This window comes from Maniola jurtina, chromosome 15 (genome assembly GCF_905333055.1).
Source record: "Maniola jurtina chromosome 15, ilManJurt1.1, whole genome shotgun sequence".
Taxonomy (NCBI): Eukaryota; Metazoa; Arthropoda; class Insecta; order Lepidoptera; family Nymphalidae; genus Maniola; species Maniola jurtina.
This window is the reverse complement of record NC_060043.1, coordinates 4,598,487-5,708,344: the sequence shown is the minus strand read 5'-3', so window position 1 is coordinate 5,708,344 and position 1,109,858 is coordinate 4,598,487. Positions and strand designations below refer to the sequence as shown.

Here is a 1,109,858-nt window from a genome sequence, read left to right as displayed (position 1 = left end):
TGCAGAGCATTTCATTTATGAAGTTTTACTTCTTTCGGTTGTCCTACAACAGATGGTTTTTTTCTCTCACTAAATATAAATGCGATATAACTTATAACTTTATTAAACTTGAAAAATGTAGCACACAAAAGTAAGATGACACACTGAAGCCACATTCTACACGCATGCAACATTTGCAATGTAAGTAGGTACCTACTACTAGCGTGATGCAAATGAATATGTTATACCTAAATTACATGGCTATAATTTTGACAATACAACTTATGTACCTACCAAAGAATTTAAACCTGGGATAAAAGCAAAAAGATATTTTATTTAATGCGTCCCAGAAAAATTAAATGAATCATAATATATCACCTACATAGTATTAGTACCACGTATCTACCTTTTTTCCAAAATTAAAAAAAAATACTCATTTTATGTTCATTTCTTGCCTAGTCTATTCATCAAGGAGCCGTGCGCGGCGCATGCGCGCCGTGACGTCAGCGCGTCGCTCACAAAGACCGGGCACGCTCCACGTCGCCCGCTGCCGCCGATCGCTGCACTCGCACCATTAATAAGACAAAAATGAAAGAACCTACCCACTACTCATACTAAGGAAAATTATCACAATCTCGATTTTCACCCCACAGCACAATATTAATTTTATTAGTATAAAATGCGGCATACTTTTGCTTAAACCTTATTAAATAAAACCTATTACTAAGTAATATTACAGGGTTATTAAAAATGAGCCGTTTATTACGCCGCGCCTTTTATCTACGCATCTAATGTAGACGCTCATGTTTTTCTAACGCAGATCATTGTTACCTGCTGTAAGTATGCATTTATTTTTAACCCCCAATCCAAAAAGAGCGGTACTATAAGTTTGACGTGTGTATCTGTGTATCTGTCTGTGGCATCGTAGCTCCTAAACTAATGTACCGATTTTAATTTTGTTTTTGTTTGAAAGGTAAGCCACCTTTCAAACAAAAAAAACTAAATTAAAATGATCGAGAGTGTTCTTAGCTATAATCCAAGAAAATCGGTTCAGCGGTTTGAAAGTTATCAGCTCTTTTCTAGTTACTGAATAAAAATTTATAACACCCGCGACAAGTGAAGGTTATTCACTTGTCGAGGGTGTTATAAATTTTTAATTTACACTTGTATACCTGTTCAACTGGTATTATAAAAGCAAAAGTGTGTATCATACAAAGGTTTGAGGGATTTAAGTTATAGAAAATAATATGTCAAATTCAATAAATTTTAACTTATATACCTAATAGAGATTTCAATAACTGAATATTGTCTTACATCATATTTCTCAACAGTAGCTGAAAATAATCTTAGACTACAACAATTTCTTGCTTAACTCTTCATATTCCTTACACTACAAGAAAATATTGTCGAGGAAATTCCTTCTAAAGGAGGCTATTACATAATACTTACAAGCCAGCTGCTAACCTGAAAATAACTAAGCGGGTTAATCTTTCATTAGCAACGTAAAAACGAGCGGAGTTTACCCGGGAACATAAAAGGTTACAAAAGGTTTCATAAAATCTTGTCCTAAAAATGTCTTGAAGTCATCTAAGAGTAGTACTAATCCCTTTAAGGTGCATCAACTCATAAGAGTCATTAATCAAATTCTCAAAGGTGGTCTTAATTTAATCATAGAGCAGAGAAAAATTATAATCATCGTTATTCCTTAGTTCCGAAAAAATGTTTACATTTGCCATTTATACTCAAAAAACCATAAATGTAGATACGTTCTTTATAGATACATTATAATATACGATTGATGAATAAAACTCTCGGCTCAGCTTTGAGTTGCTCACAAGATAGGTTATAGTAAGTTGTACAATGTACTTGGCTTTTTTTTGATTCTAAAAGAGTAACTGCTTCGTGTCTGCCGGTCCTAAAAATCAAAAAAACATTTATCAGTATTTATTTCATGTAAAATAATAGTTTTTCGTATGCTACGTCAGACTCTACCACCTTTTTTTTTGTCAATTTTTTTTTTTTCATCTGGGTTTCATTTTACGAATAGGAGAGTCTATTAGGTATAATTTTTCGGTTAAGTAACAGCATTTTAGGACAAGAACTGTTCTAATTACTTATTATTACAAATTACTTATTAATTACTAATTACTTACAAAAAAAGACCCTAAAAATGAGCACAGTTGAATTTTTCGCAAGTTGTTACGATAATTTATAGAGGATCGAATATAAACGGTATTTTGACACGAACGGGGAAAGATCAGATCAGTGCCGGTGACTAATCTGAGGTGCCGGTATAATCGATCGTTATGCCTGCCAAAACTGGGCACCTGTTTGGGTGGGTTGTAATGAATAATGGCTGTTTCAAAATAGAGACAACTATATTGTGTATTGTAGGTACCTACTTATGGTTTGCTATAAACTAATGTAAAAATTCATATTAATATTATAAATGTGTAGGTTTGTCTGTTTGCAAGCTGTTCAAGGCCCATTAGTTTAACCGATTTTGACGAAAGATACAGGGATAGCTTGTATTCCGGGGATGAACATAAGCTACTTTTTTTTTACGGGAAATTAAATAGTTCCCTCAGGATTTACAAAACCCTAAATCTATGTGAACGAAATCGTGGATATATTATTGTATATTTGGTACAGCTTGGATCTCGGGCATGGAAATAAGCTACTTTTTATTTTGAAAATCTAAGGCTACTATTCAAAGAGAACCTAAATCCACACGGATGAAGTCGTAGGCGTCATCTAGTTGGAAATAAATGCCTACGCTCTCTTGAGAATATGTCCATACCGAGTCATGCACATCGTCTGAGTACCAAGAAACTATTTTCATCGCACCAATAGATATTATTAGAGCCAAAATAAGTTGTAAGGGATTCGTAACAAAGGTCGGCCCGTGCAAAGTTTTCTCTTGGATCCCTTTTATTTGGGGTTGTCGGCACCCCAACACTGCCCTGCAAGGGGACAGCCAATATGGCACAAGTAACAAACGAAAAAAAATATAAATTGCAAAATTACGCGCTACAACCCTCATTTCGAAATATATAAAAATATCTAGCTGTAATTATATTTTAACTAAATAAGTAGTGTAATAAAATATTACGGAATTCTATGACACATAATAATATGAATAAGCAGACTATCCACATAAAAAGAAAACCAAGTAAGTAGATAGGTACCTGTAGAAATGGTGCAACAAGCGGTCTGCTACAGAGACAAAGGTTTGCTCTCTATTCTAACCAAAGACATATGCAAGTAGGTACAACATTTAAATCGCCGACTTTAATATTCCCCTTCCTCGCTTTTTTATGAGAGGTGGATGAAGTTTAGTTTACCAAAACCCCTAAACTCTATCTAAGTAGGTACTTATCATGACCAAGACTTCATCCACGTGGATTTAGGTTTTTGACTAATCCTGTTAGAATTTCTCAAAATCCTTTCATAGTCGGGGACTTTATATAGGTACGTTAAAAAGTGTAACCCTACATCCAAAACCTAAAGTGTCTAAGTTCAGTGGTTGAAACAGTTGGTACGACTACGTTGATAACTATATGTCAGTCAGTCAGTATCTCCTTTTACATACTAAAGTTAACCTAATATCGCGATGATTTTTTTTATAAGTACAACTACAAACCTGCGTATGAAAACTGGTTTAGGAACCAATAAAAATGCCAAGCACATAATACTTAACCCTCGATCGAGGACCCTCCAAAAGGGTTACGCATTGTCTACATTTCAACAGGTCATAAACAGTATGAAACATAATCGTTTAAAGCGATTTTACTTGTACCTACCCTATAGTCCCTCAGTAAAAGGAGAGCTGTTAATAATACGCGCTCTATACTAGAAAGTGAATATAGATAGTGATCTTTAGACCCCAACCTTACCTTCGTCCATCCAACGATCACAACCCATACTATAATATTATAAATGCGAAAGTGTATCTGTCTGTCCGTCTGCTAAATTTTCACGGCCCATCCGTTTGACCGATTTTGACAGGCATAGAGATAACTTGCATCCCATCGATGTACATCCTGGGGATGGACATAGGCTACTTTCTGTCTCTGAAAATCAAAGAGTTCTCACGGGACTTTTAAAAAACCTAATTTTACGTGGATGAAGTCTCAGGTATTATCTATTTGCTACAGAGATAGATTCCATCCCGTAGGTGTACGGATATAGGCTACATTTTATCCTGGAAAATGAAAGAATTCCCTCAGCGATTCTCTCTTGATGGTCAAGACACATGCGCAGTTTGCGTAGGGTTTATTAAAATTACTAATGTATAATGGACGATAACTCGCCCTGGATCACACTCGCACACTCATACCACCTCATACTCATAGCCCAGCGACAAAACTATCCCAACACACTCGCTTCACTTTGCTCGCCAACTCGTTTTTCGCTTATCGTCGGCGGTCAGACAACCGCTTTAGGAAAATAAAACAAATAGGTAGCCATAAAGTTTCATTGATCCACGCACAAATCCAACAACACACGCCGACGTCTCATTTCCTTTGTACCCGGAGAGAATGAGCGCTATTAACGAAATGCACAGGCGATGGCGAGATAGTGACCCCCGTAATCTTCCGCCTCATTGGACAGTCAGCGCTCACAATGAATCCCTGCTTTCACTCATTATTTACAGTTCTCTTGAAATTAACACGGAACGCTATAGCATAAACATGTCAGCAAGATGTCATCAGTTTTACTGAGAGATTCTGCCTACTTTGGAGGGGAGTTTTGTCCTCTTGTTCTTATCAACTCCACCAGTTTGCTTGGTAGGTACCTAACATCTTTAGGATACCGTACCCGAAAGGCGCCAACGGGACCCTATTACTAAGCCTCCGCTGTCCGTCCGTCCGTCCTTCAGTCTGTCTTTCAGGGCTGTATCTTGTAAACCGTAATAGATAGAAAGAGTTTAAATTTTCACAGAATGTGTATTTCTATTGCCTCTATAACAACAAATAATATAAATTTCAAAATGGCCGCCATGAAAATTTAAAGTGCCAATCAGTAATACAAACCTTTTATTTTTGAATATACGTATATATCTAGTATTAAACTCCCTCGCTGCGCTGATTTCGTGTTAGTTTGGGCTTTTTATGTTTTTCATACGATTTCCTCCGATAGCAAGTGGGTTTATCTAAAGACATATTTTTTTAAGAAATACCTATAATTTATGAACACTTTAAGAATATAAACTACTAGGTACCGGTATGAATTATGATGATAATAATTGTGTCGGAAAAGTCTCATCTGAAAGCTCCCAGGCCTGTGCATTTAGCAAAATACCTAGTAAAATTTATACGAAAACAATGTACCTGCACTCAGTGGTCACAGTACTAGCTGTGGTAGTAGTTATAGGTATTTTAATATTATATAGGTTTTAATATACCTATAAGTATAGGTACATAAATTTGTTTAGGTACTTATATAGTTCTACAACGAATGTATTACATGCATATTATATTTATTCGCAAACAAATATATTCTCAATCCACATACGTAGCAAAACTAGTAACTTTGTGAATCGGTTCAAAGGGGATAACGCTACGATGAATAGTCAATCCCTCTATTCTGTAGTATTCCAACCACAAAACACCAAATAACATTTCACATAAAGGCTCAGAAGTTCTGATACAATTTACGAAGTTTAGCAATACCGTGGAATATCTATTATATCAAGATTAACCATCAACTTAAAAACCAACTATAAATTAAAACAAGTGAAAATTAAAAATTTATAACACCCCCCACAAGTGAAGGTTACAGTAACTAGAAAAGAGCTGATAACTTTCAAACGGCTGAAGCGATATTCTTGGATTATAGCTACGAGTAAGAACACTCTCGATCAAGCCACCTTTCAAACAAAAAAAAAACTAAATTAAAATCGGTTCATTAGTTTAGGAGCTACGACGCCACAGAGAGATACACGGATACACATGATACGCACGTCAAACTTATAACACCCCTCTTTTTGGGTCGGGGGTTAAAAATTGGCAGTTTGTGGGGACTGTCGATAGAAGTGGAAACTGAATAAAACAGTGTTTTTTATGGACTTTCAAACTTACAGGAGGTATAAAAAATATTTTATTTTTTTAAATTAAATCCATGTTAGTTTCGTTATCACTCTTTCGGCACTCTGACTAGTTTTTTTCATCCCAAAATCGCTCAACGCTCCTAAACAAGTTTTCCCTTCAAAAACATTAGCTGATGTCCACAAATACCTCTGCGTGGACAGTGGATTATGGTTTTTAAAAATACTGTGAGAACTTTTTCAGGGATAAAAAAGCCTATGTCATTCACCAGGTCAAATAAATAAGTTAAAATTATGCAAAACATATTAGATGCAAGTAAGTACTTCAGTAGCAAATTCGAATTCCTATTTGCTGAAAGTAATTAAAGGTTCGGAAACTTAGCACAACTTCTGCTAAAACAGCAAACTCACATATTCTGTAATCGCTTAGCCAGAACTCTAGAATTCCAAATGGAGGAAGGGTGGAGGTACCAAATTGTATGCAACACCTGCAAAGTATACCTAGTCAGTCGCCAGAGATACTTAAGTTTGGAGAGTTTTGCGTTTTAAATGCAATACAAAATTATTGCATTATGGTATTTTTATAATCTGTAATAGAATTTTTATTTAATGAGTGTTTATGTCGCTTCCCGCTTCCCGCTGTAGAAAAAATATTTTGAAAAATAGATGAATTGATATTTTTTGAGTTTTAATTCACCTATATTTGGAATAAAGAATCTCACACACATATTGTATACATCATCATCATCATCATTATCAACTGATAGACGTCCACTGCTGGACACAGGTCAGGTCTCGTGCAGTGTCGCTGTAGAAAATGGGTGGAATGAGGTCAAACCGCTCTTCAAAGCACTCCCCATTATAAAGGCGATAGAACACGCAAGGAGAGCTTACATTTCTGCAATGCTCCAGGCTTTCCAGCGAGCCAGTTAATTTGGGATCGTCCACAAGTCGAAAAATTACATTGTGAATAACAATTTCGGTGCTGGCAGCTACGGCCAAGCATGAAACAAATCGTTTCAGTAAGGATGACCGATTATAACGAGTTGAAGACCCGCTGCACGGATTTAGTTCATTACCCATTCATAAATCTTCATCTTTAAGCTAATGCGCTGTAGGAGTTGAGAAGCGGTATGCACTAGATTGTTTCAAACAGTTTTCGTTCGCCCACGGTCCTGCCGAATGCTTGGCGAAAAACTGCACCAAAAAATAATTGAGGAACTGACGAACAACATTTCTTATCTAAGTATATACTTTTTTTTTATAATCCAAACGTTTTCCAAGTATTATTCAAACAAAACGGCCTAAAACTGAAATCGATGTAATTAATCCCCGAAAAGTCAGAGGTGCGTGCCTGGGATCGAACCCCGGTCCTTCCGACTGCAAGGCCGACATCTTAACCACTAGGCTATCGCTGCTTTTTACTATAATAGACTATGCAAAATGAGGGAATTCTCCGTTGGACGTGAATCGAAGTATTATTTTTTGGTTACCGCGCAGACAGATCATTGGGAAGAATAACCAAACAACAAGCAAAATGGAGTGTATTGTAACGGTGCGGCGTGGCAGCTGCTTAAGGTCATAGGGTCATTTTAATTCTCAACACAAAGGATTGAAAGAGTGTATACGTGCGAGATTTTCACCTAGACATTCTATTCTTATAATACTTTGGATCACAACACTATTATGTATAAAGGATTTAACTTTTTAGGGTTCCGTACCACAAAAGGAAAAAGGGAACCCTTATAGGATCACTTCGTTGTCCATCTGTCTGTCTGTCCATCTTCACTACTATAGCTACTGGTATTCATATGGATATGATATGGGTTAAAATATGACGGATTTACATTCGGATCGTTGGTTAGATCTAAGTCAGTTTCAGAACCATACGATATTGGCTATTATGTTTGTTCGTTTTACATGCCATTCAATCAAAAAGCCACCATAAACCATCCCCAAAAGAGCCGATCTTGCCTAAAGCGCTGTTATTCGATTACAATTTGTTTCGGCAAGTGATTTATGGAGCGGGGTCGGTTACTTAACCACTACAGGCGGTAAGAGTGCCATAGGAAATATATTTTCCTGAATCCATCAATATATCCTCGTTTATAGGTATGAACTTTACGAGGAAAAATGACATTCTGCAAATTTTCCTTTCAGATTAGCGGTCTTATTATATCTTAAACTGATCGTATTTTTCAAGATAATCAACACACATGAAACAGTTTTCTTCCGTACCTACTTATATAATATCTAAAAAATCCCCCTCATATTTGTAGTTCAAGAGTCAAGACCACGGAACTCCAAATATACTTACATATTGGCACAAAACATTAGTAGAATAGTTACAAACTTGAACTCATTTTCGAACAAAACGGCCTAAAACTATACAAAAATTGAGTCCAAATTTGCTGGTTTCAATAAAAAAAGTTATTTTAGTGTAGGTTATAGGACAGCTTTCATTCAGCTTTTTGCTCCTCCTGTAAATTAATTTTTATTTCGTCCAATTAAATACACCGTTTTATTCCTCTATATATATAATAAGTGAGTGAAGTCGCGGGCAATAGCTACTTATAATAATAGTTGTCGTAACCATTCCACGAATTATATCTGTTAAATACCCGTAAATGCTTTGTATATATATATTGCTTGTTAGTAAATTATTCACAAAGCGAAGCAAAGTTACAATACCAACAACGCAATATAAACTATAACTAACTGAAACATGCTGTATCATTCGAAAACTGCTCTCGGCATGTATAAAGTTTTGGAGTTTTCAGCTAAATAATATGTGGAAACGAATATTATTAAATTTGTTCATGGAAATACAGACGTAGATGCATTTTATGTTTTCAAAATATTTAAAGAGACTAATAAATAATAATAAAGGTTGATTAATTAACTTTTTCTAAGAGAAAACTCGTGGGTGAAAACTTAATAAATTTTGTATGTAGCAAATAGTCACTTCTCCGATATGAAACAATTTTACCTATGTCTCTCGCAAACGCCCGATTCTCGGTCCGACAAAAGTTTGCGATACTACATAATATCCATAGGACATGAGTAAATATACTTAGTTTTCACAATTTTATCGTAGTAGGTACCTATAATTTTTTTTTATAATTTCGAAAATTATATTTACCAATCGCTTAGTACAGAATATAAATACATAATAATCTAAAATTTGAGCAAGTGGGCGGTAAGTGAACCGTGGCTTAGTGGTCAAAGGCGCTCCGAATGCGATATCTTACTTTTACACAGAATACCTATCTTTCTAAGTTGCATTATATTACTTATCTCACAAAAAAATGCGTAAAATCGGATATCGCATCTCACTTCTCACCATCTAAAGCCAGCTTATTCTTATACAAGATAAAGTTGAAAACTAAAATCCGACTGCGATCGTCATAATAAACGCTGAAATATTATAATAAAATTGTTTTTCTGTGTAATATTTTAATGTTGTAGTACATTTATATTCATAAACTCAGAATTTTCTCCTCTTTCATATGACACCCCACTCGATACAATAGCAAAAAAAAAAATTTGGAGTCCCCCATTTTTTTTCATGTAACATCCGTTAGGTCAATTTTTTCGTATAAAATGTAGCCTATGTCACCCAGACCTTTATGACGAATCGTTTGACACCTCATTCATCAAAATCGGCCCAGTAGTTTAGGCGCTACAGTGGAACACACAGAATCTGGATACATAGATACATAGACTGCTAAAATCATAACCCTTCCTTTTGGCTTTGCCACAGTCGGGTAAAAATAAAATGTTCGAATAAAAATCAATGTTCAACCAAAATCGATTGTTTCCATCGCTCTATGACACTGTAAGATTTTTTTTAATTCTGGAGAAAGTTTCTCATTTCGCCTCCAACTTAACGCAGGCTCTTAATTGTTATAAGACATTCAAGACGTAATTTCGGGATTGATGGCCGTCCTTCCTACCTTCATTTTAAATGAAGATGGGTGATTTTCTACGACCGTTTCGCGTAATTGTTTGCTAAATGATTCTTTGGGTTCTCAATTTTGTTTTCAACATTATGAAGCTTTAATTAAAACACGAGTGAATGAGTCCAGTTTCTATTTTCGAAAATAGCTGTTGATTAAAAAAAAATATCAATAAGTATAATAATGACTTAAGAGGGGTCTCTCCGTCACTCGCTTCATACAAACGTAGTTCCAATTTCATTTGAATATTAAGTAACCAAAATCCATGAAATTCTGCAGACATATTCTAGAAACTAATATCTATGTGTGTGGTTTTCCAGATTTCTGTTAAAATATTCAATTTCAAAGTTACACAGTCTTAAAATTTATATACAAATCTTTGAGCCCCTATAATTTTAAAACTACATATTTTTAGAAAAATCTAAAACACCACAGACACAGATATTAGTTTCTAGAATATGTCTGCAAAATTTCATGGACTTTGGTTGCTTAATATTCAAATGAAATTGGAACTACGATTGTATGAAGCGAGTGACGGAGAGAGCCCTTTTAAGTTCTATCCGTACCTATTGGATCTGAGTGCTCCTGTTTGTTATTCTTTTACGCCTCAATCACTCAACCGGGATGCAAGCTATCTTTGTGCGGCATTTTTTTTCGCAATGATCATGGAATATTATATTCTGGATTAACAAAGGATTCCTCCTATAAGATTTTTGTAAATATAAATCCACACAGACGAAGTTGGGAGTAAAAAAAGATAGAACTATTATTATTACTCAATGATGGTTTAAAGATAAATTTCTAGTGATGTATCGCACTGAGGACTTTTGTGCTCATTGTAGAATATATCCATCTTTGTTGTTCATACTCTTCTTCCTTTACAATCTCTTTCACTGCCAAGGGTCACGGGTAGAGATATCTCTTCCTCGCTCTCTGTCCACTTTACTATTCTTATTTTTTTCTATCTTTCTAAGTTGCATATTAACTGGCTTCTAAACGTATATAACTCCGAAAATTTAGAGATATAGGCCTGGTACGAGTATGTAACTGTTGATTCACGAATGGCTGCCTGAAGTCTTACTACTAGGTGACTAGACTATCACCGCATTATAGAAGAATTTATTTTACGTCATATTGTATTAAATTATAGTCTACAGAATCATAACCACATTAATATTGTTCATCCCAGCCGTCTGTCTGCTTTAACTCTACAAGTTACAACTAAAATCATTAGTTTTCTAAAGACGGGAGATAATCCGATTGTAGTTGGCTCTAAGCGTTCGCGACAGGGTCGATCCATCTATAGATTTATCTCGGTCTTAACTCCTAAATCAGTTTAAGCTTTCACTTAGTTGCCATACGATTGGCGATGAAAGTGATCGTTAGGTATAACCTTTTCTCATTCTTTCATTGAATTGTAACTTTTCGTCTAAACAACAAACACAAGTGTAAATTAAAAATTTATAACATCCCCGACAAGTGAAGGTTACAGTAACTAGAAAAGAGCTGATAACTTTCAAACGGCTGAACCGATTTTCTTGAATTATAGCTAAAAACACTCTCGATCAAGCCACCTTTCAAACAAAAAAACTAAATTAAATCGGTTCATTAGTTTAGGAGCTACGATGCCACAGACAGATACACAGATACACACGTCAAACTTATAATGCCCCTCCTTTTGGGTCGGGGGTTAAAAAGTGTGTTTGTCAGTCTGTTACTTTGTCACGGCCCGATCATGATGAATTTTGCTATTTACAGAGATAGATTTACATACCGAAAACAGACATAAGCTACTTTTTATCCCGGAAAACCGCAGGATTTAATGAAAACCTAAATTAATGCGGATATTAGTAGAGAAAACCCACTGAGGTTTTCAGCCCTTTTCGGCAAAAGCGACATATAAATGTTATTCTGTCTTTCAAGCTACAACCACAGACACAGATATTAGTTTCTAGAATATGTCTGCAAAATTTCATGGATTTTGGTTGCTTAATATTCAAATGAAATCGGAACTACGATTGTATGAAGCGAGTGACGGAGAGAGCCCTGTTAAGATGGCTTGTAAAAAGGAATATGAATAAAATCTGAAATATAGAATAATTCCCTTAACCAAAACTTTAGTTAAGACTAGTTGGGAAGCTATTAGTAAATAACTCAGAGTTCGGCGGCTCTTGTCTGAAGCCCTCTGGCTGAGCCTTTGTATTGTCAACAACTTTGGCGAAGTTTGGACGTTTGGTAAACTTCAACATGCTCAAGATTAAATCTAGGTGTAAGATATTATGTACCAATGGCTGTAAGATAGAGGTGTATGGAATAGGTGCAGGTGGTAAATTTAGGCATCGACGTCTTTTGTACAAACTAATTAAGGAGATCATAAAGAAACCCCTGTACAATATTTCATCTTTCTGGGTCCAAGGGTTTGGGCTGGGCGCTGATGAGTCAATCAGTGGCTTCCAGAGCTTGTTCCCTAAACGCCTCATCAATGGCACTTTATCACACCAAGGAAAAAGAATAAAGATGCTAATCTTATCCCAAAAAATTATTGAATTGCCTCATGATTTTTAAACCCAAGCGAAGTGCGAAAGAAGTCGCGGGCATCATCTAGTAAAGTAATAAATAAATCTAGTATCAATATTAGGCAAGGTTATAAAAACAACAAGTGACATTTTTATCGCATTGTTTATGTTTTTGAAAACGGTAAATAATCACACTCACCTTTCGTTAAACAGAATCTAGCTTTAAAATCCGATTTAAGATCCGATTTTCTTTGTAAGGGCAGGATCAGCGCCATCTACACTTTTAAGAAACGCCCTGGGAATTTCCTCACTGAAATACATAGTAAAAGTGTAGTACATTGGCGAATTGCTACACAGGATACAGATAGGTAGGTTATTTGAGTATTAGAACAATAGTAAATAAATTAGAGGGTCAATGTGTAACACCCGCAACCCGGTTCCTTTTATTGAAATAACTAGAGAATGTTAATGCAATCCTATTGTTTTACACGTATAAAAGCAAATTGACAGGTAAAATCTTGTATTTGTATCTGAATCCCAAGTAAGTTAGTCTCTTATCTTTATTAAATTAAAATATTTATTTATTTTTTAGATTTATGTACTTATTGCACTCTATATATCAGATTTTATCTCTTTAATCTCTCGCATAGGTGTTAGGTAAAAAGAATTTTGTAAGCAATATTGTTTAAAGCTGGTCACACATCACAACACACGCCGCACCAAGTGAAGCCACATAATCGTGTGGCGTTGACGGTGCGGAGCAACGCCGCTTGCTGTGGATTTCAGTTATACTGGATGCCACACGGGCACTGCGTTGCCGCTCCGGCAGAAAGTATGGCGTTGCACCACACCGCTCCTCCTCACCTCGTCTGTCAAATCCCAAATCCGGCCGTACTTGCTCCGCACGGCGGATTACCGTTTCATGTTGCATGGTATAACGATTTCTATGTAGGATTACGCAGCGGCACTGCTTAGGTGCTGCACCACACAGTCAATGCATCATGTAGCTTCACTTTCAAGAAATTTTTATTGTGTGTTGATGCCTCCACCCGCATTTATTTGGGGAAATTTCAACAACGAAGGTTGTCGAAAATTCGCTGAAATACTAAAAAAAATGTGTCTTGCGGCACATCCTGGATGTGCGATCAACATTCTAGAATAATCTATTATTCTCTTCTCGACCGTAAAATCCGCAGTCCAGTGTTTATACATTACTTTACAAAGTAATAATAAAAAAAATTTCAGAAAATGCCTCCACTAGTGGATCCAACGCCAAGTGGAGTGCTCTTTGAATCAGATACCCAAACCGCCGACTTGGGCTTAGCAAAAGATGTCTCAGTGCTAAAGAATGCAACGCCAAGGAAATATGAATATGTCTGGTTTAACATATTCTGGTTTCTCTTTCTACACATTGCCTCTCTATATGGCATTTACTTAGCTTTGACATCGGCGAAATGGCAGACCAATGTATTCGGTAAGTTCTCGAAACACGTTTTGTTTAAATTCACTATAGGGCCAAGCTTCAGACCAAGTGCACACCAACCACATCAACCCATCATCAGGTCACTACTGAGTGTGGGTCTCCTCTCAGAATAAGAAGGCTTTAGGCCATAATCTGCCACACTGGCCCAGGGTGGATTTGCGACTGGTCAACATCAATGATTGCTAGCAGTTTGGGTCAACTTACTTTGACAGACTGTCCTTTTTATTTCTAGCATTCGCTCTCCATCTGATGTGTGCTATTGGGATAGGAGCTGGATCACATAGATTATGGACACATCGAAGTTATAAAGCAAAAACGCCTCTTCGTACACTTCTAATGCTTTGGCAAACTATGGGTTTCCAGGTAGATATGTTATTCATTAATTTGTATAATTATATAGGTTACCTTACCTGGCTGTCGTACCAGAACGATGCCTATCGTATTTCTACCTATAGATTTTCCAATCTATTGAGTGTAGCTTATGGCGAGGAAGAAGTATGCAAGATCATAACAGCTTGACCATACCTAGAAACAAACTTTTCTTGAATGGAAACCTCTTGTTTATGAGCCAAGTATTCACAACACTAGATACACCTAAGGTGCTGTCTATACAGCGGTGGCGAGTGACGGAGATATAGCGTTACGTGAACACGTCATGTCTTCTGCTTAGGAGTTGAAAGGCGTGCCAGTACCCACGCTATCTCACTACCGCATGTTTTCGTTAAAGCATATTGCACCACTTCTTTGGCACTCGCTCCATTTCTATATGGAACGTACCACTCTTTGTCTGTTTACGTCACTATGAATCTGTGTGCCTGTGACATCGTAGCTCTTAAACGAATGGTATAATAATTTTTCTTAAAGGATAGTATTTTCGAGTGGGCTCGCGACCACAGAACACACCACAAATACGCAGACACAGATGCCGATCCCCACAATGCTGAGCGGGGCCTGTTCTACTCCCATATGGGCTGGTTGTGCGTCAAGAAGTTACCTGAAGTCATTGAAGGAGGCCGTCGTCTCGACCTTACTGACCTATATGAAGATCCAGTCGTCATGTTCCAGAAAAAGTGAGTTGATTCCGTTGTTTCAAAACAGTGCTTTTTCAAAAAACGTATTGAGGATGGCCATGGTCCAATTGCAATACTTGGGCCATGAAACACAATAAGTTTGTAAAACTGGCACTTTACCAGAGAGATACACAAGCACAGTGTTATACAGTACTGCAGCCCAAGCATAATCAGTACGACAAGGCTTTCTCATCGACAAATCTTGGCAAAATCTGCGAAAGAGATTTGTCGCCACACGCCTTCTCTGACTAATTAAAGTTTCATAATCCGTATGAAATAGTTCCTGCGTGCGGCTCACTCGGCTGTACCTGATGTACGACCAGCATTATGTTCGCAATGAAATTTCAAGCCAAGTTTTAATGTTAAGTATTTAAACAAGCAAATAATAAATTTTCCATGTTTTGATTTTGTGCGAAATTTCAATGCAATAGAAGATAAGAAAAACCATTTAACTACTCGTACATCTTGCTACTAACATCCTCAAAAAGCTATCTCTTCAATAATAATATCCTACATCTACAAGCTACATCAAGTAGGTCAGCGCCTATTAACAAGATTCCATACAACAGAACTGAAATTCTTATCTCTACAATTTTATACGCCCCGAAGCTACAGAAACAATATTAAGTAGGTACTAGAGGATGCCCGCGACTTCGTCCGCGTGGATTTAAGTTTTTAAAAATCCCGTGGGAACTCTTTAATTTTCCGGGATAAAAAGTTGCCTAAGTCAATTAGAAGGGACGCAAGCTACCTCGGTACCTTTCATACAAGTCGGTTAAGCGGATGGGTCTTAGGAATCCCGTGGGAACTCTTAGATTTCCGCGATAAAACGTTGCCTAAGTCAACTACAGGGACGTAAGCTACCTCAGTACCAAGTTTCTTACAAATCGGTTAGGAGGATGGGTTTTTAGGACTCCCGTGAGAACACTTTGATTTTCCGGGATAAAAAGTAGCCTATGTCCGCCCCGAGATATAAGCTAATTCTGTACAAAATTTCGTCAGAATCGGTTAAACTGAGGTAGCAGATAAAGTAATTAGTAAGTCTATTTCTCCACAGGCATTACATGAAGATGATGCCGGTACTGTGCTTCCTGTTACCGACGGTTATCCCTGTCTATTACTGGAATGAAACGTGGCTCAATGCATTCTTGATACCCACTATTCTACGATATACCATTGGCATCAACGTTGTTTGGAGCGTTAACAGCTTTGCTCATGTCTTCGGATACAGACCTTATGACAAGTAAGACTTTGAAAATAGAACTATTAATTTAGCAACTTTATAAACCGAGACCTCTATGGGTACCTATACGTATTAAAGAGATCGTATCAGATTTCCATCTGATAATCCAGAATTAGAGAGTGGAAACACACTAAACTTGTGCAGTAAGTATGGTATCTCTCGCGCATACTAATCTTTGTGGATATTGACGCAAGTAGCCGAAATTCGGTCGGTAGGACCTTGTTGATTAGTAAAATGTGACCTGCTCCCAATTATACATATTTATGCGAGTTTCTTGGTGGTTCTTCCCGGTAAGAATAGCATTCCGAATCATTGGTAAATTCAGTAATGATTCAAAAGCACTTGTTAAAGTTTGTTTGAATAAAAAATCTTTCATTTCTACTTCTTTAACCAAGAACTCGGTATTTCACTGGTCTTTCATTATTCTTGTTCACGATCCACGACAATATCAAAGGTATGAAGTAGGTAGGTACGTCCGCGTGTCCATGTACAAATTATTGTATTGTACTAGTGAGTTGTACGTGAAACATTACCGACATAACGATATTCGACTGCAGTTTGTGTCATAAAAAAGTAAAACATGGGCTGTTTTTACTCACTACTAAATTTCGGAATAGTGCAACTACCCGGAGGTCCACCGGGTATTTGGCACTTGTTTTTGATGTATTGCGCTATACAAACTTTCATAGCGAGACACTAGATTTTTTCCAAGGAGTCATTCTATTTTTACTCTATTAAAAGAAAGAAGTTAGTATAGCCACTCTCTCTTTTACGTGATCAAATGATATGATTAATATAAATGATAGTCGGCCCGCATGGATATAGATCTTTCAAAATCCCTCTGGAAACTCTTTGATTTTCCGTGATAAAAAGTAGTATATATGTAATTCTCCAGGTCTTTTACTATTATATCTTTACAAAATATCACGTCGATCCGTTGCTTCGTTGGGACGTGATTGAAGGCTAAGCAAACACTTTCGCATTTATAATATGGGTAGTGATGAATGTATAATATGATAACAACGTTCACAGGTCACTGAACCCCCGGGAGAACATCGCGGTGTGGATGATTTGCGTGGAAGGCTTCCACAACTACCACCACACCTTCCCGTGGGACTACCGCGCCACTGAACACCCTCTGCTCAACATGCTTACGCCCACTATCGTGTTCATTGATGCTATGGCTAAGGTAAAACTAATTATTTTATGGAAATAACAGATTTTTGTTTAGCTTATAGCACAAGTACAGGAATAAATCTGAAAACCGCGAATTTAGGGTCACATCATTTAAAAAAAAATTAAAATATGTTTCAATTTTCAAAGTAAGAAGACCAAGTGGGGTGTCATAATATGAAAGGGCTTTACCTGTAGAGTCTAAAACAGATTTTTATTTATTTTTATGCATAATATTTTTTGATTTATCGTGCAAAATGTTGGAAAAAATACCCAAGTACGGAACCCTCAGTGCGCGAGTCTGACTCGCACTTGGCCCGTTTTTTACCCATCCAATCGCTAAACGCGTCTAAAGAATTTTTCACTTCAATGATTCTCTGGGTTTCAGATCGGGCAAGCCTATGATTTGAAGATGGTTACCCCTGATATTATAAAGCAGAGGTCACAGCGGACTGGCGACGGAACACATTATCTTTGGGGCTGGGACGACCCCGAGTTTACGGAAAAATTAAAGGCTCGTCTCAGCACTATCAATCATCCTGAAAGGAAAGACGACTAACCAATGTTGACACATCCCATAAAAAATTATGGTGTTTACATACCCATTTATACACTACCTAGTAATTAATATTGGAAGTACTGGGGGACTCTACTTACTATTGCAGTAAGTAGAGTCCCTATTTTACTATTGTAGTAAGTTAGCAATAAGCCTAAGGTTTTATTTATGTAAATAAAAATCTTGAAATTAATACTTTTTTCTTCTTGTTTATTTAATGAGTTTAGCAGTGACAGTGGCTATAAAGTATTACCACTTCGCAAACATGGGTAGGTACCTGTGGTGTGGTGTATGTTTGATCCACTTATCACTCGTTTTTAATCTGATCATATTAATTACAAAAATACGTAGGTAAGTCAACGACAAAATTGTAAGTAGCAATATTTTTCTCTAGGACTCACTACTTGAAATAAAATGTATCTAAAGCGCTAGACACACTGAAGCAGGTTATAGCTGCTGTCGACAATTAGGTAGGTATAATGTGTAAAACAGTGTAATACTTAATAAGGTATAGGTACGCTTGCCAAGTTAAAACTATAAGGGGTGGAAAAGTTGATTTTTGTTATGGTATGTTCCCACCTACCTAATTTACAATACAATTCGGTGCAAAAGGTCATAGAAGTAAATTAAAATAATGTATAATTGAATGAAACCGATTGCGTTATAATACGTTCTAACTGGGTTAACTACTTCGTACAGAATGTTATATTCTCAGTACTAGCCCGATTTCAAAAAAAGGATGTATTTCTTTTAATGTTATAGCTACGCGATCACCTCGCCAATATTTAATTGAAAACTTTAAAATGCTACAAACGACTACCCCATGTTATGCCGTTTTTTAAAACGAAGTTAAAATGGGACAAGGTTCAAATCTTTTCGATGTCGCAGCTGGCATCGTAATAAACGATAAGCGAAAATCAATACCGTCCTCTTCCATTAGCGGGGTATAATTAATGCAATGCAATCATGTACTTACTGGTACTTTGCGCTTAATATTCGTACATGAAATCGTAATGGGGCCGTGGACGGAAACATTTCCATTCGAAGGTTTTTTATTTCAGCCACGTTTTCATCACTGCCCACTTTTTAGGGTTCCGTTCCCAAAAGAAAACACGGAACCCTTATAGGATCACTTTGTTGTCTTTCTGCCTGACTGTCCATCTGTCCGTCTGCCCGTCTGTCGTGTCTGTCAAGTAAACCTATACGATAAAAAGTAGCCTATGTATTGTGTTGATTCAGGGTATACCTAAATTATCTCCATTGCAAATGTCAGCAAAATCTGAATTTGAGTCATTGTGACGTGAAGGAGGAACCATCCAAACTTTCACGTTTAATAATATTATTTAGGTGTTCGAGCCTACGCTTGAACCACATGTGAGATTACCCTTCCAATATCCGTCGTCAACACCTTCTATCTCTTTCGCACACTAGGTAAATCCGTGATGTCTTGACTATACCTGTCCTTGTCTGTTATGAATGAATGGAATGCCTAGCCAGGCAGCGCGCGGTGGCCATCTTCTTCAGTACGCTTTCGATATTCGTGAAGTCAACACGTCACTCAAGTAATTATTATTACGCGCACTATCCGATCGGCGCTTTCAAGCCCATTGTTGATAATATTTTACCGCTCGGCGCCATAAGGCCCAGCGACGAACGAGTCACATATTACTCGTAAATACCTTAAAATGGCACGACGGCCGACGCCTCGTTCGAGACGGCGGGTGTCGCCTAGAATGAGGCGGCCGTCGTCGCATCGGTGGTACGACGGTACGTCCCAATTCAGGCGACGCGTCACACGTGTCGCATCAAATGGGACGGCGGCGTCGTCTCAACTGAAAAGACGGCTGTCGTATCGACTGCGATGTCATTCCGTTTAGTGTGACGACCATTGTCTCACAAAATGCAGCACTGATAAACTAAATGTATTCTATGAAATGACGAGATCACTGAATTGCGCATCTAACTCCAGAACCATGAGCGCACTAACGTCAATGGGATTCCTTGCTGCAGTACCTACATTGCGTAGAAGATAAAAACACCAAGCACGTACACGTGACACGTGCGTAGTGACGCGCGTCAATCCGTAGGCATAATTGCACGCATTACGTCTACGCGAACGATTCACGCCACGCAAGTGGTATGCCATGTCTCATACAATTCCTATACATTGGTATGCGCTGCGTCTACGCTTACGCGACGCATATGGTTTGGGGGCAACCAAGGCCCGGCAGTAATGGAGGCAAAGCTAAAGTTTGCCATTCCTACAGTAGATCTAGCACGAGTTTTCAACCCATCTACAAGTAATGTCAAATGGCCTCTGGAAAGAGCTCTTCTCTATGCACCACACAACTTAATGGGGAAAATACTTTCCTCTTACTACGATGCCTTTATGAGCACTGTAAGGGAGCTAAAGCTGAAACTCACAAAAAAAGCGGGAAGCTTCTTCAGAGTTGGAGCATTTCAGTCTACAAACGGAAATAAGATGCCCCTCTACGGCTACGAAACGATCGTTGGTGATTCCTGCCGAAGTGCATCATAGCGCAGCAAAGCGTAGAGCTTGCACAAACGTCTTGAGCTCATCTGCTCGTTCACAGTCCTATGACACACTAACGCAAGGTAGTGGCGAACATTTCGCTTCCGTGCTGAGTCGGTAAATGTCATTGTTTAACAAAGTACTTAGCTCGCAGACAGAGCAAAACAAATATATCATAACTATTACACAAAACCAGCAGCAGAGCGTTGCGTCGGACAGTACACAATCAGAAGAGGAGGAAAACGACCAGGTCCAGGGAAGCGAAGCTTCTCCCCATTGGTCTAACAACCGCGAAACTGAAGAAGATAATCTTCGAAGAAGGGTTGCTGAATCGCAGAGGAACTAGCGAGTTTGACCGAAGACAAGAACATTAATCTTACCGTTTTTGATTTTGCGCCAACCACCGTAGAACAAGAACCTAAGGTTGCGCAAGCAGATCCTCCGGCTGTAAAGCATGGTTTGAATTGCCATAGACTAGGTAAGACTAGTTGCTGTAACGTGAGATATGCGGACGTCCAAAAGTAGTTCCAAGCGACAACAGTATTTACTTCTTTAAAACCTAACAATCTCCGGGCAGTTGGCACCAATAACTCCAGTTGGGAATCAGTTGAGATTCTAGAAAAATGTGGTGGGCCGCGATTTTGTTGCAGCAAATTCCGAATTCAGGGAAAACTCGAATGCCCTTCTGTGATACGTATGTGGTCATTGAGCAGAAATAATAAAACAGAGAGAGACCCATAAACCTATTAGTTCAGGGGTAACCTGCACAATATCCCCCCTCCCCCCATCAGGAACTCATCTGTTCAAAGAAGAATCCCCAACAGAGGTCGTAAAAGAGTTGGAAGGTATGCATAAACTCTTTCCTAATAAGGAAAAGCCATACACGAACAAAACAGCGAAACCGAAAACCTCTCAACCGGCTCACTATAGATTTCTAATTCACGAAACACCACTAAAAGAGATCCGCCGTATAACATAGGGGGTGTCATTAAAGACCCTTTCCTTACGCAACATAGCAGGGGAAAGGAGGGAAATGACTTCCTCACCGCAGGATGCCTAGCCAATTTCGTGAATCTGTGGGAAAAGGCGCCAGTGAATCTTTTAAAAATATTAAATGGCTACAGAATTCCGTTCAAGAATACTTTCTCCTTAGCGAAATTTTCTCGAATAAACGCTCAGAGTTAGCAGACACAGGCATCTGCAGAAACGTCTGTAGAAATACGGGAATGTTAAAATCCCGGACCTTACATCAGTCAGGTTTCTTGTTAGCAATGTTCCTGAGGAAAAAGACAGATGGAGGTCATGGGCCGATACTCAACTTGAGAAGGCTCAACGATTATATATTAGCTCTGAAATTTCGCCTGATAACGCAGCAATAGTTAGATTCATTTGGGTAAAGGAGATTTCATGATGAACCGACCTTTCGAAGGCATATTTTCATGTGCCCACCAATCAAAATCATCGTCGATACTTGTCACTCTTGTAACAGGAGAAAATATATGAGATGACTTGTCTACCTTTCGGATTAGCGAGTGCCCCTTCAGCGTTTGTCAATATTACGAACTGGGTGGGCCAGCAGATTCGTCAAAAAGTCATCCGGGTAATAGGTAGTATATCTCGACGATTTTCTGTTTATTGACTAAGATCCGATAATCCTGGAACAACAAGTTACAATTGCTACGGAATATTTAAATAGCCTGGGATGGCAGATCAATCAAACGAAACCTTCGATAAAGGCTTCGTTCAGCATAGAATATCCGGGGGGTATTACCTGGAACACTCATCGAAACTCAACCATTGATGGTTCAAAAGTACTTGTAAAAGTCTAATTGAATAAAAATATTTTGAATTTGAATGTGAAAGGGTGTTTCGACACCGAAAATGCAAGAGTTTCAGAAGTGTTGAAGTCAGGATCTTCAAGAAAAAGCTCGATGGAGTCGGCACAATGCCAAAATAAATATCAAAGTTTCTATAGTAATTTTGTAATGCACTTGTTGCTTAATGCATTTTTTATTTATCAATACTTTTTTAAGATTGATTAATTAACTAGGTATTTTTCAATGTTATACTTTGCAGCACCCTGACGGGGCTTCATGTTGTAATATTATAATATATGTATGTTTTATGATGTAAGACATGAATGCAAATAAATAAATAAAGAATAAATCTGGGCAAACTAAATTTCGCATCAATCACAGTCCCTCTGGGTCGACTTCATTGCCACCTAATTCAGAAATCATCTCGCTTACTAAAACAACTCGGCCGCATCAGAGGCATCCGATTCCAGATGCTGTGCAAGAACATCTGGAAAGGTGGCTAAAACATATGCACAAAACATTACCGATCCATTATCAAGATCCATCAATCTTTGTTACTACAGATGCTACTACTGATACTAGAAGTTGCAGCAGAGAAAGACTGGGGTGCCATAGCAAACAGTCGTCACCTGTGGCGGAAGTAGGCCCCCTATCAAAGGAAATGGCACAGCAACCTAAAGGAATTATGGGGTGTATACGAAGCCCTTCGAACACTAGGGCCCAAAATTTCCCACAAAACGCTAATGTTGCAATCGGACAATTATCAGCGTGGTTTATATAAACAAACATGGTGGCACCAAATGGACAAAGTTATTGAATGCTGCGATACAAATTCTAGAATTATGCGATGTAATGAATTGTCACATCATATTTCGTTATATACCGGGGTCTGTACAACGGAATAGCGGACAGGTTGTCAAGAGAGAGAGAGAGTTTTACCAGAATGACACCTCAATATAAGAGGTCTCTCGGGGATATCCCAGGAATATGAAATACCAGAGATCTCTCTGCCTCGAGAAGGTCAGCAGTTGTTCTGAAGCAAGTCAGCGAAGATTCGACCGATACAGAGAGCCAATTTTGCGAAGCATTCAGTGGCAGTGAAACTATAACTTGGGGTGGATATTTCCGCCACCAGCGTTAATTCCACGAATAGTTCGCCACTTAAGTCAGAAGTACAGTGGAACAGAGTATTCGGGAAACCAGAACTAGACCAAAGGAAAGAAAAGCCACCCCTGCGCTAAAATCTAATAGATTTCCGCACAAATTGTGCTCTTCAAGGACTGGAACACTTGGAGTTGGCGGCTTGGTTGGTGCGTCCAAACAGATAGTATATTGGTCAGAGGAGGCAGTTAAGCTGTGGGAATTATCTGGAGGTTATCGTTTCTGAAAACCTATAGACCAATCTGGTTAAGATGCTGCAGGTACAATCGAGGGACATCCTCGCAGATGACCCTAGTCCACAAGTTTTGGCTAGGTACTGGTGTTACCTTTATGAAGTTATAAAGCTGGCGCCCAGGACCATAGCAGTTCACAAGTTGGTTGTGGCAAACTCCGGAAACCTTGTAAGTTCCTCCGAGCTCAGTTCTCATCCCCTGGTTAGGCAAATACTGAAAGGTATCTTTGCCAAAAAAATCTGCTTCATGCTAAGCAGAAGACTTGCTAACATTTTTACATTCATACCAATTTGATTACAAGAGCCTGTTTGCAGTATCAATACACACTTCGGTGCTCCTTCTGTTCTTTCTGCGAAAAGAAGAGTCCACCATTTAACACTTCTATCTGAAAGGATGACTTCGAAGACAAGGGGTATAAAATAATATTCTGGCCTAAGTTTGGCTCTAAACCTGATTCGGCATCATACAGACAGTCAAGTTGGTTACTGAAAAAGATAGAAACCAATTCAGATAATCGATTAGATCTAGTCTTTTTGGTTCAAGAAAACCATTTCTATTTCAAAGATAGTTACACCGTAACACAGCGTGCTTGGATAGCCTGTTCATTATTACGTGGGGAAGAGTCAAGAATGCCTCCGAACTGTGATCGCAGGATGGATCAAAACATTATTTAAAGAAGTTGGCATATCTCCAATAGTAGGCAGCTTTAGGGCAGTAGTTGCGACTTACAACTGGGTTGGTACTTGGTATGCATTGTGATATTGACGGAATTCCGGAAAGGGAAAATTGGCGATCCAGAAACACTTTACTTCTCCATTATTTCAAAGAGATAAAACCAAACTGTAGCTGCAATCCAAATATTATAAGTATAAACTTTACGCCGATTGCGTAGCTAATAAATAATAATGGTATGAATCGCTATCGAATGTTTCAATTACGCATATGTTACTTAACTTATCAATCAAAGCAATTACGTTAACTTTGGGAAAGTCTGTTCTGTTGATGATATTTTATATTATTATGTACTGTCGTGATCTAAATTAATTTTGGTAAACAGTTATGTTATTTTGTAATAAACGTTCATAGTTATCGTAAATAATAATGAATTACTGTTATATTTTTCTGTATCAGATATCGTTTCATAAATTAAGAATCACAGTACGCTTAGCACTAGTCTTGATATATCGAGTGTCATGCACTACGACTAGTCAGGCAGCGCCGGCAGATAATAAACACGTCTCACATGTGGTTCAAGCGTAGGCTCGAACACCTAAATAGAACCGTTTTTCCCCCGAAGGGTAAAAAACGGATATTTAGGTTTCAGCCGTAGCTTGAACCACACCTAAGGGCCTTGCCGGCTCATTGCTCAAGGTACTGAAGAAGATGGCCACCGCGCGCTGCCTGGCTAGGCATTCCATTCATTCATAACAGACAAGGACAGGTATAGTCAAGACATCACGGATTTACCTAGTGTGCGAAAGAGATAGAAGGTGTTGACGACGGATATTGGAAGGGTAATCTCACATGTGGTTCAAGCTACGGCTGAAACCTAAATATCCGTTTTTTACCCTTCGGGGGAAAAACGGTTCTAATAAGATTATGGTAAATATAAGTATTAACTATTCGTTCTATATACTTACCTAATCTTTAAATAAAAAATCTACATACGAGTATAACACGTTACGAAGGTAACAAGTACGTATATAACAAGTTGCGAAGGTAAGGAGATTTGGCTCGAGATGGCGTCTAGCCGATTTTGCAGAATTTACACGCAACTCGCTCTAGTGATCCCTTTCGAAGTCTGGGCTCTGCACTTGCCTACCCTCACATTACATATAACCACCGCATCCAACCTCCCTAGCGCTGTGCTATTTTTTTTTGAATTCAGATACAAGTTAGCCCTAGACTGCAATCTCACCTGATGGTAAGTGACGATGCAGTCTATGATGGAAGCGGGTTAGCTTGGAAGAGGTAGAGCAGTTTCATTAAACCCTTCATACTCCTAATCGGTTTCTACACGGCATCGTACCGGAACGCTAAATCGCTTGTGGTTTTATAAATGGTAGAATCCTTGCTCGTTTTCTGCGCAGGGTCAATATGTGAAATACCTAATTTCTAAATTGCAAGGAATTTTTTTTGAAGAAAACCTGGTTTGCATGCCTAAGAGTTCTCCATAATGTTCTCAAAGGTGTGTGAAGTCTGCCAATCCGCTCATGGCCGAAGTATATGGCAAAGCCCTTCTCATTCTGCGAGGAGACCCGAGTTCAGTACTGTTGTAGTTGACCATGACCGTTGGGACGCTTGCTTACTTACTGTTAAAACTAGGCTGTGTGTTACATTCTAAGCGGGTAAGACACCTACTTTCTTACTACGTTTCAAAGAGTTCAACAGCTTATAACAGAATGCAAAAATAACATCAAAGAAAATCTCCCAGGTTCTACCTATCGTCCTCTACCAGATTTATGTCGTGGAAGTAAACATATGTGAAGGGAATGAATGGCAAATCTTCCGGTCGGGTTACTGGAGCGAGGAACGGAGATTTTATTTAAAAGAGCTTCACATGGACTGCTTTGATTTTTCCAGTTCGTTGGTTGTTCTCATTTCTTTTCACATTTATACTTACAAACTGAAACAGTTACATAGATAACATATAATTTAATATTGTAGAGGTGGTTAGGTGCTGTATTGATGAGCACCTCTGTAGTACATAAGTGTGATTACCTAGATCCAAGCCTAGAATAGAGGTCCGAATTTCTATTCTCGATTGACTTATGTAACTGATAGTGAAATTAGTAAAAAATATAAAAAATTTAAGGGATACAATTTTAATCAATTTAAATTATTAAAAAAAATTGGTACCTACACCATTTCGAGGGGCCTCGTTGAAGTTTATTTATTACTAGCTGATGCCCGCAGCTTCGCCCGCGTGGATTGGTCAGATCCCCTGCAGCATCAGGATTGAGGAGTTGGACTCCAAATTTTTTATGAAACAATGTCGCAAAGTTCCTCTATCGATTAAAAAAAGAAATGACCCAAATCGGTTCAGAAATCTCGGAGATTTCGGTGTACATAGGTAGAAAAACACAACTCCCTTTTTGAAAGTCGGTTAAAAAAGTAGCCTATGTTACTCCCTGGTCAATTCTCTACTTGTCTGTGAAAATCCCGTCAAAATCGGTTCAGCCGTTCCCAAGATTAGCCTTTTCAAACAGACAGACAGACAGACAGACAAAAATTTTAAAAACGTGTGATTCAGTTATAGTATCGTTCAAATAACCATATGACCTTAATATGCGGTAGTTATTTCGAAATTACAGACAGACACTCCAATTTTATTTATTAGTTTAGAAGAATCTTTTAAGTCATGGGCATAAAAGCTAGTTAGATATACCTAATACTATGTATGTTATGTTAGAAATAACCAACTCTGTACACCGCAACGATTCAGCCCGGCTCTAACAATTTCAATTGAAATTGCCCGTCGACCGCTCTATGCACTTACGCCGCTGGAAAACTCGAATGGAAGTTTCTTTTCGATTTTCGCCTACCCACGACCAGGGGCACGGGGAAGGGTAGCGGGAATCAAAATATTGTGTGGCTATGTATCTATATAGGTACTTACTTATCTCATTATAATTAGTACCTACTGAAAGCCTCTAAGCGGAGCTAGTTACCTATCCCAAAACAACGACTGGTATGGTATTTAAATGCATGCATACACGTAGGTGTTGGTTTACCCAAACGTGCAAAAAATCACCTCGTTAACTACGTAAGTTTAGCCTTACACATACGAACTGTCGTTACACATACAAGCATACAGTCTTCATTTTTATAAATACGAATGTTTGAGCTTTGCCTCAAATATATCTAAATATCTTTGCCCCGAAAATGCAACAAAAAACATTAAATGCAAATAAAAGATAACTTCCACTTTCCGCGATTGCAACGAAGTCCAAAATGGCGGAAGAGTGAATCCGATTACAGCAATAGCGGTTTAAATTGCTCTCGGTCATGAAAAACGATTCTAGGACAACTCTTTATTGGAAGCGGATTAAATCTTTTGTGTGGAATATTTTTAATCAAATGAATCGCTATCATTCATTTGGAACATAATTCCTAAGGGTCATGTCCCAGAGATAGGTAAGTACCTACCTACCTAGGCGTACCTAAAAATGAAATGAAAATCCAATCGTAGAAGTATCTACCATATTAGTCATATGAGGAGTAGGTAACTGCGTACCTAAATTTGAATGAAGAACACCGGTCAAAAAGGTCAAAATAAAATAAATGCATACTGTTAGAAGTCAGAAGTCAGAACACGCATGAGGTAAAGTCAAAAGTTTCGTTAAAAACTTTGGCGTTCATAAGTTCGCTCAGTTTTATTAACTACGATAGAAATATTATTAGAAGACAGTAGCAGCCCCAGAACGTTCAGTGCGGGTAAGCTTTTTCACGGCTTTTAGAATTGAATTTTGAATGAATGAATTGAATATTTGATGTCTAAACACGCTGCCGCTTTGCGTTGTGTTTATCCAGGGCCCATTGCATTTGCAAGGAATGCGTATTGCCACTGGATAACGTACTTATAGGTACTTGCCTGGATAGATAGATATATAATTTATATAGGTAGCTACGTTTTGGTGCAAATACAAATAGAGGGCAGACTCCAAACCGGATCAGAGTGGAGCGGGCGGCACGTAATTTCCGCCAAATCGGGTAGACGGCATCATGAACTAAGCCCCGATCCCACCTCAATTTGTTACATGTGACGAGGCAGATTTACTGGATTTATATTAATAACCTGTCTAGACATTTTCACTACAATTTATTTAAAATAAACATTTTGAAATTGCAAAGTCTATAAAATTTTAAACCACATGCCTAATACTTAAACGTAGTTACAGTACTAATATAAATGTGTAGGTGTGATGTATAAGTTAAGTAGGTATATGAAAACCCGAACGCACAAGCCTCCGAACCCCCTAATTAGGAGGCCGGCGTAATAGGCAATTTTTTCTCAAAGTGTGAAATCTGCTATTCCGCAGTTCCATTTATTACCTTAAGTTGTGTATGTTAGTAGTTATGGAGATTTCGAATGGCGAACTTTTTTAACGTATTTCCACTGTTCGAAAAACATTTTCTAATTTTTGTTCAGAGTTCTTAATGGAAATTAAGACAAGAAATATGGGACTTAGGATTGAGACATGCGAAACGTCTAAAGTAGATACCTACTTAAAGTAAAGTAGGTAACTAACTATTTAGATTAATAAATTTTCTGTCCATGTTCATCAGGTTAAATCAAGATCGCAATTTTAATTTTAGAGTAAACCAGACAGCCACTTAGCATCAGACATTGTCATTGGAAGAGTTAAATCAGCAGAAACTAGAATTAGATCAAAGTTATTTTATGTAATGATTTCGAATAAATATACTCTAAAATGCTAGTACCCAGAGCCGTATAAAGCTAAAAAGTTTTACTAATTTGACGTTAAAAGTTTAATGACAGCTGTCAATTCTGACAAATGCAAAGTGAGTGTTGCAATCATAGACATACAATTTTCGCTTGTTGCAATCAATTCGTGGTCTGTCTCTGTGGTTGCAATTGCTTGCAAAAGGTACCTACCTATCTACCGTAGCAAAGTGCAAAATAAACAAAAACAACTGAAAATAATAATTGTATTATTTGATATTTCTGAAGATTCATGCATAATATTGTCCAGCAATCTAAAGTCACGCAAAAGATATTTTGCAAACATCTTTTGCAGTGTAAAAACGCAAACAAAAATTAAAGAACACTTTATTGTTTGTCTAAAATGCTGTCAGCCCTGATAAAGGAACATCAAACTAAACAAGCTGCCAAAAGAGTTGTACAAGGTAAATAACACTTTACTATTCATGTTAATTTTACAGTTCCTGAGTAGGCACTTGTTGTACCTATACCCATAGGGGAATTATTACTTCCTAATTCCTAATCCGTGCCCATCTCAAAGAGTATGTCATCAATACCCACCCCATATCCTATCCTGTCCTGTGAAGTTGTCAAACATCCCAATTTGTGCATTGATAGCAGAACAAGAAGTCTAACCCGGAGTTGCAACAGCAATTTGCATACTGTATTACACAAGCTTAGTCGAAATCTGTTCCTGACAATACACAGTAATATGCCTCATGTTTACATAGGGGCTGATAATCGTTTTGCACACATTGTAACAGATTTAGGGGTTTTGGTCGCTATAATGATTAAATATCTCCGTAGAAGCTTAAGTACCCTTTGCACACTCTGATATAATCAAGTAATGATACATACTACACTTGTACCTTAAATACTGATACTTGTTTTGCAGAACAAAAACGCAAAGAATGTATTGTAGCTGCAAATGATTTGACTCAAGCACTAGTAGATCATTTAAATGTTGGGTAAGCTTGTATAATATTATAAACATTACACCACTAAAGTTCTGAGAAGTTTTCTGATTATTTTTTACTAGAAGATGCCCATGACTTAGTCTTTGTGGTTTAGGTTTTCGAAAATCCTGTGGAAACTCCTTGAATTTCCTAGATAAAAACTAACCAAGGTATGTCTCCAAAATGAAAGCTATAACTGTACTAAGTGGATAATGCTCAACTCGGTCCATGTGAATTTTGGTTTTTAATAACCCCATGGAAACTTCTATTTTCTGAGACCAAAAGTAGCCTTTGCCCTTCCCTGTGATGCAAACTATCTTTATACCAAATTTTGTCTGGTTTTAAAACAGCTAATGGGCCGTGAAAATGGGCAACCAGACACACTTTTGCAAATTTTATAGTATTAACTTGCCATGGATTTTTTTCTTGAAATATACAATTAATGAGATTTTCTTGTGGGAACAAATAATTGATGGGATGATTCTTTCATTATTACAGAGTGGCTCAGGCTTATTTGAACCAAAAAAAATTGGATGCTGAAGCAAAATTACTTCACCAAGGAGCTATAAACTTTTCCAAGCAAACACAACAATGGTTGGCACTAGTGGAAAATTTCAGCAGTGCATTAAAAGAAATAGGTGATGTTGAGAACTGGGCCAGGAGTATTGAGAATGATATGAAAATTATCACAGACACTTTAGAAAGAGCATATGAAACTACACAAGAAAGCCCAGCTAGTACTAGTCAATAAGGTAATTGGTAATAGGTGTAATTTAATTAATCATCTGTTTCTATAAGCTATCAGTTATCAAATAAATCCGTATAAATTAATATCATTTCAATTATTTCAAGTCCTGAAACTCTACTAGAAAATAGAAACATACAATAAGTACAAGAATTTCATAATTACTAACATTCTCTAAGCGCGCCCCATCTTAGGCTGCATCATCACTTGCTAGCAGATCTGATTGCAGCCAAACGCTAGTCTATTATATAAATAAATAAACATTATTTTTTACATATACAATCAAATGAGAACTCTGAACTTGTTCTATGGTGATTTATATATATTTATACGTGCATTTGTTCGTCAATTAACCTTTTGCTTCGTGCACTGCACTCTAGAGCTGTAGCGAACCGTATGTATTCGTTACTGAGTAACGGGTGCGCCATCTAGTACCGAGTACCGAAACGTTACTCACAAATGCATCGTTACTCGCATTTTGCGTCGTATGGCCGTTCCTATACCGTTTCGGTTCACGCAAGTACCGTAGATGCGTGCATTGAAATGTTTGTTGACCGTATGTTTTACGCGCAGGCGCGCTCTTTCGGTGAATTTAAAAACGTACGTTACAAAGACCGATGTTTGTTTAGTTTATTGTTGAAATTTTAAAAACGAGTGATTCTGTTAAGATATCGTTCAAATAATCATATGAGCTTAATATGAGGTAGTTATTTCGAAATTACAGACAGACACTCCAATTTTATTTATTAGTATAGATATTTAACATAAGCTCAAGCTCAAGGTAATTTTTTAAATATTTTAGTAGATTCCGTCAACAGTTCACTTGTAGTTCTACACTTATTAAATCATACTAAATTGAGAATAACATGAACACACGTCTGGTTCAAAATACGGAAAAGTGAGAAATTGCACCTTACCAGCTTTGTATGTAATGTAGACATAAGTATGTTTTCTACAAATTACGAATGTTGCGACGCGGACGCCGCGACATCATACTGTCGTACGCAATACGACTCGATTCGTTCATCTTACGTGGTATCAAAAGTAACGAGTAACGATACGATACGATAGTAACGAGTACCAATTGTTATAGTAACGAATGCATACGGGTACGCTCGTTTTCGTTACTTTTACACCTCTACTGCACTCCCTATAAAAAATGGTCAAGTGCGAGTTGGACTCGCACAGAAAGGCGTACCATCGTACAAGAAATAATATAATTAAGTATAGTAGTAGAGTCCCGTTGGCACCCTTTGGGTACGGAACCCTAAAAAATCACCACCTCTAGGTGCTGGTTTTAGGGTTCCCCCTACTTTCCTGCCATTGGTCTCGAATGAAACGGGTAACATTGTTACAGTAGCGAGTAACATCGATATAGTAGGTACCTATAAGAGAAAGCTTAAAATTATTTACTGTATATTATGTACTAGTTTTTGCAGGTGTAATTTTATGTATCATAAATTGATATGATGTTTTTATGCCATTATTTCGTTTGTGGCATCACCAGCGTCTCGATTTACAATGTTTAACATATTAACAATGTTACCCGTGGCAACTACATATTATTTTGTTCTAAATCAAGTCTCTATTACAAACAATAGACAAAATAATATGATCGTCACTGTCACTGTCACATTCACATTTCAAGATTATTCGCAATTATTAGTCTGTGGTGTGGTCAAGTTTGCGGCAGTTTGCGGGTAGAGGAGTGTGGTGCTAATTTTGAAAATTACAAATTATTTATTTAATTAAATTGTAGTTTATCATAATAATTACATCAAGTACTGTACTCATATTTTACCAAGAGCACTAAGCTTAAATAGCCGGTAAGTTCTTAACTTACGTACTTATTAGGTTATAATAATATTATCTATGTAAGACCTACTCATATAATATGAGATGATAGCCTAGTCACTAGTGGTTAAGACTTGGGAGCTTAGGGTTCGATCCCGGTCACGCACCTCTATCTGCGTAATTTAAGAATATCATTAATTGATTTAACAGTGAAAGAAAACATTGCAAGGAAACTTGCATGCCTAAAAGTTTTCCTTATTGTTCTCAAAGGTGTACAGATGTATGAAGTCCACCAATCTGTACTTAACCAGCTTGCTGGACTGTGGCCTATATCCTTCTCACTCTGAGGGTACCTACCTATGCTTAGTAGAGGTTGAATGATAATGATGATGATTCATTTTGAAATAATTAAGTACTTAAATATGTGTAATTTCACCAGGTAAAAAATGTCTACAGACTCCACGCCCAAAGTTCTTTCCATTCAAAGCCATGTCGTCCATGGATATGTAGGCAACAAGAGCGCTGTTTTTCCTCTTCAAGTAAGTACTTTTATTAATAAAATATATAAACATTTGCTAAGAGCTAAAACACCCACCTTTTCTTGAGAAAACCCCAAAAAGTGCCAACTGGGACCTATTACTAAGCCTCCCAGTACTTCTGTCTGTCTGTCAGTAGACTGTATGTCATGAACTTTCATGAAATTTCACAGAGTGTATTTCTATTGTCACTATAACAACAAAAAACTAAGATGGTGAACTAAAAAAAATATATTGAATAAGTATTATAAAGTATGATGGTATTTTTAGCATTAGAAATTTTACAGTGGTTATAACAAATATCAGCTTTTGGGACCTAATAATTGTGGTCCCTTAAATATTGTTATAACACATTTTTACAGCTACTACTTAAATACAAATTGCAGGTTTTAGGTTTTGAAGTGGATGCCATCAACACTGTACAGTTTTCAACACACACAGCTTATAAGCATATCAAAGGACCACTTCTCAGAAATGAAGACCTTGAGGAACTCATCGAAGGGTTGAGATTAAATGAAGTTGACTATTATACCCATTTTTTGACTGGATATTCAAGATCTCCTGATTCTTTGAAACAAATTGCTCAAATTATCACAAAATTGAGACAGAAAAACCCCAATCTGATTTATGGTAAGCCCCTAAATTACTATTTTTAATGATTTGACCTCTGTGTAGTACTACATAAATAGTGGTGGTAGAAGTTAGTATGTCAGTTCAAAACTTCGAACTGATAACTTTACAAAGTTATGCATGTTTTATTTAAATTATTAATAGTGAAAGCAAACATCGTGAGAAATCTGCAAGCCTGAGAGTTGTCTATAAAGATCTCAAAGGTGTGTGTAGTCTACCAATACACACTTAGATTGAAATCTATAGAGTGCACTTTGATTTTGCTTAAACTTAAGTTTAGTTCAAATGAGACAGATTTATGTCAGCAGTAAACACTGTCTCTTTTTAACTGTGTCTTAACCTGAGCATAGTCAAAGTGCGCTCTATAGATCTACATATTATATAAAAGGAAAAGCTGGCTGACTGACTGATCTGTCTCAATATAGCTCAAGATAGCTTGAACTACTGGACGGATTGGGCTGAAATAGTCCATGCAGACGAAGTCGTGGGCATAAGCTAGTTAATCAATAAGCAATTCCATCCTAAGCCCTTGCAACACTTACTTTTCATATTCATTGCAAGTGTATATGATATTTTATAGGGAAGTAAAAACAATTTTAAAATGACAGCAATGGTTTATTACTTTAGCTAAGCATATTTATTATTTCCTTGTTAGCTCTTGCTTATTCAAGTATATCTTGTGATAAAATTACCTTGCCACCACAAATACACAAATAAACAAGGTCAATTAACTAAGCATTATTGTATCAGCCTTGACAGCAACTTACAAACTAATCATGTTTTGTTGTCAGTTTCTAATTAGATATTTCATTGTAATTCTAAAACTGTGTAAGTACTTATAATATAAGAAACTCAACCCTAGTTAAGTATTAAATAACAATTTGTAAAAAATAACCTATGTCACTCGCCATGTCTTCAAATATTTCCATGCAAAAAAACCGGCCAAGTGCGAGTCAGACTCGCGCGCTGAGTGTTCCGTTTTCGGGTATTTTTTTAAATATTTTGCATCATAACTCAAAAACTATTGTGCTTAAAAATAAATAAAAATCAGTTTTAGAATGTATAGGTAAAGCCCTTTCATATGATACCCCACTTGGTATAGTTATCTTACTTTGAAAATTGAAACACATTTTAATTATTTTTTTGTGATGTAACCACAAATTCTCGGTTTTCGGATTTATTCCTTTACTTGTGCTATAAGACCTACCTACCTACCTGCCAAATTTCATAATTAGTATAACGAAGTGATCCTATAAGGGTTCCGTTTTTCCTTTGAGGTACGGAACCCTAAAAATAACGCTGATAAATTGCTCCGTTGCAGCGTGATTGAAGGAAAAACCAACAAACACACACACTTTCGCATAATAATATGGGTATTGATATAATATGAGACATCTAATTACACAGGAAATAAGTAAAATGTACTGCAAGTTTTAGGTATCAGCTAGATTTACTTCTAAATAATAAATAATAATTAATGTGCAATCAATAGCATATCAAGGTAAAAGAAGTTTTAACTACTACCTATAGCCATACATATTCTAGAATTTTGTACCTATTCTGCGAAAGAGCAGCTGGCAGTTAATGAATAGAATCAATTTTATGTGAAACTCTATGTAACTGACACAATCTTATCTTAATTCTTAACGCCAAGATAGTATTGTTTGGACCATAAACTATTCAAACAGCATAAAGTTAATGAAATTGTATTATTATTCCTTTTTAAGGTTCTTATTTGTATTTCATCTATACATATTACATATAATTACCTAATAGCTACATAATTTCTCATTATTATTATTTATAAGTTGTTGATAAATATACTCAAGGTCCAGTGTGATAAAACTTAGCTGTACAATTTATTGTATCTTGTCTGAATATTCATAAATATCATTCACAACTTTTAACAGGCATTATAGTTTTGACCTTAATATTGAGTAGTTGAGACCCTAATATCTACTCAGGTGCCTATAATGTTGATAACATGAAAATATTTCGTCATTTACCTACTTCGATCAAAATTCAAATAATATTAAAAAATCTTTTTCAAACAAGTGATATGGTCGTCTCATCGCCAGCCCACTTATATAAAACCACTTGAAAGAGTAACTTGTAAAACCACTTGTAAAAGTTTGTTTGAATAAAAACTAATTAATCCATACTAAAATCCTAAAATCTGTCTATCTGCTAGCTTCACTGCTCATCTGTTCAACCGATTTTAATGGGTACAAAGATAGCTTGCATCCCAAGGACAAACATAGGCGGAAAATCAAAGAGTTCCCACACCCAGTTGATTTTTAAGGAACATAAATCCACCTGGACCAAGTCGCAGGCATCATTTATATGCTACAGAGATAGCTTGCATCCTGGAGACGTAGTAGGCTCCTTTTTATCCCCGAAACCCAAAGAATTCTCACAGAGTTTGAAAAACTTAAGTCCACGCGGGCATTATCGGGTACAAATATGCTATTATAACGTAGGTAATGTTTAATTAAAAGATTTTTATTTATAAAGAATTAAATGAAAATTTATTTATTGTTAATTTATAAAAACATTAAAAAACTTATGTCCTTACTTATGTTACTTGGATATAAAATCAAATTTTTTTAATAAATAAATTATCTTATTTCCCTATTACAGTGTGTGATCCAGTTATGGGTGATAACGGTAAAATGTATGTACCAGAGGATATCTTACCGGTATACAGAGATATAGTAGTACCCCTCGCAGACATATTAACACCCAACCAGTTTGAAGCTGAACTGATGACCGGGCTTAAGATGAAGGATTTGGATGGGGCTCTTAAAGTCATAGATGCATTGCACGATAAAGGAGTCAAGATAGTGGTCCTGAGCAGTACAGATTTGGGAGATGGGGAGAATATTATTGGCATCGCCAGTAATAAAGGTACAGTAATAATGCTATTCGGTCTGCTTAGTTTATTATTGACTTGCAAATACGAATTTGAAGGTTTACACGAGTGTGATGTTTTGTCGACGCACTTTGTGCGTGTCTTTTATTAAAAATCGGCCAAGTGCGCGTCGGACTCACGTACGAAGGGTTCCGTATCATTATATGTTCACATTTTTGAGAATATCTCTAAAGAAATTAGTTGATGATTAATTTTAGATTTTTAACCAATAGGTACTTAAAATAAAATTTTTGGTGATAAGTATTAAAATGATTAACATATAAAAATGTATTTTCAGAATCCTGTTACAAGATTGAAATGACGAAACTGAATGCAAATTTCACGGGCACTGGAGATCTTTTTGCGGCCCTCTTTCTGGCGTGGTTCCACAAAACTAATAACAATTTGAAATTAACCCTTGAAAAAACAATAGCAACTCTGCAACACATTGTTAAAGACACTTATGAAAAAGCTAGAGGTTTGTTACTTTTTTTTTTCTCTCATAGATTAGATATTCTCTAACAGTATAATTAAATAGATATTAAAAGTAGAAGGGAAAACTGATGCCGGAAGGACGTTCCATTTTCTAGCGGTTCGGATTAGAAACGAGGAAGCAAATCGCTTCGTACGTGTCCGAGGAATTAATCGCGTAGATAAAGTTTAAAAACAGTTTTGAAATCGCAAGTCCAGCGTACTTATACTAGTACTGATAGATCAGTGGTAAACAACATCTAAAAGAAATACGTTTGTAATTTCAGCCATTCACACTACTGGAAAAATCCCGCCAGCCCTTATCGAACTAAGACTAATCCAGAACAAATCCACTATAGAGGACCCTAAAATCACTGTCGAGTCTATAAAAATAAAGGGATAAATAGATAAAGTAGGTAAGTTAAATGTTTTAAGACAATAAAATATATGAATTTTGTTATTTCGTTATTATCTACAAATTTTATTCGATATAAGTAATATATTATTATGTAGATATTATGGACTAGGGATACTTACATTAAATTATTCAACCTCGTTATCTCATCGCGTTCTCAGATGTCAATACAGACGATTAATAAGGGATAAGATTGCACACCTATGAACTTTAGGCAATTTTATTATGACAAGATACAGAAATATGAAAATGGATGTAAATAAATATTATATAAGTAGGTAGGAGATTACAAAAAGACAATTTTGTTATTCATATACAAAAATATTGACGAATTTATACTTTTTAAAATTCTACTACAAGTTAGCTCTTGACTGCTATCTCACCTGATGGTAAGTGATGATGCAGTCTAAGATGAAAGCGGACTAACTTGGGAGGGGTATGGCAGTTTCATTAAATTCACAACCCTGAATATTTTAACTAGTAGACCAAAGAAAAATAACTGACGCAACACAGTAAGTAAACCTGCAGATGGGCAGCACAGAGATTTATCAAATGTTTTTATTCCAAAACACCACAAATACCAAGTTGTGCAATATTGTCCCCTATTCCGTTCATCAATGCGACAAGATAACAGACTACATAATATTATTATTATTTTATACTCTGTTTTATATTGACCGCACACCTCAGGTATATTTTGAAAAAGAAAATGAAATTCAAATGCCAAATAATATTAGGTCAGGGTCAAATCTATCGGAAAATCACTAAAAGGTTTCGTCTAATACTTAAATGATGATGCCCGCAACTTCGATCGCGCGATTTAGGTTTCTAAAATTGGAACTGTTTAATTTTCTGTTATAACAATAGCCTTTGGCCAATCAATCAATCAATTTATTGGTTTGGTTTATATACATTGGTCTTAATCTAAGGTACAGCCAAATCTCCGAGATGCAAGGTATCTCTGTTCAAAAATCTATTAAAATTGGTTTAGTGGTAAAAAGGTAACAGACAGACACACTTTCGCGTTTATGAGTACGAATTGTAGCGGAATTATGCGCATGATTTTTTGCTGGATTTATGCCTGGTTCTATGCAAATGAAGGTAGATAAGGTTTCGGTTACTGAACTACTATTATTTTTTTATATCAGCCCGTTAGATGAGCAATCAGCTTATTTATAAAAGTTCTATTTACGAGTAAGATACTCCTCAATAATATTATAATTTCATTTTTCAACGCATTTGATGTGAACGCAAGCTATTTCTTAAATGACTATTGTATGGTATAATGGATGAATAATAACAATACTAATCTTGGCCTTAGATGGACAATATTTGGGTGTTGTGTTGGGTGTCTGTATTGAAGCATTTAAAAATACCAAACCCAGACTTTCGTAGTGTAAGCAAGATGTTCTTAAATATTAAGACTTCTAATGGTCACTTAAATTTTGAGGAATTGTACCATAAAACTTTAAGAGTTCAGTAATATAGTTTAGTTTACATACTTGGTTAAGTTTTGTTGTTTTTTTAAATTTAATCAGAGCGATTTGGCATTTCGGCATAGTACGGCATTCTGCGTACCGGTTTCGTCTTTTGGTATTTTAGGCTTTTGTCGTTGTGCGTCTTAACGTAATGAAAACATAACAAAAGTGCTTAGATACTAGATACTTAGATACAGTTACTGAATAGTTAATTAGGCCAATTTTTATAACAGTTGAATCGATACAAGCTAAGTATTGTGTATAGTATACTTAGTTGTTATAGGTACTTAATGGAGTCCTTATTGTATTTTATCATGAAAAGAGACTGTCTTATTACAAGAACTTAGGCACAGTTAAAACAGACACTAAACCTGTCAATGCCAATTTGTTGATCCGAAAATAAAAATAAATAAATAAATGCCCTATAACTCACGAGTTTAACGTTAGTTTAAACCGCGCCTAAAGTTTTTGTAGTTCGACCCTTATTTTTAACCTTCTTTATAGCCATAGAGCCCGTGGTAAATTTTTAGATGTGTAAAAGCTGAAAACTAGTACATTAGTTTAACAACTTGGTAGTTAACAGACAAAGGAACGTACACACAAACATTTTTTTTATGAAAATCATGGCGCCGGTGTCATCGGTTCAGTTGATGATGATTGTGCAAATAACATGGCAGGCAATTGTGGCTAATTCTATTGTACACAGTCCATAAGCTAGATCTATCAATTTAGTTAGTTTAAAGACTGTATACAACAGAATGAGCCAGATAAATTGAATGTAATTTGAAGTGTAAATTGAAGTACCCGTATGATATTTGAAAAGAAATTGCTTCATTTATAATGCCTCTTACATCATGCTACGTCGAGGATGCCATGCCGTGACCAGGATTGGCAATGGTTTAAACAAATGTTTAAAAAAAGTGTTTTAAACACTTTTTAATAATTAAAAAAAAACAGTTATAAGCATGTTTTTATACTGTTTTAAACAGAATGTTTTGTTTAAGAAACGTTCTTTTCTATTCTATTCATAACACGGTGGCAGCGTACACGCAGTGGCTATGTATCCTTGCCTTATAGCAAAACTTTACAAACTTTCAGCATTTATTAAGCACCTAATCAAAATTTACTACGGACTCTGGGTATTATGTAGTTTAAGTTATATTATCTTAGTTATATGCAACAGACCAACAAATGTCTTCCAATAAATAACAGAATAATGATAGTCTGTGATATTTAAATATTGTTATATTTGAATTGTTATAATTTAATGTGATTTATTTTTAATTTGGACACCAAATTATTTTATATAGTTAGATTAGTTTTAAGCTTCACTGCAATAAACATATTTTATTCAATGTGCAATGTTTCTTTTATTTTTTAGGAAAACTAATTATCCTTTATCATCACACAATATCAATCGTTTCAGTCCGTTTTAGGTCGCATTCCGTCGATCTATGCACAAGATAATATTATTACTAATGTACTATGTATGTTTAGTAGTATGTGTGGCTCTATGGTCAAATTATCTTTTATACCAACATCAAATAAAGAAAACACTCAGTTTAGAAGAAAAGTAGTGTAGGTAACCATAATATCAGACCTGAGGCACAGTTTACGATAGTCAAGGAATTTACGTCGAGGCTTCGATGTCACTGACAGGCGTCAAAATAGTGACCAAATGATACTATAGTATGCGACAGGTTGAGATGGCAATCGGGGTATGACGTAGGGGGACGCCCCGCACACCCGTAGCGGGTTTGCGAGTGAAGGTGTGCGCCCCGCACACATATTGTGTATGTTCATTTCAGTGGGAAGATATTATGTCCGTACTACATCGCTGCCACTCGCTTCTTCTGAATCAACCGCACCGTAGGTAGGCATTCAATAAAACAAATAAAGATAACACAAAAAATTTATTCATGCCACAAAAATTTGAAGAAAATAAATAATATTAACTTTCTAATTTTGTATTTGAACTCTAGATTTGTAAAGGTAAATAGAAGAAAGCATCAAAATGAACAGAATTATATGGAACACCCAGAATATCGAATTGTAGTACCTCAACACGACAGACGTGTTCTTAATCACGAAACAGGGGGTCAGGTATAGAAGACAGAACAGCCGCATTATTGAAAACCCTATGTCCCATGGCAGCTTCATCTGAAAAAAAAAGCATGGAAATTAATCTTTGCTAAAACCTAACCAATGGCGCCTCTGGCCTTCTTAGCACGACTGCCAAGAAATATTTCTTACTAAAACTAAACATTGAATAATAAGAAATATAAAAAAAAAAAACAAAATTTAAAATACCCCCAACACAAAAACCTCTATAAGTAAACTAGAAAAGAGCTGATAATTTTCAAACGGCTGAACCGGTTTTCTTTTGATTATAGCTAAGAACGCTCTCAATTAAGCCATCTTTCAAACAAAAAAAAAACTAAATTAAAATCGGTTCATTAATTTAGGAGCTACGATGCCACAGAGGGATACACAGATACACACGTCAAACTTATAACACCTCTCTTTTTGGGTCGGGGGTTATAAAAAAAGTCGTGTTATCGACATGGTAGTTGTATTAGCTTTTAAAATTTGTTTTTTAACGCAACCTATTAAGGTTCAATTTTTAATGGAAGTGTTAAGTAAGATTAAGTTTTCTCTTCTGCCCACCGTTCCAGTTCCCACCAACTGCCAACTTTTTAAAAATTATTTTGAACTTATACTTACTGAACCAGACGTATCATACAGAGCGGCGTATTCGGCCTCGAGATGCACGTAGACCCACAGCGTGCAACCAATAATAAAACGAGGCAACGTAGGACCCACCCATATCGTCCACGCCAGCAGAGAAAATGCACTTCTGGGAATTAGAGAAAATTATTTTTTTATATAAAAAATAGCGAGCAAACGAGCAGGCGGCTCACCTCGTGTCAAGTGATTACCGCAGCCCATGAACATTTGCAACACCAAAGGTATACCGCCGATGCGTTGCCGGCCTTTCAGGAATTTGTTAGGCGGCCGCCCCTTGAATAAACCCCATGTTGTAATCTACTTAGGTTGTCACCAAGCCTTTGTATTGTGGTTAAAAGCAAATTCACAAGCGTATCATCTAACATCAAGTGATTTCACCACCAGAGGAATCGCCATTACGTTCCGATAATATTACCCGCTCTTTAATTTACAAACCAGCCTACCCATACTTACCTCACTTCCTTATTAGACTTCAAAGAGGCTTTCTGCGCATACGCCCAGAACCAGTAGCGAGTTGGCATGTCCCAGCCGCGCATGGTGTCTCTCATTTTGGGCCCCATCACCACCGCTTCATTGTCAAAACATTTTATCATGGAGAAATTGTATTCCTCCTCTAACGCCACATCCGTTGAACCGGATCTGTATTACAAAACTGAAAGTTATACTTGGCGTACAAAAAAGCTCTGACTTTAAACCTGTGCAGTGGGTGATTTATCAATTTGATGGTCCGAACTGCCAATTGAAGCGCAACGATGAGGGTGTCTACGCTGCCACGCGATTGGCTCGACATTCTTTTCGTTTTTCACACGATATGCAAGAACCTATACGCAATATCGCCTCCGCTCTCAAAGCTCTTTGACTTGATTTATTTACCAAGGTAAACGCGCTATACTACAAGAGAAATGGTTTTTCCAAATGGACTCGTACATATCAAAATTTGCGGAAGCGAGAGAACTTAAACCTCCATCTTTTTGGCTATGTGTGTACCTAATCATCAATTCGACCACGTTCCAATTTCCTATCGATGCCAAATTCTCTGATAAGTAGATTGTTTTAAAATGATTTTTCTTGGATGATTTTTTTTATTTTTTTCATAATTTCAACAAAAAGTATGGCGTCTCTCCCACTTTTACTACCTATATATTGGTATCCCAGTCTAATCGACTGTTCTGTATTCTTCAGACTTCAAGTGTACGAGGCAGCACCTCGTAAGCCTGGAGAAGCCTATGCCTACGTGTATAAGTTGCTAACGCTATACCTGGTCAATGGAAGATACATTTTGTTGACGCACCAAGATCCATGTAGGCATGGAACTTGGTGCGTCAGAAAGGAGGGATGAAGTCAAGTAAACTTACGCCACCGCGAGCAAACTCAGTCTAGTAGAAGGTCCGAAACCCGGAATAGGATGACATTTCGCCGGGTACACCCCAAAGCCTGTCTCCGTGAACACACTGGTGCACAGCATCATGACTGCCTGGTGGTGGAGGAAGTACATCGTGAGGTGTGGCACGTTGTACAAGTAACGTACTTCCCCACTGTATACCTTGTAGAAAACGTCGTTAAAGTACAACTGCAAATGAATCATTATCATTTAAATTATACAGCCCGGCTAGCACGGGCAGCAGATAAAAATTATATCCCCCGTTTATATCCACTGATGTCATAGAAATAAGTGGATATAATCGGGGATATAATTTTTATCTACTGCCCATGCTAGCCGGGCAGGTAAGCACGTACGATGCACTTCAATTTGATGGGAGATTTATGCGCAACGCACACCTGCAGAGAGGAATGGAGCAGACACTGCGTCTTTTATTTATAGGTAAGTACTTATCCTACGTCCCGCCCGCACTGGCTTCACTCCATTCCATGGGTCGGATTATATACTACTTTTTTGACAACGAAACCATTATTTTCTACAGGGGCCATTTTGTTGACTGTTGACAGTTTTATCAACTGTAAATTATTGTCTTGGATTTTCTAAGCCCTGTTTCCGCAGCTTATAATAGGATCTATAATTATTGGGTAGGTCTTATAGTTGCTCGCACCTATCATCCTAAAAATCATTAGACCTATGAGAGAGTATAGATAGGTACGGAAGAAAAAAAAGAGACCTACGTCTTGCGAATATTTCACAGTTAAAATCCAACATCCGAGTGCACATATTAATGCCTTTTTTAATTTCTGTTCGGTGATAATTTGGCAATCACCCAGTTCACCAAAGGGTGCGTTGAAATGGTCGTCAAATATTTTCCATCTGTAATATGGACCTAAAAATAGTTTTCATAAACACTTTAAGGTAGGTACACCAAACAGGTTCAAAACCTAACCTGCCAATTAGTGGTAACTATCATCATCATCATTCGATCGCCGCCGGCCCACTACTGAGTACGGGTCTCCTCTTAGAATTAGATGTCCACCACGTTGGAAAAATGCGGATTGCAGGCAAGCAGGTTTCTTCGCGGTGTTTTCCTTTACTATTTTAATGCTTAAAACGTATGGTATAATTCCGAAAAGTTAAAGGTCGAACCAGGATCGAACTGACCACCAGTAAAGATTCTACGTCTTCACCACTAAGCTATTAATTTCTTAGTAACTATATCTACTGGCGTATAATAATTAGATAAATAACATCATGCAGGCCAGGTACCTATCATGCACCTGGTATGCAGACATCAGTAGTTACTAGTTAGGTATGTCATAATTTACCTCTATGAAGGCCAATGAAGAAATAAGCGTACGACATAATATCCATAGCAGTTGGTTCCGGCGTAATGGAGTCAGTATTTTTGGAAACGCCGACAGCCTTTCCGTCGCTCGTTACTTGAACCGCGCACATTTCGAACGCCAGTCCAACCAGTTTCAAAGCTAGGGTTTGGTGCAACCATATCACGTAAATGTTCGTTACGTTTAAATGCATATACCACAGATACATCCATGTAAATACCAAGCTGATTTGGTTCATGTAGCTGAAAGGTTAATATAGAGGTATTTTCATACCCACTTACCTACTGCTGTCTTAGCATTTTTTCGGCGCAACCGATGCAGCTGAGCTAATATGCGCATTTTAAGTACCTACCTCTACATACATATTATATGTGCACCTTTTGCTATGGAAACCACCGCCATTTTTATAGAAATGAATTTTAAGAGCTTACAAGTAGGTACTGAGTCAAGTTCATATATACTGAGTTCTATGTAAATATATGGTTCTATGTAAAAAATCTTATAGGCTTAGTCCAACTACAGGTCACCTTGAGGTCCAGGGTAATAGGTAGGTACTATAACTAACCGTCTATCACAGCATTTAATGATGATGATGTTTCCCCAAACCATCATAATCGAGTGGAACACATGAGTTCCACATATAAGACAAACCAATAACAATCCAAGGCCGGTTCCATAGTTGCGTTTCATCTCAATGTCTGTTATCTTCTTGTAAAAACTACCAAGCGATATGCACACGAGCAACGAGGCGTAATATAAAATACCAGAAACAGGCATTATTGGGATTTTCTTAGACCACAATTATGAAAATATCAGTTGTATTTATATGTAAACCATAATTTATATGTTGTAACTTGTAAAACATGCTTTTTGCCGTAACAATTTATTTTGAGTTTATTCAGGGAAAATTATAAAAATAAGAAAATCATGGAAGAAAATATAAAGCATTTTTAAGCCTACCGGTTTGTTTAATTTGTGACCCGTCTATCAATTAACTGTCAATTTCAAAATAGGATCCCTCTCCATGCTCGCCGTTATAGTCCGGTCAACATTTAAAATAACAAAAATTCCCACAGAGCCAAATATTGGTATCATGTATAACGTGACTCTTAGAATCGCGATATCTCAGGAATGGTAACTCTTAGGGGAAAAAATTATGAAAACCATTTTTGTAGAGAGTTTTAAGATCTCCAACTTTGGTCTGAATTTTTTTTTTATAAAACTTACAAATTTTGACCTTTGACCCCGAATAACTTTTGTAGCACACAGGACCGATGGGGATTTTTAACGCTTTACATTATTTGTAATGGTAAGCCCCAGCTCTCCACCAATATTTGGCTCTGTGAGTGTGTTATTTGACCACTAGTTTTATGTCTAAACTGTGACTATTATGTGACCCTAGGATTTGCTAAATAAAAGTCATCATGATTAAATAAACAATTTACTACACATAATGTAGGTTCACAATAAAAATATTTTCTAAAAAGAGGTATGTACGATAACACATTGTCTGATACAGATCTAGCTGTTGCTATTGTTCTATAACCGGCTACCTAGTAACAAAATAATTTTAGCAAAATATCATTAGACGCAATGCAGACGCTAGCGCAAAGGAAAGTTACGGAAAAAATATAAACTTAAATGCATTTTTACACCATTTAATACTAATTTGGCATATCGGAATGTTTCCAACTCCCCTATTCGCCCATTATAATTGAATAAAGGCGCAAACACATTACCGACTGAGTCGTGAATGTGCCGAGTTCCTAACACGACAATATGTTTGACACTAGGTAAGTAGTCTTTTGTGGTTGTAGCGCTCTGGTACGCTGACGTAAGTCTTCGATAGCGCGTGCGCTCCGATTGGTCAATTGTCGTGCTAGATTGCGTGCCGACACATCACAACACAGTCGGCAATTTCATTTTTAATCTGTTTTCAATTTTTTTATCTACGTTTTGCAAACGGGGTGGTACCTATTGCAGCTAGACCCCTATGCTAATTACTATTGTGAGCGATAAGTTAGAGACTTCACTTTTTTTTAACTAGCTGACTTAGCTACAGGCTCCAGCCATTTGAGCTGATAGCTCATTTTGCCATTATTGTTCTTAAACAATCCAAAACAAAAATTATGAAAAAAAAAACAGTAGGTACTCAGAAGAGAAGCAAAAAAAAACTATTTTAATTTCCTAATGTGTCTCTAAAAGCCTCATAAATGTGTATTTATGCATTTTTAAATCAATTTTCATTTTATCACATATGACAATGATTTCATCAATCAACCTAACCTACATAATACTGTTCAAGCTGAAATATCTATTATAATTTTTTTATAACAGGTTTATTCAATCATCCAGTTGTGTAAATTCAATTGACTAGCATCTAATTCATATTATATTAAGATTAAAATATAGTATTTAATATTTTATTTATTACGAAAATGACAAGCTATAAATTAATAATAAATACAAAAAATTACATAAAAAATAAATCTTATTTAGAATAAGTATTTTACGTATTTTATGGCATAGTTGTAGTTTTTTTATACATAGCAAGAAAACATTAAAACTTATAGCAAGAGTTAAAATAAATACGATTAATATAACCATATTCAAATGTATGAGTAAACAGGCATGATTTGAGATCTTCTAACTTCACTCACTAAATGTAATATTGTTGTAACATAAAGATGTGTCCACTAGCAATAAAACGGAGTTAACTAGCTGTTATTTTCATGGCAATATCTATTTCTGCAAGTTTTAATTATTAACACAGTGCAAGTGACTTGTCAGAGCCAGCAAGTTTTATTACTAGTGAACACTTGGCCTAACAAAGGTGCGAGGGAAGCAGCAGATGTCAAAGTAGGCCTGTTAACATTTAAATAGGAAATAATGACGTTATAATGTAAAACAATTATGACCCTTGTATGTAACGTAACTTAAAAACTATAGTCTCTTGTAAAAATGTACAGCTTCTTTATACCTACTTTCTGTCACATTTGACGTGTATAAGGTAAGTAATGTGTGTATAAGCAATGTACAAATTTTTATTAGTGAGAGTCTGGTGTAGAGTTGTGAAGCAATTCAGTTGAATGTGTTTTGTTAGACTGACCATGATCGGAAAATATCTCCTATATGCCAGTTTGGATTGATATTTATATTGTTAGAAAATATAAAATACATAAATAAAGTAGATTTAAAAAAAAAATTGTCCAGTAACATATTTTTTGTGATGCTGCAATATATTTACATTAGAACTAAAACTAAATCTACAGCTTTCGATAAGGATAAAATTATTTGTTCGAAACAATTCTTTTTTAATAAACATCTAACAGAGATAAAAATTTATATACTATATAAACAGAATCTCCAATGAAACATACAAGTAATTATTAATTTATCGTTATCAGTTATTTAATATAGGCAGAACGAAATATCTGTTGGCATTACAATATGTACCTACTTTATTAGCTAATAGGATGTTTACATTTCCTTATGTTACATCTTCTATTAATATATTATGTACAAGTAAAATTTTATTGCATCAATTTATTCTACAATATTAACTAAGGCCGCGATTACACCTGTAAGTTTTACTCACGTAATAAGCTTACTAAGATAAATGACACTTATGAGTGTTTACATTATTAAATTCGTCGTAAGTTAATCATGTAAAATACTTACGTGAGTGAAACTTACGGGTGCAATTGCGGCCTAATAACTATTATTTTAAAAGAATCCTATCCACATACTTTCACTTACATATTAGTTCATTGTTGAATGTTTAACTGATGGTACAATAACGGTATCTGAAACATATTTGCAATAATAGCTTGTTCACACTGCATGGTGTCGATTTAAAATTGGTGTTTCTCCAAAATATCTTCTTTTCGAAAATGTTACAAAATAAACTGAACTTTACCTCCACTATTTATTGTACAAATTGTTTCACATAATGCAAATGCACGTGTCAATACAGGCAAAGTTTTTTTGACGTGACGTCTTATAATTCGATAGAGCCGGCTGCACGCACGAAAAAACATGACTCATGCGGCGTTACCTCGCTCTGAGGCGTTCAATGTAAGGTTTGAAGTGCAAGCAAGTGCGCGGAACGAGCGACAAAGAAGCACAATCGGCCTTTGTTGTCACGTTCAACTATCGTCAGTAAACAGACTTTACAGAGAACCAATTTTTTTATTGAATTTGTTCCTCACAAATATGTAGGCACATTACGCAACGCAGAGAAAGTTCAGCCTCCTTGCAACATTTTAGAAATTACGCGTCTCGCCGCTTCAACTCTGCCGCAATGTGTCTTGAGCCTTATGCATTTAAAGCTGCCCGAGCACAGCATCGATATCTTTTTTAAATTATGTGAAAATGGCAATTATCTGTGTAACATCAATCAGCATTACAATCAATGAAATTATGGCAACATCAATGTCATTTCATAAGGGAATCATACTCTTTACTGCCTGTATCATCATACTTGGTACCGTCCTTCATGGCACGCGGGATCATAAACTGCAGTCATTAGGGTTGCGTATATTCCTTCAAATGAGTCATCGATAAATATAATGAATGTGTATACATATTGCAGTACCATCATTTGTGTTTGTACTTACTTTTAGCATGGATGCGTTCTTAATAAATAATATTATAAGCATTGGTTGGTAATGTGCCAACTGTCAACCTTTTCGTATAAAATTAAAGATGATCCCGGGGATCCCTAGAAATTGCAAGACATGATTCACAAACAGAGAAAAATATTAAAATTTAAGTTAGTTAGTTTAATTTTTTGCGTACAAAAGGATCGATAAGAAAGTTGCGCATAACTACGCCCGCCATACGACCCGTAAGTGCAGGGAACTGCACTACTTCGTTCCCAAGTTTTATGACTCCGCGTGCGATACGACAGGGCTTTGTATAGAACATCCCTACTTCTGACTCGTATAATAAATAATAATTTAAGTAATTTTACTTGGCTAATTTATTGTATAAATAAACAATAAAATCTATACCTATGAGACTGATATAATTGAATCCCGCTTCACCGAAAGCGATCCAAAACGAAGACCTTACAGTAAAGAATAAATAACTAAATCTGCATCAGACATTTACATATTTTCAAATAAAATTGCATTGTTACAAAACATACAAATCTGTCTGTATATAAGTCAATGTCAACATTGTGTGAGAACAAAATTACAATAAAATTCATAAACACTATATATTATTTAATTACCGTTATAATAATTTCATTCACAACTATTGTTATTATACCACACCTAAGGTAGTTAGAAAAGTATTGCCTCTATGTATCATATTATGAAAGGAGATTTTTCAATAATCCTACTTACATTTTTCTATATGAATAAATAACAAACTTATTGCATATTATGCAACAGTAGATATGAAAACAAATTAAACTTTAAGTACCTTGTAATAAATAACGTAATTGCAATATCGAATTAACTACAGAATATGCAAGAGAAACTCATTAAACTGCAGAGAGCTAGCAGAGATAACACAAAATGTAACATTATTATACATATTGTGCAATAGATTGAGACATAACTGAAGTGCTTGAAACCTCTAGTTACAATACTTTAAATAGATTAATTTGTTCAAGCATCTAAAATTACACGAGTTATTTCAATTTTTGAATTATTCAAGACTCTCTAATGTTTACCATTAATCAATGACGAGTAGTCAAAATGCGATTTTAGTACTTTTATCTATTGCACAAACACAGACATAAATAGATAATCTCTATAACTACTAGATTTATATGTCATTAATTATTTTTACATAGTTTAAATACAACATCCAGAATGTTACATTAATAATTACAAAATTTAATCGGTGCAAACGATTACAAAAGTTATCCACAATAAAGTCACTGTAAAGGATTTTTTTTTTTATTTATACATTGTTTACCTCATTAAATTTATCCACCTCATTAATTCGTACAACAATAAAAATGCGAACAATATTTATTTAGTAATAATTGGCAGTCCTAATAGTCGCTATAGTCCATACTAACGAGCGACGGCGTCGAGAACACGGATCGTAGACCGCGTTTCACTACGTCAGAACAGAATAGTTCCGCTCGAGGCCATCCGCTCGTTCCTCTAAGAGCATACATCTATTAAAAGGGAATACCTGAACGACTAATCCTCCAGCGATTACTTGAAACTACACTACCGGTCACTCGTGATTCGCGACACATTATATCGTCATTCAGGTCGAACGGGCCGCTCTGAGACCTTTATATACCTATGAGAAACACGTGAACTTATTGCCCTTTCAAATGTTTACAAACTTTGTTACCTCCTGCTAACTTCATTTATTCTCTTTACTAACATTTGTTTACAATGTACCCTAAATTGAGTGTATTTAGGTTTACTCATTCAACGATACCGCACAGCACGAAACATGTTTTGCAGATAACTTTTTAGCAATGTTGTTGATGTCGCTATGTTGTTACAAGTATTTTACAATACAGTGGTTGTAGGAAACAAGTATGAACTTGCTGACGACTCACGACACCGATACCACAATAACAACAAGCCGCAACTACCGTGTGGCTGCAGAATCGTAACTTGTGGAAAAACGTACGAATGTCACGCCATGTGCAGTATGTCGTAACCGTTAATCTTGTGCGATGGATCTTGCAAAAACGGCCTATGTGGGAGGTATCAAACACCAAGTGACGTGCGTCACATGCTGTGATCTACAGCGTAAGTTAAGTTAGCGGGAGGTATCATACGAGTGAGCCCAGTTGGGTTCTGAGCATCACTGGTCACTTCACTTGATGAGCTGTAATCTACGGCCTAAATGAAGTTAGCGGAAGGTATCAAGCCGATTGAGCACAGTAATTTTCAGAGTACGCACGCTGTGCTCGTCACTTCACTTGATGGACTGTGACCTATGGCGTAAGTCAATTTAACGGGAGGTATCAAGCCAAGTGAGCAGTTAGGTTCGAAGCACACGCGCTGTGCATGCCACTCGTCACTCACTCGATGAGCTGTGATCTACGGCCTAAGTCAAGCCGAGTGAGCACGGACACTGCACGTCACTTCACTTGATGATTTACGCGACGTACGCAGAACAGGAGAATGTCTTGGTATCAAGCACTGTAACAAGGTAACGTCGACAGTCAGGTTCCGAGCACGCGTGTTACACGTCACTGGTCACTTCACTTAATGAGCTTGATCTACGGCCTAAATCAAGTCAGCGGCAGGTATCAAGCCTAGTGAGCACAGTTGGGTGCGGAGCACGCGTCACTTCACTTGATGAGTTGCGCGGCGCTCTTGGAGCGGCGGAACATCTTCGCGCCCTTGTTGGGCGCGGGAAGCTCGTGCTAGTTGCTTCCGTTGGGCGCGCGCGCCAGCGCCGGCGAGGCGGCGGGCGGCGGGCGCGCGGGCCCCAGCGCCTCCTTGGAGCCGTCCGTGCCGTAGATCTTGCCCGCCTTCTTCGCCATGGACGCGAGAAGTTCCTGGGAGCATTTGTGGGCCGATCGCAATGATAGCGCCCACTCTTTCAGTCCGATCTCATCCTGGAAATTATTATACTATTATGCATACTTATAATAATATTATAAATGCGAGTGTGTTTGTCTGTCTGTTAGCTTTCACGGTCCACCTAGTTGACCAATTTTGACGAAATTTGGTACAAGGATACTTGCATCCTGGGGATGGGTATATGCTACTTTTACTACCCGGAAAATCAAAGAGTTTCCATGGGATTCTTAAAACAAGCCAAAACCTAAATATACATGGACCAAGTTGAGGGGAAATTGGTACAGAGATAGCTTGCATCCTGGGATAGGTTGCAAGTTCGCACGGTATTTAAAGAAAAACATACCACGCGAACGTAGTCGCGGGCATCATCTAGTTATTAATAAATGCATGACATTTCATCAATTTTCTTTCATTTCATTAAACACTTCCTGTGATTTGCAGTTACTTTATTTTTTGGTAGTTAAATTAGTCATGTACAAAAGTAAATACATACAGTATTCGTAAGCACGATTTTCGTATCGTTCCTAGTCCGCAGCACAATACACTGCTCGCTCTTGATCTGCACCAGGTCGGAGGACACCTCTTCCACACTATCTAGCAGGATCATCTCTGGCTTGGCACTGTTCTCTAGATGCAGTTCCAGGCGGTTAGGATACAGCTTGGCATAACGCGTCTGCCAGGCGCTGGCAAACGGCCCGCCAAGTTTCTTTATGTAACCATGCAGTATACAGTCTGACTCTGGAAATATGAAATAATAAGTAATAACTGTATGTAATTAATAATAGGCAGGCATCGATTCTGAAATTTAAAGAAACTGCCCTTTTTTGTTGATATTGCTGAAAAGGGATGGAAAATGAAGTTAAAATTAAAGACTCTAAATTTTAGTGCTACTCTACAAAAAAAACACTATGCTCACAACTGGCAGCTAAGGCATGAGGCGACAGTTTTAAATTTAATTAAGTTTGTCTGTCCTTTTCTTATGACATTGGTAAGAAAAAGATGCGAATACTCTTAAATTTATTGCGATCCCAATCAGTACCAACTAGCAATATCATCTCCATGTCATACACAACTTATCGAAATGGAATCTTCTCTCTGGGCTGGTTTCCGCACTTAAACGTTTCCGTCTGTTGTGCGTGATCGAAATGGAATATCTTTATTATTAGATTGAAATATCTCAAAGGTTACTATTAAACTAACAGGCATTATAAACAAACTAGACACTCAAATCCTGCAGTAGTGAATCTCGGGAGAACCTAATCCTAGAGAATTAAAAAAATTGTGAAACCTTTGTTTATTCGTAGCTAGTAATTGTTTATTCTACGGAACTTACCTTTTTCATCAGCGTCAAACTTTTGCTTCTGCTTGGATTTTTTCTTGTGTTCCATTTTATCAGCTTCTTGGTTGATAGTTTCGAACACTGTTTCGGCCACTTCACCCTGCCAGCGCTCCGAGATCACGAGCGGGAAATCCTTGTACTGGGCTTGATCCGCCTCTGTGAGCTGAGGAGAAAAAAATGTTATAAAATTAAAGTAGCGATTATTTTGCACAATTATAATTTATTATGTCGAAGGCATAGGCAGCGTTGACTTCGCCCCATGGAGGGATCAAGGGTTGCGTGTACTTTTGATGCTGTATTTGCTGCCAGTCGGATGTATCCTTTTACTTCGTCGACACGAGCAAACTTACCTTAATTCCCTTGGTGTCCTCTTCATCGAAGCTGCCGATATCGAAGGCATCAGCAGCGTTGACTTCCCCCCGTGGCGGTATCAGGGGTGGCGTGTACTTCTGATGATACACTTGCTGCCAGTCGATGCCCGCGAAGAAGACGTGCTCTTTCACTTCGTCAGCACTAGAAAAATGAGACTTGTTACTTTAGATAACATGCGAGCATTCAAAAGTATCAGTCGCCCTAGTGTTACTTTACAAGATGTAACGTCAAAATAACAGTTATCTGCGAAAATCTGCTATTCAGTATAGAAAACATTTCCATCCATGCTAAACCTACTATAAAATATAAATACTTACCAGTCTGAGCACTTTAGTAATGGAGTTAGACAGGGTGAAGCCATGTCGCCTCAACTGTTCAACGTTTATATGCATGGATTGAGTCAAAAACGAACGAAAACGAATGTCGGTTTTTTTATCAATAACGCTTGCCTAAACCATATCGCCTATACCGATGAAATGATATTGCTTGCACCTAGTATCAGTGCCTACTGCGAGAATGTGAAGAATATGCAGCAGAACAGAACATAGTTTACAATAATCGCAAAACGCAACTGCTTATCTCTTTCTCTGTATGGGAAAGCTCTTATCAGTCTTACAACAGCACGGTCTAGTAACGTAAAATCTGAGAGCAACTGTTAAAAGGCATACAAATAATATGAAATCGCAATTCTGCCATACCCGCGTCCTTTACAGCCCAGGCGTTTGTTGATGTCCCTTTGTAATAGACCTTCCAATAAACTCTTCAAACTAGGACTGAATGATTCTGGTAGTTCCACATTCTGGAAATTATCATATACTTATAGGTAGATATATTTTCTAGAAAATGTCATGCACATCATCAATGGGGCTGAATATTTGCTTGAAAAGATTTTTTAGACTTTCCATTACACTGTAAAAACACACTTATTAAGTCAAGGCCATTATACAATTGGTTTTTTTCTTAATGACTAAACCCACTGAGCTTTCAGTTTCCCACAAGATGGTGTAGTATGTTATTGCATAATTATGGTATATTTTAATGATTTGAAAAGAGCAACTGTCGGTTTTACGGTCGTAGCACGTATAATTAAAGTTGTTCTGCTGACTTCTGCCAGTGTGTAAAATGTAGAGTCCGACCGAAACTTCGGTCAAAATGCGCCAAAAGTTTTAAGTGAAGCCAAAGGTTTAGCAAGCGTCGAAATTGAAAAAACTGTTACGAATGCGCGACAGCACAATGAAATAGCGTTGCCGCATGACACACCCATTTAGTTCAACAAGACAATAATCAACATAAACTTAAAAAAAAAAACATTATTTTATTCACTTTAAGCCAATCTTGAACCGAATTTCTTAGGGTTATTAAATCTTCAGCTTTGGTTGGGGCTATATGCGATTAATCAGCTTCAGCTCTGATTAGAAATCGACCTTCGGTCGGATTAGTATCCGACCGAATTCCTCCCCGTCTCGACCCTTCGACCCTGCATTATTTTGTATATTCGTATTGCTCTGTTGAGACATCTTTGTCGACCGACTGTATGAAGTATTTCTTTAAGTTGTGCTTATACTATATAGTTCTTAAACTAAATTAAAGTAAGAATAAAAGAGATAAACATTCATTACAGTTTCGTTTACCATGGTAAGCGTCATCCGGTCGATCTCGTGTTTGTCCTTGGTCTTGTGCTGGCGGAAGGGCGAGTGGCCCTTCAGCAGTTTGTAGAGCATGCAGCCGAAGCTGAACCAGTCCGCCGACGAGTCGTAACCCGTGCCCTTCGATAGCACTTCGGGGGCCATGTAACCGTGGGTCCCCCTAAAAAAATAAAATTAGGGTTACAATAAGATTTTACAGGCTCTCCAGCAGCAACACTCTGCGAAGTCCTCGCCGACCAGGGTGGCCTGCTTGGATTTTGGAGTGTGCTCGGCTGGCTGGAGTGATCCAGCGGGGAGCCACGGACTCACGTATAACGGATAGCTACGTTAGACGAGGAAAAGAAACTCAGGAAAAATAAGAAGAAGAATAAGATTATACTATCTCACATGTATAAAATTCGAGTGTCGAAACACTTTAGCATTTAAGTAAAATAAATCAAAGCTTACTTATATAATTTTACTATATCCATTGTTTTAGGGCACAGATAATAAAAAGATAATTCGATATCTTGCTTAGTTTTAGATCTAGAACAGCACATAATAGAATAATAGGCGTAATACATTTGTAAGGAGAAGTGCGTAAGAAGTGTAACCTTAACATTACATCGTCATCCTCAACTGAGATCGCAGTCTAGCAGTAACTTGTAATCGAATTAAAAAGAAGTGTAACCTTAACACTGCATCGTCATTCGTCACTCAACTGAGGTCGCGTTAACGCGCGGCTAGCAGTAACTTGAAATCGAATAAAAAAGAGGCTCAAAAGGGTAAGAAAAGAGCCGTAAAGCCATTTAAAAAAAAGGAATAAAAAAACTTACACGCTAGCATGTGGTTTCTTTTTGGAGAAGTCGCAGGCAAGCCCCAAGTCGGATATTCGGACGTGGCCGTGTTCATCGAGCAGGATATTCGCAGGTTTCAAATCTCTGTATACTATGTGACGTTTGTGCATGTGCTCCAAACCTGCAAGAAATTAATAAATGTGATATTATTCTGTAATACCTCAGAGGAACTCAGGGAGGACTCTTCTCAGACTTGGGCGCGTTAGAAACCCTCGTAGCTTTAGTTTTAAGTTACGTAATTAATTATCACCACTATATTAAACAAAAACAATTTCAACCATCAAAAGGAGTACAATTGTACCTACTTTGAATAAATGATTTTGACTTTGACTTTGATGCAATGTATTTTACCATTTTGTTGTTCTTGTTACTACTACTACAAGTAGTTCTTTCATAACAGCATTCTTCATCAATCTCCAATCTCCGAACCAGTGGTAAATTATTTTGACGATTCAAAAGCACTTGTAAAAGTCTACTTGAATAAACATGTATTCTATTCTAAATAGATGTTTCATCCAGAGTCCTACAATGTGCGGTATAGTGCATATATTTTGAGAAAGCCTCGCCATATTTGCTCCATGTATCAAATGTCATGTTAAAAGTACTATGTTTAATGTAAGGGGTAAACCATACTTTTAACATGTTAGTTGACATATATACGTAGAGCAAATATGGTGAGTACTTTCTTTTGAGAAATGCATTAACTAATAATGTATGCATTATAAATTTGCATAAAGATTTAAGACTTATTAAAACTACTTTGCTTATTCCTTTTTACTACACAGTTGAGCATTGACGTTTGTAGGACAAAATATTTACCCACATGCGTAAAGGTAAAAAAGGATGTTTCTATGTCTGTTATCATTTTCTCCGAAACTTGTTTTTTTTTTCATTTACATTCATAATAATTTATGTAGGTCTTGTATCACAATATAGTTAAGAATATAGGTGTTATAAATTAAAAATTTATAACACCCTCGACAAATGAAGGTTACAGTAACTAGAAAAGAGCTGATAACTTTCAAACGGCTGAACCGATTTTCTTGGATTATAGCTAAGAACACTCTCAATCAAGCCACCTTTCAAACAAAAAAAAAACTAAATTAAAATCGGTTCATTAGTTTAGGAGCTACGATACCACACACGTCAAATTTATAACATCCCTCTTTTTGGGTCGGGGGTTAATAAAATAGGTCCTCTGTTGACTATTAATAATATTAGATCGACACAAAGGTTATTAAGATTTTATTATCATTTTTAGTACAATAGGTTCTGGCGGTCATTTATCATTATTTTAATAGCCATAACTAAGTGCATTAACAACTGTAATAAAGAGGTAAATAATAAAATAATTAACATTTTCCCACACCTTTGTACTAATCATTATAATGTATTGGCGTTGTCGCACACGCCCGATATAAGTAGTCAGACACTCACAAAAGTATGTTAATTAGGTTAAAGGGCAAAAAATAACACAGGTTATTTACTACTTTACCACAAACATTCCACATAAAAACGGTCCTACAGAAATCGAAAAAGTATGATCGACGATGCGACTTTTAGCAGACAGAAGTATTTGTTGGTTTATGGGTATGTCCTTCAATCGCGCCGCAAACGAGCAGGAACGATGTGATTTTTGGCATGGTTCTAGTTAATGACTTGGAGGGTGACATAGGCTACTTTTATCCCGAAAAAATTAGAGAGTTCCTACAGGATTAAAAAAACTAAATCCCGCAAATGACATCGCGGGCATTAGCTAGTAGTGTACGAGAGAACGCGTGCTAAGGTGCTGTCTTAAATTGGGAATCGCTTGCACGACTATTGTATCACAGAGTTCGTTTTAACTAACGATTTATCATATTTTGAGTGATCTAATTTTATTGAAGTTCACACGATCGGTTTAATTTTGTACGAGCATTTCATTTTAATCGCATGATCAATTCGTATGTTCTCGCTTACGAGCGGTTGCCATTTTTGCGCCTAATTAGAGCACACAGTTGTCAAAGCACCGGTGTTCGGTCTGAATTTGTCCCAAACAAAAATCGGTCGTTTGCGCTACCACTTAGGCAACAATGAGCGTATGACCAGAACAATTATTATATTAACGAGATACTATTCCTGGTAATTACGTAGGTTTTAATTGAAACTCAGCACGATTAGATTTTGCATCCAAGTACAAGCTTAATGAAAGGCTCTTTTCTTATCAATAAGAATTGATTATTGATTATGAATGTACTGCCACTAATACTAGCAAACGCACATGACTATTCCCGCGCTGAGGAATATACTCGATTTTAATAGAATTATATTCTATCAATTGATAATGATATATTTCATTCAGTGATACTTATTAGTTGGGTAACCACATCCAGCGGTAAAAAAGTATTGAGTTAGAACAAGGCATCTGAAAACTAGACTATTTAGTCATTTATTAGGAACTAATAAATAAAATTATACTGGATTACGATATGTAGGATGACATTTTACAGTTGTTTTTAAATAATAGGTACAATGTAACAGATAGCAGACCCTACGATCATTAAAACCACATTTATTATTATCTGTGATATTCTGTTGAACGATTGAACTTAATACTTATAAAGAGAGAGAGAGCCAGCACGTGCCAGACCTTCGTAGTTTATAATAGCTGGAAGTTTCTCTGCGTCTGTCCCGAACACAGGGAGGAACGATCAGCAAATATGAAGTTTGGATCATGTTGGCTTTGGGAGATAACAGGTACTCAATAAAAGTGTAAAAAATCTAACGTCAAAGTATAAAGTCTAATTTTTTTCATTTTCTTCGGAATATTATTAGAAATCACATCATGCATTGCCAGGCACTTCGTGTCGTGGCAACCCCCTGCCAGACAACTTAAGTTAAGTTTAGGGATGCCTGGCAGTTACTTTACGTTTAGATACATGAAAGCAAAACGATTACATTACAGGTTACCGGTAAACTTAATCCTTGCTGTTTATTGGTGGTCTAAGTTTGACGCTAAAACTTAACCACTTTAACGTAACTTTAACCAACTATCATGCTATTTGAGATTATAGGTATTCTAACAAACAGAGCTGCAAAAATTCGATATCAGAATAACCTTCTAATCTAGAACAAAGGCTCAAGTTTCGCGAGTGACATAATTATTATAAACATTATGGGAGCAAGGTTAAATACAATGTACATCTATTCGTGTTAAACATGTCAGGTAGAGAACACGTACAACAGTCGAAAGTTCATAATTCATATAAAATCACCTTTATTATAATAGCTGTAAGGGCGCATGTATAGAGGATGTAAATAATATTCACAGGATGCCTTTTGATTACGTTTAATTAAAAACTCTATATTGTACGATTAGTGAGTGGTGAACTCACTGCAATTGTAACAATTTGAATGCAAACAGGGTTGACACTACTTTAAATGGTATTTTTATAAAAATTGAAAACAGTGAATATAAAAATCGATAAGATGCGAGTCCGACTCGCACACAAAGGGTTCCGTACCATCACTTTTTAATACACTTTTTATTTATTATTTACTATTGCGGCAATATAAATACCTACATATTCTGTGAAAATTTATACTCTCTACCTATAACGGTTCACGAGATGAAACCCGCTGATAGACAGACGGAGGGACGTAAAAATGCTTACCAAATTATTTATAAACAGAACATCAACATTAAAATCGATCGCTTTACATATTCGAAGGGATTTTACGAGCAACATGATCTTGACATTTGTTAAGTAAATTCTTACTACTTTGTATGACTTCACTATATTATTGTGTAAGTGGTTCGATAAATATAAATTTTATAATGTCCGGTAATACAATACTAAACCTCGTATAATTTTAAGCACTTGCATTGTAAAAAGAATACTCAATAGTACCTTCCAGATGCAGAAGGCTCAACCGCAGATGCAGACATTTCAAATTTAAATTAATAGAATAGGATTTGTTTTACTTGTACACAAATTGTTTTTAACCCCCGACTAAAAAGAGGGGTGTTATACGTTTGACATTATTATCTGTGTATCTGTCTGTGGCATCGTAGCTCCTAAACTAATGAACCGATTTTAATTTGGTTATTTTTGTTTGAAACGTGGCTTGATTGAGTGTTCTTAGCTATAATCTAAGAAAATCGGTTCAGCCGTTTGAAAGTTATCAGCTCTTTTCTAGTTACTGTAACCTTCACTTGTCGGGGTTTTCTAAATTTACACTTGTAATTAAACACAATATAAAGACATTTACAGAAGTTAGATAGCTCTACTCTTGGTACGACGTAATTAAGTGCGATTCAGTTTGCGCGGCAGCCTAAAATTTAACACAAGCCTCTCTTCACGTAAACTCTTCTCTTATAAGCAAATTAGCCAGCTGAAGTGGCAGTGGGCACGCCACGTCTGCCACAGAACCGATGGCCGCTGGAACGGACGGGTTCTGGAGTGAAGACCGCGTATCAGCAAGCGCAGTGTGGGATGACCTCCAACCCGCTGGACTGACGACATTAAGGAGGTTAAGGAGGTAGCGGGAAGTGGGTGGATGAGGAAGGCGGAGGATCATGTGTGGTGACGCGCTCTTGGGAAAGCCTATGTCCAGCGGTGGACGCAAACAGGCTGATTGATTGACGGATTGAACGCGATTAAGTAAGCCCGGCCTGATAAATTATAAAACTAGATTTTCGAAAATAAAATTCGTTTGATAAAATCTATTCTTACAGCCCTGAGTGCACGCCACTTCGGCCGCCTCGTTAAAGTCAATGGCTGTCCACATCGATTGGATACTTGCTACAAATTAGAACCGTAGCTGTTGTGTAGAAAAGCGATTGCCCGTACATGTCCGTTTACAATTCGGCAATACTCTGACAAATTATGTTAACGTTTTGCTGTTAATTATTATTATTACTAGTTATATGTTACAAGGTATGATGGCTTGAAGAAGGCAGTGCGAAGCGGGGTACTAGTCCTATTGGTACTTGACCGTCTTTGTAAAATGAGAATAACTCCTTACTTAGTAATTCGACAATGTGACACAACAACAAAAGAAACTAGACAATAATTTTTTTATTGGTACTATATCACAAACATAATCATCATAATCACAAACAGTTGAAATTAATAAGCATGAAAATTACCCCCATACAAATGAAAAATAAGGTTGATATTTAAAAACCTAATAAGTAGTACTGCGAATTTGCAAAGTAGAAACTTGAACGCAGCAGTGTTTATTAAAATCTTAGCGCTGCTGTTAAACTTTTAAAACTAGCGAAGATTGCGAAAATTTGTATAAGTTGCTATTTTAAAAGAACCAGCACATTAAGTTAAGGAATTCTATATCAAATTATTGTTATTTATTGTTGAAAATAATTTTTTTAATTATTCAATTTCAACTTTAGACAAATCAAAGAATTTAATGTAGGTATGAAGTATTATTTTTAAATCCCATGGCTATAGATCATAAATACAAGGACATTTAACCATAGAATCAAAGAACCTCCTTTAAGGCTTATCTAAAGAACATTACAGAGCGTTGTTCTCTGCGCCACGGTTCTTCGAGGTTTACACCTTCGTCTTTGTTTACGCTCCCGCTAAATGATATTCAATGCATAAAACTGCAAAGTTAACCTGTGCGTTTTGAGGAAAATATTGACAGACATACGAACTACAACAATCTCAAAATTCCCCAAACGCATCTTTGGTCTATCGTGGGGTAAAAACGACTTATTTCCAATAACTTCAGCATGCCACCATTCATAAGGTCCAGGATAAAGCATCACCCTGGACGTTATGAACGACTGTAGATAGGTCATTGCAAATGTGTGAAGAATCTTCGTCCATAACTGGTGGTGGACACTAGTTGTCGCAACCGGTGGCCCAGTCAGAATTTGAAGTTTACGATCGATAATAATATAGCACGAAAAATCCTTCCACCTGCTTACTTGATATAACTTCGACCGCGTAGCACTTCATATCTAACTCATTGAAAACGCCATAGGTGGTAGTGGAGGTCCCCACCGTTCATAAGGTCCAGGATGAAGCAGCATCCTGGATGACGAATTTACCATCCCCTATTCTTCTGCTTTGTTAGCCTTTATTTATCCATTGTTGGCCATAATGTGCACGCCACTCTTCCCGGTACTGGGCGAGCCTCTTCCAAGTTATTCCCCTAAAATTAGTGATGTCATCGGGCCAACGAAATGGTTGTCTTCCAACGTGTTTCTTACTCTACTCCTTACCTAATATAACTTCAGCCGCGTAGAACTTCATCTCTGCCTCATTGAAGACGCCATGCTGGGAGAGGTGGTAGTGGAGGTCGCCACCGTTCATGAGGTCCAGGATGAAGCAGAGCTTGTCCGGCGTGTGGAACGCGTACGTCATGCACACGATGAACGGGCAATCCACCTGCAACGTTTTGTAAGTACTCATAATTATGCGGAATTACCATATTACAATGGACGTATTTTCTGAAAACATTCCATTAACAAGTTAAAATTGAGATATTATGCGCAGGACAGGATAATAATTGAAACATACGAGTATATAAAAAACTAGATGTCACTACCAGTCACTTAGATTGTTAAAAAATACAATATCGAAGAGTACGCCATCGGGAGTGAAGGGATACTGAATTAATCGGATTGATGGTACTCCAAGGTTGTCGTAGCCAGAGTGATGCAGGTTTAATCACTGCCGGTTGCGCAGTTTTTGATATGTGTCAAAAATTTCGAATGGAATTTCCTTCAAGCGTAGGTAAACACTTTAATAAAAAAATACAAAACTCCTATTAGCTGGGCAATTCCGGTTGGTTGGTTAGTAATATCCTGAATATTTCTTTTGCACTGCGACATTTTTATTTTGGGATTAAAAATCTACACGGACAATACCGCGGGCATTACCTAGGTAAATCTATTTCGGATTTTACTTAAATCGTTTCAATAAGGACTTCTATGTAAAACATAAAATGGGTTATCTCTAGGTACCTACTGCGATGGCCTATAATTAACAGATCAATGCTACGATGCCAGGTCGAGGTCTGTTTACATTTCCAATTAAAATAAAATGTTACTGAGAAAGTATATACGATGAATGTTCAATCCACCTGCAACATTTTGTATGTAGTTAGTTACTCATATTTACGCGGAATTAATACATGATACAATACGTCACTGAGTTCACCTTAGGTTTTCACGATGATTCAGAATAATTATAAAATCGTATTTCCTACCTGCGTTTAAAATTTAAATACGTAACATACATTGAAAGTAGCATTTATATATCATACCTTACTTTAGAAATAAGGCCGCCTTTGCACTCTAGCACGATTGTTTTCCTTCTTAACTATAACAAAATTGACAGCTATGTCACTGCTATGTAGGTAATGTTCCTACTTATTTGCGTGAATCAACTCCCTCCATGGATTTTGCTTCACAATTAATATATGTTGTACATTACGTAGTGAAGAAAAACTTCTCTTTTCTTAGGAAATTACAAAAGATTTAAGAATCGTTCGCATCGACTCTATAACTAAGCCACTGTAGATTGAGAGCCTCAAAGGCTCAAACATTCAAGACCAAACAGAAATAATCCAGATATTTAATACCATCACATATCCTAAAATCGGAAATCATATTCCGGTTGTGCTATTTCGGAACACCGAACATTGAATAATTCCGTTGAATTCAGTTGATATGAAATACCCGGCGGCGCGCGGCGGCGAGGTATGAAAACAAATAAAGCTTGACGCATTGGCTAGACGAAAGGCAAAATAGCGTATAAACAATAAACTCGTGGAACGTTATGAGGACGTATTACGAGATGCGGAAATATTAACCGAGTATTGTGATGAATGCGTCCCTTTGTTTACCGACAGCCGCGTGACAGGCGCAGTCGAGTGAATCACACACTACTTATGCGATATCCTTACTAATATTATAAATGCGAAAGTGTGTCTGTCTGTCTGTCTGCTACGTAATTTCACGGCCCAACCACTGAACCGATTTTAACGAAATTTGGTGCCGACTTGGGATACATCCCGGGAAAAGACATAGGCTACTTTTTATCCCGGAAAATTTAAGAGTTCCTACGGAATTAAAACCGAAATCCACGCGGGCGAAGCCGCAGGCATCCTCTAGTCTTATATTATTAGCAGAGGGAGTAATAGCAGATTCAGCGCTAACTTACTGAATGACAAAAGTACGATGTGGCCAACAATCGATACCATTTACTAGACATGTACTGTACTTTCTACAGTACAGGCAAGAGTGCAAGACACACCGACTAAGTGGAGCAGTAGCGCGCTACTCTTTCAGTTATCAATTAAAACTTAGCTTTTTTACTTTGCGATATGGTTGAAATCGTTATAATGAAAATGCTCAAAGTGGAACAGGACGCTGCGTGCAGGTTACAGAAGCGCGGATCGCAGGTTACAGAGGCGTCGTGCGAGGAGCAAGGCGACTCCACTTATCGCGCTAAGTCTGCGCTGGCCCTAATCTATGACATATCGCTGATAATCCAGCAGATAAGTGCAGCAGTATGCTGAGAGTTACTAATTCATCCATATTTTTCTGATAATATGAAAAGCTTGCGTTGCGTTTAGACCAAATTATTTATTATTCTTTTAGCAAAACTTAGATTTAGTGTTCTGTGATAAAACGAGCCAGCTATCCAAAAACTAAAAACACCGTATCAATTCGATACAAAAAGAACTGGTGGCGTACAAAAATTTTATCCAACAAGCGTCAAGCCCACTTCACGAACATGTGGTAATCGAATTATAGGTATATTTGCGATTACTTTAGATATTATCTATGCGGCTGCCCGGTTGATTGATGTAATGACTGATGATCTACGATAAATAACGGTAAAGTGTACCTACTAAATATAATATTGGAACATAAAATTAATAACAACTAAAGATGTGTTATCTTAAAAATAAATAGATCGCTTCTATGTAAACTATCTCATCTGATGTCTTTAATATTGAATTGCACATATAAAATTTTAAAAACCAGTCAAGTGCTAGTCAAACTCACACACGAAGTGTTCCGTGGCATCGTACAAGATAGTACAATATAACACTATGTAGCTACTTTTAAATTAACTTGCATGGCGGCCATTTTGAAATTCATTACTTTGGTTTTTTACTACCTATTTGATGTTATAGAGGCATATAGATATACTCTATTAAAATTTTAACTCTATCGATTACGGTTCATGAGATACAGTCCGCTGGCAGACAGACAGACAGACAGACAGCGAAGGCTTAGTATTTAGAGTCCCATTGGCACCCTTCGGGTACGAAACACTAAAAATGGACGATTTTTAGACACTTAAAATCGTAATGTTCTCACGAAACTAAAGAAATATCAGATACGACGATATACGTGGGAGCCATGAGCTTTCGAAGTAACAAAGATAATATCAGCAAACGAATCTTTTAAAGCATACCTTACTTTAAAAGATTCGTTTGCTGATATTGTCTTTGTTTGTAAAACATGTTATCAGAAGTTTAGGAGATAGTAGCACAGTTCAATTTTAACTCGCCAGACGGACATAACACAAAAGTGCTTCATTAATCTAATACGAGAAGAAAGAAACTCGGGGACAATAAGCTAAATGCGATCGATTCTTTAATCATGTTGTCATTGTATTGAAGACCAACTTGGATACTCGAGACACCGAGAGGCGGCGTGTCGGCAAGTTGAGATAGCGCAGCTTTCTTGTTAAGGCCTGGGCATACACAAAGCGTGACGGCAGCAGCACATAGCGACGTCTTAGATCGCGGGTACGATTTGTAATACAAGGAACTTTGTCTTTATCATGTTGTCATTGTATTGAAGACCAACTTGGATACTCGAGAGGCGGCGCGGCGTGTCGGTAAGTTGAGATAGCGCAGCTTTCTTGTTAAGGCCTGGGCATACACAAAGCGTGACGGCAGCAGCATATAGCGGCGACAGAGATCGCGGGTACGATTTGTAATACAAGGAACTTTGTCTTTATCATGTTGTCATTGTATTGAAGACCAACTTGGATACTCGAGAGGCGGTGTGTCGGTAAGTTGAGATAGCGCAGCTTTCTTGTTAAGGCCTGGGCATACACAAAGCGTGACGGCAGCAGCATATAGCGGCGACAGAGATCGCGGGTACGATTTGTAATACAAGGAACTTTGTCTTTATCATGTTGTCATTGTATTGAAGACCAACTTGGATACTCGAGAGGCGGTGTGTCGGTAAGTTGAGATAGCGCAGCTTTCTTGTTAAGGCCTGGGCATACACAAAGCGTGACGGCAGCAGCATATAGCGGCGACAGAGATCGCGGGTACGATTTGTAATACAAGGAACTTTGTCTTTATCATGTTGTCATTGTATTGAAGACCAACTTGGATACTCGAGAGGCGGTGTGTCGGTAAGTTGAGATAGCGCAGCTTTCTTGTTAAGGCCTGGGCATACACAAAGCGTGACGGCAGCAGCATATAGCGGCGACTTAGATCGCGGGTATGATTTGTAATACAAGGAACTTTGTCTTTATGTATTCCATTGCATCATTTTATGAGTATTGTAATTTGCGTTGCTCAGGTGACGTGAAGGTGATTTTGTTCATAGCACTCTGCCAATGCTTTTAGTTAGTTTTAACACTAACTACAGCACTACACCACTACAGCGTCACCCGGTGGGGTGGGGTACGTGAAGTTCTGCCTGAGGGTGAGAGGGCTCGGCCTATGGACGTCTTCTACGAGGGTCGGCTCACGGAAATGGCGTGACGTGAGTATGTATAACAACGCTTTTCGCATCTCAATAAATCAGCTGCGTTAGTGCAGTGTAAAAGGCAAATCCCTCTTCTTCGCCATCCTCATGAGTTATTCTACTTATCTTATGTGCTTAATGCTTAGCTATAGTTGACTGTTGAGGAAGTTTCTGCAGTAGAAATAAGTTATCGTGCACCTGATTTTCGTTATATATGTTTTAGTGTACATAAACAAATAAACTGTATCCATGAAGTATCCATGATGCATGTCGCACTACAGACTGCAGAGCGCAAATCGCTCTTTCTGTGTGTATAAGCCTTAACTGTTTTGTTCGACTGCGGCAGACAAGAAGGCGCCCTGACACCAGACGAATGCTCAATAAAGATAAGCTTAGTCGTCCAACAGAATGTACCGAGATGCATTAAGACTTCAAGTTCAATGCTAATGATACAACTGTTTGCGTGAATGATCTGAACAGCTGTACGTTATTTTTCAATACAGTTGCTCGTAAAATGCACTTTCAATGCTAGTAAACATGGCCTGTAAGTAAAATTTTCATGAGTGGGATTTTTTAGGGTTCCGTACCTCAAAAGAAAAAACGGAACCCTTAGAGGATCACTTTGTTGTCTGTATGTCCGTCCGTCCGTCGTGTCTGTCAAGAAAACCTATAGGGCACTTCCCGTTGACCTAGAATCATGGAATTTGGCAAGTAGGTAGGTCTTATAGCACCAGTAAAGGAATAAAACCGAAAACCGTTTTGTGATTAGATCATTAAAAATAAATTAAAATATGTTTCAATTTTCAAAGTAATATAACTATATCAAGTGGGATATCATATGAAAGGGCTTTACTTGTACATTCTGAAACAGATTTTTATTTATTTTTATACATAATAGTTTTTGATTTATCGCGCAAAATGTCGGAAAAATACCCGAGTACGGAACCCTCGGTGCGCGAGTCTAACTCGTACTTGGCCGTTTTTTTGCAATGGTGTGGTGATAAGTGATGATGCAGCTTTGGATGGAAGCGGACTAATTTAGAAAGGATATGGCATTATGTATTAAATTATTTAATACATAATGCCATATATTAAATCACTTGACAGCACGGCTTTGTCGGTAGGATGGTAACTAGCCACGGCCGTAGCCTCCCACTAGAAAAACTTACCTAATTTAAATGGATTAACTATAATCATTTTAATGCATAGCTAACGCATTTTATAGGTAGAATAACGGAGATTTATTATTTATGACGAGATAGCTATAGCATTTTGATAATGACTATTTGACGATCGTTTAGATAATAAATAGCCTTTTTGGTAATCTGGAGTCGTAAAATCTGTATTCTACGGGCACGTCTTTTGAAGTTGAAGACTTCATAGTGAAAATGGTGACTAGGGTTACATAATGAGGCCTTTAGACTTCTGGATGATAAGAAATGACGAAGTGCTGCAACGCGCTTAGAAAGTAGAGAGCTATGATCATCACACGAAGATTTTGGTCTGGTGGAAGGCATCGGCCTTGGCTAGTTACCATCCTACCGGCAAAGCCGTGCCTCAAAGCGATTTAATATGTATTTATTCAAAGGTAGGTAATCATCTCATAAGTAGTAAGTAAGCCAAAAACGCGAACCTTAAACAGTGTGATCATACGTACCTAATACCTATACTACTTCAGCGGGATAAGTATAGTATTTCTAGGTACATTAAAATGCAAGCAAAGGCACAGTTTAAAAGTAGAAAATAACGAGGTTTAGTAAAATATGGTCCAAAGCAACTACAGATACGTATCTACGTACGAGGCAGGGTGAACTCGCACCTCAACTAAGCTCGTACTATAAAAGGCATATTGGATACTGATCCAACGTCTATAAAACCTCTGCTAGCAAATAATAAATGTCTTGCTATTTTACGTAGTACAAAGTCTGAATTACAGCGTCGCAAAATCCAGATCCTAAAACAAGGCCACAGCTACAGGAACTCACGTTATAACTTAAACTTTCATGAGTTAAATAGACCTGGAGGACCAAACTTCATACATCAGACGTTGAAAGCGGCCCACCTCAATAATAATTACAAGTAGTTAGCCAGCAACAATAACTTTTTAGGGCTCCGTACCTCAAAAGGAAAAACGGAACCCTTACAGGATCACTTTGTTGTCTGTCTGTCTGTCTGTCGTGTCTGGCAAGAAAACCTGTAGTATACCTACTTCCCGTGGACCTAGAATTAGAAAACATAGTTTGGTTTGTGATTGGTTGGTGACTCAAAATGTTTAGCGCCCACTAAATTTTTTGTCTCTGTCATTTACAAAGGATTACGTAACAGAGAGAGCACTATAATAACTTCTTTCCGCGGATAGAGTATAGTAATAATACGGCATCTCTCCGCCTACATGTAAATGTAATAAGTTATGACTCCGAAGTCGAGGCGGTCCCCGTTTTATAAACTTTGGATACCTACCGTCGTCGTCGGCCTTGTTGAACTACGGTAAGGCTTTTAGGTCACGAATAAAATAGTCGAGAGCTAAGCGGAATGACGGGCCGTTTTCTTATACTTAAAATTTTATTTTCTGCTAGAATATTCCTGAGAGATTATCTGAAAAGTAGTGTAGATAAAGTGGATAAAGTTTCATGATTGCTCAATCAATCAGCCAATTTGTGTCGACTGCTGGACATACGCCTTCCCTAGAGCGCGCCACCACACACGGTTCTACGCCTTCCTCATCCATCCACTTCTTGTTGCAGTCCAGCGGGTTAGAGGTCGTCCCACACTATGCTTGTTGGTACGCGGTCTCCACTCCAGAACCCAGCGGCGATCAGTTCTGCGAGAGACATGGCCTGCCCACTGCCACTTCAGATTGCTAATTTGTTGAGTCATGTCGATTACATTGAACCTCTTACGGATTTCTTCGTTACGGATTTTGACTGAGAACTTTGAGTTTGTAGACAAAGCTAATAAATATTGTCAGAATCCACGTTTCAGCGACATGCGTCATCACAGGTAAAGCCCACTCATTTAAGACTTTCATATTTAGAGCTAAGCGGAAATCATGGTATGACTGAGTAATTTGACGATATCAATAATGCTTATTAGTAGGTACATAGTTACTGAAATAAGAAGCTGTGAGACGGATGGAAGATCGATTTAATCGCACCATAAGAGTTCCTTTTTCACCATTTTAGTAGGGAACCCTAAATATGAGTTTGATTAATAAAACAAAATGCAGCGGAAGCTGATTGAAGTATAGCAACAAATTGAGGGCGAGCCAATTCGTTTCAGTCCAATTGGCTGGGTATCGTTTATATGCCCCGATGTAGGGTCGCCTTTCGATGTATCTACCTACTACATCATTTGAAAAGGCAACAAAGAAAAATAATATGGCAAAACGAAATAAGCATTGCGTGTGAATTCGTTCATTTGAGTGGATTGGATTGATATCACTCCTCGCACTGTACAAAGAAAAGAAGGAGATACCTAGATCATAGTTCTACTTCATTGTGATTGAATTCTCATAATGTTGAATTTGCAAAATATTGAATTTCGGAGTTGTGTTGAATATCCACAAAAAAATTGATAAATGCAAGAACTATGCAAAATAATTTGTCTTTGCCTGGGTTTTGAGGGGGGGGGGGGGGGGGGGTAGGCACTCCAAGCTCGCCCCCTCCTGGATATTCAGCTCTCGTTTAGTTTTTGAGGTATCACTTACATTTGTTATTGGAGTAGGTCCAAAATTGAAAATTTGATCAAAATCTGCTTCTTTTGAATTAAATATGCAGTTACAATGTAAGAACAATAACGGAAAAAGGTAAAATGATATGCACCGGAAATTGATTGGATCAATATAGCAAGTGCGAGCCAATTTATGTGAATGTCAATCCCAATCCGATATTCGTTTTCCTGCATTGATATATTGTACTTTACGAACATTTCCTGTTCCCGGTGGAGGATAAATACTTTGATACGACATTTCATCAGAATATCACGTGTCACGCAAATTATATTTTAGATCATAAAGTAGGTACTGATAGTATTACCAGGGTGAACTAGCAGGGTGAACTAGAGTTAGTGAGCTCTCGGTTTGATCCTGAATCGACACCTGTCAAATATTAGGTATGTACTATTAGATACTATTTGAGCGCTAGGGGTGACGTGTACAACTGACAAATGAAGTACTGACGCGTAAAAGATAATAAAAAGCTACGAGCCATACCAATAGACCGTCTTCGAAAAAGAAGGAGACAGAAAAAGCAGTTAAACTTCTGCCATGTCAACATAAAAATGCAACCAAAGTGGTTCAGTGTCGAATGCACATTGACATGGAAAGTGTCAAGATAATAAAAATGCAGACTTTAAATTCATTGCCACAAAATGCAACAGAATTGGATTGGAGTACGACAAATCGCTGGCGAGCCAATTCGTTTCAGTCCAATTGACTGGATATCGTTTATGTTACTGATGTAGGGTGACCAATTCATCGTAACACATCAATCGAAAGCAATATCTAAACAACTTGTGATGTATGAGACAAATCATCATTTATATTATAAATGCGAAAGTGTGTTTGTTTGTTGGTTTATTGGTTTGTACTTCAATCACGTCACAAGCGGATCGACGTGATGTTTTGTATGGGTATAGTTAAAGACCTGGAGAGTGACATAGAGCACGATTTCTATCCCGAAAAATCAAAAAAAAATCCTACGAGATTTTTAAAAACCTAAATCTAAATCTAAACTTGGATGAAGAAGCAGGTAACAGCTAGTTCGTAAATTTACAAAAACTTCAGTATAGTGATGCTATATTAACGCCGCTTTATCTATGTTTTACGTATTTTTTCATCTGCTTAGTACAAATTGGATAGTCACTATTCACGACAGTTAGGGAACTTCTAACAAAACGTCGAGGCTTTGACGTCACGGGCAGGCGTCAAATGTAAATACATTTGACGCAGGTAGCCAGAAGCCCTACTTTTCTTTAATTTTACGTCAACATAGACTAATATTTGACATATCGTCAAACCGAGAACCGAATTCGTTCAGAATCAAACCGAGAGTTTCCTCACTCTAATTCACTCTGATAGGGTGCAAACTGCAAAGTGCAGACTTACAGTGACAGACAGTACGACAGTGAAATTGAGATCAAAAATTTAAAGACCGAAAATGATACACTCGGTCTGATAAGAGATATTTATTGGATGGAGTGCAGACTCTTAGTGAATAGTGAAATGTACCTTCTTGCCTACATAACAAAGAAATATTTTATTGCGTACTTTATCTGTAACTAAGCGCGAAACTTGTGATATGAAAATATTTTACTATTGAGATTAAAATTTTAGAGATCGAAAGATATAAATATTTTTTAAACACTCCAGGACATCTGAAATAGTGTATTTATCTTGGTGACCCTACTTAGACGCCATATCGTTTATAGCCCATATTGGTATTGTGAAGATTGTAATGAACCAAAGCAAGCCATCGATAAAGACTCAGATACGAGTAGCTTCTGGCTGATATAAACATGCATACCTACATAAGACCGGGTAGTAAAACTTTTATGAAATATAGCCACTTGCTGATAAAATACTAAGATCTCACGGAGCTCACAAGTTAGGAGCCGTAATACGAAGTCCAGTCATGTAAGTAGGTAGGTACCTATCGAATTGTAATCACTACCCATCACTAAACATCCATACTATAATATCATAAATGCGAGTGTGTCGGTATGTCTGTCTGCTAGCTTTTCGCGGCCCAACAGTTTAACCGAATTCAATGATATTTGGTACAGGGTAAGCTTTAATCCCGGGGAAGGACATAGGCTACTTTTATCCCGGAAAATCAAAGAGTTCCCACAAGATTAAAAAAAAAATCCACGCGGACGACGTCGCGGGCATCATCTGGTATATTATAAATGCGAAAGTATGTTTGTTTTGTTGACATGATCCTATTACTAAGCCTCCGCTGTCCGCCCGTCCGTCCGTCAGCGGGCTAATGTCGTGAAACGTAATAGGCAGAGAGCTGAAATTTTCTCGGTAGGTATGTGTATTTCTATTGCCGCTATACAACAAATAATAAAAAATTCAAAATGGCTGCAATGAAGCTTAAAAAAATTAAAAAATGTTACTTCTTGGACGATGGTACAGATCCTTTTGTGTGCGAGTCCAACTCACACTTGACCGATTTTCGGATTGCAAGAGAGGCAAGCGCAATGACGATAAAGCAACGATGACGTCTAGGTTGCAGCGCGCTTGCCTAGATGCCTATTTCATTTTGCTTTGAAGATAATTAATGTTATACCTAAATAATAGAAAACACGGATGCCAGAAGGGCATCACATCACACTAATCACACTAATATTATAAAGGAGAAAGTTTGTATGTGTGTGTGTGTGTGTGTGTGTGTGTGTGTGTGTGTGTGTGTGTGTGTGTGTGTGTGTGTGTGTGTGTGTGTGTGTGTGTGTATGTTTGTTACTCCTTCACGCAAAAACTACTAGACGGATTGGGCTGAAATTTAGAATGGAGATAGATTATACCCTCGATTAGCACATAGGCTACTTTTTATCCCGGAAATCAAAGAGTTCCCACGGGAATTTTAAAAAACCTACATCCGCGCGAACGAAGTCGCGGGCATCATCTAGTCATTTAATAATAATTTACGTTAAGAGTAATTTACTTTAATTTGGAGTCGGTCTTTATGCATCTTTTTTCTACTGTCCTGGATTTTTTTCATTTATTTTATTTATTGCATATTAATTATCCATTCTACAAGATTCCTGTGTTACTCAAGCAAAAGGCTCTCTACAAATTTTACAACGTAACAACGCGGAAACTCGCCCGTAAAGCCCCACATAGCGAGGAAAACATTCAGTTGACTTATCGCCAACAAAGATACGCGTCATAAACATACAATGCATGGTCTTATAAGTTTTCCCTCCTCTTATAATTCTATGCCTTTAATACGGCATAACGACCTACAATCAGTCAGCTTAGGGTTCCGTACTCCAACGGTGCCCTAATATTGAGCCAGAAGCCTGCGCTGTCCATCCGTCTGACTGTCTGTCTGTCAGTGGGTTGTATCTTATGAACCGTGATAGGTAGAGAGTTGAAATTTTCGCAAATTGTATATTTCTACTAGCTGATGATCGCGACTTCGTTCGCGTGGATAAAGGTATTTAAAATCCCGTGGGAACTCTTTGATTTTCCGGGATAAAAGTAGCCAGTGTGTTAATCCAGGGTATAATCCTAATTTGAGCCAGTACTTTTTGCGTGAAATGCCGCCATGTAAATTTTATTTACATGGCAGCATTTTAAGATTTTTAAATAAGAATATGGCTGAAACAAGTCAATGGTTTCACAGGTCACAGAGTTGGTATCTATTACATATAGATAACGTAATGCTAAGGTATGAACACTTAAAGTTCTACCATATTTTAAACAAAGACCTGAAATCTCCCCTCAAATTTAAACAATAGCTTTTGATTGTGGATTCGCCCGCATGCTATCAATGGCCCTATGTGGTGTAGGGAATATATGTGTAACAATAGTTAGAGATCTATTTATGTCCAGACAAACAGTGTAGCTAATTTTGTTTCATATAATCTCTAAACTAGAATGGCAAATCTAAATGTATTGATATCCCTTTCATAATGCTCCCTATGAAAAAGGATAGCCTGAATTCTGAGTTCAGACCTGTCAATATGTGCAAAGACTAGCCATGTTTTCCGAAGAAAGAAGGAGCATTACCATTAGATTCAAATGAAAGCTGGTAACTTTGAAAGTTAGAGTTGCAAACAGAATAGATTTTACTTTAGATTAGTTTAGCGCAGGGAGTTAGTTTGTATTATCTGCACATTCAATTTCATACGCATAGTAGTAAGTACTACGCCGTTTGCCTAGATAGTTAGTTGTTGCCAGATAGATAGTTACCGCTGTTACTGTTACTGGAACCGCTCTAAGGCACAATTTAAGCTTAAGAACTCTTTTGGAAATCGAGTACTCTTGACCATTAATTGATATCTCTATTTTCCATTCACAAAGTCTAAATACAAGCAAAAAAATAAGCGAAATGTTAAATCAAGACGTAGCTACAAAACTGAACTTGCTTGTATTGGAGGTTCCTATAGAGTTTATCTAATAAAGTAAACTATCATTATTGTAAGTTATCCAGGAGATACACGGTTATAAAATAATGTAATGGATATAAGTAAAACAGGCAGTCTTATCGGTAAAATATCGAACTCTTCCAGGCAGGTAGAAAATTCTTTAAAAGGAAAACTTCTCGAAGCTCCACTTACCCCGGTACTGACTAGAGAGAGCATGATTCGCTCGTTGAGGGCGAGTGTTTCGCCCTGTTTCATCTTGATACGCTTCTTGTCCAGGCATTTCATCGCGTACATTTTCCCCGTGTCTGCTTTCCGACATCCGTACACCTTAACGAAAGAAATATAAAAATATAAACATCTCAATGCTTTGGTGAGCTTACTATCGAAAAAGACCGATAATTCTTTGAACCAGCAAAGCCAGATAAAAATCGGGCTCAGGTAAAAAAAATCTGCGCTAGACCTGTGTAAGTGCGTCTGTAGTGCATACAGCATACTTCGGTAGGTTTGCTCTATGCACTAAGACTTATTGTATTCTTTAAAATTAGATATAAGGACATATTTACATATATGTGTTATTCGTGAGCCGTAGTAGTTTTACCATTAACCTTGTATACTAGCTAGGTATAGTCACAGTATCTTATGTAGGTATAAAAGTTCAACAAATTAAAGATATGCCTTTTTTGTTTGGCACAGTAAAAATCACACAGAACGTTTTACATTATAATATAACGGCATCGGCTAACTGTTAAATGCGGTTTGCTTTAAAATTGGTATGCGCGAGAATTGATTTCCTTATTTTTATGCAGAGTAAAAAGGTGAACATGTTTCGGAATGGTGCGGCTGGAATTTTGTTTCGTGAGAGCGCGAAACAACTTGAACTAACGTTTTATCTGCAATTAATAGCAATTTAACGTAAATAAAGTCGTTGAATAGTAAAAACGAAAAGCTTCCAAGTGTTTACGTAAATCGGATTTTATTGTTTACAGTAGAGTCGAGACTCAAGAGCGTGTATTTATTTTATATCAATACGCCCGGCAGTTTTAGTTTTAGCAGGAGCAAGACAATCTCGCTTAGTTACTGACAAGAGTAAACATTATTTAGTAGCGTTGATGTTTGTTCACGGGGACCAAGGAGGATTCTACATGTAAAGGCCTGGACATGAGGTGTGATGGCAGCAGTACGGCAGAACGTTATTCAGTACAATATGTAATTCAATAGGAACTGTATGAAGTACGTAACACTGAAACACCGACGCACATGCTGTTAGAGTGCAGGGTAATGGTAGATCAACGCGAACGCGACTGGAGATCCAGAGCCTCGCTCCAGGAAGCACTCGACAATCTGGGCGGGTCTACTTGGCTTCTGGAGCCAAGCTTGGATGGCTAGAAGACTTGAGACATGTGGCTCCACGCCACCGTGTCATTTCCTGTTCCATGTCTGGTGGAATCACCTGTTTTGACGGGGGCGTTTCCTGTTGAAACGTCTGAGGAATATTTGAATGTGGCAACAATATTGTCTGCCTCTGGGAATTATCAAATTGGCAAAAATTGTCCCAGCAAGAATTGCAAGTCGCGAAAAGTGATGCAAATTTTCAGCAATGATTCTCTCAAGGCCTCGTTGATAATGTTAACCTTCTTAATGGGAAAGGACATAGAATTTTTTATAGTCTGTCAATGAATACCCAGGTATTCTAGACCTTGTTTGGGTGTTAAAATCGATTTTTGTATAATTGATTTGCCAGCCCAGATGTTCAAAGTGCCTACGGCTTTCGCAGCCTGTTGATATAACGTAGATTAGTCTTGTTTGACCAGAATTGCCAACCCAAATGCCACCGTGCGTTCTGTCTTTCCAAGCCTTAAATTTAAGCTATTTAGAGAACGGTCTTGTGTTTCTTTAGCACTTTAACACTGGTACGTATTTTGCTGTAAATAGTTTTATAACAGACATTTAAAATACGTCGTTACCTACTAGCTACTACTAAGTTACTTTAGCAATGTTGAGATTCTTACTTGCTTTTTGTTTCTTATACTCTTTCACTAAAATTTCGCTCCAAAATTACTTTTCTTGGAAATCTGTTTTGGAGTTCCACTATTTGAAAAACGTTTTGCATTTGAGCAGTCAAGAAAATTATTTTTTCTTACTCTCAAAGATTAAGAAGCATAAAGAGGTTAACCCACTTTAGCTACCTTATGTATCTAAAATAAAATGTTTAGTCGTTATATTTTCACATTTTCCGCACAAGTTTTACCTAACTCTAATCTTAGACCCATTACTAATAAAAACTGAAATGTTATCATATTATACCGAGTATTGCATACTTCTTTATTACAATTTATACAATATTATAGAACTGAAAGTGTGTCTGCCTGTCTGCTACTTTATAACGAATCACGCATTTAACCGATTTTGACGAAAATTGACAAAAGACAGAAAGACTCATCCTGGAGACAGACATAGGATTTATTCTGAAAAATTAAACATATTCCACTGGATTTTAAACTATATCCACGCGGACAAAGTCACGGCCATCGTTAGTTGACAATATACAAACTAGCTTTTGCCTGCCAATTTGGCAGCGGGGATTTAAATTATTAGTCAAGCATTTGCTTTCCCGGGGTATTAAGTATCATTTCCGTTTCCAGGATACAACCTATAACAACCCAATTTCACGATTATCGGTTCAGCAATTGAGCCATGAACTGATAACAAACAAACAGTGTGTACTAAGTGAAATTAATCCTAAGTTTGCATAAATTAAGCATCACAATTAAATATTCTAATCGAATCGTTGCGGCGTCTATCAGCCACAATAATAATGATATCCTGCGTGATAACTGGAAACTGATATACCAGACACGCGTGACTAATACTTGTATTAGCTACATTTAGTTGGCAAATCATTGTTTACAGTTATTTTGTACGTCCACATAATATGTCTCAGACAACTGGCAAGCCACATATCCCTAAAATGTATGTGGACGGATGTTCGTTACTCAATCAAGCTAAAAAGTCAGAGCGTCGCGTCGCTTCATAGCAAGACGTCGATTGATAGTTTCCGAAGATGACTCATATTTTACCAGACTTAGAAAACTATACGTGGAATCACGGATCATACGAAAGTTGAATAGAATGTTGAGTGTGCAACCTACTCATCTAATCACACTGATATTATAAAGGCAAAAGTTTGTGTGGATGTGTGTGTGTGTGTGTATGTTTGTTACTCCTTCACGCAAAAACTACCGGACGGATTGGGCTGAAATTTAGAATGGAGATAGATTATACCCTGGATTAGCACATAGGCTACTTTTTATCCCGGAAAATCAAAAAGTTCCCCCGGGATTTTCAAAAAACCTACATCCACGCGAACGAAGTCGCGGGCATCAGCTAGTAATATCTAATAATAATTATTATTAATAACTAATTCATCAAACTTCTACATATACCTTGTTAACTGATTCGAGCCAACATAGGGCGCTCTTTCTTGTACAATACAAAATTGTATGGAGGTGAAAAATACGCACTTTGATTGTGGTTGGTTAGTGTAACCATTCCCTAAAACAAAATGACGACCTCCCTGGCGCAGTGGTCTTATTAGTTAGGCAATTTGGAATTTTGTAATTTCTAAATTTTCTCTGATCTGGTTTGGTGGGAGGCTTCGCCCGTGGCTAATTAACAAATGATGTGTAAATGTCAGAGGGATTTGGGTTTTATAAAAACCGCCATACCACTTCCAAGTTAGCCCGCTTCCATCTTAGACAGCATCATCACTTGCTACCAGGTGAGGCTGCAGTGAAGGGCTAACTTGTATGTGAATTTTATAAAACCTGCCCTAGGTCCGTTATCGCCTACCAATAACGTGCGCTATCCTACTTCCCTATTAGCTCGTCTCCCTGAAGAGGTTATCGAGATTTTTACTTTCAAGGTTTTAGTACGTTAACCAGAAGTTGTCCAAAAGCGCAATCCTAGAATAATCTTGTACGAATTCCGTAGTGTAAAACTTCAAGGTTTTAAGTCTGTACAGCTCATTTTAATGTAATTTTTTTTTAAACTATACAATTACGGAAAATCTCACGCCTTCAGTTATTAATATACCTAACGTATGTAACTCAAAATATTAAGCAACAGAAACTACCATTCCGATTTTATACTTAACTTAGATTAACCAATTTTTTGTTCTACGTAACTTAAGTCTATAAATTAAGTGGTCGGGAAAAAATGGAGAACAACTTACTTCTCCAAAGCCCCCTCTACCAATGATTCGATGTACACTAAAGTCATTCATAGTCAACTGTATATTGAGTTCTAAGTTCTTCCACTGGCAAAATCTCGTGTACTTATCGCTGAAAACAAAATATGATAATTGAAAAAACTTGAAAAAACCGTTAAAAGTATACATACGAGTTGAACTCGCGAGGGTTCCATAAGATGGAAATGTAAGTTTGTAGGCACGATATTGAGATAGTCACCTTATTTTAAGACCATATTATAGAACTTTTTACGAGGTTTTCCTGTAATCTATAAGTAAGGAACTATTTTCTGTATTTTTATTACTAAAAATTGGCTCAGTAGTTTAGGAGATGGTTGCATATTAATAAATGCACCTCGTAAAGCGTTCTTTTTTTAAACTTACTTTTATAAAGATATCAACGTTCTTAGACTTAGTACACTTACCTTTCTAAGAAATTTTTAAACGGCTCTCCTCTTAAATGTTGGAATATTTCTTCTATGTACGGCTAGAACACAAACTTCAGTTGAATAACTTACTCGTAAATTAGAAAAGTATGCAAAAATACCAGAGAGTGATTTTACCTCAAAAAGATTTGGTGGTACTTCGTGTTTCATTAAATATTTCTGTACATGTGCTACACATTCTTTTGAATAGTCCTGAAACAAAACAAAAATAAAATAAAAATTATAAATAAATATTAGTACGTAGTACTTAGATCGTAGAGTAAGTGATAAGTTAGGATATATAGTGGATACCTTAAATCCCTATAGCAAAACAACTGAAAAATAAATTGATACGAGCTATCTTTAAAGGATGGCTATAAGAAATACATATAAAGATAATATTCGTCCTTGATGAGCAAAACACGCAGACACAATGTTAAAACCTCAAAAACCGGCCAAGACCAAGTCGGGCCTCGCTCTTTTAAGGTTCCGTACATAATTGTATTTTGGTCACAGCTTACAAACTACTTACTTTATAAATCGTTGTTTTCAGAATTTGTTGTTTAAATAAAGTATAAAATATGGTATGGTACCGTGAGTTATTATAGCGGCAATAGAAATACATATTCTGGGAAAAATCCAACTCTCTTCTTGTTACAGTTCATGAGATACAGCCCGCTAATAAACAGACAGATAGACGGACAAACGGACTTAGTAATAGAGTCCCGTTGACACCCTTCGAGTACGGAACCCTAAAAAGATGTATCTAAATGTATAAAAAAATCAGCTTTCGTAAGGCATAATTCCTACAGAGCCTTAAAAGTTATCTTGTCTTTGCAAGGGTATGCCCTTGATAAACCCACGCTCACGGAAAGGAGGAAAGAGACTATGAGTATTTTACTGCAAATTATTGCGAACCGGTGAGTACTAAGCGAAATATTTTCGCTTTATAAATATTTCTTCAAATAAACCCAATGATCTCAGAAAACTTAGTTTTTGGGGTTCCATACCTCAAAAGGAAAAACGGAACCCTTATATGATCACTGTGTTGTCGTGTCTGTCAAGAAAACCCATAGGGTACTTCCCGTTGACCTAGAATCATTTTTGGCAGGTAGGTAGGTCTTATAGCACAAGTAAAGGAAAAAATCCGAAAACCGTGAATTTTTGGTTAAGTACAAAAAATAAATTTAAATGTGTTTCAGTTTTTAAAGTATACTATACCAAGTAGGGGTATCATATGAAAAGGCTTTATCTGTACATTCTAAAACAGATTTTTATTTATTTTTATGCACAATAGTTGATTTATCGTGCAAAATGTCGGACAAAATACCCGAGTACGAAGCCCTCGGTGCGCGATCTGACTCGAACTTGGCCGGTTTTGGAACTAACGTTAGTACATATGTACTAATATTTTGAACAGGAAATTGTTTTAAATTCTCGCTGAGCCGTTTCAAGGTCCGTTCCGTACGGAGGTTACGGGATGACAATATTCTTAAGAGGTTTGAAATTGACTGCGATTTTAACCGAAAATCTAATTGAAAAGGGATGAAAGATATGGAAAACATTTATATGTGTAAAAGTAGTGTGCTTTTCTGTGAGAGGGATCACTCTTTTATACCTGCCAACAAAGATCGTGTACAACTGAATTGGCACTAATGTCATAAAACAACAAATCAATATGAAACAGGTTCAGCTATAGAGCATTTAAGTAGTACACTGAAGATAATAATTTATACTTTTCTCATCCCCCGAGAACGTCACCCGAGATAAGTGAACGCCGAGCGCTTGGAAAAAGGAAACAATTCTCTTCTATTGAAAAAGTCGCTTGGAATCTTCAATTTACTTACTGACTAAAGAGGTCCTTAACTTTTAAAGAGATCTCTCTTGCATTGAAATCAGCTATAGCTACAGGAGCTTTGGTTGGTATATTATTTTCAATGCTTCGTAATAGATAATATAACTCGTAACGATGCGACGGTTGTGTATTTATATTCATACATAAAATTTTATATGCCAAAGTGTACCTGATCTGTAGCTCAATTCCGTATAAACCGCATCAATAATTATTACAACTGCAATTATTGTTATTGTTATGCTATTCTTGTTGCAGCAAAGCATTGTAGCCAATAGTGAGCGAGCGTCAACCAATCAGAGGTGATTGCGATCGAGCTAATGTTTGCAGCTAGCTTTTCACGTCCCATCCGTCAAACTGGTTTTAACATTTGGTGCAGAGATAGCTTGCATCCCGAGGACGATATCTAATTTTATCCCGAAAAATCAAGCACGGGATTTTTAAAAACCTAAATCCACGTGGGCGAAGTCGCGTTCATCATCTAGTAAAACTTAAGCTGCTTTCATATCTTAAATTAGTACGTAACTTAATTCGAAGCCTGGCGAGCTTTTATTGTATTAATTCATCCCCAATACTTTATGGTTGATAAGACGAAACGGAATCTGGCAATAAAAAAGCGTGATAAATACCAAATTTATTAGGCTCGTATTAGGTACGATTCAGTCGTTATAGCGATTGAAGGCTTGCGAAGTGCCACACGACTGGCGTGGTGCCAACAACATCTACTTAACACAGCCTTTACGCAAACAGACTATAGCCACGCTAATGTCAATTTGAGATTCTTGAACATGCTTCTTTACTTATTATTCCAACGACCTCCCTGACAGTGGCGAGCTATCATCTAATACTTGGGAATAAGTAAATAATAAGTATAACCTATTGTGTACAAAATCCATAGGTACTAATATAATATTATGATGGCAAAGCGTGTTTTTCTGCTAATAAATAAAGAAATATTACTAAGTAATATGGTTGTTTAACTTATAAACTGTAACTCATCTTCTTGAAGAACATTTTTCGTCGACTTAATAGTTACCATAATTATATAATGAACTTACATGTGAATGTGCTAATAATTCCTTCATTATAAAATTATCATAAATATCCCTCGCGATTCTCCGCCTCTCTTCGATACATTCTTGTTTTTCATATAATTTAATCTGTTGAAAAAAAAAAGTGTTAGTTATCAAACGAAAATTTTGAGAGGTTCATGGAAAGAATGAAGTCAAGGGACTTGAAATAGCAAGCTACCAGAGCGCACACTATAAGCTTGAGTTCAATATAACTTTAACACTCCAGGTAACATATTTCAGCAGGCGCCTTCCAGCGGACACCTGCTATGACGTACATAGAGAGCACAATATTGTATAAAGAGAGTATGTACATTTTGCCTCAAGTGTCCGAAAAATGCGACCAAGTCGCTCACCTCAACCGCTTGCTATATCAAGTCCCATACGTTCTTTACCTCTTCATAAAACTTTAAATGTGGCACTGGCTCTTCTGACGTTTGTTCGCAGAATTCCTTAAATAATAAATAACCTGAAACAAAACAAACATTTTAATACGAACTAAGTTAACAAGTGTAAATTAAAAATTTATAACACCCCCGACAAGTGAAGGTTACAGTAACTAGAAAAGAGCTGATAACTTTCAAACGGCTGAACCGATTTTCTTGGATTATAGCGTGTTATAGCTAAGAACACTCTCGATCAAGCCATCTTTCAAACAAAAAAAAAAACTAAATTAAAATCGGATCATTAGTTTAGGAGCTACGATGCCACAGACAGATACACAGATACCTACACACGTCAAACTTATAACACCCCTCTTTTTGGGTCGGGGGTTAAAAATTAGGATTTGGATAGCTCGTTTATTGGAATAGTTAGGTATGTTTTATCCGATTAACGTTAGTACAGTGGACCCCCGGTAATCCGGCCCCTGTCTAATCCGGCACCCCTTGTAATCCGACATGTCTATTACATTGCAACATGTGTTATTATTAAATATTTTTGACAATCTTCTTATTTTAATGTGTACATTTGTTTGTACATAATTATTTCCTAGTGTAAAGTTATTATTTTTTGTAAGTTCTATAGCATTAATGACGTTAATATTGTTTAATTTACTAAATTTGAGATACATAATGAAGTATGATTTGTACTTCAGAGTAAATATATACATTTAACATATAGAATCTTATCATTGGATCTGTAATTTGTCGGATTACAAGGTACTCTTTTGTAAACATTTCCGGACTATAGGGGGTCTTAGGCAGTACTCTTTAATCCGACAAATTCGATAGTCCGACACTGCCCTGCAAAATGTTTGTCAGATTACCGGGGGTCTACTGTAATTATATTGACTTTTTGCACCGAATTCACAAAATCGTATGGTGAGTTCCCCTCATAAGTCTACAATTGTTAGGGCGCCACGTGCTGCGCGCAGGTAGCGCGGCTGCAGCGCTGCAGTCGCGCGATTTATTAACATGGATTTATACAGCAGCATCACCATGAAACGCACTTTCTGTAGGTATAACTTTGATAATTGTAAATATACTTTTTCATAAAATCGAATCGGTGGCCCGGTTTATTTGCTGTCCAGTGTACTTAAGTACTAAGATTTAGCAAGGTGCGGCGTTATAAACTTATTTCTTGTGGCATCGTATTCCCCGCAAGATTTTTAGACGGTAATAAGATAAGATCATCAGCTATACCTACCTATTCTAGGTATCTCAGTATTTTTCAATATATTTATACTTACATTTATGTTGAATTGTTGAGATCATTTAAAATATTAATTTTATTAATAATAGTATAATAAGTAACAACATAAGGGCATTCCTAGACTACTACATAGGATACCTTTCCAACTCACTTAAGAGTTTCCAACTGAGTTTGCATTTCAGTATAAGCAAGTTTTCCGAGTGACTTTCACAGTTTACCTATATGATGAAATCCAATATATGCATTGAAAGTTAACTATAGTTAGCTAGGTACTGTAGAAACTTATCATTGATTGTCTTGTTAAATATAAATGAAAGAACGGAATGAGGTATTTTAACAGGATTTGCGGACTTAGTTCAAGGCATTTAGGAAATCGACTTTTTCGAATTTTCTAATATGCGAGATCTGCCGTAGGTGCCTACTAGGTATTTGAGTCATCTTGATGAAACATTTACCAGTTAGTTGTTAATAAGAATACTGATCATTCAATCTCCATATTATTACTTATTATTATTAGTTATTACACCTATGATTACAAGTCATACAATTTCATAAAACTTCCAACTCATTTGAATATTTTATTAAATAAAGACGAGTAAACAATCATCACACATTCTTCGTTCTTGACGTAAACCGCATGCGTAATTATAAATGATACGGGAGAATTACGTAAAATCTTATATTATCAAAGAAAATATTAATGGTAGTTTTATCGTTTGATGTTCCAATATAATCTAGAACCTTTTAGAAATATGTTACAGTATTATACTTCATGTATAACTTGTATGTACGTAGCACAGGAAATTATCTTTACAACGTTCTCTTTAATTAATTATTATGCGTAGTAGTAGATATCGCTGTGTGTAAGAAACTAAGAAAGGCCAATTACAATTTACAATAATTATCATCACAGTAAATATAAATACTGGGCGTAATATTGATAATGAGGAACGGTCCCTGTGCTGTAATTTCAATAAACTTGCTATTAACTATCACTGCATTTGTTAATCCAATAATGTTTTGCATCTCTTCTTTTGTCTAGCTTCTTTCATCTTTGTCTGTACCTACCTAGCCCTGTGTTTTACTTCTCTTTGTGCATTGCCCCCTACCTTTCTCTTGCTACTGGTCTATTCATAGACTTCTCTAACTCCCCTGTCTTGCAAACAGTTATTATTTATTAATTTATAATGGATTCATCATTTTAATCAGTTTGCCCTCATTTATAGCTATGAAATGTGGACATGAGAAGTTGGGTGGGACCTTAGGAGTTTCTCTGAAGGATGAAATTTGAAATAAAAGATCCGTGGGAGGACCAAGGCACAGGTCACGACAGGTAAGGAACTTCTAACAACACGTCGAGGCTTCTACATCACTGGCAGGCGTCAAATGTTAGTACATTTGACGCTGGTAGCCCAAAAGTAGCCCTATTTTTCTTTGATTTTATGTCACCATAGCCTATCACCATAACATATCGTCGATTCCTGAATCGATTCCTTGATCCTGATTAAACCGAGAGCTCCCTCACTCTAGTTCACTCTGACCAAGGCTTCTGACATAGCCCAAACCATCAGCAAGTTGAAGAAAAGAGAGAAGCTATGCTTGCAGTGAGAGCGATGGCTGCTGACGATATAAAAAGGAAATGGTTGGATGAGGAGGCCGGGTGTGATGACGCTCTTTAGTAAAGACGTTTGTTCAGCATTGGAAGTCCAGAGGCTGAAATGATGATGATGAATGGCATTTGACCTCTTCTATTTTCTAATTATGAATCTTGAGCTGGGACTCCAAAATGTAATAAGCAGTGTAATTTTCGCGAGCTTCAAGCCTACGATACAATTTTACCTAAATATCTGAAGGAGTAGATTTTCTGACAGTACTCAAATTGCATCTGTTGACCACTGAATGCAATATCGAGCTATTTCAAATAGTATTCACTTTATATTGCTAGATACTATTTGATAACGTCCAGCTTATTGCCTGTTCTGAATCTTCTGTATTTGAACAAAATGGCACTGAACAAGACAATTTTAGTATACGTTTTAAATAGTGTTATTAAAAACTCAAAGGTGTATGAAGTTTACCAGTCCGCACTTGGCCAGCGTGGTAGACTACGGGTAAACCCCATCTCACTCTGAGAGGCGACCCGTGCTCTGTAGTGAGCCGGCGATGGGTTGATCATGATGATGATATACCAAGTACCTATTTATAATAATTTTAACTTGCTTAGTTAGGACTTAGGTGTCAGTAGAATAGATATGAAAAATCTCTGCAACAGGTGCAACAGTTAAAATTTTCTCAGCAATTAATTTTTAGGGTTCCGTATCTCCAGAGGAAAAAGGAACCCTTATAGGATCACTTTATTGTCTGTCTTTCTGAGTGATTGTCAAGACCCGTCAAGGGAATTGTTATTTCTTGTACGACGGTACGGAACCCTTCGTGTGCGAGTCCGACTCGTAAGTATATTACCGTATTTTTAAAATTTCTATTACACGGAATGCCCTCGTTCTCCTGTAAATTGCATTTGTTAACCGCCCTGAGTGGATGCTCGAATGCAATATCGAGCTAACCATGTAATTATGCCTAATGCATCACTTCTATTTGCAAGGTAGAAGTTTTATATCTTTTTTTTATTCAGACACATGTTAGCCCTTGACTGCAATCTCATCTGATGCTAAGTGGATACCTTTTACTCCCTTTTACCCGATTACTGGCAAAACAGTATCTACTGTTATAAACATATGAATATAACTTAGAAAATAGTTAAATGTGGAATAATAAAACAATGCGAATCAATAATTTGTTAGTGTATAATAGGTATGTAAAGGGTGATTAGTACAATATGTAAAGGTCAATGCGATCTAAGCGGGCTAACCTGGAAGGGGTATAGCAGTTTTTATTAAACCCACACCTCTGTTTTCTACACGGCATCGTACTGAAACGCTAAATCACTTGGCAGCACGGCTTTGCCGGTAAAGCGGTAACCAGCCACGGCCGAAACCTCCCATCAAACCAGACCAGAGGTTTAGAAATTATAAAATTCCAATCTCCTGCCAGGAATCGAACCCGGAATCCTCCACTAAAGAGACCACAGGGCAATCTGCAGGGTTTCGAGGTAGATGAATTTGAGGAATATTAATATTGTAGGTACTTAATAGGTTACGGACTTTTTACCGACGAAAATTATGATTGCTTGGATCGTTAAAAACCCATATATCAAGTATTCCACGTGACTCGTACCGAACGTTTAGTTTTATTGGCAAAGCACTCAAGATACGACACGCGGGTGAAGCGGGTTCGTGACCCGAGACGTCGTGATTTTCGGAAAATATTCCACTTTCCGAAATTGAAAAAATGCCAACAGTTTTGGTGTAACTACTGTAAAAAACGGATGACACAAAATTTTGATTCGAGGCACCATTATAGCCCATTCCCACTTGTCGGTTGTCGGGCCCGGATTTTGATCGGTTGCTCCAGTGGCAGCCATTTTGACACAAATAGTTTTGGTCTTGGAAATTACTTACGGTACCCTACTACTTATGTACCAAGATATACGTACTTTGTGTCAGAACTTGACACAAAATTACAAAAGAAATGGCCATTGATAACCTACGTAATTAAAGCATATTCAAGCACGTAGCAGCTGAGGGGAGCTTTTTTTGGCAAGAGCCAGCGTACATAATATACATAAAATAGAGTCGAGTCTTTTGATAGACATTGATAAATAAAACTGTAACTGGACGATTCCTGTACATTACTTAAATATTTTTTTGAAAAAATTATAAGAGGAAGTTTAACTATTGATATAGAGCCCCAAACACTTATACTTTTTATTCTTGTCCGTCTTTCTTGTCTTGTTTATTCTAATATAATACATTCATTTGTGGAAATGGTAGGCCCCCGTGTGAAGCCAGGCTGGGTCAACTAATACCGTTGATTGAAATTGGTAGCTAAACCAAATTGGATAGAAGAAGAAACAGAGTCACCAACTCGGCGCGACTGAGCAAGCCCTTAGTAGAGTAAACTAGTATGAGAGAACTCTCGGTTTCATCCTCAATCGACGATATGTCAAATATTAGACTATAGTGACGTGGAATCACAGAAAAATAGGGCTACATTAGGGCTACCTACGTCAAATGTACCTACTAACATTTGGCACCTGCCAGTGATGTCGAAGTCTCGACGTTTGGTTAGAAATTCCCAAACTAGTCGTGAATTGTGCCATTAGTTTGAGTTGTTATCAAGAAAGACACCGCGCCTTGGCTCCATTCGACTTTACTGGTGCATTGTATCTTACTTCAAGTACCTACTCGGCACGGATTCTCACTAAACATCTCTCTTTCTCTATTCGTATTCTTCATTACTGAGGGTCGTGACCCCTTTCCATTAATCCTATAATGGTAGGAGTTCCCTTGGGATAATAATGCATGAGTTCCCAGATCGTTCCGCATACGACTCAAACAAAAAGACTTTTCACGAATAACAACATTGCTAAGTAACTTATCGACAGGTTACAGATAGATTGATTTTAATTTTCGGAGCCGACGACGTCTTAACGTGGTTTTTGAGGCACGGAGGAAACGAAATGGCCAAATTCGGACCTCTGAAGTCGGTCACCCATCCATTCACCGACTTGGATCAACGTTGCTTAACAATCACAATAGATTGATATGCGTTGTCACAACTAGGCCACACGTCCCTCATACGATACTAAAGATAAAATAAGAAAATTTTTAAAAAAATTGTCATGTGATAGACAAATTGTGATACTGATTTCATAGAGCGAGCGTAAAAAAATCGCGCAGTGATTACCTATTTCGTTTCAAAGATATTAATCTAAGTACCTTCATCCTAATCTCGTTATTAACTAAATCACTAAAATATTCGATTTAAAGACTAAGTAGTTACGCTTTTAATCTGCTTACAAAGCAATTTTCTGCGTTCATTGGGGAACGGTAACTAACTACAGAGTTCATCGATCGGCCTCATAAGATTTCCTACGTAACAATATAATATCAATTGTAATACGCTTATCTAATGATACCAGAGCTTCTAAATGACCTGAGAGGCTTAGCCTATTGGATTTAAGGCTGCAAATATATATAAAATCCTTAATCCATGAAAATAAATTATTGGCTGAATGTAAAAACGATGGAATAAACTCGAATGGATGAATGGAAATGTTACAAAAAATCTCATGAACTCTTGTTGTAGAACATTGTTTCTAATAAGCTGAACACTGGCCAAGTGCGAGTCAGACTCGCGCACCGAGGGTTCCGTACTCGGGTATTTTTTCGACATTTTGCACGATAAATCAAGAACTATTCAAGCATAAAAATAACTAAAAAATTGTTTTAGAATGTACAGGTAAAGGCCCTTTATACGATAGGTACCTCACTTAGTTCAGTTATCTTACTTTGAAAATTGAAAATAATAATTATTTGTTCATGAACACATTTTACTTTTTTTTTGTGATATGACCATAAATTCGCAGTTTGCGGATTTTTTCCTTTACTAGCACTATAATACCAACCTGCCAAGGTACCAAATTTCATGATTCTAGGCCAACGGGAGGCACCTTGTAGGTTTTCTTGGCAGACACAACAGATGGACAGATGAACAGATTCAAATCTCTAGGGCCTTACTCCTTAGGATTAGGCGGTGAGTTGTCAGTCAGTCAGTCAGCCACGGTACTGTGTTATACATTAGACTTTATATGATGCATACTTAATACTGCCTTACTGCCTTTTGCCCGCGACTTCGCCCACGTGATATACCTAATGTAGCTATCTTGGAGATAACGTACCTACCAATACCTACCTTTGAAAGAATTTTTGAAATTAGACGAGGAAATCACCTCCTACATCCAAACTTAAAAACTTTACCTCTTTATAATATTAGTTTAGATGTATAGGAAAAAAACTTGCAATACACTTATACTATAAGTAACTAATTATTAAATATATAAGTTCATCTTTGTAGGTATCAGGTACGGGTTTACGTTGAAATAACTAGATAATATATACATATATAGCAGAAAATTACGTTATTTCATCATAGACAAAGGATAATGGACGTAAGAGAACCATAAAAATCGTCACAAACATTATCTGCATATTAAGTATCTACCTATCGATATTTCCAATACTAGATCAGTGGGCAATTTTACTGATTATAAGGCTGAGCATAAATTATTTATTATTACATTTTAAATATACTTATTATTATAGATGATACGCGCGATATCGTCCACATGCATATATAGGTATTTAATCATATAAACTCTATGATTTTCCGGGATAAAAAGTACCCTGACTATTACCCTATAGGTTTCTTAACAGACACGACGGACAGACAGACGGACAGACAGACAACAAAGTGATCCTATAAGGGTTCCGCTTTTCCTTTTGAGGTATGGAACCCTAAAAATTGTTCCAATTCTTAGATTACTAATAACTGCTATAAAAATATTGAATTTCCATAGGTAACCCCTAAAAAGCGTAAACCAATTAACTAGAGTTAAGATTAACTAGTTAATCTCAAATTCTCAAATCACTAACAAAATCCACTCAAGTGCGAAAAATTGTTCCCAATATCAGATTACTAATAACAGCTATAAAAATGTTGAGATGCTTTGAGTCGAGAAAATAGGTTCTTTGCTGAAATACTTATATCATCATTCATAAGTCCTCACCATCACCATCATCATCTGATCACCATTATCATTACTATCATCACCTCATATAAGGATGGGAACTGTTCCGACGTCTTGCGGTACAGTGGTAAAAAGGTGAAGGGCGGGACAAAATCGAAAATCTCTTAGGTATATCCTATAAAACACCGCTCAGCCGGCGGCCGGCTCAACCTAAATATGGCGAGGTGATATACACTGAAGTTTCGCCGGTAAAAGAGAATCTTCGCCTATGAGTCTCCTAGCTCGACGATGAACGGCATCTAGAGGCACTAGTTGGTATTTAGCGGAGCTATCATATTAGTAAATACTATGCGGACTACAGTATTTCATACACAACCTGATTTGAGCTTGATACAAAGGAATCAGTTGGTGCCCGTGCGGCGAGAAGTAGGTACTGCTTGACCTTGTTACGGAGGCATTGTTTTTTACATTCTGATGTTTTCATTCTTATTTTTATTGTCTCCCAACTGTGTCCCAAACTATTGTGTGTCCAAGGGCCCTTGCATGGTTTAATTTCATTTACGACGGCCCTATATTATAATTTCAAGAATAGAAAGAAGAATGCTGTATGTAGCCTCTTGACATTGCAGTCGTCACAATCATCATGACGTCACCCGGTTCAGGGTCCTGGCTAAAAATCAGCGTAATGCTGAGCTGGAACCTCTTTTGTCAGTTGTTAGTCTGTCAAAATCTTAGAAAGAGGAAGCCTTTCGTTTTCTCGCGAAATTTTTACTTACGACATTGTTAAGCTGATACAGTCAATGTTATGCGATCCGCGAAGGCATAGCGAGCATGAGTTATTTTTATACTTTGTTTAGTATCCATAAAGTGCTTTATTTAATGGGCGTTTAATTATTTGCGTCACCCATGTGCAAACGGGGGAAGACCCATCTTAAAACATCAGCATTGTTTAAGACTGAAACATCAGACGAGATGAAAAGAGTTCAAAGGGTTCCTACTTTCTTCACTTAAACTGCTTTGACTCGCACGGCCAGACATCATCATTACACACATTACAAATTATCATCTATTAGTCTTACTCTAGAATAATAACTTAATAAGCATAACTAATTGCGTAGGAAGAATATTAAGTAATGATTTAAGCCTTATTACAGACCGCGCAAAGCGTAGGAGTAGGTACCAGCTAAGACTTAAGAATTTAAGTAATTTTTCGACCGAGTTTGCCATTTTTATTTTAACAACAGTAGTTAGTTTTCCAAATGTATAGTTACTTCAGTGCCTACTTAATTTTTTAAAAGAATACATACCTAAGACTTGATTAAAAATTTTGTCAAAATTTACTTCATTCTTCTTCTCCATATATTTATGCATGACACTCCGTACACTGCAACAAATAAAATTATACATTTTACTTAATACATAAAAGTAGGTCATTAGTTTTTATGTAACAAGTTTAAATTAAGAATTTATAACAACCCTGACAAGTGAAGGTTACAGTAATTAAAAAAGAGCTGATAACTTTCAAACGACTGAACCGATTTTCTTAGATTATAGCTAGGAACACTCTCGATCAAGCCACCTATCAAACAAAAAAAACTAAATTAAAATCGGTTCTTTAGTTTCGATACCACAAACGGATACACAGATACACACGTGAAACTTATTTACTTACTTAACACCCCTCTTTTTGGGTCAGGGGTTAAAAATGCACGTATTCGTACCTAATACCGAAACGTAAGAGGTGCGTGGCCGAGATCAAACCCATGAACCACTGGAGTTCAGTGACTAGACTATCGCGGCACTAATACTATATACATAAATTATGTTATTGTACACATATAGATGACCAAAGTTCTACTTTCAGTAAATAATAATAAATAGTCACAGAATGTTTTATAGTCTTGTTTACTATGTGACATCGACGAGAGATTTTATGTGGCACATTCTTACTTTTCTTAGTTTATTTTATGACCAGGAGTCAGTGCCTTGTTTGTCAGTTGAATAACTTAGCCAGAAAATTTATAATAAAGGGAACGCACACTTATCTTATTGCTTAATTTTAGAATTGTATGATATAAAATCTCATGAAACCTCGCACACTTCCCCGCGTGAAATCATCCGAATCGGAAGTAGATTCGGATGGAAAATTCTAAAATTCGTTTCGTTCGGCTCCGATAAGTGTGCGTTCACCTTTATTGAAACACTTTAAATTATTATGTATTACATACTTAAATTTTTTATGTACAAATTACCTAACTTACATCTAAATAAAAAAATCTCTGTGGATGTAAATATTTACATACTACTCAGGTATTCATCAAAATCAGCTCAGTAGTTGAGACGCTACGTTGGAACACACAAATACAAACCTACATACATAGACTGCTAAAATCTAACCCTTTGCATTGCCTAGTCCAGTAAAAAAATTCAAGAATAAAGAATGTAAGTTTTTATCAATATTTTTTCCTATAACAGCTCGTTCACACAGGCTACGTAAGCGTTGCGTAAGCGTAGACGTAGCGCGTACCATTGCGTTGTAATGTATGGAACTGTATGAGCATGGCATACCGCTTGCGTGGCGTGTACGCGCTTGGTGTGAATCGGCCTTTAGTTGTTAGAATTACTTAGGTAAGTCATAATTTTCAGATTTCTAGATACTGGTATCTAGAAATACTGATCTCACTAGGTGGGCAGACAACATCAATCTAGTCACAGGGAGCCGCTAGATTTAGGTGGAGCAAGACTGTGGCGTTTGGGTGTCTCTCGGTTGGCAACGATGATGATAAACATACCGATACACATGCACACAAACATTCACACATACTGCTAAAAACACAATCCTCCCATTATCTAGTAAAGAGAATACCTATTTAATATTGATTTTATTATTATTGATCTGACTGCTTCAATAGATATTCCAAAATGCCAATCCTGAATCTGCACTAGGCCAGACTATGGCCTACACCCTTTTCATTGTAAGAGAAGACCTACAACTCAGTAATGGGCCTGCGATGGGTTAATCATGATGACAATAGAAGAAAAAAACGGCCAAGTGCGAGTCAGACTCGTGAGCCGAGTGATTGGTAGTCAGGTATTTTTGCATGATAAATCAAAAATTATTATGCATAAAAATAAATGATTTTTATTTATTTCTATGCATAATAATGTTTTAGAATATACAGGTAAAACCCTTTCATGTGGTATAGTTATCAGTTATAGACAGACAGATAGACAGAACGAGAGACAACAAAGTGATCCTATAGGAGCAAAAATTTAAATGTGTATGTATTAACATTTTGTATTACTATTAAGTACTTATTTATACAAAACCAGGCCCAGAACTATTTTTAAAGTATTATACCTCAATTGAGGATTTGGGGGGCCATGTCTAAAAAATATTGATATTTTTTAGACATGTTTTGCCTGGAGGTCTATCTCAAAATTGGCTTCACATCAAAAACTCACATAATATTTGTATAATTGCAGTAATATCCTGCATTTAGTAAAGCAGCTAATACTAAAATTAGGCAATTATCACATATATGTATAAACAAGGCTAGTCTTTACCCAAAACCTTGAGAATTACTATGTTAATCATGATAGCGCTAACACCAACAATTTTAAAATGAAAGTCTCTCCCCTACCTTAATTCCTGTGGTAAGGAGGCAAAATCCTATATTTTTAGGTTAAGTAGCTGACATGCAAAGTAACTCTAAGATAAAAGGTAGTTTCAGACAGAGGAGCCCAATTTATACCTAATCCAAGACAGAATCCCAAGTTCCTGCAGTTGTTTAGAATAGAATAGAATAGAATAGAATAGATTTTTATTCAAATAAACTTTTACAAGTGCTTTTGAATCGTCAAATAATTTACCACTGGTTCGGAATGCCGTTCCTACCGAGAAGAACCAGCAAGAAACTCGGCGGTTGCTCTTTTCAATTGTGCAATTTACAATAATATTCTATACTATACAAGCAATTGCAGACCCGCGCATTGCTGGAGCGAGTCAAATCCATGCTTTTTTATCATTTACATAATCTTCGATTGTGTAATATGCTTTTGCCAGGAGCATACTTTTAATGGATTTTTTAAACTTTGGTAAAGGCAAGTCTAATATTGACTGTGGAATTTTATTATAAAATATTACACTCATTCCCACAAATGACTTTCCCACTTTTCTGAGGCGGAGCGTAGGAGTTGCGAGCTTATTACGATTTCTAGTTGGCCTGTCATGGAAATCACCGATTTTTTTGTAGCTGAGGATGTTTTGTCGTACAAAAATTATATTATTGTAAATGTATTGAGAAGCTACTGTAAGAATACCTATTTCCTTAAATTTCTCTCGTAGGGAATCGCGCGGTTTTAAATTATAAATTGCGCGTATTGCCCTTTTTTGTAAAACGAAAATTTTTCCAATATCTGCCGCTTTACCCCATAGCAAGATTCCGTAAGACATAATACTGTGAAAATAGGCAAAATATACAATTTTTGCGGTTTCCACGTCAGTTATCTGTCGAATCTTTCTAACAGCGTAAGCAGCAGAGCTGAGTTTGCCAGCAAGTGTTGATATATGGGCGTTCCATTGAAGCTTTGCATCTAAAGTTATCCCCAGGAACACGGTGGTCTCCTCTACTTTCAACATATCATTATTTATCATTAATTTTATGTTATTTGTCGTCTTGGTATTGGGCAGTGCGAATTCGACACACTTGGTTTTCTTTGCATTTAAAAGCAAATTGTTAACAGTAAACCAGTGAGTGACCTGCGATATGGCTCTATTTACATCGTCATAATTATTCTCATTTCTATCTAATTTAAAAATCAAAGACGTATCATCAGCAAATAGTACAATATCGCAAGTATTTTGGACAAAATATGGTAGATCGTTTATATATACCAAGAACATGAAGGGACCTAGGATAGAGCCTTGAGGAACACCCATTAATGAGGCTGATCCGGATGACTTCACATCATTTACACATACTGTTTGTATAAATTTGTTTAATAAATGTAACCCGCTAAGGCAACCAAATTTTCTACTTAATTAAAACAGGGGTATTTTGTGACCCACTAATGATGCTCAATAAGTGATTCATCATAAGATTTTCCCATAGCTTGCCTTTCAAGTCATTTTGTCCATGTAAATTTTGCGAAAGAGACTTAAACTGTAGATAAAGTTCTTTTATTTATTTTGTAAACAATGCTCATGATTATGTTTTCCAGCAATAAACAATCGACCCTATCTCATGAAGGGCGAACGTATACTTTGAGAATTTACCTTGGATCAGGTAAGACTATTTTTTTGCTAGCTCTGGCTGCTGGAGTGCATTTGGACTTCTCCATTGCCATTAGGTAGCTGACGTCGGCCAGCACAGCTTCGAGGTCCGCCATCTTGAGACTGGATAATCACCTTCACCACAAAAACTAACCACTTCTACACAACACAAACACAAGTTTCACACCTAATTTCCAGTTAAATTCCCTGCTTATAGTCATAACCTTCTTCACATGACTATCCTTCACTAATATTAAACACCATATTTTGTTGATGCTGATTGACACATTTCTTTTCCCATAATAATTTATGATTAGCATAGGGGCACGCAGTATATCAATTGTTTAATACTCCTATAGGTATTTGATTAATGTTTCTTTGTCTATTCATACACGAAAACTTGCAAATTAAAACAATAATCATTTAATAAATAACCCGAATCCACCATCACTCGCTTTGCGGCCCACCGTCATTTCAACATTTTTAATCAGTGACCAGTGTTGCAAGTATCCTTAACTGCCTCTCTTCTACAATCGAGGGATTTAATCTCTATGGATTCACATTTTGTTTACATTTTGCAACAAAAGGTAACTACAAAATATTTTTATTTACAGGGTTTCGTTCTTTTAGGGGGTTTACATTCTATGAAGAACAGGATATTCCAAATGTAATTTTAAGGTTCCGTAGTGAAACAAGAATTATCTCGATTATCTCATTATTCTTAAAATTTCCAAAAATTGTCTTAAAAATAGCCAGGCAATAGCATTCATTTGAAATAGAGTCAAAAGTTACGAAAAATGTAACAAACGTACCATATGGCAGCACTGTTTTCAATTCCCTTCAGTGCTGAAACAGTTTCCCAAGAAACCGCATATAATGGCAACGGGTAACTTTAGAAATATGTCAAAAGTACATGTTGGCAGTTCTAATGGTTATAATGGCATTTCCATTGTGCTGGTTGAGTGGTGGCACTAATTTTTAAAATTAGTTGGTAGAAAATATTATATTTTGTAGTCTCCCTGCAGCTCGCTTGATGTCATCTATCCATTTACTAAGGATTTTCCAAAACTGTGCTTTTCGGTAGAAAGTCACGATTTCAGCACCTTGGAACCCGCAACGTCTTTGAGTTTTCAATTATTAATGTACCCTCCCCATTGCCACTTTAACTTCGCATCCATTGAACTATGTCGGGATTTCCTCATTTATGATTTGATAAGAGGAGCAAAAAACCCAATGAAAAATGTTGAAACTTTACTGTAACTTGTACCTTTCTTTTAGAAGCCACTAACTTTGGACTCAATTTTAGTACAGTTTTTGCGCGTTTTGCTTGGTAATTAATTCAGATTTGTATTCATTGAATCCAAAACGTCTGGATTCAAGAAAGAAAGTTGTTTGATGTTCGCGAGCTCCTCAATTATTATTATTTATGCCAATAATCAATTGTCCTTTTTATTACTAATTAAGATAAAAAATTTAATTGAAAGTTATTTCTGGCAGGTTATTTTTTTAAATAATTTTTACACCACTTTAAATGGATTCCATGGTCGTTCGTCAGGTCACAATATTTGACATGTTTCTAAAGTTACCCATCGCCATTCAATCAAGATTTAATGTATTGTGGCAATTTTGTGGTGAGAATGGGCAGCACTGCATGTGCACAAATGTCAATGTCATCCATGAAGGAAAATGTCATTCGCACTAGTCACACTACAGATAAAAAATACAAATTAGTAATTACATTATCTTGCACATTTTTATGTTATTACTATTGTTCATCATTTTCTTATTGTAATTTTCGCGAAGAAGTAATTGTGTAATGTGCTTGATTAACGAATTATCAAAAACCATACATTAAGAAAACTTAAACTTCCGGCTGGTTACAAAAGCTGGCGAATTAGGTATTATTAATTTTAAAATCATAAATTTTAGTACCTACTTACTAATTATTGCGCTTTGCATTTTGGCAAAACGCATCAAGTGAATATTAATAAATTATATTTATTCACTTTACAGTAGTTTTAATTATTGCTACATCTTACAGTTATGTGTAGATTTAGTTTACAAATTATTTCATTTTCATTAAGCATGGTTACGGCCGGCGTTTTTGTTCTTCACTATTGACATTATACAACCTGTTTTCAAGCTGCTCAAATGGAATACTGTCCACCGAACGTAACTTTGGGGGAGATATGGATAGACCACGGGATATCACAATGTTTTATGGAGACAGCTTCAGCCGCTATAATTGGTGGATTTTTGATAGTTTGTGGACTTATGCAGATTGTTATGTATAAAAGGTGAGTTAGAATTGAAGTTATCATTGAATTATAGAGTAAGATGGTAACATAGTTTACTCTTACATTAAATGCATGCCTTTAATTTGTGCTTGTTAACTTTACTTAATATTATAAATGTGAGAAAGTGTCTACCTGCCTGTCTGTTACCATGTCACAGCCCACCTGCCTTATCAATTTTGATGAATTCTTGGTACAGAGATAGTTTGCATCCCGAAGAGTGACATAGGAATCTTTTTATCCCAGATATCCACACGGATGAAGTTGTGAGCATCTAGACAAATATTATAGTGCAGGCAAATTCATGAATTTATTTAATGAGTTTTATGAACTCTTAATATGATACTGAACCATTTTAAAATGGATTAATTCTTAATCAAGAATAAGTGATGACATTAAAAGCCAAGCTTCCTATTGTTATTGTAATTTGTCCTGCAGAGAAGAATGGCTTGATGTTTATGCTCCATGCTCAGTGGTTAATATTTGACCTTTACCACATCTCACAATTTGTACATTAATAATTCTATCTGTACTTATAAAAAGACATGATTGACTGATCTATCAATTGTGCAGCCTAAACCACTGGGGCTAGAAATTTAAAATTTTGACCATAGATTCCTTTTATAATGAAACCATTCAATAAAAAATGTTTTTTGGGAAAATCCACCCCCATGGAGGTTAAATAGGGGGTAAAAGTTTGTAGGAAAGTCAGTCATTTTTCAAGTTAATTTATATCCCTGAAAATTCGGCTTACATGGTTAAAAATGAAGAAATACGCATTTAACAGTTTTTAGAAATGATCCCCCCTACAGAGTTTACTGGTGGTTGAAAGTTATGTAAAAGTCTCATTTTTCAAGTTAGGACTTGTCCATGAAAATTGGTATTTGAACTTTTCTAGAGACAGACTACTTTTATTATGGGATGATATTATCCAAGTTTGAAATTACTTAGTTGAAAAGACTTAGACATTATCCAGTCTAACTTTTAGCTTGCATCTTAGCTTTTACGATAGCACATATAATAATAAATTATGAATGTGAGTATTGAGTATTGACACATTATTCTGATAAGATGTTGTAATTCATACTTGATCTCGTATGTTATCATTGTGCAAACAATAGGTAAATAATATGATAGGTGATTATAAAGATAGCAATAATGAATATTGGTATTAAAAATACACAAGACAGGCTTTTCCTGAATGATTCAAATTTAATGAAAGCGTATATCTGTCTGTTACATTTTCACTGCTCAACTATTGAACTGTTCTTGACAAAATTAGATACTTATAGAAGTTAGATAAAATAGATCATTCCTAACTAGAATGTTTTTTATCCTGGAAATCCAAAGAGATTCCAATGGCATTTTTAAAAACCTAAATACATTGAAATGAAGTCACAGGCATCAGCTAGTCCTACATCTATATTTATAATGGTCCTATTAATATCATAAATGTGAAAGTTTACTTATTGGTTTGTCCTTTAATCACGCCTCAACAGAGGGACAGATTAATGTGTTTTATGGATATAAATAAAGACCTGAAGAGTGAGATAGACTACTTTGACTCGGAAAATTAAGGAGTCCTACAGGATATTTGTATACCTAAATCCACACAGCAAAGCATAATCCAGTGAGATACAATGTGCCTTGGTATTTTATATATATAGACATATACTATATACAGCTATTTCAAAAAATTAAATTTATAGAAAAATCCTATTACAATGTAAAACAATATTTAAATGATAAGAAAGCTTGGGAATGAGTTGCTTAACAGAGTTAATAGTTCTAATGAGTAAGTGATTTTGTGAAGGGGTAAGAACTAAGAAGAATACCCTTTTTCAATGCCTACTTTAAATGATTTGACTTTGACTTTATAGCTTAGTTTTGTTACAGATATGCAATATGCCTACTTTGAATAAATGTTTTTACTTAGACTTTATGGCTTAATTTTGTTACAGATATGCAACAGAAGTGGTAGATGTTAGGTCATCAAATCTATTCATGGTGCAGTTGTTTTTTACACTGTTTGTACCTGTATTGGCTGTTGTAAGGTTCCTATTGCAGGCCTTTGTATTTAAAGGAGGACACATCTATGGGTATATGGTGAGATTATATTTCTTTTGAAATTATACACAGAATAAAACTAAATAATCAAGCAAAACAGTTGGATGTACATGTAAAGGGTCCAACCCAGATAAAATTAGCTTTAGATATTTTTAAATTCTTTAAGTTCAGCAAAGTTAAATATCTTAAAGTAACTTAGGCGAGATCTATAGGGCACACTTTGACTTTGCTCAGACTTAAGACACTGTTAAAACGAAACAGCGTTATACCGCTGCCATAAGTCTGTCTCGTTTTTACTGAAACTTAAGTCTAAGCAAAGTCAAAGTGTGCTCTATAGATTTCATCAACGTTAGTGTGGGTCCGATCCTTTTCGCGAAACAAGGTCCAAAAACACTTTCGAGCCGAGCATCTGTGGCATTAGTGACGACGCGAAAGAGCTTCAGATCAATGTCTATGCAAATGTAGGGAACGTAATTTCGAGCGCAGTGACAATGGTGCACAATGACGCCCAGCGCCACAGAGCCTCGACTAGAAATTCCACCTTAAGGCCTCATTTACACGAGAACTTTTTTAGCGCCCGTTAAAAACGTTGACGGATATTTTTTTTTCTAACCAAAAAGCTCCATTATATCATGACAGCTTTATTGCTACTACCATCTAGCGGCTAGCCTATGGGCTAATAAGTAATTCTAGCTTAAACTTCTACTTATGAATAGTCCTTAGTTTATTCTAATATGCTTACAGTTCACTATGTTATTGTGACCTAGATAACTTGTGTTGACGGATGGATGTTAAAAAAAGCTCTCATGTAAATGAGGCCTAACACAGCATCATTTTTCAGATATTAGCCTTAGTGGTGAACATTATTGTGTTTCCGCTGTCAGCTTATTTGGCTGTGATCGAAAGGAGGTTTTTGTTACCGTCGGTACCTCCGAGAGGACATGGCTTTGTGCTACTAGTGTTCTGGGCGTTGATCTTCATTTCCGAGAACTTATCATTCTTAAATCTCAATAAGGAAGGATGGTGGTGGCATTTGAAGAAGTAAGAAATTTTTATAACTAGGTATATAAACACATACATGCTGGTTCTTTCACTATGGTAGTTGTCTTGTTTATACTTTAGTCCAATGAAACATATGAAATAATGCAATCACTAGACATTCTTATTCTATATTATTTTACACAGCACAGCAGCGTTGTATAATACAATACACACAACACATGCACTTAGTTTAATAAGTATACATAAATAAAATTAATGTACCTAGTTATTATAATTTTTTTCAAAAGTGATTGTTGAGGACTGCTGCTGTAACGCAGTTTTTACTTGCTCAGGAGCCAGGGTATCTCATTAGTTTGTTAGCCAGTTTTGATAAAATTAATAAATATTATTTAATTATTTGAAACCTCGATTGTAGTGAAACCGAAAGATCGTAGGTTTAAAGTCTTCAATAAATAATGCACAAGCACAAGCTATTACCCTAGTTGGTGGCAAAAAGGGATTACCTATTTTTGGTCATGTTCACTGTAGGTAATTTTTTTTTTTTAAGTTTTGATTCCAAAGTTACCTAACGTATAAAAATTTTTTTAGTCTTCAAGATCGACTGGAAATGTCTCTATTCGTGGGACGATACGTTTCCTGCATGATAATGTTTATACTGGGCATGAAGGCACCTGGTATTGTACACCAGTTCGAATACCTTCTGCCTGATGACGGAAATCGCAGGAACGTTCCACCGAGGGTAAGATAAACCTTTCATCATACCTCATCAATCATCATCGTCATCATAAAGCGATATTAATTCACTGCTGGATATGGGTCTCGCATAGGGACTTCCACACGCCACAGTCTTGTGCCGCCTGAATCCAACTTCTCCCTGCGATTCGCCTGATTTCGTCCGCTCATCTAGTGTGGGGGCTCTTTCAACACTGTGCTTTCCGGTGCGAGGTCGCCATTCCAGCACCTTGGGACCCCAAAGTCTATTGGTTTTTCGGGTTCTGTACCTCAAAAGGAAAAACGGAACCCTTATAGGATCACTTTGTTGTCAGTGTCTAAAACAACAAAACAAGGCTTTTCAAAAGATGATCTTTATTATCATCTGTATCTACATAATAGTAGATATAATAGTTATACTACCACCTACTATTTTCAGGACAACCTGTATAGTATTAATCTTTTAGGGAAAAGAGTTTTAACCTATCCATAAAACTTCTTTAAGAGTAAATATGTACTAAAAATGACAAATATGACAACTCTATTATCTTTTGTATAAGTTTATAGGTTAAGATGTCTTGTCCATATCAAAATCATTTAATTGTAGTATCAGACGACGATAAAGTTAAATTTAAGGTATAATTTCTTATCAAATAGGCAAGAAATGTGGAAATGAAATAACATTATTCAAAAACTAGTAAGAATTCTTCACTACCCCAGTTCTGCAAAATGCATAATATTCCTAAATGGGTTCCCAAAGACGTAATTTTTGTTCAATATTCCTACGCTGATGTCGGTCGCACGGTCGCAGGCTTTATGCTTGTGAAAATATTGTTCAATAGTATATAAAACTCATTATTATATATGTCAATGAAAACCAGTGTGACTTGGTTTACTGACTTCATAATTTGCAATGCAAAATCGACAACTTTTGAATATGCCTAATCTATAAATATAATTTGATTATCCATTACTACATAACTATTAGTCGGCTTTTTAAAAATATTTTCTTGACCTATTGAAATAAAATTGATGCACCTGTACTGTGATTGCAAATTTGCGAACCGTTTGAGTCAAGTTTAAGCTCAAACGGTTATTTGTTATCAAAAGTTAAAACCATTTATAATTTCGAAGAAGGGCAAGTCGAATTTCTATTATCTACAGTCAATCGTTTATCATTATAGCTATGCTTCTCAATAGACAACATAAGTTAAAGTAAATCTCCTCAGGTTACGCTACGCACCACGATATTATTTTAGTCTGATCAATGATCTGGTCTAGATTGATAGGAGAGTGGTGTGATTACCTACCTCAAAAGGAAAAACGGAACCCTTATAAGATCACTTTGTCTGTCTGTCTGTCTGCAAAATGTTGGAAAAAATACCCGAGTACGGAACCCTCAGTGTGCGAGTCAGACTCGCACTTGGCCGGTTTTTTGTTACAGTAAAACTGTTTGATTAACAAAAATACTTATTTAATTATGAATTGTTATTTTATAGGATGAAAACAGATCAACGTTCCGGAATGTATTCGTCAAGCTTCGTACCCTCTTGCCGTTCCTCTGGCCGAAGAAGAGTCTTTGTCTGCAAATTTACGTATTCATTTGCATCCTAGCACTGATCGTTGGACGTGCCATTAATTTATACGTGCCTATTTATAACAAGAAGATTGGTAAGGCCTATTTTTGAATTAAAAAAAAATATAAGTATGTTAAACTAATTTTAAGTTGCTTCTACACTAGCAGGGACCGAGCAACCGGTATTTTTTCATAACGTTACCAAAGTAACGTTAAAAAGTAATGGTAAAAATAATGATATCCATACATCCATTAACGTTATCTAGATACCAGTATTAATACCGGCAAAAGTCACGATCCTTATACCTATACCGGTAATTATACACCAATATTAACAATGTCGGGTTAACAAAGTAGCATCTGCGCTCGACGCACATTTACGTTAAGTAAAGATAAAAATATAACGTTAAATTGGTAGGTTACTCTTAACTTTACCTTTTTCAAGTAACAGAATGCAATGTTTTGGTAGTTTTATCGTTAGTAAAAAGTAACGTTCCCACCAATAATAATTTAATACGTTTTGACTTCTCGTTGAGTCGGCTTTGGCAATTATTGACACAAAAAGAATCGTAGATTTTTTACTAGTGTGAACGCGGCTTTAGCTTTATTTATTTGAAATACATTTAAATTCAAAACCTGTTATGTACCTGTTAGGTCATTGAAATTTTGAGTGTGTAGGTATATTGAGGTATAATAATATACATGGTTGAAATTAAGTGTGCCGAACGAAATCCAATATCGTTGTTATGCTAAAAAGCGTAAGTTCGAATGTTATCATACGGGTTATCACAATGAATGGCATTTGTTTGGGAAAGCAACGTAAAACTTTACTATAATCAATTTTTAGCCTAAAACATCCAGGAATCGTAATATTCGTCTACTGTTAGCGTAAATATAATATTTTATCAAAAAACGTGATATAAATTAACCTAAAATGTCACGAGCTTTATTAAAGACAAGGTCGGCGACTCTTATCTATCTAATATATTTCATACTTATTAGTTTGTCTTGAGTTTTTTTTTTTTTAATTTTAACAATAAACGCAGCAAATATTGTGGCCAGGGCCGAATTTTATTTCGTTCGATCATGCACGCTCAATGCAATTGCTCAGACCTTCACACGGTCAATACTTCAGACACAGTTAATACAAGACAGATTTATGTCTCTCACATAAACCTGTCTCCTTTTTTTTAACTCTAAATAAAGTCCGAGCAAGTAAAAGTACCTACTCTCTAAAAAACTGAGCCTAAAACAAAGTCAACGACATCTTTATAAGTATATTGGGAACCATGCGGGAACTGATATACGAGCAAAGAAACAAAATACTACTAAAACTTGTATGCTTGGTAATTTTGTATAGACAAATCATCGATGTATATGGATGGGCCCTTCGAAGATAAAAAACGCGCTCAAAAAGTCAAGAGAATTTGCAAAAGTCTCTTGACTTTGTCAATGACGATGACGTAAGATTCAAGCGTATTTTTGCGGACGAAATTGTATGGGAAAGGCTAATCCATATACATCGATGAGACAAATGGTTACCCAGAAATCATAAGAATAACTGATTAAAATTTTAAGGGCCATTTTATGGTTTAACCTAAATCCAATCTGAATTTAAAAAAACGGTTAGAATGGCCAAAATACTAAATAACAGTATTTTACCGTTATTTGGTATTTTGTCATCTGAATACGATTACAGTACGAAAGAAAATCTCGAACCTTTACTGGTTTCGGATCGGAGTAAGCCATAACCGAGTTGAGTGTGGTGAGAGATCACGTCAACGCTATACTCCGGCAATACTGTTCACGTTGCCCTCCATAAAACCGGATAGCTTTGCGATGTTTCTCCAAGATCTGAAGAAACATCGTGAAAGAAGGTGATCTAAGCCAAGAATCGCACACAAAGAGCAAGGAAGAGGAAGGACCTTCAGCATTGAGGAAGAAAAGAGGCCTAATCAAACTTTGTTTCATTACAGTTGACAGTTTGTCAATACCGCCATTACTCTTCCGATGGGACCTAGTCGTAATCTACGTATTCCTCAAATTCTTGCAAGGCGGCGGGACGGGCGGAATGGGACTGTTGAACAATCTACGCTCATTCCTATGGATCAGAGTACAACAATATACTACGAGAGAGTTACAGGTATGTCAAAGCTATAGATTTTGTATAACGATATTTTCACGGTGCGAAAGCGAAAAGACTTAACACTATTCACACGCACACACACACGCGCACACGCACGCACGCACACACACTCACACTCACACAGAGACATACATACACATAAACTTGGATCAAAATCGGTCCCCTAAGAATGAGGAAAAATCTTCTACAAATCAATCAAATCTTTATTACATTTCACGCGGGTGCAGTCCAACGTTATAAAAATGCTAAACGGATTGCATTATTTCAATTATAACATCAGGTTTATAAAACTTTAAAATCATAGTATCGATTTTGCTGAAAAAATTAAAAATTAAAGCCACATGTCGACCGCCACATGTAATCGGAGATCAAACAAGTCAAGGCAAAGTGTTGTATTATCGTATTACTATCAGCTATTCGTTACGCAGAAGCGGCTGATTCATGAACCGACTACCAAAAAGGTTTTTAGCTCGTATGTTTTTTCTATCTATTATGTAGTATGTACCTACCTACATCGATTTCTCCGAGATTTCTTGACCGATTAGATAAGATTTTTACTGAATAGAAAAAATTGTGTGAATGCGAGATTTTTTTGAAAAAATTGCGGATAGTTTAATCCATTAAAAATTCTGAACAAACTCTTTAATCCTGTTGCTGGAAGAATTATTGCCGGCCTAACTTATGGAGATTCAGGAACTGTTGATACTGTAGGAACCAAGCAAATACTTCACGATTGAACTCTAAAGAACAAATTCCTAAATTCTGGTGCTGTAAACTATGGAGGTTCAGATTGTTGAACTGAATTTATTTATATGTACTGCTGTCCTCAACCTTAAATTCAGTTGAAAAGTTTCATTAAATTCACACTAACCGTTTGGGTATAATTGGGTAAAAAATTGATTTTTTTTAGGATTTCTGTTTATTATTTATAGGCCTACATTTAAATGTTAAAAAAATAAAGCAATATTAATATATTCATTCCTGTCTGGTACTAGTTGCTCAGACTAGTTGCTGACCTTCGTATACTGTCTCAACAGTACAAGTACAAACAGTGACCCCGTTCACACGGCAAATTAACATCTCACGTTATTTTGCAGTCTAAATCTTCCCGAATACTCTGAGTTTGGTACCGTTCACAGGGTTATCACTGCATATATTTTTTTAGAGTAGATGGTGCATATCACATGCTGCACGTTGTGCTGTACAGATTTGTTTATTTTCACGCGTATCTTTGTGTTCATAGACTTCCGCAAAGTCGACACCTCCCACGTAAGTTGTTGTAAGCCACAAAATTGCCATTTTGCGTTTTTTACATAACAATGTCTATTTTTATCTATTTTATATGTTCAATTAAAAAAAATCCTAAAAATGTTGTTTTTTAAAGTACTTATGAGGCGTATAATGTTGTATTTTTCAAACGAGGACGACGTAAAATATCATATCGACCTTTACAACGTTTTATGTGGGGTGAAGTCGCACGTTTGCGCCTCGTATGTAACAGATACAACAGATCACGCCGGAATTCAAATGAAATGTTTGTAACTCAAAACACTGATATGTCACGGTTGTGTTTGCATTTTTTTATTTCATTATCGTATTTTAGTAATTTAATAGTGATGCCAAGCTAAACTATTGTATAGATTACATACAACAATTTACGTCGTTGAGGACACCCAAAAACAGTATTGTATGATGACATACAACTGTTTACGTTGCAGAATTATAATAAATTTTGTGTTAAGTGATACATACAACATTTTACTTCGGTATTTATTTCTCAAAATTTTGTTGTATGATTACATGCTATATTTTACGTTGCTATGACATTGTTTTTTTCTTACATACGACATTGTATACAATAAAACTATGTTAAAATTTAGTTTGATGGCGACGTAAACCTATGATAGTCAATGAAATAACTAATCGGCTCATCATACCACTAGGTTACCATATAATTAACAAAAAAATCACTACTACAATATATTATTTCAGAGCCTACCTTTCCAATAAATAGGTTGGTAGAACCTGCCAGGTGGTGGAGTCCAATTTCTTTACGACCTATCGTCCAAAAATAACAAATATTTTTTATGATTTTAAAGCTCATGGCCAGAAAAAGGCCAGAAATGATACTGTAGTCTTCAGCAGATGCACCTACCTACTGGCAGATCTCTATTGTACAAACACGTGACTTATGGATCTTTAATTTCGTTTTAAAGATACCATAGAGCGGAACAGGAACTCAAAAGTATTCACGAAAGATCTGTCTACTAAACAGGGCCTGCTGATACGACAAAAAACTGACAACACCTCATTTCAGCTAAACTTGAGCTCTTGAAATAAATTGAGAAGTTCTATGGACAGTTATACACCACAATACAAAGACTTGTTGAAGATTTGGCTAAAGATCCCAGAACTAAATTGACGGGACACTATACCCAAGATATCCCAGATGCCAGTTTATGCAAGATAAGTATGGCTCTCAAACAACTCAAGGATAAAAATTCGCTCGGTGATATCAGAATCACAGTAGAATTCCTGAAAGCGGGTGGCAAACCAGTACTTAAGGTCTTTCAGCGATTTTCCAATAATAAATAATAAGTAATGGTTTATTTGTTGCAATGTAGGCACAAAAGGTTAGTGAATCTTATATTCAAATTAATCTAGTTCATTGCATAACGAAATTACAAAGTTACAAACATTACTCAAGAAGAGTCATAGACTCATCTCGCTGCTAAGCCATGTCTATAAGCTGTTGTTATCGTAAGTCATTATGAATCGTCACAATAATAAGTTCGATGACTTTCAGCATCCCTAACGAGCTTGATTCTGAAAAAGCTTAAGCACTATAGGTCACATTCATAAGCTGAGACATGTTATGCATAATATAACTGAAGGCTATTATAATAATCTGCCTCTTTGCTAAGTGTTTATTAACTATGAGAAAGTTTTTGATTTGGTGGAAACTGGGGCTGTATTAAGGTCGCTATTGAGATGCTGAAACAACTGCCTGTTCATACAGATGCTGAACTAGAATCCTGTACGAAAACACCATGTCAGTCGACATATAGGACCAGACTAGGCCAGTCCAATTGCAGTGACAGAGTGCACATTGAGACGTAATTCTCTGAAACTCTTTACCGCTGCTTTGGAAGACGTCCTTATCTTTAAGCTTGGATTGGAATGAACTTGACATTAACATCAAAAGAAATTCACCTTCGATTTGTCGATGACATAGTCACTATCGCAGAAACTCTGGGAAACCTCATTAGGTTTCCCAGAGTTTCTACATTTACAGCTCAATGACCTTTGCAAAGTTTCACAACAGATGGGCCTAAAAATGAACATAAGTAAGACGAAAATTATGTCTAATTCTTATGTCTCGGCCCACCCAGTAATCGTTGAGGGTTCTGCACTCGAAATTATAGAAAAGTGTGAGCCTGGAACAGGTACCTGGACCAGGTAGGTAAGTGCAATTTCAAGAAACAGGTCAGCCAACGAATCCGACTCGGCGGCAGCGTACGGAAACTAAATTAGTCTTCGAACAGTGCGTGTTACCAGTGATGACATATTATGGATCCGAGATAATATGGTCCCATATTATAATGGAATTCATAAGAAAGTTCAGAGTCACTAAGCGGGCAATTAGAGAGCTATATTTGAAGTTTCTCTACGTAATCGAATCTGGAACGTGGAAATCGGTAGGAAAATCAGAGTAACCGGCATAAATGGGTTGCGAAGCTGAAGTGTAAATGGCCGGGGCACATAATTCGAAGGACCCATAGACGTTGAGGTCCCAAGGTGCTGGAACCTCGCACTGTAAGGCGCAGCGTTGACAGAATCCCACTAGGTGCACAGACGACATCAAACGAGTCACAAGGAGCCACGGGATTCAGGTGGTGCAAGACCGTGGCATATAGAAGTCCCTACAAGAGACCTATGTCCAATAGTGGACATCCATTGGTTGAAAATGATGAATCGGACTATACATACGACATTTTTTTTAAATTTTAAACGACGTACACTGTTGTATTTAACACATACGATGACACTCAACCCGTTTTTTCCAGCGTAATTTGTTGTAAGTATCTTATACAACATTTTACAAAGATGAAACACGCCGTAAAATGTTGTATGAACAAAATCTCAGAAATGTGAAGTATTTCTATAAATTATCTTTCAGAATATGTTAAAGTACTGTAAACTATAACTAAATACCGAATTTCACAAAAATATATTGAAAAATGGAGCTTTAATTTCAATTTATATCTTCAAAACGCTCTACTGAAAAGTTGTAGTTTTGGGGATACAACAACTTACGTGGGAGGTGTCGAAGTAACGCCTACTTCTATCCAAAATTGAGTAAAATGTAAACTTTTGTTCCAGCTAGAGCTATTCCGGCATTTGCACGACTTGCCTCTCAAATGGCATCTATCGCGGAAGACGGGAGAAGTTCTACGCGTTATGGATCGCGGCACGGATTCCATAGACAATTTGCTGTCATACATACTGTTCTCTATTACACCAACGATTATAGACATACTAGTCGCGGTGGTATACTTTGTTACCGCATTCAATGTTTGGTTCGGGCTCATCGTATTCTCAACAATGATTCTTTATATAAGTAAGTATTTATCAATCGAACTTGATCATTATTTTGGTATGAACCTCGTTTGCCTCCTGTTTACACAACCTTTAAACTAAATAAAATTGATAAATCTAAATTTAGCGCTATCTTTTTTCGCCAAGGACCTTTGTGAAAAGGATAGCAATAAATAATAATAATAAATAAATTAGCAATTAATTTTCCTGTGCTATTAATAGTTTAGTAAGTTAATGTACTAGATCGAAGTCATACCGGCATCCGGCATACACTTTGCATACTCAAAAAGTCTGTTAAAAGTTTGAACAGACTTTTATTTCAAATGAAAGATTTTTAATACATATTTTGTTCTCTTTTCATTCTAGTCGCCACAATAGCAGTGACGGAATGGCGTACCAAATTCCAGCGTAGAATGAATCTTGCCGACAACGAGCAGAAAGCGCGCTCGGTAGATTCGCTCCTCAACTATGAAACTGTTAAATACTACGGTGCTGAGAACTACGAAGTTGTTGCGTACAAAGGCGCCATTTTGAATTATCAGGTGCGTATGCGTTACATGAAAAAAAAACATTTATTTGAAAGATAGTTGGAAGTATACAGTACTAGCTGATGCCCGCGACTATATCCGCGCGGATTTAGGTTTTTAAAAATCTCGTGAGAACTCTGATTTTCCGGGATAAATACCATACATACAAATCATATTAGTAGGCTATTTTTGTCTGTACCGACATTATTTTTTGACTTTCCAGACACTGTTTAAGTTAAGTTGTGTTCAATATGTTTTGGCTCAACAATTACAACATATTGTTTTCTCTATTTAGTAAATAGCGCTTTTCAGAATTCTGGGGTTTGAGTCGTAAATCACTATTTTTGTTGCAGAAAGAAGAATTTAAGTCGCTCATAACTCTGAACATGCTTAATACAATGCAGAATATTATCATTTGTGGCGGTAAGTAAATACCTGTCTTTAGGGTTTCGTACTAATATGGTAAAGTCCATCACAGCTACTAATCAAATTTATTTTTCAGGGCTCTTGGCGGGATCTATTCTGGCGATTTCTATGGTCGTCCGAACATACGAGTTAACTGTTGGAGATTACGTTCTGTTTGCATCCTACATCGTACAGCTGTATGTGCCACTGAACTGGTTTGGCACGTATTATAGGTGAGATTTTCAAAAACACCATCGGATTTACATAACTAACCATACCATGGTCAGAATTGTTAGATTTGTAAGATGATATAGTGGTGATAATTAATTACGTGAACTTAAAACTAAAAAGAAGAGCCCTGGAAAGTGACATAGGCTTACATGGAGTTCCCATTGGATATTTTTTAAGCAAGTCCACGCGGACGAAGTCGGCATCAGTTAGTGAATTATAATTGTTATAGAATAATAATTGTTTCTTAAAGTGTTAACTGTTATCACTCAGGGCTATACAAAAGAATTTCGTAGACATGGAGAATATGTTCGACTTAATGCGGGTGGACTCTGACGTATGTGACGCGGCGGGCGCGCCTGATCTGTTGGTGCGTCGCGGCGGCATCGAATTCAAACATGTATCGTTCGGCTACGGACCTGAGAGACTCGTACTTAACAACGTCAGCTTCAGGGTCGCTCCAGGCTCCACTGTGGCCTTGGTAAGTACGGGTTTTTATTTTATTTTTATTTTTATTAATATGGTTCGCTAGCGATTTTTACAAAAATGATCTTAAATTAAATAAAGTTAAATTACATGACGTTGTATGTAAAATCATTTTAAAGCAAACACTACATGCACATTCACACAATATACAGAAGGGTTATACAGAAGTACTTTATAATCATGGAAAACATGTTCGACCTGCGGATGGACTCTGACGTATTCGACGCGGCGGGCGCGCCAGGTCTGTTGTTGCGTTGCGGCGGAATCAAATCAGGAATCGGGAAATTACTCAAGGAACTTTGTGCTCAAAAATTTTTCTTAAAGAGCCTAAAATATGTCTTAGTGAAAAAATGTAAAAATTAGTCAATTTTAAAAGAACGCCAAAATCCTCCCAAATCCATTTTAGATACTAACGATACTTTTCGGCACATGAAGTGGAGGATAATAGCTAGTTTATATTGTTTTTTTGTTAAATATTACTTTATTTAAACTGTGTTAGGAAACCTGCACGCCTGAAAGTTTTCCATAATGTTTTCAAAATGTGTGAAGTTTTTCAATCTGCATTTGGTCAGCTTGGTGGATAAGGCGTATAATATACTCTTCTCATTTTGAGAGGAGGCCCAATAGTAAGCCGGCGATGAGTTTTAGTTCATGATGGTATTTTTTATCAGGTTGGTCCCAGCGGTGCAGGCAAATCCACTGTGATGAGACTGTTGTTCCGATTCTACGATGTGAACGAGGGTGCTGTTTTGGTGGATGGGCAGGATGTGCGTACCGTAACGCAAGCATCGCTGCGCGCCAATATCGGTGTCGTACCGCAGGATACCGTGTTGTTTAATAACACTGTCAGGTATGGAGTTTTGTTTTACTATACTAAAGCCAGAGTTCTAGAGTACACAAGTTCTCCGTTTCACTGTCAAACTTACTTATGTGATTTGTAATTGATTGCTCAGTTTTAGTCACTGATCCTACTAATTTTATAAACGTGAAAGTTTGTATGTACGGATGGATGTGTGTTACTCTTTACGCAAAAACTACTGCACGCATTTGGCTGAAATTTGGAATGAAGATTATACCCTGGATTAAGACAGGCTACTTTTCATCCCGGAAAATCAATGAGTACCCACGGGATTTTTAAAAACCTATATCCACGGGAACGAAGTCGCGGGCATCAGCTAGTATGTTATACTACTATTTACATAGTACTCTGGATCTGCGATTGACGACATGTTTTTGAAGCAACTTGATTATCGCCATTTTGGCGCTGATAGTTGTCACGTGAACGTACTCGGAACTAAATGTTAGTGATGAGATATGTCTATGGTTTTATGAAAAACCAGTCTATTTTGTACCGTTTGAAAATATAAAACATAATTTTTATTTACTTTTACCCACATGAACTTCTACTAAGGCCATCAAAGAATTTTAAAAATAAGTTCGTTTATTTCAGATATAACATACAATATGGTAGACAGAATGCCACTTCAGCAGACATCATCGCAGCGGCTAAGAACGCGGACATCCACGACCGAATATTAACATTCCCAGATGCGTATGATACTCAGGTATCTTATTCTTCTTTATCTTTTTCTTTGGGGCTATGCAGGTTCTTGTATACCTTGTTCATATTTCCTCTATTATTAATCTAAAAGTATTGCTGTCCTTTTCAAAGTGTTTCCTGCAGAAAAGGATGACTTTACTGTCGATTGTGTATACCTGCCCTTATTAGGCAATACTTAAAAGTCAGCCAAGTGCGAGTCAGACTCGCACACGAAGAGTCCTATAAGAGTTCCTTACCATCGTACAAGAAATTACACTATTTAATTTTCATGGCAGACATTTTGAAATTTTTATTATTTGTTGAATAGTGGTAATTGGAATACACATTCTGTGAAAATTTCAACTCTCTACCTATTAAGGTTCATGAGATACAGCCTGCTGACAGTTAGACAGATGGACGGATAGCAAAGTCTAAGTAATAGGGTCCTGTTGGCACCCTTTGGGGACAGAACCATAAAAAAAAGAACTAGTTAGAACAAAAAGTTTATTATACAGTTTTATTAATTGAAGGTCGGCGAAAGAGGTCTCCGTTTGAGTGGCGGCGAAAAGCAGAGGATAGCGATAGCGCGAACCTTACTCAAAGATCCCGCCATAGTTCTGCTGGACGAAGCCACGTCTGCACTCGATACTAACACTGAAAGAAATATACAGGTGAGATGTAATTATAAAATAGATAGACTTCCACTACTGAAAAAAAAAGATTCCGACGAATCGAGAACCTCCTCCTTTTTTTGAAGTCGGTTAAAAATAGGTGAATTTTAAGGACTTCGAAACGTCACGTTTTGCGCCGCTTTGATTCAGCGGTTCCCTTTGACTTGTTTTATGTCGCCTGTTCAGCTAAAAACGCGTTTGCCAACGCTGCGTTTTGCGGTGCAAGGTCGCCATTCTAGCATCTTGATACCCCGACGTCTATCGGTCTTTCGGACTATATGCCCCGCCCATATGGTAGCTAACTCAACGTGAAGACTCGATTACGGTAAAATGACAGCTAGTGTGACGATCGCAATCACCTCAAATTGGCCGATTTTATTGGCTATAATGCATTGTTGCAACAAGAATGCCATAAATTCAGCCAATTACAACAATTTCGATTGTAATAATGATGCAAATTTTCCGGAATTGACCTGCTGAGCCATTATTGGCAATGGTTGGAAATTCTTTACGTAATCCAGTCAGAAATAAGTAATACGAGAACCAGAGTAACCTTAAACCGACATAGCTCAACGGATTGCGAAGCTGAAGTGGTAATTAGTTATGAAAGAATATGGCAATTTAATTAAACTCATACCCCAAACACTCGCCAGTTCTGTTGAATCCAAAAATATTGTTATTTTCAGGCGGCATTAGCGCGTGTGTGTGCAAATAGGACTACCTTGATAATAGCGCATAGATTGTCGACAATCATACACGCTGATGAAATCCTAGTGCTCAAGGACGGGGAAATCATCGAGAGAGGAAAGTAAGTATATTTTAATTAATTTTATTTTAAATTCCATCATTTTATTTTTAACACCATCGTTGGTAAAAGGCCTTTCTATTGTAAGGCCTTTTACCAACGATGGTGGCGTTATCTGGAAATAACTGTGCCACGAATAAAATTAACCATAACTACAATTATTTTGGTACATGAAATATAAAAATAAAAAATATTAGTTATTTTTTATTTTACACCGTTGTCGTATGTTTTATAAATTTCATTGGACATTAATTAGTTTTCTAAAACTTCTTATCTCACTTTGCGAGCGCCGGCCATTATTTGGCCGGCGCATGGCCGGTGCTGTAGGCGAATTACTAGAATCGGGAGACTTGTGACAAAATTTTTGCAACAAAATGTAATACAAATAATTCGCATCAAACTAACACTAGAGCTTAAAAACCGGCCAAGTGCGAGTCAGACTCGCGCACCGAAGGTTCTGTACTCCGGTATTTTTACGACATTTTGCATGATAAACCAAAAAATAAAAATAAATAAAGATCTGTTTTAGAATGTACAGGTAAAGCTCATTTAATATGATACTACCTACTATCTACCTGCGAAATTTCATAATTCTAGGTCAAAAGGAAGTGCCCTATAGGTTTTCTTGACAGATACGACAAACGTACAGACAGACAACAAAGTGATCCTATAAGGGTTCCGTTTTTCCTACGTACGGAGCCCTAAAAATTACTATCTAAACGGCAAATCTAAAACGAAAATGTGTACATTTCAGCCACGAAGACTTACTAGCGCAAGACGGATTCTACGCATCAATGTGGAAACAACAGTTAGAGAATAGAAATAGTACAAACAACGAAACTAACGCCGAAGGCAACAACAATAACAACAACGCCAGCAGAGCGCCGAGCCAACAGAACGGTATTAGTGGATATGGGCACGGCCACGGTCATGGCCATGGCCACTAATTTAGTCCTAATATAAATAATAGTTTATGGTACAACAAAACACACAGTATAGTTGATTCAATACAGTCGTGCGAACTGGGTCATAAATCATTTTTATCGCACTTTCATGATGTTCATGATGATCTAGTGTTGGAACATGATGTTTTGGTGTTGTGTGTAACAGTAAAAAAGGGATTTGTCGATAGTCGATAATAGGTTATAAACATTACAAAATGAACTAGCAGCTATTGCGTCCGAACGGCATCCCTTTATAAATAACGACTACTGCGGAATTCTCACAACCCTATGATCGTAATGATTGATCGTAATGATTTATCACTCAGTTCGCACGTTCATAATGGCTCAACTATAGGTGAGTATCAATCAACAGAATGGTTTCAGTTTACATGGACAATGGCATGTGGCCATACTCAATAATTTAGTTTTAATACGAATAATTTGTGGTACAACGAAAGCTATAATGTGGACCCAACAGAATGGCATTGGTGGTTATGGACGTTAACAAATTAGTTATTATACAAATAATTTGTGGTGCGACGAAACCAATCTTCAAAACATTAACAACAGAGACAGACACCCCTCTACTACAGAATGGCTTGAATACATATGAAACATGTCCATTAGTTTAACTATTGTAACCCAAATTAATAAAGTGTTGCTACACCAAATGAAATGTCAAACAAAAAAAAACCGCTGAAATAACCAAATGCTCCTAAAAATACTCTATGTCTGCAGATATTTTGCCTTCGTTCGTGCTGTAATAGAAACCCTTATATTACTTTAATGTTCAAATTACTATAGTACTACTCAGTACTAGTGCAGTACCCGGCAGGAAAGATTACACATCAAACTTTAGAAAGAGATTTCGGCTTTGTAGAGCGTTGTCTCTGTTACTCAGACCTATGTATATGACGTTTTATCGGTTTCAACGACAGAGACAACGCTCTACGAAATCGTTATCTCTTTCTAAAGTTCGATGTAATAATATTACTTAGTATCTAAATTAAAACCCTTAAGTTCAATGCTCATCGCACATCATAATCACCTTCCGCGACGCGCAAAGCAACGCGTTTTTCAACACTAAAATTTCGGATCAGCGATGTAATGTGTGATCAGGTTAAGGGCATAATGCAAACTTACGAAGAAGAAACCAAAGAAAAATTTCGACCTTATGAATTAATTCAGTGAATTAATATGACTCTCTAGTTCTTCAGATTTGGCGAACTTATGACGTACCAGATAAAAAATCGATATTATGAGTTATGACTTGCTGCAATATATTATGACCCTTTAGAACTTGAAATCTATAGAGCGCACTTTGACTTTGCTTAGACTTAAGTTTCAGTTAAAACGAGACAGATTTATGCCAGCGGTATAATGCTGTCTCGTATTAACAGTGTCTTAAGTCTGAGCAAAGTCAAAGTGTGCTCTAAGATCTAAGTCTTAGATATGGTGAGAATGTGCCTAATTTTGCTTTACACAATCTCTAAACTAAAATGACAGATCTAAATATATTGTTATACGTTTCATAATACTCACTGCGAAAAACGATAGCATGCCATTAAAACAATGCCACATCAACATGTTTTATAACAAGTGTAAATTAAAAATTTATAACACTCCCGACAAGTGAAGGTTACAATAACTAGATAAGAGCTGATAACTTTCAAACGGCTGAACCGATTTTCTTGGATTATAGCTAAGAACACTCTCGATCAAGCCACCTTTCAAACAAAAAAAAAAAACTAAATTAAAATCGGTTCATTAGTTTGGGCGCTACGGTGCCACAGACAGATACACAGATAAACACGTCAAACTTATAACACCCCTCTTTTTGGGTCGGGGGTTAAAAATATGAGATCCATTAGAGGCGATTCGCTATTGTACCTAACACATATTGTATAGATTTGTAAATTGTAGGTACTTATATATATATATATATTTTAGGGTGCTAAAAATGGAATCTGGTTGGATCAAAAATCAATACCTATCTTATTTTATTTCGTCGTGTGAATTTAGAAAATGTTTTAATTATTAAGGATATTATAAAGTTTTTAGATTTGCGTTTCGAACGGTACTTCGCTTACGTCCGCACATGATCTTTGCAATTTTAGCAGTAAAAAAAATGAATTCGATACAAATAATACATAAATGTCCACTTGCAAAACATGTAAATAATATTCTGACAGTGATTTTGTTAATAGAATTGTTTTTGTTACGCAATGCAATAAGGTTTTAAAGGTGATCGCAGACCTAGCTGCATTCAACGCAGTATTGTTGCTGTAGTGAAATGAAATATGAACTCAACGAATTCTTCAACTTATTGCATTGTGATTGTTACCGTATTGTACCTTGTAGTATTAAAATAATATATTGTAAAGGAAAATCTTGTGTACGTAATTTCAGTGATTATTAAATGTTTTTTTTTTATTCATTTGTTTTTAATTTTAGTGTATACCTCCTTATACTAAATACTAATACAAAAAATTGAAACTAATTTAAAATGCTAATTCGTCAAAAAATGTATTATGTAAAACCAATAACATTATTTATATCATAAACGTGTTTGATTCATCTAAGTACATGGCGTAAAAAATTCATGCTTGGTGATGAGTAGGATAGAAGATATAAAATGCATGAGAGTAGAAGATAACACTCTACAAAAGTGACTCAATTTTCGTAGTTTTTAGTCTTCACTTTAGATACGTATTACGTATGGCCAGTTCTTTTGGGTTTCCTAGATCTGAAAAACAAGTTTTATGTCCTTTGTCTTTAATTATGTAGGTAAACCAAAGGTAAATAAAAGATTTGAAGTCGATTATTCATTCGCTAAATAATGATTATTTATTTGACTTCTGAGGAATTTTGACAGTTTTCAGTATAAAGAATGTCAATAAGGTGGAATGTGCGATCAGCATTCAGCACTGAGGAATACTTACATCTGTCATTGAGTACAGAGGTGTATCTCCTGGTAGGCGTAACCCGTCAATATCTGAAACAGCGTATAATTTCGACTAAACTGGCAACATGTACTATCACAAATAATTTTATTGCTAATTTCACTGTATGCTATTTCGTACTCCACAATGTCACAGTTAGGTTTAAAGAGTTTATTTCTCAGAAGAACAATGTTCACTTATATGAGAATAATAAATATAAATATAGATAAAACATAAATTTTTAAAGGTACGGTGACTTTATACAATAATAATATTTTAAAACATGCTACATTCGAAGTTAACAAACTATAATATATATCTATCTATCTATCTATTATGTCTGACAATACTTTTTTAACTCAGCTTTAAATTTTGGAAAAGATTTTTCCTCCAATATGTGTTTTGGCAAGTCATTATATAGTAGCGCTCCCTCAAACTGTATAGTTTTGGTACCATAATTAGTCCTAGCTTTAGTTAATTGTAGCTTGTGCTTGTTACGTGTACCATATTTATGAGATTTTGTTTTAAAAGTGATTTGTGTATGTACGGAGTCCAAAAGTATTTTTCTAACTAGTAAACATATTTTGTATTTGTATAATTGACTTATAGATAGTTCATCAGTTTTCTTATATAATTCTTTAGTCGGGAAGCGATAGTCTAGATGAAACAGAACTTTTAACAATTTGTTTTGAGATATTTGAAGATCCTTTAAATTAGTTTTATATGCACATCCCCAAATCTCTATTAAGTATTCCAGTAAAGGCTTGGCTAATGAGTTATAAATGATTCCTCGGACTTTATGCGGTATACAGCGTGCAGATTTACGCAACGCTCCAGTCAATGATGTGATTTTTGTCTGCAGGTAATCTAAATGAGCTCGCCATGTTAATTTAGAATCCAGTACAAGACCAAGATATTTTTCTGCTTCTGACTGTTTCAGTTCTTGGTTATTTATAGTTAAGGGATCGAAATCAGGAACTTTTTTGTTTTTCGCAGTAAAAAGCATGTAAGAGGTTTTAGCAACATTTATAGTAAGCAAATTGTACTGTAACCATTCATTTAGTGTATCTAGATCTGCTTGTGCGTTAGACATAATTTCATGGATTGATTCTCCAAAATAAAATAAGCATGTATCATCAGCGTATAAGGATACCTCTCCGATCAATCCCAGATTTCCAATATCATTTATGTAAATCTGTTCAAGATAATTATCTAGTTTGGAACGCTTGGAACACAAAAATTCTAAAAGCAAGTATACTAGCGAGGTTTTTACCTATACTAGCGGACGCACGTGTATATTATATAATCACTATTTAGTTCCTACCGAGAAAAACCAGCAAGAAACTCGGCGGTTGTTCTTTTCAACTGTTTAATTAACACTTAGTATAATAGTGGAACAACAACTTTTTGCTACAAATTGATGTCCAGTGTAGGTATAGTTCGTGACAGATCGACATGGCAATCGGAGGGGGGGGGGGGGGGGGGGGACGCTAACAAAGTGCGGATGTCGTGGGTGTGTGCGGGGCGTCCCCCAGCCTCATTCCCGATTGCCATGTCGACTTGTCGCAAACTATAGGTACACAAAGCAAAACAAATCGGTAAGCAGGCAACACAACGAAGCATTATGTGTGTGCATAACTCGTTTACTTATTATTTTACACCTATCTCTCTTTAATGAATTGTCGGTCTCTTTTCACCATACCTACGTGCAATAATTACAAATTACATATTTCGCTGATTTCCCCACAGCAGGCACTAGGTAGTATTGCCGCTTACCCACGCTGATAGAATCCGATCGTCGAAGCACAATTATGTCAGAGTAAAATGGCCTTAAACCACCTTGAGATAACGTCTAAAATTCACGACTTTAATTAGCAGTTTTCACTTGCAGTGCTGGCTGTAGATATGTGGACGAATTTAAGCTTTAAAACAAGTCAGTTAAGGTCTATTCATCACTGAAATGTTTCGAACCCACAAAACGATAAATTATGCGGTGTAGGTATACCTATAGATTACAGAATGGCAATATCAAGTTGATGTCCCATTTTTTAAATCTACCCTACCTATTTTATAAATTATTGTCAAATAGAACTTGAGCACGCGGATTAATAGATCCTTGTAGTGAATTCATTTATGGTGTATTGTGTTATTTTTCACACTGAATAACTACTGAACTTCTCACCACCATGGAACATTTATTTATCTTTGTTTAAAAAGCAGAGATTGTTATTTGAGCGGAATATTTCGATAACCGAAATCGATGATATCGGTAAGTAAACAAATATAACCTACTCGTATTGAAATTATGTTTATGGTTTTACTTATGTGCATTTAGTATTTTCTAAATGTTAGCGTAATGTTTTTAGTCCATTTAATACTTTTAATCAGATGCATTATAATATAACAATGTAACCAATATACTAAATACTAGTTGATGCCCGCGACTTCATTCCCGTGTATATAGGTTATTAAAAATCCCGTGGAACTCATTAATTTTCCAGGATAAAAAGTAACCTATGTATTAATCCAGGATATAATCATTTACAGATGAATACCGTGCGCTTGTGGGTCTGTCACTACGGAGAAACGGGGCATGTAGACAATTGTTGACCTGGGCCCAAACCATCAGCTTATAAGATGGAGTCACATCACCACCAAGAAATCGTTGCAATGCATAGCGTGGATTCCTTTTTAAAAATTTGGTTGACAGCGACCAAGCACAATGTAGTTCTACAAACTGTGCGGAAGCATTTGCGTGCGGCCGGAATACATTACGAAGAAAATATTACGAATGGTTTGCACCAGGACCATAGACTTTCATTTTGCAATGAAATATATAAACTTTGACTGATGTAATTACGTTGTTATTTTTAATAATGAAAAATCTTTTGAGTCGGACAAGGATGGACGTAAAATACTATAATAATAGAACAACAGGTAAACGATATATTATACTTTGAATAAAGTGGTAACTTCAACCTGGGAGTCTCTGCGGGGCAGCATAGACTTGCTGGAATATGGTTACTAACATGACGAGTCGATTACAAAAAGTAATAGCTTACGAGGGTGGCCTACCTTTATACATTATTAAATAAAGTATAGGTAATTAATTTAATTCTATTTGTGAGTGATGTTATTGTTATTGCAGTTAGAAGTTATAATTGATTTTGATTTCTAACTAAGTAATTAACATGTTGATTCATCTCACAAACCTAAAAGTAACCCAAAACGTAAATAAAACATTACGTTCATACTTGACCGACTTTTAGCATACTTCACATCGATATTGGTTTTAAATTACTATAGGAGTAATAGGAGTAGATAAAGTATGTCAATTTTTTTTCCTCTTTTGTATACCTTCTGTTAACTTGATGTGTTAATTTTTTGACAAGCGTCTTATTTATTTCTTGCTTATTATAATAATTTATGAACTGCACAAAAGACAAATAAATAACTTCTAAAATAGAAAAGTGTTATTATTTTTGTTTTTTCTTGCTTATAATTATATTGTTTGAAAGTATGATAATTTTGACTGTATAAAGAAGACAAAATAAATAATTGCAAAAATAAAAAAGCAATCCCCCACTAGGATTAGAACTCACGCCATATTTAAGAACTTCAACACTATTACCACTCGGCCATCAGAACTATGTTGACGAATGTGAAATTTGCAACCCTATACGACTGGTAAGGTTATCTAGAAGTGTGAGTGAGTGTAGTAAGTGTGAGTGTATCTATTATCGGATAGCATCGGGTCGTATCTTTGTGTGTTATACATACGCGCGCATTAGTATGCTCTGCCAAGCGAATTATTTTTCCGAGTGTACCTATGTCGTACTAATTTTGACAACTTCATAGAACAAGATGTTTGTTTGATATAACCGGTCTATGGTGCTAATTTAGTTCAATGTAGGCTGTCTGATTAGGACTTGGAGAAGAAAATATGATTGTATGTACGCAAACCCGCGGGGCCGGCGAACTGACGAAATATCAACCAGGTACGCGTAGTATCCATGCTCGCAACTCTCTACACAAAATCTTGTTATTTACCATGATTTGCTTTTTTCATCGACTCTTGATGTTTTAGATTCTTCAGTTGGTATTCTGAAACTGTCATCGAGGGACGCGTTTTCGCAAACTCCACACTCCGGATTGAGCTTTCAAGTCTATGTTCAATTTGATCGATCGTTTTGACGTAATCGGAGGAAATTTTGCGAGCGAATTTTCTGCTATGCTGTACGTTAAGTACTTGTTCGATAGAGCTGCCTTCGATTGTGACTGAGTGGAGCGGGCGTAAGTGATTATCTTGAGAAAAATTACCACTATCCCTAGAGAAATGTTTTATGCCACGCATTGGACTTTGTGTTAAAATGAAATTCTTTTGCTTAATTGAAGGTGATCTGAAAAGAAAGGCTTGGTTGGAATTTGATAATTCCACACAAACCTACCTACACTTTCCTATATTTATAGCGTCAATAGCTCAACAGTTAAAGGAGCGGACTGCAATCCGAAAGGTCGGCGGTTCAAACCCCACACGGTCACTACTATCGTACCTACTCCTAGCACAGCTTTACGCTTAGTTGGAAGGGAAAGAGAGTATTAAGTCGAGAATAAGATGGCTAATATTCTATTAATAATCTAAGTAGGTACCTACTATTAGCAAAATAATTTAGAATTTGAATGTAACGGATTATCTACAATAGATTTTCGAAGTGGCTAGAAAACATTTCTCCAGAACAATACAGCGAATATTGTGTCTTGCTTCTTGCGTAGATATAAGAATCTAGCTGATGCCCGCGACTTAGTTCGCGTGGGTTTAGGTTTTTAAAAATCCCGCGGGAACTCATTGATTTTCTTTTCCGGGATAAAAGGTAACCCACGTCTTTTCTCTCTGCCCTTTCAAGTATTTCTATAAAAATCAAGTGGATTGGTAGTTAAGTTAGGGCGTGAAGGAAGGATAAACAAACAAACACACTTTCGCATTTTTTTAAATATTAATAAAGATTAGTCCAGGTATAATCCTTACTTATAGCCTCTCAGAGTTGGTCCTTCCTCGTCGTTATCATATTCAGTCATATTATCGTACAATCGCGACAAAGCTGATTGTCTTCGGACTTGTATATCGGAGTCTGAGAGATGGGAAGGTTGGACGCTTCCTGTTACTCTGCGTTGGATCTGTTTCTGGCTGGTACGTATTTGGGAAGGGGTTTTTGCCGACTCTGCTATACGAACTTTGCTAGAAATTAAATAGTAAGTATAATTAACTACTTGGATTTCTTTTTTAAACTCATTTTTAGGGCGGTTACACACTCATCCGATCCGAGTCCGTAAAATTTGTATGGTAGCTTACGCACTAGATCCGACTTTCGCTATCCGATTTCTGTCTGACATGCGTGAGAATAATATGTCCGATGTGGCTTATGCCTTGGATTCATATCAGACATAATATGATGTAGATATGTCAAAGATATTCACTGAATAGCTTGGATTTGGATCAGAGATCGGATTAGTAAGCAATCAAACAAACAATCATGCTAAAGTAGATGTAGGCATTAGGTAGATAGGTACTTAGTTAGACGAATACGAAAGTAGGTTAATTTTTTTGACTTGACAGATGCTCGACAGTTGACGAGTAATTTTTTGCAGGTGCTTACCGAGATTCTGTCACCGAAGTCGTGGATTCTTCGTCTTCTGTATCGGTTTTAGAATTCCATTTTTGGCGTATTAAATAGATTTTTTCCAAGTCTTCGGGTCGGACAAAACCTGTTTGTCGCCTCTTTATTTTGGATGGTTCCTTTAGTTGAGGCGTAGCCGAACTTATTGATACTTTCCTTATAAAAAAAATAAATAAAAAAGAAAGGCAGAATAAAAATAAAAATAGGACAAGTGCTAGTTAAACTTGGGTGGAGACTGGAGAGGGTTCCGTACAATGTGGACAGACGGACGATAAGTAGGTAAGTCATATTGTGTGATCCTATAGGGTTCAGTTTTTCATTCGAGCGTAGGTAGGTACGTAACCCTAATAAAAAAATATGATCGGAATCTTACTTATTCTCCCGGCATTGGTGATTCTTTGAAGCTATTCTGTGAATTAAACATATTAAAAGTTAAATCATTTCAAAAATTCTTAGGTAGGTATAATATGTGGCGTGGCGCCAAACCGAGTAACCAAGCGCCAAATTAACGTTGAAGTTATGTCAGAAACCTTCCCGCAAGCGCCGACAACAACTGTACAAAGTTTCACACTGTCATACCCACAAACATAATTTTAAAATATGTAATAATATTATGCAAGTATGGATTAACTGAGTAGGTAATAATCGTCTGAAATAATTGCTATAGTTACCTAAATCTTCTTAGCTCTTCATCGGTGATTAATTCACATCTGTAAAAAGAATCTTTTTAGATGATAACCAAAAATAGTAATTATTAGCTAGGTACGTAATCAAACCAAACAAAATGTAGCTATAATAGTTTTCTTTAAAAAGAATTGTACCTACTGGTCTAATCGTTTATCACACTAATCACACTAATATTATAAAGGCGAAAGTTTGTATGTGTGTGTGTGTGTGTGTGTGTATGTTTGTTACTCCTTCACGCTAAAACTCCTGGACGGATTTGGCTGAAATTCGGAATGAAGATAGATAATATCCTGGATTAGCACATAGGCGCTACTTTTTATCCGGGAGAACCAAAGAGTTCCCACGGGATTTCGAAAAACCTAAATCCACGCGGAAGAAATCGCGGGCGTCAGCTAGTTTTTAATATGTCTGTGTTGCACAGACTGACGAACTGGACGAAACTATAAGGGTTCCTTGTTTTACTACCTACTACAAATACCTAAAAAACTACTTTTCAAATTTCCCGCCATAGATCGCATCCGCCTTAAGCTTGGTCCACACGAAGGAACAAGTCCGGTTTCATTCCGGTTCCAATGCCGAAACGAACGGATTCGATGTGAAAGACTAATCGAGTGAGGGAATGGTTTAATGAAGAATGAACCAAAGCAACACCGTCCGTCAAAGCAAGTCCGAAACATTTATTGAAACGTAAACAATAGCCGTCAGGAAATATTGTAAATTAACCTTTAGAAAGAGATTTCGGCTTCGTAGAGCGTTGTCCCTGCCACTCACACCTTTGTGACATTTTGTCGGTCTCAACGACAGAGACAACGCTCTACGAAACTGCTATCTCATTCTAAAGGTCGACATACCCTGTCGGGTACTGTACATTTTAGGTGTGGTACGTACTTTCGTTTTGCCATGTTCCTCGCAATGTTTCTTACAACGCTGCCAGCAAAGCTCACACGGTCAATATTTAGCCTGAACAGTTATATTAGGAATTAATTTTAAACTGCAGATATCTCGGTAGGTACTTATGTAACTAACTAAGTTAACAGTTTATAATTTTACTTTAAATATCTCCGGATCTCTTGTTCATCATCTGATGATAGTGATTCCACTGCAAAAACATTAACACAATTAAATACCTACTAGTTAGACCCCTCAGATATTTAATGACCTAAAAATCAATTATCGTTTCCTACTTACGTGATATATTGTCTGATTCATCATCCAGTTTGTAGATATCGGTGAAAGATAAGTTTTTTCTAATTTCTTTTTTGTGTTTGGTGCTTACCAAATCACTTTCTAGACAATAATCTCCGCGCAAAAATCTAAAAAAAATAGATGGTTTAAATTAATAAATTTTTCATAAAGTTCGCTCTTTCAAGGGTCTACCTAGTAATTTACTAGGCAAATGTGTTTTACTCGTTACTACATAAGAAGTACTTCAACTAACTTTTTTAGATCATATGTAGAATCCTTTTCACCAGGGTAAGTCACATCTGTTAGGGGTATATAAAACGGTTTTTCTGGTTTTACAACCACGCTTACAGTTCTTGTTAATGATACTTGTTGATACGAATATTCTTCTGGTTCATATTCATCCACATCAAAATCATTATTAACTTGCTGTTCTTGGCTCACAGCAGAGGACGCTCTACTCGTATAGGTTTGACTCTTTTGAAGTTTTTCCAAATCTTCTTTCTTTCGAATGAATCTAAGAAGTAACCAAAATAGGTAAGTATTAACAGAAAATTTTGGGATTACCTACCACGGTACATATGTTGTTAATTCATCGAAACTGTTTTTATTGGATAGAAACCTTTTCGTTGCGTGAATTCTACTTTCTTCCCCTATCACTGACTCGCTTTGCTCCGCTTCACCTTTTTCCATTTCTAGTTGCATCACATGCTTCAATTCTATCTCTAGAAACACTTTTTCCATGAGTTCCTGGTAAATGATTTGTCATTTATATAAAGATTCATTATATTATGACGTGATGCTGGTTAATATACAATACATACCTCCCCAAGAAGATCACCCAAAGCAATAAGGTCTTCAATATGCCCTTGAATATATTCATTTGTAGTTTTACTGACTCGTATACCGTGACATTCTAAATTCAGTACACCTGCTTTTTCAATTTGAACAGAAATTGTAGGAGATTCATAAAAGGTTTGTACTGATTCAATCGCTTTTAATGTGGAATCCCCGTCGATTAACTGTCCAAAGGCGACGTATTTGTGAGCCATCCAGGGCGCTGATTGAAGTAGAACAAAAAACTGCGTCGAACAATCTACGTGTCTGCAAAGAACCATAACAATTAGTATTTTATTAGATAATGCCCGTGATTTTATTCCCGTAGTTTTACCTAGTTTTCTTTTGAAATCCTGATTTTTTTTGCAACTTGTCATTTGTGTTTTTCGGTGCTATTACATACATCGTGAGAAAACCCACATGCCTGAGAGCTCTCCATAATGTGTCAAAGGTGTGTGAAGTCTGCCAAGCAGCACTTGGCCAGCGTGGTAGACTATGGCCAAATCTTTCTCGTTTCAGAAACCGTGCTCTGTAGTGAGCCGGTGATGGGTTTGTATGGGTAATGATGATGAAGGACTTGACTGCTTAAGTTTAAAAACTGTAAATGTACCTTCCATTATTAGCCATACAAAGTACACCACGTCTATCGTGAGGAACAATAAAGTTTTCACAATCCAAATCAGTGCTCTTAAGGCCGAATCCCCCGCACTGGATCCAGCCATCTTTTACAATACGGTGGACTGGAGTGCCAGAGTAACCACCTCTTTTAGTTTCACAGAGGCGAAGAAAGTTTTCACACGTGTATGGTACTAAATCTGCATAAAGCTGAAAAGTTACGATTATGACAAAATCTGATAAATTACAGTGAAACAAAAATGCAAATGTCGACGGGGATTAACTTTTTGTTATACCTACTGTACTTACCATAAAAATCAAAGTCCCCACATGTTCGGAGTGTATTGAAATGTGCATGTACGCACATGGTCTCTGAAAAATAGAACTTCATTTAGTTAAATAAAAATAATCTAGGTATGTTTATAACAATGAATGCGAGGGTACACTGCTAAAACTCTGTAAGTCTTCATTGGATTGGTTGGGAGTTGGGACTCTTTGAGCTTTAGACGTATGACCTCGTTAGTATGTTTGTTTTTGTTGTGATTTGTTTGTTTGTCCCTTAATCATTGACATTGGTAATAGATTCTATCAGATTGCAATAAAATTTTGACACACTAGTTATTGGGAATTGCAGTTTTTTTTATGTAGTACCATCAACGTACAATAAATAGGTGGCACCTGAGTCGTTTATATGAAGAGGCATTGCAACGTATTATACCTAGCTATATGTTGTTAACGGTGATTATAACTTTTTCATTGATGAACTTCACGATAAGGTTGTGAACTTACCCCAGAAGATCTAACAAAATTTACAAAGTTCCCAACTCCTTCTTTGTAATAATCTAAACTAAGATGATAATCAAATCGTGATGCCAATAGTTCTCTCAATTCCTTATTGCCTCCAAGGAATTTATCGTTTATCAATACAGCCAATGGACTCTGCAAACCAAATGCGATGCCTCCATGTTGCAGTTTTAGTTCATTCCAAACTTTCGGCCATTCTACTGTGGTCACACCTGTACGTGAAAGAGAATGTTCCAAACTGAGCTAAATATTTATTCAAGCTTTCTTAAGTAAGTAGACTGCGTATATTAGTACGCAATCGATTTGAAGAAAAGAAGAAGAAATTAGCTCTAGTATCGACAATAACTCACAAATTAGTCGTTACTAGAGCTAATTTCTTAAACTGGACCCTTTCAAATAAAGATTTTTATATAAACCTGTGAGAATGATACTGCCATTGGCGCAATTGAAATGCCTTATGCCTACGTTGTCGTATTAACTAGTTTACAAATTGCAAAAAACCAAAATAAATTTGAATTTCGCGGGCAGACCCGTCTCATGCCCCTTAGCGTGCGGGGAATATTGAACGTAAAAGTAGGAGAGTGAAACTTATCGTACCTCTTATAATTGGTGCATCAAATATTTTCCAGCGATACTTATGCAAGTCTTTCACTAAATAAACAGAGTGGATAAATTCCTTATTAAATCTATCGCCAATTATTGTGAACTTTATAAGATTTCTTTTGTTGGGTATTTTCTGTTTTTTCTTTGGATACTGAGGATTATTCACGGTGTTATGAGCTGTTTTAAAGTTGTTGCTGTGAACATCCTTAATATATTTTTGCCACGGATGGTGTATTTCTTTTGTATGGGTTGGGCCTCCTTTAAATAATGTTGACATAATGAAGACGATTATTATTATAGTATTTTCTAAAAATACATAGGAAAAAATGCTTTATAATAAACCAATAACTAGGCACTTAAAAAATTAAAATAATTAGATTTATGTTTTTTGAATGTTTGAATTAACGTTTTATAACTGTCAATTTTATACATTTTGCTCGGAACATCGGAACATTGATCGGAACATGATCGGAACGAGTAGTTAATACATTTTGCCTCGGGATAAATTATCGGTAACTGAATATAATCTTTTTTAATTTGTTTAAATCATTGATTTGTACAATATATGGATTGCAATTTGCAACTGATTGCAAAGCTAGTTTCACCTGGTTTCGCATCTGTTTAGGCATTCTTATTAGAGATTTTTAGGTTGAATTTCATACTCCAACATGGCTCAATCCTCCATAAAAAATGCAAGTGCTTTATTTGTATTATATATACTTTCTATTGTATGGATTGGTACCTCCACTAGAAATTAGCATGAAATTAGCCACAGGCAGCGATGAGAAACAGGCTTTTCAAATGCGGTGAAACCGGCACCGGATCATTGAGTTAGAAAAACTTCGCGGTCAATCCTTTATGAAACATGCTTAATTTCTGAACGAAACGAGTAAAACGGCAATGACGTTGACATTTGACGACATGACAGTGACATATGTCAACAATAATGTTTTTTTTTTTTGGGAAAATCAAAACAAATGTTTTTATTTTAGGAAAATGCTTAAAATGAATTTACTATAGCATTAATTTACTATCATCTTTCATCTGATATCTTTATAAGACGAACCTTTACATATAAAATTAGTGAGCGTTTGCATTTTAATTGATTTTTCAGTGCTGAAATTAAAATGAGTGTGTCTCAGCAATTCGCTTTACATTCCGGTGAACTATGCAGCCACTTATATGTAAAAGATTATAATAAGGAGACCATAAACTCTTTGATCAATGAGCTAAATGCTAAGCCATATAAAGCTGAGCTGTTTGTCGGGAAACAGGCAAGTTAGGAACCATAATAATTTTGCCTAAACATCTTGTAACATTTTGGTACTGTTGTTAGAACGTTGCTCTTTAGTATCGCAGCTGCGGGAAAGTTGGTGAAGCCCCTTGCAAGCAAAACTCGCTGTTTCCTAATAGTTTTCTAGATATTATACGAAATTTTGAGGTTAGAATTACCAAAATTTCATCTGACCTCAGTAACCACCAGTAAGGATTTCTGAGTCCAAAGTATTTGTAGGTCGTTATATAAAAAAAAACTATAACGAATGTGTTGGGAACGCAGTAGCCTCTCAACAGTATCAGTAATTCTGGGTGGTTATAGAAAAATAAAACATCAAAGGCTGGGAATCAATCAACCCCAATGCTTGTATTACAGTTTTTAGGAACTTATTACTCATAATACCACTGTATATACTGTATTAGCACTATATAACCAGCATACAATTGCCTTGTCTACATTTTCAGGATGCAGCTGCTCTTATAACTTCGCTGTGTGTAAATATCAAACCAATAGATGAAGTTTTGGCTGCAAAGACTTCCCATTTAATGAATAGTATTGTCACAAAGCAGAATATTCAATTTGATAGTGATTACTTAACGAAAGTGATAGCATGGCATATTGATTGTATCAAGAAATGTTCTGATATAATTTTACCAGATATTCTGCATAACATGCAAAGCATATTGCAAAGCAATCCACATAGCGGGCAAAAGGTTTGTTAATTTGAGTATTACTAAAGCCAAAATCAAAGTCAATTCAGTTAAAACATTAGGAAGTTCTTTGATTTAGTTTATTTAATCACAAGATGATATCTATGACTTTCCGTGGGAAGTGGGAAATCATTAATTTTCAGGAATAACCTAGCTTATGTCCATCCCTTGGATATAAACTATCTTTGTTTCAAATCACATCAAAATAGGTTAAAGCTAAAAAGGATGGGCTTTTGAAAATCCTATGAGAATTCTTTTATTTTCCAGGATAAAAATTAAAAAGTAACCTACATCCATCTCCAGGATTAATCTATCTCTATACCAAATTTCACTTAAATCAGTTAAGCGGATAGGTCATGAATAGGTAACATACAGACACACTTTCACATTGATTAATTATATTATAATATAGTAGGGATACCTATGTAATCTAACTGATTCAGTTAATCATTTAATACTAGGTGTATTAAGGTTACTAAGGTGCTACACTAAAATATATTTTACATAACAACTTGTTCAATTTATGTCCAGGTCTTCAATTTTCATACTTCTATTCATTCAGATATACTTCAGCTAAATAATGTTCGATAATTTAATTTCAGTTTATCAATGATTTGATTGGAAAACAAGGGTTTCTCACAAAAATCATTAGTGGTGATAAAAGTAACACCTTATCGACTCAGGACCCCCTGCAAATATGTTTGATGGCTATCAAATGTGTTATAAGTCTACTAACAATGGATGAGAACAAATCTAGTATCCAAACTGATGTTAGCATTGAAGTAAAAGAAGAAATATCTGAAATTATTGTCAACTATTTGATGAAAGGGTGCCCTAAGTCTCATGATGAATCAATTTACTGTAAAGTAAGTTTCTAAAATTAAAAATAATGTAACTAGAAATCTATTCTATACATATATAAAAAAAAGATTCCAACGAATTGAGAACTTCCTCCTTTTTTCGAAGTTGGTTAAAAAGAAAAAATTACTGCTCTTATAGTTTATTTTAAAAATGACTATTACTTGCAGACAGACAAACAGATGGACTGGACAAAACTATAAGGATTTCTTGCTTTACTTAAAAACGATAACTATCTAGTATTAAGTAACAACTAACATTTCTATTTTTTTTTTGTAGATTGTCATATCAGCACTAAGAGTACTGTCACACCTTTATTTCAATGAACAAAAGGTTGATATACCAATGCCGGAAGTAATGGGGATTTGTCGGTATTTTATTTTATATGGACTTGTAAGTCAAGGTAATAAACCTGAGCGGATAATGCCATCTCAGCAAACCGTTGCAGCTGCACCTGTTAAGCCAAATCCCAAAGGTGGAAAGGTAGGTCGGATGATGCAAAACTTACAGGAGGTACACCAATTTAGTATTTGTGTTATTTTTTCTGTGTTTTGTTTCATGTACTGTATTTGTGCTATGGCCCTCCCAAGTAAAATACTATTTCTTTGTTCATATTATAGTCCAAAGACGAAATGCCAACACATTGCGATTGGCTTAGGCAATCTTCCGAGTGCATAGCCCAAAGCCAATACTTTAGACTGCCTAATGAGTTTTCAGGTCAATTTAGAATAATTAGTCTAAATTCCTGGTTGCAGAAAAATACCATCAGCCAATCACTACAATTGAGATTGTAATAATGATTGATACAGCTTCAATGTGGCGATCGCAATCACTTCTGATTAACACTCATGATTATCAATGACAATATTTGAATTTTTTTAGAAACAAAAAATCAGGAAGCAAAGGAACAATGCTATAGAGAGCCTAAAAAAAGAGATACCCGTTTCTGATCGTAGTTTAATGAAGGATGTAGATAATTTTGAAAACAATTCTGCATATAAGCCGGCCAGTAAGAATTATTTGGACCCCCAGAAGACTAAAACATGTTGGAATCTTACAAGCGACTCTGATATGTCAGATGTTGAGAATGGGAGGGAAACGAAGCTTATCGCGTTAAGGTCGAGAGTGCGACAGAGTGCTGCAAATTTGTTCTTAGTAGTTTTTAAGGTAAGCAAGAATAAATGGCTTCTTTCTTCCTCTGGAATAAAAAGTAGCTTAAATCTTGAAATGTGAGATACTTGAGACAGAGTGATAAATTGTAAATAAAAAAAAAATCTTAACTGACTCACTCACCAATTCTCAGCTTAAACCTTTCCAGTCTTTTCCAACCTTTCTTAAGCTAAAACTTTCCATAGAAACTCCCTTTATAATTTAGACAAAAATAAGGTCGTATTTTTCGAAATTCCTACGGGATAGGGAATAAAGAGGATTTACGTTTTCTCTCAGCGAAGTCGCGAGCCGCTCATTAGCAATCACCATTAACAATACAGACGACATTAAACGAGTCGTAAGCGCCGCTGGATTCAGGCGGCGCAGTACAAGACCGTAGCGTGTGGAAGTCCCTACAAGAGACCTATGCCCAACCGTGGCCTCATTGATTGGCAATGATGATGCTCTCAGATTTTTACTCACCACTTAGGGTTTTATTGTAAAACCGTTAATGAATTCATATAATTTTTTTGATAGGTGAAAGAAAAGAAAGACATATTCGGCTACTGGTGGGCACTTTTACCAGATTCTCCTGATGAAAACAATTGGTTGTTAGAAGATAAATCGAAGAAAACCCTTGCATATGCCGGCGTCACAGATCCTATAGCCAGAAGCAGGGCCAGTGCGCTCAGTGTGGTCCTGGCTTTATTATCTGGGCCCAGAGTGTATTTGTCACAGGCAGAAAGTAGGTAAGACTGTTAAACATCATATCACGAATAAAACCACCATGAGAGTCGTAATGATGAATGAAACATCTAATCGACGGCAAACTACTGAGCACAAGTCTCCTCTCAGAATCTCTTCCCTGGCCAAGTGCAGATTAGCAGACTTCGCACAACTAAGAACATAACCATCCTTAAGCATGCAGATTTCCTCGTGATGTTTTCCTTCACTATTAAAGCAAGTGATAATATTCAATTGTTTAAAACGTACATAACTGCAAAAAGTTAAATGTGCGTGCTCAGGATAGAAGTTCAAACCTCAGACATGACCAGAGGCTGGTGTCTTTTCTTAACCACTAGGTAATTACTGCAAAATAGAGTGGTGTGAGTTGTGACCTAATTATTGCAACTGGTCAAGCAACTCTCACTCAATTCTGTATTTTTTTCTGTTTTTTTAAATAATGTTAGCCATTTCAATCATGTCTAACCTGTTTCCCCTTCAACTAAGCCTAAAGCTTGTGCTAGGAGTGGGTACGACAATAGTGCAACGGGTAGGGTTTGAACGTCCGACCTTAACCGTTGAGCTATTAAGGGTCTAAATTGGGGATGGATAAAATGACTTTGAAAGTCTTTTGAGCTTCACAGAGACAGTTTTATTTTCTAGGTATTATATTTTAATCTTTTATCACCAACAGCAAGAAAAGCCACACTTCATTCATTCCGTTCTCGGTTTCTCTCGGCTACATAATAACTTGCATGCATAAGATTCTAGTGGGCATACTGGACAGCGAGAGAAGCCATGCAGTTATCTTAGTGGCGCTCAAATGCTGTGCCGCATTGGTACAGGCCACTCCTTATCATAAGATGCAAGAAGGTTTGATTAGCGAGCTTGTGAGATCCACCAGAAAGTTTTTAGTACATAGAGGTACGTAAAATAGTTTTAAAGATGTTTTTACTATATGGTTGAACTTTGTTATTACTGTACAAGGCCTTATTGAATTAAAAGATATCCCTTTATAAAAATATTTGTCCTTTATTTTAGATATAACATTACAAGTTGGTGCCTTAATAACAGTAGGATGCGTCCTGTCAATAGATCCTAAAGTGGACGAAACTTTAAAAGCAATGGAGAAAGATACAGTGAGATATAAAAATCCAAATGAACAAATAAACAAGGAAAATATGCCTCTAAACGACGAGTGTGATGACTTTGAAGAGGGATATTCTGACGACGAAATGTTTACTGCTGTAGACTCAGAAATCTGTGACGTAAAAGTTGAAAATAGTAAAGAGACATACTTTAAGTACTGGATATTAGATATTTGCTTTAAGAATATGGGATGGTTGTTTAAGGATAACCAAATAACTGTAAGTGTAATAAGTACTCGTAATAACGTATACATGGTTGATTTTATTGGTTAGGTTCCTTAGAGCGGGGGCACACGAGGCGTTGCGGTGGCGGTGCGGCGCCGGAGCGGTGTCGCTGCGTCGTTTTACATAGAAATATCTCTATGGCATGTGGCCACAGATCATGATCAACCCATTTCCGCCCCTCTACTGAGTACGGGTCTCCTCTCAGAATGAGAAGGGTTTAGGCCATATTCTGCCATGCTGACCCAATGCGGATGGGCAGACTTTACACACCTTTGAGTTCATGGAGAACTCTCAGGCATGCAGGTTTCCTCACGATGTTCTCTTTCACCGTTAAAGCAAGTGATATTTAATTGCTTAAAAACGCACTGCAATGCAGAAATTGCAGTAAATCATCGCTACAATGCATTTGTTACTCTTTCCAGAGGTGCAAACCATCAGCGATTCCAATAATCCTGGAGTCCCTCCAAGTATTATCAGCGATTGCGTTTCATCATCTCCCAGAACTACTACAGTCGCACATCACACTTCTGGCTGACGTGCTCAGTGAAATGTTACAGCACGAACATCAGGACGTGGTGTTACAGTCCGCAAGAACTATAAGCATTATCGGAGATGCCATACAGAAACTGGGTAATTAATTTAATAAGAATACATCGTTCAAATCTGCAGAACCAGGGAAACTTTTTGAAGTGAAAACTTCTCTAGCCGCGTTGAGCTATAGTAGGGGAAGTAGAGTAAGGGAAAAACTTATGTGACGTGTTACACAAGACTGGCGACGGACAGCGGGCTGTTTTCTAATACTACCAAATTTTTTTTAGTTACGAGGTAGGCTTGCGCTTGACTATAATCATGTTTGATAAAAAACAATGATGAGGTCTAAGTTTGAGCACTCTTGCCTATTCACTCTTTCCTTAAACATATTAAGGTGGCAGAAAACACGGCCGTCGGAAGGGCATTTCACATCTTAACAGTTAGTATCAGAAACGTTGAGCAAAAACGCTTATATGTCTTTTCTGTTTTCAATAAATCCATACCAATATTATAAAATGCAAAAGTGTAACAACCTGTCTGCTACCTTTTCACGGCCATCCGTTTAACGCACAGGGATTTTGACGTACACAAATAGCTTGCAACATAGGCTACTTTTTGTCCCGGGAAATCAAATTCCCACAGGATTTTCAAAACTCTAAAACCACGCAGTCGAAGGGCATCGTCTATTAAAAGTAAAACAAAGTTGTTTTTAAATTACATTTATTTTTCCAGAGCAACAAGAAAAATCAATACCCCTAAACCAGTGCGTGTATATGTGGGAAAAGTTGTTAACGCATCTGTCTACGATATTACAAAATCAAGAGAATGTACCCGCTAAGGCCGTTGTTTGTGACTGCATCGCTAATATCGGTGAAAAGTCTTTCAAGGAATTACCGGTAAGAATCAACCTCATGCTCACTCGTCATTGCTTTTCAGTTATGTTACCTTAACACAATCCAATACCAATTACCATTTGCCTTATCTTGTAGTTTTAGTGATTTAATATTTTTCAAACCCACATTGCATAGCGTGGTGTAGCGTGCAAAACTCGGGTCAATGCCCCACTTACGACGCGGCATTGACTTCGAGTGACCTATTTACGGAACGTCCGTTGACCTCTAGCGTCAGTCATGTTTTTAGTACAGGATTTTTTAATTTTTTTTTGTGTGGTATCTTATCTTATCAATAATCATCAGTACTATCACCCGTCTTCGTTTTTGCTAACGTACTGATTAAACTCTGAATAATTAATTTTTCGTGCTGACAGGGTCGCATGCAGATGTTGTGCTGTACACTACTAATAGGGTTGTGCAGTGACGAGGAGCCGGCAGTGCGCGCGGCCGCGGTCAGAGCACTAGCTATGGCGGTTATGTACCGCTCACTGAGAGAGGTAAGACAAGTCTTTCTTTTTACTTTTCCCGCCCAGAATGTATGTTTATACTGTATCAGGAACTGTTTAGTTATTTTTTGCCGTGTTTTCTGGGGCGAAGGGATGAAGAAACCACATTCCGAAGTAGGCTAGGCTATTTGCAGCTCATTCGTTTTTATATAAGCATAGAATAGTGAGCAAACGAGCAGGTGGGTCACCTGATGTTATGTGAATTACCGCCGCACATGAACATTTGCAGCATTAGAAAAACTGCTAATGCAGCTAAACTGCGGCTTTTTAGGAATTTGTTGATCCGCTCCTTGAATAACTCCATGGAAACACCGCTGAAGAGAATTGGTTCCACAATTTGCAGAAAAAGAGGTCTGGAGCAACGGGTGATTGAATGCAATGCACCAGGCACACAGGTGATGAGGGTGAATTTGAACAGAAAACGCTGAACTTTCGTGGCACGAAATTTTCATTTCATCGTCAGTTCTTTAGGGATAATTTACAGGTCAACGGTTTTTGTCAAAAGCCGAATTTGGCACAGAGGTTCCCTTTATAATGTAAGATGGATTTTTTTGCAATTCCCTCGGGATAGGGAATGAAGCGGGTTTTCGCCGAGCCAAAAATCCACGGGCCGTTGCTAGTTTTCAAAATATTCCTCAGATATATTTCACAAGGGCCTTTAAAATTTTCACAATGTAATCAAAACTCTGCCACAGTTTCTGATATTCTTACATTTTCAGTGAAATACTCTACAGTATTTCACAGAAAAGGTAAGAATATCAGAAACTGCAGAAATTCAATAGTTATGTACTTACTTAAAAATATAATTTTAATTGATATACTCGTATGTACAGGACATTGGTTTCGTAAGCGACTGTGGGGAGAATATACTTCGCGCGTTGGCTGAACCAACACTAGTAGTGCGTACTAAAGCCGCGTGGGCTCTAGGCACCCTTAGCGATGCACTGGTTTTGAACATGTAAGTTTATTTATTTTATTAAAAAAACTTAAAATTATACTATCCTAGGCCATCGCCTCTATGACAGGCATGGCCTGCCGACTGCCACTTCAGCTTGCTAATAGTTTGGGCTATGTCAGTGACCTTAGTTCTCCTGCCTTGATTGTTCTTGAGTGGAGACCGCGTATAAGCAAGCGTAGTGTGGGACGCCCTCCAACACGATGGACCGACTTGATAAAGCGGCTGGCGGAGAGTGGCTTGATGAGGAAGGCTGAGGACCAGGAGTGGTGGCGCTCTTTAGGGAAGGCCTATGTCCAACAGTGGACGTCCACTGGCTAATGATGATGATGAAAATTATACTTACAGGCTAGCTAATTCGATAGCTAAGTTAAATTATTTATACCCACTTAATATTACTTTTTACCAAACATTATAAAACTACAACTCATACACAAAGATAAAACTCAGATTTTAAGAAGTGAAGACATATTGTTACATTGTTACGCTTGTGTCTGTGACATGCATGTGTGTAGTGCAATAGACTATAATATAACGTACCAGCTACCAGCGCGGTGTTTGATTAGATTCGGACTCATGCCTTAGAATTAATTTTCCGATATGCTTTCTGAAAATCGTTAATTTTTAGTAATTGTTGGTAAACGTGCGTAACGTAAATCGTAAACCAAGATAAAATCAATTTAATCTATCTATTTTTGTGTGAAAACATTAGAACCAAACATGCCTTCCTTCTTCACATCAGTTAGAAATAAATTGTGACCTACAATTCTGTAAAACTTTCCTTTTAATTTCTCTGATTCTCTTAATTCTTTACCTCAGAGATATTAACTTACGGTGTCACTTACATTGATTAATATTGCGCGGGTGTGTACCAACGTCACTCCTTAATGAATTGATAATGCGAATAAGTGGTTTCATATCTGGACTTTGGTCTTTTCCATTTATAGTTGGGAGGCAATTGCTTGACGCTTTATGCAACCACAATAAGAGCTAAATGAAAATGTTTTGAACAGATCAATAATTCTTAAATTGATCGCGTTCCTATTGACGTTGTTGATATTTTTAGATTAATAAGCAAAGGGCGTAGTACGCGACTCGTATGTCCCTTCCCTTCATTCAGCTTCTCTTACTCGACCTTCATTTCGCTACGGATGGACTAACTTCTAAAACCGAATTTTGCAGGAAGGAACCGGAGATTGAGGACATAGATGATGACCTCTTGCTTCGACTACTAGAGGTCAGCATCCAATGCGCCAACGACAATGATAAGGTAAATAAAGAACGATTAGCATAGTCTAGATGTGGCATCTCGTAACAAACTGTGTGAAAACTAAAATGTGTAGGTATCGTTATTCGGTTGTCAACGCTAACACGTCCCAAAGACATGCTATTTTACGTCAATATTATCCAAAACTAACAGGAATTTCAGATAATTTCTGGGGAAAAAACCAGTTGTAAACAGAAAAGTTAAAAATGGGATTATAATAAAAAGAACAATAGTTTTACATTTTATCAAACGGAAGAATTATATTTAATAGGTCAAAAGGTAAAATGTTATCGCCGTCAAATTAATTGGTCCCAAAGACTAAAATAAACTTTCCACACAAGATTTAAAATGCGACCTTTATTATCGCCGCTCTAGATGTAACACCTCGTAACAGCAATAATTATAATTGTTTTGATGCAAAAACGTCCGCAGCGTCATTTTCCATCTTATAGTTAGTTAGTAAGTTAGATAGTTTTTTTCCTTGTTTGAGAACCTCCTCTTTTTTGAAGTCGGTTAGTTAGTAACTAACGTTGCCAACCGAATAACGATACTTAGACATTTTAGTTTTGAGTCAGCCTGTAAACTGTTTTATGTGAATTTCAATGTTTTAGGTTAAAATGAGTGCAACCCGGGGTCTCGGAAACCTTTTGCGGCTCATCAAGAATGACAATCTACAACGCCACCCGCAATTAAAGACCTTATGCGAGATGGCAATAGGGAAGCTTTTGGATTGCGCGTGTAAGGTCTCCAACATGAAGGTCAGATGGAACGCTTGCTACGCTCTCGGCAATGCGATGAAGAATGAAGACTTATTTACGTGTTTTAGCGGATGGCAGGTAAAGTACGCAAAGAAATATAATATTTTATACATTCATCGATTTTTACTGTCCTATTTTTATTTTTTAAATGCATCTTAAAGTCGTTCTACAAATACATGTATGTATGATTTATTTTTGACGACAAAGACATCTAAAAGATAAATGATGCATTCAAATCTACCGATGCTGGCTTGATGGATAGCTGAAAATCACTACCAATAATAGTATAATTTGTCAAGTTGTGTTGAAAGTTTGTTTTTTGTTCTTTGATCACGTTCCAACGGAGCAATGGATCGACGTAATTTTTTGCATGGGTATATTTAAAAACCTGGAGAGTGACGTAGGCTACTTTTTATAACGAAAATCGAAGAATTCCCACGGGATTTTTAAAAACCTAAATCCACGCAGAATTAGTTGTAGGAATCAGTTAGTTATTACTTATAACATATTGCCCTTTTACTGGCTAATGATTTCTGATTACTTTACTGTAATTTTGTAAATAAATAACCAACATTCTTTATAATATTTCAGAGCAAAGTTTTATCCAGTCTCTGTACACTGGCTCAAGAGTGTAAGAATCTCAAAGTGCGTATAAACGCAGCGGTTGCGTTGCGCGCGCCCGAAAACAGGGGCCAATATGGCGACCAATACGTACCACTATGGCGGGGTATTATGGCTGCGATGGAAAATGCTGCCAATGTCGCCGATTTTAACGAGTACAAACATAAGGATAACCTTATTGAACAGGTTAGTCGTCGAGGGTAAATCTTAAAGCCGATTCACACCAATTGCGTACACGTGACCCGTGCGTAGTGACGCGCGGAAACCCCTAACACACCGGGCTACGCATCGTCCACGCTTTACGCAAGCGGTGTGCCATGTTTTATACAGTTCCATAAATTACAACACAATGGTACGCGCTACGTCTACGCTTACGCAGCCTGTGTGAACGAGCTATTATAGGTACAGAAAGCTGTCTTCTCAAAGACGTTGAAATAAATACGATGCAATAAAGTGCAATTCAGCTCGCACAGCGCTGTGGTCTAAAATTGAAAAAGCTCTTCTTTCTCTTCCGTAAACTCTTATCTCTTATATCTCTCGCTAATTAGATAAGACTTAACCGAGAGCCGTCGAAGAGGAGCGTTGCCGTAGGTATATATATATCTCGGGTCACGTGACCAAGTGAAATTACCCTAGCCTATCAGAAAGGCTGAATTAACATCTCTTGCTAATTTCACTTACCTATTAAAAGTAATTTTTGGAAACATCATTCCAGAAGCAGGTATTATTACAGACTCATGGAGCAAATTAATCTTAGTTGTCTAAAAATCGCTTAAATGAAGTCAACCAAAGCTTAAAAGATGTCAACCAAATCCTATTACTAACCCGGCCCTCTGCTGCAGTCCGTCTGTCCATCTGTCCGTCCGTCTGTCTGTCTGTATCTCATAAATTATAAATAGGTAGAGGTCGCAAAATGGCCACCATGTAAATTACAAAGTACATAATTTTGTACGATCACATAGAATCCTTCGTCTGCGAGTCCGACTCTAAGGATGAAATATATAGAGCGAACTTTGACTTCCCTTAGACTTAAGACACTGTTAAAACGAGACAGCGTTATAAATCTATCTCGTTTTAACAGTGTCTTAAGTACGAGCAAAATCAAAGTGCGCTTTATAGATTTCCGTCTTACAGTTTTTCATCTGTTCATAATATAAAGAAAAAAACTGTCTACATTTCACTATTTTTTTCAGCTATGCGTAACACTGGCTCATCTATGCTGCCTACTGAAGCCTTCAGATTTACCGGACATATTGGATCCTCTAATCTTCCACTTCGACTGCGCCAAGTCCCTATACACCCAGTCGTATCACAAACTAGCCCCCGAAAACGCTTCCTGTATGAAAATATTGCAAGCGGCGAAATATATTACAGTTGATTTGACGCCTGAGAATGAAACGCAGTCGCAATCTTTAGGAATGCTTCAAGAAATTTTCATATGGGACGTGTGATGTTAACGGTAAAGGGTAAACAGATATATTTTTTATGCCAACGTAAATTCAGCTTTATGAACTTTTGCATACGGTCAAAATTTGTATAATTCCTGGGTTTCTTTTCCGAACTTGGATGTAGCCATTCGTTGTACGCTACGTGAATTTATATAATGAAAGCAAAACACTGAGGAGATTGACACTGCCGCTATGCCAAAGTAAATAAGGCTTAATTTGAGTTGTTATAAAAAAAAGACGCTTTGGCTCCGCTTCCTCTACAGGTGTGTGTAAAATTCTGCTTTGTTGTAGTATGTCGTCACGCGATAGAAGGTGATCAGAGTTTCACATTTAATATGAAGACTTGGCTCACTAGGAATTTTGTCGTAATGCTTTGACGCGGTACCGATATCGGTCAAGACGTGTTCTGATTGGTTGATTGACGCATCAGATTGGTTGATAGTCGCACCGGATTGGTTAATTGTCGCGTCAGATCGCGTAGCAATACACTACAACGCAATAATGTGTCTGCAAATTTAATGCCTGTTTCACAAGCTCCAGATAAAATTTATCTAACGAATAAATTTTACGTTATGACAGTTTTTGTTTTGGGAATCTGCCAAAATGCTTTCTGCAATTATTCGTTAGATAAAGTTTATCTGGTGGTCGTGAAACAGGCTCTTAGTGATAAAAATGTTTTTATTGTTCGTCTAATATTATAAGAATGCAATTTTATATCTTAGTTTAGATTTAAATCAACTTTGTGGATACTAAAGAAGAATGAAATGCACATGTGAAACTACTTTATATTATGTTCTTAAATAAGATTAAGTATTATGTTACTTATAATTTATACACCATAAAATGTAGGTATTTATTTTATTTTATTTACTTCAATAAAGTAATGATTATTCTCTACTATTAAATTGTTTATATATTATTTCTACCGCCTACGTACGAAGAAGAAAAGGAACATAGGATACTCTTATCCTTGGATTAAGTAACCTAGCTACTCAGTAAGACGAATCCTAATGGCCTGTTAATACAGGCTGGAGCTGCGATAGCCGACCTGTTTTTGAAGCAACTTGATTTTCGCCATTTTGGGGCTGATAGCACCAGTGAGCGTCATGTGAGCGTACTCGAAACTAAATATTAGTGATGAGACATCAGTTAAGACCTTTTAGACTAAGGAAGTAGGTATGCCAAGATAAAGACCTTGACACAGTGTCAATTTTAAATCTCGGTAAATAGTGCCCGGCAAACATCATGGACCTAAAGCAGCGTAAGTTGGCGAATCCGGGTAGCGAAAGTCGACGTATCAACCAATCGCGTACACCCACGCCGACTGATCAACCAATCGCGTGCACCCGTCATTCACCAGCCAATGACGTCAATGTTCAAGTTGTTTGCCGGGCATTTTACGCTCGGTGCGGCGCTTCAAATCGGCACTAAAAATATTCTGTCGTTTTGTATGGCCTTGTTTAAACCATTTTTATAAGCTTTCATTGGAGATAACAATTTCTTATTTTTCCTTCAGTAAATTTGATAGATGACGCAACGCGACACGTTCAGTAAACAGTAAATCGTGAAGTCTGCTAAAATGTAATAAACCACGATAACGAAGATACACGAACATGAATTGGTCTTACTACTCAAATGTAAATAAAGATAACGTGAGAACGTGTTCGGTGTATGTCCGGTTGAATCTAGATAAAGGTAAACTTGAACGAGACAGCACAATTGGGCTATCTCACCGAGATAAGTGCTAATTGTTAGGGGTCTCTAAGTGCATTGACGCAAATCTATAATGTACTAGACCTAGATCTCCGTAAGGTCATTATTATATTATTAAGTATTTATTTTAATTGGAGAAAGTACCTATGATCTAGGATGTTTACATAACTTTGGTATTATCAAGGGGCACATTGGGTAACCACTTGATTCTTATATCAATATGCTTAGTACAATACATTATATAATAGGTTCATAAACACATATAGGTAGTATTGCGTATTACTCTGTGACATTGCTTAGATAGGGCGCACTTAGTGGAAATTATCATCTCAATTCATCGTCGGTCCACTAGTCACTACTGAGCGTGGTTTTCCTGTCAGGATGAGAAGGTTTTGGATTAAGCTATAGTCCACCACGCTGGACAAATAGGCATTGGAAGAAATTATGAACTTTTCTCGGACAAGTTTGTTCACGAAGTTTTCCTTTACCGTTAAAGCCAGAGATATTAAAATGCTTTAAACGCACAATACTCTGAAAAGTTAGAGGTGCATGCTGGGAATCGAACCCTGGAACCCCCGAAAGATTAAAATAAAAAAAGTTGTGAACGAGTGAGTAGTCAGTGACCTATTATAACTAAGGGCCTGCGCAGACGTGGGACTTTTGTCTGTGGAGGAAGCGTACCTAGATAAAATGTAGTTACGCCGAGAACTCTACGAACACGGTGTGCGATCATATTTTGGTCACTGTAATGGAACAAACTCAAATGCTCAACTGTGTGTGTTGAGCGTTGACGCGCCTTGAGACGTTATATTCTATTTTTTCGAGGACTTCCCGGCACTTTTATGCTGTCCGGTCTATGTTCTCGGCTCTAATTCAGGGGACTTTTTGTACGAGGTATTTTTAGTCCCTTGAGTGCGTTATTCGATGTAGTTGTAAGCGATCTATTTTAACGGACCAAAAAAGTACCCGTCGCGACTGTCCCTTTTCTGTACAGATCGTGATACACTAGATGATGCCCGCGACTTCGTACGCGTGGATTTACGGTTTTAAAAATCCCGTGGGAACTCTTCGATTTTCCAGGATAAAAGTAGCCTATGTCCTTCCCCGGGATGTAAGCTAACTCTGTACCAAATTTCATCAAAATCGGTTAAACTGTTAGGCCATGAAAATGTAGCAGACAGACAGACAGACAGAAACACTTTCGCATTTATAATATTAAGTATGGATTTATGAGCATTCTGTAGGATACGTTCATGCAAACGGAAGTGTGCCTTTTGATTAAACTAGTTTTTTTATAGAAAACTAGCTTCCTGGTTTAAATAATATCCTACTTAAATTATAAGCGGAACAAAAAGAATAATACCTATAGAATACCTAATATACATAATATTAGCACCATTTTCCTTTTTAGGTTGATTGATCTGATTTATGTCTTACCTATATTTACTACCTATTCTATGATTGCATTTAGGTATTGTCTGACTATTATTTTACTTACATATGTTTTAGTTGCACGTGCCAATTACTTGGGTAGGTATTTACATAAAACATAATATAATGAGTAGGTACGAACGTGAATAATAAATAATTTAAGTATAGTTTTCATGAAAGCACGAAACTGTGCTGTGCTGGTAACTAGGTAGGTACAGACCTATACTTACTGAGGCGCATCACACTATATAATATTATAAAGGCGAAGGTGTGTGTGTGTGTGTGTGTGTGTGTGTGTGTGTGTGTGTGTGTGTGTGTGTGTGTGTGTGTGTGTGTGTGTGTGTGTGTGTGTCTGTGTGTCTGTGTGTCTGTGTGTCTGTGTGTCTGTGTGTCTGTGTGTCTGTGTGTCTGTGTGTCTGTGTGTCTGTGTGTCTGTGTGTCTGTGTGTCTGTGTGTCTGTGTGTCTGTGTGTCTGTGTGTCTGTGTGTGTGTGTGTCTGTGTGTCTGTGTGTGTGTGTGTGTGTGTGTGTGTGTGTGTGTGTGTGTGTGTGTGTGTGTGTGTGTGTGTGTGTGTGTGTGTGTGTGTGTGTGTGTGTGTGTGTGTGTGTGTGTGTGTGTGTGTGTGTGACATCAATTCCACGATACTTACCATCGATGCTAATGCAATCAATATCACATCACACTAATATTATAAAGGCGAAAGTTTGTGTGTGTGTGTGTGTGTGTGTGTGTGTGTGTGTGTGTGTGTGTGTGTGTGTGTGTGTGTGTATGTTTCTTACTCTTTCACGCAAAAACTACTGGACGGATTTGGCTGAAATTCGGAATGGAGATAGATAATATCCTGGATTAGCACATAGGCTACTTTTTATCCCGGAAAACCAAAGAGTTCCCACGGGATCTCGAAAAACCTAAAACCACGCGGACGAAGTCGCGGGCGTCAGCTAGTTGTGATATACTTACTAGCCTTGCACTTCGCAAGCTGCTTCTGTTTGAGTGAAAAGAGCGCAGAATCGGTATAGAAACATAGATTATTCGAGATATCGCTCGATTCATGAATGCATTACTCTGCATTAGGTAGGTAGTTAAGTAGGTAAGTATATAAAGTGTGAAATTAAATGGACCGTGCGTCAAGAGTCAGATTCTAGAACGATTGCGAACAAATCTGTATTTTTATCGTAAAAGTAGGTAGGTACGCCTTAACCAATAAATTACGATTAGGTAGTTTCTAACTATTCTTTAGGTAAGCACCCTAGGTAGGCACCTAATTAATATAAGTAGTAGTGTTGAATTGGGGATTCTGTATCAAAATTGGTGGGGATTTTGGATCACTCTCGCTACGCTCGCTTGCTTCGCTCGCCGTGATCCAAAATCGCCACCAATTTTGATACAGAATTCCCCAATTCTAAACTACTGTCCTCAACAACACATTAAATAAATGGAGTGTAGCTAAATCCAAGCAAAAATTAATCAACTATCCGTATTTTGAACAAACTATTCACATGGTTTAAGAACGAAATATTCATTCTATTTGCACGAGCAAATATGGTGATAAAACTAGATAGGTACTAAGAAACCTTGAATTTTAAAATTACTCTTCAAATGTAATATTTTTACAACATGAAAAACAACTATTTGGCTATAACAACCTACACCAAATATTGTGTTTTCAATACGAGTATAATCAGTAAATTAAATAAAAGAAGCAGGTATATGGAAGTTAAACAAGCATATTTAATCATCTAAAACTTTATTATTCATACACCACTTTTTTAAACAAGTTACATTTTTCAGCGCACAGATGGTCGGATGATAAACACAACTATATATGTCAGAATGTGAATTATACAACTCATACAATGTTAATAAACGAGGACATCCTTTATCTTCTAAATTATGTACGTTAGGATTACTTAATATATCTTTTAACCATAACTGCTTTTCAAGGCCTTTACAATAAATATCATTATTTTTTAAAATATCTATTAGATGGTATTTATAGGTCTCGTAAGGCACGATTCCCTCGCTCCATAATATTTTTCTATTCTTTTCAATCCATTTAACTTGTTTCTTTTCTGTGTCTGTTAGCCATTCATAGGGATATGGCGGTTTTATTAACAAAACTTGAACTCGATCACTATACACTATAGCAATCTCTTTAGGCAGAAAGTAATTTTGATCATTTTTAAAACCTTGAACGTCCACAATAATTTTCATGATAGTTTTCGAACAATGTTACTCAGCGGCCTATACTCCACAAGACGATCGTTTATGATTAAACAGTAAGCGCTGGTATTGCTTGGAATTTCCTGAGACGTTTCTATTTCCAGACGAACATCAACTGGACCAGTTTTTAAATTTTCATTTTGTCTGGAACAATCTATGACAAATAAAGGCGCTATTTCTTTAAATGTATGAAGATCAAGCAGTGGATCAATAGGAAGGTTGTAAAACGACTGACGAAACTTGGTGTACATGTCGTATAATATACTGTATTTATTTTCCTCAAACTTGAGATTTAAAGCATCATACGGATAATAGTGGGAATTCAGGAATAATGTGACATTGGTTAATGTACAATGATCGAATATTGTGCTGTCTCTGTTTTTAACGTTTTTTCTATTAGTTTGCAAACCAAATATAACATATCGAGGTTTTTCTAATTGAGAAGCAGTCTTTAACGCCCATGAATGTTTGGTAGTTTTTGGCAATAATGGATATTCATACAAATCCCAATTTCTAAATGCTATTTGTACGGGATTATCTTTTTCTAATTTCCTTAAAAGTATTAATCTTTGCTGATCTGATACTTTAATATGTGGTACTCGCCATTGGATTCTCTGTATATCAATGTCTACAATATCATCGCTACCCATGACAACACTATTTATGTTAGTACTACCTCTGTTAAGTATGAGTTCATGTTTACAGTTTATTATTATTTTATTGTAGTCTTCAGCAAAACCTAAAATCTTATTTAAGGGTATCAAAGCATTAAAATTTCCATTTTGATTTTTAAATCCGTCTATATTCCAACCCCAAGCAGCAGCCGCTTTACTGTCACCGCTATTCATTGAAATGAAAGATTTTATGGTTGTAGTTATTCCAGCATTTCTAATACGATCGATTTCAACACCATTCATTTCGTATCGGATATCTTGAAAAAGAAATGCAATTGCATTATTACTGAAGTCAACACTTTTCTTTTGAACTTTGCCAGCTTGATCTTTATGAGTCACCGAAACTTTTCCTTCAATGTAAATGGAACTGGCTGATGGTAACACGTAAATATCTTGCTGGTGAATAGGTATCCGAATTTCATCATTTTCATTGAAACTGTTATTGTATGGATTATATGTATGAACCTCATAACTCTCGATAGAGTTATCGAATTCAGGTAATTCGTTGATCTGAAGGAGGCTCATACTTTGAAGCCGAGGGCTTTAAGAAATTGTTTATTACTCTGATGAATTTTTTTATATACTCTAACACGTCTTCTTTGTTTTACACTTTCCTTGGTAATAACTTTCTTAATAGTTGGGTTATACTCTTTATAATAATTACTTTTGTTAAATACGATCATTTTGACTTTTTCAAATGAAGACACAAAACAATAGTTTCGCCCTTAAAATTTATATTATTGCCTTCCAAATCCAAAATTTTTATTGTTATTGATGAAATTATCTTTCTTTTGACCGGAAAATATATCACATTACTTGGAGATTCTATAAATCTATGACCTGGAGGAATGTTTGGCACAAACTCATAAATAATATGTGAAGGAGAACCGTTAGTGTACGAACTCTGTACAAGATCACATTCGATCCTTATGACAGACAGTGGTAGAATGTTAACGGATTCTGTAGATTCATGCCATTTATTTGCTTTTAGTTTTTCGTTAGAAAAACCTAGCATAGGTCCAATACTATTTTCTGAATTAAAGTTTATAGTTTCAGTACAGTACAAAGAGCATGTCATTGTATTGATGTTAGATTTTATTTGTAATTCACAATTTTCAACTCTTTCTTTTAGGTATTCATACAAATCTTGTAAATCGTAAGCACCTGGTTGAATAAGAATTCTTTTTTTCTCTTCTCCATATTCAAACACATTATTATTATAGTCTACATTTGGAATTGAATTAAATGCAGAAAAATATACTAAGCCACACTCATATTCGTCTTCCAAAATAAGAGGAGGGGCGTAAAATGATTCTAGAATAGATTTTTCACCCACGATCGTGAGTGTAATAGACATGATGGTTAAATGAGCTTACATATTTTTGTATCATCTATTTATTTTCAATTTTTATTCCAAAAATTAATAAGAAATTTGATACATAGATGGCCACAGTTATAAGAATTAGATCCTTGATAATTGTCATAATTATAATTAATATTCGCTCCCACATATTTTACAAATTCTTTAGGCGGTTTCAAATTACCATAACTATCAAAGTATTCAATGTAATTATTTATTTTTGCATAGGCTACCCAATGAGTTCCAGGATTTTCAGAGCTATCTAAGTTGATGATACCACACTCTTTTTTAAAAGGATATTTTGGAAGTTCATTTCTCATAAATACACCTCTGAAATAAGGAATATTTTTTGAAATTTTTAGAATATCCAAGTTACTTAGAGCACGATTAGGTAGCCGCCGAATCAGTTTTTTTCCTTTGCTGTGTATATTCCCAAACCATTACCATAGGGCTTTATAAATAATCCTTTTCCGATACACAATGTTTCCATCTTCTCGTTATGTCTCTTTAGTTCTTGAAATTTTTTTTTCATTAAATTAATAGCATTGACTGCTTTCACTATACTAGCAGTACCACCCGCTAAGCTGCCCGCGGCAGACAATCCTGCAAATATGGGGACTAGTGGCAAAACCCCACCTGTCTTTGGTATGGGTATTATACGCGGTACATTAACTGAAGATGTCGCTGCTAATTCCTTAGCAGCAGCAAGAGCTAATTCGATTGCAGCTTTTTTGCATTTAGGTTTCAATTTATGGATATGTTTTTTCGCGCGAGATACAATATCCTTAAAGCTTTTCTTAAAACCAGCACCAGAATTACTTGTTTTCAAATTGTTAGATTTTCTTCTCAAAGTCATTTTACGCTTGGATGGTTGTTTCTCCATTTTTAATAAAAGAGAACTCTGCTCAGTATCGTAGATAATAAGAGACTGAAAGTTGTTAACATAAAATGTGTTTATAAAAGATTTAGTTTATCTATCCAACTGTTTTCACTAGGCGGCAGACCTAACCATTTGACATATAATTTATTTCCTTTTGTTTTTAAAACCTTTTCAATAAGATATATATCAGGATGTTTTGTTTTTTGTAATTCTTCAGTATAGAATGATCCTAAAATAGGTCGCTGTCTTGCATCTTTTAGAAGGTAAGTAATTGGATGAGTGTTTTGAACTTGAGCTATATTAAAAATTTCAGTTGACCAGTTGGGAGTATATCCTTTGTCAAAAGTTCCTTTGTATTTGCTTATTCTTACATAATCTCCAATTTTGAATTTTGAACGTTTCTGCGATGGTGCTGATAATTGTAGTAGTCTGTATCTTTTTAGTATATTTTGTTTATTCTTTTCATTAACTTTATCTGGAGCTGTACCAATTGTTCTGTGAAATGTGGAGTTATATTTTTTCATGATGTGCTCGAGGGTTCCATCATTCCATTTGTAATTCCCTTGCAAGCTAAATTGCTTGTACATTTTAGTTTTCAACGTTCTTATAAATCTTTCTACTATTGACGCCTTTTTAGTGGAATAAGTGGAATAATGATTTATACCGTATTTTTGTAATAATTTTTTGAAACAACTATTATAAAATTCTGTTCCTAAATCAGTTTGTAGATTTTTGGGAACACGACCTTTTTCTAGTAACTTACTAAATGCTTCAGTCACAGTTTCTTTATTTTTAAGTTTAAGCGGATATGCCCATGCATACTTTGAAAAAGCATCGATGACTGTTAAAATATATTTATATTGTGAATTATCTTTTGAGAATGATTGCATATCAACTAAATCGGCCTGCCATACATCATCAATGTCTTTAAGTATAACATGTCTTCGAGGAAAATTTTTCCTAACATTTTTATGTATTTCATTTACTACACTATCTTTGCTCATTTTTTGAATTTACGACTTACACCTTCTATATTCCTTTTTAGACTATTTATTTCTGATTTTAACTGCAACAATGTTTCCTCTACTGTTTTTAATCGTATATAGAGCCCATCTAAGAATTTGTCAACATATAGTTTAGTAGCACAGTCGTTTGGGTCAATGGGTGTACCAACATGTTTGATGATTTTATGTTGAGCATCAAAGATATTTTCTAAGGCAGAGCTATCCATTTTCAGTTTCTTGTGTACATGATGACCAAACTTGTTGACATTCATGTTCAACAGTGTTTATAGAACTAAGCAAAAATGTAACCAGGTTTTATTTTTATATACTTATTTTATTATACCAGCTTCTTTAAGTTCTTCAATTATTGATATAATCTCATTGTCATGACTAGTGTTGCCAGCATCTTTTGAAGCAATTAAAATTTTCAATCTATCTACTAACTCATTCGGATCATCCCAGTATATGAAATCTGTATTTTTTTTCAAAGTTTTAAGAGTTGGCATAAAACCACCTTGTTTTTTTTCTTTTAATTCACTATCAGTAAAGAGAGGTTTCACAATTTTAGTATATTTTGTCCCTTTATCGCCTTTAATCTGATTCGTAGGGTTATAATCTCTCCTATGTGCACTAGTATTGCATAAAATATCTTTATATACTAATTTATCTTGATCAGATACAATCTTTACATCTGGTTTACTCTGAAATAATAATTCTGCCAAACCTGGGGTTACTTCATAGGATCTATTTCCTATTTTAGCCATCATATTTTTGCTATGAGCATCACCATCTGAAAATGTTACTTTTGTATTTCCAATCATTAAATTACTATTTTCATTACGTACACCAAAAGGTACATTCAAATTATAGATTTCATTGCTTTTTTCAGGCGTTGGAGATGGAGTATAGAATTCTTCGATTTCTTCAAAATTTTGGGTAGAAGTTATTGGTTTTGGTGTTACATAATTTTTATCATCATTTTCTATGTTTTTAATTTTATCAGAAGTTGAAGGTGAACATGTATCTGGTAAATCATGGTGACTATTGTTTTTATTTTCTTTTTTTTGCAATACTATGGATTCTAATGGATCCGTTATGGATTTAAAAAGTTTGCGCCTTTTTAGTTCTAAATCATCTTCTTCTTCACGCATTTGTTTTGCTTTCTTTTTGATGGTTTCAATTGATTTAATTAATTGTTTCTTTACAACGGCTTCCATTTTTAAATTAAATATGGGTAGGTATTCTTACCAGTGCTCTCATTTGACTGACTAAATTTGTGTCTCGTATGTGGTATATAATTGTAAAATTGTTAGTCGAATTTCACGAATATGTCAAATGTTTTTCTGTACCGACCGTTATTTAGTTCGCAATCTTTGTTGATTGATAAAAACATAAACGGATCTTTCCAAATACTTGCACACAATTGTTTAAAGACATGCCAGCTCATATCAGAATTAACATGTTCCTTATATATATGTTTTAAGTTTATATCATCTTGCTTGAAAATAATTAAAAAGTTAACATTGTCACGTATTAATTGCTTAGGAATTTTTGAATATGTTTGGGTCAAGTAAAAGCAATCAATTTGTTTGTGTCTGCCCATCGAAAAATAATTTCGAATATTAACTTGATTTTCACAAGTCACGTCGTCAAAAATGAAAATAGAATTTCTTAAGGCTTCAGTTGGCGAAATAACTTCTTCACTATTTTTGAACATAATAAATTTAACATCTGGAGTATTTTGAAAAACTTTTTGTAGGAAACAATATTTAGATTGAAAAGTGGACTTTGAGTAAATATAAACATTTTGGAATTTAAGTCCATTTTCGTGCAATAATAAGTTTATCATAATATTTGTTTTCCCACAGTTGGAGGGTCCGCAAATTATGCATCGAATTGTGTTTGGTAGAAGTTTACTATGTCGGCTAAAGCATGGTGGTGGTGTTTCAACATCTATATAATTTATTTTTAATGATTCAGCCTGTTTTATCAACTTCATATTACTGATTGATGATAATTTTAAAAATGCAACTTATTAAATAACTTCATATTATTGCTAGTTGATTTAAATTTTAAGGTATTGCTTGTAGGTATCACATTCGTGTTTCACTTCGCACTTGTCTAGCGCACTATTATTTGTCGATGATTATATTAAAATGTAGGTATACATTTTAATTTAAACCTTGTGATAATAGTATGAAATTGAAATTCGTAAGAACTTAATATTAAACAGGTTCTAACATGTCGCTAGAGATTGCATAATGCGGACGAATGTCATACAAGTATATACAATTGTTTTGAAAACTTGACTCCATAGATTTGTTACTAAACAATTTTCATTCCCAGATCTTCTCACGCAAGGAACTCACTCGCTTCTGGTTAGTGAAAAAAATTACTTATATAATATTTTGACTGTATTCTTTTCTATTTTAGAATTTGTTTATTGATATTTTTATAAATGTTGTTTTATTGTTATATTTATAAAATTTTGTATTTTGTTACAGCATCATGTCGGACTTTTATTTCACGGATGACGAAAGAAACACAAGTATGAATAATCCATTTTATGGAGCTCAAGACTTGGATGCTATTTTAGAAAGAGAAGAAGAGAATAGATTGAAAGCTTTACGTGAGCAAAAAAATAATGAAACACTTGAAAATAACACCAGTTTGAAAACCATAAAAAAGAAAAATAAATTGTCTTTAAAAAAGAAGCTTCCAAAAATAGATCATGTGATTTCACCAGCTCCAGATTCATCTTTTGTTATACGGAAAAATAAAGCAAAGGGAAGCCACATTATAAAAATTGAAATACTTGAAATTGATAGTAAAGAACAGGAGAACAGTGCAAAGACTAATTTGAGTGTACAGTACATAGTGAGTGATAATTATGACAATATGATGGATGCTACAGAAGATTTAATTAATAGGATTATACAAAAGCTAAGTGTGCCTGAATAGTTAAATTTAATATTATTTTATTGTTATTTTGCGATTGTAAAAATAAAAAGCATAAATGAGTTCTAATTAAAGTATAAAGTATATTTTATATTTTCATATCATGCAAGTAAGTTGTAGTCCGAATATTTTCCATTAAGTAGTAAGTTTTTATAATACGTTAATCTTATGTTAAGTACTAAGTTTATGAAGTAATGTAAATAATTGGTTGAATTAATAAAGGGAATATAAAATATGTTGTGATTTTATTTGAAATAAAACACTGTGGTAAACTTAATCAAATTTATTAAATGCTAAATTACCATTAAAACTAATATTAAAATTAGACACATAAAAATTTGTAAAATACATAGGTACTTAGCATAATATTTTTACTAAAGAATCGTGCTGTAATGCCCCCAAGGCAAAGTTTTAAAATCATTTTCCATTATTTGCCTTTTATTATCATCACTATTTAATACTAATTTATTAATTTTCTGAGTAAAAACCTGATGATTTTTTGATCGTATGACAAACATATCATCTCTTATATTTTCATTGCAAAATAAGGCTTTCTTATATTTCTCAAAGTTTAATTTTTTTGTCACAGGCTTCGTGATACCCTTTGCTTTACTGATAGTTTTTTTCTCAGAAAGTAAACAATATAATTTTGCGCGTAAACCAACAAATTTAGAAATGATTTCTCCTCCCATTTCGTCTTTAAAATATCCAGGTATTTTCATATTAGCTTTCGGCATATTAAAAATATTATCATCTTCAAAATTGCTAGTATCAAAATAATGAATGTTATCTTTCATATCTTCATAAAAATCATCAGTTTTTACAAGATATAGTAAACTATCAGTATCCGTATAACATAACTGAACATTATTTCCATAGATTCTTTTTATGACCGAATAATGAAAATGATACAAATGCGTTTTCGACAGTTCAAGAATCGTGAATCCAATATATATTGGTCGATCTAAGACAATTTTTGTTTTTTTCAATTGAATAGCTACTAAGTTTTCAGAAAAAATTGATAAACTGTGAAAATGTGGTGCACTAATATATTTTTCCGCTCCATTCAATTTATTAGTATTATTTGTAGTATCTCTCCAAACGTTTACTAGTTTTACGTCAACCTGCTTCCTTTTGTTTTCTATCGTTTTTCCAAAAATAGAATTATTCTGCTTTTTAAAAAAGTCTTTCTCAAAATCAGACTTGGCATTTTGTCTGAGACTTGTGTTTAAAAAAATATAAGGCTCTAAAAAGTTGTCCTGATAAAAAGATAGCACTCTGTATATTTTTAAAAGCAATAAACCATTCTTTAAGCATTCTTGCAAGTGCATATAATGAATAACAAAACGATGTTTATTATATAAATTTGCCACCAATTTTTTGCTTTGATTTTGAGCAGGAGAATATTTTTCCGCAGCAAATGGTAGGTCTGAATGAGCATCATGAATATTATCCGGATAACATAAATCTACCTCGAGAATATATCCACACTGACTTTTTTTAGAAATGTTCCTTACATCAAAATTTTTAATTTCATTTTCATTTAAAAATTTAAAGTCACGCATTGGCATTTTTTGCATCATAGCAAAACCGTAAAGGTTGACACAGTCTAAATAAATTAAGTACGTACTTGACTCATTTTTATTGTAGGATGGTAAATATTTATTGTTTGCTTCAGCATATCTCAATGAACACTGGGCTAAACCACCTCGAATACCTTTTTCTAACATCTGATACATATCCACATCAGAAATCAAATCAAGCTCAACTTTAGTATATAACAACATTGCGTCCCAACTTAAAGATGGAGATGATACATAATAGCAGGGGTCTAAATTATAATAGTCTAAACTCATATTTCTGAACTTTTCAAAAACGTCGCATAGTAATAAGACATCGCATTGTAAGTATAAATCTGTATACTCTCCTAAGTTTTTTATACCAAAAGTTTTCCATATTTTTAAAGCGTGTTCGTAATCCTCAATGGAAATATTTTCACCTGTGAGTTTATTAAAAAAAATCGAATGTTTTGGTAACTTTGTTTCATTATATTTCTCCCATGCATCCATATAATCATAACAATAGACACCCTTTTTACAGGCCAAATTTAATAAGTGTTCATCCTTAATAAATACACGCATATGCTGAAAATCATTCGGATGAAGACTCTTTGCCAGTTTATCCAAACCCGAACTCAAAAAATTAAATGAATCGATAAACTTCAGTTGAGCAGCATTTGTTTTATCAATAGGTAAAAATTTTGTGAATGATATATATTTTTCTTTAGATTTTGGTATCAAGCTCGTTTTTCCGGTAATTTCTGATAATTCTTTAATAAATAAGTGGCAATCATAACCACTCAAGTTATGAAAAATGATCGGTATAAACGTACATTTTTTTGCATTTATGTTACAAGTGTTGTGAGCAGGGCCTCGGTATTTACCTGTAAAATGGTCATGATCCTTTACTATTATATCATATTTTTTAAACATTGTTTTACAGATGCAGCAAATTTTTGCTTCATTATATGAAGTCAACTCTTCGGTAGTAAGAGGAAACATTGGATTATTTGTATTTAAAATACCGTGCAATCTTTTTACATCTCGCGTAATGCTTTCAACAAATTTTTTACCACAGTTTGGTCCGCGATAGCTTACAAAGTCATTAAGCTCAGGTTTAGAATGGCAACATATGTAATAAGCGAAACAAGATGGTTCATGTGTTTGTATATCTTCAGTATAAAGAGATTTATTTTCGTTTGAATATTTACAAAGCAAGCTCTCAAAATCGCCATATATCACGATAGGAATTCTTTGAGTTCTCTCATAGTTTGAAAAATGCAACTTACTACCATCTTCTGGAAGTACAGTTTGTCTTTTAGCACAATCGTGATTGTGTAGTTTTTGTTCATTTGCGAAATATAAAAAACATTCATCACATAAAAATATTTTAGACTTGTGTTTTGTTAATTGCCTTCGCACAAGTCGGCCAAAGTCTTTAATCAAACAGTAATGGGCTTTGTCATTTTTAGTAATATATAATAAATTAACATGGGTAAGTTTTCGAGCTAAAGTCACATACAAAGGACCTGTAACTGTATTATTGGCTTCTAACCCATAAACATTTACACTAATAGTTGGATTGTTCTTCTCAAAGGTTTTAATATCTTCAATTCCCGGAGGAAATGTCATATTTCTTATGTCAAAAAGCAATGAATAATGAGGATATGATGAAACTCTATTGGAATTAAGTTTTGTAGGATACATTTTAGCAGCAATGCACCATAAAAAGCAACAATCATCGAAATTATGAATATTTAGACATGATTTTGTATTTCTTATATGTGATGGTAATGCCAAATATGATCCACCTTTCAGAGGATTATATTTATTAATATTTATCTCCAAATGACTGATAGAATCAATTGTCCAACCAGATTCTGACTGTTCGAATTCTGCGCATTTGCAAGTTAACTTTTGAGCACATTGTAATAAAAAATTATCAATATCAGTACTTTGGACTATAATACCATATTTAGTACTGAAAGATTTAATAGACTTTTCAAAATTTTTTGGTAAAATATACGAAACAAATAACTCAAAATTTACTTTAATGGCAGTGTGTTTCTTTAGAGATATATTTATGATCTCGCGTGTGGTTTTAAATATTTGTGAAAAAAAACTCTCTGGAACTAAAGTTGTAGAGGTCGGATTTACTTTGTAACTGACTATTCTGTTTCTAAAAGCCGTTTTTATAATTTGCACATTCTCATATCTAGATTGAAATAAACTATTAGATTTATGAGTATTTGTTCTGTTATGTGACGATATAGATGTTTTAACATAAAGGTTACACTCTTTGCAGAAAAACATTTTCAATTTCATAGAATTGCTTATCTTGTTTATCTATTTAGTATCTAGTTTCTCAGTTCTGGTTTTAATATTCTGCGTATAAAAAATCGGTAAGGAAATACAGCTAAATAATAAATCAAGCTATTGGCTAATAAACAGTAAACAGTTATTAATAGAATGGAAGTAATGCGATGTTTCGATATCAACATTCAAACATGTCAAGTATCTAGTTTGTATGGTTCTAGTTTCTCAGTTCTAGATTTTAAATTTTGGATAGTTATGAGATGACTGTATTAAAATAAAGTAATCTAGTTATTTTCAGACAATGTGCAGACTTAGTAAGAGTATAAGGGCTGTAAGTATCACGTTATTAATATCCCAACTTCAAATCTTTCGATATGAACATTTAGACATTTTTATTTAATTTTATATGGTTCTAGTTTCATATGGTTCTAGTTTTTATGTTTCTAGTTTCATATGGTCTAGGCTTTGTATGGTCTAGGTTTTGTATGGTCTAGGCTTTGTATGATCTAGGCTTTGTATGGTCTAGGCTTTGTATGGTTTAGGCTTTGTAATTTCTGTAAAAAAAACACGTTAATTTAATTTTATATGGTTCTAGTTTCATATGGTTCTAGTTTTTATATTTCTAGTTTCATATGGTCTAGGCTTTGTATGGTCTAGGTTTTGTATGGTCTAGGCTTTGTATGATCTAGGCTTTGTATGGTCTAGGCTTTGTATGGTTTAGGCTTTGTAATTTCTGTAAAAAAAACACGTTAAAAAATATTTACAGGCACAAACATAAAGATAGTAATTTAATTGTCATACTTATTATATACAATATGTTGCAGATGAAATATTTTTTGAATTTATTTATGAAAATAATTTCTAAGATTTACAAAATTTAATTTACAAAATTTATCTTAGAAATTATTTTCATTTGCAGGGTATAAAATGGGCTGAATATTTTTTAGTTCAGCCTTACTATCATCAATTAATTTGGTGAGGGACTTCCATACCACCGAATTTAAATCAGTTGCAAGTTTTAGTGTGCAGATGGCATGCTTCCAACGCTCATTGTTCGCGAGTTTCTCCACTTCTTCAGAGTTGTAGACGCGCAGCTCGAAGTAGTAGCTGCCTTTCTTCGATGGGTCTGATTGGGATGTATACCCCGACGCAACGCGCCGACTGAGAAAACTTCTCAATTTCGCAGCGCGCACTGGCTTGCTAGTAGATTCATCCTGAAATTGAAAAATATTCAATTTAGTATCATCTGCGATAATTTCAACTCTCTACCTATTATGGTTCATGAGATAAAGCCCGCTGACAGACAGACGTCCGGGCGGACAGCGGTAGCTTAGTAATAGGATCCCACTGGTACCCTTCGGATATGATCCCTAACAAAATAATAACTTTAACAAACTATATTCATAAATTTATATACAGACCAATTGCCTAACAACATTCTTATTGGGAAGTCTTTTAAAAGCTTTAATCCAATAAAATATAAATAAGACAACTCACCTCAGATTCGGTAATAAACCTCCTCCGCTTAACAGATGGACTCGTAGGTGTATTTGGAGACGTTTCGGGTTCAGATTCCGATCCGCTCGATTCGAACGGATTCTTCGGAGCAGAAGAAGTCACCTCCTTTTTCTTGATCGTCTTCTTCCGCTTCACCTCACGTTTCTTCTTAAGAGACTTCGATGTTGATGGGGGCTGCACCAAAGCGATGGGGTCTTCGTCTTCGTCAAATGGATTGATGAAAGATGAAGAGGCCCTGAAAAACAATTTAAGTAACTATCAACATGAAAACTCCAAATAAAAATTCAATAGGTACCTAGTTGCTTAATTCAAAAATAAACATATAAAATAAAAATACTTACATACTTTATTTCGACTGTTGTTGTCGTCGTATCCAAAACTCGGAAAGAAAGGAATGGTGACGCTTAGGATCGACCTATTTATACGCTCGAATTCTAAAACCTCTTTCATAATAAACGAAATGGATTGAAATAAATTAGATTTAAACATTTGCGCATGTAACTTTAAACACTAAATCATCACAACATAAAACTTATATTTGCGAAAGTAATCAGACTAGATTTATACATTCGTATGAACACTGTCTTACGTATAAATTATTGCCGCATCAGCTATAGGTGTTCGATTTTGAAGCATGGAAGACGCTGTTGTTTATAGTTACGCAGTGAATTGAGATCTAACCGTAAAAGGAATGGTATGCGTCGGACTCGCGATAGTTAAAATGTTAAAAGGTTATACATTTTACTACTTTCCATAGGTAGGTATAAAATTTGTGAAAGGTCTAATAATATTTGCTCCTATTTGATGCTTCAATCTTCTTCCTTGCGAATTTGATTTAAAACTTGAGTGGAAATCCTTTAATTTTCGACGTCAAAAAATATCCTGGATCCGTCTCCAAGATGTGAATTGTCTGTGTATCAAATTTCGGCAAGATTCAGCCGTTAGTCTTTAGTTTAGACAGACGCCTTTTTGCATCACTAATCATACTTATTATAAATGCTAAAGTGTGTCTGTTTGTTTGTTTATTGGTTCGTCCTTCAATCACGTCGCAACGGAGCAACGAATCGACATGATTTTTCGTGGGTATAGTAAAAGAACTGGAGAGATATAGACAACTTTTTATCTCGGAAAATCATAGAGTTCCCGCAGGATTTAAAAACCTAAATCCATGCAGATGAAGTCGTGGGGGCATCAGTGAATTTATTATATTAGTACGCATTGTACGTATTTTTTTCGTCCATTAATCTCTATTTATCAAAGTATTTATAACAATCGAAATATATTTAAATAGCGGGAAATGTGTCTAAATTCATCATTAAAGAATTAATTTTCGATAAATAATAATGTATGATAAGCTTGCACACCTTACTAGAAATCTGCTATAATATATTTTTACTAATAAATCTTTATCCAAAATTCATTGTTTGTAGATCAGAATGGAGTTAATATATCCTAAATATCCTCGCTATGCAACTCAAATCGCAAGATTGCGAAGTTTTGATACCTGGCCTCAAGATTTAAATCAAAAACCTCAAGAAATGGCTGATGCTGGTTTTTTTTATACAGGAGATAGTGATCGCGTGATTTGTTACTTTTGTGATGGCAGGCTCAAAGACTGGGGCATCGAAGATCATCCATGGTCGGAGCACGCACGCTGGTTTCCGTCCTGTCCCTATGTTTTACTTGTGAAGGGTGAAACATACCTACAAAGTGATAGCAAAGATGTTTGTGGTGCATCAAAAGTATCTGAACAATTTGTAAATAACAATATAATAAGTTCTTTTGCAGACAGAAACATATTATGTGTTGAAAATATTAAAGAAACACTTTGCTGCAAAATTTGTCTTGTAGAAGAAGTAGCTGCGTGTTATATACCATGTGGTCATGCTATAACGTGTACTAAATGTGCTTTATCGTTGGATAAAATGTTATGTCCGATATGTGGAAAAGCAATCGTTAATGTAATACGAATATATTTCTGATGAGCTATAAACATTTAAAGAGTCTACCTTTATCCAACCTATTATAAGTATGCGCAAGCCTCGAATCAATCGATCGAAATTCATACTAATGAATACAGCAATGCCGGATCAAGCAGAAACACGATCAATATACAAAAATAATTTGAGCGCAACAAATCAAATGGTTAACTATGCGAGAGCAAACTTTTAGACGTAAAATTATCATGCATATGGGCTCGTTCGCATTTCTTATGAATGCCGCAGTCTCGTCGAACTCATCGTATTATATCATCCACTGTGCGGTGCGGGCGTATGATATAGGATCCGCAATAACTAGTCATTGAGGATTTTGTCTCACTGTTGATAGTGATTAATTGTTGCTTGGATTTAGGAATACTCCATTTATTTAATGTGTTGTTGTGGACAGTAGCCTACATTGGGGATCCTGTATCAAAATTCATGGGGATTTTGTATCACGGTGAGCGTAGCGAACGAGCGTTAGCGAGAGTGATCCAAAATCCCCATGGATTTTGATACAGGATCCCCAATTCAACACTACTAATATATGTACCTATTAGCTATAGATTTACGTGATGATTGAGAAAATATTAACCGACCCCACACGTTGATCTTTTAACACTGTTCGTCCAAGTGGATCGGGAAATAGCATTGGCCCAATCGCGCCAACGTTGGGAGTTGACCGTTGTGTCGGTTTTTTCAAAGGAATCCATCCAATTTTCATCCATTAACTGGAAAAGTTAGCCCCGTTGGCCGTTAGGTACTTGAAGGTACATAGGTAATCGAAGAAACCCTATTAAACTACCTACTACGTAATTTTATTGATATTAGGTAAATGCTTGGAAGTTGAACATACAAAGCGCGACAGCAGCGCGGCGCAACGATGTGTCCAACCCAGTTTCTAGAAGATGTATTCGAGCCTCGTGGAACTGTATCATGCATGTAAGCGTTCACAGTTCACACTAAACGTTCGTGGCTGTAGTGCGCCTTTGCCATCGCACAGTATGAAGTACTTTATTTAAATATACACAATCCCTTGTACTTATTACAAATCATACTTACACCAGTACGCGCGCATTCTGTGTGACGTCTTACAATGCAGTTCCCATCGCTCACAAACTAACTGCATGGCAGGACGACTTTAATGCGTAGATACAAATCGTTTGCTTCCTCGTTTTGTAATACGCAGCTTTATGATGAATGCTCTTCCGGTATATATCCGTCTTTCCCGCCACCATACTTGTCGAGTACCTAGGTACCTACCTTTAAAGCAAGGGTGATTTAGAAGTTTCTAGATAACTGAGTCTTTGTGTACCTACTAACTAATATAGCGAGTCAGAAGAAAAAAGGTCGTCAGATTTAACTACTGCAAAAAATACCTTTTATTTCATATCCAAATATGGTTAGGTTTGTAGTTCAGTAACATGTAATACTTAAGTACCTACTTATAAAATAAAGAAACAGGTATGCTTTTTAATAACTGAAATATAATTTAAGTAAGTACCTGCCATACTACATATAGATTTGATAATTATTATTTTTCTAGTAGGTCTTTTGTAGGTATTATTTTTACATAAACATTATAATTTAAATTCCTCACCTACTTATTACCTTATTTTTAATCTTTCTTTGATTTTCATAACTAAACAAAAATTAAATGATAAACAATTTGTTATTAGATAAGTAGGTAAATAATATCTATATTATTAAGCATTGCTAGATTAGGCTAGAGAAAAAAAATGCCTCCATTGTGTTAATTTATTCCTGCCTAGCCTCAAAAGTATGACAAAACAGGCATTACATCTAAGTAGATAGGTACTTAGTACTTACCTACTAGGTATGTAAGTAGCTACTGTACTATTATGTGTTCTGAGCATATTCACAGAAAGTAATAAAATCTTGTTTAAAAAATTCGTTACCATTAAAGGTAGAGACAAGTCTAGTTATTTTAAAATTTTAAGGTCATGTAATTTTATTGATCATACTTATTCGATGCAGGTTTCAACCACAACCACAAACCTGTCTTTAAAATCATTCGAAATTATAAACACAAGTAATTTCTTGAAGGAGTATCGGAAAAATGGTGCGTTTTCCATTTTCACGCAAAAAGAAGGTTGGGTATATGTTTGAAGACTGTCTATGTTTGTGTTCATCTGTTGTATCCTGGTTGCATCTCTTTCTATCTACGTCGAATTCCTCATTCTGCCGTCCTAAAAAGCCATTAACTGCAAAAAAATATTTTATGAGTTATGTACCGTACCTATCGATAAAAAAAACGTAGGAATTTTCAAAAACTAATTTTTATAAAAAAACGCTCTGCGAAACCGAGATTGTTAGTTTGGTCCTATGTAGTATGTAGCATTCTAAAAAGTTTGGTTTTGAAAATTCCAATGTTTTCATACAAATGTACTTTGGTTCTTGTTTAAATAAATATAGTAGGTATATTATATGTTATGTATGTATGCCAGATATGGTTATATATATGGTTTGCCAGATTTCCGCAAAAATAACTCGCAAAAGTTTCACGGGTTTAAAGATTTGTATCTATACCTATGTGAATTCGCGAGACTGTAACTTTGATAAGAAAATGGTTTGAAGAAACTGAATATTTTAACGGAAATCTGGAAAACCACCGTCTGTGGTTTCATTGAGTTTGATTGGTTAATATTCCAATGAGAGTCAAACTTGTTCCGAGGTTTGGAGCGTATAACGAATAACCGTTATTATAGGACGGCAGCACTGCAAAGTGTTTAACCCACCTATTTCAGTTTCATCCAGATTGTTCGCGAACAAAGTCGAATGCACCAGATATGATACGACACGTTCATGGATACGACGCTATTAGTAAATTTTGTGCGTGTTTATTTAGGTCACTATTGGATTAAAATTAACTGCAGCGACTAGCGTAATAATTTTATTTATAACTTTTATAGTTTTTTACGGTTCCGTACCTCAAAAGACCAAAAGGAACCTTTATAGGATCACTTTGTTGATTGTCTGTCCGTCTGTTCGTCGTGTCTGTCAAAAAACCTATAGGGTACGTCTTCTCGTTGACCTAGAATCATGAAACTTGGTAGGTATGTACTAACCAGGTCTTATTAGCACAGCACAAGTAAAGGGAAAAATCCAAGAACCGTGAAAATCAAATGAAAATATGAAATAATTGATTTCCATCATAACTACTGAAGCTTATTATATGATGCCTGCGAGTTCGTTTTAGTCTCTTTGACTTCCAATACAAGAAGCTTCGTAGGTAGTTTAGGTACCTAGGGATGCAAACTCAAGCTACATATATAGGTACCAAGTGGTATAGTTAACTATAGTGCGTTTTATCGAATAGTACCTATGGCGTCATGTTGGCTCCCCTGTCTGTTGGGTGGTCATTGGCACCATATTGGCATGAGAAGACGCAGATTTTGTTTATTTTCATTTGATTTTCATTTCATTCATTCAGAAAAATCAAATGAAAATAAACAAAATCTGCGTCTTCTTATGCAAATATGGTGCCAATGACTTGGATAAACAGGGGAGCCAACATAACGCCATAGGTACTATTCGATGAAACGCACTAAAGCAAGGTGGCCAAGTGTGGATTGGCAGACTTCACACACCCTTGAGAACATTATGGAGCTAACTCTCAGCCATGCAGGTTTCCTCACGATGTTTTTCTTCACCGTTAAAGCAAGTGATCGTACATAATTGCTTAAAACGCACATAACTCCGAAAAGATGCGTGCCCGGGAATGAACCTAGGACCTCCGACAAGAAGACCGACGTATTAACCATTGGGCTATCACCGTTTTATATCAATTATATCCCTAGAGGTATTCTAGTTAAATCTAAACTCAGCTAGCTTATTCAAGAGTGCTATTGTAATGCGTATGTATCTTGTTACGACACACCTACCTAGTTATCATGTAGATAAAGCTTCCGTGAATTATTCTTATAAACAAACAATAAAATTTTTGTGTGTGTGTTACCTACTTAGGTAGGTATGGGGTTAGTCTCATTGTGGTCTCATGTACAGAAACTTAAGTGAGCAGTTTGTTTACAAAACATGGACTGCTTGGAATGTTTAGCTTAGGTACATACCTACTGTATAAAGACATCATAACACAGAAAGGCGATCCGTTTTCTTTTAATTGATGACTCCGAAATTGTTTCTTTGAAACATCAGTTTTACCTACCTACCTAGAGTAGGTCCACTTAAATGTAAGGTGCAACATTATAACTATCACAAAATTAATGATGGCTATAATATTACAAGTGTAAATTAAAAAAAATTATAACACCCCCGACAAGTGAAGGTTACAGTAACTACAAAAGAGCTTGATACCTTTCAAACGGCTGAAACGATTTTCTTGGATGATAGCTAAGAACACTCTCGATCAAGCCATCTTTCAAACAAAAAAAACTAAATTAAAATCGGTTCATTAGTTTAGGAGCTACGATGCCACAGACAGATACACAGATACACACCTCTTTTTGGGTCGGGGGTTAATAAGGTAGATACTACCTACCTTAATTAGGTATTATTTAGGTAACTAGACGCTGCTTTTTATCTGTTATTCTCTATTCTAGTCTATCTTAGAATACTTGATAGGTTAACAGTATAAACCACCTTACAATGCCTAATTGCAATCAGGCATTGTAAGGTCTACATCTCCTGAGGATGCTCCGGTGTCGGGGCGAAACATACGTCGAGTGGTTTTGGGATCTGTGTGGTTCTGATCTGTCTGGTTTGGCGGATTATATATAGCAAATTAAGCTTTTGGTTCCTTGTATATCATGGACTTGCGCAAAGCAACGCCTTTTTCTATACAACAATATTATTATAGTTTCTGAGTACCTAACCCTAAAAATCAAGTCCAATTGAATAAATTGATTGAAACACATGATAGGATTGCATACTGTTTTAATCAAACCAATCTTGCCATGTGGGTTTTCTCTTCCACTTACTTAGCCCGTCTCTGGGATACATCGGAAATCGGAATCATTTCATGATAACTTTCTTCGTCTCCCCATTGTTTAAAATATTATCTAATGCGGTTCACAAATAAATCGAAAAAAAATATCTGTTTAGGTACTGGATTTCGACTCTAGGATTTATTATTAGGTACAAGTCGGGATTTTATCGTTAATTACCCAGATCGACCACGGGCTCTCCAAGGCACATAAAAACGAAAAGGCCAAATTCGGACTTTCTTCGGCCAACACCCCTTCACACCGGAACAGCTTCTAACCCTATACCTACCAACATCGATATAATATGTAGATTGTAGTTTTTCATCGAAGTACCTATACCAAGCTCACTTTCGTTCGTGCATGGAGTACTGCTGCCATTTATGAGTTGGGATGGCTCTGCCTGTACCTGCACGCACCAGCTTAATTCATTTAATTCGGTGGACAGTGGCAGCAAAAGCACTGGAAAATTCTAAGATGCAAAGCTTAGAACATCGGCACATAGTTGCCTGTTTGTCGATATTCCACAGGATGTACCTACTTCGTAGAATGTGCTAAGGAACTATTTGATCGGGTTTTACCCCTCGTCATTTTACTATCGGACTGCGAGGCATCGTAAAGGTCTGCAGTATGCACCCCTGCATAGTCGAAATTTCACGGACTCGTACGCAGCGATTCGTTTCCTCATTCATTGTGCTAGAATATGGAAAACCGGCTTCTGTTTTCTCCGCCAATTACAATATTGGGGCTTCCAAAAAGAATAATAAGTAGGCAGGAAAGCTCAGGTAAGAAAATATACTTAGGTAGGCAAAATCTAGGCAAGCGTGCTAGGCTGCATCGTCACCTACTTTGGTTCGATAGCAGACAAACCCAGAATCATAGACAAACCCAAAACCATATGTATCCGAGTTGGGTCAAGTTGCTTACCCAGCATAATGAGAATGACTGATAGCGCTCATATTTAAGTCATACACGCCTCCCGGATGAGAAAACTGGATTTTAATTTTCAGAGACGTACCTAGATAATAATTTTTTACGCAATAATAATTTTACATTAAGATATTAGATAGATATTTACTTAAGTATTAAAAGATAAGAGTCGTCTCTGTCTAGTCGTACCTAAATGTTATCTTTGTTTTATTGCCATCAAGGGATAATATTTTTATTTGATTAGAGTCACTGTTAGTTATTAACAATGGCTTTGGCGAATGTGTTTGAACAGTGCTTTTAAAGGTACCTACTAGCTGATGCCCGCGGCTTCGTCTACCTGGATTTATGTTTTTAAAACCCCCGTGGGAATCGGGAACTGTGTATCCATCAATCTAACTATCTATCACTCTCCGGAACTTGATGCGTTGCTCTTTTGCGACGTGATTGAAGGCCAAAACAAGAAACAAATAGGTACACTTTCGCATTATGATGAAACCTACCTACTCAAAATACAGAACAACCTACCTATAATATGTGTGGTAATGCTTTACACTGATTTTTACACACGTTTTTATTGTAACTAGGTAAAGGGCCGTTGCCCTATGACTATTGCGTGTACCTATGCCAAAGTGAAAACATTCTCTGGCAAAGATATTTGATGATATCACATCACATCACACTTAATATTATAAAGGAGAAAGTTTGTATGTGTGTGTGTGTGTGTGTGTGTGTGTGTGTATGTTTGTTACTCCTTCACGCAAAAACTACTGGACGGATTGGGCTGAAATTTAGAATGGAGATAGATTATACCCTGGATTAGCACATAGGCTACTTTTTATCCCGGAAAATCAAAGAGTTCCCACGGGAATCTTAAAAAACCTACATCCACGCGAACGAAGTCGCGGGTGTCAGCTAGTTGATACATGAATGTAAATAGGTACATTATAATAGTTATGTGACATTGTTGTAATTGCCCGCCAATTACAAATCATATCAATTTATTAAGAGTTGGTAAGTGTTATTCAAAATAATGCTACAAAATATGCAGCAAATGCATAAAACAAAAATTTATTATTATTACTTAGTAATTAAATTAATTAGTATTAATTAGTAATTAATTATTACTTAGTTAAATTTAAATTAAATTAGTACTTATTATATTATAAAAAGACCAATATATTATTTTAGTTACTTACGTTACTGATTATATACCTATCTATTATTAATTTATCGATAGTTACGAAAACAAACAGCTAATACTTTTAGAATATAGAAGTTAAACTTTAAAAGCCTGCTTTTAAAGTTTTCTAGGAGGGTAGCATGAGGATAGTTGCAGGATTATTTATTTAACTTTTTCTATGGAAGAGAGAGAGCAGTATCAAATAAAATTCATTAACATCTACGTAGTTACTTCCCTATAGGCACGTCTAGAAATTGAAACACGTGAAGAGTATTTTAATCTTTAAGGTTTTATAGCTGACTTCTCTTATCTCGAAGAATATGTAGGGCAAACATCCGCGGACTTAAAATAAATCGCTCTGTATCAACATAAGTTTAAATCGGGGATTGTTAAAATTTCTCAAGGATTGTATGAACTGGTTTCAGTACCTAAGTAATTAAAGTCTGGTTTGATTCAATGCATTTTATACCCACTTAATTTTTCTAGATTTATGTTTGGAAAAGCTAATCTCAAAAAGCTCTGATCGAATTATATTCAAAAATTCCAGGAGGGTTGCCAGCAAACATACATTAAAAAAAAGAAAAAAAAGCAGTCTACCATTTTGTAAAAGAACAACTAAGGACTTTTAGTTCTTCAAAATCTCTTGAGCGTCTTTACCGCTAGGTACTATAGTATCTACTTCAAGGTTTTAAGCTATCAAGATCCGATCATTCGAGATTCAGGGAAAATGCTAAAAGTGAAAACCACATTTAATAACATAAGTAGGTATTGTGAATAAATAATACTTCGCTACGTACCTATTCGTACCTATCACAGGTCGACAATTTTCCTCGAGAAGCGGAAAATCAATGTAAAGCCCCAAGAACCGCGGTCGTCTAAAAAGTAAGAAAGTAGTGATAAGAACAGGATCAATCGTTACCAAGCCATCGTTGTCGTACCAAGTTTCGATCTTTTTATTAAACCCATATCCCTTTGATGGTTGCTACACGGCATCGTACCGGAACGCATCGCCTGGCAGCACAGCTTTGCCGGTATGGTGGTAATCAGCCACGACTGAATTTTACCATGTGTGTGTGTGTGTGCATGTTTGTTACTCCTTCACGCAAAAACCACTGGACGGATTTAGCTGAAATTTGAAATGGAGATAGATAATATCCTGGATTAGCACATAGGCTACTTTTTATCCAGGAAAACCAAAGAGTTCCCTCGGGATTTCAAAAAACCTAAATCCACGCGGACGAAGTCGTGGGCGTCAGCTAGTGGAATATAAATTCGTGTCGTAGGTTTTTATTAATTTTTGAACATTTTAGAATAAGTACCCGTGAGATAACTATGAATTTCAATCTATTAGTTAATTATGACAAATCCCTAAGTCCGTAAGGAATTATTCAATGAGGAGTACCTACTTATTTACTATTGTTATGGTTGATAACAATTCCGTAATCGTTTCCTTCTATTCTTAAATCTATTGACAAATTAGATTATGATGCATTTTTGTAGTGTACCTACCTACTTGTATATTAAATAGATGACTAAAAATTATATCAGTTAAAAGTAGTTTTATGTAAATCTGAGTCCCCTTCCGCTCCACGCTCTTTATTCACTTTATCCCTTTGTAAATGGATTACACCAGAAAACTCGCAATAATTATGTCACCCCTTCATTCAGCTTCACTTACTCGACATTCGTTTCGCTACCGAGTTCCCTGGCCCGCCTGGCTCACCATTTCCTCCTTCGCTCCATTCGGCCTCGTAGACTCGCTTCAGGACTTTCGCCAGCTTCTGGCTTCCCACTTACAAAAACATTCTATAGGTACCTACCTAGGAGTTGAACAAACAAGACTGCGGGAGTCGGGGTGCTCCAATTTCGTTCTGGGCTACATTTCACTCACCTACCCATCACCTACCTAATATTTTGATAGCTATACTTATGCAAAAGTTTTGACCGGAATTCCAGTCAAAATTACCTTTGCCCAAAGCTGTTCGTCAAAAGTTGTTTTGACTGTTTTTTTTTTCAGTTAAAAGTTGTTTCAAATAGACAAGAGTTTTGTATGTAACATATCATTGCTAGGACTACTTTTTATTCATTGGCTCCTTTATTGATTATTCAATTATTCATAAAATCTGTAACCAGCTAGTCATGGAATATTACTTCGTGTGATCACGGAGGAAATTTTTGTTATCACTTATCAGTGTCCTGCAAATTAGCAAATATCACACAAACCGGTCTATGCCTTGGACGTACCTTGGACTGAAGAACCCTCTGATGAACTTCGCACTGAAAGGAGGCCAGTGACGTCTCTTCACGTTTGGAGACGGTATCAATAGCTGGAAACGCATGCGTAACACCCTGTCTCTGTGTGTGTGAGTGTCTAGCGGAGCACGCGGACCCTGCGTGCTCATACCTCTGTCTCTATCTTCCATGTAGCACCATCCTCTTCATACGCAGGCAGTGACTGGGGAGGACCGATTACTCAAGTTTAAAATACCTCATTCGTTACGTTTAACCCTCAGTCGTGTTCGAGTTGCGCTTTTAAACGTTTGCATTGATTCACCGTGTGAAACGTCCGCAGTTGTGACCTAAAATTTGTATTGCAGATTAAATTTGATTTCAAGATATTCTCCTCTCCCACGACCGAGAGAAATTTATCTGAATCTTAATTTCGTCGAGGTAAGAATTTGGAATGAATTTATGAAATTATAATTATAATTACAAGACAGTATGTAAGTGCAATGCGTTTTAAAGAAAAGCTGAAAGAAAAGTAAATGTTCCAGAATTTACAATTAGAGGTAATTTTAAAATAGAATGTTCTGGAAACAAAATGGCAGGCGGTGCAAATGGCTGGCATGGATGCAACGGCCAACGCTTTCTCTGTGCCGCGTTCACCGAACTAGAAGTTAGAACTTGATCGAAAGTATTTGCACCTACTTTCTCATGCGTATCAGCTGTAAATATTTCATTGAATTCACGTGTTATTTTAACGGTATTTACATGTGGATATTTATCAAAATAATGCACACTTGCAGAATTTTAGCGTCACCGTTTTTAGCTATTTTTGGATTAGATGTAGGTTGGCTAGTAAAATATAACTCGAATAATCTAGAATAGCTTATTATATTTTGATGTTCATTCCTTTTCTTGAACCTTAAATTTTAAAAAAACAAGGTAGGTATTATTATTATATAATATTATTATTTGAATTTCTTATTTATAATTATTTTCACAGAATATTCTACAACATTTCACAGTTTTAATATTCCTGTTATAAACTTTTTTCTTACTTATACCTGTTTCCAAGCCCAATGCGTTCAATGACGTCCAAGGGCAGCTTTTTGTATTGGATACCCTTTTCAAACCAGTCTTCCTTTTTCTTTTCATATGTTTTTGTCAACGGGAACCTACCTGTATCACATCCTTTAGTATCGGTGATACCTTAGTATCTATCACTGGTAGAATTTTAATATCTAATGTCTTTAAATCTAGTTGTTTGAACCATATTGACTCACTAACTAACTGTATGTTAGTTAAATAAGATATCTACTGAAGGAACTGTTGATTAAAAAGTATTTGTAAATATTGAACGTGTTTTGTCCTATTTATTTTTAATTTGAATCGTTACGTTATCTAGGCGGTAAGCCTATTTCCTCATCGTTTTTATTCTAACCATAATAATGTCCTACATATTAAATGTATAATTAATGTTGAATTTTGAATAAAAATACATAGTTTAAAGTTAATTGCTCTGTATTATTTATGAAAGTTTTTAAATTTTTAACGTCGTCATCTCTTTTATTAGGTACGAGAGATTTTATTGATTGACATAATAAATATATTGCATGCCGATAACCTTCTCCTTCCTGTTGTTTGTAGGTAAATTAAATATTTGCGGTTTAACGGTTTCTCTATTTAATCTACTTTTAATTATTGACAGCGACTTTTTACCCCGTTGTAGTAGTAATATTGTATTTATATAATTTACGAATGAGCGCGATCTCTGTATTTTCTACTGCGGAAAAACCAGCAATTTCTTTGTTGGGGAAAATTTCATCTGAATATTATGTTGTAATACTGTACGGATAACCTATTTTTGAAAAGTTTTAGAGGATAAAAACGACAGACTTTAGTTTACTTGCTGACTAGTGAGTGAAGTGACCAAAGCAATTTATTTATTTCTTATACTATCATGAAATAACCCTTAAAGTCACTTAAAAACTTCGTCTTAATAGTGCTTTCTTTATCAGGTAAACAAGAAGTAAGGCCATCAAGATGATGTCAAGCCAAGGAATGGAACTGCAAGTGGAAGAAACTCCCTTGGCTCTGCGCCGTCTTTGGAATCTCACCCGTGCTCGTCTTGCTGGCACTTCCACTGCTCTCGACGTTGAACCAGCTCTGGTCGAAACTTTACCTTCAGCTCAGGTAATGACCTGATTTAGATATAAGACAAATACATTTTGATCGACTTGTATTAGGATTCTTCGCGCGACCTCTCGAAAGTTCTCGTTAAATCCTGCTCTACGGTATTTTAAACTTCATGCCTACTTAATTTATTAACGTTTAAAATCACTGCTATGAGAAAGGAAATTTTATTAACTCTGTGGCCAAAAATGCTTTCATTTTGCTGTAAGCTTTTGTAATGTGTGGTTTGGTTGAAACACGATACATTACAAATCCGTAATACAGACAAATAACTAGAATATCTAAATATTTTTCTCTGGGGATAACTAATAGATACTTTTAGGGGAAGCATGTCATAATATGACGAAATTCATTACTTTTTAGTTTTTAAGTAAATAGTTCTACGATATCATTAATATTGTGATTTGTGGTAGCTAATGGTTATAAACTACACCTAAAGCGATTAGTAATGTAAACGCTCATTATCCTATACAAATATTGATAATATCTATAATATAATATCATTGTTTTATTGATTAAACTAATTACCGACTTCATGATCTCATTACCTAATTGTTAATTCAGTATTCTATTGGATTTCTTTGCTAGGTAGGTAATAGGTATACAGTTCAAAAGTTTTTTTATTGAGTTCTGCAAAAGGACACCTGTACCGCAGCTTCTTTGCAATATAGACGGCTGTACCTGCCTAAAAAGTTCGAAATATTTGGGAGTGACCCATGAGACAATATTTTGATTAACCTTGAAATATATATTTATGAACAAAATCTGGTATGAATTCTGAAAGTAATAACTGCTAATTTGTTCGCACAGTTTATTATATCAAGCGTACTAAATACACTAAGGTCATATCTACTGACCTCACCCAATACTATGCCCTTTAAACATGCTTCACTATTAAATTCAGTAACAGATTCAATTCCAGCAGCACATTCTTTAAAAATTTATCATTATAACATTAATCCCATTTAAAGATTTAAATGTAAACACAATTAGATATATCCCAGAGCAGATTTTGTAAATTATAATATGCACTTCAATGTTATGCTGATATTGCCACAAGTAGGTACGAAGTACTGAGTTAGATTTTGATCCATCATTGCATACTTATTATATATCGATGATCAGCAATCAGTTTACTAAACTGCATTTTCAGAATAATTAATATTGAGGATATTTTGAAGTCAAGGGCTTTTAAAAGTTTATCTTAGTTTAGCTTGTCCTCCTTTTGCTATCGTAAATAGCGGTTATCTCCGTTACAAACGAGACTGACTTGGATTCACCGCGTGACATCTTTACTACCTAAAGTCCTTGACTTGATAAGATCCTTACGACTCATTAGAAGGTCATTTATTACAATCAAAGTCTTTAAATAATAACCAAAAATCTATTTTAATAAGTTGAAGAGACATCAAAATTCTTCGATAGGAAATTCTATGAAGCATTGAGTATAAACAACTATCAACCATCACGAAATCATCCATATATCATAGTTTACCACATTATATCATATTCATCAATCCATTACGGAAATGATCGTTTGGTTTTCTTCCGGATTATGAGAATGCTAATATTATTCTTTTTATCTGATGATGTCGATGATTTCATTTCTAAAATAATTTATGTTGGTTTTTAGACAAATAACACAGAATTTATATTATGTTGGTTTGCAGGAGCCTGAGATTGCACCGAAAAGTTGTATTCCTACTCCTAGCGATTATGAGAGTGATGGTGAAGAGGCTTTCCCTGATGTGGATGTACGTGTAAGTATAACACAACTTTTTTTTTCTACATTAAACATAGTGAAAACAGTCCTACAAAAAAATTCTGCCGATGAAACCCTACAAGCTGAAACTATTTCTGTTCAATGCTACGCCCAATGCACTGTATATATAGAATAGATGATTGCCTTTTGATGCGCAATTTCTCGATATCTGGTTCGGGCCAGATTTATCAAGAATCTTATTTTGTACGAAAGGGTTGAGGGATGATTTCCGAAACTTATAGCTTTTGTCATTGTTATTTTAAAACATTAAACATGTTAGTTAGTATTAATACTAATAGTTTAAGATTTGCTGATTTTAATATTTTAGGATTATTCATAACATGCTGATTTATAGAGATTATTTTATCTTTTGTCACAACCAGACCCAATTTGTCTAGACATAGATTACACAATGAAACATAACATGAACCAGTAAACACAGCCACAATTAAAGTACCTATCAATCTTTAACTAGACGGTCTTTTAGTCTCGCCTTTGATTAAATTGAAAATTTGTTGCGCTTCAGTGCTTTAGGTATTATTTGGAAGGTCATCAACATTGCCCAATACATTACTAAGGTTTCATACAACTATCGTAACCAGAAAAGGATAACCATAATATCCCAAATTTTCACTGTGCTCATTCTATGGTGGGAGTGGGACCATAAGATTACCAGCCCTATTGACAATTTTTGTTTTCCGGGCGATCTCAAATAGCCTCCAGGTGAAATTTTGACTGAATGCGTAGTATATTTTCTACTTGCGGAATTGTGTAGGTGTATAATTGTAAACAGTGTACAGAAAAAAGATGTGGGCAAGCTTAAAAATAGATCTAGCATTCTTTCGTATGGACTTTGGTCTCTAGATAAATCGCTGCAATTGAGTACATTTTAACTAATTGCTAAAGATACTACCTACCTACCTACTCAAGTTAGATGTATTCTTTGTATTGATTTATTGACTATTTTGTGTGTCGTCCTTGAGATATAATTGACTGTCACGTTTCTTTTCATCTGTACTAATGCCAACGTCGGTGTAGGTATCTACTATCTACTTATACTTTTAAAGTCATCTGCTTTACTTTTAGATATACATATTCACTATATGTATAAGTATAAAATCAAACAAAGCCTTAGTTTGAATTATTAGTCATTTTTCTTTTGATTGATGTTCCTAAGGGATTTCGCAAAATATATAATTAAATGTAAATATATAATATATAATCAAATTGAATGTAAAGTGTTCTATTACGTAAATTATACGAAGTTGTACGTAGTGTTACGTATTAAAACTGTCATAACAGTGTTTCATACAAATCAAATTTTCTTGGCATGATTTTAAAAATGTTGTTTAGTGAGATATACTTTGCCAAGCTATGTTTACACATGTTTTAATTGTAGATATATTTAACTTGCATTATTCCTCTTGAGTGCGGCTTGCAGTCTGGTCACTTTTTGGCTTTGTTGATAAATTAAAAAATATATGAAAATGATGAAAACACTAATGTGTGAAAAATGTGACTGCAGCTGTTATGAGTGCTTGTGTGTTAGAATTAAAGAGGTCGGAGAAATTAGATTCCCTTACACGATGAAGTAAAAGTTAAACGAAAAATTGGGAGAAATATCAATTAGTGACTTTTTCAGGAACAACTTGAAATTCCATCAAAATCTTTTTGGACTGGAAGTGCATATGAGAAGGAGGTTTTACTAGATGCTAGCACCCTTGGAGATGTGCCTGCCGTATACCGTGTTCCGGCCCCGGCACCTCATCAAATGCCCGTCATTGGAGTGTACATTGATCCCCGAGTCAGAACTGGTTTCAGATATAAAATCAGACCAATGCAGGTGAGATGAGAAATTCATTTGAAATATTTGAAAATATTCATCACAATTTGTGGCACGTTAAAGAAATCGTCGCATTTTGTATTTGATGTAAGAAGTGTTGATGATTGCTTAGATAGGCAATCTTCCACATTTCGATTAATAGTAAATAGGTCTTTGGTCCAATTTTGACCAGCGACGATACTTTAACTAAATTTGTTCAATGTGGCTTGATCATCGACTCGTGGATAGGTTAAATCGATCAGCTTTTGTACCATCAATGTGATGCTTTTCGACTTTCAATACAAAAGAAAAACTATGAAGATCCATATTAGTTTTGGGGCAAAATTTTTCACTGAACAGAGAAAGAAATTGGCTTTGTGTATATTATTTATTAATGCGCCTATTGAGTTGAGTTCTGGATTTGAATTAAACGGTAATCTTATAACATGATACTGTGTGCAATAAGTTATCGATCCCACGGCGTTAATAATATATTATGAACATTTTGCGTCTCATATATTTCTTTATTTAGTTCTGTTAATGTTCTACAAATCCTCTAAAGTTATTTGGTTTGTGAGCATGAAGAAGATTTTTGCAAGATTTATCTTTTCAGAATTCCGGAGGATGGTGAGTTTATTTTCCGAAGTAATCTTGCGAAAATGTTCGTAAGCTATGCGAAAAATTCTTAAGGGTTAATCTGTTGTTCTTGTTTAAAAATTACGACTGAACATATAATTGATTATTTGAAATATTTACCCTAAGAGTCTTCGCAAAGTTTTATTACATATGGTTACAACCCTATTAATAATTAAGTTTACTCAAGTTTTGCGTTAAGTTGCACGATAAAAGTAAGGTTGTCATCTAATACTAAGGAATTGTTATTGTTATTGATTTCTAATTCACATATATACTTAATTAATTATTTTTACCGTCTTATCTTGAGCAGTTAAATCCATGAGAGAAGTTAATTTCATTTACCATGTTATATTAATTTATATTGATTGTCAACTTTTCAATATGACAAATTGTAATGGCAACCTTATGCTTAAATGTTAAAAGATGCTGTAATTTTTAATTTGAATCATTTCTTATTTTTGAATGATTTAATCAAGATAGTCCGAATTCAACTCTAAAGGATCACAAGCCAAGTTCAGCAGTTCGAGTATTGAATTGGGTACCATTAGGTTAGAGGGTGATAGACAGTGAGTAGCGGTGTCCGTTGCTGAAATTTACAGAATGGAAATATCATCAACGACAAACACTGTTGACTTGCGTGTATTTGCCACTGGTTGTGTGCCGTTGTAGGCGATGGTATGTGGATCGTCCAGTTTTTCAGACCTACGCCCAGAGAGGCGCTCACAAAACAAACTGCAAGAACGCTCGCAGAGACCCGACAGGTCGATCTGACATTCTGGCCAGCAGCATGTTATAGGTAAACCATAAGTATCATTCATAAGGGCTTCATGCCATTTTATCATATTTTCCCCATTAGACAATTTTCACGTATAACTAAAAATACATACTTATTGTACTTTCTTACATACTTTAACTTTTCATAATCATAATATGGGAATTTGCTTACATGGGATTACAAAATATATAAAAAGTATAACATAAATATTTACATAAGCTTGTATTAAAGTACCTTCGAGTTTTTTAATATTCACTTTTCTTTTTATTGCTATTAAAGAAAGTAAATTAAATTATCCTCGAAATAAATTGAAGAGGGCAAAAATCTCAATTTTGTTACCTAATAATCAATTATAAATCCAATTTTAGTTAACCCCGCATGGGCACCGTATAAATCATATTTTGAACATTTCAGGCTTTGGATGCCCCGCCACTATCAGTGAAGCCCAGATATTTGTTCGGTGGTAAGGCACTCACCCTGGAGTCAATTGGGCGTGGATTCGCAAGACGACTCACCTTTGAGCCCGTTGATTCAACTCTAAACGAAAATACCAATTACTTTTGGTCTGACTCCCGTCCAGAAGGATTTGTATTTGAAATTGAAGCAGTATCCGTTGGAGACAAGTTCACTATCTATGACGCAAATCATGAGCCTCAAGGAACACTGGAGGTTGTCCAGCAGCAGGTAAGAAATGGTTTTGAAAGTTCACTACTTCATCAGTAAAGTTCACTATTATTATTAAGTAGCTAAATTAAATTATTTTCTCACTACAGAAAAACCAAATTGAGCTCGAACAGAAAATTTCTGACGATGGTACTATTGAGAAAAGAGTAAAAATAAACACCTTGTGTAAAGTGGAATGGTATGAGAATGATGACGTTACTAAATTAGTGCCCGTAACTGGAGTGGCTATACTTAAGAAAGGACGAGGAAATGCAGCCGTCACTAGAGTTGTCAACGTTGCCATTGGTATTAAACAACTGAAGAAGGGATATGAACTCAAACCTGGCATCAAATCGTCCTCAAGGAAAATCACTGTCAACGGAAGTGACATCAAAGATATCCCTTGCCAGTACTCCGTTGTAGGTCTAGAGAGATATGAACTTCCTGTTATCGGTGAGTTTCTCAAAAGTAAAACTTTTTGTAGAGTAACTTCATAATATGCGTAAAATAACTCATCTATACTTTTTAACTTTTAGGAACGTATATTGACCCTCGCATTGTACCTGGATTTTACTACCGCGTGCGACCAGCCAACAGCCGTCACCATTTGTTTGAAGGCCGTAGCCTGTTATTACAATCCATTGGAATGGGTTACGGAAAGCGTATCACTTTTAAGCCAGATACGCTTAATGCACCTGAAAACTATTTCTGGTCAGACTCCCACCCTGAAGGTGTCGGTATGGAGCCACGTGCTGTACACCCTGATATGAAATTCACAATAACAGGAAACGGGGTGAGTATCATAGTAAAATAATTTATATATTCTCATTTTTGGATTTGTGCCAATATATTAATAGAACTTCGTGATATATAAACGCGCAGTATGTCAGACTATTTGTTTTCTTTATAAAATGGCTTATATAGGTACTTATTTCTTTGGCATAAGGACAGTTATTTCTAATTTCGCCATTGGATTAGAGCCAACGCCTACGGATCAAATTTCAAATAATCGGTTTCTTTTATAAGTTTGTTGGTATAATTTTCTCATAAAATTTTATTTATTCCAGGGACTCCTTGGAGAAGCGGTGGTGTTCCGTGCTGACTTGCCACAAATCGAGGAGAAAACTGAATATGTTGACATCCCAGGCAAACGAGGAAAGGCTGTTCAGAAATACATCCGAGTAGACGTAACGTGCCACGTGAAATTGGCTACTACAGGAGGTGGCTCAGTGGATTCCGAAGTGCATCTGATGAAAGTTTCAGGAACAGCACTGGTACGCAAAGAACCCAACCAAGCAACTGCTAAATTGGTGAAAGTCTTCAACGTCGGTTTGGACTCACAACTGAACCTCTTGTTTGCGCACTCACAGACTGAACTAACCTTCCATCCTCTGCCTTAAATATTGCACAAGCAGCGAATGGTATTGCAATACAAGTAAAGGGTATCGTTCTCAATAATATGTATTGTAAAACCAAACTCTACCTGGCGCGACAAAGGTTCCATCAAATGTCAATCGATCTAATCACGAGTTTGCAACCAATCGAGGTCAATTTCTAGTGCTGCTTGCAATTTGGTTGCAGAATCGTTTTGGCTGTATGGCTGAATGGTTTAAAGAGATTGTTGATTCTTGGTACGATGATTAGGAAAATCTTCACCTGCAACATATCACTCAGTTTAAATCTGTTTCTAACTTTCTCCCATCAGAAAGTTGACAGGATATTTGATCAGTATTTTTATTTAACCGGATAACTATTAGATACTTTTGAAATAAATCGGAGAGAGTAGTAAAAGACTATAGCATTCTGTTTTATAATTTATACCAAACCAATGACTTAAAATACTTTTGAAATTGTGTTAATTAAATCTGATAAAATTGTTATGTTATCAATGTTTCTTATTTAATTACTATGTATGTCGAATATTATTTTAATAAATCATTTTGTGTAACTTTGTTGTTTCCTTTATACCAGATACCTACTATGTTAAGGCCTTATTATTATGATCAAAAGTTTTGCAAAAGCTAATACACAAACATGAAGTCTTAAAAATTATAAAAGGCAATTAATTGCCTGCAAGTAGACCAAGTTACATAAATGAAAATTTATGTCTTCGTCGATATCATTATATACTTAGTATCGATTTGCTAAAATCATGGAACTGAATCAGCTTAGCTTATTACTGCTAGAATTATGGGTTACTGGGCATACAATGTGCGCAAATGAGGTATGTTAATCTTATTTTAAATGAGCTGGTAAAGGTTTGGATGGGATTCCACCAGTTTTGTTAGACTGGACAATGGAGATCAGATTGTGCACGCAATCATGCGATGATTTTTATGTAGAATGAGAGACGAAGGTCCCTACCAATGCGGGGCATGTTGCCCCGCATTGGTAGGGACCTTCGTAGTTGTTCTCAGGCATTCCTTGACAATTTATTTGCAAAAACTAGCTATACTAAATAAGGATTCTTTGGAATTTCTCGACATTCTTTTAGTGCTGATCTTGACTTTACAGAAGTTTTTTGATCCCCACAGTCAGTCATGGTACCCACTCACTATTAGCTAGCTAATTATTATTAGCTGTATGTTATATTATTAACATTGAAAAAATAGATAAATATTTAGATGATATGGTTGATAAGAAAATGATCTAAGTTACAGAAGGGTGTAACTTACGTAAGTAATGTATTATTGGTTCGGGAATCGAAAATCGCAGAACTGGGCAAAAAAACAAATTATAGCACAAAATAGGCAGATTGGCAACGTGATAGCAAAAGTGGCAAAACTAAACATTCGAGGATGGTTTAAAAAGAACGTATATTTTAATGATACTAGATAATAAGTAGTAGAGAGTACTAGATTAGACATCTATTAGCGAGGATATGAACTTCATAAGTAGAAAGAAGATGAGTCAATATTCCACGAAGAACCAATTCATAAGAAACGATGCCTATAGATGGCAGCATAGTTGGAATAATATCACCAATATTCTCTCGTGCTGTACTAGATGGCGTTAAACAAAATCAGTTCTCTATTTTATGAGTTCAGTCGCCTTTAGCGGGCGTTCAGCCGCTCGTACTGCGCGTAGTATAGAGGCTTGTTGTGTCTACGTAGAGGCAACAGAAATTCGAGTAAAGTTGAGCGGGAATAATCGGCCGGCGAACGGCAAGCGCGCTGGGGGTCTTTTGCCCATCCGTTTAACACTTTTTATACGAAAACCGCGATGTGCCAACTAATAACTGGTAAACAGTGAATTGGTGCGAAAACACGATTTTAAACTCGATAAAACAACGAACACAACGATGGCTGCGAAAATCGGTTTCAGGAGTGTTATATTTTTGTGCATACTATACTGTGTCACCAGTTTCAACTTGGAACCGCGGATTCCTGTGATAAAGTTCGGCGAGCCTGGCTCTTATTTTGGATTTTCCGTGGCTGAACATCTCACTATTGGTAGTAACGGCGAAAATATTAGCTGGTAAGTAGTTCAGTAGGTATTAGTTAATCTTATGAATAATAAGTTATGATGTCATGTGTGAAGGTCGCCTCCTTACATGTGTTTGATATTGCTCGTTGATCGGTTTCTGTGAGTATTTAATACAATAAGAATTATATGTAGACACGTTTGATATCGGGCTATCAGAAGTGCGTTGCCCTTATCAGGAATGTAGAGCTATTGATAATTCGAAGGAAAGTTTTATAGGTGGGTGTAAATACATAAGCGGATATTTCGTAAATCTTTATTTTTATTATCTTTTGTTCCGATCACTAAAATGTACCTTTAGCAGTGGCTAATGGATTCACCATGTTTCTTTGATATAACAGATAAAAATTTGGATAATGTGTTGCTCCTTGTGTTGCTCCTTGTTAGCACCCGAAATATGCCTGTAATTTTTATATTCAAAAGAATGCAAATGGTTTGTGCTTTTGTTTTTGTCATACTTTAATGTTTTACACTATTTTTCTAAACGTGTTTCATTTTTTGGGGAAACAAAGATTGCTTTCGGCATCTTAGTAAGCTTAGCGGAAGCACAATGTCTGAAAGCACTGGATGGTGGTGATAGGGGCTTAACCATGACGAAAGCAACTTACCTATACTACAGTTATGGGTTGCATTTCATATTATCTACCTACGCATTTCTACGACTATGTACCGTAGTATTTGCCTACTACATGATGCCTGCGACTTTGTTCGCGTAAGTTTTGGTTTTTAGGGTCCCGTACCCAATGGTTATACCCTTTGACAGACAGCAGAGGCGAATAGGTACGGAGCTCTTCTCCGCTGCTGTCGGTCTGTCTGCCTGCGTATCACCGGCGCGGTCTCTATATACGAATACGAAATGAGTTACAAACCTGAAATTTTGGTATTTGGTGTAAAACGTTGACCCAAAACTGAATATTGAATTAGTAATTCAATTAAATTAGGTTTCTCATACATGAAAAAGGAGTCGGAGATTTTTTCTTACTCTAATGTGGTATCTAAAAGCTCATTGAGTAGAGTACGAAAGTTTTTGGGGAATTTTTTGGTTAAAAAGTATCCTTCACCAAATATGCAATCTATTTCTGTACCGGTCAAAATCCGTTAAAGAGATGGGTCATGAAAGCTAACAGACAGACAGGAAAACATACATAGTTTTACATTTATAATATTACATTTACAGTGTCCCTGTTCTTTGACAAGATCTATATTTTTTTTCAAACTCTACGTTGCCTTATTAAACTAAGACCAAGAAAAGACCTAGTTGCGTCGCTATGTACTAAATTAACTGAGTTCAATAGTTGTTGTACTAAGGTTACCACTTATCAACTTAGGCTATCTTATCTTCCAAGATTGCATAAGGCACGTTTGCGTTAGTGAAAGTTATAGGAAGGTTTACCTACCTAAAGGTAAGTATAAGTTACATTTACCTACTTATGTACATAGAAAAAGTATTATGTAAATAGATACATACCAAGTTGCCTTCTTTCTGCATCGCTGCTTCAATTTTGAGGATCGTGGATCCAATTTGCATTGTACTGCATAGCATTGGTGTGATTTTTGCTACGATGTTCTTCCATTGCTCTATATTTCCTATCGCGTGGATTGCAACTTGCTTGGCAGATAGGTGTGTCGGCCTTTTCTTTTATTTGGTCTGACCTAAATATTTTGAAATCGTTTTCGAGATCCAGCCCTGAATATCAAACAAAGTCCGTTGTTCATAGTCCTTCGAACCGGAGCATATTTTATTCTGTCTGTTTTTAGGGCTCAACTGAAAAGCTTTTATCCTAGGACAAAAAGCTTTTGATCTCAAAACTAATAATGAAAATATTACTGTTAGATCAAAAGATACACAACAATGTTTATGAAAATAAATGATTTTAATTTATTTGCTTAGTTCCAACAGAATTCTTACAAAACCTTTCCTATGGTTACGCGTTTCCACGCGGACAAAGTCGTAGGCTAAAGCTATTAACAGGAACCTGTATTCGAAAAGCTTTGAGGCAGTAAATTATTATATTATTTTGTAGGTTTTTGGGACCGAATACATGTTTCCTATTACGACCTACTTATTCATATTTTGAGTGCAATAAAAATAGATGTTTAAACTTAACAACGTATATACGTAAGTATAGTACCTACTATTATAAACATGTCATGATATGAATAATGAATGTAAGTTGGCGCCGGGAGGCTGTGACCTCAATAAAGATCCAGGAAGAGAATATGGAACTTGGCATCTTGTTCGACTAGAAAGTGCATTTTTCAGTAATGTTTTTCGGGTCTGGGCTGAATTTCAGCGTCCTGATTTGAGCTTATACCTAAGTACTACAAAAAATGATACGAAGTCTTTTAATATGCTAGGCTGTACAGGTAATATTAAGTATTCTGTGGCTGTACTGTAGGTACGAGCCTATTATACCTACTCTGGAATGTATAAACACCACAACGATTTTGTTTCAGAATTGTTTTATATTATCTTTTTATGAGAGTGTTATAAATGTTAGGTATAAATATAATACAGGAAGTAGGAACATAAATTTTCTAGATAGATTTTCTTTACAATTCTGGCACGTTAAACTTTCTAGATGATGCTGAAAATCCTGAAAACCTTATTGTAGTCTACTAACAATTTGATAAGTTATAATCGGATATATAGATACGCACAGATTGCGATTTTTTTAATATGATTTATAGAGACATAATAAGAGAAGAGATTATCACTGAATATCAAAAAAGTAATTTGAATTGAAGTAATTTGATTTTCTTAGATTCGAATTATTTGGATTTCGGGAATAATAAATGCTACCAAAAATAGTTGGTTAAAAAAAAAAAACTGCATGAATGATTGTAGTGCCTTACCTGGAAACTTACTAATAACAATGACTCAAAGCGGGCAGCAGTTTTGTTGCTAAGATTAGGCGTAGGTATATTGCAAATATAGATAACTGTGTACATTGTACATCCGTAACATATTCCAAGTTAAGTAACTTGTACCTACACTAGAAATAACTTTGGCCTACCTTTTCCTAGATAAGTACTAATTTTACACGGAAAACACGGAAAAAGAAAATTCAAAAGTATCAAATTACCATAGCAGTGGTAGTGCTTCTTTGTTTTCACGTGTAGAGCAGAAAAATCTTTGTACCTAAGATTTTGATGGCAAATTCAACGACGCCTAAAGATGGGCTAAAGGATTTACGTTTGAAGAAAAAGCCCGGGCGGGTCGCTAGTTTTTCCTAAAAATGCACTTCCTAGCTAAAGTACAAGTATCTTGTGAGTCTTGCGTGCAGCCAAGGTATTTTAGGCTCTATAATAAGTATAGGAACGCATTTGAACGAATCCGACGCTATATTACTGAATACTATAAAATGTTCTGCATCGCCTTGTTTGCTCAGTGAGTCACAGCTAGTGCTAGACAAGTACGTTCAATTTCAAGAGATAAATGTACTAACGGCGTATTGGAAGGAATCCAATAGACTTCCGACTGGGTGGCGCGTAGTTACGACAATTATTTTTGATTTAATGCAAAAATATATATTTTAATACCTACTGCAAGTATTACAAACATTTTTTTAAATCTATTTTTTAATTATTCAGCTTTTGAACTACGCTGTATAATATTATATCACACTTCACACAATAATATTATAAAAGCGAAAGTTTGTATGTGTGTGTGTATGTTTGTTACTCCTTCACGAAAAACCACTGGACGGACTTGACTGGGAATGAAGATAGATAGTATCCTGGATTAACACATAGGCTACTTTTTATCCGGGAAAATCAAAGAGTTCCCACGGGATTTCGAAAAACCTAAATCCACGCGGACGAAGTCGCGAGCTTCAGCTAGTGTTTATATAAATAAGGAATCTATTTTTTGTTTGAAAAGCTTTCGAGTGTTAGTGGTACGGTCTACGTATGCAGAAGGAAATTGCCATTCAGTCTGTCCCAACGATAGATCTAATAACATATCACTGGTCCCGAAGTCCCACCTCCCTAATGCCCAATCTTATTTACTTTTAAAAAACAAACTTTGATACAGATATTATCAATATACCTAACTTTGATAAGGGGATGTTGATTGTAAATATGTCAATGGACTATTAACATAAGTTTTTAGAACATAGTACCTACCTAAGTAGGTAGTAGGTACATATTTTAAGAAGTAAGTATTAAGTATCACTATTAGTAGCGTACTACATACATAATATGATGAATGTATATATATCCCTATGTATGTATATAACCCTTCAGGAGCCAACTTATAATATGATGAATATTATAAGTTGGCTCCTGAAGGGTTATACCTAATTGAACAGAGTACCTAATAGCTTCCTTATTTAGAAAAAAAAAAAACACTAAATAGGTATAAATTAATTTGCATTCCTTTTATCTATATATCTGTTAAACTAAGCACAATGAAACCTAATTAGCTATGTAGACTGTTGTAGAAGTCGTTTTTTGATTCTAAGAAGAACCGGGGCATATGGACTAAAATACCGATCTATTATTATGCGACATACTTTATATTGTACACATGCTCTTGACACGCACGTGGGAGTGCACAGCTCGAAGTTTGCTCACAAATAAAGATATTCTCATTTTGACAAACCCGTAAAAATTGTTTAGATAACGTGTTTGTTTAGGTCCCGTTATAGACTGATATAAATTTTTACTACTCTCCCAAACTCCCGCCCACATGCAAGCTCACAGATAATAAAAAAATAACGAAATACTAATAATGGTATGAAGTGTAAACCCTAATAATTGTGATTTCGTACGTATGTGCGTGTCATTAAAAATAAATAATTATGTTACCGGATGCCCGCGACTTCGTCCACGTGAATTTAGGTTTTTAAAAATCTCGTAGGTTTCTCCGTTGTGATGCTATTAAATGACGAACCAACAAACACACACACTTTCGAATTTATAATATGGACAGTGATGGAAAATGGTAATATTCAGATGGAAAAGGATCATAGCAATTAGTAGAAGACAATATAGGGAACTCGAAGAAGCGTCCCACCAAAAAAACTGTTGAAGTTATTATCAAATGGTTGTCTCGATTGGAATACGAAGATAAAATCGGTTGCCTACGTAAACATCACGTCTCATTTCTTTCAATGAAGCTATTTCTGGCTAAGCAGGGTTGTCCCCCAATGACCGATTCACTCTAATTAAAACGTTCACACGTCATGCTCAGCGGGGCTCTCATCTGTGAACGAATAGGACCCTCTAATTTGTGCGACGAATTCAATGAGCGAGTCATAACGACTCATTGGGAACGTAAACCTACGTGAGGCCAGTAGACTGAGGTTGAAATCTGTAGAGCGCACTTTGCTTAGACTTAAGTTTCAGTTAAAACGAGACAGATTTAAGCCAACTGTATAACGCTGTCTCGTTTTAACAGTGTCTTTAAGTCTGAGCAAAGTCAAAGTGAGCTCTATAGATCTAAGCCTTAGTGGAAGGTACGGTACATATCTGTTGTATAAATAGGTTTACCTATTGTAAGCTACATATTTGAAATGGTTCATTGATTACGTTGAAGAATGTAATGCATACTTACCTACTAATACATGCGAAAGTGTGTCCGTCTGACAATCTGCTACCTTTTCCACGGCCCATCGGTACTTACAGAGATAGATACTTATAGATATATACTTATATCCCGGGGATGGACATAGGATACTTTTTATCCCGGAAAATTAAAAAGTTTTCACAGATTTTTAAACACCCACACGTTTAATCGATGTTCAATTTTTTTACAGGGTTAGTTTGCATATACATCTATCATGTGAAATCGAAGAGTTCCTAAGGGATTTTTAAATACGTAAATCCACGCGGGCGAAGCCGCAAGCATCATCTTAGACCAAAATAGTTTTTAGGTAATGAAATAGTCAATTACAGAAAGAATATAAAAAAAATGGTGCGGCAGAAAATATTATTAACTCCACTTTATATTGATAAGTGTTCTCAGAATTAAAACAAAGTTGATCATAAATAAAGTCAAACTCTTTTATTTTCGCAGCAATATCAGGTTTTAGGGGTCTTGTTAAAGAAGACTAATCTGTTGCATATCTTCAATGTAAATCGAGAAGGCTTACGGCTAAAGTAACTAACCGCACGAATAAATTAAACTCCAGTTTTTGTTTTATACCCATTTAAAATCACAACACTTTAAAAGCCTGATAAAGATATTTTTTTAAATTACCATAAATTGAGGAAGATTTTGATAAGATCACTTGTTTTGAAATGCGTCAATAAATTCGCTTATTAACTAAGCGAGTACCTACATTGATATTCAAACTAATTTTGGAGTTTTCTCTTGTAAGGGACTTTTATTTTATTGCACCCGATGCGACCGAATGTTGAGCTGCTAACGGGACACCCATTTTCAGAATAATTAGTATTAGAAGTATTGAAAAATGCTTTGAGTGCGATTCTTTCGTCTCTTGCGACTATTTAGGCTCTTATGTTTCTTCCGGATCGTATAGTCTCTAGTACATAGTTGGTATGCGATCATTAGCTACATTTTAAAACCTATAGGTAGGTACTTAGTTCTTATGTATACGGGATAACCTGATCCGCCCACACCTTCGTCAACACTGCTCTCAGGTCTACTCTTACATACTACACAGTAATATATTCTGGTTTGACGACATCGCATACTTGTAAAGACTTCATCGAAACATCATTTATCATCGTTATCCCAAGAAATATGAATAAAATGTCTTTTCCACGCAAGTCCATAAACTGCTGCGATTTAGTTTAGTTAGTAGTGTAGTTTAGTTTAGTTTAGTGTAGTAGTTTATCTAGGCCTATAGGCCTAGGCAGGCCTGAAATGAATCCTCATCTTTTATTTTTCATAATTGTCATCTTTCATAATTGTTTTTGGGTTAGTAAACATATCCTTCCATGACTTATTCAAAGTCGGTACTTCCTTCTTGATATGACCAAAAGTAGTACGATGCAGTAAGGATAATGAAAATTCTGTAGGTCTGCCGTATTTATTCCAGGTTAGTGCGTTTTATAACTAGGTATCATCACGCAACTATGACAGGAACTCTTTTTGAGTTCCTCAACGAGAAACTATTCCAGTATAAATAAGTATTCATTAAAAAATACGTCATTAGGTACTTCAACTAAAACAAACCAAACATGTTGTTTTTAGGCTACATTTATCCAACACAAGTATGCCCACAGATTTGTGAATAACGCAGTGGTTAGCCTTGTAAGGTCAGCATTTTTGTATTTTAAATAGATGTTATAATATTATTATGAATTTTTCTTTATTATTGACCTATTGACTCAGTGTGTTTTATATGCAGCGGGCGCTCAATTCATTGAGCGACGCCTATTCAGTAAATCAATAGCAAAATAATGATTATATCATTTGAATAAAATATAGTTGCACATGTGACAGTTAAAATATAAAATGATTTCTGTCCCTTTAGCGTAACTATACGGAAGACACTATACTCGTATAAACCATATATCAACAGCTATTAAATATTCGGTAAGTAAATAATAATTAATTATTAATTTGTACTACCACTGGGTACCTACCTAATACCTACCTATATATTATTTCAAATATTTCAAATGTTATAATAATAACTGAATGACTAATGACTCTTTATTATCCATGCTCAGGTTATTATGATTCATCATGATCAACCCATTGCCGGCCCACTACTGAGGACAGGTCTCTTCTCAGAGTGAGAAGGGTTCAGGCCATAGTCTATCACGCTGGCCCAATGCGGATTGGCTAACTTCACACATCTTTGAGTACATGGAGAACTCTCAGGCATGCAGGTTTCCTCACGATGTACCTATTCCTTCACCATTAAAGCAAGTGATATTTAATTGCTTAAAAACGCACATAACTGAAAAATTAGAGGTGCGTGCCCGGGATCGAACCCTCGACTTCCGCTTAAGAGCCGGACGTTCTAACCACTAAGCTATAACAGCTTTATGATTAGTTACTTGTAAGTAATTTATCTAAGACTCTACAGCTTTTGAGTCTTGCAGCTCGATTTACAGTTCTAATTACGCGCAATTCGTATTTGCTACTTTGTAATTGCCTTCTATTGTTTTGTTTATTTAGGCAAGTAATTAGCTGATAAAGATTCAAATATTATGATGAAACGCGCAACTGAATTAACGACTGGTAGTTACGACACCTTAAATCGCCTCAGGCACCTCACCGCAACAATTCGACGATTAAGCTGGCTGGATCACGACCAAACGGTTGCAAATTGGATACCCGCCTTGTTGTTTAATAGGTTTATTGTTGTGTCGATTACGTCACAGAGTTATTTGACTAGTTCAATCAGTAGTTCTATTATTTTAGGCGCTAAGCCAGCCCTAAATAAACTTCGGGATAATTCTGGCAAGGATAGTTTGGTTTACTTTGAAAATCTGAATCGCAGCAAAATTGCAGACATCGTAGAATATTGCACTATCGATAAAAGGTTTTTAAAAATAATGAGAGACGATCTTCATAGTAACTACGGTTATCGCTGCTTGTGCTCGGGTTGCAAGTTTGTAAATACTTTTGAAAGGAATCCCGTGCTGTTCAGTCCAACAGTTGTTGATAAAAAAAGCTTTCAGTATTGTTTGGAGAGAGCGATAGCCTTTCATTGAAGTAATTAGACGGACTTGGGCGCGTTTGGAACCCTCGTAGCTTTAGTTTTAAGTTACGTAATTAATTATCACCACTATATCGTACAAAAACAATTTCGATCATCAAAAGGAGTACAATTGTACCTACTTTGATTAAGTGATTTTAACTGTGACTTTGACTTTGAATTACACCCTGAAATATTGTTACAAAACAATTCACCGCTTCATGAAACTATAAATGGCTTTACGCTTTACCCATGGGATACAGTGCCAACTACTAACTAGCACACCAATGTTAACGATATCATATCAGTGTAACCCAATTCGTTCCACATCTGCCTGTACTCTACATAAGTAGATAGAGTCGTAATCTCCGCTATTTTGCTATCTGCTTCACTAAAATAAATCGTGTGATGCTATGAAAAATAGATTCATTTTATGCTATTTTGTTGTGAGTATAGATTATTCCAGCTATACTGACGTATTTAGTCGACGTAAGTAGGATTAATTTCGAACTCATCCGGAGCGCTTTTCCACAGGAACTCAGCTCTTTACGCCTAGTCGGGATTACGTCGACTAAGTAGGTACGTGAGTAGGTATAGCTGGAGTAACCATAATGGAATCCAATCATATAATGGATCACTGACGATAGTTTAAACGCTAAAACTGTACCAATTCGTCATTCACGAATTGATCATAAATACTTCAGCTATACCTACCTACCTACTAGTTTCGACCCGCCCACAAAACTGTAAAGCACTTATTTTATTTACTGATTAATGATTACTCATAGTGTAATTCAAATCAAATGAAAACGTAAAATTAATTATGTAAGTGTTACATTTTTTTTTGCGTATTTTTGAAAATAATGTTTAAAAAGGGACTAAACCAATTTTTATCTTTCGAATATTACCAAATAAATTTTATCTAAACCTTTAAAAATTACTTGCGTATAAAAATGTTGGTGAGTATTGTTCGCTGTCCGGAAAGCACGACTAAAAGATAACATAAAAAGAGGTAAAATTTTCGGTCCGTCGCACTCGCGCCGAACATCGCCCGCCGTTTTATTAGTTTATTTTTTGTATCAGGTCGTTGCAGTGTAGTTTTATTTTGTTTTGGCCCAGCCTTATACGGTGGGCAGCCTTCGTTAGCGCAAGGTCACGTTTAGCTCACTGACGGATCTGTCTTGAGCTTTTTGATGGTACAAAAGTACAAAAAGCGCTGGTTGTAATCGATTTTTACTCTCGTAATGGTGTCTTTGGTGTGTATTTAGACGCTCAATATGGGCATCGCTGCTTATACGTACATAATAATATTATATCAATGAATTATATCTATACTAATAAATAAAATTGGAGTGTCTGTCTGTAATTTCGAAATAACTACCTCATATTAAGCTCATATGGTTATTTGAACGATACCATAACTGAATCACACGTTTTTAAAATTTTTGTCTGTCTGTCTGTCTGTCTGTCTGTCTGTCTGTTTGAAAAGGCTAATCTTTGGAACGGCTGAACCGATTTTGACGGGACTTTCACAGGCAAGTAGAGGATTGACCAGGGCGTAAAATAGGCTACTTTTTTAACCGACTTTCAAAAAGGGAGTTGTGTTTTTCTACCTATGTACACCGAAATCTCCGAGATTTCTGAACCGATTTGCGTCATTTCTTTTTTAATCGATAGAGGAACTTTGCGACATTGTTTCATAAAAAATTTGGAGTCCAACTCCTCAATCCTGATGCTGCAGGGGATCTGACCAATCCACGCGGGCGAAGCTGCGGGCATCAGCTAGTATTAAAATAAACTTTTGAGGGTTAAAATATAATGCTCTCGTACGAAGTTTTTGTTGTACCTGCGTGAAAGCAAACCTAGAGAAAAAATTATTAATCGAACGACACACTTGATTTTTCAAAATAACCTGTAAATTGTTGTGGCGAAGGTTATTTGTTAAAGATCAATAAGAATTGGAGCAGAAGGTGAAAAATCCTAGAGTGGAGACCGCATAGGTACGGCTACAAATAACACGATGGACCGACGATATATAAAAAGGGTGGCGGGAAGTGGCTGAATTAGGAAGGCCGTGGACCGGGTTCAGTGGGGCTCATTAGAGAAGGATGTCCAACAGTGAATGCCGACAGGCTGACAATGAATAAAAAGCCTAAGGCGCTCATTTGAAAAAATGAAAATGAAAACCAGCAACAGAACAAAAATAAGTTTTCTAACGCATCAGCATGCAAAGATTCGTAATAAGTTATAAAGTATTTAATTATAGCCATACAAGTTATTACACTAGCATCATATTGAATCAGCGTAGTCACGCAAAGTCCTTAGCAAGTAGGTATAGTGAACGCGATAAACTCATGAGACATGGCGCCCGTATTTAATATATCCTGCTATCTCGCCAGATAAATAGTGATAATCCCGGTGATATCATTTTTGGCGACGCTGCTGTTTGCTTACAGCTCAAGGAAACGTGTACGATAAAAATTTATATACTTATATAATAATAGTATTCCGTTACTGATATAAAAAAAATGAATGATATACCTTCGGTGGTGTATTTTCCGGTTATTATCTATCTATATCTAACTGGATAGTTGTAATAATAATAATCGTTCATCATGATAGTTAAGAATCGAAATTATACTTTTAGCTGAATTGTATGCGAGAGGATCCAAGTACCTACTTGTCTTAATTATATAATAATTATATAAGTGTCTTAATTATTATTATCCTAAGAAAATCTCTTACCAGTATCGATTAAAGGATAAGGGTACCTTCAGCAGTGAGGATACGGCATACCGCATAGAGAACGAAAGAGAGTAGATTCAACAAGTCGTAATAAAAAAAAACTAAAAAACACACCTTGTCCAAACAAAATAGTAAAATTTTTAATTTGAAAATGGTGTTCCGTGCCGTGCAGCCACCATATTTTGACAATTTATAGCCAGTGTCATTCGAAATGATGTTAGATTTCCAACGATTTACGATACCCTATAGATCCAAATCTGTTCAGGCATTTAGAAGTTATGGTGTAATAAAGAAATGTACATACATGCACCCTGACAACATTACTCTCTTTTTTTGGATAGTTGTGTAAAACTACAGAAACACTCAAAGAATTTTTCTCTAAATACACAATTAGCGCCACATTTTTTTTTCGCAATCGTCTTGCGTAGTCAGGATGTAAACCAACCATCAAGAGTAATTGCCAAAACACGCGATCCAGCGATTAAAAGTAGCATATGTGCTTAAATTGCACTTAACGACACTTGGAATTCCCATGAAAGACTTACTTCTCAAAACTCTATGAATCATGAATTCATAATCTCACCCGCGTCATCGTTAATCTGGCATTGTACCTTTTAGAGCTTTGGAAAATCCTTATACTCGAACCTCGAGGCGTTCTGAGACAGTAGGTAAGAAAGAGATAGTTATATAATTAGAGTGGTAATAAAATAATTTTTATTTTCTCTCATTGATTTCACATTATAACTGATTACTAACTTATTTACTTTATTTAAACTTATGATACACAGCAGCAAATGGGAACGATGATCCAGCAAAAGAATGCAGGATCATCGTTCAGAATGTATTGCAGTGATCATCGCCTCACAAATATGTTGGTATACCTATCTTTTGTCTTCAACCTTCAAGGTTTTCATTTTAAACTGTGCTGTCTGTCGGTCAGCCAGTAACAAAACTTTTATAGGTTCAGAAGATTGTCACTGATCTTTTTATGACACGCTGCAAAACCATTTAAAAGCGATTTAGCGAGACCGCAAAGACGTGATGTTTTCTCCTCAAATGAGCTGAGTTCCCAGGCCATTGTCGACTCGCCTTTTATGGAGTAGCGTGCACAGGCGGATATGAAAAGAGGCTTTCTTTTATCTTTAAAATACATATTTATAAGGAATGTGAAGGAATGATGAAGTTACGTCTTCATATCAGAGGTTATTAATTTTTAAGGCATAAGTACAATATTAAGCTCTTTTCGACTTTTTTCAGTTTTATTAAAATACTTAAAAAAAAAAAACTAAATTTTAATTATTTCATGTAGATAATAAGTAATTTATATATTGTCTTTGAACTCTACTTAAATAATTAAATTTCTTGTTTAGGAAAATCGAAATTATGGTTTGAGTAATAGGTATAATAATAATGTTGCAATTTATTTAATAATAATAGGTAGGTATTCATACAAAGAGAAAACTTTTGAAAAGGAAAAGATTTTTCGTAATAACGATTTCTGTCACTGATGTGATAAAGTTATAAAAAATCGCAGTTAAGTAAGGTACCTACTTAATATGAAGGATTAAAAAAAATATCCTTAAGTATAAGAAGATGCTTTTAATGAAAAACATTCTTTACATTACACCCTGTATAGTGTCCAAGCAGCAGGGCACATTCCCTCTAATTGGATGTCTGCCCAGCTTAGCCCAGTATGGTACCGGAGCTCTGTCTAACTCTGACCACTTTCGCTGCATCTCGTTAAGGCCTCATTTGCACGAGAGCTTTTTTAGCGTACGTCAAAAAAGCGTTCAAATAGAAAAATGCATTCCCAAGTATCTGTTCACACGTCAACGCTTTTTTAACGCACACTTTGTATTGTCAGCTTTTTTAACGCTCATGCGAATTAGGGCTAAGGGCTCAAAATTTGCATCTAAGATAGGTACCTAATTATAAAGAATTTAAAAAATATCCATAAGTATAAGTAGCTATATGCTTTTAATTAAAGATATTTTTTAAATTGCATTTGATAGGCATTACACCCTGTATAGTGTCCAAGCAGCAGGGACACATTCCCTCTAATTGGATGTCTGCCCAGCTTAGCCCAGTATGGTACCGGAGCTCTGTCTAACTCTGACCACTTTCGCTGTAGCTCGTTACGGGCTCTGTCGCGAAATTTAATGCATTTTATTGAACCAGATTTGGAATAAGATTGCCATTTCAGTATAATGGCGTAAATAAAAACCTTAATTTATAAATCATTAAAACTCAAAAGTACCTAATAAAAGTTAAGTAGACAGTGTGCTTTGTGAGGGTATCCAATTGCATGTTATGGTCTAGATGTAGAAAACCTAGAGTGGGTACCTATTATCAGAATAATAGTTAGGTACACGTTAGAAACTAATATATCTATTACCTAGGTACAGAGCCGAAGAGTAGTATCTACTTGTGGTAGTATAATTGTTCATTTACATTTTATATACTTAAATACCATTGAGTATAACATAATTATATTACTGAACAAGTGTAAATTAAAAATTTATAACACCCCCTACAATTGAAGTTTACAGTAACTCGAAAAGAGCTGATAACTTTCAAACGGCTGAACCGATTTTCTTGGATAATAGGAGCACTCTAGGTCAAGCCACCTTTCAAACAAAAAACAACTAAATTAAAATCCGTTCATTAGTTAGTAGGAGCTACGCTGCCATAGACAGATACACAGATACAAACGTGAAACTTATAACACCCCTCTTTTTGGGTCGGGGGTTAAAAATGATTTCTGTAGGTGTTGTACCTGTATTTGAGATGCCCTCATTGGGTAGATATTAAGGAATGAATGAATTATTTAGAGCTTCAGATTATTATGTAATTAGATTAATATTTTTATTTACCCTAAAAACACGCGACTTGAACGAAAGTTTTCTAGAACCTTTAGAAGTATTCGGTCACGTTCACCAATTTTATGAGTACCCATTGACACTCATTTATTTAGAAACCAAACTGTACCTATATACGTAAATAAATGAAGACTTTGTACCTACGAGCATGTTATTTACGTGATTCGATGGTAAATTGCTGATTTAAATACTTTTGTGTGTTGAACGACAGTTAAAAAGATTTCTCTTTAAATTAATCTCTAAATAGTAAAGTTTCACTGAATTACAAATAATTCAATTTCTAGAATTGAAAGTTCTGGACATACTTACACGTAGAATTATTCAAAACAAATGAACGTACCTAGGTAGTTAAGTCACTTAACGAAATGTAAAGTCAACAAAGTGCAGAGTAGAGGTTCGTTTTACACCTAGTTAGTACATATCCATGCTAGTTAGGCATTCCTACGGCGCGCCCATTGTGGAGACTCCTTGTTATGGTAAATCACTGGTAAATACATGCCTTTGGGCGGGATTGCATCTCATGAGCATTCTAAAGTCAGTCGCTGTATACAAATTGTTATGTATTAGACTTGTTAGGCTATGATATTATTATAAGAGTAGGAGACGATTAAAAAAACCAGCCAAGTGCGAGTTGGAAGTGCTTCTGCAGCTATGAGATCTACCTTCTTGCCTTTCATCATTCTAGATCTACCAAGAAGGATCATCTTCTTCTTCTCTCTGGGCTGGTTTCCGCACTTAAACGTTTCCGTCTGTTGTGCGTGCGTTGCCCCTCCCCGCCGAAGAAGAAGGATCATATTACATATATAGGTTATGGATCTTTTTATAAGTATTAAAATATGCGGCGTAAATGGCCGGATTTTTTGATCACGTTTAGTTGACCTGAGAGACGGTTGGATTTTTTACAGTTCCAAGGTACCGTAGACTTATACCTAAGTAGGTATGTATATGATATTCTTTAATTGAACTTGGTACGTCTACGTATTGTTAAGAAAAAGGTTCTTGACAGACAGACGGGCAGACAGTCAGGATCTATGAGGGTTTATTTTTTATTTTTGAGGTACGGAGCTCTCAAAATACACAGGTACTCGTAGGTACGTACAACACATTTATCAAAACTTACTGGTAATGCATGTGACAACAAAATTAAAGTTCGGCTATAATATATCAGACACACTGGAGAAACGCTGATTAAAACAGTAGAGTTGTGTCCTCTACGCATTATTATGTCGCATCCGATGCTGCTGATGCCATACTTATTTAAAACTAGCTGATGCCCGCGACTTCGTTCGCGTGGATGTAGTTTTTTAAAAATCCCGTGGGAACTCTTTGATTTTCCGGGATAAAATACTTTTTATGCCTATGTGCTTTTTATGCCTTTTTATAGCCTATGTGCTAATCCAGCGTATAATCTATCTCCATTCTAAACAGCCCAATCCGTCCAGTAGTTTTAGCGTGAAGGAGTAACAAACATACACACACACACACACACACACACACACACACACACACACACACACACACACACACACAAACTTTCCCCTTTATAATATTAGTGTGATGTGATTTTACAAGCAACGTTGGTCAAAGTTGATATCCTGATGGGTCACCGTTTCGTACTTTACCTATACCGATTTATTTCACTCGTTTCAATGAGAGCACGTTTACCCACAAGTCCCGTTCTCGCAGTAAAATATACCCACAATAACCAACCTAACGATGATCGCTTAAACAGATAAATACATACCTACCTATTCTAAAACTGTGCTATGGATAACCGGTTGCGAAGGTCAAGAGACAATCGTACCGCCTAATAACTGGTAGCCTATCGAAATTGGGTTAACATAAAGAGATCCTGTAAAATAATGGAAATATTTCAAAGGTACTTGAACTTTCTATTGAAGAAGCCAAAACAACATTCTGAAAGCTTATAATTACAATCCGGGTATCTTTTAAAACAAGAGTGAATAGGCACCTTCTAGGTAAACGCGTCCCATCTTAGACCACATCATCACTTTCCATCAGGTGTGATTGTGGTCAAGCGCTTACCTATAGTGAATAAAAAAAAATGAACTGAAAGTATTATAAAGCTAGGTGAGAGCAAGGATGCAGCTGAAATAGTAATACATATTAGGGAATTACATTCCTACAACTAATAAGCAAAGTTAAGATATGTATATGGGTCACCAGCAAATACAATACAAATTAATGAAGAGGTATTACTATTATAATATTATACTGTACAGCCCAGTCAGCACGTATTGCAGCTAAAGTCCAGAAATAAAATAAAACTTAAGTTTAAATAGCTTTATTTGTAAAGCGTGCGAGTAGATTTTCAAACAGCAGGCATTACATGATATTAGTCTGGCTATTGTAGAATGAAAATGAAATGAACTTAAAAGAAACAGGTTCGAGCTTCGAGATGTAGCTATAGAAGAGCAAACCACAAACCACATTAAAACAGGTTAAGTGCGTGTCAAAACTTCTGACAAGCCCTAAAACCACCTCGGAACATGGATACGGTTCTGACTTAGAAATCAGAGAATACGGATAAAAACTTTTCGGTCATTAATATTAAATCTTGAACGGTCGTTTTTTTTGAGACTTTATTAAGTGGGACTAAAACAAAAAATTTCGACACCACTTTTCATGCTCAGGAAATACCTACCTAAAAATTTTTTTTTTTTAAATTTTCATATGCCTCTGTATATTGGTCAAAGGTGTAGGTACCAATAAAAGCCATGCTAAACAATTTTACAGTTCTTATAGTTTATTTCAAATATATCTATGAAACACAGACGGACGGACTGGGCGAAACTTGTTTTACTACGAAACCCTAAAAACGTGGTCTTAGCTACTGATTACAAAGATGTAAAATAGCAATTAACAGACATTCTGAAGTAATACTTAATAGGTTTATAGACCTATCTGTTTCTTAACATCAGCGTTAAAGTTGCAACGTTTGATAGAGATTTCGATATTATTGAAGGACGGATTTTAGCCGGTCCAGCGCCCTTGCTGAATTACAAAAACACGACTCTTAACCCCAGTCAGGTCGAGGACATTTTGCGGGATATTGGGCGCTCTAGTAAATACTAACAACATCTCTGTAGGTTCAAGTATTAAAGGAGATGCGTCCGCGGGCCGCACTAAGTACAATATTACCGTGGTACAGCTTTGTGTTGATATTCAAAGCTTTTGATGTAAAGGTGTTGGATTCTCGGAACCGTGTCCGAGTTAACAAGTCGCTTCGATACAATAGGACGCAGGTAACTAACGAGGATGCCCGAGGGTTGGTCCATTATAACTTTAGTATTATTAGTGGTAATGTTCAAACAAACCATTTTAAAAACCTTGGGTGTTGTACCACTAAAACTATTAAGTATTTATTTATTTATTTATTACTAGCTGTCCCCCGCAACTTCGTCCGCGTCCTGCGGGAACTATCAAACCCGTGAATTTTCCAAAAAAAAAATCGTTTATAATATAAACCTTGTCCTAACAGGGGTGGGCCTGGGTCTGTTTTCAACTACTTAGGTATTATTTTCTGTATAAGTTACTTGCTGTTACTTCGTGTACCTATTTAAAAACTAGGTTGATATATTTTAAATAATGGATCTGGAAAAAACGCAGCCGACGTATTTGAGCCGACTGTTTTTTGAAATAGGTAAGTGCATAATATTATGTGAGTTACATCAGATGATAATTCCATTGGCCCTATCAAATTCAGTTTTGATGTCAGTGCCACATATTATCAGATACCGGTACGATTAAACTGCAATTGCAGTTGTGTAGAGTGGGTGTGTTAGATAATATCGTAACGAATGCAATATTATTTTGCAACTAGCTGGCAAATTACCTACTTCGTCCGCGTGGATTTTCTGATATTACCATAGGATATGGAACCCTTTACTTTCTTGGGATAAAAAGTAGCTCAGATCACATAGCAATTCAAAACTAGATGGTGTGTGCGACTATCGCAGGAACTCTTATTTACAGCATCATCAAGAGATAGCTTATACCCTGATTCAGAGTATAAGCTATCAGGGTACATATTATCTCCATTCCAAACGACCAAATCGGTTTAGTCATTGAGGTGTGAAGGAGTAACAAATATCCAAACTTTCACAATTATACCTGATATAATTATATTTATACCGGATTCTATGACCGGATTCTTGTAAAAGTCCCTGAAAATGAGTAATCTTGATGATTAGCCCTGATAGACAGACAGACAAAATTAATAAAATACACAGTATTAATTTTCAGCTTCCTCTGATAATAATAGACGTTGACTAAATTGTTATTGTTTTTGAGAAAATCTTATAGCTGGTTAGTCATCGTCATCATCACCAATCCTTGGAATTATTGACTCATAACTATTTGCTTACTTGGTTCTATTTCAAATAAGCTTTTAATTCCACTAGTAAATAGCTATACATTGTTGTTATTCATTTAAGCAAGATAAAATAATGCAGTTTTAATATTTAGTATAGGTACTTCTAAAAACTACTGTTTTATATATAATTGTTTAAAAAAATTAGTTATAAGTAAGTAACCTAAAATGTAATAAAGGAATTTTAATATTAAGTAAATACATGACTCGATATGACGCCAATTTTAAACAAAGTTAGTTCAAATACCCAAAGTACAATGTTGTGAATTCAACTAGGTAAACTTGCAAAAGATTTCGCAGATAAGTGTAATGCCAATCGTGTCAGCTCTAAGGGCCTGTGCTGTCAGTTCGATACATTTGAGGTGAAGTGAATAGCTGATGCCAGTCCAACTGATTTACAGGAGTTATAGCATATTGTGTTTTGCATTTAAACTTTAAAAAAATGCACCTATGTGCCTGTTACATAGTTTCGTAACCAAAAATTAATTAATGTTGTACAATGTCATCTCTTTGATAATGGTTCAATATTCAACCATCTTACAATTTAGATTAACTCTCTTATTTATAAAAATATCTATGTATTGAAAGTTGAAACCATAATCAAATGAGCTGGACTTATAGTAGAGCATACGTAGCTTTAGTTTTAAGTTTAAAGTGAAAGAAGCTACTTTTCTCTCTAAAAACCAAACAGTTCCTGCAGGATAGCATGCTATCGTTCAGGCATTCGTCATTCAATAATGCCGCAACAGAGCTACGGATTGACGCTTTTTTTTTTGCAAAGACATAGCTGAAAACCTAATAAGTAATAAATGCAACTTTTTCACCTGAAAAAAAATATATTATAGCATACTATTTTTCAGGCATTTGTCATTCAGTAACGCCACAACAGAGCTATGAATTGACGTCATTTTTTGCATAGTCGAGGAAAAAAGTAATATAGACTACTTTTCCTTTAAAAACAAATAATTAGTTCCCGCAGGATAGCATGCTATAACACAAGATAAAATAACTTAGACATTGCACCAAAAAATATTGTAACAAACCTCAATTGTTATTAAAACCTTGAGTCACGCGGGCGAAGCCGCGGGTAATAGCTAGTTATATATATATATAATTATTAATTAATTATCACCACTATATTATCATCTTTCAAATCTAACAAATCGGACAAACAAAAGGTGTACAATAGTACCTATTTTGAATACCTAAATGATTTTGATTTGATAATCATCAACATCTGACATCCGTTCAAAGTAATGCATCGGGCCTCCATCTAGCCTATTATATATACGATTTTGCAGTTGAAAACTACCCCTAAATTGTAAAATTTGTATTTGTATTTGTATTTATTTATTCTTCGTTTCAGACTTATAAAAGCACTTACGAAAGTCACAATACACTGAAAAAATAAGTCTACCAAATATGTAGGATCTAAATAATATCAAAATAACAATAGTAAACTAATATTACGGGTACACAAGTAGGTACATAATTTTTAGCTTAGCTTGTTGAATAGCTTGTGCAGGGCTACATTTTCCATGCGTTTTTATCATCTATATAATCATTAATCTTATAATAACTTTTTTTAATTAAAATTTCTTTTATTTTACTTTTGAATTGCCTGTCAGAAAGATCGGTTATATCCTTTGGAATCATGTTGTAGAAGCGTATCGAACTGCCCATAAATGATTTAGTCGTTTTAGATAACCTGTATTTGTGTCCACTTAACTTATGTTTATTTCGTGTATTATAGTGATGAGAGTCAGAGTTCTTCTTATACGATGGTAGATGTTTTCTAATGTACATAATGTTCTCAAATATATAAAGTGAAGGCATGGTCAGAATGCCGATATCTTTAAACAAATGTCTTAGAGAATCTCTGGGCTTCATCTTATAAATGGCGCGAATAGCTCTTTTTTGGAGTATAAAAATTGTTTTCCAATCCGCAGCAGAACCCCACAACAGAATTCCGTAAGACATCAAGCTTTGAAAATATGCAAAGTACACTATTTTAGCAGTTTGAACATCTGTTAACTGCCTTATTTTACGAATTGCAAATACTGCTGAACTGAGTCTACTTGACAGAATATTAATATGCGGTCCCCATTGTAAACTAGAATCAATAGTTAGTCCAAGGAAAAGAGCTTCGTCGACAATTTCTAATTTTTCATTGTTGAGAAATATCTCAACATTTCTTTCACCACGAAAGTTCGATGAGGCAAAATATACACACTTTGTTTTTTTACTATTTAATGCTAAGTTATTGACCGAAAACCATTGCGAAAGCTTGGTGAGTGCTTTATTAAGGTTGCCCAAATCACAGGTTTTTCTGTTAACTTTAAATACGAGAGAAGTGTCATCAGCAAATAATACGATATCTGCTAGTTCTTTTACTATATTAGGAAGATCGTTAATATAGACTAGGAACAAAAATGGACCGAGAATTGATCCTTGTGGCACTCCTAATTTGACCTTAGTTCCTACAGATGTTCCTTTATTGACATATACTCTCATTTCTCGGTCAGTTAAGTATGATGAAATAAGTTTTAGGGCCTCATCAGTAACTCCATAGTACTTCAGCTTTCGGACTAGAATTTCGTGGTTTTTCATGGAATTCACACTTATAATTTTAATTTGACCAATTTGTAGGTATGTTGTTCTACTCGAAACCTCGAATAAATATCATAACCCTTCCTTTTGGCTTTGCCGTAGTCGGGTAAAAATAAGGTCCTTGCCATAGAAATCTTGTTGGTACATTCTTAGTTTGCACGTTTTTCATTAGGTAGTCATATGATGCAAGTTATAGCCTTTGTAAAAAAAAAGATACAAGATTAGTATTTGGTATTGACAGATAAGACAATGTTCTGCGAAATCTTATCTAAACTATTTGTGAAAACAGAGACGACATTTTGTTGGGTCAAATATTCGCTGATATTATGGTCACATTTCATAGCTCACTGTAGGTAAAGGTTGACTCAATTAAGAAGCGATCTCTTTGTTTATGAGGCGAGCATTCCCAGGGTTGTCAAAAGCATCTGAATCATTAACGATATCTCTTTTCATCAGCAACTGGATATCATATTTCGTCCGCAGTCGGCATGCGAGATGACCGCTACGCAGCATTAACCTTGCCACTACGAGATTCATTTCATTGGTCCTAATAAGATTACAGTTAGGTATTTTGCGGTGTTTATCCGCTCACATAAAATGTCATCTATTTCTAGGTTGCTACGCGTGGATTTAGGTTTCAAAAACCCCGTGGGAGCTCTTTGATTTTCCAGGATAAAAACCCTACGACCCATGTCTCTCTTCAACTTTTTGACTATAGTATAGGTATTAGGTACCGATACAAAATATTACTTCGATCCGTTGCACTGTTGCACAGTGATTGAAAGACAAACTAACAAGCTATGAATCAACAAACATTTGAATTTAGAATATGGGTAGTGATTTATCTTTAGTAGTTTAGTTAAATACCATGAGGCATGAATCATCAATCAAGGTTTGTTTACTTATTACCTACTTAATTGTAAACAGGGCAATATATTGCAATATAGGTTGTATTTATTACTTCAATATCAACGCAATTACGAGTGTAGGGTACGCCATATATGGAAACAAGTAAGTGGCAGTAGACTAGTAGTGGACTAGTGGTAAAAAGGAGCGGTTACCTAGTAGCGGCAGAGGTTGTGACTTGATGGTGGTACAGTTAGGTGGCGCTAACGGTACGATTGACATCGGTCTTGAGATAAACTTGATAGGCGATTAGATCGCCCTTAATTGCACATAGGTATTTGCCCGTGTAGCTATATAACTGGTGTGTTCTAATATTATGTATTTTCAAGACGCCTTAGTCTGCCTATACTTATGAATGAGTTTTAAGAATCCCATGAGTTCCTTTGTTTTCTGGAAAAGTAATTCTATACCTGTCTTCAGCATAGTTGTTTAACAGTTAAAAGATGACTTGAAAATGTGGAATATTTTTCGTATTTATATGGAAATTGTATGTAAGTTGAGTAGATATGTTAATTCAATATAGGAGGCTTTTAAATACCTAGGTCATATTTTAGTTTTATTTACAATCTGAAGTTATTTAGACGTGGTAAAAATCTCACAACGTAAGCATATATTTTTATAGGGGTGGCTCTTTCAAAATCAATGATATTTTATTATAATATATTCCGACCTTTTCTAAGTACCTACAGCATAGAAACGCTACAGACTTTCCTATTCGTATTAGAAATTCGTATTTTTGAAATAAAGTGCCTATGGCGTCATGTGCAGCCAGATTTAGTCGTGTCTGCTTTTTCTGATCCATTGACTATGTCTTGAGTCCGTTAGAATGTCAGCGTCATAGGATCTGCCAGGTTTTGGTGTTCCGTAATGAAATATCTGTAAACGGAACATAAAAAATGTACCTACCATGTATTTTCATATAAAGCGAGCGTGTTGAGATTTCTCATTTAATTATTCCCTCCACAACGTGCTTGGTATCAAGTTTCTCAAGCAAATCACAAATTGCCTTAATTGGTTAATGTTTTAATACCCGACGACGCAAGAATAGGGGTGATAATAAAGTCGTGTGCATATAATTAAGAATGACTACTTACTTTAGATATACGTACTTCATGGCCAATCTAGAATATCTTTGTTGTAATAAAATTGTGTTGCACAAAATCAAATGAGATGTCATAAAATTTTAATTTTCAGTAATTGAAATTAATTAATTTGTTAAAAATAAAGCTTTAATCTCTTTAAGAACCATAAAATCAATTATCATTCGTCATTTTTCGTACAAAAATCCTGTTGAGTTGGACTAAAATGTCCTAAAAATAGCGTGTATAAACCAGCAGGTCAAATAGAAGTTCATTAGTACACAAATATTCGACCTTAGCGAAAGCTGTAATCGTTGTAAGAACCATAAAATCACATTATTGGTCATTTTTCATACAAAAATCTTGTTGTGTACTAAAATGCTCTAAAACTAGCGTATATTAAACAGCAGGTCAAATAAAAATTCACCACCAATATTCTTTTTTAACCCCCGACCCAAAAAGAGGGGTGTTATAAGTTTGACGTGTGTATCTGTGTATCTGTGTGTCTGTGTATCTGTGTATCTGTGTATCTGTGTATCTGTGTATCTGTCTGTGGCACCGTAGCGCCTAAACTAATGAACCGATTTTAATTTAGTTTTTTTGTTTGAAAGGTGGCTTGATCGAGAGTGTTCTTAGCTATAGTCCAAGAAAATCGGTTCAGCCGTTTGAAAGTTATCAGCTCTTTTCTAGTTACTGTAACCTTCACTTGTCGGGGGTGTAATAAATTTTTAATTTACACTTTTTGTTATTTTAGTACGAATAAAACAAAAAAAATTGCTTGTTACTAAGGCTGAACACTCGTTTACCTTTAGCTGAGATTTTACACCTATTATGTGTAGTAACGTTTGCAGACCTAATTAAGGCCTCCAAAGTTCTAACTCAATAACCAACAAAATCCGTGCAGAATTCTCTCAACTGCACTCTAATCACACTTCACCGCTTTAACAGGCTAACCCGTCGCATCTGCGGAACGTTATCCATTTTACGTAACTGTGCCTCTAATGGCTGTCCGTTTTTCTACGCTTCTATTGAGAGCGAACACCTATAATTACGGATTTAATAAAGTAATGTCAACCAGTTTTACCGTAACGTTGCGGTTCGATGGTTATGTTTGCTTCAGATTGACCTCTTTTACGTCTCGTGTGGGAAGGCAGACATAAGTTCAATAACATGGATAGATCCATTATCATAGAATATTGATTGCATTAACATTGATGGTAAGTGTCGTGGAATTGATGTCACAATATTTACTCGTATCCTCATATTAATTAGGCTATGCCACGCAAAAGTTATTAGAAGCTTTACATTTAAAAAAAAAGCAATAAAGTAATTACATAATAATAAAATACATTTTCTTTTCCATAAACTCTACTCTTATAGCTGGGTTAGATTTTCTGCAGTGATTTGTGCTATTATGTATTCTGAGGCAATGAATAGATATAGGTGCCTACGTTATACGATACGATTTATACAATATAGTAAACAAAATATAATATACATCGTGCATCTTACATATTAGGTTTACAAATAGCTTTCATAATAATTTGCATTGCTAGAGCCGCGTTAGGTAAAGTCTTGCATTTCACAAATACATTATGCATTACAAAAGATTGTGCGTGGTACGTACGTCGAGTACTACGGCCGATTTGTATGACAATATGGGGCAACGACACGGTTGATGCCATCAGATGTCATCTAAGATAGAGATTGTAAGAATATTGATAAACTGTTTAAGAGGGCTCTCTCCGGCACTCGTTTCATACAATCGTAGTTCCAATTTCATTTGAATATTAAGCAACCAAAGTCCATGAAATGCAGATTATTCTAGAAACTAATATCTATGTCTGTGGTTTTCCAGATTTCTGTTAAAATATTCGGTTTCAAAGTTACGCGGTCTTAAAAATTTACATACAAATTGAGCCCCTGTAATTTTAAAACTACATATTTTTAGAAAAATCTAAAACACCACAGGCACAGATATTAGTTTCTAAAATATGTGTGCAAAATTTCATGGACTTACGTTGCTTAATATTCAAATGAAATTGGAACTACGTTTGTATGAAGCGAGTGACGGAGAGAGCCCTGTTAAAGGTTCAGGCTACATAACTTGATGCAAGTTTTTGTTAGCCAGAATTTTAGGTACCTAGTAGGTACTACCTACACTTAGAACTTTATACGCATGAGTTTACAGCATAACATTCAGCGGTGCAAAGCAAAATAAAATATCCGGTACGTATTTGTCGATTTGCATTCCATTCATTACATTATATTGTTATATACGGTAGGTATTAGAGATATTCATTACCTATAGTAAAGTCTCAAAAAACCCGACCCCTATTGAAGTCGTTTTTAAGATCCCACAAACACTAAAAATTAAAAAAAAAATGTCAGGTATTAAGTATTTTATGCAAGTACATTTTTTTGAATTCATTAGGCACGCGCTTGACCACAATCACATCTGATGGAAAGTGATGATGTGCCTACGATGGGATGCGTTTACCTAGAAGATGCCTATTCACTCTTTTTAATGTAGCTAAATTAGAAATAATGTAATAATATTTTTTGGAGCCGATGGAGCAAATGAAAGTTTAAAAAATTACAATGTTCTATCAGAAATGTGGCTCAAAAAAGGATCGTGCGATCTTGGGGACTCACACCTATGACGAAGACTGTAAAAATCTGGTAAAAATGTGAATGTATCACAAAACGATATTATTATTGTGAAATCTTTCGGGAATTGGTAGAAAATCTAACACGTAAATTAATGCAAGTTGTGTCCAGCGAAAATTACGAACTTGTCATTTTTGGTAATGAGGAAAAGGATATTAAATTATCTATTTGAACCAGTAGGTAATGAGCTCATTTTGGAAGTTAACTAACATTGCATGATGAAATAGTGAGTCATCTGCTAAATCCATCTTGCTGGGTTCAGGAGAGTGACGAATCATTTTATGAAGCATTTAAAATTACTTTACTAAGAATATTGATTCCTTATTTCCGTTATAACAGCTCTCAAAACATTGTATTTAATTCTATGAACAATAGATATCTCATGCATTTCGTAACTTGAATGTGCAAAAGAAAATAATAGTTTTGAAATATTTAACTAAACGTATAACAAAATTTTATGCAAGACACTTTTCCCAGGTCAGTAAGTTATACTGCAACATCTTAATGACCAAATATCTGACTACAAATTGTAAATAGCACCCCTCTTTTTGTGTCGGGGGTTAATGAAATACTTACATAAAGAGGATAAAAGGTAAATGTGGCGTACTGAACATTTTGCATCGAAACGTTTTAAAGCGAACCCTTCCGGTCTATATTTAGGTATCAGCTCCACTCCTAATCTTGAATTTTGTGGGTGAATCAGTTCCGAGTACGTTAACCTCACCACACCACAAGCGAGATTATTTGCGAAGCTTTTTGAATTTTGCATTATACATTTCAATTAAGTTGCATGTCAAGTTTGTGAACCTTATTCAAATATCGACCTCACGACAAGATCACCCGAAGAAATTATACTTGCTAATAAAAATTTACATATTTAAAGTCCCACTTTATGTTAGAAAATAGAGCAAAATGATTATAAATGTCTTCATTATTTCCAAGTCCATTCCGGTGCACGTTGAACGGGTCGCGGAAACGAAAAAGCTCTGCATATGTAGATACCTACCTAGTTAGTACCTACTTCATTTTTTTTGTTTATGGTCAAGAATTTGTTATTATCTGTTGAAAATATCAGTTTTTTCTGGATTCATAAAATCCTAGGCACATTTTAATTTATTTTAAAATCGTAAAATGATTTTTTAGTCTACATAGTTCATGTAATAATCTCAACCTAATTTATGTAGGTGTATATGTATATTTATCGTGTTCAATTTTTGATTGAAATTATTTTCAGTCTGTGCCAAAGTTCTAAGATTGCAACTATGCGAAATTGTTGTCTTGTTTCATGGTAAAAAGGTGAAAGAGAATTCGTGACGTGATGTCCCTGAGCAAACTGACCAAAATACATTCCGTTGAAAGCACGCTCTGAATAACGAATAGGAAAATTGCTAATTTGATTGTCACTGAATGCAGTTATTGGGGCAGGTACTGTGTCTGTGGTAATAGGCGCATCTTGGCATGGAAACGTCTCGCGTGGAATTTGCGTGGGTGACAGAAACCCGGTTTCACACGTGTTTTTTTGTCACCATCCAGCCCTGATGCAACGCTATCATTAATGCTGTCGGCTTTTATCGCAGCCATTACTAATTCGTCTTGTTTAAAACCTCAATAGCTCAACGGTTATTGGAGCGGACTGAAATCCGAAAGGTCGGCGGTTCAAACCCCACCCGTTGCACTATTGTCGTACCCACTCCTAGCACAAGCTTAAGGCTTAGTTGGAGGGGAAAGGGGAATGTTAGTCATGATCAAAAATGGCTAATATTCTTCTTTTTTTTAAAGGATTAACTTGAAGCTCATTTTAGGCCACTTCATCACTTCCCTTCAGGCCTACTAACATTTTAAATATTGCGTATACCTACAAGATATATTTTATTTCTTACGATCTGGATATCTTTGAAACAAGCGTGAATATTATCTATAATAATATAATTAGTAGGTACTTTGAACATACGCGTCCCATCTTAGGCCACCTTATCACTTTCCTTGAGGTCAAGCCATTGCCTTTCATGATATATTACATACATTCACATAGTATACATGATATATATACATAATATATTATGATTGTTTATATTTAAGTTCTTTTCGATTTATACACGTCTTGTATTTTCTAAATTCTTTTGTCTAAGGCACTCTAAGGAGATAAAGAATTATATATTATATAAGGAGAAAAAGTAGCTATATTAAACTACTTATATTAAAAACCCACGCTTTGATTATACCTTGCAATGATTTCAACACACAGTTTATACATATACTGTTTATACATTGATAGTTATAAAATAAATCTTCATAATCACGTCGGCGAAAACCTGATGGCTAATCAATAACTTGAATAATTTTGTTCCTATCCGTAGTTTAACTACTGATGGAATTGTAATTTGACACTGTTTAATTTTATACATTCAAATGCTTCTTACTACTGTCGATAAAATAGGCGATAACACTATTGATATTCATTTATAAAATTAGACGCGTGCCTTAACTGACAACTCCCGAAATATGCTAATATAGGTTCAACCACTGACCTCAACTAACACAAGTACGCTGGACTTGCTATTACTGACTTGTTTTTGAAGTAATTTGACTATCTCTATTTTGGCGCTGATAGCAGCAGCAAACTTCAGGTGAGCGTACTCGGAACTAAATTTTAGTAATGAGGTATATATCAACATAATATCAACAGTAAGACCATTTCAGCAGCGGGGTCTTCTCAGTTTGACCTAGGTCAAGACGGGGGTACGGGCCTCGATGCATGGCCTCATTGCCCGGGCGTTGCGCGGGGAAGAATGCTGCCCCGGTAACGTTCTTTAGGCCCTTGTTGACTAAGGCCTGCCTTCTTGGCTTAGGGCCTCGAGGTCTCGGTTGTGTGTTGGATCCAGGGCCTCCGTACTGTGGGCGATGGGCTCGCCATCGCGCTCGGAGGATTGTCAAGTCGAGTAATGCTTACGTCGTCCTCGTTGTGGTCATCTTCACCACCAAGCAACAAATACCTCTCTCTTAACTACTAGACTTTAATTCTCTTTTTTTCTTTTCTTTTTGTCTTTAATTCTCGGTACGCTCGATGGTGCGCTTTGAATCAGCACAAAAAATAACTGTCATTTTATATGGCACATCTACTTGTGTAATAATTATGTCCTTATCTGTGAGTTCAACGGTCAACCTTGTGCATGAAAAAATTAAAGAAAGTTCGTTTACATAATACTGATTACCATCTCTTTTTGGTTAAAAAGCTCACCCACTTTCCAATAATTTGTACCTTCACCAGAGTATAATACAAAAGAAAAGTAGCGCATACTTTTATAGTCAGAAGCGTCGTTAAGATCATTAATTATAATAATCCTCTCTTGAATTGATGTTATGGATGCGTTTCTTGAAGGCTATCATTACATTTGGCCGCCTGCAAGCAGCAAATATTTACGAAGCATGAATGCTATGTAAAGCTTTAAATAATATATTGTGCGTTTGCGTCCTTCAGGCACCCAAATCTATAGTAGAATAAGTAGAATTAAAGATTGGACTTACGCTACACTCCGACAGCGCAGCGGACGGTTCGTATTTTGGACAAAATTCCCTAGTTTTTAGTTTCCATCTATTTGATGACGAACACTAAGTACTTTTTACATACGATAACGAACGTTTAATAACGAATTGCTGGGTCCTGGTTTCCAAAATTTTATGTTGTGCTGCCAACAGTCAATGGATGTTGTTTTCTTTACGTATAATGCTTTCCCCAGAACACTCAGCCTTTTTATCTATAGTTTTTTTTGCGCAATGGTAATTTCATGAACCTCCTCAATGGAAAATAGTAAATCACTCGCATTCAATAGTTATTATTAATTCATTAAACTGTAAATAAGTAATATAATTCATTTTAAACTGCCATAACGTTGGCCATAAAATTGGCAGTTGATCCAGGAACATTATTATTATCTCGTAATTAATCGATTCCATATATGGCAGTGGAGATGAAATTGCAAATCCAAAACAAGCTGCCGACAACCTATACGGCCATACCATTGAAAGATATATTACCTTTTATGCCACACTTTTGCATAAATTGCCGAGAGCTGTTCTTGTGATTTATTCACTTTCTTTTCACATATCAATTATAATTTAAAATTACAAACCACTTATTATGTAAATTATAAATAACTAGCTGATACCCGCGACTTCGTTCGCGTGGATGTAGGTTTTTTAAAATTCCCGTGGGAACTCTTTGATTTTCCGGGATAAAAAGTAGCCTATGTGCTAATCCAGGATATAATCTATCTCCATTCTAAATTTCAGCCCAATCCGTCCAGTAGTTTTTGCGTGAAGGAGTAACAAACATACACACACACACACACACACACACACACACACACACACATACAAACTTTCGCCTTTATAATATTAGTGTGATAAGGGAAAGTGATCTAATCTAACATTACGGCTGCCCAATAACAAAACATTGGATAGCTGTGGCCACCAGGCAACTAGAGTTTACTCTACTTCACTTATTTACTTCGTACTAACATTACTAACATAATTTATAAAGAATTATTGGTACTAATACACTAGCTTTCTATATGAACTATTTTGTATACTTATTATAAGATGGTCTGAATCAAAAGATTATTTATTTATTTATTACGATATAGTATTACTGTATAGTATTATTTCTCCGTTGTTGATTCTTCTCGGTGGAAAGGGCATTTCGAATCAATCCGTGGTAAATTGCATTTAACGTCTCAAAAGCAAGTCAAAATTTATTTGAATAAAAAGTTTTCTATGAGAATTGCATTCAATATAACATTATTAATCGGAAATTCCATGTTGATCACCATTCAAAATTATGTTCCACATAATTTTAGTATCTTCAGTTTCCTCTTTCCGTTATTACGTGCAGCCCAAGAACTGTTCAACTAACTTGAGAACTATTATAGGTACGTAACGAAAAATTGGCAAAAATACAAAATATTTAGAGTTTTAATAGGAGAAGTCGCCCAAATCAAGAAAACAGGCCAAGTTTATGATGGTAATAAAATAATGTCGCCTGATATAATCTGTAGTTATTTTTATTCAATCAATGTCAAACATCATGCAAACACCACATTAGAGAACACAAACACAGGAAATGTACACATTAATTGAAGTGCATATTTGAACAAGTGTGCTTTTTTGTGAACAGTAACGAGAACTCGTTTTTAAGGTTCCGTATCCTAAGGGTGCCAACGGGACCCTTCCCCTGTCCGTTGTTCGTCCGTCCATCTATCAGCGGGCTGTATCTCGTGAACCATAATAGTTAGAGAGTTGGAATTTTCACAGAACGTGTATTTCTATTGGCACTATAACAACAAATAATAAAACTTTCAAACTGGCCGACATGAACATGTAATATTTATGTTACATATTTCTTGTAGGGAACCCTTCGTGTGCGAGTCTAACTCGCACTTAACCGATTTTTAAACTTAACAGGGCTCTCTCCGTCACTCGTTTCATACAATCGTAGTTCCAATTTCATTTGAATGTTAAGCAACTAAAGTCCATGAAATTTTGCAGACATATTCTAGAAACTAATATCTGTGTCTGTGGTGTTTTAGATTTTTCTAAAAATATGTAGTTTTAAAATTACAGGGGCTCAAAGATTTGTATGTAAATTTTTAAGACCGCGTAACTTTGAAACCGAATATTTTAACAGAAATGTGGAAAACCACAGACATAGATATTAGTTTCTAGAATATGTCTGCAAAATTTCATGGACTTTGGTTGCTTAATATTCAAATGAAATTGGAACTACGATTGTATGAAACGAGTGACGGAGAGAGCCCTCTTAATTATAATTTTGTGACTTGTTTATTGAATCACAAATCAAAAACTGGTCGTTTAATTTATTACTGCAGCTGATGATTGATCGGGTGGTGACTGCTGTGTAAGATGGTAGAGATTAAACCGGTAGGTTCAAATAATTTTCAATTTATGACGATGTAGGTATCAGTTATAATAACCAAATTAATATAAGTCCCGCGTATTTGCAGCGTAAACAATTAACAGCGTCTAAAACTACGTAAGTCAAAATTGGCACCTTTACGTGAGAGCGAAAAATCTTGCTGTTTTCAGAGATTTGGGTGGTTATGGATTTGGGTAGTTGCTTTTTTTTTATTTCAAGAGTTTCTGTTGAACGTTTTCTTATTTCTGACTGGTTGGAACGACGTGTTTCTTGATTCTCTAGCGAATGGCTTCGAAATGTTAAAACCGCCAAATTATAACGAGTGGTTTTAAAAATTAAACTACGTTTTGCGACCTAATAATCGCGGCCCCTTAAATGTTTAAGTAACAGATTTTGACTGTATTTTGTTTGTTGCTGGGATTTCTCATGTCTCGATTTAATTTGATTGAGATCAACTTACTAAAAAGGTTATATGGGTGCTATTAACCAGTAGTTAAGTTTTATCTTTCTTTGTATCTGATGTTTGGTTTACCAGCAGCCTCCTTAAATTGGAACACAATTTAGAGTTGAGCGTTGCTTGTTAAAAATAAAAGTCAATTAACTGTCTCTAATGTGTTCCTAAATTTATCTTTAGATGATCAAATAGGTACTTCATGTCTTGATTTGGATGTTGATCCTGTAAAACAAATACAAGATTCACAGAAAGAGTAAAAGTTAAATACTTATCCATTTATCTTCACCACCATATATTATGGGCAGAGATATTATCATATTTTTAGTGCCTATTTTAAAATCTTTCCGGTGGCGAAAGGCCATTTTCTGCATTTATGAATCAGTCTCATTAGTCTTAAAATCGAGGCACACATATAAAAAATATTGTTATTTCAAATATTATTATTGATTAATGATCCCATACACTTTTACACTTTATTAGCACGATAAACCTAAGAATTGATTCAAGTAGTATTAGAAAATTACATACATACCTAATGAATTTATATTTTTATTAATACACACCCATAACAATAGTTGCAAACTTCTGCTAGTATTAGCATATTTTATATGGAGAAAGGATATGTTCCCGACTGTCACCCCTATCGACTGTGGTAACCCACGTGTGGTTGCAGTTCGCCTAGAGCTCGCGCGTCGCAGTATCATAGTGGTGTCGGTGTACATGCCCACAGAGGCCGCGGATAACCTACCGGTGTTTACGGAATGCCTAGGAGTCATTAGTGCAGTGATCGCGTCACATGACGATGTAGAAAGTGTCATCTGTCTAGGTGATTTTAATGGTGATGTGTCACGTAAACATAGCCTATTTGGCCGCGAATTAGTTGCCTATTGCGAGGAGGAAGAATGGACTTGTGCGGATGTATGTACTCTAGGCGTTACATCAGGTACATACACGTACCTGAGCGACGCGCACGGCACGACCAGCTGGATCGACCATGTCGTAGTCACGAGCGCTGCCCTGCGCGCGCTCAGGAGTGTGCGTGTACTCAACAACGTCTATTGGTCGGATCACTTTCCTTTAGCTGTTGACTTTGATTTTGATGTAATTGTGCCAAGAAGTAATTTGATAAATAGAATACATGTGAATAAAATTCAGTGGGGATATAGAACCTCGGACCAGCAGTGTGAATATACCGAATTATGTAGCCAATACCTAGATAAGTATAAATATGATAACCTGCCGTGTTATGGTACTTCTTGTAACATGCATGGTCATCACCAGTATATAGATTCATTATATGCCAGCATGATTGAATGTTTGTCTAGGGCTGCCATTGACACCTACACAGGAGGAGCTAGGATCAGAAAAAAGACAGTGGTGGGCTGGAATCGACATGTGAGGGACTCCCATGCCAGGGCCAGACATTCATTTCTGATGTGGAATTGGCATGGGCGTCCTTCTCATGGCGATATTTACGAGGAAATGACTAATTCAAGAAAAACTTTTAAACAAAAATTAAAATGGTGCCAATCTAATCAGGACAAAATTAAAATGGACATAATCGCAACCTATAGACGAAATAATGACTTTGGAAAATTTTGGAAGGAAACGAACAAACTACAGCCTAAATGCAGTACTCCTGTGTCGGTGGGTGGTTTACACAACCATAAAGATATAGCAAACTTATTTGTAAATAAATTCCGCGTAGACTGCCCGATAGTCGGCGCGTGCCCTAGCGCTGAGTCACTCTCCGGTGGTGGCGCGAGCGCGGGAGACTCGCGCGCGCTGCATGTGTCGGCCGACGAGCTGGCGCGGTGCGTGCGCGACATGCAGCGCGGCAAGTCCCCGGGCCACGACCACCTCAGCGTGGAGCATGTGCTATATGGGGGCCCTAGGCTCTTCCAAATAATGGCTACATTATACAATACATGTATCGATCATAGCTATCTTCCTGTAAATATGACGAAAACAAATGTAATCGTAATGTACCGATCGTTAAAAACAGAGCTGGTGACGTCTCCGACCCAAAAAACTACCGCCCTATTTCTCTTGCAACAATATTCTCAAAAATTTTTGAGAGATTGTTAATATCTCACTTAAATTGCAATATCGAATTACACTGCGGTCAATTTGGCTTTCGTAGCGGTTTATCAACAGACTTAGCTATTTTTGCCTTAAAAAGTACTGTAAACTATTATCTCGCCCGGGAAACATCCGTATATGGATGTTTCCTGGATCTGAGCAAAGCATTCGACACCATTAATTACAATATTTTGTGGAATAAGCTACGAGCTACAAAAGTACCTAGTAAGATAGTGGATTTGCTACAGTTTTGGTATACAAACCAAATTAACCAAGTAAAATGGCAAAATGACTTTTCCGATACCTACCGGCTGAACTGCGGTGTTAGGCAGGGTGGTCTGACGTCACCAATTCTGTTCAACCTCTATGTAAACGAACTGATCGAGGAACTGAGCAGTGCTAGGGTAGGCTGCCAGATTGGAGGCGTCAGCGTAAACAATCTTAGCTACGCCGACGACATGGCCCTGCTCAGTCCCTCGGTCTGCGGCCTGCGTAGCCTAATTAACATCTGTGAAAAATATGCAGAAAATCACGGTTTATTATATAATGTGGCAAAAACTGAAGTGATGATATTTAAATACAAGAAAGGCCCAGAAAATGTACTGCCAATAAAACTATGCGGCTCCGAACTGCGATATGTTACTAAATTTAAATATCTAGGACATGTATTAAGTGACACGATGAAAGACAATGAGGATCTAGAGAGACAAAGACGGTCTCTGGCGGCAAAAAGCAATATGCTGGCTAGACGTTTCACCCGCTGTTCCCGACAGGTAAAAGTCACCCTGTTCAAAGCCTACTGCCAGGCGCTCTACACCTCCCAGCTCTGGTACACTTACTCCAAAGCAACTTTTGACGCACTTCGAGTGCAATACAATAATGCATTCCGAGCTCTGCTGGGGCTGCCATGGAGGTGTAGCGCGTCAGGTATGTTTGCGATGCACAGGGTTGACGATTTCTACGCGTAATGCGTAAGGCCAGGGCAAGGTTCTTATCCCGACTGAATTACAGTCAAAACATAATATTAGGAACTCTGAAGTATTATCATCATAATGAACCAAAATTTTTCCACGTCTGATGTTTTTATTTTATTTTATTAATTTTATTTTGTTTCATTTTATTTTATTTTTTTTGGCACAATACACAATATACAAAACTTTGACTATAATATTATTATTTTAATTACTTCAATTATTTTAATTTTACATTATTTTATTTTATTTTAATTTTAATTTACGTAATTTAATTTAATTTCTATAAAATTATGGACAATTTATACTGTCTGAAATAAAATATTTTTATTTATTTTATTTTTTATTTATTTAGTATAATATTCTAGTTTTATTATATTTAATTAATTTTGTTAAAACCTTTTTGATAATAACACGATAATAATGATCATTTAGTTCGTTAATTAACTCCCGTATATCTTAGCAAAGAGATACTTAGGTGTTTATTTTTTAAAACTGGTCCGTATTGCCAAGTGAATGCCATTAAGGCAGGTTATAAAATGCCTTAATACTGAAGTCAATTAAAAAATAATTTCGCATCTCAATGAGGGAAAAAAGAAATCGAAGTCCTTTTATGGGGAATATAACGAGATGAAATCCCGTTCGAAGGAACGTGTTGTATTGTTTTTTCCCGCCTGTCTTTGTATAGCATCACCACGTATTTAGGAAACAATGCACAGGGAATTATAGAATTAAATTTAAAGCAGTAAGGTATGTTTTAGCTTGCGTATTTAAATTGTGGGTCCCTTTATTTAATAGTTTATTGTGCGTTATTTCTGATCACGCGGCTGTGTTTAACATGATTTCGTTGTTCTAGGACTCGGATTCGTCTAATTTACGGCGGTTATGTACCTACAAGGGTCAATACTTATATATTTCTGGCTTTCGTTAATTAATATAGAGGTAATAGGTAGTTGCATTGGAGTGGTAATTGGGTATATGTATAGTATCAAGATTTAGTAGGTAAAGTAGCGTAATTTTTGTTTGATATATAGGTACAGGCATAGGCACCTAATGAATGAATGTTACAAGTAAGTAGGTTGGTAGGTAAGTTGGTAGGTTGGTTGGTACGTAAGTTGGTAGGTTGGTTGGTAGGTAATTGGTAAGTCTGATTGTGGTTCTAGTGTTTAAATAATATTAATGTTATCTCAAGTTCACTTCATATTGGGATCTGAAATGAAAACTGAAAAGAATGTATTTGGATATGTGAATGGTTGTTAAAATGACACATTATAACAGCTGAACAGATATTATGAATGGGAAAAATGGTAGATCATATTATTTTGACGAATTAAAACATAGTTAATAAAGTTTTTTTTATTCAAATTAATTTTTAGAAATGCTTTTGAAACGTCATTATTTCATAGGTCTCTTTTAGCCCATGAAAACAAAGAGCGCCTATAATTACTAAATGCCTACAGAATTTCAACAACCTATAGTAAATCTACGTGGACGAATCCACAAGTAAATGAAATGAATAATAGCTATACTTAATCTAACAGAGAATTTTACAGTAGTCCCAGAAATATTTATGTTTCTTGCCCTAGAAATATTTATCTTAATTTAGGTGTGCAATATGTTTATCCTAATAAGACTATAGTTCAAGCTTTACGTATTATACATACCTTCTTACTTATTTTTTTTATTAGGTAAGTAGGTACATTAAAAAATCTCCAAACACAAGTTTTTCTAAAACTAAGTAAACACCTATGTAGTAGGTATATAAAAGTAGAGGTAGGTACCTACTATTGGAACAATAATATTAATCAAAAGTTAGTAACTTAATTTAAGACTAATGCCCGCAGAACGCAGTCAAACAAAGAATTCATTAAAATCGAAACACACAATGACTCCGTACATTAGACTCCCCCAGCAACGTCCGTCAAGTGACTGGCGTGAAGTGAAACACAATAGCGGCTCAGGGTGGTCACATCACATAAATTGACTTCGACGTCCAAAGCGTTCAGTATAGAAATACATTTAATTACTCACTTTCATTTCACCCTCCCTTATCCGACAAATAAGTCACGAATGGACAATGTTTGTTCCAACAATACGTTTCCGTACCAATTTGAAAGCGTCGATAAATATTTTCGTTGTAAAGCTTTAATCTTTATTCCTCCTTTGTTACAGGTAAGCGCCAAGGCCGAGTTCGAGGGTTGTTTCCACAGAACTCTAAATAAGGCGATAGAAATGGTATATGCAGACATAGGTATCGGTATAGTGTCGTCGATTAAACAATTCCCTTATACAAAAATAATTCAGAAGAATATATCTCTTGCATCCAAAGTAAAGTAAATTAAATATATATTATTAATTATATATACTTACTTTGGATATATTCTTCTGAATTATTTTTGTATAAGGGAATTGTTTAATCGACGACACTATACCGATACCTATAAATATAAAATATTATTATTAATTTATATATTTTATATATCCTATAAATATAAAATACTCCATCAGTTTTAACTGACACTCCAAAAACTGTCCGTTTTCACGCTACGAAATTTCAGTTTTCACAGTCAGTTTTAAATGTTCAGTCAAAAATGTTTGTGAAATTGTCAGTGAAAATTAATTATCATAGGTAGGCATTAACGCCCGCTGATCACTGCACAGCTGTGCGGCGATAATCTCAACCTTCTTTAACGCTTCTATACTTATTCTGAGTTCTGTGGTTTTATCCTTGAGTTCAAAATCCACGTGGTAATATTAATATTCATGGGTTTTGAATCGAACACCTACATACATAGAATTTACTTGCGTTTAAAAATGAACTCTGCAACTTTCGAGTTAATATTTAAAATCAAAGTTAAATGCGTTTGTTATTCGAAAGCAGGAATTCTTAGTTAGTAAAATAAGTATAAATAGGTGTATCTTGAGATCCATAACGTGGTGTTTATGCAGCGAGAACAGGCAGAACTTTGTTTGTTTCCGGCCAATTTGTGGAACAGTGTGGCTCGTTCTGATTTGCATGAGCGGGGGCATTTGCGTAATAAAAAAAAACCGGCTAAGTGCGAGTCAGACTCGTGCACTGAGGGTTCCGTACTCGGGCATTTTTTCCAACATTTTGCATGATAAATCAAAAACTGTTATGCATAAAAATAAATAAAAATCTGTTTTAGGATGTACAGCTGTTAAAGCCCTATCATATTAATACCCAACTTGGTATAGTTAGTTTACTTATTTTGAAAATTGAAACACATTTTAATTTTTTTTAATGATGTAATCACAAATTTGCGGTTTTCAGATTTATTCCTGTACTTGTGTTATAAGACCTACCTACCTACCAAATTCCATGATTCTAGGTCCACTGGAAGTACCCTATAGGTTTCTTGACAGACAGACAGCAAAGTGATCCTATAAGGGTTCCGTGTTTCCTTTTGAGGTACGGAACCCTGAAAATATAAATGCACTTGTAAGATTTTATTTTTGTCTTAAGCCCAACCCTTATACCTACAATACTATCGGTTTTAGTATACTTAGGTGTAAGTTATGATGATTATTATCATAGACAAACATGCTTAGTAACTACTTCAGACATCGAATTTTTAAACTTTAAACATAACTTCATAAAGCTTATAAACATAAAGAAAAGCTTTCTCTATACACGCGCTATAAATATATTAGCGAAAGGTGTTCCTAAAACTTTAGTAGGTACTAATAGCAAAAACTCAAAGGTGTTTCCATAAAATGGCCCTCAAAATCTATTGTTCCTTTGTTATTTTAACGATAATCCAGTATTCGGCAGTTAGCGGACCATTGAATTGAAGAGCTCAACCTATTGAATTTAGACGGCGCGCGTCGTTAGTGGCGATTGCAGTGAATATTTAAGTCCAGTTGTGTTAAAATTATTAAAAATAGTAAATCAACTAAAATACAGTGAACTTTCAGTTTTGAGTGCTAATAGTGATTACATATAGTGGAATAAGAAAACCATCCATGAAAATATATTGCTATTGAGGATATTTAACTAACATTTTCTCAAAACACCCTCAAATGTTTAAATTATAAAAAAGTTTTACATTTTTCCGTATTGAAAATAGAAAAAAGAAGATGTGATAATAAGAAAAAGTATAAGTGAAAATATGTATAAGATTGCTAATATAAGCATCCATATAATATATTACAAACATTTTTTCAAAACACCTTCAAGATGTTAATTAATGATAAAAATTACATTGCGTTGCTTTAATTACAAGTATCTAAGACAATAAAACAATAATAAACTGAAGCTGATTGAAGTAGTCAAGACTTCCTTAATTCATTAACTCGATCTGCGTATTTCTGCAATTTACACGAAACAAGTGACTGCCGGCGTCTTTGCTTGGCAAACCTGAGACGCCCGTCTATTCCCATACTTATACCTACCTAGAAGAATCCCTGCTGTGTACTAGAGACATTAAGATATTCTTTTAATTAATTATCAGATAATTTATGATATTAATATTATGATATTTTAAAATAAAAATGTCGTAATTTGACCAAAAAATTAGTTTAACTTGTGACATAAGTATCGTGGTAGGTACTTCGATTTATCTTTTGTGACAACTTTGCAGGCAAGTTGACAGTAGGTAGCTCTTTACACTACCTAATTATTACACAAACATAATAGGTAACTATTTTAGCGCCTAAATACGGCATTTGACATTTATTGTTATACTTAGTGTGGCACAATTAATTGTATATTTGCTTTGTAATAAGTTCAGGGATTGACTAAGAGGTAAATTAAACGTTGTGAAAATGGTTAAACCATTATTAACCACTAGCGCAAATGGCACTGGGAAAACAAAATCGACGCTGAGCGGACCATCCACGTCACAGACAAGTAAATCGAAAGAATCAGAACCCATTAAAAAAGGCTCCTCTAAAATGGGACAAAAACCAGAAGACCCAACTCAAGAAAAATCAGTTACGGAAAGAACAGGAGATATAGATTCTCTAGCTAATGAAGCGAATAATTTATATCAGGAGGCAAAATTACAATTAGAACAATCTGCGAAATTAAAAACAACAATCAAGGACACCGTAATGGAAAACTTAGGCAAATTGTACAGCATAGTCTTAACATTAGATGACTCAAGAAAAAAGCTGCAAACTGAAAAAGACAAAACAGGAATGGATAACAATTCAACTAATAGTGAAGAGCTAAATAAAGACATTAAGGAAATTTTGACTTGTATCAAAGCACAGAAAGAAACAGTTGAACAAACAAAAAAGGATGTTAACACTATAAGAGATAGGATGGAAAAACTAAATGGAGAGCAACGAAACCAAAATCGAACAGATGGCGTCACTTATGCAGAAATAGCAGCTAAAACAAAGACAAGAAATACAGAAGCCATGCACTCTATTGTAGTGTCATCAGCAGACTCTAAAGATAAAGGAGAAGAAGTGGTAAATAAAATCAGGACAGCGGTAAATGCAAAAGAAACAGGTATAAGAGTGGATAGTTTACGTAAAGCAAAAGATCAAAAAGTTGTCATAGGGTGCCGGTCAAAGGAAGAACTGGGTAAAATTGCAGAAAAAATAAAAGCATCGAAATCAGAGTTAGTGGTAGAGGAGAGGAGTAATAAGGATCCACTGGTAATCCTTAGAGATGTTCTGAAGATAAACAGTGACGAAGACGTAATTAAAGCGTTGAAAACTCAAAATAGACATTTAATTAACGATATACAGGATGCCGACTACAGAGCAACAGTAAAATATAGGAGAAACACCAGAAACCCACACACAAATCATATAGTGCTACAAGTATCACCAAAAATCTGGCAAAAACTTACGACTGAAGGTAAAGTACATGTAGATCTCCAGAGAATAATAGTAAAAGACCAAACTCCTTTAGTTCAATGCTCGCGGTGTCTGGAGTATGGCCACGGGCGAAAACTTTGTAAAGAAGCAACAGAACTGTGTAGCCACTGTATGGGACCTCACATGCGGGCAAATTGCCCTACATGGTTGTCGGGAGACGCACCGACATGCAGAAATTGCATGTTAGCTAAAAATGAAAGGTTCGACCATAATTGTTTTGATGAATGTTGCCCAGTAAGAAGGAAATGGGATTCCATTGCCAGATCAAGTGTGGCATATTGCTAAAGGCGACACCAGTAAAAACAGTACAATAGAAGAAACCAATACTACATACTCAATAATACAAGTAAATTTACAAAGGAAGAAACTTGCTACGGAAGAGTTACTAATCGAGGCCCAAAAAAAGAAAACAAGCTTTGCTTTAGTCCAGGAGCCCTATATAGGAGCTACTGGAGAGATAAAACAATACACGGGAACCAGAATCATACAATGTACACGGAATAGAACAAAACCAATAAAGTCAGCTATAATTGTTTTTAATGATGCGATTAGTATAACCGAAAATCCCCAATTAACAACAGAAAACGTAGCAGTAGCAACCCTAAAGACAGACTCATGGATGATTGTTGTTATTTCTGTATATTTTGAGGACAGTCAACCAATAGAACCTTACCTGGAACAGATTAAAAACATTAAAAGTAAAATAAAATGCAATAATATCCTACTCGGAGGAGATGTAAATGCGTGGAGCCCATGGTGGGGAAGTGTCAAGGAAAATCACAGAGGGGAAGTGTTAGTAGGTGTACTTAATGAAATAGAAATGCACATACTAAATGAAGGTTCAACCCCTACATTTTATACAATAAGAAATAACGTTATTTTTAAGAGCAATGTAGATATTACTGTTTGTTCACAAGAGATGATAGAAATGGTACACGATTGGAAAGTAGATGAAGGTATGATAAATTCAGATCATAACACAATTACATTCTCTTTGAAATTAAAGAAACATTGTGAAACTAGGAAAACTAATACAACAAGAAAATATAATACAAAAAAAGCAAATTGGATAAAGTTTAAGGAAGAAATTATGATATCAATACAGGAAAAAAATATAAAGAATAGTGAAATTGAAAAAGTTAATACTATAGAAGAATTACAAGAGTTAATAAATAATTACATAAATATAATAGATAATGCTTGCAAAAAATCGATACCAGAATATAAGCCTAAAACTAAAATAAATCTACCGTGGTGGACAAATGAACTAGAAGAAATGAGACAGGAATTGAAAACTAAAAAGAGGAGAATACCATGTGCAGCGGCTAGACGAAGGCAACACGTAGTGGATGAATATTTGCAAGCAAAAGAGAGATATGAAACTGAAGCAAGGATAAGACAAACAGAAAGTTGGAAGCAATTTTGTACAAAACAAGATCGTGAAAGCATGTGGGACAGTATTTATAGAGTAATTCGTAGAACTAATAAACGTCGAGAAGATATACCACTAATAAAAGATGGAATAACACTCGATCCCAAAGAATCAGCAGAGCTCCTAGCAAAAACATTCTTCCCAGAGGATGATGAACAAAGTGATATGCCAGAACATAAAATAAAAAGAAAAAGAGCGGAAGAATTTTGTAGGGAAATAAATGACGATACACAGGATCCCCCATTTACAATCGTAGAACTAATAAGTGCAGTGAATAGTTTTAATCCCAGTAAAGCACCAGGCCTGGATGGATTCACGGCAGATATTTGTACAGCAGCGATTAATGTGGATAAAGAAATTTTTCTGTGTATCCTTAACAAATGTTTAGAACTGTCTTATTTTCCACAACAGTGGAAAGAGGCAGCAATTCTCGTTATAAGAAAACCGGGTAAAAGCGATTATAATGAGCCAAAATCATACAGACCTATAGGTTTATTATCTGTTCTAGGTAAGATTCTTGAAAAGATGTTTATTAGAAGAATAAGATGGCATATGTTGCCTAAAGCCAACACGAGGCAATATGGGTTCGTACCACAGCGAAGTACGGAGGACTCCCTCTATGACCTAGTACAACACATTAGAGAAAATATTACGAAGAAACTAATCAGCGTGATTGTATCACTGGACATAGAGGGAGCCTTCGACAATGCTTGGTGGCCGGCTATTAAAATACAACTAGCTGAAAAACGATGTCCTCAAAATCTGAGAAAACTAACACAGAGTTATTTGGAAAATAGAAAGGTTATTGTACGATACTCCGATACCGAATATAAGAAGGACGCAACAAAAGGTTGTGTTCAAGGTTCCATAAGTGGCCCAACGCTATGGAATATCTTACTAGACCCATTAATAGACAGCTTTGACGAAACAATAGTTCATTGCCAAGCCTTTGCCGATGATATCGTTCTGGTAATTTCCGGAGATTCAATACGTGAAATAGAAGAAAAAGCCGAAAGAGTTCTTCAACGTGCTTATGAGTGGGGATGCGCTAATAAATTACGATTTGCACCTCATAAAACTAATGCTATGATGGTTACGAGGAAACGTAAAGTCGACAACCCACGTATAAGCATGGGAGGAACTCCAATACAGATCATCAATGAAATAAAAATACTTGGACTTACGATTGATCACAAATTAACGTTTAATAGTCATGTTCAAAACATATGTAAGAAAGCCATAAATATCTATACGCCATTAGCTCGAACAGCAAAAATACAGTGGGGACTGAATCCGGAAATTATCAGAACGATATACAAAGCGGTAATTGAACCGATAATAATGTACTCATCCAGCACATGGGCGCCGGCCGTAGAAAAAATCACAACACAAAAGAAATTACGTGCTGTGCAAAGAGTATTCGCACAAAAGATATGTAAATCCTATCGCACAGTGTCCTATAACGCAGCAGTGGTTCTTGCCGGACTCATTCCATTGGATGCAAGAATCAGAGAAGCTGCGCAGCTTTACGATGCGAAAAGAGGTAGACCGCCGTTGATATTAACTGATAAGGAAATCGAAAATAGAGTCTGCTTCCTTTTTGCTCCTCACCCCGCCAAGGAGCCGAATATAGAATTTTCTTGTTTAGAAGATATGGAAGAACCGACATTAGTTGCGCACGGAATAACAGGACTGAATATATTCACTGATGGAAGCAAGACAGAAGATGGAGTGGGTGCAGCTCTGACCTGTTGGGAAGATAGGGAAGAAACGCACAATAAAAAGTTTCGTCTCGAGGCTTATTGTACAGTTTTTCAGGCAGAGCTGTACGCGCTCTATCAGGCCACAGAATATGCCTTTAAAACGACTACAAATCAGGTGAATATATTCAGTGATTCGAGATCCTCTCTAGAATTACTAAAAAACATACAAGTTTTTCATCCATTAGGCTTCGCTATAAAAAATAATTTAATAAAATTAGAAGAAATAGGTAAACTCGTAAAATTATTCTGGATACGAGCCCACGTAGGGGTGCCGGGCAACGAGAGGGCAGACATGCTAGCAAAGGAGGCAGCAAACGAATTAAGAACACAAGCAGACTATGACAAATGCCCAGTATCCTATATAAAGAAAATCATAAGGAAGGAGACTATAAATCAGTGGAACCAAAAATATATAGAAGGCGAAACTGCAAGCACAACTAAAGTATATTTCCCCACAGTGGAACTGGCGTACAAATTTGTAAGGGAAATAAACCTAACACCAATTTTGGTTCAGGCAATGACTGGACATGGAGGTTTTGCCGCCTATCTTTACAAATTTAAATGTAAGGATAGCCCGTCATGTGTCTGTGACCCGGAACAAGACGAGACTGCTTTGCATGCCATTATAGAATGCCCTAGATACGAAAGAGCACGGGAAAACCTACAGCAAATAATAAAAGTAAATTTAACCCTGCAGTCGATCCCTGAAATTATTATGAACAGTAAAGTAAGAAAAAGGTTTTTAAAATTTTGTACATGTGTAGTAAATAAAACATTAGATAGAAATAAGACAAGAGAGTAGCTAATTAATATTAGAGCCCATAATTATTGTAAAAGTAAAATAAGATAAATAGATAAATAAGTAGAATATGTAAGAAATTATGTATATAATATATTAATGGAATAATATGTTACATATGCATATAAACAACAGCTTAATAGAATAAAGTAAAAAACTAAGGCTTTAGCATAGAAATCATGATCACAGTACAAAAAAAAAACCTGTTTCATGACAATCAGAACAGAACAAGGTTAAAAAAAAAATGCCGTGTTAAGCTATACAAAGTCTCCGATAACCATGTCGGAGGGTTGCCAGCAAAACATACATTAAAAAAAAAAAAAAAAAAAAAAAAAAACCTATTGAATTTTTTTAGTTAGCGATTACCAAAACCAAGCTTCTTTGTACTCGGTACTTGAAAATTTTATTTTTCTTACGACTACTGGGTAAAATAACTCGTAATTCGTTCGAATGGAACGGATAAATAAATTCGTGCGTTATAAATTTACATCTCGAGAAAGTAGCTGTAAGAAAAAAAAATTTTTGTGTCGTTTCAATGTCGTCTTTGAGTCTATTGGGATTGTCGGGTAATAAATTGTGGTTTAGAATCGAGCAAATAGAAATATTAACCTTGCTCTACATTTTGCTCTAATATCAACTCTACTATCTACACAGCGATAAAATATGATAAAACGAATTAGTCATCATATCACTTATCATGATCATCATTATCAACTATACGTACGATAGACGTCCATAGCTGGACATAGGTCTCTTGTAGCGACTGCCAGGTCTTCATCATCATCATCATCAGCCTGTGGACTGGACATAGGCCTTCCCTATAGAGCGCCACCACACCCGGTCCTCAGCCTTCCTTATCCATCCACTTCCTGCCAGCCTCTTTATATCGTCGGTCCATCGTGCTGGAGGGCGTCCCACACTACGCTTGCTTAAACGCGGTCTCCACTCAAGGACTTTCACCGCCTGAATTCAACTAGATTCAACAAATTCACCAGTCTATTGATTTATTTTAGGACTACCTACATAATATGTGTCCTGCTCATTACTCCCGGTTACCATGGATCTCCTTCGGATCTCTTCATTTAGATTTGATCACGTAGAGAAAATGCAAGCATAGCTCTCTTTATCACCGGCTGAATCATTCTGAGCTTCCTTTTTTTTTTCTTTAAATCTGGCTTTACTCTGATTAGCCAATGTCAAGTTTGTGATATTTTCAAGTTATTGAATTTATACAAGTATGGACTCCGTCTGCGCCGGCGCCCGCCGACATACGCGCGGCGCCCCTTTAGAGCGCTTCCCAGTCAGTTTCACCACCAAAAAACACCAACTAACACAAAAACCAGCCACTCTTAACAAAAAAAAAACACTCCATACAAGCACAGCACGCGCGCCAGCAAACGCCATCGCAGACGAAGTGCTGAGCTTCCTTATGAGGTTATTTTCTAATCACATTACTCAAACCCACTCTAAAAAATCTAATAGGTAAATATTTTATGTAGATATAGGTGCGTGTATCTATATTTTTTATTTCATTTTTATCGCCTTAGCCATCAGCATACATAACTTTCTCTGACCCCATTAATCAATTAATAGACAGTTTTATTTGTCTAGAGATTATGTTCATGCGTCGATAGTCAAAACCCATTGGATGTTGTCAGGATTGACGAATTGGCCCACTTTCTGCTACGTTAATCTTGTATGATCCACGCGTATTTTTGTTGGGACGCGTGCGCATAATTGATATCTATTGATTTACTTGGAACATTAATCAATGTCACATTCATCAATAAAGCTCAAAGCGTTATTATCATCCAGCCTTAGCCGTGTCTTATTGGGTTTTACATAACATAGGTAATTTATAAATTTTTGCCTAAATCCCGTAGGAATCTTTTAGTTCCCGGGCACAAAAAAATATCAGTGTCCATCTATACCTACCTATTGACTAAAGCAATAATAAGTGGGTAATTGAGTGATCCATTAATTATATTTATATGCAGTGACTATGTGGCTACGTTTATGTTTATTATGATTAGGTAGGTATGTAGGTAGCATTTTTTAGTTAGTGCCGTTTAGATTAGATTAGATCAGCATAAAAAACTAACAAGACGTTACTCGTCTTCATAATATAGGTAAGAAAAGTTGATTTGCTAATTGTGAGGCACAAAGGTAAATGAACTCGCTGACTCTACATAATTTCGTTTGAATTGCCATTGTGTGTGTTACCTACTAGTCACACTAGTTGAAATATGTTTCATCATCAACCCATCGCCGGCTCACTACTGAGGACGGGTCTGCTCTCAGAATGCTGGTTACTTGACCAATCCGCTCTTGCGCATTGGCTGACTTCACACACCTTTGTGATCTTTATGGAGAACTCTCAGGCATGCAGGTTTCCTCACGATGTTTACCTACCACCGTTGTCATACAAGTGAAACTTATCTGCTAAAAATGTACATAGCTCCGAAAGGTTAGAAGTGCGTGCCCGGGAGAAAACCCCGACTAGGATTCCGGCAAAAGTTTTAACCACTAGGCTATCATCCCATTTTTAGTAGGTGTCATGGGTAATTTATTTACTTTTTCCTGTTGTTGTCGTGTCTGTAATTTGTATAATCACAAATAGTAATACTTTCCTCCACGCTCCAATTCTCGTTCCCGAAAACACCAAAGCATTAGATTTTCTTGTCACTGATAAAAAAGGCCCTAATGACAAGGGAGCCAAATATATTATGTAGGATAAAATCGGGCACAATCATTTCAAATTACCTACTACGATTGTAAGTATCTACTGTATGTAAAGAAATTGGATTGTTTATTTAGCTTATATTTTAGGTACTTAACTAAGTATCTAAGCTGTTGTTGGATCATGGTTTCTAATCAACTAGAGAACCTATTTTATATCATCTGTTTTTATATTTTACTAGCTTACGCCCACGACTTCGTTCGCGTGGACTATGTAAGGGCGACCTAATAATTTATATATCAACATGGACTATCTAAGCCACTACTCACAATGCCAATGGCCTAATTTACTGGATCTCGGCTGCAATAGATATTATTATAATATCACATCTGCAATATAAGATTATGCTCGTGACATGTATCTAGCTACAGTAAAATTCTAATCTAATCATATCTAATTTAAGTAGATACACAAATCATAAATAATATTTGAGAGTAAACCAAAACAATGGCCCCTTTATTTTTTTAAAACAACCCATAAATTATTACCTACTACACAATTATTATTCTAAAATTTTAATTCACAAAGAGTTTATTTACATAGCCCAAATTAATTTTATGAATCATCTAAACGAAACACAAGCAATTTCTAGCGTAGCTAATTTTAACCAGCTGACCTACTCCATAGTTTGTTTGTATCTACAGCACGTAGCTAATATCAATTCTAAATTGACACATGGCGTACTTCATTATACAGTTGGCGTCAGGAGACGTGATCCTGAATCAGTTATAGTACGCCGTGCAAATGTTACTTAGTCCATAGTAGGTTATCATCTGTGACTAGGTCTGACAAGGTAGATACAGCATGTCTGTGCTCAAATCCTTCTCACTTTCCTATAGTGCGTTTCATCGAATAGTACCTATGGCGTTATGTTGGCTCCCCTGTCTGTCCAAGTCATTGGCACCGTATTTGCATAAGAAGACGCAGATTTTGTTTATTTTCATTTGATTTTCCTGAATGAATGAAATGAAAATCAAATGAAAATAAACAAAATCTGCGTCTTCTCATGCCAATATGGTGCCAATGACCACCCAACAGACAGGGGAGCCAACATAACGCCATAGGTACTATTCGATGAAACGCACTATACCTACCTAACTACTACGCACTATAACAATTTTTGCGTGCTGCAAGTTGCAACTCGCAAACGCTTACAACTTTCTGAGCAATCATACTAATTTAACAGCAGGCTTAAAAGGGCTAGAACCCAGAGCCGTAAAACCATTTAATTAAAAAAATAACAGCTTTATAGACGACTTTTGATCGGAATAACCGTTTAATACATATTTTAATTCAATAATAACTTATAAATTACTTAATAAGTAAAGAAAATTAAAGCCATAAGTATTATTTTTCATTTGATACAAAATCACATGACGTGAAAAATTGATTTTCAATAATAATAATTCTATACTAGGTACCGTTCCTTTTTTGAATTTCGCTCAGAACTTACATCCGCAAACAAAAGATTATTAATTTTAATATGCAAATTAAAAAATTAAATTTAGGAATGTGACAACAAAACAAAGTTAGTAAAACAAAGGAGGTTAGAAAAACTAAGTCCGTAATAGGTAGGTAATATCACAGCGTGTTCGAAATTTGAATACAAGCGTTTGGGGCATTGAATGCGGTCTAATTGTGTGCGCTTCAATGTGGAATGTTGATTATGTTTTCGTTATTCAGAGTGATCCTGTATTCCCCTACTCAACTTTAATAATAACTTGGTTTATATTGGTTTGTAAGGAATAGCAACATACTCAAGAAATAATTTTCAAAATGACAGAAAGATTTCAAATTATATAGCAAGTTACCTATCTCTATTATAAATGTAGAGAACAGTCGTTTTTTTCGCTGGTGAAAATGCAATTGCATGCGTGCATCTCGTAGAAAAGCCGCTATGTGAGAATTACTAGGTCTACCAGGATATCCACTAAATATTAGTTACCCAAAGTTAGCACAGTCCACGTCATGAATGAGGCATTTCAGGGGTCTTAATGTTGAATAGATATTTCGGCTCAGATTTGCACCTATTTTCTATAGCGGACGAAGGTGAGCATAGCGTCGTTTAATGTCGCTGATATAAATGGACTACCTCGTAATATGTACGTACCAAGGCACAGAGTAAAGATTATTTCTTCTTTACACTGTGACCAAGGTATCCTTAAGTGTTACTTCGTCCTATGCTCAAGAGTCTTGAGGTAACTCATAACTGACTAGGTCTTGAGTCAAGAGCTAGTAAGTTACCGTCTTAGTTACCCAAAGTTAGAACAGGCGGCTTTAGACCGAGAAGCTCTTCGGATGATGATCGCCAAACTTCGTTCCGAAGAAGGCACGGGATTAAGTATGATGATAAAGTTACCGTTCTGAGTTCTGACTATGATTAGCTTATTATTTTATGCGCATTATTTATCGGGCTAAAGTTTAAAAATAATAAAATATATCGCTCCATACTAGGATGTTACAGCATAGTGCATGCGGAAGCAGACCCCGATGGCATTTTACGACGGTCTGCTGGAACACACTACCGGTCGATATTTAGGAGCGGCCGTAAAACAAATAACAATACACTAGCCGGAACTATTCGTATTCACTGTTTCAAGAACCATAGCGTACACTGATTAATTACGTAGTACGTAGTAGGTACGTTGAACAGTTGATCTATTAAAAACTGGTCAAATGCGTGTCGAAAGTGACGGAATACGCACGAAGTAGGGTTCCGTAGTCACCCTTTTTCCTAAAAATTTTGGCGGTCATTGTTTCATAATAAATGTAGTTTTTCCAAAAAATATAATAATTTAAGAATACTTTTTAATAAGGTATCAACACTAGGGGTTATGTCCGTAGACTTATACAAATTCTTTATTCAACTTAAGTACGATTTTCATGTTCGGGACATAGAAGTGATTTTTTTCAAAATTCATAAATATGCTTCTGTTGTAGAGGCAGATAACTAAGGCAGGTAACTAAAAATAATCCTCACCTCTTCTTGTTTTTAAATAGCTGTTACGAACAAACAGACGGATAGACGAACTGGACGTGGACTGGACGAACCTATTAGGGTTCCTTGTTTTATTACAGAATCTTAAAAATGAGCTTTACGAGTATGTAGAGCTTAATAGGCCCCACGGGAGGCACCCATAGATCGATGTTCTCTTTTTGTGTTCATAAATCTAATAGAATTCATCTAAAGAACTGGTGTCACCACTGAGCGAATACAAGATAAAGTTAAACAGCACTAAACCTGACTACTACCCGCGAACTATACCTAATAATGAATCGATTGACACCTCGTTTAAGCGCTACGGTGGAACACACATAAATACCAACCTACATATGCACCTATGTACATACAAACATAGACTGCTAAAATCATAACCCTTTCTTTTGGCTTTGCCGTAGTCGGGTAAAAACAAACAAATAGTGAAAAGCTATATTGTTCCTACTATAGAAATAAAACGTCCAAATCCACACCAAGATTTCAATAAAGCGGTGTATTTTGAACAACATTTTGTGCTTTGTAGGTAACATTGGTTGTCTAGTCACGCCCGCGTAAAATATTGGCAAAGATTATCAGGAATATCAATCAGGCAACTTCGTCAGTCGGATGTCGGCCTCTCGCATTCAAATCGATCCCAACTGATTTGTTGGTAATATAATAAAACGGATTTCCATTCATCGGGGCCTTTTTGTCATGATTGTGGTCGCAACCTTGCTATCAACAAGTGTAAATTAAAAATTTATAACACCCCCGACGATCCAAAGTATTTGAGTTTTCCAAAACATCATTTTCAAATAAATAATTATGTATTTAGGCAACGTCCATCTTGACAGTTTGACATTTGTCAATTGACATAATATTATGAACCTAACGGTTATCTAACCTTCTTTTCTACAAGAAGACTAGAAAAGAGCTAATAACTCTTAAACGGCTGAACCAATTTTTTTAGATTATGGCTAAGAACACTCTCGATCAAGCCACCTTTCAAACAAAAAAAACTAAATTAAAATCGGTTCATTCGTTTAGGCGCTACGATGCCACAGACAGATACACAGATACACAGATACACAGATACACAGACACACAGATACACAGATACACACGTCAAACTTATAACACCCCTCTTTTTGAGGTCGGGGGTTAAAAAATATAAAGGGTGTAAATGAAGAAGCGGGTCCCTAATATATTGACATTTTAGCCTTATTGATAATGAAACAGTTTATCCAGTTGCATGGACACGATGGGTTACCTATCGGAAGCTCAGTTGTAAGTAGGTACGAGTACATAGAAATCGTTGATAAGCACGCAAAAAATAGCAGTTTCCTATGTACTACCATAAAATTTTTATACTTATCTATTTTTCTTAAGTTAGTTCTTATATCCGTTGAAGAAATAAAAAAAGTATCCGGATTCAAGAAAAAGATCAGTTAGATACCTACCAACTTAGAGTACTTACCGTCTTTAAAAGTTTACTCTTCATCCTTTGTTAACTTTATTGTGGGATGTCAAGAAAAATTGTAAAACGAATTTCTGAAATTTTACAATTAATGAATCTATTAATTTACTAATGAGATCACTGATTAATTTATTGATAAGATGATGATTTCATAAAATTAACCCTATGTAAACAACGAAACCTTGACCTGTGGTAGCAAATTTCACCCTTGTTCACACAGCCCGGAGGTCGGCTACAATTTGGTCAGTTAAACCGTAGCAGTTCGAGATATCAATTAATGTAGCATTTAGGTCAAACAGTAATTATCCACTACTCTAATACCGCTGAGGCCATATTTATATTCCACGAATACGACACGACAATTCATCCTACACCGATGTCAGGCGCGCAGCCCGCAAGGGTCGTGCGAATTAGCACGTATCCACCACGTACTCCAAAAGCTTAGCTGCACAATTTGACACATCAAAGTTTACACAATACAAGTAAATGATGAGAAATATAGTCCATACTTATATATAAAAGCGAAAGTGTGTCTGTAGGACTGCTAACTATCTATTCACGGCCTATCCCTATCAATTTAACCAATTTCGATTAAAGGTACAGAAATAACTTGTATTCCGAGGTAGGATGTAGGCTACTTTTGGTCGTGGAAAATCAATATCCAATGGAATTTTTAAAATCCCGAAATCTACGTGGACGAAGTTTACCTATTTGGTAGGTACACAGATAGCTTGTATCCTGGAAACGGACAAAGAATAGACCACTTTTATCCCGGAAATTCAAAGAGCTTCCACGGGATTCTTAAAAATCGAAATTCACGCGCATGAAGTCGTGGGCATCATCAAGTGAGAAATATACCTATCAGAGAATAGAGTCAATCAAGACTCAATCTAGACTTGAGTTATCGTATATTGTAAAAGGTCGCTCTAACGGATATCGAGTGCCACTCTCAACGGGTTTACGCCATGTACCTATCACAGATAAAGCAAATCCGCAATAAAGTGCCCCAGTTCTTATCAGAACATCGATAGTAAAATCTGTCTCTGGATCGATGTAAAAATGTATAGAAGCCTGTACTTGCCATCTAATCACTACCCATATTAAAAATACGAAAGTGTGTTTGTTTATTAATTTGTTGGTTTTTCCTTCAATCACGCCACAACGGAGCAACGGATCGGTGTGATTGTTTGCATGAATATAGTCGACAACGTGGAAAGTGACATAGGCTACTTTTTATCCCGGGAAATCGAAGAGTTCCCACGGAATTTTTTAACGTCACGATCATCATTTCAGTTCGAAGATTTAGAGGTTTTACAACTCTCACGTTAAGAGGGGTCTCTCCGTCACTCGTTTCATACAAACGTAGTTCCAATTTTATTTGAATACTAAGCAACCAAAGTCCATGAAATTTTGCAGACATATTCTAGAAATTAATATCTATGTCTGTGGTTTCCAGATTTCTGTTAAAATATTCGGTTTTAAAGTTACGCGGTCTTAAAAATTTACATACAAATCTTTGAGCCCCTGTAATTTTAAAAGTACATATTTTTAGAAAAATCTAAAACACCACAGACATAGATATTAGTTTCTAGAATATGTCTGCAAAATATCATGGACTTTGGTTGCTTAACAGGGCTCTCTCCGTCACTCGTTTCATACAATCGTAGTTCCAATTTCATTTGAATATTAAGCAACCAAAGTCCATGAATTTTGCAGACATATTCTAGAAACTAATATCTGTGTCTGTGGTGTTTTAGATTTTTCTAAAAATATGTAGTTTTAAAATTACAGGGGCTCAAAGATTTGTATGAAAACTTTTAAGACCGCGTAACTTTGAAACCGAATATTTTAACAGAAATCTGGAAAACCACAGACATAGATATTAGTTTGTAGAATATGTCTGCAAAATTTCATGGACTTTGGTTGCTTAATATTCAAATGAAATTGGAACTACGATTGTATGAAACGAGTGACGGAGAGAGCCCTCTTAATATTCAAATTAAATTGGAACTACGATTGTATGAAGCGAGTGACGGAGAGAGCCCTGTTAAAATTCATTGCAATAAAAATTAATAACATTATTAATGCAAATAAAATTTCCGAGTACATTATAGCGCTTCCGAGTACAGCGTAATTCGGATCATAAATCAAAAGCGTTTCAAGATGGCGTGCAGAGCCAAGCCTTCGTCGCGCCCACTGCAACAAACCACATTATTGTAAACACCAAGGGTTGTTGGTAACGCGAAATTGTTTTTTGATCTCTACACGCGATTTTATAAGAGCTTAATGCTTTGCGATTTTATTTTTTCAAGCGAAAATCAGTTTATCTTCAATTTCAAGCAGAGGACTGATGCATGATAACATCCATATTCCATACTTAACTCACAGCTAACATATAATTATTATGACTTATATTATTAATGCTAAATTTTGTCTGTTTGTGTCTAATCCCATTGTTTTCTGGGGTTTTAAAACCTTATCTTTAATCTTCACGTACGAAGTGGGGGAACTGATTTTTCAATAAATTATTTATACATATAAAGTTTCGCTCTATCTACCAATTACTTAGCTCGCTGCATTGCATTTTCTTTATGTACTATCATAGCGTTTCAATCAGCTTCTTTAAACAGTTTTTTCTAAAATTTTACACATAGGTAACATAGTCAATCCTACCTTTAGCTGGTTTTCGGTCACTTGTTAAGGAAAAACCTTTTTGGAGTAGTTTGTAAACCAAAGAATTTGAGCAGAATTTCTTTATAAGTAATTATGTTGGTACAATGTACATCCTGCGGCCGGTATTATAATTGCAACAGGATACAGTCGTCAAAGTCTCGAGAGACATGTTGCTGATGAAATAAACATTACTTTGCGGTCTGTACCTACTGTTAAGACCCGATGGATCCGACAGTCGAAACTAGAAACATAAACTTATATTTCCACAAACACCAATACAAATTATTGTAATTCACAACAATAAACTTTCTACGTCCTCACCTCACACGTCAAATTAAATGTAGCACCTTAAATTCAAATGTATGGTTAAAGATTTTATTATAGACTAGCTGATGCCCGCAGCTTCGCCCGCGTGGATTGGTCAGATCCCCTGCAGCATCAGGATTGAAGAGTTCGACTCCAAATTTTTTATGAAACAATGTCGCAAAGTTCTTCTATCGATTAAAAAAGAAATGACGCAAATCGGTTCAGAAATCTCGGAGATTTCGGTGTGCATAGGTAGAAAAACACAACTCCCTTTTTGAAAGTCGCTTAAAAAAATAGCCTGTTACTCCCTGGTCAATTCTCTACTTGTCTGTGAAAATCCCCTCAAAATCGGTTCAGCCGTTCCCAAGATTAGCCTTTTTGAAACAGACAGACAGACAGACAGACAGACAGACAGACAGACAGACAAAAATTTTAAAAACGTGTGATTCGGTTATAGTATCGTTCAAATAACCATATAACCTTAATATGCGGTAGTTATTTCGAAATTACAGACAGACACTCCAATTTTATTTATTAGTATAGATAGCTCCCCATATTATTACTTTTTCGATGCAAACGATGAGGATGAATCTTAATGTTGATGTCACACATAATTTCTGGTATTAAAAAATGCATGCATGCATCATAATATGCCTCTGTTTTGGCGGGACATCTTTTGAAAATATGCAATAACCTGAACTTTAATTTTAGTAGGTACCGACGCATTTGATTGGGGCTAAGGCCTTCATAGCATCTGGTTTATTATGGGTTTATTTAACTGAATAGGTATAGGTAGGTAATGTACCAAAGATAGACTTAGCTGGTTACTTTACCGTAGGTCATTCATACCGTGATGTTCTGTTTACCGTTTACGTCAATACACAATGTCCGCACAGGTGTTGCTCGTAGGACAAACTTGTAAACTGCACTTTACACACTATTGTCTTGGATCGAACAATAGCTTGTAATTAAATTAACTTTAACTCCTATAGGTTCATGGACTTTCCCACATATGACCACATATTAGGGATGTTCTTGGACTATTTTATTACTTAATTTGAAACAATCGCCTTATCTTGGAATAAATCAAGATAGTTTCGAATAGTGTAGCAACTAGGTAATTAATTATGCTACGTGATTATGATAAGTATGAGAACTCTCTCTATCTCATTAATCTTTATTGATACATGTAGATCATCATTTGAAAATCAGTTTGCATATAAAAAGAGCTTGGGAAAAGAGCAATCGCCGAGTTTCTTGCTGGTTCTTCTCAGTAGGAAGGATATTCAGAACCAGTGGTAGATTCACTTGAAGATTCAAAAGCATTTTCATTATGAATGCGTTGGTTCTATGAGTCGTCAACGGGGTTTTCTTCTAACACCACAGTTCGCACACAAATCTCAATTTTTTGTTCAAAATCAATGAATGACTCCTCTATATAAATAGGTAGATAGAGGTACCTATATTATTATTCTTTTTCGGGATGGTAAAAAAACCCTTGACCATCCATAACCTTCGCTTCATTATACAGTATTCATGTAGGTAGGTATATAAGCACGCCCACAAACCACAAACTTGTAGTTGAATAGGTAATATTTTATTTGTAACATATCCACTTACATCAGATACAAAAATAAATATGTATCTAATACTTTATTATTGCATGTAATTTAAATTAAGTAGGTGATAATTGTTCAATTGAAACATGACCCGCTAGTGACATTATTTTTGATTATTCGTTTATTTCGTGTTAATTTATAATTACCGCGCAACTTATACGTAGGTACGAATTACCTAATTAGGAATTTTAAGTCATTGTAATTTGAGAATGATTATCTATGAATAACTTATTTAGAAGACGTATTAAAAATAATGTCTCTATCATAATATAATTATGTGGGTATAAAATATGTGGACCTTTTGATTGTATATACTAGCTGATGCCTGACGTGCTGCGACTTTGTTCGCGTGGATTTAGGTTTTAAAAATCCCATGGGAACTTTTTGATTTACCGGTATAAAAAGTAACCTAGTCCTTCAACTATATCCATGCAAAAAATCTCATCGATCCGTTCCTCTGTTGTGATTTAAGAACAAACCAACAAACAAACATACTTTCGCATTTATAAATGGATAGTGAATAATGTGAATTGTAATTTACATAGTAACGGTTTTGCGTACCAGTGACCAAATAAAGCTTTCCGATTGAGTAGCTTTTAAAATGACAAGCGTTTCTCAAATCGTTTTCGTTCGACACAATGGCGAATTGGTCTCTCTATGTCAACAGGTTATCGAATATAAGGTTCATTGCGTATGAAATGGATCCATAAACATGTAATTACAGGGAGCGGTGGTCCGTGAAATGGTTTGAACTGGAGCGCTGCGCGGGCGCTGCCATTTCGTCACGAATTAAAGGCCTGGGCAAACACATCTTACGGCGGCCGGCAGTTACTCGCGACCACATTATATCTAACGTGACTTCTGTTATATGTCACATTATCTATAAAACGAGGAACTGTGTAACAAGTATTGTGTGTAAAAGAAAGAAATAGTTCGGGCGTCAAAACACTTCAGTGTTAAATTAAAATAATTTAAAAATCAATTAGTTCATCCATACATCTACACTTACAACCATCACTCTAAGAGCAACCGTTGTTGGAAAAAATCGGTGGGACTAATTTTAGATTTATTTTACTCTGATGTTACTATGTTTCGGTGCTAGAATTGAGATGATGCCTATAAGAAGAAACTTTCGAAGTTCATCCGCGTTAGTTATAAGTTTGCAATCCCTTTTAAACTATCGATTTATCTAAAAAGTACGTCAAATTACGTCAAACGTTTATGACGTCACAGCCATCCTACTCTATGGTCACAGCTAAGTATTTCATACAAGCTCCCTTACTAAGCGGGCGTTTCGACGTTTGATAAAAAGTCACTGAATTGACAAGTAGTCAGCATCCGTATTCTTCTATAATATATTTCTATCAACGTTGGTGAGATGTAAAATCTCATACGAATCACTGAGTGTGGCGTCTTGCTATAGTCTTGCCGTGCGTTTTCTCTTTGCGGTCGCGCATTGTGTGGTCAGGCTTTAAAAGTAGGTACGATAATGATACGCATGGCTGGAGACTGGAGGGTATTGTCCAAAGCGCAAAAAAGTAAATAGAAAATCCTAATAGCCGTACTATTAGGGTTTTTCGATTAAAATTTCTCAATAAGCACAATATGAATCAATATTACAGAAATAGGTTATTACAATGTACTACGGAAGTACCAAAGTTATAACTCAAAATTTAAAAAACCTCCGGCACAAAAACCTCTATAAGAAAACTAGAAAAGAGCTGATAACTTTCAAACGGCTGAACCGATTTTCTTCGATTATAGCTAAGATTACTCTCGATCAAGCCACCTCTCAAACAAAAAAAAATTGGTTGTCTGTAAAGTCGGTTTACTGACGATAGTTGAACGTGACAACAAAGGTCGATTGTGCTTCTTTGTCGCTCGTTCCGCGCTCTCGCTTGCACTTCAAGCCTTACATGGAACGCCTCAGAGCGAGGTAACGCCGCATGAGTTTTTTTCGTGCGTGCAGCCGGCTCTATCGAATTATAAGACGTTGTCACGTCAAAAACTGAATTAAAATCGGTTCATTTATTTAGGAGCTACGATGCCACAGACAGATACACAGATACACACGTCAAACTTATAATACCCCTCTTTTTGGGTCGGGGGTTAAAAATGAAACCTTATGTATTGATTAGGTAGGTAGGGTAGGTACAGTCAGCAACAAGGCTAAGTGCAATATACAATTATGTGATGTAAATTATCAATTTCGCATCATTGATTTGTATAGTAATTAGATACTAGCTTTATCTATTGTTCAGATTTTTCTAATATTGTCGATAAAAAGAATGTAATTATGTATTATAATTCAACTCATCAAGACATCTGGCAAATGATATTAGTTAACCTTATAAATAAATATCTAGAATAAAAACAAGATTAAATTACTTTTATCGGCAATAATGTCCTAAATGAAATTAATGGTTAATATCTTCGTCCATATTTTAATAAATTGGACATGTTCTTTAATTACGTTCAATAACATAAACTGCTGTTTGTTTCTGGGTAGGCGTAACTACATTATAGGCAAAAGGTCCCGAGGCAAAGCGTGTAGACACGTCCAAAGAAAATAATGTCTACATGTGTGGGCTAAGCTTACGAGTGCAATCTAAAGACCTACGGGCTACGGGTCGATTGTGTTACACTGTAATTAACTTGCTCGATTTTATTTCCATACATAGATATAACAAAGAATTTTAAGAAGGAAAAATATTTGCTGTGTTTCATCCATACAATACCCCATCCCATACCTATACGTACTTGTATGATGCAACTGCGTGGATTTATGTTTTTGAAAATACCGTGGAATTCTCTGATTTTCCGGCATAAAATACATTTTGTCCTATGTCCTTACCCAGGATGCAAGCTCTGTACTAAATTTTAAAATAAGTTAAACGGTTGAGCTGAGAAAAGGTAACACACAGACATACAGACAGATTTATTTTCATAACATTTATTTATTTAATTATTTTATTTGTACCAGACAGTGTGTAACCATTAAGAGAAAAAGAAAGAAAAAGTGGACAGGGAAGCACTTATCTCTATAAGAGATCTCTGCCAATATTAGTAGTTGGTGTGGATAAAAATATGTAACAATAGTATTCGTCGGAGGTCTGAGTAAAAAACCTCTATAGTCTATCCGAAAATTAACACGGACGATATCGATCTCACGTGGAACGTGTGTTGAAGCATATTGAATACATATCAATATAATATTATTGTGATCTGTATGGGAGTAACGATTTTATTACATTTAATCTGATTAGGTCAAACATGGAAGATTGACTTTTAGCTGGGATATTACGATGAAGTAACCAGTAGACCAGACTTAAGAGAAGTACGATGTCGTGTAAAAACCAAAGGGGTATGGGTTTAATAAAAAAACCGGCCAAGTGCGAGTCAGACTCGCGCACTGAGGGTTCCGTATTCGGGTATTTTTTCCAACATTTTGCACGATATATCAAAAACTATTATGCATAAAAATAAATAAAAATCTGTTCTAGAATGTACAAGTAAAGCCCTTTCATATGATACCCCACTTGGGGATATCTTACTTTGAAAATTAAAGCACATTTTAAATTTTTTTTAATGATGATTGATGATGATTCGGAGTTTTCAGATTTATTCCTGTACTTGTGCTATAAGACCTACCTACCTGACTTTCATGATTCTAGGACAACGGGAAGTACCATATAGGTTTCTTGACAGACAGACGGACAGACAACAAAGTGATCCTATAAGGGTTCCGTTTTTCCTTTTGAGGTACGGAACCCTAAAAAACTGTCATATCCCTTTCAAGTTAGTCCGTTTCCACCTTAGACTGCATCAGGGAATAAAGAGGGACTTATTCGCCGAATGAAGCCGTGTTAAGATTCTTACCGACAATTTCAAACTAGTTCTGCCTTTTTTACCAGTGATTTAAATAATGGAATTAACGAATTTTTTAATTTTGCTTGGGTGTAATTATGCGTTTAATTTGATGAAGATAATGACTAGATGGTCTATGTCCTACGAAACGCTTTAATTCTAATTTCTATAACTCTTAGCAGAACCGAGTAATTCGTAACAGATGCTTTATTCAATGATGTTATTGAATTTATGATAATGTATACCACATGTTAAGCCACTGTTTACTATGTCTATACTACGTTTTATAATTCTCAGCTATGGGACCGAATTTTCGGACCGTGGTAGTTGACCCACAGTTCGTCTGCACGTACCTATGCAACGGACATGCGCAACCATTTTTTTATTTATATTGTATTCATAAAAGTATTCTTATCAAGTATTGTATTATCTAAGAGATAATAGCGCCTTTTCAATCATTGCAGCAGTGCAGTGCTATCAAAGTAGGCGTCTGAGATAGAGCCATAGAAACACATAGTAACTAAACGAGTCAAGTGTGGGCGATAGAACCGCGAAGATGAATAGTATCATTACTATATACAATCTTAGAATCATGTCCAGCTGTTGCCTGGTAAGTGTTATCCAAGTAAGGATGCTATTCAATTTGAAACCAAAGGCGTTTCCTTGATACACAAACTTATAGAAACGAACTAGGTACCATCTGTAATCTAAATTGCCAGGAGATAAAAAATAAGAGCATAGTCTCAGCCTTGTCATAAACCTGAGGGCTGGGCGTCGTAATCCTTTCTATTCGTCAGATAATGATAGGCGATTTTCCCCGATAAAAGTACCCTATGTCTGTCTCCAAGTTAGCTCAGTACAAACGTCAAAATCGGTTATGCGGATAAGCTCTGAAGCGCAGTCGGTCTGTTTCTTGACAGACAGACACACTTGCGCATTTATAATATTAGTAGGTATTTATTATGGTAATAAAAATAAAGGAAAACATACAACTTGTACATACCAATACCATACACGCACAAAAATATTGAGTCTAGACTAGATAGTGTATAGGTAAGTATAGATAGATTTTAAAATCTATTCAAAGAACTTCTAAAGTGGTCCTAAATTGAAGTAACAGGAAAAGGAGAGGTTTTGGCAAAAACCATGCCTTGCTTAATTTTCTTTTAAAAACAAACCTTCACTCGTTGGATATGGGGTTTCTTTTTCCTTGAACGTAGTTTATTTTGTAGCTACTATTTATTTTGTCTGCGAATCCGAGCGACGATGGTTAGTTTTATGAGCTAAGGAAAGTTCGTTGTCCTAGTGACGTCATCATAAACTATCGGATAGTATTCATAATATCAAAGTATCCTTTTTGTTAAGTGATTACAATATTATTATATTCTATTTAGTAAATAGCCAAAGAATCAGTAATGGTGAGTAACTGTGAACTTTTTCTTCTCCTTCACTCAGTTCTTGAAGACCAAAGTCTTCGAACAGTGCGTAATGCGTATTGCCAGTGTTGAGTAATGACATAATAAGTAGCTAACAAGTGTCAATTAAAAATTTATAACACCCCCGACAAAGTATCTGAGTTTTCCAAAACATCATTTTCAAATAAATAATTATGTATTTAGGCAACGTCCATCTTGACAGCATTTGTCAATTGACGTAATATTATGAACCTAACGGTTATCTAACCTTCTTTTCTACAAGAAAACTAGAAAAGAGCTGATAACTCTTAAACGGCTGAACCAATTTTTTTGGATTATAGCTAAGAACACTCTCGATCAAGCCACCTTTCAAACAAAAAAAAGTACATTAAAATCGGTTCATTCGTTTAGGCGCTACGATGCCACAGACAGATACACAGATACACAGATACACAGACACACAGATACACACGTCAAACTTATAACACCCCTCTTTTTGGGTCGGGGGTTAAAAATGGGCTTCATAAGAACACTCATTTTGGGATGAAACCATAAATAAATGAGCCTTCGTTTTCCAGTTTCCTTGCTCTTTGCCAAGCCATACCTAAATCACAGAAATCGAATCGTTAGGTTTGCACGTTGGTTGCTGGTTGAACGTTTCACTTGACACCCATGTCTTAAATATTTGGGGCCAATATTTATAATAGCGTTAATACAAACAAATAGATGTTTCCCCCTAATACGTTAGCTGATGGTTTGAAACTCTACACCGGGTGCCCTATAAACGATGTCTTTCATCCCGCCAGGCCTATTACGATATTATAGTACAGAAAAAAAAAAAACAAAAGTGTATCCAAAAGCGGATGTATAGCGATTCAGGGACATTAATAAGCTACCGTAATTTGATCTCGCACGTTAATGTTCAGTGGAACTGACCTCTACTAATACAAGTAGGTACGCTGGACCTACGATTGCTGACCTGTTTTTGAAGCAAAATGCTTTTCGCCATTTTGGCGCTGATAGCAGCAGCGAGCGTCGTTTGTGAGGGAACTAAATGTTGATGACTAATGAGAAATCTGTTAAACTAGTGTCAACATGAAGATCATTTGACAAATTATCAATTTTAATTTCCGGTACGCTTCGAAACAGCAAAAAAATAACTATAATTTTCGCAACTCTTCCAGCGTATACGTATATGTCCATTTCAGTGTTCAGTGGCATTCCTGATCAAACCTCCTTCATCCTTGTGTTATATGGACTCTTTGTTGTCTGTCGGTGTTGTACATGTATAGTATAATTTGTATAGGTATGGGAGTTTTTGTGTGCGGTAGCGTAACGAGATAGTTTTGGTTCAAAGGTGTCGGGTTATTTTTCTATAGATTTACGCAAGCTGTGGTCTGGGAATTGTAATTTTTTTGGATGATAAGGGCATCAGTTTGATTAATTTAACAGTTTTTTTTTTATTCACTATAGGTAAGCGCTTGACCACAATCACACCTGATGGAAAGTGATGATGTGGTTTAAGATGGGACGCGTGTGTTTATGTGCTGTTATAGTTAAGAGAGTTCATGTTACTTCTATGGGCCTTTTAAGAAAACTCAGAGTCACTGAGTGGGTGCTTAAGACAGCTATGCTTGGAGTTTCTCCAGAAATAAGGAGATCCGTAGAAGAACCCGAGTAATAGCTTAACGGGTGCGAGGCTGAAGTGGCAGTGGGCAGCGTTTACAGTTCCAAAAAACGATACTTAGGTGTTGTAGGTGGTAGAATAGTGACCTCGCACTGGACTGTGCAGTGTCGGAAGACCCGCCCTCTAGGCAAACATGACAGATGACATCAAACGAGTCACAAGCCGCTGGATTCAGATAGCGTAAAGGTGCCCACGCACTTGAACTGAACTGCAACTGAACTGTGCGTCGCGTCAGCGCCCTGCACGATATTCTCTCGTGGCGGCTGGAGAGAATATCGTGCGAGGCGCTGCCGCGACGCGCAGTTCAGCTGCAGTTCAGTTCGAGTGCGTGGGCACCTGACCGTGGCTTGTGCAAGCGCCCATGTCAAGAGACAGCTACATAGTTATTGTCCAGCAGCGGACGTCTGTTGGTTGTTAATAATGAAGATAATGATGATAGTTACGAGAATAACATCTACGATTTAGGTCGTCTCTCTACTATTTGTGTTTTGTGGTGCAATAAAGTAGGTATATACCTACATACATACTATAAAATACGCTACTGTAGATATTACCTATTACATGTACCTACCTACTATAAATCTATAAATATGATGAGCCATCATCAAATACGACTAGGTATGTACCACCAGTACCTACCAGTGAGATCACGACTAATGCACTAATTTGAATTAAGAACAAAGTAGCTTTTAACTATGTTTACAATATTATATCAAGTTATTGTATTTGGACAAATAGAGTATCAACGGCACTACAAAAGCATAACATATCAAGATTCCGACAACAAAAGCACCCGAGATGTAGACCAAAGCGTATCAGATCAACTCTACGGTCACGACATCAGCATAAAGAACGGAAAAAAAACTAATTCATATTTTCTAAGCACGTAGCAATTACACTGTTTACACACGATAGGTACTAGCCCCATCATTATTATTTAAATCAATTACTATAACATTATATTTTCGGAACACGCCTATAGATGTTGCGTCTATAAATATAATTAATGGCTTGATAAGTAAAACACTTTAGATTAAAGTAAAAGCCGTTTACCAATAGACGCTACTCTTTTTATGAAAGCGTTCGTCAATCAAAGTCTGTTAGGAAACGTTTCATAAACTCACCCACGTAATTTCTTTTGGGAAAGGGCTTTTTGGATTGCTTCGAACCTCTCGCTGCTTGTCTGCATTAACAGCTCATTTATTAGCGGGATACGTTTATTTGATGTAGGTAATGAATAATGTGTGAGAGCTTCCACACATTTTGAGATTTCTGAAGCACTTTCAATAGTTTTAACGGTACGAGTTGATAATAATTATTATTATTGGAGTGTGTACCTACTATCTGGAATACCTATAGTAATCCGATGCATGCTGCTGGCTCTGATACGTGTTTGCTATTTCACTGTATGAAAAAGCTCAGTTATTTAAAGCTTTGCTCAGGGTTTCTTTACGAGAATAAATTGAAAATCAGGAGTCCATAGAAAGGAACCAGAGAAGCTGACATAGCTCAACGAGTTGAGAAATTAAGTAGCAATGGGTGGGGAGAACTTGAAAGATTGATAAACGTTAAAACGAGATCTGCTGGGCTGCTGGCGCCTGGAATAGTGACTGAAAGTGCAATGTTGGTAAACTACTAGATGGATAGACGATATCAAACAAGACGCCGCGCGCCGGAAAGCCGACGGAACAAAATTTAAGGGCAGCTGGCAGGGGGTTGCCACGACACTAAGTGTCTGGCAATGCATGTCGTGATTTCTAGTATCATTCCGAAGAAAAAAAAAATAGACTTTATACTTTGACATAAGATTTTTTACACCTGTTATCTCCCAAAGTCACCATGATCCAAACTTCATAGTCACTGATCGTTCCTTACTATGTTGGGACTTGGGAACGTACGCATAGAAACTTTCTTATAGCTTAGCTTCGCTTTTATAAAATAATGAAGGTCTGGCCCTCGTGGGCTCTCCCTTTAAATTTAATGCAAGCAATGGATGTCTACTGGTTGACAGTTTGAGACGATGATGACGACGACAAATGCGGTGCAATCATTGAAGTAAATAATGAACGTGTGCTAGCATTAGCAGTTACTGTTTCTCTACAGAATTGAATAGAATAGAATAGATTTTTATTCAAGTAGACTTTTACAAGTGCTTTTGAATCGTCAAAATAATAATTTACCACTGGTTCGGAATACCGTCCCTACTGAGAAGAACCAGCAAGAAACTCGGCAAGTATTTATATGACTTAACAAGTAGATACGTAGTTACCTAGGTATGCTTATGGTCTCACAGCACATACAAACTATTCAGGCGCTAATAACCCAGTAACACATTTCGCCAATAAAAGGTCGAACTGTTTAGAAGGTGCTAAACAAGTGTACCGATTAGTTAGCTATCGTGAGTAAGAATCGCATTAATTAGGACTATTAGGAAGCATTTTTTACAAACCGGAATAAGGAGCACCATAATTTGGTAAGAAATAGAAATTAAACGTTGTTTTTATCTATTCTGTGCAAAAAAAGATCAAAACTGCATAACTAGTTTTATGTTGATACATAAAGAAGGTTTCCCTTTCAAATTGTTTATTATACTTATCTACAAATATCTAGTTTCTTGCTAGTTCTACATGGAAGCAAAGCATTCCAAACCATCGGTAGGTAAGTAGGTAAGTGCCAATAGTAAGTATATAATTTCATTTGGCGATTGTTTTAGGTGTAAAAAAGTAGAAGTAAGCAAACGGTCGGATAGACAGACAGACACACTTTCAACTCGCATTTATGATGGTAAATTCCGAATCATAATATTGTTCATAACATTAAGAGATAGATTTACAATCGTCCTACTGAAAATTATTACTGTCGACGACAACCCAAGCTTCTTATTCATAACAAGATGCTTTAAAAGTTCCGTCTAGTTTGTAACTTTTTTCTACAGGACATGCGTAGGAGCAGACCACATGCTGTGGTATATTGTTCGGATCCATTTAAGCATATTAAAATTAACTCTATCATAAATTTATCTATTATACTTTATGTAATTTGGTAAATATTTTATGGGCTTTCATTGAAAAGTTTATGATTTTAGATTATGAGAAACAATAAACAATTTCTGACTTTAGTTATAGTAGGCCAAAGTGCCCACTGCCCAGCCAATGGACAAATAATATCAAATGAGTCGCAGGCCGCAGCCATTGGATCAAGGCGCTGCAGCTGGACCCCAGCATGTGGAGGTCCTTACGAACAAGACACCTATGTTTAGCTGGGGACATATTATATCAGTTGACTTGAAGACGACAACGTCTCTTTATTACATGCTTCATGCTTGTCTTCCTGGACATTATTATCTTATTATATTTTTTTTACCCGACTGCGGCAAAGCCAAAAGGATGTTTTGATCCTTTTGGCTTTTAGCAGTCTATGTATGTATATGTATGTTTAAGTATGTATGTATGTTTGTATCCAGATTCTGATGAATAGGTGTCAATTGATTCGTTGTAAAGGTCCGGGTGACAGGCTATATTTTATATGAAAAAAATTGACCTAACGGGTGTTACATCAAAAAAAGTGGAGGTCTCGAAATTATTTTTGCTATTGTATCCAGTGGGATGTCAAATGAAGGAGGAGAAAATTCTGAGCTCATGTACATATATAAATGTACAACAACATTATAAAATATACCAAGCGACAAAAAAACAATTTTACACTTTAATTTTTATGACGATCGCAGTCGGGTTTCAGTTTTCAACATACGTCACACTTTTTTCAAGCTCTTTACTTAACCCCCGACCCAAAAAGAGGGGTGTTATAAGTTTGACGTGTGTATCTGTGTATCTGCCTGTGGCATCGTAGCTCATAAACTAATGAACTGATTCTATTTTTTTATTTTTATTTGAAAGGTAGCTTGATCGAGAGTGTTCTTAGCTATAATCCAAGAAAATCGGTTGAGCCGTTTGAAAGTTATCAGCTCTTTTCTAGTTACTATAACCTTGTCAGGGGTGTTATAAATTTTTAATTTATACTTGTAATTTTAATCTGCTGACTGTATTTGTAGGACAAGTGATACAAGCTAAAGCCGCTGATAAAGGCTAGTATATTTCATTATAAATGTATACGCAGTGTCAATAAAGCTCGTTTTGCAAGTGTGTTTATGTTATTATAATTTAGCGAGAGCCAACTCGCGTGAGAAAGGCTCCGTTTACGTCCATAGTTCTTTACTACTTCTTGTTATTCCATGTACCAATGAGATATCGACTAGTTTCTCTTTAGTTTGCGTGGCTTATTTGGTTCAGCTTATATTTCTTTTATCTGTGCCTAGCGGAAACAGTCTAATCCAGTACCAGTACGCTGCGAATATATCCCGTTATGTATGAATATGCCGTTATTATTTTATCTTTATGCCTATATTATTTAGTTTTAGCACGGTTTGTAGTTAAGGAATGTAGTTTGAAATCGCATTGTGTGTTGCCGTGGCGTTCCTCATCACTGAGAATCGCGACCTCTTTACATTAATCAAAAATCAAATGGTAGGAGTTCTTTGGGTACCACTACCCAGTACCTATATCATAAATGCAAAAGTGTGTTTTTGCTGACTTGTCCTTCAATCGTGCGTCAACGGAGCAACGGATCGGCCTGATTTTTGCATAAATATAGTTAAAGACCTGAAGAGTGACATAGATAGGCTACTTTTAATCCCGGAAAATTGAAGATATCCCACGAGATTTTAAAAACCTAAATCCACACGGACGAATCTGCGGGCATCAGCCCACCACAACCTAAAAAATACTAAATCTTCAATAGTTATTTTTAGTTGTACTCTTTGAACAATTGAAGGGCAGGCCGGCAACCTAATCAAAAAGGTTCGACTGCTCTACGAAAGTTTTATTCTTTAATAAATCTCACTTGATGTTTATTTCACCCGCAAGGAACAATTAAGTGGGAAGCTAAGTGGTGAGATCAAGTATTTCAAATGAAATAGATAAATCTATTTAAGGTGTTGTAGTAATCTCGAGTGGTTACTTTGGTGTGCGCATGCGCAGTGCGCCACCAACCCACGAAACACTCGTAACACTTGAGCGCTTCCGTTTGAGGTGAAAAACGAGTCGAGTTTTTAGATAATGTACTTTATTTAGACAAATTGGTTTTTTAATCGTTGTATTTTAAGCTTGTGATTTCGTGACATACTATGGGCCTAATAAGAAAGCTCAGAGTTGCTCAGCGGGGATGCAGAAAGCTACTTGAAGTTTTTCTACGTGATTAAGCCAGAAATGAGGAGATCCGTAGAAAAACCAGAGTAATCGACATAGCTCGACGGGTTGGCATTTGCAAACCTGAAGTGGTAGGTAAAGGGCACATACTTAGTTCGAAAAACCCGATAGACGTTTGGGGTCCCAAGGTACTAGAAGTGCTAGAATGGCCAAACTGGTACCGGATAGAGCAACGTTGGAGGACTAGGACCCCACTAGGTGTTATAGACGACGAGAGGTGTACAAGCGGCGCAAGGAACCACTGGATTTAAGCGGGCAAGACCGTGGCGTGTCCAGACGTGAACGTCTATCGGTTATGATCATGTCACTATAAATCAGCTAAGCTTATTACTAAGTAGGTAGATAATGTTTGTAAAGATTTTAAGTTTTAGATAAAGTATCTATTTGTGTTCAATGTATGTTCTGACTTTCGACTCTTTTCTTCTTTATGCTAAAGAAGTCATGGCTCATACATTTCATTAGCGATTAAAACAACATAGCAGCTGATTGAATTAAGTATCACTCAGAGTGTAAGGAATTTCTAAACATAACACGGCTTAGGATGATCTCTAGTAAGACCACCCACTGTATCTGGATACAGTTTCCACGTACAATTAGTGAAATAAACAAATCCATTGTGTACTGTTGTGATTAGTCCCGTATGTCTGTCGGCTGGTCATATCCGTTCCTCCATTCATTACACTTTGAAATTGGAAATAAATTATAGAGAAAGCACTTGCATCTTATACCTACCTATTGAAAGGTAGATATCATAAAGTTATAGCCAACTGCCAAATGATTTACCGACTCAAAACAGGGAACGATATTTAAAAAAATATTATTGTTGGTACTTATCCGAATATAAAAATATTCGGATATAGGTATAATCTACCTGCTTTTGGTTCATATAAGGGCTAATAAAGCTAACTTGACGTGTGCTTAGCATTATCAAGGCTCCATTACGGGTTCGGAAAACAGATTCTACTGATGTTTTAGTAGCCCACCAGATGTAGCTGTTATTATTTGTCTAAATACATATATTATTATTGTTTTATGAATAGGTATTAGGTACCTACCATATTAAGACTAGAAATCGATGTTCGATAGGAGACCGATTCTTCACCAAGCATTCCGATTGAATTCCGCAATCCACAGTTGTAACTGAATGAAACGCTTGTCAGCCAATAAAAGGTTTCATTATAGAGATGTCAGCATAGGTTCTCCATGTCACAGTACCTCAGTTCACCTCTGATCTACGCACGAATATCAATGCATCTTCAAAGCTGCCGAACGAATAACGACGTATGCATCTGCCTTACAGATTGTAAAATATCATAGTAAAATCGATGTTCGATACGACACCGATTCTTCACGGAACATTCCGATGTAAAACCATAGTTATGACTGAATAAAATACCTGTCAGTCAATAAAACATTTAATTGAGATGTCAGCATAGGTTTTCCGTCACAGTACCTCAAGTCACCTCTGACCTACATACAAGTATCATTGCATCTTCAAAGCTGCCGAACGACGAAGTATCATCTGCCTTACAGATGTAAATCGCGGCCCTTCTCTTTTATAGGCACATCAAGCCAACCGACTTCGGCTTTGTTTTGATATGGCATAAATAGCTCATATTAACTGGCCGTTAGCCCAATTTTTACGAACAGTGAAACGTGTCAGTTCCGCATATACAAAATGGATATGTACGATTCTGTTTCAAGACGCTCCCATTTCCTGTGTTGTAACTTGTAAGCCGAAAAACTGTTTAATTCGGGCATGATTAGATCTTTAGCTCCATACTTACCGAAATCTTCAACGGAGCACGTCATCATCATCGTCAATCGATAGGCGTCCACTGCTGGACTTTTGTAGGGACTTTCAGACGCCACGGCCTGCCGCTGCCTGAAATCAGCGGCTTCCTGCAACTTGTTTTATGTCGTCTTGTCTGTCACATAGTGAGGTGTCTTCCAATACTGCGCTATCCGATGTGAGCTTACCATTACAACATCCTGGGACTCCTACGTCTATCAGTTTCTCAAACTATGTTCCCTATCCATTGCCTCTTCTGCCTCGCCACCCGCTGAACTATGTCGGTTACCTACTCTGGTTCTCCTACGAATCTCCTTATTTCTGATTTGTTTATGTATCCAGAAAAACTCCAAGCATAGCTTTTCATCTCTGCCCATCTTTCCATCGTAATTGGTTCAATTAATACAGAGAGAAATCATTTCGATTCACACATGAATTAAAGAGAGCACAACAAATAAACTTAAGTGCCGCTCGTTTCGTTAATAATGAATCACTATGTGAGAAAAGGGGCAATTACTCTCATTATTACCCCGATCATGAGTCACAGGAGGAAGCGGTATGTCGTGCAGGGTAGCACATGCGTGATACATTCCTGTTTGATATTCTCAAGAAGTCTCGTGACGTAAGCGCCAGTGATAGAATAAATAGGGAGCGATCGCCTTACTCAGCCAGTAACTATAATGTAGCGCGGTTATTTTAAAGACCGGATGTTATTGGATTAGTTGGATAAGACTTATCTGATAAATTCCTCATCAATCCTTCTCCCCCCTTTCAGGGCTTAGAGTGGCTTAGGCCGGATATAAATGTTGCTTTTCACAACAACTTTATTAGAGCTTAAAAGCAGCAGTCTAATTAACAATTTGTCGTTGTAAAGAAGAAAAAGTTGTAATACTATTTATTACAACTTTTACGACAAAGAGATTTATTTTCTCCATCAACGAGTAGGTAAGTAAGTACATGGCAGGTAGCATGGATGGTCACCATAATTTCTTAGCACGTTTTGATCAAAAGTTTTTGACTGTTTTTACATTTAATTGGACCAATGCACCCAATAACCGTATGTACTTACCTAACTCTTACCTTTTCCTTGCTGGCGCCAGGTCCTAGAGATTTAATAGCTCGTAAAGGTTACAGTGCACTTTATAAGGGAACGAGTGGCGTCACCATGATTGATGTTTTCCACTAACCCCACGGGCTACATCAAATTTCATACATACAAAGCGTTGTGATTGTATGCAAATCCGTGATGTGCTTGTGATAATTTTTTATCGCTATTATAAAAGCGTATTTAAATGATACTATGGTGCGGATTGTCTTTTAATGGAAGTCATTTTTGAATGAGTCTATGTGTTTTGAATTTTTAATCGCCAACTAAAGCTGATCGCCTATTACAAGAGACGGAAAAGGTGGAAGAGGTATAACTGAAGCGTAGGAGTCGCAAATGCGCTAATTTTTCATTGTCGGCTGACAATACAAATAATTTCAGCAACGCGATTAGCCGCATCCGACGTGTTATCATACTACTGACTTCACTGAGGTTTTTGGCCTGGTGCAGGTGATGGGTGGCAGGCTTCGGCCGTGGCTAGTTACCACCCTATCAGCAAAGCCGTGCCGCCAAGTGATTTAGCGGTATGGGTTCAATAAAAACTGCTATACCCTTTCTCGGTTAGCCCGCTTCCATCTTAGATGCATCATCACTTACCACCAGGTGAGATGGCTGTCAAGGGCTAACTTGTATAAGAGTAAAAAAAATATAAACCCTTCTGTTCATTTTGTAAGAAACCTAAAAAGACAAAAAAAAAACGAAAAGCGCTGTGGGTTCCGACAGAAGTGAGGCTTTGTAAACGAAATGCTGTTGCATTTTTCTCTTGTTCTCCCTGTGTCAGTAGGTACTGCGCTGCTTAGCCATCACCGCGTTCGTGACGGAACCTTGTGAATTAGGCGATCTAGGCCCCCATCTCAAACCTGCGGTAAGAAGTTTCACTTTAAAAATATAATTCAATTGAATAAATTATTCAAATGTTAGAGGTAACGCCTTTTGTATTTCTTATAGTGTGCAAACCCACATTATAGGTTCATAATATCTAATAGATAACCAGTCGTAACCTAGCAAACAATTGAAACTTTAAGCGCCGGCCACACAGGCCGCGTATGCGTTGCGTAAGCGTAGACGTAGCGCGTACCATTGCATTGTAACGTATGGAACTGTATGAGACATGGCATACCGGCTTGCGTGGCGTGAACGTTCGCGTAGACGTAATGCGTGCAGTTATGTCCACGGATTCACGCGCGTCACTACGCGCGTGTCACGTGTACGTGCTTGGTGTGAATCGGCTTTTCAACAGCCGAAATTGTGTCAGAACCCTTCCAGTGTCGCTTATTTAATTTCGAAACATGTTCGCCCACGGCCAAACTTCAAATCGAAAAATAGAAAGTATCATGTTGAAGGGCCCGCTTTCCTGCTGTTTATCTAGGTTAACGTAATCTACTGATTACTTTCCTACTTGTTTATGAGGTTAGAGGGATCATCACTCCCTACTACTGTTCCGATTTGAATACTATTTATTCCTTGCAAGTTATTTACGAATTAGACCAATTGCTTGCGAGTGAATCATATAGTTCTCTTTTTTACCCGACTGCGGCAAAGCCAAAAGGAAGGGTTATGATTTTAGCAGTCTATGTATGTATGTATGTATGTATATATGTGTGTATGTATGTTTTTAAAACATGTACTTAAGCTTTGCCTGGTATTTTCTTATTATTTATTTCTTCTTTCTTTTATTGTTTCATGGATTTTCGAAGGGCCAAACTAGCATAAGCATTTAGTCAGTGTCAAGTAGCTTCTTATTTCTCTATTATTTTCTGCTATTAGCTATTGTGAAATGTGATTACTGCCAAGCACAAGTTTTAAGAAAATGCTTCAATTCTTAAAGATTTTACTTTTTTTTGCAGAGATATTTCGAAATAGCGCACGATAGGTAGGTACATCTTTTGCAAAACAAATATTATGAAATAATAGCACTTTATGAATTTCCATAGTTAAGCTATATTTTTCCATTTCCGTAGGTGTATGAATTGCAAAATAACTTCGCCTGCTAAACCAACGATTTCGGTATTTTTTCCACATTATCTAGTTCCACGTAAGTTCTTGTTTGTTTACGTCGGTCGGTGTGTAAACAAAACTAATGAGACGTGTGGGCTAGGTGAAAATTTGTTTGATGTTGATGACGTAATATCTGTGGAAATGACACTGACCTCTACTATCTACCTAATACAAATACGCTAGACCTGCGATTGCCGACTTGTTTTTGAAGCAAACTATATTTCAACATTTTGGCACTGATAACAGCAGTGAGCGTGATGTGAATTATGAGCGTGCTTACTCGAAACTTAATTTAAATGTCTTCGTCAACATAGTGTCAACACAACAACAATTTGTCAATTTTTATTTCCAGTACGCTCGGTGAGAACAAGAAATAATGTCATTTTGAATGGCACACCTCTTCCAGCGTCCTTATATTTTTATGTCCATTTCAGTGGGAAATCACTGTTTACGAAAAGTTACGCCCCTGTTACTTTCGTAATGTGAGGTTGCGTATTATTTTAACATTGTGATGCTATCGTTCAAAAGCCAGACGACCTGAGCAAATTTCCATTGAACGAGTCAATTTTACTAACGATCTTCTATAAATTAGTGCGAATTCTGATTGGGAAGCATCCGACAGAGTATTTTAAACAAAGTCGACAAGTGAAACAACGTTCAATGCGACTGACATAATTACTTTTATTTCTTTTACTCCTCTTGGCGCCATGAAACTGCAGAAAATCAATCGTAGGAAGCAAAAACGCGTTAATTAAGCAATTAACGTTTCTGCAATTCAATTTCTTATTAATGTAAATTGTTCAACCAGATAATATTATATTATAGTGACTGTGTTGCAACAACCAGTTGTCAGTTGTAACACGAACCCGATTAAGAATTCTCGTGTTGAGCCTACTTGCAATTCCACGATGATGATAATGATTGAAGAGATCGTAAACAATGCGTAGCGGTGCTCGGTGCTATAAATCCTACCCAATTAGCGAGTGGCAGCCGCTCCTGCGACAAAGGGAAGGCAACTCGAGCCCCTGTTAACATAAATAACTTTGCTACCTTACAAGCTCGTATGAAAGCTCGGACGTGTATCATGAATAAAACACCGATAAAAATGACAACTTTATATGACAAATAGCACTTCCTAGACGTTTTAAATGAGCTTTGCTTTAAATTAATACGAAGTCATGTCTAGTATTATGGTGCAAATAGGTACCTAGTATCTACTTGCTTTGCAAGAAAAACTTAATTAGTAGTTAGTACTGAGTTTTCGATGTAGGAATTTGTAGACATGACATTGACAACCTACTGAAATGCAAATCTATTTACTACTGAAACTAGGGGTGGATTGTGCAACCCTGCATAGGGACCCAGGATTCCATTCTTAGACAGATTCTAGACTAGAACTCACAAGGAAAATGAAAAAATGGAAGGCCAAACAAATCTGGCAAAGCAAGATTATAGTGGAAATGGAAATGTAGAAGATTAGATGAAGATTTGCTGGAAGAGGTAACGTACATGGCTGCTGACAGGTCGTAATGCCATTTGCGCTAAAGGGGTTCTTGGAAATCAAGAAGAAGAAGACATGACAGACAATAGCGTGAAGCACGCTCTTCTATCAGAAATTGAACTTTTCACATTGCTTTATCTCACACATAGCTTGAATAATAATTGTAAGACAAGAAGAACAATGAACCTTTCACTTAAAACCCTAATGGTGTGATAAATGTATGCGATCCAGTTTTCCTTTGGCGTTGACTGTATTTGGTCGAAATTAATTTTTTATTGCCCCAACAACAATAGCAGCAGACCGAGGGATGGCATTTACGATTACAGAGTCTACCTCGACAAAGGTTAAACAATGGGGAACACGATATTCGACCCATCTACTTAATTTCGAGTAGACACCTTTGTTACATGTTTTTGTACGCGGTCATTTCCATAAATTATTATAGAGGATGGCGTTGGTTGTCTGTCTGTCTTGTACAAATTGTACCTGCCATTGTTATGGAAAGCAGGGGACGTGACGGGCGCGCCTCACGGGGGATTTGGTGTCTGAAAGTGCCTCTTTTGAAGCCAAGAGGATTATTGAATACCTTCATAATAGCCGCAGGGGGACTAATCCACCTGTATTTAGGGTTCCTTGGTAGTTGCAAACGTTTTGTTCCATTTACTGAGACCACGGGTTGTAGTACGAGTATTTTTACGAGAAATTTTACCAGGCTGCCTCATATTTCAGGTCAAGAGAATTTTATTAAGAAAAATATAAATATTTAATCAAGTTATTTTCATAGTAAGTAGGTATTACAACAAGGCCTAGATAAAGACTTAGATAAGCTCTATTAAAGTTGTTAGACCACTAACCACGCATGGTCCATACCGAGATCGTATCGTTTTGTCGGTCAGGCCCAAGTTAGGTCCCAATTAGCGGCGAACACCGCCTAAAGGCTAATTTCATCCCATTTCCTGATATCCCATTGTTCCTTGACGTCCAATAAGCTTGAATTTTCCCCATATAGAGATACTTTATAAGGCTTTATGTTGCATTGTAAAGCCAGATTGTAAAGCCAGATCAATACAACTGCTAATTGACAGGCTGTCATGTTGCCTATGTCTTCGTTAGATATCGGGCCGTTTCTAGATAGATATTCTGAAATAGAGGGAATACTAACGAGAGAGTCATTTGATTTGATCAAATCAGTTACTTAAGCATGAATGATTATTATTTTAACAAGCCGATAAGCATGTGGTATTTTCATCACCACAAATCAACGCTGAACTAGAAGAGAAGATATTCTGGGGTTAAAATATCATCATCATAATCTTGTCTCTTCTCAGAATGAGAAGGGTTTAGGCATCGATGTATATGGATGGGCCCTTCGAAGATAAAAAACGCGCTCAAAAAGTCAAGAGAAATTGCGAAAGTCTCTTGACCTTGTCAATGACGATGACGTAAGATTCAAGCGTATTTTTGCGGACGGAATTGTATGGGAAAGGCTAATCCATATACATCGATGGGTTTAGGGTATTCACCACACTATTCAAGTGCGTTTTGAAAATATATGTACCTACCTACCAATTTGAAATCTTATGATCTTGTAACATGTCGGATTAAAAAGATAGAATATTGTTTCATACTCACTGGCATCCAAGATTCTCATTTATCATATCCGTCAATTCCATGAATGATGATCTGATATAGAACAGATTCACAGATCTATTTATTTGCCATGTAAAAATCAGTCGTCACATTAGATGATAGATTATAATATTACAACAGTGAAATAGGCAAAACTTTTACCAAAACCTTTTTATACATAATTAAGTATATAACAATGTCTCACATACAGTACACATCCATACTATATATAATATTATAAATGCGAAAGTGTGTCTGTCTGTCTGCTACGTTTTCACGGCCCAACCGCTGAACCGATTTTCATGAAATTTGGTACAGACATGGGCTACATCCCGGGGAAGGACATAGGCTACTTTTTATCCCGGAAAATCAAAGAGTTCCTGCGGGATTTAAAAAACCGAAATCCAGGCGGGCGAAGCCGCGGGCATCCTCTAGTTTAAGATATTTTGTCAAACAAAATATAACATAAGTACTTCATAAACGATACGAGTATTACTTATAAAGTAACTACCCCAACATGACTCAGCGGAAGATAAAGTTAGATTAGGAGCATTACCAACAGATTTTATCAATTGAAGAGCTTGCAAATCCTATTTGAATGAATCACGAAGTATGAGAGATATTCTCTAACCTTAAAAGGATGATATTATTATATCTTCCTTCTAAGGTTGTTGACTTGGTCCAATGACCCAATTCACACGTGATCTCCTAGGCCAATGAACTGTCTACAATCGTACGCCGACTCATTCGCTCAATTGACTCTTCCTGCCGGCGACACTGTTGCTAGCTCAAGGTCAAAGGTTTCACCATTTTAGTAAACTTGTAGCCATGGAATTAAAAATAACTTATATCGTCCACGTGACATATGCTAGATAAATCTAATTGAATAAAAAAAATTGAATTTTGTATTATGATGCGTTGCGCAGGTATGGTTAGATATTCGTGGAAACAGAATATGATGGCAAACAATAACTAAGTTTAATTTTAGCATCTGATGGAAAAAAGGTTCATTTGACGACTTCCAAAGAGGAGGTGGTTCTTTGCGCAAAGATTCAGCCAGACTGTTCAGCGAATGTTTATTAAATCGCAAATCCTGTTCCGATAGAGACAATCTTAGTTTAAATTGCTAAAAATTCTATAAAGGCTTATAATTTATTTAAAAATAAATAAAGCGAACAAGATTAATCTTAGATAGCGAGTGCGATGCTTACAGTATAGGTCTAGTGTTCAAACCTCACTTTGAAGAAAAAGAGACTACAGAACACGTAGATGTTTAACTAAAACTTTTCTATTTTATCTGAATAAAACTATATTATCTCCATAATTTATTACGTAACGTATTGTAACATCTAACACACTCGTGTTTACTAAATAATGATGTTTAATATCAATTAAATTTTATTTATCAATGGTGCTCGTAATATATTACCATCATTCATAACTGATAAGGCAACGCCCGGCAAGTTTATATTGACCTGGATATTGCATTCCCTCAAGACTGCAGTTCTAAAATTAAACTTGACGCATAGGGATGACGTTAGGGAGTACCTAATTATAGTTATTTCAGTTATCGCCTCAGCGAACTAGTAGTTATTTTTATTTAGTGTTCAGATAGATAGATAAATAGATAGATAGATAGAACACTTTATTGCACACAAAAACACAGAAAGAAGAAAACAGAAGAAACAATTGTGTACAAAGGCGGCCTTATTGCTTGGAGCAATCTCTACCAGGCAACCTTTCAGATGAGGGTTCAAAAGAAAATTCTGCGAAAATTCAGTTAGTTTTGGTAATAAATAACTTCAACAGTCATCATTGGAAATGATCATCAATGTAATAAATTATTATGTGCAATATTGTTGGGATTCATATATGCGTATGTATCTGCCTATTTAAGTATGTTCTTTGTAATAAAACCCCGTGTCTCTCGTAAGTAGTATTCATACGAATAATATTATAATTTATAGTGGAGATAACTCTAGCATCTGTAGAACTTTACTGTATGATGTACGAGTAACTGCAATTACCAAGGACTTATACTGGCATAATGTTTTTTTTTTCTCTTTGTCATTATTACATCCATGGACGTATATGAATTACATCGGTTAAATTTTAGAGATAATTTTATTCGTTATGTTTGAGTATACATGTACTTAGAAGTCTAGACTTTTTTACCTTTTTACCCGACTACGGCAAAGCCGAAAGGAAGTATGTATGTATTTATCATCAGATTTCAAAATGACATCAACATAAAACAAGTGTAAATTAAAAATTTATAACACCCCCGACAAGTGAAGGCATCTTGACAGCTTGACATAAATTTGTCAATTGACATAATATTAAGAACCTAACGGTTATCTAACCTTCTTTTCTACAAGAAAACTAGAAAAGAGCTGATAACTCTTAAACGGCTGAACCAATTTTTTTGGATTATAGCTAAGAACACTCTCGATCGAGCCACCTTTCAAACAAAAAAAAGTAAATTAAAATCGGTTCATTCGTTTAGGCGCTACGATGCCACAGACAGATACACAGATACACAGATACACAGATACACAGATACACACGTCAAACTTATAACACCCCTCTTTTTGGGTCGGGGGTTAACAACATTGGATGAAATGTAATAACGATGTGTCATATTCCAATTGATCATACTCGTATGAATTGGCAAACTAATATAGGCACTAATAAGATTATACTTATTGCGATAGTAATTTTGCATTAGGATATAATAAGGGAGGCAGTAAATCAAAGAACGCAGTTGCTATGCAGATAATAATCGCCGACCGGTTGTGAGAGCGGGCAAATAAAGGCCTGGACAGACATAACGCGTGTCGACAAAGACACTAGCATAGAAATAATGCATACGAACTGGGTTGCGGACCGGAGCTGAAACCTCTTGACGCGACGGATGAAAATGTATATGGCGCCGTCGCGTCGCGCCGCCTCCGAGTTCCACATAGACGCGTGCTGCCAATACCGAGTGCTTCGTATTGTTTGTTGTGTCAGTCGCGGCGCGTCATTACTACATTTACTACGTTTACTACATTGGCCATCACGCTGTCGCAGTCGGACTTAGCACTCCTCACACTTTCTTGTAATTAAGTTGTATTACAAATCATGATTATATTATGTGCGTTCAGTGCGGCGGCGCTCTGTTGTGCTGCACCCATCGTGCGTCGTGTGTAGTACGTAGAGTTCGAGTGTTCTGTATGACCAAGCCTTTATGGTATACTTCAGGCAGATATCGAGCCTGTGTGGGCAGGCGGGTTTGAAGAGCTAGTCGAAGGTTGGTGGGGTGGATGACAGAATTTACATTGCTTACAAGTTACTGCGTAGGGTTGGCAAACTTGCAGATTTTTATATGCAATAACCATAATCAAAACCATATAGTAAATTGGCAAAATAATACACCAACACACAAAAAAAGAAAAGAAAAATACCCAATAATAAAATACTTACATAATATATATGTATAATATTCTTGGTTTCAGCGGTCGCAACCCTTCGGACAGTGGATTATTATAATTTTTTATTATATGTACTTATTATAAATTAATAATAAATAATATTATTAAAAGGTTTTAAAGCAGCGAAAAACAAACTTCGACGAACAGATTTTTTTTTTGATCAAAATAGCTGTCAGAAATAAACGTAGATATCTAAGTTATCTATTCAAATTAACCTAGGTAGACGTAAAATTATTTTAGATGCCAGCCTCTAATGCTTGTAGGTACAAATCTTATTGTTCAAGGTTCTACAATTTCCAACGTCGTTTCTACTGACCAGGTATAAAGCATTAACTTACAATAAGAGAGACAGTAAATCAAAGAAAGGTTGGTGTGCAGCATGCAGATTATCGCAGACCGGTTGCGAGAGTCCGGTAAATAATAATAGCACCTACAGTTCAAGCTGATATTGAGCTTGTGTGGGCAGCGGGGCTTGAGGAGCCCCTTGACTTGAGGACAGCATTTGCTTGCCTATAGTTTATTTTATTTTATTAAACCCCGACCCAAAAAGAGGGGTGTTATAAGTTTGACGTGTGTATCTGTGTGTCTGTATATCTGTGTATCTGTCTGTGGCATCGTAGCTCCTAAACTAATGAACCGATTTTAATTTAGTTTTTTTTGTTTGAAAGGTGGCGTGATCTAGAGTGTTCTTAGCTATAATCCAAGAAAATCGGTTCAGCCGTTTGAAAGTTATCAGTTCTTTTCTAGTTACTGTAACCTTCGCTTGTAGGGGGTGTTATAAATTTTTAATTTACACTTGTTCAATAATATAATTATGTTATTGTCAATGGTATTATTAATGGTTATTACAAGTGAAGGTTACTTCACTTGTCGGGGGTGTTATAAATTTTTAATTTACACTTGTTCAAATACAAGTTAGCCCTTGACTGCAATCTCACCTGGTCGTAAATGATGAGGCAGTCTATGATAGAAGCGGGCTAAGCTGGAAGGAGTATGGCAGTTTTTATTAAACCCATACACCTTTGGTTTCTACACGGCATCGTACCGGAACGCTGAATCGCTTGGTGGTACGGCTTTGCCGGTAGGGTGGTAACTAACCACGACCGAAGCCTCCCACCTGACCAGATCAGAATTAGTAATAAGATTAGTATATTTTCAGCGAGTTTAATATTAGCAGCGAGGTAGGTATTCGATAAGGGTAACGATACCACGGTAATATTATGTATCAGTATTCCAACTTCATACAAATGGCCGAAACGCGAGCTATACCTACGCACCTCGATGTCGGCAGGCGCTCGACATGCAGACAGTCGCGACTGTGCCGCAGTGACGAACGGGCAGTGTTTTGTTTTTCTAACAATAACCGCGCGATTTGTTCGTTGTATGTGAAACCCGATCAAAGAAGCCACAATTTCAGCTCCGAATGTCGGTATTTAAGTTACCGGGACTGCAATAAGATTAATTCGCAAAAATTTTTTTGATTGTACCCAGCGATGATTTTGTGGAATATATAGAAAAAATGGAGAAAATATTCCGAACTTCTTAAAACCAAATATATAAATTGTAAAGTAGCTGCAGGTATCTATCTATAACCAAGTAAAAGATATTCCTTTTTCTCCATCTTGTCCATGTTTCCCAAAACAATTTTTAATTAAAAGCTGTATAGTAGAATGTGGATTTTTTAAACTTTTAAATTTAATAATTCGTAACGTTCGTTTAATTTCCTACGTCTCAGTCAACGCGCAAATATTTTTCGGTCTCAAATGTCTAAATCAAAAAACAACACGCATTTTTATTGGATATTTCCTATGCCATTCACAAAGTATTTTATTTGTTTATATAAAAAAGTATATTTACAATCACAAAACTAGATGGAAACACAAAGTAGGCAAAAATTAAAATGCTGGCGGCAGGCAGCCCTATCGCATGTTTACGTAACGCGCAGCTGTAGGTATTTATTTCAAAGATACGGCCGAGTTAGAATACTGTACAGATAATATTACCGTGACGATACGATAGGGGTTCAATATTAGGGGCGATAAGACAGAGCCTTAGTAGGTACCTACGTTTCTTTGTTCTACTTTTCCTTGTACGTACTTCAAATTTTTAAGCCCTTCTTACATTATGTACCCCGTACCATCGATGCCTGGTTCTAAAGGTCCTTTTCCCTCTTTGTCTTTTGTCTGAAAAGATAGAAAATAATTTCGTTTTTTATAAAAGGCACGACGCTGTTGTATGTTTTGTAGGCGGGCCTTAATTATGTCTATAATTAATATACTCGTAGGTACTCGTATAAACGAGGAGAAATTCTGTGTGCCGTTTCTTCAACATACTGGAAACAACGTTAATGAGATAAAATCACCAATATGGGAAGGTATAATTAAAGTCATTTGCGTCGCCTCGCCGCGCCACTGTAGAGTCCTGTTGAGATTCAGTATAAAACCAAGTAGGTAGTTACTTAGCTGCCGTAGTTGTATTACATCCCTTTCGTGTTCTTTTATATCCTTAAAATATACCTACTTCTGTCTGCCAATCCGCACTCGGTCAGCGTGGCAGACTATGGGCCTTCTCACTCTGAGAGGAGACCCGTGCTTTGTAGTGAACCGGCGATGGGTTGATCATGTCATTACAGGCGTAGTACAGGCATAGTTGAACAGTGAAGCTATGTATTCTAAATAGTTCCTTATAAACCTACCCGGCACCAGCTTTATTTACTAGTAGGTAGACTGATAAGTCAGCCACAAAACTTCACATACGGTATGAGTGACAGAGTGGAAGCTTCACGAAGCCGAAGCTATGTTCGATGGGTAATCTTTTCTGGCGAATCATTTACGTCTGCTTTTTAAAGCAAAAGGGTGTACGTAGCATAGCCGGTTTCAAAACTCTGACCTAGTTTATAGAGTAGGTGATGCCCGCGACTTCGTCCGCGTGGATTTACGTTTTTCAAAATCCCGCGGAAACTCTTTGATTTTCCGGGATAAAAAGTAGCCTATATGTTAATCCAGGATATAATCTATCTCTATTCCCAGCCAAATCCGTTCAGCCGTTTTTGCGTGATTGAGTTACAAACATCGACACTTTCACATTTATAATATTAGTATGGATAAGATTAATTTAATTTCTTGGCAGAAAAATGCATCCGGTTCGACCCGGGACTCGAAAATAATCAATTGTAGACTTACCCAGTCGCGTGTAACAACTAATATAATACAATGCAACAGTATTAATTACACTTCTCACTGTGGAGCAGCCAGGTATGCCGCTCCGTCAATATTTGCCCAAGACGCACCTTTCTCACGCAAAGGGCAACATATCTACTCTGTGCAGCCGATCAGTGAGTGTCAATATAGCCACAGTCTAAAGAATACTTCATACAGTCGGTAGATAGATACGTTTAGAGTTCCCGACAGAGCAATCTTGCGGGATCACAGTGGTGAGGCGGATGAGAAATTATCTGACCAGCAGAAATCAGCAGAACAAACTTTAATCAAGCTGTTATCCACCACCGATGATTAGCGAGAAACGAGTTGAGCTAAGAACTAGAAACGCGTTGGTGAGCAATGAGAAGTGTGTGTACACACTCGCTTCTCGTTGCACATTCGGGGATTGGGATAGTTCTGTCGCTGTGCTATAAGCGTGTATGCGAGCAATCGTGTCGTGCATTAATTATATGAATGCCTGTGCAATCTGCGCGAATGTTTTGACTTTTGACCGCCAAGAGAGCGCCGATGAGCGAGATTTTTCATTGATAGCTCTTGTCGTTGCGATAAACTAATGGAGAAAGATTTCTTGACTTTAATTAATATATTTATCTTTTTTGTTGACACGGAATTATACATCGATTAAGCGAGAAAATAGTCGATAGCTAGTTGCTTCCTCATCGGCGGCGGTGGGACATCTGCCTTGTGCTTAGTAATGGATCAATCGTTTGGGTTTATATGTGCTACGACCGAAGTCGGTTCGTCCGCGATCATTAGGGGCTTCGTCTGACTGTATGTTGTTATGCTGTGATAATAGCTATGTTTATAGTAGCAATTTCACTTAAGTAACCGATCACTGTTGTGCCAATAGAGGGCATAGATGCTTCCCACTGACTGAAACGATAATGAGTAAACACCAAAATTGAGTAACATTTTTCAAATAAGGCAGTTAGTTGTAGGAGTATTTTAGAATTTAAACTTTATTTATAATATCAAATAAAAATTGCTAGTCGCGGAACTGTCCTTGATTATTGTAGTATATGTACTTGGCCTTGAATACAGCCCTCGCTTATTAAGAATTAGATTAATTATCTTCGTTAGGCTAACCTACCTTAGACACCTACTAGTACCTAAGGACAAGTAGAACGGAAGAAATGCCTTTTCTAAGTTCTACGCATAGTACGCATAGTAAGCCAAGTAGTACATACTTACTACAAAGATTATTTATAACTTACAATATATAAACAAAAGGCCACTGACCTATCAATATGTCAATAACACTTACCGATGTTTATTTATAATAACTATTTTATGCAAGTGCCTGATGACCGATGCCAAGATTATCTCATCTTATTCATCTACAAAGTAACACAAAGTTTTATGAAAATCTATTTAAAAAAAATTACTCCCAAAGCTAAAAAAAAATCAAAAATGTTAAAATTCAGAGGTTTTGTTTACATTGTTAGTCGTTACTTTTTCTTAATATAGACACTATCGCTTGCTGGTAAGTGAGAGTGAAAGGAAGAAACACAAAAAACAAGCTTATTTTGCTATACCAAGAATATAATAAACCCTCAAGAACGGCACAGCTAAGTATAAGCAAAAATTTCCATAATATTATTTCGTGCCTATACTATGTAGTTCAACCCGGTTACTAAAAGATTGGACCTGGCGTCAAGACGTCACTGCGACGCAAGGGTACGGTGTGCAAAAAAGCATCATTAAGAATATTTAGGTATGAAACTTAAATGTTTGTGAAAAACTCTAGGTATGCTATGTTAGTATTGTCTTAGTTTGGCGTTTATCATACATTGAAATTGAAAAAAGCGAGGTCCATTCTTTTAAACGGGTTGTAGGTATTTTGTTTTTACTTCGAATGAAGAAGTAAAAGTAAAAACGAGATACCAGTAGAAACTTACGCATGTAACTTGTACAAGCGAAAGTATTGATTACTCAATTGAGATGAACATGACGATCGTACAAATATGGAAAGGGACACGATCAGACAAATGGCCGTCGTCGGACCACTTGACATGTCACTTTAATGCATCGAGACGGCGCGATCGTAAATCGCAATGTTTTGATACTAAAGATATTTTTACACCTTGTTTGCTTTAAACCCTTTTTGGGTTCAAAAAAGAAACAAATCGATTTGGACACAGTGTAAGCTCGCTATGACGAATTTCAGGGAACAGACCATTTTAGAATTTTCGTTTTAGTTTATATGTTAAAGGTTTACCCATTAAACTCATATAATATTAATAATGTTAAAGGGGGCTGCGATCCGCGCTTTGGGACCTACCTGGTCCAAAGATTTTCTTTCCCTATTCAACGTGGCAATGCTGTTAATTTGATGGACACCTTTGGCTCAGGGCAAGCAAGTGTGGACTTTTTTTACCCGACTGCGGCAAAGCCAAAAGGAAGGGTAATGATTTTAGCAATCTATATGTATTTGATTAACGACGTTCTTACGGAAAAAAAAAAATATTGTTATTTGTATTCATTGGCATTTTTGTCGAAACGACTAATTTATGTATTGCGACCATAACAATAGAAATCCACACCAAGGTAATATTATATTACCGTGTCCACACCTTTTTATCAAAAAGAGATGTTCGTAGTTCGCCCATAACTAAACGCATTATTGGTGTCAAATTGATGTAAAAGACGAGCGACGACCTGCCAAACTAGAAAAATTAGGAAAAAACACATCTTCAAATTTTACCGATAACATATCATTCGTAAGTCGCGAACATCTAAAAATATTAAGTTAATCTACAAAAAAATTTGTTGCTCCACGATTTATCTTTACATATTACTTTCACTACATGTTTTACTACTGTTCCAGTTTATATTTTAATTTTATGATGCTACGATTATTTTGGTGAAATTATGTACCTACATGTATTTTTGTACTACGCTTTGGTGTACCTATAGGCTTTATAATATGGATACCTATACCGCGTTCATTATCAACGGCTTCCTTCAACGCGCTCTTGGACAATAATTGTCAATGAGATCCACTCAATGACTCGTTGGTTCGGGAGTTACTGAGGTACCTACTCGGAGAGTATTGAATGAACAGGGTCACTCAGTGCTCCAGCATACATTCAAAATCCTTTATTGCATCATTTTTTTTTAAAGAATATTAGCCACGCTAATCATCACCACTTAGTCACCATCATAATTGACCAGAAAAAAAAAAACATGACTGTTACTCCCCTTTCCCCTGCAATTAAGCGTAAAGCTTGTGCCACTAGTGGGTACGACAACGGCAACGGGTGGGGTTTGAACCGCCGACCTTTCGGAATTCAGTCCACTCCTCAACCGTTGAGCTATCGAGGCTCTAGAATTCTTCTCTCTTTTCTTTTTTCTTTCTCTTTTATGTTTGTATAATTTATCATTAATCATCTAATTAGTGTACGTGGCACTGCCGTTCCAATTAGATGATAAATAAAATTAAATAGTGATGAATAAAAAAGTAAAATAAATAAATAATATAACCGTAAAGTGCAAGAGTATTATCGGTTGCAGCGATTTCTCATTAGCGGTGTGCGGAGATAGGGACGCTCGTGAGCCGCTTGTTCCCCCGTTGTTACCCGCTAAGATGGCGGCAAACGGAGTCTTGTTTACATTGCTCAATTTGTAAATGTCAAATATTAAACACGGAGAAAGTTAGTTTTCTCAGTAATTTAAAATTCTAAACAACTCGGCTGAAAATGGAAGAAGGAAAAGTTTTATTCAAATCTAGATGATGCCCGCAATTCGCCCGCGTGGATTGGTCAGATCCCCTGCAGCATCAGGATTGAGGAGTTGGAATCTACATTTTTTATGAACCAATGTCACAAAGTTCCTTTTTCGATTAAAATAAAATTACACAAATCGGTTCAGAAATCTCGGAGATATCAGTGTGCATAGGTAGAAAAACACAAAAAAGTAGGTACTATAGATATAGTAGAGGATGCCCGCAACTTCTTCCGCGTGGATTTAGTATTTTTAAATAACCTTTAGGCACTCTTTGCTTTTCGGCATAAAAAGTCCTACTACGAGCAGTTACCTACCTACTAGCCTTATCATCTCATTTTCATATATCTAGTAACTAGCTGAAGTGTCCAGGCTTCGCTCGGTGGAATTCTTTAGTTGGGGTCTACTGAGAAAACTGCTAGGTATGACAAATCGCAAGTTTCTAGACCTAGCAGTTTAAGCTATAGGTCGATATGTCAGTCAATCAGTTTGTAGGCTCAAAAGGACTAGAACCCAGAGCCGTAAAAACCTTTAAAACCGTCAGTTTGTCCATTTATGTGTATGCTAATTAATATGGGGGTAAGTATAACAATAGGAATGTCATCGAAGTACAGAACTCTAGCTCAGTGTAATAAATGTCAAGTCCCATAAATATCGCTTCACGTCGTGACGTAGGCTTCACCGCTAAGTTAACAGGGCTCTCTCCGTCACTCGTTTCATACAATCGTAGTTCCAATTTCATTTGAATATTAAGCAACCAAAGTCCATGAAATTTTGCACACATATTTTAGAAACAAATATCTATGTCTGTGGTTTTCCAGATTTATGTTAAAATATTCGGTTTCAAAGTTACGCGGTCTTAAAAATTTTCATACAAATCTCTGAGCCCCTGTAATTTTAAAACTACATATTTTTAGAAAAATCTAAAACACCACAGACACAGATATTAGTTTCTAGAATATGTCTGCAACATTTCATGGACTTTGGTTGCTTAATATTCAAATGAAATTGGAACTACGATTGTATGAAACGAGTGACGGAGAGAGTCCTGTTAAAACGACAAAGTTCTACAGTATTCGGTGACAAAATTACCCGTCAGTCACGATTTGACTCGTGTGGCTGTAATTATGGTCACAGTTAATTGAGATGTTTCATGGTCGAAGGGTCGTCAAAGTGGGGAAAGCGATGTTTATGATTAGAAAGGCTTAACGCGACATCGATTTCAACCTACTTAATATCTACCGGACCATAGTTTCTATTCATAATGTGTGCTTAAGCGACATAAATGTCAAATATTAAATTAAGTATAAGTTTTTACTTAACTCCTACATGATGATTTCAAAATACACAGCCAAAATTTTAATAATATTTAATATATCTGTAATGTTAATACATATAACTATTTATAATCTGAATAGTAAACAATGGAAATATAAATAATAAGTACATAATATATAAGACCAATTAACCAAGAAATATGGCAAAGCCAAAGCATGAAAAGAATTTTCCACATTTTTTGATTATATATTCTGTTCCAGTTTTATAAATATTAAGGTTTGTACGAAAAATTAAAAGCCATAAGCGACATACTTAACCAAACGTAATTAATTATCAACATTACATCTTACAAATTAAACAATTGACACTTAAAAGTGTATAATGGTGCCCAATTTGATTAAATGCTATGACTTGAAACCTAACTAATCTCCTTACTCTTTCAGTTCACTTCATTAATCATTATCATTACTCGTAGATCTACATATTGAGACATTATTTTGTAATACCGTCTACGATGCTGTTGCTAGTTTTTGGAAACTAAACAACATTATTAGGTACTAGAGGATGCCCGCGAATTCGTCCGCGGGGATTTAGGTTTTTAAAGATCCCGTGGGAACTGTTTAATTTTCCGGAATAAAAAGTTTTCTATGTCAATAACAGGGACGCAAGCTACCTCGGTACCAAATTTCATACAAATCGGTGAAGCGGATAGGTTTTTGGGAATCCCGTGGGACCTCTTTGATTTTCGGAGATAAAAAGTAGCCTATGTCCGTCCCCGGGATATAAGCTAATCCTGTACCAAATTTCGTCGGAATCGGTTAAACTGTTGGGCCGTGAAAACTGAAAAAGTAGCAGACAAACAGACAGACACACTTTCACATTTATAATATTAGTATGGATAGTATGGATGGATATATTTTATGACAATTATGGCATAAATTGTATCTGCATACGCGGATATTTCCATACAATTAGAGCCACACACGGCGCGTGCCTTTCCGGGAGCTGCTTTTAGTAAATTGAGATTCCTTTGCGAGCTGAGTTAAATATTTTAAATTTTTCCTCGGTTTCCTTAATGACTCTATCTATACCTACACTATAAATTCTATACCTTCTAACAATCCATAACCATAGTAATCTTTACTAATACTAATTAATAGTATTATTATAAATGCAAAAGTGTGTCTATCTGTCTGCTAGCTTTTCATGGTCCAACCGTCTGACTGATTTTGATGGGAGACAGCTAACATCCTAGGGACGGACATAAATAATACTTTTTGCCCCGGAAAATCAAAGAGTTTCCACGGGCAACATCTATTTGCTACAGAGATAGCTTGCATCTCAGAGTCCATGAATACTTTTTATCCCAGAAAAAAAAATAGTTCAAAAAAGATTTTTAAACCCTAAAACCAATCGGGCGAAGTCGCAGGTATAGGCTAGTTGATAAAATTTTTATTAATAGGTATTATAAATCCAAAAGTATACCTACCTGTTTGTTTGTTAGATCTTGTTTGTTACAAAAGTTCTACATAATTGAACACAGATGATGTCAAAGGTTGTAGTTCATAACAATTACGATATATCTTCTTACAAAGCCATTAGTAATGTTAATAGTAATTGAGTTTCTGACTCTTGAGCTTGAGTTTAAAATTTAAATTCGCTCGCGGCTACATATTAAGTGTTACCTATATGTGCTTGGAGCATCCCATGTGTGGGTACGAGATAATAAAATTTCGGAAATTGCTCAGAAGTATTCATGATATTGGACCACCGACGTTGTCACTGAACCGAACCGACCTGAACTTTCAATGTAATGACAATACCTGTTTATTTTTCGGATTATGTATACTGCCTAGTCCCAGATACCCGCTACAGCATCACCAGACTGTTGGGCGAGTGCAAAAGCTGTGACGCCTGGGCTGTTTGGACCTGTGCATTGAGCATAGTCCATCATGTGAAAGGTCGTGTTTTAAATGAAAAAATATGATGGTGGAAACCTATTGTAACTAAGATATTAAACGGGTAAGTACACAGACGTTACTAGGCACTTACTACAATTGTTTTAAGTGATTTGGAGAAGATGGTCATGAAACTCTAAGCAAAAGTCAGGCTGCCTTCAAACTTCGTCCATGCAACTTCAAGCATGTCGTACGAGCTTCATTTTGCATTAACTTGATGCGCATCATAGCGCGCAGTTTGCAGCCTAAGTTGGATACAAACCGCTTAACATTTTGTGATGGCATTTCCAAACCTAATTCGCTCGAGGCATACCGATGCAACCATCGGGGATTTCCAAATGTGGGCGCAGGGTAATAAAGCCTGGTTAATGAACGAAAAGTGTTTGCGGTGGACCACCGACGACGTCCCTACCACTCAACTACCTAACACAACATTGAAATATACGTAGTACGTAGCTATGTGTAAATATTGTTTCAGTAAACTCAAGTACAAGGTACCTAGTGCTATTGGAGCAAAAATAACAATTACATGACAGTTTTAAATAGCAGATGTTTATAGCCTTAGAAGTAAGATATGGTAGATACATCTACTCGTAAAAATATTTGAAATAATAGGTAATCCCCAAGCGGCAAATATTACTGGAAGCGCAAGATCTGCTACAGCCATATTTTTCATTTTCCAAGCATAGGTACTTACTGAAAATTTGGGTGATGTCAGGTATGTACGCGGGACGGTATCAAAATGCTTCGATGCGCTTGATGCCCCCGAATCTAGTAGATAATGTCATACCTACGCATTTTCAGGGTATCTCTTCGTGGTATTGGTACGATCATTTTAAATGTAGTCCCTTTAAAGTAAAGCTCTGGTTTCATATGATTATACACCAAAACGCAGTAAATAATTTAGCAATTTTTAATTTGTTTATGAAATCACGCTATCGTGCTTCAACTTACAATAGACAAAATTTCAGTAACATAACATTAACATTCGACTCGACGCTATACATACGAGTATAAGTCGTCGACCGGTAAAGCCACCGCGGTATTACTACGTTTTATCAGAGAACACTTTATTGCCTTGAATTGAATATAATAAAGAAGCCCAAATCCTATTCATACAAAGCTACTTTGTGGGCGCTGTCGGCACGTAGAGCGTACGCACGTCGACGCCCGGGCGTGCAGGCATCCTCGCAATCACAATCTTATTCTATTCATTCGGACCGCCATGACCGCTTTGATCTCTTCAATTGCCCTAATCTAATAGTCTTTCCAATAGATTACTTTTTTATTGGCTACCATTTCTACTTTATGAAGTCGTCGTGAAGCGTTGATTTAGATAAGTTTAAGAGGACGTTAATTGAATGCTTCAAATCTGAAGCATTCGATTAAGCAATGACTGTCAGTCACTGAGCTCTACTAATACATTATACTGCACTTGGTATTGCCAACCTGTTTTTGAAGCAATGATTATCGCCATTTTGGCGCTGATGAACAGCAGTGAGCGTCGTGTGAGCGTACTCGGAACCAAATGTTAGTGATGAGACATCTGTCAACATGAAGACTATTTGACACAAAGTGTCAATTTTATGATGTACTCGGTGGGGCGCATTAAATCAGCACAAAAAAACTTTAATTTTCTATTTTTGTATCGCACACCTTATCTAGTGTACTTGTATAATGTCCATATCTGTGCTGTCAGTCATTTTAACGGAAAACATAGATTTGAATGAAATTTATTACTTATAGATATGGGCACGGATTTTTCTACTATAGCGGAACCTATATCACGATGAAACATTACGTGTTAATCTATACTAATAAATAAAATTGGAGTGTCTGTCTGTAATTTCGAAATAACTACCTCATATTAAGCTCATATGGTTATTTGAACGATACCATAACTGAATCACACGTTTTTAAAATTTTTGTCTGTCTGTCTGTCTGTCTGTCTGTCTGTCTGTTTGAAAAGGCTAATCTTTGGAACGGCTGAACCGATTTTGACGGGACTTTCACAGGCAAGTAGAGGATTGACCAGGGCGTAAAATAGGCTACTTTTTTAACCGACTTTTAAAAAGGGAGTTGTGTTTTTCTACCTATGTACACCGAAATCTCCGAGATTTCTGAACCGATTTGCGTCATTTCTTTTTTAATCGATAGAGGAACTTTGCGACATTGTTTCATAAAAAATTTGGAGTCCAACTCCTCAATCCTGATGCTGCAGGGGATCTGACCAATCCACGCGGGCGAAGCTGCGGGCATCAGCTAGTTAAGGTAATAAATACGTATAAAATTTCTTTTAGATTTAGATAAATTGGTTTTAAGTTTAAGTTAACTTAGATGGTATAAGAGTCTTTTGCTTTTGTAAATTGTTATTTGTTACATCTATTTCGTTATCTTCTTTCACAAGCTTACGCGGTTGAACTAGTTCCTTACATTGACTCAACGGTTGGTCCAAGCTGATATATCACCACCCACAATTGGAATGCGTTTTTATTGTAAAACTTATCTAAACGGCAGTGCAATATGGCACTGCTATCAACCAATGTCAGGGATTGATGGCGCGGTGATGGAAATTTATCGCTTGTGTAGGGTGAGGCTCTTCCAAGGATAACAGTACAAATAGGAGCGGCCGGTAGATGTTTGCTTGATTCTACTGTTTAATGGTCTGATCAAGTTTCTATCAACTTTGTAAACAATACTTTTGTACCTATCTGTGTCTTTATTGTTGTTGACTTCGTCTGCATGGATTTAGATTTAAAAATTCTTTAACTTTCCAGAATAAAAAGTTAGCTTCCATGTCTTAAGCCTATTCATGCTAAAAATCACGTCGATTCTTTGCTCTGATTCTTCGTGATTGACGGACAAACCTACAAACTTGCAAATAGATTCGTAGTGAAGAACTAAGTTGTAATCGAAAAAAACCTTAACTTTAAAAGTAGGTATGTACGGCATCATCTTAGGCTGAAATTTATAGAGCGCACTTGGACTTCGCTCAGACTTAAGACACTGTTAAAATGAGACAGCGTTATGCCGCTGGCATTTTGTCTCATTTTAACTGAACTGCACTTTGACTTTGATTAGACTACTTAAGTCAAAGTGCACTCTATAGATTTCAACCTAAGTGCGGAAAAGAAATCCAAGACGAAAGAAATAGATAAACATTGAAACTTTCAAAGTTAAGTTATTAATGTTTCGTCAGTATTCATTGATTTTCTTAACTGCCGATTCACTCTATTTCTCCACAGCTAATAAATTCATATATTTTCTTATTAGTATATTAACACCAAGTGTTGGCATATTAACGCTACATTAATTTAATGAAATCTATGAGTTTTCGTGCGCCGTTAAATGTTTGAGCGTAGGCGCACTTCGTGAACCCAATGAGGGCAAGATCGATTCACATCATGTGGGCGCTGCGTTTCTCTATAACAAACCCTTTGTAAAATAAATTAGTTGAGAGAGAATGAACGGTTGCCTTTTGCAGTTTTAATTTAAAATATATAAACGCCCACCAGAGAAACTCTGCTTAGGTATAGTTTCAAAAACGCATTTGATAAGTGCAAGCGAAATATAATAAATTATTAGATTTCTAGACGATGCCTGCGAGTTCGTCCGTGTGGACTTAGGTTTTTGAAAAGCTTGTAGGAACTCTTTGATTTTCCGGGATAAAAAGTTGCCTATGTCAATTTCCGGGAAGTAAGCTAATATGTACCTCATCAAAATCGGTTAAGCTGTTGGACCGTGAAAAGCTAGCAGACAGACAGACAGGCACACTATCTACGTATTCGGACAGCCTGGTGACTGGTGGTTAAGACGTCGGCCTCCTAGTTGGGGGTCCGGGGTTCGATCCCGGGTACGCAACTCTAACTTTTCGGAGCTATAAGCTGTAGTATACCTTTTTTTTCCGCTGGTAAAAATGCAATTACGCATTTTTACCAGCGAAAAAAAAAAGAGCTGGAGTATACCTACGTTTTAAGCAGTTAAGTATCAATTGTTTTTAACCCCCGATCCAAAAAGAGGGATGTTCTAAGTTTGATGTGTGTAGGTATCTGTGTATCTGTCTCTTTTCTAGTTACTGTAACCTTCACTTTTCAGGGGTGTTATAAATTAATTTACCCTTGTAATAATAACCTGCATGCTTGAGAGGTGTCCATTTCTTCTCATGAGAATTCTCAAAGGTGTGTGAAGTCTGTCCATCCGCACTTGCCCAGCGTGATAGACTATGGCCAAACCCTTCTCATTATGAGAGGAGATCATGCTCAGTAGTGAGCCGGTGATGATGATGATGATATTCATAACATGTAAAATATGTGAAATAAATTGATTGAGACTTTTCAATCTGAGAGAAACTGACTAAAAGTTAAATATACGAATACATGTTTATATGCGCAGAGTTAGAATAGTCTTTTATGAGTCTATTTTTGTTTATATATCGCACTCAATTTTGTTATCCTTTTTTTTTCAATTTCACTGCCCGATGCTGCGAAATACAGAAAGCTGCGATCAATTCAGAGATCTTGCCTTGTTATTCTTGTGTAGTCATTTGGTTTAGTTGCGTGTGCCTGTCTCTTAATATATCAGTCACGCAATGCATGAGACTTGCTTTTTAAACACCACCTACAGTAAAAGTCTTTTTAATAATGCAATCACTAATCAGACAATTTGTTTAACATTTTAGGCCGCTCGGTTTTTTGAAAAGCTTTTAACAGAAAATGTTTAGATAAGACAAATGTCGCAACTCGCAAGTAACTAAGCAGAACAATGAAGGTTTAATTGTATCTCCATGTTTTTCGTATCCCTTCAATGAAAGTTCGATGACCTTCACATGTGGGTGTCTAACACAGTACTGAGTCGTACAGAACTCAGAGATCACAAACAATGGCTGCATGATAATGATAAATCAGAAAAACACAATAAAAGATGTGCGCTCTCTGAATTGGAACACAGTCGTGTCTGGGATATGAAATGAGGAGTTAATGTCTATTAGAATTGAATTACTTTTCGATCAAATTGACATTATTAATTTTTTAGAAAGATCAAAAGGAATTTTACACTAAACGATTTTGTTGTCAGTACGACATGTTAACAAACATGACGTGATTTGTGAGATTTCGTAATCCTCTTATAATCTCACAACAAAATCGGTGTCTAACCATAAGAAAAATGTTTAATCTTTTTAAATAGTAAGTATAATAAAATAAAAACATTTTTTATTCAATTAGTCACTTAAATTGTATTAAGATCGTAGCAATCAAATGTTTCTTCGAAGTAGAACGTAGCAAGGTATCTTCTACTTCGAGTGCAGTAGCGTAGGTTGGCAATCAGGTTCGTGAAGCTTGTTCTTCGCGATGCAAAGTAAAATATATCCTACTATACCTACCTATGCGTATATATTATTCGTTCTAGCTATAGTATTTCGTATGCGTCGTATTCCCAATTGCTGATAGTCGTGACCCTTTCCACTTGTGGTAGAGGTTTCTTGGAATAATGAAGTGATCCTTTCGCATATAACATTCTTCCGAACTAAAGGATAGCAGTTGTGTTACGATAGGCAAAACAGCAAAGACACCTACTTATCTAATGTAAGATAGTATTTTATGTCGTATCGTTACCATTAAGCAGACATTAAGTAAAACGATGTCGTAGTGAGTGAATTATGTTAATTTAATTTAAATGCATAGAGTATGCGGTAGAGTAGAGTCATACAATCATAGGGTCCGCTCTCCGTTACTAATATTAAATGGAATACGGGATGGTAGCTTGATATCGAATAATCGAACGCGTGCCGCTTAATCGATTCGCCATTAAATGATCGATTGTTCAGCTAGACTTTTATTAAATGATAAAACTATGGTTTCCGAAATGAAACTATGGTTTATAACTTATATAGGTAAGTATCTTGTAGTACGCGCCGCCAGCGGTTTTGCTCGGTGAAAATATAAACCACTTTGTTCCTCATGCCGTGAGAACTTTGAAAAACTATGTCCTATTTCTTGTCTGCATTATAAAAAGAACCTTTGTGCAAAATTTTAGCTTTTTGGGTAAGGCTTGAGCTGAGCGTTGATAAGCGGTGTTTACCTAAGGACTTTTATTTTTATGTTTATTTATTTATTTATTTATTGTCAACCAAAACAGATTACAATAATTACTTAACTTAATTCTTAAATTGATACATTTTGACCTTATTGTAATCCTATATGGTCGCACAACATGACTATGGTTTTTTAGGCACGCTTAGTTATTATTTAATATTAATAAATTTAATATTAATAAGTTATTTATGTATTCAGACTAGCGACCCGCCCCGGCTTCGCACAGGTGCTTGATAATAAAGTATAGCCGATGTCACTTAGAAAGAATTTATGTAGCTTTCTATTGATGAAAGAATATTCAAATCAGTTTAGTAATCCCAGAGATTACTTCCTACAAACAAACTAACGAACTTTAGCTCTTTATAATATTAGTGTAGATAACAACAGATAGTTAGATCAAATACTAAAAGCATTGTGAGTTGCCCCAAATTAGTTTCATCGCCTAACGTCGTATAGTAAATTTTGTTCGTTTCATCTTTGAGCAGAGAACGGAAATTCAGAAATGGATTCTTTAATAAAACATTGTGAATAAAAGGCTGTCTTTGTACCAGCAATAATTTATTTTATACAGGATTTAATTCTAAATACAGATGGGCAGATAGACATTTTTTTTAATCGAGAAGTGCTGACAGTAGTACTTACCTACTTTACTAACATTACACTGTAAGCTCTTTGTAAGCTATCATCATCATCATCGCGTGCCTTCTTCGAAACGAAGTTTGGCGATCATCATCCGAAAAGCTTCTCTATTAAAAGCCGCCTCTTTCAACTTCGGGTAACTAAGCCCTGTCCACCCCCTTATATCGTCCAACCATTTACGTCTTTGGCGACCTTGAGCTCTTTTGCCTGCAATTCTCCCTTCCAAAACTAATCTTGGGAATGAGAATTGTCCTCCTCTCTGTAAGTGCCCAAAGAAAGCGAGTTTCCTTCTTTTGTAAGCTATGAGTGAAGCTAAAGTAATATTATATTAACCTAAACTTATAAACGTACTTATGCATAAGAAAATGACTTATCTTACCATATTGACTTATCTTAGAAAATTATAACGGTTCCTTGCGAAACTAGGACGTCTTGAAAAGGGAGAAAACAAGACGAGGAAATATTTTTCCTACCTACATAATTCATACTAATCCAGACCTGGATACTCAATATTATAAATGCGAGTGTCTGTCTGTCTATCTGCTAGCATTTCATGGTCCATCCATTTAACAGATTTCGACGAAATTTGGTACAAAGATAGCCTGTATCCCGAGGAAGGACATTGGCTTTTTCACGAAAAATCAAAGTGTTCCCACGGGATTTTTAAAATATCTAAATCCACACGGATGAAGCTATTGGCATCATTCACTTGGTACAGAGTTGGTAAGTTTGTGTCCTGGATATAGGCTTACCTACTTTTTATCTCGGAAAATCTATAAGCACCCTCTGGATTTTTATAAATCGAAATCCATATCCTCGCGGGCAAAATCGCAGGCATCATTTAGTAATTTATAAAAAGAAAATACCTATTTGTTTAAATAAATATGAAACTAAACAGCAATATTAGGTAACTGGCTTCTAAACTTAGAAGGGCCCGTATAGTAGGTAATTAAAAGATAATTTCAATTATGGAACAAAATGTGCCTCAAGGTAGGTACTATTATGGGTATCTACTATCTATGATGGTTATCTACGATCTGTTTGTAAATAATTAGGGGCTACATTATAATTTTCTACAGACCGGGGGCCCGTATCCCGGCGTGTACCACGGCTTTATGACCACAATAATCACATAATGATGCACCCGTGAGCGTAACAAAGTAATCATACTCGTTACTTTGCTAGAACGAAATAACCATAATTATTACCTTACAATTGATGTTTGGAAGGAAAAACAAAAAAAATTGACGAAAATTCTTGTAAACATAGCTATCAACTATGGGAAACTTCACAAAATTCCTTCCTGTTTTTTTACCCCGCCCCGGTGCAAACAGAGGGGTGTCATAAGTATTTTAACGCGTGTATCTGTTTGTAGCATCGTAGCTCTCAAACGCAAGGACGATTTCAATGCGGTTTCTTTTACTCAAAAACCTGTTTAAGTGAAATGGTGCTTAGCTAATGTTTCATCAAAATCTGTTCAACCGTTTGAGGATTAAGTATCCACTGTTTTCTCAGTTGGTGTAAGGGGATAACCACTGTGCCCCCGGCTGGTGATATCCATGACGGATTGTCCTCACGAAAAATAAGGGGGACCTTAGTTATCTAAAATTGATATTTACATAACTTGCACTCATCTTATGGGCTCGATCCCGACCACAACGCAATATTATGATAATCTTGACCTGTCGGATGATATAATTTTTTTTATGTAAAGCACAATGTGTCTTTCTTTGCAGGCTTCTTGTGGGGGCTCCTCTTGGTCAAAACTTACAACCAAATACGACGAAGTCCGGGGCACTATGGAAATGTCGAGTCAGCCCGTCCCCAGAAGACTGCGAGCAAATCGTCACAGATGGAAAAAGAAGTAAGAAAACTACTATCTATAGGTCCTTCATAAGTAGGTTCCTAGTAGGGACACATTGAATGACTATTTCATTGGATTTCGTATACTAAACAAAATCAGTCAAGCGCGAGTCGGACTCGCAAACGAAGGGTTCCGTACCATCATACAAAAAATAACACTTTTAACTTTAGCCGTAATAGCACATAATCTGTGAAATTTTCTACTCTGCACCGTTCACGAGATCCCGTGACAGATGGACGGACAGATGGACGGACGGACGCACGGACAGACGGACGGATGGATAGCGGAAGCTTAGTAATAGGTCCATTTGGCACCCTTCAGATACGGAACCCTAAAAACTGGTCATCATGGGAGTTTACTTGTATTCAGAGTTATCGTAAATATTATTCATTAAGTAATTCAAAATCCATTATGTAAAATAGTTGCAGGAAAATAAAAAAAACATTAATTATTATCTCTACGAAGTTAGAACTAGCGTTTTATTACAAAAAGTAGGTTCGATATAATATGTGTTAACTGTAATTTTTATCAAAAAAAATCTTTTAACTTCTTTATTCATACCTATTATAATAAAGATAAAAACGCGCGCTGCGTTGTATATTTTACTAATCATTTAATTCACATGTAGGTGTAAGTTAATGATATATATCTCTAGACGTTAGATGAAGTAGTAATCAAAGACACTTTTAGAACACTAATTAATACATAATATGTATGTTTTAGAGTGGCCATACCCGAGCATCTTGAGCAGTTGATTGTTCTGCCGCCTTAAATCTAATAAAAACCCGTTAACTGCAAAAAAAATAGTTGAGTTATCGCCAAAAAACGTGGGAATCTACAAAAACTAACGTTTCTTAAAACGAATACTAAGTAGGATCGATGTGTTTCGATGTGTTTTTTGTTTTTAGTTTAGTCCTACTACGTATTAAACTTTTTGATTCCCAATTTTTTTAACGATAACTCTTTAATTTTATTTTTTGCAGTTAAAAAGGTATTTAAGATATAGATCGGCAGAGTTGGGCAACGTACACGCTCTCTCAAGCAGTTTTGTGAACTTATGAACTGCTCAAGCAGTCAAATATACCAACATGAGAATGAAAGAGGCTTGTAGTTTGGTATGCAGTCGATGGTCAGTGAAGCTCTGTGTATGGCCGCTCTTAGAGCTTATTGTAGGTTACACGATATGTATATTTAGTAGTTGAAAACACAAAACAAAACACCAGTAGTATTAAGTGTAGCAACTTAGCAAGGAAATGCTGGAACGATTTTGATGTCATTATAAGTTTTAATGATATGTTGTCTTTTGTCGGTGGTGCCCCAAACAGCGAAGTACGGCAAGATAAACACGAGTAAGTGAGCTGTGGTCTCAACCTCCTTTTACATTTAATCATTCGCTCCTTGACTAATAATAATCACTAATCGCTGTATTTTACTTTGATACTAATTGTCGACTCTACTAAGTTCCAGCTATGCCCTGAAGAAATATGTAGCATGTTCTAACTGAATGAATCGGACATAATTTATACAAACCATAATTTCTGACTTGGAATTCATTTTCCTTGTGTACAAATCAAGCTAATATTTCAAATATGACAAAAATAATGTTGTACATTAATGAAAATGAATTCCAAATCTAATTACATGAATCAGCACTAACTGCTTGCAAAAGCACCCACTCACAGCTTGCCAGCACTTTATATGATAGAATTTATAATAATCATTATATTTATTGTTCACGAAACTGCGAAAATTGTCCATAAATTTGCTTTATGATTAGTGATTACGTAATTTTGATTGTACTACTATAATTTAGTTAATTCAACTATTATTTTAGCTTTGTGCATAGAAGAGATTTTGTTCTTGCCATTGTAAAACTTTGTAAATTCACATATCATTAGGTTGCTTTCGACAATTTTCAGGGACCTTATACAATAGGTATGTTATAGTTCAAGAACTTAACCCACGGGTAATAAGGTGACTGGTTAAAATGATTAATCTCTTAACTATATATTTTGTATTGTAATAGTAGAGAAACTATTTGAAAACCGAATACCACTGTATGTCTGGTTTTTCAACATCAAATCCTCTAACATTATTGTAACAAGTACTTAGTAAATAATACTTAGTAAATCATAACGCTGGGCCGAATAACATCAGTACGTAAAATAACAGTTAGTCATCTTTCAAATTAAACATATTAATTGGTGTCTTCTGGTGAATTAACTGATCGGCCATTGATTAATTTTATCAGCTCAAAATTAACAAAGTAGTATTCGATTAAGACCATTAACCTGAGACCACACAAATCAATGATAATATAACGACACGCCGTACCCTCCTTCATTACAGATCACAGAAGAAAAACGTCACATTATAAAATAACTTTAGCTTTCTAGTACTACTTTTAATATAATATTAGTCAGTAATTTCTTGTAAATAAAGCGAATACCCGTTTGCAACTTTATGTAAGGCACTTAAAAGGAGGGATATTATTTTTGTTAGTTCGTGAACATCTATAAAGTTGCAAGTAGTATTCACTCTTATTACAAAACTCCGGCGATTAAGCATGTTTCACTTTTGATCGACGATGAGAGCTATTATAATAAGACTTTCACATGATGTGTATGCGTCTTGAAACACGATTTCTGTTTTATTTATTGCAAGGTTTTCTGTAATTTGCCTCACGGTAATACGATATTCTTATCTTGCATCATACACGCCTGGTTGCAATGCTTTGCATTTGCCAACGATCCACAATTTGGTTTGATCTTGGGTTTCTTATCATTCCTATTTACATTTATAAAACGAAAGCAACACTTTTGATTGGGTACATCAAATTGCTTGTTGCTTTTGTTTTGCATTAATTTGAGTTAAGAAAGCATAAAAATGTGTTTAAACTCCTGAAATATACTTGTAAAATATCAATGTTTTGGGTTTTTTAACTTGATGACTTACATTTTAATCGATTTTTTATTTGTGTCTAATTTAGTTGTTTTGTGCTTATGAAAATTGTTTGCCAAGAAGTATGTTACTCCTGAAAATACTACTAATACATTAAAAGGATATTTTGCTGAATGAACTGGCTCCAGCGAATTTAGCTGACATATGTTTTGCAGCTTGTTTATTTGCGTACGATTATTTTAATCATGATAATTATAATGAAGAGAACTGATTGTGTTTAGGTCTTGATTCTTCCCATCTGACTGGGCCCCATTCTGACGAGATCAAGGACGGTCAGTGGCTAGGAGTTTCTGTTCGAAGCCAGGGCGCTGGGAAGAAAGCTGTTGTATGTGCTCACAGGTACTAATATATTTTTTAAAGCATATTAAATGTATGTCATGATGATCATCATCATCAATCCGTTCTCGGCCCACTACTGAACATAGATCTCTCAGAATATGTAGGGTTTTGGCAAGTAAATTTTAATTGCTTCCAATGCACTCATCTTTGAAAAGTTAGTTTCGAACCCTGGTTCGAACCCTGGACCTCTCTCCGCTTTGTCAAGAGTGTAACCATGAAAAAGACAAAGAGAAAGTTATAATGAAATTTAACTTTACAGATATATCCGCAAATCTGGGGAGTCGCAATTTGGCCAAGGACTTTGCTACACGCTAGGTAACGACCTCCAGTTGATCGACGTGTGGGAGCCATGCCGAGGTCGTTCCGTGCAAAGGTATTAATTTAATGTCCCATTGCCCTTTTAATACTAACCGTCTTTAAGTTACTAGATTCCACGTCCATAAATTCCTAATCAAGTTACATAACATTCGATTTTTTTTAAATTAATATTTACCTTATGATTTCATGGATTTTTTCATATTAATTATTTGTTTTTCTTGTTTAAATATAGGAATTTTCTTTTGGAAAAATTACAATGTGATTTGTTAATTTTGTATATTAATTTATAATGCCTTATGTAAATTTTATAATGTATATTGTATATTCCGAACTAGTTACTTCGTACTTGCATGTTTATACTTATAAATTGAAATTGATTTATTTGTCTCTGTCAATTTCACAAAATTACCTTAGATATCTATGACCGTTTTTATGTATTCTGATTTGCTAGTAGATATGGGTTACATGCATAATTGCATATACTCCAATATTTTTCTCTGTACATTGGAATTATTCTTACTTTAATTTTTTGTGGTTTTTAGAAATTTGGAAAAAAATTCATTTTCAAACCAATAAAATAAAATATGAACATTGAACATGTACATATTGTGTTTTCAGAGAACACGAAGAATTTGGATTCTGTCAAGTTGGTACGAGTAGTTCACTCCTCGAAGATGATACGCTAGTCCTTGGAAGCCCTGGACCGTACACTTGGAGAGGAACTATTTTTACCCAGGACACGAAAGATGATCTTTTAGAACGAGACCACGTTGTTTATATGGCCCCAGTGGAAGACGGCGCTAGTCCGGTTGAAAAATATAGCTACCTAGGTAAGATGATTATTTCTTTACTTTAATTTGCATTTTTAGAGTTGTATACCCAAAGGGTGCCCTATTACTAAGCCTCCGCTGTCTGTCCATCTGTCTGTCAGCAAACCGTACTTATCTCATGAACCGTAATAGGTGTGAGAGTTGAAATTTTCACAGAGTATTTCTATTGCCGCGATAAAATATCAATAGTAAAAAACCAAGACGGCGAATTTCAAAATGGCCACCATGCAAATTGTAAAAAAGTTATAAAAGTAGGTACATAGTGTTAAATCTTGTACGATTCGTGTACGGAACCCTTCGTGCGCGAGTTCGACTCGCACTTGATTTATTTCTACTTCAGGTCCTTATTTGAAAGACTAACCAGCAAAATGGGGTTTATCTTCTTTCCTTTTCTACATCGATGTACCTGCTAGCTCGTTTAACCTTTCTTTTGTTATTTCAATTTTCTTCATACTCAATTAGGTAATTGTATTTTCCAGGTATGTCAGTATCGGGAGCAAGTTTCTTTGGACCCAAACCCTCGTACGCTGCGGGAGCACCACGAGCTCATGGAACGGGACAAGTGGTGTTATTCAGCAAACGCGTTATCGACGACTGGACCCGAACTGACGTCGACATCCTTAACTTCACCCTTGTGCTCGGCGGTGAACAGTTCGGCTCTAGTTTTGGATACGAAGTTGCTGCAGCTGACGTCAATGGCGATGGGTACGAGCAACAATTTTTTTTTCGTTATAATGAGCCAAAGAACCACTTAAGTGATTACCGCTGCCCATGAACTAGATTTCCAATGCGTTGCCGGCTTTTAAGACTTTATGGCATTGAATAGCCCCATATTGCTGTTTTAAGGGAAGCTTTTATATACAACACGGAGCAGGTGATGCTCTATCTTTGGTAGTCCTTACAATATCCCATGCTTATTACGAGTATACAACATCAGTTTGTTCATTAAAAATTTTCTTCTTAGGTTACCAGATCTTTTAGTTGGTGCACCATTTTACTTCTCCAAAGATATCGGGGGCGCTGTTTATTTATATCTTAACAAAAACCACAATTTACCTCAAGCTTACAGTATAAGATTGACTGGCAAGTCAGAATCACAATTTGGTATCGCAATTGCAAATACGGGCGATTTAAACAAAGATGGTTGCGAAGATGTGGCAATCGGAAGTCCTTACGAAGACAATGGTGTAGTATATATCCATATGGGCGATAGGAAGAATGGTCTTAAAACAAAACCAGATCAAATTATAAAAGCAGAGTCTTTGCCAAGAGTTATTAAGACATTTGGCTATTCTCTTTCCGGTGGAATGGATCTCGATGCTAATGGATACCCAGATTTACTAGTCGGTGCTTATGAAAATGTAAGTATTTGGACCAAACATCACTGTAAAGTTATTTAGTATTCTCAGATTGAAGGCTATTTATCTATATGAAATAATTTATAACTTTCTTTTTTTACAGAGTAGCGTCGCACTTATTCGAACGAAACCTATAATCGACATTAAAACATCGATTCGTCTAACTGAGGGCACTATTAACATAGACCCAACGAAACAAGGATGTCAGACCGATCCTTCTTCGACTTACACTTGCTTCCATTTCCAAGCATGCTGTATTATCGAATCTGTTGTCGCATCCACCCAAACCAACAGTCATGAAATCAACTACGTTATAGAAGCCGAAACATTTCCCGGTGGAAGAAAATACTCCAGAGTTTTCTTTGATTCAGAAAAATCTAATATTGTTAATAAGAGAATTCATATTCGCAAAAATGTTGAAGATTGTAGAGAACACACTGTTTATTTGAAGAATAATACCAGAGACATACAGACGCCTATAAAGGTAAGTGTATGAAATAACTGAGCAGAGCCTCGATAGCTCAAAGGTTGAGGAGCGGATTGAATTCCAAAAGGTAGGCGGTTCAAAGCCCATCCGTTGCACTATTGTCGTACCCAATCCTGGCACAAGCTTTACGCTTAATTGGAGGAGAAAGGGGAGTATTAGTCATGATAAGAATGACTAATATTCTTTTTTTATTTATATCGATTGTGAACAAGTAGATGTATTATTATAAATTATAGAAAGGGTACACAGGGAAAGGACACAAATAGATGATAGTTAAAAGATGTCGTTTGTTCCAATTTGGTGCGAGAAATTGCACAAGAGCAATTAATTAATTAATTAAATTAATAAAAATTTAATTTAATTAAATTTAATTAATAAAAATTAAATTAATTAATATAATAGAGCCACAGAATGATACGGTCGTTAGTAAAGTATAAAATAACATGTAAGTGAACCAATTTATTTAGGATTAATCCTTTACAGTTCCAAGTGACCTACAAAATAGTGCAAGTTCAGCCACAGTACTCCACGACAGGCGACCTGCCCAGGATAGACGACTACCCAGTACTGAATGCCACTGCTCGGACAGCGTTCAGCGCTAACTTCTTGAACGATTGCGGTCTCGACGGTGTCTGTGTCAGCGATTTGATTGTTCATCCAGTATTGCAGCTAGAAAAAAGTTACTATTTTTTTTTTTAATTTCTATCAGCTTTAATTATAATTTTATTATAATTATACTAAATGATACCCGCGACTTCGTCCGCATGGATTTGGTTTTATAAAAATGCCGTGTTTTATAAAACTCTTTGATATTCCGGTATAAAAAGTTGCCTATGTCAATTTCCGGGATTCAAGCTACCTCTGTGCCAAATTTCATATTAATCCGTACCTTTGTACCGATGTTCCTTTTAGAATCCCGAGGGAACTCTTTGATTTTCCGGGATGTAAAGTAGCCTTTGTCCCCGGGATGTAAGCTAACTCTGTACGAAATTTCATCAAATTCGGTTCAACAGTTGTGCCGTGGATTAGTCGATGGCCACGTGGATTTAGGTGTTTAAAAATTCTGCAAGAACTCTTTGATTTTCTGGGAGAAAACCGTCCAGGTATTTAATCCATATCCATGCAAAAACTCACGTCTATCATACAAATTAACAATATTTTTATTGGTAGCGTCGCGTCGCGTTGATCCGATTTTAAAAACAACAACACACAGACAAGTGCCAATTTTTTTCAAAAGCCGAGAAAAGTTAACAAACAGATAGAGACTAGTAGTGTAGTAAGTACCACTCTACCACTACTAGATAGAGACTGTCTATATTTTGTTTAAAAAGCTCTCAACAGGTGGCGCTGTTTTCAGTTTCATCGCGGCATCTTTTAGGTTTTTAGGGAACCTATAATCGCTAGACATCGTCTAAACAGGTGCTTTACCGAGGACGGTAAAGATATCCCACTTCTGATGTTAAAATTTTTGGATTTCACACATTTTGTGTGAAAAATAGAAACTAGATACCTAGATCCGTACCTCATAGATCAACAAGTTATTCAAAGAATTTCAGAAGTAAAAGGACAGATATACATAGGAGTAGCCCACAAAGGGTGACCATATTGCAAAGTAAAATAGCGATCGAGTTACAAGATCAATATATTGTCCAGCTTGTTTTAAAGAAATTCCCTAATAAACTTTTCACATTATTGTGAAAGGGGATAAATAACAAATTATTAAAATATCTGTCCTGACTAACTAATTGATTTATCAACGCACAGCCTAAATTATTGGGGTTAGAAACATGAAAGTTTGACAGTATGTTCTTTTTATGACTTATGACGAGGCACACACTTAGGAAAGATTTTTAAAAATTCCACCACTAAGGGGGGGATGAAAGTTTGTATGAAAGTCCGTAATTTTTTTAAGTTATCTCTATTAAATTGGTATTCACTATTAAAGTATTAAGGCTTTTGGTTAAAAATGAAAAATTTGTATTTTAAGATAATTATTTAGAAATTTTGCCTCCAAGAGGGTTAAATAGGGGATTTAAGTTTATATGAAAAACTGTAATTTTTCAAGTTATATCTATGAAAATTGATATCAAGCATGTAGTTAAAAATAGAAGTATGTACGAGTATGTTGCAGTATTTTTGGTTATTCTACCCCTAAGGAAGTAGGGTATTTAAATTGTGGCGTGATAGGGGTACGAACCAAAACAAACACTTTTACCTTTATAATATGGGTAGTAACGTATTTCTGTTGATAGATTTGATAGTAAGATTTTATTTCATTATATCTACAAGTACAATCTAGCTTTCTGGGGCTTGGGATCACACTTCGCACTTAATATTATAAAGGCGAAAATTTGTATGTGTGTGTGTATGTTTGTTACTCTTTCACGCAAAAATTGGACGGATTTGGCTGAAATTTGTAATGGAGACAGATCATATCCTGGATTAAGACATATGCTTTTATCCCGGAAAATCAAAGAGTTCCTTCGGGAGTTTTAATAAAGCTATATCAGTATCAGCTAGTTTGATATAAATTATAAAATATTCACTAAATATAACCAATAATACTTTCAGCCAAAGATGGTAAAGCATACGCACTGACCTTGGGTCAAGAAGAAGAAATAAAACTCGCCATATCAGTGGACAACTACGGAGAGTCTGCGTATGAAGCTCAACTTTTTGTACAACACCACGCTAGTCTACATTACATTGCTGCAAATATTACAGTAAGTTATCATGCATATTTTAAAAAGCTTCAAGTTATTTTGAAGTTACAAGTCACGCTTATGGTTTGTTAACACAAACAAAATTATACTTAAGTACTTCAAACCAATCGCAATACAAGTGTAAATTAAAAATTTATAACACCCCCGACAAGTGAAGTATACAGTAACTAGATAAGAGCTGATAACTTTCAAACGGCTGAACCGATTTTCTTGGATTATAGCTACGAACACTCTCGATCAAGCCACCTTTCAAACAAAAAAAAACTAAATTAAAATCGGTTCATTAGTTTAGGTGCTACGGTGCCACAGACAGATACACAGATACATAGATACACACGTCAAACTTATAACACCCCTCTTTTTGGGTCGGGGGTTAAAAATCAATCAACTTTCATCGTCTCTTATATTGGCTTATTTTAACTTGAAAACTTACACCATAAAACACAAAATTTTATATAGGAGTTTTACCTGTACATTTTGGCAAACAGAAGTAACATAAAATACCTATTGTTCGAGGTTGCGCCTATTTCCTAATTTATTGAATGTTACAAAAAACCAAACTACCTAAACTTATCTAGCTAATTACTGTTCAAATCACAGAAATCCAAATAATACTATACTTACTATAGTCTTTTATATCTATGGTTCAAATCATGCCAAGAATAATGGCGGCAGTTCCGCGTTAAACAACCATGCTGATTCTTTGCGCAAAAAATGAGCCAGCATTTCTGTCACCAGATGAGGCAACCGCAGTGAAAACTTTCGTAAAAATTTTAGTTTAGTAAGTTTTATTTTCAAATAAAAAGATTAACATAATAAAAAATAAAGAATTTAACAAAATGATTCCAGGGTAAGCAGATGATATGCACAAGTGTGAACAAAACAACAGTATCCTGTCAACTTGAGAATCCTTTCAAACGACAGCCAGCCGGCAGTCCGCCAGTCACGCTGCGATTTGACGCCAGAGCATTGGAAGACAATGAACCATCAGTCATTTTCACTGTCTGGGCGAACTCCACGTCTAAAGAAAAACGTCCGGGAAAGAAACCTGAACAAGTAGAAGCACTCGTGATAAAGAATGCCGAATTATTGATCAAAGGGTAAGGTCAAATTAAACTCATAAAATCTGACTCAAAATATTTTTGCTTCTTCTTGGTGTATCACAATTCATCCTAGTCATAGTCATCAATAGCATTTCAACTCTAATCATCACTTTCTACCGTATCACTCTCGCAACGACACAATATTGATAAACGACTTAGTTTTAAAAATAAATTTACAAATTTTTACACCTAGAAAAGTTTATTTTACAACTTCAGTCATAAGAACTTGACGACTGTATAGTATGTGTATCTAAAAATCATTTTGAAAAATCGAAGAATTATTATCCTAAAAGCTCTATGCATACAACCCTAACTTGAAAAACTACTTGAGAGCAAAATAGGGTTTATTTGCATCATAAATGACTTGGAATCTAAATTACAGTAGACTAGACGATAATCAGGTTTTGCTAACAAGAAAGATGAACTCAGCGATTTCTAAAACATAATTACAGTGCGGCGCGACCCGAGCAAGTGTTCTACGGAGGCGAGGTGAAGGGAGAATCTGCCATGACTTACTTCGATGATATCGGCACTCGAGTAATCCACACGTATCAGGTACCTATTAATTTTTTCAATGCTTGTAAATTGCAAAAGCAGTTAATTGTTTAATATTAATCGCGTAACACATTAGCTGAGGCGAGATGTGCAATGTACAATATTCTCAAAGGCTGAAAAAGCCAATCTCACACTACATATTTTTCAGTAGATAGAAAACAGTTAACAGAACGAATAGGATAAATACATTAGCCGTATTGAAGTATAAATGACATCAACAGCAGCCACATTTTACATCGGGAAAACTCCCGGGCACCAGCGGACGACTTTTGTTGCGGATGTCATTCGTAGTTTCAATACTAAAAATGCGAAACATGCAATTCTATTGGACGATTTACGTTTTAGTTTATCAAGAAAAATCAAACACAATGTGTACCTACATTTGAAAATCATAATATGTTGAAAAGTTGTTATAGATATTTAAACCATTACTCGAACTGATTTCAATTGTGTCTGATTTCAACAGGTGTTTAACGAGGGGCCTTGGCGAGTGTCTTCTGTTCAAGTGGTGATATCCTGGCCTCACCAGGTGGCATCCGAAAATGCTCAAGGGAAATGGTTACTTTATCCAGAAGACGTGCCAACAGTCGATGGGGAAGCAGGTAATTATCAATAAATAACAAAATAAAAGTAATTACTTAAGAAGAGACATCTTCATTTTAGGAAATTGTGTTGCCTAGCTTAGGGGAGATATAAAATCAGTCGATTGTGTATAGCTGATAGGTAGACTCAATAAGTATGGTCAAGATTAATTTGGAAACCTGTAAGTAACACATGTATGGAAAGTCAAGCTGACCGTAAATGGACCTCGCAATAACAGTCGATCACGGCTATTATCACATACAACTGATAGTGGAAATAAATTATTATAGCCTAGCTACTCCTAGCTACTCTCTTATCCTGAATCAGTTAAACTTGTAGCAAGCAGAATCTAAAAGTAGATTTTAAAAAATCGTTAACATGATAGAAACAAGAAAATGTGCACGATACCACATACGAGTCAAAATTATTGTGGATGATGTATCTAAACCCACTTTACTTATTTCTTCTTTTACAGATCAAAGAAATGGAGAGTGTTTTATTTCTGAGAGCGAAATTAATCCACTAAAATTAACAACGCGGTCAGGCTCTCCAGAGCCTTACCTTGAAAATCTTGAAATGGATCCATTCTTAAGTACTGGAAAACTCAGCGTTAGCTCAAGTGAAAAGGAACATAACTCTTCAAGAATAACGAATCATATAGTTGGATATAGCAGTAGTGTCGAGAACAAAGTTAGGCGTAAGAGAGAAGACGATATTATAAAAGCTGAAGCCTATACCGATAAGGATGGACATCGAAAACATGTCGTCAATATGGTGAGTTTTGAAATAAAAATCTCTTCTCTCTCAAAATGAAAGGAAGCAGATAATAGAAATATCAAACAAGATAAAGTTGAAAACTAAAACCTGACTGCGAAACCCCGGCGTTGGCGGGTATTAACGTTGTACGCGTTAAAAAAGTGTTGTCGTGTGAACAGACATTTGTTCTATTTGAACGATTTTTTAACGGACGTTAAAAAGCTCTCGTATGAATGAGGCCTTACGGGGGGAAAAACGTTACCGCTTTTTGGATGAAAATTTACACCAATCCTCTTAATATTTCTAATTGTTTGTTCTCAGAACTGTCAAAAGAAAACTGCCAAGTGCATTCAGTTTCAATGCGTGATCTACCGGCTGGGCCGCATGCAGGCCACCACGATCACGGTGAAGGCGCGTCTCTGGAACTCCACATTGGTCGAGGACTACCCGCGTGTCAGCCACGTCAACATCGCCTCCACAGCCTTTATACACATACCTGAACATTACAATATACACCAGAAGGACCATGAGGATGATTCTTTTACGGTAACTACAATATTTTTGTTTAAAGAATATTAGTCATTTTAATCATGACTAACATTCCCCTTTCCCCTCCAACTAAGCGTTAAGCTTGTGCTAGGAGTGGATACGACAATAGTGCAACGGGTGGGGTTTGAACCGCCGACCTTTCGGATTTCAGACCGCTCCTATAACCGTGGAGCTATTGTGGCTTAAAAATATGGGAGTAAGTATGCTACTAATTTTAAGAGAACATCTGCAGCATCAGAGAAACTGCCAATGCATAAAGAGATTGATATCTCTGTGAGCCTGCTCTATGAATAACTCCGAATTATCATAGATTTTAGGAAACACCGCAAACAAAAACTGGTCGTTCCAGAATTAGTATGTCTGAGTTAAAAATGACCTTACATATTTTTAAATCGAACGTTTTTGTTGTTTTAGGTGGAGACAGTTGCGTATCCAGATTTGAAAATCAGTGAACCTTCAGAAGTGCCATTATGGGTGATAATAGTTTCTATAATAGTAGGACTAATAGTTCTTATTTTGCTCATAATCGCTTTATGGAAGTTAGGCTTCTTCAAGAGAAGTCGACCTGATCCGACTCTGTCGGGCAATTTAGAAAAGAATAACCACGAGTCCAGTCCGTTCATCGGGAGAGAGAGAAACAGTATTCGATAGCTGAGGGCCTGCATTTCCATTTTACATGGAACTTACGGAAATGACGTTGAAACTCCAAAATTGTTGGAACTTTGTACATAGAAACGAACTGTTGTAGAATGATTTGGTACATAGGAGATGGTATTGAATAAGTATAATTTAAAATATCATTTGACTGTGATGTCTTCGTAGAGGAAATATTGTATCTAAGTACGTTAAAGTAGCCGTGGTGCATACAAACGACTGTGCAGTGGCATGTATAACTTGTAATTAATTGTGTAACTCCGATCACCTTTCGATGATTACGATCGAAAAATAATCGGAGTTATACAATTTACATGAAGACGGGTTAGCTGGTGACTGCGCTCTTTCGATCATCACATCAGTGTGTTGCAACTTACGACACACCACGACACAGTAGTCTGTATGCACCTTTATGTTTTGTTGATGTTATGTACGAGTCCCTAATGTGAATGGTTATTGTAATAATTGTTTTTATTTGCATTTCTGTAGTGAGTATTATGAATAAAGTTTTATGATTGTTTTATATATTCGATGAATATGTGCTATACTGTAAATATGTACTTGCCTTTATTATTTATGAAGTTTTAGTATAAGAATTGTTATATTATCTTATTTACATTGAGGCTTTTAAATAATCGTCTATGATGAAAATACAAAAATATTTAATGTTGACGTAATCATATCGTTTAATGGTGATATTTAAAAGCCTTGTTGTAATTAAGATATATAATGACTAGATTTTTTACTAGTCAGTAAATAATATGACCTATGTTAGAGGTCCGTAGATTTGGATAGCGTCTACTTAAATTCTTATTATTAAGCATAAAAAACACTTAGAACTGACCTACTTAAAATTAAAAGGTAAACTTTTCTGTACTTAAAAGTGCTTGAATTCTAATTATTATTAAACTTTCAATGGGTAATTTAAATAGTGATAATCCCATTTGATAAATGGAATAAATAAATAATTATTATGATCCATGTAACAAATATTTTTAAATTGTAACTAGGTTTGTTATTTGTTAAGAAGTGTACATAAAGTAGTATTTATATTAGATTTTTTACTAAAATTTATATAAAAACTCGAGCATCGAAACATAATACATGTTTTATACTTACCTACCTTATAAAACATAGGTAATTATAGGTAAGTACCTACTTATTCATAAAAAAATTAGTAAAATATTAATAGCGTCAACGCTAATTCTGTTGAAAATATTACTATTCTTTTCACGATAATATATTCTAAAGTTTACCTAACGTGATTTAACTTTTTAACTTTTAGTTTATCTCAGAATTGATTCTTATGATTTTTTTGTTAAATCTATTCTGTCAAATTGTACTTCATGTAAGTAATGTAATTAAATTATCCACCTTACCTATTATAATTTTCCTGGTTGTGATTATTTCCGATAGTTTTTCATAAAACACCTTCCTAACAATACTTAGTTTACAATGGAAATTATGAATTAATAAATGGTGCCATTTTGATACGTTTTCGTTAATTTATTTACAACCCCTTTTTCCTAGCATGCATTATTATTACTCATAGCTAACCATGCTACTACCGAGTTTCCGAATACCCATTTCGAGTGATAATAATTTAGGAATGCACGTTTTCCAAAATTATTCTCGTTTCGTAAATTATTGTAGATAAGAGCCGAGTGAAATTTAGCTTGGTAAGGCAAGGCACGAGACGAAAATGAAATTGCAGTTTAAGTCATTACAGTTTAAAAAATTTAAATAATTAGGATTTTTAAATAATTAAGATTAAACTAAGGACCTAAAAGAAAACAATTTTACATATGATTTATAAATATAATTTTTATAAATATAATTGTTAAAAAAATCAGCTTCAAAATAAATGTGCCACTTAAAATTAATATTAATAATATTATACTTTAATATATTTAGGTACCTATATGTAATATGAGGTTTCATTTAATATTTTTATTTAAAAAAAAACATGGATATTTAATGACTAGTCTAAATCTTAATGAAATAATATACCTACTCTATAATATAATCTTAAAAGGATCCTTGAAATTCTTTGTTCATGAGGGTCGTAGATTTCTGTAATAAAAAAAATTGTTAAGTTAACTGAAAGTAAGTTGTCGTGAAATCTGAGGTCGAAAAATCTGAAATTCACTCTCTGTGACAATCACAAAATTAAATATCTACTCACATCTTTTTTAATCGTAGACCAGCAAAAGGTACATAAAGAGGTATTTTTGTATTCGATATCGCTTTTCTGAATGCATGGCTGTTCCATGTTCCCTGTAAAATTTAATGTCAATTTAATTCAAAACATATTTAATTTTACCTACCCATTATTTACACTACAACACAAAGCAAAAAATATATAAACAAAATATAAGAGAAATCAAGACAGAAGTAACTTAGCTATATCTGCCTAGAAAAGGAGCCTTATCTAGGTTTGTCGGCCTAAAATTGATACACAGGTCATAGACTAGACCTGCGTAGTGATTCACTAACTTAGTGTCTAACACTGTCTGATAGCCACTGATCTCATTTTTTAATACATTGAAGGTTTTCTACGAAAAAATATTTTGATGTCGCCCAGTGAAGCAGCAATTTAGAACCAACCAACCTCTGTGGCTATCATTCAGTGTTAGACACTGAGTTAGCGAATCACCTAGCTGGCGCGCACTAGGCGGCTGTGGCACCTACGGCATGATTATCCCAATAAAACTCCTACCATTATGTGATTAATGGAAAAGGGGTCACAACCCTCAGCAATAAAAATTTAGAGCCTCGATAGCTCAACAGTTGAGGAGCGGACTGAATTCCGAAAGGTCGGCGGTTCAAATCCCACCCGTTGCACTATTGTCGTACCCACTCCTGGCACAGGCTTTACGCTTAATTGGAGGAGAAAGGGGAGTATTAGTCATGATAAGCATGGCTAATATTCTTTAAAAAAAAACTACGATGCAGAGAACGAGTAATAAACAAAATAGGAAAAATCCACCTACAAAAGTTCAAGCTTCCAAATCCAGTGGATTGAGCCGTAGGTATTTTGATAAGTAGGATTGGATAAAGATTTGAAGAAAGATTTGAATAAGGATTTGCTAAGATTGCTTGCGTATTTTCTGCTTCACAGCTTAGTATGCAGGTGATAGGTAGACGGGAAATCGTGTAACGCTTAGTTATGACATCAGTGGCTGACTAATGGGAGAATACCGTTAAGTTGCCTTGTGGACAAAACAATAGATACGTAGGTATGTCTTTTACTTCAGTTTAAGAGCGGCTATGGTCGGAAAGCTTGAAGTAATCAGTATTAAGATGCTTCACTTTCCGGATATAGCTGCATAGCGAATAAACCTTACGGAAAAACTGGTAGGTATCTACATATAAATGGAAAAAGATGTTGCGGGAATCTATATTTTCATGTAGGTATATTTTTTTTTAAAGAATATTTGTCATTTTAATCATGACTAACATTCCCCTTTCCTCTCCAACTAAGCGTTAAGCTTGTGCTAGGAGTGGGTACGACAATAGTGCAACGGGTGGGGTTTGAACCGCCGACCTATCGGATTTCAGTCCGCTCCTATAACCGTTGAGCTATTGAGGCTTAAATTATAAGGCTTATACCTAGTTAAAAGCCGAAATACGGACACGTCGCGATTGGTCGTCGCGTGGCAATCCTCAAAAATGCCCAGAACGTACAGTCTGATTTATTTTAAAACTCGTTAGACTGAAACCTTAGGCTTTGGACTATAACTTATGCCTCGAACCGGAACGCTAAAATGCTTGGCAGCATGGCTTTGCCGGTAGGATGGTCACTAGCCACGGCCGAAGCCACCACCAAGGCCCACCAGACCAGACAAGAAAAGAAATTATAAAATTGCAAACCCCTGCCGGGAATCGAACCCAGGACTTCCCAATAATAAAAATAAAAAATCCACAGCACTTTTAACCCTGCGCCAGGGAGGTCGTCGGAAAGAGGTCAAAGTCTTAATAAAATAAGTATCTACTAGATTGTCGCTGTTTTAAATAAATAGGGCCCTAAATTTCTTATGAAGTCTTATCATACCAGTATATAATTGGTTGTCCAGATGCGTGATGTAACTGCCAGCTAAGCGCAGAATCTCGATCTTGCTGAGTTTGCGGTCCGGCGGCTCCGTGGGAATCAAGAGACGGAGCGCGTTGAATGCCATGTTCACGCTGCTTAGAAATTAAAATGGTATTTTGATAACAATTCTATTGGACACACAAACATAAATAATATAAACTTTTATATATTTATTTATTTTTCTTAAAAAAATTAAAGTTGCATTTTTGTTCTGTGGAGACCCTGGGGTCATTGAGTCTTAGGGTGAGATCTATAAACCGCACTCAGACTTTGCTTAGACTTAAGCCAGAGTTAAAACGAGACAGATGTATATCTCTCACATAAATCTGTCTCGTTTTAACTCAATCTTAAGTCTGAGCAAAGTCAAAGTGCGCTTTATAAATCTCACCCTTAGTGCAGTAAAATATTACGAGACATTCCACCGCGGTTAATTTATATATAGAAGTCAGTGCGATTAATAGCTTCATTTTCTGCGCAAAGGTCAACCTGGCTGTCCAACGCGGAAATGCAGCCTGTATTTTAGGTACCATTCATTCATCAATCATTGGATTTGCACAGTAATTAGATAAGGCTAGCTTTAAGTTCTCAAACTTCTTGTTTATGTAGCTGCGAAGTTAATTAACTTTTCAGTTACAATATCAGAATTAGAAATCTTAGCTTCTGCCGAAGAAGCTCTCCTATTTCTTTGGTATTTTCTCCTTGATCATCTTAATCCTTCGCCAGATTACTACTGCGAACAGGTTTCTTCTCTAAATGAGATTAAGGATTTATGCTAGGGCCTAAATCCTTAAGATAGATATTTAGATATTAAGACAGATATTAAGTCTATGTAATTAAGCTATTATTTAATGCAATGGTAAATACTAAGCAGCCTTGAAGAACATATCCGTTTGCCACTGCGCCAAAAAAAATATATTTAGAAACTATAAATATACCTTTCAATCTTATACATTTTCAGATTCCAAAAGTTAAAGAAAAAACAAAATTTATCGACTTAAAAACAAAATTTATGTAACTACAGATATATAATTACAATAATTTACAGTGAATATACTTACTTAGTAAGTAAGTAGATAACTATCAGATGATAATTATCAGACCGTAAAAGCAACAAGTTAGTTTCGAAGTTTTCCTCACTTTAAACGGTCGTGATTTTCTTTGACACTCAGTCAAAACTTTTCATTGCAAAATCGGAAAAAAGGTAATCGGAGGTATTTATGATTAAATACTAACTTTTGCGTCCTATCACGTTCCCGAGCGTTAGCCTGACATCGTTGTTTGGAAGTTGGCACTGTTTCGAGATTGTTTTGAAACGTCACTGAGCACAGGTGTTCCCAGGTGTCTTCGTTGAGCTGATAGTTTGTAAACGTATCCATTACAAGTATCACTCTAATTATCTCGCTAAATAGTTGATCACTGATTTATATAATACTATAATATCACGGTTTGATATACTAGTACATTTGGTTGCAGGATGTGTGCTTCTAATCGGAGTGTTTGGTAGTAACTAGTAAGTGTCCCGCTTCCCGATGGATGTAATTTTGAAGGAGTCATTTAGGAAGAACAGCGCGCGCCTCTGACTCGCCTCTTAACCGATAATTGTATAAACAGATGCCTCCTGATGAACCAGGGCCGTATTCAAAACACTAATTAAACTTAATAGGGTTTATAATTTTTAACACGTCTTTATTTGTATTTTTAAACTGCCACGAAAAGTAGAATTTTAAAACCAATTACAAAACTCTTATGCTAGCTTTCTATTGAATCTTCATTCCGTTTCTAATTCACCTTCTAATATTTTTTTTCATTTATAGTAGATTAAGTACCTACTTTAAAATGTCGTGAAAATATATATCATTTACGATTACCACAAGACCTTACTTCATATTTTGATGCTTGAGGTCTGTCTCGACTCACCTTATTCCTTTTTGTTTGAGCTTACCCTTAACCCTTAATAATGACTTTGTACAAATTTTGCATGCCTGATTATGTAAGGTGAAACATTTCTACTGGACAATATGTACTTAATAACATCTCACTGTAAAAAATGTTTCTGCAAATAAAAAATCTTGAATCTTGAATCTTGAATCCTTAAAACCCTTAGAAATTCCATTAGAATAGTAGGGAAATAATCCTTAGGGACGTGTCATATAATTTACTCGGAATAATAATGCAGTAAGTTCCCAGATCGTTCCGTGGTCCAGATGAATGAAGTATTGACCTTTAAGGAATTATAGGAGGCACATAATTATTCAATGGTATTGAAATTAATAGTAGCGTTTTACCTGAAAATAAAACGCATATTAAAATACTTACCTCACTGGAAGCTTTATATTGAGAGTAGCATTTCCGTTTCCGTCGATTTCATGCCAGTTTTCGTACTTTTATTGATGTCATATCCGGTTTTGTGGCGCCACCTGGCGGGGTCGCGCTCAAAGTTTTCGTAAATTGCTCAGCGCGGCCATGGCTTCATTGGCTCAATATCACCAGGCAGGAATTACTGAAAGCTTCCAGTGAGGTAAGTATTTTAATATGCGTTTTATTTTCAGGTAAAACGCTACTATTAAATAACTTGACCGTAACTGGAAGCTTTATATTGAGACCCTGTTTGTTTTCGCCTGGTGACGCCACATAATAGATATTAGAATTCTACGCCAATGTGATAACACTTGTACCATAATGAGTACTTATATGATATTATGTTCTTTTTCATAAACCAAATTTTGTTTATTTGAATACAAAATCAATAAAGAAAAGAATTTTAACTATCAGTCATAGAACTGAAGAATAGTTAGTTGAGCGATACCACCTGGACTAAGTACATTGCCTTCAATCACTTTACATTTAGAAAAATTTTGAATTGTATTAGCTGATTGCTAATTTTCATGGGCCATCTCATCATAAGAATGATTTTCCCTGAGTTGAGTGTATGCTACTAGAAGTAGCAGATATGCTTGCTTCTTTCAAAAAGGTTTTTACCCAGTCTGCTATACCTACTGTACGAGAGGCACGTTTAATCCGTTAACCATTATAAAATATAGAGCATTATATTTTGTAGCATATCATAATCTGTCGTTCAATAATTAATTACCAATTACACATATAAATCCAAAAAGAGGGTAAAGATACCCGTTATGACTATTCCCATTACAAGCAATTTCTGATTGGTTGTCTATTTCAGATTTTGAGCCGAATTTAGGGCAAATGTCAGATTTTAATTTTGTAATCATCAAATTTTATTAAATACACATCATTCGTTCTAAGGTACGATTTTGATGCAATATGAAGTTATCTGAATAGTAAGCAGTAATAAAAACGCAGATATTACAAATGATTAGTTAAGTAATAAGTTATTATTAGCACCCCAAACGGGTGGATTTTAAATCTTTCTGAAGAAATCGATTTTAAAACATGCTTGGACATGAATACATAATTGAGTGAATTTGCTTTTATTCATTAATATAGCACATATAAAACACGCGTATTAACAAACATTACTTGACTTTTATTTCATACATCCAATAACAGATCCAATTACAGATTCGTGTAATAGGAATGAAAATTCTAAATTATGTCATTTATATTATGTGCCAAAACTGGTGCTAATTGTGATACTTTAGGTTCGTATCAATCAACGTTTTCAAGCTTATTCAATAGTTTCAAGATAGATTTCCGCTTGAAATTAAGCAGTGATTTACTGCTTAGGTTTTATGTGTCTAGGTAAAGTATAGGACCACTCATTATTTCTAGACTTCTTAAGACAATGACAGACCCATTGCGAGTCAATGAGGCTGTGTTTTATATAAACGGTCGAGGCCCGCCAAACTCTTTCGATCGGAGTAAATTATATAAACTAAATCAACTATTCAAAAAATATTCCTTTTGACCAATTGAGATGGGTCAAGAGTCAAGACGAAGAATTGAAAATAATGGCGTAAACCAACTATGCCAATGGAAACTTTCATGAGATACAGCATCGTGAAACAGGACTTGATGGTCCATCAAATCTAAGAGTGCATAGTTGTGTACTTCGAATGCTTTCTCCGAGGTGAATAGATCGACCTCCAGGATTACCCACTTTGCAAATATTATTTCCACACAAGCTCGTATTGCCACTCTGGGATGTTGGCTATGACATTAGATACAAATTATTTACATGATTACTATACATACCGGATATAATATTGTATGCTATGGTGTATTTGTCAAGCCATAATTCCAGTATCTGGAATGTTTTATTCAATAAGGATAACAATATCCTTAAACCTTGCAAATATGCTTTATTAACAAATGAATGAATGAAAGAATGAACATCATTCCTCTTTTTCTTAGTAAATGAGAGAGTAACGTCTCGTCGTTACTTTGAATGAGACTTGAACTAAGGCGTAAGAAGTGAGCCTTCTTGAAGCTTCTGAAGGGTAAATTAGACTATCATTTCGATAAGAGTAAAGCATTTGTTCCTTTCCTGTCAAAGAGCATGATAGATGAAGCATCCGTTACTAGAACATGAACTAGTGGAGGTAGCTAATATTTCTCCTTTAGCCCTTATAATTTATTTATCGCATCTGCCAGCTTGGAGTGCAGCGTGGAGATCGCCACTTGATGGATAGACGACATTTAACGAGTCGCAGGGATCCGCTGGATTCATGCAGTGTAATCACGTGGCATGTGGTAGTCTCTTTATGAGACCTATGTCCAACTGTGGACGTCTAACGAATGATAGTAGTGATCTACCAGTATTGGATAGATCTTGGATTATCCAGCGGTCATTGGTTTGTTAACTAGCGTTTCTAACTGTTCTTACATCCAACAGCCCTCTTTGGAGGCATTTTTTAGGGTCTCCATAGTATTTCTAAATAGTTAGACTCACTCTTTCGTGGTCAAAGAACCAATTCTCAAATTTTATATACCAAAAACAGTAAGTTCGACTGTAGTAGATATTAACTTAATGCATGTAAAAAATGTACATGTATTAAGTCTCTTGTACATTTAGCATGTACTTGCCTTAACTTGCTATGACAAGTCGATTAAGTAAAATAGGACTCATATTTCACCATTCTCTTAATATCACCCATAGACACCGTGGTTAGTCCGAACGGCTGGTAGGTTATCATCTAATCTATCTAACTTTCCTCAATAAGAAGCAATGACACAAGACTGTTTCACTACATGAAAACAGACTTTGCATGTTTATCAAAATGAAATGTTCTGCCATAACATACATAGTTGTTTCGTACTCTAAGACGTGATCTTGGTCGGGATGACACTTCGGAGTTCGGTACCAGAAACAAGGTGAAAAGGAAGCTTGGCGTGCGGTGCAAGCTTCATGATTCATTTTACGCACTATTGCATACAGTTCCTTGGGAAAAACAATAGGTGGCTTTTTAAATATTGGTATGCGATACCATTGAAATAACCTTTGTATAACCTCTGGTGCCTCTATTTTCTTTCATTGCGAAAGACAGTGCACTAAATAACCTGCTTGGAACGAGGTCGGTTTAGTTTCTCTGATTTGTCTTGGAGAATTCGGGTGCAAATAATCATGCTGTGGCTTACCTACCTTTTTGGACCTACAGTCCTGATTGAGGAACGATAAGAACTTTTTGGATGACCTTTGTAGATATTACCGGTATGTTCGTTTCCACCCCGCGAGGGTGTATGATATAGATCATGTTGGCATCCACCCCGCGAGGGTGGATGATATTGATCATACTGGTATTCACACCGTGAGGGTGTATGAGATTGCTCAAACTAGCATCCACCCCGCGAGGGTGGATGATATTGAGCATACTGGTATCCACCCCGCGAGGGTGTTATAATATTGCTCATGTTAGGATCAACCCTGCGAAGGTTGAATGATATTGATCATACTGGTATCCAACCCACGAGAGTGGATAATATTGATCATTGAATAGGCTCAATGCACGGCAAAGGTAGTCATGGCAGCTCTATGTATTGAAATGGTAACATTTGAAATGCATGGCCCCTACGAGGGGCGGGTGACCATTTTTCAGAAAAGCAATGTGCATGTCGAGTAGTTCCACGCGATGGAACGGCAACAATTATAATTTTCTGTGCTTGTGAAGCGGCGAACGCGTTCAATGTGTTTTCTATTTATTGCTGGGTCAAATAAATTTATCTTATCTTTATTCAAATACACTTTTGCAATTGCTTTTGAATCGTCAAAATAATTTACCATAGTGTATGCATTTAATATTATTATTTAAGTTAATATTGATTTTCAGTTAATTTATATACGAATAAAAATAAAGTCAAGAAAGCACAATTTTTAGGAAAACCTAGGCATATTTTTGTTTACGCAGTATGTGATAGCTGCATAAGCTTTATCTGCTAGAAATTGCAAGGTATCATACTTTTTTACCTCTTTGTTTGTTTCTAGGTCTATGAACCTTGAGTTTTATCAAAGACTTTTTAATGCACTGTGTAGGTACACTTAAAAACCAAGATGCGCTAGCTAAACCTGAAAAACCTGGAACCTGGTTAATTAATGGTTAGAACCTGTTGAAAGTAAAATCTAAACACGAACTTTGTTATTCGATTTCATCCTGATGATCGTCAGGTGTGATATTTTTATTTTTATAAAGGTTACCTGTAATTTCATTACTATTCGATGTAACAATTTGAATTAACAATAACTAGAAAAGACATATCATAATCTTAAAAGAATTTCTCGTATAAATCCGAGAGGATTCATTTCAAAATGCAATCGGGGTCATAACTATCGTCATGTACCCTCTCAATAAAATGAGCATATTGTAACAGACTTAAAAGGTAAATTTTAGCTATAATATTAATTTCAAATATTTGAAATTCATTCCTAATAATCGGTTTCTAATTGTTACATCGTCTCAAGTACGAAAAGTTTTTAATAACTACCTTCTGGCAAATAAATATAAAGTACTGTGATCCGAACGGACAAACCGTTAAAAATATTGATCACGTACATATTATTATATTTTACATTTTACATAATGTAATATAAATTAAAAATAAGTACTTACTGCGAATTATTCACCAAATTCACTTTATAAAGTACCACACAATAAAATAAAATAAAATATCTTGCAACGTTTCGCGTTGACTGATTGCAAGTTGCTTCGACGGCAAACAAAACGCCAATGAAGCCATGGCCGCGCTGAGCAATTTACGAAAACTTTGAGCGCGACCCCGCCAGGTGGCGCCACAAAACCGGATATGACATCAATAAAAGTACGAAAACTGGCATGAAATCGACGGAAACGGAAATGCTACTCTCAATATAAAGCTTCCAGTTACGGTCAAGTTATTTAATAACAGTGAGTTTATATACTACCTTTTACCTTACCTGTAGCACTCGGGCATAATGTAGTTATCTATTCCTGAAAGAATTTTGAAATTTGATGAGTGGTTATCTCCTATATCCAAACTTACAAATTTTACTTCTTTATAATATTAGTTTAGATCCGAGTCCGTGCCTGTTATGGCGAATGGCCGGGTTGTCATCGAGGATGTAAAGCGCCAATGCTTCCCCTTGTCCTATTTGTTTAAGCTAACTACAGCAATAAATATTTTTAATGTCTTTGATGATTTGCCTGCCTATAAAGTTACGCACATTTTACGACGAAAAGAAATTGTTGTTTATTTAAATATAGTCCAGAAAAGTTAGTTATATATACATATGTAGTAGTATTATAATAGATTTTTTCGAAGCATACTTACCATGTAATTTTGTAGATTTACTTGACTACTCAAAAGCACATCGTAAAAGTTTTTCCTTTTGCATTAAACGGCTTTTCTTCTTTAAGTTTCTAAGATAATACTTCAAACTTACATCGCTTTTTTATACACCTTTACCCCAATACGCTAAAAAGGCTTATCGTACTAAATTCGTTATTTCAAACGACATACTGTGTCTAGTAGATATTTTGTCAAATTCATATTGGTACTCCCTTGAGGGAATTAGAATGTTGTTCCGTGGGAAAGGTCTAATTGGTTAAATTATATGGCCGCGTCCAAGAGTCATTTATATTCATTTACAGTGTTAACGATGTTACTACTGAAATGACAAGGGATAACGTCTGTTACTTCATGTAGGTAGGTATTGATTAATTTAATAGAAGCGCTAAAAACATTTAAGTCTTGGCAATTATAAAGACAACGATGAAGGGTTTATTTCTTTAACTAGTAGTCTCCAATCTGTTAACTCCTTCTAAAGATGTACAAAAAATCTTCTTCGTATTTTTTGGTTCAGAACCTTACAAGTCTATTGATTGGTGGTTGCAAACCTATTTTATATGTACAGGATATATCCTGGATATTTCTTTTGCGATGCGACATGTAATTTTACCGTAATCACCCAACTGTAATTTTAGTTTGTTCATGATAGGTATCTCAATTTTGCTTTGATCGTGGGTTAGAACGTTTTTCAGAAAATACGTCTTATTAAAGTAATTGGACATAATTCATTCCAGTTACTTATTAATCTATATTATACTAATTACTAATCTAAACATATTATAATATATAATAAATAAAATTGAAGTGTCGTGTCTGTTTGAACGGGATAATCTTCGAAACGGCTAAACCTATTTTGACGGGACTTTCACAGACAAGTGGAGGATTAACCAATGAGTAACATAGGCTACTTTTTTAAACGACTTTGAAAAATGGAGTTGCGTTTTTCTACCTATGTATACTGATATCTCCGAGATTTCTTAGCCGATTTGCGTAATTTTTTTTAATCGTTAAGGGAACATTGTGATATTGTTCCATAAAAAATTTGGCTTCAACTCCTCAATCCTGATGCTGCAGGGTATCTGACCAATCCACGCGGGCGAAGCTACGGGCATCATCTAGTAAATGATAAAACACTCCGATCACGAGTTGAGTTGAGAGAAAATATAGTGCTGCGCCATTGTACTCAATCATTATTGTTAGAACTGCCAATTCGTCAGCCATATATTTCAGACTACCAGACAGTAGTCACGGAGGAATTACAAAGAGGATGTTCAGGTGTCTGTTGATTTTGCGGCTACGTCACGTCCCCTCCATTGCATCCGCCAACCGACGCGGGCGCACCACGGCCGAGACTTTCTCCTCGCGACACCGTCGTCGGTGAAACCACCCGGAGTCGAACATCAGCCGCGAGTCAGTCGACCGCCTTCCACGACGTCGCGACCTAACTTAACCTAAACCTAAACACCGCTAGTTACTTCCGTGTTCGCTTTCGCTTCGTAAACATTTCGTGCACACGTTCTGTGTTTCAAAAACGTTTACCTGATTAATTTCACTGGAAATTTGGAGATGATCAGCCGAATTTAAAAGGTGAGTTCTGCCTTTCTCCTAGCCGTGGTCGGTGGGCCTATCTTAGATGATGACATTCGATGATAAGGTGGGCGAAGCGCCTCGTGGTGAACGCAAGGACGCGGACCACCTCTTGAGCTCACCAGACGAAAACGTTTTTGCTATTTACCCACTTATAGCTATCGGATTACTAGTTGCATCCTCTGCATCGGTAAATTGCGTAAGCATACCCATTTATGTACATTAAAATGAATTATTAACAAGGATATTTACATTTTAAGATTGTTTCTAAGGTCTTGTTTCTATCAGCGATTTATAGGTAAGCCCTCATGGTGCGCAATTTTTCAAAAACTAACCGTCTTTTTAATAAACGTATCTACTACCTACTTACACATGGCTTAGCACATTAATTCTTTCATAGATTTGAGTAAACAGTGAGTATTTTTTTTAAACCAAGGAACTAAGCTTCAGTTTTATTTATTTCATACTTCTTATCATCATATCTACATTAGGTAGGTAGGTCCTGTAAAAAACTGAGATTTATATACACTTTAGTACTTGCACAAAAGCATGCATTATAATATAATTCAAATTTTTCATTTATTTTAAACTGTACCTATTAGGTATCTTCATAATTTTTCTATTTACAATTTCATCTAATTTAACTTATTTCATTTTATTACGATGACTACTATTATAGTGAATCAGTTATAGGTAATGCACAATATTTTCCGGAACATATAATTTGAACTTATTCTTTAATTGCGTAATATTTTCTATTAGGCTTTGACTGTATCAGATTTTTATCATACAAGAGTTGTTTGTTGAGGAGTTCCGTTTTCAATCTCTAAAAATTCACCAACATAAGGGGCTATCCTAAAGACAAAAGCTATACATTATTAAAAAAAGAAATATTTAAATTGGTACACGCAGTAAACATAATCGCAGTAAGCGGTACATGTAGATAGACAATACATAGTTGCTTAGCATATTATTGTAACCAGAATACTGTTCAATGAACTGTGTCTGACATTTGAGAATCAGCTGACTAGAGATCAGGTTGGAAATTTTGCAAAAAGACAATCTAGTATAATTTATCTTTTTAATGTATAGTCTTATAAACAATAAACAGGTCAAAAGATAAAAATCGGCCTTCTTTTTAATGTAACGACTATGTTTTACAGTTTATGAGTAATCAATTATTTTAATTTATACGTTAATTAAATTTTGAAATATTTAGGCACTTTCAGTACCCATAGCAACACACACGCAAGCATGCACACACGCACACACGCACGCACGTATGCACGCATGCACGCACGATCGCACGAAATTATTATTTTCCCTGCGTTATTTATTATTAGTGCAAGGGAAAATATTTTGTGCTAGTTATATTAGATGTCCTGAATTTTTTTCTGGAATGTTATTAGGTACCTATGTAAATGTCTTTGTAAATAATCTTTGGCCTATAAAGTTGTAACTCCTTAGTTGATTGATTGCTATTAAACAATTTATCTATTACAAGTTGTATATAATTGTGATAAGGTAATGATAGTCAATTCTGTTGTCAATCTGTCAAACTGGAGTAAAAAGTCTCAGATTGGTAATGGGTATCAACTATCAGGTCTGTACGTGTTGTTAGTACTGCTTACACGCCTATGCGTTCAAATTATCCCACTTACCAGGTGTCTTATGTAAATGGTACAATTTTCTTAATTTAACTCAAGCTTTTAAGTGGTCCATTACAAGCCCTATTTTCTTGCAATCGACGTCTATATTGGTATCGCTGATAGTTTTATAAAAGAATTAGCTGTTGCTTATTATGACATTTTTTTAATTTAATTATGATTAATACAACGATTTCGAAATATCGATATTTCGAACATCATGGACAAAATCATGGAAAGTAGGTAGGGTAGACCTACCTACAGTTTCTTAACTTTATACTTTAATCTCGTCAAAACACGAAATAGGCCTCAAATCCCGTCAAATTGTTTTTAAATCCCGCGGGATTAAAAAGATTTTCCGGACAAAAAGTATTTAATATTTCAGTCTGGCCTCAAGATGCAAGCTATTTTCATACCTACTAAATGTTAAAATAGGCAAACATACACACCAGTTATACTATTAATAGGAATTTAAATCTTTTCTATGGTACCTTTATAGCAAAATTACGATTTACATATTTCATCGGAAAAACATAATGACTCACTCAGGATCTGCTAGCATCCTGCCAATGACCTATTACTATAATATCTTATAGGCCAATCAAGCCGTTACAACAATCATCACAGTTATAGAGCGTCATACAAATGTTAGACACGAATGTTTTTCTATAAACGTCATCTTGGCAATCGTCCTTAAATAAATATTTGGTACGACATTATATCGTATTTAACCTTCGAATCGCGTCAAATTATATTTTTGTAGTACCTTCTCAGCCATTATCTGTAGCTTTGTCTACCTATTAAGTAAATCTAAGTATTTTAAGTAGCTTACTTAGTAAGCTCTTTTGAAACATTCTTCTCTTCTGGACCCTTTCAAGTAAAGATTTTTATATGAACAGGTGGAGATGATACTGCCATTGTCGCAACTAGAATGCCATAAGCCTACTTCGTCGTATTAGTTTACAAATTGCGAAAACCCGAATAAAATTTGGAATTCGCGGGCGGGACCCGTCGCATCCACCTTAAAGAGCAAAACCAATTTAAATGAATACGATAATTCGAAACTAAATAAAACATATCAATGCAAGTGATTGATTAAAGAAATAATCATGGATCATACACATAATTGGCCAACATCAAGTTTCCAAAACAGTTGGTTTATCAAACGATCCTTGTAAAGACATTGCCGTTTGAGAACACACTCGTAGTTGTGTTCAGTTATACGCCGATTAAAATTCCTCATTTGGAATGCGCATATGGTGCAGTTAGATGTATAGAATCAATAGTTAAATCAATACGAATAACGAAATAAATCTTTAATCAAAGACTGAGGATGCCGGCCAAAAGCAAAATACGTAATTTACTTTCGCAAAAGTAGAGTGTGCTTGATGAGAAAGTTTTGGTCATTTTTACCATTGGCATCATCAAAAACTGCTTTAAAAATGCGAAAATGTGTCTGACTGTCTGCCAGCTGGCTTTTCACGGCCCATCCATTTAACCGATTTTGATGAATGGTACAGAGATCGTTTGTATCCCGTTGAAACGTACATAAGCTACTTTTTATCACGGAAAAAAGAGTTTCCACGGCATCTTTAAAAACGAAATCCACGCGGACAAAGTCGCGGGTATCATCTAGTATTTAAATAATACTAGCTGATTCACATCGACTTCGCATGGATAGAATTTTCAAAATCATTTCGTAGTGAGGAAATAGTTACAGATAAAACCTACATGAAAAGTGCTTTAAGTTGCTAAACCTAACAGTTTAAACTGTACCTTTATGCCACTGTACCTACTGTATGCGTGTCAGTCAGTCACTTTTTCTTTTAATTATATCAACAGATAAATAAATCAACTGTAATGAGATACCGTAGTTAAGATTAAACTTTTCAAAGAATTAGAAAAAAAACACAAGGTGAATGCCGTATCAAGTAACAAAAATAAATAAGTACGCTCACGTCTAAGTAAAGACAGTATGGTCATACATACAAAAGGCTCGATAAGGATTTTCTTCATAAACATAGACAACGAAATTGGTTATTTGCCAGCGTTTCGACATATACAGTGGTTTAAAGTGGCTCAGAATAATGTAAAAGTGGAGTCACTTTTAAAGATCAATTGAAAGGGATTTAATTTACAATATCGATCTATTTATACTTAATGTTTCAAATAAGAACTCGTAATTTATTAAAATTTTGAACATGATTCAAATAATAAAAGATGTAGATCGAGAAAGAAACATAAACAAGATAAAATTTCAAAATCAAAACTAAAATTCCTATTGAAATCATCACATATTCACATTGAAGTAACCTTTCTTTGCCTTATACACCAACATCGGCCAATTTACTGACTCTAAGTAGCCTTAAAATATTAATCAAAATCCCGTCTTTTAAACCACAATATAGTTTAACTGAGGAATGATTAATTGTATCACATAATGGTTTGATTTATATGCTTATCAAGTAAAGCACTACTTCGTGTCTCTAAGACAATGAAAGCACTATATTTTCTTTATAAAATCTTATGGCATCTATGTTCTTTGGATTAAACACAAGGTTTCACTTCCGTTGCAGAAGTCTGGGTCATCGGACAAGCTGTTTGGTAAGCCGGCCTTGTACGCATTAATGGGTCAAATTCGAACGCTTGCCTAAGCGCAATTATACATGACCATTATTTTATATAATAACACCAGCACTTATCGGTATGTCATGAGAAATCATCTTGTGAATTCGAATTGACTCGTTGCAAGCCCGTTTCTGTGGGTTTAATTTAGTTTTAACTTAATAGTGCACTTTTATTTGTTCAATTTTACGAGGTTTTTTTATAGGTTGGTTTTTATGACACTTAATTGGTTTTTAATTTTTGGTTATGTATGTTGTGAGTAATTTTTATGTAGACTATGAACTTTAAAGCTAACTTTACATTCTTGATGTTTTAGGTCAAAACTTTCGTAAATTTCCAGGTTCTAGTACATGTGTATGATTGAACTGTTATGTCGTCAATTTATTCATTGGTTAGTTGATAGTTTTTCTTGAATAGTCTTAACTGGTAGAAATATTCATTGCATTAGTTTGGTGTTAAGTAGGTACGCCTTAATTCTACGAGCATTATTTTGCAAGTTGTATAGTACTTTAGAACAAATAGTTTTATCTCCGTGGAATCTAACGTTATCAAAAAAACCTTACGGCCAATTGTCCGAGTGAATCTGGTATTGCACAATTTGTTATGTGGGTCAAATGGCAACGCATCTTGGTCTGCCCTTGGACCTTGCCTTGTCTTATGAAACTTTTAATTGTAGTTCTTCGGATCAAATTGTACATTTTTGTTTGAACTTGAAAACTGTTTGATGAATGATTACTAAAATCGAATACCTACCACCATAATCGTCAAAAACTTCAATAGGTAGGTAGGTATGTCTATTAGAAATAAATGTTAAATCAAATGAACGAAACACTATTGCATTGTTTAAAAACATTGTCCGATTTCATTAAAAACCTTTGGACTTTTTAAGAAATGATAGTGTTTTTTTTTTTTTTTTGTTTACGCTGGGGAATGCATTTACGCATCCCCCCCGGAGGGAGGGTATGTGGGACTCGCCGGCCGAGAGGCGACCGGAATACCCACTAAACCCCAGCGGCGCAACTGCGCGTCGCCTGGCGACTGGGTCACGGGAACGGCCGAAGCAAACACCGCAACCCAGCCAGCGACGTCTGCCGAGGCAGACCCTCCACTGGGGACCTGCTCGGTCTCCACCACCTCCGGGACGCACCAACGAAGTGCGTCCCCCGACCCTGGGACGCGCACGTCGCCCGTGTCCCGTCCTACGCTTCGTCCACTGTGCCCTCTGCTAGTCAGAGGGACACGCGGAGAAACCTCCCCCCCTGCCAGGTCATTAGCCATAGCCAACAATATCTCCGAAGAGAAATTATTAGCCATGTTACCGGGGCGCACCGGCCCGAACACTGCTCTTCCCCTCGGACGCATCCAAAAGGGACCAGCAGCATCCAGGCACACTGGGAGGTTACCTGGCTGGCGCCCCTAAATAAGAATTACCATTCAAAGTGTTTTAATCCGGCCATCCCTGACCCACTCTTTAAAACCATTGTTAGAATTCCATTTTTTTTGTTATGTGTAAAAAGCTAAATTCGGACAGTTTTAAATGAAATGTACAAAAATATCTTCGCATCTTATCCGACAAATGGAATTTAAATTAGGTTGTAGATACTAATTAATGATTGCAGCAGATTCTACGTAAGTCTTAACTTTTTAAATGTAAAGTTCAATGTCCGTTCGACTAAGTTTTGCCTTTTTAGGTAGTACCATGGTAGTACCTATCCTTTCTGTCACACAGTCATGTGGTTGCGTTTGCTCATTTGTTAAGAGGGGTCTCTCTGTCACTCGCTTCATACAAACGTAGTTCCAATAAACGTAGTTCCAATTTCATTTGAATATTAAGCAACCAAAGTCCATGAAATTTTGCAGATATATTCTAGAAACTAATGATATCTATGTTTGTGGTTTTCCAGATTTCTGTTAAAATATTCAATTTCAAAGTTACGCGGTCTTAAAAATTTACATACAAATCTTTAAGCCCCTGTAATTTTAAAACTACATATTTTTAGAAAAATCTAAAACACCACAGACACAGATATAAGTTTCTAGAATATGTCTGCAAAATTTCATGGACTTTGGTTGCTTAATATTCAAATGAAATTGGAACTACGATTGTATGAAGCGAGTGACGGGGAGAGTCCTGTTAAGAGTGAACGTCTTAACATAGCAACAAGTAACTTGCAAAACGTCGTATATCTATAAAACAAATTGCTACATACAATGCTCCGGATGTACAAAAAGTTGAAGCTAAACAAAACCAACATTGACTTTTAAGAGGCATTGTATAAGCAGCAAACGTAAATAGCCTCAAGCTATCAAGTAGCACAATACAGTCGTGTGTGAAGGTCTACGGATTAACAAGTTGACATAATTTGCGTAAGTCTTGGCAACTTCGAATATGGTCAAGATCTGTTTTGGAGAAACCTTGCTAGACCGGCTATCAGTGAGACTAACATTACGGATAACTATTTACGAGATAGATATTATTATCTTATGTATATTTAAAATTCTATACTTTGTAAAAAGTGTAGAATTTTGTAGAAATAACTCCATTTTCCATTAGATTTCAAAAAGTTATTCAAGTGGCGTATCAACAAATTCCTGAAAATCTAGCAATTCAGCGATATCTCTATAGATAATACTGCTTTCATGGGCGGTGGTAATGATAAATTACGTAACATTAGTTCACCTACTTTTTTGTTCGCAATTTACATTTTTTTCAATGTAAAGAACAACAGTCACACTGATTTTCTTTGTAAAGCCTAAACGGGCAGTTAAGTAGGTAAGGTTCATTGACCTCAAAAATGATTTATCATAAAATGATTTAGCACAATGCAAACATTAACTGTAACTGTGCGAACATTTTTTCCTCGTACATACCTAACGGTAGCATTTCTTTACAACGCTACAATAAACAACAATAACAACAAACAACGTTGCAAAATTATGATTTGAAATAATATACCTACCTACTTACCTAGGTAAAATAATGTACGTTTGTTGCTGCTCCTCTTTTCTTGTTTGATTTAATAGCTTAATATGTATAGTAAAGCATCCAAGTTGCAACTTGTTACTAAAACAAATTGGAAGATAGTACAAAGTCCAGTATCCAGTTAAGGAGGGATAGGCAAGAAGATTAGATTAAGTATATCCGAAACACAAAACCATGCTTGAAATTTTAAAAATCTGCAGCTTTGAGTGAAAGGTGAGGGACGTGTGAACTGTGGCCTTGGTGAAGCCTAATTAATTATTATTATTTATTGGGACAGCGCATATCAGTCGATTGCTGGTTGAACCAAGTCTGTACTTAACTAGATGAGTAACCGACTTTGGCCTTTTTGTTTCCACTGTGCCTTGGAAAGCATGTTAATCATGATAATCATAATCACAATCATAATTTATTTATTGCAAATACACGTTTTACAATAGGTGGTCCCATTTTATCACTATCATTTGTATAAACGTCGAAATCGCACTCTCATATTTGAGTTGTATGCGGAAGGATATACTGTGTATGAGCCCACCGTATTATCAATTTATTAACCCACGAAAACCTCTACCATTTGTAATTCATGGATAAAGATCACGACCCTTAACAATGAAGTATACGACGCAGAAAAAAGGTTTGTGATTGCCTATGTCGCCATAACTCTTTCTTTTTTGCCTTTCACACTTACACTACCATTAAAGTCTGATTTTCAGTTTACATAAATCGATTTATTTTATTTTATGTTCTCCAGTAAGTAGCTATTAACAAGACGATTTTTTAAAACTTTTTATTACTTGACATTGGTTTTAATATTTCAAAAGGACGATAAAAATAAAATAAATATAACTACATATGTTGGTACATTTTTGCAAACCTTTTAAAACTGACATAAAAACTCAAAAACATTAAAAACAATATTCCAGTTTAGCCTTGTATTTAAATATTTTTTCAAACCACTCAACCTGAACAGTAACTGTGAAATACCGAATTAATCTTAATCTATACTAGTCTATACTAATATTATAAAGAGGAAACCTTTGTATTTTTTTATGTTTGTATTGAATAGGCTCAAAAACTACTGGACCGATTTCAAAATTTCTTTTACCATTACTTAGAGGAATTCTTCCGAATCCGTATAGGCTATATTTTATCCCGGAAAATAGAAAAAATAAATGTCTACCCGTGCGAAGCCGGGGCGGGTCGCTAGTTTTGTATAAAGTAAGCTTTTTTATCGTAGGTACCTTTGTCTTGTTTTCTACTGTTAACTCTCAGTTTAAACTAAATAAAAATTCTCATCATCACAACCCATTTTTTTCAACCCATCCCCAGCTCAGTACAGCCCATCCCCAGCACAGGTCTCTTCTCAGAATGAGTAGGGCTTAATTAAAAGCGTAGAAGAGATGGGCAGACTTAACACACCTTTGAACATCATGGAGATCTCCTATGCATGCGGGTTTTCTTACGATTTTCTTCATCATCTTAAAAGTTAGAGTTGAGTGCCGGGGATCGAACCTCGGCCTCTTCGAATAGGAGGCCGAGATCTTAACCGAAAGCAAAGTTATTGCTTATTGTGTAAAAATTCACATAGGTAGGTATATAAAAATCTACCTAGGAATAATCTTCAAAAGTACTCATATTATTTAATGTCTACCTACCTAATTGTTCTATGCGTTGCCCATGCCGTCATATTTTGTTTTTGCAACTAAAGTGGAATAGTATATAAAATAAAAAGTAACCACAAGAGGGATTTGAACTGTCTGTAGATCTACTGCCCACGCCTTCATCAAAGTTAAACCTTTGTGTTCTTTGTATTTGGCGATAAGTACATTGTATGTTTTTGTATTGTTTTCAGAGATCGTACACGATGGCCGCACGGAATGATCGGCCCAACATAGGGCTCATATTCTGTATGCTGGCTTGTATCTCAACCTGCTTCAGTGACCCAGGTATTTATCAAATTGTAGCCTTATTCAGGCCCTCCTAGCTTGTGTACTTCTACTTGTACTACTGTACTTGTGTAAATTATATCATCATCATCATCTCAAGTCTCAACCCATCGCCGATACACTACTGAGCAAGTGTTTTTATCAGATACAAGTTAGCTCTTGACTGATTGAATTTCACCGAGTGGTATGTAAGTTTTTATTAAATCCATACCCCTTTGGTTTCTTTCAGAATCCTCTTCAGAATGGCTCTGACAATGCTTTAGGCCTTAGTTTTTGGTTTTAGGTTTGGCCACGCTGGCCAAATGCGGAGGGGATTACTTCACACGCTTTTGAGAATATTATGGAGTAGTTATAATTATCTGCATAACGGTCTTTCGATGGCTGTATAAATCTCTGCCGAGCCCGAGATCCGAATTCCGAACCCCCAAATAAAAGTGTTTAAACTATTTTATACCTAATCAGCAATGTGTAAATCTGTTTCTCAACATTGAAATGTAAGAAAAAATATAGAACTCTCAACAATATTTTGTATTGGTGTTTAGTTTTTATTAAGGACACTTAAAAAATTACGTAAACATGACTTGAAAAGCTGACGTCAAGTGCTTCAGGCACTGTAAATACCTATGAAGCAATGATTACCTATGAAGCATTTAGTATCTGCCGTATACAAAATAACCCACTTAAGTATAAAGTACTTACTATCAAGAGCAATCAAAAGCTTCGTGACCGATCAATGTGTGGTGACAATAAGTAGCATCAAACAAGTAGGTACTATGGAGATCACATCCTTGTTCGTACAAACCACAGAATTCATAGTAAGCTTGGAAGTGGTAGGTACCTAAATGAGCCGCGCAGAGGTTCTTGTATTACTTTTCAAGTCAACGTTAACTGTGCGTACCTAATAAGCCTCATTCGGATAAACGTCATGTTTTCACAGAATTACGTTAGTCCGATTTCACGTTTTTACAAGAAAACTTTCAGAGCGTTCTGTAGCAAAAAGAGGTGTTTTAGTTAATTTACATTATTTTGATTGCTTTCGAATGATTTTTTGTATGAGATGAATAATTATGAAGAAAAAACGTTGTCCAAATCGTACTGATTTGCTTACTCAGTGTCTAACACTGAATGGTATCAACGACCTGATTTGATATTTGTTTAAATAAATCGTTCATACTTTGAAAAAACAACTTTTAAAGCATTGAAGGTTTTCTACGAAAAAATATTTTAATATGTCTCAATGAAGCAGCAATGTAGAACCAACCAATGTCAAATAAGATTGGCAGCTATTATTCAGTGTTAGACACTGAGTTAGCGAATTGCCCCGCAGGTATGAAATGCAGCAGATGCCATTTCTGTGACCACATTTAAATTCTGTGGTACAAACCTACATACATCCGCCTCGAGATTGATCACAGGCTTTTCATAACAGGCATAAAACCCACGTAGGGCTGTACGGGTATCAAACACATCAAACGTGTAATAATTTAACATCTATGTACAGGAAATATATAATGGGACACTTGCTTTAACGATTAAAACGTATTATGTTCTTTGTATAACTAAATCGACGTCCTTATCGATGTTCTCCATAATAACAATTCAAAAGATTATTTAAAAAGCTCAATAGAATAAAAGATGTGTGCTGTTTTGTTAGAAAAAATTTAACAGGGACTGTAGTAATAAAACCATCTGATGTTTTGTAAAGCGGTAGTTTATGGGGCTAGGGAAATAACGAAAAATCTATTCATAGTCTCAATAGCTCAACGGTTAAGGAGCGGACTGAATTCCGAAAGGTCGCCGGTTCAAACCCCACCGGTTGCACTATTGTCGTACCTACTCCTAGCACAAGCTTTACGCTTATATGGAGGGGAAAGGGGAACATTAGTCATGAATAGCATGACTAATATTCTTAAAAAAAAAACATTTTTATTATCTTCAATTTAAAGAACCCGTTGAAGTAGTAGGTGGTTCTATTACTTACTACAAATTGAAGTCGTTGACTTACTTTAAGATCTTGACATTTGGTGTGCAAGCGCAACACGAGTCACGAAACCAGCTGAGGAACATTTCCCGCGGCCTTGATGTAATTTCCGGATCCAGTAGGTCAAGGACGTACCTAATTTGAATTGCATTTCTTCATAATATTAGGTACCTAGGTACTACTGCCAGCTCACTAATCATAAATATTCTTAAGTTCCCTAAATTATGGTATTGTGGGGTATATATATATGACTCCGCTGGTGTTAAATGATACACCCAAAGTTATGTACACTGGTTTATTGTTACCCACATTATATAATACACAATAAGAAAATTTACACTAAAGTTGTATTTACAATGCTAACTAATTATTTACATGGAACAGAATGCGTTCTATTCATTATCGCGAGTCGTCCACGAAGGGGACGCAACGAGTGTCAAAGTAGACTGATGCAACGCACTGAACACTGGGAATCTGGGGAAAGCCTTTTTATAGTCTTTCCCCGTCCACCGTACTTGTTTACGCAAAAGCCAGTAAATACCGGTTCTTACCGGCTGCGCGCAGGTGTGTTTAGCAGGTGCGCTCGCAGCTGCAATATGCAGGTGGCATTCTTGGAATTTGCCCGCCGCGATTTACCGTCGTCACACAACAAACAGTTGCGCGACGACCAAAACGCGGTCTAACCAACCTACAGTGGTCGGTCGCCACATCAGCCCCCCCGGAGACCTTTAGGGTCGATAAAAATCCGGGAACCTAACTCGGCGACCAGAGCGAGAGGTAGTTTGACCTGCAGGTGGTCGCTCTGAAGGAGGGACCGCGATAGAATCCCTCGCAGGTAGAACAGCAGCTGTTGGAGTAACGCTACCTGGTTTATCCGTTAGGATATAGGCTGGCTTCAACCTGTCTATCGAAACGGTAACTATTTTGCCTGCTACGTCGATCTTAAAAAACTTATCATTCCGTTCCACCACCCTAAATGGGCCGGCGTATGGAGGTTGCAACGATCTTCTGACAAAATCCTGTCGTAAAAAGACATGCGAAACCGTTGACAAGTCTTTAAAAACGAATACTTTGCTCGAACCATGGCGAGCAATGGGAGTAGGTTGTAACTTCTTCATATGAAGACGGAACCTGTCAAGAAAATCGGTGTAGTCAGTCTGTTTGTCAGCAGATGGCTCGAATAGATCGCCGGGTAGCCTGAGTGGCTCTCCATAAACAAGCTCGGCACTGGACGCTGAAAGATCGTCCTTCCATGCACTGCGAATTCCTAATAGAACGAGTGGAAGTTGTTCGGTCCAACTATCATTCGCGTGACACATTAATGCTGCTTTAAATTGTCGATGGAAACGTTCCACAAGACCATTGGCAGCCGGATGGTACGCAGTCGTTTTAAGATGTTGAGAACCGATCATTGCTGACAATTTGCTGAAGAGGTGCGACTCAAACTGCTTTCCCCTATCCGTTGTCACCTTTAGTGGACAACCGTAACGGGATATCCATGAGGAAATAAAAGCTTTAGCAACACTCTCCGCTGTTATATCATGAAGTGGTACTGCTTCAGGCCATCGCGTGAATCTATCGACCGCGGTGAAACAGTACCTGTACCCGTCAGAAACAGGGAGAGGACCTACTAAGTCTATGTGGACGTGAGAAAAACGGCTAGACGGAAGTTTGAAATCGCTAACCGGGGCATGTACGTGACGCGAAACTTTAGATTTTTGACAGGCGATACAGGAGCGTGCCCAGTTGCGGCAATCTTTCCTAATACCTGGCCACACGTATCGCTCAGTCACCAATTTAATAGTGGTCCTGGCGCTAGGGTGGCTTAACCTATGAAGGTTATCAAAAACTATCTTTCTAAACTCTGGTGTTATATAAGGGCGTTGCTTAGTACCAGAAACGTCACAAAATAATTTTACAGATCCGTAATGTACTTTTTCTAATTTTAGAGACGAACCGTTTCGTAATAATTCCCTTAATTCGGAATCTGTAGCCTGTGAATTAGCTAACGCGTTTAATAGTCCATCTACCGGTGTAATAGCCTCCGTCCTTGATAGCGCGTCCGCAACTACGTTGTCTTCTCCGGCGATATACCGAACATCCGTAGAAAACTGCGATATGAAATCAAGATATCGAAATTGCCGCGGAGAACACGAATCCAAGGGTTTTCTAAATGCAGAGACTATCGGTTTATGATCGGTAAGTATGTAAAAAGGTTTTAATTCGACCATATAACGAAAGTATTTAACCGACTCGTAAATCGCCAACAGCTCACGATCGTACGCGCTGTACTTACTCTGAGCTGGCGTTAATTTCCGCGAGAAGAAACCGAGCGGCTGCCAATGCCCTTGAACTTGTTGCTGGAGAACCGATCCGATAGCGGAATCAGACGCATCCGTAACGATAGTAAGAGGGGCAGATGAATCTGGATGAGCCAGAAGGGCAGCATCAGCAATACTCTCTTTGCACTTGTTAAAAGCTTCTTCTAAAGCGGGAGTCCAGTTAATTTCGGTACTACTTTTAACTGCTGGACCACTAAGCAGACCGTGAAGAGGAACCTGTAACTTAGCAGCACCAGTAATAAAACGTCTATAAAAATTTAACGCACCTAGGAAACGCCTAAGGTCCCGAATAGTCTTTGGCCGCGAAAAATTTCGTATGGCCTGGATTCTATCTCCGATAGGTTTAGTTCCGTCAGGAGAAACCAGGTAGCCTAGGAACTCTATTTCCTGAACGCCGAACACGCATTTGCTAGCATTAAGCAAAATGCCATGTTCGTTGAAACGCTGAAAGATTATGCGTAGGTGCTCGACATGCTGTGCCTCATCGACCGAAGCGATGAGTACGTCGTCGATAAATGGAAAACAGAAATCAAGACCCCTTAGGACTTCGTCCATAAAACGCTGAAACGTTTGGGCAGCGTTGCGCAAACCGAAGCTCATGTATGGAAATTCGAAAAGTCCGAAAGGTGTCGTGATTGCCGTTTTTTGTACATCATCAGGCGCTACAGGAATCTGATTATAAGCACGCACTAGGTCTAGTTTACTAAAAATTTTACAACCGTGAAGATTATGAGAGAAATCGGCGATATGCCGTACCGGGTATCTATCCGGTACGGTACGAGCGTTAAGCGCCCGGTAGTCACCGCAAGGTCTCCAACCCGTGTCCTTTTTAGGCACCAAATGTAAAGGCGATGACCAAGGACTCTCAGATCGGCGCGCGACACCCGTGCGAACCATATCTTCAAACTCCTGCTTCGCTATTTTTAACCGATCAGGCGCCAACCGCCTCGGTCGAGAGCAGGCAGGCGGCCCAGGTGTAGTTTTTATAAAATGTTGCGTTTGATGTTTACATTCCCGCTCTAGAGGAGATCCGGTCGGCCTCACAATGTCAGGGAACTCCATCAGCAATTGGTGGTATTTAGAATCACCAGTAACCGTGACTTTGACCTTAGGGTAAGCGCACGCGGATGCAACCAGGGCAGCTGATGTAAGCGACGTAGTCTTATCAACTAAACGAGCGCCTCGAACATCAACAAGTAAATTATAAAAACATAAAAAGTCAACGCCAATAATAGGTTTGCTGACATCGGCAATTATAAAACGCCAGTTAAAAGAGCGGCGCAGACCTAAATCTAAGGTAATGCTTAGCCAACCATAAGTAGCTATGACGGTGTTATTGGCAGCAAAGAGTTCAAAGTTCGTCTTTGGACGTTGCCGTTTACCTAAATAACTAATCGGGAAAACGCATAAGTCCGATCCCGTATCAACTAAAAACTGCACTTTAGTCTTTGCGTCGGTTACGAACAATCGACCGCACACCGAATCACACTTATGGTAGGGGACCGAATTACACTCTTGGTAGGGGACAACATTACACTTGTAGTAGGGGTCATCCTTACACTCGTAGTAGGGGTCATCCTTACACTCGTAGTAGGGGTCATCCTTACACTCGTAGTAGGGGACAAAATTACACTCTTGGTACGGGGGAGAATCAGACTCGTGGTAGGGGATCGCGGCCGACGTAGACGGCCGCGTTACTTTAAAAAATGGCACGGTGATTTGCACTTAGCTGCCTTTGCGCCGAACTTCTCGTGATACCAACACAGAACCTGGCCGTCGGCGCGGGAGCGGCTGCGCGACTTGTGTGCGCCGCAGCCGCGTCCGCGCGGTCTCGAAGGGTGCCGCCCGGTGGTGCGGTGACCACTCACCGCCTCCAGAGCTTCGAATCTCGCCGCCAAATCATCTAATTTCCTATTCACTTGGGTTAACGCGAAAGAAGAAGACGCGGCGGCGACCTGCGTATTATGCGCGGGCGAAGCCTCATGGACCTTGTCGGCCAAGAGGGCCACCTGGTCTAACGGTAAGCTTTCCTGCATTGCAATGATACTTTGCAGCAGGTTAGGCAACCGGCTCGACCACAAGGTGCGTAGGAATTCGTCGGGATATCCGGCGCCCGCCAAACTCCGTATGTGCCGCAAAAACTGACTAGGTTTGCTGTCACCCAGCTCCTCACTCATTAACAGCTGTTTGAGCCGTTCACCGCGCGACGCGGATAATCGTTCGATGAGCTGAGTTTTTAAAACTTCGTATTTATTTTCCGAGGGAGGACTCACAATAACATCCTCAACCTCGGCCGCGTATTTGTGTTCGAGCACTGAGATCACGTGATAAAACTTGGTATTGTCCGCGGTGATGTTAGCTAAAGAAAATTGTCCTTCAAGCTGCGCGAACCAAAGTTTTGGTTTCTCAGGCCAAAACGGTGGAGTTTTAACACCGATCCGGAAAAGTTTAGAGTCAGTCGCGTTTTCACCCGCGCACTGTGTGTCCGGCATTATTTAAAATTTTACGTAAAAATAATAAAAATTAAAAATAATTTACGTAATTATTTAAACACAAATATTAAAAATGTTAATTTGAAATTGTCGGAAAGTCACCAATATGTGGTGACTAATCGCGGCGGGGTCACCAATATGTGGGGTATATATATATGACTCCGCTGGTGTTAAATGATACACCCAAAGTTATGTACACTGGTTTATTGTTACCCACATTATATAATACACAATAAGAAAATTTACACTAAAGTTGTATTTACAATGCTAACTAATTATTTACATGGAACAGAATGCGTTCTATTCATTATCGCGAGTCGTCCACGAAGGGGACGCAACGAGTGTCAAAGTAGACTGATGAAACGCACTGAACACTGGGAATCTGGGGAAAGCCTTTTTATAGTCTTTCCCCGTCCACCGTACTTGTTTACGCAAAAGCCAGTAAATACCGGTTCTTACCGGCTGCGCGCAGGTGTGTTTAACAGGTGCGCTCGCAGCTGCAATATGCAGGTGGCATTCTTGGAATTTGCCCGCCGCGATTTACCGTCGTCACACAACAAACAGTTGCGCGACGACCAAAACGCGGTCTAACCAACCTACAGTGGTCGGTCGCCACAGTATCAAAAAACTTGTATTTAATTTTTTTTGTATGGAATTAAATAAAACTTTATTATTATTATTACTACTGCCAAAATTGACAAAACAATTGGAACTGGACTTATAAATTTTTATAAATAAACAGACGTGTGGCCTAGTTGAGTCAATTTTTATCATCGAATATTCGTTATTCAGTTACTCCAGCAGTAACGTGTCGAATCTGGAATGGTTTTAGTAAAATCAATTGAGCGAATTTGATGATTCTTTAAAAAAAATTAGACCAAAATGTTTTTTTTTTAAGTATTTACTTAATATATTTTAAAGTAAATTACATAGTAACAAAAAAATTAAGTAAATGTTTTTCTGTCATAAACGTTAATTACGAACGTAAATATATACTTTAAACGAATGTACCTAACCATATTTGACACTAATTTACATAGTCTCTACCTCCGAGACTCGGAGAGCACATTGCCGTTGGTCCCAGTTATTATAATACCTAACTGTAAATAATTGTACTATGACCTACGTATTCTGAACGAAGAGAGAGAAAATTTCGTTCTCTTAGTCGGATGTATGCGGAAGGATTTGGGAACCCACCTCTTTATTATCACAAGAGAGCTCCTACCATTTTGGGATTAATGGAAACGGGCACGATTTTCAGCAATGAGGAATACGACTATAAAAAGAAGAATAAACAAATATTCAAGTCTAATTTACACTAATACTTTAATTGCGATATTGACATTTTAAGTTGCAAAATTCATTGCATAAGTATATCAAAAAGCATTTATGCACCTAAATATTATAAACTTAATGTTATTTTAATAAAGTTTATAGTTGGTATCAGACATTTTGAAATCGAACGCATTCCTAAGAGACCGGTTTAAGCCAAACGCATGGAAGGAGCATGGATATTCGTAATATTTAGAAGGTAATGACAACGCAATTCGAAAGCAATAAATATAGACTTGAAGATACTACTTCACCGAAGTATGGATACAGTTTTAAAACATTGATTTTAAAATAACCTCTAGTGTAAATAAAACCTAGTAATTAAGGTGATTACCAAGAGCAGCGTAGGTACCTAAACTGAACATTGTAGGATTCCAATTTTCAGAATACTACAGCGTTCGTTTTTTCCAGCATACTGAAAATTGGAATAGCATTATTATTTAAGCAGATACTCTATCATGAAATATCCTATAAACCTGGTATCTAGCAAAGGAGGGGAGATGTTTCGTAAATAATAATCAATAGGGCATTGTTCTTCCTGACCTCTTTTCTCCGCTTAGCTTCCGTGGAAACAGATTTTTCTCCTCTCCGCCCATTTCCGCTTTTGATACCGGGCCGAACGTTACATTCTAAGCCCATCATGTCCTGAAAAATATGGCAGAATTAACTAAGATGTTTACGGACTATAATTCCAGGATTGGCAGCGGAGTGCTATAAAATTTGGGGGCATGCGACTTTTTCAGTAAATTCCGAAAAGCTTGATCTATCCTCAGCGGAGACCATATGAACACATAGGACTCCCTATTCAATATTTCTTCGATGCGCCCGATGTGGCCGAGTCTTGTCAATTTTACGTACGCCTCTTGGGGCGCATCTCATGGTATTTTAAATCACCTCATGTTGCCAGACAAAATTACGCACAACACAGGTTTCAGATATGTGTAGATATATTTCGCATCAGTGAAAGTGAATGAAGGCCATTCGTGTACACAGCTTTTTATCTCACCTTTAAAAAGATATTTTTGTATTTCGATCTCATTTCTCATTTTTTTATCACTTGTAGGGTCTCAGCCTGAGGTGTTGGGGTAATGAATCAAGTTAAGAGGGCTCTCTCCGTCACTCGTTTCATACAATCGTAGTTCCAATTTCATTTGAATATTAAGCAACCAAAGTCCGTGAAATTTTACAGACATCTTCTAGAAACTAATATCTATGTCTGTGGTTTTCCAGATTTCTGTTAAAATATTCCGTTTCACAGGTACGCGGTCTTAAAAATTTTCATACAAATCTTTGAGCCCCTGTAATTTTAAAACTAAATATTTTTAGAAAAATCTAAAACACCACAGACAGATATTAGTTTCTAGAATATGTCTACAAAATTTCATGGACTTTGGTTGCATTAATAAAATTAGAGCTAACAATATAATTCACCGATGATTCTAAGTATGAAAAATTACATAATATTTTGTTTCTTGCATTATATTATATATTGTTATACGTACCATCCTTCCTAGTTAGTGTAAACTATTCGATATCAATGAAAACACCATCATAAAATTATGAAAATAAGGATAAGTATTTTAGTTACACTTTTTCAAAAACTTTTCAATGCATCAAAATAAGGTCAACTTTAATGGTAGTTAATAAGAAACTTTAGAATAAAAACTTTCAATGGCTTCCAAAAATGTATTTATGTTATTTTCAGATTGAATTAGATTTGCTTATAAAAAGTCAATGCTTAAAAATTATAAAAGTCCAATAAGTAGGTACCATCTGGCATGCATACGCGCGCAATTTTTTCAGTTGGTACATTTTGAACATAGTGTTAAATAATTTCAACACTTTTCCATGAATATGTAAAACATATTATTATGGATATTAGGTAAATATGTATAATTTCACTGAGATGATAACCGAAAATGTATTTTTTTTTAAAGTTTTGGATAGATTTTGAGTTTTTTATAGTAGGTGTTGTGGTATCTGGGACTGTCCTTCGAAACAAGTCGGTTGGTGATCCATACGCATGCTAATATTAACATGTTAAGTGCCGGGTAATCATTTCCTTATTGAATCGATTAAAAACCAAGTAGTTAGGTAATATCAAATAGATTCATCTTAATGGTTTATGTGTTTATCAATGGGATAACTTAATATACCTAATAGGAAATATTGCGAATAGTAACGGAGGCTTATATCTTATAGGTAATAGTAGATGATTCCAGCGATTTCGTTCGCGTTTACTAAGGATTTTTTAAACCCGTAAGAACGTTTTAATTTTTCGGGATAGTAGCCTATGTCCATCTCCGAGATGCAACTTATTTCTGTCCATTAGCTATGTTAATACCTCGATCGGTTAAGTGGATGGGCCGTAAAAAAGTACAAACTGGCACGCACTTTCACACTGATATACTGTGGATGATTTCTATAACTAAAAAGTCGGGGTTAAATATTTTGTTGGTTTTTTTTTTGTTGACCTAAATGGGCTAACTCCCGCTAGAGTGAATAACCTACCTTATTCTGATCCGGGTTCATTACAACATTGTCGGCACAAAATCATATCATTATTATGATCTCACTTCTTTGTAAAAAGTTTCATTAGTATGTACAATAAAAACGTGTTGGTATTAAAATAATTGATAGGTCCTGATTATACCGGATTCAGTTTTTACAGTTGGTATATATTTCCCAATTATTATCAGCAGAAAATATAGTATCCGTATCCATAGATATATGATAATACTATTTACATAGTACGCTAGATATGCGATTGACGATGTGTTTTTGAAGCAACTTGATTATAGCCATTGGTGTTGATAGCAGCAGTGAGCGTACTTGGAACTAAATGTTAGTGATGACTGATGAGACATCTGTCAATACGAAGGCCATTGACACAAAGTATCAACTTTATTAGAGCCTCGATAGCTCAACCGTTGAGGAGCGGTCTGAATTCCGAAAGGTCGGTGGTTCAAGCCCCACCCGTTGCACTATTTGTCGTACCCACTCCTGGCACAAGCTTTACGCTTAATTGGAGGGGAAATTGGTATTAGTCATGATTAGCATGGCTAATATTCTTTAAAAAAAAAAGAACAAAAATAAAATCAATACCCGGTAAGCTCGGTGGAGTGGAGAGCTTCGAATCAGCACAAAAAATAACTGTCATTTTGCATGGTACACGTCTGCTAGCGTAGGTACATGTAAGTACATTTTAGTGCTTTGCAGCACATTTCAGTGCTATGCAGTCATAATAAAAACCTAATAGTTTCTACTCACGACTTTAAAAGTTTAAATATTGCAATAAAAGTTTTGTATCTGTAACCACACATAAGTATATGTTATATTGTGTATCTATATCTATACTAATAAATAAAATTGGAGTGTCTGTCTGTAATTTCGAAATAACTACCTCATATTAAGCTCATATGGTTATTTGAACGATACCATAACTGAATCACACGTTTTTAAAATTTTTGTCTCTCTGTCTGTCTGTCTGTCTGTTTGAAAAGGCTAATCTTTGGAACGGCTGAACCGATTTTGACGGGACTTTCACAGGCAAGTAGAGGATTGACCAGGGCGTAAAATAGGCTACTTTTTTAACCGACTTTCAAAAAGGGAGTTGTGTTTTTCTACCTATGTACACCGAAATCTCCGAGATTTCTGAACCGATTTGCGTCATTTCTTTTTTAATCGATAGAGGAACTTTGCGACATTGTTTCATAAAAAATTTGGAGTCCAACTCCTCAATCCTGATGCTGCAGGGGATCTGACCAATCCACGCGGGCGAAGCTGCGGGCATCAGCTAGTTCATAATATGAATGTACACACAACCTTTACACGGTTTATTTTTTGTTGATAAATTGTTCATCCAACTAATTGCAACGAGTTTTTGTAGTAATTAGTTTGTGAATACGTAATCGATTTTAACAAAACACGTGGTTTTATGTATGGTTTTATTACGCGAATTCATTAACTCTTCATTTTATATAAAACATTCATCGCATGGTTTTTCTAAAGCCTGGTTCTTTTCGGTACCTAAACAAACTTTGAATAGGTATATATTATATACTTTTCCTTACATAGGTATACATTAAATAGGTAGGTAAATACTTTAATAGGTGTATATTTAGTCTAACGCTTAACTATGTTCATGCAAAAAAACCGAAATCTCATACCAGCCCGGCTAGCATGGGCAGTAGATAAAAATTATATCCCCCGATTATATCCACTGATGTCATAGAAATCAGTGGATATAATCGGGGATATAATTTTTATCTACTGCCCATGCTAGCCGGGCAGGGAGTGAAATAAGATCGGAAAATTTGTATGACAGTTCGATGTTTTTGAAACGAGAAAATTATTATTTTAATTCCACGGGAAATAGAAATTTATTAAGTATGAATGAAATCCCAAGCAACCACTTTATAAGAGACTAGCGACCCGCCCCGGCTTCGCACGGGTGGACACTACCACGAAAAATCCTATCTATTTTCCAGGATAAAATATAGCCTATACGGATTCGGAAGAATCCCTCTAAGTAATGGTAAAAAAAATTCTGAAATCGGTCCAGTAGTTTTTGAGCCTATTCAATACAAACATACAAAAATACAAAAATACAAAGGTTTCCTCTTTATAATATTAGTATAGACTACTCGGCTTCACACGGACAAAATTTGATACCTACCATCATCATTATCATTATCAACCGATAGACACACCACGGTTGTACGCCGCCTGAATTCAGCGGCACAAAAACTTTGTGTTATAAAGTACAGAAGTTATAGGTACAAGGGATATAAACTGTTTTGTTTATCTGCGCATTAAGTTATTGTGGTAAGGGTTAAGACTAATAAGAGTGGTTTTCATGCCATTTTTCTTATTTATAAATAATTATAAATATAATATCACCCTGTACGTGTTTAACCTACTTTCAAGCTGTCACTCTGGCGACCGCGACACTGACTCACGACTTGATACACATCGAAAATAATAATTTATTGTCCCGACTTGCCATCTGACATTTTAAGAACGATTCTATTTTATTTTAAGGTTAAACCTATTTTATTGATAATAGACCGTACATTGCATACATGAATGAAATATTGCATTTTAATTGGAGACCATTAATAAAGGCAGAGATAGCCAAACCACGTCCTGTTTACCGATTGGATTGCGTACAGAAAGACGCACATTCGGAAAGCATCAATTAAGTACTTATGAGTTTTCTATGAAAGTTGTGTCTAATTTATCACGTCTATAATGTTTAAGTATAACAAACTATTCATTACTATACTTACTATAAAAATAACTAGGTATCCACTATCCAGATTGTGAAGTGAAGCGATTTTGTTGAATATTAAAAGGCCAATTCTCAAACAGATGCGATCTGTACGCGATCGAGTACTAGGATGCTTAAGAACCTACACAGGGTAATTTTTAGTTTTAGATTATTTTATAGGTTATTACTTATTAGTCGTACATCTTCGTATATAGGTTTCTAATAATCCCGTTGGAATTCTGATTTTCCGGGATAAAAAGTAGTCTAGATATATTTTTTCCTTTTCCGGGATGCAAGCTATCTTTGTACGTCAGAAAGGCTAAAAGATATGCAGTGAAAAGGTAACAGACAGATAAACAGATATATTATATACTTACATTATACTTGCATTTATAATATTAGTATGAAAAAAATATGGATATAGGTAATTCAAGGATAATTCGTTCTTATAATTTTATTATTTTGGACAACACGATAACTTTATACCTACCTAGGTATGCATAAAAATTGCTCATTTAATAGCAGAGTGGGTTTAATAGTACTAGTGATATTAAGATAAATAATAATAGGCAATTGTCATAATATATCATGTCGTAACCATAACTTTTGGACCTAATGTTACGCCCACTGCACAAGAGGTCGTGCTGACAGCCGTTAATATACTTATCTGCCTTTCTATTGAATATCTAGCAGTTTATATCTTGATCTAGTCACATTGTATCATGTACTCGTATGTTATTGATCGTTAGCTGTTGACACAATTCGGATTTGTACATAGAATTATTTAAATATCATATCATATTGTAAGTAAGATATAGTGTTATAGATAACAAGCAAAAGCATGCTAATAAAATAAGGTAAAATATTACAGACTAAGGTAACTAAACCAATATTTTACTTACTTTAAATTTTGCCCGCGACTTCATTAGCGTAGATTTAGGATTTTTGTAAATCTTTTGTTTTCTCGGAATGACAAAGATATCTTCATATTGGAAGCTATAATATTTGCCTTTTCTTAAATTCAGTTGACTAGAATTGAAGCGTAAAGAATTATAAGATCTCAGAATAACCACCCGTATAAGATGTTTTGTAATAGAAATATTAGATCAAATTATTTATCCAATTCAATCCATCAGCCTATATACATACGTCCACTGCTAGGCCTTAGACATAGGCCTTTTAAAGAGCGCGCCACCAAACACGGTCCTCCGCCTTCCTCTAACATAACCTGCCCATTGCCACTCCTGCTTGCTAATCCTTTGAAATGGATATTATGATTACTTATTTTTTAAACAAAATACACGAAACAACCGATAGTAGATTATGATTATAGCAACATGGCTATAGCCGCACGCGCCGTACGTAACGCATTCTTTCAGGAACTGCTGAAAACACCCTCATTTTCTTGGCGTGACTAATGCAGTTAATATGGCTAGCAATTGTATGTAATTGAATGAATGTTTAGCGCTAACGACTTTGGCGCAAGCGTAAAGGACACCGCGACGCGATGGTGTGGACCTCGCACCTCACTCCACTCGCTGCACTCCGTCTGCGCTGGCCCTTAAGGATCTACTCCAATGTGTGATTAACTTTAGCCTTCGATTATAATGTGTTGTGCAAAACACAAAGATTAATTATTATTTATTGTTCAATTGCTACAAAAAATCTATGTCACATAAAAACTATCATCAACATTTTTCATACCGATTGCGTGCCGCAAATATTTTATTATAATTCCGAGCTCATGTAATTTTAATTACGTACACATTATTGTAAGTGCTGCATTTATTGTGCAGGTGTTACAGTTGGCTTCATATCCGTTTCGAATCATGTGCACCCTCAATAATTGTAAAGCCTTGCACACACAGAACGCGCGGATTGTAGCACAAGCGTGGCGGCGGAAGCTGGAAATTTTAAGGCTCTTAGAACTTTTAATGTAAGGAACTGTAATATGAAGGCATGCACAATACGGAGGGAGCGTAGTGGCTGCTCTGCTGCAGTGGCGTATCGTTGCCGTCACCTTGTCCATTGTGGCGCACTTACACAGTTTCTTTTAATACAAATAATGCCGAAAAATATTATATGTTGGAACTGATTAACAAAGTGCCTATCTTTTTTGTATCCTTATTCGAGCAAACAAGATCGCTTGCCGCGATGTAGCATGTATTATTATGTATATGCAAACAGTATCCATGCAGCATCCTCTCCAGTGTCGTCTAAACTTTTTTTTACCTGACGCAAACTGCTAGTCTTACTTGTATAAATACAAGCAGTCGCCATAATGCATCGCTGGCACGTATTTTGTGTGTCCAAGCCTTTAATACGTTACGTCGTGACTTTGACTTACATTGAAGTTACAAAGTTAAGTTTTTATCGTATGTGTTTATCTTTTAAGAAATAAAGGTATTCAACGAAACGTAAAGTCTTAAGCTATATTCTTAGAAATTAAGCACAAAAATAGAGCCAAGGGTAACGAAATACGTTAATTGAGCGTTTTATTTCTAATCAGTAAGAGATAGGTACATAATACATCAGTGTACTTATATCCTTATGATTCAATTATAAATATACACTTTATAAGAAATCAGAGTACCTAACGATAATTTTTAAGGTTCTTATCGTTTGGTCAAGATGCATTCTCCAATGTGAGATGTACTACCTCTCAAACAGGTCAAAACCAGTCAAGTCCTAGTCGGATTTGCACACGTAGGGTTCCGTTGGCACTATGGTACAAGAGATAACACTTTTTGTTTTTTTTTGTGATGTAACTGAAAATTCACGGTTATCGGATTTTTTCTCTTACTTGTGCAGTAAGATATTGGTATCATGCCTTTTATGATTCTAACAGAGATAGTATTGTATATATTTTGCTCCCTTTAACAGGTCTTGACGGATACAACATCGACAGACAGACAGACAGTCAACGAAGTGATCCTACCATACACCCTACCGAATAAGTAATTCCTTTTTTTCTTTTGATGTACGAAATCCTAAAAATAACGAATGATTTCTTTTGTTTCAGAGGTTTACTACGAGAAGCAGCGCTACGATGGCTGGTTCAACAACAGAGCTTATCCTGACTGGGGCTCCGTGGGTTAGTTACTTTCTTTAATATTTTGAATGGCACTTATCAGTTCCACCCCCGACCCAAAAAGAGGGGTGTTATAATATGTTTGAACTGTGTATCTGTGTATCTGTCTGTGGCATCGTAGCTCCTAAACTAATGAACCGATTTTTATTTAGTTTTTTGTTTGAAAGGTGGCTTGATCGAGAGTGTTCTTAGCTATAGGTATTCCAAGATAATCGAGAGAAAGGAGCTGATAACTTTCAAACGGCTGAACCGATTTTCTTCGATTTTAGTTAAGAACACTCTCTATCAAGCCACCTTTCAAAGAAAAAACTAAATTAAAATCGGTCCATTCGTTTAGGAGCTACGATGCCATAAACAGATACACAGATACACACGTCAAACTTATAACACCCCTCTTTTTGGGTCGGGGGTCAAAAAGATACCTAGGTACCTAGTTGATGTAAGATAACGTATTCGAAGCAAGGCTGAACATTGGAATATAATATCGAATTACATATTTGGAGCGACATATTATAAATTTATAGTGTTTTGTAGGGTTGCCATACCTGTCGACACATAACATTTTTTGCTAAAACTATAAGTAGGTACCTATACTCATTGTGCTTATCTAGGTCCATTGTTTAGCAAAACTATCTAAGTTCTTCTTATCTACAATTTTAATTTACACCGTCAATATTTAGGTAATTTAAGTCTACCTACTAAGGTAAGGAGGTCCGCATTATTCAAGCACTAGATGGTGCCCTGGAATATATAAGCGTAAGTTTCGGTTTTTTTGGAAATCCCACGGGATCTCTTTGATTTACCGGGGTAAGAAATGACCTATAGGTATCCGTCTGCGTAAAACAAGCTCTCTGTTCCAAATAGATGCCTGAGACTTCTTCGGTGTTGATTTATATTTTTGAAATCCCGAAGGAAATCTTTGATTTTCCAGGAATGTCCTTCCACGGGATTTAGGCTATCTCTGAGCCTTTCATCAAAATTGTGGATGGTCGTGAAAAGCTAGCTAGACAGACAGGCAGACACACTTTGGCATTTATATTATTAATGTGGAGTTATGGTAGCCCTATAAAACTACCTGACTGAACCTTTGTTTGATTTGTATTATGATTTAAACTGACCGTCAGTTCAAATCATGTCATGTTTCTTTATACTACTGACTTGATATATCGATTCTGCCTTGAAATCGTAATCATGTAGGTACGTAGGTACGAACTATTGAATGTGGGTCAATAAATGACGAGAAGGTACTCGTACCTATGCAATTTTTAATTTAAACGTTGTTTTTAAGACTTTATTTTGACTGAAAAAACCAGTTTAACAATCAAGACTTCTCACAGATGCAACTGATTCGAGTGACAACTCTAGGTTGTTTAAAAAATCATGTAAAAATATAGTTTACAAAGAAACTAATATATATTAGCCCAACCTAGCCAATGCACTCGGCGAAAATGTAAGGAATACTTGGCATAGGTACTAGAGACCTACGAGGTTACGTGGCCAGCGCTGTCAAGCTTGTTGATTTTTTGCATACAAATATCGTTTACATATTACCCGGTACTCGGCATTGGAGCTCATGTGTAGTGAAGCCTTAAAATTATTTCTCTGTGGAAAAGAATACACGAAATAAAGAAGTCAAAAACGTTTTTTGGCAAAATTTTAATGCAAACCTTTCTTTACAATAGAAAACCAACGTGCATTATTTATGTTTGTTACTAAGTAAGTTGATGCTTCTCATTAAGCTATGCCATAGATAAAATCAAAACCTTTTAAGTTCATCGCATGAACTTTATAACTGGTAATATCTTACTTGTATAGGTGACATTAAGAGTAATTTGCAGTAATTTTCAGTATCAAGTAATAAAATATGTGTGGAATTTATATAATTTAAGCGGTATCATTAATTTTCCCTCAAATAGGCAATGCGCAGCTCAGTTCAAAGCGCTTACCTACCTTTATAATAAGTTAATATTTAGTTTTCCTATCATCCTGTTTCATATCAACGGACTTCAAACCGCCATACAAAAAACATCAACGCGTTACTAATCAATAAATTAATTTATACTTCCCAACGATTCGTTCATAGATATCATACTATCTTTGTAGTCTTTTTCATAATATGTAGAAAACATTATTTTTGTAGGAATAATTATTATTAGTAGGTTTCAATATAATAGTTTTAGGATTTTTCTTCTAATACCTTCACAAGATACGTCTGCCTACATTACGTGATATGAATAAAGTGAAATAAATCGCATTCAGAGACCTGCAGGATGCGAAAATATCATCAGAGTCACTTTTTGTGACTCTGATGATATTTTCACTGTTACAGTTTTAACAAGTGTAAATTAAAAATTTATAACACCACAGACAAGTGAAGGTTACAGTAAGTAGAAAAGAGATGATAACTTTCAAACTGCTGAACCGATTTTCTTGGATTATAGCTAAGAACACTCTCGATCTAGCCACCTTTCAAACAAAAAAAAACTAAATAAAAATGGGTTTATTAGTTTAGGAGCTACGATGCCACAGACAGATACACAGATACACATGTCAAACTTATAACACCCCTCTTTTTTGGGCCGGGGGTTAAAAATGGGAAAGAAATCATCAGCAACGGGCGTACCTTAAAATTCGTGGTACATAAGTGACAACCGAGGTCCGGTAATCTCACGAGGATTTCTTCGATTCGCACGATGAGACCGACAATTGCTGCTTTACATACATTTTGCGATGAGTACATAAATTTTCATTATTCAGTCATCAAAATGCACTTTTCGTAAATAAATCGGACCTTCAAGGTATGCGATCAACTTTAAATCCAACTGTGAGCACGTATGTACGAGAATGTATAACATTCACATACTTAAATGAGGCTGTGAAAGTGATGTGATTCTGTGATATATTACGTCAGTCTGGTATACAGCCTCAGATGTCAGAAAAGATACATGCTTTATGAGTTTCTAATTAGTGATTAATTATTATTTATTCACAGGAAACAGTTGCACACGATTTTGAATTATATATTATTCATTTTCTTACTTACCGAATTAGGTAGAGTAATAATTTACAATTCTGTAAAATAAACTAACTTAAATCTAAATTTAAAAAAAAAATTAAAAACTACTTTGAATTATAATTAACTAAGTATAAATAAAATATTACCTTAATACTTCTGACATTGCTTTTGGCAGTGGAATTCTCAATTATTAAGGTACGCCAGTATATTCTACAGTATTGTACGGTACTCCATTAAGCTATCGAAACATAGCCACACCCTATTCCTTTTATAATTTATATAAGTAAAAACTGACGAATATCGATAACACAGGTATATCAACTTATCAAAAGCAGCTCAATTTCGGTTGCACAATCAAACGTCCGAGTGAAGCAAGTAGGGTTGACAACCATAAAGTTATTAATGCGAAAGTTCAGGAGAACCTACTTAATATTATTGTATAACACATAAAAAATCAGTTTCGTGTTACTTGATAACAAATCCAAAGATAACAAGGCAGAGTTAATACCTTTAATTGTAATATTTTATAATATACACCATTTAATACAACTGCTCCTATACAAAATTTAATAGACTTTTATTACTTTATTCGTCCAAGGCTTTTAGGTATAAAAAATCGTCAACCCTAACCTTTGTATGAATATGATGATATGACAAGGCTTCGAAATCGATATCAACTCCTGATAACTTACGCCACTCAGACTACAGTTTAGATGACATGAGATAAATATTTTATTAATTTATCATCCGACTATTGCGATATCGTATTAAATTAGCTAACCCACTGTATAGTGATATTTTACGATATCACTAAATTTGTTTAGTGAAATGGTCTAATTGAATTGTCGTTTTAACATCTGCCGGGGTTTCACTATGTCCCTGAGGGATATGGCCAAATCCCGATTTATGCGATTTCGCTGCGACATATCGCTTTAGAGTAGTTTAGAGGATGACGAACTACATACTTTTTGTTCAGTATATCAAACTGCTCGTTACTGGACCAGTTTTTGTAGGTTATGAACTTCTTGATTGGCACCCCTATAATTAAGTATTTATTATAAAAATGGACAAACTGTTTATCAAGACCTTTAGCTTTCAACATACAATCACGTTCATAAATAAATCATCTAATTGTATTTGCTTTTTACTACGCCTTGTGTTAACTCCAAATTACCATTAGTAGTGATATCATCTCTTCTATTAGATAATAGATAATTAATCAGATCATAATCAAAGGCCCTAGTGTTATTTTATTTGAGGTTAATAAACGTGATCACACCAAAATTATAGGTACGTTAATCTTCCTAACATGTAAGGCAAATTAACGTATAATCAGAATACTTATCGTGTAATTTCTTTAGTGTCGTTGTCATTTAAAAAAACTGATCTATCTCTATCTTATCAGTTTATTTTTACATTTAGTTCAATCCACTAGCTAACATAGAACACTCTAAAACTATGTATTTCACAAATCACATTAAAAATCTTAATATATTATATAAAGATAATTCGGGACTCCGAGCCGCGAATCCTACGCAAATCCAATGCTCCGCCTCAGGAAAGTGAGAAAGTCATTTGTGGGAATGAGTGTAATATTTTAAAATAAAAGTCCATAGTCAATTTTAGACTTGCCTTTACACAAGTTTAAAAAATCTATTAAAAGTATGCTCCTGAAAAAAGCTTATTATACAATCGAAGATTATGGAAATGACAAAAAAGCTTGGATTTGACTCGCTCCAGCAATACACGGGGCTGCAATTGCTTGTATAGTACAGTATGGCATATTATTGTAAACTGAATACTTGAAAAGAGCAACCGCCAAGTTTCTTTGTTGGTTCTTCTCGGTAGGAACGGCATTCCGAACCAGTGGTATTTTGACGATTCAAAAGCACTTGTAAAAGTTTAATTGAATAAAAATATTTTAAATTTGAATTTGAATTCGAGCAGTCGCTTGTAATATCATAATTTTGATGCAAACTAGGTACCTAGGTGCGTCCTATGATGTCTTTTTGAAATAATAATTCAGCAATATTATACTAAGCAATAGTAAATAATAGAGTAGGTAAATAATTTTACGCAACCAAGTACCTATAATCGAGCTACGTTTATCACAAGTTAGTTACAAAAGAACTGTTCGAAGATCTCCTCGCTCTTAATTCGAAGTTCATGTCGATTGAACCAATGTGCATTACGCCACTAACAATAAAGCAGAGCTAGGGTTACCATTTGCCACAAGATATCATTTTTAACCGCAAACTAAACAAAGCTCAAAATGTCCAATTAGTTTAAAGGTTAGGTACCTAATGGTACTGTCGCAAGGGTGATCAGATTTTCAGAAGCTGAAGTGACTGATTTTTAGGAGCTAAGGCTTCATTTGAACATTTCATACTTGCCGTATAGAAATATTTAGCGTCTTTCTTAGCAATTCTTCTTTCAAATCCACGGATACATTTTCTTTTCTGTATTTTTCATGTACATTGATAAAACAATAAAAAACGATTATGTTTTTTATTGATTAGCAGAAATAATTAATTCTATTCTATATTCCCTATAGCCCATTCCCCCTAAGCTATTCTATTTTTTGATTTCTAACACCCTTACAAAATCTTAAACATGATGGATTCCCATACAAAAACTTAATCGACAATTTAAGCATCAATTAAACTTGTTCCATTTTTACCCGACTGCGGCAAAGCCAAAAGGAAGGGTAATGATTTTAGCAGTCTAAATGTATATGTATGTATATAATATGTATGTATGTATGTTTGTATCCAGATTCTGTGTGTTCCACCGTAGCGCCTAAACTACTGGGCCGATTTTGATGAATGAGGTATCAATTGATTCGTCGTAAAGGCTCGGGTGACATTTAGGTTATATATAATACGAAAAAAAATTGACCTAGCGGATGTTACATCAAAAAAAGTGGGGTCACCAGAAATATTTTTTTGCTAATGTGTCGAGTGGTAAGTATGTCAAAATATATGAAAGAGGAGAGAATTCTGAATTCATGGGTATAAATTTTCAACAACAATCAACATTTTTACAAAAAACCATCAACATTTCTTTATGTTCGGTGAAAAAAAAAAACTATTGATGACCCTACTTAGGATTATCGCCTAGACTACCTCGATACCCATCCGAGGCTATCAATCACGAAACATCCAACATTAATCGAAGGTTTCGCTTTTGACTTTGGACATTTAACGTTTTCGAAGCTTGAACCATAAAAGATAAGTATTTGGAGTTGTTAAAGTATTGCAAATATCAATCATTTCTTTTACAAATTAGAGTGTTTGGTTTATATTTATAGTAGCATCGAATTCGTGATTAAATTAAAGACTTAATTTCTTAATTTATTCCGTTCGCCAGTCTCAAGTTTGTCTGGGACGGCTGGTCAAAGATCAGGTTGTTTCAAGTTTGTGACAGTAATGTTGCACAATTTCAGAAGGTATTTATATATTATATGTTATTTAAATAAATATGTTGGCCTACAATAGAATGAAGTGTCTTTACTAAATTAATTTTTGAACTATTGTTTCGAACAAGTCAGCGTACGAGAAGTCAGACGGAACTATAGAAAGTATCCATCCCAATCCAATTCAATGTTACATTTGTACCTGGTACATTGTGTACCTATTCAGAATTTAAAAACTTAAATTGAATTGAATTGGGAGAGTATAATACATTTATCAGCTGATTATTTATTTATTCATCTTCAGAAGCCATACCTAAAAAAACTCTAAACATCTTAGACGATTTAATTGCGAGTTTCACTATCACTTTTATCATTTTACAAGGAAGGTTTAAATATGTAAAATATATTTAGGTACATTTTATAGAAAAAGAAATGAATTGAGAACCTCCTCCTATTTAGAAGTCGGCTAAAAAATAAGCTAGGTACAGTTTGAAGCATCATTTACCAATTGGTACAGAAATGGATTGCATTCCGGAGACGAACATAGACATTTTATCCCGGAAAATTAAAGAGTTCTCAAGAGAGGGTTTTTAAAAACAAATCCACGCGGATGAAGTTAAAGGCAACGTCAGCTATCAATTTAATATTAAGATCACTTGAAAATAATTATTTATTGGTAAATCAAAGTACAGATCGAAGCATAACGGGATACATTAAGCAAGGTTAAATAACTTGATCAATGATGTCAATAATTATGTATCAGCTGTTACTATACCTTATAAGGTGTAATCGCATCTTATACCTAATTACTCTTTCCTTTGGTACGTTCGATCTGATTCTCTACATTCCGTAATTACGTTTTACGTTATGTAAGCTTTTGTATACAAGCGGGAAAGATGTAGAAGATAATTTCAGTAACTTTAGTTAGGTAAGTAGTACTTTTGCGTCGACAAGGTGACTATGTAGGTAACATTACAAACAAAAATGCGTGCTGCGTCAGATGAGTATTTAATAATGATAGCTTAAATAAGTACGAGTTATAATAAAAACGTAAATAGATACTTATTTGCATGGCGTTATAGTTTAAGTAGTTTGCGTAATTTTTGATGCTACAGGTATTTCTTGCTGTACCATGTACAAAAAATGAATGAGCAACTCAAAATACGCAGTCCCAGAATAAAAGAATAACGGATACCATTTCCATCAAATTATTATTTAAAAACCTGTTATTTTATAGTTCTTACTTAGTTTAGAGATCTAGCGCTTGCATTACACAATATTATTAAAACTAATGAAACATTGTTGAGTCCTGACATATCAAAATGCCTGCAATCACCAGCTGAGATTTTAGAGCGGCTTCAGATTAGCATTTTTTTGCTTATAATCTCGTTTATACGTGCGGCTTTTGTCGCACGCGCATCTTGTTCGAGCTTATGTCATAAGCTCATATTATACGCGATAGCCGTTTCTTCTTTGGAATCCATCTTGCTATTAGCACTATAGAAAACTGTGACAATAGCGCTCGCGCCAAAACGAGCGTATCACACTAATATTATAAAGGTGAGAGTTTGTATGTGTGTGTGTGTGTTTGTTACTCCTTCGCGCAAATCTACTGGACGGATTTGGCTGAAATTCGGAATGGAGATAGATAATATCCTGGATTAGCACATAGGCTACTTTTTATCCCGCAAAACCAAAGAGTTCCCACGGGATTTCGAAAAACCTAAATCCACGCGGACGAAGTCGCGGGCGTCAGCTAGTTAGTAAATAGTATCGATACACACTGAAAAAATGCAAATCTGAAACAACCCTAATCCATTTAAATTAATAAGTATGTAATATATAAAACTTTAAGCTATCATTTATTTACTTCAACAACACTGTTTGCATCATTAAATAAATTGAACGTGTCAGATTGGACACAACTTTATTTTAATAATATTTTAAGGTTAAATAGTTTAAATCCGTTATGCAAGTTAAATTGTAGATAACATAAAAATGTCTTCTTAGAGGACTACTATTATTACATAATTATATCGGCTATACACAAACAGTTAATTATATTATTCGCCTGCCAGATAATTTTTCTGATTTGTAAAGTCCTAAAATGATTTTCTGTGAAAAATGAGCAACTAGAAATTGAAAAGCGTTGTGTCACTTTAAAAAAAAAGTATATTTGGTACTTAGTAGTATTTATTGCTTTGGTACTTAAACTTGTAACTTGTTGTTAAGTGAAGGAGGTGGACTACAGATTTTTTTCTCTGTACTTATTGCAACAAATTAGTAAGCAATTCTTCTTTATTTCTCAGGAAGTCGGCTCACACGAAAGACTCCGGCTTCATATGCAGATGGAGTATACATGATGGCGGGTGTAGACCGACCTGGAGCCAGGACTCTATCGAAGCTTTTCATGAGGGGACAGGATGGCCTTCCTTCGCTGGCTAACAGGACTGCCTTACTCGCTTTCTTTGGTAAATATATAAGTGACTGCTATTGAAATATGTACTACTAATTAATATTCACTCACTATGTACATAGGTAACTCAAATAATAGTTAGGTACATCCACTCGAACCGCGAAACTGTTAATAGAAAAATAAGTTCTTGCGCATAGCGATAGAACCTACACGCACTTTACCACCTTACTACGCAAGGTATTACGATTGGTTGACGTTTCTTTCGAGTTTTGTTTTTCTCGATTGTAAATTGGCCATTTTTGGTTCTATGAAATAAAATATTTTTATATATCATTTGTAATGCCATTACAAAATCATTTCGCTTCTGGAAAACAACCATTAAAATTTCAGCGTTTATACTTTTTGTTTTCGAAATAAAATAAGGAAGATAGAAAGGTGCTTTATGATTATCAAAAATACGTTGCATTTCAGGCCAAGTAGTGACCGGTGAAATAGTGATGGCATCAGAGTCAGGGTGTCCCATCGAACAGCACCGCATCCCGGTAGACCAATGCGACCACATGTACGACCCCGAGTGCCACGGGGCGATGTATATGCCGTTTCATAGAGCTGCTTACGACAGATCAACTGGACAGAGCCCCAACAGTCCAAGAGAACAGGTAACACTTTCATAATCTTCCTGATGAAGACTAAAGCTTTCGACAGAAGCTATGATGTCAGCAACATAGCAGAACATACCTATTATAAACGCGTGAACGATTTTCTAGGGTCGATTCACACTGACTCAGAGTCGAAGCAAATCGAAGCGATAATCTAAAACGTAGGTACACAGTTGACGTCTATTTCTTCAACGTAATGCACTGATTTCTTTATTTCCTAACAAAAAGACATGCCATTGCATGCGCGCAAGTGCATCTCTTTTGCATTACATTGTGGAGATATAAAAAATGCTATAAATTTAATAAATATAACTAAAAAATAAAAATAAATATGAGTAAAGTACACTGCAGTGTGAATTTCTTCCTTGTATTAGGCAGATACTAATCAAAGACACGTACATGCGCTAAGTGCAACGTCCTGTCTTAAAGTTTCGCTCGCGCGTCGCTTCTATCGCACTATGTGTTACTTAAATGCATCTCAAACATGTGTGATACAAACATTAGACATACACAAATATGTTTGATATTCCAATAGGTCTGTCGATCTGGATATCGAAGGTCGAATTCTAGGCAATAAAATCTAACGCACCTTTTAACCTAGATCGCATCTGAATACGCTAGCATTGATTAACATCAAATAAGTACCGATATAAATGTACCATTTTATCTATCGCAATGTATAGATTAAGTTGAAACATTCTTCACTGCTATATAATGTTAATTGAAAATCACTTAAATTAATTGGACGCAACTATTTATTAATAATAAATAATGTAAATATTTGTTCACCTTATGATTAAGGCCAACATCCCATTGCCATGACGATAACTGCATATTTCAAACATATAAGTATTTGTATCAGAATTGAATAATTAAATAACTTAAAAATCTCTCAATATAATATGCTATTATAAAAATAGCATAATACTCGTAGAGTAGATAATAAAAATAGCACTCCAGTGTATAGACTAGACTCTATGGTATATGAACTTAAAATGTAATGTTAAAATTTCAAAGATTTTATAGCAGAGAAAGTTCTAGCTTATTCCTAGGATTTTGTCTGCGCGGATTTACCTTTCTTGATTCCTATTTAAATTTCTCAAAATGTACGGATCGGCCTCAGAATTTGAGTAGCAATTTCGCGAAACTATTCCATGAAAAATCTGTCGCACTTATGACCTTTTTCTGTGAGTTGTCTGTGAGTTACGGTACTGTTACCAAATAGAAGTAGATAAGCCGCAGTTACCAAAAATGAGATACGAAAAAGTTGTTTCTTTTTCAGATAAACCAGATAACATCATGGATCGACGGCAGCTTCGTGTACAGCACGAGCGAGGCCTGGGTGAATGCAATGAGGTCATTTCAGGTGCCACCAGCAGCCACGCCTGCCTCTTTATGTACATTAATATGCCTAAAGTATTCGTACTCGTATGCATATGTTATAGTCAAAAGCCGAATCCTTGCCGCTCCTATTTTGCCTAGTAAATCAATTTCGGTGCCTTTGATTAACGAATTTCTGTTTAACCAAGGATGTTATAGTCAAAAGCCGTATCCTTAACGCTCTATTATCAGGGCTCTCTCCGTCACTCGTTTCCACTCGTTTCATACAATCGTAGTTCCAATTTCATTTGAATATTAAGCATCCAAAGTCCATGAAATTTTGCAGACATATTCTAGAAACTAATATCTGTGTCTGTGGTGTTTTAGATTTTTCTAAAAATATGTAGTTCTAAAATTACAGGGGCTCCAAGATTTGTATGAAAATTTTTAAGACCGCGTAACTTTGAAACCGAATATTTTAACAGAAATCTGGAAAACCACAGACATAGATATTGGTTTCTAGAATATGTCTGCAAAATTTCATGGACTTAGGTTACTTGATATTCAAATGAAATTCAAGATTGATATTCAAATGAAACTCTTATCTATACTAATAAATAAAATTGGAGTGTCTGTCTGTAATTTCGAAATAACTACCTCATATTAAGCTCATATGGTTATTTGAACGATACCATAACTGAATCACACGTTTTTAAAATTTTTGTCTGTCTGTCTGTCTGTCTGTCTGTCTGTCTGTTTGAAAAGGCTAATCTTTGGAACGGCTGAACCGATTTTGACGGGACTTTCACAGGCAAGTAAAGGATTGACCAGGGCGTAAAATAGGCTACTTTTTTAACCGACTTTTAAAAAGGGAGTTGTGTTTTTCTACCTATGTACACCGAAATCTCCGAGATTTCTGAACCGATTTGCGTCATTTCTTTTTTAATCGATAGAGGAACTTTGCGACATTGTTTCATAAAAAATTTGGAGTCCAACTCCTCAATCCTGATGCTGCAGGGGATCTGACCAATCCACGCGGGCGAAGCTGCGGGCATCAGCTAGTGTCTAATAAATCAGTTACGGCACCCTTGGTTGACAGATTTCTGGTTACCTCTAAGGAAGCGCGGAACTCGCGCGGAAATCTGCTACAATAAAAAATAAAATAAAATTTGTTACAATGAGACATATAAAATCTTAAAAGGGAAATCTGTATAAAGGAGTTGTCGAAGAAAAAAATCACGCGCGCGGTTTTCCCATCGCTGAATTTTGCTAGTTCATGCCTGAACTAAATCGGCCAGTTAAAAGGTCAAAGTTAATTTACAGTTTCAGGTAACGAACGGGAGCTTGAAGAAGTAATGTTGTAACCTCAACATTTAAAAAAAAACAACTTGCTTTCTTTAAAAAATACAGCATTCGTAGAAAAACCACTAGGCCAAAATGGGTTATTTTAATTATGAGATTTGACAATACTATGCAACACATTAATAGGATTGAACGAAAATTGTTTTTTTTTATGGCTGTTGCTAACAACCCTAAGGATAGGTAAGTCAAAACTAGGATCGGTGGTGCTTCGGATATTGACTACAACAAATACATTATCCTACATTAAGAAGTGACAGTTTATTCACTTAACGCATATTTAATCTAGAATCGATTGCTCAATTATTTTAATTATTTATCAGTTGTGCCTAATTGACAAGTTGACACTTAAAATGCGAGCAAGTAGCGCAGCAAGCGAAGAGTCAAAGGAAAAGTAGAATTTATTTATTGAGGTTACCTGTGTTTTGCCTCAAAATTTTAATTAAACGGCTCATTAATTTATTTAATAAATACTTGAGATGTAATCTGTAGATTAATAAAAATGGATTTCTTTCGGCTAAATGCTTAAAAACTTTTCTGTTTTGTGATTACCACCTTACTTAATGAGAAGTTAGCGGTAATAGTGTGGATGGGGACGATTAACAAATGAATATAAAATTCGATTGAACAGCACTTGTAAAGTTTATTTGGTTAAAAGACATTTCTATTTCTATTTTATCAAACACATGCCGATTAGTTTTTGCGCGGCATTAAATACCGTTTTACGGTACGCTCTGTACGATACAGTACGATTGGGGGTACGATAAGCTCAAAGTATTAAGAGACCTATTGGTGGTCATTTTCTACGGACTCATTTTATTTTGTTATCGTATACGGCTACTTTCCATATTAACGATTTTTTAAATTACAGAATGGAAGTCTCGCGAGTGAAGGAGGGCTGCCCATGCGCAACACAAAGCGCGTTCCGCTGTTCAATAACCCTGTTCCACATTATATGAGGATGCTCAGTCCTGAACGACTTTTCCGTAAGAAAACTTTTATTAAAAAATTTATTAATTATCTTCACTTAGAGCGTCATCAATTTTATCGCAATGGACAATAAGAACGTTATAGACTTTTAAATTCTAACCTAGCTATAGGTTTTGCTTTTATAATGTTTATAGTCTCTTCATCCTTGACGTAAATCTGTGCCTCGCTTTTATTCCCGCTTTCTAATATTTCAAACCACAATTTACAAAAAAAAATAACTTCAACGTGATTATGTAGTTCTAAATGTTTCCTCCTCCATAGATCTTCATTAAACCTTCAGTATATTTAAACATGATCAATAATTTAGTTAAGGATTAAGCAAAATACCCATGGAGTAATATCGCGAAAAATATAATCAACGAATTTATAAACGCCTTCTTTTTTGTTATTTTTATCTTATTTCTTCTTAAACAATTTGTTTGCTTCCTCATCAGTGTTGGGAGATCCACGTACCAATCAGAACCCAGCGATGGTAACCTTCGGTATACTACTGATGCGTTGGCACAATGTGGTGGCCGCGCGGATTCATCGACAGCACCCGGACTGGAGTGATGAGCAGTTGTTCCAGAGAGCGCGCCGAATTGTGATCGCTAGTTTACAGGTAGAGTAAATAAGACAATAATGATACTTCGAAAACGTCTAAAATCCAAAATGTATTTTGATTTTTTAAAATTTGCAAGCACTGACTTTAAAAACAAGCAATTTAAAAGTGAAAATCAATAGGCCTAATACAAATTAAAAAGTACGAACCGAGCAAGCGTATTTTGTTTCATCAAATATTCCGAAAGAAACATTTACTTACACCTCCTTCTCGGCACTTGTGATCCTTTGGCCACCTCAGTTAATTTACTACTAATACGCTCTTCTTCTATTTGTAGAATTTGTGACTTCTATAAAAATTCTACTAGTAATATACTGTGAAGTTGTGTCTACGACAGGTTTTTAATGATTGAATATATTTTTCCAGAACATCATCCTTTACGAATACGTGCCCGCGTTTCTCGGGGTCCCCATTCCACCGTATGGAGGATACCGTGCAGAATTAGCTCCCGGTGTTACACATGCCTTTGCCACAGCCGCGTTTCGCTTTGGGCATACCCTGGTACCGCCTGCTATGCTACTCAGAGACAGGAACTGCAGATATGGCAGAGCACCCGGTGGACACGACGCTATAAGATTATGTCAGACATGGTGGGATGGCAACGTAAGTAAAAAATACTCCTTTTGCCTAAGTACTCTCCTAAGGCATAATAATATTAGGAAAAGGAAATATTTAGTAAACTATGTAGTTGATGCGCGGGACTTCGTCCATGAAAACACCGTGGGCACGCTTTGTTTTTCGCGGATAAAATGAAGCCTTCTTCTTAAAATTCTTAAAATGTCCTTCCCCGGGCTGCAACATAATATGTGCCGAATTTCGTAAAAATTGTTTAAGCAGATGAGAAGTGAAAAGCTAGCAGACAGACATACAAACATATTTTCGCGTTTATAATATCAGTATGGATATGGACGAAGTCATAGATATTTAATACTTTTATTTTGCGCTTTTGGTAAGCAGTACTAGCACAACAGTTGGCAAATATTTTCGATCAATAATAAATAATTTATGTACATGTTAGTAAAAAGCAAGGTCATCAAGCATCTCAGATAAAAATGAAAGGCACTTCTTTCGGATAATTGATGTCATTGTCACTTGTCCAAACGCTTGTGTGCTTTTTACGCAAAGCGAAAGTCTCTGAATCAATTTTGAAAAAAAATATTTTCTCACCAGACCTAACTAGCCAATTAAAAAAAAATTTGTAAGTAGGTAACGTAGGTAATATTCAAACGATTTCAGGATGTAATGTCGCAAGTGCCTATAGAAGAAGTTCTTATGGGAATGGCATCACAACTATCGGAGAGGGAGGACGCACTCCTTTGCTCAGATGTTAGAGATAATCTCTTCGGGCCTATGGAGTTTTCAAGGCGTGATCTTGGTGCCTTAAACATTATGCGTGGAAGAGATAACGGCTTGCCCGACTACAACACCGCAAGGTAATTTATAATGTGGTATTCCCCTAATTAATTGCCCTGGAACTGTACGGTTTGTCCTAAAAATGGTTTTTATCCTTTCAGAGAATATTTTGGTCTAAAGAAAATAAAAACATTCAACGAAATCAATCCACAACTGTTTGAAAACAATCCCGATTTGCTGCAAAATCTTATTCAAATTTATGAAGGCAGACTTGACAATATCGATGTTTATATTGGTAAGCACATTTGTAAACATTTAGTTCTATTTAAAAAAGTGCGCGGCTGAAGTGACAATGGGCAGGGCACATAATTCGAAAAACCTATAGACGTTGGAAACCCAAGGTGCTAGAATGGTGGCCTTGCGCCGGAAAGCGCAGCATTGAAAGACCACCCCGCTAGATGGGCAGGCGACATCAAGAGGCTCAAAGATTTGTATGTAAATTTTTAAGACCGCGAACTTTGAAGCCGAATATTTTAACAGAAATCTGGAAAACTACAGACATAGATATTAGTTTCTAGAATATGTCTGCAAAATTTCATGGACTTCGGTTGCTTAATATTCAAATGAAATTGGAACTACGTTTGTATGAAGCGAGTGACGGAGAGACCCCTCTTAATTGAGACGGTACAAGACCGTGGAGCGTGGAAGTTTCTACAAGAGACTATGGACGTCTAATAACGGTTGATAATGATGATACCTAATGATGAAAAAATATATATATAAAGGTAACAAAAAATAATGCTTTCAGGTGGAATGCTCGAGTCAACTGGTCATCCTGGAGAATTGTTTAGAGCGATCATTATAGACCAATTTGTTAGAATACGGGATGCAGATAGATTTTGGTTCGAAAATGAGGGAAACGGGTATGACGATTATTCATAGTAATAATTATGTATAAAAACATTAAAGATGTAAGGACAATAATAAATAAATAAATGCCAATTAATTGCAGAATTTTCACTCGTGAGGAAATCGAAGAACTTCGGAAAATTAGATTGTGGGACATAATCGTTAACAGCACAGCAGTGGGGCCCAATGACATACAACGAGACGTGTTCCACTGGAGTGAAGGAGATCCGTGTAGACAACCTTACCAGTTGAACGCTTCTAAGCTTCCGCCCTGCAAATATTTAAAAGGATATGACTATTTTGAGGTAAATCCACCTTAAGTGTTGAAAGTTTTACCACATTATCTACAGTCAATTGTATGATCGCTTTTGGTGCGGGATCCTTTAATTTAACATCTCTTTTTAGGGTAACGAGTTCGCTTACATCTATACTTGTTTGATCCTTGCATTTGTACCAATACTGTGCGCAGGCGCCGGTTATGGAGTGGTAAAATTGCAGAACAGTCGCCGACGCAAGCTTAAGATACAACAGGAACATTTGAAAAATGCTGAACAAAAAGGTACCCTAACAATTAACATACCTATTATAAGAAATTAAAATTGGTTTACTTAACAATATAGTTAAATTTTATGACAATTGCCTATTTGCATAATATTGTAATTTGTCTTATTCAGGTTCGGTGGATAAAATGGTGTGTCGTGAATGGGTGCACGCTTCCTATAAAAGACTAGTGAAGCTGAGACTTGGTCCAGAATCTGCACTTCACGTAACCGATCGTAAGGGGGATAAATTACGTACAGTACCTTTAGAGCATACCGATCAACTCACAGTATTAGAGAGTCAGGTAAAACTAGATTTTTTCACTTATAATAAAATTCAATTCATTTCATATTTCATGGAGCTGTCTCTACTTATCTATTTAAAGTTAGCATATCTCTAACAAAAAGGTACAAAGTTTTGTTAAGGTTACGCTATTTTATTACAGGAAACTCGGAATAACAAACGGCCCCTGGTTTTGATAAGAGTGCAGCGTGAACACGATCTTGTCTTAGAAATGGACTCGGTCGCATCGCGACGCAAATTTCTCGTCAAATTGGACACATTTCTTGCACAACATAAAAAGGCTTTGAATTTGACCCAGGTATTTATATACCAAAAAAGTTTTTTAACCTTACATACCTCTACTTAAACTAACGCGGTATTTTTAAGAGTGCAAATATCTGTTTTAGGGGCATCGAGACCAAATATTAGCATCAGCAGAAACAAGGGAACGACGACAGCGGAAATTAGAACATTTCTTTCGAGAAGCCTATGCTATTACTTTTGGTCTTGCACCCGGTGAAAAACGAAGGAGAAACGAAGATTCTGATCCAGAGGTAAATTTTGCTAGATATTTTAATTCTTACTTGTTTCTGTTTTTTACGAGTATATTAATAACTAATGCGTGATTTTCCAGTCTATTGTGATGAGGACATCGTTATCAAAAAGTGAGTTTGCAAGCGCTCTTGGAATGAAAGCAGATGCAGTTTTTGTCAAGAAAATGTTCAATATTGTCGATAAAGACAGCGATGGAAGAATATCGTTTCAGGTACAACAAATGACAAATTTTAATAATGTCTTGAAGTCCCAAAATCCATATATACTTTGTAAAATTATGTTTTTGTTCTAGGAATTTCTAGATACAGTAGTATTATTTTCTCGTGGAGCAACTGATGACAAACTTCGGATTATATTTGACATGTGCGATAACGATAGGAATGGTGTTATTGACAAGGGAGAACTGAGTGAGATGCTGCGCTCCTTGGTCGAGATTGCGAGAACAACATCTTTAAGAGATGAACATGTAACTGAACTAATTGATGGAATGTTTTCTGTAAGTTAACTATTTTATTTATTTGAGCTAGATCAAAGATCAAAAGTTTTCATTGTTAGTTTATTTGTTACTGATTTACGAGTTTCATTTTAGAATGCTGGTCTTCAACATAAAGATCACCTCACTTATTCAGACTTCAAAGTGATGATGAAAGAATATAAAGGGGAATTTGTTGCTATTGGTCTCGATTGCAAAGGTGCCAAACAGAACTTTTTAGACACATCGACCAACGTCGCAAGAATGACTAGTTTTCATATTGAACCATCGATGGAACAATCCAGGTAACTTATCTCATCAAGAATCTCTGTCGATAATTTATTTAATCTTGGGTTGTTTAACTAAGTTTTTTGTCTTTACAGACATTGGTTCCTACTGAAGTGGGATTACTTAACAACTTTCTTAGAAGAGAACCGACAAAATATATTCTACCTATTCATCTTCTACGTGGTTACTATTGGTCTGTTTGTTGAAAGATTCGCACATTACTCTTTTATGTCTGAACATCTGGATTTAAGGCATATCATGGGTGTTGGTATAGCCATAACGAGAGGATCTGCAGCCTCGTTATCTTTCTGCTACTGTCTCTTATTACTTACAATGTCAAGAAATTTGTTAACTAAGTTAAAGGTCAGTTGGATTTAAATTACCTCATTTAAATACAATTTCATCTCCTTATTCTATATTTATATGTTTATTTAATTTTATCAGGAGTTCAGCATTCAGCAATACATCCCGCTAGATTCAAGTATCCAATTCCATAAGATAGTCGCCTGCACAGCTCTGTTCTTCTCGCTGCTTCACACAGCAGGTCATATGGTGAACTTCTACCACGTTTCCACTCAGCCGGTTGAGAATCTACGTTGTTTAACCAAGGAAGTCCATTTCACTTCAGACTTCAGGCCGGGGATAACGTATTGGGTGTTCCAGACAGTTACAGGTAATAACTTGTCTTTACCGAAATCTTTATATCCAATCCAATGTTTACTTGGAGGTAGTAATGCCTCAAAAATAATTTCTTGAAATGTATTTTTAGATTGGCTTAATCTGGACAAATACTAACTGTTTATGAATTTAATTAAGTTACGATATCAATCAATAAATCATTCATATTTCATTAAGTCCATATCAATTTTTTTAAGGTGTTACTGGCGTCTTATTGTTTATCATAATGTGCATAATATTCATATTCGCACACCCAACTATACGCAAACGTGCATATCCATGGTTCTGGCGAGCACATTCCTTGCACGTGGCTTTATATGCACTGTGCCTTGTTCACGGACTTGCGAGGCTCACCGGTGCACCGAGGTTCTGGATATTCTTCCTTGGACCGGCAATCATTTACACTCTTGATAAGGTCAGTTATTTTGTTTTAACCTTTAATTTCCCAAGTTAAATAAACCAGGCTTGTAAATTCTAGACCATTATGAAATTCTACTTATTTGTGATTCTTTTAAATATTTTTGTTATTTGAACATTTTTGGTGACTCCATAATTTTATTTTTTTCACCAGGTCGTGTCATTACGAACAAAATATTTGGCTTTGGATGTACTGGAAACTGAGATGCTGCCATCTGATGTCATAAAAATTAAATTCTATAGACCACCCAATCTTAAATATTTGTCAGGTATGTGTAAATGCAGGGCCAACATAAAAGCTTACTTAACACGAACTGAAATCTGCAAATCTAAACACTCCACTAAACTTGTACTTGTAAAATTGATTATTATTTATTTCATTGCTCCATAGGGCAATGGGTTCGGCTAGCTTGTACGGCGTTTAAAAAAGAAGAGTTCCATTCTTTCACACTAACATCGGCGCCTCACGAGAACTTTCTTTCGTGTCATATCAAAGCACAGGGGCCTTGGACTTGGAAGCTCAGGAATTATTTTGATCCTTGCAACTATAACCCGGAGACTCAGCCTAAAATTCGGTAAGGCCCATTACATTTGTTTAATATGTTACACTACTGTAATTATTGTAGCTGACGTAAATGATTCTTGTAAAATATTGTTGGGATTCTTTATTTTACTGGGATAAACGGTATCCCATGTCCTTCTCCAAAGTGTTAAATTTCATTTAAATCGGTCAAGCGTCAAGAAATAACAAACACACTGTTTAGTTAAATAATGTTCGTAAGGATTGTAAAGACATGTATATTGCAGTAATTGATGGTTGCTCACTTGTTGCAGAATTCAAGGTCCATTCGGCGGTGGTAATCAAGATTGGTACAAATTCGAAGTGGCAGTGATGGTCGGTGGTGGCATTGGAGTCACTCCGTATGCTTCTATACTGAATGATCTAGTCTTTGGAACGTCTACTAATCGATATTCAGGAGTTGCTTGCAAGAAGGTAGGAATTAAATAATTTTCTTGTTGCATCATTAAACCTAATGCCTTAAAAATTCGAATGTGCGATTTTTAAATCGCACATTTAAAAAACTTCACGCAATTTCACTAAATATCGATTTTTCAAAATGCCCATTTAAAGCTAACCGAGCTTCATACGATACCTAGTACCTACATTAGTATAAAGTGACACGTGACACTCCTAATAGAAATTCAAATAATAGCCCTCCAAAATCGATGGTGACTCTAGTATCCTTATAGGTCATAAAAGTTTTCAAGACAAGGATTTTTACATGATTTACTTGATTGAAACATTGATTGATTGATGAGGATTTTATATGATTGAAACACGGGCGTGTTTTTTCTCTCAGAATTTCAGCTGTGTAGTTGTAACTCAGAGCAAGCAATAGTGCCATTTTGCACTATTGCTTTGAATGTATGAAACGTACTCACTTGGTAGGTGGCACCTAATATTTTTAAACCGTAATTTATATAATCCATTCTAGGTATATTTCCTCTGGATTTGTCCATCGCACAAGCACTTCGAATGGTTTATTGACGTCTTACGCGATGTGGAGCGAAAGGATGTCACGAATGTTCTCGAAATACACATATTTATCACACAATTCTTTCACAAGTTCGACCTTAGGACTACAATGTTGGTAAGTGAAACTGTAATGTCTAGGATACACAATGAATACATTTTTACAATTTATCTTATATCTAGTGCAAAAATTAAATACCTATCGTCAAAGCGATTTTGTCTTGCACGCATTTGGGATCTAATTTTTCGTCTGCAGCATCACTTAAGAGTGTATTAAGACACAATCAGGATCATAAGCCTCCAAAAGCAAAATCCAATCTTAATCTCAATTTCGGTGGAGCCTACTGCGTCTCCATCATCATTTTTAGGTCAGAATACAGATAAGTATTCACTCCGTGTAAAAACCTGTCAAAACGGTTCAGAATAAAATATATAAGAAGGGGTCTTCTTACCCCTGGGGGGTAGATACCAAGAGCTAATCCTGGTATCAGGGTTGATACCAGGATTAGCTCTTGGTATCTAACCCTAAGCTTCCAGTTAGTATCTGAGAATAAGTGTATAAAGTTTGAAGACAATTCACGACGCGACCTTTGTATTTAATGATTGACGTTACTCCCAAGAAAGGCGTGTTTGTTGTGATGTTTTTAAAAGTGTAAGGTTGAAGATAATATATTTTTTTCAGTATATCTGCGAGAATCACTTCCAGAGGCTATCTCGGACGTCCATGTTCACAGGGCTAAAGGCCGTAAATCATTTCGGGAGGCCTGATATGTCGTCTTTTCTCAAGTTCGTTCAAAAGAAACATAGTTACGTGAGTATACACAAACACTTTATATTATTTTGACGAAAATAAGTGACTTAGCCAATCCTTTTACATTGAGTTAATCGATGTTGCAACCGATTCAGTTATAAACCTAATCGATACCAATCTCAGTTTAGGATACATTTAGGTAACTAAAGTCCATGAAAATCCATAAATTGTTCTCGCAATGTATTTCGCACTTATAAACTAATTTGCTCGTATAAGCCCATTCGATTTACCTTTCCATTCGGGTGCAATCGAGAGTAATCGTGACTTATACTGATCCCCTATTACTTGCAACACAAGGACACAAATTAGATCCATTTAAGCAATTGATAAATTGCTTTTTGGAATTGTAAGATTTTAACTTTTAGATACTGTATTCCCTTGAAAGAAAATATATTTAGATCAACGGTATGGCTTCTACTTCCAGTACTTTATCTTTGCCATAATGAAGTTTGATCATTATAATATCGTCATGTGACATGGCAATCCCCTGTTCAATGACAAACGGTATCTAACAAAAGTTATAACTAGTTAATTCCTGAATGTTTCTGAACCATAACTTTAATTAATAAAAATAAAATAACGACTTTCTTCTACCACGCACTTCTTGCCCTCAATTTGCTACAGCAATTTTTTTTTTCATAGGTATCAAAAATTGGTGTGTTCTCCTGTGGTCCGCGACCGCTTACAAAATCTATCATGTCGGCGTGCGAACAAGTTAACCGAACTAGACGTTTACCGTACTTCATACATCACTTCGAAAACTTCGGATAAAGTCATCTAAACTGTGGTCTCAATAAACTAATTAATTTAATTATTTAAACAATTGTAATTAACGGAGAAATTTTGTTACTATTATGCTAATAAGGGATTATTGAATATTTATTTTTTACAGCTTAAAACTCTTTGCTCGAGAATGATGTAGTTACCAATTTTGCTAATATTGATTTTGAATTTATTATTAAATATATACCAATAGCATAATAGTTGCAAATATTCTTGTCTAGAACTTAGCAAAATACTGCCTATCCTACTGTAATAATGCTGGTTAAAATTGTCGATTTTACAGTTTATTCAGCCATATTCGACTTTATGTTTCCTTGTATCGTGGTATTAGCATTTTGTTGATAATTATATTGAAAATTGTAATTGTAATAACAAAATGACTTATATTTGAAGACTATCGATATTATAATTTTATCATTGTAATTTGTATACGTATTATGACGTGCTATTTCACAATTATTATTATTTATTTTTCTTAGATTAAAATACGAAAACTTCTACACTGCCTTCCCTTTTTTACTACTATATAATAAAAAAATGTACTTCTTATGATAATTGTACTTATTAAATTCTAACGAGTGAATATCATTTAGTCTAAGGTTGTAAATGATTATTACCTATTTATTTAAATTTCCTTGTTCGTTAGTGTTAATTTTTCTAAATTCCAGTACAAAAGACGACCTTATAGCATTTTATTGTACAAAAATATTAAAAAGATAATAAATATGTAGTTTTGTAAAATACTCATTCTAATCGCTTTTAAAAAATTGTATTTAATTGATTGTTAAATTAAAATTCCGAAGAGATGCTTTTAATTGTAAATAAGGTAGAATTGTAGATAATATAATTTAATCGGCTAGATAATGTAAGAGTTACCGACTTTTAAATTTTACTTTGTAAATAGGTTTGCAATAAATTTTGTTTCCTATAAAGAATGACTATTATTTTTTGAACAATGGTATATAGCCAGCTATTAAACAATTAAATCTACGTTCTAATTGTTATCTGGCATAAATCTACCGGGAGCGTGCTTTGTATCATAATGAGTGTTCCCAAACCTTCAAGACTATGCTTGAGTTATTTACGAGCGGTAATTGGAGGCTGATTCAAAGTAAAAGGCAGTAATTAGCCTTGTGATATGCTTCTACGGCTCTATACACTGTCCAATACCTCAACTAATTCGGTTATTCATATCCATACTAATATTATAAATGCGAAATGAAATTTCGTACAGAGATGCACCCCGGGGATGGACATGAGCTTACGTCACGGAAATCAATGGGTTCTCTCAGGATTTCTAAAAACCTTAATCCACTCGAATAACTTCACCGGCTCATGCCTTAGCACACAAAAATAACTTTGGCTAAAGATTTCACTATGGATAACAGTTTTTTAACAAGACCAAATCATCAGGGGCGCTACGATAGACGATAGCTTCTGAGACAAACAGTATGAAGTTATATTTACCTACCTATTCATGTCAAGGTCAATGGAAATAGAACCTGAATTTTTTATTGCCTTAATTAAGATAAAACACAAGCTTTCGTAAAAATATAGTGCGTTTTTTAAACACTTTAAAAGTTTCGTAGCGCCTAATTAACCTATGATTGCATTCGCTCTTATTCTCATTTTAACAAATTTTTTTACAATCTTAATTATACTGAGTTTGGTATTCTGTAGCAACCCTTAAAAGATTGATCTAGCACCACGTGCGATGGCATCGTTGCATGAAGACAACTTCAGACGTGCCACTGAGCGCGCGCGTACGAGTGGACGCTTTGTAAGTACTAAGAACTATACTTTAGTTTTCCAGTTTGCTTAAAAGGAAACAGGTTTGCAGAAACCTTCTAGGAGAAACGCGTGAGCCGGCGTTTTAGACCTTCTACAGTTAGGTCTTTCACTTTATCATGCTTTCATTGTCAAAATGTCATCAGGTCGCGATGCCAGTTGTATTGGCTGCTAATTGTTTACTTTTTAAATAAACTAAGGAAAACTAAAGTATGTAAGCGTAGTGTGACGCCTGCAGCATGATGCACTGAGTCTGGACGATATAAAGAGGGCGGCGACTGGCGGGAAGCGGCTGGATAAGAAAGGCTGAGAACAGGATGTGGTGGCGCTCGCTAGGGAAGGCCTATGTTCAACAGTTTAGACGTCTGACATGATGATCATGATACGAAACAACGTCACAGCACTGCACGTCGTCTTCTATATCGTATTAATTTATGAAGACTGAACTGTAAAGACGCTGAGTAGAATGAGTGATGACATGAGAGTTTGTATTCTTTGTCTTGGAGCTGATGATGATTATGATTAGTTCCTGTATTCTTTAATGCGAAATTATTATAAGCAGGTAAGTATGTGTAGCTCCCTAATAATCCATATATTAAGCCTCAAATTTTTATAGGTTTATGTTTTAAACGATATAAAGTGCGTGCTCGAGTAGATCTATGTTCACTGTTGCGACATTATAAACAACATACTTAAGCGTTTCTTGCCTCGTTATATTATGTAATATAATTATTATTATGAAGACGCTTTACTTATAGGTCTACTTACATACCTTCGTAGAGAAAGCCTAACTATATAACTAACAGAGGCTTAGAGTAGAGACTAAAAGTTGATATACCTACTCGTATGGAGGACTGTAACTTATGTGTTTTTTAACCCCCGACCCAAAAAGAGGGGTGTTATAAGTTTGACATGTGTATCTGTGTATCTGTCTGTGGTATCGCAGCTCCTAAACTAATGAACCGATTTTAATTTAGTTTTTTTTTGTTTGAAAGGTGGCTTGATCGAGACTGTTCTTAGCTTTATAGCTAAGAACACTCACTTTACTTTACTGAACTTTATTTATTTAAGAACTTTATTGGATTATTCCAAGAAAATCGGTGCAGCCGTTCGAAAGTTATCAGCTCTTTTCTAGTTACTGTAACCTTTACTTGTCGGGGGTGTTATAAATTTTTAATTTACACTTGTTATGCAATTAAATATCTCTCGAATAAAAAAAGTTTATAAAATTCTCAAAAGTGTATGAAGACTACCAATCCGCACTTTGCCAGCGTAATGGACTATGGTCCAAACTCAACCCTTCTCAATTTGAGAGGAAATCCGTACTCAGTGGTGGACCGGGCGATGGGTTCTCAGTGATGGATGATGAATATTTCTAATATGAATTGCAACTGGGTTAACGATTAAAGAGACTTGAGAACGTTCGACGTTCACTGCATCGTTCCTTGTAATGCACGTTCTTATGTTTTATAGGAACGTTAAATGATATGGCTCACGAACCGCAATGATCATTAAGTACAATAGGTAAATACAGTTCTAAGCTAGAGGCTCTCAACTTTCCATCGAGACAACGTCTCATTTAAATTTACTTATTTTTATAATGTACTTTGTCGATATAAGGTGGGCTCGTGATGCGGTGCAATAATGTCCAATGAAAAACAATAATGCGATTAAAAGAAATGTATTTTTGATATATTATTTGAATTATTTATTAATTTCTCTTGAGTTTTACAATTTAAACTTATTTTTATCTACTACTGCAATACAGCAGCCACCAACTATGAAATCATGTGTGTGTGTGTGGGTGTGTGTGTGTGTGAGTGTGTGTGTATGTGTGTGATTAAGAATTTCTCTTCATAATATTATAATGAAAGTAATTGAAGCCATTTGGATTGCATCCAATATACCTACATAATATGATAAGTATATTATTAGAAAAAAAATGGAACCTACTTAGAAATGATGATGAAATGATAATATTTGGCATAGCGACACACAGTATTGATAAAATATAATATTTCACAGTAGGTTGGTATTGCTATTGTATTGCAACATTCTATTAAAGTTCATAGCACATTAAACGATGTAATATAATAGATATAATATACAGATATGGTTATATAGTTAGAGTAGGTACATAAACGATACTCTGAGAATTATGAACAGATTAAACTAGCTAGTTAACGAACCGTAGTTTGTCTAGAAATTATACGCTTTGTCAGTGTATTATACAACACCATCATTTTTCTGTTAGACAAGACGTCTTTTAACAGGGCTCTCTCCGTCACTCGTTTCCACTCGTTTCATACAATCGTAGTTCCAATTTCATTTGAATATTAAGCAACCTAAGTCCATGAAATTTTGCAGACATATTCTAGAAACTAATATCTGTGTCTGTGGTGTTTTAGATTTTTCTAAAAATATGCAGTTTTAAAATTACAGGGGCTCAAAGATTTGTATGTAAATTTTAAAGACCGCGTAACTTTGAAACCGAATATTTTAACAGAAATCTGGAAAACCACAGACATAGATATTAGTTTCTAGAATATGTCTGCAAAATTTCATGAACTTTGGTTGCTTAATATTCAAATGAAATTGGAACTACGATTGTATGAAACGAGTGACGGATAGAGCCCTCTTAACGAAAGGCATTTTCATAATGTGGACGATGACAGCATAAAATATATTTTGTTCTTCATGTGCCTATAAATTTCGTTGTAGTGATTTCTTTGTCTCCAAGGTTCTATTATTTTCGCAGATGTATATATTCAAAATATAAAATACGTTGGGGTCCCAAGGTGCTGGAATGCCGACCTCGCACTGGCAAGCACAGCGCTGGAAGACCTCACCACTAGGTAGACGGTCGACATCAGGCGATTTTCTTCTAAGAATTTTCGAAAATTCCACCTGAATTAGTCTAGCAGGCAACTAATCCATACTAATATTATAAATGCGAAAGTTTGTCTGTCCTCTGTCTGTCTGCTAGCTTTTCACGACCTAGCAGTTCAACCGATTTTGATGAAATTTGGTACAGCGGTAGCTTATATCCTAGGAAAGGACATATGCTATTTTTTATCCCGGAAAATCAAAGAGTCACGGGATTTATAAAAGCCAATCCGTTTAACCGATTTATATGAAATTCGGTACAGAGACAGGTAGCTTGCATCCCGGAAATTGACATAGGCAACTTTTTATCCCGGAAAATCAAAGAGTTCTCACGGGATTCTTTAAAAACCTAAATCCACTCGAACGAAGTCACGGTTATCATTTAGTGCAGTATAAGTAGCGAGGTAAAATTGCGGAAATTGATACTTATGCCCGTGAACATGCTAAACTGCCGACAAAGCGGATCGTGTTCCACTCAGGTGCATCGTATTACAAGCATTTCTTCGTTACGTATGCCTATTGATCATTAGCCGTTACATTTATGTATAATTATTGATGCAAATTATTTGGTATCCAATACATAATACTTCACACGTTCGATTTTTAATACTTTCCGCTGGTGTGTTACGAGGCCGCACTGACCCCCTTCTATTTTTTTTCTGTCTAAGTGATCAAGTACGCGGGTACTTTGCCCGTGAAGGAAATGTTTTTGTGAAATTAATTTCACTTTTCAGGGTTCCGTACCTCAAAAGAAAAAATGGGACCCTTTTAGGATCACTTTGTTGTCTGTATGTCTGTCTGTCTGTATGTATGTATGTCTGTCTGTCTGTCCATCCGTCCGTTCGTCGTGTCTGTCAAGAAAACCTATAGAGTACTTCCCGTTGACCTAGAATCATGAAATTTGGTAAGCAGGTAGTTCTTATAGCACAAATAAAGGAATAAATCCGAAAACCGTGAATTTGTGATTACATTATTAAAAAAACTAAAAAAATTCAAATTAAGATGACTACATTATTAAAAAAAAAATTAAATTTAAAATTAAGATGACTTTACCAAGTGGGGTATCATATTATGAAAGGGCTTTACCTGTACACTCTAAAACAGATTTTCATTTATTTTTACGCATAATAGTTTTTGATTTATCGTGCAAAATGACGAAAAAAATACCCGAGTACAGAACCCTCGTTGCGCGAGTTCTACTCGCACTTGGCCGGTTTTTTCAATATTTTAGAAAGAAATTTTCATCTAGATGAAATCATTCTGCTGAAAAGAAGTGTACTATATACAAAACAATATACCAGCCCACTTCTTCTAGAAGTTATATTTAGAATAAAATGTAACTTTGCTCTACGATGACTGCATCGTAGAGCAAAGCAACATTTTCGTTGTAGTACGTACCTACCTACTTATATTTTGGAAATTACGTAGCCAGGGGGCCGTGATAGGTACATAGCTACCTATCGGAGAAGTAAATCATTATGGTAGAGTTGCGTTCTGCCTGTGGTACTGCCTATATCCTAGAAGCTATTACGTTAAGTTTTGTTCTGCGAGTTTCCTCATTTCACGCAGACTGATAATATATATAAACAATACAAACAACTATAATTGGTAGAAATATTTATGAATGAAATAAAGAATTACACTTCTTTGCAATTATTTAATTATCATAAATACCTGTTTGTTATTATTTCTTTGATAAAGTAAATTTATTAGTTAATTGTTTATTAAAGTATCCCATATAGTTAATCCCATTAAAAATATTAATAGGTAAAAAAAAATCTCCTCGTATCGCACCTCTACACCATTTTGAGATCATAAAATATATAGAACCAAGTCTGTGATTTTCTTATCATTGAATTGTCAATTTAACAATTTTGTTATAAACTAGCCTTTGGCGGCGACTTCGTCCGCATTCACTATACCAAACACGTACGTACCCCTTAGGGGTTCAATTTTTAAAAAACCTTTGCCTTTTAGGCCGATCTATCACAACCACTGTGGTGCACAATATAGTGTATAAAAAATATTTTTTGTATTAATTTAATCACCTTAGAAATCACTACGCATGTTATAAATGCGAAAGTGTTTGTTTATTGTGTTGGTTTGTTGGTTTTGTCCTTTATTCATGTGGCAACGGGGCAACGGATCGACGTGATTTTTGCAAGGGTCCTGGTGATTGACATTGGATATTTTTTATCCCTGAAAATCAAAGAGTTGCCACGGGATTTTTGAATTCCTAAGTCCACGCGGATGAAGACGCGGGCATGTGTTAGTATCCTATAAAACTGTCTTCTAATTGAGAGGGCAAGTGTTCTAACTTCTAACACCCTAATAAGTACACATTTTTCTCGAATTTTTTGCTGTCAAAGAATGGTAGTCTAATCCAGATTCCGGTAAGAAAACGCATCGAGTCTGCGTTAAGAAAGCCGTTTTCGCCACATGAGTGAAAGGAAGAAATGATCGGTCGTCCCTTTCACGCTTGCTTTCGTTCACGGTTCAGAGGTACGCGGCGCAAGAGTGAACAGAGGTTAGTTTTCAGTGATCGTGCGCCGACGGCACTCAACCCGTGACCTCCGGTACAATTTCCTAGTGACTAGTGTTGTGTGAACTTTGTCCCGTATGAGTAAAGGGACGGCAAGGATCACGTTAGCCGATATCGGCTGGTCGCAGGTACAGTACATTATTCCATTTGCAGTGCTCGAAGTACGCGCACGAGTCTGGACATCCTTGTCCTCAATTAAAACAATTTACTGCACTTCTCATTTGAATTATCGGTAGGTATACCTACTCCACGTTGCGAATTATTATCGCAAATCAAGTATTAAAATATTATTATGACTTAAAACTTGAATAACCTCACGATTAGGAGCTACAATCAAATATCTGTTAACGGATGCAATGTTCGTTACGTGAATCGAAAGTTTTTTTTATTACATCTCCCATTACATTTTTATCTCCTTCATACTTAATTTTAGCTCATTTCAAATTTTGAATACATTCTCGTTTATAATGACGCGATTTTTTTTCTCTATCTCAATTACCTCTATCATATCTACATAACGCGTAGCCAGTTAGCGACACAGACTAGGTACATAGATACTGGCACGGGGTTTTCATCTTTTGACTCCTACGAACGTGCTTCAAAAACAATGCGTCAATTTCCATATTGGGACCTTCAAAAGAAGAGTTAATAGGCACCTTCTAATCACCTATCATCTAAGGCTGCATCATCATCTACTATTTGGTATGATTGCAGTCAAGCGCATGTCAAAAAAAATGGTGACCCTTTACCAGGGTTGCAGGAAATATTTCAGCCTTAGGTTTTGTTTTAAGAATATGGAAGAAAGATGCAACTATATTACACCTCATTGGCACAGTCGTCCTGCGCCAGATTAACAGATGAAGATGACTGGAGGTATATCACCATTCTCCATCGCGAAATCGCAATTGCAATACCTAATATCATATCTATTTATTACACCATTTTCAACCTTTGAACTTTTCATCTATAAATAAGTACGTACGTGACATCCGTTTGCTCTAACGTAAAAGGCAACTATTACGAAGATACAGATTTTACTGATAGCGCTATTTCAAACCTATTCCAACTTCACGCCTTTAAGCAAACATTGTTTCAAAATACAGCCTTATCTATCACGGCTTGGCTTTAAACAAATTGAACTGTGAGACCAATGGATGTCGAAACAGTAAATCGTAAAGTTAGCGTAGCAATCGATCATTACAACAATAAATCACTTGAAGTGCTTTCAATTAAAATTATTCATCTGTCTGTATAGTGGTATTAATTAGTACTAATAAAGCCTATTGAAAACAACTAAAACATAACAAATAGGCATTCTTGAATACTCATCAATCCACAGAACACCTCCATCAAACGAAATAAATTGATGAGTAGGAACTTACCTGCAATGTGCCAATACCTGTGCGAATACTGTGGGTATACCTATTAATGTACGTTAAATAATAATAGGTATGATTATACGTGCAAAGGTTTATCAGGAAATACCATCCTCTTCAATCTTTTACCATCTACCAACTACATAAATTCCATTTGTGCCATTAGTCATGTACTTAGTAATGGTAAAGCCAAATTTTTATTTTTAGAGACATGAGTAGGGAGGAATCTGTATTAAATCTGTAAATAAAAATTAAATTAAAAATTTAAAAAACCCCCGACACATAAACCTCTAAAAAGTAAAAAAATAATAGGTAAGTATGTATGGGCCCTTTAAGAATAGTATAAATAGTAAAGTTTTTATCCAAGCGCTCGTTGCGCCAGGGGACCGCTACCTATCGTAAACTATGAAAGTCATCTGTTGTAGAAAGAATAGTCTTTAGCGGTCCCCCGACGCAACGAACGCTTGGATAAAAACTTTACTATTTATACTATTCTTAAAGGGCCCATACATACTTACCTATTATTTTTTTACTTTTTAGAGGTTTATGTGTCGGGGGTTTTTTAAATTTTTAATTTAATTTTTATTTCACGCTTTTTAAACTTTTATTCATAAATTACCGTTTATTTGTGCCATTCTAAAACCCAATTTCTATAATAATATAAATCCAATAAGGCAGCTAATATCTCTTCAAAAGTAACATCAATGTTATGTTAATTATACGTTCCATGAAATATTTTTGACCGAACTTCACTAAATCAAGAATTATCTGAATGACTCACATAGTTTAACACGACCAAAACGAAATATCTGTTTCTAACATGTCGTTGCTTTAAAAATGTACCCATTTTACGTAGTCGTATAATAGTTCGCTTTTCAAGATATACCTACGATTAAATTGAAATCGACTTTCATCCGATGAAATAAAGAATAAAGTGGCTTGTATTTCATTTTGTTTGTTATTGCATGTCAAATTTTTATTTGACATAACTTTCAAAAACCGGTCAAGTGCGAGTCTGCCTCACACATGAAGAGTTCCGTACAAGTTTTTTTTTATGTAATGACAATTCAGTTGTCGGATTTCACTTTACTTGGGCCACAGGAGTAGAGTGCTTGGGCTATAAGATATTGCTACCTGCCTTTCATGATTCTACGTAAACGGGAAGTACCCAATTTATAAGTTTTGATTCTCTTGAAAGATGACACACAGACAGACAATGAAGTGGTGAAGGAAAACACCGTCAGGAAACCTGCATGCTTAAGAGTTGGCCATAATGCTCCCTCAAAGGTGCGCGAGGTGTGCTAATACGTGCTTGGCCAGTGTGGTAGCTTCTCATTCTGAGAGGAGACTTGTGCTCAGTAGTGAGCCGGCGATGGGTTGATCCTGATGATGATGAATTTTAAACGTATTTTGTCAAAGTAAATAAGCTGAGTTCAAGCAGATAAAATAAAAAGAAGGTGCGCCTAATGCATCATCCAAACCTGCGCGACAAAGCGACTACGATGCGGGAACCTCAGCCGCGCGGAGGGTCATCGCCTCCTACGATATTTAATGGTGCCGCCATACACACCGACGCGACTACAACAGTCGAGGCTACATTTTTTTTTTCTTCAGATACCTACTGAACCCTAAAAATTGTTTGACTATGGTTTGGGTTTGGGTTGATTGTTCGTGGCCTTTGGTTGACTGTTGGATATTATAATTGAATTGATGTTTTCTCGCTTTAACTGTGATTATAATATTTTATAAATTAGAAACTCCGCGCCTACGATCCAAAGTATCGGAGTTTTCCAAAACATTATTTTCAAATAAATAATTATGTATCTAGGCAACGTCCATCTTGACGGCTTGACATTTGCCAATTGACATAATATTATGAACCTCTGTTACAATAGTGAAAGATCCCAGGGCCACCAGCCGTCACGTATTTTCTGACGAACGAAATGTGGACGATTGAGTAGTGTTAGTATGTACAAAGAACGCATGCCTACGGACCTGCTAGCTTAGACGGCCAATTTTCAGGTATCAGGTAATCTAGGTACATAAAAACATTACTTACCTCACGTAAATTCTCCATTTTTTTTAATTTTTAGCTGATTTTTTTTAATATTAATAATTAATTGACATAAGTAAACTATAAGAGAGTGAGAGAGAAGTCAATATATATCCTAACTAGCCGATGCCCGCGACTTCGCCCGCGCGGATTTAGGTTTTTCGAAATCCCGTAGGAACTCTTTGATTTTCCGGGATAAAAAGTAGCCTATGTGCTAATCTAGGATATTATCTATCTCCATTTCAAATTTCAGCCAAATCCGTCTAGTAGTTTTTGCGTGAAGGAGTAACAAACATACACACACACACACACACACACACACATACACATACAAACTTTCGCCTTTATAATATTAGTGTGAAGTGTGATATATGTCTTACTCAGTCTCATGCGCGTAGATAATGATGCCCTCGCGCTCAAACCCACAGAGGCATTAAAATTGAATTTAGGGGATGATTGGCCCTCTGGATCGGTCTGTCTTCTTGTAAAAGGTTTTAAAATAGTTGTCTGGTGGACATATATAAAAATGGAGCATCAGAATTTACGTGCAGTTAAGTAATTACTTATGTTGGGAGCTTTAAAGCGTCTGCAAAGCAATACGGCCGACGCGGGAAGTGTCTGGGAGTATTGGCGACATATTTTTAAGGATGTTGCCTAAAATATACGTAAAAAACAGTTTGGAGAATTTACGTGAGGTAAGTAATGGTTTTATGTACCTTGATTATCAGATAACTGAAAATTGGCCGTCTAAGCAAGCTAGCACGTAGGCTAGGCATGCTTTCTTAGTACTTACTAACACTACTCAATCGTACATATTTCCTGTGTCAGAAAATACGTAACCTCTGGTGGTCCTGGGATAAAAGTAATAAGAAAACCAGAAAAGAGCTGATAACTTCCAAACGGCTGAACCGATTTTCTTGGATTATAGCTAAGAACACTCTCGATCAAGCCACCTTTCAAACAAAAAAAACTAAATTAAAATCGGTTCATTCGTTTAGGCGCTACGAGGCCACAGACAGATACACAGATACACAGATACACAGATACACAGATACACAGATACACAGATACACAGATACACAGATACACAGATACACAGATACACACGTCAAACTTATAACACCCCTCTTTTTGGGTCGGGGGTTAAAAAATATTTTAGGTATTAAATATTAAACTAGTTTTCCATCTACCATGAAAGCTTTATGAGAGTCCTGATATTATATTATTGAAATAACTCTTAAAAGTAATCTACCGGTTTATTAATTATAGGACCCGTAATTCTATGTTGCAAAACAGTCAAACCAAGACTTAAATTTCTCGTAAAATAAATATTTTTTTAATTATTTACTCTCACACTTTGCCAATGTCAATCTGGCTACGTTATTGATTTCAAAATTAATTGTTTCAGTTAATTGCAATTAAATTCACAAAAATCTCGTTTTACTACAATTAAATTCACTTGTAAAGCCGTGTATGCATCTAAAACCGGTAAGCACAACAAGTCCTTTTATTGCAACACGGTTACACGACAGCCTACGATCTTGACATTTGGCTGAAACGTCTACTGTCTCTGTCTTATGCCTCAAGTGTTTCATATATCCTTCTTCTTCTAAAGCTTACACACAGAAGTATGTAATTCGCTAGAATTAAAATTGATTTATAATACCTACCCATTATAATACAATTAAATTGAAACTGGTCGAACAAAGTTAGTTAATATAAATACTTAACTAAAAAATAGAATCATAATGTAGAATTTCAGTAGCGACAGTAGCGTTTGTTTTGATTATACTCGTATTAATGAGAACATAAAATTATCTGAGTTAAATTTTACAAAACTAATAAGTACCCAAGTACCTACCTGTTATACGACGACGACGTCTCAAGAGTAGAGTCTACTTGGGTTTTGAACTGGCCCATTGGTCTATTAACCCTTCAATTAAAAAATCGGTAATAATAATAATCGAAGTAATCACTTTGGTTCCCATGGTATAAACTTGGAACTTTTTAAATTCTTTAATACAGGCCTCTAAAATAACCATAATATTATTATGTTGAATAACTTTTACTTATGTTGAAATCATTCATTTTAGGGGGCAAAGTTTTTCTTATAATTAAATTTTTATCTATGATATTATGATGATCAGTACATAGACAAAGATAATAGTAGTCCCACAGAATGTACCCACCAAATTAATTTGGTTCTATGCACAATGCGTTACGGTTTCTCACGAACCCCATTGTCGGTAGCATCTATGGCTACTGAATTTTACAATATGACGTAAACGCCATTGTTTCTGCTCAACCATGTATCACCGTTGCATTTGTGGTGACGTCCCATTCGACTAGCATTATGTAAATTTATTTTGACAAAACAATAGAATGATAAAACAAGGATGTGTTTGAAATAAAATGCCGAACAAAGTATCTTTCGTACAATATGTGTCTACGTAATAAAATCTCGAAGTTCTAGACAGTATAAACTTAAAAATTAAGTAAAGCTCAAAACATAATGTAAACCATATCAGTGCAGAGTCGAAACGGAGCGATGCGACGCAACTTTTCTTATGTATTTCAAAATAAACTGAACTTTAACACCACCAGCGAATTCCCTGGGCAACGGGTTTTCATTTTGTCATGAGGCATAGCATAGCACTGTAGATTACCACTCTGGCGTTGCGTAATAAGTAATGAGAGATGAAATTAAAGTTGGACACATTTTGGAAAAGATACGTAGCTTTGACTCTGTAAACTTTAATTGCATTAGATCGTCTTATTATAATTCTCCGGAATTCAATTAGGGTTTCTTTATTTAGTTGAACTTATTAGTAATGCGAATTGCAAATGAAGAAGCCACATAAACTTCGCGAAGAATTTCGGGCAAGGCCGTATATGATCGATGTTTGACCATCTCTTGCGTAAATTACGCTTAGGATCGATCCATGCTGACAACAAATCCAAGCCAAATTCTAAAATCTTAATACGAGTATAATGATGCACACATTCGTGCATCCTTTTTTTTTTTAGAAAAAATGTGCATTACGTAACGAAAGTAGGTCAAATATAGATAAAATTAGAGATGGACCATTATACCTACAAACAGCAGTAAATTGACGTGGAAAGCATTTTCCTTATATTATAACACTTGCTATCTTACTGTGAATATTCACGAAGTAAAACCTCACGAAGGTTGAAGTTATTAGATCAGCTAGTCCCGCTTCGAGCTAAAACGCGCGTAAGCGAGAACACACGCATTTCTTCGTGTAAGAAAGGAAAAACATCTAGTTCAATTAATGTAGCAAACAATCGTTTGCTACGTTTCACCAAAAGCGCATTTTCGCATTTGTACGTGCAAAAACGTTGTACGTTTAAGTGCGAAAATTCACTTTCCGTAAAGCCAACCAACAACGTATCACCGCTAATGATCTTGATCATAATCATAATTAAATAATTAACCTACCAAAACGATTGAGAGAGCAAAAATTTAAAAATCACTTTCCGTTAAAAACCACCTGTGGAATCTCTGTGAAATATATAATTTCACCTACAAATAAAAACGCTTCGATTCGCCTTCAATGTGAATCGACCCTTTTACACAACTGATCGAGATGTGGTCGCCTTGTTTACTAGTTGTTTTCCTTATATTTACTTTTTAAATGTGTTAATACGCTCGTCCTTCTGACGTGTGTGTAAGATTTAAACCTGCAGTAATCCATCTCAGAAGGTCAGTGTGTTACTGTTTTAAAATATATAATGACTTGTGTCTACATTCAGAGTTGAAATGCGTTTTTACACACATATTAGTGCTTAATTGCAATTACATTTGATGGTAAGTTACTAATAAATATGGCCTAGGCCTATGATAGAACAACCAGAGTAACTGACATAGCTTAGCGGGTTGCTAAGCTGAAGTGGTAATGGGCAGGGCATATAAGTCCGAAAATCGTAGACGTTAGGGACCCAAAGTGCTGGAATGATCCTCTACTAAGTGAACAGATGACATCAAACGAGTTGCAGGGAACTATTGGGTTCAGGCAATGCGGAAACCGTCCCACAAGAGACCGATAGAGCACAGCTAGACATATCCAGCTGTAGACGTCTATCGCTTGACGATGCTGATAATGACGATGATAAAGTCTGTGATAATGGTGCGTACTTTGAGAAACTTTGGGTCATCTGCGGAATGACCCAAAATTCATCTAGGGTGAACTTGAGAGAAGAACTCTAGAGTTCTTTGTCACACCGATAATTTTAATATAACTATATCTTTACGAAATTGATAAGAGATATATTCGCTCGAACATACTCGCGGTTGCTATCCGCTACATAAAATTTTCTCCTTTTTTTCTTGGTTGTGAGAAAATTCCTGCATATTCAATATTTTTAACAAGGTGAAGGATATTTTAATTTTATTAATCGTGGGAAAATTGCTTGAGCATGCAATCGTAGTGCCGCTCGAACTACGCTGTCAGTATAATTGTTGTAACACCCGTATAAAATCTGGATGAACAAATACATAATAACATATCATATACTGTCGTTTGCTACCTGACAAATTACGAAACGTAAATAATTCTAGGTACCTTACATCAATTCCAATGAATGAATCAAATATGAAATCAAGTTGTACCGAAGTATTATTATAAAGTCGTGACAAAGCTTATAATGAAACAGAAATCGAAGATCCATTAAACTAATGAGTAATTATAGGTGGCTGTACTGGCGATTGCTCGCAAATGGTGCATGTACTGCCGCGGGTCCTGGCACTAAATATGAAGGTCGTCTTGCGCAATTCAATAGACACAAAGTCTTTGGCGCCAAAACATATTCTGCTTACAATTTAATTGGTCTTAAAACGCACACTTACAGTATGATTACGTGAGCAATAAATAACTTGTCAAGAGTGCGTGTCAGAACGCACATAAGGCAAGTAAGTAGGGTTCCGTAGTTATACTTATATTATGAAACCATAAAAGGAATAATAAAAATTAAAGTTACTTTCAACAAAGTGTTTTTTTTCTTGGTACAGAAATAGAGATGAGATGATGACATTTTTTATCCCGCAAAATCAAAGAGTTCCTGTGGTATTTTTAAAAGACCTAAATCCACGTGCATTGGTGATTTTACTACCGATCCCTAAAAAGGTTCATTATTAAGTGAATGAAATGTTAATGATAAGAGACTAACGAAGGTCAATTAATTAATTATTTAAATATTGATAGAGGTCCCATAATAGTACAAACTTGTTAATTGCTGTAAAATAGAAATACCAACCTTTTAATTTACTGAATATAGTATTTATTTACCTACGTAAATCAACTCGAGGACAATCTATCACGTAGTTTTTTGGAAATTGACTGATACATTACAAGAAAAACTCGGCCTTTTTCTGGTTCCTTTTTAATGTGCCTGTTATGTATATAAGAGTTAATGTAGTCCTTTAATAATATTTTTGGAGTCGGTGTCAATGTAGAGTCCCAAAACAATAAAAATAATATATTTTTTGGAGCCGGTGCCAATGGTATATACCATTGGCACCGGCTCCAAAAAATATTATTAATGTATACACAATGTCCCTGTTCGGTAATAAATTGAATTATTTTTTAATTTTTAGTGTTTGTGGTTATTGAAGTCGGTTTTTATATATTTTTAGCGGAAGAAGTCGCGTGCAAAAGATAGTATCATTATAAAACAAATACAAGCGGATGTTTTATTTATTATTTGCCTGAGTGACGAGCGTAATCAATGGAAACTTTCACAGTGTAGAGTGTAACAATGTCGGTATTGGGAAATTCGCAGTGAGACTGCATTCATAAGGCATCCATGTCGAATTAAAATGAACTGCGACCAGTCCGGTCGAGTTGGTAATTTCAAATTGCACAAACTACTCTGTGGGTGTCAGTGGTAGTTTAAATTCAAAATGGTGAGGAACGACAAATCTGCGACCCTACCTTTGCGTTAGCCGCCAATTTGAATTTAAGGGGCATTGTTTTTGTTCATCAACGCGATTATTTTCAACTTCTCTACAAAAACTTTTCCACTTTTTGGTAGGATTTCAGAGTTGTTGTTTTGATTATCTACAACAGTTTAGTACTTAGATACAATTTTCCACCTCACCGTCGCGTCGGATTAATAATTTCAAATTAAAAATCTTTAGAGGACCGTTCCATTGCCATTTTGAGTTTAGACTACAAGTCTAGTTCAGTCTCAACTCAAAATAGCGACGGAACGAGCTAAAACAAAAACAGGCAGACTCGAAAAAATATTTTTAAAAAAACTATATACCTAAATGTACATAATTATTAACCTAGAAGAGATAGGAAGTTAGGTATTACTTAAGTTTTTATGAATGAATGAAAATTTCCGTAATAAATCGTTTACAAAATAGCATTCATACAAATAGGTACGATCCTAGCTAGTAACTTTATTCACTAAATAATGTGTATTTCCATTTACGGAGTTCGTGTCCTGTTGGCAACAAACCAGTATTCTCACGATTTGCAGAGCAGCTAACTGGAGAATACACAGCACGTCGTGATACCAATACCGGTTCATAGATCCGAAAGATAAATTTTGCCACGGGCAATATTTATGACTCGAATATAAATTGGTGTTATTTTTGTAACCCACCAATTTGCACGTAGCTTCCGAAACTTCAATTGCATCGTCAATTTTCTATCGATCATTGCGTAGCCGTACTTACCTACCTACCTAAGTTATGAGGAACGTGTGTCAGATTTTATAAATTTTCAGACACATACCTACTCGTACTATTATGGAAGTGACATTTTATTTTTAGGGTTCCGTACCTCAAAAGGAAAAACGGAACCCTTATAGGATCACTTTGTTGTTTGTCTGTCTGTCCGTCCGTCCTTCGTGTCTGTCAAGAAAACTTATAGGGTACTTCCCGTTGACCTAGAATCATGAAATTGCCAGTATCAACGGGAAGTACCCTATAGGTTTTCTAGACAGACACGACGGACGGACGGACAGACAGACAACAAAGTGATCTTATAAGGGTTCCGTTTTTCCTTTTGAGGTACGGAACCCAAATAAAATGTTAATTTCATGTCAGTAAAATTAAAAACTGCACTTAATTGATACTCAAATTGACAGGTCTATATTGCAAGTAGGCTGGCCGAGTGGCGCGTCATTCTAGATCTAGGTCTAGTTGGTTGCTTTTGTCCAGACTACATGAATCTGTTGCAATAGTTTTTCGTAACTAAAAGCTGAGTCAAACACGGTAGGTACTCAACTGTGCAGCTGCACTATCGACTCACATGGCAATTATTTATTTGCATTTGAAAGTCTAAAGAAGCAAATAAATAATTATGAGCTTAACAAACCACATTATTCTTATTTCTTTCAGTCAGATTCTACAGGCTTTATAGAGTTCCATTTTCGTAAATTGTAACTACTTAGGGGTATGTTAGGATTTTTTTTTATTCAGATACAAGTTAGCCCTTGATTGCAATCTCACCTGGTGGTAAGTGATGATGCAGTCTGAGATAGAAGCGGGCTAGCCTGGCAGGGATATGGCAGTTTTTATTAAACCCATATCCCTTCGGTTTCTACACGGAATCGTACCGGAACGCTAAATCGCTTGGCGGTACGGCTTTGCCGGTAGGATGGTAACTAGCCACGACCGAAGCCTCCCACCGGACCAGACAAAGGACAGACGTCTTAACCAGTAGGTTATCACCTCTTTTGCGATGTTTCCTCGGTATTGAACAACCTTAATTAAAATAATAATCAGACACTAGTTTTAAACTTTTTTCCGTTTTGTACTCCGTCTGTACATGTACGATTGTTCTATAACAAACACTTTTATTCGCAGGTCGAACGTCAACACCCATGTCATGTGACTAGCTACTGGCTGCTGTGAATTTAGCCAAGTGATAATAATGCAATGATTGTACAATGTACCCACCTACATGCACGGTGGTATTCGTGTTGTGCAATGGACAGTGAAGCATTGTGACTTTGGTGAGCACGTGGAAATGAAAAGAGAAAAGTACAAGGAGACGCTCTTTGGATTCCGGTAAGACTTCATTTCTTTCAAATACTTTAACATATATTTTTACATAATTTCGTATTTTCCGTCGTGGTAGATACTTCGGACGTCACTCACATTATAGTCCTAAAGGAAAATTCGCGGGCACTCTATCTATCCGCAAGAGGATTGAACCTTCTGTGGGTCTTGCAGCCGTGTGCAATCACCTAATAATAGATACACGCTTTAAATTCAAATATTTATTCAATTAGACTTTTGCAAGTACTTTTGAATCGTCAAGAGTCATCTACCACTGGTTCGGAATGCCTTTACTACTTTACATAAAAGATATTCTCTCTAAATAAGCGGATATTTTTGCCAGAGGTCTGAGGTACGGAATACTATAATCCTGTTCCGTAATAGATATCAGTTTGAAACTACGACCACGTTTTTAGGCACATCAAAACAAAAATAGGTACTAATAATAGGTATTAATAAGATTCCGTTCTCCTAGACAGTAGTCCTATAGTTTTGAGTCAGATTTTGATTAACATACTATATTATTTATTTATTATTATTAGACCAGTATATCTAGAGAGAGCTATTCATGGAGTTTCAGTAGGTACGTGATCAAATCAAAAATGCGGAGATCCGTAAGAGAACGGAAGCGGAAGTGGCTACGCGGGGCGCAAAGTTCGAGAAACTGACAGACGGTTGGGGTCGTGATGTGCTAGAATGACGACCTCGCAACGGAAAGCACAACGTTGAAAGACCCCCCTAGGGCCTAGGTGGACAAACGAAATCAAACATGTCGCAGGCGCGGCGCAAGACCGTGAAAGCCCCCACAACAGACCTATTTTCTGACGATGTAGGTACGAGTATGTACTTATAATATGTAAGGAGTGCAGAGCTTTTCATATTGCGACAAGCAAATATCTAGGTGTGTGGATGTGACCATCAATGGTATGCGTAACCCAACCATTTTTCTTTATATATTAAAATAATGTACCTATACAAAAGAAACCTTGTAATATCTTGTGGCTTGCGGTAATTCATAAATAGAAAAGCTTTGTCAAAAATATTACACACGACAAACAAAGCTGTGCAAGAATAGGCGTGAAGGTAGGTTAGGTCACGAGTTTCATAATAAAATAAGTTACACTCATATTTAAACATAGCATTTAAGTAGTCACAGCACAGGTTATTAGTTACCTAACACCCAAATGTACCTTCTGCTAAACTATGCCCATAACTAATATTGTTGACGCCCTGTACCTATTCAGTATGTAAAAACAAGAGGACAAAAGAAAATTTTCAAAAAATATAATAATAATATTGTATGTCACAACCCAAAATACTACTAAGTAGGTACAAGACCTAGATTCTAGACTAATGCAATGAATCTAAATTCACCATGATCTAAGATATCCTAATTTCTAGAATATTTACTAACTGCCTAGTACAAAAAGTTTAGTACTATAAGTACTATCATTTTACTACTATATTTTAATAGAAGTTTGTATAGAGTAAACTTTGTGGGTTAGGTATAGTCCAGTAAATCACTTCAATTAGCTGTAAACGTACCTGTTTCGTTAAGTTAATTTTTTAAAGAATTCTTTCACAACAGTTAGTTATATTAATTTGGTACACTTTATTCAATCATCAACATTGCGCTATAACGTTAAACCACTATTCATAGACGTTCCCACAACATTAGGAAAATGAAAAGGCCACAAAAAGTACTTACAGCCGACGATAATGCTCACAGCTCAGTAAATCCATAAAAAAATTACAAGCAATACAATCAACAGCTGATTTCATGGTGACATAATATGGCGGGTGACGTAAATTCGCAAGTCGGCGGTGAAAGCGGTAATGACTGACTTTGAACTGAAATTACGTTGAGCCGACTTTCCTCGTTAGCTAAACAATCAGGAATCTTAAACCCGCTAAAGTAAAGTACAGTTTGTACGAGTTCGCACATCTCGAAAACGTTGATGGTTTTGGTTTTCCTCGGATCTGCAGTGCGATTGTGTAAGGTTTAGACCATCATGATTATTCAAAACGATTGGTCATATGATCGCTAACGTCAATTCGAATTGTGTAAAAATGGCCATCAAATGAAGACCGAAAAGTGACCGGTGGCTTAAAAACGTATCATAGAATTGCGTTTCTGATCAGAAATCAATAAGACATAATTCACATATTGCAAACAAAACTAACCCTGTTCAAAATCTGGAAAGGGGCGGACTAACAAATTCCTGAAAGACAATGCATTGGTGGTCCCTCTGGTACTGCAAATTAATCATTTAAACTATTGACTTAGAATTATGAAATTTGTGGTTAAATTACAGAAAAAAAATTAAAATGTGTTCCAATTTTCAAAGTAAGATAACTATACCAAGTGGGGTATCATATGAAAGAGTTTTACCTGTACATTCTAAAACAGATTTTTATTTATTTTTATGCATAATAGTTTTTGATTTATCGTGCAAAATGTCGGAAAAAATACCCGGTAAGGAACCCTCGCTGCGCGAGTCTGACTCGCACTTGGCCGGTTTTTTATCTCGCAGAATTACAGCTGATGTAGATGTAACTCAGAACCTCTAAATTCTGAGTTCTGCTTTAGTTCGAAATCAGTTAAGGAGTACCTTAAATATGTACACTAGTAAAAACCTGCTTTTGTTTAAAATGACAAACTGCTTTTAAAAAATGTTGTCACATTACGAGCCTACAGCTAAGGAAATAAAAAGTAATGATTGCGTAGAAACCCAGTGAGCCAGTGCACCATTGACCACGAGTTCTCAGTTACATAGCGTCACGGTAAAGTGATTCCTGGCAATGCTCATTGCTCGGTTAACTCAGTGAAAGTGTCAACAGTTAAACATTTATGGTTGTCACAATGCAACGGAAGTTTCAATTTTAAACATGATTTCTTTCTTGTTTACTTTGTATTTGAAAGCGTTTTGAAAAAGTTTCGTTTAGGTCAGCCGCATAATATTAGCGAGAATTGTCTGGCAGTAAAAATTCTGTCGTGTACCAGAAAACACTCTGCTGCATTTTATACTGACTCCGCAGAACGCTTTTACCGAATCGGACGTCAGCTTTTGATGTTTGCAAAGTGAGTGCGACAGAAAATTTTCTAACAGGCAATTTCTGATAAGGTAGTACCTACAAAGTTAGTTGATTCAACTAAGGATTCCACTTGGCCAAAACAGTAAAATCGGTAGGTAACAGATAATGAAGAAGGGCCATTTTTAACTAAATCAAGATTTTCATCGAAACCGAAAATTATATCTGTGTCATACGTCATGAGAGCATGGCCGATTGCTGAATGCCCAAGCCACCCCTTGAGAGTCTCGATGAACTAGTTAATAATCAAATAATAATCATATAGTTAAGTAGTCAGCGGTTGGAAGGAAGCGATCGCTCCGACAACAGTAGCCAATGGGCGTCCAAAAGCCCTTAAAATTTTCAGCTATCACAAAAATAACAAATATACGAGTAAGTACGCATGATGGTTACTTCATATTATGATAGTCAAATATTACGCATCCTCTGATGATGGTTCAACTAACAATATTAACCGATTGCATCAACCAGTCTCTCTTTGATGGCATGACAGACGACGTTTACCACATCCTTATGAGATGTGCCACGCCAAGAATAAGTACTTATTCAACAAAGATGTAACAATAGCTAGACACACCTTTACTCGATAATTTTATTTTCTTCTGAATATTTAACATGTTGTAAAAGTATTTGGCTTTACTTCTATCTATACAACAATAGCTAATATTAAAAGAAAGCCAGCTTTCTATTGAGCATTACTCAATTCTCTGCAAGGTTGTCATCGTTGATACTTTGTTTCATTTTCGCGACCCAACGGTCATGGTCGTCAATGTTAAAGACTTGGACGGACAACGCGCGTTGTGTTTATTTAAGTGTTATTTTGGTTTCACAGCTACAGTGTGACGTTCGCAATCATTTCTCATTGGCTGACAGTCACACTTGATTTTCCATCAGATTTAAAGATCGTGGATCCCTCGAGGTATATAGCTTCTTTCGCTGTGTTGCGCCATTTCTTCCTATTAAAAAGGTCGTGGGAAAGGCATTGCAGAAGAGTGTATCAACTGCTATATCTTGTCGGACCAATTTCTCGAGCTTTGCACAGTTGACTAAAATGCACAGGTGCAGCAAGAATATCATTTTATATTCAACCAATCACAACAATGGCGATTGTACCTAGCAATGTGAAATCATAACATTCATTCTAAGAGATTACTCTGCAAAGACGTTTAAATAAATAGGTTTTTTTACGATGTCATAAAGCGCTTACATGCACAGCCCTGCGACTTTAAATTTGAATTTAATAAAGCCTCTCTTTATATCGTATAAACTCTTATCTCTCTCTCTCTCTCTCTGTCTCTCTCTCTCTCATAAGAGATATAGTTAAACAAAATCCGCACAATTTATACAAAGCTCTGTAATAAGAAGGACTCTACATCGATGGAAACCCAGCCTACGCCTTAAGTTACGCCTTCCTCGTGTTACCTATAACTTCTAGGAGCCGCAATGGCATCGCGTATCGCCACGGTCACGTGTTATGTTTACCCAAGCCTTACATGTTAATGATACTAGACATCAAGGTATTATATTGAAATATGATCAATGCAATGTGGTTATTAAATTGTAATGTGTCCTTAATGTCTTCTTAATAACTTAAGTAAATATTGTACAAGAGTTTATGCAAATATTTTTTTTCTAGCAGATGTCCGTAACTTCAACATCTAAAATATTTTTTAACGATAATTATTACAGGTACCTAATTGGCAGTCAAGTAGAAATCAATTAGTAAACAGAGGCCAGTGTAACTATTAATGAGTTAGTTAGTTTTAGGTTAAATCTATCTTTTAAAGTTTGGGACTTGAATATTAAAGTAAAATGGCTACACTTGAGTTTGACTTTCGATGGTATGAGACAGTTTACTAAATTACGGACACATACCTAAATACTGAAATAATTACGCGCTAACATGGAACTTTTTTTCATGAACTTACGTACAGAACACTGTTTCTTTACAATCACTGAAGTAGAAGTAGTATGTAGTTACTAACTACATACTAGTTAGTAGTTACAATATCCAAATATTATAACTAGATACATAAACTCAATGTACCTACTTGGATCTTCCCACTTCCCACTTACCGCAATCTATGTTATCTTCACCTACCATCAAGTGTGATCACGATAGAGCACAAAGCTGTTCATTGATACTGCTTATTCCTTTTAAATTACTTTGATAAATCTATGTAAGGATCAGTTATTGTTTGTATCAGTTCTTTTATTAGAAAGAGATATTTGATGTCCTTGTTAGATTTATTTTTCGCAAAATCATTATTAATTATAACTTCTCTTAGTAAATTATTATAAATGGTTTAAATAAATTGTTTATTGGGTATATTTTGTAAAAAGCTTAGCTATTGAAATATTGTATGATTGTGTAAAATTATGTTTAAATCACATTTAGATACTGACTTGATCATGTCCGTTTAAGCAACAGATCGAAAAACTGAACAAAGAATAACATTATAACTGCAAGGTTTTGAAGCTAGATGATAATGATCTTCTAATTTTAAAGTTATTGCAATAAATTAATGTATCAATATTATTTTGTACTAGACTAAATGATGCTTGAGACGTCGACCGTGTGGATTTAGGTTTTAAAAAATCGGTAGAAACTTTGATTTTTCGGGATAAAAGTTGGCTTCAGTATGCATCTACGAGTACTTATCTATCTCTGTGCTAAGGAAATAGCTGGTGCCCACAACTTCGTCTATATACACTTACTTTTTTTTTTAATTGCGTGGGACCTCTGATTTTTCGGGACCAAAAGTAGCCTATGTTCTTCCTCAGGATGCAGTCTACCCTTTTACCTTTCGTCAAAATCGTTTTAATGGATGAGCCGTGAAAAGCTTGCAGATAGAGAAGCAGACACATTTCGGTTTTATAATATTAGTAGGAATATTATTTCTTGATAGGTAAATACCTACGTTCATTTTCTCGATAACTACCTTTTCCATTAACACAACGACATGACACTCGCATAACGACACGAAATGTTTATGTAATTTGAGTCATCCTTCTCATAACTGAAATAAAATATTGCCTCGTTAAAGCCAATAATTAATTGATTAAATATTACATAGGACCTTACCTTAAAGGAGGTCACAGATTCCATCACATGCGTCGCCTCGAGCCACCTTGAGCACTCACCTCAATAATCAGTGTACCGACATCACTGATCAGTGTCCGGTAGGAAGTGTCATGCATAATAATATCCTATACAATTTCTGAGCACGCAAACATAAATCATCATTAGATCATTACGCTCAAAACTCTAAGGTTACATGTAAATTATCATCAAATAAACGTTTATAAAGATAATTTTACACGTATTTTAAGTTTTTAATAGTCTTATAAACTTCAAATTAACACATATTTATGAGTAGGTAATAAAGGATTCCCGGAAAAATCAAAGTCAAACGGAACAAAATTAGCTGAACTTCCACTGGCCTCCTCCCATTAACATACACAATGTAAGGGTTACATAATGAAGGGTTACAAAATGTAACCCTTCGCAGTCTTTAGTAGCAGCCCCGCGCCCCCAAAATACTGGAGTTACTTCCCACACTTTAATTGAGAGTGCCGAGCCCGCCGTGGTCGGAATATCTGACAGTGAACATCAGTCGAATTTAGGAAATAACACCACCGCAAGCGAGTGGAGTACAGTGGCTCGTAGCAGGAAAAGCGTACGACCACTTTCACTTCGGGGTACAGCTGGTCCGTCAGTAACATCTCTAAAAGCCGTTGAGCCACGAAAATACCTCCACCTATGGAATATGGAATCCGACGCGAATGATGTTCTCAAGTACCTTCAACAACTTTGTCCGAGTGGAGCGTGCGCTGTGGAGGAGCTTAAGCCTAAAGGTAACTACAAATCTTACAAAATCACGGTGCCTGAAGCTGACTATGAGACCTGCTACACGCAAACCGTATGGCCCGTCAATGCTAAAATAAAGCCATGGATACAACTTCGGAAACCCTCCAACTCCCTACGTGACACAGCAGCGCAGTCCCAGCAGACATTTCGTGACCCCCGCCGACCAAACAATTCCCGGCAATAGAACCACTCTTAGCCTGTTCTATCAAAACGTGCGTGGCATCAAGACCAAACTTAATGTCTGGAGAAACAACCTATTGCAAACACCAGTAGATATTGTGGCAACCACGGAGACGTTCCTCGACCAATCGGTCGGGGACTCGGAGGTGGCATGTGGTGGTTGGAGTGTCATGCGCCGAGATCGCTGCACGCCATGTGGAGGCGTAATGATCCTGGCGCGCCATGGCATTCTGATGCGCCGCCGACGAGACCTCGAGACTGATGCCGGTGAGGACCTCTGGGTGGTCTTTACGCTACGCAATCGTTCTGTTTATGTTTGTGTCGTTTATATCAAGCCAAGTGCGAGTGACTCTGACTATTTTGATTGGTTTTGCAAAGTAGAATCATTTATTAATAACTTGAATGGATTTATTATTATTTTAGGCGATTTAAATCTTAATAGTGCCTCTCAAAATGTTAAAAACTTTTTTTGTTATTTTGTGTCGTACTGTAATCTTTTCGAAAAAAACCACATTGTAAACACACATGGTTCGATGTTAGACGTCATATTAGTTCGGGTCCTTGCAAAAAATGTCACAGTGTCGGTTAACTCCTCGGAGGGCATGGTCAACCCAGATGCATATCATCCACCCCTAGATATCTCATTCAGTTTTGAAACCCAACGTCCCAGAGATCGCATGGAACCTAGTAATATTGGTAGGGCTAGGGATTGGAATTTTAAAAAATGCAATCATGAGGCATTATCACAGTTACTTTGTGAAACCTCCTGGAGTAATGTTATCGACTCAACTAATGTAGATACTGCAGTTCACTACTTTTATCAAACCGTCTATAACTTATTTGACAGTTGTATCCCCAAGAAGGTAAGATCTAGGGTAGTTCGGCGTTATCCGGTTTGGTTCACAAAAGACATAATCAGAGATTGTGAACGTAAATTGAAATTACATAGGATATGGAAAAAGTCCCAGTTGAACTCAGACTACAAAAGATTCACCGATATGAGGTCCAGCCTTAATGATCGAATTAACATTGCTTATAAAATTTACATCAAAGATGTCGAGCATAACATCAGGAAGCATCCTCAAAAGTTTTGGGCTCACGTCTCGGGTCTGCGATCTAAAGGTGGTTTCGAACCAGCAGTGGATTCCAATGGTGAGCGCCTGGTGGGAACCAAAGCAGCCGAAGCTTTTGCAAACTTTTTCTCAAGCGTATTTCTCCCCGAAGTTCCAGCATTGAATGCTTCGGAGGCGAATAGCTCTGATAACAACCGCAACAGTAATATGATATGTGTACAGAATTTTTCTCCACAGCAAGTAAAGCGTGGTATTACTAAGTTGAAGCCTAATAGCTCTGTAGGCCCGGACGAAATTCCACCATCTATACTCAAGAAGTCCAATTATTTTGTACTCCCCCTCTTCCATATATTTAACCTATCTCTGAAATCTGGTACTTACCCATCACAATGGAAGCTGTCAAGAGTTACGCCTATTCCTAAAACTGGTAATACCGTAGCTGTTGAGGATTTCCGCCCTATAGCTATCCTGTCTACACCGGCTAAAGTTTTTGAGAGCATACTACATGAAATAATTTATAAGCAGGTCAATGTGTTTCTCTCTGACGAACAGCACGGCTTTAGGAGTAAGCGATCGGTTAATAGTAACCTATTGACATTGGTCGACTACATTTCCGAATGCTTAGATCGTGGCGGACAAGTGGATGTCCTTTACTTTGACTTTCGTAAAGCGTTCGACAGGGTCAACAATGATATATTATTATCCAAGTTGAGTAAGATTGGCTTCGCTCCCAACCTCTTACAACTTATGGCAAATTATCTTCAAGACCGAAAACAATTTGTGCGGCTTGGCTTGTATGAATCCAAATCCTACCACACTCGTTCAGGCGTCAGTCAAGGCTCGATTCTTGGCCCTCTCCTTTTCCTGATAATGATCAACGACCTACCATCAGTGCTTGAAAGGGCCAAGTGTTTGCTATACGCTGATGACCTGAAATTGTTTATGGAAATAAAATCTGAGGCTGAATGTGTTGAACTTCAGAATGATATTGATGCTGTCATCAAATGGAGTGACGAAAACAGAATGGAGTTCAACACCAATAAATGTTCTGTTATGACTTTTGGACGCAAGAGGTGTCCAGTTTACTTCCCGTATAATATGAACGGGGTTCAGTTGCCCAGACAAGCTAATATAAAGGACCTAGGAATAATATTTGACCATAAACTTACATTCCATGACCATATTTCTACACTCGCCTCCGAATCATTCAAACGGTTGGGATTTGTTTTGCGAAATACTCGAGATTTTCAAAATTGTCACACGATAAAACTAGTATTTGATGCTTTGGTTCGTGCCAAGCTAGAAACCAGCGCCTGTATTTGGAATCCATACGAAAGCACTTACATCTTGCTTCTTGAAAAGGTCCAAAAAGCCTTTTTAAGGTATCTATATAAGAGATTGTACGGGTATTACCCATTTATGTACCCCACAAAATTTCTCCAAGGGCACTTGGGTTTTAACTCGCTTAAAACCCGACGAGAGTGCGACCAAATTGGTACAATTTGCAAGATTCTTAGGGGTGTGATTGACTGCTCTGAGCTGCACAACAAGCTCTGCTCCGTTTATGCACCCACTGATTACAGCTACCTCCGCCGCCGCCGCAAGTTTTTCGTGAGTCCGTTTAGTCGCACGGTAGCGCGCGCCAGGTCTCCCATACCGCGCACTTTGGCAGCGCTGAACGCGCTGCTGAAGGAGTCCCCTCGCTGTGACATATTTGCTGACAAATGGGCTGACCTCATAGGTCAGATCCTGCACTTTTGTGAAAATTTTTAGTTGACATATTTGATTATTTGATTATTGACTTAACAAATTTAATTTTATTGTGTAATTTAATTTAATTAGTGTAATTGGACTTAAAAGGTCCGTTCTAATTAAATAATTAATTAAATAAATAAAAAATAAATAAATAAAAAAATAAACATCATTTAATTCATTCATGATCGCACCAAATTCTACTGACTGATTTTCGGGCATGGCATTGAATCTCAACGAACTCTAGCCCACTACGTAGGTGATAATAGTCCAATTGAACAAGTGTGTGTGTTTTTCCTTCACTGTTTGTTAGTAGTAGGTAATCCGTAAGGATTGGAGTCGGTTTTTCAATAATGAAAAATCGTCTCTTGCGGCTCTGGCGACTCTTGCGCATGCGAGTCTTGTAAAGTTGCAATCATGTGCGATCTTCTAAGTCTTATTTAAGCACGACACGTCCCCGGCCAATAATTGCCATGCGTCATTCAACATTACTCCACAATAACGCAAAGGTCATGTCGCATGTCTATAAGCAACTTTTTCATAAAATAAAATTATTTGAAAGTATAATATGTCGTGTAATAAAATATTATCTAGGGTGTTTATTGTCTGCCCTCGTATTATCTAGATCAAAGTGATCGCGTACCTTGAAACCGCTTACCTACATATTCAGTCTTTGAGACAGAAATCTAGACTTAGACATATCTTAAAAATATCTATAGGTATAGCTAACAAAAAATACAGATTGTAGGCGTATCAGTGTATCGTACGTCTAACGATAAATCATGAATATTCATGAATCATGACTGGACCACGTTATCTTGTCATTGACATTTTAGTAGGAAAGGTAGGGGACAAGACAGCTTAGATGCACACCTTGGAATCATGTGATGTTTTGGAATAAAAACCACTGAATGGCTGAAGTGTGTCTATCTGTCTGCTTTTCACCGTTCACCCATTTAACCATTTTAATGAAATTTAGTACAGATACAAATATTGTCTTTTTACATTTTCTTCCATTGCCCGCAACGCAATCCTTTTTTGTTTTACTGATGCCTGCAATTTCGTCTGCGTGGATTTAGATTTTTCAAAATCCCCTGGGAATTCTTTGATTTTCCGGGATTTTAGTCCTTATTTTAAAGGTGAGCCGTACTTTTGACATGACAATTGACCCATGAGTTATGGTGCGTGAGGTAATATATATGTCAATGAAAGTGTTCAAACTAAAGCTACCCAAGGTTTCTTTAAAGAGATATTAGAATCTTTTGTATATACGCAATTACGCATATCTGATACAAATAAAATATAATAGTTTATTCTCTCATGCACGCAGTCTTAGCTAATACATCCTTTGTTTTCGTAATAAGCAGATGTAAATCTAACAATAATAGTACAATTACATGGAAATATAATTATTAACTTAATTAAGCTGAAGGTGGCTGAAGCACACTATTACTAATTACGAAAGTTGCTTTTGTATGTCTTTATTGCCTGTATTTCATTTTCTATTCGGTAGTAACAAAAAATAACAGTGCAGTTTTTGTTTATTAGTATTTTTATAGATCGAGAACCTTTCAATCGAGAACCATTAAAATCGGTCTATGTATTTTGTCTCTTACAACTTTTGTGTAAGCATGCGGTCATAATCTACATTCTACACTATCTATGTAAAGAGGTAAAAAGTCAGTTTAGATGTAGGGCAGGTAATCTACGGAACCAATAATCCGATTCAAAAAAAATTCTACTGATAGATACTATCCCCCAATTTTTTGGGCTCTAAATTATTTATTAATTAATGTAACCTGTATTTTAACCGAGCTATTACGGTTATCTAGCAAGTTGGAAAAAAAGTGCTTAGAACTGTATTTTTTGCGTGAGTATGCTATCGTTGTACCTACATAAGTAAAAACCGTGTATGGCAAACATGTAGGGTTATAGTAGTACCAGACAAGTAGATCCCACCAAAAACATTTCATGTAAAAAGATAGCCAAGACTCACAAGTTCATAATGTTTTTACTGTTAAAAAGTTATGAGATCTCTAATAGAGCCAAGCCCCTAGCTGAGCTTAGATTTGTGCTGGCCATGGGACCTATCCGAAGTCCAAATTAATATAGCTCTTAAATGTTCTTGACTGTATCACATTTATAACAATAAATAACAAATCACTCTACTTACAAGCTCTGATTCTACGAACCCTACATCTTGGTAAAAAAAGGACGGCTTGGCCGTTTAATGTTCGTAAAACTATTACATGACATAACATATTTTAAGGCCATAAGGAATAGTTTGTTCGACAATTACTAATTTGTATTGTACTTCGTGATGGTCGCAGAAGCTATTCCGGGCTTAAATGTCATTTCAGATAAAAAAATCCACGAACTGAATCTAGGGCACCTGTGCCCTAGATTTTTTTGGATCTATTTTTTGTAGGTACATCATTTTCATGGCCCACTCTCTATCGTTACCTCTTTTTTTAAAAGCTTTTATTCAACTTGCAATGTACTCGTATGTAAATATGTTTGTTCGGGTGGAATCTTGCAACTCAATTTTGAAGCAGATATACCAAATTTCAGTCTTTTAGGACTTCAGGAAACACAGATACTTGGTACGTTTGATAAATCTGCCACGGACATCTTATCCTGAAAACTTTAGAATTCGAGCAACAGATTTTACAGATATGCATCTCAATATACGAGAAGATGAACGGGGCCCGATTTCTTAATTTATCTGTTGTTCATAATTCTTGAAATTCCTACTTAATGCCAAATTTCAGTCTTCTAGGACTTCAGAAAGTACCCTAGAATTTGTGACTAGAGGTTTTGAATGTCGATAAATCTGAAAGCTAGACAATTGATACTCAATGCGTATAATGAATCTGCCAAGGACATCTTATCCTGAAAATATCAGCATTCTAGCGATAGAATTTACAGATTTGCTTCCCCCATACAGAGGCGTAGAGGGGTGAAATTTCCAATTTCTTAATTTTCCTGTAGTTTGTATGCAATTTCTAGTCTACATACCAAATTTCAGTCTTCTAGGACTTCGGGAAGTACCCTAGAATTACAGACTAGAAGTTTTGACTGTCAATTAATCTGAAACTATAAAAGCTAGACAATTGATATTCAGTGCGTTTAATAAATCTGCCAAGGACATCTTATCCTGAAAATATCAGCATTCTAGCGATAGAATTTACAGATTTGCTTCCCCCATACAGAGGCGTAGAGGGGTGAAATTTCCAATTTCTTAATTTTCCTGTAGTTTGTATGCAATTTCTAGTCTACATACCAAATTTCAGTCTTCTAGGACTTCGGGAAGTACCCTAGAATTACAGACTAGAAGTTTTGACTGTCAATTAATCTGAAACTATAAAAGCTAGACAATCGATACTCAATACGTTTAATAAATTTGCCAAGGACATCTTATCCTGAAAATATCAGCATTCTAGCAACAGAATTTACAGATTTGCTTTTCTCATAAGAGGCGTAGAGGGGGGGAAATTCCAATTTCTTAATTTTCCTGTAGTTTGTATGCAATTTCTAGTCTACATACCAAATTTCAGTCTTCTAGGACTTCGGGAAGTACCCTAGAATTACAGACTAGAAGTTTTGACTGTCAATTAATCTGAAACTATAAAAGCTAGACAATTGATACTCAATGCGTTTAATCAATCTGCCAAGGACATCTTATCCTGAAAATATCAGCATTCTAGCAACAGAATTTACAGATTTGCTTTTCTCATAAGAGGCGTAGAGGGGGGGAAATTCCAATTTCTTAATTTTCCTGTAGATTGTATGCAATTTCTAGTCTACATACCAAATTTCAGCCTTCTAGGACTTCTGGAAGTACCCTATAATTACAGACTATGAATTGTGATGATCATCAGTGAGGGACGAAAACGGCGTATTTTAGGTATCAATAAATCTGTAACCATAATAGCTAGATATTTGATACTTAGTATATTTGGTAAATTTGCTGAGGACACCTTATACTGAAAATTTCAGCTTTCTAGCGTCATCCAGACCGAAGTTATGACGGGTCGAAAATACGGCGAAACACTTCGAGAAAAAGGTACGTAGCGCCCCGGCCGCCGTTTGGCTCGTCTTGGCGGGGGCACTGCCGTGCCCCCTGATATTGTGGTAGTAGGTACTGTAGGTCACGCGGACGAAGTGACAGACAAAAGCTAATAGATACCTTATAAATAGAATGATGTACATAATTACCACTTTATTGCATGCATCGCACAGTCTGATGAAAAATGACGTATTATAGACCGGTAAGGAAAACTTGATTTTCTCTGTTCTCTACATTTCATACACGACTTAGATGATAACTTTTACCTTCAGTTTACAATACGTTCATTTCTCGATTATACTTACCAGTTCCACTACATTTTCCTAGCAGCGGAAAAAGTTATATTTCTCATAATAATATGTACACGACATTTACGAACGCACGCTGACGCAAATGATTGCGCTGCCTCTATTGCCTTTATCTTTAGGTTGCATAAATATTACCTTTCGATATAACGAAACGTTTTAACGTACGGATGCATCAAATCAGAACATACTAAGTGATTTTGTCTAAAATAATTCTGTGGCAAAAAATATTCTCTAAAGTGTTCAACAGCATGTAATGTATTTTATGACATAATGCCCGCGTCTCCGTCAGTAGTAGGGGATTCGCCGGTTCTGCCCCAGGCCCTGGCCCCCTCCCATGCCTCGCTGCCTCAGCCCCCTCCGTGCCTCGGTCAAGATCGAAACCTAAAAAAAAAAAAAAAAAAAAAAAAAAAAAAAAAAAAAAAAAAAAAAAAAAAAGGTTTTGGGGTACGCTGAATCGATTGCGCTCACTCCCGACGTCGTATCTCTAACGGTTGCAAAGTTAGCTTTTCGAAAAACTAATCCCTACTTCGTTATCTAATTGCTTAATCACCTACTAATGACGCTCTATTGTTCGCTGGCTCGTTGCTTCATTCTATGGGTTTTAAAGGAAACGCATGAATCATAACTACTCTTTATTAGCTTTCAAATATTGATTTAAATAACTCACATAAAAATATATCATTCTCTACTGTATTTCCATTGAATAAATCAAAAAAATCTGAACTTGTATAGTAACCCGTAAACATGAAATACAAATACATTATACAATATTCTCCACAAACTGATGTGTAATCATTCTGTACCCGCCTTGTATTATAATGCCATATTCTTGTGTTTCTTTCCAAGAACTGCTTATGATATTTTGGTGGTGCTCGTCCAAATGAATCAAAATATTGTCCAACACCATTTGTATCTATATATATGGCTATCCAATGCGATCCTGGTTTATAATCGGGGTCTAGATTGCTTATTAAATAGGCGGGTGTTTCAACATAAATCGGTAACCGGTTTGCGGCATACACATTGTCTTGCAGACTTGGGTGGATTCTTCTTAAATATGTCTTTATCCCTATTGTATTCATATTACTTCAATACTACTGATCTTATCGCTGCCGAGGATCATACATGAATGGGACGTAAGACCATGTTATTTCAGATATATTATAAATCATCATCATCATCATGATCAACCCATCGCCGGCTCACTACAGAGCACGGGTCTCCTCGTGAGAAGGGTTTTCTGGCCATAGTCTACCACGCTGGCTGAGTGTGGATTGGCAGACTTCGCACACCTTTAAGAACACTATGGAGAACTCTCAAGCATGCAGGTTCCCTCATGATGTTTTCCTTCACCATTAAAACAGTGTTATTTAATTAAGTACTTGAAACGCACAAGACTTCGAAAAGTTAGAGGTGCGTGCCTGGAATTGAACCCCGACCTCCGATTAGAAGGTGGACGTCTTAACCACTAGGCTATCACAGCATAGTCTTATTAAAAATAATGGTCCATAACTTAAATAAAAACAAAAAATATTTCTTGTATCAGTGTTTTATTACAAACCTTAATAATAATGTAGGTACAAATTATAACTTAATCTATTTACAGAAATTAGGTTTCTTAGCTGCTATAGTCCACGCTTACATTACGATTTTTATCAATTTCAATAACATTGTCAAACTCTGCATATACGATGCAGTTTATCGTTTCAGGAATAGCTGAATCAAAGCGAACTTCTAGCCTCACACTACCGTGCTTTATAAGATTCCAATGACTAGAGTGAGCTGATAAATCAGGAGTTAAATCGAATGCTAAGAGACAATAGCCTTTTGCATATTGTTCCCTAGATATTCCGTTCCCTTCATTTAAAAAATGGATTCCCGTGCCTGAGAATAACGTATGATAGGCTGAACTGAAAGTATTATCATCGAATGATGGTTGCAAAGCTTTTGAAGGTATTTGTTGGCCATCAATATATAAACTAAATGTATTCATATGATAATTTTCAAAGTTGAATGGATTTTTCGTAAGAGTTCCATTAAATGCTGCGTTGTTAACAAATCCGACAATACATCTTTTAGGAACTTGACCAAGAAAAATATTATCGAGTGTTTTACCCTGAACCCCTGAAGGAATTGTTAAAACTTTAACTTCCGCTCGAGTTATTGGATATTTTGCAGTAGTAGATGCTAAAACTTTTTGATGTGCAAGTAATACAGTCGGATTGATCCGCGCGCGTCGAACTATAAGGGTTGCATCCGTGATACACACTTTAAGTTTTAAATCATTTGAAGAAGCCATAAGACTGAAAGTTTCCCTTGAGCGAATTAATTTAACACACATCTCAACACCATTAATCAAAAATTTTTCCTGGTTGAATATATCACCATGTAAGTGTCCAATCATTTCTATTTCTTTACTTTCGGCTGCAAGACTCTGTCTTTTAGTAAAACCTGTATTTTTTTCATCTACTGAATCCATATTCCCCGCAGTATCTTCATACCAAAGACCGCAAGTCAGGTGAGATTCTTTTGCTGCTGGCGCATAGTTTAATAATGTCTCAATGTAAGCACGGTAAGCGTATGTATTGTTTGGAGGTGAAATGAGTTTTTGATTCAAGTATACATCCAGCTGACTGAAGACTGAATGTAACCAATTGTTAATTGGAGCTACAACTGCAGATGAACTAAGTTTTGATAAGTCTTGATTCACTATCTTAGCTTTTAAATGGATCAACGTATGAGATAAATCTATGTAGTCTTCGCTCGTTCCAGGTATTTGAAATTCTATCGGTCCATCATCAGCAAGGGATGAAATGGGTTTGTAATGAATCCATAATCCATTTTCTATACTTGTTTGCGTTGATGGCAAAGCAAACAAATCTAACTCTGATTTAATACACTCACATGAATGATTATGTAAAAAAGACATAATTAATTAGAAAATATATCTTTTATTTTATTTTGACTGAGCCTTGATTTTTTAATAGCTTTCACTTTAGCTGTCAGCGGTTGAATGAATGAAGATTGTCGTTTTCTTTTAGTTATATATCCTGAGCCAGACATATTAATTCTGTCTATCTTGTCATGAACTTTCCTTTTTAAGTTTGAACTAGCTTCCTTAAGACGAGTTTTGATAGAATCTTCCAAAGGTCGTGCGCTAACCATATCCGATAGAAGACCAACACCTGCATTTAATGCTTCTTTTCCTACAGCTCGAGCACCACTAGAGAGTAGTGGTAAAATAGACCTAAACAATCCTCCAAGAAAACTCCCAATACCATGACCACGTTGATATGGTACACCTTTATAAATTACTCCAATACCTGACCCAGCCTGATGTGAATAATATTGCTCGTAAGGACAAGTTATCTTTTGATAAGGATCCATTATAATTTTCTAAAGTGAAGTTTAATACACACAGTTCCAAACTGGAATGGGATTTTATTGCCTGTGCTTGACCTTATATCTATTTCAATAGTATCAAACTCCCGCCGCATAACAGGTAAATAGTGAGGTGGTGAGAAAATATGCATTTTATTTGCTCCATATACATATGTTGCCGTATCTAAAGGTACAATTCTGAGAAGAGGAGCCATTACATCCCCCACAATTTGCGGTTCTATTATATCACAATAAACAAACAATTGAGATGGCAACCCTAATTTTAAATTAGAAGGATAGCTCCCAATTTTATTTACTGCAAGATTTTTGTTTGGTTCAAATCCAAGTTGTAAACATAATTTGGTTGACAACTTAAGTGTGTCAATTGAGTTATCCAAAATTGATACTGATACGTGTTTGGTTATTTCATCATAATGAAATACTATTTCTTCAAAAGTATATCTATTTAAAGTTTCTATAACATGTTGAATGCTGTCATAGTTCATGGCCGGAATCCGTCCTTTATAGTGCACTAATGAATGTGTGTCATCATCAGGCATCAAAACCCATTTAGATGTGTTAATAACATTTTCATGTTCTTGAACAGTAAATACCGTACAAGGATATTGAATTTCTACAACTCCAACAAACCATTCACCTTCTAATATAAGGGATTTTGGTAACTTCGTTGAAAACATAGTTGTTTTGTTTTCCGGGAAGTATTCCATTGAACTATTACTAAGTAAAGTCAAATAAAAGTTTTCCTTTATCATATTTGATTTAAATTAGACTCTAAAACCCAACTGTTAAATTTATCAGGATAACCTTTCCACTTCACTAACACTTCTTTTCTGTTGCCGGAGTATCGAGAACTAATGATTTTATCTATTTTATAATTTGAGGAGGGGTCATAAAATACTTTTTGTAATTCTTTTTCATAAAAAGTTCCAACTATAGGTTCGTTTTGTAAATCTTTCAATGTGTAAACTACATGTGGGGATCTATCTATTATTGAAGATATAACAAATATTTCATCACTCCAGTTAGATTCATAACCTTTTTGAAAAATGTGTTTATATTTTGAAATTCTAACATTATCACCAACATGAAATGTAGGTAGTGAATTTTGTGATGATGGTTTGTTAGTTGCTTTCCTATCATATAAATTTCTCCAAACAGTCATTATATTGTTAGAACTAACATCACAAGGACACATCTTAATACTAGAATGAAAACTATGGTTATACGAATATACCAAGTCTTGTAAAATATCTATGTATTTATATGTATTTTTGTATGTAAAATAGCGCCACATTTTAGATTTCAGAGTTCTTTGAAACCTTTCTACAATACTTGCTTTTATATCAGGATTATTTGTAGTGTAATAATTTATATTTTTGCTTTTAAAATACTTTTTAACATCTTTAGAAACAAACTCAGTTCCTTTATCCGATTGTATGTGTGTAGGAGTCGCATTAGATTCATTAAATATACTTTCAAAACATTCGATTATTGTTTTAGAGTTTTTCTTTTTCATCGACCTAGCATAAGCATATTTACTAAAGACATCAATAACACACAATATATAGTTAAAACCATCATTATATTTCGAATAAGTTCTCATATCACTAAGATCAGCCTGCCATAATTCATTGAGATTTGATAATATGTATTTGTTTCGAGAAAACTTTCTGTGAACAGGTTTATGAAGAGTATAGGTTTCTTGTGATTGTAACCATTTCTTTACATCCGTTTTACTCATTTTACCTTTCATGGTCTTTGATAATTTATCAATGCTACTAAACCCAGCTGGGTGTTTTGGATTATAATATATATTATTAATTTCTAATAAGGGGTCCATTTTTCCCAATCAATTTTCTTCCTAATTTTTTTAATATATTTATCACCACTACCTTGTGGAGTATTTAAAGTTCTTTCATCAGATGTAGAGTTCCCTTCGAGTGATTTCATCTGAAGTTGATGAATAAAATCCGACCTCTTAGAATTTCCGATGTAAGTCAATGGTACTTTGATTGCATGTAATGCCTTGGCAAACTTTTCCCAACCTATTGGATCACTTTTTTTTAGTGGTCTCAACGAATCATTAATTAGATCAACAATATTACTTCCAGGGACTTTTTCATTATTAATTATCACTGTACCATCATCATCATCCCAATAAATTGTATTTTTACTCAAAGAAATCAAGTTTAATAACAGCTCACCTTTTTTCAAATATGATTTTGGTATAAGACTTAGTATTTGAGTTGTTGAGTAACGTGGTTGACTATGTTCATTCGAATTTTTATTTTCCTTCACTTCAGCTGTTGGTGACTCGAACGATACTAAGTCTTTATTTTCCATGTTGTTATTTTTATAACTCTTAGTTTCATTTATATTGTCAGTAATGATTGGCAACTCGATAGGTTGTCGTTCTCCTTCGGTAAAATGTAGGTATCTTTGTAGAATTTGTAGATATAAAATACATTTTTTCCGATCTTCGATATTACTATTTAAAATCTTTTGCATTTCTGCATCTAATCGGGACATAGGATTTTCAGTATTGGTATGCTGCTTTAGTTTTTCTATAAAACTAGGCTCAACAAGCAACATTTTTTTAGCATTTTCCATTTTAAACTATAGATGATACTAATCCACTCAAAATAGAACCCAAAATTAAAGGTAAAAATGCTCCTCCTTTTTGAATCAATATCTTTTTTCTTAGTTTATTTTTTCCCTTGCGAACCAAAGTGCGAAGTATACTTTTAAATTTTTTTAACTTTTTCTTTCGTCTATCTTCTAGTGGAACTTTACCTTGTAATACGTTGTGAATGCACTCACAAATGCAATTTATCTCTTCTTCTTCACAGGATTTTAATAATGCTTTTTGATATTTAGGTTTAAGTGTATGCAACGCTTGTAGCAGCTCTTTATGTGTCTTTAGGCTTCGATGCATTATTTGTAAATGATAGGAATTTGATGATTCTTTAAATATTTATAATCTTTTGGTGGGATATATACGACGCAACATTCATCAGAGGGAAATATTTTTGACTTAATTCGACACATGTCATTTGTATCTTGTTTCAGATCAATCATCAAATATCCATGTGCTTCTTTTGTCGCATCCTTATAGGCATCCTCAATGAATTTTGAATTTTCTGGTGACACTTGTCTTGATAGGTATCGTATTTGTGTTTTATCACGAGGATTTTTAAAATAAATAATGTAACTTGAATTCAAAGATATATCTCTTTGTCCTTTTCCCTGATGAAATAAATTTTGAGTAATATAAAAAACACTTAAGTTTCTGTGATGACTACCTTTAGTGAAAATATCTACAATACGACCATCAGATTCTCTCATAAGATCATCAATTATAACAAGGTGAGCATCTTTGCCATCAAACATTGTAAGATCAGGAATTCCTTGATGATAGTTAACATTTGATAAATTATATAGTGGTTGCATTTCATCATAACACCAAGTAATTTCAGCAAAGTCTCTACTGCAAATTTCTTTCACATATTTTATGAAATTTGTAACAAAATTTGATTTTCCACAACCACTTGGACCAGCTACGATTGCAGTAAATGGATGAATAAAACACAACATTGTAACGTGTGTTACTTGAAAGGTTTAAAAAAAGACTGAGACATTTCAGTGACAGTATAACATTTTATTTTACTTAATATACATTATATACAATGGAATAAAAGTTCTATGAAACAAAATAAAAATCAAAAAGAAATAAATCACATTAAACATTATTTTTTTTTAAATCTATTTACAAAAATGAACTAGAGGAAAGTTGTAATAAAATACATATAAAGACGAAAGTTAAAATCAATTTCTTAAAACTATATAGTATTTACAAGTAAAAAAATAAAATAAAAGACACATCAAATTACATTAAAAATTCCTTACACTACATTTCTTAAAATACCTCATTATTACTAATTTTATAATGACCCCAAGCTAATGTGTCAATATCATTTTGTAAAATATACCGCTTGGTGTCATTATACGACAGACAAGTTTTATTAATGTTTTGTGTGAAAATCGCATGTTTGATGGATCGAAATCTTAGCATATTACAATACTGAATTTTTTTATCAAGTAGACACGATCTGTAATTTTCCATGGTCATATTTTTTGTGACACTTTTATTTACTCCTTTTGCTTTTGCAAAAGTTTTATGGTCCACATCCAGTGCATACATTTTTGATCTTAATCCTACGAATTCTCTTAAAATTTTCCCATTATTTTCATCTTTAAAGAATCCTAACTTTTTTTTATTTATTTTTGGATAGCCGTAAATATTATCTTGTGGATAATCGGATGTATCGAAATAATTAATTAGATCACATTTTATATCTTCATAAAAATTGTCTGTAAAAATTTGATAAATTAAACTATCTGTATCTGTATACAATAACTTAATATTCTTGTTAAATTTTTTTATCATATAATTATAATGGAATTCATACATTAAAGTTTTAGAAATGTCTAAAATACAAAAACCCAAATAAATTGGTTTGTTATAAGTTAATTTGGTTCTGCGCAACTGTATTGCTACCAAGTTATCGTTGAAAACGGCTAAGCTATGGAATTCAGGTTTAGCAATTAAGTCTTGTGCCCCTAAGACTTTACCACGATTTTCCCAATGCGTTAACATTTTAACATTGACTCTCTTTTCGATATTTTCCATAGTCTTGCCGAAAACGGAATTGTTCATTAATTTGTAAAAATCTTTCTCAAAATCTGAAGTAGCCAAAGTTCGCATATTCGTATTTAAATCTATATATGTTTGTAACCAAGGACTTTGGTTAAATTTTAATATTCTATGAATTTTAGTTAACTTTATACCCATACTAAGACATTGTTTTAGATTTCTATAATGAATTTTATATTTCGTTTTATTATTAAGATTGGGTACTAACTTGATATCTTTAGAATTCCCGATACGAAGATTTTCAGGGCATAAAGGTAAGTCGGAATGCAAATCATGAAGTTCATTAGGATACTCCAAATCGACTTCAAGAATAAAGCCAATATCCGATGTGTCTGATACTTTAAAGTTTGTTTCAGTGTTTACCCATTCAAACCCACCTGTTGGAAGATACTGGGACATGGCCCAACCATAAAGATTATTAGCGTCTAAATATGTTAGATACGATTTGGGTTTTTCCTTATCATAATCTTCCATAAACTGATTATTTGCTTTTGCATAACGATTGCTACATTGAGATATGCCTCCTCTGATCCCAGTTTTAATAAAAGCTATTTTATCATAGTCGGTCAATAACTCTAGCTCAATTTGAGTATATTTAAGCATGGCATCCCAACTTAAACCTGGAGCTGTGTAATAATGAGCTGGATCTAATCCGTATGTTTTGATGCAAATATCACGAAAATTTTCATATATATCCGTTAATAACAAAACATCCGTTTGCAAATACAGATTCGAATAATCTAACATGTTTTGACAAGAAAAATGACTCCAAATATCTTTTGCATGATTATAGTCATCATCGGAAACATGGGAATTAGACAGCGAATTGTAAAATTGAGGTTGAGATGGGAGTGATGATGATTTTAAACATTCAATGGAAGTCATGTATTCATACGGATAAATACCTTTTCTTCTTAAACGACTAAAGTCATCATTATGAGGAAAGTTTCTTTTTAACGATCTAAATTGATCGTCATTGAGATTTTTTGCTAATTGATCAAGACTGCACGGCAAAAATTTGAAAGAATCTATGAATCTCAAACTTATCTGTTGGTTATTAACATTTAATATTTTTGAAAACGAAATATATCTTTCTTTATTTTGAGGTATTACTTCGATTTCACCTTCCGTAAAATTTAATGAATGAACAATGAAATGTGCGTCATAATTACTAAGATTATGTAAAATTACAGGAATATGACGGGGAGCGCGATATTTTTCCACACATGATTCATGTGCTACACCTCTTAGATTTCCAGTATGCCAGTCAAAGTCCAGAATGGATTCTCCATTCAGTCTTGATTCGCATATGTGACAGTTATGAGAATTTGCAATAGTTATTTCATCATCTTTTGTTAGTGGGTTTGGGTGTTTTTGAAAACTATTTTTTTTGCATATTAGTTTTATGTCCTCATAGAGTCGTTCCATGAATACTTTAGTGCAATCTGGACCGCTGTATGTTTCATATTTTGAAAGGCTATCATCGTATGAACATTTAATATAATATCCAAAACTATACACTTCGTGTTTCTGAATATTCTCAGTAAAAGGTTTAGAGGGATCGTTTGAACATGAATTTATTGGTTTTAAAAACGCTTCGAAATCAGCATATATTACAAATGGTATTCTTAACTTTTTATTAAACTTATCAAACTTTATTTTATTGTTTGATGATGGTTGTCCAAACCAATTTTTTTTAGATAGTTCACTGTTTGGTAATTCTGTAATGATATGAACGCAATCATTTTGTTGGTGGGTTTCTAATCTCTCCTGTGTAGGAAAATGTAAAAGACACCCATCACATAAATAAATGGCATGTTCTTGGTTTGAAATTTGCTTGCTAACTAGTCGTGACATGTTTTTAATATAGCAATAATGCGAGTTTGTTTGATTTGAGATTAATAATAAATTAACATGAGTACTATTTCGAGATTTTGTAAAATAGAGGGGACCTACAATACTATGATTTTTCTTTTCTTTATTATATTCTAAGCCAAAAACATTCACACTTATATTGTTTTGCTTTTCAACTTTAGCTATATCTGTTAATTTGACTGGAAATGATATACCATCAAATTTAAGTTTATCTGAATGCATGCTGTATGACGAGACTCTATCGGTTTTGTTATTAGCAGGAGGATATAAAGCAGAAAGTAATGCCCATTTGAAACACATATAATCAGCATTTTTAACATTTATCACCGCTTTTTTTGCTCTAATATCTTGAGGTAAATCAATATAAGATGTACCACGAAGCGGGTTAAATTTATTTACATTCATATGTAAGCATTTTATGTTTGTTAAACTCCAGCCACTGTCTTTTCTTTCAAAAGAACTAATTTTATTTTTAAAAGTGTCACATAATGATGACAGGAAAATATTTAGATCGTCTCCACGGAAAACTATATAGTTTGATGTTTGAAAGTCAAATGAATTTGTCAATTGTTTGGTTTGTTGTATAAAGTCTGCGTGTAAAATGAAGTTTACCTTAAAAACTGTATGTTCTTTGATCGACTCTTGAACTAGGAATAAAATATCATTTTTTATTGAATTCAAAAATGATTCAGGGGTCTTAAAAATCGATAAATCATCATTTTTACTATTTATCATGTACGTTATTATTCTTTGTCCAAAAGCTGAATCAATTACAGAAACATTCGATAATGATGGGTGCGACTTTAAATGATTATTTTTATGTAAATTACTTTTTAAATGATTCGAAAAATACCTTTTGGTTATAAAAATATTGCAAATATCACACTTCACTTTATTACCTTCTGAATATGCAGATGGTGTAGTGGAGTTATTTTCTGAGTATTGAACAGATGAAGTTGAGGCTCCCTCATTATATTTCACTCTTTTCGCAGAGTTGTTCACTGTGGAATCATTGGACCGCTTTAAAGCTCCACCAATTTGAAGTTTCTGTTTAGTTGGGCTAGAAATAAAAAATAGAAGCATATAAAAACAATAAATAATACACATCATATAATTTTAAAAAGAATAATGCTTAAATACTTACATGATTGAATCAATTGCTTCACACATATTATACAATTCATTATCATATGCTGGATCCAGTAAATCACAATAATCCAAAGCCTCAATGAGTTCCTCATCATTAATTGAAGTGTTGAAAAATGAGCTAACACAGCTCTCAATTGTATCTTCCATTGCTAACAGTTTATAAGACCACAGAAGGAGACTTATACATTAACAGCACCAGGTGGCTTACTGACATTACTATAGGATTTACAATGTGTTTTTATACTGCTTGTATAAGTGTTACGTCGAATTAATCTCACAAATTAAATTATGGTAAGTATTTATGTGAGGTAGTTTACTAATGACAGATTAAGTTATTAATTATTAAATGAGTATTTTTTACAACCCTCTGTTTCTGCGATTTCTTTTGTAATATTATAAATTATCTCATTCGTGTTCGCAAAATTTCCATTAGCCTTTTCTGTATAATATTTGATTTTTACATTAGCATGTTTCCAGTGTTGAGACTGAGGTATTTTGGCTAGTTTTTTTAGGTCATACACCTCTAATTTAATGAGATGTGTGGCTGTCGCACCATCGTTGGAGTTCGTAGATATATATGATATACTGCCATCTTTGTTAGCTCGAGCTACTGTTGAACTAGTTTTGTTTTTATTTTTTGGGGATGACTCGAAAAAAATGTCTATATTTTCAGATTTCCTTTTCATTTTCTTTGATGGCATTTCATGATCTATGAGCAAATTTTGTGTTTCTTCTTCTACCAAATTCGCAGGAAAGTAATATTGCTTATATGTATTGTTTTCTTGACTGTTGCAAGGGGAGTACGATATATTCTGTAACAATAAAAATAAACTATCATACTGATATCATAAATATTTACATTAATTTAAAGGGAACTAAAAGAAAATAAATTACACACTCACCTCCATTGTTTATCACACGACACTTCTTAATCACACACTGCTAATAAACACTTGTATGAACACAATATAGATTTAAAGTCAAACTGTACTCTCTCAGTACTCTTCAGTAGAAACGAGGTAGTAAATATGGCAGAAATTATTTATTTTGAGCTTATATAGTAAAACCAATGCCATTATCATTAGTGAAGAATGTATTTGCACCGATAACAATTAGTTAAACAGCATATTATCGAAAAAGGTTTTGCAATCAATATTTCAAAAATGTGGTAAATGATTGTAACAATTATTGAACAAAGCCAAAAGTAACGTGATAAGCTAACTACCTAGATAAAGATGTATTGTTGGAATTTTCTAATGACGCACCTACAGAATTTCAAATACCTGGAATGAATAATGACTAATCGACGCGCGCGGATCAATCCGACTGTATTACTTGCACATCAAAAAGTTTTAGCATCTACTACTGCAAAATATCCAATAACTCGAGCGGAAGTTAAAGTTTTAACAATTCCTTCAGGGGTTCAGGGTAAAACACTCGATAATATTTTTCTTGGTCAAGTTCCTAAAAGATGTATTGTCGGATTTGTTAACAACGCAGCATTTAATGGAACTCTTACGAAAAATCCATTCAACTTTGAAAATTATCATATGAATACATTTAGTTTATATATTGATGGCCAACAAATACCTTCAAAAGCTTTGCAACCATCATTCGATGATAATACTTTCAGTTCAGCCTATCATACGTTATTCTCAGGCACGGGAATCCATTTTTTAAATGAAGGGAACGGAATATCTAGGGAACAATATGCAAAAGGCTATTGTCTCTTAGCATTCGATTTAACTCCTGATTTATCAGCTCACTCTAGTCATTGGAATCTTATAAAGCACGGTAGTGTGAGGCTAGAAGTTCGCTTTGATTCAGCTATTCCTGAAACGATAAACTGCATCGTATATGCAGAGTTTGACAATGTTATTGAAATTGATAAAAATCGTAATGTAAGCGTGGACTATAGCAGCTAAGAAACCTAATTTCTGTAAATAGATTAAGTTATAATTTGTACCTACATTATTATTAAGGTTTGTAATAAAACACTGATACAAGAAATATTTTTTGTTTTTATTTAAGTTATGGACCATTATTTTTAATAAGACTATGCTGTGATAGCCTAGTGGTTAAGACGTCCACCTTCTAATCGGAGGTCGGGGTTCAATTCCAGGCACGCACCTCTAACTTTTCGAAGTCTTGTGCGTTTCAAGTACTTAATTAAATAACACTGTTTTAATGGTGAAGGAAAACATCATGAGGGAACCTGCATGCTTGAGAGTTCTCCATAGTGTTCTTAAAGGTGTGCGAAGTCTGCCAATCCACACTCAGCCAGCGTGGTAGACTATGGCCAGAAAACCCTTCTCACGAGGAGACCCGTGCTCTGTAGTGAGCCGGCGATGGGTTGATCATGATGATGATGATGATTTATAATATATCTGAAATAACATGGTCTTACGTCCCATTCATGTATGATCCTCGGCAGCGATAAGATCAGTAGTATTGAAGTAATATGAATACAATAGGGATAAAGACATATTTAAGAAGAATCCACCCAAGTCTGCAAGACAATGTGTATGCCGCAAACCGGTTACCGATTTATGTTGAAACACCCGCCTATTTAATAAGCAATCTAGACCCCGATTATAAACCAGGATCGCATTGGATAGCCATATATATAGATACAAATGGTGTTGGACAATATTTTGATTCATTTGGACGAGCACCACCAAAATATCATAAGCAGTTCTTGGAAAGAAACACAAGAATATGGCATTATAATACAAGGCGGGTACAGAATGATTACACATCAGTTTGTGGAGAATATTGTATAATGTATTTGTATTTCATGTTTACGGGTTACTATACAAGTTCAGATTTTTTTGATTTATTCAATGGAAATACAGTAGAGAATGATATATTTTTATGTGAGTTATTTAAATCAATATTTGAAAGCTAATAAAGAGTAGTTATGATTCATGCGTTTCCTTTAAAACCCATAGAATGAAGCAACGAGCCAGCGAACAATAGAGCGTCATTAGTAGGTGATTAAGCAATTAGATAACGAAGTAGGGATTAGTTTTTCGAAAAGCTAACTTTGCAACCGTTAGAGATACGACGTCGGGAGTGAGCGCAATCGATTCAGCGTACCCCAAAACCTTTTTTTTTTTTTTTTTTTTTTTTTTTTTTTTTTTTTTTTTTTTTTTTTTTTTTTTTTTTTTTTAGGTTTCGATCTTGACCGAGGCACGGAGGGGGCTGAGGCAGCGAGGCATGGGAGGGGGCCAGGGCCTGGGGCAGAACCGGCGAATCCCCTACTACTTCCGTCCGCGTGGATTTGGGCCTTTTTTAAATCCCGTGGGAACTTATTGATTTTTCGGAATAAAAACACCTTCATTCATCTCCGGGAACTCTCTCAGATGAAATGCAAACTTGTAAAATAGAGCGGAGGAAAGGAAGTTTTTAGTCCGTAAGTCGTTGGATGACATCTCCAATGGAGTTAGGCATGCCTGCGGCATCCATGAGAACTTTCCTCTTCACCAAATGAAGAAAAAGATAAAGCTATGCTTGGGTACACGGAGTTGGCCAAGATTCAAAAGTCATCAAATTGAAAAACTGAAGGAATTTACAAGGTAGAAACAGTTAAAGAAATTACCCGGAGTATTTTCAGGCCCACCACAAAAGGCTGTAGCGATGATGATGATGATATAATCTAACTTAATGAGTCATTAGTTAGTAAAAACAATGAAAACGACTGTAACATCAAACGTTTTCCATAATCGTCAATGTTGTAGGTGCCATAATGGCCTTACGCAATGGGGATATTTGGCGAAGAAAGCGCCGTTAAATACGTCAGTCATGCGGGTACGTATCTACGTGTACGCCATCACCGCTACTTATAGCTTGGAGCTAGGGATATTTGATAAAGGTCGATACTTTTAAAATATACTTACGAATTGTATAGTTATCATATAAAACATGATGCCCGCGACATAATCCGCGTGGAGTTAGGTTTTTGGGATCTCTTTTTTTTTTTGGGATACTTAAAATATCATATAACATAGTAACCTATGTCCGCTATGCAAGCTATTTCTGTACCTTTCTTCAAAATCGATTAAACTGTAACAAACAGAAGGATAGACAGAAATCGAATTTTGTGGAGATATTTTTTTCTTCGTCCAAGTCCTATTTACCATATAAATAAACGCGTTTATTACCCAATACCAATGTATATAGCAGGTATATATTGTATACTAACTCCCTTTTCGACGTTTGAATTTGAACTTTCGTGAAATCTATACTAATAAATAAAATTGGAGTGTCTGTCTGTAATTTCGAAATAACTACCGCATATTAAGGTCATATGGTTATTTGAACGATACTATAACTGAATCACACGTTTTTAAAATTTTTGTCTGTCTGTCTGTCTGTCTGTCTGTCTGTCTGTTTGAAAAGGCTAATCTTGGGAACGGCTGAACCGATTTTGACGGGATTTTCACAGACAAGTAGAGAATTGACCAGGGAGTAACATAGGCTACTTTTTTAACCGACTTTTAAAAAGGGAGTTGTGTTTTTCTACCTATGTACACCGAAATCTCCAAGATTTCTGAACCGATTTGCGTCATTTCTTTTTTTGGAACTTTGCGACATTGTTTTATAAAAAATTTGGAGTCCAACTCCTCAATCCTGATGCTGCAGGGGATCTGACCAATCCACGCGGGCGAAGCTGCGGGCATCAGCTAGTATTTTATATGATTGATTGATGAATTAAATTATAATTTTATTTCTATTGGAAAGAGGCTATTACCGTGATGTAATGGTACCTACTACCTAGCTATATTATAACTTGCAAAATGTACCTACCAAATTAATAGGTAATCATGACGTGTTGCAATCCAGTGAAACCACCTTATCCGTATCCGGTAGAAAGAGCCTTTAAAGTCAAATTCAACATTGACATTACCTCGGTAATCACGGAACGTAAATATTGACACAGATACCTTTTTAAGTGTAAAGGTCAGAAGCGGAAGTAATAATATAACTGCAACTGTCTTATTACGACCTCGAGGAAAAACATTAATTTGAAACGCTATCATTCTACAACAATCTGATACTAGTCAAATGCCGTCACTGGAACCTTGTCTATCTTACATCAATTATATTTAACTAGATGGATGGACTACTAGGTAGCTGGTTCTCCATGGGCATTGTAATATACAGAAACGCTGTACCTGCGATTGCTGACGTATTTTTTAAAAGTAAATAGGTGCCTATTCGCAGTTATAACACACTTTCCATAACCATGGATTCTACAGTTGGGTGATAAACCAGATAATCAAAGTATCTAAAAAAAAGAAGAAACTGGCTAGCTTCGGAGCTCAGTGCAAGAAATAATTAATATTCAGTAGATACAAAGTAGATTTGAAACGTATTTTTCTTGGTTTTACCAAACATCATTTCTATGAGTCTACGATGAAAATAATATTTTTGTGACCTTTCAAAAATGATTATTCTAGTTAATCGAAAAAATATGTCTGTTACATTATTCTTTAGATTTGTAATAGGGAATTACTTGCAAAACCACAAAGAGGTTTCAAATACATAACGGTGAACGTGGGTAAACGAACATCACACATGATGTAACTCTACTTCAAGCACATAATATTTTGATTCCTTGACTTGATTTTTAGTTAAATATAATTATTACACTACAAACAATTCTTAGTTACCGAACAGACCTTGTAAAATAATTTTATTATTCACACTTCGGTGTAATAAGTAAACTGATTAGATGTTTATTAATATAGTGACCTTAGCATACCTACCTACTGACGATGATTATTATAATAATAATAAAATATGAGTTACGAGTATAGTCAACCAGGATTCAGCGCCTAAGCCCTAAACAAACAAGACATTAAAAATATAGAGATACTTATTTTATAGAATGACTAACCGGTCCGCTCCGGCTTCCCTCGGTGAAATGAAATGAAATACTTGAAAACTTCTGAAAATCCTATCTTAGTGGAGATTTACATTATAAAGAAAACCTATATGCAAAATCATATGTTCCTAGAGCGAACTGTTTGAGGTGATATTAAGTAAAGTAAGTATATCAAAGTTAAAGCCTCAAAATAGGTGCGTGCGTATGCCAGTATATTTGATTGTCTATTGTTGAACATGTTAGATAATTGATGTAATGGTGATAATTAATTACGTAAACTTAAAATTAAAGCTACGAGGGTTCCAAACGCGTCCGTCTAAGAAGAAGAAGTATAAACTCAACCATAGCATTTGCAACTATTATTTCAGTTTGCCGACTTCTCTTTTTATATGTATAGCACCATAATTAAACGAATATTAAATCACACACCACACACAGTATCCGTAAAATAATGTAGGTATGCAATAAAATACCATATCGGATGGCACCTTTAGCTGATGTCATTTCACGTGACTGGTTCTTTCAATCTCCACAATCATAACAGCTCCAATTATGAGCTAATAGCACCGATCATCTATCTAATCGGTCACGAATAAATTGTTGTCACAATACAAATCCGTCTTTCAATCGTCTAGGAGAATTAAAACTATTGTATAGGAGAAATAATAATTACTGGATCTATCTAACTTTTCATTTTTTTAATCAAGATACTTAACCTACTAAGTTTTGTAGGGAAGGTTTTATAAAATGAATCGTTGGTGTTTTATTATGAAAACTATAGTGAATGACTGAAAAACTACGCACAACTGCTACTGAACAAATTCGCACTAAGAATCTTGCAAAAACGTTATATTATATAACTTTTCTATTCTATCAATTATTCTATAGATGACTTCTAAAGACGCTCTCATAATCTTTATTCTTAACTGACTGAGAAAATTAATTATGCAATTAAGAATTTTTTATTGTCTGCGTTTATATCCGCATCAATCAATAATACTAGGTACTAATATTTCACATAAAGAATAAACACATTGAATATAATATGTGGTTATATTATAACGTTTCTAATTTAGATTTTTGAGAAATATTCTTATTTACTTTTAAAGCCGACAAAAAGCTTTGTGTCAGACATACAGATGGACACGGGAGTAATCTTCTAAGGATTCCAATTCGAAAAAGCGTAAGTAAAATTACTCATATACCTACAAATTGTTTCAATATCAGCTACGATATTAAAATCGGTTCATTAGATTAGGAGCTACGATGCCACAGACAGATAGACAGATACACACGTCAAACTTATAACTTATAACTTTTTGGGTCGGGGGTTAAAAAAGAATTGTACGAATACCGATCCATTGCACGTCATACCTACTTATTTCCATATAGGTTCTAGCAAGTGTTTATTATAATTTTATACTTAATTGTGTATTAATAGCTCGTTTATTGCTTACTATAAATGCAGCACTTATTATAAAAGCATTCCATTATTAATGATTGTTTTTCAAATTAACACTAGTAATTCTATGCATTTAATTTGCAATACATAGTATTTAGTAACGCAGAAGGACCACCTTATAAACTTAAAGTTCTTAAATCATTTTCTACATCATTATTTAATTTAATAGCCTTAATGGTTTTTGTGGATAGAATTACAAAAAATATTCACGGTTTACGAAAAATATTTTTTCATCCTATGAAATATGTAGGATTCTAGCAGGACGAATACTTAGTCCTTCATCAAGCACCTCTTCGAAATTTCAATTATTATAGGCTCTCAGGCTGTGGTCTCACTTTAAACTATGACTTTGCTCAGTACTTTACTTAGAGTTACGAGTGTAAATTAAAAATTTATAACACCCCCGACAAGTGAAGGTTACAGTAACTAGAAAAGAACTGATGACTTTTAAACGGCTGAAATCACTCACCAACCTTTCAAACAAAAAAAAATTAAAATCGGTTGATTAGTTTAGGAGCTACGATGCCATAGACAGATACATAGATACACACGTCAAACTTATAACACCCTTCTTTTTGGGTCGGGGGTTAAAAATGAGTCAGATTTATGCCAAATACATTATCCTGACTCCTGTAGCAAAGTCAAAAGACGCTCTATAGATCTCAGAGCCTCAATGTAACTTGAGAGTTAATAATTAATAAATTAATAGTTCGGAATTCGATTTCAAGTAGTAAACCTCAATTACCTACACCGACAATCCGTATTTAACCCGGCACGCATATACAAAGCATAAAACCACTTAAGTCCTACTGTTGCCTTGAATCGACCTCTCCGCGACCTCCTCTCAGACAGGAAAACCGGATGCTTCCGCGCACCTGCGACGCTAATGATATTATACACTGCATGCATTATTTATCTAATCACTAGAGGATGCCCGCGACTTCGTCCGCGTGGATTTAGGTTTTTATAGATCCCGTGGGAACTGTTTGATTTTCCGGGATAAAAAGTTGCCTACTTCGATTACAGGGACGCAAGCTACTTCGGTACCTTTCATACAAATCGGTTAAGTGGATGGGTCTTTAGGAATCCCCCGGGAAATCTTTGATTTTCCGGGATAAAAAGTAGCCTATGTCCGTCCCCGGGGTATAAGCTAACCCTGTACCAAACGTCAGAATCGGTTACACTTTTGGGCCGTGAAAAGGTAGCAGACAGACAGACAGACACACTTTCGCATTTATAGTGTATACGTACCTATCTCTATAAAGTTATTAAACTTTAAAGCTTATCAGCAAATATCAATATGTGGATCACTGTCCATTCAGATGATGAAAAATTCAATAATGACTTCGGTTTTTAATAATTAATCAATCTATCTCTAATCGTCGATAACCAAAATAATCAATCCTATCTGTAATCTGTCGATAAGTTACTTACCAACATTATTATTTTGTTAAAAATTATAACCTATGGTCTTTTTGACAAACTAATATGATCTCGCCACTAACTGCGCGATATAGTAAGACGAGAACGGAGGCAAATGTGTAAACAAATAGCTCGCATCCCAGCCTCCCACACGTCGTATACTCCGCATACGAATGTGTAAATGCAGCTTTACTGCAGCTTTAGTGCAACTTTTATGCAGCTGTACCAAAACTTCGACATACCTACGAGAATGTAATTCAATTATAACTATAAAATGTATACAAAAGGTCTATGAACGACGCATGACAACATAAGGAAAAAAAGATGTACTTACCTGACTTTGTTGAAATTTATTTTTATGACCACAAAAAATATTGTACATAATCAAGCAAGCGTTAACATCGTGATCATTTGGTTTTTGCCGAGGTCGTTCAACCATCTTGTTTCTAAAAATAATGAATAACGTTAATTTAAAAACCATTATGTACATACTTACTGCTCTTATAATAAATTACGCAATTTAATAAATAACAGTAATTTTTTTGTGTCATACGTAGTGAATCTATTACTATGATAGACAGTTTTTAAGAGGGGTCTCTCCGTCACTCGCTTCATACAAACGTAGTTCCAATTTCATTTGAATATTAAGCAACCAAAGTCCATGAAATTTTGCAGACATATTCTAGAAGTTAATACCTATCTATGTCTGTGGTTTTCCAGATTTCTGTTGAAATATTCGGTTTCAAAGTTACGCGGTCTAAAAAATTTACATACTTACAAAATATAATCTTTGAGCCCATGTAATTTTAAAACTACATATTTTTAGACAAATCTAAAACACCACCGACACAGATTAGTTTCTAGAATATGTCTGCAAAATTTCATGGACTTTGGTTGCTTAATATTCAAATGAAATTGGAACTACGATTGTATGAAACGAGTGACGGAGAGAGCCCTCTTAATACTAGGTAGGTAATAAAACTGCTTGTCACATATAAAAGCTAATATTGCGTATTGTTTTACATAAGTATTAGGTATAATTATATTACAAGTACATTCATCTAAAAACCTAGAGCGAAAAAGAATTCTGTAAAGAAGAACAATTAAATAAATGAATATTTAAAGGGGTACATTACTATAGGGGACGTACATAATTCGAAGATTCTATAGTCATTGGGGTTCCAAGGTGCTGGAATTGCGACCTCGCACTGGACAGCGTAAAGTTGGCAGGCCTCCAACTAGAATCTAGATAATATACTTAGATACATGGAAACTTTATTGCACACAAAACATGAAATAATCAAGACAAAACCTTTGTTTTGTCTTTAGTTTTTAACCCCCGACCCGAGAAGAGGGGTGTTATAAGTTTGACGGGTGTATCTGTCTGTTGCATCGTAGCTCCTAAACGAATGAACCGATTTTAATTTAGTTTTTTTTAAATTGAAAGGTGGCTTGATCGAGAGTGTTCTTAGCTATAATCGAAGAAAATCGGTTCAGCCGATTGAAAGTTATCAGCTCTTTTATAGTTTTCTTATAGAGGTTTTTGTGTCGGGGATTTTTTAAATTTTGAGTTATTTTTATATGTTTTGAATTGGTTTTTAGTTTTTAATTTCTATTAACTAAAAACTGAAAACAATTGTATGCAAAGGCGGCCTTATTGCTATTTGTCCTCCATTTAGATAGGCAGATGACATCAAACACTGTAGCAGTTGAGTCGCAGATAGCAAAAGACCGCGACGTGTGGAAGTCCCTGTGAGACTTGACTGAAAAATATTGAGCGCACTTTGACACTGTTTAAACGGGACAGCGTTAGCTGGCATAAATCTGTCTCGTTTTAATCGAAACTTAAGTCTGAGCAAAGTCCAAATATATCTCTATGAAATATGCTCTATAGATTTCAGCCTTAGGTTAGGCACGTAATGGACGTCTATCAGTTGACGACGACGACGAAATATAGGCATGGCTGATTTAATAAATAGATCAATCGTATATCAATTGGCAATTCGCAATGCTTATCCGCTATAAAACATCAAAATATTTATATTTCATAGCGTTTTAATTTTTAATTTATGCTTATTAAATTTTCATTAGCATTTGTTTACCTCATCTTCCTTATTTGGTATGAATTCGAATAAAAAATAAAGCGTACTTATTTTATAAAAGTACCTTACTATAAGGAACGTAAAACGTTTTGAACGTTCTTTTAATAGCTTTTTCAATAAGTTTTCCTGGTAAAACAGAATCGTTTTTGTAGTAGTACTTAATTTTATATTGATTAAAATATAAAATATCACTACTATGTGGAACCTTAAAACAACTATTTACATACCTATTAGTGAATTTAAATATGCTAAAATATGAATCATTATAATTTTTTTATTCTTGATCACCAAAAAAGGGCCCAAAGTTTAGAGCATCTTTATTTTCCAACTATATTACCTCTACGATTATAGTTTTTGAGGGTCATTGAAATAGCCTAAAATTGTGCTTAAATTGATTCCAAAGTTTGTGATTTCAAACGATAAACTTAAACGGTAAAGTTTCAACAGCTTTCATTTATTAATTTTTTCTCCTCCTGTAAAATTTTATTTCATTCAGTCTCTCATTTTATATACATAGCCTAAAATATGATAAGTTTAAAATTACAAAAAAGGAACGCTTATTTAAATAACCAATCGTTAACTTCACGAGCGGTTACAATGGCCAAAACTTACTTTGTGTGTTAATTGTTAGTTTTAGGTACGTTGTTAATTAACTTTATCTTTTCGTATCTCGAAATATTGAAATGAATATCCATCCTATAATATTATATTGTTAACCCAGATAACGGATAGTTAATAGCCAGACAGTAAGTAGCCAGTACAGACTAGAAATTAGTCTCACAGCCCACTCCCAAAGGACTGGGTGTAGCAATAGAACCGTGGAACAGTGCATTGACAGATCGAAACGAGCTCACGTCCATTATTCAATTATAGGATGCCTGCCTAGTGCCTACTTTGTAAATTATAAGATAAGCTCTTCAAGTATAAAGTAGATATACCCACTTCACAATCAGTTGTGGTACTTTTGAAGTGAACGCACGGGGGCGTGAGAACTACAAGAGCCACAAGAGGCATATTTTTTGGAAGTAGATTGTTTTATTCTAATAACTTACAAGGTAGGTACTTTTTAAAGTTATTTTAAGTTTGGAATACTCTTCCTACCGAGAAAAACGAACACAAGAATTTTGTATGACTTTGCCAACTTCTGATGTGGAAATCAACATATTTTTCGATGAGCCTATGTGGCTGAATCTTGTTCCTGAAGTCATATGCATTTTCAGTATCTGGTCTAAATTATATAAAAGGCAAAGTTAACTGATTTACTGATCTATCAACACACAGCTCAAACTACTGGATGGACCGGGCTGGGCATACAGATAGCTATTATTATGACGTAGACATCCGCTAAAAATATATTTTGAAAATTTAACCCCTAAGGGGGTAAAATAGGGGTTTGAAAATAATGTAATTTACGCGGACGAAGAAGCGCTAGTTGAAAATAATAAGACCTAGTTTCTAGTTTTCACCACTGTCAAAACTCTTGTAGGTCTACTCGTGGTATACGATCATCTTAAGTAGGTTACTTACAAGGCGTGTAATAACCAAAGCGACACCGCCCTCTGATGCAACCGTGACAACAAATCGGATTAGAGACGCTGTACCAACTCAGCCAGCATTTGTGTCACAGATATCAATATTCTCTTGACGTTGCCACGCCTTATTCTGTTTTATTTTGGGCTTAACCACCATTACACCATGTGAAATGTAAGACTCATAATTCACACTGTTAATTGGCTAAAAACGGAACGCTAAATTGCTTATCAATACATGGGATTAACACCGAACTGCCAATAGTTTTTTAACTGATGGTAGCCTCTTCACTACATAACTACATATCCACGCTGAGTTCGTGTTTGTTCGGACTAATCTCAGAAACTACTGTACGAATATTTATACGGTTTTTGCAAATAGAAAGAGGGATTCACCAATAGAAATAGAGGTTATAGAAAATCTACAGGTTCTGTCTAGCTATCCATTATTCCATTGTGTTCCTTCACAATAAAACTAACGCAAAACAAATTGTGATGCTCAATTCAAATCGGAGCTTTCCAAACTTGCTTCCATTGATGTCACCGCGTTGAAATGGACGTATTACAAGTACGATGGAAGAGGTGTGCAAAATTATTTTTACACACAGTTATTTTTTGTGCTGGTTCGAAGCGCCCCACCGAGCATACTGGGTTTTTTTTTTTTTTTTTAAAAAGAATATTACCCATGTTAAATGACTAATATTCCCCTTTCCTCTCCAACTAAGCGTCAGGCTTGTGCTAGGAGTAGGTACGACAATAGTGCAACGGGCGGGGTTTGAACCGTCGACCTTTCGGTTTTCAGTCCACTCCTTTACCGGTTGAGCTATTGAGGCTCTAATTAAAATAATATTCTGTATCAAATAATATTCGTGTTAACACTATTGATGTCTTATTACTAACATTTAGTTCGGATTCGCTCACATGACGTTAACTGCTGCTATCAGCGCCAAAAAAGCGAAAATCAATTTGCTTCAAAAACAGGTCATTGTACTTTTTACAGACTACAATGCCTTGGCGATATTATTATAATTTGGTGCCACGACTAGATGATAGATCATAATTTGTGCAACTATTCATTGGACGCACTAGGATTTGGTACTTATTTGAAATTATTTTCATAGACTTTATCGGATCTTATGCACAACTCATTATTATGTTTTAACAGTGGATATTATTAATGATATATAGACTTGAAACAGGACATTGAATTACCTTGGAATCTGCTATTAAATCTATACTTAGCTACTATAAATAAGAAATCTGTTTATTGCCTATTCACGACCCATCCGTTTATCTAATTTTATTTGATACAGAGATACCTTGCATCCCAAAGACGGACAATGGGCTACTTTTTATCCCAAAAAATCCAAAAAAAATCTTGTTTTTGCTTGTCATATCCTGTATCATGGCGAATCAGATTATATTGAAGCCATGACAAATAATATGATTGGTCTGCTGAGCATACCTTTCTCTACTCTGCTCCGCTTCAGTACGCAGACCCCCTAAGGGTGAAATCTATTGAGCTTTTTTTGACTTTTCTCAAGGTTAAAACGAGCAGATTCATATCAGAATCCAGAGAAATAAATCGTAATTCGTATTTTGGTAACTATGGGGGAACCAATGAACTGATAATCATGGAGACACTGTGGAGTAAAACTGTTGCACTCTTGTAACTTGTAACTCTCCCAAAGTAGGGTAAAAAAGTGAAGATGGTTAATTCTGATGAATCGACGGGGAATTTTCATGACGTGATTTAACGCTCAATGCCTGAACAACGTCCGCCTTTGAGGGGTTTTTGAACAGATAAATTAATGTCATTTAATCTTCGTTTAATTTTGTTATCTACTTATTTAATCCAGTAATAATAAACTCATTGTGTAAGGTACAGATGTACATTATTCAAAATAAATTAATCTCTGGAAATACCTATTTTTTTCATTTCCCCGTAATGTAAGAATACTTATAAGTACTATTTTGTTCTGTGATAATAAAATATTCATTCTTCATAAAAATAAATAAGTTTTAACAATAACAAGTATTTGATTTCGGTTCTTATTCAGCAAAAACGTACCACAAAGCATTCCGTAAAAATATTTTCATCAACACAAATTGGGTACTTAGGTATGTATTTTTCTCCTCCTCGACGTATTTTATTTAAGTTTTAGGTGGTTTGCATAGATATTATGCAAAATAGATAACTGGCTCATTTCGTGTCGAGTTGCAGTCTGCATCTAAATGTATTTTGACCAGTTAAAGCCATGAACTTTTCTCAACACGTAATTTCGATTGAACAAACAAGAGTAACCTTATATTATCCGAGTAGTCTCTTATATTCAAACAATCTCTTACAGATTAGTATGTATAGGAGCATCCGTATATTAAAAACTGGCCTTGCGTTCATACAATAAAAGGAAGTGTTTATTTTAATTTATATCTTATGCCACCCGTCTGTAGCAAACGTACCTACCTAATAATAGAAAGGTCATCAGAAAAAAAAACTTGATTTTACTTCCGGCTATAGACTTTTTGTATCATTAACTATTTGTTAAATATTAATACTTAAGTAATTTTCCGTTAATCGAACTTGAGCTATAAATATATAAACAGATTGAAGTAGGTTGGTATTATAGTAGGTACTGTACAATATTAGGTAGGTACAGTAGGAAGTATCCGAACCAATATATTGGGCGGTCCTCCATTGCTGAGATCACCCGGACGTGGTGTCATTCAGCGACCTTCGGGATTGACCAAACTTACCTATAATACCTACGTTTATACAACGTCGTCTATCGTTCTTCCGATCTCATCGAAATAAAACATATACACCTACTTATTACATTTTACTCCCGGCTTTGCTCGTTTTGCTCGTTTCTGCGTGATGTGATGAGTAAACGTACAAAAAAAATTAACAGCCTAATAACTATATTATTTTAAGAAAACTTTGCTCTCGGCCTAGGGTGATTTTAAGGGTACAGATTATACGTAATAACTTTGATTACTTTTAATAAGATAATCTTGTAAGATTGAACTGATGCTATGATTTTTAAGATGAAGTAACTTGTTGTATTTTTATTGAAAGTATATACTTATACATAAATCCTGAGTGAATGCAAATATACCTACTTTAACGAAGTCCAATGGTGAAGGAAAACATCTTTAGGAAACCTGCATGTCATGCAGTTCTCCATAATGTTCTCAAAGGCGTGTGAAGTCTACCAATCGGCACTGTACCAGCGTATCAGACTATGGCCTAAACCCTTCTCATTCTAAGAGGAGACCCGGTGCTCAATCGGCCGGCAATGGATTGATCATGATTGTATGACATACAAATGGAACGTTTTGCTATGTGTGCCATTTATCGATAAATTCCTTATATTTTTTGCTATGTGCTGTACAGAGTCACATTGACCTAAAATAATACCTTTACGACCTACACATGAAGGTTTTATAAAGTTCTATATTTAAAAAAAAGTGTAATCGATTTGCTATCTGTGTCAGTGGAACAGTGGAGCGTATAATATAATCTGTGGCCCATATCCTCTGTCTTTGAAAACTGCTGAATCATTGCAATCTCTTCTCTGACTCAGAGCTAAACATGCCATTGTAATTACTCGTGTGATAAATTTAATATAACCACTCATATTAAAAAAGGTTGTGGCATAGTTACACAGATATTGACAGACCGACAGATAAGGAGAGACAGATAAACGGATGTAACGAAACTATGAGTAGGTATTGACAAAAACCTGAAAAAGTTTTGTCTTACTTTTGACTTAATATGTATGTAGGTATCTAAATCTACATTGTAATTCGAAACAGATTCAATATACTTAAAGTAATTTACAAGCAATAGTTTGTTACTTTTTAAAGTTCCAAAAGGTGCCAACGGGAACCTATTACTAAGCCTCCGCTGTCCATCTGTCCGTCCGTCCGCCTATCCGTCTGTTTGTCAGAAGACTGTATCTCGTGAACTATAATAGGTAGGATGTCGAAATTTTTACAGAATACCTAGTATTTTTATTGCCGCTATAACAACAAAGAACAAAAATAAATAAAATGGCCGTCACAAAAATTTTATAAAAATTAAAAGTCATATTTCTTGTACGATACGGTACGGTACGGAATCCTATCATGGGAGTCTGACTCGCGCTTGTCCGATTTTTAATGGACATGTGAAGACGTGTTTTCAAACATGCACCGCGCTGGTCGCCGCGTGGCGTGGGGTGGTGTAGCCGTGCACGGCTTCACGTACGGTTGACGCGTGACGCACGCTGTATGTGATGAAATTCGCAAATAATATGCGTGTACTTGTATTCTCTTACTTTACGATCGAGCGACGCGACGCACGGCCTGATTTAGAGAAGACCTTCCCCGAAATGCGTTAGTTACGTAAAGTCACAGATCAACTTAAATACTTTGTATTGGTAAACCATTTTACTTATTAAAACGACATTCGTATTCGAAGCTAAAACCCCACACCTGCATACTCAGTGAGCTAGACATTGTTATTCGAAACAGATTCAATGTAATTAACAAGTGATAGCTTGTCACTTTTCAATGGACATATTGAGGACGTGTTTTCAAACATACACCACGCTGGTCGCCGCGTGGCGTGGGGTGGTGTGGCGTGCACGGCTTCACGTACGGCTGACGCGTGACGCACCCGTATGTGATGAAATTTGCAAACAATATACGTGTACTTGTATGCTCTTACTTTACGACCGATGTCCTGATTTAAAAAAGACCTTTCCCGAAATGGGTTAGTTACGTAAAGTCACCGATCATGGGCGATACATCATATTGTGCGTTAACAGATTTCTCGTTATTACGATTGGAAAATAAAATTACTAATTGGTACTGCGTCGGAGCACTAACCAGATTTAAAATCAGGTAGTCCAACTTGTGTACAATCCCAAACTTACCAGTTTGTTGAATAGCCTAGAGCACCGAGACGGCTCTCTTTGCGTGTTCTATCGCCTTTGTAACGGGGAGTGTTAGTTATTCGAATTCGAAAATGGGCACTATTGCAATACAGGAGTTAAGAAAGTGTACACGAAACGTGTTCCATACAAACGAAGTTTAATTCCCATTTAATGTTATAAAAGTTAATCAAACTAGTGGTCATGTTCTAGAAACAGTTTGAAAAATGAAACAAAAAATTGCAATCGAAGATTTAAGTACCTACGTACGTAACCTACATACAAATTTGTAACTCGTGTAACTTTAAAACTAATTATATATTTTTACGGAAATCTTGCAAACTACAAACACTGCTAGTTTCAAAAACATTTCTTCAATATTTAATCTAAATTATATTCTGGTCAATATTCAAATGAGTCAAACCAGGTTTGTATGCGACTTGGTAGCGCTCGAGGTGAACTCCTCTTGAATACCATTGGAACCTGAGTTTTCTCGAATAAACGAATATTGACCAAATAGGCTAACTAGCGGCACTAGTAATTTTAGTCTGAGTAATTTATCAGCAATCTAGTCTTCCTATCTACTAATAAGGTCACAGTGCATTCCTCAGGATGGCACTCATCTCACGCTTTATCTATGTACTTAGTATAAGATTTTCTTTATCAATAACGTTTGTTCGAATTCGATAGTAGAAACACAATAACGTCAGAATAAAATGGGCCTAAAAATCCCTAATTAAAGTCAAAAATTTAGTACTTCCAATTTACGTTTCGACTGGCTGTATAATGTATGTGTAGAAGAACTTAGGCTTTACAATAAGGTTGTTTATTTTAATAATGAAGTATTTCAATGCGCGAATCATAACGACGTTAATGTAAGATGTAAAATCTTATACTAAGCACACAGTATGTACTTAATTGTAAAGTTTATAACGCCTATGGTGATTGCCCAGAGGTAATATTTATCAAACAATACATTGTTCACATTACAAGAAGATAAAGTCACGGTAATCTCATCTCTGTACCTATTCGTAACTTAAATGACATTTACGAAATCCACCTGACCTGATAGATCCATCCATCATGTCTTAGCGACGTGTCTTGACAATCTTGTCAATCTGTACTATACACGTAATGAGATGAAAACCTGTACTTAGTAAGAGATTTTACATCTCACCACATTGATAGAATACGCGCGTCGAAAAACTTCAGCGTTAAATTAATAAGGATCTTGACAGTCTTGTTTTAAATCTCAAGTTCGTCCATACATAAATATACAGCTAGAAGCGGAAACCTTGAGAAGATGTGATACTGAATTTTATTGGTCGGTGTAATTGTAATCAAGGATAATTTTACTTTGACGATATTGTTTCGAAAATCGAATTTTATCGATAGCAACGTTGGTCAGATATAAAATCTCATACTAAGCTCAGAAGAAAAAAACTTTGCCGTGAGCGACAAAGGCACTCGCAGATAAGCCTCGCGTACAGCCCGCGGCCGCCAGAGCCTTGAATACTCCTTCCCTCGATATAATAATAAACCGCTCAGTCCGGTCCGAGCCTCTATCGACACAACACGATTTTACAACTATACATTAATATAAGCATATATCGAACAATGCACTCCGATCGACCGCCTCCCCAGTGAAGTTCAGTGTAATACGACAAACAACAAAGTGACGACGACAACAGTGCCCAGTGTGATGTTTTGTGCCAGTATTGCTAGTGCCATATTAGGAGCTACTTAATTTTTTTTATAACTGCAAAGGTGGGTTCTTTTTTTAAATTATTTAGAAATTATTATCGCATTTCATTTAAATTAAGTAGTTAATTACTTTGGGCGCGATAAATGTTTAAAAACTGTATCATAATATTTCTTTCACTTCCTATCAAGACTGGCAAAGCAAATTACAATGTCACGACCTAATTATGCCTATAACTGTACAATAAATAACAAAAATTATATTTTGAATATCGGATACCTTTAGCGATGCAAAACTAAATCTTTGAAATTTTAGAGCTTCGATGGCCTTGTGGTCGGAGCACGTGGATCTTTGTCAAGGACTTGCGCTTACTTATCACGATAGGAATGTTATATCAAAAGTTGCATGATTAATTTATATCACCTACGACCTGCCTGGCTGTATGGTCTACAACTTTTGCTTTTTTTGAATGGAATCAATTGGACAACTATTAAAAACAAAAACTGAGATTGATGTCGAAATTTTCCGAAGATTCGGAACACTACAGGTTCGAAAATTGTCACCATAGCTGATTTTCTTCCTACCTACTTCTTTCACAAAATCTATCCAAAAGAGACTACAAGTTGCAACTGTCTAATCTTCTTACCTACCTACATTTAATTATTTATTAATTTCATTTCGAAATTCATATCCATTAGATTAGACGATAAGTTTTGCTGTCAGTTTTGCTGCAGTCATCGATATTTAAAGCCGTGATAGCCTAATGGGTTAAGATTTCCGAGTTCCGTCCCCTATACGGGAGGTCGTGGATTCGATACCCAACCATTTATCTCCAACTTTTTGGACGTTTTAAACAATTAAATATCACTTGCTTTAACGGTGAAGGAAAACATAGTGAGGAAACCTGTATGCCTCAGAGTTCTCCATAATGTTCTCAAAGGTGTGTTAAGTTTGCCAATCCGCACTTGGCCAGCGTGGTAAACTATGGCCTAAACCCTTCTCATTCTGAGACGAGACCCATGCTCAGTAGTGTGCCAGCAACGGGTTGATCATGATGATAATGATCGATACAGAATCTAGTACGTAGGCTACAGTCAATGGTGTACTTAATCCTATTGTAACTGACGATTAACCTAACATCTGAATGGCGCTGATCAATTTTCTCATGACAGATATCTGGATAATTGTCTGCTATCTGACTTTTATCATGTTTGATTGGCGGAATTGACTAAGGCAGAGCATCTAATGGACGCTTTAGAAACTGCTGAATTTCAGAGTTCACAAAATAATTTAACATTGCTACATGAAGCCTAATTTGACGGGCGTCCGTGCCTCTTATCCAATACTGACGAAAAAACTAGATAACTGCAAGAATAGGTAGTCTATTTCAGCAATTCCTTTTAAAATGAAATTTCCGTTTAGCGATTTCGTAATTCAATTCGCTTTTGACAAAACTACGTAGGTAATTACGTTACATGGACAATTTGATACGTATTTCCGATTCTATACCTATACTATACCTATACTTTGCGACATGTCGAGATGGCAATCTGGATATGAGGCGGGGGGACGCTTGACACACCCGCACAGCCCCTGCGCTAACCCGCTGCGGGATAGTGCCGCGGGTGACGTGCGGGTGTGAGAAGCGTCCCCCCGCCTCATATCCAGATTGCCATCTCGACCTGTCGTGTACCTTCTTACTTGCGAGTGAAATCCTCTACCAAAAATATTTAAAACAAACACGGACGATTGGTTCCACCTATCGTAAGTAAGCAAAGCGTAGAACGCGAAATAAATTGCGAGAATGTTTCACACATTTCACATTTTTTGTGTAACCTTCGTTTCGTGACGCTTAGCGCTTTATGACAAGGTGTTAGTATTGAATGAGTTCCTATTATTGAGATAAGTTCATAAAATTTGTATTCTAATAAGAAATTGACTATCGATTTTACGATGATTTAGTGGATTTAGGATGCCTCATAAGCTTATGATACAACCTCAACTTTTTCAAACTCCAGCACAGCTAGGTAGGTAGATATATATTTGATATGACTCATCGATATTTATGCAATTAAACATCACACGTTTTAACGGTGAGGAAACCTGCGTGCCTGAGAATTCTCCATAATATTCTCAAAGATGTGTGAAGTCTGTCAATCCACACTCCACGCATAAAATAATACACTCGCTATTCATCATACGCATCAATGACCCAATACGATTCTAACTAACATACCCGAACGATAGCCATGTTATGATAACAATGCAAATAATTAACACACGCCCGCAACATTCAGAACGACAATAGCTCATAGCTGTAGGCATGCAACAATACCATCTGATTGTCGCTCATTTATTCCTTTGGAATGGGATTGGAATAGTTTTGTATTTTAGTTTGATTGTTTAGTATTCAAATGGAAACCAAGCCACGCTACGTTTGTATGGGACTCGATACTAATAAACTGCTCTCAAACGCAAAGCAGACAAAAACCTTTACGTTTTTGGAATTTCCATCGGTTTGTCAATCTGCTTGTTTATCTGAGCATCACATAAAAACTACTGAGTCGATTTCATTAGGGCTTTCATTGTTTGAATTTTCAAGGTTACATCATGGAGTTAAGGTGGTACATACTTATAATATTTTGATGACCTCTCTACATAACAGGAAGGTCAACTTGGATCAAAACTGGACTTGTAAAAGATTTCTGCCGCTACTAGGCATCATCCTGGCAATGACGTACCGCCAAAAAATTTATCGTTCTGGTAATTGGTATTATGCCATGTAAATAATGTATAGGTTATACCACTTTCATCTAATAGACTGCATCGTCACTTACCACCAGGAGATATTGCGATCAAGGGTGAACAAATCAATGAGAAATAAAAAATAAGGGAGAATTATTCAATATTAGGCTGACTTTTGAATATCAAGTAGTTAATTTGTCGCAATCGCTGCTATGCGACAAAAAGTATGTAATACGAAACTTCTTGAATAATATTATTTTTAAGGGTCAAACGAGATCATAAGATCCTAATCGGTTAAATGAATTTTGACTTTGGACTTCGGTTGGTGTTGATGCATATTAAACTGTGGTGGCTACTGACATATCATGTTAATTACACTCTATAAGGCACGGTATCCACCTAAGCTAAGCGGAGAGGAGAGGAGATGTGTTTAATTGACCAATCAGATTCATAATAGATGACGGTGACGTTAAAGAGCCCTGAAAGCCTGACAGGTTAGCTGTTAGACCATCCGCCTCTTATTCGGAAGGTCGGGGGTTCGATCCCGGACACGAAACTCTAACTTTTCGGAGTTATGTGCGTTTTACGAAATTAAAGTATTTCTCGCTTTAACGGTGAAGGAAATCAATGTGAGGAATTAGGAAACCTGTAGCCTAAGTTCTACATAATGTTCTCAAAGGCGTGTGAAGGCTGCCAATCCGCAATTGGCCAGCGTATTAGACTATGGCCTAAACCCTTCTCATACTTCAGGAGACCCACGCCCTGTATTGAGCCGGGCGATACCATGACGCAGTTATTCACACGCACCTGCTAAATGTACCTATGAACTTTAATTCCACTATGCAATGAAGTCTTATTATGGAGTTGATTGACGGCAATATCCACGTCAACAACTTCATTATAACATGTTGAACATCGATGCGCCAGTAATTCTAAGCTTCTAATTCCCACCTATTGTTTAGCGTTGCGTCACTACTTAACAGGGCTTTCTCCGTCACTCGCTTCATACAATCGTAGTTCCAATTTCATTTGAATATTAAGCAACCAAAGTCCATGAAATTTTGCAGACATATTCTAGAAAATAATATCTGTAGGTATCTGTGGTGTTTTAGATTTTTCTAAAAATATGTAATTTTAAAATTACAGGGACTCAAAGATTTGTATGTAAATTTTAAAGACCGCGTAACTTTGAAACCGAATATTTTGACAGAAATCTGGAAAACGACAGACATAGATATTAGTTTCTAGAATATGTCTGCAAAATTTCATGGACTTTGGTTGCTTAATATTCAAATGAAATTGGAACTACGTTTGTATAAAGCGAGTGACGGAGAGACCCCTCTTAACCGCTTTTCATGGCATTAATCCGTCATTCTATAACTTTATTTATATAATAATATTGGATATTATGCTTCAATAAAAAGTACTTTATAGGTTCTTGATGTCTGCGACTTCGTCCGCATGGGTTTCCGTTTTCCGAAAACTGTTTGATTTTCCAGGTTAAAAAGTAGCCTTAATTTATCTTCGGAATGCAAGCTTTATTTTCACCAAATAGATGATGACCACTATTTCGTTGGCGTGGATTTTTTCTAAAAAACCTTTGATTTTTCCGGAATAAAAATTTATTTCCTGGGATCTACCTTTATATTTTTTGTAAAAATTGGTTAAACGTGAAAAGGTAGCAGACAATCCGACAGACACGCTTCCGCATTTATGATAATAATATAGATATAAACATACTATTATAGATTCGGTCACCAACCATAGTATTATTTTTAAATTATTTTCTATTTTAACTATTTATTTCTTATTTACGACAAAGCTGAAATAAAATTACCTAATAATTAACTTAACTAGTAACTGTCTTGTAAGTAACCCAGAAACCATTCAAGTCGATATTTAGATTCATATCCTGACCATGATTATCGCTTAACTTCCTTCTATGCTATGGACTTGATGATTGCAAGGTTGGTGCCAATTAACACAAGATATTATATTTATAGAGGAGCCCTTCACTCGTTGATGTCTAAATAACCGAACAACGTACTAAGTTTAAAAATCTTTGTCTATTGAACATAAAATTCTGTAAACTCTATAAATTTGAAAATATACAGTTCTTAAAAATATGAATATTTATCATATTCGAATTTAGGATATTTTTTTGTATGCAGCCTTTAAACATTTCGTAAAATCCAACGAACAAATGTGCGAATTGTTTAAATAACTACTAGTATTTAGCTGTTGTTCGACACTTTACGGTTCTAACGAAATTCAATTATCGTACAATACATGAATACTTAATTAAATACATTATGTTTACATAAAAAATGATAAACTGACTAATAGACGTTCTTACCTTCGTTCGCTAAACGTTAAGCGCTCACGCTGTCTAGAAACTTACGAGATTTTGAAAATAGATTTTTCTATAACGCAGACTTCCACCAAGAAAAGATTTGAAAAAAGAAGCCAGGTCTTTAATTAGGTCTAAAAAGAATTGGATTGGTTTGCCAAACACTATCGCAACATTTAACTAGCTATTCCTAGAGAAAATTAGGTCTTCTTCACTGATTCTATAATAATGCTGCAGCGTAATGCCGCAGTAGTCAAATACTGCAGCATTATCCAATTAGAGATAGTTGGATATAAAACAAAACTATCCACTTTTTCTTTTTTCTTTTTTATTATAAACTGGTACAAATAAATAAAGTTAAAAAAAAAAACTTATGTACATGATAAGTGTCCGAAAGTCCCTAATGTTTAGCTTTTTGCAAACTAAAATGCATAATAGTTTGGATAATTGTTCGTTTGAAAATAGCGTAGTACCTAGTATGCACTAGCAACTAGCAAGCCGAAGTAGTAAGTAGTTTAAGTAGACAAATTAAAATACTAATGCAAAGCACCTTTGTCCGTAGTGTGCGTCAGCGTGGCCTTACAGTGGCCTCGGTGTAGGTACCATCTAACACACGAACTCGCTTACTTGCGGAAATTCAAAAGGAAGAATATAATAAGAGGGTAATGATGGCATTCTAGTTGTTTAGGAGCACCTGTACTTATAGATGATATCACCGCTGTAGTTTTAATTTAAAGATAGATTTTATATTTAAGTCACGTTTTTCGGATTCCGTACCTTAAAAGGAAAATGGAACCCTTATAGGATCATTTTGTTGTGTGTCTGTCTTTCCGTCTGTCCATCTGTCGTATCGTATCAAAAAAACCTATAGGATACTTCCCGTTGACCTAAAATCATGAAAGGCAGATAAGTAGGTCTTATAGCGCAAGTAAAAAGGAAAAAATTGTTAAGGGAAAAGTTCACGAACAATATTTTCAATTTTCAAAGTAAGATAACTATACCAAGTGGGGTACCATATGAAAGAGTTTTACCTGTACATTTTAAAACAGATTGTTGTTTATTTTAGTTTTGATTTATCATGCAAAATGTCGGGAAAAATACCCGAGTACGGAAGCCTCGGTGCTTGGCTGATTTTTTTTCTTGCACGTTAGCCTCATCGTTCCCTGAACCGTACCCCTCATTAATTAGTTTACTATAATATTAATTTTCCATAGTTATGGTAACCTAGTGATTAAGACATCCGCCTGCTATTCGTGAGATCGGATCTTTCTATCTAGAGATATAATATTATAATCTATGTGCAGTTTAAGTAACAAAATTTTAAATTGCTTTAGCAGTGAAGGAAAACATCACGAGGAAACCTGCATGCCTGAGAGCTCTCCAATATGTTCTCAAAGGTGTATAAAGTCTACCTATCCGCACAGGGCCAGCGTGGCAGACCTAGGGTGTCTCATTCTGAGAGAATATCTGTGCTCATTAGTGGGCCAGTGATGATGATGGGAATGAATTTTACACAGTAGTATTATTATCAACACATGACTTAGATACTTATTAGGTAGAAAATATATGAGTAGGTAAATCTATTAAAAATGCCGAATGCATTTTGACTACATCTAATCCACAAAAGCCTACATTTAAATATACCTACTAAAATAGTTAATTTTGCTGAGGAATGTAAAGATTTTTGATAAAGAGTTGTTATTTACTTTATATTTAGCGGGTTAAAAAATTACTTAATTAATTAACCTTATGAGTCCAAGGTCAGCATTATTAAAATAAATTATTCTTATCATCATAATATTTTAAATGTGAGATAATATTATTACGTCGGTATGTCTGTTCTTTTCCACTAGTTTCTTTACATTTTCCGCCTTTATTTCATGTTAGTATAATATGCTATTAAAGTAATAGTGCGTTTAGCCATCATTTCGGCATATAAGTATAATGTAAATGCGGTGCATTCTAAGCGATTCGTAACGTTTATGTTCCGGTTGTGTAAGTGCGGTGCAAGGTTGCCCACTTACATAGCAGGTTAGATTTTATGCAGTTATGCATCTGTTTATGAATATTTTGCGTTCATTAGGAACTGGGAGACAGGGTTTTGCAATCGAAAATCAAATAACTATGAAACCCACCTTAAATACCCAAGTAATAGAAATCTGAAGTGGCAATGGGCAGGATACATAGTTTGAGAAATTGATAGACGTTGGCATTCTAGGATGCTAGAATAGTGACCTCGCGGTGGATAGACCCCTCACAAGGTCGACAGACGAGATCAACGAGTCGCAGGAAGCCGTTGGCGCAAGATGGGGGGGTGTGGCTGTCCCTATAAGAGACGTAATATATACCTAATTATAATTGCCATTGGGCGTCTATCAGTTGACGATGATGATGATGATGATGATGATGATTATGGTGACATATCTGAATACCGAATAGGCGTACAATTGAAGATATAAATCACATTTCAAAATGTATGATACTTCCGTCTCCATTGCTTAAAATAATTTTTATTTAGCGTTTTTACTGTGTGTATTATCTTAAAGCGGGTTTGAACCGCCGACCCTTCGGAATCCAGTCCGCTCCTTAACCGTTGAGCAATTGAGGCTCTTTCGGCATTCCGTGCGCTCCTAGCTCCCTGATACTAGATCTTACACAAAGCCGAACCCACGGCTCGCACATAATCGTTGCCCATAACAAGCCGATTCACAAAATTAATTACACGACGGGAGACGTTATCTGCCCGGTACGGGCTGAAATTCTCTTAATTCTCTTTGTGCAGCTATCTAACTTAAATATCTCATTACAGGGCCTTGGCTCGAATACCGAATGTCCGTTGTTATGCTCGGCTGTCATTTGAGAAGGTTGTACCAAAGCGCTACTCAATGCAAACTTGTTGCTGTGGAATTGTAGTACTCTAATGTCAGCACCACTCACTTGAAAAAATACCGGCCAACTGCGAGTTGGACTCGCGCACTGAGGATTCCGTACCTTTAATTATTTTGCTGCAATTATATGTTTATAATCGCAAATTTTGATGCAATACAGTTGTATTGCATCAAATAAAATAATAAGAATAATAAAAAGAAATAATATCTTATAACACAAATCCGAAAACCATAAATTTCTAGTTAGAAATTTATGGTTTTCGGATTTTCCCTTTATTTGTGTTATAAGATATTATTTCTTGCCAAATTTCATAATTTCAGGTCAATGGAAAGTAGAATATAGGCTATAAGTATTGATTCCCGTACGAATGTAAAAAAATATTCTGCACAAACTGCCGTATCTTTTAAATGGTTGCATTAGAAGTTTGATTTTTCACAGCTTCAAAAGATTGTAGAACCAGAGTATTCCATATTAATTTCTACTTGATATCTCACGCGCTCCTGAGAAAAAGGTGAGACGGACAGACAAACAGGCAGACAGAAAACGAAGTGATCCTATTAGGTTTTCGTTTTGCCTTTTGAGGTACAGAACCCTGAAAATTACCGGTCTCATTTGAGGACTGTGATCCATTTATTTGTCTACATGATTTATGACCACCGTGCTCAATGAGCGATGGATGGCTTGACAATTAGCAATCGCTCTGAGTTCATTTTGCGAAACTGATTCGTGTATTGTATGAAGTCAACGACACGAGTGGCATTTAATTGAACTGAGCAATTGCAGAAAATCATTTGACTGGAAAACCTTGCTAAAAGACTAATCTTCAGTCTGACATTCTAAATGAAGGCAGCTGGTAATAGCAGGCAATAAAACTGTTATAATCATTATGCACCTAGACAGTAGGTACCTGCCTATAATCTTTTAGACCGACCGCACTTTGGATGCGTTTTCGTACGAATTTGACTCGTACTAACACGTACAAATACACACGAACAATCCCGACCTTCCAATAGTTAGATATACCTAGATTATGGGAGGGTGCAACTAGATGTCAGCTAGTCTTCTTATGCGTGTGTAGTTTTAGTATGACGTCCGAAAATAATCCTAGCTTGTTGGGATTTTTCGTGGGTTGAACACGTTGTTATGCGGTTTATGGGACAAATGATTGTGAGATCATTTGTTCAAAATTCAAAGAAAAGAGTTATCGTAAAGTAGGTACAGATTATTTATCATACCAAAGAGGATATGACGAAAGCGATATCACCAGGACCTGCTTATTCAACGAAGGAAAACGTAGCTGTTTTCAGTGTGCAATTCGTACGACCAGGTACGATACAAAGTCGCATCCAAAGTGCGCTTTACCTAAAAGAGTTTAAACTATATTTGAACGGACAATCTTTGTTTCGAAAGACAAACTTACTTAGAGACGTAACCTTGCAAACGTAATAATATATCCAGTATAATCCAAAAGTATAATAAGTATTATGTTTGAGAAACGGATGGCGCTCGCAAACTGATAGCAAGGTCAAGTTCTGATTCGATCGGAACTCACACTTTCGGTTATGTAAGCTTGGCTCGCGCAACTAAAGGTGTAAAAAAACTGAATAAAATTATTTTCACTACGTAGCCAACATGAAGTAATTAAGTTCCATTGCAAAGTAATTATGCACTTAATTTAACTTTAATTTGAATGAATACTGTTGGGCGGCTTGTGTTGTCTTTTTTATATAAGTATCAATAATGTTCTGTTGAATATAAAATGTTTCTTATAAAACTTATTATTAGACTTTAAGACAGATTAATTTAAATAAGAAAGTGTCCTATCCTAATATCTATAAATCAGCACTTAGTTACCTCAAAATTCAAATTGAAATCCTACACTTAATTAAATGATAACAATGGAATTAACAATGGGTTTAAGATAAAAATGAAACACCGGAATTATGTTAATAATCTTTGCCTCATCTTTCTTTAATCTTTTAATACAAAATGAAGGATTTACGCTTACGCTCCTGTCACGCTAGTAAACTTGTGTCTTGTAAATCGGTCAATCACCTTAACTTAACGTTGCTCCATATAACTATTATACGAGTAGGTCTATAGCTCATCTAACTAGTTTCCGTATTTGAACGTTATTACGCAGGGTGACTTTCACCCATACCATATAAGTGAGCCAAGCAAGACGACACTGACATGGCAACCCAATACCTACTAATGTCTTGATAAGTTTTAGATAGACAGGTCCCATTAAAATTTATTGCTTACTCTTAATTAGTACCTTATTTCGATAGATATCATGCTTCATATTTACTTAATTTAAATATGAGCCAAGCCTTTGTTTAGACACTGATTTGTTCACAGAAATACCTATTGTTTAGTACTCAATAAAAATTAAAAAAATAATTTGATTTTAAAAAAGCTTACGTATTATTTAATAGGTACAGAGATAGCTTGCACCCGGTAAACTGCAAAGGCAAAGGCTACTTTTATCTTGAAAAATCAAATAATTTCCACGGGACTCATAAAAACCGAAATCACGGCCATCATCTAGGATCATTCTGATATATTTATGTATCAAAAGTTTAGTAATTAGCACTACTAGTATACATTACAAAAAAATTGTGTTACACACATTACTATGTGTGTAATACAAATATTTCTGTAAAGTATGCGTGCCTATATTTTAAATTAATATTTATGATGTTATTGGGTCGTCGAGGCAGAAGTTTACTATGGGAAGCAGAGTTCACGAATTAATAACGCAGAGTTCAAAGGTTCTATGTAAATATCAAAACATTTTGACCGACAAATGTCAAGGTCAATGTATTAATTTAAATTTTATGAGTTTAAAATTATCATAATTTACCTTTCTAGTAATGTGTTTATTCCCGAAGCAAATTACGAAATCCTCTATATAATATATGATTATTACCTAGGTACATTTTCTGTTGAAGTTTAGCCCTTGAAATATGATTTGAGCATCTTAAAAATAAATAAGTAAAATAAACATACATGACATAATATCATGTAAGTATTTTGTTTATTTTAAATATCATTGATAGGTCTTCTAAGTCAAGTGAAGAGTGAATGGACATCTTCTAGGCAAGCTCGCTTCATCTTAGCCTGCATCTCCACTTGCCAACTGAAGTCTAATTCCAGCCAATCGCTGGCCTGTAAATTTAATTTAAAATGTCGAGTTGAGATCACTCTCCTTTTTGTAAGTTGGTTAAAACTTAAAAGTAAGTAGAAATTATCATGAAGATTTTTTAATTCAGATACAAGCTAGCCCTTGACTGCAATCTCACCCGGTGGTAAGTGATGATGCAGTGTAAGATGGATGCGGGCTAACTTGGAAGAGGTGTGGCAGTTTTTATTGAGGCCATACCCTTTTAGTTTCTACACAGCATATTACCAGAACATTAAATCGCCCGGCAGCGACACACAGACAGACAGACGGATGGAGGTAGTATATGGTCCCGTTGGCACACTTCGGGTACGGAACCCTAAAAAAAGAATACCTGCCATTAAATTGATCTGTGATAAGCAGAAGTCTCGGTTTGCCCTCGCAACAGTTAAAGGCCACTTGTAACATAAAATAACATTAACCGCAGTTTGTTGTTGTTGGTTCATAGTTTTTTTGCAAGGACAAGAGCACAACGGCGAACGCTACTTCATTTCGTGGTTGCCCTTTAAATGACTGTTATTAATGGTTTAGAGAACTTTTTTCGCTAGACGATTTAACTGTAGGTAGGTACCTACGCTGTTTATTTTTTATTCGTACGTCACTAATATGTAGGTACTCCATCTATAGGTAGACGCTATTATAAGCGATGATTGGTCGACTTTATCCAACATTAATTTATACTATAGCAACCAGCAGAAGGACGTGAAACTCGTTATCGATTGATATCGTAGATCAACTTCGAAAAGGAAAAGATGACTTACTGACTCATTTGATAGATGAGTCAGTCGCAGTCACTTTTTCCTTTTCGAAGTACAACTCAAACCACTGGACAAATCGAACTGAGAGGCTAAAGATAAGTAGCTATTGGGACGTAGGCTAAGAAAGATGGTTTGAAAATTCAACCCCTAAGGTAAAATAGAGTTATGTATTTGTAATTTGTATGAATGTCTGTCAGTTTTGTTGTAGCCAACCAAGCTCATAAAATAAAGATTTGAAAAACACCCAATATTTACAAATCATCATTAACTCTCTACAATGACTGAAGGAAAGTATCGTGGGGAACCCAGGGTATCTCTCAAAAACATCTAAGTTGTAGACTGACACTAGATACCTTCGTGATTTTAGGCAGGCTTTTCACTAGAAGTTTATAGACTACAGGCCCATGTTTAAAAATGGGTGGGTCATATGAACCACCAGGTGACGTATACAGGACGATATAAGAGCATAAAATAATAAGTTTCAGCACTATGCCGTCACTTGTAAGCTGTCCAACAGAGTGCTGGTGAGAATTGAAAAGTGCAGGTAGAGTGAGTACATTTTGGTCATATATTTTTGTACGGCATTTTTACCATCGATAGATCCATGAAAAATAATAAGAAAGCGCGCAGTGCCGTAAAAAAATGGTGCGCCACAAAGTCAGTAAATGTTTTGATTTTCTGACAATTTCCGGGGTAAATTTGGTCATTTAATTCTGTACGGCACTAGTTTCATACTGTTTCAATACAGCCTCTAATCCATTATTCCGCAACGCCGTACAAAAATCATGCGACAAGGGGAAAAAATTGAGGGTAGCAACCCCCTCTCTTTCCGTGGTCCGGGGGGTGAACGGTGAACGAAATCTAAATTCAACCCAATTCAACCGGAATGCTGCCTCATGACATCACTCCAAACTCCAAAGACTTTTTAATCTTAAATTCTTAAGTCTGACACGAATAACTTTTATTTCGCGATGCAAATCTGGTTTCCCCATATCTCCTATTATAGGCAACTGTCTTTGCATCTCCAATTTGAGATACGTTTTGTATTGTCGTCCTCAGAGTGTAACGCTTTAGGTTACCTATTTATTAGCAGATCATGATAAAAATCAGCCAAGTGCGAGTCGGACTCGCGCACCGAGGGTTCCGTACTACAGAAGAAGTAAAACGGCAAGAATCACGTTTGTTAACGAACCGTAAAACTAACTTTGTTCATAAATATCAAAAGAGCTATGATAGTTAGAGCGTTATTTTTTCTGTAAATATACATAAACTCCTATTTACCCTAATTATTCCAGATTTCTCTGGTGGATTTCTGTGGTGTTGCGTGGTGGTACTTGGGGCTTGCTTAGTAATGGCTGGCTTTTCCTGCAAGCTTAGCAGTGGAAGAGCGGGCTGTGCATATCTGCTGCATGTTGTACCATACTGATTTGCTTTTTTTAAGTGATTATAGCAAATTAAACTTTTGATTTCTTGATTTATTCTTATACAAAGCCTCAGTAGAAAGCGTCACAACCGCATCTATTAAGAACATAAATAAATTAAAAGGCAACTAAAATTAATATACTATGTGATATGCCTTAGAGAAACAAAGTGGTGATAGGGTCATATCCCGAAAACACCTTATATCTTATTTATCTTCTTCATAGTCTAAGCACATAATGAACATCACAGAACATAATATGGAGCTACCAAATCGACAGTGCGAGGTTGACGCACCTTTGGATCAACCTCCCAACATCCTATTGACTTGTCCTTACGTTTAACCGGCCCTCTCTGAGAAGGTATGTTCCCATATAGTACTTTCACTTGCAAAAAAATCTTTGCACATTTTAAAAAGGTGGGTTTTACCCAGTGTACCTACCTATATCATAACTAACATTCAACGCGAACAAAATCACGGCCCACTGTCAGTAATGTTTCATGTGTCTTATCCCGAAAATACCTAGTACCTATCTTCCTTACCTTCTTCATAGTCGAAGCACATAATTGACGCCACATAACATTTAGAGCTATAAACTCGCCGATGTAAAGGTTGACGTACCTTTGGATCAACCACCCAACATCCTTATTGACTTGTCTTGCCCTTGCGTTTGACCGGCCCTCACTGAGTAGGTACGTTCCCATATAATTTCATAAACAAAAAATCTGATGCATGTTTTAACAAGGTAGGGTTTTTTTACCTAATGTACCTACATTCATTGCGAACAGAATCGATGTCCACTGTTAGTCATATTTTTCTTAACGTGTCTTATCCCGAAAATACCTTGTACCTATCTTCCTTACCTTCTTCATAGTCAAACTCGAAGCTCATAATGGACGTCACATAACATATAGAGATATAACTACCTTCTTTACCTTTTTCGTAGTCGAAGCACGTAATTGACATCACATATACCTACCTAACATATTATGGAGATATAGATTCGACAGTTTGCAAGGTTGACGCCCCTTTGGACCAACCACCCAATATCCTTTTGAGTTATCTTGTCCTTGCATTTGACCGACCCTCACTGAGTACGTTCCCATATAATTTCACAAACAAAAAACTCATACCTACCTGCTTGATGTTTTACGATGATTCTTTTCTTTCGTCACCGGATGTCTGATTAACTTTTTGTCTCTGAGATAGCGAGCACTGACCATTAAATTGTTTTTGGCTGCAGAAACATCTAAGTATCTAATTGCTTGAGGAGGTGGGTAACCTCCTCAATCAATTAGACACCTATGTATGTAGATTTTTCTGTGACGACGCTAAGTTTTTTAGGTCTTTACTTTTTGTAGGTCTATTAGGTCGGCGACCTCCGTAGCACAGGTGTGTGTATTCATATAAAGGAATTCCCCAGGTTCATTTGCCTCTGGGCCGGTGAATGGTTTCGGTCGTGGCTAATTATTATCACCCTACCGGCTAGGACGTGCCGCAAAGTGATTTATCGTCCTGGCACGATGCCGCGTAGAAACCGATGAGAGGTATGAGTTTAACAATGTACCTAACTGCCATACCCCTTCTAACTTCTATCTGACTATCTCTACATTTGAAGGACCTACCTTCGAATACTAAAAAATGTTTACCTATACATATATTGCATCAAGTTCATAATTATTCATCGCAATCAATACCACTCACACGCAATAGTTATTGAAAAGCATAATTTCTTCCCTTTAATTACGAATTTGACCATGACTGTGTATCGCCCTTGCTATCACATATGAAGGCCGGTTATCCGTTGGACTCGACCTTATACGCTCGTAGCTATACGCAATGACCACGGTTTCCGGGTTTAGGGCAACGCCTTAGTTCATTCCAGACTTATTTTTTAATATTGCTCGTGCGTTTTAAAAAAAAGCTATTTATTACTAATTAGTTGATATTTATACTAATTGGCTGATATTTACTTTCGCCATTACGCTTAATTTGACGCATAATTATTATTATTTAAGTACCAACATCCAAGTTTTAGTAGGTACCTAAGAACCGCTTGAACCACTTGATTAGCTTAGCGAGTTGGCGCTTGTAATAACTAATCCTATGTTATTCTAAGCTAAATGCAATCGCACCTAATGGTAACTTAGTGATGATGCAGCTGTGATTCAAGAAAAATTTAATTGGTATAGATATGTATTAAAACGGTTAAATAATAAATTCCCTCTTCGGCTTCAATAAACGCAAAACTAGAAGTAAAGCTAGAAGTATGTAGTGTAGGTACTCGACAACAATACAATGGGAACCTACGATCTTCCCGATTTCAATCCGTCCTGTAGTGGCAATATTGAAATCCTAAAATTTATTACATAAGTACTTATAAGTTTTTTACTTATCTGTAATAAATAATTCATAGTACGTATTTTATTTAGAAAATAACCTCGAATTCAACTCACCAAGCTTCCGAGTTCCGGTAACTCTGAAATAGTAAGCAACAAAATAATTTCCGGCATGCCAACTCAGATTTATGATTATTGTTTATGTCAAGAACTTACGACTTGTGGTCATATTATTAACAAGCATAGTTTTCATAACATTGAAGTCAAATATTAGGTCCTCACATATGAAATTGGCGTTTTGTAAGGGAGGAAAATAAAGTCCATTTTTTTTAATATAATATATTTATTTAATCAAAGTATGTACCATTGCTATCATTGATCCCTGTACTAAAAAACCATTATATATTTATAGGTGACCGAACCTTTAGTTACTTAGTAGTTAGTAATTTCAATTAGGTCAGAAATGCTGCAGACTTCATACAATAACTTTTGGTATAAATAAAAGTAAGTAATAAATCCTTAATAAAATAAGAAATAAATTAAGCTATAAAAATTCTTGACAAACAAGATCATAACATTCATGACTATAAAGCTAATAAATAACATTTACCGAAGGTTACCTTTCAATACGTAATACAAACCTAGCTTATATTAAAACATGTTTTATAGTAAAATAACCTTGGTTCCAACTTCCAATAAATTCTTCCGGTTTAAGAACAAAATAAAACGTTACTAGGTACCTACCTATTGTATATAAAAGCGTTTCCAGTATTCACCACGTAAAGTTAAGTGAATCAAAATTATTACGAAATTATTAAACCAATTTGATTTTGCGTTGGAAAAGAGCTGATAACTTTCAAACGGCTGAACCGATTTTCTTGGATTATAGCTAAGAACACTCTCGATCAAGCCACCTTTCAAACAAAAAACAAACTAAATTAAAATCGGTTCATTAGTTTAAGAGTTACGATGCCACAGACATATACACAGATACACAGACACACAGATACACACGTCAAACTTATAACACCCCTCTATTGGGTCGGGGGTTAAAAAGATTCTGGATACTGGCAGAGTGAACTTTGAAATAAAACTTTCATTGCTGTAGGTATTGCTTTAACTTACAATAAAAACAGAACACAAAAACAAAAGACAACATCGATCGATTAAACGTCGATGTCTCGAGATAGAGCTTGATTCCAGTTCCACGTGGCTGAAGCTGAGGCCAAAAGCTTGTACAGAATGTTGTCATTCACCTCACAGTTTAGGTAGATTAAGGGCCACGTCCGCGTCCCCACTCTCAAGCTGCAAGCCGGCCTTGGTTCCTTGATTAACTCCATAGATTTTATCTACAGAACGTATTAAATTAATCTAGCTCTTGTCCGCGACTTCGTCCGCTTAATATAATTGACTTATAATAGCACTCGGGGATAATGAAGCTACCAATCAAACATGACAATAACAATTTACAGAGTCGGATCCTTATTTCCGGAGATTACCTCCTACATACTGTTGTATAAATTCACAAATTAAATTTTACCTCTTTATTATATCAGTATACTCGTAGAAGTAAAGATCATATACCTACTTGTTATTTGCAATGCAAGATACAGAAGAGGAGGCATTAAAGAGCAGGCATGGTGTAATTATTGAGATAATCACATGTTCCTCATAATTCATTCATGGATTTCGTTGTTTAGTTGCTCCATCCTTTAAAGGTTACGCATCGCGATCAAATTAGCATTTTCGTACTAGAATAGTCTCTCGGTGCTAAAGCAACACTAAACGCGCGTACATACAAATACACCTATTACATAAACCTTTCAAAAAGGCTATAAAGTGGACCTCAGATATTTACTTCTTCAGATATAAATAATATAATAATAACCATAATATCCATAATATTATGTCATAGGAAAAGGTTCCCGTAAATAGGTACATACATAGTACAACGAAAGCACCGGTGAATATCATTTCTTCACATCGATCAATAATGTTTCTTCATATAAATACACCTACCTAGAAATACAAGACTACAGTCAAAAAACTTTAGGCATCATAGTATCGGTCTCGTAACTTTAGGTACCAATCGAACCTTCGAAGTTCGAACCTCTTCTAACCCAAAGATATCAATAATTTTGATTTCAGAGTTCTGAGATCCACATTCATAGATAACATAGATGCTACAGCTAATAACTTAGCAATGGAACTGTCAGTAAAAAAAATAGGTGCCGAGGTATATGGTGCCGACGAATAAATACAAAAGGGCTATATGCGGCCCGCGATTTCGTCCGCGATGGATTTAGGTTTTTAGCCTATATTTGTGTCCAGGATACAAGTATGTCTGTCTGTCTGTAAGTCCTATGTCTGTACAAAATAGATGATGACTGCCACTGCGACCAAGTTGATTTAAATTGTCGATTTTCCCGGACAAAAACCAGCTAATGTCCGACCCCGAAATGTCCTGTCCCTGTACCAACCGTCAAAATTGGTTAAACGGATGGTTCATGAAAAGCTAGCATACAGAGAGACACTTTTGCATTCATTAGTGTAGGCTACGGTCTTATTAATTTATCCAGCAGCCGGATAACAACATCCGCTTCCCGAGGGCAATGCATTTCGCAAGAAGCCTGCGCATTCCTCCCAAGTCACGAATCGTAGACCTTCAATACGTATCTACAAACTTTCAACATGCCACCATAAGCTAAATGGCAATTTTAATAATAAAAGCTGAAGTTGACGAAAATAGGTACCTACCTTTGTTTTTCAATGTATGGAACAATGGACACTTTTTGAAAGACAAGTATTACAAACTGAATTAATGTAGCCACTAGCCAGTTTTCTCGGCATCAATCCACGTAAGCATAATTTGTACAGTAATTAGGTAAATCTAACTTACAGTTTTAATGTAACACTAGCTGATGACAAAAAAATACTTTTGTATTTGGGGAGTGATTAAAAAAAACAATTATAAAAATAATTCAAAAAAAAATTAATGAAACTTTTTATTTATTTTTCAGGCGTGGTGAGCGATGAAGGGGTGGTTCGACGCTTTCCGCGAGGAAGGCGGGCCGACCCTGTACGCTTACCACAACCGCACCGCAGTCGCCGCCGACGTGCCTGCGCTGGCGCTGCTCGTCGCCGCGCTCACCCTCTACATCGCGTTCCTTGCTGTGTTCCCCGGAATCCGAAAAGAGGTAACCATTAATAAAGCTGCTTACAGATTTGATCGATTTTTGACGATCGACACTCGTAATCAAACAAAATCGAGTAATTATGAATCAGTTCAGCCTATTACGAAGTTCTGTGTAAGCTACAGACGATTGATATCAATGACACCATATCATAGACGTGTTACATTCATATAATACTAGAGGATACCCGCGACTTCGCCCGCGTGGATTTCAGTTTTTTTAAATCCTATAGGAACTCTTTGATTTTCCGGGATAAAAAGTAGCCTATGTCCTTCCCCGAGATGTACCCCAAGTCTGTACCAAATTTCATTAAAATCGGTTCTGTGGTTGGGCCGTGAAAACGTAGCAGACAGACAGACAGACAGACACACTTTCGCATTTATAATATTAGTATGGATTATATGGCGTATAACGTGCTCTGTAGTAGCACAGAGGATACAAATCGCACGAGAGTATAGAACACTACAAATCTGTTAAGTCTTCAGTTTAGGAATGTATAACGTATATAATATACTTCCATTTTTACATTATACCTTATAACATCATTGATTGACATCGTATCGATCATCACTGTGGATCGTTTTTGTCGATCGATAAATCATCAAGAGAAATGATTTTAACTTTGATGTTTATCGATCGTTAACATGCATTTACAATATAGAGCAAATCTGTAAGAAATTGACAGATCACAGCATATCGAGCGACAATAACAATCGGCGAAATTCTAGCAAATCTGTAGGCATTTTTAGTCATCATTCATTATAATCGCACTTCTCCGCTACAGCAAATTGCATTTTTTTTTATTCGAAGACAAGTTAGCATGCTTGTGCGCTGCTTGTGTGTGTGTGATTACTATGGGCGATGACCTTTAGTCCCAGATGCAAAACTCGGATTGCATCGGGAATTTGATGCACCCTTTTTGATTGTAAATACTTAGTAGAAACCGTCTTACTGATCTTGGATAGCAATTAGCATCGTATGCTCTAGAATCGTAGATCTCAAACATGGACTGATTCAATGAAGTCTCTAACTTCTATTTGGAAGCTTGCTTAACCTATACTATCTTCACTTACCTTACCTACCGGTACACAACTTTCGCCTTTTTTCTTCGGTTAATATAAAACATTTTTTTCATTGCAGAGGTTTACCACATTCACGATAGTCACCCTTAGTCTCTTCGTGGGCACTGTGATTTTAGGTGAGCTCATTAAGGTATTATTTTAATGTATAGTGTATATAATAAGTTAAGTATATAGAGAACCTACGTGAAGAATTTCAAGTTTCTAAACCCAGTGGTTTGAGCTTAGATACGTTGGATATTATGTCAGTCAGGCTCAGTTTTAATTATATTATGTGTTTTAATCAAAACTTAAGTCTGGCAAAGTAAGTTACAATATTATAATATCAATAATACGCTTGATCTGATTGACGAGTTACTTTACCCGACGAAATTTACGTAGGTATACAATCACGACCTTAAACGGATTTACCAGTTGCGTAAGCCCGCATGTAAGTACTTGATATAACAATTACAATAGGAATTACCTCGTTGGATTGTTAAAAAAATCTTACAAAGACTTCGATAGTTGAATCAAACAAGAATACAATTAGGCGATATGACGGGATTATTTTGACTTCCGTCACACCATGACGCGACTTAAAATATTTCCTAAAGAACCTATTATGACCTATCATGGTTATAACCACGGTAGACTACGTTCCGTAAGAAATTTTTTTTACTCAATGGGGTTATACCTACCTATTGTAATAAGATTTGTTTTATACACTTTGTTAAATGAGACCTATTGCCATTTTTGTATGAAACAGCTAAGTTATTTTTACGATGTAAAACTGCGGTCTTGACAACAGCGGTGGCGGGAGCGGCAGCGTGGTGGGAGTGGAGCGATGAAAATATAATACGCATTCATTTTTTATATGATGTCGCCCTGTCCCAGGACGGCACCCTATTTTTTGTTTATTATTGTATTATTATATTTAAAAACAACCAAACACTAGGTAGCACGCACTGAAACAAACCACAAAGGTTTCACCTTGAATGCGTACGTCTACGCCTTACTTAGACCTAATATACTTACTTAAATCATATAATAGGTACAAAAAGAAAAGTATAATTAAATGTGTATTGTATCATCGCCACCGCGCCCCTGCCGTCCCGCCCAAAGCTGTCGTCAAGCTGAAGCTTAAGAGTTGATACTTTAGCGATACCATTTCAGAACTCCCTTTCCGAGCGATGTTCTACTTTCTCGCCATTCACGTTTTAGTTACAAAAATGTTTCTTTTCAGTATGTAAGCACGGATCATCGTGGCACGTGTCAGGGGCGCGCGTGTCGCGTGCCGCATACCGCGCCTTCTCCTCAGAACGCCTCGACTGCTGGCTCGCCATTCATGTCGGCTTGGGCCACGTCAATGTTTCACTCACTGGTATTATAATTGTACTAATCTTTCAACCCAAAGATCTAACATATGAATCGAAATTTCGTTCTCTTAGTGAGTTGTATGCGGAAGGATCTGGGAACTAACCGCATTTTTATCCCAAGAGAACTCCTGCCATTATGTGATTAATGGAAAGGAGTCACGACCCTCAGCAATGAAGGAATACGACTATAAAAAAGAAAGAAAAATCTTTCAATATTTCCAATCTTGACACACAAGGAAAAACAAGTTAATTGCTGAGGAGCAACGTGCAGCACACACTATGCACCGCCCGCCCTTCTGCTACTAAACGTCAAGCAGGAAAGCAAGCAACGGAGCTCTACAATGCACAATTGCTATTGAAAATTTCAGCATAGGTATTCTATCTATATCAACTTTAACTAAAGAACCAACACTTTCATCTTTCTTGCTTAACTGCAATTTAAGTCGGGTGCACTTAATGAGTGCTTGAAACAAGCACTCATTAAGTGCACCCGACATAAATTGCAGTTCTAATAACGAGAACGATTGCATACTGTGTAAACAACAAACAGCACCCAAACTACAATTTTGTAGTCCAAAAAACCATCATATTTAAAAGGTCCTTAAAAAGTACCTTAGGGTTAAGTTCTATATCACGGTCCGTTATTTACTTAAATACTCAATGAACAAAACATTTTTTCTGTTTTCAGCATTGTCATGGGGAAACTTGTCAAAAGGAGACCCTGGCGTGGACTACAATGAACAGTTCCAATGGGAGGAGGCCGGCGCTATCCAAGAGTGGTATCGCGCCGGCCTTTTACGAGGTCTACCATACCCCGTACTGTCTGTCGCTGAACATTTCGCGGCAGAGCATGAGGGTTTCGAGTGGGGTGCTAAGTACAGAGCGGCTGGGTATACAACCACCATGCTGCTTTGGTATGAAAGTGCAGATATTAGACGTGGCGTTGCCTAGTATCTTTGTATCTCAAATGGTGCAAATGGACATATGTATTAGCAGACAACTGCTATTTATGGAATTATGCTGAGGGCTCCCAGCATCTTTTCATAATATACAACTCGAGTAAGGGTTTTTACGGAATCATTATCAGATGTTAGTAATAATAAGTGGGACCGACGACTTCACGTACCTACTTTCCGAAGCACGTGGGAAACTTGGGACAGACTTGGGTTAACGTTGCTTAATCAAACTCACTAGTTGGTCTAGCTAGAGCGTATCGTAATTTGCTATCTTAACGCTATTGTGACTTCGCAACGCCACGTAGGTACTAAGTAGTTTATTAAAGAACACGATTCAGATAATAAGAACTTGATCAGTTATTGTCACATTCCAGGACGGCGTTGGCGCTATGGCTGCTCATGAACCTCCTCCTGGTAGTGGTGCCTCGGTACGGCGCGTACGCCATGGCGTCCTTAGGCGTGACCCTGTGCACAGCCGCAGGCGGTTATTGGGCGTCCTTACCTCATGTTCCTTTGATAGTCAGACTTGATGGAGCTATGCTGTTCTTCTCGTTGGGCTGGTGCTTCTGGCTGGTTCTTATTGCCGGTAGGTGTTGCTAATGACCAGTTTTCCTGTACTCAAACTTTCCATGGCATGACACACATTGATAGGAGTTCCAAAAAAACGCACTATACGTCGCGATAATCGATAAATCACGTAACAATATTATGTTGTCGGGTATTGATTACTAAGATTTAAGACCACATTTAAATTAAATTATCTATGTGACCATTGTGTTTCTGGCATACAAAAAAAAAAACCTTTCCTTATTTCCTGCAGTAGTACACACAAAACTGATGGTTGGTTTTGAGTCTTTTAAAGGACTTGGTATTTTGAGTACCTGTTTCTGTTTGTAGAATTGCTACTAATTCTATCAAATTATAATGAACTAGGGGATGCCCGCGGCTTCGCCCGCGTGGATTTCGATTTTTGTAAATCCCGTAGGAACTCTTGGATTTTCCGGCATAAAAAGTAGCCTATGCCCTTCCCCGGGATGTATCCCAAGTCTGTATCAAATTTCATTAAAATCGGCTCAGCGGGTGGGCCGTGAAAACGTAGCAGACAGACAGACAGACAGACACACTTTCACATTTATAATATTAGTATGGATAGTATGGATGAATTAAATGGTGTTTGTTCTATTGGTTGCAGGTGGTATATGCCTAGTGGTGGGATTGTTAATAGCTGCATTAGATTTGGTTTGGCCACACAAGTTCTCGACGGTTCTAGAGGTAGACTACGATACGCCGTACGATAGACACGTCCTTATAGTTGATAGTAGGCAACGGGCACGACCGCAAACGCAAAGCTCCCTACCTTCTAGAATACTCAGGTCAGTAATGTAAACATACATAACTAACCGCAATGTGATTTAATTGGATTGCACAAGGTTCTTTCAAACTTTCCTTACTCGCTTACCCGTATCACTTACAGCATCATGGAGATTTTAAGGTACTACCAAACATCGTAGCAATGTTTTTTTTATTTTACGTAGGTATATTTATTTTGGCAACCAGTAAGATTTTAACATGGTGTTATAAGGGGCGGATCAACAAATTCCTAAAAGGCCGACAACGCATTGGCGGTTTCTCGCTGCAAAATAATATGTTCATGGGCGGCGGTAATTACTAAACATTCCGCCTTCTCGTTTTCTCGCTATTTATATATTTGAAAGAATCTGTTATAAGTATTAAAAAGTTAGCTATAACGTAAAGAGTTGCAACCTATCTCTGTACCAAATAGATGGCGCCAGCGATTTCGTCCACGTGGGATTAAAAATCCTTTAAGAACTTTTTGATTTTCCGGACAAAAAGTAACCAATGTCTTGCATTTGTAATATTAGTATGGATTAGTAGGTATGCATAATATTTTGATTTTGCTCCAGACCTACATAATGTTTCACTCTGCCTATGTATCCTGTTAAAGTTTTAACTTTGAATAAATTTCACTATAGATTATCACGTCCGTTAAGACGCACAACGCCAAAAACGCAAAATGCCAAAAGACGTAAGACGGTACGCCGTACGCAGAATGCTAAATTTGCATAATACCCAGATACGCAAAGTGCCAAATCTCGAACGCCAAAGCGCATAATCCGTGAAATGCCAAATCGCTATGATAGTAAAATCAAGATTTGTTAAAATTTAGGCACCTCTTAAACTCCTTATATTTTAAGAACGCTTTGCTTAAACTACAAAATTTTGAGTTTGGCATTTTCAAACATTTCAATGTTGGCATTTTGAGTTTTGGCACTATGCTTACTTATTTGGTAACAAATTTTTCATTATTTGCAAAAGTCACAATTTTCTTTTTGGCATTTTGCGTTTTTGGCGTTGTGCGTCTAATCGATCACGTTTTTTCTGATAGGAGGCTGTCATCGAAAACCCGAGACTCGCAGCGGCATGTGTCAATGAACATAGTCAACGAGAGTAGGGGGCGGGACAACCCAGCCTTCGCTCCCGAGCAACGTAAACCAAATTCACCTTGGAGGTATCCTCTGTTTAGACGGCAAATTGACCGGTAATCATTTTATTACTTAAAGAGAATGCTTAACCAGAACTCACTCGAGTTTGAAGATGACTCTTTTCTACTATCATACCGCAAGGCATCGCAAGGGTCTGCACCCGTACGTAGTCGAAATCCCACGGAACGATTTGCCTCCTCGTTTCTAATTCGAACCGCAAGAATATACACGTCAGATTTCCGATAAATTTTTTCCAATCGTTTTCAATATGGGTACCTTTAAGTCGAGAGTAAATAAGCATCTTTTAGGCAAGCGCGCTCCATCTTAGGCTGGATCATCACTAGCCAGCAGGTCTGATTGCAGCCAAGCGCTAGTCTGTGAATATGAAAAAATTAAAAAAAATCATTTTGTTTAAAAGTCGTCACTGAAGGAAGATAAGACAAACTGGTAAAGCAAAATTAACGGCGCTCTCAGCGTATATTTAGGAATTTTGGTTTATCGTCATATTGATCTTGTCAGATTCGTCAACGCGAGTAACGAGTTTCGTCTACCAAAAACCACTTTATGTTTACCCTCCTATAACTCATCTATGAAGCCTTTTAAAAAGGTGGCAGAGCACACTGAGCAAGAAAATGCTAGCATAGCTAGCTTTGAAGAGAGAGAACTATCACTTGCACGCTATTTTAAAATCTATAAAAGCTTTTAATTATGTATGCCTAAGCCAATGTGATAATGTTGGTATACAATAAAATATTTTTATTCATATTCCAGCGCGGACTCGGCATCGAGTTTTGGGTCGAGTATAAACGGTAACAGTTCCGGTATCAAGATGTCACCACTGGCAAGCCCTTCTTCTGGCTCAGTCACTATGTCGCCACAGAGGTAAAAAATTATATCTATCTTCCTAAATGTACCTATTAGGCATAATAACTAATTTCATTTGAATTTTTTTCTGTTATTTCTATACCTAGTTAATATTAAAAGTATTTTTATTTGCAAAATATCTTTTTTCTAGGTATCGGCCTCAAATACCAGCGGCGGAACGAGTGAAAGATATGTGGTGAAAACAAAAAAATAGGACATTTGAAAAGTGTAGACTTATAAAAAAAAATCTTCTAGACAAAATTGCCGATCTCTTTAAATTGTGAAGGCGACTACGGTCAGCAGAAAACCTAAGTAAAAAAAGTATTATTTTATTCAAATGTAAACCTGAGGTGTAGTGATAGAATAAGTGTGTAGGGACTCTTAGATACGAGTATTATAAAGTGAAGTGTAAATATGTACCTATTAACTTTATTATTAGTACCTAAGTAAATTAAATAAATAAATTATCAGTTCCGTCCAGTGTCATAAGTAAAATAGTGAATATAAATTTTTGTACCTCGTAAAATCACGTAACTTTGATGTAGATGTAAGTAAAGTATACGAACATTTAGACACAAGTGAATACTTTGTGCCATTTGTAATATATTATCGAAAGACTCTATCACATGGTGAATATGTACCTATATCCATTCGCCTTGATCCCTATCGGCTTGCGTGTGGATCGAGTGCATTTTAAGAGTCCATAATATACACCACTACTTTTTAATTACTAACCATAAAAAATTTAAAAGTAAATACAAAAAATATATATTATTTTGGATACGTAATTACATTTTTTTTATTGAAAGTTTGCTTGTTTCTAAAATAAATATAAATATAATAAAATATGTGTGAACGCTATGAATAACGAAACATCATGTCAACGAAAGAATGAATGACTGCGTATCACATGTACGCTTCACAATGTTTTGACCAATTTTTATGAATATTTTAGAATAGGTACTTGATATACTGAATAGGCAGATTTTCTATGGTGATTAAAAATTGGTGGTGTTTAATTAATTATAATATTATCAAATAACCTTAATATGTATAAAATCATACCCAAACTCTTAAACAAAATTCCCAAAATTTGAGAGAGTCGATAGATGCAACTTTTCAGATTTAATAATATTATTGAAATGAAATTGTAACTTCCAAGTATTTAATTAAATATACAAACTTGAAATTTGTCATCCACGCTGCAATTTACCTACCTAATTAAAAAAGCGTATGTTTATATTGTTTTAAAGGTTTAAACTGTGGGTGGAAAGAAGTCATTTAGTAATTACATTTATTTTTAAGTTATTTATTGTAATAGTTGCCAAACACGTAGTTAATAAAATTATCATGTAAAACGCATTAAGCTGCGTGCCGTGTTTCTCTCTACACATAATATTGTTATCATCAATACAAATTCATTGCGACATTTTAATCATCTGCATCACATAGAATTTTACAAGAATAATTATTTTCAATGTTGTGAAAATGTGTTTCCAATAGTGATTATGTATTAGACCATCTCTTCATTAGTTGTAAAAAGTGAGAAAAAGAAAAGTTATATTTATTGTGATCAAAATATACCAATTGAGAACTTATATCTATATCTTTTATTTATTCCTGGCTGATTTTTTTTAAATCCCATGCGAACTCTGATTTTCAGCGCCATAGGTACCTACCTAGTCTCCAGAACGCCTGCTATGTTATAATTTTCGTCATCGATTGAGGCATGAAGAGCCAACACACAGACACACTGTTACATTTACATATGTATACAGGTAGTATTATATATACTTACTGATTTCACTCATAGGTACATTTCCAAGGCATGAAAAATCAATTTTTCTTAGATAAATAAGTCTAGGTTTGTCAGTTAAAACCCCTGTAGATGAAAATGCAAAGAAAACTGCAAAAATTTATTTCGATAAACTTCCCTAAAAACTCAATATCAAAATAGTTTATAAATTACTTATCAGTCAGTTAAACTAAATGCTAAAAAATTAGGAAAACAAGTGATGTTAAATGGGTTTTAAGTTATACCTTAATATAATTTTAAATTATATTTTGAGTCATAAGTAGGATAATTATGAAGTAAGGAAGTTATCCGATTTCCTTTATTGGGTTTGTTCTTTAACGAGGTGGTCGAGGTTCAGTTGGCACAAAAATGCTTCCCAATTGACGTAACCGTCATCTATTTCTGTATCCGCATCTGCCCAGAGTTTACACTGTGAAAAAATACATAATGTAATTAGAATGCTTACAACAACTTAGCACTATTAACTACCTAAACACGATCCAATACCAATAACCATTTGCCTCATACTTGTAGTTTTAGTCATTTAGTATTTTTCAAACTCGCAATGTATAACGTGCAACTCGTGGTCAATGTCTCATTGTTTACCGCAGCACCTAGCTACGCCACGTTCGTCAATTATAAAGATGTTTTATTTGTTTACATTGCAAACTTTAAAAAAAAACAGACTTTTAATTTTTTTCGCATTTTTTTTTGTGCTGTGTTAACAGAGCTCTCTCCGTCACTTACTCCATACAATCGTAGTTCCCATTTCATTTGAATATTAAGCAACCAAAGTTCATGAAATTTTGCAGACATAGTCTAGAAACTAATATCTGTGTCTGTGGTGTTTTAGATTTTTCTAAAAATATGTAGTTTTAAAATTACAGGGGCTCAAAGATTTGTATTTTTCTTTAAAAAAAGGCCCAACTTTGTGCTCGTTTTTCTAGACAACGAAGCAATTTAATGAAATTTGGAAAAACCACAGACCTAGAAAATTTAATGAATATTATGTAGTAAAAAAATTATCGTTATATATTTTATATTGTTATAATTATGTGGGAACTACGAAAACCAGAAATTACACCCAGAAATCTTGAAAATTTCGTGCTGTCTCGATTTGTGCAAGCGGGGTGGTGAAGTGCGGGGGACGACACGTGAAACTGACAGAAACGGACAGTCTAAACACACGGGCCACATTTAGACTGCACCCGACTCCAAACTTGTCGATAGGTCTAACTAAATACATTTCAACTTGCGTTAGACGTATGCGTTACCTACTCAGACGTTGCCTGTAGATAAAAATATGTCTCATGTTTGCTGGCAATAGCGTATGCATCAAACCCTGCAAGTTGCAACTCTCTTGCAACCTATTCCTCACGCAATACGCACAGCTTTAATATTATAATTTTTGACAATGTATACTATATGTAATGCCATATCACAGGTCACTCTCTGATTTATTGCTAACAATTTACTTCCAAATGCAAAGAAATCTAAGTGTGTTGAATTCACACTGCCCAATACCAGGACCTTAAATGACATAAATTCATTGATAAATAATCATATGTTGAAAATAAAGGAGAACCCCGTGTTTCTCGGTATAATGTTAGATGCAAAGCTTCTATGGAACACCCACATATCAACACTTGATGGTAAACTCAGCTCTGCTGCTTACACTGTTAGAAAAATTCGACAGGTACTGACGTGGAAACTGCAAAAATTGTATATTTTGACTATTTTCACTGTATTATGTCTTACAGACTCTTGCTATGAGATAAAGCGGTAGATATTGAGAAAAAAATGTATTACAGAAAAGGACAGGACGTGCAATTTATAATTTAAAACCGCGCGCTGCCATACATTAAAAATATAAGGAAATAAGTACCTTATCTATTATCTTATAGTAGCTTCTAAACATATTTACAACTAGCTAATGCCCGCAGCTTCGCTCGCGTGGATTTAGGTTTTTAAAAATCCCGATCCTTTCATTTCCCAGAACAAAAGTTGCCTCTCCGTAATAGCCCGTCCCCGGGATGCAACTTGTTTCTGTATCACGTAAGAATATTTAAACGGATTATCCTTTTCAAATCCCGAGGGATCACCAGGATTTAGGAATGCAATTTCTTACAGCATCAGGGTTGAGGTCAACGACAAAGTATTTACTTGGTATAGATACCTTCAATATCAATTAATAATCGACACTTTTTAAATCCCATTAGCTTTAGTAGTCAGGTCCCCTGCAACATCAGGATTGAGGAGTTGGAATCCAAATTTTTTATTGAACAATGTCGCAAACTTTCTTTATCGATTAAAAAAACTACCCAAAATTACGCAGTTAGGTTACCTGCCAAATTTCATGGTTTTGAGTCAACGGGAAGTACCCTAGAGGTTTTCTTGACACACACGACAGACAGAGAGATAGACAACAAAGTGATCCTATAAGAGTTCCGTTTTTCATTTTGAGGTACGAAACCCTAGAAAACGTAGGAACGGCATTCCGAACCAGTGGTAAATTTTTCTGACCATCCAAAAACACTTTGAAGTTTACCTAAAAGTTTACAGGAATAAAAATTTATCATTGTATTCCATTCCATTTCATTCTATTCCATTCTGTTCAAAGATAAATAGATAATAAAAATATTTGTCACCGAAACAATAATTTACGATACATCGACCAATATCAATTTTACTGATGACAATCTGACTATTACCAAAGTGAACGACTACTATAATATCTATTATATACGACTAACATAATATGTATTATAAATTGTGTGCCGTTTGCATTCTCACTAGGTTCTCATTAAGTTTGTTTTATTTGGTTAAACTTTCTGGCATTTATATTGTTATGACGTTTAATTGGCAAACAGTCTGTTTATTGGCTGAAACTCAAAAATTCAGCCAATCACAACAAAGAAAATATTGTAATAATGATTGATGCAGCTTTCTGTAATTGAAAACAAAATATTTGACATTAACTTGAATGTGACAGTGTTTTCCGAATAGGGTTGCCAGAGGCCCCGTATTTTACTGGTTACCCCGTATGTCAGGATAGAGAAACCGGTAATTATGAAAATAAAATACGGGGCAAATAAAACTAAATATTTTTAGGGTTCCGTAACTCAAAAGCAAAAAAAACTCTTATAGGATCACTTCGTTGTCTATCAGTCTGTCTGTCTTTCCGTCTGTCCGTCTGTCCATCTGTCCTTCTATCCGTCTGTCATGTGTTCATGAACAAATATTAGTATTTTCAATTTTCAAAGTAAGATAACTACATATATCAAGTGGGTTATCATATGAAAGGGCTTTACCTGTTCATTCTAAAACAGATTTTTATTTATTTTTATGCATATTTTTTTTAATGCATAACAGTTTTTGATTTCTCGTGTAAAATGTCGAAAAAAATACCCGAATCGGAACCCTCGGTGCGTGAGTCTGACTCGCACTTGGCTGGCGAAACCGAACACTGACGTTATGTCCAGTAGAAAGAATATTTTTCTTTTGCGGCAATGCGTAGCCGAAACCCACTCGATATTGATCATGGTCGTAGCCAAGGCGGCGGGGCTTGGTTTGAGGATGTTAGCCTTTTTTTATACAAGTTAGCCCGTGACTTTAATCTTTTCTAGTGGTAAGTGATGATGCAGTCTAATTTCTTGGCCGTTAGGGCCATACTAACCATATAACTAGCCATGACCGAAGCCTCCCACCAGACCAGAAATTTAGAAATGGCGACTGCGCCTGGGAAGCCGTCAAAAACCTAAGCCTAAAATAATACTTACACTATTTCTTGCATTTGCTTACCAATTTTTTTTTGGAAATATATCAAACATTTCGCGCTCACTTCACTCGCGCTTTGAATTTGTATTACTTGGTGTAAGCCCCGCAATTTCGTTTGCATGAATTTAGAGTTTTAAAAATTCCGTGGGGGATTTTCCGGGCTAAAAAGTTTATGTCTGGGATGCAAGTTACCTCTGAATAGTAAGTACCAAAATTTTGGTAAAGAAGATGGGCCGTAAAAGGGTAACAAATAGATAGGCAAATAGATATACTGTCGTATTTGTAATATTAGTATGGATAGGGAGCTTTAAAAATAAAATCTTGCTATGGCTAAACTCGTTTCCCTTTCACTTTAATTCTTTCTGTAATTGAACCAAAAACACTTACGCTCACTGCGCTCGCGCTTTTTTATTGTTGTATTTTATCTCACTGTCAAATTGAAAGGCGAAATTCCACTAACCAGGTAATTAGCCCATAAAGTTGAGCGAATGTTTTTTTCCTCATGACAGGATTCAGTTCCGGCCCTGATAAAACCTCTCCCGAAATCGATTCCTGGCTACGGCCATAGTATTGATACTGTGAAGGTGGAATTACAAGTTAAATGTAAATTTAAGTTAAAATGCAAAGATTGTATGCATGAAATGTATAACATTTTGCTTTACAAAACTAGAGTTTTTAAAAGCTATTTAAATAAATAAATCTTTTATTTAAAATCACATTGCAAACACAGTTCACCAATCAAGACACGGCAACATACAGAGAAAAAATACAAAACTTACAAATAAACTGAAATATCTAAATAGGCTTTCCATGCATTTCAGAGAGAACCACCGCCTATTTCTTCAAATACTTCAAATTTTTAAATTTCTTCAAATCTAAACCCCGTATTTTTGATGGTGGTAGCCTGTAAATCAAAAAGAGGCAGGTGGCAACCCTACTTGCAACATGACATTACAGAATGAAAAATTGTTTTCATTACTCGGTAAGCCTACTGCCATAGTTTCACAGAAAGTGTGACGGTAGTTGTGACCTCTGATTGGTCGACTCTCTTTCACTATTTGCTAAAATTGATGATTGCAACAACAATTTTTTCTTTTTTGTAATCAAAAACAGAACACGGACGTCATACAGGTTGACTAATTGCAATCATTTCTGACCGGCTAACATTGTTCCGCTAGTGGCTCAAACTCACTGTCGCAGCAAGAACATGGTAAATTCAGCCAATCACAGCAATTAGAATTGGTTATCACAAATGCACCGATCTAGGAACCGAGAATACACGAACCAGGGCAGATAGAGATGAGAACAATAATATCATACGTAGGAAATCGACGGAGGATCGTTGACAATGATCCTCTTAACAGTCATCAGTACGAGTACGGTAGTAGATTGATCACAAAACTAACAGCAAACAAAACATGTTAAGTCGTACTTATGAAAACATTATGGGGAACCCTGTATGCCTGAGTTTTCCAAAGGTGCCAATCCGCACTTAGCCAGCAGCGTGGTAAACTATGGCCAAACCCTTCTTATTTTAAAAGGTTATCAGTTGTGAGCCCGGGTTGATGATGATGATGATCATGATGATTGTCACTGACCACACACTGACCTATCAACAAAACGCAACTGAGTACTGTGCATACCTCTGTATCCTTTATCGGCGGTGCGTGACGCACAATCTTTATGTAGTCATCTTCAGTGAGATTGAAGACGGGTCTAGTTTGGAAGTCCAGGAATGACATCAGATCTTCGTATCGTATGTTACAGTTTTCATCCTTTTCAAGCCTATAAAAAGAAAAAGAGATGCCTATAATTTATAACCGAATTATATTTCGATGGAACACAATATTAAAATCACTTTATATGTTTTGAACTCCAAAAAAAGAAAGAAGGTAGGTACAGGAAAAACGCGCAACGTTCTGAGTTTCCCTGAACGAGCCTTTAATTTGGGCGTGCAAGAACGTTCTGATGCAAGTTAGCCCTCGACTGCGATCTCACTTGATGGTAAGTGACGATGCAGTTTAAAATGGAAACAGGCTAACTTGGAAGGGGTAGGTATGCCGTATGACAGTTTCATTAACCCTGGTCGGTTCCGGCAGCATCGTACCGGAACTTGGCGGCACGGCTTCGCTGGTAGGGTAGGTGGACGTGGCTCCACCTACCTTACCAGCAAAGCCATGCCGCCAAGTCTTCCACCAGATCAGACCAGAGACAATATTTTAGAATATAGAAAGAAAAACTTTTATTTTTGAAGCAATGTCTAACCTGCCTAACCTACGGGTTAGGTTATACCGGTCTAATACTTAAGCATTATTGTCAAAAAACCTCAAGCAGAAGAAGCGCCGGCATTAACTGTAAATATAAATTCCCAAACTACCCTTGCCAGCAATCGAACCCGGGCCCTCCCACTTACAAGACCACAGCACTTACCACTGCGCCAGGCACGTCATCAGCAGGTAAATATAGTTATCTCAAGTATACACTGTACCAGCTATACTCACGTATTTATTCGATGTAAGCCCGACTAGTTTCGAACCCATCCAGGGTCCTTTTTCATAGGGACTACGATATCTATACGTGAGTATAGCTGGAACAGTGTATACTTAAAATGGAAAATATAACTCACGATAGTTTAAGCAATAAAACACTTGATCTTGTTACAAACTTACACTTGCAACATACAGTCCATTAAGTCTCGGTTGATTGGCAGTCTGTGCGCGCGTAATATTTGTCGCAGCTGTTCCGCCGGCAACACTCCCGACCGGTTGACATCTGCGTGCATAAGACCTTCCCACAAACGCACTCGATCGTCCCACAAACCGCGTGTTAGCTCCGAAAAAACTAACGATCTAATAAAATTGTTACGAATTACGAAAAGTATTATAAATTACGAATATTTCATTGATATTTATTTCTTAACAAATCCATAGTAAATAATCAATTACTATTTTCTACATAATAAATCCACTACATAGCCGAAAAAATTAAGTATAAAAAATGGAGAGCAACGTGCAAATGCAGTCAAATTAACTATCTTCCAAAATTGAATTATAAATTCCTAGCTGTAACAAACGCTATGCAACAAATCCTTGAAGCGTTTGATACGATTATTATAATGTTAGGTAGGTACTCTTTACAAATATCTATTTATTAAATAATTATCTACCTGATCATCTCTCGACGAGGACTCTTCTCTTTTCCGGGATCACCTCGAAAGTATCGTATTAGAGTCAAAAATTCATGTTCAGTCATTTTTTCACACATGATTTCTTTTAACGCTTGCCTAAAAAAAGAATTTAACAATAAATAACGGATAAATGGTAGTTTTCACTAAAATAATATCAAAAATTTATATTATAATTATTATGAAATGGAATATTTACTTGAAGCATCTAACAGACATCAGCTCCTTCTTGTTAGGTAAGACGGCTTCCATGTATTTTGCTACAAAATTTTTGTAACCGTTCTCCTTAGAAGCCAGCGTCCTGCGAATCTTGTCCATTATCAAAGGAACATTTGCCATAGGATACTGAAAGAACACCATTCTTATAATAAAAGCCCAATGTAATAAATTATATTACAATTTTACATTACTTATAAAGATAAACGGCAAACGTAGACCTGGCCGTAGACGAACATCCTAGCTTAAGAACCTTCGCCAGAAGATAGAATAAATACTAAGTATGTAATATACCTATCAGAGGGATATAATATTATGTCCTAGAACTTGTGACAACATATATCAATCGATTGCGATGGTTACGCACCGCTGACTCAGGTCAAAAATATAATTATTATAATTATACCTATCAAAAATAAAAATTCGTCGGAAAAGCTTTTAGCGATTTCCAAGTATTGATTTGATAAATGTGTGAGGAAATAAATCCAAATGGCACAGTCACTCCTTAGCCCCTATAACGCATACCTACTATTTTAGTTGCTCTATTTCCAATTACTATGTAGCTAGTTATCAAACTAAGGGTGAGATTTATAGACCGCACTCAGACTTTGCTTAGACTTAAGATTGAGTTAAAACGAGATGGATTTACGTGAGAGACAATTGCATCTGTCTCGTTTTAAGTTGTCTGTCTTAAGTCTAAGCAAAGTCTGAGTGCTGTCTATAGATCTCAGCCTAAGACTTCAACAAAATGAATAGGAACTACCTCATTAGAATGAAGCTCCATGTATCTTAAAGCATATTCATCGGCCGCAATGAGTCGGAAGCGGTGCTTGTTGATGACCAGCTCATTGCCCACCCACATGTCCTTGTCCGTGTACGCTGGGGGTTCTTTTGGCACGAAAAATTCCACGTCTGGTAAGTACATTTTTTCACGCCTGAAAAATCTTCCGCCCTGCCAAGAGCAATTTTAACATTTTAAATTAATAAAATGAACCGATGACCTGAAGGTGGCGGGGAGCGGGTGGATAAGGAAGGCGGAGGACCGTGTTTGGTGGCGCACTCTTGGAAAGGGTTATGTCCAGCAGTGAAAGCTTACAGGCTGATGGAATGGAAAAATTAATGAAAAAAGTACCTAATAAAGAAAATAATTAATGAATTTCATGATAAAATTAGTAGGTACCTACGCAATTAGGTACTATGTACCTACCTATATTATAATTTTTGATTTATTTGTGTGTCAGTTTCTTGATTTAATGTCCTATAATCATACTGCAATGGAGCAACGGATTGACCTGATTTTTTTTACAAGGATATAAATTGAAGAGTACATAAAGACGAAATTGCGGGCATCAGCTAATTTATAGATTTTAAACGTCACAAAAATAATGTGTTGTGACCTGTTTCACAGTAATTTATCTATTTTATCTATCAAAACTTTATCTAACGAAAAATTTGACATTTTGACAGTTTTTTATTAGAAATCTGTCAAAATGTCATGCTTAAGTACATAGTGGTTTTTTTGGACGATTAATTTTTACGAACCTTAAAACCAGAGTTACGCTCGCCAAGTTCAAAAATTCCAATGGTGTCATCACACAAAAAATATTTGATTATAAAGTAGCGTTGTGCATCCACAGGGTTGTCATTAATTAACCTCGCGGCAAAACGGAGTATGTGGGAGTCAAATCCAACCCTGCAGTTCAAAAGCAATCTTTAAAAAAGTACAGTTGTGGTTAAAGAATTTTATTCTCAAAAGAAATTATACAAATTTCACTTAATGAGAAATTACAGTAATAAACTTAATATGTATAAGCAAATATCTTTCGGCACAGCGGTAAGAAACAACACAATCGTAAAATAGTAGCGGGTAAGGTAGTCTAATATCTAAATATCTATAATGTACCCGACAATGCTCTTACACATTGCACGAGCCGATTCAGATATTTTTAATCACAAAATCTTTAAGTTTCTTTTTGAAAATGTTTATCTTAGTAATATTTTTTATTTCTGTAGGTAATTTATTAAACATTTAGTTTAGTTTCAGACAGTTAACAAACAATTAGTTTCAGGTAATGAGAGCTCTGAATATGACTGGAGGGGTTTTCCCTTTGCCTAAGTACCTACTGTTCTCTCATACTTCGCGGTAAGCAAAAGATTGATTGACGACCTTATCGCGTACTTAGCTATATATTACATACACAACCCCTCCCTTGCTCAACTTCGTTTCATAACGTCAACTGTACTGAAATAGCTGTTAGTAAGATTGGTGCTAATGCTCAAAATTAAACTAAAATTACTCAATGGCCCAATGCTCGCTGCAGAAAAGGGAATCACCAAATTTAGACCTGTCAGAGTTTGTGTACAACAGAATTAGCAATGTCATTTAGATATCAGAATTCAGAATTTAATTCGATGGTTAGCTATAAGATAATTGGTGCAGTGACGTCATTTGCGCCGTAACTCGGCGAGTCCAATCATTCAGGTAGAATACCGTTGAAGCCTCTAAGTCTATATACTTACTAAATTATTATTATATTACCTGTCTTTATTAAGAAATTTCATAAAATCCCTATGTGGTGCTTTTGGTTCAACAGTTCGACAATTTTCAGCCGAATCGTCATAAGAACCATAACCGTTCCACGGCGGCAGCTGCCGTTCCGCCACATTTGTTGATATACACTCTGTGCCTTCATCTTTTGGCAAGGGCAAAGGAGTAAAGGCATCTGCAACAATTTATGAAACAAATCTAGACCGTCCAATCAATTTGTCGCGCTGGTAACTACAGAAGTTGAGGGATATTTTACAAAATCGAACGATCAACAATGCAATCCACCCCAGTCCCGGGTACTATTTGTCTAGTGATAAATATAATGTAGTCAAAACCCTAGATCACAATCATTATTATTCCAAAGCCATTATTATCCGGTAAGTTCATTTCATCGCTGAAGAGAGCGATGGAAGCATCTAGGCACGCTATTACAGTGTTCTACTGGATTGATCTGCTAACTGTGCCCACTAGAATCAAAACACTAGTCACATTATTCCAGTTACACTGCAACGCTGCTGCAGTAAAAGGATGTAAGTAAGTATCAACAGTCTTTTGTAAAGTATCTACAGTAAATGATTACTTAACACCTATCTAAATAACACACCTCGTTGGCCTCGTCCACAAACTAAAAGTCGCTCAGCGCGCTATGGAGCGAGCTATGTTGGGTATTACTCTCAGGGATAAAATCCGGAACGAGGAAATTCCCAGGAGAACAAAAGCGACCGACATAGCTCAAAGGATTAGCAAGCTGAAGTGGCAATGGACAGGCCATGTCTGTCGCAGAACTGACGGCCGTTGGGGCAGACGTGTTCTGGAGTGGAGACCGCGTACCGGTAAGCGCAGTGTGGGACGACCTCCAGCCCGCTGGACCGATGACCTGAAGAAGGTGGCAGGGAGCGGGTGGATGAGGAAGGCGGAGGACCGTGTTTGGTGGCGCGCTCTTGGAAAGGCCTATGTCCAGCAGTGGACGCTTACAGGCTGATGTATGGTATGGTATGGTATCTAAATAATATGTTTTTACCAAATCCATATGTAACACGGTAATACTCCTTGGTGAATGGATCGCAGTCAGTGAGAACGACCTTCCTTCCGTAAACGTTGATAACAGCTCCTATACTCAAATCTGCGGGGGTATATGACGCAAACTGTGGCCCTCCGGTCATCTCAATATGCGATGGAATTTTCTAGAAGAATAATTGTAACTTATTAGTTAGTAGAACACCTAATTAAAGTCACATGGTACAATTTGATAGACAATTTGTTCGACTTGCCAATCAAAATTCCAACTGCCAATCAAATGTAAAGCAGTTGGCGATAAATCTTCCGAGTAATATCATGTGTAAGTAACACAATAAAAATTGATGGCCAATCAAATTGTTCCATGTGGAATAGGCATTTAAGAGTCGCATTTATAATTAACTAGCTGACGCATTCGACTTCGTCCATGTGGATTTAGGTTTTTTAAAATCCCGTGAAACTATGATTTTCTGGGATAAAAACTAGCTTATGTTACTCTCCAGATCTTTAACAATTATACTATGCAAAAAATCACGTCGATCCGTCGCTCCGTTGCGACATTGAAGGGCAAAACAAAAAAAAACAATAACCAACAAATAAACACACTTTTGCATTTATAATAAGGGTAGTGATGTGTTTCTAATATTATACTTACTCTTGGTACCCTCATTCTTTTTAAAAACATAGGTCCAGCCTCCATTCCTGAATTTGGCGGAAGCACTTCCTTAATTTCTATAGTATCATCAGCCAAAAAGTAATGTATCTCTAAAAGATGTATGGTACCGAATTCAGAATCTCGATCATCCCAATATCCATGAAATCTGTTAATTAGGTGAAATAAAAACTTCGTGAAAAGATAAAGATAGAGCGGGATTATAGATATGTTTTCAAAGGTTCCTTTATTTTGACTTGTCACTTACCTTAAAACTTGTCTATCAAAATCCAGGAACTGTCGAAATGGCCGATGCTTGGGTGGCTTCGATGTATCTGGTGTTCTCTTAAAAATAAAATAATCGGTAAGTACTAATATTTTAACATAAGCTCCAATAATATAATTATTGTGACTTTTGCATTCGATAATAAATTGAATTCGCATGTCACTATCTGATTAAATTTATACCTCTATAGAATCTGGCCAATTTATTGGATCAGGAACGTTGATTCCAAGGCGATTCAGAAACACCCTTGTGAAGTTGTCACAATTAACGATCTACGAAAAAAGTTTAGTATTTATATCATAATATACTTATAAAAATATTGGATTGAAGTAATATTATGGTTAACGAGTAGCATGCACATGATATTCCCAAGGTAGGTATCGTCTAAGCGTACAAAGTGGAAAAATGCTTCTCCAATGTTAAAATGTTCAGATTAGGCAGTGCCTTTGGGCATCTATGAATTGCATCCATTATTGATTACTACGTGTACTAATGCAGCTATATAAACTGGCTACAAGAAACATTTATCTATGTTATTGGTGAAAACATATCTAAATTGATACCCACTAAGTACCCTTAAAATTCCCTGATCTGCAGTGCTGTAAATGATTTTCTTACCTTGAATACTTTTCCAAAGAAAGTAACTTCTCGCCCAATATTGAGATCAAGGACATCATAATATAAATCATAGCTAAATGGAAGGCGAATTCTTTGCCGACTTATAAGTGTACCTAAAATCATCGTAAAGTATGTATTTACTTTAGTAAAACCACAGATATATACCACTATAGGTATATGTATCCGTCTATCGGTTGTTTGAACTACGAACTAGTATGTGCCTTGCCCATTGCCACTTCAGCTTCGCAACCCATTGAGCTATGAAGGTCCCAACGTGTTAGAATATGGTGACCTCGCACCGGAAAGCGTAGCGCTGGAAGACCCTCCACCAGATGTCCACAGACATCAAACGAATCGCAGGGAGCCGCTACATTCAGGCGGCATGAGACCGTAGCGTGTGGAAGTCCCTACTAGATACTTATGTCCAGCAGTGATGTCTATCGGTCAATAATGACGTGATGTACCTTCTAGGTTTAAAGTACAGGTAAAACGTTACTCTCGATGCCTGATTGCCTGCCTCAGTTACTTAACTATGTCATGGCCGCGACTTTATACGCGTGGATTAAGGTTTTTCAAATTCCGGTGAGAACTTTTTTGAGTGGCAATGAGTTTTGTAGTCTCCTACCTATTTAAGCTTTTTTATAATGATCAATGCGAGACAATCAAATTGACTATCAGGAAACGCTTTCAGATCTGATTTGAATTATTATTCTGCAAATGAAGAGGGGATGGTCAGGAGTTATCGTGAAAATGAGCGCAAAGAGGATGTACGAATAAAACATCTAAATGTCTTTAATGAACTTTACGCCCATTTTCACGATACCTACCATTAAGAATACCTAGATACCAAGATACCTACCCTACATTACGAAATTAGTGGCTCGAAATTAGTTTCACGACATTATTTTCATTATCAAAGGCACCTCTAAAAGTTGCATTTCCAAATTAGACATTTACAAGTAACTACAATAAATAGAGAAATTAATATCGTGAAACTAATTTCGTAATGTAACTAGCGCTTAGTTCTCAAGTGCATACTATCTTACCTTGTGACAACCCACTGTTTTCAGTTCTAGGCTCTATCACCTTTATAGTGCCATCTTCAAGAAAGAATAGAATAACGACTTTGCGCAAAATATTATTGGATGCACGACTTTCTAGTAAAGTTTGTTGGAAAAATGCTTGAAATCGCAGAATCTAAAAAATATATTTATTGCAATATTTATTATAGGTATAGGTAGGTACATTGAAAAATAGCCAATACCCTTTCCTCTCTATTTATACGAAAAGCGTGTTCTAGGAGAAGACATCTACGAATATAAAGCTACTGATTCTGGGCGCAACTGAAAGCGCTAGAAATAGTCGGTAGGGTGGTACTAGCCACGGCCGTAGCCTCCCACCAGACCAGACTAGCGAAAATGATTTCAAAAGGACTTAAGGTTTTTAAAAATCCCGTGGTGATCTCTGATTTTCCGGGAAAAACTATGTAGATAGTCTATCCTATTCCAGAATACCAAGTAAATGATGTCTACAACCTCGTCCATGTGGAAAGTGAATGAAATTCAGAGGAAATCACTCGTAACTACGTAGATACGTACATTCTTATCAAACATAACCCAAGTGGGCAGATCCGGCGCCTGTTTTCTACAATACAGCGAAGGCACGCGATTCACCCCCTCCGGCTTGTCCACCAACATGTTTACTTTATCGATAGTCGTGAATATTGGTCGGACGCCGAAATTTGTCTTGCCGATCTGAAATTAAACGGCATTTTTTGGTGTTAGGCGTTACTTTGCGGAATGCATGATACCTATACAAAGAATCCGCCAAAGCAGACAAGTCTGTCTGGTATTGTACGGCAAGGATGTTAGGTGTGACGGAAGGATGATGCTCTAGTGTAGGAGTGAAAGTAGGTATGCTTTAGATTTGCTTGGTGTTGTGTGCTGGTGGTTCGTATTGCTTGCTTTTCCATCTTCTCTAGTAGTGGAAGGGCGACGGTGGATATCACGTGCTGCACATTCTAGTTTCTACCATACCGATCTGTCTGTTTTGACGGATTGTAGCAAAAGATAAAACTTTCGTTTCCACGAAATTTTCACTTACCATAGGATTAGTGCCATATCCAGGCAGTAATGGTAAACGCGGATTTCGTATAGCCATGATTAGTAGCTATGGTAGTGACTTCTGAGATGCTTCTCACTGCGAAAAACTCGATACAATACTAAAGTAAATGTTTTCAAAACATATTTAAAATCATGTTCAAAATTCGCCCAACATTTTAATATGATTGGGGATTGAAATATTTATCTGGTTTCTATGGAAACAGTGCAAAATTATGCACATTTCGTGTTATTTAGTTACCTACCCACCAGCACCAGTTATAGTGTAAAACCAAAAACGTAAATAGAAACACTGGCTTCTAAATGTCATTGTTAATCAAAAATGAAGCGACAGCGAATGTCTTTATGACATTGTGAAAAGTCAAAATCATAGGTCAAAACTGTCAATCAAAACTCAAAACAAACATCAAACAAAACATCTATATAAAATTAGAAACCATTTAGAAGTTAGAAATAAAAATCTTAAAAAACATTATGTGTACTAAAGTTATTTACTAGCAGGAACCATTTCAACTGTCATGATTTAATTTAATTGCGAAGTGCTAATAAAGGATTCCATAATGATTGATGTGAAAAGCAAAGTTAATTCTTTTTTCATTTTTAACTCTACTTTTGGACCAAGGGAGGGTGAAGTAAGTAATGTTTTTGTAAATTCTTCTTTTATATTTTGCATTATATTAGGTACATTAAAGTTTTTATGACTTCTGTTCGTTTCAGGAACTAAAAAGAATTATATTTTTTCATCCCAATCAAGTGACACCTCATGCTCAAAAAATACAAGTTGGACTATGTGAAGCAGTTGTTCAATTTATGACGTGAGTTTTAATAGTTATAATATGTATTACATACAGTACCCAATGATGTATATTATCATGCACCATACCTTCGTAACATAATCTCCACTATAGTAGGTATTTTTTAACCCCCAACCCAAAAAGAGGGGTGTTATAAGTTTGACGTGTGTATCTGTGTGTCTGTGTATCTGTGTATCTGTCTGTGGCACCGTAGCGCCTAAACTAACCGATTTTAATTTAGTTTTTTTGTTTGAAAGGTGGCTTGATCAAGAGTGTTCTTAGCTATAATCCAAGAAAATCGGTTCAACCATTTGAAAGTTATCAGCTCTTTTCTAGTTACTGTAACCTTCACTTGTCGGGGGTGTTATAAATTTTTAATTTACACTTGTTCCTACTAATCCTTAGGTACTTATGATATTATGGATTCTAAAATGTCTTATCTACTAAACAGATGTTCACAAAACTTTACTTATTCACATGCATCCTGAAAGGACAAGGTGTAACTTGTGCAATTGACTAGTGGGTTATAGTGGATTTTGTTGTGAATGAAAGTAACCACTGTTATTGTTTTAGGACATTTTCAACCGAACCATGTGAGGCACTACAGACACAAACCAAGAGGTATATCTTCTACCAACCAGAGAAAGACTATTGGATGGTGCTGGTAATATTTAAAAAAAAAAATTGTTTTATGACTAGCTTTTACTCGCGACTTCTGCCATGTAATATATAGAACTCAGAAATAATGTAACTATCTGAATCAGGTCTATAATTCCTCTTTATAATATTAATTAACTAACAGTAGAAACATTTTCATAGGTGGTAAGAATACCCTATGCAACCAAAGCTGCAACAGGAGCAGGCAATGAAAAGAAAGACATAGTAAGTAGATAAAAGTTATACTTTTCCAAAAATATATTGGGGGAGACAGTAAGACACTAGATATATTCTGCAACTGCAGCAGTTCTGTTCATCGTCTAGCAGCCCAGGCCCAAGACATTAATTTACTGTCTTTTTCTAAAAAGCAGCTAACCTCCAAAACCCTTAAAAATATAGTCCGCTAAAGGTTGAGATGGCAACAGGGATGATGACTACTAATCGAATCAGTGACTTTTTAATAAACGTCAAAACACTTGCACTATGCTTACTGTTATGGTGTCATCACTCTAGAATGTGTTCAGTTTTTTTATTTTGAATGTATCTTTTACAGTCTTCTTTTTCCAGATAGAGCCTTCTGTGATGCAAGATTTTCTTGTGTCAGCATATAAAATGTTCAGAATGTTTATAGGACCAATGAAAGACATTCCACCTGAAGATATTTATGCCAAATGTGAACAATTCTTCACACCTGTAAGATTTACTATTCTTCATATTATAAATTTTAGATGCAGCATTGTGTAAGCTGAATAGTAGTGATATGATAGTGATAATTTAAATTTGTCTTTTTTCAGTACATAATGTCAAGAAATATTCCTAATGATATAACTAATGTGATACAAGGAATAAACTACTTGCCTCTAGAGAAGAACTCATTTTTCAAAGTAGTATGCTTCATAGATCTACTAGAAATCAATTATCCTGACTTCAAATGTGTTTCTTTTGTCTACAATGATAAACTCATTTGGTAAGAACATTTTAATGTTTGACCACACATCCATTTATTGACTTGAGATGAGCCAATGTTGCTTATCAAATCATTAACCAAAGAGCAGACCTGATAAGGAGATGAGATTTGTTTAGCTAACCAATCCGATTTTGACGAAATTTGGTACCTGAAACGGCAGTAGACTAAGTACTTTTTATTCTGAAAAACTTCAAGAGTGCCCACAGGATTTTTGAAACAGTTAAATCCACATGAATGAAGTATAATGATAAACTTATAAACCAAATTCACTGACATCATCTAGTTCATAATTTATTGAAATTACAGGAATGGCCTAGCAACAAGTGATATGCTAACCTTATACCAGTATCTAGTCCAAACATTGCTTCCGAAGCAAGTTGAGAAGGAGATCCAAGGTGGCGCAGTGACGGCAGCGCAACGGCACGGCCGATACATAAGCCCTCCAGATGGCATTCGGAATGCTGACGACTTACTGAAGCTTCACAAAGTATACCTTATGCGCGAGGATGATTCTGAAACTAAGCTGTACTACCTTGTTATCTATAGAACACTTAGTGCAACTGTTTGTTTCACTGTTGATGGTAAGACCCATTTTTTGTTAACCGAGGGAAATCTTAAATTTTTTAACCCCCCACCCAAAAAGAGGGGTGTTATAAATTTGACGTGTGTATCTGTGTATCTGTCTGTGGCATCGTAGCTCCTAAACTAATGAACCAATTTTAATTTAGTTGTTTTTGTTTGAAAGGTGGCTTTAGAGTGTTCCTAGCTATAATCCAAGAAAATCGGTCCAGCCGTTTAAAGTTATCAGCTCTTTTCTAGTTACTGTATAACCTTTACTTCTCAGACTCAGTTACTGTAAACTTCACTTGTCGGACTTAAAACTGGAAATGCAAAGCCCTGTTTTTTTTACAGTTAACACAACCCTCAGCATAGATACATTCAGGGCTCTAGATGCTTTCATCGGACCACAACTGTCCACGATAGCGTCCTCCATAAGCGAGCAATGCGCGCTCCATGCGTTGCAAAGTGCACAGCTCTCGAATACGGACCACAGCTTTATATATTTCAACAGACTCAACTTGGCTTACAAAACTTCCGTAAATTTCTTTTTTTTATTGAAAATCTATACTAATAAATAAAATTGGAGTGTCTGTCTGTAATTTCGAAATAACTACCTCATATTAAGCTCATATGGTTATTTGAATGATACCAACACCGAATCACACGTTTTTAAAATTTTTGTCTGTCTGTCTGTCTGTCTGTCTGTCTGTCTGTCTGTCTGTTTGAAAAGGCTAATCTTGGGAACGGCTGAACCGATTTTGACGGGATTTTCACAGACAAGTAGAGAATTTATCAGGGAGTAACATAGGCTACTTTTTTAACCGACTTTCAAAAAGGGAGTTGTGTTTTTCTACCTATGTACACCGAAATCTCCGAGATTTCTGAACCGATTTGCGTCATTTCTTTTTTAATCGATAGAGGAACTTTGCGACATTGTTTCATAAAAAATTTGGAGTCCAACTCCTCAATCCTGATGCTGCAGGGGATCTGACCAATCCACGCGGGCGAAGCTGCGGGCATCAGCTAGTATTACAATAAAACTTAAAGCTAGCCTTATCTAATTACTATACAAATCATGCCCGCGTGGAATGGTGCCAAGAATACTGGCTGCATTTCCACGCTGGACAGCCAGGCTGATCCATTGCGCAAAATATGAGCCAGCCCTTCTGTCACCGGATGAGGCTATTACACGCGGTGAAATGTCTCGTAAAAATTTTTTTAGCACTTCCGTAAGTAGCAAAATTAACGATTACAGCGCTTCTTGGTGGCCTATAAAAGTTTGTTTTCTAAAAAGAATATAAGTGATATTGTCATGACTAATATTCCCCTTTTCCTCCAACTAAGCGTAAATCTTGTGCTAAGAGTAGGCACGACAATAGTGCAACGGGTGGGGTTTGAACCGCCGACCTTTCAGATTTCAGTCCGCTCCTTTAACCATTGAGCTACTGAGACTTTTAAAATGAGATTTTAAGTAAAACATAGCTAAAACCCTTTTGAGATGATAGATGTGTAAAACTAAAAAAGCTCATCAAAATCGGTTCAGTTGTTTTCTGGAAAATGGCAAGACAACAATAAATGGTGCAGTCTTGTTAATTTTTTTAATAAAAAAATTTTTTTTTGTTTAATCTTGTTAATTGCGAGTCTGTCTGTTATCTTTTCACGGCCCATCCGTTTAACCAATTTTGACGTTTGGTACATCCTGTAGTGCATCCTGGAGATGGATATAAGCTACATTTTATCCTGGACTACCCATGGGATTTTTATAAAAGCTTAATCCGCGCAGGTGTCGACGCGGGCATCATCTAGTCCTAATAATGTTTAAAAAATATTGACCTATTGTTTTTCCTTAGTCACCAGGCAATTCGTTAACACCATCAACAGCAATAAAACCAGAAGTTTTAAGTATAATTGCCGGTATACACTCTGAAAGAAAAAGGTAACTATACAAACTACAAAAATATTACTACCTATCCTCTCGACTTCGTTCGCGACTATGTGCCGCCTATTGGATCCTAGGATCCTACCATAGCTGTAAATCTTGACAAAACAAATATATTATTGTGGGAGTATGACCCTAATCAATCTGATCGTTTTATTGATGATTGATCGATGACTAGATCAACTATTGAGTAGCATTTATAGTTACCAATGATTTATGCCGTATATTAGTATAGATCATGGCTCAACAATCTGAACCAATCTTGATAATCTGAAGTTTGGGACTGAGATGGCTTGCATCCTGGAGACAAGGATATACTTACTTATCTAAAAACTTTTTATGCTCAAAAATAAAAAGGTTCAATTCCCACGGGAAAAAACCTGAAATCCACGCGTACACAGTCAGCTCTGTCAACTAGTATAATAAAATTTTTTATTTTATTTTACCTACTTTTAAAATATTATTCCTACTTGAGTTATTTTTTTTTAGCCTAGGAAATTATGGTGAAATTATTATCAAAACACCAGACGAATATTGGATCTCTGGAAAATCTTCGAATGACAGAGAGTTTTATGTTATCATTCAAGAGAAAAATGCAAATCTAAAGGATATAGCAGGTAATATTATTACCTAGTTCATCCATACTAATATAATGAATGCAAAAATATCTGTCTGCCAGTTTTTCACAGCCCAACAGTTCCGATTTTTATGGGTCTAGATTTAGCTTAGGTATATCCCGGGGACAGATATAGGCTACTTTTTATCCCGGAAAATCAGACTTCTCAAGGGAGTCTCAAAGGCCCATCCATTTAACCAATTTGTATGAAATATGGTACAGAGGTAGCTTGCGTCCCGGAAATTGACATAGGCAACTTTTATCCCGGGAAAGCAGAGTTCCCACGCGGTAGTTTTAAAAACCTAGATCCACGCGAACGAAATCGCGGGCATCATCTAGTCTAGTATGAAATAATTAGGAATTGTATTAATCCTTTTATTTTGTGGTATGATCATGAAAATACTAAAAAGTAATTTCATAAAATATAATTATTACAGATGAGGTAAGGAGAATATGTGAAGATCAAATGAAAGGCATTTTCTTTTATCCCATGTGAAAATTGTGATTATTATTGTATTGTAATCAACAAAAATCAATGAAATTAAAATGATTTTACTATCTATTGTTAAAGCTGATAATATGTTGTGTATATTTAAAATGAAATGAAACATTATATTTTATGGTTAGATAAAATAAAACTGCTTTTTGTAAAGGCAACAAGTGTTATACTTCTTTATTAATAATTACAAATAATACAGATATATCTTATTTACATTTATTAATATAATTAATTATATAAGCCTGATAATAAACGAATGCTAATCTGTTGACACTTTCTCTTCTTTACTCCCTACAAACTTTCTGTATGTTTTAATCACAAGATCCTTATTCTCATACCCCCATGATAATAAGACGAAGGCCAAGCATACTGCTCCGATAGCTACATGTGTTAAAATGGAATTACGAGAAAACCTATTCTCTGATATTTTACAAATGCAACCAGCAATAAACAAAGTGAATAAGAATATTTTGCCTACATTGAGACCATCTAGAGGTCTGTAATCAGTGTCCTTACATTTATTATTTATGAAATGTATACTATGCAAGATTCTAGCAAACATATTTATGCAGTTGGAAATGATAAATCCTACAGGTCCTAAAACATAAGTTAATCCATAGGATAACAATAAGAAGCTTATGGAAAAGAAAACCATCAGATAATTGTAACTATTCAACTGAGCACTGGTCATGGTGGCAAAGGTATAGCATTCAGTTATGCCATTGATTGCCATCAGTACTATAGCTAAGCAATGGCTTCGAAGCAGCTGAACTGGTAAACCGCTTGCCACAAATGCCTCCCCGCCATACAAAATCAAAAGTGTATGAGAATAACTCAAACCAAATACGAGAACTATTAAACCAATAGAAGTTACAGTCTTGCAAACTTGTGATAAGACTGTGCAAGATTCTTGGATCTTGTTCTGGTCTTGCTTATACAGAGGCAAATCTCTGCTCACCATCTGGGTGAAATAAAAATAGCTGCTATCTTCTATAGGGCGAAATACAAATCTAGCAGCTAAACTTCCTAAATTGTTTACAACATCGTAGGTTGCTTGTTCAGCAAAACTCATCACTGGACTGGCAGACATCACATACTTTTCACCCTCAGTCAGCAGCTGTTTGACAACACCCTGCTTCGCAAAACTTAGTGTGAGAGTATTTAATTTTTTGTTAAAAGTAGAATTAACAGTGCCTAAATATTTAGGCAAAAAATCTCTAAGAGATGTAAAACTGAAGTCATCCATATTACTGTACATTTTTTCTAACATACTATTGGGAAGATATCTACTTTTCAATGCACCCTTGGCATATAGTGGTTTACATTTGATGTACCAATAGAAGAAGCAGTAATATGCCAGTACAATGGCTCCAATGCTCCCCACTTGTGCCACTGAAAACGCTATAAGAGCTAACGACCTATCATATATTATGATAGACAGAAATAGTGTGGTTCTTACAAAAATATGCAAGGTATCGAGAATAACTTTAAGTTTAACAAAACAGAATAATTGTGCTACAAGAGCCATATTTGCTGAACAAAGTTCCAAAATACATGATAATGCAACACTCCAACAGCCAAACTCATATTGAAATGCATGCTCTGGATGACCTAATGGTAATATATTTAGCCAGACGTAAACAAAGACCAGAGACAAGATACAACTTATGGGAACCGATAGCCAGATTTGATTTATAATTTGATTCCAGCTAAACTCATCTCTTTGACCTATACAGGCACGATGAAATGGTTCTCTACTCAGGAAAAGTATTGTGCTTTCAAGTAGCAGCAATCTAACATTCATTATTCCTATGACTTCATGTCCCACATTTCTAATAACCCATGCATTTATAATAAAAGTTATACATCGAAACAAAATTTGTAGTAGTATATTGAAAGATGCATTTTCAAGGCTGCTCATTAATAAATTTCGGCCCATTTTGATTTAAGTTTTAAGTTCACACATTCACGGCAATACTCTCAGATGAAGATGTGAGTATGCTTCTTTTTACGACATATATTTTCTTATTGGATATGCATATTATATACCAGTGGTCATCATAAGTTATAGTTATTTTTTTGAACTTTTCATCAGGACCGAAAGCCACAGGATCAATGCTGTAAAAAAATAGATGAGTTACAGTCTTAACTACAGAGATATGGCTAATATTCAAAGGTAGGTAGAAACTCAAAACATTGTAATTTGTGACTAATTATTCTGTACACAATCTCTAAGCTAAATAGACACGATGTAAATGGAGTGCTATGTTTTTTCTCAGGGAGCGATTAGGGAGCATTAAGAAAGGTATAGCAATACAATTAAACATGTCATTTAACACTTTAGTTTACAACCAAATTAGCCACAATTACAGTACAAACGTCAATGACGTGGTTAAATATGTTTGGAAGATAAAAGTAGGATAAAGAATACGGTCACTACGTGTATGTACCTATTGGATATGCTGATAAGATCCGTTATGATGGTTGCAACACGTTCGTCGTTCTCCAGCTCACCACCTGACTCCAGGACTGCTCCGTCTTCAGTTAATATTAAGTACCCAAGTTGGTCTGGAATTTTTTCCATTATAGCTGAAATCGTGACATACTGAACTATAAAATAATATCATTAAATATCAACTTTTGCATAACATGTATTGTATTAAATCTTTAATACATAGGTACCTTCGATAAAATAGCGTTTTTATTTTTGCTCACAATCAAAATATGATGACCACAGACTAATAACAAATTTCAAACAATAAATACTGACAAAGTGATTTTTTATGTTGGTAACTGGCTTTGCGGCTCTAGGATCCAGTCTTTTAAGCATAGAGATAGTTTCATCCAAGCTTTTAAGCCTAAAATGGACAAGTTTCATTCTCTCGTCTGAATTGACAAGTTTGACTGTGAAGCAACTGTGAAGAATTTGCCATAGAATAATAGTCCACATTGATGATCTGTGGCGCAACTGTAATTCGCAGTTTAATCAGCTCTTAGATGATATTGTTCCGTATAATAGCCCTAATAATAGTATTATAGCTCGGTAGTTCACGAAATAGGCTGGCTTAAGAAAAAGTTTGAATCCAAAGCTGTAAAGCCAGTTAAAAAATCGTGGGTCGGAATCATAGTCTAGGATGGTCTAGGATATCGGAATCGTTTTGTGGTCGTATGGTCGTAGCATAGTCACCAGACAAAGAATCAAGATGGACTTGTCAGACACGTGTACCCGAAAGGGACTATATGATATAATACGTCCATGAAAGGAACAAAACAACAGAACAAAATATCGTACTTATAAAATATGAAAGGTTATGTTTCATAATTTGAGCTTGCTGCAACTGTTACAGTTAATACACAGCAATAGCTTAATAAATGGCTTTCTACACACCTTCATCGTTAAATTTTAAACTGAAAACTAAATAAAAACTCACGATATTTGCAATAAATTACCATCATAGATTTCATAGTTTAGCTTTTTAACAAAAGCTAGACTAGCTAGAACAAAGACAAAAAAAATGTATTTTCGCAATCTTCAGAGCTTTTCCATACATAGCTTTTCTAACAAGGTATTATGGTATTATTATTTTGATGACTAGTCCACCTTGATGCTTTGTCTGGGGTCATCTTTTTATTGATAAACAGTGACGTAGACCGTAGTCTTTGTTCTGTGTTCTTGTCATTTGTATTTGTAATTGTCATCACAGATTGTCAAATAGAAATTATTTGGAAATCCATTGAAAATCGAATCGAATCCTAAATCTATTTCGCAGTTTTCCTTTTCGCTTAATTTTAGAGCATACATATTATGTACTATCTTTTCATTTACGTTTAGTTACCTACTTTTATTCGTGCATATAATAGGTAAGCAATTTTTTTTTCTACGAAATATGATCTCCTTGAACTCTGGGAACTCTGTTCAAAGATAAATGTATTGCGTGTTGTTACACCGCAGTCCGTAACTAAGTATCTAGTTTTTGATTAGAAATTTAATACTACATACGACCGCATTGCAAGACTACACGTCATTAATATAAACCTTTCCCAAACAATATATTGAAATCATATTATTTGCTATATGCATATACCTACTTACCGACCTAACAATTGAACGCTCCCAACATATGGAAAATATGAGGTACCCAACTACTCACCACCTTCCTGCTCCAATATCTAACGTTACCTGCTGTACCTAATGTCTACCAACTATTTGTTGAGTATAAACGTGGTACACCTACATTTAATAGAGCTGATGTCCTAAAGCCACCTCATTTGCGCTTCTGTCAGGATTTTTATTTCGAGTCTTATGTTGAGTTACATTAAATAATGTCATTATAAAGGACTCTATAAGGAAAATAGCAATTTTCCTTATATAATATATAGTAAATAGCAGAAAATAACATACTTATCTACCCAGGCCGGGTTTCAAATCATTCATAATAGAAAAATAATAGAAAACCATAGCTTCCATACTATTTAAATTGCTATGTTTATATTTAATTAGATATTAAAAAAAAACAGAATGTAGCTATAAGTAATATAATTGTAAACTATAGTTTTACAGTGGAGCCTCTTTAACTGGAACTTCAAGGGAAAGGTTACAAATTTCGTGTTAACAAATCTGTGACTTATGAATTACTTAAAGATAAGGAGTTTTAAATTATTCAATTTAGACTTATAGAGGCATATTATATTCCATGTATAATACTTATAGAGACATGAGAAAATAAAAATTCAACTATTGCAGTTTATTTGCATGAAAAGGCATGAACATAATGTTGGTTAACCAACATTCTATTTAGACAGTAAAGAGTTAACAGGGTTTGAGTTAAAGAGGTCTTTTGAATTTTACTTTATTTGAATGATGCATCAACATTTTTAGTAACATAAAGTAAAGTTCAACAAATCTAAATGCATAAATCCTTAAAAACCTTAAATTTATTTCTGTTGAAATTATTACAGGTGAAAATGTTGAGACTAGGTCCCAAGTTGGGAACTGAACGTAATTCAGAATGGAGTTGCTGCTTTTGTTTCCACGTCCGCACCGGCACAGTCCTGCTTGGCATATGGCATCTGGTAAGTATACAAGTTAACCCTATCAACTAATGCCCACAACTTTTTATGAAATTAGACTTTGAAAATCCCATGGGAACTTATTAATTTTCTGGGATAAATATTTGCCTATAATATATTTGCTATATAATATAATAGCCTATTTAGCTATGCAAGCTTCTTCTCTCTGGGCTGGTTTCCGCACTTAAACGTTTCCGTCTGTTGTGCGTAGCTATGCAAGCTATCTCTGTATTCAATTTCGTAAACTTGATTAAACTTAAGGGTTTTGAATAGGTAATAGATATGAGCGCCGATGGCCAATTCCACGGCGGCGGCGTGTTCTGAAAATTTTCACGGCGGCGGCGGCGTCGCGGCGGCGTGGTCGTGGGCCTTAAAGTTTTTATCAGGGATCGATTTTTTTAAATATAATATTAAATAAAACCATATTGTAGGTTTAAAAAAAAGCGTTATAATCTTCTTATATAGGAACGTGGTACATAAACAATGTAGGTAATCGTTAATTCTTACTACACTTTCTTAACAACAACAAATCAAAATCAAATCAAGTTTTCTTTTCGTAAATAGTTGAAATTCTTTACCTGCATTAAATTATTAACTACTTCTATAAGCAGTTACAATAATTCTCCATCATAACATAACGTTAATTTAAATCGGAGCGCTTAGCTTGAATCTGTCTTAAATTTAAAAATGTACTTATAAAAACAAAATAAAGTTGAAAAACACAGTATAACCGAGCAACATTCTCTATCATAACATAAATCTTAATCGAAGCACTTAGTTTGAATCTGTCAATGTTAAAAAATATGTAAATTACTAAAATATATCAAAAACAAAAAAATATGCATTATAATCACAAACACAAAGAACAACTAGTTTTTTCTTCGATAACGTTGAAAAACATATAAGTTAAACTAATAAGTAAGTACTTTAATTTTGTTAATGGCGAGTTCAGAGTCTTTTAATAAAAAGAAATAAAGTTTACCGATTTCTAGACTAAAAAGTCTATTTTATAGATTCTTTGCAAAATCTATAATTGTCATGCACAAATATAATCCTATTTAGTCTTAAAGGATTAAGTCGTGAACGTTTTGCAGTTATCACGAGTCCAGCTGTGGAAAATACTCTCTCGCTCGGCGTACTGGTTGCTGGTATATTTAAAATCGAGCGTGCAAGAGTATATAACGATGGCATAGAAGTTTTCCGGTCTTTCCAGTATTGTAAAACGTCTCCACCGTAAGGTTCTAAATCTTCAGGACATGCTGTACTGAAATATTTCCAGCATTCGTTTTCTATTGCACTCTCAGAATCACGTTGAGTGGTGCTGTGTCTTCGCGCTAAATCTAGTAAAAAGTTTGAAGTACTATCAAAAGAACTCTGTCCAGCTTTAGAGGAATCAATAACTGGAATTTGTTGAATGTCTTCTGTTGCCAGCCGATGCTTGATCATTGATGATAAAAATGAAACTTTAGTGACTTCTTTGGTTTGCATATATTCATTAATCTCATTAATAGAATGAAATCGACAATCAAGTAAAGTTGCCGCAACAACCACATCGGTTACTGGAAAACGGGATTCCAGACCCTCTAACATATTATTTTTGAGTCTCGATATTACGAGAGGCTCATCGTCGCTTGCTTCTTCAAGTAATCTCTTTACCTCTGAACGAAAGACTAAAACTAGATTCAAAGTTGGTCGAGTTTCTGAACATAAAACCTCAACGATTTTTTTAAAATTTTCAAGAAACTTGATCAGAGCCTCAATGGTTTCATGTTCAGCATCTTGTAATACGAGACCACTTCGTCCTATTTCAGTGAGAATTATGTTTATAGGCTGGCGATTTGCATAATTAGAAATACTTTTAAGCATCATCAAAATGCTATGCCATCTTGTGCTTGTGCTCGTTTTAATGGTAGGAGGAGGCAGCACATACTGTCTGGAACTTGAAGCCCTTTCAGGAGTTTCAGGTATCTCAGTGGATTCTGATTCTGAGTCATTTGAATCATCATCTTCCAGATGTTCAGTGAATTCTTGAAATTCTTCAATAGAAGAAAGCAGTTCTTGCTGTACTGCAGACGCAGCCGCCTCAACACGTGGTGCCCTGTATCGAACATGCTTAACAATCTTTTTGCATTTTTTCAAAATTTTGGCTATTTCTCTGGTGTTTTCGATACCATTTACGTTGACTAGATTATGTAAAGCGTGACCAAGACAGAGGTGATTATCAAATCCTAATAAGTTTGCAGCTCGTTTCATATTACTGCCAGCATCTGTGACTAAATAAATCTCTTTTTTTTCTATTTTAAAACTACGCAACACCTCCAAAATTTCATCACGGATTGTTTCGCCAGTATTTTTCATGATAATTTCTTTTGTAGCTAATGTAAATTTGATGAGAGTCATGTCTTCAGAAATGAAATGATACGTACAAGTGATATAATTACGCCGTCTGTATTTATCCGTCCACATATCAGCAGTCAAAGCCCCGAAACGAGAATTTTGCTTTGATATGAAAACATTTATGTAATTCAACATACTGTTGTATACGTCTTCCAGTCCTTCTCGTGCAATATTGTGTCTCGATGGCAAGTCTGCCTCGGACACAATAATATTATATTTTTTAAAAAAATCAATCATCGCATCGTTGTCTACTGTGTCAAATGGAATCAACGATCGAGCAAACCAAAGTGCTAAGTCTTGGGAAAGTGACTTCTTATCGCATTTTTTGCTACTTCCCCCGTATTTGTCTCTGGTTTTTGGAGTTCTCGGCGAAAAAAATTCTGTGATGTTCGAAATTTGAGATTTTTGTGTATCTTCTAAACCATGTGCATCTTTTAAATGTCTGAGGAGATTACTTGTGGCTATACTTTTGCTGTAAACCTTTACTTGGACCCTAAAAAGTAAATAAAAGATAAAATTAGTAAACGCTTACATCATCATCGACCGATGGCCCACAACTGACCACAGGTGAGAATGAGATGGGTTTATCCATAGTCAACCACGCTGGCCAGTGCGGATTGGCAGACTTCACACATCTTTAAGAACATTATGGAAAAATCTCAGATTTGCAGGTTTCTTTACGATGTTTTCCTTCGCCGTTACAGCAAGTGATATTTAATTGCTTAAAACGCACACAACTCCGAAAAGTTAGTGGCACATGCCAACTTACCCTAGCACTTACCCTACTTAGCCTAGCTTACGTTACATTCATATTTATTTTAATAACTGTAGTGTCTTTCTTTGTATAGTGGCAAGTGCAAATTCATATACCTACATATTACCTAATGTTAAATATTAAGCAAAAATAACTTACTTTGAAAACAAAACATCCTCGTCTTCAGTTTTTGCATTCCGTAGGCAAACTGCACAAAATACTTGTTCACCTAGAACATTTCTTCGTTTGCCGTTTAGTTCTACAGCTAGTTGGCCAAATTCTGTCCAGCAAAAACTATGTGTGTGTTTTGTAGAAAGATTTTTCATTGGTGTTATATAAATATCTTTTATTTTTGTCTTGTAAACATCAAAAGTAGTTGAAGTGACTGCCATTGTTACCGCCACTCAATAATTATACCAACACGCGTACACTTCGTGAAATGCTTGACGCGACTGAGCGAACGAAATGAACGCCACGCGCGCAGGGTGCGTGCGAGCGGGAAAACAAGTTGCAACTTGCCACGACGGCGCGCCGCATGTTTCAATCGGCGGCGGCGCGCTGATATGAACTCACGGCGACGACGGCGCGCCGGCGCGGCGCTCATATCTAATAGGTAATAGGCCAACACACTTGTAATTTTGCAAATGTATGAATATTTGTGTAACCCCTTAAAATGAAGTTTACGTGATACTATCTGTGAATGATGTTATTGATAATATACAACATAATTATGATTATTGTTTTGAATATGTAAACTGTAAAGTAATGTAATAAAGAAACAAATGACTGAATATAAATTATGAAAAATGGACAAACTTGTTTGGCACAGCCTAATACTAATGTAACAACATATTTTTGAAATTATCTTATTCCTAATGTTTGGCATTCTGGATAAACCGGAATCAATATACCTACATAACAAAGGCCATAATATAAGCTTACATCATAAATAATTCCCAATAATTACAAGAACCCACCCAGTAGGGGTTATCCTTGTCCATATACAGGCATTCATCATCAGTAACACTCCTAATAATATTTCTTTGTTCATCCCACTTTGTCCCATATATTGTTCTTATACTTTCATCCAATTGAGTTGAAACTTGGTATACTTGTTGTTGGCACTTGTGGGAACTTTTCTCACATTAGCACAAAGAGACTTGCAGCTAGTACATTGTTTTTGGGATATTTTTAGGCAAGTAAATAAAAAATCCATGAGGTGTATAGTCATAGAGTTGAGGTACTTCTCTTTACAGATGCTGCATTTAATAGCGCTAGGGTTTCTGGCTGCAATAGTACGCGACCCCAGTCTCCTTGAAGAGTTGGAGCGTGACTCTGCTCCAATTGGCAGTATGGAGACTCGGCCGACGCCCTTCCCGCAACATGGCACCCATACACGTGATCACAGCTTGATATATCGTAAGATTAAAAACTTATCCTAATCTGTAATGACAGAACAACAATTTGACACCTATTAGGGGTATGGGTTCCATAAAACTGCCAGATCTTTGTGCATTTAGCTTAATTCTATCTTAGAATACATAATAGCTTACCACCAAGTCAGATTTCAGACCCTAACTTGTCATAAAATGAAAATAAAGAGTTGGGTTAGTATATTTAAGTATTAGTGGGGTTATAGTTTTGAACATATATTGTTTGCAGATGATGTGGATGTAGGTGCGTTGGTGACAGTGTGTACCCTGGCTATCACTCTCATGTTGATATACGGAGCGTCGCGCGGCAAGCCCGCACATTTGCTGCCCTTCTTCTGTCTGCAGATATTTGATTTTGCTATTACTGTGTAAGTCTATGAAAAAATAAATAATCATTACTATTTGCATCTTTAAGGGGCAAGCTCTAGTATCGACTAAATTGTGAGTTATAGTCAATACTAGAGCTTAGGTATTTCTTAAACTGAATTCTTTAAAGCCTATGAGGATGATACTGCCATTGGCGCAATTAAAGTGCCATAAGCCTGCTTAGTCGTATTAGTTTACAAATTGCAAAAAAAAACAAATAAAATTTGAATTTCGCGGGCAGACCCGTTTGATCATTGATGGTATGATCATCTGTAATACCAATCACATCATTTGTATTATTTTAGGCTGACGGCAACAGGCTACCTCTGCTATCTTCGGTCTATTCACCGCTTGGTGGCGGAGGCGCGTCGCGTGCCGTGGCGTGAGCAGCTGCTGTCGTTGCCGGCCCCTGCACTGGCGCTGGTCGTACTCGGAGCCTTCCTCCTCGCAGTGTTGCTCAAGGTATTGTACCTCCATTATCATTTGTATAATTGCCGCTGAAGGTAACAGGATACCTCTGCCTGCCTCAGCAATTCTCTACCTGCTTGGTGGCGGAGGCGCACCTCATGCTGTGTTGTGAGCAGCTTATCTATGATCATGTGTATAATTGAGACTGACTGCAACAGGCAACTGCTTGGTGGTGAAAAATCTACCGGCCTATACAGTTATTTTATTGTAGATATAATTTTACATACTAATCATATAAATATGAGTCACACACATAGTTTCAGTCTGAAGTTTTCCTTTTTCCGCCCCTGTTATCTATATGACCCACTTGATTTACCCGCTTTGTTTATCAACTACTTTGTCCAACAGGCCTACTTCATCAGCGTAGTATGGCGGTGCTACAAGTACCTCACGATGCGCACCCACGCGCTACACAGCCTCACTCCGTTCGTGATCTCGAGCGAGGGGGTTGTGACCCCCGCCGCGCCCCCGTACTCTGGCCCACCCGCCGCGCCCGACTACTCCAGCCTGCTGCCGGACTACGAGGAGGCTGTGAAGCAAACCCCCCCGCCGTCTTACCGCGCCGCTACTCTCATGACAACTGATCCAGAAAACGCTGCTGTGAGTTTTTTATAAGGCGCACCTAATCACTAAAAAAAAACTTAAATCTACGCGGATGAAATCGCAGGAATCACACTATCAAACTTATTATAAAGGCGAAAGTCTGTCTGTGTGTGTGTGTTTGTTACTCTTTCACGCAAAAAGTACTGGACGGATTTGTCTCTGTTCGGCACTGTGACGATCTGATTCGACTTCGTCACTGTTCGGCAACGGTCGTATTCGGTACACATGATATTGACTCCTATTTGTTTATAACAAGATTCAAAGATCAAGATGCAAGTGCATTGTTTAGGGCTCTTACGATTCAATGATTCGGGTGTTTCTGGGAATACGACAATTAGCGAAGATCTGCATGCGCATTATTAATTTGGTTGTACTGTACTTATAAGTAACCTGAGTTTAAGTTATGAAATTAATACAAATAAATAAACACAGGTGGGACTAGGGGCAGCAGAGCCGGGCCAGCCGCCGGCCGCCAACACCGTGGTGATGCTGCCGCAGCACGGGGCGCAGGCGCGCGTCTAATCTCTCTCTTGTTCTGTTGCGTCGCCGAGCTGACCGGCCAATGCAGGGGTGATTCATTGCTCCGATGTGGACATAAGTTTACTTATCGCATAGCGCTAATTCGGTACTACACAATCGCTAAACCATTAAACTAAAGATACAACCATTACATTAAAATAAATTTGCTTGGTATAAAAATAAATAAAGAAAGAAAGGACAAAAATGTTTGAACCACGGTCTAATCCCCAAATTTAAATTATTTATTTGGTGATAGGTACATAGTTAAATTAGTTGTTGATTACAATTTTCTGCCTTAAGCCACAATCTGCCATACCATGGTGTGCAAATTTAAATTTAAAATATATAGAACACTCGCATCTCTGCATGTTAGAAGGGGGAAACATCTAGTTCAATTAATGTATGGTCGGCTATGTTTCGCGTAGAGCGAATTTTCGCATTTTGCAATCATTTGTGCGAAAAAAATTGTTGGAAAGGTTTATTTTGAATTTAACAGCCTAATTTCTTCGTTGGCGCTCGTTTGTTCGGTGTGTAACATTTCAAGCTTTAAGGCCATATCCTGACTGACGGTGGATTGTTTAAGACCTAAAATTAGTAAAAATGTATTAACATTTCATTGTAAGAAGTTATCCAATAAAATTACAATACATTCATTGGCTCTTTTATTTAAACTATTGCAATGTTTTACCTGACTGCGCGATAGTAAAGACAGGATTATTCTAGATTATAAACATTCATTTCTACAGAAAACTGACGTTTAATTTTTTTAAATAATTTTACACTATGAGTTTGTCTTTTTATATGCTAAATTAATAATTTCAGTCGCAAGACATTGGTTGCTAAAAGTCGTCTGTCAGTCTGGAAATGACCTAAGTTATCTCCACAGTTGATGTTTTGATTGGAAGTCAGTAGTGGCAGTATAGATAGCGCTTCTATATTACTATATATTTTTCTTTAAATATAAGCTTGAATAAAAGATTTCATAAAGTGCCACATTAGATTGGTGTCTTTGGTGTGGATGTAACTCTACTATTTTTGCCTATTTTAATAAGTGTGTGTCATTAACATTTTTGGGGATCAACTGTTATGGGGTTCAGTTAATTAAAATAAATCAAAGATTGCATATTAATGTTTATTATATAACTTTGTGTTCACAGTTTTATTAACATAGGGTAAGGGTGTGCGCATATACAACTTTTTCTACACAACAGTTTTTGTCTGAAAACTATTCATGGCTCCGAAATGACTCCGACTGCGGTACGAACATAGAAATAAACTGTTAGAAGGACCAAACCTTATCTGTCCTCGCGTGCCTTGCCCCTAATAAAGGACAGTCCACATTACTAATGGGTATCTATCTATCTGTCTCTTATATACTTATGCGTACGCTATGGTTCATCAGATTGAGTTGAAACTTTGTACAGTCGTGACTGGCAATTGTAATTCATCATCATCAATAACCCATCGCTGGCTCACTACTGAACACGGGTCCCTTCTCAGAATGAGAACTGGCAAATGCTGATTGGCAGACTTAACACATAGCAGGCAGGTTTCCATACGAAGTTTCCCTTCACTGTTAATATAATTTAATTGCTTAAAAGGCCAAACATTGCTCCGAAAAATTAGAGGTGCGTGCCCAGAATCGAACCCCGGACACTCGAATAGGAGGCCAACGTCTTAACCACTAGGCTTAGTGTCCTACTAAAATGGGAATGGTTATTCGAACATATTGATGACAATTCTGTTGGTCGCGATCTCTAAACTAAATTGATAGCTCAAAACCTATCGCTACCTTCGCAGGAAGCATTGTGAAAGCCCTAGAGTAGAAATATATTTAGACCTATCATTTAAGTTCAGTATAGAGATGGTGTACAACAGAATTAGCCACATTCTTCTTCTCTCTGGGCTGGTTTCCGCACTGTTGTGCGTGAATTAGCGACATTGTACCTAGTGTAGAGCGTAGACTTGCCAAAAGCAACCATCCAATTAAAGGCATGTTCCATTATCACGGAGTGATATAAAATCTACAAGAACTTCTCGTAGTATTGGAAAAACCTATGTTATGCTAATCGCAGAATCCAGGCACATAGATATGTAATAATATTATTACATAGTACGCTAGATAAGGCGTGCCATACTAAATGATGTGCCGATTACTGCCCTTTTAGAAGGATGGATTTTCGAAATAATTCATTTTTTTTATTTGTGACCTGTATATTTTATATCGATGTCTGCATGAAATAAAATATAATAATCCATTTCACTTCCTTTGATCTCTTTTCTCATCTTTCATACAAAGCGGAGTGCCATTACGTTATGTTTAATAATTTTATATTTTTATTTGAATCTGTTGAAATATTTTCGATATTTTTTGCTCTAGGTACTAGTCCAATACCAAGCTAAGGATAAAACAATTATTTTAAACTAATACATTCCAAATATTTTTAATAATTCTATCAGACAATTCATTTTTGTTATAAAATAATACTATACCTAGGTGATAGTTATGGATTGCGTACGATTGACGATATTGTACAGAATCTTTTACATTGAAAAAGTGCTTTGCGTTAATGCCCTTTAAAATGAAATTACGATACGTGTCGTATTGTAGGTACTAACAGTGTAGTAACTTAGAAATATGGATATTTTTTGAAGAATTTTCGCTTTTGCCGGTGCAATAGATTTTATCAATTCTTAAGATTCTATTATGCCGTCCAAATCAGGTTGAACTCTGAAAGGCGAATATTGTTGAAATCTTGTATCAATACGAAGACTGACATTTAAATTCCGGGAATTTCGTAATAGATTAGAATAAATTAAAAATTGTCAAAACCAACCTTAGACACCTTCGCAGTAGTCCCCTCCTAATTCTATGCACCGGCGCCAACGGCGCTCCCACGCCGATATTAGTTTCTAGAATATGTCTGCAAAATTTCATGGACTTTGGTTGCTTAATATTCAAATGAAATTGGAACTACGATTGTATGAAACGAGTGACGGAGGGAGCCCTGTTAGCTTTCGAATGCGACCGAAGCGAACGCGCCAGTGTTACCCGGGGGGACTGCAGAGCGAAATTCCCGGAACTTAATTGTCAGTCCTCATATTAAGATTAAAAGATATTTAATATCAATAAAAACGTTCTATAATAACGATAGAGTTGAAATAGGTTAATTATTTTGAAAAAGTAAGGCTTTTAAAGAGCTTATCTATTAGAAATACGTGTTTTTTTAAAATCAATTTAACTAGCAAGCAACATTTTTAAACGTATGTAGAATTGCCTTGCAGAAGAGGAAGGAACGCCTGAAATTAGATTTACATATTATGGGAAAATAGCTACCTCCCTCTCAGTGATTCGTTACAAAAATTGAATTTGTAGCGAAAAGTTTAAAAATACATGTGCCTACCTATAAAAGAAATATATTTTTATTTAAATAATAATCGATTCGAATCAAGGAACGTACCTAAATCATGTTAGTAAAAATTTAGACTAAGTTATACTTATTTAGTTATATTTAAAAAAAATTGTTTTCGGTGTGTAATTATATTATTATTGACAAACATGTATTTTAATCTGAAATTAAACATAGATGATACTTAATACGTTTTTTATTTGTCTGTTTTTAGATGCCTTTTTAATTGTAGTTTTTATAGTCACGCAGTGTTGTGGCTAATTCTGTTGTACACAATCTCTCTTCTCTAAACTAAACTAAAATGAGAAGTCTAAATCGATGTCCCTTTCATAATGCTCCTTGCTGAAAAGGATATCACTAGATTTAGACCTGACAATTTAGAGATTGCAGTGTATACTTTACTCTATGAGAGATTGTGATTACCCTGATTGTCTGACAGATTAGAATTTACAGAGGCTGACCAGTAGGACAGGAAAACCCATTTAGTGTTAACAGCTACTACAGCTAGGTATCTACCTATCCGAATAATCAGGTAGCGAACTTGAAGAATTCTTTGCAATGAGTTTTAGTAGAGACATTGCCATAGTCATAGTCTTCATAGATAGACTGTTACAATGTAGGTAGGTAGGTAATTATTACCCATATCCGTTTATGAGTCACGATTTTGTTTTATCTCAGACTGGAGTCGCGTAGTTTCTGTGAGGTGTTGTGTTTATCGTCGCCGTGCAAGATTGAAAGGTCAAAGTGATGAACGCAATTTACAAACAATGCATCGGACATGCGCGGCGGCCGGCGGCCGGCGGACGAGGGACTAGCAATGCGCGCCGTCGCCGTATCACGCGTTCTCTATTTATATCGACGACTTCACTCCCCGCGGTGTATCTGCACTCACGCAAGCGCATTGCGCGCCTGAAACGCCGAAAGTGAAAATTGCACATCATGGTTTCGCTCGGTGTAAGGCGCCGTGTTACAGGACTCGCCGCTCGCTAATTAGCAGCGCGAGGACGAGGCAGCCGCCGCAGTGTCCGCTGCGTTACGAGAATGGCCGATGCCTGCATGGCACCGCTGCCCTCCGACACTGCGGTACTCGTACGTCACATGTCAGCTGAGTCGCCGGTAAGAGGCTCGCACTCGTGACGTCGCTCGTGGTCAGTGAATCTCAGGACGCTGGAGGCAACCATGGCGTCCACCATGCAACTCGAGTTTACGCAGGCGATGACCGACTTCAAAACAATGTTCCCGGACATGGACGATGACGTTATCGAAGCGGTGCTTCGCGCTAATCAGGGCGCAGTGGACGCGACCATCGACCAGCTGCTAGCGATGAGCACCGACAATCAGAACGAGAGGCTTCGGCTGGAGATGGAGCGCGTGGAGAGCAGTTCTCCGTCTCGGCGCAAGGAGCGACGTATTATCTCTCGAGCCGCTGAAAACGGCGAAGACAATGATACTACGGCGCTTGTGTAAGTTTTTGGATTCTATTTTTGGAGAGCAAGTAGGTACAGATAATATCATTAAACTTACTTAATTTCTAGATTTTTATTTATGCACTAACATAATATTAATATAGTATAGTATAGTAGTATTATATATTTATATAGTATATACATACAAGAGTAGCACGAGTATTAAGTACCTATACATTTGTTTAATTCAACTCACCTAGTGGTAAGTTATAAAGTAGGTATACCTAATGCAATTTAAGATGTAAGCGGGCTAACTTGGAAGGGATATAGCAGTTTCATTATACCCTTCGGTTTCTACGCGGCATGGTACCGGAACGCTAAACCGCTTGGCGCCACAGCTTTGCCGGTAGCCACGGCCGAATCCTTCCACCAGACCTTCGTCGTCGATAGAAAAAAAAATTGTTACTTAGTTACTTTATCTACTATTTACTATGTGTGTGTGTTATTACCCCAGGGGTACATGGCGATTTACCTACTGTAAACCCGCCAGTGGGAAAAGCGGTGGGGCCACGTACCCGGCACGTATTTATCAGTATATTTACAATTTACACAACGACACTTGCGTATTTCATAATTCATCGTTAATCTTTAGTAAGTAATTAGCGAACTTAGGTAGGTACCAGTGTACCAGTGTATCAGTGCTACAGGTAAGGGCCTGTGCAGACGAGGGAATAATATATTCGTGGATAAAAGTTTCTCATCTTTTACTATGATTTCGCTGTAAGTAAGTAGGCACTATTGGTCCGAGGTATGCGTTATGCGATGAAGTTCTGTTTGTCCTCCACGGACAATAGTCCGTTGTCTCCGTTGGCCCTATCATCAAACCTATACCTACAGGTACCTACCCAACTGCCATTCATTGATGGTACCCTAACTAAAAGGTGCAATAACAAATAGGTAATAGGTACTTATTGAACGAAATACACAAGGTAAGTAGTCCACTAGGCGACGTTCGCGGGCAATTGCCTACTCTACTGGGTACTGCAATGCCGGTAGGCGTTGTTGATAATAGAATAGAATAGATTTTTATTCAAATAAACTTTTACAGGTGCTTTTGAATCGTCAAATAATTTACCACTGGTTCGGAATGCTGTTCCTACCGAGAAGAACCAGCAAGAAACTCGGCGGTTGCTCTTTTCAATTGTTCAATTTACAATAATATTCTATACATAATAAACATACAACCCTATTACCTGCTTACAAAATATGAATTAGGATTAAGATTTTTTTTTAATTCGAGTTGCCTTGTCAGGTTAAGTACCCGAAGGGTGCCTGCAATGGCACCCTGTTACTAAGCCTCCGCTGTCCATCCGTCCGTCTGTCTGTCAGCGGACTGTATCTCATGAACCGTAATAGGAGAGTAGAAATATTCGCAGTGTATTTTCTATAACCCTAGATAATAAAAAATCCCATACATTTGGGTTTATGCTTACTTTTAATAAATTAGTCAGAATATATTATGCGGTCGTCGGCGAATCTTGGTCAGCAATCAAGAGCTAACTTGCCATCGAAAAAAGATACCTACATTACATATAAGTACCTACTACCCACTCGTAAACATACCTAAGTGAAAAATCTATGAGCCAATTTCCGCTTTAGTTTCGAGTGGCGCTATAAAACTGAAAACTGGCACTGAGCCAATGCACTTCAAGACAATAGGTACTCATTTGCTTTCTGAATTTCATTCATAGGTGAACGTAATCATGCCTAATTAGCTTTATAAAAATTGGTGAACATTTTATTTAAATATGTCCCATCCAATGTGACTATTTCGTCATGAAGCCACATCCAATGTGACGTTCGGACGTTTCGTTAATTAGGAACGATTAGTACGCACTCAACCGATCCAAGTCCGTGAAAATACGATATAAAAAAACTCGGATATTGCTTACACACTAATCCGATCTCTGCTCCAAATCCAAGCTATTCAGTGGACATCTTTGACTTATGTAGGGTCATATCCGAGGCACATCCGAGATATTGTCACGGATGATGGAGAGATACTTATTTTCACGGACTCGGATCGGATGAGTGCGCAATCGCTCTTAGGTAGATAGATAGATAGATAGAAGTATTTATGCACACAAAACCACATAGGTGTGTAAAGGAACACAACACAGAAAGAAGAAAACAGAAAAAACAATTGTGTGCAAAGGCGGCCTTATTGCTTAGAGCAATCTCTACCAGGCAACCTTTGCTGAAAGGAGAAGCTAGTGTTGGATAGTAGATGAGCCGTAGGTAGATAGATAGGTATCTATCTGCAATCTACCTAACATTATAACGTAGTACTTATTAGGTACGTGATTGACAATATTTCTTGGCAATCGTGTAAAGATACTGAAAAGCATTAGGTAAAGGTACCGAGACCGTATATGTATATCTTGAGACAGGTATTATTTGCAGAAACACCGATGACGACTCTGTCCCGCTGTCTGTTAGAAGAAAATGGGTTCCAAGGATGCTGGGGCCTCTACCACCGATGTTCCTACGTATACCTCCCGGCACAGACGCAAGAATCGATCTAAGTTTAGAAATGGATGACGATCGTATTGCAACTTTTCTGCAGAACGAGGAATTCATGGCAGAGCTGCGGTGGAATCAAGAGTTCATTGCCGCATTAGATAGCGAGCAAGGAAATAAAACCAAATGCCACGATGACGAAGCGGCATTTAAGGAGAGGCTAAAAAATATGGGTAAAAGTAAGTTTCGAAGCATTTCAATCATATAACATTATTTAGTAGGTAGTTGACCCGCCCCGGCTTCGCACAGGAGGTCTTACGTATTCCATAAATTAATAAGTACTAGCTGATACCCGCGACTTCGTTCGCGTGGATGTAGGTTTTTTAAAATTCCCGTGGGAACTCTTTGATTTTCCGGGATAAAAAGTAGCCTATGTGCTAATCCAGGGTATAATCTATCTCCATTCTAAATTTCAGCCCAATCCGTCCTGTAGTTTGCGTGAAGGAGTAACAAACATACACACACACACACACACACACACACACACACACACACACACACACACACACACACACACACACACACACACACACACACACACACACACACACACACACACACACACACACACACACACACACACACACACACACACACACACACACACACACACACACACACACACACACACACACACACACACACACACACACACACACACATACAAACTTTCTCCTTTATAATATTAGTGTGATGAATGTTATACCTACTATTATTATAATAGGTGCCTTCCTCGTAAATTGTTTTCTATAACTATACCAATAAAAAAATAAAAAATATCACATGAAATTGTGAATTTCAGGTGAAATTAAATCCACTGCACGCAATTCTGTAGCGCATCGAATTAAGTTTCGCTTAGGTCGTTAACTTTAATAAAATTAGTCTTAGAAATATTTTTTTATTAGCTATTTACAATTACGCCGAGTCGTTCGTGTTTTAATAGGTTTTAAAATTCCGTGAAAACTCTTTGATTTTCCGGGTTTTAAAAAGAATAATTTTATTTCCGTCTCCATGCATATGCTAATAATATTTCTTATCTGTATGCCAATTTCTTCTTGACTGGTTCAGCTGATCAGCGGACAGATAGAGACACTTTTGCATTTACAATAGTAATTACTTATCCATAAATATTATCCATACTGAAGGATTAAATGGGAAAATGTGTCTGTTTGTCTGTTACGTTTTCAAGGCATTTAACGTTGGCATAAACATATTCTGCATCCCACAGATGGACATCGATTTCTATTTATCCCGGAAAATAGTTAGAAGAGTTCCCGCGGAATTTTTAAACATAAATCTACGCAAGTGAATCGCGAGCATCATCTAGTTTTTTTTACCCGACTGCGGTAAAGCCAAAAGAAGGGTTTTATAACCCTTCTTTTATTTCTTCTATTTTATTCTATTTTAGCAGTCTAATGTATGTTTGTATTCAAGTTCTGTCTGTTCCACCGTAGTGCCTAAACTACTGGGCCGATTTTGATGAATGAGGTGGCAATTGATTCGTCGTAAAGGTCTGGGTGACATAGGCTATGTTTTATATGAAAAAAATATCTAACGGATGTTACATAATAAAAAAGTAGAGGTCTCCAAAAAATTTTTTTCGTTATTGTATCGTTATATTTTCGTTACAGTGTCTCGCAAGAAATTCGCTCAACTATCCCGGATGTTCTCACGGGGCGGGTCGCGGCGTAGTGGCAACGCCCGCGCGCCCTCCCGAGGACCTCCCGATAGCCTGCTATTACAAGAGGAACACAGCGATGACGACGACCGACCACACACACAGAATATTAAAATATAACCTACGTATCCGCAAACACTGTGGATACTTTACCATCCAACCACGACTTTGACAGCGCGTGAACGAGTATGAGCGAGTACGGTGCCGCCCACGATATAAAGTGGCGTTTCCAGTGCTGACATTATGGTTTGTACTGCGATATAAGCTACGCTGATAGCGAAAAAGTTGTGGGCAGGCCGTCATATCTGAACAACTACGAGTATTTTGTCACTGTGCGCAGAACTAGTGGAGATCTTAAACTGTCGTAGCTAAAGCCTGTTTGTTGTTGTAGCCTGTGCAGTTGTGGGATCGCTGTACAGATGATTGCTAAAGAAGTGTGGACTGCGCAGTACCTACCTGCTGTGCAATTAAGCTATGTACTTTGATAATATCCTTGATAATATAGAGATATTATCAAAATGCTATGTTTTCTACATCGCCACGCTTAAGTAAAAAAGACTTTTATCGAAAGGCCTTATAGGAGTTGCACAAGGTTTCGCATAAGACTGGGATTGTTTAGATAAGGTTGCATTAGTTTGTTGTTGTTGGACGCTTTTACGGAAAAAAACTTAGATAAATACCTAACGTTTTTTTAACTATAATTTATTGTTTTGTAAATGTAAAGCCGTCTTCAAAATAGATATGGCTAAGTTAAATATGCGAAAAGAAAGTCTTATTACATTAGGTTAATTTTCGTAAATTATACAGATAAAACATGAAAACCAAATGCAATTTAACATGGAACTGCATTTGTTTTCCAAGTTTTACCTCAACTACACCCTTAATTAAGTACATTAGACTATACTATACTAATATTCCGCTATACAGTTTAGCATAATATAGTGTCTTATACTATTTAACCCCCTTAGGGGATGAATTTTCAATAACTCTTTTTTAAGTACTCAGCTACGACCACTACGACATATAAGGAACTCCTGCTTTCAGACCCACTTTTTAGAATGTGCATGTTTTCTACAGGGAGCATGAACAGAGCAGGTTACCTATACAGCTCTAACACTGGGTCCTGAAATGTTGCCGATGGGAAATCTTATCAAGTGCACGGTTAATGAAGTATAACTACTTCATTAACCGTGCGCTTTTTACCGTAGATCAATATGGAAGGCGGGCGAGTTGTACAATATAACTGCACGAGTATATTTTACTCGTGTGATATAGCCCTGAGAATCGCTCAAGTTTATAGCGTAGTATAGTACGCCAATACTATATAGTTTAGTGTGAACATGTCCATTAAAACGAATTCTGAGCTAAGTACCTACATATATACAAAATATTTTGGTATAATATGCTATACAGTATGGCTATATTATAGTCTAAATTGTGCTTTAATAACAAACATTCACATGTTTAAGGTTTACAGTAAAGATATCTGATAATCCGTTTTTTTTTAAATTCGCTATCAGATTTCCGTTGATTATTCAAAAAGGAAACCATACCTCTAACAAATCTATACAACATAAAAAAATTAATAAAATCAAAAAGTGATTTGATAAATTCCTGCCTTTCTTTTTGAAGTCGGCTGCCATTAAAAATATTATTATAGTGCGTACCTACCTAGTCTGATATTACAATGATATCTAATATCCAAAATTGTAAATAGTAATTATTGTTGTACCTACCAACTAATTCCTTTAGGTAGTTTGCTTTGTTTGTCGATTTTAGATTCTTACGCTATACCTATTTATTGTTGTCGATACTACGGTACTACGGTACCTACCCACTACCTATCTAATAGGTATTTTATGAAATCGTTAATTTCAGAAAAATTTATACTGTCAGTAGATTATAATTGTTAATTTCGTAGTAAATCAAACGTCATGACCCATTACGAAAATAAATTAAATTAATTTTATTTTAATGTGAATTAAATTAATTTCCCATAGCTATTATACTGTCTAAAGGTGCCCACGCACTCGAACTGAACTGCAGCTGCGATATTCTCTCCAGCCGCGACGCGCGTACCGCGTAGCGCGTCACTACCGGCTGGAGAGAATATCGTGCGGGACGCTGCCGCGACGCGCAGTTCAGCTGCAGTTCAGTTCGAGTGCGTGGGCACCATAAAGCTGGAGACACATTGCTGTGTTCTGGTGTCGCAACGAAGTCTGGCAAGACAATCGATCGTCAGCATGTCAGTGCGCCACGACAAACGCGCACGTTCATAATAATATTATATGCCGTGCTAACGAAAAAGGCGGTTTTTTGACATTTTGCTAAAACTACGTTAAAGACTAATCCTGCATCCTGGAAAAGGAGCTCTGTCTACGTATGTTACACCTTTTTTTGTGTTTCCATTTTCGCGATCGTAAGGATCGGCGCAAATCGGCAGGCGGGACGGCAAAGGATTTTAAATCTATCAATGCATATTTTTATACCTATTAAATCGTAATTTAATATTTCAATGCTCGGAGACCCCAGTGAAAAATCCGCTGAGATACTCCAAGGTCTTTGTCAAGGTCAAGGGCATTGAAAAATTAATTATTTCGATTGGATAAGTATGAAATATGAGCTTATATTAGGAAATCCTGTGCCGTCCCGCCCACCAATTTGCGCTGGCCCTAACGATCTTTCTGCTTTTTTCATTAGCACGGCAGATATTATGTCTTCATACAAGTAAGACTCCGATGGCTTGTCGCGTCAAGACACGCAAGAGCACAGTAAGTAATCTGTTACCGCCTTTTATTCAAAACAACTGTTTACTTCTAAGCACTATTTCATATCCTTGTAAAATTATCCACGCCTATCACAACTCACTCGGCCATACACTGTTCTTTAATCAAATTAAATAGTTGTTAACGTATGATAGACATACAATATTTTATTTCAACCCAAATCCATATTTTATGACTATAAAAAGGTTTAAAAATATGAACTCCAATATCATCAACTTGTCGCCGACTCACTAGTAAGCACGGTCGCCTCTCAGAATGAGAAGGATTTTGCCTGCTGGGCCAAGTGTGCATTGACAGACTTCACACACCTTTGAAAACATTATGGAGAACTCTCGGGCAGGTTTCCTCACGAAGTTTTCCTACGCCGATGCAAGTGATATTTTTTAAACACTCCAAAAGGTTAGAGGTCCGTGCCCGGGATCGAACTCCGGAGTCCGGACCCCGAGCCTGACTCCGACGTCTTAAGCGCCGCTACCATACATAAGGGTCTTAACTCTAGAGACTTTCCAGATCCCCGCTCCTAGTGAGCATCCACCAAGGTGTCGTCTGCTCACTGAACGACCACCAAGAAAAGGGTGGGTAATGTGAAAAAACCGACCAAGTGCTAGTTAGACTCGCACAGCGAGGGTTCCGTACTCGGAACCCTAAATAAATCAAAATTTGTTTGAGAACGTACAGGTAAAGCCTTTTCATATGATACCCCACTCGGTATAGTTATCTTGCTTTGGAAATCGTAACACATTTTTTTGTGAGGTAACTACAAATTTACGCTTTTCGGATTTTTTCCTTAACTCGTGCTATAAGACTTACCTACCTGCCAAACATGATTCTAGGTCAATAGGAAGTACCTTACAGGTTTTCTTGACAGACAAACAGACAGGCGATAGACAGACAGACAACAAAGTGATCTTATAAGGGTTTCGTTTTTCCATTATCTACAACTTTGCTAATGAAGGTACAGCCATCTCGCATTAATGCACTAGCAAAGACAAAAATTAATTCAGTATATTGTGAACATAACGTGTCTCATATTATTGACGATTAGTAAGCGATGCGAGTCGTTGCAACCGGAGAGAAAAATTGCTTTCCGATGCGCTTATTTGCATGCATAACTACGTCCGACCAGTCTACCACTACCAAGTACCAACCTATGCACACAATCGCCAGGAACTATCCATGTCACTCGTTATGAAAATATATTGTGAACTACCTTTGACCCGCGACTTTATCGTCGATTTTAAGGTACGGTACCCGAAAGGTGCCAACGGGACCCTAAAACCATAGATTTACTATCGTAAAACTGTGCTATTACTAAGCCTCCGCTGTCCGTCCGTACGTCTATCTATCTGTCAGCAGGCTGTATCTCGTGAACCGTAATAGGTAGAGTTGGAAGACGGACGGACAGCGGAGGCTTAGTAATAGGGCCCCGTTGGCACCCTTTAGGACGGAACCCTAAAAAGGAGTTGCAATAAAACAAGTTACAGGTCAGCGCTTTTAAGAGAGTCACTTTTTGATGGAAAAGTTTCAGATTTTCCAACGCTTGACTTAGTAAACATAAGGTCGAAAACAACTTGTATGTTTCAAATTTCAATATCAGGTTTTAACCTTAATTAATTACTCTATATTCGTCTCATCTCTCGAAGTTTAGTTTTAAGAAGGTTTCACTTCTAATGCATGTGTACTGCACACTTTTTTTTAACTCCCGTAAGGATGAAGCTTAATTAGATGAAACGAGTGTAAGATACGTCATACGAGATTAATGGTGCGTGATGTAGCTGAAACTCTTCAATGATAGAGGCGCGACGACGCGGAACGCGAAAGTAGCGAGCTTGTTCTAAGAAAAGACTTCAACGCGCGTATTGCACCTCTGTAAAATATTTATCTCGTTATATTTTTTTCAAAATACTCGCGCGCCATCTTTAAATTGCACATGGATAGATGTAAGAGATATTCAAGCAAGTGCCGGCAACAACTGTACTAAATTTTAACTAAATTTGATTAATGATGCACGATGAAGGTAACGAACAGACATACAAATAAAAATAAATTTTCATATAATTAATTGTGATGATCCTAATTGTAATCTAGATTTTGTTTATTTTAATATATGGGTAGTTACCTACTAAATAAAGTTAAATAAATCTGTGCAAATTAAATTCGATTTCGTGTATAATGTGGAAACTTTTCTTAGTCGTTAACTTTTTGTAGTTAAGTACTTACGTTTTTAGTTATATTGCGATTCAAATAAAAAGGTAATATTTTAGCAAACAGTTTAAATACATATGGATTAAATTGCATTTAATACATAAAATTATAATTTAAATACCTAATAAACGAATTCCACAAAATAATATCTTTAACGAATCGCCCTCTTGAAAAATTACCATGATTTAGATTTTAGACCATAATAGAAATAGAAAATTTTAGAAATACTTTCGTCTCTTTGATACGACAATTTAATCAGTATAACTATTTATTACTCGCGTCTCACGCTTACCTTTTCGGTAGACGGATAAAGAAGACCCGTTTTAAAGATTGCCTGTGTTTAATAAATATTTGTTTTTATTTATGTAAGTACCTTTGTCGATAAAAACGAACCTTACAACTTACAAGTATACGATGCGATAACTGGTCAAGTCAACATTAAAACAAGTTATGCAGTTGGTACACTGTTTAATCAAGAAATGAGCAGCTTAATGAGATAAGTAAATGTTTTTTCTTATGATTCGAAAAAAGCAAGTAAGGTCCGACACGACACGCTCATAGGTGTCTTAGACTATTTCCCACATAACTGTTCAACTTTTTGTTTAACGTTGAAATAAAAAAGCCTTTGTTCTAATATAGATTGGTGTTTACGTTATAGTCAAAGCCGAAACAACAACGTAACTAGGTTAGTCTAGGCAATCTTGTGATAGGCTTACTTGAGACCAGTTACCAGAGAAATAAGGAGATCCGTGGAAGAACTAGAGTAACCAATACCTCACAATGGGTTGTTAACCTGAAGTGGCAATGAGCGAGGTACATGTTTGAGAAACTGCTAGGCGTTGACTTCCCAAACCTCGAGTGCGAGGTTGCTATTTCGGCACTTTGGGAAGCGCAGCTTTTTGGTAGACCTCCCCATTAGATGACCAGACAACATCAAACGAGTCGCAGGAAGCCGCTGGACTCAGGCAGCGCAAGACCGAAGAAATCCCTATACATGAAATCTAAGTCGAGCACTGGACGTTCATCTGTTGACGACTCTAACGACGACGTATATTGTGGTGATTATTATATAAAGTAGAATTTAGATGAGAATATTATCAGCACTTATAAAACTGCTAGAATAAAGGTTTGCGTCGAGCCTAGGTAAAAATAGCTGCGCCGGAGTTTCGACATTTGACTATAGCTTTGATCTAGGTATAACAGCTATTGATAGCTTGTACATGTATTAAGTAAGTAAGAAGACTTAATGGCTTAATGTAAGCATAATTTAACTCAACTTTTTATGAATTATGAAATTTTTTAGACCTACTCTTGTAAAGCTAGCTAATAGCTAATAGCTTTGAATCTCTGATAGTATTTTTAAGATCGATGAAAGCAGAATCGAACCTGTTACAAAGATATGACGTAACCTAATGGGCTATTATCAAAATGTAAGTAAGTAAAACGCGAAACTCACATCAAGAATCAAGACGCCGCGACCGTGCTCATTGGCCACGAATCTTCAAAGCTACAGACCTAACGCACACTGGTGACTTTTATGCGCAGCCGGAACCCGACCTAAAGGAAATTTTATGAACAAAATGACCACTTGAAAAATTCAGCCATGCTTTGTTGTTGCTTAATTTGATAATAGTCACACTATCACATCCATACTAATATTATAAATGCAAAAGTGTGTATGTCTGTCTGTCTGTCTGCTACGTTTTCACGGCCCAACCTCTGAACCGATTTTAATGAAATTTGGTACAGACTTGGGATACATCCCGGGGAAGGAGACAGACTTTTTATCCCGGAAAATCAAAGAGTTCCTACAGGATTTAAAAAAATCGAAATCCACGCGGGCGAAGCCGCGGGCATACCCTAGTAAAGTTATAAAGGCGAAAGTTTGTGTGTTTATGTGTGTATGTTTGTTACTCCTTCACGCAAAAATTACTGGACGGATTTAGCTGTAGAATGGAAATACATTATATCCTGGAATTAACGCATAGGCTACTTTTATCCCGGAAAATTAATGAATTCCCACGGGATTTTTAAGAACCTAAAACCACGCGGATAAAGTTGTGAGCGTCAGCTAGTTAAGTATATTAGGGAAGTGAATATTCCCGTTCCCATGGAAACTGTGAGATAAAATGCGTATAGAAACACTGTTATATATAATAGATGTGCGTGCATATAGAAATGTTGTGTAAAAATTTCGAGTCTCGAATTTATGTACTTCTCGCATTTTGCGGACATAAATTTATAATACAAATTTTTGTTTAGGAACATATTGAATTTTTTTGGAATGTGACCACAAATACACGGTTTCGGATTTTCCCCTTCTTGTGCTATAAGACCTACCTACCTGCCAAATTTTGTGATTCTAGGTCAACGGGAAGTACTCTATAGGTTTTCTTGACAGACATGACATACGGACAGATGGACAGAAAGACAGACAGACAACAAAGTGATCCTATAAAGGTTCGGAATCCTAAAAAAGGTGAAACACTGGTCGCAACTGAAGCCGGAAAGTCATCAGTGCGCACCAAAACCTACAGATATGCTCGCGCATGGTGCACGTGCATCCGTCACGCATCGCGAGCTCTTGGAAATTCGTTTAGTTTATCCCCGGAGCTGGTGCCACGCGAACGCCAAGGCACGATACGCGCTGTGACTATGAAAACATGAAAAAACCGTGATGCATCCAATCTCTAAATATTAAAGTGTTTACGAACGAGTATCCGCTATCCTAAAAAATATTGTGTAAGTATTATTATGTTATTTTTAAGACTTTAGTTTAATTTAGTAAGTAGTTAATTAAATCAAATCCTTTTTTGAGGATCGCGTTGTACAGTTTAAACTGAAAAGCACGTGCCACAAGTCTGAAACTTTGACAAGAGTTTGAGAGACAAGTTGTAAATGTTTTTTGTGAATACATAATACGTAAAATAAATACTTTACAAATACTTATAGGATCTTAAAATAAAAGTCAAGCATGAGTATGAGCATGAATATTGATAAAAATAATACACATTCATGAACTTAATTGTAATCTATAGTCTCTACCATGTAGGTACCTACAACAGGTATACTAAATGGCCGTTATTTTAATTTCACTTACTTATATAGCAAGACTCTAAAAAGCGTAATTATTCAGTGCCTATCGTTTTAATGTAAGCTTTAAGTATGAAGCACCTACTTATTTATTTAAATCATTCTTGATAAATTATAAAAGAAGATACATATCTACCAAAAGAAGAGCTCACTAATCCCAAGTTCAAACCTGAACGGAGCCTTAAAAACGAAGTTTGGATTTTCATATTGTAGTAGTATGATCAAAATTACCTGGCACAGATTAAAATTGGGTAAAAATATCATTTCACGGGTCATCACAAATACTTGAGTTATCTGAAAAAAGTTATATAAGTACCCAAACTAGGGGAGGCACCTATTTACTGACTGTCATGATGAAAAATGAGTATTGAGCTATTTCAACTTGGTTAAGCAGTGCTTTTATGCCTCTATGACCAATACGCCGCTGTGTATAAATAGATAGCTCAACGGCAAAAGGGCGGGTCAAGATTCGAAACGTCCAGGCTCCTTAGTGGGCTCCACGCACAATATTTATCATGATACCTACTTGGATCGCGATTATAATTTAAGATCTTTGTTCAAGTGATTTATGTATATTGAGCACTTAGTTCAGTCTAGAACAAATTAAATCGTTCAAAAGTTCAGTCGATCCCAACTTCATATTATTGGGTTGGTATGTTAGGCTCATGGAACATTATTCAAGTAGTATGTATCGGGATTAAAATTGCCCGTGTAAGATGTCCCATTATCTAAATACCTGCCTACCAAAATAATATTTTTAAACTATAAAATACTTCTCATTAAATTGTGCTGGTATTATAAATGTGAAACTCTATCTGTCTGCCTGATAGCTTTTCAAGATCCATCTGTTCAACCGATTTTGAACTTTGGTGCATCCCAGGGAAAAACACACTTAAGTACTTCTTATCCCGAAAAATTAAAAAGTTCCCAAGGGGTTTCAAAAAACATAAATACACGCAAAAAAAGTCAGATATTTTGCATGCCGGACACGAATGTTGGTGTTACTTTTTATGCCGAAAAATCTTATGAAAGATTTTCACAATACCAAAACTTACGCCGATGAAGTCACGGGTATCATCTAACTTAATATGCCAAACATAATATGAGTCGTAGTGTAAACGTTCTTTAATTAGTTATTTTCTTCACAAATAAGATCTCGAGGCGGATGGACGCGGCGGCTAAGTCGTTAAACAACCTTACTTTCGTTTACATAATGCCTCCTTATCACATAGTCGTATTTCATTGCTAAATTGCTCATCTTTATTTATAGAAAAACATGAAATTATTGTTTAAAATTCAAAAATCTGCGATGGCGTTGTAAATTTTGCATATAAGTAAGCGATTTGTAGAAAAGATATCGTATATCAAGCTTTTTCCTGACTAGTTTCTCCTAAATCTATTATTTTGTTTTAAAATAAATATTCATACCTATTTAAATAATATACTTAAGTATATGTAATAGACAGACCAGACCCCAATAAATTGAAGAAATTAATCAAAATTCTGAGTTAGTTTATTATTTTATATTTTAACCTATTTCTAAAAAGGATGAGATTTTCTCAATTCGACAAGTAGGGTCTGTTTACCTACTTGTTTTTTTAATATTATTAAGAATATAATTAAAAATTTAAAAGTCACTTCAAAAAGTTAAACTGATCACGGTACCCGTCAAAATGGTTTAAAAGATGGGCCGTGAAAAGATAACAGACAGTCAGACACATTTTCGCAAATAAATGTACTTCCTACAGCGCTATGGTACAGATACTGCTATAGGAAGTATTGTGTGATTGTACCAATCACACCTAATAGTAAACTGTATTGATGCAGTCTAGTATGAATCGCGTTCGTCTAGAAGAGGATAATTTTTCTTGATTCGAAGATTGGTTGAGCAATATTGCCAATTTTATAAGCAAGTAATTAGGTTTTTGTAAGTACTTTGGGTATTTGAAAATCTGCAAGAATAAATTTAGAAATTAAGTAGGTATTAAGTAAACAAACTTTGATGTTTTCTACCAAGGTACGCGTAACTAGGTACCTACTTAAAATCGTAACAGACTGATGTCTTTAGCGTAGAAAGCGTTATGAATAAACGTTTGTGACAGTAACTGATGACTTGCTGTTAGGGAGGCAGAACCGCTAGCAGAGACCGTAATCTAATAGAATTTCAAAATAGACATATAGATATACAAACAAATTATCGTGCCTCAATAGCTCATTGGTGTCAGACTCAAATTAGACTCATATAAATGTTCTAATCAGCAGTGACGGATTAACCCTTACATCACGTCTAAGGGGGCACCAGAAGAAGCACAAAAAAAATCCGTCCTTAGGGCATCACGTCTCATACTCTCACGTCACCAAAAACCACACTAAAAAAAAATTCTAGTTGGACCTTCAAGGCGCATTTCAATGAATAAATAAATTATTATGCTTGGGTTTTTATTGTTGTAGCACCTACTCCACTTCTAAAGTATGTTACATCTCATCATCTTATTTTACAAAAAACTAATGTTTTTAGACGGTAAAGGTTTAAAGACCGATTCTAGTTGACATACGGATAGGGGGGCCCACAAGCATGGATTGCTTCGGGCATCAAGTAGTCTTAATCCGTCACTGCTAATCAGGCTTGGCATTGTTTTATCGTGTTTTTAACCCCCGACCCAAAAAGAGGGGTGTTATAAGTTTGACGTGTGTATCTGTGTATCTGTGTATCTGTGTATCTGTGTATCTGTGTATCGGTGTATCTGTGTATCTGTCTGTGGCCTCGTAGCGCCTAAACGAATGAACCGATTTTAATTTAGTTTTTTTTGTTTGAAAGGTGGCTTGATCGAGAGTGTTCTTAGCTATAATCCAAAAAAATTGGTTCAGCCGTTTGGAAGTTATCAGCTCTTTTCTGGTTTTCTTATTACTTTTATCCCAGGACCACCAGAGGTTACGTATTTTCTGACACAGGAAATATGTACGATTGAGTAGAGTTAGTAAGTACTAAGAAAGCATGCCTAGCCTACGTGCTAGCTTGCTTAGACGGCCAATTTTCAGGTATCTGATAATCAAGGTACATAAAACCATTACTTACCTCACGTAAATTCTCCAAACTGATTTTTACGTATATTTTAGGCAATATCCTTAAAAATATGTCGCCAATACTTCCAGACACTTCCCGCGTCGGCCGTATTGCTTTGCAGACGCTTTAAAGCTCCCAAAATAAGTAATTACTTAACTGCACGTAAATTCTGATGCTCCTTTTTTATATATGTCCACCAGACAACTATTTTAAAACCTTTTACAAGAAGACAGACCGATCCAGATCCAATTATCCCCTAAATTCAATTTTAATGCCTCTGTGGGTTTGAGCGCGAGGGCATCATTATATACGCGCATGAGACTGAGTAAGACATGTATTAGGATATATTGACTTCTCTCTCACTCTCTTATAGTTTACTTATGTCAATTAATTATTAATATAAAAAAAAAATCAGCTAAAAATTAAAAAAATTGGAGAATTTACATGAGATAAGTAATGTTTTTATGTACCTTGATTACCTGATACCTGAAAATTGGCCGTCTAAGCAAGCTAGCAGGTCTGTAGGCATGCGTTCTTAGTACATACTAACACTACTCAATCGTCCACATTTCGTTCGTCAGAAAATACGTGACGGCTGGTGGCCCTGGGATCTTTCACTATTGTAACAGAGGTTCATAATATTATGTCAATTGGCAAATGTCAAGCTGTCAAGATGGACGTTGCTTAGATACATAATTATTTATTTGAAAATAATGTTTTGGAAAACTCCGATACTTTGGATCGTAGGCGCGGAGTTTCTAATTTATAAAATATTATAATCACAGTTAACAAGAAAACATCAATTCAATTATAATATCCAACAGTCAACCAAAGGCCACGAACAATCAACCCAAACCCAAACCATAGTCAAACTATTTTTAGGGTTCAGTAGGTATCTGTAGAAAAAAAAAAGATGTAGTCGCGTAGGTGTGCATGGCACCATTAAATATCGTAGGAGGCGATGACCCTCCGCGCGGCTGAGGTTCCCGCATCGTAGTCGCTTTGTCGCGCAGGTTTGGATGATGCATTAGGCGCACCTTCTTTATATTTTATCTGCTTGAACTCAGCTTATTTACTTTGACAAAATACGTTTAAAATTCATCATCATCAGGATCAACCCATCGCCGGCTCACTACTGAGCACAAGTCTCCTCTCAGAATGAGAAGCTACCACACTGGCCAAGCACGTATTGGCAGACCTCACGCACCTTTGAGGGAGCATTATGGCCAACTCTTAAGCTTGTAGGTTTCCTGACGATGTTTTCCTTCACCACTTCGTTGTCTGTCTGTGTGTCATCTTTCAAGAGAATCAAAACTTATAAATTGGGTACTTCCCGTTTACGTAGAATCATGAAAGGCAGGTAGCAATATCTTATAGCCCAAGCACTCTACTCCTGTGGCCCAAGTAAACAGAAAAATCCGACAACTGAATTGTCATTACATAAAAAAAAACTTGTACGGAACTCTTCATGTGTGAGGCAGACTCGCACTTGACCGGTTTTTGAAAGTTATGTCAAATAAAAATTTGGCAATAACAAACAAAATGACATACAAGCCACTTTATTCCTTTTATCGGATGAAAGTCGATTTCAATTTAATCGTATATCTTAAAAAAAGCGAACTATTATACGACTACGTAAAATGGGTACATTTTTAAAGCAACGACATGTTAGAAACAGATATTTCGTTTTGGTCGTGTTAAACTATGTGAGTCATTCAGATAATTCTTGATTTAGTGATGTTCGGTCAAAAATATTTCATGGAACGTATAATTAACATAACATTGATGTTACTTTTGAAGAGATATTAGCTGCCTTATTGGATTTATATTATTATAGAAATTGGGTTTTAGAATGGCACAAATAAACGGTAATTTATGAATAAAAGTTTAAAAAGCGTGAAATAAAAATTAAATTAAAAATTTAAAAAACCCCCGACACATAAACCTCTAAAAAGTAAAAAAATAATAGGTAAGTATGTATGGGCCCTTTAAGAATAGTATAAATAGTAAAGTTTTTATCCAAGCGTTCGTTGCGTCGGGGGACCGCTAAAGACTATTCTTTCTACAACAGATGACTTTCATAGTTTATCATAGGTAGCGGTCCCCTGGCGCAACGAGCGCTTGGATAAAAACTTTACTATTTATACTATTCTTAAAGGGCCCATACATACTTACCTATTATTTTTTTACTTTTTAGAGGTTTATGTGTCGGGGGTTTTTTAAATTTTTAATTTAATTTTTTTAATAAACAAACAGTTTTCAATATGTTTTCAATAAAAATGTTTTATTTTTTAAACTGGATTTTTCCAATTCTGGTTCTAATCTCATCAGTTTGACTATTGTCGTATACCCACTCGTATCTACAAGCCTCAGCCTTAGGATGGAAAGTGGGAATATTAGTCACGTGATCATGTCTAATAATTATGTCTTATATTTTATTTTATCCACAAAATAAAACTGAGAATTGAAAGATTTGTAGACTTTCTTCTGTGTAATTTTTTGTCTGATGTAGATACTCGTAAAATATCTATAGGTATGCAAAGAACCGAATTGTCGTCAGGGTCAATAGTCACAAAGTTGACGCGAGTAAGGCTGAGATGAGAGAGACGTTGCTCAGACAAGAATTATTGAAACGAGATAGATTTATGTCTGTGATACAAACCTATCCCGCTTTAACTCTGTAATGTCTGACCAAAGTCAAAGTCACTCTACAGATCTCAACCTAGATGGGTTGCACCATACGGCACATGTTACGCACCTATCTACTAACTGTGGTTGACTTCAAATAAAATGAACGACATTCGCACAAGTTAAATTTGGTGTTCACTGAATACAATATATCCTTTAACGCTGTTAGAACACAAACCCCAAACGAACTACTCGCTGGACTACCTCTACATTAAAATCACATGATCACAATTATTATAATAGGCAATTCCAGCTGTGGTTGACTTCAAATAAAATGAACGACATTCGCACAAGTTTTTGGTGTTCACTTATACAATATATCTGAAACGCTGTTAGAACACAAATTCCAAACGAAGCACTCGCTAGACTACCCATTAAAATCACATGCCAATTATAATAATAATAAAAGGCAATTCCAGAGCCACAAAATCTAACGAGCCCTGGCTGTCTTGTTCAGCTGCTAGTCATATACTCTAACTAAAGATAGGTATATTGTCTTCTAAAGTCAGGATGGGAATCCAGCTCCCAAAAAAACTTAATTGGTTCTAAATTTGAAATAGTGTTGAACCAGCCAGCAACGCGTGATATAGTCGACATAAGTCTGGTGAAAGTAGGTATCTAAAAAAGTCCTAGACACTAGTTACTAAAATAGAGACTAGATAGAGACAGGTCCAAAGCTAGGTGAAACGACGGTGTAGTGAGTGACCTGAAGACCTGAAGGGTGAGAAAGTTGAAAGAGGTCCGACTGCGTTCTATGGAGAAATATTCTATAAGTACCAGGCCAAGGCTTACAAAAGTCTTTAACGCTAAAAAGTAGTAAATATGGATAGAAGTCTTCAAAGAGATTATTAACTTATCAGATTTATAGCAACTGAACCATTTCGCAAATAATAATTCACATAGGTATGCCAACACAATCGAACAGCAAACACTTCCTTATTGCAAGTCTATCATCATAAATTGTGAACGACGGTCAAGGTAATGAACCTTAAAATAGGTGTCAAGCCGCAAAACATAAATGCAACGATAGATCAGAGGGTTTACGACATTCGCTTTATTCGCGTCTAGTAGATAGGTACTTACTTAGGTATTAAATTAAAATTAAATTAAATTTATTTATTAACCGTACAACAAAAATCCATATAGTGTTAGCAACAAAAAACTTAAAAACTATGTTAGTACTTAAACACTAAGTAGTTAGTAACAATACAAACTTAAAAAACTTATTAAACTTAGATAGTCCACATTAAATCAAATTTTATCTTAAACTTAAAAAACTTATTAAACTTAGATAGTCCACATTAAATCAAATTTTATCTTAAACTTAAAAAACTTATTAAACTTAAATAGTCCACATTAAATCAAATTTTATCTTTAGCATATTATACTACTGTGTTTATTAGACTTTATTTTACCTAAAGAAATATACAAAAATACCATGAAAAGGACTGGTTAGACTCAATAGAGTCGATTTGATGGGTACTACTTGATAAATAGATACCTACACAACGCGAATTTCACATTTTCTATCTGAAAATTTAAAACGTAGATACTAAATATCGTACCTACCTACTTAACAAAATAGTGGTTCGCCCAGATATAAATTCGCGTCTAGTCCTTTTAATTGTTCATAGCTATAGGTAAAGTAAAGAGAAAACTTGGAAGGAAAAATCGGAAAAATGTACACAATTTATCAATTAAGTTATTTTCAACGATGCCGAACAAGCCTGTGTAAAGCTTAAAAGTATTTTTGCCCCCCACTTGTGTGTATGAGAATCCTCTCAAATAATGTTTTTAACCCCCGATTCAAAAGAGGGGTGTTATAAGTTTGACGTGTGTATCTGTGTATCTGCCTATGGCATCGTAGGTCCTAAACTAATAAACCGATTTTAATTTAGTTTTTTTTTTTGTTTGATAGGTGGCTTGATCGAGTGTATTCTTAGCTATAATCCAAGAAAATCGGTTCTGCCGTTTGAAAGTTCTCAGCTCTTTTCTAGTTACTGTAACCTTCACTTGTCGGGGGTGTTATAAATTTTTAATTTACACTTGTTATAACTTATACTTCGGCTTTTGGCTATTGATATTCATATTAGTTGTAAAAGCATTTAAGTATGTTCATTAATTCAGTAGTTGTGCTCTGGTAGATGGACGGACAAGCACAAGTTCACCCAAGTACACTCAGAAACCTCGCTTCGCTTCTTCGCTTGGTCGAAAACACTACCTTCAAATTGCCTACTTTTTTTTGCAATCGGTCTATTATTTTATATACATTTATGAGGAAAACTAACAGCTTTATGTACTAGGTACGTAAGCACTTAGATATAACTTGTAGCTGCTAACAAACATCAAACCCATAAGTACCTAATTAATATTTGATATACCGTAACCAATTCAATTCGACCGTAGTAGTCTGAAATACTGCAAAGCCATGTCATTAAAGAACAGACCTGCAGTCAATAAAAGTTTAACGCGCCTTGTTATTTACAACGCCTTCGCAATTTTACCTACTCGCAAGAGCGCACATTGAATATTTTCTAGACCGGGGATATTTTTATGTTTACTCTTAATTTTTTATTACTCTGAACTGAAAAGAATATCAGAAACTAATGTTTTTACTTGGATAGAATGCAAATTGAATTATATTTAATATGGTGTAGCATTAACTTTGAGTTAATTAGTATAAAATATGTAATCGTTTGAATTATTTTTTTCTTAATTTTAATTATAAATTTATATTTAACTAGAACCAACAAAGTGGAAAAAATATCATAAGTGTACAAAAAACGCGAGCGCAGCTAGAGATTTTTCGTTATTTATTCAGAATATATACTACTTTATAAATTATGTCTAGAAAGTAGAAATCTAAGTTCCTACTCGCAAATTGATAAAGCGCAAGTAAAGCGAGCGTGCCATTTTTTGATATTTATGGAGAATAGAAGAAAAATAGTACTTACTATGAACTTATAATTAAAGCGAGCTAAGTATGAACTTGCCTACAATTATTGTAAATGAAAAATCACGAGCGACGCAAGGACAAATTTTATAATACTGCCCAACAGGGACGGATTGTTTAGTTTTTTTTTTTTAATTATTAATTGGGTAGGATCTTTAAATTTAAAGTGAACGAATGCTTGTAAATTAGTAGATTATTCACCAAGGGACTAAAACGAGCCATGTTATAAAATCATTGATATATAATATGATAAAGTAGCTAAAAACCTTAATCATATCGCTGTATAAAATCTAGACTCTAGGATCAAGTCTGAATGAGTTTTAGTCTTCTACTTTACTCTTCGACTGCAAGAAAAAATAAACAGTGCTATGCGACCGCGACCTGTGGGTGAGCTTACTTTCATACATCTATAAATCACCTACTGCGCAGGTACATGGTCAGATGCCTTTTAACAAGACGCCAAATATGTAGACCAATATACCAATCACCCACTGCGCAAGTTCAAAGCTAGCCTCTAGTCCAAAGTTGGCCTACTCGAAATGACGTCTGGGTAAGAGTTTCTAGTCATAGTTTCATTAGCAAGTAAGTGTTAATGATTTATACCCATTTACTGTCCCTTTTGTATTGGAGTGAACTGATTGGAGCGTGATAAAAGTAATGTTGGAGTGTGAAAAGAATACCGTCATAAAAGTTGAATAACATGGTTTTTTTTCAGTTTTATAGAATAAAAGCAGCAACTTGCCAGATTTTGGATGAATTTTTGACGTAAATATTTTAGTAAACACTTTTGTTTTATGAAAAAACATGTTATTGTCATGAAAAATTAACTTGATTGAAAAAATTCTTATTGCAGCCTGTTTAAACGTGCGCTAGCTTAATAAATATGCTGCATTTAATCAAATAGATACGAGCACTACTTAGCTTATTTCGTCATGAAGTTAATGCTTGGTAGGTAGGTATGTGGAAAATATGCACATATTATGATACAAAATAGTTTATGGTGATATGGATAATAAAATTAACGAGGCATATAGAATTACCCAAAACCTTTTCCTTTTCATGTCGAAACTCGAAATCTATGTTACCTCAATTGCTAACAAGGAAATGAGTCGATTCAATTACAACATACGTGAAATTATAGAATATTCGGTTAGAAATGATATGTCCGAAAACGAATGTATAAACGTAGAATCCATCTAAGAAAACTCATCGTACACCTGTCAGGAAGTGCTAAAGTGCTGGCAGCCACAAGTAAAATTGACAAAGGTCACAATGGATCAAAGATGATCGATTTGGTACAGGAATCAAGGACCTGAACAGCCTCAAGAGAAGAATTTAGAAGAAAGATCAATTTTACGTCTACGAGACTGTTAGTCTTCCACGTTAAAACTGGCTCAAAGAACAATATTTCTGTTAGTCTTTATTGAAAGGTACTTAAGTAGCATAGGTACCTACCTATTTAGTGGAAGTGATTTCACATTTCGTTTTTCAATATGGAATCCACACATCACGCTATTTATCATGTTCTACAGTTTAAAGTAGTCGGATAATAATGGTCATAATAAATAACATATTATCAACGTTTTACATTACATAATGAAATAATTATGGAAGTTTCTCTTTTTATTAATGATCTGTCTTTTGAATACCGCATTGCTAATTGCAAAATTATAACGATGTTATAGAAATAGATAGAATATAGATAGGCATACAACATACAGCCTTCAAGAATGTGATTTATTGGTTGGAGCTCAAAGCTTATGGAGAATCCTGATTTCGTAAGCCCATTTTCGAGTATGTTCCCGAATGAATTTACCAAAAGTCAGGCACTCGACGTATTCTTTACATGGCATTCACGACTATCGGCGGTGTTCCCACTAGAATACAACATGGGGTTATTCAAGTGACGGACCATCAAATTCCTGAAAGGCCGGCAACGCATCGGCGGTACTCCTGGTGCTGCAAATGTTCATGGGCGGCGGTCACCAGGTGACCCACTTGCTCGTTTGCTCGCTATTGTATATTAAAAAAACCCTACGCTATTGAAAATCCGCGTTTGACCTAGAAATTGTCCGGTGATGGGTGCTTAAAATATGTATTTGAATTGTTCGAAAATGATAAAAGATTATTAATTTCTTTATTGGACGTAATTAAATTAAATTCATGTTTGACTCATTCGATGAACTATTACCATCTTCAACGAATTTTTAAATACTAAGATACGTTAATTACTCACATTGATAACGTTCTTTACATTGTTGGTATTTTGAAGTTTTGGTGGTCTTGTCCTGAGACTCGATAACTACAGTGTTCCGCTCTTTGTGTTTGAGATTTTGTGGTTCCAATAGCAATCGTGCCCTAATCAAATGAATATTGCAATTAGGTTTTTAAAGATTAAAATATTTCTCGATAAGCATTCATGCGTCGCGACCTGTGTCCCGCGCAAGCTTAACTAGAGAGGATGTTATATTTAATCCATAAAATATAATAGTTAAGTCCTGCTTCGGGAAAAATTCGCAATCATACTCATAATCTAAGCTGTATCAGCACCTACAATCTAAAAGTGGCTCACACAAGTCAATTTTCATTCAACTGTAACAGAATTGAAATGAGCGTCATGCCACGCTAGGTCGAAGACTCTCTGATCGTACCATCTTTCCTGTTCTGGCGCAGAAAAAAACGGAAAATTATAATGTCTGCCTTTTTATCGATGCGTATGTTTGTAAAAACTTATGCTGAGTAATGTACAACTTGAGCACCTTGTTAAGTAAAAAAGTTAAGTAAGAAATAATCATAACAGTAATACAAGAAATATATAGAATTATTTTAACGCTTTCTGTATAATTATGCTATCAGAGATCATAATAAAGTAAGTACTTACCTAGTCTTTTTATTTTCGTTTCCTTTTTTACTAGGTAGCTGATGCTCGGCATGCGGTGTAATGCGATTCGCACACCAGCTAATTTTCTAGGTTGAAGGCACTCTATCAGAAACCTTCACGTTCAGATCATCTAATAAAACTGTACAGAGTTTCAACTCAATCAGGTGAACGCGCGTAAGTAATGAACAGACAAACATATTGTACTAGAATCTAGATGATGCCCGCGACTTCGTCCACGTGAATTTAAGTTCTTTAAAAATCCCGAGGGGACTCTACGATTTTACAGGATAAAAAGTAACCTATGTCCGTCTCCGGAATCCTAGCTACCTCAGTAGTCTCTGTCGGTATATGGTGATTATAATGTAACTATGTCACATCTGTCATGGCCTATAATTAATTATATGATATTATGTTATTACAAATAGTTTCATTAATATAATATTTCATCTAATTACGTTTTGCATCGATAAATGCAATGAATTAAGAAATAGATAAAATGATCCGATTAACGCAACTAATCGCTTACGAAAACATCGATCGATGATCATTAACTTTCGCCGATACATTTTTACACAGTAGTAAATAGTAATACATATACCTACTTGTTTTATATTAAGTCGATATCTGCACGTTTATTGTAAAGTATCTCAATTGTTTTCTGATAAGTTATAAATATTTATTTGCGATACATAATCTTCTTCAACATTCCTCCGATATATTAAAAAACATTGTAAAGCGGTATGTGCTATTTAAATTAAATTAAAATAATGTACTTAGATTTATCTACTTAGGAAATAAATAGATATACTGCATATTTGCACAGAATATACCTAACTATGATCTTCGATGTTTCAGGGAAATATGTTATTACTTACTCAGCCGCGATCACTCGCAGCTTTGCTTGGCGAAAATATAAATCATCTTAATTTCCTATCCAGAGGGAATTTTTAAAAATCCGGCTTTGTGCCTCGTCTACATTTGGAACCTCTGTGCCAAATTTCAGCTTTCTAGGTTCAAGAGTTTGAGCTGGACGTTGACGAGTGAAAACTTTTCGTTTTATATATTTAGATGAAATATATACTTAGAGATACCTATTTAAAAATGTTATGAATGAAATACCAACCACATCCTCACTTACACACTCACTGTGATAATTCTTAGCTGAGCGTTGTCGAGGTAAAGAAAGTGGAAATTTTGTTGTACAGCCCTTCCGTTTTGTAAGAGCAGAAATCGCCACTAAAGGAAGGTTTTCTAAGCAACTAGTAGGTCTACGTGAGAAAATAATATCATTTTTATCATACGCAGACTTTTAATATCACAATGCCTTAGAGCCTCAGAGCTAGTTCTCACGTTAGTAATAAACTTTTCTTTTGTATCGAATAATGTTAACTGGTAATTAATGTTTCGTTAATCGGATGAGTTCGGTCAAGCTATCCAATATTGCCTAACTCACTCCTTGATTGAGGAATATATTTGGCATTATATTGGGAAGTTATTACCTAGATCTTCTGATTACAAGTTATAGGCAATGCTAAACCAAACAAACATTGGATGATGCAAGTGAAATATCGAGTTAAATAATTTAGTAAGTGCGGAATGTGACATAGCAGTTGCAATCAGTTCAGCCGAGTTTCACCCAGAGTATTTGCGCTGTTACTTTTACAACGCGCGGCCGCACATGACAACGCTCTGTTTCCTTGGGACTCATTGTCATGTGATACGCGCTTTGATGGAAAACTTTGACTTTCCACTGAGACTCGGCTCGACTTGTATACGTAGGTAATCAAACTCAAACTCAAAATCATTTATTCAAAGTAGGTATACTATTGTACACCTTTTGATGGTCAGAATTGTTAGACTTGAACGACATGTAGTGATTACAGAATTTTTCCTTTACTTGTGCTATAAGACCTACCAACCTGCCAAATCAAAATGCAAAATGATGATAAGATCAATGGGAAGTACTATGGGTTTTCTTGACAGACACGACAGACGGATACACAGACAGACAACAAAGTGATCCTTTAGGGATTCTTTTCCTTTTGAGGTAAGGAACTCTAAAAAGATCCTTTTTAGAGTTCACAAGGACAGTTTACAAGGAACCTTTTTGCCGATTGCCGAACACATAGATTGGGTACCTTATCGTAAAAACACAACAACCCACCTCAAACATTTCTAGAAGTCTACTTTTGAGTAGTACTAAGTTTTTTTGTAAGTATGTTTATAAATAATTAAAAATTTAATTAATGTAATTAGGCTATAATATTATGTCCGTTCTAATTAAATAATATTTTTTTTTTAAAATCTACTCCACAGCTGAACACTATGTCTAGTCGACGTATGTTTATTTGCTCTTAGCGTTTGTCGCCAGAATTTATCATGACAAGCGAAAAGCTGAAACGAATCCAACCACATCTGGGTTAACAAAATCTATAAGTAAATACTTTATGAAATATAAACCGATGATCTGATTAACATACTTACATAAGACATCTAGATTAAGCCCTCCCCTATAGGGTATTAGGGTAAAAAATATCCTTGAAATTGATTGCAATCTAAAAATAAGCATGTCTAATATAGATGCAATCTGTCTAGGTACAAGAAATAGGTAGATACAACACTTCCGCCTACACCTCAACAATAGATGAACAATAATCTTAGCATTCTAATGCAATGAAACGCATCTTTTGTTTGTGCCATTAGGTAGGTACTGAATAGAAACGTGCTTAGACATATTTTACACATTATATCGCTTCCTATATTTGCTGTAGGTCTAACCTGTCTATTTTATTACCGTTGTTTCATAAAGATGGCAAGGAGTTGTAAAATCTTAATAGGATTTTCTTTCACTAAAAGAATCTCGAGAGCCAAGCGTAGTCTAATGTTCAAATATATTACGTTTTATCAACATATTGTTATAAGGTTCAATAAAGCGAGTTTGAAAAAAACACAAAACAAACAGGCTAAGGTGAGAGTCAGTTTCGCCTGGCCACTGAGGGTGCTGTATTTTGGAAAGAAACAAAAATATTTGGTAAAATTAATCCTGCGGTCTCAAAAACAAATCCATTTTAATTTGGAGCCACAAAACTAAGTTTGGCGGACCTTTTTCATCATGAATTAAAACTAAATAAAAAAATTGATAGAATGTACAAATAAATCCCTGTTGCAAAAGGTTGGTTTTCAAGTCGTATCACTGAAATAAACAGATCCCTTTTTAATCCATTTTACTATGGAACCCTAATAAACAGTAGATATACTCGTAGGTAACGAATTTGTAATTGATCAAACTTTGATAAAAATTTATTTAACGAGATTATAAAGCATACCTAGCATATATATGGATAACCAAAAGCTGCTAAAATAAAAAAATAGAGAATAGAATTAATTTTTATTCAAATGAACTTTTACAAGTTCTTTTGAATCGTCAGAATAATTTACCACTGGTCCGGAATGCTGCTCAGGGTCCTACCAAGAAGAACCAGCAAGAAACTCGGCGGTTGCTCTTATTAAATGTTCAGAGTAGATAGGTAGGTAGTAAGGTCGGCAAATAGAATAGAAAACTTTGATTGAGACTTATCATAATTCACAAATCGTATTATCATAATCATAATAAATTAATAAGGTATCTGTTGAACGACAAAAGGTCTGAATTTGAAATATCCACATATCTAGGTACTAGGTACCTAGGTACAATACAAGGCTTGTTAGAAGTTAGAACAATAGCAACTTAACATAAAATTACACAGGTGCCTCATTGTAACCGAAGATTTGGCTATGATTTATTATGTAGATAACACGAGTCGATACCGTTGCGGCGATCATTCCCGCAGATCGAGTGCCCCGAGCCGAGAGCTCAGGGGTCCAGCGCCAGTCCACACCGTTACTTTAGCGCCAAATCTGTCTACAATACGCCAGTGTACGTACTTTGATTCGGATAAGAAGTCTAAAGTCACGATCCGGTGCGCGGAGCTGTCTGCGTAATCTCGCGCCTGAAATAGAGACTTCCTTGTAAGGCACCGATGCATATTTTAGGTTTATCACAATTTGCGGCGTACGCTGATCTTTAACTAATCGGGATACCGCTGAATTGTGAGAACGCTAAGTTCCTTCCTTTACATTACATGGAATAAATTAAAAGCCTTTGTTTAAAATTAAAACTAAGTAGGTACCTAGGTAGCTACCTACCATCTAGCTATGTAGATGCTAACAAGAAAGCTTTACTTGGGGCAATATACCGAAAAATTCCCATTGGGGCAATATAACCGGTAGGTATGTATATCATATCACCTTTTGAATATTGAAATGACATTGTATTGCATTAAAGTTGATTTTATAGCATAAAAATACAGACAAGTGCGAGTCGAACTCGCACACGAAGGATTCCGTACTAGAAAAATCCCTTTTTATTAAAATAAAATTAATATACTTGGCGGCCATTTTTAAATTTTTTATCATTTGTTGTTATAGTTAGCGGCAATAAAAATATACATCCTGTGAAAATTTCAAGTCCCTACCTTTTACGGTTCACGAGATACAGCTCGTTGACAGACAGACGGATTGACGGACAGCGGATGCTTAGTAATATAATTTTTAGGGGCCGGGATAGGGTACGGACCCCTAAAAATGAGATCTAATTAATTCATACCTATTAGAAATAAAAAGTATGTACCAATAAGAAATAAAACAGGCAAGCACTTCATCAACGGTAGTAATTATTATTGTAAGAATCGCAGGGCCTACACAACGTAATATCTGTAACCGTTTCCTCCATGACATTTCATTCTGGTTTCCAGAAAGTCGTTACTACTTATAAGTATACCAGTTATTTATTTTTATTTCGCGCGTTCTGACGGATAACCGCTCGAGGAGGAAAAAATAAGTTTCCAGTAAACTGGAAAGTTGTTGCCAGGCGTAGGTAAGTCACTGGCACCGCCTGTGTCCCTTGGGGATGAGAATTAATACGTTCGTTGCCCCTGTCCGACCAACCGACGTCCTGTGACTCGGATACGTGCAACCACTATTTTTCTTCATGTCTACCTAGTACTTATGCCTACCTATAATATGCTAACTCTACTCCAATGTAAATAGACTCGTATTCGCAGGTCAATGGTATGTTTATTATTCGCAACATTATTCGCATACCTACTTGGACAACATTTTTACGACTCGAGACAGATTTTAATTTTTTTTTCTATTAGGTAGTTGTGGTATAATAACTACCTACTGGGATAATACATTAAGTTATTGCCGTATAGTATTCACGATGAATGAAGTAATTGTTTCCAATGATTACAAAAAATCTCTAAAATAGTTATAAGGTTACAAAGCGACAAAATTAAACCAGAGAGACCTTAGATTTTGGTTAGGTAGGTAGGTACCTATTCCCATAAAAGGAAAATGGAATGAGCACTATTATTCTGGCCTTGTAACAAAAATAAAACAAAGATACCAAATCGGCAAAGTTAGGGTGCCTGGAGGTGCAAGGCGATCAGTAAACCGGTTCAGCCGGGAGATTCTTTGTTTGGTTATCGCAAAGTCGGGACGTCGCGTCTCGCAGCGGACACCTTGTCGCCTGACTGACGACACGTTTATCATTTCCAGAGATACGGCGACGAGCGCGGATGTGTCTGCGCCGAAGACCCGGCAGCTGAGGCCGGCCCGGCCCCATGGCGGCCGCGGCGGTGCGCGCGCTGCTCGTGACGGCCGCGCTGGCCGCCCTCGGCGACGCCGGCGCGGCGCGCTTCGGCGACCGCCTGGCGCCGCGGGTGCCCGCCCCGTACTCGCCGCGCCACGCGCCTTCCGCGCGCCACTACATCGAGAGCGAAGATGAGGACCCCTACGAACAAGATTATGACGATCAACTCCACCACGACGATGAACAGCAGAAGGAGATCTTACCACAGCCGCGGCGACCGACGCGCACTGAAGCTCATCGTCTCGAAATGAGCACAGAATTCTTCGTGATACCAGAGCGGCCGTCGTCTGCGCCGACGCCTTCGTCGACATCTCGCGCGGTTACCGCAGCGACATCTCGACCGACGAATGCGACCCGTCCTCAAATAATTACGCCAATGTTAAGGATACTAAGACCAGAATCTTGGGCAGTGCCGATATTAGCTTTAGCTTGCGTGAGCATGATAGTTATAGGAGGTTTCGAAGGCTTCATCGTTTGGGGAGCGAGTCGCAAGGCGCCGAGTCAACGACATCTTCTTCTCGGGCAGTGTTTATTATTCGGACTGTTCACGTGCGCGGCAACAGCGGCTTTATTTACGGCTGCGCCGACTTCGTTTACATGTGGCGCTGTGCGCTTCGGGACGGGAGTTGCCTATGTGATTGTGTTCGCATCACTACTAGTGAAATGTGTTTTCCTGTTAAGTTTGAACGGTGGTGTGTACTTGCCGGCAGCGTACCAAGGACTGCTGTTGTTTTTCGCAGTGATGATCCAAGTGGCCATCGGGGCGCAATGGTTAGGCGGCTCGCCGCCGCGGGTGGCGGTCGGTGCCGCGCGATGCGACTCACCTCTTTCGGACTTGCTGCTATCATTATGCTACGCAGCGTTTTTAATCGCAGTGGTCTGCGGTGTGGCGTTGCGGTCGCGTGGCATACGCGACAACTACAGAGAAGCCACGCACATTGCGGGAGCAGGCGGCGCGACTGCCGCCGTGTGGATCTGTTGGGTGTCGGCGGCCCTCGGTGCACCCGAGCAACATCGCGAAGCATGTGTAGCCGCGGGGTTGTTGGGCACATGCGCCGTGGTATTTGCGCTGATGTTCGCGCCTAAAGGCCGACGCCTGGCTGCGTTAGGTCGCGAGGGTCGCTGGGATGCGGACCGAGAGGAAGGACTCAGCTCGATAGGCGTGGGCGGTTCCGGCTACTCGCCTTCTTTCTTCCACTTCAAACCAGTCAAGTACGGGATGGTGACGGCCGCAGCGCCCGGGCCGGCGCCGCCGACGGCGCTCGACCGCAAGGAGCCCCCCGCTCAGCCAGCCGGTTAGTTAAGTATCTAAAACGCGCTATTAAGTGAGAACTAGCGCTTTAAACGCACTGGGATTTAACCGCCGTCCACGATGTTACTTTTGCAGATCTGTATGGAGGCATGTTCGCCGGCTCCCACCTGTACTCACGCTCTCTGTGTCCGCCGCACTACCCCCTGCACCCCTTAACGCAATACCACTACAACTATCCGCCCTATCACTATCTTCTACCGCCAGGTAACACTGCACCTTCCAAAATAATCTTTATGTAATATTGTAATCATGTATGTAGATAATATAAAACTGTAGTTTGTAAATATTAAGTTTATTTTTAGTAGGTTTCTAAAATTGTAAATAGACCGTGAACCAGTTGGCAAGCTCAGTTGCTCGTAACTACTCAGGTAACGCAGATCAACCAAATAAATAAACACCTCCCTCAAATTTACCAACGAGTTTTCAGGCTGCTCTCCAAGCAAATAAAATACAGCCAGAGCTAATTCGGTTTTAAAGTCTCTATAAGTTAACAGATTAACATGTCAAACACATAAATAACCCTCCTTTGGGCTTCGCCGCAGTCGGGTAAAAAGTAAGGGAAGGTCATTCCGCAAGGAACATTATTAAAAAGATAGCACAATTTTTAAAGAACGACCTAATTTAACGACCATTGCAATGTAAAAGGTTCTGACTTACCTGAGCTTAGTAAAGACTGACAGGCATTTCGTTCACAGGCGTGATGATGCGTCCAGAGGAGGGCAACGTGTACACGAGCGTGGAGCCCACCTTCAGCAGCAACCCCAACGTCTACTTCCAGCGCACAGAGCCGTTGCACGTCGGCATGATGTACTGAGCCCCTGGCAAACCAGCGTTCCAGCAAGAACAGTGAGATTTGACAGTGCAACCGCTAGTCACCACAAACATTTGGTTATATCTATAACATAGGGCCTAAACTTAGAACCGTGATGGGAATTCGCAAGGCATAGGACACGCGTTGTGTGATTTCGAACTGCTAGCAATCCAGCATTGCTGTCCAAATAACGTGAATCACGTCGCAAGATTTTGCAGTCCATTTTTTGCCGATGATGCGAACGCCGCGACGCGGTTTTGAGTTTGGTTTCTGTCTAACCCTGAGATCTATAGGACATACTTACTTTGACTTTGCTCAAACTTGAGTGTCAGTCAAACAGAGACAGATTTATACCAGCGATATAACGCTGTCTCGTTTTAACAGTGTCTTAAGTCAGAGCTTCGTCAAAATGCGCCCTATAGATCTCAGCCTAAGGGTTATTTCTTTGGGATCAAGACACACCTATAGCACTGTATATGTACGCCCCGAAACCGTAGAAGTTTCCCTGTATCTTGAGTTGTATGAATTGCAAAACTGCCCTGTTCTAAAATAGGACTATAAGTTCATCTCTTTTCCACGCGATTAAGCAGAACAAGTAGCCGTTTCGGAGTTATTTTGCGGCGGAGATGTAAGTACTAGCTGTGGTACTAGGGTTCTGCGTGTCTACTTCGCCAAGATCGTGTGGGAAAGAGATTGCTAGGAGTCCGTGATTTCTCTTAGTCAAATAGAACGGTTAATTACGTTACTATTTACGGGATTGGGAATTCATACAATACAAGTCGAAATGATGCGTCTTTTTACACAACTAGAAACATTTCGATGTTGGTTATTTTATCGCTTTGGAGGATGTGTCTAACAGTTTTTTTAAATTCAAAATTCAGATACAAGTTAGCCCTTGCCTGCAATCTCACCTATAGTGGTAAGCGATGATGCAGTCTTTATTAAACCCGTTCCATTTTAGTTTCTACACGGCCTCATACCGGAACGCTAAATCGCTTGGCGACACGGTTTTGCCGGTAGGGTGGTAACTAGCCACGGCCGAAGACTCCCACCAGACCAGACCAGTGATTTAGAAATTATACCCGGGACCTCCCACTAATAAGACCACAGCGCAGCAGCGATTTGTATATATTCACGTGTTTTCCATACCGTTCCTCAGTTCACATGTTTTGATAAATGAAATGGCGTTTTTCTTCATAGAGATTGTTCGTCTTACTATTCCGCATGTCTTAACAAATCTAATATGGCGGAAATACCTACATAGAATATATATAACTACTGAGAAGTAAAAAGACAAGTCATTTCGACTCAATATGCTTAGATTTGACCCTTAGAATATTAATTACTATTAATAAATCTGTACTATCAAATTTCTCACAAAGCCTTTGGTCAACTTCAGTCTATTACAAAAGAAACTAACCTAATCTTAACTATGTAAATTCTAAATTATCAAAGTAGTAAAAAAGAAATTGTTCATGAAATCGAAAAAATGTCCTTACCTTAATTATAATATTGATGGCATGAAAAAGCTTACAATACGAATGTCTTGAAAAAAATACATAGGAAGCTAGATTTGCAGTACATATGAGATTTTATGTTAATCAAAAACAAAAGTGGCTAGATGTAATAATATCTAGGAATCTAAAATGAACTAATAAATAATATACATAAATAAAATGAATCTATCTTTGTTTGTTTGTCCTTTATGTCCCATGTTACATACCTTTCACCCGATCGTGTTGAAACTTTGTACAGTTGTTGTTGGAATTTGCAAGCACTGACGCGCAAGTCGCATTGGAGCGCATGCCAGGCATTAGCTAGTATGTTATTTTTTTACTTCATTCTATTTATTTTATTTTATACTGAATTGCATTGTATATATTACATTAATTAATATTTTAATATTGTCTGCAGATTAAAATGAATTGCAGTTACAATAAAATTAAAGAATCTACATGATATTATTTTATTTTAATTTACCTACTATCGCAAAAAATTGTTTGTTTAAAAAATCAGTATACCATAATCTAAAATATTTTGTCAATTATTTAACATTTTGATACTAAATTATGTGATTTAATTATATGAGACCCACCCCAAGTAATATGACAACACTTATTTTTAAGAAATAATTTAGTATCTAACTTTAGATGTAAGGTTACTTAAGTTTATATTTCTGAAAGAATGTAAATAAAAATGAAGACTGTCTAAGCTTATTATTTTATTTCTTACCCTTATTTTATTTTTAAAAACAGAAATCGCAAACAAAATAATTTAAAATCTGAGTACATAACACACTCTTGTCATCATTGATATAAAATACCTTCTCCCAAAACATGTTAATCTTGAAAAGTCCTGTAAGGCTATTTACGAAAATACCAAAAAAAAAATAGTTTCTCTTAGAATATGTCTAATGCTGAGAAACAAGAAACCTATGGAGTCTTGTGATTAAATTAGTTTAATGATTAATCTTCACTGAAAGGACGACCACCACTTTCTAGTTAGTAATAAAATAAAACTAAAGTGAGTTGTAGAACAACAGAATTTGGCCTATTGGGATTTAATTTTTCTTATTTTTTTGTATTGTTTCTTTTCCCAGGCACATGGAGTTCTAGGAATATATTATTTTAAAGAAACCATGAAAATTGATAAATTGTGATATTAGAAAGAGTTATACACTCTAGTGGAGTTGTTTATTAACCCTTTTTAGTTTAAAGTAAAACAAAGCAAGTATTGTGCGATACTATTTTGATTGTGGTATGTACTTTTGAATCTCTTTTAAACAACTCAGCATAAGTGTGTTATATGCCTTATTTTATAAATATGGGAATCTTGTTTCTATTTTACATCAATGAGCCTAGTATAAAAATTTCACATTCACTTCACAATCACAACAAGTCTTTTCACTTGGAACCTGTAGACAGCAGAGCCAGCAGACCCGACGCAGCAGAGAGGGATACTATGTAGTTACTGTTTATATGCAGTTCAGGATAATACCATTTTATAAAAAAAATTGCTGATCTATCCAGCTTCACTCAGGTGAAATTTGATATATAAATATGAATAAAGTAGCTTTCTAATGGTGGTGATTCTAAACAAATTATTAAAATTGGTTCAGTAGATACTTAGGCTGATATCTATAGAGCACACTTTGTCCTTGCTCAGACTTAAGACACTGTTAAAATGAGACAGCGTTATACTGCTGCCATAAATCTGTCTCGTTTTAACAGAAACTTAATTCTAAGCAAAGTCAAAGTGCACTCAACCTTCAACAATTCAACCTTAGACAACCAAAATAAATTCAGTCAAAATTATTTATAGATGATGCACACGATTTTGTCTATGTAAATATTAGTATTCTAAAAATTCTGTGGGGACTCTTTGCTTTCTACAATAAAAAGTAGCTCATATCCATCTCCAGGTTACAAATCACCTCTGCACCAAATGGATATTTTCTAATGAGGAGATGACTCAGATTTAGGTTTTTAAAAATCCTGTGGGAACTTTGATTTTCCAGGATAAAAAGTTGGTAGCCTATAAGATAAGATTGATTATTAATTTCAAACCACTAACCAATACATGCAGGTTGTTATTTTCATAATGCTATATAGTAAAAGGATACACAGTAGGTGTGAAGGAGCGCAGTAAGTAGAAGCTGCTCAGGATCACAATTGTTAGGAACAGAGCGTTGTTGTAGAAAATTGAGAATGTGGTGGCTTCATAATCAGCGACTTCATTTTTCTTCCATAGAATCCTGAAATGATAATAGGATATTAAAGCTTTTTAATCAAGTAACAAATGCTATCAAGATGTTTTTACAATTAAAATAATTAAGTAATTTATTAATGTAATTACAAACTAATATCTATGCAAAAAGTTTTTCATAATGAAATACTATTATTTTGTTTATATCATATTATAATTATGTAGTATTGAAGCTTAAAGAGTTGAGATTAATAAAGAGCATATTAGTTTGTTGATATAATAACAAGCTTATGTATTTTGTAAAGAACTAGGTACCTCTCATCCTTCTCTTTTCTGCTCATTTTCTTCTCATCGGCTAGTTTCCTAGCCATTTCACGGGCGACAGCATCTTCCCGACGCACGGCGACGCGGTGCTTCAGCTGGAACTTTGTATTGCGATATGCCAAAGCCAGAAGCCATGTACTAGCTGTCGTTACTAATGCAAACCAAGCCAATGACGTGCTTACTTCTAAAGCATGGACCCTCCAAAATAACCCTGAAAAATCATAGGATATTAAGTATATTATTAATACAGTACAGTTCTAGAAACTAGATACTTTGCATGTAGGTTTTCATAATAACGTAGAGCGAATCCAGGCAGGTCAGATAGTTAATACTTTCACATTGGAATAACAGCTGTATTTAGCAGATACGTATTGTGGTGTATGAAACTTATTATAGAATTGAGTATAGATCTTAGAAACATTAATAGAAACTTACATATAGGAATAGCGGACACGATAAAGGCATTTCCATAAAACAAAGCTGAAGATTTAGTTGAAACATTTCTGCTGAAGTCCTGAAGAAGCAACTCCTCTTCTTTGGTGAATGCTTTGTTTCCTTTCCCGGACATTATGTTATCTTGATATTGGCTGGTGTTTTAATCAAATGTAGTGCAATTCACCACTGAAGAAAGTAAATAATTCAAACTGGCATGTGAAACGTGTACAAACTTAAGCGTAAAGGGGAAGAGAAAATTCAAAACTCTCAGACGTCGATGACATTTGGCTTACATGTCACTTGACGTTTAAACTTACGTGTCAAATACGACAGACTAAATAAATTAAAAAAAGAGATACTTTTATAATTTAAATTCTATTTTTGATTCTTTTCATGATGAAAATAAAGACTGTTTTGATTGACGAGCCAAGATTAGGTAAATCACGAAAAATTCAGGAAAATCTTCGGGAAAATTGGACAAATTATTTTATTCTGTGGTGTCTATAGACCATAGATAAAGAAATAATCTTTGAAGTAAATACTGTCAGTTGGTTGTCAGTCCACTGTTTCACTCAAATTGATTTGAATTTTCAAAACACCAACTGTCGCCCTGCCGCGCGCTAATCCTACAATTTTGTAAACATAAAATTTTTGCAAAATTAGATGGCAAGAAAATAAGAAATAAAATGAGCCACTTTGAGTTTTGTATTCCTGTGCAAAAAGACGAGCTACTCGAAGCTCATGCTGGTAAATATCACGTTGAAGATGTCGTTCAGCCACGATTGTTATTGTCGAAGTTACAAGGTTTGTATTCATGTTTATACAGTTTATTTTTTGTATAAATAGACAAATCTCCGCTTCAGTTAAGGTCTCTTATAAATATTCTAGCTAAAGGCTAGAAATAAGAGCCTTATTATTAATGTGCAAGTCTAAGATGATTGCTAATATCATTAAACGATTAGATCATGTCTTAGAGCTATAGAATAATTTTTATCCCAGGAAAACAAAAAGATTCCTGTTGGATTAAAAAATAATCTAATTCAAAAAGATAGCAGGATAAATACGTAATCACTACTCATATTGTAAATGTGAAAATGTGTTGGTTTGTCCTTCAATCACGCCGCAAGGAAGATGGATCGCTGGAGAGCTTTATAGGCTACTTTTTATCCCGATAAATCAAAGAGTTCCCACAGGATTTAAAAAGTATACATCCTCAAAAAAAAAATACATAATAAGTTAAATATTTTTTTTAGATGCAGCCCGAGCTTACAATTCTGAGGGTGTTGAATACATACTTGAACATTTTGAGACATATTTTTCAATTATTGTTCATGGATCTAAACTTGAATGGAATATGATAAATAAAGGTACTTATTTGTGAATAGTTAATTTTCCTAAAAAAAGTGTTTTGAGAGTGGTATGGCCTACTTCTAACGCTGCAACTCAAATTATTGTGCTAGTTAAGCTTTGTTGACCCAAATTGCTAACTGGATGTGTATTTGTGTAACCATCCCTCCATACCTTGGAGAGTATGTTAAGGCAAAAGTCTCTGTGATCCTTGCTAACATCTGAAAAGAGTTACATATTAGTTGTTTGGTACTCTTACTTGAGTTGTTTGGTTGGGGCATGTGGGAAGTAATGCATTATTATCCCTCCAAAAAAGAGACTTACGAGACTACTTTAAGGAAAGACTAACAACTTTTTAATTATACTGCCAAGTTATTGTTAAATTCCAGATAAGAAATCTCATACATTTGTATTAAAAAGTAAAGTTAAATATAAATGTTTGTGTGTGTGTGACATGCATGCATATAGTAGCACATTACATAGATACGGGCACATTGTTTACACATCTTTGGATAAAACAACACTTAGTTTGAATGCTTGAAAACATGGCAGCCAGTCTATAGAAGTTGTAATTAAACAGTATGTAATTCTCTACAGGATTTGATCACATGGCGAGAACAGTTAAAAGCCTTTGTGTATATCTGGAGCCCATACTTCAAGAACAGACTATAGAACAGGATCTGCGTGTTAAGAATTTAAACATAGTCAAGATGATTATGTATCTATTTACAGAAATAATGAAAATTAAAGATGTGAAGCTAGCTGCTGATGTAAGTCTGTCTGTGTATATCTTTTTACATTTTAGTTTGAGGTCATCATCACATGAATTCATCGCCAGTCCACTAATGAGTATGAGTCTCTTCTCAGAATGACAGGGGCTTAGGCTTATGGACCATTCTGGTCAGGTATGGATTGGCAGACTACACTGACCTCTTGAGAACATTATGGAGAACTTTCAGGCATGCAGGTTTCCTTAGATGTTAAGATGTTCCTTAGATGTTATTCACAGGTAAAACAAGTGACATAATTGCTTAAAATGCACCTAACTCAGAAAAAAAAGTGATGCATGCTGAGATTGATCCCCAGATCCTCAGATAAGAAGCTGAGGTTTTAACCACTAAGCTACCACTGCTCATGAACCACTAAGTTATCACTATTAGACTAGTATGGACTTGCAACTGCCTGAGAGTCCATCTTGGTGGTTGTTATCAAATTATGGACTTGCACTGCTGACATAGGTCTCTTGTATTGTTCTCACACTCCATGGTCTAGGGCTTTTTGTATCTAGGCTCCCAGAGAGAATGTTGCATACATTTAATGTCGCTTGTCCACCTAGTAACATGTCTGTCAACCTGCACCTGTAGTACCTAAACTGCATTTATAAGGCAATAGGATTTTTGGACGAGAAAACATCTCAAAGCTTACTTCACCCAGTAGAATTGGATTCAGCAGTTGACCCCCATTTTTATTCAGTTTTTTATAAAACTATTCGTATTAAAAATGTATGCAAAAAGTATTCGTAGACAATTCATTTGGATATGCAAAAGTGCTTTGTAAAAGGTAAATTAAAATATTTTCAGAGATTAAAAAAGTTAACATTAGGTAAGAAAGGAAAGAAAGCAACAACAGATGAGGATGAGTTGTGCGGCTGGACCGAGGCAGATAAGCAAGCTGCTTTAATATCATTACATCTTCTACTCCAACAACCACTTTCCCACCTCTGGGATCCACCATTGGCTGAGCATAATTTTGTGGCGTAAGTACTCTACATTATGTAAAGAAAACTGTAAATATTTGTTGTTTTATTGATTAACACGCACTTGCTAAAATGCAATTCGCACAAGAAAAGGCATTAAACCTAGTTGGCATACCTACAAGTCTGCCACTGAAAAAAATCTCGTTTCAGCGACTAATTATGAAATATGTGTTAATTAATAAACTACGTGATTACAATCAAAAAGTGTTCAGTAATGAAATGTGATACTGATAAGTGATATACGTTCTGAGATATTTAAGTTCAAAATTATTAATGCTTTATTTCTATGTTTTAGTTGTATATGTATGTTGTTTATGTATGTTATGTAAGTATATCACACTAATATTATAAAGGCGAAAGTTTGTATGTGTGTGTGTGTATGTTTGTTACTCCTTCACGCAAAAACTACTGGACGGATTTGGCTGAAATTCGGAATGGACATAGATAATATCCTGGATTAGCACATCGGCTACTTTTTATCCCGGAAAACCAAAGAGTTCCCACGGGATTTCGAAAAACCTAAATCCACGCGGACGAAGTCGCGGGCGTCAGCTAGTCATTTATAATATCCTACCATAAATGAAACTAATTTTAATTTTATTTTCCACTGTTACAGAATGGTAGCCGAGCCTTGCTACAAAGCATTAGAAGAACAGATAGTAAAAAATAAAACTGTTAGAGAAATAGTGTTTCAAATATTAGGTGTACTCATAAAGAAGTATAACCATGGAACATCTTGTCTTATTAAATTAGTTCAGGTAAATAAGCAAACCAAAGCTGTAATAGGGATGATGCCTATTACCCAGTCAAGTCAGTAACTTGTTATCGTCTACTTGTAACGTCAAAACGTTCGCTTAGTATTGGAGCTTGGATGAAATACATAGATGTGACGTCATTAACATTCGACGTAATTTGAAGTACTTTTTAGTTAAATCGATAATTTGGAATGGTTAGCAAACTTATAACTAGCAACAAATGCAGATTTTACGATTTTTGGAAGGCCCTGTACTTAATAAAATTACTTATAAATATTTTATGAATCATCCCCATTATAAAAAAAAAAAACAAAATTGTTTTTTATCTTTAATTAATTCTCTTCTAAATCTTATACAATTAAACCACTTTATATTATATTGACATGGTTTTTTTAATTTTGTTTTAGATTTTACAAATTGCAGAGCACTCTGTTTCACCAATATGCGCTGGAGTAGTGCAATTAACAAAAGATTTCGGTCTTGGAACTTTTGGACCACAAATGGTATTAAAAAATCCTTTTACCTCATTGACTCATTAAATGTATTTCATATATCACAATTTTCAACAATATCTGTATTCAATTTATATTGGCAACAATTAGACTGACATAACATTCAGAAACTTATGAGGCTCATGTCTATGAGACTCACTAATAGAATATGGTACCTACTCACACTTATAAACTCACTAAAACACTCATGAAACTCATGAACTCATGGAATCATTTACAGACTCACTCACAGCTCAAGACTTACATACATACAATATATGGACAGACATATTTTGTACTAGATGATCCCTTGACCTTGTCCGTGTGGATTAAGTTCCTTTTTAAAAATACAGTGGGAACTCTGCTTACGGGGATAAAAATTTGCCTATGTCAATAACGGGACGCAAGCTACCTCTGTACCAAAATTAATATAAATCGGTTAAACGGATGAGTCATTGAGAATTTTATGGGAACTCTTCAATTTTCCGAGATAAAAAGGAGCCTAAGTCCGTCCCTGGGGTGTAAGTTAAATCTGCATCAAATTTCATAAAAATTGGTTAAACTGTTGGGCCGTGAAAAGCTAGCAGACAGACAGACAGACACATTTTTGCATTTATAATATTAGTATGGATGGATATAGCTTTATTATTATAATATTAAGTATGGATTAGGTTCGTGAAATAGCAGAAGCGCTGGCGTCCACTGAAGAGGACAACGGAGGCATCGGCACAGAGCAGGGGGCCGCCAAGAACTGTGGGGCGTTCCTACTGGAGCTCACCAAGGAGCTGCCCAAGGAAATGGCCAATGCTATTGCCACTATACAACCTTATTTAGAAAGTGATGAGGTAGGAATTAAACTTCACAAATGTTTCTTATTTTCATTTTGAGTTTTATAAATCTGCAACACTTATTTATTTTGATGATTATGAACACCATATGCTTGGTATGACATAAGGATTCTTAGTTTAGGGAATTTTTATTTTTTAATCAAAAATGTATTTTTTAATCAAAAACATATTTTTTATCAAAAATTTATATTTTTAATCAAAAATATATTTTTTAATCAAAAATTTATATTTTCAGTCATATACAATCCGAATCAGTGTACTCGGCATGATGTGCGAAATATTGAGCGTGGAGCTCCGTGGCGAGGGTCTGAGCGACGAGCAACGCATCCGACGCGACGACTTCCTCGACGATCTGTACGAGCACATGCACGATCTCTCCGCGTACGTGCGACACAAGGCAAGACTGCATCCGTACCTAATCACATGTTTCAATAAACTTAGTAATCTTTATTGGTAATGTCCAGATGTATCAGTAAACTTCATTATAACAGAAAATTTATCTCATTTTCTGTTAGAATGCATCTTTCGTGCCTTGTAAATTCTTTTTTTTTAGCAGCACACCTAGATAATAACGAGACAAATCGGTATAATGCTTAGTTTTGGGCATACTACATCAGCACTTATTAGCCTTCTACGTTTTTATGGAAAAAGCACCGGCTTGCGTGCTCTTAAGCATAATCATTGTGAAAATAAGTGTATCTTGTAAAATAAAAATTGTTCTATCAGGTTCTCCAGTTCTGGTGTCGGTTGATGCGTGAGTTGTGCATCCCGGTGACGCGGCAGCGTGGCGTGCTCGAGCGTGCTATAGGCCGGCTGAGGGACAAGGCCGCGCTCGTTAGGAAAGCTGCTATACAACTGCTCAAAGTAAGGACCATTATTTAGCATCCAACTACTATAATATACAATACTAGCTTATGCCCGCTACTTCGTCCGCAAGGACTACATAAATGTCAAACCCCTATTTTACCCCTTTAGGGGTCAATTTGTCAAAAATCCTTTAGCGGATGTCTACGTCATAATAGCTATCTGAATGCTATGAAAAAAGGAAAGCTGAAAGATTGGATTGGACATTTGAATGGGACATTTATAAACCTAAATGCATGCGAAGTCGCGGAAATAAACTGGTTTCAAATATATTTCAGGTGTTTTTAGAATGTAACCCATTCTCTGCCCAATTAAAACTCGACATATTAGAGAAACAGTTGGAGGATGAACAAAAAATATTAGACAATCTTCAAAAAAAACTTAACCCTAGCCCTGATCCGGAATTTGTCAAAAAATGGGAGAAAATCGAAAAGGATGTCGTTAAAACTATCAAAGAGAAAATGGATATCTTAACCCAAGATGAACCAGAACTGTCCCAAGCTACTTTGGAGAATTTGTATAAAACAATTCGCGCGAGTATAAGAGAAAAAAATTACTTTAAAGCCTACCTCATTGTAAAGCACACGGAAAGACAGTATCCTGAAGCGAAGTTGTTAAGATGCGATATGGAAAAAAGTGATCAGGTATTTTGTTTATTATGTAAATAAAACTTTATGTTTATCTGTGTGTTTGTTAGGAATACGTTGGCGTATCGTTCATTGGATTGAGTTGAAATTCAAACCTTAGACAGTTGCTGTTGGAACTTTGCGAAGGTTTAGCAACTATCACTACTGTTTTTGACCAAAAAATCTTGAAACTCAAGCAAAATTCATCCAACTGGCCTCTTTCGTGGTGAGGTGCAGTTAGAGGTAAAGGATGATACCGAATGATTGTTTCCGTCATCTGTGGAAACAGCACTGTTTTAGGTTCCACATGCCAACGAGTTATTGCTCGATGAAGCGGACTCTTAACTACATTGTCTCTCGTGGCTTTTTATTTTTAACCCCCGACCCAAAAAGAGGGGTGTTATAAGTTTGACGTGTTTATCTGTCTGTGGCACCGTAGCTCCTAAACTAATGAACCAATTTTCATTTGGTTTTTTTTTTTGTTTGAAAGGTGGCTTGATCGAGAGTGTTCTTAGTTATAATCCAAGAAAATCGGTTCAGCCGTTTGAAAGTTATCAGCTCTTTTCTAGTTACTGTAACCTTCACTTTTCGGGTTACACAATTTTTAATTTACACTTGTTCATTTATTTTATTTTCATGTTAACATATTTTGTATTGACTTGAATTTGTGTCTCATCTAGCTGGAGTACTTTGTAGCACTTCTTCGTAACATATTCGTGATACCGGAAAGACGGCAATCCCTAACAGAGCAATGCGAGAATGAACTCGCACTATCCAAGAGATTAGAAGAAAAAGAAAGCATTGTGGCGTTCCTTCAAGAGTCTGTTCACTTCAGCCGAATGATCTCTGAAGCGATCCCTCTAATTAATTCGTTGTTGATGTCCAAACAAGCGGGTGACGTGAACGAGGCGATAGATTTCTTTACTACAGCACACCAGTTTAATATCGAGTCAGCTAAAGTGGGTGTGGCTAACATGTTGCAACTCGTGTGGTCGCCTGATCAGGTGGGTACTTTTTATGTCACTTTTGACTGCATGAAACATACATCATGACATTCGTCTGGTGGGAGGCTTTGGCCGTGGCTAGTTACCGTCCTACTGGCAAAGCCGTGCCGCCAAGCGATTCAGCGTTTCAGTATGATGCCGTGTAGAAACGAAAGAGGTATGGATTTAATAAAAACTGCCATACCCCTTTCAGGTTAGCCCGCTGTCATCTTAGACTGCATCACCACTTACCACCAGGTGAGATTGCAGTCAAGGGCTAACTTGTATTTTAAAAAAACCATTAAAAACGCAATTCAAAGGATCTCCTTAAAATTGATGCTAATTATTATCGGTTCCACTGCTGGACATAGGTCTCTTGTACGCTAGCGACTTTCTGCGACTCGTTTGATGTCGTCTGCCCAGTGGTGAGACGTGAGTGGTGTGGGGTCTTTACTCTTCCATCACCGCGCTTTTCGATGCGAGGTCGATGCCATAGCCATTTCACATTCACTCCATTCCATATTCATGCGTCGATCCTTAAGAAGCAGGCTTATTTGAAAGGGATATGGGTAGGATCTCTCTAACAATGGGATTGATACCTTGCGCTATTTATTCAAGTGTCACTTTATTAGCAAAGATTTTGTTATGAGACTCCAGACTCAAGGCAAAACTCATACATTCGCATTTTAAAAAGTGAAGACAAATTCATACGCTTGTGGGTGTGACGCGAATGCGCTATGTAGTATGTACCGCTTCACTGTACGTATTATATTCAATATACTAGTTTTACCATAGATTTAAAAGACTTAGTACCTATTTGGAGTTCTGTGAGTTTTACACATCTTTACGCATCTTTGGGTAAAATGACGCGGGCGTGCTTCAAAATATGGCGGTTCATTGTTGTTTATAGCAGTTGTTGTTTATTAGGATAAACGCGAGGCAGTTGAACGCGCGTATCGCGAAATGTATCTCGAGTGCGACAGTAAAGCTGAGCGCGCACGGGCCTTCACCATAGCCAGTAAACTCGTGTCGCTCGTGAGCCACGTGGACCGTGGCAGCGCGCTCGCGTTGGAGCACCTCATCGACAAGTGGCTGGCTAAGGGTGACATCACGCCAGGCATCATTCAGGTAAGTATCATTATCATCATCATGATCAACACATCGCCAGCTCACTACATAGCACGGGATTCAGTTAAAACGAGACAGATTTATCCATCGCTGTCTCGTTTTAACAATGTTTTCTTAAGTCTGAGAAAATTCAAAGTACGCTCTATACATCTCAGCCTCAGAGTGAGAAGGGTTTTGGCCATAGGCTACCACGCTGGTCAAGTGTGGATTGGCAGATTGAAGTTGTGGTAGCTTAGTGGTTAGGGTGTCCGCCTCCTAATCAGAGGTTGGGGGTTCGATCCCGGGCACGCACCTCTAATTTTTCGGAGTTATGTGCGTTTTAAGTACTTAATCAAATATCAGTATAACGGTGAAGGAAAATATCGTGAGGAAATCTGCATGCCTGAGAGTTCTCCATATAGTTTTGAAATGTGTGAAGTCTGTCAATCCGCATTTGGTCAGCGTGCTGGACTATGGCCAAACCTTTCCTACTCATAGAGGAGACCTGTGCTGGTTAATGACATCAGAAGATATGGCTTATACAAAACTGGAGAGTGGCATCACGCATTGCCTGTGTATGATTTCATACTGGTTTAAGATGGAGATTTGTGTCTGCGTTCTGTGTCGAGAAAATACGATTTGAAAAATCAGAATAACATACTATCCTTACTCTGTGGTCGTAGTGTTTTCTCGAATTTGCCCTATTAATCGAAACAGCAATGTTCATACCAATATCCAATATCCAGCTTTCTGGGGTTTTTTCCGAATGGCATCTGAAATCAGTACCTACAACATTTTCTCAATCTGTATTTTCCTGGATCTGGATTCCTTAATGTGTTAACTGTGATGAAAAAATCTGATAAAACATTTTTTATTTTAGGTCTTCTGGGAAATGTTTCTTAAAAAGATCGACGGTACAACAGACATGGATAGTTACGCGGCGCTATCACTACTCGTTATGATCTCCAAAGCCAAGCCATCTGTAGCACTCGCCAATATGGAAGTCATACAAACGCACGGTTTGACTGGCGACTATAACTCTAGGAGCTTGAGTGCTCAATTACTTACATGTTTAGCCAAAAAAGGCCAGAGATATCCAGCGGACCACGCAATATTCACTTCTCTGTACGAAAGTCTTATGGAAACATTTTCTAAATTCGACAAGTTCGCCTCCTTTGCCGCTAATTCTATAGACTTCATTTACGCGGTTTGCGACACCCCTGATGTTGTATGCACGAAAATTTTAGCAGAAATGTATAAGCACTTAGAAGAAAACATGGAGAAACAAGACGAAGAAGAAGCTAGCATACCAAGTGAATTGTTGATTAGATTCATATTTGTACTGGGACATGTTGCGTTGCAACAACTTATTTACTTGGATATCAGTGTATACAGCGAACTCAGGAGGAGAAATCAGGTAGTGTAAATGCATGATTTTAAGGTATGTATAGTTGTATATATATAGAACAACAACGCATGCCTTGAAATTATAAATTCCTGGTTCACACATAGAATAGAATACAACAGTACCTAGTGTATTCAAATAAACATTTATGAAATGCTTTTGAATCATCAAGTGAAAGTCAGTCTTGCGCAATGTAGAAACCAGCCAAATCTCACTGTTAATGTTTAAGTACATTCACTCAAACTATTTTCATTGACTTAACCTTTGAATTTTTTACTGACTTGAGGATGTATATTTTAGGTGCGCGAAGAACGCAAGGCGAAGGAAAAACGCAAGAACAAAGTGGGTACGTTCGCAACACCGCTCCGCCGCGGTCGCGTGGACGACTTGCGGCGACAGACGCTCATGAACGTGAGCAATGCGAGCGCCTCGTCGCGCGGGCAACGATCCGCAAGCGTGGTGTCCAACAAAATGTCATCGGTAACTACTGCTTTGTTATTTTAATTTCTGTGTAATTTGGGCTTATAAAAGACATCACTACCCATTCGCATTTAGAGCAAAATTGTGTTTGTTAGTTGGTTTGTCCTTCAATCACGTCGCAACAGAGCAACGGATTGACGTGATTTTTTCCATGGTTATGGTTAAAGATCTTGAGAGTGACATAAGCGTAATTCCCACGGGATATTTAAAAACCTGTGTCCGCGAAACTATAAACAAACTTTTCCGTAAAAAAACTTCGTTTCCAAAAATATCCCATTATGTCTGTTTTTCAGACAAACACAACAATGACGGAAGACGAGGCCGGTCTCGAAGGCGCCGTCGCCGACGACGCGGACGCAGAATACGTCCGCAGCGTGTGCGAGCGAGACATCATCGGTGCGGGAACTACATTGGGTAGATACCTGCCGCTGCTTACGTGGTTACTCTCGCATCCCGCGCGCTGCACTTCAGCGCTGCAAGCGGCTGCTGCACTCACGCTGACACGGTAAATATTACCTTCTTACCACTAAATTAAGGCTGAGTTCGCCTGGCAAGCTCTACTTTTGTAGAACATCATTTTTTAATCAAAATTTAATAAGATAGCACTTTTTAAATTTTCTATTTTCAGTTGTTTTATCTGGTACAATTGTATGGAACCATTCTTGTGCAAGTCCGACTCACAGTTGACCGGTTTTTACTATATTTTCCATAGGTACATGTTGGTATCGAGCTTAGTGTGCGAGGACAGCCTCGTGCTGATGGTGACGGTGCTCAAGAAATCCAAAAACGTGTCGCTGAGAACTAATCTCACCATCGCGTTTGCAGACCTAACGTTGCGATTCCCGAATCTCACTCAACCTTGGACACATCATATTTACCAAATGTAAGCGTTAATAACAGTAGTTTTTTTCAAAATCGCTACATATTTATACTGGCATAGAAAAGTAAGCAAGACATGCATGCCTGTCCTAAATAACATACCGACGATAACTTCAGTTAGGAGACGTTTGGAAAATTACTAATTAGCAAAGTAATTCTCTGTCTTTTTATTATAGATGCTAGATTTCTTTACAGCATTTAAATGTCTTACAATCGATTACTATATAGATTATAGAGCGTTTAGGGTGCCTTATGTAAGCCGCATCTTGTCAAAGGAACTGCCGCGGCATCTAACGTCACCGCGTGCGCACCGTTCCTATTTATCGATAATAATAATTTGTGGTCTAGTTTTACCGCCTGTCAGGTTGCACAGCGCACTTTATCAAAGGACACATTATATTTACTATTTCTTTAGAAAAAGTACGGCTTTTTTCCTGACCTGTATATAAGTGTTTTTATTGCTGCTTTGATTTTTTTTTATTATCGCTTATATTATTTTATTTTCGTCTCCCTGACCACTCTCCAAATTACCTTCTGGGTATTTTTTACGGCCTTGGATGCAAGTCCTTTAAGGCCTACGCATGTGTTTACAGCCTTAGCGACGAAGAGCTGGAGATCCGTCAGTGTGCAGTTAAGATGCTGTCTTTCCTTGTACTCCACGAGATGGTCCGCGTAAAGGGGCAAATCGCCGACATGGCGCTCTGTTGTGCTGATAAGGACCCCCGCGTGGCCGCCATGACGAAGGTGTTCTTCAAACAACTGTCGCAAAAAGGCAACGCCCTCTACAACGTCATGCCGGATATCATATCCAGGCTGAGCGACCCAGAGCTGAATGTACCCGAGGACCAGTATAGGGTCATCATGAAGTGAGTAGACGCCATTTTAAGTCAATATTGTTTTTATTCAAACAGCTGCTAACAAGACATTCTTCCATCTATCGTTGATAACTCAATAGACATCCATTCAAATATTTTAAGCAGATCCTGATTGAATTTTGAAACATGTTAGAATGAAGAAGTTATTTAACGCAATTTGTGAGATGTTAGTTTGTGAGATTTTTCGTGAATTAATATTATGTTATAACTTTAATAAAGTGTAAAATAAAGGTGCACTCCGCACTTAACCAGCATAATAGACTATGGCCAAACCCCTTATTGTGAAAGTAGACCTGTGCTCATTAGTGAGCCAGTGATGGGTTGGTCATGATAATAATGTACAGTAATAAATAATCCTCTTATGGTGCTTTTATGTTTGTATTTCCAGGTACATAACATCGCTAATCCAAAAAGACAGACAAATGGAAGCGCTAGTTGAGAAGCTGTGTCAACGTTTCAAGCTGTCGACAGAGGAGCGACAGTGGCGCGACCTGGCGTACTGCCTCACACTGTTCTCATACAACGAGCGCTCCTTGCGCAAACTCATCGAGAACCTCGACTGCTATAAGGACAAACTACACAGTCCTGGTGTCATGGAGTCGTTTACTACTATCATGAATAACACGTCGAAAATGGCCAAAAATGAAATAAAGGTATATGGTTAAAGAAACTTTATTCTCATTACGAATTAAGATTTCACTTACATGAGAAACAATATGTAAACAATAGGTATCTTATACTTAAACTATTGCGATTTTATATAAAAACAAAGTGGGTAGAAATGAAATTATTACAAAGTAAATGAGTCGTATAGTTTAGTTAACCATGAATTTAAATAGATTACAGATTTATACTGTGCATTAATAAGCTTCACTTTTTTAAACAAATAACTTTTTACAACGTTCACTGCGAAAAAGGATAGCACTATTTAATTAAACTCCTGTCCATTTAGTTTATGATTTGTGTACAATCGACTTAGCACAAATGTAACATTTTCAGAATCTAGTCACAGAGCTAGGCGACAAAATAGAAGAATGCTTCTCAGTGAGAGAGAGAGAAGGGGAGGGTGACACGAGCGGCGTGGGGGAAAGAGAGACGAATAGAGTCGAGCAGCGAGCGACGCCGCGTCGTAAGCCCGCGCCGCGTCGCAATCGACGCCGGTCCAGCTCCAGTCCTGATGAGGTCAGTATTAATTGAGAGAAATGCTTAAAGTTGCCCTTCTTACGCGCTCCATACAAACGTATTACGCCTATTATTCTATTACTTGTTGTTCTAGATCAAAAACTAAGCCAGATATACATTTATCTCTCCATTATCTATGGCCATCATGTAGTTTAGTTTAAAATAAAAATGTTGTCGTGGCCATATTTACGTGTCTATGACTATGTATGTTTGTTCATCAGCTAGAATAGCTATCAGCTATCTTTCTTTTCCTTTCAAGTTTAAAATGTACATAAAGTGGATTATTAAGGGTACTGATAGTTTCGTCAACTTTCAGAATGAACCACCAGAGAACTTAGAGCCCGCAACGCCACAGTCAGTAAGAAAATCGGCTAGAAAAGTGACACGGAAAAACAAAGCCACTTATGAATTTGATTCAGATGAATCAGGTTTGTCAAGTTTATATCAATTTTTCGATCGAGAATAACTATGGGTTCTTTTCTAATAATGTTTTCTTTAATTTCAGATGAAGATTTTCAGAAAAAAGATGACGATGTTTTCAAAAAACCCACTACTACTAGGAAAGTTGTTCGTAGGCGAATTTAATTTAGATGTTTTATGTACCTACCTAAGTATTAAGTAAATATAAATTTTCGATAAATGAATCGTATTTTTACTACCTGAATTTATATTGGTGTTTCAATAAAGCGATAATAAGCGAGGGTAAGAACGTCTATTATTATAAAATTATATTGAAAAAAGTATACATGAACGAGAATCGTCAAGATTTATTCGATAATTTTACCTCGTGGAAAATCTGGGCGATTTGTTGTAATAAGTATCTAGTAAATGAGAAATACCAAGATACTTAAAAGATCCTTGGAACAATAATAGCTGATGCTCATCAGTCATCATCACCGACCAGAAAAAGAAGTTCATCATCATCATCAGAGCAATTTTGTTTATGGTAAGGTATAAGATAGGTTAATAGTCTGAGTTTGGTACTTTGAATTTGACAGTACGTCATGTTGACAATGACAAAGGTCTAGGAACTCTTTACCTTTTTTTAAACAAACAAAAACAAGTCAAAACTATTCTGGCTAAATTAGTAATTTTTGAAACTTTAATGAGGTTTAATTTAATTAAACCGTTATTTAATGTTAGGACAGGAGTATCTAAGTGTTCTGTGGCTAAGACATTCTTGTATTTACAGATTGTATCATTTATGATCCGGCCTGTTCTATCCGCAATGGGCATTCACTATAAATGTCGTTCCCCAATATATCCTCGGTCAAATGTTGAAAGATTTCCTGTACCTGATGAAAAAGTGCCATGGTCTTCTGAATTTAAGGAATATAAACCATCTAATTATACTTCACCTACTATTGAAGGCAAACCGTGGGCAGATAGGGAAATAGGTAGGGGGAGATAAATTCAACCTAACCCATATAGGTACCATGACCATGTTTGAAATTATCTGTAAAAAAGCTCAAGCTCCACCGTGCAAACCTTCACAATCGAAATATTTTATGTTGATTATATTGGAAAAAAATTACAGGTAACCCTGCCTTCACACCAAAATGGAATGATATAGATGGAAATGTCAATAGAAAAAGTTATATGGGTATATATCAGATTAAGGACAGCTTTCCACTAAATCCAGTAGGCAGGACTGGTATCTGTGGTAGAGGAGTGCTTGGCCGTTGGGGACCTAACCATGCCGCTGATCCTGTCGTCACTCGGTGGAAAAAATTAGATAACAAAGAGTAGGTAAAACAATTATTACTTATGTATTTTTGGTAGTTAAAGCAATTACCTTTGTATGTTAAGTCAAGGCCAGCTAAAATAAGACAATTCTCTTTCAACTGATAATAAATCATTGATTTTAATTATTTTTTTTAAATTTTAAATTCAAAAAACATGCAAGATATTTAAATCATATTTTGATTGCTTTTTTTAATTTTTTTACACTTCATATTTTAATTCTTGATTTATTTTGAGTTCCAATAATAAAAAAATAAAAAATATATATGAATTCTTAGAATTGCTTTATAAATATTTCAGGTCTGTTCTACAATTTATAGCAATCAAAAGAAGAGACACAGGAGAGTGGGCACTTCCGGGAGGAATGGTGGACCCTGGGGAGAAAGTTGCAGCCACTGCCATCAGGGAATTCCAAGAAGAAGCCATGAATTCATTTGAGGCAACTGAAGGTTTCTATTTAATTACTTTTATACTCCAGATTAATATGTATATTTTCTATAAAACCTTTGCAAGAAAAACAATTAAAATAGGGGTAAAAATGAAGTATGTATTCATTATAATCATTAAAATGGCAGAAATACTTGTAACACTCAACCCTAAGCCGAGCAAGTTGATGCATTTGACTCAAATCAAATATTTTGTATGCTCACTCATTTGGTACTTGTCCCACTGCCAACGAGAAAGCAATTAGCTATCAAATATTCTCTCCCACAAAAAAGATACAATTGATATCATTATGAGAATATTCATAATAATATCATGAGAGAAACTGTAGCAATAAGAGATAAATATAATATTAATTGTTGATTGCTGACTACGGACGCTGCTAGTGAGAACTCTCTCTCCACTAGTTAATCACAGCAACAAGAGCTATCAAAGAAAAACGCGCTCAGCGACGCTCTCTTAGCTGTCAAAAATGTTAGTGTAAAATGCGCCGTTTGCGTAGATTAATATATGACGGGTGATTACTCGCCTGTTGCACTCGCAAACTCGCTCATGCCCCAAGGACAAAACTACTCAACTACTAGGACTCTTCTTGTTGCTCGCCAACTCTCGTTTTCAGTTGAACTCGTTCCTTACTCATAGCTATTATTTTGTCATATGTTATTTTACTATAGTCTGGGATTAGACAAATGCCTAGCTACAACCAACTCCAGACAATATTCCACATTGTTTTGGGTTTTGCGAGTACGTCATATCCATGAGTGCATTTGAGACCTCACATATCAAGTAATATCTAACCTTTACGAACGTATTCTAACAATAGTTCTTTGCCTTCAGATGAAAAAGACCAATGGAAAGAGAAATTCCACAATTTCTTCAGTGATGGCATTGAAATTTACAGTGGATATGTAGATGATCCTCGAAACACTGACAATGCTTGGATGGAAACAGTGGCCTATAACTTCCATGATGAAACAGGTTTAATAGTAGGAGCATTCAATCTTAAAGCTGGCGATGACGCTGTCGGTGTACGATGGGTGGACATTACAGCTGATTTAAACCTCTATGCAAGCCATAAAGACATAGTCAATGCAGTACTTAAAAAACATACAGAAAAATAAGTGAATTGTAATATAGAGTGTGACTTGATATTGTGAAATGCTTTATGAAAATAAAAAACGTATTTATGATATCAATTCATTTATTTACATATCCTTTTTAAATAATATAAGCTTCTAAGAAGAGAAAAATAAACACATTTTTTTGTTTTGCATTAACACCAAGTGTCAACCTATGAATTATACAAACTTGAGGAAAGATAGAGGCTCCATTATACTAAACAAGCTAAAAAATCTATCTAAATAAATAAGAAAAACTGATTATCCTACCTGGATGCTGAGATATTTGCGAAGAGGACTCTATCTTTTCACAAGTCTGTGTCAAGCAATATTAGTAGATTTAGCATAAAACTTGGTCCCATGCTAATTAATCTTATTTAACAGACTATGTGGTCGTAAAATGACCAGTTTTATTTACATGAAGTAACGCCCTTTTACAGATAAATTGCACATTCTATTATTATTTTGTATATTACATACATTGTACATTTTTTTTATATTAGGAATGTTTTTCGACATAACTAATATATTGCCTATTCTTTCAAGATCCTTTCTCAGCCACAGGGATGTGTAGGAGGAATTCAATTAACACTTCAAACAGAGCTAAGTTAAGGGTAAGTACCTATGGAAATCTTCATCCTATTGGTGGGCTTCACACATTCCTGAAAGAAAGGCTACCTTATACCACAGATAAAATAGGCGAGATGGCGAGATTCAAATGTCTTCCCATGTAGATTTTAACCTGTACACCATTGAGCTATTCAAGATTACAATAATTTGACTCAATAAATTCAATGCAAGTACTTAATTAAAGTTTGAACTAAATTTTTGTGCACCCCTAGAATGACTTTTTACAGTTTCAGTTTCAAAAAGAAATCTGAGTTTTGTTGATTTTAGGTTCCAAACAAACTGTAATGTCTTCTGGCAGGACGATGGACAAATGAGATCACGCCAGGGCGTACAATGCCTAGAATTTATTGAAAAGTTTGACGTCTTCAATCGTTTTCTGTAGCAGCAGAACATGTTGTATTTGCATCTTAGCTCTGGGGTCACTTACAAAAACCATCAAAAGTTTGTGAGTTGTCCAAACTCGTTCTAGGGGAACTGGTGACTTGAACTCAGCACCGAAATTCATAGGGCGTGGATTTACTAGGACCCCATCGTGTTGCACGCAAGGGACTGATATGTGCGGTAACAGTTCACGTCGTTCATAAGCCGTTGAATATTTTGCGTAAACGTTGGTAGATCCTGGAAACAAGACGCAAAAGTACAATCTATTCTTTAATAAATGCTAATATTTTTAGTATGTGGATGCTGCTTTATAGAAAAAGTATTTGTGACACTACAACAGCAAAGGTTCTTGCATAATATTGTGCGCATCTGACTCCTAACATTTTAAAGCTATATTTGACAGATCTATGTTTACTCACGGTTTGAGAAAAATAAAACCAAAAAAAATTATAGTCACGCTCAATCCTCAACCAGCATGATGAAAAGTGAAATATGGCTATGAACTTTGTAAAGCAGTAACGCTCGAGCGCACTCCGTATACACAATCTTCAACCTTACTACCATTAGATAGGGTGTGTTTTGCAATGGCAACGTACCGTGTCTGGCGGGAAGTCGGCGAGCAAGCGCACATGATGCGGCTCTAAACCAGGCAGTGTCTGAAGAAAATGTGGCAGGAAGGCGCGTCGGAAGGCCACGAAGTCCACGGCAGCCATGGCGTGCACGGCCGCGAGAGCTTCGTCGAGCAATAAGGCTCGAGCGCCGCCTTCCACCAGCCCCGATAATAGCACCGTTAGCACCGAGCCCATGAATTCGCTACGGAATATTGCCTGTAAAAAATGTGCGTCGATAAGCTACGTAACAATGTTGTTAGGTTACGTTGAATTGAATGGCTGTTTTAGACAAATAAGTCAAATAATACGTAACAATGTTGTTAAGTTAGGCTGAATTGAATGGTCTTTTTAGCCAAATAACATTGCCAAACCCAAAGTCAAACCATTTATTCAAATTGGGTACACTTTTTGATGATGATTGAATTAATTATGAAAACTTAAAACTAAAACTACGAGGGTTCCAAGCGCGGCCAGCACTACGAAAAGCCAACAACAAATTCACCCCGGACCCGTAAACCGGACTTAGTGTCCGGTATAAGCAAATAATTTTCAGAAAAGCTTGACACTATAGCTATTTAATATTGACATCCATACAGCCTCAGTTCCATACAGTATGTATATTATTCCAGAACTAGTTTTTATCCATCATGATTAAATCGACTTGTGCGTCTTTTATTGTCTTGATAATAATTGCATTTTAGCGGACTACTTTTATCGCAGTTTATTTAAACTTATTTTACCGTAAAATGATTTGAACTATACTGATGCATTTAGTGCAGATGAAAAATTAAAAAAAAAATCCCATCGCTTCACTCGCAATCATAGTTACTTTGTGATATAGTTTCCACTTGGTGTTGAGTGTGTCGAGCGTGTTGAGGTTGATGCGCAACAGTTCGATGTCCGGCTGCAGCAGCGCCCGACCCAGCGCCGTCAGCGCGCCGCGCAGCTCCGCCGTGCGCCGCAACGCTTCCTCGCCTTCACACTTGTGCGGGAAGAAGTATCGCCATCGGTGTACTAAAACGCTGCGAAATTAAACAAAAAAACATTTAAATAATTGCAAGTAGGGCCGTGGCGACGACCTGCTCTCGAGTGGGCGGGCAGCCCGGCGGGTGCGTCCTGCGGAGCGGGCAGCGGCCGCGATGTTTATACATTCCATGCCGCTAGGCAACCTCTCTCGATTAGGATTCGTCCGCACGTCTTTCTTCCAATTTTTTGTAAGTATTAAATGTTCTTACGCGCTCAAATAAGCTTGCCGTTTCCTGCCCTCCACGCTCAAACACTCCAAACTACCCTTCCAAACCGCAACATTTTTTTTAACTTGCTTTACGTCTCTGTGTTCTAGCCTTTTTGGGCCTAAACCTCAACACGATTGCCTTTCCTTACCTTGCCAGCAGTCTGTGCGCTGCGCGTGCTAGTGTGGGCGAGGCGGGATCTGCTCGAGGTAACACGTGCGAGTGTAACAGGTCCAGCACTGCATGGACGCGCACGCCGCCTCCGCCCGCTTCCACACCCAAACGCACGCACTCCACTAAACGTTCCAAACTACCCTCGCCGTCGCCCGAGCCCCTGATGAAAGAAAACAAACGTTTCGAGTCCTGCAGATACCGCTAGGGATGAGATACGACTCCATTTATAAATAACTAGTAGATCACCCCGAACTAAGGCCTTGCATCTAATAATAAGCAAGCGATATTTTTCATAATCAGCACCTTGAAACCCCCCCATATTACACCCATATTATGCATTTAAAAAACACGTCGGCTATCTTGAACTTAAAAATGGATATCATTTCCGCAATCAGCACCCATCTTTCTTCTTTCTCTCTGGGCTGGTTTCCGCACTTAAACGTTTCCGTCTGTTGTGCGTCAATCAGCACCCATATAGGTTTCTTTAAAAATAAGTCTGTCAAATAAAAAATGGCCAAAAATTTTGCAATTGAAAATAGACATCACACGTAAAACTTGACCAGTCTTCTTCTTTCGTACCTTTGTGCTACCTCAAGGAAGACATCAATAGCAGTGTACGCGAAGTTCCCGAGCTGTGGCAGCAGTGCTGTGAAGAGAGCCAGGAAGAAGTCCGTGATCTCGGCGTCCGCGCCGCACGCCGGCTCGCACAGCATGCGCAGAGCGCTCTCCGCTGCGCTGCATATGCCCTCAGCTATTATCTTAAAGCCAACCAAATAAACCTTTAAATATATATCTGCATATGTGTCACAGTTATTGACTTATTATAAGAGTACGCTAGATAAGGTGCGGGAAGGGAAGAGAGGTAAACAGCTAAAGAAAATCGAGAGAACATAATATTGTGTGTTGAAGTTTTCTAAAGCGAGGCCTTTTACAGGGATACACGGGGCGTTGCGCAATGCTTTGTGCGGCGCGGCCAGATGAAACTTAAATTAATTATTATGAGTGTTCATGATACAACAGCGTTGTCGGGTGCCTTTGATTTGCTCGCGGCAAACATCGATGCGTGCGACGCAGCTTCACTACTCGCGTTCTCCGCAGCGCGGTGCGTAGGGTAGTTGTGCTACAGGGTTGCTCGTGTACCGCTGCGGGGGTCGCCACCCGTTTCTTCATGAATGGAATAACCATTAGCCGCCATGTAAAACGTGCAGCGCAACGCCACAAGTGTCCCTAAACGAGACATTACCTTCTTGGCGGCGGTGGGTGCGTCGGCGAAGGCGTGCAGCAGCGCGGTGAGCGGCGGCAGCGCGTGCGCCGGGCCCGCCGTAGCCAGCGCGCCGGCCCACGCGCCCAGCAGCGCGCGCGCCGCGTCCTGCGCGCCACCCGCGCCGCTCACTCCACGCGCCAGCACCAGCGACACCAGCGCCTCGCGCACCACGCCAGCCGTCTGCATCATCGTCACAATTCATTAAACAAACTACTACTATTACTAGATGATGCCCTCGATTGTCTACGTGGATTTAGGTTTTTAAAAATCCCAAAGGACCTCTTCAATTTTCTGTGATAAAAAATAGCCTATATCCATATATTACGGGAGCACGCTATATGATGTATGTCTCTGTCCGAACAAATGATTCCTGTGACTTAGTCTACGTGGAATTAGGTTTTTGAATCTCCCAAGGAAATTTTTCGATCTTCCGTGATAAAAGTAGCCTATATCCGTATGCGAGATGTAAGCTACTCCTTTGTAACAAACAGATGATGCCCACGACTGCCTCCACGTGGAATTAGGTTTTTAAAAGTTTAAATAAAAACAAAATATATAGATTTAGAGTCTGGAAAATCCACGGACGCTGTAAAAGGGAATGTAGTGTTGTGTAGATCATATCAAAATTTATAAGTTAATGATGGTGTACTTAATACTTTATTTAGATTAAACTTGCCTTTGGTTCTAAATAATGTAGAGAGCGTTGAGCGTGATTGTATAGATCGCCCAGCATGACCATCAGATCGGTGGTGTACTTGACGTTCTTCGACAAACTGAGCAGCAAGTGTGCTGCCGCGTGACACAGAAGTGGTGGCTCCTGAAACATTTTTAGTATATTTTAACTATGGCAGTGCATCGCAAGCGGTACAGATGTTCTATTTCACGAAGACCGTTTTCAGGGTGCCGTACCTCAAAAGGAAAAAAGGAACCGTTAAGACCTACCCACCTATCAAATTTCATGGTTTTATTTCAACGGGAAGTTCCCGATAGGTATTTTTGACAAACAGACAGACAACGAAGTGATCCTATAAGGGTATTTTTTCTTTTGAGGTACGGAACCCTAAAAAAGAGAAAAGATATGTAAATAGATTACCGGCACATCGTGCGGCACGAGGAAGGGCAGCGCAGAGCTGAACAGGCTCTCCATAGTGTGTAGCGGCACGCCGCACTCGCTCGCGTAGCAGCACCAAGCGCCCATACACGCGAACATTTCCGCATGCCTGTACATGTACAGTCAAAGGCCGTAAGTCGTTTAGCACCTTAATGATCATATTCGCGTGGCACAGTTATGCACATGTGTTAGATGTGTGTGGCGTGTTTATTGACAAAGGTCATAAGAGCGACAGGTTTTTGATGCAATAGTTTCGCGGAATTTCTACTCGAATTCTGAGACCGACCGTACATCCATTTTAATATGTGTATTATTATAAGACTTGAACTCACAGTATAACATGAGCGCGGGCCAGCGCAGGGGACGGATGCGAGCGATGCGGTCGCGTCAGCGCGGCGCCCGCCAGCGCACTCGCGCAACGCTCGACCAGCGCCGCGCCAGCCGCACAGCCGCGCCCGGCGCCGCCCACGCTCGGCGCAGCTCCGGTACCTGTACTGCCATGCTCCGGCTCTGGTGGGAAACACGCATTTGAAAATTACACAGGGAAAACAAGTTAAAATCATAAATAGTGTACTTGTCTATTTCATGAAACGGTTGACTACTTTATGATATGATTAAATCTACAATCGTGCCACTACATATCCAATCCATCCATCACTATGTATTCGGTAAGATTTAGTGTGCAAAGAACGTGCGGTGCAAATTCCGTGCGTACAGGGTCTAAAAAAGCTTACCCGCAAGTAACGATGGCGCGAGGCGGCCCAGTACCCGCGTCAACGTGGCCAGGTCCAGCAGCGCGGCCAGCAGACGATCCGCCTCCCCCGCGGCGCCGCCGCGTCCAGACGCGCGCGCGTGCACGCCCGCCAAGCATTGCCACCGTTCCATCTACATTTTATACATCTTAATTTCCACCATAATTCATTATAATTAAAAAGCCGTGATAGCCTAGTGGTTAGGATGTCGGCCTCATGTACAGAGGGTCGGAGGTTCGATCCTGGGCGATCTCTAACTTTATGCCTATGTCACTTTCCTGGACTTCAACTATATCCATGTAAAAAAATCTGGTCAATCCGTTGCTCTGTTGCGGCGTCATTGAGGGACAAACCAATAAATCAACAAACAATGTTTTGCTTTTATAATATGGGTAGTGCTTATATTTGTGAAACATACCACAGCAGTAAAAACGTCCAGAGGCGCCAAATCCGCCACTCGCGCAATACATTCTATACAGTGTTTTAGGAACTTCTGCCACTCGGTTTCTCCCTGCAATAAAATATATATTTTTCATTTACTATTCACATTTTTAAGGACCTAGTAATTTACATAATATAAAATTTTCGTAATAATTTTTTTAAACTAAAACTTGAAACAATTTTTTTTAAGTTACTATTAAGTATTTTTCGACTATATATGTAAGGGTACCGGTCCACTAAAAATTTGTGGAGCGGAGCTGTGTAATTCAGCAGATCAATCAGACTAGTCATAAACAAAATCATCTTCCAACAATCCAATTTGTCGATGCACACGCATTAATTGACAGACACCCTTAAAATAACGTGTATGATGCGTATATTTCGAGAAAGTACTCATTATATTAATTGCTCTATGTGTCAACTGTCATGTCACAAGGTGAGTCCTGTCTCAAAATGTATGCACTATATGCTACTTACATCATCATCGCACACGTCGTTGTCAAGGTGTTGCAATTGAGCTTTGTTGTGCTGAAACTGTATCTTGTTCAACACGCCATTCACCAGCGCCTGAAGGGCTTCCCAATACCTACCAAATTATATAAGCTTACAGAAAAACTTTATACAATGCTTATTATTGGTGAAAAATATTTATACAAATGTTACGCAGGTGAAGCCAGCGGCTGATACATAGTGAGCCAGCGCAACATGCATTCCCATTCCCACGTACGAATACGACCCGTATAGCTGACGCGGCGTAATACCAGAACCCGCGCGATGTGGGAATCGTAATATTAAGTTAGAATATTCTCATCCTTAGAGATAAGCACTAGTTTTAGTCTTTTCATTTAAATGTAACTTTGAATATAATTATTATAAGGATATTATCGCCGACTAGTTTTCTTCCATCCACCTCCTGCGAGCCTAAACATTACTCAAAGTCTCTCAAAATTATAGTTATATTTTATTTTCAACTACTTGATGCCCGCGACTTCGTCCGCGGAGATTTAGGATTTTGAAAATCCCATGGGATCTCTGATTTTCCGGGATACAAAGTAGCTTAGGTCACTCTCAAAGTCTTACTATACCTATGCAAAAAAACAGGTCGATCAAAAAACAAACAAGCTAATAAATCAATGAACAAACACAATTTCGCATTTAAAATATGGGTAGTGATATTTCATGCTAGCAATCTACAACTTCTACAGAAGGACTTCGTCTGTGTTGGCGTTAGCTGGCGGGCTTGCTCTGCCTTTTTGGTGTGTTTTTTTTTTGTTAAAACTGACTGGAAAGCGCTCTAAGGGGGTGCCATGCGTATGTCGGCGAGCGCCGGCACAGACTGGGTCCATACTTGTATAGTTTAAACAAACTTGACATTGGATAATCTTTGTAAAGCCAGACGAGAGAGAAAAAAAAAAACTTCTACAGAATTGTAACGGGTTGCCATATTTTGAAACATGCGCGTACGTGTCGTTTTTTTTTTTTTTTTTTTCTTTAAATCTGGCTTTACTCTGATTAGCCAATGTCAAGTTTGTGATATTTTCAAGTTATTGAATTTATACAAGTATGGACTCCGCCTGCGCCGGCGCCCGCCGACATACGCGCGGCGCCTCTTTAGAGCGCCTCCCAGTCAGTTCCACCACCAAAAAACACCAACCAACACAAAAACCAGCCACTCTTAACAAAAAAAAAACACTCCAAACAAGCACAGCACGCGCGCCAGCAAACGCCAACGCAGACGAAGTCTGTATGTGTCGTTTTACACAAAGGTTAGTAAACACCGCGCGATTATCTATGTAATCTGTGCCACTACGCACCTGCATATCACACACGCAAGCGTGCCAATTTGTGTCCACTTTTTAAAATACGAATTCACTATGAACTTTGATATTTGCTAACAATAGTTAAAAAATCAGAAACAAGAAATCTCGACTTACTTAGGAGTGTCTTCCGGTTTTAATACGTCAATGAACTGTATCCATATATCTAAGCAACTTACAAATGTAGAACATGTTGGCACCTGAAAAATAATAAAATAATATAACAATTATTTTTAATAATTTTATTAGGAGTACATAAAGTATTTTGAGTAAATATACCAATTAAAAATGTTGCAAGATCAAGAACTGACTATCTTAGCTAGATATTTAGATCTTTGTTATGGATAACTAGCCCTCTCCCTTGGTTTTCTAAGTATTAAATAAAGCATTATTAGTTACTTCAGAAAGTTGTTTTGTTCTTAAACGTTAGTATATCTATACATATTGCTTTGTATCCTTATTATATGTATTTTTGAATATTTACCTGGAATGTGTACTGGAATAAGTATGACAAGAAGTCTATAGCATCAAACTCGGGCTCTGCTTCTAACCTCTTGAAATGCAGGGATACAAACAACTTTAGGAACTCGGCCAGCTTATTTAGATAACTGAAAATAAATATTATTTATTTATATAATTATCTTCATTAATGAGAAGTGTCAGATTCGATTCTCGGCTGAGTTGATTTGGGAAATTATGATTTTTAAATTGGCTCAGTTCTACACACTCTAATTTTTTTTAATTATTAAATAAGGCTTGCAATGCAATATTAGGTATGAGGAAATCAGTGTGTCTAGTCCAAATGCTTGAGCGAAGCGAGCCTGAAGCACTCACTCTTGGTGCGCGCGCTGCATGTGCTGCGGGTGCTGCGTGAGATGGCGCAGCAGGCGCAGCGCACAGTGCTGCAGGCGCAGCGCCGTGGCGGCCGACGAGGGCGGCGCGTACCGCCGGTACAGCAGCTCGCACACGCCGCCCAGCCCGGCCAGCGCTGCCTCCGCGCTCTGTGAACAGGGTGCCTAGCATCACTGCACAAACATGTGGTGGAGATGGATCATTGCACAGGTAGCATTCATTTTTTCCAATTTTGTAACAAGTAACTACTGCAATTTTTCTAATAAATATTTTTATTAATAAGGGGCACCAATGCATAGTTGGGTTTGTGTTAGCTCAAGTAGCAAGTGAGGAGTTGGTGCTACGGGTGTGTAACTGCTATCCACCAACTTGAATGAGTTTTTCATAATTGTAATGCTGTCCCATTTAACTGTCAACTCACAAGGTTTAAAAGGTTTGTAAAGATACTCCTCACCCCTGCTCTCACTTTAAACTTTAATTAAAAAAGATACCAGATCAATGCAATGCTCACCTGTGATTGTGTGGCAACACTGCCCCAATAAAAAACTGTGGTAACAAGTGATGGCGGGACGTGTGATGAGAGCGGCAACCAGAGAAACAAGTGCTGCAGTGTAGTAAGGCACTTCACTACTATTTCCATATTTAGTGCTCTAAAAATAAAGTGCATTGTTAAAAATACAATTGCGAAAAAATATCATTTCATTAATGTCCGAAATCCGAACATGAGTAAAATAATTCCCATAAGAAAACTTATGTCCAGCAGTGACTATTGGTTGATGATGATGATGATAATATTAGGTATATAAAACCGGCCCCCGATTGTGTAAGGAAAACGTATTCTTCGTAATCGGCAGCAAAATCTGCCCTGTGATTGGTTGAATTTGCTGTTCACATTTTTTTCAAAGCCAATCTAGGGGGGCACAATTTGCCACTGATTATGAAGGATACATTTTTCTTACATAATCACAGGGGATGCTGTGCAATAGCTGTCAGCTTTTTCAATTTTCGTGGCGTAAAATGTACTTACTTGTCTGCTGAATGTACATCATGCGCATTGGCCAGTAGATCAGGCAAAGCCGATGTTTGCGGCAACCCTCTGGTAGGGGACGGAGGAGGGTTGGACTGGCCTTCCTTTTGAGCATTCTTCTCCAGTATGGCTGCAATATTATATCACAAGCTATTGTAATTACATTAATATATGATTTCCTATATTTAAAGGGTTGTGAAATCCATGCCTAAGAGTTCTCCACAATGGTCTCAAAAGTATGTGAAGTCTGCTAAATCTATGGCCAGTATGATTAACAATAGTCTGAGCCCTTCTCATTCTGAGAGAAAAACCGTTCTCAGTGGCCAGTGAGTGGTTGAGATGATGATGATGCAAGTCCATCACAAAAGCCTTTTCTTAATGGAAAAACTAGAAAAACTTAAACGTGAAATAGAACACCAAATAAAGAATAAGGCTGTAAAATATCAGCTAGATGCATAGCAGTGACACGTCAGCATTAAACACACAAGAGCCAAAGCGAGAGTGGACTAGGAATATTTGTATAGTTTGCTTTTGTATAGAATAATGTGTAGTGTTATTCTTCATAAAAAATACTATTGCAGCCGCTGGATTAAGCCTGTGAAAGCCATTTTTACGTAAACAAGTACTTATTTCTGCTGCATATAAATAAAAACACAAAATTTGTATTTCTTTCGATTTTTGTGACACAAAACACTGTCAAATGTAAAATTATCTAAAAGCACAAATTGTTTTTATAAGCTTACCACTAAGGGCTGCTAGCATTTGAGGCATCCCTTTAAGCATAAGACGTTCAAGTTGGCTCCTCCTAGAGGATAGCAGTAATACGCCTGTATCACGAGCTGCACCCAACTCTTCACTGGCTGCTTGAGCTAACACCAACCCAACTATGCATTGGTGACCCTCACATTTCAGTAGCTGAGGAAAAACGTGGGTAGAACACATACCGTCAAATAGTTAAAAAAAAACAAAAAAAAAATTCAATACCTAACCCCAATCACTACAAATTAAAAATAATTTAATTTACTACTGAATATTATATCATGTACACAAGAGTTAATGGTAGTTCTATATTTTAGAACCATTATTGTAGCACCTATTTTATAAATACCAAAAAAAAATTTGCTGCACTCTCATAGCACAGTAATAATATTATGATATTTTTCTACTTAGTTGGTTTCATTTTGATTTCTACTATTCTAGATCCTCAGAAAAAATTGCTAAGGATATCTTTTCTGTATAAATAATAAAAAATACCATTTTTTCTTTGCTTTGAAATTGCTAAATGCAAAATCTCAAGTTTCTATCTCCAGAGATATAATATTATGTCCCTTAAGTTTATTCCTTATCGTATACTTACAGATAAATGCCTTTCATACTCACTTCTACAATATTGCTGAAAAAGTCAGGATACAGATGTGGCCAATCATAGCGAGCAATGGAGACTAGCAGTGCTGCTAGCTTGTTCCTAATGAAATACAACATTGTTTCATGTTTTGTCATCAATTCATTCATCAAATTCAAACGGATTTCTGTTTTTTCATTGTCTGATAGACTAACCCATTGCTTATTTATTATTTTCTGGAAAAAAAAAGTTGCCAGATTTATGGTATTGTTTGGCAATAGAATAAATTCCAAGCATTCATTGAGCAGTTTCAAAATCAAATATGAATAAAAATAGAATTTACAATACACTGGTACACTGGTTTTAGTGTTCAAAATTAAATGTGTAAAGGAGCCAAGAGTTAATCTCTCTTAACAGTGCAACACTTTAAAACTTATCTGTCAGACACACAAGCAGCCCAACTTTATTCTGTAGCTACATTGATAATGATAAACAGGATGTTTAACCATTAAAATATGCTTAATTAACTTTACTAGTTGAACTTTCAACTTACCTCTAATGTAGTAAGTATAAACATTAAAACATATTGATTGTCTGATTTTTGGAGAAATAACAAACAATGCTTCCAAGAATCGCGATTATTGGAAAAATTCTCTAGCATATTTTCAATTTCTCTTTTTCTGAAATTATTTGTTGTGGGTGCAAAGAACTCCGACATTAGCATCTCTAATGAGGCCAACGCCTCACTTATTTCGAAATCAGACTGTAAACAAACACGACCATTACATACGAAAGAAATGCATAAACAATTAAAAATAAAATCTGCAATTATTAAACTTCTTTAAAAAAGAGCTAACTTCTTATTACAAAAAAAATTCAGAGAAGATATCACTTACCATGATTATAACTATAGTGAAAATTTACATATTGAAAGAAAACCGTGTGTTATTGTAATAGTGTTTGACACGTAAATTAAATTAAATACAAGTATGGTTTATTTAATAATATTATAATTGGATGAAATATTTTTATTTTTTTTGGTTAGATTTTTTTAGTCAATTTTTCTTCATTTTGTTTGTCACTGTCATATTGACACTTGACAGTTGACGACATCAACTTTGAAAAGCGATACTGCCAACATTATACATATTTCTAAATGTTGTTCAACATGGATGAATGATTACTAATGTTGTTGGCTGCCTAAATAGGTAGGTACTTGTTGGATTCTAATCCTGTCGAACCATGGTCTGACTCATCCTTAAACAAAGAACTTACTTGAATCATAGTGGACTTGTCAAAAGCGTTTATATCCCATAAATAAATAATTTTAGGCAATATAAGTCACAAGACAACCCTTAACGAAAAAAAAAAGAAAAAACACAAAATACTAAACACACAGTATGATCCAGCTACAGTAAAAACTAATCTAAATAAAACTGTTGTTGTCGCACCGATGCAGGTTGGACCAATGTTGGGTCAAAATCAAACTTACTGGTCTGTGGTCATTGAATGTCAGAAACAGTTAGTACCCAGGGCCGTAAAATAAATAAACAAAAAAAGAAAGTCAGAAATCACAGACCAATAACATTGGATATCAGAAATTCAGAAATTCCCTATGAAATTCTAAAAAAAAAGCAAATCAAATCAATGAAAAAAATATTCTACTTTTTTGATAAAAGTATCGCGTATTTCTAGTTAAAATCCAAGGAAGCTCTGCATCCAAATCTACTTTGGGACTTGAATGAAGATATCATGGAAATAGAAACTGCTCAACCTAATGAAGTGCAAACACTCCCAAATGAAGAACCTGCAAAGTCTACGAATGCAGACCAAGAAACTAATGCAGCAGCACCGGCCTCTTCTGTAAACGGAAACGAAGCTGATGCCGGCAATCAGCTTTTAAATCCAAAGGATGTTCAAAAACCTTCTCCAAAAAAGCCCAAGAAACGAAAACCCAAAACACCGCGTGATGTAACTGCTCCACGCCAACCACTCACCGGTATATTATTATTTTTAAACATTTTTAACTTTACTATGATTTTCTACCAATCGATTTACAACCTTATTATAATTTCTCAATAGGTTACGTACGATTTCTCAATGAAAGACGTGATCAGTTACGTGCTGAACAGCCAGAACTTGGGTTTGCAGAGTTGACAAGGCAGTTGGCCAGTGAATGGAGTAAACTTCCAGGTGAAGAAAAACAGCAATATTTAAATGCAGCTGACCAGGATAAGGAAAGGTAAAATAATTTTTAACATGTTATAATAGATTTTTGGCTTGAATATTAGGTTAATATGATAGTCCATGTTCTTCTGTGACACTGTTATGGACTGTACAGCAATAATTAATTAAATTTATCTTTTTGGTCACAGATTAATTAATACCCACCCATAGATAAGCAACTTTAGTTCCTCTTGCTCAAGCAGGGACTTGTAAAATATCATTTCTTCTACTTTATGTTCACTCCAGCAATTGTAGCCTAGTATACCGCAACCCACCATTGCACAATAACCTCAGAGAAGTTTGATTCAATTTTCAAAACAAATCAATTATTTCTTTAAAAACTTGAGTCACTACTCACTATAGGTTCATCTCACAATCTCACATACAAAATGCATTTTGCCAAACAAAAAACTAACCACAGTGACAAGGTATCATTCGTCACATTCTGATAAGGGCTTAAATGAAAGCTATCGCATTTTAACAATAAGTCACAATAAGGCATCTTTTACAGATTATTGTTCTGATTTTTTGGTTAACAAAGCATAAAATATTAGTGACTTTCCTACTACTATTACATTCATTTCCAACTATTATCTGCTTGGAGCGGGTTCTAACTGACTTTACCTTTTTTTAGTGTAAAATCCTTTTTTACCATTAAGCATAATATTAAATACTTTTTCTCTTTAAAGGTACATAAAAGAATGGGCTGAATATAAAAAAACTGATGCCTACAAAGAATTCAGGAAACAACAAATGGAACAAAAGGACATGAGCAACTCTTCCAAAAAAATAAAGCAGAATACAAATATCAACAATGCTGTGGTAGACACAGGTAATTATTATATCTACCTTTATGATTATAAAAATAAATTTGCTACCCAATTACCACTTCAACGTAACTCATTGGCTATGTTGGCCACTTTGGTTCTTCCATAGATCACCTTATTTCTGATTTGGTCATGTCGAGAAACTTAACATAGCTCTTTCCATTGCCTGCTGAGTGACTGAGCTTTTTTATGACACCCATTTGTTAGCAACCATGTCTCATACAATATAGTGTGTATTTTGTAGTAAATCTCTAGAGAGCCTCGATAGCTCAATGGTTGAGGAGCAGACTGAATTCTGAAAGGTCGGCGGTTCAAACCCCACCCATTGCATTATTGTCGTATCCACTCCTGGCACAAGCTTTACGCTTGATTGGAGGGGAAAAGAGGATTATTAGTCATGATTAGCATGGCTAATATTCTTTATTTAAAAAAGATACAAAAAAACTGATGAATATTTTTTGTTCCTGCAGCAGCTACACAAATAGCAGAACAGAATGTGATCAATGCAAATGTAGCAGCTTCAGCCGCAGTCAATAATGCTGCCAGACAACCTACCCCACCTCGACCAAGACCTTGTATCACACCTTCTGTAAGTATATAAGTTTGAACGATAAGAATAATATGTGATTACTTGCAGTATTTGGCGTCAGGTAAAAAGAGCTCTGGATTAGTGTACACTGTAGGGAATGCGCAGCAGAATGGAGACCCCTGTTTAATTTTGCCTTTATAGCTACACTTATAAATATGTAAAGTTTGGATGTTGGTTGTTTCTTCATTAACAGTATCCATACTTAATATTATAATTGCGAAAGTGTGTCTGTCTGTCTGTCTGCTACCTTTTCACGCCCTACAGTTTAACCGATTTTGACTAAAGATACTGAGTTAGCTTATATCCCGGGGATGGACATAGGCCCAAAAATCAAAGTGTTCCCACAGGATTCCTAAATACCCATCCGCTTAACCGATTTGCATGAAATTTGGAATTGCATCCCTGCAATTGACATAGGCAACTTTTTATCCCCAAAAAGTTCCCATGGGATCTTTAAAAACCAAAATCCACGAGGACGAAATCGCGGGCATCCTCTAGTTTAAAATAAATGGGGCAGACTTTTACATATTAGTATTAAAAAATTGCTATTAACAATGCACTTCATTCAATGTAAAATTTTCAGGGTGAAGAAATGGCTGGTGATACTGATATCCCCATATTTACAGACCAGTTCCTTCAGCATAATAAGCTTAGAGAATCTGAATTACGGCAGTTACGCAAAGCTAATTCTGATTACGAACAGCAGGTAATTTATTTATATAATGCAGCTTTTTCAATTACCTAAAGAATAATATTTCCCATTCTCCTTTCCCCGCAGTATGCTTAAAAGCTGGCCAAGTGCGAGTCAGACTTGCGCACCAAGGGTTCCGTGCTGGGCTATTTTTTCCGAAATTTTGCACGATAAATCAAAAACTATTATGCATATAAAAAAAGATGTTTTAGAATGTACAAGTAAAGCCCTTTCATGTGATAGGTACCCCACTTGATATAGTTATCTCACTTTGAAAATATGGATTTTTTTACATTTTTATAATATGCAGATGAAGTTGCGAGCATCATCTATAAATGCAAAGGTGTATCTGTCTGTTACCTTTCACTGCTCATCTATTTAAACAATTTAACGGTACAGAGATGCTGGCATCCTGGAAAAAATCAGACTTACCACAGGATATAAAGAAACTTAAATCCATGCAGATGAAGACGCTGGCATCACAATATCCTGTTATAAATAAATGGAAGGAACAACATAACAAGGACTTCCTTCATCACAGGCTTAGATATTGTTTTTTTTTTTAATTTTTAATATGTAAATAGCGAGAAAATAAATTATTTGTGAAACAGAATGCCATACTTCAACGCCACGCCGAGGAAGTGAGCGCAGCCACGTCGCGCCTCCGCGCGGAGACCGCGGCGGCTGCTGAGCGCACGGCGGCGCTCGTGGCGCATCGCCGCGCACTCGTCAGCTCGCTAGTGCAGGCCTTACAGTCAGTGGCATTACCGTTGCAAGGTGAAACATTGGCTGAGATCTTTGACTTTGCTCAGCTTTAAGATTGAGTTAAAACGAGACAGATTTATGTGAAAGATATACCTGTCTCTTTTTAACTCTGTCTTAAGTCTGAGCAAAGTCAGAGTGCGCTTTATAGATCTTACCCTCAACGTTTATTCATAGTGCGCTCCATAAAAAGCAGTTTGATTCTCTGAAATTTTGTAGACCCATTTGTAGATACAAATATTTGCCAGATTTACATAAAAATCTGTTGTTTCCAAGTAGTTAATTGGGCTGCATGCAAATCTCTCAACAAGTGCTATCTGCAGTGTTTCCTACCAAAAAAAACAGGTCAAGTGTGAAAGGGAACCACCATACAGTCGTACAAAATACAACACTATTTTTTGTGATGAAACCAAAAATACATGATTTTCGGGTATTTCTTGAGCTATAAGACATTGCTACCTGCCTTTCATGATTGTAGGTAAATGGGAATCACCCTATAGATTTTGATTCTCTTGATGGGTCTTGACAGACAACAGACAATGAAGTGATTCTATGAGAGTTCCATTTTTCTCATGAGATATGGAACCCAAAAACTAGCATTACTTAGATCTGTCAAGCTTAGTTTCTGTACAATTGAATTCAGGATTAGGATTTTGAGTTTTGAGAAAATTAATTTGAGATTATTACCAATATTTTGAATTATGACTTCCAGGTGGATCTGTTGGGGCATCTGACAGCAATATAGAAGAGTATATGGAAAAACTGCAAAGTTTTGCATTAGAAACTAAGAACAATCCATTGGTCAAACAGGCAAAGGATATTTTAAACAAAGTAGAACTACCATCGATTTAAAATGATTAAATAAAAAAATTAATATTATTATCATTGTTTTTTTATTTATATTGTTTAAAATGTAGTCATTAGTGAAACACCAAGTAATATAAAAATTGTCAGTAGGTACAACTTGATAAGTTATCACTATCTCACTAGCACACTGGTGATGGCCAGACCAGACATGCTGCCAACAAATGGTATACAGCTCTATGGTTATATAATATATACATTTCATATCAGTTGCGCAGTCAATATGGTGTCAGCAACCGGGATCACCCACTGGTGGCACAACCAATAATATGTACAGAAGTATTTTCAAAGTCTCAAAGATTCACTCAACCACTAGTTGCGCTGCCAGGGATGTTATTAAAAAAATAAAATAATATGAAAAGTTCAAAATGTCGGCGGTTTGGCAATATCTTGGGCTGCAAATGCGCCCGAACATTACATAAAATTGCTGATTGACAAACACTGATTATATACTTTTTTTTTATTAAGTAAATTAAGTTGTATGATATAATAATATAGATAGTGTAATACTTTATAATAAAATTCCACAGTCAATCTTGCCTTAACAAAAGTTCAAAAAATCCATTAAAAGTACCTATGCTCCTGGCATATTATAAGTACAATCAAAGATTATGTAAATGATAAAAAAGCATGGATTTGACTTGCTCCAGCAATGCGCGGGGCTGCAATTGCTTGTATAGTATGGAATACTATTTTAAATTGAAGAATTGAAAAGAGCAACGGCCGAGTTTCTTGCTGTTTCTTCTCGGTAGGGCGGCATTCCGAACCAGAGGTAAATTATTTTGATGTTTCAAAAGCACTAGTAAAAGTCTACTTGAATAAAAATCTATTCTATTCTATTAGATGCTCGCACAATAATGTGTATTTTTTTAAGGTTTGTTGTACCTTTTGAATTTGCTTTGAACATTCAATTAAGGCTCAGATTAAACTGTGAACTGCTAAATCATAAATGTTTGAGAATAAGGAACCAGCTCAAGAACCATACTATAAATCATCGTAAATCCTTTCACATCTCTGTGGTCTTATAAGCAAGAGGTCCCGGGTTCGATTACTGGTAGGAGCACTTTCGGAATTTATGATTTCCAGAATTGTCACTGGTGCTATGGCTAGTTACCACCCTATCGCAAGCAACTTAGCGTTTTGGTACAATGCTGTGTAGAAACTGATATGGTTAAGGGTTTGATAAAACTACCATACACCCCTTCCGAGTTAGCCCAGGTGAGATAGCAGCCAAGGGTGTTGAATAAAAATAAAGTCTTTTCAAAAACCCAATACCTCACTATTTTTGGCCCACCCCAGGACCTCATCATTGGCAGTCAAACATGCTAACCTTGAGCCTAACGAGACAGTTGTAAACATAAATTATTCCTACTGTGAATACACATTGTATTGACTGAAGCAATATGTTTTAACATAACATTCAAAAGATAAAGTAGGTACAATTCCAGAAGGATTAACAAACATGAATAATTTATTATTATACATATAATAATGAAGTCCAATAGAAAATAAAATTAATAAGTGTGACTTTAATGGTTTTTAGTCAACTTGGAAGAATCTAGTTTTCAAGTTCTGAGAGATTACCAGTTTCATCTTCAAAGTCAATATTCTCACCATCAAATTCATGTAGTTTTTTCCTCCATATTTTTATTAACATATCCCAAGATCTTCTACTGTATTTTGCATACTTATCAGGAGTTTTCGGATCTTCTTTTGTACGTTTATCCCTAAAAAATCATAAAACATCATTTAAGTGACTAGAGCAGTTATTACAACTGATATGTTAAATATTATAACAAGGTAAAGTAACTTTGTTTGTAGGGAGTAATCTCTAAAACTACAGAACTGATTTTGAAAATTCTTTCACCAATAGAAAGCTACATTATTCCTGAGTGACACTCTTTTTTTATTTTCAAAAAATTAGAGATCCCTAAGAAAATTGTAATAAGCTACCTTAGAGAAGCAGGGCCCGTTCGCTAGTTGTAAATAAAACTCTGATTCTGTTCTAGGATTAGAACAGAGGACTTCTAACTGAGTCAATTAGAAACAAAAACTGGGTTAGGCCATGCAGTAGTTGCCTGTCACAATATAGTAGCTATTTTACACAACTAACAACGTTATAAATAACAAAAGCAGCAAAGATTTTTCATACACGACAAACTCTTGATTTCCCATAGCATTAGATAGACGAGAGAAAAAATCAACCCCACTTATAATTATTAAAGACCGAATTCTTCAGCAAATTACTTACATTGGCACTTGATGTGTATAATTCTGATAGCCAACTGTGTTTTTACCATAGTCTATCTGCTTCTGACGCCTTTGCAATACATCTTGGTCTGTTTCCAGCTCAATAGGCTTTTTTGCAGGTTTGCTGTAAATAAGAAAAGAATTTGAATAAATTAATTTAATTTGATTGTGTTCTAATATGATAAATAGAACATTAAGGATTTAAAGAAGAGATAATCTACCTACAACTAAAGGTCTAATATAACTAGCGACGCGCCCTGGCTTTGCATAGCTGCTTGAAAATAAAATATAGCCTACTTCACTCAGGAATTTTGAAAATCAGTACAGTAGTTCCAAAGAATACTTCCTACAAACAAACTTATAAACTTTACTTCTTACTTTTGGTAAGGGGCTGTTTCAAAACCAACAGATAAACTTTATCTGGATAAATTTGACATTTAAACAATTCCCAATACAAAAACTGTTCATGTAAATTAACTATTGAAATGAATTTACCTGGATTTCTCAGAATCATTTTTACCATTAGGCTTTGATTTTTTTCGACTGCTGGAGCTTTCTCTGCTATCAGATTTCATTTTTTCTTTTGTGGCTCGACGAACTAAACGTAAAAGGCGATTTAATATTACACTTTTAGACTATCATAATAAATATAGGTAACCGTTGGTGCACAAGCCTTACTTGGTTTGTTAGGTGGTGGTTGAGTTTCTTGTTCTTGTTCATTTTCGCAGAGTTCATTCCAACTTTGTTTTATATAATCATTTATACTCATTGCTACCTTAGTTTACTAGTTTACTATAATATTCGAAACTGTTAAATGTTAATCGTGCTACTCAGCTTTAATGTTTATTAACTTTTTGAAAATTGGGTACCTCACAGAAAACTAACAGGATTTAAAACATAGCAAAATTCACTGGCACCGAGAACTTATTACCACACACTTTTTCGACATTATAAGCAGCAATGAAGAATATATTATAATAAACTCCAAATATATGTAAATTCAGAGCTATTTACTATTTTCTTATTTTGTCATAAAATAAAAGCGGGAAAAAATACACACTTTTCGCTTTTGTTTTAGAGTTGCCTATCCTTCTGTGCCTATCCTATCGATAGTTAAGGCAAAACCGATAGTATCGATAGCGCAAAGCAAGCAATACTATTGATGAAGGCAATACTATCGACTATAATATATTATAATAGTAACTATATAGTATAGAATGCCTTGTGGAAGACTGGATTTACTTCTTTGCACAAGATGTTTTTAACAAACTTATGCAAGCCAAACATAGGTATTCAGTATTCACTGAAAAAGTCAAAAATAAAATCCTGTCCTGCCAACATGCCTTGGAAAGAAGCATATTAAAGCTGAGAAGAATACAAAAAACAAGAAACATAGACATCCGCAAGAAAACTCAGTTAATATATGCTCTTCAGTATGCCCTGGAACAAAAGTGGAAATGGGCAGGACATATTAAGGTATAAACACAAAAGGTGGACTTATTTAACAACAAAATGGCAGGGCCCTACAGGCAAAAGGAGTGTAGGAAGGCCGAGAAAAAAGTGGGAGGACGCGATATCATTGATTTGGCAGGAAAAAGTGGATGGAAAATGCAATTGACAGAGAGGCCTGGAAAAGGATGGAGGAGGCTTATACCCGCAGAGGGCCGCGTTTAAAATACTGTAAAAAAAATTGTAATAATAATTTTGTGTAAGGAAAAGTAAAGCTTTAATAATAATGTAAAACTATCGGTAGTACCGATAGTTTTACACTACCGATAGTCGGCGAATTGCAATAGTGACTATCGACGACGGTGTAAAACTATCGATAGTATTGAAATTAGAAGAAGCCTTCATTTAAAGCTTATTGCTTGTTTTGCGCTGTCGACATCCTAAATAGTTTTTGAGGTCAACTATCGATAGTCAAACTATCGATAGTACAACACTTCTTTGTAAAATTATATCACAGATCACTAACTAGTGGTATTCATTTTTTTTTTAACTGGTTTTATAGCTCTGGCATCTAGACTTTTTGATGTGATAATTCACAAATTAATTGACCAAACCATAGACTAGGTATTAGTCACAGACTAGCAAAGTAACGAGATCGCGCTCCTATGGGTAGCCCCATCCCACTTAGACGCCTTAGACGCTTGCGGCCATCACAGATAACTATTATAATATACCTAATGAATAAACTTGATAATCCAAGCTTGCTGCACAAAAAACATACCTGCATTATTTTTTGTATAGCAGCAAAGAATTTACCGCTCGTTCCTACTCATGGACCTACGCCTACGTTCCCACTAGCTAAGCGGTAAGCTTCAGGTGGCTCTAAAGTCGATGCAAGTGTCGATACTCAGTACAAATGGGTAACATTAGTATATGTAATAGTGATGGTTTCTAGGCCATACAAAGCTTTCGCGGGGGGGAAAAATCACACTAATATTATAAAGGAGAAAGTTTGTATGTGTGTGTGTGTGTATGTGTATGTTTGTTACTCCTTCACGCAAAAACTACAGGACGGATTGGGCTGAAATGGAGATAGATTATACCCTGGATTAGCACATAGGCTACGTTTTATCCTAGAAAACCAAAGAGTTCCCACGGGAATTTCAAAAAACCTACATCCACGCGAACGAAGTCGCGGGTATCAGCTAGTTAATGATATATCCGAGGTTTTTTCTTCATCAAACTCTTGCCATGACGCCCAAATTACGCCACAATTTGGGATAATGGGAATTGTTACTTCGTACATATCCATGCGGGATGCGGTACCGAATTCGTGAATGGAACATTTTGTCATTTTCACCCATCGCGCACGCAGCGTGGCCACATAGGTACGATAGGAAACGAAATTCGTACGTTTTGGGTCATGTTCATATTTTCAGAGTTACATATTTTCGTACCTATCTTTTTTTACACTACATATGCAATTCAACAAATATCTAATTTGTTGATGTTTTTTACATTGTTTTTTACAAATTCAGGCGGAGCAGCAATGTCGTATCCGTATCCTTTCGTACTATTTCAGAGTCTCGTTTGTAGGATTTGCCGCACATCTGGAAATGCTGTCATCATCATTATCAAACGATAAGACGTTTGTACCAAAGAGTAGGTAGGTACCTATGAAATTTGTACTTTCTTGGAGATAAGTCTCTTGTACGGACTTCCACACAAGATTCCTGGTCTGTGCACACACCACGGTCTTGCGTCTCCTGAATCTAGCGGTTCCTTCCAACTCGTTTGTCCATCTAATAGTGCGGGGTCTTCCGTTGGACCTAGTATAGGTTGGTAATAATAGTAAAGATTTTGGTGTAATCCTGTGAGATAATACTACCATTGTCGGGATTAGAATGCCATATGCCTACTTTGTCGTATTAGTTTATAAATTGCGAAAAACCAAATTAATTTTGAATTTCGCGGGCAGACCCATCTCATGCACCTTAACATAAACTGATAGAGTTCAATTTTGAATGGAACCTATAACAGCTATTGCAATTTTAAAATCAAACAATCATTTTGTGGGCTGTAAGCTGCGGCTGTAATAGCTAATGTAATAGGCTTCATAAAATATGATGTTCCTTTATTTATGAATCTTCTTAATATTACATAACATTTCAGAATAATAATAGTCTGCATAATGTAAAGTATATGGAACTCTACGGGAGTCCATTAGTTTTACTTCCTGTCTGTGGTAGGTATACCTTAAAGAATTAAAGATGTGGACTGAGATGTACCATTGAAAATACTAAATAGTAAGCATAAGGGATGACTTGGGTACCTACTGCAGAACTACCTACAGTGTGTCTTTTTCTTATATTAATTTTTAAAGATTCATCTGTTTTTTTTTCTGAAAAGTAAATCACAATACTTCCAATATTTTTCGCCTAACGATAGAGATAATTTGATAACCTTTGACCTCTTTACAACACCTTACTGGGATCGTTACGTTTTACAAGTCGCCTGACCCTGATCTAAGTCCTTTTATTTTTAGTATGGAAAATGAAAACAAGATATCATTTCCAATTATTTTTAATGTACTGAACGATTTGATGTAATCCTTCTTTACCAGCACTGCCATTCAAAAATTCCATTTCAATATTTAAAAGCTTATCTCTATTAGCTATTTTCATTAATGCATGGACTACTGCTTCTGTTTCATTCTCTGGTGAATCCTTAAGAGATCTATTATTACTTGTACTTTCTTCTGCAGGTTCAATACTTTTATTTGCCATTGTATCATTTGATTCATTAGTACTGTTCTGTAATGATACATTGGATGTATTTTTTAAATCTACTTTTGCTCTTTTAACTTGGTCCTCTGACAAACGTTTATGAATCCTCCTTTTACGGCGTTGATTTGACCATGTATTGGAAAATGCAACAACATCAAGAATCATTTCGTTTTTCCGTTTTGTTATTACCTTATTTATGATTTGTAGATCTTGGAGTATTCCCTTTAACTTCTCTACATAATCGCAACATTCATTTAATTCTGGTAAAACAAATGAAATTGGAACACTTTTCTTTCGAGACTTGTCTCTTGGTGAAACTAAAAAAAAAGGATTAATAAACAATGACCATAACAAGTGTATATTAAAAATTTTCAACACCCCCGACAAGTGAAGGTTAGAGTAACTAGAAAAGAGCTGATGACTTTCAAACGGCTGAACAGATTTTCTTGGACTATTCCGCACCTATGATCCAAAGTATCTGAGTTTTCCAAAACATCATTTTCAAATAAATAATTATGTATATCTAGGCAACGTCCACCTTGACAGCTTGACATTTGTCAATTGACACTTGAATATTATGAACCTAAGGGTATATGTGAATATTATGTGAATATTATGAATCTAATCTTCTTTTCTACAAGAAAACTAGAAAAGAGCTGATAACTTTTAAACGGCTGAACCAATTTTTTTAGATTATAGCTAAGAACACTCTCGATCAAGCCACCTTTCAAACAAAAAAAGTAAATTAAAATCGGTTCATTCGTTTAGGCGCTACGATGCCACAGACAGATACACAGATACACACGTCAAACTTATAACACCCCTCTTTTTGGGTCGGGGGTTAAAAATAAACCTTGAGATTCCTCCATCAAAACAATAGTAAATACCAAAAAACATAAAATTTACAAAACAATAAAAGTAAAAATTTCAACAGTCCTGGCTGTTTTAGTGAAGCCTGTAACCTAAAATTGTATCGGCAGACTCAATTTAGTAGGTATATTATGTCCACCAATTAAATTAAATTTTATTAGACTAGACAGTCAGCTACACAAAAAGTCCAATCGTAATAATTAAAAAAATATTCTTACACATTTTTGAAAAATCGTATTTTTGATATGTCCAAGCTAGTCCCCATCTTGTGACTCGACCTTGGCAGAATTCTGTTGTAGTGTATGTAATACCATCTGCCTTTAAATCAGTGACTAATTCCTTTAAATTAAACTTATGGCCCACCATAGTTGTAAATATGCTGTAAACAGAAAATCAAATATGCTTTAACACCAGCCTAAGACGAGGTTTATATAAATAATTGTGACTAATTCTGTCATAATCTTTAAAGCCTAAATTAAATTGATACATCTAAATCTAGTGCTATCCTAGAATTAGCCAATCCTATGAATAATAAATAAATTAATTGGTCCTCCTGGTACTGAACAAAACGCAACCATAATATTATGAATCACTGGCTATTCGTTTATTATTATAGTTCATTTTTCCTTAGTTTGCTTGATAAACAAATCGCAGAAACCTTCTCGGAGAAACACGTAAGCGACGCGATCTGGCCAGCACTTTAGACCTTCTGGAGTTATGTTTCTCACTTGTATCGTACCGGGTGGTACGGAACCCTAAAAACAGACTATCCTAGTCTCTTTATTCCAACTATATTTTTTTTGTGGAAATAGAATAGAATGGTCTGAGTTGGTGACAATTAAACACAGTATCTGGCACAGGCACCGCCTCTATATAACTAACACATACTCGGTCTAATGAAAAGACATTAAAGTTATATCACCTCATCTGTTTTTTTACATATGTAGAATTAAACAAATACAACTTACAGGACTTTGTCTTTTTGCAGCTTGCTTTCTTCTATAATTTGTCTACAAAACTGCAGCTCACCTCCTTCGGTTATGAGTTCATGTGGTGAACCAGTGAAACCATTTTTAGGTTCAGGTCTGTAATGGAAATTATAGTATTATAAACTAGTATTTGATTGATAGATTGATCGATATTATGAATGTGAAAGTGTGTTTCAACAGAGCAACCGATTGTCGTGATTTTTTTGCATGGATACTTATATAGTTAAAGACCAGGATTTTAAAACCTAAATATGTACAAGCAGACGAAGTTTCAGACATCAGCTAGGAGTAGTAATAAGTTAATAAATAAATTTACCTGGCTGGGCTACGAGATTCCCACAATTCCTGAATATTTGTGTAAAATGGTGGGTTGCACATGCAAAAGTCAAATGTTTGACTACTTTCATCCAAAAACATATGTTCAATTACCGACTTGGTAGTATTTTCTCTCACTGCAATCATTATTCTCATGTACATTGTCTGACACTGAAAATAGTACTTGATACAGATAGTAACTCTGCCCTCCAAATCATAACAACTATAAGTGCCATATGACATAATCAGTCTATACCAAATCATTGTATGTTACACACTTAGCGCTTAACTGAGTAGGTTCCTGCGGTGGTGGAGCGGTGCGGGAGAAGTGTGATGTTGTGATACGTCAACTTGGGCCAACAGTCGCAATTCCCGCACCGCACCGCAGGAACCCACTAAGTTATGCGCCATACCTGTTTTTGGACTGGTAATAGAATAGCAGTTAAGTTGTTATGATTTGAACAGCAAAACTGATATAAGTAGCTGTTGTTTATTTATTTATTAGTGGCTTGTTATTGATTATTGAGGGTGAACCACGAGCAACATTTATGTCATTAGAATCATCTCTAATAAGTCTACTGTTTAGTATAAAGGTATACAAATATTGTAATGTGTTGAATGCTTTCCCAGGAGACTATCTATACATATAATAAAATTGTAGAAAAGTGGTGTCTGTACAATGGAAATATATAAAGAAAAAGTAGCAGGGGTTGTTATTATATCGATGCCGAACCCGAAATTGTAATTAATTTTTTTTTGTCTGTTTGTCTGTGTGTTTGTGCACGCTAATATCAGAAACGGCTTATTCGATTTAGATACGGTTTTCACTAATATATTGTAGTAAGCTTCACTTAACATTTAGTGTTTATTTCATGTCAATCGGTTCATAAATAAAAAAGTTATGTCAATTTAAAGAATCACGCTGCCCGAAAAGTCACTATTCCACGCGAACGAAGTCGCGGGCACAGCTAGTTTTTAATAATTTGAAACTTATAATATATATCTTTATAACTTTCTTTTTTTTAGGTCTGATATTTCAATCCTTCGATAACCTAACTGTATAGATTTAGGAGATTTTCAAAAATCAAACTTATCTCTAAGTTAAAGATTTATTTGATGATTGAAAATCAGCCATTACAGAGATAAACAAAACCAACTAATTGATTTCATTAAAACAAAATTAAAGATAAAGTACCTTCGATAAGGTGTTGTAAATTATTGTTGTTTACATTGTCTTGGGCTTGCTGCAAACTCTGAACATCTGTCTCTGTTCCCACCATACGCCACTTGTTTTTAACTGCAGCCAATAAGGGATATATCGCACATGCTCCAGTTCCTAGAAATATGAACAGAAATAGGAATATTTTGTTTCTCCAAATTTCAAAATGTATTTTTGAAAATTACCCGTAAGGGGGTAAAATAGGAGTTTGAAATTTATGTAACCCATGCAGATAAAATTGTGGGCATAAGCTAGTATATATAAATAAAGAAGACATTTGTTATTGTTACTATAGGTGCCTGCGACTTCATTTTAGACAATCACAAAAACTAGTTAAAATGATTCGAGTTTATTTTTTTTCAAACATTTTGAATCTCGCTAATCTGGTACTATTAATAAACCAGGGAGTGCTTTAGCACTCCCTGGTTCCATTCCATTCCAATAATTTATTATTGGAATGTTCAGATTGCTGGATTGTATAAAAAATCTCTAAATAGTTTATAACAAAGTTGCTTCCCACTCTCTGTGTTTACATTCAGATCTTTTAATCCACTCAACAGATTTTGAAGTGGTTTTGAGCAATAGATAATAACAAAAAGATTGTGATAATCTACATGGCACCTGTGCGAAGCCGGGGCAGGTCACTAATTAAAGATAAATAAAATAAAGCATTTCATGTATTACCTCAATAAAATAATATGTGTTTGTGTGTCACAAATTTCATTAAGTACTTTTCTCCACCTGAGGTGGGTGTAGGTAGTGGTGGGGAGAGGCACGGTCGGAGAGTGCCAGACTACTGGACTTGCTGAATTAGTGAGACGCCACTTTATAACTTACCAATATCAAAGCCATAAATTGAATCACTTCTATTAATTGTATTCATTAAATCTTCGATCCATAGTATATAATTAAGCCTGAGAGGAAGGGTTGGAACCAGGCGGTCTTCAGGAATGACAACATCCAGATTGAAGTCTGATTTCAACAAACATTTTGTTAAAATTCTTAATGCATGTGGATCCTTAAAATCAATACTCACTTTGCCACTGACATCCTAAAAAAAGTGAACAGACAAAGCATTAAACCAATTAATAACAAAAATTTTGTTGTAGGTATGTAGTTTTTGAAGTTGGGACCTGTTGGCACCTAATAAAACAGGCAAGAAGAAACACTGCAAGTTAAAATCAATGGTTTCTAATCTCTGTCTACATTTCATCTCAAATTTTCAATATGAGAGACAAAATAACGGGGTCTATGTGTCCCATCCAGCACATCTAGCAAAAACTGTCAGTTTAACATACACAAAAATTATTAAACCTTCAAGTTTCTTATAATAAATAATGATAATTGAAGATTCTTTGCAATGTAATGGAAAATGTTTTTATTAAGTTGAAGTAAAATTTTATTTACCACTTTGGCTATATCTGAAAATTCTTCATATGTTTTTGCAAGCTTCGCAAAGTCGGGAGGGGTTTTATAAATATTGCGGGGATGCATAAACTTGTTTAATGCCATTTTGTTAAAATATATCGAATACAAGTTGTTGCTCAACACACCAGTGTTGCCAGTGGCAGATAGTCAATTGTAACACGAGACATCTCAAAATGTAACATTTTCACGAGAAAAGTAACATTTCCTTATTTTTCGTGGAAAATAAAAGTAATAAGGTGCACAGGTTAATATGGCACTTTATTACACAAAAATTTAAACAGTTTTCTTGTCCCATTAGTTAAGCTTAAAAAGAATCGTAATAATAATTGTTGATTGCATAAATTGACTGCTGATCCTGAAAAAGAAAAACAAATCAATATGTAAAATAATAATATAACAACGGATTTAGAAATGTCTTTGAATAGCTATAACTTATTTTGCTATTCAATTTATAATACAAGTGTAAATTAAAAATTTATATCACCCTAACAAGTGAAGGTTACATTAACTAGAAAAGAGCTGATAACTTTCAAACGGCTGAACCGATTTTCTTTGATTATAGCTAAGAACACTCTCCATCAAGCCACCTTTCAAACAAAAAAACTAAATTAAAATCGGTTCATTAGTTTGAGAGCTACGATGCCATACACAGATACACACGTCAAACTTATAACACCCCTCTTTTTGGATCGGGGGTTAAAAAGATTAAAATCGTCTTATATCGGGCGATCTGGCAACACAGGACTGTTTGAGAGGCTACGCACTAGGTAGACTTTGTCTGTGTAGCGTTAGATGGCGCGCGTGTGGTGCCTTTTTGGAGCGTTTTTTTTTTTTTTGTTAAAAGTGGCTGGTTTTTGTGTTTCACTGGCGTTTTTGGTGCTAGAACCATGCTGGAACTAACTGGGAAGCGCTCTAAAGGGGCGCCGTGCGTATGTCGGCGAGCGCCAGCACAGACGAAGTCCTTACTTATATAGTTTCCCTAACTTGAAAATATCTACAAACTTGACATTGGCTAATCTTTGTAAAGCCAGACGAGAGAATAAAAAAAAACGCACTAGGTAGGTAGGTACGCAGTGAAGAAAATTACGCGGGAATTTCAAATTCGTTTTGTTAACTGAACAATACTAGGTAGGTACCTAACTACCTACTTACCTTGGTCTCAGCAAAGAGATCGATAGATTCGATAGCAAAACTCAAATTTTAGGTTACGCCGGCCGGTATCTACTCAGCTCGCTCTCATTCCTGTAAAGAAAACCGAAGTTACCTACAACAATAACTAAGTAGTAAATAGCTAAATGAACTTCTGGAAACTAATGTGACTTAATAATAAGATGACAGTCAATACAAAAACAAACTGCTTTCAGTTGCAAATAGGTACTATGACTTTGTTTTTGCATTACTGATTCCCTAATTAGTTAACTACTTACTTAGTTACTTAAAACTACATTGTATACAACATTTACTTACCAAGCAAGTAGTGTTAGCAACACATATACACAGTCGACAAGGATAACGAACAAACCAATCACTTTCGAATTTTGACGAAATAAAGATATAATTTTTTTTTTGTACTTAGATACCTAACTACAATATCACTACCCCGCAACGAATAACTTTTTTTTTTCTCTCGTCTGGCTTTACACTGATTAGCCAATGTCAAGTTTGTAGTTATTTACAAGTTAGGAAAACTATATGTATAAGAATGGACTTCGTCTGTACCGGCGCCCGCCGACATACACGCGGCGCCCCTTTAGAGTGCTTCCCAGTCAGTTCCTTGGTCAGTTCCACCACCAATAAACACTAGCAGAACACAAAAACCGGCCACTTCTAACAAAAAAAACACTCCAAAAAGTCACAACACGCGCGATAGCAAACGCCACCACAGACGAAGTCCACGAATAACTATTAGCCAAAACCAAAGACCTTACACTTAAGGTCTTTGGCCAAAACAAAGTTGAGTCACAGAGAAAAACAAACAAAACACTTTTTTAATCACAGAGTAATTACAAAACAAAGTGAACTTAGACCAATAACTTAGAGAAAGTGAAATTTAAACTAACAAATGGGCCAATTACGACAAACGAAAACTGTTTTGGATGCGTTCCGTTTCACGATTATTTTTGGTTTGCTGGGAAAAATTTGAATATTTTTATGAAGTCCTAAAAGTAACGTAAAGTAACATTTTGAGTCGTGTAACATGGAGGAAACATGAGGGGGTCAAAAGTAACGTAAAATGTTACAAAAGTAACATTCTGGCAACGCTGCAACACACCAAATTCAAAACCACAAACACCGACCGATAGCTAACTACAAAGAGTATGTAATCACTACGTTATACGAAACCCAAAAATAAATTGATTTCAGAAATATAAAAAAAAAAAAAACAATGTATTATTTTCTTATCGTTTGCAAATCTCAATTCTATGCAAATAACACAGACCAATAACATATAGGATGGCAAATAACCCAATGAAATAACCAAACCAGCCAGACGAGAAGAAAAAAAAAAAAAAAAAAAATAACCAAACCAAGCCCTACAAATTTTACAATGAAATGAAAGTACGCAACAAAGAGTATGTAATCACTACGCAATTAACCTCTAAAAACACAAGCACAGGGCTCACAACAACAAATTGGGTGGTCTGTTGGATCCAAAGCTGGACCGGCCATCCCTTGTTGTCTATGTCATGGACAATTCATGATTCATCATTGTCTATGACAACTGATTTCTTTTCGCAAGTTTTCGTGCACGGGTCGCGTTAGGTTTTATATTGTCGATAAATAATATTTTAAAAATAAAAAGTTCTTGTTCATTACGAATATAATTTCAATTCTTATAAGGTAAAATAATGGTTGACAAAATCGATATGGCTTTAGACGACATAATAAAAGCAAACAGGAAAGGAAGAACTGGAAGCGGAGGAGCTGGAAGAAAATTTGATGTAAAAAAGCCTGGACGCGGAGGTGGCGGTGGTGGCGGATTTCGTAACGGCCGTACTGGTGGTGTGCTTCTACGGGGTCGAAATCGAGGCGGGGTATCTAAACCTGCTAATTACACAAGGGTAATTTCGAATAGTTGATTATACAATTTCAAAATGGCGGACCAACGTGCTGAAAATGACGCGTCAAGTGCGTCGCTCGCGCCTGGTACAACTCATGTGTAGCGTTATCTACAGGGAAATAGTTTGTTCAAAGTATTTTGTAGAAATTCCGTACTCCTATTCTTAGCTCTGAGCTGCCTGATTTTACATGTATTGTTTGGCTGGATTCAATCCATTTTATGGCATTTGGATTGTAATTTCATTGCTAAGTATATATACCCACCAACAACAGCCTCGAGATAATTACATGAAGGTGTATTTTGAGGATGGGGACAAGCTGGTGTCACTAACCAGCCAGCAGTTCTGTTAAATAGAAGTCTGCCTGTTTGTCACAGGCCACCTGGCGATTGTAGAGTTGTCTGGGAAATTCGGAATTCATCTTCAACTTGGGGTGCACATATTCTGTCGCCTGTTGTGCAGATGTGGATTTTCATTAAAAGACAATTTTTGTGTAACAAGTTGAAAAAGTGCAGTGTCAGTGGTGTAAACATGGACTGTAATAAAATTTATTGTCTACTAATCATCATACTTGTTCCAAAATTGTAATTTGCTTATCATCCAATGTATAACTATTTAAAAATATTGTATAACTAATGTAAAACAGCTTTGTGTACGGCAATAGAACATGTACAACTAAAGTTTGCTTAGTATTTTGAGTGTAAGCTCAAAGAAGCTGGCAGGAGCAGTTGGCATGATCTATGAAGGACAACCTATTTCAGGGTGATGTGAACAGTACATGGAAACATGATATGTTCAGTGAATTCAATGATAGGAAGATACAGAGGAGTGCACCCATCACTACTGGGCCCACTAAGCTCCTTGTCTCCAATTTGGACTTTGGAGTTTCAGACTCTGATATTCAGGAGCTATTTTCAGAGTTTGGCATGTTAAAGAGCGCTGCTCTTCACTATGACAGATCTGGAAGATCATTAGGTTGGTATACAATCTCTTATATCCATTGTTTAATTGCTAACACACCCTTGCTTCTGAAATGACTACGAAAATATGTGTAAAATCTTAAATCTATAGACCAAGCATAACTTAAGCTGTATGTCAATATTTCAAGTATACAGTTAATTAGTATACCACCCTTGTACATAATATATTATTTTATTTCAAAGTTATTAGTCTTTTCAACTATTAAGTCAATATAGATACAGATAATGACAATGATTGTTGTTAAAACAATGATAATATGTTTCATAAATAACTGGGTGGTTTATTTACATAGTTGGAAAATTTAAATGGTAAAGTAAACTCACAGACTGCTTTTACAATTATACATACTTACATATAATGTTATAATGCAAAAATAATTGTATCTGTTTGTTATCTTCTCACAACCCTTCTGTTGAACACAATTTAAAAAAAAAATGGTAAAGAGAGGTCAAGAGTGCCCCAGAGATAGATGTAAACTACTTTTTAAATCAAAAAAATTCCATTGAGAAAACCTATATCAACAGGGATGAGGTTGTGAACAGCATCTAGTCTTGAGCTGTATAAATTAAGAATTACAATAATTTTGATAGTAAAATTAAATATTGTAATTGATTTTGTTTATTTATTAAACAGGCACAGCAGATGTTCTTTTTGAAAGAAGAGCAGATGCTTTGAAAGCAATGAAACAATACAATGGAGTACCACTTGATGGGCGTGCAATGAACATTCAGCTAGCCACATCAGAAATAAGCACCTTCAGGAATGAAGATAGGAGTAGTAGACCTTTTGGAGGGCGTCCAGTCAGAAGAAATTCAAGTAGAGGTAAATAGTTTTTTTTTTAAAAAACCTTAGAACTGCAATGTTATCACCAGAAACTGTTGTTTGGTACAGTCTGCAACAAAGCTAGTTTTGCACCCATCAGTACAAGCTACTGTGGATGGGTGCAAATCTAGTTTTGTTGCTGACTATATAAACATCCTAAAGAATGAATTGGATACAATTAACCCTTGACATCTGATTAGGAGCCAGACGGTCTAACCACTATGCTATCACAGCACTAAGCACCTAATCAATATTAAACTTAGTTCTGTTCATAGGTTTGCCCAAACTAACCACCCATACTCACTAATCTACTTACTGAGCAATACAGAAATCATCATCATCATTTTACAAAATCTCTTGATTTTTGGGTGTTTCACATTGTTGTGCAAATAACACCCATCTCAAACCCTCATCTAAAAAAATTCAATCCTCATAATTTAGGTTTCTGTTGATGAACTATAATGATTTTTATTAAATCTACAGGTGGAGGTGGGAACAGGCCCCAAGCGGCAGCAGGAGGTGGCCGAGGGGGAGGTGCGCGGCGTGGGGGACGGGGTGGAGCTCCGCGCGGTCGCCGACCCGTTCCAACGGCTGAACAATTAGATGCAGAACTTGACGCATATGTTAAAGAAATTAAGTGATGGGAAGCTTTACTAAACCAATTTTAGACTAAGATATAATATTAATCTTGCTGTGAGGATATTATTTTGGTTCTTGTAACCTAGTATTGCCAATACATTGACAACATCTGAAGAATGGCCGAATTGTTCAAAGAAAATATTTTTAAATAAAATAATGAAGTCTTATGCTTGGTTTTATTTAACTACTTATCTAAGTACTTTATTATGCACATATCAATGCCACTTCCTACTGCGAAAGTTTGTACTCTTTCACGCAAAAACTACTGGACTGGTTTGGCTGTTTGGAATGGAGATAGATTATACCCTGGATTAACACATAGTCTACTTCTTATCCCGGAAAATCAATGAGTTCCCACGGGAAATTTTATACACCTATATCCACGGGAACGAAGTCACGGGCATCAACTAGTACCTAAAAATAATTAAAGCAGCGATAGGTAGAGTACCTATGTATCTAGCGTTCCACACAGTTCAAGTTTTATCAGTACTTATAATAAAACTGTACCTAAGTGGTTCTGTAAATTAAGTAATTTTTTTTTTGTCTGTCTGTCTGCCCGCATCACGCGAAATCCAGAACAGATTGACTTAAATGAGGTATAGTGGTAGCTGATACTCTGGGTTAACATATAGGGTAGTTTTTATCCCAAAAAAAATAGCTATTCTTCGGGATATACCAAGGATCAAATTTTTTATTGATTTCACTCCATAACTCCATCAAATATGAACCGATTTTCATAAATTCCTTTTTCTTTATAAAGCCTGACATGTAAGTTAAGATTTAATGAAGTTCTGGAAATAGAAGCTGTGGAACTCCTCAATGGGTAACAGTACCTATTCATCGATTTTATTCCATAACTCCGTTGAACCGATTTTCACAATTCCAGCCTTTATTTTTACAAAGGTATACCAGACATCCTTAAACACTTTTGGGGTGTCTGGCATATTTTTTTGGGTTCCGTACCTAAAAAGGAAAAACGGAACCCATAAAGGATCACTTTGTTGGCTGTCTATATGTCTGTCCATATGTCAAAAAATATCAAGAAGACCGTTGACCTAGAATCATGAAATTTGGCAGATAGAGGCAGGTCTTTAGTTAGCACAAGTACTAGAAGGAAAAAATCCAAAAACTGAATTTGTGGTTACATCCATGGACGTATTATATACTAAAGGTTACATCACAAAAAAAAAGTGTTCATGGACAAATAATAATTAGTATGTTCCATTTCAAAGTAAGATAACTATACCAAGTGGAGTATCATATGAAAGGACTTATTTATTTTAAGCATAATTAATAGTTTTTGATTTATTGTGCGAAATGTTGGGAAAATTACCCAAGTACGGAACCCGCGGTGCATGAGTCTGACTCGCACTTGGCCGGTTTTTTTAAGTATGTACTTTAATTTTTTTTTTTCTTTAAATCTGGCTTTACTCTGATTAGGCAATGTCAAGTTTGTGATATTTTCAAGTTATTGAATTTATACAAGTATGGACTCCGTCTGCGCCGGCGCCCGCCGACATACGCGCGGCGCCCCTTTAGAGCGCTTCCCAGTCAGTTCCACCACCAAAAAACACCAACTAACACAAAAACCAGCCACTCTTAACAAAAAAAAAACACTCCCAACAAGCACAGCACGCGCGCCAGCAAACGCCATCACAGACGAAGTCCTTTAATTATTTTGTACCTACATGTTTAGATGTTTAGTCCCGTCTATAGACGTTTGTTGATTTTCAAAGATTTATGATTTATGGGTTTATTTTATCTGTGATTTTATAAAAGTTTTTGTGTGCAGTGTTGTCATAATAATAAAAAAATCCCAATTTCAAGGGATTTTCACAATATTTATAATGATAGGTGTTAATAAATTATTTTAATTGAAATGTGTGTACGTTTGTTACTACTGCATTTTCATTTAATGCACAAATGTACCCAGTGTACAAAAGAACACGCTTGATACAACTGAAACAAACATAGTTAACTACAACAATACAAAGCAGGTTAGTAAAGTAATTTTCAAATAACTTTCATCAGAGGACTGACGTTTTGACAGATTTCCTATAGAAAAACTGCCAATACCTCTCCACTGATATAAGTTATTTGACGATTGAAAAATCGACTCATAATAATTGAATAGTTTTATTGTATTTTTAAGGCTTAGTGCGTTTTTTAAAAAGCTAATAAGGCAACACTGTTTTTTTGTCAAATTTGACAATTTTTTTCTGATATAAAAAAAAAATTACTGAAGCCAATCGAATTACAATTTTTGTGTATTTTTAATATTATTTAGATAATTTAAAGTCTTATTTGAATCAATTTAGTATTAAAATATTTGTACGTAAGTTTGAGTAATCTAACGTCTGTAAAGTTCAATTCGTCGACCGTGGTATTTTTATATTTTTAATTACTCATCTTACATAGTGTGCGGTGCGCTAACGTTGTTGATTTTGTGCTCTCAATAACATCCTGTCATAAAGTACTTACAACTAAGTGCTAGAATTGTTTTAGGTGTTACAACGTGAAGCAGGCAGTCATGAATCTTTCAGGTACATTATTGTCTGCTTATTGGGTTAATATGAGCCCTTCTCTTCTCCCTGGACCCCGACAATTTACCAGGGTCTGCTTACGTTTATATTAAAGCCGATTTCTACAATTTATATGTAAACGGTATGATATCTGACCTCTGGAACTTGTTAAATGAGGACAAAAAGGGGGACTTAAATACCCCTATGCTCAAGCAGGGCATAAGCGAAAGATTGAACTTCAATACTTTGGCCACCCATCCAATCAATGTTTCACGAAGCACAATTCACTGATAATAAGCTGTTGTTATTATTACCTGTTTATTAATTAACTACATTGTTGGTCTAGTGGTTATAATGTGTGCCTGAGATGACGAAGTCCTGGATTTGATTTAAAGAAATTCTCATTACAAGCCCTGAGTTAGATAGTTTGTGGTGCCCCATGCCTCAGAGAGCATGTAAAGTCCTGAGCCTGATCATTCTCTAGTTGTATCATTTCTGTCCCATCGGTGATGATCTAGATCTAGATTCTAGATAATAGAGAGTGCACCTGTGTTTGAGCACATACTTGTACACTATAATATCTTCCATGCAGACTGCTAATATGTCGTGAGATTATTTACAGTGATTGAAGTTTGGTCAGAAGGACATTATTGTTATTATTTAATTAGTTGACCAGTGCTTCATAATAGTGTATTTGATTAAGCTTTTTTTTAGTGTATGTGTTAATAGTGTACTTATGTTTGTATTATTAGATCCCTCAGATGATGATTCAAGCAGTGATGAAAGTCCCATTCCAGCCAAACGTCCACGTGCAGATACATATGGTGCTTCATCAACAACTTCCCATGGATCTGGTTAGTTTATTATGTTTTGGGTTCCGTACCCAGAGTGCAAATAGGAATCCTTATGGGATCACTTTGTTGTCTGTCGTGCCTGTCAAGAAACCTATAGGGCACTTCCCATTGACCTAGGATCATGAAATTTGGCAGGTAGGTAGGTCTTATAGCAAAAGTAAAAAAAAATATCCGAAAACAGAATTTATGGTTACCTCGCAAAAAAAATATTAAAATGTTTTCACAAGAAAATTGATTTACTAAATCACATAGATGGTGCTGTTGTCATTAACTTGTTGTGTTGCACATAAAAATATTGAAATATCTTGTATGATGGTATGGAACCCTTGGTATGCTAGTCTGACTCGCACTTGACCTTTATTTGATGATAACTATTGTTACAAAACAAATGAAAATTTGTTTGTTTTGGAATTTCCTTTAAAGCTTTCTGATTTATCAACAGTTTGAAAGATCTATCTTGTTTTAGTACTTCAAGAATCAGACGATGACTCTCCAGGGCCACAGTATTCAGAAAAATATCCCACTGAGGCTAAACAACCAAGTAAAATTAGGCTTAGCTATACAGATCAGAGTCCAGGGAGAGCAAACAGATTTAGTAGGAGTAGTGAAAATTGTTCCTCGCCTAATGAACCTGAGGATTATCGACCAGGCTTTAATGATAAGGAGGGAGAGGACAGCTCTAGACGTCCAAGCTTTCCAGGATCGGGTGACAGCGCATTTTATAGTAAAACATCTGACAGTCAAAGGGAATATGAAGCATACTCAAGTGAGTCTGAAAAAAAAAATACAATTTGGGTTATTTATTGAAAATAATATACATATTCTCATGGGTATATAATTAACAATGCCTGGTGGACCATGGCAAACATAATTGTCTAAACTATAAATTCATAAATGGTTAAAAGTTGGCAATGATTTTATATCACAAAGTAAATATTGTTTATTATACATTTGCCATGAAGAGTCATTCTTCATCCACATGCAGCTGTATCTGAATTATTTGAAATAGGTACTCTAATTCCATTTGAATTATTAGGAAATGGAGATCATTTATAATGTTCCAATAAAACCCCATGGGAATATGAAACTAGCTGATGCCCATGACTTCGTCCGTGTAGATTTAGGTTTTAGGTACATTATTTAAAAATTTCGTGGAAATTCTCTGATTTTCCAGGATAAAATGTAGCCTGTATCTCTCTCCAGGTTTTATATATATTCATGCAAAATATTGCATCAATCTGTTGTTCTATTGCGTTCTGGTTGATGTACAAAATAACAAACACACTTTCACCTTTATAATATGGGTAGTGACTTTAAGTAACATAGTGATTTTTTTCTGTATGTCATTTCCATTTATACTTTTAGGGCCACAATATGCAGAGACAGAAGCTAAACGGCCGAGTAAAATTAGACTTAGCTATACTGAACAAAGTCCAGAGAGGTCTAACAGATTAAGTAGAAGTAGCCTGAGTGAGCCCTGTTCATCACCCAACGAACAATATGATAGGCCAGGCTTCAAAGATGATGTGGAGGAAACCATGGGAAGAGCAAGCTTCCAAACATCAAATGATAATGCATTTTATAACAAATCTGAAAACGAAAGAGACACAGAAAAATACATAAGTGGTTATTCTGAGATATCTAAAAGAATGATGAGCAATATGGGTCACAAACCAGGCAAAGGTTTGGGTAAGTTTGAAACTGGTAGAGTGGAGCCAGTTCAAGCGTCCAATCAGAAGGGGAGGAGAGGTTTAGGCTTGAAGGCGTCAGTTGTTGGAGAGGTTCCAAAAGACTTTAAATGGACTCCTGACGAAGCAGTCCCTGAGGCCAAAGAGGAAGTGGTAAACACATTTTACTTTCCCAATATTCTTTTTTTAAAAGTGTAATTTAGTTAGTGTTCGCGACTTCATCTGCGTGGTTTTAACTTTTTTTAATCCCATGGGAACTCTTTAATTTTCTGGGCTAAAAAGTACCCAAAGCTTGTCTTCCAGATTATCAATTAGATCATGCTCGCGACTTTGTGATTTAGGTTTTTAATAGCCCATAGAAATTCTTTGATTTTCCTGGACAAAAAGTATTAGCCTATGCCCTTCCCTGGAATGTAAGCCAAAATACCAAATTTCTTCAAAAACGGTTACGGATGGGTTTTGAAAAGCTAGCAGACAGACACATTTAGCATATAATGTTTAGTATGGATTACATATCTTTATCAAATATTCACAGTTGTGGATGCCAACACCACCAGAAGAGACCTTGTCAGGAGATATTTTAGAAAAATGGCTGAAAAAAGGGCCCAAAAAATTAACTATCGATGATGAGATTGAGTTTGTGGACAGTCAAATACTAAAAGGGATTTTAAATTCAAAGGTAAAATTAATAAATATTAATAATTTATTATATTATAGGAGCGATTTCAGATTGTGCGTATTTCCGGCGAGTTTTGTCTGAACGCGCTTATGCATGCATGTTCACGCAGCCAACATTTTAGTTGATCATACGCAGATTACACTTTACGAGCTTGTATGTGTATCTGCGCTCGTATGGAATTTGGTTGAGGCACATTTGCGGTCAAATAAAAGGTTATGCGCGCCGGCAATGCGCTCTATCTTAAACTATTAGCTTACACTCTTTACCTAAGATAAACCTGAGACATAAGCACTTTGACAATATTATATTACAGACAATCTTTGATGACTTGGATGGAGAAGATATGAGGAGCGCCAGATTTCGCAGCAATCCATACGAGACGATAGGTTCTGTAATATTCTTGAACCGAGCCGCTGTCAAAATGGCTAATATGGATGCAGTATTTGACTTCATGTTCACAAAGCCAAAAAAACAAAATGGCGAGAAAGCAGTTGAGGAAAAAGATTTATTATACTTTGCAGATGTGTGTGCAGGGCCCGGTGGGTTCTCAGAGTATGTCTTGTATAGGAGAGGATGGAAAGCAAAAGGTATGTAAAATTAACTTTTTTTAATTAACTAAACTTGATTTGATAATACATGTACTTTGTTGGATTTCATACATTATCCTGAAAGTACAGTTCTACATCGTCTTCAGTTTACGACAGTTAGTGAACTTCTAACAAAACGTCGAGCAATTGACGTCCCTGGCAGGCGTCAAATGTTAGTACATTTGACTCGGGTAGGCCAAAAGTAGCCCTATTTTTCTTTGTTTGTATGTCACCGTATATTTGACGTATCTTCGATTCAGGATCAAACCGAGAGTTTCCTCCTCTAGTTCACTCTGCCCGTACTTTAGGATCAACAAATGCACCACCTAATAATTCTGATATTTTATCCTTTATAATTCTAGGTTTCGGGTTTACATTGAAAGGTTCAAATGATTTTAAACTATCCGATTTTTATGCGGGTCCACCAGAAACGTTTAATCCTTACTATGGTGTAAAAGAAGATGGCAATATTTTTGATCCAGCGAATTTATCATCACTGAAGGATTTTGTCTTAAAGCAAACGGATGATATTGGTGTTCACTTTCTTATGGCTGATGGAGTAAGTTTTTAGCATTTGTGGCCAAGTTTGTTGTGGGTTCAGACCAGCCTGGCGATTCAGAACCCTCGTAGCTTTAGTTTTAAGTTTATGTTATTAATTAATTAATTTTAATTAATTATTTATTATTTGTCACCATTACATCATTATCTTACAAAAACAATTGATAACCAAAAAGTTCAAAATGCGAATAAATGACTTTGACTTTAGGGATTTTCAGTGGAAGGCCAAGAGAATATTCAGGAGATATTGTCGAAGCAGCTGTACCTGTGCCAGTGCCTGGCGGCGCTCATGCTGGTGCGTACGGGCGGACATTTCGTTGTCAAACTGTTCGACGTGTTCACCGCGTTTAGCGTCGGCCTCATCTACATTATGTACCGCTGTTTTGGTAAAGGTGAGCAGTGAATAATAATAAGGGGAATAATGAATATAGGCTGCTATTATTATTTTTATTTTATTTTGTAATATAGGTACTATTCTTTTTAATTGATCATTAGACCTCGTAAGTGGTCTACTCTGTGACTTCACTTTTTAAGCTGAAAACCGGTTATTGAAGTCGTTTTTTTTTTAAATTTTTTGACATGACAGTTGACATAAACTATAGAGCTAACTATAGAGTGAGATCTCAAAATCTATGTAAGTAATGTTTTGTTTTAGTTTCCATACACAAACCGGTGACATCTCGTCCAGCGAATTCGGAAAGGTACTTAATATGCAAGTGGAAGAAATCCGGTACGGATGCGGTGGAGAAGCACTTATTCTCTGTCAACTCGATACTGTGGAACAATCGCACGAAGAACGACGACGTTTCCGAGCTTGTGCCCCTGTCGGTCTTACAAGAGGACGAAGCCTTCTATGAATACATTTATAAGAGTAATTGCTTGTAAGTATACTAATACCTAAATAATAATGCTCATTAAGTTTGATCACAGACTCGACGCTGTCTCCACTTCACATAATATCTATTTTTCACAGAATTGGAGAGAAGCAAATAAAAAATCTGTTAAAAATAGCTGCATTTAGTAAAGATAAAACTTTAAAGGAAGAAAGTCAAGTTGAAATGAGGGAGCAATGCCTAAAATTATGGGAGGTAACAATTGCAGTCATTTTATTTAATTAATTTTCAGTACCTACATAAATATGTTATCTTCTTGAAATTTTACAACAATATAATTATTATTTTTGGTCTAAATCTCAGGTTAAATTCTATAAACCTAGTTTACAATTTATATTGATTTACTTGTTACTCTAGTTTTAAAAGGTACTAGATGAGGCCCGCGACTTCATGTGTGTGGATTTAAGTTTTGAAAATCCCAAGGAAGTTCGTTGTTTTTTGGGATAAAAAGTAGGAAAGAGAAGGTCATAATAGCCTTTCCCGTGATGCATGCTATCTCTGTATGAAGTTTTGTAAAAATTGGTTAAGCGGACGGACTGTGAAAAGCTATCAGACAGACACTTTCGCGTTTTTATAAACGCGAAAGTGTGTCTGTCTGAAAGTAAGAAAGAAAGTATATACATACATAATATTATTATTATGTATGTATATAATTTATTGCACTACGAAACAAATGACTGGTTACAAAAAGAAAACTTAAAATGTAGGTACAAAAAGGCGGATATTAGTATGGATAAAAGAAATCTATTAAAACCATATTTTACCCTCATTGTTATAGCTACCAGACAAAGTTCGCACCAAACCAGAAAGGCGTAATCCTGAGGAAATGTTATCAGATATCTTAAATATGTCTGAAAATTCGCGCTCCTACGCGCAGAATACACTTTCTTTCAAAAAAGACGTGCTAAACAAGCCGCCGCGCTATTTGGAGAAGCCGGCGGATCTAAAGCCACTCTTCAGCAACGTGTACGACTGGCACTTCACTTTTTTGAGCAGTGAGAAGAACAATCCGGATTTGAAAATATTTATATGTAATAACTTATATTGACTAGATGATGCCTACGACTTCGTCCGCGTGGATTTAGTTTTGTTTTTTTTAAATCCCGTGGGAACTCTTTGATTAAAATTCTAGGATAAAAAGCCTCTATACCGAATATAGTTAAAATCGGTTAAAAAGATGGACCTTTAAAAATCCTGTGTTGACTATTTCATTTTCTGGGAAAAAAGTAGTCAGTGACCGTCCCCGGAATGTAAGCTAATTCTGTTTCATTTTCATCTAAATCAGTTAAATTTAACAGGATGACCCGTGAAAAAACACATATACTCTTTCGCATTTATAATAGCATGGATTATAACTTAGCCAACACAAATGGGGGGGTCATAATAATAAGATTATGAGTAGATTTTTTATCACCTTGATGCTCAATCTATCTACATCTCACAAATGGGAAGATTTTATATTCAAATACACTTTTTTGTAAAAGTGTGCTAAAAACAGTGCTTGTGTGCTGTTGAACGTCAAATGAATCTACCAGTGGACCGGAATGCTTTTCCTACCGAGAAGAACCTGTAGGAAACTCGGCGGTTGCTCTTTTCAAATATTGAATTTACACCATGTAAAAGGTATTAAAGTCCTGTATAGTGCTGTAATGGGCTTCTACTCAAATTACGCTTTTCATAATCTTCGATTGTATTGTATAATAATATTAAGCTTTTTTGGGAGCTTGCCTTGTTGTGAAGATTCTTGTGTGGCTGAGATAGATTAACTTATTAGCTTATTACATACATTAATATAAAATTAGGCATATTCTGTTTTAGCTTGTGGAGGAAAACAAGTTTACCAACTGAAAGATACAATTTGGCGAAATTTAGCTAGTTCACAAATCATTTTGCCCGCGAAAACTTTATTGTATGGAGAGGTATGTATACATTTTATTTAAATTTGACTCTTCTACTTATTTCATCTTTTTTTACTTTTAAAATGAAAAACTTAATTAAATTATCTTAACTTTGATCTTAGCATTTGATATTAATTTCAACTGCCCGTAAGTGGAGTTGCATAAGAGCCCTAGACTTTAAGGAACAACATGTATTTAATCTAAATGTGTAACTCTGTGGGCGGTACTATAGTAAATAAATAAACTTTTCGCTGGGAACAATTTTTTTGTCAAGCTAAATAAACTCTTCCTTGCTGTCAAAACCTCGGCCAGCTGATTTTTGTCCTCTCATTTCGCGATCAAGCTCAAGTTTAATGATGGTGACCCAATAGTTGTTTGTTTTTACGTAGATAGTACGCGAGTACACCGGGCAGGGCAGCAAGCAGATGCACAGCAAAGCGCTGCACGTCATCGACGCCATGATGCTGGGCGGCGTTGACGTGTCCGCCTGCTCGCTCACCGACCGGTGTGTTACTATTACTGGTTCTATAATCGTGGATCCACACATGCCGCCTTGTTTTGGCATGTGTGGATGCATGGGTTTGGCCGCCAACCGACCCGGTGATGTGTGGATGGACCATAAAGTTCACAACACACTATGCAGCTATGCTGGCGACACTCCCGCGACATTGAGTCGTGAGTATGGCCGTTGGATTTGCCTGCCTAGATGAACTGAAATGATGCTCCGCGGTTCGATGCCAGTTTACGCTGCTTGTGCCGGCAGTCTATTAATGCCGGCCGCAAAAGAAAGGCCAGCGGCCATATCGGCGGCATCGTGTGTTGTTGCCATAGTAGTGTATCTACACTTGCATCCATACATGTTTAGATCCATTCACACATGTCCAAACCAACCAAAAAATGAAACATCAAAATCGGTTCATAATTGATGAAGTAATCGCGTAACAAACATGCAAAAAAATAAAAAACTACATTCACATTGAAAACTTCTTTTCTTTTGAAGTCGGTTCAAAATACATTTATTATAAACAAAGTATTTCGAAAATGTATCTTACAAGTTAGTTTCGCGAGTTCTACTCAAATACTAGCGTTTTAATTTTATTGAAGAGAAAAAACGAAATTGATATTCAACAGTCTGTTCAAATACACAATAGTACAATACTTGTTTGGAACTATTACAGTGTTAATCAATGTAACTTGTTCTGCAACGCTCTGGAGAAGGCGGGCAACAGTGAAGTGATACCGATACGATGCAAGAGGTTCTTCACACTCGAGACCTTCCCGACGGCGGTGGCCAACCTCGAGTACCGCGCCATGAAGCGGATCAAGCAGGCGCTCACTGTCGACATCCCCAGGCGCGGCGACAGGCAGCACATGTTCACCACCGTCGGCTCGCTGCTCTTTATAAAGGAAATCAAAGGTATACGGGCAGGATTATTTTATTTTAAACGAGCTGCCATGCCCCAGCTTTGCTCGAGTGGAATTTCTTCCGAAAAATATGAGCGGGAAGTTTAAAAATAATTTCTTCTTCACTTAGGTAATTTCTAACCGAAATTCCAAATACCAATTTTTATGATCAGAACTTAAAGAATGACTGACTTGTATACAAACTTTCGTCCCCTATTTAACACCCTTGGGGGTGGAATTTCCAAAAATCATTTTGAGTGTCTAGGTTATAAAAAGCAATTACTGTCATTTCAGCTTCCTAACCCCAGCAATTTAGGCGGAGCGTTGATTGATCTGTCAGTCAGTCAGGATAAGTCTTTATACAATGTTTAGATTGCTGCTAAGCGCGTGACTTTACTGCCTCCTTTTGTCTTAACCTGTGACTACTGAACAGTCTTTCTATTGGGCAAGAATTCAAATATACTTATAAAAGGACAAGGTGACTAATTGACTGACTGATCTATCAACGTGCAGCTTAAAATAATTGATTTTTTGAAAATTCAACCGCTATAGGGGTAAATAGGGGACTAACACATCCATGTGGAGTGTGGACTACAGTCCACATAAAAACACACGCGACTTGACACATGTGGAGTGTGGACTACAGTCCACACTCCACATGTGTCAAGTCGCGTGCATAAGCTAATATCATGTCTTGCTTACTCACGTATCTTTAGTTTTAAGTTTACCAAATTAATTATATTATCTTATTTTTTTATTTTTTATTATTTTTTTATTATTATTGACATTAAAAAATATACAGAGAGTTTTTGTTACATTCAGCGCCACAAAAACCACAGTTGGTTTTACCGGGCACTGAGTTTACAAATCAAACAATTCTGACCATCAAAAGGAGTACAATAGCACCTACTTTGAATAAATGATTTTGAATTTTGAGTTTTTACTCAATAAACATTCCTTTCTATTAGAACCGTGGGTGGCACAAATTTCAAAGAAGAGTGGATACAGATATTACTTCCGTATGGGGCCAGACAGAAAACCAATCAGCGAATACATATTCCCCAAAGCAGCGCGCTTAGACATGATCAGTGCGTACAGCAATAGAATAATGTGGAACTGGGAAGCGGCGGCCGCAATCTTCGACAGTCAATTGAAGGACGGCGTGACCAGGGTACATATGGAACAACACGTAAGAAGTCAATTGTAAATCTTCAGGTTGCTATCAACAATTGACTGTAAAAAGACTTGTTTTATTCTTATATTTATGTTAAGTAGACATTTTAAATTTTATACAAAGAGATCGGTGTATTATTGCGTATTTACTATTTTTCCTAATACATGTAGTACTTATGTTGAAATCTATAGAGCATTAAACTGTTAAAACGAGAAAGCGTTATATCGCTGGCATAAATCTGTCTCGTTTTAACTGAAACCTAAGTCTAAGCAAAGTCAAAGTGTGCTCTGTAGATGTCAAGTTCAACCTTAAAGTCTGGGCACACTTGTATACCGAAGTAGCGCTGAATCTGTTGATCTAAAAACAAAGTAAACTTTGTAATCAACGTGGCTAATTCTGTTGTACACAATCTCTAAATTAAATTAAAATGATAGGCCTATTCCTATCTGTTTCATAATGCTCCCTGCAGAAAAGGATAGTATCAGATAGTACCTATACCTAGGGGATACAACAAAATTGGCCATAATATGTGGTTTGCCATGATATTGGAAAATGTCTATAGCTTGCTGCAAAAAACTTCAGATTTGTAGGACTTTGTACCTACGTTGATGATAATATTGATAAGCCAGCAGGGCTAATTTTTATCTTTTTTGACAATCTCCATTCAACGAAACCATGATTTGACATCTGTGATTGTATTTTAGTCGCTGTTTTGTATGGCGACAAGAGATCATGACCGAATTGTTAAATGTCAGAAAGAATCTTTGGCTGACTCAATGGTGGATGGGTCTGACTCCTGTCCTCTAGACAAAGCCTCATGGAAGGTATTTTCAACTGTTATTCTTGTTAGATAGAGATATTTTATATAATTTCCGTTGGTTGGCTGACCGCTAATCAAGTTTCTGGACGTCACACGAATCCCGTCTATTTAGCACAACGTGCGTTTTAGGTGATTCTGTATAATGTAGATGTAATTTTAATAGATACCTATTCATGCTATAAGTGCGGAATGATCTCGGCGCTATAATACCCTCGCCTTTGGCTTGGTTATTAAAATTGGCGCCTCGACTGTAACTTTCAATGCGCACTTGTTCAATGTTTTACGATACATTTGTAAGTTAAAATTGGAACTTAATAATATTGAGTTAAATCCATAACTACTATATATTTGATCAGATGACCTTGGCAATTTAGATTTAAAATAACTTACTTTGAATTCTCTATAGTCATGTAACTACGTGATAATCTAAAACATCTCGATAAAGATGGCGGCTCGGAAATAGCTGTTTCGTGTGGCGGCCATTATGTTCCCGCACTAGTGTGAATATGAATATTCCCGCTCCGCTTTGTAGGCTAATAACAGCTGTGCGGGAATATTTTTAGTGCCCAAGGGTGATAAAACTCTATGTTTTATACTTTTTTTAAAAGCGGTGAAGTAAGAGCCACTTTACGAGCAAAGTATTGTGAAATTCAAGAGTGTCATAAAATATAAGTTTTGACAAATTGTTCTGGGTGCCTCCACTGAAGCGGAGACGAGCGGAGCGGCGCAGGGACTGGTCCGATCAATCAGGTTATTATTTTTTATTATTAAGAAATGACATGATAAAATTATCATGTCATCTAACATCAACCTCATTGGTCTATTGACCACATCTCCGCTCCTCTCACGTCTCTTAACGTAGGTAACTAAGTAAATATTTGTTATTATATTTGTCCACAAGATCCACACAATTATCTCTATCTAGGACTTTATTTATCAAGGATTTTATATTTTGACTACTGTTTTCTGGATTTCTTTTACACACAGCAATTTGTCTAGTGTTTTATATGTGTAAGAACCAGTAGGTACTTACTAAAAATAAAATGCTTACTCAATGCAACTTTTGTTGTCTAAGTCTTATTTTTAAAATAGGAATAACATTATGAAACAAAAATAATTTTTTTTGTAGGTAGTTAGGTATACCGGACTATAGAATGTTATACTTATCATCGTGTACCTAATTGTCTTTCTTATTCCTAAATCCTGACTAAAGATGTGGTACCTTCGTAAGTCAAAATGTTACTTTTCTGATGAATTATATTGAAACCAATAAAATAAATACTGATGAAATAACTCCTAAGTGGTTTTATTTTATAGTAATACTAGATGATGCCCGCGACTATCGAAGGTTTTTAAAAAACCAAGTGAACTCTTCGAATTTTCGGGGCAAAAGTTAACAGTCTATGTCCATCCCCGGGATGCAAGTTGTCACTGTTCAAATTTCGTTAAAATTGGTTAAACGAATGGATCGTGAAAAGCTAGCAAACGGACACGTCTTTCGCATTAATTTTTAGTAACTACCTACTTAAGTACCCATGGATGATGAATTTAACGATTTTCCCTTTAAATAAATAACTATACCCACCTAATTTGTAGTCCTAGTGATGCACTCTAAAGTGAAAAGTCTGGAGAGAAATTGAAGAAGATCGTGAGATGAATTTGCGTTTCCAATAGTAGACCATAGACAGCATGTAGTCAGCTCAAAAGAGTAGAATCCAGAGCTGGAAAGCCAATTAAAAATTTTTTTTTGTTTTTTTTCTCTCTCGTCTGGCTTTTACAATGATTAGCCAATGTCAAGTTTGTAGTTATTTGTAACAAGTTAGCTAAACTATGTACAAGTATGGACCCCGTCTGTGCCGGCGCTCGCCGACATACGCGCGGCAACCCCTTAGAGCGCTTTCCAGTCAGTTTTAACAAAAAAAAACACTCCAAAAAGTCACAACACGCGCGCCAGCAAACGCCACCACAGACGAAGTCTTTTCATTAAAAAGTTTTCTGCCATTTGTCGTCAAATGTCACTGTCAAAATAAATGATCGAAATTTTGGCGCATTTTGTGAATTAAAATTTATCTTGTGTAATTAGGTAAATATTAGTAATTTAAACGAGTATGACTGTTGGGGAAGTTAGTAAAAATTTGCCATGGTTAGTACTTAATTCTTAAACAATAAATTCATCTAATGCATAAGTACCTTGTTCAAATATAAAAATAATAAAGACACCTCTTCATAATAAAAATATATTTCTTTTAGGGTGGAGAAATATCGCCCGTCTAAATTAGAAGACTTAGTTTCCCACGATGATATCATTCAAACAAGTAAGTTTTTAGAACATTTTCAACTACCTATCTTATTCATTTTATAATATAAACATAAACAGATAATACTAGAACTAGACTTTGTTTACTGTTGGGGTATCCTATAGAGAATAGGGTAAGTACTTGATATTAGCTGAAAGTTTGTGATAACAACCTACTTATTGAATCTGACCTAGGTACCTAAACTGAAAACATAGGCTGAGATCTAGGGTGTACTTTGACTTAGCTCAGACTTAGGACACTGTTAAAACGAGACAGCGTTATACCGCTGGCATAAATCTGTCTCGTTTTAAGTGAAACTTAAGTTTAAGCAAAGTCAAAGTGCGCTCTATAGATTTCAACCCTAGACCTGCCAGCTTATTTTCAATATTTCATGTCAAAATAATGTTTGTACAAAATGCTTTTATGTTTATATTTTTAGTTAGTCAATTTATGAAAGAAAACCAGCTGCCTCATTTACTGTTCTATGGGCCGCCTGGTACTGGCAAAACATCCACTATCCTCGCATGTGCCAGACAAATGTACACACCACAGCAGTTTAATTCTATGGTAAGAAGTTATCTGACAGGACACATAACACACATTATTGGCACATATTTTTTCCAAAATTGTTATGAAACCTCCCTGTTTAGTTATTTAACAATAATAAATATATAGTTACAAGTATTTGCGCCCTAACTGCTACAATGAATTGAAAGTAGAAATTTACTGGTATTTATTCATATTTAAATGTAAACCTTATTTAAATATACTTAGTACTTACTAAGTTTTACTATTATTTAATATCAAATATTTTGGAGCACGACTCGAATCATTATCTCTAGCTCCAAATTTTTACTTATCGGAGGTTTATAGATATTGAAATAAGAAAAACTATAATTAAAGCTTTGACTTTTTGTAAATTGCAGGTACTAGAACTAAATGCATCAGATGACAGAGGCATAGGGATTGTGCGAGGGCAGATCTTGAGTTTTGCTTCGACAAGAACAATATTTAAAGCGGGAACAAAACTTATTATTCTGGATGAAGCTGATGCCATGACCAATGATGCACAAAATGCATTAAGGCGAAGTAAGTTATAATCATTCAAATTATTAAAAAAAATCTAACACCGGTGTTCATTTGTTCACACTGAAATCTTAACTAAAGTTGCAGGTCTCAAAATGTGCTATAATTTTCCAGAGTGAACTTTGACTTAATTGAAAAAATGTATTGCAGACATGACAATTTTTACTCTTTCAAGCATAAACTTATTTACATCAATGCTTTCAAGGAGGTGTGATCAAGTTGATTAGGTTAAGATGATGGAACCTAAGACTTTAGGACTTGCAATATTTGTCAATTTGGCAATCTACTATTTCACCACTGACTGAGCTAAAGTGCTAAAGAATTAAATGAGTGAGTAGGTAGGTAATAAAATTTCTGAAACTTATTTTGAGGGGAGAATTTTAGGGGGAGGAATGATAATTAAGTTTCACTGTTACTCCTAAAATAACTTGCAATAACCATGGTAACCAAAGAATACAAACAAAGTTTAGCACATTTATCACACCCATATTTTGACTGTAATATACAAAACTTTACGAAACACTGTTGTTTCAAACTTTTGTGATATTTTGAAAATCACAATTTATTGTTAACACATTTTAATTTTTTTAATTTGGCAATGATAAAATGTCTGACACTGAAGAAGAAGAAAACTCTGGAAAAGTTACTAAAATTACTCTAGTTGGGGAACCATTGACTGGAAAGGTAAGTAACAATGCCAATGTTATTTTTTGGTTTCAACTTTTTTAATTTAAAAATAGCAAAAACCTGATAATATATCATTTCTTCTTCTATTATTGTATCTTTTCTTCTTCTACATACCTACCTACCATTTTTGCACATAGAAATGGCGCCAAATTCTTCTTGTAGATCATAGAAGAGTTTAGATACTTAGTAGTCTTTATTGCCCCACAAAGAAATCAAACTTACCACCATCTAGTTGTTCAACATTACCTATTTTAGTTCAAGTTTATACTAACTACTCAGTCATACTTTAAAGATGATAATAATTGGGCGGATTTACGCAAAAATGATCCAACCCACACAGTTAGTTTTTAATCTGATATTCAACTTTGAATTTGTATGTGAAGAGAAACGGTAAAAATACGGGAGGCAGACAGGGCCCGTCTGAGGAAACTCAGCGCGCATTGCGCAACGTGAATTACTCATATCGCAAAAAAAAATTGGGCCGTCCAAGTCATAGGTGATCTACCGCGTACTCTAGTGCCTTCGACTTTCCCTTGCACCACTAGTCATTCTATGGACAAACCTTGCTAATATTTGTGTGGTATAGAGTAGTATTTGCAACCGGTACGTGGGCGGCAGCGGTGTGTCGTGGGGCGGCACGCAGGGCGCGGAGGTGAGCGCGGCGCAGTGGGCGGGCGCGACGCCGCCTGCCGCGCTGCAGCTGTGCGACGTGGCGGGCGCGGCGCTGGCAACAGCCATGCTGCCTAACTACTTGTACGCTTCGGATGTGAGCTATAACAATTACCTACCATATCTGCCTTATTTTCTCACTCGGCTTTGACTAGGCTATGATTCTATGTCGGTAGAAGTGGAGATAGCCTAATGGTTAAGACGTCTGTTTCTTAGTCGGGGGGATTCGGGGTTGATCACGGGCAGGCACCTCGAACTTTTCGCAGTTATTTTAAGGCGACGTGGATTGGCAGACTTCACACACTTTTAAAAACATTATAGGTAACTTTGGGGCATTCAGGTTTCTTCACGATGTTTTATTTTCACTGATAAGCAATTGATATTTAATTGCTTAAAATCTCCGAAAAGTTAGAGGTGCATCGAACCCCCGACGCTCCGAATTAAGGCCGCTGTTTTAACCACTAGGCCATTCTCAAGGCTCTTCCTTCTCGTACCCAATGTTTAACTCCCGCACTATAATCACACACCACCCACAAACACACACTTTTACTGTGCAAGTGTGTGTGTGTGTGAGTATGTGTGCGTGTGTGTGTGTGAGTATGTGTGCGTGTGTGTGTGTGAGTATGTGTGCGTGTGTGTGTGTGCAAGTCACGCGGCGCGCCAAATCCAATATGAACGACATGACCTACAAAAAGATTGTAGATTGTTTGAATTGCTGTTTCGCAATTTGTTATGTTTCATTTATTGCCGATATTAATTAAATATATTTTTAGATTGTAATATTCGTGTACGATTTGACGAACTTGCAAAGTTTTGAAAAATTGGATATGTGGATGAAATCAATAAAAGATATCTTTGAATCTGAACCAAAGAAACCGTTGATGGCTTTGTTTGGCAACAAATCGGATTTAGAACACCAGAGAGCCGTCAGACTGTCTTGTGTTCAAAAATTCTCATCAGAACATCTGTTGGAAAACTTTAAAGGATCAGCGAAGACTGGGGAAATGGTATTTAGCTTTATATTTGTAACTATTATTTTGTTTATTAGAGAAAGGCTTATGTTAAACCCTTCAGCTATAGCGTAGATCTTTTTTCCTTTAGACCTAATTCAAGTTCGCAAAGCTGATTGAAACTTATCAATTTTATTGTGCCTAGTTATAAATCAACGAGACAAATTAGCTGCTTCGTTTATAACTTTTTGCATCAGTTAGTGATGGCAAATACTAAAGAGCGTAGTAAAGAGCGTAGCGCGACCTGAGATTATTATGGGTTTGGGGGTTGGGATATTAATTTTCAAGTCGACCTTTGATTTTTACTGATTAAATTTGACCTACCCTTGCTTATTGTTAAGTTACGCAGTTAGCGTTCGGCGAGTTATGCCTAAGCTATTACCACCCATGTTTTAACTAACCGAAGTCACGCAACTGTACTATACTTAATTATATGATTTTAGGTTAACACGGCCTTTTCAAAATTAATCGCCCGAGTGTTGGGCGTCAAAATGCCAGTCGAAGTTGCCGCTCACAGGAAATCCACTGACACTCAAATATCAGAAACGAATGGACAGCCGCATTTACCATCAAATGACGCCACAAATACGTTGATTATGAACAGGAAAATGTTAAGGAAAATTCAGAGAAAAGCTTCCTCATCCGTTTGTTGCATCCAATAAATGTTTAAGAATATTAATTTTCCTGCATTTTATTTCTTTTATTCGTTTGAAATTTAAATACTGTGATATAGGTAATTGGATAAATATAAATACCTACATTAACGGTATTAGGAAAACATCGTGAGAAAACGTCTATAAGGTTCTCAAGGGCGCGTGAAGTCTGCCAATCTGCACTTGGCTAACATGGTAACCTAAACCTTATTTTGAGAGGAGACCTGTGCTTAGTTAGCTTAGAAAACCGGCGATGAGTTGATGATGATTTAGCGTTCCGGCACGATTTATAGAAACCGATCATAAGTATGGGTTGAATGCACTGCCGTACCTCTTCCAAGTTTGCCCGGTCCCATCTTAGACATCATCACTTGTTTTTTTATTCAGATAAAAGTTAGTCCTTGACTGCAATCTCACCTGGTGGTAAGTGATGATGCAGTCCAAAATGGAAGCGGGCTAACCTGCAAGGGGTATGGCAGTTTTCATTCCATACTTTGGTTTCTACATGGCATCGCACCGAAACGCTAAATCGCTTGGCAGCATGGATTTGCCAGCAGGGTGGTAACTAGCCACGGCTGAAGCCTCCTACCAGACAAAGCCTTCCATCATGCATCATTACATACCATCAGTTGAGATCGCAGTCAGGGCTAACTTTTATCAGAATAAAAAAAATATTTGTTGTTTTTAGTAATAGAAAAGTACACGGAGAACGTGCGTTTCTGCATCATATGCAACTACCTGGGGAAGATAATCCCGGCGCTGCAGTCGCGCTGCACTCGCTTCCGGTTTGCGCCGCTGCAGCACACACAGATTGTTCCGCGCTTGAAGGAGATCGTTGAAAAGGAGAAGTGAGTTACTTTCGAGGACGATCGATCTCGCAAATACAAGTAACATTGCTCGTTTTCTCGGTAGGAAAGCCATTCTGAACCAGTGCAAGATGCATTTGACGATTCAAAATCTTATTGTATATCGAATCTTTGAAAAGAGCAACCGCCGAGTTTCTTGCTGGTTCTTCTCAGTAGGGAAGCCATCCTGAACCAGTGGTAGATGCATTAGACAGTTCAAAAGTACTTGTATTGGGTTATTTTATTAAAAAATCTTTTTTACCTGACTACAGCAAAGCCAAAAGGAAGGGTTATGATTTTAGCAGTCTGTGTATATGTATGTATGTTTGTATCCAGATACTGTGTGTTCCACCGTAGCGCCTTAACTACTTTTTGATGAATGAGGTGTCAATAGATTCGTTGTAAAGGTCCGGGTGACGCAGGCTATATTTTATTTGAAAAAAAAATTGACCAAAAAAGTTGGGGTCTCCAAAAATTTGTTTAGCTATTGTATCGAGTGGGATTTCAAATGAAAGAGGAGAAAATTCTGAGTTTATACTACAACATTAAAATATACTAGGCGACAGAAAAACAATTTTACTAAAATATTTCAGCGTTTGTTAAGACAACCTAGTCGGGTTTTAGTTTTCAACATTTGTATTTCAGCGTGAAAATCACGGAGGATGGCATGAAAGCTCTTCTCACGCTGTCTGGCGGCGACATGCGCAAGGTCCTCAACACGCTGCAGAGCACGTGGCTGGCGTACCGTGACGTCACCGAGGACAACGTCTACACTTGCGTGGGCCACCCGCTGCGATCCGATATCAACTTTATATTGAACTGCCTTCTCAACGAGAATGACTTCGCTGCGTGCTTTAAAAGTATCCTTTGAATAACTCTTTATACTATATCTTTATAATTTTTATGATAGTGTTTTTACCGATACTTCAAGGAAAATTCTAAATAATACATACATATCGCAAATTTTCAATACCGTGGCTTAGCGGTCAGAGCGCGCGTCGGGCGCGAACCCAGAAGATGCAGGTTCGCATCCTGCCGGTTTAGCAATTTTTGATATGTATTTAAAAATTACTTAGAAACTCTTTATACTGACTACGTCTAAGTGCGGAAAAGAAAGAATAAATACGAAGATACCCATAGACTAAATAAAAACGCAATTCTTTGTGAGCAAATCCAGACTTTAATATTATAAATGGGAAACGTGTCTGACTGCTTCGCGGTCCAAACTTAACCAATTTTAACAAAAGGTATGAAGATAGCTTGCGTTCCGGAAACGGACATAAGCTACTTTTATCCCGGAAAATCAGAGTTTCTACGGGGTTTCTACTTCTTTAGCAATTTTGAAAAAGCAAATCAGATGTTATATTATACGAACTTACACTTTACGATACGGACACACAACATAATATTGTATTTTTTAAATTATTTCTTTAATTTACACGTAACAGAAATTCAAGACCTGAAGATCGCAAAAGGCTTAGCGCTCGGCGACATTTTGACTGAGATCCACACTATAATACAAAGAGGCAAGTTATCAATTCAGTATTTTAAAGACTAAGCAATAAGCCGCGAAGAGCACGTGGTCCCGGTTATTATCACTAACATCTGATTCTGTAAAAAAGTGTTAGTGTTAGTTTTATAGAGCGCACTTTGACTTAAGATTGAGTTAAAACGAGACAGATTTATGTGGGAGATATATATCTGTCTCGTTTTAACTCTGTCTAAAGTCTAAGCAAAGTCAGATGCTCTTTGATTTTCCGGAGTAAAAAGTAGCCTGTTTCAAACCAGGGTATATCTATTCTAAATGTCAGCCAAATCCATCCAGTAATTTTTGCGTGAAAGAGTAACAATCATACACACATACATACACACAAACTTTCGTCTTTATAATAATAGTGTGAAGTGTGATTTGATTTCAGTGAAATTCCCGCCGGCAGTGCTGATAGAGCTGGTAATAAAGATGGCGGATTCAGAGGTCCGGCTCGCGAGCGGCTGCAGCGAGCGCATCGAGCTGGCCGCGCTGCTCGCCGCCTTCCAGCTGTGCAAGGACCAGATTGACGTGGAAGCTTTATCCTCGCAGTAGTAGGTGTTAAACATTTTGATAAGCTAAGTCATTTTTAAATAAAGTATTTTCGAAAAAAGCCATTGTTCATCTCAGAAACCTGACACCACACCTAATTTGTGCAGATCTTCTAGATACTCTCTTGGTCCTAGAACTAAGGCTAGAATTCAGGATAACTTCGTGTATTTGGACACTGCACTAAATTGCAGTTGTGCTGCTGTCGGCATTGGCACTTTCGATACTAAAAATGTCGCTCGTCTCGCCTCTAGTATGGTAACAAAGAAAATAAAAGAAATGGTCATCAATTTATATTTCTTTTAATTAAAAATAAATTAGGTAAGCTATTATTATTATACTTATCTAAAATAGAGATATTTACAAGTTTTCATCATCTACATAATACTTTTCATTTAATAAATAACACGCCAAAGTTTATAGGGCTACTTAAAATAATATATCATTAAAAAACACCAATCGTTTTACCTTCAGTCAAACAATGTAAGTAAATGCAGGGAAGTTAGGACTTACATCTAATCGGTAGGTGGTATTTTGTAGTTTTCACAAAAGCTTTATTATGGTAAAATCTTAACGGACGGGCAACTACGTAATTTGATTTAGATTTTTCGTCATTTTATTACTTAAATAAAAAGAAACGGATACTGTAAGGGCTATTTAAACGTGAATTCGTTTTCGGATATCCCATTCATCATCGGCATTATACTGGTACCTACTACAAGTACAGATGCTCATGTACTGGTCCAATGAGCGCTAATTTCACTATGCACGATTAAAGTCAGAAATACGCGTACTTTATATTATTCCTTGATGAGTGCAAACAAAGCCTCTTCGTGACGCGCTGGACCAGTCCATGTTTACGTACCAAAAATACATAAAAATATCGATAAAACGTAAAACCCTATTTCAGTAGCTATTACATTGTCTTTGAAATAATATCGGTAACAGACATAATGTATGTTCTTACATATAGCAGGTTATTTTAAACCCACTGCGTAAATAACGTATTGCGTAGCCTTAGTATAAACGCTGTTTAGTGTACGTTATAGCTATGCATGTTCATCATACGCACCAAGGATTCTCTACTTTAAAAAGAACCATAGTGGCCTAGGGCCTTGGATGATTGAGGAAGAGCGTCACCATATTCTCTAACGACTAAAAAGTGGCATATGCAGTTGGGGCGGTCACTTCCACGTCTTGCCACTTTGCCCAATTTTTTTGTACAGACGTCTGTGTTATTAGACTAAGCGGAAGACAAGGCGCATAATTTCGTCTTATGGAAGTGTTAAAAATGCTGCAGATATATTTCACGCGTGGTATTCTGCTCGCGATTTTCTAGCAGATTTGTCTTTGGCCATACGCCAGGTTTCCACCAATAAACAAGTTGTGATATGATGATGATTTGACAAAAAACTTGTCAAATGATAAACATACTTAGTTCATCTCGTGTTAAACCTGTTAGTAGAGCCAAGTAAATTTTTTTACAAGTGCCTATTTCATAACTACTGTTACAACTTGTTTATTGATGAAAACAAAAATAATGGCAACAATGCGTTCTACATGTAGAATACATGTTTTAGACGTCTGTGTGGATGCGATATTAGACTGTGGCAAGTCTACCCGAATATGTTAGAGACAAAGCTGTTGATAGAGTTGGTAATGGTGGAGAAGATGCCGGCGGGCGCGGGCGGCGGGCGCGGCGGCGGCGGCAGCGGCCGGTAGTACGGGCCGCCGGCGTCGATTCGCTGTTACATTCACATAATAAATAACTCAATATATATATGCTGCGTTAGTAGGGTGAAATTTTTAATGAAAGTGTTAGCGAATTCGTTTGATAAAAAGAAATATCCTGCCACGATCAATGAGTAAAGAAATAATAATATTCTACCGCAAGTATTAACTGAGTAAGGCCTTATTCATACGAGAGCGTTTTAACGTCCGTTAAAAAAGCGTTCAAATAGAACAAATGCATTCCTAAATATCTGTTCACACCACAACGCTTTTTTAACGCGTACAACGTTAATACCCGCCAACGCCGTATTTTAACGCAACGCTTAAAACGCTCGTTTTGCTACATTACATACTTGAAACATTCGCGCATTGGAGCCACCAGTGCGCGAATGTTTCGAGTTTGGCGAGTTTGATCAAAGTTCGGAAAACGGCAAAATCTTCTAGCCAATTGCCAGTGTACCTATCGCTTGAATCAGCAGGGATCTGTTATTTAAAGAACTTAATTTTGATGATACATGATAGTAGAATAGATTACATCAAGGTGTCTTGGCGAAATTTTGCCCAATTTAGTAGCAGGATAATTTTTGTTATCAAACAACCATTTGTGGCCATTTAATTGCCTGCACATATAATGCCCTAACGCATAATCTTGTAAAAAAATTATATCACATACAGTGCCCGTCAAACAACTTGAACATTGACGTGATTGGCTGGCGAATGGCGGATGTACGCGATTGGTTGATCAGTCGGCGCGGGTGTACGCAACTAGTTGATGCGTCGACTTTCGCTTCCCGGATTCGCCAACTTTTTCTCACTACACCTCTCAGGTCCAAGTTGCTTGCCGGGCACTATCTCACGTTATTAAAAGTTACGATGGCCAGTATCTTTAGTTTTAAATAATAGTGTATTGAAGCTTCAAACATAGAAAAAGTACATACCTTTTTTCACCCGTGACTGAAGCAAAATTTTTAACATGTGCACTACCTACGTATTTACATCATATTAATAACTAGTGATAGTGTAGCAAAAGTCAGGGTTAGTACAAAAGAAAACCGTAACTAGGTGCTTTAAAAATAAACAATTTACATTATATCATTCCATACCAAGAGGAAAGAGATTAAAACAATCTCTACTTACATGTTACTCCTTACAAGAAAATCACCACACTTTAAAAATCTTCAGAAACCTTGACCAATATTATATTTCGGGAAATAAAATAAAAACATGCCTTTAGCGGTTGAGCCGTAATAAGGTAATAGACAGACAGGTCACTCGTATTTATTATATTAGTATGGATTTACAACATAGGTACCGCTCGAGCGGTAGGTATAATATACGTATTTTTGTCTAATATTGAGAAACAAGAAAATATGAATATTTTTGAACTATGTTTCATTCACGGTATCTACAACGTAAATTAAATAGGTGCATTATAAAATATTCTAAATTAAGGTTAATATTTTTTCTAAGTATTATATATACAATCTAAATAATTGTTATCATGCATCAGGCAACTAAAGATCACACTAAATAATAGTTACATTTTGAGTACAAATTAGTATTTGCCTGTATTGACTTTTGTAGATTATTAGGTATGATTAAGTATACTTATATGTATTTTGAAAAAAAATATGAGTAAGTACCTAATGCTTTCAATTTTTTTTAATCTCTTGATGGTTTAAATAGACTAATTTAAAATTTATACTAATTACTTAAGTAATACTTAATTAAAAAGGTTTAAATAATTTTGTAAAGTTAGAATTCAGATTTGTTACAGATTTGCTATAATTTAGATAGGATAATATACTATAGAAGTAAGATAATATATTTATATTTATTACCTTAATAAAACATAGTAAGTATGGAACATTAGTTTGAATATAGCATTTACTGCTTAATTTTTGAGTATTCAAGAATACTAGATTTATAATAAAAAGACGGATAGAGCTATCTCTAGAAATGCTATACTTAACTACAATTTAAAAACAAATACCAATACTTATTTAAGTATAATAATTATCTTATACTTAAATAAGTAGGTATTGGTAACAACAGACTAAATTATTTTAAATCGTAGTTTATGTTGTAGACGAGTAAAAAGTCATCTTTTTTTAATCTTCAGGAAATGTAACGGTCATGTTTAGGTCCTGTGTTGATGCGGTCGTGGTGGTCACTTTGGTTCGCTTTTGCCCTTCGCCTCGGGTTTGCACGTGCCCCTAGAGTGCAACTAAATATACTAAACTAGTTATATGAAAGGTACATTGTGTTAAGAAAACTCTAGGCTCTATCATTAATAAAATATTCTCACATTTAAGTTGATAGCTCGCGACCCCATCCGTATGCAGAGGTGTTTGCGTGATGCCATTACACATACAAATAAAGCTCTATAAATTATTGCTCTGGCATTATTATGTCACAGGGAACTAAGTACCTAATGCGTACCATAATAATATGTGTACAATACCAAACTCGCATTTATTGCCAAATAACTGTAGTTTTGAATTAAATACACTGTTAGGAAAACTTTTGACAGTAAAATATGCATTCTACTCTGTACACCTTCACCACAATTATCCATACTAATCCAAAGAATCAATATTTACAAAATAAAAATATTTGGTACAGCACGTAGACCCCAAAATGTAATGAACTCACCTTAGCTGAATGCAGAGTAACATTTAGTAAAGTAGGGTGGCTGTCTATGACGAAGAACTCAACTTCTTGAGGCAAATACCCTTCTCCCGAAACCTGTAAGCAGTTGGAAGTTCAGCAACATAAATTCCTTAACGTATCAGAGGATATTTATTATTATTTTGTAAGTGCAGAAACTTACTGTATTTTATCAAAACCAGAAAGTGGACAAGAAAATAGGAAAACGTTATTTTAAATATGAATATAGCTAAGTAGGTACCTCAAGTCTGTATGTCCCAGGAAGCAAAATGCGCCAAAATTCGCCATATTTTGTAGTATGGTAAGTAACGTCCCGGCCCTTGACGCGCACGGATGCCCGCTCTACTGGGTTGCCGTTCTCGTCCATAACAAATCCATGGGCCCCTCGATGCGCTTCTGCTAAATACTTTATCAGCGACTGCAACAAGATATCAAAACAGTAAGATTTTGTGTAGTTTCGGAATCGGGAAATGTGTCTAAATTAAAAAGTCTTCTTGATCATTGGCGTAAGCTTCCGCGGCTTATCGGTGTTTTCTATTATTTTTAACCGACTTTGGAAAAAGGAGGAGGTTCTCAATTCGTCGATTTTTTTTTCGGAGGGGGTACTCAGGAGCCTTTCAATCTTGCCCCTATTCACCTTTTTACCACCGTACCGCAAGACACCAGATGAGTTTCCATCCTTATCTATAGGTATCCTGATGTCGTCCATCCATCCGTCCATCCATCGGTGTTATTCCATCTTCGCGCATGAATCGCTTTGCGTTATTACACCTAATACGTGCAGGGCTAGGGTTTGTTAAACTCTTCCGCGATCTTTGTTTCTTACCAATCAATTACAATCCGAATATCTTTAAAACAAGAATGAATATAGGAATCTTCTAATGGGCAAAACGCGTCCCATCTTGCGCCACGTCATCACTTCCCCTAGAGAATAAACAGAAGGTTACAGCTTTTTAGTTTACGATGGAACTATACGTGGCCTCCGCCCTCCTTATTTGATTTTTCAGATTGCTGCCATGCAAATAAGTGATTCCCTGGTTAAGATTCGTGGTCCGAACTTGGAAAATAGCTTTTTCTAATTTAAATTTTCTATAGCACTAGGCTTTGCTGACTCTTCCAGCTTCCTGGCTGAGCCATTACGCTGACGCGGGAAGCAGTTTACTAAGCACCTTATCTGCAAAGGTCTATCTATTAGGAATACCTACTAAAATCGAGGCATAACTATTTTCAATTTTATCACATCATAAAGCTCGCTATGGAGACCTCTTATATCTCGTCATTTGGATGGAGGTGACCGTACTAACCGATTATATTTTACCTATCTAGGTATCCTTTCCTGTGATTGAAGTATAATTAATTATCGGTAAGTATATCTAAATTTTTTTGTATCGTCCAGATAAAAATTTATCTAATCTGGTGGTAAGTATAAATATTTTACCTCGGTCTTTCTTCTTTATTATTTTCGGATATTCTAAGTTATTAACAAAGGCCACATAATGGTATTTTTTCACTTAGTCGCAATATTGCTCTCCAACGCGGTATTGATTCAAAGTCAAAGTGCAATAACAAATCCAAGAGTGGCAATAGCGCATCTTAACTCAAAAACGGTCAACGGAACCATAGCTTTTTTAGAGATAGAAAATGGAACTATACACGTTCAGGGACTGTTGATTGGACCGGGCTTAAAACCGGGACTGTACGGTTTTCACATTCACGAGTTTGGTAACACGATCACATGTGACTCGACGGGAGCACACTTCGATCCTCATAGGAGATCTCATGGTGGTAGACTTCACGACGTGCGTCATGTTGGTGATTTCGGAAATGTAAGGTTTGAAGACGCTGGAGCCGGCATTGCCGTTGCCCACGTTGATTTCCTAGACGAAATCATTACATTCAGCGGTCAGAACAATATACTGGGTCGTGGCTTAGTGCTACACGAACAAGAAGACGACCTCGGAGAAGGCGGGCACGAATTATCTTCGACTACGGGTAATGCAGGAGCTAGGATAGCTTGTGGTGTGATTGGGATCCAGTCCGGTAATTGGAACTCTGGAATTTCTACATATTCATCTTCCTCGCTAGTAATATTTGGTATTTTATTTTTGTTTCTTAAATGAGATCCATACATACAAGGCAATTCTTACCTGTTTGTTGTCTTGCCAGTATTTGGGAAGTTCATGCGCCGGTGGATATTTGCAACAAGATATCTCCAAAGTGATTTCCATACATCCATGCCATAGATAGTTGTAGTCTTGCATTCCGCCTGTAAATTGCAGTTAGGCAGAATGATAATATCAATTTCATGCCTTAATAATAATTGGCGATTAATCATTATTTTAAGTTATTTATTTATTTGGTGTTCCTTGTTATGTTTAAATATAATTGATTCCTTATCTAATCATTATCTTAATAAATAAAAACCGTCATATAATTGTGCAGGTAAGTAAGTCATTGGGTAAAACCAATATTGACGTCATTCGCAATTCGCACTGGTACTTTAATATGAAAGTTGTTATCTTTATTTTTCCAATAAAAGTTGTAAGTGATTTACCGGTTTGTTTTATTATTTTAATCGGTATCGTAAGTAAAATTCTATGAAATCTTTTTATTTAACGGATTAGGGGCTAAGGGTATCGGTTCTACGACTGACAAATTCTGCCCACTCCTCGCTTCAGCTGCAGCTTTTTCGGTTAATTATTATTGGATTTTCTCGTTGCGTATTTTATACTTCAGAGGGACACTAATTATTGCCCTCCATAAGCCCTCTGATCTCTTCTGAATTTTTCCGGATCAGAACAATCTTGAGGACAAGTAAATAGTTACCTGTGAGCGGGTACCACGCGGCTCCGTTAGTGATGCCGTTGTCGAAGCGCTGCGAGCCGGACTTGCAGGACACGCCGCGGGACATCTTGGCGTGGTTGTTGGAGTACACGAGCGCGAGGTGCCGGAACACGTCGTCGTCCGGCGCGATGGACGGCGTGTGCGCGTAGCTTTGGAATACTGCGTTTAGGGGATATGTGGGGAAAAGATCTTGTTAATATTCAGCCCGAAAGCAAAAAAGTTCTGTTTATCACATTGCCTCCTGATCCATACTAATATTATAAAAGCGAAAGTGTGTCTGTATGTCTGTCTATCTACCTGTCTGTCTGTCTGTCTGCTACCTTTTCGCAGCGCAACAGCTTATATCCCGGGGCGGACATAGACTTCTTTTTATCCCGGAAAATCAAAGAGTTCCCGCGGGATTCCTAAAGACCCATCCACTTAACCGATTTGTATGGGTACCGGTAGCTTGCGTCTCTGTAATCGAAATAGACAACTTTTTATCCCGGAAAATCAAACAGTTCCTACGGGATCTATAAAAATCTAAATCCACGCGGACGAAGTCGCGGGCATTCTCTGGTTCTTTATAAAGTCGAAGATATCCTACCTACTTAGGAAATAGACTCATATAAACAGCGCAATATATATTTTGCCAATTTCTTTTAGAGCCGCTGTAAGCTTGTTCGGAATCAACATGGTGTCATAATGGCTTGTGGCACAAAAATAATTCGTCGATATTAAAAACTTTTACGAGTAAGTAGGTATATTCGAATTCGATTCGGGTCTAAAAGTTTGATATTTTACCGTGGATAATTAGGTACATATACCTTATATAGAATCTGAATGGATTTTAAATGTACAAATTGATTGAATTTAGACGACCTCCCTGGCCCAGTGATTAGCTCTGTGTTTTTATAAATGGAAGGTGACGGGTTCGATTCCCGGCAGGGGCAGTTTGAGACTATATATTCTACATGGTCTGGTGGGAGGCTACGGCCGTGGCTAGGTATCACCATAACGCCAAAACCGTGTCGCACAACGATTTAGCGTTCGGGTTCGATGCCGCGTACAAATCGACCAGGGGTATGGGCTTTAATGAAACTGCCATACGCCTTCCACGTTAGCCCGCTACCAATTACCATCTTAGACTTGATCTTCACTTACCTCCACGAGATTGCAGTCAAGGACTAACTTGTATAGGAATTTAAAAAATATATGTATATAAATACTTCACCCGAACACAATACAGATGACTGGCATATTCCTGATAGCGTGAAATAATAAAACATCACGGAATACATAATAAATAATGATCTATTAGGTAAGTAGGTATTATTTACACATGCATAGTGAGTATAAGTACCTATAATGAAGAAAATGCTATTCATTAAAAAAAAATCGTGCCCGATACCATGGGCTCAGATGAGTTTTTTTACATAAACAGGTAGGCGCATAAGTCACGGACATGAAAATGCGGAATGTGGATGATCAATGTTAAACGTTGCGACTTGAGACCGACAATGCAGTGATCACATCTGTGATAGGCTCACGTCCGTGACATCGGTGATTAACTGATAAGTTACAAGATCTTCCTCTTAGATCGTATACGGTAATTTAGCACGGAAACCACAAAGTTACGACGCTAACACATATCTCAACATCGCCATCCTTGGAGCTAAATCTCTAAACCGTTCTAGAAAGCGCTGGCTGGATATCGTGAGCGTACACTTGAGAGCCAATAGACTCAAAAAGTTGGATGCTCCAGACGCAAAAGGGCAGCAAAATACATTTAGAATATCGGTGGGACAAGGCATTAGCCTGTTAGCTGTTGCATTAGCAACAGCAACAAGTAGGAATTTAAAAAGTTTCCAAAAAAAAGCACCCGACCGCGGTTTACACTGCTTCTTCTTCAGCCCGAAAATTAAAGCGCATAAAATCCGCTATTTTAATTTTTTCTGAATTTTATGTACCCAGCGACAATCGCGCCATCAAGACTTTAATGACGTATCATTTATCAAAATCGGTTGAGCCGTTGAGTAATTACCTACGAGCGGACATAAGAACGAACATATCTACATACACACACACTACAGGTCAAAAACATAACTCTCCTTTTAGGCTCCGCCGCAGTCAGGTAAAAAGAAAGATAAATATATTTACTAGCACTAGGTGTGTTGTCGAACGGGTAAGACGCAACGAGGGCGCCGCCGTGCAGCGACCCCGACAGCACGAACTGTATCTTGCTGATCCACTCCTTGACGGCGTCCGTCTCCGGCTGCGGCTGCTTCGTGTTCGCCTTGAAGAAGTCCGGGAAGTTGCGGTTCAGGTCGTATCGCCGGGCGTTGTGTCTGTCACAAGTAAAATTACTGTTAGCTATATTCAGACTCTAACGTTGTTTATTGTGTTTATTAAATCTATTGTAATTATTATTAATAACGTCATTTGACATTGAACCCATTAGCATTTTGAATGTGTAAGTACTAACTTATGATCTTTTGGAACATTTTATCTTATTAGTTAACTTTTGTGGCGATTAGCCCTTAGCCGGCCGGTTTGATTATACCTACCTACCAACTCGTACCTTTCTGTTTATGTAAGGCTGCTTTTCCACTAGAGATGTGCTATGCTAGGCTGTGAGGCGGTCAAAGCTAAGCTACGAAACTAAGTGACCGTTTCCACATGCGAATAAGAAGGGTTTGACCATAGTCCACAATGCTGGACAAATGCGGATTGGCGGACTCCAAACACCTTTGAGAACATTATGGAGAACTCTCAAGTATGCAGGTTTCCTCATGATGTTTTTCCTCACCGTTAAGACAGCTGAAAGCCGTTACTAACTTATTATAATGATTTTGTATATTTTAGTTACGGAACCAATGTCCCTATCTAATTTCAGTTATTGTTGTCCACATTAAATCTGTGTCACCTGTCGCTATTTGTTCCGGTACCGACTACTATTATAACATCACAATAAACATTAAACGTATTTCGCAACTTTGTACCGACGTATTTCATAATAACGGAACCAATTTAGTTTTACTATAGGTAGAACGGATTTTGTTCTTTTGGAAAGAGTCTGATAGAGCTCATTGCCTGCCGCAAGTTTTCAAACCACGTTTTAATCTGCCATATACGAGTATGTTAGTTAACTAACGGCTGAAATTAATAATAATCAATCTGGTGATAATAAAAATAATATCCAGCTGAGTTTGTTGGGAGCTCTTCTCAGAACTGGGCGCGTTTGGAACCGATAGATATAAGTTAGATAGTCATATCTCAATCTTCAATCAATAAGTATGAATATAAGAACATACCGGCCATGAATTGTGTCACACTGTCCTTCGCGGGAGATGAGGAATCCATCCGGGTTCATGGATGGCATCAAGTGGATCCTCGTGTTGTCTAACAACCATTTTATATAAGAATCCGTGTCGTATGAAGTCACCAAGTACTGAAATAGAACGAGATCACAACTTTAAACGGTTAAACGACAATTCTTTTCATAACTCTACATACCTACCTACTAAACAACTCACAAGGATTGAGATTTTTTTCTTATTTTTTATCAATTTATTGACTGCGGCATCACCTGATAGCAAACTGCAGTCTAACCACTGCACTAACGCTACAGACTGATGAGTCTGAGATGGAAACGCTCTAACTTTAGAGACAGCAAACGGTTCAATCAAAATCAAATTCAATCCTATCAACCCTCTAAAGTCTTAACGGTTTCTACACCGCACATTGCGGTTCATCGTACAGGGACTAGGGAGGATTATAACTAGTCATAGCTTTAGCTCCTCATGTAGGTACATCGACTCACTGCTGAGGACGATCTCCTTTCAGAATGAGAAGGATTTGACCTTCAATTAGGGTTTAACAATGTCTACCACGCTGGCCAAGTACGGATTGGCAGCTTCAAACAACTTTTTGAATACATTGGAGAACTCTTAGGCAAGATGGTTTGCTCAAGATGTTTTCCATCACCATAGCTCCGGAAAGTTGAGATGCGTGTGTTTTGGTCTATATATGTCTATAAGTTATACAGTATGGTATAGTTACCCGTATCAGATGCAACAACAGCTCGCGACCGACCGCCTCGTTGCCATGTATGTTGGCCACGTACTTGACGTCTGGCTTGCCGATCATATGCTCGTATGGCGATGCTGACACCACCATCACCCATAAGTCGCGACCTGTCATACATTTAAACGGAGTTATTTCCTACTTACCTAACCTACCTATGTACCTATTTGTATGTAATGTAACTCCAAACTCGTTCTAAGTTCTGAGATCGAGGTAGGTACCTACTCAATACTTAGCATAATATAGATAAACTGTTAGGTAATTGCCTACTGGTTTTTCCTTTAATAGGTTGTGGAAAGAAGGTAGGTACTGTATAAAAGTTATATAAAAGTGGTTTTAAATAGTTATAGCTAGATACATAGAAAACGCCTTTAAATACACGTGTAGGTATTGGATTTTACTGTATAATTTATTGTTACTTGCTGCTCCTATATGCAGTTCGCTATAAATTCTTAGTAACTTAGTTAGTACCTTGTACGGATTTGCCAATGGAATATAGGGCGGTAAGAGCCGGGTACCGAGCGGAGACCGCGCGAAGGTACCTCGTCATCTCATCATGATCATGGTATTTGAATTCTAGCACTGGATCATTTTCACGCGGCTCCACTTCGCCTGTGACTGTCGATACGTCTTCTGGAAAAACAAGATGAAAAGCTTATTTGAAAGCTTCTAGGCATGACCCAACTGTGTACCTACGTATATACACGTACCTATACATAACGTAGTAGGTATACATGTATTACGTACCTTTTATAACATATTATTTAGTTTAGATACGAACATATTATAAGTACTTGATTAGTTATTTTTTTTTGTATTAGGTGATGGCAGCGACTTCGTCCGCGTGGATTTAAGATTTTTAAGTCCCATGGGAACTCTCATTTTCCTGGATAAAAAGTAGCTTTTGACCGTCTCCGGAATGAAAGCTATCTTTGAAAGTTCGGATAAACTGCTAAACATTTTGTGGAACATACTTAAATTGATTATTTTTAAAGCGGGAAAATAGGTATATTAAAAACTAGGGGATGCCCGCAGCTTCGCCCGCGTGGATTTCGATTTTTTTAGATCCCATGGGAACTCTTTGATTTTCCGGGATAAAAAGTAGCCTATGTCCTCCCCGGAATGTATTCCAAGTCTGTACCAAATTTCATTAAAATCGGTTCAGCGGTTGGGCCGTGAAAACGTAGCAGACAGACAGACAGACAGACACACGTCTTTCGCATTTATAATATTAGTATGGATTTAAATCAAGACACACGTAAGTGTCTCGAAGCCAAGTTCTACTAAGAAAATGTTTCTAACAAGAACGGCGACGAACCATTTCAGGCTACTTTCGACCCCCCTTAACTCAGAAACTATTAGACTAACAGTTTACACACTTACAATTTTGCACATATCTATTATTAGAATTACACTCACCAGGGTAACTGGCACCAGTTGCCAACTGTCCATATGCTCCAAGAATAGCCACAAAAACAAAAGCTTTGCGGATATTAAAACTTTCATACCGGTCCATCTAGAAAATTAAAAAGTAATTTAAGATGAAAAATATTTAGGTAGGCTATAGCTGACTATATACGATTTTTAACATTTTACCTCTACACCTGTGTTTGGAAGCTTACGGTTTTTGAAAGTTTTAATAAATCCCAAGATATTAAAATATTTTACTAGTAAATCTGTTAGTTGGTTTGCTTAAACGTCCTATGTTATTTACTTGTTACATTTAACTGCAAAGAAAGTTTGTTTGAACATGATTATTATCTCTGTTTCACTTTTCAACGGCTGATTTACATTATTTAATATAGGTGGTATTATATATGACTCTTTTTTATACGGAACCTACCTAGGTATTTGTTACATTTCCTTCTTCCTATAGCTAATAGAATTATTTCTTGGTTCTATGACTTTATAGGTAGTAACTAGTAGGAGTAGGTGTTCACTTTCAAATTGGTGATGTTTTGTGTTTCAACTCTCACTTTTCCTGTTGGGGATTTTTTACCTACTGAGCTGCACTCTTGCTTTACCTACAAGTTACAACTAAGACAAAATATCTAATGATACCTACCTACCTCAATTAAATTTATAACCCGTTTAGGATCCGGCTGCGCAATCTCTATCACTACCTACATTATGTACCTAGGTATATTCGCAGACATGGACGTTACCTGTATATATCGCTGCATAATAAAAAAAATCTGTAACTGGACGAATTCTATACATTCAATAGGTATTATTTTAAAAATTTGATCGGAATAAAGCTTCTATATAGGAGTAAGCCTTAGTAAGCTTATTTAGCATTTTTAGGGTTCCGTATCCAAGGCTGCCGACGGGACCCTATTACTGCTATCACTAAGCCTCCGCTGCCTGTCCATCCGTCTGTCTATCAGCGGGCTGTATAAATAATAGGTAGAGAGTTGAAATTTTCACAGAATGTGTATTTCTAGTGCCGCTAAAACAACAAAATAAAAATTTCAAAATCTGCTGCCATGCAAATTAAAAACATGAAAAAATGTTTTTCTTGTACGATGGTACGGAACCCTGTGGGAGTCCGACTCGCACTTGATCGGTTTTTCCTTTTGTGGTACGGAACCCTAAAAATGTTAATTTCAAGATTTTATGTCCAACGATCATCACAGATTTGGGACTTTCTTTTTAATGGCATAATGGTTCGGTCAGTGAAGCCACAGGGATAACCGGTCCCATATTGAAGGTCAGTGGGTTAGCGTACCAGCTCTGGGCAGTGGACATGGCAGTGCATCGGCCTTTTCGTCGAAACTCGAAATCATACGGTTCACTGTCACTGCCATACTTGTTATGGTTTTAAAGACGCTTTGTTTACAAGCAAAGACACTTTTGGTTCCTTTCCTACTAACACAGGTTGCCATCATTTTCCGACTTAGGAAATAGGCATCTGCCAATGGGACCCTATCTATACGTCTGTTTGTCTTTCAGCAGGCTCATATCTCATGAACTGTAATAGGTAGGTAGAGAAAGAATTTTCAGTGTGTTCTGTTGCCGCTAATACAACAGTAAAAATTTCAAAATGACTGCCATGTAAATTTAAAATATTAAAAAGTTATATAATCGTTTACGATGGTGTATGGAATCCTTCGTGTCCGGGCAAGAGTTTCTTATGGAATCCAAGAAAATATTTTGCCTATTTTGCCTGCTTTTGTATGGCCGATGAGCAAAAAGTACAGGTACTTACTTACTTATCTTTATTCTTTATACTGAATTTAAAAATAGTTAGTCAGACTTTAATTCTCTTCTACACCCTACCTAATCTCAGTCTAACCTACAGAATATCTACATAACATAGCGTAGGTAGGTACATATATCATTGAGTGCATTTTCGCTCTTGAATCCATTATGGCGGGTTGTCGCAGCTTTAACTTTCTTTCCGCTGTTTGGCATTGACACATTAACCTTATTGTGACGAAACTCAATGAACTTTCGTTTTCGAAAATTCAAACTAGAGCTCCGTTGAACTTTTGATGATCTCACTAGCGCCGTGGTGAGCGTTGTGGTCTTATAAGTGGGAAGTCCTAAATTTGATTCCCGGTAGGGGCAATTTAGGAATCCAATTTAAAATTCTAATATGTCTCTGCTCTGATCTGAGAGGGCTTCGGTCATGTTTAGTTACGTCACCACCCTATCAAACGATTTAGTTTTGATGCGATCCCGCGTAGAATACATAAGCTGCTATGTAATAGTAAAAGAGATTTTTACTCAAATGACTTTTATAAGTAAGTAAATACTTTCGAATGAATCTAACACTAGGTCGGAATGTCCTTCCTATGGAACCAACTAGAAACTCGGAGGTTGCTCTTTCCAGCTTAGACTGTACCTATACCGTAATCTATAACCTATTTCTGGTAAAGTCACAAAAAGCAAAGTTGGAACTACAATAAATTTTCTAAATTGAAACCGGGACGTGGGACCTTTTCGGTTCGTTCGAATGAGGCACCGCGGCTACGTTTTTTTTTTTATTTATTTCATTTGTATGTCCCCTGTGCCCTCTTCTTATTTATTTTGTCCTCCGACATGATGATCGGAGACTTTTGATTTTCTACCTTGCATTTTTTTCTTTCTTTCATTGCCAAGCTCTGTTGGACGAACGTTGACATTTGGCACCGACCGAGTTAGTTTTCGCGAAAAATCTAAGTTAAGTAGATCTTAACTCTTAACTCTTACCTACCAAACTTATTTTCATAATTGAATTAGAGTTCCTAGGAAATAGCAATTACCCAACGATAGAATAATTAATGGAAGCCAGTGCGTGTTCATAATTAATGTTATGTCTAGACAATTAAGTTCCGATAGGTACCTACTAGATAGTAGATACCTTAGTATTTATTTAAATATACTACTTAGTTGATGTCCGCGACTTTGTCCGCGTGGATTTAGTTTTCAAAATCCCGTGGGAAGTCTTTGATTTTCCGACATAAAAATTATTCCATGTCTGTCTCCAGGATGTAACCTATCTTTGTAGGTACCTACCAAATTGATGATACCCGTGGGAACTCTTTAAGTTTTCGGGACAAAAAATAGTCTATCTCTATGTCCATCCTCGGGATGCAATTAGTTACCCCTGTGCCAAATTTTGACAAAGTCGGTTCAACAGATGGGCCGTGAAAAGAAAGATGAAGGAGGAAGCAGGTCAAAAGCTCTAGGGCACAATCTCCTAAATATATCGGATACCACCGATAGACCCGCAACTTTGCGCCGATGTTCTAAACTTTGAAGTTTAGAATTGACCTGTGCTTCGTCACCAGTCTTCTAGTGTGACAGTCCACCGATTCCGATGCATCAAGCTGGTACTTAGCAGAGCCATGCCATAAATGGTTACAGTAGTCCATACGTGATCGAACTTGAGCTAGGTACCAAGGTAAGAAGCTGTTCCTTTCTTGAGGATGCCAAGTTTCTTGCCAGTAGTTTTTGCGTTGGATTCGACGCACTGCCCAAAGTTGAGATAGGATGCTACAAGTACCTACTCGTATGTTGATTTGATTCCGATTTCAGCACTAATATCGGAACGGATATATTTTGGAATGTATCTCAAAGTCACCTAAGTAAGACACATTTATTAAATTAGGTAGGAATCAGAAAAAATTTAGTCCCTAAAATTATGAAAATAAGACTATAGGTACTCAATCTAATGGAACTTCTAACTTGCATGGCGAACGGAACTCCCTAAAAAATTCCGATGATTGATATTCAAAAGAGAGTAATGTCTGCAAAAATGCGTTTCATATTCTCTCTCGTGACGATCAGTACAGTTACTTTACGTTCAGTGAAAGTTTTGATTTTTAAATTAATACCAAGCATGATACCTATTCTGTTATGATAACAACAAAGGCAAAATTATTGGCTTTTGGGTTTTTCCAGCTTTAGCTACGGTCTCTACCTTACTTTAATGAATAGTTAATCATATTTTGTAATTTTTCCTTAAGATGCAGTTATTTTTAGAACGTTCTACATTAGAGAACCTAGAAGCTCGCTTAAATCTGTAGATTATTTACTAGCCAGTCTTTCCACGACTTCATCCGCGTGGATTTAAGTTTTTAAAAATCCCGTGAGGACTTAATTTTCCGGGATAAAAGTAGTCTGCGTCCGTCTTCAGGATGCAAGGTATCTTTGCACAAATAAGATGATGCCCGCAACTTTGTCCACGTAGTTTTTGGGTTTTTTAAAAATCCCGTGGGAACCATTTGATTTTTCGTGACCAAAAGTAGCCTATAATATCCTTTCCGGGAATGTAAGCTATCTCTGTCCTTTCGTCAAAATCAGTGAAACGGATAGGCCGTGAAAAGCTAGCAGATTGACAAACAGACACACTTTCGCATTTATATTAATAATATTAGTAGATTTGTAGAGATAGTGTAAGGGCGCACAATTCTAACCAAGAGTTCATATTTAGTTTGTGAAAAAATAGTTTTTAAGCTGAAAAATAGTTTAATAGAACCTTAGAAGCTTAATAAGGTGAAAAAGGATGTACAACTTACTCAAACATCTTGTTTTGTTTCCTATTACTCAAAACCGTTACGTTTCAAATGAAGTCACACGTTATAATATAGCGCGATAGCAATAGATTTTATAAATATTGAGTAATTTACATAACGCAATTATTTTATATAGAATAAAAAGAAGAATTAAACTTGATACCAGAGATAAATAAACTAGCTTACCTTAAACTTAAACGGCACTGTCCGATGCGAATCAAATAATTTTTGTAGACATTTAAAATTGATTTATTTATACTTATTACCTAAGTAATTTAGTTACATGAGAAAGGAATACAATCGCGTAAGTTTCGTAAGTTATTTCAACAGGAAAACGAAGACCACGAAAGGTCCTTGTTGGCGAACGAACGAGACTCGACTGTCAGCAGAGCCGAGTAGTCGTACTGGCTGCTGCTAACCATGAGCATGACAACATCTGCGTCATCAAACCCGCCACACGACCGTAAAGTGCTTTCTCTCAAAACAATACATCTAAAACTGCTTCTAATTCCAAGGAATAAGGTTTATTCGTTAACAGAGAGACACGGAGAATTTTCAAATACCGCATTTTCTCCTCTACAGCTCTCAATATAGATGTGACTTTGCAAAACTTGCGTGTGGACCCTTGAGATGACGTAGCATTCCCGCTTTTCGTCTCATCTGGCACTTTTCCCGCGGATTGAGTTTCTTGCACGACTGTACGATATTTAATATGAGAAAATTCTAAGTGAAACTCAATAAGTTAAAAGGTTTTACCTACTGTTTGGGTTATTGTCCTCAGTGCTTGGAAATAGTTTTCATGTTACTTACCTATTTTTTTGTAATCCTTACCTACATACCCAAGGGGTGCCAAAACGGGCTTTATCACGCTTCCGCTTTTTTGTCTGTCTGTCCGTATCCGCATGTTACAGGTGTCTACAGCTTCAGCTGCATTAGAAAGCGAATTGAATTATTTACAGAATGCGTGCTACTATGGCGACTATTAGAGCAAATAATAAAATTAATTTAAAAAACTAAAAACCCGACTGCGTGAAACAAACTCGGATGGACAGACAGACAACAAGGTGATCCTATAAGGGTTCCGTTTTTCCTTTTGAGTTACGGAACCCTAAAAATTGAATATTGAATTAGTTAAGTCTAGCTAACCTAATTAAATTTTGCTAAAGTACCTAAATATAATAATTACAGTCCAAGAGCCTATTCATAGTGAATAAGGTCTTGGAATGACTGAACTAGATATAATGCTGCTAAAAATATTTCCCGCAAAAATTACTTTATTTATGTTAAAAAATTAAAAAATATTTGTCGTTTATCGCGTTGTCACGTCATTGATCACCTTCACTTAGCGTTACAACGTTAATAATTATTAAAAATTAGGTATGTTAAAAAAAAAGAAAAATCATGATTTTTAGGGTTCCGTACCTCAAAAGGAAAAACAGAACCCTTATAGGATCACTTTCTTGTCTGTCTGTCTGTCCGTCTGTCCGTTTGTCCGTCCGTCCGTCCGTCTGTCCGTCTATCGTGTCTATCAAGAAGACCTATAGGGTACTTCCCGTTGACCTAGAATCATGAAAATTGGCAGGTAGGTAGGTCCTATAACACAAGTAAAGGAAAAAAACCGAAAACCGTGAATTTGTGTTTACATCACAAAAAAAATTAAAATTGTGTTCATGGACAAATAATTATTACTATTTATTTACCTACCAAACATGATTCACCAAATATGAGTACCAAAAATGAGTCAACGGGAAGTATCTTATAGGTTTCTTGACAGACACGACAGATACAGACGGACGGCCAGACAGACAGACAACAAAGTGATCCTATAAGGGTTCCGTTTTTCCTTTTGAGGTACGGAACCTTAAAAACAATTTTTATTTCTACACGTGTATAATATAAGAAGTCATATATAAGCATAATAAATGAAACTAGAAAATATCAAAGCGTGAAGCTCGCCTGACTTCATATATAGGTACATACATAAACGTGTAGAAACAAAAATTTTTTTTACTTCGTAGTGGTTTTGGAAGTCGTTTTTCCTTATGTTCTTTTTATTCAATAATTTGATAGTGAACCATCTCATTCATCATGATCCACCACTGTCTGTAAAGGTTCGGGATTCGGGTAGAAAAGAGCTGGAAAGCTTCCCAGAACCGCTAACTGCAACAGTTAGCGGTTCTGGGAAGCTTTCCAGCTCTTACACAGACACAGATATTAGTTTCTAGAATATGTCTGCAAAATTTCATGGACTTTGGTTGCTTAATATTCAAATGAAATTGGAACTACGATTGTATGAAGCGAGTGACGGAGAGAGCCCTGTTAAATGGATATTCTGGTCGTTAGAACTAATAAGGATTTATGGTAGTTTTCCACAAATAGATTCGTAATTTTCTCTCTCAGGGCCTCGTCTACTCTTACACTGGCTTCGAGGCTTCGCAACCCACATATAGGTCAGGGTAAAAGAGTTCTATTTGCGTCGAATCCTACTGCTAATTAACATAATAAAGGTGGTAAGTATATTACGAACTAAGCAGGTTTAATTTTTTAAGTTGCCTATTAAAAAGTTCTATGTACTAATATGGGTATTTTTAGGTTAGGTATTTGGTGAATGTACCTAACTATTTATTGTGGACCTACTTCACTCATCATCACTGATCAATATAATAAGCTCTACTAAGGAAAGGTTATGATTTTAACAGTTCATGTTTGCCTGGCTGTTTGTTTGCATACATCTACCTGCGTTTATCTCCGCCCTCATAACTCTTAGGTTGAAATCTATAGAGCGCACTTTGAGTTTTCTTCGACTTAAATTTCAGTTAAAACGAGATACATTGATAAGTAAAGTCAAAGTGCGCTCTTATTCGTTCTGCGCATCAGGCTAAATAAAAATCTTGTTTGGAAATATCCACAATGCTTTCGAGTTCCGCTTCTCACGTCTAGTTACTAAAGTAGATATGTCTTCAAAGCTCTTCAAGTTCTTCAGCACTGCCGCAGACACGTGCAGGTCAAGGTGAAAAAACTCTATCTCCAAAGAATCCTCTTACCAATTAAATGTGTACACTCGACAGCTTTAACAGCTAGGTTTAGGTTACCTTTCCACCAGAAATGCACTCAGCTACGAAGGTATGTATTCCTACCAAAGCTATGCGATGTCGTGTAGCGGGGCGGGTAACATGCTATACAGGGTGGTCAAAAAGTCGTGGATCAAACGCAATAGGGAGATAGAGGAGGTCATTTCCAGCAAAAAAAAATTCTACAGCATAGCCATATTTAAATTGCCCTAAGAGTTATGAATATTTTTGGGTTTTTAAAAAAAATACCAGATTCTCTTACAATTAGACTAATTTAAAAAAAATGAGATAAAAAACAATAAAACAAACGATGCTCTATCATTACTAGATAATGTATCAGTACTACAAACCTTCTATTGAGGCTCTGGCTACCAAATTACAGGAGCAATTAATTTTTTTCCAAAACTTTTAAAGCGTTACAAAAAATTAAATGTTACTTTAAAAGCGCACTGTGAAAAAAAAATGTACTACGGAAAAGTGACCCTGTATTAGAAAAATTTGTTGATTTAATGCCAATTCAAATGAGGTATAACACATTACTCTTTGTTTCGTAATTCTGGTATTATAATCGTTTTTTCATATCAAGGTGCAAATTTCAGTAGATTAGTTTACTTCAAAATAATTTTGAAGATTATCATGCTGCTAATTAAACTGCTAGTTTTTTGTACGTTGGAATGCTAGAAACATCACTGTGCTTGTCACACTTAAAATTTGTGAAAAGAACAGAAACTCTTCACTACCACCACTTGCCAGAACTACCCAGAACGCCCTCTTTTCTAGGAAAAAAGGATAAAAAACTATGCCTCTCTTTCACATCCTTCTTTATTCCAACAATGCAAATAGAAAGGATGATTAGTGTGAACGAGAGGCATAGTTTTTTTATCCTTTTGTTTCCTAGAAAAGATGAACTACTTGCAAGACGGGCGTTCTGGGTAGTTCTGGCACGTGGTGGTAGTGAAGAGTTTCTGTTCTTTTCACAAATTTTAAGTGTGACAAGCACAGTGATGTTTCTAGCATTCGAACGTACAAAAAACTAACAGTTTAACTAGCAGCATGATAATCTTCAAAATTATTTTGAAGTAAACTAATCTACTGAAATTTGCACCTTGATATGAAAAAACGATTATAATACCAGAATTACGAAACAAAGAGTAATGTGTTATACCTCATTTGAATTGGCATTCAATCAGCAAATTTTTCTAATACAGGGTCACTTTTCCGTAGTACATTTTTTTTTCACAGTGCGCTTTTAAAGTGACATTTAATTTTTTGTAACGCTTTAAAAGTTTTGGAAAAAAATTAATTGCTCCTGTAATTTGGTTAGCCAGAGCCTCAATAGAAGGTTTGTAGTACTGATACATTATCTAGTAATGACACAGCATCGTTTGTTTTATTGTTTTTTATCTCATTTTTTTTAAATTAGTCTAATTGTAAGAGAATCTGGTATTTTTTTTAAAAACCCAAAAATATTCATAACTCTTAGGGCAATTTAAATAAGGCCATGCTGTAGAATTTTTTTTTGCTGGAAATGACCTCTTCTATCTCTCTATTGCGTTTGATCCATGACTTTTTGACCACCCGTAAAGATGCACTTTGCGCAAGGTAGCTATGCTTAGAACATGCACGCAGCACGACGCGAGCTAATGTATCTACGTAGGTACCTACTACTACGCTAAGTCATTGGTTGTGTTGCTCCATACATTTCAAAGTTACACAATCGCGCAACCGTAGCTCGCAACCTCAAAAGGCTCTTTTCTGGAGACGCTTCACCGTTCACGTGTTGTGTCGCGTCGCGCTGCTAACTCTAATATATTATAAAGAGAGCCAGCGTGTGCCAGACCTACGTTATTTAATAAAAGCTGAAAGTTTCTCTGCATATTGTCCCCAAAACAGGGGGAACGATCAGCGACTATGAATTTAGGATCATGGGAGCTTTGGGAGATAGCAGGTAATAAAGGTGTAAAAATCTTACGTCTAAGTATAAGGTCTATTTTTTTCTTCGGAATAGTTTTAGAAATCACGTCATGCATGCACAATACGCAGATAATTTTTTAGCTTTTATAAATTAACGTAGGTCTGGCACCGCTGGCTCTTATCCATAATTTGGTCAAGTATGAGAGCGTTTTGCAGAAGCGTTCGCTCTATCGACACGCGACGCGCAACGCGCCGCGTCTCCAGAAACGAGTCCTTAGTTGCATTTTTCGCTTCAACTAGTGTGTAAAAAAACTTAGCTTCGTTGAACCCCTTTCCACACCAGAGCTAAGCTAAGCTATGAAAATCAATCGATCCTAATAATTGGTAGGTTTTACACACATCTCTAGCTAAGCAACGTAGCACATCTCTGGTGGAAAGGCAGCGTTACAATCAGCTTAGTAAGAAAATGAAGAGAAGAAAATGCCTACCCCCAACATAGATCTATTTAGTTACTAGTTTCGTTATTGTTTGGTGTTTCTGTTATTTTATTGTTTGTTGTTTCTGTTATTTCATTTATAGTTATATCTGTTGTTTTATTTTCGTAAACATTTTTTTTTAAATATGGTAATAATGCAACGGTAAATAAATGGGGAAACTTCTCACACCGACCTATCTAGATGGTTTATCATGTAAATATTTGATATCGTGTCAATAGTGCCTTTGAATCGTCAAAATAATTTACCTATTACTTAATTTAAATGCCAAAACAATTAAATATTCAAATTCGAGCGAAGGAGACGGAGTACTTATGTGTAGATATTCAAACCATCCGCATCGAAGATTTATAACAGTCCAAGGACAAATCTGACTGAATACAGCGCGCGAAAATTCCATGAAAATCCATGTAGGTAAGTAGGTAAGTACGTAGGTACCAAATTCCCGTTACAATGTGAAGCTACTAAAATTTTAGGAGCCACTGAAATAAAGGTACGAAAAAATCGTTATTAGTAGCGCCATATCTACGCCATATGTCGAAAAATATTTCCGCAAAAATTTGTCCCGCTCGCAGAATTCCACTAGGTAGATGATTGCCCGTCTGATGCGAAACGCAGAAGACTGAATAATTCAGTAATTGTAGACCGTTTGATGGGGGATTCTAACAAAACAACAACAGAGAAAGCTCTACTTACATTTTTAAATTTCAATTTGTTACTGGAACTTTGTCGGCCACAGACACGCCAGTTGTCCTTGTAAGTAGCCTAAATTATAATAATTTAAATTATCTACTAAATGTAATGTAACATAATATGAGATGCAATAAATCATAAATTCATTTTCCATCATAAAATAGATAAGTATACCTATTTATTGTGGAATACTTATTATGTATTTGTGGAAAATTGAAATGTTGTGGATCGCGCAATCTGAATTGTACAAATCTCTACATTCTCTACCCTAGCAAACAGGCTACACTTTAAAAATAAATAAGAACTATCTCTTCGTAAATTAAGTACACAGTCTAATGACTTTTCTTGAGCTAACGCAAGTAGATATAGATGCATCAAATACGTAGGCAGCGACCTTGAATTTATTGGGACGCGCTTTATGCATCTGGGGCAGCGGCGAAGTTCAGAAAAATCACAGTCGTTACGCGCGGGGCTGCTCGGAATCGCGCAGTCGCCTCTGGGCTTGCAGTATTGATCAGCTTCCACCCCTGTGGCAGAGTTCCTCCTGCGCAGGACCGCGCATGCGCCGGGCGAGGGCCGAGGCGTAGGGCGCGAGCTCTCCCGGGCCCTCACATTACGTAACGCACACGCACAGGACGGCGCACAAACAATGTGATTTTATTTTACTCCGATTTTTTTCTACTCTTTTAGATTTTACAATTTATTAGGATTAGTGTCGTGATAATTTATCTAGTAGTCGCGCGATTTTTTTTTCTCTCCTTTTGGTGTTTAGATTAGAAATATCGACATACTTAACTGTACAGTTAACAATTTTGACGAGACATTAAATACTTTCAAGTGACTTTCGCCTGGCATTTTAAATGATTACCATGAATACATTAAGAAGATGAGATCTCAGTTAAAAAGGAAACTTTTCGGCGGCCGGAAAACCGATGGCAGATGTCTTGAAGAAAATTGTGAAAATCGATCGATAGTTTTAGATAAGTAATAAGTAGTAGTTAAGAGGTCCTAAAAATGTTCACAACGAGAAGAATGAAGAATGATAACTTTGAATTAAAAAGGAAATCATCGTGAAAATTAATGAAAATTTTCACTCTATTTGTTCTAAGCATATAGCGATACTTCTGTATAAAAATGAATGGTAAGTCTGAATATTATATTAGTTTTCACAATAACTAATACATATTGTGTGATTGTGTTGGTAATAATATGAATCTTGAAACTTATAGGTATCACCTACCTACCTACTCGTTTGTGCTAAATACCTAAACAAAGAATTGTTCCAAAATACTTAATTAAAAATCTAAAATTGGCAGAGAAACTATTGAACGGTACTTCTGTTTCATAAATATTTAAATGTTAACGGTTGTTATATTCATAAAGTGGTATAATATAATTTATAAATTGTTGTTGCATCGTAGACCGCTCTAAATTCTTTCTTGTAGCTCGAACCACCTCTAAGATCAATAAATTTTATCATTTTATTAGAACTTTCATAATGTATCTAATTTACATTGTACACGTATCTTTGGCAAAGGTTGCCGATTACCTACTTTTAACGAAGGTTGTGTAGGTGGTAAGTAGGTACAACATACTACGCAACAACCATGTGAAGATTTCATAATCCCCCTTGAAATTAATTCAATTCAAGTGTAGTTAATGAATGACGTAACTTGACGCCTATTCAAATCTTCTAGTGACAATATACGCTTATGTTGTTGCTTCACATAATTTAATCTACCGACGAGCACAGTTTTACCGCGAGCGCTCTACCGGTAGCGCGCGAGTGCCGGCGCGTGCGCCGATCAAACTTACATTTCCGCGATAGCCAAATACGCATTAAACAATATACGCACTAAACAATAAAGTGCATTCATCAAATAATTATTCAGTTCTTCGATCGGCTGTTGCGATTTCATCGACAGCAATCCGTGATATGACAGAACAAGTAGTCGGAAAATTGTACAACTGATTCGTCGAAAAATATTCCAACACACCCTACAATGGAGGAGAGCGAATCATACGCAATCTTAGACATTAATATTTGTGATAAGGATTCAGAGAACTCAGACAGTAACGATGCCAAAAAGAATTCACTTATGACAACTGTTATAAAAATACGTAAGTTAAAAAATCGAGATTAAAACCTTGAAAAACGTCGCTTTAGTTAACTTAACTTCGCTTTTCCTTTATCTTCCTACTTACGTCTTTCCTTTTACTGAATAAGGTAATGTGGTTATCATTTGTTAAATATTTAGGCAGGCAGGTAGGTACTTACCTACTAACCATAAACACTGAATATTGATTAACGTTAAAAATTTGTTAGTTATAGTTATCCAATTTAATAAGTAGGTAAACACTTATGTTATGGGAAGTTTATTTAGGCACTGTCTAGTGGGCACTGGCCACGTAGCTCCTTATCAAATGGCAAAGTTAGTCGGTAGGTACCTACCTAGGTTGAGAAATTTCCCAAAGAGCTGTTTTCATGGCTTATGGCCAGCTATGTAGGTAAATTTTGTTTCATTTGTCGTAATCTCATCTCTGTTAAATTACAAGTAGGTGAGGATAATTATCTCTTGTTTATAATGTGGTACCTATAAGAGTAGATATATCTATACTTATTACTTAAGATAGTATAGGCTTGAAACTACATACAAGACAGATAGGTATATCCCACCATCCGCGCAGATTGTTTGCAAAATATATCTTCCATTGAATCACAACATAAATTTTCTCCAGTCATTATAAACAACAATAGTGTTTACTTTTTGTATGCGTAATCTGTAAGTAATTTTTGCAATAAAACAGCGAAGCTAGGGATTTACTTTACTTACCTTTCTATTGTTTACTATACCTACAATGGGAATGAGAACCATATAATATATACAACTACCACTTACACGTATTTTTAAAATAATAATCTATTTTCTTGTCACTCATTCGTGCTCTAAGTAAATTAGGGTGTCTACCAAAGTGTGAAATCCCATAGAACGGAAGGAAAAGCATTCCCTCAGTAGGAAAGGCATTCCCAATAAGAATAAAAAATCTTTCCTTTTCTATTGCATCACAAAAGCTGCCATCGTTATATCTTTTTGTTTTACTTAGGCATGGGACCACACTTCTAAAGAAACTTTGTTTGGTTTACTTTAATTTTTAACAATGCTAGTCGGCAGGATTTTCTACATCTTCTGCATAAATGATAAAAAACATTCGGAAATCTTGCAATATGAAACAATTTGAACTTTTCCCGAAGACATTTAATACCTAGGTAGGTACTGTTACTTTTCCAACTCGTGATTTTAACGCGGCGGTCTCCGTTTTCGTCGATACTAAAGTTTACTAAAATGGAATTAAGTTAGGAACGCATGGATCGAAAAATTTGAAATTAATATATAATATTTTTCATTATATCCCCTTGGATTTAGTCCGATTAAAACATGATTGGACAAACTTTCCTCGATAGAAAAAAAATCAGAAGTTTGGTCTAAAACCTTAGACTTTTGGGTTTTTCTCTTTAATGACAAAGCTCTTAAAGACGTAACTTTCACCATAGGTGTAAAACAATCAAATAAATAATTCGGTCCGATCATTTCACAGTAAGTGCTATATTTCAAATTATATTCTAAATTATTTGATTTCACGCTTCCTCGCTTATTCTCTTCAAATCGCGTACAGAGCGAGTACAAAGAATTTTCGACCCTATTGTTGAGTCTTATGGGCCGTAATTACGTTATCTTGTCAGTCATACCCGTCGCCTCAGCGCGGCAGGACCTGTTTCGGGTTTCATAAGCATTTTGTCATACTGTAATTGTACAGAATGCCATAGAGTAGTAAATTCAGTACTATGTTATAAAGTATTTTTATTTAGGATTTTTCTAGATTTTAAGATAAGTTTATATTGTGCATTTATTACATTAAAAAAGTAATTATTTTAAAAAGAATGCAGTAAACAGTACATTGCAGTGTAGTGAAGCTAATATTAGGTCATTATAGACCAGGACTTATAATTTGAAAATAAAAATTAATTAATCTGAGTGCTCTATCCCGGTAGCTCAAAGATCAAAAACCAAACTTGTAAAATGCATAAGTATTAGAAGATAAGATGGAAAAAAAACTTTATTGATATCAATTTAAAGGTTTTTAGGGGAAAGTACTAATTATTATGAAAATAGGATGAGAGGAGACCGCGTATAAGCAAGCGTAGTGTAGGACGTCCTCCAGCACGATGGACTGATGATATAAAGCGGCTGGCGCTCTTTAGGGAAGGCCCATGTCCAACAGTGGACATCCACGGGCTCATAATGATGATGATGATGATCATGATTATTATGAAAATGACATCCACTTTCAAGTCCGAGATGTTTATCCAAGGTGTTATAATTTTTAGTTTCTTCACTTGCTATGCAATGATATCATTTATTAGGGTTCCGTACCTCAAAAAGAAAAGCGGAACGCTTATAGGATCAATTTGCTGTCTGTTTGTCTGTCTATCTAACTGTATGTCTGTCTATCTGTCCGCCTGTCAGTCTGTTTTGTCCGTGTGTGTTGTGTCTGTCAGGAAAACCTATAGGGTACTTCCCGTTGACCTAGAATCATGAAATTTGGCAAAAACCATGAATTTATGGGTTCATTAAAAAACAATGTGTTTCAATTTTCAAAGTAAGATAACTATACCAAGTGGGGTATCATATAAAAGGGTTTTACCTGAACATTTTAAAACTGATTTTAATTTATTTTTAAGCATAATAGTTTTTGATTTATTTTGCAAAATGTCGGAAAAATACCTGAGTACGGATACGGAAACTTGGTGCGCGAGTCTGACTCGCACTTGGCTGGTTTTTTTATGTATATACGTCACTAAGTAGTCAATAATAAGTTTGACTAAAAATTGCAGTGTCATAAATGTTTTATAGATCAAAAAAATAATCATACTATTAAATATTCCTTCAACTTAGACCTTATTGTCACAGCTTAAAAGTTGAAAATGTGCAAAACAAAATTTCATACGTACTTAATACTTTTTCTCATAAAACTAGTTCAATTTACAAGAAATGAAAGATCCTATTGTGTTTGCCTTTGTCAATACAAAGGATCTTTGTGGCTTTTGTGTTCTCACTCACGTATACTAACATTAAAATATCGATGTTAAAATATTCGTTGTAAAACTTACCTTATGCAGTTATTCTTAAAGTATACATTAAATTGTTATTAGGACGAGAGTTGCTTCGTTTTGGAATGCCAAATCAGTGTATCAATTTTTCTTGTTTTGAATCGAAAGGTAAGAACAGTAATAAAATGTAACTACTGAAATCGTTTGTTCGTAGCTTTTATAGGTTCGTGAGAAGTAGTATTGTTGTATGATAATTTGGTCAATTTACAGATCAAATTTCTCAAAATCCTGTCTTAGTGCGGGTCTACGTTATATAGAGAACCAACTGCACCTTTTCAAACTTCAAAATCCCATCAGGACCAATCCTGGCACAATTGTTAGTTAGTGGTAGTACCTTTTCACCCCCACTTTTTTCATATTACATCCGTTAGGTCAATTTTTTTCGTATAAAATGTAGCCTATGTTACCCGGATTTACACCTCATTCATCAAAATCAGCCCAGTAGTTTCGGCGCTACGGTGGAACACACAGAATCTGGATACAAACACACACACATACATATACAGACTGCTAAAATCATAACTCTTCCTTTAGGCTTTGCCGCAATGGGGTAAAAAAACAGGCTGAATTGAGAACCACCTTCTTTTTGGAAGTTGGTTAAAAATTAAAAAAGGAGCAAGCAACAGACCATTTAGACTATTTACTTTTCCAGACGTTTTAGATACTATCTCATTCAGCGTTTATGTCATCCAACTATGTAATTTGACGTCTGGCTAATGAGGTGTTCTAATCATACAGACTATTCACAATTCCAGACGTTTTGCTACTTGTGCATTCTGTTTTTATGGCGTACAGCTAAGTTGACTCTCTGCTGACTGGGTAATCTGCTTTGATGTCATCTAGCTGAATTGTCTATTGGCTTACTAGGCACTTTTCTTTCATGTCAGTCAACGTAAAATTGTCTTTTAGCGAAAAGGTAATGACCTCTTTTTCTGGATGCCTAATGATAGGCATCCAGAAAAAGAGCTCAGCTTCTGAATTAGAGAAAATAATTACTACAAATTTAAAATTTGAATCAATGGCCCGAATCTGAATATAACAAAAAAGCTATAAAATATTTTAATCTCTGTCTTGACTTTGTTCAGTATCATATAAAAACATTTCTCCAGCGCTTTGACTTTGAACCTTAACGTAAACAGTTAAGTTAGCGTATTGAATGTGTACATACCTACTTATGCTCTTTTGGAATATTTCACCTAATTAGTTAACTTTTATGGCTATTAGCTCCGAGCCGGCCGGTTTGACTGTAACCATATTGAATAAACAAAAACAAGGATTATAAACAAAACAGCTTTTTATACAACACGAAATATATTATAATGTTATCCTGTTATGGCTGTAGGTGCATATAATCTCTTTCAGGTGTTTTTGCACGCCTAGCGCGTGTGATATTTTTTTACTGTAAACGTTTTGATAATATGAAAAAATAGGATTTTACGATCTCGGTAATTAGTGAAATGCAATAAATAGTTACTTGTGTAATGTCCGTGCTAACTATATTTTTATTGAATTTCAGTTGAGTGTAATTTCTATAATCTCAGCATCTATAATAGCAATAAGATATAGAAAATATAAGATTTACCTATAAATGTAAGTAATTAGGAATGACAGTATTATCATTATCAATAAGTGAAAATTTCAGAAACTTGGACTTGTCCATGCTATAATCTTTTATCCATGTGAAGTATCTTCTTTCAAGGCCAAATGTAATGGTCACCACAGTAATGACCAAAACTGGCAGATAGGGGTTTATAATGAGAACGTTAACGTAAAATAGACCTTAACCGCCTTGTTTTATAGCTCAAATTAATCCATTCATGTATAGCCAGTCAGACAGAACCAGAAATTAAAATCGGTGTAATTGAATTTAGGACCTTAAGTCAAGGTTATTTAGGCCCATTTTAATTTAATGTTACTGTGTGTGTGTGATCTCATTCTATGAAAGTTGGTGAAATGTTAAATCTCCTACTATAATAAGCATACAGGTTGAAAAAGACACCTATTAGCATGATTGTAAATAGATCTCATTCATTATTTCTCGTTGTTGACAAAACAATAAAAGTACATTATAATATTGTTGTTTTTTTTATCAGTGACTGTTTACTAACTAATGATAGTAACTTGGCAACAGTGTGCATTAAAATCCATACTAATATTATAAATGCGAAAGTGTGTCTGTCTGTCTGCTACGTTTTCACGGCCCAACCACTGAACCGATTTTAATGAAATTTGGTACAGACTTGGGATACATCCCGGAGAAGGACATAGGCTACTTTTTATCCCGGAAAAATGAAGAGTTCCTACGGGATTCAAAAAAACCAAAATCAACGCAGGCGAAGCCGCAGGGATCCTCTAGTAGTAATAGAAATAAAACAATATTTAACTTGTACACATATTTTTTATAGATACGCAATGTTATATATTACAATAAAGTAACCCAGCGAAGTCGAATGTAATCGATTCTGATGATACCTACAGATTAATTTTTTTAAATAAATTTTTAATTATTTCATAATAAATATTTTTTATCACTATAACTTTGAATTTTAAACTTATACATAACTTGACTTTTTACTCCATCGTAAACACTGAAGTGGGGTGACGTAATGATTAAATGCAGGAGCGATGTGAAAATAATAATCTACACTGTGGCGATGCGCAACCGGTTCAGGGGCGTCTAAGAGAGATGCCGATACAATGTGTATCGCCATCTCTAGATTTGAAATTATACCTGGAATATACCGTCCCCTTAAGTATCCCAAAACTTAACCGACTCTACCCACCACAGGGTCATCAAATCGATGTCCTATGTACCTACGTATTGAAATAGTACACCGTAATATTAAAAATACTCCAGCCGAAACGACTGCAGTTCGCACCATACAAAACAGTTTTCCTAATTATAGCGACAGCATAAAACAGTTGATGAGCACGTTCGACGTTTCCGCTCAGTGTCCTCAATGTTAGGTACACCCATACACCGTCCAGGGACACGAAAACTAGATATACTGGGAACTCGAACTGTTCCACTTCGTTACGCTCGTTGCAGTCGGCGGACTCCGTGCTCCGTACCCTGTACCTGCATCTGCACAAAGAACCTAATTTGCATGGCCAATTTACCCGCCTCGCTTTCACGTCTTGTACATTCAAGAGAAGCGGTCCAATGCTGGACGATTATGTACAGGATGTCGCCGAGTCGCACTTCCGCATTAGTTCAGTGATCAAATAGAAATGTACCTACCTCATATTATGTACTAGCATATACGATGTATAAACAAAGTTTCTTGATGTATTTTAATGTTTGAACACCTCTACTATACACTACCATATTTAGATGAGAAGTAGAGGATATGAGACAGCCTTTGATCAATGATCAAAGTTTAGAGCAAATCTTTTTCATTACGCATTGAGAATTTATGAATGTTCATATAAGGTTTAAAATGACATATTGTTGTTACCAGAAAGAGATCGTGGTGAACGTGATTACATAGGATTCGCGACTCTACCGGAACAGGTACATCGCAAATCAGTTAAAAGAGGGTTCGACTTCACACTGATGGTTGTTGGAGAGTCGGGCCTTGGGAAATCAACACTAATCAACAGCCTATTTCTAGGAGACCTTTACAAAAACAGAAAAATTTCCGATGTCCAAGGTGAGGGTAGACCAATTTTTTTCTACATCTATGTTAACGGGTAAATAACATTGCACAATAAACATATAACTAATCTCTTTAGCGTGAAGTTAGAACTTAATGACTGCTGTAACCTTGCAATAAGTTATCAACTTTAGTTTTATACTATAAACGAGCCGAAATTATTATCTACGTTCTACTAATCATTAGGTCAACTCTAGAGAACCGTTGTTACAATATTATTATCATATTATATTACGCTTCCTAAACTTACAATTATTTCCAAACATTTAATTTTAACTCAAATTCAATTACACTCAAATTAACTTAATTAATCAAACAGATAGAATAGAAAAAACAACAACAATCGAAAAGAAGACCATGGAGATCGAAGAACGTGGTGTGAAGCTGCGACTGACAATAGTAGATACTCCAGGGTTCGGGGATGCTATAAATTGCGAGGATTCTTGGAGAGTCTGCTCAGCGTACGTGGACGAGCAGTTCCGGCAGTACTTCACGGACGAGAGTGGTTTGAACCGACGGCATATGCAGGACAATAGAGTTCATTGCTGCTTGTATTTTGTACCACCTTGGGCTCATAGGTACGTACCTACTTACCCTATGTCTCTAACTGATTAGGTGTTTGGTGTATTCCTTTTACAAGCAAATATACGTACCAAAGCCTTAGTTCATAATTCGTTTCACGGGAGATCTAGTAGAACAGTTCTGTATTTTTCGGCACTTACACATTCTTCCTATGTAGCTACCTATCAATAACAAAGTACTCTTAGTCAATATACAGGTTTATATTTTGGTTAACACTTTCGTTTCTGTAGACCCTTAATTTTCATTTAAAATTCATATTATTAAATAAAATCAAAACTATTTTATAATAGAAATGAATGAAATGATATCTTTGAATTAACGTCTTCACATCAGTACTGTCAATATTAGGTTGGTTAATCTAGAATCTAGAACATTTGAAAAATCGGTGCATGATTTAGGTATCTGCCTACAATAAAGTTCATTATGCTTTGGAAAACAATAGCCGTATTTATTTCCATGTAAGTAGTAAATTGCGACACATGTCAATAAAACCTCGTTGTAGTAATGTTACTGATAACGATCTACAGCACTTCGATTGATTCATAGTTCCAAAGATAATAACGATCATTCAATCAATGAGTTGGTTATTAAATGCACGATTGCGATATCGCTCTATTCATTCTAAATGAGTCTATTCGTTGAGGCTATATTAAAGCACTTAGTAAGATGCTGCAACTTTTTATTACTTCTTCAGTGGCCCTAATAAATAGTATCAATAGATGCCTGTGTGATTAAAAATCTTAGATCAATAATGTACATTATAGGCAGATATTGATTGCTCTCCCTGTTACGTAATCCATACAAATGACAAAAAGAAAAAGTTAGAACGCGGTAACTATTTTGAGTGACCAAACCCGACAACAAAACGGAAACTGACAGACCACGGATACGGATTTTTTTTTATAAAAAATAGCGAGCAAACGAGCAGGCGGGTCACCTGGTGTTAAGTGATTAGTGGTGGTTTTTTCTTCTAGAACGCTTAACAAAATCTTATTGAGTTTGTTCAAACGAGAATCAAAAGTACGCTTGTATGGAACGTGCTATGGTTACTTCTCTTAACATTTTATCATTGTGAACAGCTTGCGTCAAGTCGACTTGGAGATGATGAGACGACTGCACCGGAAGGTGAACATCGTGGTGGTGATAGCGAAGGCGGACTCGCTCACCACGGCGGAGGTGAAGAGACTCAAGACGCGCATACTGAACGACTTGGACGAGCATCAAATACAGGTACCGAACTATCTTGATTTACTTTTGTTTTAACATGATAGACTCTTGGTTCAAAAATGATGTTTTCCTTGCAAACGGTCCATCTGTCCGTCCGTCTATCTGTCAGCGGGCTGGATCTAGTGAACCGTAATAGGTAGTGTCACGGAACGGAATGTGTACTTATTAATTCCCCCATGAAAAAAAAAATGAAAATGGTAGGTATTTCTTGTGCGATAGTAGGAATGTATGAATTTAGTTTTAATGATACACACGGCGTAATAACGCTTAACTGTTCATTATAAATTTCCTCATTATGTGTCAAATATGAGGTCATGACTTGGTATGTGTGGAAGTTATTTCAAAAATTTCCTTCGCGAGGTAGAAAAGCTGTTTGAGGTCGTCTTAAAAGTATTTCAGTTTTTTAATACATTTCGTCTAGTCACATTTTTCATAATCACCCCCGGACCGTGTTGCGAATGTTAGTAAAACACAGTGGATTCACGTTTGGAACACGTTTCGAATACGAACCGCTATTAGGGTATAGAAAGCCCTTCCGCCATCGGTTTTCTTTTATACTTTTAATATGGGTACCTTCAAGTCAAGAGTAAATAGGCAACTTCTAAACAAGCGCGCTCCATCTTAGGCTGCATCGGCATTCCGAACCAGTGGTAAATTTATTTGACGATTCAAAAGCACTTGTAAAAGTTTATTTGAATAAAAATCTATACTATTCTATTCATCATCGCTTGCTAGCAGATCTCATTGCAGCCAAGCGCTAGTCTGTAAATTAAAAAAAAAATCTTTAAAGTTTCACATAAATATTTTCCCTCAAGGTGTACCAATTCCCGGAATGCGACAGCGATGAGGACGAGGAGTTCAAACAACAAGACCGGGAGTTGAAAGCGGCGGCACCGTTCGCTGTGGTGGCTTCCGACACCGTTCTGGAGGTCGGCGGCAAACGCGTGCGCGGCCGGCAGTACCCCTGGGGAATCGTCGATGGTAATCCATTGCTTTCACTTGGTCCGTCCACCAAGTACTTCAAGACTAATGTCGGTATAATACCTTTATATACGAGGCTGAAAGTGGTGGAAACGATAAGTATGCGCAGAGGATAATTCTCAATATAAGCATATAAGTATGTAAGGTACTACCCGTACTACTTCAATAATAATAATTACTGCAATTAAGTATAACATTATACAGGGTGGAAGCGATATCTAGTCGATAAGTAAGCGCAGAAGTTTATTTCTTCTCCAGTCACATTAGCTTTCTGTTGTTTCTGTTATTTTATTTTTGTTGTTTCTGTAATTTTACTTTTTGTTATTTCTGTTATTTTATTGTTTGTTGTTTCTACTATTTTATTCTTGTTATTTTATATTTGTAAACATATTTTGTTTAAAATATGGTATTAGATAAAGAAATATTGTTTTGATTTAAAATTAATCTGAAAAACAATTCTGTCAATGCTTCCTTTTTTGTTGTACACAGTTTATGCTGGACTAAAACTTAAAACACTTGTTCAATCCCATAAATAAGCAGAACAATGCGAAAATTGTTCATATTTAATTCAGAGAAAAAACTTTGATGACCAGTGGAGAACCCGCGGCACTCGGATTTCACAAAGCTGCGCACGATGCTGATATCGACGCATATGCAAGACCTGAAGGACGTGACGCAGGACGTGCATTACGAAAACTTCCGTGCTCAGTGCATTTCGCAAATATCGCAGCATGCCATGCGGGAGCGAGGGTGAGCAATAAAATTATCGCACACTACGGTTCAAATCTATAGAATGCACTTTGACTTTGCTTAGACTTAAGTTTCATTTAAGTGAGACAAACGTGACAGATTTATGCCAGCTGTATAAAGCTGTCAAGTCAAAGTGCGTTCTATAGATCTCAGCCTACGCGCAAGGGCTGAACGCAAAAGCGCAAACTCTACTGACGTCATTGACATTTTCAGTGTTAAAAATTCGCATTTTAGGTATGGCTCTAGTGGCCCTTGCGTAAATCAATATTTTTAATTGACTTATCTGGTTCCTTTTCTGTCTGTGACTTTCATTTAAAAATTGAGAACTGATAGGTAGGCTTACCTTACATTATATTATGTCTATACCTATTTATGTCTGTCTGTCTATCTGTCTATTATCTCTTCACAGTCCATACGCATACCTAACCTATATTGAAGGGTAGGAACTGGGAGACAGTTTGCATCCCGAAGGCTGACACCAAAGAGTTCCCACAGGATTTTTAAAAACCTAAGGCCATGCGAATGAAGTTGCGGACATCAGCTAACTTAGGATACAGTAAAATTAGTGTTACTTATATATTAGATAGGTATGTTCCTTTCTAGGAAACTGAAAAGAGACTCTATGGGTAACAACACCGAAGTAGTTTTCACCGACACGGATCGCCTGTTGCTACAAAAGGATGAGGAGGTAATAATATTTCAATATTATACATTAGTTATTAAAATATACTACTTATTAATTGTATTAGGTAGGTATATTATTGATATTAATGTATGTAAATAAATTACAATTATTGTAAGTCTTTAACAGATTTTAACAAGATTTTTTATAAATCAACAATAAAGTGTTTTCACATTAGCGCTATCGTGGACTTCGTACGTAAGATCGAATTGAACAAAATACCTATTACGAATAAAATGCATGGTTTTCAGAATACGCATATTTTAAAATGGTTTTGAGCATTTTTCTTTAACAGAATAACATAAACATACTGATACAACTCATCAACATTTGTACGTGACATTTCGCCGCGATTACCTAATAGCCTTCATCGGGTGACAGAAGGGCTGGCTCATTTTTTGCGCAACGGATCAGCCTGGCTGTCCAGCGCGGAAACGCAGCCAGTATTCTTGGCAACGGCACCACTCCATCCGGGCATGATTTGTATAGTAATTAGGGCTAGCTTTAAGTTTTATTGTAATATTTTCATAATTAAAATTAAAAAAAACTCATCTAGGTAGATTTCATTCATGTGACCTGACATAATATAAAGTAGGACAAATATCCATTTGGGATGTTACCGCATGGTTACAGTTCATTAAGGTCAGATGCCGAGTCATGAAGTCACAAAGTTTAATAATATTAACGACACACTCATCTTAAATAGGTTAGGTATTTCTTTTGTCTGCAGTCTGATGCATGTACTTAATCTACATAGATAGTCCACGTAACAAGTTTGTACCAATAACATCTAAATACCTATTCATCTTAGAAAAATAGGTACCATTCATATGATAAATCTCGCAGAATTATACTAACATTTTGCTAATAGAAAATATATGATAGTCACTTAACTATATAATATAGGTGCATGTGTCTTATAGGTATATGTTAGCAACGTGTTTGTCAGTCAATTTCTAAATTAAATCGAGATTAAGCTCTGCTCTAGCAGTCAGTTGTCCAATCAGATTTTTCAGGCATCCCAATCCTCGAACTATTTCAAACTGCTACGACAACTAGCTTCGTTCATTGGCTATACTTACCAAAATACTAATGTTTACTGACAAATAGGTAGTTACAAAAGATTGCAGTGTATACCTAGTAGGTACTTACTTACCTAGTTACAAGTGTATCAAATAAAAACATAAGAGTTTGGGCTTATGTGTATTAATTACTAATGTATTATTTTACTTTCAGATTCGACGTATGCAAGACATGTTAACACAAATGCAAGAAAAACTCAAAGCTACCGATAAGAAACACGACAGCATTATCGATGTATAGAGAATAGACTGCAAGATTAGTGTTTTAAATAAGTTTTTAATGTTTGTCTCCTTTTCAATCCCGGTTGAAAAAATCTAAATAAAGTACCTACATAAATAACGTCATCGTCATACCCCTTCCAAGTTAGCTCGCTTCTATCTTAGTCTGCATCATCAGTCATCACTTACCACCAGGTGAGACTGCAGTCAAGCGCTAACTTGTATTTGAATAAAAATAAAAAATATAATAAGTAGTTACCTAGCCAAGTTTTGTTAGGTTACTGAATAACAACACATTTTAAAATTCAAGTTGGACGTTTTATCGCTTTCAGCCAAGATTGAAATGGAGGCCTAATAAGATCCAAAAATTATGATTAAGGTAATAATATGTAGGTATTGTAGTTTGTTATTAAACTAGGAATTAGAACTTAAACGCAGGTGTAGTATAGAACCACAAAATGTAAGCGTTATAAAATTTTACAGATTTTTAAGAATTGAAATCTACAGTGATGTTTTAAAAATAAACTTACAAAGGTGGCTAAATTTGAAATTACACCAACAAACGTGCGTAAGTAGGTAGTGCGTATATTATTATACCCAATCTTTGCCACTTAGGTTCATATAATCGTATGTTGAAAATTAAATTTTAAAAAATCCTTTAAAATTATTGTGAAAAATAAAAATGCGTGAACCAAGCACTATTATTAGTTCAATGGAACCAAGGATATTTAAGTACCTACCTACCTTAGAGCTTTAATCCTTGTAATGATGAAAAGTTCGAGCAAAAAATTATTACACTAAGAATTATTTATCGAAAGGTCGAGAATAATTTTCCCAATATTTCCTAATAGTTTTAAAATTTCTCTCACAGTGAGTAAATCCTCCTCTGCGCACACTCCCCAGCTTTATTAATTGATATAAATTAGTTGATCAGGCATTATTTTGCTCTGATCAGTAATAATTTTCATTGAGCCCTTTGATTTACTAACTTGATTAAATAATTTTAAATGCGCAGTACACCTCCTTATTTCTAGCACGTATTTAGGTAGAGGTACTTGAAACGTTAGTCAAATTTTCGAATAGAAAAATATTGTATGGATTAAAGTCTCACCATAAGTAATTTATAAAATTGTTATGTAGGTATACCTGTGTAACGAGTTAAGCTCATAGATAGAACTTACTTTTTAGGGTGGGATAGGTAGGTATAGTCTTTTTAGAGGAAATATAATATAGATGCCATCACTGTTTTAGAATTTTAAAAATTCTTAGAAATTACCTACTGCTGTGTTGCTGCCGATCGATGGTTTCCGGCATAAACCAATACCATCTACTTTTTAAATACCTACTTTTTGAGTCACATTCGTACCTACCTAATATGCATAATATAAAATACATCAACGTGAAACTATAATTATTTGGTATCTGTTTACGTAGGTACCTATACTAGTTACTACCTATATAAAATTTTAGATTTATAGAAAAATTTCCATGTAAGCTCATAAAACAAGATTCACTTTTATTTCCTTGAGCCTCTTATGATTGTTGTGGCTAATTGATTGAATGATTTTCTGCAGGGAGTATTATTAAAAAAGATAGAGATAGCGTACAACTAAATTAGCCACAATTACCTACGTAAAGTGAATAAATCCTTTTTAAAATCCATATCCATACTAAGTAATATAGAAAATGCTAAATTGTGTCTGTCTATCTAAGCAGGTAGGTGTGTGTTTGTCTATTTAACTATGTGTGTTATCTTTTTACGACTCGTGCTCTTTACCTACTGATTTTTGCACAAAATTCAGTAGTTAAGTAACTACAGAGAGGTTGCATGAAAATAAAAAAAAACCAAAATCATTTATTCAAAATAGGTATTATTTTACACCTTTTGTTAGTCAGATTTTTTAGATTTGAAAGACGATATAAAGTGGTGACAATCAATTAAGTACGTAAACTTAAAAATCATAACCCTTCCTTTCGGCTTTGCCGTAGTCGGGTAAAAATTAAAGCTACGAGGGTTCCAAATGCGCCCAAGTCAAGGACGGACATGAGACGGACATACTAGGCTCCTTATTCCATAAATGAAAGATTAGGTACCCCCGGGAATCGGGATATAAAAAACTTTTCACGTGCATCGCGAGCATTAAGCATCTGGTTTTTTATATACTAAAACCTGCCTAATAAAATTATCTTTTTCTAGTATGTAGGCATAGTAATAGTAGGGTTTTGAACTGTAGTAATAAAATGATGTGATGTTTTGTATAGCAATAGTTTATGGGGCTCCGAGTTAAAAAAAAATGAAGATTAGATGTTTCGGTATTTTTAACATAGGTACCTGGTCTACTATTATTTGCACTGCAGAAAACGACAGACTTTACAATTTTTTAACGTAAAAAAATATTTTCCCACAGAAATTACTCTATTTTTATGTTAAATAATTTAAAAATATTTGGGCTCTCTCCGTCACTTACTCCATACAATCGTAGTTCCAATTTCATTTGAATATTAAGCAACCAAATTCCATGAAATTTGCACACATATTTTAGAAACTAATATCTGTGCCTGTGGTGTTTTAGATTTTTTCTAAAAATATGTAGTTTTAAAATTACAGGGGCTCAAAGATTTGTAAGTATCTGAATTTTTAAGACCGCGTAACTTTGACACCCAATATTTTTACAGAAATCTGGAAAACCACAGGCATAGATATTAGTTTCTAGAATATGTATGCAAAATTTCATGGATTTTGGTTGCTTAATATTCAAATGAAATTGGAATGTAAGTATGGAATTGGAAAGTTTGTATGGAGCGAGTGACGGAGAGACCCCTCTCAAAAATAAATAAAAATCATGATTTTTATTTAGCTATTCTGTTTACAATGAATCCTAGCCCCATAACCTACCACAACACAAAACATCACATCATTTTAGGACTACTAAAAAGAGTATTTGTATTACTGCCACTGATTTGTACAGAAAATACTTGAAACATTTTATTATTTTATATTAATTATTGATCTGATCTTGTAAATATTTTTTTAAGATTTACTAGGTACAATTTATTACAATTTTAAGTTTTTTATGAATTACGCATTTATCTACAAATAATTATAATATATTGGTATATTTAATACCAATGTTTGTATAATGTGAATTTTGTATTAATATTAATGCAATAAATTGATACGTAAAGTATGCAATCATTTTATGTTTCATTTTATAAGTCATGTTATATTTCCTATTCCTACTTTCTTACTAAAAATTTACTTTTTGTACCTAAAGTAAGGTAAGTAAAAGTAAGTAGGAAGTCAAAGGTTTAGGGTCAGGTTGAGAGTACAGCTGATGTTTTCTTTTCGGAATGCATATATAAGGGTTCCATTTTTCCTTTTGAGGTACGGAACCCTAAAAATACGTGCCTTTGTCCTGATTTTCTGTAAAAAAATTGATTCTTAAATGCCTCAGTGCAATTCACTACGGATTTCATTATTATTCAGAACATTTTAAGAGAAAGGTTTATTTTTATACTTAGTACGGTTCATTCATGATAATCTAAAGATGCGCTTACATGGGCAACTTCTTAAACAATTATTGCTCGGCAACATGTAGATAGTTACCTATGGATCAATCAGAAGCAATTTCAAAAAAAAAGGCGGCAATTGTATTGGCAACATTTTTTCTAATTGCTCCATAATAATAATATATTCCATATTGTTCAATGTGGCCGAGACGAATTGCCAAATAATATACAGTACAATAATTGCCGAATATCATCACACTATACCTAAAGATGGTTTTAGTTTTTAAAATTCTTGCACCCAAATCCGACTAAAATAATTCCTCTCCCTTACCCCTTTTAAAACTCATGGCAGCTAAAGCACTTTAGTACTTACAAGCCACTACCAGTAAACCCCTCGTCCTTTTGCCAGCGACTCTATTGAACTGAATTGCTATTGTAGCCTAGTTGTTCTATATTTATCCATATCATGTTACTCCATGTCCTTCAATAAAAGTGGAGCTAACTATGTAGCTAACTAGCAAATATTGCTGTTTTCAGGTAGTTAGTGATCTTAAATGCGGTATTAGAAATACCTACCCTCATCTGAACTATTTAATGATGATAGAGAATATATTTTATGCTAGATAATAGCTGCCTTTACACTACATGCTCCTAGACTTAGTTATCTGTGACACGCTCTTTCGCTCGCGATCGGAGTTTGCAGGATAGAACTGTACAGGGGATTACGTAACAGAGAGAGTCCTATCTATACTAACTTCTATCCGTGGAAAGAGTAGTTAGTTATTTACTTAAAGCACTAAATTGTTTTATAGAATTACCAATGTAGTTAGCTAGCTTAATTTATTATTAAGGAACTAGGTACTTTGTACCATGTACATACAATTTTGGTAAGTACATAAATAATAATAGAAATAAAACAAATAAAATAAGTTGGCAACATTGACTGTGTTGGAGTTTGACATTTGACGTTATCATAGATTATTTTTTGTCAAATCTGTCGGATTTTGGTTAACTGGTTGACATTGGCAAACGACGGTGGTCATCTCTTTTTGTTATACCTAGATAATTGAAAAATAATTTTTCGTTTTCATAAAAATTGTAGTGTAAAAGTACCTATTATAAATTGCATACTATGCAATAGGCTGCTCAAAATTTCAAATCTTACAACCTATAATGGCGGACAGAGACCTGTCGTTAGGACCTCGAGAAGGAGTAACGTACCCGGTAAAGGTTCAGTACTGTGGAAATTGTTCTATGCCGATAGAATATTGTGAATATTATCCTGAATACGATAAGTGTAAACAATGGTTAGAGAAAAATTTGCCAACAGAGTTTGAGAAAGTCAAGATAGGTGAGTCGGTGGTTCCATTCAAAAATGTGAGGTTATCTCAATAAAACTTCCGGCTAATTGTTGATAACTTCTTCAGATGAAGAAGATAATGCTGGTGGTGAGGAAGAAAAGAAACGCCAAAAGCGAGGCGGAAAGGGTATGCTAAAGTCTAAGAAAAAGGAAGATGTTCCTAAGTTAGTGCAAGTCTCCCGAGCTCCTCGGGGCAAAAAGAAATCAGTCACGGTAGTGTCTGGTTTAAGTACCTTCGGTAAGGCGTTTTTTATGTAGCTGCTAATTTTAGCATAGGATTAAATACAATCTGATTATCTAACAATTACCTACATAGGCTGGGGATAGTTATATTACTCTCAGTAGGACAAGTACTATTGCATTAGTGGGATTTAGAATTAATTAATCTAATCCAGTGTTGACCTGTGAACATTCAAGCTTTTCTTTAATATCTAGAAAGAATTTTAACTAATGACCAGCACACCACCTGATACATAATTACATAGATGATATTATGTCAGACACCTTCCACAACCAAGTTTCATTTAACTGTAAAAATTCAATCAGATCAACAATTATTATGTGACTGCTAACAGACAGTCATTCATTTCTACATAAGTTTGAGTTATGTACTGATTGAATAAACAAAACCAAATATCAAGTCATCCTTAAGAATTAAAGAATTTAATTCTGTGAAGGATTATCTATTATCTAATATCTTTTAGTTCTGTCATCAATATTTTTGTAGACTAATTTTGGAATTTTAAGATTTGAACTTTGGAGAAAAACAAACTTGAGTGACTAATGTATACTAATGAATAAACATACCAATATTTGCTTACTTTTTAGGGTTCCACATCTCAAAATGAAAAAGACCCCTATAGGATCACTTTGTCTGTCTTTCAAGAAAACCTATAGGGTACATCCCGTTGACCTAGAATCATGTTTGGTAGGTTTGTAAGGAACAAGTAAAAGAAAAAAATTGAAAACTGAATTTATGGTTACATACTTTTTGTAGGTACACAAAAAAAAACTAAAATGTGTTCACAAAAATAATTAGTTTACTAAATCACATAACTATAAGTGTTAGGTATATCTTGTACAATGGTCCTGAAGTAACTGAACCCTTTGTGTACGAGTCAGACTCGCACTTGACTAATTTTTTAAATAGGTCTCTAATTATTCTGAAGGTGTAATTTTCATGTCAACATGCAAAATTAAAGTGTTTATGGATTGTAAAAAATATTGACCATACATTTTTAATGTTACAGATATAGACTTGAAAGTAGCAGCTAAGTTCTTTGGCACAAAATTTGCATGTGGATCATCAGTTACTGGTGATGACGAGATAGTAATCCAAGGGGATGTAAAGGACGATCTGTTTGATGTTATTCCTGAAAAATGGCCAGAGGTAACCAGTGTTGCTATTATACATAACATAGCCTTTTCTTTCTTTTCTTCCTGGGTTTCTTTTCTACACTTAAATGGCTAAGTGAAGAGAAGAAAGAAAGAAACTTATTAGCTCATTAACAGTATTATGCTTATGACCAGTTATTGAAAGATCAATCAAGGCCAATCTAAAAAATCAATTAAGATACTTTTTTGATCTTATCTTAACCAACTTCCATAAGGAATGTAGATGTCTCAATTTTCTGCTTTTTTTAAATGAATTAGCGAGCAAACAAGCAGGCGGGTCACCTGATGTTAAGTGGTCCGCCTCTTGAATAACCCCATGTATTTTTGTAATGATGAATTGCCAAATACAATATGTAGTATGTAAAACATGAGATTTCCTAAACTTTTCAAATGTCTCAGTATTCATGTATTAGTTATTTTTATTTTATATATAAAAGATCACCAACAAGATTATTATAAAATACAGTTTGACACAATTGTGAAAAAATATTGAAGTAAATCCCTTTGAAACCAACAGATAAAAATATGTTAAAAATGTGCCAATCTGGACTTATGCGATAATTTAAAATATGTTGTATTTGCACTGATAATATGAATATTGAATAAATACATTTTATGTTTGTTTTATTTTCAGATTGATGAAGATAGTATTGACGATTTGGGAGACCAAAAGAGATAGTTCCATTACCCAGTAAGCTATTGTTCACGGATTCTGTTTCCCAATGTGAATGCTACACTGTATGTTTTTTATTCATGCGAAATAGAATGAAATTTTGTCAATTTATTTATTTTACCAGCTTTTGTCATAAATAAACAAAACACTTTTAAAAGTATAGGTCTAATTGCATTTTTATTTTATTTAAAAGAAGTAACCCTAGCACTTTCTAAAGTTACACTAAAGAGACGTTAGAGAGTACTTACAGAAACATCTTTACAGAAAGACTAGCTGATGCCCGCAGCTTCGCCCGCGTGGATTTAGGTTTCTAAAAATCCCGTGGGAACTTTTGATTTCTCAGGACAATGTCGCAAAGTTTTTTCTATCGATTAAAAAAAATTACGCAAATTGGTTCAGAAATCTCGGAGATTTCGGTGTACGTAGGTAGAAAAACACAACTCCCTTTTTGAAAGTCGGTTAAAAAAGTAGCCTATGTTACTCCCTGGTCAATCCTCTATTTGTTTGTGAAAATCCCGCCAAAATCGGTTCAGCCGTTCCGAAGCCTTTTCAAACAGACAGACAGACAAAAATTTAAAAACCGGGTGATTCAGTTATGGTATCGTTCAAATAACCATATGAGCTTAATATGAGGTAGTTATTTCGAAATTACAGACAGACACTTCAATTTTATTTATTAGTAGTATAGATGTGCGTGCAACTAACAGAAATCTGGAAAACCCATGGATGTACTAAATAATAATTCGTAAAACCACAGTACCTTTTAGCGACATCCGTAATGTAGAGTACTATTATACTAGGTACACTTAGTGATTGCATACTCTTTGTAGGTACAGTTACATAACTTAGATAATATTATAGATGTTGCTAAAGGTACCTTCAGAAAGAATAAAATGGAAAAGTAATTATTGTCCTAAGTAAAATATACCTACTAAGAGATGGCGTTACATTCGTTTTATATTAAAAAATACGTAGGTATATACATAATTAATGTAAAATAAGATATCCGACACACTAAAGAAGTTTTAAAAAATAATCATAATAGGTATGCTTATTGCTTAGGCAGTAGTCAGGACTCAGCAGTCATATATCCACATAAATCTTTTTTAGTCTAATCCTAATCCTTAGTCTATGCTAATATAGCAACCATAGAGCAATTAGCAACCATCAACCATTGCAGTGTTGTCAGAAGGTTACATTTACTTTATTTTGGTATTTTTTATTTGATCCTCTTGCGTAATACGGAAGTCAATTTTGTTTAGGACACCCGAGCGAGACGGTCAAATTCAAATTAATAATTTTGAGTTGGACCGTCTCGGGTTTTGAACCTGTATAATAATATAATATCTCAATTTGCTCAATATCTTTCTATATAATATCTCATTATTCTCAATGATTAAGATAATATTTTATGAATCAATTTTTTGAATTTACATCGTTATTGAGTAGGTAACTATGATAACTACTTTTTTTTTTGACAATTTTTAGTGACCCAACTGTATTAAAATATGCTATGCCCGGTTAAAAACCTACTGTTTACTAAGCTATTATATACACTGATCGCGAGCAATTTAGGTACTCTTCATTGAGAAGTTTCGTTCTCCATCTCTGATGATATTCATCAAATCTTCACTAAACTAAAATGGAATCCCCTGTAATGTGTTTGATCAACCAAACCAAAAATAATTATCAAAATCGGTTCATATTTGGCTGAGTAATCGCGTAACAAAAATCTCCTCCTTTTTTTGAAGTCAGTTAAAAATATAACTTATGCAGCCAACAAATAACTTTTTATTTAACTTTATTAAGTTTTAATGAAACGAAACTAACTTCCCGACAGTTTACTCTATTTCCATAGACTATTAGTAGCTATTCCACTGAAGGGCCCTGGCAACACTGCTTCGCAAAATCAAACACAACACCATCAAACCATAACACAAGTCACAAAATAAAATCACTTTTAAACGTCTTGCGTTCATTGTATGTTGTGTTTTAGAACTGGAACAATGAAAGTTTAATGCTGGTGTTAGTGTAAAGTAACTTGGACGTGGAGATAAAAAGGAAGTGATTAGGAGCTCAAAATCAGAATGTAGCGCTTAGTCAAGTTCCATAAACGAGTTTTCTAAATTTGTGATATCGATCTTTGTCTTACAGTGTAATTTTATAAAGACTCAAAATGTCAGTGGTTAAAGCAAAAGCCCTAGTGAAAATGGAAGTTATTCAAGTGGGTGAATACGAATTCACCAAGCAAGATATAATAGGACATGGAGCCTTCGCCATGGTATACAAAGGAAGGAAAAGAAAGGTAACTATGTAATTTACTTTCCACTTTATGATCGCTTTTATACTCGTAACATTCTATATTAATAAGAAGTATCGTTTTAATACCTACCTAATATTTTAATAGTAGGGTGAAATGAATAAATTGTCTGTTTAGGGCGATATCGATTTGTTGCTTCTGTGGGTGTTGTAAACGTCATTCCTATAGATGCGAGAAGCAAGACGTAGGTAACGATCAAAACATCCCAATACAATAATATTTACTTGCAATAATAAATACAAGAAAACCTTGCTTTAGATAAGTAGTATTAGATTACCTAGAGAGATAGCCTTGTGAATACTATTTCTGTGGTATAATTTAAGTAATGGGCATATATTTTTGTTTATAGACCAATATTCCATTTTATTGGTCAATATTTAAATGTCTATTTTTAAAAATACAAGTTTTACCACAACCTTTAGGTAATCTGTATCAATTAATTTACTGCCTTAGGTAAATCATAATGGGTTAGACTTTAGCTGGGCAGTAGGCAGTTCATTTTTTTTATTTAAGAGTGGTTTTTCTAAGATAACATAGTGTATGTTATCCTAGAAAAACCACTCTTAAATAAAAACTCTGACTTTTTTGAGTTGTCACAAAAGTGTTTCGTTTTTTGTTTTGCAGCTAGAATTCCTTATTGGGGGTTAGATTGTGGTGACAGCTAGGTGGAGTGCTCTACTATTTTAGGGTTCCGTACCTTAAAAAGAAAAACGAACCCTTATAGGATCACTTTGTTGTCTGTCTGTCAGTCTGTCCATCTGTCTGTCGTGTCTGTCAAGAAAACCTATAGGGTATTTTCCATTGACTTAGAATTGTACAATTTTGCAGGGAGGTAGCTCTTATAGCACAAATAAAGGAGAAAATCTGAAAACCATGCATTTGTGTGTTCATGAAAAAATTATTTACTATTCGTATTTTCAATTTTAAAAGTAAGATAACTATATTAAGTGGGGTAAGGCTTTTATACATTATAAAACAGATTTTTATTTATTTTAAAGCATAATAGTTTTTGATTTATCGTGCAAAATGTGGGAAAAAAAGCTGGAGTATGGAACCCTCAGTGTGCAAGTCAGACTCGCACTCAGCCAGTTTTTTTATCATCACATCATTTTTATTTTAGCTTAGCTTCGTATAGAATATCTGTAAGTGATTTTTTAGTGGGGATGTACACTGTACATCATAGGAAAAATCTACATGAAAAAATCTCGAGTTTTATGACTCAGCAATTTAAGATTTATGTATTCTTCTAATATTATAAACGTGAAAGTTTGTATGTATGGATGGATGTATGGATGTTGTTACTCTTTCACGCAAACACCACTCGATGGATTTGGCTGAAATTTGGAAAGGGGATATACCTTGGATAAACACACAGGCTATTTTTATCCTGAAAAATTTATATCCACTGGAACGAAATTGCGGGGGCCAGCTAGTGTTGATATCATGTCAGCTCAGTCAGCCTTCATTTTATTCAAATTAATAATATAAGTATGTATCTAATATGTTTTTGTATATCTATTGTCATTGCAAATGAGAAAGTAGTAAAGGCTACTATACAAAATATGTACTAACAAAATAAAGTTCAAACTTAAAGCTGGCTACTCCTCTTAATAAATGTGGAATATATGTATAGTAAAATAGTTTTTCTGTTGCTTGATATATTTTAATATTGTAATAAATATATTTATATTTCTTCTATTTGACAGCCCGCTTGAACAGTGACAGACAAAAATTCAGAGACCCTCCACTTTTTAGGGTCTGTCATGTTGATATTGTTTGTAAAAAATGTAGCCTATGTCACTCCTCATTCGAAAATTGGCTTAGTAGCGATGTAGATTTGGATACCTCTCTTCACTCAGTTAATATTACTGGTATGATTATACGCGTGCTCCATTGTTTGCGAGAATTTATACATAGAAGGTAACCGAGAATTTATACATAGAACATAGAAGGTAACAATACATAAGCAGCTGTCTATTACTGTAACAGCATAGGCTTTATCACATAAGCCTGAACTAAATTAGTGCAAGTATCTATGCAGCTGTTGTCAGCCCCAGCTGCCATACTTGTTTGTATCTCTATATTTATTACGTCCAAACTAGGTTTAATACAACTCGATTTATTTGCACGTGTCTTTAATTTACTGGCGTGCATTATAATTTACCGTTGCCTCTAGCAATCCATGCGGTATTTTATAAGTTGTTGCAATCGCAAGATATCCTTGCCCCACTCAAATTGTGAAAGCCAGGTAAGCTCTAAGTTCTCTATCTGAAGCTTTTGAGGGTAACAGTTTAGTCTGAATTAAATTTTACATAGATAATCCCATTTTAAAACTGCAGTGTGACTCAGATAGGTACCAAGATTCAAAGTTGTTAATGTGAGGCATGAGATGGGTCTGCCGCGAAATTCAAATTTAATTTGGTTTTTCGCAATTTGTAAACTAATACGACAAAGTAGGCTAATGACACTTGCACCAATTGCAGTATCATTCTCATAGGTTTATATAAAAATCTTTACTTGAAAGGGTCCAGTTAAAGAAATTAGTTATAGTATCGACTAATTTATGAGTAACTCATGTCAAACTCATTATTTTGACTAATTTCTTAAACTGGACACTTTCAAATAAAGATTTTTATGTAATCCTGTGAAGATGATACTGCCATTGTCGGAATTAGAATGCCATAAGCCTACTTTGCCGTATTAGTTTACAAATTGCGAAATCCCCAAATTAAATTTGAATTTCGCGTGCAGACCCGACTCATGCACCTTAAGAAGACATAGACACAAAGATTGTAACTGTACTAAGTTACTTTTCGATAAGGTCGTCGCTCCATCCTAGTGAGAATATTACAGTGGTCAAATGGCGACTGGTTTGGAGTTCGGTTTCAGCGCTTTGTGTGAAACTGGCGAGACAAAGCGTCGCTGCATAATACCTACGACACGCGCAGTGCACTCCAAGGGCGATATTATCATAGACTGACAACACGTGCGAATGCGTTGCGATGTGTCAACCGAAATATCACCCACTTAAAAATATAAACACAACAAAGATATAGTATAAACATCATACATAATATGTACTTAGGTTAGGTCCTAGGTAGTATGGCATCTTTTCATAAAACCCATTGATGTTGGAGGAATCTACCCCAAACCTATAAAATACTATACCTACTTAATCTATTCTTCTTCCTTGACAATCGTCAACCTCTCAAGCTCTCCTGCTGCCAAGGGTCACTAAGATAAGTTCTTGCTGTGCTCCCTGTCCACTTCTTATCTTTTTCTTTAGTGTTACAAAGTGCAAACTGATATGAATAAATTAATAAAAAAACATGGTCGCGCCCACGTGTTTTATTTGCATATTAATATAGGTACATCTATAGATGGGTCCCATGTTTAATATTTACATATTAATTTTTATCGGTCGGTAGGTTCATAGTACCATACGTATTAGGTAAGTATATATTTGCGAGTTTCATTTGTACATAACTATATGTTAAAACTTTGCTGATAAACGAATTGTTATGTGGTCTTTTGGGTAAGTACCTAAGTAGGTAGATAAGTAAGTAGCTTTTAAAATTTAAATTTTAGTCGGTATTTGACTTGGTAAGTATGTGAAGCCGATAATAATGATATACATACCTAACTGATATCGTTGGAGTGGCCTATAGTGATGATACGATGTGGCGTAGTAGGTAGGTAGGTACTTATCTACCTACCTATGTTGCAATCAGGTCAAGCAGTAATCGGTGCCTGAGCCTGTGCGGAATGTAGGGCGGGCTAATGTTAGCCCAATGCATCGCACCACCGCGCGCCTTCCCTTCTAGATGTAAGCAAATAAAATCGCATCAACTGCCGCCTCTACACTAAATATAGCCTTAAAACTAAACAACTCCTGTCTGAGCGTTTATATTAAGCTTTAGGTAATTGACTTTCACCAATATTTAAAATTGAATTTACGTACTTAAATAAGTAGTTATTTGCTTAATTTAAATACAGCTGTGTATGCTTCTGCCTAGCAACGCCCCACTAATAACTAAGTTGCTAAGTCGCTATTCTATAGATAGATAGATCATTGAGGCTGAAACCTGTGCCCTACAATTTGTACGAATATTCTGGTAAAAATCATATAGTAGTCCCTATGGAAGGAAGCATTTCTTAACGCTAACGAATAGCGTCTTCCCAATTCCCTGACCGTAATTTTTCAAAATTATTATTTACTTAACTAATACCCGATAGTCCACATGGATGTGGGTTTTTATGAATTCCGTGGGTTTCATTATAAATATATAAGAATCCGTGGATTTCTTCGGTATCCTGGGATAAAAATATTCTATTTCCGTCTTCAGGGTGCAAGTTATCTATCTCTGTGCCAAGTAAATGCCCGCGACTCCAACCTTGAGGATTTAAGTTTTTTGAAAATCCAATCGAAACCAAATCTGTCCTACACTGGAATGTACAAGCTGTCTCTGTACCATAACTCCACGAAAAGCTATCAAACAGACCGACACACTTTCGCATTTATAATATTAGTAGGTATAGTATGGATTTAGGAAGTACGATAAACGATTTCTTTTTCACTATTAATTAGTGTGCAAATGAAAAATTTTATACGCACTATGCGTGTAAAATTTTTCATTTTACTTCCGCGTTCAAGACTGGAAACCAATATAGGTACGTCAAAGCTCAACATCTTGAGCTTTTGCGTAGGTGCTTTGCCCTTTGAAATGATAAAACAAAACAGGAAGATTATTTTTGTATGGAATTCTGCTCACCAGCAGCTCGCGTTCTAGTTACGTAAGTTTATAAGAATTCCTTTCCTCCTCTTTCCGATTTGTTCATTATTGTCGCGCTGCCATATTTTTTGCTACATGCAGCTACCTATTACCGTTATACACGCATCCGCTTGTTATATAATTGTGCAATATTCTGCAATGTTGTATAATGATCAAAGATCGAAGACAAATAAATACCATTTGTTCGTAATCCATTCGCAATCCAATCCATCCAATCCATTCCAATGTAAAGACACTCGCATTTCTTACACTAGGTAAGAAATGCGAGTGTCTTTTTCTCTTTGCATTTCACGGTTCATCCGTTTTTGCTTGCTCACGCTCAGTTTTTTAGACCACATAAGGAAGATATACCTGGTACTACATTGAAACTAGGTATGCACTTATTATAACAATTCTTCTTTTTGTTCCCAGAATCCGTCGCAATCGGTTGCAGTGAAAGTGGTCACAAAAAAAGGCATACAAAAGGCATCGGAGATCCTCGTGAAAGAAATAAAAATCCTGCGCGAGCTGACGGCGCTGCATCACACCAACCTTGTCGCTATGCATGACTGCATGGACAGTCCGGCGTATGTCTATGTAGTCATGGAGGTAAGTGTTTCGCTTTCGACTGATCAATCAACTCTTTTGATTTCTAAGTAGACAAGACGCGGACCACGATTTATAATACTAGGTGATACCCGCGACTTCGTCCTTTTGGGTTTAGGTTTTCTAAAAATTCTTTAATTTTCTGGGATAAAAAGTAGCTTGTGTACATTACCCGGATGCAAGCTGTATCTGTACCAAATTTTGTAAAAATCAGTTAAGCAGATGGGCTGTGAAAATCATATGATTATGTACTAAGATCCGCTCGGTAGCTGTCATTCAGCGCATATTGGGAGGCTCTGAGATCTTACGAATACAATACTACCCCCCTTGTGCGATGAGTGACCCATTCGGCTGGTTCCGGATAGATATAAATAAAATCTACAAAATAACGTAGATACGTTAGTCAGTCAATTCCCCCTTTTATAATGCATGTTAAGCATATAGATTATGTTTTATACATAATGTATTATATAGATAAATATTGTACATTCTGAGAGCATATCTTATCGTACAATAAAATAATTATAATTACTTTTAAGTTTACAGTAGCACTTTATGAACGTTCAGGATAAATGATTCTCCTTAAAAGGCTTTATGTGCGGCTTCATGAATAAAAATTAAAGCACTTAACCAACTTAATTTATTGAGAAGGTATTAAATTTTCATTAAAGCAAGTAAAATATAACCGGAACAATAAAATTACCACACAATGCCGAACTGATCCGATCGCTTTGTTTAATTCGGTACTTGGAGCTTCAACAATTACCAGGAAATGGTAAAGTTGTTAACGAGCATTAGGTGCTGTCCGTAACCCATTGGCCTTGCCCTTAATCCATCCGGCGATAACGCGACATCGCATGTCGGTTTAGTTGACAACTTCGATGTAGGTGCAATATTATATAAACCTCGGAAAATCTTAGTTCACTGTCTACTCGTAGAAACTAGGAAATCCCATAAGAATATACTCATTGGTATTTGGATACCGAAGTATTACAAACTAGATAGATGATTCCTGCAACTTCATACTTTAGGATTTGGGATTCCTGGGATACGAGCTACCTCTGTGCCAAAGATATGATGTCCGCTACTTCGGTCAGATGGATTTAGGTTTTAAATATCCCGTGAGAAGTCCTTGATTTTCCGGGATAAAAAGAAGCTTATGCCCTTTCCCGGGGTGCAAGCAATACCTTGAATCGGTTATACGGATGGTTCGTCAAACCTAGCAAACAGATAGACACACTTTCGTATTTATAGTATTAGTATAAATTTTTGACGATTTTTGATAGTTCAAGGAAATTCGACCGATCTTTTTACCTTGTAACACTATCCAGTTTAACACTTTTTTCGTTGTTTAGGTAAACAACGTGTGCCGTGGTAATCAGGAGGGGCAGTAGGCATGTCGGATTATTCGATTTTCATTAACTATGTTTATGGAATGTTCTTCAAACGATCTTTCTTCCTACCTATCGCCAGGTTTTCATGCCATGAAAATGGAGTGCAGAATGTTACAATATGGACACATTAGATCACAAAAGCAGCGCTTTTTTTATCGAAACTACCTTTTTATTACTGCCATTTCGAATACCACGGCTAGGCTCTACACGGTTTAGAAGATTATCATATTACATAAAATATTTTATTAAATCAAAGTTTTAGTACGATGTTGCATTTTAATTTTCGACACATCTCAATTTGTCATTGAATTAATCAAACGAATATGCATGCAGCATGTTTGCATTAAAATGAGATTCGTAATCGATATTATGCAATTTGAACACTAACCGGGTCATGGCTTCAAAGTATTGTGCGTTGTTAATAATTGAACTTTACATCACTTTAACTTCCTACAAACTTTCGACTTGTTGAAGGAAGAAGAGGAGGGAACTCTCGGTTTGATCCTGAATCGATGATATGTCAAATATAAGCCTATGGAGGATGTGAAATCAAAAAAAATATAGGCGATTCATAGGCTACCTAGCGTAGAATGTAGGAACATTGGACGCCTGCCATCGACGAAGCCTCGACGTTTTGTTACAGTTCCATCTGTCGTCAACTGTGTCTATCAACTCTATGCAACTCATTTTTGTTTACATCTTGATGTCCAGTGCCATAATAATTATGGTAGCTTCATAGAACCCGTATTTTTTTAAATAGCAATTTAATAACTAACTAATTATATCAATGGCTAAGGCTTAGTACTACTACGGAGTACCAACACTCAGGTACGCGGCTAACGCCCTACATTCGATGATTCTGAAGCAAGGTCAAAAGGAGTTTCGTTGGAACACGTTTACTGATTAGAATCGCTGGCAATGTTAGCTTAGTTGTCTGAAAATGAGAATATTATTATTTAGGTTCCTAGCTGTTTAGACTTTAGAGTACCTACATTTAGTTTAAATAAAACTAGCGGATAGGGTTTAAATACTCTATCATCAAGCGTGTTAGTTGCCCGATCACAAATTTTATATTTGATTTTTAGATATGATCCTACTTCCGCAATGATGACATGACTAATGTATTAGATTTGCCATTTCACAACATATACTAGACTGCTATGTATTTGTGTAGTCTGTATTGTGAGATAAGGAAATCAGTTGTGCGTGTGAACATAACCACGCGAGACGAGCGTGCCGTTCGTCGCGACGCATGTCCTAGTCCGGAGCATGCTCGACTCGCAAACCAACTCAATTCGTTTATAGCTCAAGATAAATACGAGATAAAATGAACAGATAGAATTTAGCCATGAATAAATTATGCTATTGCGTTGCGAATTTTAATGATTTGACCCACAATCCAAATACTGTAATAGGTCAATGATACCTAAACAATTTAAAGATTAGTCGGAGAGCTGATACCGTTCGTAGACGGCAGGAGTTATCTCATTCTCAATATTACCTACCATTTAACACTTTGATAATATAGGCACCCTTTCTGAACTGTGTCGCCGTTTGGCCTACTAACCTTTATATCATTTCGTGTGTACAGATTGTACTTCGAAACTTATGTGCACGTTATCTCTTGCTGATAAAACTTTATGTAATGTAAATAAAGCGCGATACCGGAAATTCTTTTAATAAAAAAAGATTAATTACCAATTAATTTAATATAATAGTTGATTTTCATTTGCGTTTTATCAAACAATTAATCGAAACCATGTCAGTTAACAACTGCAGCGATTAACGCTAGATAAAGTAGCACTCATTACGCAAATTATACGTAAAATATGGGTTTTTGTATTGTAGATTGTAACTTACACTAATTAATGCATGTCGCTAAATCCTTTGTTAACATAGTTTCCAACAAAAAAGCATGTAAAATGTACATACCTACTTAACTGTTAAAAAAGAAAGTTCCCTCGTTTGAAGCTTTGCGGGAAAACAAAAAAATTATGCTTTTCTATAATTCGAAATCCGAATACGAGCTGCCTGTTAATATTTAAAGTTTTTGACTGTATTTTACCTAAAACTATCTAATATTTTTTAATTGTAAGCTGAATTTTACACTATGCACCTACCTACTTATGTAGGAAAAGTATTTTCGTTCGATTTATTATTATTAGATTTAAATAGGTACAAGTTCATAACTATAGTGGCCCAGTGCGGATTCACAGACTTCACACACCTTTAACAACATTATGGAGAACCCTCAGGCATGCAGGTTTCCTCACGATGTTTTCCTTCACCGATAAAGCAAGTGATGTTTCAATGTTTAAAACGCACCTAAACTCCGAAAAGTTAGAGGTGTGTGTCTCCCGGCCTCCCGAATAGGAGGCCGACGCGACGTGTTCTACGCTATCAACGCTTGAGTTTGATTGCTTAATATTAAAAAGAATCCGTTTATATGGGTCGCGCTCGGTAGCGGAGCGTAGTAAGGAGACGCGAGACACGTTTTGCTGGTATAGCACACGTGTTGCCTCAGCCTCGTGTAGGGCTGTGCATGAGCTGCGAGCGCGGATCTAGATAATTGCGCGCAAATGACTGCCGACTACACCGACGCGACGCGCAAATCGCAATATGCGTCACTCATACTTTACAAAACAGGCGAAAGCGAGCGAAAGCGGATCTTCCATGTAGCATTGCATGTAAACAAACAGTTAGTATTTACAATGTTATTGCACAATAATTTGGTTATAATTTATGACTACATGGTTATATTTATTATGAGTACTTTATGACTATTATTTTATGTAAAGTATTAGACATGTTTTACACTTAGGTAGGTACTTTGCGGTTTTTTCAATCTTGTTAGTCTTTTGACTAAGTTCTTCTAACATTAAATTATGCGTGTTTAAGTTTATTCCGAGGCCAAAGCTTTAAAGTACAAATTTGGATTTGTAAAGCACCTACGCACACACCAAATAAAGTCGCGAAGACATTCCTCGACTGCAAACTAAATAAATACTTAATTATCATCAGTGACACCCTGACCTCGAACCGCTCATGACATTTTAGACGATTATTTTTAGGACCGGCGCAAACAAGAGATTTTTCGTCGCGGATATGTTTAATTTCTCACAAAGATGTAGATTATATGGACACTGCGGCATATAAGGCTGCTAGAGCCGCATCATGATATTCTGGCGTCTACCCGTTCATGACATTTTAAGGACTAGCAGGCAATAAAGTTTTTGTTGCACTCTTCAGAAATACGGAGCGTATCTTCGGATTTCAACATCACAGTTACATTAATGGCTTGTTAATCTATACTTCTATACTAATAAATAAAATTGGAGTGTCTGTCTGTAATTTCGAAATAACTACCTCATATTAAGCTCATATGGTTATTTGAACGATACCATAACTGAATCACACGTTTTTAAAATTTTTGTCTGTCTGTCTGTCTGTCTGTCTGTCTGTTTGAAAAGGCTAATCTTTGGAACGGCTGAACCGATTTTGACGGGACTTTCACAGGCAATTAGAGGATTGACCAGGGCGTAAAATAGGCTACTTTTTTAACCGACTTTCAAAAAGGGAGTTGTGTTTTTCTACCTATGTACACCGAAATCTCCGAGATTTCTGAACCGATTTGCGTCATTTCTTTTTTAATCGATAGAGGAACTTTGCGACATTGTTTCATAAAAAATTTGGAGTCCAACTCCTCAATCCTGATGCTGCAGGGGATCTGACCAATCCACGCGGGCGAAGCTGCGGGCATCAGCTAGTATAATATAGACTTCTAGAGTCTAACCTCTAGAGATAACTCAGCCGACAGTGATGGTTACATAATAGGTACATTACTCACGTCATTTAGTCCTGATTCTGCGCCCAATAAGTCACAAAATCGTTGCTAATATAACGTGCTGTAATGCAACATTGCGTGTAAACAAAAGACACGACACGATTCGAAATGAAAATCGTGACTCTTATCTCCTCGTGTATGCGTGGCCTAATTCTTAATACCTGAATCTAATTAAAATTCAATGGTCTGTTAAAATGGAGGTTGTGAATAAATATACATATGTTGCGATTTGCAAAAGCATGAATCTAGAAAAAGAAACTTTAGAGCGTAGGGACATACTTAATATTACACCTAAATAAACTTTTTGAGTCGTCAATGATAATAAACAACAATCAAAGGAGTGTTTTTACCAATTTAAAATGTAAGTTTATTACAGCGTTATAAGTATATTAATAGAAATTCAAGGGCAAGACAACCGAACGTATACCTACTCGTAGTACTCCTAGTGTCTTTAGTTATAGTTTTAGTCGCGTCAAAACTAAAACAGTTCAGCAATTATTGTTATGTAAACAAGCCAAAGAAAGTTCATTGGCCATTGCCACGGGTTCCATTAAAGAGGTACCAACATAATATCGCTGGCAGAGTTGTCACCATGACTCAGAAATTAGCACATCATTGTATTCACTAATTAGAACATTATTTACCATTCAAATCAACGACCTCTATTAAATAAAGTAGGTACCTACTGCGCATTAAACGGTCATTCTCTGAACAAATTTTTTGCAGGCTTCTACTTTTAAAAGTTCCCTAACTGTCGTGAACTGTGTTAAAAGCGTCGGACTACTGTCTCTTTATACTGTGCTAATATTATATTGATTAGTTGAACCCGGAAGAGCAGGGGACGAGTTTTGCGTCGCGTGCCTAAATTAACAGCGCGTCGCGTTGCTACGTCGTAGGTACTACTATTAATTTATTCTGTGGCGTTGCGAAGTTAAGGTGTCGCTGTAGCCTGTAGTATCTACAGTTGCCTATCTTTTTGTGGGAAAAAATCTGTTTCTTGTAACTACTGAATCACAGAATTTATCTATCCTTAAATATCGAGTCATCGTCGCGTCTCCTTATATTTTCGACAAATATAATTCGAAAAAACAATATTATAGTTTATATCTCTAGAATCCAAGCAACGTAAATTAAACTGTAATTGTTGTAAAGTTAAACAAATATGCGAAAGCACACACTTCACTTCTACACGTTTTGAATTCTAGAGCCAAATAATATAATTGGTTTTATTTAATCATAGAATGAAGTTCATATTCGTAGGCTATTTTGATCTTCTGTTTTATATTTTACCCATCCCTGGTGGCATTTTGAAGAGAACCTAGTTACTTACTGGCTTCATTTTTGAACTTTTCTTGTTTCTTTACTACTCTACTTTATTACTCCACATTAAATAATTTTATCGATATTACATACAATCTTAGGTACTAAGCAGTCATAAATAATAATAAAATATAAGTTGCAGACCATAATAACTGTGACGTAACGGTAAGTGACCTCATCTTTTATTCAAGTTTCATTTTCTCAGGCGCTACAAATCGCACATCGATCAAAAGGCTTTAGACCTTCAATGCCTAGTGTGTTATAAATGCGAAAGAGTATATCTGTCTATCAGTAACCATTTCATGGCCCATCCGTTTAACCGTTTTTGACGGGTACAGAGATAGCTTGTACCCCGGACATACGGGTAGGATTGCGAAAAATCACACCTTCAAGTTGCGGGTATCATCTCTAGTTAATGATAAAGCCTCGGCTTCGCTTGCTTTAACCGTTTCTTCGAGGCTATAAAAACGCCCTGATGGATGATATCTCGTCAGTTAAGTTAAATTATAAATTACCCGCCGTTTTAAAAACAGGTCCCTCAAAGAATTTCTCGCATTTTCTTGATATCTCACAATTTTTGTAATTGGACAGGTGTTTTGTAATTGGACTCGTAGTAGGTATATCAAGATATAAAGCTATTTCTGTTTTTAACATTATGAAATTCAATAATGAGGTTTTACGCTAAATGTTAATTAAAAGAAAAGGGCAGACTAAGGTACACTAAGGCCAAGACTAAAGAACGAGACTAAGATTTAAAACTAGACAGATTTATGTAAGAGACATAACTTTGTCTCATTTTGAATCTAAGTCTGAGCAAATTCTAAGTACACAATAAACATACAGACATGCAAAAAAGTTAATACTCTTTCATAGTATCCTACAAAGCACAATAATTCTATTGCCCATAGTTACGCAGAAATCAAGATCATAGAAGTGTAATTATTGTTAATTTTACAGTTATTTTTTAAATTGATCACATCACGGAGGAAGAAAAACACACAAGAAGCTTGTATGAATTAATGAGTAACTGTGTTAATGGCAGGCAATGTGAACACTGTTCTATAGAGGAGACTAATTACAGTTATAATACCTATCTGCAAAGCTAGAGTTTTACTTGAAGCTTGCGCAGTAGTTCATGTAGCAACAGCGTTGGAAATAATTTGATTTGCGTGATATAGGTAGGTTCTGCGAAATGTTAACTACGGAGTATTAGTATTACGAGCAATGTTTCCTTAAGTAGGTAGCATTTATTGTGCGTACCTATATCAATTTTCCTATTTCTTCAGTATACATTTTGTGTTCAAATATTACATCTGTTATTGAAAGGCCAAGTTATCTTATCAGCCATTTTGTTCTTTTCTATTTTTCTTCATCATGAATCATATTTTTTGATTTAACGTGTAGATTTTTTACAAGAATTTAAATATTTCCTCTTCTCATCTTACCCAAAACAAGGAATAAATATGTAGGTATGAGTCGAAGTAATTATTGAAGGCGAATTTTTGATTTTATTGTCAGTCGTATTACGGGAGTTTATTTTGCCCTTGATTGAAGTTTCAAAGATGAGGATAATTATATCGCATCCAATTAAATATTGCCGATCGCCAATATGACATAAGTCTATACCTTCTTTCATCATGGTAATCTTATGCAACGTTGATAAATACGTCCACTATTCTATTGGCATGATGCCGTTACAAAACAGCGTAATATCCCACAACAGTATATTTTACTTATTAACAAAGGCTTTGTTTCATTTTAAAACTGGGTAAAGACTACAATAACAATAGACGACGACACATTGGTTCGTCTTTCTTACAATTTCAGCACTTTATACATATAAGGGTATGTATACTTCATTCAATGGAAAACTATGTTCGGAATATCTCACTAACCAGCGCGCATTTCCCACTTCCGTGTAGGTATCTGACAGTTAAGATCTGTCAAAAAAAAATACTAGTTCATATTCTTAGAAAAAATGTGTTAATAATATTTTTAGAATTCTTGTCGATTTATTCTTGTCGATGTAGGAACGGCATTCCAAACCAAAGGTAAATTATTTTGACGTTTCAGAAGCACTTGTTAAAGTTCACTTGATTATATATATTATGCCCAGGGCTTTGTTCGCGTGGGTATAGGTTTTCTAAAAATGCCGTTAGAACTCTTTGATTTTCCGGTATAAAAAGTGGCCTATGTCACTGTCCAGATCATTAAATATACACAATACCCAGCAAAAAATCACGTCGATCTTGATACGTGATGAAGCACGTTATTCAGAAAACTGAACTGGCGGTAATGATTAAAAAAAACCGGCCAAATGCGAGTCAGGCTCGTGCACCGAGGGTTCCGTACTCGGGTCTTTATTCCGACATATTGCCCGATAAATCAAATTCAAATTCAAATTCAAATTCAAAATGTTTTTATTCAATTAGACTTTTACAAGTTCTTTCGAATCGTCAAAAGCATCTACCACAAAAAATCCACCAATCAAAAACTATGGTGCATAAAAATAATTAAAAATCTGTTAAAGAATGTACATGTAAATCCTTTTCATATGATAACCCCCTTGGTATAGTTATCTTACTTTGAAAATTGAAACACATTTTAATTTTTATTTAATGATGATAGACGGACGGACGGACGGACAGACAACAAAGTGATCCGTTTTTCCTTTTGAGGTACGGAACCCTAAAAATATATAAAAAATAATTTTATGTTTTCTGCTAAGGCTACGTAGGTAAATAAATAATCCACAATACCAAATCTTTTGAAAATTCCGGTTTCAGCTATCTAGAACGTCAACTTGGTAACCTGTCTGAACTAATAAACGTGTGCGATTGCGTCAGGTGTCAGGTTGGTTTCTCTGCAGAAACTTATCGAGTTGGAAAGTGAAGCGCCGGAAACCACAATCTTTTCAGCTTTCTATCAAGCTACTACCGCTCTCAATTTTAAAATTGTCTAATCTTGCATTTACCGCTGTTGGTTAATTGGAAAATCCGGCTTTGGCAAAGAGCAACAGCCTTTTGCAATAAGCCTGGTTAATTGGAAAATCTAGGGCATTCAAATGTAATTTTAGTTTTATGATAATTTTACTTTTTATCAGATGGGTACAATTAGTATATATTCATTGAAATTATTATTTACTAGATTTTTCCGTGACTTCATTTGCGTGATATAATTTACAGCATATAGGGGACAATGCAGCTATCTATCTGTAAAAGAATTTTCAGAATCGGATCATTAGTTCCAGTGATTATCTCATTCATCCAAACTTACCACTTTTCCTCTTTATGATATTAGTGTCTTGATCAGTCCAATACTAAGTTGCCATTATAAGTACAATCAATCTGATGTCAAATTCCTAGAAAACAACTTTTTGTAAATCCGTATACGGTGCCTTTGCTGGAAAATACTCGGCACATCCATTATGTACTAGATCCCGCAGATAACAAGAATTTTGCAGGATTGGATGTAAGTTTCTTGTTGTTGTTATGGACTTCCACACGCTGCCGCGGTCTTGTGTCGCCTGGATCCAGCGGCTCCCAGTCACTCGTTTGGTGTCGTCAGGATCAGGAGGGAATGCTGAGCTTTCTTGTGCGAGGTCCCCATTCCAGCAATTTGAGATCTCAATACCTCTTCATATCTAAAATATATCTCGTAAACATAATTCGTATAGTATTATAAAATAGGCGGGTGTAATTGTTAATTATTTATAAACAAAAGCAAAACTAAATCGGGGACAGTAACCTTGAGTCACAAATCGCAAATCGTGATAAAATAATCAAAAGCCGGTCATTGATATGTACTCGTATGTGGAACAAACCACCTTAATTCCACTGCGCAATGCATCGGTCGTAGACCTGACAATGTTTAGGTCAATAGCCTTCGCAAGACGATGTCCCAACGAAGCCCTATCATCTGGGTTGGTAAAGTTCAAGGACCGGTTAACCCATGATTAACACTTTTTGTTTATAAATAAAAAGAAAGCGGAGTGATAAGTCACGCGACGCCTACAGCATCACTCATTAGCCATGTCCTATTAGCTAAATCATTACCTACGACGCTGGTTTTTTGTTATGAATATATTTTTAAATATATCATCTCGTATGGCTATTCAAATGCTTGCAATGTGCGTAGATAGTAGGTAGTCTAATATAGTCACAACTTACAACAAGTGCTCGGTAAGGTTTTAATTTGATTGGGTCTTCAACAATCAATCATCAACAACATAAATCAATCTGGGAATTTAAAACACGCAGTTTTCTCTATCACTGCATTGGTTTATCGGGCACTTACGTTCACCATACCCAGATAATGTTTAAAATAGTAAAAGACACGCAATATTTAAACGATATGATTTCAGAGTTTTTTGTCAGTATGATGTATTAATCCCATCCTTTTAGCGTCTAAACTCTAAACTATTCTGAGTGATTATGTGAAAGTCATGTGAAAGTGTGCTTTTGTTGGTTTGTCCTTCAATCACGTCGGAACGGAGCAACGGATCGATGTAATATTTTGCATGGGTATAGTTAAAGACCTGGTAAGTGACATAAGCTTCACATCGCGTCCCATCTTAGGTCACATCATTACTTTCCATCAGGTGAGATTGTGGTCAAGCGTGTCCCTATAATGAATTTAAAAAAAAACTACTTTTCATCCCGGAAAATCAAACACTTTCCACGGGATTTTTTAAATCCTAAATCCACGAGACCGAAGTCGCGGGCATCAACTAGTTCATTATAAATCAATCATCATTGAGCATCGTTTGACCCATAACGTTGCCAAACAAGAAAGCAACATTGGCTGACCCAAGTTAAACGTTACCGTTCGTTGCGGAGTAACGGAACATTACGGGATGTCGTGGTCAGACAGGCAGGCAGTCAAGCACGCATCCGTCCGTAGGTACCTATATATTTCGTAAGCCTTTTTCTTTACCGCTTTGTTGCGGCCGATGCGCGTTGCGACTTTCATTACGTATGCCAGATTTATATTATTCAAAATCTACTCCCCTCTTCGATGAATAACATTGCTTCAGATCGCTTCAAATTAAGTGGATGAAAAAATGTAGCAAAAGATGTCACTGTATAGTGTATATACAGTCCATCGTGAGATATTGTTATTATTAGTGATTGTTTTCTCTCTATATTTTACGCTTAAAAACTTAGTAAACAATTTGTGATATGATATTATTATCTTAACGTGAATGCCCTGCATACGGCATAGTAAGCATTCTGGATGCATAGCGGCAGAAGCCATGTTAACAAACTCATCGCGAATTTGTTATGATTTATGAATAATGTGATGAGCATTTAGCCCAGAGTGGTGAACTAAGACTTAAGGTGCCCACGCACATGAACTGAACAGCGCCCCGCACGATATTCTCTCCAGCCGCGATGCGCGTATGTCACTGCCGCGCGTCGCGGCCGGCTGGAGAGAATATCGTGCGGGGCGCTGCCGCGACGTGCAGTTCAGTTCGAGTGCGTGGGCACCTTTAACCCTCTCATTCTGAGAGGAGACCCGTGTCCAGGTAGTGGGCCGGCAATGGTTGAGATGATAGTGATAAATATATGCTTGAGCCCTTTTATAGTCCGAACAAAATGAGAACACACTCGCCATTATAACTCTGTGTCAAGTGTTATGTCAAAAGTACAATTTTAGTCCTTATTTCAAATGTGAACCGTGCTTTTGACATGACAATTAACATTAAAATGGTGAGCTAGTTCTCATTTTATCCGCATCATACCCGTTGTTTAAAGGCAGAATCACAGTCCATTAGTTAGAGGCTGAAAGGCTTAGAGTAGGTTTAGTACACGACAGGTCCAGATGGCAATCGGGGTATGAGGTTCCAGACACTTATAAGATACATATAATTTGTTTTTTTTATTTACGTATTTTTTACAACACTTAGTAAAAAGAAAATTTATGAATTATAATAATTTATGGTACAGTTGAAGATGTATTTACATTACAAGTTACAACTATCTTAATAAAACTTATTCTATTTTTGTCTTAATATTTTAACATAATAAAACTGCTGCACAAAGAATATCCATAATTTTTTAAACTTTAGTCCTCACGTCACCATTTTTGATAAAAATATACATATTTGTCATTCAGATCGGAACAATTCACTTCAAACTTTATCCAAAGAGTGGTAAAAATAAATATTTTACAGATATACTAAACAGGCGATTTGTCCTGCAGGGGAACTTCTTCAGGCAGAACAGTTGTTCCATTCGCATTTCTATCTGATCTGTCACTAGCCCTTGGTGTTGAACTAAATCTTTTTCTTATAGAACCCCAATTTTTCTTTATTGCTATAACAGCTACTATTATTACCATACCTGCTACAATAACGGCAATCACACTCTTGTCTACGCCGCCGCGGTTTGTTTCAGTGGTTTTTGCGCCAACCTTCACATCGGTTTCGTTATTAGGAGATTCTTTAGAACCGTCTATTACTATACTCTGCAGTGCTACTTTTTCTTCTGGGGCATTATTGACTGCAGTTCGGAGGGAAAAGTCATTGACAGGCGAATTGTCTCTGGGTTCAGATGGCGTCTCGGGAGCCTTCGGTGATATTTCTAAAGGTTCTTTTCTCCTTGAGTTAGATGATATCTCAGGTGCACTTAGGTCTGGAGATGTATCGCTAATTTCTTTTTCTGAGTTTGCTATGATATCGTCTGAATTTTTGGTATCCTCCTTAACAATTCCAGAGAAAAATGGAATCATACCGGGTAATGTGGCGTCAAGTGAGGTATCTTTACACTCGAATGAATGTTCTGAACAAGATTCTGTGCAAAGTGTTACTAATGTTTCCATTGAAGAACATATCTGTGACACTAATTCAGACGAAATTTCTGGCAAGGTGACTGTTCTTAGGGCTTTTAAATTCAAGAAAATATCAGGCGTCTGGAAATCAAAACAATTAGGTTCAAAGATCAATCTTATTAACAAAACAATGATAAATACAATAAAGAATTGTTTTACAAATTAACGAATAAAATCTTTATAATCTCTCTCGGCGTCGTATTCCTCTTTGCTGACAGTCATGACCCTTTCCCTTAATCATATAATGGGAGCAATTTTCTTAGAATAATAATGCAGAGGGTTACCAGATCCTTCCCCATACAACTCGACTAATAGACCGAGATTTCGTCACAGTTTTGCCTTGCCTGGCCTTGCTATCACGATTTTTATAAACCTCATGAATTATTAACACAATATTGACATTATTTTTATAATTAAGGGGCAAATGCCCATAAATGTAGCAAATGATCGTAAAAAAAATGAAAACTTACTGTTTTGAATTCATTGCCGGCCAAGTCCAGTTCCTCAAGTGTATCTAAAGCGTTCTCTAAATCTTTTGGATACTCTAGAAAACGATTATTTGCCAATTTTAGTGATACTAGTTCTGGTAGCTCGCTGACTGACTGAAAATAATAATAAAAACAAATAATAATAATAACTCTATAAATTGTATTTTACACGTTGTAAATTCTAGATATAAATGAATACTTACTCCAGATTCTAACTCCGAAATTAAGTTATCGTTTGCATTTAGATTTTTCAAGTGCTTTAATTCTGAAATCCCTTTAGGTATTACTGTTAATTGGTTATTTTGTAATTTTAAAGTGGTTGTTTTAGGGTCTATTGGTGCCGGCAAATCGGTAAGGCCATGACCCGAACAATCTACTATGTAGTCGCTTGAATCTCCTTCTGTAATACATATACATGGTTCTGGACATGGTGACTCTGCGTCTGATAATTTTGAAGTATCTATAACTATATTCGGAGATTCCGGCGTTGATTCAGTGGGTCCTAAAACTGTTGTTTCACTGCCTTCATTACTGGTAACTTGGTCTATTCTAGCTGTCAATGTAGGGTCAACTACATCTGATGTTGTAGATCCTGACGTTGTATAGGTGGGTTCTGCTGTCGTAGTTTCACTGCCTTCATTATTAGTAACATTCTCATCATCATTAGCCAACACTAGTGTACCTACATCTGCACTTGAGGATTCTGATGTTAGTTCAGTGGGCTGCGCAGCCGTGGTTGCACTATTTTCATAGGTAGTATCTTGCACATCATTAGTTGGCAAATTTGGCGCACCAATATCTGCTATTGTAGACATTGTAGGCGTTGTTTGAGTAGATTCTGTAGTTGTAGTTTCACTGTCTTCATTTTTAGTAACTTGTTCATCATCACTTATCAGTGCTGGAACAGCTACTTCCACTACTGTGGGCTCTGACGTTGTTTGAGTAGATTCTGTAAGCGTAGTTTCACTGTCTTCAATTTTAGTATCTTGCTCATCCTCATTAGACATTGTTGGTGCAGGTACATCTGCTATTGTAGTTTCTGATGTAGTGTCAGATGATTCTGCAGCTGTATCTGTTATTGTTGGCTCTAACGTAGTTTGTGAGGGTTCCGCAGTTGTGGTTTCACTACCTTCATCAATATCTTGCTCATCTTCTTTGGCAGGTACGTCAGTTGGTGTAGATCCTAGAGTTGGTTGAGTTTGCTCCGCAGCCATAGATACACTGTCTTCGCTGTGACCATCCGACTCGGAATATTCTGGAGGAAACTGGTTATCAGTCTCAACAGCAATAGGCAATTCGTCTGCGTTTTGGCATAATACGGTTCCAAACCTGAAATTAATTTTAACATGGTATCACGTGACTGTGGTAAAACGAAACAGATATATAATATTTTGTTTATCGTAACGAGCTGACGTAGAATTTCTAAGTACAAAGATAAGAATCGTGATAACTGCAAGGGTGTAACAGTTTCGGTGAATGAATGATCTTGAAATTTTATAAAAACTTTACATTACAGAAAATCCTGTTAATCACTTTATTGTTATCCACAGATTAAATTATTTTATTCAGAGATGCCTCTCAGTTATAGCTAGTTGATAAAATCAGCGTATGTCATCATTTGTCGCCATTTTATAAATAACACCCCAACACGGCTTTAGTTTGGATTGAATCTGCTAGTATTTATAAAATAGTAAATTCTTAGCACTGAATATAAAGGTTTAAGTGTATTGTGTCTAATGAAATATATAGACATGACAAATCATGATATTATGTTTATAGGTATATATTATTTTCTACTTTTAAACCTTTGGATTCCAACGATTTAGTAACACCACACATCTATGATTATCACCTCTTATTGATTTATTGCGTAAGAAAATTTAATACTCACGCAAAAAGTGCCAGTAATACTGGGTAAAAAGATCTCGTCTTCATTGTCACCTACTGCCACAAGGTGTTTTAATAAAGCGACTAGTTTCAGGAGCTATTACTTGCCAGATACTAGTATCGTCGGTCCGTGAAACACAAACTCAACTGACACAACCATTATCACTCAATGATAAGATTACCTGCGGCATGGCGCTGCTTATCGCGAATCAAACTTGATAACATTGTACGAATAAACGGCGAAAATGTGTAGGTTATTAGAATTTCAGTACTCATCGTTATAGAACAGTTGAAAAAAATATAGAGCTAAATAGACAGATAGGCAATTAAAATACAATTGCCGTAATAAGAGATTTTTAGTTGAAATCATATAATATAAATCATTTTGATATTTCAAACACGTCCGCTTACGATAATATTCTAAGAAGTGAAATTGACATCAAGAATATCATACTATGAATAATAACTGTTTTTATTATTCATATTGATAAAAGACTCATATCAAATTTTACAGATCTAAGAAAATACTTAATCGCAAAAATGACGTGTTCCCTAAAATAAGTATACTTAATGCGTATCTACAAAATGAGATCTCCCTCACCATTTTAACAAAAGTACGATTTTAATCCTTATTTTAAAGGTGAACCGTGCTTTTGACATGACAGTTGACATTAAAATGGTTTAACATAGAGTTAAAATTGCGACTGAGTTCTCATTTTGTGCGGACTATACTTGAAGTAATAGCATGATTTACCAATATTTTCGAATGATAAGATATAAAAAAAACAAAGCTTAAATTAACGAACGAACGTGAAACATTATTAAAGCTATCCACACAGGTTAAAGAAAGAACTGCACCATAAAATAAAACTTCAGCAAAGATTAACTGAATTCATTTTTTGTTTTGTGCAGTATTGCAATGGAGGTGACCTGGCGGATTACCTACAAGCGAACAGACTGCTCAGTGAGGGCACCATCCGGACGTTCCTCCGACAGCTGGCGGAAGCGATGCGCGCGATACACGCCAAGGGTATCGTCCACCGGGACCTCAAGCCGCAGAACATCCTCCTCACACACAGTGTCATGCCACCGCGAACGCCGCACCCTACTGAGATTACCCTTAAAATTGGTAAGGGTCTTGATAACTTCATAGCATCCTTAGCCCTTCGTCAGATTTTTCTACGTTACTAATTAATGTGTGTAATGGACGTGAGGGACGTATGGCCGAGTTGTGACAACGCATATCAATCGTTTACGATTGTTAAGCAACGTTGACCCGATTCGGTAACTGGATAAGTGAGTGACTTTAGAGATCCAAAGGTCCAAATTTGGCCTTTTCGTTTCCTCCGTGCCTCGGAGAGCACGGTATAGTCCAGTCATTTGGTGCTCAGAAAGGGGCTTATCTGGAAAGTTTTCTCGTTCTCTTAGTGAGTTGTATGGGGAAGGATCTAGGAACCCACCACATTATTATACCAAGAGAATTCCTGCCATTACGTGATTAATGGAAAGAGTTACGACCCTCAGCAATGAGGAATACGACTGTAAAGGGTGAAGAACGGTTGCGGAGCTATTTCTCATGCTCTTTAGAAAACCTCTGTAAAAGTTTTTGGAGTTTTAAAAGGACCGTCCTACCGGAAAAGCTGTATTGGTAAACGATTAGCGTCCCAGTTCCATACAGTTTAAAAATTATTATTAGTCAATTAAGGACATGAGTCTGAACAGTTAAGATACAATCCTGATTGGCATATTCCGGCTAAGTGTATTTTCACTTACGTAAAGGAAGATCCCTAAGTTTTTCAGAGTAGTGACATTGCCATTGTGATGATTAATGTTTTAAATGTGTCATTATAACTTCACAGAAATAATTCTGTATTATGTTCAAATTATTTGCCTTATTAAAATGGTTCACTCATTCCTTCCATTATGGTTTTTGGGCTATTTCTATGAGTTATTGATTTAATAGTGTGATTGTTGATTATTTATTATTAGATTATTTAAGTATCTTATTTTATTTTTTAAACAGCGGACTTTGGCTTCGCGAGGTTTTTAGAAGAAGGAAACATGGCTGTTACGCTGTGCGGATCACCTATGTATATGGTAATTATATGATTATTACAATTTACATTATTTAGTTTCATTTAATAATGACAACAGTTGCTTTATGCTTAATGTGTTATAATATTTAATTAGTCCTTTTAGAAATCCTCTTTAAGGAAGTAAGATTTAGATTTTGATCAGTATGAACTGGTACAACCTTGTTCAACAGGCTTTCTCAAACTTTCACTCGTTTGTATTTCTTAATATGAGCAATTTTTCAGGCGCCCGAAGTTATTATGTCACTAAAGTACGACGCTAAGGCAGATCTGTGGAGTCTGGGCACGATAGTGTACCAGTGCCTTACCGGCAAGGCGCCCTTCCAGGCCACGACGCCTCACGAGCTCAAAGCATTCTATGAGAACAGCGTCGATCTACAGCCCAAGTAAGTGAGAAGTGGTCTTCTTATTTCCTGTTTCATAAACTTATTGTTGTTGAGATAAAATATTCAAAGTCTTTAAAAATTTACCTACTGTATTTGGTCTCTACGTTTACGCATTATTCTACAGGTCTATTATTAAGCGTTCCTATTACTAGCTTTTACTACTCTATAATAGTATAATAATTCATTGATTCGCCTACTTTTAGTCCGAACTTAGTTATTAATATTGTAATTTAAATTCAAACCACGTTTGCTTTACATTTTAGGTAACAATAGGTACTAGCCTCGCTTTGCTTCTTTGTTATTATTATCTGACAAGATCGAGGTCTCTTGGACTGAATTAAATTAAAACTATTATTTTTTAGACCCCTCCTACCCAAATACTTCAGACGGCAGTGCGGCACTTATAGCTTAAGCAGATAATTCAAATTAATATTTACCAAATTTTTTGTTGTTATTTTACGTAGTGTTAACAGGTGTGGTATAATGCTATAAGGTGATGCTTTTTGCTCGTTTTTTTCTGAATATTATCTACGCAGTCAGTGGCCATGTTCAAGGTCTGTTACAAAGTGGTTCGAATTAGGCGCGCCTTCCTTGTTTAACTGTTGCATTACAAAATGATGTCAACTGCTAACTTACCGAGATGTTCGCGAAGTCCTGAATGTGAGACTCATAAGAAATAAATGTATAAAACGCTATGATAATTCCTTTGTTCATAAAAGTTGTTTCATTAAGTTACATATCATATCAGATACTTGGTGTGCGGAGGTTTAAGTGTTGTATGATAAAGCTCTTATGACTACATTTATATGCTGGCCTCATATTATTATTAGAAATTGTCTGTCAGAAAACTTTTTGTCCCATTGCAAACATCAGAAGCACGTGGCAGTCTGCAAAGTCTAGTAGACGTACAAAATGTATGAGCAGAGTGCCTTTCGGAGCTCGTCAGGATAATATTAAGCGGCTGGGGCCTTAATACAAATATTTTTTATATGTGAATTCTTATTCCTTATATTATATTACATCTTCTTGATGATTAGCAACTCCGTCGCGGAGACAATGCGCTGCCAAATTTTGATCTGTGTAGGTTAGGTATAGAGCTGACGGGTCGTGAACGAATAGAAACCAAAGAAAAAAAAACTGTGGACTAATCCACTTACTCGAAATATGGCATTAGTGTATGTATTTGTTTGTATGTTTGTTTGTTCCGGAAGAGAGCGTTCGTGCACGAGCATCTGTATTTCGTTTCAACGCCCGTGTTTATTATAAACCTCACGAACGAGTATCCGTTCCCAGTTTCAGACGAAATGAATGAAATATTATACGTTATTATAGATCTATAACACGAGTATGTTATAAGGGGCAGATTTTCTGTACATAACTACTATCGCGTTTTCGCAATTGCTCACAAATTATATGAATTTCATGGATTTATAGTTCTAGAAATCGATTTGCCAAGGTCCCATATTTAAGACTAGCAGGCACACAATTTGTATTACAATTAAATCCACTTAGAAACTAGAGTACTGCTAATTGCGTAATGAATAAGTTCTGCCGGTCCCCTCGGCGCCCTAATGGGTAACTAACAGACGTCTCGCTACGATAAAATATTTAAAAAAGTATGGCAACTGTAACATTTCAAGCAAACATCGATGTATATATTTTTGTCTGTTTTACAATCATGTGGGCAAAATGTGCACTCTGCGTCGCTCTGTATCGGTTGAGGGATGGCGGAGCTTAGGCTCTAAGTTTGATAAGTGTTTGTAAGTAGCCAAGCGGTGATAGCAGATAGCTTAGTGGTTTAGACGTCGGCCTCCTATTGAGAAGGCTGGGGATTCGATTCTAAGCACGAACCTCGAACTTTTCTGAGCTATGCGCGTTCATTGTGAGGAAACCTGTATGCCTGAGAGTACTTCCTAATGTTCTCAAAGTTGTCTGAAGTCTGCCAATACGCCTTTGGCCAGCGGCGTGGACTGTGGCCGAACCACGAAGAGACTCATGATCAATAGGGAGCCGACCATATGTTGATGATGATACAGCTTGAGGATCCTACATATATTTAATTGTATTGCAGAATGCCAGCAGGCACGAGTCCAGAGCTGTGCAACCTGCTGATCGGGCTGCTGCGGCGGAACGCGCGGGAACGAATGCCCTTCGAGGTGTTCTTCAACCACCCGTTCTTACAACGGCCACGGACTACCTCCATCAATAGTTAGTGACCATGCCTAACATTTTGCTATTCTACTAACAGTCGAAATTAATAATCAATCCTATTTGTATCGGTCGATAGGTTACTTAGCAACATTGTTATCCATCATTTTGTCCATAACTGTATGATCTTTTTTGGCAATTCACAACATTCGTTAAGTAACTTATCGACAGATTAGGGATAGATTGATTATTAATTTCGGCTGATAGTTATTATGTATCTATAACTATCCGCAAGTTTAAGGAAATATGGGAGGGGTCATCAATCATGAACATACAGTTTCATAAAACGCCAACAATTTGAGTAAATTTTTAAGAAAATCGTTTCACTGGAGTTTGCATAATATGATGGACTAGCGGCCCGCCCCGGCTTCGCACGGGTGCAAGGCAAAGTTATAATTTATCGTAAAACTAATGGAAAAGTGGTTATAATGGCTAAAATATAAATGTTTGGTTTATACTATCGCGGACTTTTTTGTAGACATTATTGAGTTCTACAACTTTTCTATAGAAGTCAACCATACATCTCTAACCATTTAGGCAGCGTTCGCGAGAATCGTTAACGTACGGCAGTTTTTTCGACGCCTTACTCCACAATTTTCACTACCACGAAAAATCCTATCTATTTTCCGGGATAAAATATAGCCTATACGGATTCGGAAAAATCCCTCTAAGTAATGGTAAAAGAAATTTTGAAATCGGTCCAGTAGTTTTTGAGCCTATTCAATACAAACATACAAAAATACAAAGGTTTCCTCTTTATTATATTAGTATAGATAGATAGGGAAATATGTTGGGATAGCTTCAGGTTTACAGATAAGCGCAAACTCTTAATAAACTCAACTCAAATTAGCGCTAGACTTTGCTTACTTAGAAAGCTTATTCGGTAAAATAAAATAAGAACACTATGACTTACATTCGAGTATTGTGCAAAATCTATGGCGCGTTTGTTCTCATATTTTCTTTTATCTTGTTCCTGCTTCTCGATATGGTACTAATTATTTCCATTACACAATAACATTTCCTTTAAACTATACTCAACCTTAACGCCAACATGTACATGTTTAATCACAAAAGTTACAATGGTGGGATTTCGTCTGTATGAATAGAATTTGCACTTCAAATCATGAGAGAGCTGGTACCTACTTACCTATCATTGCATCGTGATCTCAATTCTCAAGTTATGATAACATCCCTACTTCCCTACTAATATGGAAGTAGGGTTTATTAGGTATAAATGCGAAAGTGTGTGTCTGTCTGCTAACTTTTCACGGACTATCCGTTTAACCGATTTTGACGAAATTTGGAAATAGCTGTCATACCAGGGACAGACATAAGCTACTTTGTATTCCAGAAATCAAAGATTTTCACAAGATTTTTAAAAATCTAAAAGCACGTGGCCGAAGCCGTGGACATCATCTAGTTTTTTAGTGTTTATGACAAGAAAAAAGGAAAAAAAAACAGCTTTGTTACAATTTTTAGAGTTAATAACAATACTCAAAAAACAAAGAAACGAGAACCAGTACAGAATCAAATTTCTAACAAAAAATAATGACATTACAAACACTTGAAAACTTAGACAGCAGCTCAGCTTTGCTTTCACAAAAAATTGTTTCCATCTCAGAATCGAAAGGTCTTACAAGTGTTTTTAGATCATGCATGATAGGTGTGTAGTTAGTAGTGCTAATACCCACTCAACAACGTTAAAACTTAACTCCAGGTGCCATATTATTATACGTTTATATACATATTAAGAATAGGATGAGTCATTATAACAATCATTAATTGTATAAACTCCACCCCTTGACCAATAAGACTAGCGGAAATTCTAATGCCAAGTGTTCACTAGAAATAAAACTTGCAGTAAGTCAGCTTTCGCAAGTTTGTATGTGGCTAATTCTATTGCACATAATCTCTAAACTAAAATGACAGTACTAAATCTGTTACTATCCCTTTCTTAATGCTCCCAGAAGAAAAGAATACCATTAGATTTAGAACTGTCAATTTAGTTTACAGATTTTTTTACAAAAGAATTAGCCACAATGTCAACATGTTTTGGTTGCTAGCGGTCCTTACTTAGTTTAATGTTTGTTCAAGAGGTTTGTAATATTTAATAATGTTCTTGCTTTTATCGCCCACTTCTGCTTCTATTTACTTTTTTAAATTTCGTAGGAATCCTTTATTTTCCCGGGATAAAAGTAACGAAGATTATTTCTTAAAGCCCATAGTTGTTGCTTAGAGAAGAGTAACGTAACGACTTAACACTAATTCTTACATACGTAACATAGAAAATGTTTTATAGTGAATTATAAATAATTATTTTCTACATAACGCGGTCCAAATAGCCCACAAATAGCCTAAGAATCGCTGTGAAATGTGAATGGTTATGAAAAAAAAGAACAAAACATTTTGTGCTTTAAACGACGTTGCATAACTTGAATAATTTATCATAATAAAGTACCAATGATAGCCCTGACGATTCTGATTAAGTAACCGGGTAATTGTTGTTTATTGACATTTCAAAAGTTAAGCTTTTATTTATTTTATTTACTTATACTTCAATGTATCTACATCTTTACCCGCAGCGCACGTGCGTTGATGACTCATTATATTCTACGTATAATGCCAAAGTGAGCTAGCTACTTTGGGCATTACATTATTCGCGGGTTGGTTTGCCCACCCGTCCCGAATTTTCATAAATTATTCTGGAATGTGTACGTTGTAGTTACAATATCTGAAACTTTCCCATAAGTCCCAATAAACTTATACAAAGTTTCATCGCAATGTATGAATGGTACAGAAATGCTCAAGTGACAAACAAACATTATACATTCATTTTGTATAGATATACATACTCGTAGATAGACTTATAGTTAATGGTCTGTATATGAAAATAAATAACTACAAAAGATAATTTCCTGTAAACCTTGGTCCGTGATGCATCATCCACCAGTGCATGATACAAGTACAAATAAAAATCTTCTTAGATAGGTATTAAAGTTACAGTTAAGTACATCCATATCGCGCGTATCTCCGGTTTTCACTTGACCGATTTCAATAAAGAACTGCTAAAATATTACAGATGTTGCTGGTGCATGTTGATGACATTTGTTTTTAAGTCTGACTCCATAGTTTAATCCGTTATAATATTAGTATAACTTAACCTGAGTTGTTGTCGAAACAAATTCAATAATTTAAGTGGAGGTTAAACTAATAAACTAATTTAATCAAAAGAATTCTATAGGATCTCATAGTTAAGTTTTAACTTTTAAACAACTCCGCGTAGATACCCATATTTTCATAAGTAGGCAAGTCTAATATTTTTTAGTATTAACTATAATAAAAAAATGTAATGAACAAAAAGTATGACACATAAAAAAGACGAGAAGTGTGATCATTAACCTTTCTATAAATACTGAATTGGATGATGTCAGTCCACAAAAAGTTTGTATCTAATAAGTTTTCCTCTCTGAGTGCACTGACCTTACAATTTGTCTTAACTTCTATAGTCTATACTGAGTTCAGAAGTACTATTTCACTTCATCTCTTTATATCCTCGATACTTCAACAATATTGAGAAAAAATATCATCTACAATCGAATCTGTACCATATTACAAATACACAAAGTTCAATTCAGTCTAGCTCATTGTTTACATTACGCCACTAATACTACGCAGCAGCTATTGTTTACATACATTTACATATCACGCTTTCTAGTCCATGAATTTTTGAACATACTTCATACAAGGGATGTTGCCAAATGCCAACTAATCAATTCAGCAAACCGTTATCAAACATCAAAACGCGCGTAAGTATAGGGTAATTAGTAACAATATTTGACGTCCTTTTCTTGTTTAATCGATAATTTAAAATGGTTATTTAACTTAAAACTAACAGAGAACGTGTTTTTTTTAGTATCTACCTATTTTGGAAGATTCTATTTCAATAACCATGAAGAAATACTTTTGACATAGGCGACATACCCTATTTTCTATAGATACTATGTAAATAATGATGTGGTTACGGTATACAAATATTGTTCAGGTTTGGACTCGGATCTGCCTGACATATTGGAGTGCGATATCGAAGGCTGTATCGAAACTCACTGTATCCTTGAGGAGTCCTGGGACAGCCAGGGTATTACTTTAACTATTTACAGTAATTATGCTTGATCTCTGGGACCATCCATTAATTACGTCACGCAAACTCATGTCTGTTTGTCTTCTATCGACCCTATGGTGTAGGGTGTAGGTACTTTTCATTCCTGTTGTACATCGCCCAAAAATCTGAATTATCGCAAAAAAGCGAAAATTTTCAAAAACTAATGTTTTATGGCAGATTTGTGTGTTATTTTTCATTAAAATAATCTATTTTTATATAGCTTATAATCATTTTATGAAGCGTACAGATTGTACGAAAATATCTCCATACTATTATTATTATTATTCAATACAATACTTAGTTTGATGTAGATAGTCACTGAGGTGATCCTTCAATGAGTGTGTTTCATTAGTTAGACCCTCTCCCTCCTGTATCAACGTGTAACGTAATTATGAGATGGTCTCTTGCATGGGGTGGACTAATGATTTTGTCTATTCCTTTTTACTGCAATGTGGCCATTATTTTTTAATAAATACCAAAATGCTTGAGTCGCATGGCTTTGGTTTTATGGGTTACGTATAAAGTTTGCCCACAACTCGGTTCAAAAATTTCAGGGACTAGTCTATCACCCGCCGCTTTTGTGTCGCATCATCTAATCTTGATTCTTGTCACGTACTGCTCTTGTTCGCTGATAAATATAAACTGATAAAATTTTGAGATTTTCTCAAAGATTTTATTTAGATAAGTGTCGTAGTGCCATGCACATATTAATTAATGTTATCGATCATACGTAAACAAGGACTTGGTTTTAGTGAGGAAGCGCTTTTGTTCACGTATGATTGAAACTTGAAAATAATAGACAGTACCGATTGGATAGTTTCCAGTTACATCAGCTGTATTTTATATGGGTATAAAAAAATCTTTTTCAAACATGTTTCTAACACTTACTAAGATTAAAGTCTTATTGGAAAGGGGAAAAAATTAAAATAAAGTGGCCTTTATAACGTTATGATCTTGATACCTAATTCAATTTTTAGGGTTTCGTTCCCGAAGGGTGCCAATGGGACCCTAACTAAGACTCCGCTGTCCGTCCGTCCGTCTGTCTGCTGCTATCTCGTGAACCGTAATAGACAGAAAGTTGAAACTTTAATAGAATGTGTATTTCTTTTGCCGCTATAACAACAAATATAATAAAAATTTCAAAATGGTCGCTATAAAAATTGAAAAAAAAAGTGTTATTCCTTGTACGATGGTACGGAACCCTACGTATGCGAGGCCGACTCGCATTTGTTTGCGATTAAATTTTGAAGAACATCTCGTGAAATCCAAACAAATGGACTGACAGGCTCTTAAGGTTGGATGGTATACCCATCGTAAGCATTCCGGCTCACACTAAAAATAAACGTAGACAATTTAGGCCACGGTCTTTGGTTTCTACTGAATGGATTACGTGAGAAAGCACGTTTCCGTTACAATAAACCTTTTTCGTTTTACTAGATTCCATCAACGAGTCGTACTTACTTAAATCCAATGAAGATATTAGAGTGTATTTTATATAACAAAGTGACTAGTATTAAAGGAGGTTTTTTAAGTAAAAATTAAAGACAACCTCTTTTTCGAGTAGGTGCGCTCGTTCAATCCACTTAAAATTAATTTGCAATTAATTTTTCATTGTTGGTGCAAAATATTTATGAATCTAATGATGTATAGGTATACAGTGCCTATGTAAATAAATAGTGCACTATATTTTAACGTATACGCCGAGTTTCTTGCTGATTCTTCTCGCTAAAAAAGGCATTCTGAACCAGTGGTAGACGATTCAAAAGTACTTGTAAAAGTTTAATCGAATAAAAAATATTTTTATTTATTTGTCTTTTCGCTATACCAAACTCATCTGATTCAGAGCAGCTACTATTTAGATATTCTGATTAAAACGTTAAAAGAAAATAATTATACCGGTCTCTTTTTTAAAAGCTTTCCAACAAAGTACCTATTCGACCCGTATGTATGTAAGTATGTTCGCGATTATTTCGAAAACTAATGAACGGTTTTTAAAATATCAAATTTTGTGTAAATAATATAAAATCTTTTATCTTAAATGCAACAGATGCACTTGATAAAATGTATTCATATTGGGAATGGTTGTTTGGCAGAAACAAGTTCTAACAGCGCCGTCCCGACGTCTGCACCACGCGCGCCCCTGTCGGTGCCGCAATCGCAGCCGCAACCAGTCGCGCAACCAGCCAAGAAGCCGCAACCCTCGTCGTCGAGTAAGTTATTTTAACGAATTTCACTATTTTTAACCCCCAACTCAAAAATGGGTGTGTTATAAGTTTGACGTGTGTATCTGTGTATCTGTCTGTGGCGTCGTAGCTCCTAAACTAATGAACCGATTTTAATTTAGTTTTTTTTTTGTTTGAAAGGTGGCTTGATCGAGAGTGTTCTTAAATATAATCCAAGAAAATCGGTTCAGCCGTTTGAAAGTTATCTGCTCTTTACTAGTTACTGTAACCTTCACTTGTCGGGGGTGTTATAAATTTTTAATTTTCACTTGTTACCTATACGCGATGGCTTCTATTGACCGACACAACGACTTCTATTGACTGGTAACAGTTGTCATATTTTGAATCAGCAATGCGCGATTCCAGAATGTTTCGACTATCGAAAGATGAAGTTGTTGTCTTGTTCCAAGATCCCACTGCCGCCAGACGTTCCTTAGTTTTTGAGAAACAAAATGTGTGGGATCGAGCAGTGTCAGTGTGTACTTTTAATGTACGCATATTTACTAGCTTGTACCTCGGGCCAATTTAAAGATATCACACAATAATCACACTAATATTATAAAGGCGAAAGTTTGTATGTGTGTGTGTGTGTGTGTATGTTTGTTACTCCTTCACGCAAAAACTACTGGACGGATTTGGCTGAAATTTGGAATGAAGATAGATAATATCCTGGATTAGCACATAGGCTACTTTTTATCCCGTAAAATCAAAGAGTTCCCACGGGATTTCGAAAAAGCTAAATCCACGCGGGCGAAGTCGCGGGCATCGGCTAGTATATGATATGCCACAAATTCACGGTTTTCTAATTTTGTCCATTACTTATGCTATAAGACATTGCTACTTACCAAACATGATTTTAGGTCAACGGGAAGTAGTTACTCTATAGATTTTGATTCCTCTATAGGTTTGGTTCTTGACAGACAGGACAGACATCCAGACAACGAAATGATGTTATAAGGGTTCCTTTTTTCCTTTTGAGGTACGGAACTTTATAAAACGTTTAAATGTTTGATATAGTGCTGCACTTAAATATAGTTAAATTTCAGCGTTATGTTCTATTTAGAGTGCCACGATAACCTTCGTCGATGCTGGCGACGTCGGCGCATATCGATTTTATTACCGTAATAATTCAATCAAGCTTCCCTCCGCTTTTGCTATTAAGTATTCGTTTTCAGTATTTTTTGCGTTACAAATAAAGTTATTAGTATTGGAAGTTATTAATTTTATTTATAGAAGACAAAATATAGTAATCCTAACTTCATTAAAATAGACTAAACTCTGAATATAAGACATTACGGCCTTCACACACCACCGATAATAATAATAATCGATCCGACCAAAAAAAAAAATAGAACAAGAGTCATTTAATCTTTTAACGCAAACGTGCCGCATAAAATCGGTCAATAAACATCGGCACATACAAGTATTTACTCTCGCTGTCTCAATTTTTAACCCCCGATCCAAAAACAGGGGTGTTATAAGTTTGACGTGTGTATCTGTGTATCTGTCTGTGGCATCGTAGCTCCTAAAAGAATGAAACAATTTAATTTAGTTTTTTTTTTGTTTGAAAGGTGGCTTGATCGAGAGTGTTCTTAGCTATAATCGAAGAAAAAATTTTCTGCGTTAGCTCTTAAGTGCATCAAAGAATTCCCACTCATTCAAACACATACCTACTTATACGATCGTCCATAAGCACTAGACCAACATGACCCGTTACATCAGCGCTGTTTTACGACATAAATAGGTAAAATCTATAAATAATATAATTAGCTACGAGAGATTTAGCAAGTTGGCGCAAGAACAATGTCGCACAACTGTTCGTCTCACAGCGTTCGTAGACATCGTAGTCATAGATAGCGCTTTTTGTTTTGCCGCCTTTCTAATACGGCGGAATAGTAATTATGTATTCAGTGCTCAAGAGAACAATAGCTAGACTACGTGTTCAATTAGGTGACATATTTTAAGTATAGCTTTTATAAACACACACTAAAATACTGTCAATACTAATAGATATATTATTATTTACTAATTCATATCTATTGTTGAATTGTTTCAAAATACATTATGCAGACGTACCTATATGTACTAATATTACTATGATATTACATTAACTGCATTCTTAAGCTCATCGCAGTCGTCGAGCGGTAATAAATCGACTGTCAACTGGCAACATGTCCTATCCCAAACTGACGATTTCACTCCATGCTATTTGTACTCCGCAGTGCCAGAATTCAAGACAGTTATCTAGTTTGGAACAAAAATTTGAAAAGCACATAATATTATTATGCATAAATTTTGAGAAAGGACTTGCCATATTTGCTCTATGTGTCAACTGTCATATCAAAAGTACGGTTTGCCTTGGTTTCCTATGTCAGTGGGCTTCTATGTTAGAGCAAATATGGCGAATCCTTTCTCCTTTACGCACTATAGGTACTTCTGCAATCGAGGTTTCACTTACACTGGCAGGCGTAGGTATACAATAACTATTAAGCTGAAGAAAACAAGTATTTCTTCATCCTGTAAAGTTGTTAAAACTGAGATGTACGATGCTAGTTCACAGTCGATAAAATCTCCGTAGTTTCTAACCATTCAAAATTATTTAGATGACGTCTTGATACGCGCCGAACGTGCTAGATATTGATTCAGCTTTACTCTACAGCTAAATTGATCGCATTTTAACATTAAACAATTGTGCGCATCTCGTGATGATTATTTGTACGTCGCGTTGTCAACTCGAATAAATATAAAAGTAATGTCATACACCGCACTTTGGCTACAAATAATATTTTGTCACCTGTTTAAACACAAATGTGTGATTAATATAGAACTCATCTTATCTGTTTCCTACCGAATGTTATCAGAAATCTGTTGCTGCAATACTAAATAATATCACTTTTCATTTTTATTTCATTGATATTGGAATAAAAATATCCTCTGCACATTTCTTTTCTCTATTTCACATAGCTTGAATTGTTTTATTAGGTAATTAATAGTTTAATTAAGGGATAAAAATATCTGTCGCCATTTGTTTTCTTCTACTAGTGCATCGCATCTCTTAGACAAGTCAGGCCGTTAAATTACATTCCAGGCAAGTCTGTCGACCACGTAGGTACTTATAAAGGTTGAACAGCGCAGATGAAGTACTTAGATGAGGTACAATTTGGCTGGTCGTTTAACATGTTAGAGTCAGGGACCGAATCACCAGTATTTTTTTTGTTACGTTATCAACATAACGCGTTATCTCGATATTGTTAATCTCGATTATTGTTAATATCGGTAATTAATTAACACGTATCTGTATGTTGTGTACAAAGTAGCATCTTCGTCCCACGCGCATATTTACCGTTTAGTAAAGATAAGAATATAACGTTAAATGTTAGTAACCCACTACAATTAACGTTACCTTTAAACGTAAAATAACGAAATAAGAAACTGTGTCCGTCCCTTGTTACAGCGGATTCATCCGATTTGTGGCCGGGCGCGGAGGACTTCGTGGTGGTAGAGGCAGACAGCGGGTCGACGGAGGGGTCGCACACGTCGCACGGCTCGTCCGCGTCCGAGGCGGCGCCGCGCCCGCGCTCGCTCGCGCTCCCGCCCGCGCAGCCCGACTCCGCCAGCGCGAGCGACCCGCCCGCACAGCCCGTCAACCAGCAGCAAAACGAGAATACGTCCAATGCCCTACCGACACGGGTGAGTCGATTCGCATTCATTTACTGTGTTACCACTTTCATAAGTTCGCCGATGTACCTGCGCAGAAATCTTACTTTTGAATGGCGCGAAATCTTATTTTTGAATGGCCCGTTATGAATGGTTCAGCCAATAATAGCGAGCATCCGTGCGCTATTGGTTGTTTCCTACGCGCCATGTTTTGTAAGCATGACTTAATTTGAATAAGTAAGACAGCACAAGTCTCTGTTGTTCTTGTGTTCGAAATTTAACGTCAAGTAATAAATGTTCGTATTTATTAGATTGCGCTTTTCTGCGCAAACGAATTTTGCCAATGCGACTTAAAGAAGTGGTAGCACTGTACTTTGATTTACTTGATTACCTGTTGGAAGAGGTGGTAGTTTTGTTGGCTTTACTTGTGGGAGGTTGTGGCTGCGGTTAGGTACCGCCTTAGGGTCAGTGCACATGGAGTAGCAAAATGCTCAAGCTACTTTCATTGATAAATTGAAAATGATCTAAATCACAACTGTAATAGGAGTCAAAATAACCTGCAAGACCTACAAGGATTTTTTTCTTGCATGCTATTTTGAGCCCTATTTAAGGTACACAGCATACACCATGCTCTCTGTATTAGGCGTCGACGATTTAATTGCTTTTCGGAAGCTCCATGCCGCGTCCGAATGCTAAAATGAGCCATTTCAGCACAGCTTACCCAACTTACCAAGTCGCTAAAACGAGATGCAGCGTCGAAACAATCGCTAAAACGCGTGATTACAATACAATCATCGAACGCAGAAAGAATGCGATACCGCATCAATGCAGTCCCAAAATCGCTGAGCGCCGATGCTAAATGTGTTGCGTCTAGTCTGGCCCTTAGTTGTGATTTAGTCATTATAATGAAAATTGCTCGAGCATTCTGTTGCTCAGTGTGCAATCGACCCTTATAAGGTTCCCTATGAACCACACCATGCTGTAGCTAGACGGGGTGTGGCAGATTTTATCTGGCAGGGAATGTGTTATATGTTGGAATCAAAGTTTTACTTTAAATTTTAATAAGAATTTTGGTTTACTCAACATTCGATGTGAAAATATTTCGAACGGAAAAAGGCATCGATCTGAATGGATTTGTGTATTGTACATCACTTCTTAACCATTATTATATTTTAGCTATTATATTTGTGTAAATATTAAGTAATGTGAAAAAAGCTTGTTAATCATTGCGTGTGTGACTGTGAGTTATCATTCGTGCCCATTGAATTAATTGTATAGAATGGCTATTCCAAACAAAAAGCACCAAACTTGACTCTGACCATAAGTGTCTAACCGAATGTTGAATTCTGGTCGAAGCCGGTTAATTGGCTATCGCCATACCCTTCGACCATAGCCGAAACTGAAGGTTAACCTTAAGAAATTGAGTTCAAGATTGGCAAAAAATTAATAAAATAATATTTTGCTTTATGTTGACTGTTGTCTTGTTTAGCTTGTCATAAATAATAACACTTCGAAATAATTTATTTATTTTTATCCAAACAACTTTATTGCTTAAAACTTTGACAAAGAATAAAATACAGGAAAGATTTACAAACAGTACAATAATGTCAATCACATATAATATTTATTTACTTAAAAGTAATTTAACAATCATAATCAGTTCAATTTCGACGCCTGCTAGAAGTCTAGAAACCTTTGGCTTGGGGTGAGTTATCAGCCCATTTTAGCCGAAGCCGAAGAATATGTTTACGGTGGCTCGGCTTCAGCCATGGCCATAATATTCGTATCAAAAAAATCTTGTTTGGAATGACCAATCTAGTGTGTACTGTGTAGTAGTTAGAGATCGTTGTTCATGTCCATATTTGCATAGATAATATAGGCTTTGTCACTAACAGTCAGATAACGTAGTATTTGTGGTGGTTTGGACAGAACCCGCCGAGCGCGAGCAGCGTGCCGCGCTCGCAGCCCATCGACGTTCTGCGCTCTAACCACAACCGAAACACCAACATCGGCTCGCTCTCGCCGCCCTCTGTGAGTAATCCGTATACACCATCGCTCTAACTGGCGAAAACAACTTGGGACGTTATAAAGCTAGGTATATGTTAGGGTCCTTTCAGATAAACCAGCTCGGAGAGCATCAGAGAGCGTCTGTTTGAGATGGAGCTGAGCCAGTCAGCAGCTGAAACACGAAAGAGCACACAAACAAGACCGGTTGACAGCTCGAGCGCGCGAAAGAACAGCCAATCAGCTGCTCTTAATTTTTTACACTGAATGCATTGGAAGCGACCTCTGCATCTACTAACTGTACTATGCTATAGTAATTCAATTTATTCAACAATTATGCCGTAGTTACATGTGATTCGCAATTCAGACGTCTAACTTGACAGTGCAATTCTGTTGTACACAAGCTCTAAATTAAACTCAAATAACAGGTCTAAACGTATTCCTATCCCTTTCATAATGCTAACAAATACCCTGCGGAAAAGGATAGCACTAGATGCAGACCTATCAATTTAGTTTGGTTTTAAAGATTTTGTACAACAGAGTTAGCCACATCATTTTATAAAGATGCACAAATTCCTTTTGTGTAGATTTTTTCAAAACTTCATTCATGTGATCATAAGAACCCTACTTTTTATCGAAACTAATCTTTCTATACGTATCACACTAATATTATAAAGGCGAAAGTTTGTGTGTATGTATGTGTGTATATGTGTTATGTTTGTTACACTTTCACGCAAAAACTACTGCATGGATTTAGCTGAAATTTAGAATGGATACAGATTATACCCTGGATTAATACATAGGCTACTTTTTATTCTGGAAAATTAAAGATTTCTTACGGGATTTTTAAAAAAAAACCTATATCCACGCGAACGAAGTCGCGGGTATCAGCTTGTTGCTAATAAACAGGATTTACAGGTACCGTTCACAATGGGGACTCCCCCTTCGACTCGCAGACGAAGCGCATCTGGGAGCTCCCCACCGCCGTCGCTGTGGCAGGTCTCTCCAACGAATAGCCCTTCATATAGGAGATCAGGTATGCTATTTATGTAATTAATATCGTTACATCGTCACGGAATTCCCTTCAAGGGGGAATCTATACTTTTATACTTTAATTACAAAGAGGAAAGATTGTTTTTTTGTAACTCTGAAATTACTTAACCGATTTTAATAATTCTTTCACCATTAGACACCTAATTTATCCAGAACTAACATAGCATATATATTTAATTTCAGCTGAGCAAAGCCCGGGCGAATCAGCTAGTTTATTTAAGGCATGTTAGTATGGAATATTGGCTTAACAACGCTGTTCGTTTATCGAGCCTATTATTTCAAGGGCAAGTGTTATGTAACGAATTATGAAGAGGTCAGGGGTTGTTAGAACAAGCGCTACACTTATCATTTACGCCAATCTTATTAATATTTTCATAATTACCTATTGATTATATCTGTTGGGCCATGAATTTCAATGTCAGATTATTGTATTTCATTTTGTTGGAAAGTTTATATCTCAAGGTTGTATAGTTTGTTTTTATTTTTACGATCTATTTATTATGTGTCTAATAAATAAAATGACCACTAACGGATGTTTTAAACACACATGATTTTCAAATATAGACTGATTTTGTCGATTAGTTACGAAAGCATAGAATGGAATAGATCAATAGAATATATTTTTATTGAAATAAACTTTTACAAGTCCTTTTATAGGTTTGTTATATTTTCGATTTTGCCTGCGCTTACCGTGATAGACCGCAAAACCGTGATCATCGTGTTCATGAAGTTCGAAAGCCTTCGTTTCTATCTAGCGTTTTGTTTAGTATGACTTCCAACGCTAGATGCGTGTCGACTGGTTTGCTGAGTCGTAAGCACAGTTGACTTAAAACTCTATTGCGTTGGTTCATGATTTGGGCGTATCGCAGGGTCGTCGCCGCCGGTGACGCTGGCCGCGCTGAAGGCGAGCGGGGAGTCGTCGCCCAAGCGCGGCGCTCTGCCCGACGCGCTGCTGCGCGGCATCAAGCTGCACCACGATCCGCCCGTCTACATCCCCAACCTGCAGGAGGAGACCATCCTCGCGGTGAGTCACAAAGCACATGCATCACGTCGAACGCGACGCACTTTTCAGTACCGACTTACTCGATACCCACCTGATTGAATTTTGTCTGTTGGTCTCCTCAACCTGTGGAAGTATGAACAAATTTTTTTCTTATTCAGGAGGAGCACAGCAAAGTGTTCTCGCAGCTCAACTTCGTGTTGATGCTGGCGGAGCTACTGTCCGACCTCGCCGTGTCGTGCGGCGCGCCGCTCGCCGCGCTTATGGACGCCTCCGATGGTAATATTTGATCCCAAATGATACAATGAGAACTAGACTTATTGAAGGCCTGTTCAAGAGTGAACATTCATTGACTGAATAGGTGTTTATGTTGAATCATTCAAAATAAAACTCAATAGTTTAATATGGTTTACAGAGAGGTGCAACGAGAGCGTGCGGCTGGGGCTGTTGGTGCAGGCCATGCAGGCGCTGGCGGCCGGCCTGCGCCTCGCCGCCGCGCACTACCGCTCGCGCACGCTGCAGCCCACGCCGCAAGTGCGCAACGGTACGTCACGTAGGATATACTGCACTACATGTGAACTTGAAATAATGTGGGTTTAATACGCAGCATGGGGTGCACCGGGACTGTGCGCTTGTTTCGCCTCGTGCACCGCCCTTAAATATATTAAATACAGGTTGTTATCAGAACGCCAGCAAAAACTAAGATATGATATTACTGATAAGATACCGCGATAAAAATTTTGTGTTTTTAAAAGTTCGCAATGTATTTATTGCAAATAAAACATAGACGCTAGAGGTCAACGAACGTTGCGTAGATAGGTGCCACGGCGTCAATGCCACGTCATAGACAGGGCCATTGACCCCGAGTTTCGCGTATAGCGTTTGAAAGACTAAATCTCTAAAACTACAAGTGTAAGTATAAGGTTATTGATATTGGATTGTGTTTAGGTAGTATAATAATAGCGCTAAGTTTTCGCTATCGTTCTAATCACCTGTATAAAAAAGAAAGGTTTATGCATTAGATATTTTTCTATTGCAGTTGTCTCACTAATGAACGGAAAGTACAAGTGGATCGTGAACGAGTCACGAAGGCTCCACGAAGCGGGTGTGACGCCCGCAGTTTGTGATAAGATCCTCTACGAACACGCCATCGAATTGGTAAGTTTTATTTTACTAACTAATTGAAATTGTGAATTACTGAAAGTAAATATGTATTACTTTTTGGATTATCTCAATGGATTTTTTAAAATATATATTTTAAGACTAAACAAGTAAATCTAAATTATTTTATGTTTATGTTAGTCCGACCCTATGAATTATATTGGTCGCCAATTGTGATCTGGATTGTGCGTACCGGGCACCTGTGCAACGTTGCACGTGCGCGCGTGTCCATCCTCTAGTGCATTTTTAAGTTTAGACTCGACGTTAATCTAAGCAAAACATTTTGTCCTTAGTGCCAAATGGCCGCAATCGAGGAGCTGTTCGGCGACGTGAAGGAGTGCGAGCGGCGCTACATGTCCGCGCAAGTGCTGCTGCACTCGCTCGTGCAGCGACACCCGCTGCACCCGCACCACCGCACCACGCTCTCCAAGTGTACGACACCCTTCATTTATACCACCTCTCTCCACACACATACACACACACACACAAACACACACACACGCACACAAACGCAAACTGACTTGACTTTGCTTAGATTTAAAGTCTACTGATTTATGCCAGCCGTATAGCGCTGTCTCGATTTAACGGTGTCTTAAGTCTTAAGTGCGCTCTATAGATCTAAGCCTATAAATGTCGCTCTTATGAATATTCTCCTGAGGGCCTACCACCCTAATTTGAAAGGTATTACAGTGCACAACTGTGTACACAGCCTCAGGTACACTCTCACATAATATATGCAGCTACAGGTATATTCTCACTTAACATTTTTGGCTTCACCTGGGACCTCATGATCATGGTCTCACAGCAAAACCGGTCTAATTTTACATTGTTTAAACTATAATTTTATTTAATAAGGATTAAAAAAAAATGATTATTATTTATTAATATTATGTACTTATCTAAAATTTAAATTTAAAAAAATTGTATTCTTGCAGACAGGGACGCAGTACAAAGGCGGCTCAACTGCCTCAAAGGGCCGCGTAAAATCATGGATGTGAAATTAGAGGCCGGGATCTCATAATGCAATAAGGCATCTTTACCTAGAAATAAGTACATACGAAACGCAAGACGAGAAGTGATTTTATTTTGTTTTAAAAAGACTTGCAGTGAAAAACTATTAAAAAAAAGTGTATAAAAGGTTTATAAGTGAACGATATCAAAACAAAATAATCATACACACATCTGTTGTTTAGCTATTATATAATATTATGAAGATTACCGAGATCGCAATAGTGAGTTATATTTTTTTAACTGTATGTATCGACGTTTTCTTGCAAGCGGTAGTATATTCTAGAAACACCTAGAAAGTGTTAGTGTAAAGATTTTAGTACAGCTTAAATATAAATTTTAAGTAGATAATTGTGTCGTGACACTGTCCCTACAAATTAATTAATGGTTGTTATTATTGAAATAGTCCTAATTTTACTTTTATATTATTGTACACTTTCAGAAATATTCAGCTTCAGCTGACCGCCGAGCACTTTTTACTTTAAATGGACATACAAATATTCCTTCAGCCGCCATTGACACTTTAGAGTTTAAATATTATAATATAATAAAAATGTAAAAAAAAACTGCATAGAAATGTAGAATGGATTTTCGAAACTATCTCATAACATGTATTACATTTTTATTATTACATACTTATTTGTAGTGATATATAAAGTGAAAAATGTGAATTAATAATATCTCAAGGTGGACATGATAGAGAGATCTCATTATTATTGACCAATAACAATATGGCATTTTTAGGTTAAGTTGAAAGGTGTTTTAAGTATTTTTGAAAAAATCAGTATAAAATTATTTGTCTATATACTCACAACAAATTACATTATATTGCCAAATTGTGATTATCATTGTGTATTTCTTTTTCAGAAAGTCAATGCTTTACCGAAATAAGAATAAAGACTGTTGTAATATAAAGCTAGTTTGTTTTTATTGTTTAATAAATACTTATTTTCAACATCTCTATTTGAATATTATTTCTATTTATAGTAAAACATCATGTAGTATTTGAAAAATGAAATTTTATTTTTGACATGGATTCACAAAGTTTAATATTGTACAAAAACTCCTGCACCTTGTTTTAAAAATTTGTACGGCTTCATCCTATTACGTCCACGAACAGATTGTAATATTACCTTATCAGGAGGAAACTCAGGTGACCCCATGGTCTCTAGAAGCACATCCAGACATGTCAGTAGTTTCATCATTTGTGATGACAGAGTACACTGGATCTTTTCACTTGTGTCCCAGTTTGTATTTATGACTCTTTCTATGTCTCTAATATCATCATTGGACAGAGCATTATGAGTTCCATTCCAATGTAGTGTCAAGGTAAATAAAGGTGCCCTCTTTGGGTAATCACTGCTCACAGCCACTAAAGCGACAAGCTTTGCAGATTGCCTCGTAATTATTGCGCGATATAACATATTTGCGTCAGAGACCACGCCTTCTGATATCAAGAACGATGTTGAAGGCGTTTGGCTATATTCATGCCAAGTTATTGATTGCCATTGGGTCAAGGATCCAGATAACCTAACAGGACAGGCAACACCTTTGCTGGGTAAAATTTTACCAGATTCCAAATCTTGAAGTTCTTTCATTAATTCCACTCTAGCTTTGAGCCTCTTTTTCAGAGTAAAAATAAAATTTTCCACACTTGCAACACTGAGGCTTTGACTGGGCTGAATGTTTTTATTAGTTTTTTCTTTATCAGAAATAACAGCCATGAAATCTAAACCACACATTCTTTGAGCCCATATGTATGGCCTTCCAATTTCTGAGATGAAATGTGAAAATTGTTCAGATATTCCTGCAACATTCAGCAAGTAGGCAGTGGCCGGGTGTGGTGAATCACAGCCCGTATCGCCGACATACAACTCATTCAAAATGCAATCACCATTTAAAACATCAGCGGCAGACACTCCTGTTATAGGCTTTGAGACATTCATAATAAATTTAACCACTACAATCTTTAGATGTATCATATAAGAAAAGATCAAGTCGACTGCAGTTTCATCTGAATTCTTTACAGTTACATGAACATTTAGTGGATGTTTTTTAAGTACCTCCTTCTTCTTGGCCTCTGCTCTCTCCTCCTTGGATATTTTGGCAGTTCTATGATGTCTCTTCTTTTTGCTGTCTCTATGATCTTCATCATTATTGTCCTGATCTGAATCTGAATCGTTCGAGACAACTACTTCACTCTCTTCATTTGTAAGTTGTTCCAACCTTCTCGCTTCATCTTCATCTCCAGCTATAGCTAAAATATAAAAATAAATTTTAACAAACTGAATGAAATATTGTAAAAATATCAATCTGCATGTTATTTTTTATGGCCTATCCACTGAACCAAGCTTGATAAAGTTTGGCACAAAGATTGCTTGAGTATAATATATTAAAGCTATTTTTTATTTCAGACATTTCTCTGAAATCCCCCTCTAAAAAGGAAATGTTTGATAAAGCTTAATTTGTCAACTTACCAACAGTAACATTCTTAGCTCCAAGGGCATCTGAATAAGCACCAGCATTGGCATAGAGCAAGAACAAAGGTGGAGGTAAAAGTGCTGCAGCTTGTGTCTCATCACGTTTCTCGTCTAGCCTCAGAGCCAAGCACTCTTGTAGAGGCTTGGTGGCCTTGAGCACATCTCGCAAATGTGGAGCCAGGGCATCTAGCCTTGACCGAGCAGCTGCTATGGCGGCCGCCACCCGCTCCTTTGAAGCCACCAGTTCACTACATACTCCAGCAAGCTCTCTACGCTGTTTTAGTTCCCATTCAAGCCTTGCTAACTGCAGCTGATGCTCATCTGTTTTTGTCACTTCCTAAAATAAACATAAAAAACTTAGTTATTTTAATGTTTAAACTGTGGGTCACATTAATTATTTATTTATCAACCGGCTCAACTAGTTGGGCATACTCTGTCAAAAGACTGAGTTTCACCACTTGATGTAATATACAGTAAAAAATCTGTTATCACAACACTGAATGGACCACAATTCTTAGTTAACAAAAGCCAACAGTTGTAATAACCCGTGTAAACTATTGATGCTACAAATAGCCAGGACTCAGGCTTTGGGTCATTTATAACTCATTGAAACAATAATGTAAATGATTTTGAGTGTATTTATAGTAAATTCAGTTATATTTCATACGCCTTTTATTTTTAATGTCTCTATAGCTTGTTATTGTTTGTTGACCTAGGCTGGATGGAAATCCAAAAAGATGAACATTCAACTTGGACTTAATTTTTTTACTTTGGCTTTATGATAAACTGGAAAATAGAAATATACATATAATTAACACTAATGAATCAGACTTACTGGGCGTGAAATCTCAATTGGTGCATCTTTGTAAAAGTCCTTTAATGGAACTAGTTCAATTTCTTCATCTTTTGATTTAAACTGTAGGCATTTTGTTACTTCTTTGTCAAGATGATCAGCTTCATATAATAAATTCTGCAATAGTAAGTGTGTAGAGTCCACTCTTTGCTTTTCTTTGTGCAAGGCATCTCTCCCAGCCCTTGTCCGGACTTTTTCCAGTCTATTTAGTTTTTTTAAAGCAACTAACTGTAAGGATGCTTCTATTCTTTTAGCATTTATTTTTTCTTTTCCCTGAAAAAAAAAAGAATTGTACACAAAAAAAACACAACATTTATAGAATTTCGATACTTTTTAAGCTAGTAACCTACTCACCTCATCAGTACCCTTGGCCTTTAATTCAGCAACATCAGAAAATATCTGCCGCATATCCTGACATATCTTTTTAAACAAAGCAGCATCTTTTTCAGCAGAGCGTATTTGAGCCTCTGATTCTTCAAACTCAACAACTTTCTGTAATGGAAAGGTCTTATGTAGAACATTTATCTAATCTTCTGCTACTTGGACAACAACAGATTATACATTCTTATTATTAAACATCTAACACCTTTTAAATGAAGCATTGCCATTTGACTCCAAAGAAGTGCTTCTGTTCAGATTTCAAATAACTTCTACTTTTTATTAGGTTAATAAATCAGACAGCATAATTGTGTCCTGATACAAAGGAGAAGTAAAAAAAGAAGCCAAATATACCACTTCCACAGTTCAGTCACTCAGTGAGTTAGTTTTGGGTCAACATGGCAACAATCACTTGCAAGCTAGACTGGTGGATAAATATGCAATGTTGCAGCTAGGCGACGCCACCACATCGTCCAATAGCAGCAGAGCAGAGTGGTATGTGAACACCATGGATCGGAATGAGAAGACAGCAGCAACCAGTAAAAAGAACTGTATTAGGTATTGCTTTAAATTCTAACCTTATAAACATCAGCCGGTGTCAACTTAGAAGCGTCGTTGGACGTTGATGTATTTAACTTACGGCGTTTCTTAGTGGAAACATCGTCTTTACCCATTTTTCCTGCAAATATAGGTATTATTTACCAGCAATAATTTACAAACAAAATCAAAATGATCACAACTCGACCACAGACCGACGTAGGTAAAACGAACGTAGTTAGTAATTACATTACATACATACTCTTTGGTAAAAATTACTCTGTGACCACAGAGTAGGTACTTTTTACATACGGGAATTTTTTTATTTGCATGGCGCACATTTTGAAATTGTTGTTAAGTATTTGTTGTCATAGCGGAAATATAAATAGTGATTCTGTGAAAATCAAACTATCTAGCTATTATGGTTCACGAGATACACCAGTGGACTGCTTGATAGACAAACGGGCGCACGGACGAACAGCCGAGGCGTAATAGCACGTAATACATAGGGTCCCTTTGGTTGGCACCCTTCGGGTACGGATTACGGAACACGGAACTGTAAAATACAGTAAATAATAATAGAACTATTATTATCATTTCTATCTTCATTTTAAAAATAAGGATTTCCTTGAAATCTGCCACCTTGCCACTTCTTTAAATCGACAGCCTATTCTGCCAGAAATTATTATAATCTATGACATCGACTTATCTACCTACCTATATAGATTTTTTTCTTTGAGTGAAATAAAAAAGCGCACTCTCAACTCTTTTAATAATTAATGTGAAAACTGAAAATACTTCATCATCATCAACACATTTCCGACTCACTACCTACCTACTCAGCACGGATCTCCTCTCATAATGAGAAGGGTATAGGCCATAGTCCACCACGCTGGCCAAATGCGGATTTGCAGACTTCACACCCCTTTGAAAACATCATGGAGAGCTCTCAAGAACTCTTGCTAATGATGTTTTCTTTCACCGTTAAAGCAAGTAATATTTAATCGCTAAATTACATAATAACCCCGTACCCGAAATCGAACCTCCGATCCCTCCAAACAGAGAGCTAACAACAGCCTTAACCGTTTGGCTACCACCGATCACAAGATACTTACACTTACATGACTAAACCTTTTAATAATTATCTATGTAAGTACCTACCTTTTGGATACAATTTTACTGCCAATCATAATAAGGTTGGACGGTAGCTGATAATATTATTGATGCATCACACATACAACATGCTACAGACGCGTGAACATGACGCTCTTACCTCCTACGTCACAGCTCGCAGACCAGTGGCGAATGGCCGGTTTATTAGAAACTGGATAATGTGAATAAAGCGTGCAATGTTATCGTTTCTTATTGCTTATTATAAGGAGTAAACTTAAAGTAAACACTAGGTACTTAGCGTGTATAAGTAACTTTCATATTTTAATCATTAAGTAATTTATTATATCAACGACCCGGGTGGAGTTTGGTTGCAAGATGTCAGAGGAAAAGTTAGAAATACGTGTGGCCACTTATATGTGCCCCACACATCCAGTGGAACTGTACGAGCTGATTCTGGAGCTATTAGAGGACGCTATAGACTGCCATGCAGTCTTACAATACGAGAGCCGAAGTCCCGGGCCAATACCCGGACGTCCAGACCCGTTCACCAATAACAAGATTGATCTGGGTATGTGACATTCTAAGTTGTTGTTACCATTAAACTTCCAGTTATGACCATACACATATTTTACGTGACGTTATAGATACTTCCGTACCTACCATTCCTATCAATAGTAGGTCTATTGATAGGAATAGTGCGAAAGAACTTTCGTCGTTTATAGTGTAGGTACCATATGGTCCTCATGTTATAAGTTATGTATGTGTACCTATTATGGCTATTACATTAATATACATATTAATGTTGATAAAGTTAATTTGTTAATGCTTGATAACGGCTTTTTAATTGTAATTAAAATGTTTCCTAACCTAAAACCTATATTTTCGAAGTAGATACCTACAGTCAAACACTTTTTTTGTGTGATGTAACCACGAATTCACGGTGTTCGGATTTATTCCTTAACTTGCGCTGACCTACCTACCTGTCAAATTTCATGATTCTTTTTCTAGGTCAACAGAAGTAACCTATAGATTTTCTTGACAGACACGACGGACGGACGGACGGACGGACAGACAGATAGGCAGACAGATCCTATAAGGGTTCCGTTTTTCCTTTTGAGGTACGGAAACCTAAAAACCGGCCAGAGCGAGTCAGACTCGCCCACCGAGAGTTCAATAGCTTCGAAAGTACCCACTTATCATGCAAATAGTTATTTAGTTAAATAATTAATCTACCGTCTCATAAGCAAATATCTTTTATTTGGGACTGCAAAAATTAGTTTATTTGCGTAAATGTATAAACCTTTACAAACAAATACTGCTGCTGAAAAATTACTGATTAATTCTAAAAAACTTTATTAGACTTGTTTTATATTTCCTGCAATTTTTTGGTTCTTTCGACGCATTATACTTAGGTACCTACTTGTTTCTACCTTAGAGCACTCCTTTCTGCTTTCAAATTACCTACCTAGGTACTTATTTATTTTGAGATCTCAGAAATCATTAGACCCAAGCATCGCGCTCGCGTCGTATTGCCAAGCGCAAACGCCAAGCGTGCCACTTGCTCTCCCTAGGTTTTATAGATAGATGGGTAGGTACCTATATACATTAGTTACGTTATACAATATTATGTAGGTAGATAATTAATTACATAAACCGACGTTCATGGTGGCCATGACCTAAGTATGTTATTAAAGAAATTAACATATTATGGATAAACATAATAGTTTTTTATTCATTCACAGCGTTCACGACCGCGGCTGCGTACATGAAGTTGCGCGGCAAGAAAAATGAATTTGTTGAGTTGTTACCGGTCACTCCGGTTTTTGCCCATCAGATGAATGTGGAGAATAAGCCGGGCTACTTCTCGGACATTATCATACACTGCGATAAAAAGTGAGTTTTTCAATTCCACCCACCATACCTTTTTTCCACTGATTGGTTTTTTCCTAAACCATAATATAGGTACCTAACTCCTAAGTATTAATTTGGTAGATACTAGGTAGACTAGATGCCAATTCAATATGCGTTATGCATCAGCTCACTATAAACGTTTGAAAAGAAACAAAGCGCGATAGGAAGTCTTACAGAACGCGCGCGTACTCGTGTACTTTTTTAATATACTTATACTCTACACGCAACACGGCCGGCAGAGGTACTTCGGAGTTCGGAGTGAGAAAACTGATCGTCTTGATATTCTTACAGTTGTTCGTTTAAAGAGCTTCTAGTACATTGGTTAGGTACATTTCCGTTGCGCTTAGTTTCCAAACTTTTGCCGCTTCGATGTGTTAACGAAGATGAGAACTTTTTTCTATTCTTGTAACAACCTAGTTTTTTCTAGATAGAGTAGGTAGGTACATAGTTACATACGTACGCCAACCTACGCAGTGAATAAATTGTTAATAGCTAATTATTACGAGGGAAAATCGTAGTTACACAATACAGAGTCACTTTTTGCTGAAATACATCTTGATCTTCTACGAGTAGTACGTATACTTACAGACACACATCGCTCGACAGGCTGATTCATTCTATGTATGTTTTATAAAAATCTGTTCAGCTTTTCAAACGTTCTACAGATAACTAATTAACAATCATTTGACCTCTATTGTTTAGTATTACAATTTAAATACATGTATTTATAGTTTTACCTAAAAGTAAATATGTAAGTATTTATATAGATTAATTATTGTTATCAACCACGTCAAGTCCCTGATAACGACGGGTGGTTCTAACTTCTATTTGTTACTCAATCGAGTTCCAACCTCATAATACTATAGAACCCTTTATTTTTTATTAGTATGCCGTTTAAATACTCGTTTCGTAAAACTATAATATGCCTTAATGCTTACTGACTTTTCTTTTTAGAGCACACAATGTTAACACCTTACTGGACCTTAGAGGATGCAATTTTGCATACAGTGATGAGGAATCACTGAGTGGCAGCAAAATCGTGTTAAAAACGTTAAAAGAAAAGGGAGAGAACGCTTCTTTCTTTGGATCTCTTCTAAGTGTAAGGTTATTTTTAAAAAGTTGATTTGAGTTGTCAAAAATAATATAAAATTATTAATTTACCTAATGCAGGTAGTTTGATAAAATCGATATTTGGCTCATTCGATGTCATACCTACAATCTGTTGCTAGGTGGCCAACAAGATTGAACTTGCATAAATACGGGTGTTTCGAAGGTTTTAGTTCAGTCTCCTTCTGAGATTCGGAGCGATATCGCATATTTTCGGTATTTGGGTTGTGAACTGATAATTAGATGTTGTGATAGCAATCACGCTCTAATTAAATTATTTATTTTGGCATTAGTTTGTTTAGATTAAAACTCTCGGATAACCTTACACATTAAACTTGTGTTTTTTTGTGTTGGTTTTGGAGAGGACATTCCAATAATTCGATAAAAATATTTAAATAATACCTGCTTTTCTGAGTGACGCCAATAATTCAGAAGCGGGACGTGTCTCACGTTGCCTTAATTTCGCTTTGGTATCTTTTTGTAAACAACCCACATTTGATTAAATTTTTTTATTGAGTTTGATTTGGTGATTAAAATTTCTAGTTTTTTTTTTAAGAATTTAGTCTTTTGTGTAGTGGAAAGTAATTTGCAATAAGTGGTTCAGATTTCGTATACATCGAATGAGAAGTTAGTCGTTTGGATTTATTGTTGATTTGATATTAAAACTGAGAGTTCGGCAGTTCAAGGATAGGTTTTAATGATTTGACGGAGGGCAGGATAGCCCATGATTTGGATTTGACTTAGGGCAAGGAAGCCCGCGACTGACATGACAAGATTATTTAGAAACACGAGGGCGTGTTAAATTCAGGACGGCCGAACTGTAAGGTTATTTTTAAAAAGTTGATTTGAGTTGTCAAAAATAATATAAAATTATTAATTTACCTAATGCAGGTAGTTTGATAAAATCGATATTTGGCTCATTCGATGTCATACCTACAATCTGTTGCTAGGTGGCCAACAAGATTGAACTTGCATAAATACGGGTGTTTCGAAGGTTTTAGTTCAGTCTCCTTCTGAGATTCGGAGCGATATCGCATATTTTCGGTATTTGGGTTGTGAACTGATAATTAGATGTTGTGATAGCAATCACGCTCTAATTAAATTATTTATTTTGGCATTAGTTTGTTTAGATTAAAACTCTCGGATAACCTTACACATTAAACTTGTGTTTTTTTTGTGTTGGTTTTGGAGAGGACATTCCAATAATTCGATAAAAATATTTAAATAATACCTGCTTTTCTGAGTGACGCCAATATAAGTATGTATTTATTTTCAACTTTTTTTAATTCTAGGAGTTTTACATAATGAATAACGTGTATTTCACCAAATAGGTATTTAGAAATTAACTTCATAGGTAGGTACGTTGTTCCTACTAAAATCCGAATAGTCGAAAGATCAAACCTTGTTCGTTGAGCTATGTAATACCTACCTGCTTTATCGTTATTCCTACGTAAGTACCTACCTAAGGTAAAAAAGTTAAATAAGTAAAAATATTTCCAGAATCTGGATCACATTTGGCGTCGGCGCAAATGGTGTTGTCCAAACAGGCCGATTGGGCAGCAGTAGATTCAACAACTCTACTCTACTCGAAAAAGTTTATGCAGGACGGAGGCAAAGAGATCATAACTCTTGAGACACTAGGACGTTTACCGCCTTACCCTATTGTGGTGAATTCCAGACTGCCAGGTAGAAGATACGACGACGTTACATCTTGTCTAATGTCTTTATAAGAATCCAATTAAGTCTCGGCGCCTAAAAAATTTTCGTTTGACCGTCAAGTCATAATAATTCTGTACGACTTTTATCAAAATCGGTTTAGTGAAAATTGCGGTATAGGTAACTACCTACCTACTTCACGACTGAAGTTGCGAATTCAAATTCCTTCTTTTTTTGAAAAATATTATCTAGCTGTAAAATTCAGTTATTTTTCAAAAGTTTTTTCAAGACAAATACTTTTGTAATAGACTGTGCTACAATAATTTGTGGACGTTCTAGCACGTCATAACGCCACTAAACAAATACCTACGATCCAGTCATCTGGTAAAATACCTTCAAGGCGACACAGCTGATCATCGTAATGTACCTACAGCGTTTTTCATAACAGAAATATTTCACTATAGTGCTTCAAATCAAACACAATAATACTGAAAAGGATTCTTCGATATTAGTACTAAAATGTGATTTTTCATGTTTCAGAGAGTGTAAAAAATTCGATAAGCAAAGTGCTACTCACTTTACCACAATCAACAGAGTGGAAGAGACAGTTTGGAAAATTCGGGATCATAAAATTCGACACCAACACTGATGGTGCTTATGATGGGCCGGCTGCACATATGTGGTCCATCCAGAACGAAAAGCTCAATGTTAGATATTATTAGATTGTTTCTAGTCATAAGTTTAGCCTACATTTTATACATTCTCTATGTTGATTATACGCCAAAAAACTAATTAAGCTTATGTGTAATATTTGAATTTATGTGAGAAAAAATTAAATTAAGCAAGTAATTTAAGAAGAAATTATAATTCCAAATGATGTCAATAAATTTTTTTTTACATATGCAGTTTCAATTCGGTTTTTCAAGTTTTTGTAGTACAATTTTAAAGGATATTATATCTCTCTTCTTTCCATACTGAACATGAATACTGCGTGGGATTTTCACATCAAAAGCTGGCTGTTTTTGTATAGCAGGTTCTTTTGTTTCCTGAAATATTAACAAAGGAACTGAAAATCACTTGTTACAACTCCTCTCCATTTAAAATTAAAATCAAATAACTTTACTCAACAACAAAAGATGTTTTATTTTATAACAATAAGCATAATAACAATATTTATATTGATTTCAATTTTAAACCAACTATCATTAAATGCTTTAAATTAAATTATACATAATATTGATGAAAAGTGGGACTTATAAATTAATGATGTCTATATATAATAACAATATTTACTAATGGCTCTATATCTACAAGAATTAACTGGAAACACTAAACGACTCCACCACCATTGATGTGGTCAATCTCTTCCTGTGACAGAGGTTGTCTTCTGTAGCGAGGAGGAAGATCTATGTCGGAAATAGGAGCACTACTCATGGCAGCTGCAGATTGCACTTGCACATGACCCTGCAAAAGAATTGAAATAACAAAATATTTAGTAAGGCTTACAGACTTGAATCACATTGGCACACTGAAAATTTTGTATACATGTGTTGAAAGAAAAATCCATAGGTTTATACCTACAGGTCAAATGGCATCTTTTACAAGTAAACTGTAAATTTGTAATAAAGGTCAGCTGCTCAAATTAGTCCACCCTAATGAATTAGAAGGAAATCACCTATAAAGTCATTTAATTCCCATCTTGTAGAATTTTTATGTTAAGGTAGAATAGACATTGTTTTTATTACAATTACTTACTTATTTTGATCTTACAGTAATAGTTTGAACATAATTTGAATCTTTTCGAAATAATAAAATTTTGGCAACCTCAGAAGTTGTTTGCATAATACGAAAGATTTGATTCAAATTAATCTATAAATTCAAAGATGTCGGAAGGAGAATCTGTGATGGTAAGTATCGTAAAATGTATATTTACTGGTGCTGCTGAGGCCCCAGATGCCGCGGCAGGAGCACCCGCGGAGCTTCCGGGGGCTGCAGACCCATGAGACGGCGCTTGTCCCTTCCGGAATTTGATGGCCGGAACACGAGCGAGAATTGCAGTTATCCGCATGATAAGGTCAAGATAAAACACTAAAACAATTTTATTTTTATCACTTTTTCAACAATTTGGCATTAATCAAGAACAGAAAATCTAGAAAAATTTTGTTTTTGAATTTGATAATTGATAAGTTGACATTGACAATTGAAAATGACATTACGGTGACACTCATTGACACTGACACCGTTTCTGACAGACTGACAAAGATATTCTTTTTTTTCTCTCTCTCTTCTGGCTGTACAAAGATTAGCCAATGTCAAGTTTGTAGTTATTTGTAACAAGTTAGTTAACAGCGGGTCGATCGCGTAAAACATATATCAATCATTAAAGAACAGCATCAATGTCAAAACATGGTTTTGGCTCCACGTATCATTGAGACTGTCCGTAAAGGACCGTCGAGGACTAAAAAATTTCTGACATTGATGCAGTACACTATCGATAAAATTTTTGTATGAACACGACTGAAAATTGGTTCCACGTAAGACTTTTGAAGTAAGATATCCGTAAAGGACTGCGACAAATGTTACGTCAAACTAGGCTTTCATTGATACAAGGCATGAGGTGTTATTTACGGTGACATATCGCACACCCAGAACAACACTGCACTAAGTCTAAATAGCTCATTTTTCAGAATCGACGAAAAACCGTTATCTCATGTTATGTGACAGTTATTGCGAATGTCCTGCACATTGCATGTAAAGAATCCAATGCGTATCAGCATTATCAAGTTCAGTTGATTGTAAACGCATTAATAATGCAAAATAATGCATTTTTTGACTTAATTCACTGTTGTGGAATGACTGAACGAAATAAAACATAATTATTTTGAGTTACGTCCTTTTTACTGATTGATTCTGAAATAATGCACTATTATTCTACTGTTTATTTATTGAAATTCAATAAACAATAACGAACCATTTGTTTTGTATTTAGGAATATACCAATTAATAATGAAATAAAAGACAACATTTTACTAAAATCAGTAGATACTTATATTTTGAACATAAAATATCGTTTTGAACCCTTATAACACGTAAATCACAAAAAAACTAAAAAAATCTTCAATAATCTCCTGTTAATCAAAAAATAAGAAATATTAATGGCAAAGTTGGTTGGATACAAAACAATTATAAGTAACACAAATACTGTTATAAATTTAAAAAAAAAACAAATAAACAACAGTTACATAAAACAAAAACTGTTTAAAATTTTATGATCAAAACAAAATTTATGAAATCAGTCACACTATTTTTTATTTCAGAGTCTATTTTGCGGTGATTACCATGCTTCCCACGTGCATCAGATTCCATAAAACCACCATCTGTTTTCTTTGAAAGGGCCTTCTTAATATACCTGTCACAAATGCTCAGCGTAGCCTTAAAAAACTCTTTACATACCCTAATCCTGTGTTATCTTTTTCAAAATAGTAAGACGAATTCAAATCCCTCAATTTTTGAGAAGTGATATACCTTTATTTCAGTTTGATTTCTTGTGTATGCCTTACTATGAATTCTCTTTGCCTCTCCAAATTACCCAGCTGCCAAAACTGTTTGAAAATGTCTTGTCTTACCATCTCGTCTATTTTAGTTTTGCAATTCAACCTGCATTTGTCGCCACAAGGTGGACGGATTTGACGCCCAGCGATCAGTTTTGCAGGATTCGTTAAAGAAACATACTCTTTTCCTGTATTCCGTAATGCCTTAGCAATCTTGGACTTCCAGCCAGCAGGGTTTCGTATTCTCTTTCTACTTATCTTGGGGTAGCTCACTGATGGAGCAGTGTCACTGGCAGAAAAAGTTGAGGGTGCGTTTGTCGGAGTAGCATTGGAATTCCCTTGAATATTTGCTGTAGATGGACCCGGTCTATTGGATTCATTATCAGATGAACTACTTGAGCTGCTGGAGCTTGACGATGATGAGCTTGAGTCTGACGAGGAGCTCGAGGAAGAAGAAGAGGATAATATTCTAGGGATTACAAGAGGCCGAGATATTTCTTTAACAGGTACTACAAAAGTAGGATCCGTGTCCGAATCATCTATAAAATCTTCTTCATCGCTATGATCAGATAAAATAGAAACGGGTACCTCCCTATCTGATGCTTTATCGGCTGATGCTGCCTTCGCTGACCTCTCATCGGTTGATGCATTGCCATTTTAAGTAACAGGAGACCACGACCTCTCATCATCTGCCAAATAACAATAACAAATTTAATTTATTCAACAATAGTGCATTATCTCAAACAAAATTATTAATCTTTTTGTAAATAAAGAACAACACAAATTATAAATATATTTCTTTTAATTTACAATGTAAGTAACAATTATAAGTATAAAAAAATATTTATAATGATTTTTTAACAAAATTAGGGCATAATTTAAATCTACCATCAATAGTGCATTATTCAACAGATTTTCACCTTTTACGAACAATACAGAACCATTTTGAAATAATACAAAAAATCTAACATACCTTCGTCAACAACAGAGTACTATTTCGAAATAGTATCAAACACGTTGTATAAGCACAGTCACCAACACTGAATTAAAACTAAATGATTCGGAGTATTTTTTATGACACATTCAACAACACCGTATATCACCAAATAATTCACTGTTGCGTAAAGGATCTGCGTGCTGTTCCCTAGGCGGACAAGTTGCAACTCGAAATAGTTTTGTGTTCGCGGTAAGGCTCTGGCTGCGCGTCTTCACCAATAGAGAGTTAGCGCGCCATCAGTTGGACATTTTTGTAAATATAAATACGCCTGTCTTCGTGGTATACGCGGCAAATTTTCGGCTATTCAATTATATTTATAAGTCGATTTTGAGATTTTTCGACATAATACAGTGTTGTTCTGGGTGTGCGATATGTGGAATCCAAAGTCGTTTTACTACTCATATTTTTGTTAAAATATTTTAAAAAGCTTTTTTAAAATAATTTATCAAATTAACAAAGCAATTAGGATTATTATATGAAGTAAGATAATGTTAAAATCATTAAAGAATAATTTTTAGATTTAAAGTTACCTTTTGACACTTTCGTATGTTTGCACTTTGCCGCCAAAGGTTTGGTGTATTCAAGTTCAACTGCGAATTTTGTAGTAAAAACTTGGTAAAAACACCAAACTATTGTAGTTTTTGGATTAATTAGCTGCATAGGGTATATGTATTACATAAGATTTGTGTACCTACCTACTCAATAATAATTTGCGCCTGGGTAAATTCTGTTTATGATAATGGTGATAAGCATGTGGGAATATAGTACATATCTACTATTTTAGGTAGTTTAGTTTTCATAACTAAGTATTGTGTGTTTATGTGTAAGAAGTACCTACATACATAAATATTGCCTATACCAATTATTTGCAGATATTATAATAAAATTATGGCATCAAGGGCAATTATGTACGCTGAACTCAAGAGTCAAGAGAAAAAAGCGTGCCCTTATACAGATCAGAAGATAAAATAGAGAAAACTTGTATAGAGGATGCCCGCGACTTGGTCCGCGTGGATTTGGGTATTTAAATATCCCGTAGGAACTATACCGGGATAAAAAGTTGCCTGTGTCAATTTTATAGGGACGCAAGCTACCTCAGTACCAAATTTCATACAAATCGGTTAAGCGGATGGGTCTTTAAGAATTCCGTGGGAACGCTTTGATTTTCCGGGTCAAAAAGTAGCCTATGTCCATCATCCATCCCCCAGATATAAGCTAACTGTACCAAATTTCGTCAAAATCGGTTAAACTTTTGGGTCGTGAAAAGGTAGCAGACGGACAGTCTGACCCTTTCGCATTTATAATATTATAGTATGTAAGTATGGATTATTATTCTGTATTACTAAATAAGTTTTTTTTAGATCCTAGCAGAAAAAAGGAAAACAAATAAAACACCAGTCAAAAACTAAAATATTATTTATTTATTTGAAATATATTATGTACATAGCATTAATGTAATTCAATTCAGTTAATAAAGGCTTATCTTAATATCTTGTTATTAATGGAATTTAAAAAAAATGTTAGTTGTTAGGTGAACAATGGCTATGAAAAGGTTTCAAATATATTTGGATAAGTTTATTACTTCTTAAAGGCTGACGGTGTTGTGTGCTGGTTGGTGTGCTAACTTCTGGTATCTCAGTATCAACATGATAGACAGACTGAGAAACTTCTAATGCTAGTGAAATATGTAGCGGTTATGTGTAGCTTCTATTTGTGAAGGCTCCTCTGTTTGTTGTATAGTTGTCACTAAGCTGCTCATCAATAATGATTTCTCATATTGGTGATGTACAGTAGATGTACTTGGTTGAGTAGGCAGGTCAGGAATCTACAAATAAAATAAAAGTATTTTATACATAAATTCATAATACCTACTATTAAATATTTCTTTGAAAGTTTAATATGCCTTTGTGTAACAGTAACCACTTAAAATTTACAGCTCTTGCAGTATAATTATAAAACTTACAGTGGAATTTTAAAATAACTGTGATATACAGACTCAGACTGAACAAAAGTAAGTGTAATTGCCATAATACCTATGATTCATTTATTGGAATCTGGATTTTGGGTTCTCCCTCTACTGCCACGTTCCCAATTATACTTATATTGTTCTTCGATAGGGGTCAAAGAAGTGTTGAAATTTGGTTCACCTCCAGTGCCAGTGGCTGCTCGTCGCAAGTCTCCAGCCTTGCCTTTTGTGGGGCTCTTAAGCAGTATCCGATACTTCAAAAAGTAATAAACATACTTATTTTCTTAATGGTTATAATACAATATATGACAATAGAATAGAACCTACTGCTATTATTCATAGTCTTATAGTGGCAGTTTATACTATAAATTATTATCATAATTGCAGCATACGTTCTTTGAATCAAAATTAGACGGTCAACATGCAGCTAAAACTAAAAAATCTGCCACAAAGCGCAATAGAGCTTGTGGCCGATATGTTTTGAATACTTACTCGCTTCCACTCCACGAAGGTTTAATACACCCTGCCCCCACAGAATTGAGCTTTCTGGAAAGCTCTTCCCATTATTAAGAGCTACCTGGCGGCCGAGAGGTCCTCCACCGAGCCCACCGAGTGCAATATTTGAGTTGCTTTCAGCAACTTCTAACAGAATCTCAAGCTGCCTCACAGAGGCGGCCGTAGGGTGCCAGTTTCCTTTTTAGTTTCGACTTTTAAATTACTTTATTAGGTTTCGTCACAAAGTCAACTCAACGTAAAAGTGTAAATAAACAATACTCTATGAACCTAGAAGAACCACAAATTCACATATTCCGCGGCACGGGGCACAGACTCGTAATACTTTATTTCAATAGCTACAACGCAGTCAAGTTTGGAAGACTACTATGGCCGTATAAATTGCTAGGTTACCATAGATATTCAAATTAGTCGGATTATAAGTTTGACCCACCACTAAAGTATCGATAGTCACGTGATTGCGACCTATTGCTACATGATTGCGACCGATTGCTACAATCCTGAAAAAGCTTACGCGGTACCGGTTATAAGGACTGTAACGATAACGATCCTTAAGGATATTTTTGGATGTGAGATTGAGAGTGGAAGTCCCTCACACGTCCAGTTGTGTTTTTGTAAAAAAACAGTGTTTTAGGGGTTTAGGTATATACCTATTTGTTTCAAAATATTATAGACATATCAGAAAAGTATTTTTTTCAAGCATACCACATATGGTCTGTGGACTCTCAGAACGAAATTGACTAAAAATTTTCTGATGAGTCCACAGACCATATGCGGTCTGTGCATATTGTCAGTGTCAAATTAGAAGTGACAGTGACAAATCATCATTTGATATAATTATTTGATTATATTATGTGAAGTTAGCTACCTAAGTGACCAATGAGAGTATTGTTTATACTGTTTCCTGCCGGTTGTTGAAGAAAACAAAAAAAAAACGAAAGTTTTTGTTATTTTGTGTTTACTGCTTTTGAATTTCGAGTTTTTGCGGGAAAATGAGTAAAAAACAAGGGTATACGGACGAAGAATTGAGAAGAATATTAGAAGAAAGTGACTACGAACAAAATGATCAGTCAAATTCATCGGATGAACAAGAAAATGAAGCCGAAGAGAATAGTGATGTACCTGATTTTGACAATGACGATAGTGTGGCAGATCCCGATTTTTTCCCTAGTGATTTATCATCAGAGCGTCTAGATATAAATCAGCTTGCTAATTCACACATTCTCCATCCCAATCAAACACATTCTCCATCCCAATCAATGCCGACTGAACAACTTTTTGATAGCGATATTTTTGAAGGTACGGCGACATCGCATCCATCCACGTCTCGCAATTTTTTTGACGACAACTCTAATGACCCTTCTCATCAATTTCAAACCACCGTACCACCTAGTTCCGATTCTGACGACGACAGTGACACTGAAAGAAATACAGGCCCAAGAACTGGCATAAGACCAACTACAGAGCGTGGCATGAAAGAACATGATGAGCAAGAAGAATGGAGTTATGAGATTCACCCATTAGATCGGCAAATTTTTAGTAGCGCAGGAGACTTGATACATATTGAAAACATTCCAGAAACTGCAGATGTGTTTACAATATTTTCTATTCTAGTTGATGACAATGTTTTTGACTTGATGATAGAACAGACCAATATATACGCTGAACAACTTATCACTACTAATTCTGGTGGTCGTTTGCGTCGTTGGAAACCAGTAAACAGGGAAGAAATGAAAAAGTTTTTGGGTATTTACTTGCTGACTGGTATAATCAAATTCCCTACATTAGAATGCTACTGGAAAAAGGACCCTATTTTTTATCATCCGCTAATGCACAATATAAAAATGTCCTACAATCGTTTTACTGCAATATTGCGTTGCTGGCACTTTGTTGACAATACAGCTGAAAGAGATGTCAATGATCGTTTGTATAAAGTCAAACCAGTTATAGACATTGTGATGAGAAACTGTAGAAAACTTCTTTCGCCAAAAGACTGCATTGTTGTGGATGAGTCAATGGTTCCCTTCCAAGGCCGACTCCTTATTCGTCAGTATAATCCAAATAAAACTCACAAGTACGGACTCAAGATTTACAAGGCTACAACTGATGATGGATATGTTTGGAAATATAAAGTTTATACCGGCCAGGATCCTCAAATTGCGAATCTCGATAAACCTGGAAGCGTTGTTGTTGAGCTTTGCGAAGAGCTTTTAGACCAGGGGAGAATGATTATAGCAGATAATTGGTACACCAGTTTACCATTAGCTCAATACTTGCTACAACGCAAAACTGACCTTTGTGGGACTTTGAGAAAAAATCGCAAAAACCTACCTTTATTGGTGAAAAACAAGAAACTGAAGAGGGGAGAGCTAATTGCTGCACAAAAAAATAATGTAACGATTCTAAAATGGAAGGACAAGAGGGATGTCCTTATGATATCTACTTGTCACGCAGACGAACAAACGATGTGTACAGGCCGAAACCAGCGTCTGAAGCCCAATATGATACTGGAATACAATGATCGAAAGAAAGGTATCGATCTTTCTGACGAGTTGGCAAGCTACTATTCGCCAATTCGCAAGACCCTGACTTGGTATAAAAAGGTTGCTGTTGATGTCTTATTTGGAGTAGGTGTCATAAATACGGTTTATTTGTTCAATAAATTGAACCAGCAGAATAAATGTACACTTTTACAGGCACAAATGAGTATCGTGAAAAATTTACTGGGTATAAACGTTGTCCAGCCACCGGCTATACCTACGCCATCCACATCACAGACGCAGCATTTCCTCAAAGAGCTGGATAGAAAAGATGGAAAAATAACTAGACGTAGGTGTGCCGGATGCTATAGTGATTTTCGTCAAAGAGGTGAAACAGCATCAGCTGCCACTAATAAAGCTAAAAGAGTTTCGCAAATATGCAACATTTGTACCAAACCGTATTGTCTACAGTGTTTCCAAAAAATACATGTGAATATGTAACTTTATTTTTTTCAATAATTGTTTTCTTTTTCAATAAATATTTTCATATTCAATATTTTGTTTATTTTTTCTACCTATCCATTGTTAATTTAGCTAAAAGTAAATGAAAAACAATAACATTTAGTAAAGTTAGATTCCGTTTTCTTATATTTAGGTTATTTTTTTCAGATCCCGATATCCCGAAAATTTGACGTCCGTCCTCTATGTCCCAACCCTTTTTGGTTTCTATATGATATGTCCTGTCACGTCCACATCAAATAAACGCAGTTCTCTCCACGTCCACGGCTCTAAAAACCTTCAAAATTGTATCGACGCACAGACCACATATGGTCTGTGAACTTGTAGTGCTTTCCGTTTACAGACCACATATGGTCTGTGGACAGGGAACCTGTTAAAATATACAAGTATGGACCCCGTCTGAGTCGGCACTCGCCGACATATGCACAGCACCCCTTTAGAGCGCTTTCCAGTAAGTTTTAACAAAAAAAAAACTCCAAAACGGCAGAGCACGACGCCAGCTAACACCAACACAGACGAAGTCTCTGACAAAGATAAATGCAGCAGACTAAATTAGTCTAAAAGTCCATATCCATTTAATTGTCCATGGACACTACATACCAGAGAAACTTATGTGACTAGCAATCGGCGACCAAAGAGAATATAATCACTACGTTCTCGGCGACTGGCGACCGGCGTTCGCAGAATTTTGAGTGAGTCCACGTGGACTATGGTGAGGAGTGAGGACAGTAGTATTAGTAGGTATCAGCCAGATCAAAGAGTACAATATTATACTGAGCCAGATTAGCCATAGCTTTTACTCAGCACTCCTGAGTACAAACACTTTATCTAGGTACCGATTCAGCAGACTACTAAAAGTAGGATTATGCAGACAAGCAGCAATATAAAACCTTCGTATAAAACCAACCAATGTCAAATGAGTTCGGTGGCTATCATTCATTGTTGAACGCCGAGTTCGCGAGTCAGCATTCTATTCTGGATAAAATGATTCCCTTACTTAAACAAAAATAAAAACACAAACTACACATTAACAGTATATTTAAATAATAATTTATAATTTCACTTTCCCTTAAAATTAACGAGAATCACACTTTTGACACATATACTCAATCCGAAGCAAAAATAATAAATATTAATAAAACAGGGCAGCACTTTGAAAATTGTTACGAATACTATAAAAACCACAGTTACATAGTACATACTCGTCCGACATACAACAAATATATATTTTTCTATAATGTTTACATATTGTGTTTACACAATGTAAATGACTTTCTTTAAAGGCTAAGAATTTACTTGACTTTAGTTGCAGTATAATATTAGTTGCATAATGCATTTAAACGGGATTGCGGAAGTTCTTTCCCGCGTATTTGGCAGCAGCGCCGAGCTCCTCCTCAATACGCAGGATCTGGTTGTACTTGGCGAGCCGTTCGGAGCGGCACGGAGCTCCGGTCTTGATCTGACCAGTGGAAAGGCCAACTACCAAATCAGCGATGAATGTGTCTTCAGTTTCACCAGACCTGGAGAGTTAGAATTGATTAACTACTCAATTTTGAAATCATTTTAGTTTTTTAGAAGGATTACTATTAGGCTTATTGTTGTTAACATTTCAACTTGTATCATGTTGTGTATCATTAGTAAGTACAATATTCGAATCCCGAAAGCATATTTTCGATCAACTTTAGCTCGAGTCCCAGCATTGCGAACTAAAGTTCATCGGCATTTCAGAGTGTAACTTTTAACGTTATGATACGAAATACTATAAATAAAATACATACATCACCATCAAGTATTGAGGCGTTATCTACAAAGTTACAAATACAACTTTCGAGCAATTGGACTGTATAACAGTTCAATACACCAATAAGTAGTGGTTGAACTCTTCTCAGACTGAGATCTTGCTGATACTTAAGACAAGTAAAACGAGACGGAAAACTCTAGATACTTAGATTCTTGAAGTACCCTTCTTTGAAGTTAGTTAACTTTATATTCGTTGAAGCATAGTCTCTATTTATATATTAGGACCTTTATTTTGTCGTGACTTTCCATGTTTTGTGTATATTTCTTACCTGTGAGAAACCATAGTGCCCCATCCGTTCTTCTTAGCTAGCAAGTGTGCGTCGATGGACTCTGTGACGCTGCCAATCTGATTCACCTTCAGTAAGAGACAGTTACAGGCTTTCTTCTCAACTGCTGTGGTGATACGTTTTGGGTTTGTTACCTAATAAAAGGAGGGTTACTTTAATTTTCAAGATTAATACAATATATTTTTCTGACCTCTATTATGTAAATTGTAATGTTATATATGCGTAATATTATATTATTATATAATAGAGGTCAGTCGTAACTGGTAACTGATACTGTCCAATAGATAGTATGACTTTGAATTCAATGTAATACATTAGTCCAAAAAGTTATGACACACTAGCGACCATCTGCAGCTTCACTCCCATTGGAATTTTTATGAATATTATGTGCACAATGAGGAATGTTATGGGCATAGATTTAGCAATGGTAAACAGTAACTGTTAGTAAATATTACACAAAAGATATAATAATTGGCTTTTGCTTTGTAGAGCATCATAGTTGAGGCTAATAAGTCAGTTACAAAACATCACTTAGGCACTCATAAATGACAGATGCTCTACAAAGGTGAAGTTGGTCTACTATGATCTCCGAAGATCGATGTGTAATAGTTACTGCCAGTTACTAAACATCATGGAAACAACTTTAGCAGTGAATTATTTTTCTTACAGTAAGATCATCTCCCACAATCTGAATGGGAGTACGGGAGGTGAGGTTCGCCCAGGCCGCCCAGTCATCCTGGTCGAAGGGATCCTCAATGGAAACCATGGGGAAGTCCTTGATGAAGTCCAAGTAGACCTCAGCCAACTTCTCAGATGACAAGTAGTCAGCTGGGTTGGATTTGGGGTTCTTGAAGTCCAGATCATATGTGCCGTTCTTGAAGAACTCAGAAGCTGCCACATCCATACCAATTTCAATCTGCAACATATAGAAAGACTAGAATATGATACCAGCAACTGGTCTATGTGGATGATTTTAGACATCTTGTGGGAACACTTTGATTTTCTGGGATAAACAGTAACCCAAGTCACTTCCACATCTTTAGCTTTCTATACCCATGGATTGTTACATGCCATTCATGTCAAATAAGTAATAAATAGTTGTCTCTGCCTTAAATCGCTTAAGCCGTATCTACAATGAGCTTACCAGCGCTCAAGAGGAAGTCGACATTTTTCGGCAGGGTTTGATTACTTTTAAAAAACGTATTGCGGCGGCTGTCTCTGTTTTGAGAAATTAATCGGCCAGTTCCTAATTTTGTAGTTATTTCAATCACATTTAATTGCGTAGTTAATAATTAAAAACTTATAACAAATATTTAGAAATAAGTAAATTCAGTCATTATTTTTAGGTAATATTTGTTAATATTATCTTATTTTTGTTTTATTATCCTATCTTCTCTCTGGGCTGGTTTCCGCACTTAAACGTTTCCGTCTGTTGTGCGTGTTTTATTATCCTTCGGAGCTATATAACTTTTCCAAATTTATTATGTACTAATATTATGCGATCGGTCATGTATATTACATTGTGTTACCTGCATGAGTTGTGTGTGCCCGTAAGTGGTGTGTCACACTGAATAAGACTATACTATTGTATTTTTAAGTGTTTTGTGCTGTGGGCGTACCGTAAAATAATAAATAAATAAACCAAAACACATACTTTCGCATTTGTAATAATAGGTATTTACTATACTAATAGGTATTTGTATTGCTTTTACCTTGCCAGTATAACCAGCTTGTTGAATAGCATCCTGAATGAGGAACAGTGCATCCTTGTTGTTCTGGATGTTAGGCGCAAAGCCACCCTCGTCTCCCACAGCGGTGGAGTCCAGACCAAACTTCTCCTTGATGATCTTTTTGAGGTGGTGGTATACTTCCGAGCCCATGCGCATCGCCTCACTGAATGATGATGCACCTGAATACAAACAAAATAGGATTTATTTTAATATTCTCAAGGAACTAGCTTTAATATTAGCCTGTGGCAAGACATCAGCCTCCTATATGGCAGATTTCAGCAGATTATGAGATTTCATCAAATTCATCAATTCAATGGAAAGATTCCACTGTCCATTTTCATTATCACTCTTGTTATCAGGTTTTTGAAAAATACTCATTAGTTCAAATTTAAGTGTACAATAATTCATGCACATGCCATCAGAGAGTTCCAATATTTAATATTTAATATTTATTTATTTATTTAATATTTTCCAGAGAGTAGACTCTCAATGATAACAGAAAAATCAGTTACCAATTTCGATGGATACGAATGACAATATACATATATACAAAGAAGCCAACCTAGTGAAAAAGTTTAAAAAATTCTTACCTGTGGGCAAGATCATGAACTCTTGCATGGCCAGTTTGTTACCCGCATGGGAGCCGCCGTTGATGACGTTAAATGCAGGCACAGGCAGCACAATGTTGCTGTTGCCAGACAAATCTGCCAAATGTTTGTACAAGGGAACACCCTTCTTAGCGGCACCAGCTTTGGCAACTGCCAGGGAAACACCCAGAATGGCATTGGCACCAAACTTTGACTTGTTCTCTGTGCCATCTAGGTTAATCATGAATTGATCAATCTGGAATAATTACATTTTATTTAAAGTAAGTTGACTCTTAGAAATTACACATAGATCAACTGTCTCTATCATCTACAACCCTTGACTAAGACATGGACTTGCCCATGACAGCGAGCTGAAACTGCCTGATATCCAATCTGCCACAGATTTATTATTATATACTGTATATATTATACGCTGTATTTATAATGTAGAAAAGTCATACAAAACTATAACCTATCAAATGTTTCTAGATAGATCTTGACCCTTTGGGCTAGTGTAGGAATCAGTATGGCCCTTAGGATAAAAAGGTTGGAGACCTCTGACATAGATGATACACTAAATGGTCAAAGGAGTTTGGTACGAAGACTGAAAAACACATTTACAAAAATTCTTTTTGTTTGAAATTTCACATATAGATTATTCCAAATAAATTAGGTCTAAAAATCTATAAATGATCAATATTGACAAGCAGGCATGTTTAATTCTGATCAAGCTGTCTTAAGATTCTAGTGAGCCCAAGTTTGATCAAAGCCAAAAGCAGTACAGTACAACAAATAATATACTAAATAATATACTACTAAATATAGCAGTAAGTACAGTATTAAAAATAAATTAACAATTTTATAATAACAGAAAAAAGATTCACCTCTTTTTGTTGTGTGACTTCTAGGTTCTGTTTCAAAAGTTCTGGCGCAATGATTGAGTTAATATTTTTAATGGCAGTGAGTACACCTTTGCCGTGGTATTCACCCTTCACATTGTCTCTGAGCTCCAGAGCTTCGTGAACACCAGTGGAGGCTCCAGATGGTACTGCAGCACGGAAGAGGCCTAGCTCTGTGACCTATTAAAAAATAACATTTATTGTATTTTATTTTAAACAAATAGAATATGCAACATAATATTGCCTCCCACTTAGTGGAGTTAGAGAAGTTCTCCTACTTCTAAAAGAAAGCTCCAACCTCTTTGTGTTATTGTAATACATATCTATGCTGTAAACATATTTAATATCATTACCTGCTTATGATTTGGGTGAAAATCATTCAATCTGTCTTCTAAACTGTTGAAAATTAAAATAAATAACTACGTTACTGTAGATATTTAGAAAAAATTATGTAAAAAGAACTAGAATATTACCAGATCAACTTCCACAGTAGGGTTGCCACGAGAATCGAAGATTTGACGAGCCTTGATTGATTTGATCGGCATTTTGGTGTTTATTTGGAAGGAATACCTGCGAATGACATTATACAATGAATAATTTAAATGGCGAATCATTTATACAGAGTAGAGGGTAGGCCCAGTAAACAAAAGTTCACTATGAATTAATCAAAGATGGTTTTTATTTGATAAATAAACAATTTAGGATAACAAACTAATGAATACTGAATAGCTAAAGATCACCTGAGATTAGATTACTTACATAAATTATTTATTTTTAAACCCAAAACTTAAACTAATAAAAATGGGGGAAATTATCGTCAAATATAACATTAAGATGTTTTTTATAAGTTTGTAAGACTTACTTTTATGAATTAACTGAAGACTTCGTCAAGTTGACTTTTTTAACCTTTGCAAATTGGAAATTGCTTTCGCCGGCTGCAGAGTACGGTTTGACCTCCACAAGGTGAAATTAGGGCTGTCCATGAAATGGATATCTATACAACTGTCACATAACTGTCATACTCCGTAATCGATGTCGATTAAAAACATCGAAATCTGAAATCGATTAATGCACAGAGTACATTATTGGATTGGTCTGTGGTCAAAACAAAAAAAAAAACTCAAAACAACCGGGCCTGTCAAGTCGAGGGCGAAGTAGATGCTTTTGTTTCTGGTCGGTGAAAACAACTTAAATTGTGACAAAAATCAAATGATCAAAATCAAAATATAATTTGATAATTTGTATTAAAGTACCTATCTAGGTACTTAGTGTTTCAAATAATTGAGAATAAAAATAAACATGAGCACAAAAGAAAAAGAAAAGGACGAGGAAAAGAAGCCAATCGTTATCAAAAATGCGACGGATCTTCAAAGGTTAAAACTTGAAAAACTAATGAAAAATCCCGTAAGAATACCAATAAACACTTGTTTTAGTATTTATCCGTTTTCAACAAGGTTTTGTTAATATTAGTAACTATTATCTACTATCGGGTTGATTTTAATGAAAGCTGGAGCAATATTTTAAGTCTGCAATAATAGTCAAGTAATATAATAATAAAATTGTTTCATTAAATTATTTTATAGGACAAACCAGTTGTGATACCAGATGGACCTAGGCAAAAATCACTGGCTCCACCACCAGATTTTGTCCGCAACGTAATGGGATCTAGTGCTGGTGCTGGTTCCGGAGAATTTCATGTCTACAGACATCTAAGAAGAAAAGAATATGCTAGGCAAAAGTTCATACAAGAAAAGAGCGACAAGGTATCTCACATATTTTTCAATATCATAATAGTATTTATATTGTCATCAAAATTAAAGCTTCTATCAGCATTATAAGCTAAGCTGATCCCTTGTTTCTTGGACAGGATGTAACTTGCAAGAAAGTGAGGAGGAGAAGGGACTTGCAACAGCTGATTACATCAGCTGTTGCAAGCACATGAAGCACACTCTTAAGGTCGGTCAGCCACTAAGAATCTATGTTTTATTGCAGGAAAAACTAGATGATGAATACCACAGTAAAATAGAAGAAAATAAAAAGAAAGCAGAAGAAAAAACAGCCAAGAAGAGGGCCAAGAGGTTGAAGAAAAAACAGAAAGCAAAGACCAAAGAGAAAAAGCCTAAAACTACAGACAGTAAAGAATGCAAAGAATCGGCAAGTAGTGATGAATCAAGTGATGAAGAGATTGAAACTAATCAGAAAGATACTAAATGTTCTATATCAAGTCCAACAAAAAATGATGCATGATAACTTAGAAATACCTATAAGATTACTTCATATTAGATATAAATACTATATTTTCTAATATTTTGCATTATTTTAATCCTCCTAACTTATTTTCAGGGTTCTTTCTGTACCTGAAGGGTGCCAATGGGACCTTATTACTAAGATGGCTGTCCATCTATCCATCTGTCAGTGGGCTGTATCTCATGAACCGTAATAGGTAGAATTGAAATTTTCAAAATGTGTATTTCTATTGCAGCTACAACAACAAATACCTAAATCCTAATAAAGGTTTCAAAAGACTGCCACAAAAATAAAGTGTCATTTCTTGTACAATGAATGGTATGGGAACCTTCCTGTGCAAGTCCAAATTGCACTTGACCGCTTTTTATTTATCAAGGAGTTACAGCTCTGAACACAAAATTAGCTTTTGTGTTCAGAACTGAAATAACAGCACTGTGGCAGAGATTTTGATTCTAATTAATTATAATGGGTTGGGAGGGTTACTAATGCAGTGATCTCTACCCTGCTTATACTTTTGAGTTTCATTGCACATTCTATATCGGTTTCAGTCTGAAGTTTGTATGTAGGTGTTGCTGAATAAAAATCAAAACTAATTTAATTAGGTTTATATTTAGAAAAAGGAAATTACATTAAAAGATTAATACTAATCGATAATAAATTGTACGAATGATAGATCTCTATTGAACGGAGGCCATAATGCTGTCCTCATTCTTCTTGAGAATAACAAAGCCTTCCATCACAGGTGACAGTGGGATGTACTCGTCAGTTGCAAGTTCTGCTCGCTCACCAAATGACAGCAACACTGGTGTGGTGTGTGTGTGAGAGCCGGCGATAGTTTTAGGGGTTCCAGCTTTGCCTATCACATCTACAGCCTGAAAACAGAAACGACTCGTAAATAAAGAATACACCAGTCAACGCACACCCTGTGATCACAAACCAAGTAGTCCAATCTGAAGTTACAACATGGCGAGCGTCCAGGCGAGTGGCGAGTTGATTGCGATCGTCGCACAGTAGCTGTCATTTTACTATTGCAATAACTCAAATTCAAATTCAAATTCAAAATATTTTTATTCAATTAGACTTTTACAAGTTCTTTTGAATCGTCAAAAGCATCTACCACTGTCAACTGTCTGACTGTCCACTTTCAGAACTTTCGTAATACATAGATACCATTATTTTTAAATTGCAGTGGGTAGGTATAGAAGTTTTGCTTACCTGTCCAACGCGTACGCTAACATTAACGGGCTGGAGATTTTCGTCAAGAGTGACGAGCCAACGGGGTTGCATCGCTGTTGCAAGCACGTACAAGAGATAATGGGATTTGCCAAGGATTACTGTTAAAAAAATAAAAAGTTTGTATGAAAATCTGTTATTTTTCAAACTATATTAATGAAAATTGATTTTTGGAATTTTGGTTAAAAATGTGTTGCAGGATTTTTTGATATTCTACCTCCAATGAATTTTTAGACTCACGCTTTCAGACAGGTCAGCTAATCTATCAATAATAATTTCTGATTGGTATGCTGGTCTGCATCTCTGCTTTTGTGAAATGTAAGTTATCTTAAAAAAAACCAGCCAAGTGCGAGTCAGACTCGCGCACTGAGGGTTCCGTACTCAGGTATTTTTTCCATTTTGCTCGATAAATCAAAAATTATTATGCATAAAAATAAATAAAAATCTGTCTTAGAATGTACAGGTTAAACCCTTTCATATGTTACCCCACTTGGTATAGTTATCTTACTTTGTAAATTGAAACACATTTAAATTATTTTTTTTCAGTGATGTTACCATAAATATACAGTTTTCGGATTTATTCCTTACTTACCTGCCAAATTTCATGATTCTAGGTGAATGGGAAGTACCCTATAAGTGTTCTTAACAGACACGACGGACGGACGGACAGACATACAGACACAGACAACAAAGTGATCCTATAAGGGTTCCGTTTTTCCTTTTGAGGTAACAGAACCCTAATGATTAAAGTTTAGTGAGGCTGAAAACTTACTGTTCTTGCAGTCTAGGAAGGCGGTAAGCACAACTAGTAGACCAGCTAGCGCGGGCTGGTTGACGAGGCGCCGGTCGGCGTGAGCTGGACACAGCGTCACCGTGCCCTTGCCGGCATGGCACAGCCCTTGAGCCAGGCGCACCATGAACAGGTGCACGGGCGATTTGCCGTGATACAACGCTAGCGCGCGGAGCATCGTCGCCAACCTGTGATGATTTTGGAATAAATTGTACTCGATTTATCACCTACAAACGTCATAGAGATTTTTCATAGATCGAAAGGTTTGCGAAAAGATAAATGCAGCTTAAAAAAATTTGGAGCTTTTATCTTTTTATTTTATGTTTCTGTCTGTGTTATCATAGCTCCTAAACTAATGAACCGATTTTAATTTAGTTTTTTTTTGTTTGAAAGGTGGCTTGATCGAGAGTGTTTTTAGCTATAATCCAAGAAAATCGGTTCAGCCGTTTGAAAGTTATCTTCACTTGTCAGGGGTGTTATAAATTTTTAATTTACTCTTGTTAAATCATATGTGATGACGCAAAGTCGTTCAAGTGGAGCTACGCATTGTACACTTTTTTGAATGTCAATTTCATTGCTGAATTTAACAACAGTTCTTACTAATGACAATATTGATATTTATTACATGCTACGAGGGTTCCAAAAATCCAGACCAGCCTTAATCTGTAAATAAGCCTTTAGATCGGCCGCGAGAGCACTAACTATAAGGCCTATCCTGTGCAGTTGATGTTCTCTTTGAACGATTGCCATGGCACGCAGCACGAAGAAATCCTAGCTACCGTTTTATTAATAAAGTTGAAAACTAAAACCCGACTACGATCGTCTTAAAAAACGCAACAATATAGCCTATGTCACCCGACTTTTACAACGAATCAATTGACACGTCATTCATCAAAATCGGCCCAGTAGTTTAGTTGCTACGGTGGAACACACAGAATCTGGATACAAACATACATTCTTACATAGACTGCTAAAACCACTTTCCTTTTGGCTTTGCCACAGTCGGGTAAAAAAATACCTGGCGTTGTTGGTGCCGGCGCCGACGAGCCCCATGGCGAAGATGGCGTTGTAGGCGACGTCGTTGTCGGAGTCGTGCGAGTACTTGTTGAGCACGTCGATCACCGACAGCTGCGGGTTGGACACGGAGCACAGCGCGATCGCGAGCGGCACCGCGCGTCGCACCGCCGGCTCGCCATACCGACCCTGCATCAAAATCACACTAATATTATAAAGGCGAAACTTTGTGTATGTGTGTGTTTGTTACACTCTTTCACGCAGGAAGTACTGGACGAATTTGGCTGTTAAAAATGGAGACAGATTATACTCTGGATTATCACATAGGCTACTTTTATAAGATTTTTTTAATAATAGAGTTCCCACGGGATATAAAAAACCTATATCCACGCGAACAAAGTCGCGGGCATCAGCTAGCATTGCATAACTGGAGACACAAACTGAGTTCATTGTCGGTAACCCGTAAAAGACTCCCGTCTATTTCGAATTTCCATTAAATAAAGTTTTACTAATATTTTATTAGTAATAATTATTATAAATGATCGTCACAAAACAGTAAAATGAGTATGGGTGACAATGCTTATTTGAATTAACTTGTTATTATGTAACTTGTTGTTTTGGATTTGGATATAAATATTACAAATAAGGGGGAGAAATTGTCTGTTTACGTACCAGTTGACCGAAGATGCGTGTGCACATCTCGGCGCCAGTTTCTTCACCCAAAGCGATGACCGCGACGCCCAGTGTGGCCACTGCCTGTACCGACGACAGTTCCTTATTAGCTTCCTTTTCCTTGTCCTTTTCCTTGCTCTTGCTCTCTTTTGATTTGCCTATAACAATAAAATAAGTATAATCATGTCATATAACCAACTAAAGCAAGAAAAAGACAGCCAAAAAGTGTAGGTATTGCTCTAAACATACTTTTGTTTTTGTCGTCCTTGGAAGTACCAGAGGAGCTGCTACTGCTGCTGCTTTCTTTAGATTCTTTCTTGTCCTGCTTCTTGAAAGCTGTGTCTTCTGCTGACGATTGTTCATTCTAAACAAGAAAAGGTATTAGTTAAACAAAATCTGGAAATAAAACGGTACATATGTATACACGGTAGAGCGACAAATAATTCTGTTCTTGTTTCACACCTGCAGTCTCAAATTGTTATATATTAATATACGCGTCGATTCTCTTAACTAAATTTAGAGTATCTGCATCTTTTTCTTTTTAATATTGCTAAAACAGGATGACTTTAGGCGCTACTCTACAAATTTAAACCCTATGTTGTCACAAAGTCACGAGGCTTGCTAGTTTTAAAATAAAGTGTCTATCCTTTTCTTACTACATTGGTAGGAAAAAGATGTGAATACTCTTAAAATTTATTTGCGATCAGACCATTATCGGATATAATGCGACGTGGTAGACCAGACTACAAAATATTTGGCTTTCTTTAGTAGTCTCCATGCACTGTTTGCAACCTTTACAAAACATAAAACCCGCCAACTTCACCGCGCCGTACATCAGTGTCGTAGTGCTTTGAGCAGATGTGCAGCATCTGCTGCACGACCAGCACGTCGCCGGTGGCCGCGTAGGCGCACATGGACAACGTGGTCTGGCACAGCGACTGCTGCGGCTCCGGCAGCACCTCCAGCGCAGCCATCGTCGCCTCCGTGCGCTCTTTGCAACCTGACAACAGACAAAGTATTCGAGGTATTAAGGGATTATTCAAGGAGAGGATCAACAAACTTCTGAAAGGCCTGAAACACAATGTTCATGGGCGGCGGTAATCACTTAACATCAGGTGACCCACCTGCTCATTTGCTCGCTATTTTTTTAAAATGTTATGTAACAACAAAACGGTTATCTTTCATGCTTATTTTTTTTAAATGTTATGTAACAACAAAACGGTTAGTTTTCACGCTTATCTTGGTATGAATATGCGATTCTTTATAACTTTGAAGCATCCCAACTAAGATTGGAAAAAAAGGTTTAAAAAAACAACATTTTTGTTTGAAACAGGATTAAAAACAAGTTTAAAACTGTTTTTTGAGCACAATGAAAGCACTTATTTTGTACATTTGTTTTAAACAATTTCAACCTTGACCCCAACAGCTGAAATAACTTTAATCAGTGAAGTGTCTATCGATTTGCCTAAAACGTGCCGTAATTAAGTTTTTTTTAATAAATTAAAATGGCCGCCATAAAATTGAAAATGACGGTAGAGACGACAAAAAAATCATGCCATATTAAGTGGTACAAAGACTTACCTAAGTAGCACAATCCTAGACCTAAGTGTAAGAATCGAGCATAAGTAGATGAATGCAGATCTTTGTTGTCTTCAATGAGGCGCTGAATTATAGCACATGAGACCTGTCAACAACAACGAATCTTAAATCATGATAAAATCACATAAAATCGTAAGAAACAAGTACTGTCTCACCCCAAGAAAAGCGATTAAGCGCGAGTCAGACTGGCACATCAAGAGTCCCGTACCATCATATTTTAATAACTTTTTAATGTATGTAACTTTGTGATGTATCATGCATGTAACCACAAATTTTCGGTTTTCAGATTTTTTCCTTCACTTGTGTGAGTTTAAGTAGTGATGACTATCGCCTAGTCGACATTTTAACATTTTTTGTATAGGATATCTGTCAGCTTTTTCTTTTGAGGTACAGAACCCTAAAAATGTGCTAACAGCCAAAAAAATTAAATCTTAAATAGTGTTAAACTATGAATGATAAAATAATAACAAAAAGCAGACGAAATTATGAGAAACAGTTTGATTTAAAGGATAAATGAACTTACTTCCCCATTACAAGAACCAACGGCAATCAGACCGCAAGCGATGGCTGCCAGCGCGCAGATTTCCGGCGGGGCGGCCGTGTCCGCTAGTACGGGCAGCAGGTGAGACAGGACGTCCTCGCGTTGCGTGCCTGCGTACGCTATGCCGAGACCTGGGAACAATCTCACGCATATTGTAAAATGTATGTTGGCATCGCCAAGGTCTGAACTCGTAATACTTCATATTTCTTTTTTTTTATTGAATTACATTTTACATCTCTAAGTTTTCGTTTTTTCTCAACTTGTGGGATTTCTCTGAATTTTCAGTAATAGACTAAAAATATTTTTTATTCAAATAAACTTTAAATGAAAAGAAATCCTTCTCCAAGCAAGCTATCCCTACCAAATTTCGTAATAATTGGTTAAAAAGATGGACCATGAAAGCTATAATATGGATGGATTGTTAAAAGCGTGGAGAATGCTTATGTTGTGACACATCTTTTTGTACAACTTTAATGTTGTGTGATATTGATATTTTAAGGGAAACTTCATACTACATAATATTATACTGAAATATTCAGCCGTTAGTTAGAATTACGATAGCCCAATTTTCAACTCACCTAAAACACTTCCAATCCTCAAGTTGGCACTTGAATGCAGAACATAGTCAGACAGAAGAGCAAGTGCAGGATCACACTCATTCCGCACACCACAGTTGACAAGTCCCAGAGCTAGCAATGCTCCAGCCTTTATGTGCTCTTCAGCCGTGTAAAGGTACTTGTCTATGGGAGTTAGACCACCGTCCACATCCCATAGGTGGATCATACCGAGAGATGCGGCTGCTGACAGCATACCTAGGAACAATAAATAAGTACTTAATATAATTAGTTAGCATAAGGCATAATATGACAGTATGTTCATTTCTTTTCTCTCGAGATATAGAACCATAAAAATTAATAAAAAATATTTATAAGAAATCTAACATACCATGGTCTTTGTTCTTATACATCCATTTGTTCCCATCCTCAGTTGTAACCAGCTTGTCTTTTCCGAAACCCGCATTTACGAAAGCATTAACAAAGGTTGCAGACAGGTTTTGTCTAGCAGAATCTACAGGATGTTCTGCTAATAGGGAAGGTCTTAGAGCTGATCCGGCAGACTCTAACCAAGTTTTGTATACCTCTTCAGGAGTTTTGGGCTCCATGATATCCAGCTAGAAACAAAATTAACATCAAAAATTGTATACATATGAATAAAAAAAAATATGGCAGAGCACAGCAAAAAATTACAAAAGATAACAATTCTTAGTGACTATTAAATAAGTCTTCCAAAATACGCCAAATCTACGTCGTCTATTAGTTTTAAGTGTATTAATCTAACTAACTAAAAAAGTATGTTTTCACTATTTCTTCTTACAAGCTCCCATTCTAAAGACGCATTTTGACGTTTGAAAAACGCGTGCTTTTATTCGGGCAATTGGCATAATTTTATTTTTTAAGAACTTAAATATCACTAGCTTTAACGCTGAAGAGTAACATCATGAGAAAACCTGCATGCCTGAGAGTTTTTCTAAATGTTCTCAAAGGTGTGTGAGGTCTGCCAATCCACACTTTGCTAGCTTGGTGGACTATACCTACCATAAATCTTTTTTATTCTGAGGAGCGACATGAGCTAATAGTGGGCCAACAATAGGTTGAGATAATGAGGATATAATAACACCATGTTTTATAAAATTTCAATTAATCATTATATTTCTCACCTCACGGCCCAAGCTCAGGAAATGATCATTGATATGGGCATTCAACAGGATTGTCCGTAAATCTTCATCTTCCAAGTCTAAAGGCACATACTGTCTGGCCAGCATATAACACAACTGCTTTTTGATTAGGCTAAAACCAAATAAAAACAAATTACAACTAAAATAAACAAACATTTAAAAAGGACAACTTACAAAATTGAAAACTTTTATAGCTAAAAGACAGTTGAGTTATGAACAAATTGAACTATGTATTCCAAGATAAAAATGCATAGAAAAAAACTAAAAAGTATAAGGACATACAAGTATCAGTTTGCTAAAACTTTGATGGTTTGATGGGTTTAACCAAGACACAAAATGGATTGGTTTAAGCTTGGAAAACAAATGCAAATCATAGGTTTTGATGGAAAAACCTTCTGGAGTCAGGCCTAAAAAGGGATGTAGCTGATGATGATGAAGAACTAAAAAAAAACAGGTCAAAGGCAGGCAGGTCGAAATCACATACAAAGGGTTCCTACATGTACATTTTCATTTTTTTAATTTGCATGGTGGACATTTTCCAATTCACCATCTTGGTGCCATCATAGTAGCAATAAAAGTACACACTGTATCATACCATAATGTATACATTTATGAGAAACTAAATGTGCTTTCAAATTAATTATATTTACTTACGTATCACTGCAAGCGTTGAAGACTTCTTCGCATTTAACTTTGTCATGTAACTGCATTGCAACAAGTAGAGCGCGAGGGTACTCCTTAAAACGCAAATATGTATCTAGTACACCTTGCAGAATTTGTGTTGACTCTGGTTCAACCACATAACTGGCACAACTGAAATTAAATACATAGTAACTCCCAATCGTCTAATTCTGTTATACACAATCTCTAAACTATTGATCAATCTTCATTATTTATAGTAATTCTTTTGTGCAGCCTGCTTGTGAAAGAGATGGCAATACATTTTAGATCTATTTAAGTTTAGGTTAGAATTCTGTTATACACAACCCTCTAAATCTAGTGATATCCTTTTATGCAGGGAGTATCATAAAATAGGACAGCAATAAAAGACCTGTCATTTTAGTTTATAGATGTGTACAACAGAATTTGCATCATTATCAAATTTATTTGAACAATAAACAAAAACTAGACCCCTTGCTGATACAAGGGCATTCTACTCATTAGGCCCAGGTTTCTTAAGCCAGAGACAAAACTCGCATAAATATGCGCATGAGTGTAACCAGAATTCCACTACATGTGACATAATATGGGAATGGCCTATCTGCGCGTAATAGACGGCACAGTAAAAAAGTATCAAAAACAAAACGCAACAGCTTAAAAATACTAAATTAATTAAGTATTGTAATCAATTTCTTGGCAAGGGTCTGGAATTTTATAATTTCTTAATGTTTGCTCTGGTCTGACCGCCAGGTGAGATTGCAGTCAACGGATATCTGTATGTCAATAAAAAATAATCTTACCCAATTAAGTAAAGGCAAACTCGGGGATAGTTGCTCTGGTCCATATGTTGAGACAGCAGATCCAAGCGGTCAATCTCCATGAGCAGATCACACGCTTGAATCTCTGCAGAGTGTTGCATATCAAAGGCTACCACATCACGCACTAGAGCCATTAATGTGTTCATGTTCTCTATGTTCCATTCCTCTGCTATCTCACCTTCAAGTTGCCTGTTTACATTTGTTATTATTTACTCATTTAATTACTAGACTTTACTTTTTATTATTTACTAGACTAGACTTTGTGCAGGCGGAATTAGTTTTTCCAAGATCTTAAGTAGACTATGCCCTTCCCTAGGATGCAGGCTAACTCTGTACCTTTCATCAAAATCAGTTATATTGTTAGGCCATGAAATGCTAGCAGACAGACAGACACACTTTCGCATTTACAATATTAAGTGTTAGTATGGATTAATACTTAAGTATGGATTGTCTATGATAATTTTACTTTTGATATTAAATTGAGATTGCAGTGCTTGCATCTGTTGTTCCTAAAATTGGAATGACTAAATCTATACATATAATAAAATTGTAGAAAAGTGGTGTCTGTACAATGGAAATATATAAAAAAAAGTAGCAGGGGTTGTTATTATATCGATGCCGAACCCAAAATTGTAATTAAATTTTTTTTTGTCTGTTTGTCTGTTTGTCTGTGTGTTTGTGCACGCTAATCTCAGAAACGGCTTATTCGATTTAGATACGGTTTTCACTAATATATTGTAGTAAGCTTCACTTAGGATTTAGTGTTTATTTCATGTCAATCGGTTCATAAATAAAAAAGTTATGTCAATTTAAAGAATCACGGCGCCTCGCGCCTGAGCGTCCGTGGCTATATAAAGCGCGAAAAGTCACTATTCCACGCGAACGAAGTCGCGGGCACAGCTAGTTTTAAATACATATGAATCTTGTCTCACCTAACATATTCATGGCCCCATTCACCAACATTAGACATTGTCCCCAGCAAACAATATTTAAGACATTCCCTCTTCTCAGCTGCATCCTAAAATATGTGTAAAATGTTACTTTTATTAATACTATGCTACTGCAACAATAGTATTGTAAATAAGTTATTTGTATCTCATGTATCTCAGCAACCTCCAGGTATAGTGCAAGACAGGACATTCTGAATGAAAATTTTTGCCCATTTTTGCTTACAATTTGATGACCTTTGAGTGCTTTATAGAATAGAAAACAATTTTTGTATGAAATAGTTCTTCTATTGGCACTAATTTATTTCAATGGTAATAAAAAAAGAAAAACCACATTGAAATTTACTTTAAAGTTACGAGGAAATCCATAGATTGACTTTTAGCTACTTTGTTTATACCATTTAGAAATCAACTTTTTTGCTTTAGTTACTGTTTAAATGAAATAATTACTTACAGGAGAGCCACTGACGCCCATAGCAAGGACAGAGACTACATCAGCACAAAACTTCTTTGTTTTTTCATCTGTAATCTTTTCGTACACTACTTTTAATGCAGGGTAGTGTTCCCTTAAAAACTTTAAAGGCTTAGGCACCGATGTCATGGACGTCGTTGAAGTTCTTATAAGGTTTGTCAACATCTGTAGGGCCGGCAAATAAAGCTCCACCTCGTTTCCCTGTTAAACAGTGCAGTGTTTTTTGGTTAAGGCATCAAGATTATATACGAAACATTTAGATGTAAAAACTCACGGTAAGCTTCTCGACAAGCATGTTGAGCTCCTCCTGAAGCCGTTTATCTTCTTCGGACTGTAAGAAAATTGTGGTATATTAATAATATTTTGCTGCTAGGTCTAGGATGACATTCTGTTTTAACAAAAATATATTACCAGATCATCGTTAGGTGCTGGTGCCGGCTCCGCACTTTCTTTCTTGGGCTCCTCTGTTTTATTTTTTACTGTCATTTTAAATTATTTGTTTCTAAATACTTATTTTCACCACAATTTATAGTTTTCGGTAAAAAGTAAACCCCAAAGCAAATCGGTGAAATGAGTGATTTTATAAATTTTGACAAGTCACTGCTGCTTGCCATAGATTGTAGAATTTCACGTACAGAGTGGTCTGTAAACAGAGAAACCCTACTTTACGGCGGTCATGGGTAACTTTAGAAAAGTGTCAACCTCGTGTCGACTTGAAATATAGACGGTTCGATGAAAATAATAGCACAAAATATACATAAATCACCTGCAAAAACTATTTTTAAAATAGTATAATTTTCTCATCAAGGTTTTGGCAAACACTCCCCCCTTGCCATTCAAAATCACCTGAGTACGGCCTTGCCTAAGGCATTGTTGTGTATTACACTTCAATTAACGTAACTTTAAGCATCTGTCATGCAACTGGACCTTTAATAATAATTGAACCCATAACCGTTCGCTTCAAAGAGTATATAATCACTACGTTTGTTCGCTTGTCAGCTAAAATAATGTTTACTTTACAACCTAGTTAGTTATCTACATATACCTACATATAAAGCGGTAAACGGCACGCGTTGGTTTACCTATACCGATGGGTTCACCAGTATGACGCGGGACAGAAAGTTCCATTTTCATTACCATATTTTATGCACGAGCCAGCAGCATTTGTTATTTAATTCAAAATATTTACATGTTTTGCGCCGCTTCCCAGTAACAGTGAGGTATCGCATTGACGCGAGTCTCAGTTTACAATTCAGTCTTATACTTTGCCGCTTCCGTTACATTGTAATTTAAGAAGTCGTCGATACACCGTCGACAACTGGTATCTGTATCTAAAGTGAGTCAATACAAGTATTTTGTCCCTTAATGCTTTAGTTTTTGTTTCAGTTAAGCTATTATTATATACTTACCTACTATTATCGCTTAACCAATGATTAATTTATGCCAAAAACTAAAAAAATCCATTATAAATAAAAGTTTTCGTTACCTTTGCGCTTGCGCAGCTTATGGAAACGAGTTAAAACTTTGTACAGTTGTTATCAGCACTTGCGTGACGGTTTCTGACATAGTGCTATTGAACTAAAAGTCCTTGAGGGCCAGACCTTCGGTATTTTATAAAAGCTTAAGTTTGTATGCGCATTGTCGCCCAACACTGGGAAGAACGATCAGCGACTATGAAGTTTGGATCATAGTGGCTTTGGCACAGAACTGGTAACAAAAAAATATAGTCTTTTTTTATATATTTTCTTCGGAATAGTATTGTAAATCACGTCATGCATTGCCATACACCCTCAAACTTTAATGTCTTGGTTACCTACTTAAATTTAAATCTTTCAGGCGAAATGCATCGATTTCAGAAAACTGCAGCACTAAAAAATAATGCAAAAAGGTTTAAAGCAACATTTATTAAAGAAGATACATTGCTGAGTATCAGTGATATGCCCCATCCAAAATCTTTACCAATTATAGGCACACGATTACAATTGATTGCAGCTGGAGGTGGAAAAAAGTTGGTAATTTTGAGTACATAGTTAAGAAGTAATATATTTTTTCTTATTATGGTTATCATCTTAATGAACCTATCTACACTTTATATTCAGATTGCACGAGTATATAGATGCTCGACACAAGCAATTAGGCCCCATCTTCACGGAACGACTAGCTGGAAGCACAGAACTTGTTTTTGTTAGCGATCCCTTGATTATGAAATCACTTTTTATTTATATGGAAGGTAAATATCCGATGCATATTTTACCTGATCCATGGGTTTTGTACGAAAAATTGTATGGGTCACACAGAGGTCTATTTTTCATGGACGGTGAAAAATGGTTGCATTATCGCCGAATATTGAATAAGCATCTGCTAAGAGAAGGCACGGAAGATTGGATAAGAGCTCCTATAGTAAAAAGTATACAACATTTTGTAAATGATTTAAAAGAAAAATTACACAACGGCTACAAAATTAAAGACTTCGAAATGGAATTTTATAGACTATCAACGAATGGTATGTTAAACTTTAAAATAATGGTAGTTATTTTAATTAACTACTTAGTAAGTAGTAAGTACCTACTTAGGTAATGTTTTATAATATTCTACAAAACTTTTTGAATTATTTTCAGTACTTGTAAACGTTTTGCTTGGAGAAAACTCCATACCTCGTAGTCAACACTACGATGAAATGTTAAATAGGTTTTCGGATTCAGTAAAAAAAATATTTCACGCTACTACAACGCTGTATGGATGGCCAGTAGAATGGTGTCAATATTTTAATTTAAAAGTATGGAAAGATTTCAGGGAAAGTGTAGATTTATCACTGCATTTAGGTAAGAATATTATTTTATTCTATTCCGTCATAGGATGATAGCCATTAAGTTTCCAGCTTGTAATATTTTGTTATGTTACGACAAAAACTTTTCAGCTAAAAAAATGGCTTTCGAAATGATCAGAAACAAAGACAGAAATAATGGATTGATTAAAAAATTAGTCCAAGAAGGTTTAGAAGATGAAATGATAACAAGGATAGTTGCAGATTTTATTATAGCTGCTGGTGACACGGTACGTATGAGTAATCACACCAACTAAAACCATATCTTTCTATAGAAGAATGAAAATTGAAGATAACATCATTTCTTTCCTTCTTTCAGACTGCATATACAACATTATGGATATTTTTATTGCTTTGTAACAATGTAGGTGTTATAGAAGAAATTCGAAAGAAGGACGATACTTATATAAAATGTGTGGTAAAGGAAGCGATGAGAATGTATCCAGTAGCTCCATTTTTAACTAGAATATTACCAAAAGAAACAGTTTTTGGAAACTATAGACTTCAACAGGGAGTAAGTACCTAACTATTTTACAATCTATCTCTTCTAATATATTATTAATTTTTTCAATAAAATATTGAAAATAACTAACTAGTTACATACCTTTCTTTTTTTGAAGTCGGTGAATAGCTGTTAATTTGATCGTCTGTTAAAACTTTGTGCAACTTCTGATTAAAATTAGTGCTCTATGCTTGTACTTATCTGACAATGACATTAAAAACTGTCATAATGACATTTTTGTATCATTTCTGACATCCAAGTCAAAACAAATCAAATTTTAATTTTAAAAATGCTGTGTGGATTTTAGAATATTTAGAGTTTAATGAAAAACAAATTACAATAAAATTAAATATGAATTACTGTCAAATCTTTAAGAGCTTAAGAAGTAAACTGTTAGTTCCCAACTATCGCTCATACAGTATTGCCTGCAATATAGTGCTAGATAGAAGACATGAGTGTCCGTATCGTCCAAATAATTTTTTGTTCAATCAGCCAATATTATCGCCCTGTACAAATCACAAAAGAAATATATCAATTGACGGGATTGTGAAGTGGCAGGAGCAAACGTATAACAGCATAGCAAATAGCAGTCTAGTGAATTTTATGCAGGATGGTTTGCTGTATTTCCATGATACTACTGGCCTAACTTGGTCAGTTACTATCATTACCACTACAATACTTATTCGCGCATTTATGACGCTGCCCCTCACAATATACCAGAACTACATATTAGCTAAAGTTGAAAACATTGGATTAGAGTTGAAAGATATGGTTAATGAAATGAAAAAGGAGACAGCTATAGCTAGAAAGATGTATAATCTAAACGAAAAGCAAACCATGTTATTGTTTAAAAGGTCTATGAAAAAGCAGTGGAGAAATCTTATTGAGAGAGATAATTGTCATCCACTGAAAGCAACAATAGTTGTATGGTTTCAAATACCCATTTGGGTGTGTATGTCATTTGCACTTAGAAATCTGGTTAGTATGCAAAGACCTGATCCATCTGCCCTGGTAACATTTATGGAATTAGAAGTTGGCGGTTTTGGCTGGATTCCAAACTTGACAGAAGTTGACCATTCTCTTATACTACCAGTAATGTTTGGTTTGACCAATTTGGCAATTATTGAAATACAAAGAATGTCAAAATTGCGAGAGCCATCTAGAATGTACAATATATTTACCAATGGTTTTAGAGTTTTCTCCATAGTCATGATACCAATAGCAGCGAGTGTTCCTTCATGTATGTGCCTTTACTGGACAACGTCGAGTCTCTTTGGCTTGGTACAAAACCTGTGTTTACTGTCACCTTCCTTGCGAAGAAAGTTGAAAATACCAGAAGCTCCGAGTGAACTTGAAGACCCTTATGGCCACATGAAAGAAGAAATCAGTCTTAGAATAAGAAAAGTGTTGCCTAAGTAATAAAACTTAATACTTAATTTGATAAAAAAAATGTTTTATATCTTACAGACTCCAATTATAGCTTCAATTTATACATCTGGCCGTGATGAGCAAAACTTTAGTAAGCCAGAAATGTTTTTGCCCTACCGTTGGGACAGAAATGATCCTCGCAGAGAAAGCATTGACAATCATATCACTTCAGCATCTTTACCATTTGCTATGGGTGCTAGGTCTTGTATAGGAAAAAAGATAGCACAAGTTCAACTGACAGAGCTTGTTAGACAGGTAATATAATGTTATATGTACCCTTGTATTGTCCATAATTACTCTTTTGATGTCTATACAATGTTATACTATTATATTTTATAGGAGGGACATATGACAAACACTTTAAGGTCTTTTGGACACCACAATGGTTGAGAATTAGTGCTATATAAATGTACAAATTCTGGTTTAGTGATAAAACTATATTGTATTTTTGCAGGTTACAAATCACTTCGATATTAAGTGTAAAAACAGTAAAGATGTAAAGTCAATGACCTCACAAGTATTAGTACTAGACAGACAACTGGAGTTTGTCATTAGTTTGAGAGATAGAGATGGTTCCTAAAATGTGAGAAGAGTGTTATGATATAATGATTCTTTTTTATATTAAAACATATAAATAATATAGAATGCATTGTTTCACATTTATTTTTCTTCTATTGAATACAAATAATATAATGTTGAACATTTATTATTTTCATTACCCATAATATTTGCACAGAACAAAAAATTTATATACTTACATAAGCATAGTTACTCAGTTACAGCCCGTTTCGGCTGTCGGGCTGGGATTTTAGGATGTTCCAGGGGCAGAACATTTTGACACAAAATCGGTTTCAAGAAAATGTGAATAGCTTCATATAAAAGGTTGTGCCACTGGAACTTCCAATTTAAATAACTAGTGTGAACCAGTTCTTACACATCAAGATTATTTAGAATGTCAATTCTGATATACCAATAAAATTTTAGAAATGGTGCCTATTTTGAAATTTACAATTCCTCTGCCTTCTTTATAAAAACAAAAGTTAAGTTACATACAATTTTAAAAACAACATAAAACATGTAATGACTACAACATTGAGACATCTGTGACTTGAGTCACCTATCCTGACACATTGAATATTAAAACTTGTAATAATTATAAGTTCAAAGCAATGAGTACACCATGGACAACACACTAACTTACATAATTATAAGATATCCATAGTTCTACTAAAATAGTAGGAAACAAAAAATACCTTACGAGCTGTAAATTATATACAGTCACACTAATATTATAAAGGCGAAAGTTTGTATGTGTGTGTGTGTGTGTGTGTGTGTGTGTGTGTGTGTGTGTGTGTGTGTGTGTGTGTGTGTGTGTGTGGGTGTGTGTGTGTGTGTATGTTTGTTACTCCTTCACGCAAAAACTACTGGACGGATTTGGCTGAAATTCGGAATGGAGATAGATAATATCCTGGATTAGCACATAGGCTACTTTTTATCCCGGAAAACCAAAGAGTTCCCACGGGATTTCGAAAAAACTAAATACACGCGGACGAAGTCGCGGGCGTCAGCTAGTAACAAATAAAGCAGCATAGACTTAGATGTACATGGAAATATATATGTATACTTTTTAAATAGTTCTAGAGAGATTAACAATCATAAAATCACTCATTCTGTCATCAACTCATTCTCACTCTTGTAATGATCATAACTGTGTTATCATTTAGAAAATATGAAACCTAGTTTGAGCTTACTTTTAATTGCCTTAATATCATAGATTTGATATCCTCTAGCCATTGGTCTTTGTATTCCAGATTGAGAATATTTTCAAACGATTTATATCGTTCAGCTTCAGACATCTGTCCAGTCAATAGATATGCTACTGATTCAACGCACAAAAATCCCATGCCATCACTCAGAGACCATATGTATATTTTATCAGCTGTATCAGGTGCCAATTGAAATTGCAGGATAGCACTACTTAATAACTCTTTCAACTTCTCGAATAAAAATCTGTCTGCCAAAAGAAGTACTTCCAAATTAGTTTCCAACTGTTCTGCCAATGGGAATATTTCTATATCACTTTTCTGGTTATTTAAACCACACTGGAGCAGAGTAAAGAGATATTCGAGTGCAGGTTTCGATACATTTTTAATTCGAACACATTTTTCTACAGATTCCTTGAACTGTCCCATCAACATAGCACTAAATACTTCCGAATGCTGGCATAAAAATATTTTATTCGCTTTGACTGTAGATAAATCGTCTAGTTGGAAAGTTACGATATCATCGGGGGCCAAATTATCGAGAATAGGATCATAACTAACGTAAATTTTTGACTTGTATCTTTTTTCTAATATTTTTGGATCTTTTATGTGTACATTATTCGCGAGTTTCACTAAAGCTGTAACACAGTCTTGAATATCTTCTTTGGTTTCAGATATTAGGCTGAATAATAAATTTAAACCATTGCAATCAATTAAGTACTTTTTCAAAGCTTTTTCAGTCCTGGAATCAAATCAAAATATTAATACATATATGGCTGTATATGGCTTGCGCTTGACTTCAACCACACCAAACAGCATGTGATGATGCAGCCTAAGGTGGAGCGCCCCTGCCAGAAGGTGCCTATGCACTTTTCTTTTGAGGGTACCGATATTATAACTAGCAGGGAAAACAGAAGAAATATTGTAAAATGTTTAATAGAAATTTTAAGTTTATAAGTTTTGCTTACCTGACAATGTATGGCAAAGTCAAAGAAAGAGTTTGCTTCATTGATAAGCTGCCTTTTAATAAATGATAGCTGATTTTCCCAATACCATAACTTGATTCTGCTAATATGGACAATTGAGTCAATAGTTTGGAACTTAATTTTAAAATCTGAGGACATAAAACATTTTAATTCATTAATAAACATATTATAAGCATCAGAGTATGAGATCGTAGTATGTTATCTCCATTAAAATCGTAATACTTACTTGTTTACACTGTGTGCATTGGTTGGGTGGATGCTTGGAGTTTACAGACATTTGATGTAGCCTTAGTGCTAGTCTATGCCTTAGTATACTCATTAAACAAAGGTCGTTGCTGCAACAAAATACAAGTTTAAAAATGCATAAGAACTGCAATAAGCATTTATTTGGGAGATTCCGGGATCTCCTAAGAATACACAGGTGCTTCACTTGCGCGATGCACATTGGGTTGCAACCAGGGGAAAACGGTGTTGCAGACCGATTTGCTAACCGAGCTCATTTATCATTTATTTTTAATCCATTCACGGTTTTCTATAGAAATTATTTTGATATCACTCAGTGAAGCAGCAATGTAGAAGTTAAAGAACCAACCTAAGTTAGCGAATCGCCCGGCTGAAGTTCTAAGTATAGTTATATGGTCTAGCTAATATTCAAGTAGCTTTATATGTATTTGTTGTACTTGTAGCCGATAATAAGTTATGGAACAGCATTGCCACAAATAGTGCAAGTCTTTTTAAAGAAATAACCTTTATTTCTAAAAAAGGTATATCGTAGCCCTCTAGATAATAGGTGGAATCCGCGCGGCTCGACCTATTTGGCGATTGCATCTCTCCACATAGTCAAGAAGGCCATATGGACAGTTTCATCTAAGCAGTGTTCATTGTATGGTTTGGAATGGGGTCGTCGTAAATGCTACTGAATTACATACCGACGGCTTAGAGTGAAAACCTCGTAAGTGTAAAAGAAGTAACTTTTCAGAAGGAAGAAAAAACTGCGTGCTGTAACTAACAGAAGCGAGTATTTACGAGTTTCTCATAATGTCATAGATGGCGTTACGAGTATCGAATGAACAAATTAGTCAGATCAGGATGTGCGTTGTGAGGTTTTCTTCCTAGAAACGCAATAAAATAAATTTGAGCAAAAATGCATTCCCGAGGTTTTCACTCTAAGACGACGATACAAAGTATTTATGATTCTACAAGAGGCATACCTTAGTACTCTAGCTAGTATCCGCGCAGCTCTGCCCATGGGGCGCTTGCATCTCTCGACATAGTCAAGAAGTCCGTTGAGACATTCACGTCCAGTCAGCAAGTTCATTGTATGGTTGGGAACGGGATCATCCCGAATGCTCCCGCAAGTAGTACAAGTGCCGTGCGATACTCGGAATAGTAACACCATAACGCAGGCTATGCCTGACGATTTGGAGTTAATATCGATTTTACATTTGCACGCGTCTGAAATTTAGTACTTTTTGTTACAAAGAATAAAGGTATCTCCATCTTTTAAGATTGAATAGATAAATACATTTCTATAGAAATAAACAGCTACCTACTATTGAATGGCCGAAGTTAATAATAATAATAAAACTATCAGTAATCTGCTTAACTTAACAATATTGATATTTATTTTATAATACTAACTTAATATAATATTATTAACTTATACACAGACTAAAGATAGATATTGATTGATTTCGGCTGTAGCCTGCAAATGAAACGATGTCGAAAAAAAGCAATATTGTGAGATAAACTATATTACAGTTGTTACATATCATATACGTATAATTTTCTTCTGTGGCATGCTGGCAAAAACATTATGCTTATATAATAACTAGTGTTTTGCTCGGTGCGCGAGCTGCTAAAGCAGCTCGCGTGACGTGGTTAGGTTGATAAGTATTAAAACGAATTTATTTATTAAGATTCAAAATTCACCCCAAAAACACCATAAAACGACACCCATATCGATTTTTTCTTAAAAAATGCATGACCGCCATCTTCGATTTCAAAATAAATGTCGTTATCAAAATCAGCACCCTGGGAAACTCTGAAAACGACATCCATATCATTTTTTATAAAAACGGGGTAGTTGAGGTTAATAAAGTAGGGTGCGTGGGTGCGCGGACCACTAAAGTGGTCCGCGAGCATGCAGAGTTTGTTTCACTGAGTAGACCTTCCGATCCTGATCATCTTTTGCCAAGAAACCACTCTTCTATCTTTTATACCTTCCGAGATGGACACCGACGAAATTTGTACGGCGGCCATCTTGTTTTTCCAAAATTTTCCACTTTTTCTATTAATCGTTTGGTACTTTCTTCAAAGATTGCGAGTTTCAACGAAATCGGTTGGAAAACAAAAGAGTTGCAAAAATTACGTCGGCCGCCATCTTGTTTTTCTGAAATGTCATAATTTTTCCCGACTCCCATCCTGCACCCAAACATATCTTCCGAACATCATCGTATCGTTTCTTGTCTCTTTCTAGGAGAATGAGGCATTCAATATTCGTCATACAAAATGTATGAAAAAATAAATTCCGCCATTTTGTTTTTTTTTTCTATTCATCGAGTAGACCTTCGGATCCTGATCCTCTTTTGCCCAGAAACCACACCTCCATCTTTTATACCCTCCGAACTGGACACCGGCGAAATTTGTATGGCGGCCATCTTTTCTTCGCCATTTTGAATTTTTTTTCAGCTTATTGGCAATTGCATGTCGTCATGAATGACATTTGCTCGAGCACCCCCCACCTATCTTCAATACCTTAAGCGGGCCCTTCACCCGTCTCCGATATCCTCAATCATCAGCTCTCTCCATAATTTTCGCTTACTAAGTTTTTGTTTTCTATCTGACACCATCAGTGAAAAAAAAATTTTTCATACAAAATTTTACAGGAGTTTTCTAGTTGAAAATCTCGAAAATCTCCCCAAAAGTGGCAACACCGGTTGCATATCTCCATACTGCCAGCCGAGATACACAATCGATTCATACATATTGACTTTCCAAAATGTTGCCAACTGCCTCAAAAACGTGATCAAAATTTCGAAAAATTAAAAAAAATACAAAATGGCCGCCAACTCGTTTTGCAGAAATAAATTACATCGTTGTACAACTTTTCCAATAACTACAGGATGTACCGCTCCCGATGACGTTTCAATCTCTCCTCTCGCTCGCACCCACGCGAAACGATCGCCCCTAAAAAAAGACCACGTCGAAAATATCTTTTTCTTCGATAAATTCCAGTGTTGCCAGTCTCCGGCGACAAAAATACCCAAATGTCATTTGTATGATCAAAACACATAATCGCTCATACTCGGATTTTGCGAAAAGTCCGTATTTCGATTTTTTACAATTTCCCGAAAATCTTGAAATTTCCCCAAAAAATGGGGTAATTTTTTTCCTCCAATCTATACCTCGAGTCTATACGTACAATCGTTTCATAGAAGCCGAATCGCTCCGATGTTGCCAACCTTGGGATATTTAACTTTTAAAATTGCGTTTTTTCGTACCTCTAACATAACGGCCGCCACGACAGCCGCCATCTTGAATTTTTAAAAACCACTTCCATTCCGTCAAAATTCAGGATAATCGTAGACGAAACCAGAAAAAATTATTAGTTTCAATTTCCCGTTTCGGATCTGTGGCGCCGCGGTTCGGGGTCGAAAATTCAAAATTTTGAAAACGCTACGGTTCGGCCGCCATCTTGTTTTTCCAATTTTTTTCACATTTTCTATTAACCGTTTACTACTTTCTTCAAAGATTGTAAAATTCGACGAAATCGGTTGGAAAACAACGGAGCTGCAAAAATCACCTTGGCCGCCATCTTGTTTTTCTGAAATGTCATAATTTTTCCCCAGAGGGTTCCCGAAACCAAACACAACTCCCCTACATCACTATATCATTTTCCGTCTCCTTCTAGGAGAACAATTATGTCAATGAGTGAGTGAGTCAGTCAGTGGTAATCGAGCTATATATAGTATAACTAGCTTTTGCTCGGTGCGCGAGCTGCTAAAGCAGCTCACGTGACGTGGTAAAGTTAACTTTATTATATAAAACCAAATTGATTTAATAAGATACATAATTCACCCCGAAAAACCCCATAAAACGACACCCATATCGATTTTTTTCTTAAAAAATGCATGACCGCCATCTTGGATTTCAAAATAAATGTCGTTATCAAAATCAGCGCCCTGGAAAACTCCGAAAACGACATCCATATCATTTTTTTTTAAAATGGGGTAGTTGAGGTTAATAAAGTAGGGTGCGTGGGTGCGCGGACCACTAAAGTGGTCCGCGAGCATGCAGAGTTTGTTCCACCGAGTAGACCTTCGGATCCTAATCATCTTTGGCCAAGAAACCACTCTTCCATCTTTTATATTCTCCGAGATAGACACCGACGAAATTTGTACGGCGGCCATCTTGTTTTTCCAAAATTTTCCACTTTTTCTATTAATCGTTTACTACATTCTTTAAAGATTGCGAGTTTCAACGAAATCGGTTGGAAAACAAAAGAGTTGCAAAAATCATATAGGCCGCCATCTTGTTTTTTTGAAATGTCATAATTTTTCCCGATTTCCATCCCACACCCGAACATATCTCCCATACATCAATGTATCGTTTTCCGTCTCTTTCTAGGAGAATGAGACATTGAATATTCGCCATACATTTTCTATGGGAAAATAAATTCCGCCATTTTGAATTTTTTTTCTATTCATCGAGTAGACCTTCGGACCCTGATCATCTCTTGCCAAGAAACCACACTTCCATCTTTTATACCCTCCGAGCTGGACACCGGCGAAATTTGTATGGCGGCCATCTTTTCTTCACCATTTTGAATTTTTTTTCAGCTTTTTGGCAATTGGATGATGTCACGAATGACATTTGCTCAAGCACCCCCCACCTATCTTCAATACCTTAAGCGGGCCCTCCACCCGTCTCCGAAACCCTCAATCATCAGCTCTCTCCATAATTTTGGCTTACTAAGTTTTTGTTCTCTATACGACACCATCAGTGAAAAAAAAATTTTTCATACAAAATTTTACAGGAGTTTCTTAGTTGAAATTCTCGAAAATCTCCCCAAAAGTGGCAACACCGGTTGCATATCTCCATACTGCCAGCCGAGATACACAATCGATTCATACATATTGACTTTCCAAAATGTTGCCAACTGCCTCAAAAACGTGATCAAAATTTCGAAAAATTCAAAAAATTACAAAATGGCCGCCAACTCGTTTTGCAGAAATAAATTACATCGTTGTACAACTTTCCCATTAACTACAGGATATACCGCTCCCGATGACGTTTCAATCTTTCATCTCGCTCGCACCCACGCGAAATGATCGTCCCTGAAAAAAGACAATGTCGAAAATCACTTTTACTTTGATAAATTCCAGTGTTGCCAGTCTCCGGTAACAAAAATACCCAAATGTCATTTGTACGAGCAAAACACGTAATCGCTCATACTTGAATTTTGCTAAAAGTGCGTATTTCGATTTTTTACAATTTCCCGAAAATCTTGAAATTTCCCTAAAAATGGGGTAATTTTTTTACTCCAATCTATACCTCGAGCCTATACGTACAATCGCTTGATAGAAGCCAAATCGCTCCGATGTTGCCAACTTTGAGATATTTAACTTTTAAAATTGCGTTTTTTCGTACCTCGGACAAAACGGCCACCATGTCAGCCGCCATCTTGAATTTTTAAAAACCACTTCCGTTCTGTCAAAATGCAGGATAATCGTGGGCGAATCCAAAAAAAATAATTATCCTCGATTACCCCGTCTCGGATCTGTGGCTCCGCGGTTCGGGGTCGAAAAATCAAAAATTTTAAAACACTACGGCTCGGCCGCCATCTTGTTTTTCCAATTTTTTCCACATTTTCTGTTAATCATTTACTACTTTCTTCAAAGTTTGCAAAATTCAACAAAATCGGTTGGAAAACAACGGAGCTGCAAAAATCACCTCGACCGCCATCTTGTTTTTCCGAAATGTCATAATTTTTCCCCAGAGAGTTCCCGAATCCGAACACAACTCCCCTACATCACTATATCATTTTCCGTCTCTTTCTAGGAGAACAATTATGTCAATGAGTGAGTCAGTCAGTGAGTGGTAATCGAGCTATATATAGTATAAACTAGTGTTTTGCTCGGTGCGCGAGCTGCTAAAGCAGCTCGCGTGACGTGGTTAGGTTGATAAGTATTAAAACGAATTTATTTATTAAGATACAAAATTCACCCCAAAAACACCATAAAAGGACTCCCATATCGAAATTTTTCTTAAAAAATGCATGTCCGCCATCTTGGATTTCAAAATAAATGTCGTTATCATAATTAGCACCCTGGAAAACCCTGAAAACGACATCCATATCATTTTTTGTAAAAACGGGGTAGTTGAGGTTAATAAAGTAGGGTGCGTGGGTGCGCGGACCACTAAAGTGGTCCGCGAGCATGCAGAGATTCTTTCACCGAGAAGACCTTCTGATCCTGATCATCTTTTTCCAAGAAACGACTTTTCCATCTTTTATAGCCTCCGAGATAGACACCGACGAAATTTGTACAGCGGCCATCTTGTTTTTCCAAATTATTCCAATTTGTCTATCAATCGTTTACAACACTCTTCAAAGATTGCGAGTTTCAACGAAATCGGTTGGAAAACAAAAGAGTTGCAAAAATCATATAGGCCGCCATCTTGTTTTTCTGAAATGTCATAATTTTCCCCTACTCATATCACGCATCCAAACATATCTCCCTTACATCAATGTATCGTTTTCTGTCTCTTTCTAGGAGAATGAGACATTCAATATTCGCCATACAAAATGTATGGGAAAATAAATTCCGCCATTTTGAATTTTTTTTCTATTCATCGAGTAGACCTTCGGACCCTGATCATCTCTTGCCAAGAAACCACACTTCCATCTTTTATACCCTCCGAGCTGGACACCGGCGAAATTTGTATGGCGGCCATCTTTTCTTCGCCATTTTGAAATTTTTTTCAGCTTTTTGGCAATTGGATGATGTCATGAATGACATTTGCTCGAGCACCCCCCACCTATCCTCAATACCTTAAGCGGGCCCTCCACCCGTCTCCGATATCCTCAATCATCAGCTCTCTCCATAATTTTGGCTTACTAAGTTTTTGTTTTCTATACGACACCATCAGTGAAAAAAAAATTTTTCATACAAAATTTTACAGGAGTTTCTTAGTTGAAAATCTCGAAAATCTCCCCAAAAGTGGCAACACCGGTTGCATATCTTCATACTGCAAGCCGAGATACACAATCGATTCATACATTCTGACTTTCCAAAATGTTGCCAACTGCCTCAAAAACGTGATCAAAATTTCGAAAAGTAAAGAAAAATACAAAATGGCCGCCAACTCGTTTCACAGAAAGATTTTACACGGTTTCATAATTTTCCTATTAACTACAGGATATACCGCTTCCGATGACGTTTCAATCTTTCCTCTCGCTCGCACCCACGCGAAAGGGGATACCGTGAAAAAGACAGTGTCGAAAATCACATTTACTTTGATAAATTCCAGTGTTGCCAGTCTCCGGCGACAAAAATACCCAAATGTCATTTGTACGAGCAAAACACATAATCGCTCATACTCGTATTTTGCGAAAAGTCCGTATTTCGATTTTTTACAATTTCCCGAAAATCTTGAAATTTCCCTAAAAATGGGGTAATTTTTTCCCACCGATCTATACCCCGAGCCTACACGTACAATCGCTTCATAGAAGCCGAATCACTCCGATGTTGCCAACTTTGAGATATTTAACTTTTAAAATTGCGTTTTTTCGTACCTCTAACATAATGGCCGCCACGACAGCCGCCATCTTGAATTTTTAAAAATCACTCCCATTTTGTCAAAATAGAGGATAATCGTCGGCGAAACCAAAAAAAAAATATTATCCTCGATTACCCCGTCTCGGATCTGTGGCGCCGCGGTTCGGGGTCGAAAAATCAAAATTTTCAAAACGCTGCGGCTCGGCCGCCATCTTGTTTTTCCAATTTTTTCTACATTTTCTATTAACCGTTTACTACTTTCTTTAAAGATTGCAAAACTCAACGAAATCGGTTGGAAAACAACGGAGCTGCAAAAATCACCTCGGCCGCCATCTTGTTTTTCTGAAATGTCATAATTTTTCCCCAGAGGGTTCCCCAAACCGAACACAATTCCCCTACATCATTATATCATTTTCCGTCTCTTTCTAGGAGAACAATTATGTCAATGAGTCAGTCAGTGAGTCAGTGGTAATCGAGCTATATATAGTATAACTAGTTTTTGCTCGGTGCGCGAGCTGCTAAAGCAGCTCACGTGACGTGGTAAGGTTAACTTTATTATATAAAACCAAATTGATTTATTAAGATACATAATTCACCCCGAAAACCCCCATAAAATGACAGGCATTTCTATCTTTTGTAGAAAATGTAAGTCCGCCATCTTGGATTTGAAAATAAATGTCATTATCAAAATCAGCACCCTGGAAAACCCTGAAAACGATATCCATATTATTTTTTTGTAAATTAGGATAATAATTTAGTAGGGTGCGTGGGTGCGCGGACCACTAAAGTGGTCCGCGAGCATGCAGAGTTTGTTTCACCGAGTAGACCTTCGGACCCTGATCATCTTTTGCCAAGAAACCACGCTTCCATCTTTTATAGCCTCCGAGATAGACACCTACGAAATTTGTACGGCGGCCATCTTGTTTTTCCAAAATTTTCCACTTTTTCTATTAATCGTTTACTACATTCTTCAAAGATTGCGAGTTTCAACGAAATCGGTTGGAAAACAAAAGAGTTGCAAAAATCATATAGGCCGCCATCTTGTTTTTCTGAAATGTCATAATTTTTCCCTACTCATATTGCGCACCAAAACATATCTCCCCTACATTATCGTATCGTTATCCGTCTCTTTCTAGGAGAATGAGGCATTCAATATTCACCATACAAAATGTATGGAAAATTAAATTCCGCCATTTTGAATTTTTTTTCTATTCATCGAGTAAATCTTTGGATTCTGATCCTCTTTTGCCAAGAAACCGCACCTCCATCTTTTATACCCTCCGAGCTGGACGCCGGCGAAATTTGTATGGTGGCCATCTTTTTTTCGCTATTTTGAATTTTTTTTCAGCTTTTTGGCAATTGGATTATGTCGTGAATGACATTTGCTCGAGCACCCCCCACCTATCCTCAATACCTTAAGCGGGCCCTTCACCCGTCTCCGATATCCTCAATCATCAGCTCTCTCCATAATTTTGGCTTACTAAGTTTTTGTTTTCTATACGACACCATCAGTGAAAAAAAAATTTTTCATACAAAATTTTACAGGAGTTTCTTAGTTGAAAATCTCGAAAATCTCCCCAAAAGTGGCAACACCGGTTGCATATCTTCATACTGCCAGCCGAGATACACAATCGATTCATACATTCTGACTTTCCAAAATGTTGCCAACTGCCTCAAAAACGTGATCAAAATTTCGAAAAGTAAAGAAAAATACAAAATGGCCGCCAACTCGTTTCACAGAAAGATTTTACACGGTTTCATAATTTTCCTATTAACTACAGGATATACCGCTTCCGATGACGTTTCAATCTTTCCTCTCGCTCGCACCCACGCGAAAGGGGATACCGTGAAAAAGACCGTGTCGAAAATCACTTTTACTTTGATAAATTCCAGTGTTGCCAGTCTCCGGCGACAAAAATACCCAAATGTCATTTGTACGAGCAAAACACATAATCGCTCATACTCGTATTTTGCGAAAAGTCCGTATTTCGATTTTTTACAATTTCCCGAAAATCTTGAAATTTCCCTAAAAATGGGGTAATTTTTTCCCACCGATCTATACCCCGAGCCTACACGTACAATCGCTTCATAGAAGCCGAATCACTCCGATGTTGCCAACTTTGAGATATTTAACTTTTAAAATTGCATTTTTTCGTACCTCGAACAAAACGGCCGCCACGACAGCCGCCATCTTGAATTTTTAAAAACCAATCCCGTTCTGTTAAAATACAGGATAGTCGTGGGCGAAATCAAAAAAAATAATTATTCTCGATTACCCCGTTTCGGATCTGTGGCGCCGCGGTTCGGGGTCGAAAAATGAAAATTTTGAAAACGCTACGGCTCGGCCGCCATCTTGTTTTTCCAATTTTTTCTACATTTTCTGTTATTCATTTACTACTTTCTTCAAAGTTTGCAAAATTCAACAAAATCGGTTGGAAAACAACGGAGCTGCAAAAATCACATCGGCCGCCATCTTGTTTTTCTGAAATGTCATAATTTTTCCCCAGAGGGTTCCCGAATCCGAACACAACTCCCCTTCATCACTATATCATTTTCCGTCTCTTTCTAGGAGAACAATTATGTCAATGAGTCAGTGAGTGAGTGGTAATTGAGCTATATATAGTATAACTAGTGTTTTGCTCGGTGCGCGAGCTGCTAAAGCAGCTCGCGTGACGTGGTAAGGTTAACTTTATTATATAAAACCAAATTGATTTATTAAGATACATAATTCACCCCGAAAAAACCCATAAAATGACAGGCATTTCTATTTTTTGTGGAAAATGTAAGTCCGCCATCTTGGATTTGAAAATTAATGTCATTATCAAAATCAGCACCCTGGAAAACCCTGAAAACGACATCCATATTATTTTTTGTAGATTAGGATAATAATTTAGTAGGGTGCGTGGGTGCGCGGACCACTAAAGTGGTCCGCGAGCATGCAGAGTTTGTTCCGCTGAGTAGACCTTCGGACCCTAATCATCTTTTGCCAAGAAACCACTCTTCCATCTTTTATATTCTCCGAGATAGACACCGACGAAATTTGAACGGCGGCCATCTTGTTTTTCCAAAATTTTCCACTTTTTCTATTAATCGTTTACTACATTCTTCAAAGATTGCGAGTTTGAACGAAATCGGTTGGAAAACAAAAGAGTTGCAAAAATCACGTCGGTCGCCATCTTGTTTTTCTGAAATGTCATAATTTTTTCCTACTCATATCGCGCATCCAAATATATCTCCCATACATCAATGTATCGTTTTCTGTCTCTTTCTAGGAGAATGAGACATTCAATATTCGCCATACAAAATGTATGGGAAAATAAATTCCGCCATTTTGAATTTTTTTTCTATTCATCGAGTAGACCTTTGGATCCTGATCCTCTTTTGCCAAGAAACCGCACCTCCATCTTTTATACCCTCCGAGCTGGACGCCGGCGAAATTTGTATGGCGGCCATCTTTTCTTCGCCATTTTGAATTTTTTTTCAGCTTTTTGGCAATTGGATGATGTCATGAATGACATTTGGTCGAGCACCCCCCACCTATCTTCAATACCTTGAGCGGACCCTTCACCCGTCTCCGACATCTTCGATCATCAGCTATTTCCAAATTTTTCCTCGATTTTTTTTTTGTTTTCTATACGAAACCATCAGTGAAAACAAAAAATTTCATACAAAATTTTACAGGAGGAGTTTTTGGGGAAAATCTCGAAAATCTCCCCAAATGTGGTAACACTGTTTACATATATCGATACTGCTGGTTAAGTCACACAATCGATTGATACATGTCGACTTTCCAAAATGTTGCCAACTGCCTCAAAAACGTGATCAAAATTTCGGAAAATTTAAAGAAAATACAAAATGGCCGTCAACTTTTTTTGCAGAAGCAAATTACATAGTTTTACAATTTTTCCATTAACTGCAGGATATACCGCTCCCGATGACGTTTCAATCTCTCATCTCGCTTGCACCCACGCGAAATGATCGTCCCTGAAAAAAGACCCCGTCGAAAATCACTTTTTCCGCCATTTTGAATTTTTTTTCTATTCATCGAGTAGACCTTTGGATCCTGATCCTCTTTTGCCAAGAAACCACACTTCCATCTTTTATACCCTCCGAGCTGGACGCCGGCGAAATTTGTATGGCGGCCATCTTTTCTTCGCCATTTTGAATTTTTTTTCAGCTTTTTGGCAATTGGATGACGTCATGAATGACATTTGGTCGAGCACCCCCCACCTATCTTCAATACCTTGAGCGGACCCTTCACCCGTCTCCGACATCCTCGATCATCAGCTATTTCCAAATTTTTCCTCGATTTTTTTTTTGTTTTCTATACGAAACCATCAGTGAAAAAAAAAATTGCATACAAAATTTTACAGGAGGAGTTTTTGGGGAAAATCTCGAAAATCTCCCCAAATGTGGCAACACTGTTTACATATTTCGATACTGCTGGTTGAGTCACACAATCGATTGATACATGTCGACTTTCCAAAATGTTGCCAACTGCCTCAAAAACGTGATCAAAATTTCGGAAAATTTGAAGAAAATACAAAATGGCCACCAACTCTTTTTGCAGAAGCAAATTAGATAATTTTACAACTTTCCTATTAACTACAGGATATACCGCTCCCGATGACGTTTCAATCTCTCCTCTCGCTCGCACCCACGCGAAATGATCGTCCCTGAAAAAAGACAATGTCGAAAATCACTTTTTTTTTGATAAATTCCAGTGTTGCTAGTCTCCGGCGACAAAAATACCCAAATGTCATTTGTACGAGCAAAACACATAATCGCTCATACTCGGATTTTGCGAAAAGTCCGTATTTCGATTTTTTACATTTTCCCCAAAATCTTGAAATTTCCCGAAAAATGGGGTAGTTTTTCCCCACCAATCTATACCTCAAGTTCATACGTACAATCGCTTGATAGAAGCCGAATCGCTTCGATGTTGCCAAGTTTGAGATATTCGAATTTTAAAATTGCGTTTTTTCGTACCTCGAACAAAACGGCCGCCATGACAGCCGCCATCTTGAATTTTTAAAAACCACTCCCGTTTTGTCAAAATACAGGATAATCGTGGGCGAAACACGAAAAAATAATTATCCTCGACTACCCCGTTTCGGGATCTGTGGCGCCGCAGTTCGGGGTCGAAAATTCAAAATTTTCAAAACGCTACGGCTCGGCCGCCATCTTGATTTTCCAATTTTTTTCACATTTTTTGTTAACCGTTTACTACATTCTTTAATAGTTGCGAGTTTGAACGGAGTCCCTTAAAAAACAAAGGAGCTGCAAAAATCACGACGGCCGCCATCTTGTTTTTCCGAAATGTCATAATTTTTCCCCAGTCGAATCCCGCATTCGAACACATTTCCCCTACATCATTATATCATTTTCCGTCTCTTTCTAGGAGAACAATTATGTCAATGAGTCAGTGAGTGGTAATTGAGCTATATATAGTATAATATAATAACTAGTGTTTTGCTCGGTGCGCGAGCTGCTAAAGCAGCTCGCGTGACGTGGTTAGGTTGATAAGTATTAAAACGAATTTATTTATTAAGATACAAAATTCACCCCAAAAACACCATAAAAGGACTCCCATATCGAAATTTTTCTTAAAAAATGCATGTCCGCCATCTTGGATTTCAAAATAAATGTCGTTATCATAATTAGCACCCTGGAAAACCCTGAAAACGACATCCATATCATTTTTTGTAAAAACGGGGTAGTTGAGGTTAATAAAGTAGGGTGCGTGGGTGCGCGGACCACTAAAGTGGTCCGCGAGCATGCAGAGATTCTTTCACCGAGAAGACCTTCTGATCCTGATCATCTTTTTCCAAGAAACGACTTTTCCATCTTTTATAGCCTCCGAGATAGACACCGACGAAATTTGTACAGCGGCCATCTTGTTTTTCCAAATTATTCCAATTTGTCTATCAATCGTTTACAACACTCTTCAAAGATTGCGAGTTTCAACGAAATCGGTTGGAAAACAAAAGAGTTGCAAAAATCATATAGGCCGCCATCTTGTTTTTCTGAAATGTCATAATTTTCCCCTACTCATATCACGCATCCAAACATATCTCCCTTACATCAATGTATCGTTTTCTGTCTCTTTCTAGGAGAATGAGACATTCAATATTCGCCATACAAAATGTATGGGAAAATAAATTCCGCCATTTTGAATTTTTTTTCTATTCATCGAGTAGACCTTCGGACCCTGATCATCTCTTGCCAAGAAACCACACTTCCATCTTTTATACCCTCCGAGCTGGACACCGGCGAAATTTGTATGGCGGCCATCTTTTCTTCGCCATTTTGAAATTTTTTTCAGCTTTTTGGCAATTGGATGATGTCATGAATGACATTTGCTCGAGCACCCCCCACCTATCCTCAATACCTTAAGCGGGCCCTCCACCCGTCTCCGATATCCTCAATCATCAGCTCTCTCCATAATTTTGGCTTACTAAGTTTTTGTTTTCTATACGACACCATCAGTGAAAAAAAAATTTTTCATACAAAATTTTACAGGAGTTTCTTAGTTGAAAATCTCGAAAATCTCCCCAAAAGTGGCAACACCGGTTGCATATCTTCATACTGCAAGCCGAGATACACAATCGATTCATACATTCTGACTTTCCAAAATGTTGCCAACTGCCTCAAAAACGTGATCAAAATTTCGAAAAGTAAAGAAAAATACAAAATGGCCGCCAACTCGTTTCACAGAAAGATTTTACACGGTTTCATAATTTTCCTATTAACTACAGGATATACCGCTTCCGATGACGTTTCAATCTTTCCTCTCGCTCGCACCCACGCGAAAGGGGATACCGTGAAAAAGACAGTGTCGAAAATCACATTTACTTTGATAAATTCCAGTGTTGCCAGTCTCCGGCGACAAAAATACCCAAATGTCATTTGTACGAGCAAAACACATAATCGCTCATACTCGTATTTTGCGAAAAGTCCGTATTTCGATTTTTTACAATTTCCCGAAAATCTTGAAATTTCCCTAAAAATGGGGTAATTTTTTCCCACCGATCTATACCCCGAGCCTACACGTACAATCGCTTCATAGAAGCCGAATCACTCCGATGTTGCCAACTTTGAGATATTTAACTTTTAAAATTGCGTTTTTTCGTACCTCTAACATAATGGCCGCCACGACAGCCGCCATCTTGAATTTTTAAAAATCACTCCCATTTTGTCAAAATAGAGGATAATCGTCGGCGAAACCAAAAAAAAAATATTATCCTCGATTACCCCGTCTCGGATCTGTGGCGCCGCGGTTCGGGGTCGAAAAATCAAAATTTTCAAAACGCTGCGGCTCGGCCGCCATCTTGTTTTTCCAATTTTTTCTACATTTTCTATTAACCGTTTACTACTTTCTTTAAAGATTGCAAAACTCAACGAAATCGGTTGGAAAACAACGGAGCTGCAAAAATCACCTCGGCCGCCATCTTGTTTTTCTGAAATGTCATAATTTTTCCCCAGAGGGTTCCCCAAACCGAACACAATTCCCCTACATCATTATATCATTTTCCGTCTCTTTCTAGGAGAACAATTATGTCAATGAGTCAGTCAGTGAGTCAGTGGTAATCGAGCTATATATAGTATAACTAGTGTTTTGCTCGGTGCGCGAGCTGCTAAAGCAGCTCGCGTGACGTGGTTATGTTAATTTTTTTGTAATAAACCGAATTTATTTATTGAGATAGACAATCCACCCCGAAAACCCCATGAAACGACACCCATGTCAATTGATTCTTAAAAAGTGCATGTCCACCATCTTGGATCTAAAAATGAATGTCATTATCAAAATCAGCACCCTAGAAAACCCTGAAAACGACCTTCACATTATTATTTTTAAAAACAGAGTAGTTGAGGATAATAATTTAATAGGGTGCGTGGATGCGCGGACCACTAAAGTGGTCCGCGAGCATGCAGAGATTGTTTCACAATTAGACCTTCAGATCCTGAACATCTTTTGCCAAGAATCCACTCTTCCATCTTTTATGGCCTCCGAGATAGACACCGACGAAATTTGTACGGCGGCCATCTTATTTTTCCAAAATTTTCCACTTTTTTTAATAATCGTTTACTACATTCTTCAAAGATTGCGAGTTTCAATGAAATCGGTTGGAAAACAAAAGAGTTGCAAAAATCATATAGGCCGCCATCTTGTCTTTCTGAAATGTCATAATTTTCCCCTACTCATATTGCATCCAAACATATCTCCCATACATCAATGTATCGTTTTCTGTCTCTTTTCAGGAGAATGAGACATTCAATATTCGCCATACAAAATGTATGGAAAAATGAATTCCGCCATTTTGAATTTTTTTTTTGTTCATCGAGTAGACCTTTGGATCCTGATCCTCTTTTGCCAAGAAACCACACTTCCATCTTTTATACCCTCCGAGCTGGACACCGGCGAAATTTGTATGGCGGCCATCTTTTCTTCGCCATTTTGAATTTTTTTTCAGCTTTTTGGCAATTGGATGACGTCGTGAATGACATTTGCTCGAGCACCCTCCACCTATCTTCAATACCTTAAGCGGGCTCTCCACCCGTCTCCGAAACCCTCAATCATCAGCTCTCTCCATAATTTTGGCTTACTAACTTTTTATTTTCTATACGAAACCATCAGTGAAAAAAAAATTTTTCATACAAAATTTTACAGGAGTTTCTTAGTTGAAAATCTCGAAAATCTCCCCAAAAGTGGCAGCACCGGTTGCATATCTCCATACTGCCAGCCGAGATACACAATCGATTCATACATATTGACTTTCCAAAATGTTGCCAAGTGCCTCAAAAACGTGATCAAAATTTCGAAAAATTAAAAAAAGTACAAAATGGCCGCCAACTCGTTTTGCAGAAATAAATTACATCGTTGTACAACTTTTCCAATAACTACAGGATATACCGCTCCCGATGACGTTGCAATCTCTCCTCTCACTTGCACCCACGCGAAACGATCGCCCCTGAAAAAACACCACGTCGAAAATCACTTTTTCTTTGATAAATTCCAGTGTTGCCAGTCTTCGGCGACAAAAATACCCAAATGTCATTTGTACGAGGAAAACACGTAATCGCTCATACTCGGATTTTGTAAAAAGTCCGTATTTCGATTTTTTTTAATTTCCCGAAAATCTTGAAATTTCCCCAAAACATGGGGTTATTTTTTTCCTCCAATCTATATCTCGAGCCTATACGTACAATCGCTTCATAGAAGCCGAATCGCTCCGATGTTGCCAACTTTGGGATATTTAACTTTTAAAATTGCGTTTTTTCGTACCTCTAACATAACGGCCGCCATGACAGCCGCCATCTTGAATTTTTAAAAACCACTCCCGTTCTGTCAAAATACAGGATAATCGTGGGCGAAACCAGAAAAAATAATTATCCTCGATTACCCCGTCTCGGATCTGTGGCGCTGCGGTTAGGGGTCGAAAAATGAAAATTTTGAAAACGCTCCAGCTCGGCCGCCATTTTGTTTTTCCAATTTTTTCTCCTTTTTTTATTAATCTTTATCCACTTTCTTTAAACATTGCAAAATTTAACGAAGTCGGTTGGAATACAAAAGAGCTGCAAAAATCACGTCAGCCGCCATCTTGTTTTTCCGAAATGTCATAATTTTTCCCCAGTCGAATCCCCCACCCGAACACATTTTCCCTACATCATTATATCAATTTCCGTTTCTTTCTAGGAGAACAATTATGTCAATGAGTCAGTGAGTGAGTGAGTGGTAATCGAGCTATATATAGTACTAGTGTTTTGCTCGGTGCGCGAGCTGCTAAAGCAGCTCGCGTGACGTGGTAAGGTTAATTTTATTATATAAAACCAAATTGATTTATTAAGATACAAAATTCACCCCGAAAACACCATAAAACGACACCCACATCGATTTTTTTCTTAAAAAATGCATGTCCGCCATCTTGGATTTCAAAATAAATGTCGTTATCAAAATCAGCACCGTGGAAAACTCTGAAAACGACATCCATATCATTTTTTGTAAAAAACGGGGTAGTTAAGGTTAATAAAGTAGGGTGCGTGGGTGCGCGGGCCACTAAAGTGGTCCGCGAGCATGCAGAGTTTGTTCCACCGAGTAGACCTTCGACCCTGATCATCTTTTGCCAAGAAACCACTCTTCCATCTTTTATAGCCTCCGAGATAGACACCGACGAAATTTGTACGGCGGCCATCTTGTTTTTCCAAAATTTTCCACTTTTTCTATTAATCGTTTAGTACATTCTTCAAAGCTTGCGAGTTTCAACGAAATCGGTTGGAAAACAAAAGAGTCACAAAAATCATATAGGCCGCCATCTTGTTTTTCTGAAATGTCATAATTTTTCCCTACTCGCCTCCTCCACCCGAACACATTTCCCCTACATTATTGTATCGTTATCCGTCTCTTTCTAGGAGAATGAGACATTCGATATTCGCCATACAAAATGTATGGAAAAATAAATTCCGCCATTTTGAATTTTTTTTCTATTCATCGAGTAGACCTTCGGACCCTGATCATCTCTTGCCAAGAAACCACACTTCCATCTTTTATACCCTCCGAGCTGGACACCGGCGAAATTTGTATGGCGGCCATCTTTTCTTCGCCATTTTGAATTTTTTTCCAGCTTTTTGGCAATTGGATGACGTCATGAATGACATTTGCTCGAGCACCCCCCATCTATCTTCAATACCTTGAGCGGGCCCTCCACCCGTCTCCGAAACCCTCAATCATCAGCTCTCTCCATAATTTTGGCTTACTAACTTTTTGTTTTCTATACGACACCATCAGTGAAAAAAAAATTTTTCATACAAAATTTTACAGGAGTTTCTTAGTTGAAAATCTCGAAAATCTCCCCAAAAGTGGCAACACCGGTTGCACATCTCGATACTGCCAGCCGAGATACACAATCGATTTATACATATTGACTTTCCAAAATGTTGCCAACTGCCTCAAAAACGTGATCAAAATTTCGAAAAATTAAAAAAAATACAAAATGGCCGCCAACTCGTTTCACAGAAAGATTTTACACGGTTTCATAATTTTCCTATTAACTACAGGATATACCGCGCCCGATGACGTTTCAATCTTTCCTCTCGCTCGCACCCACGCGAAAGGGGATACCGTGAAAAAGACCGTGTCGAAAATCACTTTTACTTTGATAAATTCCAGTGTTGCCAGTCTCCGGTGAGAAAAATACCCAAATGTCATTTGTACGAGCAAAACACGTAATCACTCATACTCGGATTTTGCTAAAAGTGCGTATTTCGATTTTGTACAATTTCCCGAAAATCTTGAAATTTCCCTAAAAATGGGGTAATTTTTTCCCACTGATCTATACCTCGAGCCTATACGTACAACCGCTTCATAGAAGCCGAATCGCTCCGATGTTGCCAACTTTGAGATATTTAACTTTTAAAATTGCGTTTTTTCGTACCTCGAACAAAACGGCCGCCATGACAGCCGCCATCTTGAATTTTTTAAAACCACTCCCGTTCTGTCAAAATACAGGATAATCGTGGGCGAAACACGAAAAAATAGTTATCCTCGACTACCCCGTCTTGGATCTGTGGCGCCGCGGTTCGGGGTCGAAAATTCAAAATTTTCAAAACGCTACGGCTCGGCCGCCATCTTGTTTTTCCAATTTTTTCCACATTTCCCATTAATCGTTTACTATTTTTTTCAAAGATTGCAAAATTCAACGAAATCGGTTGGAAAACAACGGAGCTGCAAAAATCACCTCGAATTTTTCCCCAGAGGGTTCCCGAAACCGAACACAACTCCCCCACATCATTATATCATTTTCCGTCTCCTTCTAGGAGAACAATTATGTCAATGAGTGAGTGAGTCAGTCAGTGGTAATCGAGCTATATATAGTATAATATAGTGCTAGTGTTTTGCTCGGTGCGCGAGCTGCTAAAGCAGCTCGCGTGACGTGGTAATGTTTAACTTTATTGTATTAAACCAAATGTAGTTATTAAAATACACAATTCACCCCGAAAACCCCATGAAACGACACCCATTTCTATTTTTAGAAGAAAATGTAAGTCCGCCATCTTGAATTTGAAAATGAATGTCATCATCAAAATCAGCACCCTGGAAAACCCTGAAAACGACATCCATATCATTTTTTGTAAAAACGGGGTAGTTGAGGTTAATAAGGTAGGGTGCGTGCGTGCGCGGACCACTAAAGTGGTCCGCGAGCATGCAGAGTTTGTTCCACCGAGTAGACCTTCGGACCCTGATCATCTTTTGCCTAGAAACCACTCTTCCATCTTTTATACTTTCCGAGATAGACACCGACGAAGTTTGTATGGCGGCCATCTTGTTTTTCCAAATTTTTCCACTTTTTCTATTAATCGTTTACTACTTTCTTCAAAGATTGTGAGTTTCAACGAAATCGGTCGGAAAACAAAAGAGTTGCAAAAATCACGTCGGTCGCCATCTTGTTTTTCTGAAATGTCATAATTTTTCCCTACTTGCCTCCCCCACCCGAACATATCTCCCCTATATTATCGTATCGTTTTCCGTCTCTTTCTAGGAGAATGAGACATTCAATACTCGCCATACAAAATGTATGGGAAAATAAATTCCGCCATTTTGAATTTTTTTTCTATTCATCGAGTAGACCTTTGGATCCTGATCCTCTTTTGCCAAGAAACCGCACCTCCATCTTTTATACCCTCCGAGCTGGACGCCGGCGAAATTTGTATGGCGGCCATCTTTTCTTCGCCATTTTGAATTTTTTTTCAGCTTTTTGGCAATTGGATGATGTCATGAATGACATTTGGTCGAGCACCCCCCACCTATCTTCAATACCTTGAGCGGACCCTTCACCCGTCTCCGACATCCTCGATCATCAGCTATTTCCAAATTTTTCCTCGATTTTTTTTTTGTTTTCTATACGAAACCATCAGTGAAAAAAAAAAAATTCATACAAAATTTTACAGGAGGAGTTTTTGGGGAAAATCTCGAAAATCTCCCCAAATGTGGCAACACTGTTTACATATTTAGATACTGCCGGTTGAGTCACACAATCGATTGATACATGTCGACTTTCCAAAATGTTGCCAACTGCCTCAAAAACGTGATCAAAATTTCGGAAAATTTGAAGAAAATACAAAATGGCCACCAACTCTTTTTGCAGAAGCAAATTAGATAATTTTACAACTTTCCTATTAACTACAGGATATACCGCTCCCGATGACGTTTCAATCTTTCCTCTCGCTCGCACCCACGCGAAAGGGGATACCGTGAAAAAGACCGTGTCGAAAATCACTTTTACTTTGATAAATTCCAGTGTTGCCAGTCTCCGGTGACAAAAATACCCAAATGTCATTTGTACGAGCAAAACACGTAATCGCTCATACTCGGATTTTGCGAAAAGTCCGTATTTCGATTTTTTACAGTTTCCCGAAAATCTTGAAATTTCCCGAAAAATGGGGTAATTTTTTCCCACTGATCTATACCTCGAGCCTATACGTACAATCGCTACATAAAAGCCGAATCGCTCCGATGTTGCCAACTTTCAGATATTTAACTTTTAAAATTGCGTTTTTTCGTACCTCTAACAAAACGGCCGCCACGACAGCCGCCATCTTGAATTTTTAAAAATCACTCCCATTCTGTCAAAAAACAGGATAATCGTGGGTGAAATCAAAAAAAATAATTATCCTCGATTACCCCGTTTCGGATCTGTGGCGCCGCGGTTCGGGGTCGAAAAATCAAAATTTTGAAAACGCTATGGCTCGGCCGCCATTTTGTTTTTTCAATTTTTTCTACTTTTTTTATTAATTTTTAACCAATTTCTTGAAAGTTTGCAAAATTCAACGAAATCGGTTGGAAAACAACGGAGCTGCAAAAATCACCTCGGCCGCCATCTTGTTTTTCTGAAATGTCATAATTTTTCCCCAGAGGGTTCCCGAAACCGAACACATCTCCCCTACATCATTATATCATTTTCCGTCTCTTTCTAGGAGAACAATTATGTCAATGAGTCAGTCAGTGAGTCAGTGGTAATCGAGCTATATATAGTATAACTAGTGTTTTGCTCGGTGCGCGAGCTGCTAAAGCAGCTCGCGTGACGTGGTTAGGTTGATAAGTATTAAAACGAATTTATTTATTAAGATACAAAATTCACCCCAAAAACACCATAAAAGGACTCCCATATCGAAATTTTTCTTAAAAAATGCATGTCCGCCATCTTGGATTTCAAAATAAATGTCGTTATCATAATTAGCACCCTGGAAAACCCTGAAAACGACATCCATATCATTTTTTGTAAAAACGGGGTAGTTGAGGTTAATAAAGTAGGGTGCGTGGGTGCGCGGACCACTAAAGTGGTCCGCGAGCATGCAGAGATTCTTTCACCGAGAAGACCTTCTGATCCTGATCATCTTTTTCCAAGAAACGACTTTTCCATCTTTTATAGCCTCCGAGATAGACACCGACGAAATTTGTACAGCGGCCATCTTGTTTTTCCAAATTATTCCAATTTGTCTATCAATCGTTTACAACACTCTTCAAAGATTGCGAGTTTCAACGAAATCGGTTGGAAAACAAAAGAGTTGCAAAAATCATATAGGCCGCCATCTTGTTTTTCTGAAATGTCATAATTTTCCCCTACTCATATCACGCATCCAAACATATCTCCCTTACATCAATGTATCGTTTTCTGTCTCTTTCTAGGAGAATGAGACATTCAATATTCGCCATACAAAATGTATGGGAAAATAAATTCCGCCATTTTGAATTTTTTTTCTATTCATCGAGTAGACCTTCGGACCCTGATCATCTCTTGCCAAGAAACCACACTTCCATCTTTTATACCCTCCGAGCTGGACACCGGCGAAATTTGTATGGCGGCCATCTTTTCTTCGCCATTTTGAAATTTTTTTCAGCTTTTTGGCAATTGGATGATGTCATGAATGACATTTGCTCGAGCACCCCCCACCTATCCTCAATACCTTAAGCGGGCCCTCCACCCGTCTCCGATATCCTCAATCATCAGCTCTCTCCATAATTTTGGCTTACTAAGTTTTTGTTTTCTATACGACACCATCAGTGAAAAAAAAATTTTTCATACAAAATTTTACAGGAGTTTCTTAGTTGAAAATCTCGAAAATCTCCCCAAAAGTGGCAACACCGGTTGCATATCTTCATACTGCAAGCCGAGATACACAATCGATTCATACATTCTGACTTTCCAAAATGTTGCCAACTGCCTCAAAAACGTGATCAAAATTTCGAAAAGTAAAGAAAAATACAAAATGGCCGCCAACTCGTTTCACAGAAAGATTTTACACGGTTTCATAATTTTCCTATTAACTACAGGATATACCGCTTCCGATGACGTTTCAATCTTTCCTCTCGCTCGCACCCACGCGAAAGGGGATACCGTGAAAAAGACAGTGTCGAAAATCACATTTACTTTGATAAATTCCAGTGTTGCCAGTCTCCGGCGACAAAAATACCCAAATGTCATTTGTACGAGCAAAACACATAATCGCTCATACTCGTATTTTGCGAAAAGTCCGTATTTCGATTTTTTACAATTTCCCGAAAATCTTGAAATTTCCCTAAAAATGGGGTAATTTTTTCCCACCGATCTATACCCCGAGCCTACACGTACAATCGCTTCATAGAAGCCGAATCACTCCGATGTTGCCAACTTTGAGATATTTAACTTTTAAAATTGCGTTTTTTCGTACCTCTAACATAATGGCCGCCACGACAGCCGCCATCTTGAATTTTTAAAAATCACTCCCATTTTGTCAAAATAGAGGATAATCGTCGGCGAAACCAAAAAAAAAATATTATCCTCGATTACCCCGTCTCGGATCTGTGGCGCCGCGGTTCGGGGTCGAAAAATCAAAATTTTCAAAACGCTGCGGCTCGGCCGCCATCTTGTTTTTCCAATTTTTTCTACATTTTCTATTAACCGTTTACTACTTTCTTTAAAGATTGCAAAACTCAACGAAATCGGTTGGAAAACAACGGAGCTGCAAAAATCACCTCGGCCGCCATCTTGTTTTTCTGAAATGTCATAATTTTTCCCCAGAGGGTTCCCCAAACCGAACACAATTCCCCTACATCATTATATCATTTTCCGTCTCTTTCTAGGAGAACAATTATGTCAATGAGTCAGTCAGTGAGTCAGTGGTAATCGAGCTATATATAGTATAACTAGTGTTTTGCTCGGTGCGCGAGCTGCTAAAGCAGCTCGCGTGACGTGGTTATGTTAATTTTTTTGTAATAAACCGAATTTATTTATTGAGATAGACAATCCACCCCGAAAACCCCATGAAACGACACCCATGTCAATTGATTCTTAAAAAGTGCATGTCCACCATCTTGGATCTAAAAATGAATGTCATTATCAAAATCAGCACCCTAGAAAACCCTGAAAACGACCTTCACATTATTATTTTTAAAAACAGAGTAGTTGAGGATAATAATTTAATAGGGTGCGTGGATGCGCGGACCACTAAAGTGGTCCGCGAGCATGCAGAGATTGTTTCACAATTAGACCTTCAGATCCTGAACATCTTTTGCCAAGAATCCACTCTTCCATCTTTTATGGCCTCCGAGATAGACACCGACGAAATTTGTACGGCGGCCATCTTATTTTTCCAAAATTTTCCACTTTTTTTAATAATCGTTTACTACATTCTTCAAAGATTGCGAGTTTCAATGAAATCGGTTGGAAAACAAAAGAGTTGCAAAAATCATATAGGCCGCCATCTTGTCTTTCTGAAATGTCATAATTTTCCCCTACTCATATTGCATCCAAACATATCTCCCATACATCAATGTATCGTTTTCTGTCTCTTTTCAGGAGAATGAGACATTCAATATTCGCCATACAAAATGTATGGAAAAATGAATTCCGCCATTTTGAATTTTTTTTTTGTTCATCGAGTAGACCTTTGGATCCTGATCCTCTTTTGCCAAGAAACCACACTTCCATCTTTTATACCCTCCGAGCTGGACACCGGCGAAATTTGTATGGCGGCCATCTTTTCTTCGCCATTTTGAATTTTTTTTCAGCTTTTTGGCAATTGGATGACGTCGTGAATGACATTTGCTCGAGCACCCTCCACCTATCTTCAATACCTTAAGCGGGCTCTCCACCCGTCTCCGAAACCCTCAATCATCAGCTCTCTCCATAATTTTGGCTTACTAACTTTTTATTTTCTATACGAAACCATCAGTGAAAAAAAAATTTTTCATACAAAATTTTACAGGAGTTTCTTAGTTGAAAATCTCGAAAATCTCCCCAAAAGTGGCAGCACCGGTTGCATATCTCCATACTGCCAGCCGAGATACACAATCGATTCATACATATTGACTTTCCAAAATGTTGCCAAGTGCCTCAAAAACGTGATCAAAATTTCGAAAAATTAAAAAAAGTACAAAATGGCCGCCAACTCGTTTTGCAGAAATAAATTACATCGTTGTACAACTTTTCCAATAACTACAGGATATACCGCTCCCGATGACGTTGCAATCTCTCCTCTCACTTGCACCCACGCGAAACGATCGCCCCTGAAAAAACACCACGTCGAAAATCACTTTTTCTTTGATAAATTCCAGTGTTGCCAGTCTTCGGCGACAAAAATACCCAAATGTCATTTGTACGAGGAAAACACGTAATCGCTCATACTCGGATTTTGTAAAAAGTCCGTATTTCGATTTTTTTTAATTTCCCGAAAATCTTGAAATTTCCCCAAAACATGGGGTTATTTTTTTCCTCCAATCTATATCTCGAGCCTATACGTACAATCGCTTCATAGAAGCCGAATCGCTCCGATGTTGCCAACTTTGGGATATTTAACTTTTAAAATTGCGTTTTTTCGTACCTCTAACATAACGGCCGCCATGACAGCCGCCATCTTGAATTTTTAAAAACCACTCCCGTTCTGTCAAAATACAGGATAATCGTGGGCGAAACCAGAAAAAATAATTATCCTCGATTACCCCGTCTCGGATCTGTGGCGCTGCGGTTAGGGGTCGAAAAATGAAAATTTTGAAAACGCTCCAGCTCGGCCGCCATTTTGTTTTTCCAATTTTTTCTCCTTTTTTTATTAATCTTTATCCACTTTCTTTAAACATTGCAAAATTTAACGAAGTCGGTTGGAATACAAAAGAGCTGCAAAAATCACGTCAGCCGCCATCTTGTTTTTCCGAAATGTCATAATTTTTCCCCAGTCGAATCCCCCACCCGAACACATTTTCCCTACATCATTATATCAATTTCCGTTTCTTTCTAGGAGAACAATTATGTCAATGAGTCAGTGAGTGAGTGAGTGGTAATCGAGCTATATATAGTACTAGTGTTTTGCTCGGTGCGCGAGCTGCTAAAGCAGCTCGCGTGACGTGGTAAGGTTAATTTTATTATATAAAACCAAATTGATTTATTAAGATACAAAATTCACCCCGAAAACACCATAAAACGACACCCACATCGATTTTTTTCTTAAAAAATGCATGTCCGCCATCTTGGATTTCAAAATAAATGTCGTTATCAAAATCAGCACCGTGGAAAACTCTGAAAACGACATCCATATCATTTTTTGTAAAAAACGGGGTAGTTAAGGTTAATAAAGTAGGGTGCGTGGGTGCGCGGGCCACTAAAGTGGTCCGCGAGCATGCAGAGTTTGTTCCACCGAGTAGACCTTCGACCCTGATCATCTTTTGCCAAGAAACCACTCTTCCATCTTTTATAGCCTCCGAGATAGACACCGACGAAATTTGTACGGCGGCCATCTTGTTTTTCCAAAATTTTCCACTTTTTCTATTAATCGTTTAGTACATTCTTCAAAGCTTGCGAGTTTCAACGAAATCGGTTGGAAAACAAAAGAGTCACAAAAATCATATAGGCCGCCATCTTGTTTTTCTGAAATGTCATAATTTTTCCCTACTCGCCTCCTCCACCCGAACACATTTCCCCTACATTATTGTATCGTTATCCGTCTCTTTCTAGGAGAATGAGACATTCGATATTCGCCATACAAAATGTATGGAAAAATAAATTCCGCCATTTTGAATTTTTTTTCTATTCATCGAGTAGACCTTCGGACCCTGATCATCTCTTGCCAAGAAACCACACTTCCATCTTTTATACCCTCCGAGCTGGACACCGGCGAAATTTGTATGGCGGCCATCTTTTCTTCGCCATTTTGAATTTTTTTCCAGCTTTTTGGCAATTGGATGACGTCATGAATGACATTTGCTCGAGCACCCCCCATCTATCTTCAATACCTTGAGCGGGCCCTCCACCCGTCTCCGAAACCCTCAATCATCAGCTCTCTCCATAATTTTGGCTTACTAACTTTTTGTTTTCTATACGACACCATCAGTGAAAAAAAAATTTTTCATACAAAATTTTACAGGAGTTTCTTAGTTGAAAATCTCGAAAATCTCCCCAAAAGTGGCAACACCGGTTGCACATCTCGATACTGCCAGCCGAGATACACAATCGATTTATACATATTGACTTTCCAAAATGTTGCCAACTGCCTCAAAAACGTGATCAAAATTTCGAAAAATTAAAAAAAATACAAAATGGCCGCCAACTCGTTTCACAGAAAGATTTTACACGGTTTCATAATTTTCCTATTAACTACAGGATATACCGCGCCCGATGACGTTTCAATCTTTCCTCTCGCTCGCACCCACGCGAAAGGGGATACCGTGAAAAAGACCGTGTCGAAAATCACTTTTACTTTGATAAATTCCAGTGTTGCCAGTCTCCGGTGAGAAAAATACCCAAATGTCATTTGTACGAGCAAAACACGTAATCACTCATACTCGGATTTTGCTAAAAGTGCGTATTTCGATTTTGTACAATTTCCCGAAAATCTTGAAATTTCCCTAAAAATGGGGTAATTTTTTCCCACTGATCTATACCTCGAGCCTATACGTACAACCGCTTCATAGAAGCCGAATCGCTCCGATGTTGCCAACTTTGAGATATTTAACTTTTAAAATTGCGTTTTTTCGTACCTCGAACAAAACGGCCGCCATGACAGCCGCCATCTTGAATTTTTTAAAACCACTCCCGTTCTGTCAAAATACAGGATAATCGTGGGCGAAACACGAAAAAATAGTTATCCTCGACTACCCCGTCTTGGATCTGTGGCGCCGCGGTTCGGGGTCGAAAATTCAAAATTTTCAAAACGCTACGGCTCGGCCGCCATCTTGTTTTTCCAATTTTTTCCACATTTCCCATTAATCGTTTACTATTTTTTTCAAAGATTGCAAAATTCAACGAAATCGGTTGGAAAACAACGGAGCTGCAAAAATCACCTCGAATTTTTCCCCAGAGGGTTCCCGAAACCGAACACAACTCCCCCACATCATTATATCATTTTCCGTCTCCTTCTAGGAGAACAATTATGTCAATGAGTGAGTGAGTCAGTCAGTGGTAATCGAGCTATATATAGTATAATATAGTGCTAGTGTTTTGCTCGGTGCGCGAGCTGCTAAAGCAGCTCGCGTGACGTGGTAATGTTTAACTTTATTGTATTAAACCAAATGTAGTTATTAAAATACACAATTCACCCCGAAAACCCCATGAAACGACACCCATTTCTATTTTTAGAAGAAAATGTAAGTCCGCCATCTTGAATTTGAAAATGAATGTCATCATCAAAATCAGCACCCTGGAAAACCCTGAAAACGACATCCATATCATTTTTTGTAAAAACGGGGTAGTTGAGGTTAATAAGGTAGGGTGCGTGCGTGCGCGGACCACTAAAGTGGTCCGCGAGCATGCAGAGTTTGTTCCACCGAGTAGACCTTCGGACCCTGATCATCTTTTGCCTAGAAACCACTCTTCCATCTTTTATACTTTCCGAGATAGACACCGACGAAGTTTGTATGGCGGCCATCTTGTTTTTCCAAATTTTTCCACTTTTTCTATTAATCGTTTACTACTTTCTTCAAAGATTGTGAGTTTCAACGAAATCGGTCGGAAAACAAAAGAGTTGCAAAAATCACGTCGGTCGCCATCTTGTTTTTCTGAAATGTCATAATTTTTCCCTACTTGCCTCCCCCACCCGAACATATCTCCCCTATATTATCGTATCGTTTTCCGTCTCTTTCTAGGAGAATGAGACATTCAATACTCGCCATACAAAATGTATGGGAAAATAAATTCCGCCATTTTGAATTTTTTTTCTATTCATCGAGTAGACCTTTGGATCCTGATCCTCTTTTGCCAAGAAACCGCACCTCCATCTTTTATACCCTCCGAGCTGGACGCCGGCGAAATTTGTATGGCGGCCATCTTTTCTTCGCCATTTTGAATTTTTTTTCAGCTTTTTGGCAATTGGATGATGTCATGAATGACATTTGGTCGAGCACCCCCCACCTATCTTCAATACCTTGAGCGGACCCTTCACCCGTCTCCGACATCCTCGATCATCAGCTATTTCCAAATTTTTCCTCGATTTTTTTTTTGTTTTCTATACGAAACCATCAGTGAAAAAAAAAAAATTCATACAAAATTTTACAGGAGGAGTTTTTGGGGAAAATCTCGAAAATCTCCCCAAATGTGGCAACACTGTTTACATATTTAGATACTGCCGGTTGAGTCACACAATCGATTGATACATGTCGACTTTCCAAAATGTTGCCAACTGCCTCAAAAACGTGATCAAAATTTCGGAAAATTTGAAGAAAATACAAAATGGCCACCAACTCTTTTTGCAGAAGCAAATTAGATAATTTTACAACTTTCCTATTAACTACAGGATATACCGCTCCCGATGACGTTTCAATCTTTCCTCTCGCTCGCACCCACGCGAAAGGGGATACCGTGAAAAAGACCGTGTCGAAAATCACTTTTACTTTGATAAATTCCAGTGTTGCCAGTCTCCGGTGACAAAAATACCCAAATGTCATTTGTACGAGCAAAACACGTAATCGCTCATACTCGGATTTTGCGAAAAGTCCGTATTTCGATTTTTTACAGTTTCCCGAAAATCTTGAAATTTCCCGAAAAATGGGGTAATTTTTTCCCACTGATCTATACCTCGAGCCTATACGTACAATCGCTACATAAAAGCCGAATCGCTCCGATGTTGCCAACTTTCAGATATTTAACTTTTAAAATTGCGTTTTTTCGTACCTCTAACAAAACGGCCGCCACGACAGCCGCCATCTTGAATTTTTAAAAATCACTCCCATTCTGTCAAAAAACAGGATAATCGTGGGTGAAATCAAAAAAAATAATTATCCTCGATTACCCCGTTTCGGATCTGTGGCGCCGCGGTTCGGGGTCGAAAAATCAAAATTTTGAAAACGCTATGGCTCGGCCGCCATTTTGTTTTTTCAATTTTTTCTACTTTTTTTATTAATTTTTAACCAATTTCTTGAAAGTTTGCAAAATTCAACGAAATCGGTTGGAAAACAACGGAGCTGCAAAAATCACCTCGGCCGCCATCTTGTTTTTCTGAAATGTCATAATTTTTCCCCAGAGGGTTCCCGAAACCGAACACATCTCCCCTACATCATTATATCATTTTCCGTCTCTTTCTAGGAGAACAATTATGTCAATGAGTCAGTCAGTGAGTCAGTGGTAATCGAGCTATATATAGTATAACTAGTGTTTTGCTCGGTGCGCGAGCTGCTAAAGCAGCTCACGTGACGTGGTAAGGTTAACTTTTTTATTATATAAAACCAAATTGATTTATTAAGATAAATCACCCCGAAAAACCCCATAAAATGACAGGCATTTCTATTTTTTGTAGAAAATGTAAGTCCGCCATCTTGGATTTGAAAATAAATGTCATTATCAAAATCAGCACCCTGGAAACCCTGAAAACGATATCCATATTATTTTTTGTAAATTAGGATAATAATTTAGTAGGGTGCGTGGGTGCGCGGACCACTAAAGTGGTCCGCGAGCATGCAGAGTTGGTTCCACCGAGTAGACCTTCCGATCCTGATCATCTTTTGCCAAGAAACCACTCTTCTATCTTTTATACCTTCCGAGATGGACACCGACGAAATTTGTACGACGGCCATCTTGTTTTTCCAAAATTTTCCACTTTTTCTATTAATCGTTTGGTACTTTCTTCAAAGATAGTGAGTTTCAGCGAAATCGGTTGGAAAACAAAAGTGTTGCAAAAATCACGTCGGCCGCCATCTTGTTTTTCTGAAATGTCATAATTTTTCCCTACTCATGTCGTGCACTTGAACATATCTCCCGAACATCATCGTATCGTTTCTTGTCTCTTTCTAGGAGAATGAGGCATTCAATATTCGCCATACAAAATGTATGGAAAAATAAATTCCGCCATTTTGATTTTTTTTTCTATTCATCGAGTAGACCTTCGGATCCTGATCATCTTCTTCCACGAAACCCCACTTCCATCTTTTATACCCTTAGAGCTGGACACCGGCAAAATTTGTATGGCGGCCATCTTTTCCTCGCCATTTTGAATTTTTTTTCAGCTTTTTGGCAATTGGATGACATCATGAATGACATTTGCTCGAGCACCCCCCACCTATCTTCAATACCTTAAGCGGGCCCTTCACGTGTCTCCGATATCCTCAATCATCAGCTCTCTCCATAATTTTGGCTTACTAAGTTTTTGTTTTCTATACGACAGCATCAGTGCAAAAAAATTTTTCATACAAAATTTTACAGGAGTTTCTTAGTTGAAAATCTCGAAAATCTCCCCAAAAGTGGCAACACCGGTTGCATATCTCCATACTGCCAGCCGAGATACACAATCGATTCGTACATATTGACTTTCCAAAATGTTGCCAACTGCCTCAAAAACGTGATCAAAATTTCGAAAAATTAAAAAAAATACAAAATGGCCGCCAACTCATTTCACAGAAAGATTTTACACGGTTTCATAATTTTCCTATTAACTACAGGATATACTGCTACCGATGACGTTTCAATCTTTCCTCTCGCTCGCACCCACGCGAAAGGGGATACCGTGAAAAAGACCGTGTCGAAAATCACTTTTACTTTGATAAATTCCAGTGTTGCCAGTCTCCGGTGACAAAAATACCCAAATGTCATTTGTACGAGCAAAACACGTAATCACTCATACTCGGATTTTGCTAAAAGTGCGTATTTCGATTTTTTACAATTTCCCGAAAATCTTGAAATTTCCCCAAAAAATGGGGTAATTTTTTTCCTCCGATCTATACCTCGAGCCTATACGTACAATCGCTTCATAGAAGCCGAATCGCTCCGATGTTGCCAACTTTGGGATATTTAACTTTTAAAATTGCGTTTTTTCGTACCTCTAACATAACGGCCGCCATGACAGCCGCCATCTTGAATTTTTAAAAACCACTCCCGTTCTGTCAAAATACAGGATAATCGTGGGCGAAACCAGAAAAAATAATTATCCTCGATTACCCCGTTTCGGATCTGTGGCGCCGCGGTTCGGGGTCGAAAAATCAAAATTTTGAAAACGCTACGGTTCGGCCGCCATCTTGTTTTTTCAATTTTTTCGACATTTCCCATTAATCGTTTACTACTTTCTTCAGAGTTTCCAAAATTCGACGAAATCGGTTGGAAAACAACGGAGCTGCAAAAATCACGTCGGCCGCCATCTTGTTTTTCTGAAATGTCATAATTTTTCCCCAGAGGGTTCCCGAAACCGAACACAACTCCTCCACATCACTATATCATTTTCCGTCTCCTTCTAGGAGAACAATTATGTCAATGAGTCAGTGAGTCAGTGAGTGGTAATCGAGCTATATATAGTATAACTAGTGTTTTGCTCGGTGCGCGAGCTGCTAAAGCAGCTCGCGTGACGTGGTAAGGTAGACTTTATTATATAAAACTAAATTTATTTATTAACCCCGATTAATTCACCCCGAAAAAACCCATAAAATGACAGGCATTTCTATTTTTTGTAGAAAATATAAATCCGCCATCTTGGATTTAAAAATGAATGTCATTATCAAAATCAGCACCCTGGAAAACCCTGAAAACGACATCCATATCATTTTTTGTAAAAACGGGGTAGTTGAGGTTAATAAAGTAGGTTGCGTGGGTGCGCGGACCACTAAAGTGGTCCGCGAGCATGCAGGGTTTGTTCCACCGAGTAGACCTTCGGACCCTGATCATCTCTTGCCAAGAAACCACTCTTCCATCTTTTATAGCCTCCGAGATAGACACCGACGAAATTTGTACGGCGGCCATCTTGTTTTTCCAAAATTTTCCACTTTTTCTATTAATCGTTTACTACATTCTTCTAAGATTGCGAGTTTCAACGAAATCGGTTGGAAAACAAAAGAGTTGCAAAAATCACGGCGGTCGCCATCTTGTTTTTCTGAAATGTCATAATTTCTCCCTACTCGCCTCCCCCACCCGAACACATCTCCCCTACATTATCGTATCGTATACATTCAATATTCGCCATACAAAATGTATGGGAAAATAAATTCCGCCATTTTGATTTTTTTTTCTATTCATCGAGTAGACCTTCGGATCCTGATCACCTTTTGCCAAGAAACCACACTTTCATCTTTTATACCCTCCGAGCTGGACACCGGCAAAATTTGTATGGCGGCCATCTTTTCTTCGCCATTTTGAATTTTTTTTCAGCTTTTTGGCAATTGGATGACGTCATAAATGACATTTGGTCGAGCACCCCCCACCTATCTTCAATACCTTGAGCGGACCCTTCACCCGTCTCCGACATCCTCAATCATCAGCTATTTCCAAATTTTTCCTCGATTTTTTTTTTGTTTTCTATACGAAACCATCAGTGAAAAAAAATTTTTCATACAAAATTTTACAGGAGGAGTTTTTGGGGAGAATCTCGAAAATCTCCCCAAATGTGGCAACACTGTTTACACATTTCGATACTGCTGGTTGAGTCACACAATCGATTGATACATGTCGACTTTCCAAAATGTTGCCAACTGCCTCAAAAACGTGATCAAAATTTCGGAAAATTTGAAGAAAATACAAAATGGCCACCAACTTTTTTTGCAGAAGCAAATTAGATAATTTTACAACTTTCCCATTAACTACAGGATATACCGCTCCCGATGATGTTTCAATCTCTCCTCTCGCTCGCACCCACGCGAAACGATCGCTCCTAAAAAAAGACCACGTCGAAAATCACTTTTTCTTTGATAAATTCCAGTGTTGCCAGTCTCCGGCGACAAAAATACCGAAATGTCATTTGTATGATCAAAACACATAATCGCTCATACTCGGATTTTGCGAAAAGTCCGTATTTCGATTTTTTTCAATTTCCCGAAAATCTTGAAATTTCCCCAAAAAATGGGGTAATTTTTTTCCTCATATCTATACCTCGAGCCTATACGTACAATCGCTTGATAGAAGCCGAATCGCTCCGATGTTGCCAACTTTGAGATATTTAACTTTTAAAATTGCGTTTTTTCGTACCTCTAACATAATGGCCGCCACGACAGCCGCCATCTTGAATTTTTAAAAACCACTCCCATTCCGTCAAAATTCAGGATAATCATAGACGAAACCAGAAAAAAAATATTATTATCGATTTCCCGTTTCGGATCTGTGGCGCCGCGGTTCGGGGTCGAAAAATCAAAATTTTGAAAACGCTACGGTTCGGCCGCCATCTTGTTTTTTCAACTTTTTCGACATTTCCCATTAATCGTTTACTACTTTCTTCAAAGATTGCAAAATTCAACGAAATCGGTTGGAAAACAACGGAGCTGCAAAAATCACGTCGGCCGCCATCTTGTTTTTCCGAAAAGTCATAATTTTTCCCCAGAGGGTTCCCGAATCCAAACACATCTCCCCTACATCACTATATCATTTTCCTTCTCCTTCTAGGAGAACAATTATGTCAATGAGTCAGTGAGTCAGTCAGTGGTAATTGAGCTATATATAGTATAACTAGTGTTTTGCTCGGTGCGCGAGCTGCTAAAGCAGCTCGCGTGACGTGGTTAGGTTGATAAGTATTAAAACGAATTTATTTATAAAGATTCAAAATTCACCCCAAAAACACCATAAAACGACACCCATATCGATTTTTTTCTTAAAAAATGCATGACCGCCATCTTGGATTTCAAAATAAATGTCGTTATCAAAATCAGCACCCTGGGAAACTCTGAAAACGACATCCATATAATTTTTTATAAAAATGGGGTAGTTGAGGTTAATAAAGTAGGGTGCGTGGGTGCGCGGACCACTAAAGTGGTCCGCGAGCATGCAGAGTTTGTTCCATTGAGTAGACCTTCGGACCCTGATCATCTTTTGCGAAGAAACCACTCTTCCATCTTTTATAGCCTCCGAGATAGACAACGACGAAATTTGTACGGCGGCCATCTTGTTTATCCAAAATTTTCCACTTTTTTTATTAATCGTTTACTACTTTCTTCATAGGTTGCGAGTTTCAACGAAATCGGTTGGAAAACAAAAGAGTTGCAAAAATCACGTCGGTCGCCATCTTGTTTTTCTGAAATGTCATAATTTTTCCCTACTCGCCTCCCCCACCCGAACACATCTCTCCTACATTATCGTATCGTTTTCCGTCTCTTTCTAGGAGAATGAGACATTCAATATTCGCCATACAAAATGTATGGGAAAATAAATTCCGCCATTTTGAATTTTTTTTCTATTCATCGAGTAGACCTTTGGATCCTGATCCTCTTTTGCCAAGAAACCACACCTCCATCTTTTATACCCTCCGAGCTGGACGCCGGCGAAATTTGTATGGCGGCCATCTTTTCTTCGCCATTTTGAATTTTTTTTCAGCTTTTTGGCAATTGGATGATGTCATAAATGACATTTGGTCGAGCACCCCCCACCTATCTTCAATACCTTGAGCGGACCCTTCACCCGTCTCCGACATCCTCGATCATCAGCTATTTCCAAATTTTTCCTCGATTTTTTTTTTGTTTTCTATACGAAACCATCAGTGAAAAAAAATAATTTCATACAAAATTTTACAGGAGGAGTTTTTGGGGAAAATCTCGAAAATCTCCCCAAATGTGGCAACACTGTTTACATATTTCGATACTGCTGGTTGAGTCACACAATCGATTGATATATGTCGACTTTCCAAAATGTTGCCAACTGCCTCAAAAACGTGGTCAAAATTTCGAAAAATAAAAAAAAATACAAAATGGCCGCCAACTCGTTTCACAGAAAGATTTTACACGGTTTCATAATTTTCCTATTAACTACAGGATATACCGCGCCCGATGACGTTTCAATCTTTCCTCTCGCTCGCACCCACGCGAAAGGGGATACCGTGAAAAAGACCGTGTCGAAAATCACTTTTACTTTGATAAATTCCAGTGTTGCCAGTCTCCGGTGACAAAAATACCCAAATGTCATTTGTACGAGCAAAACACGTAATCACTCATACTCGGATTTTGCTAAAAGTGCGTATTTCGATTTTTTACAATTTCCCGAAAATCTTGAAATTTCCCTAAAAATGGGGTAATTTTTTCCCACCGATCTATACCTCGAGTCTATACGTACAACCGCTTCATAGAAGCCGAATCGCTCCGATGTTGCCAACTTTGAGATATTTAACTTTTAAAATTGCGTTTTTTCGTACCTCGAACAAAACGGCCGCCATGACAGCCGCCATCTTGAATTTTTTAAAACCACTCCCGTTCTGTCAAAATACAGGATAATCGTGGGCGAAACACGAAAAAATAGTTATCCTCGACTACCCCGTTTCGGATCTGTGGCGCCGCGGTTCGGGGCCGAAAAATCAAAAATTTGAAAACTCTACGGCTCGGCCGCCATCTTGATTTTCTGATTTTTTCCACATTTCCCATTAATCGTTTCCTACTTTCTTTAAAGTTTGCAAAATTCAACGAAATCGGTTGGAAAACAACGGAGCTGCAAAAATCACGACGGCCGCCATCTTGTTTTTCTGAAATGTCATAATTTTTCCCCAGTCGAATCCCCCACCCGAACACAACTCCCCTTCATCACTATATCATTTTCCGTCTCTTTCTAGGAGAACAATTATGTCAATGAGTCAGTGAGTCAGTGGTAATCGAGCTATATATAGTATAACTAGTGTTTTGCTCGGTGCGCGAGCTGCTAAAGCAGCTCACGTGACGTGGTTGTGTTAACTTTATTATATTTAACCAAATTTATTTATTAAAGATATACAATTTACCACAAAAACCCACAAAACGACACCCATATCAATTTTTTTCTTAAAAAGTGCACGCCCGCCATCTTGGATTTCAAAATAAATGTTATCAAAATCAGCACCCTGGAAAACTCTGAAAACGACATCAATATCAATTTTTGTAAAAACGGGGTAGTTGAGGTTAATAAAGTAGGGTGCGTGGTTGCGCGGACCACTAAAGTGGTCCGCGAGCATGCAGATTTTGTTTCACCGAGTAGACCTTCGGACCCTGATCATCTTTTGCCAAGAAACCACTCTTCCATCTTTTATAGCCTCCGAGATAGACACCGACGAAATTTGTACGGCGGCCATCTTGTTTTTCCAAAATTTTCCACTTTTTCTATTAATTGTTTACTACATTCTTTAAAGATTGCGAGTTTCAACGAAATCGGTTGGAAAACAAAAGAGTTGCAAAAATCATATAGGCCGCCATCTTGTTTTTCTGAAATGTCATAATTTTTCCCTACTCATATCGCGCATCCGAACATATCTCCCATACATCAATGTATCGTTTTCCGTCTCTTTCTAGGAGAATGAGGCATTCAATATTCGCCATACAAAATGTATGGAAAAAAAAAATCCGCCATTTTGAATTTTTTTTCTATTCATCGAGTAGACCTTCGGACCCTGATCATCTCTTGCCAAAAAACCACACTTCCATCTTTTATACCCTCCGAGCTGTACACCGGCGAAATTTGTATGGCGGCCATCTTTTCTTCGCCATTTTGAATTTTTTTTCAGCTTTTTGGCAATTGGATGACGTCATGAATGACATTTGCTCGAGCACCCCCCACCTATCTTCAATACCTTAAGCGGGCCCTTCACCCGTCTCCGATATCCTCAATCATCAGCTCTCTCCATAATTTTGGCTTACTAAGTTTTTGTTTTCTATATGACACCATCAGTGAAAAAAAAATTTTTCATACAAAATTTTACAGGAGTTTCTTAGTTGAAAATCTCGAAAATCTCCCCAAAAATTGGCAACACCGGTTGCATATCTCCATACTGCCAGCCGAGATACACAATCGATTCATACATATTGACTTTCCAAAATGTTGCCAACTGCCTCAAAAACGTGATCAAAATTTCGAAAAATGAAAAAAAATACAAAATGGCCGCCAACTCGTTTCACAGAAAGATTTTACACGGTTTCATAATTTTCCTATTAACTACAGGATATACCGCTCCCGATGACGTTTCAATCTCTCATCTCGCTCGCACCCAGGCGAACCGATCGCCCCTAAAAAGGACCATGTCGAAAATCACTTTTACTTTGATAAATTCCAGTGTTGCCAGTCTCCGGTGACAAAAATACCCAAATGTCATTTGTACGAGCAAAACACGTAATCACTCATACTCGGATTTTGCTAAAAGTGCGTATTTCGATTTTTTACAATTTCCCGAAAATCTTGAAATTTCCCTAAAAATGGGGTAATTTTTTCCCACCGATCTATACCTCGAGTCTATACGTACAACCGCTTCATAGAAGCCGAATCGCTCCGATGTTGCCAACTTTGAGATATTTAACTTTTAAAATTGCGTTTTTTCGTACCTCGAACAAAACGGCCGCCATGACAGCCGCCATCTTGAATTTTTTAAAACCACTCCCGTTCTGTCAAAATACAGGATAATCGTGGGAGAAACCAAGAAAAATAATTATCCTCGAGTACCCCGTTTCGGATCTGTGGCGCCGCGGTTCGGGGTCGAAAAATGAAAATTTTGAAAACGCTACGGCTCGGCCGCCATCTTGTTTTTCCAATTTTTTCCACATTTTCTGTTAATCATTTACTACTTTCTACAAAGTTTGCAAAATTCAACAAAATCGATTGGAAAACAACGGAGCTGCAAAAATCACATCGGCCGCCATCTTGTTTTTCTGAAATGTCATAATTTTTCCCCAGTCGAATCCCCCATCCGAACACAACTCCCCTTCATCACTATATCATTTTCCGTCTCTTTCTAGGAGAACAATTATGTCAATGAGTCAGTGAGTGAGTGGTAATTGAGCTATATATAGTATAACTAGTGTTTTGCTCGGTGCGCGAGCTGCTAAAGCAGCTCACGTGACGTGGTAAGGTTAACTTTTTTATTATATAAAACCAAATTGATTTATTAAGATAAATCACCCCGAAAAACCCCATAAAATGACAGGCATTTCTATTTTTTGTAGAAAATGTAAGTCCGCCATCTTGGATTTGAAAATAAATGTCATTATCAAAATCAGCACCCTGGAAACCCTGAAAACGATATCCATATTATTTTTTGTAAATTAGGATAATAATTTAGTAGGGTGCGTGGGTGCGCGGACCACTAAAGTGGTCCGCGAGCATGCAGAGTTGGTTCCACCGAGTAGACCTTCCGATCCTGATCATCTTTTGCCAAGAAACCACTCTTCTATCTTTTATACCTTCCGAGATGGACACCGACGAAATTTGTACGACGGCCATCTTGTTTTTCCAAAATTTTCCACTTTTTCTATTAATCGTTTGGTACTTTCTTCAAAGATAGTGAGTTTCAGCGAAATCGGTTGGAAAACAAAAGTGTTGCAAAAATCACGTCGGCCGCCATCTTGTTTTTCTGAAATGTCATAATTTTTCCCTACTCATGTCGTGCACTTGAACATATCTCCCGAACATCATCGTATCGTTTCTTGTCTCTTTCTAGGAGAATGAGGCATTCAATATTCGCCATACAAAATGTATGGAAAAATAAATTCCGCCATTTTGATTTTTTTTTCTATTCATCGAGTAGACCTTCGGATCCTGATCATCTTCTTCCACGAAACCCCACTTCCATCTTTTATACCCTTAGAGCTGGACACCGGCAAAATTTGTATGGCGGCCATCTTTTCCTCGCCATTTTGAATTTTTTTTCAGCTTTTTGGCAATTGGATGACATCATGAATGACATTTGCTCGAGCACCCCCCACCTATCTTCAATACCTTAAGCGGGCCCTTCACGTGTCTCCGATATCCTCAATCATCAGCTCTCTCCATAATTTTGGCTTACTAAGTTTTTGTTTTCTATACGACAGCATCAGTGCAAAAAAATTTTTCATACAAAATTTTACAGGAGTTTCTTAGTTGAAAATCTCGAAAATCTCCCCAAAAGTGGCAACACCGGTTGCATATCTCCATACTGCCAGCCGAGATACACAATCGATTCGTACATATTGACTTTCCAAAATGTTGCCAACTGCCTCAAAAACGTGATCAAAATTTCGAAAAATTAAAAAAAATACAAAATGGCCGCCAACTCATTTCACAGAAAGATTTTACACGGTTTCATAATTTTCCTATTAACTACAGGATATACTGCTACCGATGACGTTTCAATCTTTCCTCTCGCTCGCACCCACGCGAAAGGGGATACCGTGAAAAAGACCGTGTCGAAAATCACTTTTACTTTGATAAATTCCAGTGTTGCCAGTCTCCGGTGACAAAAATACCCAAATGTCATTTGTACGAGCAAAACACGTAATCACTCATACTCGGATTTTGCTAAAAGTGCGTATTTCGATTTTTTACAATTTCCCGAAAATCTTGAAATTTCCCCAAAAAATGGGGTAATTTTTTTCCTCCGATCTATACCTCGAGCCTATACGTACAATCGCTTCATAGAAGCCGAATCGCTCCGATGTTGCCAACTTTGGGATATTTAACTTTTAAAATTGCGTTTTTTCGTACCTCTAACATAACGGCCGCCATGACAGCCGCCATCTTGAATTTTTAAAAACCACTCCCGTTCTGTCAAAATACAGGATAATCGTGGGCGAAACCAGAAAAAATAATTATCCTCGATTACCCCGTTTCGGATCTGTGGCGCCGCGGTTCGGGGTCGAAAAATCAAAATTTTGAAAACGCTACGGTTCGGCCGCCATCTTGTTTTTTCAATTTTTTCGACATTTCCCATTAATCGTTTACTACTTTCTTCAGAGTTTCCAAAATTCGACGAAATCGGTTGGAAAACAACGGAGCTGCAAAAATCACGTCGGCCGCCATCTTGTTTTTCTGAAATGTCATAATTTTTCCCCAGAGGGTTCCCGAAACCGAACACAACTCCTCCACATCACTATATCATTTTCCGTCTCCTTCTAGGAGAACAATTATGTCAATGAGTCAGTGAGTCAGTGAGTGGTAATCGAGCTATATATAGTATAACTAGTGTTTTGCTCGGTGCGCGAGCTGCTAAAGCAGCTCGCGTGACGTGGTAAGGTAGACTTTATTATATAAAACTAAATTTATTTATTAACCCCGATTAATTCACCCCGAAAAAACCCATAAAATGACAGGCATTTCTATTTTTTGTAGAAAATATAAATCCGCCATCTTGGATTTAAAAATGAATGTCATTATCAAAATCAGCACCCTGGAAAACCCTGAAAACGACATCCATATCATTTTTTGTAAAAACGGGGTAGTTGAGGTTAATAAAGTAGGTTGCGTGGGTGCGCGGACCACTAAAGTGGTCCGCGAGCATGCAGGGTTTGTTCCACCGAGTAGACCTTCGGACCCTGATCATCTCTTGCCAAGAAACCACTCTTCCATCTTTTATAGCCTCCGAGATAGACACCGACGAAATTTGTACGGCGGCCATCTTGTTTTTCCAAAATTTTCCACTTTTTCTATTAATCGTTTACTACATTCTTCTAAGATTGCGAGTTTCAACGAAATCGGTTGGAAAACAAAAGAGTTGCAAAAATCACGGCGGTCGCCATCTTGTTTTTCTGAAATGTCATAATTTCTCCCTACTCGCCTCCCCCACCCGAACACATCTCCCCTACATTATCGTATCGTATACATTCAATATTCGCCATACAAAATGTATGGGAAAATAAATTCCGCCATTTTGATTTTTTTTTCTATTCATCGAGTAGACCTTCGGATCCTGATCACCTTTTGCCAAGAAACCACACTTTCATCTTTTATACCCTCCGAGCTGGACACCGGCAAAATTTGTATGGCGGCCATCTTTTCTTCGCCATTTTGAATTTTTTTTCAGCTTTTTGGCAATTGGATGACGTCATAAATGACATTTGGTCGAGCACCCCCCACCTATCTTCAATACCTTGAGCGGACCCTTCACCCGTCTCCGACATCCTCAATCATCAGCTATTTCCAAATTTTTCCTCGATTTTTTTTTTGTTTTCTATACGAAACCATCAGTGAAAAAAAATTTTTCATACAAAATTTTACAGGAGGAGTTTTTGGGGAGAATCTCGAAAATCTCCCCAAATGTGGCAACACTGTTTACACATTTCGATACTGCTGGTTGAGTCACACAATCGATTGATACATGTCGACTTTCCAAAATGTTGCCAACTGCCTCAAAAACGTGATCAAAATTTCGGAAAATTTGAAGAAAATACAAAATGGCCACCAACTTTTTTTGCAGAAGCAAATTAGATAATTTTACAACTTTCCCATTAACTACAGGATATACCGCTCCCGATGATGTTTCAATCTCTCCTCTCGCTCGCACCCACGCGAAACGATCGCTCCTAAAAAAAGACCACGTCGAAAATCACTTTTTCTTTGATAAATTCCAGTGTTGCCAGTCTCCGGCGACAAAAATACCGAAATGTCATTTGTATGATCAAAACACATAATCGCTCATACTCGGATTTTGCGAAAAGTCCGTATTTCGATTTTTTTCAATTTCCCGAAAATCTTGAAATTTCCCCAAAAAATGGGGTAATTTTTTTCCTCATATCTATACCTCGAGCCTATACGTACAATCGCTTGATAGAAGCCGAATCGCTCCGATGTTGCCAACTTTGAGATATTTAACTTTTAAAATTGCGTTTTTTCGTACCTCTAACATAATGGCCGCCACGACAGCCGCCATCTTGAATTTTTAAAAACCACTCCCATTCCGTCAAAATTCAGGATAATCATAGACGAAACCAGAAAAAAAATATTATTATCGATTTCCCGTTTCGGATCTGTGGCGCCGCGGTTCGGGGTCGAAAAATCAAAATTTTGAAAACGCTACGGTTCGGCCGCCATCTTGTTTTTTCAACTTTTTCGACATTTCCCATTAATCGTTTACTACTTTCTTCAAAGATTGCAAAATTCAACGAAATCGGTTGGAAAACAACGGAGCTGCAAAAATCACGTCGGCCGCCATCTTGTTTTTCCGAAAAGTCATAATTTTTCCCCAGAGGGTTCCCGAATCCAAACACATCTCCCCTACATCACTATATCATTTTCCTTCTCCTTCTAGGAGAACAATTATGTCAATGAGTCAGTGAGTCAGTCAGTGGTAATTGAGCTATATATAGTATAACTAGTGTTTTGCTCGGTGCGCGAGCTGCTAAAGCAGCTCGCGTGACGTGGTTAGGTTGATAAGTATTAAAACGAATTTATTTATAAAGATTCAAAATTCACCCCAAAAACACCATAAAACGACACCCATATCGATTTTTTTCTTAAAAAATGCATGACCGCCATCTTGGATTTCAAAATAAATGTCGTTATCAAAATCAGCACCCTGGGAAACTCTGAAAACGACATCCATATAATTTTTTATAAAAATGGGGTAGTTGAGGTTAATAAAGTAGGGTGCGTGGGTGCGCGGACCACTAAAGTGGTCCGCGAGCATGCAGAGTTTGTTCCATTGAGTAGACCTTCGGACCCTGATCATCTTTTGCGAAGAAACCACTCTTCCATCTTTTATAGCCTCCGAGATAGACAACGACGAAATTTGTACGGCGGCCATCTTGTTTATCCAAAATTTTCCACTTTTTTTATTAATCGTTTACTACTTTCTTCATAGGTTGCGAGTTTCAACGAAATCGGTTGGAAAACAAAAGAGTTGCAAAAATCACGTCGGTCGCCATCTTGTTTTTCTGAAATGTCATAATTTTTCCCTACTCGCCTCCCCCACCCGAACACATCTCTCCTACATTATCGTATCGTTTTCCGTCTCTTTCTAGGAGAATGAGACATTCAATATTCGCCATACAAAATGTATGGGAAAATAAATTCCGCCATTTTGAATTTTTTTTCTATTCATCGAGTAGACCTTTGGATCCTGATCCTCTTTTGCCAAGAAACCACACCTCCATCTTTTATACCCTCCGAGCTGGACGCCGGCGAAATTTGTATGGCGGCCATCTTTTCTTCGCCATTTTGAATTTTTTTTCAGCTTTTTGGCAATTGGATGATGTCATAAATGACATTTGGTCGAGCACCCCCCACCTATCTTCAATACCTTGAGCGGACCCTTCACCCGTCTCCGACATCCTCGATCATCAGCTATTTCCAAATTTTTCCTCGATTTTTTTTTTGTTTTCTATACGAAACCATCAGTGAAAAAAAATAATTTCATACAAAATTTTACAGGAGGAGTTTTTGGGGAAAATCTCGAAAATCTCCCCAAATGTGGCAACACTGTTTACATATTTCGATACTGCTGGTTGAGTCACACAATCGATTGATATATGTCGACTTTCCAAAATGTTGCCAACTGCCTCAAAAACGTGGTCAAAATTTCGAAAAATAAAAAAAAATACAAAATGGCCGCCAACTCGTTTCACAGAAAGATTTTACACGGTTTCATAATTTTCCTATTAACTACAGGATATACCGCGCCCGATGACGTTTCAATCTTTCCTCTCGCTCGCACCCACGCGAAAGGGGATACCGTGAAAAAGACCGTGTCGAAAATCACTTTTACTTTGATAAATTCCAGTGTTGCCAGTCTCCGGTGACAAAAATACCCAAATGTCATTTGTACGAGCAAAACACGTAATCACTCATACTCGGATTTTGCTAAAAGTGCGTATTTCGATTTTTTACAATTTCCCGAAAATCTTGAAATTTCCCTAAAAATGGGGTAATTTTTTCCCACCGATCTATACCTCGAGTCTATACGTACAACCGCTTCATAGAAGCCGAATCGCTCCGATGTTGCCAACTTTGAGATATTTAACTTTTAAAATTGCGTTTTTTCGTACCTCGAACAAAACGGCCGCCATGACAGCCGCCATCTTGAATTTTTTAAAACCACTCCCGTTCTGTCAAAATACAGGATAATCGTGGGCGAAACACGAAAAAATAGTTATCCTCGACTACCCCGTTTCGGATCTGTGGCGCCGCGGTTCGGGGCCGAAAAATCAAAAATTTGAAAACTCTACGGCTCGGCCGCCATCTTGATTTTCTGATTTTTTCCACATTTCCCATTAATCGTTTCCTACTTTCTTTAAAGTTTGCAAAATTCAACGAAATCGGTTGGAAAACAACGGAGCTGCAAAAATCACGACGGCCGCCATCTTGTTTTTCTGAAATGTCATAATTTTTCCCCAGTCGAATCCCCCACCCGAACACAACTCCCCTTCATCACTATATCATTTTCCGTCTCTTTCTAGGAGAACAATTATGTCAATGAGTCAGTGAGTCAGTGGTAATCGAGCTATATATAGTATAACTAGTGTTTTGCTCGGTGCGCGAGCTGCTAAAGCAGCTCACGTGACGTGGTTGTGTTAACTTTATTATATTTAACCAAATTTATTTATTAAAGATATACAATTTACCACAAAAACCCACAAAACGACACCCATATCAATTTTTTTCTTAAAAAGTGCACGCCCGCCATCTTGGATTTCAAAATAAATGTTATCAAAATCAGCACCCTGGAAAACTCTGAAAACGACATCAATATCAATTTTTGTAAAAACGGGGTAGTTGAGGTTAATAAAGTAGGGTGCGTGGTTGCGCGGACCACTAAAGTGGTCCGCGAGCATGCAGATTTTGTTTCACCGAGTAGACCTTCGGACCCTGATCATCTTTTGCCAAGAAACCACTCTTCCATCTTTTATAGCCTCCGAGATAGACACCGACGAAATTTGTACGGCGGCCATCTTGTTTTTCCAAAATTTTCCACTTTTTCTATTAATTGTTTACTACATTCTTTAAAGATTGCGAGTTTCAACGAAATCGGTTGGAAAACAAAAGAGTTGCAAAAATCATATAGGCCGCCATCTTGTTTTTCTGAAATGTCATAATTTTTCCCTACTCATATCGCGCATCCGAACATATCTCCCATACATCAATGTATCGTTTTCCGTCTCTTTCTAGGAGAATGAGGCATTCAATATTCGCCATACAAAATGTATGGAAAAAAAAAATCCGCCATTTTGAATTTTTTTTCTATTCATCGAGTAGACCTTCGGACCCTGATCATCTCTTGCCAAAAAACCACACTTCCATCTTTTATACCCTCCGAGCTGTACACCGGCGAAATTTGTATGGCGGCCATCTTTTCTTCGCCATTTTGAATTTTTTTTCAGCTTTTTGGCAATTGGATGACGTCATGAATGACATTTGCTCGAGCACCCCCCACCTATCTTCAATACCTTAAGCGGGCCCTTCACCCGTCTCCGATATCCTCAATCATCAGCTCTCTCCATAATTTTGGCTTACTAAGTTTTTGTTTTCTATATGACACCATCAGTGAAAAAAAAATTTTTCATACAAAATTTTACAGGAGTTTCTTAGTTGAAAATCTCGAAAATCTCCCCAAAAATTGGCAACACCGGTTGCATATCTCCATACTGCCAGCCGAGATACACAATCGATTCATACATATTGACTTTCCAAAATGTTGCCAACTGCCTCAAAAACGTGATCAAAATTTCGAAAAATGAAAAAAAATACAAAATGGCCGCCAACTCGTTTCACAGAAAGATTTTACACGGTTTCATAATTTTCCTATTAACTACAGGATATACCGCTCCCGATGACGTTTCAATCTCTCATCTCGCTCGCACCCAGGCGAACCGATCGCCCCTAAAAAGGACCATGTCGAAAATCACTTTTACTTTGATAAATTCCAGTGTTGCCAGTCTCCGGTGACAAAAATACCCAAATGTCATTTGTACGAGCAAAACACGTAATCACTCATACTCGGATTTTGCTAAAAGTGCGTATTTCGATTTTTTACAATTTCCCGAAAATCTTGAAATTTCCCTAAAAATGGGGTAATTTTTTCCCACCGATCTATACCTCGAGTCTATACGTACAACCGCTTCATAGAAGCCGAATCGCTCCGATGTTGCCAACTTTGAGATATTTAACTTTTAAAATTGCGTTTTTTCGTACCTCGAACAAAACGGCCGCCATGACAGCCGCCATCTTGAATTTTTTAAAACCACTCCCGTTCTGTCAAAATACAGGATAATCGTGGGAGAAACCAAGAAAAATAATTATCCTCGAGTACCCCGTTTCGGATCTGTGGCGCCGCGGTTCGGGGTCGAAAAATGAAAATTTTGAAAACGCTACGGCTCGGCCGCCATCTTGTTTTTCCAATTTTTTCCACATTTTCTGTTAATCATTTACTACTTTCTACAAAGTTTGCAAAATTCAACAAAATCGATTGGAAAACAACGGAGCTGCAAAAATCACATCGGCCGCCATCTTGTTTTTCTGAAATGTCATAATTTTTCCCCAGTCGAATCCCCCATCCGAACACAACTCCCCTTCATCACTATATCATTTTCCGTCTCTTTCTAGGAGAACAATTATGTCAATGAGTCAGTGAGTGAGTGGTAATTGAGCTATATATAGTATAACTAGTTTTTCGCTCGGTGCGCGAGCTGCTAAAGCAGCTCGCGTGACGTGGTTTGGTTGAATTTATTTATTAAGATACACAATTCACCCCGAAAACCCGTAAAACGACACCCATATCGATTTTTTCTTAAAAAATGTATGTCTGCCATCTTGGATTTCAAAATAAATGTCGTTATCAAAATCAGCACCCTGGAAAACTCTGAAAACGACATCCATATCATTTTTTGTAAAAACGGGGTCGTTGAGGTTAATAAAGTAGGGTGCGTGGGTGCGCGGACCACTAAAGTGGTCCGCGAGCATGCAGAGTTTGTTTCACCGAGTAGACCTTCGGACCCTGATCATCTTTTGCCAAGAAACCACTCTTCCATCTTTTATACCCTCCGAGATGGACACCGACGAAGTTTGTATAGCGGCCATCTTGTTTTTCCAAATTTTTCCATTTTTTCTATTAATCGTTTACTATTTTCTTCAAAGGTTGTGAGTTTCAACGAAATCGGTTGGAGAACAAAAGAGTTGCAAAAATCATATAGGCCGCCATCTTGTTTTTCTGAAATGTCATAATTTTCCCCTACTCATTTTGCGCATCCGAATATATCTCCCATACGTCAATGTATCGTTTTCCGTCTCTTTCAAGGAGAATGAGACATTCATAATCGCCATACAAAATGTATGGAAAAATAAATTCCGCCATTTTGAATTTTTTTTCTATTCATCGAGTAGACCTTCGGACCCTGATCATATTTTGCCAAGAAACCACTCTTCCATCTTTTATAGCCCCCGAGATAGACACCGACGAAATTTATACGGCGGCCATCTTGTTTTTCCAAAATTTTCCACTTTTCCTATTAATCGTTTACTACATTCTTCAAAGATTGCGAGTTTCAACGAAATCGGTTGGAAAACAAACGAGTTGCAAAAATCATATAGGCCGCCATCTTGTTTTTCTGAAATGTCATAATTTTTCCCTACTCATATCGCGCACCAAAACATATCTCCCCTACATTATCGTATCGTTATCCGTCTCTTTCTAGGAGAATGAGACATTCAATATTCGCCATACAAAATGTATGGAAAAATAAATTCCGCCATTTTGATTTTTTTTTCTATTCATCGAGTAGACCTTTGGATCCTGATTCTCTTTTGCCAAGAAACCACACTTCCATCTTTTATACCTTCCGAGCTGGACACCGGCGAAATTTGTATGGCGGCCATCTTTTCTTCGCCATTTTGAATTTTTTTTCAGCTTTTTGGCAATTGGATGACGTCATGAATGACATTTGGTCGAGCACCCCCCACCTATCTTCAATACCTTGAGCGGACCCTTCACCCGTCTCCGACATCCTCGGTCATCAGCTATTTCCAAATTTTTCCTCGATTTTTTTTTTGTTTTCTATACGAAACCATCAGTGAAAAAAAATAATTTCATACAAAATTTTACAGGAGGAGTTTTTGGGGAAAATCTCGAAAATCTCCCCAAATGTGGCAACACTGTTTACATATTTCGATATTGCTGGTTGAGTCACACAATCGATTGATACATGTCGACTTTCCAATATGTTGCCAACTGCCTCAAAAACGTGATCAAAATTTCGGAAAATTTGAAGAAAATACAAAATGGCCACCAACTCTTTTTGCAGAAGCAAATTAGATAATTTTACAACTTTCCTATTAACTACAGGATATACCGCTCCCGATGACGTTTCAATCTCTCCTCTCGCTCGCACCCACGCGAAACGATCGCCCCTGAAAAAAGACAATGTCGAAAATCACTTTTTCTTTGATAAATTCCAGTGTTGCCAGTTTTCGGCGACAAAAATACCCAAATGTCATTTGTACGAGCAAAACACGTAATCGCTCATACTCGGATTTTGCAAAAAGTCCGTATTTCGATTTTTTTCAATTTCCCGAAAATCTTGAAATTTCCCTAAAAATGGGGTAATTTTTTTCCTCATATCTATACCTCGAGCCTACACGTACAATCGCTTGATAGAAGCCGAATCGCTCCGATGTTGCCAACTTTGAGATATTTAACTTTTAAAATTGCGTTTTTTCGTACCTCTAACATAATGGCCGCCACGACAGCCGCCATCTTGAATTTTTAAAAACCACTCCCGTTCCGTCAAAATTCAGGATAATCATAGACGAAACCAGAAAAAAAATATTATTATCGATTTCCCGTTTCGGATCTGTGGCGCCGCGGTTCGGGATCGAAAAATCAAAATTTTGAAAACGCTACGGTTCGGCCGCCATCTTGTTTTTTCAACTTTTTCGACATTTTCCATTAATCGTTTACTACTTTCTTCAAAGATTGCAAAATTCAACGAAATCGGTTGGAAAACAACGGAGCTGCAAAAATCACGTCGGCCGCCATCTTGTTTTTCCGAAAAGTCATAATTTTTCCCCAGAGGGTTCCCGAATCCAAACACAACTCCCCTACATCACTATATCATTTTCCTTCTCTTTCTAGGAGAACAATTATGTCAATGAGTGAGTCAGTGAGTGGTAATCGAGCTATATATAGTATAACTAGTGATTCGCTCGGTGCGCGAGCTGCTAAAGCAGCTCACGTGACGTGGTAAGGTTAACTTTATTATATAAAACCAAATTGATTTATTAAGATAATTCACCCCGAAAAACCCCATAAAATGACAGGCATTTCTATTTTTTGTAGAAAATGTAAGTCCGCCATCTTGGATTTGAAAATAAATGTCATTATCAAAATCAGCACCCTGGAAACCCTGAAAACGATATCCATATTATTTTTTGTAAATTAGGATAATAATTTAGTAGGGTGCGTGGGTGCGCGGACCACTAAAGTGGTCCGCGAGCATGCAGTGTTTGTTTCACCGAGTAGACCTTCGGACCCTGATCATCTTTTGCCAAGAAACCACTCTTCCATCTTTTATATCCTCCGAGATATACACCGACGAAATTTGTACGGCGGCCATCTTGTTTTTTCAAAATTTTCCACTTTTTCTATTAATCGTTTACTACATTCTTCAAAGATTGCGAGTTTCAACGAAATCGGTTGGAAAACAAAAGAGTTGCAAAAATCATATAGGCCGCCATCTTGTTTTTCTGAAATGTCATAATTTTCCCCTACTCATATTGCGCATCCAAACATATCTCCCATACATCAATGTATCGTTTTCTGTCTCTTTCTAGGAGAATGTGACATTCAATATTCGCCATACAAAATGTATGGAAAATTAAATTCCGCCATTTTGAATTTTTTTTCTGTTCATCGAGTAGACCTTTGGATCCTGATCCTCTTTTGCCAAGAAACCACACTTCCATCTTTGATACCCTCCGAGCTGGAGACCGGCAAAATTTGTATGGCGGCCATTTTTTCTTCGCCATTTTGAATTTTTTTTCAGCTTTTTGGCAATTGGATGACGTCATGAATGACATTTGGTCGAGCACCCCCCACCTATCTTCAATACCTTGAGCGGACCCTTCACCCGTCTCCGACATCCTCTATCATCAGCTATTTCCAAATTTTTCCTCGATTTTTTTTTTGTTTTCTATACGAAACCATCAGTGAAAAAAAATATTTTCATACAAAATTTTACAGGAGGAGTTTTTGGGGAAAATCTCGAAAATTTCCCCAAATGTGGCAACACTGTTTACATATTTCGATACTGCTGGTTGAGTCACACAATCGATTGATACATATCGACTTTCCAAAATGTTGCCAACTGCCTCAAAAACATGATCAAAATTTCGGAAAATTTGAAGAAAATACAAAATGGCCACCAACTTTTTTTGCAGAATCAAATTCGATAATTTTACAACTTTCCCATTAACTACAGGATATACCGCTCCCGATGACGTTTCAATCTCTCCTCTCGCTCGCACCCACGCGAAACGATCGCCCCTAAAAAAAGACCACGTCGAAAATAACTTTTACTATGATAAATTCCAGTGTTGCCAGTCTCCGGCGACAAAAATACCCAAATGTCATTAGTACGAGCAAAACACGTAATCGCTCATACTCAGATTTTTCAAAAAGCCCGTATTTCGATATTTTACAATTTCCCGAAAATCTTGAAATTTCCCCAAAAAATGGGGTAATTTTTTTCCTCCAATCTATACCTCGAGCCTATACGTACAATCGCTTGATAGAAGCCGAATCGCTCCGATGTTGCCAACTTTGAGATATTTAACTTTTAAAATTGCGTTTTTTCGTACCTCTAACATAATGGCCGCCACGACAGCCGCCATCTTGAATTTTTAAAAACCATTCCCATTCCGTCAAAATTCAGGATAATCGTAGACGAAACCAGAAAAAAATTATTAGTTTCAATTTCCCGTTTCGGATCTGTGGCGCCGCGGTTCGGGGCCGAAAAATCAAAAATTTGAAAACGCTACGACTCGGCCGCCATCTTGTTTTTTAAATTTTTTCGACATTTCCCATTAATCGTTTACTACTTTCTTTAAAGTTTGCAAAATTCAACGAAATCGGTTGGAAAACAACGGAGCTGCAAAAATCACGTCGGCCGCCATCTTGTTTTTCCGAAAAGTCATAATTTTTCCCCAGAGGGTTCCCGAATCCAAACACATCTCCCCTACATCATTATATCATTTTCCTTCTCTTTCTAGGAGAACAATTATGTCAATGAGTGAGTCAGTGAGTGGTAATCGAGCTATATATAGTATAATTTGCTCGGTGCGCGAGCTGCTAAAGCAGCTCGCGTGATGTGGTAAGGTTAACTTTATTTTATAAAACCAAATTGATTTATTAATATACATAATTCACCCCGAAAAAACCCATAAAATGACAGGCATTTCTATTTTTTGTAGAAAATGTAAGTCCGCCATCTTGGATTTAAAAATAAATGTCATTATCAAAATCAGCACCCTGGAAAACCCTGAAAACGACATCCATTTTATTTTTTGTAGATTAGGATAATAATTTAGTAGGGTGCGTGGGTGCGCGGACCACTAAAGTGGTCCGCGAGCATGCAGAGATTGTTTCACAATTAGACCTTCGGACCCTGATCATCTTTTGCCAAGAAACCACTCATCCATTTTTTATAGCCTCCGAGATAGACACCGACGAAATTTGTACGGCGGCCATCTTGTTTTTCCAAAATTTTCCACTTTTTCTATTAATCGTTTACTACATTCTTCAAAGATTGCTAGTTTCAACGAAATCGGTTGGAAAACAAAAGAGTCACAAAAATCATATAGGTCGCCATCTTGTTTTTCTGAAATGTCATAATTTTTCCCTACTCGTCTCCCCCACCCGAACACATCTCCCCTACATTATCGTATCGTTTTCCGTCTCTTTCTAGGAGAATGAGACATTCAATATTCGCCATACAAAATGTATGGGAAAATAAATTCCGCCATTTTGATTTTTTTTTCTATTCATCGAGTAGACCTTTGGATCCTGATCCTCTTTTGCCACGAAACCGCACCTCCATCTTTTATACCCTCCGAGCTGGACGCCGGCGAAATTTGTATGGCGGCCATCTTTTCTTCGCCATTTTGAATTTTTTTTCAGCTTTTTGGCAATTGGATGATGTCATGAATGACATTTGGTCGAGCACCCCCCACCTATCTTCAATACCTTGAGCGGACCCTTCACCCGTCTCCGACATCCTCGATCATCAGCTATTTCCAAATTTTTCCTCGATTTTTTTTTTGTTTTCTATACGACACAATCAGTGAAAAAAAAAAATTTCATACAAAATTTTACAGGAGGAGTTTTTGGGGAAAATCTCGAAAATCTCCCCAAAAGTGGCAACACTGTTTACATATTTCGATACTGCTGGTTGAGTCACACAATCGATTGATACATGTCGACTTTCCAAAATGTTGCCAACTGCCTCAAAAACGTGATCAAAATTTCGGAAAATTTGAAGAAAATACAAAATGGCCACTAATTTTTTTTGCAGAAGCAAATTAGATAATTTTACAACTTTCCCATTAACTACAGGATATACCGCTCCCGATAACGTTTCAATCTCTCCTCTCGCTCGCACCCACGCGAAACGATCGCCCCTAAAAAAAGACCACGTCGAAAATAACTTTTTTTTTGATAAATTCCAGTGTTGCCAGTCTCCGGCAACAAAAATACCCAAATGTCATTTGTACGAGCAAAACACATAATCGCTCATACTCGGATTTTGCGAAAAGTCCGTATTTCGATTTTTTACATTTTTCCCAAAATCTTGAAATTTCCCGAAAAATGGGGTAATTTTTCCCCACCAATCTATACCTCAAATTCATACGTACAATCGCTTCATAGAAGCCGAATCGCTTCGATGTTGCCAAGTTTGAGATATTCGAATTTTAAAATTGCGTTTTTTCGTACCTCGAACAAAACGGCCGCCATGACAGCCGCCATCTTGAATTTTTAAAAACCACTCCCGTTCTGTCAAAATACAGGATAATCGTGGGCGAAACACGAAAAAATAATTATCCTCGACTACCCCGTTTCGGATCTGTGGCGCCGCGGTTCGGGGTCGAAAATTCAAAATTTTCAAAACGCTACGGCTCGGCCGCCATCTTAATTTTTCAATTTTTTTCACATTTTCTGTTAACCGTTTACTACATTCTTTAACAGTTGCGAATTTGAACGGAGTCCCTTAAAAAACAAAGGAGCTGCAAAAATCACGTTGGCCGCCATCTTGTTTTTCCGAAATGTCATAATTTTTCCCCAGTCGAATCCTGCATCCGAACACATCTCCCTTACATCATTATATCATTTTCCGTCTCTTTCTAGGAGAACAATTATGTCAATGAGTCAGTGAGTGGTAATTGAGCTATATATAGTATAACTAGTGTTTTGCTCGGTGCGCGAGCTGCTAAAGCAGCTCGCGTGACGTGGTTATGTTAACTTTATTATATTTAACCAAATTTATTTATTAAAGAAACACAATTCACCACAAAAACCCACAAAACGACACCCATATCAATTTTTTTCTTAAAAAGTGCATGTCCGCCATCTTGGATTTCAAAATAAATGTCGTTATCAAAATCAGCACGCTGGAAAACTCTGAAAACGACATCCATATCATTTTTTGTAAAAATGGGGTAGTTGAGGTTAATAAAGTAGGGTGCGTGGGTGCGCGGACCACTAAAGTGGTCCGCGAGCATACATACTTTGTTCCAACGAGTAGACCTTCGGATCCTGATCATCTTTTGCCAAGAAACCACTCTTCCATCTTTTATAGCCTCCGAGATAGACACCGACGAAATTTGTACGGCGGCCATCTTGATTTTCCAAAATTTTCCACTTTTCCTATTAATCGTTTACTACATTCTTCAAAGATTGCGAGTTTCAACGAAATCGGTTGGAAAACAAAAGAGTTGCAAAAATCATGTCGGTCGCCATCTTGTTTTTCTGAAATATCATAATTTTTCCCTACTCATATCGTGCACCCAAACATATCTCCCGAACATCATCGTATCGTTTATTGTTTCTTTCTAGGAGAACAAAACATAAAATATTCGCCATACAAAATGTATGGAAAAATAAATTCCGCCATTTTGATTTTTTTTTCTATTCATCGAGTAGACCTTCGGATCTCGATCATCTTCTTCCAAGAAACCCCACTTCCATCTTTTATACCCTCCGAGCTGGACACCGGCGAAATTTGTATGGCGGCCATCTTTTCTTCGCCATTTTGAATTTTTTTCAGCTTTTTGGCAATTGGATGACATCATGAATGACATTTGCTCGAGCACCCCCCACCTATCTTCAATACCTTAAGCGGGCCCTTCACGTGTCTCCGATATCCTCAATCATCAGCTCTCTCCATAATTTTGGCTTACTAAGTTTTTGTTTTCTATATAACACCATCATTAAAAAAAAAAATTTTCATACAAAATTTTACAGGAGTTTCTTAGTCGAAAATCTCGAAAATCTCCCCAAAAGTGGCAACACCGGTTGCATATCTCGATACTGCCAGCCGAGATACACAATCGATTCATACATATTGACTATCCAAAATGTTGCCAACTGCCTCAAAAACGTGGTCAAAATTTCGAAAAATTAAAAAAAATACAAAATGGCCGCCAATTCGTTTTACAGAAATAAATTACATCGTTGTACAACTTTTCCAATAACTACAGGATATACCGCTTCCGATGACGTTGCAATCTCTCCTCTCGCTCGCACCCAAGCGAAACGATCGCCCCTGAAAAAAGACCACGTCGAAAATCACTTTTTCTCTGATAAATTCCAGTGTTGCCAGTCTTCGGCGACAAAAGTACCCAAATGTCATTTGTACGAGCAAAACACATAATCGCTCATACTCAGATCTTTCAAAAAGTCCGTATTTCGTTTTTTTACAATTTCCCGAAAATCTTGAAATTTCCCTAAAAATGGGGTAATTTTTTCCCACCAATCTATACCTCGAGTCCATACGTACAATCGCTTGATAGAAACCGAATCGCTCCGATGTTGCCAACTTTGAGATATTTGAATTTTAAAATTGCGATTTTTTGTACGTCTAACTTAACGGCCGCCATGACAGCCGCCATCTTGAATTTTTAAAAACCACTCCCGTTCTGTCAAAATTCAGGATCATTGTGAGCGAAACAAGAAAAAAATAATTATTATCGATTTCCCGTTTCGGATCTGTGGCGCCGCGGTTCGGGGTCGAAAAATCAAAATTTTGAAAACGCTACGGTTTGGCCGCCATCTTGTTTTTCCAATTTTTTTCACATTTTCTATTAACCGTTTACTACTTTCTTTAAATATTGTAAAATTCGATGAAATCGGTTGGAAAACAACGGAGCTGCAAAAGTCACGTCGGCCGCCATCTTGTTTTTCCGAAATGTCATAATTTTTCCCCAGAGGGTTCCCAAAACCGAACACAACTCCCCTACATCATTATATCATTTTCCGTCTCTTTCTAGGAGAACAATTATGTCAATGAGTCAGTCAGTCAGTGAGTGGTAATTGAGCTATATATAGTATAATTATGAAGAGGAAAAATTTGTTTGTTTGTAACCAATAAACTATGAATCAAAAAAATGGTAAATGGTACAAAAGAAACTTATCTCAGTTTATTTGTTTTTTTGTGTACATCAATTACCAAAAATAATTTTAAAGGCTCTTAATTAAAAAGCGATCACATACCTTCTGATGGTGACTCATCATCATTGCTCTCATCATCCATAATAAGTTCATCTAGTTCGTGAGCGACCTGGGTGGCCTTCAACTCTGTAACCGCGTTAGTTGAGGCAGTTTTCTTCTCCTCGTCGCCGTCGCCTTCGCTGCAGACTGGCGAATAACGCCCAGATATCTCTGAATCTGAACTTTCTGGAAATAAGCATTTGCATGTAAACAAAAGATTAAACCAAATCAGTTTTAATTGTTTTGAAAATCTTTACCAAAACAATTTTAATAAACCCAAATACCAAACATTATATTAAAGTGTGGTTTTCTTGGGATAATAATGTGGTGGGTTTCCACTTCCCAGATCTTTCCGCATATCGATCGAGATTTGACTATTCGAATTATCAGTGTTAGTGATAATAACCAATATTTTAACATAATCTACAACGCACCGAGGAAATGAAATACCTAACTTGGATCTCCAAAGATGGTCACCCATCAAGTTACTGACTTGGGTCAACCTAACAATGCAATTGATTGGTATGCTATTGTCTTAAGAGGAAAACCTATGCGAATGACATTGACGATTTCCCCTTCAAACTAGCAATTTCGACATGTCATGACCCTCTATTGACAATTAATCAAGCAGACATTTCAATCTGCGAAATTTACGCGGACTTTTAGTATTTTGACGTAGGAGGGTAAAAGATCCAGTAAATGAATGACTACCCTGACTTTGACCTAAAATTAAGATATATGAGAATCGTTCTATATATAATTTTTATATTTTTTTTTATCTGTGTCTATACACAGTAGGTATACACTCTTAAATTATTTAAATATCAAAAACGCAAAAAAATGCGTGGTATTAATTATTATAAATTATTTTATTTAACAAAAGGATAAATTGCCAGTAAATGAACTGGGAATTTCAGTGAATGAACAAACTCTATCTAGTGCATAAACTCTCGATTCCTATTAATAAATTCTTAAGTATATTTTCGGCTTGGAATTTAAAAAAAATGTCAGATTTTCAGTTTTTGACTTATTGTATATTTTTTTCTACATTTTGCGCGATAAATCAAAAACTCTTTTACATAATAATAATAAATAAAACCTGTTTTAGAATGTATAATAGAGCCCTTTCATATGATATTATCCCCTTTGGTATAGTTATCTTAGTTTGAAAGTCACCTAAATTTTCTGGAAAACAGTCCAAATGACTACAGAGAAAATGAAACTTAACGCTCTTGTTGCATCCAAGTCGCTGGAAGTGCAACATCAGCTACTGAATGTGTTAAGAGTAGTGAGAATAATATACCGTAACACAAGTGTCTGATGTTATCAGATTTGTTCCTTTGAGCCACATGTTCTGATGCTTTTTAGACAATCTAAGATCTCTCATTAAGTGATCCAAATAATTTTGATTGAATGGTCTAAGTTGAGATGTAAAAAAGTCACTACATCGTCACTACCTTCTGAAAGTTCTTGAAATGGTAGATTAGAGGTACTGGGTTGGGGCTGAGGTACAGATTTATCACCAGAAGTCAGAATCGTTCAAATTGTAGACTGCAAGTTACAATAGAGCCGCTTGGAACAATTTTTTTTGCTGTTTCTTCTGGTAATATTCACAACGCAGAAATAATAATCATCATGGTGTTTAGATGGTTCGCGCCAAATTATAAATTTTTTTTTTAGTAAAAGTAGTTAACTATTCTTATTTGCTCATAAACGCAACGAGGAAATACAGCTTCCACATATAAAAATTGGAGTCCAGGCCTTGCTGTTAGCTGCTAATGGGTTCTCAAAGTAGCCCGAGTATGCTTGTTTTACTGGGCACAAAAGGAAAGAATGAAAGGAGCTTACCCAGTACATCTTAAAAGATCCGTTATAGATACATGCATCCTGCCATGCCTTACCTATGCCAGCCAAACATGGGTCCAGACAAAGAATATAAAAAGAAATAGTGACTTGCTAAAGGGCGATGGCAAGGTGCATAAATTAAGCAAAAAATATTCAAAGTGAGAATTGAAGACATAAGAAAAAAGACAAAGCCTACAGACACCTTGAGACATGCCCTAAAACTGAAATGCAAATGGTCATATTGTATCGATTTTTACAGATGAAAGAAGAACAGGTAGGTAGACCGAAGACGCGTTGGTCTAATGCTATTGTGCAAATCGCGAGAGAAAATTAGCTTGATAGTACCAAAGACAGAGAGAAATGGGGATACCCAAGAGGGATCCATATCCAAGAAAGAAGAATACCAGAATAAATATAAAAAAAATTCAAAAGAAAAATAAAACCGACTTCAAAATCACAAACACTAAAAAGTAAAAAATAATTTAAGTTATTGTGGTTTTTGAAGTCGGTTTTATTTTTCTTTTGAAAATTTTTTATTTCAAAATTTTTAGTGGCCCCACTGTACTATAATAATGTGCCATGCCCAGCTAAAACCCTACTGTTTACTAAGCAATTACACTGATCGCGAGCAATTTGCTCTTATCCATTGAGGAGTTCTGTTCTCCATGTCAGAAGATATTCATCAGAACTTCATCAAATTTATATGGGACCACCTGCAAAGTATACCTAGCTTTTCAAAAAAAAAAAATCCAAATCGGTCCAGGCGTCTTTGAGCAATCGGTGAACATACATTAAAAAAAAAATTGAATTTGCTCTTATCCATTGAGGAGTTCTGTTCTCCATCTTCAAAGATATTCATCAGATCTTTACCTTTATATGGGACCACTTGCAAAGTATACCCTATCAAACAAAAAAAAATCCAAATCGGTCCAGGCGTCTTTGAGTAATCGGGGAACATACATAAAAAAAAAGATACCGACGAATTCAGAACCTCTTCCTTTTTTTAAAGTCGGTTAAAAATATACTAAGATTTACTAACATGGTGTTATACCACAGAGTAGCAAACAGAGGCAAAATTTATAACTATTTTGGTAGGGTTGGCACTGGAGGATACAATTTAATTAACAATAGTTATTTGTTCAACAAGATGGTAAAGTTTGTTTTTGTTGTGATTGCCTAGTTTAAATATCGATCTTTAAATATCGATCGATAGATCTAAATATCGATTTTGAACGAAATCAGTCAATTTAGAAAGAATTATAAATGGTGCCAACTTTTTTAAATTTTGGTTACAGTTTCCTATTTTGTGATCCCAGGGAGCTCTAAATATCGATTTTGAACGAAATCGGTCAATTAACAAAGAATTTCAAAATGGCGTCGACTTTTTTAAATTTTGGTAACAGTTTCTTATTTCGTGATCCCAGGGAGCTCTAAATATCGATTTTGAACGAAATCGGTCAATTAACAAAGAATTTCAAAATGGCGTCAACTTTTTTAAATTTTGGTAACAGTTTCTTATTTCGTGATCCCAGGGAGCTCTAAATATCGATTTTGAACGAAATCGGTCAATTAACAAAGAATTTCAAAATGGCGTCGACTTTTTTAAATTTTGGTAACAGTTTCTTATTTCGTGATCCCAGGGAGCTCTAAATATCGATTTTGAAAGAAATCGGTCAATTTACAAAGAATTTCAAAATGGCGTCGACTTTTTTAAATTTTGGTAACAGTTTCTTATTTTGTGATCCCAGGGAGCTCTAAATATCGATTTTGAACGAAATCGGTCAATTAACAAAGAATTTCAAAATGGCGTCGATTTTTTTAAATTTGGTAACAATATCCTGTTTTGTGATCCTAGGGATCCTCAGATATTGATTTTGAACAAAATCTATGACAGTTCAAGAAAATAGATTTTAAACACTATTTAAATTATTATCATTAACATTAAATTAAATGAAAACACGACGCGCGACGTGTACTGCAGCCCCTGAGCTTGAGCACAGGCCGAGCCGGTATAAACCGATTTCTCTCCGTACGCGACGTAGCGCCTGTGCTCACGCACACACGCGCCTCAAGCTTGTAGTAGTGTACCTATCGTAGCGCGCTTGTATGAAGCTTTGACTCTGTTCGCTACTCATGTGGTTATACAACGCAATACCACACTAACAAACACTCGTACAAACATACAGACAAGTATATACTCACACACACTCACACACACACATGGACGCACGCACACGCACTTTTGAACGGTTTGAACGGAACACGGTTTTGAAATTGAAATTGAAAAAAGTGTAAGAATTTGTAAGAAAATATTTAAAAAAGGTATATCAGCCGGTTTTTTATTCCAGCTCTTAATACATGTAATAACGTCCAATCTGTTCATTTACTTGAGCCTTTACCCTAGTACCTAATTATATCGACCGCCCCATATCAAAAGAAAGTAAATGTCATTTTTCCGAAAATCGTTTTATGTCATAAGCCTAACTTTCATAGTATGTCCCGTTGTATTGTAAGGACACCCACATTAAAGTAAAATTAAAAGCTAGTAAGTCGCTTTGACCATTTTAAAACATAGTAAGTCTATGAACTGGCTAGGTTTTTTATAGATTAATGCGCCTTACTAAGTTTTTCAAAGGAATTAGATTAAATAAAATAAATATCACCCATTATCTAAATACCATGTCAAAACAGTAAATACTTAATGATGCATTAAAACTTAAAAGTAAGATAGGAAAAGTCAATGACCTCTACATGTCAACTGTTAAATATGGTTTGCAAGGGAAATACTTTGCATACTTACATAATGTTTTTAGGGTTGCATATCTCAAAAGGAAACACGGGACCCTTATAGGATCACTTTGTTGTCTGTCTTTCTGTCCGTCTGTCCGTCTGTCGTGTCTGTCAAGAAAACCGATAGGGTATTTCCCGTTAACCTAGAATTATGGGCAGGTAGATAGGTCTCAACCCTCATAGCCCAAGTAAAGGAATAAATCCGAGAACAAATTTCGTGATACTAGATCAACGGGAAGTACTGTATAGGTTTTCTTGACGGACGGACGGACAAATGGACAGACAACAAAGTGATCCTTTAAGAGCTCCGTTTTTCATTTTGAGGTACGGAACCCTAAAAAAGAAAGTGATGCACATCTAATGAATAAATGTGTAGGCCAGTCTTCACACTAAAATATTTAAACCCCTTTAATTTAAAAACTGTCATAGCCTAGTGGTTAGAACGTCCGCCTCCTAATCGAAGGTCGGGGGTTCGATCCTGGAATCACGCACTACTAACTTTTCAGTTATGTGCGTTTTAAGCAATTTAATATTGTATATCAAATCTTTGAAAAGAGCAACCGCCGAGTTTCTTGTTGAAGACTACGGCCTAAACTTCTCTTGAATTTAAACCACTTACTAGGTTTTGATCTGAGAAAGAAATTTGACATTAATTGACAAAATTGAGAGACCTAAGCTTGTATAAGAACACAGAAGTGTCATAATTCGTGTTCACTTTGCCTAACGTCTCTCGGAGAGCAGAGAGAGATTTAAACTGTTTCTTATAATCATTGGCCATATTTCAAATGCGAAAGTGTGTTTGTTGGTTTAATATTCAATCACGCTGCAACGGAGCAACCAGTCGACGTGGTTTTTTGCATGGATACATTTAAAGACCTTGAGAGTGACATCTCTCTCCGCATCGTATTCTTTATTGCTGAGGGTTGTGACCTCTTTCCATTATTCCTACATCTAATGGTAGGTTTTCTTGGGATGCGATGAGTTCAAAGAGCCTACGGAACTCGACTAGAAAAACGAGATTTTGACTCTTAGGTTTAACGGTTATGAATTAGTTATTATTATCAGTGATAAAATTGATTAGGGCTGCCAGGTAAAATGACATTTATCTCGGAAAATCAAAGAGTTTCCACGAGATTTTTTCCAAGTTTGCGCTACTAAGTACATATATTATGAAGAGGAAAGGTTTGTTTGTTTGTTATCGATAAACTCTGAAACTACTGAACTACTTGCACTAAAGACATAATCATCAACATCAACCGACAGACGTCCACAGTGAACATAGGTCTTTAATAGGGTCTTCCACATGCTACGGGTTTGCGCCGCCTGAATCTTTGCGCTTGCGCTTGACGACAATCATGCTTTAAAGAAAGCAATGATGAGGTCCAAGTTGGAGCACGCTTACCTGGAAGATGCCTATTCACTCTTGGCTTGCAGGTATCTATGTTATATATGGCAGGAAACACGGCCGCAGAAATGGCGTTCCAACCTTTAGGCTCTCCCCATTGCCCGCAGCATGAATCTGAGCTTCCTTATGATGGTTATATTATGTACATATAATATCTCATAAGAAATCTCTAACACACAATCCAGCTAAGTAGGTCCAATTTCAAAAAAAGCTAGCTAGCCGACAAATCTAACTCAGTTAGGCAGCCTTCGGGAACCTTCGAGATGTCTCTCGTCCAAAATTCCTCAATGCTTGAAGACCAGTCTTTGAATAGTGCATGATGTCAGTGATGAAAAATGGATCCGAAATATAGGTCTTTTTTTGTACACAGGAAATGCCTGACGCATACCCCTCCGTCATGTGGGACTTACACCAAACTTGCACTACTACGAAATCCATTTCGGAACACGGCGCCCGAAACGAGGCGCGCTATCTCCTAAAAAACATAGGTATAATACCTATTTAGAACACTTACTATCTGTCATCATAATCTATGACAACCTCCGAGTATTTACCTGGTAAAACCGTAACTTTCGAATAAATTTTAGTATATAAGCAGGCTTCATTTAGAAATGAAAAAATCCCTATTTTATTTTTCAACGATTATAAACACAACTTTCATTCAAAAATAATAAGCTTAAATTCATTTTAAATAATATTTTGCGACGAAATGACGCGCACAGTCCTTCCGCCATGACAGTCCAGTGGACACTGAATTCCATAGAGCGCCTGCAAGAAAATAAATAGCACAGGAAGTTTTTTGGTTAGTTTTAGATTATTTAAGAAACGAAAAACATTTAGTATAAAACTAACAGTTAAAATTGATTGCTAAACCTAAACATATCATTTTCTGGAGGTTGGCTTCAAAGTATCAAGATGTTAAAGAAAACTTTTACAGAACAAGTTGCGAACAGCAATGTTTTCAACTTGGTTTTTTTTTTTATTGGGATAATGTATACTAAATTAAAAGAAGTCCTTATAATCTTCACAGACTGAAGTTTTTAATTGCATGTATTTAATAGCTGTTAATGCTTTAGAAAAATAAACAATTTACTTCAAAGTACAGCATTTTTGCGATTTGTCAAATAGTAATTACCTTAACTTATGATACAACTAGGCCACATGTCCTTCAAACTACTAACCATCATTAGTGCTAAAGGGTGACGTCGGTCCAGAACTACTAGGGCTCCATTGGTAATCCGTCCAATAAGGCGACGTAGAGCTCCCCTCGCCCGTACTAGTGCCCGAGTCAGGGCTCCAATCCCACCGACTCTTCTTACTACTAGACCCCCGGTAGTCTGGACTCATGTCTGAGAAGTTCCCATCTGAGGCCGGCGATAAAGGCCCTTGGTCCCGATTTGGGCTTTTGTCAGGGAATGGCTGGTAAAGCGATGGCCACTCAGGACTTTTTGGCTCCCAGTAAACCCCTGCCGACCAGTCCTTACTTGCCATCTTAATTAAATGCGATTTCTGGAAATAAAAAGACCCATTACCACCATTAAGTAAACCCCTAGGTAGTCGACAAAATAAAATTCCATTTTATCAATTTCTTTGCAACAATAACAGGTGTAATAAAAAGTTGATAAATTTCGCGAGATATTTTGTGTTATTGCGGTAGTTAAGTTATGCTGAGGGAAATACCCATGAGTGTACATAATAACTGTTCTAAAAAAATGAAGTCATGAATGAGAATTAATAAAAATAAAAAATATCAATTTCCTAAGAAATCAATGGGAAGAAACCAAGTTTTTAAATAGAGTAACCAACCTTTTTTAAAGTTTTAGGACTTTTCGATCTCCCTCGCTTCACGCCTCTTTTTCGCTGAGGAGGTTCTTCGTCACTATCGCTATCTTCGGAACCATCGCTGTCAATAGCATCCACAAATCCGACGATCATGTTGTCCCTTTCTATCACCACCTTTAAATCATCACCTGTCTCAGATAACAATATACTTTTTCGTCTCGTAAACAATCCTTTTTCTTTGTTACTACTAGTCATATTTTGTAAGGCCATGTCATACACGCTAGGTTCATTTTTTTGTTTCTCTTTACGTTTTGATGCTCCACTCTGGCCAACTTCCAAGTTATGGTCGTATTCCATTGTTGAAATATATTCTGTTAGTTTATCAGTGAGCAGCCCCACTAGCCCCTCGTGAATTAGTATCTGAAACGCTGAAAATAAACATAAACACTATCTTCTAATCTAATATCTTCTAATATATCGATAAAATTTAATCCGTGAGATAAATTCTCGTTGTGGTCGTGCTAGCCCTATAGCTGTTATTTTTACATTGAAGATAGATATATAACAAGTACTTACAAGTATCATCAAAAACATATTGTAGAAGTGCATGCATCGCGTGTGCATTGTCCCGAGCTGCTGTAACGAGTAACGGCAGTCCGCCGCAACGACGCAGCCTAGACCGATTCACTGCCTCCCCGCTAAGCTGGGCTAGAGCCTTCGCGGCTCCGTCGGGCCACCAAGACATATCTACAATATTATAATAGAGTGAATATACAGAGGCACACATGCAAACTGTAGAATCAACTCCCATCGGGGGTGTTCCCACTAGATTATAACATGGAGTTATTCAAGGGGCGGACCAACAAATTCCTGAAAGGCCGGCAACGCATCGGTAGTACCTCTGGTGCTGCAAATGTTCATGGGCGGCGGTAATCACTCAACATCAGGTGACCCGTCTGCTTGTTTGCTCGCTATTTTTTAACAAAATGTTCATTTTTTAGTGTATAGTGCGCGCAAAACAAGAAGTCCTATCTGAACATGAGGCGTATAAAAAGGTTGGTATGGATATGGCCACTCAAGACTTTTCGGTCCCAGTAAACCCCTGCCAAGCAGTTGCATAGTGGACTAGGTCCTTACTTGTTTTGCAATCACAAACTTTTACAGTTAACGTTAACTATGCGTAAATCTATTGCTTAGTATATGGATGATTTGAAATCTCTATACAATTTGTTAGATTGACAATATTCAGTCAGTGTGGAATTAGGATGTAGGAAAATAATAATAGTTTAATTAATTGTAACTGGTAGCTCCAAAACAAAAATTAAAGGGGGCTTTATGCCACCATATTTGAAAACGTGCGGTCAAAATTATTTTGATTTTAATGGACTGTATTTAGCGGTTAATTGCCCCATAAAAACGTAGCATTCGACGAAGGAGAAAAAATTGGTGTGTCCAGGGAGTGGTTAGGTAAATTTGGACTTACGTGGCTGGAATGGTTCAAAAGTCTGTTCCGAACTGCAGCTTCTCGTCACCACACTTTCACCATCCCTGGCCAGGGTATATTTGTAAATCGCTGTTGCACTATGTGTCGTGTTGGGTGTAGACACAGTTTTCGATGAGCGGTATGTATAACTTCACAATGGCGGCGCGCACGTGGTATTGCGGTGGTTTATTAAATGCACGAAAAGTAGTGTCTCACGCCGGCGATGGATTATGTTGCACTGAATCTCAGCTTAGCGCATTACACTTGCGTATGCTTGAAGTCCATGAGTGGGAAAGGAAAGGATATATAGGATAGAGTGAGTGCGAAGATCTATGATCTATGAAGACCCGTTATGATACATTAATTAGTACAGTAATTTGAAGTATGTGGCGCCATCTATTGAGATTTACCACGCCCCTCAGCATGAAGGCTCTGCTTCATCAAATTATTAAGTAAAAAGGATATAAAGTAGCGTTAAACTTATAAATTAAACCCATATTGCAAGGGTGCGTAATATTGCAGATAACTTAAGACTAAGTAAACTACAACTTAAATATAAATTAAAACTACTGCGTTGGCAACGGACAAAGCTTAACTATAGGCCTGTCGTAAGTTCCAGACTTAGTTCTAACTTGCGCGACACGAACCACTCCGTCTCGACCAGGCATCACTTTGGTAAAAATTCCAATTGGCCATTGGAGGGGTGGTGCGTTTTCCACAAAAAATGAAAACTACAACTCTTTCCTTAACTGGATGCGAAGTGATTTTGAACTTTATGTGAACTCGCAATGAGTACAAGTGTTTAAATTTTAAATGTTTCCAGAAGGACTGAATTATAGTGTACAATAATAGAAATCTATTTAATAATAGCGAATATAATCTCGCATTTAGGTAGTTCTTTAATAGAACTAGCACGTATGCAGCGGTTTTTAAATAACTAAGTCGAACTAAAAATCGGTTACTCAAACCAATAACTGAATTACGATCAAAATCTAGAGAGGTGTTAATTAAACCTTTAACGAAAATAGAGCTCTTAGCGGGTGAAAACCCTTGAAAAGAAAATTCATCGTCAGGTAAGTATGAATTATCATGAGGTGAGCGCTTGGTTAGAAGCCATTCTTCTGAAGTTACCGAAATCAATGAAGGACCCTCCAACCGAAGAGCGTATCCTGAGGACTGTGTGGGCATAAGACCACGAGATACACAGTCAGCAGGACTTTGAATCCCTGCGATATGATAAAAATTCATCTTATGTGGCGACAAATTCGTATGAATTTCAGAAATGCGGTTAGCTACATAAATATTAAATTTTTGCGGTAACGAGAGTGCCCAGCAGAGGGCGACTTCTGAATCTGGGAATGCGAGAACTTCCTTTATTTTTACGCGAGATGATATTATATTGTAGACCGAACTTACTAGATGAGTAAGCAAAACAATTTCATTTTGGTCAACAATGTGTTGCGGTGGAGAATCATCCCATCCCATATTCAGAAGCCATAACTCTTTTATGATTAATTTAGCGAATAAAATGACTGGACCTACAAGGCCTAAATCATCATACAGACGTGCGGTAGCTGAGAGTATAGCTCTTTTCATACAAGAGGTAGGCGGTTGCGAAACTTTAAAAACAAAATTATCAAATGCGGAAAACCAATGTATACCGAGAAGCTTGAAAGTATGCTCATCTGCAAAAGATATACTTTCAGACTGCGGTATACATTGTATCAGTTCAGAGGGGTTGCTAGTCCGATTGACTAGATCAAATCCTCCAGACTTGAACATCTGGATTGGCTCGTTTGCTATCGCAACTGCTTCCTCAGTGGAAGAAGCAGCGGAAGCAAGGTCACCCATACAGATGTCCCTTTCGAAAATTGCAGCGGCAAGAGGCCATCTCTCTCTCTCCTTCTTAGCAACTTCGCGCAGAGTGCAAAGAGCCAAAAAGGGAGAGGAGCGCAATTCGAAAGTGACGCGGTTAAATGTATGTTTACAAGGCGGGTCATCACTATCAAATCTATATAAGATTATTTGATGTTTGCGGTGCGGGGAATTTATTTCGAAATATAGGTACATTTGCCTCACGTTTTCAAAGAAAGCGATTTTACAAAACCTAACATTGAACAAAGTATTAAGAATCTCAGCGTGCAGGTTACAATATGAACGAAGAGTTCTGAAGAGAGTGGTCGACATAACATCATTAGATATGACAGAGTTATGTGACAATTTAAACCCAGACGCGGTACCTTTCTCAGGGAGAACCTCTGAAATAGAATCCTTCTCCGAACTCTTCTGAATAGGTTCACTGTCTCTTACGCGTAAGTCAGAATTGGAAATTTTAATATCAAGCATCAAATCATTCTCTTCACCTGCGATACAAGTATTGATTGTCTTTGCAGTGGTGTCCTTAGAAAGAATGTTAACAGCGAAACTATCGTCAGAGTTAAGATTAATTGTTGCGGTGTTAATATTTTTACAATCTGGCTGAGCAATGTTCAAGAATCCTATTTCAGGTTCTGCCAAGATCGGAAGGTTTTCTAAATTATTATTTTTATGAAGCGGTTCGCGAGCAAATGCACAAAAAGCAGCGGTATGCGGGAGCTGAGGGACGACTGGTGCGTCACCCAGAATTATATAACCTAGCGTGGTTTCAACGGCGGAAGGCGAATTATCACCACCTGTCAGTTTATTGAAAAGTAAGATTTCACAATAGCGATTTACTCCCAATAACACCTCAATAGTTCCTGGCTCCGAGAATTCATCGTCTGCGAGAGGTATATTTCGTATTAAAGACTTCATAGCTGCTACGTCTACACGCGCATCGGGCAGCTGTGACGTAATCTGCTCGACCACAAGCGGGCGTATGGAATATTCTTTAGTATCATCAAAACGAGATTTGAATTTAAAGTCGGATATCCCAAGTATCTTTTGAGAAGTCCCACCGATTCCCTGAACTTCAGAGAAGCGGCTTTGCGTGTGAACAGGTAATGATAATCTCTTGCAGCAAGTCATAGAAATATAATCACTTTGTGAGCCGGGGTCAATAAGACAACGCACAAAGTGAGAGCGATTGTACTTATCCAGTACTTTAATTTTAGCGGTGCCCAATAAGGCGGTTGTAGCGGTGCGGTCGTGATGTTCACGAGATATAGTACATAAAGAAGCGGCAATGTTAGCGGATGAATCATTGGACGATTCTGATACATTAATTTTTGCGGGCGAATTAGCGGACGTATAAGCGGACGTACTAGCGGACGTATGCGCAAACGTATGAGCGGGTAAATTACAAGACGTATGAGCGGGTTGATTAGCGGACGTATAAGCGGACGTCCGAGCAGACGTCAAAGCGGACGTCGGACAGGACGTCGGAGCTGACGCATGAGCGGGTTGAATTACATTATTTTCAGAGTGATTGCTCGGCACAGTGCGAGACATATCCGAATTAGCGGATTGCGACAGTGTGCAATTATAAAGGTGCGGACAGATATGTGACGTTGGCGCATTGACAACGACACTACAATTCGATTTACTAGATTTAGCGAAACACAAACTTGAATGGTGACGTTTAAGCGGAAAGCAATTTGAGCAGTTTTTAGTGCTGCTACAAGCGGAATATTTATGCGAGGTACTTAAGCAGTTTGTACAGTATGAATTATTTTTAACAATTTCGTACCTTTGCCTAGGAGTTAATTTCATAAACTCAGCGCACTTGTATAAGTGGTCATGCTTTTCATTTTTACAGACGACACACTTATGATTTTCATGAGAGCTACGAGCGCTTTCCGTATTGACAAAAGACCTAGTAGACTTAGTAGACCTCGTGACAGGTGTAGGTATGTGTTTAGAGCGAGCTTTATTTTGCAACTGTGCATTAACATTGCTCCCTCTAGACAGCACCTTGCTCTGTTCCTTCACAAAATCTATAAGACTTTTATATGTTGGAATTTGTTTTTTACGATTAATAAGCTCAAACATTTTAACGGTATCTTCATCTAATTTAAGCGTAGCCAAATGAAGGAATATAAAATCAGTCAAATCAATTTTTAACTGTTTAAGCGCTTCTACCGATGAATCAAAAGTGTTTATGAAATTATCTAGTGCGGTATCATTATTATTAGCAAGTGGCTTAAATTGCAACACTTGATTTAAATAAGCGGAAGCGAGCGAGCGGGGGTCGTCGTACTTCTGTATTAAGGCATCCCAGATGATATTATAATTTTCAGCTGTTGCTGGCAACCCTGAACAAACTGCGGCAGCCCTATCAGTTAATTTTCCGACTAGATAAAATACCCTTTCACTATTATTTAAATTCGGGTTATCATGAATCATACTTTTAAACTGCTGATAAAACAACGGCCATTTAGTTAAATCACCATTAAATGAAATAAGATCAATAGGCGGAAGATGCGATTTTAATTTAGGGAACTTTGACAAAGACGCCATGTTAGATTCAGATTCTTTATTGCTGTTAGTCGCTAAGACTTGTTTGACATAACAAAATAATTCCTCGAATGACATCCATGATTGATAATTAATAGGATTTTTAGGGTTTAATTTTAACTGTATAGCGTTATATGAATCTAATGTTTGCTCGAATTCCTTCCGTAAAGTGTCTAGGTTACCTGACTGGCATAAAAGATTAGGTAGTTTACTAGAATCAATTTCTACTTGCAAGGCGGCATCGTAGATTCGTTGCATTCGCGCAAACATCGCATCGCGTTTCGATTCCAATATTAACATTTGACATTCGTCATGTGTACGCGGTAAATCTGAATCACCCTTTGTAGTCATTTTTAAAACTCAAAGTACCTAAATAAATCGAACACAAGGTAATATGGTATTTAACTATGTTGGTTAAATATGTCAATTAAAAAATATCGATATTATGTAACCAATATAGTTTAGCGGTAAGTATATACTATAAAATGCGTTGGTTATACTGTGAAAACACACAACTCCTATATTTAGGCGAGCGGTTAAATTATTGCGTTGCAAACGTAAAAATATTATTTACGGAACGCGTATTTGAGTGCATACAATAATCACAATGCTGGTTGAATACCTACTCCGCGCGCAATGGCTCGTACCTACATTAGTCTATTCATAAAATCGACAGCGGAACTTATGTAGGTACCTTATTTGCGTCTTATAAGTAACGACAACTTAAAATGTTAACTACTACGTACCTATAAGTAGATCTATACGTTTTATTTTCCAGGTTTGCGGGATTATATTATGGTTAAATCTTATACCGAAATAATAAAGGTGTGCGGGTAAATATGAAATTTTATAAAAAATACTTTATTACTTCTAACCTAGAATATCAAACGATAGAATTACGTAGGTATATCGTAGGCCGTACTTATAATCTAATAATTCTGCAATATTACGACACGATGCAACATTAGGTATCCATAAATCGTGAATGCTACTTGAAATAATTCAAACTTATTGACTCGACGTAGGTAGGCGGTACTAAAAATTATATTACTATAATTTGATTAAATTAAAGAGTCGAGTCAATTTTATTATGAAATCGGATGGATAAGCCCATAAATCCGATTAAAAGATTATGAAATCCGGTTCGAGAATGGACCATAAAATATGGTAGCTCCAAAACAAAAATTAAAGGGGGCTTTATGCCACCATATTTGAAAACGTGCGGTCAAAATTATTTTGATTTTAATGGACTGTATTTAGCGGTTAATTGCCCCATAAAAACGTAGCATTCGACGAAGGAGAAAAAATTGGTGTGTCCAGGGAGTGGTTAGGTAAATTTGGACTTACGTGGCTGGAATGGTTCAAAAGTCTGTTCCGAACTGCAGCTTCTCGTCACCACACTTTCACCATCCCTGGCCAGGGTATATTTGTAAATCGCTGTTGCACTATGTGTCGTGTTGGGTGTAGACACAGTTTTCGATGAGCGGTATGTATAACTTCACAATGGCGGCGCGCACGTGGTATTGCGGTGGTTTATTAAATGCACGAAAAGTAGTGTCTCACGCCGGCGATGGATTATGTTGCACTGAATCTCAGCTTAGCGCATTACACTTGCGTATGCTTGAAGTCCATGAGTGGGAAAGGAAAGGATATATAGGATAGAGTGAGTGCGAAGATCTATGATCTATGAAGACCCGTTATGATACATTAATTAGTACAGTAATTTGAAGTATGTGGCGCCATCTATTGAGATTTACCAGTAACTATAAGCTACTGAGAGCTATAAGCTGAGAGGAGACCCGTACTCAGTAGTGGGGCGGAAATGGGTTGATAATGATGACGATGATAAGCTACTATACTGACTTATTGAGGAAAAATGTAATGTAATAACTGTATGTGTCAATAGTAGGAAAATTTCTCTGTTACATGATACATCGCAGGTTTGAGGTTGAAGCGTTAACCGCATATTTTTTCAAGCAAGCCTCGTTTGTAAAGTTATATCTGTTATAAGTAGTGAATGCAAATGGTTTGATATTAGGTAGGTACTGTGTACGATATGAGCAAATATTTACCTGTTGAATTTTTCTGAAGTATTGCTACTAAACATTCAACCAATCCCGCAATGCCCAACAATGGTCGGCAAGTAGATAAATAACACAGATTCATAAGACACCTGAGAGCTACAGTTTCATGGTGCTCAGTGAGCGCCACGAGGCATTGGTATCCTCTGCCGTCACCTTGGATCTACAAAAGATTTTTTTTAAGTAAAACTTCTTTTACACACATGACTAAGTTTACCGTCAAGTTTGCAGCAGGCGTCGAATAAACTTGACAGTAAGTATAGGGCTATCAATATGCATGAATGACTTAAGCTCTGGTTTCCTCCAACAGCGGTGCCGTTTTTAAATGGACGCAATATGATGACCGCAAAAAGACGGCCGTAAACATGTGGAATGTTCGAGACTGCATTGACCGTTTTATTAAGGTGAACAGACCACACAATCTTTATGTTTTACATTATATAGCAAATCATGAACCCGCACAAAACCAATTAAAATTACATCATCCTCGCTGGTCCAGTTGATGTAACTCATTTTGAACAATAAATATTTTAAAATGGCACGCCAATTAATATTACGCTTGAAAATACCTTCACCGCTATGGAAAAAAAACGTTGACAGACACTTTGACACCGACAAGACGGCCGTCATGCAAATGGCGGTACCGTTTTTTGACGTTACGGTGTCAATTACCGTTATCTAGGAAACCGCGCCATATTGTTTACATAGACAACGTTCTAGTGACGTCATTCACCGCTGTATTACGGCCGCTACATGATGGCACCGCTTTTGGAGGAAACCAGAGCTTTATGCACGCTTGACGGTGTATGGCAATCAGTTGACTTGACGACGTCGTTTCAGTTCCGCTGCAAACTTGTCGGTAAACTTTACCGTGTATGGCCAACGTAAGCACGTAACTCTGATATATTTTCGGACGGAATTGGCCGCCAAACAGATTAGTTGTTTTGAGACCGCGTCATCTTTTATCTCGATGAAAATCAGTTAAAAAGTTTTCTTGTGCCAGCGATGCTAAGCCTACTAAGTATGAGTTTCGAAAAATTTTACTGTACTGTGAGCTACAAAACCTATGACATAGAAAAAAGTAGGTAGGTATGGGCTTTTGGTGAGTTATTGTTGCTCATACGCAACATGCTATAATAATCCTCGATAAGTCAATAGCGCAAGAGTTCGGGCGCGAGCTGAAGAAGACGGTTAAAACTTCAAACAGATTAACAGAATACTTAATAGATCCTGTATCCTAGGCCGTTCTATAAATCTGTACCTTCCAGACAACTTTCAGGTACAGAAGAATCACTCCGCAGGCGTTTAAGTAGCGACTCTTGTTACGACGCAATAAAGTGCGATTCAGCTCGTACAGCGATGCGGCCTAAAATTTAATAAACCCTTCTTTCTATTATGTGAACTCTGACCTCTTATCTCTCTCTCTCTCTCTCTCTCTTATAAGAAATAAGAGTTGCGCGAGTAACATAGAAGGGGCGTGTCACCGTTCTAGGTAAATTTTTGGGGTCACGTGACCAAGTGAGCTCAACCTGTTCAAGAATTGGACTAGGTAGTCATATGAGAACTACCTTCAGTAGGTATTACAAGTTTCATATTAATAGGTCGAGCCTCGATAGCTCAATGGTTGAGGAGCGGACTGGATTCCGAAAGGTCGGCGGTTCAAACCCCACCCGTTGCATACTATTGTCGTACCCACTCCTACCACAAGGTTTACGCTTAACTGGAGGGGAAACGGGAATATTTAAAAAAAAAATATAGGTGAAAGTGGATTAGGACAAGATTAAGATAATCCATACTAATATTATAAATGCGAAAGTGTGCCTGTCTGTCTGTCTGTCTGCTACGTTTTCACTGCTCAACCGCTGAACCGATTTTAATGAAATTTGGTACAGTGTTAGCTTACATCCCGGGGACGGACATAGGCTACTTTTTATCCCGGAAAATCAAACAGTTCTTACGGGACTCTTAAGAATCTATCCGTTAAACCGATTTATGTGAAATTTGGTACAGAGGTAGCTTACGTCCCGGAAATTACCTTCGCCTACTTTTTATCCCGGAAAAGAAAAGAGTTCCCCCGGGATTTTAAAATAAACCTAAATCCACGCGGACGGAGTCGCGGGCATGATCTAGTATACTATAAATCGTTAGGTTATTATGTTGAATACCTGTTCTGCACAGTTAGCAACTGGGTATGTAGTAAAATGCCCTAAGCACTTGAGTATGCCACCAATAAGATCCTCTTGACTTTTCTTCGGATCAGCAATTTCTTTGTCCGTAGTATTAGACTTTATTATTCCCATAGACTCGCATTCGGTAGTTAACAATATGGATACACTGCGCACGGCATTCAAACTTAGCATTTCACTGCGTTTATCTTTTACCATCCATAGTTGCCTGAAATGTAGGAACCAAATTGTGAAAATTGACGTCAATATGAAAAACCGCTAAATAGCATCTAAAGCCTAATTTAGAAAGCCTGAGTGACTAACTGATTTATCAACACACAGCTTAAACTACTGGACAAATCGGGCAGAAAGCTATTATGACATAGACATCCGCAAGAAATAAATATTGTAAATTCAACCCCTAAGAGGGTAAAATAATGGTTTGAAATTCGAGTAGTTTGAGTGACTGAAATCTAAATCCATGCAGACGAAGTCGTAGGCATAATTTACAAAAAACACACGGATACAATCGTATCTAATGTGAATTTTAAATTGTAGTGGATTGATCCTAATGGATATTTAGTGGGCTACCACCATAAAAATTAAAAATACATCGCTTATAGTATTTACCGAATCGCTCTTACAACCATTGATAGTGTGGCGTAAGAAGTGGTCTTATCCCTATTTTCGATAATTTCAACCAGTGCTTTAACGGCTCCAAAGTTGTGCAAATTTTCTGCATTAGATTGTTTTTGCGCTAGGTTACCAATGACGCGCGATGTTCTGCCCACGATACTATCCCGGCATACAGTGTTTAATATTGAAACCAAGGGTCCAAATGTATTCAGTTTCCCAACCTGTAACAAATTTGCATCTGATCAATATCAGCGCGTTGCAGAATCGATTAGCAGCGCAGTCGGTAACGTAGAAGCGCATAGGTGTTATTATTGTAGGTAACTAATATTAGGCTCAAACCACATGAGAGAGGCGAAGAGAGAGCGATGTTAAAGAGGCGAGAAGCGACGTCGTCATTACGAATAAGATGTTGCGCGTCGTTTCACGCATTGGCTTGCATTGCGTCGGCTGACTGATAAAATCACGATGGTCTGTCAAAAAAAATCTTTGAATAGGGTTAATTACCGCACTGGTGCGCTTTAAGTTTGCGTTTTAACGCATGTGCTAACTACCAAGACCTATGCTTGTACGGATGCCTCGTGTTTACTGGCAATAGCACATGCATAAAACATTGTGGTGTAGGCAATGTCTCCTGCATCCTCTTCCTCGTTTGTGACGCACACACAACACGCACAATTTAAAATTAATACTATGCTCTATGAATGCATGCACTATTGCATGCATACATAGAACAAAAAAAACTCACATACAAACATAAACCCTGAAAACATTACTCCTTTTATGAGCAGTTGTGTAAAAAGTAGGATATCTTAAATATTTTAAATCTTAGAAGGAATACAATTAAAAATATCTTAAATCTTAGAAGAAATACAATGAAAACAGGGAATTTTAGAAAAGACTAATAATAATTGTAATGTAATTAACTGCTACAATATATTTAAAAGAGCCATCACTAAGACAATCTATACTTACTAATAAATAAAATTGGAGTGTCTGTCTGTAATTTCGAAATAACTACCGCATATTAAGGTCATATGGTTATTTGAACGATACTATAACTGAATCACATGTTTCTAAAATTGTTGTCTGTCTGTCTGTCTGTTTGAAAAGGCTAATCTTGGGAACGGCTGAACCGATTTTGACGGGATTTTCACAGACAAGTAGAGAATTGACCAGGGAGTAACATAGGCTACTTTTTTAACCGACTTTCAAAAAGGGAGTTGTGTTTTTCTACCTATGTACACCGAAATCTCCGAGATTTCTGAACCGATTTGCGTCATTTCTTTTTTAATTCAAATTCAAATTCAAATTCAAAATGTTTTTATTCAATTAGACTTTTACAAGTTCTTTCGAATCGTCAAAAGCATCTACCACTGGTTCGGAATGCCTTTCCTACCGAGAAGAACCAGCAAGAAACTCGGCGGTTGCTCTTTTCAAAGATTTGATATACAATATTATGCCATGTATAAAAGCAATTGAAGTCCTGCGCATTGCTGGAGCGAATCGAAGTTCAAATCCACGCTTTTTTATCATTTACATAATCTTCGATAGTATAATATGCTTTTCTCAGGAGCATATTTTTAATAGATTTTTTGAACCTGTGTAAAGGCAAGTCCAAAATTGACTGAGGAATTTTGTTATAGAAGATTATACCCATTCCCACAAATGACTTTTGGACCTTCCTGAGACGGAGCGTAGGAGTCGCAAGCCTGTTACGGTGTCTAATCAATAGAGGAACTTTGCGACATTGTTTCATAAAAAATTTGGAGTCAAACTTCTCAATCCTGATGCTGCAGGGGATCTGACCATACCACGCGGGCGAAGCTGCGGGCATCAGCTAGTCATAAATAAGATTCCAAAAAAGGAATATTGAAAGAGGGAAGACAGAATGAGGGCATTGATCTAGAGATTGAAAGGAGTTTAAGTAAAAAAGCTAATGGTTTATACTATTATAATTAATGTCTGTGCTGATAAGTCATATACTTAACATGTGCAGGGTTACTTTTTTAAAGGATAGTATCCATATTAATATTATAAATGCGAAAATGTGTAGTAGCTTTTCCTGGCCCAATCATTTTATTTTAAAGCAATTTATTTTAAACAATTTTGATATAATTTGGTACAGAGGTAGTTTGCATTTCATACTGAAAAGTCAAAGACTTCCTACGGAATTTTTGAATCCTTATGAAGGAAGTTCTGGACATCATCCCACCGCTGCTACCATGTAGTAAAACAAGGTAGGGCGACCAACAACTAATTTATTATCAAAATACCCTCAAGTACATTATAATAATTACACTACAATCTATTAGGTACAGAACCAACTTGTATCCCGTATAATGGAGATAGGCATCTTTTATCTAGGAAAATTGAAGTTGGGATTTTTAGAAAACAATGCTGTAAGATTGTATTTGCTACATTTTATTAGTATTAATAGGTAGTATAGATTTATTCGGCCTTCAGACAAAAATAAATAATCAATACCTAAATGAAAGAGCTGAACTAGTACACTAATTAATAATAATAGGTAGCACTTACCAATAAGCTGCTCTTTTCATCTAAACACACATTGCCGAGTATACTTAAAGATAAATCAAGTATTCTTTCATTTGGTTTACGTAAATGTGGGAGTAAATATTCTAAGCCACCGCAATCTCGAAACAATTTAATGCCTCTATCATTTATAATTATGGTAGATTTTATTTTTATAAGAGAATCTTGAATACGTTTAGAAGATGAGGACTTCAGTCCATCTAGGACTAATTTTACATGATTTTTATCCATTATTGAACAAGTACTTCATTTATAGACAAAAACTGGTTGCAAACCAAATAATTAAATGATCTCAACTAGTTCTTTTTCACTCATTTAAAATTAATTTAAAAAATTCAAGTTACTTCAATTTTCAATTTGCTCTGTGGCCAGAATAATGTCAATGTCAATCACTGACCAGACAAAAAAAAAAGTTAATTGTCAGGTCTAGGTTCTCTATTCTTAGGCTCAAAAAGCTAGAATCCAGAGCCGTGCTGTCCATCTGTCCCAATTCCGTCTAGTTATAACATGAACCTCTATAACATGAATCTATATAAAAAATAAAAATTTATAGATACATTAAGGATACATTCCTGATCTGTACATTTAAAAAGCTGTAGCTTATATACTCTTTGCTGTAAACATATGCTGTATTTTCTCTCTCGTCTGGCTTTACTTACAAAGATTAGCCAATGTCAAGTTTGTAGCTGTTATTTGTAACAAGTAAGTACAAGTATGGACCCCGTCTGTGCCGGCGCTCGCCGACATACGCACGGCACCCCCTGAGAGCACTTTCCAGTCAATTTTAACAAAAAAACACTCCAAAAAGGCAGAGCACGCCCGCCAGCTAACACAGCTGACCAATACAGACGAAGTCTAGCATATGCTGTAACAGGTTGCATCTGTGCATGCATAGTAATCTGTGCTTGGTCTGTAGTCTGTATTCTGTGTTCTTTAATAAAAAAAAAATGGTTTTGCGATGTCAGAAATTCTGATAATATTTTATATTTTTTACGCTACGGAATACTGTGATTTCTTATTATTGTAACATAAAATTGTCATGAAATCGTTTTGTGAGAGATGAGTGTCTTCGGGGACTTTCAACGCGTTTGGGTGCAACGTTTTCCAGAGAGTGCTTTACCTGCCGCTTGGGAGGAAGATGTGAGGGCCAATTTGGCTAAACATAAACAGAAAGTAGCTATCCTTAGAGAGGAGTTAGAAAAAGAAGAGTTTTACGTTGAATATTTAGAAACTTTGCTGTCCGACGTCGAGAAACACAAAGCGATACAGGGAAGTAGAACGGTACCGCCCTCAGGGGCTGACACGAATGATGATAAGACATCTGATAGCAAGCAGGTAAATCAATGGCTTATCTTACGATTTATTCAGTAATACAATCCTAGAAAATCTATACGTTTAAGTAATGTTATACTTATATTAATACTTAATTGATCTTAATATCTAGTTGGAAAAGTGATAACTCTTATATTCAATTTACGAAAAAAATTACAAGAATAATTACCTATTATTAGAAGATGAGTAAAACAAATGTTAGTGTAAGTTAATAATTAATTATTTTGTCGCTTTAACAATTTCAAATTCTCTTAAATTAAGTTGAACCCCATAATTTTTGTTGTTGGTAATTGGCCATAATAGGATAAAATTGTTTGCTTTAAATCATATGCGTCTCTTTTTCTTTTTTAATAGACATTAGATTTTTCCCAACATTCATCTGTATGTATTTAGATTCTTCAGAGATCCCTATAAAATTTCCCAACATCATTCTTAGTGGGGGTCTATGATATATAAAGAGAACTAACATGCAAATTGTCAAGGTCTTATATATCCAACAGTTTAAGTTGTATATTGATTAGTCATTCAGTTTCTCCTTTATATAAAATAAATTGCAGTACAACTGCTAAGAAATTTAATTCATACTACTTTCACAACCTATCTGTTTGATGAAAGATAGCTTGCATTCTAAGGACATAGGCTAATTATTATTCCAGATAATCAAAGAGTTCCCCCACAATTTTTAAAAACCTAATTAGTTATTCTGTAATTTGAGTTTTAAATTTTTAGCCTATTAACTGTTTAACTAACATTTTGTTGAGCATAAAATACAGCCACAAAATAAACCTTGAGGCTTAATTTTATATATTAGTATTATTTACTAGTTATTTATGCATTTTCTGTTGCCTAGAGTAGTGCTTATATGTACTTGTACTGTTATTATTTATGTGTCAAGTAACAATACCACTACTCAAGAATTCTCAAGATGTTATTACAGTATGAATGGTTGTATTATTTTGTAATAGGTATATTATGTGTCATACATAGAGTTGTGTATCATCTGTTTGAAACCATACCAACATTTATAAATGCAAAAGTGTGTTTGTCTGTTACCTTTTCATGGTCCATCTGCTTAATACAATATGTTTACAGTTACTACTTTTTACTCTGGAAAGTCAAAAAGTTCCCATGGGATTTTTAAAAACCTATCCATGTGCAGAAGTTGTAGACATCACTAGTTAGTTTTGACATCAGTCAGGCTTTATATTATATTTTTGAGTTATAAGTGATCAGGCAGTTTAAAGTGCAGGGAAGAAATCTGCATATCTGAGAGTTCTTCATAATGTTCTCAAAGTGTGTGAAGTCTGCCAATCTGTATTTGGCCAGCCTGGTAGGCTATGACCAAAGGTTTACGGTGATAGCCCATACTCAGTAGTGTGCCGGCGATAGTTGATGTTTTATAAATCAAACAAACTATATTGCATAAACGATTTTGGATTTACTATGTTTGTTTTGTTACATAAAGGACTGTGACTCACTATCTAAGAAAAGTGAAACAAGTTTAAAGAGTGATGACTCAATAGAAGCTCCAGAATGTGAAGAGGTCCACTTAAGAAGCAAACCAGTAAACTTTGCTGAAAGGAGCTCAGTGAATCAATGTATAAATGAACTCTCTTCAAACCTTGCAGCCGAGGCTGCTCGGAGACGGTGCAATAGTGAAATTGTACAACGAACTGATATTGATAGTAATGGTAAAATGTTTTTGATTATTTATTTTTGCACTACCTTATTTTGTACTATTTTTTTAAATGCAAGGTAGGCTTGCGCTTGATGACAATCATGCCAGATGGAAATGAAGATAATTAGGTCTAGGTTAAAACTCATTAGTATAGAAATGTCTATTCAATCTTTTCATGAATAGAAGGTACTTAAGTTATATACGCCAGGATATATAGACACAGCAGGGTGTTCCACATTTTCTTATTAGAAACAAGTAAACACCAACTTGTCCTCCAACCAATCTGCTCATAGTCCACCGACTGATCACATGATAAGGCAACCCCCTCAAAAAAAAAAACAAAACAAGTAAAAATATCAATTTAGGATTATTGGATGTTATTTAAACACTCATGATTTTCTGCAGTTCTGTGGTTATTCATCATTGTAGTATTTTTAATATCCACAAAACACGCATGACGAACCTCTGACAACACGTCACACGCGTTGCGTGGCCTAAGCCATTACACTGTTTATGAAATACATAGTGTTAGTTTGATAAGTAATTATGTAACATATTTTTGCCAGTTACAGAAATGCATGATTAAGAACATCATTTTGTAATGTTGTCTCAATGCTCTAACAAATAAAAAAGGTTTTTATCCATATCATTTAGCTGTTAAATATAGTTTAAATAAATCTTTCAGTAGATCTAGGAACAACAAATAAAACTCAAAATAAAACCCGTCCAGCGTCACAAGCAGGTGATTTTGTAACAGTTATTGAAGTGAATGGTTTGAAAGCTGCAGAGAATGCCGCCAAGAAGTCAGATGATTCACCACAATCATCAGAAAGTAGTTCTGCAGAGGCGACAGCTTCTAAAAAGAAAGTGCCACCAAAGTAAGTTATAAAAGTAATTATAATAATAAAAAAAAATTACAGCTTGTGCCATGAAAGATAAAACTACGGAATGCATGGTTCCTACACATCTCTGTGTCCTGTTAAAGTGAACCCTACCAACAACTTGTCTTAGCTTAGAACCTCGTGATTTTTACTTTGTGATGTACATAACTTATTATAAAAATATTCAAAATTTTTAACATTCTGAAATACATCTTTTTATGGCTGTATCTTGAATTGTTAGTTTGATCCGGATTGAAGTACCAACATGTATTGTTCAGCTTGTTTATGATATTAACAACGGTTTAGTTTCTCAACCATTAACTTTAAGGACTATTGCCTGCAGAAGTCAAAAATTGCTAAAAAGCTTGACAAAAACCATAGTAAAAACATGATAATATTATTTTTTTGTCTTCCGCAGACAATTATCTCTCATCTGGGCAGGCTCTAAAAATGAATCCAGGATGTAACAATAGTGCCTATTCAGTTGTATCAAAATCTCTGAAAACTATTCTAGTCTGTACAGCTTTTGAGTAACACTATTATTGAGCTTTTCAATTTATTTTTGTGTGGAGATAATATGTGTACAAGTTACCACTGAAGGGCACTCTTATTATTCATACTTAATATTATAAATGCGAAAGTGTGTCTGTCTGTCTGTCTGCTACCTTTTCACGGCCCAACAGTTTAACCGATTGATGGGTAGAGGGTCAGCTTATATCCCGGGGACAGACATGGGCTACTTTTTATCCTGGAAAATGAGAATCCGCTGAACCGGTTGGTATGAAATTTGGTACCGAGGTAGCTTACGTCGCGGGCATCCTCTAGTTTAAAATATTGTTAATTAGTTATAATAAAAATTGTTGTAGGCCACCACCAAAAGTGTTCAGCAAAAGAGGTGCATCGTTACCTGAAACAGGTTTATCGGAAGACAGTCCACCTTCATCCTTAGGACGGAGACTGCGAAATGCTGAGTCAAGGGAATCAATTGGCAGTCGGGCCTCCACACCATCCATTAGTGAGAGAGTTAGTATTATCCTTAAATATTTTTTTTACTTGCTTACTTTCTTTTTAAGCTTTATATTAGGTTGACTGGTTCTTACTATGCTGTTGCAATAATTGGTAATTGATTTTTTGGCAAGTTCCGATTGTCTGATTGAATCAATAGTGATTATTGATTGAGTTGGAACTTTAATATGTACTTGTGTGATTTAATGACAGTAGATGATTATTATTGAGCATCTGTGACGATGGAAGTGTAAGGTAGATATTAGAACTCGCTGATGGCATATGGCATGAATATCGATACTAAATTAATTTGTGGTCAGTCTTGCGTATTATAGATGTAGCAATATTTAATCAAGAAAAGTTCATTGATAAGTATTTATTCATATAAAAAATTAGGTATCGAGTTTGGGAGTTCTAATTTACGAGTTAACCCATTGACTACCAACTTCGAGTTTACCTGTAGTTGGTAGTCAAGAGTTATCTTGGAAGAAAGACAGGTATGGTGGCAAACCATTTTATGTTTTAATTTTTTTTTGCATGCAATGGGTTAATGTTTTTATCTCCACCTAGTTGTCGTGCGTAGAATAAATTACACTGTTCTTGAGTTAATTCACAGTTTTCCGTATCGTACCATTCATTGTTCGTATTATAAACAACGTGAATCAACCAATTATAAAATTAGTCATACAAGTACTTGATAACATGCGTGTATTATAAATTATTACGTGAATTAAATAAGAGGAAACTCCTATACACTATACTATAACTTCATTGAAGTCAATTTTATTTATTAGCCATAATTAAATAAATAAAAAATGGTCAAGTGCGAGTCGGACTCACACTCGAGGGCGTCCGTACATTTTTTTAAATTTTTTATAAAGAATATTAGCCATGTTAAATGACTAATATTCCCCTTTCCTCTCCAACTAAGCGTCAGGCTTGTGCTAGGAGTAGGTAGGACAATAGTGCAACGGGCGGGGTTTGAACCGTCGACCTGGCGGTTTTTAGTCCACTCCTTTACCGGTTGAGCTATTGAGGCTCTAAACATACATTGTACTAGAAATCTCAAGCCAGCAAAAATTCATCACTCTAACAACTGTACAAGATAGCAAGTTAATGACGGACAGCGCGATCTCGATATGATTTCGTATACTAATACATGAAAGGCAGCATACCTGCCTTTCATGATTATAGGTCAAGGGGAACTACCCTATAGGTTTTGGTTTCCCGGAATTGATAGACTTGACAAAAAGACAGCCCCTGTTTTATGATAATCGCTGAGCAAAAATCTGTAAACATTTTATCATTTTTAACCAACAGCCTAAATACCAATTTTCATGGATATAACTTGAAAAATGATGACGGATTGTCATTCAAGCTTTCTTTACTATTTAACCTCCTTAGTTGTTTCGCAGTGTAGGCTTTGCTTTATTATAAAGATCAGTCAGAACAAGTAACAACAGGTACAGGTACAGGTACAAGGTACAGGTTAAAACAGGTACAAGTTTATACAATTGTATATTAAAAAAAATACTTTTGCCTACAGGTCAAAAGTTACGAATCAATTAACTCACTATCGTCGGAACGCAAACGCTCCGGCGGTGCGGCGACCCCTAGATCCATAGACGAAGAAGTGACGTCCACAACACCCGACCTGCCAGACGCTTCCGATGATAAATCCGCTCCCATATCATTGGAAAGCATACCAGCCGCGGTACCTTCGACTGAAGACGAGCCTTATTACGATCAAGTACCGGTCGATATTAATGACGGCGAATATGTTTATATACAAGCAGGTAGGATAAACCGTGAGATTTAATTAAAGCTTAAAAATATATGTTCTTTTTTGCATGCTATTTATAGAAGGTATCTTGATTTAGCTTAACGCTAACAGTTCAGCGGGTTTTGTCGCACTATGTCAGCGTAAACTAGAGTGAGGGAACTAGGGTGAGGTAAAATCAAAGAAAAATAGGGCTACTTTAGAGCTACCTGCATCAAATTTACCTACTAACATTTGACCCTGCCAGTGACGTCGAAGCTTCGACGTTTTGTTAAAAGTTCCCTAACTTTCGTGAAATGTGTGCCCTACCCGTAGCCACTTCAGCTTTTGAGCTATGTCGGTTACTTTGGTTCTTCTACAGATCAAATTTCTGATTTGATCACATAGTTCTCTCCATAACCCGCTTTTTTATGAGGCCCATAGTTAAGGACCATGAGTATTGAGTAATTATTATAATTAACCATAATATAATTAGTCATAATTTCCTGTAGGAGGGGCGGGCTCTAGTACCGAGGACGGGTCGAGTGGTACAAGCACGTTGCCGCTCAGCACTTGCACCGCGTCCGCGCCGCCCGCCCCCGACTCGCCGCTCTGCGCCACCGCGCCCAACTACGTCAACATACACTACTTCATACAGTGAGTACTATGGGGAACATTTCCTGTAGGAGGAGCGGGCTCGTATGCCGAGGATGAGTCGAGCGGTACAAGCACGTTGCCGCTCAGGACTTGCACCGCGCCCGCGCCACCTGCGCCTGCCCGCCGCTCTGTACATGATCTCTCCGGTCGTGTCCGATTGCCGTACAATTGCCAAGTGCGAATCAGACTCGCTCAACGAGGGTTCCGTACTCGGGTATTTTTCCGACATTTTTCACGATAAATCAAAAACGATAATGCATAGAAATAAATAAAAATCTGTTTTAGTATATACAGGTAAAACCCTTTCATATGATACCCCACTTGGTATAGTTTTCTTAGTTTGCAAATTGAAAATACTAATTAATATTTGTTCATGAGAACACATTTTCATTAATTTTTCACCATAAATTTTTTTCCTTTACTTGTGCTATAAGACCTACCTACCTACCAAATTTCATGATTCTAGGTCAACGCAAAGTACCCTATAGGTTTTCTTGACAGATACAAAAGACGGACAGACAGATAGACACAACAAAGTGATCTTATAAGGATTCTGTTTTCCTTTTGAGGTTCTTTGTAACCCTGTGATTATTTAAATGCAAAGCAACCCTTAGGCTTTAATACGACGGCACACATTTGGCCTAATTGAATTGCGTAACAGGATGAAGTCATACTTGTTTGGTGGTCGAAAAATTTTACAACAATTTAATACATTCAAATACGGAAGCAACTCATTTAAAACGGTTTGGTTACCGTGAATTATCACAGTGTAAATGTTATTTGTCAGCCGCTTTGTTAAACCTGCTTGATTAATATAATAACATAGTTTTTGTACAGGAATCAAACTTTTGCTATGCATACCTATTACGTCATTGTCATGTTTAAGCGTCTTCGAATTCTGTAGCTGTCCATTATTTTCTAGGATTTCATGGAAAAGAAAAATTTCATCCACTTACTTTTTAACAGCTATATTTTTCCCACGGTAAATCTTAATATCATAAAGAGGTAAAGTTTGTAAGTTTGTTTGTAGGAAGTAATCTCTGGAACTACTGAACCGATTTTAAAAATTCTTTCACCAATAGAAAGCTACATTCTTCCTGAGTTACATAGGCTACATTTTATTTTCAAGCACCCGTGCGAAGCCGGGGCGGGTCGCTAGTATTATTTTGACTGATTGACTGACTGATCTATCAACGCACAACTTAAACTACTGGATGTAACTGGGTTGAAATTTGGCACGCAGATAGCTATCATAACATAGACATACGCTAAAAAGAATTTTTGAAAATTCAACCCCTATGGTGGTAAAATAGAGTTTTTAAATTTGTGTAGTCCACGCAGACGAAGTCGCGGACATAAGCTAGTATGTCTATAATGTAAGCATCAGTCAGAAAATAAGGTATTATTAAAATGGAATATTTTTGACGAAAAATTCGAAAGTTCTATCAAGTTAACACATGCCACGATGCGTAGAGGTCAATTTTTAACAATAAGTGTACTATCGCAGCACTCACATATATTGACCGATTTCAATGTCGTTTTTAATGATGTTTAGTAATAGTTCCCCTTATAATTTCGTCCAGTCCATCTGTCTGTGATAGAAACCTATCACCTAGTGTAGTGAGAGATCTGCAAACGCTGCGCTTTTCGGTGCGAGATCGCCATTCAATTCATTGGGGCCTTGCGTCGATCGGTTTTTTGAACTATGTGACCCTTCCATTGCCACTTCCACTATTATTCTTTAATTTCATCATCATCATCATCATCAACCCATCGCTGGCCCACTACTGAGCACGGGTCTCCTCTCAGAATGAGAAGAGTTTTGGCCATAGCCTACTACGCTGGCCAAGTGCGGATGGACAGACTTCTCATACCTTTGAGAGCGCTATAGAGAACTCCCAGGCATGCAGGTTTCCTCATGATATTCTTCTTATTATTCTTATTTTGTTTAATGGCTTTTAGCTCACGATGTTTTCCTTCACCGTTCAAGCAAGTGATATTTAAGTTATTTAAGTTATTATCTTTAATTTACACATATTAAAATAGCCTAAATCTTGTCAGACAAGCGGGGGAAGGCACGGAGCCTAGCGAGACCAGCTCGGAGCTGGCCGATTCCAGCGACACCCCGCTGCTGTTGCGAACTATTTCCTCCGACACCGAAGCAGGCGCGACGCCACCTGTTTTAAGAAAGCTTCAGCACCAGGTCAGTTCATAATAGGCCCACTTGCACCAAACTGCTTAAACTAGTTTTTTTGTAATGGTGTCAGTTTTTGACATGTTTTTCCCAAGGTTAGTAAGAAAAGGACAGATATAGAAAAACTACTTTTAATGTGTTGGTGCACCTTAGATTATGTCAAATATTTGTAACTTACCTAATTTTTTGAGGTCCTATTATTATAATATAATAAATGTTTTTGTATAGTCGGCAATTAAATAGTTGAGTCTGATCTACGATGCCAGTGCGGGCTCGCGCAGGTATTGTTTCCACGCTTTCGTGTACTGTGTACGATGTGCACTAGTGTGTAGCACTCACACTAGTGCAGATAGTGACTGTGGGGTACGGTGTGCGGGCTGGTGTGCTCCTCTTCTCCTACGCCCCACTGAATCTAAAACATGCTGTTGCGACGCGTCTTGCAGTCAAGTTCAGGGATGACTTCTTGTTTGGCACTGGCAATACCAGTGTGTAGATTGTCTTTCAAAAATTATATATTCAATAGAATATGATGTAATATAATGTTTTAGCCTAAGATGTACCTTACCTACCTAATAGTTATTCTTTACTAGTAAAATCAGTAAAGTTTTCAGGGCAGCTAAATTAGGATATCCAGCAATTCCACTATTGGAGTGTGATGTTTAGATATGTAGTTTCATACAGTCCGTCCGTTCGTCCGCCTGTCCGTCACAGCCATTTTAAAAAGAAGCGTAGAGATGTAAAGTTGAAATTTAGCATAGTTATAGGCTTGTTACTGAGTGCAGATTTTTGTAAAAGAAAACAGCACCACCAAAATATGAAAAGAGAGAGTCGAAAGATATTTGGTTTTATCCCTCGAGTGATACCTCGTTTAATAGGTTTTGTAAAAAATATTGAAAAAAGAAAGGTAGAAAAGGATAAGGTAGGTAGCTAATATTTTAGAATGAAAGCACTATATTAAAAATACTATATATTATTTATATTTTATTTATTATATCCTCACTAACATCCATTTTATTACTAAAGTTATGGTCATTTGCTTGAAATAATTTGTCTATTGTATCTTGGAGTTGTAGTTTAAACCGATCAACAGGTTTTCTGGCCGAACATTTCTTCTCCCCTGTGATTAGGTAATACTTACAAAACTCTATTTCACAGTTATAGTTTTGACATCGCGAGTAGTAGCATATTCCATCAGAACAAAAAGAGTCGATGTTCAATTTTGTGATAAGTCCATTAGTTAAATTTGTCACATACTGTACAAAAAAGTTTTGAACATAATTCAAGATAATTTTATTTAAATCCAATGACAGAAAGTTGTATGTAGCATCATTTCTTGCTTTCGCATCTGTAAAACAAAACAAAAATTGTTATGCACATTGAAATAAATTAGTAAGGAAGGGCTAATTCAAACAACAATCATGTTTTATGAATAAATAGGTAGTAGCCTGCAATTTTTTTTTATTCGGAATGACTCGTCTTGCGCGTAGTAGTATTTACATTGGTATTTGGTTAAACAAGTATGTTATTGTTAGTTGTATTAGTAACTAGATGCTAAGTTTTATATTAATAATTGCGGTTTCGGCTGCACATATTAAAGCTTATTATATTAATGTCTGAAAAATATTAACATGAGAATGGAGTTGGATTTTACCTGGTTATTAGTATGCGATCAAATCAAACAGCCGCGATTTCTTTATCTATATTCTCATTAACCGTAGATGATAACACTGCTTCTAATTCCAACGGGCGATCTTCAGTAACCTGGACATTATCGTGTTCTGTAGATGATATTATAACTGAAGTAGCTGTTGATGTCGCAATGGGTTTCGATGTCGTTTCAATTGCAGGTTCTCGTAGCGGTTTTGAAGTTTGGGAAGATTTAGGCGTTGTTGGTTCTTCCGGCTTGACCTTCGTGTTGAAGCTCCTACATTCGCCAGTTATGTCAGTGTCATACATATTGCAAGTGATATTCATGCAACCGAATCTATCACACTTCATCGTGGTACACGTCTGATCGTTACACCATAAAGTCACATTGTACCTTCCTATTTCTACAGAGTTATATGAGTCAAACCGACTTAATCCAAACCCTTGGCCAGTTTCAAATGGTATTTCGCTATCATCAGAGCTCCACCATGAAAATGGATACGTTATCCAACCCCATAATGTGGAGCCGACACCGCGTCCCTCAGATAAGTTATCTGTAAGCGATGAAGTACATACAATATTACATTCTCGTCATCCTAAGGCACTTATCCCACCGCCGACGATTACCGAGTAAGCAGTTGAGCTGAAAACTAGAAACGAGCAACGAAAAGCGAGTGTGTTATTGGAATTGTTTTGTCGCTGTGCTATGAGCGAGTATGAGTGTGAGCGATTACTCGCGCCGGTCGCTTAGATAGACAGTTGAGATATACATTTAATCCCTGCGTAAACTATGCTAGTATTTTGACCTCATCGCTGAATATGTATTTTTACTTTGATAGCTATTTTCGCTGCGACAAACTAATGAAGAAAGAATTCTCGCCAACAGTTTGCACATTTAACGATTAATTAGGTATTAATGTACATATTTATCTCTTTCATTGACACAGGATCATATACATGTTTCTTGAGCGAGAAAATAGTCGATAGCTATAATTGCTTCCTCGTCGGCAGTGGGATAAGTGCTTTAGAATCATTTATGTAATACTATAGACGTCCTTTAATGTGATATTTAAACATAAAATTGTAGTAAAAACTTACGTGAATATGGTTTACTTAAAGATCCATGCACTACACACAAAACAAAAATAGATACGAGATTCTTAGAACTGAACATGATGCCAGGTAACTCAGCGCAACTTCCAAATAGTAAATGTTTGAATAGTCCCACCTCATTCTTATATAGTTACCTCCGCTATGTCCCTATCTCTTGGGAGATAAGGCAGTTTCGGGAATGTTTACCTAATGAGTTATGAAGAAAGATACCAGGCCAGTTTTAATTATCCCGAAATTTAATTTCTATGTTAAATTAGTTAAAGTTAACTTGATAAATATTTGAAAACTATGCGATGTAAAATTTTCTTAAAATATCAATTTATATATTAAATTGATATTTTATTCAATTTATATGTTAAATATCTTTCTTGAACCCCTTTAAAAGAGTCCGTGATCGATCAAAAATCTAGTATTAAAAGTTTCACATGTTGTTGAATTCTTATCGTTACTTTTTGTATGAACTTCGCACAAAATGCAATTCTGCGTTATGTTTGGGCAAAATACGAATCTGCAAAATTGCAGGTCGTTTTTGCAATACGTCAATGCTTTTAATCTCTTTTTTGGTTGCAAGTTATTTTCTATAAAGTTTTTTATTCCCTCCACAACATAAGTTGAATTCCATAACTTGTATTCATCTTTACTAGGGAAACTTTTGGTACTTTTAACATATTTAGCAATTTTTTTGTAACTTAAAAAATTATCTTCGCGTATATTTTTGAATATTGGGTGACCAGTATCATCGAAATCAATAATTATTTTAGGCGATGCTCTTTTTATTGAAGACCATGGGCTAAAATATATTTCGTCTTTTTTCTGAAAAAGGGTACATTATATTGACGCAAGTCTCCTGTTCGGGATGTCCCTTATTTAAAGTTCGCACATGTCTGTGCATTTAAACCTAGTCCGTTTGTCATCAACAAAAATCAGCAAAATTAATCGACAAAAATTTAAATCTATAAGCGCCTCGTCTATTACTTTAATTTTACTTTGCGGCTTAGGGCCATTTTACATAAAATTATTTTGTGTTACTCTTTGCTCGGTCAATTAATAAATACTTCAAGAATAATTTAAATCAAAACTTACTTGGACTGTTTTAGAAAATAAAAACAATAAAAGCACAATTAACATTTCTGTTGTAAAAATTTTTTTGAAAATTGCTTTCGCCGATTCCATTGTAATGGTTACAGATAAATAACACGCCAAGTTTTATCAGAGCTTTAAGAGTAGGTAAAATACTTAATGTTTATAAACACAAAACCTTTGTTTTTATGATATGGTATGTTTGATGAAAGTTACGTAACTATTATGTACTTTGACGTTTTTATGCGTTTTTCACAATTATTGGACAGTGCCCTAATGAATTTAGTTCTTTACTTATACATTTTGATCTTTGAAAATTTTTCTTTGATGCTACAAAAGTGCTACATTTAGATATAATACAGACAGTCGCCTTTCCGTACAATTTGCCCAACATTTTGTCTTTTAAAATGTCCACGATTTGAAAACCAATATTCGATGGCAAATCCATAATAGATTCCATGGCAGCAACACTGTCTGTAAAAACAAGAAAGTTTATATATATAATCCACTAGCGGCTTCGAACAGATAGCTTATTAATTTCAGTAGGGATCTCTAATTTTTTTGAAAATAATATGTAGCCTAAGTCACTCAGGAATAATGTGGCTTTCTGCTGGTTAATTTTTTTTTTCAAAATCCGTTCACTAATTCCAGAGGTTACTTCTTCCTTTCTTTATAATATTAGTGTAGATTGGCAACCTGAATTAATCCATTATTTCGTTAATAATAATAAATCTTACCTGTTTCGTTGTTCCCTGAACAGTGTCCTCTTTGATTGAATCTATTGTCTGGTGTACAAATTCTGTGGAGACATATTTTTTTAGCGCAGTTCATAGAGTGACATAAACTCTGAGAGCAAAAGGTTAAAATACCCCTAATATATTTTCCAACAAAGGACATGAAAATAGGAGCAACAGTATCCACGTCATTCCAGTCCACATCACCGAATATTGCTTGCTCCAGTGCCACAGTTCGGTTACTACGTATTTTATCGTAAGTCATGTTTAGCTTCGCCTTTTTCGTTTCTCGCTCCATGATTAAAGCAGTTATATTTTTCGATCTAACCAGAGTTACATTTTTAGTTTCAATTGGCCAATATAATAATTCAATTTCTCCCGCTATTGTTTTATTAAACTTTTTAAGATCTTTTGTTTTATTCTCAAAAGATTGTTTGAGTGTTTGAGGTATAACAGTCATAGAAGAGTTTTTCTCCAATGCTTCGCGCTTTAAGCGTAGGGGTTCAACTGTAGTTTTGTTGTCTTTCTCTACGAAATCTGTTTCTATACTATTTTCTATTTTTAACGAGTCATTTATATCATTGTTATTCTTTTTTGTTATGTTAACCATTAAATAAATGGTTTTGATAGAATCATTAAGATTTTTTAGTGGAAGCTCTGTTACTGTGTTACTAGTATTGTTAGTTATCATCTCATCATTTTGTGGTTTGGTAGTCTGCAGTTCTTCAATTCCTGTGAGCGAACTTTGAGGGTTTACAGAACTATTCTTGCTGATTCTGTTATTTTCTTCAGTAATATTGTACCCCAATGGTTGGTCTTGTTTAATACTATGAAATGTTATGACCTTCTTGCCCGTGTGTTTTTTGCTATTATTACCTACACGCGCTTTCTTTTTTTTATGTATAGTAATTTTATGCACGCCAGAATTGTCATGTTTGTTATAATTTTTTTTATGTAAATCTACAGGAATTGGAAAATTGAGGTATGTAAATGGTAGATTTACAGCTGAAATAATTTCATTTGACAGTACGCCTTCTCTTTCTGTAGTTTTCTCTTGGTTGCGATACTTTTGTATTGAACGTAAAAGGTCAGATAATATTTTAGGCAATTGGACATCAATCTTAATGCGTATATTAAGCTTGTCTTCGTGACCATTGTTTATTTTATTTTGTTGGCCATATTTTGAAGTTTTAGGAAAATTTTCTATGAGGATATTCTGATGATCATATCTATTCAAGTTTTTAGTAGGCAGCGGATCAGTCAAAATAAAACATTGTTTGCAACCACACTTGCAAGGAATTTGATTGACTGAACAATAACATGATGACATTGGTTTATTAAAGTTTGAAATGGTGGGAATCAGGTTAAGCAACGCTTTCTCGTCATTCATCTGCGTAAGAATATTAGGTATACCTTCTTTATATCCTTGTGGTCGGTCTATATATTCAGATTTGTTATCAACGTTTAGTTTTGACACAAATAAGTTAAGCGGTTCGGGGAATGCGGATTGAGCATACTTCATGTTGTTGAAGAAATTATTAGAAGCGTCATACTTATTCCGCGCACTTTGTTTCAGCTTTGTATATTTTTCACGATGTATTAGCGGGACTTTGTTTTTTCCTTTAGATTTTTCTATGTAATGTATTCTCTGCTTATGTTCTTTATCTAAGTAGTGGTTATATTCTGATAGCAAATCTTCAATATCTTCTCCACTGTCGCTACCACTGAATAGGTTTTCATTCAACTGAGTATTCTAAAAGTATCAATTAGGTTATAATATAAAGTAATTTTACAAAATGTTCCAATACAAATACAATAAAATAGACAATGTGACATTTTTAGCTTACCATATTGTTTTCGAAATCGTTTATGATATCAGCGATGTCGTTGAATATAATCGCATCGTGAATCGGAGTAAGGTCTATTTGATTTATCTCATAACCTGTAAAAGTTCAGAAAAAACCGGTCAAGTGCAAGTTGGTTTCGCACATGAAGGGTTCCGTACCATCGTACAAGAAATAACACTTAATTTTATTTTTGTGATGTAACCACACAGTTTTCAGTTTTTCTATTTATTTGTGCTGTAAGACAATGCTAGCTGCCAAATTTCATGATTCTAGGTCTCTAGGTCTACGCGAAATACCCTATAGGTTTTGATTCCCCTGATGGATCTTAACAGACAGTCAGACGGACAACCAAGAGATCCTATAACGGTCTCTTTTATCTCTGGAGATACGGAACCCTAAAAATGTATACTATTTTCGACGGTCTTTTGTTAAAATCCTTAAAGTCGTTTAGTCTGTTATCGCTTTCCTGGGTAGGTAATGTGTTTAAAATATTTAATCTGTATACCTAATTATAACTCAAAAATGTCTCTTTTTCTTTTGTTCTCAAATATTACGTATTAGATTTACTTACTGTCGAATTGCGCTTTGGCAAAGGTTGAGTAGAAAATGCAAACGCAAATAAAAGACAGCCACATGACTTATGCTGTCTCTAAGTTTCTCACCATACGAAATGCGGCTTTGAAATGAACACTAATTGTTTAAATTGTTTAAATGTAGTTAGGTATGTTTATAAACCATGGCTTAATAATTCACAATAACGCGATTGCTCGTTAATTGTTATGAAATCAACGGAAAATGTATTGGTGCAAAGAAAAATCCTATAAAATTGTTTTCAGATTAACTATTTACCTATTTGATAAAATCTTTGGAAACAATTTAGAAAATTCTTACTTACCTATTTATTTTTCGATTGAAATCTCTAAATAGTATAAAACTATAAAGCAGTCTGCGTTTATTTGTGTATTACAAGTTTGTGTGTGTGTAATGCATATAAGGTAGTTCTAAACTTCCGTTATATACAAGCAGGCAGTAACTTTGCGAAAGTCGGTGGTACACAAGGAACAACAAGCTTAATCTAAATAAATAAAAATAAAAGGTGACTGACTGACTGAGTGACTGATCTATCAACGGACAGGTCAAACTACTGGACTGAAGGGCTATTTGTGGTAGCGGTACATATCGCATGTTGTATATTCTACTATGCAGATTTGACTGTTTTGGCGGATTAAAGCTCGTTATTCCTTGTGTTTCTAAACTTCTTTTGCGGTTATCATCATATAGAAATTTTCACGAGAAAGATTTTGCACTCGTATATAATATACTTATAAGCGAAACCAGGGAGAAGTCAGCTAGTTTAGCAATAAAGTTTATATTTTTTCAGGAATCCAATATCAGCAACAATGCAGAGGCCGAGCGACTTACTATGCATCGATGTATCGTCACAAGCATTATAGAAAGCGAAACTGTCTATGTAGAATGTCTCTATGTTATGGAGAAGGTGAGAATGTATTTCTTTGCTAGTATCATTTTATCGCGTCGGATCGCGAGTGTTACTGTATACTTTAAAAGTTCCTACAGAAATCGAAAGTTACTTATAGAATCTTAAAACTCGTAACTGTTCTTGTTTTTTTATTTGCTTGGTACTAGTTGATGCCCGCGACTTCGTCCGCGTGGATTTAAGTTTATAAAAGTCCCTTGGTAACTCTTTGATTTTCCGGGATAAAAAGCCCATCTCACTCTCCATCCGTCGATCCGTTGCCCCGTTGTAACCTAGTTGACGGATAAACATACGAACCAATAAACCAACAAACACAATTTCGTATTTATAATATGGGTAGTAATTTTTAAGAGGTGTTTATAAGTGACCTGTATGTACATTGTACACCAATTGCCAACCCTATCGTTACACACTAAATTAAGTATGATTAAATCTACCACTATAACAATTTGAGAAAATCACTAACTTTGTACACTTTCATTGCCGATATGGTCAAAGGTTTGCTAAAAATACAGCGATTGGGAGAGTCCCTTTTCTTCGTTAAATGTTTAAACTTTTTGTTTGTTTAACAGTATATGAATGCTATCAAAGCAACACTATCCACCTCGCAACCTGTGATAACCGAAGAGGAGTTCGGTACAATATTCTACAAGATATCGGAATTACATGAATTGCATAAAAATTTTCTCGAGGGTCTAAAGAATGCCGTCGCAAGTTGGGAAGAGCCTCTATCTGTTGGCATTCATTTTAAAAAGATGGTAAGCCTTTTGTTCCTTGATATATTTCATGTACAAAAAACAAATTGAAACTTGCTTTTGTGGGGTGCTGTGGTGGATCTAGAGATCTGCGATTGTGCCTATAGGATCTCTATATCGTACCCCCACTATGGTATTTTTTTATTTGTTTTCTGTTATTTCAGAAAAATGTAAGGTTTTATTTAATTCTTTCCAGGCTGAAAACATTAACGTATACGGAGCGTTCCTCCACAACTACGGTAGAGCAACGGACGCGGTGCGACGCCGGTGCGCGAGTTCGCAACGCTTCTCGGACCTGACGCGCGAGATCGCGTGTCGCGGCCAGCCCGTGTCGCTCGACGACCTGCTGCACAAGCCTGTCGCGCGCGTACAGAAGAACGCGCTGGTCCTGCATGTGAGTTTATGATACTGTGCGCGGGTTTACTGCGCTTTCAGACGTGACGTGCGACGTCGCGTGTCGCAACCAGTCTGTTTACACAAGCCAATCAATTCTCTCCCAAACTACTGATCAAAGTCAAAGTAGCGACCACGTAGCGTAAGTCACCACCCAGTGATCCAATATCTTGACACAGAATTTTGGCAATTTAGAATTTGTGTACAACCAAATTAGCTCCAATCTCCTAATGTTTGTTTCTAGGATCTCATTAAATACACACCGGCCAGCCACCCCGACCACGCGATGTTGACGGAGGCGCTCAACATGACCCAGCATTTCCTTGACGAATTCAATATCATACAAACAAAGTCTATGTTTCCGGTAAGCGCATTGATGTAGAATAGTAGGTATAGATGACCAATCACGAACAAATTGGCATCACTCAAGTGGCCAGTTTTGCACACATTCACATCTATGTTTTTTATTACAAAATACTGAAACGAAATGTTATAATATGAACAACATCAGATTATTATAAACCTTAACACTTAAATATGAAGTTAATAACGCAAAATATATATTTTTAAGGCCTCTTGTCCTGGACACTTTTAAAAGGATTCGAAAAGGATTTCTTTAAATAAAACAAAAATATTTATTCTAAAATAAAACTTAACACCTAAGCATTTATTCTAAAAATTTGACTAATTTCAAATAAGGTCATTGCTTTTATTTTTTGGGTCGTACAAGTTTTGTAGAATCGCTGGGTAAGTGTAATAAGTTCTAAGGTAAGATCCCAAGGACATAATGGTGTCTGGCATACACGATACACATGATATTATATTCACTCAATCTTCTGATGGATTTTTTTTCGGTATGGTCAAAAACGTTTTATATTTACAGAACGCCGACCGTGCACAAAGAAGGCTCGTCAAGAATTCATTTATTGTAGAACTGTCAGATGGGCATCGAAAACTGAGGCATCTATTTCTTTTCAATGACGTTATAGCTTGCGCCAAATATAAGGTAAATATTTATTTATTTATTTATTTATTTATTTATTAGGACACCAGAAAATATGAAAAATAATATAATCATTTTTATAATGACGATCTTTTTATTTTAAAAGGTCATCTTTTTAATGATTGATTGATTATCTTTTGCAATGATTGAACTTCTTTCTTTGGATTTTTGTTAAAATGTATTTTTAGGTATATTGGTACCCAATAGAACTTGAGAGTTACCCCTCCTGCACCGTTCCACAACCGCAGGAGCCTACTCAGTTATGCGCTATACCTTCCACCTTTTATATTTTAGGCGTCCGGTAGAGATAAGTTCACATTCGAATTGAAATGGTTCATACCACTTCCGGACATAGTGGTGGTGGAGGACGAAGGCACCAATATCGCCGCGGAGAGAGAAACCTCCCCTGCTAACATAGTCGCACTCAAGTCGCAAGCCTGCACCGTACGCGACCTTATACTTGCGGAGGAAAGGGGATTGCAGGATGATAAGGTTAGTCTTAGTTTGGATAAGCAACATCAGGGGCGACGCCATATGCGAAGTTCCTCTTCTATAAAGTACCAGCCCAAACGGCCGCAAATATATAATTTTTAGATTAGTTTATGCGGTTTTTGTGTAGTTAGCGGTTTTATAAGTTTCTTTAGCGGGTTTCATTTGGGTTTTTTTTTCAAAAACATGGAGTGAGCAAACGAGGCGTTTGCGAGTTGCGGTGACGTGTAGTCGATATGCGTAAACGCCGCAAGCGTTCGGGGGCGATTATAAAGGCAACTAATTGATTCCTGTGAAAGGAGGAGAGAGGGTAAAGGGGTTATATGTTTGCGTGTGTTTGGATGTGTGTGTGATAGCGTAATAAAATATATAATTATAATTTATAATATGTGGCGTGTACAGACACTAAACTAAAATGAGGAGTATTGTGATTGAGATAGCAATACAATGATGCCGGGTATACCAATTAAGTTAAGAGATTGTATATGTCAGCAAAAACTTTTTGATACAGAAAATTAGACTGGGCGGTCGAGGTGCAGCGGAAAAGCAGCGCAAGAAACTCGCAGAGCTAGAAGGACAACTGGTACTGGCGTCGCCTAACTTGGTGTTCCGCGTGGGAGCGCGCGCGCCCGGCTCCACGGCCCTGCAGCGTCAGCACGTGTTCTTCCTCAGCTCCGAGTACGAGCGCACGCAGTGGATCGACTCCATACACGCTTTACAGGTAATAGCACAGAATACTTAGGTAATGCAGATCGACCCTGGTAACGAGCCGCCGTTTTTAGCCGACTTCAAAAAGGAGGAGGTTCTCAATAGGTCGGAATCTTTTTATATGATTACTCGAAGACGCCTGGACTTGCATTTGCACTTCTGTTATTAATAAGTAATGAAACATTTGAAGAATGGTGCAGTGCGAGTAAAATGAAGCGTCGAGTGAGCTCGCAGATTTTGTCGATGCGGCGTCTCATCATAGTGTTTTGGCCCGGCTAACTTAAATTAATTTCCACCAGGCATCTTCAGCGCCGCCCGCGGGGACGAGCACGGTATCGATGTTGGAGCTGCAGAGCTGGGTTACGGCGTGCCGCAGCTACTTACAGACCGATATGGGCTCGTATCTCTTGCGCAGTGGACGGGATGACTCCTTGCTCTTAGGGGACCTTCAGCTGCACATAGGAGGCATGACCGCGCCTTTGGATACTGCCGCAGGTGAGTTTTTACCCGGAATGTATAACTAGGCGTGTCAAAAGCTTTCGCTTTATTTCGGGTTTTACTCCATCGATTTTGGTCTACATATATCGTGTTCAACAGCGAGTCTTTTCATATGACTCGGTTAATTTATGACGTTGGCACCTATTCGGAAAGGTCTAGGGTTCGATTCCGATGACCTATCTCTAACTTTTCCGAGTTAAATATCACTTGTTTTAAAGTTTCCACACAACATAGATAGTAACTAAGTAGCATACAAATATTAATTGCACTTCCTATTCCAGATTATTACATAGTGGTAGAAGTGGATTCGTACGGCCACTACTTCCGCAAGGCCAAGTCGAAGCTAGTTTGCCGCAGCGCGCAGCCTCGCTGGAACGAGAGCTTCACGCTCGACCTCGAGGGCTCGCAGAACTTGCGCCTGCTGCTGTACGAAGACGCCGCGCGCCCCGTGCTGAGGGGGAAGTGCACGGTTAAGGTGAAAAACAGCACTACTTCTACAAGGCCAAGTCGAAACTTAAGATTCTACATTTCACCAACTTTGAAAGTATTTCAGCATTGAAACACTTCAGTGTTACAGTAAAATGGACCTTAAGTACCCAGCCAGCGCTGCAAGCGGAAACTTTGTGAAATTAAAATGAGTGGTACTAAATCACGGACTTTTACACTTTTATGAAATTAAAATGGGTGGACTCTAAATCAAGGACTTTTAGGGCCATTTCACTTTGATGTTATAATGTTTTGACTAAAATTCTATCAATGTTAGTAAGATAATCTCATACTAAGCACACTGACTGTAGTAGCCAATCCGATCTATGCAATTCGCGTCCACATGACCAATTGTTTTTATATTATAGTTATCGCGCGAGTGGGTGGGCGACAGCGTGTCGCGGACGGTATGCGTGGGCGGCGGCTCGCTGCCCCTTCGCGTGCGCGTGCTGCCGCCCGAGCGCTCCGCACGCCACGTGCCCAGCGCCAAGCCGGGCGCGCTGTTCGGCGCAAAGATCACGCACGTGGCCAAGTGAGCGAACACATCCTTGTACATAGTTGTTGAGCGAGTGGGTGGGCGTGGGCGGTGACTCGCTGCCGCATGGCTGAACAAGGCTTCAAACATAGCCGATGCACAACACTGTCGTGAGAGCCCAAGCATCACTTTCAAGACGTTTTTTAGGGTTCCGTAGTTTTGTACTGATCTCGGAGCGCATTATAAGTCTTCTGTGTATAACCATACATACCATCTGGCCGCACGTGTGTCACGCACGAACGTCTTTAAAAAGTATTACTTTCACATCTAAAGTGCTTCCAACATAATATCACATCAGATTTTTTTTTTTTATCTGGTTATTAAAGGTGGTCTAGAATAGCGTCAGTGACGCCGCGACTGAGCACCGAATAGCGTTCTCTACATTTGCAAAGTAAATTAATCCGTCGCTCTGTCTTGGCGCCACTCAATTACTCAAACGCCCGATTCGAATGTCTACCTATTAAAATGTGTAACCAATTTTTTTTAATATATTCATTGAATTTCGTGGTATGTGTTTAGACGTGAGAAGCGCAACATCCCGTTCATAATAAGCGCTTGCGTGCGCGAGGTGGAGCGGCGCGGCATCGGCGAGGTGGGCATCTACCGCGTATCCGGCAGCGCGTCCGACCTCAACCGCCTGAAGAAGAGCTTCGAGACGAGTCAGTACCTACTTCATCCACTCATTACAATGCTCCAATATTGAAATATTTACACAATTTAAAATCTCTATGCAGGTTGTAACCAGAACGCTAGCAAAAACTTTACATTATTATTAAATTACCTTAGCACAATCCAATGCCAATAACCATTTGCCTTATCTTGTAAGCGTGCAAAACTCGGGTCAATACCTCATCTACGACGCGGCATTGACTTCGAGTGGCCTTTTTACGCAACGTTCATTAACCTCTAGCGTCAGTCAGGTGTTTTTGTTTTCAGCCGATTCTGGTGTCACAGACAATAAAATCGGTGCCATTGTAAACTTTAAAGAAATACAGGATTTATGAAAAAAACAATCCTCGTAATATATAGTAATATATATAATAATGGTACAGAAAGAGCAATCCGCAAAATTGTTTGAATAAGTAGATAAATAAGTATCGTATCGAATGGGATGTGAAAAGAAATAGGAATAAATATAAGTATACAATATTAAAATTATACCAATGACAGATAAACAATTTTACTATATACAATATACATACTATTAAACGTTTATGAATACTACTACCGCTATCTATCGACAGTTCCTATTAACCCAATATATTTTTTTAGATAGACAAAGGAGTAGTCGGGTTTAAGTGTATGAAGTTTATCTTGTTTTAGATGCATATGAAGCAGAGCAGCTACTGAAAGAGGTCGACGTCCACTCGGTGACGGGCGTCCTGAAGTTGTACTTACGCGAATTGCCCGAAGCGTTATTCACTGACGCGCTGTACCCAGAGTTGTTGCGTGCGTGGGGCTCAACGCAGGTACGTACGCGTATAATTAATTTTGCACAAAGATCATTGTCACATATCGCACCGCTTAATCAAAACTCAAACAACTCAACAACCCCGTCTTTTGAGATAACCTCATATTCTGATCCCTGGCTGGATTATCTGTACAGGAATAAATTTTAGTAACTAATCTTTAAAACCTCTGTGCCAAATTTCATATAAATTGGTTAAGCAGATGGACCTTCAAGAATTCAGTGGGAACTCTTTAATAATCTTTTTATTTGAAGCAACTAGGGCTCAATTTTGTTAGTATACAGACACACTTAAAATAGAATGTTAGTACCTATTACTATAAATATTTGTGGCAAAAATTCAGAAATATTTACAAAGGTGGCCTCACCAACACTTGAACAATGTGTTTAAGCATTGGTGAGTCCATCTTGCTTGCAAATATATTCAGGATCTTTCTTTCTTCTTCTGGTTTTGGTGTCTTTGATTGTCTGGAATAAAAAGTAGCCTATGTCCGTCCCCGTGATGTAAGCTAACTTTGTACCCAGAATCGGTTAAATTGTTGGGCCGAGAAAAGCTAGCACACAGATAGACAGACAGACACACTTTCGTATTTATAATATTAGTATGGATGTTCGTCTCAGGGTGCAGGTGCGTCAGCGGATTCGGGTCCGGCGCAAACGAGGCGACACGCACTTTTGAAGTGTTACGCACAACTGCCAGATCTCAATAAGAATTGTATCGACTTCCTTCTGAACCATTTTGTAAAGTAAGTTTTTATTTCCCACCATAATAAATATTTGGTTTATTATAAATCATTAGGATTTCTGAATCAGTATGATAGTAAAAAAATACCATTTTATTTATTGTTACAAATAGAAAAGATTTTTTATTCAAATTAACTTTTACAAGTATAGTACCTACTTTTGAATTAATGCTTTTACCACTGGTTCAGTTCAAATCTCATATTACTTTGTGAAAATCCTTAAAACCAAAAGATAACTGACCCACAATAAACAATATTTACATTACTTGGACAAATTGGATATTTGACAACTTCGCGGCTTGGATGTGTGGTTTACATAATACATACTGTAATTTCACATACAACTGGTTTCATGTACAATTTAAACAGGGTGAACCAGCACGAAAGCGAGAACAAGATGTCGTTGCACAATCTAGCGACAGTGTTCGGGCCCACGTTGCTCCGACCGAGCGCTCAGGGCGGCAAGCTTCGAGCCGACCAACTCGCGGCCGGGACCGTCGACGCCATGGCTCAGGCCGGCATCCTCTACACTCTGCTGCAACAGCGGCACCTCGCGCAGCAGTTGTCGGCGCATCGCCCGCACGCCGGCAACACTCCGCAACTATTGGACTGAATCACCTCAACCCCCATTATATTGAATGTTTTCACTGCCTCCCTGACGTAGCTGCCCATCTAACGGCGGACTTTCGATTGGAGCGTTGTGGCGTCAGCGACTCCGCAACACAGCGTCAGACTAATGTACCATGCGAACATTAATCATCTGTTGCTCTGTCGCGGGCGACTGGCGCCACATACCCTCGACTCGATGTAATTCTATACGTTCTTTTGCTTTGCGTCACGTTTCACCTTGTCACGTCCACTAGAACCTAGCAAATACAAAGTGCTCAGTAGGGTTAGTATAAGATGCATCTCACCAACGTTGTTAGAATTCCAGCGTCGAAACACTATCTTTATAGAAAAACGGGACCCTAACTGCCTTGCCATGATGGTCTATTTTGTCCATACATCTGCAGCAGCCAGTGCTCCAAGCGAAATTAATATCGCTGGTATTGTATGTTCTGGAGTGGAGACTGCGTACCGGTAAGTACGACGGCAGTGTGGGACGACCTCCTGCCCGCTGGACCGATGACCTGAAGAAGGTGGCGGGGAGCGGGTGGATGCGGAAGGCGGAGGACCGTGTTTGTTCCGCGCTCTTGGAAAGGCCTATGTCCAGCTGTGGACGCATACATGGATTGGATTGGTATTGTATTTTTGCCTTTCAATTAAAAAAATCTAAGGTTCATTTTACTGACGTTATTGTGTTTCAATGCTCGAATTCTTTTAAGGTAGGTGAAATGTAAAATTTCATACACTAACCCTACAGGGGAGACAAGCACCGCAACGCTATGATGCATGCAACTATTGAACTAAACCATGGGTTACCAGATGACATAATTTTACTTGACACATCAGCAATTAAGGCCCTTTGTCTGTCCTGAATCTGACATTTTAGTCACATTATTTTTGCAATAAAAAGTTCTTAGAATAAATAAATGGTTTCACATATTTATATGAGAGTTACAATTGTATTTTCCATTGGAGGATTGTTAATTTTAAAATTTATAATGTCTATAAAAATATTATTGGTCTTTCAAAATTCTATTATATGAAACAATAAAAACTAACAACACAAATGCCCCTGAAAGCAAGTCTTAAGTATTATCTCAATAAATGACAGAAATTTTTCTTTGTAATCAGAGATTTTGTACATATCTCTGTATTTGTGTATATGGTATTTGTATTTTTGTATATATGATATTTATTTTATATCTGGTAACCCTGATTAAACCCCAAACCCACCCTCGGATTTTCCAGCTCATAAAAGCTACGATGTTTATCAGAAAAATCCCACAATATTAACTGAATGGCCCAAAACTGCCCCCGTCGTAATGTCAAGTTGATGTTACGTACATTTTATTTATTGATCGTGCATCTATTTAATATTAAGCTAAAAGATTTTTAATTTTATTTATATAAGCTCTATAAAAACTTACTTTAGTCACAAATTACAAAAATATGCCTAAAGAGTATTTATTTCAAGGTCATATTAACAAAAGAACAATGGGCAAAATAGCCTCTTCAATTTTTTTTAATAACCATAATGAAACATGTAGTTTGACCCAAAGCTTAAACTTATTTAGGAAAAGTTTTTCACAACAACCCAACCACATGCGGCTTAGCAAAGAGTCATTTTGATTAATGAGATATAAAAACCATTTTAAAACTGGTTCTAAATGGTCATTATTCTTAGTCCTAGTTTAAAAACTAAGAAAATATAACTACCAGAATATCTGTCTCCCACTCTGCACCCTCCATTCCCTTTGTACATAATATAGGTACATATGTTTATTATCTTTCTGTGTAAGCCAGATTCAGAAATAGGCGCAATGAGGACCATTTTGCCCATTACTCTTTATGCCAAAATTCAGCAAACTATTTTGGAAACAATTTTCGCCATCAAAGACTTCCGCAGTTGCCACTTAACTAGTATTTTTTCCAGTCCAGCTATTTATTGAACTGGTGATATTTTTAATCTTGTAAGAGTGTTTTTTAAGAGCAGAAAGTTGATGTATTAAGTTTTGTAATTATATTGCGATACGAGTGCAAACGTAAGATTTTTATGTTATTATTATATTATATACCACTGTGTTTGTATTATTATAAATACAATATTTAGCATGCCTTATACATTTGCAATCCACGTTAAGAAGCATTCCATTCAAAATAAAACAGACTGAATATATTCATTAGGAATTATAATTTGCACAAACCTTAGCAAGTAGAAATTGTTAATTTTTGGGCTGAAACTTATTTGCCTGACTTAATATATTAGAAGTTTAATTAGAAAAATAAACATACCTTTAGTAATGAATATTCAATTTTATTATTGAAAGTACCTTTCTTGCACATTTTTAGGTTTTATTTTCAAATGTTGATTTTAAATTTTTTTGGTAAATGAGTATGGATGACATAAGTTTTAATTAAAAGGAAATTTAAAATTTTAGTTTTATAAAGCCCTTACATATTATTTGAATTGTAATTTTTCCCATCTCAATTTAAATTTCTTGTTCTTTAATAATATTTAAAACATTCCTAAGTAAACAAGTAATTCAGAAAATTACATTTAAGATTTTTATAAGTATTTACTATTTCAAAACATAAGACAATTTGTATCACCCCATTACTATAATATATAATGTGCATTGTGTTCTTAGACTGAATATGTAAGCACTTTAATTGCAATTCATAAAGTATTAAAAGGGACCGAAATCTAAAAAAATATAAGCTTAACAATACAATGGACTGATAATAATAACATTGTAAATTATTTAATTTTCAAAAATCTTTAGTAATTATACTGTAAAATGGAATGCATCAATTAGAAAGTCAATAAAATTTTAAATAACACTGTGAATGCACTGTTTTACATATTGTAGCATTTAAATTGCTAGTCTTGCATATTAAATATTTTAGAATTATGTTTCATACCATAAATCTTTAGTTCTTTTATTTGCCTGCAATAATATTTTTGTCTGCATATAAAAGCTGATTCTAGTTTACAGCTATTATTGTTTTTACAAGTAGTTTATAATGATGTTAATTTAGTACTTAATATAAAAAACAAGCTACCAAAAACAAATGTTCTAGAACAAAGTTTTTTCTTTCAAAGTTCTAATGATTTTGTTGAATTCACTATTACTTATTCTTATTCATTTGTTAATAATAATATATTTGTCACTTAGGATAGAAAAATATCTTTTTAACTATAATTATTATTATAAATCATTATAAATAATCAAGTTTTCTTTCTCACCAAAGATCCACATTACTGTAGTGACACACTTGTAATGAATTTTTGTTGAAAATCTATAGAATTTTGACAAGAAATAGGATTGGCCAACTTTCTGACAAATATTTTTGGTATTTGTAAATTCATATTAAAAAACTATTATGCATTATTTACCGTCATTATATTATTTGGTAATGCTTTACCAGATCATAACCACAAAGTTCATTATGAACACATACATTTCTATGGGCAAAAATTGGATTTTTTTTTTATTGTTTTAGCTCTTCGATCTCACAAAGTCCACTCAGCTATACTATTGGCTGAAATTAATAATCCATCTATCTATTATTTGTTGATAACATAAATTGGTTACTTATAATCTATTTTTTAAATACAGCATTTGTAGATTACAGCAATGTTATTAGTCAAAAATTGTATGGTCTCTTTTGACAAAATAGCAACATTGCTTAGTAACTTATCAACTGATTATATTATTTACAGGTAGATTATTAATTTTAGCAGTAAGACTAAATAGATAGAATAAATATAGCTAAACAGACTTTGTGAGTCAAAATCAAACATGCTAATATAATAAAGCAACATAGTAATTTTTACAAAATAATGGTTAAGGGACATCACAGAAGATTTTTAATAGTTTAGAGTAATTTATACACTTTGGTAATAACCTGCTATTATTAAAAAAAAAAACTTAATATACCCATTGCAATGATTTACAATCATGAAGTATAATTAATTTATTATTTATACAATAGTTGTATACATTTTAAGTGGTAGTTTACATTAGATAGGCATAGTCGATCAAATTCAAATTGTATTACATTATGGATTAAAATCAAATAACAATTATCTATGGTTATAATTTTGTGCATCAATATTTGTCTATATGTATTGTATTGTGTATAAGAACACATTTTGGTTAATTGTATTTAATTTTTGTATATAAATGATACTAAATGTAGTTATAAACCTTTCACAATAAAATGTATTTTTAATACACCTTTAAAAGAAGCTTTTATTTATTTGAACATTTTATAAGACTTCTGCAATCTCTTCTGGTGGTAAGTGATGATGCAGTCTAGATGGAAACCAGCTAACCTGAATGGGTACATTTTATTTACCCATACCTGTCCCTAATTGGTTTTTAGGTGACATAATATTTCTGATATGGAAAATTGCTTGGTAGTTTTGATGGTAGATAACTAGCCACAGCTAAAGCCTGAACCAGACAGTCTATACGTATATTAATGAACCATAGTTTCTAAAAAACATCTTCATAATAGAGTTTGTACAAATCAATTAACTTAATATCTGAGGTATTCTCATAAAAATATATACCTAATGCAATTAATAATGCTACAAAGGATGCTAAAGACTTTGATTTTCTAAGTATAACCATTACTATTATAAATAAACATAAATAACAAGCTGCTCTCTTAAATGCATTGTTCAACAGATTTTTTTGATGATCCTTACTCATACATTTTCCAACCCACAAGACATAGTCAGGTTTGCAAGATGTACACTCTTTGGAGCCAGGACCTACACATGTCCTGCAACTTTTATAACAAGATTTACAGGTATAGGAGCCTGCTGTGTTAACACAAAACTCACTGGCTGTACAAAATGATTCATTCAAACATTCATTTATATCAACACATACACCTGATTCCATAGTCCACCCTGAAGCACACTGCACACAAGCGCTTGGACCATCATTGTGACACTCACTACATGCCCTGTGACATGGCTTACATGCATTCAAGGTTTTATAAAAGTTTGTAGCACATTCTTCACAATTATTTCCTGAATATCCTTTCTTGCAAATGCATGTACCATTTCCTTTTCGTGTTCCATCACCATCACATTTTCCTTTACCTCCACATATTTCATTGTTTTTATCACGAGGGCAAGGAGTGCACATTTCACCAAAATGATATACTGGGCAACAATACTGAAGATTTTCAATGCACAACCAAGTATATATATCTGCATTATCATAATTTTCTTTCAACCACCATTGTTCTAAAAGTTGTTCAGCTTTATCAGCAAGTGCATAACAGTGGTCTTTATGTATTTTTAGTTCAGAACACAGGCCTTCTTGAATTTCAACAAGTCGCATTTCACTTCGTGAGTATGATTTTAATTTCGCTTCTTCCCAAGCAGCGTCACCACCTTCATGTTTACCACGGGAAGTTCTATCAAGCCAGGTACTAAAAGAATCTGTCAAGACTTTACAGCGCAGACATTCATTTAATTTATTGGATCTCAATTTCTCAGTGTCTAGAGACCGTTTGTGGCTTAAAATGATTGGCTCCTTAAGTGTGAACACCATGTATAAAATTAGAAGCTGTGGTAAAGTATTGGTAGCCATAATGATATATTTTATAACTTTTATACCTTACTGGAAGTAACTAGGTAATGCTTTGTAATACATTACAAAATGTACTTAATTAAAGTTTACCAATAAAGTATCATTACAGTATAGAATTAACTGCTAAATTATTGTTACTGTAAACCAACTGAAAATATAATAATAAAGCTGAGTAAATAGTTGATAAAACATAACCTCTTATTTTTTGTTTTTGACATTGACAAATCTGTAAGTTGCGACTAGAGATTACATTCTCTTTGGTTGCGACATATACTAATCTATGACTCCAGCCTAGAGCTAGTTACAAAACTAATTTCAAACTAATTCAATAAATTCAGCATATTGATATTACTGATATTCTTGTATTAAAATACATACCTTAAATTCGTAATCATTCACACTGATTTGTCTTTATTGTTGGGGTCTGAGAATTTGCCCTTGCCACACAACATCTGGCAATTTTGCAACTTTCATCTGTCAACTGTCACCATTTCACAATTCACTGCGGTCTGTTCTGTCATTCTAGATAAATTTTTCAAAAGTAAAAATGGGTAAAAATCATGAATCATTTGCTTTGCGCATAAAAATGTGATTTATTTTCGGAACTTGTTTGATTATACTGTGTTCGAAAATCTGTATCTGTTCAGTGTACTAGCCTTTACTTACTATTTCTAATATTTGCTTACTAACTATGTATAAAGACAGCAAGGATTACATCGCGTTGTTGAAGTGACGAAGTAACCTTAAGTTGAACACATGCAAGTTTATTGTTGTTGCCTACCTACTGTTCATCGTTTATTGAGATATAATGGCGGACAAAATAAGGTACCTACTTATTTTTTTCTAGTTGATCCGCCCTGGCTTTGCCTGGGTGCTCGATAGATAAATATGAATTTGTCACATTAAGTATTAGGTAGTAGGTACAATCTATACATATAATAAAACTGTAGAAAAGTGGTGTCTGTACAATGGAAATATATAAAAAAAAGTAGCGGGGGTTGTTATTATATCGATGCCGAACCCGAAATTGTAATTATTTTTTTTTGTCTGTTTGTCAGTGTGTTTGTGCACGCTAATATCAGAAACGGCTTGTTCGATTTAGATACGGTTTTCACTAATATATTGTAGTAAGCTTCACTTAGCCTTTTGTGTTTATTTCATGTCAATCGGTTCATAAATAAAAAAGTTATGTCCATTTAAAGAATCACGGCGAACATTTTTAACGTACATGCTGCCCGAAAAGTCACTATTCCACGCGAACGAAGTCGCGGGCACAGCTAGTACATAATAAACCTTCCCTACCAAATTTTCTGAATGATAATGAAAACCGTATTAAATTGCACTGAATTTAAAGGTACCTACTAAAATTGTTCCTGTTACATTGCTGGCCATTGATTTGCTGTTATCTATTGAGGAGTTCCATCCTCCAGCTCCAAAACCGTTCATCAGATCTTCACTTTTAAATTAAAGTTACTTAACTATATAATATACAAGCTTTGTAAAGCTCTGCAAACTAACCCAAATTCACAATAAAGATATTTGAATTTGAAGGAAATAGAATTGAAAAAATTGGTTAAGATTTCACAGTTATGGACTAAAATTGATAAAAAATATTCCTGATTCCCGAATGATCCTTATCATTTTTTAACCCCCGACCCAAAAAGAGGGGTGTTATAAGTTTGACGTGTGTATCTGTCTGTGGCATCGTAGCGCCTAAACGAGTGAACCGATTTTAATCTAGTTTTTTTTGTTTGAAAGGTGGATTGATCGAGAGTGTTCTTAGCTATAATCCAAGAAAATCGGTTCAGCCATTTGAAAGTTTTCAGCTCTTTTCTAGTTACTGCAACCTTCACTTGTCGGGGGTGTTATAAATTTTTAATTTACACTTGTCCACTGTTCGCTATAAGTATGGAAAGTTGTGTTCAAATCTGTTCAATTATTTAACATAGACAGCAAACATTAAAAAAAATACTGTTTTGGGCTATATACTTCCAATTAAAATTTTAAAAATAGTACTTATAGTTATTGTACAGAAATCTTCCAGTTAATTTTATTAAAGTATAGAATTTGCCTTTTAATAGTTTCATTGAACAAGTAAATTATATTATACCAACCAATTATAATTGACCAAGTAAAAACTTATGAAATACAACTAATAATAATAATTAATAAATATTTACAGAATTAATTCAAAGTTTGATCTGCAAGACAATTATGAGCCATCTGATTCCGAAAATGAATATTCTACTGGAGAAAAACAAATACTAGACAAGCTACGTAAAAGGAAACACCAAAATTCAGACAGTGAAGAAGAGGTGTATGCTTTTTCTGGGTCCGATGCTGATTCTGAAGAGAAAAGTGATTTAGGAATAGCCGATAGTGATTTAGATGGAGCAGAAAAGTCTGATGATGACTTACCTGACTCCAAAGCCTGGGGTAAGAAGAAGAAGTCTTACTATTCAACTGATTATGTTGATGAAGATTATGGAGGGTTTGGTGATGATGAACAAGATGCTCTTATGGAAGAGGAAGAAGCTAAGAATATACAAAAGAGATTACTTGAACAGCTTGGTGAAGATGATTTCACTCTTGACTTCTTCAACAAACAAACTGCAAAAATTGACGATGGAGACACATTGATAAAACATGATGTTAGTCAGATGTCCAAGAGACAGAAGCTGCAATTGTTTGAGAAAGAGAGTCCAGAATTTGCTGGTCTTATTGAGGACTTCAAATCCAAGTTAACAGTTGCAAAGGATGATTTACAACCAGTTATTGAACTAATAAAAGGTGGGAAGCTTCCAAGCTGTTCAGCTTCTAAGTTTGTCAAAACTAATTATGATCTGATCTTAAATTACTGCACAAACATCAGCTTCTATCTTTTATTAAAAAGTCAAAAGATTAATATTCAGAATCATCCTGTAATCAAAAGGTTATACCAGTATAGACAAATGCTCAAAAAGATGGAACCTATTTATATAGAAGTGATAAAGCCACAAATAGATAAAATCTTAAATGCAATGAAAAATAATATCAAAATGCAAAAGATTAAAGAAAAGAGCAAAAAACGTAAATCTGACAAGCACCCTGATAACCCTAGTAAGAAACTCAAATTATTAAATGCAATTGAAAAAGATGACGGAGATGACACTGGAGTTTCTGATGATGACAACGCTGAAGATGAGAATGATTTAGTTAATAACAATAAAAACAAATTTAAAATCGGGATACAAAATGATGATCAATCAGAGGAAAGTGGGTTCTCAGACAATGATGAGGCAGATAATGAACATGATAACCCAACAAGTTCTAACAAAGTGAAAGACGTAATACCTGAGGATGTTGGAGACAAGAGGGAGATAACTTACCAAATTGCCAAAAACAAAGGATTGACTCCACACAGAAAGAAGGAACAGAGAAATCCCAGGGTGAAACATAAGCTTAAATACAGAAAAGCTAAAATAAGGAGGAAGGGTGCTGTTAGAGAGCCAAGAACAGAAATTACAAGATATGGTGGCGAAGCTTCAGGTATTAAGGTAAATGTGAAAAAGAGCATTAAAATAAAATAGCCTTTATTTAAAACTGTGTTTTTTAATTATGTAGTATGTTTTTATTTTGCACAATAAAGCAATTGATAACAATCTGGTTCATCTTATCTTCTAGTGCTGCCACCTGCATGAAAGAAAAAAATGGTTATAAGTGAAAATTATTGCAATTTTTAAGTAATCCTAATCCTACTAATATTATAAAAATGTGAAAGTGTGGATGTTTGTTACTCCATCATGCAAAAACTACTGGACGGATTTGGCTGACATTTGGAATGGAGATAGATTATTTATAGCCTGGAATAACACATATGCTACTTTTTATCCCAGAAAATCAAAGAGTTCCCGCGGGATTTTGAAAAACGTAAATCCACGCGGACATCAGCTAGTCACACTAATATTATAAAGGCGAAAGTTTGTATGTGTGTGTGTGTGGGTATGTTTGTTACTCCTTCACGCAAAAACTACTGGACGGATTTGGCTGAAATTTGGAATGGAGATAGATAATATCCTGGATTAGCACATAGGCTACTTTTTATCCCGGAAAACCAAAGAGTTCCCACGGGATTTCGAAAACCTAAATCCACGCAGACGAAGTCGCGGGCGTCAGCTAGTAGTATTATAAATGTGAAAGAGTGGATGTTTGTTACTCCATCACGCAAAAACTACTGGACGGATTTGGCTGAAATTTGGAATGGAGATAGAGTATACTCTGGATTAACACATAGGCTACTTTTTATCCCGGAAAATCAAACAGTTCCCGCGGGATTTTGATAAACGTAAATCCACGCGGACGAAGTCGCGGGCATCAGCTAGTTTTTAATAAGCTTTGCTTTCTGTGGATTTATAGATTATGATCCATTTTAATTATAGGGTAAGAGGTTGAGTCAACATTGCTTACCAAATGCTATGTATCAAAATGCATCTTACATATACATCCCTAGAAAATATATAATCTACATTCTTGAAAAAAAAAAGGAAATTGTAATTGTAACTTACAGTTTCAAAACTTTGTCTTTTCCCCCTGAAGCCACATGTGTACCGTTGGGTGACCAATCAACAGCATACACCTCGTCAGCATGTCCCGGCAAATCCAGCTCAAGCTTCTTTGTTTTCATATTCCACACTGCAATACCACATATAGAATAGAATAGAATAGATTTTTATTCAAATAAACTTTTACAAGTGCTTTTGAATCGTAAAATAATTTACCACTGGTTCTGAATGCCGAGAAGAACCAGCAAGAAACTCGGATCTTTGATTGTGTAATATGCTTTTGCCAGGAGCATACTTTTAATGGATTTTTTTAAACGTTTGTAAAGGCAAGTCTAACTGACTGTGGAATTTTATTATAAAATATTACACTCATTCCCACAAATGACTTTCCCACTTTTCTGAGGCGGAGCGTAGGAGTTGCGAGCTTATTACGGTTTCTAGTTGGCCTGTCATGGAAATCACCGATTTTTTTATATGAAATATACATTAGTCTATTGCACAGTAACAAAATAGCTGAGAACCTATGCCATCAGCCAAACTGGGCCTAAGTTTTGGCCAAAACTTACAAAGTCCAAGATTTCTAGCGAATGCGAAATAGAACAACCTGTTACGAATATGCCAGAGGTCAAAGAAGTGGCAACGCGCGTGGGGCGGGGTTACACTGCGTTGTTGTTGACAACAGTCAAAATGAATTAAAAAAAAAACATGATTTTATTCACTTTAGTCTTGAACTGAATTTCTGAGTTATCATATCAATATAGGATAGCTGATCAGCAGAAACCAACCATCAATTGGACACTACAAAGTAGTAAGTAAGTTTGGTATATTTAAAGTGTTTACCTTTTAGTGTTGAATCTGCGCTAGAACTGAGCAATAGTCTGGAGTCAGCTGACCAAGCTAACATGTACACTGCCTGCACGTGTCCTCTTAAAGTTGTAATAAATTTTCCCGTTGTGGACTCCCATAACTTTACTGACTTGTCGAAAGATGCAGAAGCTATGAACCTGAAACAAGTAACATTTTATGGTTTAGTTTAAGCTAAAAAAAGAAAGACTAATTTCCAACTTAGATTGCCACCGCCATGAACATTTGCAGCATCAATGAAATAGCGCCTTGAATTATGCGCCTTGTGTTTCTATGCATTCGCACACAATTTAACCAATTGAGTTAAAACTTAGTACAGTTGTCGTTGGCACTTGCGTGAAGATTTTTGTCATAGTGCCATCAACATACAAATACAATACTATTACAATACTATTATATTACTATTGTGACAGTAATTTATAAAAGTCAAATCAAATAAAGCATATTATTTTTTACTTTTGACTTTCAATTTCCGTAACACGAGTGATAGCCAATATAGTACACTTTTTTGTACTTTGTTTTACATGAGTGATAGCCAAAGTAGTGCACTTTTTTGAATGACCAAAGATAGGAAATTAGATGATGGCCAATGTCCCAATGGAGAGGCACAATAAGAAGAGTAGTAGCTGACCTTGTATCAGGTGAGAACTTGACATCATTGATCAGCTGCTGATGCCCGGTCATACGAGCGAGGGGCCGCTTCTCTTTCTCTGGCAGCCACAGGAATAACGTGAAGTCGTCTGAACCGCTCACCAGTCGCTCTTCACCCTTTGGGCATGTTTGCTCGTACCTTTCTAGAGCCCGCTGCTGTAACACTTTCTCTAAAAATATTTTTAAAGCTTGATCTAAAGACTAAAGTTTAAATACACCATGCACAGTTATTTGCCTCGTATTCAGATTTACCTCAACTGTAGTAGGAGTATTTGAAATTATTTTCATTAATATATTCAAAATGCCTTAAAAACTCACTATCATTTGTATAGTCAAGCCTGTCTAGGATGGGGTGAAAAGGTCCAGTTCTTAAGATATAATCTGTGCTTAGTGCCAACGTGTTGACCCAGTGTGCATGGCCTTCCAGTGTTCTACATAATATACCATCTTCAGATCTCCACACCTGTACACATACAACTTAAAGTTAGACTAAAGACATAAGTAAAATGCTGACATACTTTATAACAATCTTTTTGTGAGTGGCTCTGGGTTAAATTCCCATCTTGGTTAATTTAGTTGGTCTAAACTCTAAACACTTCAGCTGCCGTTAGTTACCACTTTATAGGAATATTAGAAAGTTAATGCAAGCTGATAAAGTCAAGCATGATATGGTGTCTAAAATGATTAAGAGTGGCTTATCAAACCACTATAATCTTATGAGGCATGTTACTCACAAGTAAATACCTCTAATGCAGTGGCAAAGCATGGGCGCCATTTCACTAACAAGCAGAACCTACACAGTCGATATATATTTTTCAATCTATAGTTTTAAATAATTTAAAATGTCTTGTCATCAAATGTATTATAAAGGTCTTATCATACCTAGCCCAAATTTTTGGACCTAGAAACTGAAATGCACTCAGGTTCCTTTTATAATGCAGACAATGAATGATGCCAGATATTTCAAAATTCCCTCAGGATAGGGATTTATATTTTCGCTTGGCTAAGCCGCGGATGGTAGCTAGTGCTGTACAAAAGAAGCATACTCTCATTTACTTCCAACCTTCCACTTATTTTATAAGGTGGCATATAAATGAACACATTTTATATAAATACAAAATTATTTGTATATATTCGTAGCTATAATCTCAGGAACTTTGTACACCTTTATGGTTCTGTCTTGTGAAGCAGTATAAATGAGACCAGTGCCACCCCACTTGACACAGGTCACTGCTTTAGTATGTCCAGTCAGGCTTTGTATGGTGTGTCCGGTCACTGTATCCCATATCCTTACATCCCCATCTTTGGAAGAACTGGCTAGCTTGCGGCATTCTGGATTCCTGGTAAGTTATTTTAACAATAATCTCCTGAATAGTTTGATAGTTCTAATAAAACTTATTAGAACTATCAAACTATCACAAGCACCTCATTCTCGAGCGTTCTTATTCAATTCGTTACAATAATCCTTTACATGGATACAATTGAAACTGTAAACATTACAAAAGTTACTTATCTACACTTAGCCATTTTAAAACATATTGTTGAAAAATTTGCCTTATCCATCATGCATTTATCCATTACCATCTACAGAATATTTACAAAAACTTTTAAATAAATAATTTAAATTACCTACTTGATATAAGGTTCCCAAGCAAGTGCAGTAACCCATTGTTTATGACCTATCATAGTTTTGCCAATCTGGTTACCAGATACAGGATCCCATAGCATGATTCTTCCTTGTTTGCAAGCTGATGCCAGTTTGGAGTTATCTGGAGACCAGGATATGCAAAGTACCCAGTTTGTGTGGCCTGTGTGAAAGAGATAAATAGCTTTTAGTCCTAGAAATATTATTTTATTTTAATATAATAAATTTTATTTTATTCTATTTTTCCCATACAAGACCAAAATATTTCCATTCAAACCTGCATACACACACACATGCATGCATGCATGCATACAGTTCTATAATGTTCTCAAAGGTATGTAGCCTGCCAATCCACACTCGTCTAGTGATGGTCTATGGCTTAAACCGTATAATTCTGACAAAAGACCTGTCTTCAATAGTGGGCTAGTGATGGGTTAAGATGACTAATTGATGACTGTTTCCTTTTTTGAAATATTTAAACGGTTGTTACCTTTACAAACATGCAGTGGAGTCTGTGTTTGTAAATCCCAAAATCTGACAGTTGTGTCTCCTGATCCACTGGCTAAATATTTCCCTGATGGGCTAAAGCTTGTTGATATTACAGCTTCGGCATGACCTGGTATAGAGCTGGAAAAATATAAAGGATGATCCTATCTTACTGATATTATGAATATAATAGTTTGGATGTTTATTGCTGGAATTTGGAATTGAGATAGTTTTTACTGTGAATTAACACACAGGCTACATTTATTCCCAGAAAATCAAAAACTTCTCTCAGGATTGTAAAAACCTAAATCCAGGACAGCACAATTATCTAGTTTAAGCATACAATATGTAAACAACATAAAGGGTACATTCCAATTATAAGTGATGCAGATTACCGATGCATCTACACTAATAAATAAAATTGAATCTGTCTGTAATTTCGAAATAAGTACCTCATATCAAGCTCATATGGTTATTTGAACAATACCATAACTGAATCACACATTTTTAAAATTTTTGTCTGTCTGTCGACTATTACGGATGGGCTACTTTTGTCCTGGAAAATCAAAAGTTCCCACTGGATTTTTAGAAACCTAAATCCACGCGGGCGAAGCTGCAGGCATCAGCTAGTTGCTTTATAAATTGCAAATGTTTTTTCTGATTTAAGAGGCAGCCCAGCAATAATATTGTTAAAGTAACTAACTATGTTCCAGGTGAGGTACCAATAACTTTATTCTCTTTTGTAAAACTTATAAATACCTTGTACAACGAGTAACAGGTCTGACTTTAAACACAGCCTGCTGTTGATATATGATTTCTACCACCTCTTCGGAGTTTAACTTATCAACATCTAGGGTGTCTTTGAGGGTTGATGTAATTTCAACATCTTTGACGAAAAATAAAAATGGTTTGTCTTCCTGAAAAACAACATTACACCATAATATATTACAGTGCTATGATGATGTAAAGGTAACCAAGGTTTTAATAACTCCTATATTTTAAGAGAAACATTAATTTTACCTCTTTTAATAAGGCATTGCAAATAAGTGTTAGTTGTTCTTTAGTAACATTTAAAGGTAAATCTAATGGACTGCCGGTTTCTTCTCCGGTGTCAGACTTAAACCTAGCTTGCACACTTATAGGTAAGTCATTATCTATATCCATTTTGTGGTCTTCTTTATTTTTATGAAATACTATTATCCAAGCTATTATCCTACACACAAATTATACCTAACCTATAAACCAAACGTCAAAATCACGTGTTGATTTTTTTTAATTGGCTCTGGGTTCTAGTTCTAGCCCTTTGAGCATCACCACATGTTGCTGACGTCACTAGTTGACACAGACTAAAAACCTTGTTTGTAAAGCCAGAAGAAAAAAAACCTTGTGCCAGACGAGAAAAAAAAACCTTGTTGATATCGATGGTTGACATGCGGCATGCAATTCGAGAGTTCAGAAGATTTTTTGTAACGTGACGTAAAGGTGCATATACACTGTGCTTGTTGTACCTACATTATCTGCTTATCTGTTTTATTTGTCAAAAAATGAAAAATGGGCAACATTGATCTTTAAATGTCTGACGTCGGCTTTTAACTTACGTGTTATGTTTGTTGCTTTATTTAGAAAAACTTGAATTCTTTTTAACTTAAAATGAAAATCTTATATATTTTGTTTCTTTTGTGGCATGTTGCTAAATGTGATGAACATACACATACCTACAAGGACAGTGAACAAGTGGTGCTCTGGATGAACACTGTGGGCCCGTACCACAACCGTCAGGAGACCTATGCATACTTTTCTCTACCATTCTGCGCTGGCACGAAAGTGACCATTGGCCATTACCACGAGACGTTGTCGGAAGCTCTGCAAGGCGTCGAATTAGAAATAAGTGGTTTGGACATCACCTTCAAAGATAATGTACCAGCACAGCAATTCTGTGCCATCGAACTCGACGAGCAGGCATACAAGGCGCTAGTCTACGCTGTAAAAAACCATTACTGGTATCAAATGTACGTGGACGACCTGCCGATATGGGGGATCGTTGGAGAGATAGATGGTGACAATTATTACATTTGGACACATAAAAAATTTGACATTGGATATAATGGGAATCGAATCGTGGAAGTCAATCTTACAGCCGAGAATAAAGAGCGACTGAAGCTGAATGCTAAAATCCCTTTCACATATGAAGTGAACTGGAAAAAGAGCAATATCAAATTCGAGGATCGCTTTGACAAGTATCTAGATCCTAATTTTTTCCAACACAGGATTCACTGGTTTAGTATCTTCAACAGCTTCATGATGGTTATTTTCTTAGTAGGTCTTGTTTCCATGATACTTATGAGAACTCTTCGTAAGGATTATGCTAGGTACTCAAAAGATGATGATCTTGATGACCTAGAAAAAGACCTGGGAGACGAATATGGGTGGAAGCAGGTCCATGGGGATGTTTTTAGACCTGTGCCTCATTTGGCATTATTCTCTGCACTGATTGGAGCTGGTCATCAACTGACTGTTGTGACATTGGCTGTTATAATTTTCACAATATTTGGCGAGCTCTATACTGAGAGGGGATCCTTATTGTCAACTGCTATTTTCATCTATGCGGCCACTTCACCTGTAAATGGTTATTTCGGTGGTTCCTTGTATGCTAGGATGGGGGGCAGACTGTGGATCAAGCAGATGCTGCTTTCTGCATTCCTGTTGCCAGTACTGGTGTGTGGGACGGCTTTCTTCATTAATTTCATAGCCATGTACTATCATGCATCTAGAGCCATTCCTTTTGGTAGTATGATTGCTGTGATGTCCATTTGCACTTTTGTGATTTTACCCCTTACCCTGGTTGGAACTGTTCTCGGACGCAACTTGGCGGGACAGCCTGATTACCCATGTCGCATTAATGCTGTCCCTAGGCCTATTCCTGAAAAGAAATGGTTTATGGAACCATTTATAATCATTATCATGGGAGGAGTTCTTCCATTCGGCTCTATATTTATTGAGATGTACTTTATCTTCACATCGTTTTGGGCATACAAAATCTACTATGTATATGGTTTCATGTTGCTTGTGTTTGTGATATTAATGATTGTCACAGTGTGTGTGACTATTGTTTGCACTTACTTCTTGCTGAACGCTGAGGACTATCGTTGGCAATGGACTAGCTTCCTCTCCGCCGGCAGCACTGCAATTTATGTATACCTCTATTCATTCTACTACTTCATATTTAAGACAAAAATGTATGGCTTGTTTCAAACCACTTTCTATTTTGGCTACATGGCATTGTTCAGCTTGACTCTGGGAATTATTTGTGGGACTGTGGGATACATTGGCACCAGTATATTTGTGAGGAAGATATATTCAACTGTTAAGATTGATTGAATGTTGTGTTTTGTGTAATTACATTTTTCTTTAATGTGATTTGTATGATAAGTTTTTATTGCTAGGCTACAAGTGGAAAGAAAATGAATTGTGTGATCTAGAATTCTAGACAAATTGCAATAATGGCTAAATTTTAGACATTCCTCATAATTTTATTGGTTGAAAATTCACATAGTCAAATACATTATTTATTCATTAAATTAATCCTTTCAAGTATTGATGTCAGTAGCATGGTGATTAATATTTGTCCAGATTTGAAGATGAGGTTCTTTATTTAATCCATATTATGTTTATTTTAAACAAATACATGTTATTACATGTATATGTATACTTTGTTGACAGAGATTAAATGAATCAAATAAGGCTTAGATAATTTTATTTGCATTCAAAATAGTCATGAAATCAACTATTTATAATGCATATATTGTTTTCTTTCAATACTATCTGGTTGTTTTATGCACACAAGGATGTTATTGTTTTACGTTTATATCTCAATCAAATATGTACTATGTAAATATATAAAATTAAAAAAAAAATAGAATTTAAACTGTTGGTTTTGGTACTAATTGATTTATTTAATAAAGATGTACCGCTTGACTGAGATGGTTTGTGTGGTAGTGTGTAGGTTGCAGGAGGGTTTGAATATTGAATTCCCTGATTCCGTACCCAAAGGGTGCCAATGGGACTATTACTAAGACTCCACTGTTGTTGCTCAGTTCTCTGTCTGTCAATGGCAATGTCTTGTGAACTGTAATAGATAGAGAGCTGAAATTTTCAAAGAATGTGTATTTTATTGCTGCTATAACAACAAATTATAAACATTTCAAAATGACCACCATGAAAATTAAAAAAAATTAAAGTGTTACTTCTTGTACTATGGGTATGGGACCTTTTTAAAAAACCGATTTCTTTAAATGACTGATTTAATCTGTACCCTACCTCATAAGCCATCTCAGTTAAATGGTAAATCTATACATTTACTTATCTCTCTATATTTTGTTAGTCACAATAAAACTTCATATTAATCATTATATATCTATTCTCTACCTAGCAGACTAAGAACTGCTTCTAGACAAAAGCAATGACTCCTAGGTAGGTGATTTGTAAGTAATAATCTAGATGTAATTTTACCTATGTAAATATTAACTAGAAATTATTAGAAATAGTAATTACATTTAACTCTTTTTAAATGAGTGTTTATAATAATTGCATTACGTTGTATTTAATTTGTGTGATAAGATAAAGGAATTAGTTGTATACTATTATGCCACCCAGCATAAATCTGATAAAATGTAATGTACCTATCTGAATATATCATTTTCGGAATTAAAAGGTGACAAACTATTAAAAGTTGTATTTTATTTTATTTTTCATCAGCAGCTGTGAAGACTTGTAGTGGGTAGTTTGAAGCTTTTATAGCAAACCAAACCAAACTGAATTGAATACCTACTTAGTTTTCATTGTATCCATCGAGAATTATCTTACTGAAATAAAATGCTACCAATCAAATCCTGACCATGACTCATGAGTGAATGTGTCTTGTGATATTTCATGTCATCATCATCATGATCAAGTCATTGACGGTTCACTACCGAGCACATTTCTCAGAATGAGAATAGGCCGCCACACTGGCCAAGTGCAGATTGGCAGACTTCACATTCCTTCGAGACATTATGGAGAACTCTAAGGCATGCATTCCTCCTGATGACATTATAACTCCGAAAAGTTAGAGGCTCGTGCCTAGGATCGAATCTCCGAGCTCCCAAATAGGAGGCAGGTGCTTTAACTGCTAGGCTATCACGGTTTTTTCCATTTAACCTTGGTTAATATACTTTAAAGTAAGTACCTGTGAGTGTAGCTTAAGCAAAATGGGATTGAAATATCTACAAACAATTTCATTTCCTATCGATTTTTATTTGAGATCATTTTTTGGACTAGTTTTTTCAGTTTTGAGGAAAAACCTTTTTGATTTTGGAAAAAATATACTCTGGCAACAATTTAGTTTAAAATGTTTCATTTTTGTGCTCACAGACTCATGCAGTTACTCTTTCTACCCGACTGCGGCGAAGCTCAAAGGAGGGTTGTGTTTAACCTGGATGTATGTATGTCCATTCCTATGCCCACTCGTAACTAAGTACTCACAGGCCAACCGATTTTGATAAATGATACGTCGGGTTTGATGGCGAGAGTTTCACTGGGTACCTACATAAAATTCTTAAAAAATTAAAATGCCGAATTTTATGCTATTTAACTTACGGGCTGAAAAATATGCAGTGCAAATCGCAGTCAGGGTTTTTTAAATTACTTGTGCTGTAAATTGGAACCACTTCTGTCCATATATTTTTCTTTTGTATCAGGTAAGAACACGGTAAGAATGAGCAAATTTTAAAATATAACAAATAATTTATTTTCAAATAATATTATTATCAGGGTCAACAAATGTTTCGACGTCCACTGTCCCTTTTCTGGATTTCTTGCCGCCGGGTACTTTAGCGTTGAAACTCTGCGCCGTCCGTTTCCTTAGCATGCCGATGTCTTCATTCTCATCGCTTTGGTCGGCCCACTCCAGCACCAGACGTCTTCCGTACAGATGAGTTGATTGGCATAAAGCTTCGAATGCAGACTAGAAGAGAAAAGGTTTAATATGGATGACTAACACTTTACTTAAACAACTATTAAGCTGATCGCATATCTAGTTATCTTACGTTCGTAATATCGAACAGCAGACTAAATGGTCTATTCAGAACCAAATCACAGTGGTAAAAATGTCGCTGATCAGTTTCAGTGTAATTGAATAATTCGAAATATAAAAACCGGTCAAGTGCGAGTCGGACTTGCAGATGAAGGGTTCCGTTTCTAGAAAGATCTTGATCTTGGCCCTTTGGACTAGTGGAGAAATTAGTGTGGCCATGGCTAAAAAGTTTGGAGATCCCTTCATATAGACTAGAGGTAAGGCCCGTTATTCACTTAAACAGAGTGTCCAATTGACCTATCAGATTTTTGAGGACTTGATTATTTTTTTCATTCCATTTATTAAGAATCTGAATCTTTAAACACAATATCTCTCATCTCCGCTTTTATCAATACTGGGTTTAAGCGTAGATTGTATTATATTATATACCTTTGCATCAGCTTTTGAATAGAAATCGACAAAGGCGAATCCTCGATGTTGGTCGGTACCAGCAGTCAATTTCTTGGGCAACCGCAATGTTTTGATGTCACCGAATGCTCTGTAAATGGAAAAAGACGTTTAGAAATAGTGTCTCTCCTATGTGGAATAGCGACCGCGTCATGACAGAAGAAAAGTGGTTGTTACTACGCAAATCGCAATTCAGGCATAAGGCTAGGTGCACCGAAACTTTACACTTGCTTTGCTTTCTGCGCCTCTTCACGTTAACATTGCTATAAAGTGCAATTCAGCTCGCACAGCGCTGCAGCCTGAAGTTTAATAAACGCCTCTTTCTATCGCGTAACTCTTGTTTCTCACAGAAGACCTTACGTTTAGCTCGTTTAGTTAAGAGTTAGCTAGTGACTACGTAGGGGGCGCCATCGTTGATTATATTTTAAAAATTACGTGGTCAGAGTATCAATCATCAAACAAGTACGTGCTGGTACTACTTGACACCTAAATTCAAGATTTCTATATTATTCTGCTTATTTTTCGTTACTCTTATACGAGTCCTTTTGATGCTGATGGTACAAACTAATAGGTATTGTACTGTATCAAATAGGTAAGGTACTTCATCTTGCCTTACCTAGATCCTTGCCTTATCAAATGAAATTCATAGCTTATTAGGTATCATGTAACTACATACTGCGTAGGAGTTACAATTTTCGTAACGTGTGCCGAAATTCTTTATTATAGATAGGTCAATATGCCAAAGTAAGTGGTGATAAAAAATTTGTTATTGGTATCATAAATGTAATTGTGATATTGGTTAACACATTTCCAGAACTGATAATGACATTTGATCATAATTCCGATTAGTCTAAAAACATGATTAAAAATGTTTTAAAATAGTTGTGATAATAGTATACTATTAGTAGTATGATGCGATATAATGTTATCAATGATTATAAAACAATGTCCCTGTGCAAAGTTTGTGTCTGTATGCGCTAACTTCAAAGATTAAAAAACCGAAAATCAAATCTGTTTGGGTACTTTGTCCAACCCTTGCGTAGCCGGAACACGACCATTCAAACAATACTTATAAGGAATAACTATTAGGATTTAAGATAATAGTAAGTAAGTAAGTAAATATTCTTTATGGTACACCAAATTTACATAAAGAAATATAACTATAACGAAATATTGGCTGCTCGCTTTACATTTGAGGGAGGTATGGGTTCAAACTTTCACAACCCTTTCCGGTACGAATGTGAGTATGCAGTGCCTTACCTAAATATTTCGTGAAGTTCATTTCTGTTGGCTTGAAATGGCACGTTGCGTACGAGGATTTTTGTTCCGTTTTGAACTGTGTCCTTCGTACTCTTTTTAGATGATTTTACCTCTGTGCTGAAACAAAATAACAAGAATAAAAACATATTTCAAAATAACACTATAAAAATATGCATTTTAATGTTGAAATTATTGTGAGTGAGAATAGCCGGAACATTCTATACTTAAAAATATGCATCTTCCTAATATTATAAAATGTGAAAAGGATGTTTGTTACTCTTTCACTACAATCCTCAATAGCTCAACGGTTATAGGAGCAGACCGAAATGTCGGCGGTTCAATCCCCACCCGTTGCACTATTGTCATACCCACTTCTAGCACAAGCTTTACGATTAGTTGGAGGGGAAAGGGTAATGTTAGTCATGATTAAAATGGCCAATATTTTTATTTAATTATTGGAATATAAAATAATATAAAATAGCTTATACCCTGCATTAACAGATAGGCTACGTCCCGAAAAATCAAACCAAGTGATTTTTTAAAACCTAAATCTATATGGACAAATTCATCGTCATTGTTTACTTAGTATTGAAATAATCTGGTGCAAATTTTATAAGATCTGAAGTAAAATTGCAGGAAAAGCCCTTTTTTATAGAACGAAAGAAAATTCAAGAACCTCTTTCAAAAAAGATTCAGCATAAAATGGTCAGAAACATCAATCATGATGTCACAGAATCTCAGCAGTGCTATCGATAGCATTTTTTCATTCACAGACATATTTTTTAGTCATATTTTTATTCGCTTCTTTCTCCTACTTGATATTTTAACTACTTACGTATTTCCTCTTTCGGATCGCTTCAGCTCTAATGTCTTGCCATCAAGTGTGGAACTTTGTAACTCCTTCAGAGCCTCATTGGCATGTTGCTTTTTAACAAACTGGACAAAACCGTAACCCATGGATAAAAATTGTCCAGGATTTTTAGGGTCCTTTTTCTTTGCTATCGTTACGCTATGTATTTTTCCACAACCAGAGAAATGCTGTAAACAATTGGCATTTAATTTATAAAATAGATAGTCGTTTTGACAAGGATATCAATAATGCACCAAAAAATATGCACTGAATTTACAACTTCCAACTTTATATAAGTAAATAAATATAGCTGTTATTCAATTCAAGTACCGTTTTCAGTTGAGAAAACAGTAGAAATGATTATAGACAGGTATTATGTTTAAACAGTATGTTATATGTAGTCAAAATTTCAAATAAACTTGGTATTGAAAAAAAGGTTGGTAAGGTACTTGTCCGACTGCTGAAGTGAGTAACGAGTTGAGCTATCAAACTAGGAATGAGTTGACAAGCAACGAAAAGCGAGTATTAGAAGTAGTTGGGATAGTTTTTTCGCTGGACTAAGAGTGTGTGTGACGGGCGATTACTCGTTCCGTGGCCCAGACATAGTATTTAAATCCCTGCATTGGTACTTCTAAAAGCCTAGAAACCTAAACTCTAAACCTGTACTTACTGCTCTTAAAGATGCTTCAGTAGTTTTGAAATTAATATTCTTCACAAAAAGTGTAGTATCATTCTCTGGCTGCTCCTCTTCAATATAGTCATCAGGTTCTTCTGCTTTTTCTTGTTTATTCTCTTCTTGTTTGTTGTCTGTGATCATTTTTGTTTCTTTTGGTTTCTCTAACTCCTTTTCCTTCGGGTCATCATCAGAGTTTTCTTTACTAACTTCTTGGGGTTTTTCTGAAGATTTTACGAACACATTTTCAGGCGCCCACTCCAAATACAACGGGCCTGACTTAAATTGCGAGTATGCTAGTTTGCCGAATGCTTTTTTAGCTTCGAAAGGCTCAATAAAGTCTACAAGTGCGGTTATGCCGTGGTTAGGCATTAGAAACCTAGCTAGTTGGCCATGCTTTTCGAATATGCCTTTGATTTCATCTTTGTCTGTTTCAGCAGGTAGATTTTTTACAAGGATACAGGTTTTTGAGCGTTTTTTTGCAGGCTGGAATATAACATATATATTACAAAATAACTTAATTATTTTAGATAATTTAAATAAGCTTACCTATCGCATTAGGTTTGCCTGGAAATATAGATTTAAGTTTCTTTTATAAATACATAATAAAATAAATATAAAACAAGGTATATAAGGGAATGACAGAGTTGCACGTATTAATCAGCATTTCATTCAGCTGCCCACAAGTTAGAATTATATATGATAAATTGATATAGCTATTAGCTGCATAGTTTTGGTAAGAGTTTCTTGCTGAGTTTTCTCAGTAGAATTTTCTTTGCGAACTGGCGGTAGAAAAGACTAGAAGTAACGAAGTTAAAAAATTGTTTATTGTTAGATGAAGTATTATAAATTTTGAAAAAAAAAAGAAGCCTTCTTACTCTATTGAATGCATCCAAATAGACACCATTGGATTCGAGGAAAGATTTAGTTTCAGCAACTAGTTGTGTTTCTCCAAGGGCTAGCCTTACGGCGGCACTAGTATCTGAAAATAATATTCAATTTAATCACACTAATATTATAAATGCGAAAGTTTGTGTGTATGTTTGTTACTCTTTCACGCAAAAACTACAGGATGGATTTGGCTGGGAATGTAGATAGATTATACCCTGAATTAAAACAGGATTTTATCCCGGAAAATCAAAGAGTTCCTACGGGGTTTTAAAAACCTATATCGACACGAACAGCATCAGCTAGTGTTTAATAAAACTGCCAGACCCCTTCCAAGTTAGCCCGCTTCCATCTCAGACTGCATCATCATAGCGCCAGGTAAGATCGTAGTCAAGGGCTGGCTTGTAATGGAATAATAATAAAAAACCCGGCCAAGTGCGAGTCAGACTCGCGCACTGAGGGTTCCGTACTCAGGTATTTTTCCAACATTTTGCACGATAAATACAAAACTATTATACATAAGAATAAATACAAATCTGTTTTAGAATGTGCAGGTAAAGCCCTTTCATATGATACCCCACTTGGTATAGTTATACTACTTTGAAAATTGAAACACATTTTAATTTTTTTTTTAAATGATGTAACCACAAATTCGCGGTTTTCAGATTTATTCCTGTATTTGTGCTATAACCTACCTACCAACAGGAAGTACTCTATAGGTTTCTTGACAGACACGACGGACAGACGGACAGACAGACAGACAGACAACGAAGTGATCCTATAAGGGTTCCGTTTTTCTTTTTGAGGTATGGAACCCTAAAAAGTTAACCAAACCTATGGGCAGTGAGTTAACATAAACTTACTTTTGTTATTATCACTGAGTAATTGCTCTTTGGTAGTGTTGTAGTTGGCTGCGACCACGTCCGCGACTGCGTTGACTCCCAGGAACAACACGTTCCAATTGTGGGACGACTTCGCTTGCTGTTTCAGCTTCTTCGCTTTCTTCTCCTTGAATGATAGGCCGTCTGCAATGTTATATGAAATTGAATCACACTAATATTATAAAGGAGAAAGTTTGTATGTGTGTGTGTGTGTTTGTTTGTTACTCCTTCACGCAAAACTTACTGGACGGATTGGGCTGAAATTTAGAATGGCAAAAGACTATACCCTGGATTAGCACATTGGCTACTTTTTATCCCGGAAAATCAAAGAGTTCCCACGGGAAATTTTAAAAAACCTACATCCACGCGAACGAAGTCGCGGGTATCAGCCAGTTTCAAATATTTTGTTGCTCTGCTGGATGCTCTTATCTTACTTATCCTGGGTTGTTTTTAAATAGGGTAAAATGAGGTAAAACCCACCGTCATTGTCTTCGTCCTCAAGTTTCTCAGTCCTAGCGGGCAATAGATGCAGCATCCGGCCGCAGAACGCCGTACCGTCGAGCTCTGTGTAAGCCTTCACGGCGTGCTCCGGTATCACAAACGTGACTGTTGCGAAGCCCTTCGGTTGGCGGAGGATTGGGTCTATTGGCATGTGGACTTCTGCTAATGGACCTAAATGTTTTAAACGTTAAAAAGTAAAGTCAATAAATGGACATAATATGAAATTAGAACCAATTTCACCAACAGAAATTCTAATAAAAAATTACATTTTTCTGGTTTTGTAGACCTTAACTTTAATAAGGAATCTTCATGCAGGTATCATAAACACCTGTACTCAAATGCATAGGTAACAACTAGACGGACAATCAAACATTATTTTTAATATATTATACTTATTATAATGTATTTTATCAATAATACTAACTAACCATATTTCTCAAACAATTGTGTTAGCTCTTCTTCCGACACGACATACGCCAAGTTCCTCACAAATATACTGCCGCTTTCACCTACGCTTTCTTCATTATTTTCTCTCTAAAAAAGGCGAAAAGGTATAAAAATCCAAAGTTTAAAGAAAAAAAGAATAAAACAACTTTCTTAACTGTATTTTTATTGTACCTATTTGTTATTTCTTAAAGAAAACCTACCTCTCGATTTTTCCTACTGTTTTTCTGTTCCTCTTCTTCTGCTTCTTTCTTTGCCCTGTCCTCATACTTATGTACATGTAATCGGTGATTACCTGAAATGAAAATAATCCATACTATAGTAATATTATAAATTCGAAATGTCTGTCTGTCTGCTAACTTTTTCACTTTAAGTTTGGTATTGATATTGACAGGTTACTTTTTTGTCCCAGAAAATCAATTAGAGATTTTTTTTTAAACCTAAATCCATGTTGACTAAGTCGTGGGCATCATTAGTTTGATACAGAGATAGCTTGCATCCAGCGACAGATAAAGGCTACGTTTTATCCCAAAAAATCAAATCCTCAGGATTTTTGAAAACCTTAAATCCACACGAAGTCACTGGCATCATCCAGTTTCCCACATTTTTTTAACACTACAAAGTAAATGAATGATTATTAAGTGCACTGGCAATTTATATGTTGACTCTTTGTCCTGGATACAGTAAATTTCAAAAATAATCATTCTTCTTTTCTTCTCTATAGCTCTTTGTTCAAAAATCATGATATTTTAAGTTGCACTTATCAATAAATTGGTCAGCCATCAGTTTTTATTACCTATGAAGAGTTTGTCCTTTGTTAGCGCCTTATTTAATTCTTTTTCAGTTCTAAAGCCTACATAACAGAATCCTGTTAGTTTCTTTTCTTTTCCAAGAGGTAATCGTATTGAGTAGGGTACGAGTGGTTTAAAAAATGCCTTAACATCTTTCTTTTTACATTTATATGGTAGACCAGTTATCTGTAAAGAAGCAAAATCATTCATAAGTATCAATTGTAAGTAAAAAACTGGTGAGGTGAATGGGGTACCAGAAAGAAGCAAAGGTGTTGTCATAGAGAGCAACAATATCACATAACAAAATACAAGAGGCTAAGAGGACTTGATCTCAAGTAAAAACATTAATTAGTATTGTCAAATCAAAATATTTTTTACCAACAGAGTTACACCCTTCTTTCTTTCTTTCTGGGCTAGTTTCCGCACTTAAACGTTTCCATCTGTTGTGCGTAGAGTTACGCACATTCTGAACCAATTCACTTTTAGTGAGCGTCACATAGATAAAAAAGTCTGTGCATCAGCAAACAAAGCTATGCGCCTTTCTGGTGAGTCACTAAATCATGACGTGCGTTCCAGATGTTCAGGGTTGGTTGACACTGAGTATCTGCACAGGCACAACCAAGCAGCCAAAATCCTTCACCAAAAGCTTGCTTGCTTGCTGAAGAACAGTCTTCTGGATGAGAGTTTGTTATACAAGACTGGTGCCTATTTATACTTTACCTCCTTTATTGGTGTACTGCCCCACCCGTCATAAATTTTATTTTATTCATTGAAAAGGTACACAAAACTGACTGTAACTATAAAGTGTAAAAATATATGAACAGTAGGTAGATCATGATCTAAGTAACATCCCTAATCTCATTAGAAGCTAAATGTTAAAAATAATTCACTCAGCTACTGAAACACAGCAATTGCTCAGGTGATAGTAGCCAAAAATAATAATTAGTAGAAAAAAATTGTATAACGTTATGAAATGACGCACTTACTTTAACGTAAAATAAAGGTCTGTTTCTTATTTTCTTGGGTTTAACCTCTTCTACTGTTGCTTCCTTGTCTTTTTCTTTAAAACCATCCACTTTTTTCATTAGCAACTTCATGTACTAGAAAAAAATAAGATGTTTGAATTTGATAGATATAACTCCAAATTGAGATAAAGTTTACATAAAAAGATAGTTGTCTATCACTACCAATACTATAAATACGAAAGTGGTTTATGTATTGGGGGGATATAAACATATGAGTTATGTTCTAATTTGCTACAGAGAATGAGGAAGCTATTGCTCCAATGATCATCAGATCATTTGATGAAAATAAGATTCAAGAAAATAATGAAATACTTATTCATGTATGAATGTTACAATAACCAAGTTATTCAGTCAATTGTATCTTCTGAAAAGTAAGGGTATGGGGATACACCCCTATGGTTTGAAGCCCGCGAGATACATAGTCAAATTTACCTCTAAATCACTGATTCCAGTATTAGCAACTTTTTCTTTTTCTTCTTTTTCTTGTTCATCTTCTGGGGGTTTGTCATCGACTTGCGGACCATCCTCATAAGGCTTTTCATCTTCCACACTGCTGTCATCACTTTTGCCAGTTTCCTCTAAAGCCTCTTTGATCCAAACTGTTTTTTCATTTACATGAGCCTCTATGAATTCTGCAAATAATGGGTCATCTTTGTGCTAGAAAGGAAAAATACTTCAAGATATAGGTGTACTTTGACAAAATATTATAATATTATGAAATTCTTAAAAACCTGATAATCATAGTAAAAAATATTGAGATTTTTAAATTGGTTTGTAGTTTAGTAGTAACTTATGAAGTTATGTATCAATAGAATCATATTTGTAAACAAACCTTACGAATAATCAAATTATAATTATACTAGTCACTAGTGGATGCCCACTACTTTATCAGTGATAATTTAGGTTTTTAAAATCCTGAGGGAACTCTGATTTTCTGGGATAAAAAGTAGCCTGTGTTACTATCCAGGTCTTTAAAGTCTATACCCATATAAAAAATCATGTCAATCCATTGCTCCATTGTGAGAAGATTAAACAAACACACACATTTTCCCATTTAAAATATGGGTAGTGATAACTGAACAGTCAAAATGGTTGGATAAAACTACACATTTGTAGCCATTTTTAGTTTGAGAGCATCACATTATAAATTATTATGAACCGTCATGAAAACAGATTTAAACTAAGAATTCTCTGAAGACCCTAACAAGGCTTAAATAAAAGCTTTGTGAGAATATGATTTGATGTGTAAAGAGAACAATTACCTTTTTTAAGAGTTCTTTTATCTTATTCTTATTTCTTTCTGCTTTGCTTAACTTATCTTTTTTAGGTTTCACATTTTCCTGTGCCTCACTCTTATGAAGTTTTTTATAAGCTGTGCTGTCTGACGCGTATTTGCTCCATGCTTTTGGTTTCTTCTCATCTCCCAAGTTAGCGCAGAGTTCTACATTGATTTTCATGCTATTAACAAAAGTACCATCAAAATGTTCTTTTGCCGCTGCAGCCTGTTCGTCTTTTCTGTATCCCACGAAACCGAAATTTCTGAATTTGCCATCTTTTGTATATTTTAGTTGGATATCAGTTACTTCACCTTTTTCACTGAATAAATCCTTTAGTTTTTCTACAGTTATCTAAAATTTATTGGTTGTGTTTAAGAAAAAAGCTTTACAGGCCGTTAAGTTTCAGGTTTAATTCTAAATTTATCACAATTGACAATATCTTACCTTATTCGGCAAATTCTTAACAATAAGTCGAGACATCACTAAAGTACTCTAGGTTACAATAACCAAGAGAAGAGAATAGGTAGCTAATGAATTACATTAGCAAAAACGAAAAGTATGTTTTAATTTATTAATGTTGAGTCCCAATGTTTTTATATAAATAACATGTACAAAAGCACGTGTCCCGTTTTTCAATGATAATATTTTGAATATTTCCACTTGAGCCCTCAATGAGCCTAGTACGTCAGTGTCAACTGTCACTTGTCTTGTCAGCGTGTCAGTTCTCAACTGTCGAGGTCATGATCGCAATCATTTCTGACGCTCGCCCACTATTGGCTACAATACATTGTTGGAACAAGAATAATATAAATTCAGCCAATCACATCAATTGCGATTGATGTCAGTTTTTCAGAATCGACTTGCCGATTTCTTTCAAAGACTGATGAACTTGTCAAACATGTGGGATAATGGCATATCACATGTAAATCATGTGTAAATCAGTCAGTCATTCTCATTCCTTTCATTCAGTTACCTACCCAAAGTCATTTATATAAGCACCAGATTCGTGGTCTGTGATAAGCACAAAAGTCCGATTTTATTGATACGGCTTTTTATCTTTTCTTTTGTGATGTTGTCTGCCCGCGGTGCTATCCGTGAGCTAGGGACGCACGCGTGTGGTGCGTCACTTATTAATTTTTAAAAGGGTGAAGAACAGTATCCACTGGCGTGCGAGTAAGACCTGCCGATGATATAATAAACCTTTAGGCAAAACTTTTTTATTGGAATCTTAAAACTGTCACTTATTATACTAATGTTACCCGTTTCTACGAGGTTTTTTACTGTAAGGTGCAAATTAGGTGTCATTTTTCAACTGTGTTGTCTTGTCTGTCTTTCTCTCTATGGTATTTGTCAACAAAGCAACTGTCAAGTGTCAGCAAGATTTTATAATAGATTTTTTAGCAAAAAATTTAAAATAAATTGGTATTTTTAATAAATTGAACACAAAAGAACGTAGTTTTTTCTTATCATAATGTCTACGGCAATGACTTTCGGGCAGAAGCAGTTTATTCCTACACCTCCAGATAAAGGAAGTTTTCCACTAGATCACGATGGTGTATGTAAGAAAAGTATGATTAAATATATGAATTGTTTATTCAGTAAAGACAGCAACAATTCCTTGTGTCGCGTTGAAGCGAAGGACTACCTAGCCTGCCGCATGGAACATAACCTCATGGCCAAGGAAGACTGGTCCAAATTAGGTTTCAAAGATAGTGATGTAGAACTAAGCGAGAAAAGTAAATAGGTAAATATGATTTATTATGTTCCAAATCTAAAGCATTTTTTTATAAATGAAGTGGCTCGTGTTCAAATATACTTAATCAATAAATTATTTATTAAATATTTTATAGTGTTTATTTTGATTACATTTTTTTTCTTACTAGCTGTGAAATATCTCACTATCTTTCAAGAATATCTATGTATGATTGTGTGAGGAAGGTACTCCAATATCTCAATTTGACTTAAGTCTATCAAAGGGAATAATCAGATTTGTCACAGACTTAACCGTCTCATTTCCATTACAGAATTTATAAGTAAAGTCTGAGCCAAGTCAAGGCACACTATAGATCTCTGACATAAATTTGTCTCATTTTAACAGAACCTAAGTCTGAGTAATGTGAAAGTATGCTCTATCTCGTTTTAACTGAAAATTAAGTCTGATCAATTATCAAAGTACAGTGGGCTGTAGGTCACTGACTCTGTGTCTCGTTTAAATTAAAACTAGTTTGAGTATTATCAAAGTATACTCTATAGATCTCAAACTTAATATCTCTGTCTTAGTTGATTAGTCTCTTTTGAGATTGTCTGCAATGACTTATATTTTGTTCAAAGGAACATTATTATTATTCAATGATATTTTTATTACCGTCAAAACTGCTTGAAATGACATCATTTACAATGTCATTTTGGTTTACATTACTAAAGACAATACTGGTTATTACAACTAGCAGCTTTGTAACCTGATAATAACCTTGGTTCCTTCAATGTTGTTATAACAGATTTTGATTGTATTTTGAAAGAATTCTTAGTGGTGCGAAGTACTCACTGCTAGTCTTATATAGTAGTAGTCCTAGTTGTAATGCAGTGTTAAACTAAAAATAAAAACTAAAACTCATAGAAAATTCTTTATTTTCATCTTATGTATTAAACATGTTTATTGTTTAACTACAAAATATTTAGACTGCATTAATTAGTTACAATATGTTGAGTAGCATTTTTAAGATTACAAATTTTGAATTATTTTTATTGCCAATGGCATTTTTTTAATAAAATTAAATATCACAGTTATTATTAAATTATTTGTGACCAAAGTTGTAAAAACTACTGAAGTCTATAATAATATGACTTGAGAGGTACAAAAAATGATCTAAAATATGTGTTCACCATATTCACTTATATTTATTAATAAAGCTTAACATTTAGGTTTAATTTTCTGATTGCACAATATTATGTATATACTATATAGGTATGTAGTATAGTTTTTGATGAATAATATTTTATTTTCTTTGAATAACAATAGCTATGGATATTCAATATTCATACATTACTTACAGTTAATAGCATACAAAAATACTTATGTATGAATTTATTCTGTACAATAACTAACTATCAAAAGCACCATTTTCATTCTGGAGAGCTCCTGTTTGATTCACTCATACTTTAGCAACTCAATCAGATTTAATATAACTTATCAGTACAATTTATAATAGGATTTACTGAATGCACAACTTTGATAACATTAAACAATACATAATATGTATATACAATATGCATCCTTATTTAAATACACATAGCAATATAGGACATATAATATTTTCAAAAATTCTGTGGCTGAAATACTGCACTCCATTGATTAGATATTCAATGGAATAATGAATGTTCTATGGCAATCTATAATCTCTTAGTGCTGAACTTTTCTAAAATATTGTTTGTTTTTTGGCATTTGCTGTATGGACAAAATTCCAAAAACATGTCAAATGAAAAGTAAAGACTTATCTTTCATTATAGTATTCAGTATTCACTGCTTAGCTTATTCAGAATAAAGAATATGAGCCCACATTACCATAGAAAAAACAACTATATTATCTTCTTAAATACAAAAATAATGTTTGTTTGGCTGTCTGTCTGTTCGTTACGCGCATCGTTCATCCGATTGAGTTAAAACTTTGTACAGTTGTTGACGGCACTTCCGTGTAGGTTTGTCACATAGTGCCATTAATGTATTAGTTGGCGCGCGACACATTCAAACAAGAGGTATTCAAATGCATGCAGGGCATTAGCTAGTATTAAGACCTATTCTCATAACTTTAATTATTTATTATTAGTTAAATATAATATTTATAGACAGACAGGTATTATTTTAACTAAATAGTTTGTCTTTAGGATTATTTTTATAATAATTAGACATGAGTAGTTTACTACTACAATTTACAAGTTACAGAATATGTGAACCTCTAACCAGCTTAGTAATAATTGTAATATTTTATATAAATTTTGTAATAAGTAAATAATATTTTTAGTAAATTAGCTTTTGATTTTACTTAAAATATAATTACTAATTAGGTATATAAATATTTTACACAGATTAAAATTGTATTTCTATTAAGGCATACTTTTGTGGAGATAATGCATTTTTTTTTGCTAAAGGTAAACAGTTATTTTAATGTTATACATAAAGAATGTATTATATCTTCGATTAACATAATGAATTTAGAAAGATATAGATATTTTAGAACTACACACATAGCTATTAATTCATATAAGAAAATATGTAATTTATATTTATGTTATGAAAATACTGACATCAAGACAATACATTCTGTACAGAAGCTAAACAAATGGTGTTATGTACCTTACAATAAAAAAAACAAGAACTCGATCACATTGAGATCAAAATGTACATACAACATTAAAAATTAAAATCAAAATGCCTCATTTATAATATTATGCTAATAGTTAAAGATACTTTATATTACTTAATAAGAAGTTTAATTTAATAATTTAAATACTAAAACAGGCAGTGCAAAGTTTGCGCAATTTATTTATTTACTTAAAATACTAAGTCTTATGTCAGACAGAATCGATATGTACTTGTTGATTCAAACATATTTAATGCGTACCCTAGACATACCATAATTTTGTATAATCTCTGTTTTGAAGTAACTATAGTTATTTATGTTGCAAGTGCAGTATGTTGACAATTACAGTCAAGGGGCAAAGCTTCTTACTCGAGCCGCAGGCGAGGGCTTTCAATAGCGCAAAGAGTTTAATTATTTTTATTATCAATGCACACGTGCATCATACAATGTTTTCAATACATTTCGGAGTAAAAACAATGAAACAACTGCAACTGATTTATCAGGCAAATTGTTTTCATTTGCATTTTCTGCTAACTTTAATACATCAGGTGGCGTTCATTTGGTTAACGATTCCTCATCAGATGCCAAAGATAATTTCTGTTTAAAATACTTATTTGCGCTACTTTAAAAGAATAAGCTAGTGATTTTTTTTTTCAATATTAGCGGGCTTTTTTGAAAATGAGTCGGCGAAGGTTTTTATCTTCATCATCATATCATGTAAAGAAAAATAGAACTTTTAATCTATGACATTAACTACACTTTAAAACACCTCTATTTGACTGCCAAAAAATAGCTGATCTGTTTAACGGTAATTCTTAATATTGCCGCACTAGTGCGATCATGAAATTGGGGCTTTACGAGCAAATATATTGAAAAACAATAATTGATAGTGGCACACACTCTAGTCTTTATTTTAATTTCTTTATTTTACTAAAGAATATACCGCATGAATATCAAAAGCACTAAGGACGCAATGAGCGAGAAGTGTTTTTCGTTAGCGTTTGCAGAACTCGGGGAGCGAAGTGTTGAGCCGGGGGCGGGCGGCGCGCGGAAGGGCGCGCGGCGACCAGCACGCTCTGCTGGACACGACATCCAGAACTGTGCAGAGGGCAGTTGTCTCTCGTGTTCGACGCGCATGTGTAGGTCGTTAAATTTCCAAAAGCCTTTTCCCTTGAAGAAATAGGTCTTACCTGTGAACAAGTGTAAATTAAAAATTTATAACACCCCCGACAAGTGAAGGTTACAGTAACTGGAAAAGAGCTGATAACTTTCAAACGACTGAAACGATTTTCTTGGATTATAGCTAAGCTCGACCAAGCCATCTTTCAAACAAAAAAAAAAAATTAAAATCGCAGCTACCATGCCACAGACAGGTACACAGATACGTCAAACTTATAACGCCCCTCTTCTTGGGTCGGGGATTAAAAAACAGATGTTGTCAAATAGATATCTTGGGTTTTTAATATCATGTACAATGTACATGTTTTGGAAAACATTTGTTAGGAGTTTCTTACCATCTTTCCATTGGAATACACTATCAATATTGTAACCGACTCCTTTCCACATTGCCATATCGCGAGGGTAGTCCAGCTCAACGCGTCCCACTTCTTCATCGAATCTGTAAAAAAATCGAGATATAAAGTATAAAATAAGTATCATTGAGATATAACACATCCTTAGAGTTTTAATAAAGAATAATACATACTTCCAATACATAGTGCCACTGTAGAAGTATGTTTTGCCATTGTGTCCCCAAACCATTGCAGCATCCAATTTTTCCAGATGTTCGGGTAAACCAAGCTGAACCAAGTTTTTGGGATACCCCGGTAGTAAATATTGTGAATCAAACAAGTACAACTGCTTGCCTAAAAATAAAATGTATAATTAGGCTTGCGAACGTATTTTACAAACTAGCTGTGCCCGCGACTTCGTTCGCGTGGAATAGTGACTTTTCGGGCAGCATGTACGTTAAAAATGTTCGCCGTGATTCTTTAAATTGACATAACTTTTTTATTTATGAACCGATTGACATGAAATAAACACTAAATGTTAAGTGAAGCTTACTACAATATATTAGTGAAAACCGTATCTAAATCGAATAAGCCGTTTCTGATATTAGCGTGCACAAACACACAGACAAACAGACAAAAAAACCCCTGCTACTTTTTTTTTTATATATTTCCATTGTACAGACACCACTTTTCTACAATTTTATTATATGTATAGATGAAAAGACATTAGGCATTCCTTATTCTTCTTTATCAACTTACCGATGAAGAAAGCAATTTTACGGTCTGGTCTTTCATAAACCGCGTCAACATGAGTGAGATTTTTTGGCAGCTCTGACCACATCCTTGAAATCTCAATCGGGTATCCGGAGTAACGACCGTTTGCACCTATCCTCCAGTGATACTGCAAGAAACAGAATAATGTTATGCTTCCACCCACATTTTCATCTACCCAATACTCTACATAACTTTCTTTTTATCAAGGGTTCAGTAAGACAACCTTCTACATAGTTTCTTCTTGCATTATTTTCCTGTCTATGTGTGTGCAATAAATAATTTCGAAATATCTAAATAAGTAACGGTAATTTTTTTTTAATACTTACTCTATTTTTAAAAACAAATAGTTCTCCACGTATGAGGGTAACAGCATCGTAAGAAGTGTCACAAGTGTCGGGTTTGTCTGGAGGCGGGGTAGGTTTCATTGTCGTTGTCTTCACAGGATAATATGGTTTTCTCTTTGGATAGTCCTGACCAGGATCTGTTGGGTAATTTTGACGAGGATGTGTGGGGTATTCGGGTCGAACATGAGGGTATCGCGGACGATATGTCGCATGCGTTGTGGTTTCCGTAGGTCTCGGATAATGGTGGTTGGTGCGTCTTGGATGCTCTTCGGTTGTGGTGTAATGACGACGATCAGGGTAATATGGACTTCTGTCGGGGTAATTTGGGTAATGAGGCCTGTCTGGATGACTCGGCCTCTCGGGGTAGATAGTGGGATATCTGCTCGGCGTGTACGGTCGATGTCGTTCTGGGTGGTGTTGATAAATGTAAGGTCGTCTTGTAGTCGTCGTGGTAGTCGTCGTAGTTGTAGTGGTAGGTGGTGGAGTTTCTACGGGCTTGTAGTACGGAATCTTCTCCCATGTTCTTTTGTATTTAGGACCTGAAAACATTAGATTAGGTACATTACATCTAGAATACTAATATTAAGAGGAAAGATATGTTTGCTTGTAATCCATAAATGCTCTTATCCATTGCTAAAACCATATGAAAACTCACGCAATGGTTTCTGAAATTATCGCGAACAAACTATAGACTTGTTTTACGAATTACTAATAGGTATGAGTAGTCGAACATACTACCTATAGACTTTGTTTTACGATTGCTAATACGAGTAGTGATTACTAATTCTTACCATACATTTGTTGGATGCCATTCCTGTCATCATCCGGTAGAACGAAATTGGGTTGTATTCCCTGGTACCACGGGTACATAAGAGCACCCTTCACTGAGCTATGGCTCAGGCCGAGCGAGTGGCCAAATTCATGAGCGGCAACGGCGAACAGCGATGTCCCTGTAAAACATTGCGTTAATATTGGTCAATGTTTGAATATGGCTGCGTAAATACAACACAAAGCGTCGACATATCCGTTGTTCGGGTGAATTATCACGCGTGCGGTGTTATAGGGCAACCTTAGCACGGTAGTTGTGTTTAGTGTGTCGGCGTTGCGGTCGGGGCTCGTATTGGGTTCCGATCGTGTTTGTACTACATGCATCGAACGGGATTACGTTGTCGGTACGCCTGATGTATCTACTCGTGCTGCGCCTGTATCTAAGCCTATCTAATTCGTGCTCTATTGTTAAATATATCACTTTTGATGTAGATATTTTATCCATACCATCTATCCTTCATTTGTAAAAAGACTATTACCGTTTGCAACTAATGAAATAGGCATAGGTACACCTGCTGGTTGATTCCGGAAAAGCTGCATCAAATATTATTACAATCTCAATTGTTGTGATTGCCTGAATTTGTGGTAGGTATTCTAGTTGCAACAATGCATGCCAAAGGTGAGCGAGCGCCGGGCTATTAGAGGCGATTGCGATCGTCACACTTTAGCTGGCAAACTACCGCGAGGGTCCCTGCTAACTTCACTGACAACTGGATGTTGGTAGTGTTATATAATGCGTCCCAACTCCGAACTAACAAACGCAAGAAGTTACCGCTATGACGTTTTAGCTCTAAGTATACCTAATTTAGATTCAGAGAAGGTATATGAAAAATATATTAAGTCAAAACATATTTCCCTTTGTTAGTTCGGACGCATGGTATGCCAACCTGATTATTGACAAATGGATAAATTCAATTTTGATTGGTCGGTGTGAGATTCGGAAAAAGGCGCGGCCACCGATATCATCAGATGGAGAGATTAATGCCATAAAAATTACTACTTACGTAACAATTACTTATTAGATTTTATTGACAAGTTTGTGTTGGTACTATGTTTGACCGCATGCGAAACAATTCATGCACATTTAATAACTACAATAATGCTTTGCATGAGAATGGCACGAAATTCGGCGTTCGCCTAATAATGTGCCACCTGATACACAAATGTATTTAATGTGTGCTAAAGCTACGTAGGTGAGCAGCGCTGTGCAGCCCCGCCTATCCATTTGCATGTCAAAACATAGCTGACCGCGACATGCTCATTTCCGACGAAGTTTCCGCGGAAAAACTACCGGCACAAGTTAATTAACTAAAGGGCTCAATAACAATGCTTTCAAGCTAAAGTGGACTGTTAATTTTAACCACTGGAAACATTGCCATGGAAAAATTATGTCCACTGGGAACTTGCGACCAGCTTTTATCCACAGAAATAAAATAAGTAGGTATAGGTAGAAGAACATTGCTGGAAGTATCAAACGAACAATTTTCTATGAGAACCAGTATTACCTATCTTGGGCAATAAAGTCGGTAAACTGTTCAGTTAGAAGTCCCAGTTTGGTCATTCTTTTGTTACATAGGTGACGGACGTGTGGCCTAATTGGGAGAAATCTGAAAATGCTGTTTTTGAAAATCTCCAATTTCATGGGTAAAGACCTATTATAACGTCATATTATGTGTCGAAGTTTAGTATAATAATTTTAGTACACACACTATTCCTAGCAGGATTGAGTAACTGGTTAATTATATTACATATTTGGCCAAGGTGATGGATTACCTGCTCTAAGGCTTAGCTGGGAATATGCAGTAACAGTACCATGTCCAACAAGACATCGTATAAGCTATATTATTATGTCTGGTCAGATTTAGTGTCTGCCGGATAGTCCTTATGTTATAGGTTATTTATGGGTTCACGGTATAAAGTTTCTTTGATGAAACGGTGTCGTTGTTATTGAGAAAGTTACTTTTAAAACCTCGAATTGTTTCTTGAAATTCTTAAATATTACTTACTACCCACAAAAGATACTACCTACTTAACTAGTTGCAATTTTTACATCTGGGGATTCTGCGGTGTGGAAGTGAAATGTACTAGATTTGTGTGGTGTTGTGTGTCGGTTGCGTATTGCTTGCTTTTCGAGAGCGTGCAGTGCATATCGCATGCTACACATTGTACCTTATAGATTTGTCTGCTTTGGCGGATTATAGCGAATTAAGCTTGTGGTTCCTTGCACTACTTGTGAAAAGGTAATATTTTACGTAAGACATACCATCCTCATCCTCGTTATTTGGATGTAGAAGCCACAGTTCGTCGTCATCGAAGTGTGCGTCGCCGCCACGTCCCGTGCCCGGGAAAAACGCGTGCGCAAGAATCGAACCGCGTCCGTCGAAAGGATACGGATCATCGTGGTAACGTCTGTAAAAAGAAAAAAAAAATACTCATAAATTAAGAAAGAAAAACAAACATTTATTATATGTTTTCGTTATAGTTTTAGTTATAGAATTAGTTGTTAAGCTAGAAATAAGTACCTACTAACATAGTTTAAGTGATTTGTCATACTAACACAATTATGGGTCTAATGGCCTGAAATAAAAGTTTATTTATTATTTATTTATTAGTGTAAGGTTATTTTTAAAAAGTTGATTTGAGTTGTCAAAAATAATATAAAATTATTAATTTAGCTGATGAAGGTAGTTTGGTAAAATCGATATTTGGCTCATTCGATGTCATACAATCTGTTGCTAGGCGGCCAACAAGATTGAACTTGCATAAATACGGGTGTTTCGAAGGTTTTAGTTCAGTCTCCTTCCGAGATTCGGAGCGATATCGCATATTTTCGGTATTTGGATTGTGAACTGAATAATTAGATGTTGTGATAGCAATCACGCTCTAATTAAATTATTTATTTTGGCATTAGTTTGTTTAGATTAAAACTCTCGGATAACCTTACACATTAAACTTGTGTTTTTTTGTGTTGGTTTTGGAGAGGACATTCCAATAATTCGATAAAAATATTTAAATAATACCTGCTTTTCTGAGTGACGCCAATATTAGATACTAGCTGACCCGCTCCGGCTTCACTCGAGTGGTTTTTGAAAAGCGGTGGCTAAACTACTTATTTCTTTATTTTTACCCAAAGAACATATCCAACTTTTCATGGATATTAACTTGGAAAATGATGGACTTTTATACAAACTATCACACCTATTTAACTCCTTGGGGGGTAGAATCTTCAAAAATCGTGAAATACTTATTTTCTTCCTTTTTAACCGTAAGTCCAAATACTAATTTTCAGGAAAATAACTTCATAAATGACCGACTTGACTTTCACACAAATGTAATCCCTTTAGGGGTGGAATCTCCAAAAATCCCTTCCTTAGTGAGTAGGTAGCTGTACTTGCGTCATCAGAGATACCTACTGTTAAAGTCTCCCCAGCAGCTGTGCGTTGATAGATCAGTAGGTAATATAATATGTAAATAAAGAAACCTATGTATAATACTTAAACCTGCGTATTTACCTCCTTACTTTTAAACATTTTCCTATGTTTAAGAATATTTGTTTGTTTGTGTAAAATTTTAAAATATTTTTCAATAATTTTCCACTTCGTAAGCTATAACGTGAAGAGCTTTAAGCAAAAGAGTAAAAGAGAAAGCTTATGCAGCGTAAGCGAAACCGCTTTTCTCATAAGCTCTCAAAAATACTTTGAAAGAAACTCTAAAACTTAGCTACGAGTACGTTATCTTTTTAAACGCGGATAAGTGGCAGTAATAGCTTCTATGGTGTGCACCACCTTTAAGGTACCTATGTTTTTAAAGCGTAGATTGCAATATTAAGATAAAAGATAATAGCTAGGTATACAGTACTTATCCTCCGTAATCTGAACTAGCTAATCTGCGAAATGCAGATTATTTTGTAGGTAATATTTTTTTATATACTTTGCTTCATGGAAAATAGATTCGAACGTTTTACATCGAACTTTGACTTTCATAATAAGTTAGCAGGTATATAGATCATATTAACACTATAGGAATATTAACATTATAAGTTTAAAATAGGTTAAAAGTATAAACTTCTTAATTCATCCTAAAAAACTATCTAAACACGACTATTCTACCATACATAGGTATGGTAGAATAGGTAGTCCTGTTTAGATAGTTATACAAATTAGCACAGTTCACGACAGTTAGGGAACTTCCAACAAAAAGTTAACGCTCCGACGTCACTGGCAGGCGTCAAATGTTAGTGCATTTGACGCACGTAGCCCTAATGTAGTCCTATTTTTCTATGGTTTTACGTCACCATAGCCTAATATTTGACGTATCGTCGATTCAGAATCATACCGAGAGTTCCCTCACTGTAGTTCACTCTGCTATAAGGGAGTTCCAGCCCGCCTTCCATCTCTATCATCAGGCTCTTATCATTGTATTTTTTGAAAAGTACTCATGGACCACGAGTAAAACCAATAAAATGAGTCTAAATTCGATTGTCCTGCTATGTGCCATCAGTGAGTTCCGATATCCACCTCCCACCTCCATCATCAGAGACGCTCAATCAATGGTACTATAGTCCATCTACTGTCATCAGAAGTGAACACATTTTTTTATAACTCAATCGGACTATTTGAAAAATCACAGAATGACAACATACTTATGAACAGGTCAACCTAATGAAAAGCTCTTAAAAATATGTCCTTCGTATTCCCTCTGTTAACGTAGAAAATATGAATGTACCTACCTACCTAATCATAATTACCATTTATTACGTAATCCGTATGATGAGCTTGGCTTATGAAAATAGACTGAAGTAATGTATTCATTTCAACGCAACCATGGACGACGTACGTAGAGTCTGCACAGCAATCAAACTTGACTCCCTTGGGGTCTACACGGACACTACCAATCTAATCATTTTTCGCGCAAACAAAATAGCGAAAAGACCTTCTCTATGAATATTTGACGCAATATTAGCTGACCGCTGCCGTGTTATTGAGTTTGTGAGAAACTTCCGCCATTAGTCGCTATAGGCGTAAAAGCACTCACGGCTGCGTCGGAATGAGTCCCTATATGACGTGGTTGTGATCGTATTCGCCACTCAATATTGCTTTATTTTTTTTCAATAATAAAGCCTTCAGAACGGTACGAGGCGCAACCATAATACGTTATATTATACTTAAATAGAAATACCTAGTGAGGTACAGCCCCGCTGACAAACAGACGGACGGACGGACGGACAGCGGAGTTTTAGTACCGATTTTACCCTTCGGGTACGGAAGCCTAAAACCTTGTGCTTTTTGAATCGTCTCTGAATCTACCCTCTGGTTCGGAATATCCTGTCTAGTTTCTACTGCGAAGAACCAGCAAGAAATTCGGCGGCTGCTCTTTTCAAATATTCAAATATCTACGACTACTAAATACAAATATTTTCACTAGTTTATGGTCTATTTTTTAATTGAATATCTAAAAATATCTAGTGAAATGTATAATAATAATAAGCGGCATCCAAAGACTGTTTTCAATTTCACACTCATTATCTTTTGTATGAATAATATTGTTGGATTCTTACAAAACGTAAATCATTATATATATAAGCTTATATATATAAGCGTAAAGCATTATATATATTATATAAGATACAGCTGTATATCTACAAATATATCAAACCCTTTCCAGCATTGTGGAATGGGAAAACGTAGCGCTGACATATGCCATCAATATAATGGCTTCAAATGAAAAGTTTCCGAGTTATTGGATGATTTATAGCCTTTTATACAGGTCGACATTAACTAAACAATAGTTTGTATTACCTAACATCCACGCACTTATTTATCTATATGATGAAATGAAATAGGTATTTTTATAATCTATACTCCGACAAGCCTCCGACAGGCTAGTTATTAAAATAGCTGAAATGAGTCTATTTATCTAAATGCTAGATTTATTACGTCTCTTTATGTGATATATCTACCTATCTATCATTTTATGTATATTTAACTTGGCGTGAATGTCGTAGGAAACGGAAGCTTTTTATTGAGAGTAATATAAGTTAACGGCTCGCATAAAATTCCCATGGGTTGGCAATATCGCATTGATTCATAGCATCTTTACCTTATTTTTATTGTGAATGGGTATCACAACAGCTCTAAGCAGTAATTCTAAAGTTTACTATACTTTAAACCAGTAATTCATTATACTTAACTATGAAAATGCAAAATGACCTCGAGCATACCAAGGCGTTGCTGGCGCGACGAGCTCTATGCTTATTAATATGAAGGACTGACCTAACTAGCAATAGATCAAAATAAATGGAACGAAGAAAGGAAGGCCCTTGCCTAACATTGGGACGCACTAGGCTGCAAATAAAAATAAGTAGTTATATGTAGTCATTGTCGGCTCAGAAACGGTTCTAAAGATTTGGATGTGTATCATCCCTGATTTCCTGACCGACGCCGAGCAAACTTCGGTTATGCCTAGACACTTACTTCTATAATTCGTCATAAATGCGCCTACTTTAAAATGAATTTAAGTGAATTTAAGTGGTAGATAATCACACTTATCACTCTAATAAGTATAAAGGTGACAGTTTGTATGTATGTTTGTTTGTTAATTTTTCACGCAAACTACTGGACGGATTTGGCTGTAATTCGGAATGGAGATAGATTATACCTTAGATTAACTCATAAGCTACTTTTTATCGCAGAAAAATCCACGGTTCTCGCGAGATTTTTCAAACATACATCTACGTGACGTCGCGAGCATCATATAGTATAATCTAAACCTGTAAGTGTGTACCGTAAAAAGAAAATTACCGGACTGTTTCGTCTTCTCTTTGTTTCGAAAAAGAAGCCCGTAACTCGACTAAAAGTTCGTGGCCGTTATCATAGGATATCAGAGCTCGCGGCGGGCATTCGGAAGTGTCCCGTCGCAACTAATAAAAGAGTGCGCGTGATCGGAAACTTGCCGCTTCCTCCCTTTCCAGTAAAAATAAAATTTTATGTAGACCACACTGAACTTTATGCTGCAAGTTTGCAACGTTCATCGCAATATGGCGGTCGCAACTCGCAATATGTCCTCGGTTGAGGTTTTTGTCGCCGGTACTTTCTCATATCGTCGTCTACGGTGATCTAATAAGCGAAACTTCGCCCTACGCTCATTCGATATGCAACTCTTGTCTTCGACTCCACGTAATTCGTATTTTTTGACCTCATTTTTGACATTATTTTCCTTTTAAATTTTTCTCTAATGATAGATAAATAATCGACTGAAAACATGACACATATGTTACCTGACTGAAACGTGCCATGTTTAGTACTGGAATCCAATATACTTACCTGATAAATGCGAAAGTGTGTCTGTCTGCTTGGTTTCACGGCCCATTTGTATAACTAATTTAACGAAATTTGACACGGACTACGGAGACAGCTTGCAGTCCCTGAAAATAAGCCTTCTCACGGGATTTTTGAAAAACCTAATTCCACGTGGATGAAATTGCGGGCATCATCTATTTGGTACAGACATGCATGCTGTATACCAATAAAGGCTACTTTTATTCTGGAAAATCAAAGATTTCCCTTGTAATTTTTAAAAAACCTGGGTAAATCCACGCGGACATCTAGTATTTATATAAACAAGAAGTACCTATATGTAAGTTTATGTTCGTATTCAGTATAAGTCCAGTAAAATTATTTACCTATAAATAGTTTAATTGGCAGATTTAGATAGATAGATGTGTGCTTTTGCTCTTTCGAAACTTGTTTTTGCATCTTTGAATGCAACTGGCATTTTTCACAACCCTCGTGCCACGTAGATACTACAATACGTAATCGAACTCGCGCAGTGAGCACGATACAATTTAGCATTATACGGTTAGAAGGACCAGTACCTATCACATTAATAGCAAAGTGAATTTAGCAAGTCACGTTCTTACAGAGAAACTAAATCGAGAAAGAAACGTCCCACCTTGAATCGGCAACGGTAGCACAGACGATAGGTTACTTTATAAATAAAATGTTTTGAAGTAACTATAGTTAGTTGAACGGCTTTATTTTTCTTAGGTAACTTGGTAGCTATGTAGCTGATAATATGATATAAATTCTATGTTTACGTATGAAAGAACTTTTGTCTCAAGAATAGCTTAACGTTTTTAGATTCCAATATAACGTCGAAGATTTAAAACGCCAAAGCGTATTTTGTTCGTATCTTATTGTGATGCCTCGCACGAGAATGTCGAAAATCCCCTTAAATGGATAGGACGTGTCCCCCAAATCCTCACTTGATTATTATTTATTATCAGGACAATAAATCTAGAAACGAATTTACTTTCTTTCGAAGAATCGTCAAAACTTTTACCTATCTCGTAATATAATTTAAAGATTTTAATTTAACTCTATGCTGCTAAATTAATGTCTTAGAATCTATTTTATTTCGACGGTAAAATAAACTGAAATACCTAGGTAGTTAAATTAATACCAAACGTAATTTAGAATAATAACGAAGCAGACTCGGTTTAAATAGAGAAAATCTCTATATTAGACTATAATAGAGTATGTATCTACTTATTTAATGGAAATTTAAATGGAAGCGAATTCAAAATAGAATAAGATGAACAGCTAATTAATTTGATCTTAGCAGTCTTAGCACCATCCTAGCGCTGATATAAGGCCTAGGGTGCCATAATACGAGTAACTATAAGTAAATTCATCTACCAATATCCGAAACAATGCAACTTATTTTTTTTTAAAGAGACACGGAAGTAAAACAAAATCAAATCAAAAGAGACAACAGGTAGGGAAGACGTAAGAGATACCTAATCGCTTAGAGAATCCAATGTCGAGGAATTCAAGTCGATATTCGTGGATACAACAGCTTTCGGAAGAAGTGAGACTGAGCACGCTTTAGTTCAAGCTACAGGAACACCATTGAGTTCTTGTTGATTTTAGAAAACGTTACTAGTCCTGCCTTTGAAATTGCGTTTTTTTTAACCCCCGACCCAAAAAGAGGGGTGTTATAAGTTTGACGTGTGTATCTGTGTATCTGTCTGTGGCATCGTAGCGCCTAAACGAATGAACCGATTTTAATTCAGTTTTTTTTTGTTTGAAAGGTGGCTTGATCGAGAGTGTTCTTAGCTATAATCCAAGAAAATCGGTTCAGCCGTGTGAAAGTTATCAGCTCTTTTCTAGTTACTGTATGTAACCTTCACTTGTCGGGGGTGTTCTAAATTTTTAATTTACACTTGTTCTTAGCCTTTGACTGCAATTTCACATGGTGGTAAGTAATGATGCAGTGTAAGATGGAATCGGGCTAACCTGGAAGGGGTATGGCAGTTTTTATTAAACCTACACGCCTTTGATTTCCACACTGCATCGTACCGGAACGATTAATCGCTTGGCGTTAAATGCTCGTTGCCCAGAATATTCGGCCCGTTTTTGTACAGGAACACAGAACTAGTGGTTTCTACTTAGTTTATTTCAACATGTATTTGATGATAATAATCAGATGCTATTTGTAAATACTAGTAGATTGATGACACAAATAGTTGCCCCCGCGGAATATCCTGTCTGCATGAATAGCACTTAGCGAGCACACTGTTGCGGTTTCGTCACAAATTTTATCGACTGAGTCAAGGTGATTTCTATTTTAACTTTTATCGTATCGTGAATTGAAAGAGCCATATTGGTTATACGGGAGCTTTGTGTTGAAGATCTTCCTCCGAGCAGATGTCATGCTCGTTGCCCAGCTTAGGCTTTTGAGGTTAATAGTCCGATAGCGAGATTCAGCCTTCATAGGTACTGAGTGATTGAAGATAATATCTGTGGTGCCATCTAGTAAAATCTTTGTAAGTTACTACGGCTTCAGTAATATTGTATCATCTAATATCTGCATGTGTCGACTGCTAACGTGGTTGAGAAGACAATGAAATGACTTACTTGGAAAAGGACACGACTATGTCAGCATCATCCGAGTTAACCTCCGTGAAGGTGAGTCTGGATGCTTGTTGCCAAACGTCGAGCGCGCGTGCGAGCACGCTCCTTGTGCCGTGCGAGTCGAGTTGCGATGGCCGGCGAGACTGAGACAAGCTGCGAACAAACAGAAATACGTGTTATTAAACTTCAGAATAAAAATATTGAGAACAACTATTTAATAGACTAGATAATAATAATAACTGTTAACCTAAGAGTCGAAATCTCAATCTCTTCGTCGAATTACATCCGAAAGGATCTGGGAATCCACTGCATTACTCCAAGAAAACTCCCACCATTATGTGACTAATGGAAAGAGGTTACGATCTTCAGCAATGAGAAATACAAGGTAAGAGAGAAAATAAAGAATTCTTATCGTCAGGGATTCGCTAATTGAATCTGAACGACCGCAAATATGTGGAAATATTGCTGGTTTGGAAAATGATAAATAAATAAATCTATTACATTTCATGTAATAACATGTACCTATGATATAATAATGATGTGTGATCACTTCACCTTAGTGAGCTCAACACCAGAGCTCACTAAGGTGAAGTGATATTATGAGTTTAAAGCAAAGTCTATGCATATTGTTGCAAAGATGCCACAACTTTTCGCTACAGCAAATTTCTCGGTCATTATAATATTGGCGAATAGTTAAGCGCGACTGTTTACTGACAAGGTATCAGGTGGCATAATTAAAACAACTTCAAGAGCTTTTGTAACTACTCGTATTAAGTATGATATTTTATCACCGATAAGAATATTATTGACACTTGTACGTTAATACCTGTCCTAAATCTATGTTCCAGCTTTCCAGCAGTTTTATTAATTTCCTTTATGTGTTTCTGTTATATATTTGTAAGTACCCATTTTTGGAGTAGGTATCCATACAATTAGGTAAGTAGGTATAACTTGTATAAACAATTCCGCGAACTATTTATAACTTGCCACACGAACGCCCTTAATGTGAGCTGAATATTTCATAACTAGAGGTAACCTAAAGAGATACGGCGGCGTTGTAAGTGAGAACATGTAGATATTGCTACAACTAGTCATAATGACTATGTTAATTTGTACCTATCTACCTACATTATTCTGTTATTCTTCAATAGGACCTTTTACATTAACGAGGTAAGAGGGACTCAAGTCGTCAAATAAAAAACTTTCACCTTGAACCTGCGCAGTGGGTGATTTACCGCCCCTAGTTTCGCTTCGCGTGCCGCTGTACATGACAAACCAGCACAACTACAGGCATAGCACATTAACTGAGTAGGCTTCTGCGCTAGTGGAGCGGTACGAGTGGGGTGACATTTGCCTCTGTGAGTATCACAGAGATACTCTGAAACTAATGATATAATTTTGAAAATTCTTTCACTGATAGATAGCTATATTATCTCCGAGTGCTAATTGCACAGACTATGATACAGACAGAGGTTTGACGAAGCCACCTAGACAGAGCAATCGTGCGGTAAGTGCGGGACGAAGGAGCAACCCGAACTGGCCTACGTAGTTAGGGCCCTATGTGGAACGATCGTCGTGGATGTCATTTACCAAGAGATCAAAGGCGTCGAACTACTGTGTCTCTCTTTATACTGTGGCTATAAATTATATCACGCGGACAGTGGCGGGTAAAAGCTAGTGTTTTAATATAACTCAACTCGCAGTAAAGAGGCATGCAGGGCGTAAGTAAAATGCGAGCATGTATTTCAGCGTGCGGTCGCCGTCGCTCCTATGTAATGGAATAATCGCATTGTGGACAATTTGACTGACTCGGCCCTATTTAACGGATGCCGCGTTTATTACACAGGATTTATGCGTTGTCACAGTCACAAAGTGATCTCATTAGGCTTGCACGTAGTTTTAATTAGAGAGCTAGAGCTCGAAAATGCGGCTTATTGTATAGATTTTATACATGTTTCATAACTCGTAAGTCTGTTTTATTTAACAGGCTAATATACTACAATAATAAACTTGCTGATCTGCTATGCAACATTCATAATGAACTGTTCATACTGGCAACACATTTTGCTTTATAAAATATCGTTTCCGTGGATAATTAAAACTAACCAACGCGGGCTCTGGCCGTGGCTGTTGTTAATAATTATTTCAATAACATTATTAGGGGACTCTGGGGAAACATAAAGAGACAGTATGAGCTATGTTTTTGGGGGTGCAATATTCATTTCGTCCTCAGTTTATAAATATAGACGGTGTTCGTGTAACGTTATCCAGTAATTTTATTATCGTGTTCGTAAATCTTTAATACTTAATGACCTAATGGTTAAGACATTGGGCACCTGTTTGGGGATTCCGGGGTTCGATCTCTGGCAAACGCCTCTAACTTTTCGGAGTTTTAATAATAACATATGCGTTTTAAGCAATTTAATATCACTTTCACTTGCTTTTTGCGTGCTAGCAGGGAGCCGTTGGGTTCAGGCGGCGCAAGACAGTGACGTGTGGATAATTATGGTAATGCTGATCTTTTGCTTTATGGAATACCTGGACTCCAAAGTTGCTCATAATGCTTTAAACAAAAAGGTGTGCGAAGTCTTCTAATCTGCACTTGACCTATATCCTAAACCCTTATTGTTCTTACAGGAGACTCATACTCACAGTAATTGACCGGTGATGATGTTCGTAAATAGTAATATTTATTACGATATTCCTATCTACTTAGTACCTAGGTACCTAATTGGGACATAGCATACGTAGGTTGTAGCCGGCAGGTCGCTATGTAGATTGACTTGTGGAATGATGTTTCCAACCGTTCAAATTTATGATTGCAATATTAACGAGGACAGTACAGGCACTATATCAGGGACCTAGTTAATTGCAAGTTTTGAACGAATTTTGCGACCACCATTTCAAAGTTAATGTTGTAATGTCACGCTGAAATAATGAGTGTGGCTGAAGGCAGAAAAAGGCATTTAATTCAACAACAAGCAAACTTATTTTATCATATTACTCAATATGTTATTTAAACAAAGGTAAGTAAATGTCAATTGATTTTTCAAAACCAAAGCTATAATAGAGTTCTTGTAATACCTACTCTACTTCCGTAAAGGTAGAGTTATTTAAGGGTTTATTAGCTCTAAACGAATAATTACCATACCAATTACCTACCAATCCTTAGTCTGCCTTTCGTAATCGGAATCATCATTAATTATTTTATCAGATATTCTGCCAAATAATATTCTAATACATTAAATAAATGACATATTGTCATTTATTTAATATATTATTACTTTTTAATAAATTAAATTAAATTTATCATAATCAAAAAATAAGTTTTATAAGTGCAAAATTGTTTCTCACTTAATCTCGTGGCAAACCTTGGAGAAACCGACCCCTTTCCTACAAACAGATCCATTTCTTTTGTCAATTAAAAAAATAAACATTTAACGAAGTTCTAAACATAAGAAATTGAGTAAAAGTTAAGGTGATTGTGTTTTGCAAACAACTGAAATACCAGAAGTCTATTAAAGGTTAGAGCAATAAAGTTGCTACAATTTCGCAATTTAATTTTAACCGATGTTTTAATACAATGCCGGACGAAGCCAAGCAAACACCGCAACCTAGTCGCAACGTGAATACGGTTGGTACTTGGTAACAATTTCTATTGGTGCGCGTGAGCTAACGAATAAGTTTGTAGTGCTTTTAAAGGACTTCAGGGCACGTTGTGGGCGATTCGAAGTTGGAACAAACAGAAGCCTGTCCCAGTATGATGTTTAAGAAACGTGAGGAGTGACGCGGGCCACGTGAACACGTGACCGATTGTGTGGACCTCGGCTTGACGCACGCTCGCCGATCGGCTACACTTACAAACAACTATTAATTCTAAGTGTAATTAACGCCATTAAAATAGTTACTATGAAGTTCATCGTTCAACAGTTATGTTGATTTTATTAATTCAGTTTTATTTTAATTGACTTGCCCACGGCCGTAGCTAGAGTTGAATTTGAGTGGGGCAGCGGTGGTTACAGCTAGGGCGGAAATAGATCTTTCAGGATAATCGATTTTCGTCGTAGATACTTGATTTGTGAACATGTGCTTAGCGAACCCTTAGCAACTTATTCTGTAAATTCAGTTATAGACCTATTTGCGTATAATTGAGCACAGCGGACGGGCGCAACGTTTATAGCGTGAGACAATAAAACATGCGCTATCATGACGACATGGCGACGTCTTCACGAAGAAACGGACATAATTTCGTTACGACGATGTCATAACAAAGAGATTTGTAAGCATGAACTTTATGGTCTGTGTCCAACGAGCTAAAATTTAATTTTCTGAAATAATCTGTCAGCGAGCCATTAAAATTATTCGTCCGTGCTCCCCCCGCTTCGAGTTACAATTATGCGGGGCTAGGGAAGATGTCGCAACATCGGTCTCGACACCTCATAATACAATTTTATTTTCTAATCTAGGTATGGATACTTTTTTAGCTAGCAAGAATATAATTGTTTGTCAAAATATTTGGTCCCCAGATATACTGGACTCGGAGAAAGGGAAGACTATTCAAATTACGTTTTATTTCACGCCTCGAGTGGGAAAATTAGCATAAAAATAATAAAATGTCAGCGGGATGTGGTCCCCGGATCCCTAGTGGCGTGCCAAGCGCCCTCCGACATCGGTCGCCGTCAAAGCGATTTCCAAATCCATCCACATAATAATTATGGAAGTGTTATCTCACATGTTAACCATAGAAAATACCTATTCCTTATATATTTTTTTATGAAATAGACCAGTCAATTCGATTTTTTGTAATAATCTTTTTAAATTGAAAAATAGGCTTGTGCTGGACGACAATATGAAGTTTAGATTGGAATGCACTTGCCTAGAAGATGCCTATTCAGTATTCACTCTTGCCTTGAAGTATTTAGGCTATACGTGGCAGAAAACACGGCTACCGAAAGAGTATTCCACACTTTAACGGTTCGTATCGTAAACGTTGAGCAAAAATGTTTCGTTCGAGTATATTTAGTATTTGGTAGCTATTTGAATTAGAACAAAAGACGAAAATTTTCTATATTTTTTTGTTTACATATATTTTATCTTAGATAGGTACTAGTGATCTCTGATCATCCTTAACACAAATTGTTCAATGATATGGGGAAAATTAGTTCAAAACGTTAGTCCACTACCAAAATCAACGCTAATATAAAGAGCTCCTAAATACCATATTCGTCGTTAGCTATAATTGTTCAGTCTGCTGCATAATATCTCCAGTAAACGATCCTTCTCCCACAACGCTTTTCTCACACCGTATATTGTAGATAAGCGACGCGGCAATAGGCATTGATGTTCACCGGGGACTTCAATAGCAAGCAGTCTATCTCCTTGATTCTTTGACGGAGAGGGACTTAAAGCAACTCTTTCAATATAAGGAAATACCGATCCAGCCTGCAGAGATGTTATTTGCTCAAACACTCGGCTTTAATTTCAATTTTTAAACAAAGATTGTATAGGGTAGGTACGTCGTTTATTATAATATTTATAATACAATCTGTGATAAAAAGCTGTGATAGCCTAGTGGTTAGAACGTCTGACTCCTAATCGGAAGTCGGGGGTTCGATCCCGGGCACGCAGACTATGGCCTAAACCCTTCTCACGCTGAGAAGAGACCCGTGCTCAGTAGTGGGCCGGCAATGGGTTGATCAGCATGATGAGGATAATACAGTCTATACTACTAAACGAATCTAAAATCTAACGTTATTTTACCTTTTCATGGCTCAACTGCTGAATTGATCTTGACAGGTACAGCGCTAGCTTGCATCCTCAAGACGGATGTAGGGTACTTTTTACCTATCTCAGGAAATCAGTTCCCACACGAACAAGAGAGCTAGCTTGCATCTTGAAGACGGATATAGGATAGGTACTTACTTTTTATCGTAGAAAATCAAAGAGTTCCCACACAAACAAGACGCGAGCATCAGCTTTTTACAGATAATAATTATTATGCCAACGTAGACTTTAGGGCGTTTGTGCACTCATTCTATTCGATACGTATTTGTAAAAATATAATTCGAAGTGGCCATCGTCGAGCGTCGCACAAAATGTACGTGGACTTGTGCACTCATCTGATTCGTATTTTGACGGTTGCGTTTGTGCACGAGCGTACGAGTAGGTACATTTTGTTGGTCACTTAGAATCGCATTTTGAATGAATTTTTTTTTCGCATTAATGATTTTTTGACGTCGACCTTAATTATTTTTTAATTAATTATTATTTTTCTTACGTGTTGATTAATATTTCTTACTATTGATTAGGATAGAATCAAACAAACGATTATGAGTAGGTACCTAAGCTCTATTGATTGAACACAGATAGTGTATTACAACGCGTGCAAACCCAATCGATGTCTCTCGGAGTGCTTGCTAATAGCTCCTTTGAATGTGATGTGGCGGACAGCCAGCGGCTAACCTGCCGTTACGGGGTCTTGGCGAAACTATTGATGCTCCTTCGGGATTTCGCCTGATAGGCTTACAACGTCTGTGTATCTACGCTAACAAGTAAATGCTCAAAGTTAAATCTAATTGGTAGGTCCGTACTTAGCTGTAATCTTTATTCTCAGTCAATAAACATGTAGAAGAATTTGTGGGAATCATTTTTTTTCAAATTAATTTTGAATTAAAATCTTCCTCCATTGGGCACAATAAAACACAATCCAGGTATCTTTAAAACAAGAGTGAATAAGCATCTTTTAGACAAACGCGCGCCACATCATCACTTCCCATCAGATGAAATTGTGGTCAAGCGTGTACCTATAGTGAATAAAAAACAGATTCACATATATCAAAACAGTTAATCCACAAATTTTGCCCTAGCTGTGTGATTAATTTATATGCTAACAATATTATACCGATTGATCGTCATGCATGCGCAATATAATATGTCAACTATCGGTCGTGAGATAGATTCAAATTGGGTATTGATGCTGTCGCCATATAAGAGAAATTAGCGAATCTGGCCGGCGCAGCGCCGGGGGCAGAATTAAGTCGGGAGTAACGTTGTTACGCCGGTAATAGCATATTACCGTACGCTGCCTAGTGCCTACCTCGCGCCGTGCGGCCATTTTCCGCCCGACTTCGACTACCAAATTGAAACGATTTTTCAGTGACATGATTGCATCGACGAACAACGTTAGCACTTTTGATATCCATAATTCACATTCATAATAGGCAAAGAGATGGTTGCAAAATCTACTCCTATACAGTAGTCAGTAGCGGTCAAAGTAGGAATAGGAAAACTTCAAAGAGTATATATAAACACTTGGGAAAGCTTATGTAAAACGTAGCGCAACGTGACTATTTCGGAGAAATGATTAAGCCGTTCGTCACTAAGCCACACATTGTAGTACAATTTTTCACACACAAGCTCCATGTTCATATAATGCGTTATATAATGCAAATGTAAATAAGAATACATTTTCATGAATTTTAAAAGGCTAGTGCCGTGATTGGGATGGTGACTTGATTTAACTGATGTTTTTCTCAGTAAGTAATCACTAAGTATGATATGTATGTATATGATATGTAGGTATAGATTGGATGACATCTACATAACTCATATTAAGGATGTCATCGATGTAGGAGGAATATTATGTAAACTAAATGATGCCCGCGACTTCATCGGCTTGGAATTAGGTTTTTAAAAATCCCGTAGGACCTTTTTGATTTTCCGGGATAAAAAGTAGCCTATGTCCGTCCCCGGGATGTAAGCTTACTCTGTACCAAATTGCACCAAATCGGTTAAACTGTTGGGCCGTCAAAAGCTAGCAGAACTACAGCCAGCCAGACAGACAGAAAGACAGACACACTTTCGCATTTATAATATTAGTATGTCGTCAACGTTCGTCAACGTTCACGGATTCAAAGGATATGTTACAATCGTCTCTTGCACTATAACCGTATTTCGAATGTGGTTCCGGCTTGCGTCGGCTGTCATGAAATTCTGTCCGCACGTAATAAAATTACGACCGGAATGGGCACTGAAATAAAGTAAACAGTTGTGATGAAGTGCAATAGTGATATGTTTGTGAATTCGGGAGCTTGCTAAAGGAAGTTTCAACAAGCTATTAAAGGTGAAATATTATTTCATTCAGCGGTCAACACGCCTATCTGCGATGCAATCCACGCGGCAAGAAACAGAGAGCAATGGAAGAACATCGTAGCAAAGATTGCATCAAAGAGGAGCCACGATCCTCAAAATTGAGGAAACGACGCAGGAAGAGAAGATTATTTCAGTATCAATTAATTATATTATCTAATAGAGATATCTTTAGTAGTCACTTAGTAGGTACATAGAGATCGTAGAAATTAAATAAAAATCGTATTGACGTTTTGGTATCTTTATGGGGAGACATGATTGGTTTACCTACCTAGATAAAGAATATGGTCTAAAATACCGCTATACAATGATCTTCACCTGTACGAGAACAAGATGAAACGTAGAAGAAACATAGTGCCTAAACCACCACGCCAGGTATGGATTGCCTAATGTACACCTAATCAATTCAAAGCTACCTTAAAAAGTAGTACCCGCAATATTTCGTATTTTCTTTCTAATAGGTAGAGGATAGGAAGCTAATTCGTTAGAAATACTCCCTACAGTAGATACAAGTGAATACCTATGCCTCATATATATTTAGGTATTATAAAACTTACTTTTTAAATACTTATAGTAAGTAAAATAATGTTAATATCAAAAAATATAACGTGTTCAAAGTTTTCCCGTATACGTTTATATCCATATCCAATCCAATAAAGATACACACATAACATTACGTAACGATGGTGTTAATAGCCTACTGTAAAGCACGCTATAACAAGTGTAAATTAAAAATTTATAACACCCCCGACAAGTGAAGGTTACAGTAACTAGAAAAGACCGAAAAGACTTGATAACTTTCAAACGGCTGAACTGATTTTCTTGGACTATTCCGCGCCTACTATCTAAAGTATCTGAGTTTTCCAAAACAACATTTTCAAATAAATAATTATGTATTTAGGCAACGTCCATCTTGACAGCTTGACATTTGTCAATTGACATAATATTATGACCCTAACGGTTATCTAATCTTCTTTTCTACAAGAAAACTAGAAAAGAGCTGATAACTCTTAAACGGCTGAACCAATTTTTTTGGATTATAGCTAAGAACACTCTCGATCAAGCCACCTTTCAAACAAAAAAAAGTAAATTAAAATCGGTTCATTCGTTTAGGCGCTACGATGCCACAGACAGATACACAGATACACAGATACACAGACACACAGATACACAGATACACACGTCAAACTTATAACACCCCTCTTTTTGGGTCGGGGGTTAAAAATATAAATTAAAACTGAAACTTTAAACTGCACTCGAGTTGTTATACATTAGTTTCAAATGATTATAGCCCCATATGAGGCATCGTCGGGATCTAGTTAAAGACACGGGTTGAACTTTTATACGAGTTGGATAAGAAGGAGATATAATAATTGGAAACTTGAGATGCCTGCTGCTCGCGCGGTGGGTGTTAGCGGTTATTTCTTATTTTATCGGCGTAATATACCCATTCAGTTATGAATAACATTTCTCTATTCATCTTATATTTCTCGTTGGATATTTATTAAATATCTGACTTAATTATGACCTAGAGATCTTATGGAGACCGCTCACCACCGCAAGACTCGGCAAAGTCGTATTATTCTGAAGGCACCATTACTATCATGGCACTTTAGTTACACATGGTTATTGGTTGCTTAGACTTTATAGATTAAACATAGGACAGATGTACGTGAGAGAAATAAATCTATCTCGTGTCTTAAGTAATCCATAAATTATAAAAACTCTAAGTAAAATCTGAGCAAATTTGAAGTATACTCTAAAGATATTAATTAGTCTGTTCGGACACATTGACGAAATGCTGGTCACCTCTGCTAGTGTCTTCAGCATTTCTTTAGTGCGATAAATGCGGCCGAATTTGTTGTACACATTTGCGTTAGAACCTAGTCGAAAATGCGTTACTTGCGGCTCTGGCTGATTAATTATCTTTCGGTAAGGAATTCTTTAAACTTTGTAATTTTGGTTCTTGTAGTTGGATTAGATTGTTTCTGTAGATAAGTAGCTTGCATACTTTTTATGCTACGTTCTACGTGAAAATTAATCGCGAATAATGACAGATAGTCAACCTTCTCGAAGAGAAGGTTACAGAACTAAAAATGTAATAACAGAACTAATAAGTATGTTTCAAAATAAAATAAATACTTCTAGGTAGGTCCTTCACAATTTTTTTCCCAATAGTAGCAGATAAACTTCTAAACCGTGAAAACTGAAAAGTATTTTCACTTTAAAATATTTACAAAACAACTTTGTATGGTTTACTAGTCTGTAACCAACAAATAAATGATTTCCATGTACCATGAATAAAGAAAACTAGCTCCATTGTTATTCTAGCCACACTCGGCTTCAATTTTTCTTCATTTTAGCGAATAAATTTGTGAAACGGCAATAAAAATATGCACTTGGAACCACACCAAATAGTCATTTGTAATATCCTTTTTATCATGAGCTGCTTACTAAATTTTCGCGACTTTTCGTCGAAAATAATATTTCATCCGAAATTATGGACGAAAAATAGTTGTTTAACTTTTTAGTGTCGTTTGCGTTTACCAAAAAGTCATAAGGCGACTCTCGGTAAGTTTGATTAGCTTTCTGTATACCTAGGTATAGCGTATATATACCTAGGCTTAGGTTTTTCGTGATGCCACACATAGATATACCTAGAGACATTTAAATTATTATTTATTATTGTAGCTTTATTTTATTTTTAACAAACTTAAAGAATTTGATTCGATCTTTAAAGTAAGTAATAATATGTATATCTATGAAGTCCGTGAATTTCTCGCTTCTAGTTTTTCTTCAGTTTTCTTATTTATTGCACTTAGACTTAGGTATGAAACAATCAATTACGTAAACATTTATAGTAAATAATATGTAGATAAAAATAGATGGTAACATATTGTATACAGAACAGGAAATTAATACAACAGATAAAAGCTATCAGTAAAAGTTAAAACTAAGTAGGTACCTACCATAGGTAGTTGTAACCAAACCTATAGCTCAAATTTTACTGCACTTACTAACCGATATCAAAGCGTTTTATGGAAAAAGTTCCCTGAAAGGCAAAGCATCCGATCGCTCTTTATTACTATGCAGTACTGAGTTACGAAGAAAAGTTAAAAAGTGTTTGACTCAGAGATTGCAAACTACATCGGTTGCCATTAAGAGGGCAAGGAATCTCTTAAACTTTAATCTCTAATCTAATTTTAGCAAGTTGTTAGGAAATGGAACGGCTATTTTCTGAGAATTTCTCTTTTATTTTCGACGCGGCAGACTAAGAACAAAGTGATGTCTTTTAAAGAGTTCAGACCAAGTAGCAGACTTTCAATTCATATAGTTTATCTATCCAATAACCCCATTGGTTAAGTCAACGGCTCTGTTTGATGTCTCGACGCCGATGCACCTCAAGAGCTATAGAGCGCCTAGTTATTTTTACAGCTCCCTTACGGTGTCTCGCTAAAAGCGTTTGTCTTGCATTTTTAAAGTGCCAATTGAAATATAAGAACAAAGGCAGCTTTAAGCAAGAAAAAAATTCTACGATAAACCTTTCCACGTGAGCGTAAGATTCGTATATATCTAGATTTTTTTTCGGTTTTGACTATAACTATAATCTGCTTTTCATGATCATACAGTAGGCAATCTGGCTGTACCTAACTAAAAAGATCCTTGTTTTTGTTATCAATTCATAATTTTTAGCGTTTTTCTACGACCCTTATTTTTCTACTAAGAGACATGATAGCATTATAATATATACCCAAGTTAGCGTTACTTAAGTAATTTTTATTGCAAACGGTTATTCGTTGTGTGATTGAATCTGGCGTTACACTATTCCCTTCATAGTAAAATATAGTATGAGCTACAAAACACAATAATTATTATAAATAATGATTACTCTGTATAGAATAGAATATATTTTCTACCCGTAACTATAAATTTTATTATATCGCAAAACCACGATTCTCTCCATGTCTTATTAATGGTACATAGCAGCTTCTCTTATTTAATTAGGTACAGAATAGTTAGTTGACCCTGGTAATTAAAAGAAAAATGCTATGTCGGAGAACAATAAAGGGATATTTAAATGAGTGGGATTGATAAAGCGCACAATACTGGAGTAAACAAAGGACAAATATTAAGTATTCAAAACGGCGTCGCGGCGGTCGATTGCGGAAATGACAAACCGATTAGTCGTAGGTCTGCGCTCGGAGATATATCCGGCGGAACCCGGTGAAATTACTTCCCACGTCGCTCTCGATGCACGCCAACAATGTTCAAGTGAACGCAATAAGATTTAACAAAACCGTTCAAGTGTCGTCACAGAGGCGCTGCTTCATTAGAATCGAAATTCCCACGGTTCATTAGGATTCCCCTGAATTCTCCGCGTTCATTAGAAATACTCTGGCGGAGTGGACCCGAGACGTAAATAAGTGATTAACGCAGTTGGGATTGTTTTCAGACGCTCGCCGGAGCCGCGCCGGAGCCGTTGCAACTCCGAGTGAACTCTTGATGCATTTACAATGAGATGCGCTGCCCGTCGCGCCTCCCTCGCCAATGTTTTATGAGGTTACTCATGCTTACGTCAAACGTTCGTTTGATTTAGTTTTAATTGATCCATTTTAGCGTTTTTTCCCCATTTTATTTTTGAGGTACCTACCTATCTATTTAGCATAGGTAAATTAATAATTTCGATGTTAAAGTAACAGCCTCCAAAAAATTATGATATTTTCTTTTTTTAAATAAATCCATCCAAAGTGGATTGGTAACTCCTCTTTTATAAAAATCTATGAAAAATTACTTGTCTATATAAGAAAAATTTAAAGCGGCCAAAAATTCCGAAAAATATTCTCAAAACGACGTAACACACGCCCCGTAGCAAACTGAAAGCTCCGATCGTAACTATCTGGTACCCACCTACTTTTTAAGCTGAATTTTATTACGGCGCGATGAAAGAAGGTAAACGTAATCCGTGTGCTATGTCTACGTAATAAACAGGTGAGAGTTATTTGGTGGCGTCTCTTTGAGTTCAAACAGAAATTTATCAGTAATCGGCATCTTTTCGTATATTTCGGCAGTTTTTGAAAGCACTTGTCGTTCATTCTCTAAGTATTACTCGTAATGTACCTATATGATGTTAAAATCTTAACCCAGAACTAATATAGCTATAATAATATAAAATGTACGAATATAGGTGTACTAAACTACTTAATTATACTAGGCATGTGCTTCTACTAATATAATTTGTCTAGCAGAGTTATGCAAAATCTTAGTTATCGGCACTTGGTGAGAAGTTAGCGGTTGGGGCTAAATGGACCCGCACGTCCGGACAAACATCGGAAATTCGCAAGTCAAACAAGTTTACGCAAATTTATAACTTCCGCGGATTGGTAGAAGTTGCTGAATTGCATACCATATACCATCTATATGCTGAAATCAAACTTCGATATTTTGTATAAAATATACCCAAACGAGGCATCTTAAAAACAGCAAAAACAGGAATACAAAGAAGACAAAGGACGAAAAGAAGAGCAAAATAATAGTTACTGTCAACACTTTTAAGTTGCACAATAGTTTCTGTACCAACGAGCCGCTAAAACAATGTCGCAATCGCATTACGACCCAAAGATGTTAATACGAACGTGGAACTCAAAACTTACAAATAGTTGAATTCTAGTGCGACGAGAAACTTTCCAAATATTAAAATTCCGTAGAGATCTAATATATTTTCACAGTAAAAGTTGAATCTTGGTTTAACGTGGGCGATGATCTTTAAGGGCGTCGTCCTACTGGTTATTGGCCGGAATACGGTTTATGCAACTGCAATAAAGAGAAAATACTCGTGGGTACATCGTGAAAAGTGCTTTATATCTTTTCAACGTAGTTACTGAGATTTGTTGACTAACGGCTCGTATAAAAAGGAACCCGTGGGTGAGAAATGGGTAGAAAATATAATATTATGCTATGTTTCCTTCTTCATCCCACCATATCTTGCATACTCAAGAGAGAAAACGTGAAAAGTCTAAAAAGGCAAGAACCGAGTTATCAATTTTGTATCAACCAAATGTACGAGCGATGTATATAGTAAATATTAGATAAATCAGAATAATAGTCAAATCGTCAGAAGACACACCCATGTTATTTTTACTATAATACTAGGTGATTGCCGCGACTTTGTCAGATGGATATAGCTTTTCCCAGATAAAAATAAGCCTATGTATTAATTCAGGGTAGGTATAGCTGATAAGCTATCTCCATTCCTTTCAGTCAAATCGGTTCAAACATTGTGGCGTGAAGGCATTACAAAATTTCAAACATTAAAATGTAGGGATTTGAACGTTTACCTAATTCTTTTCACATTAATTTATGTTAATTTCTAAACTTGTAAAAGCACTTTGATATTCTGATAATAAGTTCAAAATCTGAACTTAGACGTTCTCATTGCAGCTAGGGACTCCGCAATACTGTCTCTACAATATTCCAGTGTTCTATAAGCTCTCGCGTTACGTAAAGTATTATCTCAAGTTCACTGCAGGGTGCAGGGTGCAGGGTGCAGGGTGCAGGGTGCAAAGTCCTGGAGGGCGCCGCACTGAAGTAGGTACTAGATACGCTTTGTTCAGCACCTAACGCTGGTTGGTGTCTGTTCTATGGAAAATGTAATAACTAGGGTACACTGGGTACAGCGTAAAGTCATTATCATGACTAGATATTATATGCAATTTTAGTATTTCGAAAACTATAAGAAGGTATATCGGTTTGTTAATATTTTATCTTGCTACGGCTCAACCGTTAAACCAAGCACAGACATAGTTAATGGAGATACTTTATGACACTTATATATATCTACTTACTTCCACTCACTACGACGCGACGCCTTATCCCGAGTAAACTAAGGGTTTCTAAGAACTTTGAAATCCTTACATCTTTAAGGGGTATGGGTTTAATAAAATCTGCAATACCCCTTCCAGGTTAACCCGATTCCATCTTAGACTGCATCATCACTTACCGCCAGGTGAGATTGCTGTCCAGGGCTAACTTGTGTCTGAGTAAAAAAAAATCCTCGCGGATGAAGTCACGTGAAAAAGATAGTATTCTATAAACTTACCTATGGTTTGTTGGATTAATATAATAAGTAGAATGTTGATTGTATCAAAATATACATTGCTGATGATTTTCAAAGATCAAATGTTAGTTTTTGTTTTAAGTTGATCTGTAAAACTTTAATTTTTCTTAGCTTTAACGAAGCTTTCAAATACTAAGCTATAAAAATAGGTATTTTCCCTTCATTTTGCAGGAATTTTCTATTTCATTTGAGCTCTGAATTCAAATGGTATTTCACGACCATAACTACCAACTGAAATATTAAACTATGAACACAGCGATGTCGTGTGAACTTCAAGAGAATGTTACAGTAATTTCTTAGAAAAATGGCGTGAAGCGAGTTCAGTGTACAAGCAAAATACTGTAGGGTCAACATTCAGAGGTTGTTGTACCAAGGTCGAAGTCCTCGTGAAAGTACCTAGGAGTTCTTTGTTATGCAACGTTTCGAACTAAGTATCTTGTGTGCACTAGGTACCTACATATTATAGCCGGATTTGAATTCAGTATATTTAAATGCGACTCGGTTTCAAAGATAACCTTTACTATGTTATTTTAACTAGATCAATGACATCTGAGAATGATCGCAGAGTTAAACTAATTTGAAATGAGTACTTAAGCGTTGCGACTATTTTATATCATAAATGCGGATGAAAACGGCGCGGCGCGCGTCTAAATTAGGTACCTTTACGAAATATAAGCCTTTGTATGAAAGGAGCGAAAGAAAAAGCCCAAAAACATTGTTTTAGGAGCACTCGACTCGACTATTTTAGCATACATCCGAAAGACTTTCAGTTTTCAGGTGCCTGCTCAGCAACGTTATTTAAATTAAGTCCCACGTTTCAAAGCGAACCTCATTTGCGTTTACAAAAGTGCAGATCATATTTTTCTTCTGTGTTCGAATTGAATGCGCTGTAATATTCTTTTTTGTCTAGAAAGAGAGCTGCGCGCCTCACAAAGCCTCCGAGTCCGTAGGTATTCGTTGCCTCACTCACCTGGAAAGGAAAGAAAAGAAAATGTTAATTAAGAGCCACTGAACAAAATTGATATCATCGGGAATGGACCTTCTGCCTTATTGTAAGCGGATGCCGGCAGTTAGTTATGAGAAGCTGTCGGTTGATAGGTTTTCATTTTGAAAGCTTTTTGTTGCGATAGTCGTACCGAAGATTAACTTCTTTTAATATGCGACCTACCGTGAACTAAAATCTTATTTTCAGTGAATTTATTTCAGTATTTAAAGTAAAACAGCGCTTATTGTTACTTGATTATTGTCGAATAAAGGGTTTAGACAACTCAAAAATGACCAATTTTAAGTAATTGAAAGCGTCTCACGGAGCCCACGGGTGTAAGATGTGCCAGTCCTCTGAACTTAGTCTAGATAGAGTTACCTTGGTCAGCATATTAGTCTGGCCAATCAACGAGGTTACGTAGCCAGCGTTCTGGGCACCCTACCTCATTACAGCGATTTATAGATGATATTTTTAACTTTTAATATTTACATTTATTTATTTTAAAATTCATTTCCTATAATTTATGAAATATGAATGAAAGCCAGTCGAAATTATTAGAATTATGAGATTGAAAACGGAGATGGGAATTAGCTGGGTAGTTAATGTACCGCAGGATGTCGGTCTGCCAAACGAGGCAACGTACATCTCATTTACACGAGCCGGTATATTTAGGGAGCGGACCGCGCGCGGTGAGCCGCGAACTAGCATTTGGCAGCGCACGCGCCCGAGCACAGCCGGCTCTGTAAACTAAACAACTCGTAAAAGTGTAAAAGTCGTAACGATAGCGGCGCAGAGAGCTGCCTAATATGAGCGGCGGCTGGAATCGCGCCAGTGCTCATTATCAGATGGGATGTTCCGCAACCCTTTCGTTTTACGATTGGCCTCTAATTACGCTAGTGCTCAAGGCGGCGCGCGTTTTTTTCATTCGATACGAGCGAACAACGGCGCCAAATAGACATATTTATCGAAACCGTATCGTTTACGGTTCGACTGCAACGTTAATAACGTCCAAACTGTAAATGTAACAATCGGGCGACGTTCGCGATATGAAAAAAGTCTCGGAAAATGTCGCAGCCAGCCCGCAATAACAGAGAGCGCTGTTTTACGAGAGTGTGCTGATAAAGCCGAGCCGCGCGAGTGCGGTCGCCGGCTCGCCTTACGACGTGTTGCCAATTTATGCTGCACGATAAGCAGAGTTTGTTTAGCCTCCAGCGGAGGTGAGTTACGAGTGCTGAATCATATGCGCGTAATTCTTAATTTGCTGTGTTACTCATCTGCAGACGGCAAGATACCAATTAAGGACTCTTAAGCTCAGGCAGGTAAATGTTTTGTAAGTTGTGAATAACGTATGAGTATAAAAAGTACATAAGGTTCTATGCAACCTTCCTAGATCATCTAAAACGCAACTATTCTTATCATTCTCCCCAACGACGTTGAAACGTTTTGATGTTCTGACGAATAGTAACTTATTTTTTTTAAATCATCATGCCTATTTGGAAACGTAATTGTATAATTATTTTTAATTAATTAATAAGAATCCGTAATCGTCAGTAGTGTTTTGTGTTGGGGCATTCAAACTAATCGAAGTTATCGAAATGCACAAACAAAAACTTTATAGAGCGAGCATTCCATTTATTTATAAAATTTTATCAGTCCAAACATTCACACTGCTATCGAAATTGTAGCGTGCCGGCTGTAGCGTCTATCGGTAAGGCAATATTGTTTCGATGCGGACACCGATAGGAGCTGGCGAAATTACAGCCAGATGAATTCTGTTACAGCTTGGCATTTCAGGCTCTGGCTCAGTATTATTGTAACATATTCAAGATGCTGGTTGGCGCTCAATCGACGATGGAATAACTGGAATTACATGGAATCGCTCGCAGGGAATATTAGTATGCTGATGTCGAACGCCACTGGAATGATTCGGCGTCACGTAGACCGACGTCTCCGTCGTTGTTACGCCGAATGCAATGGTATAAATATCATAAGCTACTCGCTACTCGCTACTTGTACCTATCTATCAACTCGTAATATTACCGAAGCACGAATTCTCTATTTACTTACTTTCCTACATGTATTGGTATGTATTTTAATACGCTTTTATTTCTACTGCATTTTATTCTTTTTTCACCCGACTACAAAAGGTTCAGTTGGTATAGAGTTTTTTATTATTATTATAGGCATGCCACATGATTAATTGATTTACTTAGGGTCCAAACTACATCTTTTGTATATTACTTCGCTTGGACTTGAATAAGTTACTTCTAATTTGTTATATTTATTGCATATATTTTTAGAACATTTCTAGTGTATAAATTGAGTAAATAAATAAGAAGTCTTATTAGATGATTGAGTGGGCATTATAGCTGAGACGTATTATGAAGTTATTTGGGAGAAATCGCGCGATGAAAGATGGGGTCTTTTTGTTGGCGACTCAAAACACAGCGCGTGCCGCGCATAGAGGATGCGGGAGTGAATTCAGAGGGTAATCCTGCCATATTGGAGCGGAGACATGACGTGCATCCACGCCTCAGTGATATATGGCAACGCAAGGTTGTGTGTACTATCTACGCACATGTATCTTGAGTAAAGGTGAAGCCTGAAGGTGAGATGGTGGTTAAGTTTTTTTTTCACTTTATGCAATGCACTAAATGATGAACTTAGTATTATAGTATATAGAATAGCACGTAGCATTTTCTACCAATCCACCTTCGGACGTATGACATATTATGTGTAAAAGAAAAAATAAGAAAATCATGTTTAGAAGTATCTAAATATAAATAAATACTTTCCTATCTTAGTAGAACAAATCTGAAACGAATTCCCTGATCCATCTACGTTCTCTTTCGATATGAGGGAGGTACAGGGCCACCAATAGAGAAGCATCGACTTATTTGCACATAATATTAATATATATACCTAAGTAGTGTACCTACTTAGATTCCATAGAAATTCGAACTTATGCTATCTTTATTGGAACATCACAATGTCATATTTATTGGACTTATTTAAAGATCACTTTATGTAAATGTAACTAAAATAGCATTTGGATAAGGAAATTTAATTGAAAGCGTAAAATTATGCGTGAAGATGAAATGCCGTGCGTCCTGTGGCACGAGGGTCCCGGGGGACCGTCAACTCAATCTTGCCCCATTACGCGCGACAAATTGGAAAAATATTCAATTACACCATGCTAAATATTGGATTATATCAAGGCAAATTACAATTTCGCATTGGGGACTGTAACACTATCTCTAAATGTCGTCGCCTTGGATAAATCTACTTCTGGGTGGTAATATTTCATAACGAAGGCGAGATACAGTTCATTTTACGTGAACTTCGTTCCATGTAAAAATACTCGTACTTGGTCGTTGTGCGATTGTTTTGGAGAATAAGGATGCCGATGTGACTGCGCATAGTAGGTATACCTACTCTAGTTTTCCTTGACTGACTTAAAAAAGCTAAACAAGAAGATTCGCGGTGTACCGCGTAAGAGGCGCATTATACGCGGCCTATAGGACCTTTTACAACGCACTGCCAATACAATCGTGATACGAGTGATTTCAGAAGGTCAAAATTGTTGCGTTGCTTACGCGTTTCTTCGAAAAGGTTTTATATTTTTATATATAATTTTGCTTTTTTTTAAAAATTGAAATAGTTATATTTTGTACAGATCCAATGAACTATAGCCGGGTCAACATGTCACAACCAGGCCACATCACGTCACCATCCTCAAAATTCGGTATAATTTTGTTACGGACAAAATGGCAGATTTCTTATCTAAAAAGATAGAGCAGAGTGTCAAATATCATACTGCGTCCGTAGTGCAATATACATTTATTAGTCTTGTTACTCCCCGAGCGGCCATTGTAGTGGCCAGGGCCTTCAGTAACATTTCTGTAGATAGGTTCTTGTCTACACAGCTGCGGTGGGGAAACGATAAACCAAATCTTATCCAAGTTTAACTATTTGTTTCAACTTGATAGTAATTATGACATTCGATCTTATACACAACTTTTAATACCTTAAAAAATAATACTATTGCTCTATCTGTTTACATAAATATAGGTAATAGGAATATAGTGTTCTAATTTATTTGACGGTTTTTTCGAAAAAAGATAGGTACATCGATTGGCTATTTTGACATAGTAGGAATTTTCAATAGAACAGAGCGAACCTATTACGTAGCGAACGTATGGCTAAGGTTTGCAATAGGCACTCTTCCGCGATCTGTATTTCCTACCAACTACAATCCGGGTATCATTAAAACAAGAGTGAATAGGCATCTTCTAGGTAAACGCGTCACATCTTAGACCACATCATCACTTTCTATCAGGTGTGATTGTGGTCAAGCGCTTGCCTATAATGAATAAAAAAAAGAACCTGTCCGTATTGCGTATATATCGTGTTCATGTAGGTGTCTGAAAATAATTTTAGGCGTCTTCAAGTAAGTTGAGTATCTGTCACAGGTATTTAATGAAAGCTACAAAGCATAGTATAGTTATATGTACATTAAAAAAGCCATTTCAATAAGTAATTGGCAATTAATTAAAGCACTTTCTATTTTAGCGTGCGAGGCGCGACACTCCCTGTGGCCCTCTCTAACAAGATTAGGGCTATACCGATTGAGTTCTAATAGCTCTAGTACTTTGTTTACATCCGTTAGGGAAAACTAAATGTTTTCTTAGCTAATCTAGTCCTGAAATATGCGAAGTCAGGTCTTCCTTAATTGAAAATGAGTTAACCAGAAATAAACACTTTGAAAGTTTGATTAGGTACTTATAGCCGTTAATTTATTGATCGATGATATCTACATTTTATAAGGCTTTGACAGATGGTCGAATAGATCGTCAGATGAACAAGTACAAATTCACCCGTTTGGACAAATCTAGATACGAAAGAACTTTAGATACCTACTTACCATTATTTTCTATCAGACATTTTGCTATATGTACAAAAGAACAAAAATTGGTTAAGTGCGACCCGGAGTCGTACACGAAGAGTTCCGTACTTTAAAAAAAAAATCATGGCGGCTCTCTGCCTTCGGTTCACAAGACACAGCCCGTTGACAGACGGATGGACAGTGGAGATTGGTATCCTTCGGATACGGAACCCTAAAACGTAAGTAAAGTAACCTAAAACCCTAAAACATGAAGAAAATAAATAACTCTTAAAAGAGTAAGTAAGTACATAAGTTCCTGGAAAGACAAATAAATAACGTTTTTAGGACGTGACGACATGATCACGATCGTCAATCAAATCGACGCTCAACTTCAGCGATCCCACTTTGTTCAGATTGGTATCTTTATAACGTAATTAAGTAAATTTCGAACTCGTCTCGCTCCATCTCCGAAATAATAAGAATAAGAGCCGAGATAACCCGCGATTTAATGTAATTTTGTCTTATTTTCCCATCTCTCTTAATTGAGAAATTCAACGCGAATGAAATCATTTGTTACATATGATGTAATGAACTAAATACACTTTGAGTGTTTTGATTACATTTTTATAAGCTCAGAATTAGTTATCATTAGCTGATGCCCGCGACTTCGTCCGCGTGTATTTAGGGTTTTTTAACTCGATGGGAACTCTATGATTTTCCGGGGTAAAATGTAGCCTACTAGCCTATTTTACTCTCCAGATCACACTAATATTATAAAGGAGAAAGTTTGTATGTGTGTGTGTGTGTGTGTGTGTGTGTGTGTGTGTGTGTGTGTGTGTGTGTGTGTGTGTGTGTGTGTGTGTGTGTGTGTGTGTGTATGTTTGTTACTCTTTCACGCAAAAACTACTTGACGGATTGGGCTGAAATTTAGAATAGAGATAGATTATAACCTGGATTAGCACATAGGCTACTTTTTATCCCGGAAAATCAAAGAGTTCCCACGGGAATTTTAAAAAACCTACATCCACGCGAACGAAGTCGCGGGTATCAGCTAGTCTTAAATAGGTATATCGATGCAAAAATCACGCCGATCCATTGCGTGATTGAAGGATAAACCAACACACATATAATATTAGTATGATATGATATAGTATCTCTGTAGATAAATAGTAATTATATTTTTAGATTATTAGACTAACAAAGAGGAAACCATTAGATGTCACAGATGATTTTTTAATTGCAACGCAAAATAAGAAATTAATTTAGTTTCTAAAACTGCAACCATACTACAGCGTGATAAACGTTATAAAATCATGAAATACTTACACTTGTTTATACGAGTATATAAACGAAATTTTCTACTTAAAATAATAAAGTTACCTACATAAGTACATGGACCTCTACAAATATGTGTATATCCTAGATAGATACCTTAATAGTTTTCACGTTGAGTAAATACCTTTAGCCCATTCATAAATTCAAAAGGATCGATTTGGAGACCCAGCGTCTGTGATTTCAAAACATAATCGTGATTGTTTAAAGACATAACCATTCAGGCAAATGGAGTGTCTGAAGTGATTTATACCAAGTTATTTGTATCAGTATTCGATCGGAGTGGATTGCGCGACACCTTTCAAACAAATTGTCTTGAGACCACTGTTGGGTAAACAACTCAACCCTATGCAGATGTTCGTACGTACTAAACCAAACATACCGTTTCCTCAAGTGCTCACCGAAATTGCTGCTAGCACTCGATTCCTTATGTGGAAAAGTAAATTCACTATTTTTGCACCCTTTTTGTTTAATCTGCAAAGTAGATTTGAATTACGCTGCGGTCTATTCCCGAGAGTTTCTTTTAAAGGAAACAATGTAGATATAGCTATATTTTAGTTGGACGAGTCTTAGTAAAGCATAGAAGGCAGGATTCAGGAATAATATTAATTAACTAAGACGAGAGAGCTAATCCGATAAAACTTCTAATTATTTTGCGTCTATGAAGTTTCTCAATCATGTAACTATCCGTGTTATTTATTTTTATTATTGGAACGTCGACAAAGTTTAACAATTAATCACTTTTCACCTTCCACTGGTGTCGTTCAGTAACTAAACAAGTTGACTAATTACTGACCATTGGCGTCGCGTAACAAAGTTCGATTGTGACTGGAAAACTAACGCAAACAGACGCAAATTGAACGGTACACGGAGCCGTGTCACATGATACTGTCGCGTCAGGCTGTGTGAGTGTGTACACTGTACATATGAAACAATTCGAGTATCTACGAAATTAGTTTCCAATAAAAAGGTCCATGTTGAAATTCTCTTTTCATTTCATTAATTTTTGGCAATATCTAATTTTAGAAAAAAGTTTCAAAAATTAAAACAAGACCACTTTTGAGAAGATTATGGAGAACTCTCACGATGTTTTCCTTCACCTTCTCATTCTGAGAGGAAACCTGTTCTGTAATGAGCCGGCGATGGGTTGTTTATGATGAATATCAACAACTGAACAAGAATATGTTCTACTTCGAAGATTCTCAACTTTGCCAAGTAGAGGTAAGAGGTAGATACGTACATTCATGCTGGTAACTATAGAACCTTCGCAGTAGAAAGGAGCATCTATTAAACTATTTGCCTTTACTATTTTAAATTGGTACAATTTAAATAAAAGACACGGGCGGGTCGTTTAGGTCAATGAAGTCACTCTTGAGTAATTGTTGTTTGGCGTGGCTTTGGATTAATTATAGTCTCAGAGGCAACTGCAACATTTCTATAGACGAAATAAACGTTCAACATTCGTTGCGGCTTGGTGGAGTAAGTGAGAATTTATCATTTGTCTCGCAAATCAAATACAACTAACATTTTAGTTATATCAATTCACACATTTTTTTTTAAGAATCGGTGTTAGTGACTGCATAAAATAAATCATAGTTTAGATATTAAAGTTATATTATATTCATTCTTAGAAAGAAAGAAAAAAATATACTAATTAAATCCCCATATTAAGATTAAAGTTTTGTCTTACGTCTTGATTAGTTAATAATTACTGTATTAAATATTGCGGTCAGCTCTTACAATAATTACTGCCAGCCACAGCACGCGTAGCACGCGATGGTTCTATAGCTACTAAGCTGCGTAGCTGTTGGCAACTGCTACGAATATGCGAGTTGCCAACTCGGATAAGCTGAAGTTACGACGTAAGATGTGTAGGTACAAGTCTTAAGATATCAATCATAATATCGTTGTTATGTTTGGCGAAGAATAAACAGACATATAAGACTGTAATATGAGTTCGAAATGTAGATTTTTTGAAAAATTTACTAATAATAATCTGGTTCACTATAAGACATTTGGAATGTCGAGGTCAGCTCTTACAGTGATTACTGCCAGCTACAACACGCGTAGCACGCGATGGGTTATATCTGCTAAGCTGCGTAGCTGTTGGCAACTGCTACGAATATGCGAGTTGCCAACTCGGCTAAGCTGCAGTCACGGTGTAAGATGTGTACATGTCTTAAGATATAATAGTGACCAGTGCAGTGATATGTTTGAGACAGTCATTACCATTACGTCAACGGGATTTACCAATAAGTCAATAAACAAAAAGACATACCTAATATACGGGTCATATCGCATTTAAAGATTCGAGGTTCTGGCAAAGTAGAAACTGACTAAAATATTTTTATATGTTAATATTTGGTCTGTGTGTGTCTGTTAATGTCATGATAAAAGTACGATTTTAGTTTTTATCCTAGGGCAAAACCTTTAGGTAAACCGTAACCGTAACAGTTTTGACAAGAAAGTTGAAACATAGACCAAATATGGCGAGTGTGTTCTCAAAATATATGTATTACAGGTATTTAAAGCGGGAATACACATAAAATCACACTATATTCAAATGGAGCCATATCGTTGCATCAAGGGCTCATCTGATAGAGCCGGCTCAATCAGCCAGATGTAAATGGTGCGAACACAATCACAGTCTTAACGTGAAACACTGAATGCCTATCAAGTTCACTGCGAATGCAAATCAATGCGCCCAGGTGTAACACGGAGATAATGCCGACTTAACCATTGTGCATTTGATGATTCCGTATATTGAGCCACATTTATAAACAGTCGTTAGTGAGTAATAGATCCAACTACATTTAAGTATGAACATACTGTCTGCAACAATTTTTTAGTCTTCCCTTATGTTTTAGTCTACAACTTGTTAAATAGATACTTACTAGAATTATTCCTTAGGGTAGGTGCAAATTACAGACCTATTATATAACTTATCGATTGCTTTAAAGGTACTCGTAGAACACCAACATATTTTAATATGCATTTTATCTTTTATGGAGTTAGGTATATGGACTCAACGACCGATAGATAGATACTTCATCATGACCAAGTCATCGTCAACCCACTACTGAGAAACGATCTCCTTTCAGTATGAAGACTGACACTAAGTACAGTATATTTTAAGTTTGTGGAGAAAATAAATCGTTGAAAGATAATAATTACGTTTGCTAGAAAAAAAACCATATATTTCCCTTGAATTTTAATTTATATTTCTTGGATATTAAAAAGGACATTTTATAAATTTTAAAATAGGATGTAAGGTGTTTAATTTCCTGCTTGAAGCGATGGAAACTGGATCGGAAGTGGAAGCCTATCTCTTCGACGGAAACAGTATGTTTGCGGATGACGCCGTACTTCGATTCATTTTCAAGCGGATACAGTGTAATGTGTTGTTACAATGCACGGTCTTAATAACTTACTGCTTCTTGGTTCGTTAAATCTTAGACAGATAGAATATAGTTACAAGTACAAGTTGCTGAGGGGATCACAAAACCATTCAAAACAAGTGTAAATTAAAAATTTATAACACCACCGACAAGTGAAGGTTACAGTAATAACTAGAAAAGAGCTGATAGCTTTTGAACGGCTGAACCAATTTTTTTGGATTATAGCTAAGAACACTCTCGATCAAGCCACCTTTCAAACAAAAAAAACTATATTAAAATCTGTTCATTAGTTTAGGAGCTACGACGCCACAGACAGATACACAGATACAGAGATATACACGTCAAACTTAAAACACCCCTCTTTTTGGGTCGGGTTAATTAAGACATTCTTTAAATTGATTGTTCATTGGAATTAAAATTTTCATATGCATTTGGAGACAAATGAGGGTGCAGTACTGATGCAGAGGTAGGTACGATCATTACAAATTATAAATTAGAGTCCTCCCCGCGTTGAGTCCGTGTTTGTTCAGGCTAATCTTAGAAACTACCGGACGAATTCCGTATGGTTTTCACCAATAGAAAGAGGGATTATCTAAAAAGGTCACAGGTACAGCTTAATTTATGAACAATTTACAAAAAAAAAACTACTAGCATGACGATAATTGTGAATTAAATCAGAAATAATCGTCCGATCTGAGAGCATCCGTGAGGTACGCTGCGTAGAGAGTTAAACTTACTAGAAAACAATGTGGAATAGTAACTCTCGTGTAAAGCCGGGGCAATTCGCTAGTAAACTATAAACAAACATAAAAATCACCTTTGTTAGGTCACGCTCAATCTAGATCACTGAGTCACTTTTAGTTCAACTCTAGCAAAGGTAACATTTTATGTTTCATAACATAATATGAGTAATAATAACAACCTCATAGGTGCGTTACTATGGCCGCTGGATATCGTAAGCCGCCGAATTGGTAGCCAATAACGAATAAATCAGTACAGAATCGCGCCTGTTTTATGTACGTTAGTCGGTCTATTTTTACTGTTTGGGCGCCCAATAGTTTTCCTATCAATATTTCTGCGCGTAAACTATAGGTAACTGGGGTTTTTGGTTAATGATTTCCGACGAAACCACTTGTTATTTTTAACGAAACAATGGAATGATGAATCGAGGACATTTTTGACGTTAGTTGAATTTTCACATTTTCATGCATATATTTTAAACCGCCAGATTTAGGTTCTAAACTAGATATTACTTATGAATAATATTATTATATATGTATTATGTATGTAAGAAACATATGTATCTAAAATGAACTTATAATATGACACTTAGGTCACATTTGTAGAGCGCTATGTATTTTCTGCGATTTCTATTTTTGTTCATTTTGTATCTTGTGTCTTACTTCAAAGAGCACGAATTTTATATGCGCTACGTAATATGAGCGTAGCATGTTTTTGGCATAGTGATAGTGTTACTTAGAAAACTCACATTTACCTAATTCGATAAAAGGCGGAAATTAACAGTACGTAACAGTTAAGAATTTCATCTATATACCTACAACCTATTCTCAATAACAAGTTGCCTAAATAAAAAATACTAACAATAAAAATATTGATACATTTAAAAATTCTGTTCTCGACAATAATGCGCCTACAGTAAAATTATTCATTTTATAATATTGATACATTTAAAAAGACGAATAATGCAAAATCATAACTGTAGACAAATATTTATAATTATTATTTATACCCATCTTTGAATATATAGAAATATCATAATAAAAATTATTATAAATCGACATTTTATATAAGTTTTCGTCCACCATCTTCTTGACTTTGTAGGCATCTCATACACGGTCGCTCACTCAAGGAGGTTGTGATGGGCCGAGCATCGAATGCACACATCACACCCAGGTTGAGTGAGTAGCCGGGAATAAGCTCTTCTTTTTTCTATGCTTCAGTGAACGCAGCTTCTTCAACTTTTACTATAATTTCACATATCAAAAATACATATGGTATTAATCTTTAGCATGGTGGTAAAATTTTTAACACAGAAGTAATGTTGAGTAAATATCTAAGTTTTTTTTTACACAACTGCATAAAAAAAGGAGTGTAACGTTTTCAGGATTCATGTACATAGTGAGTTTCTTTGCTCTATCATAACTTCTAGATGATGAAAGATTTGAATGCATGAATGATTGCAATTCAAATTTCCATAGAATGAAATCATGAAATAAATGATGCGGCTAAACTAAAAAAAAACTAAAATAAACTTTGATTTTGACTGAAAAAAAAAAACAATCTACTTTATGTACGTTTTCTTTACTGTTTTGCAATTAATTGAAACACTTGATTGTCTCATCGAACTCTCGTAAAAACGTTCTTATGGCACTAAAATATTTTTTATAGTCTTGTAAGGGTGCGGTTGAGAATATAGCCATCTCGGTTACTGCGGGAACTCTAACTTTTTGCAGTTACGTGTGTTTTAAGCAATTAAATATCACTTGCTTGAAAAAATCGTGAGAAAACCTGTATTTTTGAGAGCTCTCCATAAGGTTCTTATAGGTCAATCAGCACTTGGCCAGCGTAGTAGATTATGGCCAAACCATTTTTATCCTGATGGGAGGCCGGTGCTCAGTAGTGAGCCGGCAATAGGTTGATCATGATAAAACATTTAGTGTGTAGGTAGTTAGTCAATATGTGTGATCTACAAAAGTAGGTAAGTAAAGTCGTGGGCTGTGGATCTCAAGTCTCAACTTCTCAAGTCGTAATAAGTGGGTCGTCTGAGTTACGCCTTAACATTAATTTAATTTGCTTTTTCATAGGCTTCCTCCGTTTCCTTATTGTGATGTGGTGGGTAAAGGGCGCAAATTTTCTCGTGATTTGGTGAAGGCGGCGGTAATTAGAGCAATTGTGAGGCTTCTCCGTTTGTTTTTAAACGGTTATTGCCGCGAGCTCGTTTTAATGTTGCCAGAATTAGTGTATCGCTTTGCATTGTACAAATAATTTGGAACGTAATTAACATATTATGGAATTACCAGATTTCGCAAACATGTGCTTATTGTGTCTACGAGTTGTTTTGGTTTATCAAGAGCTTCAGGGTAGGTACCTATGTCTTTTGAGCTTTAAGTTTAATAAAATTATGTACATAATATAACCTGATTAATATTTTTATTATTAGTGATAAGTAATAATGTGATGTACGTAACGTATTATACAATAAATCCGTAGCGAAGATAAATTTGTGTCTATTACCTACTGTTAGGTTATTTTTGAAAATTGATTTGAATTGTCAATGAATCCTAGAAACTGATATAGGTACGATATTACCTACTTACTTCTTTGGGAAATCTAAAAAAAATCCATGGGATTTTAATAAACTAATTAACTACGCAGATTATGTCGCAGGCGGGGGTTAGTGTGTAAAAATAAACATGATACAGGTACCTACTATCGCAAGAATTGCACCATTAAAAGAAAATAATATACCTAATAAGTAGTAACACGAAATCGTCGAACACAAGGCATGTCAGCGTATTGATTACCGAAGGCTGTTGCGGCTGACTCCATGTTACAGTAAACTCGCCGACATATCTCGTGACATGTAACTCGACGCCCTGCGGCGGGTGTCGGGTGTCGATATGCGCACGCGTCGACGGAAGCCGCCTACGAACTTCCGACACGATAAGGCTTCCTATGATCAATTTGTCGAGGGGAAAAATAATGGGATTTAGCCTGTGCTAAACATCCGGCACGAGTATGTGGTTATCGTAAAAACATTTTGTTATTATCATATGTTTGCAGTGTAAATTTAATAACAGTATAGGTACCTACTTGGTACATATCACTAGGTACTAGCTGATGCCCGCGAGTTCCCAAGCGTCGATTTAGGTTTTTAAAAATCCCATGGAAACTCTCTTAATTTCCAGGATAAATAGCTAATGCCCGCGACTTCCCGTCCGTGGAATTAGGTTTTTAAAAATCCCATGGGAACTCTTTGATTTTCCAGGATAAAAAGTAACCTATGTGATTCTCCACGTCTTTAACTATACTCGTACAAAAAATCACGTCGATGCGTTGCTCCGTTGCGACGTGATGGAAGGATAAATCAACAAACCATAAACCAACAAACATATGTATACCTGCATTTATAGTATGGGTAGTGATATTAGTAACCTAGAAATTAGCAGTTCAAGCAGAATTAATATGCCATCTCTCAATCATCGCTCAAAGGCAAGCAATCAGAGCAAGAGTAAAGTTACAGAGATGATGCTTTGTCGATGAAAAGTCGTACTAACTGTGCTTGGGCTTTTTAAAATATATCTATAATATTAAGTCGGTAATTTTGCGACTTGTTGGTTCTTTGTATTCTTCATTCTTTATAAGAAAATCAAGTATTTGAATGCACGTAAATCAAAGAAAGCTGGATTACACGGTTCGATTTTGGTCGTACGACTCTAAGTACCGCACGGTGAAAATTAAACTCGACTAGGTCGGTGCCAATAAATCAGATTTTTAATAGTAATGTACAGTCACTAGTCGCACGGCTAAAATCAACGCATGTAAAGCCAGCTTAACATACTCGTAGTTCAGTTAACTGAATTTATGTAGGTATTTTAAAGTTTGATTATGACTCCTGAGGTTATTAGTTTTAATATTATGTACGTTGCATATTTTAAGATGTAAAAAGTATTCTCTATGCAGCGTAAAGTTGCTATAAATCTTTGTCCAAGCGAGCGGAGACAGAGTTTAAGCACGCGCCGAGTCGTCGGCTTCAATCTAAGTTTGGCTGGCCGTCCGCTACACTCCTGAATAATGAAATGGGGAACTGTCCCAGCATTCACTACACAACTTCGTCAATACCCGCGATAATTATATTCGTGGCGTTGAATATTTTATAATTAGCGCATCTTGCCTATCATTTTAGGGACTTTTATTTTCTAGCTTCTAATTAATAGGATACGACGATACATGCTTATCTGTGTATCTGTGTAAATTCACTTTAACTTCTAAAATTTAAGGAAGGATTTTCAAAAATTTCACCCAAACGCCGGGGCGAGGGAAAGCAAGTATTTTCTGAATATGATTTACAAAAGTGTTTGTTTGCTGGTTTCAATCCCTTCAATTACCGATAAGCGTGATTGTTTGCACGGATATAGTTGAAAACTGGCATAGGCTACATTTTATCCCTGAAAATCAAAGGGTTCAATGAGAAATCCACGTGGACGAAACCACACGGATCAGCTCGAACCTCGAATTGTAAGCCCTCATTCCTCGCATTTTGAGACCTCTCAAAATGCGAGGAATGAGGGATTACAATTCATAACATAACTTTTGCCTTTTAACTAGGTATTTATTTAAAAAAATCTATCATCAATTTTACATATTTTTCACCCCTTATCTAAGCCGCAAAAACATTTATCTAGTATCTGTCACTTAAAGCCTTTGCTCTCGTGTAAACGGGTGACCTTATTTTTTGCTAAAAGGCCCGAGCTATCAGTTCGTCCGCGACACAATATTACCCTGTACGACGATATATCGCGTTCGAATCACGTCATCGTTTACCCTCTGCAGGGTGTGGCTTCTAAAGGACGAGTTTACGGCAGGATCACGTAATGCCCGCCTCAGATATGGACTATTGCCGTTTTACACCCCCATTCGCTTATTTGTTAAAATCCTTCTGTGTACTTACACGTACCTATTGAATCGGTATAGTATTTTGGCGGGTGAAATAACCGTCCTTTATTTTTTCTCCTCTTTCCTCTTTTATATTTGGATGGATAATATGGATAAAACCTTGGAATTTCCATCAGAAAATCTACAAATTCTATATCATTCTAATACTTACTTTCTTCTAGTAGTAATAGTTTATTAAATCAGTTCGCTTGTATGGACTGTTGAGAGTGTGACTTTTTTGAACATTGATTTGGTATGTGATCCCATCGAGATCGTTAGACGATATAATTACGTTTAATTCAATTAGGGTAGGAGCGCTATACCTATATTGTTTTATGGCGATAGTAACCTACTTAATTCAAACGCATTATACTTACTGATGTCTAATCCTAGAAACGTGCACACTTGTACGGCTGTAAGTGATGTAGCACAACGCATCTGTTATAAACGTCCACGGGACATTTGCAGGGAGGCGACTGTTATGAATCCAGAGTGTGATGGATGGATCTGCACCGAAACCACTATCATAATATGGATGTATTTCAGATTCTGGCACGGCTGACAAACTATGTATGTAAATAGATGAAGGATTAAGAGCTAGGACGGATGATAAAATATCTTTCCCGAAATCCAATGTAGGTGTCTGCTTTTTAGGGATAATTTAGCATATTATACGTAGGTACACTCAAAGATTTTATAAAAATCTATATAGCCAAGGCTCATTCAATAATTACAAGGTGTAACCAGAACGCTAGCAAAAACTTAGGGTTATATTATGCTACCTAAACACAATCCAATGCCAATAACCATTTGCCTTATTAAAAAAAGTTTAATATTTAAAAAAGTGAAAAAATTCGTACCTACGCTTGTGTGTGTGACATAATATATATACGCATAACAAGTAGCGACTACATAGATACCTTTTGACACCTTCGAGCGTGCTTCAAAAAATGGTAGCAAGATTGGTTCAAAATCAAAATGGGTTTGGCCCAATCCAAATCAAAATGGGATGGGTTTGGGTCAAAAGATTGGGTTGGAAACATTATAAAAAAAATCCCACGAAAATAAGTTAGTGAATAATTAAATTAAATTAAAAACTAAAATCTAAATTATTAAAACAAAGAACCTAAAACTAATAACCTTAAAAAATAAACTAAAATAAATTATTAAAAGAAAAAAAATTATAAAATATATCAACAGATATTAGATTTTTTTTACTGAAATTTGGCTACAACTCATGTTGATTTTATGTACCTAATAGATAACGTTGTAATAAATAATTATACTTGATAGCTACCCTAAACTAAATACAGCATAATTCGCGTTGAACAAGGTGATTTTTACGCACAAAAAAGCGAACACTTTTGTCATTATGATCGTAAATGTATATGTACTTTAACTGGCTGCCTTTATTTTTGGAACGACATTTCATACATTTTTAATACTCAGCATATCCGTAATAAATGTAGAGTGAATTTTACAAATGCACCGAGTAAATAAGACTTGAATGTTTTAAATTCGCAACCCATAATTACTGCGTTGTGAACTGCAAAATATTGAAAATCGTAATGAATGAATTTTTCATGCTACCAATTTTTAAACTACTCGTACCTGTTTCTCGTTGAAATATTATAATATGAAATGACACAATGTTACAACGAAAAACATTTATATTTTTAAACCTGAAACTTTATTTACATCAAATAGATAAGTGTTTTATAGGACGTAGTGGTTAATACGGACGTTTCCAGTGTTTTATTATTTTCATTTGTGCGTACAAAAAACTAGTAATAATAATAAGAAAAAAACTGGCGAAGTGCGAGTCAGATTCGCGCACCGAGGGTTTCGTACGTGGGAATTTTTTCGACATTTTACACGATAAATCAAAAACTATTAGTTATGCAAAAAAAAATGTTTTAGAATGTTCTGGCCCTTTCATATATCCCAGATATCCCACTCGGTAGAGTTAGTTATCTTACTTTGAAAATTGTAAACACTAATAATAATTATTATTTTTTCATGAACACATTTTAATTTTTTTTGTGTTGTAACCACAAAGTCACGGTTTTCGAATTTTTTCCTTTACTTGTGCTATAAGACCAACCCACCTGCCAAACATGATTCTAGGTCAACGGGAAGTAGTACCCTATAGGTTTTCTTGAAAGACGACGTACGGACAGACGGACAGATGGATAGACAGACAGACAAACAGATATCCTATAAGGGTTCAATTTTTTCTTTTGAGGTACGGAATCCTATAAAGATAAGAAAAAGACAGGGAAGCATTTATATTTCTAAAGAGATCTCTACCAATGATTCTTGACAGAGAGAGAGGTTGTAAAGAAGAAGAATAGGCACAACAAAGATAGAAGAAGGAAGTGTTTAAAGTGTTCCACTGAAAACTTAAAGGCATTTATAAAGTAAATTAAACGTAGCAGTGAAGCAATTTGTCCGCAGCTTCTCACCCTTTGCAACGGGTGACCTAAAAAAAACCTCGCGGTTGCAAAATTAAGTAAACTTTGAAGACATACTGTCATTTTCAGGGAAAAGCCTTAAGAAACTTGAGTGCTTTGTCTTCCTATTATTTTTAAGGAGCCTCGTATTTTCTTACTACAGACTATGCATATGTAAGTGTATATTATTAAACATGTATAAACACAAATGATGATTGAGATTGCTTGGCTTGTTTGTCTTGCGTTAGTGGATGAAAGTTATTTGTATAAATTAGTCAGCATCTAAATTCGAAATACAAAATATTAGGCGTGAATGTCTATTAGAACCCTCCGTCGCTTTTAACAAACTAATCGATCTGCCACTAATTCATCAATTATCTTGTCTATTACTGAGTATTCTCGTAATGCCTCCAATAGCAGCTGCTCGACGAGGATCGTATTCCAGTATATCCAGAACCACAATATAATTCTACCAAAAGAGAAAAACGAGATAGAAGATCTGTTGAAATTATTTCAATCATTTTGCGGTTAGGAAATGACTGAAAAATAAGATTTAAATATAGGAACTATGAATTATGATCTTTATCATGTTGACGTTATAGCTTGCTAATTATTTTCCTTTAGAATCTCGGCTATTTATCCGACCTTATGCAAATGAAGTTACTAATAAATAATGTACCAAGTTGGCAACTTCGATTATCGCTAAAGTTAACGGTATCACAACAAGAGTTAATCCGCAACTTCGAACCCTTTAGAGAAACCATAGGCTTAAATATTATTGTACATATCAGAGCGTAAGCTTCGAAAACAGTTTATAAATACAACTGGAGTTTACAAATACTCGGGGCAGTTGCGTACCCATAAGAAAATAAGGAAACTTCGTAACGGATTTCACGATTGTATAATTTCTAGTAGGTATGTACATTAACACATTGAAGTGTACAACAGTGTATGGACGTGGAACTGTTTTTTATGCATAGTTAAAATTTATTTAGTATCAAAACGGTAGGTTAGTATCAAAATAGAAAATTGAAATCTGAAAGTTACCTGACTTCATTGAAATGTGTTCCATACCAGACCGACTACTATAGCACAATCTTCGCGCAGTTGAGGAAATACAAAAGGAAATTCTCGTAATTCAATCCTGAGCGTAGAGACACTTTTAAATGATATGGGTACACTTAAATTAATACTGCAATTTTTATTGCAATTTAAACAACATGAAATAAACGATAAGTTGTCTAGTACGAAATATCATTATGCAAAATGTTGACTTGTTTAAAAAACTTGTAACAAAATTCCGTTAGGTTTGTTAGCTCTTAGGGCAAAAATATGTAAATGGTAAAGCCAGGGTATAGCAGTCACTTAGTGTTATTTGGGTTCTAATATATTTAGCGATGAAAGTATGCCACATGAAGTACATTTTATGAAATGTATAAATCAAATTATAGGATACGCGACGCCACGTCTGAGCACTTAGCAGCCGCGAAGAAGACCTCATCAGTCACGATAAGATTTTCAATCAATTTGCGCTAGGATCATATTGCTTCTACCAGGTCTACCTTCTTTCTAAATGTCATGGATGATGCTTTTGTTATAGCGCAAGAATATCATATTTTCAATTATCATTGAAATATAGGATAGCAATTTTGATTTATGAAAATTTGGGTCAAAAATAAGGATATTATTTAGTTCAAATAAATAAAAAGTAAATACGTGTTATTTATTTGAACTTGGAAGACTCCCAGTGGATGGGCTATAACAAACGAGTAGCAGGGAGCCGCTGGATTCATGCGGCGCAAGACCGTGGCGTGTGGAAGTGGAAGAGATCTACCTATTACCAGCAGTGGACGTATATAGGTTGATAATGATGATAATACTTGTTTCGTTCGTTTACTTATCTGAAATACAAATGCGCCATGATGATGCCAAGGAATGTATTATTATGGCAACATCCAAGTCATACTACTTATGTTTCAAAATTCACTTTTTGGGCGAATCAACCTATTTTTTTGCTCTTTAATATACCTACTGAAAAGGCGTAAACTCACTTCACTGTTTTGATGGTAGACATAAATAAGAAAAGGCGTATTATAATACAAAAAGTTATCTAAACAATTTTCATTCTTTAATCCTGGCCTGCTATAAAATCACATTTAGATCCCAATTTTCAGCTTGATGCCATCAATATCCTGTTTATTTTTTTAAAATTGATTTAGATATAATTGTTTTGCAATACAACGAGTAGTTTAGGCAGTCATAGAAGATACATTAGAACGATTATGCACTAACGACACGTGTGTATCAAGTATCGACGCCGCGACAAAGCACTTAGTGAACACGACATGGGTTCGCATCAATCAAAACGCGATTTTATATCAAATGTAGCTTTCAGTCAATTTGTATTGGGATAGTTTTCATTCCACTTACACACTATGTATTTTATAATCTAAACTAGCGACGCGCCCGTCTTTGCACCAGTAACACTTAGCAGCGAACGCTACCTCTCAGATGGGTCGATGACTTTCGGCAATCCACAAATGATCATCGTACCGGCAGGTTATTTTTGTAAAATTTTGAGCTATAAACTTCTTAAATAATCCCTCTTTCTATAGGTGAAAAGCGTATTAAAATCCGTGCAGTAGTTTCTCAGATTAACCCGAATAAAAACAAACACAACGTGGTGAGGGACTTTAATTTGTAATATTATGTAGTGATAGCCTAGCATACATTGACCTAATTTATTCAGCGAATTCTTAGTCGAATCTGCTTCCGAACCGGTGGTTAAATCACAAAGTACCATGAGAGGTATTCGTAACTGTCTTACTATAAAGTATTTATCGTGAGATAAAGAAATTTTGATTTCTTTGATTTAAATCTATATAGGGACATTTGGCCACGTGTAATTATCGCTGGCTGGCTTGCCGATTTATGCGGGTTTTTATCTCTTACGGGGTATTGGCGTAGTTCGCAAACAATGCGATGTTTAGACATTAGCCGGCACTTGCCGAAAACATTCGGGCAACGTGTACTGACGCCTCATGAAGTCTATCACACTGCCTAAGTTCTTAGTTCAGAGTTCTGCGTTCCACTACCAACATTGATCAGTCATAGATAATACCAAAATCCACCAAATAGTTGCTAATTTCACATTATATATATAAGGAACAAAGCTATCGCATAGATCAGTTAACGGGCAATGGGGAAAACTGAACTATGACCTCGGCCCAAATCTTAAGACCTTTGGGATCGATGCTGTTGAATTTTATTATTGTTATTACTTATTATTTTCGTTAATGCTGTAGTAATTACGGTAGAGCGCTTATATAATGCAATTAGTTGTAATTAGATTAACTTTGGTAAATAGAAAGCGCAAAGACCTAAGTATACATAGATTAATATGTCCAATATACAATATACTGACGTACATTATGCCAACAAAAGCGTGTTAAATCTTATATGACACAGTATGGATTGAGATCGGGTCAAAGCACTTATAATAGTGAGTTCTTGCGGTGAGTAGGCACAACTCGGATTCACATCAGTCTAAACGATGATTATTATTATACGAAAATGTCTAATCTAATGTCTTGCTATTCTCGAATTTTACCCTTTACCTAGTCTGTGCAGTGTGTCTGTGTTCAGCGGTCCCAAATAAAAGGAATTTCTTTTGAGATAATTGATTAACTTAACCAAATACTCAACTATTTACCTACTTGTTTTTTTGCAAGCTGCGGAACACTATTAAATGGGTGAGTATGACTCGCAGTGACCTGGTTTTCTTTGTATAGTATTAAAAAACCCTCGTATCTTTAATTTTAAGTTAACCTAAATAATTGGCACACGTAGTCACTATTACATTAATTTATTCAACAATTGATAATAATCAAAAAGTATACAGTGGTATCCATATTCATTTAATAAAAGGCTTTGACTTTGACTTCGTGAAGACTAAATTGGGTCATGTATCATATCTTCCGAGGATAAAGTAACATAAATATAGGTTTATCATAGTGACATGTACCTATGGAGCAAAGGAGATATAATATATTATAACTCGCGATCGTGGAGCACACTTAGGCGGCGCTGGTACGCATCAATCACAACCCGATTTTATATCAAATGTCGCTTTCAATCAATTTGTGCTGGGATCATATTCCCTGCTTCGCTCACCTCTTTTTAAAATCTATTACGTGAATGTGAGACTAGATAAACGACTGCTGCTTTGTTGTATTAGAGTAAAATCCATTTTCCATACTTGCTCGTAAAAATAACATCATTATCAACCCACCACACCCATTCATTGAGCACGGGTTTCTTTTCAAGAATAGTTTAGTTTAGTTTAGGCCGTAGTCCACTACACTGGCCAAGTATGGATTGGCAGATAGATACCTTTAATAATATTGGATAGAATCAGGCGTTACTTTGCGGAAGTTCATGTTTAGCAAGAAACAGTTAAAAATTATTTTGCTATAATCCGCCAACTGTTGGCGGATTATAGCAAAATAATTTTTAACTGTTTCTTGCTACCTTTAATAATGTTATGGAGTACTTTCAGGAATGCAGGTTCCCTCGCGATGTTTTCCTTTACCGTTAAATCAAGTGTTTATTTATTTGCTTTAAACGCAGCTATACAAATAACTCCGAAAAGTTAGAAGTATCTAGATGCCCGGGATTGAACCCCGGTACCACCGAATAGGCGGCCGACGACGTCTTACCCATTAGGCTATCGGTATTTGGTAAAAGTGACATTTTAAGCTAACTCTGGTGAGCAAGTTTTGAGAGTGGTCCTGCACTTTTTTGCTCGCATCTGTCATTGTAGTATAAAAAAAGAAAAACCATATAAAGTTTGTTTTTACATCTATCAGCATTCCGAGCCTATTAACATTAGTGTGTCGAAGAAGCGACGTTGTACTTTTTAGCCATCCCAAATTCGCCCAACGCGACCCAAGAAGTTTTTCACTTTAAAAAATTACACTAAGATACCTAACTGAGATTTTTAAAACACTTCAGCAAAACTTCCAATACGTATTTCAGAAATCAGAAAATCTAAATGGGATTGTAAAAAAGTGAACATGTTTTGTATGGCAGGCAGTAGCTAGGTAATATGAAATTGCAGGGTTCATAGCTTTATAGGTATTTAGTTTGACGTCCGGTTCATGCTGGTTCGTGATGAATGTGACAGCGATTTGTTGAAAAATGGCTCCGTTATAAACTAACACGAGTGTTATCGCATCACGCGAAATGGGTTCACGTTCATAGCTAAATGTTCGTTATTTATGTTCTTGTAATTATTTACAATTAGAAAACTCCAGTAGCTCAGCTTGCGTACAACTACAGATCCACATATTATTTCTCTCTTAGAAACGATTAATAAGATTTCTTTTAAAATGTTACTTAAGTACGTACTATTTTCTTCACAGTCTAATCACGTCTAATGTTTTGTCTGTGGTCAATGGTCCCCTCCTGCTTAGATAAGTACAATTAAAATGTAAAAAACACGCTTGCATTCCACGCGAGCATTATTTGTACAGTTATTAGATTAGGCTAGCTAAGTGTAAGTTTTTTTTGTAACTTTTTCATTAAAAAATAAAGTACGTAACATATTTTTACATTATTACCAGCGGAAAATATGAAATACTGAAAAGAGCCAGCAAGATGTTCATCTTACAACTATAGTAATAAGTATCAATTGATTGATTTATACTAAATACTATAAATGGCAAGAAAACCACGCGACGTATCTTTGAAACAAAAGGGCCATTAAGTATACCTACTTGTGTTTTTCTGTAAGGTGATCGAAACATTTGATATCGTGTCTTGATTGTGACTAAGCGACGTTATACAGTTTCTTTGTTGAGATTTCCCAAGATGACTAATATCGAGTGACGATGTAATATGGCGAAAGGGAACGCGAGGTAACTTCCTAATGGGAACGGAGTTTTGAGGGACCACTATAGATAATTAGGGAGTTTGCTTTTCGCATGACTGTTCTTAATTGATGAAACATTCTTGCTATTAACTTGTTGTGGCAGTTTCTTGGAAGTTCGTGTTATGATATAAGTATTTTGTTCACTTATTATGTAGGAAGGTTATTATGTCGAAGTTTATTATGGTGAAACAAAGGTGGGCGTGGTATGCGTATTTTTCTCTTTAATTTTAATTATTTAGATATACAATTTACTTTAAACAAAGGACAACTTAGCTCAACTAAAAAGATTAAATAATTCTTCCAGCAGGTGTTAATGCGGGATTTAATTTATGTAACTTGTAACTTTTTATCTATTAGTGGTTCCGATAAAATCAATCTTTATTATTTTATTTAGTACAACTAGTGTATCTTATGCTAGTCTGTGACTACTATACTACTTGATCAAAAAAAAAAGTAAAAATATCTTCTTTAAATCAAAATACGAATTCTTTTCGATTACAGTAGGTACTTGGGAGAGTCAGCATCAAAAACATTGGGCAAACTAATTTTTAAGAAAATAATGAAATACTTTTTGATATTTGATACTTAAAACAAGAAAGTTATTTAGTTAGTAGTTTGTATTTCCTGAAAAGGAAGAGTACAATGCGGATGCGTCCTCATGGCTTGAAGCCCACGAGTTAGTTTCAAAGTTACACGAGCCCTTGTAACAACATATTTTTAAGGAAATCTAATAAATTACAGACACAAATATTAAATTGTAGAACATAATATTGTTTATAAAATTTAATTGAGTTTGCTGTTTGTTTGGTAAAAACAGGAATTAAACTTTAAACAGGAATTAAACTTGTCGTTTAGAGGTGTTACTAATGCACTCTGAAGCTAAAAATCTTGCCAGATCTTGGTGGACAGACCAACCAATAAGTGTGAAAACTACAGATGTAATAACATCTGTAGTTTTCACGCTTACGTCAAGGTCTGGAGGTGTAGTGATATTTATTAGATTAGGTGCGTCGTAAAATTGCGTTGTAGTTTAGTAGTATATAGGCACTCTGTTATAGAGTAATCTGTACATAAATAAAAAGAGTTGTAACTGATTAATCTAAACGCAGTCTAAACTGCGTTTATAGATCAGTCGGTCACAATTCAGTCAGTATGAAAATTGGCATTTGGACTTTTGGTTAAAAATGCGTTTTCATAAATTGCGACCCAATTGCGGGCCAAATGAAAAATAGGCAGGTACGTGCTTCAAGACCTTTAGAAATTCCACCCCTCACCGATTTTCAAAAATTCCACTCTAGCGAAGCCGAGTCGGAACAGCTAGTATTTAAATTATGATTATAGAATCCTTTAGGTACTTACTCACTATAAATTATCTCACTACTTGTTTTTTGTTTGTACTGTCTTTGACATGCTATTAAAAGTATCTACTTATATCTTTAAATTACATGGGATGTGTATACTTGATATGTAAAGGTAACATAAAAAGTTTTATTGTCTAGTGGTGATTTAGTGCAAAATCGGTAAAAGGTAATAGCTCCCTGTACTAAGGTCTACTAGAGGAATGAGTAATCTTATTAGGTGCGTGCCAAAGGCCTTAAACAAAGGAACTGTTTATAAAACAAATACTTCGTACGCTTTCGTAATGCCATGAAACTATGGAAGTGACCTAATAAAGTGGGTACGCACTGCGCATTCCGCTGGTGGACATTCTTGGTTAAAAATAGGTGGAGAATTTTACGTCTTACATCAGCACCAAAAAGGGGTATGTTTTTTTTAAAAAAGAATATTGGTCAAGTATACAGTTAGACAATAGTGCAACGGGTGGGGTTTAACCGACGACTTTCGAATTTCAGTCCATTCCTTTAACCGTTACCTAGTTTGTTTGCTGTTCATTGTGCGTTCCGATACATCAGTTTGCAATGAAACTTTGTACAGTAGTTGTTGAGATTTGCGGGAAAGTTTCTAACACAGAACGTACCATCGATGTACAAAAAAATGCGCGCGAGTCTTTCATACAAAGAGGCATTGCAACTCATGTCAGGCGTTGTAACCTATTATAGATAATCCATAAACTTAATGTAATTAGCTTACGCCCGCAACTTCGTCCATGTGTACTACACAAATTTCAAACCCCTATTTTACCCACTTAGGGGTTGAATTTTCAAAAATCCTTTCTTAGCGGATGTTTACGTCATAATAGCTAAAAAAAAACGTCATAAAAGTCTGCATGCTAAACAGTTTCCAAGTCGTTCAGTAGCGTGAACTGTGCGTTGATAGATCAGTCAGTTACCATTTCCTTTTACATATTTTTAGATTACCTACTATTTTCAATTAGATTGAATTTATTCCATTTGTAGAATCTAAACTTATGCGTTTGGACACAAAGGTAAAGGTAAAGCGTCTGTAAAATTATAAAGACGCTCTTAACTAACTAATCAACCTTCTCCCCCGCATAAAATAAATAGAGCCTGGCAGGAAGATCCGTAGTTCAGTTTCTGATTTATAAAGTGTAGAGATTAATATTCATAAAAAGTGACGTAAAAAATATGATATCAACGAGTGTAAGGGACATCTTCATTAAGTGGGCAGCTTGTTAAGTTTTTCTGGTATCGGAGTGACGGCGGCAGGGGGCGGGCCCGGACGAGATAAACTATCTTATCTCCCGTTATCGCGCCAAAGGGAAGCTGCTCAATCAATATCCTAAAATGATTTTCGATAGAGAAAAATATGTTTTTACCCTACCGCAAAAACGATGGGGCTAGTTAGGTTGATTCGATGTTTTTAAAGTAACTATGAGTTTTAGTACAAAGAAAGGAAATGCAGCTGTTGATAAAAGTTGTCCTTTTTTCAAACATTGACAAAATTACATATATTGTCTCGTAGGTAGAACAAAAAGTCACTACTCAAACAAAGAATATACAAAATATTTGTTGATGCCCACGACCTCGGCCTAGTGAATTTAGAGTTTTTTAGAATCCTTTGGGAACTGCTTGACTTTCTGAGATAAAAATTCAAAATTGGTAAAACGAATGAGCCGTGAAAAGCTAGCAGACAAATAGACTCACTTTCGCATTTATAATATTCTTAGAATAATAACGCTGATGATATCACAGTATGGGTACATTATGAGAGATCGAGTTATTAAGGCGTTTCGTCCTATCCATGTTTTCTTTAGGCTTGCACAAAATATATCCTAACTAAATAACCTGCAGTTTTCAAACGTTGCTTCAAGTTTTTATGCGCCTGTGTGCCGCAACAGCCAAATGATCGAGATTAACGGTGTCAATATCTAATCTTTGATAATACACCCCTCTCCGAGGGGTTGAACTGTTAAAATGTATTTTGTAAATAATCGAGAACGTTTACTTGGTTATATATAATACGCTGCCAGCAACAAATGGGGTTAAATGATAATAGAAACCGTAAGTATTTATGGTGATTTTTATTGGATGCCTGTTGTGACTCTATAAATGGACTAATGAATGTTGATTGCTTCACAATGCGCATGAGAGACGAGTGACGGCTCTCAAGTGAGGCTATTGACGTTCAGTATCAATTCAGAAACATCTTTTAGATAAAGTTCTACAGATGTGTAAAAATCATACAAAAAATTTAAATGTAGCGTTCGGTGAAAAAACATTTCGTATAGAAAAGTGTGTGTAGAAACTCACCATTTTATAGCTCCACTAGGTTTTCACTTACGCACAAATCCAATAAAAAACCAAAAGAAACAACTAAAAAAAATTATCGCTCGCGTTGCTCGACTGCAATTATATTAGGACGCGATATAAAAATAAAAGCCGTAAAGTAGTAAAAGTGCGCGTTTTATCGCCGCAAGATGTACAATTAATGGAATGTTTGATTTGAAGTATTGCTGGGGTGCAAGCGACCGTGGTGTGCGGAGTGCGGACGTGTTATGAGCGAAGGAACTGAGGCACGTCTGAGCCCATGACGTGGGCTCGAGTGCACAGATCGGCGAGCGGCGGGCGGGCGGTTATAACAGCGTCGAACGGGGCGGCACTGATAAAAACCATGATAATATTACATTACATACCTATTATAAGCTGTACTTTACATATCCGTTAGGAGATAAACCACGCACATCTGTTCGAGTGCCTGCTCTTCCCTTACCTACTTATCTCTGCGGATGCGTTTATATTTGTATTAAAAAAACAATTATGTTATCGTCGTAGCACTTGCTAGTCGCATCAGATTAATTTAATTACTACAACTACATGTATGGTCTATATTAATAGTTTTGTGATATGGTTGCTTGAATATAGGTTTATGGAAATTGCGTGTTTTGTAATCCTATTAAAGGGGCGATAGCGTGTGACTCAGCATCGACTCGACATTAATAAGGATTTGCACTTGTAGGATGTGTCGAAATGGGGCTTCGTGTCTTTAGTATTTCGAAGAAAGGACCATCGCACCCTCTTGTTTTCCCCGAAAAATACTTTATAAGGTATTTATATCATACTGTAGATGGCCGTGACTTCGTCCACGTGAATTTTATACCCTTTTCACATCCTTCTATTTTACGGTAGGATTGCAAAATATAAAGGAGTCTGTTTGCCGACGTGTGTGGGAAGTTTTTTTAGCGCTTGAGCTATGAAAGGATACAAATCTAGAGCCTGTTTCACAATCTCCAGATGAACTTTATCTAACAAATTCTGACATTATGACAGATTTCCAATACAAAAACTGCCATAGCGTTTTTATTCGTTTTTTTCATTCATTTTATTTTATCTCGCGGTTGTGATTAGGCTCTACAGATTAGACTCTACATACTACTGAACAGGCTCTAAGCAAATACTGTTTACCATGTATTTTATATTTATGAATTTTGGAATTCTGCAGTAATTGCTGCTAATTTAAGAATTCTAAAATTCAGGACTAGTTAAACACTTCCATTCAATTGAAAATATTTTTGGTGAAAATTAAATTTAAAACGTACTTTTATTCCAAATACAAAAACCGGCCAAGTGCGAGTGAGTCTGACTGGCGGCACTGAGGGTTCCGTACTCGGGTACTTTTTCCGACATTTTGCACGATAAATCAAAACTATTGTGCTTAAAAATAATCAAAAATCGGTTTTAGAATGTACACGTAAAGCCCTTTCATATGATACCCCATTTTTTATAGTTATCTTACTATGAAAATTGAAACACATTTTTTTTTTAATGATCTAACCAAAAATTCTCGGTTTTCAGATTATACCTGTACTTGTGCTATAAGACCTAGAGACTTACCTACCAAATTTCATGATTCTAGATCAACGGGAAGTACCCTATAGGTTTTCCTGACAGACACGACGCGCGACGGACGGACAGATAGACAGACAGACAGACAACAAAGTGATCCTATACGGGTTCCGTTTTTCCTTTTGAGGTACGGAACCCTAAAAATCACATTTCAAAAGACAAACAAAGGTGCCTTAATAGATAATATGAGGTATTCTCTTCGAGTTCAAACGTGGCAAGACTTTGTAACGACACAATATAAAGGTGTACCTACCTACATAATATAAAGGAGTAAGTATTATGAATTTGTGTTTACATCACATGAAGCAACGTCGTTGAAATTGTAATTTCACGGATCGCCGGCAATTTTCATTGGCGATTAATTTTTGCTTTTATTAAGTTTTTAAAGTTATACCTACGTTTGGACGTGGGATTATCTTGTTCAATATATTCAATTCAGTGTCACAATTTGATGGAATTATATGCTGTGATTTAAGGATATAAATATGGAGAAGTTTCAGATAATTCATGTTGAATTAGCCTGTATGTGAGTATGCATTGATAGAATTAAACGTTTAAATAAGGTGTCATAAAATAACATTGCCTTCCTATCAAATAAAATAAACTATGGGGCAAGAAAAGCTAGCAAACAGGGAGGCAGACAGACAGACAGGCAGAGAGACAGAAACACTTTTGCATTTACAATATTAGTATGGAAGATAGTAGACACACGTATAAAATATAATTCATGCCAATAGTTCGAAGATCTATTTGCTATATATCGTGATGTAGTACACCACACCCTATGATGTCATGTGCGTAATCGGGTACAAACCGATTAATCTATAATCCACCTAAACATCATCGTCTAGCAGAGCAGCCGTGAAAACATAACTGAGTAGGTTTTGGTGAAAATTTATTCCAATACGGCATCCGTTATGGTTTCTAAATCAATTTGGCAAAAGTTACCTCATATAATAAGTGATCCATGCATATGTACGTGGCTTACCTGAAAAAAAAAACCAAGAATTAGATTAACTTATAAACTTGGGGTTTATCAAAAAATAGCTAACCATCGTGTTGGGGGCATACCATACTACGCTTAGACCTACGAGTACTTAAACGCGGTCTCTTTTAAGCTCCAATGGTTATCCCCTCTACGACAAGCATGGCCTGCCCACTGACACTTTGTAACTACGTCGGTGAACTTGGTTCTCCTGCGAATCTCTTCATTTCAGATCTATTTCTCAGGGAAACTCCTAAGCGCCCTCTCCATAGCTCTCTTATCTTAGTTTATTGTGCCGGCAAGCGATTTCGCCTTCCAGTGCGATGCCGTGTAGAAACCTATCATTGCCCATGGGTATGGGTTTAATGAAACTATCATACACCTTCAAAGTTAATCCACTTCCATCTTATACTGCATTGTCACTTACCACCCGATGAGAGCGTAGTCAAGGGCTTACTTGTATCGGAATAAAAAAAGATTAAAGAACATAGACACCTTGCATTCACAGACCTGGCAATGTCTCTATAGACTACCGAGTAAAGATTACCACCATAAACAACCGAGAAAGTATTTATGCGACAAGAGACGTCCAGTTCGTGTGGCGGATCGTGACAGATTGCGGTCAGGAGACAAGCGTAAGATCCAATAGATGGCGTTAATTGCTTAATTAATCAAGTTCGTCGGTTATATTGGGTGAGGAAAAAATTTTATGGTCCTTTATTGGAAACAGTTGACATTACACGTTATTGTATTCTGAATTATAGCTGTTTTGATTAATGAACGATATAACGGCGAGTTTTAATACTTGTCGAACCATTTTATATTATTTGGTTAAAAAATAAAACATATTCAAAAATTTTATCGAAATCTAAAACTGCCTAATCCTCCGGGAGTGGATCTAACCCCGTGCATGCCAATAGGCCTCGTTTTGTCGTGATGCCGCTGACACATCCATTATGGCGACATTTTCCCGCCCTTTTTCCTGTCACTTTTGACAGGTTTGAAAGCGACTTCTCCTCGCCAATGTTTTTCAGCTCGGCATTCGATATTGATATCCGCCCACACAAAATGTCTATTTTAAAACTTCCTTTTGAAAAATATTAATTTACCATAGAAACCTAACAACGAACGCAGTCTAAGGTAGAGCGCACCTGCCTAGAATGTGCCTATTTACTCTTCATTTGACATTTGACACTACTAATATGAAAGCTAGCGGAAGTCGGAACTGGAAGGGCATTCCATATCCTTGCAGTGTGTATTGTGTACCTATTAAAAACGTAGGAAGCGAATCGCTTCGTAGGTACGAATCCGTGGAATTTTGACTATGTAGGGGGTGTTTAGACCTTTGCGAGGCCTTGGGATCTCTTAGTAAATGGTAAATACTTATATATTTATTTCAATACCCAGCTAGTATCAAAGTGGAAAGTAAGTAATTTAAATAAAAGCACGCTGTAAGCAAGAGACGGCACAATAGAGTTGCCATAATCAGAATAATGAATGCGATCGCTCAATGCGATAGTCAATAAACACTGGATCCGTAAACATGTCGAAACATGATAGATGATGAAAGCTTTGATATGATAAAATATGTACCTTCAAAAGATATTATGATATAGTTTGCCACGTCTGTACTAGCAGGGGAGTGGTTCAGCTTCTAGGGAATTGTGAAGTATATTCAAATAAAAAAGTCACTTTGAAATTATACAAAGAGTGAAAGAGGTGTACGCAAGGAAAATAAAGTAGCTATTTGATACTACCTGCCTCTGACTGCGTCCGCGTAGGTTTTGGTTTTTCAAAAATCTCCCGAGAGAGGACATAGGCTACTATTAATACTGAAACATCAAAATTTTCGCTATTAAAAGTAGCCTATGTTTGTCTTCAGGGTGCAATGTTCGAGATTTCGTCAAAATAGGTTACACGGGTCAAAGCCCAGCCCAAACCCTTGGATGTAAAGCTGAAATTTTGGTAGAGCTTTCCTTTACAACGTAGATAAAGAATAAGGCTGGATTTTTTACTATAGGAGAGAGATCACGGTCTCTTACGCATAATATTAGGAAGAATGCTCTTGTTTCTTACTCTATGTTAAAAACTGTCCTTTAAAATGTAAAAGGATTTTACCAGATGGAGTTTCCGTGGTAAATATAATTGGGTTGACATTTACCATCGGCTGTATTGGTCGTTATCTGTTACCGCCCCCCGCGCTCCATTTCACTTGTAACCCGATAGGGGGCGACGTCGGGCGGCACGGCTACTCGCCTTGTAATGGCCACCACGGCCCCTTTTTTTTATTACTGACCCGCTAGTAAACAGATCATTCGGTTTTGTGGTGTTATAAAAACGAAATTAACTCCGGCCAGTAGATGTCCAGATATCCACTACCCAGCTCTAGTATTAACATTAAAATCACATTCGTGTCATGCACATAGTGTTGGTACATTCCAGTGGTGACGCGGCCGCGTCTACGAGTACTCAGTATTTTATTTTTGGCAGAAAAGGTCAAAAATTTATCTAAAAAAAGGTCTCTAATGGTAGAAGATGAATGTTGAAACGGTACCAATGAAAAAAACCGTCAAGTGCGAGTTGGACTCACACACGTAGGGTTCCGTACCATCGTAATCCACTTTTTAATTTTTTTTTCAAATTTATATTACTTGTTGTTATAACGAAAATTGAAATACACATTCTGTGAGAATTTCAACTCTCTGCCTATTTACTGTTCATTAGATACAGCCCGCTGACAGACAGCTGGATGGACGGACGGACGGACGGACAGCGCAGTAGGGCCCCGTTGGCACTCTTCAGGTACGGAAAAGGATCACATGTATAAGAAGTAGCCTTTTAACCTACAAAAAATAATTAAGACCCATGGTTCATTAGACTTTGACCTTTATTCATCAAAAATTATAAAGACGAGGAGTTTTTCAATTTATATTAAACAGGTCCTGTCTAATCATTTTCCAAAAGAATGCAAGCGATTTATTAAAATTCATTATAAATAAATATGTTGTTTACTTTAATTCATACATACGTTACTGAACTGAAACAAAAGCTCTTTTATTCGCTCAATCGCGGTCAGATAAAATTCCGTGAAAGTATGTTATTCCTCTAAGCCATTTGGAAGATACCTATAAACTTTATCGAACCGGTTTTAATGTTTATTTGTCATTAAGTTTTGTAAAGGATATCCAACAGATTTCTTTTCAAACTCGTATAGAAAAGCTATGATTTAGTAGGTAGCAACACAAAATGTTTACGCATACGTCATAATGATATATTGAATGCATTGAAAGTTATCGCTATTATCGACAGACGGACTGAAATTCAGGCACAACTCTATTACAACGAGTATCCTCGTATATCACACGTGCGGCCGACGTCCGAGGAGAGCTTTGTGCATTGGAATATTGTGTTAATAGATTAATCCAATCAAAATATTAATTCCATAACGCAGCTCGCTCATATTTACATTCGAATCGCCGGATTCGAACGTTGCGTTTGAGATGACATTCATCGATTTAAATGTAATCTCACCAATGATTTAATACATATTAAAATAGAAGTGGGTACGTTATATTTATTTACTTATTTTAAATTGCACTTTTTCGCAGTCAAATACTGTATATACTGCAGCATTAATTTTCTAATTTGTAGTTTTCAGTTTAATTTTGTAGTCATCTTTGTATTTTTCTCTTGTGTTTTTCTGTAATGATGCTGAATCAACCTTTATTTGTTTATACAAATCGAAAATTGACAAACGCAACTTTTTATCCCGGAAAAGCAAAGAGTTCCCACGAGATTTTAAAAAACCTAAATCCACGCGAACGAAGTCACGGGTATCATCTAGTAATACAATATTCTTAAGCTGAAGCTATTTATAATGAAGATTTGAGACCGATTTCCTGTTTTAATACCTAACAGTAGCAATTTTGATCTTCCTGAATTTGAACTCAAAATTGTAAATTATCCAGAGCAGGCTCAATGGAAGTCTGACGGCGCGTGCTCTTTCAAACCCGCTTGGGATTAGAGATCGCGTTGTGCGTTTGTACTATTATTTCAGCATTTCCAGATATCCCTCTATTGTTTCTCCTCGAAAACTTTCTGATATTTCACTACACGACGAGCGGAAAGCAAAAAATGTACCAATAAAAAATCTTTGATTAGACCGCGCCACCACCAATTGAGTTTTATATCCGGACATTTTTAACGTTGTCTGCAACATTAGATAGAGCAAAAGCCGAGAACCAAGTAAGAGTTGGTGGCCTTTTACACAAGACAATTGAGTCCATAAGGAACGGCGATTGCGGTTTAGCACTGATGAAATGAGCCGGGAACGTTGTGTTCTGGACTCAATATTTGCGGTGCAATACAACCTTTATTGTGAAGATCAACACGCTTCGGACAGACAACAATTTTAGCGATCCATGTAAGTACTTTAATAAATTGGTTTAATCTTTGTTTGGAGTAAAAATTACGTACTGATATAAAGAGGACTGTCTAGGATCCATTCCAATTTTCCGTTTTCATTTCTCATTACGTATATGACGAAGAAGAAAGGACATACACATGAATCCTTTGCAACTGCACTGACGACAGCTGGGGTACTTTATTTGATTTTCGTCTATAAAAATGAAGATTCGAGTTTTACGTTCGCATAACTAGTTACGACGAACAATTTTGCTTTAATTATATTTCATTTTTCTTGATAGTATTTTGCTTTTATTGTTCGGGAATGGGTCGGAAACGGGGCTGTAATGAACTTTATGATAAGCATCAAATTAAATACTACGGAACACTAAACAAGAAACATGAAACCTATTTATTGAGTCAAGCCCCAATATAATATGGTTAGGAGGTAGACTGAAATTCAAAAGGACCTAACCTAACCTTAACTACGAGTTCCTAATCCTAACCGTAGATTTTTTTTAAATATTTTTTTAAAATTTTAATTTAATTAATTTAATTCATGTAGCAGTAGCCTTTTACACACATAAGGTTTAATATATTTTGAAACCACACAATAAATGACCGTAATGGTTTACAAAAAAGTGGTAATAGTTTACTAAGTAAGTAGTTAAGATGTCCGTCGCGTTGGCTCTCTAATCGGGGGATCAGGGGTTCGAGTCTGGGGCACGCAACTCTGACTTTTCGGAGTTATGTGAGCTTTAAATCATTAAATACTGTATCACTTGCTTTAACGGTGAAGAAAAACGTCGTAAGGAAACCTGTATGCCTGAGAGTTCTCCGTAACGTTCTCAAAGGTGTGTGAAGCCTGCCAATCCACGCTTAGCCAGCGTGGCCTACATTCCTGCTCATTCTGAGAGAAGACTCGTGGTCGTAGGTACCTAGTGGGCTAGCTATGGGTTGTTGTTAAAGATGATGAGGATGGTGAATCGTTTGCTTCGTATTTTCGTTTCGCCTAATGTACCTACCGACCCATTAAAACGATCATGTATACATTGTACCATACCTACTCGTAAAGACAGTAAAACGTAAACGTTATTGAGGAGTGACATGAGTGAGCAATGTCGTTTAGGACATATGGTGGAGGAGGGGTGCTGTTTGCGTCTACGCCTCGCACGGTCAATAGGCGCTGCAAATAAGTATGTATATGCGTACTACTACTAGTAGAGGTGGGTATTATTGCTACTTTTAAAACATTTTCATTCGTTGAAACGACGATTTTTCACGGGAAGTGATTTTTCAATTTTCGCACTTAGTACTCATACAATCGTTTTCTACATTAATTTAACTTGGAATTTATAACCAAGAGCAATAGCGCTGATATTTTACTGGTTTTGCACGGAATGCGAATTTTCACATCTATGATTGTAAGCTTTTACCTATAACGAAAGCATTTCTTACATTATTATTTCATTACGTTGCCATATCTCTTTACGTTGCTCATACTGGTGCCACGTTTCGTAACCAAACTTCAAGCGAAGTCGAAGTTCTATTTTCTTTATAGTGTTCGATGACGTAAGTTATGCTTCGGTACAAGCTCGAATGGAAATAGATAACATTCAGTCACACAATGTCGGTGAATTTTCGAAGGATTTTAAGTTACAATTCTAAATAAATTCCCCATGCATAAGCGAGTTTCGTGATAAGCAGCATGCAAGCATCCGCAGTCTGCTACCACCCGCGCATTTATCATCGGCGGGTTCAAAGTTCGAACACAATAACGTTGTTAGTTGTATCAACGACACTTTTTGCCATACATGCAAGCGAAAAGAACGGAAAATCCAAGGATAAATCACTACAGAGCTGTTGCTCCATGAATTTTCTGTGTCGTGTACGTCCGTGTGTAGGTAATTGTTGGATATTAATGTTGGAATTTAAAATAAGTATTACTCTAAACGCATTTTAACTTTAAATAAAGATTAGGTATACAATATTGTTATTTAGTTTGATTTTTTTTAAGTGAAACTTCTTTGGGCGTTGGGCGATTTTTAAATGGGTGAAAACTTCAAGGAAACGTCATCGACATAAGCATGTCTGTAAAGCAACCATGTTACCTATTCCAGATTTTGAAGTCATATGGTAATAGTCGGAGTGCCGGTAGATGTAGCTAGACTACTAATGTTAATGGTTGGAATTGATAAATTATGAAATTTTAATTTAAGATACTACAATTAATATGAAAATCCAAAAAGAAAAACCTGTTATCAGTCTCCACTGACTGCAAATTTTTTTCATTCTGAATTACGAGTATGTTTATCATTTTAATAAAAGTCACTTGTATTCAGGGCCTTTATGTAATTGCAATAAAAGATCATAATTGAATAAGGCCTGGAATCTCATATATTTCTGTTTTCCCAGAGATTCATTGCAGCATTGCTTCATTTATCTAGCTAACCTCATGTTGAATTTGCTCTCTGATTTCTCACGTTATATCACTGAAAATTGGTATTTTGGCATTCAGTTAAAAATGAAGAAATACGTGTTATACGATTGTTGGAATTTACATCTTCCAACAAACTCTGTTAAATTTCACTCAAGTGAAGCTGGTTTGTGTGAACTAGTAAATAATAAATAAATGATCTGTACCTAATTCAATAAAAGTTTGAAGATCAAATTTTCTTCCTAGATAATAGTGGGCAAAAAAAACTGTCAGAAAACAGAAAAGCGAGGAATAGCGGTTATTACTATATCGCGCAGTGATGGAGACTCATTGCAGTGGCGCATCATTTATCAAGCAAACCTCTTGTTGAGTTTGCGCTGGGAATTCTAGATTATAAACTTCACTATACCAGTTAAAACTGCTCGGCATGATTAAACTTTCCTTTTTAATTTTTGTTCTCAACTGTCTGAAGAGATTTTGTTTTATGAGTACTTTTGTTACATTGTTTTCGTAAAGTGTAGTTTTTGGTTTAAAAATAAGTTTCGAGTTGTGATAGTGATTTTGAGATGATGCTCATTAAAACATCAGTTTGGACAATATTATGTTTTACTTACTATTTAATTATAACATTTTTGAAACTAATCTAAATATATAAAACAAAAATTCCTTATTCATTGACTGACTCAACAAAATAACGCCCAGCTTGGGCCCTTGGACTCTGACTTAAACTGAAATTTAGCACAGAGAAGTTATCCCTTTATAATATAGACAAGGAATAAGGCTGGAATTTCCAAAATTCCCATGAGATAGGGAATAAAGAGCATTTTCGTCGAGCGAAATGAAAACGGTCCAGAAGTAGTAGAATTTTGAAATTATCGTCATTACAGCGAAATGCTCAGTTTGGGAATAGTGACGATTTTCATTTACACTATTTTATAAAATGCTTCTTTATAAAAATAGCGTCCAAAATGAATTATATAATCACACTATCACACTTTACACTAATCACACTAATATTATAAAGGCGAAAGTTTGTGTGTATGTGTGTGTATGTTTATTACTCCTTCACGCAAAAACTACTAAACAGATTTGGCTGAAATTTGGAATGGAGGTAGATAATATCCTGGATTAGCACATAGACTACTTTTTATCCCGGAAAATTAAAGAGTTCCCACGGGATTTCCAAAAACCTAAATCCACGCGGGCGAAGTCGCGGGCCTCGGCTTGTCGTAAATAATGTATAGTGTTGCTACAACCTCACGTGTTAACCGGTTCTGGATAAAGGGAAGATTCGATTGACTTTGTCTACTCGTATGTAGTACTGAGTCGGCTGTACAGTCGCGTACATTAAGCTATATGTTTGTACAAACCAAAATCAATACAATAGTGCGAACGTGGAGTTGACGTTGATGACAGTTGTTTTGTTTTATTTCCTTACGCTCGTTTGCAACTGGGCAAACAAAAAACTTTAGGAAATATAGATCCCTTTGGGTAAATTGGCTTTGGAGTGTTAGCTGGTAAAATATCGTTACATCACAATAATCTGCTTCACATTCCTCACTGCTGAGCGTCGTGACCCCTTTCCATACATAATGTTTTAGGAGTTTTCTTGTGATAATAATGCGGTGAGTTCCTAGATCCTTCCGCATACAACTCGATTAACAGAAGATTCCTAGGTTTTTACAGTTTATATTATAACCGGGACGGTGCCGCTTAACCATCGCAATCGATTGATATGCCTTGTCACAACTAGGCCACATGCGCCTCCTAATCCTATTTTATATTGATCACTACCCATATTATAAATCCGAAAGTGTGTTTCTTTGTTGGATCGTTGGTTTGTTCTTCAATCACATCGTAACGGAGCAACGGATCAACGTGATTTTCTGCATGGGTATATACTTTTTATCCCGGAAATTAAAGGGTTCCCACAGGATTATTGATAGCCTAAAACCACGCGGACGAAGTTGCGGGCATCGGCTAATATAAACAGAAGTAGTTAAACAACCGTGTGATATTAAAATGCACTTTTAAAGTATTGAAAAATTCGAAACAGGAACATCGGTTGTAGGAAATATCTCGGGCAATATAGGGCAAAAGTTGGGCACCGCCGCGGGCCATCCATGCCAGTGCTGCCAACTTTGCACCGTGCTACCAACTGTTACACAAGTTTGATATTCCGTTTTATTTTTCACACGATTTGCCCTCAAACATTATTGAAATCGGATAATGTACGCTGTTTTGCTTTCTTCGTCTTTCGAACTACAGGTAGGTATCTCTTTTAAAAAGAAGCTTCCACAAGGCTTCCACACTTTCCTTTACAAGTAGTTAAATAAAACACGGTGATAGTTAAAAAACCTCGGTAAAGATTGGTGCCTAATTAATCGTTTACCTTATTTTTGTTTAGTTAAAGAGATGACCTTTTGATTTTCGTTTTGTTAGTTTTATTTTAGTAAGATTTTAGTATTGAAAAAAATCTGTAAAGATGTTTCATTTAACTATGTGTTTTAGAATGCTCAAAAACTATTTTATAAAATACTATTTTGGAATGCTAGAAAACCATTTTATAAAAATCACAGACATTTTTGCTTTAGCTCTAAATCTTTTATAGAGATGCAACATTTGCAATTCGGGGCGCGCGACTACTTCGAAAGTACAGCTATTTTCTGATACGAGTCATCTAGAGGCCTGTGGCTTCGTTATCGGGACTGAATTTTGTCGGGCTTTGTTAAAGTCTAGGTCTAATTTAATTAAAAAGCATGTACGAACAAAAATGAAGCGAGTACTTTTCAAAAACAGGCTTAAACGCATTCTATAGCTATAGTGAGTATAAGACCTGTTTTAAATTAGGTACATAGATATCTTGCTATTATTTAATATTTTTGTGTAAAATTTCTTATATTAATAGGCATAAATAACCCCTTAAGTTATATTCCCACATAAAAATAATAATTATTGTAGTAAAGTATAAAAGCATAAAGACCCAATATTGAACTGGACGTAAATGCGCGGTTCATGTCTAAAAAGCCTTAAAAAGTAGTATCAATCCAATTTCCCTATTGCCGTTCAGAGTGTCACCGCATAAAATAAAAATGCCTACATAACAGCTTCCCCCTTGGCACCAAAAGAGGGAGGTTATAAAAATCCGTTAATAGCTATTATATTTACAGCATTAGTCATATTTTAAGGCACTGAAAGCAATGTGTTTATAGTAATAGCTTATTTAGAATTTATGTTGTGTTTTATTTATAAGTAAGTGTATGTCATTTTGTTTAAGTTTATTCTTTCTTTTAAATTCGCGTCTTCTTTGATAACCACTAAAACTAAATTTTATTTAATTTCACGCATTTTATATTCACTCTTGACTTGAAAGTAAATATCTATATTAAAAGTACCTATATCCTTGTAATAATCTCCTACTACTCAATCGACTTATTATTACTATCAATTGGAAATCTATAGCCTACACGAATATCAATAACCATATTATGCTTCTTAGGAGTGCCTTGTCGTTTACAAAGTTAACAGACGAATTTAATAAAGTTCGTTTACATCACGATTACGGCAGATAATGCTCCTTTAAAAGGATTACGGTTTCGTGAACAATACAAGCGATTATCTCAGTGAATGCTTGTCAGCAACATCAGGCCGGGAGTTATTGTAATATGTAAACGAGGAGCCCAACGAAATTATCCGAGATTTAAATGTTCTTGTCGATTTAAATGTGTACGGAAATGCTGAGAAAGGTTCGAACGACTCGGCGATCCTTGGAGTAAAATCCTAATTGCGTATTATATAGATACTTATTTCTTTTTAAATACCTAATACGATGAATTGAGATTTTTTAAATTCCATCACAAGTAAGCCCTTGACTGCGATCTTGGGGTAAGCGACGATGCAGCCTAAGGTGAAAGCAGGCTAACTTGGAAGGGATTTGGAAGTTTTAAATCCAAACTCATTATCGATTTCTACACGGCATGGTACCGGAAATCGATTGGCGCCACGGCTTTGGAGGTAGGTAAGGTGATAACTAGCCATGGCAGAAACTCCCACCAGACAGAACTTACTTCTTCATTTAAAAGAGTATTCAAGAGTTCTCCTCATTCGTTTGGCCTTAGCATAGTTGTCGTAGTTGAGTTATCATTTATTGTGGCTGTTGCGATCTCCTTCGAATGAAATGCAGACGAATTTGTTATGTAAAAGATCAAGCAGCTATGCTTTTATGCGCGCTCCACGGTGTGAGTGCCTGTGGACAGTTGCGTCATTTGCAGTACAGTTTTAGGCTTTCAAACAGTTTCTTTCATCAACTGCCTACGAGCCGTGTTGGACACGTTACGGGTTGCTGCTTTATATGTGTCCAGCATAAAAGGTTTAAATTTTTTGGACAAGCCCGGATCCACCGTTGTGGGCACGATGGGCATGCCCACAACCCTAATAGACTTGTTACGTCACACTTTCACGGTCTATTGAGGCTGATAGAAGTAGATAATCTCTTCTCATTGAAGCATGCAAGTTTGTACCCAAATATGAAAAATGGATATCGATGAAATTATCAACGTTTTAGCGAAAAAGAAACGGATAAACTATATCGATCATGACCGATTTCATATTCCGACTTGCACTTAGCCGAAAAAGATTGTGGGAGATCTTGTTTGAGGGCTGGATCCGCACCTGCATTTGAATGTTGAAATTCTGGTCTTGCAATGTACCTAGCTTGCTTACTATCGAAGCGACGCAGGTGCGAGCCGGCACGTGAACAAAGCCTTCATGACACAGCACCGACATTGCTGAAACTAGCCGTATTTGTGCTTTTAAAAATAAGAAAAATTGCAATTCTGGGTTAATATTCTTCGACCTAAATGCCCCAACGATTTTGCTTACGAATGTAGAACAAAGTGCTAAGTCTGTCAGTAGGAATGAGTGCTCAGACGCACTTGTATTCTGATTGTCATCCTAAAACAATAAGGAGTGCTGTTTGGTCGAAGGTTGGTGCAAAACTAGCGCCCACTGGTGTTAATGTGTTTTTCCTTATTTACCGTATTTACGGTACAGGAATTTTCTCTTAAGATTACTTACGACTATTCGTCTCATTGACCGCTCCCAATATAACACCTGTACATTTTTTTTTTGATTACATAAATATGCTTTCGAATCGCTTTCATCTCATTGGGCTCATTAGTTGCGCTTAAACAATTTTTGAGATATTGGAAAACATTAAAACAGTATACAATTAGGATATACTCATATGTTTTCGAAATTCACTTGCATGAAATTCACCCATTGATGAAATGAAATTGTAGCCCCGTGTGCTTAGTATGAGATTTTATATCTCTCAAGGGTTGTATTCGAAAGTCGAAACACAATAACGTCAGCGTAAAATTAACGTAAGGTATTTCCTTGACTTAAAGTAAAAAGTTCAGTACCACCGATTTTTTTTTCGCAACGTTTTCACTTGGAGCGCTGCCTGTATTGACAAACTAGAGCTTTAAAAACAATACATTTAAGGTTCATTTTAATTTAACGCTGAAGTATTTCAACGTTCAGGTACTATCAATGTTGGTGAGATATAAAATTTTGTACTAAGCCTACTGTACGGAGGTATATTCGTTAACAGCCTACGGTTCATTTCCCTCACCCTCCAAGAATCTCATTCCCAATTTTAACTTCCAATAAACATTGCCGCGTTTCGCAACAGCAATATGCTTGAAATATTTAAGCAATTTATGTCTCGTATGCTTATAAGTTTCTTTGCTTCCTTTATTTTAAGGCCGTGTTCTCATCGTTGATTCCTCCATACTAATATTATAAATGCGAAAGTGTGTCTAGCTATTCACTTATCCGTTTAGCTTCTTTGAACAAAACAGCTTGCATCCCAGGCACGCCTGTAAGCTACTTTTTGTCCGAAAAATCAAAAGTTCAGGATTATTCACGACCCATCTGTTCAATTAATTTTTATGAAATTCGATACAAAGATAGCTTGTATCCCGGGGACGGACATTAGGCTACTTTTTAACCCTGGAAATCAAAGAGTTTCTACTGGATTTTTAAGAACCTAAATTCACGCAGCCCAAGCCACTAGACTTAGTACATCATATAGTCTTAAATGCCAGGGTAGATAAGTAATTAGAAAACTCTGATATGAAACGTCTGCAAGAATATAAAAGAAAAAAAGAAAAAAATAAAGAACTGACGATTTGTATTTGAGGAGCCGAGCAGAGAGCGGTTGTACGGCGGCTGGCGACTTTAACGTACCGTGACAATCGCTTCCATGCTAAATGTCATGGTGGCCATTGTTCTGCCGTCCCTCCGCTGGTAGCTTTCCTCACGCCCCCTCGCTTTCCCTATACATTGGCATTTATACGCCCTTACCTGGCAATGCAAAATGTATAGCGCGGTATTGATTACAAAACACTTCTCACCAACGCTTGAGACGTCAATAAACTCGAAAATAATTTGAATATATAACAGGTTCATTATTATTTTAGGTTATAAGTATAGTTCAAGTCAACAGATATCGTATTGGAATGAATACTAAGTTGAATGGAATGAAATAGGTTCATACTGATTTAGGTCCTCATAGCAGCTTCATTTCAGAAATTTAAGTTTTGAAATACTTTATGACTAAACTAATCATAGACCATAGCTGTACGCAGTTTAACCCAAAGTATAATAATAACAACTTTTGCTCCTAATTAGATTAACATGACTTCCCAATATTTCCTATCGATGTTAAACTAGTTTTGAAAAAGGTCGTAATGATTAATTTTATACTTCGTACTTTAGTCACTATTCACTATACGTTAGACTGAAAATTGGTATTCCAAATGTAAGTTAGTTGCACCATAACTCTCTTATCAAAGTTAATGATCTTTATTGTCAACAAAAGCAAATTATAAATGGAATAGTGGAGTAAGTTGGCGAAGAACGAGGGGGGTGGAGGGGTGGACGTTAACTTAATATGGCGAGGCATCACGGCAATTTGTTCGAGAGACGAACCTCCAGCTGCCTGAGTGCTGGCACGGACAGGGTTGCTACACCAATTAAGCTTTACAAGTTTTTAAATTACGTGTACTTTAAACTATTAAGTAATTAAAATTAATGAATCTTTTTGTTTTTAGGGTTCCGTACCTCAAAAGGAAAAACGGAACCCTTATAGGATCACTTTGTTGTCTGTCTGTCTGTCCGTCTGTCGTGTCTGTCAAGAAAACCTATAGGGTACTTCCCGTTGATATAGAATTATGAAATTTGGCAGATAAGTAGCTCTTATAGCACAAGTTAAGGAATACATCTGAAAACCAGGAATTTGTGGTTATGTTACAGTCATAGTGATTAAATAGCTATTATACATAATGACTGGTCATTATGTATAATATCAAAATTGACTAGACAATGTAATAAATTAATCACTTTATCCGGATATTATTCATAATAGCGGTTCAAAGTTAGCCAAAGTAATAAATACGGTCTAACTTTGAACCTAACCTAACCTAACCTAACCTAACCTAACCTAACCTAACCTAACCTAACCTAACCTAACCTAACCTAACCTAACCTAACCTAACCTAACCTAACCTAACCTAACCTAACCTATGTACCCGTTATAATACATAATTATGTCATTAAACCACGAAATAAGTCTCAAAACAGTATAATATTGCTACACATATAGTTAGGTATGCATAAGGCAAATTGAAATATAATTTTATAATATTTACCTGTAAGTACCTACTTGTTTTATTACATCATCCAAGTCTTCGAAGAAATTATATAAAATTGCTAGTTAATGTGATTAATTCTGTGTCAATTATCAGTTTATCTAAATTGGGTAGACATTATAAATAATGACTAGATAATATATATAATATCAGGATTTATTACTTTGGCTGTGACAGTTACATCATTTAAAAAAAAATGTGTTTCAATTTTCAAAGTAAGATAACTATACTAATTGGGGTATCATATGAAAGGGCTTTACCTGTACATTCTAAAACATATTTTTATTTATTTTTATGCATAGTAATTTTTGATTTATCGTGCAAAATATCGGGAAAAATACCCGAGTACGAAACCCTCGGTAAGCGAATCTGACTCGCACTTGGCCGGTTTTTTAAAGTCTTTCAATTAAAATGAACTTTTTGTTGTAGGTAAAGATCGTTGCTGTCTTTATATACGACTGCCTAAAAAATGGAGTGTAATGTTTTCAGGGTTTACGTATTTATGTATGTATGTGAGTTTATTTACTCCGCCATAACTTCTAAATGCCTAAATAGATTTGGACGTATGTCAGATCATTTATTCAAATTGACTACTTTTGTACACTTTCTGATAATAATCAACTGTTAAATTTGCAATACAATGATGTAGTAGCGATAATTAATTACGTGAACTTAAAACTAAAGCTTCAAGGATTTCAAATGCACCCAGATATGAAAAGATCTCACATCCTTATAACATTCCGAGTGACACTGAATATATTTTTTTTTACCTTTTTAGTTTTAGGCAAGGCAGTCGTGTTTTTTTTAATTTGGTCAGTTGTTTGGTAGTCAAAAATCTGTAGCTGAAATTACATCTGTATTTTTTGTTAAAAAATAAATTTTTTAATTTAAATAAAGTAGTTATCGCATGGTATTTACTTGTCACACCCCTGTGCCTATTTTACACTTGTGTGTTGAGCCATTGGAAATCGCGCGAAAAGTGATTATGGATCGCAAATACCTTTAGCTTAAAACTTGTTCTGTCGTGCGCCATTTTACTTCGTATTTGCAAAAAATTTTACAGTCGAATTATTTCGGTTAAGGTTTTTATTTGTGACTAGCTGGGCAATTCATTCATTCATCAATAAGATATTAATATCAGGTGTAGGTAAATTAGAGAAAGACAGAGCAGTTCGGTATATTACATATAATGAGTCGAATGGAGAACCTCTTTCTTTTAAGTCGGTTAAAAGTCGGCTGCTGTGTTAAGATTGCGTGACGTTAGGTATTATCAAAAATGTCAACCATTACAATCAATAAAGTAACAAAATAATATTATCTAATGATGTATAACTAGTTGGATCTACTCTTTAGCTTACAATAAGTAAGAACAATAAAAATTAGAACCGAAATACGAAGAACGAACGAAGTAAGCGACATGAGACTGAAATCTATAGAACTTCCTTTGAATTTTACTCAAAACACAAGTACTTTACTTAAAACGAAATAACTTTAACTTAACCTAACTTAAGTTTAACTGTGCCTTACGTCTGAGGGAAATCAAAGTATAGCCTTATGGTTCATAATAATCTCTGCCATCTATAGACCTTCCGGCAAATTTAGAAATTGGAAAATATGAAATAATGGTGAAAGGATAGATACCATGCATAATATTAAATTATTTGACAACAAAACTGCTACTGTATACAAAAAACAACGCCACGTTTATACCACAGGGGTAGCTTTACTGTAAACGCAAGCATATTAATATGACTAACCACACACAAGAGTATGGCGACAACATTATCAGCATGCCATAAATCAGCAAGGCATAAAGGATTCACTCAAGCATAAATTAAAATTAAGAAGACCTTCCCTACAACGTAGATAATAGATACCCGTTTAAATGCGACTTGCAAAGTAATTAAAGTACTTACTACAAGACTACACGTGCATTGTGAATGCGTGTGTAAATGCTGCTCTTTGAAACTGTGTAAGTACGTATTTATAGGTACTCAAACTCGATTTAAGACTCAAGTTTCCGAGTCTTGACTATAACTAGAAACAAACTTAAACCACATTGAAGTTAAATTAATTACAAATCACTTTTTTGTTACTGTCCTTAGTTCTGCAAAGAACATTACGAAGATCGCGACTTCATCCGCGTTGATTTACGAGTAGGTCTTTAAAAATCCCGTGGAAACCCTTCGATATCGTGGGATAAAAAGTATTTTATGTCACTCCATGCAAAAATTACATTGATCTGTGGCTCCGGTGCGGCGCGATTGAAAGACTAATTAATACAGCAATGAACAAACATACTTTTTAAACACTACATAATACGGATGAAAAATTGATCATAGGGTTAAAACAAAAATCTATTTTCTAAGTTTATGCACAGAAAAGTAAAAGGCAAACCTGAGTAACTGTACATTATCAACGCATGGAATAAACTACTGGTTCTGGAAATATGAGGTATTACAATATGTAGGTTCACTGTAACCCAACTAAGAATGGTTTAAGAGAAATTCCTATGTCTTGCCAACAACACCACTGGACGACACCACTACTAGGGTGTCGTTAGCAAAAAAAAAATAAGTACACGACACCCCAGTGGTGTCGTTAACGAGACATGGAATATCCAACGGGGACAAAAATTTAATCCACTTAAATCAATTAATAGAAAAAAGCTAGTTATAAAGTATCGCTGACGTTTCAGGAACTTATAGGTCTTCGTTTTGTTTATTGGTGGCTCGCCTTGCGACACGGGTATGTCATTACAACCCGCACCCCACCCTGTGACAACTTCATTAGGAAGCCATAAGTCGACGGGACTCGGCCGACACCGACGCATGAACACTGTTTGCTCTTTAGCGAGTTGGCGCGTGCTGCGAATTGTTTCGTGTTTCTATACAATGTTTCTTTATTAAACTTGTCGTTTTCTATAATGACTTTAAATAGCTCCTTGAAAGCAAAGTATTGTAGCTATTTCGTTCTCTTTAAGAATTTGCGAACTTTATATTGTTCACTCTGCTAATATTCCTCTGTCCTCTCCAATTTAAAGTTAAGCTTATGCTAGGAGTAGCCGTGAACCTGTTGACTTAAAAAAGTTTTTTAAATTGAGGATATCATTATATCTCACAGAAAAAAATTATTAACATCCTATCCAGCCAAGCATATGAATCTAATAAAGTGGAATAAGTATTTTCACATCGCATTTAAAACAGAGGGTAGGACCACCCCTCCTCAAACATCGAGTGAGCGTTCGCAGACATTGGATTATATTTTATAGTGAATGTCTATAAAAATAATAAAACGTCCCTATTCCGCTATTTGCGTGCGATACAGACGTGGAGACAATGCCTCACAAAGATCAGTGGCCGTCTATAAAAGTATGTTTGCGAAGAAATTTAATAAAGCGGAAACCGACGGCCATTACGGCGCCCTGCAACCTTTACTGGCATTTGGATTGTCGTGTACCCGCTCTTATGGTGAGGACCATTCCTGATTCCTATACCGTTATATATGTCTTAGTGTATTTATATAAAAGGAATTCTAAATAGGAAGCCTTTTTATATTACTGAGGAATTTATAGATTAGGTGTACTGTAGGTATGTATGTATAAAACATATACTTCTGAACTGTTAACATCGTTCCTCATCCTTAGATGTCGCCATGTTTAGATGACGAATAGATCACTAAAACTTGCTAAATTCACGTGGAAGAAATTGCGAGTATCAGCTAGTACAGAATAAAAGGATAAGCTGAATTACTAATTACGTCTGACACGCGTAGAGTTCAAACCAGTTAAGAAATTGTACCCGGCCGAAGCCCCGATCAGCAAATTAATAAAAATAAAGTTTTAATAATATAATTATGTAAAAAATACTTGTTTATAGCTGCACCAAAAGTTTTTCAATTGAAGTAAGTAAAATATAATCATATCATAATTTATTCAATCTTTAACATTCAGAAATCTCTAACTTTAAGGGTACAAAGTTTAGTGAGAATCTACAGTTGTTTCGTAGCACCCTCGTAGCTTCGTAGCACTCCGAGTTAGTTTGTAGTATTTAGTCGTGAGGAATAACAATTACAATGCCACGATATTATTACGAGCTGTATTAATGAAAAGATTATCTAAATACATTTATGTTTATGAAAGTTGTCTTTGTTTTATCTTTGTTTTAGACAGCGTTATTTATGTTATTATACTAATACTGCTGGAGTTCTGTTTACGTAGAATATAATTGTTTTGCGTGTTCGTTGGTCTTTGAGGCAACCTTTTGAATCGTTTTTAAGTTAAACAAATATGCCTTTTAATAAAATGGTATCTACTTAAGTGGTGTGGTTTGATAAACGTTTTTTTCTGATAAAGGTTACACTTCCTACGCATTTCTACATATAAACATGTTACGCTGATAATTCAATTTTTTATTGTTTTAGTTCTAAAACTAAGCCAGATTTAGATTTATCAAATCAAAATCCATGCCCAGAAACAGCGACATAAGAATAATATACTTTTTGAAAGTTGACCCTTGAAAAATGTCTGTTTTAGGGCAAATAAGAAACTTCGTGCGTTAATAAACTACATTATAACAAACTACAAAATTGTAAAGCTATCAACGTTAATTTACGTCCCAAAATATTATTAATTTTGAAATATTTAATTTGTTAAAACATCTTATAGGTTTTGGAATATTATAACGTAATACCAAAGTTGATTTAAGTAAATTGTCAAAACATCGCCCGTAAATTATATGAATTACAAGTGTAAATTAAAAATTTATAACACCCCCGACAAGTGAAGGTTACAGTAATAACTAGAAAAGAGCTGATAACTTTCAAACGGCTGAACCGATTTTCTTGAATTATGGCTAAGAACACTCTCGATCAAGCCACCTTTCAAACAAAAAAAACTAAATTAAAATCGGTTCATTAGTTTAGGAGCTACGATGCCACAGACAGATACATAGATACACAGATACACAGATACACACATACACACGTCAAACTTATAACACCCCTCTCTTTTGGTCGGGGGTTAAAAATAGCAGGCCCTCACGCACGAATTGGAGATATCTTGGAGAGTACATCATGTTACGATGTCATTTTTTCTATCTTTTTAATAACTTTTAAAAATATTCAATATCAGGCAAGCTATGTCCATCATAGAACAGATAGAAGTTTGTTCAAAAGGTATGTTCGTATTGGAGGCAGTATCTACAACTGACAATGAGAAAGCGGCAAAGCCCATGTGCAATAATAAATTGAAAAGCGAGTGAACCGGCGCACTTTATGGAAGTTCACAAATCGACTGACCCAATACAGTCTACTGCATAAGTTACAACTGGTTTCATTTAGCTTGTAACACAATAGCTGTACACACTTTTCTATTACATTTTTTCTTTATTTTTTGTTCATTTTTTATTTAATATTTTGATACTAAAAATGTAACGGTAGTACCATACAATTAATATTATATGTTGGTGTGCGTTTTAAGCTGTTGTCCTGTATCAACCGGGTACCATCCTTGAGCGCTGAAATGAAGTCCTGCAGGATAGGATCTGAAAAGATCTTAACACTGCAGGATAGAGAGACCTAGATCTAGACCTAGTCACAGTTGATAGAACTCTCCAGTTTTAGAACGTACAACAAAAAGTTAGGAATTATTCTCAATGCTCTGTAGCAAAAATGATTTTATGCGTAAAAAAAGGCTAGAACTCTCCAATTTTACAACATACAGCAAAAAAATTACGTATTTTTCTCAATACTCTGTCACAAAAATGATTCTATGTGTAAAAACGGCTAAAGCTCTCCAATTTTACATTTTACAACAAATTTAGGTATTTTTCTCAATATTCTATCGCAAAAATGATTCGATGCGTTGACAAAAGTGCTAAGCTCTCCAACTTTTCAACGTATATATACAACAAAAAAGTTTTTTTTTTAATACCCTATCGCAAAAATGATTCTATGCGTAAAAAGTGCTGGAGCTCTCGAGTTTTACTTGAGTGTTTTTAATAAAAACATTTACTATTATGCAGTAACTTGTGATGCAGAGTGTCCGGGCGCCGACGCGTCGCCCTACTTGTTGCGCGACGCCAGTTCATTATTTACGCGACAAAATATCGACTCTATGTTTAAAATAGACTACCTAGTACCTACTCATGAATGTATATCAATTAATTATATGTGAACAAATTAACTGTGGGCGTGCATTTTGTTTGATTGATACCGGTAACGATTGTGTTTTTTGGTGGTTTCTTTTATTTTCTGCTTTTAAAGCTTGATGATAGTTAAAAAAATATTTTTGGATATAATACCAATTAACTACGTAATATTATTGTTTAACAATAACTATCCATATTATTATTCATGCGTGTTATCCATTATATTATAAATATAAATAAAATAATAAGAGAGTCCAAACTTTCATAGAGGTACGTTATTTTTTTTTTTTATTACAGGAAAATCTACAACGAAACATCACTAGAAGTTTCTTACAAGCTAATTACAGAAATATGGCCAATTACAGAATTTCTCGAAAAAATTTAACAATTTGTGTGAGTGAGTTACAAACATTTATAATGAACGTGTGTTTCTTTGTCGGTATTTGGTTTGTCCTTCAATTACACCACGGAACAACGGATCGACGTGATTTAGTTAGTATATAATTAAATGCCTAGAGAGTGACATATGCTACTTTTTATCCCGGAAAATCAAGGAGTAAAAATAAAATAAAAAATAACAAGAAAAAACTAGACTGTTAGCTTAATAACGAGACTATATTCAAAAATGTGCAAACACGAGCCAGACGAAACTATGATCTATTCATCGCGTATTCATGCCCCGGGTGTCGACCATATCGAAAATACTGAAAGAGGGAAAAGACGTGTAATTTACGCCTTTGCTCATCACGGCCAGATTGAAATTCCGCCCTGCACGGCACGGCCGGCTGGCTGGCGCCTAACTTGTTGCTCAAAACGTCATAACTACCCCTACGTGATCATATTATTTGATAGTGTTACCTCATTTATCTGTATATTAAACGCTCGGGTGATAATATATCGCTTTATCTTATCGCTGATTACGGGCAAAATATATATTTTAGCCAGTTTTATTTTATACGTAGGTTTTTATCGATTGGTATGTTTTACTTTACCCGAATTTTCCTATAGGTACCTACTACGAAACGTTTAGCATTTCTAGAATCGTCTATTTGTTAACGAGAGTAGAACAATTGTGGCAAATATATTAAAAAATGTTTCGTATTATAAGTAGTCAAACTGAAAAAAAGATAAGTAAAAATTTGAAATTTTGCTTAGACATGTTGGCTTTACAAATTTTAATGCTTTAGGACTTTTATATGAGCATCTTGGTAAAATATTTCTCAGACATATTCTTTTCAGTGTTTTCGACATTACTGTCGTTGAGTTCCATGAAATGGGTAATCCGGTGCAGTAAATAAGAACATACAGGCTATAATTTCAGGAGAAACTTGACATGTTCCTTGGTTAGTTGGCAGGGAATCCTTTCAAATAGCTTTTCAAAGGCGCGCCGCGACGCCTTGCATCTGAAGGAAACATGCTTTAATCAAGCTGAGGCTAAATACCGCATGCAGTAAATAAGCTATGGACGATTTTCGTCGCTATGTGACTTGAGGCCGATAATGTACATGTGGAAATCATTATGGTTTCTTTTAACTCTTTTAAGGTAAGAGAATGTGACGAGACAGACTGTTTTGAGACGATAAAATACCTGTACTTTGAATACCGGAAAAAGAAACGTTGAAAAACAATCATCTCGTGGTCCGACAACATCACCAAGCTTACGGAATTAACTTAGAGGAGGCTCACCCAACACGAAGAATGGCGTGCGCATGAGAAGGCCACTGTCCAACAATAGATTAGTAAAAGAGATAAAGAAGAAGAAGAGTAATTAGGTAAGACTAGCTTCACGTTTTAGTACTTATAAAATATTCGAAAAGTAGGAAGTAGAATATAAATGTCAAGATTAAGTGATAACACGCAGCCTTTTCTTATCGTACGTACTATTTTCTTACCGTGTCCAGCACAAGTTAACGGTTAATTAAAGACCACAATATACCTGTAGTCATCTAATATAATGAGTTTTTTATTATTTAAAATATTTAATCCTTTGTCATATTCGACTGTTTTTAATTTAGTATAAAAATGTTATAAAATACCATCATTCATCACGGATATGACAAGCTCTAATCAAGCGTTTTGCTGATTACACTTCCTACGCGTTAGTCTGAATTAAATGAATAAGTATTTACGTATAAAATACATTGTAGCTTTTCATTTAAATTATACAAGCTGAAATTTTAGTGGTGATCTTCCCGCGACAGAACGATTTGCCTTTAGTAGTATTATCGAAATATAGGGTTAAACTTAAAAAAATTATATGACTATGTTTTAAAAAATTAAAAAAAAATCATCACGTCGAAAACGTGAGAAACAATAGTAATTCACTAGACGTCATTAGTAGGTAGGTACATCCACTCGCACCGCGCTGCCGATAAAGTGAAAATGTTTACATTTTATTTATTATTTATTTAGATATAGTTAGCCCTTGACTGTAATCTCACCTGGCGGTAAGTGATGATGCAGTCTAAGATAGAAGCGGGCTTACCTGGAAGGGGTATGGCAAAATTGAAATACTATGACAAAATCATTTCGCTTCGGGAAAATTAAAATTTCAGCGTGTATATCAGGCAAATTACACCCTCTGTTGGGAATTGCTAGAACTATTAGAGTGAAAGAGGTAGGTATTCTTAGAAAAGGCTCAACCTCATGAAGATATTGAGCAGGGTATAGCGTATGACGTCAATAAATCATATATTTACCTAGATTAGTTTCTTGGAAATATGGTAAATATGGCATCACCCGTTTTACCCACGCTTCTAGCAATTTTAAAACAATGCTTAAATCTTAGAATTTCAAACAATATATGAGACTTTTTCTTAACATGGTATCAATTCAGTACTTGTAAAAAGCTTGTTTCATAGGTCATTGTATCGAGATGTATTGCAATATTATAGCTCTATGAATAATTCAGCTTGTGTTGGTCGATTCGATAGACGATAAAATTATTAGATTTTTATTGACGCCACGGACAGCTTCTATAAAATCATGACAGCGAGTTATTTCTTAATCTTATTATAATAATGGTATTGGAAACTGAGGAGCAATACTAGTAATTCTAATGATCTGCGTGGCTTTGTTGATAGCATATCGACTTTTTTATGGGATAAGTAGTTGGCTATCCATAGAAAAATGTCAAAAAACATTTACTCTAAGACCGCACTCAAAACGTATGCAAAGTGAACACGGTTCAAAACTGTTTCCATTTAAAACACTAACTTAGCACTTCATTACGCTACTAGGTAATTAAGCATAAAATGTTATATTTTTTTGATGAAATTCTGGTTTCCTCGTGGATAAAATTGTCGATAAAAATATCTATTGTTACTGTCAAATTATCTGCCAGTGATAAATTTTCATAGATTTCTTAGACCACTACGAACTTAGAAGGGTTAACTTCACCCAACCACAACATTGTCCATTAGGTTAATACAATGTAGTTTCTAAAGGAATGCGGTGAGTCCACCTCCTTGCCGCTATACTAGTGACGTGGCCACTGATTAATGAATGTGAATATTAATTAATTAGTGCGAAATAATTAATAAAAGTTCAGTTGATGTGTCGTTGCAGTGACGCTGCGTAAACTGAGCCCATTCTTTGAATTTGAATTTTAAATTAAAGATGCATTTGAAAGAAAAAAAGAAAGAAAGAAAACTTTTTTATTTAATATTTCAAATGCTGAAACAATTTGACGACTGGCGAAAACATGCCAATTTGATTTATTTAGTTCAAAATTGTTGTTCGTTAGTTCTGTATTTAAACATACAGGTATCCGTATCGTCTCTTATTCATTCATTCATCATTATTCTGTAAATTCATGTATAAAAAATATGAATTAAGATCAGAATAAAAAAAGGAGATTTTTCACCATGGGATATAATATATTATACCATAGTCCGGTCATAATAGACATTCAAATCCATTCATTCATTCATTCAATAACTCGCATAGAACTAAAAATTAGTACGAATGTTGGGAAACCCAATATGAATTGTGAAAAGTCCCCAAAGATGGGAATTTTTCCTTTTTTACAGTGTAAAAATCCCGTGGGAACTACGACTTTCCTGGAAAAAGTTTCCTATGTTCAATCCAGATCAAAAAACCACGTGAATCCACGAAATAATTAAAAGAAAACCAATAAACAAACACACTATACCATTTGTAATATTAGTAGGAATTATTTAACTCAATATTTTCTATTTCTTCTATATTAATCACGCGAAAACCTACAAAGGTAGTGTAAATAAGTACCACTTATTTATAAACTATTAATTTAACATTGTGATTAAAGAACTGCATGGTAATAAATAACAGTGCAACAAATTAATGATGAGGGAGTGCAGTTGACGCGACTCGGCTGTGACGTCACAGTCGCGTGCGCAGCGTCCGTTCTAGAATTAATTAAAGAAGCCTTCTAGGTGCCACACATGGTATCAATGAAATTACAAAGGCTTTAGTGACATTTAATATTATGTTTATCGTTCGGGAACTTTTACCACCGAATTCTACCAAGGTCTTAGTAATGTTGACACAGAAACGAAACTAAATGCATTTGTCACTTGGACCTTAGTTTGTGTGTGCACTAGCTAACACCCACGACTTGGATTTAGGTTTTTAAGAATCCGGGGGAACTCCGGGACAAAAAACCTCCATTGCGATGTGATTGAAGAATAAACCAATAGACCAATTAGCCAACAAACAGATCTTCGTATTTATAATATGGGTATAGATTCAACAGCGAATTCAGCGACGAATGCAGTGGCTTAGATAATAAAGCTGAAAGTAAGAGTACACGATCATTAATAGAGATGGGATCTCAGAGGTTATAAAGCGAAAAAAGCCAAAACTAGATCGTAAAGATGGAAATCTAGCAAGCAAGAGAAAAACATACAATATTTGAGGGCAGTAAGCCCCGAGCGGGCACTTAGCGCGGGCTATTAAGGAGCCGTGACCGACGTCGAAACGACGAAAACTATAAAACCGTTAAAGTAACGTTTCAGCAGCAGTAAAGAGCGCAAGATCTGTTGACAATGTCGCCCCGAACCGCTATAAAACGTATGCACTAGACAGTAAAATTTAACGGCACTATGATTAAACTTATCTGCCAACCCTAAATCACAGGCTAATAACTCCTAAGTCCTAATTCTATTTTGAAAGAATCCTATTCTAAAAACCACAAATGCAGCCAGTATTCTTGGCACCATTCCACGCGGGCATAATTTGTATAGTAATTAGATAAGGCTAGCTTTAAGTTTTATTGTAACATTTTCATTAAAAAAAAAAAAAACAAAAATAAAAAAAGCACAAAGCCAAAAAAAAAACCATAAAAATGTTTCTACCTATGTCCATTATTGACTTGGAAACCATCCAACCAATGTGCCCCAAACTGGTTCCATTAGAAAGGCAATAATGCGAAGATGTTTTTAGACCACTAAAACAATGCATTAGGCACATTGATGTAGGGTAGTAAGTAGGTATAGATGGCTACTGACGAACAAAATGACATCGCTCAAGTGGCCAGGTTTGCACACACATCTATGTTTCTTATTACGGAATGTACAAAAAAGTTTTAAAATATTCAACTCCAGTTAATTTTAATATAAGCCTTAAAACTTGAAATATTAATGACTCGAAATAATATTGAGAAGTTAAATGAAGATTGCCAAATATTTTTATTTAAGACCTCTTGGTCATCCACAACAAATTAAAAAAGATTTAAAGAAAAAAAAAAATAAGAACAAAAATATTTCACTCCAAAATACAACTCAACATTTAAGCAATAAGTCAAAAAATTGGCTGATTTCAAATAGAGACACTATCTCTATTTTTCGGGACGCATTTGACCACTTATTTCAAATCTTGTAGATACTCAAATCGCTGATTAGGTACATTCTTTTTTTAGCGTAATAGCACACACCGGATATCCGCTAGTACAAGTCTAATGAATTTAACAAACCACTTTCAAACATTGCACTAATTAGTGACGAAACTATTAACTCTACAATCTACATATTTCTGTATTGTGCAATGGACGAAAGCAATATTCATACCGAGTCACAAAGGATTTATATTTTGTTACTAGTACCATCCCCAATTTTCATTTATAGGTTACCTACTCAATCATACTGGAATGCTACGTCGAAATTGGTTTTGCAGTCTTCTAACTCTATTACTTCAATAGTGGGTTACTATCATCGTCGAAGTTGTCTCAACCAAAGAGCATCTATTGCTGAAAAGTCTCCTGTAGAAATTTTCTCACTCTATGTTGAGCAGCTTATTATCCAGCGGCTGCCTAAGAATTATTTATCGGATATCCACTTCTCCATACTGTGAATATAAAAATGCTATGATTTATTGAACTCAAAGTTCAATATAAGACTAGAGTTAAGTTTTGTTGTAACATTTTCAATAAAAAAAACTGTGGTATACCTACTAATATAAGGTGGACCGGCGCAGCGGTACGTACCACGATTTATACGATAATTTTAAATGATTAAATATATTTTGATCCAACCAAATATAGATAATTTAAAATCATTGTAATCGTGGTTCGTACCCGCTATTTACTTTAATATTATGTGGTTAAACCACGCAATAACCCTGAAATCATTAGTTCACACTGTGATACTCGAAACAGATTAAAATGGCCAAAGCATTACAAAAATATGTGGTATTGTGTCAAGGAATTTTGTGAATTAAGGACGTCGCGTCGGTCGGTTTCCGATAAAAATCCATCAATGATCTTAACATCTTAATAAAAAGTATGAAAAGCTTTATGTATTCAGTATTAACTTTATTACCTATATGAAATACTAGCTGATGCCCGCGACTTCGTTCGCGTGGATGTAGGTTTTTGAAAATCCCGTGGGAACTCTTTGGTTTTCCGGGATAAAAAGTAGCCTATGTGCTAATCCAGGATATTATCTATCTCCATTCTGAATTTCAGCGAAATCCGTCCAGTAGTTTTTGCGTGAAGGAGTAACAAACATACACACACACACACACACACACACACACACACACACACACACATACAAACTTTCGCCTTTATAATATTAGTGTGATTTATAAAAATGTCAAGCGCATGGTTTTAACTTTTAACGAGTCTCGTCTTATTCTCTAATCTTTATGAGACACGAAATCTCGCAGTTATGGCGTGGTCGCATAAAAAGGGGGCGGACTCTCAAAACGATTTACAAGTACTGGAAGGATGGTACCTATAAAGGTTTTTACGGTCGCTTTCCGTCAGTGCTGAAGCAGTCTTAATGGATGACCTAAGTGCATAGGAACATTTATGTCAGCAAGGAATCTTTAATGTCGAACATTAAACACTGATTCGAAGAGAATATTAATTTATCTGCAAGTACATCGCCGTTAGAGTAGGTATCTAAAGCAAATAAAATGTTCATATATCCATGAGAAAAAAATTGCTAAGTCAGATTTTTTAAAAGCTACGTTTCATCATCTTTTTCTTTATCCCACGAAAGCTCTTCCTTAAAGTAACTACCTATCGGTATAAAGATATCTCGTCTATAAATGAACGATTAGCAAACCATTCAGTACCTACGTGCAAAATGTAGGCACGGCTCTGAAATCGAATGTAAAATAAATAATATATTAAAAGCATTCGAAAGTTCGTTTGATTTACTTCACGTCGGAACGTTTATCTTGGATGATTCATCACATCGGCAATAATGAAGAAATTCCTTTCACTAAACAAATTTCACATCAATTAGTAATTTGAGACGCTGCTGGGGGTTCTACGAGTATTTTCTATTATTTATCTGTTAGCGAAGAGAACTATTCTGTTTATGCCTTTTCGATTTTTATTATCTCTTTATTTTCCTTTCGTAAAAGCAAAATCATGCCTATTGCTTGTGTTAAATACTAGAGCACGTAATGTCCCGCAAAATGGGCTCTTTTTTATTTGTAGCAAGAACTCGTGCTTATTATTACTGTTAACAATATCGCTTGATATATTAATGTGGTTTGCGCCTCATTCCCAATATCTGTTGGATAGAAACCATCAAGATTTTTAACATCTAGTATATACGGATGTTCCCTTTAGGTAAGTGCTTTCAATTGACTTAATTAAGTACAACTCAAAATACATACGCATATTGCCTGGAAGAAAAATCTTTCAACAAATTCAATTTTTTCATATGAAAGCTTTACCAGAAGCTGGATCAAGTTATCGAGAGTAGATTTTATTTGATTTAATTTTCATCGAATGCGACATCGAGGAAATGGCAATGGGTAGGACGTATCATGTCTCATGAAAGGATGAAATAAAGGCAAAGTATTTTATTTGCAAGATAGAAATAAAACGTAGATTAAAACAAATATTCAAGCTTAAAAGAAACATTGAATGGAAATAGAAAGATTTTTTATCCAAATTTACAAATGCTTTTGAATAGTCAAATAAATTTACAGTTTCCACTAAATCGATCTCGACGTTTAAGAGGGCTCTCTGCGTCACTCGTTTCATACAATCGTAGTTCCAATTTCATTTGACTATTAAGCAACCAAAGTCCATGAAATTTTGCAGACATATTCTAGAAACTAATATCTATCTCTGTGGTTTTCCAGATTTCTGTTAAAATATTCGGTTTCAAAGTTACGCGGTCTTACAAATTTTCATACAAATCTTTGAGCCCCTGTAATTTTAAAATTAAATATTTTTAGAAAAATCTAAAACACCACAGACACAGATATTAGTTTCTAGAATATCTCTGCAAAATTTAATGGACTTTGGTTGCTTAATATTCAAATGAAATTAGAACTACGATTGTATGAAGCGAGTGACGGAGAGAAACCTGTTAACACGAAGATAGCTCATAAATAGCTTGTATCTTTTTGAGAAAAGCAAGGGACATTTTATATTTGAAAAAATCAAAGAGTTGCGAGTTGCCACGCAATTTTTATTAAACCCACAACCAAACGGACGAAGCCAGTTGCGGCTAGTCGATATTTAATTTTATACTTAACTTTGGATCGATTTGATTCTGAAAATCCTGTCACCGACAGATAGTGTTATCGTTGAGTGCAATAAGATGAGGTCGTGGATAAAAGCTAGTTTTTCATAAATTGTCAATAGGCAAAGAGGAATTCCTTTGCAAATACTGTACCATAGGTATAATGTATGCTGTACTAACCTAAATCAAATCAAACAATGCAAACCACACGTACCTACGATAAAACACTCCTGTAACCATCAACGATGAAATTTTAAATTGCAATCCAGTTCCATGAATTGCTGTTTCGTGTGGATTTGTCACGTTAAAAATTAACACTCCGATCAGCTATAAGCTCTTTTGACCACACAAAATTTGTGTTAGGATTTTATGAAAAAAGTTTATTTCATACATTGCCGAAACGTTTTAGGCATCGTAAGTATGAAATACTAGCTTGCACCGTTAGCACGCTCTGTGTAACTGTGTATCTGTCTATGGCATCGTAGCTCCTAAAGTAATGAGCCGATTCTAATTTAGTTTTTTTTGTTTGAAGGGTGGCTTGATCGAGAGTGATTTTAGCTATAATTCAAGAAAATCGGTTCAGCCATTTGGAAGTTATCAGCTCTTTTCTAGTTAATGTAACCTCCACTTGTCGGGGGTGTTATAAAATTTAAATTTACACTTGTATATGGGTTATTTAAAGAACTTTTATCTTTCCTCGTAAAAGAAAATCTGTTCTCTATAATAGAGGACTCAGTTATAAGTCATATCGTTAAATAGAACAGATTTTTCTAAAATCAAGTTAGCGAAGTATTCCATAGACATTAAACTGAGCATGTGACTTCACACTTTGTAATCAAAACTGAATGGAAATTTTTGCAATATAGGTCATTGTACCAGTGGCATTCCACGGAGGCTTTATATAGGGTGTGCTCGGCAGTCAGACGGACGTCAGCGTGCTTGTTTTAGCTACTGATCGATACGCCCGGCCTAACGTCCTACTTAACGTAGCCACACCATTCTATTTTCCTCTACCCTCTATTTAAACACAGCTTATAAGTTATAACTTATGCAGCAAGAAATTTGTTATATGTCTACATTTTACTATGTTAGAAAACAAAGGCTAGTTGTAGCTCGTACAATATAGGTAAGACAAGTTGCTAAAATTATTAGGTACTAGCTGACGCCCGCGACTTTGTCCGCGTGGATTTAGGTTTTTCGAAATCCTGTGGGAACTCTTTGGTTTTCCGGGATAAAAAGTAGCCTATGTGCTAATCCAGGATATTATCTATCTCCATTCTGAATTTCAGCCAAATCCGTCCAGTAGTTTTTGCGTGAAGGAGTAACAAACATATACACACACACACACACACACACACACACACACACACACACACACACACACACGCACACACACAAACTTTCGCCTTTATAATATTAGTGTGAGTGTGATATGTAGAGCTCCAAAGGATGGAGAGGAAGCTTTTGACGGTTTTGTAGAGCTTTGAAAAGTAGAACTTGTTTAAAATTAGAATGGCAGGAATAGGGTAGTCTTTCTTTCCTTTAATTTATTACCAAAATGGTTTACTAGGCCAATTAGGACAGTTATTGGTTGGTTGATTAGGTGACTAGGTACTAGGCTTTACGTTTTATGTAAGTGTGCTTGTTTTAGGAACTGGTCGATAGAATCGCCCCTATTATTTATTGTAAATATTTAGTGGTTGCCAGTTACCTACCTCGTCATTATCATTTTAACCGACTTCAAAAAAGGATTCGATCCGGTTTATCGCATTTCGACTAGCATTGTCCCGAGAATTCATCCTGGTGGTTTTAGTTTTTGTAAATATCCCGTGCGAACTTTTTGATTTTCCGGTTAAAAAGTAGTTTTAATTCGTCTCCAGGATGCAAGCTGCATCAAAATCAGTTAAGCAGATGGACCGCAAAAGGGTAAAACAGACAAACTTCTGCATTTATAATATTAGTATGGATTTTAATAAACAGGATAATAATATATTCGTGGTCCCATTTCCCAGTGACTTGTGATGTGTAGCTATGTTAATTTATTGCATTGAAATATAATGTAGTATGCATTACAAATGTTTAATTGAGAATGATAAATTATATTTTAATTAAATGAAATGAATAAACGTACTCGTAAATGCAATATAAAAGTGCGTTGTGGAAAATTATTACAATTCACAAAACACAATCCCGTTAGCATCTAAAGGACGTACTTCACACACTTCACATCGAGTTTTTTGCTAGTTTACAGTAATATAAATAGACTGTAGTGATAAGGTAATACAGTTTCCTAGTTTTTTTTTTTCAATGAATGAATGAAAGAATAAATATAATTTTATTGTAGTACCACAAAATTAATACAGAAAAAACACATACAAAGCAAAACAAAATATAGGCAAGTGGGTACAATTTTGCGGCCTTATCGATAGCGACCTCTTCCAGGCAGCCAAAATGGTGCAAGGACATAGCTATACCTACACTTATACAAGTATTACATGACATAATCGTAAAGTTATAAGTTTGTATGTAGAAGGTATCCTCCAAACTACTCATCCGATTTCAATATTTTTCACTGACAGATAGCTGCTCTACTTCTCCGAGTGCTATAGAAGGCTATGTGCTATAGGTACGGTTATATATATGTACCGCGGACGAAGACGCGGGAAAAGGCTGTTATAATAATATAGTACCAGGAATTTTCTGCTTGCCGGCTAAATTCATCATAATCCGGATGATGTCCTTACTTACCTAAGTAACTAAACCTCTAACATACAACAAATCATCTTTGACTTGTTCTCCCTAGGTAGGGTTTGCTTTCCCACATATTCTTGCACTTTGCTCAGTCAACGCTTGAGCAAAAATACGAGATTTTTTGCAAATTATTCTAGAACCTAATATCTATATTTGTGGTTTTCCAGATTTCTGTTAAAATATTCAATTTCAAAGTTTCGTGGTCTTAAAAATTTACATACAAATCTTTGAGCCCCTGTAATTTTAAAACTACATATTTTTAGAAAAATCTAAAACACCACAGACACAGATATTTAGTTTCTAGAATATGTCTGCAAAATTTCATGGACTTTGGTTGCTTAATATTCAAATGAAATTGGAACTACGATTGTATGAAGCGAGTGACGGAGAGAGCCCTGTTAAGAGAAATAATACGAGAGATTGAGTATTATTTAACCTTGATAAAGTTGTTTGCAAATTGTTTCACGTCTACTTCGAATGATACGAAGAATATCTGGCTTAGGAAGTATTTCAATAGACAGAAAAAGGAACAGGCGTCTTTGCGCAGTTGACGCAACATTACATAAGGGCGATGTGAATATAAAATACTTGTAAGGCATACATATGAATATGCCTATTTCCATCTCAGGATATTGCTTCTATTTAGACAGAAGATAAATTTTCAACGTGGGTTTCGCCAAGTTCAGAACCGTACATTGATTTCAAGGTGCGAAATGGGAATATCCGAGCATAAAAACGTTGCTTTGTCCAACCGCATTAATAAAGTTTTTGTTTCTAGTTATACTTTCCTATTATAATAAGTACCTGGTAAGTGGTAAGTCAGTAAGCAATACACTTATACAAAATCAACCACAAAAATTTCCAGTTGTTAATTGAAATCGAGCAAGAAAGTCATTAAGTTCTGTTTTAGCTGAAAATCAGGATAAATAATACCCACGTAATGGGTGCCTAGGGATGATAGAAAACAATGCTTTTGTTAAATGTACAGAATATGTTTTATGTACCTTCGCGTGTATCCATCGACCAAACTGAAGTAGCTTAGTGGCGAGTTGTGTTGCCCTTTTAAAAGTAAACCAGGTCTTTACTCTTTTATAGGGCGTTGCTACACTTGTGGTAAATTATTTTTTATTTACAAACAGGTGTATGCCGGCAAGTCATGTTGTTTGTGGTCGCCGTGTTCTGACTCGCAAGGGTATTAAAAGGTTTTTGCTACAGAGAAAAACTTTTATAATTAAGGGACATCAAAGAACCACCGCTATGGGGTTACACTTCGGGTCGTTATTCAAAGCAGCTGCCGAGATAAGGGATCTTTAGCGCCTGTTTAATGAAAGTTTATTTGTTAACTGTGACGGGGAAAATTATTTTACCGACTTCCAAAAAAGAGGAGGTTTTTCACTAGGCGAGTATTAAAGTGATAACTTTTTTAGGCGCGTTAGGCGATTTTGGAATGGCTAAAAGGAATAGCTAATTCTTAAAAAAAACACAACTGCTCTGCCATATTGTTTGTTGTTGTTTTTTTTTTCCAATAAGATTAGCCTGTGTCATTCGGGATTATATTTAAGGACTCTAACCATAGGTTCCCTAACATCCGTTCAGGCATTTAGAAGTTACGGAAGAACAATGAATTGAAAACATGAACCCTGAAAACATCACCTACAGTTATTTATTTGGGCAGTTCTGTAAAAACTCACCGACATGTTAACTTTAATAGTGTTTGGACTGCTGATCCAGATGTAAAAACTAAAATAATGTTGGTTTTAATTTACAAATCATGAAATTTTAATTTTTAATACTATAATTATTAGGAAAGCTAAAAAAACTACTATAATGTCATAGTTTTAAGTTATCACTTCTGTTGGCAACTATACCCACTGAGTGTCTTTTTTTAAATCTAATGTATTAAAGTATTATACTTATTTTTAAAGTGGTCTAACTTGTAGAGAAAAAGAGTTCATTAGGTCTTCCTACGGTAAAAAGATTATACTACAAGACATGAAAACACTATCTTTTTAATTTAACTACTTAAGTTAAAGAGTAGTGTGTGGCTTTATTTTAATCTAAAAACAAATAAAGATTTCCTTTTCACCAACGCAATATACTAAGTGAAGAATTCTTTTTGCTCTCTCTTCACCTGACCGCAGGAAAAATATTAAAAATGAAATCTCGTTAGAATGTAAATGTTGAAATGCTACCTACCACTACTACTAAGATTTTAAAATAAAATTCAAACTTTAATTATAGCTTTACTCACAAAGGCTATCAATAAAACAAAAAGTGAATAAACTATTTTTACTTATTCGGTTGAATTGAATTAAATATATTTTATGTATTATAAAATAAAAAGTATAATACAATAAAGTCCACAATATTAACAAGAAATTTCATTTCAGAATTGCAGTATTCAGCGTAAATAAATGCTTTGTACGGTTATTTAATGTACATCAGAAGTAATGAACGTCCTGCCGATTCGTGACCATTAATTGGTCTGTTATTCAACAAATTCGAAAACATAATTCAGAAAAGGTCTGTAAAGAAACTACGGTGTTTATAGCAATTTTCATTCACCGATAAACATGACGTAAATAACCTAACGAAGGGTTTCTAAATTAATTCAGGAGTAGCAAACTCCTTGGCGATTAGCGAGTAATTAATTAGTTAATTTAGTAAAAGTTAAAAGGCATGAGATCTGAATGGCGTACCCTGCGCAATCAAAAAGAAACCGCCGTATGAATCAACATTTTAATTCCAAAATTGCGATATATACGGCGTAAATACGCCCGTTGTGAGGTTTTTAAATGTACATCAGGAGTAATCAACCCCCTGGCGACTGGTGACTAATTGATTGGTCTCAGTTGTAGACAACGAAAGATAATTCCGACTCGCTGCTAAATGGATTTGTCAACTGCGCTAGTAATTAAATATACTGCTGGTTTTTGTCTTTCCTTAGAAAATGTACGTTGAGTTTAATTTGTGCGTGGTTTTTGTTCCGGGAGCCTAATCAATCAAAGCTGTTGGAATGTCTGTTTATTATCTTTGTAATTTCCGTAAAATATTTATCCGGCATTTGCCGTGGATTTCCTGAGTTATTATAATCTTTTAGTTAATTGCAGATACCAGTGTCTCATTGATAGTGGTCTGACAGAAGATTCCGGAAGCCATAATATTTTTCTTCTTGATCGCCTGTTAAATGTTTCTGTTGCTTCTACTTTCCGTCTATAAGCCTAGATATCTATCATTCTCATATTTAATTTTTTTTTTTTAAATAAAAGGTCAGGTCTTAAAAATATGATCTGGTTTGATGCATGTTCTACTGTAGTATACCTGTGTGAGCGAAGTTGCAGACATAAAGTAGTTACACACAAGAGCTCCTTTATGCGTCTGCCTCGTATCATATACAGTGAAATTTTCTTATTATTTTTTATAATTTTTTAAGTAAAAGCTCTCTTTTCACATTGCGCAAATCGCGTTAGCAGCTAAGTAACCGGAGGCAAATAATCCTATTTTCATTTCGTGCGTCATGTTTTTATAGGATTAAGTTGCAAAAGCCACTACCTCGTCCTTTTATGCGCTTTGCGTTGCTCCAACATTTTTAAAGACCTCCTCTCTGTCTTCTGACAAACAATTTAACAGCCTTACTTTGTAAAATAGACTTTTTGGTGGAGATTTGTTATTCACTCAAAAGTTTTAAGTGGCTGTGAAACATCATTCTGAAAGTATTAAATAAGGGTCCACTCAGACAAATTTACACTCTAAGTCCTGACACGTAAGGTGTATCTCGATTTGAGCGTTAATTAAAGCGATTGTTGGTTAACGCGTTGATGTTAAAAGTTTCACCATGAGGTGATTGTGAATCAAGTAGTTTTCTTTCACGGAATAGTAACTAAGCATTGAAATGAAACTAAGTGCTTGTGGAAATCCATTGCGCGAAACAATAATATTAACCGTTCATATATTCTTTCGTTACCATCTAATCAATAAAGATTTAACTTTATTCCTACCTTTATACCTAATTTTCTTTTAATCCGCTATATTTCTTTTTTCCTACTAAAGTGTACTTACTTTACTTTTGGTTTTGGGTTCAAATAAGGTATAAGTTAAATACTTTGAATCTAGTATTAACAGTTTAAAAGTTTTAACCAACAATTATACTCCACAATAGCTATAAATTAGTAAAAGTTCCTTTAAATATGTTTGAACTTTGGGAAATTGTGTGGCATGGTTGGTTAAACGTTGCTTTATTAGGAAAGTCTTAGTTTCGATAAGAGTGGTGGGTAATAGCCCCCCGTCGTGGCTACCCCTCCATTAGCCGGGTGCGTCAGACGCCCTATTGTGCGCAGCGTGCCTCTATACACCCCGATCGGTTTCCACCAACTTTTCTATAAAAGTCAACCGTGGAAAATTAACCGTTAATACTGTTTTCTTACATAGGTAATAGTCTTCTTTTAACTTTTTCATAGTTGTTCGTAATTATGCCTTTGATCTTGTCTCCTGCAGAGATATTATAGTCAAGTAAACATTTATTTAAAAAGCTTTGTTTTTCCAATTGGAAAATTGTGGTGTATACTCGTAATTTCTTTTTGTTTTTAACATTCAGCAGTGTAACAGTTCACGATAATTATAAAACTTGTAACAAAACCTCGAGGCTTCACCAACATTGGCATGTGATCGGCGTGGCAAAGGTTTTTTTTAATCAGATACAAGTTATCCCTTGACTGCAATCTCACGTGGTGGTATGTGATGATGCAGTCTAGGATGGAAGTGGGCTAACCTGACAAATGGCATTGGCGGCACGGTTTTGCCTGTAGGGTGGTAACTAGCCACGACCGAAGTCTCCCACCAGAAAAGACTCACTCTAGTTCACTCTGGCAGTGTTGCGCTGTGCTGCGCTTGTTGAGTTGATAAGCTTTTAGGCCATAGGCATAAAAAAGAGATAATGCAGAAAACGATAGCGCAAGATAAGTGCTTCATTAGTTTTTAGAATATTGGATAAATTGTGATAATCGCGTTTCGTGTCCGACCAACTCTTGTATGTAAAACTTAATTGAGTTATTTTCCACCAGCGGGAAGCGTCCGGCGCGTACAAAGGTAGAATACGGGAATAGCTAACTACCCACTATTATATTATGTACCTACGATGCAATATTACGGTTCGTAGAAGCGCCTATACGTGAACTTTAGCATGATTATTATAGGTTGGGAAATTTTCAAAATATACTATAAAATTCTAGATCTATAAAGTTGTTTAAATCTAATAAAGCCGTAACAGACTAGTTGTTAAGACGTCTACCTCCTGTTCGGGAATTGAGAGGTTCGATCCCGTGCACGCACTTCTAATTTTTCGGAGTTATTCGCAATTTAAGCATTTAAATACTTAAATACTAGGTATCACTTGCTTTAACGGCCGACAGTTCTCCAGAATGTTGAATACATTAAATGAATAAAGAGAGTGAGAGGAGAGGAGAGTAAGTTTTACTTAAAAGAGGAGAAAATTCAGAGTTCTTAAATATAAATACATAGTATTTATAATATTAAAATATACCAAGCAATAGTTAAACAATTTTACTACACTTCAGCATTTATTAAGAAGAATAGTCGGGTTTTAGTTCAGAAGTTTATCTTGTTGTTTAACTAGATTGTCGCCTCACTACTGTTATTCATTTCAAATTGAATATAAAATTTCACTGCTGCCTCTAACTTTGTTAAGTAATATGTTTACTGTTTGGTTTGCTTTTTCATAACGGTCTCGGAAGTCACAGGCAGAAGATAAGTGAACTCTTGCAGCTTATTTTTTTTAGTATCACATCTAAACAGTAGGAAAATTTCTGAAGCTCTGTGAATAAAAATTAAGAAAGTTTAGATGAAAAATTCTTAATTTTGGTGTAAATTATTTTGAACAGCGCGCCCGCATGGATTTAGGTTTTCAAAAATCCTGGTGGGACGCTTTGATTTTCCTGGATAAAAGTAGCCTATGCCCATCTCCAGGATGGAAGCTATCTATGTACCAAGAAGGTTTGCAACTTCGTCTACGTGGATTCAGGTTTTTCAAACATGAATGGCATTTGATTTTCTGTGAAAATCCGGGATACATGTTACCTTGGAACCACAGGCCGTGAAAAGGTAGCGGAGTGCAGACAGACAGCCGTTCCACTACCCCTATTATATTTTGCGAAAGTGTGTTTATTTGTTGGTATGTCCTTCAATCACGCCATAACGGAGAACGTTTTGATCATTTGCATAGATTAGACCTAGAGAGTGACACATATACAGGCTAAGTACTTTTGATCCCACAAAAACAATAGTTCCCACGGGATATTTAAAAACCTAAATCCACGCGGACATCAGCTAGTTTATAATATTAGTATGGAAGTATGGATATTTTTGAAAATAGAAAGTTAACTAACAGAAAGGCGTTCACGGTGCGGCAATTTTCATTCGGCAGTACCGCATAATCCGCAGCATCTTATTTTAAAAGCTGCATAGCGTAAAAATGTCATCTATTCGTCGGGCTTCGTCAGCGCTCGGCTCGACAGGCACTCTGGCGAGACTCGAGCTAAGACTCGAGCCACCTCGAGCCTCGACCGCGGCCTGAGAGTGCTGGCGCGGCGGAAGCGCGCTCTTACGTGCCTGTCGTCACGACATGCCGCCTTTGTCCACCCACTAGGCTTATTTGCTGAACAATGAAAAAGGCGAAAGCTTCCAACGTATTTGTCTCGCGCAAAAAATGTATTTATCGTAGAAATGTCACGAAGCTAATAAAAAGATATCGCTTTTTATAATTCATTGTGTCGATCGTTGAATGAAAATGATTTATTGAAAGATTAAGGAGATGAGGAATTATGATTTCTTTTCGCTCATAACCTGAGAATATACAAAAAATAAAAGTCCTGACTCACTGACAGACATCATTAGTGCCGAGTTGGATCTAGAAAGCTGAAATGCACAGAGATTCTATTTATAATATTATGGATAAGCAATAAAACTGGCTTTCTCGAAGTTCCCATGGGAGTGGAGTCGCGGGCGATTGTTTGTTTGAGCTACTAAACCTATTAACATCTTTTTAAACTACTAAACTTAACTTACTAACTAATTAACTTGAAAAAAGATTACGCATGTAGGTTTCCTCTATAAAGTTCACATCGGGATTTAAAAAACTAAATAAAAGCGAACGAAGTTGCGGGACAATAGGTACTAGTTGATTTAAGCTAAATTACATTAATTTGTTGAAAATAGTCGTGCTAATCAATGGAATGGATCGAATATTCCTATGGATTTTTGAATTTTTTTACTTTCCACTCTGCTTTGCCATATAAATTGATTTTGGGCCCAATTTATCAGTGCTACGGCTCGGATCGGCACGGTAAATTTTAAAAAGAGATTTTTTAACGATTACTTCGCTCCAGAGTTTTTCATGGATTAATTAAGAGTAGGTACGATATTTCAGTTAGTTTTACCATGCCATGGATTGAAGTACTTCGTTCTTCGTATTTCATCTAGCTATTTCTAATCAGGTAGTTGGTATCATTTGGAAGAAATAAACTACAAAGTCTCTAGGTATCCAAAATAATTTTCATAATTTCAAATATTGTATTGTATTTTACTAATTTATTTTTGAATTATCTAAATAATTTATAGTTTTTTTTTATAAATAGATAATGAATAATTTGCATAATTGTTGCTAAATTTTGTTGGATTAACTATAGAGAAAGTTTACACTCGCTAACATTGTGAGGAAAACTGCAGGCCTAAGAGTTCTGCATAATATCCTCAAAGGTGTGTCAAGTCTACTAATACACACTTGGCTACTGTGGTAGACTATGGCCTAATCCTTATCATTCTGAGAGGAGGCCCGTTGGGTTGATGATAATGATCGTTATTTCATATCCCTTGCTAAGCATCCTTGCACATGTAGTGGAAAGGCGGCATTAGTCTGTATTGTGCGGAGTCGGAACATTGGTCAGGATCAGTATCTCAACAAGTTTTTGTGATTAGGGTTTCAATTTCTCAATTCAGTCGGTCCGTCACGGCGAGTGAGCGATGCGCGTATCGAATCTGCGTGACAGCCTAACGCCCTAAAAGATGGTGTACACTGCTTCGGTACGGTACGGTAAATGGGCTAAATTGGGCTAAAGCAACACTAACGGGGCAAAAGTTAGCCATAGGCATGATTGTTAATTTCAAATCATTTTCATTTAGCCTAATTAATATTTTTCTTCACAGTGATTTTACGTTCACGGATATTTTTGTCAGTTTTTGCACATACAATCGTTTGCTACGTTTACAATAATTAGGAATTATATGATCAAGATAGTTAAATATAGCCAGTTTTTGTAAAAAAAAAATACCGTTTAAGGGCCGCCAAAATTTTTAGTTACTAGCATAATTACGGAACCCTACTTTATCGTGTTCTGATTGCACGCATTCGATCAGTTATTTATATGGTTTAAAATTTTCCTCTAAATGTAGTTTGCAGTGTACGCATAAGACGAGCTCTCTCTCTCAAACGCCTATCTCCCGATATCCCGAATCAATTAGTTTCCAGAATCCCGAATTTCTGCTACATAATTCATTTCGATGTCTGAATGCCGTTTTCGACCCCGCTGCTGGTTCGAAGAAACCATAAAAAATGTCGAAGCACATTATGTTATCGTATCAAATTGATTGATGAAGATGCGCAAAAAAGGACAGCTTGGATATTACTATGTGCTCGAGACGTTTAAATCGAATAAAGAAAGTTAAAGACAACACGCATTAGGCTCATGCTTTAACTCTACTGTGGAAGGGTTGGAAGGTCATGGTTTTAGCAGTGTCTATGTGGTGGAAAGCATTGATGACGGAGCCACACCATTTATATCATTCTGTGGTGAAAAGGTTCTTAGTCTTACATTAAAGCGACTAGCTTTCGATTATTTTCTCATTCAAGAAAAGTACGATCGATGTATGACGTGGTATGACTCCGTGTCAATAAAAGAGATAAATATAAAATTAATAGTTGACTACTGACTGCAACCGTCGCGTCGCCATAGCTATGCTTAACCTCAAAAACTCAAAGGTCAGAGAGTGGACTGCAATCCCAAAAGCCGTAGATTGAAACTTTCCCGATTGTATATTTTCATGTCTTCTCTTAGCATATGCTTTACGCTTGTTCGAAGGGGAGGAAAAATTATTATTTAATTGTTAAAAATATTATTTTTAAGAGTGCCAACTACTAAGCCTTCATCTCCAGCTATTACTAAGCCTCCGCTGTTCGTCCGTCTGTAAGTCAGTCTGTCCATCGGTCTGTCTGTCAGCGGGCTGTATCTCATGAACCGTAATAGGTAGGGAATTGAATGAGTTTGGTATAAATATCAATTGTAAAACGATGGAATTACTTAAATAAAGTGAAATAAACATTTTCATCCCGAAGGCTGCTTTGAATAACTTAGTACGTATTTTATTATCGGCATTTTAAAATCATGTCAAATCGAGCGATTTTAGTAAGGAGAACGGGTAAGAGGCACTCGAACGGAGGGACCCGAGTGCACTCCAGAGCCCGTCATATTATTCGACCTACTTATCGGCCTGGAGGGCTGCGAGGTGTCCCTCGAACCACCTACTTGATGCTTTCCTTTGTATCCTTATTGGAAAAGTCTATGCAATTCAAAAATGTTTTCAATTTTTCTTTTTGGATTATTCTGACTATATAAATGTGAATATATCTAAAACTAGGCGTGCTGAGTTCTGCATGAATATAAAGTTTGATTTTAGTTAGAGTTAAAGTAAAAATTATTGCAGTCGTGTTTTATTTATTTATTTTAATCATTGTCATCTTTAGCAAGAAAATTGCAACCCAACCATCACTTCGTATTTTATTTTAAAATTTCCGTTTCTAAATCAGTGGGCTATTTAAGTAAGTAGTTACCTTGTAGTTACATAATAAAAATTTTACAGTTTACTTTGGCTCTTCGATTTGACACAAAAATAACTGTAATTTTGCATGCCACACTTCTTGCAGCGTACCCTGTACGTTACAGCGTTCACTTCAGTGGGTAGTTACATAACAAAAACCTTGCAGTTTACATAAGCATCTATAACATGTATAGATATAGATATTAGCAGGCGATATGAGCCTGTCAGTACGTCCACGTAATTTGCAGGCGTTCATCGGACGATCGGTTAATTTAGCCGCCGTTGCAAGTGACACAATCTAGCCTACGCTCCGATGACAGCTTTCAGGCTCTCGCAAACAAACTACGCCGTAGTTAAATTGTTTATAGTCCATGCAAAATGAGTTCTCAGAGTAATGAGAGAGAAGCTAAGAGCACATTTTCTGTACAACGATATTCATTAAGTTCGGTTTGGTCCGGTTCACTGGGTGAGAGGTGAAAAGGGTTTTTTTTTACTAAACACTGAATGCCGTCAGGGTACTCAATTGAACTAATTATTATTATCTAATTAGTAATTTTCCATAGTTTGGAGGACTAGTCAGTGCACACAGTTACTTTTAGTACTCCTGTCCTATTCAAAAAATATTATCCTACTCTCGTAATAAAATATTTAGAGATAAGTATGTTATGGTGTATCATATAAGAATATATTCATGTATGACACGGCCCAAGGGGTATGTAAAAAGCGTGACATGGTAACATTCTCGTGACCATTCTACATTAGTTCATTAGTTTATCAAATGCTGCAGTTAAAAATTACATTAAGCTAAACAAAATTGTGTAAATTTTTATTTAGGTTGACATGTTCGCTATTATGATAGGTACCTGGTGATATAGAAACGCTATTCTCCGCTTTATTCAATGCTATGTTAGCGCTTGATTACCTGATGATACCTCATACTGTCTGATAGTTGCAACGCATTAACCTTGAAAAGGAATGTAGGACTACTCGTAGTTTAGCCGCTAAATGATCCAACATTGCTACGCCACCGCGTCCTGTCAATTCAAAAAATACAGGTCATGGAAACCTTTGCATTTTCCATGACCAAAACCTTGACCAAAACATACAGCTACGCAACGAAACGAAGTATCGATTGTTTTCAGTATGTTCCTAGTTAAAGAAAATGCGATGCGATAGGTCGTAAGAAATTGTATTGCTTGCCCGACGACCTATAAAACAGATCCATAATTTTGTAATCCAATCAATTTATACGCGACGCAAATTGATTTTGTTTAACTATAATTTATTGTGTTTAATTATTTATTACGATAATAAGGGCTAAAACAAAATCTGAACGCATGAAGCGGTCAAACATAGACATTAATAATAATGGCGGTTCGATATCGGTGTCGGAATGACAGGCGCCGCCATATTGCTCGCATAAATCAAGTCGGTGGAGTGACACCGGCGTAAGCGATCGAGTGTCAGCTCGTCTAGAAATAAAAGCAGGAGGATTTTTCACTAGTTGAGTGGTTTTGCTCTGAGGCATGTGATGGAATTCATCTCGTCCACCAAACACCAACGGGATTTGGTGTTTGGGGAACGGAGAGTTTATTTATGGCACTTATCTTTTTAAGAGAGAGAGATAACAGATAAGAGTTTACGCGATAGAAAGAGAGTTGTTTACTAACTTTTAGGCCGCAGCGCTTCGCGAGGTCGCTATTTATTTAAAGGCCATTGCGGAGTGAGCTTTCTGTACTTGTAAGCATCTAATGCGACTCTTGCTTAGGCGTTATACGCATTTTCAGTACCTATTAGAAAAACGTGTAGCGTGCGCTTCTTGCAGTTGCCGGCTTGTGGATCGTTTCGTGAAAAGAAAAAGTTGTAGACGATCAATATTTCACTTCATACTAGAGAATACACTATTTACTACTTAACTAGTGAATAATCTCTTACACTTGTATTCATAGTCAAGATAGGGGCTTCTTTAGGGGACTATTCAGACGACATGTGTGACGACATATTCAAACGTAATGCATTGCATGAATTCCAGTGTTATTCGTCTCTATTTCTGACCAAGTTAATATTCAGTCATTTGCGCCGATGTCACTGAGCCACCGACTTGATTTATGCGACTGAAGTGCCGCGACTAAACTACTACTCGCTATCGAACATTATCTCGCTGTTATGTGTTGAATACAAATTATTTGGAATTTTATTGTACCTCCTTAGCGAAAACAGTGCGAATCGCAATCCAAGTAACATGATAAACATGAAATTAATTGTTTGTTAGACAAGCTCAATGAATTTGGATTGTTTGGTAAATATGTGCACGTCGCATCGGGTATATGGTTTAAATGCTGAAGATTCCAGCAGAAGTTGCGCTTACCTTAGTGCATTTAACGACTGTTATAAGTTTATCTTATTTGTCTATAAACTGTACTAAAACCACTATAGATAAGATTTTTTATTCAAATTCCTAAACTTTTAATAGTGCTTTTGAATCATCACTAAATCTACCACTGCACTGGTTCGGTATGCTCTTCCTAGAGAAAAAAAACATTAAATTTACAATATTTTGCCATTGTATAAGTAATTGTAGTCCCGCGCATTGTATTAAGAGCGCCAACAATGAAAATACTTGCGTTTTCTAATATACTTAGTTTACTTTTACTACTAACTTAGTTTTTGTATTTTTTTATGGACTGTACAGATGGGGAAATATTTACTGTACGCAGAAGACAAAAATGGATCATTAAAAACTGCATCGCACTAATAGCACGGCAAAATACCGTACTGAAAATGAGGGGCATTTGGCCTCCACGGAAAATTAATCCCTCGTCTGCGCAGACCCTAAGGACCAATAAATTTCTAGGAAATTATCAGTCTTTACTTGAGCTTATACAATCTGGAGTTACCCCGATAGAATTTAACTGATAACTGATAACAGATTGTGATACGAAACTCGAAAGTTAGATATTGGTATCGAAATGACGAAGGCCGCGATATTGGTCGCATAAATCAAGTGATCGCAGCGACACCGGCGTAAGCGATTGGGTGTCAGCTCGCCTAGAAATAAAACCATATACCACTAGTTGAGTGGCTCGCCCTGAGGCATGCGATGATGGTCTACGTTTTATTGTAGACAAAATTTATTATTGCAGGCACAAAGGATAAATTTTTAGTTCGTGCGACGTAGTTTGCAAAATTTTGCGGACAATATTTTGTCAAAAGTTGCATGCTTGAGAGAGATGTATTCAGCAGTGAATACTTATCTATCCAATATTAACTTTTGCAAGTGACTTCATCCACGTAGATTTATATTTTTTGCGTTGCAATGTTTTTTTTTTAAATAAAAACTTAAAGTTAAAGCATTTGTTCAAATTGGATACCATTGTAAACTTTTTGATTGTGAATACGAGTATCTCTGTATCTATCTAGTAGATAGGAGAGGTATATGGGTATACCATTCTCAAACAACTTACATTATCTATACCTATTCTATTTTACCACTAATCCCATAGGTAGATACTATCTACCTATGGGATTAGTGGTAAAATAGAATAGGTATAGATAATGTAAGTTGTTTGAGAATGGTATACCCATATACCTCTCTAATGTACTAGTTATTATTACGAAAGTACTAGTGGATTCGTTGTACAAGCGATGAAAACCTTTTATTTATTTTCACTTGCGCACCTACCTACATTCCTATAAATGACTGGTTTTTCTCTGGACTCGGGATCTATCAGTGAAAAAATTTTCTGAATTACACAAATACATACAAACTCACAACCTAACAAATTCTACTTTTTTTTGTATATTCGATCTTTCGATGTTCGATCTTTGTCTTCAGTTAGTTGGCATCATAGCGAAATAGCTAATATCAATAAAAACAGCAACGCAATATTAATTTACTAGTAAAATATGTAGTTCTAAATATAGAGTAGGTATTAATTTCGATGGGAAAAGACACCGACACCGTCTAGATACTAGTGTCGAATAACGCGGTCAGATACCGCAGGGCTCCCAGCGCGTCGATTCCTGTTTGCAAATCAATTCACTTGGGAAGCAATTTTTTTCTGATATACTTGGATATGGGAATAAAAGGAAAAAGCGAGATTCGTTTTAAAAAAATACTGTTTTATGTTTTTTATTTGCAGACGACTACAATTATTTAATGCTAGCTAATGCCCGTGACTTCCTTCGCGTGGAATTAGGTTTAGTTAAAGATCTATATGTGAGTGAACCTTACATAATTTCTGGGCATAGACTTATTATATTACTTTGGGATAAAAGTTTACAGAATACATTATGCTATTTTTATAAAGTTTTATATCGTTATCACTACCGATATTGTAAATGCAAAAGTGTATTTGTTTGTTAGATCGTCTGCAATCACGCTGTAATGGAGCAACGGGTTGACATGATTTTTAGCATGGATATAACTTAAGACTTGGAGAGTGATACAAGCTACGTTTCATTTCAAAAAATCAGAGAGCTCTCCCATGCGGTTTAAGTCGCGGGAATCAGCCAGTACATAAGGACAAGCCATAAGCCAGGTCAGGTGAAACTGACTGACTGACACATCAGTGACATAACTGACATACCTTCTCATGACATTTTAGATGTAGGTGCTCCCTCAACCCCCACAAAAAAGGATTTTCAGAAAACCTCGAGTGCCTCGAATAAAGCTAGGGTGGATCAGCTCGTCAGTTAGAAATATACCTTTATGCAATAATATAATGTCGGTTAGTTTCTTGGAGAGGGTCAAAACTTTTGAACATCGGAAACAACTCTACCGTACTTGACATCCAATATTTCAATATACCTCAAGTTTTGGGGAAAGAGAATGGAGAGCGGAAAAATTACATTACAAAGGTCCTGGAGAAATGGAACCTTTCTCATCGAATGTATTACTTTGAGAAGACGTATTTGAGTAGGTGTATTACATTGTAGGTCATAGGAACCCACGGAAAAAACTTGTTTTTCTAATGCTAAAAAACAGAATCGGAGCGTGTGGTAATTAAAGAATTGTATATGATATGTTCATTATTATAATATAGTTGTTTAATTCGCGATAACGCGATAGCAATAAATTGGATATGAATTGTTTGGATACTATGCTTTCAAACTGTTATAAGAAAACACAAACCTTCTGCAACTCAAGCACAATCATCGCGATAACGTTTACTCACAGCTTTTTCATAGAAAGCGTTGCACGCCGCGAGAGAGATGTGTCACACTGATTGTGCTTTGGCTGCAGCATCACTATCCATATTACAAATGCGAAAGTGTGTTTGTTTGTCTGTGCTTCAATCACGTCGCAATGGAGCAACGGATCGACATGATTTTTTGCATTGACATTTAAGACCTGGAGAGTGACATAGGCTACTTTATATCCCGGAAAATCACAGAATTTCCACGGCGTGTTCAAAAACCGAAATCTACGCGGACAAAGTCGGAGCATTCGCTAGTTATATATATTTTACGTGTGTCATTTCCCAAATACCTCGAAAGTCTCACTCGAAAACAATTTGAACTCAATCTGGCTATTATCCTATTGAATATTGTAAAAGCCCTTGCGTAATTCGTAAAATATTCGTTCCCTAAACGTTTAATATCGGATAAAATACACCCTACCGTTCCGTGTTCCCTCCGTTGTTCATATCGGCATGTTATTCAGATTATACACGAATATTTCAATGCTTTCTACTAAATTACAGCTCACGAAACTCTTTTACTTAAAGTCGTTGACTGAGGCGTGCTTCGGAGTAACTTCGCCGTTCGCATGTTATAAGCGACCGCGGGACGGCCATTTGCATTGAAGGCTTTCGATATTATTGAATAAGATCCTCTATCTATTCCGTCAAAAATAACTACCCATTCGCCCAAAACTAAACTTTTGTTATTCTCTTTCTAAGCAACTGTAACAAAGTAATGAAGCTTAAAACACTACTGATATAAAGTGCGTTCGATGTTTGGTTTGACCTTCAATTAATTACGTTGCAAGTTGACGAAGCAATGGATTGATGCGATTTTTTTTTGCATGGAAATTTCTGATTTACTTACTTAATTTATTATTAGTTTGTGACTACAATTTTGGTATATGAGAAACGAAAATAAATTAATACTTAAAGACTTGAACTTGACTTTTTACTCCGGAAAAACAAATAGTTCCCATGGGATTTTTAAACAGTCAAATTACCAGCAAACGAGTTTCATCTAGTAGAAAATAAGACCGAATATCCACTTATTTGGTTGAATAAAGAAACAATTCTACTACTACTTAATCTACGAACGATTTCTGTGCAAGTCATGTCAAGTTAATATTTATCCATACTTTGAATAAAAAATTAGTATATACTGTTGTAGTACGTTTAATGATACTAGAACTAGATCCAAGTATATCAGAAAACATATCGTAAGGAATAATTCCGTCAGTCTCTGATTTGCATACTGTTATTACTGACGAAAAATTGTAACACATTACGAGGCTTCGTCTTAAATTGTTAGAGAATGGATTTCCCCGAGCGAATACTCCCGTTTCATTATTCTAAACAACGAAAACAGCACAATCGTATTAATTTTCAGGGTATGCGGTCGCTGCATAAGCATTTGATCAAATTTATACTATGAAGTACTGGAGGCTTTACAAAGTTTTTGAAGACGCATTGCAGCTACATAGCCACACGTCATTTCTTTATGTCTATATGCTTGTTAACCCCCGCCCCAAAAAGAGGGGTGTTGTAAGTTTGACGTGTGTATCTGTTTGTGGCATCGTAGCTCCTAAACTAATGATCCGATTATAATTTAGTTTTTTTTTTTTTGTTTGAAAGGTGGCTTGATCGAGAGTGTTCTTAGCTATAATAAGAAAATCGGTTCAGCCATTTGAAAGTTATCAGCTCTTTTCTAGTTACTGTAAACTTCACTTATCGAGGGTGTTATAAACTTTTAATAATTTACATTTGTTTGAACAAAAGTTGTTGTATCGAAGTGATTCGGAGAGCCGAATGTACATATCTTTGTTAGTTGATTCGGCTCGATTACGCAAAGGCACCTTTATATTTCACCGGTATTCAAATTTGAGATGTCTAGTTTGAGGATTGACTAGTCAGGGCACCTGCACTTGAGCTTTGGCCTTTAACTAACGGTTACGTCATAAAGTTCAGTGATTTAAACAAAGCTTTTTCGTACTGCCGCACTATGCTACGGGAGTTTCAGTGGAAGCTTTTTGACAAACAAACCAATTAAAAGCGGCCTTTGAAATGGTTACGTGGAGGAAAAAACGCGGTAAATGGTAACTGTCAGCATTTCGAACGGACACAGTGTCCTTTAATTAGATTCGTAGCGGGCATAACCGGCTTAGGCCAGCTTAGCCGGTACCGGTGAATGCGACCGTGCCATTGCAAAAATGACCAACTAATTGGCTTAGAACATTGTATACGTATTTCAATATCCAATATTCGGTTTAATAGGGCCCCCTAAATGGCTGGTTTTCGTTATGCCCGGGGATTATCGCGCGGTCGTTATTTTGTTTCTGTTAAAGATTGATAAACTCTTTTCGTAATTTTTTTTAAATAATTTTAATCAAAAAACAAAAAAAAAATACTCAAGTCTCTACTTTTGGACGTACTGGCGATGCATTTCATATTGCTGTGTCTTTATCATTTATATTCTTATCAGGTTTCAAGTTATCACTAGATGATGCTCGCGACTTCGTCCGCGGGAAATTTTGAATTTTCCGGGATAAACTAATAAAAGCCTATGTGTTACTTCAGAGTTTATGCTATCTTCATTCCTTATCCAAATAAATTCATTCATTGTGGCGTAAGGGAGTAACAAACATTGAAACATTGAAATTTTCACAATTTTAATGTACGCACGTGGATTTGGTAACTTGTGAATTCGCAAAAAAGTGTCTTAAGTTCAACGAAGTAAATAATAAGTCTATGGTAAAGTTTGTAAAGATGGCAAAAGGACAAGCCAGTGTTTTAATACATCCTTGCCAAAAACAACATAATATAAGCAACATAAATAAAACTAGTGGAAGTCATTGTCAAATATACGGTATACTATAAAGCTACCATTATCAAGAAAGGAGGCCAAGCAAGAAAGAAATGTAAAATATTCCACACAAATACTTCTTTTATTCTTTAAAGTGCGAGCATTCATACCGAAGCGAGTAGCAAATTCGTCGCATATCGGTGTAAGAACCTAGACTGAGAGACGGCGGTATAATTTTCACATATTTCTTTCGTCAAATAATTTCAACATTACATACCTATTTATGTTAGCGACTACAATTTTAACTTGATGGTGGTATTAAGTGTTTATTGAGTTTTAGTTGACTTAGAATACATATTCACTCTTGAATTAAGTAAGGGCTTTAAGGACACCACGAAGATAAGAATTTAGTAGGGATCGGTGCACTCACTTGGCTTTTAATTTTCAATACTGAATATCGAAACTATTATGTATACTTACTCAAATAATGAAGATTGTGGCGATTGTATTAATTTAATAGGGAATGAAATTTCTACGAGAGCCGTCATTTATCAAGTTATAATGTTATATCAATGAAAATTAGTACCTAGGGGTTCGGTCAAATTAAAAACATCTGTACTTTTATACAAGTAGCTACTGTGATTTTTGAAATTTTATCCCCTACAACGTTAAATAGAGGATGATTTGTATGAAAGTCTATTATTTTTCAAGCTCAATAAATTCCGCTTGAGCAAAGCAGAGGTGAATCAACTAGGCGTAAATATGCCGATATGCACTATGTTATATGTTATCTTATATGCATTAGTAATCACTGATAGGCATTCCTACTTGGCCATGATTCGCATTTGACACTAAAGGCTGAGATTTATAGAGCGTATTTTGACTTTGCTTAGACTTAAGTTTCGGTTAAAACGGGATAGATTTATGTCGGCGATATAACGCTGTCTCGTTTAACAGAGTCTTAAGTATGAATAAAGTCAAAGTACGCTCTATAGATTTCGGCCTAAGTCTTATTCGATGCCTCCGAGACTATTATTACCGACTACGCCTATTTTCGTGTTTCGGAATAAATGTCAAAGGTTGGCACAAGATGGCGTGCTACTAGCGGTGTGCACATCCGCTCAGAGCTACTGTGGGCACCGGATGTTTTACTCCAGATCCAATACCTCCGGTCTTCTAGTTTTTAATGTTATTAGCTCTGTTCACGGAATGCTAGAATAATGTTCTTAGAATTTGGAGAGTTTTAAGTGAAATGTCTGCGATGGTTTGTGACGCTACTTAGATCGAATCGATCGACTCGATGCGTACTTCAAAGTGCAAAAGAATAAATATTGCACTACAGCTTTACGTATTACGGTTGTTACATATTTAGTGCTTAGGTAAAAGTAAGTATGACCTAAGTATAACTAGATAAAATATTAGATATATAAGCTCTTTACAATAGTTAATAGTTATTACTTTATCAGTGAGTAAGTTATTCTACTATTAGTTCGCAATGAAATGTTTGTCAAGTAGACGAAGCAAGTAGTAGCGTCATCTTTGGAACCATTGGATTTTATACCAAAATCTACTCGTCGAATAAATGTCAATTGATTAAGCTACTATGCAGTATCACCAGGATGGGTCATTGTAAATTCGAGTAAGGTCAAGTTGTAAGCCCATGTTGCATGTCCATGACAGCTTCATAAGAAACGATATTTGTTTGAAATAGCCTCTCTACAGATTTAATTCAAAGGCCTCGAATTTTGAACGTGTAGTGTGTCTCATGTTAGTCAGATGATACTTACCTACTATAAATATTTCATCATGATCGACCCATCACCAGCCCACTACAAAGCATTGATTTTCTATCAGAATGAGAAGTGCTTAGGCCCTAACCTACCACGCTGGCTTAGTGTGGATTGGCACACTTCACGCGACTTTGTAAATCAATCAGGAAATGCAGGTTTCAGTACGATGTTTTCCTTCTCTGTTAATACAAGCGATATTTAATTACTTAAAACGCATTAGAGATGCCTTGCCTGATATCGAAAACGCAATCTTCCAAATAGGAAGATTACCGCTTATTGTACTGTAAATATTTTCGGATGCCAAACACACGGCATTACGTTCCTAAGAGTTTGTTAACTTTATTTCCATACGTCTCAACCACTAAAAACTTCGAAATGCATGTTTAAGTTGAACGCCTCACACTATCGCTGGCTTGTTAATTTAACGAGCGCATTATTAAGTAAATAGCGAAGTCTGGAACACAAATGCGAGTGTTGTTACGCCTCCGGAACGTCCGTGTTAGGCACACTCAACTGGCTTTGCTTACGACTAAAGCCTAAGTTACATGTGTTTTTTCTTGTCGTTTTCCTTCGCTACTTTACGTTCTTTGTACACAATAGGACTGCAGTACACACTATAGATTATTATCAAGTCTGCTTCAACGTCTCCTTTGTTTCATTCGTCAATTTAGTTGTTCTATATGTTATCGAAGCGTAGTACCTAGTGGTTACGTTGGCCTTCTTTTCAAGAGGTCGGGGATTTGAAGCCAGTCACGCACCTCTAACTTTTCGGAGATATGAACGTTTTAAAACAATTATTACTTGCTTTAACGTGAGAAAACCTGCATTCTATGAGAGTGCTCCATTATGTTCTCAAAAGTGTCTGGATTCGGTCAACGCGCACTGGGTCAGCGTGACAGACTTTGGCTTAAACCCTCTTAGACTCGTGCTCAGTAGTGGGCGAGCAATGGGTTGATCATGATGGTGATGATGTTAATATGTTAACAATACAAAACATTAGCGAGACTGACTGATAGAAAACGCATAACCTAAACCGGTGGATCTAGAAAGTATTTTTGCATTGTAAAGACTCACTATATCGTAGATAGGAAGATCACTAAGAAAGGATTTTTAGACATTCCAACTTGAGAAATGTATCACTTGCTTTGCCTTTTACTAATATTTTTTGTCTTTCTGATTATTTTGTTAGTTTAAAAATTTTGTGTTTCTTTTATTTAATTAGATTATAATGGGGCTCACATGTACATAGTTTCTTACTTAAATAAATAAAGGAGAAAAAAAAGCCGAAAAAAAGCCGAAATCCGCGCAAGTCACGGTAATATGTTAGTATAATTTTCTTAATAATTTCTATTAATATTATAATTTTAATCAGTCTTGTAGTGTTCAAAAGCTTTATACTGTTCAGGTTCATAAAATTAATGTGTAAAACTGTAGTAAAAACTAATTAATATAATTATCTACTATAGACGAGGCAAGAAATATTAATTGTTCGTGGAAAATTAGAGACTGGGTCGAAATAATGAACTCTAGAACATATTTTAATACAAAACGTTATCTAAAGAAACAATTGAAGCTACGCTAAGCTATTTTCGTAGGAGCCATTTTAAAATCCAAGAATACTGTGCTAATGAGTATGATAATGAAATAAACTGGCAATAAAGCTCTATGTCTTAGCAGTCTATTAAGTTAGCTGAGCACTTAGTCATAGGACTTACACTATTACCACTATTATGTTAGCTTTGAAGCTATTACTGAGCATTTGTATAGAATTTAAAGTGTATGAAAATGAAAGTAAAACTAGATAGACTCTTATCTTAATAATTCAAAGGCACTTGTAAAAGTTTATTTAAATGAAAAATCATTTCATATATTTGCCTATTTATATCTTTTTTAAACATACATTAAAAAAATAAAAGAATTATAGATTAGTTATTAGGGGATTCTGTGTCCTGTTATTCAACTAGCGAACCCTGCAACCGCATAAACGGTCTTAACATAATATTATTGAAAATGCACATGATGCGTGTGCGATAGCAATTAATTTGGTCGTAGGTACTCATTTATTACACTAATTATTACTATATTCATAGTATATACATGTGAGTTTTTTATTCCCCCATAACTAAATCCCTGAGTTGGATGTAGTTATCTATAGGGTATCCATCTTTAGAATCATTACATAATCCTGAGTGACACTCTATAATTTAATTGAAAACAAAATATATTATTTCTGTTTATGGTCTCATTTTTTTGGTTTATTCACTTTACAAAACATTCATTTTAATAAATTAAAAGATAACTATGTTTACCAAAGTATTTTTTATTTATATTTAGCAAGTACATCCTTTTTTTTTCCCGTTTGTGTGAACCAAATAAGGTACTTCGTATCATAATAGAAAATCTCAGGCATTTAAGCTAAGCATAGTTTTTGTTCAAGTAAAATATCGTTATTTTTTACTAATAAGCGATATCCCTAGTGTTTATTAGCAAACAAAATAAGAATGTTAATTTAGTTAAATCTTGGCAATATTGTGCTAGTGGAGCACTTTGCTTACGGACAATACTCGTGCTATTTTATTCATATTCCGAAGGCTTTCACGGAGTATTTTGCTGGAATCCAGTGCGGATTCTTAGCACGCCGCTCCCGGTATACCTTCATACATATTCATCGCTGCTTTAACTTGACCGTACGGAAATACTCACTTAACTTGACTTTACAATGCCCGTCAGTGTTTGAAGCGTCTTTTTTTTTTTAAATTATATAATTCTTGATGACTATGTTTGAGTTTAAGCCCTGCTCTCTGTTCTCCCCTATTTTAAGCGGTCTGTACATCAAAAAGAAAACCCTTATTAGAATCACCTCGTTGTCCGTCTGTCCGTCTTTTTATCAAGACCTTTTTTTCAGGAATGCATGGAAGTGTTGAGTTAAAATTAATATCAAATACTTAGGTCTATACGGTCCGTTGGGGATTTCAAAAAGACCATTACAGTTGTATATAATTTAAGCTAAAGAACAATTACACGTATCTTTTCAATGTGAGCACCCTCGGTGCGCGAGTTCGACTCGCACTTGGTCGGTTTTCGATTTTTTATTTTAACTATTAACATTAATTTTAGTTTTTTTTATAAACCGGTATATATCTACTCTTTATCGGTTTTCTTCCCGCCTTCTAATTGGAACGCTTAGTAGTAATTTACCGGTAGAGTTACTTTACAAAAAGAGGAACAAAATTTAATTATTAGATCATGGTCCATGGATTACCTATACAGTAAGCTATGATAGCTATTTTAGGTCAATTGCATTACCGCTACTAATAACCTGCCTATGACCTAATTATAATCTCCACAATGCTGGGGAGTTTCAATAATATATCCGTGATTGACTCTATCTACCGTTCAGATTAATATGTATGCAGCTATAATACCTATTGACTCATTAGTTTAAGAATGTGCATGGAATGTAAAATTAAATAGGTCTTCTTTTTTTCTTTTTTTAAAGTTTTAAGTTTTATAAACTAAAAAGTATTTTTAGAGTCTCTACACACTAGCGTTTTTCCAGCGTAGGCATTCGTAGAACGTGCGTAGTGCAGGGGCACCAAAGGAATATTTATAAATCACATTTTAAATGGTTACATAATTTTTTAAAGGCACGTAAAATTTATTTTATGTGGAAGGCTGTGAAAATATAACACTATTCCTTACATATTACTAATAATATTAGGTATACAAAATACTCTCAACTCCCAATTTCCCCTTTCTAAACTTGATATAACATCAAGTAAAAGCCAATTTAAGTTTGTCTCATAGGCAATTAGTACATTTATTTTATTCAAGCGTGAAAATTAGATTGAACTTCAACTTGTTTTGGGAGTGTGGGACCCTATCGTAAAATAATTGTACCCCGTTGCCGTCGCATGTCCGCTACCTACGAATAATTCATTTTCTCTTCTAGACCAAGAGACAACCGGTCGAAAAATTATGATTAGATACAATGACAGAAACAACAGTATTTTGTGAGATTAGCGTAACAAACCCAGTTAAAAAAAAAGTTAAAACCATGAAACCAGAATTACTTGAATTTACCCATACTGGGGCTGTAGTGTAACTTTTCAAGTAAAAGTATGAAAAGTAAAAAATGTACGTAACTGGGTAGATATGTCTTTTATGAAGATACGTTCTACAGTGAAGTTTGACACTCTTATTATCTTGTAATTGCAGATTTACGTAGGTAGGTACAGTAGCTTTAACTCGAAAAGTTACACTCAAAATTACGACGTCTGTCCGTTCATGTGATTAAATGGCAAGTAAACATACATGATACGTTAGTAAACGTAAAAAGTAATACCAGGGTCAGTTTAATATTTATATCCATTACTTTTTGTAAATGCAAATGTTGTAGTAAATGAAATGCTCAGTTAAAAATTGCTGTAACGTAAATGTTAAAAGCTGCTAATTTTCTGTACTAGTGCATGCATTAATTTACAAAATTTGTAAGTAAAAGCACAACGTGGAAATGTAATTTGGGATTTACTTAGTATTGTTAAAAGTATAATCATAAAGCGACTTTGTTTTATTTAGATTGTATCTACGCCCGAATGGCAATTATAATGCAGCATAAGAATTAATATGACATTTTATCTACATATAAAGTAATTATACCTAAGTGTTACGATGATATAACTTACATAAAATTCTAGGATTTTGTTAATAAGTAATACAGCTTGCTATATCGTATTAGTATAGTCGTAAATATGCCAGTAAAAGGCCGAAGTAATCTGTTATAAATAATCATTAATTACGGACTTTTGCCAGCATACATTCGATAAATCCAGAGATACCTCAGAGATATAAAAAAGCTCGAAAAATAACTAAACCAAAACGAAATTTAAGCAGCCTGACTCTACGCAGTCTTATCTATCCTGCCCCTAGAGTGCTTTTTCTTCAGAAGCTTCCGAAGGTGTCCTAACTCCTAACGTGTTTTTACAGTAACTTATGTGAATTAAATTGAATTCTGTTTGTATTCGTCACTCAATTTATTCTGACGTCCACTCTCTAACTATTAGCTGTAATGACCTTTTAGCTGGCCGGCAACTTTAAATGTAGTTAGGCTGATGTGCTTACAAACTATTGCTGTAAAGTACCCACTAAAACTATCAATTTATACCCGTATTGCTCATGCTTTTACATTTATAACAGTTCTGGGCGTGTCCTCAATTATCACGCGGTTTACGACTGGCTCCTCGCTAATATTGAAGTCTGGGATGTAGAATATGTTTAAAATATTAAAGTACCTAATGTACCTAAGCGATATGGACTCTTGAATTCATTAACTTTAAGAATACTGTTACGTGTTTTTAATTTTTTGTAAAAATAAAGACGATTTTTTTAACTTTGTATTTCGTTTTATTTTTCGTAGAAATTCAAACCAAAGATATTATAAAAATTCAGATAGCAAAGCCGAGTTGATAGCTTTTTAGGTCCAAGAGCGTAGGCTGAACGTTGATGAGTCACTCGCTGATTGACATAATACATTGTATTGTTTAAAATGAAATGTATGAATTGTAAATGTTGAAAAGTATTGATTGATACGATACGATTAAAGTGAATTTTTGTTAATTTCCTTGAGAAATTAACCCTATAATCGAGTAAGAGAAGGTCTAAATACCCATTCAACTATCGCGAACACTGCGAGTGAGTTATTCACAGGAATTTGTATCGCGTCGCGGCGCACACCAAACTCTGCCTGCATGTACTGCATGATAATTTATTCACATGTAAACTTAGATTGGACTTAAACGAGTATGTTTCGGGCGTGTATTATGCTTAATGAAGTTAAACACGTCCTAAACAGGAAACTTGACAGACTCACGATAGCACAATGCAGCGCAGTAATTTTATTGCAACTTAGTCGACGACGCAGGCGTTTTGAATAACAGTGTTAGAGAAATTGCTTAGGATATTTTTGAGCTTCTAGTCTAGAGTATAATATAATATGTATTTAGACTTGCCATCTTCTATTCGTAGTTATAAAACGAGAAATATTATATATTTTTAAAGTAATGTCACACATCACAGATTGCATTTTATGCCAGAAGTGACTCCCATATTTAAAATTATTGAATTTACGTTACACGCTCGTGTTTGGTTCACAGAAATTCACATTTGTGTACCTTTCAACTTTCAGGTCCAGTTGATTGACGGACAGACAGACAAACTTTCACTTTATATTATAAGTATGGAAGTATGGATTAGTAAATTAAAGAAAAATGTGAAAAAATATAAAACAAGCTTATACCCACGCCTTTATCCGCATGGATTACACAAATTTCTAATTCCTATTTTACCCCCTTAGGAGTTGAATTTTCAAAAACTCTTTTCTATGTCATAATAGCTATCTATGTACATGCGAATTTCAGCCCGATCCGTCGTAGTTTGAGCTGAGCGTTGATAGATCAGTCAGTTAGTCAGTCACCCTTATCCTTTTATATATTTAGACATATTACGTGACATAAGGAGGCAAGAAACCGCAGTATCAGCGGGCACAGCTAGCTAGCAGTTTGCACAACTGAATAATTAACGCGCTAATGGCCACAACGCAAATAAACTCCAAATTATTGCACTACAACTTCGCCCGCATGTACGAGTACGTCCGCGGAACATGATCTAGCAAACATTTATACAGCTTTGCGTGAATAAATGATCGAATAAGTAACAAGTTTTTGATGTATGGCGAACTCTTTGTAAATTATACCGTGGTTAACGTTGAATACTTACTGATATTATTCCACCCGAATACTGAAACAATATATAAGCGATTCAAATACTAATTGACAGGTATATTCGAACCGAATTTCAATTTCAAAAAAACGTCGTCCTAAAAACTTCAGTTAGCTACTCCGTGGTTAGGCCGTTCTTAATTCTTAAGTATAAGTGTGGTGGACTGATTTTTACATTTGCTGTATAGATAAAATGTTTAAAAGAACTCCCTTAGTATTTAAAATGGTCTCAATATGCGACCAATTAATTTTATACAAAACATGTTTCCATTCAATCAATCAAATCCATCCCGTAGTTTTTGCGTGAAAGTGTAACAAACATACACAGTACACACACACCCACAAACTTTCGCCTTTGTAATATTAAGTGTGATGTCGTCCGTAATCTTAATATTATGTTTTGTTTAGAACATAAAATACTTGCTACAATGTAAAATTGAGATGTTGAGCGTAGTACTTTGGTCGCTACAGACCTATATTTTGTACACCGACAATGGTGCTACGACGTCTCGTAGCTGTACAGTTGACACAGAAATGTTAGCCTTAATACGGATTAAGAATTTTATTTTTAAAATATTTAACTTACTTATAATCCATACTAATCACACTAATATTATAAAGGCGAAAGAAATGTTTGTAACTGTTTCAAGCAAAAACTATTAGACGGATTAGGCTGTAATTTAGAATTTATCCCTTTTTATGCCCGAAAATTAAAGAGTTCCTACGGGATTTTAAAACTAGGGGATTTTTATAAAACCTATATTCACGCTAATAAAGTCGCGGGCACTATCGGTGTATGTCTGTCAGTCAGTATCTTTAACAGATAGATAGCTGTCCACTAGGTTTGCTGAAAGTTGGTTTTAAGCCTTTTGTAAAATTTAAAAATATAAGTGAAATGATTGTTACAATACTATAAGGATGTTGTTGCTTTAGTTGTTACATTTTGTACGGCGTTAATGATGCTATGCCATGTCGTAGTGGTACAGTTGACATATAAATGTCAAGTTTAAATTGGATTTTAGTTTCGGAACATATTTTATCTGTGAGACGTATTTTGTGAGAAATAAAAATAGTTTAGTTCATGAAATGCTTGCGATGAAAGCATATTTTTAACATAGTTTTATTGCCATGATAGCCGTATGTCGTAAAGCGGTGATAGCATAGTGGTTGAGACGTCGCGCGGTCTCCTTATTCGTGGGGTCTTGGATTCCATACCGAGCATGTACGTTTAACTTTTCGGATTATGCGCGTTTAAAGCAATCAAATATAACGGTGAAAGAAAACATCGTGTGGGTCTGCATGCCTCAGAGTTCTACCACATAATGTTCTCAATGGTGTGTGAAATCTGCCAATCCAATCCAATCCAATCCACATTTGAACAGAGTAGTGGAATATGGCCAAACCCTTCTCATTCTGAGAGGAAATCAATGCAATGGTTTGATGATAATGACGATGACAATTGCTAAAAAGACTAAAATTTCGAATATTTATGGATGGATGCTACCTTCAGCATGGAAACCACTTTTTAATAATAAGACAACGTCATCCGTTGTGGGACAGGACATCGTTAGCTCCGCTTGCCTGGATTACTGTGACGGGGCCAGCGATGAAGATCAGCAGGAATCATCAGGAGACGATCCATACCCAAACGGGTCTCAGCGCATGCAGCTCGCAGTCTTAACAGCGAGCTGAGTCCCTATGAAAAAGGACTCCGGATGGGTTCGAAACTAATCGGGGCTTACGATTAAATACGTGAGTATAGCCGTAACAATTTATATTTATAATGGAAACCACTCAGGGTAGTTTAAACGTTAAAAGAGTCTAGCGTCATACAATGGAATGATCGAGTGTGACGATGCAACATAAGGTTTAGCGCTTGCCTAGACACTTGCTTTGAAGGTATCTACTATCCCCGTTCCTCCCTACATCACGAGTATAATATCGTGATAAGTAGGGTGGTGAGAAAAACGGATGCCGGAAGGGCATTTACCTGTATTACGTGCTGCGACAATGACCCTTTAACATGACGTCATACTTGTACATTCAGCACTAAAAGTTTCCTTTAATTTGGATTTTTTTACTCAATAATTTAATTATTTAGAAAATAAGCATTTAGAAAGCAATTAGAAAATAAGCAAGCTAAATTTTTCTCAAGAAAACCCCAAACTGTGCGCACTGTGGTGTGTACCCAGTAACACTCAATCAAGACTATAAATCTAATGACGTATCTTTTATCAAAAATAAAAAAGATTCCGATGAATTGAGAACCTCCTCCTTTTTGAAGTCGATTAAAAACGGTTGAGCCGTTGAGTAATTTTGAGCGACCATAGGAATTCGGTTACACATTTACATGTTATATAAAAGGAAAAGTTGACTGACTGACTGACTGATCTATCAACGCACAGCTCAAAATACTGGATGGGTCGGGCTGAAATCTGGCATGCAATTATGATGTAGACATCCGCTAAGAAAGGCTTTTTGAAAATTCAACCCCTAAAAGGGTAAAATCGGCGTTTAAAATTTGGTGTAGTTCAGTGGATGAAGTCGCGAGGTCAAAAACATAACCCTCTTTTTGGGCTTCGCTGCAGTCGGGAAAATAAAATGTAATAGTGTCTCAGAATAAAGCACCAACTTTGAAGAATGTTGTTCCTGCGGCGGTCACAAACCTACATTTTGTAAGGCGACAATGGTACTACGCCCGTCTCGTAGCATTACAGTACTGTTGACATAAAATGTCAGCTTTAAATTGGATTCTATTTTAAAAAACCGCCAGTGAACCGGGATGCATTATTTTCTTTCTGAATTGAAAATGTGAACTGCTATTTTCAAATTGATATTAAACGTTGCTTAATCCAAATGAATATTGTCACTGTTCCAGACCTAAAAATATAGGTATACCTAGCTGTTTCTTTAAGAGCTATCCTACTACATATAAACTAAAATAAAAATTAAATAATGTTTGTTATGAGTTTGAGACATGTTCTATGGTGGTATAAAATTGCAGCAGAGGTTTATGAGTTTAATTTCAAGCGCAGATAAACGCAGATAACGATTTTTTTACATTATTAGAGAAAGCTATTATATAATATAATTAATCTCAAAATAAATCTAATTATGTAATTACGTTTTTGTTTTAAAACAAAATATCTTAGTTCATCAACAACATTTTAAATATGTACAGCGCATCTTTTACATTAATTAAAAACGGAAAATCATTTCAGTCCCTCTCGAATTTGTTACGCCTCTTATAAAAATTGAGAGAAACTTATAAATTTTCAGCGCCAAGAATTTTTCTTGTCCCAAACTTTTTGTGGCGCGGAATCTTTAAGAGCTCTCAAAGGATATTCGATTTTAAAAATACAGGAGCAGGAATATTCGAGATCGAATCATTTCATTTTATTCGATGTCTCGTGTAATAAAAAAGTTGTTTCTTCCGGGTGAAGGTTCACGTTACTGTTGGTGCTAAAGTTATCTTTGAGTACCTCGCACCCTAGTAAGTGGTCCGATATTGAATCGGCATTGGTGGCGTGAAAATCTTCGCTATTTCTAAGGAAACTCTCCTTAAAATAAGGGGGAGAAGAGTCTGATAAAATTCAAATACTTTCAGAGCTTTTTTGAACATCCATAGTAGGTATTTATTCAAATATTCTTTTAACGATGTTGTTTATATCCTAGTACTAGTAGTAGTATTAAGTTTAGGTTTTGTCGATGTCCATAGATCATTTCTAATTGGGTGAACCAATTTGAAAGCTTGTTTTTATATGAAATGCCTTATCTAGATAAGAAAGAAATGCCTTATCTAGAGATCTTCACTGAAAGCGAACGAACTCCTAAACGGCTATTTCTTAAACAAGTAGGTTTATTTTATTTCGTTTCGTTCGTATTAAAAGAGTATTTTTCTTATGCGTGACTAGTTTTATTATTCTATAGCCTAGCGCAGCCAATAAAATAAAATAATCTGCATACTAATTAATTGTTTTTACTTTTTCAAATTAATAAAATAAAAATATCAATATAATATAATATATATAATATATAAAAATAGTCGCGCATAAAATAATATTTAAATGATCATGTCGAAGTGAATTAAAGGGTTCATATTTTTATTTTATTCTCGATGCAGTAATAAACGAATTCATCAAATAACAATACAAGTTACGGGTAAGTAATAGTAGCCTTCAAACGTGCAGGGAATCTTCCCTTCGCTATTATTACGGACGTGATTCTTATTTATATCAAAATATATATTTATATTTTTATATTCGCTCTCGTATATTGAGAGATTCCGAACTAGGATTAGATCACCTTTTAGCGGATTGCGAAACTATTCTGTAAGTATCTTAGTGAAGTGAAGTTCCGATGGTCTAGTGACTAATTCTATACCTAATCATAAAGTAGTATGTAAGTGAATACAATGTAATAATTAATTTCTAAAATCTACTAGCTGATGCCCGGTACTTCATCTAAGTGAATCTAGGTTTTTGAAAATCCCGTAATCAGTCAGTTTGCAGTCCGTCTGTATAAATAGGTACTGACGTAACTTTAACCGCCTATTGTGCCATTGGACCTTAAGTTAAGAACGAGTTTATTTTGACTCCATTATATTCCAGCATTATACCGTTAAGGTAGTGAAACTAGAACAAAAATCTAAAACTGTAACGTTAAACCGAGTAATAAATAATATATATTCATCATCCATATTGCTAAAAGAAAGTCGTGGAGTAAGTTCATCGATATTCAAAAGCACTTGACCTGCGGTTGTGTAAGGTTAATTCTTTAATGTACTGGGGCTAAGGGACTCAATATGACCTCAATTTATGCACTATAGTTTACGAGGTTGGCTTTGGGAGGTAATCGGCTAAAGACTATGCGTGCTTATCGCCTTTACGTGCCCTAGTAGGTTCTTTTGATGTGATATCATTTAGGCTACTTAAGTAAAAATAATTAGATTGTTCTCTTGGATCTTTTCCTACTTTAAATACCTATTTTATCAGACTACAATCAAATTTTGGACTGATACTAATCTTACTGTTATTATAAATGTGAATGTTTGGAAGTGCTACTCCACCATGATTAAACCGATATTACCTTTTAAAATGTAGGTAATATACGCCCTGAATTTACACAATCTACATTTTACCCCGGAAAATCAAAAAGTTCCCACGGGATTTTTGAAAAAGTAAGTCGACGCTGACGTAGTCGCAGGTATCATCTAGTAATTGATATATTAGTGATACGTCTCAGTTATTGTAGTGTATTTAATACATACCTGTTGTTGTACTTTATTAGTCGACCATCAAAACATAAATCATATGGACATACCTGTAACAAAGATATATAAATACAATATTTATATAAAAAAAAAAGCACAAAGATATATTACATGACTATTGTAGAATACTTAGTTAACATCCGATAATTGTAGTTTAAAAAATATATAAACCATGGAAATATATCAAAATTATACAAATTGCGCTACCCTATTTATTTTCATTTTCATATATCATAATACACAGTTAATTCCAATTAGAGGCTGAGGCGGAAAAAACAAACATAAATACAATTTAAAGTGTTAATATCCGACTAAATTTGAGCGCAATTACTCAAAATTAATGGTGAAATTAATACTTTTGCAGCTAAAGTTCATTAAGGGCTTAACCGAATTTAGTAAATTTTTCATTGAGGATTTTCATTAGACTTTGTACGGACTCCGTAATTTGCTCCGTGTAGAAGTGAAATATGATGGGGTTTAATTATTATTTATGCAGCGGTTTTCGTATGTAAATTTGAAGAAACAATATATATATATATATATAGTTATGGCCCAAATATAAATTTTCATACCTATCTGTGAAAATTGGTACTTTGGGCTTTTGGTTAAAAATGAAGAAATAATATGTGTTTCCGGATGTTCGGGAGTTCCAATCCCTTGCTAATTTTCAAAATTGCACGCGAGCGAACTGAGCCTGTTAATCAGCTCATGAATTAATAAAAGGCGTGAAAAAAATTTTGGTGTTCAACACACCAAAAAGTCTAAAAATATGTTTCACAAGATCCGGCCGTTATATAGACATGGTGTGAATGCCTAAAAAGCATTACAGCAAAATTTTCACATGAACCGAAATATTCCGGGCGTGTATTACAATTTACATAAACTCCAACGTCATTCGAGATGTATTAAGGAAATGTTATTTCATACTTTGATATGCGGCGATGCAGTCAAGCTTTGTATGCGGAATAAGAAGCCATTGCTGTGAATGAAACATCCACTGCATGTAATTTTGGCTACTTTTCTAAAGGACTTTGTATATAGCCGGATATTTTGACGGGGATATATAAACCATTTCTTTGACCTCGGGTTTTACTCATCCTGTGTTATGCAAATTGAAAAGTTGAACGCGTCAAATATCCTAACTCTATGATATTATTTACCATACTTAACTTTGAATGTTTTGGGTCCAGTGTATCTTTCATTTAAAAACGTGTCTTGAGTTTACTTTATTTATTTATTTATTTTTAGCCGACTTTGAAAAATGGAGGAGGTTCTCAATTCATCGGAATCTTTTTTTTTTTTCTTGAAAAACATCAAAAAACTTGTATTAAACTTTATAATTTTTACCGTACTTAATAATATAAAATCAGACGGATCTATAGTCCATGACTGACATCAAACAGGCCGCAGTCTTTGCATGAGTCCGGTAATATGATAGTTTCTTTGACATGATAACGACCCGCCTTCGTGCTTCCATCAACTGAATATATTATATTCTATATTGACGACGTCTTCGGTGTATGTATTGTGAATACAGGAACGAGGAAATATTGAAAATACTTTGCAATAAATCTTGAAATTCCATTCGTCTATGTTTTAAAATTTACTTACTCTTTTATGTATTTTATAACTTAATGGACTTTGGATTTTCATATAGGTAGAGCTACGTAAAGTCAATGAATGATGACATAATATTAATCCGAGATATGGTCACTAACTATGGGTCTCATAAGAAAACTCAGCGGTTGATGGAGAGAACTATGTTTTGATTTTCTCTAAGTGATTCAATCAGAAATGAGGAGATCTACAGGAGAACCAGAGTAACCGACATAGCTCAGCAGGTTGTGAAGCAAAAATGGCAATGGGCAAGACACAGTTCGAAAAACCGATAGACGATAGACATTTGGGTCCCAAAGTGGTGGAATAGCGACCTCGCACCGGCAAGCGCAACATTGGAAAGCACCCAGCTTTTTCATCGACAAAGCAATGCAAAAGCCATGAGATCTGTGTCGTACTGGTTGTACTCAAGCTGTTCAGTACCGAGCGATAAACCGCTTGAACATTTTGCCCCAACCTATAACAATGACCCTTGAAAATAACCTAGAGTCAAATATTTGTGTCAACCAAGCGTTAAAAAACCGCGAGGGAGATATTGTGTCGTACTGGTTGTGCTCAGGCTGTTCAATACCGAAGGATAAACCGCTTGAACATTTTGTCGTTGCATGCAATGACCTTTAAAATAACCCAGACTCAAATATTTTTATCAACAAAGAGTTAAGAAACCGCGAAAGAGATACAGTGTCATCCTGGTTGTGCTCAGGCTGTTCGTTACCGAGCGATAAACCGCTTGAACATTTTGTCCCTGTTTGCGATGACCCTTAAAAATAATCCAGACTCAAATATTTTAATATCATCTCATTTAAAACTGGATAATCCGATTGAATTGTTTCTGATATAGCCGGTGGCTGGTGGAGTTAAACTGCAGCAGCAGGATCGGCATTGTCTCGCATAATTGGCAGTGCGACTACAATGGCGCTTTGTCGCAGCGCGGTCGCGCGTGCATTGCGACATTTCACCCTACGAATTCGTTTTATCATTTTATTGTTAGGTAGGTATACATTTTAATTATATCACTATACATATTTTTGTAACTAGTTTTTTGTTTGACAGATTTTAAGCATAAATACTTACAATAAATACATAATCTAAATAACTTACTTTGAGGTATTTATGCTTAAACACTGAATCAACCTATAATAAAAAGTGAAACTATCAAATATAATGAAAACGTAGAAGGAAGGTTAGAGGTCGCGGTAAATAGAATAAATATATAATTAGTAATGTTTTTAAAAAAATATTGAGAAATTGTTAATTAATTATTATAAAGGAGTCCATACGTTTAGTTAAAAAAAAATATTTGTCGTGTACAATAATTTATTTATTGATGATTGTTCTATATCAATTGCGGAATAGTAAGAGGATGCTTCCAATGTAATAGTAACTACGAACAGTACTAGGTACTTACTTGTAGCCTCGTAGCATTTTAAATATCGCCACGTAATCGCGCGACTTTGCGACATTTCCTATACGTTATACGTTACTATATGTAAGTATTATCTAAATTACTCAGTAAATATGTAGGTAAACTTTAGGTTTTAGTTATTTATGATATATTTTATAAAAAAGGCTTCAGTGCTCAGAGAAAGTTAAGTATAGAAGAACAGTGAAGTGTTCAATAGTTTAAATTACGAAAATCCCGTGTTAGAAGGGGGGGAAAGTATGAATAAAAAAGACAAGCAAGAAAAAAAAGAATCGTATAAAATTAGAGCGACCGCATCTTTAATCCTTAACCAAATATTGTAGAGGGGGAAACGGGCGCATTAGCCGCGTCAGTCATCAGCAGAATGAATCATTACTTGAAGAGTGCGCCAGTGGCTCGTGTCAAAGAGTCTGAGTCAAAGGTCCTCGTGGCCGCCCCACCCCTCGCCGCGCCGCGTTCTTCCTCCCCCGCGCATGCCCGCAAGCAAGGGCTGATTGAAGGGCCACTCTACAACCTCGGCCACCCGCTCGTTCGCTTGTATTCAAGGGTCGAATCTGGATTATAGGGCGCCAAAGCCTGCACCTTCATCAGATATGTATAAAAGTATTTGGAGCTCAGCAGTTCAACGCCGAAAATTGTCCTCCTCTAACTTTATACTATTCAAAAGAATACCAGGCGCCTATACTACGGCTTTACCGTCGTTTCATTACATAAAAAGGTGTTGGTATCACGAGGATCCGTTGGAATTGGAATAATTTATTTGGTTGCAAAAATTCAATTATATTTTGTACGTTTATAGCAGTTTATGTGGGTTCGGTATCCCCATCGTCCTATGCTACGTACAAACTCGTATCTTAAGGCGATGTTGCCGTGTAACTTGTAAGTTATTATAAGAGAGGTGCGTCGGGGGAAATGAATGTCGAGTAGGTCGACCCGTTGTCATTCATATTAGCGCGGCTGCTTAAATTCGTAATCACACTGGTACACTCCCGATGCACGTGAGAGAATCTACATGTGCTATTTTGTTTTAAAACAGGAAGATTAAAGTGCGGTGTTAGCCACTGTATCATATGTTGGACAACACATAGTTTGATTTTTTTTTAAATAGAAATAACTGTGAGCTTACACGTTTAACCTGGGGTTCAATACAGAGAGCAAATAAATAAAATGCTCTCACGATTTTGTCAACCGCGCAATTAATTTATCGCAAATCTCTGGTGTCATTTTATTTTTACTGCCACCGTATTACATGAAAACATGTTTCGAGATCGTCAGCGTTTCGATACTATCCATAATCGATTTTTCATGCCCAAACATCAGCGTTTTAGATGCACACATTGTGCCAACCCACACTTAAAAATCACGGCATAAAAGCTTCGGGGGCCGGGGGATGCCTTAATAACACTCACGAGCGACAAAGTCCGTCGTAACACAAAATGATTACACACATAAAGAACCTTATCTCTTTACACTCTGCAATGGCATAAACCGGTTACAGTCGCGAGTAACCGTGCCACAACCGCTCGAATGTTTTACGCGACTTTTACGCGCCAATCTCACCAACGACGCTTGCTAGAAATTGAAAACGGAATTATGTCAAAATAAAAATGGCGTGCGGAATGCCCCAAAGCGTAATAGGGCTGCGATTTAGCATGCCAACGACAATTTCAGCTCGACACTCGAGAGGTGATAGCCTAGTGGTTAGACGTCGGGGATCTGGGGTTTGATCCTAGGCATGCACCTCTAACTTTTTAGAGTTAAGTGTGTGCGTTTTATTTCGCTTTAATGGTGAAAGAAAACACCCTGAGGAAACCTGCATGCCTGAGTGTTTACCATAATGTGAGTAACCAGTAGTGAGTCAGCGATGGGTTAGTGATGATGATGATGATTTAAGCGTATGGTAATTAACAAAAGCATTAATTGGAAAGGAAGCAATTTTATGGTCATTATTGCAGATTTAAAACTTTGGCACTTAAAAAATGCTCATCGCATACAGGTTTCTCACGAATTATGAAAAAAATATTTTTAGAAAGCAGACACCCTGCTATAGCCCAACTATGGTCGGTCCACCCTTGATACTTCCCCGAAACCAGGATTTCGGAAGATTTGAAAGATGGCAACCCTATATATGATGTCAATGCAATGTCGCCTTTAAGAGTCAGGAAATGTACGATGCAATACCGGAAATCGGAGCCGGAGGGTGTTCAAAATATAAGTGCTAATGAAAAAGTGGTTTTCTTTCATTAAAAACTCTAAAATTGTGTTAACACTCGCTTTTTTCGGTAACAGGATTTCGGTAGAAAATAATTTTGTTAATAGAAAATTACATTACTCAAATCATTTTTAAGTCTAGAGGGTTTGGAATAATTACTTATTTATTATCTTTATAGCATCTTTAAAACCAGAGTGAATAGGCACCTTCTAGGCAAACGCGTTCCATCTTAGGCCACGTCATCACTTTCTATCAGGTGTGATCGTGGTCAAGCATGCGCCTATGATGAATAAAAAAAATAGTTCCTGTCTCTAAGTAATGATTATTTCTATGCATTTAAATAATTATCTAATATTGGTGGACGCTTGGATTTAGGGGTTAAAAATCCCTTGGAAAAGTAGTCGCTGTGATATTTTAGGTTATAAACAGATCTCCATACGAGTATATCCAGTCAATCGGTTCAGTCATTGTGGCGTGAAGGATTAACTAAATATCCAAACTTCCAACTTTTACATTTATACCTAATGTTATTAGGAATATGAAACCACGGCTGCTTTGTAGAGTTCCTGATAGTAAATAGTGGCTCGTATATTCCAACTTTGATATTATAGAGTAGTGGGAATGAATTAGAATGACCTTGCATTATATATAATTATGTAACGGCGCCGAGTTGGCTACCGAGACTGATGACGTGGTACAAAACGAACCGTATGGAATAAAGAAACCAACCAACCGTTTATATACAAGAAAAAAAACCGATTTGCAAATGGAAAATAAGTGATAGACTTTAAGTTTACACTTCGTTTGTTACATACAGGTAAAGCTTAGCAAATCATGCTACATGTGAATAAAATCATAGAAAATGTCACTTCGCATGAAAATTCTGCTATGTGGAAAATCACAAGTTTTTAGGAGACTCTTGTAAACTTGAATTTTTTGAAAAAATATGCTTTGCTTTCAGGTCAAAATCACATAGCTAACAAGTGTAAATTAAAAATTTATAACACCTCCGACAAGTAAAGGTTACAGTAACTAGAAAAGAGCTGATAACTTTCAAACGGCTGAACCGATTTTTTTGAATTATAGCTAAGAACACTCTTGATCAAGCCACCTTTCAAACAAAAAAAACTAAATTAAAATCGGTTCATTAGTGTAGGAGCTACGATGCCACAGGCAGATACACAGATACACACGTCAAACTTATAATACGCCTCTTTTAGTATAAGTACGCATCTATAAACATCATAGTAATGATTCTGTAGAAATATGTGTAAGTCAAACCGAAATAAGTAATTTTAGGTTACGTGTGTACGCGGAACACATAGCTTGTACATAATTAATTACCTACTTAAATATTTTTCATTGCATACCAAGGCTTACTAGTTCACTCTGCTTAAAATCCATCCAAAATTAAAGCTGGTGCGGTAGCGCGTAGTAAAATGTATACCTATTATAAGTATTGTCGCTTTGTTTTGTATAAAAAATGCTTTTATGAAACACATTGTCACAGTGCGACAAATATGTTTGCGTGGCGGGCGGCATAGCATGAAGCGTATGTATGAGTCGATATACGAAACATCACTTTTACGGTATTCAACTGCAGAAAACTTTAGTTTACGCTCCGTTTTGAAGGTGCATTCAAAGTGCTTTTATGAGGTTTGAAGGTGGTACCGATGTCACGTCACAGGTTGAGCATTCCTGATTCCGTATGAAAGTTAATGCGAATAATCGTTTTATTAGCTGATCGGGGTACACTAATAGTTCCATTATATTTCTATCTAGCAAAAAAATAATTTCAAATCATCCGCTAGAGGCAAAGGGAAAACGTCTTTAGGCGCGTTGAGCGATTTAGGGATGGCTAAAAACTTTCAGGTCGCTCACCGATATGTTCATATTAATAGTGCTTGGAGTGCAGATAAATGTAAAAATCAAACTAATTTCAATGGCTTTAATTTACAAATTGTGAAATTTAATTTTTTTACTTACCTACTACAATTATTAAGTTGAAAGTTTAGTAATTTAACTTACTGTCGGCTGGCCCTACTGGCTGCCAATTTTTTTTCTTGTAAATAAATCGGTTTTTAAACCCCCGACCCAAAAAGAGGGGTGTTATAAGTTTGACGTGTGTATCTGTGTATCTGTGTAGCTGTGTATCTGTGTGTCTGTGTATCTGTGTATCTGTCTGTGGCATCGTAGCGCCTAAACGAATGAACCGATTTTAATTTACTTCTTTTTGTTTGGAAGGTAGCTTGATCGAGAGTGTTCTTAGCTATAATCCAAAAAAATTGATGCAGCCGTTTAAGAGTTATCAGCTCTTTTCTAGTTTTCTTGAAGAAAAGAAGGTTACATAACCGTTAGGTTCATAATATTATGTCAATTGACAAATGTCAAGCTGTCAAGATGGACGTTGCCTAGATATACATAATTATTTATTTGGAAATGATGTTTATGTCGGGGGTGTTATAAATTTTTAATTTACACTTGTGTTAAGACCATGTTAAGACGAACAGTCACATTCAAAGGATCTTTAATCCGTTGTAAGAAAAATATTTTTTTTTCCACTTTTTAAACTTATTTGAGGTTTCATATGACATCAATATTGACTTTCATGAAACGCGAGCGGGATAATACGAAGTAAAGTGGCACGTAGATCCAATAACCGAACATAAATGCGTTTTTAATCACCGCGAGAGGGGAGTGTGAGAGAAATTCGAGTCAGGAGTCAAAGGCTTAATGATTCATCCGAGTATTTAAATAGAACAATTAAAAGCGGTCGACCGTTCTGACGGTAAACAATTTTAAAATGGAATAGGTTTGATGCGTAATCCGATAAAGATGTATGATACCAATGAGTTCTTATGTATTTTTGTACACGATTATTCACGGTCTTGTTCCCGTGGAAATTTCGAAAAATTTGGCTTTAATTTTTGGCTTGTCTGTATTATAAAGAGAACCACTGCGTACAATTTCAGCTTTAACGCGCGGCAGTGACGTACGCGCGTCGCGGCTGGAGAGAATATCGTGCGGGGCGCTGCCGCGACGCGCAGTTCAGCTGCATTTCAGTTCAAGTGCGTGGGCACCTTTAAAGGTCCAAGAGCCAACCCCTGGGCGTTGATTTTTGATTCATTTGAATCTTTGACTCCTTTGACTTCGGGTTCCGTAACCGAAGGGTGCGAACGGGAACCTATTACTATAAGCCTCCGCTGTCCGTCCATCTATCTGTCAGCGGCCTGTATCTCGAGAACCGTAATAGGTAGAGAGTTGAAATTTTTTCAGAATGTGTATTTATTTCTATTGCCGCTATAACAACAAATAATAAAAATTCCAAAATGGACGCCATGAAAATAAAAATAAAAGTGTTATTTTTTTATGATGGAACGGAGCACTTTGTGTGCAAGTCCGACTCGCACTTGGCTGATTTTTGAGTTTCATATCTATGACATAGGCATAGGGAGTATAATAAATTTTTATACGGTACTGAGACTCACGAAAAACCGTATGTTCTGACCATAACCCCGTATACTCCCAACCCAAACTTTAGGACTTTAATTGATATCGAATAAGTAATAAATAATTATTTCTTATGTAAATAGTTTCAGCACGAGTGTTTCCAAACAACCAGAGGTGTCTTAGACTCGCAATCTACAAGTCTGCAAAACCTTATCACAAGACGTTCGACATTTTAGTACTTAAACCAAACCACTTAGTAATAAGCTAAATATATTGAAACTTCCTTTTAAACTTGTATTAAAATAAGTTTAACTTAATAACACCATTGCTACTCTCATTGCGAAATAGTTGCATAACAATCGATAAGATAATTTTTTTAATCTTTATTTAGAGAGGTTTGATCACATAGTGAACATGACTGTCAGCCCTGTAGAATTTAAACCGTATACATATTTTTATAGTAGATGATAAGTAGATATAGAAACTTAAAAAGAACCCCAAAATTTCGAACTCCAAACTGCAAAACCCTTGATCCCGAATCTGGCAGGCATAAATCTCTGAAATACGTTTACGTAACTGTACGTTTAGCTAACATACATGGGCGTATAAATTACCTACAAAAGACTTAGGAATTGACATTTTACGAAATAAAAAACGGACATAGAAACAAATTGGTAGTTTCGTTACTACATAAATTCTATTTGTCCAATTTCTTTGTTGCCGGCTATAAATTTGCATTTCCTGTTGCAGTTCGGTTGCATCCGATTTTTCACTTCATTGTGTCTGGCAATTAACAAGGAATCAGGCTGAGTTTATTGAAATAAACTTAATTAATGGATAAATTGTTCCAATCAACGCCACTTGCAGTTTTAAATGTAAATGAAGATGATCATCGGAGTTAACTCGTAGGAAATTTATTTTAATATTGATATAAATACAGTTTGTTATTACAATTTTTCATTTACTTAGTGTTTGTTAAAGGACATTACAAAGTGATAATAATTCAGCATTATTATAACAATGTAATGTCCCTTCTCTTTGTTGACCTCTGGCAACATATTTTTGAAAATAATCCAAATAAGGAAAATGTTTCTCCTTTGTGAGAAACTAGATAATATAATCTGTTTGACTTACAAGAACTGATTTATCAAAGGAAATTGCTACACTAAAAGTATTGAATTAGATTGAATTTACTTCAAAGTTATAGATGTACTTAAAAAATAAATAATCGTTTTTATAAAAACAAGTTTTAGGGAAAATAACTTTATTTTCCCAGAAGTAACGTTTAATAAAGGTATCATTATTCAACGTTACAGAATAAACATTGATGTTATAAACTTTAACGACAACAATATAATTTAATGGTAGTATTGTAGTACCTAGTAAGTTCTTTCTGCTGTAATTTAAAACCATAATTAAGGCACAAAAACAGATCGTTTGTAAGTATACTGATAAAATAAAGCCCTTGGCCCTGTAAACTTTTTGGCCTAAAGTTGAATTACATTCTAGTTTTTAATGCTTTTCCCTTTATTTTAATACGGATTATATTATGCTAGCAAAATTACCTCTTCAATGTACATTTTGACCCAACATTTTTGATACTCGTGCACTTCTTAACATTCTTTTTCATGTTTTCAAAAATGTCACTCGACTGGTTTATAAGCTCCACTGTTTGGTACAATCCTTATAAATACAAGTGTTAATTAAAAATTCATAACAGCCCCGACAAGTGAAGGTTACAGTAACTAGAAAAGAGCTGATAACTTTCAAACGGCTGAACCGATTTACTTGGATTATAGCTAAGAACACTCTTGATCAAGTCACCTTTCAAACAAAAAAAAACTAAATTATAATCGGTTCATTAGTTTAGGAGCTACAATGCTACAGACAGATACTCAGATACACAGATACACACTTCAAACTTATAACACCCCTCTTTTTGGGTTGAAAACGTACATTTTCGTCAGGCTACTTTTGCACTCTTTTTCAAAATCAGATTTAAAGAAGAATCTTTACTATGTAACATTTGGTTAAATATTAATCCATTTCATTTGAATTTCATTTATCATTAGGTACTAATGTGATTGGATTTTTGATTAATACCTAAGTTCTACAACAAAAGTTTTCTTTTATTCAAAGCTTTCATTTATTTTTCTGTACCTAGTTAATGGCAACTTTACCTACCATTTACATTTAGGCAGTACCTTTAATTTACACAACTTTTGCTTTTTTATTCAATCAGATTTATATTCGATCGTTAGCATTTCACTAATTATTCTAACGAGGTCATGAAAAAAGCTTATATTTATTTTTGTCATCTTTTTAACCGACTTCAAAAAAGGAGGAGGTTCTCAATTCATCGGAATCTTTTTTTTAGCAACTATTTTGTACATACCAGGTGACCCCCGCAACTTTCGCGTGAGATTTTTGTTGTATGTGAAAAACATACAACAAAAATCTCACGCGAAAGTTGTAAGAGTGAGATGTTTTCCGGGATAAAAAGTATCCTATCTCCGTATCTACAACGCTTGCTATTTCTTAGCCGTTTAGCCGTACAATAACATACAGACAGACACGGTAGAGTATTTCTATAATTTCACTTTTTCCCGCGACTTTTTTCGTGTAATTTATAGCCTAAGAACTTGAAGATAATGTTGCTATTTATTTGTGAAAGAATTTACAGAATCGGATCAGTAGTTCCGGAGCTTACCCCCTACATCCAAACTTATAAACTTTACCACTTTATATTATTGGTGTATATTAGTATGAATGGGTATGTAGTTACTATACGTGTTTTTAACCCGATGTTGTCTTCTATTCCTGTCTGTACTTACGAATGGACAATGTTTTTGAATTTTCCAAACCAAAATCCGATTAGGTATTTGAAAGTATTGAATTTCTCGACGGAGAACTCCGGTTGAGGGAGGTTAAAATATTGAACTAGGCGAGGTCGGTGGTAAACATTTTTGATTGAGATTGGATCTGCATTAATGCTGAATATAATGCCTTATTTGCTTTCATTCCGTCCGTGGAGATTACAATACAATATGTCGCGGGCTTCTAGCTGAAATTGAAAATTCTAGAAGAGACCGTTTATTGGTCTTAGAAAAGATGTTCTTATCATCATCATCATCATCATGATCAACCCATGGCCGGTCCACTACTGATCATAGGTCATCTCTCAGAATTAGAAGGGTTTAGGCCAAAGTCCACCACGCTGACCCATCTATCTCGCATCTATCCAACGCATCTATCTCGCTCTATCATATAGCGCTGTCCCTCTCTTTCACCACCACCGCCTAGCAGTGCGAAGCGTGGCCCAAAGTGGCCGCGTTATTTTATTCATTGGCGTTTTGTTTCCCGCCGAGAACGGTTGTGCTTGCTAAAATGCAGCACTCTGGAGAAAAAATTACCTGCATTGGATAAAGTATTATAATACTCATGCAAGAGTATAATTACTTAACAATATTTCATAGAGGTTGTAAACCAGATCACGTGAGTTTTTCAATTTATTTAATTCTTATAAATGTTTGAGTATAGAAATACTTTTATTTCTTAAGCAAAATTTTACTGCATAGCTAAATTCATTGGATATTTATGAAAATATCATCTTAGAGGTAGTTTGTTAATTTAAATACATGATTCAACAGATAGTTTGACATCGCATGAGTCAAATATCGATTTTATTAAGCTACCGTCAATGAATCCTATATAATTTCCAACAATTCATTGTGAACGGAAAACTACTTCATAAGGTAGGTAGTTTTTGAAACATTTGCAATTTTTGTTACATTCAGCGCCATAAAAACCACAGTTGGTTTTACCTGGCACTGAGTTAATTAATTATAGCTATACAATAAAAATAAAACTATAGAAACCAGCATAATACCAAATTGGTAATGTAGGTACATAGTACTTAATCTTGTGGGTAGGTAAGAACAATGTGCAGCGCGACGCGCAACGTCGTGTACATTCACGTCATTCGTATTTTTAAATGCTATCATTTCTATGGAAAGAAATGTTGAAATATTTATTGGTTAAAAAAAAAAAAAAAAAACTAATGCTATTTATGATTTAATATAAAAGGTATCCGGTAGTACCGGTGCTTCCTTTTTCATTTACTTTTAGATTCTTGCAGATTAAAAGTACATAATTGATTACATTGAAAGGAAAAGGTTCAGGTACCAGTTTTCAGATTAATCGAGCCTATTGAAAGTGAACAAATTTTATAGCTTATTAAATGATGTAAAACTTTCGTGCCTACCCACCTACCACGATAAATATATATTATCTCTCACGATATGTTGATAATTTGACCGGCTTTCATGAACTGAATCCGTGGTAGATGCCTTTTACGATTCAAAAGAACTGGCATAAGTCTAATTGAATAAAAACATTTTGAATTTGAATTCTATTCATGGTTATATTCAGAACAACGGTATTAGAGTTACCTAAGAGAAGCGAAAGTGTAAGGCTCAAAGAAATGTTAAAAGGCCTTTTATAAATCTACCTTCGCCACGCAGGCGTATTTTTGGAAAACAGAGTGGCTCTTCGTGGGAGTATACATGGCAGTGTTTTTGGCCATTTAAGAATCTAGCTCCGCCTCGCAGGCGCAGCTTAAAAATTATTGGAAAACAGAATGGCTCTTCGTGGGAGTATACATGGTAGTGTTTTTGGTCATTTAAGAATCTTACTCCGCCTCGCAGGCGCAGCTTAAAAATTAAATGCCTCCTCGCGGGAGTGCATGGGCCATTTGAAAAACCTAGATCCACCTCGCAGGTGCAGCTTAGAAATTAAATGCCTCCTCGCGGGAGTGCATAGGCCATTTAAAAACCTAGATCCACCTCGCAGGTGCAGCTTAAAAATTAAATGCCTCCTCGCGGGAGTGCATAGGCCATTTTAAAAACCTAGATCCACCTCGCAGGTGCAGCTTAGAAATTAAATGCCTCCTCAAGGGAGTGCATAGGCCATTTAAAAACCTAGATCCACCTCGCAGGTGCAGCTTAGAAATTAAATGCCTCCTCGTGGGAGTGCATGGGCCATTTAATAAGCTAACTACGCCTCGCAGGCGCAGTGTAAAAGTCAAGTAAGCAACTCCTCGCGGGAGTGTGCATGACATTGTTATGGTCTCAGTGGAATATCAATCAGTCGCTCTTGGGCGCCACCGATATTTATGCTAAGGTTTACGCTCCGTTATACCTGTTTTTGCTTCGAAATCTCCTTTGGTTCGTCTTGGTCAACTCAATTTTACAGGTACAGGCTTATGACCTAATGTTTTGGCCGATTAAAAATCTAGCTACGCCTCGTAGGCACAGTTGAACTACGCGGGCTGGTCAGCACACCTCGTGCATTTGTTTGTAATGGTTCATGCCTACTTGCCCTTGCAGGGTAGTCGTTGCTAGGAGCACAGCTGCTCTCGTTTCAGTCACGACGTAAATAATTTTATGGTCTTTTGTATGACTTTATTAACGAAGGTATGGGTTCTAAGCAATACCGAATGCAAATATATTGATATAAATTTCAGAGGCCACTTGCGTCACGTTACAAACAAATTGGGAAGAGTAAAAGCTCCGAAATTACACATAGAAATATAAATATATTCTTATATCTCATAAAGCGTACCGCATACCGCTTTTTACAAGCTCCCGATATTTTTAATGGGAGTCATCCGAACATCGCAGTCCTATTGCCATAAATTGACATCTACAGTGTGTACAGTGAGCAATGCAATCATCTTGAATTGGCTGTCGCTCTCTTGCTGCTGGCTAATTGCAGCAAGTATTAAGTTTATAACATTGTGTTATTCACATCTCTCAAGCTAAAGGAGCCATACTTCTGACCAAGTAAAGGTGCCTATAAATAACATGAAAGGAAAGCCAACAAAGCAATTTATTAATTTTATTTAGAAAACTTAATTCTATCATTACACGCTAATTCAATGGATAAGTTAACCTATATTATTATCATGATAAACGCACCACCAGCTCACTACAGAGCACGGCTGTCTTCACTAAATGAGAAGGGTTAAATAGTTTGAATTATACAATAATATTTTTACTATTTACAACTAACCTAATGAATCTATACTTGTCGTATATCGTTGTGGTTTATATGAGCTTGCCAAGTGATCAACTGATCAGGTAGATTTGTTCAGTGACTGACATGAGCGTGCGAACTTCGTACGTGAGTGACACCCGCTGCAGTACGCGAGTGCGAGTGTATGTTTGCGCCAACAGTGGCCGCTTGCGTCCACGTGACCCACTATTTCGGCTCTCAAGACTGTATTTTCTGAAGAATAGCAGGTTTTTGCACCTTCCCTCATATTATTGGTCTGCATGAAGCGAAGGATTTGAGATGATGGTATCAGAATCTCCTTTCTTCCATCTACATGCCTTTTGCAGCTTATTCTCTCACAAACAACGTTGCATGGACATCGCGTTTTCGTGCTTGATGGGCAGACTTCTCTTGTCGAGCCTTGGACCAAACCGATGCATTCCAGGAGAAATTTCCGGTTATTGTAAGTTTCAATCAATCAATATATTTTTGATGTAAATGCGTGTATGCTAAGAGCAATGCATTTGATGGAAAAATCAACAGGATGTTAGAGTTTATTTAAAAGTATCACCTCATTTCCAAGATCATGGTCAGCTTTTTCGTCTGGCATGGACTTATGACAGAAGAGGACGCAATCTGCTCCTCTCTGGGAACTGGCATCGTGGCTACCAGATTACTATTATCATTATTTATTATTTATAATAGACTAAGCAGCTTTCGCTGATTCGTCTATATCAGAGGTGCTTCGAGTTTTCCGAATGTTTGTTTAATGTTTTCTTGAACTGGTTAACAGAGCTTGTCATAACTACATCCTTGGGCAATTTATTCCATATGTGACCGACTCTGTTGGTCAGAAAGTGTTTTAATGGATTTGACACTGATAATTGACATGTAGCTTCATGTCATGTCCCCTAAAGCTAAGATTGCTCCTTCTCAGAAACATGCTTTCAAAGTTGGGACATTTAATAGTTATTTAGTATTTTGTACGTTTCAATCCTGGATCATAGTCTAAATACATTTTCAGTTTTGCAACAAAACAACGGTCATGCCGACTATGTTTCTAGACTTGACATTCCTCTGAATTAGCATTTGCTAACCGCATACTCGTATGGCGGAGAAAGACTTTAGAATGAAATGCTAGATTTATTCGCAGCTAGCCGTGCCCGGTGTAGCAAATTTATAATCTTAAACAAGACAGCTTTCCTACATGGAAAATTTAATGTTAACTGTTAAAATCGTTTTCCAGTTCAAAGTCACATGACAAAAATTTTCATATGCTCTGCTCGTGGCAGAAGATTCATGGTTATACTTTTAAAATAAAACAACCCATTTATTTTTCAAAATTGTTGGTTCAGAAACTAATTCAGCGGACAAAAATTCATTTCAAATCTATCGAATTTCTAAATTTCGAATAATAACTTTGATCCAGCCTGATGTATCAGAACTTAAAATCTGTTTAGGGGTTGTGATTTAATTTCGTAGTTATTCGTAATTGTAACATGGTTATTAATTCTGAGTGAATTAGATCTGTGTGCAAGGATGCTCCAAGAAGCATTTACACAATACCTTACCTTGTATATGTTATAAGTGGGCTGTAATCCTACAATCTACGACATCTTCTATGATGTTGCTGGATTTAATAGTCATGTGTAGGTCTGGATCGTAAAAGTTCCAGGAGCAAGGTATGTCCGACGCGGGAGCGATTTCAGTCCAATCCAAGATGTCAAATTAACAGGTTAAGACAGTTTTATTGTACAGTTTGTTCGGATACTATTGTGCAAGGAATGGATTTTCGTACCGAATCAGCTTACCGTGCCCCTAACTATGTCCTGATCCTCGATACGGGCTTTTTGGGTAACATTACCATAAAACTTTCAATAATTTGAAACTGTGAGAATATTCTTTGTTTTCACCAGTGAAATATCCACTTTTATGATTGAGCTTGGTCGATTTCTTTTCATATCTTTTGTGAATTGTACGAGCATTGCTGACTGTCTTCAAGTCAGCGTAGTTAAACATTCTTGTCATAAAATGTCAAAGTCATAGAATTATTAGTTAAGTAGTACTTACCTACCTTGTTTTTGTCACTTTTCGATTGTCAAATTTTGGGTGAGTGCTTTACAAGCTATCGGAGTTGTTAAGAAACGCATTCCTAAGCTTTCTTATCATTTAAATAATCCTTTACATGGTGATAGGATTTCCAGTAAGTTTCGTTTTATGAAACTTTAAGCTTGTTGAGAGACGTCTCCAAAAGGTTTTTGTTCCTTTTTTGCTTCAAAGTTAAAATCTTTAAAACATGGTAATATTGAGCGCGCCAAGATAGATCTTGGAATGTCTAAGCATTGTGCCAGAAGACAGTTTGTAATAACTACGTTTTATCACCATAGCTGGGCATTAACCCTTCATCATTAATTAATGAAGTCAACATTTCGGCTAACAATAAGTCATTACAAGTCCTGGTCTGGTTCAAAGTGTCCTAGCTACAGCCGCCCAACGCAGGTTGTAGAGTGTTCCTTTATAGCTTTTTCATGCTTAGTTTAAAATAAACTTCTAATTCTAATAATAGGAAGGATGGCTGCTAGTCAAATCAGCGACTTTTTATCATGTATTATAGAAGCAAGCGTTATTTTGCGGAAGTCCATGATATGCAAGGAACCAAAAGCTTAATTTGCTATAATTTATTTTTGACAGTGGCATCATCCCAATTCTTGTAGAATGATAAAACAAAGAGTATGAAGAAAATACCTAAACAATGATGAATTGTTTATTTATGAGTTTAAAATTAAAATTTTCTTCTGTTCTGGTGAGAACTGTACGAACTTTTCTAAATAGCAAAGCTATGAGCCAAGAAAAGGACATGGAACTAAAGAAACTAGACTGTTCTGGGAAGATTTTTCCTGGTCATAGTGAAAATAGTTATTTTAAACAAAGGAACCTTTCCATTTTAAATTCGCTCCATGGCATGTTTTGTGCATGTACTAAGTTACTTATTTTTACCCAGGATTGTTCATTGTGATTAAATTGTTCTTAATAGATATCTAAGATATCAGATGTCCGAGGATTTCATGCAGGACGGTAATAATTTCAGTATGTTTTCGAAATGATTGGGTCAATTGTCTAATGTTGTTGAAATAGCTGTATTTTGACCCAGTTATATTGTTTTTGGTAGTATATATTATGTTATTGACTCATAGAGTGAGTCTAAAATATTTAATCACTCTTGCAATGGCAATTGTTTTCATGACTAATCACTATCCTAATATTGATGCTGTCTAATTAATAGGTAGACTTTACATGCAAAGAATGTATTTACAAGTGTTTGTGAGGTCAGCCTTACCTATTGACTGAGTATTACACATACAGGCACGCATATAATTTTAATTGCTAAATTTATTGCCTAGCTTATAATGGTTTGCCTGATGTAATACATACACGCGTATATCTTTTCTGTTATTTTGTATGTCGACTTGCAAACTCATTCTTAATTCGCAATCATGTGAATAGTTTGTTAATGAGGATTTACACCCCGTAATTTTTCTTTTCTCTTTTTTTAGCAAGAAAATGGCATTATTTGCTCAACATATCAGTTGTCTTATATATATGTCACATTGGCGTCAAAGATGTGAAATCTTTGTATGGCGCAGATCACCACCACCACCAGGCGATAACAAACACGTCTCATATTGTTTAAGCATCGAGTAAGGTACAGTCGAATTAATAGACGCGTTTTACCTACCAATAAAACGCTTATTAATTTACTTACCTTACTCGATGCTTAACTTTGAATTCTGCCTGGTGATTTTCAACGCAATGAATAAAATAACGCGGCCACTTTGGGCCACGCTTCGCACTGCTAGGCGGTGGTGGTGAAAGAGAGGGACAGCGCTATATGATAGAGCGAGATAGATGCGTTAAGGCGGGACAAATGACGTCTATCTCATATTGTTTAAGCATCGAGTAAGGTAAGTAAATTAATAAGCGTTTTATTGGTAGGTAAAACGCGTCTATTATACCTCATTGCTTCGTCCTTTGAGATTAGGTATACATTGTAGTAATACGTCAAAGTATTGCCTTTCTAACCACTTATTTGAAAGCAGAAAATCTGCAGTTCTATTTTTTGTATTTTTTGTTGGTATCACTGGAGCGTTCCCATCTCATTCGCGTTTTAGTGCCTCGCCGATCACCACGTTATTCAAGTTTTAAAAAACGTTACAAAAGCGTAGTCACCAAAACAATAGTGAAGACGTGTTACCTAATTCTAAACATATTATGAATAGCTTCTGGGACTGTTTACGAATCAAACTAGTGATATGATATATATGATACGTCACTTGGAATCCCGAAATAAAAAGGTATTTACAGTGAAATGTTGCCTACTTCTAAGGATATTGTGAAAATTTGCTAGGATTATTTCCATATCACACTAATAAAATACGACATTACTTTCCTATTGTGTTGTGTACATCTTGTGGGGATGTGACCTTCACATCAATTAGAATCCCGGAACATGAAGGTGTTTACAGTGAAATGTTATTTATTTCTTGGGATATTGTGAATAGTTGCAAGGACTATTTCCGTATCACACTGAGAATATGACATCACTTTCCTATTGTGTTGTGTACATCTTGTGGGGATGTGACCTTCACGTTAATTGGAATCCCGGAACATGAAGGTATTTAACAGTGAAATGCTGATATTGTGAATAGTTGCTAGAACTATTTCCGTATCACACTGGTGATGATATGACATCACTTTCCAATAGTGCTGTGTACATCTCATGGGGATGTAACCTTCACGTCATTTGGAAGCCCAGACCATGAAGGTATTTACAGTAAAACGTTACCTATCAGACTAATGGAATGATATCAATTTCCAATCGGTGTTGTGTACATCTCATGGGGATGTTACCTTCACATCATTTGGAATTCCGAAAGCTTTGAAAATATTATCGTGATGGAATACATTTAAAAAGGAATATTATTACCTTTACTTTGATTATTATTTGTGAATGAAATGTGTCTACATGAATCATGAGATATCAAGTGCTATTATCGAGTAAAAATGAGATCATTTGAGATTTACGCATATTAAATACCTTCTTCATACCTTCATATAGTTTATACATTTATGTTGCGGTCTTCTAATAAGGATGTACCCTTTCGCTACTGATAGAAAAGTTAAGGGTAGATGGTTTAAAATACCTACACTTTTTTGTTTATAAATTATTATAATACCATTGTACAGACGGATTACAACTCGAACCCGAGTTAGTGCCAATGATTGTTGTCGAAACGCAGCCAAGCACGTCAACCATAAAATTAAGCCATCGTCAAGAAAAAACTAGTCTTCGCTTCGCTTTATCGGATATGCTCATGAGGAAGCTCTCACTCATTTTTTCTCTTTAGAATAAAGTGATCAGTCCGTAAATTAATTATTATTAAAGATCCAGCCAGACTGATGTGCGATACCCAGCACAACGAATCTATGACAAGAAAAAACTTCATATTCTTTTTTAATAAAGAAAAATATTAAAGATCAGCTCATACAGAAATAGACTGTGTCTTATACAGCGTGAAGCTAGCCGATACATTCGGGCTTGTAATATTATGATCCGGTGCCAAGATATGAATAATCCCACCCGCAAGAAAACCTCCTGCAACGCAGAAGCCGACACCGGCTCCTATCCAGACTTTAAACCAGGAGCATCCGCTCCCGGCAATACAACAAGCGAGAGCAACGATTATATACGAAGTACGAACCCATGAAGTCACCGCGCTCACGGCAGCTGTGACAGTCGCCGCGCCGCGGGCGCGAGCAGTGTCACCGGGGACCCTCGTCGCTGCACCCGGTACGTTCCGCAGGAACGTTCATTCTACTTTTAGGACTAATGGCAATTAATTAATGACCCAGTCATACTATTGTGGGTAAGAGGATACGGGATTCCATTTCTAAAACCAGTATCTTAATCTCACGACCCAGCATGCCTCCTATCATCTGAATATAATATCATAGACTTTATGTTTAGTGAAGTTATACTTATCACAATGTGATTCGTGTGAAGGATCGTTTCCTTCTTTTCATTTTTTATTATAAATCCAATGGAAATAACAGACTTATAATAAGTCTAAAATTCTTAAACGAGTGGGTGCTTACATAACAACATTAAGGTCAATTACAACTACATCAATGAATAGTTGGATGGCCACGTTAGATTTATTTCTTAGGAGTTATAAAAGATTTTACTACCTATCTATAGAAAGTATCTACGATTTAAAATGAACGAGAATTATTCCAATTTAATGGTTTACTATTTTGGTCTGAATATACTTTCCGCCTCTCGTCTTTACAAAACTACGAGTACTAAAGCCGGTGATTTATGTATTTACTCAGATTTTTGGGTTACTTGTCAACTAGGTATATACATAACATATATTTACAAGATATAGTTGATTTTTAAAATTTATCAGGGTTATCTAAAATTATTTTACAAACAATAAATACTTTAGAGTTCTTAAGATTTATCATCAATGTAAAAAAGAGCTGTACAGCCCGAGTACCTACTGTGCGCAAATATTGCAATTACCTGATTTAAAAAAAAAAAAAAAAATACGTTGACCCGTCTGAAGAAAAATGATATTTAATCAATCAAGAGCTAAATTTACATACAAAACTCGTTGTTAATGACTTACTGCGACTTGCCCGCGATTTAGTAAGTAGATACGGTACACCTACAAAAACGGACAGAAAGATGTTTTAAATATCTTGTTGTGTAATGCAAATCACTAAGATAGCTCAGCATTGACACATCAGCATTCAGCACAGTCTTTGCAGGATTATTTACATAATGGTAAAAATCTATCGAAGTGACAGTCAATCCTATTTGACAAAATAGACTGTCTAGAATTATTTTTTTTTTTTTCGGATCCTAACGATATAGGGTAGGGGCGACACGCTGTGAGAAGACCACCGATGGCCAGTGGATTCTGAGTTTAGTTTTGAATATGTCAAACATATGAAGTAGCTAAAATTACTGACTGTTTTTTTTTTGGACTTTCAGGTTTTCAGAAAATGGAATCTATAAAAAAAAAAAAAAGGCATTTTATTGCGTACGACAATAAAGTGCTCTCTTTCCTATTTAACTATATAGATGGAGTTAGATGTCCACTTCTTACGAGAATATCAAAATCTATAATCATGCTGTGAAGCTCACAGGAGATTTGTGTTCGCTTCATACATTAGTTTAAAAAACAACGGGAAACGGGAACTAGAAGAACATGTATTTAAATAAATAGTACCAGCCTTAGGGCAACCACATGTTGGTTTTTTTTTTTGCATCAAAAAAAAAAAAAAAAAAACCCCTGGTTTCCACCATTTCAGAGCCTTCTCTGTTCGGTTCTAAATTCAATTTAGACATAATGATAATGCATTATCTGTTTCAGCCACCCTGTTGATTGCATATTATGTTGGTTGCATGGAAGTTATCAAGACGGTACTACTAGGTAGAGAGGAGCGTAGCACCGTCATCTTTGTATATATTATGATCAACTTCGCAAGATGGTGTTGGGTTAGTTTTTTGTAAAAAAAAAAAAAAAATAGGCGCACACGACAGAACGAACTCTGTGTCCTGAAATAAAGGTATATTGTATATTATGAAGCGTCAACTCCGATGAAAATGTCTATCTGAATTAGCCGGTCAGGCTATAAGCTTGATGGGTTCATAAAACACAGCCATGGCTCAGCTCTATCGTTGATCCTAGGTTCGAGAGTAACGTCTGTTTTTTCATCGTCCTCCAGTCCCAAGATTTGATGTTGTTACACCATGAGATCTGTCCATAGTTTTAGAATTTTTGTTAATTGGAATCCAAATAACAATTTGAATTTAGAATATTTGATTAACGTCACATTACTCATGCTGGTATAATTACACATAAGGTGCAAACCATATTTTGAAAATTAATTTAGATACGTAGTGTAATTGTTAATAATAATATTAATTTAACAAACATCAGTCGAAATACATGACCTAACAAGATCGTCATACCCAGATTCAGCTCAACCTTGCCTAAATGTTCCTTTCTAATAAACATTCACCGAAGATAACTTTATCCAGCAGAAAAATTGTTAGAATACATCGATAGAATGTAACCCCTACGAAATAAAAAAAAAAAAAAAAAAAATGCCCCATTACAATAGTAAGATTTAAGAGTCCGCATAAATCGGTATCTACGAACAGTATCAGTCAGTGGATAAAAATATAATACTTCTATATATTTTTTTTTTTCGCTTATTCCGTCAGGCATGCAGCTACCTCCGCAGCTCACAGTAAAGGTATCAATATTGATATACCTAATACGAAATACAGCGGCCTTAGCGTGGGCAACTCTATGCTGTGTGCCAGAGTTTATCGTAGAGGTATTCAATGTGATCAATCTAATCAGATTGCTCTATCACTCCTATTATTTATTATTATTTATTATTCATAAATCAATCTGGAACACTGAGCAGCTGATTAAAATTTATTTTAAGTAAAATAAATTTGAATCAGCAGCTTTAAAAGTATTTTATTTTTACTTATAATACAGTGATTATAAAAATCACTAAGTATCTACTTAAATACGGATGAAGTAACCGTAATTATGATAATATCTTTTATTTATTTTTGGCTTTATTTTGCTTGTCAAAATTGATAATATAAATACAATATTATTACACCTAGAAGTGTTTTAATATTTCACTATCTTTCAAAATCTACAATGTATACCTAATCTCAAAGGACGAAGCAATGAGGTATAATTGATGATTAAACGAACTTACCTGAAGTGAAGTTCTATCCCAATTATACGAGTTGCTTCGTCCGAAGAGATTAGGTCCCTCCCAGCCCTAGGACCCCTGATAAGTGAAATATTAATGTTCCAGGCAGGCTTTCAACTAAATGAGATGGGAACGCTCCAGTGATACCAACAAAAAATACAAAAAATAGAACTGCAGATTTTCTGCTTTCAAATAAGTGGTTAGAAAGGCAATACTTTGACGTATTACTACAATGTATACCTAATCTCTTCGGACGAAGCAACTCGTATAATTGGGATAGAACTTCACTTCAGGTAAGTTCGTTTAATCATCAATTTTTGCAGTTACTATAAAGATGTTTCGGTAACAACAGATCGACAGATTATTTAATTGATTTGATTAGTTAATCAGACAGATTTTTTAATTAATTTTATTCCACCAAACCCATGGTTTATGGTAATATTTCTGGGAAATTTGAACAAAATTTTCTGCTAATACCTAGTAGAATTGCTACAAAGCAAATTCGGTAGAGACATTTATAACAATGTGGTACCAATTTTTCCTGACCCTTTAATCCTGTGGAATATAGGCCTACATATGTTAATTTCCATGCCCTTCTGTCTTTGGCTACTGCTTTCACATGCTTCGACGAGAGTCCCACTCTCTTAAAATCAGCCTCAATTTGATTCCCCTAGGTCGTCGACCAGGCCTCCTTCCGGCAAGTTACCATTAAACGCCATTTATACAGCGTTTCCTTCCTTACTTCGTAAAATATGCCCGGCCCATCTCCATCGCCTCCGAGATATATTCTCGTACCTACGCTTGGAGTTGGTGGCATATTTCCTACAAGTTTTCATCCTTGATTGGGCTAACCCAGTAATGCGGAGAAATGCAAATAAAAATTTCCCTCAAAGTGCCAGTTTCGAGCCGCACAAATAATTTAATAGGCGGACGCTTGCGTATTGTCATCGTAATAAAATAGCGATAAGAAAGAAAACAGCTTTCATAATTAAAGAGAGGGTTTCTCTTGCTTTATTTAATTGCAACACTGATACTTCACGACTACCGTAAATGCTTAAATAACTTAGGGTTGCCATTACATCTTTTAATTTCCCGGAAAATGCGCCAGTTTTAAACGACGAATTAATTATGGATAAAACTGATGAATGTACTATGTGGGCGAAAACCTGAAAAATATACATAGACAGTAGACACTCATTACCTCACCTACACTATTAGTTAAAATGTTACTGAAAGTAGGTAATGTTTTTACATTTTCATCTGAAAGTAAAAATTCCCGTTCCTATAAAAGTATAGGTAAGTACTCGTATCAATAGTAAAACCCTAACAGTAAGGATAGTGCTTAAGTTTCTTCTAATCAAAAAAATACAATAGATAAAAAAAAGTACACGAAACTACACGAAAAAAGCCAAACAAATTAAAACAACCAACAATCTTTCCTTCAACTTATCAAAATTCTGAAGAAGTACAACAGTCGTTCTGTATCATACATAACGTAAGCGGTTCCCCAAGTTTTCTACGAAGTTTCGAAATTTTCAGCTCGAATAGAGATTGATTGAACTTTTTGAATTAGTTGTGAATTTTATGAGAAACAAGTAATTCGCAGGCAATTCCGTGAGTGTAGTTGGATATTTCGCAATATTTTTACATGTGCTCAAGTATTATGCTTCAAACGTGTTCTTGGATTTACGTATCTAAAATTCATGCTCTAAATACCCATCTCTACGGTCAAGTACATACTCGTTGAGCTTTTATTGTGAGCCACGAGAAACTTCTTCAACAACCACCCATTGTGATTGTGTATCTTTCTATGAGTGTTTCTGCTGAATCAGAACCAGATATTAAAATTTCTCATTAATCGGGCATAACTGGTTCAGGCATTGTTCTCTGCAGCATTATCGTCATTTGGCGAATTCTTCAAGTAAATAACGAATTGTCGAGCCAGAAGGCGTCTGAAGACAATGCGCACCATTCAAATAACCTATTAAATTGTCGATTAGTTCGCAGCAGCCAGCCCGGGTAAATTAAGCAAATTAAGAGTGAGCTCGGGAGGCTGTAATTACAGGGTTTCTACACTTGGCCACGTACCAAGTGAGTTATCCTCGAATATGGTGGATTTATGGGGACTCAGATTTCCGGTCCTCGATTGTTGCCTCAGGGGGTGTGTTGTATGAATGTTATCGCCGAGTGCCGAATCATCGGGCGTGAAAATTTTTTTTGCAGCTGACTGCATTTTTGAAACAGTTTTGATGAAAATTGTTTATTTTTCTACTAGTTTTAGACACAATAGAGATTTTTTATTTAAAATAGCTACTCATCATGAATATAATGCCTACTCCTAAGGTCGCACCTACTTTGACTGATTAAGGTGCAGTTTATAACAGGTGGTTAAGATTAAGTTCCAGTTAGCGTTAAACATTGACTACCAACAAACTGGATTTCACAGCTAGTATCCGTACATCTATGATTAAGGTTAAACGTAAAATTTTGGTCCGAAGTTAACAAACCCTGAAAAAACTTTTTTGCTTTTATTGAGTGTTTTATTTTAACCGCCTGTCATGCAACTGGACCTGAATTTTATAATTCCTGGATAAAATGATATTTACGTTGTTCTGTAAACATTTAGATATCTACAAGTACCTATGCATATCTCGCTTCCTTATGTTGTTTTAAATTAGAATATGGCTTTAATGTAACATAGTTGAAAAAGGTAATTAAATGTGAAATGCAAAACGAACGTTACAAATTGAATTGAAGCCACGAAAAATGATATAAAAAGAAACAGAAGCGAAAACATTGTTACAATTAAATTGGAGGTGAAATGAAAGTTTGAACAGTAGGATGTGGAGGCAACGGAATGACACGTTATCAAATAAAACAGCTGTAGTGCAGCGCGTGGGCGGGCGGCTCCGGCTATCGACTCGCCAGCTCGCCGGCGCGCGTGCACACTCACCTCGCAATCGCCCACCATCGCCAACCGTCTAACCGAGCCCTAAACACATCCCCTCGAACCCTCTTTACATTTTTACTTATACATCATGCATAACCCTCGTCCTTCCGGCACGTTTCGAGGGCGCCACCGCTCGGGGCGTCCCTGAGAAAACTGACGGACGTCGCCGCTCCTCCATCGCTTTTATAGCTGGAGGAGGGGCGCGGCGGTGGCGCGAGTTGCGCCGTCGATTCGCGACTCGATAAATAAATTAATTAAAAGTGCAAGTGAGTGATCGCTTCGTACAGGCCTGCGAACTCGCCTAGAGCTTCCCCTTAATTGGAATATACTTGGCGAAGGCGTGAATTCTTTACTACTAGACTAAGGCAAAATAAGAAGGTACGTATTAGGTATACGGGTAGGTGTATCATAGAAATAGAAAATAAAAAATCAACGATTAGTTTGAATTAATGAAAAGTTCTTAGGATTCTGGGCTAGGCGATTGATCCACAGGTAAAATTACAGTAGGTTGACAGCCAACTATATGTACTTAAGCACTCAGTTTAAAAACTGGGCAAACTGGACAATTTTTTTTTGTCATTTTTGGAAATTTTATATTGAATCATGTTGACGAATATCGGGGGAAAAAATAATTCCGTGAAAAATGGACATTTATGTACGCAAAGCAAGTGGAACTACTGCAGCATCACATCGTACTATGGCACTGGTACAAAAATGCTAAGGGCAGATGCATACAGACTGAGTGGTGTCGAGGCTTTTTGATAATTTAAACTCAATTTAACATACGGCAATAAACTGCTATAGGTACTGAAAAGAAAATACAGAGGAAATTTTTAAAACCCAAATCCACACAGATGAAGTTGCGGGCATCATCTATCAACTAGTAAAAAGGTAATCTATATCTATACTAATAAATAAAATTGGAGTGTCTGTCTGTAATTTCGAAATAACTACCTCATATTAAGCTCAAATGGTTATTTGAACGATACCAACACTGAATCACACGTTTTTAAAATTTTTGTCTGTCTGTCTGTCTGTCTGTCTGTCTGTCTGTCTGTCTGTCTGTCTGTCTGTTTGAAAAGGCTAATCTTCGGAACGGCTGGACCGATTTTGACGGGGTTTTCACAGACAAGTAGAGGATTGATCAGGGAGTAAAATAGGCTACTTTTTTAACCGACTTTCAAAAAGGGAGTTGTGTTTTTCTTCCTATGTACACCGAAATCTCCGAGATTTCTGAACCGATTTGCGTAATTTTTTTTTAATCGATAGAGGAACTTTGTGACAACTTTCCCACGGGATTTCAGACCCTAAATCCACGCGGGCGAAGCTGCGGGCATCAGCTAGTTAATTATAAACAAATAAATGTTATAATATCTAAAATATGCAAATTATGTGAAATGAACATGGGTTTGATATAATTATAATACAGTTATTTTGTACTCACTGGTACTGTTAAAATTAACAATTACAATGCCGTCATAAATATAATTAAGATTATATCTAAAATCACTGGAAAATTATCTAATTTTAGATAAGCTATTAAATATGGTCAAACAAGATTTACGATGTGAAGGTACAGCATTAGCTTTGTTACCTACCACGGTAACTAAAATTTAGTCGAATTTCCGGCCTAAAACATAAGGGTTCTGTCTTTTACGCTGTTTTCGTTTGTAGCATCGTAGCTCCTAAATTGATTTGCCGTTTTTGATGGGATTAGTTAAACTAAGTTGACTTAACGGAGATTTTTTTACCACAGAGCACAAATAAATATTCCTATTTACTGTAACTGTCAGAAGTGAAACTATAATATTTACCTATTTGACGACTAAAAATCGGTTCTATGTGATAAAATATATTTAGTGTTACAATATGTATAAAAAAATAATTCGTCCCTACGTTTGTCAACTCGCGTCTCAATGAATAAATTTGCACATAGATAGTTGGATCCATCTAGTTTGTATGTAAAACATAAGGGTAAGGCGATCTGGCTTCGTCGTATATGTGTTTTTCTGCAGATATTTTGATTTATGCAGTAAATATCTGGTTTATTAATCTATTCTCAGAGCTGAAAAATATTTTTATCAAATTTTAGCTTTTTGAATCTGGGGCCTAGGTATATAGATAAGAAAATATATAAAAACTACCTAAATCCGCATTTTCACAGATCGACTTGGATATAACTTGGTTCTTCAACTGATACTAAAATTAACTAATCGACCGCATAAAGAATGTTAATAAGACTTTAGTTTCGATTCGACTAAAGTACAAAGACCATCTACTCTTTGCGTTCCACAGTAAAAAAACTCATGTCTACTGTTATTTTTTGCTCGTTTTCATATTAAGTGAAGTTAAATTCACACTGACTTTAACAATAAGCCACACGAAGCCTAATTAATGTGTTTCTATACTAGTTGATCCAATTAACCTCAATTTAGAGGTCCCTCTAGCGATGGACACACAAACAAATATTTCGCGGGCGCATGTGTAGGGGCGGCTCCGCGAGGTGTTACGAGATAGGTATTACAAAGCTAATATTGGGAATACGTGGGTCTATACTCTATGCTCATTTATTTGGAGGCTCTAAATTAGTCTTCTAGTGCATGCCCTGACTCTAGACTTATGTTGGCAGATATTAATAGTGTGGTTTATTATGAAGTTTGTGTTTAGGGGCCGGTTAGATACGGAGTAGACGTCGTTCGTCCGCGCTCGTAGGAGTTAAGTCTGCTTCTGACCTAAGCCTAAGAGATACATATTACTTTTTATTTGAAACGCACACATCCTACAAAGTCGTTCAAAAATATGATAAAAATTAGTGAAATTTATAGGGCCGATTATCGAACTTACAAAAAATCAGACATAGGTGAAGCATCTTCAAAATGAGAAGAATAAAGGATGATTTATGCTAGACCGTCTCGGGCTCGAGCCGTGCTACGTTTGATGCACGTCCGACGCGATGTAACACGGACGAGGCTCGGAAGACTCGGACACGGCACGGTCTGATGTACGACCTCATACAAATTGCCAATATGTGTGTCTGAGACGTGGCACGGCTCGGGCCCGGCACGGTGTAGCATAAATCATCCTTTGTTCTTCTTATTTTAATCATCCATATAGTACGCGACAGGTTGAGATGGCAATCGGGGTATGAGACAGGGGGGACGCCCCACTTATTGTCACCAGCACTCTCCCGCACGGGATTAGCGCGGGGACTGTGCTGGTGTGCGGGGCGTCCCCATGCCATCTCGACCTGTATAGGCAAGCGCTTGACCACAATCACACCTGATGGAAAGTGATGATGTGGTCTAAGATGGGACGCGTTTACCTAGAAGGTGCTTATTCACTCTTGTTTATACTTATATTATCTCCTATAGAGTATTGTTGAAGTGGCCGGCCGCTAGCGTGCAAGAACCACATGAATGTGGAACTACAAACCACTTAGAACGTTTCAAGTGACGATGACGTCACATTTCCATCGAGACTGGCTCTATAAGGCTTCACTCTAATCACCCAATCAATAAGTTAAAGCCATACTACATTTTTGGTATAGTAAATAGTTTAATATTGGGGGTGACTTTATGCGGTTATGTGACCACCCAAATATTGTTTATTAGCTAATGCCCGCGACTTGGTCCACATGGACTTAGGTTTTTATGATTCCGACGGGACCCTATCACTAAGCCTCAGCTGTCAATCCATCTGTCCGTCGGTCGGTCAGCGGGCTGTAACTCGTGAACCGTAATAGGTAGAGAATTGAAGTTTTCACAGAATTTGTACTTCTATTGCTCAATAACAAATAATAATTTCAAAATTAAAGAGTTATTTATTTTACGACAATATGGAACCCTTCGTGTGCGAGTCCGATTCGTACTTGATCGATTTTTAAATATCCCATGGAAACTCTTTGATTTTCCGGCAAGAAAGTAGCGTATGCCATTCTCCAGGTCTTTAACTATAGCCATGTAAAATATTATGTCGGTCGGTCCGTTGCTCCGTTGTGAATTGATTGAAGGACAAACCAGCAATTAACAAACCAACACACTTTCGCATATAAAATTAAATATTTTGTAAATTACTAAAGTTAAACTTGGAAATTGTTGAAGGGGATTTAAAAATTACTGACCTTTTTTGTTATTTCAATGGATAAAAAATAATCCGCCCGAACAGGGACTTGAACCCTGGACCCTTGGATTAAAAGTCCAATGCTCTACCGACTGAGCTATCCGGGCTCGTATATAAATGTTCAAAATATAGGACTGTAATGTTTGTACGACTTTGATATTCTATTAATTTATTTACCGTAAATAAATAAAATTATTTAATAAGTATTAAAAATTAATGAAAAAGTTCGGTTGCTCCATAGATGACGCTATTATATTATTAATACCGCCGAATTGTAAAATCAAAAAATATTACTTATCACAAAATCTCTACAGTGGTGATACATATTGAACCAAATTCCTGGTAATTGTTTTATTTATTTATTTATTTAAATAACTTTATTGTACAATAATGCAAAGACAATAATAAATGATACACTTATACAAATACAAAGGCCGATCTTATCACTAGAGTGATCTCTCCCAGGTAACCCGTATGTTCGAACCTATAGAACTATAAGACGAGGAGTCGTCATGCAGCTATACAATTATGATATTTAATTTTGTTTTCATATTTTGAATAGGCAAATTCATAACTATACGTTACATGCAAATCATAGGTTCTTATGAATTTACCTTTCAAATGAAATAACTAATAATAGACAGTAAGTTTTAGGTTTACTGGAAAATCATGGGATTTACCATAATTCGAATTTGTACAGTAACATATACACTTAATTTAATAGTACTCGTAATTACTTAGGTATTTATTTATTGTAATATCTTAAAAGTTACATAACTGTACATCAAAATAAAATACCTATAACCCTGAAATGCTTTTATCGCGCTAGTAGGTACATTCAATTTACGCATAATAAGCTGTTTATCGCATCGTATAGTCTCAATAAGAGCTCCGGATATAGTGAAATACCTTCGATATTGGAATGTCAACCTAGAGCGTGCGCCTGTCGGCTCTAGTATAGGGGTGGTAGCGCAAAAATAGCATTGTTCAACCAGCGCCCGACCCAAGCAAAATTCGCGCCCTAAGCGAATTACTTTACTGGACTCGCGCCCCTTGAGTCCATCAGTCTCAGTTTTAAGTTCAGATGCTAGTGGTAGAACACGTGGTTAGCAATATGGATAATGGATTAAAATTAGATCTAACTATTTTAGTCAAAGCACATAACAGTTGTAGAACGCGAAACTATACAAAAATGACTTGATCTAATGCGGTCTATTCGGTTTGAAACTGTTAAGATTAAGAATATTAACACCTAATGGACGGTCAGTTTTAGATGTAATCTGCTGGTCCAGAATCTAAGATTTTTGCACTGTGTTGCTGTTTTTTCGAAGTTGAATCCTCTCACCTATTTAATAATGTAAAATTTAATAAATATTTTGGAAAATAACTTTTTTGTGCTATGTAGATTATAACGTTATACCACAATTCTCGAGATTGCGAGATTTGACAAAAAAAATACCTATAATATTATGTACCTAGGTAGGTGGTTTTATTACTGTAATTTAAGTTTTTATATCATACTAATGAAATGATAATGTAAGTCTGTAAAAGTATGAACCTCAGAGCAGCTTTTAAACATTTTTACGGGACAGAGCCCACAACAGAAGTCATTTTGATGCAGTTTACTGCATTACCAAGATCTTATACATTTATACAAGTTTTATACTAATCATCAGGAAACATGACAGATTATTAGATTTGTAGGATTTGATTTTCAGCTATATGTGAACACTTGGGTGTGTTTACATAACTTTTTCGTCTTGAAAATTGTTCAATGCAGAGCAGAGTATTTTCACGCATATCATCTCCCTGTTATTTTCTAGTGTTGCCAGAGTGGTGCTGACAGCGCCGCGCGCGGCGGGTGGTTAAATGTTGCCGTCATCCAGCTGTCACGACCATTGCGAAAACAATACCATTATTTCGATGTAATAACTATCGCTATTGGGTGTCTCAAACATAGGCTTGTTTGCATTTCATATTGTTCAATCTCGCGTATAATAACCATTGGGCGCGACGGTGAAGGTAGAATATGGATAGATTCGGTGAAATGTTTTGGATAATTTTATTAGGTAGGAGGGATATTGAATACGTTTTGCCTGATTTGCATTTAAGGTAAATAAATCTTAAGTTACCCTTCTGATTACAGCATTACACCGAGTTAGTACTATAAATAGGCAAAGCTTTAAAGAAACGTTAATGATCTAAAAGCTCCACGTTTGTATATTAATTTTAAGGAAAGTACGAATAAAATACCTAAGTTAAAATTATCACTAATGATTAATTCGATTTATTCAACTAATTAGAAACATAAAATCATTTGCAAAGAATGAACATCTACGCTGTTATAAGAAAAATAAGGAGCGTTTTTTTAGCTTAAGTTGTGGACTCACAATTTTTTAATGGTTTGTATTAATTTCTAATACAATAAATTTTATTTTTAAATAGTTGTTATTATTGTAGTAAATCAAAATAGTACCTAAATAAGCATTAGGTAAGTCGTAATGGTTTTTTCAGAAAGAGCTTGTAAAGACTATTATGTACAGTGTACACGAAGAGATAATGATCCAAAAGTAAAAACAAAAGGGAAAGATTAGGATAAGTATGTATTTCCTTTTTAATTTTGTTTTGTGAACTACCCCCACCGGCGCCGGACTCTCATAAACCCACCACGAGATGGCATTGCTCTTTTTATTGCCGGTTTGCACAACAAGCAGTAATGGAGGACTACAATATTGACAGACCATTAATTCGACAGGAAATTGTGCTGAAGCCGCGATCGCTGCAGGTGATTGTGAACTTTTCAAATTAGCCGCGTGTTCTGTGGTTGTTTCCACTTCAAATAGAGTCAATACGCGAGGTTTCGCAAGAGAGCTGACGTTGACTAAAGCAAGCGAGTTAAGTACCTAATAAATCTAATGATCAATAAAATCGAAGCTACATCAAAAAAGACACCTTGATCATAAGACTATTTGCTTTACTTCTGCAGAGGAAGTTACAGAAAAGGTAACTAAAGTTATAACAAAGTTAACTAAAGTTAAGAGCTTCGATAGCTCAACGGTTGAGGAGCGGACTGATATCCGAAAGGTTGGCGGTTCAAACCCCACCCGTTGCAGTATTGTCGTACCCACTCCGGGCACAAGCTTTACGCTTAATTGGAGAGGAAAGGGGAGTATTAGTCATGATTAGCATGGCTAATATTCTTAAACAAAAAAAAAAAGGAAACTGAAGCAGTGCTTACAATATATGGGTATAAAAATTCTAGGGTTCTTGGTTATTTACTAGGGTAGGTAAGTATTACATACAAGTAGTTATATCTAAAGTTGCAACACATGGCTGTTTGCGCAAGTCAATAGACAAAGGATCCAATTTACATAATCTCAGATGTCAAAGATCTAAATATTTTTGTGCAATGCGCAGTAATACGCCTCGTGCTTAGATTGGACTAAATAAGTAGGTACATACTTGTTTTACGCACAATTATGTAGTGGTTAATTTCACAATTTCGAATCTTTACGCAGAAATCTTATGGAGGCGGGAGGCGTTATGCTTAGTAGGTAGGTGAAATTATTAGTATTGTTACTGTGATTTCTTTATCGTAACATAAATGCAATGGTTTCATTATGTAGTGAAATAAAATGTTCCGGAGAAACCTTTTCTTCTTTATTTGTAGCTCTGAATAGGCATTCACACTCAGCGGCGTCGGATGGACATATTCTTTTAATTAAGCCACGCGGAAAGCGTCGTAACTTTTACGATCTCCGTGATTTAACTATTATTTGTCATCAATTTTATGGGCCCTAAAGTATTACTGTGCTGTTGGAAATAATATAAAGCCTACAGCTTAATAGATAAATTCGTTCGTAACATTTCGTAACGACTGATGAAATTAATATTAATGAAAAATAAATCCTATTTCATTAATATAATCTACTGTCGAAAGGTATTAAATTATACTTAGTAAAATAATTTACTAAAATGCCAGCTATAAGTTTGATTGCGGTTTTTTAGATATATAAGTAGGTACATAGGTACAAAGTAGGTATCTACCATAATTTGGCTGGTAGCTTTTTAGATATATTAAAAGCTTTCGAATAATCGTTCTAATTTTTGAAAACTCTCAATGATAATTTTAATTCTACTTTATTTATTTATGGTCACATATAACAAATTAATAATAAATAATTTAAATTATTTTTACGAAATATGTAGTAATAGATAGATAATGACATCTTGTGGTAAGTAGAAGTAAACATAGGTAATTCTATTCCACAATAGATGGCGCTGATGTACAACTAGTGCCATCTAGAGTATGTACTGAAAGATTTAAAGACATTCGCACTGTTAAAACTAGATGGCGCTAGTGAACCATGTTTCGTCAAAAGTTTTAATAAACTGTGAATTAATATATTTACGCATAAATGTAAAAAAAGCATAAAATTATCAATGTGACGTACCTCCATGTTAAATTTGTGTGTTTCCATTTTTCCCCTTGCACAGCAAACCGCTTCCGTCTTCTACTGTTTTCATCGTGTCCAGGCTCTCGGTCTGGTCTTCCGCATCTTTTCTTCTTCATTAGTTCTTTGGTAGCATGGTCTACTACACCCGTTACTGGGATACCACCAAATTCCTGAAAAAATAAAAAAGTTGAAAAGGCAAGAAACGTGTTTTATCGAATTAATTTCAATTATTTATAATTTATTTTCAACAACAGTAATACGTTCTACCTTATTACGGCTTGAAGATTAACAGTACCTATTAATTAAGTAGGTACCTAGTAAAAAGGTTTTACTGAAAATTAAGAACAAATCTCTACCTTTTAAGTTTTAACAGTGTTCGTGTTGTAAACAGGTGCGACGGACAGGCGAAAGGACAGAAGACGGTCTAGTGTCATTATGGTTCCTTATTAACCATTTTAGTACGGAACCCTAAAAAATTTTATTTGGGCAAGAATTTCATTATAGTTGCACCTGGGCTATTTTAATATTTTTTTCGGTTTTGATTTTATTTACTTTTGAGCTTGGATTACAGGTACTAATTCTAGGATTGACCAATGTTCGAATAGTCTAGTTCGAAGCGAAGGTTTGACCTTTGACTAAAATACAAAAATCTCTTGAGTTTTGTATGACCTGGGGATTATTTAATATCTAGGAAAACCTTGGTTAGGCTGGTTTTGATTTTTGACTAAGTTTAGCAGACATTCCTGTTTTATTAGTCAAAAATTACTTATCAACTTAGTATTGAGAAACATTGCCTATATACCTAGGAATCAGTAAATTGTGTACTAGATACATACTTGTAATGTTTTGATGGCAATCCTGAAGTCATCTTCATATGATTGTTCTACATCTTCCATCAGCAAGTTTCCCACTTCAGGTTTTTCTTTCTTTAGATACCCAAACATTTCGAGGTAACTTCTCTGGAATAAAGAAAAAAACTGAATTAGATTTTTGTTATTTAAATGAATAGGTATGCAGATCACAGTGCTCTACGTTTAGCCGCTTTCACCATCATCATAGCCTTCATCATTAGGCTGGCTTATAGAAGACACGACGGTTTAGCATCAGCGATCGGCGATTTAGTTACTGTATCGATACTGCATCACGTTTTGACGACATTTTGCGTTCGAACGCTGTATTGAAATCCATCCATACTAATATTATGAAAACGAAAGTGTGTCTCTTTGTCTGTCTATCTGTCTGTATTGAAATCCATCCATACTATTATTATGAAAACGAAAGTGTGTCTCTTTGTCTGTCTGTCTGTCTGCTAGCTTTTCACGGCCCAACAGTTTAACCGATTTTGACGAAATTTAATATAGAGTTAGCTTACGCCCTGGGGAAGGACATAGGCTACTTTTTATCTCGGAAAATCAAAGAGTTCCGACGGGATTCTTAAAGGCCCATCCATTTAACCAATTCATATGGATACAGGAGACAGACCTAGGCAACTTTTTAGCCCAGAAAATCAAGGAGTTCCCACGGGATTTATAAAAACCTAAATCCACGCAGACGAAGTCGCGGGCATCAGCTAGTTATAAATAAAATCGACTTGATCGCTGCTACTGGGGACAGTATGTGTGCATAGTCGAGCGTCCAAGCTTCGGAAAAGCAACTGAATCGTCGTTGCTGATGAAATGCCATTGGTAATTGCCAATGCCATTGGTTACTCTACCACAGATGAGAGGTAATAACATTACTCCATAACTTTGTTATGATTTTACGACAAAATTGGAGACTCCTTATTGTGAATTTAAGGCATTGCAAGGTCTTGAATGTGTTTAAATTTGCAAGAAAGCAATAAATTTGCATCGAATGTGTAAAGACATGGTGTAATCCTACACTGGTTCCCTCTGTATGCGTCACAAACGGCGGGGGATGTATAATCCAACGACTACCTACTTAATCGCAAAACTTGTCCCGTGTCCAAACAAAGGCTGTAACTAGCCTTGTGCGCCCACGCGATTTCTTTTGTATGCCCTTTTTTAAATGAGAGAAATTCTGTACTTTATTGCTCTCGAGATGGCTGTGGTAGGGTTGTAAGTTCTGCTTAGTTATGGCCACTTTTATACTATGTACAGTGAGCCAGAATAAACCAGTGCTATTTCATAATTATTCTGTAGATAAACATGGTTGAGATATTTTTGCGAACACTCTGATTATAATATGTGATACTTATTACCTTTAATAAGTGAACGTAGTCAAACTAAAAAAAAAACAATATTCATTAATTTAATGTAGGACAACAGCTAGTCTCTTTTGCTATTAGTTTGGAAATCAGATTCTACTGAGAAGAGCTGGCAAGAAACTCAGCAGTTACTCTTTTCTAATCGTTATAAAGTTACAATCAATGTAACAACTTACTTCTCTATCTTGTGGCAACTGAAAGCTCACGCACGAAACAGAAACAAAAGCGATCTTAACAGGGCTCTCTCCGTCACTCGTTTCCACTCGTTTCATACAAACGTAGTTCCAATTTCATTTGAATATTGAGCAACCAAAGTCCATGAAATTTTGCAGACATATTCTAGAAACTAATATCTGTGTCTGTGGTGTTTTAGATTTTTCTAAAAATATGTAGTTTTAAAATTACAGGGGCTCCAAGATTTGTATGAAAATTTTAAAGACCGCGTAACTTTGAAACCGAATATTTTAACAGAAATCTGGAAAACCACAGACATAGATATTAGTTTCTAGAATATGTCTGCAAAATTCCATGGACTTTGGTTGCTTAATATTCAAATGAAATTGGAACTACGATTGTATGAAACGAGTGGAAACGAGTGACGGAGAGAGCCCTCTTAACGGAAAAATACTACTATAATAAATTGCTTGGTAGGTATCATTTCCATCACAATGCAAAAAAGCAATATGCAACACCGCATTTCTTGATGATACAAATTACAAAGGCAAAAAGAACATGAAAAATTTTTCATTAGCGCTTTTCATTCGATACCAGTTAGGTGAGCAAAGTTTGATACCTAGGACTGGCCAGAAGATATTATGACCTAATTATTTGATTAAAATGTGGCGATAGTTTAGTGGTTAGGACATCCCCTTCCTATTCGAGGCGAGTTCGATCCCGGGCCTGAAACTTTATAGAGTTATGTGTGTTTTTAACCCCCGACCCAAAAAGAGGGGTGTTATAAGTTTGACGTGTGTATCTGTGTATCTGTCTGTGGCATCGTAGCTCCTAAACGAATGAACCGATTTTAATTTAGTTTTTTTTTGTTTGAAAGGTGCTTGATCGAGAGTGTTCTTAGCTATAATCGAAGAAAATCGATTCACTCGTTTGAAAGTTATCCGCACTTTTCTTATAGAGGTTTTTGTGTCGGGGGTTTTTAAAATTTTGAGTTATGATCAATTAACAGGGCTCTCTCCGTGACTCGTTTCACACAATCGTAGTTCCAATTACATTTGAATATTAAGCAACCAAAGTCCATGAAATTTTGCAGACATATTCTAGAAACTAATATCTGTGTCTGTGGTGTTTTAGATTTTTCTAAAAATATGTAGTTTTAAAATTACAGGGGCTCAAAGATTTGTATGAAGATTTTTAAGACCGCGTCACTTTGAAACCGAATATTTTAACAGAAATCTGGAAAAACACAGACACAGATATTAGTTTCTAGAATATGTCTGCAAAATTTCATGGACTTTGGTTGCTTAATATTCAAATGAAATTGGAACTACGATTGTATGAAACGAGTGACGGAGAGAGCCCTCTTAAACATTACTTGCTTTAACGGTGAAAGAAAATATCGTGAGGAAACATGCATATCTGAAAGTTCTCCATAATGTTCTAAGCAGTGTGTGATGTCTGCCAATCCACACTTGGCCAGCATGGTAAACTATGGTCAACACTCTTCTCATTCTGACATGAGACCCGTGACGTCGGGCGAGTTTCCATCCTTATGTATGTCGACATTCCATCTACACGCACGAAACGTTTTGAATCATCATTCCTCATACGCATGGAAGGTTTGGAATACTCTACCGCGATCTGTGTTTCCTACCAATTACAATCCAGGTATCTTTAAAACAAGAGTGAATAAGCATCTTCTAGGTAAACGTCTCCCGTCTTAGGCCACATGCTCACTTTTCCGTCAAGTGTAATTTCGATTGTGACACAGAATTTGGATACAAACATACATACATACATAGACTGCTATAATCATAATTCTTCCTTTTGGCTTTGCCACAGTCGGGTAAAAAAGACGGTCACATTCGATCGCTTACCTAAATAGGCCATCCGTGATATCTCTGACCCATCGAACAAGGAATTAAAAGAAGTAGTTCTATTAATGAGATTCGCCAATTAATTTAGGACCATTAAAGGACAAATAGGTATCATCACGCGACTGTGAGTTCAGGTGCTTAGTGTCCCAGATTTGGTACGAACGTTTTGTGGAACAACGACTGCTAAATGGGTACTTACAGATATTTGAGGGGAGCACGCAACAGGGCTATTAGTTTTTAGGGATAGAGAATGTGTAAATCTTCTGAGCAGCCTATTTTTCTGTTTTAGCATTGACAAGATATTTTAAAGTTGCTTCTCTAGGCATGTTATTTTCCTATACAAGTGTAAATTAAAAATTTGTAACACCCCCGACAAGTGAAGGTTACAGTAACTAGAAAAGAGCTGATAACTTTCAAACGGCTGAACCGATTTTCTTGACTTATAGCTAAGAACACTCTCGATCGGCTCACCTTTCAAACAAAAAAAACTAGTTCATTAGTTTAGGAGTTACGATGCCACAGACAGATACACAGATACACACGTCAAACTTATAACACCCCCCTTTTTGGGTCGGGGGTTAATAAAATCCAAGTCGAATCCAGAGTCCAGAGCTTTGCCCATCTAGAATTTATAACTGTTCTATTTACTCATAATTTGTTTAATTTACGAGTATTGTTCAATCTGTAACAGCTGCATAATATAACTATCCTATCACAGATAAAAACATAAAAAGACGCGATACAAACAGCACTTGTGCTAACATGTAAGTAGGTTTGAATAAATTAGATATGGGAATCTAAAAATACAATTTTTTTTAAAGAATATTAACCAGTTTAATCATGACTATCTTTCCCCTCCAACTAAGCGTAAAGCTTGTACTAGGAGTGGGTACGACAATAGTGCAACGGGTGGGGTTTAAGCCGCCGACCTTTCGGACTCCAGTCCGTCCGTCCAGAACTATAACCGTCGAGCTTTTGAGGCTTTTAACATTAAATTATGTATAAGGAACTTCACTAAATAAAAAGCCAACATCCAGACGCCAAATTTATTAAGAAAAGTCCATTAAATGCACCAATAACCATGAAAATTGAGATAACAACAGATTTGTCTTCAAACATTATACCATTTAAATACTGTTACAGGAATCAATAATTTAACAATCGTCGATTATATTGCCGAATCATACAATTATGTCTTTACTTATTCAGGTATAAAGTAATTTTAATAAATTGAAAGGCAGCGGTATCGGCAGTAAATTCGAAATAAATGAAAATCAATTCAAAACAAGGTTCTGATTCCGACAATAAATAACGGTTTTAACCTAATTATTGACATATTGGCATTGTTTTATGAGTTCATTGGGGCAATTTGAATGAGTTATAGTGATTCTCTATGGAATCTATAGGTTTATTGACCTGGCTTACTGTATCGTACCTACTTCGTTACGGAGTTATGGTCTAGGTGCCTACGTTTTAATGGGTGCGGTGCTAAAATATAATATTGTTTTAATTGTCATACATTCATTCTCACGGGCCATATATATTCTGAAATCCATCCTAAATTCTTTGAATCGGTTATTTCTACACGAATGAGAGCGACGATAGCGAATTTGATTGTCTTAGGTACTTATTCTATATATCTGAAAGATAGATATTCATTGCAATAACAGCAAAAAGACCATTAGTAGGTCCGTCTACCCTTTTTTAGGGTTCCGTAGTAAACAAGGAACCCTTAAAGTTTTGCCATCAGGTCTGTCTGTCCGTCCGTGTATCTACACTGCATGTTGATTGACTCGCATTTGGCCGTTTTTAGGTTTCCAATTTTAGTCTTTTCAATTTTCAAAGTAAGATAACAATACCAAGTAGGGTATCATATGAAAGTGCTTTGCTGACACGTTCTGGCATAGAATTTTATTTATTTTTATGCATAATAGTTTTTGATTTATCGTGCAAAATGTCGAAAAAATTACCCGAGTACGGAACCCTCAGTGCGCGAGTCTGTCTCGCACTTGGCCGGTTTTTTATAATAATAATTACCCATGTTCATGGTTACACGATTAGCTTAGCAATTAAAATGTCTTTTGTTCGTCACCGTACCCCTGTGTCTCTCAACATTGTTCAACATCAACTAATCAACCTATAGAGGGTTGGACCGCCGCTGACATCTGTCGGCACTTCGACCGTCATTACCCTACCCGGAGTGGGTAATAATGACCCGAGCTCTTCATGCGTTGAAAGTCTTGAAACATGGGGTTAAATCGATTTGCAATGGATAACTTTCCTTTTGTTCATTGTAATTGATCAGGAAATCGTCGGTACAATTACTTAGTATGTAACAAAAAACAAAGTTTCTAAGAAATTATGTTCTTAGGATACTTATATACAATTTAATAAGAAGATAAAATGTATTACAGAGACATTTTTATACTAAATTAAAATTATACTGAAGCCACGAACTTTATGAGCTAAGGAATTCTTACTAGATGTTTTGCCGTGGTTAATAGGTAAGTGTCTTATCTAGTGACAGAAGGGCTGGCTACATTTATCGCGCAAAAGGTCAGCCTGAATGTTCAGCGCAGAACTGCAGCCAGTAGTTCTTTGTGCTTGGCACCATTCCATGCGGGCATGATTTGCACAGTAAGTAATTGGATTAGCCTAGCTTTAACTTTTATCACAGAGTGTTAAATCTTAAAATGGGTCAAATAAATAGTAAGGAAAGTATTCAAACACGTTTTCTTGAAGGTAAATAACTCTGACAGCAAACATTTTGCCTTTGCATACAAAATTTTAGTCAGATGAAACATGTTTGCCGAAACAGGAATGACTCCCACGTCTCTCAACTCATTACTATCATTAACCGTCGAACAGATGTTCGTGCAACAGATGATGTATTGACCTATTAACCGTTCTAAGCTAGTACTACAATAAAACATTATTGGTCATCCATGACTTTGGATTAATAATGTTTTGTTCAAATATCTACCAGAACAATCGATTTTAAATAGATTAACAATCTCTTGGGAACCCTAAAATATCCGTTTGGTGACCTCTAACGGCTTTCTTTTCTTATCCTATCAGTTCATGATTATTATCAGATAATGTTTAAATGGTAATAATCGGTGTCTTCCAGGCACAGAGGAAAAGACAGGCCAAGTTTGGTCCTCCAAAGACAGTTCCTCATTCGGTACCGTTCAACGTTGTCACATTTCACAACTTGGCCATGGCCTTTCTCGTTTACCTACAAACTTAAATCTAAATTAAAACTAAAAAAAATTATTAAATTAAAAACTAAAATAAATCATATTAAATACCGAAATTTTATTAATTTTCTTTTCGAAATTGCACTGTCTTCTAATAAAAATTGCCACCATTTCCTACAAAGAGGTAGAGACAAAATGTACCGAGGTATTTAAATATTATCCAATTACATACCTACTCGTGTTTACAAAATGTAGGCACTAGGTACTTGTATTAGATACGTGTATAATATCCGAATTAGGCATAGCGATAGTGCTTCATGTATCTTGAAGGTCAGCACCAAGACAGAGGAAACCTTATGCGTTGTTACTTGTTATTATAATAACACCGGACTGCCTGTTTTATCATAATACCTATACCTACTCAGTACTCATAATTACGTTGGAGCGTCTTGGACTAGTCTACTTTTACTTTCAGGGGCCTTATTCGCGACGTACAAGATTACTCCACTTTACCACGCGTGGAATGCACTTTGATATTTTTAGGGTTCCGTACCTCAAAAAAAAGGAATCCTTATAGGATCACTTCGTTGTCTGTCTGTCTGTGTGTCTGTCCATCTGTCGAAAAATACCCGAGTACGGAACCCTCGGTACGCGAGTCTGACTCGCACTTGGCCGGTTTTTTTTTGTAACATGTCGGTATCAATTTTCACGTATCTACCTATACATATAATAAAATTGTAGAAAAGTGGTGTCTGTACAATGGAAATATATAAAAAAAAAGTAGCAGGGGTTGTTATTATATCGATGCCGAACCCGAAATTGTAATTAATTTTTTTTTGTCTGTTTGTCTGTTTGGCTGTGTGTTTGTGCACGCTAATCTCAGAAACGGCTTATTCGATTTAGATACGGTTTTCACTAATATATTGTAGTAAGCTTCACTTAGGATTTAATGTTTATTTCATGTCAATCGGTTCATAAATAAAAAAGTTATGTCAATTTAAAGAATCACGGCGCCTCGCGCCTGAGCGTCCGTGGCTATATAAAGCGCGAAAAGTCACCATTCCACGCGAACGAAGTCGCGGGCACAGCTAGTTTTAAATATTATTAAAAGCGGAATGGTTGAAACTGAAAAAGTTGGAAGTAACTAGGTATGATTTTCTTTATAATATTTTATTAATAACTAAGTACCTACCTTAATAGAAAAATTGATAGAAAAATCATTTTACATGTATCTCTATTGAATAAGACGAACACAACAAAATGCAATGTTACAATTTTAACTTCTTTGGGCATTAAAAATAGCCTTCCTTTTGGGCTATTTTCGTTGAACAAAAGCATATCAGTTTCATGGAGTCGTGAGGGGAGACAATAGTAATCTGTTCGGATTTTGGGGGACAATAAGGGGCCAGGATTTGCATTTCAAATCTGCGAGTGACACACGAAATTAAATGAAATCACTTTGTCGGCGGAACCGGCTTGTTCCGGCGACTTTGACGTGCGCACTAAAGCCTGAAACACTCACAACGTGCGAAGGAATCTGTTTGGTAGATTGTCAGATTCCATGGTGCGTAAATTAACTGTTCAATCATCATTTGTCATTGTGAAAACTCAATGTTTGCAGTGCAACATTATATCAGCAAGAACAACATAAATTCAGCCCGAATTTATGTTGTTCTTGCTGATATAATGTTTTTCAGCCAATAGTCAGAGGTTGCCACACAATAGCTGTCAAACTATGACAACAAGCTTTCGGCATCGTGGCTAGACAGCAGCTACATAGCAGCTTAAGCACCGGTCTTAGCACAAAAGTTGTCATTATTACATTGCTATCAAAAAGTTGTGATTGACTGAATTTATTGTATTCATTCTTGCTGCATTTTAGCCAACAGTGAGAGAGTTTTAGCCAGAAGTGATTGCAAACGTCGCACCTAAGCTGTCAAACTACGATGCGCCTTGTAGAATGCAAGAACTTTATTGCACCGCTTATTATCCTTAATAGAGCTAAAAGCTGTAGGACGTCTCACTCAATTATACTACAATATCATAGCCACTAAACGTGCGCTTACTTACGCGTACTTAATATAGTATTTGTAATACAAGGTACGGTAATATAAAACATGTAAAAGCGCAACGTCTTTAATATGGACAGCTGCAATACGCGATTTATGAACACCTTCATACAATTCCTTGTATTAAAAGTTATAGGAGTAGCGTTGGTCACGTTGCAATCGCGCATCGCCGCGCGGTGTACATGTCCAAGCTTTAAATGTTGGTAGTCTTGGTTTCGGTTCGTCGGAAATCAATGCAGTTTATTAGAAACCGCAAACGATTTTCCTGTGCCTACATCCTTAAATGTAAGTAGTAATAATGATAACTACTGGCGTCAATGTAGAGTCAGTTTTAAATATTAATAAGTAACAGGCTATTGTCTCCACTCCCACAGCTGGATAAATGGTAACGTATATCCTCAGATCTTCGAATTCTGGTGATTCATATGTAGTTAGGTAGGTATATTCTTCTAGTTAAGTAGATCATTATATAGTTATTATGTACTTAAGTGACTGGCTCCTTGGTCTAGTAGTTAACATGTTCACTGCGAATTGACGAGGTCCTGAATTCGATTTCCGAGTTGGGCCAAGTTCAGTCGAGAGAAGGAGAACTGTTACAGTGTACATAATATTACATAATAATAACTTTATTGTTTAATCATTCAGATTGTGAGTCTAAGTAATAACGTCCCCCGCAGGATATTCTCTCCAGCCGCGACGCGCGTACGTCACTGCCGCGCGGCGCGGCTGGAGAGATTATCGTGCGGGGCGCTGCCGCGACGCGCAGTTCAGTTCGAGTGCGTGGACACCTTTACAGTTTACACGCTAATTTTTAAATATTCTGTATTATTTTATGTTAAATGGATATATTTGTATGTAATAAAGAGTTATTACTTACTTCGATGCTTATTACCTATGCTCTTTTATCAAGTACTGTAGAGAGGTCCACTAAAATGAGTTAATATATTTTTGTAAGAAACGATCACATGTCTAGACGTATTACCTACTAAATTTACTGGTTTTTAGTCGATATAAAAATCCGTGATCGGCTGGAAATTGAAAATATGTACCCAGGTACCTAGTCGTAAATGGATTTTTATTACTTACTTGCGAAGAGTGTATTATTTTTCAAAACTATTAATACCAGTCAAGTCTCACGGGTATTAAAACTTTACTTTTAATTTAAATGTAAAAAAACGGCCAAGTGCGAGTCAGACTTGCGCACTGAGTGTTCCGTACTCGGGTATTTTTTCCAACACTTTGCACGATAACTCAAAAATACATAAAAATAAATAAAAAATTGTTTTAGAATGTACAAGTAAAGCCCTTTCATATGATATCCCACTTAGTATAGTTATCTTACTTTGAAAATTGAAACACATTTTTTTTTTTTAAATGATGTAACCACAAATTCGCGATTTTCAGATTTATTCCTGAATTTGTGCTATAAGACCTACCTACCTGCCAAATTTTATGATTCTAGGACAAGGGAAGTACCCTTTAGGTTTCTTGACAAACAGACAGACAGACAGACAACAAAGTGATCGTATAAGGGTACCGTTTTTTCTTTTGAGGTACGGAACCCTAAAAAATGTGCTTAGGTCTAAAAGTTTGGTCAAATGTGTTTAGGAAAACTACTACTGGTAGGTCTTTTAAGGGTTCCGTAGTAAAACAACGAACCCTAGTTTCGTCTAGGACTAGTCAACTAGAAGTCGCTTCATCTGCAAAGTGCCTAAGTCGAAAAAAGATTTGTTTATCCTCTCGAGGGACCCATAGGTATTTTAAAACCATTATGAGGTTTTCTAGACAGTTTATGCTGTTTGGAAAAGTTCAGAAAATCTTAGTCTTAAAGGGGATTAAGTATAATTAGTGTAATTTCATTATCACAATAAGTTTGTGTGTGAGAACTGGGATGCAGCCAGCTTCGTCACAGATTTTATGAGTGCTGTTGCTTTGTTTCACCTTTGGCAGCTGGCCATATTGCGGTTTATGATGGCTCTTAATTAAGGGAGAGATAAGGTTTAATGAAATAAAGTTTGAGAATAAAAAACTGTTGTGTTTTTACTGTTCTTTGCAAAAAAAAGTTACAGGTTACTAAAAAAGTTACATATTTTACTAAAAACGGTGATACGGCCTATAAAAAAGGCCTAATGGTTAAGACTTCGGTCACATGAGTAGGTATCTGTGCTTCGGTTTCCTATTCGAAGAGCCTGCAGTTCGATCCTGAGCACGCATTTCTAACATTTCGTTACTATTTGCATCAAAACGTCGTCGTGAGAAAACCTGCCTCCAAAGTGATCTCAAAGGCGTGTGGTCTAGCAATCCACACTTGGCCAGTGTGGTACACTACCACATTTTGAGAATAGACCCGTGCCCAAATAGTGGAGCGGCGATTGATTGAGATGATGATTATACCATTTATCTTGTGAGATCTTTATGCAAATATAGCTATATACTCGTCCACCAATAAATTCTAAAAGGAGATTTTACTTTTCAAGACACTGCAACAAACGACAGTTAATTGATGAAATGGATAGATTTAAAATGAATAAGTAATTAAAAGCTATGTCGGTAAAAATGTTAAATCTGTCATAAATCCATATTTGGTAAGAATTTCAGAGTGGAAAGCGCCTTTATAATTTACATAGTTATATTGCTCTGGAGGTGGTTGAAAATGCCCTAAATGAAGATAATTCGTTTTTATGTGGCATTTTGGAACAACGTTTAACAACAAGTTTATAACACAATAAAAGGTTAACGAAAATTTCAGTTCACAAGTTTAATCACAGGATTAAAGAAACGATTTCGGCGATAAAAAACGTGTTAAAATAGTTTTAATCTTGGTAACTTACGGGTTGGCAGTTTAATTAGATACGCGTTTCGTGGCAACCAGCGCCAATACCAAGCGATGCCATTGAGATTGTTATCGGCTTCAAGGAACGGCGTCAAAGGCGGTTAAACATACATTTTGACGCCTGGCTTGTGCACTTAATTGCATTTTCACGGATAAACAGGATAATTTATGTTTATTAAGACATCAATGAGGTTGCACGATATTCAGTTACATTCACTTGAAATAAGATACAATTTTGTGGCTAATCCTGTTGTACACAATATCTAAACTAAAAATGACAGGTCTATCTTAAGGTCTAAGTATATTGCTATCCTGCCGAGAGATGCTATGCCGAGAGAGATGTAGGTTTACATTATTTTTTTGAACTTCAAAAATTGTTTCAATTTGCAACTGCTTCAGTGGTTTTGTGGGATCCATATAAACGGGTAGAAGTATGGCTAAGCATCTAAAAATACTAGAAAAAGTTTCTAACTATTCACGAATCACGATCGCATCTACTTTAACAAGATATCACACAGTATACAGACGCTTTTAAAATAAATATTTATCTTGCTTCTTTTGCACTTGATAAGTCATCGAAGTCTGTTAATTAATACCGATAGATACCATTTAAGTCTTACAATGAAAGTGCATTGCATTGCAAAGCCGGGCACGGTAAGGCTCTGGAATACGTCGCCGTGCGCATACGCAATTTATTGAGCGTGAGAATGCAGTTAAAACATATCTGATTTCCTATTAAACTATGGCGAAGGCGAACGATCCATTTTTCTTGACTGAAGAAGGTTTTTCTTAGTGCACGAATGTTGTCTAGTGTCACTGTCTCATTGGTTCAATAGCTGACATATGTGCCTGTGGATCATTGGCTTCGGGTTCGAGTCCCGGGTTGGGCGAAAAAAATTATTGTGATTTTCCGATAGGAAGTAGCAGTGCGGAGTTGGGAAGTGGGCGGCGTTATAACTTATACCGTCGTATCTGAGAGACTAAAATGTAAATCGATTTTGTTTGTGTTTTTAGCAATAGATAGACACATATTATACTGTCAATACTGAAAGCCAGACGTATGGATTTAGGGTGTAAAGCCTCTCAGGCATAAAGTTGAGATTCAAATATAATAAACTTTATTGTAACGAAATAGAAAAAAATTTAATATTATTTTTATTTACAACAACCACCATTATCTTAAATTAAATCTAAATTCTTATTACTATTCGACTCTACTTTTTCACCAAAAAAACACAAAATAAAATAGAAAATAAACGAAATTAAAATCCTTGCAGATGTGTAGCTTGGGTACACGATATAATTCGAAGACGTTGCTGGAATAAGTATCATACAGAAATCACAAGCGAAAATTCAGTCTCTGCTTATCTCAGACTTAAATTTTCGCTAGTAAAAATGAAATGGCAGAGATTCCGTAAAATTTACAATTTAAGTTGAAAATCTTGGAAGTTTTCATAGAGTTTCAAGCCAAGGTGAAAAGGCTTGCACGAACGCTATGTCCTGGCCTTAGGAACGGAGCTGAGGCACTAAGTTTCGGTTATTGCCTCTGTGTAAACACTAATATTGCCTTTTCATGGCAAAAGTTTGCTTTAACGCTGGGTCAGTTTAAATATTGAATCGGGTTTTCTACCCGGATTGTGAAATTTTGACTACATTTGTATTTTTTATTAATGTGAATTCAGGCAAGAAAATTCCTGAGTGGGATTTTATATAGGCGGGTAGCCACCAATCTTGAAAGCTCTTGTGATGGCAGATTTGAAATTTTTTAATGAAAATGAAAAGTTTACACTCAGAGGAATAAGATGAGCTTGGTTGGCGTGGATTTAATAAGCCGAAAATACCTATTACTCTAATATTATAAAGGCGAAATTTTGTGTGTATGTATATTACTCTTCCACGCAAAAACTACTAAACGGATTTGGCTGGGAACGGAGTTAGATAATATTCTTGATTAGCACATAGGCTACTTTTATCCCGGAAAATCAAAGATTTCCCACGGGATTTCGGATACCTAAATCCACGCGGACAAAGCCGCGGGCATCAGCTAGAATTTAAATAAATTTTATATTATTACATGGCCGGTTTTACCATCATCGCTAATTCGTACAAAATTCCATACAGATTATCGCGGACGAAGTTCAGTAGTAGCAGAGCATAAAGTATTCAGTTCATCTAGTAGAGCATAAAGAGATGTTCACTATTTTTAACCCACGACCCAAAAAGAGGGGTGTTATAAGTTTGACGTGTGTATCTGTGTATCTGTCTGTGGCATCGTAGCGCCTAAATGAATGAACCGATTTTAATTTAAGTAGTTTTTTTTGTTTGAAAGGTGGCTTGATCGAGAGTGTTCTTAGCTATAATCCAAGAAAATCGGTTCAGCCGTTTGAAAGTTATCAGCTCTTTTCTAGTTACTGTAACCTTCACTTGTCGGGGATGTTATAAATTTTTAATTTACACTTGTTATGATTATAGTCAATTAAACATTAAAAATTGTAAAACACACCCTACATTTCATTTCTCCTTAGGGTTAAATATTAATTCGTTTTTTCCTGTTTCTCTCGCAGTTAATAAAGTGACAAAGCTCACCATTCGCTAGCATTTTATAGGTGCCGTTTCGTTACCATTACTTTATTTTAATGCAGTCTTATCGAACAATGTCGTAAAGTTTACAACTCTAGATATCAAAATTTAACACTTTATAACTTAATTTATTTAATGTAATCTACTTCGAAACGCCGGTCATTGATAAAATAGTTTGGTAGGCACATTTATTTATCACATTACTTTACTCAATATTTCATAAATGTATTTCTTAGTCAGATAAATCTTGTAAAATATCCAAGTTTGTATTCCAATTGTTTTTTTTGTAGTAACTGAACCATTTCATAAAGGATTAGCTGATGCCTGTGACTTCAGCCGCGAGAATTTAGAAATTTTAAAAATCCCGTGGGAACTCTTTGATTTTCCGGGATAAAAAGTAGCCTATAGCACTGTCCAGATCTTTAACTATATCCAAACAAAAATCACATCAATCCGTTGCTTCGTTACGGCGTGATTGAAGAACAAACAACAAACGAACACACTTTCGCATTAATAATATGAGTAGTGATTATTTATATTGATACTTTTTACAAGTTCATGGCATATTCGACTTTTGCTTCAAATAAGTTACGGAAAGGATATTGATTTACTATTCAATCAAAGTCACTGTACCCTATCTATTTTGTTTGAAGCAAAGTTGGTAGCAACATACCTATTTGTTAGAATTCTTTTTCAAGTTACAGACTAATTTTTTTTTCTTTTATATGGTAATTTGTATGACGGTAAATTGCTTATATCTATTACATTTCAATTTTGTATAATATCAGTGAGGGTTCGGTATTTGTACGTGCCGCCGCAGTTTATTTCTGTTGGAACTGGCTGTAAACTAAATTGTTTATATTTAAATATATTCTTATTCTTATTCTTTTTCTAAAATCCTTTTGTTTTACGTTTGATGACTTTTTAACTCACTTCAAATATATATCTCAAACAGGACGTCCAAGCTTTTCTTTTTACTGATATTTTTCCTATAAATTCAAAATATCCCAACACGTTATCAGCACGAAGCTCTTGGGAAAAGTCATAAGTGGAAAAGTGGTGTTAATTGTCCAGTGTTGCTATATTTGTTGCGAACAAGGAAAATCATATTTAGATATATTTTTTTTCCAAATGTCGCAAGCAAGCGGAGATATAAGTGGTAACAAGATGTTACATTCGTCGTCAGTTCCTCCTTTTAGTCTTAAAAATAGAGAAGGATATCCAACTTGGAAATTTAAAATGCGGAATTATTTAATGCATGAGGACCTTTGGTTTCCTATAGATGGGTATCCAGAAGGAGATACGACCGCTGCACCAATTAAGGTAAGGAATGACGCTAAGGCTCTGGCTAAAATATGCTTAACATTAGACGGTGTAGCGATTACACATGTAAGATGTGCAAAAACTGCAGCCGAAGCATGGGAAGCCCTGAAGGCAGCTTTTGAGGATAAAGGTATGGGCCGAAGGCTAGCATTAGAGCGTAAGCTTTATAGATTAAGTCTTTCAGACTTTGAAAATATTGAACAATATATAGATGCAGTTCTGTCAACGGCACAAGACCTAGCTGACATAGACAAAGTAATAGAAGATAAATCGATTGCAGCTATATTACTAGGAGGTCTCACATCGAAATATGAGCCATTGATTATGGCACTTGAAAACTGCAACATCGATATTACTTCCGATTTGGTCAAAACAAAACTATTAAATGAAATGTCTAAAAATGACACCATACCAACAAATACAGTTTTCCAGGCCAAAGGAATGAAATCCAAACCAAATAAAATGATTATTTGCTATGACTGTAACTTGCCAGGGCATAAACGCCCGGATTGCCCTCAGCGACGTAATAAAGAAAAAATAAGTGTAGCAAATGAAGTCACGGATTCGGTCACAGCACTTACTGCTAATTTTTCAAATAAGGATGTTTGGTACGTAGATTCTGGGGCTACAAAACATATGACTTTCAGAAAAGATTGGTTCCGGGACATTAGGTCAATGAATACTGGAAATATAACTGTTGCAAATGGTGAAAGCGTTAAATGCTGTGGAATAGGAAATATTTCTATTAAGACACCTGGTGATGTATTAAAAACAATAAGTGATGTTGCCCTAGTACCAGATTTAAAGGCTAATTTACTATCAGTACAGAAAGTTATTGATAAAGGTTTTGTATGTGTTTTCGACAAAAGCGGATGTAGTTTTTATAAAAATGATACTTTTTTGTGTTTCAGGTGATTCTGTCCTTCATGCTTCGCCCTGTGGTGGACTGTACATAGTTGATGGTACAGTTAATATTCCACCTAAGATGAATAGTGAAAATATTGCGTACGAGGTGCACACTGACTGTCTGAGCAAGTATCAGCTCTGGCATAAACGGTTAGGACACTTATGTCGCATAGGCATGAATCAATTGAAGAATCATCAGGTAGGAGTAGATTTTACTAAGGTTGATAAAAATAGTTGCATCGCTTGCGTAAAAGGCAAACAAGCCAGAAAACCGTTTAAAAATGTAGCGTATAATAGGGCGTCATCACCTTTAGAACTAATCCATAGTGATTTATGCGGACCAATGTCCACGACATCTTTTCAAGGAAACGTTTATGTTTTAACTTTCATAGATGATTATACTCGCAAGATTTTTGCTTATTTTTTATCTTCTAAAACTGAGGTAAAGAATAAATTTTTATTATTTCGAGCTCTAGTTGAGAAACAATTAGGTTTTCAAATAAAGGCTCTTAGAACCGATGGAGGAAAAGAATATGTAAATAAAGAGTTTTCTGATTATCTTTCTTCAAATGGTATTGAGCACCAAGTAACAACACCTTATAGTCCGCAGCAAAACGGAGTTGCAGAACGAACGAACCGTACAATAATGGAAAAGGCAAGATCAATGTTGGCCGAAAGCTCACTCTCTAATGCATACTGGCAAGATGCTTTCCAAGTTGCTGTTTATTTGAAAAATAGGTCCCCTCATCGAGCTTTGAGTGGCAAAATACCTTATGATAAGTGGAGTGGTCGACAAAGTGATCTAAGTCACTTAAGAGTATTTGGATGTCGAGCTCTAGTACATATACCTTCATGTAATAGAAGGAAACTAGATTTAAAAGCAGAGGAAGCAATTTTCGTTGGCTACTCGGAAGATCCTAATACTTATGTTTTTCGGGATCCTGCAAATCCAAGACGTATTATTAAGTCAAGAGATGCAAATTTTTTTGAGAATTGTTTTACAAATTTAAAGGAAAATGCATCAAAACCTATAGTTCAAAATACGGAGTCAGTATTACTATTCGAAGAACATACTGAACCTGATGATGATCAATTTTATGATTGTGTTGATTGTTGTAGTCCAGAAGGAGAATCATCTGTTCCTGTGAACATGGATAAAGAGTCTCTTTGTATTGAACAAACGCAAGTAAGTAATGAACCCAGATACCCATCTAGAAATAGAAAGCCACCTGATTTTTTAACTTATCATGTCTCTACTGATGTTGATTCAGGTGAACCAACAAACTATTCTGAAGCTGTACATTCAGAAGATGGTAAAAAATGGGATTTAGCAATGACTGATGAATACAATTCACTAATGAAGTTAAATACCTGGGAGTTAGTAGACAGACCAAATAAAAAAGTTATTCCCTGCAAATGGGTTTATAAGCATAAGAAGGATGCTTATGGCAATATAACCAAGTATAAGGCAAGGCTAGTGGTCAAAGGTTTTAATCAAACAAGAGATATAGATTATCATGAGACGTTTGCACCTGTGATTCGTCATTCTTCCCTGCGTACTTTGTTTGCATTGGCAGCAGAAGAAAATCTTAAAATGAGACATTTGGATGTTGATACAGCATTTCTTTATGGAGATTTGGAAGAAGAAGTATTTATGGAACAACCTCTTGGTTTTTGTGTGAAAGGCCAAGAAGACAGGGTTTGCCGGCTTCGAAAATCTCTATATGGTCTCAAACAGGCACCTCGTGCTTGGAACAAAAAATTGAATGAAGTCCTTTCAAAAATAGGTTTTGTAGGAACTTCTTCGGAGCCTTGTGTATTTACGAAACTTTTTGGTGATGAATTTGTTATTTTGGGTGTCTACGTGGATGACATAATTGTCTTTTATAATTCTGACGTGACGTTTGACATTGTTAAAAATGACTTGTCAAGATATTTTAGTTTGAAAGATCTTGGCAATTTGAAGTCATATTTAGGATTACAAATAGAAAGGAATCAAAATTACATAAAAGTTAGTCAATCTAATTATATATTGTCCATATTGGACAAATTTAATATGAGTGAATGCAAGTCGGCTAGTACTCCTTTAGCTCACAACAAATTAGAACGAAACGTTAGTGGTGAGTCATTGCTGCTGCCTTACAGAAATCTAATAGGATGCCTTATGTTCTTGGCAGTCAATACACGTCCTGATATAGCATTTGCAACGAGCTACTTAAGCCAATTCAATACGTGTTTTTCAACGGAACATTGGAAAGCAGCAAAAAGGATTCTTCAATATTTGAAGGGTACACTAGAGTATTCCTTAATATATAGGAAAACTGGAAAGCCGTTAACAGGGTATGCAGATGCTGATTGGGCAAATTGTCCAATTGACAGAAAGTCTTACACGGGCTATGTCTTTAAATTAGCTGGTGGACCAGTGTCTTGGGAATCAAAGAAACAACCAACTGTTGCTCTGTCATCCACTGAAGCTGAGTACATGGCTCTTACTGCAGCAACTAAAGAAGCCTGTTATTTACGTAAATTTATAGAGGATATTACCGGTAAGATATCTACAATTAAGATATTGTCAGATAGTCAGAGTGCACTAAACTTAGCTCACAATCCTGTGCACCATAGCAGGACGAAGCATATTGACACTCGTTTTCATTTTATACGAGAAAAAGTTAGTAATAATACAATTATTTTAGACTATATGAAAAGTTGTGATACACCCGCAGATATTCTTACCAAACCACTTGGGCCTATCGCAACTAGTAGAATTATAGGTAGTTTAGGTCTTAGTTAGTTTTTTTTTTTTTGTTCCTGTGTGTTAATATGTTATGTTAAGTTTTTTTTTGTAAGACAATTTAGTTTAAAGGGGGATGTTGGAACTGGCTGTAAACTAAATTGTTTATATTTAAATATATTCTTATTCTTATTCTTTTTCTAAAATCCTTTTGTTTTACGTTTGATGACTTTTTAACTCACTTCAAATATATATCTCAAACAGGACGTCCAAGCTTTTCTTTTTACTGATATTTTTCCTATAAATTCAAAATATCCCAACAATTTCAAACAAGATATTGGGAAAAATATAGAAATACCTATCAATGATGGAAAATATTTGAAGTCCGTTTCGAATGCTTTAAAAACTAGAATGGCAGTTGTATAGACGAAATCCATACAACTGTCATTTCATATGCATCTAATTGACTTCTTATGCTCGTATGAGCTTCAAACTCGTTTGGCGGTACGGCTTTGTCGGTAGAGAAGCAATTTAGTCGTGGTAGCAAACTTTTGTTCATAAGTATAATAACTAGATTTAGACGTATTTAAAATCGTATTTTATGCAAGAAAGGCATATAGTTGACAGCAATCATGCCTTGTGGAGGCGGTGGAAAGCAATGATGAAGAAGAAGATGTTAGAGTGAGATCTATAGAGCGCGCTCTGCCTTTGCTTAGACTTAAGACAGAGTTAAAACGAGACATAGCTATCTCTCACATAAATCTGTCTCGTTTTAACTCAATCTTAAGTCAGAGCAAAGTCAAAGTGCGCTTTATAGATTTCAGCCTTAGTCGAAGCACGCTTACCTATCCATACTAACATTATAAATGTAATATGTCTGTCTGTCTGCCTGTCTGACGTCTGTCTGCTAGCTTTTCACGGCCCCACAGTTTAACCGATTTCGATCAAAGGTACAAAGTTAGCTTACATCCCAAGGACGGGCACAGGCTACTTTTTGTCCCGGAAAAGCAAAGAGTTCCCACGGGATTCTCAAAGACCCATCCGTTAAACCGATTTATATGAAAGGTACAGAGTTAGCTCACATCCAAGGGACGGATATAGGCTCCTTTTATCGCGGAAAAGCACGGAGTTCCCACGGGATTTTAAAAAACCTCTACGCGGACAAAGTCGCGGGCATTATCTTGATTTTTATATATCTCTAATGTTTAATTTTTACTATCTCGATCTCAAACTCAATTTGATATTACAAACTTATTAGCCGGTATGTTACGCTAAAGAAGACTGTAGATTAGCTACTACGCTGGGATTTTGTCATCCTGAATTTAGATTTTTAGTTTCCGTTTTAATTTAGATCGTCAGCCCAGCGGATCGGAGGTCATCTCACACTGCACTTGTTTATGTACGCGGTCTTTTACTTCAACACGTATGCCCCGGCGGCCATCGGCTCTGTGAGAGATATGGATTACTCACTGCCACTTCAGCTTGCTAATTCGTTGAGCTATGTAATATTAACTACTTTCAAAAATCCTACACGAGCCAAGCTTGTTATAGATATGCAATAAACGTGATTTAACCTTTAAAATTACGCATTTCCTTTACGGCTTCATCATTATTTTCCTATTTTGTATTATTCTATGCGAATGACGGTAAAAAGTGAATCAACGTCGCCAGCTGCGGTTCTTGTTATGACGCTTATGGCAAACGAGACTAGTCAGCTCCCGACATGGGTGTAATTGTTCAGACTACAGACATAGCTGTATAGAGGAAATTTCGTTTTTTATTGCTTCGTATAATCTATCATGCACAAACGAGTACATCTTTACATACTCGTGTAACTTAATTATGGGAAAACAATTATTTATTATTATCCATTTATCATTCTTTAGCTACTAGTAATGACTTAATTTTCGATTTAGTGATTCTATTATTTACAACCATTACCACAGCTATAAAACGTAAGGGATTGAACTGGAATAAAAACAGTTGCTTTTGACGATTCAAAAAAACTTGCAAAAGTCTAATTGAATAAAAATATTTTGAATTTGAATTTGAATTTGGAGAACTATTCTGCCGTGGATAAAGAAAAGTTTAGAAAACTGACTGCTGACCTTCAACAATAAAGAGACAAATGAAGAACACGAAGATGAAGATCTATCAATAAAATTAATTGCCACAATAATTTTAAGTATTTGTTAGTAAACTTTGAAAATTCGAATGATATAACTAGAGCTCTATGGAACTTCGATTAAACCTGTTTCCTTTAACATTTCATTTCAGATTCTTAATTTGCCTCAATGAAATTATCGTCATCGTCATTTTAGCAAAACATCGCCAATTTAACCCTGTCATGAGTTTTCCCATCTTTACCAACCCGCTTCCCACTTTTGGTATTGCCTATACGTGCCATTGTTTCTTCTACCATATCTTGGGTACCATTCAGTTACAATTTTGGTGCACTTTATTCGGGTTCTCAGCAAAATTATAGTCAAATAAGTTGTATACAAGAATAATTAGTAAGAAGTTATACTTAGACTAGCTCAAGTTTATTGTCTTCGATGATTTAAAAAAACGCTAATATTATCAGTGAAACCATATAATTACTTTATTAGATGTACGTATGTTTGTATGCAATTGTCTTAAATGCTCCTTCCGTCGAGTGTCTGTGCTGATTCTAACACAAAGAATTGCGTCCAACAGTTATTTATGTTGCGAAGTATGGAATTACGCTACCATTTAATGAATTAACTCTTGGATCACATCTCAAATGTCTGTGGCACGCAACGTCTTAAATGCTTTGTGCGTCTACTGTTTATTTCATAAGTGGTCTTATCATACTTTGTACTTAGAGAAAAAAGTCCTAAGTCCTACACTTTAGCAGAAAAGCATACAAATCTATCTTAATAACTTTCAAACGGCTGAACAGATTTTCTTGGATTATAACTAAGGACACTCTCGATCAAGCCACCTTTCAAACAAAAAAAACTAAATTAAAATCGGTTCATTAGTTTAGGAGCTACGATGCCACAGACAGATACACAGATACAGATACACACGTCAAACTTATAACACCCCTCTTTTTGGGTCGGGGGGTTAAAAACTACTAAACGGCGGGCGGTGGCTTTATTTTTGTATCCAATTACTTAAAATGCAGACTTTGGTGAGTAGTTATGTTGTATGCTCAAAATTGGACTGGTTAGTTTGAAAGTTACTGCACATAAAACCGCATCTATTTGATGTTGCATTAAAGTATTAAAATATGACTCGCAGATTTTAATGTAATCCACAAAATTTTAATACAATTTTGTAACCAACGTAATTTCCCACGAGGCCCCAATTCAAATTAGGCTGTGGTATCGTATACTCCATCACCGATATTATATCTGATCCATTCAAATTAGCGTAATAGTGAGCCCTGTGGTCTTATAACTGGGAAGTCTCGGGTTCGATTTCCGGCAGTATCAATTTGGGAATTCAACACTGGCCATACACGATCAAGTTTACCGTCAAACTGTCACATCTCTCACAGGTTAACTCACTTCCATCTTAGACTGCGTCATCTATTAACTCTTACTCACGTAAGATCGCAGTGCGTAGACAAAATACTAAGTATCTATTGTAAGGTTATTTTTAAAAATTGATTTGAGTTGTCAAAAATAATATAAAATATTAATTTACCTAATGCAGGTAGTTTGATAAAATCGATATTTGGCTCATTCGATGTCATACAATCTGTTGCTAGGAGGCCAACAAGATTGAACTTGCATAAATACGGGTGTTTCGAAGGTTGTAGTTTAGTCTCCTTCTGAGATTCGGAGCGATAGCGCATATTTTCGGTATTTGGATTGTGAACTGAATAATTAGATGTTGTGATAGCAATCACGCTCTAATTAAATTATTTATTTTGGCATTAGTTTGTTTAGATTAAAACTCTCGGATAACCTTACACATTAAACTTGTGTTTTTTTGTGTTGGTTTTGGAGAGGACATTCCAATTATTCGATAAAAATATTTAAATAATACCTGTTTTTCTGAGTGACGCCAATACTATACGAGAAACAAACTCTCGAGCGTTTTTAGTTTTGTAGTAGTAATAGTACAATATTTTTAAAGAAAGTTTCAAATATTCCCATTTATTTAGATACCCGTAGGCTTAATTTCCCTAGGGTCGGCTTCCAAATCATGCTTCGTTATATCCTCTATGAATTTTTGCGTTTCATCTTTTACTATTTGCCGTATAAAATAAACGAATAGGTTAAACTAAAACGTCTCAGTGGTCTCAGGTCGAACTTTAAAATATTTTGCAGGTAAGTTTCATTTTGTAACAAATTGGATAGATCATAAAATAAAACAAGTAGGTAGGTACCAAGTATAAGCAGCATTTGCTATAATGGACTTTATTTTCTAGTAGCGACCCGCCCTAACTTTGCTCGGGAAGCTTATTGCAATTTTCGTAGGGATCTCCAATTTAAAAATTAAATTTTTCAATTTTGAAAATAAAAAGCCTATGTTATTCAGGAATAATGTGGCTTTCTCCTGGTGATTAAAATCTGTTCAGTAACTCTAGAGATTATCTCCTACAGACAAACTTACAAACTTTACTACTTTACAATATTAGTATAGACTAGATGATGCCTTTACAGCTTCATCGGCGTGCATTTATGTTTTAAAAAATCCCATGAGATTTCTTCGATCTTTCGGCATAAAAAGTAGCCTATGTAACCCGGGATGTAAGCTATCTTTCTTACACACTAAAATTAGTTAAACGGATGGACCGTGAAAAGATAGCCGACAGACAGACAGACACGGATGTGAATGAAACCAATAATTATATTTGTACTAATTAGAGGTAACAGACTTCGCATTTATAATATTAGACTATAGAATATAGATAAAGGGTTAATCCAGCATTTCGTTACATATATTTGACCCGATCCAAATTTCAGAGGCAAATTTTTTTGTGGCGTTCATCAAAAACATTATCATGTGAATACAAACCTGCCATAAAAGAAATCATGCGAATCTCGGTATATACAATCTAAATAGGAGCTGAAATGTTGATGTGACAAAACGCAATCAGGGTATTCTATTCCGGAAAACTTGGCTACTTTCCAACCTCTGTAAGAATCAAAAGGATCTTCAAACGTTTAGACTGTATTTTAAGGAAACAGCTTTCCTTTTAATGATCTACGTATATTGCCGTATACATAATAAGTAAATCACTATCCATCCATATTATAAAAGCAAAAGTTTGTTTGTTAGTTTGTCCTTCAATTACGCTGCAAAGGAGCAACAAATCGATTCTTTTTTCCAACAGATTTAAGTGATTTTACGCATAGATAGATGTTGATAAAGACCTAAAAATTGACATAGACTACTTTTTTATCTACCAATTTACCCAAATCTGATCAAACATTCCTTTCAAAAACAAGATATGCTTGCAACTCTTTTGGTTTAGTAAATAAGGTGGCCATTTGCTAGTTGATGACCCGACTTGCACGCTGAATCTAAAAATACAGTCAGGTTTAAAAGATATTCTGCAGACTCTTTTTACTTTAGCAGGAACAAGCCAAATATGGCCGTAGAACCGAGGGAAATGACATCCCAGAGCCGTGCCTACAGGGTTTTTACGATGCCGTAGATTAAAAGGATATAGAATCGAACCCTTCCTACCTGTCCTATTCACTCAGTATGTAGTAAAGTGTTTCGTTTAATCGTTACTTTCAATTACATATGTTAAACAGAATGCCGGGATTTCTGTAGCGAACATTGTGCTGGTTAGTTGGTCTTTTTTAAACAAGTCAGCACTTAGACATCGCTTTACTTGCATTGGATTGACTGTATGATGTACCAGTAAAACTATATCTTTTAACGAGACGTTGGAAAAGATTCATATTCAAGGAATCATCTAGATTCTGGTTAAAGAGCTGCGACTACGTCCGCGTGGATTTACTCGTAGTTTCCTCAATATTATTATTTGGATTTCTGTGTTAGAAACCCATTGTTTACCCGGAATAAAACTTAGGTGTTCTGTATAATCTACGATGTTGCCTATCTTTTTGCCACATTCAAATCCGTTCATCAATTTACACACATTAAACCATATTATGCATGAAACATAATTGATTTTAAAATCGGCAATGCTTCTTTTTAACCCCAACCCAAAAAGAGGGGTGTTATAAATTTGACGTGTGTATTTGTGTAGGTATCTGTCTGTGGCATCGTAGCTCCTAAACTAATGAACCGATTTTAATTTAGTTTTGTTTTGTTTGAAAGGTGGCTTGATTGAAAGTGTTCTTAGCTATAATAATCCAAGAAAATCGGTTCAGCCGTTTGAACTAGTCTAGTTACTGTAACCTTCACTTGTCGGGGGTGTTATATAAATTTACACTTGCGGCAATAACATTTAAGTAAAAGTAAAGTTTACACAGCTTTATGTTTGAAGAACTTAAAGGGATTTTTACTGTGTCTTATTGTACGTAATATGTATGTACTTAGACTTTCTCGTATGAATCGGCTCACGTAACAGTGTGACGAAATTCTTGGCACTTGAAGCCACGTGGCCGGGTGCAAACAACCATCAGTCAGTGAACCTACTTCAGTCTTCAGTCTCGTCGGATGTTGCGCTCCGAATCACTATAGGTACGCGTAAGTCGCCGCCACTCTAAGATTTGATTAGTCTCGTACACGTATCGTAGAATTCAGAAATTCATTCTAGTATGAAGAAAAACGAATATGTAGAAATCTTTTTCCCTTTTTTTTAACCCCCGACCCAAAAAGACGGGTGTTATAAGTTTGACGTGTGTATCTGTGTATCTGTCTGTGGCATCGTAGCGCCTAAACAAATGAACCAATTTTAATTTAGTTTTTTTTTTGTTTAAAAGGTGGCTTGATCGAGAGTGTTCTTAGCTATAGTCCAAGAAAATCGGTTCAGCCGTTTGAAAGTTATCAGCTCTTTTCTAGTTACCTACTGTAACCTTCACTTGTCGGGGGTGTTATAAATTTTTAATTTACACTTGTTGTATTGAAATCTTCTATATTGGGTCTTCTACTTTTTAATTTTTGTTTTATAGGGTTCCGTACCTCAAAAGGCAAAACGGAACCCTTATAGGATCACTTTGTTGCCTGTCCGTCCGTCGTATCTGTTATGAAACAGATTTTTATTTATTTTTATGTATAATAGTTTTTGATTTATCGTGCAAAATGTTAGAAAAAAATACCCGAGTACGGAACCCTCAGTGCGCGACTCTGACTCGCTCTTGGTCGGTTTCTTCTTTATTGAAATTCCATATTGGGCCTTCTATTTTTTAATTTTTGTTTTTTTTTGGCCTCATATCAGGCAAGATATTTCATGCTCGTAAGAAGAGATGTAACGATTTTTATTATTTAGATTGATATTGAAAGGACAATTGCAGTAACGTAATCGAATAAAGCTTAATCCAATTGTGTGCAATAAGAATGACCTCACAGCCTTGTGAAGTAATAAATAATTTATTTAAAATATCAGAAAAAATTAGTTAAGCTGTATAAATGCATTTTGGACGAATCCACGGAAGTCATTAGCAACTTATTACAGGAGAACGAAAAAACTTTAATTTTTAGAGGTTTGTATTGCTGATGGATACTATGCTTAAGTTTTGATTCTATTTCAAATCTCTATATTACCTCAACGTACAAATAAAAGCTCTTATATGACACCTCGTAGAAAGCAAGAGAGAGGATCAGACAGTAGAGAAATCGCTTACCTTTAAAGGTTGTTGAAATATCTAGCCAATAAAAGGTCCACATTAAATCCCTTAGCTAACGAAATTAAGTACTAGAGTAAAGTCACTACAGAAATAAAAGATTTGTACTCGTCTCGTAAGCTCTCATAGTCATAGGTACCTAGGTATTGGGTGAGTGAGTATCGTCTGCCAGAGTAAATGCTAGAATAATTTATTTACAGAGAAAACTTTGTCTAGTTTTAACTGTATAACAATTTTGATAAATATGAAAAACTAGATGATGCCCGCGACTTCATCCGCGTGGATTTATATATTTTTTTAAATCCCGTGGGAACTCTTTGATTTAACGGGATAAAAATTGCCTTTGTCAATTTCCTTGACGCAACCTACCTCTGCGACCTTATAAATGGGTTAAACGGATGGACCTTTAAGAATCCCGTGGGAACTCTTTGATTCTCCGGGATAAAAAGAAGCCTATGGTACTTCCGCGGGATGTAAGCTAACTTTGAACCTTTCATTAGTTAAAAAAAAAGATTCCGACGAATTGAAAACCTCCTCCATTCGGTTAAAAACGGTTCAACTGTTGGGCTGTAAAAAGCTAGCAGACAGACAGATACACTTTCGCATTTATTAAGTGTGGATTAATGAGATTAGGTAATATTAGATTTTATTTCAAATCTCTACATTATATCCACGGACAAATAAAAGCTCTTATAACGCCATATTGAAAGACAGGAAAAGGATCAGACAGTAGAAATCGCTTATCTTTAAAGGTTGTCGAATTATCCAGTCCATTGAAGTGCTTAGATATCGAAATTACCTGAGTAAAGTCACTAAAGAAATAAAAGATTCGTACTCGTAAGCTCCCATGAGTATCTTTGTGGGTATCGTCTGAGTATACATAGTAAACATTTCACAGCTTTCAAAATAGTAAAACCAGACTGTTATCGAGACGTCGAGAAAAACACATTTAAATTAGCACCGCATCATTTCACTTCAAATAGCTGAACAAAGAATGTTCTCTGAAACTCATTTAGATCGCACGAACTAGGCAAAACCGGATAAGTGTGAGTTGAACTCGCGTGGAGCGGGTTCCGTACGATGGATTTGTAAAGATGTACCCTCAATATTGGAAGAATTACCATTTAATCTATTTAAAGAAATTTTAGGGTCAGTAGTTTCAGAGATAAGGGAGGGGAGAGTGGATTTTCATCTATTTTCTTAAAATAATAACTTTGAAACCATTTATTTGTAAATTAATAATTAGGTAAATAGGTTACTACTAATATTTGAGACTCTCACAGCCAAGGCATTTACCTAGTTATTGTGTACCGAATTTCAACTCAGTCCAGTATATTAGAAGAAAATAGGCCGTAATAGATGGACAGACAGCCTCACGAGTGATCCTCTAAAGGTTCCGTTTTTCATTGAGACATACGGCACCCTGAAAATAATTCAGTAGTTTACCGATTTAAGATTAATTGAACCATAAGATAAATGGTTCCACGTTAATCTCGGATAGATAAAGACTGGATGAAATTTCTGTTTTGTATCTTGTAGGAAGAAGCAATACTTGCACATATAAGTTCGAAAATAATTCGCACTAAACAGAGTTTAATAAGATGTTTGGTTCAAACATTTCTGGTTAAATAAATATGAGGAATGCTTTTTGAGGAAATTATAAATTCATCCCAGTAGTTGAAATAGTGATAATATAATATCCAGCCCAAAAATAAAAAGAGGCGCCATAAAAAAGTGTCTATCCATACTAATATTATAAATATACAGTGTGCCTGTCTGTTTGTCACAGCCCGATTTTGACGTGGTAGAGGGATAGTTTGCTATAATATGCTACTTTTTTCCTATATCTACGCGGACAAAGTCGTGGGCATATCTATTTGTTGCAGAGATTGCATCCCGGGCACAATATAACTTTTTTCTCAAAAATAAAAATAAACCCACGGGATTAAAAAAAACTGATTCATCTAGCACTAAATAATACCTCATATTGCAGCTTTTTCTATACCCAGATACTTATTTTTACTGGAGCAACGGCTAAGCGGCTGGTTGTCTACCCACGCTTCCGTAGCAAGCCTCCGTTTGCGAAAAAAAAAACGATTTTACGATAAAATAAACCTTGAAACATGATTGGCTTTTGTTATCATTATGTGTCACACGCATGTAATTTATGAGTGCTTTGTATTAAAGTTACTGTGTGTTGATGCAATATTAATATGAATGAACGTTAATAAAGGGTGCTTATATTATAATACAAATATTATAAGCTCTCCGACAGTGCGTTGTACATTCTCGTTAGTATTGTTCGTTACAAATTTTTGTTTAATGTTATAATCACACTAATATTATAAAGGTGAAAGTTTGTATGTGTGTGTGTATGTGTGTGTGTATGTTTGTTACTCCTTCACGCAAAAACTACTGGACGGATTTGGCTGTTGGAATGGAGATAGATAATATCCAGGATTAGCACATAGGCTACTTTTTATCCTGGAAAATCAAAGAGTTCTCCCGGGATTTCAAAAAACTTAAATCCACGCGGACGAAGTCGCGGGCATCATCTAGTGCATAAAAATATGAATAAATTATAAATAAATAATATTAAATTAATAATAATAATATTAACATATATAAAAATAAATAATATTATTATATATTTTTATATATATTAATATCTAAGTAGCTTAGCTCTATGAGAGTGTAGCTCTATATTTTACTTGTACTTAGATAAAAACTATCTGTCTATTGATTAGTATGATGAATTTGATGATGAACGAAATAGGTCACGGAACTATTTGCATACATCAAAGAAGTAGGTATAAACAAAGTGAGTCAATGACCGCGACGCCTTCGCATATCGTAATTCGACGTCAGCAAGGTCATTTCGAATAGGAAGATCGCGAATCGAACAGAGTGTGATTTAGCGTGTTATTATTATTGGTCTCATGGACTAACATGACGTGATTTTTAATACTATTCAGAAGAAAAAGATATTTTACACCTTTGTTACCTGTTATCTCCCAAAGCCACCATGATCCAAACTTCATAGTCGCCGATCGTTCCTCCCTGTGTTGGGGACAATACGCAAAGAAACTTTCAGCTTTTATAAAATAACGAAGGTCTGGCCCTCGCGGGCTTTCTCTACCATACTATACCTACCTATGTTTTCACTTTCTGCAGATAGGTATTCGTATCTACAGAAAATTCCATTCGAAATCAAATCTTCTTTTGCTTCGGCATGTAGCATGGTCAATGGATGCTTGTTATTATCTTCTCTGAATAGTGTAAAACAAAGTCCCAATCTGCCTTTGTTTAAAAATTCTAAACTTCTGACTGGAGTTAGTTTTTTATTCGTAATAAAAATTTCTGGATTATCAGACATCCCTCATAACATAAATTATATTTTGTCTTTACATTATTTACCGCTTGTCTGATGTAGACAGAAGTCTATTATGCTAGAAAGGTATACAATATCGCTAAATTTTAATCTAGGTTTACCTCTAATATTAATTAACAGTAAAGATTAACAAGGATTAGAGTTTACTGGCTTGCGTCTAGTCCACGAACTGCATTTATCTGAGGCTATTAATTATCTGGACTTTGCGAGGGAATTGTTATAAATTGAAGTAGTCCTTGGGCGTTATTAGCGTCCCTTTCTGTTGGCAAGCGTGATTAATCATTGTGGACATATACAGACGGACAAGCCAATTCAGGTTAACGAAAAGTTCACTGACATGAAAAGCGGTATAAATGCCCCATACAGCGATGCATATTGCTTGATGAATTAATATAATTAGACAGAAGACATGTTCATTAAAAAGGATGTGTGAGATTTAGGACAGCTGATATGCGCGAGGGATAAGACGAATTTTCATAAATTGCCATTAGCAATGTGCAAGCACTAAGCAGAGATTTCAATGATTTTTGTTGATATTTCTTCGTAGCAATGTCGACGTCCGTTCCACAAGCAACAAGAATTCTTGACTTCAATTAAATTAAATATAGGCAAGCGCTTAACCACAATCACACCTGATGGAAAGTGGTGATTAAGCGTTTTTATTTCATTTTTATGTATTCAGTATCTTTATTGCACATATATACCTAGCTACACAGCAAAACAATACAAGATACAGAGGAGTGCAAAGGCGGTCTTATTACTACAGCAATCTCTTGAAGGTAATTTTTCAAATTTCAGTTAATCCAATTGACTTAGCTATTATTTTTGTTTTTATAAGAAATTTGAAAAGTTTATGCAATGACATTTTCTTTGAAATAGTTCACATGTTTTTCTCACTTTTTATTCAGGGTTCAAAATTTTTCAAGAGCACGAACAACTTAGACACTTGGACAGCGTTGCCCTTTTCATTAGCTGTCTGGAACAGTCAGGATTTCCAAGAAAGTTGAAACTTTCGCTGAAATAATTACGGTCAGCTATCGGTGCAAGGGTGCAAAAAGAATATTTAGTAAATTGGAGAACACTATTTATGAAAGAAATAACGATTATCTTTTCAAACACGTCTAGTCTAAATATGAGTTTGTACAAAAAAACATTATTAAACATGTGAATGTTTGACAAGTCGTCGTTATGTGACGAATATCATAACTTGTTTGTTGAATTTTTAGTCACAATGCAGAAAATCGGGTAAATTCTTTAACAGGTTTCAAGAACTAATAAAATGTTAATTATTACTCCTACCATGAAAATGCAACCGTAGTTATAACATAAAACAGAGTTTTCACCGTGTTTTATGTAATTGTTTCGTCAGTGTAAACTCACGGTTGGTACCTAATGGAATCAGGTGGTTTTCGCCAGAAATAGAAAGTAGAGGTTTTTTAACGAAATTATTTCATAACGTTGTACTTTATTCCTTTCAGTCCATGTTTCTCAGTTTAAAGCCTAATCAAATACAGAATATCTGAGTTCGCCTTTATTCACACGGGAGATTACATTCCAGATTTAGCCCATTGTTATAGTTTAGTACCATCTGCAGCGTCTATCATAGTTTTGATAGTAAAAATTTAATGACGCTCCGTCTGGCATTTGGATACTTATACAGAGGTACTTAAGGTGTATATTTGTTCAGTGAAGGATGTCCCGAGGAAGTGCTGTAGGCGTCCTTTGATTAAAGAGGTCGTGTGAGTCAGTCTTCAGAGCGACGTCCCGGCGCCTATCGTTTTTGCAAACATTTCTATACTTCTTGCCGACTCACTCCCCTAGAGATTCAAACAATCAATTTTCACTTTCTCTTAGTGTGGAAAGCTAGTTCCTGTGAATATTTATGCACACCTGCTTTGTTTCTTTTAAATATTTAGTTTTAGATGTAGATATTAGGAGTAGAATTTATTCTTTATCCTTTGGTTTTATGCTTGTCGTTGTTTCAATCAAACGAATACAAATTTTCGAATAGACTTTGGGTGAAATTAGTTCTAAAATTATTAAATACTTGCTATAATCTTATATTTGGACCGGACCACCTTTTGAGCGCAAGATTATGAAATTATTAGGTGGGTAAATTGTTACGACATTTCGATGTTAGTATACTTAAGTCATCTTTGCTCACCGAAGGAGAAGGGCGAGGGAGGGCTGCGAAATATCTTTCCGAATAAGATTTAATTAATTTATTCCCTCTGGAGTTATGACGCGTGTTGCCGCATTTATTATGCAGATTAAGCGAAATTTACTTGACTAACGCGCGAGGCCTCGCCTCTGTATAATTTCACAGTTTCAACTTAAATTACTTTGTTATAATTGCTTATTAAACAGACCTAAATATTCTCTTAATCGCTCGTTTTGTGCCTCCCGTTTTATCAGAGATATTTATGTAAAGTGTATCTCTCACTCTTATTCAGATCTTGTAGGTCAATCATAAATTTAAATCCATGGTGATTACTTACTGTCCGGAATAAAAGTAATCTACTGGACGTCTTTAATTAAGGATAAAAAAATATCCATAAAAAAAATCACGCTTTCCGTTAATCCGTTGCTCCGTTACAGCGTGATTGAAGGACAAATCAATAAACCATCAATGAAACACAGTTTCGCATTTACAAAATGGGCAATGGAATAATTAGACTAATAAATTGTGTTTACTGTTTACGCCTACGCCACAAGCGTTATCAGACATGCAGGAATCCTCCATAAATATAAATGCATTAATATTCCATCGATCCTAGTTCTCATCATTACATGTTTTTCCTGAAATTAATTAGTAATTTACAAATACTAGACTGCACAAAATGAATTATTCGCAGAATATTATATCATAATTTAAAACAATTAACTACTTAAGTAGGTATCTTTGTCGTCGCCGTTCGTCGGTAATAAGGCCGCCTTTGGACACAATTCAATAAAGTGTGCAATAAAGTGTTCTATCTATCTATCTTCGAGTAATTTTATCATTTTGACCTGGAATTTTATGACAAAACTTTTGCTGGTAAAAAAAAAGAATTTTTGAGTTTAGGTTCCGTCTTTATTTATTTTCCTTCTCTTTAATTTTGTAGCGCTCTTTTTTGTCATTAATCTGTACTCCATATTTTTCCATTCATACCAAAATATCTTAAAACAGAGCTAATACTATAAATGTGAAAGTGCATCTGGCTGTCTGTTTGTCTGTTATCTTTTCGCAGATTGACTACTGGACTGATCTTAACGAAATTTGGCAGGAAGAAAACTTGCATCCTGGAGGCGGAGATATCCGCATATTTTCATCATCTCTTAATATTTTTATCCCGGAGTTTTAATGACCCAGGCGGATGAAATTGCAGGTTTCTCACAATTCAAGAAATATCGTTATTAGGTCATGTATTAATTTTTTAGACAATAAAAATGTTCTTCCATAAGTTTGCTCAGATGCTCAGATGAGAATGTTTTTATTTTATTTAGAACATATTATATTTAGCTACCTATTCGTCTACCAGACGTCTGTCCTGTCATTCATTATTAAGGTATACTCAATGCTTCAAACTTGTTTACTGAACAGCTGCTACCTTCCACTAGACTGAACTAATCAAATATTTACTAGTACTTTGTTGCGACTCAAAATATTGAGTAGGCACTTAGTACTATTGCTAATACCTATTTATCCAAAGTAATATTATATCCTTACTAAACTCTAACTGTAGATGCCAAAGTATGGAGCTCTGTCTGCATTCTTTTCACAGCCCATCCGTTTAACCAATTTCGATGAAATTTGGTTTGGGAAGTAGAGTTATAATAGATTGCATCCTGGCTACGGGCATAGACCTTTTTCTGGAAAATCAAAGAGTTCCCACGGGATTTCCAAAAACCTAAATCAAAACCTAAAACAATTCTAATCAGCTTACGAAGCCACGGGCACCACCTAGAGCATAATAAAAGGTTTTTTTTTTAAATTTTACTGTATTTTATGCGGCTCTTGTAACAGGTCACCTTGTGGTTAACGATCTTGCGAGAATCATGGCCTAAACAGCACTTCTTCTTGGTTAAACGCAATGCATTTACTCGTTCTTACATTCATACTTGTTAATTATACCTACGTATGAGAAAAATTGCATGCAAATGAAGATATTGTAAATACATCGCGTGGAAATGTATGTCAAATAATAAAGGAAGTATGTAATTACTTTTTAAAGCTCCGGCCATGTGTCGATATTACATCCTCAAATAAAAACCAAAATGGTATTTCTTGGAGTGGTAAAATTATTATGCACGTAATCAACCTGAATAAATCAATAAGTCTTCATTTATTGGAGCATTAGCGTAAAAAACTTCACGAAAGTGCTCATTGTTCATTTACCACGTGTCCTTTATGACCCATCGCCGAAATGCTGTTACTATTGCACACGTAGACTGACGCGATCGTTCTATAGAATGAGACCGACCTTATTTGCCGAAAAATGCACGCTGCGACCGCGCTTGCTGTCGCTAGGTTCGAGCATCATAGGGTTGTATATTTAGTTTCGATGATGCCCGCAGCTTCGCCCGCGTGGATTGGTTAGATCCCCTGCAGCATCAGGATTGAGGAGTTGGACTCCAATTTTTTTAGGAAAAAATGTCGCAAAGTTCCTCTATGGATTAAAAAAGAAATGACGCAAATCGGTTCAGAAATCTCGGAGATTTCGGTGTACATAGGTAGAAAAACACAATTCCCTTTTTGAAAGTCGGTTAAAAAAGTAGCCTATGTTACTCCCTGGTCAATTCTCTACTTGTCTCTGAAAATCCCGTCAAAATCGGTTCAGCCGTTCCCAAGATTAGCCTTTTCAAACAGACAGACAGACAGACAGACAGACAAAAATTTTAAAAACGTGTGATTCAGTTATAGTATCGTTCAAATAACCGTATGACCTTAATTTGCGGTAGTTATTTCGAAATTACAGACAGACACTCCAATTTTATTTATTAGTATAGATTATGAACTGATGTGCGGTCGCAGCGCGCGCGGGTGCAAAGATGTAACGCGGTTTTTTTATTTATATGCATTTAGCGCTGCAGTCAACTGCAGGCACTTTGCGGCAAATAATGGCACCCTCAGTCATACGGCCACACCTGCGCTACATGATCGCGGGATGAGGGATCCAATACGGGAGCGTCCACGTAGCGAATCTATAGTATATATGTTGTAGTCTCATAGCTGTGCATGGTACCATTAAATATCGTTGAAGGCGACCACCACGTGGCTGACGTTCTCGCTTCGTAGTCGCTCTGGTCGCGCAGGTTTGGAGATGCTTTATCGCAATTCGCAACATCAGCAACCGCTGAGTGAATTGATCAAGTGATCAATTTGAATATGCAAACATATCGATGTATGCTTTATTAATGCGTTAATGATTTTGGTCTTATTTTGTTGTATGACGCACTACTCAAAAAACGACGAGTAGATAGGAGCATTTAGGGGGACGGATAGGAACAATTCACTTTTCGGAGGTATATCAGCCCAGTTCGATGAATCGTCGATCGACTTGTTCTTGTTATGACCATAATCCATTCAACTAGGCCTCTATAGTTTTCACTGTATAACGTCCATAGCGACACATTTGTTAATCTGTCAGTGGGCTTACGGATAGACCTCTTTCAGCAGAGTTTTTCTATGTCACAAACGCACACTGGCCGCCAGGGTTGAGCCACCATATAGGTGCTTAAAGGCGCACAATAAATTTTACAGCAGCGTCAAAACCGTACGCAAATCTTTCACTAAAGCACTACCAAATGGTCACTTTAGTATAATTTACAGTGAGCATAATTCTTTTGAACTTTTCTGTTGTCATTGCAGAATACCGGGGCGCCGCGCCGATGCAAATGGATACGCATGCAAAATTTATCACGGCACGCACTCGGAATTTACAAAGCGCATTAAAATAATTGTATGGGGGAAGTCACACCGGCGTAGTAAGCGGCTTTCATGTCGACGTTCTATCACAGTAGCTTTTCAACGCTATAGGCAGTGAGATGTTGCATTACTAAAGGCAGTGATGCCCCGCAAAATAGCTTATAACTGACTTGTATACGAGGGGGAGTCGTGCTATTTTTCAATCAGTAAACTAGCCTCGGGCTTGCATTCGCTTTTTTATCACAGTAAATCAATGGTAACTGTGTATTTGTAAATTATACTTAATGAAATTAAAAGAGGTTATTTTTTTTTTTAATTTAGGATATACAATTAGGTATGACCAGTAAAACGCGTTGATGAGGTCTAGGTTGGAGGCTGGAACTCGCTTGCTTAGAAGGTGTAATAGTGAATAGACACCTGTGTGTGTTAAGTTGTGTGTGTTAAGTAGGTAGGTATATCTATGTGGCAGCAAACACAAGCTGAAAGACGTTCAATACTTAAATCACTTGCTTTAACGGTGAACATTGTGACGAAACCTGCATTCCATAATGTTCTCCAAGAGATGACAAGTCTGCCAATCCGCACTTGGCCAACATGGTGGCCAAATATGCATATCGCACACTAATACAATCGCATGAGTAGAGCGTTTTATTGTCACTATCTTTTCTATCTATTTATACCTGAATAGTGGCACGGAAATGACTTTTCGTTGAATTAGGTACACGACAAAGGCTAACGCATCCTTGATTTTTTTATTCATTGACGTAGCAAACATCACAGGAAAACTTGTGGTTAATGGCTTTACGCTCTTATGTCAAAGGCGGTAAGGACTGCATATTTGAAGTTAGTCTAACGTGTATTTACGGGCGATTCCTGTTAAATAATATAATTAATCCATACAGTCATGAACAATGGCTGTCCGGCCACGTCACCTCGCAATGTGGCGTCTGGACTGCATCCTACTGTAAACATAATTAATCACAACTGCTGTTGAGATATCAAGTTTCGCTTACTGATTTGTGGGTGAAAACTCAAAGTCGACTACACTACACGTGACTTTTGATATCTTTGTTGTATCATCTATAAGGATGTCTATTAAAGAAGACCTCAAGAAACGTGTTAAGCTGTTTTCATTGATATGACAGTATAAAAGTTGCTTAGCTATTAGCAGAATGATATGCACTGTAGCAACTAGACCACATACCACCATGGAATAATGTAAATTATACACATAATAACTTTACTATAACTTATTTCTCAACTCTTTCTCTAGTACTCTACTTATATTTTATTACTAGCCGATGCCCGCGACTTCGCCCGCGTGGATTTAGGTTTTCTGAAATCCCGTGGGAACTCTTTGATTTTCCGGGATAAAAAGTAGCCTATGTGCTAATCCAGGATATTATCTATCTCCATTCCAAATTTCAGCCAAATCCGTCCAGTAGTTTTTGCGTGAAGGAGTAACAAACATACACACACATACACACACACACACACACACACACACACACACACACACACACACACACACACACACACACACACACACACACACACACACACATACAAACTTTCGCCTTTATAATATTAGTGTGATTATTAACAAATAATGTGGAAAGGTGATAGCAACACACCTTTTGTTCCTTTTCTTTGTGTCAGCTTCAAGCAATCCTGTTCAAAATTGCCAATCCTATAAAGGGCAATCGTTCAATACATTTGTTCCGATTGATACTCTATTTGGAGCGTTAAAAGGGCTATTAGTCTAAAGAACGGTAAAGGCCAATCCACCGCCTTTCAATAGACCGGATAAAGTGTAGAAGATTGAGTCGGAACGAACGGATTGACTCTCACAAAGGATTGATGCGAGGGAGGAAAATTATTTACTGAAAACGGCTAACGAGAATCTTGTTTCGTAACGAAGGGGACCGCAGGAACTACTCAAAGGAGACCCCGGATTATATCTAATCCCTTTCACTAATTAATTAGACGTGTATTTAGAAAGTGTTGAATAACGTGTGTTTCAAAGTGAGAAAATAGGCGTTATGATAAATGTTGATTCAAAAAATTAAAAACTACTAATAACTGTGAAAATATGCCCGTGCTTAGTCCGTCCGTTATTGCTTAAGTGAAAAAGGTCTGGGTTCAAGTCCCGAGTTGTGTAAAAGTTATGCAAGAAATTCTCAGTAGTGTCCCGGAGTTAAGTACAATGCAATTTTAAGTAACTTGTAGATAATTTTTTTTGTAAATAAACAAATACGTATAATCTAAATTGTGCCCTCAAATGACCTTAATCATACGTAGGTATAGTACGCGATAAGTAGAGATGGCAATCGGGGCATGACGCGGAGGGACGCCTCGCCGCAGCGCGTTAGCGCGTTTGCCATCTCAACCTGTCGCGCACTATAACTTAGGTACTAAGTATATATATTTTTAGGGTTCCGTACCTCAAAAGGAAAAACGGAACCCTTACAGGATCACTTGTCTGTCTGTCTGTCTGTCCCTCCGTCCGTCCGTCGTGTCCGTCAAGAAAACCTATAGGGTACTTCCCGTTGACTTAGAATCATGTTTGGCAGATAGGTAGGTCTTATATCACAAGTGAAGGAATAAATCCGAAAACCGTGAATTTGTGGTTACATTATTAAAAAAATTAAAATTTTCAAATTAAGATAACTATACCAAATGGGTATCATTTGAAAGGGCTTAACGTATACATTCTAAAACCAATTTTTATTTATATTCATGTATGATAGTTTTTGATTTATCGTGCAAAATGTTGGAAAAAATACCCGAGTACGGAACCCTCAGTGCGCGAGTCTGACTCGCACTTGGCCGTTTTTTTTTTACAGACAAGCAACCAGCCCTACGATACGATAAGTGTTTACTCGCTAACGTGCATTTCATAGTGCCGTTAAACCGAAATGCATTGATTGACGGCTTGATGGGGGGCCGTAAAAACTTCACCGGACTATTATTAAAACTGGGTGCTCTCGTAAATATCATTTAGCGTTTTATAGCTGAGCCTTTTTATCTGGATGGATTTTATGCTTTCACTTTCAGAATAAACTTTTTAAGTATTCTTTTCTATTAAAAATCCCGTTAAATTAATCGAGTTCTGTGTAACAAAATATTTCAAGTAGCGTCTACTACTTATTTAAGTTTGAGTGAGTACTAAATCTTCTTTTTCTTAATAAAAAACCGGCCAGGTTAGCCCGCTTCCATCTTAGACTGCATCATCACTTACCACCAGGTGAGATTGCAATCTGATAAAAAAAAAGAATATTACAAAGTAATTTCAATGTAACAACGATTTTGATAACTTCACTGTATGTTCCTGCTGCAGACTTTCCATATTAATACATATTATAATTTATAAATGCGAAGGTATGTTTGTCTTAGCTTTGCACGGCTCACGCGTTTAACCGATTTTGGACAGGCACAGAGATTACTTGCATCCTGGGCATGGACATAAGCTACGGAAAGTCAAAAAGTTTCCGCGGGATTTTTAAACTCCCATCCGTTTAATCGATTTTGACGAATTTGGTACAAAAATAGCTTCTAAACTCCCATCCTAGTGCATCCTACATAAAATTATACTACTGTTTATATTGGCAAATCGAAGAGTTCCATTGGGATTTCAAAAGTCTAAATCCACGTTGACGAAGTCGTGGGCATCATAATAATGTATTTTGTAAATATCTCTTTTACTAAATAGGTCGCTTAATATGACAAAATATGCATGCTCAACTTTTGAATTAGTACCTCTAATATGAAATCTTTCTCGGTTTATGTTTTGAAACTTTTTTAGACGATAAAGCATAAAAAACTTTGCTGATCAAACTTATAGGTGCTTGTACCTACGTGTAGCTGCACTCTTTATTACTTATGTTTATGACACCCGTAGATGAATGCTCGTATAAAACATCATACTCATATGTTTGAGACAGTTAAATGAGTAGTTACCTATTACCATTCAACTTTATAGCTACGGGTATATGCTCTAAAAATAGCTTTTACAATTTTATAAGCAAACTCAAACGTAATTAAACTTTAAGGGATTGTAATAAGATTGAGAATTAATCAGCATTGTTTGAGAAAAGCCCTCGATGTCTCAATGGGCACATCCTGTAGTTCAATTACACGTTGCACATTTGATTGATAGGAATACAAATATAATATGGTTGACGATGCGCCTGCTGCGGCACGGTTCAAAGATTACAAATTACAATACGATTCGACAAGGCCCTAAATCGTATCTAATGAGTGTGGATGACATTTTGACAGAGGGTACTGCAGTGATATTTATAGGGTCAGAGGTCATGTTAGAGGTCCTCATTTCAAGTTAACTAACTTGACATGGACGTTTGAGGTTTTTCAATTAGTGTTGAAAGTCCAACGTCGTGGTTTAAGTTATGTATCTTTGTGAGCTTTTCCATGTGATTTGGCTATAGATTGATGTAACTCCTGTGTCATGTTTTTTTTAACCCCCGACCCAAAAAGAGGGGTGTTATAAGTTTGACATGTGTATCTGTGTATCTGTGTGTCTGTGTATCTGTGTATCTGTCTGTGGCACTGTAGCGCCTAAACTAATGAACCGATTTTAATTTAGTTTTTTTTTGTTTGAAAAGTGGCTTGATCGAGAGTGTTCTTAGCTATAATCCAAGAAAATCGGTTCAGCCGTTTGAAAGTTATCAGCTCTTTTCTAGTTACTGTAACCTTCACTTGTCGGGGGTGTTATAAATTTTTAATTTACACTTGTCATTGAAAATTTACACTAAGTGCTCAAAATGGTGGTCTGTGACCAGACTTCAATATGCCATTAAAATAGTTTATAATATAACATCTTAGTTATATTATAATTCTTAAGATATTTTTCATTCCCGGTATGCTTATATTTTGCCCGGTGTTAAGTCACGATGTTGCTAAATGATGCTGACGATGTTAAATGATGATAACGATTAAAGTGCTAAACTTAATCGCGATAGATTCAGCATTTTACTAATTAATATTAACCTTAAAATACTAATAATAATAAATTTGATATACATGTATCCAGTTTTTTAATCGAAATACTCTTCTATTTAACGTTTTACACCTACACACTTATATGTATAAACTAGTAATACAAACGCAAAAGTATTACTTCTTTTACGTAGGTTTATATGTAAATAAACGTAAGTAATCTAAAAATAATGATTGCAAATTGCAATGTTTGTGTTTGAAGAACAGAGCGGGCTTTCAGTGTTTGTACCCATCTCAATGTTGCAATTCCATTTCAATTCATTACACTCTCAATAAGCACTTTTATCAAAAGCACTTGAACCACCAACACGACATATCAAACGGGCCGATTTTGCAAGGATCCACTCACATTGACTTCTCAGGATGTCAAAATATACCCCACAGCCAGAGGTCTTTATTTAAATCTAACAGATTTAAATTTCAAAGATTTACCTACTAACTCTCATTTCATGTTCACTCAAAATAACTTAGGTAATGAATGGAATTGATTTCTGGACTCTATATTTACAAAAAAGTTATTGACAGCGTTTGTTTGGCTTTAATTTGCTAGTTTAGACAGAACTCTGAGCTCAAAACTCTAGACCTTGGCAAATTTCGATAGTACTCTGAACTTTAAACTTTAGACTATCAGCAGTGAAATAGGTTTATGATTTAAATATCCTACGAGTCCAATTTCTGATACAGTAATAATTTGAATAGGAATCTATAAATTTGGCATTCAAATAACCCTTGATAAAAAACTCAATTTGGAAAACGTGAACACACGCTGCGCTTGCGCTTGACGACAATCAATCTAGGGAAACAGAGTAGATAATGATATCTATTCACTCTTATCTTGCATACAACATATACACGTATTAATATTTTTTTAGGTGCATATAACATAGCAGTTTGTAACAGTTATTGTGGCAAGATCCTAAATATATGACCGAACAAACAAAGAACATGAAATCCGCACTTTTTGCTCGGTCATTTGTTAAAGTCATGATTATCGGACACTTGTCCACTTGTCTGAACATTGGTTCAAATCGACAGTGTCCAGATGTAAACGAATGACAGCGAACAAACAGATTTAAGGAAGAGATACATACCTGCGACCAGAGATCTGTACCTAGTGCTTACTTTGACTTTGCTCAGACTTAACATACAGTTATTAACCCCCGACCCAAAAAGAGGGGTGTTATAAGTTTGACGTGTGTTTATTTTAATTTAGTTTTTTTGTTTGAAAGGTGGCTTGCTCGAGAGTGTTCTTAGCTATAATTCAAGAAAATCGGTTCAGCCATTTGAAAGTTATCAGCTCTTTTCTAGCTACTGTAACTTTCAATTGGTCGGGGTTGTTATTAATTTTTTAATAATAATTTTTAATAAATAAAAGTTTTAATTAAATGTAAAGCAAAGTCAAAGTAGTCCCTATAGATGTCAGTCTTAGATTAAACATAGAGTGTGAAATCTGAAATGTATCCACATGTTGAATCTAGATTCTAGCAGCTAGCTTGATCAGTTGAATCTAAGCACAGAAGTTTTCGTTTGTTCAATATTCAGTACATTCATTGTCAGTCTTGGACGGAAAGTTGTCAGCATTGATACCGAAAGTATTAAAGACAACCCCTAGTCCTATCTCCTTTAAGTTTAATAGAAGTTACACAACTTTGAAAATTGCAAAGCCATCTATTTGTAAAATACACGATACTACTAAATATATTAAGACTATATAAAGACTTAGAATATATTAATACTTATATAAAGACTATATGATGCCCCCGACTTCGTCCGCGAGGATTTAGGTCTTTCGAAATCCCGTGGGAACTCTTTGATTTTCCGGCATAAAAAGTAGCCTATGTGCTAATCCTGGATATTATCTATCTCCATTCCACCAAATCCGTTCAGTAGTTTTTGCGTGAAACAGTAACAAACATACACACATATATACACAGTTACACACATTCACACAAACTTTCGCCTTTATAATATTAGTGTCATGTAAGTGGGTAAGTACCTTCTTAATATTAATTTTGGACTTCGTCTGTGTTGGTGTTGGCTGGCGGGCGTGCTCTGCCTTTTTGGAGTGTTTTTTTTTTGTTAAAACTAACTGGACAAGCGCTCTAAGGGGGTGCCGTGCGTATGTCGGCGAGCGCCGGCACAGACGGGGTTCATACTTGTATAGTTTAACTAACTTGTTACAAATAACTACAAACTTGACATTGGCTTATCTTTGTAAAGCCAGACGAGAGAGAAAAAAAAATAATAATATTACTTTGCATCTAAAAATAAAAAGAACTAATATAGGCACATCTTTTTGTACCTCTTTTTATACGCGCAAAAAGTGGGCTAAGGTGTTTCGAATCACACGACCGCAAGATTTAGGCGTGATAACCTTTTTGGTTTTGTCATTCTTAAATATCGGATATCAAGATTCGTGACATGGGCCACAGAACAGTGAATCAGCTTATTACATGGACGAATAATTTTGAAATATCATTTGAGGAAATCTAACCCTTTGCGAACATGCATTTTATTTAACGACTTCATCACAATTTAAATAAAGACTTCTTTTTGCCCAAGTTGTTCAAGGGTTCCAATAGATGGTTGATATCTGTGCTTATGCAAACTACGTGTGTTGTGAAGGCTTGTGCTTCGGTCCTGTGGTTTATCAAACTATAATATTTCAATTTTTGATAGTAGAGATAAGATCGGCAACCAGCTAATTTTTAAAAGAGCCGTTCTAAGTTTCAATTATTTCACTTAAACAAAAGTTCAAATAAACTACGCCACCCAAGAACCTACCTTTAAAATAAGAGTGAGATTAACTAGGGTATAACTTACGTTTGTACTAGACGATACTAAGTTACAACTTAAACTGAAATAAAGTAATTCCCGTCACAATTTAAAGTTACCCAGCGATGTAAGCGAGAAAGTAATTGCTAGTCCCAAAAGGCAGTTTGGTATCGTAAATTTTAGCAGGGTGTAGTTTCAAATTTATTTTCACTGAAGGAGTGTGACACAAAAGTTGTCTCGAGTGAGTACTTAACACGACCACTAATATTTAAAACTAGCTGATGCCCGCGACTTCATTCCTGTGGATGTCAGTTTTTAAAAATCCCGTGGCAACTCATTGATTTTCAGGGATAAAATGAAGACGGTGCTTTAGGTTGATTCAGTAAAATCTTATTTAATTTAACAACATCGAAGGTAAGTGTCTAATATCTAAACAGGTACCAACTGATAAAGCTATCGAATTTCGATATATTCAACGAGCTTCCCTTTGGAAATCCTAGAGTGTAAATACAACAATTTAAATGGAAATCCGTATTTGTGGAGCACCTGAATCGATGTAACGAGTAGGTACATAAATCCATTACATAATTCTGTATCTATGCTTAGTACGAGATTTTACATGTACACAACGTTGATAGAATTCGGGAGTCGCACCGTAATAGCATTCTTGTAAAATGGGCCCATATAGGTCCTTAAATTAAAGTGAAAAATTCAGTACTCACCACTGATTTTCATTTCAACGTTCCCGCTTAGAACGCTGGCTGTAAACGTATGGACAAACTTGAGCTTTAAAAAAAGGAATTTAAGGTCAATTTTTCTTTAACCCAGAAATGTTCCGACGCTCAAATACTATCAACGTTAGTGAGATGTAAAATCTAGTGCTAAGCCTACTGATAGCAATCGTGTTTGAAATCTGCTACTTGAAAATCAATGTTTGTAAAGCTTGTAGCTGATGAAGATCGTATTGGGTTACGGCTCTCCCAAAGAGGTGCTAAAGGGAATGAATCGATCCGTTTTCACACGGTTGATGTCCACCGCGCCGATTATACGAGTATGAGACCGTTTTCTGGTTGGAAATTCGACACCTTTGAGAAAGGTGCTGATGCAACTAAATGAGGCTTCAAGACGAATTTTCGCGATCATCCCTAGCGACAAAGCAAAGTCCGTTAGGGGTGGTGATCCTTTTAGGCAACTCTGGTTACGGGCAGCCATTTTTAAAGCACGCTCGAAGGTGTCAAAAGATGCATAAACTCCGCACGAATATCTATGTCGTTACGCGTATAATATGTAACACAAACATGCGTACGAAAACTTCACTTTTTAAAATGCTTCACATTTGCCTGTCTAGAGTTTTACAATATCTTGCTCTTAGTTATTAAACATGTATTAATTGAGTCCTAATTTACTAATTCCCAATCTTCTTCGACATCAATGTTCATAATCGCGTTGTCGATAAACACATCGGCGCATCAAATTACAAACTACTGGCGCCAGGATTACAGATGTTGGCGTTATAATCACCGACTACGTTTGATTAGAATCAATATATGTATTGTATACAGTATAAGCATCGATGTAGCTTTCTCTTAAATTAAAAGTTAAGTTTACTATTTCTTAGTACATTGTGGTATACCAATTATTATTATACCATAGACACCAGTGGGTCAAAGGGGTGAAACAATGGACCCGGCACCTGTTTTACCTAATAAAATTGTTTAATTGTTTAAATAACGTGATACTTACAATATAAACGATTAAATAACTACATTTAACATTATCAATTTAAATTATCGTACATCATGTAGCTATTTGTAAGTAATATACTCGTAAGTCACATATTATTATCGTAATTGATTAAAAGTGCAGGCGCCGGACAAACTTATGCAATAGCAAGTACTTAGTAGATAACTACTTGTGTTGGCATCGCTGCTCACCAATAAACTAGTGACCTCTATCGGGAGCAAAACTTTAATTGTCCCGGTCTTTATTTTTTTACATTTTAACAAGCCTTAAAATGTTTAAAAATAGTTCTTTGCTCATACTACTATTATGCTGTGATTTATTCTCCAGTCTAGCATAAGCAATTATGATGAAAGTGAAGTAAACAATACAGTTAATCAGCCGTGATCAGACATGAGGAATGAATCGTTCTTCATAAACACACGACGGCCCTAACTTTTATATTTCTCTGTTTATTTATCATTACCTACCCGAGACTTTAAAAGCTCTTTAACTTTGTAGAATAACCCGTTAATAGAATACAATTCCAAGTGAAATTGAAAGGAAAATGTTTTATCGCGAATTTTCCAGTTCCAAGTTTGAAAGTTTTGCTTCAACTGATTTCAAAGACATATTAAAAATGTTTTTTTTGAGTATAACCGAATAGCGAAACTTGAAAACAGGTAATTTATATGCTGGTTTTATTAAGTCTAGCATTTAAAATGATCTTGTCTGGATCGTGATTTTCAAAATTACACAAACAAATACTTATAACGACGCGGTTGAGTGTTTCTTTCACGAAACCAAAATATCTTACCTTAATCTTTATTACCAAACCACTATAACACCACCCATCGATCCATCTCTAATACTAACATTAAAAATCCGAAAGTATGTCTGTCTGTCTGTTAAGGAAGGTAACAGACAGACCAACATCACGTGGGAACTATTTGATTTTGCGGGAAAAAGTAGTACTTATTTATATTCTGGGTCCAGGCTGCAAGCTATCACGGTATCCAATAGATCATGCTCACGACTTCGTCTATATTATGTGGAGTTAGATTTTTAAAACTATTTCCGGGGCATAAAGTTGTCTATTGCCGTCCCCGGGATGCACACTATCTATCTACTAAATTACGTCAAAATTGGTTAAGCAGTAGGCCGTGAAAGGCCAGCAGAAAAACGGACATACTTTTGCATTTACAATAATATATTATGAATTAGAAGTAATTCGGAAACTAGATCAATTTATTAATTTTGTACATAGACATCAATGATCGAGGTAACAAAAACACCTTCTACATCTTTATTTTTCAACTCGAATAGAAACCAATCTCTACATTTGTGTACTCTTAAATTCCAGTCACGAAAGATTTTAAAATCATGAAACCACTTAGCAGTAGTTGATATGTAGTTTGATGTAAATTGTAATGGAGATCGATTAATTCCCATAATGTCAAGTCAATAAACAAGACGTTCACCCGACGTTGGCCCAATGCCCGATTGATTTGACGAACATTCCACTGCCAAGTGCCAATCATTATGATTGTTGCCTCATTAATAATGAGATCATTACATAATTAATGTTCGTTTTATCTTTTTTATTTAACACTTGCAAACAAACAGATAACCATTTCTTTTACTTTCGTTTTCTATCAGAAAATATTCATCCGTCCATCAGCCTGTGGACATATGCCTTTTGGTGGTCATGTCACCGTACACAATCCTCCGCTTTCCTCATCCATCCATTTCCCGCCACCTTTTGAAGTCATTGACCTAGTACAGCGGGCTGGAGGTCGTCCCACACAAGTTCTGCTACAGCCATGGCCTGACACTGCCACTTCAGTTTGCTAATTCTCTCTCTTCAGACGTATTATTTATTCTATCAAAACATACTAGTCTTAAGAATAATATAATTTTACATGGTTAACTTTAACTTTTTCGTTTTCTCATATCTTCTAGATGTATAATCTTTTATTCTCTATCTATATAATATCTGGTATTTCTTTCATTCATTGAATTGAACAGTTACGCACCATCGACATAAAGTACAGAAAGGTTTACATTGATCGTTTCATAACTGGCAAATTTGAACTTTCATCGGCCTACATCCATGTAACAGGTTTGCGCTTTTGTAAGATGATTCACTGACCATATTGAATCGGTGCATGAAGTACCTATAAACATTGAGTTTTATAGTTTACTAGCTGATACCCGCGACTTCGTTCGCGTGGATGTAGGTTTTTTAAATATCCCGTGGGAACTCTTTGAGTTTCCGGGATAAAAAGTAGCCTATATGTGCTAATCCAGGGTATAATCTATCTCCATTCTAAATTTCAGCCCAATCCATCCAGTAGTTTTTGCGTGAAGGAGTAACAAACATACACACACACACACACACACACACACACACACACACACACACACACACACACACACACACACACACACACACACACACACACACACACACACACACACACACACACACACACACACACACACACACACACACACACACACACACACACACACACACACACACACACACACACACACACACACACACACACACACACACACACATATAAACTTTCGCCTTTATAATATTAGTGTGAAGTGTGATACGCAAGTTTAGGTGAGGAAGGATAATGGTTTTAACAATTAAAATATCACACGCTTTACGATAAAGAACACATCATGAGGAAACCAGCATGCCGGAGAGTGTTCTCCATAATGGTCTCAAAGGTTTGTGAAGGCTGCCAATCTACACTTGGCTAGCCTACTGGACTATGACCTAAACCCTTGTCATTGTGAGATGAGACACGTGCTCAGAAGTGGGATCATAATGCGGTTGAAATGATGATGATTATGATAGAATATTTCTATAATTTGCTTCTTGCTGGAAGCAAAGAAAGCGATAAAGTGTGCCTCTAATCCACGCTATTTTATCATTTACATATAACAACAATTATAAATAATTAATAATTGCAAGTAATATACTTTTCTAGGAACATAAAGTATCTTGATTTTTGAACCGTACAAAATCTTATGTGATTTAACATAAGATGTGATTTTTATTACTTTGTCTCCTCTCAAACAGAGTTGTTCCTAGCTAAATTATTTATCTACTGAAAGATGAAGTAGCTTTTGACTGAAACTTGTAAACATCAGAAGTACTTTCAAAGACTTTGCCTAACAACTCAAAATTGTCTCGAAAGTCCGTATAACTTTTATACAGTGTCTGTCTTAACAGTCGCGACGGAAGCTGCGGGGGAAATGAGGCGAGCCGCTTAGTTGTTCAGCTGACAACAAAAGGATTCTGTAATAGGTTATTTTACGCACCATTGGCCACCAGCCAAAAGCAATGCATTTCATTCTTTCCCTCCCGACGGATTGTTCATGCAAAACAGCCCATTTAACAAAATAAGATGCTAAATAAAATTTGCGTTCACATCAAAAACGTTCGCGGTGACATGATAAAGTACCTTACAACAAGTCCGACAAGATGTGAAGATGTACTCCGATTATGTTCAATGTAGGTAATTAAATCTTCCAAATAAAGCTTTCTTAATTCCGTAATGAAGAAATTGCAAACGAATTCCTGTGAAAAATTATTTTGGGTGTGTATTCGACGTTTGATCTCGCCACGGCTGATTCTATACGACACAAATTCTGAAAAGAACCGTCGAAGTTTTTTTATGTTTATGATAATGGAATAATGTTCGATCAGCTGTACGTACAAAAGGTCAGTTCCTGTGTCGTTGACCTCATCAATCGATTGCGCATCCCGCCATGGCGTATTGTACACCCTTCGTTGAATAACGTTGACGTATAAACACAGCCTAGCCATCATTCAGTGCGGAAACTATAACAAGACTACCTGACATACCGTGGCTTTGCCTAAAATTGTTTCCTCGTAGGGGTCTTCGATTCCTCAGACAGTTAGGTTCTCCTTTTATATAAACTAGCTGATGCCTGCGACTTCGTTCGCGTGGTACGTTTTTTAAAAATCCCGTAGGAACTCTTTAATTTTCTGAGATAAACTAGCATATTATCTATGTATTAATCCAGGGTATAGTCTATGTCCGTTTTAAATTACAGCCAAACCTGTCCAGTAGTTTTTGCGTGAAAGGGTAACAAACATACACACAAACTTTCGCCTTTATAATATTGTAGTGTGACGTGATTGGTGTGATGTGATAGCCACCACAAAACGCATTATTTTCTGAATCATGACGTTTCCGTTCTCTTGACGTCCACACAAGAAGGTAGGTATGTTGGCTTCCAAACTGTAGGTATATTTGTTAAACAGTGTTACTGACTAACGGTAGATAACGTGTCCAAGGAAAGTGTGAACAAAACAAAAGGGAAAATGAGAACTGTGGTTACGTTTTCGCTTCGTAAAATGTATTTCGATATGACAAATTAGTAATTTGAACTTATTAGTAATGAAAGCAGATACCTACGGAAACGGCCAACATGTAACTATCAGCAACTATTGATTCACGAATTCACGAATCATCAAGAATGCTTAATCTTTTAGTTATTATACGTACTCGTACCTAGATAGAAAAGCATACCTATTGGGAAAATATGAACATCTATACTATTATTACTTTAATAAATAAAATTGATGTGACTATCTTTTTGAACGGGGTAATCTTCGGAATGGCTGAACCTATTTTGACGGGACTTTCACAGACAAGTAGAGCATTAACCAAGGAGTGACATAGGCTACTTTTTTAACCGACTTTAAAAATGGAGAAGTTGAGTTTTTCTACCTATTCACTGATATCTCCGAGATTTCTGAACCGATTTACGAATATTTTTTAATCGATAGAGGACCTTTCGACATTGTTCCATAAAACATTTGGATTGCAACTCCTCAATCCTAATGCTGCAAGGGATCTGACCAATCCACACGGGCAAAGCTGCGGGCATCATCTAGTTTAAAATAAAACACAAAACTCATGTTCAAGTTACGTGGGAAAAACATGTAAACGAATAAAATATGTACCATATTTGTTAGTGCTAACTGCTCGTAAGTAGGTCACACCATAAATCATTTTGCTTGAACTGTCTTGTTGCTGTTCTGTAGGTAGCGGGTTTTGAAACTTTTCCAGGAAAAAAAGACCTCCTCAACCTAAATCGATGATATTGAAATGTGTCCAACTTTATGCTACTTATCGCTGCCCTGATGATATTTGTTGCATGGATAGAATTTTATAGCAAATAGGCCCTAGAAGCTTTCAGCCTTTATACTTTTTATGAAAGTGCATTCTACCGCCATTATCTACAATACTTATTTTTATGAAAACCTTGATACGTGATTTCTTCCGCGTGGATTTAGGTTTTTAAAAAACACGTGCGAACTCTTTAATTTTCCGGGATAAAAAGTCTTTAACTATATCCACGCAAAAATATCTGTTTAGTGCTCCGTTGTGGCGTGATTGAAGGACAAACCAACAAACAAACACACTTTAGCATTTATACTATGGGTAGTGATGGGTAGTGTTACCTTTAGGTTATTATAGAATCATACAATTTATATCAATAATGTAGCAAAATTTTAATCTGAATATAAATAAAATATATTTATGTACGTAAATACATACTGAATTGCAAAACCTTCCTCTTTCTTAAAAGAAATATTATACAATTGATGTCTCCTTATTCATTGGTTAGTGGCCCTTGGTACCGATTTATATCTCTTACCGAGTGAAATACGAGATGCTACGGATAATTGTCTAAATATATAAAGTAAATGCAGTAGCTGGCAGAACGCTCGGAACCCGATATCTTGATATATTACAAGTGGGGCGAACAGCGACGCTTTTTAAAGCCCCAGGGGCGCTTAGCTATTAATATGTCGAACGACCTTTCCAACAACGCTTTTATAGATATGCTTTACAAAATGCTTCCATAAAAGCGAGTCCAAAACAACATCAATGCCAGTTTCACTTAAATTTATGTAACGCTTAAATCTATTGAACTTACCAGCATATGGAGTTGGGAGAACCACTCGGCTTTGCTTGTCATTTTTAATTAGTCATGGCAAGCCAAGTGCATTAAGGGTGGACGCCTCCCCCATTTCGATACTTACTGAAACAGTAAAGTCGTAACAAATGACTGTTTGTCAGACAGTAACTTAATAACTGACAGACATGACGGTAATTTTATGGTATATTTATATTTATTTATATGGTATATTTTACAGTAAACAGATGTTATAAAACTACGACTCTATTAAATTGCACATCAAAGCTTACTGCCGTAGAAGTTACTGTAACATTTTATCATTTTCTTCATATTAGATTCCTTATTAGATTATTTGGACACCTTATTAGATTTCGTTACCTACTAGGTCGGAAGAGTAACTGAGTTTCATGATAAGAGAAGTCGTTATCGTGGTCCCCAGCGCTGTTCATACAAACGTAGTTTGATTCTTATTTGAATATTGACCAGTCAAACTCAATGGCATGTTTAATTAAGCATGTTCTAGAAACTTATACTCGTATTTGTTGTTATTAAGCAGTTTTATTCCCGTATATACAAATACTCAAGTTAGTAGAGTCAGAACACTAGGCTCTCCCACATGAAATAAATACGTTTTGATTTTAATTTTTAGGGGTCCGTATCTCCAAAAAAAAAAACCCATATAGAATCATTTCGCTGTCTGTCTGTCTGTCAATCTTGAAATTTGAGAGATAGCAATGCCTCATAGCACAGGTAAAGCGAAAATCCGAAAACCGTGAATTTGTGCTTACATCAGAAAATAAAATTAAATAAAAAATATTACTTCCTGTATAATGTAGGTACTACGTGTGCGAGTTCAACTCGCAATTGACTGGGTTTGATTTTAAATTAAACTCCCGTCAACTTAAAAAATTTCACTACCTCTTTTTGAAATAGGTAGCCTATTTCAAAACCTCAGCTAAACGAAATGCAATAGTAGGAAAGGAATGCCTGTGGACTATTAATTTGTAATTTACTAAGCACAAAGAGAAAACTCCAGTCAACAGTCATTGGCCATTGGGTTTTATAGTTCGACTTAAACAGATATTGTTGAAATCAATTAAATAAATCAACTGCAGGGACGTAAACTGGCTAAGCTCATCGCTGGATTCCAAAATAAGCTTTGAGTCATATAGATCTTAATCTGTAAGCACTAAGCTGGGACATATCAATGTTGCTGAAACATCGGATTAATTGGACTTTAGGTATGTTAATCTCTTTAGTAAAATTAGTTCTCTAGTATATTTTCTTTAGTAGGTACCTAATTTTCTTGTAATATTTGGGTATACAAAATTAGATCACTGATCATGCATCCATTAGAGAATTATTTAGGTTACTTGATAGGGTATATCAACATTTACACGGAGTGGCATGCAAAAATGGGATGACGGCATATAATTTTACATGACAAACTCTTTAATTTGTTTAGGACTTCACTAGACTTTATCTGAATTGATAAGGCAACAAATCCAACAACTTAACCCAAATAGAAAAAAACTTTTATCTAAAACTAGCCGCATAAGCCAATACCATTTCAACGTTATAGCTCTCCAATAAAATTTATATACCCAAAATATCTCGTCGAAACATAAACAACATTAATAAAGCACCATTAACACGTGTTTATACTATGGATCTCTGATCTTTGCTCCGGTTCGGAACAGCTGATCAGGTCGCCCTCTTGCGGTGAAAGTTGCTACGGGTATTTATAGCCCCGTCGGGAAGACAGGTAACATGCTAACCAGAGCAGTCTCGGCCATTCATCGAACATACATTTAGGCCAATCGCCAAAATAAAATAATTATGATAATTGTTTGTTAGATTTAGTCTGCTCGCGGAAGTTGCAATAACCACTGAACATTTTTAACAATTTGTATTTAAAAAAAATCATCTCATTAACTAACTTCAATTAAACCGGAAAGCCTTATTTCGGATCTAATTGCATACGGGAGGGCAAAAGCTAGTTTTGCGTAAAAATATTTTAGAACAATAAACTTGTAAGCACTACATTACATAATCGCAATTTTTTCTAAAATAAAAAGCTTCTCTTTCAGAGAGAGCTCCAACATTTAGAAGAATCTTAGCATCTTTTCCATTGTTTTAAAAATGTATACCTGTAATAAGAATAAGAAGTTAGATAGATTAGATGAAGGATTTACCTATCCGAGAGAAAATGTCAATGGCAAGAAAATTTTCGAGAAGTTCTATAAAGTCCTTGAAAAAATTGCAATAAATAAGGGAATGAGTATATTTATCAGATACTTTACGAACTGTTGGAACTGGCTGTAAACTAAATTGTTTATATTTAAATATATTCTTATTCTTTTTCTAAAATCCTTTTGTTTTTACGTTCGATGACTTTTTATATCACTTCAAATATATATCTCAAACAGGACGTCCAAGCTTTTCTTTTTACTGATATTTTTCCTATAAATTCAAAATATCCCAACACGTTATCAGCACGAAGCTCTTGGGAAAAATCATAAGTGGAAAAAGGTGGAAAAGTGGTGTTAATTGTCCAGTGTTGCTATATTTGTTGCGAACAAGGAAAATCATATTTAGATATTTTTCCTTCCAAATGTCGCAAGCAAGCGGAGATATAAGTGGTAACAAGATGTTACATTCGTCGTCAGTTCCTCCTTTTAGTCTTAAAAATAGAGAAGGATATCCAACTTGGAAATTTAAAATGCGGAATTATTTACTGCATGAGGACCTTTGGTTTCCTATAGATGGCTATCCAGAAGGAGATACCGCCGCTGCACCAATTAAGGTAAGGAATGACGCTAAGGCTCTGGCTAAAATATGCTTAACATTAGACGGTGTAGCGATTACACATGTAAGATGTGCAAAAACTGCAGCCGAAGCATGGGAAGCCCTGAAGGCAGCTTTTGAGGATAAAGGTATGGGCCGAAGGCTAGCATTAGAGCGTAAGCTTTATAGATTAAGTCTTTCAGACTTTGAAAATATTGAACAATATATAGATGCAGTTCTGTCAACGGCACAAGACCTAGCTGACATAGACAAAGTAATAGAAGATAAATCGATTGCAGCTATATTACTAGGAGGTCTCACATCGAAATATGAGCCATTGATTATGGCACTTGAAAACTGCAACATCGATATTACTTCCGATTTGGTCAAAACAAAACTATTAAATGAAATGTCTAAAAATGACACCATACCAACAAATACAGTTTTCCAGGCCAAAGGAATGAAATCCAAACCAAATAAAATGATTATTTGCTATGACTGTAACTTGCCAGGGCATAAACGCCCGGATTGCCCTCAGCGACGTAATAAAGAAAAAATAAGTGTAGCAAATGAAGTCACGGATTCGGTCACAGCACTTACTGCTAATTTTTCAAATAAGGATGTTTGGTACGTAGATTCTGGGGCTACAAAACATATGACTTTCAGAAAAGATTGGTTCCGGGACATTAGGTCAATGAATACTGGAAATATAACTGTTGCAAATGGTGAAAGCGTTAAATGCTGTGGAATAGGAAATATTTCTATTAAGACGCCTGGTGATGTATTAAAAACAATAAGTGATGTTGCCCTAGTACCAGATTTAAAGGCTAATTTACTATCAGTACAGAAAGTTATTGATAAAGGTTTTGTATGTGTTTTTGACAAAAGTGGATGTAGTTTTTATAAAAATGATACTTTTTGTGTTTCAGGTGATTCTGTCCTTCATGCTTCGCCCTGTGGTGGACTGTACATAATTGATGGTACTGTTAATATTCCACCTAAGATGAATAGTGAAAATATTGCGTACGAGGTGCACACTGACTGTCTGAGCAAGTATCAGCTCTGGCATAAACGGTTAGGACACTTATGTCGCATAGGCATGAATCAATTGAAGAATCATCAGGTAGGAGTAGATTTTACTAAGGTTGATAAAAATAGTTGCATCGCTTGCGTAAAAGGCAAACAAGCCAGAAAAACCTTTAAAAATGTAGCGTATAATAGGGCGTCATCACCTTTAGAACTAATCCATAGTGATTTATGCGGACCAATGTCCACGACATCTTTTCAAGGAAACGTTTATGTTTTAACTTACATAGATGATTATACTCGCAAGATTTTTGCTTATTTTTTATCTTCTAAAACTGAGGTAAAGAATAAATTTTTATTATTTCGAGCTCTAGTTGAGAAACAATTAGGTTTTCAAATAAAGGCTCTTAGAACCGATGGAGGAAAAGAATATGTAAATAAAGAGTTTTCTGATTATCTTTCTTCAAATGGTATTGAGCACCAAGTAACAACACCTTATAGTCCGCAGCAAAACGGAGTTGCAGAACGAACGAACCGTACAATAACGGAAAAGGCAAGATCAATGTTGGCCGAAAGCTCACTCTCTAATGCATACTGGCAAGATGCTTTCCAAGTTGCTGTTTATTTGAAAAATAGGTCCCCTCATCGAGCTTTGAGTGGCAAAATACCTTATGATAAGTGGAGTGGTCGACAAAGTGATCTAAGTCACTTAAGAGTATTTGGATGTCGAGCTCTAGTACATATACCTTCATGTAATAGAAGGAAACTAGATTTAAAAGCAGAGGAAGCAATTTTCGTTGGCTACTCGGAAGATCCTAATACTTATGTTTTTCGGGATCCTGCAAATCCAAGACGTATTATTAAGTCAAGAGATGCAAATTTTTTTGAGAATTGTTTTACAAATTTAAAGGAAAATGCATCAAAACCTATAGTTCAAAATACGGAGTCAGTATTACTATTCGAAGAACATACTGAACCTGATGATGATCAATTTTATGATTGTGTTGATTGTTGTAGTCCAGAAGGAGAATCATCTGTTCCTGTGAACATGGATAAAGAGTCTCTTTGTATTGAACAAACGCAAGTAAGTAATGAACCCAGATACCCATCTAGAAATAGAAAGCCACCTGATTTTTTAACTTATCACGTCTCTACTGATGTTGATTCAGGTGAACCAACAAACTATTCTGAAGCTGTACATTCAGAAGATGGTAAAAAATGGGATTTAGCAATGACTGATGAATACAATTCACTAATGAAGTTAAATACCTGGGAGTTAGTAGACAGACCAAATAAAAAAGTTATTCCCTGCAAATGGGTTTATAAGCATAAGAAGGATGCTTATGGCAATATAACCAAGTATAAGGCAAGGCTAGTGGTCAAAGGTTTTAATCAAACAAGAGATATAGATTATCATGAGACGTTTGCGCCTGTGATTCGTCATTCTTCCCTGCGTACTTTGTTTGCATTGGCAGCAGAAGAAAATCTTAAAATGAGACATTTGGATGTTGATACAGCATTTCTTTATGGAGATTTGGAAGAAGAAGTATTTATGGAACAACCTCTTGGTTTTTGTGTGAAAGGCCAAGAAGACAGGGTTTGCCGGCTTCGAAAATCTCTATATGGTCTCAAACAGGCACCTCGTGCTTGGAACAAAAAATTGAATGAAGTCCTTTCAAAAATAGGTTTTGTAGGAACTTCTTCGGAGCCTTGTGTATTTACGAAACTTTTTGGTGATGAATTTGTTATTTTGGGTGTCTACGTGGATGACATAATTGTCTTTTATAATTCTGACGTGACGTTTGACATTGTTAAAAATGACTTGTCAAGATATTTTAGTTTGAAAGATCTTGGCAATTTGAAGTCATATTTAGGTTTACAAATAGAAAGGAATCAAAATTACATAAAAGTTAGTCAATCTAATTATATATTGTCCATATTGGACAAATTTAATATGAGTGAATGCAAGTCGGCTAGTAGTCCTTTAGCTCACAACAAATTAGAACGAAACGTTAGTGGTGAGTCATTGCTGCTGCCTTACAGAAATCTAATAGGATGCCTTATGTTCTTGGCAGTCAATACACGTCCTGATATAGCATTTGCAACGAGCTACTTAAGCCAATTCAATACGTGTTTTTCAACGGAACATTGGAAAGCAGCAAAAAGGATTCTTCAATATTTGAAGGGTACACTAGAGTATTCCTTAATATATAGGAAAACTGGAAAGCCGTTAACAGGGTATGCAGATGCTGATTGGGCAAATTGTCCAATTGACAGAAAGTCTTACACGGGCTATGTCTTTAAATTAGCTGGTGGACCAGTGTCTTGGGAATCAAAGAAACAACCAACTGTTGCTCTGTCATCCACTGAAGCCGAGTACATGGCTCTTACTGCAGCAACTAAAGAAGCCTGTTATTTACGTAAATTTATAGAGGATATTACCGGTAAGATATCTACAGTTAAGATATTGTCAGATAGTCAGAGTGCACTAAACTTAGCTCACAATCCTGTGCACCATAGCAGGACGAAGCATATTGACACTCGTTTTCATTTTATACGAGAAAAAGTTAGTAATAATACAATTATTTTAGACTATATGAAAAGTTGTGATACACCCGCAGATATTCTTACCAAACCACTTGGGCCTATCGCAACTAGTAGAATTATAGGTAGTTTAGGTCTTAGTTAGTTTTTTTTTTCTGTGTGTTAATATGTTATGTTAAGTTTTTTTTGTAAGACAATTTAGTTTAAAGGGGGATGTTGGAACTGGCTGTAAACTAAATTGTTTATATTTAAATATATTCTTATTCTTTTTCTAAAATCCTTTTGTTTTTACGTTCGATGACTTTTTATCTCACTTCAAATATATATCTCAAACAGGACGTCCAAGCTTTTCTTTTTACTGATATTTTTCCTATAAATTCAAAATATCCCAACAATAAATAAGGGAATGAGTATATTTATCAGATACTTTACGAACTAATAAAATTTCGTTTAAGTAGATAATATTTCACTTGTAAAACGTACCTTTGATCAAATATTTGCGCAACAGCTGATCACTTTACGCCCTCGCGTGAGAAAGTTGCGATTCGTACTTATTTATTTATAGCCTTAATAGTACCTGGTACTACAAATAGGAAGTAAGATTACATATTAAATAGAAGTGTCCTGCACCGGTCTATAACGCGTAGGGGTATCTGAGATCTGGAGAAAGGAAAGTCAAAATAGGTATGTGGAATATATCATACTGTTGTACCTGTTGTAGGCAACGACAAACATTGTGCCCAAACAACGGTAGAACGCGTAGAAATAAGGCAATCTGAATTCTGAGATGGGATGGTAAATAAGAATGGTATATAAAAAAGAAATTGGAAAGTGGAAAAAGAAAGAATAAATTGTTTAGTATAAACTGTGGATGGTTATATTAACGTTCCAGCTATTTTAGGAACACTGTGTATACTAGCCCAGGTCTCTCACCCTCTCTCTAAACTTAGACACTAGATATAGGTACCCTATGAAATGTAGACAAACCATTCGCATCATTTCGCAGTAAATTGATCTTTTGAGAAGCATGAATCAGAACACGAAAAAAAAACATACATATATTAAGGTCGAAAAAAAACTGCTGTACTTTTCTTTCTTGTGATAATTAATTCTTAGCTAATATTATGTAAGAACTTTAACTAATTAATATTAAATAGGGTCTATTACATTGGCCTTAATGAATAATGCAAGAGTATCGTGTATCGTGAGCTTACTGAGCAACTAACAAGTCGCATGTTTACTAGTTTCGAAGAAACTTACTTGGAAGTCTTTAAGCTCTAATAAATTGTACTTACAACATTTTTATTTGGTAAGAAAATTGGGAATTTCATGGTGATATTCACCCTATACTTACTGTCTGTATAATATAATTCTGATCATGCATCGAATAAACTATTTTCCAAGCGGATTTCATAGAAAATACTAAGTACATATACCTAATATGTATTTCACTCTAAGATTGAAAGATAATAAGCCATTCTCTTCCACTGTTTTACAAGTTGAAATACGAAAATCAATCAAAGTCAGGATCAATGATAGCAAAACATTATTTAATGCTATTTAAAGATAACAACGTGGAAATGAGCTCGGTAAAATAAAAACTGCGGTTTAAGAGAATGCAGTATGCACTTTTAAGGCTACAGTCGACTGTGACAGGAGTACTGTAGGTTGCAAAGCGTAATGCACTCGTACAAATACAAGCAAAGAAATCCCAACTTAATGTACAAAAGTATAGCAACCACAACCGTGTGTAAATATTTCAATAAACATCGCTGTGAAGGATGTTCAAAATTCTAGTTAGACCCGCGACCAGCGACCTGCCTTGAATGTGTGAAGCGTGCGAATGACAAAAACTTATAATAGGCAATCGTAAATGTAACTGTTGTACCGATAAAGTTGAGTATGAACATTGAATATTTTACGGAAAAATATACTTACTAAGTATTTTTGATTAGTGAGACGTAAAATGCATGTGATAATTAGGTATAATAATTTACTTATAGCAATGCGTTATTAAATTATGTAAACTGTGGTAAAATGAGGTTTTTTTTTTGAGAAAGTTTCGTATTTGGGTTGATACGTTCTCCATAAGAAGTGCATTCCAAACCCGTAATAAATTCATTTGACGATTCAAAAGCTTGTAAAACTCTGTATAAAAAAACTATTTTTATTTAGTTATAATAATAAATAATTAGATTTCTCCTTAACACCTTGACATTGTATAACTTAGTGGCATTGTGGACATGCATAGGTATCTAATTAAATAATGATGATCATGATTTTTGTTGTAATGATCATATAATTTTATGCTGACTAAGTCTGCATCATCAGTTATACCTAACTTGAACTGAAATCTTGAAAAAAGCACACGCTCAATAATTTATTCAGTGTTTTAATATAACAGAACGTGACAGTTATTAGAAATTACTTATTCAACGTAATAAGTCAAGCATAAAATAATGCACGAGTAGGTAAATCCATCATCGTTCGTTAACGTAACAATGTTTTACAAAACGAAATAAAATTCATCATACATCATACTTAAAAAATGTATGATTGTTTATGAAAGCAGTTTTTTGATGAAGACGGAGATCGCGGAAAAAATTCTAAGTACCAGAGTGAATTTTAACTGAGTAGTAGACAGTAATTTACCGTTGTGAGAAAGTGAACCATTCAATGCTACTTGCATTAAACCATTTAATGCTACTTGCATTAAATGGTTATAAATCTAATAATGGGACAAACATTGCAAATATCTTCCAACTGTGTAATATAGTTACAGTAGGTACCTATAATCACTTTTAAGTCCAAATGCAGGTTCAAAGCTCATTTATATTATGTTGCTAGTGGAAATAAAATAAGTGAAAAATGGCAATGTAAGTTTTCTTGAAAGATGCTTAAAAGTGATAATTCATTATACACTTATAGGTTATGTAAGCAAATAACCTTATATGTGCGTACCTATTGTGTACATATCCGCTACAAACCGAACGGACACAATAGTGAGTCACCGGAACAGATTCGAAATTCGTCCGGTCCTCACGTGTGTTGAACGAGATTGGAATACTGATTGTTTTGATTAAGAGCCCTGTTACATTCCCCGCTGTTTGTTAAGCGTTAGCATTTATGAAGGACGAAGGAAAGTCCATGACTAACTTAATGGCAAATTCGTTTTTAGCCACTTATCACACCCAGAAAGAGGGGTGTTATAAGTTTAACGTATCTGTGTCTCTGTCTGTAGCATCGTAGCTCCTAAACGAATGAACCGATTTTAATTTAGTTTTTTTGTTTGAAAGGTGGCTTGATCGAGAGTGTTCTTAGCTATAATCGAAGAAAATCGGTTCAGCCGTTTGAAAGTTATCAGCTCTTTTCTAGTATTCTAATAGAGGTTTTTGTGTCGGGGGTTTTTTAAATTTTGATTTATTATAATTTTACTATAGGGTTTTACTTACACTTGAAGAAAATTCCGATATTAATTTTATTTACACATCAAAAATTGTGGAGCCGGCGGCGCGGCGGCTGAATTTATTTTGAATGCTATTTGTTTCACCGTATGGGCCGTATATTTTCAGAGGAAAATAACCGGAAAACTAAAGCTTAAGTAAACGTCTCGGTTGCTAAATTAGTGTGATACGACTTCATAATACTAACATGATTTATAAAATAGTATAGCAAGGTACAATTAATGGTATTGTTACATTGTTCAATTATTCGAATCATTGAAAATTCATGTCTCGCAAACTTTTATCGGTTGTGTGGTCTAATTAAGATTTTGTTGGAAAGCAATATGGCGCTTGCTTTTTTTTTTGTATATATCACAATAATTCACACTAAGGATATTATTATCGTCCCTCTTGCAGTCTCAGCTGCTCGAGTTCGTTAGGCCTCATTCGCACGAGAGCTTTTTAACGTACGTTAAACAAGTGTTCAAATAGAACAAATGCATTCCCAAGTATCTGTTCACACGTCAACGCTTTTTTAAGGCGCACTTCGTATTTTCAGTGCAACGCAGGGTTTTAACGCAACGCTTTTTTAACACTCGTGCGAATTAGGGCTTATTCTGACCAGTATCTAACTTTATTTTAACAGGGCTCTCTCCGTCACTCGTTTCCACTCGTTTCATACAATCGTAGTTCCAATTTCATTTGAATACTAAGCAACCAAAGTCCATGAAATTTTGCAGACATATTCTAGAAACTAATATCTGTGTCTGTGGTGTTTTAGATTTTTCTAAAAATATGTAGTTTTAAAATTACAGAGGCTCAAAGATTTGTATGAAAATTTTTAAGACCACGTAACTTTGAAACCGAATATTTTAACAGAAATCTGGAAAACCACAGACATAGATATTAGTTTCTAGAATATGTCTGCAAAATTTCATGGACTTTGGTTGCTTAATATTCAAATGAAATTGGAACTACGATTGTATGAAATGAGTGACGGAGAGAGCCCTCTTAATATTTTGACACGAGTAAACACGATAGTCAATAGGATCTTATCTTGATCAAAGAGAAGGACGAATATAATATTATTAACTACCAGTGATCGCCCGGCCTTCAATAAATATGTACGTAGGTTCTATATTTATTGAAGGATACTTTACTCCCTATTCCGTGGAAATTTTAAAAAATCCGACCTCATTTCTTGACGAAATAAAAAAACCTTTGTGCACAATTTCAGCTTTCTAGGTTCAAAGGTTTGGGCTATGCGTTGATGAATCAAACGGTGAGTAAGGACTTTTCCCCATAATACTTTTCTTCATATAGACAAAGGTATGATGTAGGTAGATAAATAGAAAAAAACCACATACATTTTTAAAGTGAAAACTTTTTTAGGCGCCAACTGCCTAGCTACCAATTTTTTGAAGTGAGATAGTAATAACATAACATAATATTTTCAAAATAAAAAAATAAATAATAAAAATTTAAAAACCTCCGACACAAAACCTCTAATAACTTACAATTGGCTGAACCGATTTTCTTGAATTATAGCAAGGAACACTCTCGATCAAGCCACCTTCCAAACAAAAAAAAACTAAATTAAAATCGGTTCATTCGTTTAGGAGCTACGATGCCACATACAGATACACAAATACACAGATACACACATGAAACTTATAACCCCCCACTTTTTGGGTGGGGGTTAAAATGGAATCCGCTGAGTTTGCTGTTGGTTGAATTGCCATGGTCCGTGAGTTGGTGTTCATAAAATAAATATGTTTCATTTCGTTTCAATTGTTATAAGTACATGATGTAGCCTGTAATGTGCATAGCGCCTGTAAACGCGTCTTGACCGGAAACCCCGCATCGCGAGTCGGGGGATAAATATAGAACAGACAGACGCACAAATATTATGTCTACTGACTTTGCATGCGAGTGCTACCATTGCTTGCTGTGAACAACTATAAATGTGCTGTTAATAATGTAACGAAATGTGTTTATTATGTTTGAGAGTAACGATCTCTATCAACTACTAAATGGATCATGCAGAACAAAAATCGTGATCTATGAAACCGTCAAAGTTACAGCTTGAAACTGTTTGATTTCCCGAATAAAATTAGCCATTTGTTAATTCAGGGTATTGAACAATTATATTATTTCAAACAAGATGATGCCCACGACCCTGTCCGCGTATATTTAAGTTTATTTAAATCCAAGGGAACTATTCGGTTTTCCGGGCTAAAAAAGCCCGAAGTCAATTTCCGGGGCGTAAGCTACCTCTGTACCAAATTTCACATGATTCGGTTAAACGGATAGACCCCATACGAACTCTTTGATTTTACGGGATAAAAAGTAGCCTATGCCCGTCCCCGGGATGTAAGCTAACTCTGTAGCTTTCATTAAAATCGGTTCAGCGGTTGAGCCGTGAAAACGTAGCAGACAGACAGATAGACAGACACCCTCGCATTTATAATATTAAGTATGGAGTATGGATTTTAGCTAAATCAGTTCAGTCATTGTGGCGAGAAGGTGTTACAAACACGCAAACTTTCAATTTTTAAATATTTGTAAGATATACCGGCATCCTATCTGTTTCTAGGAGAGGGTCAGATGCACCTACTATGCATTAAAACTGTGTCACCAACTAAACATATTGTATCTGCAGTCTACACATATAACCAAACATATCGAGTATCGACGTCCTTGACTACTAAAGCACTCATGCGAAAAAACATTAACCTTTGTATGAAAAATTCAAGGAATTGAATGAAACACCCATTATTGTTATCAGTGTCTGCGATCGAAGACTTACTCGCTTTAATTACTAAAATGTTTTAGGTCATATTCAAGTACTAACATACGCTTCACATGAAAAATGTACGCGAAGCGATCTTCGGGGAACTTACATCGATTTAACAGCAATAAATTAATATCAGCAATCGTGAATCAAAATATGTCAATACTATTTATTACCTCACGTATTTTTGGTAAAGGTTATTGAAATTCAGTGTGGCAACTGGTAAGGGGTCATGAAAATTAGTACTTTTTGCTTTCAATTGAAAAAAAATTAGCTTCGTTGAACCTTTTCCAACAGAGCAAACTATGAAAGTCAAACGATTCTATTGGTTCATCTACACAGCTTAGCAGATTTTTGGTGGAGAAGCACAACCTTCAGAAAAGCTTCATAGAAATGCCTTTGTTCGTGCACGCTGTTGTTTGACAGCGCTGACCTGTCAGCAATTTACATATTGACCTATAAGCACTGTGAAAAGTAAACCTCCCATAGATAATGCACTGCCCACCACAAAAGCCGTGTTTAAATAGGTAGTAGATAGGTGAGTTCATTCGTCCGAAAATGCTATGAAAACCGCTTAATTATTATTTGATGGAACTTCACGTGTAAATTAATGCATACTCACCGCTCTACACTCAACGCACGACAATTTTCGAATGCAAATTCCATTAATTATGAATTGTGTACAGTTGAGCTGGAAAGTGAAAAATAAAACTATACGGTTTTTACCTACGACGAAACAGAGATGGCATAATATGGGGGATAATAGGGAACTTTGCACATTTTAGTTGACAAGATCACACTAATATTACAAAGGCGAAAGTTTGTGTGTATGTTTGTTACTCATTCACGCAAAAACCACTGGAGGACTTGTCTGAAATTTAGATTAGAGATAGATAATATCCTGGATTAGCACATAGGCTACTTTTAGTTCCCACGGGATTTCGAAAAACCTAAATTCACGCGGACGAAGTCAGCTAGTAAAACCATAAAATGTAAACTTCAACTTCTAACGTCTCAAATTGATGCTATAGAGTACAGTACTCTTAAACCGCGAGGCCTACAGATCTGCAGATTATGAATTTAATGTAACTTAGCACCTACATTACCATTTTTATACACAAGAAGGGGCAAAATTACGTGTTGGGGCTAGACAAAATTTTGTAAAGTAACACTAACTGTATCTATTCATTTACAAACTGATCGAAAATATGGTTTTTGTACAATACAAAGAGGCGTGAGCGCTGGGCGTTGATAGCGAATCGCGATGTTAATTTAGGTCAATGACTATAGCCCACTACACTCCGGCATTATTGCGAACAGTTTTTGCCACTTCTCAAATGTTTTATTATGTTCTGAGCTGGAATTTGGGAGGAAATGAATTAAGTTTCGTTAATAGCAATTTACAGGGGTTAAAGTGATGACAAAATGGAAACCACAACTAAAAACCGAAATAAAAAGAAAAAGATTGCGTGGATGGATGATCTACAGAAAATTGGAAAGCTTGCACCATGGAAAAATCACACTAATATTATAAAGGTGAAAGTTTGTATGTGTATGTGTGTGTGTGTGTGTGTATGTTTGTTACTCCTTCACGCAAAAACTACTGGACGGATTTGGCTGAAATTTGGAATGGAGATAGATAATATCCAGGATTAGCACATAGGCTACTTTTTATCCTGAAAATCAAAGAGTTCCCACGGGATTTCAAAAAACTTAAATCCACGCGGACAAAGTTGCGGGCATCATCTAGTAAGTAATAAAGAATGGAGACGAATGACGAGGAAATCCGTAGAAGATAATGATCGTAACACTGCAGAAAGTCAGTTAATATACGTACTTAACAGTAAGTTTGTTGGGAGTTACTGTAAAACTAGACATATTATTTTTGTATATAAAGTATAGTCTTAAACGTATGAATTTGGTGTACGGACTGTCATTTGGCTTGCCTAAATAACTGTTAAATATTTTGTTCGAATCCACTTCGTATTACACTACACACCCATGCACATAACATAATTTACTTTTTACTCCACGTTACTTGTTTGTTTAAATCTTACCAAAATAAGCAGGTTTTATGTCAGTACTCAGTAGCGAACACTTGTTAATTTGGGTCAATGTCCACTAGAGTTCAACTTCATTGTAAATGTTTTTTGCCACTTGTTAAAATATATCTTAACTGCATTGAACTAAATTTTTTAGTTGGAGAGATTATGCAGGAGAATAAAAATAATGTCACATAATATATCCGAGTAGATTAACAACATACGAGTTAGTACCTAATTAATTAATAATCAATAGTGAGCTGTTTTTATTTTTTAATAGAGCTGGAGTAATAATCCCCTATTTTTTTTCTGTTTCTCTCTCTGGCTCAGTCGGTAAAGCATGACTCTTAATCTCAGGATCGTGGGTTAGAGCCCCACGTTGGGCGCAATCTTTTTATAATAATACTATTCTTTCACATCTACTATGTATTAACTTTTTTAATCAAACATGCTAGGAATGTGATAATCTGGAATACAGTGCATTAGGTTTAGCTTAGGTTTAGCCGTTGGAGTTTTATTAGCCAAAAAGACAAGGGTAATTTTTTGTAAATACACTTGGTATTCAAACTACTTACTGTTGTTTAGGTAAGCAGAGTAGTGATTTATTCCCAACAAGGCGGACAAACGACATCTAAACATGTCGCAGGGCCTGCTCCCCAGCATTTAGACATAGTATCAGACCATAGAGTGCGGAACTCCCAACTTTTATGTCCAGCTGTGGACGTATAAGTATAATTCTATACGACGCGACGGCGCGAAATGACGAGTAAGGTAAATTTAAAGTCAGTCATCCCCTAGAGATTGGGCAAGCTAAGAAAATTTATTCAAATTTTCCTCTGAGTTTAAACGTTATACAAAATTCAGAACTTCTGTAACTTAGTTGGAGAATCTAAACTATTCCTAAACCGTTTGGGGATCTATGTGATTTTATTCATCCCTTCTGAACAAGTTAAGCTCAGAAGATTATGCTTTGAGATAAAATAAAATACCAGAATGTATAGTCTTTCAGCCTTTGTTATAGTTTCTTATCTTTTGAAATACTTTTCTTTTCTAGACATTACAACCACAGTGGAGATTTTTTATGGAATGAAAAGTAGGTATACACGTACTTTTCTACGAGTTGAAAATATTTTACGTAAAAATCCTTTGTGGAATCCAAGGTGTACATCGTCGTTACCTGTATGCATTTTTAAAATGTACCTAACCAACAATTACAAAGCATCTGAAACATTATTAAAGATTATCTTTTTCTATCTTTAAAAACCCCTAAATTATCCTCGTAAATACAAATAGGTATCTATCTATTATAGTGAGCGTAAAATAAGTTGTCCAATCTGAAGTTGCAACATGACGCTTTGCACAGATCATAGATTAAAGTGCTGCAGGGTTTGATCTTTTTGATAATGCGCAGTTATACGCCTCGTGGTCAAAACTGCATACCTACGATTAGTTTAAATTGAAAACTTGTAACTCAGAGTGAAATTTTGCTTTTTAGAAGTTCACTGCACTATAAACTCAGCCTTCCTCACCACTCCACAATTCACTCTGTATTCTATTGATAAAACCAATACTACATACTATATTAGGTTTATCTTGCCAATTAACATTTCATATGCTAAATAATCTCTAATCTCGGTTAACGGCTAAACTAACAAACCTTGCATCGTACCTTATATCTCCTATCTAGTAGACATAGCGTAAATAAGTACTCGTACCTAGATATGTACTAATTACAAGCGCATTCACACTTGTTGCTCAACCGATAGCGTCTTATGCAATTCACAATAACTGAAGACCGAGAGTGGGTCTAACTTCGTTCAGTTTCAATACTAACTTTATACCAACTAGGTACATATTAATATGAAGTTACGAAGCTCGCCATATGAATAAAATTTGAAACATCTTCATCACGTAAATAAATTATAGGTACCTAAGTATTCTTATGATTTTACTTTGGTTTGTAGTTTGTGGATTAAGGTTTTCGAAAATCCCGTGGGCACTCTTTGATTTTTCGGAATAAAAAGTAGTTTATGTCACTCTCTAAATCCATGCAAAAATAAGATAATGCAGTTCTTGAATTCATCTCTCTGTAGATATTCTTATGGGAAGGGACTCGTGTAACTTTAGCCTTATTCAGGTATTCAACACACGTTCACCATACTAATAATTGTATTGATAAAGTGGTTTTGCTAATGTGCCCAACAGAATGGTCCATTAATTGGAATCTACTTTAAATTGGAGATGAAAGTGATTTCAATTAGACCCTTGTTAGAGCGGTACCTGCCTTAACTAGAATACCAATGGTCTGTGGTTAAGTTAACGTGGAACCGCATAAACTGTGGCGTAGATAATAGTTTAACTTTGTACTGATTATACCTACTCATTACAATGTACCATACTTTAAATTGCGTCACTTGTAATTTTCTGTTTCCACATCTTTTAGGCGACCTTTGAGGCTGCACGTCTTACAAAAAAGAAAATCACGAATTTGATTAGTATTGGGATAAGTAGTTAGGTTGAAATGATTTAGGTTTATGGCTTATTCAAATTCAGTTATTAGAATACTTATTCATAGTGGGAATTTGCGTTTAGGTTTATTGTCATTGATCTTCATGAAAGCGAGAGATTTCTAAATTGTATTGAAGAATTTTTTATTAGTCGATAGGGAACGCATTCGGTGTGCAACGAGGTTCTAAAACACATTTTGCCAGCATTGTAAACATTGGTCGTTAAACCGTATGCGGGGACTCCTCGCATGATGTGCATCGACAGATTTATCAACCAATGGAATTATGCGTTTAGGATAGGATGGAATTATGCGTTTAGGATAGGAAGTTCTCGCCCATAAATACTCGTACATAAACTAGAAATAGATTTTGATAAGAGCCTGGTTAAATTGCTTAACCGTTGCCGTAAGTTGGTATTTATGCATGGGTGTCTCAACTGGACACCATTACCTCACCTTTTAATGGAGTTTATTGCGCCTTAAAATGTTTATTCGTTAGTAAAAAATCTTACGACTTCCAATTAACAAAATAATCAGTTCCAACTTTTAATTAAAAGAGACGTGAACAAATTTTTTTATCATCGACAGCTTTGATTTGATCGCTGAGTTGTCAAGTATTTCCATTTTTGGTTGGGTTAAATAAAATGGAATCGGCTTCGTCCCTTCAACCAATATACTTTCCCTGCTGGAGATAGGTCACTTTGCAGGGCAAAAAAGAATAGACACATTCTAGGCAAGCGCGCTCCAACTTGAGACAGCGTCATTACTTTGTAAGCATGATTGTCGTCAACCTCAAGTGTAGCTTACAATAAAAAAGAAAATCTAGGGCACCTAGCGAATTGCTTGAGATCGTTCTACGACTAAGTGGCCATGGTTTTCATGTATAAGATCGCCATTCGCCATTGAAACACCTTAAAATATCATCTTCGAGCTATGGGTCCCATCATTTTACTTCAGCATTGGGACTCGTTGTGCAGTGTAGGTTACTCTAGTTCTCCTAAGTTCTATGGATGTTCTCATTTCTAATTGGTCACGGAAAGATACTCCGAGCAGGACTCTCTAAAGCGCACTGAGTGTCCCTGAGACTTCTAATCAGGCCTATACGTTGCTCGAAGTATTCAATAACCGTAAACTCTAAATAAAATTCATTTTTTTTACACCTAAGTATGTTTTCTTCCTTCTGCGCACACGCAGACCTTCAAACAATAAAGTATGAGCGATTTAAACATATAATCAATCAAAACTTTGATATAGGATCATGACCATTCAGTTAAATCTATTAACGACATTTCTATGATTTGTAGATTTTCTCCCTCGATCAATCACTGCCATAAACTAGACTGAACTAACAGTTTCATAATTCCAAACTGGTCGTACAACTTGGAATGATCGGCTTTTGAACAGTGCATTTGACTAGAATGCAGTTTACTGTGATAAGTAAGCATGAAATATCAATTTCGTGACTATAGCTCCATATTATCACTTATCACTTACTTACTCACTAACTTACTTTGTCACTTAGATTAGGATCTTTTGTTTTTATGTTTGGACCATTTTTAGTTACAACCTGTTGTGTGTACCTTTGAATAAATAAATAAATAAATAAATAAATATTTTCTTGTATTCGTCTACTTTGAGGTTATCAACAGAAAGTAGACCTTAGGTACTTTACCTTCCTTGAATATTAGTGCAATATAGTTAAGTTTAGTTTTGGATTCTTTATGTAAACTTGTTTAGAGTATAATATAAGTATTGTGTTCATAATAAAAGCATATCAAATAAATCAGTTTAAGTTTAGTGACTGTATGAAGAAGTGAGTTGCAACATACAGCAGACAATGCTCAGAGTATCACACTTAAGAGTGCTCTCTCCGTCACTCGTTTCATACAATCGTAGTTCCAATTTCATTTGAATATTAAGCAACCAAAGTCCATGAAATTTTGCAGACATATTCTAGAAACTAATATTCTCTGTCTGTGGTTTTCCAGATTTCTGTTAAAATATTCGGTTTCAAAGTTACGCGGTCTTAAAAATTTTCATACAAATCTTTGAGCCCCTGTAATTTTAAAACTACATATTTTTAGAAAATTCTAAAACACAACAAACACGGATATTAGTTTCTAGAATATGTCTGCAAAAGTTCATGGACTTTGGTTGCTTAATATTCAAATGAAATTGGAACTACGATTGTATGAAACGAGTGACGGAGAGAGCCCTCTTAAGATGACAACTTGAAATTTCTATTGACGTCAGATAATGGACTCTATGATTGAAGGTATAAAGACTGTGTAATGTATAGTGTACTTGAAGCTAACGATGCAGACGAGCCTTTGTTTGAAGCACGATGTCACAGCCATCGGAAGGAACAGTCTGCTGTAGGCTCTACGATGTTTACAGACACCGCCAAGACATCGCAAGCATATTCTACGTAGATTTAATTCTCATAGTTAATATAACAAATTGAAATTTTTAATTTATGATACGAATTGATACGGTGAAAAAGTTGTAAGTAGCAACCTACTAATTTTGTGGCTAAACATCTATGTATTAAGAAACAATGAGTCATTCATAAGGCAATCCACCCGCCCAATTAGCTATACATGCAAGAAAAGCAAGCAATACCTACTACCAACACTACAACTATATTATAGTAATCATCAAGCTACGACACTCAACACTTCAAATCGTCACACTAGAAAACGATCCACGAAAAAAGTAATAAATAAAATTTGAGTATTATTTTTAAGTTCAAGTAGGAGTAAGCGAAAATCGTCGACCCATATTTTAATTGTTTTAAATTGTTTGTTAAAGCCTGCCTAGTGCACTGTTTTAGTGATCCAGAACCATCCTCTCATTATTGCCTTTCTAATAAAACTGGTTTGTTGAAAGTCTATAACAGATATAGGTAGAAACATTTTTTCGTTATTTAAATAGGTAGGTATTAGGACTTTGGGCCGATTGTGAAAATGGTCTCCGAATTACAATAGGTAGGTTGTACTACAAAAGCGACGTGATAAGTAGGTATTGTAAAAGTAAACAACGCTACAGACGGCAAGTCTCTATTCAGTTCGAAATAGGTTTCAATAGAGATAAAATCCCGAGAAAAAGCAATATCGCCCGCACTGCTAAACGAATATAAATGAAAATACGGGCGTGTGGCTGTAGAGAAAGGCACTTTTTGTAGGTAAACCAATTTGCATACATCGTTTGTTTTCGTTTTTCGTAATTTATATACTTACATAAAAGATGTCTACTGACTGACATAAATATCATCGTACAGCTCAACCTCCAGGTCTAATAACTTGAAATTTTTCATGAAGGTTTTTCAGGAAATGATTTCCAAGAATTCCAGCCTGGCTAATACTAGCCAGGCTAGAATTCTTGGAAATAACTTATTGAACTAATTAACTTGGACATAACTTATTGAATAGGTAGGCTAGAGCTGTTGCACTGAGCGTTTTAGAGCATTTTATGTGAACGTCGGAACGTTGTCAACAAAACGAGTAAGTCGCATCGAAAGCACCTAAGAAGGATAGGCTACGCGTCCGATATTACATACTAGTAGACTTCATGACGTCGTTCACAATACTGAAAAACCGGCCAAGTGCGTGTTGGGCCTTTTTTAGGATTCCGTACATTATTAATATTATACTTTGGTTACAGCTTGCTTTTTCTGCGAGTTAGAGACTCGTCACACGCGGACAAACAGACAGACCAACAACAAAATATGAAAGCATTTGAAAAAAGGGCAAGTTAGTTCCCTGTGTGATAATTGTCTTTAATAAATATTCACCTTTCACTTTCGATTAGGCAATATAATAATGTATTAGGTACTATCGTAAAGTTTATTCTAGACTGAAACCACTTGCTCAGACTTAATTTTGATCGTACATTTCAAAATAACACCTGAACCGATAAATATAAATTCAGCAGTCCCCAGTGTTTCATTCGACCAGATTTCAAAATGGCCGTCGAGTTGAGGTTATTGGTTTCCAAGCCCATTAAGATTTTTCCCATTTCACTGAATTGCCGAGTGACCTTTTATAAATTTTATATCTGTAGAAGCGTAGACCGGCGTGATCGTTCTATACATTCAACCAGCCAGCCCGCCTTACCGAAGAATATGATATGAATCCGCTGGGCAAATTGATCATTTCGATACCTCAGTGCCAAAGTGTAACAAGTCTGAAATTTAGTGAGTTTGAGATAAATATAATCATGATTATTTTATTTCAAAATCACTGTAAGGATTATTAAAAAAATTCAAGAAAAAACTTTTCATTTTCAAATTTTCAAAAAAAAAAAAAAACTGGTCATTTGGGATAACCTTTACTAGAATGAAAAACTTTTAGTTTTTAGATATCTAGAAAAGTTTCGGCATGTCTTATAATAAGTAAGAACCTGTTTCTGAATTTGTTATACTTTGGACAACTTCAAATCTGTAGCAAAATATTTTGTGTAAAGAACGTGCGACGTGCCTCCAGGCAGGTTGAGCTGCCATATTGGTACAAAGTGTAAAAGCTATAAAATTGAATCCCTATACCTATTGGTTTGTTGTTTCGTTGATAATAAATGAAAGCGAATTTATTCCCATAAATATCGCTCTCAAAATACAATGAATTTCATTCAAAGGAAGTCCATAGGCCGTGTAAGGAAAATTTGTTTTCAATTATTTTTGCGCCTAAAAATAACCAGTACAAAAAATACTCTAGAAATTTTGTAAATATTATTTTTGGTGAGTAGCTACTTACGCACATCTATAATGAATTAAAGATTTCTTCTTGATTCTTTGAAAATTCAAGACAGTCAAAAGAAAAGTTCGTTTACCGGTATTGGCTGTAAATTCAACTACTGACTATCGAGCTAATTAACAATGAAGAGAATTACTTATGTATTTGAAGTTTAATTTTTCTAACAGGATCTCTTCCAGTAGTTTTATGGGCTAGGTATCTACTGGAAGAGATCTCTTCTCTTACAGTAGAGACAGATAAACTATTTTTGTGTTCATCCGTTCTTTATACAAAATACCTTAAGGTTTTTCTTTTTATGTTTTACTTTTTTTATTTAGGTACTGTTGCAAATAGTTTGTATAATGCTGAATTCATCCCAGGAGGTCATAGCCTTCTATCTATTGTGACATAATTTTATTAAGTTTAAACAGCTGTTTCTTTAATGATTTTATCTCAGCAGGTTATATAACTTATAATCTGCTCGTAATATATCTAGTGCCATACACCACAATTTCAGGTACTGTTTAATAGGTAGTAATACATGGTAATACTTACCCAAAATTCCATGTTAATCTTTTAAAATGAAACTAATTTCCTGATCGTATCAACAATAAAATATAGCCAGTAAAATTAAACAGTGCCTCAGAAGCTAGTCTTCAAACTCATTGCCTACGATCTAACATTCATAGATTTTATTATAGGTTATGCCACACACGACTTTTACTCAATAAAAACGCCTCTATTACTCGAGCTATGAAGTAACGCATCGGCCCAGCTGTTATCATTTACACTGGTATAGCTACAGCTCGACCTACATGCGCAGGAAGCCGCTAACCATCGCGGCCATGCCGTGTTTGAACTATAATTATTTCGGCTCAACTTTGATTCAACCCGTCCAGACTTTACTTTTCGTTACGCTAATGAATGATCTAACGTTTGAGTGGCACATAGTTCGAAAAATCGATAGAAGTTGGGGTACCAAGGTACTAGAATGGCAAGTACCTACATGGTGGAAGACCCCCACAGGGAGCCACTGTCCAGCAGTGGATTTCCATAGGTTGATGAGTACCTACACTTGTTCATCAGAAATTGTCCTTTTACACAACAGTACGATTCGTCATTAGACATCACAATTCTCAAATAGATACTATTTACAATATTAACTAATTTCTCTAAATGGACTTAGGTTTGATCTTTTGCTAACCTTACTATTGCTAAAGCGCCCTTTAGTAATGGCTGACTCACCAAAAATAATGTTAAAGCTCAAAATAATCTAGCGTCCGTCCCTTCAAAAATTATGTCGTACGTAAGTTAATGAAATATTTAGTTAAGTTAACATCTCAGGTGATATCAAAATTACTGTACCAAACTACGGCTGTCAAATTACATGGAAACGGCTGTATGGTAGTGACACTTTTTGGCAAAGGCATTAATGTTCAGCTGTGGATGTCCACAAGCTGAAATAATGATGGTAATGATGATCATGGTTATGGTGATAAATTACAGTGCTTTACCTACCAAAGATTTCTAAAAAATACGAAACAAAAACTAAAGTGCAATCTCTAGTTTACTCAAACGGAATTTCCAACCATTAACAATTTACGTGCCAAATAGCCTAGCAGTTTATCACTTCCGTTTTAAATTTGCCGGATTTTTCAGTAGCTGTCCGCGATATAAATGGATGGTGTCTTCCCGACTTACGGAGTTACGCCGAGCGTCCCACTCGTCACTTAGCTCATTTATCTCGCGAACGGTCCATCCGTCTGTCACTGTCACTAATCTAATACGACACGCTAGCTTTTTGTGCCCATAATAGTGGCACTCGGAACGCCTTAAAATGGCCGTTAATCCATCAGAATAAGGGAGACCTTTTAAGGGACATCAACATTCTAGATAAAAGGAAGGACATTCGGAACGGGAAATCAGTGTACTTACCTATTCGTCGTACATGGGTGTATGGATCGTATGTGCTGAGCTAATATTACTGTCTCTACACGATTATGGCATATTGTGTTCGATATAAGGATAATCGAGTTTTCCTTTAGCTCATTTACGAAGGGGTTGTTAAATTGTATAGCCGCTATTAAGTGAGTCGTAAGAGCCGATTAAAATGTGGTTTAAGATTCTACATAGAGAACATAATATTATTCACTCAGGTAAAGGTTAGTCTAAGGGCCGATTTTTCAATCGTCAAATAACTTTTATCTCAGGAACAAATTCCTCAGATGTAGTTATTTGACGATTGGAAAATCGGCCTTAACTCCTACGAACATAACTGTTCTGTAGGAAATAGGAATATGAATTATTAAATGTAGTCATTATATTGAAATAAATAACATTATGCAGGTATTAGATATAATATTTTACTAATAAGCGTATTGTATTATAAATGATTACGCACCCTTTAAGGAGTAAATAAATAACAACTCGTGTTGTTCATAAAAGGAATTTCCGTATACGACGTTCATTTTCTTAGTCCCACACTTCTACTAAACAACACAATACGGTTACCAGGTTGAAGGGATTCCCGGGATAGTCCTAAAATTAATGATAGTTTCCCTTCCAAAATAACATATCATTACATAATAATTTTCTGTACAATTTTTATTTATGTTAGTTATTTTTGTCATAATATTAGTTGCAGCCAACACCCTTTCTATTATATCAATATAATTTAATGTACCAACAACGACAATTTAATTGTTACATTAAAACTAGTAAATAAATTACCCAAAAAATGTGAACAAGCAGGAAAATTCCTTTTTTTCTGAAAATAAATAGTTCTGAAATGGTAACTCTACATCATGCCGCTCACCAAACCACAGTGATAAATAATTGTAATATCACAAGAAAACATCTGTGTATTCATAGAAACTTCAAGGGTGTATACCTATTGAACAGTAGTTTTCGCTTGTAAATGTAAGTTGTAACAGCTCGTAGTCAAGCGTTAAACCTGTGAGTACGTCAAGACGAACGCGTTTTTGTAATCTTCACTAAAGGTGCGTATGCACTAGAACTGAACTGCAGCTGTACTGCACGAGACTGCACTACGCGGCACAGAGCGGCAAAATATTATTTCTATCATTTTGTATGGAGCATATCGCACTAGAGCGGCGCTGCACAGAGCTTCAGCGCGTTGCCCCGCGAAATGAAACAACTTCGATCGTTGAAGTGAGTATTACAAAAATGATTTTTCCTCGGTAAATTGTAATGCTTAAAATCGAATTCCAAACTGATATATATTACACTAGCTGATGCCCGCGACTTCGTTCGCGTGGATATAGGTTTTTTAAAATTCCCGTGGGAACTCTTTGATTTTACGGGATAAAATTAGCCTATGTGCTAATCCAGGGTATAATCTATCTCCATTCTCAGCCCAATCCGTCCAGTAGTTTTTGCGTGAAGGAGTAACAAACATACACACACACACACACACACACACACACACACACACAACACACACACACACACACACACATACACACACACACACACACACACACACACACACACACACACACATACAAACTTTCTCCTTTATAATATTAGTGTGATTGTGAATTCTCCTGATCAGTACGCACCCTTAGACGAATTCAGATTGCTTTTTTGGTGCGACAGATAGGGATGAAGATAAGCAGACAATGGCAGTACTTTTATAATGTATGCAGCCGGTTTCCGGCAAGGGCCCAGACGAGACAATTCGCTCGCGCGTCAGGGCATATTGTGCTGCTTTGTATGCATGTCATAACTTTGCTTTTGACATGCACCATCTATAAATAAATGGACCAGAATTTTAATAAATTTGACGTAAATCTACGAAGAAAGTTCCAGTATTATGATAAATTTTCGAGCTTAGGAGCCGATATAAATCAGACATTTTCTATACTTATTACGAAACATTAAGGTACTTTAATTTTGCTGAAACTTATTTAAACAGCATTAAGTATTTATTGATGAAAAAACTTACACAGTATATTAGTGCTTATACGTGACTTATATACACATTCCATTCATAGATTTGACATTATATTAGTCATGCATGAGTGGTGTTTAAGAGCTGAATATACGAAATGGACTTGCTTTGCTTAATATTGACCCCTATCAATAAAAACCTTTGGACATAACGATCAATAACCCATATAAAGACCAATTGCTCGGTTTCTACTAGGTCTACTGAAATTTGACAAGTCACGAAAAAAGTTAAAAAAAAGTAACCCATTAAGAAAACTCGAACGAGTTTACGTTTACGCAGGTACTGCGTAGACTTTATAAAGACGTTTTTTTGTAAATAAATAATTTAAAAAAAAAACTTACCGTAGCTTTCTCTGAATGCGTACTTCGTGAGGGTCTAGACCGCGCCGGCGCAGCTGCGGTCGTCGTCAGCAACATGAGCACGAGGCCTACCACGGCCACCGCACGCACGTGCACACCCATTGTCCTGCCGAATGCATCCGTACACTCCTCCGTATCCCGCACACATTTAAATTTCAAATCAGCGGCGCGCCTTGCACCACCATAACCGTCCACCCTCCTCCTAATCGATCCTTTCCCATATTCGTCTTCCTCGTGCAACTCGCGCGCGATTAAACAGCACCGAGTTTCGATTTGGCATCCATATTTGCTACTTACTAAATCAGTCGAATTTACATCTACATCACTGGAATGATTACCACAAGTTTCCCTATCGCTTTTTAAATGCATGTTCGTTTTCGAATCGTTTGTTTCTCGTTTGCTCCCCATCGTTACTAGTTCTTTATTTTATAGTCTCTCGCTTATAGTCTACACTATGGCACATCACTGTTTTGTTTGTTAGTTTAATGGGTCAGTTCATCTTAGTATGCTGGTTTGAACGTTGCGTGGTTTGCTCATCCAGAGCTACAGCACAGAGCACTTTATCGGGATGCTTCCTGTTACCGTGTTCCAGATTAATTTCTCTGCGGGACGGGATGCTGATATCGGGCGACGTGGGCGGCGCGCTGTTTGCTCTACACTTAAAATATTCTTGTATGCACAAGATATCGAAGCGATTTTCTGCAACAAAAAAGATAAGTTATGATGAATGTAAGCTGATAACGGACCAAAACAAAGAAGGTGGTTATACAAAGTTGGAAGAGTCAGCCGTTGTTTATAGTGAGTTGGCGTTTGAATCTTGATCTACTTTGTTCTTAACGTTATCAAGTTACTTCGAAGAAAAAAACGGCACTTTGAAAACTATTTTTTAGTTATCTACTTGTGTACAAGTACAACCAGAGAGTTGTCATATTACCAGAGCAGCAATGTAGAGCAAAATGGAATCAACTCTAATGGTGACTAACTCTTAATAAATTCTTTTAATAAATTCGCGTTAGGCAATTATAGGTATATATAATTATATTATTCTAGTAGACGTTACTGTATTAAAATATAGGTAAATGTTTATTAGCTAACAAATTAATTAGAAAAGGGAGTATTAGTAATGATTTGCATGGCTAATATTCTTTAAAAAAATGTTTTCAAATGTGGGTGAATCCTGCCATTCTGATAGAAGAAGTGAACTCAGAAGTGGGCCGGTGATGAATTGAGACGATGATGATTTGGATTTACATTGAAGCGAAGATCGACAGGAAGACGTTGGTGGTAAAACTTAGTTCAGAAATAAATATGACGCAACGTGACCGAGAAAGTTGTCCATTGATATCAAGCCTGTACTTACAACAGTAAAGACTGTAGACAGAAAAGTGATAACACTCGAAGGGCATATGCACATAAATCTTTATTTGCGATGACCATCGGGCAACAATGATATATATTCAATGCGTTATTATACATCCTCTCGTAAAATAGCAATAAATAAGAAGTTAATAACTCAGCTATCAATAATTTAAATAGTTTATTTTCTCCACAAATAGTTTATGAATGAGGACAACACCAGCTGAATAAACACTTATTTCTTCTTTTAAAAGGGAAACGTTCTTGATTTAAAACTAAGCCAATTTATGAAGCAACTTCATTGTATGTATTATCAAAAATTTAGTATCAAAAATGAAAAAATTGATTGCAAATACCACTTCGCTTCTTCGACTTTGCATGAAAATGTTATAATATGTAAAGTCTATAGGTAAAAGTAATATTTACCAGCTGTAGCAAGACTTATAATAGATTTTATCTAGTTGACTATTTAGTTACCTAGATGCAGGCACACTGATAAGAACTACTATAAATTATGTAGATGTTGGCAATATAAAATTTCGTTACACCTAGTTAAAGCTAATCTAAATGAGAGCGCGATTATTATCAATGCGGGTTGACAAACACTTGATGGGCAGAAATACTGTTAATTCCGCCGATTATCATCAATAGAAAACGCCGTTATCCGTGTTAGCAAACACTTCAAGGCGAAGAGATGGTGGGAATTTAGATCAGGAATTTATTATTATGAAAATGGTTGAATCGGCAAGCTCATCTATAGATGGCATTCTCACGTAAGGACTAAGATTTTATTGAAATCTATGAATTAGGTAATGTTCAATAATTTTATTATTATTATTCCTATTAAGTAATTAAGTACCTACCTTAATCAATCTAATTTATTTTTTCTTATTTTATTGATTTGTTATAACGTTCAAAAAGTGCACAATTTTTGACTATCTACTTGATTGTGGTCGCTGTGATCTTAGAAGAGTCTCCATCGATGTGATCTCGGGTTTGATTTCCGCCTGAGTAAATTAGGGAATTCTTAATTTCTGGTGGAAAACTTTGGCGGGGACTAGTTAAGCTTTGCCGGTAATATAAGGATTTTACCAATCGATGCCAATCGGCGGTTCCAGTAGATGCCGCGTAGAAACCGAAAGGGTAACTGTTTCAAGTTAGCCATATTAGACTACATCATTATCAGTCATCACTTACCACTGAGTGATATCGCAGTCAAGACTAGCTTGTCATCAATTAAAAAAATCTGCCAGCTCTCGGCCGTTTATTTCAAATTTCGTGTCAGTACCTACTCAGCCATGATTTACTACAGTTACATTGAGCCTATTGCTTTTTATTTGCTCTGCAAAACGTTAACGTTTGTTTCCTAGTCACATCACATAAATTATAAGTTAAACAGTTCAAATGGTTAAATTAAACGAGTATGAATTGGCGCCAACGTCATTATGACAAATATAAAGTTCATATGAATGACCAATGAAAGCCAATGACCATACTAAGTCAGTGTAATATATAAGTAGGTATATGAGTAATCTATGGGGAAATGGTAATTGAAGTTTTTTTTTAATATGGATAACTATTAATTATTCTACCTAACATGAACATTCTACGTCTGTATGATAGGTATCTATGGCGTATGGGAAAGCGATAAAAATTGACATGAAAAAGCCTCAATAGCTCAAAGGTAGAATGAAATCCGAAAACTCGTAGGTACAAATCTCACCCGTTGGACTATTTTCATACTCACTTTAGAAGTGAATATGACAATAGATTTACACTACCGCTTTACAGTAAACTGAAGAAAAAAATAATCATTTATACTTACTTAGATTTGAGGTTGTCTGTACTATTCTCAGAAAACATTAAATTTATTAAGTGATTTTAATTCAGCGTTGAAAGCTCTAAGTAAGTTCCGCGTGTTGCTTAGATTACATAAAATAATAAAGAGGGAGTTCGTTGTTTATTCAGCGAGGGGGATGTTATTGTTGTGGGCTTCATACGTCGGTATGATGAACGACTCAAATTGTTGAGGCAATCAAAATAATGCACCGTTAGTTCCAAGACTTCCAAGTAAGTAGAATTTGGTCTTATATTAATGGCGTGCCCTACTTGTGTTTTCCACTTACTTTTTCCTGCGACTTTATCCGTGTGACCTGATTGTTTTATTAAATTCTCGTTGCTGAAAATTCTTTTTAGTGGATGGCATTATAGAAAGAACCTTCATGTAAAATCTTAAGTTTCTGGAGTCCAGCAGTTTAAGCAGTTCGTGATATGCCAGTCATATCAATATTTTGGGGATGTCGAATGTCAATAAAAGAAAACTTAGCACTTAGCAACCGACACTAGGTATAGTCCGCGACAGGTTGAGATGGCATTCGGGGTATGAGGCGGGGGGACGCCCCGCACACCCGCACGTCCCCCGCGCTCGCCCGCATCGGGATAGCCCGGGGCCTGTGCGGGTGTGCGGGGCGTTCCCTCCTCGATTGCCATTTCAACCTGTCGCGTACTAGGTATATCTTTTTTTCCTAAATTTATAAATGCAAATAAATTCAAAATTGCTACTGCAGTCTAATTTAATTTCAATATGTCATACATATTGGAACTGAAGTAAAACATCCATCAATAGGTACTTTATTTGTATAGGTATTCAGTCGAAGATCTGACTTGATAAAATTTAAGCGTATGACCTAAGGACTAAACTTAGTATAAGTAACTATTTATAAACGAACGCTGATTCAATTAAAGCTTCGCAAGCTTCAGCACTCACAAGTAGAGAGTAAAACAATATTGGCTTCGCAACGAAAACAACGGCTTACTACGAAATGCACTGAAAAAAGCTCAGAATAGATGTCTAACGAAAAGCTCTACAAAGAAACTTAAAAACACGATATATTAGTGCAAAGGTGTGTCTTAGGTAAAATATCATCTCATGTATATGTAAAAGATGTATGTAAAATGTAAATAAAGTAAATTAACTAAGTATAAACTATATAAGATAAATATATTATGATAAATTTTATTTCGATCACGATTTATGTTTAAAAAAGTATACAAACAAAAAGTAGACATAAAGCAAACAAAAAGGCAATAGAGCATTTCACTTACGTTTTCGCAGTTCGCTCTACAAAATTTGTCGCAAAGAAAAGTACGGAAACAAAACAACTCCCCCTAGCGAGCTTCCTTTCGCTTTCATACGACAGAGACAACAAGCATCCACACAGCCACTGAAAGCACTGCTCTACAAAACTTTACACTGAATATTATTCGGTAATAAAATGCATTACCTAGTTTTCAGTACGAAAAAACCGGCATGTACTCTAAGTAAGATCCTGTGCACACAAAACTACCTGTTCTAAATTATTCATTCATACTTTTTTATTAAAAAAAATTGCACTGTTCATTTATTTTGTCGAGTTCGTGAGCAAAAAAACAGTGTCCATGAGCAGTACGCCCGGCACGCGCTCGCCGCGACCACGCGCGATTGTCTACTAAACTCTGAGCGACTCATGAACTTCGGGTGAACGTAACTGCTTTAGGGCGCATTAGGGCTGCCGATGATGAATCAGAAGTGACTGTGCGATGTGCGTTATTTCAGACGAATGGAAATACGAACACAATAACCCAGCGCTACCTTATAGGTACTTACATTCAGTAATTCCAGGTGCCAGTCACCATTCAACCGGAAAACTCTAGCGTCAACCAATTTCATGGCTAAATAGGCCGTGTAAAAGCCTAATCATTGTAACGATCGAAACATTTCAATTTGGTAATTGAATAATATTGATAAAAAAATTACTTTGCCTAGCTACTACCTAGGCTGTATCACTTATTGAATGTAGATTATTATTTTAGATATTGACGAGATATATAGATTATTGACGAGGTTACAAAATTAACTATTTTTGTATTATAACTGGAAGACCAGCGTTGCCTTGTCTTGTATAGAACTTCTGAAAATCCTTTCTTTAACTGGGAGTCTAAGTCATAGATAAGAACTACGTGCAAAATCTAAAGTTTCTGACCCCAGCCCAGCAGTAGATACGTTGATAAACAATCAATCCACTTCTCCTTTTATATGTATAGACTTTCAATTTCAGTGTGAGCTTTTTTGTTCATGTGAGCTTTTTCATTGTAGCAACCCTATTGACTAGTGCATGCGCCTCAGCGTGCGTTCGTACACGGCCCACGTGTGTGCGTGGCGCTTCTGGGTTATTATTGGCACACAATGAAGTGTGGGGCAATTTCGGCTGATTATTTTTTTCGATTTAACGTCGCTTTGTTTAGAGCTTCTGTGTTGAAATTAACAGACGATCAGACTTAGTTGGCGTGAATTTTAGCTATCCACAGACGTGCTAAGATTCATAGCTTAAGTTTTCAAAATAGATAACTACAATCTTACAGAATGTCATAAAGAAAGAATCGCGATAGTTCTAATAGTTATTAGAAGTAGAGTACCTAATAGAGATATTATTATTAAAGCTAGAAAGTTGAACTGACCATGATGGTATTTCGGAGTCAATTACTTATTATATCGAAAGCCATGTATACACTTTTATAGAACAGCTATTTAGACATTTTAGATTGGTTGACGAATAATCGCTGTAAGTATCTATAGTGCGCGCAAAACAAGTATGTAGTTCAATCAGAACAAGAGGTGTACCTAAACCTGTGTATTGAACAAAAACAAATGTCAGCTGGGCTAGTGTATTTAATCATTAGTCTAAGGGTGAGATATATAGAGCGCGCTCTGCCTTTGCTTAGACTTAAGACAAAGTTAAAACGAGACAGAGCTACATCTCTCACATAAATCTGTCTCGTTTTAACTCAATCTTAAGTCAGAGCAAAGTCAAAGTGCGCTTTATAGATTTCAGCCTAAGACCTGCGCAAACCGCCATGTTGAAACTTCAGATTGAACTAATTGTTTTGCGCGCTGTATACGATAGCTGATCTAATTGATCTTACCACACATTTTTGTGCTTAGAATAACAAGTCAACTAAGTTGTTACGTCTACAGCCCGCGTTTATATACAACAAAATTAGAGGGAAAGATCTAAAACGGAAGTAGTGTTTGAATGCGCACAATTACCGCAACAACCTTAGCAGTCTGTCTAAACTCTAAACTGAGGAATTATTTTAGACATGTATTCGTTATTTAGACAAGATTTACAGGTAGCACGAGTCGTTATTTAAACAGCATTTAAATATTTATATTAAAAAACTATAACCCGACTACGGAAAAAATGAGACAACTTGAACTCGACTTGGTACAAGTAAAATAAACTAAAAAGAAAGAAACAAGATTGTGCTTAGTGCTATCATCGTCTTGATTGAAATTCAATACAAAGGCCGTGTGTGTACCAAATTTCGTCAGAATCGGTTAAACTGTTGGGCCGTGAAAAGGTAGCAGACAGACAGACACTACACACAATACACTTTCGCATTTATAATATTATAAGTATGGATTTTTACGATATTTTTTTTAGTGGTAGATGCTTTTGACGATTCAAAAGAACTTGTA

At 36.2% G+C, this 1,109,858-nt stretch overlaps 55 protein-coding genes, 7 long non-coding RNA genes, 1 other non-coding gene and 1 pseudogene across 108 annotated transcripts; 35 read left to right on the top strand and 29 right to left on the bottom strand.

Moving 5' to 3' along the window:
- Nucleotides 1-13,751: 13,751 nt before the first annotated feature.
- On the top strand, nucleotides 13,752-18,127 carry LOC123872817 (acyl-CoA Delta-9 desaturase-like). The gene is made up of 6 exons (XM_045917362.1): nucleotides 13,752-13,977; nucleotides 14,219-14,349; nucleotides 14,851-15,056; nucleotides 16,114-16,299; nucleotides 17,332-17,488; nucleotides 17,861-18,127. The coding sequence occupies exons 1-6, from the start codon at nucleotides 13,752-13,754 to the stop codon at nucleotides 18,029-18,031; spliced, it is 1,077 nt and encodes a 358-aa protein (XP_045773318.1). The 3' UTR covers nucleotides 18,032-18,127.
- Nucleotides 18,128-29,361: 11,234 nt separating this feature from the next.
- LOC123872819 (biogenesis of lysosome-related organelles complex 1 subunit 1) lies at nucleotides 29,362-52,621 on the top strand. Of its 2 annotated transcripts, XM_045917365.1 has the most exons (5): nucleotides 29,362-29,643; nucleotides 30,114-30,186; nucleotides 30,673-30,940; nucleotides 36,157-36,161; nucleotides 52,605-52,621. In XM_045917365.1, the coding sequence occupies exons 1-3, from the start codon at nucleotides 29,583-29,585 to the stop codon at nucleotides 30,923-30,925; spliced, it is 387 nt and encodes a 128-aa protein (XP_045773321.1). In that variant the 5' UTR covers nucleotides 29,362-29,582; the 3' UTR covers nucleotides 30,926-30,940; nucleotides 36,157-36,161; nucleotides 52,605-52,621. The 2 variants fall into 2 exon arrangements, with proteins under 2 accessions (XP_045773321.1, XP_045773320.1); XM_045917364.1 differs by lacking the exons at nucleotides 36,157-36,161; nucleotides 52,605-52,621 and having other exon boundaries at nucleotides 30,673-31,005.
- On the top strand, nucleotides 32,601-38,103 carry LOC123872818 (pyridoxal kinase). Its single transcript, XM_045917363.1, has 6 exons — nucleotides 32,601-32,745; nucleotides 33,153-33,252; nucleotides 33,636-33,879; nucleotides 36,520-36,786; nucleotides 37,089-37,268; nucleotides 37,549-38,103. Exons 2-6 carry the CDS (start codon nucleotides 33,160-33,162, stop codon nucleotides 37,662-37,664), a joined length of 900 nt encoding a protein of 299 aa, XP_045773319.1. The 5' UTR covers nucleotides 32,601-32,745; nucleotides 33,153-33,159; the 3' UTR covers nucleotides 37,665-38,103.
- Nucleotides 41,053-45,603, bottom strand: LOC123872816 (lysophospholipid acyltransferase 7-like). Its single transcript, XM_045917361.1, has 7 exons — nucleotides 45,195-45,603; nucleotides 44,612-44,871; nucleotides 44,021-44,172; nucleotides 43,258-43,472; nucleotides 42,356-42,541; nucleotides 41,879-42,011; nucleotides 41,053-41,314 (listed from the first exon to the last, which is right to left on the bottom strand). The coding sequence occupies exons 1-7, from the start codon at nucleotides 45,404-45,406 to the stop codon at nucleotides 41,114-41,116; spliced, it is 1,359 nt and encodes a 452-aa protein (XP_045773317.1). The 5' UTR covers nucleotides 45,407-45,603; the 3' UTR covers nucleotides 41,053-41,113.
- On the bottom strand, nucleotides 46,055-96,845 carry LOC123872815 (G protein-coupled receptor kinase 1). 3 transcript variants are annotated; one of them, XM_045917358.1, is made up of 16 exons: nucleotides 96,348-96,845; nucleotides 92,377-92,453; nucleotides 83,163-83,236; nucleotides 82,756-82,857; nucleotides 79,984-80,058; nucleotides 79,846-79,907; nucleotides 79,406-79,514; nucleotides 75,367-75,501; nucleotides 62,575-62,743; nucleotides 56,322-56,463; nucleotides 55,480-55,666; nucleotides 54,559-54,659; nucleotides 53,839-54,001; nucleotides 53,483-53,651; nucleotides 52,643-52,887; nucleotides 46,055-52,184 (listed from the first exon to the last, which is right to left on the bottom strand). In XM_045917358.1, the coding sequence occupies exons 1-16, from the start codon at nucleotides 96,458-96,460 to the stop codon at nucleotides 51,990-51,992; spliced, it is 2,118 nt and encodes a 705-aa protein (XP_045773314.1). In that variant the 5' UTR covers nucleotides 96,461-96,845; the 3' UTR covers nucleotides 46,055-51,989. The 3 variants fall into 3 exon arrangements, with proteins under 3 accessions (XP_045773314.1, XP_045773315.1, XP_045773316.1); XM_045917359.1 differs by having other exon boundaries at nucleotides 55,492-55,666; XM_045917360.1 differs by having other exon boundaries at nucleotides 55,492-55,666; nucleotides 62,575-62,740.
- On the top strand, nucleotides 83,083-86,107 carry LOC123872820. The gene is made up of 3 exons (XR_006797552.1): nucleotides 83,083-83,093; nucleotides 84,879-84,881; nucleotides 85,738-86,107. It is a non-coding gene; the product is annotated as an uncharacterized LOC123872820 (long non-coding RNA).
- Nucleotides 96,846-98,053: 1,208 nt separating the features above from the next.
- LOC123872880 (ATP-binding cassette sub-family B member 6) lies at nucleotides 98,054-116,744 on the top strand. 2 transcript variants are annotated; one of them, XR_006797561.1, is made up of 18 exons: nucleotides 98,054-98,242; nucleotides 98,488-98,641; nucleotides 100,600-100,744; nucleotides 101,547-101,746; nucleotides 102,296-102,446; nucleotides 103,918-104,089; nucleotides 105,971-106,137; nucleotides 110,524-110,761; nucleotides 111,106-111,281; nucleotides 111,620-111,689; nucleotides 111,769-111,904; nucleotides 112,173-112,380; nucleotides 113,057-113,235; nucleotides 113,836-113,950; nucleotides 114,456-114,596; nucleotides 115,283-115,404; nucleotides 116,156-116,413; nucleotides 116,730-116,744. XR_006797561.1 is itself a non-coding variant. In XM_045917477.1 (17 exons), exons 2-17 carry the CDS (start codon nucleotides 98,496-98,498, stop codon nucleotides 116,346-116,348), a joined length of 2,559 nt encoding a protein of 852 aa, XP_045773433.1. In that variant the 5' UTR covers nucleotides 98,054-98,242; nucleotides 98,488-98,495; the 3' UTR covers nucleotides 116,349-116,706. The 2 variants fall into 2 exon arrangements, 1 of the variants encoding a protein (XP_045773433.1); XM_045917477.1 differs by lacking the exon at nucleotides 116,730-116,744 and having other exon boundaries at nucleotides 116,156-116,706.
- Nucleotides 116,745-118,412: 1,668 nt separating this feature from the next.
- LOC123872878 lies at nucleotides 118,413-130,442 on the bottom strand. Of its 2 annotated transcripts, XM_045917475.1 has the most exons (18): nucleotides 130,411-130,442; nucleotides 129,685-129,996; nucleotides 129,073-129,299; nucleotides 128,593-128,655; nucleotides 128,279-128,493; nucleotides 127,656-127,935; nucleotides 127,454-127,581; nucleotides 127,088-127,348; nucleotides 126,838-126,962; nucleotides 126,700-126,748; nucleotides 126,538-126,609; nucleotides 125,634-125,672; nucleotides 125,336-125,371; nucleotides 124,942-125,118; nucleotides 124,314-124,523; nucleotides 123,338-123,687; nucleotides 119,288-119,340; nucleotides 118,413-119,091 (listed from the first exon to the last, which is right to left on the bottom strand). In XM_045917475.1, exons 2-18 carry the CDS (start codon nucleotides 129,965-129,967, stop codon nucleotides 119,086-119,088), a joined length of 2,574 nt encoding a protein of 857 aa, XP_045773431.1. In that variant the 5' UTR covers nucleotides 129,968-129,996; nucleotides 130,411-130,442; the 3' UTR covers nucleotides 118,413-119,085. The 2 variants fall into 2 exon arrangements, with proteins under 2 accessions (XP_045773431.1, XP_045773432.1); XM_045917476.1 differs by lacking the exons at nucleotides 124,942-125,118; nucleotides 130,411-130,442 and having other exon boundaries at nucleotides 129,685-130,148.
- LOC123872877 (HEAT repeat-containing protein 6) lies at nucleotides 126,633-142,981 on the top strand. Of its 2 annotated transcripts, none has more exons than XM_045917474.1 (16): nucleotides 126,633-126,654; nucleotides 131,431-131,679; nucleotides 132,279-132,542; nucleotides 132,814-133,017; nucleotides 133,417-133,701; nucleotides 134,221-134,432; nucleotides 135,101-135,330; nucleotides 135,448-135,773; nucleotides 136,202-136,409; nucleotides 137,043-137,206; nucleotides 137,578-137,700; nucleotides 138,543-138,667; nucleotides 139,847-139,934; nucleotides 140,543-140,767; nucleotides 141,281-141,496; nucleotides 142,504-142,981. In XM_045917474.1, the coding sequence occupies exons 2-16, from the start codon at nucleotides 131,512-131,514 to the stop codon at nucleotides 142,759-142,761; spliced, it is 3,096 nt and encodes a 1,031-aa protein (XP_045773430.1). In that variant the 5' UTR covers nucleotides 126,633-126,654; nucleotides 131,431-131,511; the 3' UTR covers nucleotides 142,762-142,981. The 2 variants fall into 2 exon arrangements, with proteins under 2 accessions (XP_045773430.1, XP_045773429.1); XM_045917473.1 differs by lacking the exon at nucleotides 126,633-126,654 and adding an exon at nucleotides 130,645-130,964.
- A 28,955-nt stretch (nucleotides 142,982-171,936) lies between these two features.
- LOC123872884 lies at nucleotides 171,937-181,464 on the top strand. 2 transcript variants are annotated; one of them, XM_045917482.1, is made up of 8 exons: nucleotides 171,937-172,114; nucleotides 173,686-173,860; nucleotides 175,531-175,620; nucleotides 177,265-177,465; nucleotides 179,270-179,539; nucleotides 179,629-179,971; nucleotides 180,055-180,311; nucleotides 180,586-181,464. In XM_045917482.1, exons 2-8 carry the CDS (start codon nucleotides 173,711-173,713, stop codon nucleotides 180,916-180,918), a joined length of 1,644 nt encoding a protein of 547 aa, XP_045773438.1. In that variant the 5' UTR covers nucleotides 171,937-172,114; nucleotides 173,686-173,710; the 3' UTR covers nucleotides 180,919-181,464. The 2 variants fall into 2 exon arrangements, with proteins under 2 accessions (XP_045773438.1, XP_045773439.1); XM_045917483.1 differs by lacking the exons at nucleotides 171,937-172,114; nucleotides 173,686-173,860; nucleotides 175,531-175,620 and adding an exon at nucleotides 177,020-177,181.
- Nucleotides 181,465-182,562: 1,098 nt separating this feature from the next.
- Nucleotides 182,563-297,195, top strand: LOC123872627 (integrin alpha-PS1). Of its 2 annotated transcripts, XM_045917015.1 has the most exons (17): nucleotides 182,563-182,995; nucleotides 282,364-282,491; nucleotides 283,817-283,840; nucleotides 285,674-285,791; nucleotides 286,051-286,164; nucleotides 286,728-286,939; nucleotides 287,419-287,644; nucleotides 287,904-288,300; nucleotides 288,401-288,781; nucleotides 289,268-289,463; nucleotides 291,356-291,507; nucleotides 292,357-292,607; nucleotides 293,063-293,165; nucleotides 293,632-293,767; nucleotides 294,223-294,521; nucleotides 294,825-295,049; nucleotides 295,467-297,195. In XM_045917015.1, the coding sequence occupies exons 1-17, from the start codon at nucleotides 182,820-182,822 to the stop codon at nucleotides 295,701-295,703; spliced, it is 3,375 nt and encodes a 1,124-aa protein (XP_045772971.1). In that variant the 5' UTR covers nucleotides 182,563-182,819; the 3' UTR covers nucleotides 295,704-297,195. The 2 variants fall into 2 exon arrangements, with proteins under 2 accessions (XP_045772971.1, XP_045772972.1); XM_045917016.1 differs by lacking the exon at nucleotides 283,817-283,840.
- LOC123872635 lies at nucleotides 193,896-215,242 on the bottom strand. Its single transcript, XR_006797503.1, has 3 exons — nucleotides 215,181-215,242; nucleotides 213,466-213,470; nucleotides 193,896-193,908 (listed from the first exon to the last, which is right to left on the bottom strand). It is a non-coding gene; the product is annotated as an uncharacterized LOC123872635 (long non-coding RNA).
- A 475-nt stretch (nucleotides 297,196-297,670) lies between the features above and the next one.
- LOC123872633 (transcription factor 15-like) lies at nucleotides 297,671-364,367 on the bottom strand. Of its 5 annotated transcripts, none has more exons than XM_045917026.1 (4): nucleotides 364,242-364,367; nucleotides 299,761-299,894; nucleotides 297,888-297,983; nucleotides 297,671-297,779 (listed from the first exon to the last, which is right to left on the bottom strand). In XM_045917026.1, the coding sequence occupies exons 1-4, from the start codon at nucleotides 364,307-364,309 to the stop codon at nucleotides 297,700-297,702; spliced, it is 378 nt and encodes a 125-aa protein (XP_045772982.1). In that variant the 5' UTR covers nucleotides 364,310-364,367; the 3' UTR covers nucleotides 297,671-297,699. The 5 variants fall into 5 exon arrangements, with proteins under 5 accessions (XP_045772982.1, XP_045772983.1, XP_045772978.1 ...); XM_045917027.1 differs by lacking the exon at nucleotides 364,242-364,367 and adding an exon at nucleotides 308,720-308,855 and having other exon boundaries at nucleotides 299,761-299,891; XM_045917022.1 differs by lacking the exon at nucleotides 364,242-364,367 and adding an exon at nucleotides 301,033-301,410.
- LOC123872626 (dual oxidase) lies at nucleotides 308,920-358,160 on the top strand. Of its 5 annotated transcripts, none has more exons than XM_045917010.1 (29): nucleotides 308,920-309,123; nucleotides 318,227-318,320; nucleotides 334,762-334,833; nucleotides 343,571-343,732; nucleotides 344,149-344,336; nucleotides 345,619-345,702; nucleotides 347,887-348,001; nucleotides 348,440-348,606; nucleotides 348,973-349,209; nucleotides 349,843-350,039; nucleotides 350,121-350,254; nucleotides 350,768-350,882; nucleotides 350,972-351,173; nucleotides 351,274-351,427; nucleotides 351,543-351,712; nucleotides 351,854-352,009; nucleotides 352,098-352,244; nucleotides 352,325-352,456; nucleotides 352,538-352,741; nucleotides 352,835-353,022; nucleotides 353,101-353,368; nucleotides 353,450-353,678; nucleotides 353,881-354,098; nucleotides 354,255-354,369; nucleotides 354,492-354,675; nucleotides 354,935-355,094; nucleotides 355,597-355,752; nucleotides 356,317-356,445; nucleotides 357,088-358,160. In XM_045917010.1, exons 2-29 carry the CDS (start codon nucleotides 318,239-318,241, stop codon nucleotides 357,214-357,216), a joined length of 4,494 nt encoding a protein of 1,497 aa, XP_045772966.1. In that variant the 5' UTR covers nucleotides 308,920-309,123; nucleotides 318,227-318,238; the 3' UTR covers nucleotides 357,217-358,160. The 5 variants fall into 5 exon arrangements, with proteins under 5 accessions (XP_045772966.1, XP_045772968.1, XP_045772965.1 ...); XM_045917012.1 differs by lacking the exon at nucleotides 308,920-309,123 and adding an exon at nucleotides 309,304-309,322; XM_045917009.1 differs by lacking the exon at nucleotides 308,920-309,123 and adding an exon at nucleotides 313,722-313,785.
- On the bottom strand, nucleotides 329,214-350,273 carry LOC123872636. Its single transcript, XR_006797504.1, has 3 exons — nucleotides 350,263-350,273; nucleotides 348,689-348,691; nucleotides 329,214-329,298 (listed from the first exon to the last, which is right to left on the bottom strand). It is a non-coding gene; the product is annotated as an uncharacterized LOC123872636 (long non-coding RNA).
- A 67-nt stretch (nucleotides 364,368-364,434) lies between the features above and the next one.
- Nucleotides 364,435-447,652, top strand: LOC123872632 (dual oxidase maturation factor 2). Of its 2 annotated transcripts, XM_045917021.1 has the most exons (11): nucleotides 364,435-364,572; nucleotides 375,711-375,914; nucleotides 439,123-439,299; nucleotides 440,437-440,494; nucleotides 441,601-441,738; nucleotides 442,422-442,647; nucleotides 443,064-443,275; nucleotides 443,882-444,062; nucleotides 445,097-445,249; nucleotides 445,965-446,075; nucleotides 446,209-447,652. In XM_045917021.1, the coding sequence occupies exons 3-11, from the start codon at nucleotides 439,135-439,137 to the stop codon at nucleotides 446,255-446,257; spliced, it is 1,293 nt and encodes a 430-aa protein (XP_045772977.1). In that variant the 5' UTR covers nucleotides 364,435-364,572; nucleotides 375,711-375,914; nucleotides 439,123-439,134; the 3' UTR covers nucleotides 446,258-447,652. The 2 variants fall into 2 exon arrangements, with proteins under 2 accessions (XP_045772977.1, XP_045772976.1); XM_045917020.1 differs by lacking the exons at nucleotides 364,435-364,572; nucleotides 375,711-375,914 and adding an exon at nucleotides 420,197-420,482.
- Nucleotides 447,230-462,524, bottom strand: LOC123872628 (EF-hand domain-containing family member C2-like). The gene is made up of 16 exons (XM_045917017.1): nucleotides 462,254-462,524; nucleotides 461,749-461,904; nucleotides 461,197-461,347; nucleotides 460,151-460,263; nucleotides 459,715-459,804; nucleotides 459,515-459,591; nucleotides 459,250-459,415; nucleotides 458,599-458,761; nucleotides 457,569-457,752; nucleotides 456,572-456,722; nucleotides 455,793-455,981; nucleotides 455,013-455,158; nucleotides 454,796-454,912; nucleotides 454,299-454,478; nucleotides 453,273-453,414; nucleotides 447,230-448,282 (listed from the first exon to the last, which is right to left on the bottom strand). The coding sequence occupies exons 1-16, from the start codon at nucleotides 462,308-462,310 to the stop codon at nucleotides 448,172-448,174; spliced, it is 2,193 nt and encodes a 730-aa protein (XP_045772973.1). The 5' UTR covers nucleotides 462,311-462,524; the 3' UTR covers nucleotides 447,230-448,171.
- Nucleotides 462,525-462,640: 116 nt separating this feature from the next.
- Nucleotides 462,641-468,574, top strand: LOC123872630 (vacuolar fusion protein CCZ1 homolog). Its single transcript, XM_045917019.1, has 11 exons — nucleotides 462,641-462,902; nucleotides 462,988-463,085; nucleotides 463,638-463,728; nucleotides 463,884-463,946; nucleotides 464,289-464,414; nucleotides 464,516-464,688; nucleotides 464,995-465,269; nucleotides 465,601-465,785; nucleotides 467,100-467,185; nucleotides 467,678-467,805; nucleotides 468,242-468,574. Exons 1-11 carry the CDS (start codon nucleotides 462,831-462,833, stop codon nucleotides 468,298-468,300), a joined length of 1,356 nt encoding a protein of 451 aa, XP_045772975.1. The 5' UTR covers nucleotides 462,641-462,830; the 3' UTR covers nucleotides 468,301-468,574.
- On the bottom strand, nucleotides 468,453-470,242 carry LOC123872629 (protein RFT1 homolog). Its single transcript, XM_045917018.1, has one exon. The coding sequence runs from the start codon at nucleotides 470,240-470,242 to the stop codon at nucleotides 468,563-468,565; it is 1,680 nt and encodes a 559-aa protein (XP_045772974.1). The 3' UTR covers nucleotides 468,453-468,562.
- LOC123872634 (ragulator complex protein LAMTOR4 homolog) lies at nucleotides 470,227-471,076 on the bottom strand. Of its 3 annotated transcripts, none has more exons than XM_045917028.1 (3): nucleotides 470,986-471,076; nucleotides 470,754-470,892; nucleotides 470,227-470,421 (listed from the first exon to the last, which is right to left on the bottom strand). In XM_045917028.1, exons 2-3 carry the CDS (start codon nucleotides 470,885-470,887, stop codon nucleotides 470,262-470,264), a joined length of 294 nt encoding a protein of 97 aa, XP_045772984.1. In that variant the 5' UTR covers nucleotides 470,888-470,892; nucleotides 470,986-471,076; the 3' UTR covers nucleotides 470,227-470,261. The 3 variants fall into 3 exon arrangements, with proteins under 3 accessions (XP_045772984.1, XP_045772985.1, XP_045772986.1); XM_045917029.1 differs by having other exon boundaries at nucleotides 470,754-470,908; nucleotides 470,986-471,072; XM_045917030.1 differs by having other exon boundaries at nucleotides 470,754-470,908; nucleotides 470,978-471,034.
- An 898-nt stretch (nucleotides 471,077-471,974) lies between these two features.
- On the top strand, nucleotides 471,975-483,504 carry LOC123872871 (lysosomal-associated transmembrane protein 4A). Its single transcript, XM_045917469.1, has 7 exons — nucleotides 471,975-472,164; nucleotides 473,263-473,376; nucleotides 477,781-477,943; nucleotides 478,187-478,325; nucleotides 478,629-478,785; nucleotides 479,140-479,391; nucleotides 479,827-483,504. The coding sequence occupies exons 2-7, from the start codon at nucleotides 473,269-473,271 to the stop codon at nucleotides 479,914-479,916; spliced, it is 909 nt and encodes a 302-aa protein (XP_045773425.1). The 5' UTR covers nucleotides 471,975-472,164; nucleotides 473,263-473,268; the 3' UTR covers nucleotides 479,917-483,504.
- A 472-nt stretch (nucleotides 483,505-483,976) lies between these two features.
- Nucleotides 483,977-490,157, top strand: LOC123872872 (CUE domain-containing protein 1). The gene is made up of 3 exons (XM_045917470.1): nucleotides 483,977-484,786; nucleotides 487,193-487,488; nucleotides 488,941-490,157. The coding sequence occupies exons 1-3, from the start codon at nucleotides 484,503-484,505 to the stop codon at nucleotides 489,105-489,107; spliced, it is 747 nt and encodes a 248-aa protein (XP_045773426.1). The 5' UTR covers nucleotides 483,977-484,502; the 3' UTR covers nucleotides 489,108-490,157.
- A 35-nt stretch (nucleotides 490,158-490,192) lies between these two features.
- LOC123872873 lies at nucleotides 490,193-491,908 on the top strand. Its single transcript, XR_006797558.1, has 2 exons — nucleotides 490,193-491,005; nucleotides 491,168-491,908. It is a non-coding gene; the product is annotated as an uncharacterized LOC123872873 (long non-coding RNA).
- Nucleotides 491,909-496,595: 4,687 nt separating this feature from the next.
- On the top strand, nucleotides 496,596-517,442 carry LOC123872869. Of its 2 annotated transcripts, XM_045917467.1 has the most exons (4): nucleotides 496,596-496,720; nucleotides 514,259-515,647; nucleotides 515,740-515,868; nucleotides 516,360-517,442. In XM_045917467.1, exons 2-4 carry the CDS (start codon nucleotides 514,324-514,326, stop codon nucleotides 516,476-516,478), a joined length of 1,572 nt encoding a protein of 523 aa, XP_045773423.1. In that variant the 5' UTR covers nucleotides 496,596-496,720; nucleotides 514,259-514,323; the 3' UTR covers nucleotides 516,479-517,442. The 2 variants fall into 2 exon arrangements, with proteins under 2 accessions (XP_045773423.1, XP_045773424.1); XM_045917468.1 differs by lacking the exon at nucleotides 515,740-515,868.
- Nucleotides 517,443-518,683: 1,241 nt separating this feature from the next.
- Nucleotides 518,684-521,231, bottom strand: LOC123872778 (translocon-associated protein subunit gamma). Its single transcript, XM_045917305.1, has 4 exons — nucleotides 520,940-521,231; nucleotides 520,496-520,715; nucleotides 520,098-520,229; nucleotides 518,684-519,445 (listed from the first exon to the last, which is right to left on the bottom strand). The coding sequence occupies exons 1-4, from the start codon at nucleotides 521,070-521,072 to the stop codon at nucleotides 519,379-519,381; spliced, it is 552 nt and encodes a 183-aa protein (XP_045773261.1). The 5' UTR covers nucleotides 521,073-521,231; the 3' UTR covers nucleotides 518,684-519,378.
- A 298-nt stretch (nucleotides 521,232-521,529) lies between these two features.
- Nucleotides 521,530-535,181, top strand: LOC123872772 (condensin complex subunit 1). 2 transcript variants are annotated; one of them, XM_045917296.1, is made up of 21 exons: nucleotides 521,530-521,743; nucleotides 522,193-522,306; nucleotides 522,884-523,056; nucleotides 523,867-524,042; nucleotides 524,659-524,800; nucleotides 525,205-525,300; nucleotides 525,960-526,133; nucleotides 526,372-526,533; nucleotides 526,863-527,000; nucleotides 527,279-527,644; nucleotides 528,307-528,630; nucleotides 529,537-529,737; nucleotides 530,597-531,133; nucleotides 531,422-531,601; nucleotides 531,895-532,106; nucleotides 532,314-532,484; nucleotides 533,074-533,346; nucleotides 533,744-534,008; nucleotides 534,355-534,537; nucleotides 534,854-534,965; nucleotides 535,043-535,181. In XM_045917296.1, the coding sequence occupies exons 1-21, from the start codon at nucleotides 521,626-521,628 to the stop codon at nucleotides 535,120-535,122; spliced, it is 4,197 nt and encodes a 1,398-aa protein (XP_045773252.1). In that variant the 5' UTR covers nucleotides 521,530-521,625; the 3' UTR covers nucleotides 535,123-535,181. The 2 variants fall into 2 exon arrangements, with proteins under 2 accessions (XP_045773252.1, XP_045773251.1); XM_045917295.1 differs by having other exon boundaries at nucleotides 535,040-535,181.
- A 380-nt stretch (nucleotides 535,182-535,561) lies between these two features.
- On the top strand, nucleotides 535,562-537,916 carry LOC123872776 (ADP-ribose pyrophosphatase, mitochondrial). The gene is made up of 4 exons (XM_045917302.1): nucleotides 535,562-535,934; nucleotides 536,075-536,282; nucleotides 536,581-536,729; nucleotides 537,562-537,916. The coding sequence occupies exons 1-4, from the start codon at nucleotides 535,643-535,645 to the stop codon at nucleotides 537,843-537,845; spliced, it is 933 nt and encodes a 310-aa protein (XP_045773258.1). The 5' UTR covers nucleotides 535,562-535,642; the 3' UTR covers nucleotides 537,846-537,916.
- A 659-nt stretch (nucleotides 537,917-538,575) lies between these two features.
- On the bottom strand, nucleotides 538,576-550,543 carry LOC123872773 (exportin-6-A). 2 transcript variants are annotated; one of them, XM_045917298.1, is made up of 22 exons: nucleotides 550,373-550,543; nucleotides 550,030-550,239; nucleotides 549,515-549,712; nucleotides 548,878-549,049; nucleotides 548,135-548,264; nucleotides 547,619-547,757; nucleotides 547,090-547,256; nucleotides 546,740-546,863; nucleotides 546,373-546,455; nucleotides 544,916-545,024; nucleotides 544,416-544,508; nucleotides 543,980-544,130; nucleotides 543,578-543,755; nucleotides 543,228-543,354; nucleotides 542,811-542,951; nucleotides 542,114-542,314; nucleotides 541,450-541,628; nucleotides 540,848-541,030; nucleotides 540,294-540,486; nucleotides 539,450-539,680; nucleotides 538,948-539,090; nucleotides 538,576-538,896 (listed from the first exon to the last, which is right to left on the bottom strand). In XM_045917298.1, the coding sequence occupies exons 1-21, from the start codon at nucleotides 550,373-550,375 to the stop codon at nucleotides 538,992-538,994; spliced, it is 3,111 nt and encodes a 1,036-aa protein (XP_045773254.1). In that variant the 5' UTR covers nucleotides 550,376-550,543; the 3' UTR covers nucleotides 538,576-538,896; nucleotides 538,948-538,991. The 2 variants fall into 2 exon arrangements, with proteins under 2 accessions (XP_045773254.1, XP_045773253.1); XM_045917297.1 differs by having other exon boundaries at nucleotides 538,576-539,090.
- Nucleotides 550,544-551,052: 509 nt separating this feature from the next.
- LOC123872775 (high mobility group protein 20A) lies at nucleotides 551,053-555,450 on the top strand. Of its 2 annotated transcripts, none has more exons than XM_045917301.1 (7): nucleotides 551,053-551,475; nucleotides 551,628-551,718; nucleotides 552,392-552,534; nucleotides 553,000-553,118; nucleotides 553,702-553,824; nucleotides 554,421-554,586; nucleotides 555,284-555,450. In XM_045917301.1, the coding sequence occupies exons 1-7, from the start codon at nucleotides 551,229-551,231 to the stop codon at nucleotides 555,421-555,423; spliced, it is 1,029 nt and encodes a 342-aa protein (XP_045773257.1). In that variant the 5' UTR covers nucleotides 551,053-551,228; the 3' UTR covers nucleotides 555,424-555,450. The 2 variants fall into 2 exon arrangements, with proteins under 2 accessions (XP_045773257.1, XP_045773256.1); XM_045917300.1 differs by having other exon boundaries at nucleotides 551,055-551,475; nucleotides 551,559-551,718.
- A 1,438-nt stretch (nucleotides 555,451-556,888) lies between these two features.
- LOC123872780 (histone RNA hairpin-binding protein) lies at nucleotides 556,889-558,849 on the bottom strand. Its single transcript, XM_045917306.1, has 4 exons — nucleotides 558,364-558,849; nucleotides 558,181-558,283; nucleotides 557,687-557,809; nucleotides 556,889-557,162 (listed from the first exon to the last, which is right to left on the bottom strand). Exons 1-4 carry the CDS (start codon nucleotides 558,452-558,454, stop codon nucleotides 556,994-556,996), a joined length of 486 nt encoding a protein of 161 aa, XP_045773262.1. The 5' UTR covers nucleotides 558,455-558,849; the 3' UTR covers nucleotides 556,889-556,993.
- Nucleotides 558,850-561,568: 2,719 nt separating this feature from the next.
- Nucleotides 561,569-569,031, bottom strand: LOC123872774 (U6 small nuclear RNA (adenine-(43)-N(6))-methyltransferase). Its single transcript, XM_045917299.1, has 8 exons — nucleotides 569,014-569,031; nucleotides 566,721-566,866; nucleotides 566,151-566,364; nucleotides 565,290-565,430; nucleotides 564,096-564,231; nucleotides 563,759-563,875; nucleotides 563,009-563,169; nucleotides 561,569-562,237 (listed from the first exon to the last, which is right to left on the bottom strand). The coding sequence occupies exons 2-8, from the start codon at nucleotides 566,823-566,825 to the stop codon at nucleotides 561,702-561,704; spliced, it is 1,410 nt and encodes a 469-aa protein (XP_045773255.1). The 5' UTR covers nucleotides 566,826-566,866; nucleotides 569,014-569,031; the 3' UTR covers nucleotides 561,569-561,701.
- A 421-nt stretch (nucleotides 569,032-569,452) lies between these two features.
- On the top strand, nucleotides 569,453-572,409 carry LOC123872777 (THO complex subunit 4-B). 2 transcript variants are annotated; one of them, XM_045917303.1, is made up of 4 exons: nucleotides 569,453-569,803; nucleotides 570,547-570,775; nucleotides 571,415-571,603; nucleotides 572,087-572,409. In XM_045917303.1, the coding sequence occupies exons 1-4, from the start codon at nucleotides 569,591-569,593 to the stop codon at nucleotides 572,242-572,244; spliced, it is 789 nt and encodes a 262-aa protein (XP_045773259.1). In that variant the 5' UTR covers nucleotides 569,453-569,590; the 3' UTR covers nucleotides 572,245-572,409. The 2 variants fall into 2 exon arrangements, with proteins under 2 accessions (XP_045773259.1, XP_045773260.1); XM_045917304.1 differs by having other exon boundaries at nucleotides 569,454-569,803; nucleotides 570,562-570,775.
- Nucleotides 572,410-574,487: 2,078 nt separating this feature from the next.
- On the top strand, nucleotides 574,488-594,668 carry LOC123872643 (replication factor C subunit 5). 2 transcript variants are annotated; one of them, XM_045917052.1, is made up of 22 exons: nucleotides 574,488-574,785; nucleotides 575,517-575,618; nucleotides 576,085-576,384; nucleotides 576,984-577,459; nucleotides 577,842-577,985; nucleotides 578,299-578,572; nucleotides 578,935-579,131; nucleotides 579,339-579,522; nucleotides 579,786-580,011; nucleotides 580,104-580,218; nucleotides 580,802-581,054; nucleotides 581,842-581,942; nucleotides 582,311-582,426; nucleotides 583,100-583,338; nucleotides 584,294-584,528; nucleotides 587,570-587,634; nucleotides 588,056-588,183; nucleotides 588,543-588,705; nucleotides 592,410-592,569; nucleotides 593,212-593,426; nucleotides 594,015-594,092; nucleotides 594,486-594,668. In XM_045917052.1, exons 1-22 carry the CDS (start codon nucleotides 574,773-574,775, stop codon nucleotides 594,647-594,649), a joined length of 3,948 nt encoding a protein of 1,315 aa, XP_045773008.1. In that variant the 5' UTR covers nucleotides 574,488-574,772; the 3' UTR covers nucleotides 594,650-594,668. The 2 variants fall into 2 exon arrangements, with proteins under 2 accessions (XP_045773008.1, XP_045773007.1); XM_045917051.1 differs by lacking the exons at nucleotides 574,488-574,785; nucleotides 575,517-575,618; nucleotides 576,085-576,384; ... (10 more) ...; nucleotides 583,100-583,338; nucleotides 584,294-584,528 and adding an exon at nucleotides 587,332-587,462.
- LOC123872644 (ras-related protein Rab-28-like) lies at nucleotides 588,716-591,755 on the top strand. The gene is made up of 4 exons (XM_045917053.1): nucleotides 588,716-589,386; nucleotides 589,976-590,155; nucleotides 590,832-591,065; nucleotides 591,512-591,755. The coding sequence occupies exons 1-4, from the start codon at nucleotides 589,309-589,311 to the stop codon at nucleotides 591,728-591,730; spliced, it is 711 nt and encodes a 236-aa protein (XP_045773009.1). The 5' UTR covers nucleotides 588,716-589,308; the 3' UTR covers nucleotides 591,731-591,755.
- Nucleotides 594,669-594,928: 260 nt separating the features above from the next.
- On the bottom strand, nucleotides 594,929-612,465 carry LOC123872640 (carboxypeptidase M). 6 transcript variants are annotated; one of them, XM_045917039.1, is made up of 13 exons: nucleotides 612,142-612,463; nucleotides 607,373-607,469; nucleotides 606,425-606,586; nucleotides 605,930-606,063; nucleotides 605,182-605,318; nucleotides 604,028-604,215; nucleotides 603,102-603,131; nucleotides 601,871-602,047; nucleotides 601,192-601,310; nucleotides 599,286-599,462; nucleotides 599,030-599,122; nucleotides 598,683-598,736; nucleotides 594,929-596,388 (listed from the first exon to the last, which is right to left on the bottom strand). In XM_045917039.1, the coding sequence occupies exons 2-13, from the start codon at nucleotides 607,467-607,469 to the stop codon at nucleotides 596,260-596,262; spliced, it is 1,497 nt and encodes a 498-aa protein (XP_045772995.1). In that variant the 5' UTR covers nucleotides 612,142-612,463; the 3' UTR covers nucleotides 594,929-596,259. The 6 variants fall into 6 exon arrangements, with proteins under 6 accessions (XP_045772995.1, XP_045772996.1, XP_045772998.1 ...); XM_045917040.1 differs by lacking the exon at nucleotides 603,102-603,131 and having other exon boundaries at nucleotides 612,142-612,465; XM_045917042.1 differs by lacking the exon at nucleotides 598,683-598,736 and having other exon boundaries at nucleotides 612,142-612,462.
- LOC123872645 (superoxide dismutase [Cu-Zn], chloroplastic-like) lies at nucleotides 600,396-601,185 on the top strand. The gene has a single exon (XM_045917055.1). It carries the CDS (start codon nucleotides 600,541-600,543, stop codon nucleotides 601,162-601,164), a length of 624 nt encoding a protein of 207 aa, XP_045773011.1. The 5' UTR covers nucleotides 600,396-600,540; the 3' UTR covers nucleotides 601,165-601,185.
- Nucleotides 612,466-618,726: 6,261 nt separating the features above from the next.
- LOC123872641 (septin-2) lies at nucleotides 618,727-645,446 on the top strand. Of its 8 annotated transcripts, none has more exons than XM_045917047.1 (9): nucleotides 619,756-620,248; nucleotides 626,759-626,950; nucleotides 627,273-627,531; nucleotides 628,615-628,765; nucleotides 629,578-629,743; nucleotides 630,337-630,493; nucleotides 631,097-631,181; nucleotides 631,354-631,369; nucleotides 632,412-634,343. In XM_045917047.1, exons 1-9 carry the CDS (start codon nucleotides 620,131-620,133, stop codon nucleotides 632,468-632,470), a joined length of 1,203 nt encoding a protein of 400 aa, XP_045773003.1. In that variant the 5' UTR covers nucleotides 619,756-620,130; the 3' UTR covers nucleotides 632,471-634,343. The 8 variants fall into 8 exon arrangements, 5 of the variants coding, with proteins under 5 accessions (XP_045773004.1, XP_045773003.1, XP_045773005.1 ...); XR_006797507.1 differs by lacking the exon at nucleotides 632,412-634,343 and adding an exon at nucleotides 631,721-632,375 and having other exon boundaries at nucleotides 619,760-620,248; nucleotides 631,354-631,486; XR_006797506.1 differs by lacking the exon at nucleotides 631,354-631,369 and adding an exon at nucleotides 645,427-645,446 and having other exon boundaries at nucleotides 619,771-620,248; nucleotides 632,412-632,581.
- Nucleotides 636,989-639,574, top strand: LOC123872646 (density-regulated protein homolog). Its single transcript, XM_045917056.1, has 4 exons — nucleotides 636,989-637,337; nucleotides 637,414-637,584; nucleotides 638,597-638,736; nucleotides 639,376-639,574. The coding sequence occupies exons 1-4, from the start codon at nucleotides 637,160-637,162 to the stop codon at nucleotides 639,418-639,420; spliced, it is 534 nt and encodes a 177-aa protein (XP_045773012.1). The 5' UTR covers nucleotides 636,989-637,159; the 3' UTR covers nucleotides 639,421-639,574.
- LOC123872637 (serine/threonine-protein kinase unc-51) lies at nucleotides 641,295-684,788 on the top strand. Of its 5 annotated transcripts, none has more exons than XM_045917033.1 (17): nucleotides 641,295-641,719; nucleotides 646,939-647,115; nucleotides 663,789-664,005; nucleotides 664,900-664,973; nucleotides 665,195-665,355; nucleotides 667,427-667,563; nucleotides 671,606-671,698; nucleotides 673,816-673,932; nucleotides 677,402-677,634; nucleotides 679,531-679,632; nucleotides 680,515-680,641; nucleotides 681,528-681,682; nucleotides 681,820-681,937; nucleotides 682,074-682,202; nucleotides 682,698-682,816; nucleotides 683,113-683,251; nucleotides 683,755-684,788. In XM_045917033.1, the coding sequence occupies exons 1-17, from the start codon at nucleotides 641,591-641,593 to the stop codon at nucleotides 683,838-683,840; spliced, it is 2,313 nt and encodes a 770-aa protein (XP_045772989.1). In that variant the 5' UTR covers nucleotides 641,295-641,590; the 3' UTR covers nucleotides 683,841-684,788. The 5 variants fall into 5 exon arrangements, with proteins under 5 accessions (XP_045772989.1, XP_045772990.1, XP_045772987.1 ...); XM_045917034.1 differs by having other exon boundaries at nucleotides 641,296-641,719; nucleotides 677,399-677,634; nucleotides 680,524-680,641; XM_045917031.1 differs by having other exon boundaries at nucleotides 641,296-641,719; nucleotides 677,399-677,634.
- On the bottom strand, nucleotides 659,783-663,041 carry LOC123872639 (flocculation protein FLO11). The gene is made up of 4 exons (XM_045917038.1): nucleotides 662,881-663,041; nucleotides 661,193-662,318; nucleotides 660,972-661,103; nucleotides 659,783-660,582 (listed from the first exon to the last, which is right to left on the bottom strand). The coding sequence occupies exons 1-4, from the start codon at nucleotides 662,922-662,924 to the stop codon at nucleotides 659,851-659,853; spliced, it is 2,034 nt and encodes a 677-aa protein (XP_045772994.1). The 5' UTR covers nucleotides 662,925-663,041; the 3' UTR covers nucleotides 659,783-659,850.
- Nucleotides 684,789-684,831: 43 nt separating the features above from the next.
- Nucleotides 684,832-688,309, bottom strand: LOC123872638 (THO complex subunit 5 homolog). Its single transcript, XM_045917037.1, has 5 exons — nucleotides 688,117-688,309; nucleotides 687,515-687,652; nucleotides 687,143-687,433; nucleotides 686,305-686,644; nucleotides 684,832-686,084 (listed from the first exon to the last, which is right to left on the bottom strand). The coding sequence occupies exons 1-5, from the start codon at nucleotides 688,210-688,212 to the stop codon at nucleotides 684,874-684,876; spliced, it is 2,076 nt and encodes a 691-aa protein (XP_045772993.1). The 5' UTR covers nucleotides 688,213-688,309; the 3' UTR covers nucleotides 684,832-684,873.
- A 960-nt stretch (nucleotides 688,310-689,269) lies between these two features.
- Nucleotides 689,270-694,763, top strand: LOC123872782. Its single transcript, XM_045917308.1, has 5 exons — nucleotides 689,270-689,756; nucleotides 690,931-691,081; nucleotides 692,054-692,196; nucleotides 693,707-693,892; nucleotides 694,403-694,763. Exons 1-5 carry the CDS (start codon nucleotides 689,564-689,566, stop codon nucleotides 694,582-694,584), a joined length of 855 nt encoding a protein of 284 aa, XP_045773264.1. The 5' UTR covers nucleotides 689,270-689,563; the 3' UTR covers nucleotides 694,585-694,763.
- A 368-nt stretch (nucleotides 694,764-695,131) lies between these two features.
- Nucleotides 695,132-696,076, bottom strand: LOC123872783. Its single transcript, XM_045917310.1, has 2 exons — nucleotides 695,796-696,076; nucleotides 695,132-695,326 (listed from the first exon to the last, which is right to left on the bottom strand). The coding sequence occupies exons 1-2, from the start codon at nucleotides 695,928-695,930 to the stop codon at nucleotides 695,192-695,194; spliced, it is 270 nt and encodes an 89-aa protein (XP_045773266.1). The 5' UTR covers nucleotides 695,931-696,076; the 3' UTR covers nucleotides 695,132-695,191.
- A 420-nt stretch (nucleotides 696,077-696,496) lies between these two features.
- LOC123872785 lies at nucleotides 696,497-698,557 on the bottom strand. The gene is made up of 2 exons (XR_006797547.1): nucleotides 698,387-698,557; nucleotides 696,497-698,102 (listed from the first exon to the last, which is right to left on the bottom strand). It is a non-coding gene; the product is annotated as an uncharacterized LOC123872785 (long non-coding RNA).
- A 1,254-nt stretch (nucleotides 698,558-699,811) lies between these two features.
- Nucleotides 699,812-701,293, bottom strand: LOC123872784. Its single transcript, XR_006797546.1, has 3 exons — nucleotides 700,869-701,293; nucleotides 700,444-700,630; nucleotides 699,812-700,235 (listed from the first exon to the last, which is right to left on the bottom strand). It is a non-coding gene; the product is annotated as an uncharacterized LOC123872784 (long non-coding RNA).
- Nucleotides 701,294-701,881: 588 nt separating this feature from the next.
- LOC123872608 (piggyBac transposable element-derived protein 4-like) lies at nucleotides 701,882-703,862 on the top strand. The gene is made up of 2 exons (XM_045916988.1): nucleotides 701,882-703,482; nucleotides 703,841-703,862. Exons 1-2 carry the CDS (start codon nucleotides 701,882-701,884, stop codon nucleotides 703,860-703,862), a joined length of 1,623 nt encoding a protein of 540 aa, XP_045772944.1.
- Nucleotides 703,863-704,909: 1,047 nt separating this feature from the next.
- Nucleotides 704,910-710,204, bottom strand: LOC123872781 (enolase). Its single transcript, XM_045917307.1, has 8 exons — nucleotides 710,054-710,204; nucleotides 709,665-709,761; nucleotides 709,177-709,371; nucleotides 708,296-708,548; nucleotides 707,688-707,884; nucleotides 706,643-706,891; nucleotides 705,958-706,109; nucleotides 704,910-705,408 (listed from the first exon to the last, which is right to left on the bottom strand). The coding sequence occupies exons 2-8, from the start codon at nucleotides 709,734-709,736 to the stop codon at nucleotides 705,225-705,227; spliced, it is 1,302 nt and encodes a 433-aa protein (XP_045773263.1). The 5' UTR covers nucleotides 709,737-709,761; nucleotides 710,054-710,204; the 3' UTR covers nucleotides 704,910-705,224.
- A 171-nt stretch (nucleotides 710,205-710,375) lies between these two features.
- LOC123872244 (PRKR-interacting protein 1 homolog) lies at nucleotides 710,376-711,498 on the top strand. The gene is made up of 3 exons (XM_045916408.1): nucleotides 710,376-710,595; nucleotides 710,775-710,954; nucleotides 711,184-711,498. The coding sequence occupies exons 1-3, from the start codon at nucleotides 710,491-710,493 to the stop codon at nucleotides 711,436-711,438; spliced, it is 540 nt and encodes a 179-aa protein (XP_045772364.1). The 5' UTR covers nucleotides 710,376-710,490; the 3' UTR covers nucleotides 711,439-711,498.
- A 530-nt stretch (nucleotides 711,499-712,028) lies between these two features.
- LOC123872520 (26S proteasome non-ATPase regulatory subunit 2) lies at nucleotides 712,029-722,522 on the bottom strand. The gene is made up of 18 exons (XM_045916837.1): nucleotides 722,331-722,522; nucleotides 722,194-722,250; nucleotides 721,902-722,120; nucleotides 721,433-721,518; nucleotides 720,483-720,689; nucleotides 719,677-719,835; nucleotides 719,005-719,134; nucleotides 718,233-718,458; nucleotides 717,866-718,099; nucleotides 717,270-717,418; nucleotides 716,729-716,831; nucleotides 715,981-716,147; nucleotides 715,397-715,511; nucleotides 715,148-715,305; nucleotides 714,480-714,664; nucleotides 713,444-713,649; nucleotides 712,654-712,772; nucleotides 712,029-712,310 (listed from the first exon to the last, which is right to left on the bottom strand). Exons 1-18 carry the CDS (start codon nucleotides 722,403-722,405, stop codon nucleotides 712,116-712,118), a joined length of 2,790 nt encoding a protein of 929 aa, XP_045772793.1. The 5' UTR covers nucleotides 722,406-722,522; the 3' UTR covers nucleotides 712,029-712,115.
- Nucleotides 722,523-722,908: 386 nt separating this feature from the next.
- Nucleotides 722,909-727,952, top strand: LOC123872525 (cytochrome P450 315a1, mitochondrial). 2 transcript variants are annotated; one of them, XM_045916843.1, is made up of 8 exons: nucleotides 722,909-723,255; nucleotides 723,756-723,927; nucleotides 724,019-724,422; nucleotides 724,538-724,741; nucleotides 724,837-724,973; nucleotides 725,063-725,257; nucleotides 726,713-726,928; nucleotides 727,128-727,952. In XM_045916843.1, exons 2-8 carry the CDS (start codon nucleotides 723,761-723,763, stop codon nucleotides 727,251-727,253), a joined length of 1,449 nt encoding a protein of 482 aa, XP_045772799.1. In that variant the 5' UTR covers nucleotides 722,909-723,255; nucleotides 723,756-723,760; the 3' UTR covers nucleotides 727,254-727,952. The 2 variants fall into 2 exon arrangements, with proteins under 2 accessions (XP_045772799.1, XP_045772801.1); XM_045916845.1 differs by lacking the exon at nucleotides 722,909-723,255 and adding an exon at nucleotides 723,291-723,629 and having other exon boundaries at nucleotides 727,128-727,318.
- LOC123872530 (cytochrome c oxidase assembly protein COX18, mitochondrial) lies at nucleotides 725,506-726,714 on the top strand. Its single transcript, XM_045916849.1, has one exon. It carries the CDS (start codon nucleotides 725,597-725,599, stop codon nucleotides 726,662-726,664), a length of 1,068 nt encoding a protein of 355 aa, XP_045772805.1. The 5' UTR covers nucleotides 725,506-725,596; the 3' UTR covers nucleotides 726,665-726,714.
- Nucleotides 727,953-728,247: 295 nt separating the features above from the next.
- Nucleotides 728,248-807,535, bottom strand: LOC123872519 (armadillo repeat-containing protein 5). Its single transcript, XM_045916836.1, has 12 exons — nucleotides 807,161-807,535; nucleotides 804,617-804,843; nucleotides 803,987-804,215; nucleotides 801,813-801,984; nucleotides 794,400-794,570; nucleotides 793,848-794,251; nucleotides 793,223-793,550; nucleotides 786,005-786,187; nucleotides 730,634-730,877; nucleotides 729,649-729,757; nucleotides 729,405-729,550; nucleotides 728,248-729,178 (listed from the first exon to the last, which is right to left on the bottom strand). Exons 1-12 carry the CDS (start codon nucleotides 807,404-807,406, stop codon nucleotides 728,410-728,412), a joined length of 3,228 nt encoding a protein of 1,075 aa, XP_045772792.1. The 5' UTR covers nucleotides 807,407-807,535; the 3' UTR covers nucleotides 728,248-728,409.
- A 558-nt stretch (nucleotides 807,536-808,093) lies between these two features.
- On the top strand, nucleotides 808,094-836,279 carry LOC123872517 (active breakpoint cluster region-related protein). 4 transcript variants are annotated; one of them, XM_045916834.1, is made up of 21 exons: nucleotides 808,094-808,510; nucleotides 809,973-810,198; nucleotides 810,943-811,063; nucleotides 811,933-812,089; nucleotides 813,618-813,867; nucleotides 814,343-814,487; nucleotides 816,549-816,690; nucleotides 824,484-824,600; nucleotides 825,173-825,358; nucleotides 825,552-825,749; nucleotides 825,993-826,112; nucleotides 826,632-826,754; nucleotides 827,046-827,243; nucleotides 827,752-827,961; nucleotides 828,248-828,443; nucleotides 828,728-828,921; nucleotides 829,301-829,464; nucleotides 829,987-830,126; nucleotides 830,791-830,936; nucleotides 831,557-831,681; nucleotides 832,048-836,279. In XM_045916834.1, the coding sequence occupies exons 1-21, from the start codon at nucleotides 808,235-808,237 to the stop codon at nucleotides 832,289-832,291; spliced, it is 3,678 nt and encodes a 1,225-aa protein (XP_045772790.1). In that variant the 5' UTR covers nucleotides 808,094-808,234; the 3' UTR covers nucleotides 832,292-836,279. The 4 variants fall into 4 exon arrangements, with proteins under 4 accessions (XP_045772790.1, XP_045772789.1, XP_045772788.1 ...); XM_045916833.1 differs by having other exon boundaries at nucleotides 810,874-811,063; XM_045916832.1 differs by having other exon boundaries at nucleotides 810,871-811,063.
- LOC123872528 (protein disulfide isomerase CRELD1-like) lies at nucleotides 815,819-838,125 on the bottom strand. Its single transcript, XM_045916848.1, has 2 exons — nucleotides 836,776-838,125; nucleotides 815,819-815,853 (listed from the first exon to the last, which is right to left on the bottom strand). Exon 1 carries the CDS (start codon nucleotides 837,897-837,899, stop codon nucleotides 836,787-836,789), a length of 1,113 nt encoding a protein of 370 aa, XP_045772804.1. The 5' UTR covers nucleotides 837,900-838,125; the 3' UTR covers nucleotides 815,819-815,853; nucleotides 836,776-836,786.
- On the bottom strand, nucleotides 817,705-820,544 carry LOC123872531 (annotated as a pseudogene).
- On the bottom strand, nucleotides 820,642-823,815 carry LOC123872523. The gene is made up of 4 exons (XM_045916841.1): nucleotides 823,674-823,815; nucleotides 823,103-823,197; nucleotides 821,259-823,008; nucleotides 820,642-820,995 (listed from the first exon to the last, which is right to left on the bottom strand). Exons 1-4 carry the CDS (start codon nucleotides 823,735-823,737, stop codon nucleotides 820,763-820,765), a joined length of 2,142 nt encoding a protein of 713 aa, XP_045772797.1. The 5' UTR covers nucleotides 823,738-823,815; the 3' UTR covers nucleotides 820,642-820,762.
- Nucleotides 838,126-838,380: 255 nt separating the features above from the next.
- On the top strand, nucleotides 838,381-841,540 carry LOC123872527 (something about silencing protein 10). Its single transcript, XM_045916847.1, has 2 exons — nucleotides 838,381-838,724; nucleotides 840,082-841,540. The coding sequence occupies exons 1-2, from the start codon at nucleotides 838,708-838,710 to the stop codon at nucleotides 841,466-841,468; spliced, it is 1,404 nt and encodes a 467-aa protein (XP_045772803.1). The 5' UTR covers nucleotides 838,381-838,707; the 3' UTR covers nucleotides 841,469-841,540.
- Nucleotides 841,455-847,347, bottom strand: LOC123872526 (notchless protein homolog 1). Its single transcript, XM_045916846.1, has 10 exons — nucleotides 847,107-847,347; nucleotides 846,846-847,003; nucleotides 846,091-846,227; nucleotides 845,589-845,763; nucleotides 845,121-845,295; nucleotides 844,274-844,418; nucleotides 843,936-844,125; nucleotides 843,281-843,444; nucleotides 842,444-842,570; nucleotides 841,455-841,571 (listed from the first exon to the last, which is right to left on the bottom strand). Exons 1-10 carry the CDS (start codon nucleotides 847,248-847,250, stop codon nucleotides 841,559-841,561), a joined length of 1,428 nt encoding a protein of 475 aa, XP_045772802.1. The 5' UTR covers nucleotides 847,251-847,347; the 3' UTR covers nucleotides 841,455-841,558.
- A 267-nt stretch (nucleotides 847,348-847,614) lies between these two features.
- On the top strand, nucleotides 847,615-850,814 carry LOC123872524 (transmembrane 9 superfamily member 3). The gene has a single exon (XM_045916842.1). The coding sequence runs from the start codon at nucleotides 847,737-847,739 to the stop codon at nucleotides 849,462-849,464; it is 1,728 nt and encodes a 575-aa protein (XP_045772798.1). The 5' UTR covers nucleotides 847,615-847,736; the 3' UTR covers nucleotides 849,465-850,814.
- Nucleotides 850,815-851,847: 1,033 nt separating this feature from the next.
- On the bottom strand, nucleotides 851,848-861,876 carry LOC123872521 (probable RNA-binding protein 19). Its single transcript, XM_045916838.1, has 15 exons — nucleotides 861,638-861,876; nucleotides 861,179-861,544; nucleotides 860,349-860,573; nucleotides 859,878-859,991; nucleotides 858,897-859,077; nucleotides 858,304-858,395; nucleotides 858,085-858,190; nucleotides 857,636-857,827; nucleotides 857,138-857,299; nucleotides 856,265-856,368; nucleotides 855,384-855,872; nucleotides 854,699-854,901; nucleotides 853,864-853,980; nucleotides 852,586-852,694; nucleotides 851,848-852,087 (listed from the first exon to the last, which is right to left on the bottom strand). The coding sequence occupies exons 1-15, from the start codon at nucleotides 861,671-861,673 to the stop codon at nucleotides 851,875-851,877; spliced, it is 2,709 nt and encodes a 902-aa protein (XP_045772794.1). The 5' UTR covers nucleotides 861,674-861,876; the 3' UTR covers nucleotides 851,848-851,874.
- A 656-nt stretch (nucleotides 861,877-862,532) lies between these two features.
- LOC123872532 (cytochrome c oxidase assembly protein COX19) lies at nucleotides 862,533-872,587 on the top strand. Its single transcript, XM_045916851.1, has 2 exons — nucleotides 862,533-862,958; nucleotides 872,560-872,587. Exon 1 carries the CDS (start codon nucleotides 862,665-862,667, stop codon nucleotides 862,935-862,937), a length of 273 nt encoding a protein of 90 aa, XP_045772807.1. The 5' UTR covers nucleotides 862,533-862,664; the 3' UTR covers nucleotides 862,938-862,958; nucleotides 872,560-872,587.
- LOC123872522 (matrix metalloproteinase-2-like) lies at nucleotides 863,804-1,107,814 on the bottom strand. The gene is made up of 12 exons (XM_045916840.1): nucleotides 1,107,446-1,107,814; nucleotides 1,102,967-1,103,683; nucleotides 1,025,161-1,025,283; nucleotides 1,024,322-1,024,494; nucleotides 878,926-879,075; nucleotides 871,272-871,417; nucleotides 868,972-869,130; nucleotides 868,163-868,719; nucleotides 867,822-867,963; nucleotides 867,257-867,416; nucleotides 867,066-867,169; nucleotides 863,804-866,741 (listed from the first exon to the last, which is right to left on the bottom strand). Exons 2-12 carry the CDS (start codon nucleotides 1,103,390-1,103,392, stop codon nucleotides 866,482-866,484), a joined length of 2,400 nt encoding a protein of 799 aa, XP_045772796.1. The 5' UTR covers nucleotides 1,103,393-1,103,683; nucleotides 1,107,446-1,107,814; the 3' UTR covers nucleotides 863,804-866,481.
- On the top strand, nucleotides 924,510-925,852 carry LOC123872533. Its single transcript, XR_006797493.1, has 2 exons — nucleotides 924,510-924,635; nucleotides 925,603-925,852. It is a non-coding gene; the product is annotated as an uncharacterized LOC123872533 (long non-coding RNA).
- On the bottom strand, nucleotides 1,019,902-1,019,974 carry Trnak-uuu. Its single transcript has one exon. It is a non-coding gene; the product is annotated as a tRNA-Lys (tRNA).
- Nucleotides 1,107,815-1,109,858: the final 2,044 nt, after the last annotated feature.

Excerpts from the sequence above, each read along its gene's own strand:
- LOC123872632 (XM_045917021.1), top strand. The coding sequence starts at position 439,135 with ATGAAGGGGTGGTTCGACGCTTTCCGCGAGGAAGGCGGGCCGACCCTG. Across the intron at positions 439,300-440,436 it reads TCCCCGGAATCCGAAAAGAG|AGGTTTACCACATTCACGAT; the intron begins GTAACCATTAAT and ends TTTTCATTGCAG. Across the intron at positions 441,739-442,421 it reads CGTCAATGTTTCACTCACTG|CATTGTCATGGGGAAACTTG; the intron begins GTATTATAATTG and ends TTCTGTTTTCAG.
- LOC123872637 (XM_045917031.1), top strand. The coding sequence starts at position 641,591 with ATGTCAGTGGTTAAAGCAAAAGCCCTAGTGAAAATGGAAGTTATTCAA. Across the intron at positions 664,974-665,194 it reads GCGGATCACCTATGTATATG|GCGCCCGAAGTTATTATGTC; the intron begins GTAATTATATGA and ends GCAATTTTTCAG. Across the intron at positions 671,699-673,815 it reads GGAGTCCTGGGACAGCCAGG|AAACAAGTTCTAACAGCGCC; the intron begins GTATTACTTTAA and ends GTTGTTTGGCAG.
- LOC123872523 (XM_045916841.1), bottom strand. The coding sequence starts at position 823,737 with ATGTGGCTGTCTTTTATTTGCGTTTGCATTTTCTACTCAACCTTTGCC. Across the intron at positions 823,198-823,673 it reads TGCCAAAGCGCAATTCGACA|GTTATGAGATAAATCAAATA; the intron begins GTAAGTAAATCT and ends GAACTTTTACAG. Across the intron at positions 820,996-821,258 it reads TTCAGGGAACAACGAAACAG|ACAGTGTTGCTGCCATGGAA; the intron begins GTAAGATTTATT and ends TTGTTTTTACAG.
- LOC123872646 (XM_045917056.1), top strand. The coding sequence starts at position 637,160 with ATGGCGGACAGAGACCTGTCGTTAGGACCTCGAGAAGGAGTAACGTAC. Across the intron at positions 637,338-637,413 it reads GTTTGAGAAAGTCAAGATAG|ATGAAGAAGATAATGCTGGT; the intron begins GTGAGTCGGTGG and ends TAACTTCTTCAG. Across the intron at positions 637,585-638,596 it reads GTCTGGTTTAAGTACCTTCG|ATATAGACTTGAAAGTAGCA; the intron begins GTAAGGCGTTTT and ends TTAATGTTACAG.
- LOC123872525 (XM_045916843.1), top strand. The coding sequence starts at position 723,761 with ATGCATCGATTTCAGAAAACTGCAGCACTAAAAAATAATGCAAAAAGG. Across the intron at positions 724,742-724,836 it reads AGATTTATCACTGCATTTAG|CTAAAAAAATGGCTTTCGAA; the intron begins GTAAGAATATTA and ends AAAACTTTTCAG. Across the intron at positions 724,974-725,062 it reads TTATAGCTGCTGGTGACACG|ACTGCATATACAACATTATG; the intron begins GTACGTATGAGT and ends TCCTTCTTTCAG.
- LOC123872816 (XM_045917361.1), bottom strand. The coding sequence starts at position 45,406 with ATGCCTGTTTCTGGTATTTTATATTACGCCTCGTTGCTCGTGTGCATA. Across the intron at positions 44,872-45,194 it reads ATTAAATGCTGTGATAGACG|CTACATGAACCAAATCAGCT; the intron begins GTTAGTTATAGT and ends TTAACCTTTCAG. Across the intron at positions 42,542-43,257 it reads CTGAGTTTGCTCGCGGTGGC|ATCCGGTTCAACGGATGTGG; the intron begins GTAAGTTTACTT and ends TTTGTAATACAG.
- LOC123872627 (XM_045917015.1), top strand. The coding sequence starts at position 182,820 with ATGGCTGCGAAAATCGGTTTCAGGAGTGTTATATTTTTGTGCATACTA. Across the intron at positions 286,165-286,727 it reads CGAGGTCGTTCCGTGCAAAG|AGAACACGAAGAATTTGGAT; the intron begins GTATTAATTTAA and ends TTGTGTTTTCAG. Across the intron at positions 287,645-287,903 it reads GCTGACGTCAATGGCGATGG|GTTACCAGATCTTTTAGTTG; the intron begins GTACGAGCAACA and ends TTTTCTTCTTAG.
- LOC123872626 (XM_045917009.1), top strand. The coding sequence starts at position 313,765 with ATGTCGTCAATTTATTCATTG. Across the intron at positions 350,883-350,971 it reads TTCGAAAATGAGGGAAACGG|AATTTTCACTCGTGAGGAAA; the intron begins GTATGACGATTA and ends AATTAATTGCAG. Across the intron at positions 352,010-352,097 it reads AGGCTTTGAATTTGACCCAG|GGGCATCGAGACCAAATATT; the intron begins GTATTTATATAC and ends TATCTGTTTTAG.
- LOC123872520 (XM_045916837.1), bottom strand. The coding sequence starts at position 722,405 with ATGACAGTAAAAAATAAAACAGAGGAGCCCAAGAAAGAAAGTGCGGAG. Across the intron at positions 722,121-722,193 it reads TGCTTGTCGAGAAGCTTACC|GGAAACGAGGTGGAGCTTTA; the intron begins GTGAGTTTTTAC and ends ACTGTTTAACAG. Across the intron at positions 714,665-715,147 it reads CACGCATCTTCGGTCAACTG|GGTCGGTATGGCGAGCCGGC; the intron begins GTACGTAAACAG and ends ATTTTGATGCAG.
- LOC123872633 (XM_045917022.1), bottom strand. The coding sequence starts at position 301,175 with ATGGATACGTTTACAAACTATCAGCTCAACGAAGACACCTGGGAACAC. Across the intron at positions 299,895-301,032 it reads GAACGTGATAGGACGCAAAA|CAGCGTGAACATGGCATTCA; the intron begins GTTAGTATTTAA and ends TTAATTTCTAAG. Across the intron at positions 297,780-297,887 it reads TACGATTAAAAAAGATGTGA|AAATCTACGACCCTCATGAA; the intron begins GTAGATATTTAA and ends TTTTTATTACAG.
- LOC123872524 (XM_045916842.1), top strand. The coding sequence starts at position 847,737 with ATGAAAATCTTATATATTTTGTTTCTTTTGTGGCATGTTGCTAAATGT.
- LOC123872782 (XM_045917308.1), top strand. The coding sequence starts at position 689,564 with ATGTCAGAGGAAAAGTTAGAAATACGTGTGGCCACTTATATGTGCCCC. Across the intron at positions 689,757-690,930 it reads CAATAACAAGATTGATCTGG|CGTTCACGACCGCGGCTGCG; the intron begins GTATGTGACATT and ends ATTCATTCACAG. Across the intron at positions 691,082-692,053 it reads ATCATACACTGCGATAAAAA|AGCACACAATGTTAACACCT; the intron begins GTGAGTTTTTCA and ends TTTTCTTTTTAG.
- LOC123872640 (XM_045917039.1), bottom strand. The coding sequence starts at position 607,469 with ATGGACCGGTATGAAAGTTTTAATATCCGCAAAGCTTTTGTTTTTGTG. Across the intron at positions 606,587-607,372 it reads AACTGGTGCCAGTTACCCTG|AAGACGTATCGACAGTCACA; the intron begins GTGAGTGTAATT and ends TTGTTTTTCCAG. Across the intron at positions 605,319-605,929 it reads TGTTGTTGCATCTGATACGG|TACTTGGTGACTTCATACGA; the intron begins GTAACTATACCA and ends GTTCTATTTCAG.
- LOC123872817 (XM_045917362.1), top strand. The coding sequence starts at position 13,752 with ATGCCTCCACTAGTGGATCCAACGCCAAGTGGAGTGCTCTTTGAATCA. Across the intron at positions 13,978-14,218 it reads ATGGCAGACCAATGTATTCG|CATTCGCTCTCCATCTGATG; the intron begins GTAAGTTCTCGA and ends TTTTATTTCTAG. Across the intron at positions 17,489-17,860 it reads TCATTGATGCTATGGCTAAG|ATCGGGCAAGCCTATGATTT; the intron begins GTAAAACTAATT and ends TCTGGGTTTCAG.
- LOC123872521 (XM_045916838.1), bottom strand. The coding sequence starts at position 861,673 with ATGTCTCGACTTATTGTTAAGAATTTGCCGAATAAG. Across the intron at positions 859,078-859,877 it reads GACCTTTATTTTACGTTAAA|ATAACTGGTCTACCATATAA; the intron begins GTAAGTGCGTCA and ends GCTTCTTTACAG. Across the intron at positions 857,828-858,084 it reads ACAATTGTTTGAGAAATATG|GTCCATTAGCAGAAGTCCAC; the intron begins GTTAGTTAGTAT and ends TAAAACATTTAG.
- LOC123872877 (XM_045917473.1), top strand. The coding sequence starts at position 130,818 with ATGAGTGTGTCTCAGCAATTCGCTTTACATTCCGGTGAACTATGCAGC. Across the intron at positions 137,207-137,577 it reads AGTCTTTCAAGGAATTACCG|GGTCGCATGCAGATGTTGTG; the intron begins GTAAGAATCAAC and ends TCGTGCTGACAG. Across the intron at positions 139,935-140,542 it reads GCGCCAACGACAATGATAAG|GTTAAAATGAGTGCAACCCG; the intron begins GTAAATAAAGAA and ends TCAATGTTTTAG.
- LOC123872776 (XM_045917302.1), top strand. The coding sequence starts at position 535,643 with ATGAGGTTTAATTTAATTAAACCGTTATTTAATGTTAGGACAGGAGTA. Across the intron at positions 535,935-536,074 it reads GTGGGCAGATAGGGAAATAG|GTAACCCTGCCTTCACACCA; the intron begins GTAGGGGGAGAT and ends AAAAAATTACAG. Across the intron at positions 536,730-537,561 it reads TTCATTTGAGGCAACTGAAG|ATGAAAAAGACCAATGGAAA; the intron begins GTTTCTATTTAA and ends CTTTGCCTTCAG.
- LOC123872869 (XM_045917467.1), top strand. The coding sequence starts at position 514,324 with ATGGCGGCCGCGGCGGTGCGCGCGCTGCTCGTGACGGCCGCGCTGGCC. Across the intron at positions 515,648-515,739 it reads GCCCCCCGCTCAGCCAGCCG|ATCTGTATGGAGGCATGTTC; the intron begins GTTAGTTAAGTA and ends TTACTTTTGCAG. Across the intron at positions 515,869-516,359 it reads TCACTATCTTCTACCGCCAG|GCGTGATGATGCGTCCAGAG; the intron begins GTAACACTGCAC and ends TTTCGTTCACAG.
- LOC123872532 (XM_045916851.1), top strand. The coding sequence starts at position 862,665 with ATGTCTACGGCAATGACTTTCGGGCAGAAGCAGTTTATTCCTACACCT.
- LOC123872781 (XM_045917307.1), bottom strand. The coding sequence starts at position 709,736 with ATGCCGATCAAATCAATCAAGGCTCGTCAAATCTTCGATTCTCGTGGC. Across the intron at positions 707,885-708,295 it reads GTTCATGATCTTGCCCACAG|GTGCATCATCATTCAGTGAG; the intron begins GTAAGAATTTTT and ends GTTTGTATTCAG. Across the intron at positions 705,409-705,957 it reads GGCACTATGGTTTCTCACAG|GTCTGGTGAAACTGAAGACA; the intron begins GTAAGAAATATA and ends CTAACTCTCCAG.
- LOC123872772 (XM_045917295.1), top strand. The coding sequence starts at position 521,626 with ATGAGCCACTTTGAGTTTTGTATTCCTGTGCAAAAAGACGAGCTACTC. Across the intron at positions 525,301-525,959 it reads GAACTTTTGGACCACAAATG|GTTCGTGAAATAGCAGAAGC; the intron begins GTATTAAAAAAT and ends AGTATGGATTAG. Across the intron at positions 527,645-528,306 it reads ATATGGAAAAAAGTGATCAG|CTGGAGTACTTTGTAGCACT; the intron begins GTATTTTGTTTA and ends TGTCTCATCTAG.
- LOC123872629 (XM_045917018.1), bottom strand. The coding sequence starts at position 470,242 with ATGGGCCGAAATTTATTAATGAGCAGCCTTGAAAATGCATCTTTCAAT.
- LOC123872778 (XM_045917305.1), bottom strand. The coding sequence starts at position 521,072 with ATGTCCGGGAAAGGAAACAAAGCATTCACCAAAGAAGAGGAGTTGCTT. Across the intron at positions 520,230-520,495 it reads AGAAAAGAGAAGGATGAGAG|GATTCTATGGAAGAAAAATG; the intron begins GTACCTAGTTCT and ends TTATCATTTCAG. Across the intron at positions 519,446-520,097 it reads CGCTCCTTCACACCTACTGT|TAACTACATAGTATCCCTCT; the intron begins GTATCCTTTTAC and ends GCATATAAACAG.
- LOC123872780 (XM_045917306.1), bottom strand. The coding sequence starts at position 558,454 with ATGAGTATAAATGATTATATAAAACAAAGTTGGAATGAACTCTGCGAA. Across the intron at positions 558,284-558,363 it reads ACCACCACCTAACAAACCAA|TTCGTCGAGCCACAAAAGAA; the intron begins GTAAGGCTTGTG and ends TTTTACGTTTAG. Across the intron at positions 557,163-557,686 it reads TATACACATCAAGTGCCAAT|GGATAAACGTACAAAAGAAG; the intron begins GTAAGTAATTTG and ends ATGATTTTTTAG.
- LOC123872608 (XM_045916988.1), top strand. The coding sequence starts at position 701,882 with ATGAGTAAAAAACAAGGGTATACGGACGAAGAATTGAGAAGAATATTA. Across the intron at positions 703,483-703,840 it reads ATTCGCAAGACCCTGACTTG|TGTTTCCAAAAAATACATGT; the intron begins GTATAAAAAGGT and ends TATTGTCTACAG.
- LOC123872774 (XM_045917299.1), bottom strand. The coding sequence starts at position 566,825 with ATGGCATTAAACAAGTTTATGCATCCCCGCAATATTTATAAAACCCCT. Across the intron at positions 563,876-564,095 it reads GAATCTCGTAGCCCAGCCAG|ACCTGAACCTAAAAATGGTT; the intron begins GTAAATTTATTT and ends TTTCCATTACAG. Across the intron at positions 562,238-563,008 it reads ATACGATTTTTCAAAAATGT|TTTCACCAAGAGACAAGTCT; the intron begins GTAAGAATATTT and ends CTTTTTTTTTAG.
- LOC123872819 (XM_045917365.1), top strand. The coding sequence starts at position 29,583 with ATGCTGTCAGCCCTGATAAAGGAACATCAAACTAAACAAGCTGCCAAA. Across the intron at positions 29,644-30,113 it reads TGCCAAAAGAGTTGTACAAG|AACAAAAACGCAAAGAATGT; the intron begins GTAAATAACACT and ends CTTGTTTTGCAG. Across the intron at positions 30,187-30,672 it reads GTAGATCATTTAAATGTTGG|AGTGGCTCAGGCTTATTTGA; the intron begins GTAAGCTTGTAT and ends TCATTATTACAG.
- LOC123872519 (XM_045916836.1), bottom strand. The coding sequence starts at position 807,406 with ATGGATAAAAATCATGTAAAATTAGTCCTAGATGGACTGAAGTCCTCA. Across the intron at positions 801,985-803,986 it reads TTGCTAACTGTGCAGAACAG|ATCCAAGGTGACGGCAGAGG; the intron begins GTATTCAACATA and ends AATCTTTTGTAG. Across the intron at positions 729,758-730,633 it reads ATACTAGCTAGAGTACTAAG|CAACGACCTTTGTTTAATGA; the intron begins GTATGCCTCTTG and ends ATTTTGTTGCAG.
- LOC123872634 (XM_045917028.1), bottom strand. The coding sequence starts at position 470,887 with ATGGAAAAAATTCCAGACCAACTTGGGTACTTAATATTAACTGAAGAC. Across the intron at positions 470,422-470,753 it reads CTTATCAGCATATCCAATAG|CATTGATCCTGTGGCTTTCG; the intron begins GTACATACACGT and ends ATTTTTTTACAG.
- LOC123872777 (XM_045917303.1), top strand. The coding sequence starts at position 569,591 with ATGGTTGACAAAATCGATATGGCTTTAGACGACATAATAAAAGCAAAC. Across the intron at positions 570,776-571,414 it reads CAGATCTGGAAGATCATTAG|GCACAGCAGATGTTCTTTTT; the intron begins GTTGGTATACAA and ends TTTATTAAACAG. Across the intron at positions 571,604-572,086 it reads CAGAAGAAATTCAAGTAGAG|GTGGAGGTGGGAACAGGCCC; the intron begins GTAAATAGTTTT and ends TTAAATCTACAG.
- LOC123872522 (XM_045916840.1), bottom strand. The coding sequence starts at position 1,103,392 with ATGGGGAGCAAACGAGAAACAAACGATTCGAAAACGAACATGCATTTA. Across the intron at positions 879,076-1,024,321 it reads CACACAAATTTAACATGGAG|CTTGTCTCAGTCTCGCCGGC; the intron begins GTACGTCACATT and ends GTTTGTTCGCAG. Across the intron at positions 871,418-878,925 it reads ATAGTCGTGTCCTTTTCCAA|ACGTTACCACGATGATCCGT; the intron begins GTAAGTCATTTC and ends TTCTTTTTACAG.
- LOC123872630 (XM_045917019.1), top strand. The coding sequence starts at position 462,831 with ATGATTGATGTGAAAAGCAAAGTTAATTCTTTTTTCATTTTTAACTCT. Across the intron at positions 463,947-464,288 it reads GCAATGAAAAGAAAGACATA|ATAGAGCCTTCTGTGATGCA; the intron begins GTAAGTAGATAA and ends TTCTTTTTCCAG. Across the intron at positions 464,415-464,515 it reads GTGAACAATTCTTCACACCT|TACATAATGTCAAGAAATAT; the intron begins GTAAGATTTACT and ends GTCTTTTTTCAG.
- LOC123872815 (XM_045917358.1), bottom strand. The coding sequence starts at position 96,460 with ATGGCGGACCTCGAAGCTGTGCTGGCCGACGTCAGCTACCTAATGGCA. Across the intron at positions 82,858-83,162 it reads ATTTAAAGTTTTATGAAGAG|ATTAAATTATATGAAAAACA; the intron begins GTAAAGAACGTA and ends TTTTTTCAACAG. Across the intron at positions 79,908-79,983 it reads TACCACCAAATCTTTTTGAG|CCGTACATAGAAGAAATATT; the intron begins GTAAAATCACTC and ends TTTGTGTTCTAG.
- LOC123872526 (XM_045916846.1), bottom strand. The coding sequence starts at position 847,250 with ATGGATATAGATAATGACTTACCTATAAGTGTGCAAGCTAGGTTTAAG. Across the intron at positions 844,126-844,273 it reads GCTTGACTATACAAATGATA|AGAAAGTGTTACAGCAGCGG; the intron begins GTGAGTTTTTAA and ends AAATATTTTTAG. Across the intron at positions 843,445-843,935 it reads AAGTTCTCACCTGATACAAG|GTTCATAGCTTCTGCATCTT; the intron begins GTCAGCTACTAC and ends TACTTGTTTCAG.
- LOC123872244 (XM_045916408.1), top strand. The coding sequence starts at position 710,491 with ATGAGCACAAAAGAAAAAGAAAAGGACGAGGAAAAGAAGCCAATCGTT. Across the intron at positions 710,596-710,774 it reads AAAAACTAATGAAAAATCCC|GACAAACCAGTTGTGATACC; the intron begins GTAAGAATACCA and ends ATTATTTTATAG. Across the intron at positions 710,955-711,183 it reads TACAAGAAAAGAGCGACAAG|GAAAAACTAGATGATGAATA; the intron begins GTATCTCACATA and ends GTTTTATTGCAG.
- LOC123872884 (XM_045917482.1), top strand. The coding sequence starts at position 173,711 with ATGATGTCAAGCCAAGGAATGGAACTGCAAGTGGAAGAAACTCCCTTG. Across the intron at positions 173,861-175,530 it reads AAACTTTACCTTCAGCTCAG|GAGCCTGAGATTGCACCGAA; the intron begins GTAATGACCTGA and ends GTTGGTTTGCAG. Across the intron at positions 179,972-180,054 it reads ATATGAACTTCCTGTTATCG|GAACGTATATTGACCCTCGC; the intron begins GTGAGTTTCTCA and ends TTTAACTTTTAG.
- LOC123872628 (XM_045917017.1), bottom strand. The coding sequence starts at position 462,310 with ATGGCTATACGAAATCCGCGTTTACCATTACTGCCTGGATATGGCACT. Across the intron at positions 458,762-459,249 it reads AAAGAATGAGGGTACCAAGA|AAAATTCCATCGCATATTGA; the intron begins GTAAGTATAATA and ends TTATTCTTCTAG. Across the intron at positions 453,415-454,298 it reads ATGGACTGTATGTTGCAAGT|GCTTGAAAAGGATGAAAACT; the intron begins GTAAGTTTGTAA and ends TTCTTTTTATAG.
- LOC123872818 (XM_045917363.1), top strand. The coding sequence starts at position 33,160 with ATGTCTACAGACTCCACGCCCAAAGTTCTTTCCATTCAAAGCCATGTC. Across the intron at positions 33,880-36,519 it reads AAACCCCAATCTGATTTATG|TGTGTGATCCAGTTATGGGT; the intron begins GTAAGCCCCTAA and ends TCCCTATTACAG. Across the intron at positions 36,787-37,088 it reads TGGCATCGCCAGTAATAAAG|AATCCTGTTACAAGATTGAA; the intron begins GTACAGTAATAA and ends ATGTATTTTCAG.
- LOC123872880 (XM_045917477.1), top strand. The coding sequence starts at position 98,496 with ATGGAATACTGTCCACCGAACGTAACTTTGGGGGAGATATGGATAGAC. Across the intron at positions 98,642-100,599 it reads CAGATTGTTATGTATAAAAG|ATATGCAACAGAAGTGGTAG; the intron begins GTGAGTTAGAAT and ends ATTTTGTTACAG. Across the intron at positions 111,905-112,172 it reads TGGTTTGGCACGTATTATAG|GGCTATACAAAAGAATTTCG; the intron begins GTGAGATTTTCA and ends GTTATCACTCAG.
- LOC123872641 (XM_045917046.1), top strand. The coding sequence starts at position 620,131 with ATGGAGGAGAGCGAATCATACGCAATCTTAGACATTAATATTTGTGAT. Across the intron at positions 626,951-627,272 it reads AAAAATTTCCGATGTCCAAG|ATAGAATAGAAAAAACAACA; the intron begins GTGAGGGTAGAC and ends TTAATCAAACAG. Across the intron at positions 629,744-630,336 it reads CCCCTGGGGAATCGTCGATG|TGGAGAACCCGCGGCACTCG; the intron begins GTAATCCATTGC and ends TTTGATGACCAG.
- LOC123872639 (XM_045917038.1), bottom strand. The coding sequence starts at position 662,924 with ATGAAGACGAGATCTTTTTACCCAGTATTACTGGCACTTTTTGC. Across the intron at positions 662,319-662,880 it reads GTATTACTGGCACTTTTTGC|GTTTGGAACCGTATTATGCC; the intron begins GTGAGTATTAAA and ends AATTAATTTCAG. Across the intron at positions 660,583-660,971 it reads CCGGCAATGAATTCAAAACA|ACGCCTGATATTTTCTTGAA; the intron begins GTAAGTTTTCAT and ends TTTGATTTCCAG.
- LOC123872644 (XM_045917053.1), top strand. The coding sequence starts at position 589,309 with ATGTCTGACACTGAAGAAGAAGAAAACTCTGGAAAAGTTACTAAAATT. Across the intron at positions 589,387-589,975 it reads GGGAACCATTGACTGGAAAG|AGTAGTATTTGCAACCGGTA; the intron begins GTAAGTAACAAT and ends TGTGTGGTATAG. Across the intron at positions 591,066-591,511 it reads CAGCGAAGACTGGGGAAATG|GTTAACACGGCCTTTTCAAA; the intron begins GTATTTAGCTTT and ends ATATGATTTTAG.
- LOC123872643 (XM_045917052.1), top strand. Across the intron at positions 583,339-584,293 it reads CTTTATAAAGGAAATCAAAG|AACCGTGGGTGGCACAAATT; the intron begins GTATACGGGCAG and ends CCTTTCTATTAG. Across the intron at positions 588,184-588,542 it reads CACAGCAGTTTAATTCTATG|GTACTAGAACTAAATGCATC; the intron begins GTAAGAAGTTAT and ends TGTAAATTGCAG.
- LOC123872638 (XM_045917037.1), bottom strand. The coding sequence starts at position 688,212 with ATGGGTAAAGACGATGTTTCCACTAAGAAACGCCGTAAGTTAAATACA. Across the intron at positions 687,434-687,514 it reads AGGCCAAGGGTACTGATGAG|GGAAAAGAAAAAATAAATGC; the intron begins GTGAGTAGGTTA and ends TTTTTTTTTCAG. Across the intron at positions 686,085-686,304 it reads AGCTAAGAATGTTACTGTTG|CTATAGCTGGAGATGAAGAT; the intron begins GTAAGTTGACAA and ends TTTATATTTTAG.
- LOC123872775 (XM_045917300.1), top strand. The coding sequence starts at position 551,229 with ATGGAAATAGAAACTGCTCAACCTAATGAAGTGCAAACACTCCCAAAT. Across the intron at positions 551,476-551,558 it reads TCCACGCCAACCACTCACCG|GTTACGTACGATTTCTCAAT; the intron begins GTATATTATTAT and ends ATTTCTCAATAG. Across the intron at positions 551,719-552,391 it reads GCTGACCAGGATAAGGAAAG|GTACATAAAAGAATGGGCTG; the intron begins GTAAAATAATTT and ends TTCTCTTTAAAG.
- LOC123872871 (XM_045917469.1), top strand. The coding sequence starts at position 473,269 with ATGTTGAGACTAGGTCCCAAGTTGGGAACTGAACGTAATTCAGAATGG. Across the intron at positions 477,944-478,186 it reads TGATCACAGCTTGATATATC|ATGATGTGGATGTAGGTGCG; the intron begins GTAAGATTAAAA and ends TATTGTTTGCAG. Across the intron at positions 479,392-479,826 it reads CTGATCCAGAAAACGCTGCT|GTGGGACTAGGGGCAGCAGA; the intron begins GTGAGTTTTTTA and ends AAATAAACACAG.
- LOC123872517 (XM_045916832.1), top strand. The coding sequence starts at position 808,235 with ATGAGTGTCTTCGGGGACTTTCAACGCGTTTGGGTGCAACGTTTTCCA. Across the intron at positions 816,691-824,483 it reads TAAGAAAGCTTCAGCACCAG|GAATCCAATATCAGCAACAA; the intron begins GTCAGTTCATAA and ends ATATTTTTTCAG. Across the intron at positions 826,755-827,045 it reads TAGCTTGCGCCAAATATAAG|GCGTCCGGTAGAGATAAGTT; the intron begins GTAAATATTTAT and ends TTTATATTTTAG.
- LOC123872530 (XM_045916849.1), top strand. The coding sequence starts at position 725,597 with ATGAATTACTGTCAAATCTTTAAGAGCTTAAGAAGTAAACTGTTAGTT.
- LOC123872878 (XM_045917475.1), bottom strand. The coding sequence starts at position 129,967 with ATGTCAACATTATTTAAAGGAGGCCCAACCCATACAAAAGAAATACAC. Across the intron at positions 127,349-127,453 it reads AGAATTCACGCAACGAAAAG|ATTCATTCGAAAGAAAGAAG; the intron begins GTTTCTATCCAA and ends GTTACTTCTTAG. Across the intron at positions 123,688-124,313 it reads CCAACTCTGAGAGGCTATAA|ATCACCTTCAATTAAGCAAA; the intron begins GTAAGGATTATA and ends CTTTCTTTTCAG.
- LOC123872872 (XM_045917470.1), top strand. The coding sequence starts at position 484,503 with ATGGCGTCCACCATGCAACTCGAGTTTACGCAGGCGATGACCGACTTC. Across the intron at positions 484,787-487,192 it reads AATGATACTACGGCGCTTGT|AAACACCGATGACGACTCTG; the intron begins GTAAGTTTTTGG and ends TATTATTTGCAG. Across the intron at positions 487,489-488,940 it reads GCTAAAAAATATGGGTAAAA|TGTCTCGCAAGAAATTCGCT; the intron begins GTAAGTTTCGAA and ends TTTTCGTTACAG.
- LOC123872783 (XM_045917310.1), bottom strand. The coding sequence starts at position 695,930 with ATGCGGATAACTGCAATTCTCGCTCGTGTTCCGGCCATCAAATTCCGG. Across the intron at positions 695,327-695,795 it reads CTGGGGCCTCAGCAGCACCA|GGTCATGTGCAAGTGCAATC; the intron begins GTAAATATACAT and ends ATTCTTTTGCAG.
- LOC123872773 (XM_045917297.1), bottom strand. Across the intron at positions 549,713-550,029 it reads TTATACTTACTACATTAGAG|AAAATAATAAATAAGCAATG; the intron begins GTAAGTTGAAAG and ends TTTTTTTTCCAG. Across the intron at positions 541,031-541,449 it reads TTCCTTGAGGTAGCACAAAG|GGGCTCGGGCGACGGCGAGG; the intron begins GTACGAAAGAAG and ends TTCTTTCATCAG.
- LOC123872645 (XM_045917055.1), top strand. The coding sequence starts at position 600,541 with ATGGTATTTTTTCACTTAGTCGCAATATTGCTCTCCAACGCGGTATTG.
- LOC123872528 (XM_045916848.1), bottom strand. The coding sequence starts at position 837,899 with ATGGCTACCAATACTTTACCACAGCTTCTAATTTTATACATGGTGTTC.